The 1,153,433-nt window shown below is 45.8% G+C and overlaps 3 protein-coding genes across 7 annotated transcripts; 2 read left to right on the forward strand and 1 right to left on the reverse strand.

Moving 5' to 3' along the window:
* Positions 1 to 121,132: 121,132 nt before the first annotated feature.
* RNF146 (ring finger protein 146) lies at positions 121,133 to 161,441 on the forward strand. Of its 2 annotated transcripts, XM_063917295.1 has the most exons (3): positions 121,134 to 121,374; positions 151,846 to 151,913; positions 158,862 to 161,441. In XM_063917295.1, the coding sequence occupies exon 3, from the start codon at positions 158,863 to 158,865 to the stop codon at positions 159,907 to 159,909; it is 1,047 nt and encodes a 348-aa protein (XP_063773365.1). In that variant the 5' UTR covers positions 121,134 to 121,374; positions 151,846 to 151,913; position 158,862; the 3' UTR covers positions 159,910 to 161,441. The 2 variants fall into 2 exon arrangements, with proteins under 2 accessions (XP_063773366.1, XP_063773365.1); XM_063917296.1 differs by lacking the exon at positions 151,846 to 151,913 and having other exon boundaries at positions 121,133 to 121,374.
* A 2,578-nt stretch (positions 161,442 to 164,019) lies between these two features.
* ECHDC1 (ethylmalonyl-CoA decarboxylase 1) lies at positions 164,020 to 337,383 on the reverse strand. Of its 3 annotated transcripts, XM_063917300.1 has the most exons (7): positions 337,284 to 337,383; positions 280,523 to 280,603; positions 244,702 to 244,923; positions 227,986 to 228,128; positions 227,828 to 227,880; positions 227,348 to 227,428; positions 164,020 to 164,498 (listed from the first exon to the last, which is right to left on the reverse strand). In XM_063917300.1, exons 3-7 carry the CDS (start codon positions 244,919 to 244,921, stop codon positions 164,096 to 164,098), a joined length of 900 nt encoding a protein of 299 aa, XP_063773370.1. In that variant the 5' UTR covers positions 244,922 to 244,923; positions 280,523 to 280,603; positions 337,284 to 337,383; the 3' UTR covers positions 164,020 to 164,095. The 3 variants fall into 3 exon arrangements, with proteins under 3 accessions (XP_063773370.1, XP_063773369.1, XP_063773371.1); XM_063917299.1 differs by lacking the exon at positions 280,523 to 280,603 and having other exon boundaries at positions 337,284 to 337,381; XM_063917301.1 differs by lacking the exon at positions 280,523 to 280,603 and having other exon boundaries at positions 337,276 to 337,359.
* On the forward strand, positions 337,359 to 885,493 carry AKAP7 (A-kinase anchoring protein 7). Of its 2 annotated transcripts, none has more exons than XM_063917297.1 (8): positions 337,359 to 337,641; positions 368,933 to 369,085; positions 399,356 to 399,486; positions 434,964 to 435,100; positions 492,690 to 492,850; positions 507,241 to 507,353; positions 548,105 to 548,252; positions 884,694 to 885,493. In XM_063917297.1, exons 1-8 carry the CDS (start codon positions 337,359 to 337,361, stop codon positions 884,879 to 884,881), a joined length of 1,314 nt encoding a protein of 437 aa, XP_063773367.1. In that variant the 3' UTR covers positions 884,882 to 885,493. The 2 variants fall into 2 exon arrangements, with proteins under 2 accessions (XP_063773367.1, XP_063773368.1); XM_063917298.1 differs by lacking the exon at positions 884,694 to 885,493 and adding an exon at positions 644,316 to 645,075.
* Positions 885,494 to 1,153,433: the final 267,940 nt, after the last annotated feature.

Consider the following 1,153,433-nt stretch of genomic DNA (forward strand, 5'->3'; position numbering starts at 1 on the left):
TCTGGGCAGAAAAAAATGCTGTGGTATTGTCAGCAGTCTTCATTCCGGAAGCAGACAACTGGGAAGCAGACTTCCTCAGCAGACACAACCTGCACTCGGGGGAGTGGGACCTTCACCCGGAAGTGTTCAGGTGCTTGACACATCGATGGGGATATCCACAAATTGACATGATGGCCTCTCATCTCAACAAGAAGCTCAAGCGGTATTGTTCCAGGTCGAGAGACCCACAGGCAGTGGCGGTAGACGCTCTGACGACTCCATGGGTCTATCAGATGGTGTACATGTTTCCTCCACTTCCTCTGATCCCAAGAATTCTAAAAAGAATAAAAAGGGAAAAGGTTTAAGCAATATTCATTGCTCCGGACTGGCCAAGAAGGGTCTGGTATGCGGACCTTCTGGAGATGCTCCTCGAGGATCTGTGGCCTCCACTTCTTCGCAAGGATCTTCTGCAACAGGGCCTGTTCGTCTATCAGGACTTACCGCAGCTACGTTTGACGGTATGGAAGTTGAACGGCTGATTCTAGCCAGTAGAGGGATCCCTAACAAAGTTATCCCGACTATGATCCAAGCCAGGAAGAGGGTAACGTCTAAACATTACCACCGTATTTGGAAGAAATACGTCTCTTGGTGTAAGAGCAGAAATTATTCTGTGGTGGGATTTCATGTGGGACGTTTCCTGCTTTTTCTGCAGTCAGGTGTGGATGTGGGCCTACGTCTGAGCTCCATAAAAGTCCAGATTTCGGCCTTGTCCATTTTCTTTCAAAAACAATTGGCTTCTCTCCCTGAGGTCCAGACGTTTTTGAAAGGGGTTCTGCACATCCAGCCTCCCTATGTGCCTCCCACGGCACCTTGGGATCTCAATTTGGTGCTGCAGTTCCTCCACTCAGACTGGTTTGCACCGTTACAGGAGGTAGACAAAAAAATATCTTACGTGGAAGACCGTCACACTGTTAGCCTTAGCTTCAGCAAGACGTGTGTTGGAGTTAGGGGCTTTGTCTCACAAAAGCCCCTATTTAATTTTCCATGAGGACAGAGCTGAACTCAGAACTCGTTAGTAATTTCTTCCTAAAGTAATGTCTGCATTTCACATCAACCAACCTATTGTGGTTCCGGTTGTCACAGACACCTCTGCTGCTTCAAAGTCTTGGATGTTGTGAAGGCTTTGAATGTATACGTAAAGAGGACAGCTTGTCACAGGAAATTTGACTCACTGTTCGTTCTTTATAATCCCAATAAAATTGGGTGTCCTGCTTCAAAGCAGACAATTGCACGCTGGATGAAGCTCACTATCCAGCATGCTTATTCCATGGCAGATTTGCCGGTTCCAAAATCTGTACAGGCCCACTCTACTAGGTCGATGGGTTTTTCCTGGGCGGCTGCCCGGGGTGTCTCGGCTTTACAGCTCTGCTGAGTGGCTACTTGGTCGGGTTCGAACACATTTGCTAAGTTTTACAAGTTCGATACTTTGGCCTCTGAGGACCTTCGGTTTGGTCAATTGGTTCTGCAGAAACCTCAGCACTCTCCCACCCGGTTTGGGGGCTTTGGTACATCCCCATGGTACTAAATGGAACTCCAGTATCCTTTAGGACGTAAGAGATTCCTTTTCTCGTAGTCCGTAGAGCAGTGGTGGCCAACGCGTGGCTCTTGAGCCACATGCGGCTCTTTCTTTATTCAAATGTGGCTCCCAACACTCAAAGTCTTGTGACCACAAGAGATCTGTATACCGCTGCACTCCAGCCAGACATGCAGCAGCACTACGTAGACTGATAACTGAGGGAGCCAAATACACATAGGGGAGCTGGCTGAAGTGACACAGGCGAGTGCTGGCTGGAGTGACACATGGGGGAACTGAAGTGTATTATGTGAATCTGGCTTTTCAATATATTTTCTGCGGATCTGGCTTTTTAAATTATTTGATGTAGAAGTGGCTTTTTCATTGTATTTTATGTTGGATCTGGCTTTTTCAATGTATTTTTTACCGGGGCGTGGCCTAGCAGGCACAAGGTCACACCCCATTTTTGCAAGTGCGCCTTCGGCTCGAAGTCGGCTCTTTGATGTACCTAACAAGATTTCTTGGCTCTTTGTCTCTGACTGATTGGCCACCCCTGCCGTAGAGGATACTGGGCGCCAGCGTGGTGCTTCGTTCTTCCTGCACTGTTACTTGGTTAAGTGTTGTTGGTTCAGCTGTTGCTGTTCCTGTTTAAAGTTGGGTTAGCGTAGCTTTCCTCTGGCTTGTGTGTGCTGGTTGAGAATCTCACCACTATCCTTTATATCCTTCTCTCAAAGTATGTCCGTCTCCTGGGTGGTCTTCTGTTTGCCGGCGGTCGGGCTCCCGGCGCTCAGTATACCGGCGCCGGGAGCCCGACAGCCGGAATACCGACAATTATTTTCCCTCGTGGGGGTCCACGACCCCCATAGAGGGAGAATAAAATAGTGTGGCGCGCGTAGCGCGCCACCGTGCCCGTAGCGTGGCGAGCGCAGCGAGCCCGCAAGGGGCTCATTTGCGCTCGCCAAGCTGTCGGTAAGCCGGCGGTCGGGCTCCCGGCGCCGGGATGCTGGTCGCCGGGAGCCCGACCGCCGGCCAGCCGTAGTGAACCCCCGTCTCCTCAGGCACAGTTTCCTAGACTGAGTCTGGTAGGAGGGGCATAGAGGGAGAAGCCAGCCCACACTATCAAATTCTTAAAGTGCCCTTGGCTCCTAGTGGACCCCTCTATACCCATGGTACTAAATGGAACCCCAGTATCTTCTACGAACTACGAGAAAAGGATTTACCGGTAGGTAATTTAAATCCTATTTTTTCCTCCTTATCCTTATGCCCCTTTACGCATTATTCCATACACTTTAATGGCCATTCCACATTATGCCACATACCGTAACACCCATTACATGTTATGATACACACCGTAAAGCCCATTACAAATTATGCAACACACCATAATGCCCATTACACGTTATGCCACACACCATAATGCCATACACTGTAACGTCCATTACATGTTATGACACACACCATAATGCCCATTACAAATTAAGCAATACCCCATAATGCCCATTACACATTATGCCACACACCATAATACTTATTTCATATTATACCACACACCATAATACCCATTCCACATTATGCCACACACCGTTATGCCCATTCCACATTATGCCACACACACGTAATGCCCATTCCACATTATGATACACACCGTAATGCCCATTTCACATTATGCCACACACCGTAATGCCCATTTCATATTATGCCATACATGTTATGCCATTTTATGCCCCACACACAATAATGTCTCTTACAAATTATGCCCCACAGGCTTCTAATTACTTTTAAATTACCTGCTCATTGCCGGGGGTCTCATGCTCCTTGCCAAGGGTTTCCTGCTCTGGGTTCCATGCTTGTTGCCAGGGGTGTCATGCTCGTTGCCAAGGGTTTCCTGCTTGCTCTCAGGGGTTTCATGCTGTGGCTTTCACACTCGTTGCCAGGGGTTTACTGCTCATTGCCACAGGGTTCATGCTTATTGCCACGGAGTGCATGTTCGTTGCTACAGGGTTACATGCCACCTGCACTCCTGCTGCAACAGGCACCGTGGCCTGCAGCCGACACCATTGAGGGAGACAGTCAGATGCTAGAGGTCCCACTTGACCTTTAGTGTCTGTTTCCCTGCTCTCCTCCAGATGTTAGAGGGCAAGTGGAGCCTCTAGCGTCTGACTGTCTCGCTCAATGGTGTCAGCTGCAGCATGTGCCCACAGAGTCCATGGCACCTTTTGCACTCACCCGGCCCACCAACCCGCACAAATACTGCTCATAGGAAATCAGCACAAATGCCATTGTTACACCCACACAGGTTAAATGCATGTAGGTAGGGTTTATATAGGGGTGATTATGGTGTTCTCCTGTGTTAATATGCCTCAGATGTTAAATTACAGTTACGGTGAGATTGAACTTGCCTATCTGAAGGTGATCTATTTTTTGGTGCATTTACAACTCGCACCCTATTACATTGAGTGAGTTATATGTTGAAAATGGGAAATCATCTGGATGCGAGTTTGGCCTATGCCAGTTTGAGAAATGCAAGAAATATGCAAGTTAGCATGTACTCGCAGCTTATTACATGTTTGAGTTCTAAAAAAGTTAGATATAGTGATGTGCACCGGACGTTTTTCGGGTTTTGTGTTTTGGTTTTGGATTCGGTTCCGCGGCCGTGTTTTGGATTCGGACGCGTTTTGGCAAAACCTCCCTGAAAATTTTTTGTCGGATTCGGGTGTGTTTTGGATTCGGGTGTCTTTTACAAAAAACCCTCAAAAACAGCTTAAATCAGAAGTTCCCAAACTGTGTGCCGTGGCTCCCTGGGGTGCCTCGGGACACATGCAGGGGTGCCCTGGGTTGGTGGTCCAGGACCAATTCAAATTATTCATGGTCAATATAATAGGCAAAACCAGTGCTGGTGGCTGCCAGTCATAAAACATGTGGCCAAACAGAAGCAAATCTTGTCCCTCCCCACACAACTGACCCTAGGGATGACATATAAATGCGATCTACTTAATGTAATATTTCTTTCTAAATTACTCAAAAAGAAATTTTTGGCTTAGGGGTGCCGTGAAAAAAAATTCTGATATTCTAGGGCGCCGTGATTCAAAAAAGTTTGGAAACCACTGGCTTCAATCATAGAATTTGGGGGTCATTTTGATCCCATAGTATTATTAACCTCAATAACCATATTTTCCACTCATTTCCAGTCTATTCTGAACACCTCACAATATTATTTTTAGTCCTAAAATTTGCACCGAGGTCGTTGGATGACTAAGCTAAGCGACCCAAGTGGCCGACACAAACACCTGGCCCATCTAGGAGTGGCACTGCAGTGTCAGACAGGATGGTCGATTTAAAAAATAGTCCCCAAACAGCACATGATGCAAAGAAAAAAAGAGGTGCACTGTGGTCGCTGGATGGCTAAGCTAAGCGACACAAGTGGCCGACACAAACACCTGGCCCATCTAGGAGTGGCACTGCAGTGTCAGGCAGGATGGCACTTCAGAAAAATAGTCCCCAAACAGCACATGATGCAAAAAAAAAATGAAAGAAAAAAGAGGTGCAAGATGGAATTGTCCTTGGGCCCTCCCACCCACCCTTATGTTGTATAAACAGGACATGCACACTTTAACAAACCCATCATTTCAGCGACAGGGTCTGCCACACAACTGTGACTGAAATGACTGGTTGGTTTGGGCCCCCACCAAAAAAGAAGCAATCAATCTCTCCTTGCACAAACTGGCTCTACAGAGGCAAGATGTCCACCTCCTCCCCATCGTCCGATTCCTCACCCCTTTCACTGTGTACATCCCCCTCCTCACAGATTATTAATTCGTCCCCACTGGAATCCACCATCTTAGGTCCCTGTGTACTTTCTGGAGGCAATTGCTGGTGAATGTCTCCACGGAGGAATTGATTATAATTCATTTTGATGAACATCATCTTCTCCACATTTTCTGGAAGTAACCTCGTACGCCGATTGCTGACAAGGTGAGCGGCTGCACTAAACACTCTTTCAGAGTACACACTGGAGGGGGGGCAACTTAGGTAAAATAAAGCCAGTTTCTGCAAGGGCCTCCAAATTGCCTCTTTTTCCTGCCAGTATACGTACGGACTGTCTGACGTGCCTACTTGGATGCGGTCACTCATATAATCCTCCACCATTCTTTCAATGGTGAGAGAATCATATGCAGTGACAGTAGACGACATGTCAGTAATCGTTGGCAGGTCCTTCAGTCCGGACCAGATGTCAGCACTCGCTCCAGACTGCCCTGCATCACCGCCAGCGGGTGGGCTCGGAATTCTTAGCCTTTTCCTCGCACCCCCAGTTGCGGGAGAATGTGAAGGAGCAGCTGTTGACGGGTCACGTTCCGCTTGACTTGACAATTTTCTCACCAGCAGGTCTTTGAACCTCTGCAGACTTGTGTCTGCCGGAAAGAGAGATACAACGTAGGTTTTAAATCTAGGATCGAGCACGGTGGCCAAAATGTAGTGCTCTGATTTCAACAGATTGACCACCCGTGAATCCTGGTTAAGCGATTTAAGGGCTCCATCCACAAGTCCCACATGCCTAGCAGAATCGCTCTGTTTTAGCTCCTCCTTCAAAGTCTCCAGCTTCTTCTGCAAAAGCCTGATGAGGGGAATGACCTGACTCAGGCTGGCAGGTGCATTCCCCCTCCTTTGCCTATATCGAAGGCAGATGTATAGGCTTGAATTGCCTTTTGCTGCTCCTCCATCCTCTGAAGCATATAGAGGGTTGAATTCCACCTCGTTACCACCTCTTGCTTCAGATGATGACAGGGCAGGTTCAGGACTGTTTGCTGGTGTTCCAGTCTTCGGCACGCGGTGGCTGAATGCCGAAAGTGGCCCGCAATTCTTCGGGCCACCGACAGCATCTCTTGCACGCCCCTGTCGTTTTTTAAATAATTCTGCACCACCAAATTCAATGTATGTGCAAAACATGGGACGTGCTGGAATTTGCCCAGATGTAATGCACGCACAATATTGCTGGCGTTGTCCGATGTCACAAATCCCCAGGAGAGTCCATTTGGGGTAAGCCATTCTGCGATGATGTTCCTCAGTTTCCGTAAGAGGTTGTCAGCTGTGTGCCTCTTATGGAAAGCGGTGATACAAAGCGCTACTGGTGCCACCGCTGCTGTTCTTGCTGCGGGAGGCAATACATCTACCCAGTGGGCTGTCACAGTCATATAGTCCTGAGTTTGCCCTGCTCCACTTGTCCACATGTCCGTGGTTAAGTGGACATTGGGTACAACTGCATTTTTTAGGACACTGGTGACTCTTTTTCTGAGGTCTGTGTACATTTTCGGTATCGCCTGCCTAGAGAAATTGAACCTAGATGGTATTTGGTACCGGGGACACAGTACCTCAATCAAGTCTGTAGTTGCCTGTAAATTAACGGTGGATAACGGAAACACGTTTCTCACCGCCCAGGCTGCCAAGGCCTGAGTTATCCGCTTTGCAGCAGGATGACTGCTGTGATATTTCATCTTCCTCGCAAAGGACTGTTGGACAGTCAATTGCTTACTGGAAGTAGTACAAGTGGTCTTCCGACTTCCCCTCTGGGATGACGATCGACTCCCAGCAGCAACAACAGCAGCGCCAGCAGCAGTAGGCGTTACACTCAAGGATGCATCGGAGGAATCCCAGGCAGGAGAGGACTCATCAGATTTGCCAGTGACATGGCCTGCAGGACTATTGGCTTTCCTGTGTAAGGAGGAAATTGACACTGAAGGAGTTGGTGATGTGGTTTGCAGGACCTTGGTTACAAGAGGAAGGGATTTAGTGGTCAGTGGACTGCTTCCGCTGTCACCCAAAGTTTTTGAACTTGTCACTGACTTATGATGAATGCGCTGCAGGTGACGTATAAGGGAGGATGTTCCAAGGTGGTTAACGTCCTTACCCCTACTTATTACAGCTTGACAAAGGCAACACACGGATTGACACCTGTTGTCCGCATTTGTGTTATAATAATTCCACACCGAAGAGGCCATATTCGTCCCATGGACAACAGGTGTCTCCCCGGGTGCCTGACTTAAACAAACCACCTCACCATCAGAATCCTCCTTGTCAATTTCCTCCTTAGTGCCAGCAACACCCATATCCTCATCCTGGTGTACTTCAACAGTGACATCTTCAATTTGACTATCAGGAACTGGACTGCGGGTGCTCCTTCCAGCACTTGCAGGGGGCGTGCAAATGGTGGAAGGCGCCACCTCTTCCCGTCCAGTGTTGGGAAGGTCAGGCATCGCAGCCGACACAATTGAACTCTCCTTGGGGATTTGTGATTTAGAAGAACGCACAGTTCTTTGCTGTGCTTTTGCCAGCTTAAGTCTTTTCATTTTTCTAGTGAGAGGATGAGTGCTTCCATCCTCATGTGAAGCTGAACCACTAGCCATGAACATAGGCCAGGGCCTCAGCCGTTCCTTGCCACTCCGTGTCGTAAATGGCATATTGGCAAGTTTACGCTTCTCCTCAGACGCTTTTAATTTTGATTTTTGGGTCATTTTACTGAACTTTTGTTTTTTGGTTTTTACATGCTCTCTACTATGACATTGGGCATCGGCCTTGGCAGACGACGTTGATGGCATTTCATCGTCTCGGCCATGACTAGTGGCAGCAGCTTCAGCACGAGGTGGAAGTGGATCTTGATCTTTCCCTATTTTACCCCCCACATTTTTGTTCTCCATTTTTTAATGTGTGGAATTATATGCCAGTATCAATAGCAATGGCCTACTACTATATATACTGCGCAAAACTGAAATGCACTACAGGTATGGATGGATAGTATACTTGACGACACAGAGGTAGGTTGAGCAGTGGCCTACTGTACCGTACTGCTATATATTATATACTGGTGGTCAGCAAACTGTGCAAAACTGAAATGCACCACAGGTATGGATGGATAGTATACTTGACGACACAGAGGTAGGTACAGCAGTGGCCTACTGTACCGTACTGCTATATATTATATACTGGTGGTCAGCAAACTGTGCAAAACTGAAATGCACCACAGGTATGGATGGATAGTATACTTGACGACACAGAGGTAGGTAGAGCAGTGGCCTACTGTACCGTACTGCTATATATTATATACTGGTGGTCAGAAAACTGTGCAAAACTGAAATGCACCACAGGTATGGATGGATAGTATACGTGACGACACAGAGGTAGGTAGAGCAGTGGCCTACTGTACCATAATGCTATATATTATATACTGGTGGTCAGCAAACTGTGCAAAACTGAAATGCACCACAGGTATGGATGGATAGTATACTTGACGACACAGAGGTAGGTACAGCAGTGGCCTACTGTACCGTACTGCTATATATTATATACTGGTGGTCAGCAAACTGTGCAAAACTGAAATGCACCACAGGTATGGATGGGTAGTATACTTGACGACACAGAGGTAGGTAGAGCAGTGGCCTACTGTACCGTACTGCTATATATTATATACTGGTGGTCAGCAAACTGTGCAAAACTGAAATGCACCACAGATATGGATGCATAGTATACTTGACGACAAAGAGGTAGGTAGAGCAGTGGCCTACTGTACCGTACTGCTATATATTATATACTGGTGGTCAGCAAACTGTGCAAAACTGAAATGCACTACAGGTATGTATGGATAGTATACTTGACGACACAGAGGTAGGTAGAGCAGTGGCCTACTGTACCGTACTGCTATATATTATATACTTGTGGTCAGCAAACTGTGCAAAACTGAAATGCACCACAGGTGTGGATGGATAGTATACTTGACGACACAGAGGTAGGTAGAGCAGTGGCCTACTGTACCGTACTACTATATATTATATACTGGTGGTCAGCAAACTGTGCAAAACTGAAATGCACCACAGGTATGGATGGATAGTATACTTGACGACACAGAGGTAGGTAAAGCAGTGGCCTTCTGTACCGTACTCCTATATATTATATACTGGTGGTCAGCAAAATTATGCACTGTACTCCTACTATATACTACAATGCAGCACAGATATGGAGCATTTTTCAGGCAGAGAACGTATAATACTGGTGGTCACTGGTCAGCAAAACTCTGCACTGTACTCCTCCTATATAATACTGCTGGTCCCCAGTCCCCACAATAAAGCAGTGTGAGCACAGATATATGCAGCACACTGAGCACAGATATGGAGCGTTTTTCAGGCAGAGAACATAATACTGGTGGTCACTGATCAGCAAAACTCTGCACTGTACTCCTCCTATATAATACTGCTGGTCCCCAGTCCCCACAATAAAGCAGTGTGAGCACAGATATATGCAGCACACTGAGCACAGATATGGAGCGTTTTTCAGGCAGAGAACATATAATACTGGTGGTCACTGGTCAGCAAAACTCTGCACTGTACTCCTCCTATATAATACTGCTGGTCCCCAGTCCCCACAATAAAGCAGTGTGAGCACAGATATATGCAGCACACTGAGCACAGATATGGAGCGTTTTTCAGGCAGAGAACATATAATACTGGTGGTCACTGGTCAGCAAAACTCTGCACTGTACTCCTCCTATATAATACTGCTGGTCCCCAGTCCCCACAATAAAGCAGTGTGAGCACAGATATATGCAGCACACTGAGCACAGATATGGAGCGTTTTTCAGGCAGAGAACGTATAATACTGGTGGTCACTGGTCAGCAAAACTCTGCACTGTACTCCTCCTATATAATACTGCTGGTCCCCAGTCCCCACAATAAAGCAGTGTGAGCACAGATATATGCAGCACACTGAGCACAGATATGAAGTGTTTTTCAGGCAGAGAACGTATAATACTGGTGGTCACTGGTCAGCAAAACTCTGCACTGTACTACTCCTATAATACTGCTGGTCCCCAGAATAAAGATATTTGCAGCCCCCTGAAACAAAGTGAGAGGACGCCAGCCACGTCCTCTCACTATCATTTCCAATGCACGAGTGAAAAATGGCGGCGACGCGCGGCTCCTTATATAGAATCCGAATCTCGCGAGAATCCGACAGCGGGATGATGACGTTCGGGCGCACTCGGGTTAACCGAGCCATACGGGAGAATCCGAGTCTGCCTCGGACCCGTGTAAAATGGGTGAAGTTCGGGGGGGGTTCGGATTCCGAGGAACCGAACCAGCTCATCACTAGATATTACATTTATCCCTTGGAGTTGCAAACCATCTGCCAATATAGAGAAGGGCAAAGTAGTGAGAGGGTAAATGAGGCAGTTTGTCATTTATGTTGAATGCTGCCATTAAAGCACCATTTCACTTATTTACCAGTAATGCTGTGTTTGAAACCTGATTAAAGCACCTAGACACTGCACCAAAACGCCCCTCTGCCGAGCTAATTACCACAATCACCACAATACATTACTGTAACATACCTCCCAACTGTACCAAATTTTTGCGGGACAATCGTGATTTTTTGGAACTGTCCCACGGTCCCACCTGTGGGCCGCAATGTTCTATGGCGGGGGTGACAGTTAGGAGGCTCCTGTCATTTGCTGCTCTGCTTAGCAGAGCAGAGGTGAATAGATGCTGTGCACATGCACACAGCATTTTGGGAGGCTTATGTTACTCATTAAATGTTGCTCTATATTATTAGCACTCCAGAGGATGGGGCTCTGGCCCATAACCTGTTAGCAGATAGTAACAAGTGGCCTGATTCAGAGTTGCAAGCAAAGCCAAAAACCACACAACTGGGCAAAACTATGCTGCACTCCACTGTAAAAAAAAAAAAAAAAAAAAAGATTCTTACTAATTTGAGGAAAGGACAGAACTGTCAAATATAAAAATTAAATAATTTTTTAACACAAATGCTAAAAAACTTAATTGTTCCAATTTCTACACAGGCAGTGCTTTTTTAATTCTATAAATACATTTACAAATTCTATTTATGTACATTAAATAAACATTTTATACATAGTAAATATTGACAGTACAATAAATAAATAAAGAGTATTTTTTTGTCAGTGACATCCTTATGGATTGGTTTACCCTTCTTTATGTTTAGTACATCATGATGTCATATTGTATACATTTGTTAATTATTTATTTTATCTTTATACCTATTTTTAGACTGCTTACACACAGTTGTGTTCTGTTGATCTTGAAGCTTATTTACTATGAATAGGGAAAGCTAAAAAAAATCAGTTCCATGTATGCAATTAAATGGGTACCCACTTGCCTCATTGCTATGCATGGGTTATACATCAACAAGTACTCACAGCTCGTGCTATAGCTGCTACAACATTACTAAGAATTACTGACCAGCTATATGAAACATATATCAAAGTAAACATTTTATACCTGAAATGCTTAGTTTTGCTTTTTATTTACTCGTTCCATCTGATTCTCTACTTTGATTCCATGCTCTAAACCAAGGGTGGGGAACCTTTTTTCTGCCAAGGGTCATTTGGATATTTATAAACTTCTTTAGGGACCATACAAAAATTATCAACTTAAAAAAATAGCCTGCTATATTTAGTAAGAAATGTAATGAACTCAGCCCTAATGTGATGGCTGAACTGCTTCTCTTTGGTCAGGCTTTAGATGTTAGCTGGTATGAGTGATGTTGCTACTCGCAACTGGTTTTCCAGGTTTGCATTGGTCAGTCTGGAGCGCAGTTGACTCTTTGCAATGGTAAGTTTTGAAAAGAACTGCTCGCAGCAGTAAGTTGTTCCAATTGGAATGCGGTTATGTGACCGGCAGTCAGGAGACCGCGGCATCTGAAAATGCCACTGGTGGGCATGCCATACAACAGGGACTATTCCCACTCATGGGTGTCCACGATACACACAGAGTTGGAATAGAACATGTGGCGTTCTCAGCGAGCCACCGACTCACTGCGTGGCGAGTGTAGCGGGCCCACAAGGGGCTTCGTTGTGCTGGCCAAGCCCCCCCCTTCCACCGGCCATGTAGCAGCCGGGATCCCACCATCGGTATTGTGACCAGTGGTCTCCCGACCGGCCAGAGACGGATTAACAATGGGGCGGATGGAGCTGCAGCCCCAGGCTGTCCCATCAAAATAGGCCCACTGTAGATCTACTGCACCTCAATACTTTTCTAGCCTGTACAGCGGCAGCCTAATGCCCCGCCCACTGAGACTGCAAACCTCCCTTCCCCACTGTCCGGGGTTGAAACCGGGCATTATAATTTTGCTAATAGCGGTGTGTCGGAAGGCTTCACAAGCACGCCCTGCGCCGCACAGTACCTGCCTCAAAGCACAGCAGCACCATGACATGACTTGACATCCCACAGCAAATGCCAGCCCACCACTCTGTGTAACTGCTGCACAGCAGCTCAGCTCCGTGAAGAGGGCCTTGATGTGATGGAGCTACCCTGCTGCTGATCATTGGCGACAGGCTGCAGTGTCAGTGTCCTGACATGTGAAATGTATTACCGTATATACTCGAGTATAAGCCAACTTTTTCAGCACATTTTTCTATGTTGAAAAAGCCCCCCTCGGCTTATACTCGAGTCAGCCAACGGAGGTGAGGGTGGAGCCTCTGGTGAGTGGCGGGCGGCTTTTATATGTGTGTGACTGAGGGAGGGTGGGTACTTACGCCCCCGGACAGGATCCTCCTGCAACTCCAGCCCGTCCCGCGGGTCCCGCCGCCTGGGAACACATCGCCTCCGCTGCCGCCTGCCATGCTTGGAGAGTCCGCAACTCCCGCCGCCCGGCCCGGGAATACATTGCCGTCGGGCCCGGGCCGTCGCTGCCCGCACTCAGTGTGTTAGAGATGGTGCAGGGTCTATCAGGGGGGGCCACTGGCTGCTAAACACAGACTGACTCTCAATCTTAGTCAGTCTGTGTGTAATGTTTTTTAATATCTATGTCTTGATTAAATGACACTGGGGGCATATGTGTTTCTGGCACTATGGGGGCATATTTTTATCTGGCACTGTGGGGGGATATCTGTCACTGGGGGTATATGTGGCACTGGGGGCACAGCCCTAGCAACAAGCATTACCCCCTGGCAACAAGCATAACACCTACCGCATGAAACCCCTGGCAACGAGCATGACACCCTGAGCATGAAAACCCCTGGCACTGTGCTTTTCCCACCCTAGGCTTATACTCGAGTCAATAATTTTTCCCAGTTTTTTGTGGTAAAATTAGGTGCCTCGGCTTATATTTGGGTCGACTTATACTCGAGTATATACGGTAACTGTCACTGACTGAAGATGTGACTCATTATATTTTGTTATGTTACTATATACACACACACACATATATATATATATATACATATATATATATATATATATACAGTATACATATATATGTATAGTTATATATATATATATATATATATATATATATATGTTCTTTTAGTGGTAAATCAGCTGCGCCTTCACATGCATAAAAAGTGCCAATGTGCTTAATGTGCAAAAAATGTATGTGATTGTGAATACCAACTCATGATAGTACACTAATTCACCATGCACAAAAAATAGAAAAATTAAAAAAATTAGATGACACTCACATTTTTTATACATAAAGGCGTGTAACCAAACGAGGATATCAAAGTTGTCCAAACTCCAGAGAACTTTAAAACCAAAAATAGCTCCCAATGGGGAAGAAAACTCCTGATAGTGTGATATCGTTTTTACATATTTAATAAAAAAAAATCATCAAAACACAAAACATTGAATTGGACTCGTACAAAATTTTAAAAAACATGTAAGCTTATTTGCATATCACGTGGCAAAACGGGATCCAGAGGTTGATACCCAATGCATTTTGTCCCTTTAAATGTTTGTGGGACTTCCACAGGGGTCAGAGGTCTAGTATGTCACGGAGGCAGCCATTGTTTTTGCTATACAAATAGGTGTTATAACTAAGCAGTGCAGTGAGGCAGGATGCCCTGGTTTTGGCACACTGCTGTCCCAGCCCGTGGTACCAATTCTGGCTGCCTGTTAGGCACCAAACATGATGCAAATTATGTGAGTAGCACATTCCGGGAATCCTGAGCTCATCCCCAGAGAGAGAAGATAAGAGATTGGTAGAAGAAAAAAGGAAGATAGAATTATATCTTAATATATATTTATATAAGGGATGGGTTGGGAGGCAAATTGCAACATCATCATCATGATAAAACATATGTGCTGCACCTATTGTTGATTGTTATGAGACTGGGTGTACGTAGAGATAAAGCACAAAATGCTGAACACACAAAGAGGAGGAGATCGAAGAGAAGGGAGGAGGGATGAGTAACAAATTCTCTTGTCCAGGTTATAAAAATGTAAGAAGGGATCGCACCACATTCATAATTCTGTGGGTACAAGGGTTCCATAAATTAAAAAGTTTGGGATCCTAGTAAAATTTTTCTGAGTCTGACAACTTTCCAAATGCCCCTTAAATGCTTATTAGACCTCCCCTCAACGTCATGTGATGGAAACATGTTTGGGTTTGGTGCTCTGTCCGTGGTGGACATGCTTGACCAGCCTAATCACTTGCTCATTTTGAGCAGCTTGTTGAGGTGTCCTGCTGTTATAAAAGGCAGTGCACCAAGCCTGTTTCCATGACATGATGTTATCACCGTACACCTCCACAAGCTGGTGATGAATTAGGGCTGCTGATTTGCTCTTTAGACTGGCCATATACTTAAAGATTTATTGTCCAATCTGGCTGGTTGGAACAAAAATCTGGCAATGTATGGGAGCAATTGACAATTGGCCATTTGCTCCAAAACACTGAAAAATAGACAAAAATGTTCAATAAGACAAATTGGTTAAATCCAGATGATTTAACCAATTTGTCTGAACGACTATATTTGTCAGTTTTCTGGCATTTTGGAGCAAATAGTCAATTGTCATTTGCTCCCACACATTACCAGATTTTGGTTCTAACTAGCCAGATTGAACAATCAGTCTAGGTGTATGGCCAGCTTTAGACGCAGAGATCTGATCACACTATGCACCTCAATGTTTGACCATGTTTCCACCAGCCCCGCCATCTTACAGCTGATGTTGGGACAGTATGACTGATATGAGGCGCAGTCTAATGCCCGTGAGGGGAAGCAGTGGTCTCTTCACTTAATCTCCCACCTTACTCCATATGTTTATTTAAACTTTTGTCAGGGACCATTATTGTCTACATGGAGGGCACCCAGACATATTACATATTATTTATTTCTGAATAAAGTCCCACAGAATATATGGATCAAATATAAAGCCAGACTTTTTATGTAACACTTCTACATTTTCATATGTAGTGTAGTTATTACTATACATTTTACTATAGAAATCTTGCAGAAACAAATCTCAATTTGCCTGTGATTCTTTCAAAACTTTGTCATTGTATTTAGAAATGTTACCACCTATTTAAGAGAAAACAAATTGTAGCAGTAAAATGGGATGGAATCTTTTTTTACACAAAGAACAGAAGAGTTGGGAACATATGGTTGGTTAGTGAAGCAATCGTCAGTGGAAAAAGATGGTCTGTCATATACAACTTATCAGTAGTAGCCAGCCAGATGCTTATGCTGATAAGTCATTATTAACATACCACAGAGGTCATGAGAAAGATATCACCTGCTTTCGCAAGACTTGTTGAGGAAAGGACTATATCCTCTCGTTCAGAAAAAAACACATCAGTATGTAAAAAAGGTTAAGAAAATGAAAACAAACAAAATATAAGTTAGAAAGAAAACATACCACAAGGCAATACTTACTTTTACCCAATGAACCCAGCATTTCAGTCCAGGAGACATTTTTACTACGTACATCTATTAAACATATTTATTTATACTCTGGGTCACTTGAAATAATAACCTTTAAAACCCTATTCAAAAGTTTTTGGGGTAAACTGGTTCTGAGTTGTCAACTTTGTATCATTATTTTATATTTAACTCAACTGTTGTTGGATCTAAACTAACTCCTTTCAAATGTTCTAGTAAAATGTTGCTAATTCAAAGAAGTTCTGCCATCTGACATCAATTTGAACATTTGAATTTTTGAACTTAAAAGGTGAATAAAATAATAATGTATAAAATAAATTTAATATTTATTTTATAGTGCAACTAATATACAACCTCAAGAACTTTGTAGCTTTCAATTACTTGCACTTGATATTATTACCCCCAACAATGGTGGCTTCTGATATCTGGTGAGTTTGATTTACAACAATAATAAAGCAAAAACAGTAAAACTATTAGTTTAATACATTTAGATATTATAAACATTTACAGCATAATAAACATAATAATAACATTTATAAACATAATTTGACAGTAGAAAAGTGTTCCATCTTATGTGTAAATTATATTGCTGTAATATAACCAGTAATTGCTTATCTTACTTGGAACTCTTACCTGGAACACTTAGTATATGCATGAAATAATCAAACATCCTGAAAGTACCCCCCTCTTCATGGGTGGTCTTCGGACACCCATCTTGAAAATCAGGGGAACTTGAAAAATGTCATACTAAAAATCTGGAGAAGAACTTAAGACCTTCATCGATGCCTCTTCTTCTTATGGGAACATCTAGACTTGACCGGAGAGGGTGGAATTCCTTGTAATGAAAAAACATTATCTGGAAACATGAAGGGAGTAGCATCAGAAACAGGATCAAACTTACCAGTCTACTGGTAGGTATTAATCTCCTTTCTTGAGGGCTTGATTAGATGAAGAATCCTGGAGGAAATTTGAAGCGGAAGATTCAACATATATCACAAGATCTGAAGAATTGGAGGTTTGAGAAATATCAGAAGACTTGGTATTCCAGATGATTGATAAAGCCAGAGAATCGGAATACTTAGGAGATACACAGTTTGGAGATGACAGAGAAGTGCATGAACATTCTAAGTCTTTTGGCTGGGAACTATCAAGCTGGGAGTTCCCTCTTGATGATCAGCTTTAATAATCTGGTTCTTATGGGAGGAGATACTTGACTTATCCTTGGAAAGACAGCATTAACTTCCTAATGAAGGAGACTGTTGTAGTTTGGAGGAAAAGGAGCTAGAATTCTTTCGGAGTTCTGAGTAGAGTCAGATTTCAAAGGTTTTGGACTCAATTCTTTAATCATGGCACTATTGAATGTCTCCAAATCCTGGAGCACAGGGTCATTACTCTCGATAAGTTGATTAGCCCATTCTAAGTCTTTTCCTTTGAATGACAAAAAACAAATAGTGGGTAATATTAGAAGGAGTAATTCCAGATGAGGGGTTTGATTAACTAGTGTGGTATATTGCCCTAAATCACCATTAAAGTGAAGCGATGAAACATCAAACGAGTCCTGTAGGGTTGAAGCATGTGACACACACTCAGAGGCTAGAATTGAACTAGCTTGATAAACTTCAGGTTGGAGAGGGGGTGTCATCTCTGAAATTGTCTGGCTGAAATCCCTAACTGGATCTGACTGACCATTTGGGGTCTACACCTGGTGTGAGACACCAAGAACTTCCACTGGAGCTGTAGCACTTACATCAGCTACTAAGGCTATGGACTCTGGTGACTCTGCTGAGTGAGTAAAATCTGTACTTCCTTCAAAATATTAGGCTGAAGTCCTTTGTCCAGACAAATAGAACCAAATTCGGTTCTGTAATACTTGAATCATCTTCAGTAGGCTAAGTCTTAGGGGGTGATTCAGACTTGATCGTAATTGTGCTAATTTTAGCACAGCTATGATCAGGAACACAGACATGCGGGGGGACGCCCAGCACAGGGCTAGCCCGCCCTGCATGTCTAGCCCGACCCCCATCGCAGAAGTGCAAAAGCATTGCTCAACGGCGATGCTTTTGCACTTCAGGAGTAGCTCCAGGCTGCTGAAATCACAGGGCAGCACTGTAATATGCTGCCTTCTGCCCAGCTTTCTCTGCCCCCCAACAGAGAAAGCTGTGCGGGACCCGGCCAGTGTGATCAGCTATATGTGTCATATGGACACACAAGCTGTTCACTGGTATTAAAAAACAAGTAAAAAAAAACCAAAACATACTCACCAGTCCTAGGAGCCGATGATCTGTGCTTCGGTGACCCCCGGTGCAGTAAAGTGATGCTGCAAAATGGCAGCTCACTTTACAGCTCCAGGGGTCACAGCAGCGCACAGGACCCAATGCCAGGCAGCCCTGCAGGAGCAGCAATCATCGGTTCCCTGTACTGGTAAGTATATTTACTGTGGGGGGGAGGGGATTTCGCAAGCGCAGGGGGGTAGTCACGACATGGGGGTCGACCCGGCAGCGGTAGCGGCGATGTGCAGCAGGACATTGGGGTATTTTTCACCAAAAATACCCCAATACTGTTGTGGATTTTCATCACAGAGAAATATATTACTCTCAAGCTCTGTCCCTGCATGCGATAATTGATATATCCGTGCGATATCATCAATTATCGCAGTGCGATTTTACCACATGTCATTCGCATCCTTGGAGGCAGAAGGTGATAAATCGGCCCCTAAAACAGTTAACAGCTATCTCCTCCTCTCCTTTAACCCCTCCCAGCTCGATCAGCAGCTTAGTTGCATTTTTGTGTCTTGGAGTGAAGGCACACTATTCCAACTAGATTGTAGCTACTGTAAGCCAGTGGCGGATTTAGCGGGGGGCGATTAGGGCGAACGCCCCCCCTACACATACCGGCACCGGGATGGAGGCCGGGCCCCGCCGCGGTGTTGGGAACGGGGTGGAGAGCGGTGCAGCGCGGCGGGGGAAGGGGAGAGAGAGAGAGCGTCCTGACGAGGAGGGGGCATGGTCAGAACAGAGGCCGGCGGGGACAGGCTACAGTGATTGTGTACACTGCTGCCTCTGCCGTCCCTTCTCTGTCTCCTCATGCTGCTGCGGACTCCAAAATACTAGTAGGTGTCAGTGTATGCCATGTCGCCCCCCCCCCCCTCCCCTCCAAGCTAAAGTGTGTGTGTGCCATATCTTCCACCCCCCCTTCTCCTCCTAGCTAAAGTGTGTGTGCCATGTCTCCCCTCCTAGCTAAAGTGTGTGTGTGCCACGTCTCCCCCCTCCCCTCCTAGTTAAAGTGTCTGTGTGCCATGTCTCCCCCCCTCTTCTCCTAACTGTGCCACGTTCCTCACCCCTCCTCCTAGCTAAAGTGTGTATGTGCCACGTCTCCCCCCCTCCCCTCCTAGCTAAAGTAACGGTGTGCCATGTTTCCCCTCTCTTCTCCTAGCTAAAGTGTGTGTCTGCTCTTGTACCGTCCCAGGCCCCAGTGTGTATGTCACCATGCCCCTCCTCCCCCAGTATGTTTGTCACCAAATCCCTCTCCTGGCCCCCGTATTTGTCACTATGTCCCTCAAAGCCCCAGTGTGAATGTCATCATGTCCCTCCAAGACAGGGACAGCTCGACGGCCATTTGAGTGGAGTGGCGGGACACATGACTGATCTGGCAGAGGACCTCCACTCCAGAAGCGGACCTAGGACAGTGAGACATGGGACAAAGATCCGCAGGCCTGCAGCTTGGGGTGAGATACTGTTTAAGACCTTACGCTGCAATACTCGGAGTAAAGAAGGGGGCAGGCTCCCCTGTGTTTTTTTTCCTCGCTGCCCCAGTGTAAGTTAATAAGGGGGTAGGATTCCCCTTGCCCCCAGTGCCTGCATTATTTTGGCTCATTCAGTGTACTGTAATGTGAATTTCGGCTCATTCTGTGTGCTGTAATGTGAATTTCGGCTCATACAGTGTGCTATAATGTGAATTTCGGCTCATTCTGTGTGCTATAATGTGAATTTCGGCTCGTTCGGTGTGCTATAATGTGAATTTCGGCTCATTCTGTGTGCTATAGAAACACAGAATTTGTCAGCAGATAAGAACCACTTGGCCCATCTAGTCTGCAACTTTTTTTTTTACATTATTTTTATCTCTAACCTTATTTGATCCTTATTTCTTTGTAAGGAGATCCTTATGTCTATCCCATGCATGTTTAAATTGCCCTACTGTCTTAGCCTCTACCACCCCTGATGGAAGGAATGGCGATTCGCCAGTCTGTATCACCAGTGCGCAGGGTTCTCTCCACTAACTGGCAACATTGTATTAGTAATGGCAACAATAGGAAATTTTAGAAGCGAACGGGAAGGGCATGACTAAGTGGGAGGGGCTATGATAAGGGGGAGGGGTCATGATTCTTAAACCGCCCCCCCTAAAAGTTAAGTCTAGATCCGCCACTGCTGTAAGCTGCAGCAGTAGTGCTGGATAATTATGTGTAGACTTTGTATACAGTATGTTATCAAATATTGCCTGTGTGCAAACTTTTTTTTACATTTGTTTGTCTATTTTGTTTAGGTGGTCACTAAGCAACTGCATAGTGTGATGAGCCAGACCTGGAGGGCGCAGCTTGATGATGTCATTAGGCTGTGATGTCCGTTCCTGATGTGTGGACCTGGCACAAAGAGCGGTGTCCATTAGGTGAGTGGCACTGGTAATTAGATATGTGACTGCTTTTAGGTATTTAAGGTATTTTATGTTTGTTTTTGTTACAGTTTAACCTGACTGTCCCTGATGAAAATAAAGGACTTGTTTATATCCGTGTAAAGAACCTGTTGACTGCCGCCTTCATTCATATATCTATCTATCTATCTATCTATCTATCTATATATATATATATATATATATATATATATATATTTAGCTGTAATTGCCACAAAAGGTGGCTCTACAAAATACTGGCTTTAGGGGGGTGAAGAGTTTTACACGCTGAAGCTTTCTGTTATTTTGTCCTATTTGTTGTTTGCTTCACAATATTAAAAAGAATCTTCAAAGTTGTAGGCATGTTCTGTGAATGAAATGATGCAAACCTTCAAACAATCCACTTTAATTCCAGGTTGTGAGGCAACAAAACATGAAAAATGCAAAGGGGGTGAATACTGTAGCAAGGCACTAGGTTTATTTGATGTCATTTTTATTTAAAAAATTGGGTGCTTAGTCCCTGTTCCCAGCGCCAGATCATTATACAAGGAGGTGCCAATCAGGTAGGAATGACCACAGCCTACTTACTAGGCTGGGCCATGACCATTGCTGCTGTGAGACCCGGCACCCGGCTTTCTGTCTGGCGCTGACAGATCTCCCCCCCCTCTCTCTCTCTCTCTCTCTCTCTCTCTCTCTGTGGTCTATTCATGAAGCAGTGAAAAGTGTGGAGAAGTTGCTCATGGCAACCAATCAGCATTGAGGTAACATTTATAATTTGCATACTATTCAATTGTAGGAAGCAGCTGATAGGCTCACTTCTCCACACTTTTCACTGCTTCATGAAAAGACCCCTAAGTGTGGCTTCCATTGGCGCAACTCGGCATAGGCACTGAGCCCAGCCTACAGAGCGCACCAAAGCATTGTGAGTATGCGGGGGGAAGGGCCGCAGCAGCTACCGGCGGTGTGCTCCCACTCTTGGTCAGCACAGGGTGATGGCACCCTTTCAACCAGCGCTGTTTAAGCCCCGCCCCTAACCCTCCGTGGCGGGCTTAGAGAGCTCTAGACACCATTTTCTCTGCACTGCTCTGAAGACTGGGGGAATGCTGCACAGAGGAAGACATTCTCTTGCAGTGACACAGATAAGCAGCTGATAGGATTATAACATTCCATTAACAATGTATTGTGATTTCTGTTGCCTTTTCAAGTACAGCGCTTGTATTTCACTAATTAATATATATATATATATATATATATATATATACAGAGCCGGCCCTAACCAATATGATGCCCTAGGCAAGATTTTGGCTGGTGCCCCCTAGCACCGCCGCTAGTTCTGCAGGAGTGCCTGGCATGAGTCAGCTGGCAGCTCTGCTAACGTCGGACGCCTTTTGTTTATGAAAATGCATCTTATTTGCATTACTATGTGGCTAGGACGCAGAAGCAGCTTCTGCTGATTAAAATGATATGCAGCATGCTTATATTCTGTGTGCAACTGCGGCTGTATCTGCATACGAAATGCTACATTTCATTGATTTCCAGGAATACACTGCAACGTAGCATTTCGTATACAGATACAGCCGCAGTCACACACAGAATATAGGCATGCCGCATATCATTTTAATCATCAGAAGCTGCTGATGCCCCTAAGCATACCAGTTTGCCTATGCCTAAGGCCGGCTCTGTATATATACAAAACAAATTGTATAGATCAGTGCGCTTTTCTATAGCTCAGTTATCCCGTGCACAGTTCAACGTGTTTCACAATTAGGGAAAGTGAATTCCAAGTCTCTCTTCAGATACCCTGATACGTATTCCACAGGGAAACAATGAGAGTCCAGACTATTTAGTCCTCTGTAAACACCTTCCACTCCTCTTGGCGGCTGCTCAGTTCTTCGAACATGCCATAAAGTACATATGGCAACAAAGGTTTTGTGAAAGTAGGGGAGAAGAACAAGCGCCTTATGGTGTAGTAAGTTATTACAGGGTGTGCTCTACACACGCCGATCAAAAGTTGCGTACCAGATAGTAACTTGTATCAAGGCCTATCAGTCTCCTTTTTCGTAGCTTCTCACCACCTCCAGGGCGATTTTTTTCAGAGTAATTTAGCTTAACTGGTGCTCTTCTCACTATAATATCTCAGTTGTATACTAGGTGATTATTGGTAACCTACCTTGCCTGCACTTTTAGGTAGATTGTAGGCAACTTCTGCTGCACTATTCTTGGTTATGACTTAGACAGTTGCAAAACTGTACAAACAATCACAGTGTTTTGGCATTATGTCAGGAAACGAGGCAAAGTTTCCAAGGGAAAAGAGAAAATATGAGACAGCGCTAATTGCTTTGACGTTTTTTATATATATAATTAAAACATACTTTCACAATAACAAATATAAATACCGGCCAGTATTCATTAAAATATACATATAATTCAATTAACTACTGAAAAAATCAATATAACTATATCCCTTTAAAAAGCTGCTAAATCTAGCGCTGATTATATATTAAAGCTGCAGTAATATGCTACAGAGATAACACTCTATCTTTTCTGGAGGCAATTGGATCGGTAAAGTTTGCAAATTAAAGTCCCACTGTAGATGGTTCCAACACAGTTCTTATGGGTACAGCGTGCACCTCTACCACTCAATTCAGATGATGGTATGCAGTTTTTATTATGTGCCAAACGAGGATGGGATAATTGCCATGTTGGAAAAAAAGCAAATCCTCCCAGCACTTGATTACACCAAATAAGCTGTTGGTTGATATATGGGCAGTTCTTTTAGGTGCACCATGCAAAGCACCAGTTACCTCTCACAGCTGCTCCTCTCACTTGTGACTCTGCCTGCGTTCTCAGGCTGCAGTATAGAGTCCGTTGTATTTCCCCTTAGCACTGGGGTGTTGTATTGATGTGCGCCGGCCGGCTGGCAGACAGTGCTGCAATAGTGGCAGTAAATCTCTCCCGGATGTCTTACTCTTGACAAACGCGTTTCTCCGCCTCCTAGTTAGCATCGGCGGCTTCCTCAGTGTCAGTGGGCAAGTTTCCAAGGGCAAGCCAGGCTCTGCTGTTTCATTTTGCATATTTTACTTGTGGTAAAAAATTGCCTAAATGGGGCACATTCCTGGGTTCCTCTGCACAGCATGTTCTGGATTGCTAATGAACCTGCAGCTGGGAGCTTCTACAGGCCAGTCAGGGGTGCCTGAGTGGGCCAGGTCTATGGAGGAGCTTATAGTGGAGCTACTGTACACAAGTCTTAGGTCAGTGACTCACTGCCCTGCACTCAACCACAACCCTTGTCTGATTCCTCTGAGGAACCACTATAGGCCCATAGTATGGTCAATTGTCTTTCAGAGATGGCAACATCTTTAAATAGGTTGGTAGCATCCGCGGGGGGCTATGGCCACTAGAAGGTGTGTACCCCCCCTAGACTTTCCAGGAGACAACCCAGGATCTGCCACATCTTCTCAGGAAGAGGTAAATCCTGACAGGGAGGATACTCTGGCTGGGAAGGGGATTCCCAATATAGCTCTGGGGTTGCTCTATTAATTGACGCAGTATGACAAACTTTACAGTTACAGGATTCTCCAGTTCCTGAAACCAGCTCTGCCTCTTTCTTCAAACTAAAAAAGAAACAAGTGTCTGTGTTTCCAAATTTCTCATACTGTGAAGAGACATTAAAGGAGGCCTGGCTCAAGCCAGATATGAAATTCCAGGTTCCAAAGAAGTTCAAATATCTTTATACTTTTGCACAGGTTGACACCAAACCTTGGGACGTTCCACCAAAGGTGGACGCTCCTATTACCAGGTTGGCAAAGGCAACCGTTATCTCAAGGGTTCAGTCAGTTATAGTTAAAGAGTCTATGGACAGGAAGAGCGAGGCCATCCTAAAGTCCATGTTCACACTGTCAAGAGTCTAGCTTTGGCCTATCTTGGCTAGTGCTTGGGAGATTAAGGCTGCAGACGCCTGGCTGGTTCAGGTAGTTTCTGGCTTTTAGTCCGGTGACCAGTCTGAGGCTATTGCTGCAGCATAAAAGATCACAAAGGTTCTCGTCTATGTAGGAGATGCCTTTTTAGATTGCATTTCTGTACAGTCTTGCATTTCCGCATTGGCGCTGTCAGTATGACGTTCTTTATGGTTTTTGTCATGGAATGCTGATCTAGAATCGAAGAACACGTTAGTGGTGGTTCCCCTTGAAGGTGAATTCCTGTTTGGTTTGGAACGTACCAAAATTATCAGAATCAGAATCTGTTTGGCCCTAAAATCTAAATCTCCCAGGTCCCATTCCTGTCAGCTCCAGGGTAGGGAAAACTTCCAGTCTTTCGGTGGTACGTCCTGCTTTTCCAGTCGAGGAACCTTTTGAGACTGCAGAGCCCCAGAAACACACTGTCCTGCTGTTAAACCAGCAGAAAAACAGGATGCATGATTGGAACCACAGCACACACTCAGGTGGTGGGGGCCCATTTGCTCAGGTTTCAGGATATCTGGATTTAGTCCCACCCGGATCATTGGATGAGCAGGGTTGTATCCAGGGGTTACATACAGAATCTAGAGGGTCCCGTACCAAACTGTTTGTTATCTTTTTTCTTCTGGACCCCTCCAGAAGAAGTGCTTTAATACAAGTGTCTTACAGTATTTCCTTTACAGTTCCAGAGTAGTTATTCTGGTTCCTGTACACCAACAGGGCTGGAGATTTTACCCCAGTCTATTTCTTGTGGAAAAAATGGATGGTTCTTTCCACCCTATACTCAACCTAAAGTTGTTGAATTCTTACTTTCATCTAGAGGACTTCAAGATGGAGTCGGTGCATTCAGTCATCAATGCCATGGAAGTGGGGTAGTAACTTGCTTCAATACCTCTATGTTCCCATATGGAAGGGTAGGTGGTATTCGGTATACCGGTTGTCGGGATCCCGGCGCACAGTATACCGGTGCCGGAATCCTGACAACCGGCATACCGACACCTTTTCTCCCTCTTGGGGGTCCACACCCCCCCCCCCTGGAAGGAGAATAGATAGTGCGCCACCGTGCCCACAGCGTGGTGAGCATAGCTAGCCCGTGAGGGGCTAATTTGCGCTCGCCCCACTGTCTGCAAACCGACGGTCGGGATCCCGGCGCTGGTATGCTGGCCACCGGGGACCCGGCCGCCGGCAACTCATACTACACCTAGAAGGGTCATTGTCATCTTCTCCACTTTGCCATGGGATGGTGGCATTTTCAGTACAAGGCCTTGCCTTTGGACTCTCCACAGCACCAAGGGTGTTCACCAAAGTCATGGCCCACGTGATATACCTACTCATCAGGCCTGCTGGCAATGTTACACAATATCTAGATGACCAGCTACTAAAGGCTTCTTCTGTGCCTCTTCTGCAATAACATCTTCAGTTGATGATCGATAAACTTCCTCCTATCTCAGCGGATGGTGATATTAGGTATCCTTTTTGACACTAAATGTCAAAAGGTTTTTCTTCCACCAGAGAAAATTCAGGATCTCCAGTCCAGAGTGAGGATTCTCCTTGTCAGGGGCTGGTCTGATTGTGTTCCCGGTAATGACCTGGGTGAGCCAGTGGAGGGCGCAGGGAGGCAGAAGTTAGGTGGCTTGAGAGATGGACAAGTCATATGCTGGAGCACTCCGGAAGTTTACACATTGAGCACAGAGAATTGGCCAGACCTGAAGCAGAGGCGCGGAGTCTAACTCGCCAGGGGTTTTCGCCAGTGACCCCCGCCAGGGGATATGGTCTTCGCTGCGCCTGACGGGCAGGTCGCGGCCCTCTGCTCAGGTTCCTCTGTGGAGGCTGTGAGACACTCGGGTATACAGGGATGCTTAATACCGGATTATACTGAAGTGCTTAACCATCGATGGTGAGTCCGATGGTGACATGAAAAGGTAAGTATATCGGAGATGGTGAACTCTGGAGTGCTTGGGTAGCTGAGGATATCCGGAGCCTGCGAGAGGAATCCTGGGCTGAGCACCGCAGACTGGTAACACACTGAGATGGAGATAGTGAAAGTCTCTGGCAGCAAGTAAGTAACCAGGAAAGGCAGGTACAGCAGGACACAGGTAAACGGATCTCTGGAGCAAGCTTGAAGCCTTGAGAGCGATGCTGGAGAACTTGCAGGAGAATTGACAAGTTGTTCACGGCAATGAGGACTCTGGGAAGCCTGCTTATATCCCCCCAGAAGGATGCTGATTGGTTGCTGCCGGCAGCAGCAGCAGCATGCACAGAACCAGGAAGTAATTACCTGGATACCTGGATCATGTGACTCTGGATCATGTGACTCTGGATCATGTGACTCTGGAACATGTGACTGGATCATGTGATTCTGCAAGAGTCAGTGGAAATCATGCTAGTAACTACTGAAAGCACCAGTGGCTGATCTGCGGCACAGAATACACCAGCGTACCGGTAAGTGGCGTGTGCGAGCAGTGCGTGAACTGTGGTTCCTGACAGTACCCCTCCCTTTTAGGGTGGACACCGAACACCCACGAGGCTTGGAAGGATTGTCCCTGTGGAAGGCTGAGATCAGACGAGGAGCGTGAACATCAGAGGCATTAACCCAGCTTCTCTCTTCTGGGCCATAGCCCTTCCAATCGATAAGATACTGGATATGCCCATACCTCTGGCGAGAATCCACAATTTTATTGACCTCGAACTCAACTCCTCGACGGGTGTAGACTCTGGGGGACTCAGTGGAAGATTTTTGGAAGCGGTTAAGAATGAGAGGCTGCAGCAAAGAGATGTGGAAAGAATTAGGTATTCTCAGGTAGGCTGGTAGTTTTAACTTGTATGCCACAGGATTGATCATTTGTTCCACGGAGTATGGGCCTATGAATCGAGGGGCAAACTTCATGGAAGGAACCCTTAAACGTAGATTCCGAGTGGAGAGCCAAACTTTGTCTCCAGGTTTCAGCAGAGGAACAGCTCGCCGTTTGCGATCAGCAAAGATTTTATATCGCTTGGAAGCTTTCTTGAGCGAGACATGGACATTTTTCCAAACTAGAGAGAAGTGCTTGAGTGTAGAAGATGCAGCTGGCACTTCTAAAGCTGGTAGGGCCTCGAAGTTAGGTGGACGCGGATGTTGACCGTACACAATATAGAATGGTGAATAACCCGTAGCCGTATGGTACCTGAAATTATGAGCGAACTCTGCCCAAGGAAGTAGACTAACCCAGTTATCCTGTGAAGAGGAAATGTATAGCCTGAGGAATGCTTCAAGGTCCTGGTTGACCCTCTCCGTTTGCCCATTGGACTGGGGGTGGTACGCTGTGGAGAAATTTAACTTCACTTGTAAGGCAGAACAAAGGGATTTCCAGAAGCGGGCTACGAATTGTACACCACGGTCAGAGACAATTTCTGTAGGAAGTCCATGAATCTTGAAAATATGCTGTATGAATATTTGGGCGAGCTTGGGAGCCGAAGGTAGACCGGTGAGTGGTATAAAGTGTGCCATCTTTGAGAATCGATCCACCACTACCCAGATGGTATTACACTCTTGGGACTTTGGGAGCTCTGAGATGAAGTCCATGGATAAGTGTGTCCATGGACGCGTAGGAATGGGCAATGGGAGTAGAGCACCTGCAGGAGCTTGGCGATGTACTTTATGTTGGGCACATGTGGAACAAGAGGCCACAAAATCTTGGACGTCTTTCCTAATTTTGGGCCACCAGTAAGAGCGACGAACAAGTTCAAGTGTCTTGAGAACCCCAGGATGACCAGAAAATGGTGAGGCATGAGCCCAGGATAGTAACTTCGGCCGAAGTTCAGGCGACACATATATTTTCCCTGGAGGTGGCACAGGAGACACGTGAGTGGTGGCAAAGGCAGTGGGACTGATGATGGGACGCTGGTCATGAGGCTGAACATCTTCCTCCATGGACCGTGATAACGCATCCGCCTTTACATTCTGGGAGCCTGGACGATACAAGATCTTGAAATCAAAACGCGAGAAGAATAATGACCAGCGGGCTTGGCGAGGATTCAGGCACTGGGCAGCTTGGAGGTAGAGCAAGTTCTTGTGGTCTGTAAAAATGGTTACGGTGAATTTGGCACCCTCTAACAAGTACCTCCACTCTTCCAATGCCAACTTGATCGCTAACAACTCTTGATCGCCAATGGAGTAGTTTTTCTCTGCAGGAAGGAATTTTCGTGAGAAAAACCCGCATGGATGTTGCTTCCCATCTTCCGCGGTCTGGGATAGCACTGCGCCAATACCCACATTAGAGGCATCAACCTCAAGGGAAAAGGGCTTATCAGGGTCTGGTTGCTGGAGAATAGGTGCCGAGATGAAGGCTTGTTTTAGCAGATGGAATGAGGACAAGGCTTCTTCAGACCAGGCGGCGGGATTTGCTCCTTTTTTGGTCAGGGCTGTAATTGGAGAGATGAGCGTGGAGAATCCCCTGATAAATTTTCTGTAATAATTGGCAAAGCCAATGAAGCGCTGGACAGCCTTTAGCGTAGTTGGTTGGGACCAACCGTTGATGGCATCAAGTTTTTCGGGATCCATCTGTAATTTTGAGCCGGAGATAATGTACCCCAAGAAAGGTATAGACGGTACTTCAAAGGTACACTTGGAGAGTTTACCGTACAATTTATTTGCACGTAAACGGGACAGGACTTCTTTCACCTGACTGCGATGGGTTTGGAGATCTTGGGAAAATATCAGGATGTCGTCGAGATATACTACGAGGAACTTGTATAATACATCTCTGAATATATCATTCACAAACTCTTGAAAAATTGCAGGAGCGTTACTTAATCCGAAGGGCATTACAAGGTACTCGTAATGCCCATCTCTGGTGTTGAAAGCTGTCTTCCATTCATCGCCCTCACGGATTCTGATTAAGTTATATGCTCCTCTGAGGTCCAGTTTGGTGAAGACCTTTGCTCCCTTGACACGATCGAACAGCTCAGTTATGAGAGGAAGAGGATAACTGTTTTTGACTGTTATGTTGTTTAAGCCTCTGTAATCAATGCAGGGACGCAGGCCTCCATCTTTCTTTTTCACAAAGAAGAAACCCGCTCCAGCGGGAGAGGAGGAAGGGCGGATGAAACCTTTTTGCAGATTTTCCTGAATGTAATCGGACATTGCTTTAGTCTCGGGTACAGAGAGTGGGTATGTGCGCCCCTTAGGAGGGGACTTTCCGGGAAGAATGTCAATGGGGCAATCCCATTTACGATGAGGAGGTAACACATCAGCAGCCTGTTCACTGAATACATCACAAAATTCTTCATATGCTGTGGGTAGGCCAGGCAAGGGCTTAATCTTAGTAGACCGGATAGGAGTTACTTCACTGGTGCAATGCTTCTGGCAATAATCACTCCATTCCTCTATCTGAAGTGAGGCCCAATTGATGCGAGGATTGTGGAGTCGTAACCACGGCAACCCTAGCACAATGTCGTAAGAAGATTTAGGAATGATGAGAAACTTAATGCGTTCCTGATGAAGAATCCCCACTTGGATGGTAACAGAAGCTGTCTGATGTGTGATATCACTGCCAAGAATTTTATTACCATCGACTGCAGTCAGATAGAGGTGCGGAGACAATGACGAGACTGAAATATTACTTTTTTTGACAAGATCTGAGGTAATGAAGTTCCCTGCTGCCCCAGAGTCCGCCAGGGCAGGGACGTGATAGGAACCTGCTGGAGTCACAAGGGTAACTGGAAGTACTAAGTCAGGAGAAGGAGGAGACTTTATTAAACGGCCTAACCTGACTCCCCCGTTGCAGGTTAGGGCTTGGTGTTTTCCCGGACGCTCAGGACAGAACCCGATAAAGTGACCGGAAGCGGCACAATACAAACACAATTTCTCTTTTTGCCTCCTAGATCGTTCTTCCGGTGAGAGCCTAGATCTACCTGCTTGCTTAGGTTCTTCTGTACTAGCAGTCACTGGACGATTCAGAGGCGTGGAAGAAACTCTGGAGAAAACTTTTTCCTGCCGCTCTAGACCTCTCTCTCTGAGACGTAGGTCTATTTTGACACACAGGGAGATCAAATCTTCTAACTGAACTGGAAGATCACGGGTAGCCAACTCGTCCTTAATGCGCTCCGAAACTCCTAGCCAGAAAGCAGCAGTTAGTGCTTCATTGTTCCACTTTAATTCGGAAGCCAAGGTCTGGAATTGGACTACAAATTGTCCCATGGGACGGGAGCCTTGTTTAATACGGAGTATCTCTGTAGAGGTGGACGCTGCTCGACCTGGCTCGTCGAACATGCGTCTGAATGCGGAAACAAATTTGACGTAATCAGTGAGTAAAGGGTCAGACCTTTCCCACAGCGGTGATACCCAACTTAAAGCTGAACCAGTTAGCAGGGAGACAATGTAAGCTATCTTGGTCCTAGCAGAAGGGAAATTCTGTGGTTGTAGTTCAAATTGGATATCACATTGAATGAGAAATCCTCTACAGAGCTTGGGGTTGCCAGCATATTTATTAGGAGCAAGAAGCTGTAAGTGAGAGACAGACACAGAAGAATGAGCAGCAGGTGGAGTGGACACTACAGGGGCAGGTGACCTGAGTGACTGCTGGAGAACATCCAAGTGAGTGGACACTTCCTGTAGGTAGGTAGTGACTTGCTGCTGCGTGGCTTCCTGTGTCTCTATTCGTGAAATAACATCCTGAAGAGCCGCTGGGCCCACACTGTGGTCATGTGCCGAGTCCATCGGCCGTGAACAATCTGTCAGGGGCTGGTCTGATTGTGTTCCCGGTAATGACCTGGGTGAGCCAGTGGAGGGCGCAGGGAGGCAGAAGTTAGGTGGCTTGAGAGATGGACAAGTCATATGCTGGAGCACTCCGGAAGTTTACACATTGAGCACAGAGAATTGGCCAGACCTGAAGCAGAGGCGCGGAGTCTAACTCGCCAGGGGTTTTCGCCAGTGACCCCCGCCAGGGGATATGGTCTTCGCTGCGCCTGATGGGCAGGTCGCGGCCCTCTGCTCAGGTTCCTCTGTGGAGGCTGTGAGACACTCGGGTATACAGGGATGCTTAATACCGGATTATACTGAAGTGCTTAACCATCGATGGTGAGTCCGATGGTGACATGAAAAGGTAAGTATATCGGAGATGGTGAACTCTGGAGTGCTTGGGTAGCTGAGGATATCCGGAGCCTGCGAGAGGAATCCTGGGCTGAGCACCGCAGACTGGTAACACACTGAGATGGAGATAGTGAAAGTCTCTGGCAGCAAGTAAGTAACCAGGAAAGGCAGGTACAGCAGGACACAGGTAAACGGATCTCTGGAGCAAGCTTGAAGCCTTGAGAGCGATGCTGGAGAACTTGCAGGAGAATTGACAAGTTGTTCACGGCAATGAGGACTCTGGGAAGCCTGCTTATATCCCCCCAGAAGGATGCTGATTGGTTGCTGCCGGCAGCAGCAGCAGCATGCACAGAACCAGGAAGTAATTACCTGGATACCTGGATCATGTGACTCTGGATCATGTGACTCTGGATCATGTGACTCTGGATCATGTGACTGGATCATGTGACTCTGCCAGAGTCAGTGGAAATCATGCTAGTAACTACTGAAAGCACCAGTGGCTGATCTGCGGCACAGAATACACCAGCGTACCGGTAAGTGGCGTGTGCGAGCAGTGCGTGAACTGTGGTTCCTGACACTCCTGCAATGTCCACAGGTTTCGGTCCTCAGGTGCATGCACCTGCAGAGTCTTTGGTCAGCACCAATATCATCACTTCCCATCAACATTCTAGAATTGAAAGTGTTCTGTTATGCGTTGATACAAACTCAACCCATGCTACAGGGCCATCCTGTTCGCAACCAATTAGACAATGCTACAGCAGTGGCTTACATTAACAAACAGGCCGGCACTCGCAACTGGCATGCAAAAGGTTTCCCACATCCATGATGGGCGAAGCTGTGCATGCCTGCAATTTCCACTGTCCACATCCCAGGAGTGTAGAACCAGTAGGGGGATTTTCTAAGCCATAACACAGTCTGTCTAGAGGAGAGGGAACTGCACTAGGAGGTGATTGCAGATCTCGTATCCAGGTAGGGAAAACCCAACATTGATCTCATAACTTCTCGCTGTCATGCTTTGACTCATTTGTGATTCCAACCTCGGATTCTCGACTGGTGCAGATCTTCGGAATGAAATCTTTAGGATAGCTGGTTTAGTATAACTCCTGCTCATAAGCTATGGGTAAACTTTAACTAGTACTGGACAATTGGCAGAGACCCAGAACAGGTACGCATAGTCTAAACACACTGGTGGTTTTCACCATGAACCCCCACAAAGGAGTTTGGGCTTTGCTGCTCCTGACATGCAGGTCACGGACCTCTGCCTGGGTCACCCAGTAATAACACTAGAGGACTTTGACAGAACGGAGATGCAGAATAGTATCAGACAAGATCTGGAAATCTTAGATGCTGGATGGTTATAAGACTGTGGTGTAGGTTCTGGACTGTTGACTAAGTAACAAACTGGAACCGATGGCAAAGAGTATCAGACTGGAACTGACCGGAGCCAGGTGGTGCAACAGATTGAAGATCTGCACTGAAGTCACTGAGAAGAATGAGAATCTGCAGGAGCTTCACAAGAGACATGCAGTTAAGCTGTGGACATCACTGCACTGGCAGCTTGAGATATCATGGACTGACCCCTTTATACCTGATAGGAAAGCAGGGTTTGGCTTCTGCGATCAGCTGGCTAAGAACAGCAACTGGAATGGGTGAGATCTGGTCACACACAGGAGAGCTCACACAGGTGGCTAATCAGCAGTTAGCAACACAGAGTGCAGCTTGTATGCTGAACAAACTTCTCAGACAGTGAACACAGCAAATAGAATATGTTAGAACTGAAAAGCTGGGCTAAATCCAGTAAGATGGAAATACTGGACTGCAGGCTGTTGGCAGAGGCAAGTTATGATACCAGGTACTAGAATAAGAACAGTAAAGTCAGGATTGTGACACTCACTTAAACACAAAACTTCTAAAGTATGGCTCTCATGCATGAGATTCTCAAGCATCTCTTGTGGGTGCCATGATAGCTCCTTAGAATTTTCGTCAGGGGTATCTCTTTCCCCCTCTGTCAATGCATCCTTGAGTTCTTTAGCGAATCAAATATGAGGCTCTCCTGATCACTCTGATTGCCCCAGATTGGCCTTGTCATCAATACTATGCATTACTTTAAGATATGGTAGCTGAAAGTCCTTACCTCATCAGGGTCCTTGTCTGTGCCCCTATTTTGTATTGGAGGCTTTACAGAAAGCACCATTTGAACCATTGGAAACTGTGGAGTTGTATTATCTTACTTTGAAGGTCGTCTTTCTTCTGGCAATTGCTTCGGCCAGAAGGGTTTCTGAATTGGCTGCTCTTTCTTGCAAGCCACCACTACTTGTTTTCCATTCCGAAAGGGCCATTCTTAATTTCTACCAAAAGAAGTGTCTGTGTTTCATTTTAAGACATTGTACTTCCAGCTTTTCCGTGGGAGTCAACTTCCGCAGATTGGCGCACTTGGGCGTTGTTCATGCTCTTTGCATTTATCTAGACCATACTTCTTCCTTTAGATGCATGGATTCCTTGTTGGCGTTGATTGATGCACCAAAGTGAGGTTGACCGGCTTCTAAGAGTAACATTGATCGGTGGGTCACCTCTGCAATCCATAAGTCCTATGTCTCTTCAGATGTGCCGTGCCAGCTGTGGGGGCTTCTTGGGCTGTTCACCATGGCGCCTCTGTGGCGCTTCCATACATTTGGGGCGCATGCAGGTGTAAGATTTTGTGTGCGACCTTGTCTTTGCACTCTGGAGACAAGGCTAGAAATATATAGGAATGCTTCCAGTATAATAGAAATATATAGAGATACCCTCAGTATAATAGAAATATGTAGTTGTGCCCCCAGTGTAATAAATATATATAGTAATGCCCCCAATATACAGTAGTGTCTCCATTATAACACAAATATACACTTTAGTAGTGCCCCTGGTATAATAGAAATATATAATAGTGTTCACATTACAATAGAAATATATAGTATTGCCCTCATAATAATAGAAATATATAGTAGTGTCCACATTACATTAGAAATTAATTACCCCACACATTGAAGCCAGAGACATGCATCACACGAGCTGAGTGAAGGGAAACAGCTGCACTGCTGCACCCAGCAAGGGAGGACTCGGGAAAGTGCACCCAGGCTTCTCTCTTTGCACCAGCCACAGCCGCCAGAGGAAGAAGGGTGATGTGATGTCATGACAAAACCATCACGCAGGGCCGGCTCCAGGCCTACTAGCACCATGAGCAAGAAATTTTATGCTCCTGGGAAAGTGGGCATGGCTTTGCATTCAAACTATAGATATATATTTTCACACCCCTCTATACACACACTATTAGCAGCCTTACACATAATGCCCATAGTAGTGCTCCTTACACATGCTCCCAGTTTAGTGTCAGGTACACAACGTTCCAGTATAGTGCCAGATACACATATGCCCCCAATAGTGCCAGATACACGTATGGCCCAGCAGTGCTAGATATACATATGCCCACAGCAGTGCCAGATACACATATGCCCCCCGAAGTGCAGTGCCAGACACACAAATGCCCTTGATAGTGCCAGATACACATATGCACCCAGTATTGCTGTGCCAGATACACATATGCCCCCAATAGTGCCAGATACACATATGTCCCCAGAAGTGCTATATACACATATGCCCCCAGCAGTTCCAGATACACATATGCCCCCTGAGGTACAGTGCCAGATACACTAATGCCCTCAATAGTGCCAAATACACATATGCCCCAATAGTGCCAGATACACATATGCACCCAGCAGTGCTGCTCACCGCTGCGGCCAACTGGGCTCTGCTGCTCCCACTGCCAGGCTCCGCTGCTGCTGCTGTGCATGAGGGGAGGAGAGCACAGCGCACACCTCTCCTGCCCCTCAGTTTAGTCTACGGCAGCAGGTATCTCAAATCAATCAAAGCTCGCGGTCCGGCAGCCAATCAGGAACCGCCGCTGCTGGTCTGCGACCTCTGACTGGCTCACAAACCAGCGCCTGTTTTTAAATTGCAGATGGCCACCCTTCGGAGTCTGGCACCCAGCGTGGCCACTCCTAAAGAACGTGCCTCGAGCCTGCCCTCTGTGGCATCTTAGTTCCCCGCCCGACCTAACAACCCCCCATCTCCTATAAGTAATGTCATGTCTCAGAACTGCCCCCCCAGACCTAACAACCCCACTTCTTCTGTAATTAATATTATGTCCTAGAACTACCCCCCCCAGACCTATCACGCCCCTCCTCCTTTATGTAATATCATATCCCAGAACTCCCCCCCCACCAAACCTAACAACCCTACTTCTTCTGTAATTAATAGCATGTCCCAAAACTGCTCCTCTAGGCCTAACAACTCCCTCCTCCTTTAATTAACACCATGTCTCAGAACTACCCCTAGACCTAAAAACCCCTTCTCCTTATATTATGTCCCAGAACTGCTCCCCCACCCAGCCTGAAACCCCTCCTCCTCTTTTAGTTCATATTATTTCCCAGAACTGCTCCACCCATAATGAAACCTCCGTCCCCCTTTAATATTATGTCCCAGAACTGCCCCCCTCCCAGAATCTCCATCCTTCTGTAATTATGTCCCACCACTGTACCCCCAAGCATGAAAGCCGCATCCTCCTTTAATTAATATTATGTCCCAGAACTGCCCACCTAAGCCTGAAAAAACCCTCCTCCCTCAAAAAAATAATATCCCATAACTGCATCCCACACCTGATAACCCCCCCCCCCCCCTTCTCCTTCAATAAAAATATTCCCCAACTGCAATGCCCCCCACCGAGTAAATATGCTTTTTATAAGAGACCACCTCAGATCTACTCACCCTTCTCCTCCTGCTGCTGTGCAGTGATCACTTCTGTCTCCGTCTCTCTCTCATCCTCACTGATTGTCCGCTTCACTGCAGTTTCTACTGATTAGTGGAAAGCTCCAGCCATCCACCAATCAGCATTTAGATACTCCCACAAATGTGATTGGTGGATGGCCAGCGCTGTCCACCAATCGATAATGCTAGCAGCCTGCACTGCAGTCGGTGTATGGTTGTAGTGAGAAGCCGCACAGGCTGCTCTGCCGGCGATACACTGCGAGTGTCAGGACAGAATTATATGACTGGCGCTGCAGCCGGGAGGTACAGGCAGGGAATGTTGTGGCCTGTTTACTAGCTGCAGGCCAAAACCCTTAATGGCAGTGAGCAATCCGTGCACCCATTACGAATGGCGCCCAGCGCGGCCGCATGTGTCGAACGTGTCTGGAGCCGGCCCTGCCATCACGCTCCCAGTAACCCTGACAAAGTGGGATGCTCCGTCATGCTGCCAAGCACCATGGTCTTGTTGTTCGATGGCGCATTATAATTGTGGTAATGGCAGTGGCGTCACAAGGGGGGAGCAGGGGTGCCCCGACATTTTTCTATGAAGCCCTGACCCTTTTTTCACGTTGCCGCACCGGGTGCACTGGGTGCACTTATAGTGACACATCTGGAAATGGCGGTCATGGGTGCAAAGTGTGTGGCGGGTGTTACTGCGTACCTGCTGTCAAATTCTTACCCAAATTCTTAAGGGTACTCCGTACCCGAGCGTGCCCGCATACATGCACCACTGCTTGTGTATTAATGCCTATTTTAGATTGTAAGCTTGTGAGTAAGACCTTCCTACCTCTATGACTGTCTGTTATTACCCAGTTTTGTTTATCACTGTTGTTTCCAATTGTAAATGGCAACGGAATTTGCTGCGATATATAAGAAACGGTTAATAAATAAATAATTATTATTATAGTTGAATACCTCAACCACTGTATCTGTTTATTAATGATTTTCACATTGGCATGTAAATCTATACGAGAAATGATATGTAGACGCAAATGCAATGTTACACTTACTGCGTGACAACAACTGAAAACCAAAGCTGGCAAGTTTGTTGCGTAAGCAAGCAGATTACTTACAGATGTTTCCTAAATAAACAAAAACAAACTGGCAGACCAACACACTAATATTCTCGGGAACCCTTATTTACATATAGTAATCTATTGTGACATGAAAGTAACATGAATGGCTCTTCTTTGAGGATATTCTATTATTTATTTACAGTTCTTTATATAGTGCCAGCATAGTTTGTTGCGCTTTACATCTGAGGATATTAAATTATATATTAATATATACTATTTAAAAAACAACACCTCTCATTTTATAAAAATCTATGTAAAAACACGTAGTCAATATTGAAAAAAGTTATGTACTAATTAGTTTAACAATATTATAAAACAAAAAGTAACTGTCAAGTAAGTAGAAGAATCTGCCCAGACAAAGGTGCAATACTGCCACCTACCGGCAAGTTTCAAAATACAAAGAGAATTAAAATCTCAGTTTTGGTAATGTAATAAAAAGCTGGCTACATGGCTAAGGACCTAATTCAGAACTGATCGCTGTTGTGCGAAATCACACAGCAGCCGGTTATCGAATGACTGCGCATGCGAATGGATTGCAATGCGCACGCCCAAGGACAAACTGCAAAAGAATTGTGCAAAAATTTCGATCACTAGGCATTCACAAGTTGATTGACAGGACGTGGACATTTGGGGGTGGTAACTGCCCGTTTTCTGGGAGTGTCAGGAAAAATGCAGGCGTGCACCAGCGGTTTCAGGGAGGGTGTGTGGCGTCAGCTCCAGCCCTGATCAGCCTGTTTGTATCGCACTGTAGGAGTAAGTCCTGGGCTACGCACAGACTGCATAGACTGGACAAATCATTCGACGGTGAGTGAGTTGCGAATGCATTTGCAGATGTCCGCTGCCTGGCAAAGTTTTCACACGGCATATGCATGCATTCGCACACTTGCATGGGGCGGGTTTTCACTCTCTATGGCAGGGGTGGGGAACCTTTGGCCCTCCAGCTGCTGTTGAACTACACATACCAGCATGCCTTGCTACAGTTTCGCTATTTTGCCATGCTAAAACTATTGCAGGGCATGCTGGGATGTGTAGTTCAACAACAGCAGGAGGGCTGAAGGTTCCCCATCCCGGCTCTATCGGCTATCTGATCGCAGCCCTCTGCAAAATGAAAGAGGAGTGATCAGGTCTGAATTAGGCCGTAAGTACCAGCATAGAAAGAGCATAAAGATGCTATGGGCAAAATCTCTACTTCTAAAAACCTCACACCTTGACACCTTGGTAAATATACCCCATAGAATTGATATAAAGAAACAAGCGCAAGATGTTTTAAAGATACCACTTTAAACGTGCTTTGTTTGGAAAAGAGCCAATGAATAGGAGAAAGAGATGAGAAAAACTAAAGTAGGAAGAGCAGCTCTGTCTGCAGTCGATTGCCCTTTTTTAATACTTTTCCCCTAGTGCCTAGTCTGATATTTTTTTTTTTATTTGTATCAGCTTTTTATTATATTTTGGTATAAATGCATTTTCTGTTTAATTCTCTATTTTCTTTTTATAATGACACAAATTAAAGTTTTGTTATAGGATTCTCACTTCTGCCTCCAAGACTTCTCCCACACCTATGGAATGCTTTCCCTCCTTCCTACGACTCTTCTCTTCTCCAATGTCCAGTATCTCAACCTTTCCCTCAAAATTAATTTACTCTTACTAACCAACTGGATCTCTGCAAGATCTGGTTTTCCACCTAAATCCTTACAGCGTTTTTTGGGATACCCTATTGTAAGCACAATGAGGTGTATAACTGCAATGACTACAAAAAGAAGAAAAAAATTAGACATGTGGTGGGATTAACAGAGTAGTTAATTTAGTCTCCTTATAACATAGTAGTGGTGGTTCAGTGACTTTGATTAAAACAAACATACCAGTATAGTTAATAATGTTAACAGGTGTGGATAACGGTCACTGTAATACACTGGGGCAGATGTATTAATCCTGGAGAAGTGATAAAGCAGTGATAAATGCAAGGTGATAACGCACCAGCCAGTCAGTTCCTAACTGTCAATTTACATATTGGAGCTGATTGGCTGGTGCGTTATCACCTTGTACTTGTCACTGCTTTATCACTTCTCCAGTCTTAATACATCTGCCCTAATATACTGTATGTCAGTCCCTGGGATGCTCAGTGTACTGTGATGTACAGTACTCTGGGGCAGATGTATTAACCTGGAGCCGGCATAAGGAAGTGATAAACCAGTGATAAATGCAAGGTGATAAACGCACCAGCCAATCGGCTCCTAACTGTTAATTTACATATTGGAGCTGATTGGCTGGTGCATTTATCACCTTGCACTGATCACTGGTTTATTACTTCCTTATGCTTTCTCCAGGTTAATGCATCTGCCCCTCTGTATTATATAGAGGTCACTCTGTACTGTAAAAAGCAGTACTGTGCAGCTCTTGGTATTGCATGGTAATCACTGTGTTGCTATCTGAGCTGTTTGGAGGTCACTGGAATGCTTTATTAATGTATGAGGGTCACTGGGATTCCGTCTTTACTCCATGAGAGTCACATGGATGCTACCTGTACTGTATAGCGATCATTGGGATGCCACCTGTATTGAACAAAGTTCTCCAGGATGCCAACTTTACTGTATGGCAATCAATGTGATTTTGTATGTACTGTATGGCTGTTACATGGATGCTGTCTGCACTGTATAGAGATCATTGGAATGCCAACTTTACTGCATAGCAGTCCCTTTACTGTATGTTAGTCACATGGATGCTGTTGTATTGTATGGAAGACATTGAGCTTTCACCTGTACTATATGACTGTCACTGTGATGCAGTTTTCAATGTATGGCAGTCATGTGAATGTTGTTTATGGTCATGGTATGCTCTTGGTACTGTGTAGTGATCACTTGGATGCTCTCAGTACTGTATGGAGGTCACCAGGATGCCCTGGATAATTTACTGTGGCTAGTAATAAATTAAAAAGTATCAGTTTCTAAGATACATTATTTTAACTTCATATATACTTGGTTCACTGTGTATATATAACTATGCTACTGTGTCACTCTGGATCACATAGTTGTGGCTGAATATGTAATACAGAATTGAAAATAATTGAACATTTAGGGATGACTACTTGGTCTCCTAGTGACAAACTTAAAACCTGGTTGGCCACCCCAGAGCATGATGTTTACATTATGTGAGCATGAGGAGAACAGAAAATAACTGCATAACAACAATTGGTCTCTTAGAGATGGATCTGTACTTTGATTGGTCAGTCTAGTCTAGGGGTGGGCATCATGCGGCCCGCGGACCGATCCTGCCTGGCCCGCTGTGCCCCATCAGAGTGCAATGACAAGCGGCCCGACAGGCTGAGCCGCTTGTCATTGCACTGCTCCCAGATGCGGCGCCGCTGAGGAAATCCTGGTCATTCCTCTGTTGTCGTGCGCTGGGCGGCACGGGGAGGGGGGCACTGCAGTGAGCAGGAGCAGCAGCGCGGCGGCCAGTGAGGAGAAGCGGCAGCCAGTGAGGAGAAGCGGCGGGCAGCAGCGCGGATCATCGGACAGCGGGGATCGTCTGCCAGTGTGACAAACAGGTAAACCCCCTGTCCAGCCAGCCCCTGGATCAGTGCTTAAGCTGATGTGTAAAAAAGGGAGACGCTGTCTGCTGTAACGTGTAAAAAGGGGGACGCTGTCTGCCGTAATGTGTAAAAAAGGGGATGCTGTCTGCCATAATGTGTAAAAAAAGGGGGGTGCTGTCTGCCGTAATGTGTAAAAAGGGGGACACTGTCTGCCGTAATGTGTAAAAAAGGGGAACGCTGTCTTCCGTAATGTGTAAAAAAGGGGGACGGTCTGCCGTAACGTGTCAAAAGGGCACGCTGTCTGCCGTAATGTGTAAAAAGGGGACGCTGTCTGCCGTAATGTGTAAAAAGGGGACGCTGTCTGCCGTAATGTGTATAAAGGGAACGCTGTCTGCCTTAATGTGTAAAAAAGGGGACGCTGTCTGCCGTAATTTGTAAAAAGGTGGACGCTGTCTGCAGTAATGTGTAAAAAAGGGCACGCTGTCTGCCGTAATGTGTAAAAAGGGCACGCTGTCTGCCGTAATGTGTAAAAAGGGAGCGCTTTCTGCCGTAATGTGTAAAAAGGGCACGCTGTCTGCCTTAATGTGTAAAAAAGGGGACTCTTTTTGAGTATTTTGTGTGTGGCCCTCGAATATTCGCTGGAAGTGTTAAGCGGCCCCCCAGCTGAAATAATTGCCCACCCCTGGTCTAGTCACTTGATACAGCACCCTGTGATAAACAACATTGATCCCTGAATTATGGGGACCTTCACATTCTGGTAAGTTCCACATATGATTAAATGATGAATGTAATGTACAGTCCAGTACAAAATATTTATGCAGGTGTCGAAAAAAATGCTGTAAAGCAAGTAAGCTTTAAAAATGTGTTAACAGTTTACTTTTATCAATTATCAAAATGCAAAGTGAATAAACAGAAGAGACATCTAAATCAAATCAATATTTCAATATCCAAATCAAATCACCATTTGCCTTCAAAACAGCATCAATTCTTCTAGGTACACTTGCGCACTGTTTTTGAAGGACCAGGCAGGGAGATTGTTCCAAACATCTTGGAGAATTAACCACAGATTTTCTGTGGATGTAGGCTTGCTCAAATCCTTCTGTCTCTTCATGTAATCCCAGATAGACTCGATGATGTTGAGATCAGAGCTCTATTGAGGCCATATTGTCACTTCCAGTACTCCTTGTTCTTCTTTACGCTGAATATTGTCCTGCTGCAGAATACATTTGGAGCCAGTCGGATGCCCCCCCTGATGGTATGACATGATGGCTAAGAACCTACCTGTGTTTCTCACCATTAATGCTGACCAAATCCCCAACTCCTGTTGCTGAAACACTGCCCCAAACTTGCAAGGAACCTCCACCATGCTTCACTGTTGCCTGCAGACACTCATTATTGTACCATTCTTCAAACTGCCTTCTGTTACAGTCAAATATTTAAAATATTGACTCATCAGTCCAGGGCACCTGCTGCCATTTTTCTGCACCCCTTTTCCTATATTTTCATGTATAGTTGAGTCGCTTGGCCTTGTTTACACATCAAAGGTATGGCTTTTTGGCTGCAAGTCTTCCATGAAGACCACTTCTGGCCAGACTTCTCAGAAGAGTAGATGGGTGTTCCTGGGTCCGACTGGTTTCTGCCAGTTACGAACTAAGGGCACTGCTGGACATGTTCCGATTTCAAAGGGAAGAAAGCATGATGTGTCTTTCATCTGATGCACTAAGTTTCCTTGGCTGACCACTGCATCTACAGCTCTCAACGTTGTCCGTTTCATTTGTGCTTCAATGCTGTAGGAACTTTTCCATCATGCAATACCATCAGGGAGGTGTCTGCTTGGCTCCAATGTTAATCTGCAGCAGGACAACGACCCCAGACATACAGCCAATGTAATTAAGAATTATTTTCAGAGTAAAAGAGAATGAGGAGTCCTTGAAGTGATGATATGGCCCCCTCAGAGGCCTGATCTCAATATCAAGTTTGTCTGGGATTACATGAAGGATTTGAGCAATCCACAGAAGATCTGTGCTTTGTTCTCCGGGATGTTTAGAACAATCTCCCTGCCATGTTCTTTCAAAAACAGTGTGCAAGTGTACCTAGAAGAACTGATGCTGTTTTGAAGACAAAGGGTGATTTGATGTAGATTTTGAAATATTGATTTGGTTTAGATTTTTCTTCTGTTCATTCACTTTGCATTTTATTAATTGATAAAAATAAACTATTAACACTTTTATTTTTGAAACATTCTTACTTTGCAGTATTTTTTCCACACCTGCCTAAAACTTTTGCACAGTACTGTATAAGTATGTGTTAGAGAACGCTAGCACTATGTGTGTGAGACCCTAGAGCCAATGAGAGGGTCTTCTGCCAATAACAGCCCCCCGCTGTTATCTTAGTTCACAACACGCACACTGGTACTTGGGGGGCTGCCTGGGCTTAAACCTTTAGCAGTAGGGGCCCACACAATAGGCTGGAGACCACAAGGTAATTAACCTGGAGTTTAGCTGCAGGATGACTGGCAAGGCAAGGGTTAACAGCTGACTTGGCTATGTACTGTAGACATATTTGACTAAGCTGATGTGATGGAAGACTGCAGGACTGGATGATCACTGGATATACAGCCAAGCAGGAGTTAACTGAAAGAACAATCTGGACATGAGTGTGTAGTGGGATCATAGCAAGGCAGTAGCTAACTGTAGAAGCAATCAGGAGCCGGGTGTGTACTGAACTCAGGCTGAGAGCTGACAGATTGGCAAACAACTGCAGGGTATTGCTGTATGTATAGTTGCGACTAGGCCACAACCTGAAATAACATAATACAACTGAGTGGTTAAACTGTGACTTGAGAACAGATATGGATAAATTGGAAACAGGAAGCTGTAGACTTGCTGTTAAAGGCACAGCAGACATGGATGTACTTTGCTGCGATGGGTAACCGCAGACACACAATCTGGATGAACACAGAACCAGAGCTTAGAAGGTATATTCACAGAGACTTTGCAGGAGCCTGGACATGAATCAGGACCAGGGACAAGAATAACTGAAGGGCCACGGCAAGACAATGACATGGAGCAGGGATGGACACTGGGTAGCAGGTACAGGGCAGAATCCAACAGGGCACAGGTGCAGGACTGGCAGACACACAGAGGACTGATGCAGGATACAAGAATACAGGTACACAGAGGTAGGGAACCAGGACTCAGGAACAGACAGACTGGGAATTGTACAGGGTACAGTGACAGTGTGACGAGCTCACTAGCTGCAGGAACTAGGGAATATCACCGGCAACAGGAACTGGCTAGAAACCCTAATGAAAGGGAGATAGACCAATCACAGGAGTAATCAGGCTGGAGTCAGGTAACAAGGCATCCCACACTGGTGTGCGGCTGCACATAGCAGCCAGCATCGTAGTTGTTAGGAGAGAATATAAACAGGAAAGAGCCACAGCGGCATTCAGGTCACTAAGCAGTGAGCCGCAGCTGCCACACATAACAGTATGATTGTCATGGCCCGGTGCAGGAAGGTGTGGGGGGGCCAGGACTTACCTGTGCAAGCGCTTTGGAGGGGGCCATCCGGCAGGGTGCGGGCTGCTTGCACTGGGCAGGATGTGCAGGCAGGGTGGCGAGGAACGCTGAGCTCCGTGTCCTGTGATGCAACCTGAGAACTGTGTCCTCGGCGCCGGATTCCGGCACCGCCATCTTGGTAATGGGCAAAAAGATTATTTTGGTATAAGACAGGAAGTCCTGGGCAAGGGTATTTGCCAGTGCAACGTCTCTCACAGTTTACTATGACCCTAGTTCTCTGTGCTCCTACGCAGCATTTCCAGCTTCGGGCTTCTGTTAGCCGCATCGACAGCCACAGACGACCCACGGACCTTGTTACCGCTTCATACCACTCTACCCAGCCAGTTGCTGTAGTTACGACTACCAATCTAGCTACCTGCTCCCAGACGCCACAGTAACCAACCCACCGGGAACTCCCCACTAGCCCTGGGTTAGGGTAACCAGTGCCTTTCCACCTCCAGATGGCCAATAGTTACTTAGACTTCAAATAGTTGGCATTGGCGAACTCGTTTGGTCATCTCCTATGTCCCTGTGACAATAAATCCATGTACAAAACCTTCATCCGCCCCACTCGTCTATTATTTAAAGATCCAAGTGCTCACGAGCCTCCTGTACCGAAACCGAATCCACAGAATTCCTCAGACGTGACAATGATAGCTTGATCTGCACCCTATACATATGGGTGGTCATTCCGAGTTGATCGCTAGCTGCCGGTGTTCGCAGCGCAGCGATCAGGCTAAAAATCGGCACTTCTGCGCATGCATATGCGGCTCAATGCGCACGCGTGACGTACTTTCACAAAAGCCGATGCAGTTTCACACAAGGTCAGGCAACACTTTTCAGTTGCACTGCTGGCCGCAGAGTGATTGACAGGAAGTGGGTGTTTCTGGGTGGTAACTGACCGTTTTCGGGGAGTGTGTGTAAAAACGCAGGCGTGTCAGATGCAAACGCGGGCGTGCCTGGAAAAACGCAGGCGTGGCTGGCCGAACGCAGGGCGTGTTCGTGACATCAAAACGGGAACTAAACAGTCTGAAGTGATCGCAAGCTAGGAGTAAGTCTCGAGCTGCTCAGAAACTGCACAATCTTTTTTTGTAGCAGCGCTGCAATCCTTTCGTTCGCACTTCTGCTAAACTAAGATACACTCCCAGAGGGCGGCAGCTTAGCGTTTGCATGGCTGCTAAAAGCAGCTAGTGAGCGAACAACTCGGAATGAGGGCCATGATCTTGTGAAGCAGAATCTAAGACCAGAGTGACACAGTACTGTGGATGCAAGTTACCATAGTGATTTATTCAACTGAGTCTGATTGGTTAGTTTTATCATGTGACATCCATATATTGCATGGATCCATACAGGGATTATATAAACAAATTTTCTCTTACGTCTTAGAGGATACTGGGGTTCCATTTAGTACCATGGGGTATAGACGGGTCCACTAGGAGCCATGGGCACTTTAAGAATTTTATAGTGTGGGCTGACTCCTCCCTCTATGCCCCTCCTACCAGTCTCAGTTTAGAAAATGTGCCCAGAGGAGCCGGTCACGTTTATGGAAGCTCCTGAAGAGTTTTCTGCATTTATTTTTCTGTTATTTTCAGGCAGGACTGGATGGCACCAGCCTGCCTGCTTCGTGGGAATTAGAAGGGGGGGACGGCCCAACCTCTTGAAGGGTTAATGGTCTCGTTTCCCGCTGACAGGACACTAGCTCCTGAGGGAACTATTTGCAAACAACACCACGGTGAGCGTACATTCCCGCATCGCGCCGCCACCTCTAACAGAGCCAGAAGAAAGAAGAGTGGTGAGTACTAAGCTGGCGTTCTGGTTAGCAGGTCACCGGCCATTATGGCAGCATGAGGGTACGGAGACGCACGGCTTCTAATCGGGGCAGATTGCGTCTCCAGACTGAGTACACAACTGCGTCACAGTACACTGTACACAGTACCCACACTTGCAAACAAAGCCTTAAAACGGTTCTGCCACCATTTTAAGCACAAATTACCTCAGCCAGTATAAAAAAAGTGGAAAGACCGCGCGCCATTGAAGGGGCGGGGCTTCACTATGAGAGGATCCAGCAGCTCTCCAGTGCCATTTTCCCTCTGCAGCGGACACAGACACTAACTGACAGGGACGCGCAGCTCCTCCGGTGTGACTCCAGATGACCTCAGCGGTACCAGGGGGTCATAGCAGGGGGGGAGCGATTATTAGTGTACTAAGTCCCCAATCTCGGTACTTAGTCTACGACTAAGCTTGGCATTAGCAATAAGGGCGCAGTGTGCTGGCTCCAAATACCTCTGTATCTCCCTGGAAGGGCTCTTTGTGGGTTAATTGTGTTCTTAACCTTTCCTGTGTGTGTGTGCTGTCACATTTATAATATGTCAGGCAAAGAGTGTTTTTCATGTACGGCAGAGTGTTCCTCTTCCCCAGGGAGCTCACTACTATGTACTCAGTGTAGTGCACCTTCTCAGGCTAGCGGGGCTGAACCAGTGTGGCTGGAATACATTACAGAAATGATTTCCAAAATTTCTAATAAATTGTCCCGCAATGAGAAAGAGACGCAATACTTAAGACAGTCTCTGGATGAGTTATGAACAGAGACTCAGTCCCCAAACCAGCATCTCAGTCCCCTACCATTTGTCCACAAAAGCGTACTCTGTCCCATATCCTGCAGTCTGACTCTGACGCTGTAGTGTCAGACATGGAGGAGGTGGATACAGAAGGGGGGGATGATGCTCTGTCACAGGGAATACCAGCTCTTATAGAAACTATCAGAGACGTCCTGCAAATTCCTGATAAGTTGACAGAGGAGTGTGAGGAATCTTATTTTAATGTAAAAAAGAAGTCCTCAGTCACTTTTCCTGTATCAAAGGAATTGAATACCCTGTTTGAAGAACCGTGGGTTAATCCTGATAGGAAATTTCAAATCCCTAAAAGGTTGCTCTCATCTTTTCCTTTTCCTCCTGAGGATAGGAAAAAATGGGAACATCCACTGATAGTGGATGCATCAGTGTCCAGGCTGTCAGGGAAAATAGTGTTGCCTGTGTCTGGTGCAGCCTCCCTAAAAGACATGGCTGATCGTAAAATTGAGACTACACTCAAATCCTTGTACACAGCTGCTGGGGTGGCACAGAGACCCACTATAGCATGTGCGTGGATTACTAAAGTCATTGCTAAATGGTCAGATAACCTAATTGAGGGGTTAGATTCCTTACCTAGGGGGGAGATTGTTTTACTCCTTCAATGTATACAGGACTCTGCGAACTTCATGGTGGAAGCCATTAAAGAGATAGGCTTGCTTAATGCACGCACCACTGCTATGGCAGTGTCAGCATGCAGGTGCTTGTGGCTACGCCAGTGGACTGCTGATGCAGGCTCCAGTAAGGGCGTGGAAGGTCTACCATTCACATGAGAGGCCTTATTTGGAGACGAATGAGACAAATGGATCTCCAAAGCTACTGCGGATAAGTCTACATATATTCCTTCCACAGCTCCCCCAGCCAGGAAAGCTTACTTAGCTTCAAATTTACAATCCTTTTGATGGCTAAGTTTAAGGGCAAATCCAGGGGTGCTTCTACAGCCACCAGAGACGCAAGAGGTAAACCACGCAAACCAGCAACAGATAGTTCTCAGGAACAGAGCTCAGGCTCTGATTCCTCAAAGCCTTCAGCATTTCGGTGGACCGCGATGCCTGGAAGACTGGCAGGTGGGAGCCCGACTAAAATTCTTCAGACACATCTGGACAAGTTTGTGCCAGGATCCCTGGGTCATAGATCTTATTTCCCAGGGCTACAGACTGGAGTTCCAAGAGCTCCCACTTCACAGATTCTTCAAATCAGGCTTACCAGTTTCACAGGAGGCAAGTAGAACTTTACAGGACGCCATTCGAAAACTGGTACTGACTCAGGTCATTGGGCCTAATTCAGACCTGGTCGCACGCAGGCCGTTTTCTGCACTGCAGCGACCAGGTAATCGCCGCCTACAGGGGAGAGGGTTAGAGATGTGCAGGGCTGCGGACACTTTTGCAGAGACTGCACAAACCAAAAGTTTATGTAGTCTCTGCACAGCTCAGGACTTACTCACCCGCTGCGACGATCCGGCATGGAGCTGACGTCAGGATCCCTCCCTGAAAATGGCTGGACACGCCTGCGTTCAGACAGACACTCCCAGGAAACAGTGAGTATCCACCCAGGTCCACCTTCTTTCTGTCAATCTTCTTGTGATCGCGGGTGCGATCGCTTTCTTCGTACTTCCCGTCGCTGCCTGGCAGGTGAGACCCAATCGCACGGCTGCAAAAATACAGCAGTGTGTGATCGGATCTGAATTAGGCCCATTGTCCCAGTTCCACCTCATCAGCAAAACAAGGGGTCCTATTTCAACTTGTTTGTAGTACCGAAACCGGACGGTTCGGTAAGGCTGATTCTGAACCTCAAGTCGTTGAAACCATAATTAAGCGTGTTCAAGTTCAAGATGGAGTCTCTAAGAGCGGTTATCTCAGGTCTGGAGGAGGGGGAATTCCTAGTGTCTCTGGATATCAAGGATGCGTACCTTTACATTCCGATCTGGCCGCCTAATCAGGCTTATCTACTGTTTGCACTGCAGGACTGTCACTACCAGTTCCAGGCCCTGCCATTTGGTCTCTCCACAGCACCTAGGATGTGTACCAAGGTGATGGCAGAGATGATGTTTCTACTCCGCAAACAGGGAGTGAACATAATTCCGTACCTGGGCGATCTTCAGACCAGGATAACATGTGGATTCTGAACCTTTCAAAATCTCACCTAGAGCCGACACGGCGGCTTCAATTCCTGGGAATGATACTGTACACGGAGTTACAGAAGGTGTTCCTTCCCTTGGAAAAGGCATTAGAAATCCAGTCAATGGTTCGGGATGTCCTGATGCCCACCCGGATATCAGTGCATCTATGCATTCGCCTTCTGGGGAAAATGGTGGTCTCTTACGAGGCACTTCAATACGGAAGGTTTCACGCAAAAGACCCTTCCAGCTCGATCTGTTGGACAAATGGTCCGGATCGCTTCTTCGCATGCACCAGAGGATCCGTCTGTCACCAAAAAACCAGGATCTCCCTTCTGTGGTGCCTACAGGCTTATCACCTCGTCGAGGATCGGCAGATCGGGATTAAAAATTGGATTCTGTTAACCACAGAAGCAAGCCTCAGAGGTTGGGGAACAGTCACCCAGGGGTTGCAGTTTCAAGGAAATTATTCTGTGGTGAAATTTCATCTGGGACGTTTCCTGCTTTTCTGCAGGCAGGTGTGGATGTGGGCCTCCAGCTGGACTCCATAAAAGTCCAGATTTCGGCCTTATCCATTTTCTTTCAGAAACAATTGGCTGAACTCCCTGAGGTCCAGACGTTCTTGAGAGGTGTTCTGCACATTCAACCTCCCTTGGTGCCTCCTCACGGCACCTTGGGATCTCAATTTGGTGCTGTAATTCCTCCATTCGGACTGATTTGAACCATTACCGAAGGTAGACATAAAATATCTTACGTGGAAGACCATCACACTGTTGGCCTTGGCGAGGCGTGTGTTCGAGCTGGAGGCGTTGTCTCACAAGAGCCCCTATTCAATTTTCCATGAGGACAGACCTGAACTCAGAACTCGTCAGCAATTTCTTCTTAAAGTGGTGTCGGCATTTAAAAACAACTAAGTCGAAAATATTATAGCCACACGCATCACGTGCAAACACCACACAGATGGCCTCCGTGCGGGTGCTTGTTCTGCTGTGCGTGTGCATACTCGCAAGCTACGTATAATCGCTCATGCATTCTTGCGTGTTAGCATGTGGTATGAGTAATTACGGTAGCATATGCATTTGCATGGAAAAGCCAAAATGACATATCTCATATTTAATCCACATAGTGCATAATTTACACATAGCCCACATGCACCACACCAGCAAGTTACATTTGCTTTAAAGGTATAACGACAGAGGGATTCGACTTTACAGGATATGAGGGGACAGAATTAGGTTAGGAGGTGGTGTTTGGTATCCAGCTGTACAGTATTTTAAGAGCAATATTCCGGTAGCAGTTTGCAGAAGATAGCACGCTCCTGCGCATAGATATACGCAGGAACAGAATATTAATATTAACTGTGTTTACTGTACTCTTGATATTCGGTGGGAACCCAGAGGAGAACAACTGCAAATGCACTTGGACCAGGCATCGCCCACCTTTTCAAACCAACCTATGACTCCTCCTGTGCTGTAAATGACCAGCCCTTTGACCTATAGGTGAAGAGATTACAGTTCCCATTGTTTCATGATTTGGACAAAAGTATAAAAGCCATGCCTCCTGGCCGGTCATACACATTATCTGAAGGTCATCTATCCAGATTGACTGAGAACCGGAACCGGGTGGCGCAGGCGAAACAAACGTATGTATCCATTGATTGTAGCCTTTTCTCTTATATGATTGTATTTCTTGTTGTACCCCCTTTCTAGTAAGTAACTGTTGATGGGTTGGATCCCAACATTTTAAATACAATTGGTGTCGCATTCCGTTTCCTGTTAGGGGTTATAGAGTGTATTCCGTTGCACGTGTAGCTACTCTGTGCTAACAGCGTGACGGCGTGCCCACTCAATGTGTACGCATTGGATAGGGGTTACATGCACACGCGCTTATCGGTCACAGCGGCCTGAACATTTGTGTCTTAATAGTACTGCTCTTTTTCCTTAATTTAATCAGACTTAACACAACCTATTGTGGTTTTGGTAGTTACCGACACCTCTGCTACTTCAAAGTCTTTGGAAGGGCTTTGAAGGTATCTGTAAAGAGAACAGCTCGTCACAGATAATCTGATGCACTGTTTGTTCTTTATGATCCCAATAAGATTGGGTGTCCTGCTTCTAAGCAGCCAATTGCACGCTGGATCAGGCTCGCTATCCAGCATGCTTATTCCACAGCAGGCTTGCCGGTTCCAAGAACTGTACAGGCCCACTCTACTAGGTTTGTGGGTTCTTTTTGGGCGGCTGCCCGGGGTGTCTCAGCTTCACAGCTCTGCCGAGCAGCTACTTGGCCGGGTTTGTTCCAAACATGTTGTTCCAAACATCTTGGAGAATTGGAGAATTAACCACAGATCTTCTGTGGATGCAGGCTTGCTCAAATCCTTCTGTCTCTTCATGTAATCCCAGACAGACTCGATGATGTTGAGACCAGAGCTCTATTGAGGCCATATCTTCACTTCCAGTACTCCTTGTTCTTCTTTACAATGAATACTGGGGGTAATTCTGAGTTGATCGCAGCAGCAAGTTTGTTAGCAGTTGGGCAAAACCATGTGCACTGCAGGGGGGGGGCAGATATAACATTTGCAGAGTGAGTTAGATTTGGGTGGGTTCTTTTGTTTCTGTGCAGGGTAAATACTGGCTGCTTTATTTTTACGCTGCAATTTAGATTTCAATTTGAACACACCCCACCCAAATCTAACTCTCTCTACACATGTTATATCTGCCCCCCCCCCCCCCCATGCAGTGCACGTGGTTTTACCCAACTGCTAACAAATTTGCTGCTGCGGTCAACTTAGAATTAGGCCCATTGTCCTGCTGCAGAATAAATTTGGAGCCAATCAGATGCCCCCCCCCCTGATGGTATGACATGATGGCTAAGAACCTGCCTGTATTTCTCACCATTAATCCTGACCAAATCCCCAACTCCTGTTGCTGAAATGCTGCCCCAAACATGCAAGAAACCTCCACCATGCTTCACTGTTCCCTACAGACACTCATTATTGTACCATTCTTCAGCCCTTCAAACTGCCTTCTGTTACAGTCAAATATTTAAAATATTGACTCATCAGTCCAGGGCACCTGCTGCCATTTTTCTGCACCCCAGTTCCTATATTTTCATGCATAGTTGAGTCGCTTGGCCTTGTTTACACATCAAAGATATGGCTTTTTGGCTGCAATTCTTCCATGAAGACCACTTCTGGCCAGACTTCTCAGAAGAGTAGATGGGTGTACCTGGGTCCAACTGGTTTCTGCCAGTTCTGAACTAAGGGCACTACTGGACATGTTCCTATTTCAAAGGGAAGAAAGCATGATGTGTCTTTCATCTGATGCACTAAGTTTCCTTGGCTGACCACTGCATCTACAGTTCTCAATGTTGTCTGTTTCTTTGTGCTTCAATGCTGAAGGTACTTTTCCATCATGCAATACCATCAGGGAGGTGTCTGATTGGCTCCAATTTTATTCTGAAGCAGCACAACGACCTCAGACATACAGCCAATGTAATTAAGAATTATTTTCAGAGTAAAAAAGAATGAGGAGTCCTTGAAGTGATGATATGGCCCCCTCAGAGGCCTGATCTCAATATCAAGTCTGTCTGGGATTACATGAAGGATTTGAGCAATCCACAGAAGATCTGTGCTTTGTTCTCCGGTATGTTTAGAACAATCTCCCTGCCGTCTTCCTCCAAAAACAGTGTGCAAGTGTACCTAGAAGAAATGATGCTGTTTTGAAGGCAAAGGGTGATTTGATGTAGATTTTGAAATATTGATTTGATTTAGATTTCTCTTCTGTTCATTCACTTTGCATTTTATTAATTGATAAAAATAAACTATTAACACTTTTATTTTTGAAACATTCTTACTTTGCAGTATTTTTTCCACACCTGCCTAAAACTTTTGCACAGTACTGTATAAGTATGTGTTAGGGAAATCTAGCACTATGTGTGTGAGACCCTAGAGCCATTGAGAGGGTCTTCTGCCAATAACAGCCCCCCGCTGTTCTCTTAGTTCACAACACGCACACTTAAACCTTTAGCAGTAGGGGCCCACACAATAGGCTGGAGACCACAAGGTAATTAACCTGGAGTTTAGCTGCAGGATGACTGGCAAGGCAAGGGTTAACAGCTGACTTGGCTAGGTACTGTAGACATATTTGACTAAGCTGATGTGATGGAAGACTGCAGGACTGGATGATCACTGGATACACAGCCAAGCAGGAGTTAACTGAAAGAACAATCTGGACGTGAGTGTGTAGTGGGATCATAGCAAGGCAGTAGCTAACTGTAGAAGCAATCAGGAGCCGGGTGTGTACTGAACTCAGGCTGAGAGCTGACAGATTGGCAAACAACTGCAGGATTTTGCTGTATGTATAGTTGTGACTAGGCCACAACCTGAAATAACATAATACAACTGAGTGGTTAAACTGTGACTTGAGAACAGATATGGATACATTGGAAACAGGTAGCTGTAGACTTGCTGTTAAAGGCACAGCAGACATGGATGTACTTTGCTGTAATGGGTAACCACAGACACACAATCTGGATGAACACAGAACCAGAGCTGAGAGGGTATATTCACAGAGACTTTGCAGGAGTCTGGACATGGATCAGGACCAGGGATGAGAATAACTGGAGGGCCATGGCAAGACAATGACATGGAGCAGGAATTGACACTGGGTAGCAGGTACAGGACAGAATCCAACAGGGCACGGGTGCAGGACTGGCAGATACACAGAGGACTGAGGCAGGATACAAGAATGCAGGTACACAGAGGTAGGGAACCAGGAACAGACAGACTGGAACTGTACAGGGTACAGTGACAGTGTGATGAGCTCACTAGCTGCAGGAACTAAGGAATATCACCGGCAACAGGAACTGGCTAGAAACCCTAATGAAAGGGAGATAGACCAATCACAGGAGTAATCAGGCTGGAGTCAGGTAACAAGGCATCCCACACTGGTGTGCGGCTGCACATAGCAGCCAGCATCCTAGTTGCTAGGAGAGAATATAAACAGGAAAGAGCCGCAGCGGCATTCAGGTCGCTAAGCAGTGAGCCGCATCTACCACACATAACAGTATGATTGTCACAGCCCGGTGCAGGAAGGTGCGGGTGGGCCAGGACTTACCCATCCGAGCGCTCTGGAGGGGGCCATCTGGCAGGGGTGCGGGCTGCTTGCGCTGGGCAGGATGTGCAGGCAGGGTGGCGAGGGACGCTAAGCTCCGTGTCCTGTGATGCAGCCTGGGAGCTGTGTCCTCAGCGCTTATGGGCAAAAAGCCTGTCTTGCCCACACCTCTTCTGTTTTGTGTGTCATGGCAGCAAACAGTGTTTTGAGCAGCTGGTATAAGACAGGAAGGCCTGGGCAAGCGTATTTGCCAGTGCAACGTCTCTCACAGTTTACTGTTACCCTAGTTCTCTGTGCTCCTATGCAGCATCTCCAGCTTCAGGCTCCTGTTAGCCACATCGACAGCCGCAGATGACCCACGGACCTTGTTACAGCTTCATACCACTCTACCCAGCCAGCTGCTGTAGTTCTGGCTACCAATCTAGCTACCTGCTCCCAGACGCCACAGTAACCAACCCACCGGGAACTCCCCACTAGCCCTGGGTTAGGGTAACCGGTGCCTTTCCACATCCAGCCGGCCAATAGTTCCTTAGACTTCAAGTAGTTGGCATTGGCGAACTCGTTTGGTCATCTCCTATGTCCCTGTGACAATAAATCCATGCGCAAAACCTTCATCCGCCCCGCTCGTCTATTATTTAAAGATTTGAGTGCTCACGAGCCTCCTGTACTGAAACCGGATCCACAGAATTCCTCATACGTGACAATGATAGTCAGAGAGACACGGGGCGTGCCAGCAGCTTACGGAGCGCTGGCCATGCCGCCATAGTGACGGGAAAGCCGCAAAGCCACGCCACATTTTCTATAGGCTACTCCCCCTTTTCGGACGGGCACGGCTACGCTGCGTCCAAGTGTCCCTCCTCCATATCTCCCAATGTTGGGAGGTATGAATTATACAGTGTTTCTTGTAATATCCAATTATACATATACTAGGTGCTTCATCGCGCCCTATGGGCGCTCTTCACACCGTCGCAAGGGGCTACGCCCCCTTAACCCTTGCATGCCTTTCTGGGGTTCAATATTTGTGTTATATGGAGTATCACCTGCATTCCTTTGTTAGTGGTTAAATATTGCACAATGAAAGGGTGTGCGATGGTGAAGGAGGCGCAGCCCCTTGCGACGGCGTGAACAGCACCTGCAGGCCACAATGTACAGAATGTAGCGGGTGCGGGGCGTACTGCGGATGGTGTCTGTAGATGCTGCGGATGGAGGGGGGGCGGAAGTGGGGGTGGGGCCCGGATGGGGAAGGGTTGGGAGGTGCTGCGGGTGGGGGAGGGGCAGAGGAGTGGGGAATGCAGATGGGGAGGGGTCCGGAGGCACTGCAGGTGGGGGAGGGGCAGGGGTGCCATGGGTGGGGGAGGGGCAGGTGTGGGGATGTTGCAGATGGGTGAAGGGTTCCAGAGATGCTGTGGGATGGGAAGGGGCGGGAGTGCCACTGGAGGGGTAGGGGTCCGCAGGCGCCATGGGTAGGGGAGGGGCAGGTACGGGTGTTGCGGCGGATGGGGAAGGAGGTCCGGAGGTGCTGCAGGTGGTGGAGGGGCAGGTGCCGGGGTGCCATTGGTGGGGGAGGGGTGGGTGAGGGGGGGACCGCGGATGGAGGAGGGTGTCTGCAGATGCTGCGGGTGGAGGGGGGCAGGTGTGGGGGAGACATATAAGGGGGGTGAATGGTGGAGGGGGCCTGGAGATTGCTGGGGGTGGTGAAGGGGCGGAGGAGTGGGAGCCGCGGGTGGTGTAGGGGGTCTGGAGGCACAGCATGTGGGGGAGGGGTGGAGTGCCGCATGTGGTGGAGGGGAAGGTGCGGAGGTGTGGTGCATTGGGGAGAGGTCTGGAGGTGCTGCGGGTACTGTACCTGCCAAAAAGGTAGTTGGAGGGTATGCAGTAACAGGGCCAGGACAGGGGTGACAGGGTCAGAACAGGGTTGACTGGGCCAGGACAGGGGTGACAGGGTCAGAACAGGGGTGACAGGGTCAAAACAGGGGTGACGGGGCCAGGACAGGGGTGACGGGGCCAGGACACGGGCGACGGGGCCAGGACAGAAATGACAGGGACAGGATAGGGGTGACAGGGTCAGTGTAGGGGCGGCAGCACCAGGACAGGGGTGACAGGGCCAGTATAAGGTTGACAGGGCAAGCACAGGGATGACAGGGCCAGGATAGGGGTAGCAGGGTCAGCATAAGGGTGACAGGGCCAGGATAAGGGTGAAAGGGCCAGGATAAGGGTGAAAGAGCCAGTTTACGGGTGGCAGGTCAAGGCCAGGGGTGACAGGGACATGACAGAACACAGGGCATGGGAGAGATTGGTATTAGGGACAGAACAGTGGTGACAGACAGATGTGTGTTACCGGAGTCACTGCTGCTGGCTGCTGCTGTTCCACTCCAACCTGTTGGGATCTGCTGCTGGTGGAGACTTGGCATGGCTGACTCTCTTAGGCTGTAGTCCTGCTTCCTCTGCCCGTCTGCATCACTCCCCCCCTCCTCAGTCACACACCGCAGACCTCGTGCAGCTGCCAGGCACTGTGGTAAGGGGAGACTGGGAGTGACTGGTTAGCTCCCAGGAGACGCTGCTGCTGGAGGGAGGAGGGGGTCAGAGCCTGCAAGCAGCGCGGACTTCTGCAGCGCTACCCGCCGGCTAAAGTGTGTGAAGGAGCTGGGCGCACCTCACTGCGGGTGGCAGCGCTGCAGCTAGCGGTGGGGTTGCCGGGGCTGGAGATAACAGAGGCAGTACGGAAAGTGCACAGCGGCTGGTGACCCACAAAACTACAGCTAAGAAGCGTGGAGTGTACCAGAAAGTGACGCTCCTCCGCGCCAGAGAGACCCTGCTGAGTATGCTGATGTGGGGGTCAAGTATGGCATACCCCCTCACACACCCCCATACCTCCCAAATGTCCCAATTTTCGCGGGACAGTCCCATTTTTTGGGGTCTGTCCCGCTGTCCCACCCGCGGGTCGCAGTGTCCCAGGGTGGGGGGGGGCAGTTGGAAAGCTCCTGTACTCGCTGTTCTGCTTAGCAGAGCAGCGGTGAATAGTGGAGACAGAGGGAGAGGGGGCATCAGGGGGTACGGATTAAGGGGGGGGGTTCCAGCAGCAGAGCCGGATTAAGGGGGGGGGCAGGCGGTACGTACCGTTGGCCCCACAGTTTTAGGGGGCCCCCCGGCTGGAGTAGCTCTGTCCCAGCTCAGAAGCTCCCCGCCCTGCCAGCAACAACATTGTGCTACAGTTGGCACACGCTGCTGCGTATTGGCAGGTCTGTGGTGTTGCAGGGAGGCAGCAGTCTCCCTGCTTTCTTCTGCCTGTGCGGGTGTGTAGGGGGGAGCGACCACCTCCTCTGGATTTAGCCCTAGCTGAGGGGCCATAATCCCATTAAAAAAAAAAAAAAAAATCCCAGAATTTACATAAGGGGGCGTGGCCTCGCGTCCCGCGATTAGGCCACGCCCCCAACCCCACAGCAGGCACAGCAATGAGATAGGGCTCCCCTTTCTCAAGTACCCTGTGCCCCCCGGACTCATAATCAGCCCCTGGGGGCATGCCAGCAGCTCACAGAGCGCTGGGCATGCCCCCTCACTGACGAAATCGGGGCCCCCTTTTCGGTGTGTGTGTGTGTGTGTGTGTGTGTGTGTGTGTGTGTGTGTGTGTGTGTGTGTGTGTGTGTGTGTGTGTGTGTGTGTGTGTGTGTGTGTGTGTGTGTGTGTGTGTGTGTGTGTGTGTGTGTGTGTGTGTGTGTGTGTGTGTGTGTGTGTGTGTGTGTGTGTGTCCTGCTCCTGAAGAAGCTGGGAGGTATGCACCCTGCCTGTGCCATGTCCATACTATCTGCTTCTGCAGCTGCTCCTAGTGTCCTATAGATTTGGACAGATCTGTGACTCATTTGACTAACTCCGCCCACTGCTGTGACTCCGCCCAGCGTTAGCAAATGAATCACAAAATCACAGATCTGGGCTATTATATAGGAGATTATGCTTAGCATCATGTCATGTATTCCAGCAATGTTATACTGTAAAACAATATAGATATGGCTGGACAGCATTGTTACATAGTTCTACAACAGATAAGCTGCAGCAGTAGTGCTGGATAATTATGTGTAGATTTTTTTATACAGTATGCTATCAAATATTGCTGGTGTGCAACCTTTTTTTTTAAATCTGTTTGTCTATTTTGTTTAGGTGGTTACTAAGCAACTGCATAGTAATGAGCCAGACCTGGGGGGCGCTGCTTGATGATGTCATTATGCTGCAATGTCCGTTCCTGACGCATGGACCTGGCACAAAGAGCGGTGTCCATTAGGTGAGTGGCACTGGTAATTAGATATGTGACTGCTTTTAGGTATATAAGGTATTGTATGTTTGTTTTTGTTATGATGAAGGGAGCAAGCCTGAAACATAGAAAATATGGATGTATTTATATCCGTATAAAGAACCTTTTGAGTGCCGCCTTCATTCAGATAGATAGATAGATAGATAGATAGATAGATAGATAGATAGATAGATAGATATCTATGTGAAAGCCCTCACTCACTCACTCACTCACTGATATCCCTTTCAGACTAGCAAAAATTTCCCAGGTTATTGCACGTGAACGCGCATCAACCCGGGATTTTGCTTAGTCTGAAAAGGCCCTAAAGCAATATCCTGGGTTGAGTGTCCTGGCATTTAATCCCAGGTCGCGACCTGGGTTGAAGCTGGAATTGACCCAGGATGCGTGCAGTGTGAATGGGTAAGCCAGGTCAAGGCAGAGGAGGAGGCGGAGCTTGGAGATGATCATCTTCAAGTGCCGCCTACTGTAGCATCAACGGTGATGTCACTAAACCAGCAATATGCCAGGTCAGGCCACAGGTCTGAAACGGATCTCAAGCCGGGTCGCACCCTGGAAGCACCTGTGTACAAATTCCCGGGTGCGACCCGGCTGTTTAAGTCTGAAAGGTGTATGACTGACTCATCACTAATTCTTTTACTTCCTGATACGTTAGGAAGCTGAAATTTAACATAGGTATTCTTCAGGTAGTAAATAGGAAAACTACGTAATTAGAATTTTAATAAACCTCCCCTAAAGGGATGAACAGGGGGCTGACAAAATGATGTCATTACCAATGCGTGGCTTGTGATGTGTAAACGATAACGCCCAAACCGAAAATCAGATAAAAATTTGGATTGCATCCCCAGTGGGTAGAATTTAATAAACTACAAAAATGATCCTTCCACTTTTTACCGTATCTGCTATGAGTGCTCCTCGGGTAAGGCCAAGGACCATGGATTAATATTTATTTACTCTAAGACATCTCAAATTTACATCTCTATAGATTTACCAAATTCTATATATATATATATATATATATATATATATATATATATATATATATATAAAACGATAGATAGATAGATAGATAGATAGATAGATAGATAGATAGATAGATAGATAGATAGATAGATAGAGATACTTAGTCCTTATTATGCGCTAATATAGAGATAAAATAGAAAATCCCAAGAGAGCTAATTGTATGTGTCATGTACCTAGATGTCCTAACTTTGAAAAGTTAAATACGACTTGTTGAATAAAAACATTTATTCACAATATAAACAAAATACAAATATAAAAAGACGACTCATACATTTGTGTCATCCATAGTGTACAATGAAACGACATACAATCTTTGACATTATAAAATAGTTTTATTGATTATATTTCATTGTAAAGGATGATCTCCTGGTTCAATATTTTTCAGAAGTCAAAAAGATCTATTGATTAAAACCCAGCGTGTTTCATCCACAGGACTTCATCAGGGGTCTAATATCAATTGTAGGAATCCATCCCAGTGGATTAGAGTTGCTACTTTGGACAGTGTTATGATAACAATATAGGTTGTCCAATAGATAGGATATATATATATATATATATATAGATATATATAGATATATATATTTATAGATAGATATATATATATAGATAGATATATAGATAGATATATAGATATATATATATATATATCTCACACACACACACAGAAAGAACATGGCGGCACTCAGACAGAGACTTGTAATCACAATAAACCATGTATTGCTGCAGTCAACATTTCGGGGACCACCTCCTCATCTTCTGGGCTGAAGACAGCGAGGTGGTCCCCGAAACATTGACTGCACCGATACACGGTTTATTGTGAATACATTATAAGATAAAAATATATAAGTGGGTGTATTTTGCGCTTCCCAACTGCTGCACTGAACCAACGCACGAGAACACCAATCCTCAATAGTACATAGTTATGAAAGATAGAGAGTGGTCCACAAGCGCTGTTGGAGGTTAATCCTTGAAGTGTGTTTCTTGACTCTATCCTGAATGTCCTATATTCTTAATCACATTAAGAGAGCAGGAAAACTTGATCAGGTATCAGAGAATAAAACAACTGTTATTCAACTTTCTTTCTGGGAGTCTTAGACTCACCTAGCATCAATAAGTTGTTTTCATCAAACGGTATCTTTGATTTTCATTCATTCACCACATCAGAGTACATAATTCCCCATTTGATTGACACTCACCAGTAAAATGGTCCCTATGTTCATCAAAAGGTATCTTTAAACACGCTATTTCCCAACTGGTGTGTCTTCCAGAAGCGGCAATACCAGGCGGATATTCTTCACACAGGTATTTATTTACAAAAGCAGGTCACATACAACAATCCATTAAAAAAATTGATTAAGAACAATTAAAAAAATATATAAAACATGGATTGGCTTGTTCCACTCTTCTCCACAAGGTACCAGAAACCCAATCCTCTCACCATTTAATCTCTGGAAAACAATGGGAGACAGAAAAGTTTTGGTTAGATGACTATATTACCAAGCGGTCATCAGAAGTGGACCTGCAAATCCTAAAATTACTCAATCCCCAACGCGTTTCAGAAAACTGTTTCCTTTCTCAGGGTGTAGAGTGCACAAGCCAAAATGGCTATTTATGCCCTATGGTGTGATCATGTGATTTTACATCAATCAAAAATTGCCTTCCTAAAAAGTACATTTAAGACAAACATTATTTCAAAAGCACATTCTACAAACAATCTTTAAAATGCTGCTCCTTCATATAGTATATAAAATAAATATTACAATCACTGACTTCATAAATGCTTAAAATTCATAATTGGGATACATACAAATCACTACCTGGATCATCCAAAATTTCAATATCTCATTATATATAATCATCTCCACATTTTGATGTTATTAAATTCCTCCAATAGACAGAGACTTCCCATGAGCCATTGCACATTCCCCATATCCTAATTGGTCAAAATAGGCCCCAACTCCAGTGTATATAGTAATATCCAATATCAATGTCTCTCGGCATCCACTTAACCACCTTCATTGGTTAGTCCGTGTCAGCATTGCGGTACTTCCGGTTATTGAGCCACACACCGGAAGTACAGGGGGAGATCATGGAATGCAGATGCCGATGTTCCCGCTCACTGGTGGTGCCTTCTCACTTCCGGTTGTTGGCCCGCAATACGGAAGTGTAGAATCGATCTTTGGGAAGCGGATTTTCACTCCAAGCATTCAAGGACCTCAGGTGCACCGCCAGTGAACGGGAACAGCGGCATCTGCATTCCACGATCTCCCCCTGTACTTCCGGTGTGTGGCTTAATAACCGGAAGTACTGCGATGCTGACACGGACTAACCAATGAGGGTGGTAAAATGGATGCTGAGAGACATTGATATTACTATATACACCAGAGTTGGCGCCTATTTTGACCAATTAGGATATGGGGAATGTGCCATGGCTCATGGGAAGTCTCTGTCTATTGGAGGAATTTAATAATATAAAAATGTGGAGTGGATTATATATAATGAGATATTGAAATTTTGGATGATCCAGTTAATGATTTGTATGTATCCCAATTATGAATTTTAAGCATTTATGAAGTCAGTGATTGTAATATATATTTTATATACAGTCAAGTCCATAAATATTGGGACATCGACGCAATTCTCATATTTTGGGCTCTGTACACCACCACGGGATGTGGTCAAGATCCCGCTGGACGGAATGCCGGTGGTCGGAATACCGACACCGGAATCCCGACCAGCACAATCCCGACATATTCTCCCTCCGTGGGTATCCACGACACCCATAGAGGGAGAATGAATTAGTGTGCCCACAGCGTGGCGAGCACCGCGAGCCTGCAAGTGGCTGCGTTGCGCTCGCCCCCCTGTCGGGATTGTGCTGGTCGGGATTCCAGTGTCGTTATTCCGACTGCCTGGATCCCGTCCAGCGGGATTTCGTACTGATCCCACCACCACAATGGATTTGAAATTAAACAAACAAGATGTGCTTTAACTACAGACTTTCCGCTTTAATTTGACGGTATTTACATCCAAATCAGGTGAACGGTGTAGGAATTACAACGGTTTCTATATATGCCTCCCACTTTTTAAGGGACCAAAAGTAACGGGACAAACGAAACAATCCTAAATCAAACATTCACTTTTTTTTTTTTTAAATATATGTTTATTGAGAAGGAACATGCAATAAAAATACAAGTCGTATGTCATAATGCTTGTGAGAAAACATCAACCACTGCAAGGTACAGAAATTGCCAATAAAAGAGCTGAACAAAAATGTTAAATAGTATAAGCAAGGTTATGAGAACAGTCAACCATATAGTTCAAGCAGGAGAATGTAATATCAGTCTAACAATTTTAAAAGGGTGGTGAGCCTTTAGTGAGAGATTCCGTATTATACCATGTTGTTAATCGAACTACTTTGCGCACATATTCCCTGGTGGCAGTTGGTAGCGTGAGTAGGTAGGGTAACCAAATGGCAAATAATTTTGGCGAGCGGGACTCTGCGTCTAGGGAACAATCAACCCAATCTATTTGATAAAGGTATGTTAAACGTGGTAACATGAGGGAAAGGGGTATCGGCTCCAAATGTATCCATTGGGATAAAATAGTTTTCTTTGCGGCAGCAGCCACACGAGCCAACAATAATTTCGTTCCGTTGGAATTTGGGGGATCCTGAGCATTTATAAAGTTCCAGAAAGCCCAGACCATAGTAATATTAAAAGAAATACGAAGTTCCACATTAATATACGTTTGGACTGCCGTCCAAAATGTTTGAACTACTGGGCATGCCCAGAGACAATGCATAATATCGGCTTCGGGGTAATTACATTTAAAACATAAAGAATTATCAGATACTCCAGTGAGAAACCTAAGTCTGGGGGTGTAGTAAGCTCTATGTAATATTTTAAAATGCATCTCTGCATAGGAAGATGAAACTAGTTGTTTATTGTGGTTGTACACCACACCACCGAATCACTGTCAGAAGATCAGTGTCTGGGAAGGTGTCTGTCCATTTGGCCATCCCTGTTGTGAGCTTAGATAGATCCAGCCTCCGTCTGGTGTGAGAAAAAATTAAAGAAGTTCTATATGGGGCTCCTGGGGACTGTCGTACCAGGCCATCAAGGGGAAAGGTGAGATCAGGGGAGCGCAGTCGTGATAAGTTGCTAGTGACAAAGCTACGAATTTGGAAATAGGCAAAAAGGGGAAAATGAAGAGTGGGGAATTTTACTTTTAGTTGTGCTAAAGTCAATATCGCAGAGCATTCTACATTCAAAAATTTATATAAGAAGGAAAGGCCCTGGAGCTGCCAGCCACGAACAATCCCATTATCCTCTCCACCCTGGAATTGTGGATTACACAATAAAGGCTGAAATAAAGAATCCGTTAGGGAGAGGCCTAAGCGTTTCCAAAGTTTATGCCAAGCTGTACATGGGGAATATAATAATGAATTATGGAGTCTGTCATGTTGAGGAGGGATGTCAGCAAAATGCAACAAATGTACCAAAGTGTGTTGAGGTGAGAAAGCCTGTTCCAAAGCTCTAATAACAAAATGGTCACTATCCCCTATCCAATCGAGAGCATATCTATAATTGGCGGCTAGGGAGTAGTCTTCAGGACAAGGGAGATTAACACCACCAAGTGACGGGGGTTGTTTTAATTTAAAAAGTGCAATGCGGGGTCGTTTGTTTGCCCAAATAAATTTAGTAAGGGCTTTATTAATAGTATGGATATCGCGTTTGGACAATATAAATGGGAGCATCTGGATTGGATGAAGTAGTCGAGGGAAGGAGACCATCTTATATAAATGGCACCTACCCAGATAAGAGATAGGGAGATGTTGCCATTTCAAAAAGTCATTCGTCATTTGAGTGATGTGGTAAGAAAAGTTCACTGTATATAGGTCAGTGAGGAGTGGCGGGATACGGAGGCCTAAATATTTTAAATATCGGTAGGCCCATCTGAAGGGAAATGAGTCGCCCCAATCCTGTGCCGCCTCCCCTCCCAATGCCAGCACCTCCGTCTTATCAAAATTAATAAGAAATCTAAATTAAATTAAACTCATGCAGTGTGGTTAGTAACGATGGAAATGCCTGTTTGGGGTCGGCAAAATATAGTAACAGGTCGTCAGCAAAAGCAGATACCTTGACTTCGTTGTTACCTACCATAATACCTTGCCAAGTGGGATCTAGTATAAAATGACGTATCAATGGGTCTAGGGCCAGATTGAATAGCAGGGAGGAAAGAGGGCATCCCTGACGGGTCCCTCTACCTAACATAAAAGCAGACGAGTTTAAACCATTTATAGCCAAATGTGCCTGAGGAAGTGTATATAACATTCTAAATAGATGGATGAATTCCTCACCAAATTGCTGGACATGAAAAATACGAAGTAAATGAGACCAGGAGACGCGGTCAAACACCTTATCGGCGTCACAGCTTACAATAAGAGCGTTTGGGCAGGCAGATTGTTGTGCACTATACATTGCTGCAATCAGCGTATGAATATTATGAACTGAGGTTCTACCTTTGACAAACCCTGTTTGAGCAGGATGCAGGACCCTATTCCGAATTGGTTGAAGTCTTGTTGCAATTCGTTTTGTAAAAAGCTTCAGGTCCTGATTCAATAATGAAATAGGTCTATAAGATTGAGTATATCGGGGATCTTTTCCCGGTTTCGTAAACAGCACAATTCTGGCTTCACTAAATCCCATGGGGGGAGGTTTACCCTCCAACAGTGCATTAAAAAGAGATAATAAATGGGGTAATATGTGGGGGGCCAGAATTCGATAATACTCCGCCCCAAATCCGTCCGGGCCAGGAGACTTGCCATTGTGCAGTGATTTGATCAAAGAAAGTAATTCCGGTTCTGTGACCGGTTCTGTTAAGGATTTTCTTTCCTCTTCCGTTAAAACAGGTCGTTTTGCCCTCTCAAGGAATTGAATTCCAAGATTCGGATGATCCAATGGGGCTTCATAGAGAGTGTTATAATATTGTAAGAAGGCCTCAGAAATTGAGGGAGTATCAAAGATGGCTGCAGACGAATCCGTGATTAGTTGAAGAAAATGAGAAGGAGCGGAGTATGACCGAACTAAAATCACCAATAATCTCCCAGATTTATTTCCCCCTCGAAAAAATCTATTCCGTTGTAAATCGTATGAAAATCTCGCCCGTTCAGTATACAATGAGTCATACAGCTGCTTAGCAGCAAGATAGGCCTGTTGGTTGTCGGGTGAATCCTGCAACAAAAGTGCGTCATAAGTCTTGGTCAGGTTACAAGCAAGGTCCTGTAATTGGATAGCGAGCAGCTTGCGTCTCCTGGAAACATACTTCATAATATGTCCTCGAATCACTGGCTTTGAAGCTGACCAAAACAAATTGATATCCTCCATATGTGTACTATTGTCTGCTACATAATTACAAAATGTTTGTTCTAGGTGCGTGCAAAAATCAGAGGACTTTATAAGATAGGCTGGAAATCTCCAATTATATGACTGAGAGACAGGGGAGTGTAAGTTAAGGGTAAACCAAATTGGGGCATGGTCAGATAATGATATGGGTTCTATTTTAGTTTCAGCCAAGCGCTGCAATAGGGTGTCAGTGATTAGCCAATAGTCAAGGCGAGAAGAGGAATGATGTGGATGAGAGTAAAATGTGTACTCTCGGGAGTCAGGGTGTTGGCATCTCCAGGGGTCGCAGAGCCGCAGTGAGTCAGTCAATAAAGATAGGGATTGGGGTGGTGTAGAAATATGCGATCTAGCAGAGGTGGATCTATCCAAACCTGGAGACTGGACAGTATTGAAGTCTCCGCCTAAAATAATCTCCCCCTCCGCCCATTCTTGTAACTTATTGTAAAGATTAGAAACAAAGAGTGAGTTGGGGCCATTAGGTGCGTAGATAGTAGCTATGGTGTAGAGAACACCAAAAATAGTGATTTTTATAAATATATACTGGCCTTCAGGGTCGCTGAGACTATCATTTATTTGATACGTGAGGCATCTACTAACAAGAATCAGTACACCCGCTTCGTTTGGCTAAGTGAGAGGCCGATTTAAATTCTCCTATCCAGGAATTTCTCACAACATTAGGGTCCGTATTTTTCCAATGAGTCTCTTGTAAGAGAGTTATGTCAGGCTTCAGATGTTTAAGATAGGAGAGAATCTTTCTCCTTTTGACCGGGTTGTTTAAACCCTCAACATTCCAGGTTACAAATTTAATATGGGACTGTACTCTAGTGGAGGTGGTAACATTCAAGGACATTTAACCTATACCTACTCTAGGCCAAAATTCCCATTTAACTAGTAATGATAAACCCAACCAGCCCGTCCCAGCAAGCGAGCTAGCGAGCAAAATACATGTACCAAGCAGTATAAGGATAAAAGGAACAATGGTCACAATGACATACAATAAGTTTGAACAACATCTAGATCAAAATCCCGACTCAAAATTATTTTAAGTAGTATACGAACCAAAGTGTAAAGGTCTATGGAGCGGCCCAACGAAAAGCCTAATAGATTCCAACCTAAAACATGCGTATAGTGGAGAACCGTGCCAAGAAACCGTACAATAATCAAACATAACAATAACAGATAAGGGAAGGGAAAAGGGGGGGTGGGGTTCAGTTGGAGAAGAGACGGAAGAAAAAGAGTCAAAGAAAGTAGAGAGCATTTCAAGAAGAATTGAAAACAATAGGATAAACGGTCACAGAGAAAGAAAATATTTTGGGAAATGTAATAGGGTATAGGTGACAATGTACCCACATATATAGAGATAAACAAAAGATATATCAACCAGTGGTAGGACCCACTCATAGTAGTTGCTAAGAACCTGAATGTGTACTGTTCAAGAAGATGCAAATATACAAGGCCATTGGAGATCAGTCCACATCGTCCATCCTGGCAGAGGAGTGTGAGGATAGTGAATCTACAAAGTTCTTGGCGGTCTTTGGATTCTCAAAGAAGTAGGCCTTTCCCGCATGAGTGACTCTCAATTTAGCCGGATAGAGAAGCGCAAAGCGGTGGCCTAGTTCAAAAGTCTCTTGTAGACAGGCGAGAATTCACTCCATTTGGAAGCAACCATATAAGAAAAGTCCTGGAAAAGCAGCAATTTAGCATCTTGGTATTTCAAGTCAGCACATTTTCTATAGGCGTCTAGTATCATGACCTTGTCAGCATAGTTGAGGATTCTCTGGATGATGGGCCGGGGCCTATCTTTTGTGGATTACCGTTCGGGGCCTATCTCTTGTGGATTGCCGTTCAGGGCCAATACGGTGTACACGTTCCACTACTATGGATCCAGAATCCGAAACACAGCCCAGCTCCCTAGGCATCCATTGAGAGACGAGCGTCATGAGGTCACGAGGTTTCACAGATTCCGGTAGGCCGATGAGGCGCACATTATTTCTCCTATTACGGTTTTCAAGGTCCTCAAGCTTATCCTGAATCGATGCAAATTTTTCTTGGTCAGAGAGAGCCGTCTTAGCCGTCGTGAGATCATCTTCCAAGTTGGTTATTCTCTGTTCTGCCTCGGTGAGTCGCTGAGCATGTTGGTTCAGTTGAGTAAGAGCGGAGTCAAGCAAGTCTTTTAGAGGAGCCAATTTTTGGTCTAATAACGTAGACAGGATATCCGTTATCTCATTTGTCGTGCAGGATTTTGCAGAATCCATTGCGGATACGGACACAGGTTGCCCTCGGGGGCTAGAATGCGAACCCAATGGGGGTGAAGGAGGGCTATCAACCGAGGAGTTGTCACGGCCTCGGCCTCCACCCGACTGGTTGCTACAGGTACCCCACGACGACTTGGCCGCAAATTTGTCCATCATCTGAATAGTGAGACAATAACAGCAGTGAGTGTGGCAATAGACAGCTTGAGATATATAATAATATGAGCCGCAATATAATGTTCCTCCAGCAGAGGGAGTTCAATAAGTGTAATGAGATATTAGATGTTATATAGATGAATGATATCTCTTCAAGAAATAAAGTGTAAAAGTTGGAGGTATGATAAGAAGAGGGTATGAGAGCCCAGGTCCCATTCAGTTGGTTCCAACCTGGCCAGAGAGGACAGCCAGCAAGGATCACAGACCTGCTAGTGATCACAGCTCGCTGCCTGTAGCAGGGAGCTTCAGCTTACCAGCTCACCTCCTGCAAGATGGCCGCCAGGTGCAGAGGGAGATGTGATGCAGCATGAGGAATAGCCTCTTCCTGGCTGCCCAGCCCCTTAGTTCAGCCAGAGAGGCACTCAGCAGGTCAGTGACCGCTTTCCGGGAGGGTTGGGTGAGCGGGTGCGGGCGAAGCGGGCTCTTCCGCTCCGCCGCCCTGGAAGTCCGTGGCGGGTCACGGCTGAACTCGAGGTCCCGGCCTGTGGAGGTAGTGCAGGCCACGGGGCACCAGTGCTCCGTGAGCACCCCCCAGCTCCCGGAAAAGCGTCCCCCGATAGTGGGCCCGGCGGGTAGGGAGGCAGGGAGTGATAGAGGGCACTATGTGTGAGCCAGAAGCAGGCGAAGGCTAAGAGATAGCCAACGTCGTGCTGACAACTCCAGGGCATGTCCTCTTCCCCTGCTGGCCACCAGGATCAGCCTCAAACTATCACTTTTTAATACTTTGCTGCAAATCCTTTGCAATCCATTGCAGCCTGAAGTCTGGAATGCATAGACATCACCAGAGGCTGGGTTTCATTCTGGGTTTCAGTCCTGGTGATGCTCTGCCAGGCCTCTACTGCAAATGTCTTCAGTTACTGCTTGTTCTTGGGGCATTTTCCCTTCAGTTTTGTCTTCATCAAATGAAATGCATGCTCAATCGGATTCAGGTCAGGTGATTGACTTGGCCATTGCATAACATTCCACTTATTTGCCTTAAAAAAACTCTTTGGTTGCTTTTGCAGTATGCTTCGGGTCATTGTCCATCTGCACTGTGAAGCGCCGTCCAATGAGTTCTGAAGCATTTGACTGAATATGAGCAGTTAATATTGCCCGAAACACTTCAGAATTCATCCTGCTGCTTTTGTCAGAAGTCACATTATCAATAAATACAAGGGAACCAGTTCCATTGGCAGCCATACATGCCCACGCCATGACGCTACCACCACCATACTTCACTGATGCGGTGGTTTGTTTTGGATCATGAGCAGTTCCTTTCCTTCTCCATACTCTTCTCTTACCATCACTCTGGTACAAGTTGATCTTTGTCTCATCTGTCCATAGGATTTTGTTCCAGAATTGTAAAGGCTTTTTTAGATGTTGTTTGGCAAACTCTAATCTGGACTTTCTGTTTTTGTGGCTCACCAATGGTTTACATCTTGTGGTGAACCCTCTCCACTCTTGTGACGTATTCTCTTGATTGTTGACTTTGACACATATTTATACACCTACCTCCTGGAGAGTGTTCTTGATCTGGGCAACTGTTGTGAAGGGGTTTTTCTTCACCAGGGAAATAATTCTTCTGTCATCCACCACAGTTGTTTTCAATGGGTCTTCCGGGTCTTTTGGTGTTGCTGAGCTCTCCGGTGCGTTCTTTCTTTTTAAGAATGTTCCAAACAGTTGATTTGGCCACACCTAATGTTTTTGCTATCTCTCTGATGGGTTTGTTTTGATTTTTCAGCCTAATGATGGCTTGCATCACTGATAGTGGCATGCTCTTTGGATCTCATGTTGAGAGTCGACAGCAACAGATTCCAAATGCAAATGTCACACCTGGAATCTACTCCAGACCTTTTACCTGCTTAATTGATGATGAAATATCGAGGGAATAGCCCACTCCTGTCCATGAAATAGCTTTTGATTCGATTGTTCCATTACTTTTGGTCCCTTAAAAAGTGGGAGGCACATATAGAAACCGTTGTAATTCCTACACCGTTCACCTGATTTGGATGTAAATACCCTCAAATTAATGCGTAAAGTCTGCAGTCAAAACACATCTTGTTTGTTTCATTTCAAATCCATTGTGGTGGTGTATAGAGCCCAAAATATGAGAATTGTGTCAATGTCCCAATATTTATGGACCTGACTGTACTATATGAGGGAGCAGCATTTTGAAGATTGATTGTAGAATGTGCTTTTGAAATGATAATATTTGTCCTAAATGTACCTTGTTAGGAAGGCAATTTTTGATTGGTGTAAGATCATATGATCACACCATAGGGCATAAATAGCCATTACGGCTTGTGCACGCTACACCCTGAGGAAGGAAAGAGTTTTACGAAACGCATTCGTGATTGAGTAATTTTAGGATTTGGTCTCCCATTGTTTTCTTGGGATAAAATGGTGAGAGGATTGTGTTTCTGGTACCTTGTGGAGTAGAGTGGAACAAGCCAATCCATGTTTTAATATATTTTTTTAAATTGTTCTTAAGCAATTTTTTAATGGATTGTTGGATGTGACCTGCTTTTGTAAATAAATACCTGTGTGAAGAATATCCGCCTGGTATTGCTGCTTCTTCCCAGTTGGGAATAAGCATATTTAAAGATACTTTTTGATGAACATAGGGACTTATGGTGAGTCCCTACTGGTGAGTGTCAATCAAATGGGGAATTATGTACTCTGATATGGTGAATGAATGAAAATCAGTGATACCTTTCGAAGAACGCATCTTATTGATGCTAGTTGAGTCTAAGGCTCCCAGAAAGAAAGTTGATGAACAGTTGTTTTATTCTCCTATGCCTGATCAAGTTTTCCTGCTCTCTTAATGTGATTGAGAATATAGGACATTCGGGATAGAGTCAAGAAACAAACTTCAAGGATTAACCTCCAACAGCACTTGTGGACCACTCTCAATCTTTCATACCTATTGTGAATACATATATACTTGGTCGAGTCACAGTATTATGACCACCAGCTGATAGCCAGAGTAACTGCCATGTGCAGCATGGGGACAGCAGCTAAATGGGTTGAACTGAATTACTGGAGAGTTGGATGCTTTTACCTCTTTCCATGATGGGTAGGCTGTCTGTAATAAAAAATATCTTTCTAAAAATATCTTATATTATACAGATGTTGCCAATTAGATTGGCGAATAAGGATCTTAAATATCTATATAGTATCTTTCAAAAATTTATTTGGAAGAATGCCAAACCCCATATAGCACATGCTAGACTTCAAGCGTCTAGATCCCAAGGGGGATTTGGACTGCCAGACTTATTGAAATTTACTTATGCTGTCTTTCCACTACATTACGGATTGGTTATTAGATCGTGATACATACACCATACATGCACTTGATTGTGCTTTACTTGACCCATGCTCACCCAATGCCTTATTACATACTCCGAAAATGTCCTTGCCCCCACACTTCATTTCTTCTCCACTCTTTTGAGATATTTACTTTTCTTGGGTGGGTATTAATAAAATCTTACAATGAAACCATGGATATACCAAATATATCTCTTTATGGGGCAACCCCCTATTTTTGCCAGGGCTGGAGTGTTAAGTCTTCGTCCGACTAAAACAAAAAGGAATACGCTCTACATCGGATGTGTTCAACTCGGGTGGCACACTGTATCCTTTCACGGTCCTAAAGGACAAATACAATTTACAGCAAACTCACTTTTTCTCTTATCTTCAGATACAACATTTTGTTAACACCATTGCCAAACTAGCTTCTACACAACATATGTCTGATAAACTTATGGATTTGATAACATGATTGAAATCTATACCTTACAAAACAAGATATCTATACCATATTTTGCTAGAGCCAATGACGGACAAGAAATGGGTAAAAACTTTGCACTTTGGATGATAGATTTTCCTTCCATAACTAAAGGGGATCTCATATTTAGCCATTATGATAAAACAATGTTTCTTTTGCAGTCCTGTGTGCTGCAAGAAACTCATGCAAAAACAAAATACATCGAGCATACCTAAATCAGGTACAGAGAAAAGTATTTTGTACCAGATGAACTAGGTTTATGATTAAAATGCCATAGTGGTAATCCCATCTTTTTGCACTCTTTTTGGGAATGCAGTAAGATTAGAAAGTTTTGGAATAAGATTATTTTATTCATAAATACAGTCTCTTGGATTAGCATGCTATTAGACCCTATTGTATGTATTTTTGCAAATTTTGACTCATGGCTCTCCTTGGGTTTACATAAAACCCTTGTAGCTATTCTCACTTTAATTGTCACAATAGTGAAAAAGGTAATACTAGTTCATTGGATTTGTAGGGATGATTCACAAAGTGAAGCTATGCTCTTTTTTAAAACACCGTATTTTTAACGTTATAACGCCCTACCGGATGTGGAGCAAGGAGTAATTAAGTTTTATAAGAAATGGGGCTCATATATTACCTCATTGGATGAGATGACACAAAAGCACATTTTCAGTATTTTTGAAAATACCAAATGGTGGTGTCGAAGTTGAAAAATATTGCAGTACACACATCACGTACAAACTACACACAGATGGCCTCCGTGCGCGTACTTGCTCTGCTGTGCGTGCGCATATTCGCAATTTGCGTATGGTCGCTCCCGCGGTCCTGCGTATTAGCGCGTGGTATGAGTAATTACGGTAGTGTTTGTAATCGCATGGAAAAGCCATAAAAACACATTACATATTTAATCCAAATAGTGCACAATGGCCCTCATTCCGAGTTGTTCGCTCGGTAAAAATCTTCGCATCGCAGCGATTTTCCGCTTAATGCGCATGCGCAATGTCCGCACTGCGACTGCGCCAAGTAAATTTGCTATGCACTTAGTAATTTTACTCACGGCTTTTTCATCGGTCTGGCGATCGTAATGTGATTGACAGGAAATGGGTGTTACTGGGCGGAAACAGGCCGTTTTATGGGCGTGTGGGAAACAACGCTACCGTTTCCGGAAAAAACGCAGGAGTGGCCGGAGAAACGGAGGAGTGTCTGGGCGAACGCTGGGAGTGTTTGTGATGTCAAACCAGGAACGACAAGCACTGAACTGATCGCAGATGCCGAGTAAGTCTGAAGCTACTCAGAAACTGCTACGAGGTGTGTAATCGCAATATTGCGAATACATCGTTCGCAATTTTAAGATGCTAAGATTCACTCCCAGTAGGCGGCGGCTTAGCGTGAGCAACTCTGCTAAAATCGCCTTGCGAACGAACAACTCGGAATGACCTCCAATGTACACATAGTCTCACTGCACCACAACAGTGAGTTACACGTGTTTAAATGGTATAAGAACAAAGGGATTCACCTTTACAGGACAAGAGGGGACAGAACTAGGTTATAAGGAGGTGTTTGGTATCCAGCTGTAGGGTATTTTAAGAGCAATATTCCGGTGTGTTAGTTTGCAGAAGATCGTACGCTCCTGCGAATAGTTATGCGCAAGAGCAGAATATAAATATTAACTGTATTTACTGTGCACTTGATATGCGGCGGGAACCCAAAGGAGACCATCTGCAAGTGCACCTGGAACAGACATCGCCCACCTATTCAAACTGACCTATGACCTCTCCTGTACTGTAAATGACCATCCCTGTGTCCAATGGATAAAGAGATTACAGTTCCCATTGTGTTAGGTTTTGGAAAAATGTATAAATAGCCAGCTGCAGGCCAGGTCACTCTCTCAATCTCTGAAGATCATCAACCTTGATGACTGAAGACCGATCCGGGAAGCGCAGGCGAAACCAAAATGTATGTACCATTGACTGTAGCCATTTTCTTATTGTATTGTATTGTTGTTATTGTAACCCCCTGCTAGTAAAGAACCGTTGGTGGGTCAGATCCCAACATAGTCTTTGAAATACAAATTGGTGTTGTGTCTCTCTTTCCCTGCTAGTGTTATATAAGTGTAATCTAGTCACACGTGTAGCTGCAAAGTGCTCATGGCATGTCTTTGTGTGTGTACGCACCGCGTGTACTTTGTACGACCATTGCGGCGTTTGTACGCAAAGTGCGTACACGGGCCCTCATTCCGAGTTGTTCGCTCGTTATTTTCCTTCGCATCGGTGCAATTTTCCGCTAACTGCGCATGCGCAATGTTCGCACTGCGGCTGCGTCAAGTAAATTTGCTAAGAAGTTTGTTATATTACTCACGGCATTACGAGGATTTTTCTTCGTTCTGCTGATCGTAGTGTGACTGACAGGAAGTGGGTGTTTCTGGGCGGAAACTGGCCGTTTTATGGGAGTGTTTGAAAAAACGCTGCCGTTTCTGGGAAAAACGCGGGAGTGGCTGGAGAAACGGGGGAGTGTCTGGGCGAACGCTGGGTGTGTTTGTGACGTCAAACCAGGAACGACAAGCACTGAACTGATCGCACTGGAAGAGTAAGTCTCGAGCTACTCAGAAACTGCACAGTAAAATCTTTTCATAATATTGCGAATACTTCATTCTGCTAAGCTAAGATTCACTCCCAGAGGGCGGCGGCTTAGCGTGTGCACTGCTGCGAAAAGCGGCTAGCGAGCGAACAACTCGGAATGAGGGCCAGGGTACGGGGCTTTGTACACAAACTGGGTAAAAAGTACCTAAGCTAAGGATTGATTACAGCTGCCGCAGCGGCTCCATTTAAAGTGTATTGAATGTCTTTTTAAAGTGTTGCTTTTAGTCCTGTAAGTAAATCAACATTTACAATTGGGAGCTTGATCCGGTTTTTTCACATACTCAAAGGCTAGCAGGTCATAGCAGACTTTTATCTATCAGCAAAGGGTGGAAAGATATCTACGTTAAACCTTTTCCTGGTTGTTGGATATTCTAAAAACCCTATTTGTGTGCTGATTAGATTGTGTCTGCTCTGTCTGGTCTATAGAGGTGCTGATAGAGCCTGGAGGTAAACAGGAAAAAAGCTATTTAAAAGTCTGTGTAATTTTGGAGCCAAGAGCGTACACAAAGCGTACCAATAGTTTGCAGACTCTCCCATACATTGTTGCCATAGGGTAGTAATCATTCTTAAACCTGTGTGAAATCGGATACATTTGTTTGCTATATAGATAAATTTGAAATAAATGTATTTAAGGGAGTAATTATAAGAAAACACAAAACGCAGTTCTGGCCCAGTCGTAAAGGGTTATACGGAACAAGTGTGATGTGTATTAAGTGAGTAATTATAGTCTGTATTGCTCAGATTTATAGAGATTGTATGATTTATTTTATTGCGGACGCACGCTTGTACACGTGGTCCGGACAAAGTACAGGAGAGCGCTCGTAGTGTAAAAGGCACGCTGGTCGCGTGTTTACGCAAGATTGCATAGGAATACGGACGCTAACTACAAAGCACACGATATTTGTTCAATTAAGGTGGGATAGTTGACATTCAATACAATAGCACATAACTATCCGGTTTCAAAAGCAGGTTACTCTAATATTTAGTTTAAAAACTGTGAGCACCTCTGGAAAAGAGCTACTGTCCTAAAGGGAGTAAAAGATTTTCTGTACAGAAAAGAAAAATAAGGTGTATTTGAGTGAGTGAAAGTGGAGTGAGAGGATTTGAACCCCGGAAATTCGGGTCCCGTGGGTACACCAAGTGAGTGGAGACTTGGTGGCGTGAGGCGGCTGACTCACGTTAATAAAGGTAAAGGTAATACGCAAATCGTGAGAAGATTTGTAGAGGAGCGTAATATAGGATTGTGCATTGTGCAGAAGTATAGTAATTGTGAATTGAAGTTTAAAGGTTTTGTATTACGCTTCGGCTGAGGTTTCGCAGCTTGTGATTCAATTCCAGTGGACATAGGGCGGATAGGTAACAAGTACCTATACGCTGTGCGATTGGACCACATGTTTGTGGGTGCGATACATAGCGCAACTTGATACCCCTTTTACGAGCTTTTGCGTAAAATTGCGGTATCATTATCGCTGTGTAGAGCAAACGCCAGCGTGATTTGTGTAAGTCAAAAAGGGAAGTTTTTGCTGGTCTCTCTCAGGAAAATCTTCAGCGGCAGATATTCGCTGGAAGAGGTAAGTTACTCCTAAAACCTTCCAGTGAATAGAAGCCAGTTAGGGCCTCACTGGGTACGCGGTGTTCACTATTGGAGTGATTCGTGGTACGTCAGAGTTAGGTGTCTTTTACCATCTATTGTATTGTACATTTGGGGATTGCGTTTATAGGCAAAAAGTCCGCGATGGGATCCAATTGCACAAGCAGTGGGCGTTTGGTAGCTAAGGTTCAGGCAGAAGAGTTGGGAGCAAGAAGGTCAGAATTGCGGCCAAAAGGGTCAGCAAGGTTTATTATGTGTGAAAAATATGGTTCACACATGGAGGCTTTTTGCAATGAGTGGGTAAGTATAACTGCGGAAGATAGGGCCCCATTCCCAAAAGTTGGTAGCTTTGAATCAGAGGTGTTACAGAACATAAGGATTAAAGTATGTCTGATTAAATCCAGAAAACAAAGGGTCAGACATACATATTGTTTAAACCTGTGGCAGCAAGAGGGGGAGATGCAAAAGGAATTGGCTTGCACAGCAAGTTCCAAATCTAGCGGGAAAGCAATTGCGAGCGCACCACCACCACCATATATTGATGGGGAGAAATTGGCTACAAGCAATGGTGCATCGGTAAAAGATAGGAAAATGATTGATAAATGTGTTAACCCTAACCTTAACCCTTACCAGTTGTATCCCGTTCTAAATTTTCCTTAGGACTGTGAGCAGGAAGATGAGCCCAGCACGATATCGGCACTCTCTCTAGCAGCCACCATACAGGACACCCAGGTGGGCACGGCCCAACCACCAAGAGTTGTAGCAAGGCCCCCTAGCGGAGGGATAAGTGAGGTCGTGTCCACAGGTAAGTACGGCACCATACACTATGCAGAGACAATAGCTCCCCACATTATAGAGTCAAGCCAGAATGATGTAGTTGAATTAAATCCTGTCAGGGTGATTGCAGTTCCCAACGGGAAAACTGACACTCAGGGAATAACTCCCATCAGGAACATTTCCATGCATTGTCCTGGTCCCGGGCAGAGTTAAGGTCAATTATGTCAGAATTTCCCGATCCCAGGAAAGATCTAGTCGGACGCCAGAGATTCATTAAAGAGTTAGGTAACGCCCACGAGCCCACAAATAAAGATTGGCGAACAGTGCTACGGATGTGTTTACCCTCAAATATTGACATCCCGAAATTCATAACGGATTGTAAGTTAGATGCAGAGGTACCTCTCACTGATGAATACAATCAGGAGAATGTACGGCAAATCAACCTGCAATTAGGAGTGTATTTCCCTTTTGTTGTTAAATGGAATAAAATCTTCTCCATAAGACAAAAAGAAGGTGAAATGGCATCCGAATATTTCCATCGAGCACTGCAGGAAATAGCTAGATATACTGGGATCGAGGACAATAAGGATAATGCACACCACAGGGAGGTAGCTGTTTCTGTATTAATGGACGGGTTAAAGGAGGCACTGAGAACAAGGGTGCAAACCTCTCTACCTAATTGGAGAGGTATCTCGGTGGCTGCGTTGAGAGAGTCCGCTGTCGAGCACGATTGGAACATCAGTAAGCACAGGGAGTCGCAAGGGGATAAGTTGATGACGTTGAGTATACAGGCTCTTACAGAAAAACCCCATCAGCCAAAACCCCAGACCCCTGATGGTAAGTCACGGTCATTAGTATGCTTCTATTGTAATAAGGAAGGACATTTTGCAAGGGACTGTAGGAATAAAGGGACACATAACGTATACAGAGCCCCTAGACCTGAATACGAGCCATACTACAATTCACATAATTGAGATCAGGGACCATATAGGAGAGATTATGAGTCACATAGGGGGGAAACAAGGAGGTACCCACCAAGGAGGGACTGGCAGGCCTCAGAAAAATCACTGCTACCCCCCTTACATATTGTAGCTGCCAATGCGCTGCGGGAGGGTCCCACTACACAATAGGGGTTGGGCCACACCTGTAGTCTGCAGCCAGTGAAGTTGATTGCTAGCCTTGGTAGTGAACCTGAGGTCATGGTTGATGTAGCTGGTGTACCATTACCTTTCCTTGTAGATACAGGGGCGGCCAGATCAGTGTTGATTTCCACATCAGGTGTAAAACCATGGGTAAAACGATTTCGACAATGGGAGTAACAGGAACGGTGTAACAATACCCTTTGAGTAGACCTGCAGAGATTACGATAGGGCCCTTGCAAACCAAACATTCTTTTCTGTTGGCTGCATCGGGTCCGACTAATCTACTCGGCAGAGACTTATTGTGTAAAATGCGGTGTGTCATATACTGTACTCCTGAGGGTGTCTTCTTGGATATACCTGAGAACCATGCTCAAGAAGTCCAAGATATACTAGACACCCCTCAAAGGCTAATGTCGCATTCTACTGTTATAGACACGTGTCCATCAAAGGTAGAGGAAATGATCTCGCAAATACTGGGTTCCCTTTGGACCAAAGATGGACAGGACACTGGATTGATGGCGAATGTAGCTCCAGTAGCAGTACAAGTAAAAGATGGTAGGATAGCTCCAAAAATCCCTCAGTATCCTCTGAAGCCAGAGGTAGAATTAGGAGTGTACCCCGTCATAGAGCGGCTGCTACAGCAGGGCATCCTAGTCAGGACGTCCAGCACCGCCAATAGTCCCATCTTCCCTGAGAAAAAAAGTGGGGGGAGGGGTTACAGGCTAGTGCAGGATCTAAGGAGGATAAACAAAATAGTTGAGAGCCAATTCCCCGTAGTGCCCAATCCAGCTGTCATCCTCATGCAAATTCCCTCTACAGCAAAATTCTTCACTGTCATTGACCTCTGTTCTGCTTTCTTTTCTGTCCCTCTTCACCCTGACAGCCAATACCTCTTTGCCTTTATGTACAGGGGAGTCCAGTACACCTGGACTCGTCTCCCCCAAGGTTTCATTGACAGCCCGAGTATTTTCTCCCAGGCCTTACATGACTGTTTACAATTTTTTCAACCTGAGAGTGGATCAGTGCTAATACAGTATGTTGATGACTTATTGTTGTGTTCTGACTCACTCGAATCGTCCTTGAAAGATACGAAACAGCTTCTGTTTCATCTTTCCCATACAGGACACAAGGTTTCAAAGGATAAGTTGCAGTTCTGCCGGACCAGGGTCAAATATTTGGGACACTGCTTGACACAAGGACTTAGACACCTCACCGCTGATAGAATACAGGCGATTCGCGACATGACTCTGCCACAAACTCAGCAACAGATGTGTGGGTACTGTCGAAACTGGATTCCAGGGTTCTTTATATTGGCTTTACCTTTGCAAGAAATGGTCTCTACGAACAAACCGGAACGGATCTCTCACACAGATGAGTCCAAACTGGCGTTTGAGAGACTCAAACAGTGTCTATCGCAAGCACCTGCATTAGGTATGCCAGATTATGAGAAGCCCTTCGAATTGTACGGTACTGAAAGTGCTGGGTGCGCGGCAGGAGTCTTAACACAGAGACATGGCGATGCCAGCAGACCGGTAGCTTACTACAGTGCACAGTTGGACACTGTAGCGCGGTCTCTCCCCACTTGCTTGCGAAGTGTTGCAGCGATAGCTTTGCTGGTAAGTAAAAGCGAGGACGTAGTGTTAGGACATGACTTGACAATCCATACACCTCATGCAGTATCAGCCTTACTAAACTCCACCCAAACTAGACATGTCTCATCTGCTCAGTTTACAAAGTGGGAATTATCACTGATGGCCCCTGTAAACATCACCATTAAGAGATGCAGCTCACTAAATCCTGCAACTTACTTGCCAAGTGTGCCTGGACAGGCACAAAGGGTGGAGGATGAGAATGATGGTGAAAGAGGATTTAGTGCACATGATTGTATGGAATACCTGAACCAAACTTTCACTGCGAGACCTGACATCAGTGACAACCCACTGGAAGGAGTAGACTTTACCTTCTACACTGACGGTAGTTGCCACAGACAGACGGAATCGGGAGACTTGTGCACCGGATATGCAGTTGTAGATGACGAAGGTATCATAGAAGCTGAACCCCTTGTCCCACCGCACTCAGCACAAGTTGCTGAGCTGGTCGCCCTAACCAGAGCATGTGAATTGGCAAAGGGTAAGTCAGCTAATATATACACAGACTCTAGATACGCCTTTGGAGTGGTGAATGATTTTGGGGCCCTGTGGCGCCTCAGAAATTTCATGACGGCAGCTGGCACACCTGTAGCGCGTGTGTCCCACATCAAAAGGCTTTTGACAGCAATACAGGAACCAGACAGAGTGGATGTTATCAAGTGCAAAGCACACACTTACAACCAAGATCCAATTTCACTTGGTAACAGCAGGGCAGACGAAGCTGCTAAATCAGCAGCAAGCACCCCCATACAGATTAACATCACATCACTGATGACATTTAACACGGTCAACACACAACAGCTAACTGAAATGCAAAATTTGTGTTCCTACAGGAAAAGGCAGTCTGGAAATCTAACGGGTATGGTCAGAAGTCCTCAGGACTTTGGACAGGTGGACACGGTAAGCCAATGGCCCCCAGAGCTTATCTTCCAAGTCTAGCTGAGGCGGCATGTGGTCTGACTCATCTGGGCAAAGAGGGTATGTGCAAGCTGGTAAGAGCCTACTGGTGTGCGCCAGGATTCTCTTCTCATGCAGGTAAGAGAGCAATGACATGTTTTACTTGCCTGAGGAAGAATATTGGTAAGACAATACCAACAGAGCCATCCCGTATCCCTCCGACAGATGGACCTTTTCAGGTAATACAAATCGACTTCATACAGTTACCACCCTGTAGGAATTTGAAATATGTGTTAGTATGTATTGATGTGTTTTCCAACTGGGTAGAAGCGTTCCCTGCTGACACAAATACTGCTACTTTCACCTTAAAGAAAATTGTGCAGGAATTTGTGTGTAGATATGGTATCCCTAGAATGATTGAAAGTGATAGGGGTACCCATTTTACAGGTGAAGTCTTTCAGGTCATGTGCAAACTGATGGGAGTTAATAGCAAGCTGCATATTCCGTACCGGCCACAGGCGAGTGCAAAGGTAGAGAGTGTGAACAGCACTATTAAGAACAAGCTGAGCAAAGTGATGGCTGAAACTGGATTGCTGTGTCCTGAAGCTTTGCCACTAGTGTTGTACAGCATCAGAACCACTCCCAGGTCTCTGCTTAACTTATCACCCTTTGAAATTCTTTTTGGTCGACAACCTCATGTAATGATAGACCCCCAGGATGATTTGAAATGCAATAATGAAATAACTGAAATATTTGGTTAGGATGAGCCGGCAGCTGAGAAATCAACAAAGAAATCTAAAGCTGGTGATTCCTGACCTACCGAACAGTAATTGTCATGACATTGAGCCTGGGGATTATGTGATGATTCGAAATTTCTTACGCTCAGGTTGCCTCATAGACAGGTGGGAAGGACCATACCAAGTCTTGTTAACCAGCTCGACAGCACTAAAGGTCGCCGAAAGAGAGACTTGGGTCCACTCGTCCCACTGCAAGAGGGTCGCTGACCCGGAGAAAACTCGTGACAAAGAGCAAGGTGAAGAGAACCTCGTATCACTAGAGTGTTTGTTCTGGGAAAGTTGAGAGGCAGGACTGTTGAAAGGCACCTGAGCACGGAGAGCAACAAGACCAAGGCGGTTGTTGCACCATTTTCTTTTTTCACCTCCCCCGCATTTTCCTTTCTTTTCTCCTCCATATTTTCCTTCTTTCCCCTAACGAAATGGATCTAACACAAGAGACTGCGTTTCGGGTTCTACTATTAATTCTGTTTTTGATCAGGACAATTTGTTTTGGTGAGGGTCCCAGAGAGGTCGAGCGGGGATCTGGAATGGGTTCTGATGGAGAGTACGAATTTGTAGGATCTCAGGAGCAGCACATCACTCGAGTAAAGGCTGGTATCAGTAAGCGCTCTGGTAGTCATGGAGCTCGGAGGCAATGTGAAGGGTTATTGTCTGATGAATATTGTATTTCTAGGAATTGTGAGAATCTAGTTGAAGATGGGTGCACCCAGAAATGTTAGTCCAACATTAATATTGACATGGACCGACATCCGTTGAGTGATTACCACTCACTAGTGGGTAAGGTCTTGTCAAAGTCGAAAAATATCGTTATTCTCATGCCTTGTACTAACCCCATGCGCTTGCCTGCTGCACGTGCACATTCTCTCCCGTGCGTGCGCATATTCGCAGTTGCGTGACGGCGCCTCCACGGTCATGCGCTCAGGCGCGTGGTATGTGCATTTACGGTAGAGTTTGTGCGCGTCTGGCGGGCGACTCGATCGTTACATAATTAATCCAAATAGTGTATTTTATAGGTTATGGTCTCCTTAATAATATCAGTAAGTTTGTTTAGTGTAACTGGTTCATGGACAGAGAGATCCCTCTTTACATGATACGAAGGGTCAGACAGGTTTTGAGCAGTGGTGTTTAGTATGCAACGGTAGAGTATATTATTAGTAACATTCCGGTGTTGGTTTGACAGAGATTAATCGCTCCTGCGAATAGTTATGGTTATAAGAAGTTTATGGACATTTACTGTATTTGCAATTCATTATCCATGCGGCGGGAATCCTGAGATTCCCTCCCACCTGAGCAGTATGAAATAGTCACAGCCCACCTGTTTGAATCAACCTATGACCTTTTGTTATAATGTGAAGACAGATTCCTGTGTCCAATGAACAATGAGATTGTAGGCCCCTTTGTAGTGTACTGTATGTAGTGTATATAAGACAGCCAGTCTGGGCCAGCTCAGTCTACTCTCCACAACGGTTTTCATCATTGACTAACTAGAGAGCTGGTACCAGGACTGCGCAGCGATCATTCCCCAGTGTGTAAGTTTTTCTCTGTAACCAACTTGATCTCTGTTTGTATTTGCCATACTCTCTCTCTCTCTGTTATTGCTACGCTGTTGTATATTGTATAAGTTCAGTTATTTTGTTTAGGTGTTTCATGTTAGTGCTGTAGTGTATAAGCTGTAACTGTTTTCCCCTTTTACATACTAAAATCATCTAGATAAAGGTTTTGGAACCTTACAAGGTATTGTGTGTTTATCATTACATTGCTAAGGGTATTCGGAGCGTCTCAATCGCTCAAGCGGCTTTTATATAATAGAGGTTAATTAGCGTTACATTGTGTTAACATTACAAGACCAAAGGTTTACAGTATAGGCTCAGCCTTTCATTGTGTTGCATACAAGGTTTACTGTGTGTCATTCTGTGAGCGTCTGCGCCGCTCGTGTTCCTCTTGTGGGCACAGCGTCCGCTACGCTAGTAGCGTAGCATTACGGTACTCGGACCGCCTATAGCGTGCTCGATACCCAGCGTAAGCCGTGAGCGAACGTTCCGGTCGTGCATCTCGACCACGGCCTAGCGTCTGCTACGCTAAGTGCGTACCTTTACGGTACCCCGTACGCCCATTGCGTACTGAGTCTCTTACCAATATATAGTGAATGTTATAAGATAAATAATTAGCTTTATCAATTGGCAGCTCGTCCGTCCTCCACATATCCGCTCTAGAGAACACAAGCAGACTTGATCTGTCAGCAAAGGGCGGGAAGGCGTATCCCTTCGTATCCGTGTTGGTGGTCAGGGATACGGTAGTGCTGACTAGATAAGTGTCTGCATCGCTACGCTGTAGGAGTGCTGGTGGAATCCGGAACCGGAAGGTAAGAACAGTATGCTATTGTCTTTTGAAACTGTTTTATTCCTGTTTGATACGCATTGCGTACGCAACACACGCACACACCTGCATTTGTCATTTGTGTAATTTCACATCTCGCTTTCCTGTTTGCCATTTATCATTGATAACGTGCTGAGAAAGATTTGTTGCTATTGGTAGTTAAAAGTAAAATTAATACGTAAGGGAGTAATTTGTAAAACACGCACACGGCTTGCCTAAGATACAAGGAAGTTCTGTGTGGTGTTCAGTAAATGATTACAGTTAAATATCACTTGCATTGATAGAAACGTATTACTTGTGTTACTGTGGACGTGTCTGGCCTGTGTACACTTGTCCCTAGCAAAGGGCGGGACAAGCGTACGCGACGCAAGGGCTTACACACGTAGCGTATATTACGCAACGGAGCGTATGGGTACGCCCACGTAATACAAATCACACGATAGTATTGTTTTAGTAGGCGATACGAAAGCAACGCGATAATAGCGCAAGTCAATCTCAGTGTCCTAAATTTTAGCGTAAATAATCCTTCTCTAGTTGTAACTCCTTTCGGGACTAAGACTGCGATACTGAATGAAAGGGATTTCTGCGCAGAAACGAAAGTAAAGAGTATATGAGGTGAAAGAGTGTGTGTATACATATATATAAGTTTCTCATTTTTGGGTGGAACCACAGGAAATCGAGTTCTCGTGAGGTACATTCGTGAAAGTGACAGCGCGGTGGCTTGGGATGCATCCCTTGTTAAACATATTAAAATAAGAGCATTAGAGTATAGCGGACCAGGAGGTCCAGAGACAGACCAGGAGGTCTAGGTACAGCGGACTAGGAAGTCCGCTATAGATAGAGTCAAGAAGCACAACCCCAGGAGGGTTGGTGCAATACCCATATAGGCCATTAAGCTCTGGCTGAAGGAATTTGCAGCCACAATTTTCGATTCCACTGGTCGTTCCGCACATAAGATTAGTTGCTTATGTGCAGAACAATTGTACCACATGTAATTGTGTGCATTAGTTTGTAACTTGACCCAGTACCATTTGTGTACGCTAGAGGGATCATAAACGCTATTTGTACATTCTAACGTGATTTGTGTAATTTTTTTATTTTAAGGGAGGTTCGCTGGTCACTCAGGAATTCTCCAGCAACTGATATTTACTGGGAAGGGTAAGTGCTCTTCGGATCACACCCACATGTTCCAGTAAATATAGGTTCAGGTTGCAGGGGCCCTAGGTTGAGTACGCCAGCGCTAAGGCAGTGTGTGGGCGTATTGGTCGACGTGGGCGAGTGAGTGAAGGTACTCGGTAAACTTTCACCGTCGGCCTACCCCGGACATCTTGGTTTTTGGTTCGCTGAAGACCCTGATTTGAAGGTCAGAGGTAGTGAAAGCAACACCTGCAAAGATGGGGGCCAGTTGTTCAGGTAGGGGGCGATCAACCCTGGTTCAGGTTGATTTAGTAAACCGGCCAATAGGGTCGGCAAGGTATATCATGTGTGAGAAATACGGTTCACACACAGAGGTTTTGTGCGATGAATGGGAAAGAATGACTGTGCATGACGGGGAAAAGTTCCCACGGGTAGGCAGTTTTAGCCCCGAGGTGTTACAAAATCTAAGGAGAAGGATATGTCTCATTAAATCTGCAAAGAGACGGATCAAACATTATGATTATTTACAATTATGGCAACAGGAAGGTGAAATACAAAGAGGATTGGCTCAAGTGGCTGGATCTAACCCTATCAGGAAACTGATAGCCACCGCACCACCACCACCATACATAACGGGAGAGAAAGTGGTTACAGAGAATGGCACACTGGTGTATGATAAACATGCACTTAGTAACTGTATAGATGTTAAGAATAATGTAACTAAGATTGTTGATGCTAATACTAACTCGTGCAAACTGTACCCTGTTTTAAACTTTCCCCAGGATTGTGACCAAGAGGATGAGCCCACAACAATATCGGCACTCTCTCTAGCAGCCACCATAGCAGAAACAACAGTGGGCACGGCCCAACCAGTAAGAGCAGTATCAAAGGCCCCTAGTGGAGGGACAGGTGAAGTCGTATCAACTGGTAAGTACGGCACTGTACACTATGCAGAAACCATTACACCACATGTTGTAGAATCTACTCAGAATGATGTTATTGAACTTAATCCCGTTAGGGTAATTGCAGTACCAAATGGGAAGACTGACACTTCAGGAGTCACTCCTGTCAGAAACATCGCCATGCACTGCCCCTTTTCCCGAACGGAATTAAGATCATTGGTGTCTGAATTCCCTGATCCTAGGAAAGATCTAGTTGCAAGCCAGAAGTACATTAGAGAGCTAGGAAATACTGTGGAGCCCAATAACAAAGATTGGCGGATATTGCTGAGGGAATGTTTACCCTCCAATGTCGACTCAGCGAGATTTATAGCGGACTGTTGACTAGATAAAGAGGTACCCCTTACTGAGGAGTACAATCAAGATAATGTGAAAAGAATTAATTTGCAGCTGGGAGTATATTTCCCAGCTGTTGCTAAATGGAACAAAATTTTCTCCATCAAGCAAAAAGAGGGAGAAATAGCTGCTGATTATTTTCATCGGGCACTACAGGAAATGGCTAAGTATACAGGGATAGAAGACATTAAGACAAATGTGAATCATAGAGAAGTAGCAGTATCTGTGTTAATGGATGGCTTAAAGGAAGTATTGAGGACGAGGGTTCAGACCACCCAACCATGTTGGCGAGGTTTGTCGGTGGCTACTTTGAGAGAGGCCGCTATTGATCATGATCGGAACATCACCAGACACAGGGAGTCGCAGAGTGATAAGCTGATGGCCGTAAGTATACAGGCCCTTACCACAAGGCCAACTCAGCATAAGTCTCAGACCCCTGTGGGTAAGTCAAATGTGGTAACTTGTTATTACTGTCATAAAGAGGGACATTTTGCACGAGACTGTAGATTGAAAAGTGCAAAAAAAAATCATATCAACCCCCTAGACAACGACATGACACACGAAATTGGGATCAAGGACCGCAGAGACGGAGTTATGAGCCACACGCAGGGGAAACAAAAAGGTATCCCCCAAGAAGAGACTGGCAAGTCTCTGATAGTTCCCATTTACCCCCTTCACAGGTAATAGCTGCCAGCGCAATGCAGGGAGGTCACCACATACAATAGGGGTGGGGCCACACCTGTAGTCTGCAGCCAGTGAAATTAATTGCGAGCCTTGGAAGTGAACCCGAAGTCACAATTGATGTAGCTGGTAAATCTCTAAATTTCCTTGTAGATACGGGGGCGGCCAAGTCAGTGATAAATTCGACCGTGGGCATGAGAACCACTGGTAAAACAATTCCAGCCATGGGAGTAACAGGAGTAGTACAACACTACCCTTTAAGCAAATCTGCAGAGATTACGATAGGGCCTTTGCATACCAAGCATTCTTTTCTGCTGGCTGCATCGGCTCCGACTAATCTCCTAGGGAGAGATTTACTGTGCAAAATGGGATGTGTCATATATTGTACTCCTGAAGGTGTGTTCTTGGACATACCCGAAGACCACGCTCAGGAAGTGCAGGATATGCTAGACTCCCCAACAAGATTAATGTCACACACTGTTATTGTAAATAGGTGTCCATCCAAAGTAGAGGAAATGATTTCCCAGATACCGGAATCACTTTGGACCAAGGATGGATAAGATACTGGATTAATGGCAAACGTAGCCCCAGTAGTTGTACAAGTAAAAGATGGTAGGATAGCTCCAAAAATCCCACAATACCCTCTGAAGCCAGAGGTGGAGTTAGGAGTTTACCCTGTAATAGAGCGCTTGCTACAACAGGGCATTCTGGTAAGGACGTCTAGCACTGCCAATAGTCCCATCTTCCCTGTTAAAAAGAGTGGGGGGAGGGGTTACAGATTAGTGCAGGATCTAAGAGGGATCAACAAAATAGTTGAGAGTCAATTCCCCGTAGTGCCAAATCCAGCTGTCATCCTTATGCAAATCCCTCCCACTGCCAAATTTTTCACTGTGATTGACCTCTGCTCCGCCTTCTTCTCGGTACCTCTGCACCCTGACAGTCAATACTTATTCGCATTCACATACAGAGGAGTTCAGTACACCTGGACTCGATTACCACAAGGTTTCATTGACAGTCCAAGTATTTTCTCACAGGCCTTGCATGATTGTTTACAGTCTTTCCAACCTGAGAGTGGATCAATATTAATACAGTACGTGGATGACCTACTGCTGTGTTCAGATTCACTTGAATCGTCCCTGAGAGATGCGAAACAACTCCTGTTTCATCTTTCAGACACCGGACACAAGGTTTCCAAAGACAAGTTACAATTATGTCAGACCAAGGTAAAATATTTGGGACACTGTCTGACACAAGGACTGAGACACCTCACCGCTGATAGAATTCAAGCAATTCGTGACATGACCCTGCCACAAACCCAGCAACAGATTAGAACGTTTTTAGGAATGTGTGGGTATTGCCGTAACTGGATCCCAGGTTTTTCCATACTGGTCTTGCCTTTACAGGAGATGGTCTCCTCAAACAAACCTGATCGGATTTCGCACACAGACGAGTCTGAGATGGCATTTTAGAGACTTAAACAGTGCCTAACGCAGGCACCAGCATTAGGCATGCCAGATTATGGAAAACCCTTTGAGCTGTACGGAACAGAGAGTGCTGGGTGCACGGCAGGTGTCTTAACCCAGAAGCATGGTGGTGCCAGCAGGCCGGTAGCCTACTATAGCGCTCAGCTAGACACGGTAGCACGATCCCTCCCCACATGCTTGCGAAGTGTTGCAGCAATAGCATTGCTAGTAAGTAAAAGCGAAGATGTAGTGCTAGGACACAACCTCACAATTCATACACCACATGCAGTGTCAGCTTTACTAAATTCTGCCCAAACCAGGCACGTCTCATCAGCGCGGTTTACAAGATGGGAATTGGCGTTGATGGCCCCCGTAAACATCACCATAAGGAGATGCAGCGCATTAAATCCTGCAACATATCTCCCAGGTGTGCCTGGACAGGCACAAAGGGTGGAGGATGAGAGTGATGGTGAAGGAGGATTTAGTAAAGAAAATGACACACATGATTGTATGGAATATTTGACCCAAAATTTCACGGCAAGGCCTGACATCAGTGACAACCCACTGGAAGATGTAGATTTTACTTTCTACACTGACGGCAGTTGTCACAGACAGACGGACTCGGGAGACTTGTGTACTGGATACGCAGTCGTAGATAACCAAGGTACCATAGAAGCGGAACCCCTAGGCCCACCACACTCAGCACAAGTTGCTGAACTGGTTGCCCTAAGCAGAGCATGCGAATTGGCTAAAGGCAAATCAGCCAATATCTACACAGATTCTAGGTACGCCTTCGGAGTAGTCCATGATTTCGGGGCCCTATGGCGCCTCAGAAATTTCATGACGGCAGCTGGCACACCCGTAGCACATGCAGCCCACATCAAAAGACTTCTAACAGCGATACAAGAACCCGACAGAGTGGCTGTTATCAAGTGTAAAGCTCACACGTATAGCCAAGACCCGGTATCACTTGGTAACAGCCGAGCAGACGAAGCTGCTAAATCAGCAGCCAGTAACCCCATACAGACAGACAGAACACAACTGATGGTATTTAATACTGTAAACACACAGAAATTATATGAAATGCAAAATTTGTGTTCACCACAAGAAAAGGCAGTTTGGAGGTCAAAAGGATATGGCCAGGAGTCCTCAGGACTCTGGACAGAAGGACAGGGTAAGCCAGTGGCACCCAGAGCATACCTTCCAAGTCTAGCGGAAGCGGCACATGGGCTGACTCATCTAGGCAAAGAAGGAATGTGTAAGTTGGTAAGAGCTTATTGGTGTGCCCCAGGATTTTCTTCTCATGCGAGTAAAAGAGCGATGACATGTCTCACCTGCTTGAAGAAGAATATCGGAAAGGCAATACCAACAGAGCCATCCCATATCCCTCCTACAGATGGTCCTTTCCAGGTAATACAAATTGATTTCATACAATTGCCACCTTGTAGAAATTTAAAATATGTATTGGTTTGTATTGACGTGTTCTCAAATTGGGTTGAAGCATTTCCCGCGGCCACAAATACCGCTGTGTTTACTGCAAAGAAAATTGTGCAGGAATTTGTGTGTAGGTACGGTATCCCTAGAATAATTGAGTGTGATAGGGGTACCCATTTTACAGGTGAAGTTTTTCAAGCAATGTGTAAGTTGATGGGAATTAATAGTAAGCTGCACACTCCGTACCGCCCCCAGGCGAGTGCGAAAGTGGAAAGATTAAACAGCACTATTAAAAACAAATTAAGCAAGGTAATGGCTGAAACAGGATTGTTGTGGCCCGAAGCTTTGCCAATCGTATTATACAGCATCAGAACCACTCCCAGGTCCCCTCTTAATCTATCTCCTTTTGAAATTCTGTTTGGTCGACAAGCCCATGTTATGATTAACCCCCAGGATGATTTGAAATGTAACAATGAAGTAACTGTAAAGTATTTGGTTAAGATGAGTAAGCAATTGAGGAATCAGAATGATAATCTAAAGTTGGTGATTCCTGATTTGCCAGACAGTAATTGTGATGACATTGAACCTGGGGATTATGTAATGATACGGAATTTTCTACACTCAGGTTGTCTTATTGACAGATGGGAAGGACCATATCAAGTCTTATTGACCAGCACGACAGCATTGAAGGTTGCCGAGAGAGAGAGACTTGGGTCCATTCGTCTCATTGTAAAAAGGTTGCTGACCCAGAGAGGTCCCGTGATAAAGAACAGACGGTAGAGGTTGTATCACTAGAGTGTCTGTTCCGGGAAGGTTGAGTCGACACCTGAGCGCTGAGAATAATAAGACCGGAGGCGTTTGTCGAGCCAGATTTCTTTTTCCCTTTTGTTATTTTCTCCAGTTCCCATCTCCCTCCTATTCCCCTTCCCCCTTCTTATTTTTCTCCTTTTCCTCCTATAAGATGGACTTGCTCCAAGAGACTGTGATCCGGATTTTCCTGTTGACCATGATGTTGACCAGAGCAGTCTGTTTCGGTGAGAGTACCATGGAGGTCAAGAAAGGATCTGGAATGGGTTCTGATGACCAGGATGGAGGCGTAGTTTTCCAAGAGCAACATAATCACTGAGTAAAGGCGAGTATCAGAAAACGATCTGGTAGCATTGACAATAGAAGGAATAGTGAAGGATTGTTAGCTGAAGAGAACTGCATCTGTAGGCATTGTGACAATATAGTTGAGGATGGGTGCATCAAGAAATGTCAGTCCAGTTTTAATGTCCACATGGACCGGCATCCATTGAGTGACTATCACTCATTAGTGGGTAAAGTGTTAAACCAGACAGACTGTTGGGTATGCTCTCAAGTACCTCAAGGTCATAGCAAATCAGGACTAGTACCATTCCCGTTAACTGTAGGAGAGGTACTTGAGTTAAGTGGTGGGAGGCCGGTGGACAAGAGGTTTAATATCTCTAGTCCTCCTAGTTTGAAGCTCCACCAATATCATGTGGATAGGTCCTTAGTATGCTTTAACATTTCCAATCCCCGAAAGCCGGGAAATTGGGAAGTGTCATGGAGTAATCAAACCATGACATTTTCATATAGAGCCGATAGAATGCCCATAGACACAGAGCTTATACGCCAGATAGCCAATAGTGGAAAATATTTCCGGTATAGGTATACTCTAGGAAGTAGGACCATGCGAGTTGGAGAAGTATCACCAGGATACTGTGCACATATCGTACAACCTGATACGTGTACTAGACAGATGGGAGAGTTAGGGTTAGGAGATTTCACATGGAAAATTTGTAACATGGTTATGTCATACTCCGTCCCATATGTTCTCCCCGATGATGCATATTTCATATGCGGGAGAAAGGCGTATAAGTGGCTTGCCCCAAACTCAGAGGGATTGTGTTACATTGGAAAGGTACTGCCTGAAGTAATGACTGTATCCCATATCAAAATGAAAGACATTCACCTTGGTGCCCAAGCTCCTTAAACTCACACTCATTACGAGCACGTCGTTAAACAGCACCTGATTGAGAGGACAGAGCATCCCGTTCAGGTACACTGGGAAAGAGTTACAAGCCTACAAAACAGAGCTGGTTCAGCATAGGATGATTCTCAATTATCTCACAGCAGTGACAGGCGGGTATTGTGTTACCCTAGCAACTCAGTATGGTGTAAAGTGCTGCACGTATATTACAAACAGCACTGAGGACCCGGCCGAGGTCATAGACCAAAAGATGGATGACATTTTGCAATTGAAGTGGGAGTTTCGAAGGAAACACAATCTCACACTCGCTGCTGTGGGTAATGAGCTGACCAGTTGGGTGTCATGGTTGAACCCACGAAATTGGTTCTCTGGTTTAGGAGAATGGGCCCAAGGTATTATAATGAACGTAGGGAAATTTCTCTTGTGTATTCTGGGAGTCGTCATATTGGTTGGTCTGATATTTTGATGCGTTCGGGCTTTAACGAAGTGTAAAGGTAGTACTAGAGTGATGAGTCTGAGGAGCGAGGACACCGTAATAACAACAACTAATTTGATTTATGACCCAACGATAGAGACAATGTTGTGATGAAAATGTGATTCCACGGTCTGTTTCTTTCACCCGTTTCTCCTTTGTTTTCCTCCAAGGTACAAAGACATCCGCTTGGAAGAAGAATTTGACAACCTCTTTTATACAGACCATTGATGAACTATGCCACAGACCCCCAATATCCCTAGTGACTTTAACTTTTTACGAAAGCCCAATACTTTAGAGACTGTAATTTTATGGACAATGGAACAGCTTTTGCTCGCTATTTATAGCAAAAGCACCGAGAGACATCAGACAACATGTACATCAGACAAGACATCAGACAAGACCTCAATCGGCGACTTTTTATTTAAACTCACATAGTTTACGACTGCATTTATAACGATTGTTTCTTATCTTCAGCTCTACAACCTCCAGGTAGTATCTCACATAGTCGACAGGTGATTCTCACATATTAGCATTCACATGTTCCCCCATTCATGTATCATCAACTAAATGTGCTCCCCCATTTGTTGCAACCAAAAGCCGAAAAGAGCTCGGTAGAGTTTGACAGCCCATCCACAGACCCTTGATACGGGATAAGAAGGATTCAAATGTATACTTCGCAATACCTCGAAGCTTGATTTAGAACATGTACGGCACGATGATACATGACCCCTCAAACATGGATTTCATACACACATGCTTTTACTGTCTCACTAGGTCATATCTTTCTAACCTTCTCCTCTCCTCCCTTTACCCAATCATAAAAAGGTATTTACATGATGACATATATTTTTCTGTTTTGTTTAGGAAGTGGCAGTTATTGGTGACTGCCAAAGGGTGGACTGTCAAAGTCGAAAAATATCGTTATTCTCATGCCTTGTACTAACCCCATGCGCTTGCCCGCTGCACGTGCACATTCTCTCCCGTGCGTGCGCATATTCGCAGTTGCGTGACGGCGCCTCCACGGTCATGCGCTCAGGCGCGTGGTATGTGCATTTACGGTAGAGTTTGTGTGCGTCTGGCGGGCGACTCGATCGTTACATAATTAATCCAAATAGTGTATTTTATAGGTTATGGTCTCCTTAATAATATCAGTAAGTTTGTTTAGTGTAACTGGTTCATGGACAGAGAGATCCCTCTTTACATGATACGAAGGGTCAGACAGGTTTTGAGCAGTGGTGTTTAGTATGCAACGGTAGAGTATATTATTAGTAACATTCCGGTGTTGGTTTGACAGAGATTAATCGCTCCTGCGAATAGTTATGGTTATAAGAAGTTTATGGACATTTACTGTATTTGCAATTCATTATCCATGCGGCGGGAATCCTGAGATTCCCTCCCACCTGAGCAGTATGAAATAGTCACAGCCCACCTGTTTGAATCAACCTATGACCTTTTGTTATAATGTGAAGACAGATTCCTGTGTCCAATGAACAATGAGATTGTAGGCCCCTTTGTAGTGTACTGTATGTAGTGTATATAAGACAGCCAGTCTGGGCCAGCTCAGTCTACTCTCCACAACGGTTTTCATCATTGACTAACTAGAGAGCTGGTACCAGGACTGCGCAGCGATCATTCCCCAGTGTGTAAGTTTTTCTCTGTAACCAACTTGTTCTCTGTTTGTATTTGCCATACTCTCTCTCTCTCTCTCTCTCTCTCTGTTATTGCTACGCTGTTGTATATTGTATAAGTTCAGTTATTTTGTTTAGGTGTTTCATGTTAGTGCTGTAGTGTATAAGCTGTAACTGTTTCCCCTTTTACATACTAAAATCATCTAGATAAAGGTTTTGGAACCTTACAAGGTATTGTGTGTTTATCATTACATTGCTAAGGGTATTCGGAGCGTCTCAATCGCTCAAGCGGCTTTTATATAATAGAGGTTAATTAGCGTTACATTGTGTTAACATTACAAGACCAAAGGTTTACAGTATAGGCTCAGCCTTTCATTGTGTTGCATACAAGGTTTACTGTGTGTCATTCTGTGAGCGTCTGCGCCGCTCGTGTTCCTCTTGTGGGCACAGCGTCCGCTACGCTAGTAGCGTAGCATTACGTTACTCGGACCGCCTATAGCGTACTCGATACCCAGCGTAAGCCGTGAGCGAACGTGCCGCTCGTGCGTCTCGACCACGGCCTAGCGTCTGCTACGCTAAGTGCGTACCTTTACGGTACCCCGTACGCCCATTGCATACTGAGTCTCTTACCAATATATAGTGAATGTTATAAGATAAATAATTAGCTTTATCAGTCTTAAACCAGACAGAATGTTGGGTGTGTTCACAGGTACCTCAAGGACAGAGTAAGTCAGGATTAGTACCATACCCTTTAGCAATAGATGAGGTACTCGAATTATGGGGTGGGAGACCGGTGGACAAGAAATTCAATATCTCTAGGCCCCCTAGCTTGAAGCTCCACTAGTACAACGTAGATAGGTCCCTGTTGTGTTTCAATATTTCCAATTACCGAAAACCCGGAAAATGGGAAGTGACTTGGAATAACCAGACAATTACTTTTTCACACAGAGCTGATAGGATTCCTATTGACTCTGAACTTGTACGCCAGATAGCCAATAGTGGGAGGTATTTTCGGTATAGGTATACATGTGGAAACAAGACCATGTGGGTTGGTTTCTTTACCTGGAAAGTTTGCAACATGGTGATGTTACATTTTGTCCCCTATGTTCTCCCAGATGATGCCTATTTCATATGTGGGGGGAAAGCGTACAAGTGGCTTGCTCCGAGCTCTGAGGGATTGTGTTATATTGGGAGAGTGCTACCGGAGGTCATGACCATAACCCACGACAAAATGAAAGACGTTCACCGCAGCGCTCAGACTCCTTATACTCATACCCACTATGAACACATCATCAAGAGACACCTCATAGATAGGGCAGAGCACGCAGCCTCTCATTTGATCCATGAATCCTCCGGGATTCAGTTCCTTCTCGCATTAGATATCACCCGTAATGCCAGAGGAACCATAAATTATAGGTACATCCATGCGCTAGCGAACCTGATAGACAATATCACCGAGATGTATGATGACACCTTCAGGTATACAGGAAGGGAGTTACAAGCCTACAAGAAGGAACTGATCCAGCACAGGATGGTCCTTAATTACGTCACAGCCGTGACAGGTGGGTACTGTGTTACCCTGGCAACTCAATATGGTGTGAAGTGCTGTACGTATATTACGAACAGCACTGACGACCCCACGGAGATCATCGATCAGAAGATGGACGAGATCTTACAGTTGAAGTGGGAGTTCAGGAGGAAGCACAACCTTACCTTAGCAACTGTGGGTGATGAACTGACCGGCTGGGTCTCATGGTTGAACCCACGCAAATGGTTCTCAGGGTTAGGAGAGTGGGCTCAAAATGTCATTATGAGTGTGGGGAAGTTTCTCCTTTGTATCCTGGGAGTCATAATTATTGGTCTGATATTTAGTTGTGTTTGAATTCTAACGCGGCGCAAGCGCAGCACAAATTTGATGAGTCTAAGTAGCGAGGGCGCTGTTACAGCAGCAGATTTAATTTATGACCCCTCAATAGAAACTGTGATATGATAAGGATTGTAAAAATGAATTTCATTGCCTGTTTCTTTCACCCGTTTTTCTCTGTTTCCCCCTCTGCCCAGATACATACAATCGGAAAAGACGTCAACCCTACCCAAAATGTTTATGTGAATGTATTTTTATATATGTGTCTTCTATTCATCTCTGCAACATCCAGTTAATGGCACACATAGTCGACAGATGTTATACACATATAGTAGCATTCACATATGTTCCCCCTCCATGTATCATCAACTAAATGTGCTCCTCATTTGTTGGAATAAGAAGGCAAAAAGAGCTCGGTAGTGTTTGTTTGTCCATTTACAGACCCTTAATACGGGATGAGAAGGATTTAATGTATACTTTGCAATACCTCGAAGCTTATTTAGAACATATACGGCACGATGATACATGCCCCTCAGACATGGATTCATACATACATGCTTTTTACTATCCCACTAGGTTATACATTTCCCACCTACAACTCTCCCCCATCATCCAAGCTTCTGTATATATTGTATAGGTAATATTTTTCTGTTTATTGATTAGTTATTTATTAGTTATTAGTTATTGATGACTGCCAAAGGGTGGACTGTCGAAGTCAAAAAATATTGCAGTACACACATCACGTACAAACTACACACAGATGGCCTCCGTGCGCATACTTGCTCTGCCGTGCCTGAGCATATTCGCAATTTGCGTATGGTCGCTCCCGCGGTCCTGCGTATTAGCGCGTGGTATGAGTAATTACGGTAGTGTTTGTAATCGCATGGAAAAGCCATAAAAACACATTACATATTTAATCGAAATAGTGCACAATGTACACATAGTCTCCCTGCACCACATCAGTGAGTTACACATGTTTAAGAACAAAGGGATTCACCTTTACAGGACAGGAGGAGACAGAACTAAGTTATAAGGAGGTGTTTGGTATCCAATGAAAGGGAAAGTCCTCCCTGCAACTGCAGAGAAAACTAAGAAAAAGAAGACCTTATCTTTTTCTGGGGCACGCTTTACGAAATGGATTATTGTAATTAAAAATAAATCTTTATTAATCAATATTAAAAATTCTAGGCTTTAACATAATTTGATCCTATCAGGCATACAAAATTACCGAATGTCAAGCGAAGATCTCAATATAAATATCCGTATCCGGGTATCCCTTACATCAATTTGCCTACCAATAGGTTTATTAGGGATATGGTCACTCTGTCTCTACCACCAAAAATTACATAAAAGTCAAAAAAAAAATTAATGTTGGAGTTTGTATGTACTCCCTTTTATTGTGGTCTGTTCAAAATTTCCATAGAACAGATCATGTGGTTGTCCTCTCACAATTATGTATATGAGTGGGACTCATTACATATGGCTAATTACATAAGGCTTAAACTCTCACCACTGTTATTCTCAAACACTTATTCTTTGTTAATGTAATCTTATTCCACACCACTGTACCGTTGGCATTATTTTGATCATAACTCCAAAAGTATCCACAGAGTATTGGCAAGTATAGATTATTATCTTATATTAGCCAAAGAGGCTCCCATCTATAAGCTAAACAAGCTGAAGGCGCTCATAATTGCTTATAAAGCACAAACGTTGAAATTTAATCAAACTACTGTTTTAATTGCAATGGGTTAGTAATCCTGATAAATGTAAATCACTATTGATATCCACCAAATAATTTCATATATACACACACACACACACACACACACACACACACACACACACACGCACACACAATGTAGAATTTCCAGATCCAGCTATTAAATATTTAAAATAAATTCATCTATGTACACATACTTACTGCAAGACCTATATTCACTGAAAATCATGTATTCCACATGAAGGATTTCCAGATCCAGCTGGTATGTACCTATGATGAATTCATCTATGTACACACATTTGCTGCAAAATCCATATTCACTGGTTAGGATGTGACTCTAAATCAATATGAATCTCATTCCTACTAAACAGTGTCATGAAAAAAATGTGTTTGGTATCCAGCTGAAGGGTATTTTAAGAGCAATATTCCGGTGTTAGTTTGCAGAAGATCGTACGCTCCTGCGAATAGTTATGCGCAGGAGCAGAATATAAATATTAACTGTATTTACTGTACACTTGATATGCGTTGGGAACCCAGAGGAGACCATTTGCTAGTGTACCTGGAACAGACATCGCCCACCTATTCAAACTGACCTATGACCTCTCCTGTACTGTAAATGACCATCCCTGTGTCCAATGGATAAAGAGATTACAGTTCCCATTGTGTTAGATTTTGGACAAATGTATAAATAGCCAGCTGCAGGCCAGGTCACTCTCTCAATCTCTGAAGATCATCAACCTTGATGATTGAGGACCGGACCAGGAAGCGCAGGCGAAACCAAAACGTATGTACCATTGACTGTAGCCATTTTCTTATTGTATTGTATTGTTGTTATTGTAATCCCCCGCTAGTAAAGAACCGTTGGTGGGTCAGATCCCAACATAGTCTTTGAAATACAAATTGGTGTTGTGTCTCTCTTTTACCTGCTAGTGTTATATAAGTGTAATCTAGTCACACGTGTAGCTGCAAAGTTCTCACGGCATGTCTTTGTGTGTGTGTATGCACCGCGTGTACTTTGTACAACCATCGCGGAGTTTGTACGCAAAGTGCGTACATGGTACGGGGCTTTGTACGCAAACTGGGTAAAAAGTACGTAAGCTAAGGATTGATTACAGCGGCTGCAGCGGCTCCATTTAAAGTGTATTGAATGTCTTTTTAAAGTGTTGCTTTTAGTCCTGTAAGTAAATCAACATTTACAGTGGTCATACAAGAAATTAACAGATCAGTAATTTTTAGTGGACTTTATGTAACACTTTCACTGCTCATTGGTGTAATCTGGAATAATTATTATTTAATCTTTGATTTTTGTCTAGTGCAGATCCTGAGTGTTACCATTATTCCGCACATTGTTTTTGTGTTTGTCCTTTATTGACTGTTCTTTGTTTGCCCTTTGATGTATGGTGACACTATGTATGTACTCCTCTCATTGTATGGTTGGACTCCACAAGACAAATTGTCAATTTGTTCAAATGCCCCTCTTGAATCCAAATATCCATGTCCACCCCCACCCACCCACCTACACACACACACACACACACACACACACACACACACACACCTTCCTTCCCTCTCCCTTATCATTCTTCCCCTTATATTTTCTTTTCTTGATATTTCAGTCTAGTTTTACTGAGATAGGTTCTTACAACCTGTAGCTGATGCCAAATAGTGAGTCGAAGACTTTGCATCTCTCTTACATATGTATAGTTTATTTACTTGAATGACTTACTGTAAGTGCTTTCAGTTTTACAATTATACTTTACTCTTATCTATACAAGTAGAATTACTTGGTAATTTCATGACATTTTACAGTTCGTTCCTTCTTGTGTGCTCTTTTGTAGAAGCGCAATGTTCTGATCCTGTTTTAATTCTAACATCATTTTAGGCATCTCCTGTTTTACACTGCATATCCCGGCTTACCGGGTCTGTATGAACACTTGACCGTTTGTTGTGTATTTGTTTACTTTCTGAAAACTTATAATAAATATTTATTTTTTAAAATGGGCTGAACTGTCATATTCAGCAGCGACAGAGTGCGGAGTGGTGGTCCCGTGCCCGGCCAGGCAGCTTTCACTTGTAGGGGAAAGGGATATAAGGTATGAACTGTTTGTTCATTTTGTTTTCCTGATAATGATCAACTACAATTGAAATGTTGAAGAAGCACTTTTCTGTGTCTGGTCATTTATTTGTATAAAGAGTCTTGAGTGCCGCATTGCCATCCTCATACTGTTCCATTTGATGTAAGGGCACCAGACCAAGATTTAAAACTTTATTGGGAGTGCCAGGCTGCTGGTATTTTTATATTGGATTGAGTTTAACAAAAGATTTCTATCCGGACCAAGGCACCCATGCTTTGAGATATTTACAATTGTCCATCAGTGTGGTTTTCTAAAATTTTAATTATTGATATTCACTGATGTTTGGTGTGATCATGCTGAAACAAGCTAAGCTGTTATTCATTTGCACTATGGCACTTTACAGCACTTCTTTGAAGTAGTAGATGGTTTAACAGACATTGCGTTTTTTTCACATTACATCATTATATATGTTTGGACTCCAAATCAAACTTACTAAGTCTGCAAATTGCCATTCTAACTAATTAAGCTGTTTAATGTTGCTGATCTTGAAGATCATATGAACATTGGCAGTATAGCTTGCATAAGAGACTATTAAACTTTTTGATTGGTAATTGCATTGCTGAAAAGATTGAATCCAATTTAAGTATGACCGAATCTATAGTGAATACAGATGATTGCTTTAACCCCATCTTGTTTTTGTATAGGTGAAACATTCAGCTACTCAGTACTCAGAGGCTGAGACAATCCTACATAAATCATTTATCGTGATTTGTTACACTTAAAGAAAAAAGAGATTGATTACAATCTCCATGGTATTTCTCTGAGTGATTACTTCCGTGCCAAAAAAATCCTACAGAATTCCTAGTACAGAACTGCTCTGCATTGATCCTATTTTTTGCAAAAAAATGCATATCTATTATGAATAAATGTTCATTTGATTTAATGTTACTCAGAATTGAACAGTCTAACAAGGAGATATTAATCTCTAAATTTGAGTCTATACATCTAACAAGTTTAATAACTGACAAGGTATGGATTGGCGGAGTAAATTGAATAACTAACTGACCATCTATAAAAGAGATCTTGTGAAGTTTACACAAAAAAAATTATGGAAGGTGGATCTCGACTACAAACATCACCAGGTGTTTCGCTGGCTTCAGAGAGTTCCGGTGATGATAAGAAAGGAAAGAAGAAAAATCTTTTTATTGTAGAAATAAGTATCCAAGAAATACTGTGGCCACTGCAACCTCACTTGATGGGAACATTACGGCAAGTTAAACTGATGCACAACTGATGCACAAGGCTCTACTATCAGCTATTGTTACCCAACCCCCTCCATTTAGTGCCTAACCCCTACCCCGATACTCACCTTTGGGATGTCCGATGTTGGTGTTCCAGTGCGGGTCTCCTGAGTGTTGTTGGGATTCCGACATCTGTCACATGACCACCAGGATGCCGAACGCATCCCGTTGTGGCCTCACTATTTAAACATCTGCATCACTCGCCACAGTAAGTAGAGAGTACAGAGTAGTAAAAAAGGAGGCAAGATGGTGGCGTGCTCAGTCACAGCTGCTCAGGGCTTCCACATATGCTTAAGGAGGTTGATTTGGACGCTGGCACCAACCAATCGGCTCCTAACTGCGATGTTACAGGCTGTGTTTGAAAAATGACAGGAGCTGATTGGTTAGTACTTTATAACCGTGTTATTTATCACTCTCCAAGGCTTGATAAATCTGGGCCTAAATCCACATTCGTTGGCCGTGCTGATGTTGAATTACTGGAAAATCTAAGTAATTTTTATGCCCGTTTTGATAGAGATAATAAATCGTCAGTTTCTTAACTGCTCCCTCAGTGTGCTGAACAGGGGTGTAGTATGGTATGCTGGCGGCCGGGCTCCCGGCGGCCAGCATACCGGCGCCGGAATCCCGACCGCCGGCATACCGACAACTGGGCGAGCGCAAATGAGCCCCTTGAGGGCTCGCTGCGCTCGCCACGCTGCAGGCACGCTATCTATTCTCCCTCTAGGGAGGTCGTGGACCCCCAAGAGGGAGAGGAGATGTCGGGATTCCGGTGCCGGTGTGCTGATCGTCGGGAGCCCGGCCGCCGGCAAACAGAAGACCACCCGCTGAACAGGCTTTAGCCTTCTCAGAGGATGAGGTTAGAAATTGCCTGTTAAGTGTTGGTGTAGGGCCACACATAGCGGCCAAGCGGGTCCTGTTCAGCGGGACCCGCTTGGCCGGAAGAAGACTGCACATGGGCACCTATGCAGGCGCCCACACATGTGCGGCAGTCACGCAGCATGCTGCAGTCGACCTGGATGACAGGACGGCGGGATTTCAATGTGAACACATACATTTCAATGTATGTATTTACAGCACTGTGTTCCATTGAAATCCTGTGTGTCACTGGCCAGATCCTGTTCTGCGGGATTCCGCAGAACAGGATCCGTGTGCACACAGAGCCCTCCCCTCCCGGCAAACGGGACCCGCTAGGCCGCTATGTGTTGCCGTAGCCTAAGTGTTCAGAAACCGCCTGGTCCTTATGGCATGCTAGGGAAATTACTGAAAGGATGTGCTGATGGAATTTATCAGATTTTTACCTGTATTTTTAAACTGTCCCTATCACAATGCATTGTCCCTGAATGTTTTAAGACTACGTTAGTTATTCCAGTCCCTAAAAATTATAGGGTTACTAATCTAAACGATTATAGGCCGATTGCATTGACTCCATTAATTATGAAATGCTTTGAGAGGTTGGTATTGATGCGTAGGAAATGTTGTTATCTCCCACCTGACTTTGGGCCTAATTCAGACCTGATCGCTGTTGTGCGACTTCGCACTGCAGCCGATTATCGAACGACCGCGCATGTGTATAGATCGTAATGCGCAGGCGCAAGGCCAAACTGCAAAAAAATCCTGCTTTTTTTTTTTATCGCTAAGCGAACGCAGGCTGATTGACAGGAAACAGACGTTTGGAGGTGGTAACTGCCCGTTTTCTGGGAGTGTAAGGAAAAACGCAGGCGTTCCCAAATGTTATCAGGGAGGGTGTGTGACGTCAGCTCCGCACCCGATCAGCCTGATGTGATCGCACTGTAGGAGTGGGTCCTGAGCTACACACAGACTAGAAAAATAATTTGATGGTGAGTGAGTTGCGAACTGATTTGCAGATGTCCGCTGTCTGGCAAAGTTTTCGCACGGTGTACGACACTTGAACGGGGCGGGATTTCACTCTATGGGTGGTGGCTATCTGATCGCACACCTCTGCAGAAACGCACAGCAGTTCTTGCAGAGAACTGTCTACCCCTCCCCTTAGAATGTTAGCTCTCACGAGTAGGGCCCTCTTCCCTCATGTGCTTATACTTTTCTTACTTTAATAATCCTCAACTGCCCAGATCCCTCAGTTTTTTGGCCACCTGGAACTTATCTCTATGTTTACTGGTGTAGTTATGCTTAGTTACCCTGTACTTGTCCTATATTGTCTTCAACTGTAAGTCACTGTTTTCCTGTTTTGATTATGTGCATATGTACTCTGTAATTGGGCGCTGCGGAACCCTTGTGGCGCCATAAAAATAAAGGATAATAAATAAATAAATAATTATCGCAAGACCCTTTAGGGGTTTCAACTCGTAAAAGAGGCAGAATCAACCAAGGAGACATGACAGAAGAGGGAGGGGAAAAAAAAGGAGACAAAAATTCTGGCAAAAAGCTACCATTACAGAACAAGAAGAGATAATTTTTAATTTATCCTCCTATGAATTGTCCGTGTGAAAAGAGCTTACTGTCAAAAGGGTTATCATTTAATCCTACATCTTCATTTAATGAGTTTGAATGGCAAATTGAAAAACATTGTTTGCACATGCACTTTCCATGAATATAATTCTTTAATAAGACAGTGATAAAGCTGAATATTTATCTTATATAAAACCCTTTATGAGGTCTAAGAACACTGTACGCTATTTACGTATGGAGTACCGTAAGGGTACGCACGTTGCGTAGCAATCGCTTAGCCGTAGTCGAGACGCTCAAGCGTCACATTCGCTCACGGCCAAGAGATCACAGGCAGGCACACTATTGGCTGCTGACTAACGTAATGATTCGCTATAGCGTAGCGGACGCTCAGGACCACGAGGAGATCACCAGCGGCGCTGACGCTAACAATGTTAAACCTTTGTATCTAAACCATAAACAGTGTATTGTGCAGTAAAACCTTAGTGTAATGATAGAGTGTAAATGCAACACAGTATAACCTTATTAACTCAAAAGCTGTTTGAGCGTCACCGACGCTCTGAGAATACTTAACACTATAAGAAATACACAGATACCGTGCTCAGGGTCCAACGCCTAATATATATATTATGAATGATATACTTGCAAAAGAATTAATACAAATACAAATCATACACTACAATATAACATAGACTACCTAACCAGATAACTACACAGGAAATACAATACAATTACTATTTAAGGGAAAATAAGAGAGAAAGAGGAGAAGAGAGAGAGAGAGAGAGAGAAATGGCCCACAATAACAGTAAGAACAATATGGTTGCGGAGAAACACTTACGCACAAGGGGAAACGATCGCATGCGCCTCTGGACATCCAGCTCCCGATTTTCAGCAATGATAACCGTTGAAGAGTGAGAGCTGGATGTGATCGGCTTGTCTATTTATGCCCCACACACAAAACAATTCAATGGTCCCTACAATCTCATTGTTCATTGGACACAGGAATTCCTCCTCGCATTATAACAAAAGGTCATAGGTTGATTCATACAGGTGGGCCGTGACTATTTCCAACAGCTCAGGTGGGAGGGAAACTGGGTTTCCCGCCGCATGGATAAGTAAGTGCAAATACAGTAAATGTTCATAAACTTCTTATGTCCATAACTATTCGCACGAGCGATTAATCTGCTTCAAACCAACACCGGAATATTGCTAATTAAATACTCTTCCGATGGGTACTAAACGCCACTGTATTACTCCTGTCTGTCCCTTCGTATCAAACAAAGAGGGATCTCTCTGTTCATGAACATTCTACATTAACCAAACTTTCAGAATCTATCAAAGGGACCATGATCTACAAAATACATTATATAGTGAAAATATGTAACGATTGAGTCGCACGCTACGATCACATAAATTCTACCGTAAATACGCATACCGTGCGCCTGCGGGTGCCCGCGACTGTGAGTATGCGCACGTACGGGAGAGCGTACGCATGCGCAGCACGGACCTGTGTGAGGTGCAAATATGGTAGTGTGCATAGAGATATTTTTCTGACTTTGACAGTCCACCCTTTGGCAGTCAACAATAACTGCCACCTTCTAAAACATTTCAAAAAGAGAAAAATATATGTCAGGGGTTAATACATTTACATGGTTGGGTAGGGGAGGAGAGGAGAAGGTAGGAAAAAAAGGGTATGACCTAGTGAGATAGCAGAAGCATGTGTGTATGAATCCGTGCTTGGGGGTCATGTATCTTCGTGCCGTACGTGTTTTAAATCAAGCTTCGAGGTATTGCGAAGTATACATTTGAATTCCTTCTTATCCCGTGGTACGGGTCTGTGGATGGGCTGTCAAACTTTACCGAGCTCTTTTCGGCTTTGGTTGTAACAAAATGGGGGAGCACATTTTAGTTGATGATACATGAATGGGGGAGATATGTGATTGCTGATATCTGTGCCTGTATTCCCTATCGACTATGTGTGTCATTACCTGAGGGTTGTAGAAATGAAGAGAAGACATAATTACGGTAAATGCGGTGGTATTCTATGTCAGGTAAATGTACATTTGTTTGGTGTCTGTTGGTTGCAGTCTTCTTTGTGCTTTTGCCCATAAGGTGCGAGCAAAAGCGGTCAATGTCCATAGATTTACAAAAGTGTTGGGCTAGCGTAATTTTAAAATTTCTAGGGAAACTGGGGATCCATGGCATAGTTCATCAAAAATCTGTGTATAAGGTTGTCAAAACTTCTTCTTTAATCCATCTGTTGTCTGTATATCGGCTCAAATTCCTCGTCCAAGTGGGTCTTTTTACCTTGGAGGAAACGGAAAAACAGGTGAAAGAAACGGACCGTAGAAATCGCATTTTCATCACATCATTGTTTCTACATTTGGGTCATAAATCAGATCCATGGGAATTACAGTTTCCTCACTCCTTAAACTCATTACCCTAGTACGACGATTGCACTTCATTAAAGCCTGACCGCATCTAAATATCAAACCAATCGTTATGATAACACCTAAGATACATAGGAGAAACTTCCCAACATCCATTATGACTCCTTGAGCCCAGTCTCCTAAACCAGAGAACCAATTTCGCGGGTTCAACCATGACACCCAACCAGTCAGCTCATTACCTACAGCAGCAAGAGTGAGATTGTGTCTCTTGCGAAATTCCCACTTCAGTTGGAGAATATCGTCCATCTTTTGGTCTATGACCTCGACCGGGTCCTCGGTGCTATTCGTAATATATGTGCAACATTTCACGCCGTATTGTGTTGCCAGTGTGACACAATATCCGCCTGTCACTGCTGTGAGGTAATTAAGAACCATTCTATGCTGTACCAGTTCTGTTTTATAAGCTTGAAGTTCTCTTCCAGTATACCTAAACGTGTCATCATACATTTCAGTGATATTATCTAACAAATTTGCAAGCGCAGATATGTATTTATAATTCAGCACTCCTCTGGTGGTGCGAGTGATGTCTAACGCGATTAGAAACTGAATCCCGGTGCATTCATGGATCATGTCAGAGGCCGGATGCTCTGTTCTTTCTATCAGGTGCCGTTTAACTACGTGCTCGTAATGGGTGTGAGTATAAGGAGTTTGGGCAACACGGTGTATGTCTTTCATTTTATCATGTGATACAGTCATTACTTCAGGCAGTACTTTTCCAATATAACACAATCCTTCAGAGTTTGGGGCAAGCCACTTATACGCCTTTCTCCCGCATATGAAATATGCATCATCGGGGAGAACATATGGGACGGAGTAGGACATAACCATATTACACACCTTCCATGTGAAATCTCCTAACCCTAATTCTTCCATCTGCTTAGTACACGTATCAGGTTGTACGATATGTGCACAGTATCCTGGTGATACCTCTCCAACTCTCGTAATCCTATTTCCTAAGGTATACCTATACCGGAAAGATTTTCCTCTACTGGCTATGTGGCGTATAAGCTCTGTATCTGTAGGCATTCTATCTGCTCTATGCGAAAAGGTCATGGTTTGATTACTCCATGACACTTCCCAATTTCCCGGCTTTCGGGGATTGGAGATGTTAAAACATAATAGGGACCTATCCACATGGTATTGGTGGAGCTTCAAACTAGGAGGGCTGGAGATATTAAACCTCCTGTCCACCGGTCTCCCACCACTTAACTCAAGTACCTCCCCTAACGTTAAAGGAAATGGTACTAGCCCTGATTTGCTATGACCTTGAGGTACTTGAGAGCATACCCAACAATCTGTTTTATTTAACACACTACCCACTAAGGAGTGATAGTCACTCAATGGATGCCGGTCCATATGAATATTAAAACTGGATTGGCATTTCTTTATGCACCCATCCTCAATGACATTGTTACAGAGCCGACAGATACAGTTTTCTTCAGCTAACAATCCTTCACAATTCCTTCTATGGTCAATGCTATCGGATCGTTTTCTGATACTCGCCTTTACTTGTCGGTTAAGTTGTTCTTGGAAAACTACGCCTCCATCTTTATCATCAGAACCCATTCCAGAACCTCTCTCGACCTCCATGGTACTCTCGCCGGAACAGACTGCTCTGGTCAACATCATGGTCAACAGGAAAATCCGGATCACAGTCTCTTGGGGCAAGTCCATCTTGTAGGAGGAAACGGAGAAGAATGAGAAGGGGGAAAAAATAATTTGAGGGAGAGGGGATGGGAAGTTGGAGAAAAACAATAAAAGGGAACAGGGGATCGACAACTGCTTTTGGTCTTGTGATTTTCAATGCTCAGGTGCCGCCTCAATCCTCCTGGAACAGACACTCCAGTGATACAACCTCTACCGTCTGTTCCTTATCACGGGACCTCTCTGGATCAGCAACCTTCTTACAGTGGGACGAATGAACCCAAGTCTCTCTCTCAGCAACCTTCAATGCTGTAGTGCTAGTCAATAAGACCTGGTATGGTCCTTCCCATCTGTCAATAAGGCAACCTGAGCGTAGAAAATTCCGTATCATTACATAATCCCCAGGTTCAATGTCATGACAATTACTATCTGGTAAATCAGGAATCACTAACTTCAGATTATCATTTTGATTCCTTAACTGTTTACTCATGTTAATCAAGTATTTTACAGTCACTTCATTGTTACACTTCAAATCATCCTGAGGGTTAATCATAACATGCGGTTGTCGACCAAACACGATTTCAAAGGGAGACAGATTAAGAGGGGACCTGGGAGTGGTTCTGATGCTGTACAGTACAATGGGTAAAGCTTCTGGCCATGTCAATCCTGTCTCTGCCATCACTTTACTCAGTTTATTTTTAATAGTGCTATTCACTCTTTCCACTTTCGCACTCGCCTGTGGACGGTATGGAGTGTGCAGCTTGCTATCAATTCCCATCAATTTACACATTCCTTGAAAGACATCACCTGTAAAATGGGTACCCCTATCACTTTCGATAATTCTAGGGATACCATATCTACATACAAATTCCTGCACAATTTTCTTAGCAGTAAACATAGCGGTATTTGTGGCCGCCGGAAATGCTTCGACCCAATTTGAGAAAACATCTATACAAACAAGTACATATTTCAAATTTCGACAAGGGGGTAATTGAATAAAGTCAATCTGTATTACCTGGAAAGGGCCGCCGGCAGGTGGGATATGAGATGGTTCTGTAGGTATTGCCTTTCCGATGTTCTTTCTCAAACAGGTAAGGCATGACATTGCTCTTTTACTCGCATGAGATGAAAATCCTGGGGCACACCAATATGCTCTTACCAACTTGCACATCCCTTCCTTGCCCAGATGAGTCAGCCCGTGAGCTGCCTCAGCTAAACATGGAAGGTATGCTCTGGGGGCCACTGGTTTACCGTGTCCATCCGTCCAGAGTCCTGAGGACTCCTGGCCATATCCTTTTGCCTTCCAGACTGCCTTTTCCTGTGTGGAACACAAATTTTGCATCTCACACAACTTCTGTGTGTTGATGGTATTAAATACCATCAGTTGTGTGGTGTCTGTCTGTCTGGGGGTAGCAGCTGCTAACTTAGCAGCTTCGTCTGCTCGGCTGTTACCAAGTGATACTGGGTCTTGGCTATATGTGTGTGCTTTACATTTGATAACAGCCACTCTGTCGGGTTCCTGTATCGCTGTTAGAAGCCTTTTTATGTGAGCTGCATGCGCTACCGGTGTACCAGCTGCCGTCATGAAATTTCTGAGGCGCCATAGGGCTCCGAAATCATGGACTACCCCGAATGCGTATCTAGAGTCGGTGTAGATATTGGCTGATTTGCCCTTAGCCAATTCACATGCTCTGGTTAGGGCGACCAGTTCAGCAACCTGGGCTGAGTGAGGTGGGCCTAGCGGTTCCGCTTCTATGGTGCCTTGGTCATCTACGACTGCGTATCCAGTACACAAGTCTCCCGAGTCTGACTGTCTATGACAACTACCGTCCGTGTAGAACGTAAGTTCTACATCTTCCAGTGGGTTGTCACTGATGTCAGGCCTTGCGGTAAAATTTTGGGTCAAATATTCCATACAATCATGTGTGTCTTCCTTTGTATTGAATCCTCCTTCCCCACCACTCTCATCCTCCACCCTTTGTGCCTGTCCAGGCACACCTGGGAGATATGTTGCAGGATTTAATGCACTGCATCTCCTTATGGTGATGTTTACGGGGGCCATTAGTGCCAATTCCCATCTTGTAAACCGCGCTGATGAGACGTGCCTGGTTTGGGCAGAATTCAGCAAGGCTGACACTGCATGTGGTGTATGAATTGTGAGGTTGTGACCTAGCACGACATCTTCGCTTTTCGTTACTAGCAATGCTATCGCATCAACGCTTAGCAAGCATGTGGGGAGGGATCGCGCTACCGTGTCTAGCTGAGCGCTGTAATAGGCTACTGGCCTGCTGGCATCACCGTGCTTTTGGGTTAGTACGCCTGCCGCGCAACCAGCACTTTCTGTTCCGTATAGTTCAAAGGGTTTCCCATAGTCTGGCATACCTAATGCTGGTGCCTGCGTTAGGCACTGTTTAAGTCTCTCAAATGCTGTCTCAGACTCGTCTGTATGCGAAATCCGATCAGGTTTGTTTGAGGAGACCATCTCCTGCAAGGGTAACGCTAGAATGGAAAACCCTGGGATCCAGTTACGGCAATACCCACACATTCCTAAAAACGTTCTGATCTGTTGCTGGGTTTGTGGCAGAGTCATGTCTCTAATTGCTTGAATTCTATCAGCGGTCAGGTGTCTCAGTCCTTGTGTTAGACAGTGTCCCAAATATTTTACCCTAGTTTGGCATAATTGCAACTTGTCTTTGGAAACCTTGTGTCCTGTGTCTGAAAGATGAAACAGGAGCTGTTTCGTATCCTTCAGGGATGCTTCCAATGAATCAGAACACAGTAGTAGATCATCCACGTACTGTATTAATACTGATCCACTCACTGGTTGGAAAGACTGTAAACAATCATGCAAAGCCTGGGAAAATATACTTGGACTATCTATGAATCCTTGTGGTAATCGAGTCCATGTGTATTGGACTCCTCTGTATGTAAATGCAAACAAATATTGGCTTTCAGGGTGCAGAGGTACCGAAAAGAAAGCGGAGCAGAGGTCAATAACAGTGAAAAATTTCGCAGTGGGAGGGATTTGCATTAGGATGACAGCTGGATTTGGCACTACGGGGAACTGACTCAACTATTTTGTTAATCCCCCTTAGATCCTGCACTAGCCGGTAACCCCTCCCCCCACTCTTTTTCACAGGAAAGATGGGACTATTGGCAGTGCTGGACGTTCTTACCAGAATGCCCTGTTGTAGCAAGCGCTCTATTACTGGGTAAACTCCTAACTCCACCTCTGGCTTCAGAGGGTACTGTGGGATTTTTGGAGCTATCCTACCATCTTTTACTTGTACAACTACCGGAGCTACGTTTGCCATTAATCCAGTGTCCTGTCCATCTTTAGTCCAAAGTGACTCTGGTATCTGAGATGTCATTTCTTCTACTTGGGAGGGAGTCCTATTTGTCATAATGGTATGTGACATTAATTTTGATGGGGAGTCTAACATGTCTCGTACTTCCTGAGCGTGATTCTCAGGTATGTCCAAGAATACACCTTCAGGAGTACAATAAATGACGCACCCCATTTTACACAGTAAGTCTCTTCCCAGGAGATTAGTCGGTGCCGATGCAGCCAGCAAAAAGGAATGCTTGGTATGTAAAGGCCCTATTGTAATCTCGGCTGGTTTGCTAACAGGGTAGTGCTGGACTACTCCCGTTACCCCTATGGCTGGAATTGTCTTACCAGTGGTTCTCATGCCCACTGTCGAATTTATCACTGATTTGGCCGCCCCTGTATCTACAAGAAAGTTTAATGATTTACCAGCTACATTGATTTCAATTTCGGGTTCACTTCCAAGGCTTGCAATCAATTTTACTGGCTGCAGATTACAGGTATGGCCACACCCCTATTGGGTATGGTGACCTCCCTGAATCCCGCTGGCAGCAACTACTTGTGATGGAGTTAATTGGGAGCTACCAGAGGCTTGCCAGTCTCTGTTCGGGGGATATCTTTTTGTTTCCCCTGCATGTGGCTCATAACTCCGTTTCTGCGGACCCTGATCCCAATGTCGTGTGTCGTGTCGTTGTCTAGGGGGTTGATAAGATTTTTGTACATTTCTCGATCAACAGTCTCGTGCAAAGTGTCCCTGTTTGTGACAAGAATAACATGTTACCACATTTGACTTACCCACAGGGTTTGGTGATATTAACACAGGCTGTTTTGTGGTCAAGGCCTGTATACTTACTGCCATTAACTTATCACCTTGTTGTTCCCTGTGTCTGGTGATATTCCGGTCGTGATCAATAGCAGCCTCTCTCAAAGTAGCCACAGACAGACCTCGCCAACATGGTTGTGTGGTCTGTACCCTAGTCTTTAATGACTCTTTTAAACCATCCATCAGTACCGATACTGCTACTTCTCGATGGTTTATGTTTGTTTTAATGTCCTCTATGCCTGTGTATTTTGCCATCTCTAATAATGCTCTGTGAAAATACTCTGTAGCTGTTTCTGACTCCTTTTGTTTAATGGAGAATATCTTGTTCCATTTAACTACCGCTGGGAAATACTCTTTTAACTGTAAGCTTATTCTTTTTACATTGTCTTTGGTGTACACTTCTGTAAGAGGTACATCCTGATCTAATCCACAGTCAGCTAAAAATTGAGTTGCGTCAACATTGGAGGGTAAACATGCTCTCAGCAATATCTGCCAGTCTTTGTTGTTGGGCTCTACCGTGTTACCTAGGTCTCTGATGTATTTTTGGCTGGCAACTAAGTCTTTTCTAGGGTCAGGGAATTCAGACACTATGGTCCTTAATTCCATTCGGGAAAATGGGCTATACATGGCAATGTTCCTAACAGGATTGACTCCTGAAGTGTCTGTTTTCCCATTTGGAACTACTATTACCTTAACAGGATTAACTCTAACAACCTCATTCTGTGTAGATTCTACAGGCTGTGGTGAAATAGTTTCAGCATAGTGTATGGTGCCGTACTTACCCGTTGATACGACCTCACCTATCCCTCCGCTAGGGGCCTTTGTTACTAATCTCGGGGGTGGAGCTGTGCCTACTGTGGTCTCTGCTATGGTGGCTGCTAGAGAGAGCGCTGAAATTGTTGCCGATTCGTCCTCTTGATCACACTCCTGAGGAAAGTTCAAAACAGGGTACAACTTGCACGGGTTAATACTTGCATTGGTTAATTGGTTAACATTATCTTTAACATTTACACAGTTGCTAAGTGTTTGTTTGTTACACCTTAGTGCGTCATTCTCCGCAACCAATTTCTCTCCTGATATGTATGGTGGCGGTGGGGCCGTGGCTATCAGTTTCCTGATCGAGCCAGATCCCGCCGCCTGAGCCAATCCTCTCTGTATGTCACCCTCCTGTTGCCACAACTGCAAATAATCATAATGCTTGATTCGTCTCTTTGCTGATTTAATGAGACATATCCTTCTCCTTAAATTCGTTAACACTTCTGAGCTGAAGCTACCTACTCTTGGGAATTTCTCCCCGTCATGTACTGTCATTCTCTCCCATTCATCACATAAAGCTTCTGTGTGACTTCCGTACTTTTCACACATTACGTACCTTGCCGACCCGACTGGTCGGTTTATGGAATCAACCCGAACCGAGGTTGATCGCCCCCTTCCTGAACAACTGGCCCCCATAATTTGTAGGTGTTACGGACCCTTACAAAAAACCAAGATATTCACGATAGGTTGACGGTAAGGTTTACCGAGCACCTTACTCACTCTGCCCACGCCGACCAATACGACCTGATCACACCGATATGGTGCTGGCGTACTCGACCCAGGGCACCTATTTAACCTTTGTTTACTGGAACATGCGAGGGATATCCGCAGAACACTTACTCTTTCCAGTAAAGGTGAGGTTGTTGGATAATTCCTGAGTGACCAGCGAACTTCCCTTTGTAAAAATAAAAAATTACACAAATCACGTCAGAATGTACAAATAGCGTTTATGACCTTCGTACACAAATAGTACCGGTCAGGTTTACTAATGCACACAATTACGTGCGGTACAATCGTTCAGCACATAAGCAACTAATCTTATGTACGGAGCGACCAGCGGAATCGAAAATTGCGGCTGCGAATTCCTTCAGCAAGAGCTTGTATGGCCTATATGGGTGTTGCACCAACCCTTTTAGGTGTTGTGCCTGTGGACTGTATAGCGGACTTCCTTGTCTGCTGTACCTGAACCTGCTGGTCTGCTATGACCTCCTGGTCTGTTACAGTATGACCTCCTGGTCTGCTATACTCTAATGCTCAATTTTTTTATGTTTAACCAAGGATGCCTCCCTAGCCACCGTGCATGTCACTTACACGTATGTACCTCACGAGAACTCGATGATTTCTTTTGGTTCAACCTCAAAATTGTATAAATGTATGTAAAAACACTCACTCACCACATGTACACTTTTGTTTCTATTTCTATTTCTGCGCAGAAATTTCTCTTTAGACCAGATGTGTTACAAATTAGGAGAAGGATCTGTTAATTTAAATTTCGAATTTAAAATAGATTTGCGCTACTTATCGCCTGTTGCGTTACTTAAAAATCAACACTATAGTGTGACTTGAGTTACGTGGGCGTACCCAGACGCTCCGTTGCGTAATTTACGCTGCGTGCGTCGGCCTTTGCGTACGCGAGTCTCCCTTTGTTAGAGACACGTGTACACCAGTCTTTGTCCACCGTAACACAACTAACACGTTTTATCAATGTAGATGATCCTCGATCATCTACCGCACACCACACCAATCTCTCCTTTTACCTTTAGGTAGAGCTGTGTGTATTTCTATACCTTAACTGTATTACCTTTACTCTTTAACTATGAAATAGCGGCAAATCTCTCTTAGTACGTTTATCAATTATACAATGGCAAACAGGAGAGTGATATATGAAAATACACGAATGAAAAGAAATGCAGATATGCGTGCGTGTGTACGCAAGACAGAAATAAACAGTAAAAAAAAAAAAAATATCGTTTTGTTCTTACCTCCGGTCCCGGATTCCTTCAGCACCCTTTACTAAGCGAAGCAGACGCTTATCCAAACAGCACTACGAGGAATATGACCTCCCGCCCTTTGCTGCTGGATAATGTCTGCTGAAATTACCTAGTGCAGATATGTGAAGGACGGGCGAGCCGCCAATTGATAAAGCTGAATATTTATCTTATATAAAACCCTTTATGAGGTCTAAGAACACTGTACGCTATTTACGTATGGAGTACCGTAAGGGTACGCACGTTGCGTAGCAATCGCTTAGCCGTAGTCGAGACGCTCAAGCGTCACGTTCGCTCACGGCCAAGAGATCACAGGCAGGCACACTATTGGCTGCTGACTAACGTAATGATTCGCTATAGCGTAGCGGACGCTCGGGACCACGAGGAGATCACCAGCGGCGCTGACGCTAACAATGTTAAACCTTTGTATCTAAACCATAAACAGTGTATTGTGCAGTAAAACCTTAGTGTAATGATAGAGTGTAAATGCAACACAGTATAACCTTATTAACTCAAAAGCTGTTTGAGCGTCACCGACGCTCTGAGAATACTTAACACTATAAGAAATACACAGATACCGTGCTCAGGGTCCAACGCCTAATATATATATTATGAATGATATACTTGCAAAAGAATTAATACAAATACAAATCATACACTACAATATAACATAGACTACCTAACCAGATAACTACACAGGAAATACAATACAATTACTATTTAAGGGAAAATAAGAGAGAAAGAGGAGAAGAGAGAGAGAGAGAGAGAAATGGCCCACAATAACAGTAAGAACAATATGGTTGCGGAGAAACACTTACGCACAAGGGGAAACGATCGCATGCGCCTCTGGACATCCAGCTCCCGATTTTCAGCAATGATAACCGTTGAAGAGTGAGAGCTGGATGTGATCGGCTTGTCTATTTATGCCCCACACACAATACAATTCAATGGTCCCTACAATCTCATTGTTCATTGGACACAGGAATTCCTCCTCGCATTATAACAAAAGGTCATAGGTTGATTCATACAGGTGGGCCGTGACTATTTCCAACAGCTCAGGTGGGAGGGAAACTGGGTTTCCCGCCGCATGGATAAGTAAGTGCAAATACAGTAAATGTTCATAAACTTATGTCCATAACTATTCGCACGAGCGATTAATCTGCTTCAAACCAACACCGGAATATTGCTAATTAAATACTCTTCCGATGGGTACTAAACACCACTGTATTACTCCTGTCTGTCCCTTCGTATCAAACAAAGAGGGATCTCTCTGTTCATGAACATTCTACATTAACCAAACTTTCAGAATCTATCAAAGGGACCATGATCTACAAAATACATTATATAGTGAAAATATGTAACGATTGAGTCGCACGCTACGATCACATAAACTCTACCGTAAATACGCATACCGTGCGCCTGCGGGTGCCCGCGACTGTGAGTATGCGCACGTACGGGAGAGCGTACGCATGCGCAGCACGGACCTGTGTGAGGTGCAAATATGGTAGTGTGCATAGAGATATTTTTCTGACTTTGACAACAGAATCATCATGTTCATGGAATGATTCTTCAGGAGTTCCGTCTCAATTAAAGAAAATCCAAATCAAATCATCGTTTGAACCAACTTCAACTAACACATCAATTAAAACATTTATTCGGATGTTGGATGAAGACATTAAGAACTTTATTATTAATTGTCCAAAAGTGCAACCTTATCTGAACTCTATCTCAGAATGGTCAATTAATTATCTGCACTGAAGACAAGGGTGGAGGGATTGTGTTACAAGATCTCACAGACTATAAGGTAGAAAATTGTGACAAATGAATGATATCACGGTAAATTGTAAATTGAGTGGTGAGCCAACATACAGTTTACGAAGACACTACAAGAAGTTCTATTAATGCCCAAAGATGCTAATATTATTGATGATGAGATTTACTCTAGCTTATTACCAGAATTTCCGATTATGGAGTCTATTCAATGCATGTTGGATCCTCTCCGACGGAGAGGATCTGACAATGCAGTATTCAATTTGCTGGCAAATCCGACAGGTTTTGCCCGTTTCCGACAATGCCGACATTTTTGAAGTCGGATTGACATTGTCGAAAACGAGACTAAAACCTGTTGGATTTGGCCGCAAATCTGACAAAACACGTGGATTGGCAGCTAATCTGCCAATCTACATGTCTTTTGACAAGTCGGAATTGCCGACAAGTCGGAAAAATGGCAGTACCATTGAATCAATCGAATCATGATTCGACCTAAAAAAGTCGGAAACTGCTGTCTTTCCGACTAGACATCAGTTCCAACTTCAATTGAATAGACCCCTATGCTATTATTTTACACCCTCCCCAAAGTGCATAAAGGCCTTTTTCCTCCTCCAGGCCATCCCATCGTCTCTGCATGTGGATCACTTTTACAACCTACTGTACATTATTATTTTTTTTAGATTCAGTTTTACAATCATTGGTACAAAAACAATCAGATTTTTTGTTAGAGACTACAGTGCTACTCAATAAATTGAATTGTTTGAGAATGATTCCAGATAATGCTTGGTTAATAACAGATGATGTTGTGAATTTGTATAATGGGATCCCTTATGATAAAGGTTTAATCGCAGTGAAGGATTTAATGTTGGATACAGGTCTTCATGACGAATCTCACATTGATTATTTTTTTTTTTTAAATGTTAGAGATGGTTCTTAAAAAAAATAATAATAATTTGATAATAGTATTTATTAGCAAACCAGGGGATATGCAATGCCTCATCTGTAGCCCTGATGTATGCTAATTGCTATATGTTGAGTTGAAAAGCCTTATTTTTCAATAATACTATAATTTCTAAAAAAAAAATACAATTTTTACAAAATGTAAAGATAATTTATTTTTAAATTGGACAGGTACAAAGGAGGAGTAAACTGTGCTATTGGAGGAGCATAATAATTCCTCCTCCCCAGTTAAATTTACTTTTAATATGAATTAGGATTCTGTCCAATTTCTAGATGTGAAAATCACGAAAAATAATGGCTGTTTTAACTGCTGTATTTTCAAAAGAAACAGATCAGAACACGCTACATCACATCATTTTCAGAGCTGTCACCCTAAAATCTTGAAATTGGGTATACCATACTCGCAAATGATCCATACTATGAAAATCAATAGTGATATTAATATGGCAGCATCACAGATTGATGTATTGATAGACAATTTTTTTTGACCAATAGTAATTTGAATTGGTCCTAGAGCACCAATCCAAGGCACCCCTGCAAGTGTCCTGAGGCACCCCAGGGTGCCATGGCACACAGTGTATTCAGCTTTAGGATGCTTTTATTTGTTTTTAAAACACTGTGTGTATCTGGGTTATGGTGATATGTCTGTGAGACATTCACCAGGTTTATACGCGATAAATCATAACGTCACTCAGCTGCAACAGAGTCCGGAGTTGCAGTCCCGCATCCAGCCAGGCAGTGTTTACTTGTATGGTAAAGAGATATAAGGTAAGAATTGTTTATTTGTTTTCTTGATAACAATCAACCACAATTGAAATGTTGAAAAATAACTTTTCTGTGTCTGGTCATTTATTTGTATAAAGATTCCTGAGTGCTGCACTGCTGTACGTTTACTTTTCCATTCGATATGAGGGCACCGGACCAAGATTCTAAATTTTATTGGGAGTGTTCGGCTGCTGGTGTATATATTATACAGGTTGAGTATCCCTTATCCAAAATGCTTGGGACCAGAGGTATTTTGGATATCGGATTTTTCCGTATTTTGGAATAATTGCATACCATAATGAGATATCATGGCGATGGGTCCTAAGTCTAAGCACAGAATGCGTTTATGTTTCATATACACCTTATACACACAGCCTGATGGTCATTGTAGCCAATATTTTTTATAATTTTGTGCATTAAACAAAGTGTGTGTACATTCACACAATTCATTTATGTTTCATATACACCTTATACACACAGCCTGATGGTCATTTAATACAATATTTCTAATAACTTTGTGTATTAAACAACGTTTGTGTACATTGAGGCATCAGAAAACAAAGGTTTCACTATCACAGTATCATTCAAAAACTTCCGTATTTCAGAATATTCCGTATTTCGGAATATTTGGATATGGGATACTCAACCTGTATATACAAGCTGTACCGATGCCCTCCAATGATTGTCTTGACAATGACCTATGGGGTTCGAAACATTGACGACTTATGGTGGCATTGATGCCTTAATAAACCTTCTGTTCTACTATTCGAATTGGTGAGTGCCCTCATTTGGTCTAATTGGTCAGAACTTTTGATATACAGTATATGTATAAAGATAGATTACATATATATGTCAGGACGCCAGACGCTGCAGTGGCTAGTATATGAAGTGGCTAATTATAAGGTGGCAGCTAAAATCAATAGCAGTGTTATATCTGTATTAAACCGAAGTAAAACAGAAGGCAAACAAACCCAACAAGATAACAGAAGGCCTGCGTTACAAACACAAAACTCAGGATCATTATGTGGCCTCTCCTCACCTCTAACATGAGACCTCCAGGATCAGGCTTACCACCTCTCTGGCTGGTAACATCAAGTCTGCCCCTGGGACTAACCCTTAAGATGAGCAGGGAAATGTGGGGGCACAGCACCAGGACCAGGCTCATCAGGGACATCCCCATTGCTCCTGAGTGTGCTCCCCACATTCTCATACCCACCGGTACTATGATCTTATCAAAATAATGTTAACCCAATCTTCCTTCTGCCACTGGTTACCTGCAATTGTTTCCCCCCCTCCCCTGTTGTTGTTTTTTTCTCTCTCTTCCACCCAACCGTGTGCTTTTCCTGTAATGTGTACCTCCACAGATTGCACACCCTGCCATTGCGCCCTACACATAGGGTACATCATACTACTATACAAGTGTGTTTTCCCATATATGCACTGGGCCCTTGTATGGCTCACCTCCCAGTGTAACCTTCAAAGTGCGCCCAACATGGCTGCCCCATATGGCACACTTGTTGATGGGATGAAAAAGACATGGACCTGGTGGTTTTGTTGGAACCCTACTCCATACTTGCCTACCTGACCCTCTCCATGAGGGAGAAAATGCTCTGTTCCTGGACTTTCCTGGTAATGTATAATTGCCATCACCCTTGGTGAGCTAGTTAATTGATAAGAAAGGTGTTTGACCACAGGTGATGGCAATCATACATTACCAGGAAAGTCCAGGAACAGAGCATTTTCTCCCTCATGGAGAGGGTCAGGTAGGCAAGTATGCCCTACTCTTAACTTTAGGACTCTGAATTCACCCCCATTTTGTGTCATCTCTTCTATTCCACTCTGGGTAATCCTACGCTGTGTGTCCAAAATGGCTGCCGCACCTGGTACCTTGTGAGGGTGGAATACACAACCCTTGGAAGTTATTACCCAAAATGCCTACACCAATCATGCATTATGCTTCTGTGTGCTTAAGGTTTTCTTTTATGTCTGTGTTGCTTATCTATTGCTGTATTACTCAAATCCTCTGTATTATATGCATTGATTTTGTGTCTGTAAAGCGCCTTGAGTACTGTTGGAGAAAGAGTGCTATATAAATAATTATATATATATATATATATATATATATATATATATATATATATATTCTGCTGGAATGCACTCTGGTGTCTCTATATCTATCTATCTATCTATATATCTATGTGCCGCTAGCTTTATATTCCTATTTTTTAACCATTCCTCCTACATCAGCCATTTTGACTCTGCAGATAATGAATTATGGTGATTATGCTAAAACGTGCACACTATTGGTTATGAAATTAATTTGCTAATTCTCCTAATAAAATGTAACTAAGACCTGGCCGCAATTAAGTGTCTTGCAAATCAATTACGAATTTCTAACGCCTGGTTCCCCTCTTCATTGCAAGTAGAAGGAGCTAAGCATAAGCAATATGATCCAGATTCCAGACACACACAGCTGCTGTATGACAACAAGGCCCCCACCAATCCCATCCGGTCTTTCATAGCACTCAGCACCAGACAGGACGCACATCAGAGCTCGGCGGGGATAGGCTGAGAGGCAGAGTCCGGGACTCGGCGGTTGGCTGTGAGCGTCTGTGCAGTTGGGCTAGCCCATACGCGGAAGGGGAAGAGGATGATCTACTTCCAGGGCGCTGCTCCGTCACTCAGGACGCATCCCAGGAGCAGTAGCAGGCAGTGCCGGTTCGCACGGTGCCCCGGGAAGGTATGTCAGTGTCAGCGCTCATTATCACATAGCTGACGCCGGTCACCGTCTCGCTGTAATGCACACGAGTGTGTCAGGCTCTGTATGTGCGTCATTGTTCTGCTCATTGAGTGTGACCCCACCCCCCGGGCTCCCCCACTCGGTCATCCTGTGTGTACATATAATGGTTTATATATGTACGTGTGCGTTATCTCATACACAGGGTGAAGCATGTAGTATCCGTACACTAGAGGCTGCCTCCTATTGTAGTGTCTGTGCGGGACTTACTGATGGGCAGCTATGGAGATGTAGTCTAACCTTGTATACAGGTCATTTTTCTCATGTTGCGAGACCTAGTTATTAAACTTTTTTTTTTACCCCATTTAGGTACAGGGACATTTAACAGGAGATACTATAGCTGTAGTCTTTAGCCCAGGGTTGACATTTTTTTTGTAAAACCTAGGAGCCAGTTTAAGAGCCAGAACATCATTCCCATCTAAAATATCTGAAACCTTGTATAGGGGATGGTATCGGGATCCCGGCACTTGGGATAACGGCCGTCAGAATACCAACAGTGGCATCCCACTGTGCAGGTTCCCAACACCTGGAAGGTAAGTATTCTAACCCTACCTTTCTACCCTCCTAACTGCAACCTAAACTCTCCCATCCGCAAAGTCTGACCCTAATTCCCCCCCCCCACATCCTAAAGCTGACCCTCCCACTCCGCAGCCTTAACTTCACAAAGCTCCCACCACTCACCACTACTGTGGCCTCACCATAAGGACCCCTGGCATACTTGCTTTCAGTGTTCCGGCAGCCGGGATTCTGGCACTAAAATTTTGCTCCATGCCGGGATCCCGGCATCGGTATTTTGACTGCCGACATTCCGTACGCTGGTAAGCTGACTGGATCCCTTGTATAGACCAGCATGTGTTCCCTTTCATTGCCCATCAGACCCTTCCATAAACCCATCCCTTGCTCCCCAGTTCATAGTATGCCACAGTAACATAGAATTTGAAGGCACTTAAGAACCATTTGGCCCATCTATACGGGACCCCCCCCCCTTTCCCTTTTTAAAAAAAAAAATCCTTGTAAGTAACATCAACACAACCTATTTCATCCTTCGTTCTTTGCAAGGATATTCATGTGCTTATTCCAAGCATGTTTAACCCTCAGTCAGGCACACCTCTGGGACTCCCGGGTTCAGGCGCAGTGCACCTGACAGGTGCCTGTTAGAAAATCGTCATTAGCACCTAATTAACTCAATTCTAACGCTCTTAAAGTGATCAGTGACCTTCATTAGGATGTACAAAGAGAGAAATCGTAGGTTTTATGGGCCATTTAAGCAGAAAATCTGAAGCAAACAAGAGAAAACACGAACATGAGTATACGTTTGGGTGCAGTGTGCCTGAGAGGCCACCCTGGACAAACCTACATATTTCTGCAAAATATCCACAACCTTTGTAATTTTCATTCATAAATTGAGCAAAATAAACAATTAATAGATGAAAATAAAAGGAAAAACAAACCTTCAAAAGTCGGAGTTTGGGCGCAGTGTGCCTGAGATGCCAGGAGGGTCACTACTGCACTCCACGCAGGCGGCTGGAAAACTGATTACAGTGGTTTCCAACAGCACCTAGAGATAGGAAGGTACTAGGAGGGACAGGCCCCTGCGCCCCCTTGGGGCGGAGAGGAGAGCGATAACAGTTTTGCGGCACCTGTCAGGCCAGCTGTGCCTTACTGAGGGTTAATTGCTCTATTGTCTTAGCCTCTACCAACTCTGTTGGGTGGTTATTCCACTCGTCCCTTACCCTTTCTGTGAAGGAAGTAATTTTTCCTTAAATTTCCTCTGAATTTACCTCCCTCCCAGTTTCAGCACAGTCGTTGAGTTCTAATACTTCTCTTCTAAAGAATCTTTCCCTCCTGTACTTTGTTAAATCCCTTGGTATATTTGAAAGTTTCTGTCTTGTCCCCCCTTTCCCTTCCCTGCTACAAACTATACATTGATAAAGCCTAATATTTATCCTATATTAAACCCTATAAAAGGTTAAGAGACACAGTACGCAATTGGCGTATGGGGTACCGTAAGGGTACGCACTTAGCGTAGCATACGCTCGGCCGTGATCGAGACGCACATGCGGCACGCTCGCTCACAGCTTAATGCGTGGTGTCGAGCACGCTATAGGCGAGCGACTACCGTAATGCTACGCTACCAGCGTAGCGGACGCTCGAGACCACGAGGAGATCACGAGCGGCGCAAACGCTCACAAGATGACAATCAGTAAACCTTGAATGTAACACACAGAAAGGATACTCTTATACAGTAAATCTTGTACTGAAACACTGTAGCGATATAACGCTGCTTAACCTTGTTAACACTAAAGCTGTTTGAGCGATCGTGACGCTCCTATTACCCACTGCAATGTAATGAACACACGATACCGTGCTAAGGATCCAACACCTTTACTAACAAGCTTTTAGTTATATAGAAAAGAGAAACAGTTAACATGTCATACACTACAGGCTAACATATAATTCTAACAGGATATCTAGACAGAAATATACACAATAGTAAACAATCACAAATACATAGACTAAGAATGAATGGCTAACATTACACGGGTAACAAAGTGGCAACAGAGAAACATACCATACGGGGAACACTCGCAGGCGCAACCGGAATCCAGTCCTCCAATTATCAGCGATAACTGTTGAAGAGAGTACTGGCCGGTCTGGGGACAGTGACCCTTATATACACAACATACAGTGTACTTCAAAGGGCCCTACAACCTTATTGTTCATTGGACACAGGAATGTCTCTCTGCACTATAACAAAAGGTCATAGGTGGATTTGAACAGGTGGGCTGTGACTATTTCAAACAGCTCAGGTGGGTGGGAATCTCCGGATTCCCGCCGCATGGATAATGAACTGCAAATATAGAATATGTCCAGAAACTACTAATGGCCATAACTACATGCAGGAGCGATTAATCTTTACCTAACCAACACCGGATTATTGCTATTAAACTACTCTTCGGTTAGGTACCAGACACCACTGTTCAACCTTAAACACACCCTTTGTACCACGCAAAGAGGGATTCCCAAGTCCGTGAACAAGTCACATTAAACAAACTTACAGTTATTACTAAAGGGAACATTACCTATAAAACATGCTATTTGGTTCTATCATTAAACGATTGAGTCGCCCGCTAGACGCACACAAAGTCTACCGTAAATGCACATACCACGCGCTCGAGCGCATGGCCAAGGCGCCATGCGCGGCTGCGAGTATCCGCACGCACGGGAGAGAATGTGCACGTGCAGAAGGCACGCGCATGAGGTGAATATATGGCAACGTGCAGCGTGATATTTTTCTGACTTTGACAACATGTTAGTCTTTCTGGGTAAGTTTTGTGATGTAGGCCATGCACCATTTTAGTTGCCCTTCTTTATACGCCCACAGCATTTGTTCCAGTTCATAGCATGCCCAACAGCAGTGCCCCCAAATCGTATTCCTCAATACATAATATGCCACACACTAGGACATAAAGGTAATAATATTAGTAGAGGGGAAAAAAGTTAAATGAAGCTACTATCTGTAATAGCGATGCATTGTGCTTAGTGACAGCCAGGCAATTGGATCTCGTAATCCCTACTATAGTAGCTGCAATTTTAGGTTAAGAAGGGTTGGAGATTGTAATCTCACCAGCAGCCGTGGTACTGGGAATCAGGTTTACAGCTCCGCAGTGGGACTTGTTAAATCTTGATGGACCGGCTGGTCAACACAGTGCACAGACCCTGATATGGGAGTGGGTTCTCATTCAGCATGATTATGTATGATAGTCATGTAACTTGGAGTCTTGTTGGGTAAAAAAAAAAAAAAAAAAGAATTTTTCTTAGGCTTCCTCAGGTGGTCATGGTGGTAAAATCCAGTAGCCAGAATTAAAATCTTAGATGCCCTGGTTTAACCCATGTACTGCTGAAAATTGTCCAATAGGCTTGTATGGGAACAACGTGCAAATTGCATACACAATGCAAGATACGTGTTGCTGGCATAGTACTCACTGCATAAGGTCTTCTGAATGTAGTGTTTCCTTAATGTAGAATTTAGGTACTTGGCAATTTGTCGATGAGTCAAAGATAAACACCCATGGAGAATTAAATCTATGTTAAAAAAAATGGTCCAATATATAGGTGGTAAAATCTGAAGTTTTTTGCATCTTTTCCTGATGTTTCACCAATATTTTTTTACAGGCTATCCAATTAGCTTGCCCGTAGAAAAAAAAAAAAAAAAAATTCTCACGAAAACACACAGGTTCAGTGAACCCTGTGTGTTTTCGGCAGCCATAGCAACTGAGCTGCTTTTGGGGATTTGGTTTCGCCTGCTTGAGGCAGGTGAAACAAAATCCCAGATAAATTGCGTCTCGCACATGCTTATCAGGGCTAATTGGATAGCCCCCGGTGAAACAATTGACTGCGGTAATTTACCACCGCTAATGAGACACCGCCTATATAGTCTTGTAAGCACTTTGGAAAACCCTCCCAAGCCTTGTATTGACTGGTAATCTACTGCACAGTTGTTTTAGAGACTGCCTGTTGCTCCTTACCCTTTTTGTTGGTACCCCTTGATTCTAGTAATTGTCCATTGTCACCTGAGCACCACCATCTGGCAATTTGTAAGCATGGTTGGCAGGTCACTAGGAAGACTGACTGCTTGGCGAATACAAGTTTTCTATGATATGGAATGTGAATACTATCATGATACCTCTTTTGACAAGGGCCACAAGCCTCTATTTCTATCTAAGGGTTTTTTTCAGAGTTGATCGCAATTTTTACTAAATTAGCAAAAACTGCTACTGATCAACTCACATACTGGGGGCCACCCAGCATGTATGACACCGCCCTGCATTGCAATCGCAATTACATTGCGGTTGCATAACAGATTTGGAAAATAGAGGTTGACACCTGCCTGCGCAGTCTGGCTGTGTATGCATGTGCACCACCGCCATGTTTCCAATCCCAGGACCGGCCATGACAAGCCTGTGTTTCCTGCTCCACTCCTCCCCAGTGCTGCTTTGCTGGCCCCAAATGCCTGCCACCTGTCAATCATTTTGCAATTGCATCCTCCCGGGATGCGATTGCATAATACGACCACTTGCGATTTTAGTAGAGTTACGATCAGGTCTGAATACCCCCAGAGCCCACCCCTACATGCAGAGTGGTCTCAAGTTTTGATTCAATTATGTCTTCTGTTCTGATCTTAGGTGGGCTTGTCAAATAATTTTTCCCTGCCATCTAGTTATGTCAAAATATAAATTGTTTATATTGTTTTGTTAATATGTTATAACAATATGAGAGACTCTGTACAATACTATTTGCTTACTCTTCGTCAGGAGCTTTTTTTGGAATCCCTTTTGTATTGATTCTTATTTTCAGACACTTGCACTCTTGTCTGCTTAATGGTGACCTGATTTTGTTTTGTATATGTCTCACTGATTTTGTAGTATGTCACTTTCCTCTTATGTCCTAGAGGATATTGGGGTCCATTTAGTACCTTGGGGTATAGATAAGTCCACTAGGAGCCATGGGCACTTTAAGAATTTGATAGTGTAGACTGGCTTCTCCCTCTATGCCCCTCCTACCAGACTCAGTTTAGAAAATGTGCCCGGAGGAGCCAGTCACGCTGAAGGAAGCTCCTGAAGAGTTTTCTGCATTTATTTTCTATGTTTGTTATTTTCAGGCTGGGCTGGTTGGCACCAGCCTGCCTGCTTCATGAGACTTGGGCGGCGGCGACGGCCCAAGCTCTTGACGGGTTAATGGTCCCGTTCCCTGCTGACAGGACACTGAGCTCCTGGGGGAACTATTCGCAAGCCCCACCACGGCGAGCGTACATTCCCGCAGCACGCCGCCACCCCTAACAGCCAGAAGAATGAAGAGTGATGAGTACTGAGCCGGCATCCTGGTTAGCGGGGGCGCCGGCCATTATGGCGGCACAAGGGTACGGAGATGCACGGCTTCTAAACGTGGCTGAATGCGTCTCCAGACACAGTACACAACTGCGTCTCAGTACACTGTACCCAAACTGGCAAACACAGCTTTAAAAAGACCTCTGCCAGTATAAAAAAAGCGTGAAGACCGCGCGCCTTTGAAGGGGCGGGGCTTCACTATGAGAGGATCCAGCAGCTCACCAGTGCCATTTTCCCTCTGCAATGGACACAGACGCTGACTGACAGGGATGCGCAGCTCCTCCAGTGTGACTCCAAATTACCTCAGTGGTACCAGGGGGTAATAGCAGGGGTGGGAGCGACTGTTAGTGTCCCCTATCAGGGTACTTAGTCTGCAACCTGGCTAAACTTGGCATTAGCGGTAAGGGTGCGGTGGGGGCTGGCTCCAAACAACTGTCTCCCTGAAGGGCTCTTTGTGGGTTACTTATGCTTAACCTTTTCCTGTCTGTGTGTGCTGTCACATTTACAATATGTCAGGCAAAGAGTGTGTTTCTTGTACAGCGGAGTGTTCCTCTTCACCGGGGAGCTTACTACTGGGTACTCAGGGTTCACAGAATAGCGGGGCTGAACCGGAGTGGGTTAATTCTCTTAAAGGAATGATCTCCACTCTTTCTACAGAATTGTCCCGCAATGAGAAAGAGATGCAATACTTAAAACAGACTGTGGATGAGTTTATGAACAGAGACTCAGTCCCCAACACAGCGTCTCAATCCCCTCCCACTTGTCCGCAAAAGTGATCTCTGGCCCGTATCCTGCAGTCTATCTCTGATGCTGACATGTCAGACATTTAGGAGGGTGAGGTGGATTTAGAGGGGGGGGGGGGGGGGAGGGGTGCGGCTCTGTCACAGGGAATAGAAGCTATCAGAGATGTTCTGCATATTCCTGATAATCTGTCAGAGGAGTGTGAGGAATCTTATTTTAATGTAAAAAAGAAGTCTTCGGTCACTTTTCCTGCGTCATACCCTGTTTGAAGAACCATGGGTTAATCCTGATAGGAAATTTCAGATCCCTAAAAGGTTGCTCTCATCTTTCCCTTTTCCTCTGGAGGATAGGAAAAAAATGGGAAAATCCACAGATAGTGGACGCATCAGTCCCTAGGCTGTCACGTAAAACTGTATTGCCTGTTCGTGGTGTAGCCTCCCTGAAAGACTCGGCTTATCGTAAAATTGAGACTACACTCAAATCATTGTACACAGCTGCTGGGGTGGCCCAAAGACCCACTATTGCATGAGCGTGGATCACAAAAGCCATCGCAAAATGGTCAGGTAACCTAATTGGGAGAAGAAGGAAAGACTCTGTGCTGGGGCACTCTTGTAAATGTTAATAGACGATAAAAATTAACTTTTAATTCTTATATTAAAATAATGTGACTAGACAACATAATGCATCAAAGGATTCTTGCATAGTTGCAAATTACCTTGCATAATTACAAGTTACTCTCATGATTTGTATCACATGAGAAAATATAATAAGAAGTGAATAAATGCCTAGGTGAAAATATTTAACTTTATAATATAATTGCTTGGGTAAATCTGTCCATAATTCATATATTGAGACAAATTTATTATTCACCAGTGAACAAGCCTACACCTAGGTGAAATGGTCCGTTTGGTCTGTGTGGGCATTGGGACTGCGCAGCCCATACGCACTCCAGGGGTTCCCCGGTCTAGTTAGCACCCACTTGGGCTTTGATTGATTTTTCATATGCTTACTTTAATGTTATTTCTCTTACGTCCTAGAGGATGCTGGGGACTCCAAAAGGACCATGGGGTATAGACGGGATCCGCAGGAGCTTGGGCACACTAAAAAGACTTTGACTGGGTGTGAACTGGCTCCTCCCTCTATGCCCCTCCCCCAGACTTCAGTTAGACTTTGTGCCCAGGAGTAACTGGACACACACTAGGGGAGCTCTACAGAGTTTCTCTAGAAAGACTTTGTTAGGTTTTTTATTTTCAGGGAGACCTGCTATCTACAGGCTCCCTGCATTGTGGGACTGAGGGGAGAGAAGTCAGACCCACTTCTTCTTAGTTAAGGGCTCTGCTTCTTAGGCTACTGGACACCATTGGCTCCAGAGGGTTCGATCACTTGGTTTGCCTAGCTGCTTGTTCCCGGAGCCGTGCCGTCACCCCCCTCACAGAAGCCAGAAGAAAGAAGCCGGGTGAGTATTAGAAGAACCGAAGACTTCAGTGACTGCAGAAGACTTCAGTAACGAGGTACAGCGCAGCGGTAGCGCTGCGCTCCATGCTCCCACACATGTCACCAACGGCACTTGCAGGGCTCTAGGGGGGAGCGCCCTGGGCAGCAGTTACTGGGGTCGGTGGCTGGCAAAAATGGTGTATACGGTGTCCGGACACGGCCAGTGTACAGAAGTTTGAATTTTAACGGGCTACAGCGCGCCGGGAAGGGGCGGGGCTTAGCCGCACATTGCTCACCAGCGCCATTTTCTCCTATCTCCACAGTGCTGCAGAGATGCTGACCCTGACCTCCAAGCTACCGCAAGTAACAAGGAGGAAAAACGGGGGGGGGGGGGGGGGGGCACATAAAATTTGGTGCTTTTATATATGTTTAGACAGCGCTGATCATATATACTATTCCTTTAGTGTATGGGCGCTGGGGTGTGACCTGGCATACTCCCTCTGTGTTTCTCCCTACGGCTTCTCTGAGGGTCTGTCCCTGTGCTTGTGGCCTGTGTGGGTGTGTCAGCACTCGGTGTCGACATGTCTGAGCCTGAGTGTTCCTCCCTGGAGGAAGTTATGGGGGGTGCAGAAAAGGATTTAAGTATGTCTCTGTCGGCACAGCCGACTGCTGATTGGATGACTATGCTGAGAACACTGAATGCAAATGTGGCTTTATTATCTAAGAGACTGGATAAATCTGATTCTCAGACATAAACATGGAGACAGTCCGTGGAGGACGCTTTGTCTCAGGGTCTCAAAAGCGTGCTTTTACCCAGATGGCAGATACAGGTATCGACACGGACTCTGACTCCGATGTCGATCTTAATGAGGCTTCTTTGCATCCACGGGTTGTTAAGAGTATTCAATACATGATTATAGCCATTAAAGATGTTTTACGTATATCTGAGGAACCGCCGTTCCTGACACAAGAGTTTGTTTATTTAAAGGGAAAAGACCTGAGGTAAAATTTCCCCCCTCTCATGAAATTAATGCGCTTTGTGAAAAGGCTTGGGAGTCGCCTGAAAAACTGTGGCAGATTCCCAAGAGAATTTTGATGGCATATCCTTTCCCCTCTGACGACAGGGAAAAATGGGAGTCGTCTCCAAATGTGGACAAGGCTCTCTCGCGATTGTCCAAGAAGGTGGTGCTTCCGTCTCCTGACACGGCTGCTCTCAAGGATCCGGCGGATCGCAAGCTGGAGACGACATTGAAGTCCATTTTCGTCAATACTGGTGCATTGCTCAGACCTGCTGTGGCGTCGGTATGGGTGAGTAGTGCTATTGCTAAGTGGGCTGAAAATTTGGCTTCTGATATGGATGCTCTTGATGAAGATAATATTCTTTTGACTCTTGGTTATATCAAGGACGCTGCAGATTACCTGAAGGATGCAGCGAGGGATGTTGGCCTCTTGGGATCAAGAGCCATTGCCATGGTGATTTCGGCCAGGAGGGCGCTGTGGGTTCATCAATGGAATGCTGATGCTGACTCCCAGAAGAATATGGAAGCTCTCCCTTTTAAAGGTAGTGTCTTGTTCGGTGATGGCCTGGCTGACCTGGTGTCGACTGCTACTGCGGGTAAGTCATCTTTTCTTCCCTATGTTCCCACACAACAGAAAAAGGCACCCCATCAGCAGATGCAGTCCTTTCGGCCTAATAAATACAAAAGAGGTAAGGGCTCGTCCTTCCTCGCTTCAAAGGGTAGAGGTAGGGGAAGGAAGTCGCCTGCAGTGTCAGGCACCCAGGACCAAAAGTCCTCCCCCGCCTCTACCAAGTTCACCGCATGACGCTGGGGCTTCCCTGGGGGAGTCCCTACCGGTGGAGGGGCCGTCTCCGATTCTTCAGTCAGGTCTGGGTTCGTTCGGCTCTGGATCCTTGGGTCTTACACATAGTGTCCCAAGGGTACAGACTGGAGTTTCAGGAGATACCCCCCAACCGGTTTTTCGTGTCGGCCTTGCCAGCTTCTCTTCCCGAAAGAGAGGTGGTAAGGGATGCGATACAAAAGTTGTGTCAACAGAGGCTCGTGGTGCCGGTTCCCCTGTTAGAACGGGGGAAGGGTTCTATTCGAGCCTCTTTGTGGTGCCGAAGCCGGACGGATCGGTCAGACCGATTCTGAACCTAAAATCCCTCAATCCATACTTGAAAACTTTCAAGTTCAAGATGGAGTCGCTTCGAGCTGTGATCTCCAGCCTCGAAGGGGGGGATTTTATGGCGTCAGTCGACATAAAGGATGCTTACTTACACATCCCGATATTCCCTATTCATCAGGCCTTCCTGAGGTTCGCGGTGCAGGATTGTCATTACCAATTTCAGGCGTTGCCGTTTGGGCTTTCCACGGCCCCGAGGGTTTTCACCAAGGTAATGGCGGAGACGATGGTCCTCCTTTGCAAGCAAGGGGTCACAATTATCCTGTACTTGGACGATCTCCTGATAAAGGCAAGGTCCAAGGAACAGTTGTTAAGAAATGTGGATCTCTCCCTGTCGGTTCTGCGACATCACGGTTGGATTCTAAATTTGCCAAAGTCTCAGTTGATCCCGGCCACTCGGCTGCCCTTCCTGGGCATGATCCTAGACACGGAGATACAGAGAGTGTTTCTTCCGGAGGTCAAAGCTCTGGAAATCCAGACCATGGTCAGGGAGCTTCTGAGTCCGACAAGTGTCGATTCATCAATGCACTCGGGTACTAGGGAAGATGGTTGCGGCTTACGAAGCCATTCCGTTTGGCAGGTTTCATGCCCGGGTGTTTCAGTGGGATCTGCTGAAAAAATGGTCCGGGTCTCACTTGCACATGCATCGGAAAATAAGTCTATCTTCCAGGGCCAGGATTTCTCTCCTGTGGTGGCTGCAAGGCTCTCACCTTCTAGAGGGACGCCGATTCGGAGTCCAGGACTGGGTCCTGGTGACAACGGATGCAAGTCTTCGAGGCTGGGGAGCAGTTACGCAAGGAAGAAATTTCCAGGGAAAATGGTCAAGCCAGGAATCTTGTCTCCACATAAATGTTCTCGAGTTGAGAGCCATATACAACGGCCTGCTGCAAGCAAAGAACCTTCTTCAGTGTCTCCCCGTCCTGATCCAGTCGGACAACATAACAGCGGTGGCGTACGTAAACCGCCAAGGCGGAACAAGGAGCAGGGCGGCAATGGTGGAGGCCACAAGAATCCTTCGCTGGGCGGAACAGCACGTGAGCGCTCTGTCAGCAGTCTTCCTCCCAGGCGTGGACAACTGGGAAGCAGACTTCCTCAGCAGACACGATCTCCATCCGGGAGAGTGGGCTCTTCATCAAGAGGTATTTACAGAAGTGACAAGGCATTGGGGAATTCCTCTGATAGACATGATGGCGTCTCGCCTCAACAAGAAGCTTCCGAGGTATTGTTCCTGGTCAAGGGACCCCCAAGCCTGTGCAGTGGACGCCCTGGTGACTCCGTGGATGTTTCAGTCAGTGTATGTGTTCGCTCCGCTTCCTCTCATTCCAAAGGTGCTGAGGATCGTTCGACGAACGAGGGTTTAGGCGATACTCATCGTTCCAGATTGGCCACGGAGGGCCTGGTATCCGGAGCTTCAAGAATTACTCGTGGGAGATCCCTGGCCGCTTCCTCTAAGAGAGGACCTGTTACTGCAGGGGCCGTGCGTGTTTCCGGACTTACCGCGGCTGCGTTTGACGGCGTGGAAGTTGAGCACAAAATCTTAGCTCGGAAAGGTATTCCTGGGGAGGTCATCCCCACTCTCCTTTAAGCTAGGAAGGAGGTTACGGCGAAACATTATCACCGTATTTGGAGAAAGTATGTTTCGTGGTGTGAAACCAAAGCAGCTCCTGCGGAGGAGTTTCACTTGGGTCGGTTTCTCCATTTTTTGCAGGCAGGCGTCGATGCAGGCCTGAAACTGGGTTCCATCAAAGTGCAGATTTCGGCTTTATCTATTTTCTTTCAGAAAGAATTGGCCGTCCTTCCAGAGGTTCAGACTTTCGTGAAGGGAGTACTGCATATCCATCCACCATTTGTGGCGCCGTGGGATCTTAAAGTGGTCTTGCAGTTCCTCATGTCTCACTGGTTTGAACCTTTGCGTAAGGTTGAGTTAAAGTTTCTCACTTGGAAAGTGGTCATGCTTTTGGCTCTGGCGTCTGCCAGGCGAGTGTCAGAGTTGGCGGCCTTGTCTCACAAGAGCCCTTATTTGATCTTCCATTCGGATAGAGCGGAATTGAGGACTTGTCAACAATTTCTGCCGAAGGTGGTTTCTTCGTTTCACATTAACCAACCTATTGTGGTGCCTGTGGCTACGGATGCTGTGGCGGTTCCAAAGTCTCTTGATGTTGTAAGAGCTTTGAAAATTTACGTCGCCAGAACGGCTCTTACCGGGAAAACAGAGGCTTTGTTTGTCCTGTATGCTTCAAACAAGATTGGAAATCCTGCTTCTAAGCAAACTATTGCTCGCTGGATTTGTAATACGATTCAGCAAGCTCCTTCTTCGGCTGGGCTACCGTTGCCGAAGTCAGTGAAGGCCCATTCTACCAGAAAAGTGGGCTCATCTTGGGCAGCTGCCCGAGGGGTCTCGGCACTTCAGCTTTGCCGAGCAGCTACGTGGTCTGGTTCAAACACCTTTGCTAAGTTTTACAAGTTTGATACCCTGGCTGATGAGGACCTCATGTTTGCTCAATTGGTGCTGCAGAGTCGTCCGCACTCTCCCGCCCGTTCTGGAGCTTTGGTATAGACCCCATGGTCCTTTTGGAGTCCCCAGCATCCTCTAGGACGTAAGAGAAAATAGGATTTTAATACCTACCGGTAAATCCTTTTCTCCTAGTCCGTAGAGGATACTGGGCGCCCATCCCAGTGCGGACTGTTACTTGCAGTTGTATTATTACTGGTTATATTCGTTTACACGTGGGTTGTGTATTAGTTATATTCAGCTTGTTGCTGTTGTTAATTCATACTGTTATCTGGTTTGCCGCTACTCCGGTTGTGGACTGGTTTGTTTCTCGCCCTTAGTTTAAACAAAAATCCTTTCCTCGAAATGTCCGTCTCTACTGGGCACAGTTCCTATAACTGAAGTCTGGGGGAGGGGCATAGAGGGAGGAGCCAGTTCACACCCAGTCAAAGTCTTTTCTCTTACGTCCTAGAGGATGCTGGGGACTCCGTATGGACCATGGGGAATAGACGGGCTCCACAGGAGACATGGGCACTTTAAGAAAGACTTTAGGTATGGGTGTGCACTGGCTCCTCCCTCTATGCCCCTCCTCCAGACCTCAGTTTACTACTGTGCCCAGAGGAGACTGGGTGCATTACAGGGAGCTCTCCTGAGTTTCCTGTCAAAGTATTTTGTTAGTTTTTTGTATTTTCAGGGAGCCTGCTGGCAACAGACTCCCTGCATCGAGGGACTGAGGGGAGAGAAGCAGACTTACTTCTGTGAGTTTCAAGGCTCTGCTTCTTAGGCTACTGGACACCATTAGCTCCAGAGGGATCGGTACGCAGGTCTCACCCTCTCAGAATTATGTGAGTCATTGATTCAGCCTCTGAATTGTGTGTTTTATGTTCATGCATAGGACATCAGTTATGACTCCGACAAGAGTCAATACTTATTAATTGAAGTATATAACTGTGTGAATCATTTCTGAACATTTACACACTATTTTCTTGTGATAAACCCTCCAGCCTTACATATTTCTAGATTTCAGCACTCCACTTAAATTCTCCATTCTCCACGTGCTCTCTCATCCATTTGGACAGCAGAAGCACCTTTTTCTCACTAGGTAATAGTACACTCTTTCATTCAGCGAGATTACTGCCATACTCCACAGGATAAGCCCAACCTCATTTGATCTTGGAAGCCAATCTATGGCAGGCCTGGTTAGTAATTGGCGGGGAGACCAGCAATGAATACCAGGTGCAGTAAACATTTATGCTGAACAGCAAAAGGAAATTACCTATCTACTATTCTTCCTTCTATATATATATATATATATATATATATATATATATATATATATATATATATATATATATATATATATATATATTCTCTAGTGTCTCTTTAAATACCTATAACCTTCTCTCTACATAGGTATATAAGGAATTCATTATATGATTGTTTTACTGTCCTAGTGAATCCCCCAACCAAAGGGGACATCATACATCAGTGACCCCTCCTTTCAAAGGGCGCTGAGGGATAGAGGCCCTGGATTAAAATCTATTTACTGCTCATATGATGAGGAGTTACTAACCTGCTGAATTAAAAATCCTTCTGTTGACACCACTGCCTGAATATAGAGCTGCAGGTGTTCAATAACCTACATAGGCAACATTTCTATTATTTACTGAAAGCCAATGATTCATATCTTTATATTTAACTATAATTTTTTTTTTGCAATGGAGAAGACCGTCTAACAAGGGCATCCCCTTGGGAATAATAAATTTGTCTCAATATATGAATTATGGACAGATTTACCCAAGCAATTATATTATAAAGTTAAATATTTCCACCTAGGCATTTATTCACTTCTTATATTTTCTCATGTGGTACAAATCATGAGAGTAACTTGTAATTATGCAAGGTAATTTGCAACTATGCAAGAATCCTTTGATGCATTATGTTGTCTAGTCACATTATTTTAATATAAGAATTAAAAGTTAATTTTTATTGTCTATTAACATTTAAAAGAGTGCCCCAGCACAGTCTTTCCTTCTTCTCCCCCTTTTTGCCAAGTAATTTTACGGACTCTGGGAGCACCACCGACATTCAAATTATCACACATAGTGGAAATTATAAATATGGTCGGTAACAGTTATCCATCAAAGGTTATAGTCTGATACGATAACCTGTTGCGGAACTACCCATCCTGTACTAAACCTAATTGAGGGATTAGATTCCTTGTCTAGGGGGGATGTTGGTTTACTCCGGCAGCATATACAGGATGCTGCGAACTTTATGGTGGAAACCATAAAAGAAATAGGCTTTCTTAATGCACGTACCACCGCTATGGCAGTGTTGGCACAAAGGGGCTTGTGGCTATGCCAGTGGACTGCTGACGTGGACTCCAGGAAAGGCGTGGAAGGCCTACCATTCAGGAGAGGCCTTATTTGGAGATGAATTAGACAAATGGATCTTCACAGCTACTGCAGGTAAGTCTACGCATCTTCCTTCCGCAGCCCCCCCAACCAAGAAGACTTATTCAGCTTCTAAGTTGCAGTCCTTTCGGACGGCCAAGTTCAAAGGCAAATCGAGAGGTGCTTCTACGTCCTCCAACGCGCAAGAGGTAAACCACGCAGACCAGCAACTGACAGAGCTCAGGCTCTGCTTCCTCAAAGCCTTCAACATGACGGTGGACCGCAATGCCTGGAAGGCTGTCAGGTGGGAGCCCAACTAAAATTCTTCAGTCAGATCTGGTCCAGTTCGTGCCAGGATCCCTGGGTTATAGTTCTTATTTCCCAAGGCTACAAACTGGAGTTCCAAGAGCTCCCACCTCACAGATTCTTCAAATCAGGCTTACCAGTTTCACAAGGGGCAAGTATAACTTTACAGCATGCCATCCAAAAGCTGGTACAGACTCAAGTCATTGTTCCAGTTCCACCTCATCTGCAAAACAAGGGGTATTATTCCAACTTGTTTGTAGTACCGAAACCGGATGGTTCGGTAAGACCAATTTTGAACCTCAAGTCATTGTACCCGTACTTACGAGTGTTCAAATTCAAGATGGAGTCTCTAAGAGCGGTGATCTCAGGTCTGGAGGAAAGGGAATCCCTAGTGTCTCTGGATATCAAGGATGCCTACCTGCACATTCCAATCTGTCCGCCTCATCAGGCTTATCTACGGTTTGCACTGCAGAACTGTTACTACCAGTTCCAGGCCCTGCCATTTGGTGTCTCCACGGCACCAAGGTGATGGCAGAGATGATGTTTCTACTCCGCAAACAAGGAGTGAACATAATTCCATACCTGGACGATCTCCTGATAAAAGCACCGTCCAGGGAAAGGTTGCTGGACAGCATTGGTCTCTCAACCAAACTCCAGGATCACGGGTGGATTCTGAACCTTCCGAAATCTCACCTAGAGCCAACATGGAGGCTCCCATTCCTGGGAATGATACTGGATGGCCACTTACGAGGCACTTCAATACGGAAGGTTTCATGCAAGACCCTTCTAGCTCGATCTGTTGGACAAATGGTCCGGATCGCATCTTCAGATGCACCAGAGGATCTGTCTGTCGCCAAAAGCCAGGATCTCCCTTCTGTGGTGGCTACAGACTTCTCAGCTCGTCGAGGGTCAGAGGTTCGGAATTCAGAACTGGATTCTGTTATCCACTGACGCAAGCATCAGGGGTTGGAGTTACTCTGGGAGTTCAGTTTCAAGGAAGATGGTCAAGTCAGGAAGTCATCCTTCCAATCAACATTCTGGAACTCATGGCCATATACAACGCCCTACTGCAGGCCTCACATCTTCAAGATCAGGCCATTCAGGTCCAGTCGGACAATGTGACGGCAGTAACGCACATAAACCGACAGGGAGGAACGAAAGGCAGAGCAGCAATGTCAGAGGTGTCAAGAATTCTCCTCTGGGCAGAAAGAAACGCTGTGGCGTTGTCAGTGGTCTTCATTCTGGGAGTAGATAACTGGGAAGCAGACTTCCTCAGCAGACACGACCTGCACCCGGGAGAGTGGGGCCTTCACCCGGAAGTGTTCAGGTGCTTGACACGTCGATGGAGATATCCACAGATCGACATGATGGCCTCTCATCTCAACAAGAAGCTCAGGTGGTATTGTTCCAGGTCGAGAGACCCACATGCAGTGGCGGTAGACGCTCTGACTCCTTGAGTCTATCGGATGGTGTACGTGTTTCCTCCACTTCCTCTGATCCCAAGATTTCTTAAGCAAATAAAAAGGGAAAAGCTTCAAGCAATACTCATTGTTCCGGACTGGCCAAGAAGGGCCTGGTACGCGGATCTTCTTGAGATGCTGATCGAAGATCCATGGCCTCTACCTCTTTGAGAGGATCTTCTGCAACAGGGCCTGTTCGTCTATCAGGACTTACCGCGGCTACGTTTGATGGCATGGACGTTGAACGGCTGATTCTAGCCAGGAGAGGGATCCCTAACAAGGTTATTCCGACTGTGATCCAAGCCAGGAAGGGGGTAACGTCTAAGCATTACCATCGTATTTGGAAGAAATACGTCTCTTGGTGTGAGAGCAGAAATTACTCTGCGGTGGATTTTCATCTGGGACCTTTCCTGCTTTTTCTGCAGTCAGGTGTGGATGTGGGCCTGCGTCTGGGCTCCATAAAAGTCCAGATTTCGGCTTTGTCCATTTTCTTTCAGAAACAATTGGCTTCTCTCCCTGAGGTCCAGATGTTCTTGAAAAGTGTTCTGCACATCCAACCTCCCTTGGTGCCTCCCACGGCACCTTGGGATCTCAATTTGATGCTGCAGTTCCTCCAATCGGACTGGTTTGAACCGTTACAGGAGGTGGACGTAAAATCTTACGTGGAAGACTGGCTCTCACTGTTGGCCTTGGCTTCAGCAAGACGTGTGTCGGAGCAGGGAGCTTTGTCTCACAAAAGTCCCTATTTAATTTTCCATAAGGACAGAGCTGAACTCGGAATTCGCCAGCAATTTCTTCCTAAAGTGGTGTCTGCGTTTCACATCAACCAACCTTTTGTGGCTCCGGTTGTCACAGACACATCTGCTACTTCAAAGTCTTTGGATGTTGTGAGGGCTTTGAAGGTGTATGTCAAGCGAACAGCTCGTCACAGAAAATCGGACTCGCTGTTTGTTCTTTATGATCCCAATACAATTGGGTGTCCTGCGTTAAATCACTCCATTGCTCACTGGATCAGGCTTACTATCCAGCATGCTTGCCATGTCCAATATCTGTACAGGCCCACTCTACTAGGTCGGTGGGTTCTTCCTAGGCGGCTGCCCGGGGTGTCTCGGCTTTACAGCTCTGCTGAGCAACTACTTGGTCAGGTTCGAACACGATTGCTAAGTTCTACAAGTTCGATACTTTGTCCAAACTGAAGGTCTTCATAGGCCAATCAGTTCTGCAGGAACCTCTGCACTCTCCCACCCGGTTTGGGAGCATTGGTACATCCCCATAGTACTAAATGGACCCCAGTATCCTCTAGGATGTAAGAGAAAATAGGATTTTCGTTACCTACCGGTAAATCCTTTTCTCATAGTCTGTAGAGGATACTGGGCGCCGGCCCAGTGCTTCGTTCTTCCTGCACTGTTACTTAGTAACATAGTAACTAAGGTCGAAAAAAGACAATTGTCCATAGAGTTCAACCTATTTGTGGTCTCCTATGCAGTCTTATTATAGGACTAGTTTATTTTTATGTTAGGACTAGTTATATTAACTAATGCGTGCCTACGCACCATAACCCTGAATACCTTTATCCAATAGGAATTTATAGAACCCATTCTTAAGGGTTACTACTCTCTCTCAGGCAGGGAATTCCAAACGCGTATTGTCCTTACTGTGAGAAAACCTTTCGCCTCAATGTGCGGAAACTCCTCTCCTCTAACTTAAACGAGTGACCACGTGTCCTCTGTGCTGATCTTATAGAAAACAGGTCCCTCCCGAGCTCTGTGTATTGACCCCTTATATATTTGTAGATGTTGATCATGTCCCCTCTTAGTCTCCTCTTTTCCAATGTAAATATGCTTAGCCTTGCAAGCCTTTCCTCGTATTCCAGCGTCTCCATGCCCTTGATTAGTTTGGTCGCCCGCCTCTGAACCTTTTCTAGTTCCAGGATATCCTTTTTGTAATATGGTGCCCAAAATTGCACACAGTATTCAAGATGTGGCCTCACTAGTGATTTATATAATGGGCGTATAATACTCTCGTCCCTTCCATCAATTCCCCGTTTTATGCATGCTAATATCTTATTAGCCTTCTTTGCTGCACTCCTACTTTGGGTACTGCTGCTTAATTTGTTATCTATGTGAACCCCTAAGTCTTTTTCCAGTACAGAATCCCCTAGTATTACCCCATTTACTTGGTTAAGTAATGTTGGTTCAGCCGTTGCTGTTCCTGTTTCAAGTTTGGTTAGCTTGGCTTTCCTCTTGTTGTGTGTGTGTGTGTGTGTGTGTGTGCTGGTTCGGATTCTCACCATTATCCTTATCTATCCTTCTCTCAAAGTATGTCCGTCTCCTCGGCACAGTTTCCTAGACTGAGTCTGGTAGGAGGGGCATAGAGGGAGGAGCCAGCCCACACGATCAAATTCTTAAAGTGCCCATGGCTCCTAGTAGACCCGTCTATACCCCATGGTACTAAATGGACCCCAGTATCCTCTACCGACTTCGAGAAAAGGATTTACCGGTAGGTAATTAAAATCCTATCTTCTGGGGGGCGTGGCCTGGACGTTACATGGAGCAGACGTGCCTCAGCATAAGCTCCTGCTAACTTAGCCCTTTTCCGCTATTCTACTGGAGACTCCAGGCTTTAACTCTCCCTAGAGGACCTGCAGATCACAGTGCCCTGCATAAAGCACCGGCGCCCGAAGTCCGTTGACGCTGACCGCCGCCTGAGGCCTTCTCCTCCACCACAAGCCGGGGCCTCGAGTTTCGGGCCGGCTGGCCCCCGAGCTCCGGAAGCGGGAAGTGCCGCACACAGGACCCGGAGAGCCTCCTCCTTCCCCCTGTGCTTACCCGCGATCCTCCCCGCCTGCGGCTCCCCCGCTGAACACCGCACGTGAACGAAGTAAAGCCGCTGCTGCACCCAGGAAGACAGTTCACCCGGGCAGACCACCCAGACCCTCCCGGCGCCGGCGGCCATCTTAAGGACAGGTGAGAGCCCAGACGGGCTGTGGCATAGGACAACCCACACTGCTTTCCTCCCCACCCTGCCTCACTACTGTCCTGCACAGACACCTGGGCGCCCCGATATCCGGGACCCACACAACGGGACGCAAACATCAAGGCCCCCCTGCCCGGCCGTCTAAGTGGCCCGTGGCCCCCCCCCGCCCGCCTGGTACTCTGACCCTCTCCCTCTGTGCCATCTCAGCATAGACTTTTGAAGCGACTACCGGCCCGCCGCACAGCAGCCGCTCCCCAACCCTACCCGCTTCTCCTGGCACCTGCGGTCCATAGGGCCCAAGTGATCGCCTGCCCTCTACCAGACGGGTCATTTTCTCCGCCATATAGAACCGCCTCGCCTGAGCCAGCAGGCCATCAACTGGCAGTACCCACGAAGTTAACCCAGGCAATACAGATACCCCCGTGTTCCCTCCTGGATCACTTAATCCTGCGAGGATATATTGCCTATAATTCACCGTCCAAGAACCCCACGCTGCAGCGGTACAATCTGACTCACAGATTTAGGAGCAAACCTCCTCATTCCGTCTCTACTCTATATCCATAACCGACGACTAGAGGACCTAAACGCCCGACATCTTCAACTCCTCTGGAATGTAGGAGCTCTTGAAGCAGCCCGCCGCCACTCATGTTTGCTTGAATAACACATATGTGACTTTATTGTGACTGAGTTCTCCTGTTTCTTTAGTACCTGTTGTTCGGTCCCGGTCTAGATCTCCCCCTTCCTTTACCCTCCTCACTTGCCCACGGGCTAAAGAATGGCCCCTAAAAAAGCTAAAGATATAATCCCGCCCAAGATATCCTTTCCCTCTCAGAAACCCCCCCAAATCTCCCCCCTACAAATCACCACCTCCCCCCCCCCCCCCCCGTCCCAGACCATATGGGCTCTAGTGTCCTGTCCTCTGCCCTTTCAGGGTCAGGAGTAGATTGTGAATCAGACGCCCCTCTGACGGTGAGATCCCTCTGTCAGATCCTATCCGCTTTTAAGTCGGAACTCTCTAAGGACCTAACTTCAGCGGTCCGGGAGGTCAAGACCGAACTAGTGGCACTGGGGGATCGCACAGACCACATAGAACGCAAGATGGAGGAATTGGTCGCCTCCCACAACGACCTGCTCGCTTCCCATGATCGCCAACAGCAAGATCTAGATCAATTAAAGTCCAAGATGGCAGATATGGAGGACAGATCACGACGGAATAACGTCAAGATCAGAGGCATCCCAGACTCAGTATCCAACTCTGAACTGGAGTCTTACGCTACAGCTTTACTCAAAAAACTCCTTCCAAATGCGGCAGCTTCTGAACTTTTGATCGACCGCATTCATAGACTGCCCAGACCACGCACCGTCTCATCCGACCTCCCTAAAGATACACTCCTCCGGATCCACTTTTTCCCAATTAAGGAACGGATCATGAGGGCAGCCAGAGAGTCCAAGAACTCTGACATCCTAGGAGGCCTCCAAATTTTTCAAGACTTCTCAGCAATCACCATAGCAAAGAGACGGGCCTTCACGCCTATCACCCTTGCCCTAAGGTCACACGACATCCGCTACCGCTGGGGATTCCCAGTCAAACTGATAATCACCCACGAGGATTCGACCTATATCATCTCCTCCCTGGATGCGGGGGTCAAATTACTACTGGACTGGGACATCTCTATCCAGAAGCCGTCTACTTCGTCCCGTGCCTCTGCTGTCCGCCATGACTGGGCGACCGATTAACTCACTGGACCGATACAACAGGTCTCCCCATCCTCCCCTAGCCGGCTTCTCCGGCTCGGGGAGAATGTAGACTCCCCTCCCTCTATCTATGGGAGGGGAAGGCATCTTATATATCTAGGTTATCTACAATTTAATGCCACTATTTGCCTGTCTACATGTTTTCTTCTCTACCCTGCTAGATACAGGTTAACTCTTTCACCAATTGTCTTGATGATGGTTACGCTATGGGTCTAAGTTCTGATTTCTTATACATCCATGTTGATTACCCGGTTTGACCCCTGGCGTATCCATCCACTGATTAGTGAGGATTATTACGTTTGTACGTGTGTTGATACCCTCGTTTTATAGTTGTTTTAGAGTGGCGGTGTAAGCCTTTCCGGCCCGCCTCCACCACTTTCTGCACTACTGCTAACCCCCGACCCTTTCTACCCACTCCCTGCAGTAGTCATGCAGGTCCAATATACCGGACCTTTTTTCTTTATTGTTTTTCACCTCCTATTCCCCAGTTGGTGTCCCTCCCCCTGGTGTTCCCCCACTCCCCCCTGCTCCCTGAGCTCCAAACTTTACATATATCCCACATCATTGCTGTATCTCAGTACCAGATATATGCCTTCCAAACAGATTCCCTATAGTCCCGAGCCTATCATTCCTTGTTTTCGGTCCCAATGTTGAACCTTATATCTCTCAACGTCAAAGGTCTAAACTCACCTAACAAACGCAGACTGGCCCTATCATTCTTTCACCAACAGAGAGCGGATGTGGTGGCATTGCAAGAAACCCACTTCTCCGCTAATAACCCTCCCCTCTTTAAGAATAATAACTTCCCCTTGGGATACTATGCTAATGGTCCGTTTAAAAGAAATGGAGTGGCTATCCTATTTAATAAAAATGTCTCATTTACCCTGCACACCCAAATCTCAGACAAAAGCGGTAGATACCTCATCCTTACCGGCCTCCTGGACAATAAACCCGTCACACTAGTATCCCTCTATGCACCTAACTCCAACCAAATCACATTCCTACGTAAACTATTCCTCACCATACGCAACTCGACAAAGGGCTCCCTAGTGATTTTAGGAGACTTTAACCTAGTCCTAGACCCTAAACTGGATAAATCCCGCCATCTCTCCCAATCTACCGCTTCCACCCCCTCAGGCCCTTCCTTAGCATTCCGTAACCTGCTCGTAGAATTCGACCTCTATGATATCTGGAGAGTCTCCAACCCTTCGGGAAGGGGCTACACATTTCACTCCCTGGTCCATAATACTTACTCCAGAATAGATCTGATCCTATGTGACAAATGGTCCCTCCAGAGGACTGGGGAAGTAGATATTTTGCCAATTACCTGGTCGGATCACGCCCCAGTCCTCTGGAAATGGAAACTGCATGATCTTCACAACCCTCCCCACCAGTGGAGACTCTACCCGTATCTGCTGAATAACCCGGTATCAAGAAAAATCATCTCAGAGTCTATTGATTCTTATCTGGCCACTAACTCCCCTCAAGACACCTCCCCCATTAACCACTGGTGTGCCCTCAAGGCGGTCATCCGAGGAGCTGCCATTCAAGCCGGTGCTACACTTAAAAAACAGGCCCGTCTAAAGCAAGCGAAACTAGAATCGGAATTACTAGCCCTCGAATCTCGAAATCTAGCCCAACCCTCTAAAACTCTTAAAAATGAAATTTCTACCATTCGAGGTCAACTCCAAAAACTTCTACTCGCCCGCACCCAAGTGGCCTTGAATAAATTACGCCACAAATTTTACCTCCTTGGCAATAAAGCTGGAAAAATGCTGGCCCGTAAATTACGAGCACAGCAAGCCAGGAACAGGATTAAGTGCATATATTCCCCCACCAAACAAAAAATATTGAACCCTAAAGACATAACCAACCAATTTGCTCAATACTATGCTAAACTTTATAATCTAGAGTCCGACCCCTCCACCCCCCAACCTACTCCCCTCTCTATTTCCTCTTTCCTAGATAATTTATCTTTCCCTGCACTCACCCACGAACAATTATCTACCCTTAATGCCCCATGGTCAGAGGAGGAAATCTCAGCAGCTATTAAATCCTCTCCTAGAAACAAAGCCCCCGGCCCAGACGGGTTTGTCTCTGACTTTTACTCTTCCTTCCATGACGCCCTCTCCCCCCTCTTGACGGCCCTCTTTAATACATTTTCAGACCTCGGCTCACTTCCCGCCGAACTCCTAGAAGCCCGTATTGTTACTATCCCAAAACTCGGTAAGGACCCCGCCTTTGTCCATAATTACCGACCCATTGCATTACTAAATTGCGACATTAAATTATACGCCAAAATCATAGCGACACGAATTAACAGCTATCTCCCACTATTGATACACCCGGACCAAACTGGCTTCGTACCAGGGAGACAGGCATCTGACAACACGCGGAGAGTATTTAATTTAATAGACTCCTTAGCTGGAGATCAGGGCCTTCTCTTGCTGTCCTTGGACGCGGAGAAGGCCTTTGACAGACTGAACTGGAAATACATTCAGGAAGCTCTTCGTAGATTCGGTTTCAGAGACCGTATCCTCACCTCTATTTTGGCGCTTTACAGCTCTCCTTCGGCCCGGGTGTTCAATAGTGGCTTCCTATCTGAACCTTTCGGTATCACCAACGGCACTAGACAAGGTTGCCCCCTATCCCCCCTAATATTTGTCCTTTCTATCGAACCCCTTGCAATTTCAATACGCGATAACCCCCTCATCCCGGCTCTACAGATGGGAACATCCTTCCACAAACTGAGCCTATTTGCTGACGACGTTCTCCTCTTCATCTCCAACCCCTCTACAACCCTACCCCTCATACACTCTACTTTAGACGCCTATAGCCTAGCATCTTATTACAAACTTAACACGACCAAGACGGACGCGCTTCCCTTCAATTTAACCCAGTCCCTCCCAACACTTCAAACCTTTTACCCTTATAACTGGAGGAAATCCACATTAAAATATCTAGGTATCTACATCCCTGTCTCCTCTCCTGATCTTTTCGCTGCCAACCTCTCTCCCCTAGTTGAGTCGCTGGACATCCTTACAAAATCCTGGGCAGCCTATGAGGTCTCCTGGCTAGGACGCATGGCAGCATTTAAAATGTCCCTGCTCCCCAAGTTAATGTACTTATTCCGCACAATCCCATACCCTTTCCCAAAAAAGACACTCCAAGCCTGCTCCAATGTCATGTCTCGGTACATCTGGGCCTCAAAACCCCCCAGAATGGCTCTATCTAGAATGGTTTTACTGAGAGAATTTGGCGGCTTCAACCTACCCAACATTTCCCTGTATCATGAAGCTTCTCTCCTGGCTTCCACTAAACATTACTTTGAGACCCACCCTCAATTGAATTGGGTGGAGTTAGAACAAGCACGAACAAAATCAATCCCCTTAGCCGACCTCTTCCGTATCCCTAAACCGCTCCGTCCTATCTCGACAAATCTCCTGCCATCCACTCTAGCTACACTTCGTTCTTGGGACAAACTGTCCTCCTCCTTCCCCTCCCATATCTCCAATATCCCGCAGATCTCCATTTCCACATTAGCACTGATGATTCCTCACCTTAACCTATCCAAATGGAAACAGGCAGGCATCCTTCTACTAGCTGACCTGCTAGATGGATTAGTTCTATTCTCCTTCTCAGACCTTAGGTCACGTTTTACTTTACCAGCCTCAGAGTACTTTCACTACATGCAAATCGCTCATTGGTGGAGAACAATTCCCCCTACCTACTTAACCCTTCACGCGACCTCATCCACACTTTTATCTCGCCTCGCCCTAACTAAAACTAAAGGGGACATCACATACTGGTACAAACTCCTCATAACCCCCTCTTCTCTCTCCAAAACCAACGCGCACATGAAATGGGAACAAGACCTAGGTAAGACCCTAACCCCAAACGATTGGCGACTTACTTTCCTATCCTCGTTTTCCATGTCCAAATGTTTAAACCACACGGAAATGCAAATAAAACTAATTAATAGAATGTACCTGACCCCTGACCGTCTTCATAAATTCTGGCCTTCCCAAAGTAATAAATGTTGGAGACAATGCGGCTCGACAGGCCACATCTTCCATATCTTCTGGAAATGCCCTGTAATTGCCAGCTACTGGTCAGAAATATTCGACCTGATAAATAAGGTCCTTTCCATCAATATCACACCTGACCCGATCATTGCATTATTCCATATTTTCCCTCCTTCAGTCCCTCCTCCTGCCAGATACGTTCTAGGCCACATTTTAATAGCCGCTCGGGCCAATCTGGCTCAGCTGTGGAAACAGTCATCACCCCCCACCCTGCGTAAGGCGATCCAAAAGATAAACCATCACTTCCTCATGGAAACAGAATTTAACCCCCCATCTACTAACCCACCTCCCCACAAATCCAGCTGGTCCCCATGGCTCCTCTTCGTGTCCTCGAAAGAAGGCTCTAAATACTTTCATAAGTCAACTACAGATACCCTCTCCCCCTGTAGCTCAACGGAACAACCTAACCCCTCCTAGAGACAAGTAGGCTAACCCCATTCCCGCTCTCTCGAAGTTCCCGGGACATTTTCCTTTTTTCTATCTGTTTTATTTTTTCTTATATGCTAAAGGATTTCAATGACTTCAATGTTGTTTTGTGTTGCGGAGGATGACGATTATGTACTCGTTGTCCCCCACATGCTCAATGCTGTTGTACTATCCTCTTCCCTAAGTCTGGACGCTCCCCTCCTCTCCCCCATCTCCACCCTCTTCTTCTCTCCCCCCCCCCCCCCCCCCCCCCCTACCCAATAAGCTCCTCTCATACCCCTCAGTGCAATGTATTGTGTTATATTCCCCTCCCTTTTTGTTTTGTACCCCATAAATGTGATATTCTTTCCCTGCACAATAAAAACTATTGATGGAAAAAGCAAAAAAAAAAAAAAAAAATAAAAAAAAAAAAAAATCCTATTTTCTGCCAAATATTTGATAGATAAAATTGATCAAATATGTCTAATGACAGTTGTATAGTCTAGAGATTTTTACATACATATTATTACTGCTGTACATGTTTGTATTCAAGTTTTATTAGTGTATAGAGCATGACACTCTTTTTAGTATTGTCATGTACTGTGTTGCAGATGTCTTGGTAATAGGATTCATTACTTGTATCTTAAATTGGCCACTGTATCTCATCTCATAAGATTTCAAATAAAGGGTGTGATGCAGAATTGAAGGCCAGTCCATTTGCAGAATGTATGTTTGTGTTTCGCTTTGCATGTGGTCCGTAACAAAGTGTATGTAGCTGTGGCGTTGTGAGTGAACAGACCACATCTTCACTTGCAACTGAGGGGGCGTGATTGATTTGTAATGGGGCTGTCCCATGTAGAAAAAGTTCAGAGGAGGGAATTCAAATGTTTGCGCTGGCGGCTGTCAGTATCTGTTTCCTGACTGAGCAATTCAATTGTTGCTCCGTTAAGGCGCGAACAGTTGCCTGCACAGGCATTTCTGCTTGCAGCACCCCGTGCTGGAGAGTAGAAATGTGTGAAAAAGTGACCCGTTTTGGCATCAAAATGGCATTTTCACATTACTCCCAGAACTTTGGTCTGTTTTAGCCATTTTAAGCGTCCAAACACGACACTTATGGGTACATTAAAAAATGAATAATTGAATAGCTCCCCCAATCTCCCTTCATATTAGACGGGAGATCGGGCATGCATAAAGGTAGAGCTTGGGGGAAGCCCAGCACTTCCGTAGGTGCTGGGCTTCCCCCATGAGTGATGCTGACGGCTGGAGCACACCACTGTTAGTGACGTCAAGGATTGCCGGTCTGGCCCCGATAGTGACGCTGGTGGGGCCATGCACCCTCCCCGGCTTGCTGCACCCCCTTTTCATGCTCTTGGGCATACTGCCCCAGCACCACCACCAAATTCCTAGGCAGAACACTATAGTCCTATAAAATGGTTTAAGGAGCCAGAGGGGATTATCCATTGTCCCCAGTAAAAAAAACTGCAAGTTAAGTCTCCTACAGTAATTTTTAGATGCTTTGGTTACCTGGCTTAGGGGTTTTGACCCCTCCTGGCATAGGCAACTTAAAAAATACCCACACATGCGATAATATTAGTTTAATCAAGAACTCTTATATTTGTGCAGATGCGTCCTCATACACTGTGTGGCGCAAGTGAGTTGTGCTGAGCGGTTTTACTGCTTTTGCCTCCTTTTCTCTGAAATGTGAGTCTGAATTGCAATGTGATGCAATAAAACCGCTTCATGAGAGTGTGCTGATTAATATGCCACACACTGTGCAACGGAATCTGCATTCGAAGCACAATGGAAGTTATATTGACAAAGCTGTGGCCTCTGTATCCTAGCGGTCCGATTACAGATTCAGACTCTGATGCACACAGATATACAGTGTCACGTATCAAATGAATCAGCTGATTCTCCTGAAGTTTTGTTGCATCACATTGCAATTAAGACACATTTGAGTGAAAAGGAGGCTAATGCTTCGTACACACTATGTAATATCATTCATGATCTGAATTATATTGTTCAGTCCTAAATGATATTGCATAATATGTATGCATGATCCGACGTACGATGCGCGCTCCCGTGGGTCGCATGCGACTTCGTACATCGGACTGCATGCAGTCTTGATGAGGTGATATTGTGTGGTTTTGTTTCTAGACATCGTTTGTAGTGTGTACACACGATCCGATATATCTTATACAATATCATACAATATTGTATTGTATGGAATCGCATAAATTGTACACAGCGTTAGTTGCACAGGACCCAGGGTGCTGTGCACATCTGTAAACGTTTTCATAAGTGGTACAATCTGAATAAAGCATACTTGGGCCGATTCAATTAGCCATAAGTTTGTCAAAAATTGCTTAAAAACCCACCCCATGGCTTTTTGCTAAATTCAAATCTATGTTAAGTTAACGTGGATTTCAGTTTGCAGCTGTAGCCTAGGTGAAAGGTAGGGAAAATCCTTATTTCAAGGAAATAATGGGGTCAATTCAATTAAATGCAATGTGAATAGCGCCGGGAAGGAGGTCCCAGAGCTATTCAATTCAGTGCACTATGCCGGATAATGCTGATACTCACACCTTAAACATTCTCCACCTTAAGTGCCTGCTGCGGTGCTGTTTGCGTTGCAGTAATGGCAGAAAACGCAGCGCAGCAATTTAGTTGGATTTCTGCTGAAATCCTCTGGTTGGGCATAGCAGCATGCTGAATTGAATATCTCTGGGACCTCCTTCCCAACGCAATTCACATTGCATTTCAATGTCAGAACACAGTGGAGTAGCCTTGGGACACCCCTCCCAATTAATAATAATGTATTTAGGTTTTCAAATAGTAATATATGTCCAGTAAAGGCATGTCATTTTTCATATTACTTTCTCTAAATAGCAGAAACATGGGGTAGATGATGACACATTTAAATACTCTAGAGCACAGGTTCTCAAACTCTGTCCTCAGGACCCCACACAGTTCATGTTTTACAGGTCACCTGTAGATTTTAGAATGTGACAGTTGGTGATACACAGTGCAGCTGCCGGGTGACCTGGAAAATGTGACCTGTGTGGGGTCCTGAGGACCGAGTTTGAGAACCACTGCTCTAGAGCACAGGTTCTCAAACTCGGTCCTCGGGACCCCACACAGTGCATGTTTTGCAGGTCTCCTCACAGAATCACAAGTGACGTAATTAGCTCTACCTGTGGACCTTTTAAAATGTGTCAGTGAGTAATTAATACACCTGTGCACTTGCTGGGTTACCTGCAAAACATGCACTGAGTGGGGGTCCCGAGGACCGAGTTTCAGAACCACTGCTCTAGAGACTTTTATTTGCTGAAATACACCTGCTGGCCATCATTTATAAAAGTTGCAAAAATCAACTAATTGATTCCATTTAAAGCCTTCAATACTTTGCTTATGACCACTAACAGCCTTCTACACTGTCTTTTTTTTTGGGGGGGGGGGGGGGGGGGTTCAGGATGATTTCCCTGGTCTTTTACGTGCTTCACATTGGTTGCACACTGCATTAATAAAGGACAACAAAACTAATTGCAAGGGGGATTGGGGGCTTACCTAATGAATAGACACCGCAAAATGCACATAATGCAAAATTCACGGCTTACGGAATCTGCCAGAAATGGTATTGCAAAAAAAAACCCAAAAAAACTTCATGTTATAAAGTTACTATCAAAAATAATGCTCTCACGAACATGAATTACCTTTATCACAGTTTCCAGATTTACAGGTTGAGTATCCCATATCCAAATATCCGAAATACGGAATATTCCGAAATACAGACTTTTTTGAGGGAGAGTGAGATAGTGAAACTTTTGTTTTTTGATGGCTCACTGTACACAAACCTTGTTTAATACACAAAGTTATTAAAAATATTGTATTAAATGACCTTCAGGCTGTGTGTATAAGGTGTATAAGAAACATAAATGAATTGTGTGAATGTACACACAGTTTGTTTAATGCACAAAGTTATAAAAAATATTGGCTAAAATGACCTTCAGGCTGTGTGTATAAGGTGTATATGAAACATAAATACATTCTGTGCTTAGACTTGGGTCCCATCACCATGATATCTCATTATGGTATGCAATTATTCCAAAATACGGAAAAATCCCATATCCAAAATACCTCTGGTCCCAAGCATTTTGGATAAGGGATACTCAACCTGCATTACATTTGTAGTGTGTTATGTTAGAAAGACGTGTTGGACAAAACAAATGGGGCTTAGAATGTTGTTCCAAAGTTTTCTTCTTTTTCTTTCCCTTTGGTGTTTTCCAACTATAGTTGAAGTTCAAGTGAATGGGAAAAAGAATGTATATAAGCAAAGGAATTCCCAGAAGCTCCATGTAGAGGTAAGGAGTAAAAGTGTAATGTGATAAAGTCCATTTTCTATACCCATTTCCTTTTGTAGAAAATTTGTTAAAAAGGCTGCAGTTTGGATACCCAAACCTGGACTTTGGATGCCCATTCAGGCTCATTAGATGGGTTTAGCCACTTTGCGCCTCAACTGGCAATGGACGTATGATTGAAGCAACAAGCCTATTGGACCTATAATCAGTTGTTCTGGGGTTACAAACTTGGCAGATATTATGTGTTTGCCTATTATTAAATATAATATAAACAATGAAACAAATCTGTTACCCACTGTATGCTGTTTTTTTTTGCGAGAAAAATGTGACTGCTGTGGCTAATGGGCGTCTATAGGAGCAACAATTGAAGAGCTCCAATAGATGCCCATTGCTAAAGAGGCCCAGCAGGGGGTGCGCAGCACAATTGAATCCCCCCCGTGACTAATTTACGATGTTGGAAAATGCAATGGTCTCTCCAGAGATTCCCCAAAGCCAGACTGCAACATGATGCAGCTGGGGAGAGGGAAGTGGACTGAACCCCATCACCCCAGCGGGCAGGAGAGTGGGAGCCTACAAGTTTGTATTGCCTGCAGTTCAAATCCAGTGCAGGGTGAGCCGAGGTGGAGGGGATGGCCCTGTGCAGTGAGCACTTCCACAATGGCCAGCGCATTCTGCACACCCCCATCAAAAAGGCACTGGAGAAAACTCTGAAATGTAGTAGGTAGATGACCACTATCTGACTCTCAACCACACTAACATGGTCTATTTACACTGAGAAAACTTACTGGCTCTCCTCCAGTTTGGGATTGTACGTATTGCAGTTGACACTTGCACAGATTGTTCCAGACAGTATTTGTAATGCAAGCCAGTAGGCTCTTAACCACAGTGCTCTTAACTCATTTAATTGAGTTGATAACCTCCTATTTTAGTGAAACTATATGCAGGGTGTCTATCAACACCCTCTAGATGTGTAATTTAACATATCCTCCAAGTGGCAATAGAACTCTCCAATGGCATTACCTCCTTGGGGTAACTTTCTACCAGGTTTTAAAGATTTTACAGTGTATTCTTTGAGAAATCAAAACCATCTTGATCACATCTGATTTCCATTGTACATACTAATGAATGGTCTTTCCTCGGTCTTAAAAATCAGTTATTTCTCAAACCTGGAACAAATCATTCAGGAAAATTTTGAGCAATGGCAAATGGCAATGTCTCTCCTACCTATCCCGCAGCCAATGGTTCCTTCCAGAGCCCAGCTCAACAAAATGTCAGAATAAGCGCCTATCTCACCCAGCCATTTCTCACCCCCATTGACAAGGAGGACCTGTCATGCTTCTTGACGTCATCAAGACAATCAGGGTGCCGCTAGAAAAGAGGCAGAGGGCCAGTTCTGGGAACCTCAGTCAGCCAGCAGGTATGGTGAATAATGCCTGGCAATTTCTGCAGCACAGTGTCAACCCTAGGAGGACTTTTACCAGCAGCAATGGCAGATATGCCAAGTTTCCTAAGTCTTTGCTGACCACACTAAAAGCACCCCCTGGCAGAGATCGGCCCCTTGGAGCTCTTGATATGGTTGATTATTGCACCTTCACACTAGTCTCAGAGACTGAACTCTGTAGCGCCTTCAAAGTGATAGTTGGCCTCTCTGTGCCGTCCTTCTTACTCTGATGCTGTGTTTTAAGGCACAACCTAGTCTAGGCAGTGCCTGGGTGGTATAATGCAGCTTCAATTTCCTCATAATAGATCCAGCAGTGCTAATTGGAATATCCGAGCACTTCGATATTGTTTTGTAGCTTTTCCCTGCCTTGTGCATGTCTAGAACTTTCATTTTCTTAGAATGTTCTTTGGTCTTCATTTTCAGTTTTCCATCAGATTCACAGTATGACCAATATTGTTTCAATTAGATGGTCGTATATTTATTAAAACTGACCATTTTTAATGATTTGGAAGTTAATGTTACTTGAAAGCCTTTTGTTAGGGTGATATCTTTCATTTGTGTGAACTTGGAGCTTTCACAGCACCAGGTAGAATAAAAGAATTTTCAGACAAAATGATGAGTTTGAAACTATGCTTTCATTGCCTACTGGTTTGCAGTAGCAATATCATTTGCAATAAATACAAATCTGTTGATGTTGAATGTTTAGGGCAGAGGTTCTCAAACTCGGTCCTCGGGGGCACACACAGTGCATGTTTTGCAGGTAACCCAGCAGGTGCACAGGTGTATTAATTACTCACTGACACATTTTAAAAGGTCCACAGGTGGAGCTAATTTCACTTGCGATTCTGTGAGGAGACCTGCAAAACATGCACTGTGTGTGCCCCCGAGGACCGAGTTTGAGAACCTCTGGTTTAGGGGGTTGAATATTTTTACAAGCCACTGAATGTGCTCAAATTTAACAGCACTCCTGTCACTTAGCTGATGGTGTGAGAGTCAGTTTTGCAGCATGCATTTTCAGCTTTAAACTAGAGGGGTAGAGAAGACAATTTTGTCCTGCTTATGAACTGCTTTTAATTCTTTGCAATCAACAGCCCTCCAAATACAGAAACAAATGACTTTGCTAACTTGCCGTAAGCATTGTATTAGAATCATGCATAAATCCCTTCTGTTATCTCATTAGCTTATTAATAATGCTGCAAGTCATGGTTTTATATATGTTTTACAGGATAAACGTAAAAGCAATATAGGCATATGATTAAACAGATTTGAGGAAATATTGGATGAAAGAAATGTATCCATTCATCAAAGCTTCATTATAATGTTCAATTCCAAGAACAATATGACACACTATCTCTCTTCTATAAAACTACAGATATTGTCCAGATCATGTATATTCTGAGACGGTAGCACTTTCTGGCTGATGGTAGATGTCTTGGGCACACGTTGGATGCCATTGGGAGATATTCACAAAGGTTAAGTCAAGAGACAAAAATGTGAAACCCCCCCCCCCCCCCCCCATTAAACTCTTAAACAAAATGAAACAGTTGGTAATAAATCCTTTTCTAATAGTCACCCTCTCGTTTTATCAGATGTAAAATTTTAGATTAAGGGTAGAATTTGCGGGCTAATTGATCTCCCGGGGCTATCCAATTAGCCCAGAAGGCAGCCCAATGCCTGGCACTTGTTGGTTTTTTTTTTTGTTTTTTTGTGGACCTCCTGCTGTCCTCCCCCCCCCCCCCCCCCCCCCTAAATAAATAAATAAATAAACAAAATAAAATAAAATGGTAAAAGCCTGTGTTGTGTGTTTTTTTTTTTTTTTTTTTTTTTTTTCTTTGTCTCACAAAATTGTTTTAGGGCTGACTGGATTCCCCCTAAGAATCTGTTTGGTCAATAGCAATAAAGTTCACGATTTGAAAATATGGTATAGCACATTCTGTAAACAGTGTTACATTCTTGGTAATTTTTTTTTTTTTTTTTATCCCATCAATACAACACCCAGCATACATTTCCTAAATCGTTACACATAGAAAATCACCTGAAAAATTCCATGTCTTTATTGGTTCAATTTTACGATTTAAAAAACCTCTAAATACATTCTAAAAGGCGCCTTTGAACTTGTGGCAGTTGGTTTTTAAGTAGTGTGTAGATAAGAGTATCAAAGTTTGGGTAATTTGTATAACTACTATTTGTTGTGTTTTCAGAATATTTGTCTTCTATTTATTATTTTCAAATATAAATGGAATGGGGATTCACTATTGTGAATCTACTTGTATTATCACATTCTTGCTCCAAATAAGCGTGTATGACAAAATGCCCATGTATGGGCAAAATATATTTGCCCATGTACAGTTATATGCCTCTTGAGATATGATGGGCACTGTGTACACCTGGTTTGCTACTACTTTTCATTATAAGTGCACACTTGCACATATACTATATTAAGAGCAGAGATGTGCATGGAAATGTATGTTTTCAATTATGTCCAATTCTGCGTAGCCTGCAGCTTTGTTGAACTTTGTCTATGTGAGAACACCCTGCTACTGTACAACCCAGTTCTATGGTCTGAAGTCCAGAGCTAACCAGAGCATACACAGGTGCACGTAAAGCTCAGCATGTGCCCGCTCCCTGTGTTTTGTATTGTATACACTCACTTCAAGGATCTCTACAGTGATAAATGTTCTGTCACCTAGTAGTGGTCTAACCAATTACCATCATTGAAAAAAATACAAATAATCTGGGTATTTTTCTGCTACACACCTGGCTCCCTTCTCATATAGGGAATTGATTGGTTTAGTTCCACTTAATCTATGCACTCCTCAAAATGTGTGGTTTGCATTATCTTAGTCCATTTTATCTCTAGAGCATAGTTCGTATCACTTTTCTCTGTAACTTTACCACCAACCCTTGCCTTCTATATATTCAGTACACTTTTGTTTAGTCGCTCATTATTTCATAAAGTGATGCATGTATCACTGCAAGGCTGATATTAGGTATGTTAATTGAATATTATTGCACACTCGATCTTATTTGTGTACATGGATCTATGGGGTCTGTTTAGCATTGCTGTAGCCGCTACCCCCTACTATATTAGCTCTAGCCAGACAGGTTAGGGGGCAAGGAAGGGGTAACCCGTCTCCTGCTGGCATTCTAAAATTTGGGTTGCCGCGTAATATCATATCACACCAGGCTATATCATGCAATCTAGAGGAGAATTTTGTGGGGTCTTCTTTCTATTTTTCACTATTGTTACATAGGGAGAAGCTGTGATGGCTCCTTTTTTTTCCTGGATAAAGGGTTAATCAATGTTTGATAAATAGACCCTTGAATATTTTCACAATACCCCTCTACTCTGTCTATAATTTAGGTGATACTGCTAAGATAGTAATTGCCAACATACTGTACAGAGATTTGATCTGAGTTAAACTATATTGTGAATAGAGTTCAGCCTTTATAGCTCTCTTTACAGAGAAGAGTGTAGGAGGTACAAGTCAATCACAGACCTATATTTTCTAAACCAGTGTTTCACAACCACTGTCCTCAAGGCAGACTAATACCCCTTTTCCACTGACTCAAAAATCCCGGGTTTTTGCACATGACCGTGCATGAACCTGGGAATTTTTTGTCAGTGGAATCTGCTCCACCCAGGTACAGTCACCCAGGAATCTTTCCCAGGTACCTAGCATGGTTTTACCTGGGAAGGGTCCTAGGTGAGCTGCAGTGGAAACTGGTTACCCGGGTCATTCAACCCAGGACCCGTTTCCATCACAGGGAGAGACTCATTCCGTTGCAAGGAGATGTCATCTCCAAACGCTAGCACTGCATCTGTGTGCAGTGTGAACGGTGCGGTGGAAAAGGGGTATTTCTCGTACCTGACCCAGATATGAACTGTGCTCCAAATCTCTGATCAGACCTGGAACTTCAATGGAAAAGCGGTATTATAGTCCAGGTTTCAATGCTATCCATGCTTGAGCACAGATGGTTAAATCAAAATAACTGAGGCACTAATTAAGTCACCAGTGCTCAAATAGGGCTATTCTTAAAAGCCTTGAGGACTGTGGTTGGGAATGCCTGATCTTATCAGTATATGTGTAGATAAAGGGAGAAACTACATAGCTCCATGCACATGAATGAGATGGAGGAGGGGAGTAGTCAAATAGACCCAGAAGTTTTTCAGGTGCAAAAAACAGGGGTTTTCACTTTTTTTTGGGGTGGGACAGACACACTATTCAATTATCCCCCACGTTTTCCGTCCAAATTTTTTTACATTTGCATGCAAAGTCGCAGACCTTTTATGTGTTTTCACTGCCAAGATCAGGAAAACAAATGCTTGCTTATCACGGATTTGGTTTAAACAAAAAAAAATCCTTGATAAAATGGCTGGCTTCGGGGCCAATTAGATATCCCAGAGCGGGTAAATTAGGCACGGTAATTTACTACGGCTAATTGAATACTGCCCTGAATGTTGAATATACAATTAATATAAATAGCATCAGCCTTGCGGTAACACAGTACAGTACTTGTGTCCATGTATCTCCACCTCCACTCCCCCCCCCGCCTTTGCTATGACCACCGACCTGGCATATTGACTGGTCGGGAAGCCAGCAGAGAGGTTCCAATGCCAGATCCCAGCCGGGTGGGATCCGGCATTGGAGATGTGAAAGGGATTTAAGGAAAACGGGTCTGCCAAAAATGCACAGAATAACCTGCTGTTACCAATTTATACTGGTAATTTCTTAGACCACTACTAGATAGCATATCATTTATCACTGAAGAAACCTTTGAAGCGATAAATGAGATATACTGGATTAAGAGACAGATTCCTTCATTAAAACAGGGATCTTCCCAATAATGAACCTCATTTGTTTTATGTAGGAAATTAAATAATTAAAGACAGGAAAATATTCAGAATGGTGAAAAGTTGTAATACATAAAGGTTTTAATCACACATTTTTATACTCCACCCAATCTGTATATTTTAAAGAAAGATGTAATGCTTTTTACAAAAATAATGTAGAAGATAAAATAAAGATCTGAAATTATGTCTACAGGTCAAAAATTTACAGACTAATAGTAAATTTACACACTGGGCGATATGAGTGAAAGATATGAACGATCTCGTTCATTAATGAACGAGATACCGTTCATATCTTTCAGTGCGGAGGCACCAGCGATGAACGATGCGCGGCCCCGCGCTTGTTTATCGCTGGTGCCCCGTCGCTTGTGCATGCAGGCCAATATGGACGATCTCGTCCATATTTGCCTGCACCACCATGGTGACGGGAGGAGTGAAGAAACTTCACTGCCCCCCCCCCCCCCCCCCCCGCCCCCGGTGGCGGATCGCGCAATGTGTAGGGCCCTTAAATTTTCAGACTATGTATGCTCCTAGTATTCTATTTTAAATGGGGTAAAACAATATGCATGCATTAAGGTATTTGTGAATCAGCAGTCACTTTTTTTTTTTTTTTGTACTCCAAAACTATTTACCTTTTCTTTATTCTCTTCCTCAATAGGATGGCTGGTTGTGGTGAAGTTGGCCACACTTCAAACATGTTGCCAACAAACAAGAAGTTAGGAGAGGCCTGTTCCAACGGCTCAAACCTTGCAGTCCCTGAATGTGCTATTTGCTTACAAACCTGCGTGCACCCAGTCAGTCTTCCTTGCAAACACATCTTCTGTTACCTGTGTGTGAAAGGAGCCTCATGGCTTGGACGGCGATGTGCCCTGTGTAGGCAAGAGATTCCTGAAGATTTCCTTGACAAACCCACTTTGCTTTCCCCTGAAGAACTGAAGTCTGCTAGCCGTGGGAATGGGGAATATGCCTGGTACTATGAAGGAAGAAATGGTTGGTGGCAGTATGATGAGAGGACAAGCAGAGAGCTTGAAGATGCCTTCACAAAAGGTAAAAAGAATACAGAGATGCTGATTGCTGGCTTTCTTTATGTAGCGGACTTGGAGAACATGGTACAGTATCGAAGAAATGAGCATGGACGACGTAGGAAGATGAAAAGGGATATTGTAGATATACCAAAAAAGGGTGTTGCTGGTTTACGACTAGACTGTGATGCAGCTAATGTAAATCCAGCACGTGAAAGCTCAGCAGATGGTGCAGACAACATTGCAACACTTGGAGCTTCATCAGGTCAACCAACTGCTGTTTTACCTGTTAGACCTCACACAGCTCTTGGTAGCCAAACTGCAAATCCCTCCCTTCCACATTTGGATGCGAGTACACCACTTGACAATGCGTTTTCCCAACTTCAGCTTGGAGATCATGCAACAGGGAGAAATAACATAGAAGGTGAAGAAGGACTGCCACAACCTGGAGGCAGAGTGCCAGCTATTGATTCCACAGTAGATGACCCTGAAGCAGATGACGACGGTAACCAAGGAATTGTTTCACTTCAACAGAACGCATTTCTTGTTCAACAGAGACACACAGTGATAGGTGCTACACAGCCGCCAACACCAGATCATGCAGCTGCAGCAGCAAATGGTGCACAAAGTGCCATTGTAAGGTCTAGAAGACCTGATGGACAGTGCACAATTACAGAAGTCTAAGTGACTGAGGTTCCTGTGCTTCTAACAAGACATGTAAGAAGTCACTGCTTTAGGATTGAGCTCAGACTTAGATAACTGGGTGTTTGAAATGGTGAAAATATGACCCCTAACATGAAGTATACTGTATGTTGAGTTATTTCAGTTTTAAGCTGGAAGGTGTATTTATAAATAGTTAACTGAAGAGACTTTATAATCGGAGTGCTGAGTTGGCCTGTGACATTCTATATTTTCTTTTAGTGGTGCTAAACTAGAAGGTATGATTCATTTAAGTCCATGAGTTTAAATATTCCTTCTTGTTTATTGCTTTATTAGTAAATACAACACAATAAAATAGCAGCCATTTTTGAAAGTGGAATAAGGAAAAACAGTTGTGATTATGGAATTGCCAGTTAACTATTACCTCCAGTTCTTTAGTCCACTTTCACTTGTCATAATTGTTATCCCAAACTAAAGCTGGCCACACAGCAAAGGATTCTTTTTGTAACCAACCAAGTACTTGGCTGTTCAGAAACAAACTCCAGTAATGTATGGGAGCAAATGACAATCAGCTGTTTTCTCGCACACACTAGGAGCAAACAGGATGAAAACGGTCTTTCAGACAAGTTGGTTAAAACTATTTAATCAATTTGTAATTTTTCTGGAATTTGGGAGCGAATTTTTGATTGTCGTTTGTTCATAGACATTACCGGATTTTTGTTTCAAGTTGCCAATTAGTTGGCTAGTTTGGAAAGAATCTTTCCACTTAACTCAGATTTCCCTACTCATTTGCTTACTGGTTTTATGAATGCACATTCATTTAAATCCCTATTCTCTCTCATCACACTCCTTCTTCCCTAGTATGGGATGTCACCAATGTACAGTCTTCATGTTGTTCCGCGGGCCCATTCAGCAACCTAGAGGTGTTTTTTCTCTTACCACTCTGTCTTTATATGTCATGTGTGTTTGCATTTTGCTTTGTGATAGCTCCTGGTTCTTTCTGAATGAGTAAAAAATCCCTCATACAATGCTAAATTAATAATGGTTGGGCGTTCCATTCAATTTACTACTTCAATGTTAAATTCTTTAACTAAAAAAAGAATCCTACAACTAATTTTGCAGCTATTCATCTTGTCACTGTGTAAGCTTGGCATGACCCCTGACCCGTGCTCACTGTATGATTATTAATTTAATTCTTCAATGGAAAGCGAACTACAGTTGGGCTTCAGTGGAATTTCAATTAGCTCTGCATGAGTTTGACTGCAAGAATGTGAGAAAGAAATCTAAAATTCCAGGAGCTGAGTAAATGTGTAATTTAATGACATGTAGTTGTAAGTTTGGAGTAACGTGGGCTAATAAGCAAATGGCTTCCATACTAGATCAACCTTCCAGCTGCATATGTATAGAGCTAATACTGTTTTGTTGACCATTTTTAAACCTTTTACTCTTCTTAAACTTTGCTGTCTAGTCTGTATTTAGAAAATATCCCCTTCAAGTCGTCTTGTTTTTGTTACAAGATTTGTAATTTAATAAAGATTACATTTTACCAGCAACAACTTGACTTCTGTACTCCAGTCATTGTGTTTTTGGTAGAACAGAATTTAGTGAGCATTCAGAGCTGTAATTTGACAACTGCTGAATGCAATAGAATGTTTATAGCAGATATAGGGGTCTATTCTTGAAGCAGTGAAAAGAGTGGAGACATTGCCCATTGCAACCAATCAGCTTTAAAGTAAGTCATTGGGGGGAATTCAAATGTTATCGCACCCCCGATCTCCCGTCTAAAGTGACGGGAGATCGAGGGGCGATATTCAAATGCCCCACCGCTGGTTGCGCCCATTACACTCGGGTTTAGGTGCGCAAAGCATCCAACCCATCTAAAGTAGTGGGCGCGAGCATGAAAAGACCCGTTTGGGAGCCCAAACGGGTCTCTTTACGTGCATTGCAGCTCACTACCCCAGGGGGGTAGCGAGCTGAAATGAACTTGTTGCGCTCGTCCGCAGCATTATAATATTGCCGACGGGTGCGGGAGAGGGGTCGGAGATTTGAATCTCGCCCATTAAGTGTATTCTTTAAAATTATACGTAGCAGCTGATTGGTTGCCATTGGCAACTTCTCCACTCTTCAAAGCATCATAAATAGACCCCAGAAACTGTAACCAGTACACTATATAAAATGGAAGTTAGCTAAGAATTTGGTTAGAAATACAAAGTATGTAACAATTAGAATGCATGCAGTGCATCCCAAGCCCATTGTAAACATATGTAATTACACTAGAATGTGTTACAGAAATACACAAATGTGGTTTTGTTACGTTACGGACAGGAGCTCGGACAACACAAATCTAAAGAAAACCTGCTGTTTAGAGTACTTTGGGTAATGTAATGAAGCCTATAATGTATAAATAAAAAGATGTAGAGAAATAAATAGAACTTTCCTTATTTGGTGTTTTCAATAGTATTTTTCTCAAATGCCACCTTCACCCACAGAGCATATATACAACCGAAGCAATTTTGCAACGTGTAACACAATTTAGGATCAATGAACACCCTTGGTGAGAAATTATCCCAAAACAAGAGTCCCATATGCAATATAGAAGTCCTATGAATATATGCTGGTCCTCTCCACCGTAAAGGTAACATATGTGACATGCCTGTAGAGAATTACCCCTTATAGAAATGTGCTTACTTAATAATTACTTGAAATTCGGATCACCAAATTTAATTTGTGTGATCAACCACAGAAATCCTGTCTCTTCCAGTTCTCCAATTCACATATGAGGATGGGAATTAACATAACATCATAGTGTGATATTGTTTAGGCAAATCCAATATTCTTATAAACGCATAAATCACAGGAAACCTATACAATTTTAAAAAGGGAGTTTGTAATGCAAGATGGGTTTGGGTATTGAGAAAAAGTTGAAAGATGAATTGTAACCTCTTCTGCTCCGTCTACAACATGGGTCTTCAACCTGTGGCCCTCCAGCTGTTGTGGAACTACACATCCCAGCATGCCCTGCTCAGTTTTAGCATGCCTTAATAGCAAAACTGTTGCAGGGCAGGCTGGGATGTGCAGTTCCACAGCAGCTGGAGGGCCGTAGGTTGAAGACCCATGGTCTACAACATATACAGCTGGATTGAACCTCCTGTAATGTTCAAACACAATGGTACAAAAGCATTTAGAGTTTTAGCTCTTTGTCAAGGCAGTGGTGAGGAATATTGTTGCTAAATGCAGAGGTTAATGTAAAGTGTAGATATTATGGAGACTGGTGCATATAGAACATTATGAAAACAATGATGGTGTTTTAACTACTGAAAAGTGTAGTATTTTTTAATACAATGCTAGCAGCAATGTATGTATTAAGGAGTTGTCCTGTGCACAATGAAGCTGTAGTAGTATTCTATTTTTATTGAAGCATACCACTTCCTACTCCTAATCTCCAGGCTGTGCGTTCCCCATCTCTGCTCCCCTCACCCTCTGCATACTCCTAGATTGTAACCTCATGAGAAGGGCCCTCTCCCCTCTGTATTCTATGAGCACAGCACTTAATGTATATGTGTAACGTTATGTTCTTGTCTGCAACATGTTGTACTTATGCACTTTATATTTTACCCATATGTACAGAGCTTCAAAGCCTTTGTGGCACAATATAAAGAAAAGATAATAACACTGTTACAAGAATAACAATTGCAAATAATCTATGGGAAGAATTCAGCAAATTTCCACACCGCATAGCAGTCTCCTTTTTAAAAAATATATTTTACTAATGGTCTGTGTTAGTGTGAAAAAATATGATACCTGCTTGGTGTGAAGTAAGTCATCCTACTACCAATACTAACCTGCAACCATTGGAGGTGTCATTCAGTGATGTGTATATACACCTAACTTTGTTTTACCAAGTTCTCTTGGTACTAGTTGTGCTGTATAATTATCATCATTAGGCAAAGTGGCGAGTGATGTTAACAATTCCTTTTTTAGTTTATATAGAAAAATACCACCACTCATATAGACATCATTAAATCTCATTACATATTGTATCACACACTATTGAGCAAGTTTCAATAACCTTCACAGATTACAATTTTACACTAGATACAATACAATATATGGAAATTGCGGCCAATGAAAATATTTTTCTTCTTTCCATCTGTGACTTTATTGGCAAACCAAATTCTCTATACATTTAATATCCCATATTACAATTTATCTAATTGTGCTTGGTTCCTTTTGACAAGGCATGTAAATTAGCTGGCCCACCCCACACTGTTCCAAATATATCTTTTTCCATCCTCAATGCATCTTGAAGTAACGCTTCTCTCCCAGCAGCAACCACTTTTTTCACTGCTCTATTTACATCTGCTGGTCCTTTAGTGTATGCCATTATCCAGTTCTGGGCGTCTCCCAATGTACTGTCAGCAGCAGAAGATAAAATCTCATCAGCGAGCCCGATGGTTAATGCATACTCGGGGTGAACTCTAAGAGCACTACTCAATAATTTAAGAGCAAGTCTACTTCCAACAAGGTGAATTAATCTTGCTGCTCCTCCCCAGCCTGGAACCAATCCCATATGTTTGTGGACAAATCTTATTTCACTTCCTTCAGTCATCAACCTGTACAATAAAAAAAAAGTTGGGTTTTATATTGGCTTAGACACTTGTATAATAAAATTGTTTTAATGGGTAGAGAACTGTACATAAATATTCTAATAAATATCAGCTAGTGAAAATCTAAAATAACCCTAAATTTAGAATTCAAACTTTGTTGACATTCTGTCCAAATACCGCTGCAGTCACCACTTGACACATTTTGTGGATATTTAATGTCTGTGAGAAACATCAGAAAATAGATTTCTCCCCCACCTACACTCTCTCTTCAATGGGATTGTCCAAGGCGACCCTTTTCCCCCTGAGATGCTAGAGGCTAGAATTGTGGTGATCCCCAAGGAAGGCAAGGACCCCCTTAATTGCGCAAGCTATCGCCCCATATCTCTCCTGAACCTAGACTTGAAAATCTTTGCTAAGATCCTGGCCAACCGTCTTAACCCATACCTCCCTTCCCTTGTCCACTACGACCAAGTAGGCTTTATCCCGGGCCGCCAGGCAAGAGACAACACCAGACGTGCCATTGACCTTATACATATCTCTAACGCCAGGAGATGCCCCACTATCATGCTTTCCTTAGATGCCGAAAAAGCATTTGACCGGATCTCCTGGGACTTCTTGAAACCCACCTTGGAGGCCTATGGCCTGTCCGGTGGCTTCCTCACTAGCATCCTAGCATTATATTCCACCCCCTCTGCCACCGTCCTTATCAATGGTACCCCATCCGCCCCACTTAGCATTTCCAATGGCACACGTCAGGGCTGCCCCCTCTCCCCCCTAATATTTGCCCTTATTATAGAACCCCTTGCCTCCCAAATTAGAGCACATCCGGATATACACGGAATAAAGGTAGGCCCCACAGATCCCAAAATCTCCCTCTTCGCAGATGACATCCTACTCTCCCTCACTCAGCCCCTTATTTCACTCCCAAACCTATTTTCGGTTCTACAAGCCTATAGCCTTATTTCGGGCTACAAGATCAACTACTCCAAATCTGAGGCCATGATGCTACATATCCCCCAACACCAGGCTGAGTCCCTTCGCACCAATTTTAAACTCAAATGGCACCCCACAAAGATAAAATACCTAGGGATATACCTAACCCCGCGCTACGACTCCCTCTTCCGGGAAAACTTCCCACCCCTTCTTACCAACACACTAGCCGACCTGACCTCTTGGAACAGTCTCTTCATCTCGTGGCTGGGCAGGATCATAGCAGTTAAAATGACCATAATCCCCAAATGGCTCTACCTTTTCCAGACTCTCCCTGTGGCGGTCCCGGCTCCCTTCCTCCGCAATATCCAACGAGCCCTTATACGCTTTATTTGGAACCACAGACCTCCCCGCATTGCTGCCAACACTCTGAAAAGAGCAACCTCCATGGGAGGCAGAGGACTTCCCGATGTCAAATTATACTACCTCGCCTCCCACTTATCCCACATTGTCACTTCCTACGCTCCTCCAGGATCGGTTTCCTGGCTGGACATCGAAGCAGCCTTCATTGGCATCCCAGATCTGACCCCCCTATGGGGACTCCCCTCCGCCTCTCGACCCCCAACCTCTAAACTCCTTCCCACTATCAAATTCAACCTCAAAACCTGGGACACCCTCTCTCTGAAGTGGGGTCTCACCACCACACCCTCACCCTTAACCCCCATCTGGCAGAACCCCATGTTTCCCTCCGGACTCTCAGCTACGAGATCCCGGACGTGGATAACCCTAGGCCTTAAATTCCCAATTGACTTTGCCGACCGAGGCCAATGGCTGTCCCTCCCGGACCTCCAGCAGAAAATCCCCTCACAACCACTCAATCCCTTTCAATTCTTACAAATACGCCACTTTTTAACTTCCCTCCCTTCCACCGCCTTACTCCGTGCCCTTACTCCCTTTGAATCCCTATGTGTCAACTCTCATTCCTCCAAAGGCATAATCTCCCAACTTTACACTCTCCTACTGGATTTTTCCCTGCCCCTATCCCGGCCCCATGAAGTTGCATGGGAACGGGACCTCGGGCCCCCACCTGAAACTCAGGATTGGGAGGACATGAGACTAGGCATTGCTAAAAGCTCTATTGCCACCGCCTTTAAGGAAACGGCCTACAAAGTTTATTACCGCTGGTACTATACCCCCGACCGTCTTAACAAATTTTTCCCGTCCTCCTCTTCAGCCTGCTGGAGGAACTGTGGGGATAGAGGTACTATGCTCCACATATGGTGGACCTGCCCGGTTATCGTCCCCTTCTGGGATCTGGTCCACTCCCTCCTCAACTCACTTCTAGAACCCCCTGTAATGAAGGACCCTTGGGTCTCCTTACTGTGTCTCCCCTCCCCACACCTCAATAAATTCTCCCAAAAGCTAACCTCACACATTCTGGCCGCAGCTAAATCACTGATCGCCCTCAACTGGAAGAACCCCTTACCACCCTCCCCCTATGACCCTCCTCCAAGCCTCAAAGCTAAAATCTGGCACATCGCCTCAATGGAAAAGATAACCTATTACCTCCACGACCGGGGCCACGTCTTCGAGCAGGTCTGGGCTCCCTGGCTCACCGCTGAACGTGGTTAGCTGGCTCCCTCCACCCGCTCCCGCCCCTCCCGTAGACCCATGGGCACCCACTCCCTTCTCCCCCTGATATTCCTCCTCATCTCTTAACCTTCTCAATTATCTCTTCCCCCTATTACCCTCTCTGTCTTCGTCTCTCCTCCGTCCCCCCCCCCTGTTATGATCTTGCTGCTCTTAAGACTTATATTATGTACGGTTACAAATGTGGTTATTCCCCCCCCCTGTTTCTCTTCTCCTCCCCCCCCCCTGATCCCCATGTTTGAACTTGACTGTTTTTCCCACACCAACTAACCCTGTTACTCATTTGAAAAATTGTGGTCCATTTTGGACACTGGCTATGTTGGCCATCTGTCCCTTGTATTCCTAGAATGCCCTCTTTATGTATCTGACCACGTATAAATAAAGAATTTCAAAAAAAAAAAGAAAATAGATTTCTTGGAAGGTGTCCTGCAAAATAAGAAATAGGCCCCTCACTCACTTGCTAGAATGCAGCATGTTGTCCACCAATAGTGTATGCCATTTCGGTAGTGTTAAAGTGTAAATCCCTAATCCCGTTGGTCCCATGTCATTTTTTTAAAATATATTTCTCTATCGTCCTAGTGGATGCTGGGGTTCCTGAAAGGACCATGGGGATAGCGGCTCCGCAGGAGACAGGGCACAAAAAGTAAAGCTTTACGATCAGGTGGTGTGTACTGGCTCCTCCCCCTATGACCCTCCTCCAAGCCTCAGTTAGATTTTTGTGCCCGGCCGAGAAGGGTGCAATCTAGGTGGCTCTCCTAAAGAGCTGCTTAGAAAAGTTTAGCTTAGGTTTTTTATTTTACAGTGAGTCCTGCTGGCAACAGGATCACTGCAACGAGGGACTTAGGGGAGAAGAAGTGAACTCACCTGCGTGCAGGATGGATTGGCTTCTTGGCTACTGGACATTAGCTCCAGAGGGACGATCACAGGTACAGCCTGGATGGTCACCGGAGCCTCGCCGCCGGCCCCCTTGCAGATGCTGAAACGAGAAGAGGTCCAGAATCGGCGGCAGAAGACTCCTCAGTCTTCTTAAGGTAGCGCACAGCACTGCAGCTGTGCGCCATTTTCCTCTCAGCACACTTCACACGGCAGTCACTGAGGGTGCAGGGCGCTGGGAGGGGGGCGCCCTGGGAGGCAAATGAAAACCTTTTTTGGCTAAAAATACCTCACATATAGCCTCCGGGGGCTATATGGAGATATTTAACCCCTGCCAGAATCCACTAAAGAGCGGGAGACGAGCCCGCCGAAAAAGGGGCGGGGCCTATCTCCTCAGCACACAGCGCCATTTTCCTCACACAGCTCCGCTGGTCAGGAAGGCTCCCAGGCTCTCCCCTGCACTGCACTACAGAAACAGGGTAAAACAAGAGAGGGGGGGCAAAATTGTGGCAAAACTATATTATTAAAGCAGCTATACAGGGAGCACTTATTATAAGGCTATCCCTGTCATATATAGCGCTTTTGGTGTGTGCTGGCAAACTCTCCCTCTGTCTCCCCAAAGGGCTAGTGGGGTCCTGTCTTCGTTAAGAGCATTCCCTGTGTGTCTGCTGTGTGTCGGTACGTGTGTGTCGACATGTATGAGGACGATATTGGTGTGGAGGCGGAGCAATTGCCAAATATGGGGATGTCACCTCCTAGGGGGTCGACACCAGAATGGATGCCTTTATTTATGGAATTACGGGATAGTGTCAACACGCTAAAGCAGTCGTTTGACGACATGAGACGGCCGGACAATCAATTAGTGCCTGTCCAGGCGCCTCAAACACCGTCAGGGGCTGTAAAACGCCCTTTGCCTCAGTCGGTCGACACAGACCCAGACACAGGCACTGATTCCAGTGGCGACGGTGACGAATCAACCGTATTTTCTAGTAGGGCCACACGTTATATGATTTTGGCAATGAAGGAGGCGTTACATATTGCTGATACTACAGGTACCACAAAACAGGGTATCATGTGGGGTGTGAAAAAACTACCTATAGTTTTTCCTGAATCAGATGAATTAAATGAGGTGTGTGATGAAGCGTGGGTTGCCCCCGATAAAAAAATGCTAATTTCAAAGAAGTTATTGGCTTTATACCCTTTCCCGCCAGAGGTTAGGGCGCGCTGGGAAACACCTCCTAGGGTGGACAAGGCGCTCACACGCTTATCAAAACAAGTGGCGTTACCCTCTCCTGAGACGGCCGCACTTAAAGATCCAGCAGATAGGAGGATGGAAAATATCCAAAAAAGTATATACACACGACCAGCTATAGCGACAGCCTGGATGTGCAGTGCTGGGGTAGCTTGGTCAGAGTCCCTGATTGAAAATATTGATACCCTGGATAGGGACAATGTTTTACTGTCTTTAGAGCAAATAAAGGATGCATTTCTTTATATGCGTGATGCACAGAGGGATATCTGCACACTGGCATCACGGGTAAGTGCTATGTCCATTTCGGCCAGAAGAAGTTTATGGACGCGACAGTGGTCAGGCGATGCGGACTCAAAACGGCATATGGAAGTTTTGCCGTATAAAGGGGAGGAGTTATTTGGTGTCGGTCTATCGGATTTGGTGGCCACGGCTACAGCCGGGAAATCCACCTTTTTACCTCAAGTCACTCCCCAACAGAAAAAGACACCGACTTTTCAACCGCAGCCCTTTCGTTCCTTTAAAAACAAGAGAGCAAAGGGATATTCATATCTGCCACGAGGCAGAGGAAGGGGGAAGAGACAGCAACAGGCAGCTCCTTCCCAGGAACAGAAGCCCTCCCCCGCTTCTACAAAAGCCTCAGCATGACGCTGGGGCTTCTCAAGCGGACTCGGGGGCGGTGGGGGGTCGTCTCAAGAATTTCAGCGCGCAGTGGGCTCACTCGCAGGTAGATCCCTGGATCCTGCAGATAATATCTCAGGGGTACAGTTTGGAACTAGAGACGGATCCACCTCGCCGTTTCCTGAAGTCTGCTTTACCAACGTCCCCCTCCGACAGGGTGACGGTCTTGGAAGCCATTCACAAGCTGTACTCTCAGCAGGTGATAGTCAAGGTACCCCTTTTACAACAAGGAAAGGGGTATTATTCCACTCTATTTGTGGTACCGAAGCCGGATGGCTCGGTAAGACCTATTCTAAATCTGAAATCCTTGAACCTGTACATAAAGAAGTTCAAGATGGAGTCACTCAGAGCAGTGATAGCGAACCTGGAAGAAGGGGACTTTATGGTATCCTTGGACATCAAGGATGCGTATCTCCACGTTCCAATTTACCCCTCACACCAGGGGTACCTCAGGTTCGTCGTACAGAACTGTCACTATCAGTTTCAGACGCTGCCGTTCGGATTGTCCACGGCACCTCGGGTCTTTACCAAGGTAATGGCCGAGATGATGATTCTTCTTCGAAGAAAAGGCGTATTAATTATCCCATACTTGGACGATCTCCTAATAAGGGCAAGGTCCAGAGAACAGCTAGAGATGGGATTAGCACTGTCTCAAGAAGTGCTAAAACAGCACGGGTGGATTCTGAATATTCCAAAATCCCAGTTAATTCCGACAACACGTCTGCTGTTCCTAGGGATGATTCTGGACACGGTTCAGAAAAAGGTTTTTCTCCCGGAGGAAAAAGCCAAGGAGTTATCCGAGCTTGTCAGGAACCTCCTAAAACCAGGAAAGGTGTCTGTACATCAATGCACAAGAGTCCTGGGAAAAATGGTGGCTTCTTACGAAGCAATTCCATTCGGCAGATTCCACGCAAGAATTTTCCAGAGGGATCTGTTGGACAAATGGTCAGGGTCGCATCTTCAGATGCACCAGCGGATAACCCTGTCTCCAAGGACAAGGGTATCTCTTCTGTGGTGGTTGCAGAGTGCTCATCTATTGGAGGGCCGCAGATTCGGCATACAGGATTGGATCCTGGTGACCACGGACGCCAGCCTGAGAGGCTGGGGAGCAGTCACACAAGGAAGAAACTTCCAGGGCGTGTGGTCGAGCCTGGAAACGTCTCTTCACATAAACATTCTGGAACTAAGAGCAATCTACAATGCTCTAAGCCAGGCAGAACCTCTGCTTCAAGGAAAACCGGTGTTGATCCAGTCGGACAACATCACGGCAGTCGCCCATGTGAACAGACAGGGCGGCACAAGAAGCAGGAGTGCAATGGCAGAAGCTGCAAGGATTCTTCGCTGGGCAGAGAATCATGTGATAGCACTGTCAGCAGTGTTCATCCCGGGAGTGGACAACTGGGAAGCAGACTTCCTCAGCAGACACGACCTTCACCCGGGAGAGTGGGGACTTCATCCAGAAGTTTTCCACATGCTGGTAACCCGTTGGGAAAGACCAATGGTGGACATGATGGCGTCTCGCCTCAACAAAAAACTGGACAGGTATTGCGCCAGGTCAAGAGATCCGCAGGCAATAGCTGTGGACGCGCTGGTAACGCCTTGGGTGTACCAGTCGGTGTATGTTTTTCCTCCTCTGCCTCTCATACCAAAAGTATTGAGAATTATACGGCAAAGAGGCGTAAGAACGATACTAGTGGTTCCGGATTGGCCAAGAAGGACTTGGTACCCGGAACTTCAAGAGATGATCACGGAAGATCCGTGGCCTCTACCTCTGAGAAGGGACTTGCTTCAGCAGGGTCCCTGTCTGTTTCAAGACTTACCGCGGCTGCGTTTGACGGCATGGCGGTTGAACGCCGGATCCTAAAGGAAAAAGGCATGCCGGAAGAAGTCATTCCTACTTTGATTAAAGCAAGGAAGGAAGTAACCGCGCAACATTATCACCGCATTTGGCGAAAATATGTTGCGTGGTGCGAGGATCGGAGTGCTCCGACGGAGGAATTTCAACTGGGTCGATTCCTACATTTCCTGCAATCAGGATTGTCTATGGGTCTCAAATTGGGATCTATTAAGGTTCAAATTTCGGCCCTGTCGATTTTCTTCCAAAAAGAATTGGCTTCAGTTCCTGAAGTCCAGACTTTTGTTAAGGGAGTGCTGCATATACAGCCCCCTGTGGTGCCTCCAGTGGCACCGTGGGATCTCAATGTTGTTTTGGACTTTCTCAAATCTCATTGGTTTGAACCACTAAAAACTGTGGATTTGAAATATCTCACATGGAAAGTGACCATGCTACTAGCCCTGGCTTCGGCCAGGAGAGTGTCAGAACTGGCAGCTTTATCTTACAAAAGCCCATATCTGATTTTCCATTCGGACAGGGCAGAACTGCGGACTCGTCCGCATTTTCTCCCTAAGGTGGTGTCAGCATTTCATCTGAACCAACCTATTGTAGTGCCTGCGGCTACAAGCGACTTGGAGGACTCCAAGTTGTTGGACGTTGTCAGAGCTTTAAAAATATACATTTCAAGGACAGCTGGAGTCAGGAAATCTGACTCGCTGTTTATACTATATGCTCCCAACAAGTTGGGCGCTCCTGCGTCTAAGCAGACTATTGCTCGCTGGATTTGTAGTACGATTCAGCTTGCACATTCTGTGGCAGGCCTGCCACAGCCAAAATCGGTAAAAGCCCACTCCACAAGGAAGGTGGGTTCTTCTTGGGCGGCTGCCCGAGGGGTCTCGGCATTACAACTCTGCCGAGCGGCTACGTGGTCGGGGGAGAACACGTTTGTAAAATTCTACAAATTTGATACCCTGGCTAAGGAGGACCTGGAGTTCTCTCATTCGGTGCTGCAGAGTCATCCGCACTCTCCCGCCCGTTTGGGAGCTTTGGTATAATCCCCATGGTCCTTTCAGGAACCCCAGCATCCACTAGGACGATAGAGAAAATAAGAATTTACTTACCGATAATTCTATTTCTCGGAGTCCGTAGTGGATGCTGGGCGCCCATCCCAAGTGCGGATTATCTGCATTACTTGTACATAGTTAAAAAATCGGGTTATTATTGTTGTGAGCCATCTTTTCAGAGGCTCCGCTGTTATCATACTGTTAACTGGGTTTAGATCACAGGTTGTACGGTGTGATTGGTGTGGCTGGTATGAGTCTTACCCGGGATTCATAAATCCTTCCTTATTGTGTACGCTCGTCCGGGCACAGTACCTAACTGAGGCTTGGAGGAGGGTCATAGGGGGAGGAGCCAGTACACACCACCTGATCGTAAAGCTTTACTTTTTGTGCCCTGTCTCCTGCGGAGCCGCTATCCCCATGGTCCTTTCAGGAACCCCAGCATCCACTACGGACTCCGAGAAATAGAATTATCGGTAAGTAAATTCTTATTTTTTTTATTGAAGCAATGTATATATCAGTGGACAGTACACATGGTACAATGGAATATGTGCATATTCACAGTTTTGAAGGACCAATGTGAGAGAATACAAAAAGACTGATTAAACATATGTACAGCACTGACAGATCGTCACGTGGTCATTTAAAGGCAAAAAGCGGAAGTTGGTAGGCCCACAATGACTACAAGACAAATATAAAAGTTAGTTAAATTAGACTTGAACTTAATAAAGTAAAGTTCATATGCATCTCCTCCCCCCATGGTAACGCTAATATTTGGGGATCGCCCTTGACCATTTGTAGAAGATACAAAGAGGTGTTACACTAAGCATTTCGAATTTGGGTCTGTACAGCTGTGGAAAGGGTCACAATAAAACTCTCCACATTTTAAGGAGTTTTTCGATTTTAGCCTCCTTTTCTTGCACTACAGTAACTCCACCCATGCCATACGGAAGAGATAATAGTTTTGGTTTTAAAACAAGATTAAGTAGGGGGCTCAGGATGTAGCCACACCTATAGGATAGACTTTCGAGTAGTTATGCTAACTGCCAGTAGCAGTCATCTACATCCCTTTGGGACTTGAAGCCCTCTCAGGAGAATGCAAAAAAAAAAAAAAAGGCCTATTGAAGGGAAAATGACCTATAATTTAAACAAATGTTCTTGGAAGTAATTAAGCTAGGCATTCCCAACCACGGTCCTCGAGGCACACCAACAGTGCAGGTTTTAGTGATATCCAGGCTTCAGCACAGATGACTTAATTAGTAGCTCAGTTATTTTGATTTAACCATCTGTGCTGCAGCCTGGATATCACTAAAACCTGCACTGTTGGTGTGCCTTCAGAACCATGGTTGGGAATGCCTGAATTAAGCACTTATAACCCAAAATGTACGAAATAGCTCACAGGACCATAAGCAATAGTATAGAGCTGCCTGGGCAGGCCACATTTGAAACAAGAGGTGAGTTGTTGAAAGCCCAATCATAGATCTACTATGTGGAGATAGGTATGATCTATGTCAGTGGTTCTCAAACTCGGTCCTCAGGACCCCACACAGTGCATGTTTTGCAGGTTACCCAGCAAGAGCACAGGTGTATTAATTACTCACTGACCCATTTTAAAAGGTCCACAGGTGGAGCTAATTATTTCAATTGCGATTCTGTGAGAAGACCTGCAAAACATGCACCGTGTGGGGTCCTGAGGACCGAGTTTGAGAACCTGTGATCTATGTAATATATTTAGGAAAGCATATGACAAGAACTACTATAAGCCTTTAATAAATCAGCTACAGTATTTGCAGGCTCGGGAGTTGTGAAGGCTTCCTTGGGAAACAGAATTTTCTAAAAAGTTGTAAACTTCTATAAGCCACAGAAATTGCCCCTCTACTGTCGGTGGTTGCTGGAGAAAGGTATCTACGGGATTCGGCTTCAGAAAAGTAGTGAATGGTCAAGCTGAAGTTATGTTGGGCCAAAAGACAAACCACAGGATATGCAACCAATACAGGAAACTTCTCAGTTGCCTTGCGGTACGCGAGAGGCATGCATGTGTTGAACAAACATCCAATATTAATTACCCCTCCCACTCTGCAGATATTAAAAGGGTGCCTAGCCTGGCCCTCATGAAAATCCGGGTTAGACAAAGGCAGATAAAGAGACTTTTATGCAAATTTAAATTGTGTTTGTTACACAATTTCCAGGGGGGCCAGAGAAACGGGTTATCCCTCCAGTGAATCAGGATCTCCTGAACATGAAGGTGTAGAAATGTTATCAAATCTCCCTCTTCCAAAAGTTAACTCTCCAGGGATGTATTGGTATACTCCCTGATCATGCAGCTGATCTTTGAAGTAACATAAAAAGAGCCACTTAGAAGTACCACTGTACATTAGGCAAAATGAATACCAACATTCGATTTGGGTTGTTGCACTTTCAATAAGCCAATACGTGGTCTTTTCCCTTGTCAGATGAAATGCTAAAAGATTTAGGGTTATATTCAATTAGGGTCGAAAGCTGCTGTCTGTCGAAAAGACGGCAGTTTTCGACTTTTAAGGTCGAATCGTGAGTCGACCTATTCAGTCCCTGCTATTTTTATTCGACAAGTCGGGGAATTCAACTTGTCGAATAGTACGTGACTCTGCGGTAAGCTGCCAATTCACGTACGTTTGAGGGAAACGGGGCCAAATTCGACAGGATTTGGCCCCGTTTCCGACCATCTCAGTCCGACATAAAAAAATGTCGGACTGAGATGAGGGACCTTAGAGGAGGAGAGGGGGGACAGACAGCCCCCCCCCACCCTCGGTCTCATCTCAACTCGACTTTTTTTAAAGTCGAATTGAGATGGGATTGAATAGGGGTTGTCGGATCCATTACGACAAATGCATGTCGGAATGGATCCGACCCGAATTGAAAGTGAGCACGATTAACATCTCTAAGAATTAGTGGCAGTGGCAAATATCATTTTGATGAGGTTCTGCGCAACTGTTGAGTAAAATTAAGGTTATAGAGAAGTCTTTAGCTATCTAGGGGTTAAAATCCCAAGAAACTGAAGTAGTCTGTTCGCCAGGATAGTGAAGCAGCATCCACTCCAGAGTGACAGGCATTGTCACAACCCAAACATAGGGGGTAATTCAGACCTGATTGCTGCTGTGCATTTTCGCACAGCAGGCGATCAGACACAAACTGCGCATGCGTATGCACCACCATGCGCAGTTGCGTCGCACGGCTGCAAAGCGGATCGACGCTCAGCGACGGGTTTGTGCGAAGGATCCGTTCACACGGGTGTTCACAAGTAGATTGACAGGAAGAGGGCGTGTGTTGGAGTCTGACTATATATAAATATAAGACCAATGCGGCGTACAGTCAATGCTAAAATAAGATTTTACTCACCGGTAAATCTATTTCTCGTAGTCCGTAGTGGATGCTGGGACTCCGTAAGGACCATGGGGATTAGCGGCTCCGCAGGAGACTGGGCACAACTAAAGAAAGTTTTAGGACTACCTAGTGTGCACTGGCTCCTCCCACTAAGACCCTCCTCCAGACCTCAGTTAGGATACTGTGCCCGGAAGAGCTGACACAATAAGGAAGGATTTTGAATCCCGGGTAAGACTCATACCAGCCACACCAATCACACCGTATAACTCGTGATACTATACCCAGTTAACAGTATGAAATATAACTGAGCCTCTCAACAGATGGCTCAACAATAACCCTTTAGTTAGGCAATAATTATATACAAGTATTGCAGACAATCCGCACTTGGGATGGGCGCCCAGCATCCACTACGGACTACGAGAAATAGATTTACCGGTGAGTAAAATCTTATTTTCTCTGACGTCCTAAGTGGATGCTGGGACTCCGTAAGGACCATGGGGATTATACCAAAGCTCCCAAACGGGCAGGAGAGTGCGGATGACTCTGCAGCACCGAATGAGCAAACTCTAGGTCCTCCTCAGCCAGGGTATCAAACTTGTAGACTCTTGCAAAAGTGTTTGAACCCGACCAAGTAACAGCTCGGCAAAATTGTAAAGCCGAGACCCCTCGGGCAGCCGCCCAAGAAGAGCCCCTTTCCTCGTGGAATGGGCTTTTACAGATTTAGGGTGTGGCAGTCCAGCCGCAGAATGTGCAAGTTGAATCGTGCTACAGATCCAGCGAGCAACCGTCTGCTTAGAAGCAGGAGCACCCAGCTTGTTGGGTGCATACAGGAGAAATAGCGAGTCAGTTTTCCTGACTCTAGCTGTCCTGGAACATATACTTTTCAGGGCCCTGACTACATCCAGTAACTTGGAATCCTCCAAGTCCCAAGTAGCCGCAGGCACCACAATAGGTTGGTTCACATGAAAAACTGATACCACCTTAGGAAGGAATTGGGAACGAGTCCTCAATTCCGCCTTATCCATATAAAAAAACAGATAAGGGCTTTTGTATGACAAAGTCGCCAATTCTGATACACGCCTGGCCGACGCCAAGGCCCACAGAATGACCACTTTCCACGTGAGGTATTATAGCTCCACGGATTTAAGTGGCTCAACCCAATGCGACTTCAGGAAATCCAACACCACGTTGAGATCCCATGGTGCCACTGGAGGCACAAACGGGGCTGACTATGCAGCACTCCCTTAACAAAAGTCTGAACTTCAGGCAGTGAAGCCAGTTCAATTTTGGAAGAAAATCGATAGAGCCGAAATCTGGACCTTAATGGAACCCAATTTTAGGCCCATAGTCACCTCTGACTGTAGGAAGTGCAGAAATCGACCTAGCTGAAATTTCTCCTTTGGGGCCTTCCTGGCCTCACAGTACGCAACATATTTTCGCCATATGCGGTGATAATGGTTTGCGTTCACTTCTTTCCTAGCTTTAAATAGCGTAGGGATAACTTCCTCTGGAATTCCCTTTTCCTTCAGGAACCGGCGTTCAACCGCCATGCCGTCAACGCAGCCGCGGTACGTCTTGGAACAGACAGGCCCCCTGCTGCAGCAGGTCCTGTCTGAGCGGCAGAGGCCATGGGTCCTCTGAGATCATTTCTTGGAGTTCTGGTTACCAAACTCTTCTTGGCCAACCCGGAACAATGAGTATAGTTCTTACTCCTCTCCTTCTTATTATTCTCATTACCCTGGGTAAGAGAGGCAGAGAAGGGAACACATACACCGACTGGTACACCCACGGTGTTACCAGAGCATCCACAGCTATCGCCTGAGGGTCCTTGACCTGGCGCAATATCTTTGTAACTTTTAGTTGAGGCGGGACGCCATCATGTCCACCTGTGGCCTTTCCCAACGGTGTACAATCATTTGGAAGACTTCTGGATGAAGTCCCCACTCTCCCGGGTGGAGGTCGTGTCTTCTGAGAAAGTCTGCTTCTCAGTTGTCCACTCCGGGAATGAACACTGCTGACAGTGCTAACACATGATTTTCCGCCCATCGGAGAATCCTTGTGGCTTCTGCCATCGCCATCCTGCTTCTTGTGCCGCCCTGTCGGTTTACATAAGCGTCCGCCGTGATGTTGTCTGACTGGATCAGCACCGGCCGGTGTTGAAGCAGGGGTCTAGCCTGACTTAGGGCATTGTAAATGGCCCTCAGTTCCAGAATATTTATGTGTAGGGAAGTCTCCTGACTTTTCCATAGCCTTGGAAGTTCCTTCCCTGTGTAACTGCCCCCCAGCCTCGAAGGCTGGCATCCGTGGTCACCAGGACCCAGTCCTGTATGCCGAATCTGCGGCCCCCTAGAAGATGAGCACTCTGCAGCCACCACAACAGCGATAACCTGACCCTTGGAGACAGGGTTATCCGCCGATGCATCTGAAGATGCGACCCAGACCACTTGTCCAACAGATCCCACTGAAAAATCCTTGCATGGGACTTGGCGAATGGAATTTCTTCGTACGAAGCTACCATCTTTCCCAGGGCTCGCGTGCATTGATGCACCGACACCTGTATACGTATTAGGAGGTCTCTGTCTAGAGACAACAACTCCTTGGACTTCTCCTCCGGGAGAAAACCTTTTTATCCTGTTCTGTGTCCAGAACCATACCCAGGAACAGTAGACGCATCGTAGGAACCAGCTGCGACTTTGGAATATTCAGAAACCAGCCGTGCTGTTGTAGCACTTCCCGAGATAGTGCTACTCCGACGAACAACTGCTCCCTGGACCTCGCCTTTATAAGGAGATCGTCCAAGTACGGGATAATTATTTCGGCCATTACCTTGGTAAATACTTCGGTGCCGGGGACAGACCAACGGCAACGTCTGGAATTGGTAATGACAATCCTGTACCACAATATTGAGGTACTCCTGGTGAAGAGGGTAAATAGGGACATGCAGGTAATCATCCTTGATGTCCAGTGATACCATGAAATTCTCCAGGCTTGCAATAATCGCCCTGAGCGATTCCATTTTGAACTTGAACCTTCGTATATAAGTGTTCAAGGCTTTCCATTTTAGAATGGGTCTCACCGAACCGTCTGGTTTCGGTACCACAACATTTTGGAATAGTAACTCCGGCCTTGTTGAAGGAGGGGTACCTTGATTTCACCTGCCGGAAGTACAGCTTGTGAATTGCCGCCAGTAGTACCTTTCTCCGAGGGCAGCAGGCAAGGCTGATGTGAGGTATCGGCGAGGGGGAGTCGCCTCGAACTCCAGCCTGTATCCCTGTGATACTATTTGCAGAACCTAGAGATCCACCTGTGGGCAAGCCCACTGGTCCCTGAAGTTCCCGAGACGCGCCCCTACCGCACCTGTCTCCACCTGTGGAGCCCCAGCGTCATGCGGTGGACTCAGAGGAAGCGGGGGAAGATTTTTGATCCTGGGAACTGGCTGCTGGTGCAGCTTTTTTCCTTCTTCCCTTGTCTCTGTGCAGAAAGGAAGCGCCTTTGACCCGCTTGCTTTTCTGAAGCCGAAAGGACTGTACCTGAAAATACGGTGCTTTCTTAGGCTGTGAGGAAACCTGAGGTAAAAAATTTTTTATTCCCAGCTGTTGCATCCCCAAACAATTCCTCACCCTTATAAGGCAGAAACTCCATGTGCCTTTTACATGCAGCATCACCTGTCCACTGCCGGGTTTCTAATACCCTCCTGGCAGAATGGACATTGCATTAATTCTGGATGCCAGCCGGCAAATATCCCTCTGTGCATCCTTTATATATAAGACAACGTCTTAAATATGCTCAATGTTAGCAAAATATTATCCCTGTCTTAGCGTATTAATATTATCTGACAGGGTATCAGACCACGCTGCAGCAGCACTATTTATGCTGAGGCAATTGCAGGTTTCAGTATATAACCTGAGTGTGTAAATACAGACTTCAGGATCGCCTCCTGCTTTTTATCAGCAGGTTCCTTCAAGGTGGCCGTATCCTAAGACGGCAGTGCCACCTTTTGACAAACGTGTGAGCGCCTTATCCACCCTAAGGGATATCTCCCAACGTGACCTATCCTCTGGCGGGAAAGGGTACGCCATCAGTAACTTTTTAGAAATTACCAGTTTCTTATCGGGGGAAACCACGCTTCTTTACACACTTCATTCATTCATCTGATGGGGGAACAAAACACTGGCTGCTTTTTCTCCCCCCCCCAAAAAAACCCCTTTTATGTGGTACTTGGGTTCATGTCAGAAAATGCGTAACACATTTTTCATTGCCGAGATCATGTAACGGATGTTCCTAGTGGATTGTGTATATGTCTCAACCTCGTCGACACTGGAGTCAGACTCCGTGTCGACATCTGTGTCTGCCATCTGAGGTAACGGGCGTTTTTTGAGCCCCTGATGGCCTTTGAGACGCCTGGGCAGGCGCGGGCTGAGAAGCCGGCTGTCCCACAGCTGTTACGTCATCCAGCCTTTTATGTAAGGAGTTGACACTGTCGGTTAATACCTTCCACCTATCCATCCACTCTGGTGTCGGCCCCACAGGGGGCGACATCCCATTTATCGGCCTCTGCTCCGCCTCCACGTAACCTTCCTCATCCAACATGTCGACACAGCCGTACCGACACACCGCACACACACAGGGAATGCTCTGACTGAGGACAGGACCCCACAAAGTCCTTTGGGGAGACCGAGAGAGAGTATGCCAGCACACACCAGAGCGCTATATAATGCAGGGATTAACACTATAACTGAGTGATTTTTCCCCAAATAGCTGCTTGTATACATATATTGCGCCTAAATTTAGTGCCCCCCCTCTCTTTTTAACCCTTTGAGCCTGAAAACTACAGGGGAGAGCCTGGGGAGCTGTCTTCCAGCTGCACTGTGAAGAGAAAATGGTGCCAGTATGCTGAGGGAGAAGCCCCGCCCCTTTTTTGGCGGACTTTCTCCCGCTTTTTCTGGAATACTGGCAGGGGTAATTTTACATCTATATAGCCTCTAGGACTATATATGATGTAGATTTGCCAGCCAAGGTGTCATATATTGCCCTCAGGGCGCCCCCCCCAGCGCTCTGCACCCATCAGTGACCGGAGTGTGAGGTGTACATGAGGAGCAATGGCGCACAGCTGCAGTGCTGTGCGCTACCTTGGTGAAGACCGAAGTCTTCTGCCGCCGATTTTCCGGACTCTTCATGCTTCTGGCTCTGTAAGGGGGACGGCGGCGCGGCTCTGGGAACGAACACCAAGGTCTGGTCCTGCGGTCGATCCCTCTGGAGCTAATGGTGTCCAGTAGCCTAAGAAGCCCAAACTACCACCTGTTAGGTAGGTTCGCTTCTTCTCCCCTTAGTCCCTCGCTGCGGTGAGTCTGTTGCCAGCAGATCTCACTGTAAAATAAAAAACCTAAATATACTTTCTTTCTAGGAGCTCAGGAGAGCCCCTAGTGTGCATCCAGCTCAGCCGGGCACAAGAATCTAACTGAGGTCTGGAGGAGGGTCTTAGTGGGAGGAGCCAGTGCACACTAGGTAATCCTAAAGCTTTCTTTAGTTGTGCCCAGTCTCCTGCGGAGCCGCTAATCTCCATGGTCCTTACGGAGTCCCAGCATCCACTTAGGACGTCAGAGAAAATAGGATTTTAATACCTACCGGTAAATCCTTTTCTCTTAGTCTGTAGAGGATGCTGGGGACTCCGTAAGGACCATGGGGTATAGACGGGATCCGCAGGAGACATGGGCACACTATAAGACTTTGGGTGTGAACTGGCTCCTCCCTCTATGCCCCTCCTCCAGACCTCAGTTAGAAAACTGTGCCCAGGGAGACGGACATTTCGAGGAAAGAATTTATTGTTTAAACACGGTGAGTGTCATACCAGCTCACACCTCGAACATACCGCAGAACGTGGTATTCAATAGAACACCAGCCAAGGGCATGAAAAATTACACAGTCACATGCTGAGAGAATATGTAACACAACCCAACCAATAAGAAGATACCGCATGCCATGGCATGAACAACGTCAGCAACAGCCTGACAGAAAACACCACAAAAGTGTAACCATAACCAATAACTGCAGACACAGTACACACTGGGACGGGCGCCCAGCATCCTCTACGGACTAAGAGAAAAGGATTTACCGGTAGGTATTAAAATCCTATTTTCTCCTACGTCCTAGGAGACTCCGTAAGGACCATGGGGTTTATACCAAAGCTCCAGACCGGGCGGGAGAGTGCGGACGACTCTGCAGCACCGATTGAGCCAACATGAGGTCCCCATCAGCCAGGGTATCAAACTTGTAGAGCTTAGCAAAGGTGTTTGAATCCGACCAAGTAGCCGCTCGGCAAAGTTAAACCGCCGAGACACCTCGGGCATCCGCCCAAGAAGAGCCCATCTTCCTAGTAGAATGGGTCTCCCCCCAACTTCGGTAACGGCAATCCAGCCGTAGAACTAGCACGCCGAATCGTATCACAGATCCAGCGTGTAACAGACTGCATAGACGCAGGCGCCCCAATCACGCTGGGAGCATACTGGACAAACAGAGCCTCTGATTCCCCAATCTGAGCCCAATTGGCGACATAAATATTCAAAGCCCTGACTACATCGAGAGACTTTGAATCAGGTAATGCTGAAGTTACCACAGGCATCAAAATAGGCTGGTTTCTGCGAAACACAGAAAACCCCTTTTGGCAGAACTATTATCAGAGTTCTCATTTCCGCTCTATTCACATGGAAGATCAAACAGGGCTCTTGTGAGACAAAGCCGCTACTTCCGGCACCCGCCTTGCGAATGCCAAAGCATGACCACTCTCCAAGAGAGAAAGTTTAACACAACCTTTCATAAAGGTTCCAATCAGTGTGACACAAGAAAACGCAAAACCACGTCAAGGTCCCACGGTGCCAATGAGGGCACAAATGGAGGTTGGATGTGCAGTACTCCTTTCACGAAAATCTGAACTTCCGGAAAGGTGGCCAATTCTTTTCTTGAAAGAAAGTTTATATAGCCAAAACCGCACTGAAATGGAGCCTAAATTTAGGCCTGCATCCACACCTGCTTGCAAAGAATGGAGAAGAACGACCCAGCTGAAAGTCTTCCATAGTAGCCCTCTTGGATTCACACCAAGACATAGTATTACGCCAAATACGGTGGTAAGGCTTTGCCGTTACTTCTTTTCTAGCCTGAAGAAGTGTGCAAATGACTTCACTGGGAATACCCTTTCGGGTTAGGATATGGTGTTCAACCACCACACCGTCAAACGCAGCCGCGGTAAGTCTTGATACACGCCCGGATCTTGCCGTAACAGTTCCTCACGTAGAGGAAGAGGCCAGGGATCCTCTATGAGTAAATCTCGAAGAACTGGATACCAAGCCCTCCATGGCTAGACCGGAACAATGAGGATCGCCTGAACCTTTGTTCTTCTTACGTTTATCACCTTCAGAAAGAGGGAAAGCGGAGGGGACACACAGACCGACTGAAAACACCCAAGGTGTCACGAGGGCGTCCACTGCTATAGTTTGAGTGTCCCGTGACCTGGAACAATATCCCTGAGGTCTCTCGCTGAGGCGAGACGCCAACATGTTCAATTGAGGCACTCCTCAAAGACTTGTCACTTCTGTGAAAACTTCTCGATGATGACTGTATTTCTCCCGGATGGAGATCGCGTCTGCAGAGGAAATCTATTTCTCCGTCGTCTACATCCGGAACGAAGACTGAAAATATATTGTTTACCTGTCTTTCCGCCCAGCGGAAAACTTTTGCGGCTTCTGCCATTGCCGCTTTTCTCCTTGTTCCGCCCTAGCGGCTTACTTACGCCACTGCTGTCAAGTTATCCGACAGAAAGAACACGGGCAGATTACGAAGAATATGTTCGTCGAAAATAGCTCTTAATTCAAGAAAGCTTATTGCCGACAAGCTTTCCAGCTTGACCTTTTCCTCTGGAAATACTTCCCTTGGAAAGACTGCTCCCCAGCCTCGGAGATCTTCATGCATGGACACCAGGATCTAATCCTGGATCCCGAACCTTCGTCCCTCTAGGAGGTGAGACTGTGCAGACACCACAGGAGCGATATACTGGCCATTAGGATTATATTCCGGTGCATGTGCAGGTGAGACCTGGACCACATTTCCAACTGGTCCCGTGAAAACCACTCTGGCATTTGACCTGCTCACCGAAAAGGCCTCTTAGGCCGCACCAGTCTTCTTCATCAACGGAACATATTGATGGATTGTCACTGCAAATCTGATCCGACTCTGGATCCTCAGACCTCTTTCCACAGGAAAACACAGAACCTCAACCGTTCAGTATCTACTCTGATACCCACCTCCGACATCCGCGTCGTTGGGAACAACAGCCATTCCCTGTGTTGAAGAACAGTCAGAGAGAAACAACGATTTGGAGCACTTGTTTCTTGACCTCGCCGTAATCAGGGGAGCGTCTCAGTACTGAATAACAATGGCTCTTACTATTGAAAGAAAACCATCGTACTGCCAGCACTTGAAATGGCAAAGACAATCCTGGATATCAACCCAGGTAGGCTGAATGCTGAGAAAAATGCATTTAAACCCTTTTTCTACCTTTAAGTGCTGGAGATCCCTTGCCTGAGAGATTCCATCCTGTAGTCCAACTTCGTAAGTAGAAGTCCTTGATTCTTTTTAACAGGGACAGCAGGACAAAGTCCTTAACCTGACGCAACTCTGGTATGGTGTCGTGTACTACCTCCCCTTCCAGAGGGGAATCGGTAAGATCTATTTGAAAAATTAGTGAGGGGAATCATCTGTAAACTCCAGTATGTCCCCCTTTGGATTCTATTATCAATTCCCAGGTCCAAGTCCATTCCCGGACTGACGGAAGAGTATTAGACGAGTTCCCACCGGTGTGGGCTCCAGCCAGATAGACCCAGCGACATGCGGTGGATGTGGTAGAAACAGAAGACAATATCCGCTTCTGCGAACCTAACAAGGCTGCAGAGCTCTTACCTTTTCACCTTCCACTATCTGTGCAGAAAGGGAAAAAAGAACGGTAGCGAACCGGTTAAAATTACTGCATCCCACAAAAGAATGCGTCACCAAGCATTGTGAAGGAATCTAACTCACGAAGGTAGACTTACCAGTGGTATCCGCCGAGAGTGACTTAACTGAGGCATCCCCAAACAGCGGTACACTGGCACAGGGAAAAACGCCAATATCTCTCGGAGTCAGCCTCAACATTCCTCCGGCCACACCTACTGCAGACGCACGGCAGCCTGCCGCAATGTTATAGAGAAGAACCAATATAAGGGACATCCCCTTTCTCTCTAGGGTAATTCTATCGGATGTCTTTCCGAAGACAAGCACTCCCCCATGCGCATGTAATGTAAATAACTTCAAAGCATAGAAATAAAATATCACTTAGCTTCCTGTATACGATCCTTTGTGACAGGGCCCCGTGCCGACCAGGAGTTGACTTTCACAGTATTCTATCTGTGGCGGGAAAAGAATAAACACTCGGACTCCTCGTGAGGATATGAGACCAACTCGTCACGGCCGACCTAGAGCTTTATCAACAGAGCGACCAGCACATGCGATGGAATACTTTTACTTCAACATTCATTAGAACTTGCAATATGAATATACATATTTAAATACACATATACACACATATCCTCCGTATATATCCAGCCATCACCCTATATCTCTGCGTAAAGGTCTCCCCTATTCCCAGATGCTTCGTCTTAAACGAATCATCAGTGATGAAGCTAATCTTGAATTAGCCTGCAACAACATGATAACTAAATGTGTACAAAGGGGATATGCTTATTCTGAATTAATCTCCATTAAAAACAAAGTACTTAAATTGAAAAGAAATGACACTCTTGTCCCTGTCGACAAATCCAATAAAGCCGACAGGTTAATTTGGATTAATCAGTATAATACACAGAGTGCTGTGATTAGTAAAGCCACTAAACAGTTTTGTCCTATAGTACAAACTGATAAAAAACTTACTACATTGTCCAATACGCATATCATGCCAGCTTATAGGAGAGGAAAGAATATTCGTGATATGGTTGTTAAAACTATGATTTCAGGTACCAAAAAAACACAATCCACTACCTTTCTTAAATCGTCATGTCCAGGCTGTTTTAAATGCTTAGGCTGCACTACGTGTAGCCATATGCTAGTTGGGGACACTTTTTGTCATCCCTTTACGGGAAAAAAATTTAAGATCAGACATCGTGTGACTTGCACCACACGATTTGTCGTTTACCTCCTTAGCTGCCCTTGCGGGCTTCACTATGTCGGCAAGACTGATTGCATGTTTAAAGAGCGTATGGCTGGCTGTCGCGATTTGACCTTGCCCCTGCGATCCCTCTGCTGACTGTGATGGTCACGGTGGCAAAACAGGTGATAATGAGGCATTGGATATATAAAACTGCCCCATCAGTAGGAGAATGGGAATCCGCTTTATTAGATGTGCTGTTTAGTGAGAGACGAATGGCCACCTTCCAAATTGAGAATGGAGTTGTACTCTTCCATAAAAAATGGGGACTGTATATTGAGAGTTTACCCCCTGTTAGACGCGAAGGTATTTGGAGGGTATTCCGAGACACAACGTGGTACTGGACTGGTCGGATAGCGGGAATTGTTACGTGATTATCTGTATTTTAAAAAGCAAGGTTAATGGGTAAATCCCACTTATAATACCGACCCTCCAAAAGGATGGCCCTCCACATTGAAACGGTCACCCCAAAATCGAGATTTACTCCCCTCATCCAAAATGTATATTTGATCACCCCCCCCCCCCAGGCAATATACATCACCCAACCATAGTATTTCTGTATTATTTTCCTTTCTTTACTTTCTATCCCTATCCTATTTCTTTTTTGTCCTTCCTTCTCTCTAGCAGAGGTGATATTTGGTTTATGCCCTGTGTATGTGGTGGGCGGTCGGGGAGAGTGGGGCACCTAGGTGGATCGTCTCCTCTGCGCTTGCTGCTGGACAGCTGGACTTATATTACCCTGTGTAAACTGTTACTATCTTCTTCTCTTTTGCCTCTTTTTCCTTTCTTATTAAAAAATAGAAAAGATGTACAACCTTCAATTTTCTGCATGCTATTCACTATTGGATTAGAATATCTGTCATTGCTGAATAATCTTGTAAAATGTCTCCTGGAAACTTATGTTATGACTATATGGTTGTCTAATAAAGAAATTTATTAAAAAAAAAAAAGAGCGTATGGCTGGTCATCGTACTTCCATCCGAGCCGCCTTAACTACAGGTCGGAGCGATCAACCTGTGGCTAGACATTTTTTACAAGCCAAACACTCCATTGCAGTCTTGCGGCATCGTATAATTGACCATATCCCACCACTGAAGAGAGGTGGAGATCGTGGTCAACTCTTACTGAAAGCCGAGGCCCGATGGATATTTCTGCTAGATACTCTGTCCCCTCGTGGGCTTAATGAACATGCAGGGTTATCTGCGTTTATCTAATTGTTGCATTGGTTAATCTCTGTTAAAGTGATTATTGTCACTATTTTTTTCATTATGCTTGGTCATATACTAATCTCGTTAGTCTGTTAGATACACTGTTTAGTTCCTATGGGCTGATTCCATATGGACAGCATTTGTGCCCTGCAATTGTTATTATGGTTACATGGCTACAACATTGTAACAAGTTTCAAGGTTACATTCTATATCTACTGTGTCTGTTCAGCGTGTGTTATTTTTAGCAGTTACATTCCGACAAATGGTGCTATCTGTGCCTTTTACATCGAGCATTTAGCTACATGTCTATTAATCATTTAATCAGAGGATTTTATCGTATGTGCTTTGGTTTGTAACAGCTGATCTATTTCCTAGTGATCGTTTAATTCTCAATTTCCACTGTTTAGAGGTGTTCCGGTCCGGGTGCTCCGTGACGCCGAGGCCGGCGCCCCAGCATGACGTAATTTCACCAGCGGGGCGCGACGGGCGGCTGGCGCCATGGATCACCAGACGGGGGTATTTAGGTGAGTGACACTGTTATGTTTGTTTATCCTGACGAAAATGTTTTCATAACATTGAAACGTTGATATCAGACTTGCGTCTGCCTCTTCATTTCACGCCGTGAGTGCCGCCTTTATTCCGGATCTATATATATATATATATATATATATATATATATATATATATATATATATAGAATGGGGGAATAAGGGTAACGGCGACTGGTGTTGTTTAAAACAGAGTCATTAAAGATTAAGATTTATGAGCCAAAAAATATAAAATTAACAAACAAGCGTTTTAATATGTAAAAGTGGAATAAAAAGACATAAAATTTCACAAGTAAAAGCATAAAAGATCTTTGTAAAAGGTAAGGAATTCGGACTTAGCTTTTAAAATAGGCAAGGGGGGTCACTACAGGGAACCCAACGCGTTTCGTCTGATTGAGACGAAACGCGTTGGGTTCCCTGTAGTGACCCCCCTTGCCTATTTTTGTCTCCTTTGGGGAGACAGAGGGAGAGTTTGCCAGCACACACCCAAGCGCTATAAATATATATAGGGACAACCTTAATAAGTGTGTTCCCTTTATAGCAGCTCAAATATTATAAATATCGCCAATAAGTGCCCCCCCTCTCTGTTTTTACCCTGTTTCTGTAGTGCAGTGCAGGGGAGAGTCCTGGGAGCCTTCCTCGCAGCGGAGCTGGGCAGGAAAATGGCGCTGTGTGCTGAGGAGAATAGGCCACGCCCCCTTTTCGGCGGGCTTCTTCTCCCGGTTTTTTTGGAACCTGGCAGGGGTTAAATACATCAATATAGCCCCAGGGGCTATATGTGATATATTTTAGCCAGAATAGGTATATTACATTGCTGCCCAGGGCGCCCCCCCAGCGCCCTGCACCCTCAGTGACCGCTGGTGTGAAGTGTGCGGAGAGCAATGGCGCACAGCTGCAGTGCTGTGCACTACCTCATGAAGACTGAGACGTCTTCTGCCGCCGGTTTCTGGACCTCTTCTCTATTCGGCATCTGCAAGGGGTCGGCGGCGCGGCTCCGGTGACCCATCCAGGCTGTACCTGTGATCGTCCCTCTGGAGCTAGTGTCCAGTAGCCTAAGAAGCAAATCCATCTTGCACGCAGGTGAGTTCACTTCTTCTCCCCTAAGTCCCTCGTTGCAGTGAGCCTGTTGCCAGCAGGACTCACTGAAAATAAAAAACCTAACAAACTTTTTCTAAGCAGCTCTTTAGGAGAGCCACCTAGATTGCACCCTGCTCGGACGGGCACAAAAACCTAACTGAGGCTTGGAGGAGGGTCATAGGGGGAGGAGCCAGTACACACCACCTAGTGGTCAAACTTTTATTTTTGTGCCCTGTCTCCTGCGGAGCCGCTATTCCCCATGGTCCTGACGGAGTCCCAGCATCCACTAGGACGTCAGAGAAATAACATTCTTACGACCCCGAGGGAAGTATATACACATACATTTAATATCATTCCCCCACAAATAAAAGCACAACTGTGCCAGAGCTACAGGCCCATGGAACCGTACCCTATACAGGTATAGGTTATTGACTTCATGTTAATTTACCCCCAGTAATAACAGATGGTGCCGACGGGTCACCCACATACTACTGTGTCACCCATACAGTGTTTACTTTCGAAAAAGCATACAACTACCGACCTGCTGACATTTGATGTACAGACCCAAGTACCACCAGGAGTCGGCAATGCCGACAGAGGGATTCCCATAGCCAGCTCGTGGCAGAGCACACACACGTTGACACATGAGTACTATAAGCTATCATGGGTATATGTGACAGGGAAAACACAGAATACCAGTACAACTCATTAACTAACACGCCCATTATAGTGTATAGTGCTATATTTTCTCTTTTGCACTAAAACCACCTTGCCCCCCCCCCCTCGTTTTCCACTGTTAGCTGTCTAACAGTGCTTTTTGGGGGGACCGGAGGAGAAAATGGCGCTGTAACAAGTTGTGAGGGCTAAGCCCCGCCCCCTCTCGGCGCGCTTCAGCCCCTCTAATAATATTCATATTTATACTGGCGGGGGTCCCTATACAGTGCCTATGCACTGTATATATCTTTTGCCAGTTGCAGGAAAGAGGTATATTGCTGCCCAGGGCGCCCCCCCCTGCACTTTTGTGGAACCGTTGGTGTGTGGAAGCAATGGAGCGCAGCGCGACCGCTGCGCTGTACCTCCGACCTGAAGTCTTCTGCAGTCACTGAAGTCTTCTTTTTCTTCCAATACTCACCCGGCTTCTGTCTTCTGTGAGGGGGGTGACGGCGCGGCTCCGGGAACAAGCAGCTAGGCGCACCAAGTGATCGAACCCTCTGGAGCTAATGGTGTCCTGTAGCCTAAGAAGCAGAGCCCTTAACTCAGAAGAAGTAGGTCTGACTTCTCTCCCCTCAGTCCCAAGAAGCAGAGAGCCTGTAGCCAGCCAGTCTCACTGAAAATAAAAAACCTAGCATAAAGTCTTTCCAGAGAAACTCAGTAGAGCTCCCCTAGTGTGTGTCCAGTCTCTCCTGGGCACAAAGTCTAACTGAGGTCTGGAGGAGGGGCATAGAGGGAGGAGCCAGTTCACACCCATTCAAAGTCTTATAGTGTGCCCATGTCTCCTGCGGATCCCGTCTATACCCCATGGTCCTTAAGGAGTCCCCAGCATCCTCTAGGACGTAGGAGAAAACTTGTATACCACTTCCCTATGGAAGTGCATATGTGAAGCTATGATATTTACGTGACTGGTACCATACAACCGTATAAATGCTAACACTAAAACGAACATAGGCAGATTGTGACCCTCTTCTACGGAGGGACATAGAGTAAGAGAAGCGCCATATACAGTGTAAAAGAATGGTTATCATACCTGAAAGGCCAAACCTATGGAAATTTAGAGAAAACAAAACTCTGGAATTATCTACAACATGGTAACACACACCTACCCCAAGTAAGTGTGAGCAACTCTATTATATTATGCCACACCCTACCTGTGGTGAAGTGTTCCCATACTACACCTCGGATCCTTGATAGATGCTACTGGAGTGGGACGTTAGCTTATACTTCTCAAAGCCCATAGTGTCCCCGAGTATAATATGCCTAGATGCTGAGGATCCCTGATATAGTTGACGACCGACCCGGTCTCATGTAATACAGAATGTCACAATAATAAGCAGGGAGGGATACTGGCAATGTCTTTCATCTCAGTAGGAAGGGTGCAGAGGTAGATTTAGAATAACTATAGTGAGTAATCACAGTGCATACACTAATATGAGTAGAACAGACTCCGAGCAGGGAAGGATATCCCTTTGCAGATAGTGCCTATAACTCTAAAAGGAATGGAACAAACCTGCCATTTTCATCTTAAAAAATATCCAGGATTAGACTCTCTCTCACCCAGGATGCCACCAAGACCATTATCCATTCACTGATCATTTCCAGACTGGACTACTGCAATCTCCTCCTAACTTGCATCCCTGACAATGGAATCAGTACGAGATCCCGCTGTAAGGGATCCCGGCGGTCGGAATACCGACACCTGGATCCCGACCGGCACAATCCAGACAGGGGTGCGAGCGCAACGTAGCCCCTTGCGGGCTCGCTGCGGGCACACTAATTTATTCTCCCTCTACGGGTGTCGTGGACACCCACAGAGGGAGAATATGTCGGGATTGTGCCGGTCAGGATCCCGGTGTCGGTATTCCCGTCCGGTGAGATCTTGACCACATCCCCTGACAATTACCTCTCCCCACTCCAATCTATCCTCAATGCTGCAGCCTGGCTCATCTTCCTCACCAAATGCACCATGTCCACCTCCCCTCTCCTAAAAGCCCCTTCACTGGCTTCCCTTCCCTTCCTGAATCCAACTCAAACTTTACACACTCAGGGGCAGATGTATTAACCTGGAGTTGGCATAAGGAAGTGATAAACCAGTGTTAAATGCAAGGTGATACACGCACCAGCCAATCAGCTCCAATATGTAAATTAACACTTAGGAGGTGATTGGCTGGTGCGTGTATCACCTTGCATTTAACACTGGTTTATCACTTCCTTATGCCAACTCCAGGTTAATACATCTGCCCCTCACTTACACAGCACTCACCCACTCCTCTCCCATTTACATCTCTGAGCTTATCTCCCTTTACACTCCCACCTGTCCTCTTCGCTCTGCTAATGCACGATTTTTCACGTGCCGTTCCTTTACTCTAGAATTCTCTACCTCTCCCCCTCAATCTAAACCTCTCTACAGAACTTCAAACGGGCTCTTAAGACGCACTTCTTTACCAAACTCAGCCAAACCTCATCCTAACCCTCTGTTCCATGCTCAGTCTACCCCATCTGTCTCACCCCTGTCTGTTTGCCCCTCCCCTTTAGAATGTAAGCTCTCACAAGCAGGGCCCTCTTCCCTTGTGTGCTTATCCTTTTCTTACTTTAATAATCCTCAACTGCCCCAAATCCTGCAGTTTTCGGTAGTGATGAGCGGATTCGGTTTTACTCGGTTCTCAAAACCGAATCTTATTGGCTCACTGATGTCACGTGTTTTGGATAGCCAATAAGATTCGGTTTTGAGAACCGAGTAAAACCAAGTAAAACCGAATCCGCTCATCATTAGTTTTCGGCCACCCTGATACTTATCTCAGTGTCATCTGCTGATGTAGTTATGTTTAGTTACCCTGTACTTGTCCTATATTGTCTTCAACTGTAAGTCACTGTTTTCCTGTTTTGATTATTTGCTTATGTACTCTGTAACTGGGCGCTGTCGAACCCTTGTGGCGCCATATAAAAGGAGATTTATGGTAGACTTTCCATGGTTAAATCTCCTTCTACAAGGTACACTGGATTCCACAGGGAATACATCGGGGTGTAGAGTTGGATCTTGATCCGAGGCACCAACAGGATAAAGCTTTGACTGTTCCCGGGATGCGTTAACTCAGTTACGTTAACCAGTCCAATGCAGTAGCAGGTAAAAGAGACGGTAGATGTTAGTCACATAGAACCACATTCTCACGACAGGAAAAATGACTAGCGGCTAATGCCATACAAACCCAAAGTAGCTAAGTGCGTCAGGGTGGGCCCCCTGTGGAATTCAGTGTACCTCGCAGAAAGAGATTTAACCATGGTAAGTCTACCATAAATCTCCTTTTCTGCAGCGGGGTACACTGGGATTCCACAGAGTATACATCGGGGATGTCCTAAAGCAGTTACTCATGGGAGGGGACGCACCGTAGCGGGCACAAGAACCCGGCGTCCAAAGGAAGGATCCTGGGAGGCGGAAGTATCAAAGGCATAGAACCTGATGAACGTGTTCACAGAGGACCCCGTAGCTGCCTTGCACAATTGTTCAGTGGACGCAACACGGCTGGCCGCCCAAGAAGGTCCACCAGACCGAGTAGAATTGGCTTTGATAGCAGCAGGAGCTGGAAGACCAGCCTGTGCATAGGCTTGTGCAATCACCATTCAAATCCATCTGGCCAATGTTTGCTTATGCGCAGGCCAGCCACGTCTCTGTGAAAACCAAAGAGTACAAAAAGGGTATCTGCCCTCCTGAGGGAGGCAGTCCTCTCTACATAAATACGGAGAGCCCGTACCACAGCCAAAGACCGACCTTTGGAGGACAAACCAGAAGAGATAAAGGCCGGAACCACAATCTCTTGGTTAAGATGAATAGATGATACCACCTTAGGTAGATAACCAGGGTGAGTTTGAAGAACTGCCCGGTCACAGTGAAAAATCAGAAAGGATGGACAGGACAAGGCGCCTAAGTCTGACACCCTCCTAGCAGAGGCAATAGTCAGTAAAAACACGAACGTAAGTGTAAGACATTTAAGATCCACAGACTCAAGAGGTTCAAATGCAGACTCTTGTAGGGCATTTAAGACAACAGACAGATCCCATGGAGCCACAGGAGAGACATAGGGAGGCTGAAAACGTAAAAACGCCTGAGTGAAAGTATGAACGTCAGGAATAAACGCAAGTTTCCCCTGAAACCACACCAACAAGGCAGATAAATGAACCTTGAGGGAGGGCAGACGAAGGCCTAAATCTAGGCCTTGTTGCAGAAAAGCCAAAAGCCTAGAAGTTCTGAACAAAGAGGCATCATAATTCTTAGCAGCACACCATGTGAAGTAAAAGTTCCAGACCCTGTAATAAATCCGTGCAGAAGCCGGTTTGCGGGCCTTCAACACAGTTTGAATAACCGCCTCAGAGAATCCCTTGGCCCTCAGGAGTGAAGCTTCAAGAGCCACGCCGTCAAAGCCAGGTCCGGATAGACACAAGGGCCCTGAACGAGGCGGTCTGGGCGTTGAGGAAGTAGAAGAGGACACTCTACCGATAGACCCTGCAGGTCTGAGAACCAATGCCTTCTGGGCCACGCTGGAGCGACTAGAAGTAGTATTCCTCTTTCTTGATTGAACTTCCGTAGTACCCTGGGCAGGAGTGACACTGAAGGGAACACGTATGGTAGCCGAAAGTTCCATGGAATTGCCAGTGCGTCAACAAACGCTGCTTGAGGATCCCTTGTCCTTGATCCGAAGACCGGAATGTTGTGATTGTGTCGAGCCGCCATCAGGTCCACATCTGGTAGGCCCCACTTGTCCACTAGGAGTTGAAAGACTTCCGGATGAAGACTCCACTCTCCGGCGTGCACGTCCTGACGACTGACGAAATTCGGTTCCCAGTTGAGGACACCAGGGATGAACAATGCTGATATTGCTGGCAGATGGCGTTCCGCCCAACGGAGGATTTTTGATACTTCCAGCACTGCCATGCGGCTTCGAGTGCCACCTTGATGATTTATGTACACCACCATGGTGGCGTTGTCTGATTGTACTTGAACAGGCCTGTTCTGCACTAGAGGCAGGGCCAGTGTCAACGCATTGAACACCTCCCGCAATTCCAGAATGTTTATAGGGAGGAGAGACTCCTCCCTGGTCCACCGACCCTGGAGAGAGTGTTGCTCCAACACCATGCCCCAACCCCGCACACTGGCATCCGTTGTAAGGAGGACCCAGTTGGAGATCCAGAAGGGACGGCCCCTGCCCAACTGTTGGTCCTGTAGCCACCAGCTCAGTGACAGACGAACCTCCGGAGTCAAGGAGATCATTTGAGACCTGATCCGATGAGGCAGGCCATCCCACTTGGAAAGGATTAGCCTCTGCAGATGGTGGGAATGAAATTGAGCGTACTCTACCACGTCGAAAGCCGACACCATCAGGCCTAGTACTTGCATCGCCCAGTGTATCGACACTCTTGGGCAAGGGAGGAAATATCTGATCCTGTCCTGAAGTTTCAGGACTTTCTCTGGAGACAAAAGCAATTGTTGGCTGTGTGTATCCAGTAGTGCCCCCAGGTGCACCATGCTCCGAGCAGGGACCAGCGAGGACTTTTTCCAGTTGATGAGCCACCCGTGGGCTTGTAGGAACTGGACCGTCAGTTCCAGATGACTGAGGAGAACCTCTTGGGAGTTTGCCAGGATCAGCAAGTCATCCAGATACGGCAGGATCCTGATTCCCTGACGGCGGAGAAGAGCCGTCATCACGGCCATGACCTTAGTGAAGATCCGAGGGGCCGTGGCCAATCCAAAAGGCAGTACCTGGAATTGATAATGTAGGTTGCTAATAGCAAACCGCAGATATTGCTGATGCGACATGGCAATAGATATGTGCAGGTAAGCATCCTGTAAGTCCAGGGATGCCATATAGTCTTCGGGTTCCATGGCCAGCACTATAGAGCGCAGAGTTTCCATACGGAAGTTGGATACTCTCACAAACTTGTTCAATGATTTGAGGTTGAGTATAGACCAGAAGGACCCATTTGGCTTTGGAACTAGAAACAGGGTCGAATAGTATCCCCTGCCTCTCTGAGACAGAGGTAGCGGCACTACCACTCCTGTATCCAGGAGGGATTGTACAACCAAGTGTAGAGCTTACGCTTTTAACGGATCCGCAGGGATAACCGTAGTGCAAAACTGGCGAGGGGGACGTCTCTTGAAAGAGATTGCGTACCCGTGAGAGACAACTTCCCGCACCCAGGCGTCCAAAGTGGTCTTTAACCAGGCCTGGGTGAACTGCAGAAGTCGGCCTCCCACCCTGGGGTCCCGCCCTGTCATGCAGCAGGCTTGTCTTGTTTGGAAGCAGGCTGACGGGCGGCCCAGGATTGTTTCGATTTAGGCTTAGTGGTTTTGGAAGCACGAGCCTGTCGCGGATACGCCTGACCCTTTGCTTTCCCTGGAGGTCGAAAGGTGGTACTCTTAGCCTTCGGAGCAGAAGGATTAGTATTTGGGAGACACGCAGTCTTGGCACTAGCCAAGTCAGTTACAATCTTGTTCAGATCCTCCCCAAACAGGATGTCTCCCTTAAAAGGGAGCACCTCCAAGGTCTTTTTAGAGTTCAGGTCCACCTTCCAGGACCTCAACCACATAATTCGACGAGCCAGGACAGACGTAGTAGATGCCTTGGCCACCATTACACCTGCATCAGAGGCTGCCTCCTGAATATATGGCAAGCTGTGGTAATATAAGACAGATATTGTCTAACAGTGTCAGAAAAATCCTGAGGCAGCTCATCCTCAATTGCCTGAACCCATGCTTCAATTCCTTTCACAGCCCAGAAGGCTGCCATAGTGGGTCTATGCACCGCACCAGTAAGAGTAAATAGACTTCAGGCATCCCTCCACACGTTTATCAGTCGGTTCCTTCAGTGAGGTGACAGTGGTGACAGGCAGAGTAGAGGACACCACAAGACGGGCGACATGAGAGTCCACCGGCGGTGGAGGTTCCCACTTGTTACTCAACTCCGCAGGGATAGGATAACAAGCTAGCATCTTTTTAGACAAGGAAAATTTCTTTCCTGGAGACGACCAGGATTCTTGACGTATGTCAATTAAATGGTCAGAATGTGGTAAGACTACTTTAGCAACCTTCTGACATTTGAATTTATCAGGTTTCTTAGACGCAGTAGTAGGCTTAATGTCATCATCTTTTTGAAGAATTAGCTTAATAGCCTCCACTAGGTCAGGAACATCATCCTGGGTTGTAGATTCCTCATCAGAAGCAAATGTATCGGTGTCTGATGGATCAGTACATTTCCCATCCTCATCGGAAGAATTATCCAAAATATTAGTGGATTGTGAGGAAGAAATGGCCCGTTTAGATGACCCCTTGGCCCCAGAGGGGCGCGGGGTAGACTTCTGTCTAACCAAAGATTGATTTAATTGTTGTAATTGGCTAGACAGAGTATCCGCCCAGGGCGGATTAACTACAGGGCCAATATGTGGCTGCGATGGCACTGGAGGTCCCACAGGGGGCGTAAGACGTGTCACAAGTGTACTCAGCATACTTGAGAACGCTGCCCAAGGTGGGTCCTAATTGGCCACAGGTGTTGCAGGTTGACTGGGTGTATGGCACTCAGCGCCTGAACCAGCAGCTAAAACTTCCCCCTCAGGTAAATCCGTGGTGCTAGTATTGCAGGATGCAGAAGCGTCTGCGGATTTCCTGCCCTGTGTGGCAGACATTATAAGGAATGTAGCCTTAGGGCGTAACAGTACAATATAGCCAGACAAACACAATACCTGCAAATAACCCCCTATGTTACAGTATGTGACAATAAACACAGGACACAAAACAGAGGATTTAAGCGGTATGAGGTGACAAACACATAGGAAGAATACCAAATTGTATAATGTGATACAGGGGAATGGAATCTCACACAACAGCTACAGGCACACTCAGTCACATGTACAATGCAGAAGTTATTACATATAAACAATAAAACTGGACTGGACTAGTAAATTTACATATAAATATGTATGAGTATAGATATAACATAGTATTTGAGGTTGAATAGAGGCAAATTGCCCATCGTGTTCAACCTGTTTTAAGTTGTGATGATTCTACATACTTGCTGAATAATGTTTTATGACTAGTTAGCTACTATAACTCATGTTACCCCCAGATTAACCACGTTGATATTTTAAGTATTATACCCTTGGATAGCTTTTTCATTCAGAAATGTATCCATTCCTTTTTTAAATCCAATTACAGAGTCCACCATTACCACCTTCCCTGGCAGGGAATTCCACATCCTGATTGCCCTAACAGTGAAGAACCCCTTCCTCCGTTGCGTTCGGAACTTTCTCTCCTCCAGTCACAGCGAGTGCCCACGCGTCTTAAACTGTGTTCTTTTAATAAATAATTCCTCTGATAACTCTTTGTGATGTCCCTTTACATATTTGAAGATATTAATAATATCTCCTCTTAGGCGCCTCTTTTCTAGTGTATACCTATTCAGCCTAGTAAGTCTTTCCTTATAGTCCAGTCCTTCTAGGCCTTTAATCAATTTAGTAGCTCGCCTTTGAACACTTTCGAGTTCACTGATGTCTTTTTTTATACAATGGTGCCCAAAACTGAACACAATATTCCAGGTGCGGACGTACCAATGCCTTATACAGCGGCATGATTACATCCGAGTCCCTTGTGTCAATTCCCCTTTTTATGCACGCTAGCACCTTACTTGCCTTCTTTACTGCGTTTTGACATTGTGTATGGTTATTAGGCCTATTATCAATGAATACCCCCAAATCTTTTTCCAACTCCTTTCCCCTAGGCGTTCCCCATTTAATATGTAGGATGCAAGTTTGTTTTTAGTCCCAAAATGCATAACCTTGCATTTGTCTGTATTGAACCTCATTTTCCATTTAGACGCCCAGAGTTCAAGTTTAGATAGATCATTCTGCAAGGACTCCACATCCAATTCTGAATTAATTACCTTACACAGTTTAGTATCATCTGCAAAGATTGACACTGTGCTTTCCAGGCCTATTTCTAGGTCATTGATAAATATGTTGGAACAGTAGTGGTCCGAGTACGGACCCTTGTGGTATTCTGCGGACTACTGGGGGACCAGGTTGAGGACTTCCCGTTGACCACTACTCGCTGTAACCTGCTATCCAACCAGCTGCTTATCCATGTGCAAATAGTTTTTCCTAGGCCAATCTCCTTTAATTTGATCATCAGTCTCCTGTGAGGAACTGTATCGAAGGCTTTTGCAAAATCTAGGAAGACCACATCCACTGCTTTTCCTTGATCAAGATAATTGCTCACTTCCTCGTAGAAGGTAATTAAGTTAGTCTGACATGACCTGACCCTCACAAACCCATGCTGGTTCTTGCTAATAATCCTAGCGGACTGTAGATACTCCTGTATGCCATCCCTTAGAATTCCTTCCAATATTTTCCCCACTATAGATGTTAAACTAACTGGTCTGTAGTTTCCCGGAAGATTTTTGGATCCCTTTTTAAATAATGGCACTACCTCAGCTATACGCCAATCCTCCGGTACCATGCCTGATCTAATTGAACTATTGAAAATCAAGTATAGGGGTCGGGGCTAGTTGTGAACTAAGCTCCATAAATACCCTCGGGTGAAGTCCATCAGGACCAGGTCATTTATTAATCTTAATTTTGCTTAGTCTCTCCCGGACTACTTCTTCGCTTAAACAAGTATCTAACCATGAATCATTACTGTCACAATTGTTATGCTCTACTCCCACCATCAGTTCTTCACTGGTGAATACTGATGAAAAGAATTTGTTCAGTATTTCCGCTTTTATTTCATCATCATTTATCAATTCTCCTAATTCATCTTTTAATGGATTTATATTCTCCTTTTTTAACCTTTTACTGTTTATGTATTTAAAAAACTTTTTAGGATTGGTTTTACTCTCTATAGCGATTTGCTTTTCATTTTCCATTTTAGCTGCTCTTATTGCTTTTTTGCCTTTCTTATTACACTCCTTGTAATACTTGATGTATATCACAGAATACTTGTACTAAATATTCAGATAGCAGTACACTTTTTCTTAACTAACACTGTCTAAAATGACATGTAGAATACTTAAGTGCCTGTAAATGCACAGCTCTGATGAGACAGGCGGCTTTACAGAGGAGACAGAGCCCTGCAGTCCCAGAGATCAGCGCTGCTAGTAGTGAAGATGGCACCAAAATCTCTGTCAGGAAGTGAGGGAGAAAGAAATGCAGCTCCAGGGCGGGAACACCAGCAGTAAGATGGTGCCCGGAGCTGGGGGACGGGCTACAGGTCAGCAACTTATCCACTATGCTGGTACTGTGGAGCCTATATCAAACAGATTTTTAGTAAATCCGACCTGTGCTCCCTTGCCCTGGTGGATATAGTGGGGTCCCTGTGCAGTACAGTGTCCACACCAGCGGCGCGGTCCGTCTCCTGGGGGACCCTCTTAGCTCCTCCCTGATGTGCAGCCACGCGATCCTGGAGAGCGTCAGCAATGGTGTGCCTGATGACCGTTGCGCCTCAGCTACAAGTACCCGGGAACCCGGCCGCGAGACTATGCAGTGCTGCTGGGGACATAAATAGTGCTGCGGCCCTTGAATTCTTCTTAAAAAGCTCTTTTCAGGGCTGCTGAGCGCAGCCCCACCTGTTAATGACCTGCACTGCAGGCACCAACTGTCACAACTGAGGGCTGGTGCTGACCAGGGGGAAGCCTCAGTTGTAGGGGCTGAGGTATATGTGTACCTGGGAGGCAGTACAGGGTTCTTGGACATGCAGGGAACCTTTAGAACAAATGCCCGAAGGCGTGACCAAGACAAAAAGGTAAAGTTCAAAGGTTTTATTAAACACAGTTCAGAGAAATACTTGGCATCGATGACGGAACACCGATGGTGACTTGGAATCGATGGCGGAACACCTATGGTTACTGGGGATCGATGGCGGAACACCGATGGAGACTTGGGATCGATGGCGGAACACCGATGGAGACTTGGGATCGATGGCGGAACACCGATGGAGACTTGGGATCGATGGCGGAACACCGATGGAGACTTGGGATCGATGGCGGAACACCGATGGAGACTTGGGATCGATGGCGGAACACCGATGGTGACTTGGGATCGATGGCGGAACACCGATGGTGACTTGGGATCGATGGCGGAACACCGATGGAGACTTGGGATCGATGGCGGAACACCGATGGTGACTTGGGATCGATGGCGGAACACCGATGGTTACTGGGGATCGATGGCGGAACACCGATGGTTACTGGCAGGGCAGAGCACCGCTGGAAGCTAGAAGCTGGTCTCGGGTAACTGCCAGTCACAGGGTGCAATGTTGAGACACTGCAGAGTCAGGCTGTACTGCAGAGAAAGTCCATGGGAGGACTGCACACTGGAATCACTGAAGACAATTGAAGCACTGACTAATCTTTCCAGCCCAGGAACAAGATATTTATACCAGCTGGGAAACAGGGATTGGCTGGCTGATTAAGCAGAGTCCAGAGTGCAGCTGCTGGGTAATCAGGCCGAGAGCAGAGTACAGCTGATAGGCTGAAAAGTAACATGTGATGAAAACAAACATGGCTGCGCCCATGTTTGAACTTGGAGGGAAAGACTGTTTGTAACTTGCATGTGAAACTTAACCCTGATGCTGCCAGAATCACAGTAAAGAGATTAGAAACAATGAGATGCAGCGTGCTGCACACAGACAGTGCAGATGGAATCCAGGCTTGGAACACTGGGACAGTCTCAGGAGACATTTGGAAGGTAAATACTGATAAGGAATTACCTGGATCGTGACAGCACCCCCTCCTTTAGGAGTGGCCCCAGGACACTTCTTATAAATTCTTTACCTGAACAAACGGAAGGATCTAGATTGAATCCTGATGAACTTGAACTGGCTGGAACCAGATGAGACTGTACTGGACCTATGGACGAGACCAGATTGAGTCCAGACAAACTTGAACCGGCTGAGACCGGCGGAGACTTTGGGCCGACGGATAGGACAGGATTGAGTTTGGAGACCGTTGAATCAGCTGGAACTGAAGTAGTCTTTGGACCTACGGATGGAACCGGATTGGGTCCAGAAAAGCTTGAACCGGCTGGGACCGGAGTCGTCTTTGGATTGACATTCGAATCAGCTGGAACTGAAGGAGTCTGAATCCGGTTAGAACCGGAATGAGTGGTATCTGAGTGTTCAGTTAGACCATCCTGGACATGGTCCATGCTGGATGCCAACAGGGTGGTGCTCTCTGAAGACGGCAAACAGGAGTTCATAACTGCATCTGTAGCACAAAAATTTCCATCTGGGAACTTGGCTCTGGATACTTCCCTTAGGGCTGAAACTTTGGTGACCCCTCCTGGGGTTGACGAATCAGACACCTCTCTCAGGGTTGTTTTCTCCAGCACCCCTCCTGGGGCTGACAGATCAGAAACTCCTTTTTGAGAAGACTCATATGCCCCTACTAGAGCTTGAACATTGGATACCCCTCCTGGGGTTGCAGAAACGAACGCCCCAACTTGGGCTGTAGACACAGACGCCCCTTCTTGGGCTGTAGACACAGACGCCCCTTCTTGGGCTGTAGACACAGACGCCCCTTCTTGGGCTGAGGAAAGTTTGGACACTAGGATCTGGTACTGTACCAGATATTTACCGACTGTTTGTGTCCCCTGACGTAGCCGGAGGATATCAGAGGAGGCTGAGGTCACACGACCTGGTTCATCAAAGATGCACCTGAAGGTTGCCACGAAGTCTGCATATGAAGAGAGCAGGGCATCAGACTTCTCCCATAGAGGTGATGCCCAATCGAGGGCGGAGCCACTGAGGAGGGAGATGATGTAAGCAACCTTGGTGCGGTCAGTTGGGAAACTGCCAGGCTGTAACTCGAAATATATCTCACACTGATTTAGGAAACCCCGACAGGCTTTTGGGGAACCATCAAACTTGGCAGGTGTCGGTAAATGGAGACAAGGAGCAGAAACAGGAATGGTGGGTGGGGATACCACCAAAGGTACTGCAGTCGGCACACTGGACGCCCCTGAACCACGTAGGGTTACTTGTATTCCATCCAGCCAAGAGGAGAGGTCCTGGAGACAGAGAATCACATGGCCCCGTGCAGCCTCCTGACGTTCAAGGCGGGCTGCAAGTTCTTGCATCGGCCTGGTCGCTTGGACCTGGTCTCCGGCCGGATCCATGAGGTCAGTGCTTACTGTCACAACTGAGGGCTGGTGCTGACCAGGGGGAAGCCTCAGTTGTAGGGGCTGAGGTATATGTGTACCTGGGAGGCAGTACAGGGTTCTTGGACATGCAGGGAACCTTTAGAACAAATGCCCGAAGGCGTGACCAAGACAAAAAGGTAAAGTTCAAAGGTTTTATTAAACACAGTTCAGAGAAATACTTGGGATCGATGACGGAACACCGATGGTGACTTGGAATCGATGGCGGAACACCTATGGTTACTGGGGATCGATGGCGGAACACCGATGGAGACTTGGGATCGATGGCAGAACACCGATGGAGACTTGGGATCGATGGCGGAACACCGATGGAGACTTGGGATCGATGGCGGAACACCGATGGAGACTTGGGATCGATGGCGGAACACCGATGGAGACTTGGGATCGATGGCGGAACACCGATGGAGACTTGGGATCGATGGCGGAACACCGATGGTGACTTGGGATCGATGGCGGAACACCGATGGTTACTGGGGATCGATGACGGAACACCGATGGTTACTGGCAGGGCAGAGCACCGCTGGAAGCTGGAAGCCGGTCTCGGGTAACTGCCAGTCACAGGGTGCAATGTTGAGACACTGCAGAGTCAGGCTGTACTGCAGAGAAAGTCCATGGGAGGACTGCACACTGGAATCACTGAAGACAATTGAAGCACTGACTAATCTTTCCAGCCCAGGAACAAGATATTTATACCAGCTGGGAAACAGGGATTGGCTGGCTGATTAAGCAGAGTCCAGAGTGCAGCTGCTGGGTAATCAGGCCGAGAGCAGAGTACAGTTGATAGGCTGAAAAGTAACATGTGATGAAAACAAACATGGCTGCGCCCATGTTTGAACTTGGAGGGAAAGACTGTTTGTAACTTGCATGTGAAACTTAACCCTGATGCTGCCAGAATCACAGTAAAGAGATTAGAAACAATGAGATGCAGCGTGCTGCACACAGACAGTGCAGATGGAATCCAGGCTTGGAACACTGGGACAGTCTCAGGAGACATTTGGAAGGTAAATACTGATAAGGAATTACCTGGATCGTGACACCAACTTACAAACTGAGCTCCAATGCCTGGAGGCGGGGTTATAGAGGAGGCGGTGCAATGCATCCTGGGAACAGTCAAAGCTTTAGCCTGTTGGTGCCTTGGATCAAGATCCAACTCTACACCCAGATGTACTCCCTGTGGAATCCCAGTGTACCCTGCTGCAGAAATAAAGGATAATAAATAATAATATTTACACAAGTTATACGGATCTAGTATGCTAGATGTCATAGATGCTGTATCGTAGTAGGTACAGGCAAACACGGCAGTGAGAGGGTGGATATACTAACACGGCCCGACAGACACACATACAGCCATGCCTATTAGATACCAAGATATCCGATCAAGGATGCAATAGCAGTTAATATAGTCTTGTAAACATACAGAGACCTACTTCTCCTAGCATAACAAAGAAAGAAGGGCACAACAAAGTGACCCCCTGGCGCTGATTGGTAATTTACAATTAATGCATATATATGTCTTATAGTGTTTTTTAACTCTTTCCAATTCGTTTTTTTAATGGATAATCTAAAAGCAGCTCACTGTAAGTATGGGGGCTTCTCTCCCCCCTTCCCACATTACTCTTAGAAAAAAAGAAAAAAAGAACAGAAAGCGCTAATAGATTCCTTTATTAAAAACTTTTATTTTTATTTTGCTTTTTTAGTTAATAATATATTGCTCCTTATATTACCTATATATCAGAATACACATTACAGAATTTCACTTTATACGATATTCTAAAAAATCTGGCCACCTTAAAAACAATAACACATTCACAATTAGATACTCTGCTCAGTGCAATAAAATAAACAATTAGATACAGATGGATCCCACTGTTTCCTTTCGATGTTACAAGGTAACCATGCTCCTGATTGATATATATTTCCTTATTCAGATTAAGCTTAAAGCTTTTCAGGTTTTACAGCTGTGTTTAGAAACAATTTTGACACAGTTTCTCATGCAGAATGTAGAATAATAAACACAAGTCCACGCACTTATGGATTCAATGATGTTAACTTTCAAATGGATTGAACCATATAGTGATTTCAGTAGCTGTTCCTTTTCATTTAGAAGGTATAGATGATTTAATATACAGCAGCAATAAATTGAATACTTGTGATTTAGCGTGTATAAGGCGGGATGTAACCTTCATTAAAAGCAAAAGGGTTTTTACAGCTCAGCTGGTGGTTTTAAGCTGATTAGATGTATAGCATCAGCCACTTGATAGCTTTTAAATTAGCAAATGAACATGTGGTCTTTTTACTCCAAACGGTAATAGAGATTTTTTCTGCACCTCAGCTGGTATCATAACATGGCCATGTTGTGTGAGAATAATTACCACATAACCTCCTGGGTTCAGATCCTTTTCGCTCCCGGCTCTGGTGCCCAAATGCCTGTATAAGAGCCTTATCCGGAGGTCCTTGGATGTTACCCAGCGCAATGAGGCAGATCTGTGGTGTAGTCCTCGTAGGTAAATAGGAACAAATGAGACGCGTTTCTCCGCCTACAACGCTCGGCGGCTTCCTCAGTCAGATATTTTCTATTACCGTTTGGAGTAAAATCTCTAATACCGTTTGGAGTAAAAAGACCACATGTTCATTTGCTAATTTAAAAGCTAATTTAAAAGCTATCAAGCTATCAAGTGGCTGATGCTATACATCTAATCAGCTTAAAACCACCAGCTGAGCTGTAAAAACCCTTTTGCTTTTAATGAAGGTTACATCCCGGCTTATACACGCTAAATCACAAGTATTCAATTTATTGCTGCTGTATATTAAATCATCTATACCTTCTAAATGAAAAGGAACAGCTACTGAAATCACTATATGGTTCAATCCATTTGAAAGTAAACATCATTGAATCCATAAGTGCGTGGACTTGTGTTTATTATTCTACATTCTGCATGAGAAACTGTGTCAAAATTGTTTCTAAACACAGCTGTAAAACCTGAAAAGCTTTAAGATTAATCTGAATAAGGAAATATATATCAATCAGGAGCATGGTTACCTTGTAACATCGAAAGGAAACAGTGGGATCCATCTGTATCTAATTGTTTATTTTATTGCACTGAGCAGAGTATCTAATTGTGAATGTGTTATTGTTTTTAAGCTGGACAGATTTTTTAGAATATCGTATAAAGTGAAATTCTTTAATGTGTATTCTGATATATAGGTAATATAAGGAGCAATATATTATTATTAACTAAAAAAGCAAAATACAAATAAAAAATAAGAATTTACTCACCGGTAATTCTATTTTCAGGGCCCTGACTACGTCCAGTAACTTGGAATCCTCCAAGTCCCGAGTAGCCGCAGGCACCACAATAGGTTGGTTCACATGAAAAGCTGATACCACCTTAGGAAGGAATTGGGAACGAGTCCTCAATTCCGCCCTATCCATATGAAAAATCAGATAAGGGCTTTTACATGACAAAGCCACCAATTCTGATACACGCCTGGCCGACGCCAAGGCCAACAGCATGACCACCTTCCACGTGAGGAACTTTATCTCCACGGTTTTAACTGGCTCAAACCAATGCGACTTTAGGAAATCCAACACCACGTTGAGATCCCAAGGTGCCACTGGAGGCACAAAAGGGGGCTGAATATGCAGCACTCCCTTCACAAAAGTCTGAACTTCAGGCAGTGAAGCCAGTTCTTTTTGGAAGAAAATCGACAGAGCCGAAATCTGGACCTTAATGGAACCCAATTTTAGGCCCATAGTCACCCCTGACTGTAGGAAGTGCAGAAATCGACCTAGCTGAAATTCCTCCGTTGGGGCCTTCCTGGCCTCACACCAAGCAACATATTTCCGCCATATGCGGTGATAATGTTTTGCGGTCACATCTTTCCTAGCTTTAATCAGTGTAGGAATGACTTCCTCCGGAATGCCCTTTTCTTTTAGGATCCGGTGTTCAACCGCCATGCCGTCAAACGCAGCCGCGGTAAGTCTTGGAACAGACAGGGCCCCTGCTGCAGCAGGTCCTGTCTGAGCGGCAGAGGCCATGGGTCCTCTGAGATCATTTCTTGAAGTTCTGGGTACCAAGCTCTTCTTGGCCAATCCGGAACCACGAGTATAGTTCTTACTCCTCTCCTTCTTATTATTCTCAGTACCTTGGGTATGAGAGGCAGAGGAGGGAACACATAAACCGACTGGTACACCCACGGTGTCACTAGAGCGTCCACAGCTATCGCCTGAGGGTCCCTTGACCTGGCGCAATATCTTTTTAGTTTTTTGTTGAGGCGGGACGCCATCATGTCCACCTGTGGTCTTTCCCAACGGTTTACAATCATTTTGAAGACTTCTGGATGAAGTCCCCACTCTCCCGGGTGGAGGTCATGTCTGCTGAGGAAGTCTGCTTCCCAGTTGTCCACTCCCGGAATGAACACTGCTGACAGTGCTATCACGTGATTTTCCGCCCATCGGAGAATCCTTGTGGCTTCTGCCATCGCCAACCTGCTTCTTGTGCCGCCCTGTCGGTTTACATGGGCTACCGCCGTGATGTTGTCTGACTGGATCAGCACCGGCTGGTGTTGAAGCAGGGGTCTTGCCTGACTTAGGGCATTGTAAATGGCCCTTAGTTCCAGAATATTTATGTGTAGGGAAGTCTCCTGGCTTGACCATAGTCCTTGGAAGTTTCTTCCCTGTGTGACTGCCCCCCAGCCTCGAAGGCTGGCATCCGTGGTCACCAGGACCCAGTCCTGTATGCCAAATCTGCGGCCCTCGAGAAGATGAGCACTCTGCAGCCACCACAGCAGAGACACCCTGGTCCTTGGAGACAGGGTTATCAGCCGATGCATCTGAAGATGCGATCCGGACCACTTGTCCAACAGATCCCACTGAAAGATCCTTGCATGGAACCTGCCAAATGGAATTGCTTCGTAGGAAGCTACTGTCACGATCCGGGTATCTGGACGCCATTTCTTACCCATCAGATGCCTCCTAAAGCTGGCTCAGCGCTCCAGGACCGGATCCCATCTGTTATACTAATGTTCACATTCCTGCATCCTCTCCTGTCTCTCTGAGACGCTGTCACAGTAACGCCTTATTACATCTGGCATGGCGTCTCCCGCGGCCTCCGCCGCCGTCCCTGAGCTTCTGCATGCAGAGTGTCAGAGTGGCGATTACGTCAGCCGCGGCCTCCGCTGTGTCCGCGTGGTTGGATGTGCACTTGTCAGCCTGGCGTCTCCTGTCTCCAGTGGCCGGCGCCGCCATTACTGTTTTCATTACCACATGGATTACAAACCAAACTTCCCTCCAAGTGTCTGCATGGGCGCAGCCATCTTGGATTCTGTCAGCTGATCAATTCCACCAATCTGTTCTCAGTATTGATAATCTGCATAATTGCCTAGCCAATCCCTTCCTTGCTGCAGGTATAAATACACTGTGCCTGAGCAAGGAAGGCGTCAGTGCTTTGGTTGTCAAACCTAGTTCCCGTTTGTCTCTCTCCTGTGATTGTCTTCCAGGTTCCAGCTCCTGTCTCAAGACTTCCACCATAGAGACCCGCACCAGCATTCCACCTGCGGTGTAGCCTGACTCTCCAATCCATTGTGGATTCATCTGTTTCCAGCTACAACATTACCTGCTTCCAGCCCAGCTTCCAGCAGAGTACAGCTTCTCTTAAAGGGCCGGTGTCCTTTCTACACTTTACCACTCTCCACCGGTATTATTATTTCTCCGCTCTCAAGTTCTACATTTCAGCTCATATTTCATCGCTCCCAAGTTCATTTATTATTTAACTGGTTCCAGCCAGTATCCACTCCGTGCTAACAACAGTCTGGTTCCAGCCAGTATCCTCAGCAGCCGTTTTATCTTCAGCAACCCAGCTTTTCCTGGAACACCAGCTGGTACAATCCTGGGTTATCTCCATTGCTACAGTCGGGCCTGGTAAGGACTTTCCATCTAGAAGATTATAAGAACTATCTCACACTACCAGTGCCCTGTGGCTCCTGCCATCCTGTAGTACCCAGGAACTGTATTTATTCTTTGCTGACTTTTACGTTTTCTTTTACTGCTGCTGTGTTGCGGAGTTGTCATAATAAACATCATTGACTTTTATCTAAGTTGTCGTGGTCACGCCTTCGGGCAGTTATTATTCATGTTACTTACATGTCCAGGGGTCTGATACAACCTCCCAGGTTCCGGTACATCTCAGCCCCTACAACTGAGGCTGCCTCCCGTCAGCTCAGGCCCTCAGTTGTGACAGTAAGCACTGACCAAATGAATCCAGCCGGAGACCAGGATCAAGCGGCCAGGCCGATGCAAGAACTGGCAGCCCGACTAGAACATCAGGAGGCTGCACAGGGCCACATCATCCGCTGTCTCCAGGATCTCTCTACTCGGCTGGATGGGATTCAGACAACTCTCCGTGGATCAGGCGCTTCTGGTGCGTCAACCACAGTGACTCCAGTTATAACCCCACCCACCTTACCCATTTCTGCTCCACGTCTTCATCTTCCAACGCCAGCAAAATTTGACGGATCTCCAGGATTCTGCAGGGGATTTCTCAACCAGTGTGAGATTCAGTTTGAGCTACAACCTGGCAATTTTCCTAGTGACCGTACAAAAATTGCCTACATTATTTCTCTTCTCAGTGGCTCAGCCCTTGATTGGGCATCACCGTTATGGGAGAGGTCCGACACCCTGCTATCTTCTTACACTGCATTCGTCTCAACATTCAGGCGCATCTTCGACGAGCCAGGCCGGGTAACCTCAGCTTCATCCGAGATTCTCCGTTTACGCCAGGGGTCATGTACTGTAGGACAATATCTGATACAGTTCCAGATCCTGGCATCCGAACTGGCATGGAACGACGAGGCCCTGTATGCTGCATTCTGGCATGGCTTATCTGGGTGTATTAAAGATGAGTTAGCTACCAGAGACTTACCCTCTAAGTTAGATGAGCTAATCTCACTCTGCACGAAAGTTGATTTACGTTTCAGAGAGAGAGCAACTGAGCGTGGAAGATCATCTGCTCCAAAATCTTCTGCTCCTCCTCCTCGCCAACTGTCACCAACTAAAGATGAGCCCATGCAAATTGGTCGTTCCCGTTTAACTCCTGCTGAGCGCCGAAGACGTCTCTCCGAGTCTCTCTGTCTGTATTGTGCAGCTCCGTCTCACACCATTAATGCCTGTCCCAAACGTCCGGGAAACTCCAAATCCTAGCTCGCCAAGGAGAGGGCCGGCTAGGAGTAATGATTTCCTCTCCATCTCCTCAAGATTGTAATCTCCCAGTCTCGCTTCAAGTTGCTCAACGTTATCGGAACGTCATTGCCCTCCTTGATTCCGGAGCAGCTGGGAACTTTATTACCGAAGCCTATGTTAAACGGTGGTCCCTACCCACCGAGAGACTTCCTTCGTCCATTTCTTTAACTGCCGTGGATGGCAGCAAAATTTTTGATGCAGTTATTTCTTTAAGGACTCTACCAGTTCGTCTAAGAGTGGGAGTTCTTCATTCCGAACTTATTTCTTTTTTAGTGATTCCAAGAGCCACACATCCTGTGGTCCTGGGCCTTCCATGGCTCCGTCTTCACAATCCTACAATTGATTGGACGACTACGCAAATCCTGGCATGGGGTTCCTCCTGTGCTGAGACATGTTTGTTTAAAGTATTGCCTGTCTGTTCTTCCTCCCCCAGGTCGTCTGATGTTCCACCTCCTCCATATCAAGATTTCACGGATGTGTTCAGTAAAGCTTCTGCTGATATCCTTCCTCCTCATAGAGAATGGGACTGCCCGATTGATCTCGTTCCAGGGAAGGTTCCACCTCGAGGCCGAACTTATCCGTTGTCTCTGCCTGAGACGCATTCTATGGAGGAATATATTAAAGAGAACCTAGCAAAGGGGTTCATTCGACCTTCTTCTTCTCCAGCCGGCGCAGGCTTCTTTTTTGTAAAAAAGAAAGATGGTGGTCTGCGGCCGTGCATCGACTACAGAGGTTTGAACGACATTACCATCAAGAACCGTTATCCTTTACCCCTGATTACTGAGCTCTTTGACAGAGTTAGCGGAGCTACCATCTTTACAAAGCTGGACTTGAGAGGTGCATACAATCTCATCCGGATCCGTGAGGGTGACGAGTGGAAGACCGCCTTTAACACCCGTGACGGACATTATGAGTACCTCGTCATGCCCTTCGGATTGAGCAATGCTCCAGCTGTCTTCCAGCATTTTGTCAATGAGATCTTTAGAGACATTCTATACCGTCATGTCGTGGTCTATCTAGACGATATCCTCATTTTTGCCAACGATTTAGAGGAACATCGTTTTTGGGTTAAAGAGGTTCTGTCCCGTCTCCGTGTCAATCATCTCTATTGCAAATTAGAGAAATGCGTCTTTGAAGTCAAGTCCATTCCGTTTCTAGGGTACATTGTGTCCGGTTCCGGACTAGAGATGGATCCTGAGAAACTACAAGCAATCCAAAATTGGCCGGTACCCTTAACCCTCAAAGGGGTCCAGAGGTTCTTAGGGTTCGCCAACTATTACCGAAAGTTTATACGAGACTTTTCCACCATTGTGGCGCCTATTACTGCTTTCACTAAGAAGGGTGCTAACCCGTCCAAGTGGTCTGAAGAAGCCATGCAAGCATTTCATCTTTTAAAACAAAGGTTCATCTCTGCGCCTGTTCTGAAACAGCCTGACATCGACTCTCCTTTCATCTTAGAGGTGGATGCCTCCTCCGTTGGAGTAGGAGCGGTGTTATCTCAGAGGGCTAAAGATGGCCATTTACACCCTTGCAGTTTCTTCTCCCGGAAGTTTTCCCCAGCTGAGCGCAACTATGCCATTGGCGACCAGGAGTTGCTAGCCATCAAGCTCGCTCTAGAAGAGTGGAGGTATCTGTTGGAGGGAGCTTCTCATTCAATTACCATACTTACAGACCACAAGAACCTTTTATATCTGAAAGGCGCACAATGTCTCAACCCTCGTCAGGCCAGATGGGCACTTTTCTTTTCCAGGTTCGACTTTAAACTCCAGTTCTGTCCGGGCTCTCAGAATCGCAAGGCCGATGCCCTTTCCCGCTCATGGGAGCAAGAAAATGAGTCAGAGTCTTCAGACAAGCATCCTATTATAAATCCGTTGGCATTCTCCACGGTAGGGATGGACTCTACGCCCCCATCAGGGAAAAGTTTTGTGAAACCGATGCTAAGGAAGAAGCTCATGCATTGGGCCCATGCTTCCCGTTTTGCCGGACATACAGGTAACCAAAAAACCCTGGAGTTTATCTCTAGGTCCTATTGGTGGCCAACTCTGAAAAAGGACGTCTTGGAGTTTATTACATCTTGCCCAAAATGTGCTCAACATAAGGTATCCCGCCAGTCGCCTGCGGGGCAACTGGTTCCACTATCTGTTCCCCGTCGACCTTGGACCCATTTGTCGATGGATTTTATTACAGATTTACCCATGTGCAACAAGTTCAATACCATCTGGGTGGTAGTTGACCGGTTCACCAAGATGGCACACTTCATTCCTCTCACCGGTCTTCCGTCAGCTTCCAAGTTGGCTCAAGTATTCATACAAGAGATCTTCCGACTCCACGGTCTTCCTGAAGAAATCTCAGATCGAGGAGTTCAATTCACAGCCAAATTCTGGCGAAGTTTATGTCAAGTCCTTCAAGTCAAGCTAAAGTTTTCCACGGCTTACCATCCTCAGACCAATGGTCAAACCGAGAGGGTGAATCAGGACTTGGAGGCCTTCCTCCGCATCTATGTGTCCTCCTCTCAAGATGACTGGGTTCAATTACTTCCCTGGGCCGAGTTCTGTCATAACAACCAGTATAATTCTTCATCTGCTTCAACACCATTCTTCACTAACTTTGGATTCCACCCTAAAGTCCCTGAGTTCCAACCGCTTCCAGCAACTTCTGTTCCCGCAGTGGATATCACCTTGCATCAGTTTGCCAATATCTGGAAGAGCGTACGATCAGCTCTGCTCAAGGCATCGTTCAGGTACAAGAAGTTTGCGGATAAGAAGCGTCGAGCAGTTCCTGCTCTCAAGGTGGGTGATCGGGTATGGTTATCCACAAAGAATTTGAGGTTAAGAGTTCCCAGTATGAAGTTTGCACCTCGCTATATCGGTCCTTTCAAGATTGAACAAGTCATCAATCCTGTTGCTTACAGACTTCAGTTGCCTCCCTTCTTAAAAATACCCAGGACATTCCATGTTTCCCTGTTGAAACCGCTGATCTTGAATCGGTTTCATTCCTCACTTCCTCCAACTCCGAAAGTCCAAACTCAACGAGGCGTTGAGTATGAAGTGGCCAAGATCCTGGACTCACGTCACCGTTACGGTCAACTACAGTATCTTATTGACTGGAAGGGTTACGGCCCTGAAAAACGTTCATGGACCAATGCTTCTGATGTCCATGCTCCTGCCTTGGTCCGGAGATTCCATTCCAAGTTTCCTCAAAAGCCAAAGAAGTGTCCTGGGGCCACTCCTAAAGGGGGGGGGGTGCTGTCACGATCCGGGTATCTGGACGCCATTTCTTACCCATCAGATGCCTCCTAAGGCTGGCTCAGCGCTCCAGGACCGGATCCCATCTGTTATCCTAATGTTCACATTCCTGCATCCTCTCCTGTCTCTCTGAGACGCTGTCACAGTAACGCCTTATTACATCTGGCATGGCGTCTCCCGCGGCCTCCGCCGCCGTCCCTGAGCTTCTGCATGCAGAGTGTCAGAGTGGCGATTACGTCAGCCGCGGCCTCCGCTGTGTCCGCGTGGTTGGATGTGCACTTGTCAGCCTGGCGTCTCCTGTCTCCAGTGGCCGGCGCCGCCATTACTGTTTTCATTACCACATGGATTACAAACCAAACTTCCCTCCAAGTGTCTGCATGGGCGCAGCCATCTTGGATTCTGTCAGCTGATCATTTCCACCAATCTGTTCTCAGTATTGATAATCTGCATAATTGCCTAGCCAATCCCTTCCTTGCTGCAGGTATAAATACACTGTGCCTGAGCAAGGAAGGCGTCAGTGCTTTGGTTGTCAAACCTAGTTCCTGTTTGTCTCTCTCCTGTGATTGTCTTCCAGGTTCCAGCTCCTGTCTCAAGACTTCCACCATAGAGACCCGCACCAGCATTCCACCTGCGGTGTAGCCTGACTCTCCAATCCATTGTGGATTCATCTGTTTCCAGCTACAACATTACCTGCTTCCAGCCCAGCTTCCAGCAGAGTACAGCTTCTCTTAAAGGGCCGGTGTCCTTTCTACACTTTACCACTCTCCACCGGTATTATTATTTCTCCGCTCTCAAGTTCTACATTTCAGCTCATATTTCATCGCTCCCAAGTTCATTTATTATTTAACTGGTTCCAGCCAGTATCCACTCCGTGCTAACAACAGTCTGGTTCCAGCCAGTATCCTCAGCAGCCGTTTTATCTTCAGCAACCCAGCTTTTCCTGGAACATCAGCTGGTACAATCCTGGGTTATCTCCATTGCTACAGTCGGGCCTGGTAAGGACTTTCCATCTAGAAGATTATAAGAACTATCTCACACTACCAGTGCCCTGTGGCTCCTGCCATCCTGTAGTACCCAGGAACTGTATTTATTCTTTGCTGACTTTTACGTTTTCTTTTACTGCTGCTGTGTTGCGGAGTTGTCATAATAAACATCATTGACTTTTATCTAAGTTGTCGTGGTCACGCCTTCGGGCAGTTATTATTCATGTTACTTACATGTCCAGGGGTCTGATACAACCTCCCAGGTTCCGGTACATCTCAGCCCCTACAACTGAGGCTGCCTCCCGTCAGCTCAGGCCCTCAGTTGTGACAGCTACCATCTTTCCCAGGACTCGCGTGCAGTGATGCACCGACACCTGTTTTGGTTTCAGGAGGTCTCTGACTAGAGATGACAACTCCTTGGCTTTCTCCTCCGGGAGAAACACTTTTTTCTGGTCTGTGTCCAGAACCATCCCCAGGAACAGTAGGTACGTTGTAGGAACCAGCTGCGACTTTGGAATATTCAGATTTCAGCCGTGCTGTTGTAGCACTTCCCGAGATAGTGCTACGCCGACCAACAACTGCTCCCTGGACCTCGCCTTTATAAGGAGATCGTCCAAGTATGGGATAATTAAAACTCCCTTTTTCCGAAGGAGTATCATCATTTCGGCCATTACCTTGGTAAATACCCTCGGTGCCGTGGACAGACCAAACGGCAACGTCTGGAATTGGTAATGACAGTCCTGTACCACAAATCTGAGGTACTCCTGGTGAGGAGGGTAAATGGGGACATGCAGGTAAGCATCCTTGATGTCCAGTGATACCATGTAATCCCCTTCGTCCAGGCTTGCAATAACCGCCCTGAGCGATTCCATTTTGAACTTGAACCTTCTTATATAAGTGTTCAAGGATTTCAAATTTAAAATGGGTCTCACCGAACCGTCCGGTTTCGGTACCACAAACATTGTGGAATAGTAACCCCGTCCTTGTTGAAGGAGGGGTACCTTGATTATCACCTGCTGAGAATACAGCTTGTGAATCACCTCCAGCACTGCCTCCCTGTCTGGGGGAGCTGTTGACAAGGCTGATTTGAGGAAATGGCGAGGGGGAGACGTCTCGAATTCCAGCTTGTACCCCTGAGATACCACTTGTAGAATCCAGGGATCCACCCGTGAGCGAGCCCACTGGTCGCTGAAGTTCCGGAGTCGGGCCCCCACCGCACCTGGCTCCGCCTGTGGAGCCCCAGCGTCATGCGGTGGACTTAGAGGAAGCGGGAGAGGACTTTTGTTCTTGGGAAGTGGCTGTATGGTGCAGCTTTTTCCCTCTACCTCTGCCTCTGGGCAGAAAGGACGCGCCTTTAACCCGCTTGCCTTTCTGGGGCCGAAAGGACTGTACCTGATAATACGGTGCTTTCTTTGGCTGTGAGGGAACATGGGGTAAAAATGTCGACTTCCCAGCTGTTGCTGTGGAAACGAGGTCCGAGAGACCGTCCCCAAACAATTCCTCACCTTTGTAAGGCAAACCTCCATGTGCCTTTTAGAATCTGCATCACCTGTCCACTGCCGAGTCCACAATCCTCTCCTGGCAGAAATGGACATTGCATTAATTCTAGATGCCAGCCGGCAAATATCCCTCTGTGCATCTCTCATGTATAAGACTGCGTCTTTAATATGCTCTATGGTTAGCAATATAGTGTCCCTGTCGAGGGTATCAATGTTATCAGACAGGGAATCTGACCACGCAGCAGCACTGCACATCCATGCTGAAGCAATAGCCGGTCTCAGTATAATACCTGAGTGTGTATATACAGACTTCAGGATAGCCTCCTGCTTTCTATCCGCAGGCTCCTTTAAGGCGGCCGTATCCTGAGACGGTAGTGCCACCTTCTTTGACAAGCGTGTGAGCGCTTTATCCACCCTAGGGGATGTCTCCCAACGTATCCTGTCCTCTGGCGGGAAAGGGTACGCCATTAGCAACTTTTTAGAAATCACTAATTTCTTATCGGGGGAAGCTCACGCTTCTTCACACACTTCATTCAACTCATCAGATGGGGGAAAAAATAAGAATTTACTTACCGATAATTCTATTTCTCGGAGTCCGTAGTGGATGCTGGGGTTCCTGAAAGGACCATGGGGAATAGCGGCTCCGCAGGAGACAGGGCACAAAAAGTAAAGCTTTAGGATCAGGTGGTGTGCACTGGCTCCTCCCCCTATGACCCTCCTCCAAGCCTCAGTTAGGATACTGTGCCCGGACGAGCGTACACAATAAGGAAGGATTTATGAATCCCGGGTAAGACTCATACCAGCCACACCAATCACACTGTACAACCTGTGATCTGAACCCAGTTAACAGTATGATAACAGCGGAGCCTCTGAAAGATGGCTCACAACAATAATAACCCGATTTTTGTAACTATGTACAAGTATTGCAGATAATCCGCACTTGGGATGGGCGCCCAGCATCCACTACGGACTCCGAGAAATAGAATTATCGGTAAGTAAATTCTTATTTTCTCTATCGTCCTAGTGGATGCTGGGGTTCCTGAAAGGACCATGGGGATTATACCAAAGCTCCCAAAACGGGCGGGAGAGTGCGGATGACTCTGCAGCACCGAATGAGAGAACTCCAGGTCCTCCTTAGCCAGGTTATCAATTTTGTAGGATTTTACAAACGTGTTTGCCCCTGACTAAATAGCCGCTCGGCAAAGTTGTAAAGCCGAGACCCCTCGGGCAGCCGCCCAAGATGAGCCCACCTTCCTTGTGGAATGGGCATTTACATATTTTGGCTGTGGCAGGCCTGCCACAGAATGTGCAAGCTGAATTGTATTACACATCCAACTAGCAAAAGTCTGCTTAGAAGCAAGAGCACCCAGTTTGTTGGGTGCATACAGGATAACAGCAAGTCAGTTTTCCTGACTCCAGCCGTCCTGGAACCTATATTTTCAGGGCCCTGACCACATCTAGCAACTTGGAGTCCTCCAAGTCCCTAGTAGGCGCAAGACACCACAATAAGCTGGTTCAGGTGAAACACTGACACCACCTTAGGGAGAGAACTGGGGACGAGTCCGCAGCTCTGCCCTGTCCGAATGGACAACAGATATGGGCTTTTTTGAGAAAAAAACCACCAATTTGACACTCGCCTGGTCCAGGCCAGGTCCAAGAGCATGTTCACTTTTCATGTGAGATGCTTCAAATCCACAGATTTGACTGGTTTTAAACCAATGTGTTTTGAGGAATCCCAGAACTACGTTGAGATCCCACAGTGCCACTGGAGGCACAAAAGGGGGTTGTATATGCAATACTCCCTTGACAAACTTCTGGACTTCAGGAACTGAAGCCAATTCTTTCTGGAATAAAAATCGATAGGGCCGAAATTTGAACCTTAATGGACCCCAATTTGAGGCCCATAGACACTCCTGTTTGCAGGAAATGCAGGAATCGACCGAGTTGAAATTTCTTCGTGGGGCCTTCCTGGCCTCACACCACGCAACATATTTTCGCCACATGTGGTGATAATGTTGTGCGGTCACCTCCTTTCTGGCTTTGACCAGGGTAGGAATGACCTCTTCCTGAATGCCTTTTCCCTTAGGATCCGGCGTTCCACCGCCATGCCGTCAAACGCAGCTGCGGTAAGTCTTGGAACAGACATGGTACTTGCTGAAACAAGTCCCTTCTTAGCGGCAGAGGCCATAAGTCCTCTGTGAGCATCTCTTGAAGTTCCGGGTACCAAGTCCTTCTTGGCCAATCCGGAGCCATGAGTATAGTTCTTACTCCTCTACGTCTTATAATTCTCAGTACCTTAGGTATGAAAAGCAGAGGATGGAACACATACACCGACTGGTACACCCACGGTGTTACCAGAACGTCCACAGCTATTGCCTGAGGGTCTCTTAACCTGGCGCAATACCTGTCCCGTTTTTTGTTCAGACGGGACGCCATCATGTCCACCTTTGGTAATTCCCAACGGTTTACAATCATGTGGAAAACTTCCCCATGAAGTTCCCACTCTGCCGGGTGGAGGTCGTGCCTACTGAGGAAGTCTGCTTCCCAGTTTCCATTCCCGGAATGAAACACTGCTGACAGTGCTATCACATGATTTTCCGCCCAGCGAAAAGTCCTTGCAGTTTTTGCCACTGCCCTCCTGCTTCTTGTGCCGCCCTGTCTATTTACGTGGGCGACTGCCGTGATGTTTTATCCCACTGGATCAATACCGGCTGACCTTGAAGCAGAGGTCTTGCTAAGCTTAGAGCATTATAAATTTACCCTTAGCTATATTTATGTGGAGAAAAGTCTCCAGACTTGATCACACTCCCTGGAAATTTTTTCCTTGTGTGACTGGTCCCCAGCCTCTCGGGCTGGCCTCCGTGGTCACCAACATCCAAAACTGAATGCCGAATCTGCGGCCCTCTAGAAGATGAGCACTCTGTAACCACCACAGGAGAGACACCCTTGTCCTTGGATATAGGGTTATCCGCTGATGCATCTGAAGATGCGATCCGGACCATTTGTCCAGCAGATCGCACTGAAAAGTTCTTGCATGAAATCTGCCGACTGGAATTGCTTCGAAGGAAGTCACCATTTTTTTTACCATGGCCCTTGTGCAATGATGCACTGATTTTAGGAGGTTCCTGACTAGCTCGGATAACTCCCTGGCTTTCTCTTCCGGGAGAAACACCTTTTTCTGGACTGTGTCCAGAATCATCCCTAAGCACAGGAGACTTGTTGTCGGGATCAGCTGCGATTTTGGAATATTTAGAATCCACCCCTGCTGTCAGCGTCTGAAACTGATAGTGACAGTTCTGTACCACGAACCTGAGGTACCCTTAGTGATAAGGGCAAATTTGGGACATGGAGGTAAGCATCCCTGATGTCTCGGGACACCATATAGTCCCCTTCTTCCCGGTTCGTTATCACTGCTCTGAGTGACTCCATCTTGATTTGAACCTTTGTAAGTGTTCAAATTTTTTTAGATTTAGAATAGGTCTCACCTAGCCTTCTGGCTTCAGTACCACAATATAGTGTGGAATAATACCCCTTTTCTTGTTGTAGGAGGGGTAATTTAATTATCACCTGCTGGGAATACAGCTCGTGAATTGTTTCCCATACTGCCTCCTTGTCGGAGGGAGACCTTGGTAAAGCAGACTTCAGGAGCCTGCGCAGGGGAAACGTCTCGACATTCCAATCTGTACCCCTGGGATACTACTTGTAGGATCCAGGGGTCCTGTACGGTCTCAGCGTCATGCTGAGAGCTTGTCAGAAGCGGTGGAACGCTTCTGTTCCTGGGAATGGGCTGCCTGCTGCAGTCTTCTTCCCTTTCCTCTATCCCTGGGCAGATATGACTCTTATAGGGACGAAAGGACTGAAGCTGAAAAGACGGTGTCTTTTTCTGCAGAGATGTGACTTAGGGTAAAAAACGGTGGATTTTCCAGCAGTTGCCGTGGCCACCAGGTCCGATGGACCGACCCCAAATAACTCCTCTTCCTTTATACGGCAATACACCTTTGTGCCGTTTGGAATCTGCATCACCTGACCACTGTCGTGTCCATAAACATCTTCTGGCAGATATGGACATCGCACTTACTCTTGATGCCAGAGTGCAAATATCCCTCTGTGCATCTCGCATATATAGAAATGCATCCTTTAAATGCTCTATAGTCAATAAAATACTGTCCCTGTCAAGGGTATCAATATTTTTAGTCAGGGAATCCGACCAAGCCACCCCAGCTCTGCACATCCAGGCTGAGGCGATCGCTGGTCGCAGTATAACACCAGTATGTGTGTATATACTTTTTATGATATTTTCCAGCCTCCTGTCAGCTGGCTCCTTGAGGACGGCCCTATCTATAGACGGTACCGCCACTTGTTCTGATAAGCGTGTGAGCGCCTTATCCACCCTAAGGGGTGTTTCCCAACGCGCCCTAACTTCTGGCGGGAAAGGGTATACCGCCTATATTTTCTATCGGGGGGAACCCACGCATCATCACACACTTCATTTAATTTATCTGATTCAGGAAAAACTACGGTAGTTTTTTCACATCCCACATAATACCCTCTTTTGTGGTACTTGTAGTATCAGAAATATGTAACACCTCCTTCATTGCCCTTAACGTGTGGCCCTAATAAGGAATACGTTTGTTTATTCACCGTCGACACTGGATTCAGTGTCCCTGTCTGTGTCTGTGTCGACCGACTAAAGTAAACGGGCGTTTTAAAACCCCTGACGGTGTTTTTGAGACGTCTGGACCGGTACTAATTGTTTGTCGGCCGTCTCATGTCGTCAACCGACCTTGCCGCGTGTTGACATTATCACGTAATTCCCTAAATAAGCCATCCATTCCGGTGTCGACTCCCTAGAGAGTGACATCACCATTACAGGCAATTGCTCCGCCTCCTCACCAACATCGTCCTCATACATGTCGACACACACGTACCGACACACAGCACACACACAGGGAATGCTCTGATAGAGGACAGGACCTACTAGCCCTTTGGAGAGACAGAGGGAGAGTTTGCCAGCACACACCAAAAACGCTATAATTATATAGGGACAACCTTATATAAGTGTTTTCCCTTATAGCATCTTTTTTATATATTTCTAACGCCAAATTAGTGCCCCCCCCTCTCTGTTTTAACCCTGTTTCTGTAGTGCAGTGCAGGGGAGAGCCTGGGAGCCTTCCCTCCAGCCTTTCTGTGAGGGAAAATGGCGCTGTGTGCTGAGGAGATAGGCCCCGCCCCTTTTTCGGTGGCCTCGTCTCCCGCTCTTAACGGATTCTGGCAGGGGTTAAATATCTCCATATAGCCCCCGGAGGCTATATGTGAGGTATTTTTAGCCAAAAATAGGTTTTCATTGCCTCCCAGGGCGCACCCCTTCCAGCGCCCTGCACCCTCAGTGACTGCCGTGTGAAGTGTGCTGAGAGGAAATGGCGCACAGCTGCAGTGCTGTGCGCTACCTTAAGAAGACTGAGGAGTCTTCATGCCGCCGATTCTGGACCTTCTTCTTGTTTCAGCATCTGCAAGGGGGCCGGCGGCGAGGCTCCGGTGACCATCCAGGCTGTACCTGTGATCGTCCCTCTGGAGCTAATGTCCAGTAGCCAAAGAAGCCAATCCATCCTGCACGCAGGTGAGTTCACTTCTTCTCCCCTAAGTCCCTCGTTGCAGTGATCCTGTTGCCAGCAGGACTCACTGTAAAATAAAAAACCTAAGCTAAACTTTTCTAAGCAGCTCTTTAGGAGAGCCACCTAGATTGCACCCTTCTCGGCCGGGCACAAAAATCTAACTGAGGCTTGGAGGAGGGTCATAGGGGGAGGAGCCAGTGCACACCACCTGATCCTAAAGCTTTACTTTTTGTGCCCTGTCTCCTGCGGAGCCGCTATTCCCCATGGTCCTTTCAGGAACCCCAGCATCCACTAGGACGATAGAGAAACCACTGGTTGATTTTTCTCCCCAAACATAATACCCTTTTTTGTGGTACCTGGATTAATGTCAGAAATGTGCAACACATTTTTCATTGCCGTAATCATGTAACAGGTGGCTCTGTTGGAATGTACACTAGTCTCATCGTCGTCGACACTGGAGTCAGTATCCGTGTCGACATCTGTGTCAGCCATCTGAGGTAGTGGGCGTTTTTGAGCCCCTGATGGCTTTTGAGACGCCTGGGCAGGCACGGGCTGAGAAGCCGGCTGTCCCACATCTGCTATGTCGTCAAACCTTTTATGTAAGGAGTTGACACTGTCGCGTAATTCCTTCCACATATCCATCCACTCAGGTGTCGACCCCGCAGGGGGTGACATCACATTTATCGGCACCTGCTCCGCCTCCACAGAAGCCTCCTCATCAAACATATCGACACAGCCGTACCGACACACCGCACACACACAGGGAATGCTCTGACTGAGGACAGGACCCCACAAAGTCCTTTGGGGAGACAGAGAGAGAGTATGCCAGCACACACCACAGCGCTATATAATGCAGGGAGTTACACTACACAAGTGATTTACCCTATAGCCGCTATATATATATATATATATATATATATATATATATAGTATTTGCGCCTAAATTTAGTGCCCCCCCTCTCTTTTTTACCCTATTGAGCCTGGAAACTGCAGGGGAGAGCCTGGGGAGCGTCCTTCCAGCGGAGCTGTGAGAGGAAATGGCGCCAGTGTGCTGAGGGAGATAACCCCGCCCCTTTTTCAGCGGACTTCTCCCGCTTTTATAATAATAATGTGGCAGGGGTATTTTACACATATATAGCTTCTTAGGCTATATTATGTGTGATTAGCCACTTTAAGGTACTCTAATTGCTGCCCAGGGCGCCCCCCCCCCAGCGCCCTGCACCCATCAGTGACCGGAGTATGTGGTGTGCACAGGGAGCAATGGCGCACAGCTGCAGTGCTGTGCGCTACCTTAATGAAGACCGGAGTCTTCAGCCGCCGATTTCCGTGAAGATCTTCATGCTTCTGGCTCTACAAGGGGGACGGCGGCGCGGCTCCGGGACCGGACGACCGAGGCTGGGCCTGTGTTCGATCCCTCTGGAGCTAATGGTGTCCAGTAGCCTAGAAGCCCAAGCTAGCTGCAAGCAGGTAGGTTCGCTTCTCTCCCCTAAGTCCCTCGTTGCAGTGAGTCTGTTGCCAGCAGATCTCACTGAAAATAAAAAACCTAATAAATACTTTCTTTACTAGAAGCTCAGGAGAGCCCCTAGTGTGCAACCAGCTCGAGCCGGGCACAGATTCTAACTGAGGTCTGGAGGAGGGGCATAGAGGGAGGAGCCAGTGCACACCAGGTAGTCCTAATTCTTTCTTAGAGTGCCCAGTCTCGTTCGGAGCCCGCTATTCCCCATGTTCTTTACGGAGTTCCCAGCATCCACTAGGATGTCAGAGAAATAAAAGTTTTTAATAAGGAATCTATTAGCGCTTTCTGTTCTTTTTTCTTTTTCTCCTAGCATAAACCTGCTACAGTACGTGTCACTCCAGTACCCTGAATCGTACAGGCCTATGGGCCTAACTACTATAGTAGGGAACCTATATAGGCAAACAAAGCAAAGGCTAACCATTGAGCAGCAGCTTGCAGCATACAGGAGTACCTGCTTGACAGATAAACAAGTACAAACAAGTAGAATAACAAGACTGTTTGTTCTTGAAATTACAGATGCAGCCATTACCATTTACAACATACAGCAATAGACTAACATGGTAGCCTTAACAGTGTACAGTATGTATTAAGGTGCATACACACTTGCCGATAAAAATGAACGACGTCACTCATTCACTTTCTTGGCAAGTGTCTATGCCGGCGACGACCGCCGATGCGCCACTGTCACCTCTATTGCTAGCAACATTCTGAGGCATGTTGGCCAGGGCAGTGCCAGCCCCCACCCCCAACAGTAGCGGAGGTGTATTTGCACGGTCCATGCAGAGGACTGTCTGGAGCTGATGTGGAGGGCTGGAGAATTAGATCCAAGTAGCACTGTCAGGGCGGCTCTGCCATGCCTGGCAGTGGCAGAAGCAGATAGCAGCTGGCAGTAAACGCTGCCCTGCAATTTCACTAGTGTTGAGATAGCAGGTACAAGATAGGGCATCTGGAATAGCCAGTGCAATGACCTAACCGCGCTGGCAGGCACCCGCAGCTAAGGAGCCCACAATGGGGGTATACTCACCGCTGCCTACGACATCCGGTGTGCGGGAGGCCGCGGGACCAGACAGCAGCTTTTCAATAAGCTGTATTGCGTCCCCAGGGTCCATTGATCCTGTGGCCAGAGACCTGGAAACAAGCTCTTCCCTGTTGCAGACAGAACTGTAGCAGCAGAATACAGCCTGCCTGTTAAAGTCTTCAGTGAAGATCAAGCAAAAGAAATAAAATAAAATTTAAAAAGGGCTGGAGACAGCCCTTGCAGCACCTGGCTCTCTTGAGGCGCTAATCTAAACTGGGCTTGGGAGATAGAGGGGGTATTGTCAGCTACACTTCCTGAAAAGAAAAAAAAATTAAAGTGCCAGGCTCCAGAGAACTAAAAAACCATGTTGTCTTTTGTTGGAATTATGTTAATAATATAACCTGTGATTTAAAAATGTAAAGTTCCAAAAGAAAAGTAAGAAATTAAGGGGTCAAATCAATTAGGGGTGATGTAACCTTGCTATGGGATCAGTACGCGATACCGCGGGACGGAATCCCGGCGGTCGGAATACAGACACCGGGATCCCGACCGGCACAATCCCGACAGGGGGGCGAGCGCAACGCAGCCCCTTGCAGGCTCGCTGTGCTTGCCACGCTGCGGGCCCGGTGCCTCGCTACGCTCGGCACACTAATTTATTCTCCCTCTATGGGTGGCGTGGACACCCACAGAGGGAGAATATGTCGGGATTGTGCCGGTCGGGATCCCGGTGTCAGTATTCCGACCGCCGGGATCTTGACCGCATCCCCTTGCTATATGCCACACTTACGGTACTGCTGGATTTACATTCACAGAAAAATAGGGCTGTGTACGAAAGTCCAGGGCGAGATCGGGCTAGAAGAGAGGCGATTCCTGCTGCTTTTGCTTGCGTTAATGCAGCGTTGCAACGGCAACTTGATCCCTAACTGAATTAACTGCTATGAGTGCATATATGACAAAATAAGGCACAGGGGTTTTAGTATAATTTTATACATACTAAAAGAGACCCCTGATGATTTAGAACAGTAATGGACAACCTTCTCGATTTGGGGGCCATTGTCACATACTTACAACTATCAGTGGCGTCATGATGGGAGTGCGGCTCGCACCCAGGTGTCACCCTTCAATGGGGTGACACCAAAAAGAGCTGCAAACCCGCACCTCCATCTCATCCACGTCTGCACCCACACTCACTCCCAGGCACCAAGTAATTCAGACACCCGCCTGGCCTGCTTGTGATCACTGCCGTGGCGCCGCCGGGTCCGTACTGCCGCAATCTCTATACACCAGCACCGCAGGCCATTCTGGGAAGGAGAATGTGAGGAGACTTGAGTCAAGTGCACGGCGCCCACGTGGGGTGCGCCCGGCTCTCGTCTTTGCAGCTAGCGGTGCTCTCATCCCTTCCTGACACCGCCGGGCGCACACAGAAGATGAACCCGGATCTCGTCCCTGCCGCTGAAGGAGCACCGCCGGGCGCTTGGTTCCTGTACCTGCTGCCGCTAGTAGGCTTTAAAATTAAATGACAATCTCCAGTATCTCCCCCTCCCACCCTGTGTCCTCTCTCACCCAGCATCTCTCAATCCCCAGTATGTCCCTCTCCCTCCCAGCATCTCTCAATCCCTCAGTATGTCCCTCTCCCACCCTGCGTCCCAATCCCCACCCACTGTCCCAATCCCCAGTATGTCCCTCTCCCACCCTGCATCCTCTCCCTCCCAGCAACTCTCAATCCCCAGTATGTCCCTCTCCCACCCTGCGTCCCAATCCCCACCCAGCGTCCCAATCTCCAGTATGTCCCTCTCCCACCCAGCGTCACAATCTCCAGTTTGTCCCTCTCCTACCCCGCGTCCCAATCTCCATTATGTCCCTCTCCCACCCAGTGTCCCAATCTCCAGTATGTACCTCTCCCACCCAGTGTCCCAAACTCCAGTATGTCCCTCTCCCACCCAGCGTCCCAATCTCCAGTATGTTCCTCTCCCACTCTGCGTCCTCTCCCACCCAGTGTCCCAAACTCCAGTATGTCCCTCTACCACCCAGCGTCCCAATCTCCAGTATGTCCTTCTCCCACCCAGCATCCTCTTCCACCCAGTGTTTGTTAGTAGTTTGTCACTACTATTGCCACTACATTCAGTGATTTATGATTTACAAGTAAAACTAGTGTAAAAACATAACTAAGGAATCCGTGTGGTGTGATACAGTAGGAGGTCCATGGGGGAAGGGGGCGTGACACCATGAGTTACCACACCGGGTGACACCAACCCTAGTGACGCCTCTGACAACTATGTTGATAACGTGCAAAATATATGACTTTAATAATAGGCATGGCTAAAGGAGTGTGGTTTTACATAGCAATATTGTGTGATTACCTTATTTTCCATACAGCAAACTCATTTACCATGACGGCCTGTTCTGGTACCCCAATGAAATATGTTTTATTCTTACAATCCCTTTACAATGCCGACATCCTTCTGAATCTTCTATCAGCAGCATTATCCTTGTCCTCTCAAGAAGTCAGTGTTTTTATCAGGAGCTATTTATACAGATGATTGAAGCTCTGCTTAACAGGTTCCTCTAGAAGCAATAGCGTAGCAAGGAATTCTCTCTATTGCTAATTTGCCTTTATGTCACACTCACAGCACCTGTAAATGCTATAAACTCTAGCAGCACATTAGCAACAAATTTCCAGGATGCTGTAAAAACAAAGTTCAAGTGACATATAACCCTCCACAAAATAATACCCCTTTTCCACTGTAGCACGGGTCGCAGCCGTGTCGCCTGACACGGCTGCGACCCGTGCTACAGCCCCCTTTCCCACAGCGCTCACCAACCCGGCATATTGCCGGGTTGGTGACGCTGCTAGTGATGCAGCAGGGGCGGCGCTGGGAGATCACATGATCTCCCAGCTCCGCCCTCCCATACACTGTGAACGGGAGCCGTGTCGCCTCGACATGACTCCCGTTCACACTACACAGCCTACCGGGTTGACCACGTGTTCAACCCGGCAAGCTACCTGGGTAGGATTCCCAGGGGGACCCTTTTCCACTAGGGAAAAACACGGGTAAATGCGCGCCCCCGCGCATTTACCCGTGTTTTAAAAGCTAGTGGAAAAGGGGTATTAGTAATACAAAAAATGCAACATACCTGAAATCACATGCTGTGCATAATTCAGCTCCTCCCCCTAGTGCCTTTCCTTGAATTACTGCTACACTAATGAGTGGTAATCTAAAAATAAAAAAAGCATAGAAACTGTATTTTTTACATATTAGGGCACATGAAATTAAGCACACATATAAGTGAAGGAAATTTGTATACAATTTTGCAGCTAAGCACAAACATTAAATTAGTAAATCTATCATCTACAGTATCAAAAAAAGACATGGAGTTGATTTAATAATAATAAGCTTACAGTTAAACAATATGCATTACTTGATCAATTTATTTTCTCTGAACATTTGAGTATTATCCCTCATGCATCTAGTAGTAATGTGTTAATTATTTCATATTCTAGCAAAGTCTAACAATCTCATCTTTTATTACATTGTCTTCATCTTCAGTATACAATCCGCTGCCTGTCATTAACTCCACTATGGTGCTAACACTATGGGGCTCAGTGAGCAGTACCTCTGCAGCCTTGTCAGTGTGTTCTGCATTAACATGCACATCATCATCCCATCCTATGGACACAACAAAAGCAAAGTTGTAACATACAGTATGTATACCACTCGGTTTCAGAGTCAATGAAGCACATATAATAAAATCAATGATTATCGCACACTTACCTGTGGATTAGAAATGGCTTTAACAGCATTCAAATCTGCCCCAGAGCAGAATGTGTTCTCTGCACCATAAACAAGGAGTCCTTTCCCTTCCTGCCAGTTCTCCAGATCTCTAATGCGCTCAGCTAATTCTATCATCATTCGTCCTGTGATACAATTTCAGTCTGGGTTAGAGAAACCTAAAACCATTTGGCGGTAGCAAGAGAACATTTATGGAGGACCGAAAGTCATTAATACCCCTTTCACACATACTGTACGTGGAAATCTTGGGTTTTTGTACATAAACGCAACCCAGTATTTGTGTGTAAAAGCAAACGTCCCGGGTCCATGACCCTGCTCCTGACCACAGAGTCACAGAGCTGAGACCAGGGAATTTGCCCGCTTGCTAGAACCGGCAAATTCCTGCAACGTCATATGATTACAAAGTGAAGTGAGAATGTGCAAAAGGTCTCTTTAACCTTTGATAAAACAGAAATATGTGGAACTACATATTCATCCAGCAACTCATAAACATGCTTATGTTACCTTCTTTTCTGCAATATCAATTAGGGTATAAATTAAATCAGTGAGAAGTTATATATAGCTGTGCAAGTTGCAGAAGGCCACACTTGTTGAATGGCCCTAGGCCTAGAGAGCATAAGACCTTCCCTAGGCAGTTGTGTTCCACATCTTAGCTAAATGCATGTCAAATGATGTGTTTAACAGTGTGGAGATTGGTGTTTTTGTCTCTGCAGGTGTGATTAACTGCAGAGATATGCATAGGTTAAATTGCTGTATGTTGTTTTAGTAATAAGGCTTATAGGTTTAAAAAGTATAATTTTCACACACACAAAATGGCTGATGACAGCAAGTCTGAGTTTTCACATAAACAGATGAGCTAACTGAGATAGTATGTAACTGCAATAAGCAGAAATAAGGGCCAAACAGACGACCATGTCCGATTTTCGCATGGGAACAAGAAAGATAATGCAGAAATATGTTAATATATATGTATTAGGCATAGATGGCCAATGAAGACTTAGGGTTGTATTCAATAACTGTCAGAAGCTGCCGTCTTGTCGGAAAGACGGCAGCTTCCGACAGGTTTAGGTCGAAACGGGTTCCGACCTATTCAAGAGGCTGGACGGGTACTGCTGTGGTATGGGAAGCAAAGCTTACAGGTTTCCCGGTGTTGGCACTAGCACAACGCACAGCGCCAGCAGCCAGCACAGCACGCCGGGGGGAAGCTGGGTCCCACTGTCCGGCACTCACACAGCTCGCCTCTGCGGACAGCAGCGGACAGCAGCACAGGGAGCCGGGGGGCGCTGCGCCCAAACTGACACGGAGCAGAGAGAGCGCCCGCCGCACCGCAGCTCTGCCGGGTAAGAGCTGCACCTGTACTGCCCAGGCTCTGGCGGCTGCAGCTATGAGTAACAGACGGGCACATCTGGGAGGCATATTGTTGTGAACGGCCAAATCCTGTCAGATTTGGCCGTTCATTGAATAGTGCTTGTCGGAAAGGATCCGACATCAGTTGAATATACCCCTTAATATGTATGAAAATTAATTGGATGTATAAACAAAAATAAGATTTTACTTACCGGTAAATCTATTTCTCGTAGTCCGTAGTGGATGCTGGGGACTCCGTAAGGACCATGGGGAATAGACGGGCTCCGCAGGAGACAGGGCACTTTAAGAAAGAATTTGGATACTGGTGTGCTCTGGCTCCTCCCTCTATGTCCCTCCTCCAGACCTCAGTTAGAGAAACTGTGCCCGGAAGAGCTGACAGTACAAGGAAAGGATTTTGGAATCCAGGGTAAGACTCATACCAGTCACACCAATCACACCGTATAACTTGTGATAAACTTACCCAGTTAACAGTATGAACAACAACGGAGCATCAGATCAACCCTGATGCAACCAAACATAACCCTTATTTAAGCAATAACTATATACAAGTATTGCAGAAGAAGTCCGCACTTGGGACGGGCGCCCAGCATCCACTACGGACTACGAGAAATAGATTTACCGGTAAGTAAAATCTTATTTTCTCTAACGTCCTAGTGGATGATGAGGTCTCCGTAAGGACCATGGGGATTATACCAAAGCTCCCAAACGGGCGGGAGAGTGCGGATGACTCTGCAGCACCGAATGAGCAAACACAAGGTCCTCCTCAGCCAGGGTATCAAACTTGTAGAATTTTGCAAAAGTGTTTGAACCCGACCAAGTAGCTGCTCGGCAAAGCTGTAATGCCGAGACCCCTCGGGCAGCCGCCCAAGAAGAGCCCACCTTCCTTGTGGAATGGGCTTTTACTGATTTTGGAGGCGGCAATCCAGCCGCAGAATGAGCCTGCTGAATCGTGTTACAGATCCAGCGAGCAATAGTTTGCTTTGAAGCAGGAGCACCCAGCTTGTTGGATGCATACAGGATAAATAGCGACTCAGTTTTCCTGACTCTAGCCGTTCTGGCTACATAAACCTTCAAAGCCCTGACCACATCTAGTAATTTGGAATCCTCCAAATCACGAGTAGCCACAGGCACCACAATAGGTTGGTTCATATGAAAGGATGACACCACTTTTGGCAGAAATTGTGGACGGGTCCGCAATTCTGCCCTGTCCATATGGAAAACCAGATAGGGGCTTTTATGTGACAAAGCCGCTAATTCTGACACACGCCTAGCTGACGCCAAGGCTAATAGCATGACTACCTTCCACGTGAGAAATTTTAACTCCACGGTTTTGAGTGGCTCAAACCAGTGTGACTTCAGGAAACTCAACACCACGTTAAGATCCCAAGGTGCCACTGGAGGCACAAAAGGGGGCTGAATATGCAGCACTCCCTTTACAAACGTCTGGACTTCAGGAAGAGAAGCCAGTTCTTTTTGAAAGAAAATGGATAGAGCCGAAATCTGGACCTTAATGGAACCCAATTTCAGGCCCAAAGTCACTCCAGACTGTAGGAAGTGAAGGAAACGGCCCAGCTGAAATTCCTCCGTAGGGGCATTCCTGGCCTCACACCAAGCAACATATTTTCGCCATATACGGTGATAATGTTTAGCCGTCACGTCCTTCCTAGCCTTAATCAGCGTAGGAATAACCTCATCCGGAATGCCTTTTTCTGCTAGGATCCGGCGTTCAACCGCCATGCCGTCAAACGCAGCCGCGGTAAGTCTTGGAACAGACAGGGCCCCTGTTGCAGCAAGTCCTGTCTTAGAGGTAGAGGCCATGGGTCCTCTGTGAGCATTTCTTGCAGATCCGGATACCAAGTCCTTCTTGGCCAATCCGGAACAATGAGTATTGTTCTCACTCCTCTTTTTCTTATGATTCTCAGCACCTTTGGTATGAGAGGAAGAGGAGGAAATACATAAACCGACTGGAACACCCACGGTGTCACTAGTGCGTCTACAGCTATCGCCTGAGGGTCTCTTGACCTGGCGCAATATCTCTGTAGCTTTTTGTTGAGGCGGGATGCCATCATGTCCACCTGTGGCAGTTCCCACCGCCTTGCAATATGCGCGAAGACTTCTTGATGAAGTCCCCACTCTCCCGGGTGGAGGTCGTGCCTGCTGAGGAAGTCTGCTTCCCAGTTGTCCACTCCTGGAATGAACACTGCTGACAGTGCTCTTACGTGATTCTCCGCCCAGCGAAGAATTCTGGTGGCTTCCGCCATCGCCACCCTGCTCCTTGTGCCGCCTTGGCGGTTTACATGAGCCACTGCGGTGATGTTGTCTGACTGAATCAGCACCGATTGGTAGCGAAGCAGGGTCTCCGCTTGACTTAGGGCGTTGTATATGGCCCTTAGTTCCAGGATATTGATGTGAAGGCAAGTCTCCTGACTTGACCACAGACCTTGGAAATTTCTTCCCTGTGTGACTGCCCCCCACCCTCGGAGGCTTGCATCCATGGTCACCAGGACCCAGTCCTGAATGCCGAATCTGCGGCCCTCTAGAAGGTGAGCACTCTGCAGCCACCACAGGAGAGACACCCTGGCCCTGGGGGATAGGGTGATCAGCCGATGCATCTGTAGATGTGATCCGGACCACTTGTCCAACAGATCCCATTGAAAGGTCCTCGCATGGAACCTGCCGAAGGGAATGGCCTCGTATGATGCCACCATCTTTCCCAGGACTCGCGTGCAGTGATGCACCGACACCTGTTTTGGTTTTAATAGGTCTCTGACCAGTGTCATGAGCTCCTGAGCCTTCTCCATCGGGAGATAGTCCCTCTTCTGGTCTGTGTCCAGAATCATGCCCAGGAAGGGCAGACGAGTCGTAGGAATCAACTGCGACTTTGGGATATTTAGAATCCAGCCGTGCTGTTGTAACACTTCCCGAGAGCGTGCTACGCTGATCAGCAACTGCTCTCTGGACCTCGCCTTTATGAGGAGATCGTCCAAGTATGGGATAATTGTGACCCCTTGCTTTCGCAGGAGCACCATAATTTCCGCCATTACCTTGGTAAATATTCTCGGTGCCGTGGAGAGACCAAAAGGCAACGTCTGGAATTGGTAATGACAATCCTGTACCACAAATCTGAGGTACGCCTGATGAGGTGGATAAATGGGGACATGAAGGTATGCATCCTTTATGTCCAGAGACACCATAAAATCCCCCCCTTCCAGGCTTGCGATGAACGCTCTGAGCGATTCCATCTTGAACTTGAACCTTTTCAGGTATATGTTCAGGGATTTTAAATTTAATATGGGTCTGACCGAACCGTCCGGTTTCGGTACCACAAACATGGTCGAATAATAACCCTTTCCTTGTTGAAGGAGGGGAACCTTGACCACCACCCGTTGAAGATACAATTTGTGAATTGCAGCTAACACTATTTCTCTCTCTAAGGAGAAAGCTGGCAGGGCCGATTTGAGGTATCGGTGAGGGGGCATCTCTTCGAATTCCAGCTTGTATCCCTGAGACACAATCTCTATCGCCCAGGGATCCACCTGGGAGTGAACCCACTTGTGGCTGAAATTTCGGAGATGCGCCCCCACCGGGCCTAGCTCCGCCTGTGGAGCCCCAGCGTCATGCGGTGGATTTAGTGGAAGCCGGGGAGGACTTCTGTTCCTGGGAACTAGCTGTGTTGTGCAGCTTCTTTCCTCTGCCCCTGCCTCTGGCAAGAAAGGACGCACCTCGGACTTTCTTGCCTTTTTGTGATCGAAAGGACTGCATTTGGTAATACGGTGCTTTCTTAGGTTGTGAGGGAACATATGGCAAAAAATTTGACTTTCCTTGTAAGGTAAAACCTCCATGTGCCTTTTTGAGTCGGCATCGCCTGTCCATTGCCAAATCCACAGGACCCTTCTGGCAGAAATCGACATTGCATTTATTCTAGAGCCCAGAAGGCTAATGTCTCTTTGAGCATCTCTCATATATAGGACAGCGTCTTTTACATGCCCCAGGGTCATTAATATAGTATCCAAGGTATCAAGTTCCTCAGATAAGGTATCCGTCCATGCTGCTACAGCACTACACACCCATGCCGACGCAATTGCCGGCCTTAGTAAGGTACCTGAATGTATATAAATGGACTTCAGGGTACCCTCTTGCTTTCATTCCGCAGCATCTTTTAGGGTGGCCGTATCCTGTGACGGCAGGGCTACCCTTTTGGATAAGCGTGTGAGAGCTTTGTCCACCCTAGGGGAGGATTCCCAGCGTAACCTGTCCGTTGGCGGGAAAGGATACGCCATAAGCATCCGTTTGGAAATCTGCAGTTTTTTATCTGGAGATTCCCAAGCCTTTTCACATAACTCATTTAGCTCATGTGAAGGGGGAAAGGTCACCACCTGCCTTTCCCCCCCCATACATATGAACCCTCTTGTCAGGGACTGGGGTTTCCTCTGTGATGTGCAATACATCCTTTATCGCTATAATCATATAACGGATGGCTTTAGCCAATTTAGGCTGTAACTTTGCATCATCGCCATCGACACTGGAGTCAGAATCCGTGTCGATATCTGTGTCAACAATTTGGGATAGTGGGCGCTTCTGAGACCCTGACGGCCTCTGCGACATAGGATCAGGCATGGGCTGAGACCCCGACATTCCTAAGGCTTCAGCTTTATCCAACCTTTTATGCAAGGAAGTAACATTATCATTTAAAACCTTCCACATATCCATCCAATCGGGTATCGCCGCCGTCGGCGGCGACCCCACATTCATTTGCTCCCGCTCTGCTTCCACATAGCCTTCCTCGTCAAACATGTCGACACAAGCGTACCGACACACACACACACACACACACACACACACACACACACACACACACACACACACACACAGGGGATGCTCTTTTTGAAGACAGTTCCCCCACAAGGCCTTTTGGAGAGACAGAGTATGCCAGCACACACCCCAGCGCTATATGTCCCAGGAATCACACAGTAACTTAGTGTTAACCCAGTAGCTGCTGTATATAATGTTTTTGCGCCTAATTTATGTGCCCCCCCTCTCTTTGTACCCTCTTCTACCATGTTTCTGCAGGGGAGAGCCTGGGGAGCTTCCTCTCAGCGGAGCTGTGGAGAGAAAATGGCGCTGGTGAGTGCTGAGGAAGAAGCCCCGCCCCCTCAGCGGCGGGCTTCTGTCCCGCGTTTCTGTGTAAAATTATGCCCAACTGTATATATGCCCAACTTTTGCCAAGAGGTCTCTAATTGCTGCCCAGGGCGCCCCCCCCTGCGTCCTGTACCCTACAGTGACCGGAGTATGTGGGTTTAATGTGGGAGCAATGGCGCACAGCTGCAGTGCTGTGCGCTACCTCAATGAAGACTGGAGTCTTCTGCCGCCGATTTCGAAGTCTTCTTGCTTCAATCACCGGCTTCTGTCTTCCGGCTCTGCGAGGGAGCCGGCGGCGCGGCTCCGGGATCGGACGACAAAGGGTGAGATCCTGTGTACGATCCCTCTGGAGCTAATGGTGTCCAGTAGCCTAAGAAGCAGGACCTATCTTCAGTGAGTAGGGCTGCTTCTCTCCCCTCAGTCCCACGTTGCAGAGAGTCTGTTGCCAGCAGATCTCTCTGAAAATAAAAAAACCTAACAAAATACTTTCTTATAGCAAGCTCAGGAGAGCTCACTAAGTAGCACCCAGCTCGTCCGGGCACAGATTCAAACTGAGGTCTGGAGGAGGGACATAGAGGGAGGAGCCAGAGCACACCAGTATCCAAATTCTTTCTTAAAGTGCCCTGTCTCCTGCGGAGCCCGTCTATTCCCCATGGTCCTTACGGAGTCCCCAGCATCCACTAGGACGTTAGAGAAAAAGGTATAAATATGAGCAGAGAAAGTGGGCGGGTGAAGCAGTTGGAGAAGAGATGAGAATACGCACAAGGAGAGTTGGGGGTGTCGTTATGTATGTATGTATGTATGTATGTATGTATGTATGTATGCATGCATGTATGTATGTATGTATGTAGTATTGGCTGACTGCTATCCTGTTATTCTGTACCTGTTGTCAAATTTATTTTAGAAGTATTCCCTACTGCTGTTGTTATAACTTTTATTTTTTATTGTAAGTCTGCATTTGCAAGATATATATGAATAAGCTGTTATTAAGTAAAAGCATTGTCAATGGTTTTAAAATCTGTATTTGTGTGGAATTATTTCAGTGCTCTCTGTTGCAAGTGGTTTATTTAGAATTAGCAGCGTTATCACCTTCATTGCACTAGGTGGGGTGTGACATACTTCAGCAAGATTTAGACTCCTATCATTTAAAAAAAAAAATACAGCATGCAAGTTACAGTTTTGTGTAGCTGGAGTTGCAACGCTGCCAGTTTGCGTAGTGATGGCGGTGTTGTGCGACTAGCGCTTTTCCCCCCACCTGGTTTATGGAAGGTTAAATAATCATGCACTACTGCGTGGGTCCCAAACTTTGAATCACGGCACCCTAGAGTATCAGCATTGTTTCCACAGCACCCCTCATTAAGAAACTCAGCAAATAGGATTAAATTAAATAATGGGCAATCATATTTACCAAACATCATGTTATTTGGTACTAGACCACCAACCTCTGACAGGCCTGTATTTGCAGTATAATGAATTAAACTTCATGTTTTGTTCCAATTCAAACCCTGTGAAAAGTCTCCGAAGCTCTGTAACTGCTGATATGGTGAGTGCCGGTCCAACCAGTGTGTGTGTCTGTCTATATATATATATATATATATATATATATATATATATACACACACACACACACATAATATATATATATATATATATATATCTCCATATCCATCTTGGACCAGCCTTACCATACTATCCCTTTAAACTGGGACACTCGTGAATTACACTGGTTCTGTGGATGGCTGACTTCAAGCCTGCATTCGCCTGATTGTAATCAGCAACAGAACCTGTGTGATCCATGATCGTCCAAGTTTAAAGGAATGGTATAGTAAGCCTATTGATAACCAAGATGCTCCGATGCACTTCCAAAAAACAGAATGTAGCAAACCAACAGGGCGGCACTCAGAGTCTGCACTTTAAATGTAGAAAAATGCTGACACTGTATTCGTGTTAAGCCAATGCTCCAGAGTGTTATCTCTTTTATGAAGACTCTTCATAAAAGAGATAACACACTGAAACGTTGCCTTAATATGGTAGCCTTATAGCTCATTAAAAAGGTGATTAAATTAAAAGCTGTTTTCTCATGTATAAAATGGGACCCGCACTATAGATCTACAATTTCTAGGTAAACAGTTAATAGGTCGACCTCAAACGTACATGCATTAGGTAGACATTGACAAAATGTTGGCCTATGAAAGGTCAGCAATGGAATAGGTCGACATGTTCAATGGTCAACATGGCAATGGTCGACATGCTTTTTTGGGGGGGATCCATGCTTTTGGACTTTTTCCATCCTCAACTATCCAAATTATAACATTTAGTAAGCTTGTGTCGAGTGGAGCCCAAAGCGTGGCGAGCCCGCAAGGGGACATGTTTCTACAAATGGTGGTCCCAGATGGAAAAACTATCCACACTAACCCCAAATATGCAAAAAAAGTGAATTGACCATTTTTGTCAACCTTTTGCATGTTGACCATATGGGGATGACCTAATGACTGTCGACTTATACATTATATATCTTCTACACCACACCTGTCTGAAATGTTGGCTTAACATGGCAGCCTTACAGCTCATTCAACAGTGATTGAATTAAAAGCTGTTTTCTTATGTACTATATACCTGCAAACCTTTGGTAAAGCAAAGAACTGTGAAAAGAGATTAATTACTGCTTATTGTCTGAATGTATTCTAAAATGGACTTGACAGATTTGTTAGTGCCACTTAAATAATAAAGAATTGTGATATACTGATATTTCAAACGAATTTCTTTCTTAAGTTAGCATAAAATGTCTTTAATTTTCTAATCAATCATTTAGTCTATTTAAATGGAGAAAAATAGGCACTCTGGGGGTAATTCAGAGTTGATCACAGCAGCAAATTTGTTATCAGTTGGGCAAAACCATGTGCACCCTGCGGGGGGGGGGGGGGGGGGGGCAGATATAACATGTGCAGGGAGAGTTAGATTTGGGTGAGGTATGTTCAAACTGAAATCTAAATTGCAGTGTAAAAGTAAAGCAGCCAGTATTTACACTGGACAGAAACAATATAACCCACCCAAATCTAACTCTCTCTGCAAATGTTATATCTGCCCCACCTGCAGTGCACATGGGTTTGCCCAACTGCTAACAAATTTGCTGCTGCGATCAACTCAGAATTACCCTCTCTGTTGGTATAATTTTGTGCACAACACTAAACATGGATCAGAGTTATCTGAGGAAATCAGTAAGAAAATTAGTCAAGCATAAGACCATCTCTAAGCTGCATGATATTCCTGTGACTGCAGTTGCAAATGTAATTAACCACTTAACTGTACAAAATAGTTTTTTTTTTTTTTTAAATGCCCCCATAATTGTCACTCTCAGTAAAGTTATTTATTTTAACTGTATTAACATACAGAATTGGCATGTGTGTAACCAGACTAAACACTATTATGCACCACTACTTAACGGACATGGCCAGATCACATGTGACCTGTGTTCCTCAGATGTGCATAATATTATATTTAAAAAAATGCTTTTTAAACTATATTAAATTAAAAATGTTTTAGAAAAACAACTATATGAACATGTTTTTAAGGGAAAAAATAAGAATTTACTCACCGGTAATTCTATTTCTCGTAGTCCGTAGTGGATGCTGGGAACTCCGTAAGGACCATGGGGAATAGCGGGCTCCGAAGGAGGCTGGGCACTCTAGAAAGATCTTAGACTACCTGGTGTGCACTGGCCCCTCCCACTATGACCCTCCTCCAAGCCTCAGTTAGGTACTGTGCCCGGACGAGCGTACACAATAAGGAAGGATTTTGAATCCCGGGTAAGACTCATACCAGCCACACCAATCACACCGTACAACTCGTGATATGAAACACAGTTAACAGTATGAAACAATAGAGCCTCTCAACAGATGGCTCAACAATAACCCGATTTAGTTAACAATAACTATGTACAAGTATTGCAGATAAACCGCACTTGGGATGGGCGCCCAGCATCCACTACGGACTACGAGAAATAGAATTACCGGTGAGTAAATTCTTATTTTCTCTAACGTCCTAGTGGATGCTGGGAACTCCGTAAGGACCATGGGGATTATACCAAAGCTCCCAAACGGGCGGGAGAGTGCGGATGACTCTGCAGCACTGAATGAGAGAACTCCAGGTCCTCCTCAGCCAGGGTATCAAATTTGTAGAATTTTGCAAACGTGTTTGCCCCTGACCAAGTAGCTGCTCGGCAAAGTTGTAAAGCCGAGACCTCTCGGGCAGCCGCCCAAGATGAGCCCACCTTCCTTGTGGAATGGGCATTGACAGATTTTGGCTGTGGCAGGCCTGCCACAGTATGTGCAAGCTGAATTGTACTACAAATCCAACGAGCAATAGTCTGCTTAGAAGCAGGAGCACCCAGCTTGTTAGGTGCATATAGGATAAACAGCGAGTCAGATTTTCTGACTCTAGCCGTTCTGGAAACATATATTTTCAGTGCCCTGACAACGTCTAGCAACTTGGAGTCCTCCAAGTCCCTAGTAGCCTAGGCACCACAATAGGCTGGTTCAGGTGAAACGCTGACACCACCTTTGGGAGAAACTGGGGACGAGTCCTCAATTCTGCCCTATCCATATGGAAAATCAAATAAGGGCTTTTACAAGTCAAAGCCGCCAACTTTGATACTCGCCTGGCAGAAGCCAAGGCCAATAACATAACCACCTTCCACGTGAGATATTTCAGATCCACGGTTTTTAGTGGTTCAAACCAATGTGATTTTAAGAAACTCAACACCACGTTGAGATCCCAAGGTGCCACAGGAGGCACAAACGGGGGCTGACTCTGCAGCACTCCTTTTTTAAATGTCTGAACTTCAGGTACTGAAGCTAGTTCTTTTTGAAAGAAAATCGACAGACCCGAGATCTGTACCTTAATGGAACCCAATTTAAGGCCCATAGTCACTCCTGCTTGCAGGAAATGCAGAAATCGACCTAGTTGAAATTCCTCTGTTGGGGCCCTTTCGGCCTCACACCATGCAACATATTTTCGCCATATGCGGTGATAATGAGTTGCTGTAACCTCTTTCCTGGCTTTAGTAAGCGTAGGAATGACTTCCTCCGGAATGCCCTTTTCCTTCAGGATCCGGCGTTCAACCGCCATGCCGACAAACGCAGCCGCGGTAAGTCTTGGAACAGACAGGGCCCCTGCTGCCGCAGGTCCTGTCTGAGTGGCAGAGGCCATGGGTCCTCTGATATAAATTCTTGAAGTTCTGGGTACCAAGCTCTTCTTGGCCATCCACGAGTATCGTTCTTACTCCTCGCCTTCTTATTATTCTCAGTACCTTTGGTATGAGAGGCAGAGGGGAGAACACATAAACCGACTGGTACACCCACGGTGTTACCAGAGCGTCCATAGCTATCGCCTGAGGGTCCCTTGACCCGGTGCAATATCTTTTATAGCTTTTTGTTGAGGCGGGACGCCATCATGTCCACCTGTGGCCTTTCCCAATGGTGTACAATCCTATTGGAAGACTTCTGGAGGAAGTCCCCATTCTCCCGGGTGGAGGTCGTGTCTGTTGAGAAGATCTGCTTCCCAGTTGTCCACTCCGGGAATGAACACTGCTGACAGTGCTAACACATGATTTTCCGCCTATCGGAGAATCCTTGTGGCTTCTGCCATTGCCATCCTGCTTCTTGTGCCGCCCTGTTGGTTTACATGGGCGACTGCCGTGATGTTGTCTGATTGGATCAGTACCGGCTGGTTTTGAAGCAGAGGCCTTGCCGGCCTCAGGGCATTGTAAATGGCCCTCAGGTCCAGAATATTTATGTGTAGGGAAATAACCTGACTTGACCAAAGTCCCTGGAAATTTCTTCCCTGTGTGACTGCCTCCCAGCCTCAAAGGCTGGAATCCATGGTCACTAGGACCTAGTCCTGTATGCCGAACCTGCGGCCCTCTTGAAGATGGGCACTCTGCAGCCACCACAGTAGAGATACCCTGGTCCTTGGAGACAGGGTTATCAGCCTATGCATCGGAAGATGCGATCCGGACCACTTGTCCAACAGGTCCCTCTGAAAAGTTCTTGTATGGAACCTGCCTAATGGGATTGCTTCGTAGGAAGCTACCATTTTTCCCAGGACTCGCGTGCAATGATGCACCGCTACCTATTTTGGCTTCAGGAGGTCTCTGACTAGAGATGACAACTCCTTGGCTTTCTCCTCCGGGAGAAACACTATTTCTGGTTTATGTCCAGAACCATCCCCAGGAACAGTAGACGTGTCATAGGAACCAGCTGTGACTTTGGACTGTTTAGAATCCAACCATGCTGTTGTAGCACTTTCCAAAATAGTGCTACCCCGACTACCAACTGCTCCTTGGACCTCGCCCTTATAACGAGATTGTCCAAGTACGGGATAATTTTTTTTTTTTTTTTTTTTTTGAAGGAGTATCAACATTTCGGCCATTACCTTGATAAAACACCCTCGGTGCCATGTACAGTCCAAACGGCAGTGTCTGGACTTGGTAATGGTAATCCTGTACCACAAATCTGAGGTACTCCTGGCGAGGATGGTAAATGGGGACATGCAGGTAAGCATCCTTGATGTCCCAGGATACCATGTAATCCCCCTCGTCCAGGCTTGGAATAACCGCCCTGAGCGATTCCATCTTGAACTTGAATTTTTGTGTTCAAGGATTTTAAATATAAAATGGGTCACACCGAACCATGCGGTTTCGGTACCCCAACCCGTGTGGAATATTAACCCCATCCTTGTTGAAGTAGGGGCACCTTGAGTATTACCTGCTGGGAATACCGCTTATTAATTGCCTCTAGCACAGCCTCCCTGCCTGAGGGAGTTGTCAGCAAGGCATATTTTAGGAAACGGCTGGGGGGAGACATCTCGAATTCCAGCTTGTACCCCTGAAATACTACTTGAAAGAAACAGGGATCCACCTGTGAGCGAGCCCACTAATTGCTGAAATTTTTGAGACGGCCCCCCACCGTACCTGGCTACACCTGTGGAGCACCCGCGTCATGGTGTGGCCTCACAGGAGGCGGGGGAAGAATCTTGATTCTGGGAACAGGCTGACTGGTGCAGCTTTTTTCCCTCTACCCTTGTCTCTGTACAGAAAGGAAGCGCCATTTGACCCGCTTGCTTTTCTGAAGCCGAAAGGACTGTACCTTTGTCTGTGAGGAAACCTGAGGTAAAATTATTTCTTCCCAGCAGTTGCTGTGGATACGAGGTCCCAGAGACCATCCCCAAATAATTCCTCACCCTTATAAGGCTCTCTATGCGCTTTTTAAGTCAGCATCACCTGTCCAGTGACAGGTCTCTAATACCCTCCTGACAGAATGGACATTACATTTATTTTGGATGCCAGCCGGCAAAATATCCCTCTGTGCATCCCCCATATATAAGACGACGTCTTTAATATGTTTTCATGTTTGCCAACTAGTATCCCTGTTTGACAGGGTCACCGACCACGCTGCAGCAGCACTATCTGCAGGTCTCAGTCTAGTACCTGAGTGTGTAAATACAGACTTCAGGGTAGCCTCCTGTTTTTTATCAACAGGTACCTATTAAAGTGGCCGTATCCTAAGACGGCAGTGCCACCTTTTTTGACAAACGTGTGAGCGCCTTATCCACCCTAGGGGATATCTCCCAGCGTAACTTATCCACCTGGCGGGAAAGGGTACGCCATCAGTAACTTTTTATAAATTACCAGTTTCTTAACGGGGGAACCCACGCTTTCACACACTTCATTTATTCATCTGATGGGGGAACAAAACACTGCCTGTTTTTTCTCCCCAAACCTAAAACCCATTTTTAGAGGTGCTTGGGTTAAAGTCAGAAATGTATAACACATTTTTTATTGCCGGGATCACGTCACGGATGTTCCTGGTGGATTGTGTATATGTCTCCACCTTGTCGACACTGGAGTCAGACTCCGTGTCGACATCTGTGTCTGCCATCTGAGAGAGCGGGCGTTTTTGAGCCCCTGATGGCCTTTGAGACGCCTGGGCAGGCGCGGGCTGCAAAGCCGGCTGTCCCACAGCTGTTACGTCATCCACCCTTTTATGTAAGGAGTTGACACTGTCGGTTAATACCTTTCACCTATCCATCCACTCTGGTGTCGGCCCCACAGGGGGCGACATCACATATATCGGCCTCTGTTCTGTCACCATATAAGCCTCCTCATTCAACATGTCGACACAGCCGTACCGACACACCGCAGACACACAGGGAATGCTCTAAACGAGGACAGGACCCACAAAAGCCCTTTGGGGGGACAGAGTAAGAGTATGCCAGCACACACCAGAGCGCTATATATATATACAGGGACTAACTGAGTTATGTCCCTAATAGCTTTTATATAATATACTGTATACAGTGCCAATTTTAACGGCCCCCCTCTCTTTTCCCTCTTACTGTACTGTAGAATTGCAGGGAAGAGTCAGGGAGCTTCCCTCCAGCCGAGCTGTGAGGGAAAAATGGCGCCAGTGTGCTGAGGAGATAGGCTCCGCCCCTTTTTCGCGGCCTATTCTCCCGTTTTTTATGGAATTCTGGCAGGGGTATTTACCTCATATATAGCCCCTGGGGCCATATATTGAGGTATTTTAGCCAGCCAAGGTGTTTTTATTGCTGCCTCAGGGCGTCCCCCCCAGCGCCCTGCACCCTCAGTGACCGGAGTGTGAAGTGTGTGAGAGGAGCAATGGCGCACAGCTGCAGTGCTGTGCGCTACCTTGGTGAAGACAGAGTCTTCATGCCGCCGATTTTCCGGACCATCTTCTTGCTTCTGGCTCTGTAAGGGGGACGGCGGCGCGGCTCCGGGACCGAACATCAAGGCTGGGCCTGCGGTCGATCCCTCTGGAGCTAATGGTGTCCAGTAGCCTAAGAAGCCCAATCCGGCTGCAAGCAGGCGAGTTCGCTTCTTCTCCCCTTAGTCCCTCGCTGCAGTGAGCCTGTTGCCAGCAGGTCTCACTGAAAATAACAAATTCTAAGACTATAACTTTCTAAGAGCTCAGGAGAGCCCCTAGTGTGCATCCAACCTCGGCCGGGCACGAAATCTAACTGAGGCTTGGAGGAGGGTCATAGTGGGAGGGGCCAGTGCACACCAGGTAGTCTAAGATCTTTCTAGAGTGCCCAGCCTCCTTCGGAGCCCGCTATTCCCCATGGTCCTTACGGAGTTCCCAGCATCCACTAGGACGTTAGAGAAATCATCAGTTAAGTGGTTAAATATTTACTCTGTGGTATCTACAGTGTGCAGTTGAATTACATGGGGAAAATTAATTTATCAGTGTTTCCCCATCTCTAGTCCTCAGGGAAACTTAACATTGCAGATTTTACTGATTTCCTAGTTGCTGCACAGGTGTCTTCATTACTAGCTAATTATCTTAATTGTGATACTGAGGAGATGTGCTAAAATTAGGTGTCCATGAGTGCTGGAGTTGGGAAACACTCCAAAAAAAGGGGTTCCCAACCACAGTCCTCAAGGCACACCAATACCGCTTTCACATCGTTATACCGGGTCGCACCTAAGACTTGTGCACAGGTCCTTCCCAGGTGTGACCCGGTTGAGACCCCTATCAGACTGTCGGCACCAACCTGGCAAATTGCCTGAGTTGGTGACGTCAGCGGTGACGTGTGCGGAGGCAGCGCCTGGAGATCAGATCATCTCTGGCACCGCCTCTGCCTATACTGTGAATGGGTCCCAGGTTGCATCGACCCAGCAAGCCATTCACACTGCACCTGACCTGGTAATAACCCTGCTTTATTCCTGGGTTGAAATACCGGGGCAGGTGACCCAAGAATTTGGGACTTACCCCCTTCACGCCGCACATCGACCCGGCAATATACCAGGTTATTTGAGCGGTGTGAAAGGGGTATAACAGTCCAGGTTTTAAGCACAGCAATATTCGAGCACAGGGGACTTTATTTGTACCTCAGTTATTTTGATTTTACCATCTGTGCTCAAGCATGGATATCAATAAAACCTGTTAGTGATCCCTGAGGACCAAGGTTGGGAAACACAGATTTGTATGTGTAAACTGGAGGAGCTCCTGTGGATCATACAAAATGCAGCACAATTTCATTGGCACATTCATCATGGTTTGGACATTTTTCCAACTAAATTTTGCATTGTTTGAGAATCTTCAAGTTACTGAGTGCAACAGTTATTGGAAAAAAAAAATTCTTATCATCCCAAACTTCTGAGTGTTTGTATACCTGTGAATGCGTTCATTCGAACTGGATTATTTATGCAGAGCTCTGCAATTCCATTTTCTCCTTTACAGAGCTCCACTGATCCACCGGAGAACTGAGCAAACTTATTCTTAATCTCTGTCTCATTAAAACCATGGCTACTGTTATACAGAGACATAGATCTGTGAAGGCGCCATCCTGGTCCTGCTCTTCTCACCGTGCATCTCCATATGGAAGCTGCCATTTCTAGAAATAAATATATTAAACTGTGATAAACTTTATATTTAGTGTTCCAAACTATTATGCAATAAAATTAACTGGGGGTGTATGACAAATATAACATATGTTTATACAGGTTGAGTATCCCTTATCCAAAATGCTTGGGACCAGAAGTATTTTGGATATCGGATTTTTCCGTATTTTGGAATAATTGCATACCATAATGAGATATCATGGCAATGGGACCCAAGTCTAAGCACAGAATACATTTATGTTTCATATACACCTTATACACACAGCCTGAAGGTCATTTTAGCCAATATTTTTAATAACTTTGTGCATTAAACAAAGTGTGTGTACATTCACACAATTCATTTATGTTTCATATACACCTTATACACACAGCCTGAAGGTCAGTAAATACAATATTTTTAATAACTGTGTATTAAACAAAGTTTGTGTACATTGAGCTATCAGAAAACAAAGGTTTCACAATTTCACTCTCACTCAAAAAATTCTGTATTTCGGAATATTCCGTATTTCGGAATACTCAACCTGTAGTATAAAATTAGATATACAATGCCTTGCTAAAGTATTCACCCCCCTGTGCATTTTTCATGTTTTGTTGTCTCACAATATGAAATTAAAATGGATTGTTTGAAGGTTTGCATCATTTCATTTACAGAACATGGCTACAACTTTGAAGATGTTTTTTTTTCTTTTCTCTGACGTCCTAAGTGGATGCTGGGGACTCCGTAAGGACCATGGGGAATAGCGGCTCCGCAGGAGACAGGGCACAAAAGTAAAAGCTTTAGGATCAGGTGGTGTGCACTGGCTCCTCCCCCTATGACCCTCCTCCAAGCCTCAGTTAGGTTTTTGTGCCCGTCCGAGCAGGGTGCAATCTAGGTGGCTCTCCTAAAGAGCTGCTTAGAAAAAGTTTGTTAGGTTTTTTATTTTCAGTGAGTCCTGCTGGCAACAGGCTCACTGCAACGAGGGACTTAGGGGAGAAGAAGTGAACTCACCTGCGTGCAGGATGGATTGGCTTCTTAGGCTACTGGACACTAGCTCCAGAGGGACGATCACAGGTACAGCCTGGATGGGTCACCGGAGCCGCGCCGCCGACCCCCTTGCAGATGCCGAAGAGAGAAGAGGTCCAGAAACCGGCGGCTGAAGACTTCTCAGTCTTCATGAGGTAGCGCACAGCACTGCAGCTGTGCGCCATTGCTCTCGGCACACTTCGCACCAACGGTCACTGAGGGTGCAGGGCGCTGGGGGGGGCGCCCTGGGCAGCAATGAAAGTACCTATTCTGGCTAAAAATACATCACATATAGCCCCTGGGGCTATATGGATGTATTTAACCCCTGCCAGGTTGTCAGAAAAACGGGAGAAGAAGCCCACCGAAAAGGGGGCGGGGCCTATTCTCCTCAGCACACAGCGCCATTTTCCTACACAGCTCCGCTGCTAGGAAGGCTCCCAGGCTCTCCCCTGCACTGCACTACAGAAACAGGGTTAAAACAGAGAGGGGGGGCATTTTATGTGGCGATATTATAATATATTAAGATGCTATAAGGGAAAACACTTATATAAGGTTGTCCCTGTATAATTATAGCGTTTTGGTGTGTGCTGGCAAACTCTCCCTCTGTCTCCCCAAAGGGCTAGTGGGGTCCTGTCCTCTATCAGAGCATTCCCTGTGTGTGTGCTGTGTGTCGGTACGTGTGTGTCGACATGTATGAGGACGATGTTGGTGAGGAGGCGGAGCAATTGCCTGTAATGGTGATGTCACTCTCTAGGGAGTCGACACCGGAATGGATGGCTTATTTAGGGAATTACGTGATAATGTCAACACGCTGCAAGGTCGGTTGACGACATGAGACGGCCGGCAAACCAATTAGTACCTGTCCAGGCGTCTCAAACACCGTCAGGGGCTTTAAAACGCCCATTTACCTCAGTCGGTCGACACAGACACGGACACTGACTCCAGTGTCGACGGTGAAGAAACAAACGTATTTTCCATTAGGGCCACACGTTACATGTTAAGGGCAATGAAGGAGGTGTTACATATTTCTGATACTACAAGTACCACAAAAAAGGGTATTATGTGGGGTGTGAAAAAACTACCTGTAGTTTTTCCTGAATCAGATAAATTAAATGAAGTGTGTGATGATGCGTGGGTTTCCCCCGATAGAAAATTATTGGCGTTATACCCTTTCCCGCCAGAAGTTAGGGCGCGTTGGGAAACACCCCCTAGGGTGGATAAGGCGCTCACACGCTTATCAAAACAAGTGGCGTTACCGTCTCCAGATACGGCCGTCCTCAAGGAGCCAGCTGATAGGAGGCTGGAAAATATCCTAAAAAGTATATACACACATACTGGTGTTATACTGCGACCAGCGATCGCCTCAGCCTGGATGTGCAGCGCTGGGGTGGCTTGGTCGGATTCCCTGACTGAAAATATTGATACCCTTGACAGAGACAGTATTTTATTGACTATAGAGCATTTAAAGGATGCATTTCTATATATGCGAGATGCACAGAGGGATATTTGCACTCTGGCATCAAGAGTAAGTGCGATGTCCATGTCTGCCAGAAGATGTTTATGGACACGACAGTGGTCAGGTGATGCAGTTTCCAAACGGCACATGGAAGTATTGCCGTATAAAGGAGAGGAGTTATTTGGGGTCGGTCCATCGGACCTGGTGGCCACGGCAACAGCTGGAAAATCCACCTTTTTTACCCCAAGTCACATCTCAGCAGAAAAAGACACCGTCTTTTCAGCCTCAGTCCTTTCGTCCCCATAAGGGCAAGCGGGCAAAAGGCCAGTCATATCTGCCCAGGGGTAGAGGAAAGGGAAGAAGACTGCAGCAGGCAGCCCCTTCCCAGGAACAGAAGCCCTCCACCGCTTCTGCCAAGTCCTCAGCATGACGCTGGGGCCGTACAAGCGGACTCAGGTGCGGTGGGGGGTCGTCTCAAGAGTTTCAGCGCGCAGTGGGCTCACTCGCAAGTGGACCCCTGGATCCTACAAGTAGTATCCCAGGGGTACAGATTGGAAATTCGAGACGTCTCCCCCTCGCAGGTTCCTGAAGTCTGCTTTACCAACGTCTCCCTCCGACAGGGAGGCAGTATTGGAAACAATTCACAAGCTGTATTCCCAGCAGGTGATAATCAAAGTACCCCTCCTACAACAAGGAAAGGGGTATTATTCCACACTATTTGTGGTACTGAAGCCAGACGGCTCGGTGAGACCTATTCTAAATCTGAAATCTTTGAACACTTACATACAAAGGTTCAAATCAAGATGGAGTCACTCAGAGCAGTGATAGCGAACCAGGAAGAAGGGGACTATATGGTGTCCCTGGACATCAAGGATGCTTACCTCCATGTCCCAATTTGCCCTTCTCACCAAGGGTACCTCAGGTTCGTGGTACAGAACTGTCACTATCAGTTTCAGACGCTGCCGTTTGGATTGTCCACGGCACCCCGGGTCTTTACCAAGGTAATGGCCGAAATGATGATTCTTCTTCAAAGAAAAGGCGTCTTAATTATCCCTTACTTGGACGATCTCCTGATAAGGGCAAGGTCCAGAGAACAGTTGGAGGTCGGAGTAGCACTATCTCAAGTAGTTCTACGACAGCACGGGTGGATTCTAAATATTCCAAAATCGCAGCTGATTCCGACGACACGTCTGCTGTTCCTAGGGATGATTCTGGACACAGTCCAGAAAAAGGTGTTTCTCCCGGAGGAGAAAGCCAGGGAGTTATCCGAGCTAGTCAGAAACCTCCTAAAACCAGGCCAAGTGTCAGTGCATCAATGCACAAGAGTCCTGGGAAAAATGGTGGCTTCTTACGAAGCGATTCCATTCGGCAGATTTCACGCAAGAATTTTTCAGTGGGATCTGCTGGACGAATGGTCCGGATCGCATCTTCAGATGCATCAGCGGATAATCCTGTCTCCAAGGACAAGGGTGTCTCTTCTGTGGTGGCTGCAGAGTGCTCATCTACTAGAAGGCAGCAGATTCGGCATTCAGGACTGGGTCCTGGTGACCACGGATGCCAGCCTGAGAGGCTGGGGAGCAGTCACACAGGGAAGAAATTTCCAAGGAGTGTGGTCAAGTCTGGAGACTTCTCTCCACATAAATATACTGGAGCTAAGGGCAATTTACAATGCTCTGAGCCTAGGAAGACCTCTGCTTCAAAGTCAACCGGTGCTGATCCAGTCGGACAACATCACGGCAGTCGCCCACGTAAACAGACAGGGCGGCACAAGAAGCAGGAGGGCAATGGCAGCAAGGATTCTTCGCTGGGCGAAAAATCATGTGATAACACTGTCAGCGGTGTTCATTCCGGGAGTGGACAACTGGGAAGCAGACTTCCTCAGCAGGCACGACATCCACCCGGGAGAGTGGGGACTTCATCTGGAAGTCTTCCACATGATTGTGAACCGTTGGGAAAGACCAAAGGTGGACATGATGGCGTCCCATCTGAACAAAAAACTGGACAGGTATTGCGCCAGGTCAAGAGACCCTCAGGCAATAGTTGGGACGCTCTGGTAACACCGTGGGTGTACCAGTCGGTGTATGTGTTCCCTCCTCTGCCTCTCATTCCCAAGGTACTGAGAATTATAAGACGGAGAGGAGTAAGAACTATACTCGTGGCTCCGGATTGGCCAAGAAGGACTTGGTACCCGGAACTTCAAGAGATACTAAGAAGGGACTTGCTTCAGCAAGGATCATGTCTGTTCCAAGACTTACCGCGGCTGCGTTTGACGGCATGGCGGTTGAACGCCGGATCCTAAGGGAAAAAGGCATTCCGGAAGAGGTCATCCCTACCCTGGTCAGAGCCAGGAAGGAGGTGACCGCACAACATTATCACCGCATTTGGCGAAAATATGTTGCATGGTGTGAGGCCAGGAAGGCCCCCACGGAGGAATTTCAACTCGGTCGATTCCTGCATTTCCTACAAACAGGAGTGTCTATGGGCCTCAAATTGGGGTCCATTAAGGTTCAAATTTCGGCCCTGTCGATTTTCTTCCAGAAAGAATTGGCTTCAGTTCCTGAAGTCCAGAAGTTTGTCAAGGGAGTACTGCATATACAACCCCCTTTTGTGCCTCCAGTGGCACTGTGGGATCTCAACGTAGTTCTGGGATTCCTCAAATCACATTGGTTTAAACCGCTCAAATCTGTGGATTTGAAATATCTCACATGGAAAGTGACCATGCTGTTGGCCCTGGCCTCGGCCAGGCGAGTGTCAGAATTGGCGGCTTTGTCTCACAAAAGCCCATATCTGATTGTCCATTCGGACAGGGCAGAGCTGCGGACTCGTCCCCAGTTTCTCCCTAAAGGTGGTGTCAGCGTTTCACCTGAACCAGCTTATTGTGGTACCTGCGGCTACTAGGGACTTGGAGGACTCCAAGTTGCTAGATGTTGTCAGGGCCCTGAAAATATAGGTTTCCAGGACGGCTGGAGTCAGGAAAACTGACTTGCTGTTATCCTGTATGCACCCAACAAACTGGGTGCTCTTGCTTCTAAGCAGACGATTGCTAGTTGGATGTGTAGTACAATTCAGCTTGCACATTCTGTGGCAGGCCTGCCACAGCCAAAATATGTAAATGCCCATTCCACAAGGAAGGTGGGCTCATCTTGGGCGGCTGCCCGAGGGGTCTCGGCTTTACAACTTTGCCGAGCTGCTACTTGGTCAGGGGCAAACACGTTTGCAAAATTCTACAAATTTGATACCCTGGCTGAGGAGGACCTGGAGTTCTCTCATTCGGTGCTGCAGAGTCATCCGCACTCTCCCGCCCGTTTGGGAGCTTTGGTATAATCCCCATGGTCCTTACGGAGTCCCCAGCATCCACTTAGGACGTCAGAGAAAATAAGAATTTACTTACCGATAATTCTATTTCTCGTAGTCCGTAGTGGATGCTGGGCGCCCATCCCAAGTGCGGATTGTCTGCAATACTTGTACATAGTTATTGTTACAAAAATCGGGTTATTATTGTTGTGAGCCATCTTTTCAGAGGCTCCGCTGTTATCATGCTGTTAACTGGGTTCAGATCACAGGTTGTACAGTGTGATTGGTGTGGCTGGTATGAGTCTTACCCGGGATTCAAAATCCTTCCTTATTGTGTACGCTCGTCCGGGCACAGTATCCTAACTGAGGCTTGGAGGAGGGTCATAGGGGGAGGAGCCAGTGCACACCACCTGATCCTAAAGCTTTTACTTTTGTGCCCTGTCTCCTGCGGAGCCGCTATTCCCCATGGTCCTTACGGAGTCCCCAGCATCCACTACGGACTACGAGAAATAGAATTATCGGTAAGTAAATTCTTATTTTTTCTTGGGAAGCAAACAACACACAGGACAAAATAACAGAAAACTTCAGCGTGCCTAATTATTCACCCCCCTAAAGTCAGTACTTTGTAGAGCCACCTTTTGTGGCAATTACAGCTGCAAGTCGCTTTGGATAAGTCTCTATGAGCTTGCCACTGCGATTTTTGCCCATTCCTCAAGGCAAAACTGCTCCAGCTCCTTTATGTTGGATGGTTTCCGCTTGTGAACAGCAATCTTCAAGTTTGACCACAGATTCTCTATTGGATTGAGATCTGGGCTTTGACTAGGCCATTCCAACACATTTAAAGGTTTCCCCTTAAACCACTCGAGTGTTGCTTTAGCAGTATGCTTCGGGTCATTGTCCTGCTGGAAAGTGAACCTCTGTCCCAGTCTCAAATCACAGGCAGACTGAAACAGGTTTTGCTCAAGAATATCCCTGTATTAAGCACCATCCATTTTTCCCTCGACTTAAAACAGTTTGCCACCACCATGTTATACTGTGGGGATGGTGTTCTTGGGGGGATGGGATGTGTTGGGTATGCGCCAGACATAGCGTTTTCCTTGGTGGTCGAAAAGTTAAATTTTAGTCTCATATAACCAGAGCACCTTCCTCCATACATTTGGGGTGTCGTCCACATGCCTTTTGGCAAACTCAAAACTTGCCTTCTTATTTTTAACACTAAGTAATGGCTTTTTCTCTAACGTCCTAGAGGATGCTGGGGTCCACATTAGTACCATGGGGTATAGACGGGTCCACCAGGAGCCATTGGCACTTTAAGAGTTTAAAGACTGTGGGCTGGCTCCTCCCTCTGTGCCCCTCCTACCAGACTCAGTTTAGAAATTGTGCCCGGAGGAGCCGGTCACAGCTAGGGGAGCTCTCCTGAGCTTTCCTGAAAAAAGTTTAATTTTAGAGTTTTTTATTTTACAGGGAGGCTGCTAGCAACAGCGTCCCTGCAGTGTGGGACTAAGGGGGGAGCAGTGTCCGCCCTGCGGGGTCTGAGCCACTGACTCCGCTGACTGGACACTGAGCTCCAGAGGGGCTGATCGGTCTCCGCTACAGGGGCACCGCTCACCCCAGCAGCATGCCGTCGACCCCTTAAAGAGCTGAAGGATGTGGTGAGTTAATCACCGACCCCCCCTAGCAAGCGGTGGGCCAGTGTGACGATGGCGGCAACAGGGGTGGGAGCGCGGTATTAACCGTGCTCCCGGATGGTAACCAGAGGCACACTGTGTGGCGCTGTGAGGGGCGCCCTGGGCCAGCGCTTACCTCTAACACTTGGTCAGCAAGCCTGTCGGACCCCAGGGATCCAGCCAGCACAACTCCTCAGACCAAAACTTAAACACAGTTGAGCAGGAAGACCGCTCCGGGAATGGGGCGGAGCTTCTCCTCAGAGCGGACCTGCAGCGTTCCAGCGCCATTTTCCTCCATGCTGCAAGAAGGAAGATCATCATCCACTCCACAGCAGCTCCAGTTACTTTACCGGTACCAGGGGGTTGTAGAAGGGGGAGAGGCTGAATTCTTGACTGTGTGTCCTATTAAGGAGCACAAGTCAGCGCTGGTAAGAGGTGTCTCTTAGTTTAGATAGCGCTGGTGTGGGTTGGCTCCAATCTCTGTCTCTCTCTTGCCATTCTTGAGGGTGGAAACTCTGTCTTACCCCATCCTGTGTGTGTGTGGTGTGTTTGGTGGTCACTAGCAGCGATGTCCAGGGATACAGTGTCATATGCTGCAGAGGATTTATCCTCCAAGGATGATCCCATTCCATGCAATCAGGTTCGCACTGGTTTAGCACAGATTCCAGCAAGGGAACCAGAGTGGTTTTCCTCTATCTGGACTTGGATTTCCCAGATTTCTGACAGGGTTACCAGTAATGAGTCTGCAACCCAGGTCTTACAGTCCTCTATGGCTGTGTGGCCCTTGTCAGGTACCTTGGGTCACCCCGCTATATATCCCCACAAACGTGCGCCTGTGCAGGTAACACAAGACGACACGGATACCGATTCAGACACTACAGATGGTGACGGGGATGTGTTGCGGGGGTCCGCATCTCTTGCAAGGGGGGTGCAGCTGTTGATAGAGGCGATCAGGGATGTGTTAAATGTTAATGATACCACACCTGAGCAGGTTGAGGCTCTCTTCAGTGAAAACAAGAAAGCTTTGCTAACCTTCCCTGTGTCAAAAGAGCTGAATGCTATATTTGAAAAGGCCTGGGTGAATCCTGAAAAGAAGTTTTGGATCCCTAAAAGGGTTCTGGTAGCCTTTCCATTCCCTGAGGATAGGAAAAAGTGAAAAAACCCGCCTATTGTTGACGCATCTGTATCCAGACTCTCAAAGAAGGTGGTTTTACCGATACAGGGATCTACCGCTTTAAAGGAGCCGGCTGATATCAAATTTGATATTACTCTGAAGTCAGTGTACACTGCTTCAGGGGCCATCTTGCGTCCCACTATTGCTAGTGCATGGATTGCTAAGGCTATAGTGAAATGGAAGGCTGCCTTGATGGAGGATTTGGATACGATGGATAGGGATGACGTTGCATTGTACTTGCGTAACATTCATGATTCTGCAGGTTTCATGGTGGAATCTATGAAAAACCTGGGTTCCATGGCTGCAGGAATTTCTTCCATGTCTGTTTCAGCTCGTCGGGTACTGTGGCTCCGCCAGTGGTCGGCCGACGCGGAATCCAGAAAGAGTGTGGAGTCGTTACCTTATACAGGTCAAGCTCTCTTTGGGGAAGCCCTGGATGATGGATATTTACCGCTACTGCGGGTAAGTCTCCGTATCTTCCCTCAGCAGCTCCTTCTTCCGAAGAGATCCTTCTCCTCAGCTTCGCAGCAGTCCTTTCGGCCCAACAAGACCAGAAAGGCAAAGTCTTCTGGTTCCTTCTTCAGGGGAAGTAAGGTTAAGTCCAAGAAGCCTGCCGTTGCAGGTTCCCAAGAACAAAAGCCTGCTTCGGGTACCCCTAAGTCCTCCACATGACAGTGGACGGGACGGCCCGGAGGTGGGGCCCGTGGGGGCGAGACTCAGGCAGTTCAGTCATGTCTGGGTCTCCTCCGGCCTGGATCCCTGGGTGGTGGATATGGTCTCTCAGGGATACAGGCTGGAATTTCAAAGTCTCCCTCCTCATCGGTTTTTCAAGTCGGGCTTGCCAACTCTGTTGGAAGTACAGCACAGTACTACAGGGGGCTGTTCAACGGCTGGTAGAGGCACAGGTCATTGTGCCAGTACCGCCGCACATGATGGCGAAGGGTAACTATTCGAACCTTTTCGTGGTACCGAAACCGGATGGTTCGGTTAGGCCCATCCTGAATCTAAAATCTTTGAACCCCTTCCTAAAGGAGTTCAAGTTCAAGATGGAGTCTCTCAGGGCGGTGATAGCAGGTCTGGAAGAGGGGGAATTCCTGGTATCCCTGGATATCAAGGATGTGTACCTTCACATTCCGATCTGGCTGCCGCATCAAGCTTATCTCCGATTCGCATTGCTGGACTGTCATTTTCAGTTCCAGGCTCTGCCGTTCGGCCTCTCCACAGCACCGACGGTGTTTACCAAGGTGCTGGCGGAAATGATGACGCTACTCCGAAAACGGGGTGTGAACATCATTCCTTATCTGGACGATCTCTTGATAAAGGCATCGTCTATCTATTGTTCTTACAACACGGCTGCTTCAGAGTCACGGGTGGATTCTGAATTTTCCAAAGTCACATTTGGATCCGACCCGGAGATTGTCGTTTCTGGGAATGATCCTGGACACGGAAGTACAGCGGGTGTTCCTTCCGTGGGACAAGGCGTTGGTGATCCAATCCATGGTCCGGGATGTCTTGAAGCCACCCCGGGTGTCGGTTCATCAATGCATTCGCCTATTGGGAAAGATGGTGGCCTCCTACAAGGCTCTCCAGTACGGGAGGTTTCATGCTTGGACCTTCCAACTGGATCTCCTGGACAAGTGGTCGGGATCTCACCTCCACATGCATCAGAGAATTCATCTATCGCCAAGGGCAAGGATTTCACTCCTATGATGGCTCCAACTGCCTCACCTATTGCAGGGCCACAGGTTCGGAATTCAGGACTGGGTCCTGCTAACGATGGATGCGAGCCTCCGGGGCTGGGGAGCAGTCACTCAAGGGGTGACCTTCCAGGGAAGATGGTCAAGCCTGGAAGCCGGCCTGCCAATCAACATCCTGGAACTAAGAGCCGTCTACAATGGTCTTCTTCAGGCGGCCCCTCTTCTAAGAAACCGGGCCATACAGGTACAGTCGGACAACGTAACAACACTGGCTTACATAAACCGACAGGGCTGAACGAAGAGCAGAGATGTCAGAGGTCACAAGAATACTCCTCTGGACAGAAAAGCACGCCTTGGCGCTGTCAGCCATCTTCATTCCGGAAGCAGACGTCCTCAGCAGACACGATCTCCATCCGGGAGAGTGGGGCCTCCATCCAGAGGTGTTCAAGGAGGTAACAGATCTTTGGGGTCTACCCCAAATAGACATGATGGCCTCTCGTCTCAACAAGAAGCTTCGGCGTTATTGTTCCAGGTCGAGCGATCCTCAGGCAGTGGCGGTGAACACCCTGGTGTCTCCGTGGGTGTTCCCAGTCAGTGTACGTGTTTCCACCACTCCCTCTCATCCCAAGAATCCTAAAGCTCATAAGGAGAACAAGGGTTCAAGCGATCCTCATTGCCCCAGACTGGCCGAGACGGGCTTGGTACGCGGACCTTCTGGATCTACTGCAAGAAGAGCCGAGGCCTCTTCCTCTTCGAGAGGACCTACTGCAGCAGGGTCCGTTCGCCTATCAAGACTTACCGCGGCCGCGTTTGACGGCATGGAAGTTGAACGCCTGATTCTTGCTCGGAAGGGTATTCCGAAAGAAGTGATTCCTACCCTCATACAGGCTAGGAAAGGGGTAACGTCTAAACCAGAGGTTCTCAAACTCGGTCCTCGGGAGCCCACACAGTGCATGTTTTGCAGGTAACTCAGCAGGTGCACAGGTGTATTAATTACTCAATGACACATTTTAAAAGGTCCACAGGTGGAGCTAATTATTTCACTTGCGATTCTGTGAGGAGACCTGCAAAACATGCACTGTGTGGGCCCCCGAGGACCAAGTTTGAGAACCTCTGGTCTAAACATTACCATCGTATCTTGAAGAGATATGTCTCTTGGTGTGAGTCCAAGAAGTTTCCTGCGGTGGAATTTCAACTGGGACGTTTCCTCTTTCCTGCAGGCAGGAGTGGATATGGGGCTGAGATTGGGATCTGTGAAGGTCCAGATTTCAGCCCTGTCCATTTCCTTTCAGAAACAATTGGCTGCCCTCCCTGAGGTTCAGACCTTTCTGAAGGGAGTTCTGCATATCCAACCTCCCTTTATGATGTCTACGGCGCATTGGGAACTTAACTTGGTATTGCAGTTTCTCCAGTCGGATTGATTTGAGCCTCTACAGGAGGTGGAGCTCAAGTTTCTTACGTGGAAAGCGGTCACTTTGTTGGCTTTAGCTTCGGCTAGGCGTGTCTCCGAGCTGGGGGGCTTTGTCATGCAAAAGCCCTTACTTGATCTTCCATAAGGATAGGGCTGAGCTCCGGACTCATCCGCAGTTCCTTCCAAAGGTTGTTTCAGCATTTCATATCAACCAACCTATCGTGGTGCCAGTGGCTACTGACTCCTCAATTACTTCAAAGTCCTTGGATGTCGTGAGGGCTCTGAAGATTTATGTGAAGAGAACATCTCGTCACAGGAAGTCGGACTCTCTATTTGTCCTGTACGATCCCGAAAAAATTGGGTGTCCTGCTACTAAGCAGTCTATTTCTCGCTGGATTAGGTTCACTATCCAGCACACCTATTCTACGGCGGGACTACCGTGTCCTAATTCGGTTAAGGCCCACTCTACTCGTAAGGTGGGGTCTTCCTGGGCGGCTGCTCAGGGTATCTCGGCGACTTGGTTGGGGTCGAACACGTTTGCAAGGTTCTACAAGTTCGATACTTTGGCCTCTGATGATCTGAAGTTCAGTCAATCAGCTCTGCAGGAGCCTCTGTGCTCTCCCTCCCGTTCTGGGAGCTTTGGTACATTTCCATGGTAATAATGTGGACCCCAGCATCCTCTAGGACTTTAGAGAAAATAGGATTTTGGTACATACCGGTAAATCCTTTTTTCGTAGTCTGTAGAGGATGCTGGGCGCCCGCCCAGCGCTTCGTTTTCCTGCTAATTGTTATTTGGTTCAGTACCACTTTGTTTAGTTGCATGCTGCATAGTTACTGGGTAAGTAACGTTTCAGCTGTTTGCTGATTAGTTCAAGCAAGTTGTCTTGACGTGCCTGTATGTGTGAGCTCGTATGAATCTCACCATTATCTGTGTTAAGTCCTTCTCTCGAAGTATGTCATCTCCTCAGGCACAGTTTCTAGACTGAGTCCGGTAGGAGGGGCATAGAGGGAGGAGCCAGCCCACACTCCTAAATTCTTAAAGTGCCAGTGGCTCCTGGTGGACCCCAGCATCCTCTACGGGACTAGGAGAAAAGGATTTACCGGTAGGTACCAAAATCCTATATTTCTGGCCACTCTTCCATAAAGCCTATGGAGTGTACGGCTTATTGTGTTCACATGCGCAGATATACCAGTCTCTGCTGTGGAACTCTGCAGCTCCTTCAGAGTTAACTTTGGTCTCTGTGCTGCCTCTCTGATTAATGCCCTCCTTGCCCGGGCTGTGAGTTTTAGTGGCTGTCCCTTTCTTGGCAGGTTTGTTGTGATACCATGTTCTTTCTATTTGAAGATGATGGATTTGATGGTGCTCCGGGGGATTATCAAAGATTTGGATATTTTTATTTATTTATTTTTTTATAACCCAACCCTGACTTGTACTTCTCAACAACTTTGTCCCTGACTTGTTTGAATAGCTCCTTGGTCTTCATAGTGTGATGCCTCTTGCTTAGTGGTGTTGCAGCCTCTGGGGCCTTTTAGAAAAGGTTTGTTTATGCTGACAGATCATGTGACACTTAGATTGCACACAGGTGGACTTCATTTAATTATGTGATTTCTGAAGGCAATTGGTTGCACCAGAACTTTTCAGGGGCTTCATCGCAAAGAGGGTGAATACATATGCACATGCCAATTTTCAGATTTTTATTTATAAAAAAATTTTATATAATTTTTTCTCATTTCACTTCACAAACTTTTAGACTGTTTTGTGCAGATCCATCACATAAAATTCAGATTTAAAAAAACATAAAAAAAATTACAGGTTGTAATGTAACAAAATAGGTAAAAAGCCAAGGAGGGTGAATACTTTACCAAGGCACTGTAAATGTTTTTTAAATGCATTTACTTTCACTTTTAAGCACCGTAAAATAATACATTAATAATTAACGACACAGCGGTTTGTTTATACCCAATATTTAAAAGGCAATAAACCAGATCATAGGCACCAGGTTTTGCTACACGATGCTTTATAAATAAACCCTACATAATTAGTCTACTAGCGAACATCTAACTTTGGTGGTATAAAAGGTAGCCTAGAGGTTTCTTTCTAACCCTGTAGCATACTTGCCTACCTGACCCTCTCCATGAGGGAGAAAATGCTCTGTTCCTGGACTTTCCTGGTAATGTATGATTGCCATCACCTGTGGTGAAACGCCTTTCTTATCAATTAACTAGTTCACCACAGGTGATGGCAATCATACATTACCAGGAAAGAGCAGGAACAGAGCATTTTCTCCCTCATGGAGAGGGTCAGGTAGGCAAGTATGCCCTGTAGGTGTATGATACTTTCGCTATTTGAGCTGCATAAAATGCAACAAGTTATTAAGGGCAATTATGCAAAGCAGGGGTTGGCAACATTTTTCTCTTTGTGTGCAAGACGTTCAATATTATGGTGCATACACACTTGCTGATAAAATGAACAACGTCACTCATTTTCTCCCTTCATGAGCGATGTCATTCACTTTCTCTGCAAGTGTGTATGCTGGCGACTATGGCCGATGCGTGGCATCATGGGTCGTTAACAGCCCTGGGTGTCGGCAGTACATGCATGCTCTATCTGGACTGTCGTCTAGGAGCTGCCTGCATGGTCCAGCCGCTGCGTGACGTCACTGAATTGTCATATCGAGCAGTGTGTACGCGCGGCCGCGGGAGGGGAAACACTAGACGACGTTGCTCATAGAGCAGCTCAAAAAGCCAAAAATGTTTACATAGTGCCACCACCATTACAACATATAAAAGCCTTTATAAAAGTAATAGACTGGTACTAAAAAGTTATTAGTGTCTTCCATTTCCCTCTCCTCCCTTTTTTGAAGCTAGAGATGAGCAGCACAGGGAACTGACCTGCAGATGCCACTGAAAATATTTAGTATCACTTAGAGGGCAGAGCAAGGCGTTTACCCGCAGAGGACTGTAACCCCTAAGAGAAAGGCTCAGAGTGGAAGCTGTGTGTGTGTCCTGCAACTGTGGGGGCCAGAGAATACATAGTTGGAGATACCCCACGGCCGAATAAAGGGCTGTGATATAACGTGCAGGAGGCAGATGGGAGAAGCTGCGAGAGAATGTACATAATAAAGAGAAAATCCTTTTTGTTTACAGCCAATAAAGAAAGTGTTAAGTGACCTAGGTGCCAAAGGGTATGAGCCATTAGGTCGACCACACTTAGGTGTCATTCCATATCAAATCAACTAAAAAATTTTTTACTGACCCTCTCCGATTTTTATGAAATTTGGTGTACCAGTAGGATGGTGGGAAAAACTAATCTACACCAAATTTCAACATTATAGGTTGGATATTTTTGGAGGTGGAGCCATTTAAAAATGACCAAAATAAGCAATTTTACTGCCGCTGGGCTCTTTTCGTTTGCCTGTAACTTAAGTTCTAATTAAGACAGAGAGATAAAGTTAGTGTCATTTTGAAGCTTATGACTAGATATTTTTACTTCAATTTTAATTTAGCAAGGTAGTACTAAAAAAAGTTTAATAACCTTTGACCTCAATTTTTTAAAAAAAGGAATTTTTTTGTTTTACATTTTTCTTTAAAAATAAAAATGCCCTTATACCTCTTCTAAATGTGTACCAAATTTATTTTTGGGACTACTATAGGATGTTGAGCTAATTTGTTTTTGTTTACCAGCAGTAATTTAAAATGGTAATTAAATACCAGTAGGTTAATTTTAATAATAAATGGTAATGCAGTTATGCATACAATATAATATAAACATGTTTCATAGATTGTTATAGGTTAAAGGGTAAACGAACAGAAAATATAAAATGTGTTGCTAGAGTTGGCAACTTTAAAAATTAGATTAGAATCAAAACCGAAACCAAAACGTTAAAGACAACACTGCTTGTAGTTGTGTAATAACAGTGTTATAGGCTGTGGTTCCAAAATGAGTCATTCAGAATGGAAGCGTAAAGGCCAGTATTCAGGGCCCGATGCGGGAGAGATGTGTGCTGAGCGAACCGCTTAGCACACATCTCTCCCGGCGCTCAGCACAGCACGATCTGTGCTGAGCGTGCGGGGGGAGACGGGGGGGGGGGGCGCTCATTTCACCTAGCGGGTGAAGTGAGCGACCCGCTAGATTGGCCTGCATGCAGGCCAATCTAGCACCAGCGATAGCGCTGCGTGGCGCTGCGCATGGCTATCGCTGTTAGGGCTACACACGGAGTGACCTTGCTGAAAATCTAAGCAATCTAGTCAGATTGCTTAGATTATTGCTCCATGTATACCCCCCCTTAAGTTTATATGTTGTAATCCATTTGGGAGAGCAAATCATTCTTCATAAAAGAAAAACTTACGACCAGTTTTGAAGTGGATGTGTGATAAGCTTCCTGATTCAGGAATTACGTTGGGAAGCAAAATTTGTGACCAGTGTAGGAAGAAAATTGCATCATTATCAGTTAATGCATCTGATTCCAGTGAAGAACTGGATGTAGTTCAACCTGGACCTAGTTGTCAACAAGAAGACTCAGACAGGGACATTGAATATGAGAATGATGAAGTAGTAACATCCTTTAATAAAAGCTTGGAAGCAATTGGCGAGTCCCCTGTTAGGAATAAACTAAAACAACAATATCCAAAAGGAAAAGCTTCAAAAGATTTGCACTGCTGTGAAAAGGAAATTATTAAAATTAGATACAGATGACTGCAATGATTCAGAATTGCAGTCTGCAGAATCAGAAATTATTAGTCAGTTGAAAGACAAATTTCAATTATCCACAAATAGAAGTGAAAAAGTGCAAATCCTGACTGTGCTTCCAAAAAGTTAGAGTATTAAAAAAGTGGAGGAAGAGTTTGGTGCATCCAATTTTAGGGTTCGTGTAGCTAAAAAGCTTGTTAAAGAGAAAGGTATACTTTCCACACCTAATCCAAAACCAGGGAAGGTGCTGACAGAAGAAACTGCAAATGTCAGAAACTTTTATGAATCTGATGATATAAGTCGCATCATGCCCGGAAAGAAAGACTTTGTTTCTGTAAAAATGCGAGCTGGAAAAAGAGTTCATGCTCAGAAACGGTTGGTTTTAAGCAATTTAAAACAGGCGTATACCTTGTTTAAAGAAAAGTTTCCGCTACAACGTCTAGGGTTTTCAAAGTTTGCAGAACTTCACCCCAAACACTGCACTTTAGCTGGAGGAAGTGGTACACATTCAATGTTTGTCTGCACCATCCACCAGAATGTCAAACTCATGATATTAGGTGCAAAGATTTCTAAAAGGAAGAGATCCCATTGAAATAGTATAAGGATTGTTTGGCGATGATAATATGCAATCCTCCTCAGCCAGCATGCTACCTTAATGAGTGTAATGAATGTGAAGATGCCAACCGCCTCAAACATTTTAAGGAACAGTTGAGGCAGTTAATGGATGACAGCATGATGGATAATATTTCTTACAAACAATGGGTCTCTGTTGACCGTTCTAATCTTGAGACAGTTACGCATTCATCTGATGACTTTGTGGATGCTTTTTGTGACAAGTTACAAATACTGCTGCGCCATCCCTTCATTGCCAGACAACAGTTGTCTTTTCAAGCAGACCTTAAATTAAGTTTGCAACCAGGGGAGTTTTTGGTAATCTGCGACTTTGCAGAGAACTATTCGTTTGTACTGCAAGACGAAGTGCAAGGTTTCCACTGGAATAACGCAAAAGCAACTCTTTATCCTTGTGTAGCATACTTCATAGATGAGGCAGGGAGTCTAAAGCATGTCAGCTTTGTTATTATATCAGGCAGCCTTCACCATGACACTGCTGCAGTTCATTTATTCCAGAGGTTACTCATAAATTTTCTTAAGGAAAAGTATCCTATCGTTACAAAGATCATTTATTTCTCAGATGGAGCTGCCTCTCAGTATAAAAATCGAAAGAATTTCATTAATCTTTGCTGTCACGAGCAAGACTTTGGAATTCCAGCCGAGTGGCACTTTTCAGCCACCTCCCATGGAAAAGGGGCATGTGATGGAGTTGGTGGCACTGTGAAAAGATTAGCTGCACGAGCCAGTCTCGAAAGGCCGTACGATCAACAAATAATGGCACCTCGACAATTGTTTGATTGGGCCGTTGAGAATGTTCCAGCTGTCTCTTTCAAGTACGCCAGTTCAGCTGACCACGAGGCAGAAGAGAAGTTCCTGGAAGCTCGATTTGAGCAATCCCGCACAATTGCTGGAACCCAGAAACTACATTCCTTTATTCCATTATCAGCAACTACTCTGTCAACTAAAGTTTATTCCTACTCTACATCTTCAAAAGTGGAACGAGTTTGTTTACTGGAGGACGAAGTAGAATTTAAAGACATTAAATGATCTGTCACTTGTGTCTATGATGCAGAGTGGTGGGTAGCATATGTTCTTGATGTAGATGAAAAGTACGAATTAGTAAAGATCAGCTTTCTCCACCCACAAGGACCATCCCCATCATACAAATACCCAGGGAAACCCAACATTCTTCTAGTTGATCGTTGTGATATACTAACAACAGTAGACCCAATGACTACAACAGGACGTGTGTACACCATTACAGAAAGAGAAACTCTGTCTGCAACTTCAAAACTAAACTCATGGAAAGCATGAACAAAACCTGGTCTGTTATGTATATTAAGGTTATATTGCTGTTTTTCAAAACTTTATAATACACTGTCTGCAAGTGAGAATTTTGTATAATTTAGCTGCCTGCTTGTCAGTAAATTATCGCATTATCCCATGGGAGTCCCAAAGTGAAATTTGGTACATGTTTAAATAAAATATGGGCGAACTCATAAAAAAAAAAAAAAATTATAAAAAAAAATTATAAAAAATATATATCCCTATTTTTAAAAATTGAGGTCAAAGGTCATGGTCAAAGGTTATTAAACTTTTTTTAGTACTACATTACTAAATTAAAATTGAAGTGAAAAGATCTAGCCATAAGCTTCAAAATGACACTAATTTCATCTCTGTCTTAACTAGAACTCAAGTTACAGGCAAACAAAAAGACCCCCGCAGCAGTAAAATTGCATATTTTGGTCATTTTTAAATGACTCCATCTCCAAAAATATCCAACCTATGATGTTGAAATTTGGTGTAAATTAGTTTCTCGTCAGACCTAACAAGCACAGCAAATTTCATTGAAATCGGTGATGGTCATGAAAATGGCTGTGTTGATTTGGTCGACATGGTCAATAGGTCGACATGTACTAGGTCGACATGGCAAAAGGTCGACATGCAGTTTTTACTGTTTTTGGTGTCATTTTCTTCGTAAAGTGACGGGGAACCCCAATTCGTGCACCGCAAAGAAGCTAAGTGCGTCAGTGTGGGCGCCCTGTGGAACCCAGTGTACCTCGCAGAAGAGATTTAACAAAGTTAAGTTTTTATCATAAATCTCCTTTTCTGCAGCAGTGTACAATGGGTTCCACAGGGATAACATCGGGGATGTCCTAAAGCAGTTCCTCATGGGAGGGTACGCACTGTAGCGGGCACAAGAATCGGGCGTCCAAAGGAGCCATCCTGGGAGGTTGGAAGTATCGAAGGCATAGAACTTTATGAACGTGTTCACTGAGGACCACGTAGCCGCCTTGCACAATTGTTCAAGGCTCGCACCACGGCGAGCTGCCCAAGAAGGTCCAACAGATCGAGTGGAATGGGCTTTGATGGTAGCAAGAGCTGGAAGACCAGCCTGTACATAAGCTTGTGTAATCACCATTCTAATACATCTGGCCAGGGTCTTCCTATTCGCAGGCCAGCCATGTTTGAAAACCAAAAAGTACAAAGAGAGAATCAGACTTCCTAACGGAGGCTGTTCTCTTCACATAGATACGGAGAGCACGTACCACATCCAAAGACCGCTCTTTGGAGGACAATTCAGGAGAGATAAAGGCTGGAACCACAATCTCTTGGTTAAGGTGGAAAGAATACACCACCTTAGGTAGATAACCAGGGCGCATCCTAAGAACCACCCGGTCACGGTGAAAAATCAGAAAGGGTGTCCGACAGGATAAAGGCACCCAAGTCTGAAACCCGTCTAGCAGAGGCAATAGCCAGCAGAAACAAGACCTTAAGAGTAAGCAACTTAAGGTCCACAGATTCAAGAGGTTCAAACGGAGACTCTTACAAGGCCTCCAGAACCACCGACAAATCCCAAGGAGCCACAGGTGAGACATAGGGAGGAGGAATCCGTAAAACACCCTCAGTGAATGTATGAACATCAGGCATAGTCGCAATTTTTCTCTGAAACCATAACAACAAGGCCGAAATATGAACCTTGAGGGAGGCCAGACGAAGGCCTAAGTCCAGGCCCTGTTGCAGGAAAGCCAAAAGCTTGGCCGTACTAAACTTATAAGCGACATGACTGTTAGATGCGCACCAAGCAAAGTAAGAATTCCAGACCCTATGATAAATCCAAGCAGGAGCCGGTTTACGGGCCTGCAACATAGTTTGAATGACCACCTCAGAAAAACCTTTGGCCCTCAGAACTGAAGCTTCAAGAGCCACGCCGTCAAAGCCAGCCGGGCCAAATCCAGGTATACACAAGGGCCCTGAACGAGGAGGTCTGGACGTTGCGGAAGCAGAAGAGAATGCTCTACCAAGAGACCCTGTAAGTAGAACCAATGCCATCTGGGCCACGCTGGAGCGATCAGGAGTAGGATTCCTCCTTCTTGCTTGAACTTCCTTATTACTCTGGGCAACACCGGAGGGAACACGTACGGCATCCGAAAGTTCCACGGAATTCCCAGTTCGTCCACGAACGCCACTTGAGGATCCCTTGTCCTTGCTCCGAAGACCGGAACTTTGTGATTGTGTCGAGACGCCATGAGGTCTACGTCTGGTAGGCTCCACTTGTCCACTAGTAGCTGAAATACTTCTGGATGGAGGCTCCACTCTCCGGCGTGATCGTCCTGACAACTGAGGAAGTCCGCTTCCCAGTTGAGGACTCCCGGAATGAACACAGCCGAGATGGCTGGCAGATGGCGTTCCGCCAACTGAAGAATCCTGGACACTTCCATCACTGCCATGCGGCTTCAAGTGCCGCCATGATGATTTATGTACGCCACTGTGGTGGCGTTGTCCGACTGTACTTGAACAGGCCTGTTCTGTACGAGATGCTGGGCCAGGTTCAGAGCATTGAACACCACCCGCAATTCCAGAATGTTTATCGGGAGGAGAGACTCCTCCCTGGTCCACCGATCCTGAAGAGAGTGTTGCTCCCACACCATGCCCCAACCCCGCAGATTGGCATCCGTCACCAGAAGGACCTAGTTGGAGATCCAGAAGGGACGACCCCTGCTCAATTGATGGTCCTGTAGCCACCACCTCAGTGACAGACGAACCTCCGGAGACAAGGAGATCATGTGAGACCTGATCCGGTGAAGCAGTCTGTCCCACTTGGCAAGAATCAGCTTCTGCAGAGAGTGGGAATGAAATTGATTGTACTCTACCATGTCGAAAGCAGACACCATGAGGCCTAGTACTTGCATCACTGAGTGTATCGATGCTCGCGGGCGAGAGGGGAAACGTTGAATTCTCTCTCTGAAGGTTCAGGACCTTCTCCTGAGACAAAAACAACCGTTGGTTGTGAGTGTCCAACAATGCCCCAGGTGCACCATGCTCTGAGCAGGGACCAGGGAAGATTTCTTCCAGGTGATGAGCCACCCCTGGGCTAGCAGAATCTGGACCGTCAGATGCAGATGACAGAGGAGAATTTCTGGGGAATTTGCCAGGATCAGCAAGTCGTCCAGGTACGGTAGGATACCGACACCCTGACGGCGGAGTAGAGCCGTCATTACCGCCATGACCTTTGTGAATATTTGCGGTGCCGTGGTCAATCCAAAAGGTAAGGCACAAAATTGATAATGGAGGTTGCCAATAGCAAACCGCAGGTATTGCTGATGCGACATGGCAATAGGAATATGGAGGTAAGCATCCTGTATGTCCAGGGAGACCATATAGTCCCCAGGCTCCAAAGCCAGAACAATAGAGCGAAGAGTTTCCATACGAAACTTGGAGACCCTCACAAATTTGTTCAAGGACTTCAGGTTGAGAATGGGCCGGGAGAAACCATTCGGTTTCGGGACTAGAAACAGTGGTGAATAGTACCCCTTGCCTCTCTGAGCCAGAGGCACCGGCACTACCACTCCTGTATCCAGGAGGGACTGTACCACCAAATGGAGTTTTTGCCTTCACTTGATCCGAAGGGACGTTTGTCAGGCAAAAACGATGAGGGGTACAATTCTTGAAGGCTATGGCATATCCATGAGTGACGACTTCCCTTACCCAGGCGTCAGAAGTGGTCTTCAACCATACCTGGGTAAACCCTAGAAGTCGGCCTCCCACCCTGGGATTCCCTCAGGGGAAGGCCCGCCCCATCATGCAGTAGGCTTGTCTGATTTGGAAGCAGGCTGACGGGCAGCCCAGGCACATTTAGGTTTGGGCTTAGTGGTTTTGGAAGTGCGTGCCTGTTTCGGGTACGCCTGACTCTTTGCTTTACCTGGAGGTCAAAAAGAACGAAAGGAAGTACTCTTAACCTTCGGGACCGAAGGAGCAGTACTAGGTAGACACGCAGTCTTAGTTGAAGCTAAGTCAGCAACAATCTTGTTGAGATCCTCACCAAAAAGGATGTTTCACTTAAAAGGAAGCACCTCCAAGGTTTTCTTAGAGTCCAGATCCACAGACCAGGACAGTAACCAGAGAATCCAGCGGGCCAGAATGGACGTAGTAGAAGCCTTGGCCGCCAGAACACCGGCATCAGAATCCGCCTCCTTAATGTAATGAGAGGCTGTGACAATATACGAAAGACATTGGGGTAAATTTACTAAGATTCGTATTTTTCCGTTTCAGGTCAAAGTTCAATCACGAATGACATCGACAGTGTAAAATTGCAACTTTTTGAATTGATTACGTCTAATTTACTAAGCTGCCGTATTTAGCCTTTTCGGGTTTTCCGATGTCGATGTCATTCGTTTTTTTTTTCTGTTTTTTACGGCAGTGATTAGCAAAACACTGCCGACTTTTTTACAATGAATCTCGGCCGGATCTGTGTGATCCGTGCTGGGGTTCATTTTTTTTTTAAATTAAACACTGTAAAATCCAAAAAAAAATTTGCGTGGGGTCCCCTCTCCTAAGCATAACCAGCCTCGGGCTCTTTGAGCCGATCCTGGTTGCAAAAATATGGGGAAAAAATGACAGGGGTTCCCCCATATTTAAGCAACCAGCATCGGGTTCTGCGCCTGGTCCTGGTTCCAAAAATACGGGGGACAAAAAGAGTAGGGGTCCCCCGTATTTCTAAAACCAGCACCGGGCTCCACTAGCTGGACAGATAATGCCACAGCCGGGGGTCACTTTGATATAGTGCCCTGCGGCCGTGGCATCAAAAATCCAACTAGTCACCCCTGGCCGGGGTACCCTGGGGGAGTGGGGACCCCTTCAATCAAGGGGTCCCCCCCCCAGCCACCCAAGGGCCAGGGGTGAAGCCCGAGGCTGTCCCCCCCCATCCAATGGGCTGCGGATGGGGAGGCTGATAGCCTTTTGTGATAATGAAAAGATATTGTTTTTAGTAGCAGTACTACAAGGCCCAGCAAGCCTCCCCCGCATGCTGGTACTTGGAGAACCACAAGTACCAGCATGCGGCGGAAAAACGGGCCTGCTGGTACCTGTAGTACTACTACTAAAAAAATACCCCAAAAAAGACAAGACACACACACCGTGAAAGTAAAGATTTATTACATACATGCACACAAACATACATACATACTTACCTTATGTTCACACGAGGGTCTGTCCTCTTCTCCAGTAGAATCCAAGGGGTACCTGTTGAATAAATTCTACTCACCAGATCCCGGGTCCCAGGGTCCTCAGGGCAACCATTTGTAATCCAGGTACTTCAATAAAATAACAAAACGGAAAGCCGAGCCACGAACTGAAAGGGGCCCCATGTTTTCACATGGGACTCCTTTCCCCGAATGCCAGAAACCCACTCTGACTTCTGTCTAAGTGGGTTTCTTCAGCCAATCAGGGAGCGCTACGTTGTAGCACCCTCCTGATCGGCTGTGTGCTCCTGTACTGTCTGACAGGCGGCACACGGCAGTGTTACAATGTAGCGCCTATGCGCTCCATTGTAACCAATGGTGGGAACTTTCTGCCCTGCGGTTGACCTAAAGTGACGTCACCGCTGAGCAGAAAGTTCCCACCATTGGTTACAATGGAGCGCATAGGCGCTACATTGTAACACTGCCGTGTGCCGCCTGTCAGACAGTACAGGAGCACACAGCCGATCAGGAGGGTGCTACAACGTAGCGCTCCCTGATTGCTGAAGAAACCCACTTAGACAGAAGTCAGAGTGGGTTTCTGGCATTCGGGGAAAGGAGTCCCATGTGAAAACATGGGGCCCCTTTCAGTTCGTGGCTCGGCTTTCCGTTTTGTTATTTTATTGAAGTACCTGGATTACAAATGGTTGCCCTGAGGACCCTGGGACCCGGGATCTGGTGAGTAGAATTTATTCAACAGGTACCCCTTGGATTCTACTGGAGAAGAGGACAGACCCTCGTGTGAACATAAGGTAAGTATGTATGTATGTTTGTGTGCATGTATGTAATAAATCTTTACTTTCACGGTGTGTGTGTCTTGTCTTTTTTGGGGTATTTTTTTAGTAGTAGTACTACAGGTACCAGCGGGCCCGTTTTTCCGCCGCATGCTGGTACTTGTGGTTCTCCAAGTACCAGCATGCGGGGGAGGCTTGCTGGGCCTTGTAGTACTGCTACTAAAAACAATATCTTTTCATTATCACAAAAGGCTATCAGCCTCCCCATCCGCAGCCCATTGGATGGGGGGGGGGGACAGCCTCGGGCTTCACCCCTGGCCCTTGGGTGGCTGGGGGGGGGGACCCCTTGATTGAAGGGGTCCCCACTCCCCCAGGGTACCCCGGCCAGGGGTGACTAGTTGGATTTTTGATGCCACGGCCGCAGGGCACTATATCAAAGTGACCCCCGGCTGTGGCATTATCTGTCCAGCTAGTGGAGCCCGGTGCTGGTTTTAGAAATACGGGGGACCCCTACTCTTTTTGTCCCCCGTATTTTTGGAACCAGGACCAGGCGCAGAGCCCGATGCTGGTTGCTTAAATATGGGGGAACCCCTGTCATTTTTCCCCCCATATTTCTGCAACCAGGATCGGCTCAAAGAGCCCGAGGCTGGTTATGCTTAGGAGGGGGGACCCCACGCAATTTTTTTCGAGAAAATAATCACTTTCCCACCCCTTCCCACTGATATACATGCACGGATCTCATGGATCCGTGCATGCCTATCCAATCACGAATAAAAAAAAGCAGGTCTGTTTTTTTTAAGCACTTTTTTACGAGTTGTAATTTTTCACGGCAGTGTTTTTTTTTTTTTTGCTTTGCACTTCTTAGTAAATGACCGAGATTCATACTTAAACAGCCGCGTTTTGACCGATGGTGTATTCATTCGTGATTTTTTTCCTAGGACTTCCAAATATTACGAATGCCCTCATCACTGCCGTGATTTGAGTTTAGTAAATTACCGAGATGACACTTTGATGAAAAAACGGCATCTCGGTCAAAATCGGGACCTTAGTAAATTTACCCCATTGTCTAGCACTATCAGAAAAATTGGACGGCAGCTCTGCTTCCACCTCCTGAGCCCATGATTCAATAGCTGCTGCAGCCCAAGTAGCCGCAATAGTGGGCCGATGCACAGCTCCCACAAAGGTATAAATAGCTTTCAAGCAACCCTCCACACACTTATCCGTCGGTTCCTTCAGAGAGGTAACGGTAGTTACAGGCAGAGCAGAGGACACCACCAGCCGAGCTACTTGCGAATCCACCAGCGGTGGTGTTTCTCAATTTTTACTCAACTCCGCAGCGAGGGGATAGCGAGAAAGCATCTTTTCGTGAGATGTGAATTTCTTTCCTGGAATTTCCCAGGATTCCTGACGTATGTTAACTAAATGGTCAGAATCAGGTAAAACTAATTTCTCATACGTCCTAGAGGATCCTGGGGTCCACTTTAGTACCATGGGGTATAGACGGTTCCGCAGTAGCCATGGGCACTTTAAGACTTTTCAAGGGTGTGAACTGGCTCCTCCCTCTATGCCCCTCCTCCAGACCTCAGTTTAGAAAATGTGCCCAGGCAGACTGGATGCACTCCAGGGGAGCTCTACTGACTTTCTCTGAAAAGACTTATGTTAGGTTTTTTATTTTCAGGGATAACTGCTGGCAACGGTCTCCCTGCTTCGTGGGACTTAGGGGGCAGAAGTAGGAACCAACTTCCTGAATAGTTTCATGGCTCTGCTTCTGGCTGACATGACACCATTAGCTCCTGAAGGATCCTGAACGCTAGCTGCGGCTATGTGCTCACTCCCACAGCACACCGTCACCCCCCTTGCAGAGCCAGAAGTCAGAAGACAGGTGAGTATTAGAAGAAAGGATCTTCAATCAAAGTGACGGCTAAAGGTACCGCGCGGCTGGCGGGAGCGCAGCGAGCCATGTTGACCACACATACACAGGCACTGCAGAGTGCGGGGCGCCCTGGGCAGCATGAAACCTATTGAAACTGGCATAAATAAGGGGCATAAGTTGCTGAGGCACAGTCCTACACCCGCCAGTATAAAAAAATTACCTCATAAAAGTGGAGGAGAATCGCGCCATTGAGGGGGCGGAGCTTCCTCCTCAGTCAGCCAGCACACTGCTCAGCGCCATTTTCTCTTCTTCCAGGCTACAGAGAAGAACGCTGGTCCTCCTCCACTGCTGAACAAGTATCAGGGTGCAAAACAGGGGGGGGGGGGGGGGGGGGGCCCACAGTGAATTTGGTGCTATATAATTGTGTGATTAACATTATAAAAGCGCTGCATGTCAGTGGGCATTTTGTGTTCACAGACATAGGGGTATATGCAATTCACGGCGAATCGCGGCAAATTATCGCCGTTTTTAAATTCGACACAATTCGACAGGTGAATTCCGGCAGGTGGCTGCTGGAATTCACCATATTCAATGCAAAACGGATTCGACAGACCCGCGGGCGAAAATCGGCCGATTTGGCGGATTTTGCAGCGATTTTAAAAAACGGGAAAAACCCGGAAAAAAAAATGGCGTGGGGTCCCCCCTCCAAAGCATAACCAGCCTCGGGCTCTTCGAGCTGGTCCTGGTTCTAAAAATGCGGGGAAAAAATTGACAGGGGATCCCCCGTATTTTTAAAACCAGCACCGGGCTCTGCGCCTGGTGCTGGTGCCAAAAATACGGGGGACAAAACGAGCAGGGGTCCCCCGTATTTTTCACACCAGCATCGGGCTCCACTAGCTGGACAGATAATGCCACAGCCGGGGGTCACTTTTATGCCGTGCCCTGCGGCCGTGGCATTAAATATCCAACTAGTCACCCCTGGGGGAGTGGGGACCCCTACAATCAAGGGGTCTTCCCCCCCCCAGCCACCCAAGGGCCAGGGGTGAAGCCCGAGGCTGTCGTCCCCCCCCATCCAATGGGCTGCGGATGGGGGGGCTGATAGCCTTTTGTGATAATAAAAAGATATTGTTTTTTCCAGTAGTACTACAAGTCCCAGCAAGCCTCCCCCGCAAGCTGGTACTTGGAGAACCACAAGTACCAGCATGCGGGAGAAAACGGGCCCGCTGGTACCTGTAGTACTACTGGAAAAAAAATACCCAAATAAAAACAGTACACAGACACCTTGATAGTAAAACTTTATTACACACTACCGACACACACATACTTACCTATGTTGACACGCCGACTGCCACGGTCTCTGACGATCCGAGGGTACCTGTGAAAAAATTATACTCACCTTCCAGCGTCCAGAGGTACATCCACGTCCAGATATAAATCCACGTACTTGTTAAAAAAACAAACCGAACACCCGCTCCATACCGGACTAAAAGGGGTCCCATGCTTTCACATCAGACCCCTTTCTCCCGAATGCCGGGACATCACGTGACTCCTGTCACTGAAGTCCCTTCAGCCAATCAGGAAGCGCTACTTCCGTGGCGCTCACCTGATTGGCTGTGCGCTGTCTGTGCTGTGACAGCGCATCGCAAAGCCGCTCCATTAGTTTCAATGGTGGGAACTTAGCGGCTAGCGCACAGCCAATCAGGTGAGCGCAACGAAATTGCGCTTCCTGATTGGCTTTAGAGACCTTTGTGTGACAGCTGTCACTGACAGGTCTCATTCGTGGAAAGGGGTCTCGTGTCAGCATGGGACCCCTTTCAGTCCGGTGGCCCGTGTGTTCGTTTTCTTTTTTTGCCAAGTACGTGGATGTATCTCTGGACCATGGCTGAGGTGAGTATATTGATCTTTTATTTTCAGGTATCCGTGGATTCTACATGGAGAAGAGGACCGATGTCGGCGTGTGAACATAGGTAAGTATGTGTGTGTCGACGTATGAAATAAAGTTTTACTGTCACGGTGTGTGTGTCCTGTTTTTATTTGGGTATTTTTTTCCCAGTAGTACTACAGGTACCAGCGGGCCCGTTTTTCTCCCGCATGCTGGTACTTGTGGTTCTCCAAGTACCAGCTTGCGGGGGAGGCTTGCTGGGACTTGTAGTACTGCTGGAAAAAACAATATTCTTTTCATTATCACAAAAGGCTATCAGCCCCCCCATCCGCAGCCCATTGGATGGGGGGGGACAGCCTCGGGCTTCACCCCTGGCCCTTGGGTGGCTGGGGGGGGGGGACCCCTTGATTGAAGGGGTCCCCACTCCCCCAGGGTACCCCGGCCAGGGGTGACTAGTTGGATATTTAATGCCACGGCCGCAGGGCACGGCATAAAAGTGACCCCCGGCTGTGGCATTATCTGTCCAGCTAGTGGAGCCCGATGCTGGTGTGAAAAATACGGGGGACCCCTGCTCGTTTTGTCCCCCGTATTTTTTGCACCAGCACCAGGCGCAGAGCCCGGTGCTGGTTTTAAAAATACGGGGGATCCCCTGTCAATTTTTTCCCCGCATTTTTAGAACCAGGACCAGCTCGAAGAGCCCGAGGCTGGTTATGCTTTGGAGGGGGGACCCCACGCCATTTTTTTAAAGGATTTTACCGTTCCAGCAATAAAAAAAAAAAAAATATTTTAAAAAATATATAAATAATATTTGTGCCTCCAAAAAAAAAAAAAAAGTACCTAATCCCTTCTAATATAAATAGATATGCTATTCCTAAAAAAAAAAAACACCCAAAAAAACATGTTTAAATTTTTTTTTATTGTTTTCACCCTCCAAAGTGTGGCGGATTGAAAATGACGAATTTGCTGTCTAAAAGCACTGCTGTCGAATTTCCAAACTTGAATTGAATATGCTTTGGTCGAATTGCAGCACTTGTATCATTGCAGAAAAGTCGAATTTGCAAAAATTCGAATTTCAAAAAGTCGAATTTTGAAAGTCCGTTTTTTGGTCGGAAAGCACTGAATTGCATAGGCGAATTTTTTTTTTGGGCGAAAATGACCCGAAATTCGACAATTTCGGGAATTCGACCGCAATTGCATATACCCCATTGTGTTACTGGCACTGGGTTGTGAACTGGCAAATCCTATCTGTGTCCTTCTGACAGATTTTACTGTGGGTCTGTCCCCTATAAGTCCTGGAGTGTCTGTGGTGTGGTTGTGCACGTGTGTGACATGTCTGAGGCAGGGAGCTCTTCCCCTGAGGGAGCCATTTTAGGGACACAGAGCTGTGGTGGTGCTGCCGGCACACCGCGAGCCTGAATGGGTGAAAGAATTACGTGATAGTGTGAATCATATCAGTAAGAGATTGGATAAGTCTGAGTCTCATGCAGAAAGCTGGAGAAAATCAGTGGAAGATGTGATTTTTCATAGTCCTGCTTTTTCATTCATAGGCGACCCCTCTGGGTCACATAAGAGACCATTTGCACAAATAGTACATACTGATACCGACACAGACTGATTCCTGTGTCGACGATAGTGATTCCAGGGGGATAGATCCTAAATTGGCAAACAGCATTCAATATATGATTGTTGCTATAAAGGAAGTTTTGGAAGTTACGGAAGCCCCTCCTGTACCTCAGGAGAAGGCTTATTTTTATAAAGAAAGGAAAACTAATGTAACTTTCCCTCCTTCTCATGAGCTAAATACCTTGTTTGAGGGAGTTTGGGTAAACCGTGAAAAGAAATTTCAAGATTCCCAAAAGGATTCAGGTTGCTTATCCTTTCCCGGCAGAGGACAGGAAAAGGTGGGAGTCACCCCCCATATTAGACAGTGCCCTGTCAAGGTTAACTAAAAAGGTGATTCTCCCTGCATCTGGGACAGCTTCACTGAAGGAGCCGGTAGACCGCAAGTTGGAGACTACGTTAAAATCTCTTTATGTGGCCAATGGTACATTGCTCAGGCCAACCATTGCTTGCGCATGGGTGAGTAGGGCTATCGAAAAATGGTCAGATAACCGGTCATCGGAAATTGACACTATAGATAGAGACAAGATACTCCTAACGTTAGGTCATATCAAAGACGCTGCTGCATACATGCTAGAAGGCATGAAAGATATTGGACTCTTGGGCTCAAAAGCCGCTACCATGTTAGTATCAGCTCGGAGGGCGTTGTGGATTCGCCAGTGGAATGCTGATGCAGATTCAAAAAGAAATATGGAGGCTCTCCCGTATAAAGGTGAGGCCTTGTTTGGAGATGGGCTGGATGCATTAGTCTCTGCGGCTACCTCAGGTAAGTCGACATTAATGCCTTATGCTCCTGCACCGGCGAAAAAAACACATCACTCTCAGATGCAGTCCTTTCAGCCCAACACATCCCCCTTCTTTGCAGGTAGAGGAAGGGGAAAAGGGAAAAAAATCTGCAGCATCTCCAGGATCACAGGAGCAGAAATAAACCCCTGCTTCTGCCAAATCTGCAGCATGATGCTGGGGCTCCCTTGCGGGATTCCGCTCGTGTGGGAGCACATCTGGCTTCAATCTGGCCTGGACCCATGGGTCTTACAAATATCGTCCCATGGATACAAACTGGAGTTTCAAGACGTCCCCCCATCCTGATTTTTCAAATCGACCTTGCCAGCTTCTCTTCCAGAAAGAGAGGCAGTAACAACGGCAATTCAAAAATTATGTCAGGATCAAGTCATTGTCCTGGTACCCTTGTCACAGCAAGCAGAAGGGTTTTATTCAAGCCTCTTCGCACTTCCGAAGCCGGACGGATCGGTCAGACCAATTTTAAACCTGAAAAATCTGAATCTCTACCTGAAAAGGTTCAAGTTCAAGATGGAATCTCTGAGGGCAGTGATTTCCAGTCTGGAGGAGGGTGACTTCATGGTCTCAGTAGACATAAAGGATGCTTACTTGCATGTCCCCATTTATCCTCCTCACCAAGCTTATCGAAGAGATGCCCCCTCACCGATACCTCAAATCGGCCCTGCCAGCTTCCCCCTTAGAGAGAGGGAAATAGTGTTAGCTGCAATTCACAAATTGTATCTTCAACGGGTGGTGGTCAAGGTTCCCCTCCTTCAACAAGGAAAGGTTTATTATTCGACCATGTTTGTGGTACCGAAACCGGACGGTTCGGTCAGACCCATATTAAATTTAAAATCCCTGAACATATACCTGAAAAGGTTCAAGTTCAAGATGGAATCGCTCAGAGCGGTCATCGCAAGCCTGGAAGGGGGGGATTTTATGGTGTCTCTGGACATAAAGGATGCATACCTTCATGTCCCCATTTATCCACCTCATCAGGCGTACCTCAGATTCGCAGTACAGGATTGCCATTACCAGTTCCAGACGTTGCCGTTCGGACTCTCCACGGCACCGAAGGTATTCACCAAAGGTGATGGCAGAGATGATGGTCCTCCTTCGACAACAAGGAGTCAATGTAATTCCTTACCTGGATGATCTCCTGATAAAAGCGAGATCCAGGGAACGGTTGGTGCGGAACATTGCACTCTCCCTATCAGTACTGCAACAACACGGTTGGATCATGAATTTTCCGAAGTCGCAGTTGGAACTGACGACAAGATTGTCCTTTTTAGGGATGATACTGGACACAGAAGTACAGAAAGTATTTATTTCGGTAGAAAAGGCTCTGGAAATCCAGAGAATGGTCAAACAAATTTTGAAACCAACAAGAGTGTCGATCCATCAATGCATTCGGTTGTTGGGGAAGATGGTAGCGGCCCACGAGGCCATACAGTTTGGCCGATTCCGTGCCAGAGAATTTCAGTGGGACCTGTTGGACAAGTGGTCCGGATTCCACCTACACATGCACCGGAAGATAATCCTGTTCTCCAAAGCCAGGATTTCGCTCCTGTGGTGGCTACACAGTTCTCACCTACTAGAGGGATGCAGGTTTGGGATTCAGGACTGAGTCCTGGTAACCGTGTATGCAAGTCTCCGAGGTAGAGGAGCAGTCACACAGGGGGAAAGCTTCCAAGGAAAATGGTCAAGTCAGGAAGCCTGCCTTCACATAAACGTTCTGGAATTAAGAGCCATTTACAACGGCCTACTACAAGCGGTACATCTTCTTCAAGATCAACCCGTGCAGATCCAGTCGGACAATGTAACAGCTGTCGCGTACATAAACCGGCAAGGTGGAACAAAAAGCAGAGCGGCAATGGCAGAGGTGACATAGATCCTCCTCCTGGGCAGAAAGACATGCAAGAGCTCTGTCAGCAATTTTCATTCCGGGAGTGGACAACTGGGAAGCAGACTTCCTCAGCAGACACGATCTCCATCCAGGAGAGTGGGGTCTCCACCAAGAAGTCTTCGCAGAGGTGGCAAGTCTTGGGGAGTTCCTCAAGTAGACATGATGGCATCTCGTCTCAACAAGAAGCTTCAGAGATATTGTTCCAGGTCAAGAGACCCTCAAGCAATAGCAGTGGATGCACTGGTGACCCAGTGGGTGTTTCGGTCGGTATATGTCTTCCCTCCACTTCCACTGATTCCAAAAGTTCTAAAAATCATAAGAACAAGAGTTTGAGCAATCTTTATTGCCCCAGACTGGCCAAGGAGGGCTTGGTATCCAGATCTTCAGGAGTTGCTCATAGAAGATCCTCGGCCTCTTCCTCCTCGCGAGGACCTGCTGCAGCAGGGGCTGTGCGCGTATCAAGACTTACCGCTGCTACGTTTGATGGCATGGCTGTTGAGCGCAGGATCCTAGCCCGAAAGGGTATTCCCAAGGAAGTCATCCCCACTCTTATTCAGGCCAGGAAAGGAGTAACGTCTAAACATTACCATCGTATTTGGAGAAAATATGTGTCTTGGTGTGAATCCAAGAAGGCTCCTACGGAAGAGTTTGAGTTAGGACGTTTTCTCCATTTTCTGCAGGCTGGTGTGGATGCGGGCCTTAGACTGGGTTCAATCAAGGTCCAGATTTCGGCCTTATCAGTTTTCTTTCAAAAACAATTGGCCTCCCTTCCAGAAGTTCAGACGTTCGTGAAAGGGGTTCTGCACATCCAGCCTCCATTTGTGCCTCCTGTGGCACCATGGGACCTTAATGTGGTGTTGCAGTTCCTTCAATCGAGTTGGTTTGAACCTCTACAGGAGATAGAGTTGAAGTTTCTCACTTGGAAAGTGGTGATGCTTTTGGCCTTGGCATCCGCAAGGCGGGTGTCTGAGTTGGGGGCCTTGTCTCACAAGAGCCCTTACCTGATCTTCCATGAAGATAGGGCAGAGTTAAGAACTCGTCAACAATTTCTTCCAAAGGTGGTTTCGTCTTTCCACATAAACCAACCTATTGTGGTGCCAGTAGCTACTGACACTTTCAGTGAGTCAAAGTCTCTTGATGTGGTTAGAGCTTTGAAGATTTATGTCGCAAGAACAGCTCGGATAAGGAAAACGGAGGCTCTGTTTGTCCTGTATGCTCCCAACAAGATTGGGTGTCCTGCTTTTAAGCAGACTATTGCGCGCTGGATCAGAGGAACGATTCAGCATGCTCATTCCACGGCAGGATTGCCTGTACTGAAGTCAGTAAATGCCCATTCTACTAGAAAGATGGGCTCATCCTGGGCAGCTGCCCGGGGCGTCTCGGCTTTACAACTTTGCCGAGCAGCTACTTGGTCAGGGTCAAACACGTTTGCTAAGTTTTACAAGTTTGACACCTTGGCCGATGAGGACCTCAAGTTTGGTCAATCGGTGCTGCAGGGTCATCCGCACTCTCCTGCCCGTACTGGAGCTTTGGTATAACCCCATGGTACTGAAGTGGACCCCAGCATCCTCTAGGACGTATGAGAAAATAGGATTTTAATACCTACCAGTAAATCCTTTTCTCCTAACCTGTAGAGGATGCTGGGCACCCGACCCAGTGCGTACTTTACCTGCATTTGTTAATTTTGTAGTTAAAATAAGAATTTACTTACCGATAATTCTATTTCTCATAGTCCGTAGTGGATGCTGGGGACTCCGAAAGGACCATGGGTAATAGCGGCTCCGCAGGAGACTGGGCACAAAGTAAAAGCTTTAGGACTAGCTGGTGTGCACTGGCTCCTCCCACTATGACCCTCCTCCAAGCCTCAGTTAGGATACTGTGCCCGGACGAGCGTACACAATAAGGAAGGATTTTGAATCCCGGGTAAGACTCATACCAGCCACACCAATCACACCGTACAACTTGTGATCTGAACCCAGTTAACAGCATGATAACAGAAGGAGCCTCTGAAAAGATGGCTCACAACAACAATAACCCGATTTTTGTAACAATAACTATGTACAAGTAATGCAGACAATCCGCACTTGGGATGGGCGCCCAGCATCCACTACGGACTATGAGAAATAGAATTATCGGTAAGTAAATTCTTATTTTCTCTAACGTCCTAGTGGATGCTGGGGACTCCGAAAGGACCATGGGGATTATACCAAAGCTCCCAAACGGGCGGGAGAGTGCGGATGACTCTGCAGCACCGAATGAGAGAACTCCAGGTCCTCCTCAGCCAGGGTATCAAATTTGTAGAATTTAGCAAACGTGTTTGCCCCTGACCAAGTAGCTGCTCGGCAAAGTTGTAAAGCCGAGACCCCTCGGGCAGCCGCCCAAGATGAGCCCACTTTCCGTGTGGAATGGGCTTTTACAGATTTTGGCTGTGGCAGGCCTGCCACAGAATGTGCAAGCTGAATTGTACTACAAATCCAACGAGCAATCGTCTGCTTAGAAGCAGGAGCACCCAGCTTGCTGGGTGCATACAGGATAAACAGCGAATCAGATTTTCTGACTCCAGCCGTCCTGGAAACATATATTTTCAGGGCCCTGACTACGTCCAGCAACTTGGAATCCTCCAAGTCCCTAGTAGCCGCAGGCACCACAATAGGCTGGTTTAAGTGAAATGCTGAAACCACTGATAGTGTATGAGCTTCCTTTAAATGGCAAATATATATTGATTCAAGCTTTTTCACATTTAACAAAGATATTTACTGCTCCTCACTTCTTTAGGTTAGTGTTTCCTTAAGAAGCTTCACAGATATATTATAAGCAACATTGTATTTCAAAGCATGAATTACTCATTGTTATAACGCCAGATGTATTCCAAGGCCAGTCAAGCATATCGCCAAAAGTTCTGAACATTGGGGAGGATTTTGACCTGTCCTGACCTCCAGAAGGGATGTTCCGGGAAAGCTGATAATCGCAAAGCAATAAATATGTTTTAATTGCAATTTATAATATTGTTTGACAGATGACGTGTTTCAGTTTTCAAGACATACATGGTGTATGCTGATTGGCTAATTGTATTGGCACACATGAATCCTTTGTTCTTCTGCTATAAAAATAAAGCCATGATGGCCCCCTAACAGATCAACTATGAACTGCTTAGGTTACACAATGATCCTGTGTCACTTATTCATTCACTGATCTCCAACCGGTTGCTAAGGGAAACAGCATTCTGACTGATGACTGAAGAGAATTCATAATCAGACCTGAATAGGTTAACATACCCTATCATTTTTGGGGATCTCGTCCGGGATATTCCAGTATCTCCTCCACTGGCAATAAATCCTCTGATCTTTCAGGAACCGCTGATAACAAAAAAAATAAGAATTTACTTACCGATAATTCTATTTCTCGGAGTCCGTAGTGGATGCTGGGGTTCCTGAAAGGACCATGGGGAATAGCGGCTCCGCAGGAGACAGGGCACAAAAAAGTAAAGCTTTTACCAGATCAGGTGGTGTGCACTGGCTCCTCCCCCTATGACCCTCCTCCAGACTCCAGTTAGGTACTGTGCCCGGACGAGCGTACACAATAAGGGAGGCAATTTGAATCCCGGGTAAGACTCATACCAGCCACACCAATCACACCGTACAACTTGTGATCTAAACCCAGTTAACAGTATGATAACAGAAAGAGCCTCTTAAAGATGGCTCCTTAACAATATAACCCGAATTTGTTAACAATAACTATGTACAGTATTGCAGATAATCCGCACTTGGGATGGGCGCCCAGCATCCACTACGGACTCCGAGAAATAGAATTATCGGTAAGTAAATTCTTATTTTCTCTATCGTCCTAAGTGGATGCTGGGGTTCCTGAAAGGACCATGGGGATTATACCAAAGCTCCCAAACGGGCGGGAGAGTGCGGATGACTCTGCAGCACCGAATGAGAGAATTCCAAGTCCTCTTTTGCCAGGGTATCAAATTTGTAGAATTTTACAAACGTGTTTTCCCCCGACCACGTAGCTGCTCGACAGAATTGTAATGCCGAGACCCCTCGGGCAGCCGCCCAAGATGAGCCCACCTTCCTTGTGGAATGGGCCTTAACAGATTTAGGCTGTGGCAGGCCTGCCACAGAATGAGCAAGTTGAATTGTGTTACAAATCCAACGAGCAATCGTCTGCTTAGAAGCAGGGGCACCCAACTTGTTGGGTGCATATAGTATCAACAGCGAGTCAGATTTTCTGACTTCAGCCGTCCTTGAAATGTATATTTTTAAGGCTCTGACAACGTCCAACAACTTGGAGTCCTCCAAGTCGCCAGTGGCCGCAGGCACCACAATAGGTTGGTTCAGGTGAAACGCTGATACCACCTTAGGGAGAAAATGCGGACGAGTCCTCAGTTCTGCCCTATCCGAATGGAAGATTAGATAAGGGCTTTTATAAGATAAAGCCGCCAATTCAGATACTCTCCTGGCGGAAGCCAGGGCCAGTAACATAGTCACTTTCCATGTGAGATATTTAAAATCCACCTTTTTCAATGGTTCAAACCAATGGGATTTGAGGAAATCTAAAACTACATTTAGATCCCACGGTGCCACCGGAGGCACCACAGGAGGCTGTATATGCAGTACTCCTTTAACAAAAGTCTGTACCTCAGGAACTGAGGCCAATTCTTTTTGGAAGAATATTGACAGGGCCGAAATTTGAACCTTAATAGATCTCAATTTGAGACCCATAGACAATCCTGATTGTAGGAAATGTAGGAAACGACCCAGTTGAAATTCCTCCGTCGGAACACTCCGATCCTCGCACCACGCGACATATTTTCGCCAAATGCGGTGATAATGTTTCGCGGTGACTTCCTTCCTTGCCTTAATCAAGGTAGGAATGACTTCTTCTGGAATGCCTTTCCCTTTTAGGATCTGGCGTTCAACCGCCATGCCGTCAAACGCAGCCGCGGTAAGTCTTGAAAGAGACAGGGACCCTGTTGTAGCAGGTCCCTTCTCAGAAGTAGAGGGCACGGGTCGTCCGTGACCAACTCTTGAAGTTCCGGGTACCAAGTCCTTCTTGGCCATCCGGAGCCACTAGTATTGTTCTTACTCCTCCTCACCGTATAATCTTCAATACCTTTGGTATGAGAGGCAGAGGAGGAAACACATATACTGATTTGTACACCCAAGGTGTTACCAGTGCGTCCACAGCTATTGCCTGTGGATCTCTTGACCTGGCGCAATACTTGTCCAGTTTCTTGTTGAGGCGAGACGCCATCATGTCTACCATTGGTCTTTCCCAACAGTTTATTAGCATGTGGAAGACTTCTGGATGAAGACCCCCCTCTCCCGGGTGAATATCGTGTCTGCTGAGGAAGTCTGCTTCCCAGTTGTCCACGCCCGGGAAGAACACTGCTGACAGTGCTATTACGTGATTCTCCGCCCAGCGAAGAATCTTGGCAGCTTCTGCCATTGCACTCCTGCTTCTTGTGCCGCCCTGTCTGTTTACATGGGCGACCGCCGTGATGTTGTCCGACTGAATCAACACCGGTTTTCCTTGCAGGAGTGGTTCCGCCTGGCTTAGAGCATTTTAGATTGCTCTTAGTACCAGAATGTTTATGTGAAGAGACTTTTCCAGGTTCGTCCATACCCCCTGGAAGTTTCTTCCTTGTGTGACTGCTCCCCAACCTCTCAGGCTGGCGTCCGTGGTCACCAGGATCAAATCCTGTATGCCGAATCTGCGGCCCTCCAATAGATGAGCCTTTTGCAACCACCACAGAAGATATACCCTTGTCCTTGGCGACCGGGTTATTCGCAGGTGCATCTGAGGATGCGACCCTGACCATTTGTCCAACAGATCCCTTTGGAAAATTCTTGCATGGAATCTGCCGAATGGAATTGCTTCGTAAAAAGCCACCATTTTTCCCAGGACTCTTGTGCATTGATGTACAGACACCTTTCCTGGTTTTAGGAGGTTCCTGACAGGTCGGATAACTCCTTGGCTTTTTCCTCGGGAAGAAAAACCTTTTTCTGAACCGTGTCCAGAATCATCCCTAGGAACAGCAGACGTATCGTCGGAAAACAGCTGCGATTCTTGGAATATTTAGAATCCAGTCGTGCCGTCGAAGAACTACTTTAGATAGTGCTCTTCCGACCTCCAACTGTTCTCTGGAACTTGCCCTTTTTAGGTCGTGCAAGTAAGGGATAATTTAGATGCCTTTTTTCTTTGAAGAAACATCTTTTCGGCCATTACCTTGGTAAAAAGGCCCGGGGTGCCGTGGATAATTCAAACGGCATCGTCTGAAACTGATATTGACAGTTCTGTACCACGAACCAGAGGTACCCTTGATGAGAAGGACAAAATTTGGACATGGAGGTAATCCTTGATGTCCAGGGACACCATATAGTCCCCTTTTTTCCGGTTCGCTATCACTGCTCTGAGTGACTTTATCTCGATTTGAACCTTTTATGTAAGTGTTCAAAACATTTTAGATTTAGACTATGTGTCACCAAGCCGTCTGGCTTCAGTACCACAATATAGTGTGGAAAAATAATACCCTTTTCCTTGTCGTAGGAGGGGTACTTTGATTATCACCTGCTGGATATACAGCTTGTGAATTGTTTCCAATGCTGCCTCCCTGTCGGAGGGAGCCGTTGGTAAAGCAGACTTCAGGAACCTGCGAGGAGAAGATGTCTCGACTCTCCAATCTTTACCCCTGGGATAATACTCGTACGATCTAGGGGTCAACTTGCGAGTGATCCCACTGCGCCCTGAGACTCTTGAGACTACCCCCCCACCTTGAGTCCGCTTGCACGGCCCCAGCGTCATGCTGAGGACTTGGCAGACGCGGTGGAGGGCTTCTTTTCCTGGGAAAGGGCTGCCTGCTGCAGTCTACTTCCCTTACCTCTATGTCTGGGCAGATATGACTGGCCTTTTGCCTGCATGCCCTCATGGGAAAGGAAAGATTGAGGCTGAAAAGACGGTGTCTTTTTTAGCTGAGATGTAACTTGGGGTAAAAAAGGTTTTCCCAGCTGTTGCTGTGGTCCCCAGGTCCGATGGACCGACCCCCAAATAACTCCTTCCCTTTATACAGCAATACTTCCATCTGCCGTATGGGATCTGTATCACCTGACCACTGTCGTGTCCCTGACATCTTCTGGGAGATATGGACAACGCACTTATCTTGATGCCAGAGAGCAAATATCCCTCTGTGCATCTCACATACATATATATAGAATGCATCCTATTAAATGCTCTACATGAATAAAATATTTTCAGTCAGGGAATCCGACCAAGCCAACCCAGCACTGCATCTCCAGGCTGATGGCGATCGCTGGTCGCAGTATAACCACCGTATGTGTGTATATACTTTTTAGGATATTTTTTCAGCTTCCTATCAGCTGGCTCCTTGAGGGCGGCCGTATCTGGAGACGGTAACGCCACTTGATAAGCGTGTGAGCGCCTTATCACCCTAAGGGGTGTTTCCCAACGTACCCTAATTTCTGGCGGGAAAGGGTATAACGCCAATATTTGCTATCGGGGTAACCCTACGCATCATCACACACTTCATTTTATTTTATCTGATTCAGGAAAAACTACAGGTAGTTTTTTCCACTCCCACATAATACCCTTTCTTGTGGTACTTGTAGTATCAGAAACACGTAACACCTCCTTCATTGCCCTTAACGTGTGGCCCTAATGAGAAATACGTTTGTTTATTCACCGTCGACACTGTATTCAGTGTCCGTGTCTGTGTCTGTGTCGACCGACTGAGGTAAATGGGCGTTTTTAAAACCCCTGACGGTGTTTCTGAGACGCCTGGACCGGTCCTAATAGATTGTCGGCCGTCTCATGTCGTCAACCGACCTTGCAGCGTGTTGACATTCTCACGTAATTCTCTAAATAAGCCATCCATTCCGGTGTCGACTCCCTAGAGAGTGACATCACCATTACAGGCAATTTCTCCGCCTCCTCACCAACATCGTCCTCATACATGTCGACACACACGTACCGACACACAGCACACACACCGGGAATGCTCTGACAGAGGACAGGACCCACTAGCCCTTTGGGGAGACAGAGGGAGAGTCTGCCAGCACACACCAAAAACGCTATAATTATATAGGGACAACCTTATATAAGTGTTTCTCCCTTATAGCATCTTTTATATATATACAATATCGCCAAAATCAGTGCCCCCCCTCTCTGTTTTAACCCTGTTTCTGTAGTGCAGTGCAGGGGAGAGCCTGGGAGCCTTCTCTCCAGCTTTTCTGTGAGAGAAAATGGCGCTGTGTGCTGAGGAGATAGGCCCCGCCCCTTTTACGGCGGGCTCGTCTCCCGCTATTTTTGAAGTTAGGCAGGGGTTAAATATCTCCATATAGCCTCTGTGGGCTATATGTGAGGTATTTTTTGCCTCTAATAAGGTTTTTATTTGCCTCTCAGAGCGCCCCCCCCAGCGCTCTGCACCCTCAGTGACTGTTGTGTGAAGTGTGCTGAGAGGAAAATGGCGCACAGCTGCAGTGCTGTGCGCTACCTTTATGAAGACTCAGGAGTCTTCAGCCGCCGATTTTGGACCTCTTCTCTCTTCAGCGTCTGCAAGGGGGCCGGCGGCGCGGCTCCGGTGACCATCCAGGCTGTACCTGTGATCGTCCCTCTGGAGCTAGTGTCCAGTAGCCAAGCAGCAAATCCACTCTGCACGCAGGTGAGTTCACTACTTCTCCCCTAAGTCCCTCGTTGCAGTGATCCTGTTGCCAGCAGGACTCACTGTAAAGTAAAAAACCTAAGCTAAACTTTCTCTAAGCAGCTCTTTAGGAGAGCCACCTAGATTGCACCCTTCTCGTTCGGGCACAAAATCTAACTGGAGTCTGGAGGAGGGTCATAGGGGGAGGAGCCAGTGCACACCACCTGATCTGGTAAAAGCTTTACTTTTTTGTGCCCTGTCTCCTGCGGAGCCGCTATTCCCCATGGTCCTTTCAGGAACCCCAGCATCCACTTAGGACGATAGAGAAAAAAACGGTAAGTGAGATTTATTGTGTAGATTTCTACCTGCTCACTTGAACTCAGTGCTTCCTGTCTAAATCAAGGGGAAGTCCAGTCGAGAAGGTCAGAGAATATCTTAAAGAGCCCAGCGTCAGTCAGAAGAAATTTTTTTTTAAGGTACCATGATGTATGTTATATTGTTGAATTGTGGGTAAATAATTTCAGATAATTTGTCACAAGTGCACAGGGGGAATTAATCAAGTATGCAGAAAACTTTTAACTAATGCATGTTTATTAAGAAAATAGAGCCGTTTTATAAAGGTGGCGCATGGCCAAGATATGTTCTAATGCTGATAACCAGTTTGAATTGATAAATAACCAAAGAGGTATATGCAAATCTTGTACCTGTGTTGTTGTGTTAAGAAAATACAAAGTGTCTGTAGCACCAAGATTGCTGGCAATTACAGGCACTGAAGTCTCATTTGGTTATGTGGAAAATGATGATGAATTTTATTGTACAAAAGGTTGTCATTTTAAAAAGAGAATTGTTGGAACATTAAGAATGATTGATTTAACATCATAACCTATTGGCCTAGGAACCACATAATTCCAGGTCTAAGACCCATGTGCCGTGCAGTCTCAAACAGCTGCCGTGCACGCAGATAACAGATATAGGATTTACTGTCATCTTTGTTTTTGTATCCTTGCACTGTTATATGTACTCTGTCAATATGCTTTTGAAAAGGGGGGGGGGGGGGGAGTCGGGTTGTCTGCTGAATAATGAAACTAGAGTCTCCTACACACACTGATAGGTATTTCTCACATCCAAGCATTCCCGTGTTAGCTGTTACTTTCTGAAGAGAAACAAGCATTAAACTACAACAGGGATACTGATACAAGCAGGAGTCTATATAGGCAGGGGGATAGACCCTTGGAGTAACTTAACAATAATATTAGGGACGCATCTCAGTGATCCAGAAGAAATAATCTATTATGCAGGTCTCACTTGGGGAGCAGTACTAACAAATTCTCCACCAACACAGGGAGGAAGGGGCAACACTACAACCCCAGTCATTTGTCCACAGACGGATTGAAGAAGCTCTTTTAGAGATTCTTTAAAAGGAGATTTTAATTCCCTCATAAGGAGTTACTAAAATACCACATCAGGAGGGGTTCAAACCCGTGGATATTGTTAATAACAAGGAGGGAAGAAAAAGCTTTAAAAGGAGATTTTAAGTCCCTCATAAGGAGTTACTAAAATACCACATCAGGAGGGGTTCAAACCCGTGGATATTGTTAATAACAAGGAGGGAAGAAAAAGCTTTAAAAGGAGATTTTAAGTCCCTCATAAGGAGTTACTAAAATACCACATCAGGAGGGGTTCCGTGCACGTTCACCCAGGCATGGGAGCGCGGTCTGTAAAGATGTCAGGGCCCGACAAACCCGTGGATATTGTTAGTGACAGGGAGGGCAAAAAAAGCTCTGAAAGGAATAAGTAAAATTTTCAAAAGAGCAGGTTTTCCGTCAGAGGGGACACTTGAACTAGAGAAATGGGAAAAATTTGCCTCCTGTAACAAGAGTTGGATAATTAAGCATAATAGTAGAGATCAAGCATCCATCTGGATCACTGTAGCAAAAGAATTAGGAGCAGAGAATAGAAGAAGAGATGAGGAAAATGATTTCCCCATTGTACCAGAGTACTCAATAGCTGTCACGAACCTCGGGCAGCGGCGACCGCGCTTGTCCCTGCGGGTGGCCTGGTCTGCCCGGCGCCTCTCTTCCCCTGTCAGTCTCCGGCTTCAGCGGCGGGTCGGCGCTGCTCTCCGGCGGCTTCCCGGAAGCAAGGGCGCCGCCATCACAAGCAAGGGCAAGGAGGCGGAGCAGGTCTGACGTCACCTGCCTGCTCCGCCAATCAGGCTAGGGCGGGGAATTTAAAATCAGATACCAGGCAGAGATCCGATGCCTGAGTATCTTCGTTTCTCCTGTGGAAGCTATGATCCAGAGCTCCCTCGTCCCTGCAAGCATCCTGTGCTTCCAAGCATCCTGTCCCTGCAAGCATCCTGTGCTTCCAAGCATCCTGTCCCTGCAAGCATCCTGTGCTTCCAAGCATCCTGTGCCTACAAGCAACCTGTGCTTCCAAGCATCCTGTGCCTACAAGCAACCTGTGCTTCCAAGCATCCTGTGCCTACAAGCACCTCCGTGCCTCCAGTTACCTCCGTGTCTCCAAGCACCTCGTGCCTCCAAGCACCTCCGTGCCTCCAAGCACCTCCGTGCCTCCAAGCACCTCGTGCCTCCAAGCACCTCGTGCCTCCAAGCACCTCCGCGCCTCAAGCACCTCCGTGCCTCCAGTTACCTCCGTGCCTCCAGTTACCTCCGTGCCTCCAGTTACCTCCGTGCCTCCAAGCACCTCCGTGCCTCCAAGCACCTCGTGCCTCCAAGCACCCCGTGCCTCCAAGCACCTCCGCGCCTCAAAGCACCTCCGTGCCTCCAGTTACCTCCGTGTCTCCAAGCACCTCGTGCCTCCAAGCACCTCGTCCCTCCAAACACCTCGGTGTCTCCAAACACCTCCGTGCCTCCAAGCACCTCCGTGCCTCCAAACACCTCCGTGCCTCCAAGGGTCTCCCAGCACTCCCTGTACTCCCAGTACCTCAGTGCCTTCAATACCACAGTGTCTCCAATATCTCAGTACCCCAGCCTTCATTATTTCTACAAGTCTTGTCTTACAGGAGACCTACAAGAATTCCTCTGGGCCTCCCGCCTGCCGTCTTAGTTCTGCATGAGGAAGACCTACATCCGGCCATCTCTACTACGACCCAGTGGCGGTTCCTCTTCCCGGTCATCGGAAGAAGCCCCGAGTCCACAACACTCCCAAACCAGGTCAGTGATAGTATACTCAGGCCTCATGGACTCGGGGGATCGGAACACGGACTCTAGTGCCATCCAGAACCTGGCTTCTCGAGTGCAAAGTCAGGAAGCAGCACAAGGTCAGGTGATGCAGTACCTCCAGCAGTTGTCCGGGCGTCTGGATCAGATTCAGGCGTCTCTGGCCTCAGTAATTCCGGCTCCTGTTCCAGCAGTCGCACCAGTTGCCGTTGCCAGCAATGTTCAACCATCGGCCGGTGTCACTCCACGCCTTCAGTTGCCTACTCCGTCCCGCTATAATGGGAATCCCAAAAATTGTCGTGGTTTCTTGAACCAGTGCGAGGTACATTTCGAGCTACTTGCACACAACTTTCCTACAGACCGGTCCAAGGTAGCATATATTATTTCTCTGTTGGAAGGTTCTGCTTTGGATTGGGTGTCTCCATTATGGGAACGATCTGATCCCATGGTTTCCAACTACACCAACTTCATCTCGTCCTTTCGAAGGATTTTCGACGAGCCCGGCAGAATGACCACTGCTTCTTCCGATTTGCTCCGTGTTCGGCAGGGCGCCCGTTCCGTGGGCCAGTACGTGGTTCATTTCCAGACCATTGCTTCCGAACTACGCTGGAATAATGATGCCCTGAGAGCTGCCTTCTGGAACGGTCTTTCCGACCGGCTGAAAGACGAGCTGGTTACTAGAGATCTGCCGGATCCATTAGAAGATTTGATTTCCCTTTGCGTCAAGGTGGATCTTCGGATGCAGGAGCGTGGAAGAGAACGTAACCGTTCGGATCGTTCCAGGTTCCGGAATCCTACTCCTAGGCCGGTGGCCTCACCTAGCTCAGATGAGCCCATGCAAATTAACCGCTCCCGACTGTCTCCGGAAGAACGACAGCGTCGTCGTGAGGGTAAACTCTGCCTTTACTGTGGAGCCGCAGATCATTTTCTTAAATCTTGTAAAGTCCGTCCGGGAAACGGGCAGACCTAGCTTGTTCCGGAGGAGTCAAGCTGGGAGTTACGACAAAAGCTTCTCCAACTTCGGACTGCTTGCTTCCAGTAACTCTAGTCTCCAATTCAGTCTCCAGGTCTTGTGAAGCCCTATTGGATTCCGGAGCTGCAGGGAACTTCGTTTCTTCCTTCTGTGCCCAAAGTTTGGGTTTAAAGTTACGGCCTATCGAGCGGCCAATTTCACTGACGGCTATCAACGGGACTAGAATTTCCAAAGGTCTCATAATGTGGCGCACGGGGCCAGTTAAGCTGCGGGTCGGGGCTCTACATCAGGAAGATTTGGAACTCTTGGTAATCCCAGAAATGCCCCATGATCTGGTTCTTGGAATGCCTTGGCTGAAAAGTCATAACCCCCACATCGATTGGAAGTCGTCACAAATTCTGTCCTGGAGTTCCTTTTGTCACACTAATTGTCTTACTCCTGTTTGTCCGCTCCGTGTTACCTCCAAAACGGATGAAGAGCACATTCCGGAGGCATATCAAGGGTACAAGGACGTATTTTCGGAACAAGCTGCTGACCTGTTACCACCTCACAGGCCTTGGGACTGCCCTATTGACCTTGTCCCAGGGAAGACGCCACCTCGTGGTCGCACATATCCTCTGTCTCTTCCCGAGACTCAAGCCATGTCGGAGTATATTAAGTCCAATATGCTCAAGGGATTCATTCGCCCCTCTTCCTCCCCTGCTGGTGCAGGCTTCTTTTTCGTGAAGAAAAAGGACGGGGGGTTGAGACCATGCATCGACTACCGCGGCCTAAACGACATTACTATTAAGAATAAATACCCCTTGCCACTAATCACAGAGTTATTTGATAGGGTTCGTGGTGCCCGCATTTTTTCAAAACTCGACTTGAGAGGAGCTTATAATCTTATACGCATCCGAGAGGGGGATGAATGGAAGACTGCCTTTAATACCCGAGATGGGCATTACGAATACTTGGTGATGCCGTTTGGTCTTAGTAATGCTCCCGCGGTTTTCCAGGGATTCGTCAACGAAATCTTTCGTGATATGCTGTATCAGAGCGTTGTGGTATATCTGGACGACATACTGATTTTTTCCAAGAATCTTGTCGAACACAGGACTCAAGTCAAAGAGGTGCTACACCGTTTACAAGAGAATCATCTCTACGCCAAGCTTTCCAAATGTACCTTTGAAGTAACATCTATTCCGTTCCTCGGTTATGTCATCTCGGGGACGGAGCTTCGCATGGATCCGGAAAAGTTGTCGGCCATTCGTGATTGGACTCAGCCTCTTTCCCTGAAAGCAATACAAAGGTTCCTGGGCTTTGCGAACTACTACAGGAAATTCATTAAAGGTTTCTCCACCATTGTTGCACCCATTACTGCCCTGACGAGAAAGGGTTCTAATCCTAGTTTGTGGCCTCCGGAAGCCATTGTAGCTTTTTCTCGCTTAAAGTTAGCTTTCACGACGGCTCCAGTTCTCCAACAACCAAATTTCGAGGAACCCTTCTTCTTAGAAGTTGATGCATCTTCAGTCGGGGTGGGGGCTGTCCTCTCCCAGCATTCCTCTGATAAGAAATTACATCCGTGTGGCTTCCACTCTCGTAAATTCTCTCCAGCCGAACGAAATTACTCTATTGGAGACCAGGAACTCTTGGCAATCAAATCTGCCTTGGAAGAATGGAGATATCTTCTAGAAGGGGCTAAACATGTGTTTACCATCTACACGGATCACAAGAATTTACTGTACATCAAATCCGCACAATGTTTGAATCCTCGCCAGGCGAGATGGGCACTTTTCTTTTCCCGATTCTCGTTCATTATCAAGTACCGTGCCGGGACTCTCAATATTAAAGCAGATGCGCTTTCCCGTTCACAGGTTCCCACAGACGAGGATGAACCTCCGGAGCGGGGTTTAATTCTGAATCCAGTTTCTGTCTCTGCTGCTTTAACTACTCCAGCTCCTCCTCCTGGAAGAATGTCCGTACCAGCTAGATTCCGCCCAGGAATACTACGGTGGGTCCATAACTCCAAGTTTTCCGGTCATCCCGGCGCTCAGAAGATGTACAAGTTTCTGCAAAGGTCTTACTGGTGGAACACCATGAGGAAGGATGTACAAGATTGCGTTAATTCATGTCCCCAATGTACACAACATAAATCTCCTCGTCTGCCTCCTGCAGGGTTACTTCGTCCTCTGCCTATCCCTGTGAGACCCTGGACTCACATTTCCATGGACTTCATCACTGACTTGCCCTGTTCCAAGGGTTGCAACACCGTTTGGGTTATCGTTGACCGTTTTTCGAAGATGGCACACTTTGTGCCCTTGACTGGTCTTCCGACAGCACCGAAACTGGCTCTATTGTTTATCCGAGAACATTTTCGTTTGCATGGGTTGCCACAAGAGATTGTTTCTGACCGTGGAGTACAGTTCACCGCCAGGTTTTGGAAAGCCCTTTGTTCAACTCTACACATTAAACTTAAGTTTTCGTCGGCTTATCATCCCCAAACAAATGGACAAACGGAACGAGTCAATCAAGATCTAGAGACTTTTCTTCGGTTGTATCTCTCTCCTTCACAGGACAACTGGGTGGAGTTGTTGCCTTGGGCGGAGTTTGCCCATAACCATTTGTTTCATTCTTCCACTGGGGAATCACCATTTTTCGTCAACTACGGGTTCCATCCCCGTGTTCCGGAATTTCCAAGCCTTCCGATAATAGAGGTTCCTGCTGTAGCGTCCACTCTACGACACTTTGGACAAATTTGGAGAAAGGTTCATGCTAATCTTAAGCAGGTTTCTGTTCGGTACAAGTTCTTTGCAGATAAGAAACGGCAAGCCGCACCTCAATATAAAGTTGGGGACAGGGTATGGCTGTCCACACGGAATCTCCGGTTGAAGGTGCCCACCATGAAATTCGCTCCAAGGTTCATCGGTCCTTACCCTGTGCTACAAGTCTTAAATCCTGTGGTCTGTAAACTGGGTTTGCCTGCCCATCTTCGCATACCTAACGCCTTCCATGTTTCTCTACTCCGTCCCCTCATACTGAATCGATTCCACTCAGCACTCCCAAGGCCAACGTCCGTAGTGGCAGAAGCTGGAGCGGAGTTTGAAATCAAAGCTATTCTGGACTCTCGTTATCTTCATAAAAAATTACAGTACTTGGTGGACTGGAAGGGTTATGGACCTGAGGAGAGAAGTTGGATTGGGGCTACTGAAGTAACGGCTCCTCGCCTGATTCGGATCTTCCACTCCAGACATCCGACTAAGCCCGGGAAGTGTCCAGGGGCCACTCCTGGAGGAGGGGGTACTGTCACGAACCTCGGGCAGCGGCGACCGCGCTTGTCCCTGCGGGTGGCCTGGTCTGCCCGGCGCCTCTCTTCCCCTGTCAGTCTCCGGCTTCAGCGGCGGGTCGGCGCTGCTCTCCGGCGGCTTCCCGGAAGCAAGGGCGCCGCCATCACAAGCAAGGGCAAGGAGGCGGAGCAGGTCTGACGTCACCTGCCTGCTCCGCCAATCAGGCTAGGGCGGGGAATTTAAAATCAGATACCAGGCAGAGATCCGATGCCTGAGTATCTTCGTTTCTCCTGTGGAAGCTATGATCCAGAGCTCCCTCGTCCCTGCAAGCATCCTGTGCTTCCAAGCATCCTGTCCCTGCAAGCATCCTGTGCTTCCAAGCATCCTGTCCCTGCAAGCATCCTGTGCTTCCAAGCATCCTGTGCCTACAAGCAACCTGTGCTTCCAAGCATCCTGTGCCTACAAGCAACCTGTGCTTCCAAGCATCCTGTGCCTACAAGCACCTCCGTGCCTCCAGTTACCTCCGTGTCTCCAAGCACCTCGTGCCTCCAAGCACCTCCGTGCCTCCAAGCACCTCCGTGCCTCCAAGCACCTCGTGCCTCCAAGCACCTCGTGCCTCCAAGCACCTCCGCGCCTCAAGCACCTCCGTGCCTCCAGTTACCTCCGTGCCTCCAGTTACCTCCGTGCCTCCAGTTACCTCCGTGCCTCCAAGCACCTCCGTGCCTCCAAGCACCTCGTGCCTCCAAGCACCCCGTGCCTCCAAGCACCTCCGCGCCTCAAAGCACCTCCGTGCCTCCAGTTACCTCCGTGTCTCCAAGCACCTCGTGCCTCCAAGCACCTCGTCCCTCCAAACACCTCGGTGTCTCCAAACACCTCCGTGCCTCCAAGCACCTCCGTGCCTCCAAACACCTCCGTGCCTCCAAGGGTCTCCCAGCACTCCCTGTACTCCCAGTACCTCAGTGCCTTCAATACCACAGTGTCTCCAATATCTCAGTACCCCAGCCTTCATTATTTCTACAAGTCTTGTCTTACAGGAGACCTACAAGAATTCCTCTGGGCCTCCCGCCTGCCGTCTTAGTTCTGCATGAGGAAGACCTACATCCGGCCATCTCTACTACGACCCAGTGGCGGTTCCTCTTCCCGGTCATCGGAAGAAGCCCCGAGTCCACAACACTCCCAAACCAGGTCAGTGATAATAGCACCACAACCAGCGTTAAACTCACTGCCTGTAATTGCAGCAACAGCACCTGCACACTATACCCCACCCCTATACCCAGACATGCATGCACACCAAGGTACCCCTAGTATGAACAGAATGCAATTACCTACAAGCTCACTAAAAGTGAAATTAAAAAGATACGAGCAAGGTTAAAAGAGTGACGAATAATCAGCCCTATCTTAGAAGGATCTGTGGTTGAAAATCCGAATGATTTACCTGAGCTATGTGTACAGAGTATGCCCCAGTGTCCTGATACTTCATCACAAGAAACCCCAACAAGGTTAAAGCAAAGAAATTTTCTACCTAATGCTTCCCTCATGTTTAAACGAGTGGTAGACACCTGCAATCAAGCTGAGTCCAGTAAACAATTGTCCACAATCAGGGACTATAGGCAGCAGGGTGCAATTCAGCAGAGAGGAGAAACAAGGGATCAAGACACAGCCTCTACAGCTTTTAATGCCCAGGTGCATAATGTACAGAATAAACTGACATATTTTCCAGAAAGATTGTGTCCGGTATGTCAGTTTTGCGTTCCAGAAGGATATGAACATTGCCCAAATTGTGGAAACTGGATTTCACACCATGAACCACCATGCCAAGATATCTATGCGACTAGAAATACGGAAAGACGGTCATCATTGCCTGTTTCTCTGTATCCAGCACAAGTACAGAAAATACGCAACCCAGATAATGCAGCCAGGACGAACGAACCATACATCGTACAGAGCCAACACCACAAACCATGGTATGGCAATGACCTCGCAAATATAGTTGCAGAGTCCCCAGATCCTAGATGATTGCCCAGCCATAACGGACGTTCCGACAGAGAAAAATAGAACAACGTTTGAAAGTGGAAAGACGTACATGACAAGACTTAAGAGATGGTGTCATGCACAGACACTCAGGGCACCAGCAGCCCCAGACTTGAAACAGGAAAAGACTGAGTCCATCAGAACTTACTATGATAAAGTCACTATACGACACACAAGATGATAGAATATGAAGGTGTGCAACTCCTGTGTCGACAACAGTGTACTCAGTCACCACTGGCAGTTCGATAAAAGTGACTTTACCCACAGGAGACCCAAGGGTTTCAAGAGCTGTTTTTATGCACAACCAGATTCCTCTACGTTTACTTACAGATCAAGCCATTGCAACGACTGGATTGGGAGGTTAAGCCCTACCCTTGCAAGAAAGCAAAGATGTAACCTGAAATACAAGCTGCTATACAAGACCAACTCTCACAGGAAAAGTAAGACAAAGAGGAACAACAACTCCCAGCATAAACATCATTATGTTAAACATCAGCCTGGGTGGACTTGGACTAAGAAAATGACATGCCAGCAGCAGTGAGAAAGAATATGCAAGTTAAGAAGGACAAAGAAAGACATCTGACAAGTGGTCAGTACTACCTGGCAAGATTACAGAGATAATGCCATGATTTAAAGCAACAGAAGCTCCGGGATTTAAAGCAAATAATAAGGAACAAGACAGAAAAAAAAAAGTTCCAGAAAACAAATGAATGATGCTTCTTCTGCCAATATGAAGTACAAGCTTCTTCAGGTACTCCCCAGTGAACATAATGTCTCCAGAAGAAACAGCAGAAGGTATGATTACAGTCACCTTGCCCACTGGAGAAATACGTCTGTGCCTAATGAATACTGGAGCCAGCACACGCAGAAGACAGCAGAGGGAGATACCACAAGAACTGATGATATCAGAAATTCTTAAAGGGACAGGAGATGAGAGAAATGCAGTCACCAATACCAGCCCAATTCTTGACCTTGGAGTACATGTACAGTGACTTTGCTGAAGCACAATGTACTAAAGCTTATCTAAGGAGAATACAGTACACACCAGCAGAAGTTTAACTTTCCAGCAACTTATCAAAGGAAAGAACAAAAAAGCCATTTAGAAGCAAGTTAAAACAGAAGTTCAGTATTGGCTCATTCCCGCAGTACCAATTGTAGAAGAAAGGAAGCAATACTACTGAACCAGAATAGCCCTGTGGAGGGGCTATATCACCAAGTGATATATCCACAAAACACACAGCTAAATACAGGATATGAATGAACTGCTGATTGCCACCACTACTAAAAGAAGCACCAAGAAGGGGCAGTGTCCTTAGTGAAGTTTCTGGAAGAACAAGACTGCAGAGCCTCAGAAGGAGAAATTGCAGCTAGTCAAGCAAGAGTTAATCTTCCTAGGACACTCAAGGTACCAGACATCTAACAAAAGTGAAAAGGAAAAGATTCAGACTGCAAGCTAAGATGCCAACTAGTGTCAAGCAAGTCAGATGATCATTCCTGGGCCTAGTAGGACACTACAGAACACGGATACCTCTAGCACCAGTCTACATGCAAGTATTGTATGACAACACTGAAAGGGAGGAGGGTCCGCATCCTACATACAGCAACAGATGAATTAAGCTATTGAACAGTTGGAAACAGCAGTTGCCTCATCTCAAGCCCTAGAACTACCTGACTATTAAAGAAGGAGGCCATACATAGAAGTCCTTATGCAAAATCATGGACTGAGGTGAAGACCAGTGGCCTACAACTTAAGCAAACTTGACAGCGGTAATCAAAGAGCACCTACCGGCATCAGAGCAGTGATAGCAGCAACAGCCCTAGAAGAGTATAAGAGCACAGACACAGTGATGAATCAGAAGTCCTAGAAGAGGACAAGAGCACAGGCATAGTGCTGAATCATGAACTTATCATCCAGGGTCCACATGCAGGTACAGAGAAGCTTCAACAAGCAAGAACCAAACACCTGTCAGTGGCAAGGCTGACCATGTATGAAGTAGCACTGCCAAAATGCGACAAGTAACCATCAGAAGATGTATTACCCTCAACGCAGCAACCTTTTTCCAACATTAATCAATAAAGGTGTTGAATCTCAAGATTCAAAAGGAGGGACAATTACCCCAAGGCAGGAGCCACTAGTCTATCAGATTTCTCAGAGGCAATGGCATTAATCCTGCAGAAATGGAGACCACACGTTACAGACACCCAGTTAGTTCAATATGTCGATGATATGCTTATTGCTGCACAGACAGAAGAGAAGTGCAAAAAGGAAACAGTATCACTACTCATCTTTTTGGCAGAAGAAGATTGCAGAGTGTCAAAAGACAAGCTTCAGCTAGTACAGAAAAAAGTTGTCTTCTTAGGACACTGCATATCTCAAGGAACAAGGCATCTTACTGATGAAAGAACAAAGGCAATAACTCAAGCAAAAACCCCAAGAACATTAAATGAAATCAGAGCTTTTCTGGGCCTTATTGGTTATTGCAGAGAATGGATTCCCTCGGCCTCCTTACTGATGCAGCCCCTATATGAATTAATAAAAAAGGAGGCGTCAGCAGAAAACAGGGACACCATTGAAGAAGCAGTAAGACAACTAAAGCAAGCCATAATCACAGCCCCAGCATTGGGATTGCCTGATTACAAAAAAGCCTTTTAACCTATTCTGCCATGAAAACAGAGGGCATTCTTTAGGGGTGCTCACCCAGAAATACGGACCAAAACAAAGACCAGTGGCATACTATTCAGCCCAGCTGGATCCGATTATCAGAGGAGCACCATCCTGTGTCCGAGCAGTGGCAGCAGCAGCAATAATGAAGGAAAAGGTGACAGACATCATTGTGTTTGATCATCCACTGTGTATACAAGTACCGCACGCTGTAACAGAAATATTAAGTCAAGAAAATAGCAAGCATCTTTCTGCAGCCAGACTTACCAAATATGAAGTGATTGCCTAGCCTTCATGGAATTAGAGACTTTACCTCTTCCTAATGTCCAAGATACACCATTGGACAATCCAGACATGAACCTGTTCGTCGATGGATCAAGATATTATGATAATGGATCCCCAAAGACAGGATATGCAGTAACAACTGAAACTGAAGTCATAGACTCTGGAGCATTGCTACCAAGCATGTCAGCACAAGAAGCAGAACTCATAGCAATGACCAAAGCCTGCATACATGCTGAAAACATGACAGCTAACATCTAGTCCCAAGATTACGCTGTTATATGGAAAAGTAGGGACTTCAAAAGTGCAAACGGAAAACCCATCAAACATGCCAGTTTGATTATGGAACTCTTCAGAGCATTGGAACTACCTAAAAGAATTGGAATAATCAAGGTACAAGCACATACTAAGAGCCAAACCATGGAAGCTAAAGGAAATGCATTTGCAGATGCAGAAGCCAAGAGAATTGCCTTACAATCAAAAGAACTTGAGCAAGTCTTAGTAGCTCAAGACGTGAAGCAAATGCCTAGTGAACAGGAGCTGATCAAAATTCAACAACAAGCATCACAAGGAGAAAAGGAGAAATGGAGACGATTGGGGGCAGAAGAAGATGAACATGGACTTTGGAAGTCAAGAGAATTGAAGTACTGTCTACCAGCAGCTCTATTTCCACCTATATTACAAGAGCATTGGATAGCTCCAGGCTTCAATAAAGCTGCAACAAACTTTGTAGCAGGATGCTGGATCTGTGGAATCAGCAATCCAGGAAAAAGAACCAAGACACCTCTAGGAACTATACCCAAAGCCTCTTACCCATTTGAAAGACTACAAATTGACTATATACAGTGGCGACGAAGCAGTCCATATGAATATGTACTAGTAGCAACGGACATGTTTAGTCACTGGGCCGAAGCCTGGCCAGTAAGCAAAAACCACTGCAAAGAAACTGATAGCAGAAGTAGTATGTAGATTTGGGATACCTGAGGTTATAGAATCAGATAGAGGTACACATTTCACAAGAGAAGTCATGCAGCATATAATGAAAGATTTGGGGGTACAGTAGGCCTTCCATGTGCCTTACCAGCCCCAGGCGAGTGGGAGGGGGGACATCTGAACTTTGACCTTAAGCTAAAACTACAGAAAATGACAGAAACCAAAAGAACTTGTCCAGAATGCCTACCTATAGTCTTGTTTAATATTAGGACCACACCCATGAAACCTAGTAAGCTGACTCCATATGAGATATTGTTTGGGTCAGCTCTAAGAACAGGTTGTTATTATCCACTACAGTTACAACATAATCATGGTGATTTAACAGGTTATGTACAGGAGGTCTGTAAAACATTGACTAACCTCCATGGCCGAGTGTTTTCTTCCATTCCAGACCCAGAAGGATCAGCTACGCATAAGCTAAATCCAGGAGATTGGGTCTATTTAAAGAGACATGTGAGAAAGACCTTTAAACCAAGATATGATGGTCCATATCAAGTGCTGCTAACCATGTCTACCTTAAATTAAGGTGAAAGGTCGTGATACTTGATTACATGCATCCCACTTGAAGAAGTTGACAGTGACTCTCCAGCCAGAAGAATGAAGTTGCTTATCCTTTGATTGTTGTTAGGGGTAATCCCCAAGGTTTGGACTATAAGTCCAGGGGACTGGTTTACTGAAAGAAAATAGTTCAGGCCTAGATAGTGTAGGTAGATATTAGGGAGAAAAAGTGGAATCAAAAAGAGGGGAAATGATAGTGTATGAGCTTCCTTTAAATGGCAAATATATATTGATTCAAGCTTTTTCACATATAACAAAGATATTTACTGCTCCTCACTTCTTTAGGTTAGTGTTTCCTTAAGAAGCTTCACAGATATATTATAAGCAACATTGTATTTCAAAGCATGAATTACTCATTGTTATAACGCCAGATGTATTCCAAGGCCAGTCAAGCATATCGCCAAAAGTTCTGAACATTGGGGAGGATTTTGACCTGTCCTGACCTCCAGAAGGGATGTTCCGGGAAAGCTGATAATCGCAAAGCAATAAATATGTTTTAATTGCAATTTATAATATTGTTTGACAGATGACGTGTTTCAGTTTTCAAGACATACATGGTGTATGCTGATTGGCTAATTGTATTGGCACACATGAATCCTTTGTTCTTCTGCTATAAAAATAAAGCCATGATGGCCCCCTAACAGATCAACTATGAACTGCTTAGGTTACACAATGATCCTGTGTCACTTATTCATTCACTGATCTCCAACCGGTTGCTAAGGGAAACAGCATTCTGACTGATGACTGAAGAGAATTCATAATCAGACCTGAATAGGTTAACATACCCTATCACCACCTTAGGAAGAAATTGAGGACGGGTCCTCAATTCTGCCCTGTCCGTATGAAAAATTAGGTAAGGGCTTTTATAGGATAAAGCCGCCAATTCTAACAGCATTACCACTTTCCATGTGAGATATTTTAAGTCCACAGTGGTGAGTGGTTCAAACCAATGTGATTTTAGGAATCCCAAAACTACATTGAGATCCCAAGGTGCCACTGGAGGCACAAAAGGAAGCTGTATATGCAGTACTCTCTTGACAAACGTCTGAACTTCAGGAACAGAAGCCAGTTCTTTTTGGAAGAATATTGACAGGGCCGAAATTTGAACCTTAATGGACCCTAATTTGAGGCCCATAGACAGTCCTGTTTGCAGGAAATGCAGGAAACGACCCAGTTGAAATTCCTCTGTAGGGGCCTTCCTGGCCTCGCACCACGCAACATATTTACGCCAAATACGGTGATAATGTTGTATGGTTACATCCTTCCTGGCTTTGATCAGGGTAGGGATGACTTCATCCGGAATGCCTTTTTCCTTCAGGATCCGGCGTTCAACCGCCATGCCGTCAAACGCAGCCGCGGTAAGTCTTGGAACAGACATGGTCCCTGCTGGAGCAGGTCCTTTCTTAGAGGTAGAGGCCACGGGTCTTCCGTGAGCATCTCTTGAATTTCCGGGTACCAAGTCCTTCTTGGCCAATCCGGAGCCACGAGTATAGTCTTTACTCCTCTCCTTCTTATGATTCTCAGTACTTTTGGTATGAGAGGAAGAGGAGGGAACACATACACTGACTGGTACACCCACGGTGTTACCAGAGCGTCCACAGCTATTGCCTGAGGGTCCTTTGACCTGGCGCAATATCTGTCCAGTTTTTTGTTGAGGCGGGACGCCATCATGTCCACCTTTGGTTTTTCCCAACGGTTCACAATCATGTGGAAGACTTCTGGGTGAAGTCCCCACTCCCCCGGGTGAAGATCGTGTCTGCTGAGGAAGTCTGCTTCCCAGTTGTCCACTCCCGGAATGAACACTGCTGACAGTGCTATCACATGATTCTCCGCCCAGCGAAGAATCCTTGCCACTTCCATCATTGCCCTCCTGCTTCTTGTGCCGCCCTGTCTGTTTACGTGGGCGACTGCCGTGATGTTGTCCGACTGGATCAACACCGGCTGACCCTGAAGCAGAGGTCTTGCCTGACTTAGGGCATTGTAAATGGCCCTTAGTTCCAGGATATTTATGTGAAGTGACGTTTCCATGCTTGACCACAAGCCCTGGAAATTTCTTCCCTGTGTGACTGCTCCCCAGCCTCTCAGGCTGGCATCCGTGGTCACCAGGACCCAATCCTGAATGCCGAATCTGCGGCCCTCTAGGAGATGAGCACTCTGTAACCACCACAGGAGAGACACCCTTGTCCTTGGAGACAGGGTTATCCGCTGATGCATTTGAAGATGCGATCCGGACCATTTGTCCAGCAGATCCCACTGAAAAGTTCTTGCGTGGAATATGCCGAATGGAATCGCTTCGTAAGAAGCCACCATCTTTCCCAGGACCCTTGTGCATTGATGTACTGACACTTGGCCTGGTCTTAGGAGGTTCCCGACTAGGTCGGATAACTCCTTGGCTTTCTCCTCCGGGAGAACACCTTTTTCTGTACTGTGTCCAGAATCATCCCTAGGAACAGCAGACGTGTCGTCGGAATCAGCTGCGATTTTGGAATATTTAGAATCCATCCGTGCTGTCGTAGTACTACTTGAGATAGTGCTACTCCGACCTCTAACTGTTCTCTGGACCTTGCCCTTATCAGGAGATCGTCCAAGTAAGGGATAATTAAGACGCCTTTTCTTCGAAGAAGAATCATCATTTCGGCCATTACCTTGGTAAAGACCCGGGGTGCCGTGAACAATCCAAACGGCAGCGTCTGAAACTGATAGTGACAGTTCTGTACCACAAACCTGAGGTACCCTTGGTGAGAAGGGCAAATTGGGACATGGAGGTAAGCATCCTTGATGTCCAGAGACACCATATAGTCCCCTTCTTCCAGGTTCGCTATCACTGCTCTGAGTGACTCCATCTTGAACTTGAACCTTTTTATGTAAGTGTTCAAGGATTTCAGATTTAAAATGGGTCTCACCGAGCCGTTCGGCTTCGGTACCACAAACAGCGTGGAATAATACCCCTTTCCCTGTTGTAGGAGGGGTACCTTGATTATCACCTGCTGGGAATACAGCTTGTGAATGGCTTCCAATACCGCCTCCCTGTCGGGGGGAGACGTTGGTAAAGCAGACTTCAGGAACCGGCGAGGGGGAGACGTCTCGAATTCCAATTTGTACCCCTGAGATACTACCTGCAGGATCCAGGGGTCCACTTGCGAGTGTGCCCACTGCGCGCTGAAATTCTTGAGACGTGCCCCCACCGTGCCTGAGTCCGCTTGTAAGGCCCCAGCGTCATGCTGAGGACTTGGCAGAAGCGGGGGAGGGCTTCTGTTCGTGGGAAGAGGCTGTTTGCTGCAGTCTTTTTCCCCTTCCTCTGCCCCGGGGTAGATATGAGTGGCCTTTTGCCCGCTTGCCCTTATGGGGACGAAAGGACTGAGCCTGAAAAGACGGTATCTTTTTCTGCTGCGAGGTGACTTGGGGTAAAAAGGTGGATTTTCCAGCCGTTGCCGTGGCCACCAGGTCCGATAGACCGACCCCAAATAACTCCTCCCCTTTATACGGCAATACTTCCATATGCCGTTTGGAATCCGCATCCCCTGACCACTGTCGCGTCCATAATCCTCTTCTGGCAGAAATGGACATCGCACTTACTCTTGATGCCAGAGTGCAAATATCCCTCTGTGCATCTCGCATATATAGAAATGCATCCTTTAAATGCTCTATAGTCAATAATATATTGTCCCTGTCCAGGGTATCAATATTTTCAGTCAGGGAATCCGACCAAGCCACCCCAGCACTGCACATCCAGGCTGAGGCGATTGCTGGTCGCAGTATAATACCAGTATGTGTGTATATACTTTTAAGGATATTTTCCAGCTTCCTATCAGCTGGTTCCTTGAGGGCGGCCGTATCAGGGGACGGTAACGCCACTTGTTTTGATAAGCGTGTGAGCGCCTTATCTACGCTAGGGGGTGTTTCCCAACGCGCCCTAACCTCTGGCGGGAAAGGGTATAATGCCAATAATTTTTTAGAAATTAGCAGTTTTTTATCGGGGGAAACCCACGCTTCATCACACACCTCATTTAATTCATCTGATTCAGGAAAAACTACGGGTAGTTTTTTCACACCCCACATAATACCCTTTTCGACACAGCATACCGACACACAGCACACACACAGGGAATGCTCTGATAGAGGACAGGACCCCACTAGCCATTTGGGGAGACAGAGGGAGAGTTTGCCAGCACACACCAGAGCGCTATATATATACACAGGGATAACCTTATATAAGTGTTTTTCCCTAATATAGCTGCTGTATATATTAATATGCCAATTTAGTGCCCCCCCTCTCTTGTTTTACCCTGTTTCTGTTGTGCAGGACTGCAGGGGAGAGTCAGGGAGCCTTCCTCCAACGGAGCTGTGAGGAAAAAATGGCGCTTGTGTGCTGAGGAGATAGGCTCCGCCCCTTTTTCGGCGGCCTTTCTCCCGCTTTTTTGTGGAAAACTGGCAGGGGTTAAATACATCCATATAGCCCAGGAGCTATATGTGATGTATTTTTAGCCATTTAAGGTATTTTCATTGCGTCCCAGGGCGCCCCCCCCCCAGCGCCCTGCACCCTCAGTGACCGGAGTGTGAAGTGTGCTGAGAGCAATGGCGCACAGCTGCGGTGCTGTGCGCTACCTTATTGAAGACAGGACGTCTTCTGCCGCCGATTTTCCGGACCTCTTCACTCTTCTGGCTCTGTAAGGGGGCCGGCGGCGCGGCTCCGGGACCCATCCATGGCTGGGCCTGTGATCGTCCCTCTGGAGCTAATGTCCAGTAGCCTAAGAAGCCCAATCCACTCTGCACGCAGGTGAGTTCGCTTCTTCTCCCCTTAGTCCCTCGATGCAGTGAGCCTGTTGCCAGCAGGTCTCACTGAAGAAAAAAAAACCAAAAAAACAACCCTATTTAAACTTTTACTCTAAGCAGCTCAGGAGAGCCACCTAGATTGCACCCTTCTCGTTCGGGCACAAAATCTTAACTGAGGCTTGGAGGAGGGTCATAGGGGGAGGAGCCAGTGCACACCAGCTAGTCCTAAAGCTTTTACTTTGTGCCCAGTCTCCTGCGGAGCCGCTATTCCCCATGGTCCTTTCGGAGTCCCCAGCATCCACTAGGACGTTAGAGAAACTAATGTTGTGTTACGGTTATTTCAGCATGTTGCTGCATTTGTTCATGCCTGTTGGCGTGTGTTATGTTGAATGCCATGTTGTGCGGCATGGTTGAGGTGTGAGCTGGTATGAATTTCACCATTAAATTAAAAGTTAATCCTTTCCTCGAAATGTCCATCTCCCTGGGCACAGTTCCTATTCTGAGGTCTGGAGGAGGGGCATAGAGGGAGGAGCCAGTTCACACCTTTGAAAAGTCTTAAAGTGCCCATGGCTCCTGCGGAACAGTCTATACCCCATGGTACTGAAGTGGACCCAGCATCCTCTACAGACTAGGAGAAAAGGATTTACCGGTAGGTATTAAAATCCTATTTTAGCAACCTGCTGACGTTTAAATCTATCAGGTTTCTTAGAGGTAATAACAGGTTCTGGGTCATCATCAATTTGAAGAATCAGCATGATAGCCTCTAATAGGTCAGGAACATCCACCTGTGAAACAGATTCCCCATCAGAAGCATCCGGGTCAGTGTCTGAGGGGTCAGTATATACGCCATCTTAGTCAGGCGAAGTGTTTGAAAATAGGATTTTAATACCTACCGGTAAATCCTTTTCTCTTAGTCCGTAGAGGATGCTGGGGATGCTTCAAGAACCATGGGGTATAGACAGGATCCGCAGGAGACATGGGCACTTTAGGACTCTAAAAGGGGTGTGAACTGGCTCTTCCCTCTATGCCCCTCCTCCAAACTCGTTATAGGAACTGTGCCCAGGGAGACGGACATTTAGAGGAAAAGGATTTATTTAATTTTTAAACTAAGGTGAGATACATATCAGCTCACACCTCAAACACACCGTACAACATGGCATTCAACAACAACGCATGCAACGGCATGACCAACAACAGCCACCGACTGACTGAACTTAACTCAACATGAGTGTAACAATAACCAAACTGCAGATACAGCCCGCACTGGGACGGGCGCCCAGCATCCTCTACGGACTAAGAGAAAAGGATTTACCGGTAGGTATTAAAATCCTATTTTCTCATACGTCCTAGAGGATGCTGGGGATGCTTCAAGATCCATGGGGTTTATACCAAAGCTCTAGAACGGGCGGGAGAGTGCGGATTACTCTGCAGCACCGATTGACCAAACAAGAGGTCCTCCTCAGCCAGGGTATCAAACTTGTAAAACTTTGCAAAGGTGTTTGAACCCGACCAAGTAGCAGCTCGGCAAAGCTGTAATGCCGAGACCCCTCGGACAGCCGCCCCGGAAGAGCCCACCTTTCTGGTAGAATGGGCTTTTACCGATTTCGGTAATGACAATCCTGCCGTAGAATGAGTCTGCTGAATGGTATTACAGATCCAACGCGCAATAGTCTACTTGGAAGCAGGAGTCCTAATCTTGTTGTGAGCCCACAGGACAAACAGAGCCTCTGTTTTCCTAATCTGCGCCGTTCTGACGACATATATTTTCAAAGTTCTGAACACATCGAGAGACTTCGATTCCGCCAAGGCATCAGTAGCCACTGGCACCACAATAGGCTGGTTTACGCGAAATGATGAAACCACTTTTGGTAGAAATTGCTGACGAGTTCTCAACTTCGCTCTATCAGCATGGAAGATTAAATAGGGGATTTTGTAAGACAAAGCCGCCAACTCAGATACCTGCCTTGCGGATGCCAAGGCCAACAACATGACTACTTTCCAAGTAAGGAATTTTAATTCAACCTTACGTAAAGGTTCAAACCAATGAGATTGCAGGAACTGCAATACCACATTAAGATTCCACGGTGCCACAGGGGGCACAAATGGAGGTTGGATGTGTAACACGCCTTTCACGAAGGTCTGAACTTCCGGAAGGGAGGCCAATTCTTTCTGAAAGAAGATTGATAAGGCCGAAATTTGTACTTTAATAGAGCCTAACTTTAGGCCCGCATCCACACCTGCTTGCAAAAAATGGAGAAAACGCCCCAGCTGAAATTCTTCCGTAGGAGCCTTCTTGGATTCACACCAAGACACATATTTCCTCCAAATACGGTGGTAATGCTTTGTCGTTACTTCTTTCCTAGCCTGAAGAAGTGTGGGAATGACTTCACTAGGAATAGCCTTTCGGGCTAGGATTTGGCATTCAACCGCCATGCCGTCAAACGCGGCCGCGGTAAGTCTTGATACACGCACGGCCCTTGTTGTAACAGGTCCTCCCGTAGAGGAAGAGGCCAGGGATCTTCTATGAGCAATTCATGAAGATATGGATACCAGGCCCTCTTTGGCCAATCCGTAACAATGAGTATCGCCAGAACCCTTGTTCTTCTTACAATCTTTATCACCTTCGGAATGAGTGGAAGTGGAGGGAACACATAGACCGACGGAAACACCCACGGTGTCACTAGGGCGTCCACTGCTATTGCTTTAGGGTCCCTCAACCTGGAACAAAAGTTTCTTGTTGAGGCGGGACGCCATCATGTCTATTTGAGGAATTCCCCAACGACTTGTCACTTCTGCAAAGACCTCTTGATGAAGACCCCACTCTCCTGAATGGAGATCGTGTCTGCTGAGGAAGTCTGCTTCCCAGTTGTCTACCCCTGGAATGAAGACTGCTGACAGAGCGCTTGCATGTCTCTCCGCCCAGCGAAAAACTTTTGTGGCCCCGGCCATCCCCGCTCTGCTCTTTGTTCCGCCCTGGCGGTTTATGTATGCCACTGCTGTTATGTTGTCTGACTGAATCAAGACGGGCAGACCGCGAAGAAGATGTTCCGCTTGCAGAATGCTGTTGTAAATGGCCCTTAATTCCAGAATGTTCATGTGCAGACAAGCTTCCTGGCTTGACCATTTTCCCTGAAAGTTTCTCCCCTGTGTGACTGCTCCCCAACCTCGGAGATTTGCATCTGTGGTCACCAGGATCCAATCCTGAATCCCAAACCTTCGTCCCTCCAGAAGGTGAGAACTGTGCATCCACCACAGAAGGGAGATCCTGGTCCTGGAAGATAGTAATATTTTCCAGTGCCATGTCCAGGTGAGACCCGGACCACTTGTCCAACAGGTCCCACTGAAACACCCTGGCATGGAACCTGCCATACGGAATGGCCTCGTAGGCCACCACCATCTTCCCCAGCAACCGAGTGCACTGAAGAACTGACACTCTTGCCGGTCTCAGAATCTGTTTTACCATGTTCTGTATTTCCAGAGCCTTTTCCACTGGAACAAAAACTCTCTGTAATTCTGTATCCAGAATCATACCCAGGAACGACAGCCGTGTCGTCGGAACCAACTGTGATTTTGGCAAGTTGAGGAGCCAACCATGTTGTTGCAGAATTGTCAGTGAGAGCGCAACATTTTTCAGCAACTGCTCCTTGGATCTCTCCTTTATGAGGAGATAGTCCAAGTACGGGATAATTGCGATTCCCTGCTTGCACAGGAGAACCAACATTTCCGCCATAACCTTGGTGAAAATCCTCGGAGCCGTGGACAGACCACACGGCAAAGTCTGAAATTGGTAATGACAATCCTGAACAGCAAACCTCAGGTATGCCTGATGTGGAGGATATATGGGAACGTGTAAGTAGGCATCCTTTATGTCGACCGACACCATAAAATCCCCCTCCTCCAGACTGGAGATCACTGCTCGGAGAGATTCCATCCTGAATTTGAATTTTTTCAGAAAGAAATTGAGGGATTTTAGGTTCAGAATCGGTCTGACTGAGCCATCCGGCTTCGGGACCACGAACAGACTCGAATAAAAACCCTCCCCCTGTTGTGACGGGGGTACTGTGACAGTGACTTGATTTTGACACAGCTTTAGTATTGCAACGCATACTACCTCCCTTTCTAGAAGAGAAGCTGGCAAGGCCGATTTTAAAAATCGGTGAGGGGGCACGTCTTGAAACTCTAATTTGTACCCTTGGGTTACTATTTCTAATATCCAAGGATCCAGGTCCAAGTGCACCCAGACCTGACTGAAGAGTTTGAGATGCGCCTCTACCGGTGCGGACTCCTGCAGAGGAGCCCCAGCGTCATGCGGTGGATTTGGTAGAAGCCGGAGAGGACTTCTGCTCTTGGGAACTTGCCACAGCCTGTGACCTTTTTCCCTTTCCTTTTCCTCTCGCAGTAACCCTTGGGTTACTATTTCTAATATCCAAGGATCCAGGTCCAAGTGCACCCAGACCTGACTGAAGAGTTTGAGATGTGCCTCTACCGGTGCGGACTCCCGCAGAGGAGCCCCAGCGTCATGCGGTGGATTTGGTAGAAGCCGGAGAGGACTTCTGCTCTTGGGACCTTGCCACAGCCTGTGACCTTTTTCCCTTTCCTTTTCCTCTCGCAGCAAGGAAGGAGGACCCTCGTCCTTTTTTGTATTTATTGGGCCGAAAGGACTGCATCTGATAGTGGGGCTTTTCTTTTGTTGTGCAGGAACATAAGGTAAAAATTAAGACTTACCCGCGGTAGCCGTAGATACCAGGTCAGTGAGGCCGTCACCAAACAAGACACTACCGTTAATCTGTAGAGACTCAATAGTCTTCTTAGAGTCAGCATCAGCATTCCATTGATGAATCCACAATGCCCTCCTAGCCGAGACTGCCATGGCATTGGCCCTTGATCCCAAAAGGCCAATATCCCTCGCAGCTTCTTTTAAATATGCTGCAGCGTCCCTGATATGACCCAGAGTCAAAAGCACGCTATCCCTGTCCAGGGTATCTATCTCAGATGACAAGTTATCTGCCCACTTTTCAATAGCGCTACTCACCCATGCCGAAGCAACGGCAGGCCTGAGTAGCGAACCTGTAGTGACATAAATGGATTTTAGTGTATTTTCCTGCTTACGATCCGCAGGATCCTTTAGGGCTGCCGTGTCAGGAGACGGAAGCGCCACCTTTTTGGACAGACGCGATAGAGCTTTGTCCACTGTGGTGGTTGACTCCCACTTTTCCCTGTCCCCAGAGGGGAACGGCTATGCCACTGGAATTCTTTTGGGAACCTGTACCTTCTTGTCAGGATTTTCTCAAGCCTTTTCAAAAAGAGCGTTCAGTTCATGAGAGGGAGGAAACGTTATGTCAGGTTCGGTCTGGTTTGTGTCCCCGGAGGGGGCGCTAGTGGGTCAGTGGAGGTAGGATGGAAGAAGTGAGGATACTGGATTGGATTCCTGCGCATGTGCGCAATGTTGTTTATTAAGCAGAAAGATAAAACAATATGGCAGCAGGAATACTTGGAGAAATAAACAATAATAAATGCAATGGGTATGATGCAGCGTGGAAGCTGAGAGTCTATGGCAAAACAGTGAGAGTCTATGGCAATGCAGTGAGAGTCTATGGCAATACAGTGAGAGTCTATGGCAATATGCTGGTATGGGAACCAGAGATGATAAACACGTGGAGCCAGCAGAGGTGATGATAATGGTAGCAAACCTGGTAGCAGATGCAGAAGACTTGATGCAGGGTTCACAGTGCTATTGGAAAGCACAGGCAGCTTGCAAGCTGATTCACAGGTGAGGTGATGAGCTGCACCTGGAGATGGAGTCTCTACAGCTGAGGCTGAAGCACACTGTGTTGGAGATTGGTGTGAAGCCTGTAAATGAATGCAGGAATTGCTGATGCTTGTAGTTCCACGGAGATGCAGGAGGATAACCAGGAACACAGGGGATCTGGAGACTGGAACACAGGGAACCACTGGATGCAGCAGGAGAGCTGGAGTGGTTGCTGGAACTTGTAGTTCCACAGAGATGCAGGAGGATAACCAGGAACACAGGGGATCTGGAGACTGGAACACAGGGAACCACTGGATGCAGTAGGAGAGCTGGAGTGGTTGCTGGAACTTGTAGTTCCACAGGAACACAGGAACTTGCACACTGAATGTCGCAGGAGAGCTGGAGGGGTTGCTGGAACTTGTAGTTCCACAGGAACACAGGAACTTGCACACGGAATGTCGCAGGAGAGCTGGAGGGGTTTCTGGAACTTGTAGTTCCACGGGAACACAGGAACAACTGGGAACTGGAACAGCTGGGACCTGTTGTTCCACAGGTCTAATACACAAGGAAATCTCTGTAGACAGAGGATTGCAAACAGGAGCGGTCTGTTCACGGGATGTGACGTGTTGTCCAAGGCGATGTGAGAGAGCCACAAACTGGAAGTTATACCACCTGCCCAGCAGTGATTGGACACAAACTGCAGGCGGAGATACTAGCTGGATTGGGTGTCCAGATCAGCTGTGAGTTAGTTGAAGCACTATGTACTCCAGGCTGCAGAGGACTGAAAACGAGAACTGGAACAGAACTGAACTGCTGGAACCTGTAGTTCCACAGCAGTGATGTGATGGAAAATGCAGATTCCTGACAGTACCCCCCCTTTTATGGGTGGGCACCGAACACCCACGCTGGAACTTGGAGGAACCTTGAAAAAGAACTTAGAAATACACAAAAGCAGAGGTCCTCAAAAGTCTTCCCAACTTTCATCTTCAGAAGACAGAATTTCCCCGTCAGAACAAGTAGACCATTCATGGTCATTTGAGACAGAATTTACTTCCTGGGAAAAGGCATAGCTAGGAAGGATAGAACCTCCCATAATGTAACTTGAGTCTTTATCAACAAACTCACTTTCAGAGTCAAAGTCCAGGTCTAGTGTGGTCATGGGAGCCTTTTGTTTAGGAATAACATTATCTGAGACAACCTGTGGACCAGTGAATTTGAAGCTATATGAGACACCAGGACTAGGGGTAACGGCAGCATAGCCAACACTTACATCAACAGATGGTAGACTTTGAGCTGGTTTTTGAGCTCTCCAATTCTTGTAATTCTTGAAATCTCTGATACATTGATGCAACAGAACCTGTTCATGTTTGGAAGGAGTTGAGTCGAAAAACTGAGAACTGGAAGACTGATCAGATGTTGAATCCGGGGAGTCAATACTTTCAGAAGTGTTGCTGTAGGATGGAGACACGGGAGTATATGCAACTTTCAAATCTGAAGTCTGAGAACCTTGTCTTGACTTTACAGCTTGGAAATCTTTAATAGCTTGGTCTAATGTATCCTGATCTTGCACAGACAGAGATGTTGGAGAGGATTTAGCAGTAGACAAACTGTTGACAAATTGGCCAGAATGCCCAGATGACTCTGAATGCATAAACTTTGGAGCAAACTCCTGTTTTACGGCTTCGCAGAAAGCGGGAAGATCACTCAGTAGCGGATCTTTAGATTCAATGAGAGGATTCGCCCAGTCCAGTGCTCTACCTTTGAAGAACAGGAGGAAGTATCTGATTGCATTGGCTGGAGAAATAGTCACTGAAGGTTCCGACTCAGTAAAAGCGAGGTATTGGCTCGCCACTGCACGAAACTGAGCATAGTCACCATCAAAGTAGACTGGAGCTTTTGTATCTGGTGGACACTTGGAAGGCTGAATGTCAGTTGAAGTCTCGGAAGACCATGTCGGACACTTGAGAGTAGAGGACTGGAATAAGCATTCAGAAGCAGGAGTAGAATCAACTTGAAATGCTCGAGGGTGGAGAGAGGACGTCATCTCCTGGATTGACTGACGGGAATTCTTTGCTGAGGTTGACAGAATGCTAGAAGCTTCATCTTGGGGTGAGATGCGTAGAGCCTCCATCTGGGTTGAGGCAACTGCAATATCTGCAAGAACTGTAGACTCTGGACATAGCGACAGGAGTTGCTTACTTGAAACACTGGAGAGAACCACACCGGGTTCAGAGGAACTGGAATCGGCAGGAACTGACGACAACTTTGGACAAACGGATGGAACAGGGATTTGTCCAGGACTACTTGAATTGACTTGAGCTGTAAGAGGCTGATCTGGACAGACGGATGGGACCGGATTGGGTCCAGATAAGCTTGAACCGGCTGGAACCGCAGGAGTCTTCGGACTGACGGATAGGACCGGATTTGATACAAAGAGACTGGAATCGGCTGGAACCGAAGGAGTCCTCGGACTGACGGATAGGACCGGATTTGATCCGAGGATGCTGGAATCGGCTGGAACCGAAGGAGGTAGCTCAGCATTGGAAACAGAGCTACTTGGGCTGGCTGGAACCAGAGGAGGCTGATCCGGACAGACGGATGGGACCGGATTGGGTCCGGAAGAGCTTGAATCGGCAGGAACCGGTGGAGTCCTCGGACTGACGGATAGGACCGGATTTGATCCGAGGATTCTGGAATCGGCTGGAACCGAAGGAGGTAGCCCATCATTGGAGCCACTCAGGCTGGCTGGAACCAGTGGAGACTTTGGACCGACGGCTGGAACCGGGCTAGGTCCATTGACACTTGACTCTGTATAGACAGAATCCGGATGTTCTGATGATCCCTTTTGGAGTGGTACTGAGCTGGTAGCACTCTCTGAAGTTGGCAAACAAAAGTTCATGTCTGTATCTGTGACTTTAAGAATTCCTCCTGGGATCTTGGCCCTGGATTCCTCACTTGAGGCTGAAACTCTAAAGACCCCTCCTGGGGTTAATAGATCAGACACACTTCTTTGAGTTGCATGCCCGGATGCCACTTCTGGAACCTGAACATCAGATACCCCTACTGGGGTCACAACATCAGATGCCCCACCTGGGGCTGTAGACACGGATGCCCCTTCTCGGGCTGTAGACATGGATGCCCCTTCTCGGGCTGTAGGCACGGACGCCCCTTCTCGGGCTGTAGGCACGGACGCCCCTTCTCGGGCTGTAGGCACAGACGCCCCTTCTCGGGCTGTAGGCACAGACGCCCCTTCTCGGGCTGTAGGCACAGACGCCCCTTCTCGGGCTGTAGGCACAGACGCCCCTTCTCGGGCTGTAGGCACAGACGCCCCTTCTCGGGCTGTAGGCACAGATGCCCCTTCTCGGGCTGTAGGCACAGATGCCCCTTCTCGGGCTGTAGGCACAGATGCCCCTTCTCGGGCTGTAGGCACAGATGCCCCTTCTCGGGCTGTAGGCACAGAAACTACTTTAGTTATGGGTAACATAGATAGTCTCTGTTGATTTCTGAACTTGGGATTGGGTCTATTTGTCACAGGACCCCAATCGTATACTTTTTGGACTCTCCTGTCCGAGGAAAAGGAACTTGAAACTGCAGAGGATACATTGGAAGGTTTGCAGGTGAAAACACTGTGATGCTGGGACCGGTCACCAACTTTTGAGTTGCGGAAGGAACAGTCCTTAATAAGATGACTAGAACTCCCACAGTAAAAGCAGAGGTGAAGCTGCTTGCGATGCCGGCGTTCAGCTTCCGTTAGTTTGGAGCGCGGGTAGCTCTGGAATCTGCCCTCTCTCTGCATAGGAGAAGAGACTTTAGCTTGAAGAAAAGTTGACACGGAGGTCGCACTAGTCTCAATACTTTGAGCGGTACTCTTGACTGCGTTTAAAGCACCACCTAGGATTTCTGGCATTATTGGAATGATTTTTGTTAGGAGACTTTGAAGTTGTTCCAATAGATGATAAAGAGTGCTTATTGGTTCAGAGTTCACAGCAGACAACAAAGGAGTCTTGAAGCTTTCAAAGGAGGAAGTCGCTCTCTCAGGAGAATTAGCTGTGAAGGGACTGCCATAGGACTGACTTGAGCAAGATCCATCCACAGGAACGGATTGTGCAGGGAAAGTTGAAATGACTGGAGCAGGAGTGACTTGAACAGGAACTGGAGAAACAACAGAACTTGGAAGGGATTGCTGCAAGGTATCCAAACGGATAGACATTCCCTGTAGGAACTGGAACATCTGCTGCTGCGCAGCCTCTTGACCATCCAAACGGGAGACCAGATTTTGTAAGGCCCCTGACCCCACATTCTGACCACCATCCGAGTCCATGGGCCTTGGACAAACTGTCAGGTTCGGTCTGGTTTGTGTCCCCGGAGGGGGCGCTAGTGGGTCAGTGGAGGTAGGATGGAAGAAGTGAGGATACTGGATTGGATTCCTGCGCATGTGCGCAATGTTGTTTATTAAGCAGAAAGATAAAACAATATGGCAGCAGGAATACTTGGAGAAATAAACAATAATAAATGCAATGGGTATGATGCAGCGTGGAAGCTGAGAGTCTATGGCAAAACAGTGAGAGTCTATGGCAATGCAGTGAGAGTCTATGGCAATACAGTGAGAGTCTATGGCAATATGCTGGTATGGGAACCAGAGATGATAAACACGTGGAGCCAGCAGAGGTGATGATAATGGTAGCAAACCTGGTAGCAGATGCAGAAGACTTGATGCAGGGTTCACAGTGCTATTGGAAAGCACAGGCAGCTTGCAAGCTGATTCACAGGTGAGGTGATGAGCTGCACCTGGAGATGGAGTCTCTACAGCTGAGGCTGAAGCACACTGTGTTGGAGATTGGTGTGAAGCCTGTAAATGAATGCAGGAATTGCTGATGCTTGTAGTTCCACGGAGATGCAGGAGGATAACCAGGAACACAGGGGATCTGGAGACTGGAACACAGGGAACCACTGGATGCAGCAGGAGAGCTGGAGTGGTTGCTGGAACTTGTAGTTCCACAGAGATGCAGGAGGATAACCAGGAACACAGGGGATCTGGAGACTGGAACACAGGGAACCACTGGATGCAGTAGGAGAGCTGGAGTGGTTGCTGGAACTTGTAGTTCCACAGGAACACGCACACTGAATGTCGCAGGAGAGCTGGAGGGGTTGCTGGAACTTGTAGTTCCACAGGAACACAGGAACTTGCACACGGAATGTCGCAGGAGAGCTGGAGGGGTTTCTGGAACTTGTAGTTCCACGGGAACACAGGAACAACTGGGAACTGGAACAGCTGGGACCTGTTGTTCCACAGGTCTAATACACAAGGAAATCTCTGTAGACAGAGGATTGCAAACAGGAGCGGTCTGTTCACGGGATGTGACGTGTTGTCCAAGGCGATGTGAGAGAGCCACAAACTGGAAGTTATACCACCTGCCCAGCAGTGATTGGACACAAACTGCAGGCGGAGATACTAGCTGGATTGGGTGTCCAGATCAGCTGTGAGTTAGTTGAAGCACTATGTACTCCAGGCTGCAGAGGACTGAAAACGAGAACTGGAACAGAACTGAACTGCTGGAACCTGTAGTTCCACAGCAGTGATGTGATGGAAAATGCAGATTCCTGACACGTTACCTCAGGTTTCTTTCCTTTAAACATACAGACCCTTGTATCAGGAACAGCAGGGTCCTCTGTGATATGCAAAACTTCTTTTATTGCCACAATCATGTACTGAATGCTCTTAACCAGTTTAGGATTCAATCTGGCATCACTATAGTCGACACTGGAATCAGAGTCCGTGTCGGTATCTGTATCTGTTATCTGGGTAAATGCACGTTTCTGTGACCCCGAAGGGGTCTGAGCTTGTGACAATGCATCCTCCATGGATTTCCTCCATGTCTGGTTCTTAGACTCAGATTTATCTAATCTTTTAGTCAACCGAGCCACATTTGCATTCAAAACACTCAACATATTTACCCAATTAGCCGTTGGAGGTGCTGACACGGTCACTCCCACAGCCTTTACTGTCCCCACTCCAGCCTCCTCCTGGGAAGAGCACTCAGCCTCAGACATGTCGACACACGCGTACAGATACCCACAACCACACTGGGGCTATAGGAGACAGACCCACAGCAAAGCCTGTTAGAGAAACACAGATGGAGTTCTGCCAGCTCACAACCCAGCGCCTGTCCCGGTTCTGAAGCGAGTAATATACTGCCCAGACCTGTTAGCGCTTTTAATTTCAACAAAATAGCACCAAATCTCTTGTCCCCCCCCCCCCCCGCCCCCCGTTTTGCACCCTGTTACTTGCACAGTAGTGTGGGAGGCCAGGCTCAGCGTTACTGCAGCTTCTGTGAAGAGAAAATGGCGATGGTCAGAGCTGTGAGGGCTAAGCCACACCCCCTTAATGGCGTGCTTCAGTCCCGCTTAATTTCACAAATTATACTGGCGGGGGTCTGTATTTAGTGCCCAGGCACTGTATACACTCTTGCCAGTTGCTATTTGAGGATTTACGCTGCCCAGGGCGCCCCCTCTGCGCCCTGCAGTGCCGTTATGTATGTGGGAGGATGGCGCGCAGCGTGGCCGCAGCGGTACCTCAAACGCCATCTTCTGCCGTCACTGAAGTCTTCTGATCTTCTTCTACTCACCCGGCTTCTGACTTCTGGCTCTGCAAGGGGGTTGACGGCGCGGCTCCGGGAACGAGCATCTAGGCGTACCTAGCGATCAGACCCTCTGGAGCTAATAGTGTCCAGTAGCCTAAGAAGCAGAGCCCTGAAACTTACAGAAGTAGGTCTGCTTCTCTCCCCTCAGTCCCACGATGCAGGGAGCCTATTGCCAGCAGGTCTCCCTGAAAATAATAAACCTAACAAAAGTCTTTTTTCTAAGAAACTCTGGAGAGCTCCTCAGTGTGCATCCAGTCTCACTGGGCACAGAATCTAACTGGAGTCTGGAGGAGGGGCATAGAGGGAGGAGCCAGTTCACACCCCTTTTAAAGTCTTAAAGTGCCCATGTCTCCTGTGGATCCCGTCTATACCCCATGGTTCTTGAAGCATCCCCAGCATCCTCTAGGACGTATGAGAAATGTGTGTGGATTGTGAGGAAGTAATGGCCCACTTAGATGATCCCTTGGTCTTAGGCAGGCGAGGGTTAGGTTTCTGTTTGTTCAGTGAGTGATTCAATTGCTGTAACTGAGTGGACAGGAGATCTGCCCATGGCGGATTAACCGCAGGGACAATATGTGGCTGTACAGGCACGTGAGGTCCCATAGGGGGCGTAAGTCTAGTTACCAGCATGTTTAGTAAAGTAGAGAAAGTAGCCCAAGGCGGGTCATTATGTAACCCTGTTGCTACAGACCTACTGGGGGGTAGAGAACCCCAGAACCTGAACCTTCCGCTGCTATATTTTCCTCTAATGCGTCTGCGGCGTCACCACCGCATATGGCGGAATCAGCCGTAGAACAGTCGCCCCTTGAAGCTGACATGATATGAAAGCGTGAACCACGAGCGACAGTACAATATCAGTATAAAACCTGACCAAGAATCCCGTGCAGTGTGATAGCACAAACAGAGGATTCAAGAGGTATACAGTGACTGAAAATCACAGAAAAAAACCACACAATAAGTATATCCTGTGAAATACCTATATCAAACAATAACCCTGACGCACTTAGCCCCCTCAGGGTACAGAATATAGGGATAGCAATCGGAGTGAGATACATGAAGTAGAAATCAAAGCGCTGATAATGCAGGAGGCTTTGCCCATACAGTCCCAGGATCAGCTCAGCATGTGAAGATGGCGCCCAAACACTGACAGGGAGTGAGGGAGAGAGATGCAGCTCCAGGGCAGGAACATTTACTCTAAATGGCGCTCTGGGGCTGGTCAGAGCCTTATCCCCTTGCTGGACTTCACCGCCGGGTACTGTGGGCCATAGTAAAACGTTTTTTAGTGAAACCGACCTGTGCCCCTGCCCTGGTGGTCTAGTGGGGTCCACGCCAGCGCAAGCGACCCGCCTCCTAATGGCCGCGCCGGATTGCGACTTCCAGCGGGTCCCGCCTGGGGGACCCTCTTACCCGATTTGGCCATGCGATCCCGAAGAGCTGCGGTGAGTGTGTGTCTGACCTGCCGAACCGGAGCCCTCCGCTTTAAGAACCCGGCAACCAGGATGTGGGAGTATACAGCGCCGCCGGGGGAGGTGATGGAGCTGCAGTAGGAGATGTCAGAATGACATCTAGCACTGAGAGTGCCTCTGCTGCAGCCCTTGAAGTCTTCCATCTTCACTTAGAAAAATCTCTGGGGGACCCTGCCTGTTAGCTGCCTGCACTGCAGGCACCAACTTACAAACTGAGCTCCTGTGCACGGAGGCGGGGTTATAGAGGAGGCGGCGCTGAGCATCTTGGGAACAGTCAAAGCTTTTAGCCTGTTGGTGCCTCGGATCAAGGTCCTACTCTACACCCCGATGTTATCCCTGTGGAACCCAGTGTACCCAGCTGCAGAAAGGGAGACTGTAGCATAAGTGAGCAGCCCCATGATATTCCTGATGAGGGGATAGATTACATTTTGACTGAAGTGTCAGAGGTAATACAGAAAAAGTGTTCCATTCAATTTGCAAACCTTTTGAGGACATTGGTCTGAGCCAACCAATCAAAAGTAGATTTGACAGGGTCAATGGAAAAAAATAGTTGACGAGCACGTGTAGTTCATTTGTTCTGTAGTTATTCCCTGGCTTTGCAAGAGACAGATCTATTTCCTTTACAACCAGTGTACATAGCTTCAACACAGATTACTGTATGTATTTATGTAGTGCCAGAGGGTAGCTCAGGCATTAGGAAACATTGTATAAGAAAAAGTAACTAATATCATTTCCAGAGTGTTGCCCCAAATATTTTCTGTTGTTAATTACAAAGTTCTTGATTTTAACTGACACTTTTACATTTACAATAAATATGGCAAGTTATAACACTGATATAAAATAAAAGTATACCTACGGAAAGCACAGGGCAAAATGTAAGAAAAGTAAAATACCACATTTTCAAGATACATATATCACATTATAAAAATACACAGCAATGAAGATAGTGCTTACTAGAGGATCACCATTCATTTTCAACTATTCCACCACTCTGAGCTCACCACAGAAGTAACCTCTCTGATAACAGCTAGGGAAAGATCAGGTTTTTTTTCCCCCAACAGGCGGTTATTTGGCTTTGGACTGCATTCAGCAATTGTTCGGTTAATTCAATCTCCCCCAAAAGGGTAAAGCCCCGTACACAATGGGCGACACATTATATGATACTCTACTGTTTTTTTCTCTCTAAAGATCCATCGTTCATATCGTCCATTGTGTATGGATGAACGATGCGCACGCCCACGGGTCGGTCTCATTCATCCATGATGTACCAAACATGTAGCTTAATGATAACTATATTTTTGAGCTGTATGTTCGGGGAGGGGGATGACGTCAGTGAACGAAATCGTGCATAGATATCGTTCAGTGTGTATGCACTGGCGATCTCCGCTAATAAGTAATCAGCGATATAGCGCTGATTGCTAACTAGGGGAGGTCGCCCAGTGTGTACCCAGCTTGAGACTTTCATAAAATATGGCAGCATTCATGAACATTACATTATTTTTCACTGTACATGCAACTGTATTTAAAAGAATTGAGAATCTATTAGTAGATATCTTGTTAAACCATCTACACAAAAGTAATTCACTAACTTTATAAAGAAAAAAACATATTTATGTTTTTTAAAGGTAAGACCTGTGTGTAACCCCAGTGTGCTCAGATGAGCAGCCGCTGGGGGAATCACAGTGGCGATGATTACGATGTTCCGATGACAATGATCCAATGTTCAGATATTTTTTTTTATATTATACAATATGCTACGGTCAACTCCTCCACTCTTTTCACTGCTTGATACATTAACCCTTAAGCAGCAGCAGCGCTGCCCACACAGTGCCTGGGGGGTTTGAGGAGATGAAGCTAGCACATATAAACTGACATGTTATGCTGTATGTAATAATAAGATTTTAAACCTACCGGTAAATCTATTTCTCCTAGTCCGTAGAGGATGCTGGGGACTCCGTAAGGACCATGGGGTATAGACGGGCTCCGCAGGAGATAGGGCACCTAAAAAGAACTTTGACTATGGGTGTGCACTGGCTCCTCCCTCTATGCCCCTCCTCCAGACCTCAGTTAGAGAACTGTGCCCAGAGGAGATGGACAATACAAGGCAGGATTTAGCAATCCAAGGGCAAGCTCCATACCAGCCCACACCAATCATACCATGTAACCTGGAACATACATAACCAGTTAACAGTATGCACAAACAACAGTAACGGCCCAAGACCGATGTCAACTGTAACATAACCCTTATGTAAGCAACAACTATATACAAGTCTTGCAGAGTTTCTGCACTGGGACGGACGCCCAGCATCCTCTACGGACTAGGAGAAATAGATTTACCGGTAGGTTTAAAATCTTATTTTCTCTTACGTCCTAGAGGATGCTGGGGACTCCGTAAGGACCATGGGGTTTATACCAAAGCATCCAATCGGGCGGGAGAGTGCGTATGACTCTGCAGCACCGACTGAGCAAACGCTAGGTCCTCATCAGCCAGGGTATCAAACCTGTAGAATTTAGCAAAAGTGTTTGACCCCGACCAAGTCGCCGCTCGGCAAAGTTGTAATGGTGAGACGCCTCGGGCAGCCGCCCAAGAAGAGCCCACCTTCCTAGTGGAATGGGCCTTAACTGAATTTGGTACCGGCAATCCAGCCGTAGAGTGAGCCTGCTGAATCGTATTACAGATCCAGCGAGCAATAGTCTGCTTCGAAGCAGGAGCGCCAATCTTATTGGCCGCATACAGGACAAACAGAGCCTCTGTTTTCCTAATTCTAGCCGTCCTGGCTACATAAATTTTTAAGGCCCTGACTACGTCCAGGGATCTGGAATCCTCCAGGTCACTTGTAGCCACAGGCACTACAATAGGTTGATTCATATGTAACGAAGAATCCACTTTCCTCAATTCAGCTCGATCCACATGAAAAATCAAGTAGGGGCTCTTGTGTGACAAAGCCGCCAATTCTGACACTCGCCTTGCCGATGCTAAGGCCAACAACATGACCACCTTCCAGGTAAGAAATTTCAACTCAACCTTGTTAAGTGGTTCAAACCAGTGTGATTTTAGGAACTGCAACACCACGTTCAGGTCCCATGGTGCCACTGGAGGCACAAAAGGTGGCTGGATGTGCAGCACTCCTTTTATAAACGTCCGGACTTCTGGAAGAGAAGCCAATTCCTTTTGAAAGAAAATCGAGAGGGCCGAAATCTGTACCTTAACAGAGCCTAATTTCAGGCCCATATCCACTCCTGTCTGTAGGAAATGGAGAAGACGACCCCGATGAAAATCTTCCGTAGGTGCAATCTTGGTCTCACACCAAGACACATACTTTCGCCAGATACGGTGATAATGTTTTATCGTCACCTCCTTCCTAGCCTTTATTAAAGTAGGGATGACCTCTTCCGGAATCCCCTTTTTCGCTAGGATTCGGCGTTCAACCGCCATACCGTCAAACGTAACCGCGGTAAGTCTTGAAATACACAGGGCCCCTGCTGCAACAGGTCTTCCCTCAGAGGAAGAGGCCAGGGATCTCCTGTGAGCATCTCTTGTAGATCCGAGTACCAGGCCCTTCGAGGCCAGTCTGGGACAACGAGTATCGTTCGTACTCTTCTTCGTCTTATGATCCTCAACACCTTTGTGATGAGAGGAAGAAACACGTAGACCGATTTGAACACCCACGGTGTTACCAGAGCGTCTACTGCTACTGCCTGAGGGTCCCGAGACCTGGCGCAATACCTCCGAAGTTTTTTGTTGAGGCGTGACGCCATCATGTCTATTTGAGGAGTTCCCCAAAGACGTGTTACGTCTGCAAAGACTTCTTGATGAAGTCCCCACTCTCCTGGATGGAGATCGTGTCTGGTGAGGAATCCTGCTTCCCAGTTGTCCACTCCCGGAATGAAGACAGCTGACAGAGCGTTTACATGATTTTCCACCCAGTGAAGGATCCTTGTGGCTTCTGCCATTGCGACTCTGCTTTTTCTCCCGCCTTGGCGGTTCACATGAGCCACTGCTATGACATTGTCTGATTGTATTAGAACCGGTAGGTTTCGAAGAAAACTCTCCGCTTGTCGAAGGCCGTTGTAAATGGCCCTGAGTTCCAACACATTGATGTGTAGACAGGACTCCTGGTCTGACCAAAGACCCTGAAATTTTTTTTCCTGTGTGACCGCTCCCCATCCTCGGAGGCTCGCGTCCGTGGTAACCAGGATCCAATCCTGAATTCCGAACCTGCGACCCTCTAGGAGGTGAGCACTTTGCAACCACCACAGGAGGGACACTCTGGTCCCTGTGGACAGAGTTATTTTCCGATGTAAGTGCAGATGGGACCCGGACCACTTGTCCAGAAGGTCCCATTGAAAAGTCCTTGCATGGAACCTTCCGAAGGGAATGGCCTCGTAGGCCGCCACCATTTTCCCCAGAACTCGAGTGCATTGGTGAACTGACACCCTCTTCGGTTTTAGCAGGTCTCTGACCATGTTCTGGATGTCTTGGGCTTTCTCTATTGGGAGGAAGACCTTCATTTGTTCCGTATCCAGTATCATACCTAGGAACGGTAGTCGAGTTGTCGGAATCAACTGTGACTTTGGTAGATTTAAAATCCAACCGTGTTGCCGGAGCACTCTTAGAGAGAGCGCCACACTGCTCAGCAATTTCTCCCTTGATCTCGCTTTTATCAGGAGATCGTCCAAGTATGGGATAATTGTGACTCCATGCTTGCGCAGGACCACCATCATTTCCACCATTATCTTGGTGAAAATCCTCGGGGCCGTGGAGAGTCCAAACGGCAACGTCTGAAATTGGTAATGACAATCCTGTACAGCGAATCTCAGGTATTCCTGATGGGGGGCATATATGGGGACATGAAGGTACGCATCCTTTATGTCCAGAGACACCATAAACTCCCCCTCCTCCATGTTGGCTATTATCGCTCTGAGAGATTCCATTTTGAATTTGAATCTTTTTATGTACAGGTTTCGGGTTTTCAGATTCAAAATAGGTCTGACCGAACCGACCGGTTTCGTGACCACAAATAGGGTTGAGTAGTAACCTCTTTCCTGCTGGTGCAGGGGAACCTTGATTATCACTTGCTGTATACACAGCGTTTGAATTGCAGCTAACACTATATCCCTTTCCGATGTGGAAGCTGGTAGGGCTGATTTGAAAAATCGGCGCGGGGGCACCTCCTCGAATTCCAATTCGTAACCCTGGGAAACTATTTCCAACACCCAGGGATTCAGGTCCGAACTGACCCAGGCCTGACTGAAAAGTCGAAGACGTGCCCCCACCGGTGCGGACTCCCTCAGGGGAGCCCCAGCGTCATGCTGTGGGTTTTGGAGTAGCCGGGGAGGACTTTTGTTCCTGGGTACCTGCCGAAGCAGGTGCTCTCTTGCCTCTGCCCTTACCTCTGGCGAGGAAAGAGGATCCCCGACCTCTTTTGGACTTGTGCGACCGAAAGGACTGCATCTGATAGGGTGTTACTTTCTTTTGCTGTTGGGGAATATATGGTAAAAAATTAGATTTACCTGCTGTAGCTGTGGAAACCAGGTCCGTCAGCCCATCCCCAAACAATACATCACCCTTATAGGGTAGTACTTCCATATGTTTTTTGGAATCCGCATCACCCGTCCATTGGCGAGTCCATAAGGATCTTCTCGCTGAGACAGACATGGCATTGGCCCTAGAAGCTAGCAATCCAATGTCCCTTTGAGCATCCCTCATAAATAAGACTGCGTCTTTAATATGGGCTAGAGTTAAGAATATAGTATCCTTATCCATATTATCAAATTGATCTGTCAGCTCATCTGTCCAAGCTGCAATTGCGCTACACACCCATGCCAACGCAATTGTCGGTCGTAGCACAGCCCCCGTATGAGAATAAATACACTTTAAGGTAGTTTCTTGCCTGCGATCTGCAGGGTCCTTAAGGGCTGCTGTGTCAGGAGACGGTAGCGCCACTTTCTTGGACAAGCGCGTCAGGGCCTTGTCCACAGTGGGGGGTGATTCCCAAATTTCCCTGTCCTGCTTAGGGAAGGGGTATGCCATATAAATTCTTTTGGGGATCTGCGGTCTCTTATCCGGAGTCTCCCAAGCTTTTCCAAAGAATTCATTTAATTCATGAGATGTGGGAAAGTTAATAATCTGTTTCTTTTCCTTAAACATGTGTACCCTTGTGTCGGGGACCGAGAGTTCATCCACAATATGCAACACATCCCTTATTGCCACAATCATACCCTGAATGGTTTTAGTCACCCTAGGGTGCAATTTTACTTTGTCATAGTCGACACTGGAATCAGAATCCGTGTCGGTAGTAGTGTCTTGTGTTAAGGGACGCTTTTGAGACCCCGACGGGCCCTGTGAGTCGGTCCAATCCGAGGATTGACCCCCTGATGTCCCCCCTAAATCAGCCTTATCAAGCCTTTTATGTAGAGATGCCACACTTGCATTCAACATATGCCACATGTCCATCCAATCTGGAGTCGGCACAACCGACGGGGACACACCACTCATTTGCTCCACCTCCTCCTTGGAGAAGCCTTCCGCCTCAGACATGTCGACACACACGTACCGACACCCCACACACACAGGGATTAACCTATAAGGGGACAAAACCCCAACCAGGTCCTAAGGAGAGACAGAGTATGCCAGCACACACCAGCGCTTAAAACCACTGGAAAAAATATGTCCAGATAGCGCTTTTTTATATATAATATGCCAATCCCCACTCACTGCGTCGCTAATGTGCCCCCCTCCTCTTTTTCAAGCCTGTGAAGTTCAGCAGGGGAGAGACCAGGGAGCCAGCGTTTTCCTCATGCAGCTTCTGTGGAGAAAATGGCGCTGGTTAGTGCTGAGGATCAATCCCCGCCCACCCGACGGCGGGCTTCGGTCCCAGTGATTTTTCAATAAAATGGTGGGGGATCATAGATTTACTGCCTCCGCAGCCTAATCAAACTGTTTTTGGCCAAAATGTGAAGTTTATTGCTGCCCAGGGCGCCCCCCCCTGCGCCCTGCACCCTTCAGTGCTGCTCTGTGTGTGTGTGACTGGGAGCAATGGCCTCATGAAGATCTGATGTCTTCTGCCGCCTAAGATGTCTTCTGCCTTCTCTATCCGGCTTCTATCTTCGGCATCTGTGAGGAGGACGACGGCGGCGCGGCTCCGGGACGAACCCCAGGTGAGACCTGTGTTCCGACTCCCTCTGGAGCTAATGGTGTCCAGTAGCCTTAGAAGCAGTGCCCAACTTGACAAACCAGCTCTGCTTCTCTCTCCTCGGTCCCACGATGCAGGGAGCCTGTTGCCGACAGGACTCCCTGAAAATAAAAAACCTAACAAAATTCTTCTTCAACAGAAAACTCTGGAGAGCTCTCTGCAGTGCACCCATTCTCCTCTGGGCACAAGATCTAACTGAGGTCTGGAGGAGGGGCATAGAGGGAGGAGCCAGTGCACACCCATAGTCAAAGTTCTTTTTAGGTGCCCTATCTCCTGCGGAGCCCGTCTATACCCCATGGTCCTTACGTAGTCCCCAGCATCCTCTAGGACGTAAGAGAAATGGGTGTGGATCATCAAATCGACAGTGTCTAGGTCGACAATGTTTAGGGCGACCACTATAGGTCGACAGTCACTAGGTCGACAGGGTCTGAAGGTCGACAGGTCAAAGGGTCGACATGAGTTTTTCATGTTTTTTGGGTGTCGTTTTCTCCATACAGTAACCGGGAACCCCAATTAGTGCACTGTGTCCCCTCGCATGGTTCGCCATGCTTTGGGCAAGGTGCCTCGCTCTGCTACTGCTCGGCACAGATTACCGTTCCAATCGTAATCCACGTGGATCGTTAAGCATGAAAAAGTTAAAAAAAAGAATTTTTTTTTTTAAACTCATGTCGACCTTTTGACCTATCGACCTAGAAAACCTGTCGACCTTCAGACCGTTGACCTAGTGACTGTCGACCTAGACAGTGTCAATCTTCAGACCGGATCCCATGTAATATATGTGCTAGGTGGTTATCCCAGGGATCAGCAGCGCAGGTATGGGTCATAGGGTCGACATGCATTAGGTCGTCCACTATTGGTCGACAGTGACTAGGTTGACACAGTCATTAGGTCAACATGGAAAAAGGTTGACATTAGTTTTTTTAGTGTTGTTTTCATCGTAAAGTGCTTCGGGAAAGGTGCCTCGCTCGGCACAGGTTACTATTCCCAATCGTAGTCTACGTGGATCGTAAAGTATGAAAAAGTGAAAAAAAAAAAAGAGAGTGAAAAACGCATGTCGACCTATTGACCATGTCAACTACTAGTGGTCGACCTAACGACCGTCGACATAAGTGCGGTCGACCTAACAACCGTATCCCCGACAGCGCTGTATTAAGCCGCCTAGGACTCAGCAGTATTAGGTTGGGAACACACTGTGACATATCGGTCATATTGCTTAGTGTGTAGGGACAAAAATAATCATTCAGTTAAATTGATTAAATCAAATTGATCTACACAATTTGTCTAAACATCCATTTTTGTCTGTTTTCTAGTGTTTGGGAGCAGATGGTCCAGTCAGCACATATTACATACAGCACAGGTTCTCAAACTTCACCCTCAGGACCCCACACAGAGCATGATTTCCAGGTCTCCTCACAGAAGTACAGGTAAAATAATTAGCTGCACCTGTGGATCTCTTAAAACGTGTCTATGAAGTATATTCAATTGAAGTAGAAAACTGCCATCGAAAAGACGGCAATTTTGACTTTTTAAGGTCGAATCCTGATTCGATCTATTCAATATATTCCTAAATTTTTCGACAAGTCGATAAATTCGACTTGCCGAAAAGCACGTGGATCGGTGGAATAGATGCCGATCCGCAGCTCAGTCCGACATCAAAATGATGTCGGAATGAGATGCAAACCCAGAGGCGGCGAGGGGGGGGGGGGGGGGGGGGGGGAGCCGCAGGGACAGCCGGCGGGCACACAGGGAGATCAGGATGTCACTCAGCCGCCCAACCTCACGGCAGCTTTGTGACATCCTGCTGCAGCGCTACTGTAGCGCTGATCTTCCTTGTATGCCCGCCGGCTGTCTCCCCGAGGCTCGCCCCCCTTCTCCTCCTCTGCGTCCCATCTTAATTCGACTTGAAAAAATAAGATTTTAAACCTACCGGTAAATCTTTTTCTCGTAGTCCGTAGAGGATGCTGGGGACTCCGTAAGGACCATGGGCATAGACGGGCTCCGCAGGAGACATGGGCACTTTAAGAAAGACTTTAGGTATGAGTGTGCACTGGCTCCTCCCTCTATGCCCCTCCTCCAGACCTCAGTTAGAGAAACTGTGCCCAGAGGAGACGGACAGTACGAGGAAAGGATTTTGTTAATCCAAGGGCAAGATTCATACCAGCCACACCGTATAACTTGTGATATACTAACCAGTTAACAGTATGAAAAAAACATAGGGGTATATGCAATTAGCGGCGAATCGCGGCAATTTTTCGCCCGTTTTTTAATTCGACCGTCGAATTCCGGCAAGTGGGTGCCGGAATTCAACATATTCAATAAAAAACGGATTCGACAGTCCCGCTGTCGAAAAACGGCCGATTTGACGGATTTTGATCTGATTTTTAAAAAAACGGAACCCCCCCCCAAAAAAATTGCGTGGGGTCCCCCCTCCAAAGCATAACCAGCCTCGGGCTCTTCGAGCCGGTCCTGGTTCTAAAAATCCGGGGGGGGAAATGACAGGGGATCCCCCGTATTTTTAAAACCAGCACCGGGCTCTGCGCCTGGTGCAAAAAAATAAGAATTTACTTACCGATAATTCTATTTCTCGTAGTCCGTAGTGGATGCTGGGGACTCCGTAAGGACCATGGGGAATAGCGGCTCCGCAGGAGACTGGGCACAAAAGTAAAGCTTTAGAACTACCTGGTGTGCACTGGCTCCTCCCCCTATGACCCTCCTCCAAGCCTCAGTTAGGATACTGTGCCCGGACGAGCGTACACAATAAGGAAGGATTTTGAATCCCGGGTAAGACTCATACCAGCCACACCAATCACACCATATAACTTGTGATCCACCTAGTGTGCACCCTTCTCGTTCGGGCACAAAAATCTAACTGAGGCTTGGAGGAGGGTCATAGGGGGAGGAGCCAGTGCACACCAGGTAGTTCTAAAGCTTTACTTTTGTGCCCAGTCTCCTGCGGAGCCGCTATTCCCCATGGTCCTTACGGAGTCCCCAGCATCCACTAGGACGTCAGAGAAATAAGGGGGACAAAAAGGAGTTGGGGTCCCCCGTATTTTTTACACCAGCATCGGGCTCCACTAGCTGGACAGATAATGCCACAGCCGGGGGTCACTTTTATACAGCGCCCTGCGGCATTAAATATCCAACTAATCACCCCTGGCCGGGGTACCCTGGGGGAGTGGGGACCCCTTCAATCAAGGGGTCCCCCCCCCAGCCACCCAAGGGCCAGGGGTGAAGCCCGAGGCTGTCCCCCCCCATCCAAGGGCTGCGGATGGGGGGCTGATAGCCTCGAGAAAATTGAAAGAATATTGTTTTTTCCAGTAGTACTACAAGTCCCAGCAAGCCTCCCCCGCAAGATGGTACTTGGAGAACCACAAGTACCAGCATGCGGGAGAAAAACGGACCCGCTGGTACCTGTAGTTCTACTGGGAAAAAAATACCCAAATAAAAACAGGACACGCACACCGTGATAGTAAAACTTTATTTCACACATGTCGACACATACATACTTACCTATGTTCACACGCCGACCTCTGTCAACTTGTCCAAGTAGAATCCACGTGTACCTGTGAATAAAATTATACTCACCTGATCCAGTGTCCAGATTATAATCTACGTACTTGGCAAAAAAAAAAAAAAACGAACACCCGGACCAAACGGACTGATAGGGGTCCCATGTTTACACATGGGACCCCTTTCCACGAATGCCGGGACCCCACGTGACTGCTGTCACAGAAAGGTCCCTTCAGCCAATCAGGAAGCGCTACTTTGTGGTACTCACCTGATTGGCTGTATGCGCGTCTGCTGGCAGACAGCGCATCGCACAGCTCCCTCCATTAGTTTCAATGGTGGGAACTTTGCCGTCAGCGGTGGGGTTACCCGCGGTCAGCCGCTGACCGCGGGTGACCTCACCGCTGACCGCAAAGTTCCCACCATTGAATATAATGGAGAGGCTTTGCGATGCGCTGTCTGACAGCTCAGACGCGCATAGCCAATCAGCAGAGTGCCAGGACGTTGCGCTCGCTGATTGGCTGAAGAGACCTTTCTGTGACAGCAGTCATGTGGGGTCTCTGCATTCGGAGAAAGGGGTCCCATGTGTAAACATGGGACCCCTTTCAGTCCGTTTGGTCCGGGTGTTCGTTTTGTTTTTTTGCCAAGTACGTGGATTATAATCTGGACACTGGATCAGGTGAGTATAATTTTATTCACAGGTACACGTGGATTCTACTTGGACAAGTGGACAGAGGTCGGCGTGTGAACATAGGTAAGTATGTATGTGTCGACATGTGTGAAATAAAGTTTTACTATCACGGTGTGCGTGTCCTGTTTTTATTTGGGTATTTTTTTCCCAGTAGAACTACAGGTACCAGCGGGTCCGTTTTTCTCCTGCATGCTGGTACTTGTGGTTCTCCAAGTACCATCTTGCGGGGGAGGCTTGCTGGGACTTGTAGTACTACTGGAAAAAACAATATTCTTTCAATTTTCTCAAGGCTATCAGCCCCCCACCCGCAGCCCTTGGATGGGGGGGGGACAGCATCGGGCTTCACCCCTGGCCCTTGGGTGGCTGGGGGGGACACCCCTTGATTGAAGGGGTCCCCAAGGGTACCCCGGCCAGGGATGACTAGTTGGATATTTAATGCCACGGCCGCAGGGCGCTGTATAAAAGTGACCCCCGGCTGTGGCATTATCTGTCCATCTAGTGGAGCCCGATGCTGGTGTAAAAAATACAGGGGACCGCTACTCTTTTTGTCCCCCGTATTTTTTGCACCAGCACCAGGCGCAGAGCCCGGTGCTGGTTTTAAAAATACGGGGGATCCCCTGTCATTTCCCCCCCCGGATTTTTAGAACCAGGACCGGCTCGAAGAGCCCGAGGCTGGTTATGCTTAGGAGGGGGGACCCCACGCAATTTTTTTATCTGATTTTTACCATTCCATTTAAAAAAATGTATATATATATATTTTTAAAAATATATAAATAATACTTGTGCCTCCAAAATAGACAAACCAAGTACCTAATCCCTTCTAATATAAATAGATATGCTATTACCAATAAAAAAAACACCAAAAAAAACATGTTTTTAAATTTTTTTATTAGATTCCGCCACCAAAGTGTGACGAATTTACTGTCTAAAAGCACTGTTGTCGAATTTCCAAACTTCAATTGAATATACTTTTGGCGAATTGCCGCATTTGTACCATTGCAGAAATGTCGAATTTGACAAATGTCGAATTTCAAAAAGTCGAATTTGGCAAGTCCGTTTTTTTGACGGAAAGTACTGAATTGCATTGTCGATTTTTTTTGGGGGGCGAAAATGTCCCGTTTTTCGACATTTTCGGGAATTCGACCGCAATTGCATATACCCCATAGCATCAGTCCAAGACCGATGAAAACTATAACATAACCCTCATGTAAGCAAAACTATATACAAGTCTTGCAGAAGTAGTCCGCACTTGGGACGGGCGCCCAGCATCCTCTACGGACTACGAGAAAAAGATTTACCGGTAGGTTTAAAATCTTATTTTCTCTTACGTCCTAGAGGATGCTGGGGACTCCGTAAGGACCATGGGGATTATACCAACGCTCCCAAACGGGCGGGAGAGTGCGGATGACTCTGCAGCACCGATTGAGCAAACAGGAGGTCCTCCTCAGCCAGGGTATCAAACTTGTAGAACTTTGCAAAGGTGTTTGAACCCGACCAAGTAGCAGCTCGGCACAGCTGTAGTGCCGAGACCCCTCGGGCAGCCGCCCAAGAAGAGCCCACCTTCCTTGTGGAATGGGCCTTGACCGATTTTGGTAACGGCAATCCAGCCGTGGAATGAGCCTGCTGAATCGTGTTACAGATCCAGCGAGCAATAGTCTGCTTTGAAGCAGGGGCGCCAACCTTGTTGGCCGCATATAGAACAAACATTGCTTCTGTTTTCCTGACTCTAGCCGTTTCTGGCCACATAAATTTTCAAAGCCCTGACTACATCAAGGGACTCGGAATCCTCCAAGTCACGCGTAGCCACAGGCACCACAATAGGTTGGTTCATATGGAAAGATGACACCACCTTAGGCAAGAATTGAGGGCGGGTCCGCAATTCCGCTCTATCCATATGGAGAACTAGATAGGGGCTTTTATGAGACAAAGCCGCCAATTCCGATACTCGCCTAGCCGAAGCCAAGGCTAACAACATGACCACTTTCCAAGTGAGATATTTCAACTCCACCATTTTAAGTGGTTCAAACCAGTGTGACTTAAGGAAACTCAACACCACGTTAATGTCCCAAGGTGCCACCGGAGGTACAAAAGGAGGCTGAATATGCAGCACTCCCTTTACAAAAGTCTGTACTTCTGGGAGAGAAGCCAATTCCTTTTGAAAGAAAATGGATAAGGCCGAAATCTGAACCTTAATGGAGCCTAATTTTAGGCCCAAATTCACTCCAGTTTGTAGGAAGTGAAGGAAACGGCCCAGATGGAATTCTTCCGGAGGAGCATTCCTGGCCTCACACCAAGCAACATATTTTCGCCATATACGGTGATAATGTTTAGCTGTCACGTCCTTCCTAGCCTTTATCAGAGTAGGAATGACCTCATCCGGAATGCCCTTTTCCGCTAGGATCCGGCGTTCAACCGCCATCGCGGTAAGTCTTGGAACAGACAGGGCCCCTGTTGCAACAGGTCCTGCCGTAGAGGAAGAGGTCATTGATCTTCTGTGAGCATTTCCAGTAGATCCGGATACCAGGTCCTTCGTGGCCAATCTGGAACAATGAGAATTGTCTGTACTCCTCTTTTCCTTATTATTCTCAACACCTTTGGGATGAGAGGAAGAGGAGGAAACACATAGACCGACTGGAACACCCACGCTGTCACTAGGGCGTCTACAGCTACCGCCTGAGGGTCTTTTGATCTGGCACAATACCTCTGCAGCTTTTTGTTGAGGCAGGATGCCATCATGTCTATCTGGGGCAGTCCCCACTGACTTGCAATCTGTGCAAAGACTTCCTGATGAAGTCCCCACTCTCCTGGATGCAGGTCGTGTCTGCTGAGGAAGTCTGCATCCCAGTTGTCCACTCCCGGAATGAACACTGCTGACAGTGCGCTTACATGATTTTCCGCCCAGCGAAGAATCCTGGCGACTTCTGCCATTGCCACTCTGCTCCTTGTGCCGCCCTGGCGGTTTACATGAGCCACTGCGGTAATGTTGTCTGACTGGATCAGAACTGGTTGGTCACGCAGGAAGGTCTCCGCTTGACGTAGGGCGTTGTATATGGCCCTCAGTTCCAGGATGTTGATGTGAAGACAAGTCTCTTGACTTGACCAAAGACCTTGGAAGTTTCTTCCCTGCGAGACTGCTCCCCAACCTCGGAGGCTCGTATCCGTGGTCACCAGGATCCAGTCCTGAATGCCGAACCTGCGGCCCTCTAGAAGGTGAGCACTCTGCAGCCACCACAGGAGAGATACCCTGGCTCTGGGGGACAGGGTGATCAACCGATGCATTTGTAGATGTGACCCGGACCACTTGTCCAATAGGTCCCATTGGAAAGTCCTCTCATGGAACCTGCCGAAGGGAATGGCTTCGTATGACGCCACCATCTTTCCCAGGACTCGAGTGCAGTGGTGCACTGATATCTGTTTTGGCTTCAATAAGTTCCTGACTAGAGTCATGAGTTCCTGAGCTTTTTCTATCGGAAGATAAACCTTTTTCTGGTCTGTATCCAGAATAAAGCCCAAGAAAGTCAGACGAGTCGTAGGAACCAACTGCGACTTCGGGATATTGAGAATCCAGCCGTGTTGCTGTAACACCTTCAGTGAAAGTGACACGCTGTTCAGTAACTGCTCTCTTGATCTCGCTTTTATGAGAAGATCGTCCAAGTACGGGATAATTGTGACACCTTGCTTGCGCATGAGCACCATCATTTCCGCCATTACCTTGGTGAAAATCCTCGGAGCCGTGGAAAGCCCAAACGGCAACGTCTCAAATTGGTAATGACAATCCTGTACCGCAAATCTCAGGTACGCCTGATGAGGTGGATAAATGGGAACATGAAGATATGCATCCTTTATGTCCAGAGATACCATAAAATCCCCCCCTTCCAGGCTGGCGATGACCGCTCTGAGCGATTCCATCTTGAACTTGAACCTCTTCAGGTATAGATTCAGGGATTTTAAATTTAAAATGGGTCTGACCGAACCGTCCGGTTTCGGGACCACAAATAGGGTTGAGTAATATCCCTCCCTTGTTGAAGCAGGGGAACCTTGACCACCACCTGTTGAAGATACAATTTGTGAATTGCATTTAACACTATATCCCTTTCCGGGGGAGAAGCTGGTAGGGCCGATTTGAAAAACCGGCGAGGAGGCACCTCTTCGAATTCCAGCTTGTAACCCTGGGAAACAATTTCTATTGCCCAGGGATCCACCAGTGAGTGAACCCAGATGTGGCTTTAAACTCGAAGACGTGCCCCCACTGGGGCGGACTTGTGTAGCGGAGCCCCAGCGTCATGCGGTGGATTTTGTAGAGGCCGGGGAGGACATCTGTTCCTGGGAACTAGCTGTGTTGTGCAGCTTTCTTCCTCTGCCCTTACCTCTGGCAAGAAAGGACGCACCTTGTACTTTCTTGTTTCTTTGTGATCGAAAGGACTGCATTTGATAATGTGGCGCTTTCTTAGGCTGTGAGGGAATATAAGGTAGAAAATTAGATTTACCAGCTGTAGCTGTGGAGACCAGGTCCGAGAGACCTTCCCCAAACAATTCCTCACCCTTATAAGGTAAAACCTCCATATGCCTCTTTGAGTCGGCATCACCTGTACATCGCGTTGATTCTAGAATCCAGTAGACTAATGTCTCTTTGAGCATCTCTCATATATAAGACCGCATCTTTTATATATGCCCCAGGGTCAATAAAATGGTATCCTTATCTAGGGTCTCAATATCCGCTGATAAGGTATCTGTCCATGCTGCTACCATGCTACAAACCCAGGCCGACGCAATCGCCGGTTTGAGTAAGGTACCAGAATGTGTGTAAATGGACTTCAAGATAACCTCCTGCTTGCGGTCAGCAGGGTCCCTGAGGGTAGCCGTATCTTGGGATGGCAGCGCTACCTTTTTGGATAAGCGTGTTAATGCCTTATCCACCTTAGGGGAGGATTCCCACCGTATCCTGTCCGTTGGCGGGAAAGGATACGCCATAAGAATCCTTTTGGGAATCTGCAGTTTTTTGTCTGGAGATTCCCAAGCTTTTTCACATAATTCGTTCAACTCATGCGAGCGGGCAAAGGTTACCTCAGGTTTCTTCCCCTTATACATGTGTACCCTCGTGTCAGGGACAGGGGGTTCCTCTGTGATATGCAAAACATCTTTGATTGCAATGATCATATATCGAATACATTTAGCCACTTTTGGCTGTAATTTTGCATCATCGTAGTCGACACTGGAGTCAGAATCCGTGTCGGTATCTGTGTCTACAATTTGGGATAGTGGGCGCTTTTGAGACCCCGAAGGTCCCTGCGACATAGGGACAGACATGGGTCGACTCCCTGGCTGTTCCCTAGCTTCAGCTTTGTCTAATCTTTTGTGCAATAAATTTACATTAGCACTTAAAACCTTCCACATATCCATCCAGTCAGGTGTCGGCGTTGTCGACGGAGACACCACACTCATTCTCTCCTCCTCCCCCTGAAAGCCTTCTACCTCAGACATGTCGACACAAGCGTACCGACACACCACACACTCAGGGAATCCTCTTATCTGAAGACAGTTCCCCCACAAGGCCCTTTGGAGAGACAGAGTATGCCAGCACACACCCAGCGCTATATGACCCAGGAAAAAACACTATAGAAATATGTTTACCCAGTAGCGCTGTTTGTACATGTATAAATGCGCCAAATTATGTGCCCCCCCCCCCTTTCTTCAAAACCCTCTTTCACCGTGGTTAAGCAGGGGAGAGTCCGGGGAGCTTCCTCTCAGCGCTGTGCTGTGGAGAAAATGGCGCTGTTTAGTGCTGAGGGAGAAGCCCCGCCCCCTCGGCGGCGGGCTTCTGTCCTGCTCAAATATACTGAAACTGGCGGGGGCTCATTATATATACAGTGCCCAACTGTATATATGTCTATTTTTGCCAGAAAGAGGTTTATATGCTGCCCAGGGCGCCCTGTACCCTTACAGTGACTGCCGTGTGTGAGGTGTATGGGAGCAATGGCGCACAGCTTCACCGCTGTGCGTTACCTCAGTGAAGATCATGAAGTCTTCTGCTTCCTCTGAAGTCTTCTTTTCTTCTCATACTCACCCGGCTTCTATCTTCCGGCTCTGTGAGGAGGACGGCGTCGCTGCTCTGGGACGGACGGCGAGGGTGAGACCTGCGTACCGATCCCTCTGGAGCTAATGGTGTCCAGTAGCCTAAGAAGCAGAGCCTTGAAACTCACAGAAGTAGGTCTGCTTCTCTCCCCTCAGTCCCTCGATGCAGGGAGTCTGTTGCCAGCAGGCTCCCTGAAAATAAAAAAACCTAACAAAATACTTTCTGACAGGAAACTCAGGAGAGCTCCCTGTAATGCACCCAGTCTCCTCTGGGCACAGTAGTAAACTGAGGTCTGGAGGAGGGGCATAGAGGGAGGAGCCAGTGCACACCCATACCTAAAGTCTTTCTTAAAGTGCCCATGTCTCCTGCGGAGCCCGTCTATCCCCATGGTCCTTACGGAGTCCCTCTAGGACGTAAGAGAAAGTCGAATTAAGATGGGATTGAATAGGGGTTGTCGGATCCATTCCGACAAATACATGTCGGAATGGATCAGACTTTAATTAAGTATACCCCTACGAATTATGAATACACCTGTGCACCCACTTGGCGACCGACCTGTTTGGGGTCCTGAGGACAGAGTTTGAGATACACTGACAGTGCACTCAGTAGCGGATCTTGCCACGGGCAAGCAGGACTTTTGCCCTGGGCGCCGCCTTCCGGAGGGCGCCATCCGGAGGGCGCCGCACCAGGGCAAGATCCGCTGCTGCTGTGTGCCCCCCGCTGCCGCTGGGAAACTAGACGCGTACGCGTCTAGTTTCCCTTCGTGGAGAGGTCCTTTACTGTGTGGTGCGCAATGACGTCATCACGCACCGCACAGCTTCGTGGAGAGGACCTTTGCTGTGCGGTGCGCGATTTCTGTCTATTCAGGGGGCGTTAATGACCACGCCCCCTGTACGAAGCCACGCCCCCTAATGCCGCCCGGGTCGCCAGAAGCCCCGGAACCGGCCCTGAGTGCACTCACTGATCTAGCTATGTTTTATGTGGTAAGCGTACCCCCGCACTGCAGCAGTGTAATATGGACTGCTGCTGTACCCATTACACAGCCGCATGTGATTCTCAGCGTCGCAACAGGACTCTCCACTATCAGTCTACCACACCGCACAGCCTACTCCCAACTGCGGGCAGACCATGCAGCAGCACCTCTCTAGAGTCCTGCTCCGTATAATACACAACCCTGTCATTCCCGGAGTGTGCTCCCGGCTATGTGCGTATCCTGGTGGCAGCATCTCAGTCTACGAGGTGTACGTAACCCGGATCAACCGCTCCAACCCCTGGCAGTAAACGTATAAAAATAATATTGATTAATGAATAAAGGAAAATGACCCCGCTACCGTGACAGAGACATCCGTTACAGGAAGCGGCAGAAACGGCGACACTTCCGCCTTTTGGTTTCGCAGCTGTACTAGATGTGTCCGTCACTGCGACCCGTACATATGGCTCTCCTATGGGTTTCGCGCCGCACTCTCGTCACCTGCCTTGTAAACATCGGGTCCCGCGCGGCCACTCGCTGCGCTGACAGTGACGTCACGCGAGGTTCCGCTCCTACTCCTCGCGCTCTCATCATCAGGGCACCTCCTCCCATGGAGCGCATCGCAGTGCCCATTCCCTCCCTGCCCCCGCCGTTAGCAGCAGGAGAAGTTGAGATCGAGGCGGCGGCAGTAGCAGCAGCACCACTGCGGGAAGACACAGGTGTGACTCTTGCTCAGTATAAAAGTTTATCTTAGTAATGTACTTTCCGTGCCAGCATACCCTCCAACATTTACACATAAAAATCGGACCAAATTGGAAAGGGGGCGTGGCCATGGGTAAAGGGGGCGTGTCCGCTCACCTATAACTATACATTCAATGGTAGCTTGGAGAGCCAAAAATCGGTATAGACCACCATAAAAAAGGTACTGTACCTGCTAAAAAGTGACAGTTGGAGGGTATGTGCCAGTCCCGGATCACTAGTCTCAATATTGTTGCTGCTGCTGTACATGGATGGGGTTCAGTGTTTCTTGCCCATAAAATCAAAATATTTAGGGTACTGTCTATCAAAGCCTTCCATCACATTGGTATGGACATTTCTCCTGAGCAGCCTCTTTTTTGAAGTGCTCTCCCAGCATGGAGGGGGCAGCCAGGTTTGTGGGTGCGGGTGGTGGTGTGCCATAAGGGGGCATCAACGCAGTTGACGTGAGATTGCTATTGCATCATCATGGCACTGCCCCCTCTATACATTGCCAAGATTACTGTCATTGTAAAGTGGGAGGTGTAACTACGATGCAGCGCAAACCGTGTCATCGGTCACCCAAACAGCCCACTTTACCCGGGAAGTAGATGGTACCGGACAGCTGTGTTAGACTTCAGTGCTCTTTTTGGTGGCCGGGAGCACCACCTGAGATTCTGGAGCCTTCCGGCTGTTCCGGGAGAGTAGGCAAGTATGCTGAAAAGCTGATGTACTTCATTATTTCTAAACAACTTTTTTTGAGATGACAGCCTGATTGAGGGTTCCAGCTGCCCTAGGCTAATACAGAAGTCCCCCCGCCCCCCCCCCCCCCCCCTGCCAATTTTTTTGCTCTCTTTATCAACCAGTCTATATATTAGCAGCAGACACAGTACAGTGCGGTAGTTCACGGCTGTGGCTACCTCTGTGTCGGCACTCGGCAGCCCGTCCATAATTGTATACTAGTATCCAATCCATCCATCTCCATTGTTTACCTGAGGTGCCTTTTAGTTGTGCCTATTAAAATATGGAGAACAAAAATGTTGAGGTTCCAAAATTAGGGAAAGATCAAGATCCACTTCCACCTCGTGCTGAAGCTGCTGCCACTAGTCATGGCCGAGACGATGAAATGCCAGCAACGTCGTCTGCCAAGGCCGATGCCCAATGGCATAGTACAGAGCATGTCAAAACCAAAACACCAAATATCAGTAAAAAAAGGACTCCAAAACCTAAAATAAAATTGTCGGAGGAGAAGCGTAAACTTGCCAATATGCCATTTACCACACGGAGTGGCAAGGAACGGCTGAGGCCCTGGCCTATGTTCATGGCTAGTGGTTCAGCTTCACATGAGGATGGAAGCACTCAGCCTCTCGCTAGAAAACTGAAAAGACTCAAGCTGGCAAAAGCACCGCAAAGAACTGTGCGTTCTTTGAAATCCCAAATCCACAAGGAGAGTCCAATTGTGTCGGTTGCGATGCCTGACCTTCCCAACACTGGACGTGAAGAGCATGCGCCTTCCACCATTTGCACGCCCCCTGCAAGTGCTGGAAGGAGCACCCGCAGTCCAGTTCCTGATAGTCAGATTGAAGATGTCAGTGTTGAAGTACACCAGGATGAGGAGGATATGGGTGTTGCTGGCGCTGGGGAGGAAATTGACCAGGAGGATTCTGATGGTGAGGTGGTTTGTTTAAGTCAGGCACCCGGGGAGACACCTGTTGTCCGTGGGAGGAATATGGCCGTTGACATGCCAGGTGAAAATACCAAAAAAATCAGCTCTTCGGTGTGGAGGTATTTCACCAGAAATGCGGACAACAGGTGTCAAGCCGTGTGTTCCCTTTGTCAAGCTGTAATAAGTAGGGGTAAGGACGTTAACCACCTCGGAACATCCTCCCTTATACGTCACCTGCAGCGCATTCATAATAAGTCAGTGACAAGTTCAAAAACTTTGGGTGACAGCGGAAGCAGTCCACTGACCAGTAAATCCCTTCCTCTTGTAACCAAGCTCACGCAAACCACCCCACCAACTCCCTCAGTGTCAATTTCCTCCTTCCCCAGGAATGCCAATAGTCCTGCAGGCCATGTCACTGGCAAGTCTGACGAGTCCTCTCCTGCCTGGGATTCCTCCGATGCATCCTTGCGTGTAACGCCTACTGCTGCTGGCGCTGCTGTTGTTGCCGCTGGGAGTCGATGGTCATCCCAGAGGGGAAGTCGTAAGCCCACTTGTACTACTTCCAGTAAGCAATTGACTGTTCAACAGTCCTTTGCGAGGAAGATGAAATATCACAGCAGTCATCCTACTGCAAAGCGGATAACTGAGTCCTTGACAACTATGTTGGTGTTAGACGTGCGTCCGGTATCCGCCGTTAGTTCACAGGGAACTAGACAATTTATTGAGGCAGTGTGCCCCCGTTACCAAATACCATCTAGGTTCCACTTCTGTAGGCAGGCGATACCGAGAATGTACACGGACGTCAGAAAAAGACTCACCAGTGTCCTAAAAAATGCAGTTGTACCCAATGTCCACTTAACCACGGACATGTGGACAAGTGGAGCAGGGCAGGGTCAGGACTATATGACTGTGACAGCCCACTGGGTAGATGTATGGACTCCCGCCGCAAGAACAGCAGCGGCGGCACCAGTAGCAGCATCTCGCAAACGCCAACTCTTTCCTAGGCAGGCTACGCTTTGTATCACCGCTTTCCAGAATACGCACACAGCTGAAAACCTCTTACGGCAACTGAGGAAGATCATCGCGGAATGGCTTACCCCAATTGGACTCTCCTGTGGATTTGTGGCATCGGACAACGCCAGCAATATTGTGTGTGCATTAAATATGGGCAAATTCCAGCACGTCCCATGTTTTGCACATACCTTGAATTTGGTGGTGCAGAATTTTTTAAAAAACGACAGGGGCGTGCAAGAGATGCTGTCGGTGGCCAGAAAAATTGCGGGACACTTTCGGCGTACAGGCACCACGTACAGAAGACTGGAGCACCACCAAAAACTACTGAACCTGCCCTGCCATCATCTGAAGCAAGAAGTGGTAACGAGGTGGAATTCAACCCTCTATATGCTTCAGAGGTTGGAGGAGCAGCAAAAGGCCATTCAAGCCTATACAATTGAGCACGATATACGAGATGGAATGCACCTGTCTCAAGCGCAGTGGAGAATGATTTCAACGTTGTGCAAGGTTCTGATGCCCTTTGAACTTGCCACACGTGAAGTCAGTTCAGACACTGCCAGCCTGAGTCAGGTCATTCCCCTCATCAGGCTTTTGCAGAAGAAGCTGGAGGCATTGAAGAAGGAGCTAAAAGGGAGCGATTCCGCTAGGCATGTGGGACTTGTGGATGGAGCCCTTAATTCGCTTAACAAGGATTCACGGGTGGTCAATCTGTTGAAATCAGAGCACTACATTTTGGCCACCGTGCTCGATCCTAGATTTAAAGCCTACCTTGGATCTCTCTTTCCGGCAGACACAGGTCTGCTGGGGTTGAAAGACCTGCTGGTGACAAAATTGTCAAGTCAAGCGGAACGCGACCTGTCAACATCTCCTCCTTCACATTCTCCCGCAACTGGGGGTGCGAGGAAAAGGCTCAGAATTCCGAGCCCACCCGCTGGCGGTGATGCAGGGCAGTCTGGAGCGACTGCTGATGCTGACATCTGGTCCGGACTGAAGGACCTGACAACGATTACGGACATGTCGTCTACTGTCACTGCATATGATTCTCTCAACATTGATAGAATGGTGGAGGATTATATGAGTGACCGCATCCAAGTAGGCACGTCACACAGTCCGTACTTATACTGGCAGGAAAAAGAGGCAATTTGGAGGCCCTTGCACAAACTGGCTTTATTCTACCTAAGTTGCCCTCCCACAAGTGTGTACTCCGAAAGAGTGTTTAGTGCCGCCGCTCACCTTGTCAGCAATCGGCGTACGAGGTTACATCCAGAAAATGTGGAGAAGATGATGTTCATTAAAATGAATTATAATCAATTCCTCCGCGGAGACATTGACCAGCAGCAATTGCCTCCACAAAGTACACAGGGAGCTGAGATGGTGGATTCCAGTGGGGACGAATTGATAATCTGTGAGGAGGGGGATGTACACGGTGATATATCGGAGGGTGAAGATGAGGTGGACATCTTGCCTCTGTAGAGCCAGTTTGTGCAAGGAGAGATTAATTGCTTCTTTTTTGGGGGGGGTCCAAACCAACCCGTCATATCAGTCACAGTCGTGTGGCAGACCCTGTCACTGAAATGATGGGTTGGTTAAAGTGTGCATGTCCTGTTTTGTTTATACAACATAAGGGTGGGTGGGAGGGCCCAAGGACAATTCCATCTTGCACCTCTTTTTTCTTTTCTTTTTCTTTGCATCATGTGCTGATTGGGGAGGGTTTTTTGGAAGGGACATCCTGCGTGACACTGCAGTGCCACTCCTAGATGGGCCCGGTGTTTGTGTCGGCCACTAGGGTCGCTAATCTTACTCACACAGTCAGCTACCTCATTGCGCCTCTTTTTTTCTTTGCGTCATGTGCTGTTTGGGGAGGGTTTTTTGGAAGGGACATCCTGCGTGACACTGCAGTGCCACTCCTAGATGGGCCCGGTGTTTGTGTCGGCCACTAGGGTCGCTAATCTTACTCACACAGTCAGCTACCTCATTGCGCCTCTTTTTTTCTTTGCGTCATGTGCTGTTTGGGGAGGGTTTTTTGGAAGGGACATCCTGCGTGACACTGCAGTGCCACTCCTAGATGGGCCCGGTGTTTGTGTCGGCCACTAGGGTCGCTAATCTTACTCACACAGTCAGCTACCTCATTGCGCCTCTTTTTTTCTTTGCGTCATGTGCTGTTTGGGGAGGGTTTTTTGGAAGGGACATCCTGCGTGACACTGCAGTGCCACTCCTAGATGGGCCCGGTGTTTGTGTCGGCCACTAGGGTCGCTAATCTTACTCACACAGTCAGCTACCTCATTGCGCCTCTTTTTTTCTTTGCGTCATGTGCTGTTTGGGGAGGGTTTTTTGGAAGGGCCATCCTGCGTGACACTGCAGTGCCACTCCTAGATGGGCCCGGTGTTTGTGTCGGCCACTAGGGTCGCTAATCTTACTCACACAGCTACCTCATTGCGCCTCTTTTTTTCTTTGCGTCATGTGCTGTTTGGGGAGGGTTTTTTGGAAGGGCCATCCTGCGTGACACTGCAGTGCCACTCCTAGATGGGCCCGGTGTTTGTGTCGGCCACTAGGGTCGCTAATCTTACTCACACAGCTACCTCATTGCGCCTCTTTTTTTCTTTGCGTCATGTGCTGTTTGGGGAGGGTTTTTTGGAAGGGACATCCTGCGTGACACTGCAGTGCCACTCCTAGATGGGCCCGGTGTTTGTGTCGGCCACTAGGGTCGCTAATCTTACTCACACAGCTACCTCATTGCGCCTCTTTTTTTCTTTGCGTCATGTGCTTTTTGGGGAGGGTTTTTTGGAAGGGACATCCTGCGTGACACTGCAGTGCCACTCCTAGATGGGCCCGGTGTTTGTGTCGGCCACTAGGGTCGCTTATCTTACTCACACAGCGACCTCGGTGCAAATTTTAGGACTAAAAATAATATTGTGAGGTGTGAGGTATTCAGAATAGACTGAAAATGAGTGTAAATTATGGTTTTTGAGGTTAATAATACTTTGGGATCAAAATGACCCCCAAATTCTATGATTTAAGCTGTTTTTTAGTGTTTTTGGAAAAAAACACCCGAATCCAAAACACACCCGAATCCGACAAAAAAAATTCGGTGAGGTTTTGCCAAAACGCGTTCGAACCCAAAACACGGCCGCGGAACCGAACTCAAAACCAAAACACAAAACCCGAAAAATTTCAGGCGCTCATCTCTAGTATATGCAGTGTATATATATATATATATATATACACACACACACACATACACACACACGCAGCACACACATATAACTTATACAAACATAAGCACACGTGTGTATGTGTATATATATATATATATATATATATATATACACACACACACACGAACATCATAGCAACTTTGTGCTGCAGTAGTGGCACTGGGTCCGGTCAGTCTTACTGCCTGGTGGCTGCAGGACTGGGGCTGGGCGCATCAGCAGGCGCTGTCACTCACCGGCCTCCCCCCTCGGTGCGCAGGCGGGTATGGTGCATGACGTCATGATGCACGTGATGTCCGCCGCACCAGCAGTGCTTCTCTGGGAACGGAACCAGGGCGAGTATTTTTGGCGTGAGTCTGGGGGCTAGGTTGTCTTACAATAAATCCGTCTCTTTTGCCCTCCCAGGACCCAGCGCTCCAAGCTGCAGCCTGATCAGCCTTTTTCAGGCCCTGCCTGTGAATATATCCATGAATCCCAGCATGGACCATTTAATCTAGGAACCTGTTCTTTTTTTCACTCAGATGATGGGGACACTGTTAAATATTAAGTATACAAAGTATAGTATCATTTCCACCAGGTCTAGGACTCCAGGTCGACACCAAAAAGGTCGACATACCTTAGGTCAACCCCAGTTGGTTGACACACCTTAGGTCGACATGGACAAAAGGTCGACATGCACACGGTCTTATTGTGTCCCCTCGCATGGCTCGCTTTGCTTGCCATGCTTCGGGCAAGGTGCGCTCGGAACAGGTTACCGTTCCCAATCGTAGTCCACGAAGTATGAAAAAGTTCAAAACCCGTGAAAAACGCATGTCGACCGTTTTCCATGTCGACCTTTTGTCCACGTCGAGCTAAGGTGTGTAGACCAATTGGTGTCGACATAAGGTGTGTCGACCTTTTTGGTGTTGACCTGGAGTCTGGATACCATTTCCACCACCCTTTATTAGAGACCGCTAAAGCTGCTCCCTCATCTTTAGGACAGTGCCCTAATGTTATATGGTACAGGTAAAAAATCTGAGATGATGCAAAGCGGGTTTGCAAGCTGCCAGTCCTCTGCCTGCTGAGCTAGAGAAACACATTCCTCCTAACAGGGCAACCTGCCATAGCCTTGTGAAAGACTGCATGGTTGACTTTATGCTGGGTACGCACTATGCGATAAGTCGTATGTTCATCGCATAGTGCATCAGCGGAATAAATGTCTGTGAATGCAGATATAGTGATTCCTCTGGCTGGCTGTACGGTCAACCTGACGACCGCCCAATATTGCTGCCCAGGAACCATCGACAATTACATAATGGTTCATATGTCCAGAAATGTCGTGCAGCATATTGGTAAGTTGGTATGCACAATATTGTTTGTTCATAGTTCTTACCAAATCAGTGGATTGGTCGGCACATCGAGTGTCTGGCCAATCCAACGCTCAGGTGTGTGCCCAGCATTAGTTAAATATAGACAGTCCAGGGTCATTTCACATCAAATCACCCCCAGAAAAATGAAATGTTCACCACCCATCTCAGATTTATACGTTTTTCTCTAACGTCCTAGAGGATGCTGGGGACTCCGTAAGGACCATGGGGAATAGACGGGCTCCGCAGGAGATAGGGCACTTTAAGAAAGCTTTGGATTCTGGGTGTGCACTGGCTCCTCCCTCTATGTCCCTCCTCAAGACCTCAGTTTTACACTGTGCCCAGAGGAAGATGGGCGCACTGCAGGGAGCTCTCCTGAGTTCTTTGCATTAGAAAGCATTTTTGGTTGGATTTATCTATTTTTACAGGGAGCACTGCTGGCAACAGGCTCCCTGCATCGAGGGACTGGGGAGAGAGTAGCAGACCTACTTAAATGATAGTATCTGCTTCCTAGGCTACTGGACACCATTAGCTCCAGAGGGGGTGAACACAGGTTCGTCCTGGGCGTCCACCCCCGGAGCCACGCCGCCGTTCTCCTCACAGAGCCAGAAGAACTGAAGCAAGAAGACGTCTCAGGCGGCAGAAGCCTTCAGCGGCTTCACTGAGGTAACTCACAGCACCGCAGCTGTGCGTCATTGCTCCACACACCTCACACACTCCGGTCACTGTATGGGCGCAGGGGGGGCGCCCTGGGCAGCAATAATAACACCTCAAAACATGGCAAAAAGATATATACATGTACAGCTGGGCACTGTACATGTATATAAAAGAGCCCCCGCCATTTTTACACAAATTTGAGCGGGACCGAAGCCCGCCGCCGAGGGGGCGGGGCTTCTCCCTCAGCACTCACCAGAACGCTGAGAGGAAGCTCCCCGGACTCTCCCCTGCTTACACACGGTGAAGGGGTGTTTAAAAGAGAGGGGGGGGGGCACATGATTGGCGGATAAGATATTATACAGCGCTGCTGGGGAAAAACATTTTGTGTTGGTCTCCAGGGTCTTTGCGCTGGGGTGTGTGCTGGCATACTCTCTCTCTGTCTCTCCAAAGGGCCTTAAAGGGGATACTGTCTTCAGAAAAGAGTTTCCCTGTGTGTATGAAGTGTGTCGGTACGTGTGTGTCGACATGTTTGACGAGGAAGGCTCGCTTAATGTGGAGGGGGAGTGTTTGAATGTCAGGTCACCGTCGGCAACGCCGACACCGGACTGGGTGGATATGCTGAATGTCTTAAATGCAAATGTGAATCTCCTGCATAAAAGGTTAGACAAGGCTGAGGCTAGGGATCAGTCAGGTAGCCAGACCGTGCCTGTCCCTGTGGCGCCAGGACCTTCAGGGTCTCAAAAGTGCCCCATATCCCAGGTCGCTGACACAGATACCGACACAGATACTGACTTTAGTGTCGACTATGAGGATGCAAAATTACAGCCGAAGGTGGCAAAGGGTATTCGATACATGATTATTGCCATAAAAGAGGTTTTGTATATCACTGAGGAACCCCCTGTCCCTGACACGAGGGTTCACATGTATAAAGGGAAAAAGCCTGAGGTCACGTTTCCGTCCTCATTTGAGCTAAGCGAATTGTGCGAAAAGGCTTGGGAGTCTCCAGATAGGAGACTACATGTTCCCAAAAGGATTCTTATGGTGTATCCTTTTCCACAGAAGGATAGGATACAATGGGAATCTTCGCCTAAAGTAGACAAGGCACTGACACGCTTATCCAAGAAGGTGGCACTGCCTTCTCCGGATACTGCTTCCCTCAGGGATCCTGCTGATCGCAAGCAGGAAATTACCATGAAGCACATTTACACACATTCAGGAACTATCGTTAGACCGGCCATGGCGTCGGCCTGGGTTTGTAGTGCTGTCGTGGCATGGGCAGACTCCTTATCTACGGAGATTGACACCTTAGATAGGGATACCAATCTAATGACCATTGAGCATATCAGAGATGCTGCCTTGTATATGAGGGATGCTCAGAGAGACATTTGTTTACTAAGCTCCAGAATAAACGCTATGTCTATTTCTGCTAGGCGACTCTTGTGGACCCGACAGTGGACGGGAGATGCCGACTCAAAGCGGCATATGGAGTCATTGCCTTACAAAGGGGAGGAGTTGTTTGGAGAAGGTCTCTCGGACCTTTTCTCTACTGCTACGGCCGGTAAATCGAATTTTTTACCTTATGTTCCCCCGCAGCATGCTAAGAAGGTACCGCATTATCAAATGCAGTCCTTTCGTTCCAATAAAAGCAAGAAGGTACGAGGATCGTCCTTTGTTGCCAGAGGTAAAGGCAAGGGAAAAAACTGCACTCGGCTAGTTCCCAAGAGCAGAAGTCCTCCCCTGCTTCCGCCGTCCCCCTTACAGAGCCAGAAGCATGAAGAGTCCGGAAAATCGGCGGCAGAAGACTTCGGTCTTCACCAAGGTAGCGCACAGCACTGCAGCTGTGCGCCATTGCTCCTCATGTACACCTCACACTCCGGTCACTGATGGGTGCAGGGCGCTGGGGGGGTGCGCCCTGAGGGCAATATAAGACACCTTGGCTGGCAAATAATCACAATATATAGCCCCAGAGGCTATATATGTGATAAATACCCCTGCCAGATTCCATAAAAAAGCGGGAGAAAAGTCCGTGAAAAAGGGGCGGAGCTATCTCCCTCAGCACACTGGCGCCATTTTCTCTTCACAGTGCAGCTGGAAGAAAGCACCCCAGGCTCTCCCCTGTAGTTTTCAGGCTCAAAGGGTTAAAAAGAGAGGGGGGGGGGCACTAAATTTAGGCGCAATATATGTATACAAGCAGCTATTGGGGGAAAAATCACTCAGTTATAGTGTTAATCCCTGCATTATATAGCGTTCTGGTGTGTGCTGGCATACTCTCTCTCTGTCTCCCCAAAGGACTTTGTGGGGTCCTGTCCTCAGTCAGAGCATTCCCTGTGTGTGTGCGGTGTGTCGGTACGGCTGTGTCGACATGGTGGATGAGGAAGGTTACGTGGAGGCGGAGCAGAGGCCGATAAATGGGATGTCGCCCCCTGTGGGGCCGACACCAGAGTGGATGGATAGGTGGAAGGTATTAACCTACAATAAAAGGCTGGATGACGTAACAGCTGTGGGACAGGCGGCTACTCAGCCCGCGCCTGCCCAGGCGTCTCAAAGGCTATCAGGGGCTCAGAAAAACGCCCGTTACCTCAGATGGCAGACACAGAGGTCGACACGGAGTCTGACTCCAGTGTCGACGAGGTTGAGACATATACACAATCCACTAGGAACATCCGTTACATGATCTCGGCAATGAAAAATGTGTTACGCATTTCTGACATGAACCCAAGTACCACATAAAAGGGGTTTTATTTTTGGGGAGAAAAAGCAGCCAGTGTTTTGTTCCCCCATCAGATGAATGAATGAAGTGTGTAAAGAAGCGTGGGTTCCCCCGATAAGAAACTGGTAATTTCTAAAAAGTTACTGATGTCGTACCCTTTCCCGCCAGAGGATAGGTCACGTTGGGAGATATCCCTTAGGGTGGATAAGGCGCTCACACGTTTGTCAAAAAAGGTGGCACTGCCGTCTTAGGATACGGCCACCTTGAAGGAGCCTGCTGATAAAAAGCAGGAGGCTATCCTGAAGTCTGTATATACACACTCAGGTTATATACTGAGACCTGCAATTGCCTCAGCATAAATAGTGCTGCTGCAGTGTGGTCTGATACCCTGTCAGATAATATTAATACTCTAAGACAGGGATAATATTTTGTTAACATAGAGCATATTAAAGACGTCGTCTTATATATAAAGGATGCACAGAGGGATATTTGCCGGCTGGCATCCAGAATTAATGTAATGTCCATTCTGCCAGGAGGATATTAGAAACCCGGCAGTGGACAGGTGATGCTGCCTGTAAAAGGCACATGGAGATTCTGCCTTATAAGGGTGAGGAATTGTTTGGGGATGGTCTCTGGGACCTCGTATCCACAGCAACAGCTGGGAAGAAAATTTTTTTACCTCAGGTTTCCTCACAGCCTAAGAAAGCACCGTATTTTCAGGTACAGTCCTTTCGGCTTTAGAAAAGCAAGCGGGTCAAAGGCGCTTCCTTTCTGCACAGAGACAAGGGAAGAAGGAAAAAGCTGCACCAGCAGCCAGTTCCCAGGATCAAAAATCTTCCCCCGCTTCCTCTGAGTCCACCGCATGACGCTGGGGCTCCACAGGTGGAGACAGGTGCGGTAGGGGCGCGTCTCGGGAACTTCAGGGACCTGTGGGCTTGCCCACAGGTGGATCCCTAGGTTCTGCAAATAGTATCGCAGGGATACAGGCTGGAGTTCGAGGCGACTCCCCCTCGCCGTTACCTCACATCAGCCTTGCCTGCTGCCTCGGAGAAAGGTAGTACTGGCGGCAATTCACAAGCTGTACTTCCAGCATGTGAAATCAAGGTACCCCTCCTTCAACAAGGCGGGGGTTACTATTCCAAAATGTTGTGGTACCGAAACCAGACGGTTCGGTGAGACCCATTCTAAAATTGAAAGCCTTGAACACTTATATACGAAGGTTCAAGTTCAAAATGGAATCGCTCAGGGCGATTATTGCAAGCCTGGAGAATTTCAGGGTATCACTGGACATCACTGATGCTTACCTGCATGTCCCTATTTACCCTCTTCACCAGGAGTACCTCAAAATTGTGGTACAGGATTGTCATTACCAATTCCAGACGTTGCCGTTGGTCTGTTCCCGGCACCGAGGGTATTTACCAAGGTAATGGCCGAAATAATTATCCCGTACTTGGACGATCTCCTTATAAAGGCGAGGTCCAGGGAGCAGTTGTTCGTCGGAGTAGCACTATCTCGGGAAGTGCTACAACAGCACGGCTGGTTTCTGAATATTCCAAAGTCGCAGCTGGTTCCTACGATGCGTCTACTGTTCCTGGGTATGGTTCTGGACACAGAACAGGATAAAAAAAAGTTTCTCCTGGAGGAGAAGTCCAAGGAGTTGTCGTCTCTAGACAGAGACCTCCTAATACAGATACAGGTGTCGGTGCATCAATGCACGCGAGCCCTGGGAAAGATGGTAGCTTCTTACGAAGAAATTCCATTCGCCAGGTTCCATGCAAGGATCTTCCAGTGGGATCTGTGGGACAAGTGGTCCGGGTCGCATCTTCAGATGCATCGGCGGATAACCCTGTCTCCAAGGGCCAGGGTGTCGCTGTTGTGGTGGCTGCAGAGTGCTCATCTTCTAGGGGGCCGCAGATTCGGCATACAGGACTGGGTCTTGGTGACCACGGATGCCAGCCTTCGAGGCTGGGGGGCAGTCACACAGGGAAGAAACTTCCAGGGCTATGGAAAAGTCAGGAGACTTCCCTACACATAAATATTCTGTAAACTAAGGGCCATTTACAATGCCCTAAGTCAGGCTAGACCCCTGCTTCAACACCGGCCGGTGCTGATCCAGTCAGACAACATCACGGCGGTCGCTCATGTAAACCGACAGGGCGGCACAAGAAGCAGGATGGCGATGGCAGAAGCCACAAGGATTCTCCGATGGGCGGAAAATCATGTGTTAGCACTGTCAGCAGTGTTCATTCCCGGAGTGGACAACTGAGAAGCAGACTTTCTCAGAAGACACGACCTCCACCCGGGAGAGTGGGGACTTCATCCAGAAGTCTTCCAAATGATTGTACACCGTTGGCAAAGGCAACAGGTGGACATAATGGCGTTCCGTCTCAACAAACAGCTACAAAGATATTGCGCCAGGTCAAGGGACCCTCAGGCGATAGCTGTGGACGCTCTGGTAACACCGTGGGTGTACCAGTTGGTGTATGTGTTCCCTTCTCTGCCTCTCTTACCCAGGGTAATGAGAATAATAAGAAGGAGAGGAGTAAGAACTATACTCATTGTTCCGGGTTGGCCAAAAAGAGCTTGGTACCCAGAACGCCAAGAAATGATCTCAGAGGACCCATGGCCTCTGCCGCTCAGACAGGACCTGCTGCAGCAGGGGGCCTGTCTGTTCCAAGACGTACCGCGGCTGCGTTTGACGGCATGGCGGTTGAACGCCGGATCCTGAAGGAAAAGGGCATTCCGGAGGAAGTTATCCCTACGCTATTTAAAGCTAGGACAGAAGTGAACGCAAACCATTATCACCGCATATGGCGGAAATAGGTTGCGTGCTGTGAGGCCAGGAAGGCCCCAAAGGAGAAATTTCAGCTAGGTCGATTTCTGCACTTCCTACAGTCAGAGGTGACTATGGGCCTAAAATTGAGTTCCATTAAGGTCCAGATTTCGGCTCTATCGATTTCTTCCAAAATAGAACTGGCTTCACTGCCTGAAGTTCAGACTTTTGTTAAGGGAGTGCTGCATAGTCAGCCCCGTTTGTGCCTCAAGTGGCACCGTGGGATCTCAACGTTGTGTTGGATTTCCTGAAGTCGCATTGGGTTGAGCCACTTAAATCCGTGGAGCTACAATACCTCACGTGGAAAGTGGTCATGCTGTGGGCCTTGGCGTCGGCCAGGCGTGTATCAGAATTGGCGGCTTTGTCATACAAAAGCCCTTATCTGTATTTTATATGGCTAAGGCGGAATTGAGGACTCGTTCCCAATTCCTTCCTAAGGTGGTATCAGTTTTTCATGTGAACCAACCTGTTGTGGTGCCTGCGGCTACTTGAGACTTGGAGGATTCCAAGTTACTGGACGTAGTCAGGGCCCTGAAAAGTATATGTTTCCAGGACGGCTGGAGTCAGGAAAACTGACTCGCTATTTATCCTGTATGCACCCAACAAGCTAGGTGCTCCTGCTTCTAAGCAGACTATTGCTCGCTGGATCTGTAGCACGATTCAACTTGCACATGCTGCGGCTGGACTGCCGCGTCCTAAATCAGTAAAAGCCCATTCCACAAGGAAAGTGGGCTCATCTTGGGCGGCTGCCCGAGGGGTCTCGGCTTTACAACTTTGCCGAGCTGCAACTTGGTCGGGGCAAACACGTTTGCTAAATTCTATAAATTTGATACCCTGGCTGAGGAGGACCTGGAGTTCTCTCATTCGGTGCTGCAGAGTCATCCGCACTCTCCCGCCCGTTTGGGAGCTTTGGTATAATCCCCATGGTCCTTACGGAGTTCCCAGCATCCACTAGGACGTCAGAGAAAATAAGAATTTACTTACCGATAATTCTATTTTAGTGTTCACTCTAGGAATTTTTTAGGGCAGGGTGCTGATCACGGGGAGGGCACATTTTTCATTCGGGAGGGCACATTTTTCATTCGGGAGGGCACATTTTTCAGTTAGAAGGGCAAAATTAGGTACATACTATAATGCTTGGCCCTCCCATTCCCAAATGCCAAAGAATGGACAGTGCGCGCCGAAGGCGCGCAGCAAAAATTTAGGGGCGTTGTTTTTCACACAGTAGTGCAGCTAATACACACTGCACCAGGTAGAACCTCCTATACACATTGCACCAGGTAGAGAGCACTGAGACACACTGCACCAGGTAGAGAGCACTGAGACACATTGCACCAGGGAGAGAGCAGTGAGACACACTGCACAAGGTAGAGAGCACTGAGACACATTGCACCAGGTAGAGAGCACTGAGAAACATTGCATCAGGTAGAGAGCACTGAGAAACATTGCACCAGGTAGAGAGCACTGAGACACATTGCACCAGGGAGAGAGCACTGAGACACACTGCACAAGGTAGAGCGCACTGAGACACACTGCACCAGGTAGAGAGCACCGAGACACACTGCACCAGGTAGAGAGCACCGAGACACACTGCACCAGGTAGAGAGCACTGAGACACATTGCACCAGGTAGAGAGCACTGAGACACAATGCACCAGGTAGAGAGCACTGAGACACATTGCACCAGGTAGAGAGCACTGAGACACACTGCACCAGGTAGAGAGCACTGAGACACACTGCACCAGGTAGAGAGCACTAAGACACACTGCACCAGGTAGAGAGCACTGAGACACATTGCACCAGGTAGAGAGCACTGAGACACACTGCACCAGGTAGAGAGCACTGAGACACATTGCACCAGGTAGAGAGCACTGAGACACATTGCACCAGGTAGAGAGCACTGAGACACATTGCACCAGGTAGAGAGCACTGAGACACATTGCACCAGGTAGAGAGCACTGAGACACACTGCACCAGGTAGAGAGCACTGAGACACACTGCACCAGGTAGAGAGCACCGAGACACACTGCACCAGGTAGAGAGCACCGAGACACACTGCACCAGGTAGAGAGCACTGAGACACATTGCACCAGGTAGAGAGCACTGAGACACAATGCACCAGGTAGAGAGCACTGAGACACATTGCACCAGGTAGAGAGCACTGAGACACACTGCACCAGGTAGAGAGCACTGAGAAACATTGCACCAGGTAGAGAGCACTGAGACACATTGCACCAGGTAGAGAGCACTGAGACACAATGCACCAGGTAGAGAGCACTGAGACACATTGCACCAGGTAGAGAGCACTGAGACACACTGCACCAGGTAGAGAGCACTGAGACACACTGCACCAGGTAGAGAGCACTGAGACACACTGCACCAGGTAGAGAGCACTGAGACACATTGCACCAGGTAGAGAGCACTGAGACACATTGCACCAGGTAGAGAGCACTGAGACACATTGCACCAGGTAGAGAGCACTGAGAAACATTGCACCAGGGAGAGAGCACTGAGACACATTGCACCAGGGAGAGAGCACTGAGACACACTGCACAAGGTAGAGCGCACCGAGACACACTGCACCAGGTAGAGAGCACCGAGACACACTGCACCAGGTAGAGAGCACTGAGACACATTGCACCAGGTAGAGAGCACTGAGACACAATGCACCAGGTAGAGAGCACTGAGACACATTGCACCAGGTAGAGAGCACTGAGACACACTGCACCAGGTAGAGAGCACTGAGACACACTGCACCAGGTAGAGAGCACTAAGACACACTGCACCAGGTAGAGAGCACTGAGACACATTGCACCAGATAGAGAGCACTGAGACACACTGCACCAGGTAGAGAGCACTGAGACACATTGCACCAGGTAGAGAGCACTGAGAAACATTGCATCAGGTAGAGAGCACTGAGAAACATTGCACCAGGTAGAGAGCACTGAGACACATTGCACCAGGGAGAGAGCACTGAGACACACTGCACAAGGTAGAGCGCACCGAGACACACTGCACCAGGTAGAGAGCACCGAGACACACTGCACCAGGTAGAGAGCACTGAGACACACTGCACCAGGTAGAGAGCACTGAGACACACTGCACCAGGTAGAGAGCACCGAGACACATTGCACCAGGTAGAGAGCACCGAGACACATTGCACCAGGTAGAGAGCACCGAGACACATTGCACCAGGTAGAGAGCACCGAGACACATTGCACCAGGTAGAGAGCACTGAGACACACTGCACCAGGTAGAGAGCACTGAGACACACTGCACCAGGTAGAGAGCACTGAGACACACTGCACCAGGTAGAGAGCACTGAGACACACTGCACCAGGTAGAGAGCACTGAGACACACTGCACCAGGTAGAGAGCACTGAGACACACTGCACCAGGTAGAGAGCACTGAGACACACTGCACCAGGTAGAGAGCACCGAGACACACTGCACCAGGTAGAGAGCACCGAGACACACTGCACCAGGTAGAGAGCACCGAGACACATTGCACCAGGTAGAGAGCACTGAGACACAATGCACCAGGTAGAGAGCACTGAGACACATTGCACCAGGTAGAGAGCACTGAGACACACTGCACCAGGTAGAGAGCACTGAGACACACTGCACCAGGTAGAGAGCACTGAGACACACTGCACCAGGTAGAGAGCACTGAGACACACTGCACCAGGTAGAGAGCACTGAGACACACTGCACCAGGTAGAGAGCACTGAGACACACTGCACCAGGTAGAGAGCACTGAGACACATTGCACCAGGTAGAGAGCACTGAGACACACTGAGACCAGGTAGAGAGCACTGAGACACATTGCACCAGGTAGAGAGCACTGAGACACACTGCACCAGGTAGAGAGCACTGAGACACACTGCACCAGGTAGAGAGCACTGAGACACACTGCACCAGGTAGAGAGCACTGAGACACACTGCACCAGGTAGGGCACATTTTTGATCTCCGCTTTTTTTCCCTGCCAATTTTACTTACTGGGGGCTTACTGCGGAGGTTGATTGCGCTGGTTTCCCCCTCACACACCGCGGAGCTAGTTGAAAATGGCCACCACAATGATCCATGCAGAGCTGGATTAAGGCTCTGGGAGGCCAGGAGCACTATAGAGCAGGGGGCCCCCATGGACTAAAATTTTAAGTTGTTATATATATATATATATATATATATAGAGAGAGAGAGAGAGAGACGGATGAAATTAGGCGGCACTCACAGGACTGAATATGAAGAAATTAATATCGAGGCAACTAGTGCCTACTTATCATCAACGTTTCAGTTTTATTTATAAAAAAACTTTCGTCAGGATACTATTTTTTTTTAAATAAAACTGAAACGTTGATGATAATTAGGCACTAGTTGCCTCGATATTAATTTCTTCATATTCAGTCCTGTGAGTGCCGCCTAATCTCTTCCGTCTCTATATTCCACTTCTTCGAGTGGTAAGGAGGGCACCAAGGCGCTTACTACATCCAGGACAGAGTGCCGGCCGTTACTGATAGATTTTATATATATATATATAGTACCAGTCAAAAGCAAAAGTCTGGACACACTTTCTCATTCACTCCAGTGAGAAAGTGTGACAAAACTTGTGGCTGGTACTGTATGTGTGCATATATGTGCATATATATATATATATATATATATATATATATATATATATATATATATATACAAGCAGTGTAAGGCGGCACTCACGAGACTTGAGACAAGAGTAATCAGACGGACAGCGTCACCGTTTATTTATTTATTTATATATATATATATATATATATATATATATATATATATATATATAGATCCAGAAAAGACAGCGGCACTCGAGGATTTTGGTGAAGCAAGCAAAATTGTATTCAAAGAAAGTTACAGAAAGCCTGGCTTTCTGTAACTTTCTTTGAATACAATTTTGCTTGCTTCACCAAAATCCTCGAGTGCCGCTGTCTTTTCTGGATCTCTACATTGCTACTACAGAAGGCACCGGGGTACCCTCACGCAAGTCAGGAGAGTGCCAGTCCCATTTGGGATATTTATATATATATATATATATATATATATATATATATATATATATATATATATATTATAATATATACACCCTGTAGATGCAGGATACTGGAACCAGGCAGAGGCACTCAGATATTTTCAAAGTGCAGCAGGCACAGGGGGCCACACAACATGGGAGGAGGAGGGGGGGGGGGGGGGGTAGATGGTTCCGCCAACACATAAGACAAGGGGTAGTGGGGCCACACACAGAGGGTTGGGGGTAGATGGTTCCGCACACACATAAGACAAGGGGTAGTGGGGCCACACACAGGGGGTTGGGGGGGGGGGGGGGGGGCAGGAGGGCACAAGGTGTCACACACACGGGGGAGGGGGGGCACAAACCAGGGTGAGGGGGGTAAAGTGTGCCACACACAAAGGCTGGGGGTAAATGGGGCCTCATGCAGGGGGTGGGGGGGGGGGCAGGATATGGCAATGCATTAAAATACATGTACATTACTTTGTGTATATCTACTCACACTCTGGCAGCTGAGGGTCACACTCCGGTAGGTGGGTACGCTGGCCAGTGGCACTGGCTGGTGGGAGATGGGGGCTGCCCGCGGGTGTCTGGCCATGCACACAGAGGAGGGAGCGCTGGGTTTGCCTCGGCGGGAGAGGCTAACCCAGCCCTCCTGTATCTCGCAGAGGAGGGGAGATGCGGCGGCTGACAACTAAGGACGGGTGGGATGAGGCGGGCGGGACGGGGCGGGCCGCGGAGGTCTCTGTCTCTCATGCAGGGAGACAGTGTGATTAAGCACACTGCAGTAATCACACTGCAGTAATGTGTCCGGCGGCGTGGCGGGGTCCGGCGGGCAGCAAAGTGCGGGGCGGGAGGGCGCACACAAACGGGCAGGGCGGCATTCAGGTGTCTAAAAAAGGGGCAGGGCGCAGCGCCCTGTGAAAGACACCTAGAGTGAACACTATATTTCTCGTAGTCCATAGTGGATGCTGGGCGCCCATCCCAAGTGCGGATTGTCTGCAATACTTGTATATAGTTATTGTTACAAAAATCGGGTTATTATTGTTGTGAGCCATCTTTTCAGAGGCTCCTCTGTTATCATGCTGTTAACTGGGTTCAGATCACAGGTTGTACGGTGTGATTGGTGTGGCTGGTATGAGTCTTACCCGGGATTCAAAATCCTTCCTTATTGTGTACGCTCGTCCGGGCACAGTATCCTAACTGAGGCTTGGAGGAGGGTCATAGGGGGAGGAGCCAGTGCACACCAGGTAGTCCTAAAGCTTTACTTTTGTGCCCAGTCTCCTGCGGAGCCGCTATTCCCCATGGTCCTTACGGAGTTCCCAGCATCCACTACGGACTACGAGAAATAGAATTATCGGTAAGTAAATTCTTATTTTCTCTATCGTCCTAGTGGATGCTGGGGTTCCTGAAAGGACCATGGGGAATAGCGGCTCCGTAGGAGACAGGGCACAAAAAGTAAAGCTTTAGGATCAGGTGGTGTGCACTGGCTCCTCCCCCTATGACCCTCCTCCAAGCCTCAGTTAGATTTTTGTGCCCGGCCGAGAAGGGTGCAATCTAGGTGGCTCTCCTAAAGAGCTGCTTAGAAAAGTTTAGCTTAGGTTTTTTATTTTACAGTGAGTCCTGCTGGCAACAGGATCACTGCAACGAGGGACTTAGGGGAGAAGAAGTGAACTCACCTGCGTGCAGGATGGATTGGCTTCTTGGCTACTGGACATTAGCTCCAGAGGGACGATCACAGGTACAGCCTGGATGGTCACCGGAGCCTCGCCGCCGGCCCCCTTGCAGATGCTGAAACGAGAAGAGGTCCAGAATCGGCGGCAGAAGACTCCTCAGTCTTCTTAAGGTAGCGCACAGCACTGCAGCTGTGCGCCATTTTCCTCTCAGCACACTTCACACGGCAGTCACTGAGGGTGCAGGGCGCTGGGAGGGGGGCGCCCTGGGAGGCAAATGAAAACCTTTTTTGGCTAAAAATACCTCACATATAGCCTCCGGGGGCTATATGGAGATATTTAACCCCTGCCAGAATCCGTTAAGAGCGGGAGACGAGGCCGCCGAAAAAGGGGCGGGGCCTATCTCCTCAGCACACAGCGCCATTTTCCCTCACAGAAAGGCTGGAGGGAAGGCTCCCAGGCTCTCCCCTGCACTGCACTACAGAAACAGGGTTAAAACAGAGAGGGGGGGCTCTAATTTGGCGTTAGAAATATATAAAAAAGATGCTATAAGGGAAAACACTTATATAAGGTTGTCCCTATATAATTATAGCGTTTTTGGTGTGTGCTGGCAAACTCTCCCTCTGTCTCTCCAAAGGGCTAGTAGGTCCTGTCCTCTATCAGAGCATTCCCTGTGTGTGTGCTGTGTGTCGGTACGTGTGTGTCGACATGTATGAGGACGATGTTGGTGAGGAGGCGGAGCAATTGCCTGTAATGGTGATGTCACTCTATAGGGAGTCGACACCGGAATGGATGGCTTATTTAGGGAATTACGTGATAATGTCAACACGCGCCAAGGTCGGTTGACGACATGAGACGGCCGACAAACAATTAGTACCGGTCCAGACGTCTCAAAAACACCGTCAGGGGTTTTAAAACGCCCGTTTACTTTAGTCGGTCGACACAGACACAGACAGGGACACTGAATCCAGTGTCGACGGTGAATAAACAAACGTATTCCTTATTAGGGCCACACGTTAAGGGCAATGAAGGAGGTGTTACATATTTCTGATACTACAAGTACCACAAAAGAGGGTATTATGTGGGATGTGAAAAAACTACCGTAGTTTTTCCTGAATCAGATAAATTAAATGAAGTGTGTGATGATGCGTGGGTTCCCCCCGATAGAAAATATGGGCGGTATACCCTTTCCCGCCAGAAGTTAGGGCGCGTTGGGAAACACCCCTTAGGGTGGATAAGGCGCTCACACGCTTATCAGAACAAGTGGCGGTACCGTCTATAGATAGGGCCGTCCTCAAGGAGCCAGCTGACAGGAGGCTGGAAAAATATCATAAAAAGTATATACTCACATACTGGTGTTATACTGCGACCAGCGATCGCCTCAGCCTGGATGTGCAGAGCTGGGGTGGCTTGGTCGGATTCCCTGACTAAAAATATTGATACCCTTGACAGGGACAGTATTTTATTGACTATAGAGCATTTAAAGGATGTATTTCTATATATGCGAGATGCACAGAGGGATATTTGCACTCTGGCATCAAGAGTAAGTGCGATGTCCATATCTGCCAGAAGATGTTTATGGACACGACAGTGGTCAGGTGATGCAGATTCCAAACGGCACAAAGGTGTATTGCCGTATAAAGGAAGAGGAGTTATTTGGGGTCGGTCCATCGGACCTGGTGGCCACGGCAACTGCTGGAAAATCCACCGTTTTTACCCTAAGTCACATCTCTGCAGAAAAAGACACCGTCTTTTCAGCTTCAGTCCTTTCGTCCCTATAAGAGTCATATCTGCCCAGGGATAGAGGAAAGGGAAGAAGACTGCAGCAGGCAGCCCATTCCCAGGAACAGAAGCGTTCCACCGCTTCTGACAAGCTCTCAGCATGACGCTGAGACCGTACAGGACCCCTGGATCCTACAAGTAGTATCCCAGGGGTACAGTTTGGAATGTCGAGACGTTTCCCCTGCACAGGCTCCTGAAGTCTGCTTTACCAAGGTCTCCCTCCGACAAGGAGGCAGTATGGGAAAAAATTCACGAGCTGTATTCCCAGCAGGTGATAATTAAATTACCCCTCCTACAACAAGAAAAGGGGTATTATTTCCACACTATATTGTGGTACTGAAGCCAGAAGGCTAGGTGAGACTTATTCTAAATCTAAAAAAATTTGAACACTTACAAAGGTTCAAATCAAGATGGAGTCACTCAGAGCAGTGATAACGAACCGGGATCCATGTCCCAAATTTGCCCTTATCACTAAGGGTACCTCAGGTTCGTGGTACAGAACTGTCACTATCAGTTTCAGACGCTGCCGTTTGGATTGTCTACGGCACCCCGGGTCTTTACCAAGGTAATGGCCGAAATGATGGTTCTTCTTCGAAGAAAAGGCGTCTTAATTATCCCTTACTTGGACGATCTCCTGATAAGGGCAAAGTCCAGGGAACAGTTGGAGGTCGGAGTAGCACTATCTCGGATACTGTTACAACAGCAGGGGTGGATTCTAAATATTCCAAAATCGCAGCTGATCCCGACAACAAGTCTCCTGTGCTTAGGGATGATTCTGGACACAGTCCAGAAAAAGGTGTTTCTCCCGGAAGAGAAAGCCAGGGAGTTATCCGAGCTAGTCAGGAACCTCCTAAAATCAGTGCATCATTGCACAAGGGCCATGGTAAAAAAAAAATGGTGACTTCCTTCGAAGCAATTCCAGTCGGCAGATTTCATGCAAGAACTTTTCAGTGGGATCTGCTGGACAAATGGTCCGGATCGCATCTTCAGATGCATCAGCGGATAACCCTATATCCAAGGACAAGGGTGTCTCTCCTGTGGTGGTTACAGAGTGCTCATCTTCTAGAGGGCCGCAGATTCGGCATTCAGTTTTGGATGTTGGTGACCACGGAGGCCAGCCCGAGAGGCTGGGGAGCAGTCACACAAGGAAAAAATTTCCAGGGAGTGTGATCAAGTCTGGAGATTTTTCTTCACATAAATATAGCTAAGGGTAAATTTATAATGCTCTAAGCTTAGCAAGACCTCTGCTTCAAGGTCAGCCGGTATTGATCCAGTGGGATAAAACATCACGGCAGTCGCCCACGTAAATAGACAGGGCGGCACAAGAAGCAGGAGGGCAGTGGCAAAAACTGCAAGGACTTTTCGCTGGGCGGAAAATCATGTGATAGCACTGTCAGCAGTGTTTCATTCCGGGAATGGAAACTGGGAAGCAGACTTCCTCAGTAGGCACGACCTCCACCCGGCAGAGTGGGAACTTCATGGGGAAGTTTTCCACATAATTGTAAACCGTTGGGAATTACCAAAGGTGGACATGATGGCGTCCCGTCTGAACAAAAAACGGGACAGGTATTGCGCCAGGTTAAGAGACCCTCAGGCAATAGCTGTGGACGGTCTGGTAACACCGTGGGTGTACCAGTCGGTGTATGTGTTCCATCCTCTGCTTTTCATACCTAAGGTACTGAGAATTATAAGACGTAGAGGAGTAAGAACTATACTCATGGCTCCGGATTGGCCAAGAAGGACTTGGTACCCGGAACTTCAAGAGATGCTCACAGAGGACTTATGGCCTCTGCCGCTAAGAAGGGACTTGTTTCAGCAAGTACCATGTCTGTTCCAAGACTTACCGCAGCTGCGTTTGACGGCATGGCGGTGGAACGCCGGATCCTAAGGGAAAAGGCATTCAGGAAGAGGTCATTCCTACCCTGGTCAAAGCCAGAAAGGAGGTGACCGCACAACATTATCACCACATGTGGCGAAAATATGTTGCGTGGTGTGAGGCCAGGAAGGCCCCACGAAGAAATTTCAACTCGGTCGATTCCTGCATTTCCTGCAAACAGGAGTGTCTATGGGCCTCAAATTGGGGTCCATTAAGGTTCAAATTTCGGCCCTGTCGATTTTTCTTCCAGAAACAATTGGCTTCAGTTACTGAAGTCCAGAAGTTTGTCAAGGGAGTATTGCATATACAACCCCCTTTTGTGCCTCCAGTGGCACTGTGGGATCTCAACGTAGTTCTGGGATTCCTCAAAACACATTGGTTTAAAACCAGTCAAATCTGTGGATTTGAAGCATCTCACATGAAAAGTGAACATGCTCTTGGACCTGGCCTGGACCAGGCGAGTGTCAAATTGGTGGTTTTTTTCTCAAAAAAGCCCATATCTGTTTGTCCATTCGGACAGGGCAGAGCTGCGGACTCGTCCCCAGTTCTCTCCCTAAGGTGGTGTCAGTGTTTCACCTGAACCAGCTTATTGTGGTGTCTTGCGCCTACTAGGGACTTGGAGGACTCCAAGTTGCTAGATGTGGTCAGGTCCCTGAAAATATAGGTTCCAGGACGGCTGGAGTCAGGAAAACTGACTTGCTGTTATCCTGTATGCACCCAACAAACTGGGTGCTCTTGCTTTTAAGCAGACTTTTGCTAGTTGGATGTGTAATACAATTCAGCTTGCACATTCTGTGGCAGGCCTGCCACAGCCAAAATATGTAAATGCCCATTCCACAAGGAAGGTGGGCTCATCTTGGGCGGCTGCCCGAGGGGTCTCGGCTTTAAAACTTTGCCGAGCGGCTATTTAGTCAGGGGCAAACACGTTTGTAAAATCCTACAAATTTGATACCCTGGCTAAGGAGGACCTGGAGTTCTCTCATTCGGTGCTGCAGAGTCATCCGCACTCTCCCGCCCGTTTGGGAGCTTTGGTATAATCCCCATGGTCCTTTCAGGAACCCCAGCATCCACTAGGACGATAGAGAAAATAAGAATTTACTTACCGATAATTCTATTTCTCGGAGTCCGTAGTGGATGCTGGGCGCCCATCCCAAGTGCGGATTATCTGCATTACTTGTACATAGTTACAAAAATCGGGTTATTATTGTTGTGAGCCATCTTTTCAGAGGCTCCGCTGTTATCATACTGTTAACTGGGTTCAGATCACAGGTTGTACAGTGTGATTGGTGTGGCTGGTAGGAGTCTTACCCGGGATTCATAAATCCTTCCTTATTGTGTACGCTCGTCCGGGCACAGTACCTAACTGAGGCTTGGAGGAGGGTCATAGGGGGAGGAGCCAGTGCACACCACCTGATCCTAAAGCTTTACTTTTTGTGCCCTGTCTCCTGCGGAGCCGCTATTCCCCATGGTCCTTTCAGGAACCCCAGCATCCACTACGGACTCCGAGAAATAGAATTATCGGTAAGTAAATTCTTATTTTCTCTGACGTCCTAGTGGATGCTGGGGACTCCGTAAGGACCATGGGGAATAGACGGGCTCCGCAGGAGACTGGGCACACTAAAAGAAAGATTTGGTACTACCTGGTGTGCACTGGCTCCTCCCTCTATGCCCCTCCTCCAGACCTAAGTTAGATTTCTGTGCCCGGCCGAGCTGGATGCACACTAGGGGCTCTCCTGAGCTCCTAGAAAGAAAGTATATATATTAGGTTTTTTATTTTACAGTGAGACCTGCTGGCAACAGGCTCACTGCAACGAGGGACTAAGGGGAGAAGAAGCGAACCTACCTGCTTGCAGCTAGCTTGGGCTTCTTAGGCTACTGGACACCATTAGCTCCAGAGGGATCGACCGCAGGACCCGTCCTTGGTGTTCGTTCCCGGAGCCGCGCCGCCGTCCCCCTTACAGAGCCAGAAGCAAGAAGATGGTTCGGAAAATCGGCGGCAGAAGACTTCAGTCTTCACCAAGGTAGCGCACAGCACTGCAGCTGTGCGCCATTGCTCCTCATACACACTTCACACTCCGGTCACTGAGGGTGCAGGGCGCTGGGGGGGGGGGGGGCGCCCTGAGCAGCAATAATATCACCTTGGCTGGCAAAATAACCACAATATATAGCCCCAGAGGCTATATATGTGGTAATTACCCCTGCCAGAATACAGAATAAAGCGGGAGAAAAGTCCGCAGAAAAAAGGGGCGGAGCCATCTCCCTCAGCACACTGGCGCCATTATTCCCTCACAGTTCCGCTGGAAGGAAGCTCCCTGACTCTCCCCTGCAGTCTACACTACAGAAAAGGGTAAAAAAGAGAGGGGGGGGCACAGATTTGAGGCGCAGTAAATATTATAGCAGCTTTAGGGGACATAATTCAGTTAGTCCCTGCATTATATAGCGCTCTGGTGTGTGCTGGCATACTCTCTCTCTGTCTCCCCAAAGGGCCTTTGTGGGGTCCTGTCTCCTTTAAGAGCATTCCCTGTGTGTGTGTGCGGTGTGTCAGGACGGCTGTGTCGACATGTTTGATGAGGAGACTTATGTGGAGGGGGAGCAGATGCCTATAAATGTGATGTCACCCCCTGCGGGGCAGACACCTGAGTGGATGGCCTTATGGAAGGAATTACGTGCAAGTGTCGACTCCTTACATAAAAAATTTGACGACATGCCAAATGCGGGACAGCCGGCTTCTCAGCTCGTGCCTGCCCAGGCAATTCAAAGGCCATCAGGGGCTCTAAAACGCCCACTACCTCAGATGGCAGGCACAGATGTCGACACGGATACTGATACCAGTGTTGACGACGATGAGTCAAATTTAATGTCCACTAGGGCCATTCGTGGCATGATTGAGGCAATGAAAGAGGTTTTACACCTTTCTGATATAAACCCAGGTACCTCAAAAAAGGGTATTATGTTTGGGGAGAAAAAACTACCAATAGTTTTTCCCCCCTCTGAAGAATTAGATGAAGTGTGTGAAGAAGCGTGGGCTTTCCCTGATAAGAAATTGGTGATTTCAAAAAAATTACTAATGGCGTTCCCTTTCTCGCCAGAGGATAGGTCACGTTGGGAAACTCCCCCTAGGGTGGATAAAGCGCTCACACGTTTGTCTAAAAAGGTGGCACTACCGTCTCCGGATACGGCCGCCCTAAAGGAACCTGCTGATAGAAAGCAGGAGGCTATCCTAAAGTCTATATATACACACACTGGTGTTATACTGAGACCAGCTATTGCTTCAGCGTGGATGTGCAGTGCTGCTGCTGCTTGGTCAGATTCCCTGTCAGAAAATATTGACACCCTGGACAGGGACACTATATTGCTAACCGTAGAGCATATAAAAGACTCAGTCTTGTACATGAGAGATGCACAGAGGGAGATCTGCCGGCTGGCATCTAGAATAAGTGCATTGTCCATTTCTGCTAGGAGAGGCTTATGGACTCGGTAGTGGACAGGGGATGCAGATTCTAAAAGGCACATGGAAGTTTTGCCTTATAAGGGTGAGGAGTTATTCGGGGATGGTCTCTCAGACCTTGTTTCCACAGCAACAGCTGGGAAGTCAGCATTTTTACCCCATGTCCCCTCACAGCCTAAGAAAGCGCCGTATTATCAGGTACAGTCCTTTCGACCCCAGAAAAACAGGCGGGGAAAAGGCGGGTCCTTTCTGTCTAGAGGCAGAGGAAGGGGAAAAAAGCTGCACCACGCAGCAGGTTCCCAGGAACAAAAGTCCTCCCCCGCTTCTTCCAAATCCGCCGCATGACGGTGGGGCTCCACAGGCGGAGCCAGGTACGGTGGGGGGCCGCCTCAAAAATTTCAGCGATCAGTGGGTTCGCTCACGGGTGGATCCCTGGATCCTTCAAGTAGTATCTCAGGGGTACAAGCTGGAATTCGAGGCGCCTCCCCCCCCGCCGTTTCCTCAAATCGGCCTTACCGACAACTCCCTCGGGCAGGGAGGCTGTACTAGAGGCAATTCACAAGCTGTATTCCCAGCAGGTGATAGTCAAAGTACCCCTACTTCAACAAGGACGGGGTTACTATTCCACACTGTTTGTGGTACCGAAACCGGACGGTTCGGTGAGACCCATTTTAAATTTGAAATCCTTGAACATATACATAAAAAGATTCAAGTTCAAGATGGAATCGCTCAGGGCGGTTATTGCAAGCCTGGACGAGGGGGATTACATGGTATCTCTGGACATCAAGGATGCTTACCTGCATGTCCCAATTTACCTTCCTCACCAGGAGTACCTCAGATTTGTGGTACAGGATTGCCATTACCAATTCCAGACACTACCGTTTGGACTGTCCACGGCACCGAGGGTGTTTACCAAGGTAATGGCAGAAATGATGATACTCCTTCGAAAAAAGGGAGTTTTAATTATCCCGTACTTGGACGATCTCCTAATAAAGGCGAGGTCCAGGGAGCAGTTACTGGTCGGAGTAGCACTATCTCGGGAAGTGCTACAACAGCATGGCTGGATTCTAAACATTCCAAAGTCACAACTGGTTCCTTCCACACGCTTACTGTTCCTGGGGATGATTCTGGACACAGAACAGAAAAAAGTGTTTCTCTCGCAGGAGAAAGCCGAGGAGCTGTCTTCTCTAGTCAGAGACCTCCTAAAACCAAAACGGGTATCGGTGCATCACTGCACACGAGTCCTGGGGAAAATGGTGGCTTCGTACGAAGAAATTCCATTCGGCAGGTTTCATGCAAGGACCTTCCAGTGGGACCTCTTGGACAAGTGGTCGGGATCGCATCTTCAGATGCATCAACTGATAACCCTGTCTTCAAGGACCAGGGTGTCTCTACTGTGGTGGCTGCAGAGTGCTCATCTTCTAGTGGGCCGCAGATTCGGCATACAGGACTGGGTCCTGGTGACCACGGATGCCAGCCTTCGGGGCTGGGGCGCAGTCACACAGGGAAGAAACTTCCAGGGACTTTGGTCAAGTCAGGAGTCGTCCCTACACATAAACATTCTGGAACTGAGGGCCATTTACAATGCCCTAAGTCAGGCAAGGCCCCTGCTTCAAAACCAGCCGGTTCTGATCCAATCAGACAACATCACGGCAGTCGCCCATGTAAACCGACAGGGCGGCACAAGAAGCAGGGTGGCCATGGCAGAAGCCACAAGGATTCTCCGATGGGCGGAAAATCACGTACTAGCACTGTCAGCAGTGTTCATTCCGGGAGTGGACAACTGGGAAGCAGACTTCCTCAGCAGACATGACCTACACCCGGGAGAGTGGGGACTTCATCCAGAAGTCTTCCTACTGTTGGTAAACCGCTGGGAAAGGCCACAGGTGGACATGATGGCGTCCCGCATCAGCAAGAAGCTAAAGAGATATTGCGCCAGGTCAAGGGACCCTCAGGCGATAGCTGTGGACGCTCTAGTGACACCGTGGGTGTACCAGTCGGTCTATGTGTTCCCTCCTCTGCCCCTCATACCAAAGGTACTGAGAATAATAAGAAGGCGAGGAGTAAGAACGATACTCGTGGTTCCGGATTGGCCAAGAAGAGCTTGGTACCCGGAACTTCAAGAAATGTTATCAGAGGACCCATGGCCTCTACCGCTCAGACAGGATCTGCTACAGCAGGGGCCCTGTCTGTTCCAAGACTTACCGCGGCTGCGTTTGACGGCATGGCGGTTGAATTCCGGATCCTAAAGGAAAAGGGCATTCCGGAGGAAGTCATTCCTACGCTGATAAAAGCCAGGAAAGAAGTAACCGCAAACCATTATCACCGCATTTGGCGAAAATATGTTGCGTGCTGTGAGGCCAGGAAGGCCCCTACAGAGGAATTTCAGCTGGGTCGTTTTCTGCACTTCCTACAGTCAGGAGTGACTATGGGCCTAAAATTGGGTTCCATTAAGGTCCAGATTTCGGCTCTGTCGATTTTCTTCCAGAAAGAACTGGCTTTACTGCCTGAAGTTCAGACTTTTGTAAAGGGAGTGCTTCATATTCAGCCCCCTTTTGTGCCTCCTGTGGCACCTGGGGATCTCAATGTGGTGTTGAGTTTCCTAAAATCACATTGGTTTGAACCACTTAAAACCGTGGATCTCAAATATCTCACGTGGAAAGTGGTCATGTTATTGGCCTTGGCTTCGGCCAGGCGTGTGTCAGAATTGGCGGCTTTGTCATGTAAAAGCCCTTATCTGATTTTCCATATGGATAGGGCAGAATTGAGGACTCGTCCCCAGTTTCTCCCTAAGGTGGTATCAGCTTTTCACTTGAACCAACCTATTGTGGTGCCTGCGGCTACTAAGGACTTGGAGGATTCCAAGTTACTGGACGTAGTCAGGGCCTTGAAAATTTATGTTTCCAGGACGGCTGGAGTCAGGAAAACTGACTCGCTTTTTATCCTGTATGCACCCAACAAAATAGGTGCTCCTGCTTCTAAGCAGACTATTGCTCGCTGGATTTGTAGCACAATTCAGCTGGCGCATTCTGCGGCTGGACTGCCGCATCCTAAATCAGTGAAAGCCCATTCCACGAGGAAGGTGGGCTCATCTTGGGCGGCTGCCCGAGGGGTCTCGGCTTTACAACTTTGCCGAGCTGCTACTTGGTCAGGGGCAAACACGTTTGCAAAATTCTACAAATTTGATACCCTGGCTGAGGAGGACCTTGAGTTCTCTCATTCGGTGCTGCAGAGTCATCCGCACTCTCCCGCCCGTTTGGGAGCTTTGGTATAATCCCCATGGTCCTTACGGAATCCCCAGCATCCACTAGGACGTCAGAGAAAATAAGAATTTACTCACCGGTAATTCTATTTCTCGTAGTCCGTAGTGGATGCTGGGCGCCCATCCCAAGTGCGGATTGTCTGCAATACTTGTATATAGTTATTGCCTAACTAAAGGGTTATTGTTGAGCCATCTGTTGAGAGGCTCAGTGGTATTTCATACTGTTAACTGGGTTAAATATCACAAGTTATACGGTGTGATTTGTGTGGCTGGTATGAGTCTTACCCGGGATTCAAAATCCTTCCTTATTGTGTCGGCTCTTCAGGGCACAGTATCCTAACTGAGGTCTGGAGGAGGGGCATAGAGGGAGGAGCCAGTGCACACCAGGTAGTACCAAATCTTTCTTTTAGTGTGCCCAGTCTCCTGCGGAGCCCGTCTATTCCCCATGGTCCTTACGGAGTCCCCAGCATCCACTACGGACTACGAGAAATAGAATTACCGGTGAGTAAATTCTTATTTTTATAAACAAATTGTCAGACAGTCGAGATATTTGGCAGAAATAGTTGTTTTGACATCCTCTTAACTCAAGATGTTTCATAAAAATCTGAGATGGGTTGTGGACACGCCTGGTTGAACTGACATGGAATGACCCTCAAGTTATTTAATGTACTGCATTTAGCTCAGTAATGCACAGCTTCTGCTAAACATTAATGTTAAAAACTGGGTTTATTTGTTCTATAAATTATATTTTTTTTACCTTGAAGCTTTACAAAATGTGCAAGCAGAGAAAAATCAGAAGAAAAAAAGGAAACTTGGAAAAAGGAAACCAAATCCTCTTAATAAGGGACCTGTATCAGTGAAAAATCTACTAACGGAACTTCCTTTTGCTGGTGTGGATGTTAGAGCTGTGTTTGACAGTAAGTATGAGTTGTTTACATGATGTTTAACCTTTTTTAATCATCTGGCAGCTTGGAGAAATGTAGTTATATATACAATGACTAAAATCTACCATGAATTTTATATACTTTAGTCTGGTTGTTCTATACTCAAGATTCACAAGCATAGACAGTTTAAAGGTTTCTTCAGCAGTGGATAAGATAGTCATCCTGGAGATTTTAGCTTCCTGTTTAGATGATGAATCTATCTACATTCACTATTGGACTATGGCGGTCTTTCCGACCCGATCGCACGCTGCGCTTCTTCGCAGCCATGCGATCGGGTCGGAACTGTGCATGCGATGCGCCGCATTGCACTGGCGCGTCGTTGCGACAGCGATGCCGCTGACGAAGAAAGCGGTCGCAAGAAGATTGACAGGAGGAAGGCGGAACCGGGCGTCAACTCACCGTTTTCTCTGACGTCCTAGTGGATGCTGGGTACTCCGTAAGGACCATGGGGTATAGACGGGCTCCGCAGGAGACTGGGCACTCTTAAAAGAAAGATTAGGTACTATATCTGGTGTGCACTGGCTCCTCCCTCTATGCCCCTCCTCCAGACCTCAGTTAGTATCTGTGCCCGGCCAGAGCTGGATGCACCCTAGGGGCTCTCCTGAGCTTCCTAGAAAAGAAAGTATTTGTTAGGTTTTTTATTTTCAGTGAGATCTGCTGGCAACAGACTCACTGCTACGTGGGACTGAGGGGAGAGAAGCAAACCTACCTGCTTGCAGCTAGCTTGGGCTTCTAAGGCTACTGGACACCATTAGCTCCAGAGGGATCGAACACAGGCCCAGTCCTCGGTCGTCCGGTCCCGGAGCCGCGCCGCCGTCCCCCTTGCAGAGCCAGAAGAACGAAGAGAAGTTGAAAATCGGCGGCTGAAGACTCCGGTCTTCATTAAGGTATCGCACAGCACTGCAGCTGTGCGCCATTGCTCCCTTAGCACACCACACACTCCGGTCACTGATGGGTGCAGGGTGCTGGGGGGGGGGCGCCCTGGGCAGCAATTAGATTACCTTACTTGGCGAAAAGCACATAATACAGTCTGATAAACTGTATATGTGCATTAACCCCTGCCATTAAAGTACATAAAAGGACAGAAGCCCGCCGCTGAGGGGGCCGGGCCTTCTTCCTCAGCACACCGGCGCCATTTTCTCTTCACAGCTCAGCTGGAAGGAAGCTCCCCAGGCTCTCCCCTGCAGTATCCTGGTACACAAAGGATAAAAAAGAGAGGGGGGGCACATAAATTTAGGCGCAAAACTGTGTATATAAGCTGCTATAGGGGAAAAATCACTCAGTATAGTGTACATCCCTGTATTATATAGCGCTGTGGTGTGTGCTGGCATACTCTCTCTCTGTTTCTCCAAAGGGCCTGGTGGGGGAACTGTCTTCAAATAGAGCATCCCCTGTGTGTGTGGTGTGTCGGTACGCGTGTGTCGACATGTCTGAGGTAAAAGGCTCCTCTAAGGAGGTGATAGAGCGGATAAGTGTGTGGGAGGGTGTCTCCGTCAACAACGCCGACACCTGTTTGGATATGTGTAAGTGCTGAGGTAAAATTATTGCACAAAAGGTTAGGGAACAGAAAGGAAATCTACCCTGGTCTGTCCCTATGTCACAGAGTCCTTCAGAGTCTCTCTATGTTCACTATCCAAAATAACAAAGTATCGACACGGAGTTTAACTCCACTGTCGACTACGATAATGCAAAGTTACAGCCAAGAGGGCTAAAAGATATTCAATATATGATTATTGGAATAAAAGATGATTTGCATATCACTGGTGACTCATCTGTCCCTGACACGAGAGTACACATGTTAAGGGGAAGAATGCTGAGGTAAATTTCCCTCCTCTCATGAGGAAAAAGAGCGGGAATCTCCAGACAAGAGACGGCAGCTTCCCACAAGAGAATTCTCAGGCTGTATCCTTTCCCCACTAGGGCCAGGATGTGTTGAGAATCTTCCCCTTGGGTGTCCTGTTTGCACTAGCTATTCTCAGTGATCCTGCAGATAGCGTGCACATTCTAGTATACTACCCAGACCGGCGATTGTGTCGGCATGGGTTTATAGCGCTGTGGCAGCGTGGACAGGTACCTTATCAGCAGAGATTGAGACCCTAGTATGCATATAAATATTTTAAGATGCTGTCTTAAGTGATAGATATATAATTATAAAGCATGCCCAAAGGGACATGAGTATACAGGGTCCTAGAGACAAAAGCTATGTCGATTTCTGCTTGACGTGTCCTGTAGAATATACATTGGACAGATGATGCCGACTTAAGAGGCATATGGAAGGCTGAGGATTGTGTGGAGAAAGGTTCTCGGGCCTGGTCTCCACAGTTATAGCTGGTAATTCTGATATTTTGCCTTATATTCCTGCACAGCCTAGGAAAGCACGACATTATTAAATGCAGCTTTTCGAATAAAGAAACAAGAAAGTCTGAGGTGCGTCCTTTCTTGTCAGAGCCGGGGGCAGAGGAAAGAAGCTGTACAACACAGCTAGTCCCCAGGAACAGAAGTCCTCCCCGGCCTCTACAAATATCCACCGCATGTCGCTGGGGCTCCACAGGCGGAGCTAGGCCCGGTGGGGACACGCCTTCGTAATTAAGCCACAAGTGGGTTCACTCCCTGTTAGATCCCTGGGCAATAGAAATTGTATCGCAGGGATACAGGCTGGACTGTGAGAAGATGCCCCCTCACCGAGGACCCGGCGGGCTTCCCCCCCAGAGAGGGAGCCAGTGTTAACTGCAATTCGTAAATTGTATCTTCAACAGGTGGTGGTCAAGGGTCCCCTCCTTCAACAAGAGGGTGTTATTATTCGATGTTATAATCCCGAAACCAGACGGTTCGTTAGACCCATATTGAATTAAAATCCCTGAACATATACCTGAAAAGGTTCAGGTTCAAGATGGAATCGCTAAGAGCGGTCATTGCATGCCTGAAATGAATCGGGACATAAGGGATGCATACCTTTGTGTCCCCATTTATCCACCTCATCAGGCGTACCTCAGAATTGCGGTACGGGATTGTCATTACCAATTTCACCAAGGTAATGGCGGATATGATGGTGCTCCTGCGGAAGCAAGGTGTCACTATTATCACATACTTGGATGATCTCCTCATAAAAGCGAGATCAAGAGAGCAGTTGCTGGACAGCGTATCACCTTCTCTGGAAGTGAAACGGCAACACGACTGGATTCCATATATTCCAAAGTCGCAGTTGGTTCCTACAGCTCATCTGCCTCGCCTAGGCATGATCCTAGACACAGACCAGAAGAGGGTTTATCTCCCGATAGAGAGAGCTCAGGAGCTCATGACACTGGTCAGGAATCCATTGAAAACCAAAACAGGTGTCAGTGCATCACTGCACTCGAGTCCTGGGAAGGATGATGGCATCATACGAGGCCATCCCCTTCGGCTGGTTCCATGCAAGGACAATGGAACTTACTGGACAAGTGGTCCGGATCACATCTTCAGATGCATCGGTTAATCACCCTATCCCCCAGGGCCAGGGTGTCTCTCATGTGGTGGCTGCGGAGTGCTCACCTTCTTGAGGGCCGCAGATTCGGCATTCAGGACTGGGTCCTGGTGACCACGGATGCAAGCCTCCGAGGGTGGGGGGCAGTTACACAGGGAAGAAAATTCCAAGGTTTGTGGTCAAGCCAACAGACTTGCCTTCACATCAATATCCTGGAACTAAGGGCCATATACAACGCCCTAAGTCAAGCGGAGTTCCTGCTTCGCGACCAACCGGTTCTGATCCAGTCAGACCGCAGGGGCTCATGTAAACCGCCAGGGCGGCACAAGGAGCAGGGTGGCGAGGGTAGAAGCCACCAGAATTCTTCGCTGGGCGGAGAATCAAGTAAGCGCACTGTCAGCAGTGTTCATTCCGGGAGTGGACACGACCTCCACCCGGGAAAGTGGTGACTTCATCAGGAAGTCTTCACGCAGTTTTGCAAATTGATGGAAACTGCCTCAGGTGGACTACATGGCTTCCCACCTCAATAAAAAGATAAAAAAGGTTTTACGCTGGGTCAAGGGACTCTCAGGCGATAGCTGTGGTCGCACTAGTAACACCGTGGGTGTTCCAGTCGGTCTATATATTCCCTCCTCTTCCTCTCAGAACCAAGGGCTGAGAATTGTAATAAACGGAGGAGTGTGAACAATATTCTTTGCTCCGGATTGGCCAAGAAGGACTCGGCACCCGGAACTGCAAGAAATGCTCTCAGAGGACCCATGGCCTCTGCCTCTCGGTCAGGACATGTTGCAACAGGGACTCTGTCTGATCCAAGACTTACCACGGCTGCGTTGGACGGCATGGCGGTTGAACGCTGGATCCTAGCGGAAAAGGGCATTCCGGATGCAGTTATTCCTACGCTGATAAAGGCTAGGAAAGACGTGACAGCAAGACTTTTTCACTGTATATGGCGAAAATAGGTTGCTTGGTGTGTGGCCGGGAAGGCCCTACAGAGGAATTCCAGGGGGGTCGATTCCTGCACTTCCTACAGTCAGGAGTGACTATGGGCCTAAAATTGGGATCCATAAAGGCCAAGATTTCGGCCCTATCCCTGTTTCTCTCAAAAAGAACTGGCTTCACTGCCTGAAGTTCGGACGTTGTTACAGGGGTGCTGCATATTCAGCCCCTTTTGTGCCTCCAGTGGCACCTTGGGATCTTAACGTGTGTTGGATTCCTAAAATCCCACTGGTTTGAGCCACTTAAGACCGTGGAGCTAAAATATCTCACGTGGAAAGTGGTCATGCTTTTGGCCTTAGCTTGGACTAGGCGTGTGTCAGAATTGGCGGCTTTGTCATGTAAAAGCCCATATCTGATCTTCCATATGGAAAGGGCAGAATGGAGGACTCGTCCCCAATTTCTCCCTAAGGTGGTATCATCGTTTCATTTGAACCAACCTATTGTGGTGCCTGCGGCTACTAGGGACTTGGAGGATTCCAAGTTGCTGAACGTAGTCCGGGCCCTGAAACTTTATGTTTCCAGGACGGCTAGAGTCAGAAAAACTGACTCGCTATTTATCCTGCATGCACCCAACAAGCTGGGTGCTCCTGCTTCAAAGCAGACTATTGCTCGCTGGATCTGTTGCACCATTCAGCTTGCACATTCTGCGGCTGGACTGCCGCATCCTAAATCAGTAAAAGCCCATTCCACGAGGAAGGTGGGCTCTTCTTGGGCGGCTGCCCGAGAGGTCTCGGCTTTACAACTTTGCCGAGCTGCTACTTGGTCGGGTTCAAACACTTTTGCAAAATTCTACAAGTTTGATACCCTGGCTGAGGAGGACCTTGAGTTTGCTCATTCGGTGCTGCAGAGTCATCCGCACTCTCCCGCCCGTTTGGGAGCTTTGGTATAATCCCCATGGTCCTTACGGAGTACCCAGCATCCACTAGGACGTCAGAGAAAATAAGAATTTACTCACCGGTAATTCTATTTCTCGTAGTCCGTAGTGGATGCTGGGAGCCCGTCCCAAGTGCGGACTCTCTGCAATACATGTATATTAGTTATTGCTTAACTAAAGGGTTATTGTATGAGCCATCTGTTGAGAGAGGCTCAGTTATTGTTCATACTGTTAACTGGATATAGTTATCACGAGTTGTACAGTGTGATTGGTGTGGCTGGTATGAGTCTTACCCTGGATTCCAAATCCTTTCCTAGTAATGTCAGCTCTTCCGGGCACAGTTTCCCTAACTGAGGTCTGGAGGAGGGGCATAGAGGGAGGAGCCAGTGCACACCAGATATAGTACCTAATCTTTCTTTTAAGAGTGCCCAGTCTCCTGCGGAGCCCGTCTATACCCCATGGTCCTTACAGAGTACCCAGCATCCACTACGGGCTACGAGAAATAGAATTACCGGTGAGTAAATTCTTATTTTCTGGGCGTGGAGATCCAAACGCAGGCGTGTCGAGGCGTTTGGAAGGCGGATGTCTGACGTCTGCAACGCTGGATTGATCGCACAGGGTAAGTAACTCTTACCCTGGTCTTGTTCTACACAAAACTTTTTTTGCATAGCTCGGCTGCACAAGCGATCGCAGCCTTGCTATGTAAAAATACACTCCCCCATAGGCGGCGTCTAGTTGATCACGCGGGCTGCAAAAAGTTGCAGCGTGCGATCAACTCGGAATGACCCCCTATAATAGCAGAGAAAAAATGGTGTGCAAATCACCTGTGAACTATATTAGAGAAAAATATATGTTTGTAGCGCTCTGTATAGTCTGAGTATATACAATAAATGAAAGTGAATAAAAAAGATAAAATCAAATTGAAGACAACCAATAGATTAAAAAGTATTTAATGTAACAATCTCAAATCATAAAAATTAAGAGAAAACTCTAATGGTGCCCATACACTTATGAGATAATCGGTGCTATCCTTCGATTTCTACCACATCTGTGAGAGAAATCGAAGGATTGTATGCACATATTAGGTACCTTGAGACGCGATGCGCGGGCACACCTGTCGAATATCGCGTCTCAAGATATTATGTGCTGCACATAATATTTCTAGCATCGCAGTGCGATCGCATGTGGTTTTAAACCCACATGAGATATATCGCACTGCGATGTGCGATGGGCACCCGCCAGGAGCGGCCAGAGGCCGCTCCCACTCGGCGGTGACGTGCCCATCACGTGATTACCATGCGATCTATCGCATGATCGCATGGTAACCACTTTGGTAGTTCAGGTGCGATTTAATCGCCCCTGAACTGCCGGTGCGATGCCCCGCGCACAAGTGTATGGCCAGCATAAGGTGTAGGAACATGTATCAATCAGTGTGTAGCGTCATAGAAATGATAGTGCACGCTGGATCTTCAATTGCGGTAGTAGAAAAGTCCATTCCTCAATATTACTCTTTCTAAAGAATAGCGAGTGCCCCCCCATCCCCTCCATATTCAAAGTGGAGATAGCACATGCCAAAATAAATAGTGGAGCACTGTCAAGCGGTGCATGCCAATATAAATAATAAATCAATGTAATTTATAAGTCACATAGAAGAAAATACACATACAATAAAAACACAAAAGAGAATAATGCTGATTTCTCAATAAATAATTGTAATAATCAGTGACTGTTTAATCCAGTTGACTCCTTATTAGAGTCTAGTCCATATGCTAGATATAAAAGATTGTGTTGGAAGTTACCCAGAAAGCTAACAAATATCTGTTACTAGCCGAATACCTGTGCTTCGTTATGGAATTTCAAGTATTTCCAGGCATATAACTTTAATTTTGAAGGACTTCCGCCTGATTGATACTGTCAAAAGGCTTGCGCTGAGGAGAATTATCCACCTCCTTCTCTGCCCCCCTGTCCCACCTCTGATGCTGCCCTGCTCAGTGCTGTAAATTCTGGGACGACAGGCCAAGCTCCGCCTGCTGTATGTTAAATATGTAAGGTTTGCAGGGATAGACTGACTGTATTCTAAAAGGCCCTAGGCCTCCTTGCTTAGCTTCTCGTTCTACTTAGGGCTCCTTCTTTAAGGTAAAAAGGTAAAGATTTTCGCACAACACTTGAGGTCACTGGGAGAGCTGTCGGTACCCTTTACACAGCAAAAAAGCAGTTGCTGACTATCAAGCTTTCCTTTAATGCATTTAAGAGTCAAAATATCTATCTCTCCTTTCCTCCTATTGTGCTCTGAGAGGTTCGGCAATGTTTAGTTTAAGTGACATGTTAACCTCTGATAATTAAGACACTATCCTCTCCTGACTGGAAGTAGGTTGGTTAAGTACTTATATCTGAAATATCACAAAATCTCCTGAACCATAAGGCTGGACTTCCTTGCCAGTGGCAGAGCAGTCCATTATTTAAATAGGGGAGCCGCACCCAGCGATGTTTGACAGTGATTATGGGTGGAAGTTTATTTGGCTCCTCTATTTGAATAATGGGCTGCTGTGCAACTGCCACTGGAAAGGAAGTCCAGGAACAAAGCATTGTGTCCTCCTCCCTCCGCGACTTCGGTATCACCGGCACCATGCATTCTTTATAGCCCTGGCTGGGTGGGCTGTCTTAACTCTCCTCTGCGAGGGAGGAATTCCCAATAATTATCTCCCCCCCTTTAACCTCTCTTTAAACTCTCTCTGCAAATGTTATATCTGCCACACCTGCAGTGTACATGGTTTTGCCCAACTGCTAACAAATTTGCTGCTGCAATCAACCCTGAATTACCCCCTTGGAGAGGTACTGAATGTGTGGTTTGAAGGAGAAGAAGGAATCAATGATAACTCCAAGACAGCGTACATGAGAACTAGAAGAGATAGTTGTGCCACCAATAGATAGTGAAATTGTTGCAGGTGAGATTATGCAGGAGGGTGGGAAGATGATCAGCTCAGTCTTAGACATGTTAAGTTTAAGATAGTGCTGGGACATCCAAGAAGAGAAAGCAGAGAGACAGCTCGAGATACGAGTGAGGAGAGAGAGAGAGAGAGAGAGAGAGAGAGAGAGAGGGATCAGGGGAGGTAAGTTAATTTGAGAATCATCAGCATGGAGATGATCTTGGAAGTCAAAGGAGACTATTCCTCTAAAAATATTGTTTAATTATATATTGTGATAGTTTCTTGAGTAATGTAAATGATTATTAGTATTAGTAGGTTTGTTATATGGTGAATGACATAATTTAGTCTCCAAGGTAATGTCCAAATAATCCAAGTGGGATAAGTGGTGAGTACAGTTTGAAGGTCAACTGAAAAGGATTGTGGTTAAGATAAGAAATATAGGGGGAGATTCAAATGTTTGAAAAGTCAGTTGGGAGTCTGTTTTTTCCTATCTAATAGACAGGAAAAAACAGACACCCAACCGACTTTTCAAACATTTGAATTCCACCCAAAGTATGTAGCTGATGAAACATCTTCATCCCAAATTTAAAAAAACAAAAACCTTTTTAAATGTATTGGTTGTTTTCAATTATTTTAATTTAATTTTTTTTGTATATACACAGACTATACAGACATATATTTCACCAAGGCTTGTGAACACTTGTCCTCTTTAGATAATGTGATAAATGTTATATATGTATGCTAATGTGTACATACATAGCAAAATGATACAACTCTTGGTCTACAAGGGAAAATGTACATGCATCAATGAATGGATAATAAGACAATTGCAGCCAACATGTATATATTAAATAACATGCATCAGGGAGTACCTACCATAGATCTGTTCTTGAGGTAATAGATCCTTGCTTCTGCTGTGATAGTCCAGATTTATTCAATGCCATGTTGTAGAAATCTTATACTGGTATGGTGCAAGTGGAACTGAGGTCTGGTGTTGGTGTTAGTTTTACCGATGTAACCAGGTAGTTTCCAGTTAGTATTGTCTCAGGATGGTAGCCTGGAGAGTGTCAATAGCTAGTAGATCACAGTGTTACACAACTGTGCTAATCATTGTGAGACAGAGTTGTCCAGACTCGCACTTTACTGCTGCTATCAGTTGGGTTTGTAATGGTAAAAAAAGTAACAGTCCTAGATGAGGACCATGCCGATGGTGTTAGAAAACACTGGAACCACACTCAGGCCCAGATTTATCAAGCCTTGGAGAGTGAGAAATTGCACGGTGATAAAGTATCAACCAATCAGCTCCTAACTGCCATGTTGTGTTTGAAAAATTACAGTTACTGTAGGAACTGATTGGTTGGTACTTTATCACCATGCAATCGGTCACTCTTTAAGGATTGATAAATCTGGGCCTCAGTGGCAAAAAGGAGTGGATAGTTTATGCACAAAGAAAGAGGTCTTGCTTGCAGTATGGGTAATCCAACACATAGCATCTACAGCCATCTCTTTTTACTCTTTCTTCTGCTTCTTGCACTGGGAAATATTTCTCTTATGTCCTAGTGGATACTGGGATCTGTACTTTAGTACCGTGGGGTATAGATCGGGTCCACTGGAGCCTGGCACTTTAAAACCTTTAGTGCGTGTATGTGTGTGCTGGCTGCTCCCCTCTATGCCCTTCCTACCAGACTCAGTTTAGAAAAATGTGCCCAAGGAGCCGGGTGCATTTCTCTGGAGCTCCAGAGAGTTTCCTTTATTTCTCTTACGTCCTAGAGGATGCTGGGGACTCCGTAAGGACCATGGGGAATAGACGGGCTCCGCAGGAGACATGGGAACTATAAAGAAACTTTAGAATGGGTGTGCACTGGCTCCTCCCTCTATGCCCCTCCTCCAGACCTCAGTTAGATCCTGTGCCCAGAGGAGACTGGGTGCTTTCAGGGGAGCTCTCCTGAGTTTCTCTGTAATAAAGAATTTTGTTAGGTTTTTTATTTTCAGGGAGTCCTGCTGGCAACAGGCTCCCTGCGCCGTGGAACTGAGGAGAGAGAAGCAGACCTACTTCAGTGATAGGCTCTGCTTCTTAGGCTACTGGACACCATTAGCTCCAGAGGGATCGGAACGCAGGTCTCACCCTTGCCGTTCGTCCCAGAGCCGCGCCGCCGTCCTCCTTGCAGAGCCGGAAGATTGAAGCCGGGTGAGTATACGAAGAAAGAAGACTTCACAGGCGGCAGAAGACTTCGATCTTCACTGAGGTAACGCGCAGCGGTAACGCTGCGCGCCATTGCTCCCGCACACACACACAGGCACAGATGGGTGCAGGGCGCAGGGGGGGCGCCCTGGGCAGCAATAATCCTATTTACTGGCATTACAGGTATATTCAGCTATGGCAGTATAATATACAATCCCCCGCCAGGTTATTTTGTATTTTGAGCGGGACCGAAGCCCGCCGGTGAGGGGGCGGAGCTTGTTCCCTCAGCACTATCCAGCGCCATTTTCTCCACAGCACGCTGCTGAGAAGCTGGCTCCCTGGACTCTCCCCTGCTGAACACTGTGACAGAGGGCTTTGAAGAGGGGGGGGCACATAATTTGAGCGCACTCGATATAGTTATATATAAAGCAAAAAAGCTCTGTATATTGCTGGGACTTGTGTTTTCAGGGTCATTGGCGCTGGGTGTGTGCTGGCATACTCTCTCTCTGTCTCTCCAAAGGGCCTGGTTGGGGGAACTATCTCCAGATTAGAGATTTCCCTGAGTGTGTGGGGTGTCGGTACGCGTGTGTCGGCATGTCTGAAGCGGAAGGCTCTTCTAGGGAGGAGGTGGAGCAAATGAGTGTGGTGTCTCCGTCGGCAACGCCGACACTTGATTGGTTGGATATGTGGAATGTTTTAAATGCAAATGTGAATTTATTGCACAAAAGGTTGGACAAAGCGGAGTCCAGGGGAAATACAGGGAGTCAATCCCTGCCTTTCACTATGTCGCAGGGCCCTTCTGGGTCTCAAAAGCGCCCACTATCCCAAGTAGCAGACACTGATACCGACACGGGTTCTGACTCCAGTGTCGACTATGATGATGCGAGGTTGCAGCCGAAATTGGCAAAAAGTATTCATTATATGATTATTGCTATAATAGATGTGTTGCATATCACAAATGACCCCTCGGTCCCGGACACGAGGGTGCGCATGTATAAGGAAAAGAAACCTGAGGTTACTTTCTCCCCCTTCACATGAGCTAAATGAGTTGTTTGAAAGGGCTTGGGAAACTCCACACAAGAAACTGCAGATTCCCAAAAGGATTCTTATGGCGTATCCTTTCCCGGCTAAGGACAGGATACGGTGGGAATCCTCTCCCAGAGTGGACATAGTGTTGACGCGCTTATCCAAAAAGGTGGCGCTGCCGTCTCAAGATACCGCAACCCTCAAGGATCCTGCTGATCGCAGGCAAGAGACTACGTTGAAGTCAATTAACACACATACTGGTACATTACACAGACCGGCGATAGCGACGGCTTGGGTTTGTAGCGCTGTAGCAGCGTGGACAGATACCTTGTCTGCTGAAATTGATACACTGGATAAGGATACCGTTTTATTGACCTTGGGTCATATTAAGGATGCTGTCCTATATATGAGAGATGCTCAGGGAGACGTTGGCCTACTGGGTTCCAGAGCCAACGCCATGGTGATTTCTGCTAGGCGAGCCCTGTGGACCCGACAATGGACGGGTGATGCCGACTCAAAGAAGCATATGGAGGTTTTGCCTTACAAGAGTGAGGAATTATTTGGGGAAGGTCTCACGGACCTGGTTTCCACAGCTACTGCAGGTAAATCCGCTTATTTACCTTATGTTTCCTCACAGCAAAAGAAAACGCCACATTATCAGATGCAGTCCTTTCGGTCGCATAAATCCAAGAGAGTACGGGGATCTTCCTTTCTCGCCAGAGGTAAGGGCAGAGGGAAAAAGCTGCCAACTACAACTAGTTCCTAGGAACAGAAGTCCTTCCCGGCTTCTACAAAATCCACCGCATGATGCTGGGGCTCCCCTGAGGGAGTCCGCCCCAGTGGGGGCACATCTTCGACTTTTCAGCCACGTCTGGGTTCAACACAGGTGGATCCCTGGGCAATAGACATTGTTTCCCAGGGTTGCAAGCTGGAATTCGAAGAGGTGCCTCCTCGCCGGTTTTTCAAATCGTCCCTACCAGCTTCTTCCCCAGAGATGGAAGTAGTTTTAAATGCAATTCAAAAGCTGTGTCTTCAACAAGTGGTGGTCCAGGTGCCCCTGCTTCAACAGGGGATGGGGTACTACTCAACCCTGTTTGTGGTACCGAAACCGGATGGTTCGGTCAGACCCATTCTGAATTTAAAATCCTTAAACCTTTACTTGAAAAGGTTCAAATTCAAGATGGAAGCGCTCAGAGCGGTCATCGCCAGCCTGGAGGGGGGGGGGGATTATATGGTGTCCCTGGACATAAAGGATGCATACCTTCATGTCTCCACATATCCTCCTCATCAGGCGTTCCTGAGATTTGCTGTACAGGCTTGTCATTACCAATGTCAAACATTGCCGTTTGGGCTTTCCACGGCCCCGAGGATTTTCACCAAGGTGATGGCGGAAATGATGGTGCTGCTGCGCAAGCAGGGTGTCACAATTATCCCATTCTTGGACGATCTCCTAATAAAAGCGAGATCGAGAGAACAGTTGCTGAACAGCGTGTCACTCTCCCTGAGGCTGTTGCAACAGCATGGCTGGATTCTCAATCTACCAAAGTCACAGTTGGTTCCAACGACCCGTTTGCCTTTCTTAGGCATGATTCTGGATACGGAACGAAAAAGGATTTTTCTCCCGATGGAAAAGGCCATACCATTCGGCAGGTTCCATGCGAGGACCTTTCAGTGGGACCTTCTGGACAAGTGGTCCGGGTCACATCTACATATTCATCAGATGATCAGCCTGTCCCCCAGGGCCAGGGTATCTCCCTTGTGGTGGCTGCAGAGTGCTCACCTTCTAGAGGGTCGCAGGTTTGGCATTCAGGACTGGGTTCTGGTGACCACGGACGCAAGCCTCCGAGGCTGGGGAGCAGTCACACAGGGAAGAAACTTCCAGGGTCTGTGGTCAAGCCAGGAGGCTTGCCTACACATCAACGTACTGGAATTGAGGGCCATATACAACGGCCTACGTCAAGCGGATAATTTGCTTCGCGACCTACCGGTTCTGATTCAGTCAGACAACGTCACGGCTGTGGCTCATGTAAATCGCCAAGGCGGAACAAGGAGCAGAGTGGCAATGGCAGAAGCCACCAGAATTCTTCGCTGGGCGGGAAATCATGTAAGCGCTCTGGCAGCAGTCTTCATTCCGGGAGTGGACAACTGGGAAGCAGACTTCCTCAGCAGACACGATCTCCATCCAGGAGAGTGGGGACTTCATCAAGAAGTCTTTGCAGAGATCGCAAGTCAGTGGGGACTGCCTCAAATATAAATGATGGTGTCACGCCTCAACAAAAAGCTCCCGAGGTATTGTGCCAGGTCAAGGGACCCTCAGGCGGTAGCAGTGGACGCCCTGGTGACTCCGTGGGTGTTCCAGTCGGTCTATGTGTTCCCTCCTGTTCCTCTCATCTCAAAAATATTGAGAATCATAAGACGAAAAGGAGTACAGGCAATTCTCATTGTTCCAGATTGGCCTCGAAGGGCCTGGTATCCGGAGCTACAGGAAATGCTCACAGAAGATCCGTGGCCTCTTCCTCTTAGAGAGGACCTGTTGCAACAGGGGCCCTGTCTATTCCAAGACTTACTGCGGCTGCGTTTGACGGCATGGCGGTTGAACGCCGGATCCTAGCCGAAAAGGGCATTCCGGATGAGGTCATTCCTACTCTGATAGGGGCTAGGAAGGAGGTGACAGCGAAACATTATCACCGTATCTGGAGGAAGTATGTGTCTTGGTGTGAGACCAAGAATGCTCCTTCTGAGGAATTCCATCTGGGCCATTTTCTCCACTTCCTACAGACTGGAGTGAATTTGGGCTTAAAATTAGGTTCCATTAAGTTTTCTTTCAGAAGGAATTGGCTTCTCTACCAGAAGTCCAGACTTTTGTGAAGGGATTGCTGCATATCCAGCCTCCTTTTGTGCCCCCAGTGGCACCATGGGACCTTAACGTGGTGTTACAGTTCCTTAAGTCTCATTGGTTTGAGCCTCTTCAAACCGTGGAATTAAAATATCTTACTTGGAAAGTGGTTATGTTGTTGGCCTTGGCGTCTGCAAGGCGAGTGTCTGAGTTGGCGGCTTTATCTCACAAAAGCCCCTATCTGATTTTCCATGTGGACAGAGCGGAGTTGCGAACTCGTCCTCAATTTTTGCCTAAGGTGGTTTCCTCTTTTCATATGAACCAACCTATTGTGGTGCCTGTGGCTACGGGAGATTTGGAGGATTCCAAATCCCTTTATGTAGTCCGGGCCTTAAAAATTTACGTAGCCATCAAGGCTCAGATTAGGAAAACAGAAGCTCTGTTTGTCCAGGATGCAGCCAACAAGGTTGGCGCTCCTGCTTTTAAGCAGAATATTGCTCGCTGGATCTGTAACACGATTCATCAGGCTCATTCTATGGCTGGATTGCCGTTACCTAATTCGGTGAAGGCCCATTCCACTAGGAAGGTGGGATCTTCTTGGGCGGCTGCCCGAGGCGTCTCGGCATTACAGCTTTGCCGAGCGGCGACTTGGTCGGGTTCAAACACTTTTGAAAAATTCTACAAGTTTTATACCCTGGCTGAGGAGGACCTCATGTTTGCTCAATCGGTGCTGCAGAGTCATCCATACTCTCCCGCCCGTTTGGGAGCTTTGGTATAATCCCCATGGTCCTTACGGAGTCCCCAGCATCCTCTAGGACGTAAGAGAAAATAAGATTTTAAACCTACCGGTAAATCTTTTTCTCCTAGTCCATAGAGGATGCTGGGCGCCTGTCCCAGTGCGGACAACATTCTGCAAGACTTGTATATAGTTATTTGCTTGCATAAGGGTTATGTTACAGTTTTGTTCAGTCTTTGACTGATGCTGGTCTGTTTCATGCTGTTGACTGGTTCGTATATTCCAGGTTATACGGTGTGGATGGTGTGGGCTGGTGTGAATCTTGCCCTTGGATTAACAAAATCCTTTCCTCGTACTGTCCGTCTCCTCTGGGCACAGTTTCTCTAACTGAGGTCTGGAGGAGGGGCATAGAGGGAGGAGCCAGTGCACACCCATCCTAAAGTTTCTTTATAGTGCCCATGTCTCCTGCGGAGCCCGTCTATTCCCCATGGTCCTTACGGAGTCCCCAGCATCCTCTACGGACTAGGAGAAAAAGATATACCGGTAGGTTTAAAAAAATCTTATTTTTTTAGTTTATTATTTTCAGGTACTACTGGTTGGCAACCAGTCTACCTGCTTCGTGGGACTTAGAGGGGGGACTGAACCAACCTCCTGAGGGTTAATGATTCGTAATCCCAGCTGACAGGACACTGAGCTTGTGAGGTGCTGTTCACACACCGTTAGTGTATATGCCCACACCAGCAGCTAGCCGCCACCCTCTAACAGATGCCGAAGATCGCTAGGTGTGGTGAGTGTTAACACCAGGGTCCCTGTTAGTGGGTCCCCTGTGCAGTTGTGGTGGCATGTCACCCGACGGTCACGGGCCACAGGCTGCGGGACCCGCCGTGGACTAGACTGGCTCAGGGCTCATGCCCCGCAGTGCTCACTGCTCATTAGGGCTTGTGTGTACTGATCTATATAAATGTTTGTTAACATGGCCAGTAATAAACACTGAAGGGGCCGTGTGCCATTGCAAGGGGCGGGGCTTGCCGGAGCGGGACCACCTGCACTTCTGTCAGGTTGTACACATAATTTCACGCTGCTGCTGTGTTTTGTGTGCTGGACTCTGTTCCTCAGTGTCACTCCAGGGGCTCTCTAGGGTCTGTGTAGAGGTGTTTCAGTGAGCTGCGCTGTATTACAGTTGTGTGCTGCTTGAAACTCTACCCCTTCATCAGCGGGGTCCCTCATGTGTGAACAGTGCTCCTTATCTCCACAGGGACTCAGTTCACAGGCACCTGACTGGTAAGATAATTTTAAAAGCATGATTCAGAATGTAAATTCAGAATTAGCTGCAGCTAAAAAGGAGAGACAGGTGTTGAAACAGTCTATTGATTGTATGGCTAAAGCAGCATATACCAGAAAGGCTTCTCAGCCCCCTCTGTTGGTTTCACATAAACGCTCACTGCCACAGGTGCTCCAGTCTGATTCTGATTCTCGTCAGCCCGATGTGGATGATGATGATATGGATGAGGTCACCTCTCTGTCCCCTGGGGTGGAGGCCCACATTTATGCTGTAAGAGAGGTTCTTCACATACCAGATCAGGACGCAGAACCAGATGAGGAGTTGTACTTTAATGTTAGGCCAAAGACCTCAGTCACCTTTCCTGTGTCTAAAGAATTAAATTCTCTGGCCAGGGAGGCATGGTCAAACCCTGATAAGAAATGTAAAATTCTTCAGAGGGTTTTATTTTTTTCACTTGAGTAATTTTTTTATTATTTTCTTTTCCAACAAAAACAAAACACAAAAACCTACAGTGAATAAACATATACAATCCATGTCACAATGTCATATACATATCAATAAAGAGTGCCATGTTAATATCAATACACAACAGTTTTGTGGTCATTAATCTCGCATATAATATTATCAATCAGAGAGATGATCTGGAGCCGCCATAGCCGTAGCCAGACGGGAGGTGTTCCACCTATTCCACTTATTGAGATAATGGGGCAGGGTCCCCCTAGACCTATGTGTAAACCTTTCGTGTCCAGATACCTCATTGACCAGAGCCCGCCAGTTGTATAGGTTAGGAGGGGAGACAGCAAACCAGTTACATGCTATAATCACCTTTGCCAAGGTAGTCAAGCAAAGAACATATTTATAAAGTACCGGACAGTAGGTTTCCTCTAAATCTAGGGCAAACATACACAATGTAGGGGAGAATGGGGGTAACGTCGGTTCATTAATTAGTATGTCTGATCAAATCGCTTCCCAGAAAGCATACACAGTTGGGCATAACCATAATAAGTGCCAGAAATTAGCTCCAGAGGCACCACACCTCTGGCAAGTATCATTAGGCCGCAGACGCGCTTTAAAAAGAGAAACAGGGGTTCTATACGACCTATAAAGAATAAAAAAGACTTGTTGCTATTTGATACATGGAGTAGTATACTTAAGAGCGCACAACACCTGGAGCCATTGGTCATCTTCACGTGGACCTATGTCCTGCTCCCATTTCTCTTACGTCCTAGTGGATGCTGGGAACTCCGTAAGGACCATGGGGATTAGCGGCTCCGCAGGAGACTGGGCACAAAAGTAAAGCTTTAGGACTACCTGGTGTGCACTGGCTCCTCCCCCTATGACCCTCCTCCAAGCCTCAGTTAGATTTTTGTGCCCGGCCGAGAAGGGTGCACACTAGGGGCTCTCCTGAGCTTCTTAGTGAAAGTTTAGTTTTAGGTTTTTTATTTTCAGTGAGACCTGCTGGCAACAGGCTCACTGCATCGAGGGACTAAGGGGAGAAGAAGCGAACTCACCTGCGTGCAGAGTGGATTGGGCTTCTTAGGCTACTGGACACCATTAGCTCCAGAGGGACCGAACACAGGCCCAGCCTCGGAGCTCGGTCCCAGAGCCGCGCCGCCGGCCCCCTTACAGAGCCAGAAGCAAGAAGAGGTCCGGAAAAATCGGCGGCAGAAGACATCCTGTCTTCACCAAGGTAGCGCACAGCACTGCAGCTGTGCGCCATTGCTCCTCAGCACACTTCACACTTCGGTCACTGAGGGTGCAGGGCGCTAGGGGGGGGGGCGCCCTGAGCAGCAATAAAAACACCTTGGCTGGTGAAAATACATCACATATAGCCCCCAGGGCTATATGGATGAATTTTAACCCCTGCCAGATTCCACAGAAAAACGGGAGAAAAGGCCGCCGAGAAGGGGGCGGAGCCTATCTCCTCAGCACACTGGCGCCATTTTCTCTCACAGCTCCGTTGGAGGGAAGCTCCCTGGCTCTCCCCTGCAGTTACTACACTACAGAAAGGGGTTAAAAAAGAGAGGGGGGCACTAATTAGGCGCAGTATAACAATACAGCAGCTATAAGGGGAAAAACACTTATATAAGGTTATCCCTGTATATATATATAGCGCTCTGGTGTGTGCTGGCATACTCTCCCTCTGTCTCCCCAAAGGGCTAGTGGGGTCCTGTCCTCTATCAGAGCATTCCCTGTGTGTGTGCTGTGTGTCGGTACGTTGTGTCGACATGTATGAGGAGGAAAATGAGGTGGAGGCGGAGCAATTGCCTGTAACAGAGATGTCACCCCCTAGGGAGTCGACACCTGAGTGGATGAGCTTATGGAAGGAATTATGTGACAGTGTCAGCTCTTTACAAAAGATTGATGACATGAGACAGCCGGCGACTCAGCCTGTGCCTGTCCAGGTGTCTCAAAAGCCATCTGGGGCTCTAAAACGCCCGTTATCACAGATGGCAGATACAGACGCCGACACGGATACTGACTCCAGTGTCGACGATTAAGAGACGAATGTGACTTCCAGTAGGGCCACACGTTACATGATTGAGGCTATGGAAAATGTTTTTACACATTTCTGATAATACCAGTACCACTAAAAAGGGTATTAGGTTGGGTGAGAAAAAACTGCCTGTAGTTTTTCCTGCATCTGAGGAATTAAATGAAGTGTGTGATGATGCGTGGGTTTCCCCCGATCAAAACTGGTAATTCCTAAAAAGTTATTAGCATCATGCCCCTTCCCGCCAGAGGATAGGGCACGTTGGGAAACACCCCTTAGGGTGAATAAAGCGCTCACACGCTTGTCTAAACAGGTGGCACTACCGTCCCCGGATACGGCCGCCCTTAAGGAACCTGCTGACAGAAAGCAGTTAAATATCCTAAAATGTATATACACTCACACGGGTGTGATACTGCGACCAGCAATCGCCTCAGCCTGGATGTGCAGTGCTGGGGTGGCTTGGTCGGATTCCCTGACTGACAATATTGATACCCTAGATAGGGACAGTATATTACTAACTATAGAGCATTTAAAAGATGCATTTCTATATATGCGTGATGCACAGAGGGATATTTGCCGACTGGCATCAAGAGTAAGTGCGCTGTCCATTTCTGCCAGAAGAGGGTTATGGACAAGACAGTGGTCAGGTGATGATGATTCCAAAAGGCATATGGAAGTATCGCCTTATAAAAGGGAGGAGTTATTTGGGGTAGGTCTAACAGACCTGGTGGCCACTGGAAAATCCACATTTTTACCCCAGGTAGCTTCTAAACCTAAGAAAGCCCTCTCCCGCCTCCGCAAAGTCCTCAGCATGACGCTGGGGCTTTACAAGCGGTCTCAGGCACGGTGGGGGCCCGTCTCAAGAAATTCGAGACGTCTCCCCCTCGCCGTTTCATAAAGTCTGCTTTACCGACGTCTCCCTCAGACAGGGAGACAGTATTACAAGCCATTCACAGGCTGTATTCCCAGCAGGTGATAATCAAGGTACCCCTCCTGCAACAGGGAAAGGGGTACTATTCCACACTATTTGTGGTACCGAAGCCGGAAGGCTCGGTGAGACCATTTTTAAATCTAAAATCCTTGAACACTTACATACAAAGGTTCAAATTCAAGATGGAGTCACTCAGAGCAGTGATTGCAAACCTGGAAGAAGGGGACTATATGGTCTCTCTGGACATCAAAGATGCTTACCTACATGTCCCAATTTACCCTTCTCCAAGGGTACCTCAGGTTTGTGGTACAGAACTGTCACTATCAGTTTCAGACGCTGCCGATTGGATTGTCCACGGCACCCCGGGTCTTTACCAAGGTAATGGCCGAAATGATGATACTCCTTCGAAAGAAGGGAGTTTTAGTTATCCCTTACTTGGACGATCTCCTGATAAGGGCAAGATCCAGGGAACAGTTGGAAGTCGGGGTAGCACTATCTCAGATAGTGCTGCGGCAGCACGGTTGGATTCTCAATATTCCAAAATCGCAGCTGATCCCGACGACACGCCTTCTATTCCTAGGGATAATCCTGGACACAGTCCGGAAAAAGGTGTTTTCTCCCGGAGGAGAAAGCCAGGGAGTTATCCGAACTAGTCAGATACCTCCTAAAACCAGGCCAAGTGTCAGTGCATCAGTGCACAAGGGTCCTGGGAAAAATGGTGGCTTCCTACGAAGCAATTCCATTCGGCAGATTCCACGCAAGAACTTTCCAGTGGGACCTGCTGGACAAAGGGTCCGGATCGCATCTTCAGATGCATCAGCGGATAACCCTGTCACCAAAGACAAGGGTGTCTCTCCTGTGGTGGTTGCAGAGTGCTCATCTTCTAGAGGGCCGCAGATTCGGCATTCAGGACTGGGTCCTGGTGACCACGGATGCCAGCCTGAGAGGCTGGGGAGCAGTCACACAGGGAAAAAATTTCCAGGGCTTGTGGTCAAGCCTGGAGACATCACTTCACATAAATATTTTGGAGCTAAGGGCCATTTACAATGCCCTAAGCCAAGCAAGACCTCTGCTTCAAGGTCAGCCGGTGCTGATCCAGTCGGACAATATCACGGCAGTCGCCCACGTAAACAGACAGGGCGGCACAAGAAGCAGGAGGGCAATGGCAGAAGCTGCAAGGATTTTTCGCTGGGCGGAAAATCATGTGATAGCACTGTCAGCAGTGTTCATTCCGGGAGTGGACAACTGGGAAGCAGACTTCCTCAGCAGGCACGACCTCCACCCGGGAGAGTGGGGACTTCACCCAGAAGTCTTGCACATGATTGTAAACCATTGGGAAAAACCAAAGGTGGACATGATGGCGTCCCGCCTAAACAAAAAATTGGACAGGTATTGCGCCAGGTCAAGGGACCCTCAGGCAATAGCTGTGGACGCTCTGGTAACACCGTGGGTGTACCAGTCAGTGTATGTGTTCCCTCCTCTTCCTCTCATACCAAAAGTACTGAGAATTATAAGACGGAGGGGAGTAAGAACTATACTCGTGGCTCCGGATTGGCCAAGAAGGACTTGGTACCCGGAACTTAAAGAGATGCTCACGGAGGACCCGTGGCCTCTACCTCTAAGAAGGGACCTGCTCCAGCAAGGACCCTGTCTATTCCAAGACTTACCGCGGCTGCGTTTGACGGCAGGGCGGTTTAACGCCGGATCCTGAAGGAAAAAGGCATTCCGGATGAAGTCATCCCTACCCTGGTCAAGCCAGGAAGGATGTAACCGCAAAGCATTATCACCGCATTTGGCGAAAATATGTTGCGTGGTGCGAGGCCAGTAAGGCCCCGATGGAGGAATTTCAACTAGGTCGATTCCTGCATTTCCTGTAAACAGGAGTGTCTATGGGCCTAAAATTGGGGTCCATTAAGGTTCAAATTTCGGCCCTGTCAATTTTCTTCCAGAAAGAACTAGCTTCACTACCTGAAGTTCAGATGTCTGTAAAAGGGGTACTGCATATACAGCCTCCTTTTGTGCTTTCAGTGGCACTTTGGGATCTCGATGTAGTTTTGGGGTTCCTAAAGTCACATTGGTTTGAACCACTTGAATCTGTGGAGTTGAAATATCTCACATGGAAAGTGGTCATGTTGTTGGCCCTGGCCTCGGCCAGGCACGTGTCAGAATTGGGGGCTTTATCCTGTAAAAGCCCTTATCTGATCTTCCATTCAGACAGGGCGGAATTGAGGACTCGTCCTCATTTTCTCCCTAAGGTGGTTTCAGTGTTTCATCTGAACCAACCTATTGTGGTACCTACGGCTACTAGGGACTTGGAGGACTCCAAGTTGTTGGACGTAGTCAGGGCCTTGAAAATATATGTTTCCAGGACGGCTGGAGTCAGGAAATCTGACTCGCTGTTATCCTGTATGCACCCAACAAGCTGGGTGCTCCTGCTTCTAAGCAGACTATTGCTCGTTGGATTTGTTTTACAATTCAGCTTGCACATTCTGTGGCAGGCCTGCCACAGCCAAAATCTGTAAAAGCCCATTCCACAAGGAAGGTGGGCTCATCTTGGGCGGCTGCCCGAGGGGTCTCGGCGTTACAACTTTGCCGAGCAGCTACTTGGTCAGGGGCAAACACGTTTGCTAAATTCTACAAATTTGATACCCTGGCTGAGGAGGACCGGGAGTTCTCTCATTCGGTGCTGCAGAGTCATCCGCACTCTCCCGCCCGTTTGGGAGCTTTGGTATAATCCCCATGGTCCTTACGGAGTTCCCAGCATCCACTAGGACGTCAGAGAAAATAAGAACTTACTTACCGATAATTCTATTTCTCGTAGTCCGTAGTGGATGCTGGGCGCCCATCCCAAGTGCGGATTGTCTGCAGTACTTGTACATAGTTATTGTTACAAAAATCGGGTTATTATTGTTGTGAGCCATCTTTTCAGAGGCTCCTCTGTTATCATGCTGTTAACTGGGTTCAGATCACAGGTTGTACGGTGTGATTGGTGTGGCTGGTATGAGTCTTACCCGGGATTCAAAATCCTTCCTTATTGTGTACGCTCGTCCGGGCACAGTATCCTAACTGAGGCTTGGAGGAGGGTCATAGGGGGAGGAGCCAGTGCACAACAGGTAGTCCTAAAGCTTTACTTTTGTGCCCAGTCTCCTGCGGAGCCGCTAATCCCCATGGTCCTTACGGAGTTCCCAGCATCCACTACGGACTACGAGAAATAGAATTATCGGTAAGTAAATTCTTATTTTAAGATTAGGCGGGTCAAAAACATTCAGGCAAATGTGGTCATTAAGGCTAGAATATAAAGTGGAAACTTGATGCCTCGTACCCAGGTCCATAACCAACTCTTTAATTGGCGAGTTAGAAATGGTCGGAGGTGAGACCCCAAATTGTGCCTGCACTGCATGACGGAGCTGTAGGTAACGATAAAAAGATTTATTGGATATATCAAGCTCCTCCCGCAGTTGCGCAAAAGATTTGATAACACCATTATCATATAGCTGTGAAATTGTTGTAAGACCCGCACGGATCCATATATTATCTTGTGTGATATGCAATAGTTCCCTATATGTTGTGTTAAACCAAAGGGGCGTATCGGAATCTGTATCCCTCCAGTCATAAAAAGAGTGAGTCAGTCCCCATACAAGTAGCGACTGACGGACTACATGGGGAAGACCAGCAGTTGAAGAGGCAGGAAGAAGGAACTGAACAGGGGAGAAGTGAGACCCCACACACTCGGCAAAGAATCTCTGAAATGTGGGACTGTCCCTATTTAATTCCTCAGAGGTTTTTAGCTACTTTTCCCCTTCGAGCTGAGGACAGCAAGGTATGGGAAAAACCCCCGTCAGTCGATCCGTCTGTATCTAGACTGCCTAGGAAATTGGTACTGCCGGTGCCAGGGGCTATATCCCTAAAAGAGACGACTGGCTGTAAAATTGAGACCACTCTCAATGCAATATATTTGGCAGCAGGCGTAGCACAGTACCCCACAATTGTTTGTGGGTGGATTTCCAGGGCTGTAGTCAAGTGGTCTGATACTGTTATTTATGGTTTAGACTCTCTGCCCCGGGATGAGATAATTACTCTGCTGCAACACACGTATTGGTATTGAGGCACGTAGTGTGTGTGTTTTAAAAGTAAAACGTGCGGAGGAGCGTGATTTTGGTGTTATGCTCCTGCTGTGGAGTGCAGCTTGTGAATTCAACTCCCGTGATCGTAGGGCGTATAGATAACAAGTATCTATAAGCCGTGCGATTGGACCGCACGTGTGTGTATGTGATACGCGGTGCAACGTGATACCATTTGCGTCATTTCGCACAATTGCGTCATCATACGCGCTGTGTTAGCATACGCAGACGTGATTTGTGTAAAGAGAAGGAATTTTCGCTGTCTCTCAGGAAATATTCCCAGGTGGACATTCATTGGATAGGGTGATCGATAAGTTGTTTCTCACCCAAGAAAATTCCAGTGGATAGAAACCAAAATAAGAGCAAGCCTGTAACCTCCACTGAAAAAGGTGGGGTACACACTCATGATTCCGCTCCTGTCTTACATGACCCTCCCAATCTCACTCCTGTCCTACATGACACAAAACCACTACGAAGTGATGTGGATGTTTTACGACGGGAGTATGATCATCTTTTTCATGGTTTTGGAAAACTTAAAGACTATCAAGTTCATCTTCACATTGATCACTCAGTTATTCCCATTGCTCAAGAACATCGGCGTATTCCTATCAATATAAGGAAGCAAGTGGAAGAAGAAATTCAGGCCCTTGAAGACTTAGATATAATTGAAAAGGTATCTGGTCCAACACCATGGGTATCCCCTATTGTGGTAGTGCCCAAACCAGGTCATCCAAATGCAGTGAGAATATGTGTTGATATGCGTTGTCCTAACGTTGACATTAAAAGAGAGCGTCATATTACTCCTACTATGGATGATATCATACATCGACTCACAGGTGCAAGTTTCTTTTCAAAATTGGATTTAATTAAAGGTTATCATCAACTGGAACTTGATGAAGAGTCACGGCAAATAACAACATTCTCAACTCATGTTGGGTTACGACGATACAAACGGCTGTCATTTGGAATCGTATCTGCAGCAGAGGTGTTTCAAAATGCTATCCATCAAGTCATACAGTCAGTTCCAAATGCCATCAATTACAGTGATGATATCCTGGTTTCTGGAGCAACAAGCCTGGAACATGATGAAGCTCTGCATCAAGTGTTGCAGTGTCTTCAAGCCAAGAATTTAACACTGAATAAAGATAAATACGTCTTTCTTCAACAGAAGCTCAAATTGTTTGGCCATATATTTTCTCAAGGTGGAGTTAGTCCTGATCCACATAAAGTCCAGGCTATCACAAATATGTCCAAACCTGCTATTGCTGGTGAAGTCAAGTGATTTCTTGGGATGACTAACTATTGCTCCCAATTCATTCCAAATTACGCTACTCTAACTGCCCTACTTAGGGAATTCACCAAAAAAAATGCTAAATTCATATGGACTTCCTCTCAATCACAAGCATTTGATGACATAAAATTATGTCTGCAGGATAGAGTCACAATGTCATATTACAACACTGGAAAACAGAACTTATTGTGGATGCCAGTCCTGTGGGTCTCTGAGCTATCTTGACTCAGGTGAATACACATGGGGATCATCATATTGTAGCATGTGCAAGTCGCAGTTTGACAGAGGTGGAAAAACGTTACTCTCAGTCAGAAAGGGAAGCTCTTGCAGTAGTCTGGGGTTGTGAACGCTTTCATCTCTAGCTATACGGCATTGACTTTACTATCCAGACTGATCATCAAGCCCTAGTGACACTTTTTGGAAATCCAAAATCCAAACAACCAGCTAGGATACAGTGATGGGGCTTACGTTTGCAGGCATACAATTTCTCCATCATTCATAGAGCTGGTGCTGACAATCCCTCAGATTACATGTCCAGACATCCTCTGCCTTCTGACATATCGCAGTCAGTCTACTTCAGTGGAGGAGTATGTGAACTTTATTATTAACAATTCAATTCCTGACTCACTTACTAGTGCCAACATCAAAGAGGCTTCTTCCTCAGATAAAGTTTTGTCAGCAGTAAAACACTGCATTATTTCCAATGATTGGTGACTGGGACAGTTTTTATTTTAACTGATGAGGAACAAGACTTCCGAACACTTCATAAACGTTGTCAAGAACTTACTGTACATGATGATTCAATCATTCTCAGAGGTGACAGAATTGTTATCCCAGCTGTTTTGAGAAAGAGGGTAATTGATGTTGCCCATGCCAGTCATTTAGGAATTGTAAAGACCAAACAACTTTTACGTGAAAAGGTATGGTTTCCCTCCATGGAGCAACTTGTTGAATTGGAAATCCGTAACTGTATGACATGCACCCTTCTTTCTACGAAAACTAGCAGTGAACCATTGCGGATGACTAATCTACGTGACAATGTCTGGGAAAATGTCGACGTTGATTTCTATGGACCATTATACAATGGTAAATACGTACTAGTGGCTGTGGATGAATATTCAAGATATCCTGTTCTTGAAATAATATCTTCAATGTCTGCCACATCTGTCTTACCAGCGTTGGATAGAATATTTACTACTTATGGAATTCCAGGAACAATAAAGACTGATAATGGTCCGCCATTTCAAGGTGATGATTTCAGCAAATTCATGAAACATTTTGGAATTCGACATCAAAAAATCACTCCCCTGTGGCAACAGGCTAATGGTCTTGTTGAACGTTTCATGCGTAATCTGGGAAAGCAAATAAAGATTTGTAAAGTATCCCGAATTCCAATTCAACAATCTCTAAATCAATTTCTCAGACAATATCACTCAGTGCCTCATTCCACAACAAATGTCCCTACTCAGACATTAATGTTTCAAAGAAAAGTAATCAGATCTACTCTTTCAGAAATCCATTTGACTCCTTCATGTAGAGATCATCAGATTAGACAGAAGGACACTGCCAATAAACAAAAGGCTAAACAATATGCAGACCGGAAAAGGAGAGCTATTGTTTCAGACTTACAAGAAGGAGATCGTGTTCTGGTGAAACAAAAAGAAGTACGTAAGGACATGACAGGTTTTCACCCAAGTCCACTCACTGTAGTGAAAAGGAAAGGAACAACGGTTGTTGCAGAAAATGACCATCACACTGTGGCAAGGAATGTATCCCATTTCAAGAAGATATTCCCATCCTTATCTTCTGATGCACCAAGTCAAGATGATGTCAACACAACACCTATAACATCCTCAGCACCAAGTGATTCTATCGTGTCTGTTCCTTTGAATGAAGGATCATATACTCCGACGAAAGCAGCAGAGTCATTAAACCTCCTACAAGGCTTATTGAGCAGATATGACTTTCCTCTTATAGCTCATAATTTGTTGTTCAAAAATCTTTTCCAGTTTAATGTGTGTTGTATATTGTGGGTTAATGTTCATGCTCAAATTCAGTCAGCATATTGTTATATGTTTAATTGGTTGAATGTAAAATCAATTTAAGTGTTTCAAAGAAATATATTAATTTACATATATGAAAGAAAGGGGGAGATGTAGTATCTATGAAGATCGTTTATGTGCATTAGCTAGATGAGGTAGTGTACCTTTAAGAATCTGGCTGCACAGATGAACATGTGATCAGGAAGTGGAAGGGAGAGAAGAAGGAGAGCAGCCATGTGGATTTGATGTCTATCTATAACCATGCAAGTATTACTTACCAATAAGAAATAAAATACATAATCTTCATACTGCATGATTCATTGAAATAAAGAGATGTACATCAGGATATAACAGGTCGCTTTCTACTTTTCCTGCAAGCGGGAGTGGATACGGGCCTACACTTAGGCTCCATCAAAGTCCAGATTTCGGCGCTCTCTATTTTCTTCCAGAAAAAACTTGCCATGTTGCCGGAAGTACAAACTAAAAGGAGTTCTTCATATGCAACCGCCCTTCGTACCTCCCACGGCTCCGTGGGATCTCAATGTGGTTCTGTCCTTTCTTCAATCGGACTGGTTTGAACCCTTACATAGGGTGGAGTTGAAATTTCTCACCTGGAAGACAGTGATGTTATTAGCATTGGGGTCTGCCAGACGTGTCTCTAAATTGGGGGCCTTATTTGATTTTTCATGAAGACAGGGTGGAACTCAGGACCCGACCTCAGTTTTTGCCAAAAGTGGTGTCAGCTTTTCATGTGAATCAACCCATTGTGGTTGTCTGACGCCTCCGATGGTGCAGAGTCCTTGGATGTGGTGAGGGCTCTGAAAATTTATGTCAGACGGACTGCTTGTCATTGGAAATCTGACTTGCTTTTTGTCCTTTATGATGCCACCAAGATTGGTCATCCGGCTTCTAAGCAATCAATTGCTTGTTGGCTCAGGTTGACCATTCAACAAGCTTATACTTTGGTGGCTCTGCCTTTACCGACGTCTATTCAGGCCCACTCGACAAGATCTGTGGGCTCTTCCTGGTCGGCTGCTCAGGGTGTCTTGGCCTTACAGTTGTTCCAAGCTGCTACTTGGTCTGGTTCGAACACTTTTGTACAGTTCTGTCGGTTCGACACCTTGGCCAAGGATGACCTTCAGTTTGGTCCGGTGGAGTTACAGGGGTTTCAGCACTCTCCCACCCGTTTTGGAGCTTTGGGACTTCCCCATGGTATTAAAGCACAGATCCTCAGTATCCACTAGGATGTAAGAGAAAATAGGAATATACCTACCGGTAATTCCTTTTCTCGCAGTCAGTAGTGAATGCTGGGCGCCCGATTCCTGCTTACCTGTGTATGTGTTTGGTTGGTCCGCCATTGCGGTCTCGTTTTGTTATTGGGATGGCTTTGCTATCTTGGTTAGGTTGGTGTTGCTTTCCTCTGTTTTGTTTAGCGGCCTCTTTTCGGTTATGGTTGTGTGTTGGCTTAGTGCCTCACTGCTGTTGTACCTGTTTTTCTTCTTTCGTGGTATGTCCGTCTCCTCGGGCACAGTTTCCTAAACTGAGTCTGGTAGGAGGGGCATATAGGGGAGGAGCCAGCACACAGATACACACTAAATGTTTTAAAGTGCCAGGCTCCAGTGGACCCGATCTATACCCCATGGTACTAAAGTACAGATCCCCAGTATCCACTACGGACTATGAGAAAAGGAATTAACGGTAGGTATTAAATTCCTTTTTTTATCATTCTGGTTCTACTTTTTTACAGTATTCTAATTCTGCTCCAGGTAATTAGTGCATTTTATCAACATTGCATTGCATTATTAATATGCCTTTCCGAAATTCATATTTGTGTAACAAACTTACTTTCTTTAGTGACATGGGTTTTGTAAACTATCATCCTGTTGGGTGGAAACCATAGTGTGGGTGGGTCAGTCAGGTATTCATAGTAGTCATATATCAGTATTACATGGTCGAGTCACAGTATTATGATCACCAGCTAATAGCCAGAGTAACCGCCGTGTGCAACATGGACAGCAGCTAGATGTGCTGAACTGTTGTTTTAGACACACATCTGGTAGCCCCCAGGTTCATTTGACGGTGAGCTGCTCCACAGTAGTGTGTCGAAAGGCCCTCACACACCTTCATAGCCAACTCTCACCTCTCACATCTATTGCATGTGGTGCTCCGTAGTTTCTACATTGGTTATTCGCAATGGTACCATTTATACAGTCTCGATACACCTTCACCACAGCAGTACGCCAACAGTTCACACACTGCACTATTTCAGAAATTCTGCCAACCTTTGTCCCAAAAGCTGATAATCATCCCTTTTTGCAACTCAGATAAAACTCTCCTTTTACCCATGACAGCAGCAACTGTTATGTGTTCAGACTGCCTATCGCACACTTTATATACCCACCAAGCCAGCGCACGGCACGCGACGTACTTCATGGTCTACGCGCTGCCAATGTCAAATGTATTAGGATGATCATAATGGGTTCGGTATGATATACCGGCAGACGGGATGCCGACTGTCAGTATACCGACAGTGGCATCCCATCTGCCGGAATCCCGTCAGCAAGTCAGTTCGCTGTGCTCGCCATGCTTCGGGCCTGGTGGCTTGCTTCACTCGCCACAGGTTCTGTTTTTACTCGGTTGGTCGCATGGACCCACCAACCGAGAGGGTATACCAGTCGGTAGTCAGGATTTTGTGAGTCAGTATTTCACCAGCTGTCGGGATTCCGCCGTCGGTCTCCTGAACGCCGGGATCCTGACAGCCGGCATTTTAACTGCATCCCGTCCTAATAATGTGACTTGACCGTGTATATCCCTGTAACTCACTTCACACTCTGAGACTATTTCTTTACATGTAAAACTTATTCACTCTTTTTCTGGTACAACACACTCTTTTCTTGATTTTTTTATCTGCTAGTTTTCTACACTATCTATACAGGTAAATAACCAAACTTTAAAATATACCATCCAATATTACCTTCTGCTCCTCTCTTCCCCCTCCTCACAACATGAATGTCAAAGATCATGATTTAGTCATTTCTGTTTCAGTCCCTAGAACAGAAGACAAAAAGGTGAAAAGTAAAAGGAAAATGCATCTGTTACAAAGTGAAGATGATAATGAAAGTAAAAAGCAAAAGAGAGCAAATTATTTTGTATCCCTGCCTATCACAAGGTCTAAGGTAACAGTTTTCACCTTTTTTGCAAATTAATATAATTGAATTAAGACTAAGGGCCTAATTCAGATGTGATCGCAGCAGCAAATTTGTTAGCTAGTGGGCAAAACCATGTGCACTGCGGGGGGGGCAGATATAACGTGTAGAGAGAGTTAGATTTGGGTGTGGTGTGTTCAAACCGAAATCTAAATTGCAGTGTAAAAATAAAGCGGCCAGTATTTACCCTGCACAGAAACAAAATTACCCGGCAAAATCTAACTCTCTCTGCACATGATATATCTGCCCCCACTGCAGTGCACATGGTTTTGCCCATTAGCTAACAGATTTGCTGCTGTGATCAGATCTGAATTAGGCCCTAATTCAGCTATTTTAATGTTCATGTGACAGTATTTTATTTACATGGCAAGTGTATCAATTGCAATAGTCTATCATTAACTTTATGTATAAGTTATTATTTATTTGTTACCAGTTATTATAGTGCACACATGTTCCGCAGCAGTTTACAGAGAATATTTGGCCATTCACATGAATCCTTGCCCTAGTGGAGCTTACATTCTTTATTCCCTACCACATATACACGCACACACATACAGTGGGGCAAAAAAGTATTTGGACAGCCACCGACTGTGCAGATTGACCCACTTAAAAAGATGAGAGAGGTCTGTAATTTCCGTCATAGGTACACTTCAACTGTGAGAGACAGAATCTGAAAAAAAACTAGGAAATCACATTGTATGATTTTTAAACAATTTATTTGTATATTCTTGCGGAAAATAAATATTTGGACAATCAAAAAGTTTAACTCAATACTTTGACCTCTGTAATTGCCAACCGAGGTTATATTACAAACGTTTCCGGTAGTTCTTCACCAGGTTTGCACACACTGTAGCAGGTATTTTGGCCCACTCTTCCATGCAGATCTTCTCTAGATCTGTCATGTTTTGGGGCTGTTGCCGGGCAACACGGACTTTAAACTCCCTCCACAGATTTTCTATTCTGTTGAGGTCTGGAGACTGGCTAGGCCACTCCAGGACCTTGAAATGCTTCTTATGGAGCCACTCCTTAGTTGCCCGGGCGGCGTGTTTGGGGTCATTGTCATGCTGGAAGACCCAGCCACGTTCCATCTTCAATGCTCTTACTGAGGGAAGGAGGTTTTTGGCCAAAATCTCACGATACATGGCCCCATTCATCCTCTACTTAATACGGATCAGTCGTCCTGTCCCTTTTGCAGAAAAGCAGCCCCAAAGCATGATGTTTCCATCCCCATGCTACACAGTGGGTATGGTGTTCTTGGGATACCATTCATCATTCTTCTCCCTACAAACACGGCGAGTGGAGTTTATACCAAAAAGTTCGATTTTGCTCTCATCTGACCACATTACATTCTCCCAATCCTCCTCTTGATCATCCAGATGGTCACTGGCAAACTTTAGACAGGCCTGGACATGTGCTGACTTATGCTGGGGGACCTTTCGGGCACTGCAGGATTTCAATCCATGATGACATAGTGTGTTACTAATGGTAACCTTTGTGACTGTGGTCCCAGCTCTCTTGAAGTCATTGACCAGGTCCCCCCATGTAGTTCTGGGCTGATTCCTCACCGTTCTCAAGATCATTGATTCCCCACGAGGTGAGATCTTGCATGGAGCCTCAGGTCGAGGGAGATTGTCAGTGATCTTGTATTTCTTCCATTTTTTAATAATTGCGCCAACAGTTGATCTCTTCTCACCAAGCTGCTTGCCTATTGTCGAGAAGCTCATCCCAGCCTTGTGCAGCTCTACAATTTTGTCCCTGGTGTCCTTAGACAGCTCTCTGGTCTTGGCCATGGTGGAGAGGTAGCAGTCTGTTTGAGGGTGTGAACAGGTGTCTTTTATACAGATAACCAGTTCAAACAGGTGACCTTAATACAGGTAACGAGTGAAGGATAGAAGAGCTTCTTAAAGAAAAAGTAACAGGTCTGTGAGAGCCAGAAATCTTGCTGCTTGGTAGGTGTCCAAATATTTATTTTCCACAAGAATATACAAGTAAATTGTTTAAAAATCATACAATGTGATTTCCTGTTTTTTTTTTCAGATTCTGTTTCTCACAGTTGAAGTGTACCTATGATGGAAATTACAGACCTCTCTCATCTTTTTAAGTGGGTCAACTTGCACAAATCGGTGGCTGTCCAAATACTTTTTCGCCCCACTGTACATACTATGTTATTGTTTTATATAGCGTTAAACATGTTATACACTGCTGTACAGAAAATATGAAATTCTTTATATCTGTCTCTGCCATTTTGGAGCTTACAGTCTAAATTCCCTAATACACACTGCAGTCTATTTTATTAAAAGTTAATTTATCTTCTATGCTTGTTTCTCTGTCATCTACTAGAGGACACTGGAGCATACGCTGGGGTTATAGGCTTGGTTGCTGTGAGCTAGGCACATAATAATTTTGAAACGTGTGTAGCTCCTCCCCCTCTAGTACCCATCATCTCCCAGTTAGAAAATGTATCTTTATGGAGTTAGTCACACTGGAGCTTGCTCCAGCTTTCTCTTAGGCATAGTTTAATTTACTTTTCTCTAACGTCCTAAGTGGATGCTGGGGACTCCGTAAGGACCATGGGGAATAGCGGCTCCGCAGGAGACTGGGCACATCTAAAGAAAGCTTTAGGACTAACTGGTGTGCACTGGCTCCTCCCCCTATGACCCTCCTCCAAGCCTCAGTTAGATTTCTGTGCCCGACGAGAAGGGTGCACACTAGGGGCTCTCCTGAGCTTCTTAGTGAAAGTTTTAGTTTAGGTTTGTTATTTTCAGTGAGACCTGCTGGCAACAGGCTCACTGCATCGAGGGACTAAGGGGAGAAGAAGCGAACTCACCTGTGTGCAGAGTGGATTGGGCTTCTTGGCTACTGGACATTAGCTCCAGAGGGACGATCACAGGCCCAGCCTGGATGGGTCCCGGAGCCGCGCCGCCGGCCCCCTTACAGAGCCAGAAGAGCGAAGAGGTCCGGAAAAATCGGTGGCAGAAGACGTTCCTGTCTTCAATAAGGTAGCGCACAGCACTGCAGCTGTGCGCCATTGCTCTCAGCACACTTCATACTCCGGTCACTGAGGGTGCAGGGCGCTGGGGGGGGCGCCCTGAGACGCAATAAAACATGATAAAAATACCTTACATGGCAAAAAATACATCACATATAGCTCCTGGGCTATATGGATGCATTTAACCCCTGCCAGAATATACAGAAAAACGGGAGATAAGGCCGCCGAAAAGGGGGCGGAGCCTATCTCCTCAGCACACTGGCGCCATTTTCCCTCACAGCTCAGTTGGAGGGAAGCTCCCTGGCTCTTCCCTGCAGTCACTACACTACAGAAAGGGTTAAAAAAAAGAGAGGGGGGCACTAATTAGGCGCAGTATTAAAACATACAGCAGCTATAAGGGGAAAAACACTTATATAAGGTTATCCCTGTATATATATATATATATAGCGCTCTGGTGTGTGCTGGCATACTCTCCCTCTGTCTCCCCAAAGGGCTAGTGGGGTCCTGTCCTCTATCAGAGCATTCCCTGTGTGTGTGCTGTGTGTCGGTACGTTTGTGTCGACATGTATGAGGAGAAAAATGATGTGGAGACGGAGCAGAGTGTCTGTAACAGTGATGTCACCACCTAGGGGGTCGACACCTGAGTGGATGTACTGTTGAAAATTACGTGACAGTGTCAGCTCTGTATAAAAAAACAGTGGTTGACATGAGACAGCCGGCTACTCAGCTTGTGCCTGTCCAGACGTCTCATAGGCCGTCAGGGGCTCTAAAGCGCCCGTTACCTCAGATGACAGATACAGACGCCGACACGGATACTGACTCCTGTGTCGACGGTGAAGAGACAACCGTGATTTCCAGTAGGGCCACACGTTACATGATTGAGACAATGGAAAATGTTTTATACATTTCTGATAATACGAGTACCACCAAAAAGGGGTATTATGTTCGGTGAGGGAAAAACTACCTGTAGTTTTCCTGAATCTGAGAAATAAAATGAGGTGTGTGATGATGCGTGGGTTTCCCCCCGATAACAATTGATAATTTCTTAAAAAGTATTGGCTGTATACCCTTTCCCGCCAGAGGTTAGGGTGCGTTGGGAAACACCCCCTAGGGGGGATAAGGCGCTCACACGCTTGTAAGAACAAGGGCTCTACCCTCTCATGAGATGGCCGCCCTTAAGGATCCTGCTGATAGAAAGCAGGAGGGTATCCAAAAATGTATTCACACACATACTGGTGTTATATTGCGACCAGCAATCGCCTCAGCCTGGAGGTGCAGTGCTGGGTTGGCATGGTCGGATTCCCTGACTGGAAATATTGATATCCTAGATAAGGATAGTATATTATTGCCTATAGAGCATTTAAAAGATGCATTTCTATATATGCATGATGCACAGCGGAATATTTGCCGACTGGCATCAAGTATAAGTGCGTTGTCCAATTCTACCAGTAAAATGGTCAGGTGATGCGGATTCCAAACGGCATTTGGAAGTATTGCCTTTGAAAGGGGACATTTGGGGTCGGTCTTTTAGACCTGGTGGCCACGGCAACAACTGGGAAATCCACGTTTGTACCCCAGGTCGCCTCTCAAAATAAGACGCCGTATTATCAGACGCAGTCCTTTGTTGGCAAGCGGACAAAAGGTTCCTCTTTTCTGCTCGTGACAGAGGGAGAGGAAAAAGGCTGAAGAGATTAGCCAGTTCCCAGGAACAGAAACCCTTTCCCGCCTCTGCAAAGCCCTCAGTATGACGCTAGGGCCTTACAAGCTTAGGCACGGTGGGGGCCCGTTCTCAATGAATTTCAGTGCGCAGTGGGCTCACTCGCAAGTAGACCCCTGGATCCTTCAGGTAATATCTCAAGGGTAGATATTGGAATTCGAGACGTCTCCCCCTCGCCGTTTCCAAAAGTCGGCTTTACTGACGTCTCCCTCTGACAGGGAGGCAGTTTTGGAAGCCATTCACAAGCTGTATTCCCAGCAGGTGATAATCAAGGTACCCCTCCTGCAACAGGGAACGGGGTATTATTCCACACTATTGTGGTACCGAAGCCAGACGGCTCGGTGAGACCGATTCTAAATCTAAAATCTAAAATCTTTGAACACTTACATACAGAGGTTCAAATTCAAGATTGAGTCACTCAGAGCAGTGATTGCGAACCTGGAAGAAGGGGACTACATGATGTCTCGGGACATCAAGGATGCTTACCTTCATGTCAAAATTTACCCTTCTCACCAAGGGTACCTCAGGTTATGGTACAGAACTGTCACTATCAGTTCAGACGCTGCCGTAGGGATGGTCCACGGCACCCCGGGTCTTTACCAAGGTAATGGCCGAAATGATATCCCTTCGAAGGAAGGGAATTTTAGTTATCCCTTACTTGGACGATTCCCTGATAAGGGTAAGATCCAGGGAACAGTTGGAAGTCGGTGTAGCACTATCTCAGGTAGTGTTGCGGCAGCACGATTGGATTCTCAATATTCCAAAATCGCAGCTGGTTCCGACGACTTGTCTTCTGTTTCCTAGGGATGTTCCTGGACACAGTCCAGAAAAAAGGTGTTTCTCCCGGAAGAGAAAGCCAGGGAGTTATCCGAGCTAGTCAGGAACCTCCTAAAACCGAACCAAGTCTCAGTGCATCAATGCACAAGGGTTCTGGGTAAAAATGGTGGCTTCCTACGAAGCAATCCCATTCGTTAGATTCCACGCAAGAACTTTCCAGTGGAACCTACTGGACAAATGGTCCGGGTCGCATTTTCAGATGCATCAGCGGATAACCCTGTCACCAAAGACAAGGGTATCCATCCTGTGGTGGTTGCAGAGTGCTCATCTTCTAGAGGGCCGCAGATTCGGCATTCAGGACTGGGTCCTGGTGACCAGGGATGCCAGCCTGCGAGGCTGGGGAGCAGTCACACAGGGAAGGAATATCCAGGGCTTAGGGTCAAGCCTGGATACATCACTTCACATAAATATCCTGAAGCTAAGGGCCATTTACAATGCTCTAAGCTTAGCAAGACCTCTGCTTCAAGGTCAGCCGGTGTTGATCCAGTCGGACAACATCACGGCAGTCACCCACGTAAACAGACAGGGTGGCACAAGAAGCAGGAGGGCAATGGCAGAAGCTGCAGGGATTCTTCGCTGGGCGGAAAATCATGTGATAGCACTGTCAACAGTATTCATTCCGGGAGTGGACAACTGGGAAGCAGACTTCCTCAGCACGACCTCCACCCGGGAGAGTGGGGACTTCACCCAGAAGTCGTCCACATGATTAAAAAACTCGACAGGTATTGCGCCAGGTCAAGAGACCCTCAGGCAATAGTTGTAGACGCTCTGGTAACACCGTGGGTGTACCAGTCAGTGTATGTGTTCCCTCCTCTGCCTCTCATACCCAAGGTACTGAGATTGATAAGATGGAGAGGAGAAAGCACTATATTCGTGGCTCCGGATTGGCCAAGAAGGACTTGGTAACCGGAACTTCAAGAGATGCTCACGGAGGATCCGTGGCCTCTACCTCTAAGAAGGGACCTGCTCCAGCAAGGACCCTGTCTGTTCCAAGACTTACCGCGGCTGCGTTTGACGGCATGCCGGTTGAACACCGGATCCTGAAGGAAAAAAGGCATTCCGGATGAAGTCATCCATATCCTGATCTAAAGCCAGGAAGGATGTAACCGCAAAAACATTATCACCGCAATTGGCGAAAATATGTTGCGTAGTGCGAGGCCAGTAAGGCCCGACGGAGGAAATTCAACTGGGTCGATTCCTACATTTCCTGCAAACAGGAGTGTCTATGGGCCTGAAATTGGGGTCCATTAAGGTTCAGATTTCGGCCCTGTCAATTTTCTTCCAAAAAAGAACTAGCTTCAGTCCCTGAAGTTTAGACGTTTGTAAAAGGGGTACTGCATATACAGCCTCCTTTTGTGCCTCCAGTGGCAATTTGGGATCTCAATGTAGTTTGGGTTCCAAAAGTCACATTGGTTTGAACCACTTAAATCTGTGGAGTTAAAATATCTCACATGGAAAGTGGTCATGCTGTTGGCCCTGGCCTGGGCCAGGCGCGTGTCAGAATTGGCGGCTTTATCCTGTAAAAGCCCTTATCTGATTTTCCATTCGGACAGGGCGGAATTGAGGACTCGTCCTCAGTTTCTCCCTAAGGTGGTTCCAGCGTTTTCACCTGAACCAACCTATTGTGGTGCCTGCGGCTACTAGGGACTTGGAGGAATCCAAGTTGCTGGATGTTGTCAGGGCCCTGAAAATATGTTTCCAGGACGGCTGGAGTCAGGAAATCTGACTCGCTGTTTATCCTGTATGCACCCAACAAGCTGGGTGCTCCTGCTTCTAAGCAGACTATTGCTCGTTGGATTTGTAGTACAATTCAGGTTGCACATTCTGTGGCAGGCCTGCCACAGCTAAAATCTGTAAAAGCCCGTTCCACAAGGAAAGTGGGCTCATCTTGGGCGGCTGCCCGAGGGGTCTCGGCTTTACAACTTTGCCGAGCAGCTACTTGGTCAGGGGCAAACACGTTTGCTAAATTCTACAAATTTGATACCCTGGCTGAGGAGGACCTGGAGTTCTCTCATTCGGTGCTGCAGAGTCATCCGCACTCTCCCGCCCGTTTAGGAGCTTTGGTATAATCCCCATGGTTCTTACGGAGTCCCCAGCATCCACTTAGGACGTTAGAGAAAATAAGAATTTACTTACCGATAATTCTATTTCTCATAGTCCGTAGTGGATGCTGGGCGCCCATCCCAAGTGCGGATTGTCTGCAATACTTGTACATAGTTATTGTTACAAAAATCGGGTTATTATTGTTGGGAGCCATCTTTTCAGAGGCTCCTCTGTTATCATACTGTTAACTGGGTTCAGATCACAAGTTATACGGTGTGATTGGTGTGGCTGGTATGAGTCTTACCCGGGATTCAAAATCCTTCCTTATTGTGTACGCTCGTCCGGGCACAGTATCCTAACTGAGGCTTGGAGGAGGGTCATAGGGGGAGGAGCCAGTGCACACCAGTTAGTCCTAAAGCTTTCTTTAGATGTGCCCAGTCTCCTGCGGAGCCGCTATTCCCCATGGTCCTTACGGAGTCCCCAGCATCCACTACGGACTATGAGAAATAGAATTATCGGTAAGTAAATTCTTATTTTTTTCTTTAATCTTTTCATTAAATTTCACTATACTGCACCTCTGCTGCATTTAACAGCAGAGCTACAGCTTTGGCACTTACACAGTGCTCACCAGTTACCACAGCTACAAAGCTGCTGCTACACCAGCCTTAATACTAATGGCTGCAGTACCTCCTCAAGGGTGCTAACACGTCTATCTACAACTGTGAGTAACTCTCCCCCCTCCTCTTTCCAGCGGTCACCGGCGGGTAGAACGGTCTGGCTTACCTCCTGTGTGCAGCCGCGCGGCGCTGTGGGTTCCCGGCGGTAAGAGAGGAACTACGTCCTCAGTCACAGGGGGGAGGCAGCGGTCAGGTAGGGACACGGCTGAGAAGGCAAGGAGCGGGCTGCACTCGCCAGCTTCCATCCTCTGTGCAGCCGCGTCCCGGCAGTAAAGGAGGACATGACACGGAGAAGGGGAGGCGGCTGGAGAGCGGAATTCTCCGCTCCTCTACACTAGCGTTCCGGCGGTCAGCTGCACTACTACATAGCAGATGGCTTAAATTATTGTAAGAAGCCATGGTGGAGAACGCAATAAGCGGGGTTCTTCCGCCAATTCAGGCGGCCATTACATAGCTATTGTAACAGGAGGGGGGAGGAGCCTTACAGTGGTGCCATTTTCTGCAACAGCAGAAGCATAGCTGTACTACTACATAGCAGACCGGTCTAATTACAATCTGCTAACTATGGGGGTCATTCTGACCCGCTCGCTGCTTTTTATCGCAGCTGAGTGAACGGGTACCCGCTGCGCATGCGCCGGTGCTGTAGTGCGCCGGCGCATGCTGGACGGCCAAAGGCCGTAGCTGGGCTACGATCGCCTCTGCCCGATTGACAGGCAGAGGCGGTCACTGGGCGGGAGGGGGCGTAACGGCAGCGTTTGTCCGCCGTTTCATGGGCGTGGCCGGACCGTGCGGGGAGCGGCCCACAGCAGCTGCGTGACGTCATACGCAGCCGCTGCGGGCCGGGGAGCGACGAGTAGCTCCCGGCCAGAACGCTAAAGCTGCGCTGGTCGGGAGCTACTCTTGAAGTGCAAAGGCATCGCCGCTGTGCGATGCATTTGCACTTCTGCGGTGGAGGGGTCGGCACTGACATGCGGGACGGACTAGCCCTGTGCTGGGCGTCCCCCCACATGTCAATGTGAATGATTGTAGCTGTGCTAAATTTAGCACAGCTGCGATCATATCGGAATGAGGGCCCATATCTCTAAATCTTGTGTGCATTATAGGCACAAGATATAATTTACTCTACACATTATTCCAGACACAGAGTATTAACAGCTTTTACAAAAAATATACACCTGGCGCCACCATCCTCAAAGTAAGTAGCAGCTAGTCTCGGGGATTAAGTTCCAATTGCCCCAGATTTGAAAGCAGAAAAAAGAAAGTATGAGACAGCGCTTCTTACTTTGATAACCTTTTATAAAAATAAAACACAATAAATTACAATATCACATGTAAATACCGGTCAGTATTATTAAAAAAATATATTTCTCTGACGTCCTAGTGGATGCTGGGAACTCCGTAAGGACCATGGGGAATAGACGGGCTCCGCAGGAGACTGGGCACTCTAAAAAAAGATTAGGTACTATCTGTTGTGCACTGGCTGCTCCCTCTATGCCCCTCCTCCAGACCTCAGTTAGAATCTGTGCCCGGCCAGAGCTGGGTGCTCCTAGTGGGCTCTCCTGAGCTTACTAGAAAAGAAAGTATTTTTAGGTTTTTTATTTTCAGTGAGTTTCTGCTGGCAACAGACTCACTGCTACGTGGGACTAAGGGGAGAGAAGCAAACCTACCTGCTTGCAGATAGCTTGTGCTTCTTAGGCTACTGGACACCATTAGCTCCAGAGGGTTCGAACACAGGCACCTGTCCTCGATCGTCCGTTCCCGGAGCCGCGCCGCCGTCCCCCTCGCAGAGCCAGAAGAACAGAAGCTGGAAGACGTCAAAATCGGCGGCTGAAGACTCCTGTCTTCGTTAAGGTAGCGCACAGCACCGCAGCTGTGCGCCATTGCTCCCAGCACACTTACACACTCCGGTCACTGTAGGGTGCAGGGCGCTGGGGCGCCCTGGGCTGCAATTGAGATACCTTTGGCACAAAATCATACATATATACAGTCTAGCACTGTATATATGTAAAACCCCCACCATTATTATACACTGAAAGCGGGACAGAAGCCCGCCACTGAGGGGGCGGGGCCTTCTTCCTCAGCACACCAGCGCCATTTTCCCTTCACAGCTCCGCTGGAAGCACGCTCCCCAGGCTCTCCCCTGCAGTATCCAGGTACAAGACGGGTTAAAAAGAGAGGGGGGGCACATAAATTTAGGTGCAAATCGATACAGACAAGCAGCTATTGGGAAAATCACTTATTAGCAGTGTAAATCCCTGTGTTATATAGCGCTGTGGTGTGTGCTGGCATACTCTCTCTCTGTCTCCCCAAAGGACTTTGTGGGGTCCTGTCCTCAGTCTGAGCATTCCCTGTGTGTGTGCGGTGTGTCGGTACGGCTGTGTCGACATGTTTGATGAGGACGGTTACGTGGAGGCCGAACGTGGAGGCAGATAAGTGTGGTATCGCCCCCGTCGGGGCCGACACCAGATTGGATGGATATGTGGAAGGTCTTAAATGACAATGTACACTCCTTACATAAAAGGTTTGATGACGCTGCAGCCTTGGGACAGCCGGGGTCTCAGCCCGCCCCTGCCCAGGCGACTCAGAAACCGTCTGGGGCTCATAAACGCCCTCTAGCTCAGATGGTTGACACTGATGCCGACACGAAGTCCGACTCCAGTGTCGACGATGATGAGGCACATTTACAGTCTAAAATGACTAAGTCCATCCGATACATGATTATTGCAATGAAAGATGTATTACACATTTCTGAGAGTAACCCGGTTAATACCAAAAGGGTTTATATGTTTGGGGAGAAAAAGCAGCCAGTGACTTTTCCCCCATCTGATGAATTGTGTGAAGAAGCGTGGAGTTCCCCTGATAAGAAACTAGTGATTTCTAAGAGGTTACTGATGGCGTACCCTTTCCCGCCAAACGGACAGGTTACGTTGGGAAACATCCCCTAGGGTGGACAAGGCCCTGACACGCTTATCTAAAAAGGTGGCCCTGCCGTCTCAGGATACGGCCGCCCTAAAGGAGCCTGCGGATAGAAAGCAGGAAGCTATCCTGAAGTCGGTGTATACACACTCTGGTACTCTACTGAGACCTGCTATTGCTTCAGCCTGAATGTGTAGTGCTCTAGCAGCGTGGACAGATACTCTGTTAGACAACATAGATTCCCTCGACAGAGATACTGTTTTGCTAACCCTGGGCCATATCAAAGACGTCGTCTTATATATGCGAGATGCTCAGAGGGACATTTGCCTGCTGGGATCTAGAATTAATGCTATGTCCATTTCTGCCAGGAGGGTCTTATGGACTCGGCAATGGACAGGAGATGCCGATTCTAAAAAACACATGGAGGTTTTGCCTTATAAGGGTGAGGAATTGTTTGGGGACGGTCTGTCGGACCTCGTGTCTACAGCGACAGCTGGAAAGTCCACTTTCTTGCCTCAGGTTTCCTCACAGCCTAAGAAAGCACCGTATTATCAAATGCAGTCCTTTCGTTCCCAAAAAGGCAAGAGAGTCAGGGGTGCATCCTTTCTTGCCTGAGGCAGGGGTAGAGGTAAGAAGCTGCACCATGCAGCCAGTTCCCAGGAACAAAAGTCCTCCCCTGCTTCCACTAAGTCCACCGCATGACGTTGGGGCTCCACAGGCGGAGCCAGGTGCGGTGGGGGCGTGTCTCCAAAAACTTCAGCAGCCAGTGGGTTCGCTCACAGGTGGATCTCTGGGCTATACAAATTGTATCTCAGGTATACAAACTGGAATTCGAAGCGACTCCCCCCCGCCGTTACCTCAAACAGCCTTGCCAGCTTCCCCCATGGAAAGGGAGGTAGTGCTGGCGGCAATTCACAAGCTGTACCTCCAGCAAGTGATTGTCAGGGTCCCCCTCCTTCAACAGGGAAGGGGTTACTATTCCACAATGTTTGTGGTACCGAAACCGGACGGTTCGGTGAGACCCATTCTGAATTTAAAGTCCTTGAACACTTATATAAAGAAATTCAAGTTCAAAATGGAATCGCTCAGAGCGGTGATTGCAAGCCTGGAAGAGGGGGATTTTATGGTGTCGCTGGACATCAAAGATGCTTACTTGCATGTCCCCATTTACCCACCTCACCAGGAGTACCTCAGATTTGTGGTACAGGACTGTCATTACCAATTCCAGACGTTGCCGTTTGGCCTGTCCATGGCACCGAGAATATTTACCAAGGTAATGGCCGAAATGATGATACTCCTTCGGCAGAAGGGAGTTATAATTATCCCGTACTTGGACGATCTCCTCATAAAGGCGAGGTCCAGGGAGCAGTTGTTGATCAGCGTAGCACTCTCTCAGGAAGTGTTACTACAGCACGGTTGGATTCTAAATGTTCCAAAGTCGCAGCTGATTCCTACGACGCGTCTGCTTTTCCTGGGCATGATTCTGGACACAGAACAGAAGAAGGTGTTTCTCCCGGTGGAGAAGGCCCAGGAATTAGCATCTCTGGTCAGGGACCTCCTGAAACCAAAACAGGTATCGGTGCATCACTGCACGCGAGTCCTGGGAAAGATGGTGGCTTCATACGAAGCCATTTCCTTCGGCAGGTTCCATGCGAGGATCTTTCAGTGGGATCTGTTGGACAAGTGGTCCGGATCGCATCTTCAGATGCATCGGCTGATCACCCTGTCCCCAAGGGCCAGGGTGTCTCTTCTGTGGTGGCTGCAGAGTGCTCACCTTCTCGAGGGCCGCAGGTTCGGCATACAGGACTGGGTCCTGGTGACCACGGATGCAAGCCTCCGAGGAAGGGGGGCAGTCACTCAAGGAAGAAACTTCCAAGGGCTGTGGTCAAGTCTGGAGACTTCTCTACACATAAATATACTGGAACTAAGGGCCATTTACAACGCCCTGAGTCAAGAGCCTTTGCTACAAAACCGGCCAGTGCTGATTCAGTCAGACAACATCACGGCGGTCGCCCATGTACACCGCCAGGGCGGCACAAGAAGCAGGATGGCAATGGCGGAAGCCACAAGGATTCTTCGATGGGCGGAGAATCACGTGCAAGCACTATCAGCAGTGTTCATTCCGGGAGTGGACAACTGGGAAGCAGACTTCCTCAGCAGACACGACCTCCACCCGGGAGAGTGGGGACTTCATCAAGAAGTTTTCCAACTGATTGCAAACCGATGGGAACTGCCACAGGTGGACGTGATGGTGTCCCGCCTCAGAGGACCCATGGCCTCTGCCTCTCAGACAGGACTTGTTGCAACAAGGGCCCTGTCTGTTCCAAGACTTACCGCGGCTGCGTTTGACGGCATGGCGGTTGAACGCCGGATCCTAGCGAAAAAAAGGCATTCCAGATGAAGTTATTCCTACGCTGATAAAAGCTAGGTAAGATGTGACAGCAAAACATTATCACCGTATATGGCGGAAGTATGTTGCTTGGTGTGAGGCCAGGAAGGCCCCTACGGAGGAATTCCAGCTGGGTCGATTCCTGCACTTCCTACAGTCAGGGGTGACTATGGGCCTAAAATTGGGGTCCATAAAGGTCCAGATTTCGTCCCTCTCCATTTTCTTTCGAAGAGAACTGGCTTCACTGCCTGAGGTTCAGACTTTTGTTAAGGGAGTGCTGCATATCCAGCCCCCTTTTGTGCCACCAGTGGAACCCTGGGATCTTAACGTTGTGTTGGATTTCCTGAAATCACACTGGTTTGAGCCACTTAAAACCGTGGAACTAAAATATCTCACGTGGAAAGTGGTCATGCTGTTGGCCTTGGCATCGGCTAGGCGGGTGTCGGAATTGGCGGCTTTGTCATGTAAAAGCCCATATCTGATCTTCCATATGGACAGGGCAGAATTGAGGACTCGTCCCCAATTTCTCCCAAATGTGGTGTCATCGTTTCATTTGAACCAACCTATTGTGGTGCCTGCGGCTACTAGGGACTAGGAAGACTGACTCGCTGTTTATCTTGCATGCACCCAACAAGCTGGGTGCTCCTGCTTCAAAGCAAACTATTGCTCGCTGGATCTGTAGCACGATTCAGCAGGCTCATTCTGCGGCTGAATTGCCGCATCCAAAATCGGTAAAAGCCCATTCCACGAGGAAGGTGGGCTCTTCTTGGGCGGCTGCCCGAGGGGTCTCGGCATTACAGCTTTGCCGAGCTGCTACTTGGTCGGGTTCAAACACATTTGCAAAGTTCTACAAGTTTGATACCCTGGTTGAGGAGGACCTTGTGTTTGCTCATTCGGTGCTGCAGAGTCATCCGCACTCTCCCGCCCGTTTGGGAGCTTTGGTATAATCCCCATGGTCCTTACGGAGTTCCCAGCATCCACTAGGACAACAGAGAAAATAAGAATTTACTCACCGGTAATTCTATTCCTCGTAGTCCTTAGTGGATGCTGGGAGCCCGTCCCAAGTGCGGACTCTCTGCAATACATGTATATAGTTATTGCTTAACTAAAGGGTTATTGTATGAGCCATCTGTTGAGAGAGGCTCAGTTATTGTTCATACTGTTAACTGGGTATAGTTATCACGAGTTGTACGGTGTGATTGGTGTGGCTGGTATGAGTCTTACCCTGGATTCCAAATCCTTTCCTAGTAATGTCAGCTCTTCCGGGCACAGTTTCCCTAACTGAGGTCTGGAGGAGGGGCATAGAGGGAGGAGCCAGTGCACACCAGATATAGTACCTAATCTTTCTTTTAAGAGTGCCCAGTCTCCTGCGGAGCCCGTCTATACCCCATGGTCCTTACGGAGTACCCAGCATCCACTACGGACTACGAGAAATAGAATTACCGGTGAGTAAATTCTTATTATATATGCAGTCAGGTCCATAAATATTGGGACATCGACACAGTTCTCATATTTTGGGCTCTATACACCACCACAATCGATTTGAAATGAAACAAACAAGATCTTTGGCTCTTATATTGAGAGTCGACAACAACAGATTCCAAATGCATACGTCACACCTGGAATCTACTCCAGATCTTTTACCTGCTTAATTGATGATGGAATAACGAGGGAATAGCCCACTCCTGTCCATGAAATAGCCTTTGAGTCGATTGTCCCATTACTTTTGGTCCCTTAAAAAGTGGGAGGCACATATAGAAACCGTTGTAATTTCTACACCGTTCACCTGATTTGGATGTAAATACCCTCAAATTAAAGCGGAAAGTCTGCATTTAAAGCACATCTTGTTTGTTTAATTTCAAATCCATTGTGGTGGTGTATAGAGCCCAAAATATGAGAATTGTGTCGATGTCCCAATATTTATGGACCTGACTATATATACTTCTTTTCTTTTTTCTTCCAAAAATCGGTGACCGAAATATCAGATCACCGCTCATCAGAACATCACAACTTTGATTTCTGCCTGCAGCATACACTGGGGAGTTGAGGGGTGTCAGTTTACATTTCCCGGGTGGCTGCTCCTATCTGCAGTCAACGGTGCTGACCGATCAACAGTGATCGGCAGACACTGGGGGTGGGTGCAAGAATGCAGAAGGGCCGAGAGGTCTCTCTGTGATTGACGTCTGCTAGAAGATTATCCTCCGGCAGCTACCCACTCTGCATTTCACACTGGTCACATCACAGATAGCGCACAACCTGTCATGGTTGCAAACTATGGGGGTAATTCCGAGTTGATCGCAGCAGGAACTTTGTTAGCAGTTGGGCAAAACCATGTGCACTGCAGGGGAGGCAGATTTAGCATGTGCAGAGAGAGTTAGATTTGGGTGTGGTGTGTTCAATCTGCAATCTAAATTGCAGTGTAAAAATAAAGCAGCCGGTATTTACCCTGCACAGCAACAAAATAACCCACCCAAATCTAACTCTTTCTGCACATGTTATATCTGCCTCCCCTGCAGTGCACATGGGCCCTCATTCAGAGTTGTTTCACAGCAGTTCATCGCATTGCAGTCGGCGAAAATTTGCAAACTGCGCATGCGTGGGTTCCACATTGCGCGTGCGCAAAGGCAGGGTTACGGCGCTTGTGCAAAAATACTGACTTTCAGTACGTACTATTCTACCGAAAAGAGGGTGTGACGGAGTCGGTGCGGGGGCTTGGCTTCGCAATCTAACAAACTGGGCGTGAAAGTAGGCGGCTAGTGTGGGAGTAAGCAAACGGCAGTAGGCGTGTTTTGTTCAAAAATGCATAGCAGATGGTTAAAAGTACACAACAAATGTTTCGCTAGCTGAACGCAGCCGAGGAGTAAGTCTGCAGCTACTCAGCCCTTGCGAACTACTGCTACAAGTGTCTGCCCAATTTAGCAATTATTTTGCAAGTTAAGTCACCTGTTGAGCAATTACTTGCCAAACACTGCAGTTACAAATGACTGTTGTCAGCAATTGTTTTTACACATCCCAATTTAACATTTACCATGTCTAAATCTGACACACTCACAAATAATGTTTTTTTTATTGTTGTTGCAAATACTTTGATGTTAACAGCATGTTTTTTTAAAGTTTTACCCTTCATCGACTGTGAATAAACCAACTTATAAACTACATCAGCTAAATGGCAACATGCCATGTTTTCTGCATTGCCATCTTCCTTTGTACATACTAAACAACATGAGCCACATAATGCAGCCTACACTTAATGTTACTTAACACACTTATTTTAGTTTTGGAACATGTGACCCTTTGTAATACTATGGCATGTTGCCCCTAGTAACCCCAATTGATTTCAAATGTTTTTATTTCTTGGCACAGTTAAGTGTTGTGAAAGGCATAAATTTAGTAAATTTGAGTTTACAATGTTTTTAAGAATATTCTATGTTTGTTCCCTTGTACCACAAATCTCAAAATGCAATTTACTGTTCACATATTTCAATAGTGCATAACCGTAAAAAAAAAAACACAAGCATTTTTTGGTTAATTTTGCTTTACTGAAGAAATAGCAATTGAAAAAGCCAACATGGCTAGAAATTAGCATGAAAAACAAACTGTGTACTGTGGTGCCCCCATCTACTGGCAAAATTCAATTTGTAATCATAAAATAAATATGTTGTGAACCCCCAGCCAGAGGATACTTTTTTGAAAACGGAGTTAGATTCTGGACACAATACACAAACCCAAACATACACAGCACGCTAGGAAGAGGAAGATGGATCAAGTGTACAGGAAAATATCTCACAGGCTACAAAACAAAAAACAATACAACAACCCCCTTTCATCATGAGGGAGTTGTCCATTCTGGCCACACAAGCCAAAAACAAAATACATAAAGGCAACATGTCAAATATGGGAGAGACATTACTTTCTCTTCTTTTGCCCCGCCTGATGTTGTTGGTCACGGCTCGGTCTGCGAAGTGACCTTCGAGGGCCCTGCCCAGTGGGATCTTCTTCCTGGGCAGGGGAGGGGAGGGAGCAGATGTGGCTGGCTCCCTGCCACTGTGGCCAAGGCGGCTAGCGATGTCCTGGAACCCTTGCACAACAGAGCTGGCGAGTTGTTGGAACGAGGAGGCGAGTTTGGCTTGTCCCTGCCTGATCTCTGCCAGACCTTGGCAGAGTTGAGCTACACCTTGCCCAACACAGGTTGTGTGTTCAGTGAGCCGGACAGGTATCTGGCTTACCTCCCGGATCATCCTGTCCTGAATGTCATGACTGTGGTTTTGTGAACCCGGTGTTAGTGAAGTCTGTGCGGGCAACTGGAGGACTATGTGAATATTAGGCTGGTCTGTAGGAATCAGTGAGAATAAGGAGCAATCCCTGACCGGGGATCGAACCCGGGCCTCAGCAGAGGAAGCCGTATCCTGACCACTGGATCACCAGGGACTTTGATAGCAGGATGATGAATGTATAGGTAAGACTGTACTGGATATAGTGTCACAGGAGTAGGTGCTTATGTACTCAAGGTTACTGGCAAGATAGTAAGACGGACTGGTTACTGGTGAGACTGGGATGCAACTGTAATGCGGGCTGGTACCGGATATAACTGGAAACGCAACTGAAAGTAGAACGACGACTGTGGCTATAACTCTAGTACGAGGCTGAAGAACCCTGCGGCTGTGACGGTAGAATACTGCAGCTGTGGTTTTCAGTTGAGATTGTGGAATGCTGCGACTGTACCTTTAAGATGAAACACTGCAAATGTGCCTTTAAGTTGAGACTGTGGAATACCGTACTGTGCCTTTAAGATGAAACACTGCAGCGGTGTCTTTAAGTTGAAACTGTGGAATACTATACTGTGCCTTTAAGATGAAACACTGCAGCTGTGTCTTTAAGTTGTGACTGTGGAATACTGTACTTTGCCTTTAAGTTGAGACTCGTGGAAATACTGGATATTAATGGCAACACAAATGTAATCCAAACTGGGTAACAAAGGAACAGAGTTTTTACAGGAACTGAAGTACAAGGGTTACCTTTAGGGAGCTCAGCTTCAAAGCTCACACAGAGCTGTGTGTGACACGAGGAACTGGCAGCGTTTCCAACTCCAGCCTTCAGACTTATACTTCCTGGTCCTTGGTGATTGGTGAGCAGTGTCAGGTGATTCAGAGAGTCTCAGGCTGGCACAGGATTGGACAGCTCTGGGTCAGGTGAACAGTCACTGTCATGTGAGTACTCGAGACTAGACTGTGAAGTGGAGCGAGGCCTAGCAGGCCGAGAGAACACTGAAGCCTGAACTTCTGCAAACAAACAGAGGATGCTGGCTTTTTAGGCCTAAACTTCAGATTGCTGAATTCAGACTCACAGAAGCTCACCACAGGTGGAGCTCGTTAACTATTACCTTCCAGGCAGAGAACTCAGGAAACTCATGGTATTGGCATGCTGTTTATCTCAGTGAGCAAAAAGGCACAGGATCCAGGACAGATGGCAGGGGTAAGTCACCAAATACGAGAACTACAGTCAGGATCATGACACTGAAATTGTGTTAGTTTCTCACCATAACTGGCAATTTCAGACAGAATGGCCGGGATAGCAGAGGGTTGGGTGGGGGGGCCAGTTGGAATCTGGACCGGTGGAATCTGGTGACCCACACTGGCAGACTTACTAGGTCCCCCCACCTCAGCCTCAACCAGATAACCCTCCTCTGACTCTACCTGCTCACCTTCCTGTGCTGTGTTATCTTAAAAGCAAATAGAAGAATGAGAGAAAAAATTACACAAATTACATGAAAAAGTCAGAACTTGAATTTTTTTTTCTTTTAAAGTGTGTTCATTTACTTGGCAAGTCATGTAGATTAACAATTTCAGGCAGGTCCGTGTCCATATGAGACACCCCACCCGCCTCCTCGTAGCTCACGCTGTCCATCGCCAGCTCCTCAAGATCTGTGTATTCCACAGTGGCAGCGGGTCCTCCCCCTGTTGCCCTCGAGGCATTCCACTCCGCAGACCTCTTGCCCTTCAGGCAGGACTTGAAGTCCGCCCAACTGCATATGTGATTAGAATTAGGGGTTATGGATATAAAAGTTATGAATACCTGTTTTGTTTGCTTGTACACATGTTATGTATTTGGTTGCTATAGGCAACATCACATATAGGTAAGTTTTTTTTTAGAAATTGGGCATGAAATTGTGTGCCAATATACACTTACCGTCTTCTAACTTCCTGTGGGGTGCGGACAATTGAGCCGACTTCATTTACAGAATCTGTAATGTCCCTCCAGATGCGATCTTTGGTTGCAGCACCCATGTTTTTGCTGCCTCGATGTATTTTGTCCATGGCTTGTGTGACCAGAACTCAGCTCCCTCTTAGAAAATGCGGGCTGTCTTTTCCGTTTTTTGGCTGTAGCCTGTGAGGTATCGTCCTGTACCTCCTCACCATCTTCCTCTTCACTTGCTGGTTGTGTCGTTTGGGTTTGTGATTGTACTCCAGAATCTACCTCAGTTTCCCCAGTATCTGTGTCTGGCAGGGGACTCACAGCATACCCATGTGTATCAGAAGATGGGGTTGCCCCAGTACTGGGTCCTGCTCTTTCAACAGCACCACTGGCATCTTGTAGCATCTGACTCCGTAGCGCTATTCTGCGAGATGTCAATGCTGTCATCTGCTGCTGCACCATCTCCAGCTCTGCAGCTATTTCCTCAGGTGTAGCCATGTTGCTGGAGGCATGTGTGTTGACACAGCTGTCTGGCGATTTATGGCTGCGTGTGTTTCCAGTGCGGTAATTCGCACAGGTGCGCCAATTATGCTAATTTCTCCAGTAATTGCAGTACTGGCTATTTGAAGGCCTAGCATGCAGCCTGTGTGCGTGAGTGTATGGTATGACACAATACAGACTAGGCGGACGTGTTGGGAAGAATATTTCCGAGTGAGTTATTCAGCAGTATACTGCATACTAATGTGCGTTTTCTAGCTTGCAAATTTTAATTTGTTGTTTTGCGGACGGCGTTTAAATCAACTTTAAGAATTTTTGTAAGTTAGTCAGTATATAGCAGCAAAGGGTATCTAGGAGGTAGTACTTTTTTTTTTTGTTTTTTTTTTAAGTTATTCTCTGTGTATAGATGTAGTATCTAATAGTTGTGTAACATGTAATTTGCAGTGTTACAGTTCTAGGGGTGACAGTGTGTTTGCTCCTATTCTCAGTGTCCTGTCCTGTCTCTCGTAGGTTGCTATATTATTATTGTGGAAGTTTTTGTTTGGATTTGCCAATGTAGGCCCTTTCTTTGCACTTTTGGAAGTCTTTTTTCCATTTCTGAGTAGGTAAGTGCCCTGGCCCTGGGTGGGATGGTGTTCTAGGGGTGACAGTGTGTTTGCGCCTATTCTCATTGTCCTCTCCTCTCTCTTGTAGGTTGCCAATTTCTGATTTTGTTTGTTCTTTGGGATTTCTGAGGCAAAGTAGCCATTTTTTTCCCCCTTTCTTGAAGTTTTTTTTCCCTTTTCAGAGCAGGTGGGTGGGATGGTGTTCTAGGGGTGACAGTGTGTTTGCTCCTATTAGCGTTGTTTTTTTGTTTTTTTTTAATGTCCAAAGTTGGTGTGCCAAAGTATGCAGTTTGTTGTGTTATTCCTTTGCGGTTTTTTTATTTTTTTGTTTGTAAGTTACATGTCGTTCCCATTGTTTTTCTTTTTTTTTTTTTAACTATAAATAATCTGGGTTTGTTGGTTGTCTTTCTTTAATTTATTTTGGATTGATGGAAAACAATGTTGTAGGTACGTAGGTAAATGTGGTTTAATGCTTTTTTTTTGTTTGTTTGTTCCGGATTTTCATCAGGAAGATATGGAGTACGCTCCTGCAGTAAGTGTTTGACCTGCCATACACATAATTATTTATTTACCAATGTGTGTTGTTAATGGATGGTGTGTTTTAATGTTTCCTACCTTCATTTGAAGTTGGTGATATCCGTATATGTTGGTGCGGAAGCAATCCCACCCCAACAGGCGGAAGCACTCCCACCCCAACCAGCGGAAGCCCTCCCACCCCAACCGGCTCCTTATCCTTCAAGGCAACGGAGGCGTGCAAGGCCACCAATTTTCAGAACCCGTGTCACCCTTTTTGGGATACCTGATGATGTAGTATTGCGCAGATACAGGCTGCCACCTCATCTAATCCTAGACACTCTCCATAATAGAGAGTGATCTAGAACAATCCATTAGGTATCCTACAGCAATACCAGCACTGACACAATTCCTTACTGTGTTACATTTTTTGGCCACAGGATCATACCAGCATGTAGTTGGTGACCTGCTTGGCATGTCGCAGGGCCAGTTCAGTAAGGTCCTGTGGCGTGTCAGCCAAGCATTTATCCGACGAGTAAAGCAATTTATATCAACGCCTTTGGATGCTGGTGTCCTGGCTGTGGTGAAGCGACAATTTCAGGAAGGGGGTAGTCGCTTCCCACACGTTATTGGGGTTGTGGATGGGACACATGTTGCCATAGTTGCACCAAGACATAATGAAGAAATCTATAGGAACAAGAAACTGTTCCACTCTGAATGTGATGGTTGTTTGTGGCCCATCCCTCCAGATCCTGTCCCTGAATGCTAACTTCCCCGGGAACTCCCATGATGCACATGTCATTCGACAATCAGGGATATGGCAAAGATTAAGAATGATGGAAGGGGCCAAGACATGTGGCTATTGGGTGAGTGTTGTTGGTGTTTTTGATCATGCAAGTTTTTTTTTTAGGTTTTATTTGTGCTTATCTCCTTTTTCTCTTATATTCGAAAACAGGAGATCGTGGATATCCTTGCACCCACTGGCTCATGACTCCTTACAGCAAACCCAGGCCAGGACCACAGTCGGCATTTAACTCCGTGCTTACTGCCACTAGACAGCTGGTGGAACGCACGATTGGGGTTCTTAAAGGGCGTTTTCATGTGCTCCACCCCACTGGTGGCGACATCATGTATTCGCCGGAGATGGTGAGTAAAATTGTGGTCCTGTGCGCTATTCTCCATAACATCGCTGTAGGGAGTCGCGTAGAGCTTCCCCACACGGAGGAATTGCCGGATGAGGAGCCAGGGGTTGGACGGGCCTTCCGTGGGGGGAGTGCTAACCAGCGAGATCATGCCGTAAGGGCTCAAATTGTGCGCGATTATTTCAGGTATGTTTATGTTATTATTATTTTTTTTTTCCCCAGTCTATCTGTACATTTTTTTTTTTTTTTGGACTGATGGCATTTAGCTGGGTTGGTAAAGTTCAGAGTGTGTTGCTAGTGTTTTGTGAGTATTTTATAGTGTCTGAGTACAGAATTTATCTTTAATGTTCGCCTTATCATGTTTGTTGTGTAATATTGTTTTATACAATGGTATTACTGTTCCTTTTTTTTTTTTTTTGGTGTAATTGTGTTATTAAACAACAATAACAGCAGCCTTTTTTCTTTTGTTTTTGTATGTTTGGCTTGTGCATCTGTTTACCATACAAATGCCACAACATCTGTTCCTACACAAAACAAACTTTGTGACTTTGTGTAGCTGATTGTTCCAGCAAAATGTGGTGAGTAAACTGAAGAAATAACTTATTTGTGTATTTTCAGAACCCCCCCAAAAAAATCTATATATGTGTGTGTATATATCTCTGTCTTTCATTTTCTCTCTCTCTCTCTCTCTCTCTGTGTGTGTGTCTCTTTCTCTCTTTCTCTTTTCTCTCTCTCTCGCTCGCTCTCTCTCTATATATATATATCTCTATGTACATATATATATTTTTATATATAGCTCCAACAAAGAATGGCACTCAGAGACAAAATTGCAAAAAAGACTATTAATTCCACAAGTCAACGTTTCGAGGCTCAAAGCCTCGGCGTCAGGACAAACAGCAACAGTACAGACTGTCTGTATTGTTGGAGCTATAATCTTCTTGTTTTTTGGCACCTGAGCACATTGGAAAGAATTATGGGAGTGCCGGCTGCTGCTGTACCTATTTTTATATATATATATATATATATATATATATATATATTTATTTATATATAGGGTGAACTAACAGCGCCAAAAAAAATACAGTAGGAACATTTTTTCACAGTATGTCGGCTATAAGTGTACCCCAAAAGAACATCTAGTCACTATATGCCACTCCCCTTTTCTCTGACGTCCTAGTGGATGCTGGGAACTCCGTAAGGACCATGGGGAATAGCGGCTCCGCAGGAGACTGGGCACAAAAGTAAAGCTTTAGGACTACCTGGTGTGCACTGGCTCCTCCCCCTATGACCCTCCTCCAAGCCTCAGTTAGATTTTTGTGCCCGGCTGAGAAGGGTGCACACTAGGGGCTCTCCTGAGCTTCTTAGTGAAAGTTTAGTTTTAGGTTTTTTATTTTCAGTGAGACCTGCTGGCAACAGGCTCACTGCATCGAGGGACTAAGGGGAGAAGAAGCGAACTCACCTGCGTGCAGAGTGGATTGGGCTTCTTAGGCTACTGGACACCATTAGCTCCAGAGGGACCGAACACAGGCCCAGCCTCGGAGCTCGGTCCCAGAGCCGCGCCGCCGGCCCCCGTACAGAGCCAGAAGCAAGAAGAGGTCCGGAAAAATCGGCGGCAGAAGACATCCTGTCTTCACCAAGGTAGCGCACAGCACTGCAGCTGTGCGCCATTGCTCCTCAGCACACTTCACACTTCGGTCACTGAGGGTGCAGGGCGCTAGGGGGGGGCGCCCTGAGCAGCAATAAAAACACCTTGGCTGGCGAAAATACATCACATATAGCCCCCAGGGCTATATGGATGAATTTTAACCCCTGCCAGATTCCACAGAAAAACGGGAGAAAAGGCCGCCGAGAAGGGGGCGGAGCCTATCTCCTCAGCACACTGGCGCCATTTTCTCTCACAGCTCCGTTGGAGGGAAGCTCCCTGGCTCTCCCCTGCAGTTACTACACTACAGAAAGGGGTTAAAAAAGAGAGGGGGGCACTAATTAGGCGCAGTATAACAATACAGCAGCTATAAGGGGAAAAACACTTATATAAGGTTATCCCTGTATATATATATAGCGCTCTGGTGTGTGCTGGCATACTCTCCCTCTGTCTCCCCAAAGGGCTAGTGGGGTCCTGTCCTCTATCAGAGCATTCCCTGTGTGTGTGCTGTGTGTCGGTACGTTGTGTCGACATGTATGAGGAGGAAAATGAGGTGGAGGCAGAGCAATTGCCTGTAACAGAGATGTCACCCCCTAGGGAGTCGACACCTGAGTGGATGAGCTTATGGAAGGAATTATGTGACAGTGTCAGCTCTTTACAAAAGATTGATGACATGAGACAGCCGGCGACTCAGCCTGTGCCTGTCCAGGTGTCTCAAAAGCAATCTGGGGCTCTAAAACGCCCGTTACCGCAGATGGCAGATACAGACGCCGACACGGATACTGACTCCAGTGTCGACGATTAAGAGACGAATGTGACTTCCAGTAGGGCCACACGTTACATGATTGAGGCTATGGAAAATGTTTTTACACATTTCTGATAATACCAGTACCACTAAAAAGGGTATTAGGTTGGGTGAGAAAAAACTGCCTGTAGTTTTTCCTGCATCTGAGGAATTAAATGAAGTGTGTGATGATGCGTGGGTTTCCCCCGATAAAAACTGTTAATTCCTAAAAAGTTATTAGCATCATACCCCTTCCCGCCAGAGGATAGGGCACGTTGGGAAACACCCCTTAGGGTGAATAAAGCGCTCACACGCTTGTCTAAACAGGTGGCACTACCTTCCCCGGATACGGCCGCCCTTAAGGAACCTGCTGACAGAAAGCAGTAAAATATCCTAAAATGTATATACACTCACACGGGTGTGATACTGCGACCAGCAATCGCCTCAGCCTGGATGTGCAGTGCTGGGGTGGCTTGGTCGGATTCCCTGACTGACAATATTGATACCCTAGATAGGGACAGTATATTACTAACTATAGAGCATTTAAAAGATGCATTTCTATATATGCGTGATGCACAGAGGGATATTTGCCGACTGGCATCAAGAGTAAGTGCGCTGTCCATTTCTGCCAGAAGAGGGTTATGGACAAGACAGTGGTCAGGTGATGATGATTCCAAAAGGCATATGGAAGTATCGCCTTATAAAAGGGAGGAGTTATTTGGGGTAGGTCTAACAGACCTGGTGGCCACTGGAAAATCCACATTTTTACCCCAGGTAGCTTCTCAACCTAAGAAGACGCCGTATTATCAGGCGCAGTCCTTTCGGCCCCATAAGGGCAAGCGGGCAAAAGGCGCCTCATTTCTGCCCCGTGGCAGAGGGAGAGGAAAAAGGCTGCAGCAAACAGCCAATTCCCACAAAAGCCCTCTCCCGCCTCCGCAAAGTCCTCAGCATGATGCTGGGGCTTTACAAGCGGTCTCGGGCACGGTGGGGGCCCGTCTCAAGAAATTCGAGACGTCTCCCCCTCGCCGTTTCATAAAGTCTGCTTTACCGACGTCTCCCTCAGACAGGGAGACAGTATTGCAAGCCATTCACAGGCTGTATTCCCAGCAGGTGATAATCAAGGTACCCCTCCTGCAACAGGGAAAGGGGTACTATTCCACACTATTTGTGGTACCGAAGCCGGACGGCTCGGTGAGACCATTTTTAAATCTAAAATCCTTGAACACTTACATACAAAGGTTCAAATTCAAGATGGAGTCACTCAGAGCAGTGATTGCAAACCTGGAAGAAGGGGACTATATGGTCTCTCTGGACATCAAAGATGCTTACCCACATGTCCAAATTTACCCTTCTCCAAGGGTACCTCAGGTTTGTGGTACAGAACTGTCACTATCAGTTTCAGACGCTGCCGATTGGATTGTCCACGGCACCCCGGGTCTTTACCAAGGTAATGGCCGAAATGATGATACTCCTTCGAAAGAAGGGAGTTTTAGTTATCCCTTACTTGGACGATCTCCTGATAAGGGCAAGATCCAGGGAACAGTTGGAAGTCGGGGTAGCACTATCTCAGATAGTGCTGCGGCAGCACGGTTGGATTCTCAATATTCCAAAATCGCAGCTGATCCCGACGACACGCTTTCTATTCCTAGGGATGATCCTGGACACAGTCCGGTAAAAAGGTGTTTTCTCCCGGAGGAGAAAGCCAGGGAGTTATCCGAACTAGTCAGAAACCTCCTAAAACCAGGCCAAGTGTCAGTGCATCAGTGCACAAGGGTCCTGGGAAAAATGGTGGCTTCCTACGAAGAAATTCCATTCGGCAGATTCCACGCAAGAACTTTCCAGTGGGACCTGCTGGACAAATGGTCCGGATCGCATCTTCAGATGCATCAGCGGATAACCCTGTCACCAAAGACAAGGGTGTCTCTCCTGTGGTGGTTGCAGAGTGCTCATCTTCAAGAGGGCCGCAGATTCGGCATTCAGGACTGGGTCCTGGTGACCACGGATGCCAGCCTGAGAGGCTGGGGAGCAGTCACACAGGGGAAAAATTTCCAGGGCTTGTGGTCAAGCCTGGAGACATCACTTCACATAAATATTTTGGAGCTAAGGGCCATTTACAATGCCCTAAGCCAAGCAAGACCTCTGCTTCAAGGTCAGCCGGTGCTGATCCAGTCGGACAATATCACGGCAGTCGCCACCGTAAACAGACAGGGCGGCACAAGAAGCAGGAGGGCAATGGCAGAAGCTGCAAGGATTTTTCGCTGGGCGGAAAATCATGTGATAGCACTGTCAGCAGTGTGCATTCCGGGAGTGGACAACTGGGAAGCAGACTTCCTCAGCAGGCACGACCTCCACCCGGGAGAGTGGGAACTTCACCCAGAAGTCTTCCACATGATTGTAAACCATTGGGAAAAACCAAAGGTGGACATGATGGCGTCCCGCCTAAACAAAAAATTGGACAGGTATTGCGCCAGGTCAAGGGACCCTCAGGCAATAGCTGTGGACGCTCTGGTAACACCGTGGGTGTACCAGTCAGTGTATGTGTTCCCTCCTCTTCCTCTCATACCAAAAGTACTGAGAATTATAAGACGGAGGGGAGTAAGAACTATACTCGTGGCTCCGGATTGGCCAAGAAGGACTTGGTACCCGGAACTTCAAGAGATGCTCACGGAGGACCCGTGGCCTCTACCTCTAAGAAGGGACCTGCTCCAGCAAGGACCCTGTCTATTCCAAGATTTACCGCGGCTGCGTTTGACGGCAGGGCGGTTGAACGCCGGATCCTGAAGGAAAAAGGCATTCCGGATGAAGTCATCCCTACCCTGGTCAAGCCAGGAAGGATGTAACTGCAAAGCATTATCACCGCATTTGGCGAAAATATGTTGCGTGGTGCGAGGCCAGTAAGGCCCCGATGGAGGAATTTCAACTAGGTCGATTCCTGCATTTCCTGTAAACAGGAGTGTCTATGGGCCTAAAATTGGGGTCCATTAAGGTTCAAATTTCGGCCCTGTCGATTTTCTTCCAGAAAGAACTGGCTTCAGTTCCTGAAGTTCAGACGTTTGTCAAGGGGGTACTGCATATACAGCCTCCTTTTGTGCCTCCAGTGGCACCTTGGGATCTCAATGTAGTTTGGGGTTCCTAAAATCACATTGGTTTGAACCACTCACCACTGTGGACTTAAAATATCTCACATGGAAAGTGGTAATGCTGTTGGCCCTGGCTTCAGCCAGGCGTGTCTCAGAATTGGCGGCTTTATCCTATAAAAGCCCTTACCTAATTTTTCATACGGACAGGGCAGAATTGAGGACTCGTCCTCAATTTCTCCCTAAGGTGGTTTCAGCGTTTCACTTGAACCAGCCTATTGTGGTACCTGCGGCTACTAGGGACTTGGAGGACTCCAAGTTGCTGGACGTAGTCAGGGCCCTGAAAATATATGTTTCCAGGACGGCTGGAGTCAGAAAATCTGACTCGCTGTTTATCCTGTATGCACCCAACAAGCTGGGTGCTCCTGCTTCTAAGCAGACTATTGCTCGTTGGATTTGTAGTACAATTCAGGTTGCACATTCTGTGGCAGGCCTGCCACAGCTAAAATCTGTAAAAGCCCGTTCCACAAGGAAAGTGGGCTCATCTTGGGCGGCTGCCCGAGGGGTCTCGGCTTTACAACTTTGCCGAGCAGCTACTTGGTCAGGGGCAAACACGTTTGCTAAATTCTACAAATTTGATACCCTGGCTGAGGAGGACCTGGAGTTCTCTCATTCGGTGCTGCAGAGTCATCCGCACTCTCCCGCCCGTTTGGGAGCTTTGGTATAATTCCCATGGTCCTTACGGAGTTCCCAGCATCCACTAGGACGTCAGAGAAAATAAGAATTTACTTACCGATAATTCTATTTCTCGTAGTCCGTAGTGGATGCTGGGCGCCCATCCCAAGTGCGGATTGTCTGCAATACTTGTACATAGTTATTGTTACAAAAATTGGGTTATTATTGTTGTGAGCCATCTTTTCAGAGGCTCCTCTGTTATCATGCTGTTAACTGGGTTCAGATCACAGGTTGTACGGTGTGATTGGTGTGGCTGGTATGAGTCTTACCCGGGATTCAATATCCTTCCTTATTGTGTACGCTCGTCCGGGCACAGTATCCTAACTGAGGCTTGGAGGAGGGTCATAGGGGGAGGAGCCAGTGCACACCAGGTAGTCCTAAAGCTTTACTTTTGTGCCCAGTCTCCTGCGGAGCCGCTATTCCCCATGGTCCTTACGGAGTTCCCAGCATCCACTACGGACTACGAGAAATAGAATTATCGGTAAGTAAATTCTTATTTTTGTGTATGGGGCGTCTGCTAGATCTTAGGTAAAGCCCGCACTTGTACGTGTGCAGGATAAATAAAAATTGGAAAAGCAAATAAGATCAGAGCGACCATAGGTGGTAGATATTCTAAGTGACTATAAAAAGATTTTAAAAAAACAATGCGGGGTTTATTGCAAAGAACGTTTAAGACAATTGCACATAAAAAGACAACATACAAGAATGCTTTTTAAAAAACCGTTACAAAATCGTTAAAAAACATTCCAAAGGGCACATAAAAAACCAGAATAAAATGGTGCTAAAAATTCATGCACTAAAATATGAGAAATATTAGAAACAACTGTGGGGTATATTTACTAAGATTCGTAATTTCCGAAAATAGGTCAAAGTTCAATCACGAATGACATCGGCAGTGTAAAACTGCAACTTTTTGAATTGATTACGACTAATTTACTAAGCTGTCGTATTCGTATTTTTCTTTGCTTCCGATGTCGATGTCATTCGTGTTTTTTTACCTAATTTGACGGCAGTGATTAGCAAAACACTGCCGTTTTTTTTTACAATCAATCTCGGCCGGATCTGTGTGATCCGTGCTGGGGTTCGTATTTTTTTTTATTTTTAAATTAAACAAAGTAAAATCCTAAAAAAAATTGCGTGGGGTCCCCCCTCCTAAGCATAACCAGCCTCGGGCTCTTTGAGCCGATCCTGGTTGCAGAAATATGGGTAAAAAAATGACAGGGGTTCCCCCATATTTAAGCAACCAGCATCGGGCTCTGCGCCTGGTCCTGGTCCCAAAAATACGGGGGACAAAAAGAGTAGGGGTCCCCCGTATTTTTAAAACCAGCACCGGGCTCCACTAGCTGGACAGATAATGCCACAGCCGGGGGTCACTTTAATATAGCGCCCTGCGGCCGTGGCATCAAAAATCCAACTAGTCACCCCTGGCCGGGGTACCCTGGGGGAGTGGGGACCCCTTCAATCAAGGGGTCCCCCCCCCCCAGCCACCCAAGGGCCAGGGGTGAAGCCCGAGGCTGTCCCCCCCCATCCAATGGGCTGCGGATGGGAGGGCTGATAGCCTTTGTTGTAAAATAAAAGATATTGTTTTTAGTAGCAGTACTACAAGTCCCAGCAAGCCTCCCCCGCATGCTTGTACTTGGAGAACCACAAGTACCAGCATGCGGCGGAAAAACGGGCCCGCTGGTACCTGTAGTACTACCACTAAAAAAATACCCAAAAAAACACAAGACACACACACCGTGAAAGTATAATTTTATTACATACATACACACATACATACATACTTACCTTATGTTCCCACGCAGGTCGGTCCTCTTCTCCAGTAGAATCCAAGGGGTACCTGTTGAAGAAATTCTACTCACCAGATCCAGTGGTCCAGGCTCCTCGGCAAATCCAGGGATAATCCACGTACTTGAATAAAACAAAAAAACGGTTGCCCGACCACGAACTGAAAGGTGACCCATGTTTGCACATGGGTCACCTTTCCACGAATGCCAGAAACCCACTTTGCCTTCTGGCTAAGTGGGTTTCTTCAGCCAATCAGGGAGTGCCACGTTGTAGCACTCTCCTGATCAGCTGTGTGCTGCTGTCCTCACTGACAGGCAGCACGCGGCAGTGTTACAATGTAGCGCCTATGCGCTACATTGTAACCAATGATGGGAACTTTCTGCTCAGCGGTGACGTCACTTTAGGTCAACCGCAGGGCAGAAAGTTTTTTTTTTAGCACTTTTTTACGATTTGTAATTTTTCACGGCAGTGTTTGTTCTTTTTTTGCTTTGCACTTCTTAGTAAATGACCGAGATTCATACTTAAACAGCCGCGTTTTGACCGATGGTGTATTCATTCGTAATTTTTTACCTGAACTTGCAAAAAATTACGAATGCCCTCATCACTGCCGTGATTAGTGCTTAGTAAATTACCGAGATGACACTTTGATGAAAAAACGGCATCTCGGTCAAAATCGGGAGCTTAGTAAATTTCCCCCTGTGTGTCTAAAATTATGTAAAAAAAAATTAATGTATATAAAAATTCCGTATAAAGAAAAAGCAGCTTAACTGAGGATTTCAACAGTAGCAGGGTGATACCCTTTATCCCCAATCGGGTTAAGCGTGAGGCCTACGCGGAGGTCCGCCGCATACTGCGGACGCGGACCTGACGCGGCGCAGCATAAATCAGTTGGAGCGGCGGTAGAGTGACCTCCGCCGTCGCCAGCCGGAGCTGTTGGTGGAGCTGCGTCAACAAATACGCAGACGCCGTCGACGCAGTAAGTTAAACGCATTACAATGTGTAAACGTGTATTAAACTGAGATTAGTAGCAGAAACATTAAATGTAAAGACTGCACATTTTCTCTAAGAAGTGCTACAGTGAGATTATTAACAGACTGTGTAATTAAACTATTGTAGCACAAACATACCACACTTAACCAGTTTCCAGATTGTGTGTGGTTAGGGCTTGCAGTACTGACTGGGTAGCAAAGTGCTTGTGAAAAAATGTATTTTGTTGTACTGAGTCGCTACACAGGCTGTAGGCTGAACACATAAATAACTTGCTCTGTGTATTAAAAATGGGACAGAACAATGTAATTTTGAAATGCTGATAGGAATTTATTTGAAAATAATCCTAATTTTAACATATGTCTTTCTAGGGCAAGCACAACGGCAAGCAGCGGCTGGAAGCCAAACTATATCCCCACCAGCCCAATCTCCTTCCCCCCCTCAAGTCCCTGAACCCCCACAAAGCGTATACCCTTCCTCATCCACAACCTCCCCCTCTCCAAACCCCTCCCCCTCTCTTTCTCAAACCCCCTCTCCGCCCCCCTCCCCCTCTCTGACACAAACCCCCTCTTCGCCCCCCTCCCCTTCTGTGGCACAAACCCCCTCTCCACCCCACTGCCCCTCTCTGACACAAACCCCCTCTTCAACCCCCTCCACCTCTGTGGCCCAACCCACCTCTCTGCCCCCTCCCCCTCTGTGGCACAAACCCCCTCTCCACCCCCCTCCCCCTCTCTGACACAAACCCCCTCTTCGACCCCCTCCCCCTCTGAGGCCCAACCCACCTCTCTGCCCCCTCCTCCTCTGTAGCCCAACCCACCTCTCTGCCCCCCTCCCCCTCTGTGGTCCAACCCACCTCTCTGCCCCCCTCCCCCTCTGTGGCCCAACCCACCTCTCTGCCCCCTCCCCCTCTGGTCCAACCCACCTCTCTGCCCCCCTCCCCCTCTGGCCCAACCCACCTCTCTGCCCCCCTACCCCTCTGTGGTTCAACCCACCTCTCTGCCCCCCTCCCCCTCTGTGGCCCAACCCACCTCTCTGCCCCCCTCCCCCTCTGTGGCCCAACCCACCTCTCCGCCCCTCTCAATCAGACCCACCCTCTGGAAGCAGCTCCCCCTTCCAGCCTCCTTCCCCCATCCAGCCTCCTTCCCCCATCCTGCATCCTTCCCCATCCAGCCTCCTTCCCCCATCCAGCCTCCTTCCCCACCCACAGAATGGGCAGCAGAGGCCCCGGAGGAAGATAAGGGAGGAACACATGTGGCTGAGGAGAGTAAGTTTACACACATTTACATATAATTTGTTACCTACTTTAAATTCATAATCAAATGCAGTGTTGTACTGGTCCCAATCTTGGCCCAAGGTCAAATGTTTGTCTTCTTCATCATGGTATGGATGTTGCATTTATATTTGTGTGAGGATCATTAGATGTACAGTGTCTACGTCTGCAATGTTTAGGCTGGCCACTCTAGGTCGACACTCATTAGGTCGACAGGGTTGCCTGGACAACGGGGTTTATATGTGCTAGCTTATCAGCAAAACAGACCTGAGTGGAGTTTGGTATGTTTTTGGACTTTTAAACTTGTGCCTGGGTATTCCAATATTTGCACAGTCAACTCGCATGCTTCACTTTGTTTGCCAGGCTTGGGACACAGTGAGTTGGTACACGTACACTTACATCGTAACCATTTCCCATTGCAATTGGAGTACATGTGCCGTATGAAGGGGGGAAAAAAAATGTCATGTATCCATATATAACATGTTGATCTTGTGACATTTGGAATTAGCACATGTCGACCTACAGAGGCTGACGTCCACCCAAAGCTAAATAGAAAATGACTGCCCAACAATAGTGTGTTGCAAAAGCAAAAAAAAAAATATACAGTGTCACATGTAAGGGGTGTGGATCGACAATGTTTAGGCCCAGCAAAATGCAACAGGCAAGAACACAGTCTGGAACTGGATCCTTAGTCTGCACATGCTTGAAATTTGAACCACTCGTGCTTTCCCCTGTATCCCCGTGTGACAGTTCAAGTCTGGGGACATGTGTTGTTAAAGTGACATGGTAAAAATGTTGATTATCAAAAAAACAAAAAAAACAAAGCTGTTTGACCTTATGTAGTTTGGCAGGATTTCAGGGAGTGTGGGCATGCTAGGATATGTTGTCCTTATGAAGATGTAGATATGCAGTGTGATGATGCAGGGCCAACCCCAAAAAATACAAGTCTGGGTCACTCCAGATGTGAATGAATCCCAGCATGGTGTGGTACACTTTGAACATGTTTGATAATTTAAAAATACATTGCTGAGCATGCTTGTGTGTTGGTCTGCTACTGTTTTTTCATTACAAGAACCATGATGTAGTGACTTTGGCATTAAAGTGTACTTTGTGGCTTGCTTGTGTAACAGGTAATGTAAGTTAGTAATTTTTATTTTTGCTCTTCATTTCAGATGGTGCAGTTGGAGATCCCACAAGCTTGCCTGGCATCCTGGGCAGCTTAAAGAGAAACTTGCAGGCCATGCTGGCTGATGTTGAGCGGCTTCAACAATTTTTTTAGTTTTATATATTTTTCTGTTTATCAAAAAAAAATAAAAAATGTTTACAGTTAAGCAGTTGTTGAGTTTATTAATGCAATAAAGGAACAGCATATTGCCTGGCAGAAATTGGTTACCTTAAAAAATTCACACATCAAACTTAAGATTAGTAATTTCATTATTTAAAAAAAAAATATATATGTCAGTTAGGAGCTTATTGTTTAGTAAAACATGTAAACACATTTATTCACACACTACACCTCCACACAAAAAGCTGCAAATTTACATTAGGCCAGGCACAGTTTACACATCTATTTCACTTATTTATAAAAGAACATGGTAATGGTCAATTATGCCTACAAAGTGTTCTGCAGGTATTCTTTGAAGACTTAATTGGTCATGACCAGAATCATTCATTACACTAATTGGAATCGTAATTGAGGAAGGCTTGTTGAGTTTGAATTGAAAGGTGTAATTTAACTTGGGGAAAAAAATACATTGCTGTGCGTTTTTTAGCAAAAGCGTGTGCAATTTTAAGAAGAATGTATAAATTTACGAGAAGTTTGGATTTTTACGATGAGGTTTGTGGTAATGCGATGGGATCGCATTAGTGCGATGTCATTTGGCATACGCCTACTTTGTGTAATACTGCGTACGAAATAGCAAAAATACGTTGGGGGCGTATATTCGCTATTGTGCAGTGTGTTCGCAATTTTGCGTATACCTTGGGCGAACGAAAAAATAGCGAACAACTCGGAACTACCCCCATGGTTTTGCCCAACTGCTAACAAAGGGCCTAATTCCAAGTTGATCGCAGCAGGAAATTTTTTTAGCAATTGGGCAAAACCATGTGCACTGCAGGGGAGGCAGATATAACATGTGCAGAGAGAGTTAGATTTGGGTGGGTTATTTTGTTTCTGTGCAGGGTAAAATAGTACTGGCTGCTTTATTTTTACACTGCAATTTAGATTTCAGTTTGAACACGCCACACCCAAATCTAGCTTTCTCTGCACATGTTATATCTGCCCCTCCTGCAGTGCACATGGTATTGCCCAACTGCTAACACATTTGATGCTGCGATCAACTCAGAATTAGGCCCAAAGTTCTTGTTGCGATCAACTCAGAATTACCCCCTATGTGACCACGCCAAGCAAGTGGTTAATGAAGTCGTATTCATAGTTTATTTATTTTACTTAGTTTATTTGTCAGATGGTGGCATTACTACAGGATGATTTTAATTATTATTTAACTTATATTATTTGTATTGATGCACTATATTATGAGCAAAATCTTTCACAGAAGAGCAGAACAGAACTGAGCATGTTAAATGTATGGAGCTGCACCAAATTTATAATGTGTGTAGACTTTTAAATAGTTTTTTCCTTAACAGATTCTTGATGATATCCAAACTATTCAAGATTCAGTGTTACAGAAGGATGAAAGACTTATCAAAGCTATGATCCCAAAGGGTTCGTTCCATCTCACGCTCTTTGTTATGCATTTAGCAAATGAAGAAGAAGTTGCTCTGTAAGTACCAGCCTTAGACAGACAATGTATCCTAATGTATATAGATCTATTGCAAGGCTTTTGTAGTTTATCCATATTATGCCAAGGTCTTTGCAGCAGTTTTCATACTTTAGATAATGGTCAGTGTCCCTGTTTATCATTACAGCATTTAAAAACTTTGTGACATGGGCCAAATATATAGTACAGGTATGTAATCACCTAATTATGTGCAGACCAAACCCAATAAAAAAATACCTTTCTCATACGTCCTAGGGGATGCTGGGGTCCACTTCATGACCATGGGGTATAGACGGTTCCACAGGAGCCATGGGCACTCTTAAGATTTTTCAATGGGTGTGAACTGGCTCCTCCCTCTATGCCCCTCCTCCAGACCTCAGTTTTAGAAATGTGTCCAGGCAGACTGGATGCACTCTGAGGAGCTCTACTGAGTTTCTCTGAAAAGACTTTTGTTAGGTTTTTTATTTTCAGGGAGGACTGCTGGCAACAGACTCCCTGCTTCGTGGGACTGAGGGGGCAGAAGTAGGAACCAACTTCCTGAAGAGTTTCATGGCTCTGCTTCTGGCTGACAGGACACCATTAGCTCCTGAAGGGTACTGAACGCTAGCCTAGATGCTCACTCCCACAGCACGCCGTTACCCCCCTCACAGAGCCAGAAGTCAGAAGACAGGTGAGTAGACGAAGATAAATCTATCAAGAAAAGTGACGGCTGAGGTACGGCGCGGCTGGCAGGAGCGCAGCGCGCCATTGCTGTCCACACACACAGGCAGTGCAGGGCGCGGGGGGGCGCCCTGGGCAGCAAAATTACCTATAAACTTGCAAAAAGGGGGCATAATATGCCTCTGGCACAGCCCTACACCCGCCAGTTTAAATATTATTAAAGTGAACTGAGTGAAAAATGCGCCATTGCGGGGGCGGAGCTTCTTCCTCAGGCAGCCAGCACACTGCTCAGCGCCATTTTCTCTCCTCAGGCTGCAGAGAAAACGCTGGTCCTTTCCTCCACTTCTTACTACAAGTACAGGGTGAAAAGGGGGGGCACAAGCATTTTTGGTGCTTTACAAGTGTGAATTACTGTGTAAAAAGCGCTGCTTGTCTGTGGGCATTCTGTGTTCACAGGCATTAGATACTGGCACTGGGGCTGTGAACCTGCTGCTCCTAAACTGTGTCCCTCTGACAGATTTTACTGTGGGTCTGTCCCCTAAAAGTCCCAGTGAGTCTGTGTGGGTGTTGTACACGTGTGAGACATGTTTGAGGCAGGGAGTTCCTCCCCGGAGGAAGCCATTTTAGGGACACAGAGTTGTAATGTGGCGCTGCCGACACACCAAGAGCCTGCATGGGTGAAAGAAATACGTGATAGTATGCATCATATCAATAGGAGATTAGCTAAATCTGAATCTCATGCTGAGTGCTGGAGAAAATCTGTGGAGGATGTGATTTTTGCAGGCGACCCCTCTGGGTCACATAAGAGACAATTTGCGAATATTGTGAATACTGATACCGACACGGACACTGATTCTTGTGTCGACAATAGTGACTCCAGAGAAATAGATCATAAATTGGCAAAAAATATACAATATATGATTATAGCTATAAGGGAAGTCGCGGAAGCCACTGCTGTACCTCAGGAGAAGGCGTATTTCTATAAAGAAAAGAAATCCAAAGTCACTTTCCCTCCTTCCCACGAGCTAAATACTCTCTTTGAAGGGATGTGGGTGAATCCTGAAAATAAATTTCGTATTCCCAAGAGGATTTAGATAGCTTACCCTTTCCCAGCAGAGGACAGTAAAAAAATGGGAGTCACCCCCTGTGTTAGACAGTGCACTGTCCAGGTTGACAAAGAAGGTAATTATCCCTGCACCTGGCACGGCTTCATTAAAAGAGCCGGCAGACAAAAAGATGGAAACTACATTGAAATCAATTTATGTTGCCAATGGTACGCCGCTCAGGCCCACTATTGCCTGCGCGTGGGTGAGTCACGCTATTGAAAAATGGTCAGAAAGTGTGTTATCAGAAATTGACACGATTGATAAAGATGAGATACTCCTTAAGTTAGGGAATATCAAAGACGCTGCCGCTTACATGCTAGAAGCGATGAAAGATATTGGACTCTTGAGTTCACAAGCCACTACCATGGCAGTATCAGCTCGGCGGGCGTTGTGGATTCGCCAGTGGAACACGGATGCAGATTCCAAAAGAAACATGGAGGCTCTCCCATATAAAAGTGAGGCCTCATTTGGCGATGGACTGGATGCGTTAGTCTCGGCGGCTACCGCAGGTAAGTTGACATTTTTGCCCTCTGCGCCTGCACCGGCAAAAAACACCTATCACCCACACATGCAGTCCTTTCGGCCCAATAAATACAAAAAAGCGAGAGGTTCCCCCTTCTTTGCAGGTAGGGGAAGGGGAAAGGGAAAGAAGTCCACAGCGGCTTCAAGTTCCCATGAGCAGAAGTCTACCCCTACTTCTGCCAAATCTTCAGCATGACGCTGGGGCTCCCTTGCGGGAGGCCGGCTCGGGTGGGGGCACGTCTCAAACTGTTCAGCCAAGGTTGGATTCTGTCTGGCCTGGATCCCTGGGTGTTGCAAATCGTATCCCAGGGATACAAGCTGGAGTTTCAAGACGTTCCCCCATGCCGATTTTTCAAATCGACCTTGCCAGCTTCTCCAGACAGAGATGCAATAATAGCGGCAATCCAAAAATTATGTCAGGATCAGGTCATAGTCCTGGTACCTTTGTCACAACAAGGGGAAGGGTTTTATTCAAGCCTCTTTGTAGTTCCGAAGCCAGACAGCTCGGTCAGACCAATCCCAAACCTGAAAAATCTGAAATTCTACTTGAAATGTTTCAAGTTCAAAATGGAATCAGTGGGGTATATTTACTAACATTCGCCTATGCGCTCCATTGTAACCAATGGTGGGAACTTTCTGCTCAGCGGTTGACCGAAAGTGACCTCACCGCTGAGCAGAAAGTTCCCACCATTGGTTACAATGGAGCGCATAGGCGCTACATTGTAACACTGCCGCGTGCTGCCTGTCAGTCAGTACAGGAGCACACAGCCGATCAGGAGGGTGCCACAACGTGGCGCTCCCTGATTGGCTGAAGAAACCCACTTAGACAGAAGTCAGAGTTGGTTTCTGGCATTCGGGGAAAGGGGACCCATGTGAAAACATGGGTCCCCTTTCAGTGCGTGGCTCGGGTCTCCGTTTTATTTTTTTAATCAAGTACGTGGATTACAAAAGGATTATCCGAGGAGCCTGGTACCCTGGATCTGGTGAGTATAATTTATTCAACAGGTACCCCATGGATTCTACTGGACAAGAGGACCGACTTGCGTGTGAACATAAGGTAAGTATGTATGTATGTTTGTGTGGATGGATGTAATAAAACTTTACTTTCAAGGTGTGTGTGTATTGTCTTTTTTTGGGTATTTTTTTAGTAGTAGTACTACAGGTACCAGCAGGCCCGTTTTTCCGCCGCATGCTGGTACTTGTGGTTCTCCAAGTACCAGCATGCGGGGGAGGCTTGCTGGGCCTTGTAGTACTGCTACTAAAAACAATATCTTACACTTTTACAAAAAGGCTATCAGCCCCCCATCCGCAGCCCATTGGATGGGGGGACAGACTCGGGCTTCACCCCTGGCCCTTGGGTGGCTGGGGGGGGGACCCCTTGATTGAAGGGGTCCCCACTCCCCCAGGGTACCCCGGCCAGGGGTGACTAGTTGGATATTTGATGCCACGGCCGCAGGGCACTGTATAAAAGTGACCCCCGGCTGTGGCATTATCTGTCCAGCTAGTGGAGCCCGGTGCTGGTTTTAAAAATACGGGGGACCCCTACGCTTTTTGTCCCCCGTATTTTTGGAACCAGGACCAGGCGCAGAGCCCGATGCTGGTTGCTTAAATATGGGGGAACCCTTGTCATTTTCTTTCCCATATTTCTGCAACCAGGATCGGCTCAAAGAGCCCGAGGCTGGTTATGCTTAGGAGGGGGGACCCCACGCAATTTTTTTTTCAAAAAATTAACACTTTCCCACCCCTTCCCACTGATATACATGCACGGATCTCATGGATCCGTTCATGCCTATCCAATCACGGCTCAAAAAAGCAGGTCTGTTTTTTTTAGCACTTTTTTACGAGTTGTATTTTTTCACGGCAGTGTTTTTTTTTTTTTTGCTTTGCACTTCTTAGTAAATGACCGAGATTCATACTTAAACAGCCGCGTTTTGACCGATGGTGTATTCATTCGTATTTTTTTTGTTGGACTTCAAAAAAAATACGAATGCCCTCATCACTGCCGAGATTTGAGTTTAGTAAATGACCGAGATGACACTTTGAAGAAAAAACGGCATCTCGGTCAAAATCGGGACCTTAGTAAATATGTCACTGAGAGCAGTGATTTCCAGTCTGGAGGAGGGGGACTACATGGTGTCGGTAGACATAAAGGATGCTTACCTGCATGTTCCCATTTACCCTCCTCACCAGGCCTCTCTGAGATTCGTGGTTCAGCATTGCCACTATCAATTTCAGATGTTACCTTTCGGTCTCTCCACGGCACCGAGGGTATTCACCAAGGTGATGGCGGAGATGATGGTTCTCCTGCGTCAAAAAGGAGTCAATATAATTCCTTATCTAGACGATCTCCTGATAAAGGCGAGATCCAGGGAGCAGTTGTTACAAAACATCACACTCTCCCTGTCGATACTCCAACAACACGGTTGTTGGATCATAAATTACCCAAAGTCACAGTTGGAACCGACGACAAGATTGTCTTTTCTCTGGATGATTCTGGACACAGAAGTTCAGAGAGTATTTCTTCCGGTGGAAATGGCTCTGGAAATCCAGAAAATGGTCAAACAAATATTGAAACCATCAAGTGTGTTGATCCATCAGTGCATTCGGTTGTTAGGGAAGATGGTGGCGGCCTACGAGGCCATACAGTTTGGCAGGTTCCATGCCAGAGTTTTCCAGTGGGACCTGTTGGACAAGTGGTCGGGATCCCACCTACACATGCACCGGAAGATAATCCTGTCGTCAAAAGCCAGGATTTCGCTCCTGTGGTGGCTACACGGTTCTTACCTACTAGAGGGACGCAGGTTCGGGATTCAGGACTGGGTCCTGGTAACCACGGATGCAAGTCTCCGAGGCTGGGGAGCTGTCACTCAAGGAGAAAGTTTCCAAGGACGATGGTCAAGTCAGGAAGCCTGCCTTCACATAAATGTGCTGGAACTGAGAGCCATTTACAACGGCCTTCAACAAGCGGTACATCTTCTTCAAGATCATCCCGTGCAGATCCAGTCGGACAATGTAACAGCAGTCGCGTACATAAACAGGCAAGGCGGAACGAAAAGCAGAGCGGCAATGGCAGAGGTGACGAAGATCCTCCTCTGGGCAGAAAGACATCTAAAAGCTCTGTCGGCAATATTCATTCCGGGAGTAGACAACTGGGAAGCAGACTTCCTCAGCAGACACGATCTCCATCCAGGAGAGTGGGGCCTCCATCAAGAAGTATTCACAGAGGTGACAAGTCTTTGGGGAGTTCCTCAAGTAGACATGATGGCATCTCGTCTCAACAAGAAGCTTCAGAGATACTGTTCCAGGTCGAGAGACCCTCAAATGATAGCGGTGGATGCGCTAGTGGCCCAGTGGGTTTTCCCGTCAGTGTATGTCTTTCCTCCACTTCCGTTGATCCCAAAAGTACTCAGGATCATAAGAAGAACAAGAGTTCGAGCAATCTTCATTGCCCCAGACTGGCCAAGGAGGGCTTGGTACCCGGATCTTCAGGAGTTGCTCATAGAAAATCCTCGGCCTCTTCCTCTTCGCGAGGACCTGCTACAGCAGGGGCTGTGTGTGTATCAAGACTTACCCGGCTACGTTTGACGGCATGGCTGTTGCGCGCCGCATCCTAGCCCGAAAGGGTATTCCCAAGGAAGTCACCCCTACTCTTATTCAGGCCAGGAAGGGAGTAACGTCGAAACATTACCACCGTATTTGGAGAAAATATGTATCTTGGTGTGAATCCAAGAAGGCTCCTACGGAAGAGTTTCACTTGGGACGTTTTCTCCATTTCCTACAGGCTGGTGTGGAGGCGGGCCTCAGATTGGGATCAATCAAGGTCCAGATTTCGGCCTTGTCAGTGTTCTTCCAGAAACAATTGGCCTCTCTTCCAGAGGTTCAGACCTTCGTGAAAGGGGTTCTGCACATCCAGCCTCCATTTGTGCCTCCGGTGGCACCATGGGACCTTAATGTAGTATTGCAGTTCCTCCAATCGGACTGGTATGAGCCTCTACAAGAGATAGAGTTGAAGTTTCTCACTTGGAAAGTGGTGATGCTTTTGGCATTGGCATCCACATGGCGGGTGTCTGATTTGGGGGCCTTGTCTCACAAGAGCAGTTACCTAATCTTCCATGAAGATGCGGCAGAGTTGCGAACTCGTCAACATTTTCTTCCAAAGATGGTTTCTATTTTCCACATAAACCAACCTGTTGTGGTGCCAGTAGTTACTGACACGTTCACCGAGTCAAAGTCTCTAGATGTGGTTAGGGTTTGAAAATTTATGTCGCTAGAACAGCTCGAATACGGAAAACAGAGTCGTTTTTGTCCTGTATGCTACCAATAAAATTGGGTGTCCTGCTACTAAGCAGACTATTGCGCGTTGGATCAGAAGTACGATTCAGCACGCTCATACTACAGCTGGATTGCCGTTACCGACGTCGGTGAAGGCCCATTCCACTAGGAAAGTGGGCTCATCCTGGGCGGCTGCCCGGTGGGTCTCGGCATTGCAACTTTGCCGAGCAGCTACTTGGTCGGGGTCAAACACATTTGCAAAATTCTACAAGTTTGACACCTTGGCCGATTAAGACCTCAAGTTCGGTCAATCGGTGCTGCAGGGTCATCCGCACTCTCCTGCCCATACTGGAGCTTTGGTATAAACCCCATGGTCATGAAGTGGACCCCAGCATCTTCTAGGACGTATGAGAAAACAGTATTTTTATACCTACCGGTAAATCCTTTTCTGCTAGTCCGTAGAGGATGCTGGGCGCCCGTCCCAGTGCGTACTTTACCTGCAGTTTAATTATTGAAGTTACACAAGTTGTGTTATCTTAGTTTCAGCATGTTGCTGCAATTGGTTCATGCCTGTTGGAGTGTGTTATGTTGAATGCCATGTGTGCGGCATGGTTGGGGTGTGAGTTGGTATGTATCTCACCACTAGTATTAAAGTAAATCCTTTCCTCGAAATGTCCGTCTCCCTGGGCACAGTTCTTATAACTGAGGTCTGGAGGAGGGGCATAGAGGGAGGAGCCAGTTCACACCCATTGAAAAGTCTAAAGAGTGCACATGGCTCCTGCGGATCCGTCTATACCCCATGGTCATGAAGTGGACCCTAGCATCCTCTACGGACTTACCGGTAGGTATCAAAATCCTGTTTTAAGTAAGGTTCTGGTATTTTTAAAGGTAACTTTGGGCTCTTAACAATCATTTAGCTTGTCTGCTATACTGTTCTACTATTTTATTGTGGTTGCTGATGAGTAGAGAGATTTGCCATTACAAATGTGCCCTCATTACGCCACACAGGGGAAGATGTATGGTGTGAGTAAGCTGACAGGTCCCGTGCATCACTGCTGGCTTAGGAGACTGTGCAGATTAATTTGATTGTGACATCTGTGTGCGACTGAGTCTGTATATGAAGCACAACAGAACTTGGCATGGAAAAAAGCCATGGTCGCTGCATCGTATCACTTTGTATGTAGATTCAGAAAAAGCCATGGCTGCTGCATCGTAGCACTTTGTATGCAGATTCAGGACTCAGTCGCACACAAATATACAAGTGTTTCATATCAAGTGAATCAGCACAGTCTCCTAGTGTGTCTTAGTCACATCGCGTTGCGTCAAAGATGCAAAAAATGTTATTGTTTTATAAGGGACATATATTCTGTGCCTGCAAATAACTCATCATAAAATGGGTGTGATACGTTGAGGATGCCGCCAGTCAGAACACCGATACAGGCATTCCAACAGTAACAATCCCGACAGTTGTTCCTAAGAAGGCTTAATCCTTATCCTCTCCCTAACCCTTCCTTTTCCCACAGCCTAAACCTAACCTTCCCCTGATACTTATGTTCGTGATGTTGGCTGCCAGGATTCCGGTGTCATCTGTATGCAGATGATACTCAAATCTACCTATCCTCCCCTGACTTGTCCCTATCTGTACTGGGCCGTGTCACTGAATTCCTTTCTGCCATTTCATCTTGGATGACATCTCGCCACCTTATAAAAAAAACTTTTACTCACATACAAGGCCATTAACCAACCTACACCAACGTAGATCACTTCGCTTATCTCAAAATATCTCCCAACCCGACCTCCTCGCTCTTCACAAGACCTGCGTCTCTCATCCAAACTCATTACTCGCTCCCACTCACGATTGCAGGACTTTCATCGGGCTGCACCCACTCTGGAATGCCCTACCACGCACAATAAGACTCTCCTCTAGTCTCCAAACCTTCAAGCGTTCCCTGAAAACTCTCCTCTTTAGGCAAGCATATCAAATTCCAGAACCGCCCACATAACTTTCATAAACCTTCCTATCAAATTGCATCCACTCTGCACAGTCCACACATATCCTTACATGTCTTCTCATTCTTCACTTTCCCTTCCTCTCGACCCCGGTTCATCATTGCTGTATGACCATATCATACAGCCCACCAAGAACCTTTGCAATCTGGCGGACAACTATGCAATAGATAGCACCTATCCTTGTGTATTCATGCCTATTTCCCTATAGATTGTAAGCTTGCGAGCAGGTCCTTCCTACCTCTATGACTGTTTGTTATTACCCAGTTTTGTTATATCATTGTTATTTCTCTTACGTCCCAGAAGATGCTGGGGTCCACATTAGTACCATGGGGTATAGACGGGTCCACTAGGAGCCACTGGCACTTTAAGAGTTCGGGATGGCTCCTCCCTCTATGCCCCTCCTTCCAGACTCAGTTTAGAAAATGTGCCTGGAGGAGCAGGTCACAGCTAGGGGAGCTCTCCAGAGTTTCTCTAGTAAAAGTTTTTCTTTTTTTTTAGTGTTTTTGTTATTTTACAGGGAGGCTGCTGGCAACAGCCTCCCTGCTTCGAGGGACTAATGGGGGGGAGTAGTGTCCACCCTGCGGTGTCTGAGCCACTATCTCCGCTGACAGGACACTGAGCTCCTGAGGGGATCGAACGTTCGCCGACACAGGGGATCGCTCACCCCAGCAGCATGCCGCCATCCCCTTACAGAGCCAGAAGATCAGTGGCAAGTTAGTCACCTGCCCCCCTGGCAAGCGGGGAGCCGGTGTGAAGTTGGTGGCAACAGGGTAGGGAGTGCAGTATTAACTGCGCTCCGGGGCTCAGCGGTACATGGTGCGGCGCGGTGAGGGGCGCCCTGAGCCAGCGCCGACACCCTACACTGTCCAACAAGCCTGTCAGGGTCCCAGGATCGCTGCCAGCACAATTCCTCAGGCCAGTATAATCTTCAGAAGAGCGGGAAGACCGCGCCATGAAAGGGGGCGGAGCTTCTCCTCAGAGTGGACCCAGCAGCGTTCAGTGCCTTTTTCCTGCCTGCGGAAGTGCGGACAGGGAGAGCTGTCCCTCCAGATCAACTCCAGCTGCCTTGTACGGTACCAGGGGGTTGTAGAATGGGGGGGAGGCTGTGTAAAGTCTGTATAGCCTATTACGGTACACAGACAGCGCTTGTAGTGTTATTAGTTCTACCTTAAAAAGCGCTGTGTGTGGGTTGGCTCCGATCTGTGTGTCTCTCTGTGGCATGCTCCGGGGGGGGGGACCGGGGGGGGGACTGTGTCTGACATTTCCCTGTGTGTGAGTATAGATGTTTACTATCTCACATAGCCATGTCTAGGGACTCTGTGTCATATGCTGCAGAAGATGTTTCCTCTCAGGAGGGATCTATTCCATGTACACAGGATTGTAATGCTTTGACTCAGATCCCCATTGTTTAAGCTAATACTGAGACTGAAACTCAGGTATTGAAAAATTCTACGGCAGTTTGGTCAGGCTCTGTCCCTATTCCTGCAAAATCTCCTAGCATGTTCCCACAGAAACGTGCACTTGCCCAAAACATGCAAGATGACATGGATACCGATTCTGATACTGCAGACGGTGATGGGGAGGTGCTGAGGGGGGCGGCATCCCTTACTAAGGGGGTGCAGCTCATGATTGATACCATTAGAGATGTGTTAAATATTAATGACACCACACCTGAGCAGGTTGAGGAGGCTTACTTCACCGACAGTAAGAAATCCTCGCTAACCTTCCCTGCGTCTAAAGAATTAAACACTATATTTGAAAAATCCTGGGAAAACCCAGAGAAAAAATTCCAGATCCCAAAAAGGGTTCTGGTTGCTTTTCCCTTCCCTGAGGAAGATAGGAAAAAATGGGTTAACCCACCCATTGTGGACGCATCTGTCTCCAGACTGTCTAAAAAGGTGGTTTTACCTGTCTCTGGATCTACCGCGTTACAAGAAGCGGCTGATCGTAAAATTGACACTACGGTTAAATCTCTTTTCTCTGACGTCCTAAGTGGATGCTGGGACTCCGTAAGGACCATGGGGAATAGCGGCTCCGCAGGAGACTGGGCACAACTTTAAGAAAGCTTTTGGTCTAACTGGTGTGCACTGGCTCCTCCCCCCATGACCCTCCTCCAGACCTCAGTTAGAATCTTGTGCCCGGCTGAGCTGGATGCACACTAAGGGCTCTCCTGAGCTCCTAGAAAAGAAAGTACCGTATATACTCGAGTATAAGCCGACTTTTTCAGCACTTTTTTTTGTGCTGAAAAAGCCACCTCGGCTTATACTCGAGTCAGTGCAGGCAGAGGCAGAGCAGTGTGAAGGAGGGACATGGAGCGCACAGCGCGCGGCGCTCCTGTGTCCCTCCTGCATCTCCGGCGGCAGCAGCGGCGGTTCTATTACAGGAAGTACCCGTTCGTGACCTCTGATCACGAACCGGCACTTCCTATAATAGACCCGCCGCGGCCGCCGAAGATGCAGGAGGGACACAGGAGAGGCGCATGCTGTGCGCTTCGTGTCCCTCCAGAAGACAGCGCGGGATCGACGGAGGGGTAAGTAACAACACTGTGGGGCATACCTGGCACTTGGGGAGGGAACGTATCTGGCAGCACTGTGGGGGCATATCTGGCAGCACTGTGGGGGCATATCTGGCAGCACTGTGGGGGCATATCTGGCAGCACTGTGGGGGCATATCTGGCAGCACTGTGGGGGCATAACTGGCAGCACTGTGGGGGCATAACTGGCAGCACTGTGGGGGCATATCTGGCAGCACTGTGGGGGCATATCTGGCAGCACTGTGGGGGCATAACTGGCAGCACTGTGGGGGCATATCTGGCAGCACTGTGGGGGCATATCTGGCAGCACTGTGGGGGCATATCTGGCAGCACTGTGGGGGCATATCTGGCAGCACTGTGGGGGCATATCTGGCAGCACTGTGGGGGCATATCTGGCAGCACTGTGGGGGCATATCTGGCAGCACTGTGGGGGCATATCTGGCAGCACTGTGGGGGCATATCTGGCACTATGAGGGCATATCTGGCACTGAGGGCTGTGTACGGCTAGAGCTGCATTTCCCACCCTAGGCTTATACTCGAGTCAATAAGTTTTCCCAGGTTTTTGTGGTAGAATTAGGTGCCTCGGCTTATATTCGGGTCGACTTATACTCGAGTATATACGGTATATGTTAGGTTTTTTATTTTCAGTGAGATCTGCTGGCAACAGACTCACTGCTACGAGGGACTAAGGGGAGAAGAAGCGAACCTACCTGACTGGAGATAGTTTGGACTTCTTAGGCTACTGGACACCATTAGCTCCAGAGGGATCGAACACAGGACCCGACCTCGATCGTTCGGTCCCGGAGCCGCGAAGCCGTCCCCCTTACAGAGCCAGAAGCATGAAGACGGTCCTGGAAATCGGCGGCAGAAGACTTCGGTCTTCAACAAGGTAGCGCACAGCACTGCAGCTGTGCGCCATTGCTCCTCATGCACACCTCACACTCCGGTCACTGATGGGTGCAGGGCGCTGGGGGGGGGGGCGCCCTGAGCAGCAATATTAACACCCTGGCTGGCAAAAAAATCACTATATATAGTCCCAGAGGCTATATATGTGATAAATACCCCTGCCAGAATCCATAAAAAAAGCGGGAGAAACGCCGCCGAAAAAGGGACGGGGCTATCTCCCTCAGCACACTGGCGCCATTTTTCCCTCACAGCTCCGCTGGAAGGATCGCTCCCTGGCTCTCCCCTGCAGTTTCAAGCATAAAAGGGTAAAAAAGAGAGGGGGGGCACTAAATTTAGGCGCAGCAATATATGATATAAGCAGCTATAAGGGAAAACACTCGGTTATAGTGTTAATCCCTGTGTTATATAGCGCTCTGGTGTGTGCTGGCATACTCTCTCTCTGTCTCCCCACAGGGCTTTGTGGGGTCCTGTCCTCTGTCAGAGCATTCCCTGTGTGTGTGCGGTGTGTCGGTACGGCTGTGTCGACATGTTTGATGAGGAGGCCTACGTGGAGGCGGAGCAGATGCCGATAAATGTGATGTCACCCCCTGCGGGGTCGACACCTGAGTGGATGGTTTTGTGGAAGGAATTACGCGACAGTGTCGACTCCTTGCATAAAAGGTTTGACGACATACCAAATATGGGACAGCCGGCTTCTCTGTGCCTGCCCAGGCGTCTCAAAAGCCATCAGGGGCTCTAAAACGCCCACTACCTCAGATGGCAGACACAGATGTCGACACGGATACTGACTCCAGTGTCGACGACGATGAGACTAATGTAACTTCCAATAGGGCCACACGTTACATGATTGAGGCAATGAAAAATGTGTTGCATATTTCTGATGTTACCCCAGGTACCACAAAAAAGGGTATTATGTTTGGAGAGAAAAAACTACCAGTAGTTTTTCCTCCATCTGAGGAATTAAATGAAGTGTGTGAAGAAGCGTGGGCTTCCCCCGATAAGAAACTGGTAATTTCTAAAAGGTTACTAATGGCGTACCCTTTCCCGCCAGAGGATAGGTCACGTTGGGAAACATCCCCTAGGGTGGATAAAGCGCTCACACGCTTGTCAAAGAAGGTGGCACTACCGTCTCCGGATACGGCCGCCCTAAAGGAACCTGCTGATAGAAAGCAGGAGGCTATCCTGAAGTCTGTATATACACACACAGGTATTATACTGAGACCAGCTATTGCTTCAGCATGGATGTGCAGTGCTGCAGCTGCGTGGTCAGATTCCCTGTCGGAAAATATTGATACCCTAGACAGGGACACTATATTGCTAACCGTAGAGCATATTAAAGACGCAGTCTTATACATGAGAGATGCACAGAGGGATATGTGCCGGCTGGCATCTAAAATAAGTGCAATGTCCATTTCTGCCAGGAGAGGGTTATGGACTCGGCAGTGGACAGGTGATGCAGATTCTAAAAGGCACATGGAAGTTTTGCCTTATAAGGGTGAGGAGTTGTTCGGGGATGGTCTCTCGGACCTCGTTTCCACAGCAACAGCTGGGAAGTCTACATTTTTACCCCATGTTCCCTTACAGCCAAAGAAAGCACCGTATTATCAGGTACAGTCCTTTCGGCCCAATAAGGGCAAGCGGGTTAAAGGCGCGTCCTTTCTGCCCAGAGGTAGAGGGAAAAAGCTGCAGCATACAGCCAGTTCCCAGGAGCAAAAGTCCTCCCCCGCTTCCTCCAAGTCCACCGCATGACGCTGGGGCTCCACAGGCGGAGCCAGGTTTGGTGGGGGCCCGTCTCAAAAACTTCAGCAATCAGTGGGCTCGCTCACGGGTGGATCCCTGGATCCTTCAAGTAGTATCTCAGGGGTACAAGCTGGAATTCGAGACGTCTCCCCCCCGCCGTTTCCTCAAATCTGCCTTACCAACAACTCCCTCTGGCAGGGAGGCGCAGTGTTAGAGGCAATTCACAAGCTGTATTCCCAGCAGGTGATAGTCAAAGTGCCCCTACTTCAACAAGGACGGGGTTACTATTCCACAATATTTGTGGTACCGAAACCGGACGGTTCGGTGAGACCCATTTTAAATTTGAAATCCTTGAACACATATATAAAAAAATTCAAGTTCAAGATGGAATCGCTCAGGGCGGTTATTGCAAGCCTGGACGAGGGGGATTACATTGTATCACTGGACATCAAGGATGCTTACCTGCATGCCCCCATTTACCATCCTCACCAGGAGTACCTCAGATTTGTGGTACAGGATTGTCATTACCAATTCCAGACGTTGCCGTTTGGTCTATCCACGGCTCCGAGGGTATTTACCAAGGTAATGGCCGAAATGATGATACTCCTTCGAAAGAAGGGAGTTTTAATTATCCCGTACTTGGACGATCTCCTGATAAAGGCGAGGTCCAGGGAGCAGTTGTTGGTCGGGGTAGCACTATCTCGGGAGGTGCTACAACAGCACGGCTGGATTCTAAATATTCCAAAGTCACAGCTCGTCCCTACGACACGTCTACTGTTCCTGGGGATGGTTCTGGACACAGAACAGAAAAAAGTGTTTCTCCCGGAGGAGAAGGCCAAGGAGCTGTCATCTCTAGTCAGAGGCCTCCTAAAGCCAAAACAGGTGTCGGTGCATCACTGCACGCGGATCCTGGGAAAGATGGTAGCTTCCTACGAAGCAATTCCATTCGGCAGGTTCCATGCAAGAACCTTTCAGTGGGACCTGTTGGACAAGTGGTCCGGATCGCATCTTCAGATGCATCGGCTGATAACCCTGTCTCCAAGGACCAGGGTGTCTCTGCTGTGGTGGCTGCAGAGTGCTCATCTTCTCGAGGGCCGCAGATTTGGCATACAGGACTGGGTCCTGGTGACCACGGATGCCAGCCTTCGAGGCTGGGGGGCAGTCACACAGGGAAGAAACTTCCAAGGACTATGGTCAAGTCAGGAGACTTCCCTACACATAAATATTCTGGAACTGAGGGCAATTTTCAATGCCCTAAGTCAGGCAAAACCCCTGCTTCAAAACCAGCCGGTACTGATCCAGTCAGACAACATCACGGCAGTCGCCCATGTAAATCGACAGGGCGGCACAAGAAGCAGGACGGCGATGGCAGAAGCCACAAGGATTCTCCGATGGGCGGAAAATCACGTGTTAGCACTGTCAGCAGTGTTCATTCCGGGAGTGGACAACTGGGAAGCAGACTTCCTCAGCAGGCACGACCTCCACCCGGGAGAGTGGGGACTTCATCCGGAAGTCTTCCAACTGATTGTAAACCGTTGGGAAAAGCCACAGGTGGACATGATGGCGTCCCGCCTCAACAAAAAGCTAGAAAGATATTGCGCCAGGTCGAGAGACCCTCAGGTGATAGCTGTGGACGCTCTAGTGACACCGTGGGTGTACCGGTCGGTTTATGTGTTCCCTCCTCTTCCTCTCATACCAAAGGTACTGAGGATAATAAGGAGAAGAGGAGTAAAAACTATACTCATTGTTCCGGATTGGCCAAGAAGAGCTCGGTACCCGGAACTTCAAGAAATTATCTCAGAGGACCCATGGCCTCTGACGCTCAGACAGGACCTGCTGCAGCAGGGGCCCTGTCTGTTCCAAGACTTACCGCGGCTGCGTTTGACGGCATGGCGGTTGAACACCGGATCCTGAAGGAAAAGGGCATTCCGGAGGAAGTCATTCCTACGCTGATTAAAGCTAGGAAAGAAGTGACCGCAAACCATTATCACCGCATTTGGCGAAAATATGTTGCGTGGTGTGAGGCCAGGAAGGCCCCAACGGAGGAATTTCAGCTGGTCCGTTTTCTGCACTTCCTACAGTCAGGGGTGACTATGGGCCTCAAATTGGGTTCCATTAAGGTCCAGATTTCGGCTCTATCGATTTTCTTCCAGAGAGAACTGGCTTCACTACCTGAAGTTCAGACTTTTGTTAAGGGAGTGCTGCATATTCAGCCCCCTTTTGTGCCTCCAGTGGCACCTTGGGATCTCAACGTGGTGTTGGATTTCCTAAAGTCACATTGGTTTGAGCCACTTAAAACCGTGGAATTGAAATATCTCACGTGGAAAGTAGTCATGTTGTTGGCCTTGGCCTCGGCCAGGCGTGTATCAGAATTGGCGGCTTTGTCATGTAAAAGCCCTTATCTGATTTTCCATATGGATAGGGCAGAATTGAGGACTTGTCCCCAGTTTCTCCCTAAGGTGGTATCAGCTTTTCATCTGAACCAACCTATCGTGGTGCCTGCGGCTACAAAGGACTTGGAGGCTTCCAAGTTGTTGGACGTAGTCAGGACCCTGAAAATGTATGTTTCCAGGACAGCTGGAGTCAGAAAGACTGACTTGCTATTTATCCTGTATGCGCCCAACAAGTTGGGTGCACCTGCTTCAAAGCAGACTATTGCTCGCTGGATCTGTAGTACGATTCAGCTTGCACATTCTGCGGCTGGACTGCCGCATCCTAAATCAGTGAAAGCCCATTCCACAAGGAAGGTGGGCTCTTCTTGGGCGGCTGCCCGAGGGGTCTCGGCTCTACAACTTTGCCGAGCAGCTACTTGGTCGGGGTCAAACACATTTGCTAAATTCTACAAGTTTGACACCCTGGCTGAGGAGGACCTAGAGTTTGCCCATTCGGTGCTGCAGAGTCATCCGCACTCTCCCGCCCGTTTGGGAGCTTTGGTATAATCCCCATGGTCCTTACGGAGTCCCAGCATCCACTTAGGACGTCAGAGAAAATAAGAATTTACTCACCGGTAATTCTATTTCTCGTAGTCCGTAGTGGATGCTGGGCGCCCATCCCAAGTGCGGATTGTCTGCAATACTTGTATATAGTTATTGTTTAACTAAAGGGTTATTGTTGAGCCATCTGTTGAGAGGCTCAGTTGTTGTCATACTGTTAACTGGGTATTGTATCACGAGTTATACGGTGTGATTGGTGTGGCTGGTATGAGTCTTACCCGGGATTCAAAATCCTTCCTTATTGTGTCAGCTCTTCCGGGCACAGTATCCTAACTGAGGTCTGGAGGAGGGTCATGGGGGGAGGAGCCAGTGCACACCAGTTAGACCAAAAGCTTTCTTTTAGTTGTGCCCAGTCTCCTGCGGAGCCGCTATTCCCCATGGTCCTTACTAAGTCCCAGCATCCACTACGGACTACGAGAAATAGAATTACCGGTGAGTAAATTCTTATTTCTCTGACGTCCTAAGTGGATGCTGGGGACTCCGTCAGGACCAAGGGAATAGCGGCTCCGCAGGAGACAGGGCACAAAAGTAAAAGCTTTAGGATCAGGTGGTGTGCACTGGCTCCTCCCCCTATGACCCTCCTCCAAGCCTCAGTTAGGTTTTTGTGCCCAGCCGAGAAGGGTGCAATCTAGGTGGCTCTCCTAAAGAGCTGCTTAGAGTAAAAGTTTTGTTAGGTTTTTTATTTTCAGTGAGTCCTGCTGGCAACAGGCTCACTGCAACGAGGGACTTAGGGGAGAAGAAGTGAACTCACCTGCGTGCAGGATGGATTGGCTTCTTAGGCTACTGGACACTAGCTCCAGAGGGACGATCACAGGTACAGCCTGGATGGGTCACCGGAGCCGCGCCGCCGACCCCCTTGCAGATGCTGAAGAGAGAAGAGGTCCAGAAATCGGCGGCTGAAGACTTCTCAGTCTTCATGAGGTAGCGCACAGCACTGCAGCTGTGCGCCATTGCTCTCAGCACACTTCACACCAACGGTCACTGAGGGTGCAGGGCGCTTGGGGGGGCGCCCTGGGCAGCAATGAACGTACCTATGCTGGCTAAAAATACATCACATATAGCCCCTGGGGCTGTATGGATGTATTTAACCCCTGCCAGGTTGTCAGAAAAACGGGAGAAGAAGCCCGCCGAAAAGGGGGCGGGGCCTATTCTCCTCAGCACACAGCGCCATTTTCCTACACAGCTGCTGCTAGGAAGGCTCCCAGGCTCTCCCCTGCACTGCACTACAGAAACAGGGTTAAAACAGAGAGGGGGGGCACTTATTTGGCGATATTATTATATATTAAGATGCTATAAGGGAAAACACTTATATAAGGTTGTCCCTGTATAATATAGCGTTTTGGTGTGTGCTGGCAAACTCTCCCTCTGTCTCCCCAAAGGGCTAGTGGGGTCCTGTCCTCTATCAGAGCATTCCCTGTGTGTGTGCTGTGTGTCGGTACGTGTGTGTCGACATGTATGAGGACGATGTTGGTGAGGAGGCGGAGCAATTGCCTGTAATGGTGATGTCACTCTCTAGGGAGTCGACACCGGAATGGATGGCTTATTTAGGGAATTACGTGATAATGTCAACACGCTGCAAGGTCGGTTGACGATATGAGACGGCCGGCAAACCAATTAGTACCTGTCCAGGCGTCTCAAACACCGTCAGGGGCTTTAAAACGCCCATTTACCTCAGTCGGTCGACACGGACACTGACTCCAGTGTCGACGGTGAAGAAACAAACGTATTTTCCATTTGGGCCACACGTTACATGTTAAGGGCAATGAAGGAGGTGTTACATATTTCTGATAGTACAAGTACCACAAAAGAGGGTATTATGTGGGGTGTGAAAAAACTACCTGTAGTTTTTCCTGAATCAGATAAATTAAATGAAGTGTGTGATGATGCGTGGGTTTCCCCCGATAGAAAATTATTGGCGTTATACCCTTTCCCGCCAGAAGTTAGGGCGCGTTGGGAAACACCCCTTAGGGTGGATAAGGCGCTCACACGCTTATCAAAACAAGTGGCGTTACCGTCTCCAGATACGGCCGCCCTCAAGGAGCCAGCTGATAGGAGGCTGGAAAATATCCTAAAAAGTATATACACACATACTGGTGTTATACTGCGACCAGCGATCGCCTCAGCCTGGATGTGCAGCGCTGGGGTGGCTTGGTCGGATTCCCTGACTGAAAATATTGATACCCTTGACAGGGACAGTATTTTATTGACTATAGAGCATTTAAAGGATGCATTTCTATATATGCGAGATGCACAGAGGGATATTTGCACTCTGGCATCAAGAGTAAGTGCGATGTCCATATCTGCCAGAAGATGTTTATGGACACGACAGTGGTCAGGTGATGCAGATTCCAAACGGCACATGGAAGTATTGCCGTATAAAGGGGAGGAGTTATTTGGGGTCGGTCCATCGGACCTGGTGGCCACGGCAACAGCTGGAAAATCCACCTTTTTTACCCCAAGTCACATCTCAGCAGAAAAAGACACCGTCTTTTCAGCCTCAGTCCTTTCGTCCCCATAAGGGCAAGCAGGCAAAAGGCCAGTCATATCTGCCCAGGGATAGAGGAAAGGGAAGAAGACTGCAGCAGGCAGCCCATTCCCAGGAAAAGAAGCCCTCCACCGCTTTTGCCAAGTCCTCAGCATGACGCTGGGGCCGTACAAGCGGACTCAGGTGCGGTGGGGGATCGTCTCAAGAGTTTCAGCGCACAGTGGGCTCACTCGCAAGTGGACCCCTGGATCCTACAAGTAGTATCCCAGGGGTACAGATTGGAAATTCGAGACGTCTCCCCCTCGCAGGTTCCTGAAGTCTGCTTTACCAACGTCTCCCTCCGACAGGGAGGCAGTATTGGAAACAATTCACAAGCTGTATTCCCAGCAGGTGATAATCAAAGTACCCCTCCTACAACAAGGAAAGGGGTATTATTCCACACTATATTGTGGTACTGAAGCCAGACGGCTCGGTGAGACCTATTCTAAATCTGAAATATTTGAACACTTACATACAAAGGTTCAAATCAAGATGGAGTCACTCAGAGCAGTGATAGCGAACCAGGAAGAAGGGGACTATATGGTGTCCCTGGACATCAAGGATGCTTACCTCCATGTCCCAATTTGCCCTTCTCACCAAGGGTACCTCAGGTTCGTGGTACAAAACTGTCACTATCAGTTTCAGACGCTGCCGTTTGGATTGTCCACGGCACCCCGGGTCTTTACCAAGGTAATGGCCGAAATGATGATTCTTCTTCAAAGAAAAGGCGTCTTAATTATCCCTAACTTGGACGATCTCCTGATAAGGGCAAGGTCCAGAGAACAGTTGGAGGTCGGAGTAGCACTATCTCAAGTAGTTCTACGACAGCACGGGTGGATTCTAAATATTCCAAAATCGCAGCTGTCTCCGACGACACGTCTGCTGTTCCTAGGGATGATTCTGGACACAGTCCAGAAAAAGGTGTTTCTCCCGGAGGAGAAAGCCAGGGAGTTATCCGAGCTAGTCAGGAACCTCCTAAAACCAGGAAAAGTGTCAGTGCATCATTGCACAAGGGTCCTGGGAAAAATGGTGGCTTCTTACGAAGCGATTCCATTCGGCAGATTTCACGCAAGAACTTTTCAGTGGGATCTGCTGGAAAAATGGTCCGGATCGCATCTTCAGATGCATCAGCGGATAACCCTGTCTCCAAGGACAAGGGTGTCTCTTCTGTGGTGGCTGCAGAGTGCTCATCTACTAAAGGGCCACAGATTCGGCATTCAGGACTGGGTCCTGGTGACCACGGATGCCAGCCTGAAAGGCTGGGGAGCAGTCACACAAGGAAAAAATTTCCAGGGAGTGTGATCAAGTCTGGAGACTTCTCTCCACATAAATATACTGGAGCTAAGAGCAATTTACAATGCTCTAAGCTTAGCAAGACCTCTGCTTCGAGGTCAGCCGGTATTGATCCAGTGGGACAACATCACGGCAGTCGCCCACGTAAGACAGGGCGGCACAAGAAGCAGGAGGTCAATGGCAGAAACTGCAAGGATTCTTCGCTGGGCGGAAAATCATGTGATAGCACTGTCAGCAGTGTTCATTCCGGGAGTGGACAACTGGGAAGCAGACTTCCTCAGCACGACCTCCACCCGGGAGAGTGGGGACTTCATCGGGAAGTCTTCCACATGATTGTGAACCGTTGGGAAAGACCAAAGGTGGACATGTTGGCGTCCCGCCTGAACAAAAAACTGGACAGGTATTGCGCCAGGTCAAGAGACCCTCAGGCAATATCTGTGGACGTTCTGGTAACACCGTGGGTGTACCAGTCGGTGTATGTGTTCCCTCCTCTGCTTCTCATACCTAAGGTACTGAGAATTATAAGACGTAGAGGAGTAAGAACTATACTCGTGGCTCCGGATTGGCCAAGAAGGGCTTGGTACCTGGAACTTCAAGAGATGCTCACAGAGGACTCATGGCCTCTGCCGCTAAGAAGGGACTTGCTTCAGCAAGTACCATGTCTGTTCCAAGACTTACCGCGGCTGCGTTTGACGGCATGGCGGTTGAACGCCGGATCCTAAGGGAAAAAGGCATTCCGGAAGGGGTCATTCCTACCCTGGTCAAAGCCAGTAAGGAGGTGACCGCACAACATTATCACCACATGTGGCGAAAATATGTTGCGTGGTGTGAGGCCAGGAAGGCCCCACGAAGAAATTTCAACTCGGTCGATTCCTGCATTTCCTGCAAACAGGAGTGTCTATGGGCCTCAAATTGGGGTCCATTAAGGTTCAAATTTCGGCCCTGTCGATTTTCTTCCAGAAAGAATTGGCTTCAGTTCCTGAAGTCCAGAAGTTTGTCAAGGGAGTACTGCATATACAACCCCCTTTTGTGCCTCCAGTGGCACTGTGGGATCTCAACGTAGTTCTGGGATTCCTCAAATCACATTGGTTTAAACCGCTCAAATCTGTGGATTTGAAATATCTCACATGGAAAGTGACCATGATGTTGGCCCTGGCCTCGGCCAGGCGAGTGTCAGAATTGGCGGCTTTGTCTCACAAAAGCCCATATCTGATTGTCCATTCGGACAGGGCAGAGCTGCGGACTCGTCCCCGGTTTCTCCCTAAGGTGGTGTCAGCGTTTCACCTGAACCAGCTTATTGTGGTGCCTGCGGCTACTAGGGACTTGGAGGACTCCAAGTTGCTGGATGTTGTCAGGGCCCTGAAAATATAGGTTTCCAGGACGGCTGGAGTCAGGAAAACTGACTTGCTGTTATCCTGTATGCACCCAACAAACTGGGTGCTCTTGCTTCTAAGCAGACGATTGCTAGTTGGATGTGTAGTACAATTCAGCTTGCACATTCTGTGGCAGGCCTGCCACAGCCAAAATATGTAAATGCCCATTCCACAAGGAAGGTGGGCTCATCTTGGGCGGCTGCCCGAGGGGTCTCGGCTTTACAACTTTGCCGAGCTGCTACTTGGTCAGGGGCACACCCTGGCTGAGGAGGACCTGGAGTTCTCTCACTCGGTGCTGCAGAGTCATCCGCACTCTCCCGCCCGTTTGGGAGCTTTGGTATAATCCCCATGGTCCTGACGGAGTCCCCAGCATCCACTTAGGACGTCAGAGAAAATAAGAATTTACTTACCGATAATTCTATTTCTCGTAGTCCGTAGTGGATGCTGGGCGCCCATCCCAAGTGCGGATTGTCTGCAATACTTGTACATAGTTATTGTTACAAAAATCGGGTTATTATTGTTGTGAGCCATCTTTTCAGAGGCTCCGCTGTTATCATGCTGTTAACTGGGTTCAGATCACAGGTTGTACAGTGTGATTGGTGTGGCTGGTATGAGTCTTACCCGGGATTCAAAATCCTTCCTTATTGTGTACGCTCGTCCGGGCACAGTATCCTAACTGAGGCTTGGAGGAGGGTCATAGGGGGAGGAGCCAGTGCACACCACCTGATCCTAAAGCTTTTACTTTTGTGCCCTGTCTCCTGCGGAGCCGCTATTCCCTTGGTCCTGACGGAGTCCCCAGCATCCACTACGGACTACGAGAAATAGAATTATCGGTAAGTAAATTCTTATTTTTCTCTTACGTCCTAGAGGATGCTGGGGTCCACATTAGTACCATGGGGTATAGACGGGTCCACCAGGAGCCATTGGCACTTTAAGAGTTTGAGAGTGTGGGCTGGCTCCTCCCTCTGTGCCCCTCCTACCAGACTCAGTTTAGAAAATGTGATCGGAGTAGCCGGTCACAGCTAGGGGAGCTCTTCAGAGTTTTCCTGGTAAAAAGCTTTTTTAGAGTTTATTATTTTACAGGGAGACTGCTGGCAACAGCCTCCCTGCAGCGAGGGACTGAAGGGGGAGCAGTGTCCGCCCTGTGGGGTCTGAGCCACTGTCTCCGCTGACAGGACACTGAGCTTCAGAGGGGTCTGATCATTCTCCGCCACAGGGGACCGCTCGTCCCAGCAGCATGCCACCACCCCCTTGCAGAGCTGAAGAATTGGTGACGAGTGAGATACTGACCCCCCTAGCAAGCGGGGGGGTCTGTGAAGATGGCGGCATCAGGGTAGGAGTGCAGTATTAACTGCGCTCCGGGGACGGCTCAGCGGTACATGGTGCGGCGCTGTGAGGGGCGCCCTGAGCCAGCGCGACACCCTACACTGGTCCAGAAGCCTGTCGGGGTCCCCGGATATCAGCCAGCACTAAATCCTCCGGCCAGTATAATCTGACGAAGAGCGGGAAGCTTCTCCTCAGAGCGGACCCAGCAGCGTTCAGTGCCATTTTCCTGCCTGCACAGCGCTGACAAGGACAATCAGGTCCCTCCACAGCAACTCCAGCTATCTACAAATGGTACCAGGGGGTTGTATCCTATTAAGGAGCACAGTCAGCGCTGAAAAGGTGTCTCCCTTTGGTATAAAAGCGCTGTGTGTGGGTTGGCTCCAATCTCTGTGTCTCTCTTGCCATTCTTGGGGGGGAAACTCTGTCTGCCCTCCCCTGTGTGTGTGTGGAGTGTTTGGTGGTCTCCTTTAGCTATGTCCAGGGACACTGTGTCATATGCTGCAGAGGATTTGTCCTCCCAGGATGATCCCATTCCATGTAATCAGGATAGCACTGGTTTAGCACAGATACCAGCAAGGGAGCCTGAGTGGTTTTCCTCTATCAAATCTTGGATTTCTCAGATTTCTGACAGAGTTGCAAGTAATGAATCTGTAACCCAGGTATTACAGAACTCTATGGCAGTATTGCCCGATTCTGGTACCTCGGGACGCTCCGCTATATACCCCCACAAACGTGCGCTTGTTCATGTCACGCAATATGATACGAATACCGATTCTGAAACCACAGACGGTGATGGGGATGTGTTGCGGGGGTCTGCATCTCTAGCAAAGGGGGTGCAATTGATGATAGAGGCTATCAGGGATGTGTTGCATATTAATGATACCACACCTGAGCAGGTTGAGGAGTCTTTTTTCACTGAAAATAAAAAACCCTCACTAATCTTCCCTGCGTCAAAGCAATTGAATGCTATGTTTGAGAAAGCATGGGAAAACCCTGAGAAAAATTCCAGATCCCTAAAAGGGTACAGGTGGCGTTTCCTTTCCCTGAAGAGGATAGGAAAAAATGGGAAAACCCGCCGATTGTTGACGCATCTGTGTCCAGACTCTCTAAGAAGATGGTTTTTACCTGTTCCAGGATCTACCGCCTTAAAGGAGCCGACTGATCGAAAAATTGATAACACACTTAAATCAATGTACACTGCTTCAGGGGCCATATTACGTCCCACTATTGCTAGTGCATGGATTGCAAAGGCTATAGTAAAGTGGTCGGCTACCTTACTAGAGGATTTGGATATGATGGATAAGAGTGATGTTGAATTATTTTTACGCAACATTCACGATTCAGCAGGTTTTATGGTAGAATCCATGAAAAACCTGGGTTCCATGGCTGCAGGAATCTCTTCCATTTCTGTTTCAGCTCGTCGGGGACTGTGGCTGCGCCAGTGGTCGGCCGACGCGGAATCCAGAAAGAGTGTGGAGTCCCTACCCTATACAGGTCAGGCTCTTTTTGGGGAAGCTTTAGTCGCATGTATATCCACGGCTACAGCGGATAAGTCTCCATTTCTTCCCTCAGCTACACTTGCTCCGAAGAAATCCTTCTCTTCATCAGCAACACAGTCCTTTCGGCCTAACAAGCCTAAAAAGGCCAGACCGTCCAATACCTTCTTTAGGGGAGGTCAAGTTAAGTCCAAGAAACCTGCCGCTGCAGGTTCCCAGGAACAAAAGCCTGCTTCAGGTACGCCAAAGTCCTCCTCATGACGGTGGACCGCGCGGCCTGGAGGTGGGGCCAGTGGGAGCGAGACTCAGACAATTCAGTCACATCTGGGTATCGTCCGGCCTGGATCCCTGGGTGATAGATATTGTATCCCAGGGATACAGGCTGGAATTTAAAAATCTCCCTCCTCATCATTTTTTCAAATCAGGCTTACCAGCTCTGCTGGCAGACAGCACTGTCTTACAAGAAGCTGTCCAAAAGTTGGTAGAGGCACAGGTGATTGTTCCAGTTCCTCCTCATTCGCAAACCACAGGTTACTATTCAAACCTTTCTCTTACGTCCTAGAGGATGCTTGGGACTCCAAAAGGACCATGGGGTATAGACGGGATCCGCAGGAGACATGGGCAAACTAAAAAGACTTTTACTGGGTGTGAACTGGCTCCTCCCTCTATGCCCCTCCTCCAGACCTCAGATTCTGTGCCCAGGAGTGACTTGACACACACTAGGGGAGCTCTACTGAGTTTCTCTGGAAAAGACTTATGTTAGGCTTTTTTATTTTCAGGGAGACCTGCTGGCTACAGGCTCCCTGCATCGTGGGACTGAGGGGAGAGAAGTCAGACCTACTTCTTCTTAGTTAAGGGCTCTGCTTCTTAGGCTACTGGACACCATTAGCTCCAGAGGGTTCGATCACTTGGTGCGCCTAGCTGCTTGTTCCCGGAGCCGCGCCGTCACCCCCCTCACAGACGCTAGAAGAAAGTAGCCGGGTGAGTATTAGAAGAACAGAAGACATCAGACGGCAGAAGACTTCAGTAACGGTACAGCGCAGCGGTAGCGCTGTGCTCCATGCTCCCACACACATCACCAACGGCACTCACAGGGTGCAGGGCGCTGGGGGGGGGGGCGCCCTGGGCAGCAGTTACTGAGGGTCAATTTAACTGGCAGAAGGCATATTTGGTGCCAGGGCACCGTATACAATACCCCCACCAGTATAATAAATTCAAATTTGAGCAGGACTACAGCACGCCGGGAAGGGGCGGGGCTTAGCCGCACAGCTCACCAGCGCCATTTTCTCTCTCCACAGCCGCTGCAGAGACGCTGGTTCGGATCTCCAAACTCCTTACAAGTAACAAGGGAGCAAAACGGGGGGGGAGGGGGGGGCACATGTAATTTGGTGCTTTTTATCTGTGTATTTTAGCGCAAACCACATATATTGTTTAGTTCTCTGACGTCCTAGTGGATGCTGGGGACTCCGTAAGGACCATGGGGAATAGCGGCTCCGCAGGAGACTGGGCACAAAAGTAAAGCTTTAGAACTACCTGGTGTGCACTGGCTCCTCCCCCTATGACCCTCCTCCAAGTCTCAGTTAGATTTTTGTGCCCGAACGAGAAGGGTGCACACTAGGTGGCTCTCCTGAGCTGCTTAGTGAAAAGTTTAGTTTTAGGTTTTTTATGTTCAGTGAGACCTGCTGGCAACAGGCTCACTGCATCGAGGGACTAAGGGGAGAAGAAGCGAACTCACCTGCGTGCAGAGTGGATTGGGCTTCTTAGGCTACTGGACATTAGCTCCAGAGGGACCGATCACAGGCCCAGCCATGGATAGGTCCCAGAGCCGCGCCGCCGGCCCCCTTACAGAGCCAGAAGACAGAAGAGGTCCGGAAAATCGGCGGCAGAAGACGTCCTGTCTTCAACAAGGTAGCGCACAGCACTGCAGCTGTGCGCCATTGCTCTCAGCACACTTCACACTCCGGTCACTGAGGGTGCAGAGCGCTGGGGGGGGGCGCCCTGAGACGCAATAAAAACACCTTGGATGGCAAAAAATGCATCACATATAGCTCCTGGGCTATATGGATGAATTTAACCCCTGCCAGAATACACAGGAAAACGGGAGATAAGGCCGCCAAGAAGGGGGCGGAGCCTATCTCCTCAGCACACTGGCGCCATTTTCCCTCACAGCTCCGTTGGAGGGAAGCTCCCTGGCTCTCCCCTGCAGTCACTACACTACAGAAAAGGTTAAAAAAGAGAGGGGGGCACTAATTACGCGCAGTATTAAAAATACAGCAGCTATAAGGGGAAAAACACTTATATAAGGTTATCCCTGTATATATATAGCGCTATGGTGTGTGCTGGCAAACTCTCCCTCTGTCTCCCCAAAGGGCTAGTGAGGTCCTGTCCTCTATCAGAGCATTCCCTGTGTGTGTGCTGTGTGTCGGTACGTTTGTGTCGACATGTATGAGGAGAAAAATGATGTGGAGACGGAGCAGATTGCCTGTAATAGTGATGTCACCCCCTAGGGGGTCGACACCTGAGTGGATGAACTGTTGGAAGGAATTACGTGACAGTGTCAGCTCTGTATAAAAGACAGTGGTTGACATGAGACAGCCGGCTACTCAGCTTGTGCCTGTCCAGACGTCTCATAGGCCGTCAGGGGCTCTAAAGCGCCCGTTACCTCAGATGGCAGATATAGACGCCGACACGGATACTGACTCCAGTGTCGACGGTGAAGAGACAAATGTGACTTCCAGTAGGGCCACACGTTACATGATTGAGGCAATGAAAAATGTTTTACACATTTCTGATAATACGGGTACCACCAAAAAGGGGTATTATGTTCGGTGAGGAAAAACTACCTGTAGTTTTCCTGAATCTGAGAAATTAAATGAGATGTGTGATGATGCGTGGGTTTCCCCCGATAACAACTGATAATTTCTAAAATGTTATTGGCATTATATCCTTTCCCGCCAGAGGTTAGGGTGCGTTGGGAAACACCCCCTAGGGTGGATAAAGCGCTCACACGCTTGTAAGAACAAGGGCTCTACCCTCTCCTGAGATGGCCGCCCTTAAGGATCCTGCTGATAGAAAGCAGGAGGGTATCCTAAAATGTATTTACACACATACTGGTGTTATACTGCGACCAGCAATCGCCTCAGCCTGGATGTGCAGTGCTGGGTTGGCGTGGTCGGATTCCCTGACTGAAAATATTGATACCCTAGATAGGGACAGTATATTATTGCCTATAGAGCATTTAAAAGATGCATTTCTATATATGCGTGATGCACAGCGGAATATTTGCCGACTGGCATCAAGTCTAAGTGCGTTGTCCATTTCTGCCAGTAGAGGGTTATGGACACGACAGTGGTCAGGTGATGCGGATTCCAAACGGCATTTGGAAGTATTGCCTTATTAAGGGGAGGAGTTATTTGGGGTCGGTTTTTCAGACCTGGTGGCCACGGCAACAGCTGGGAAAGCCACGTTTGTACCCCAGGTCGCCTCTCAACATAAGAAGACGCCGTATTATCAGGCGCAGTCTTTTCGTGGGCAAGCGGGCAAAAGGTTCCTCATTTCTGCCCCGTGACAGAGGGAGAGGAAAAAGGCTGCAGAAATCAGCCAGTTCCCAGGAACAGAAGCCTCTCCCGCCTCTGCCAAGCCCTCAGTATGACGCTGGGGCTTTACAAGCAGAATCAGGCACGGTGGGGGCCCGTCTCAATGAATTTCAGCGCGCAGTGGGCTCACTCGCAAGTAGACCCCTGGATCCTTCAGGTGATATCTCAGGGGTACAAATTAGAATTCGAGACGTCTCCCCCTCGCCGTTTCCTAAAGTCGGCTTTACCGATGTCTCCTTCTGACAGGGAGGCAGTTTTGGAAGCCATTCACAAGCTGTATTCCCAGCAGGTGATAATCAAGGTACCCCTCCTGCAACAGGGAACGGGGTATTATTCCACACTGTTGTGGTACCGAAGCCGGACGGCTCGGTGAGACCGATTCTAAATCTAAAATCTTGAACACTTACATACGGAGGTTCAAATTCAAGATTGAGTCACTCAGAGCAGTGATTGCGAACCTGGAAGAAGGGGACTACATGATGTCTCGGGACATCAAGGATGCTTACCTTCATGTCCCAATTTACCCTTCTCACCAAGGGTACCTCAGGTTTATGGTACAGAACTGTCACTATCAGTTCAGACGCTGCCGTATGGATGGTCCACGGCACCCCGGGTCTTTACCAAGGTAATGGCCGAAATGATGATACTCCTTCGAAGGAAGGGAATTTTAGTTATCCCTTACTTGGACGATTCCCTGATAAGGGTAAGATCCAGGGAACAGTTGGAGGTCGGTGTAGCACTATCTCAGGTAGTGTTGCGGCAGCACGATTGGATTCTCAATATTCCAAAATCGCAGCTGATTCCGACGACTCGTCGTCTGTTCCTAGGGATGATCCTGGACACAGTCCAGAAAAAGGTGTTTCTCCCGGAGGAGAAAGTCAGGGAGTTATCCGAGCTAGTCGGGAACCTCCTATAACCGAGCCAAGTCTCAGTACATCAATGAAAGGGTTCTGGGAAAAATGGTGGCTTCCTACGAAGCAATCCCATTCGGCAGATTCCACGCAAGAACTTTCCAGTGGGACCTGCTGGACAAATGGTCCGGGTCGCATCTTCAGATGCATCAGCGGATAACCCTGTCACCAAGCACAAGGGTGTCTCTCCTGTGGTGGTTGCAGAGTGCTCATCTTCTAGAGGGCCGCAGATTCGACATTCAGGACTGGTTCCTGGTGACCACGGATGCCAGCCTGCGAGGCTGGGGAGCAGTCACACAGGGAAGGAATTTCCAGAGCTTATGGTCAAGCCTGGAGACATCACTTCACATAATTATCCTGAAGCTAAGGGCCATTTACAATGCTCTAAGCTCAGCAAGACCTCTGCTTCAAGGTCACCCGGAGTTGATCCATTCGGACAACATCACGGCAGTCACCCACGTAAACAGACAGGGTGACACAAGAAGCAGGAGGGCAATGGCAGAAGCTGCAAGGATTCTTCGCTGGGCGGAAAATCATGTGATAGCACTGTCAGCAAGTGGGGACTTCACCCAGAAGTCTTCCACATGTTTATAAAACTCGACAAGTATTGCGCCGGGTCAAGGGACCCTCCGGCAATAGCTGTAGACGCTCTGGTAACACAGTGGGTGTACCAGTCAGTGTATGTGTTCCCTCCTCTGCCTCTCATACCCAAGGTACTGAGAATTATAAGATGGAGAGGAGTAAGCACTATATTAGGGCTCCGGATTGGCCAAGAAGGACTTGGTAACCGGAACTTCAAGAGATGCTCACGGAGGATCCGTGGCCTCTACCTCTAAGAAGGGACCTGCTCCAGCAAGGACCCTGTCTGTTCCAAGACTTACCGCGACTGCGTTTGACGGCATGGCGGTTGAACGCCGGATCCTGAAGGAGAAAGGCATTCCGGATGAAGTCATTCCTATCCTGATCAAAGCCAGGAAAGATATAACCGCAAAACATTATCACCGCATTTGGCGAAAATATGTTGCGTGGTGCGAGGCCAGTAAGGCCCCGACGGAGGAATTTTCAACTAGGTCGATTCCTACATTTCCTGCAAACAGGAGTGTCTATGGGCCTGAACTGGGGGTCCATTAAGGTTCAAATTTCGGCCCTGTCAATTTTCTTCCAAAAAGAACTAGCTTCAGTCCCTGAAGTTCAGACGTTTGTGAAAGGGGTACTATATATACAGCCTCCTTTTGTGCCTCCAGTGGCACCTTGGGATCTAAATGTAGTTTTTGGGTTCCAAAAGTCACATTGGTTTGAACCACTTAAATATGTGGAGTTAAAATATCTCACATGGAAAGTGGTCATGCTGTTGGCCCTGGCCTGGGCCAGGTGCGTGTCAGAATTGGCGGCTTTATCCTGTAAAAGCCCTCATCTGATTTTCCATTCGGACAGGGCGGAATTGAGGACTTGTCCTCAGTTTCTCCCTAAGGTGGTTTTCAGCGTTTCACCTGAATCAACCTATTGTGGTGCCTGCGGCTACTAGGGACTTGGAGGACTCCAAGTTGCTAGACGTTGTCAGGGCCCTGGAAATATAGGTTTCCAGGACGGCTGGAGTCAGAAAATCTGACTCGTTGTTTATTCTGTATGCACCCAACAAGCTGGGTGCTCCTGCTTCTAAGCAGACTATTGCTCGTTGGATTTGTAGTACAATTCAGCTTGCACATTCTGTGGCAGGCCTGCCACAGACAAAATCTGTAAAAGCCCATTCCACAAGGAAGGTGGGCTCATCTTGGGCGGCTGCCCGAGGGGTCTCGGCTTTACAACTTTGCCGAGCAGCTACTTGGTCAGGAGCAAATACGTTTGTAAAATTCTACAAATTTGATACCCTGGCTGAGGAGGACCTGGAGTTCTCTCATTTGGTGCTGAAGAGTCATCCGCACTCTCCCGCCCGTTTGGGAGCTTTGGTATAATCCCCATGGTCCTTACGGAGTCCCCAGCATCCACTAGGACGTCAGAGAAAATAAGAATTTACTTACCGATAATTCTATTTCTCGTAGTCCGTAGTGGATGCTGGGCGCCCATCCCAAGTGCGGATTGTCTGCAATACTGGTACATAGTTATTGTTACCAAAAAAATCGGGTTATTGCTGTAGTGAGCCATCTTTTCTAGAGGCTCCTCTGTTATCATGCTGTTAACTGGGTTTAGATCACAAGTTATATGGTGTGATTGGTGTGGCTGGTATGAGTCTTACCCGGGATTCAAAATCCTTCCTTATTGTGTACGCTCGTCCGGGCACAGTATCCTAACTGAGGCTTGGAGGAGGGTCATAGGGGGAGGAGCCAGTGCACACCAGGTAGTTCTAAAGCTTTACTTGTGTGCCCAGTCTCCTGCGGAGCCGCTATTCCCCATGGTCCTTACGGAGTCCCCAGCATCCACTACGGACTACGAGAAATAGAATTATCGGTAAGTAAATTCTTATTTTGTAGTATATGGGCACTGGGGTGTGAGCTGACATACTCCCTCTGTGTTTCTCTCTACAGGCTTCCCTGTGGGTCTGTCCCCTTGATTTGTCCGGTGTGAGTGTGGGTGTGTCGGTACTACGTGTCGACATGTCTGAGGCTGAGTGTTCCTCCCCGTAGGAAGTTACTGGGGGCGCAGAAAAGGATTTGGGAATGACTCTGTCGGCACAGCCGACTGCTGATTGGGTGAATATGTTGAGTACACTGAATGCAAATGTGGCTTTATTGTCTAAGAGGCTGGATAAATCTGATTCTCAGACACAAACATGGAGGAAATCCATGGAGGACGCTTTGTCTCAGGTACAGACCCCCTCAGGGTCACAAAAACGTTCATTTACCCAGATGGCAGATACAGATACCGACACAGACTCTGAGTCCGAGGTCGATTTCAATGAGGCTACTTTATATCCAAGGGTAGTTAGGAGTATTCAGTACATGATTGTGGCTATTAAAGATGTTTTATATATCTCTGAGGAACCTGCTGTTCCAGACACAAGTGTTTGCTTATTTAAAGGGAAAAAGCCTGAGGTGAAGTTTCCCCCCTCTCATGAACTGAACGCTCTTTGTGAAAAGGCTTGGGAGTCGCCTGACAAAAGGGGCAGATTCCCAAGAGAATGTTTATGGCATATCCATATCCTTTCCCCTCTGACGACAGGGAGAAATGGGAGTCGTCTCCCAATGTGGACAAGGCTCTATCCCGATTGTCCAAGAAGGTGGCGCTTCCGTCTCCTGACACGGCTGCTCTCAAGGATCCGGCAGATCGCAAGCTGGAGACGACATTGAAGGCCATTTTCGTTAATACTGGTGCATTGCTCAGACCTGCTGTGGCGTCGGTATGGGTGAGTAGTGCTATTGCTAAGTGGGCTGATAATTTGGTTTCTGATATGGGTACCCTTGATAAGGATAACATTCTTTTGACTCTTGGTTATATCAAGGACGCTGCAGATTACCTAAAGGATGCGCCGAGGGATGTTGGCCTCTTGGGATCGAGAGCCAAGAGACACTGGCACGCTAAGCCATAAGGAGACCCGCCGCACTGAGCTGAACAAGAGAGCCGCTAACAGAAGTGCCCGGCTCCAGCACGCAAAGCCGTAAGAAGACCTGCTACACTGAGCCGCTGCACTGACCCGTTGAAAGGAGCGCCCGGCTAACAAGCTCCAGTCAGAGAACGACGGAGCACAAAGGTTAGAACCAGGGACAGTTTAGCTTTCAATTCAGGCGGTGCAAGATCTTTATTAAAGGACTCCTTCTTTTTTGCCCTCACCAAACAGCATTTTATCATAAAAGAGCTTAAACATTTTATTATTATATTTTTTTCTATCTTTATTTTTTTTATTTTTTTATTTAATTTTTTTTCTATTTTTTTTTCTATTTTTTTTATTTTTATTTTTATTTTCATTTATATCTTTATCTCCTATTTCTTGCTGTACCTTTCCCCTCTGCATCTTCCCCCTCTAGCATTGTTCATCTAGCGCGTTGTTTTTTCTACCTTTTATCATAAACAATATATACAGAGCTGCTTAAATTATATTTACAAGCGCAGCAAACGGTTCCATTTTTAGCTGTGGATTCATCAATGGAATCCTGATGCCGACTCCAAGAAAAATATGGAAGCTCTCCCTTTTAAAGGTAGTGTCTTGTTTGGTGACGGCCTTGCTGACCTGGTGTCTACCGCTACTGCGGGTAAGTCATCTTTTCTTTCGTATGTTCCCACACAACAGAAAAAGGCACCCCATCACCAGAGGCAGTCCTTTCGGCCTAATAAATATAGAAAAGGAAAGGGCTCGTCCTTCCTCACTTCAAAGGGTAGAGGAAGGGGAAAGAGGTTGCCTGCCGTGTCAGGCACCCAGGACCAAAAGTCCTCCCCCTCCTCTACCAAGTCCACCATATGACGCTGGGGCTCCCCTGCGGGAGTCTGTGCCGGTGGGGGGGCCGTCTCCGATTCTTCAGTCAGGTCTGGTTTCAATCGGCCCTGGATCTTTGGGTCTTAGACATAGTGTCCCAAGGGTACAAACTGGAGTTTCAGGAGTTACACCCCCGCCGCTTTTTCAAGTCGGCCCTACCAATTTCTCTTCCAGAAAGAGTAGTAGTAAATGCTGCGATACAAAAGCTGTGTCAACAGAGGGTCATTGTGCCGGTTCCCCGTCCCAACGGGGGGAAGGGTTCTATTCGAGCCTCTTTGTGGTGCCGAAGCCGGACGGCTCGGTCAGACCGATTCTGAACCTAAAATCCCTCAATCCATACTTGAAAACTTTCAAGTTCAAGATGGAATCTCTTCGAGCTGTGATCTCCAGCCTAGAAGGGGGGGATTTTATGGCGTCAGTCGACATAAAGGATGCCTACTTACACGTCCCAAAATATCCTCCTCATCAGGCCTTCCTGAGATTTGCGGTGCAGGATTGTCATTACCAATTTCAGACGTTGCCGTTTGGGCTTTCCACGGCCCCGAGGGTCTTCGCCAAGGTAATGGTGGAAATGTTGGTACTCCGCAAGCAAGGGGTCACAATTATCCCGTACTTGGACGATCTCCTGATAAAGGCGAGATCAAAGGAACAGTTGTTAAGAAATGTGGAACTCTCCCTGTCGGTTCTGCGACATCACGGTTGGATTCTAAATTTGCCAAAGTCTCAGTTGATCCCGACAACTCGGCTGCCCTTCCTGGGCATGATCCTAGACACGGAGCTTCAGAGAGTGTTTCTTCCGGCTATCAAAGCTCTGGAAATACAGACCATGGTCAAGGAGCTTCTGAGGCCGACAAGAGTGTCGATTCATCAATGCACTCGAGTGCTAGGGAAGATGGTTGCGGCTTACGAAGCCATTCCGTTTGGCAGGTTTCATGCCCGGGTGTTTCAGTGGGATCTGCTGAACAAATGGTCCGGGTCTCACCTGGACATGCACCGGAAAATAAGTCTATCTTCCAGGACCAGGATTTCTCTCCTGTGGTGGCTGCAAGGTTCTCACCTTCTAGAGGGACGCCAATTTGGAATCCAGGACTGGGTCCTGCTGACCACAGATGGGGAATTCCTCAGATAGACATGATGGCGTCTTGCCTCAACAAGAAGCTTCCGATGTATTGTTCCAGGTCGAGGGATCCCCAAGCCTGTGCAGTGGACGCCCTGGTAACTCCGTGGGTGTTTCAGTCGGTGTGTGTGTTCCCTCCGCTTCCTCTCATTCCAAAGGTGTTGAGGATCATAAGATGAACCAGGGTTCAGGCAATACTCGTCGTACCAGATTGGCCACGGAGGGCCTGTTATCCGGATCTTCAGGAATTACTAGTAGAAGATCCTTGGCCGCTTCCTCTAAGAGAGGACCTGTTACTGCAGGAGCCCTGCGTGTTTCCGCACTTACCGCGGCTGCGTTTGACGGCGTGGAAGTTGAACGCCAAATCCTAGCTCGGAAAGGTATTCCCGGGGAGGTCATCCCCACTCTCCTTAAGGCTAGGAAGGAATACGTTATCACCGTATTTGGAGAAAGTATGTGTTGTGGTGTGAAACCAAAGCAGCTCCTGCGGAGGAGTTTCACTTGGGTCGTTTCCTCCACTTTTTGCAGGCAGGCGTGGATGCAGGCCTGAAATTGGGTTCCATCAAAGTGCAGATTTCGGCTTTATCTATTTTCTTTCAAAAAGAATTGGCCGTCCTTCCTGAGGTTCAGACTTTCGTGAAGGGAGTGCTGCATATCCATCCTCCATTCGTGCCTCCCGTGGCACCGTGGGATCTTGAAGTGGTGTTACAGTTTCTTATGTCTCACTGGTTTGAACCTTTGCGTAAGGTTGAGTTAAAGTTTCTCACTTGGAAAGTGGTCATGCTTTTGGCTTTGGCGTCTGCCAGACGAGTGTCCGAATTGGCGGCTTTGTCTCACAAGAGCCCATATTTGATATTTCATGTGGATAGAGCGGAATTGAGGACTCGTCAACAATTTCTGCCGAAGGTGGTTTCTTCGTTTCACATAAATCAACCTATTGTGGTACCTGTGGCTACGGATGCTGTGGCAGTCCCAAAATCTCTTGATGTCGTAAGAGCTTTGAAAATTTATGTCGCCAGAACGGCTCTTACTAGGAAAACGGAGGCTCTGTTTGTCCTGTATGCTTCCAACAAGATTGGAAATCCTGCTTCCAAGCAGACTATTGCTAGCTGTATTTGTAATACGATTCAGCATGCTCATTCTTCGGCTGGGCTGCCGTTGCCGAAGTCAGTAAAGGCCCATTCTACCAGTAAGGTGGGCTCTTCTTGGGCGGCTGCCCGAAGGGTCTCGGCACTTCAACTTTGCCGAGCAGCTACGTGGTCGGATTCAAACACTTTTGCTAAGTTCTATAAGTTTGATACCCTGGCTGAGGAGGACCTCATGTTTGCTCAGTCGGTGCTTCAGAGTCGTCCGCACTCTCCCGCCCGGTCTGGAGCTTTGGTATAGACCCCATGGTCCTTTTGGAGTCCCCAGCATCCTCTAGGACGTAAGAGAAAATAGGATTTTAATACCTACCGGTAAATCCTTTTCTCCTAGTCCGTAGAGCATGCTGGGCGCCCATCCCAGTGCGGACTGTTCCTTGCAGTTGCATTGATACTGGTTGTTTTCGGTTACACGAGGTTTGTGTATCAGTTATATTCAGCTTGTTGCTGTTGTTAGTTCATACTGTTATCTGGTTTTCCTGCTGATCCAGTTGTACGGTGTGTTTGTGGTGTGAGCTGGTATGTCTCTCGCACTTAGTTTGACAAAAATCCTTTCCTCGAAATGTCCGTCTCCCCTGGGCACAGTTCCTATAACTGAGGTCTGGAGGAGGGGCATAGAGGGAGGAGCCAGTTCACACCCAGTAAAAGTCTTTTTAGTGTGCCCATGTCTCCTGTGGATCCCGTGTATACCCCATGGTCCTTTTGGAGTCCCCAGCATCCTCTACGGACTAAGAGAAAAGGATTTACCGGTAGGTATTAAAATCCTATTTTTTGTGGTACCGAAACCGGATGGTTCGGTCAGGCCCATTCTGAACCGAAAATCATTGAACCCCTTTCTAAAGGAGTTCAAGTTCAAAATGGAGTCTTTCAGGACGGTGATATCAGGTCTGTTAGAGGGGGAATTCCTGGTATCCCTGGATGTCAAGGATGCGTACCTCCATATTCCGATCTGGCTGGCGCATCAGGCTTATCTCTGTTTCGCATTACTGGACTGTCATTTCCAGTTCCAGGCCCTGCCATTCGGCCTCTCCACACCACAGAGGGTGTTTACCAAGTTAATAGCAGAGATGATGGTTTTCCTCCGCAAACAAGGGGTGAACATCATTCCATATCTGGACGATCTGCTGATAAAGGCATCGTCCAAGGAGAAGCTGCTACAGTCCATTGTTCTCACATCCCGCCTCCTCAAGATCCACGGTTGGATTCTGAACCTTTCAAAGTCACATTTGGAACCAACCCAGAGGTTGTCCTTTCTGGGAATGATCCTAGACACAGAAGTGCAGAGGGTGTTTCTTCCGCAGGAAAAGGCGTTGGTGATACAAGCAATGGTCCGGGATGTTCTGAAGCCAGCACGGGTGTCGGTTCATTAATGCATTCACCTGTTGGGAAAGATGGTGGCCTCTTACGAGGCTCTCCAGTACGGGAGGTTCCACGCTTGGGCCTTCCAACTGGATCTCCTGGACAAGTGGTCAGGATCTCATCTCCACATGCACCAGAGAATATGTCTGTCGCCGAAGGCCAGGATTTTGCTCCTCTGGTGGCTACAATTTCCTTACCTATTGGAGGGCCGCAGGTTTGGGATTCAGGAATGGGTCCTTCTAACCACGGATGAGAGCCTTCGGTGCTGGGGAGCAGTCACTCAAGGAGTAACTTTCCAAGGAAGGTGGTCAAGTCTGGAAGCCGGCCTGCCCATCAACATCCTGGAACTAATAGCCGTCTACAACGGTCTTCTTCAGGCGGCCCATCTTCTAAGAAATCGGGCCATTCAAGTACAGTCGGACAATGTAACGACAGTGGCTTACATAACCCGACAGGGCAGAATGAAAAGCAGAGCTGCAATATCAGAGGTGACAAGAATCATCCTCTGGGCGGAAAGACACGCGTTGGCGCTCTCTGCAATCTTCATTCCGGAAGTAGACAACTGGGAAGCAGACTTCCTCAGCAGACACGATCTCCATCCGGTGGAGTGGGGTCTCCATCCGGAGGTTTTCAAGGAAATAACAGACCCCAAATAGACATGATGGCCTCTCGTCTCAACAAGAAGCATCAACGCTATTGTTCCAGGTCAAGGGACCCACAAGCAGTAGCAGTGGACGCCTTGGTGTCTCCGTGGGTGTTCCATTCGGTGTACGTGTTTCCACCACTCCCACTTATTCCAAGAGTTCTAAAACTCGTAAGGAGAACAAGAGTTCAAGCGATCATCATTGCTCCAGACTGGCCTAGGCGGGCTTGGTACGCGGACCTCCTGAATCTCTTGCAGGAAGAGCCAAGGCCTCTTCCCCTTCGGGAGGACCTGCTGCAGCAGGAGCCATTCGCTTATCAAGATTCACCACGGCTACGTTTGATGGCATGAAGGATGAACGCCAGATATTAGCTCGGAAGGGCATTCCAAACAAGGTTATTCCTACCCTGATACAGGCTAGGAATGGAGTAACGTCTAAACATTCCCATCGTATTTGGAAAAAATATGTATCTTGGGGGTCATTCCGAGTTGTTCGCTCGCAAGCTGCTTTTAGCAGCTTTGCACACGCTAAGCCGCCGCCTACTGGGAGTGAATCTTAGCTTATCAAAATTGCGAACGAAAGATTAGCAGAATTGCGAATAGACACTTCTTAGCAGTTTCTGAGTAGCTCCAGACTTACTCGGCATCTGCGAACAGTTCAGTCAGTTTCGTTCCTGGTTTGACGTCACAAACACACCCAGCGTTCGCCCAGACACTCCTCCGTTTCTCCAGCCACTCCCGCGTTTTTCCCAGAAACGGCAGCGTTTTTTCGCACACACCCATAAAACGGCCAGTTTCCGCCCAGAAACACCCACTTCCTGTCAATCACAATACGATCACCAGAACGAAGAAAAAACCTCGTAATGCCGTGAGTAAAATACCTAACTGCATAGCAAATTTACTTGGCGCAGTCGCACTGTGGACATTGTGCATGCGCATTAGCGACTAATCGCTCCGTTGCGAGAAAAAAATAACGAGCGAACAACTCGGAATGACCCCCCTTGGTGTGAATCCAAGAAGTTTCCTATGGTGGAGTTTCAACTGGGACGGTTTCTCCTCTTCCTGCAAGCAGGTGTGGATATGGATATAGAATAGAAGCGCTCAACACTCACTGACCCTGTGATCTAAATTTAAATAACAACCAAGGTGTCCTTGGGGATTTTTTGAATGTAAAAATATATTTATTATAATACAGTAAAAATTGTACAATAAACCAAATCTATATCTTATCATAAAACCCTTTATCCTCACTGCAGTTCTATTGCCAAGAGCTATTCTACATTCACATCAAATTGCAGATGTCAGCTAGATAACTAGCAGCAATATAGTGGTAACAATTGTTGCAATCAGATCTTCAGGCTATCTATTCAACAATGTTGAGTGTATATTCAGACACAATTGTTACGATGTAAAGAAAAGAATTAATGGATGTAGAATGCACTCACTCGCTCTGAATTCAAGAGCTATGTAATGTAACGTCTCAGAGTTCCAGGAGCCGATGACAGGTGTTGGTGAAATAATTGATTACCTCTCCGGTAGGCTGGCTGGTCCCGAGCGTCCTCGGGTAAAGCCAGAAAACTCAAATGAAGCTGCAGAATTTTGAAGCACTGGCCGTGCTAGCCGGGGTCCCACTGTTAAACCTGCTGTCCCTGGGCGTGCACCGCCCGTTGCAGTCTGTGGGGAAGAACAGGTGTGTGACTGCTGTTGGAGGGAACCCGCTGCAGAGAGAGTACCTTGGTGGAACGCCTCGATCTCCCTGGACTGGCACCGTCCGTAGGATATGTGGGGGAGAGAGACTGCTGGTAACCACTGGCACTGTGCGGAGAGGAAATTCGGCTGTGTCCTGTCCTGGCTATCGTGCTGATTAATCCCGTGGGAAATGTACATTTCCCACGGGATTAATCAGCACGATAGCCAGGACAGGACACAGCCGAATTTCCTCTCCGCACAGTGCCAGTGGTTACCAGCAGTCTCTCTCCCCCACATATCCTACGGACGGTGCCAGTCCAGGGAGATCGAGGCGTTCCACCAAGGTACTCTCTCTGCAGCGGGTTCCCTCCAACAGCAGTCACACACCTGTTCTTCCCCACAGACTGCAACGGGCGGTGCACGCCCAGGGACAGCAGGTTTAACAGTGGGACCCCGGCTAGCACGGCCAGTGCTTCAAAATTCTGCAGCTTCATTTGAGTTTTCTGGCTTTACCCGAGGACGCTCGGGACCAGCCAGCCTACCGGAGAGGTAATCAATTATTTCACCAACACCTGTCATCGGCTCCTGGAACTCTGAGACGTTACATTACATAGCTCTTGAATTCAGAGCGAGTGAGTGCATTCTACATCCATTAATTCTTTTCTTTACATCGTAACAATTGTGTCTGAATATACACTCAACATTGTTGAATAGATAGCCTGAAGATCTGATTGCAACAATTGTTACCACTATATTGCTGCTAGTTATCTAGCTGACATCTGCAATTTGATGTGAATGTAGAATAGCTCTTGGCAATAGAACTGCAGTGAGGATAAAGGGTTTTATGATAAGATATAGATTTGGTTTATTGTACAATTTTTACTGTATTATAATAAATATATTTTTACATTCAAAAAATCCCCAAGGACACCTTGGTTGTTATTTAAATTTAGATCACAGGGTCAGTGAGTGTTGAGCGCTTCTATTCTATATCCACTTTTCTTTAGTTTATCAATCTAGGAGTAACTCACTACTCCTTATAGAAGCGCACACACCTCTGACACTTGGGATCTTATTTTCAAGTTATAAGCTATTTCGCTTAATTTATTAGAGGAATAGAGACACATCGGCGCAGCAAAATTTCTCTTCTTCTTTCCAGGTGTGGATATGGGCCTGAGGTTGGGATCCGTAAAGGTCCAGTTTTCGTCCCTATCCATTTTCTTTCTGAAACAGTTGGCTTCCCTTCTTGAGGTTCAGACTTTTCTGAAAGTGGTTCTGCACATCCAGCCTCCCTTTGTGCCGCCTTGGGATCTTAACGTGGTGTTACAGTTCCTCCAATCGGATTGGTTTGAGCCTCTACCGGAGGTTGAGGTCAAATTTCTCACATGGAAGGCGGTCACTTTGTTGGCCTTAGCTTCTGCTAGACGTGTGTCAGAGCTGGGGGCTTTGTCTTGCAAGAGCCCCTACTTGATCTTCCATGAAGATAGAGCTGAGCTCCGGACACGTCAGCAGTTCCTTCCAAAGGTTGTGTCAACATTTCATATCAACCAACCTCTTGTGGTGCCAGTTGCTACTGACTCCTCAATTTCATCAAAGTCCTTAGATGTTGTAAGGGCTCTGAAAATCTATGTGAAGAGGACTGCTCGTCACAGGAAATCGGACGCTCTGTTTGTCCTGTATGATCCTGAAACTTTGGTGTCCTGCTTCTAAGCAGACGATCTCTTGCTGGATCAGGTTCACTATTCAGCATGCGTATTCTACGGCAGGATTGCCGTGTCCTAATTCTGTTAAGGCCCACTCTACTCATAAGGTGGGTTCTTCCTGGGCGGCTGGCCAGGGTGTCTCGGCTTTACAGCTTTGCCGAGCTGCTTCTTGGTCTGGGTCGAACACGTTTGCAAGGTTCTACAAGTTCGATACTTTGGCCGCTAAGGACCTGAAGTTTGGTCAATCAGTACTACAGGAGCCTCCACACTCTCCCTCCCGTTCTGGGAGCTTTGGTACATCCCCATGGTACTAATTTGGACCCCAGCATCCTCTAGGACGTAAGAGAAAATAGGATTTTAATTACCTACCGGTAAATCCTTTTCTCGTAGTCCGTAGAGGATGCTGGGCACCCACCCAGCGCTTTGTGATCCTGCAGTGGTTACTTAGTTCAGTACTGCTTAGTTCTTGGTTAAGTACTGCATTGTTACTTGGTAAGTAATCTTGTTCAGCCATTGCTGATGTTTCAAGCTAGTTAGCTTGGTTTGCCTTGTGTGTGAGTTGGTGTGAATCTCGCCACTATCTGTGTAAAATCCTTCTCTTGAAGTTGTCCGCCTCCTCGGGCACAGTTTCTAGACTGAGTCTGGTAGGAGGGGCATAGAGAGAGGAGCCAGCCCACACTCTCAAACACTTAAAGTGCTAGTGTCTCCTAGTGGACCCGTTTATACCACATGGTACTAATGTGGACCCCAGCATCCTCTACAGACTACCAATTGTAAAGCGCAACGGAATTTGGTGCGCTATATAAGAAACTGTTAATAAATAAATAAATAATAAATCTCCTGCTCTCCCTTGTGTCCCAAGTTTTAAAATGTGCAGTGATAGAACAATTTGTAGCTTTTCCTGCATGGTTTGTCTGCATGCAAATTTCTCCCCATAGCTGTATTTGCTCCCAAATGTGAATGACGCCCATAGTATTTTATTGTGAAAAGTATCATTAAATAAAGTTCTACACAAGTATTAGAGTATGTTTTACTGAGCATGTTCCATTATTGCAGATTAGCAAAATGTGTAATCACAGTTAGCTACTTCTGTTTTTTGTAAAAAATCTATTTTCCACTAGGTCTTTTTTCCACCACAACTTAGTACTACTTTCAGGGCCAGCCAAGTTGTCATCACTTCAGAAGTACTGGCAATAGTCTGCCTGTATTAAGAATTAGTATATAATGCCAGTATGCCACTCTTGGTGCCTGTCAGTGTGAAGGATTGTTATATTGCCGGTATGTCAACCTTGGTGCCTGTCAGTGAGAAATATTGTAATATCGCCAGTATGTCAACCTTGGTGCCTATCAGTGTCAAGGATTGTATATCGTTAGTATGCCATCTTTAGTGCCTGTCAGTGTGAAGGATTGGTATATTGCCAGTATGCCAACCTTGTTGCCTGTCAGTGTGAAGGACTGGGATATCGTTAGTATGCCATCTTTGGTGCCTGTCAGTGTCAAGGATTGTATATCGTTAGTGTGCCATCTTTTGTGCCTGTCAGTGTGAAGGATTGCATGTTGTTAGTATGCCATTCTTGGTGCCTGTCAGTGTGAAGGATTGGATATCGTTAGTATGCCATCCTTGGTGCCTGTCAGTGTGAAGGATTGGATATCGTTAGTATGCCATCCTTGTTGCCTGTCAATGAGAAGAAGTGGATATTGTTAGTATGTCAATCTTGGTGCTCGTCAGTGTGAAGGATTGGTATATTGCTAGTATTCCATCTTTGGTGTCTGTCAGTGTGATGGATTGGGATATCATTAGTATGCCATCCTTGGTGTCTGTTAGTGTGAACGATTGGGATTTTGTTAGTATGCCATCCAAGTGGGTATATTTTGTGTTTCAGACGATTTTCAATCGATTTTGAGTGACAGGTATTTACTAAAGTCAAAATCAACCCAAAGTCAACTCAAAGTTGACTGAAATAGAACTTTACACTTAAATAGAACTGCTGCTGATCCGCGTGCTTCTGTCGGAAACAGGGCCAAATCCGACCATCTCAATCCGACTTTAAAAAAGTCGGCTTGAGATGAGGGAACTGAGAGGAAGAGAGAAGGAGACGGGGGGGGTGGTGGTTTGGGAGAGCAGCGGCTACAGCATATGCAGGAGGATGGGGCACAGCCGCCGCAAACAGGCAGCGTCCACCCAGCTCCAGCAAGCGAGGTCTGGCGGCGGTGCCACATCTTCCTACAACGCTGCTGTAGCGCTGCTCTCCCCCGTCTCCCCGCGGCTCTTCCCCGCCCCCTCTCCTCCTCTCGGCTCCCTCATCTCAATTCGACTTTTTTAAAAGTCGAATTGAGACGGCCATTTGAATAGCCTTTGTCGGTTCCATTCTGACAAATGCATGTCGGAATGGATCCGACTTTAATTGAATATAGCCCATAGAGTTCAATTCTTAACCCATATTTACTAATAGTCGATTTAAAAATCGACTCAAAATCGACCACAAATCACCATTTTCAATAGAACATCAGAAGCTGTTCTGTTTGATTTTAAATAGATATACTGATGCTATGGGAGGGACATTTAAGTGAATTGACTCAATTCATTTCGATTCTGAATACGAATGATCTAAACTTGAGACTTACCTTTGAAGCTAGTCAATCCAAGATCAATTTCTTGGACCTTTCGATACATATCAATGATGAGGGGAATATTACCACGGATATCTTTAGAAAACATACTGCTACAAATAGTATTCTCCATTCTACTAGTTCACACCTTCCTTCTACAATTAGAGCAGTACCTAAAGTACCTAAAGGTGAATTGCTACGGACTAAGAGAAACATCTCAGACCCGGATGTATTCAATTCTAGACAAAAAGAATTGAGTACTAGATGTGAAAACAGGAGATACAGCAAAACACTTATTAAAAATACGATACGGCAAGTGGAAAAATATCCAAGAGAATCTCTACTCACAGTTAAATCTAAAGAAGATAGTAAGGAGTCTGTGAGATTTATCAGTACTTTCAACACCCACTGGAAAGAAATTGAGAATAGTCTTCAAAAGCATTGGTCAGTCCTTCAAACAGATCACGATCTCAAGACAATTCTACCTAAGAAAGTTTTAAGTAGTTGGCGTAGATCCCGTAACATCAGGGACCATTTGGTCCGGAGCCATCTATCAAGACCACAATAGGCCAGAGCCATCAGGAAGGGATTGAAATGCTGTGGACACTGCAAAGCATGTCAATTTATGACCCCAAAAAAATGGTTCTTTGACAGATACAATCAGAAGTGGACGATTCCTACATCCATTATGTGTACCTCTATTGGAACTGTGTATCACATGGAATGTCCATGCCATAAAGTATATGTTGGCAAGACGTCAAGACCATTGAAAGTGCATATTCTAGAGTACGTAGGAAGTATACGCAATGCAGATAGGGATCAGTCAAGATTTAAAACATTGACATCAGTGGCACGACATTTCCAGAAATTTCATAAGGGTGATCCGACAGGTTTGAAAGTCTTCGGTATGAGACACATCCAATTAGGGATTCGAGGGGGAGACTTGGATCAGGCACTCTTGAAATTTGAGACAAAAATGATATTCCTTCTGAACAGTTTACATCCGAATGGCTTGAATGAAGCCAACAGTTACAGTCCATTCCTATAAATCCTGAACTCACTTCTGCTCTCAATCTATTGAATAATCTTTAGAAGACTACGATTTCTGGTGGTATCTAGATCAATATAGATTGATGGATCTCCAATGTGGTATAGATTTCAATACAAATAGATGATAATAGCATTTATTATGCAGTAGATTAAAAATTGATCAGCTAACGGATATTGAGACATAATTCCAGCATAAGTGGGCTGGAATTCCAGTTGGAGATTGTATGAAAGTTAATAGTAAAATATGTGGAATCACTCTTTCAACTTACATCACCTACGCTGTTTTTCTGATTGATTTATTCTTTTAAATCATACAAGACAGTTTCACAGTGACAATCATTAAAATTATTGGATTTCATTTTAGTAGGAATATAATTATCCTACTTATGGGATCAATATATTATTTTCACATATCTTTTATAGTCACACAATTTTTTTTTCTCTCTTGTATTGCATGTTTATATGTTTTATATACATGAGTATTTTCAACAATACACCCCCATTGTTTTCTTCACATCTTTATTAGTATATTTTATTCACAGCCCCTCACCACTTGAATCACTAACATTTATTCATCACATCACTATATTATTATTCTTTATATCCCTCTCACTTTTTCCTTTGATATGATTTGGCACACTCTTCCTCTTTTTTTGATTATTATTTTATATATGGAAGACTTCCTTTGTTCACTCCTTTGTTAGTAATTTTTTTTTCCCTTTTATTATCATTATTATTTTTTCTGTGCTAAGAAAGGTACAGCACTGGTATAGATAATTCCAATATAATTTACAGTTACACTCATATGAGAAAATATATTTATTGGTTTCACCAAAATATATAGTACAGGGGTAGGACTCATATGCACAATATAAGTATCCATATATATAGTTTAATATGTACAACTTCTTAAACAAAGGAAGTGTTTTTTATTATTTTAGGAACCCCTTCAATCTATCTATATACCAATTGAGTGTATTATGGTATTTCTAATAATCTAAAATATTGCTATAAATTACTGCACACATAATTAATAATTTTAATGGTGGAATATGGGGTTGACCTGTATAGAGGGCTCCCCAATCTCAATTTCATGATATTTGGGTCACATTAAAACACTCACAGTAACTTATTTATTTACCTAATTTTTATAAATATCCTTGGAATATATATGAATATTTATTATATTTTGTTAGAATTTGTAGGTTATGAGCACAGGGTGCACTTTATAGTCTATCTTATTAACAGACTAGTCTATATATACTTTAATAAGAATGTTTATATTCTTTTAGAAATTTGAAACAACTTAATGTCACTGGTAATATTTTTATAAATAAATCTATTTTTATTTTTATTCTTATTTATATTTAATTTTTATTTAAACATACTATTGATCTGAATCCAGGTAATCCATTGACTTCATACAAACATATGATCTATTGCACCTAATACTTATCCAGAAATACTCGTGAGTTCTTAAGTCTTCAAATGAGTCATATACATTACAAGTTAATACGGACCTCCGATCACGTGATCGGAGCTATGTAAATTACGACCACATGATCGGAGTATCACTTCACATTCACGTCAGTCTGACGTCATTGGAGGGTCCCGTAGTTACATTTCGGCCGGGCGGTCAGACATCGGGATTGGCCTCGATAAGCACATGACCACCTACGTCAGCCTGACGTAAGCGGAGGGTCCCGTAGTTACATTCCGGCCAGACGGGCCGATGTCGGGATTGGCCGCAATACAACACATGATTTACATACGCTGCAGGGATTGGTTATACTTACCCTTTAAACAGCGGCGGCGGGAGACAATCGGGTTCAGCCTCGTTAAAGCTGCTCCCATACAGTGAAACGTGCACGTCGGCGTTTCAGGGGCACACCACACTCCATATTGTTTAATGCAATGGCCAATATTTACTAAAAAATCGAGTTTGCCCGATTTGTGTTTTTTTTTCTAAGTCCCAATCCGGGAATTCACTAAGCACCAATCTCGGCAGTGTTTGGACTATTCGTAATGGTTTGAATGACAACGTTCACAAATAAGAATGAATAGACCATCGGTCAAACGCGGCTGTTATTTAATAGAATACGGGCATTCACTATTCATTCGTATTTGGGTGTTAGTTTCTGAGTGCTCAAGTGCGGGTCTGTTTTTTTTTTCGATTCGTTAAAAAAAGCAGCAATAAAATAGACCTGCTTTTTCCAGTCGAGTTTGGATAACCATGCACGGATCAGTGAGATCTGTGCATGGTTATCTATGGGAAAGGGTCTGTTTAGTGTAAAATCTGAAAAAAAAATTGCGTGGGGTCCCCCCTCCTAAGCATAACCAGCCTCGGGCTCTTTGAGCCGGTCCTGGTTGAAAAAATATGGAGATAAAAATTACAGGGGTTCCCCCATATTTAATCAACCAGCACCGGGCTCTGCGCCTGGTCCTGGTTCCAAAAATACGGGGGACAAAAAGCGTAGGGGTCCCCCGTATTTCTGAAACCAGCACCGGGCTCCACTAGCTGGGGAGATAATGCCACAGCCTGGGGACACTTTGATATCGGTCCCTGCGGCCGTGCCATTAAAACCCCAACTAGTCAGCCCTGGCCGGGGTACCCTGGAGGAGTGGGGACCCCTTCAATCAAGGGGTCCCACCCTCCGGCCACCCAAGGGCCAGGGGTGAAGCCCGAGGCTGTCCCCCCCCCATCCAAGGGCGGCAGATGGGGGGGCTGATAGCCTTGTGTGAAATTGTGAATATTGTTTTTAGTAGCAGTACTACAAGTCCCAGCAAGCCTCCCCCGCAAGCTGGTACTTGGAGAACCACAAGTACCAGCATGCGGTGGAAAACCGGGCCCGCTGGTACCTGTAGTAGTACTACTACTAAAAAAATACCCCAATAAAAACAGGACACACACACCGTGACAGTACAACTGTATTACATACATGCACACCAACATACACACATACTTACCCACGAGGCTCGGTCCTCTTCTCCATGTAGAATCCTAGGGGTACCTGTGAAAAAAATTATACTCACATAATCCAGTGAAGAATCCGACCTTTGAATAATCCACGTACTTGGCAAAAAAATAAAACGGAAACCCGACCACGCACTGAAAGGGGTCCCATGTTTACACATGGTACCCCTTTCCCCGACTGCCAGGACCCCCCCTGACTCCTGTCAAAGAGGGTCCCTTCAGCCAATCAGGGAGCGTCGTGGCACCCTCCTGATTGGCTCTGTGCTCCTGTAGTGTCTGTCAGGCAGCACACGGCAGTGATACAATGTAGCGCCTATGCGCTCCATTGTAGCCAATTGTGGGAGCTTTGCGGTCAGCGGTTGACCGAAAGTAAAGTAAAGGACAAATATTTTGTTGGACTGGCTACTGTCCCCACGATGATTATAACAATACTTTGTAACTAAATCAGTTACATAAGGATTATTCTACCTGTAACTAAACTTCATTGGTACTCTCAAGTTTAAATTAACAATAACCCTTAAGGAATTATTCAGCTAGGTTATTACACATTAAAATTTACAACTGCAGGAGTTATTGTGGTTCTGCCTCTTTTTAAACATCTATTTCACAATTTTTCATTCTTTATCACTTTTTTGTTTGTATGTGTCAAATTTAACCTCTATATTTCTCTGACGTCCTAGTGGATGCTGGGAACTCCGTAAGGACCATGGGGAATAGACGGGCTCCGCAGGAGACTGGGCACTCTAAGAAAGAATTAGGACTACTGGTGTGCACTGGCTCCTCCCTCTATGCCCCTCCTCCAGACCTCAGTTAGAATCTGTGCCCGGCTCGAGCTGGTTGCACACTAGGGGCTCTCCTGAGCTTCTAGAAAAGAAAGTATTTATTAGGTTTTTTATTTTCAGTGAGATCTGCTGGCAACAGACTCACTGCTACGAGGGACTTAGGGGAGAGAAGCGAACCTACCTGCTTGCAGCTAGCTTGGGCTTCTAGGCTACTGGACACCATTAGCTCCAGAGGGATCGAACACAGGCCCAGCCTCGGTCGTCCGGTCCCGGAGCCGCACCGCCATCCCCCTTGCAGAGCCAGAAGCAAGAAGAACGTCCTGGAAATCGGCGGCTGAAGACTCCGGTCTTTATTAAGGTAGCGCACACCACTGCAGCTGTGCGCCATTGCTCCCTATACACACCACATACTCCGGTCACTGATGGGTGCAGGGCGCTGGGGGGGGGGGCGCCCTGGGCTGCAATTAGAGTACCTTACATTGGCAAACAGCACATAATATAGTCTAATAAACTATATATGTGCAAAAATCCCCTGCCATAATATTAATATAAGAGCGGGAGAAGCCCGCCGAAAAAGGGGCGGGGCTATCTCCCTCAGCACACTGGTGCCATTTCCTCTTCACAGCTTCGCTGGAAGACAGCTCCCCAGGCTCTCCCCTGCAGTTTCCAGGCTCAAAGGGTAAAAAAGAGAGGGGGGGGCACTAAATTTAGGCGCAAAACTGTATTGTATAGCTGCTATAGGGAAAATCACTTTCTGTAATAGTGTAAATCCCTGTTTATATAGCGCTGTGGTGTGTGCTGGCATACTCTCTCTCTGTCTCCCCAAAGGACTTTGTGGGGTCCTGTCCTCAGTCAGAGCATTCCCTGTGTGTGTGCGGTGTGTCGGTACGGCTGTGTCGACATGTTTGATGAGGAGGCTTATGTGGAGGCGGAGCAGGTGCCGATAAATGTGATGTCACCCCCTGCGGGGTCGACACCAGAGTGGATAGATATGTGGAAGGTTTTACACGACAGTGTCAACTCCTTACATAAAAGGTTCAATGACATAACAGCTGTGGGACAGCCGGCTTCTCAGCCAGTGCCTGCCCAGGCGTCTCAAAGGCCATCAGGGGCTCAAAAACGCCCGCTGCCTCAGATGGCAGACACAGATGTCGACACGGAGTCTGACTCCAGTGTCGACGAGGACGAGACTAATGTACATTCCACTAGGGCCATCCGTTGCATGATTACGGCAATGAAAAATGTGTTGCACATTTCTGACATTAACCCAAGTACCACTAAAAAGGGTATTATGTTTGGGGAGAAAAAGCAACCTGTGGTTTTTCCCCCATCAGATGAGTTGAATGAAGTGTGTGAAGAAGCGTGGGTTTCCCCTGATAAGAAACTAGTGATTTCTAAAAAGTTACTGATGGCGTACCCTTTCCCGCCAGAGGACAGGTTACGTTGGGAGACATCCCCGAGGGTGGATAAAGCGCTCACACGCTTGTCAAAAAGTTGGCACTGCCGTCTCAGGATACGGCCGCCTTAAAGGAGCCTGCGGATAGAAAGCAGGAGGCTATCCTGAAGTCTGTATATACACACTCAGGTACTATACTGAGACCTGCTATTGCTTCAGCATGGATGTGCAGTGCTGCAGCAGCGTGGTCTGATTCCCTGTCTGATAACATTGATTCCCTTGACAGGGACACTATATTGCTAACCATAGAGCATATTAAAGACGTAGTCTTATATATGAGAGATGCACAGAGGGATATTTGCCGGCTGGCATCTAGAATTAATGCAATGTTCATTTCTGCCAGGAGAGTATTATGGACTCGGCAGTGGACAGGTGATGCGGATTCTAAAAGGCACATGGAGGTTTTGCCTTACAAGGGTGAGGAATTGTTTGGGGATGGTCTCTCGGACCTCGTTTCCACAGCAACAGCTGGGAAGTCGACATTTTTACCTCAGGTTCCCTCACAGCCTAAGAAAGCACCGTATTATCAGGTACAGTCCTTTCGGCCCCAGAAAGGCAAGCGGGTTAAAGGCGCGTCCTTTCTGCCCAAAGGCAGGGGTACAGGGAAAAAGCTGCACCATACAGCCAGTTCCCAAGAACAAAAATCCTCCCCTGCTTCCACTAAATCCACCGCATGACGCTGGGGCTCCACTGGTGGAGCCAGGTGCGGTGGGGGCCCGTCTCCGGAACTTCAGCGACCGGTGGGTTCGCTCACAGGTGGATCCCTGGGTTCCACAAGTGGTATCTCAGGGATACAAGCTGGAATTCGAGACGTCTCCCCCTCGCCGTTACCTCAAATCAGCCTTGCCAGCTACTCCCCAGGACAGGGAGGTAGTGCTGGCGGCAATTCACAAGCTGTACCTCCAGCAGGTGATAATAAAAGTTCCCCTCCTTCAACAGGGACGGGGTTACTATTCCACAATGTTTGTGGTACCGAAACCAGACGGTTCGGTGAGACCCATTCTAAATTTGAAATCCTTGAACACTTATATAAGGAAGTTCAAGTTCAAAATGGAATCGCTCAGGGCGGTTATTGCAAGCCTGGAAGAGGGGGATTACATGGTATCACTGGACATTAAGGATGCTTACCTACATGTCCCCATTTACCCACCTCACCAGGTGTACCTCCGTTTTGTGGTACAGGACTGCCATTACCAATTCCAGACGTTGCCGTTTGGTCTGTCCACGGCACCGAGGGTATTTACCAAAGTAATGGCCGAAATGATGACACTCCTTCGAATGAAGGGTGTTATAATTATCCCGTACTTGGACGATCTCCTTATAAAGGCGAGGTCCAGGGAGCAGTTGTTGGTCGGAGTAGCACTATCTCAGGAAGTGCTACAACAGCACGGCTGGATTCTGAATATTCCAAAGTCGCAGCTGGTTCCTACGACGCGTCTGCTGTTCCTGGGTATGATTCTGGACACAGAACAGAAGAAGGTGTTTCTCCCGGAGGAGAAGGCCAAGGAGTTGTCATCTCTGGTCAGAGACCTCCTGAAACCAAAACAGGTGTTGGTGCATCACTGCACGCGAGTCCTGGGAAAGATGGTAGCTTCTTACGAGGCAATTCCATTCGGCAGGTTCCATGCAAGGATCTTTCAGTGGGATCTGTTAGACAAGTGGTCCGGATCGCATCTTCAGATGCATCGGCTGATCAACCTGTCCCCGAGGGCCAGGGTGTCTCTGCTGTGGTGGCTGCAGAGTGCTCATCTTCTCGAGGGCCGCAGATTCGGCATACAGGACTGGGTCCTGGTGACCACGGATGCAAGCCTCCGAGGTTGGGGGGCAGTCACTCAGGGAAGAAACTTCCAAGGACAATGGTCGAGTCAGGAGGCTTCCCTACACATAAATATACTGGAACTAAGGGCCATTTACAATGCCCTAAGTCAGGCAAAACCCCTGCTTCAAAACCAGCCGGTGCTGATTCAGTCAGACAACATCACGGCGGTCGCCCATGTAATCCGACAGGGCGGCACAAGAAGCAGGATGGCGATGGCAGAAGCCACAAGGATTCTCCGATGGGCGGAAAATCACGTGATAGCACTGTCAGCAGTGTTCATTCCGGGAGTGGACAACTGGGAAGCAGACTTCCTCAGCAGGCACGACCTCCACCCGGGAGAGTGGGGACTTCATCCAGAAGTCTTCCAGATGATTGTAAATCGTTGGGAAAGGCCACAGGTGGACATGATGGCGTCCCGCCTCAACAAAAAGCTAAAAAGATATTGCGCCAGGTCAAGGGACCCTCAGGCGATAGCTGTGGACGCTCTAGTGACACCGTGGGTGTACCAGTCGGTTTATGTGTTCCCTCCTCTTCCTCTCATACAAAAGGTGCTGAGGATAATAAGAAAGAGAGGAGTAAGAACTATACTCATCGTTCCGGATTGGCCAAGAAGGTCTTGGTACCCGGAACTACAAGAAATGATCTCAGAGGACCCTTGGCCTCTGCCTCTCAGACAGGACCTGCTACAGCAGGGGCCCTGTCTGTTCCAAGACTTACCGCGGCTGCGTTTGACGGCATGGCGGTTGAACGCCGGATCTTGATGGAAAAGGGCATTCCGGTTGAAGTCATTCCTACGCTGATAAAAGTTAGGAAGGATGTGACAGAAAAACATTATCACCGCATATGGCGAAAATATGTTGCTTGGTGTGAGGCTATGAAGGCCCCCACAGAAGAATTTCAGCTGGGTCGATTTCTGCACTTCCTACAGTCAGGAGTGACTATGGGCCTAAAATTGGGATCCATTAAAGTCCAGATTTCGGCCCTGTCTATTTTCTTTCAAAAAGAACTGGCTTCACTGCCTGAAGTTCAGACGTTTGTTAAGGGAGTGCTGCACATTCAGCCCCCTTTTGTGCCCCCAGTGGCACCTTGGGATCTCAACGTTGTGTTGGATTTCCTAAAATCACATTGGTTTGAACCACTTCAGACCGTGGAATTAAAATATCTCACGTGGAAAGTGGTCATGCTTTTGGCCTTGGCTTCGGCTAGGCGGGTGTCAGAATTGGCGGCTTTGTCCTGTAATAGCCCCTATCTGATCTTCCATATGGACAGAGCAGAATTGAGGACTCGTCCCCAATTTCTCCCTAAGGTGGTATCAGCGTTTCATTTGAACCAACCTATTGTGGTGCCTGCGGCTACTCGGGACTTGGAGGCTTCCAAGTTGCTAGACGTAGTCCGGGCCCTGAAAATCTATGTTTCCAGGACGGCTAGAGTCAGAAAGACTGACTCGCTGTTTATCCTGCATGCACCCAACAAGCTGGGTGCTCCTGCTTCTAAGCAGACTATTGCTCGCTGGATCTGCTCCACGATTCAACTTGCACATTCTGCGGCTGGACTGCCACATCCTAAATCAGTAAAAGCCCATTCCACGAGGAAGGTGGGCTCTTCTTGGGCGGCTGCCCGAGGGGTCTCGGCTTTACAACTTTGCCGAGCTGCTACCTGGTCGGGATCAAACACGTTTGCAAAATTCTACAAGTTTGATACCCTGGCTGAGGAGGACCTTGAGTTTGCTCATTCGGTACTGCAGAGTCATCCGCACTCTCCCGCCCGTTTGGGAGCTTTGGTATAATCCCCATGGTCCTTACGGAGTTCCCAGCATCCACTAGGACGTCAGAGAAAATAAGAATTTACTCACCGGTAATTCTATTTCTCGTAGTCCGTAGTGGATGCTGGGCGCCCGTTCCAAGTGCGGATTGTCTGCAATACTTGTATATAGTTATTGCTTAACTAAAGGGTTATTGTTATGAGCCATCTGTTCTGTGAGGCTCAGTTGTTATTCATACTGTTAACTAGGTATAGTTATCACGAGTTGTACGGTGTGATTGGTGTGGCTGGTATGAGTCTTACCCGGGATTCCAAATCCTTTCCTTGTAGTGTCAGCTCTTCCGGGCACAGTTTCCCTAACTGAGGTCTGGAGGAGGGGCATAGAGGGAGGAGCCAGTGCACACCAGTAGTCCTAATTCTTTCTTAGAGTGCCCAGTCTCCTGCGGAGCCCGTCTATTCCCCATGGTCCTTACGGAGTTCCCAGCATCCACTACGGACTACGAGAAATAGAATTACCGGTGAGTAAATTCTTATTTTTGCTGTATGTGTCCCATTTTAAAGGGACCACCTATATATTAAAATTAGTAATAAAAGTTACGTTTTAAGAGACTAATTACTCAACAAATTTATCTTGTGCACCCAACTAGATAACCGTCTTCTAGTTTTCCTATTGTATTGTTCCTTAGTTTGAGGATGTTATAGGTATTCCTATATACATGAACTTGTCCTAGTTTTTTAAGTGTGCAGATGTATTCTCTCCCCTTTTTTTTTCGTGTGATTTTAAATCATGTCTGAAACCTCAATATGATGGAAACAACATGGGATATAAGCATGTTGGGCACTCTGCATAAATCATGGCATTTAAAGGTACAGCAGTGATTTGAAAAAAATGGTGGATATGCAAATTAGCATAGGAATGAAAGTATTTGTGGGTAATACATTGCATGTGACTGGATGTGGCCAATAGGAATGCTTTTGTATAATTTGGTCGATTTTTTGGGGTCAATTTTGGATTTTGTTTTTTCCCGAATTTTGGTATACTGTATTTTTGTTGAATAGAACACATTTAGAACTTCAAATAGAACTCAAGTTACCCAGTGATTTTAAAATGGAACTTAATATCAACTTTTAGTTAATTAGCTATTTCGAATAAAAACACTGTAGCTGATTTTGGGAGAATGGTTCTATTCGGGACGATTTTAAATAGACCCAAAATCGACTTTTAGTAACTATACCCCTCGGTGTCTGTCAGTGTGAAGGATTGGGATATCGTTAGTGTGCCATCCTTGGTATATATCCAGACTGATTAAACTAGATGTTGGTGGCACAGTGGTACTTTGCACTCAAAGCCTTGTGTTTGTGATGAGCTGTTTTTTGCCGCAATTGTTGTGGACTCAGGTATTACAGGTTGAGTAGCCCATATCCAAATATTCAGAAATACGGAATATTCCGAAATACAGAATTTTTTGAGCGAGAGTGAGATAGTGAAACCTTTGTTTTCTGATGGCTCAGTGTATACAAACTTTTTTTATTACACAAAGTTATTAAAAATATTGTATTAAATGACCTTCAGGCTGTGTGTATAAGGTGTATATGAAACATAAATTGTGTGAATGTACACACACATTGTTTAATGCACAAATTTATTAAAAATATTGTCTAAAATTACCTTCAGGCTGTGTATATAAGGTGTATATGAAACATATATGCATTCTGTGTTTAGACTTGGGTCCAATCACCATGATATCTCATTATGGTATGCAATTATTCCAAAATATGGAAAAATCCGATATCCAAAATACTTCTGGTCCCAAGCATTTTGAATAAGGGATACTCAATCTGTACTGCCCTGATGCCTAAATGTGTGGATAGTTAGAAGAATGTGATATGGTCCAGTCCTCCTAGTATCTAAGAAAGATTTTATTTGATATACTTTGATGTAAACCCTTGTCTCTAGGTTCTATGGAATGACACAGTTCTTTCCTTTTTTCTTATTGGGGGAATTTAAGTAGCATTGAAGGGATGTAGCTCCCAGGTTAAGTCTCTGGAACTATACAATTGACTGCATGACGCCAGAGCTTAAGCTGGGCACACATCTAAAGGTTTATCAGTCCAATCTTTCTGGTGGTAGCATAAATCTGGAAAAGTGTACAGTATGGGAGCAAATGACAATCGACCATTTGCTCTCAAACACTGGAAAACAGACAATGGGGTAGATTCACAATGTAACAGAAGAAGAAAGTAAGTAGATTACCATGGTGCACTGGGACTCAAACAATTCTTATTAAAAGTTTATCACTTTATTGGCATTCATTAAAATATCTCGTAATTTAATTGTTAAAATGGTGGAATATAAAATAAAGGATAGTGAAAAAGAAAAAGTGTGTATAATAACCAACAATTGAATAGCACCAGGATTTAGTTCCCGCCGCTATTCAATACAGCGCCATGTGACAATTATCGGGATTTCTTCTCGCGTCCTCGGGAGGTGCGAACAGAAATCCGACAAAAGTTCAGGCGTGCGGCTGGCGCGATGCTGATTCTGTTGGAAATCAGCATCGCGCTGGGTAGTTAAGTCGTAGAATGCCCATTCTCCTGAAAAATCAACCTGTTAAGTCCGGGAGAATGGGCATTCGCCGACTTAACATAGAGCAGAATTGAATTGCGCCGGGAGGTAATTCCCGGCGCTATTCAGCTGTCTGCAAATTGACCCCATTAACTGTTGTCTATCGTTTTTTAAATCAATTCAATGTGAGCACAGTGGCTGTTATCTTTCACAAATTATCTTGTTGCTCTTATATTCCACTAAGGTCATATTCTGGCATTTGGTAGCAAATGTTTAATATCTCTCAGACTGTACATTACCAGATTTTTGTTCCCACCAGACAGATTGAACAGATAAATCTTTAGGCGTGTACCCACCTTTAGTTGTGGTTAACTGCATATCTCAGTTTAAGTGCCTGGGACGTGTGAGCAGAAATTAGCTAGTTGCGGGTTTACCATGTGAGCAATTCAATAAACACTTAACCTAGGATCTACATCCCTGTAATGCTAATTGAATTCCCCACATAGGGGGTATACTATTAGCAGCAGTAATTTACCGCTGTTAACATCTTTGCTGGGGGCTATCCAGTTAGCCCCTAGCGGCACACTCCGCCCTCCAATGCTGGTACTTATTGGGGATTATTTTTCGGGTGTATTAGGCACCCTGAAGCATAATCCATGAAAATCCGACCCCCGAAGCCACGATAACCCATGGAAGCGGGAGTTTATCCCGGATTCCATGTGTTATCGCACAATGGCAGGTCCTTTTTGGCCGATAAAATTGATCTCTAATTGGATACCACGATAATGACCATCGCTCAGAAATCGCTTTATCAGGCCGTTTTTATCAACCAAAAAAGGAACACATGTAATTGGATACCCCTAATAGAATGTAAAAAGACTTGACACATACCCCAAGATAAGTTCACCAGTCAGAAATAAAAATGAGAGAAAGATACTGGTGGGCATTTTGGTAAGCCCATAGGTATCCTCATCAATATTTCCTCAGGGCTTAGTTCAGTTCTTCTGTAAGATCTCAATGTTATTATAGTGCCGCAATTTGTACATGCCTGGCTTAAGGCAATGCATCAGGCCATGGTTTCTTCATACATTTTTAAAATACAAAATTTCTGAATGTCTTTCGGAGCCTATTTTTCTCCATGGAATCATTAAGGTCACATACTCTCATTTTTCTTTTTAGTTTGCATTTTGTCAGCTGTGTTCTATTGTTGTGAGTAAATTCCACATTAACTGCTTTTTTCTTTTTTGTTTGCTAGAGCAGTAAGTGCGCTTTTGGGGAGCAAAATACCAATTGAAGAAATCCTTGACGGAAAAGATTTGGTTCTATCTTTTGGCGGAATGGCTGATTTTAAACATGAAGTTGTGTATGGAAAGATGACAGATAATAACTCTATAACTACACTGAAACAAATAGCTGGTGAGAACTTGCTCCATGTGGTTATACAATTCTATAATTGAGTTAATAGTACATACAAGTGTTCAGAGTTCAGTGTCTATACAGGGGCTGTATATTTTTATTGAGACACTGCTGACCTGAGGAGGCGGTCACAGCTAGGGGAGCTCCTAGAGCTTCTTTGGTTTTTTTTTTTTTAAAGAGTCGTAGAGGATCTCCAGGTGCTACCGGCGGTTCCCGCAGGAGTTTTCATTTATTCAAAGTCCAAGTTCTTCGGCCTCGTCTTTCAATCACAAACCACAGTCTTCATTTATTCAAAGTCCAAGTTCTTCTGCCTCGTCTTTTAATCATAAAACACAGTCTTCAGTTCTTCTTTACCGGAGTTCTTCAGCTTCACTCTTCAAGTCATTTAACCATAGACTCTAATTCTTACAGTTTCTTCTATTTCTCCAATATTCGTGTACAGTTTGATTATTCATTAAAACTACAGTTATCTTTCTACGAAGTCCTCCTTTTCTTTACGCCCTCCGGCCAACGGTAACACTTAGTTTGGCTTCCACCCCATGAGGAGGAATTACATTCAGTCACCTTGTTTACTCTCCTCACAGGTAGCTGTCCCTTCAGCCAAAACTTGGTTGTCGGAACCCCCACTTACGCCGAGCGTGACAGTAATATTTTGTCTCAGCCTTCGAATCTGAGCCCCAGTGGGTAGCTTCTATTAAGGGAATGATATCCCAGATTTCTACTAGGATTGCGCATTATGAGACAGAATCACAGATTTTAAAACAATCTGTGGAGGTTTTGTCCCCACTACCTCAAAATCCCCTGGTGTATCCGAGAAATGTGCGCTTGCTCAGATTATGCAAGTCGACATGGACACCGACTCTGATATGTGGGGGGGGGGGGGTGAGGCTTCCCTGGCAAGAGGGGTGCAACTCATGATTGAGGCTATTAGGGATGTGTTACACATTTACTGACAAACCACCTGAACAGGTAGAGGAGGTTTACTTTACGGACAATAAGAAAACCTCCCTGACCTTCCCTGCGTCTAAGGAATTAAGCGCATTATTTGAAAAATCCTGGGAAAATCCAGAGAAAGAATTCCAGATCCCAAAGAGGGTTCCTGTGGTTTTTTCTTTCCCTGAGGATGATAGGAAAAAGTGGGAAAACCCACCTGTAGTAGACGCTTCTGTATCTAGACTGTATAAAAAGGTGGTTTTACCTGTCCCTGGGTCTACCGCTTTGAAGGAACCGTCAGACCGCAAGATTGAAACTACGCTCAGTTCCATATACACTGCTTCAGGAGTGGCGTTAAGGCCCACTATTGCCTGTGCATGGATTTCTAAAGCCATAGTAAAGTGGTCAGGCACATTACTAGAGGACTTAGATTCTATGGATAGAAGTCACATTGAATTGTTTTTACGTAACATACAGGATTCTGCGGGTTTCATGGAGGAGGCATGAAGGACCTGGGTAATCTCACTGCAAGGATATCGTCCATGGCTGTCTCAGCATGCAGGGGACTCTGGCTACGCCAATGGTCTGCAGAATCGGAATCCAGGAGAAGTGTGGAAAACATATGCTTCACAGGTCAGGCTCTATTTGGGGAAACATTGGATGCATGGATTTCCACAGCAACCGCTGGTAAGTTAACCTTTCTTCCCTCAGCCTCTCAGACGATGAAGAAACCTTTTTCTACATCCTCTGTGCAGTCCTTTTGGTCTGCAAAAGCTAAAAAGTCCAAGACTTCTACCACTTTCTTCAAAGGTGGGTGAGCAAAATCAAAAAAACCGGCACCTGCAGGTTCCCAAGACCAGAAACCTGCCTCTGTGTTCTCAAAATCCTCAGCATGACGGTGGACCTCCCTGCCTGGAGAATGGGCAGGTGGGAGCGAGGCTCAGATGTTTCAGTCACGTTTGGGTGTCGTCCGGTCTGGATCCCTGGGTACAGGATATTGTGTCACAGGGGTACAAACTGGAGTTTCAAGAGCTCCCACCCCACAGGTTCTTCAAATCAGACTTGCCAGCTTTGCAGGCAGAAAGGGCTATCCTTCAGGAAGCCATTCAAAAATTGGAAAGGTCAGATGTAATTGTTCCAGTTCCACCTCATCTGGTAAACCAGGGTTACTATTCAAACCTATTTGTGGTACCGAAACCGGATGGTTCGGTCAGGCCAATTTTGAACATGAAGTCGCTAAACCCTTATCTGAGGGAATTCAAGTTCAAAATGGAGTCTCTGAGAGCAGTGATCTCAGGGCTGGAGGAGGGAGAGTTTCTGGTGTCCTTAGACATCAAGGATGCGTATCTCTCCATTCCGATTTGGCCGCCACACCAGGCTTATCTCAGATTTGCGCTGTTGAACTGTCACTATCAGTTCCAGGCACTGCCGTTCGGCCTCTCCACAGCACCAAGGGTATTCACCAAGGTAATGGCAGAGATGATTCTCCTCCGCAGGCAGGGGGTGGATATAATTCCTTATCTGGATGATCTGCTGATAAAGGCATCTTCCAAGGAGAAGTTGTTGCAGTCCATTGCTCTCACGTATCCACTGCTCAGGAAACATGGATGGATCCTGTATCTTCCCAAGTCATATTTGGAGCCAACAAGGAGATTGTCTTTCCTGGGGATGATCATCGACACGGAAGTGCAGAGGGTATCTTTACAGCTGGAGAAAGCGTTGGTGATCCAAACTATGGTCCGGGATGTCTTGAAGCCTTCCCGGGTATCGGTTCATCAGTGCATTCGCCTTCTGAGGAAGATGGATGCCTCCTACGAGGCTCTTCAGTACGAAAGATTTCATGCATGGTCCTTCCAACTAGATCTCCTGGACAAGTGGTCGGGGTCTCATCTGCACATGCACCAGAGGATACGTCTGTCGCCAAAAGCCAGGATTTCAGTCCTGTGGTTGCTACCATTGACTCACCTTCTAGAGAGCTGCAGGTTCGGAATTCAGAACTGGATCCTTCTAACAACGGATGCAAGTCTCAGAGGTTGAGGCGCAGTCACCCAAGGGGAAACCTTCAAAGGAAGGTGGTCAAGTCTGGAATCCATTCTTCCAATCAACATTCTGAAACTGAGAGCTGTGTACAACGGCCTTCTACAAGCGGCACATCTTCTACAAGATTGGGCCATTCAGGTGCAGTCGGACAATGTAACGACGGTGGCTTACATAAATCGACAGGGCGGAACGAAGAGCAGAGCTGCAATGTCAGGTAAAAAGAATCCTCTTCTGGGCAGAAAGGCACACGTTGGCACTGTCAGCAATCTTCATTCCGGGAGTGGACAACTGGGAAGCGGACTTCCTCAGCAGACACAATCTCCATCCAGGAGAGTGTGGCCTCCATCCGGAGGTGTTCACGGAGGTGACAAATCTTTAGGGTGTACCTCAAATAGATATGATGGCCTCCCATCTCAGCAAGAAGCTTCGGAGGTACTGTTCCAGGTCAAGAGACCCACAGTTTGTGGCCGCCCTGGTAACTCCGTGGGTGTTCCAGTCAGTGTACGTGTTTCCTCCACTTCCACTCATTCCAAGGATTCTAAAACTCATAAAGAGAACAAGAGTTCAGGCAATCCTCATTGCTCCGGACTGGCCAAGAAGGGCTTGGTACGCAGATCTTCTGGATCTACTGCTGGAAGACCCGAGGCCTCTTCCTCTTCGGGAGGACCTTCTGCAACAGAGGCCGTTCGCTTATCAAGACTTACCACGGCTATGTTTGATGGCATGGAGGTTGAACATCAGATATTAGCTTGGAAGGGCATTCTGAACAAGGTTATTCCTACCCTGATACAGGCCAGGAAAGGAGTAACGTCTAACATTACCATCGCGTTTGGAAAAAGTATGTATCTTGGTGTGAATCCAAGAAGTTTCCTATGGTGGAGTTTCAACTGGGACGGTTTCTCCTCTTTCTGCAAGCAGGTGTGGATATGGGCCTGAGTTTGGGATCCATAAAAGTCCAGATTTTGGCCTTATCCATTTTCTTCCAGAAACAACTGGCTTCCCTCCCTGAGGTTCAGACTTTCTTGAAAGGGGTTCTGCACATCCAGCCTCCCTTTGTGCCACCTACGGCACCTTGGGATCTTAATGTGGTGTTACAGTTCCTCCAATCGGATTGGTTCGAGCCTCTACCGGAGGTTGAGCTCAAGTTTCTCACGTGGAAGGCTGTCACTTTGTTTGCCTTAGCTTCTGCTAGATGTGTGTCGTAGTTGGGGGCTTTGTCTTGTAAAAGCCCCTACTTAATCTTCCATGAAGATAGAGCTCAGCTCCGGACACGTCAGCAGTTCCTTCCAAAGGTTGTGTCAACTTTTCATATCAACCAACGTATTGTGGTGCCAGTTGCTACTGACTGCTCAATTTTGTCAAAGTCCTTGGATGTTGTAAGGGCTCTGAAAATCTATGTGAAGAGGACTGCTCGTCACAGAAAATCGGACTCTCTGTTTGTCCTGTATGATCCCAAGAAAATTGGGTGTCCTGCGTCTAAGCAGACTATCTCTCACTGGATCAGGGTCACTATCCAGCATGCATATTCTACAGCAGGATTGCCGTGTCCCAAATCTATTAAGGCCCACTCTACTCGTAAGGTGGGTTCTAACTGGGCGGCTGCCCGGGGTGTCTCGGCTTTACAGCTTTGCCGAGTGGCTACTTGGTCTGGGTCAAACACATTTGCTAAGTTCTACAAGTTCGATACTTTGGCCACTGAGGACCTGAAGTTTGCTCAATCGGTTCTGCAGGAGCCTCCACGCTCTCCCTCCCATTCTGGTAGCTTTGGTACATCCCCATGTTACTAATATGGACCCCAGCATCCTCTAGGACATAAGAGAAAATAGGATTTTAATTGCCAACCCGGTAAATCCTTTTCTCGTAGTCCGTAGAGGATGCTGGGCGCCCACCCAGCGCTTCGTGTTCCTGCAGTGGTTACTTGGGTCAGTACTGGTTTGTTACTTGGTTAAGTATTCTTGTTCAGCAGTTGCTGAGTTTTCAAGTTGGTTAGCTTGGTTTGTCTTATATGTGTGAGCTGGTGTGAATCTCAGGGCCTGCACCTCCTCCTAATGCAGGAACCTCTCTGCCTCTCACAACAGACATATATAGTAGCAGATGCTCAATTAGCTTAGTGATATCATTCAGGTGCTTGAAAGGGAGGGGTATTTCTAAGCAAGAAAAAATGCATTTTGTTTCCCCCCAGCACCCTGAATGATAACAGTAACCAGATATTCTCTTATGTCCTAGAGGATGCTGGGGTCCACATTAGTACCATGGGGTATAGACGGGTCCACCAGGAGCCATTGGCACTTTAAGAGTTTGAGAGTGTGTGCTGGCTCCTCCCTCTATGCCCCTCCTACCAGACTCAGTTTAGAAAATGTGCCCGGAGGAGCCGGTCACAGCTAGTGGAGCTCTCTTGAGCTTTTCTGGTAAAGTTTTATTATAAGTTTATTTTTTTACAGGAGGCTGTTGGCAACAGCCTGCCTGCAGCGAGGGACTGTCCGCCCTGCGGGGTCTGAGCCACTGACTCCGCTGACTGGACACTGAGCTCCAGAGGGGTCTGATCGGTCTCCGCTAAAGGGAACCGGCCGCCCCAGCAGCATGCCGCCGACCCCTTACAGAGCTGGAGCGGGGGGCCGGTGTGAAGATGGCGGCAATGGGGACGGAGCACGGTATTACCCGCGCTCCGGGATGGTACATAGTGCGGCGCTGTGAGGGGCGCCCTGGGCCAGCGCTTACCCCCCTCACTGGTCAGTAAGCCTGTCTGGGTCCAGGAATCTCAGCCAGCAACTTTCCTCAGGCTAGTATAATCACCTGAAGAGCGGGAAGACAGCACCTTTAAGGGGGCGGAGATTCTCCTCGGATCGGACCCAGCAGTTCTCCAGCGCCATTTTCCTGCCTGCAAGCGCTGAGAGGAAGATTCAGGTCCCTCCACAGCAACTCCAGCTTACTGTACACGGTACCAGGGGGTTGTAGAAGGGAGGGGAGGCTGTAATTAGACTGTGTATCCTATTAAGGAGCACAGTCAGCGCTGACAAGGGTTTTCTCCTTGCTTAAATGCTCTGTGTGTGGGTTGGCTCCAATCTCTGTCTCTCTCTTGCCATTCTTGGGGGGGAACCTCTGTCTACCCCCACCTGTGTGTGTGTGGAGTGTTTGGTGGTCACCTTTAGCTATGTCCAGTGACACTGTGTCATATTCTGTAGAGGATTTGTCCTCCCAGGATGATCCCATTCCATGTAAACAGGTTAGCACTGGTTTAGCACAGATACCAGCAAGGGCACCAGAGTGGTTTTCCTCTCTCAAAATTTAGATTTCTCAGATTTCTGACAGGGTTGCTAGTAATGAATCTGCAACCCAGGTATTACAGAGCTCTTTCACAGTATGGCCTGTGTCTGGTACCTCAGGACACCCCGCTATATACCCCCACAAACGTGCGCTTGTGCATGTCACACAAGATGACACGGATACCGATTCTGACACTACAGATGGTGATGGGAATGTGTTGCGGGGGTCCGCATCTCTCGCAAGGGGGGTGCAGTTGTTGATAGAGGCTATCAGGGATGTGCTAAATGTTAATGATACCACACCTGAGCAGGTTGAGGAGGAATTTTTCACTGAAAATAAAGCCTCGCTAACCTTCCCTGCGTCAAAAGAGCTCAATGCTATATTTGAAAAAGGGTGGGTAAACCCTAAAAAGATGTTTCAAATCCCTAAGAGGATTCTGGTGGCTTTTCCTTTCCCTGAGGAGGATAGGAAAAGGTGGGAAAACCCGCCGACTGTTGATGCATCTGTGTCCAGACTCTCAAAAAAGGTGGTTTTACCAGTAACGGGATCTATCCGCCTTAAAGGAGACGGAAGATAGGAAAATTGATAACACACTTAAATCAATGTACACTGCTTCGGGGGCCATATTACATCCCACCATTGCTAGTGCATGGATTGCGAAGGCAATAGTGAAGTGGTCGGCTACCTTAATTGAGGATTTGGATACAATGGATAGAGATGACGTTGCATTGTATTTACGCAACATTCATGGTTCTGCAGATTTTATGGTAGAATCCATGAAAGACCTGGGTTCCATGGCTGCGGGAATTTCTTCCATGTCTGTTTCAGCTCGTCGGGGACTGGCTCCGCCATTGGTCGGCCGACGCGGAATCCAGAAGTGTTGAATCGCTACCCTATACAGGTCAGGCTCTCTTTGGGGAACTCTAGACGTGTGGATATCCACCGCTACAGCGGGTAAGTCTACGTTTCTTCCCTCAGCAGCAACTGCTCCGCAGAAATCCTTCTCATCAGCTGCTCAGCAGTCCTTTCGGCCTAACAAGCCTAGAAAGGCCAGATCATCCAATACCTTCTTTAGGGGAGGTTAGGATAAGTCCAAGAAACCTGCCACTGCAGGTTCCCAGGAACAAAAGCCTGCTTCAGGTATCCCAAAGTCCTCCGCATGACGGTGGACGGCACGGGCCAGAGGTGGGGCCTGTGGGAGCGAGACTCAGACAGTTCTGTCATGTCTGGGTATCGTCCGGCCTGGATCCCTGGTTACTAGATATTGTGTCTCAGGGATACAGGCTGGAATTTCAAAGTCTCCCTCCTCATCGTTTTTTCAAGTTGGGCTTACCAACTCTGTTGGAGGACAGCATAGTGCTTCAAGACGCTGTCCAAAAGCTGGTGGAGGCACAGGTCATTGTGCCGGTACCACCTCACATGCTGACAAAGGGTTACTATTTGAACCTTTTTAGTTGTACCGAAACCGGATGGTTCGGTCAGGCCCATTCTGAACCTAAAATCGTTGAACCCCTTTCTAAAGGAGTTCAAGTTCAAGATGGAGTCTCACAGGGCGGTGATATCAGGTCTGGAAGAGGGAGAATTCCTGGTATCACTGGATATCAAGGATGCGTACCTTCACATTCCGATTTGGCTGCCGCATCAGGCTTATCTCCGCTTCACATTGCAGGACTGTCATTTTCAGTTCCAGGCCCTGCCATTCGGCCTCTCCATAGCACCAAGGGTGCTTACCAAGGTGATGGCGGAAATGATGATGCTACTCCGCAAGCAGGGTGTGAACATCATTCCTTATCTGGACGATCTCCTGATAAAGGCATAGTCCAAGAAGAAGCTGCTGCAGTCCATTGTTCTCACAATGTGACTGCTCCAGAGTCACGGGTGGATTCGGAATTTTCCAAAGTCACATTTGGAACCAACCCAGAGATTGTCATTTCTGGGAATGATCCTGGATACAGAAGTGCAGCGGGTGTTTCTTCTGCGGGACAAGGTGTTGGTGATCCAATCCATGGTCCGGGATCTCTTGAAGCCACCCCGAGTGTCGGTTCATCAATGCATTCGCCTATTGGGAAATATGGTGGCCTCCTACGAGACTCTCCAGTACGGGAGGTTCCATGCTCGGCCCTTCCAACTGGATCTCCTGGACAAGTGGTCGGGATCTCACCTCCACATGCATCAGAGACTTTGTCTCCAAGGGCAAGGATTTCTCTCCTCTGGTGGCTCCAATTGCCTCACCTCCTAGAAGGCCGCAGGTTTGGGATTCAGGACTGGGTCCTGCTAACAACTGATGCGAGCCTCCGGGGCTGGGGAGCAGTCACTCAAGGAGTAACCTTCCAAGGACGGTGGTCAAGCCTGAAAGCCGGCCTGCCCATCAACATCCTGGAACTAAGAGCCGTCTACAATGGTCTTCAGGCGGCCCCTCTTCTGAGAAATCGGGCCATCCAAGTGCAATCGGACAACGTAACAACAGTGGCTTACATAAATCGGAAGGGCGGAACGAAGAGCAGAGCGGCAATGTCAGAGGTGACAAGAATACTCCTCTGGACAGAAAAACGCGTTGGCGCTGTCAGCCATCTTCATTCACTGGAAAGCAGACTTCCTCAGCAGACACAATCTCCATCCAGGAGAGTGGGGACTCCATCCGGAGGTTTTCAAGGAAATAACAGATCTTTGGGGATTTCCCCAAATATACATGATGGCCTATTGTCTCAACAAGAAGCTTCGGCGTTATTGTTCCAGGTCGAGGGACCCACAGGAAGTGGCAGTGGATGCCCTGGTGTCTCCGTGGGTGTTCCAGTCAGCGTACGTGTTTCCACCACTCCCAGTCATCCCAAGAATCCTAAAGCTCATAAGGAGAGCAAGGGTTCGAGCGATCCTCATTGCCCCAGATTGGCCAAGAAGGGCTTGGTACGCAGACCTTCTGAATCTACTGCAAGAAGAGCCGAGTCCTCTTCCTCTTCGGGAGGACCTGCTGCAGCAGGGGCTGTTCACCTATCAAGACTTACCGCGGCTATGTTTGACGGCATGGAAGTTGAGCACCTGATTCTTGCTCGGAAAGGTATTCCGAAGAAAGTTTTTCCTACCCTCATACAGGCTAGGAAAGGGGTAATGTCAAAACATTACCATTGTATTTGGAAGAAATATGTTTCTTGGTGTGAGTCCAAGAAGTTTCCTGCAGTGAAATTTCAACTGGGACGTTTCCTCCTCTTCCTGCAAGCAGGAGTGGATATGGGTCTGAGGTTGGGATCTGTGAAGGTCCAGATTTCAGCCCTATCCATTTTCTTTCCGAAGCAATTGGCTGCCCTCCCTGAGGTTCAGACCTTTTTGAAGGGAGTTCTGCATATCCAACCTCCCTTTGTACCGCCTACGGCACCATGGGACCTTAACGTGGTGTTGCAGTTCCTCTAATCGGATTGGTTTGAGCCTCTACAGGAGGTGGAGCTCAAATTTCTTACATGGAAGGTGGTCACTTTGTTGGCCTTAGCTTCTGCTAGACGTGTCTCCGAGCTGGGGGCTTTATCCTGTAAAAGCCCTTACTTGATCTTCCACGAAGATAGGGCTGAGCTCCAGAATCGTCAGCAGTTTCTTCCAAAGGTTGTGTCGGCATTTCATATCAACCAACCTATTGTGGTGCCAGTGGCTACTGACTCCTCAATAACTTCAGAGTCCTTAGATGTCGTGAGGGCTCTGAAGCTATATGTGCAGAGAACTTCTCGTCACAGGAAGTCGGACTCTCTGTTTGTCCTATATGATCCCAAGAAAATTGGGTGTCCTGCTTTTAAGCAGACTATTTCTTGCTGGATTAGGTTCACTATCCAGCACGCTTATTCTACGGCAGGACTGCCGTGTCCAAAATCTGTTAAGGCCCACTCTATTCGTAAGGTGGGGTCTTCCTGGGCGGTTGGCCGGGGTGTCTCGGCAGTGGAACTTTGCCGAGCTGCAACTTGGTCTGGGTCGAACACGTTTGCAAAGTTTTACAAGTTCGATACTTTGGCCTCTGATGATCTGATGTTCAGTCAATCAGTTCTGCAGGAGCCTCCGCGCTCTCCCTCCCATTGTGGGAGCTTTGGTACATCCCCATGGTACTAATATGGACCCCAGCATCCTCTAGGACGTAAGAGAAAATAGGATTTTGGTACCTACCGGTAAATCCTTTTCTCGTAGTCCATAGAGGATGCTGGGCGCCCGCCCAGTGCTTCGTTTCCTGCAAATTGTTATTTGGTTCAGTTCAACTTCGTTTTAGTTGAGTACTGCATTGTTACCTGGTAAGTAATGTTTTCAGCTGTTGCTGTGTAGTTCAACCTAGTTGCCTTGACGTGCCTTGTATGTGTGAGCTGGTATGAATCTCACCACTATCTGTGTTAAGGCCTTCTCTCGGAGTATGTTGTCTCCTCGGGCACAGTTTCTAGACTGAGCCTGGTAGGAGGGACATAGAGGGAGGAGCCAGCCCACACTCTCAAACTCTTAAAGTGCCAATGGCTCCTGGTGGACCCGTCTATACCCCATGGTACTAATGTGTACCCCAGCATCCTCTACGGACTATGAGAAAAGGATTTACCGGTAGGTACCAAAATCCTATTTAAATCCCACACAATATGGGAATTCAGAGATCTCAGTTACATATATTTGCGCAAATGTATGAATTAGCCCCAAATCCACGTCCAGGCCTTGACGCGGCTTTGGGGCTTATTCATACGTTTGCGCAAATATATGTAACTGAGATCTCTGAATTCCAATATGGGCCCTCATTCCGAGTTGATCGCTTGCTAGCTACTTTTAGCAGCCGTGCAAACGCATAGTCGACGCCCACAGGGGAGTGTATTTTCACTTTGCAAGTGTGCGAACGCCTGTGCAGCCGAATCGGTACAAACACATTTTGGGGGTCATTCCGAGTTGATCGCTAGTTGCCGATGTTCGCTGCGTAGCGATCATTTAAAAAAACGGCAAAACTACACATGCATATAGGGCGCAATGCGTGCGCGCGGCTTATGGGTACAAAGCATCGTTGTTTTGCACTGCTTCTAGCGACTATTACATTCACACAGCCAATCGCAAGGAGACTGACAGGAAGTGGGAGTTTATGGGTGTCAATTGACCGTTTTCTGGCTTGTCCAGGCGTTTGCAGGACGGGTATTTGACGTCAATTCTGGGACCTTTGTCGCTGCAATCATTGCATAGAATAAGTAAGTACAGGGCTGGTCTTGTTCTGCACAAAATGTGTTTGTACTTGCCCGGCTGCACAGTCGCTCGCACACTTGCAAAGCGAAAATACACTCCCCTTTCAAGCACCTGATTGATATCACTAAGCTAATTGAGCATCTGCCACTATATATGTCTATTGTGAGAGGCAGTGAGGTTCCTGCATTAGGAGGAGGTGCAGGCCCTGACATGCCATATGGAGCTTTATGGGGTTGCTCCAAGGTAGGTGGCTCTTAGCTTAGATATATTTAAGAAAGGAGCCATTATAATGTGGCTCCTTGCTGGTTAATCGTAGACCCAGATTGGGGTAACAGAGGTGTGGGGTGTGGTGCCTCTGGACTGGCTGAGCTGGATGGCTTTAGTGTGGCATACCTTTACTTTCTATTAACACTTATCACTTACTAATTTCTTTAACACTATTTCTCCATTTTAATTAGATCTCATTTTTGTATCACTTCCTTTTGTAGCTTCGGCTTCCTAACACTAATTTATTAACACTATAGTTTTTCCATTGGTATGCTGCACTGGGCTTTCTGGCTTATGCTGATTTTTTGGGGTGCCACACCCTGCACCTAGATATAGCACTAGGGACACCAAATATACAAAGACGCGGCTCTTGGGGCTTATTCATACATTTGCGTAAATATATGTAACTGAGATCTCTGAATTCCAATATTGCGTGGGATTTAAAACTGGTTACTGTTATCATTCAGGGTGCTGGGCGAAACAAAATGCCTTTTTTTCTTGCTTAAAAATACACCTCCCTTTCAAGCACCTGAATGATATCACTAAGGTAATTGAGCATCTGCCACTATATATGTGTGTAAGGTGTATGTCAGGAATCTGCATTTTGCATCACGTCAATTACCAGTGCTCTGATGTAGCCTGGCAGCATGTTCCATGATTGCCTGCAATGTGCAGAGACTTACTCCAGTGTGTACCCTGCTTTAAATACAGCGTGTACCCCGATGTATTCTCACCATCTCCAGAGTATGGGCGCCGCCATGACACCTGCAGTCAGCTGACTTGGTGCTATCCACTCCTGAGCATTGGAGCGCTCACATGACTTGATTCTCCAATCCCTGCTGACCAGGGGGTATATACTCAGAGTTCCTGCTCAGTATCATTGCCTTGAACAAGGCGTCACATCCTGTGAACAAGCGTCTGCTGACTCCAGTCTTCTGTCTTCAGAGATTCCCCTGTGTATTAGCTCCATGGAACTACAGGCATCAGCCATCCAGTTTGGTGCAGTTTCATCTGCATTCAGATCCAGTCACCAGCAGTCTCCAGTGACTTCCTAGCTTCAGTGTCTCCATGGAACTACAGGCTCCCAGCCATCCAGCTCTGCTACAACTCCTTCCACAGTCAGCTGCCACTTCTACATGCAGTAAGAGACTCTCTCCAGGGGCTGCCTCATCATTCTCACCTGTGTGTTGTTAATCTGCATTCAGCACTGTGCTATTGCATCCAGCACTTAAACAACCAGCTTGTATATTACCAACTGTCTCCTGCTATAGCCTTGCTTGGCTCTGTGGACTTTGTGCATATATTCTGACTGTGTGAATCTATTGCTGTCGGTTTCCAGACTGATTACCAGAGTTACTTATTGCCTGTATTTACTACCATCGGTTGCATTACCTACCTACTGCATATTGATCCTGTTACCATCGGCTTCCAAGCCACCCATCAATGTTCACCATTGGCTTCCAGGCCAACCTTTGCAGTTTGCTAATTACACTGGTTCCCAGACCAGTTCATTATCTGTGACTGATATTATACCATTGTATTACTTACCTCCAGAGTACTGATTTCAGTTGCCATCGGCTCCCAGGCCGACCATCGTTATTTGCAAGTTGCGAACGGTTTCCAGACTGAATACCAAACGTTACTTATTGCCTGTGTTGTTCCATCACATTCTCCCATCGGTTTCCAGGCCGATCCTCTATGTCATTATTTATCCTCAGGATATAGACTCTGCTTCACAGAGGCCGACCATCGTTTATTTACCATCGGCTCCCAGGCCGACCATCATTGATTGTCGTTGGCTCCCAGGCCGTTCATTACTGTTCTCTAATTACTGTTGGTTTTCCAGATTTGTGTTACTTACCTCCAGAGTAGTGATTTCAGTTGCCATCGGCTCCTAGGCCAATCATCGTTATTTGCAAGTTGCTAACGGTTTCCAGACTGAATACCAAACGTTACTTATTGCCTGTGTTGTTCCATCACATTCTCCCATTGGTTTCCAGGCTGATCCTCTATGTCATTATTTATCCTCAGGCTATAGACTCTGCTTCACATCGGCACCCAGGCCGACCATTGTTTATTTGCCATCGGCTCCCAGGCCGACCATCATTGATTGTCATCGGCTCCCAAGCCGGTCATTACTGTTCTCTAATTACCGCTGGTTTCCATATCAGCTCATTCATCGTGACTGTACTTAAAACCAATGTCCGCTTCCACGCTGTGAAACTTCTGTATTGTTACTCCTGTTCCAGTAATCATTATATTGTTGTGTGTATTTAATAAACATCATTGCGCACATGCGCAGGAACTTACTACGGCCTCCTCATTTCCTCCATCCTACCACCACTGACCCACTAGTGCCCCCTCCGGGAACAGACAATTTCACAGACCTGACAGTGTATATGAAACATAAATGTATTCTGTGCTTAAACTTGGGTCCCATCGCCATGATATCTCATTATGTTATGCAATTATTCAAAAATACGGAAAAATCTGATATCCAAAATGCTTCTGGTCCCAATCATTTTGGATAAAGGATACTCAACCTGTATTTTGTTTTATGTATTAATGTAATATTTATAATCAATAAATTCAAACTATTTTTTTAATGTAAATATTGCTTGGAAGTGAATAAAACCGAAAAAGAAATCCTCTATGTAGAAATCTCTTTTTATTTATTTTTGTCTAATATTTAAGGCTTTCTGTTTCTCCAGAGACCACAGGGAATATATTTAATGAAAAAGGCATTTCTGTAGTTGGATGTAAAGATTTTGTACCCCATTTGACTTGGATGAAGCTTTCAAAAGCACCAAAGCTGCGTAAGCAGGTGAGCTTTTATTACACACTTTTATAATGTAAAACTCGTACTCCAAGTGACTTCCTCACATAAAAGACTTTCTACCACTCCTATTGTAATGCCCTGTACACTGCCAAACAAACATATTTCCAAACTCTCATCTCTGGTCAAACCCCAAGCGACATTTATTACATTTAAATCACTTCTCTACCATCCCTCACGCAACCCACCAGCCAATATCAATGTGCAAAATATACCTACTTCAAGAACAAGATTGATAAGCTCTGAGATGCAATGGTATGCTCTTTCTCAGCCAGTGACCTTCTCTATTCCCTACCTGAACCCTCTGACACCTTCTCTTCATTTGATCCACAAATGAAGATGAAGTATCAACACTCTTGTCATACTCCTACTCTAGTACCTCTCCTTTTTTATCATGTATCCTCACAAATAAGTAAAGCTCTGTCTCCTCATCCTAACCTTAAAAAAAAAATTCTGACCCAAACTCTCAAACCACTGTCCCATCACTCAACTTCCATGCGCCTCCAAGCTACATGAGAGACTTGTGCTCACTTGCTTCAATCATTTTCTTAACTCTCACAACTTCTTGGACTCAATCCATTCAGGCTTCATTCCAAACACTCCACATAGACAGCACTGACTAAAGTAGTGAATGATCTGGTCACTGCGATGTCTAAAGGCCATTACTCACTTCTTATTCTTGGAGATCTCTCTGTGCTGCTTTTGACACCGTTGTCCACTCTCTTCTCATACAGTCCTTTCTTGGTTCTCATCCTACCTATCTAATCGCTCTGTCAGTGTCTTCTCTGAATCCTCCATCTCTCCACTACCTCTATCAGTTGGAGTACCGCAAAGCTCAGTCTTAGGTCCTTTGCTTTTCTCTATCTCTTTTTCATCTCTTGGCAAACTAATCTGCCCTTTTGGATTTCAGAATCACCTGTATATGGATGATACTCAAATCTACTTATTTTCCCCCGATTTGTCACCATCTGTATTGGTCCGGGTCACTGAATGCCTTTCTGCCGTTTCATCTTGGATGTCATCTCGCTAGGCCAAACTTAATATTTCCTAAACATAATTAAATTTACAACAACCAATGGTAGTTACCAACCTGATATCTCTATCACTGTTGAAAACTCAACAATTAATCCTATCCCACAAGCTCGCTGCTTTGGTGTCATCCTTGACTCAGAACTGTCCTTTGTTCCCCACATTCAGTTTGTCTCAAAATCATTTTACATGCATCTAAAAAACATATCCAAAATACGACCATACCTTACACAAGAGACTACAAAAACTCTAATCCATGATCTCATGATCCCCGGCATTGATTATTGCAATAGTTTTTTCTTATACGTCCTAGAGGGTGCTGGGGACGACATCAAGACCATGGGGTATAGACGGGATCTGCAGGAGACATGGGCACTCTAAAGACTTTTCATTGGGTGTGAACTGGCTCCTCCCTCTATGCCCCTCCTCCAGACTTCAGTTGTAGAAATGTGCCCAGGTCGACTGGATGCACTCTGTGGATCTCTACTGTGGAGCTCTACTTTTTCTCTGAAAAAGACTTATGTTAGGTTTTTTATTTTCAGGGAGATCTGCTGGCATCAGACTCCCTGCTTCGTGGGACTGAGGGGGCAGAAGCAGAACCAACTTCCTCAGAGTTTCATGGCTCTGCTTCTGGCTGACAGGACACAGCTCCTGAAGGGAACTGAACGCTAGCCGTGTCTAGATGCTCACTCCCACAGCACGCCGTCACCCCCTCATAGAGCCAGAATTCAGAAGACAGGTGAGTATAAGAATGATCTTCTATCAAGTAAGTGACGGCTGAGGTGCGGCGCTGCTGGCGGGAGCGCAGCGCGCCATTGCTGCCCACACACACATGCACTACAGGGTGCAGGGCACGGGGGGGGGGCGCCCTGGGCAGCAATCAAAATACCTCAAACTGGCTTACAGGGGGCATAAGTTGCCGCTGGCACAGCCCTACCCCCGTCAGTATAAATATTACAGTGTATATATGAGTGTAAGGACGCGCCATTGCGGGGGCGGAGCTTCTTCCTCAGGCAGCCAGCACACTACTCAGTGCCATTTTCTCTCCTCAGGCTGCAGAGAACACGCTGGTCCCCTTCTCCACTTCTGACAAGTACAGGGTGCTATTAAGGGGGGCACAAAGCGATTGTGGTGCATTTGATTGTGTGTATTACTATTTAAAAAGCGCTGTTAGGCTGTGGACATACTGTGTTCACAGGAAATACTGGCGCTGGGATTGTGAACTGGCTGCTCCTATCCTGAGTCCCTCTGACAGATTTTACTGTGGGTCTGTCCCCAAAATAAGTCCCAGTGTGTCTGTTGGTGTGCTGTACATGTGTGAGGCATGTCTGAGGCAGGGAGATCCTCCCCGGAGGAAGCCATTTTAGGGACACAGAGTTGTAATGTGGTGGCGCTACAGGCACACCAAGAGCCTGCATGGGTGAAAGAGTTACGTGACAGTATGCATCTGATTAACCGTAGATTAGATAAGTCTGAATCTAAGGCTGCATGCTGGAGAAAATCTGTGGAAGATGTGATTTTTCAGGATGCTGTTATTCCTTATGCGGGCGGCCCCTCGGTCACATAAGAGACCATTTGCAAATGTTGTAAACACTGATACCGACACGGATTCTGACTCTTGTGTCGACAATAGTGAATCCAGAGAGATAGATCATAAATTGGCAAAAAATATACAATATATGATTGTGGCTATAAGGAACGTGTTGGAGGTTACAGAAACCACTCCTGTACCTCAGGAGAAGTCTTATTTATGTAAAGAAAAGAAGTCCAAAGTCACGTTCCCCCCTTCACACAAACTATGTGCTCTGTTTGAAGGGATGTGGGTGAATCCTGATGAAAGATTTCGTATTCCCAAAAGGATTCACATAGCTTACCCTTTCCCGGCTGAGGACAGGAAAAAGTGGGAGTCACCCCTTGTGTTAGACAGTGCACTTTCCAGGTTGACAAAGAAAGTAATTCTCCCTGCTCCTGGCACGGCTTCTCTTAAAGAGCAGGTAAAGAGCAGGCAGACCGCAAAATGGAAACGACATTGAAATCAATTTATGTTACCAATGGTACACTGATTAGGCCCACTATTGCCTGCGCATGGGTGAGTCACGCTATTGAAAAATGGTCAGAAAGCGTGTCATCAGAAATTGACACGATTGATAAAGATGAGATACTCCTTAAATTAGGGAATATCAAGGACGCTGCCGCCTACATGCTGGAAGTAATGAAGGATATTGGACTCTTGAGTTCACAGGCCGCTACCATGGCAGTATCGGCTAGGCGGGCGTTATGGATTGGCCAGTGGAACGCGGATGCAGATTCCAAAAGAAACATGGAGGCTCTCCCATATAAAGGTGAGGCCTTATTTGGCGATGGCCTGGATGCGTTAGTCTCGGCGGCTACCGCAGGTAAGTCGACATTTTTGCTCTCTGCGCCTACACCGGCAAAAAAGACCTATCACCCGCAAATGCGGTCCTTTCGGCCCAATAAATACAAAAAAGTGAGAGGTTCCCCCTTTTTTGCAGTAGGGGAAGGGGAAGAGGAAAGAAGCCCACAGTGGCTCCAGGTTCCCAAGAGCAGAAGTCTACCCCTACTTCTGCCAAATCCCCAGCATGACGCTGGAGCTCCCTTGCGGGAGGCCGCTCGGGTGGGGGCACGTCTCAAACTCTTCAGCCAAGGTTGGATTCTGTCTGGCCTGGATCCCTGGGTGTTGCAAATAGTATCCCAGGGATACAAACTGGAGTTTCAAGACGTGCCTCCATGCCGATTTTTCAAATCGACCATGCCAGTTTCTCTTACGTCCTAGAGGATGCTGGGGACTCCGTAAGGACCATGGGGTATAGACGGGCTCCGCAGGAGACATTGGCACTCTAAAGACTTTAGAATGGGTGTGAACTGGCTCCTCCCTCTATGCCCCTCCTCCAGACCTCAGTTAGATCCTGTGCCCAGAGGAGACTGGGTGCATTGCAGGGGAGCTCTCCTGTGTTTCTCTGGAAAATACTTTTTGTTAGGTTTTTTTATTTTCAGGGAGCACTGCTGGCAATAGGCTCCCTGCATCGTGGGACTGAGGGGAGAGAAGCAGATCTACTTAAATGATAGGCTCTGCTTCTTAGGCTACTGGACACCATTAGCTCCAGAGGGTCGGAACACAGGTCTCATCCTCGTCGTTCGTCCCGGAGCCGCGCCGCCGTCCCCCTCACAGAGCCAGAAGATAGAAGCCGTGTGAGTATGAGAAGAAAGAAGACTTCAAAGGCGGCAGAAGAATTCAGATCTTCACTGAGGTACAGCGCAGCGGTAACGCTGCGCGCCATTGCTCCCGACACACACACACAGAAGGCATTTGTACGGGTGCAGGGCGCAGGGGGGGCGCCCTGGGCAGCAATTTTTACCTCATAAACAGCACTGGCACAGATATTAGATACTGCTGAGGCAATATAATATAAAACCCCCGCCAGTATAAAGAAATTGAGCGGGACCGAAGCCCGCCGTCGAGGGGGCAGGGCTTGATCCTCCAGCACTGTCCAGCGCCATTTTTCTCCACAGCATGCTGCAGTGAAGTGCTCCGAGACTCTCCCCTGCTGAACAATAACAGGGGACAAAAACGAGGGGGGGGCACATTTATTTGGTGCAGTTTGTACATATATTTATATATAAAGCGCTATTTAGGCTGGGACCGTGGTTTCAGCATATTGTGGCGCTGGGTGTGTGCTGGCATTCTCTCTCTCTGTCTCTCCAAAGGGCCTTATTGTGGGTCAGTCCCCATATTTATTTGTCCCAGTGTGTGTGGGGGGTGTCAGTACGTGTGTGTCGACATGTCTGAAGCGGAAGGCTCGTCTTGGGAGATAGCAGAGCGGATGGTGGTGGTGTCTCCATCGGCACAGCCGACACTGGATTGGGTGGACATGTGGAATGCTTTGAATGATAATGTGGCGTTATTACAGATTGGACAAAGCAGAGTCCAAAGACAAGCAGGGAATAAACCCATGGCTTTTACTGTGTCCCAGGACCCTTCGGGGTCCCATAAATGTCCCTTTACCCAGTTAGCAGACACTGATAACGACACGGATTCTGATTCCAGTGTCGACTAGGATGATGCAAGGTTGCACCCATGAGTCGCGACAGTATTCAATTTAGGTTTATTGTAATAAACGTTGTTTTGCATATCTCAGAGGACTCCTCTGTCCCTGACACGAGGGTCTGCATATTTAAAGAAAAATATCCTAACTCATCTCATAAGCTGACCGTTTAAAAAAAAAAAGCTTCGGAGACTCCTGACATTAGACTGCAAGTTCCCAAGAGTATTATTATGGCGTATCCTTTCCCCTCAAAGGACAGGTTACGGTGGGAATCCTCGCCCACGCTGGACAAGGCCTTAACGCCCTGGTCCAAGAAGGTAGCATTACCGTCCCCTGATACGGCGGCCCTATAGGATCCTGCGGATAGTAGACAGGAATCTACCTTAAAATAAATTTTATGCGACTGCCAGAGCCCTATTTAGACCTGCAGTAGCGTCGGCATGGGTAGGTAGGGCAATTACAGCTTGGGCTGATAACTTGTCGTCTAACATTGACACCCTAGAAAAAGATAGTATGGTGTTGGCCTTAGGTCACATCAAGGATGCAGCACTATATATGAGAGAGGCTGCAAGAGATATTGGGTGTTTGGGTTCAAGGGCTAAGGCCATAGCAGGTTCTGCTAGTAGGTGCCTGCGGACCCGTCAATGGACAGGTGATGCTGACTCGGAGAGTCATATGGAAGCTTTACCTTGCAAGGGTGAAATTTTATTTGGGGAGGGCCTCGTGGACCTGGGTTTCACAGCTACCGCGGGTAAGTCGTCTTTTTTGCCTTATGTTCCCCCGCAGCAAAAGGAAACACCCTAATAACAGATGCAGTCCTTACGGTCGCGTCAGTTCAGAAAGGGGCGTGGCTTTATTTCCTCGCCTGAGGTAGAGGGAAAAGATCACCGGCTACAGCCAGTTCACAGGAAAAGTGTCCTCCCCGGCCTCTACCACATCCATCAAAGAGGGGCTTCCACACCGATTTTCAAATCGGCCTTGCCAGCTACTTCCCCGGAGAGGAAAATAATTTTGGCTGCCATACTAAAGCTGGGTCAACAGCAAGTGTTTATCATGGTTCCCCTAGAGCAACAGGGAAAAGGGTTTTATTCAGCCCTATTTGTGGTCCCGGAGCCGGATGGTTCGGTCAGACCGATCCTGAATCTAAAATTCCTAAACCTACATTTAAAGAGGTTCAGATTCAAGATGGAATCTCTCAAGGCAAGGATATCCAGCCTGGAAAGGGGGGGATTTTAGGGTGTCACTAGACATAAAGGAGGCATACCTTCATGTCCCCATATATCCTCCTCATTGGGCGTACCTAAGGTTCGCTGTACAGGATTGTCATTACCAGCTTCAGACGTTTTAATGTAGAGGGAGAAAGGGGATATGGGAAACTTGAGCACAGGTGGTGAAATATGATATGACACTGAATGAATTGGAAAAAACCACAGTAGTTTAGAATTTAATCCTTCATTGAAGGATACTATAGCAGTAACTCATGTGGAGGTGCACCCCTGAGAGTGAACACTAGTATACCAAAAAAGAAGAGGAAAATACTCTCGTTTTTTGGGGGGCACTCATTGAAAAATATTGCATAAAATCTAACTTTTATTAATTACCATTAAAAGCTGTTGCCACCAACCAGGACTGGGACAAAAACATACACACATAAATACAAAAATGACAAAACAATAGAAAACAACAAAAAAATGACAAAAAAACCACACCTAGATTTGCGTGTGGTATGAACACGCCATGGGGATATATGCCTGACGCAGTCAGGGCCAATATGATAAATACTGACACTAGTTCCTGCAACAGTTAGCCTTAACAGTCCCCTAACAGAAGGAGACAAATAGTGGACTGGTATAGTCGGCTAACACAGGAAACAGAAACACTGTAGATAGATTTACCATCAATACTTCAGTCTCTCGTAATAAATGCTACTGGCGTAGAGTAAATAAGTAACAATGATGGTTTAGTGTGTGTTCAAACTTCATGGTAAGTGCAGTCTCCCCATAGATTGCATGTCATTGGTTCCTATAAAGAGGTAGTAGCAAAATAATCATAGTATTTATTCAGGATCTAGGATATAAATATCCATAATATAAACAAAAAATAATAATAATAATAATCTTGTAAATGTTACAGTGCAAATACTGATAATTTTCTCAGTGCAGTAAACCGGTAAGCCTTATATTAGTAAATAATTTCTTGGTATCGAGTATCCACTATAAATAACACCCTGATCCGTATCTCAGGTACAGGCAGGCTATTACTAATTGAAGTTGTCTGGGCAGACGTATCTAGTATGTCTCAAAAACAAGCTGTAGCAAAATATATATATATATATATATATATATATATATATATATATATATATAATCACTATTGCTCTTCATATATATCCATCATTTCAATATGCAGGAATCAATGTAACCAGGGTAAATATCCAATCTATCCTCTGACACATGTGTCATATTGGTGAGTTAGAGAGGTGAAGAGCAAATGAGCTGCTGCAGATTGCAGAAAAGGGGAAGAAAAAGGCACTCCTATCATAGATGTAGTGGGGTGGCTACTGTTCACTGTGTGACATGCATTAATACAGTGAATGAGCGTGTCCCATCTGCACCTAAGGGTTAGAAACAGGTAGAATGCTTCTGCTTTTGAAAAGATCACCCACGGGCACCCTGATGTAACCGCGCAGGATGTCCTCTGAGTTCTCCTTGCGACAATGAGAGAGCATTGAAAAAAGGGAGATTTAAAGATACATGTTATGAGTAAGATGAAATAAAGAGCACCAATCCCCTTATGAGTGTATGCTGCTTCCTTGCATGTGTAAATACATTGATGCAAGGTGAGCGGTATCTCTTTTTTGCCTATAGTGCCTGGAAGAAAGTAGTTTGGTAACAGTGCTGGGACCCTAATGGTAGTAAAGGTTGTCAAAGTCAAAAATATTACATAGAGAGAACATACAAACCACACACACATTTAAGTCGCTATACTTGCAAATATGCGCAGCGAGCACAGTAATATATGGAAACACACGCATTTGCTCGGACATGGCACGGAGATGGATTCGGCGCTTGTTTCATACAGTACATGGTTATAATAATGTCAAGCACCAGACATCATGGAGATTTAGAATTGGCTGATGAATTGATGTCATGAATATGTATTATCTGAACAGAACCAGATGCGCCCATCATGTTTGGTATTGAAGCAAGCAGAATGATGTGTGGGTTAGTTTGATGCTGGTTGTGAAGTTGTGGGACATTGCAGCGGATAGATATGATTATATGTATAAAAGCTAAGATCACTTTGTTGAGAACAATGGATGATCAAGCCAACCTTTTACTAAGATTTTCAGGGCTGAACCTGATTAACATATACAAAGGAGAGAGAGAGACCCCTCCCCTAGGAACAGACACACAGGAGGATAGTTCCTGTCTGGGGGGGTTGGGGGTCAGTTTTTGCTGGTGGCCTCAGAGAACAGATGTAATGAAGCGACACTCAGAACAAAGCTCCCAGAAGCATGGCTGGATCATCACCAGGCACCAAAGGCTAAGTATTGAATTCACATGGCTAGATAAGGGAATATAGACAGATTGCTTTCTGGTTTAAATAGGATATTGTAACTTGGTTGTGTGATTGTTGGGTGTTTGTGTGATAGATCTGGGAATCTGTGATGGTAGCTGGGACATTAGACAACCTGTAGCATAGCATTTGTGGTATTTGTTTGCCTATGGTGATTTAAAATAGATTGTACTGGTTAGTTATAATATATATCTTGTTAATCATAAATACCACCATGCAGTTGCGTTTGGGCATGTGCTTGTGGCAGTGGCGGGCTGAGATGTATGGTTACATTGTGATCTGGTCTTGTGATGAATATGCTCTGGTTATTGAGATAAGGAAGTTGTTTGGAATGTGAAAGTGAATAAGATGGTTCTAGGAAGTTGGATTGAAATTGTGAAAGGTGATTTAGATGGTTTGGAATTGTAAAATCAGAACATATGCATTGTTCTGAGGCTTGGACATTTTGGAATAAAATGGAGTCTTGTGTCTTCTGCTATGTGATTGTGGTGTAGTAGAGAGTGCCATGTGTTTGGACCTGCAAATCTAAAATGGCTGCTGCCGGGTGTTTTCCCCTCCCCCTTTCAACCATGTGTTGCAGTCTTCATGGGAGTTTTCTCAAAATGGAGTCTAGCTTCTGTCCCATGCGGTATTGTAGGGTTGTGTATATAGGGACAGCCAGTATGGGTAAGGTCAAGTATTTTCTCCACAAAGATTCTCAGCATTGAATAAATGCGCAGCGATTGTTCCTCACATGTGTAGTTTTATCTGCAACCATATTGTCTCTTATTTAATGTTATAAGTCATTCTCTCTCTCCTTCCCCTTTTAAAAGTAATTGTGTCTTTATTGTATTTTATGTGTAGTAACTTGGTTAGATATTCTATGTTATTTTGGTAGTGTATAGCTTGTATTGTATTATTCTTTTTGAACGTTCATTCTCTCACTAAAGGCGTTAGAACCTTAGACCCATATTTGATTGGTTATTATAAATGCATAAAGGTTTCTCAGAGCGTCATAGTCGCACATACAGCTTTTAAGCTAACAAGGTTACACTGCATTACATCTACACATTGTCACTGCACAAATGTTTACAGTATAAGTACATTCCTTAAGGTATAGTTAAGGGAGTACCCTTGCGGTACTTTTTGCGCCAATTGCGTACTGTGTTCTTTAACCTTTAACGTGTTTTTAATAGGACAAATATTATAGACATTGTCAATTGGGGAGCTCCTCCGGTCTTCACATATCTGCACTAGGTAACTTCAGCAGACATTATCGGTCAGCAAAGAGTGGAAGGTAGTATCCCTCGTTAAACCGTTTGGAGGTCGGGGATACTGCAGTGCTGACCAGATAAGCGCCTGCTTCACTTGGTAAGGAGTGCTGAGGGAATTCGGGAACTGGAAGGTAAGAACAGTACGTTATTGTCTTTGTAAATCTGGTTTTTATTTCTATTTGGTGCCAACTGCACACGCAGATTGGATGGTTTGTCTGTTTAAATAGGTTTAAAATTATTTTTAATCGCTCTGCATAGCGTGATAACTAAAAGGGGCTGGCATGATGATTTTTCTTTGTGACAAAAGGTCTGTCCCCCATTTTGTGTAAACCTCATGGATGGGGGAGGAGCAGCGGCCATTTTGGGAAGGTCAAAAAAAAATATTTTTTTTTGAACGGCTGATTTTCAGTTGACTCAGGAAATAATCAGCCATCCACTGTCAAAAAGAAATTATCATTTAATGAGTTTTTTTTAATGCATTTGTTTAGTCCATATCATAGTCAATCATAAGTAGTTCAGATAGAGTTTAATAACAGTTAATAATTAAATATTTGATTTAAGAAATACACAAGTAGTTTTGTTTTTTTTTGTAACTGTCTCTCTTCAAGAACCTGTTTTAACGCTGCTATTTGTAGGATGGCCATTGAAATGCAAATGACCTGTGGGACTGGTTTGTTGTTTTTTTTTTTTTTCTCTCCCAGCAGTGAAAGAAATTGCACATTCATATGCAAAGTAGAAGCACTAATAGGGTCTCATATATGTAATATCTATATGCGTGTGCTTACATCAATATATGTTATTAGATTAATTTAGAATTGCATGTTCATTTGTGTAAGTTTCACATCTCACCTTCCTGTTTGCCATTTGCATTGATAACGTGCTAAGAAAGATTTGTTGCTATTAGTAGTTAAAAAGATAAAAAGTAATATTTAAGGGTATAATTGTAAAAAGCCCACACGCAACTCTACCTAAGGTATAAGGAGAGATTGGTGTGGTGCGCGGTAGATGATCGAGGATCATCTACATTGATAAAAGTGTACATTGTGTTACGGTGGATATTTGCTTTGCGTGCACGTGTCTCTAACAAAGGGCTGAGACTCGCGTACGCAACTCAAAGGCCGACGCACGCAGCGTATATTACGCAACGGAGCGTCCGGGTACGCCCACGTAACTCAAATCACACGATAGTGTTATTGCAACAGGCGGAAAGGTGGCAACGTGGTAAGTAGCGCAAGTCTATTTTAGTGTCCGAAATTTAGATTAACAGATCCTTCTCCAAATTCACAACACATCTGGTCTAAAGAAAATTTCTGCGCAGAAATAGAAATAGAAACAAAAGTGTATATGTGGTGAGTGAGTGTTTGTTTTTACAATTTTTGAGGTTGAACCACAAGAAAAGTCGAGTTCTCGTGAGGTACATACGTGTAAGTGACGTACATGGTGGCTAGGGAGGCATCCCTGGTTAAAACATACAATTTGAGCATTAGAGTGTAGCAGACCAGGAGGTCATACTGTAACAGACCAGGAGGTCATAGCAGACCAGCAGGTTCAGGTACAGCAGACAAGGAAGTCCGCTATACAGTCCACAGGCACAACACCTAAAAGGGTTGGTGCAACACCCATATAGGCCATACAAGCTCTGGCTGAAGGAATTCGCAGCCGTAATTTTCGATTCCGTTGGTCGCTCAGTACATAAGATTAGTTGCTTATGTGCTGAACGATTGTACTGCACGTAATTGTGTGCATTAGTAAACCTGACCGGTACTATTTGTGTACGCGAAGGTCATAAACGCTATTTGTACATTCTAACGTGATTTGTGTAATTTTTTTTTATTTTAAGGGAAGTTCGCTGGTCACTCAGGAACTATCCAACAACCGATACTTGCTGGGGAACGCGCCCCAGTAAATAAAGGTTCACAGGGGCCCTAGGTTGGGTACAACAGCTCTGGATACAGTGATTGTGTTACTGGCCAACGTGGGCGAGAAGTGAGTGGAGTACTCGGTAAACTTCACCGCCAGCCTGCCCCGGACATCTTGGTTTTTTGTAAGGGTTCGCTGAAGAAAAGCAACACCTACGAGTTATGGGGGCCAGTTGTTCAGGCAGGGGGCGATCAACCTCGGTTCGGGTTGATTTAGTAAACCGACCAGTCGGGTCGGCAAGGTACGTGATGTGTGAAAAATACGGTTCACACACAGAGGTTTTATGTGATGAATGGGAGAAAATGACGGTACATGACGGGGAGAAATTCCCAAGAGTAGGTAGCTTCAGCCCAGAAGTGTTGCAAAATTTAAGGAGGAGGATATGTCTCATCAAATCAGCAAAGAGACGGAGCAAACATTATGATTGTTTAAACCTGTGGCAACAGGAAAGTGAATTTCAAAGAGAGGTAACTGACATATCTGACTTTCATCTTGGGAGGAGAGACATGGCAATGGAGAGAATTGTGGTTGCGGAGAAAGGCACAAGGTTGTACGATAAAAACGCACTTAGTAACTGTCTTAAGAATGAAAGTGTAAAATGTAACAATGTTTATGAAAATGAAAGTGTAAAAAATTACAAATGTTAACCTGTGCAAGTCGCACCCCATGTCAAACTTCCCTCAGGAATACGAACAAGAAAGTGAGCCCAGCACGATGTCGGCACCTCTCCCAGCAACCATCACACAAGAATTCCAGGTGGACGCGACCAAATCGGTAAAGGCAATAATCAAACCCCCTAACGGAGGGTCAGGTGAGGTCGTGTCCACAGGTACGTACAAAGTTTTATATCACGCACAAACAAATGTACCCCATATTGTAAGACCAAAACAAGGTGATGTAATTGAGTTTAGTCCTGTCAGGGTGATCACAGTCCCCAATGGGAAGACTGACGATCAGGGAATCATTCCCGTCAAGGACAGTGCAATGCGCCATCCCTGGTCCCGGACAGAATTGAGATCAATCATGTCTGATTTCCCAGATCCTAGGAAAGATCTAAGTGTATGATCAAAGATTCACAGAAGGTATATCAACGCCCTAGACAACGACATAATCATGGTATCCAAGGAATCAGGGAGGTACAGGGAAAGCGGTTGATGGTGATGAGCATCCGAGCGTTTGAGGAGGCATCAAATCAACCAAAACCTCAGGTCACTGACACTTGGAAGAAGCCCCGGGTTTGTTATCTTTGTAAAAGAGAAGGGCATTATGCCAGCAACTGTAATAGCACACATAAAGTCAGACCCCCTAGACAGAGAAATGAGCAAAATTAAAACACACACAATTATAAACAGGGACCATATAGGAAGAATTTTGAGCCACACCCATAATGTGCAATCAGGAAAGGTGATCATTAGGACTGATGGTAAGCCTGAGGTAATAGTTAATGAATTGGGAGGTCATTCCCTGAAGACACAGGAATGACCGGGTGAAACGTTGTAAATGTATCTGTGAAATGTTTCTTTTTCTCTCTCCCCATCTCTGACGAATATTGGTAGGATTCAAACATTGCATATATACTTGGTTTTTGCAGAAGTCTACCAAACCCCAGCATGACCAATCCGCATCAATGTATTCTGGCCAGATACAGACAATGGAATATGGAAGTGCTGGGGGGGAGGGACTGCGCAAGGAAACCATTAGACATGTAGATATGACAGCCTGATGATCTGACAATGTTTTAAAATGTTTGAAAAATGTTTTTTTTCTCTTTTCCTATTGATGGCTATTGTTGATTTAAGTAATATACACATGCATATAAATTGTTCTCTCTCTTTGTTTTTTTTTGCTGTTGTTGTTTTCTCTCTCTTCTCACTCATGCTTTCATGTTTTAAAGATGGTATGTCACCCATCAGTTAGACAAATGGTAATGCAAGATTTTTGCTCCTTACAGAAAGATCGCTGGTTTGGAGGGAATATTGCATCACCAGAATGTTCGTTTGGAAGACTGAGAGACAGCACCTTTGAGAAGACAGCAGAACAAGAAGAACAACAAGACGAGAGAACTAATTATCGTAACAAGTTTCTCTCCCCCTCAAACTGATTTTCTGTACCCCATTACAAATTTCTTCTTTTCTCCTCCTGTAAGATGGACTTGCCCCGAGAGACTGTGATATGGATTTTCCTGTTGACCATGACGTTGACCCGAGCAGTCTGTTTCGGTGAGAGTACCAGTGAGGTCGAGAAAGGATCCAGAAAGGTTCCAATGACTAAGACGGAGGTGTAAATTTCCAATAGCAACACAAGCACCGAGCAAAGGCGAGTACCGGAAACGATCTAACAGCCATGTTATTTGTAAACATTGTTAGCTGAAAAGAAAACTGTATCTGTAGGCTCTGTAACAATGTAGTTGAGGATGGGTGCATTAAGAAATGCCAATCCAGTTTTAATATCCATATGGACCGGCATCCATTGAGTGACTATCACTCCTTAGTGGGTAGCGTGTTAAATAAAACAGATTGTTGGGTATGCTCTCAAGTACCTCAAGGTCATAGCAAATCAGGACTAGTACCATTTCCTTTAACGATAGGGGAGGTACTTGAGCTAAAGGGTGGGAGACCGGTGGACAGGAGGTTTAATATCTCCAGCCCTCCTAGTTTGAAGCTCCACCAATACCATGTGGATAGGTCCCTATTATGTTTTAACATCTCCAATCCCCGAAAGCCGATAAATTGGGAAGTGTCATGGAGTAACCAAACCATGACCTTTTCATATAGAGCAGATAGAATGCCGACAGATACAGAGCTTGTACGCCACATAGCCAGTAGAGGAAAATCTTTCCGGTATAGGTATACCTTAGGAAATAGGATTACGAGAGTTGGAGAGGTATCACCAGGATACTGTGCACATATCATACAACCTGATACGTGTACTAAGCAGATGGAAGAATTAGGGTTAGGAGATTTCACATGGAAGGTGTGTAATATGGTTATGTCCTACTCCGTCCCATATGTTCTCCCCGATGATGCATATTTCATATGCGGGAGAAAGGCGTATGAGCGGCTTGCCCCAAACTCTGAAGGATTGTGTTATATTGGAAAAGTACTACCTGAGGTAATGAGTCTGAGGAGTGAGGAAACTGTAATTCCAATGGACTTGATTTATGACCCAACGGTAGAAACAATGATGTGATGAAAATGCGATTTCTACGGTCCGTTTCCTTCACCTGTTTTTCCGGTTTCTCCTAGGTCTAAAGACCCACTTTTGACGAGGAGTTTGATGATCCTGTATACAGACAACGGATGGATTAAAGAAGAAGTTTTGACAACCTTATACCCAGAGATTTGATGAACTTTGCCATAGATCCCCAGTTTCCCTAGAAATTTTAAAATTACGCTAGCCCAACATTTTTGTAAATCTATGGACATTGACAAAGCTTTTTGCTCGCACCTAATGGGCAAAAGCACAAAGAAGACTGCATTCAATAGACACCGAACAAGACCTCAATCGACGAATGTTCATTAACCTGACATAGAATACCACTGCATTTACCGTAATTATGTCTTATCTTCATCTCTACAACCCTCAGGTAATTATACACATAGTCGATAGGGAATACAGGCACAGATATCAGCAAGCACATATTCCCCCATTCATGTATCATCAACTAAAATGTGCTTCCCCATTTTGTTACAACCACAGCCGAAAAGAGCTCGGTAAAGTTTGACAGCCCATCCACAGACCCGTACCACGGGATAAGAAGGAATTCAAATGTATACTTCGCAATACCTCGAAGCTTGATTTAAAACACGTACGGCACGATGATACATGACCCCCCAAACACGGATTCATACACACATGCTTCTGCTATCTCACTAGGTCATACCCTCTTCACACCTTCTCCTCTCTCCTCCCTTACCCAACCATGGAAATGTATTAACCCCTGACATATATTTTTCTCTTTTTGAAATGTTTTAGGAAGTGGCAGTTATTGGTGACTGCCAAAGGGTGGACTGTCAAAGTCAAAAATATTACATAGAGAGAACATACAAACCACACACACATTTAAGTCGCTATACTTGCAAATATGCGCAGCGAGCACAGCAATATATGGAAACACACGCATTTGCTCGGACATGGCACGGAGATGGATTCGGCGCTTGTTTCATACAGTACATGGTTATAATAATGTCAAGCACCAGACATCATGGAGATTTAGAATTGGCTGATGAATTGATGTCATGAATATGTATTATCTGAACAGAACCAGATGCGCCCATCATGTTTGGTATTGAAGCAAGCAGAATGATGTGTGGGTTAGTTTGATGCTGGTTGTGAAGTTGTGGGACATTGCAGCGGATAGATATGATTATATGTATAAAAGCTAAGATCACTTTGTTGAGAACAATGGATGATCAAGCCAACCTTTTACTAAGATTTTCAGGGCTGAACCTGATTAACATATACAAAGGAGAGAGAGAGACCCCTCCCCTAGGAACAGACACACAGGAGGATAGTTCCTGTCTGGGGGGGTTGGGGGTCAGTTTTTGCTGGTGGCCTCAGAGAACAGATGTAATGAAGCGACACTCAGAACAAAGCTCCCAGAAGCATGGCTGGATCATCACCAGGCACCAAAGGCTAAGTATTGAATTCACATGGCTAGATAAGTATTGAATTCACATGGCTAGATAAGGGAATATAGACAGATTGCTTTCTGGTTTAAATAGGATATTGTAACTTGGTTGTGTGATTGTTGGGTGTTTGTGTGATAGATCTGGGAATCTGTGATGGTAGCTGGGACATTAGACAACCTGTAGCATAGCATTTGTGGTATTTGTTTGCCTATGGTGATTTAAAATAGATTGTACTGGTTAGTTATAATATATATCTTGTTAATCATAAATACCACCATGCAGTTGCGTTTGGGCATGTGCTTGTGGCAGTGGCGGGCTGAGATGTGTGGTTACATTGTGATCTGGTCTTGTGATGAATATGCTCTGGTTATTGAGATAAGGAAGTTGTTTGGAATGTGAAAGTGAATAAGATGGTTCTAGGAAGTTGGATTGAAATTGTGAAAGGTGATTTAGATGGTTTGGAATTGTAAAATCAGAACATATGCATTGTTCTGAGGCTTGGACATTTTGGAATAAAATGGAGTCTTGTGTCTTCTGCTATGTGATTGTGGTGTAGTAGAGAGTGCCATGTGTTTGGACCTGCAAATCTAAAATGGCTGCTGCCGGGTGTTTTCCCCTCCCCCTTTCAACCATGTGTTGCAGTCTTCATGGGAGTTTTCTCAAAATGGAGTCTAGCTTCTGTCCCATGCGGTATTGTAGGGTTGTGTATATAGGGACAGCCAGTATGGGTAAGGTCAAGTATTTTCTCCACAAAGATTCTCAGCATTGAATAAATGCGCAGCGATTGTTCCTCACATGTGTAGTTTTATCTGCAACCATATTGTCTCTTATTTAATGTTATAAGTCATTCTCTCTCTCCTTCCCCTTTTAAAAGTAATTGTGTCTTTATTGTATTTTATGTGTAGTAACTTGGTTAGTGTTATGCACACCAGTGCCTGCAGGAAAGTACTAGTGTCAGAACTGTTATGCACTCCAGTGTCTGCAGGAATGTACTGGTGTTTGAACTGTTATGCAAAACAAATGGACTCACAGACAAACTGGGGAATATGACATAACGTACACAGAAGGTGATAGGGTAACAAAATACACACACAGTGAACAGAGAAGCCCAGAGGCTAAGGAACTGGGTATCTCCCTTGTATTAGAACTGCTCAGATGTAAAAAGCAAGATGTTGTGTTTTAATACGTAGAGAACCCGAAATGCTGTTGCTAAGGGCAACAGCAAAACCCTAAAGGGTTACCAACGGGTGTGGCAGTAAACTCCTTGGTCAGAGATGGAATGATAGACACAAGGAGAGCCTCCACAATCCTGATTCTCACTTGCAGTGCACAGGTTTAAGCTTACTGCCACTAAACTGACCCCTGACACCTAGCACAGTGAGACAGGATTAGACAGGCAAGTGTTAGAATACAGCCGCAAACTTGCTAAGTTCACAGAGTAATAACAGAACCCCAGCAAGCTAAACGACTGACTCCAGTCTTACTGCTAGGTCTGGATTGGCAGAGTGTAATACCAAATCCCCAGGCCTATTTGCAGTAAGCAACAAACAAATACAAAGCTACACAGTACTGGCTAACGTTCATAAACTGACTAACCAACAAAGATTCAGCAGCATCTGCTTACCCTGAAAAGAGGCCTTATAAAGCAGGTGCTGTCCACGCCCCACTCAGACCTCACAGACTGTGAGCACAAAAACCAGCACCGGATCCCCTGCCGTGCACAGAGCCTATAACCACTGCACAGCAAAAGACCCGAACCGGAGTATCAGCTGCGCTCAGGTTACTCCACTAGCACTTGTCTCCCGGTTGCCATGACGACGTGGCAGCACAGGGCAGGAGACCCTAACAGTACCCCCCCTCTGACGAGGGGTCAAAGAACCCCTACCACCGGGTTTATCGGGGAACTGCGAGAAGAAAGAGCGTATCAGTCTGGGGGCATGAAGATCACAACTGCGCACCCACGACCGCTCCTCCGGGCCATACCCCTTCCAGTGCACCAAAAATGACAGCCGACCCCGAACCACCTTGGAGTCAAGAATCCTTTCAACAACAAACTCCCTCTGGCCACGTATCAGAAGAGGGGAAGGTCTTCCACTGGAAGAAGGATTACTAATCGCCCGTTTTAAAAGGGAACAATGAAATGTTTTATTGATACCCAAAGAACGGGGCAGATCTAACTGAAATGCCACCGGATTGATAACCCTGGTGATCTTATAAGGGCCGATGAACCGGGGCCCTAACTTATGAGATGGCTGTCTCAACTTCAAATTCTTGGTAGACAACCAGACGAAGTCTCCTAATTTGAAGCTGCAGGGTCTTTTCCGCTTATCAAAAACCCTTTTGGTCACTAATGACACAGACACAAGGGCTTTCTTCACTTTCCGCCAAATACCTCTAAGGACCGAAACCACAGAGGAACCACCAGGCGTGGAGTCCAGGGGGTCAAAAGAATTGGCCTTAGGATGATGCCCATACACACAAAGGAAGGGAGAGATCCCTGTAGCAGAGTGAGCCGCGTTGTTATAGGCAAACTCCGCCATGGACAGATGAGCAACCCAGTCAGTCTGACACTTGGAGACATAACACCTGAGGAACTGCTCCAAGGACTGGTTCACCCTTTCAGTCTGCCCATTAGACTGCGGATGGTAGCCTGACGACAAGCTGACAGAAATCTGGAGATCGGAACAAAATGCCCTCCAGAATTTGGCCACAAACTGGGATCCGCGGTCAGAGACCACATCAAGTGGCAACCCGTGGAGACGCACAACATGCAGCATAAATAATTCAGACAGGCGTCTGGCTGATGGCAGCCCAACCAGTGGAACGAAGTGCGCCATCTTCGAAAACCTGTCAACGACAACCCAGATGGCTGTCATCCCCGAGGATTTGGGCAAGTCCACCACAAAATCCATTGAAATGTGGGTCCATGGCTTAGATGGGATAGAGAGTGGATGTAATGGGCCAACAGGAACCCCTCTAGGAGTCTTATTTCGGGCACAGATGTCACATGCCCGAACCCACTGATCCACATCCTTAGCCACCGAGGGCCACCACACCGCCCTAGATAGCAACTCCCGAGTTCTGGCAATACCCGGGTGACCTGCCGACTTCTTGGCATGGAATTCCAGGAACACTCGCTGTCTTAACCTAGGAGGCACAAACAAAAGACCTACCGGAAGGTCTGGAGGAGCCTGCTCCTGTGCTCTAAGGACTAATGATAAGAGGTCCTGGGTAATGCCCACTTTAATACATGATGGGGAAACAATGGGCAACGGCTCCTCGGTGGTCTCCTGGATTGGAGCAAAACTCCGCGAGAGCGCATCAGCCTTGATGTTTTTTGACCCAGGGCGATATGTTATCAAAAAATTAAAGCGAGCAAAAAACAAAGCCCATCGTGCCTGCCTGGCATTGAGACGCTTCGCTGACTCTAAATATGCCAGATTCTTATGGTCAGTGAGAATTGAGACCACAAACTTAGCCCCCTCAAGCCAGTGTCTCCACTCCTCGAGTGCATCCTTAATAGCCAACAATTCCCGGTTACCCACGTCATAATTCATCTCGGCAGGCGAAAATTTACGGGAAAAGTAAGCACAGGGATGAAGGCGATTATCAGACACTCCCATCTGAGAAAGCACTGCCCCAATACCCATCTCAGAGGCATCCACCTCCACCACAAAAGGACGCTCTGGATCTGGGTGTCGCAGCACCTTGGCCGAAACAAATGCCCTTTTGAGACGGGCAAAAGCCGCTTTAGCCTCACAAGACCAGTGAGCAACATCCGCCCCTTTCTTAGTGAGTGCCACCAAGGGCGCCACTATAGACGAAAATCCAGCGATAAATCGTCTATAAAAATTCGCAAAGCCCAGGAAACGCTGAAGCGCCTTCAAACTAGTGGGCTGCACCCAATCCAGGACTGCCTGTACCTTGGAACCCTCCATTTGGAAACCTTCTGGGGAGATAATATATCCTAGAAATGCGATTTGCTGAACTTCAAATTCGCACTTCTCCAGCTTCGCCCCAAGCCGGTGGTCTCTGAGTTTCTGGAGGACTAAGCGTACATGCTTCCGATGTTCCTCCAGGGAATGGGAGAAGATTAGGATGTCATCTAAGTATACAACTAAGAATCTATCCAAATATTCCCTGAGCACATCATTCATGAAATCCTGGAAGACTGCCGGGGCATTACAGAGCCCAAAAGGCATCACCAAATATTCATAATGCCCTGAGTGGGTATTAAAGGCAGTCTTCCATTCATCCCCCTCTCTTATTCGGATTAGATTGTACGCACCGCGTAGGTCAATCTTAGAAAAAATGGTGGCAGTACGAAGCTGGTCAAACAAGACCGAAATGAGAGGCAGTGGGTATGAGTTTTTAATCGTGATACGGTTCAATTCCCTGAAGTCGATGCAGGGTCGCAACGAACCATCCTTTTTACCCACGAAGAAGAACCCCGACCCAACTGGAGACTGTGAAGGTCTGATAAATCCCTTAGCCAAGTTCTCCTGAATGTACTCTGCCATAGCCTGAGTCTCAGGACGTGACAGGGAGTACAACCTGCTCTTGGGAAGCTTAGCATTTGGCAACAAATCAATGGCACAGTCATAGGGGCGATGGGGAGGTAGTACCTCTGCAACTTTTTTGGAGAACACGTCCGCAAAATCTGCATAACACCCTGGCAATCCTGGCAAACTTAGCTGCGAGAGCCTGACTGGAAGGCTCAAGCAACTCCTGAAACAATCAGTACCCCAACTAAGAATCTCCCCAGAGACCCAGTCAAATTGAGGATTGTGGGCCCTTAACCAGGGTAACCCCAACACCAATGGGGCAAAAGTACAGACAGTCACATAAAAGGACAATTTTTCAGAGTGTGTGGCTCCAATAAACAAAGAAATCTGGCTAGTGCAAGAGGTCATTTTACCTTGGGATAATGGTTCCCCGTTTAACCCACAAATCTCAATTTCCGATGCCAAGGGTACTAAGGGAACAGAGTGTTTTAGGGCGAATTGGCGGTCCATAAAAACCCCGTCGGCCCCACTGTCCACAAAGGCCTCAGTCTTGACAGTTTGACCGAGGATCTTCAAGGTCACCTGAATGATAAAAGTCTTCTTGGGAAATTCTGACTTCTGGCCTGACAGGATATTTCCCATCACCCTCAGGCCCTGAAGTTTTCCGGCTTTTCTGGGCATGATACTACCACATGACCTTTATTCCCACAGTACAAACACAACCCCTGCTGTCTCCTCCGCGTCTTCTCACGCGAGGAGAGGCGGGTAGCCCCAATCTGCATAGGCTCCTCAGAAAATTCCTCAGAGTCTGAGGTTCCCTTGGGAAGGAAGGAAATCTCAGTCTCCCTTTCAAGCCTACGCTCTCTCAGCCGTCTATCCACCCGGATGGATAACTGCATGAGCTGATCCAAGCTATCAGGCAAGGGATATTGTACCAGTTGGTCCTTTATCTGGTTAGAAAGACCTCTTCGGTACTGGTGTCTCAGGGCTGGGTCATTCCACTGGGTATCATGGGCCAACCTCCGAAACTCCGTACAGTAAACCTCAACTGGCCTTCGCCCTTGCTTAAGGATCGAAATCTGAGCCTCGGCTGAGGCCGTCTTGTCAGGGTCATCATACAACATGCCCAGTGCCGTAAAAAAAGCATCAACACTTTTAAGCGACGGACAGTCAGGCTGCAACCCATATGCCCAGACCTGTGGGTCTCCTTGTAGCAAGGAAATCACTATGCCCACCCGCTGAATCTCTGACCCAGAAGACTGAGGCCTAAGCCGGAAGTATAGCTTGCAGCTCTCCTTGAAACAAAAGAACTGCGAGCGATCTCCAGAAAAACGATCCGGGAGATTTACTTTCGGCTCCTTAACCCCTGCAGGTGCTGCTGCTGCGGGAGCTCCGCCAGCAGCCTGGGAGGTGTGCATTTTAATGGACAAATCATTAAATTGCCGAGTCAGGACCTGCACCTGATCGACCACCTGTTGCAACGTATTTTGAGGGGTATGCTCCATATTCCCACAAAATTTCAACAGGAGTATTAGGCTGCTGAATATGTTATGCACACCAGTGCCTGCAGGAAAATACTAGTGTCAGAACTGTTATGCACTCCAGTGTCTGCAGGAATGTACTGGTGTTTGAACTGTTATGCAAAACAAATGGACTCACAGACAAACTGGGGAATATGACATAACGTACACAGAAGGTGATAGGGTAACAAAATACACACACAGTGAACAGAGAAGCCCAGAGGCTAAGGAACTGGGTATCTCCCTTGTATTAGAACTGCTCAGATGTAAAAAGCAAGATGTTGTGTTTTAATACGTAGAGAACCCGAAATGCTGTTGCTAAGGGCAACAGCAAAACCCTAAAGGGTTACCAACGGGTGTGGCAGTAAACTCCTTGGTCAGAGATGGAATGATAGACACAAGGAGAGCCTCCACAATCCTGATTCTCACTTGCAGTGCACAGGTTTAAGCTTACTGCCACTAAACTGACCCCTGACACCTAGCACAGTGAGACAGGATTAGACAGGCAAGTGTTAGAATACAGCCGCAAACTTGCTAAGTTCACAGAGTAATAACAGAACCCCAGCAAGCTAAACGACTGACTCCAGTCTTACTGCTAGGTCTGGATTGGCAGAGTGTAATACCAAATCCCCAGGCCTATTTGCAGTAAGCAACAAACAAATACAAAGCTACACAGTACTGGCTAACTTTCATGAACTGACTAACCAACAGAAATTCAGCAGCATCTGCTTACCCTGAAAAGAGGCCTTATAAAGCAGGTGCTGTCCACGCCCCACTCAGACCTCACAGACTGTGAGCACAAAAACCAGCACCGGATCCCCTGCCGTGCACAGAGCCTATAACCACTGCACAGCAAAAGACCCGAACCGGAGTATCAGCTGCGCTCAGGTTACTCCACTAGCACTTGTCTCCCGGTTGCCATGACGACGTGGCAGCACAGGGCAGGAGACCCTAACAGTTAGATATTCTATGTTATTTTGGTAGTGTATAGCTTGTATTGTATTATTCTTTTTGAACGTTCATTCTCTCACTAAAGGCGTTAGAACCTTAGACCGATATTTGATTGGTTATTATAAATGCATAAAGGTTTCTCAGAGCGTCATAGTCGCACATACAGCTTTTAAGCTAACAAGGTTACACTGCATTACATCTACACATTGTCACTGCACAAATGTTTACAGTATAAGTACATTCCTTAAGGTATAGTTAAGGGAGTACCCTTGCTGTACTTTTTGCGCCAATTGCGTACTGTGTTCTTTAACCTTTAACGTGTTTTTAATAGGACAAATATTATAGACATTGTCAAGGTCCTGATGCCGCAGGGTATTGCAGGATCCGTTACCCACCATGTGGACCCGCCGGCTGTCACTCGAATGGAAAGGTACCTAAGATTGCGCGTGGATATCAGGGTGTGTGGTTCCGGCTCTGGCTGCACTGAACTGAGTCTCCTCAGACAGCTGTTTCGCTTTCTGGCTTCCTCAGTGAGACACTGCCGGCGGGTCCACATGGTGGGTAACGGATCCTGCAATACCCTGCGGCATCAGGACCTTTACTACCATTAGGGTCCCAGCACTGTTACCAAACTACTTTCTTCCAGGCACTATAGGCAAAAAAGAGGTACCGCTCACCTTGCATCAATGTATTTACACATGCAAGGAAGCAGCATACACTCATAAGGGGATTGGTGCTCTTTATTTCATCTTACTCATAACATGTATCTTTAAATCTCCCTTTTATCAATGCTCTCTCATTGTCGCAAGGAGAATTCAGAGGACATCCTGCGCTGTTACATCAGGGTGCCCGTGGGTGATCTTTTCAAAAACAGAAGCATTCTACCTGTTTCTAACCCTTAGGTGCAGATGGGACACGCTCATTCACTGTATTAATGCATGTCACACAGTGAACAGTAGCCACCCCACTACATCTATGATAGGAGTGCCTTTTTCTTCCCCTTTTCTGCAATCTGCAGCAGCTCATTTGCTCTTCACCTCTCTAACTCACCAATATGACACATGTGTCAGAGGATAGATTGGATATTTACCCTGGTTACATTGATTCCTGCATATTGAAATGATGGATATATATGAAGAGCAATAGTGATATACATATATATTTTGCTACAGCTTGTTTTTGAGGCATACTAGATACGTCTGCCCAGACAACTTCAATTAGTAATAGCCTGCCTGTACCTGAGATACGGATCAGGGTGTTATTTATAGTGGATACTCGATACCAAGAAATTATTTACTAATATAAGGCTTACCGGTTTACTGCACTGAGAAAATTAACAGTATTTGCACTGTAACATTTACAAGATTATTATTATTATTATTTTTTGTTTATATTATGGATATTTATATCCTAGATCCTGAATAAATACTATGATTATTTTGCTACTACCTCTTTATAGGAACCAATGACATGCAATCTATGGGGAGACTGCACTTACCATGAAGTTTAAACACACACTAAACCATCATTGTTACTTATTTACTCTACGCCAGTAGCATTTATTACAAGAGACTGAAGTATTGATGGTAAATCTATCTACAGTGTTTCTGTTTCCTGTGTTAGCCGACTATACCAGTACACTATTTGTCTCCTTCTGTTAGGGGACTGTTAAGGCTAACTGTTGCAGGAACTAGTGTCAGTATTTATCATATTGGCCCTGACTGCGTCAGGCATATCTCCCCATGGCGTGTTCATACCACACGCAAATCTAGGTGTGGTTTTTTTGTCATTTTTTTGTTGTTTTCTATTGTTTTGTCATTTTTGTATTTATGTGTGTATGTTTTTGTCCCAGTCCTGGTTGGTGGCAACAGCTTTTAATGGTAATTAATAAAAGTTAGATTTTATGCAATATTTTAAAATGAGTGCCCGCAAAAAAACGAGTCTTTTCCTCTTCTTTTTTGGTATACCAGTTTCAGACGTTGCCGTCTGGGCTTTTTACGGGCCCGAAAATTTCACCAAGGTAATGGCGGAAATAATGGTTCTCCTGCGCTAACAAGAGGTCACAAGTATCGCATACTTGGACGATCTCCTGATAAAAGCAAGTTCAGGGGAGCAGTTATTAAAAACAGTGTCTCTCTCCCTGAGAGTACTACAACAGCACAGCTGGATTCTAAATCTTCCAAAGTCACAGTGGCTTCCAACAACTCGGTTGTTGTTTTTTGGCATGATTCTGGATACAGAAAAACAGAGGGGTTTTTCTCCTGGTAGTAAAGAGCCCAGGAACTCCAGAACATGATCAAAGACCTGTTAAAGCCTAAAAGAGTGTCAGTCCATCGATGCACTCGAGTGCTGGGAATAATGGTGGCAAACTACGAGGCCATCCCCTTCGGCAGGTTTTCATGTGAGGACATTTCAGTGGGGCCTTTTGGACAGGTGGTCCGGGTCCCATCTTCAAATTCATTAGAAAATAAGCCTGTCCCCCAGGGCCAGGGTGTCTCTCCTGTGGTGGCTGCAGAGTGCTCACCTTCTAGAGCAGGCATTCCCAACCACGGTCCTCAAGGCACACCAACAGTGCAGGTCTTAGTGATATCCAGGCTGCAGCACAGATGGTTAAATCAAAATAACTGAGCTACTAATTAAGTCACCTGTGCTGAAGCCTGGATATCACTAAAACCTGCACTGTTGGTGTGCCTTGAGGACCGTGGTTGGGAATGCCTGTTCTAGAGGGTCGCAGGTTCGACACTCAAGACTGGGTTCTGGTGACCACGGACGCGAGCCTCCGAGGATGGGGAGCAGTCACACAAGGAAGACATTTTCAGGGACTATGGTCAAGCCAGGAGGCTTGTCTACACATCAACATTCTAGAATTAAGGACCATATACAATGGCCTACGAGGAATCTTCTTTGCGACCTACCGGTTCTGATTCAATCAGACAACGTCACAGCCATGGCTCATGTAAACCGCCAAGGCGGGACAAGGAGCTGAGTGACAATGGCGGAAGCCACCAGGATTCTTCGCTGGGCGGAAAATCACGTAAGCGCTCTGTCAGCAGTCTTCATTCCGGGAGTGAACAACTGGGAAGCAGACTTCCTCAGCAGACACGATCTCCATCCATGAGAGTGGGGACTTCATCAAGAAGTTTTTGCAGAGATAACAAGTCTTTGGGGACTTCCTCAAATAGACATGATGGCGTCATGCCTCAACAAGAAGCTTTGGAGGTATTGAGCCAGGTCAAGGTGTTTTCAGTCTATGTGTTCCCTCCTCTTCCTCTCATCTCAAAAATATTGAGAATCATAAGACATAAAAGAGTGCAGACAATACTCATTGTTCCAGATTGGCCTCGAAGTGCCTGATATTCAGATCTTCAGGAGATGCTCACAGAAGATCCATGGCCTCTTCCTCTCAGGGAGGGCCTGTTGCAGCAGGGGCCCTGTGTGTTCCAAGACTTACCGCGGTTACGTTTGACGGCATGGTGGTTGAACACCGAATCCTAGCTGGGAATTGTATTCCGGAGGAAGTCATCCCTACTCTAATAAAGGCTAGGAAGGAGGTGACGGCGAAACATTATCACCGTATCTGGTGAAAGTATGTATCTTTGTGTGAAACCAAGAATGCTCCTACGGAAGATTTCCACTTGGGCCGTTTTCTCCACTTTCTACAGACAGGAGTGGATATTGGGCCTGAAGTTAGGCTCCTTTAAGGTACAGAAGGAATTGGCTTCTCTTCCAGAAGTCCAGACTTTTGTAAAGGAAGTGCTGCACATCCAGCCTCCTTTTGTGCCCCCAGTGGCACCATGGGACCTTAATGTGGTGTTGCAGTTCCTAAGATCTCACTGGTTTGAGCCTCTTCAAACAGTTGAATTAAAATTTCTCACTTGAAAGGTGGTCATGTTGTTGGCCTTGGCATCTCCAAGGCGGGTGTCCGAATTGGCGGCTTTGTCTCACAAAAGCCCATATCTGATTTTCCATGTGGATAGAGCAGAGTTGAGGGCTCGTCCTCAATTTTTGCCTAAGGTGGTTTCATCGTTTCATATGAACCAACCTATGGTGGTGCCGGTGGCTACGGGAGACTTGGAGGATTCCAAGTCCCTTGATGTAGTTAGGGCCATAAAAATTTACATAGCCAGGACGGCTCGGGTTGGGAAAACAGAGGCACTGTTTGTCCTGTATGCAGCCAACAATGTTGGCGCTCCTGCTTCTAAGTAGATTATTGCTCGCTGGATCTGTAACGCGATTCAGCAGGCTCATTCTAAGGCTGGATTGCCGTTACCAAATTCGGTAAAGGCCCATTCCACTAGGAAGGTGGGCTCTTCTTGGGCGGCTGCCCGAGGCGTCTCGGCTTTATAGCTTTGCCGAGCAGCTACTTGGTTGGGTTCAAACACCTTTGCAAAATTCTACAAGTTTGATACCCTGGCTGGTGAGGACCTCATGTTTGCTCAATCAGTGCTGCAGAGTCATCCGCCCGGTTTGGAGCTTTGGTATAATCCCCATGGTCCTTACGGAGTCCCCAGCATCCTCTAGGACGTAAGAGAAAATAAGAATTTAAACCTACCGGTAAATCTTTTTCTCCTAGTCCGTAGAGGATGCTGGGCGCCTGTCCCAGTGCGGACTTATTTCTGCAAGACTTGTATATAGTTGTTGCTTACATAAGGGTTATGTTACAGTTAAGATCAGTCTTTGGCTGATGCTGTTTTGGTTTATGCTGTTAACTGGTTGCATATATTCCAGGTTATACGGTGTGGATGGTGTGGGCTGGTATGAATCTTGCCCTTAGATTAACAAAAATCCTTTCCTCGTACTGTCCGTCTCCTCTGGGCACAGTTTCTCTAACTGAGGTCTGGAGGAGGGGCATAGAGGGAGGAGCCAGTGCACACCCATTCTAAAGTCTTTAGAGTGCCCATGTCTCCTGCGGAGCCCGTCTATACCCCATGGTCCTTACGGAGTCCCCAGCATCCTCTACGGACTAGGAGAAAAAGATTTACCGGTAGGTTTAAAATCTTATTTTCTCTGCCAGAAAGAGAAGCAGTAACAGCGGCAATCCAAAAATGATGTCAAGACCAGGTCATAGTCCTGGTACTGTCGTCTCAACAAGGGAGGGGTTTTTATTCCAGCCTCTTTGTTGTACCGAAGCCGGACGGCTCGGTCAGACCGATCTTAAATCTAAAAGATCTGAATTGTTACCTAAAAAGGTTCAAGTTCAAGATGGAATCACTTCGGGCAGTGATTGCCAGTCTGGAGGAGGGGGACTACTTGGTGTCGGTGGACATAAAGGATGCTTACCTGCATGTTCCCATTTATCCTCCTCACCAGGCTTATCTGAGATTCGCGGTCCAGGATTGCCATTACCAATTCCAGACGTTGCCTTTCGGTCTCTCCACGGCACCGAGGGTATTCACCAAGGTGATGGCGGAGATGATCGTCCTCCTTCGTCAGAAAGGAGTCAGTATAATTCCTTATCTGGACGATCTCCTGATAAAGGCGAGATCCTGGGAGCAGTTGTTACAAAACATATCACTCTCTCTGTCAATACTGCAACAACACGGTTGGATCATAAATTACCTAAAGTCACAGTTGGAACCGACGACAAGGTTGTCCTTCCTCGGGATTATTCTAGACACAAGTTCAGAGTATTTCTTCCGCTGGAAAAGGCTCTGGAAATCCAGAACATGGTAAAACAGATATTGAAACCATCAAGTGTGTCGATCCATCAGTGCATTCGGTTGTTGGGAAAGATGGTGGCGGCCTACGAGGCCATACAGTTTGGCAGGTTCCATGCCAGAGTATTCCAGTGGGACCTGTTGGACAAGTGGTCGGGGTCACACCTACACATGCACAGAAAGATAATCCTGTCGTCAAGAACCAGGATTTCGCTCCTGTAGTGGTTGCACAGCTCTCACCTGCTAGAGGGACTCAGGTTCGGGATTCAGGACTGGGTCCTGGTAACCACGGATGCAAGTCTCTGAGGCTGGGGAGCAGTCTCTCAGGGAGAGAACTTCCAGGGACGTTGGTCACATCAGGAAGCCTGCCTTCACATGAACATTCTGGAACTAAGATCCATTTACAACGGCCTTCAACAAGCGGTACATCTTCTTCAAGACCGTCCCGTGCAGATCCAGGCGGAAAATGTAACAGCAGTCGCATACATAAACAGGCAGGGCGGAACGAAAAGCAGAGCGGAAATGGCAGAGGCGACAAAAATCCTCCGCTGGGCAGAAAAACATCTACAATCTCTGTCGGCAATATTCATTCCGGGAGTAGACAACTGGGAAGCAGACTTCCTCAGCAGACACGATCTCCATCCAGAAGAGTGGGGCCTCCACCAAGAAGTCTTCACAGAGGTGACAAGTCTTTGGGGAGTTCCTCAAATAGACATGATGGCGTCTCGTCTCAACAAGAAGCTTCAAAGAGACTATTCCAGGTTGAGAGACCCTCAAGCAGTAGCAGTGGATGCACTTGTGACCCAGTGGGTGTTTCCGTCAGTGTATGTCTTCCCTCCACTTCCGCTGATCCCAAAAGTACTCAGGATCATAAGAAAAACAAGAGTTCAAGCAATCTTCATTGCCCCAGACTGGCCAAGGAGAACTTGGTACCCAGATCTTCAGCAGTTGCTCATAGAAGATCTTCAGCCTCTTCCTCTTCGAGAGGACCTGCTGCAGCAGGGGCCGTGTATGTACCAAGACTTACCGCGGCTACGTTTGACGGCATGGCTGTTGAGCGCCGTATCCTAGCCAGGAAGGGTATTCCCAAGGAAGTCACCCCCACCCTTATTCGGGCCAGAAAGGGAGTAACGTCAAAACATTACCACCGTATTTGGAGAAAATATGTGTCTTGGTGTGAATCCAAGAAAACTCCTACGGAATAGTTTCACTTAGGACGTTTTCTCAATTTTATGCAGGATGGTGTGGAGGCGGGCTTCCGATTGGGGTCAATCAAGGTCTAGATTTCGGCCTTGTCAGTGTTCTTCCAAACAGAATTGGCCTCTCTTCCAGAGGTTCAGACCTTCGTGAAAGGGGTACTGCACATCCAGCCTCCATTCGTGCCTCCAGTGGCACCATGGGACCTTAACGTGGTATAGCAGTTCCTTCAATCGGATTGGTTTGAGCCTCTACAAAAGACAGAGTTGAAGTTTCTCACTTGGAAAGTGGTGATGCTTTTGGCATTGGCATCCGCGTGGCGGGTGTCTGAATTGGGGGCCTTGTCTCACAAAAGCTCTTAGCTGATCTTCCATGAAGATAGGGCAGAGTTGAGAACTCGTCAACATTTTCTTCCGAAGGTGGTTTCATCTTTCCACATAAACCAACCTATTGTAGTGCCGGTAGTTACTGACACATTCATTGATTCAAAATCTCTAGATGTGGTTAGAGCTTTGAAAATCTATGGCCCTCATTCCGAGTTGTTCGCTCGCTAGCCGCTTTTCGCAGCATTACACACGCTAAACCGCCGCCCTCTGGGAGTGTATCTTAGCTTAGCAGAATTGCGAACGAAGTATTCGCAATATTGCGTAAAGATTTTTCTGTGCAGTTTCTGAGTAGCTCGAGACTTACTCTTCCAATGCGATCAGTTCAGTGCTTGTCGTTCCTGGTTTGACGTCACAAACACACCCAGCGTTCGCCCAGACACTCCCCCGTTTCTTCAGCCACTCCCGCGTTTTTCCCAGAAACGGCAGCGTTTTTTCACACACACCCATAAAACGGCCAGTTTCCGCCCAGAAACACCCACTTCCTGTCAATCACACTCCGATCACCAGAACGAAGAAAAAACCTCGTAATGCCGTGAGTAAAATACCAAACTTCTTAGCAAATTTACTTGGCGCAGTCGCAGTGCGAACATTGCGCATGCGCAATTAGCGGAAAATCGCTGCGATGCGAAGAAAATTACCGAGCGAACAACTCGGAATGAGGGCCTATGTTGCTAGGACGGTTCGTATACGGAAAACAGAGGCTCTGTTTGTCCTGTATGCTCACAACAAGATTGGCTGTCCTGCTTCCAAGCAGACTATTGCACGTTGGATTAGGAATACGATTTAGCAAACTCATACTACGGCTGGATTGTTGTTACTGACGTCGGTAAATGCCCACTCCACTAGGAAGGTGGGCTCATCCTGGGCGGCTGCCCGGGGGGTCTCGGCATTACAACTTTGCCGAGCAGCTACTTGGTCAGGGTCAAACACATTTGCTAAGTTCTACAAGTTTGACACCTTGGCCGATGAGGACCTAAAGTTTGGTCAATCGGTGCTGCAGGGTCATCCGCACTCTCCCGCCCGTACTGGAGCTTTGGTATAGACCCGATGGTCTTGATGTCGTCCCCAGCATCCTCTAGGACGTATGAGAAAACAGGATTTTGATAACCTACCGGTAAATCCTTTTCTCCTAGTCCGTAGAGGAAGCTGGGCGCCCGTCCCAGTGCTTTTTTTACCTGCGGTTTAGTTATTACAGTTACACAAGTTGTGTTATCTTAGTTTCAGCATGTTGCTGCATATGGTTCATGCGCGTTGGCGTGTGTTATGTTGAATGCCATGTGTGCGGCATGGTTGAGGGTGTGAGTTGGTAAATAACTCACCACAAGTAATTCCTTTCCTCGAAATGTCAGTCTTCCTGGGCACAGTTCCTACAACTGAAGTCTGGAGGAGAGGCATAGAGGGAGGAGCCAGTTCACACCCAATGAAAAGTCTTTAGAGTGCCCATGTCTCCTGCGGATCCCGTCTATACCCCATGGTCTTGATGTCGTCCCCAGCATCCTCTACGGACTAGGAGAAAAGGATATAAACCGGTAGGTTATCAAAATCCTGTTTTTTACTGGTCTTACCGAAAAGAGACTTTCACCACTACAGTCCATTCTGAATGTAGCTGTGAGGCAAATTTTCCTCACTAGACGTTCTTCATCTGTGTGTCCATTCTGTCATTCCCTCCATTGTTTACCTGTATTCTGCCTTATTCAATATTAAATAGTTTTTCTCACACACAAGGCCATTAACCAGACTATACCAATGTACATCTCTTCGCTCTTCACAATGGTGGTCATTCCGAGTTGATCGCTAGCTGCCGTTGTTCGCAGCGCAGCGATCAGGCTAAAAATCGGCATTTCTGCGCATGCGTACAGGCCGCAGTGCGCATGCGCGACGTACTTTCACAAAAAACTATGCAGTTTTACACAAGGGCTAGCGACTCTTTTCCATCGCTCTGTTGATCGGTGAATGATTGACAGGAATGGGGCGTTTCTGGGAGGTAACTGACCGTTTTCCGGGAGTGTGCTAAAAAACGCAGGCGTGTCAGGTAAAAACGCAGGCGTGCCTGGAGAAACGGGGGAGTGGCTGGCCGAACGCAGGGCGTGTTTGTGACGTCAAAACAGGAACTAAACAGACTGAAGTGATCGCAAGGAAGGAGTAGGTCTGCAGGTACTCTGAAACTGCTTGAAAAAAAAAATAACCCTGTTCTGCAATTCTTTTGTACGCACTTCTGCTAAACTAAGATACACTCCCAGAGGGCGGCGGCTTACCATTTGTACTGCTGCTAAAAGCAGCTAGCGAGCGATCAACTCTGAATGAGGGCCAATATCTCCCAACCTGACCTCTTCGCTCTTCACAATATCTACGTCTCTCATCCACACTCATTATTTGTTCTCATTCACAAATGCAGTACTTTATTTAGGCTGCACCCACTCTGTGGATTACCCTCCCATGCACAATAAGACTCTCCTCTAGTCTCCGAACCTTCAAATGATCCCTGAAAGCTGACATCTTCAGGAAAACTTATCGGAACCACCAACATAGCCTTCATAAACTTTCCCATACAATTACACCCCCACTGTACAGTTTATACATATCCTCATGTATTTTTTCTTTCTTCTCTTTCCCTTCCTCCTGACCCCAGGCCAAAATTGCTGTATGACAATATCATACAGCCCAACAAGAACTTTTGCAATCTGGTGGACCATTATGCAATGCATAACACCTACAGTTGTGTATCAATGCCTGTTTCCCTATAGATTGTAAGCTTGCGAGCAAGGCCCCTACTACCTCTATTACTGTCTGTTATTACCCAGTTTTATTTTATCAATAAAATATTGAGTAGTACAGTATATAGCTTATCTAATACTCAGCATATGCAAACTCTTACATTTCATTAAGCTACAGAAAGATGAACATCAAAAATACAACTTACCTAGGACTTAATTATGAGTAGCAAAACCCACTTGTTTTGCTAAAGTGAGTCACTAATTATAGTGCATACGTGCAATCCCTGTGTGGATGTGCAGAACGGGTCCTGTGTTGTTGCTCTCAGTTCCCCGAGGACCCAGCATGATTGACAAGCTGCAGCCATTTAGAATGCGAAGTGGGGGCGGTGATGGGGAATGGCCTGCAAAATAGGGGCGTGTCGCCTCATTTCCGACAAATATTTCACATAGTTAAAACACCAGTCATCTTGCATAACATGGGGGTTTCACAGATGGCCAATGTTTTTGCAGATTCTTGTACGCAGCAGCAGATCACAGAAGCATGCTGGAAGCATCTATTTACACAAGATGCATTTACACACAGCAGCTGCATCCACCTCTGAATCATGCCACTAGTTTTTTAGGTGCTTGTAGCACCAGTGTGTCTTAACTTGTTTTCTGTAGCATCCATAAGGGATATTGGGGGAATCTAGTACTATGGGGTATAGACGGGGTACAAAGGAACCGGTGCACATTAAATTTCTTCAACTGTTGGCTCCTCCCCTCTATGCCCCCTTCCACAGGCAGTTTAGAAAAAAGTGCTCTCAGGAGAGGATGCACGCTCTGGGAGCTCCAGAGAGTTTTCTTCAGTTTCTTTTAAGACTTTTATTATTTTCTGTATGCTGTTTGGGCAACAGCATATCTGCACCATGGGAGTTAGGGGGGGGGCGGTCACTGGTTTTGCGAGGTGTCAGAGCCGCTTCCCCGCTGCAGGACCACCGTCATGAGAGGTTGTTGTATAGCGGGGGACTGCGCCTTGGCGGTCACAATCGCAGCGCACTGCACACCCCTAACAATAGCCTGAAGGTGACGACAGTGGTGAGTACAAACCGGGGCCCCCGCTAGGGGGATCCCCCGGTTCTAGGTGTGGCTGATACGCAGGGGAGGCATACGAGACCCTACTGTGGGGGACCCGCTATAGCCACCTGTGTACACTGGCTAGCGGTGGCTTAAACTAGCACTTGTGTGATGTTTTTAAGCTGTTTAAGAGACATTACCAGTATAAAAAACACTGTAGCCCCGGTGCCATTGGGGGGGGGGGGGGGGGGGGGGGGGCATAGTTACCTCAGAGCTTGACCAGCTGTGTTTTGGCGCCTTCCTCTGCTTACAGCTGCCGCAGCAGACACACACGGCTCCTCCAGACTCTCAGGAAATGCTGGAAAACTGGTACAGGGGTGTAGCAGAGGGGGAGAGCCGCTATTGTACACAATCTGTCCTGTAAAGGACAGTAATCATAGGTCTTTCACCTTGTAATATGAGCTTGCAGCCTCACTGAGGCTGTTTAGCTTGGGTGTGCTGGTCCCTTCCTTTTGTCTCCCTCTCACATACAGTAAGTGCAGGCTTGCTAATTTATTACTTGTCTGTGTGTATATGTATGTAAGTGTGATTTACTGTGACCATGGTAAAACACAAATTATGCAGTGTGTCACATCAGATTCTCTCCCTCAACATCTGATTCTGTATCCTGTGAACAATGCAGCCAATCTTCACAACTCAGTTAGGGGGCTGGGGGTCAGGAGCCTTCCTTGCTGGGTGCCATTAAAACTATGATGTCTGATATGTCATCTCAACTCACTGCTAATGCACAAAAAACTCAGCTACTGCAGCTGGCTGTTGCAGACCTCGCTACCAGGTCAGACACTCCACAGCCCCCCCTTCCCTCCCACTCGGGACCACGGAAATGTGAGTTGCCCGCTTTACTCTTAGATTCAGATGAAGAGGTACAGGAGGACGGTGAGGACTTGGATCCCACTAGAGGGGATTCCCCTTCTGCCCAGGGTATTGAACCTCTCATTCTAGCTATATGGAACGTGTTAAAGCTCCCTTTAGAGGACATTGCGACACAGCAGTCGTTCTTCTTTACACAGAACAAGCAAAGTGTCACTTTCCCTGATTCTGCAGCATTAGATGCCCTATTTAAGTTAGCCTGGAAAAATCCAGATAAAAAATACCAAGTGTCAAAAAAGTTTTTGCACACTTTCCCATTTGCTCCTGAAGGCAGGAAATTCTGTGAAGAACCCCTTGCTGTTGACATATCAGTCTCTCGCCTATCTAAAAAGGCGGTCCTCCCTGCCCCGGGCTCCTTTACCATAAAGGACCCTGGGGACAGAAAATAGAGACCGCTGAAGTCTATCTTCACTGCAGCGGGTGTATCACAAAGGCCGGTCACAGCAGGTTGCTGGATGACCCATGCCATACATACGTGGGCTACTCAAATTCAGGAGGGCCTCTCCGGGGATATGCCCCTGGGTACTACGGTGACTCTCCTAAGGCACATTCAGGACACTGCTCGCATCCTGTGTGACTCTCTCAAGGAGATAGGCAATATTAATTCTAGGACCTCTGCCATGCAGTGTCGGTGCGCAGGGCCTTGTGGTTGCGTCAATGGATAGCGGACGCGGAGTCCAAGCGCAGTGTGGAGTCTTTCTCCTTTACTGGGGAATGGCTCTTTGGGGTTGAGTTGGGGATCTCGAGGTGGGGACTCTGCTGCCTCACTTCAGCTGCATCTAGGAAGGGTCCTGCCAGAATGCCTGGGTACGGGACCTCATTTCTCAGGGCTACAAGTTGGAGTTCGACAGTGCTCCTCCCCAACGATTTTTTAAATCAAGCTTGCCAGCTTTGGAGGATACACAAGTTACGCTGCAACAGGCCATCCTATAGTTGGTCCAGTCCCAAGTCATTGTTCAAGTGCCAATACAACAATGGGGAAAGGGTTATTACTCCAACCTGTTTGTAGTACAGAAACCGGATGGTTCGTTAAGGCCCATTTTGAATCTAAAATCCTTGAACCCTTACCTTAAGATTTTCAAGTTCAAGATGGAATTCTTGCAAGCAGTGATTGCGGGCCTGGAAGAACAGGAATTCATGGTCTCCCTGGATATCAAGGACGCCTATCTCCATATTCCAATTTGGCCACCTCCTGCGGTTTGCCCTACTGGACGATCACTACCAGTTCCAGGCGCTACCTTCGGCCTGTCCACAGCTTCGAGGGTGTTCACGAAGGTGATGGCGGAGATGATGTTCCAGCTCCGGGTCCAGGGGGTCAATTTTGTCCCTTACCTGGACGATCTCCTGATAAAAGCAAAATCCAGGGAGCTTTTATTGCTCGATATCGACCGCACTATCCAACTTCCATCACACCATGGGTGGATTCTCAATTTACAGAAGTCCCACCTGGAGCCGACTCAGCGGCTCCTGTTCCTGGGAAAGTTGCTGGATACTGTGGCCTAGAAAGTATTCCTCCCAGAGGACAAAGCGAGAACACTTCAGGAGATGGTCCGCATGGTTCTCCGACCTGCTCGGGTATCCATCCTTCTTTGCATAAGATTATTGGGGAGGATGGTAGCCTCATACGAGGCTATCCAATATGGAAGGTTCCATGCCAGAACATTTCAGTTGGATCTCCTGAGCAAGTGGTCCGGATCATATCTTCAGATGCACCAGATAATACGGCTGTCACCTCAGGCCAGGATTTCCCCCCTGTGGTGGCTGCAGTCTTCAAATCTACACGAAGGCTGCAGTTTTGGGATTCAGGATTGGATCCTCTTCACAACGAATGTGAGTCTCAGAGGATGGGGAGCTGTCACCCAAGGGGCTCTGTTCCAGGGCAGGTGGTCAGCCCACAAAGTCCTACTTCCGATCAACATTTTGGAACTTTGGGTGATCTACAATGCTCTGGTTCAGGCCTCTCCTTTACTCAGTGATCACGCGATCCAAGTATAGTCAGCCAATGCCACGGCAGTGGCGTACATCAATCGACAAGGAGGGACAAAAAACAGGGCCTGCATGCGAGAGGTATCAAGAATACTCTTCTGGGCAGAAAGAAATGCAAGAGCAAAGTCCGCAATCTTCATTCTGGGAGTAGACAACTGGGATGCAGACTTCCTGAGTCATCACAATCTCCACCCAGGAGATTGGGGGCTTCACCATCAGGTGTTTCAGCAGATCATCGATCGGTGGGGCTGCCCACAAATAGACATGATGGCTTCTCGACTCAACAAGAGGCTTTGTTGGTAATGCTCACAAACCAGGGACTCTAAGGCGAGGGCAGTAGATGCACTGACGTCACCTTGGCCTTACTGGCTGGTCTACCTGTTTCCTCTGATTCCATTGCTCCCAAGTGTGCTCTAGCGAATCAGGAATAAAGGCGTTCAGGCAATTGTGATTGGCCCCGGAGGGCTTGGTACGTGGATCTTCTAGGCATGTGGGCAGGTTCGTCGAAGACCCTTGGCCTCTACCACTGAAAAGAGATCTTCTTCAGCAGGGACCGTTCGTCTACCCGGACTTACGGTGGCTTCTTTTGACGGCATGGAAGTTGAGCGGAATATCTTAGCTCACAACGGACTTTACAAAAAGGTTATTGCTACCATGGTTCATGCCAGAAAACCTGTGACGTCAAAACCATATCATCATATCTGGAGGAGATATGTCTCTTGGTACAAGGACCGCAAGTATCCGCCTGCAGAGTTCTACTTGGGACGTTTCCTCCGTTTCCTGCAGACTGGTGTGGATAAGGGCTTACGTCTGGGTTCCATTAAGGTCCAGATTTCAGCTCTCTCCATTTTCTTTCAGAAGAAATTGGCAGTGGTGCCAGAAGTGCAGACCTTCTTGCAAGGGGAGCTTCACATTCAGCCTCCTTTTGTGCAGCCCACGGCACCCTGGGATTTGAGTGTTGTGTTGGAATTTCTAAGTCCTCCTGGTTTGAACCTCTGTTGACGGTAGAAGACAAGTACCTCACGTGGAAGACGGTGATGTTACTGGCCCTGGCTTCTGCTAGGCATGTCTCAGAACTGGGGGCCTTATCGTGTAAAAGTCCCTATTTGGTCTTTTACGAGGACAGAGCGGAGCTCAGGAATAGGCAGCAGTTCCTGCCGAAGGTTGTCTCTGCGTTCCACTTGAATCAACCTATTGTGGTTCCATCAGGTTCTGGCACTTCTGCTCCTCCGGAGGCATTGGATGCAGTGTGAGCCTTGAAGATCTATGTCAAGAGAACGGCTCGAATCAGAAAGACTGATTCCTTGTTCGTGCTATACAATGCACAGAAAAAGGGTTTCCCTGCTTCAAAGCAGTCTATTGCTCGTTGGCTTAGGTTACCATCCAACAGGCCTATGTGTCGGCAGCCTTACCTGTTCCACAGTCTCTGAAGGCCCACTCTACAAGATCGGTGGGGTCTTCCTGGGCAGCTGCCCGTGAAATCTCGGCCTTGCAACTATGCCGAGCTGCTACCTGGTCGGAGAAGAACACCTTTGTGAAGTGCTACAGGTTTGATATCCTGGCCAAAAAGGATACCCAGTTTAGGCAGGCGGTGCTGCAGAAGTCTCCGCACATTCCCGCCCGTTCTGGAAGCTTTGGGACGTCCCCATCTTACTAGATTCCCCCGATATCCTTTACGGATGCTAGATAAAATAGGATTTTAATTACCTACCAGTAAATCCTTTTCTCGTAGTCCATAAAGAATATTGGGTGCCCGCCTCATTGTGTTGACTTTTCTGCAGGTTGTCTCTTATATGGTTACCTGTTCAGCTGTTGCTGTTTTGTTACCAGCCGTTGCTGGTTGGTTTATGTTAGTGGAGTGCTGGTGTATAAATCTCACCACTCGTTATGTTCCTTCTCTCAAGTATGTCCTTTCTCCTTCGGGCACTTGTTTACCTATAACGGCCTGTGGGAGGGGGCATAGAGTGGAGGAGTCAGCACACCCAGTTGAAGAAATTTAAAGTGCACCGGCTCCTTTGGACCCCGTCTATACCCCATCGTACTAGATTCCCCCAATATCCCTTATGGACTACGAGAAAAGGATTTACCGGTAGGTAATTAAAATCCTATTTTTCCTGTGTACATGAAGAAGCTTTAACAGACTAGAAGGGACTATGGGGGTCATTCCGAGTTGATCGCTCGCTAGCAGTTTTTAGCAGCCGTGCAAACGCTATGCTGCCTCCCACTGGGAGTGTATTTTAGCTTAGCAGAAATGCGAACGAAAGGATCGCAGAGCGGCTACAAAATCATTTTGTGCAGTTTCAGAGTAGCTTCAGACCTACTCAGCGCTTGCGATCACTTCAGACTATTCAGTTCCTGTTTTGACGTCATGAACACGCCCTGCGTTCGCCCAGCCACGCCTGCGTTTTTCCTGGCACGCCTGCGTTTTTCTGAACACTCCCTGAAAACGGTCAGTTGACACCCAGAAACGCCCACTCCATGTCAATCACTTTGCGGCCAGCAGTGCGACTGAAAAGCTTCACTAGACCTTGTGTGAAACTACATCGTTCGTTACATTAGTACGGCGCGCGTGCGCATTGCGCCGCATACGCATGAGCAGAAGTGCCGTTTTTTTGCCTGATTGCTGCGCAGCGAACGAAAGCTGCTAACGATCAACTCGGAATGACCCCCTATAGGTGTATGATAAGGGTCACGCTGTGCAAATAAGTAAAAAATCAAAAGTATATCCTCCTACCCACCTAAGGCGGGGTACACACTGGTCGATATAGTTTGTCATATCGATGAACTCTATATCGCATTCAGATCGACGGATGTGTACACCCAATATGTCTGTGTACAAAGTTGTTCACGGACATATTGCGTCGGCCCTGCAACACAGCTGTTGCCAATATATCTTGCAGATATATATGTGGTAAACTGTGCAGATGAAGATCACTGGTGCTTGCTTCACTTTTAGGTGATAGGCACTCTGTTGTTTTGTATAGTAATGTTCAGTCTAGCACCCTGCACTTAATCACTGAGGAGGGCATAAATTCATTTTTAAGGGCAAACAATTATACATGATGTAGCGAATATTCACGTATAAAAATGGCTCCCTCCATAATTAAAATATGCCCTCCTCATTGATTAGGTGCAGGGTGCTAAAATGAACACTATATATCTTTTTTTGTACATATTCAATTGCCAGTCAATATCAATAAGCGGATGATAATCGGGGGTGTATATAGTTTGTGACTGCATCAGTATGAAATCATTTTTGCCACATTGCATCCTGCTACAAGCTAAGGTATTGCCTTTCTCTGCATTTCTGTAACTTGTTGTGTACCCTAGCATGAGACTAAACATTTATTGCATTGTACAGGGAATTAAAAAGATTGACACAAGTCTGTACAAGGATTTCCAAGACCATTACTTTGGAGAGGACACATTGGTGCGACTGGATCTTTGTTCAATGTTAAAGAAAAAGCAACAAAATGGTTACTATCACACAGAAGCTTCCATCTTTTTTGGTGAGTGCAAGAGCTTCTATTAACTATGCTTTGTGTTTATTTTCATGACTGCTAAATATTTATTAACTACTCACTTAACAAAAATCTAATGAAAGGAATTGTGTTTAGTACCCTCTAAAGGATGCTTGGTCCAAAAATAATATTTTATTCATGTCAAACAGGTTAACAATTATAGGTCATCCAAAGTCATGTTCCTTCTATGCAATTATGCTAAGAACAGTTCCTGGGGGTAAATTTACTTAGATGGGAGTTCTATTTAAGATGGGATGTTGCCCATGGCAACCAATCAGATTCTACTTCTCATTTATCTAGCACCTTCTACAAGATAATACCTGAAATCTGATTGGTTGCTATTGGCAGCATCCCATCTTACATAGAACTCCCATCTTAGTAAATGTACCCCCTGGTCTCAGTTATGTCAGCTGAACCAGTAGTACTACTAGTTGTTTCAGGAACTTGACTGCAAGAAACTTCAGGTTTTTCTATTTGCATAGGGATTGCACTATTCCTTTGTAGTCATTATTTCTTGAGTCAGTGGACAGTAACTTGAGAATTGGTTTTCACACTACAAATCACAATCCCCACAATTCTAATGACAACTTTCATGTGGTCTCCTCAAGTCCTGCAGTGCGTGGCTGTGGGAAATCTAACTGGTCTTGGTGTTAAACAAAGTGACACCCATTTGGCTAAGACATACTGTGTGATGTAACACACTCAGGCCCCTGAATAAATCTGTATCCTGACCACTGTAGTCTTCTCCAAGGTACAGCTGACCTGTGCTTCCTGTGACTGAGGGGAGAGTCCTGTAGCATTTTCTCTGGGTGCTATCTAGTGGTTGTCTCATCTTCTCTGGGTGCTGCCTGCTTGCTGGTTGCACCCACTACCACAAGTGATGGTAGTTCCTTTAGGAGATCTTATGGGAATCGGATCTAAAGAACCCACCTGGCAATGTTCAAGAACTGTTAAAATATATAATATCCAAAATGCATATACAGTAGGACAACTTGCAGCGTTCTCTCTAGAAAATGTTGGCAGCCAGTTGGCATTAAGAAGTAGTCAGTTGTGGTCAGTGTAATCTGGCTGGAGGTAGACATCTTTTGTAAAGACTCTTACAGATATTGCCCACTTGCTGGCCGGACACATATATAGTTGTGTCCAGCAGTATATGCTGAGACACAGTGCTACCCGCTGAGAGAAACAATGCATGTCTGCACTCTTTATCCGCCCTCTCTGCAATGTATCCGCTGTACAAACTGCACCATGGGGGAGATGTATGAGCAGGGAAAAGCGTGGAGAACTGATAAGCTGCTATGTATAATTTTATAGAATGTACTTGTGTACCTCCATTGGTTGCACTCCCTGCCAGCAGTAAAACTACGCAGTGCGCCCCACATGGCTGCCTCGGATGGTTCCTCCATGGGCAGGGTGTGCTTCATTTGGATCTTTCCATGTAGGGTATAGCATACTCCTACACACGTGTCAGTTTTCCCATACATGCATTTGGCCCTTGTGTGGCTCATCTCCCATTGTGTAACCTTCGTAGTGCACCCAACATGGCTGCCTTATCTGGTGTGCTTGTGGATGGGATGAAAAATACATGGACCTGATGGTTTTATTGGAACCCTACTCTGAACTTAAGGACACTGCAATCTCCCCATTTTGTGTTCTCTTCTAGGGGTGGACTATTCCACCTTGGGTATTCCTAAGCAGTGCGCCTAAGATGGCTGCCACACCTGGTACCTTGTGAGGGTGGAATACACAACCCCTGGAGGTTATTACCCAAAATGCCTACACCAATCATGCATTATTGTTTCTGTGTGCTTTTTTATTTATTTATTTTTTATTGTCTATGTGGTTTATCTTTTGATGCGTTGTGCGTTGTTTGAGTTCTAGTTGGTGCCGCGGATGGCTGCCTCGGTGCTGCTCTGCCAAGCAGCCTTCGTTTTTAGTCTTACATGTGTAATATGTCTAATATATCGAGTCTATTGTGCAGTTGCAATGTGCAATATCAACTCATATGTGTAATGTTTGTAATGTATGCTACGTTTTTCCCCCTTCTTGTGCTATGTATTCCCCCTTCATGTTGCTGCTTGGCGATGCATTGTACCACAAAAAATTCCTAGTGTACGTGAGTACACCTGGCCAATAAAGCTGATTCTGATTGATAAATACTACCTCAAAGCTGATTGGTTGCTATGGACAACTTCTCCATTGGCTCACTTCTCAACTCTTATCACTGCTTCATACATCTTCCCCTGTCACAGTAACATAAGTGCAGAACAACTACGATTTTGGCCTATTGGATCCCTGGTGCAAGATAGTACACCCGTAAAATTGATCTGGAGAGAACACTGACATGATTTTCCACTTTAAGCCACATTGTCAGTCTGCTGTGTAGACCGCAATGCTGATTGTTTAAATGCTTTTTTTCTACTTTTTTCCTAATTTGATGTTAATTTTCCCCTAATGTTAAGCCTATTTTTTGTTAATATTGTGCTACTTTTAAGAAAATATTTGTGTGAATTTTACACAGTTGAATGTGCTCTTTCTTGCATATTTCATATATGTTTTTTATATGTTTGAGAGAACAGCCTGTAACATGACGCACCACTGTCTCCAATACTATGGTGCGAGATAGGGCGGTTTATTGCGCAATTTTAGTACAGCTTAGTGAGCACACATTTGTAGTCAAATAGAGGTCATGCGGCACATTGCAGCAGTCACCCCCCAAATATTATTTTTTTAATCCCAGTAGTAAAGCTGGGTACACACTAGACCAGTGGTTCCCAAACTCAGTACTCAAGTACTCCCAACGGTTCACGTTTTCCTGGTCTCCTCATAGAATCACAAGTAAAATAATTAGCTCCACCTGTGGAATCAGTGTGTGAGTCAGTGAATAATGAGTACACCTGTGCACCTGCTGGGTGACTTGAAACACATGAGCTATTTGTTGTTTTGAGCCTAATCGGAATGACAAATCGTCCACATCATCCAGTGTGTACACACTCATGTGTGTCGTTTGTTGCATCTTAAGAAGATATCTTTAGCGATTTTGTTCAAATTGTCTAGTGTGTACACACTAATATATATATATATATATATATACAAACAAAGAACCCAGCACTCACCAAAGTAAACTCACTTATCCTCAACAGTTCAATAAATAAATGATGGGGGTTTAGTTGGTCGATTGGCCAATGCACGGAAGCCTGCATACCGATTTTCAAGGTACCCCACCTTCATGCAGGTCCTACACTATCACAGAGTCTTAAAACCTGACTACTTCAGCGATGTGGTCATGGGCTACATACACCCCGCCCTGTGAGTGGTAAGTACAGCTGTGTGCCCCGCTTTTGTGGTGGAGAGTGCTGTGTTACATGCACCCCACCCTGTGAGTGGTAAGTGCATGGCTGTGCCCCACTTCTGGTGTGGTGAGTGCTGTGGTTTTTTCTCTGTGTGTGTATATATATATATATATATATATATACCTTTCTCTATCGTCCTAGTGGATGCTGGGGTTCCTGAAAGGACCATGGGGGGAATAGCGGCTCCGCAGGAGACAGGGCACAAAAAGTAAAGCTTTTCCAGATCAGGTGGTGTGCACTGGCTCCTCCCCCTATGACCCTCCTCCAGACTCCTGTTAGATTTTTGTGCCCGGCCGAGAAGGGTGCAATCTAGGTGGCTCTCCTAAAGAGCTGCTTAGAAAAAGTTTAGCTAGGTTTTTTATTTTACAGTGATTCCTGCTGGCAACAGGATCACTGCAGCGAGGGACTGAGGGGAGAAGGAGTCAACTCACCTGCGTGCAGGATGGATTGGCTTCTTGGCGACTGGACATCAAGCTCCAGAGGGACGATCACAGGTACAGCCTGGATGGTCACCGGAGCCGCGCCGCCGGCCCCCTTGCAGATGCTGAAGTCAGAAGAGGTCCAGAATCGGCGGCTGAAGACTCCTGCAGTCTTCTAAAGGTAGCGCACAGCACTGCAGCTGTGCGCCATTTTCCTCTCAGCACACTTCACACGCGGTCACTGAGGGTGCAGGGCGCTGGGGGGGGGCGCCCTGGGAGGCAAATGTAACCTATATAAAGGCTAAAAATACCTCACATATAGCCCCCAGAGGCTATATGGAGATATTTAACCCCTGCCTGATTTCTCTAAATAGCGGGAGACGAGCCCGCCAGAAAAGGGGCGGGGCCTATCTCCTCAGCACACGGCGCCATTTCCTCTCACAGCTCCGCTGGTCAGGACGGCTCCCAAGTCTCTCCCCTGCACTGCACTACAGAAACAGGGTAAAACAGAGAGGGGGGGCAAATTTATGGCGATATTTTGATATAACAAAGCAGCTATAAGGGAGCACTTATTATAAGGCTATCCCTGATATATATATAGCGCTTTTGGTGTGTGCTGGCAAACTCTCCCTCTGTCTCCCCAAAGGGCTAGTGGGTCCTGTCTTCGTTAGGAGCATTCCCTGTGTGTCTGCTGTGTGTCGGTACGTGTGTGTCGACATGTATGAGGACGATATTGGCGTGGAGGCGGAGCAATTGCCAAATATGAGGATGTCACCCCCTAGGGAGTCGACACCAGAATGGATGCCTTTATTTATGGAACTACGGGATAGTGTCAACACGCTAAAGCAGTCGTTTGACGACATGAGACGGCCGGACAATCAATTAGTGCCTGTCCAGGCGACTCAAACACCGTCAGGGGCTGTGAAACGCCCTTTGCCTCAGTCGGTCGACACAGACCCAGACACAGGCACTGACTCCAGTGGTGACAGTGACGAATCAACCATATTTTCCAGTAGGGCCACACGTTATATGATTTTGGCAATGAAGGAGGCGTTACATTTAGCTGATACTACAGGTACCACTAAACAGGGTATTATGTGGGGTGTGAAAAAACTACCTATAGTTTTTCCTGAATCAGAAGAATTAAATGACGTGTGTAATGAAGCGTGGGTTGCCCCTGATAAAAAGCTGATAATTTCAAAGAAATTATTGGCATTATACCCTTTCCCGCCAGAGGTTAGGGAGCGCTGGGAAACACCTCCTAGGGTGGACAAGGCGCTAACACGCTTATCTAAACAAGTGGCGTTACCCTCTCCTGAGACGGCCGCACTTAAAGATCCATCAGATAGGAGGATGGAAAATATCCAAAAAAGTATATACACACATGCAGGTGTTATACTACGACCAGCTATAGCGACTGCCTGGATGTGCAGTGCTGGGGTAGTTTGGTCAGAGTCCCTGATTGAAAATATTGATACCCTGGACAGGGACAATATTTTACTGTCGTTAGAACAAATAAAGGATGCATTTCTTTATATGCGTGATGCACAGAGGGATATCTGCACACTGGCATCACGGGTAAGTGCTATGTCCATTTCGGCCAGAAGAGCTTTATGGACGCGACAGTGGACAGGCGATGCGGATTCAAAACGGCATATGGAAGTTTTGCAGTATAAAGGGGAGGAGTTATTTGGAGTCGGTCTATCAGATTTGGTGGCCACGGCTACAGCCGGGAAATCCACCTTTCTACCTCAAGTCACTCCCCAACAGAAAAAGGCACCGACCTTTCAACCGCAGCCCTTTCGTTCCTTTAAAAATAAGAGAGCAAAGGGCTATTCATATCTGCCACGAGGCAGAGGTCGAGGGAAGAGACAGCAACAGGCAGCTCCTTCCCAGGAACAGAAGCCCTCCCCGGCTTCTACAAAAGCCTCAGCATGACGCTGGGGCTTCTCAAGCGGACTCGGGGACGGTGGGGGGTCGTCTCAAAAATTACAGCGCGCAGTGGGCTCACTCGCAGGTAGATCCCTGGATCCTGCAGATAATATCTCAAGGGTACAGGTTGGAATTAGAGACAGATCCACCTCGCCGTTTCCTGAAGTCTGCTTTACCAACGTCCCCCTCCGAAAGGGAGACGGTTTTGGAAGCCATTCACAAGCTGTACTCTCAGCAGGTGATAGTCAAGGTACCTCTTCTACAACAAGGGAAGGGGTATTATTCCACTCTTTTTGTGGTACCGAAGCCGGATGGCTCGGTAAGGCCTATTCTAAATCTGAAGTCCTTGAACCTGTACATAAAGAAGTTCAAGTTCAAGATGGAGTCACTCAGAGCAGTGATAGCGAACCTGGAAGAGGGGGACTTTATGGTATCCTTGGACATCAAGGATGCGTATCTCCACGTTCCAATTTACCCCTCACACCAGGGGTACCTCAGGTTCGTTGTACAAAACTGTCACTATCAGTTTCAGACGCTGCCGTTCGGATTGTCCACGGCACCTCGGGTCTTTACAAAGGTAATGGCCGAGATGATGATTCTTCTTCGAAGAAAAGGCATATTAATTATCCCATACTTGGACGATCTCCTAATAAGGGCAAGGTCCAGAGAACAGCTAGAGATGGGATTAGCACTGTCTCAAGAAGTGCTAAAACAGCACGGGTGGATTCTGAATATTCCAAAATCCCAGTTAATGCCGACAACTCGTCTGCTGTTCCTAGGGATGATTCTGGACACGGTTCAGAAAAAGGTTTTTCTCCCGGAGGAAAAAGCCAAGGAGTTATCCGAGCTTGTCAGGAACCTCCTAAAACCAGGAAAGGTGTCTGTACATCAATGCACAAGAGTCCTGGGAAAAATGGTGGCTTCTTACGAAGCAATTCCATTCGGCAGATTCCACGCAAGAATTTTCCAAAGGGATCTGTTGGACAAATGGTCAGGGTCGCATCTTCAGATGCACCTACGGATAACCCTGTCTCCAAGGACAAGGGTGTCTCTTCTGTGGTGGTTGCAGAGTCCTCATCTATTGGAGGGCCGCAGATTCGGCATACAGGATTGGATCCTGGTGACCACGGACGCCAGCCTGAGAGGCTGGGGAGCAGTCACACAAGGAAGAAACTTCCAGGGAGTATGGACGAGCCTGGAAACGTCTCTTCACATAAACATTCTGGAACTAAGAGCAATATACAATGCTCTAAGCCAGGCAGAACCTCTGCTTCAGGGAAAACCGGTGTTGATCCAGTCGGACAACATCACGGCAGTCGCCCATGTGAACAGACAGGGCGGCACAAGAAGCAGGAGTGCAATGGCAGAAGCTGCAAGGATTCTTCGCTGGGCAGAGAATCATGTGATAGCACTGTCAGCAGTGTTCATCCCGGGAGTGGACAACTGGGAAGCAGACTTCCTCAGCAGACACGATCTTCACCCGGGAGAGTGGGGACTTCATCCAGAAGTCTTCCACATGCTGGTAACCCGTTGGGAAAGACCAATGGTGGACATGATGGCGTCTCGCCTCAACAAAAAACTGGACAGGTATTGCGCCAGGTCAAGAGATCCGCAGGCAATAGCTGTGGACGCGCTGGTAACGCCTTGGGTGTACCAGTCGGTGTATGTGTTTCCTCCTCTGCCTCTCATACCAAAAGTATTGAGAATTATACGGCAAAGAGGCGTAAGAACGATACTAGTGGTTCCGGATTGGCCAAGAAGGACTTGGTACCCGGAACTTCAAGAGATGATCACGGAAGATCCGTGGCCTCTACCTCTAAGGAGGGACTTGCTTCAGCAGGGTCCCTGTCTGTTTCAAGACTTACCGCGGCTGCGTTTGACGGCATGGCGGTTGAACGCCGGATCCTAAAGGAAAAAGGCATGCCGGAAGAAGTCATTCCTACTTTGATTAAAGCAAGGAAGGAAGTAACCATGCAACATTATCACCGAATTTGGCGAAAATATGTTGCGTGGTGCGAAGATCGGAGTGCTCCGACGGAGGAATTTCAACTGGGTCGATTCCTACATTTCCTGCAATCAGGATTGTCTATGGGTCTCAAATTGGGATCTATTAAGGTTCAAATTTCGGCCCTGTCGATTTTCTTTCAAAAAGAATTGGCTTCAGTCCCTGAAGTCCAGACCTTTGTTAAGGGAGTGCTGCATATACAGCCTCCTGTGGTGCCTCCAGTGGCACCGTGGGATCTCAATGTGGTTTTGGACTTTCTAAAATCTCATTGGTTTGAACCACTAAAAAAGGTGGATTTGAAATATCTCACATGGAAAGTGACCATGCTTCTAGCCCTGGCTTCGGCCAGGAGAGTGTCAGAACTGGCAGCTTTATCTTACAAAAGCCCATATCTGATTTTCCATTAGGACAGGGCAGAACTGCGGACTCGTCCGCATTTTCTCCCTAAGGTGGTGTCAGCATTTCATCTGAACCAGCCTATTGTAGTGCCTGCGGCTACAAGTGACTTGGAGGACTCCAAGTTACTGGACGTTGTCAGAGCATTAAAAATATATATTGCAAGGACAGCTGGAGTCAGAAAATCTGACTCGTTGTTTATATTGTATGCACCCAACAAGATGGGTGCTCCTGCGTCTAAGCAGACGATTGCTCGTTGGATCTGTAGCACAATCCAACTTGCACATTCTGTGGCAGGCCTGCCACAGCCTAAATCTGTAAAGGCCCACTCCACAAGGAAGGTGGGCTCATCTTGGGCGGCTGCCCGAGGGGTCTCGGCATTACAACTCTGCCGAGCAGCTACGTGGTCAGGGGAGAACACGTTTGTAAAATTTTACAAATTTGATACTCTGGCTAAGGAGGACCTGGAGTTCTCTCATTCGGTGCTGCAGAGTCATCCGCACTCTCCCGCCCGTTTGGGAGCTTTGGTATAATCCCCATGGTCCTTTCAGGAACCCCAGCATCCACTAGGACGATAGAGAAAATAAGATTTTACTTACCGATAAATCTATTTCTCGGAGTCCGTAGTGGATGCTGGGCGCCCATCCCAAGTGCGGATTATCTGCAATAATTGTACATAGTTATTGTTAACTAATTCGGGTTATTGTTGAAGGAAGCCATCTTTCAGAGGCTCCGCTGTTATCATACTGTTAACTGGGTTTAGATCACAAGTTGTACGGTGTGATTGGTGTGGCTGGTATGAGTCTTACCCGGGATTCAAAATCCTCCCTTATTGTGTACGCTCGTCCGGGCACAGTACCTAACTGGAGTCTGGAGGAGGGTCATAGGGGGAGGAGCCAGTGCACACCACCTGATCTGGAAAAGCTTTACTTTTTGTGCCCTGTCTCCTGCGGAGCCGCTATTCCCCCCATGGTCCTTTCAGGAACCCCAGCATCCACTACGGACTCCGAGAAATAGATTTATCGGTAAGTAAAATCTTATTTTAATGATGCACAATATATCGTTAGGTCTTTTGAAGGATTGCACAGTGTGTATGCACTTAATCGTTTGTTCTGGATTTCAAGGGAAATTGGGACGACCGTTGTGTCATTTGCACATCGTATAGTGTGTACCCAGCCTGAGACTTTAATAGAGCAGGAATGGACCCAGGTTGGCATCCTAGACAATTCTGTTTTATCTATCATGAAGTAACCATCCACTAATGAGAACGCCAACTAAAAGAAAACGTATATAATATGCACACATATGTTGCTAATTGTATTGAAATTTATATAGTATGCAACTTAATAACAAAGCCATAACTATAAATGTATGTTAGAGAACAGTATATTTTAGGTAATATGTGAAAGTACTGTATTAACAATGAAAATGTTTAATATCATTATACAACAACAACAACAAAATTAATTCTTATTAGGAAATATGTATGTAATTGAATAAATAATGTGCCACTGTATACGGTAATTGTATTACTGTAAATCACTAATGTCTTTTTAATTAAAGTAACGAAGACCATCTTAGAAAAATATATCTATTTGGTATTCTCTGTGGATTTTTCTTGTAGTAGATTTATAAGCAGAAAAATCAGTGCTATGTATTGTCTCTTGTATACAAAAGCTGACCATACATTAGGTCGATATTGTGTACGAATACTCGATTTCTACACCTCATATTAGTGTTCATTCTAGCACCCTGCAACTTTCAAAATCTGTGCAGTTCCTCTTTCCTGCCTGGGGTGTCGCTGTCTGCTGTGGTGCTTCTCAGCACACTCTGATCTGTTACTCAGTGCTGTGATACAGAGCTGTGTGTGCTGAGAAGCACCAGAGCAGAATGCGACACCCCAGGCAGGAAAGAGGAACTGCACAAGATTTGAAAGGTGCAGGGTGCTAGAATCAACACTATCATATGATGCATCTTGTGCATGTTTTGGGCACGATTACGATGTGATGCGGGGCCTCGTGGGTCGAATGTCGCATACTCTGATCATATGTGCAGCCCATATTATCCGGAAGCTGCCGGGGAGTTCAAGGGGAATCGTGACTGCCAGCATAAATTCCATGTTTCAGATCATTGTTAGCATATGAGTAAACAAATCTTGTGCAAGATACTTTTCATTGGCAAAACATTTTTTGATGTTTAATGTTTTTACTTATTATGTTACTAGTCAACCATTGCTCGAAATTGATCAAAAAAAAAAAAAAGCATTCCACCCACTCTTTTTCTATGGTAAAAATAAATCATGACTTTAATCTGTTATTCCTCAACAACCTGACCGGTTATCAAAATTCTGCAACCTTATTGCACATCTACATCACACGGTATCCTGACTCCAGGTCGACACCAATTAGGTCGACACACCATAGGTCGACATGGGCAAAGGGTCGACGTGAAGAAAAGCGACGTGGAAAAAGGTCGACATGAGTTTTTTCCAAAAAAATTAATTACTTTACGGTCCACGTGGACTACAATTGGGAATGGTAACCTGTGCCAAGTGCAGCGGTAACGGATCGAGGCACCTTGCCCGAAGCATGGCGAGCGAAGCGAGTGCTCTAATTGGGGTTCCTGGTCACATTACGAAGATAACGACACCAAAAAAACATAAAAAACTCATGTTGACCTTTTTCCATGTCGACCTTTTGTCCATGTTGACCTATTTCTGGTTTCGACCTAAGGTGTGTCAACAAATTGGTGTCGACCTAAGTGGTATGACCCTAATTGGTGTCTACCTTAAGTCCCATACCCACATCACACACTCTAGCAAATGACTCCTGAACCAACAAAATCGGTGTTGTCAATTCAGGGTAGTTGCTGTCGCAAAAGTACACTACTTAATCACAAAATCAATGGCTTGACATGCCTGTGAGTATTATCAGGGGACAAGCAATTATTCTACCTCTTCTTATTGAAAAATAAAAATGTACTTCTTTATTGTTACACGACTTGTTTCAGCCCTTGCCTATTAAGGGAACAGAAACTACAAAAATAATATTCGTATAGTATCTATCAGTGGCAAACTAGGACATGAATTAATCGGGGCCCACTGAAGAGTGTGGCCATTTGCTAAAGTGGACTTAGCCAGGGAACCATTAGAGGGGATGTATCCAGCCTACGGTGTGTATGGAGCATAACAGCAGTTGGCCCTCATTCAGATACAGTGCTATGTGCAAATAACAATTATGTTAGAGTTGTTTGTTGTCTGAATTTTTACTATTAGAAAATGTATGGTTAGGCTTGGGGTAGGCAACCTGTCGCACTTCAGCTACTGTGGAACTACACATTCTATCCAGCATGTCTTGTCACAGGAAAACTGGGGCAGGGAATGCTGGGATTTGTAACTCCACAGCAGCTGGAGTGCCACAGGTTGCCTACTCCTGGGATAGAAATTGGAGTTGATGAAGACTATATTCATTAAGATATTTTTTTATTTCTCTAACGTCCTAGTGGATGCTGGGAACTCCGTAAGGACCATGGGGAATAGCGGGCTCCGAAGGAGGCTGGGCACTCTAGAAAGATTTAGGACTACCTGGTGTGCACTGGCTCCTCCCACTATGACCCTCCTCCAAGCCTCAGTTAGATTTCGTGCCCGGCCGAGGTTGGATGCACACTAGGGGCTCTCCTGAGCCCTTAGAAAGAAAGTATAGTTTTAGGTTTTTTATTTTCAGTGAGACCTGCTGGCAACAGGCTCACTGCAGCGAGGGACTAAGGGGAGAAGAAGCGAACTCGCCTGCTTGCAGCCGGATTGGGCTTCTTAGGCTACTGGACACCATTAGCTCCAGAGGGATCGACCGCAGGCCCAGTCCTTGGTGTTCGGTCCTGGAGCCGCGCCGCCGTCCCCCTTACAGAGCCAGAAGCAAGAAGAGGTCCGGAAAAATGGCGGCAGAAGACATCAGTCTTCACCAAGGTAGCGCACAGCACTGCAGCTGTGCGCCATTGCTCCTCATGCACACTTCACACTCCGGTCACTGAGGGTGCAGGGCGCTTGGGGGGGGGCGCCCTGAGCTGCAATAAAAACACCTTGGCTGGCAAAAATACCACAATATATAGCCCTAGAGGCTATATATGTGGTAAATTCCCCTGCCAGAATCCAGAAAAAAGCGGGAGAATAGGCCGCGGAAAAGGGGCGGAGCTATCTCCCTCAGACACACTGGCGCCATTTCTCCTTCACAGATCCGCTGGAAGGAAGCTCCCTGGCTCTCCCCTGCAGTCTACACTTCAGAACAGGGTAAAAACAGAGAGGGGGGGCACTAAATTTGGGCGCATTACATATATATAATATAAAAAGCAGCTATAGGGGACATAACTCAGTTAGTCCCTGCATTATATAGCGCTCTGGTGTGTGCTGGCATACTCTCACTCTGTCCCCCCAAAAGGGCTTTTGTGGGTCCTGTCCTCATTCGGAGCATTCCTTGTGTGTGTGCGGTGTGTCGGTACGGCTGTGTCGACATGTTTGATGAGGATAATGATGTGGAGGCGGAGCAGATGCCTTTAGAAGGGATGTCACCCCCTGCGGGGCAGACACCTGAGTGGATGAGCTTATGGAAAGTAATGAGTGCACGTATAGACTCCCTATATAAGAAAATAGACGACATGCCAAATGTGGGACAGCCGTCTTCTCAGCTCGTGCCTGCCCAGGCGTCGCATGGGTCGTCAGGGGCTTTAAAACGCCCGCTACCACAAGCAGACCCAGATGTCGACACTGATACTGACGCCAGTGTCGACGACGATGAGTCTAACCTGATGCCCACTAAGGCCATTCACTGTATGATTGAGGCAATGAAAGAGGTGTTAAACATTTCTGATATAACTACTGGTACCACTAAAAAGGGTATTATGTTTGGAGAGAAAAAACTACCCGTAGTTTCTCTAACGTCCTAAGTGGATGCTGGGACTCCGTAAGGACCATAGGGAATAGCGGCTCCGCAGGAGACTGGGCACAAAAGTAAAAGCTTGAACTAGCTGGTGTGCACTGGCTCCTCCCCCCATGACCCTCCTCCAAGCCTCAGTTAGATTTTTGTGCCCGAACGAGAAGGGTGCATGCTAGGTGGCTCTCCTGAGCTGCTTAGAGTAAAAGTTTATTTTAGGTTTTTTATTTTCAGTGAGTCCTGCTGGCAACAGGCTCACTGCATCGTGGGACTAAGGGGAGAAGAAACGAACTCACCTGCGTGCAGAGTGGATTGGGTTTCTTAGGCTACTGGACATTAGCTCCAGAGGGACGATCACAGGTTCAGCCTGGATGGGTCCCGGAGCCGCGCCGCCGGCCCCCTTACAGAGCCAGAAGAACGAAGAGGTCCGGTGAAATCGGCGGCAGAAGACGTTCCTGTCTTCAACTAAGGTAGCGCACAGCACTGCAGCTGTGCGCCATTGCTCTCAGCACACTTCACACTCCGGTCACTGAGGGTGCAGGGCGCTGGGGGGGAGCGCCCTGAGACGCAATAAAAACAGAAATACCTTAGGATGGCAAAAGAAATACATCACATATAGCTCCTGGGCTATATGGATGTATTTAACCCCTGCCAGTTTTCCAGAAAAAAGCGGGAGATAAGGCCGTCGTGAAGGGGCGGAGCCTATCTCCTCAGCACACAAGCGCCATTTTCCCTCACAGTTCCGCTGGAAGGACGGCTCCCTGACTCTCCCCTGCAGTCCCTACAGAATCAGGGTAAAAACGAGAGAGGGGGGGCACTATTGGCAGCTAAATTATAAACAGCAGCTATAAAAGGGAGTAACACTTATATAAGGTTATCCCTATATATATATATATAGCGCTCTGGTGTGTGCTGGCAAACTCTCCCTCTGTCTCCCCAAAGGGCTAGTGGGGTCCTGTCCTCTATCAGAGCATTCCCTGTGTGTGTGCTGGGTGTCGGTACGATTGTGTCGACATGTATGAGGAGGAAAATGATGTGGAAGCAGAGCAATTGCCTGTATTAGTGATGTCACCCCCTAGGGAGTCGACACCTGACTGGATGGTTGTATTTAAAGAACTACGTGACAATGTCAGCACTTTACAAAAAACTGTTGACGACTTGAGACAGCCGACAAATCAATTAGTGCCTGTCCAGGCGTCTCAGACACCGTCAGGGGCGATAAAACGCCCGTTACCTCAGTGGGTCGACACAGACCCAGACACGGATACTGAGTCCAGTGTCGACGGTGAGGAGACAAACGTAATGTCCAGTAGGGCCACACGTTACATGATCACGGCAATGAAGGAGGCATTGAACATTTCTGACACTACAAGTACCACAAAGAAGGGTATTATGTGGGGAGTGAAAAAACTACCAGTAGCTTTTCCTGAGTCAGATGAATTAAATGAGGTGTGTGATAAAGCGTGGGTTTCCCCCGATAAAAAAGTGCTAATTTCTAATAAATTATTGGCACTATACCCTTTCCCGCCAGAGGTTAGGGCGCGTTGGGAAACACCCCCTAGAGTAGATAAAGCGCTCACACGTTTATCTAAACAAGTAGCGTTACCGTCTCCTGATACGGCCGCCCTCAAAGAACCAGCGGATAGAAGGCTGGAAAATATCCTGAAGGGTATATACACACATACTGGTGTTATACTGCGACCAGCAATCGCATCAGCCTGGATGTGCAGTGCTGGAGTTGCGTGGTCGGATTCCCTGACTGAAAATATTGATACCCTGGATAGGGACAGTATATTACTAACTATAGAGCATTTGAAGGATGCATTACTATATATGCGTGATGCACAGAGGGATATTTGCACCCTGGCATCAAGAGTGAGTGCTATGTCCATTTCTGCCAGAAGAGCGTTATGGATGCGACAGTGGTCAGGGGATGCGGATTCCAAACGACATATGGAAGTATTGCCGTTTAAAGGGGAGGAGTTATTTGGGGCCGGTCTATCGGACCTGGTGGCCACGGCAACGGCCGGAAAGTCCACCTTTTTACCCCAGGTCACCTCTCAGCAGAAAAAGACACCGTCTTTTCAAACTCAGTCCTTTCGTTCCCATAAGTACAGGCGGGCAAAAGGCCACTCATTTCTGCCCCGGGGCAGAGGAAGAGGAAAAAGACTGCACCAGGCAGCCTCTTCCCAGGAGCAGAAGCCCTCCTCTGCTTCTGCCAAGTCTTCAGCATGACGCTGGGGCTTTACAAGCGGACTCGGACACGGTGGGGGCCCGTCTCAAAAATGTCAACGCGCAGTGGGCTCACTCGCAAGTGGACCCCTGGATTCTGCAGGTAGTATCACAGGGGTACAAACTGGAATTCGAGACGTCTCCCCCTCGCCGGTTCCTGAAGTCTGCTCTACCAAAGTCTCCCTCCGACAGGGAGGCAGTTTTGGAAGCCATTCACAAGCTGTATTCCCAGCAGGTGATAATCAAGGTACCTCTCCTACAACAGGGAAAGGGGTATTATTCCACGCTGTTTGTGGTACCGAAGCCGGACGGCTCGGTGAGACCAATTTTAAATCTAAAATCCTTGAACACTTACATAAAGAGGTTCAAATTCAAGATGGAGTCACTCAGAGCAGTGATAGCAAACCAGGAAGAAGGGGACTATATGGTGTCTCTGGAAATCAAAGATGCTTATCTCCACGTCCCAATCTACCCTTCTCACCAAGGGTACCTCAGGTTTGTAGTACAAAACTGTCATTATCAGTTTCAGACGCTGCCGTTTGGATTGTCCACGGCACCTCGGGTCTTTACCAAGGTAAGGGCCGAAATGATGATTCTTCTTCGAAGAAAAGGCGTTTTAATTATCCCTTACTTGGACGATCTCCTGATAAGGGCAAGGTCCAGGGAACAGTTAGAAGTCGGAGTAGCACTATCTCAGTTAGTGTTACGTCAGCACGGGTGGATTCTAAATATTCCAAAATCGCAGCTGATTCCAACGACACGTCTCCTGTTCCTAGGAATGATTCTGGACACAGTCCAGAAAAAGGTGTTTCTCCCAGAGGAGAAGGCCAGGGAGTTATCCGAGCTAGTCAGGAATCTCCTAAAACCAGGCCAGGTGTCAGTGCATCAGTGCACGAGGGTCCTGGGAAAAATGGTGGCTTCTTACGAAGCGATTCCATTCGGAAGATTCCATGCAAGAACGTTTCAGTGGGATCTTCTGGACAAATGGTCCGGATCGCATCTTCAGATGCATCAGCGGATAACCCTGTCGCCAAGGACAAGGGTGTCTCTTCTGTGGTGGCTGCAGAGTGCTCATCTACTAGAGGGCCGCAGATTCGGCATTCAGGATTGGATCCTGGTGACCACAGATGCCAGCCTGAGAGGCTGGGGAGCAGTCACACAGGGACAAAATTTCCAGGGCTTGTGGTCAAGCATGGAAACATCTCTTCATATAAACATTCTGGAACTAAGGGCCATTTACAATGCCCTAAGTCAAGCAAAACCCCTGCTTCAGGGTCAGGCGGTATTGATCCAATCGGACAACATCACGTCAGTCGCCCACGTAAACAGACAGGGCGGCACGAGAAGCAGGAGGGCGATGGCAGAAGCTGCAAGGATTCTTCGCTGGGCGGAGAATCATGTGATAGCACTGTCAGCAGTGTTCATTCCGGGAGTGGACAACTGGGAAGCGGACTTCCTCAGCAGACACGACCTTCACCCGGGGGAGTGGGGACTTCATCCAGAAGTCTTCCAAGAGATGGTAAACCGTTGGGAAAAACCAAAGGTGGACATGATGGCGTCCCGTCTCAACAAAAAACTAGACAGATATTGCGCCAGGTCAAGGGACCCTCAGGCAATAGCGGTGGACGCTCTGGTAACACCATGGGTGTACCAGTCAGTGTATGTGTTCCCTCCTCTGCCTCTCATACCAAAAGTACTGAGAATCATAAAAAGGAGAGGAGTAAGAACTATACTCGTGGTTCCGGATTGGCCAAGAAGGACTTGGTACCCGGAACTTCAAGAGATGCTCACGGAGGACCCGTGGCCTCTACCTCTAAGAAAGGACCTGCTCCAGCAGGGACCTTGTCTGTTCCAAGACTTACCGCGGCTGCGTTTGACGGCATGGCGGTTGAACGCCGGATCCTGAAGGAAAAAGGCATTCCAGAAGAAGTCATCCCTACCCTGATAAAGGCCAGGAAGGATGTAACCGCGAAACATTATCACCGCATTTGGCGAAAATATGTTGCGTGGTGTGAGGCCAAAGAGGCCCCTACAGAGGAATTTCAACTGGGTCGCTTCCTACATTTCCTGCAAACAGGACTGTCTATGGGCCTAAAATTAGGGTCCATTGGGGGCGTGGCTTGGCTGCTGAAGGAGACAGTTGTGCTCTGAGAGTGCTCCTGGGACCAACAACTATATATCACATATATATTCCTTTCCTGCCCTCTTCCAACTGCCCCAGTACTTGCTTTGCCCCTGCTGTCCCCCCTGCTGTCCCCCCCTGGGGTGCCGCGGAATCGGGGAGCAGTTTTCACTGCTCCTGCGGGTTGCGGCCTGCGGGGAACACAGAAGCCGGGACCTCAATTTCCCTCTCATTCCAGGCGTGACACCGGGACCCACAGTTTGGGCTGCTGACTCCCCCCGGAGCTCCCTTATACACGCCGCCGCTGACCGCGGCCAGAAGAAACCTCCCTGCTGCTGGCTGCTCGCCTCTGCACGGCGTAGAGGACTCACCGCTCGGGAGGCCTGGCGGCCATTACTACACCGGGTCAGTGTCCCCCATCCTCCCTCCCGCACAGAGCGGTACGCCTGAGAGCTCCCCCGTACCTGCCTTACCTCCGTGGCACGTCCTCTGCCTGACGAGCCCGACGGGGGACCCTCTGCCCCGCTGTGCGGCCTGGAACGGGGCCCTGGGGATCGGCGTCGGGTGACGGCGGAGCACAGGAACTGGCGCGACCGCGAGCGTAGGTGCGCTGGACACAGCCGCCCGCTCAGCCTCCTGGTCCTGGCTGCTTGGGGAATATCTTACACTGCCACCAATGCTACGGGCCACTCCAGGGACACATTAGACAACACAGTCCCGGAGGCCCTATAAGTGAAGCCGACGCCGCCATATTAGCTATGGGCTGCATGCCCACTCAGCCCCCTATACGTCCTGGGCTGCATCTATAATACCCTGCTGCAAACCAAAATTATCAGGAGACTAATTATATGTGGGGACAACACCCCAGTCTTATGGGCCCCCCTGTATCTGCATATTAAAAACTGCCCAGCACTCTTACTAGCTGAGAAGCAGGCAGTCAGCCTCACCTCTCTATACTGCTGCTGGGATTGGAGCTCCCTCTTGTGGCGAATCTTGAAACTGCACCCCTTTCCCCAGATTTTCTTATACTACCTCACTTTTTTGGCAGAGAGGCTAGGAACGCATCAAGATGGATGAACGATATGCCGACACTCTCCAACTACGATACTTAACCCTTCGCTCTATGGTACCTGGACTTTAAACTACAATGATCTGATCAAGCCACGCTGGGGGGAACACGCATAATGACACCCGCACCTGTACGTGGATGCCCAGCTCGACGATAACCTCCTCCGATCACGCCTAGCATCGTGCCTCATGCCGGGCAGACGGTCTACCAAAAAAAGGTCATCTGCCTTAGCCAACTCATCCCGAACCAAGGCCTTTCAGACGCTATTTTGACCGCCGACACCTGTTCCTACTTCCACCACTCCTTCCTCGTCCTCCTTGCCCTCCAGAGTTATGGCAGACAAGACGGCTGGGGAGAAATCTGCTCTCCCTCTGCCATCTTCTCCCGTGGTGGAATCCTCAGACTTATCTACGATTCTCTCCACATTGCGGTCCCTGCCCACCCGGCAGGACCTACAGCAGGACCTTCAATCCATGGAACAACGAATACAGGATTCTATCCAGACCCGTCTCTCATCCTTGCAGTCGGACATCACGCAAGTCGCAGATAGAGTAGCAACACTGGAAGATTGCGCTGAGAAGACGGATACAAAAATTTCAGACCTTCACGATCTTATCTCTCGGCAGTCGTCTTCTCTGGTAGCCATGGGTCGACGACTCGATGACGTAGATAACAGAGGTCGCCGGAATAACCTAAGAATACGAGGTTTGTCTGAGGACGTAGCACCCCAAAACCTTGAGTCTGCCCTAACCAAAATATTCAATGAACTTTTGGAGATGGACTCGGAATACCAGATAGTGTTTGACAGAGCACATCGGGCTTTACGTCCTAGAGGAGCGCCGACGGAACGACCCCGAGACGTTATCTGCAGACTCCACTACTTTCAAGAGAAAGAGGAGATCCTCAGAGCAGCTAGACGAGCACCGGACATTATTTTTCAGGGCCAGAGGATACAAATCTTCCCGGACATCTCGTGGTCTACCTTACAGCAGAGGCGTATACTTCGCCCCATCACAGATGAACTTAAAAGCCGTAACATCAAATTCCGCTGGGGTTTCCCAATATCTATCCAAGTGACCTATAAAGGTTCCCTTTATGTTCTGCAGGAGTATGATGGCGTCAAGGACTTCTGCTTAGCTCTAGATATCCCGGCCCCGACCCTCCCTAATTGGCTAGACCCGTTTGAACTTTCACTGGCTCCTCCACCCCAAAGGGAGCGATGGCAAAAAGTCCGTAATACTCGGAGGCGTCGGCGGAATGACACATCCGGAGAGCCCCCACCTGTGCCTGATGCTGCGAATACCACAGATGACATGAGATGACAGGACCGGACAAGAGTTCCGGCTAAGATCCATAAAGACGCGTGACTAGTAGATATGTTTATTGAATAGTGATATATTGTTTTCTCTTTTACGCTGTTCTTTCGATACAGGTTGAATAGTCTACTCTGACGGTTACTCAAACACGCGATTACCACTCATAGATGCCTACGTATTGATACCCCCTACCACATTATAATACCCTGGCTTATGTGTTTGTTTCCTGGTTTCTAGGTTACCATTTTTATACTGGACTACCGATTCCTGTTTCGTTGTCTTGCCCCCATAGACCTACTGCCCTACTGGGTTCTTACAATTTACCGATCTAGTCTTTCCCTTACTAGAACTATTATATCCACTGATTAGCATTGAACACTACTGTTTATACCACAATGCTACCTATGATGGTGTGTCCCGGTTCCCCCCAGACTCCCCCCTTGCTCTGCTATACATTCGTAGATCATGGGCCTTTTCTGGTTTCCCATGACTAATGATGCAGAGTATTGCTGTTGCATTGACAGCAGCAGTTGTCTTTATCTCTTTAAGTCTCTGTTACCCCCCTCCCTCCCTCCCTCTTGTGTTTTCCTACCCCCCTCCCCTTATTTAGATAAGGTGTTCTGAGCGGCTGCTCTTTCCGTAAGACTGCATGGGTATCACAGCGAACCAGCAATGCTGGTACCCACGACCATCAGACCAATATGGCTACCTTAAAGCTGGTATCGTTTAATGTGAAAGGCCTCAATATCCCTGAGAAGAGGTCCCGGCTCCTACACTCTCTACACACCGACAAAGCGGACGTGGTGTTCCTTCAGGAGACGCACTTTAAAAAAGGAGCCTCTCCGAAGCTACACTCTCGTCATTTCCCGCAGGGATATTATAATGATTTCTCTGGGGCTAAGGCCAAGGGAGTTGCAATCATGTTTGCCAAACATATTAGATTACATGATGTGTTAGAAATCCCTATTGGAGATGGGAGGGGCCTGATGGTGAAGGCTACCATTGCTGAACAAATTTTTACATTTGTTAACCTTTATCTTCCTAATCAGGGTCAGATTCGCTTTATGAGGGAGGCCTTGGAGTTGATAGAACAATCTTTGACAGGGGTATTAGTGATAGGAGGCGATCTTAATTGGGCATTGGAGCCTCTTCTAGATACTTCAACTGGAGCACTTAGATCCTCTAAGACTGATGTTAGACGCTTCAAGTCAATTTTGCATGATTTTCAGTTAATGGACACCTGGCGCCTGCTCCACCCCAAAGATAGAGACTACACGTTTTATTCCCACCCACATAATTCCTATACCCGTATTGACTATATCTTTATTGACCATAACTCCCTCGATTTTCTAGTAGATGCCACAATAGGTCAAATAGTCGGATCTGACCATGCCCCAATAACTGTTACCCTGTCCTTGCGCTGTCCCCCCCCACGTCAATGGCGCTGGCGCTTCAACGAGCATTTCCTTAGAGACCCAGACTGCCGAGCCCAACTGGACAGTGCCATTGAGGACTATATAGCTCTTAACATGACTAATGAAGTCTCCCCAGTGACGCTGTGGGAAGCCCATAAATGTGTGATTAGGGGCAAGTGTATCCAACTGGGCTCCCTCCTTAAAAAACAAAAAAACGAATGTCGAGAAGCCCTACTTACTAAAATTAAACGGCTGGAATCCATTCATAAATCCACGCTAACTTCAGACGTGTTAGCAGAATTGCAAGACGCTCGATCTTCTCTTAATAGCTTGCTAGACGAAGGCACTCGTAGGGCATTTCGCTGCTGTCGACACAAGTTCCACAGATGGGGCAATAAACCTGGGAAACTTCTTGCCCGCGCCCTTCGTGCCCAAAGATCCCTGACTTATATCAGAGAGATTAAGGACTCCTCTGGTGTCCCCCATGCTTCTGACGACAAGATGGCTGGGATTTTCCATACGTACTATACGAAACTCTATAATCTGACCTCTCAGCGCTCCCAGTGTGAGCAGTCGGTACATGGGAAGGCAATAGAGGATTATCTAGAAGAGATTAAATTCCCGTCCCTCTCCCCTGCTATAATTGAGGCCCTTGACATCCCTTTTACATCCGACGAATTGCTGTCCGCTCTGAAATCCTCCCCGTCTGGAAAGAGCCCAGGTCCTGACGGCTTTCCCATATCCTATTACAAAGCATTCCAAGATAAACTTCTCCCCCTCCTGCTCCGGGCATGTAACGCGGTCTCTCCACAGATCCCCTTCTCAAACCAGTCCCTGGAGGCCCATGTCACGGTCATCCCTAAAGACGGAAAAGATCCTTCATTACCATCTAATTACAGGCCAATCTCCCTCCTTAACGTTGACCTTAAATTATATGCTAAGCTCTTGGCGAATCGCCTGTGTCAGCTGCTTCCAACAGTAGTGCACCCGGATCAGGTTGGTTTCGTACGTGGTAGAGAAGCGAGGGACAACACCATACGAGTGATTGACTTGATTGCCCATGCGAACACCGCTAAGGTCCCCATGATGCTTATCTCCATAGACGCTGAGAAAGCCTTTGACCTCATTGACTGGGTCTTTATGGAGGTCGCGCTGCGTCGGTTGGGCCTGGGAGAGGTGTTCCTGCAAAAAATATTGGCGCTATATCGAACACCCTCAGCACAAGTGCGGGTAAACGGAATACTATCTGACCCGATAGTCATCTCTAATGGGACTAGACAGGGATGCCCGCTGTCACCATTGATATATGTTATCTGTATGGAAGCTCTGGCAAGAGCAATTAGACAAAATCCGGATATCACTGGCCTGAGGGTGGGCGGAAACGAACATAAACTTGCATTATTTGCGGACGACCTTTTAGCGATAGTTACAAACCCTGCTGTTTCCCTGTCTGGACTTATGAAGGAATTTACACGCTTTGGAGCATTATCCAATTTCAAGATTAATTATGCTAAATCAACGGCTCTTAGTATCTCTCTCGCCACAGACTTAGTCTCGTCTCTAAAAACATCATTCCCATTTGCCTGGCACCCCTCACATATTAAATACCTAGGTATTCTGATCCCCTCCTCCCTCTCGACCACTGTCACTCTGAACCATATTCCTTTATTGCAAAAACTGCGTAAGGAAATGTCACAGTGGCTCCAACAGAAGTTCTCCTGGCTAGGCCGTATGAACATTGTAAAAATGAATATCTTACCACGACTACTTTATCTTTTCCAAACTATTCCCTTAAAGCTCCCCCATCAGTTTTTGGCAAATGTGCACAAAGCAATCAGCCACTTTGTTTGGAACGGCAGAAAACCCAGGTTTAAACACTGCTACCTATTCTTAAGGAAATCTCAAGGGGGCCAGCAGCTGCCCATGATTACGGCATACTATCAGGCTACAATTTTGAATAGGGTCCTGGATTGGTCACGGCCTGATGCCGGCTCTAAGCGGTGGGTTGACTTGGAGAAACGCTCTTCAGGTTTGCATTTACAGGCAGTACCCTGGCTTGGAACCATTGGCCGCTCTTCGCACCTGACGGTTGGGCCCACCTTGGCTCTATGGAGAACACTGAGATTCAAAATGGGTCTTTCCTCATCAACTTCTCTGCTTCTCCCACTCCTTGACAACCCACTGTTTGGACCAGGCATGGGTGGGGGTGTGCCCACTAGGTGGAACAGGGCAGGTTTGACTAGAATAACACATTTGCTCTCTGGAGGGAAGATTAAAGCTTTCAATGACATTAGAGAGGGAACTGATATTCCTGCGACTGACTTCTGGTTCTATCTCCAAACTCGCCATTTTATTTTATCTCATAGGACAGCTACTACACTGACTGGTAGTCTTACCCCTTTTGAAGCAATGTGCACCCAATCCTCTGAACCCTCACATGTTATATCAGGTATCTATAAGATATTACTGCATGGTCGCTACACCGGTAACCCGGCTTTCTGCGCGAAATGGGATGCAGATCTCATACCTAGAGGTATACACATCAACTGGCAGAAGCATTGTGAAGCTATGTCCCGTTGTTCTACTAGCTTAGAAGTTATTGAAACACAGTATAAACTTCTTACCAGGTGGTATCGCTGCCCTTCCCTTCTTCATAAGTTTTATCCCTCAGTATCCCCCTTGTGCTGGAGGTGTGGGAAAGAATGTGGCTCCCTTCTTCATATATGGTGGGACTGTCCCCTGATCACCACCTTTTGGAACCAAATAATTCAAATATCCTCCAAGATCCTGGGGTTTCAGGCGCCTACTGGAATCGACTTCTGGTTGCTCTCCCACACTACAATCCCACTGGCAAAATATAAACATTCCCTTCTCAAACATCTCAATAACGCAGCGAGAGCTGTAGTGCCAGTCCATTGGAAGTCCCGGGCCCCCCTCAAATATGGGAATGGTTTCAGCGGATAGAATTCTATAGATCAATGGAGGATATTTTTCACTCTGTCCTTGACTCACGTGCCGATTATGTTGCCACGTGGTTCTCTTGGATAGAGTTTAAGTCTACCTCTACCTACAAAGACCAAATCCCACTAGACTCAACATGATGCCGTTTATCTGTGTATAACACCTCACTACGTGGAACCCGCGCTAATATTTAATAAAGACTGATTAGCTTGCCCATTTCCCCCCCTGTTTCTATTCCCATTCCCCCCTCTAACCCCTGTCTTGTTTAGTGTGTAGATGTTGGATGTTTTATATTTTACAGTTACTTTAACCCATGTATTTCTACACTGTACGACTTGTTGTACTCTTGAAAATGTCCTAATTTTTTCTGTAAAACCAAAATAAAGAATATATAAAAAAAAAATTAGGGTCCATTAAGGTTCAAATTTCGGCCCTGTCGATTTTCTTCCAAAAAGAACTGGCTTCAGTGCCTGAAGTCCAGACGTTTGTCAAAGGGGTACTGCATATACAGCCTCCTTTTGTGCCCCCGGTGGCACCTTGGGATCTCAATGTGGTTTAGGGGTTCCTAAAATCACATTGGTTTGAACCACTCACCACTGTGGAATTAAAATATCTCACATGGAAGGTGGTAATGCTGTTAGCCCTGGCTTCAGCCAGGCGTGTCTCAGAATTGGCGGCTTTATCTTATAAAAGCCCTTACCTGATTTTTCACACGGATAGGGCAGAATTGAGGACTCGTCCTCAATTTCTCCCAAAGGTGGTTTCAGCGTTTCACGTGAACCAGCCTATTGTGGTGCCTGCTGCTACTAGGGACTTGGAGGACTCCAAGTTACTGGACGTAGTCAGGGCCCTGAAAATATATATTTCCAGGACGGCTGGAGTCAGGAAATCTGACTCGCTGTTTATCCTGTATGCACCCAACAAGCTGGGTGCTCCTGCTTCTAAGCAGACGATTGCTCGTTGGATTTGTAGTACAATTCAGCTTGCACATTCTGTGGCAGGCCTGCCACAGCCAAAATCTGTAAAAGCCCATTCCACAAGGAAGGTGGGCTCATCTTGGGCGGCTGCCCGAGGGGTCTCGGCTTTACAACTTTGCCGAGCAGCTACTTGGTCAGGGGCAAACACGTTTGCTAAATTCTACAAATTTGATACCCTGGCTGAGGAGGACCTGGAGTTCTCTCATTCGGTGCTGCAGAGTCATCCGCACTCTCCCGCCCGTTTGGGAGCTTTGGTATAATCCCCATGGTCCTTACGGAGTCCCAGCATCCACTTAGGACGTTAGAGAAAATAAGAATTTACTTACCGATAATTCTATTTCTCATAGTCCGTAGTGGATGCTGGGCGCCCATCCCAAGTGCGGATTGTCTGCAATACTTGTATATAGTTATTGTTACAAAATTCGGGTTATTATTGTTGTGAGCCATCTTTTCAGAGGCTCCTTCGTTTATCATACTGTTAACTGGGTTCAGATCACAGGTTGTACGGTGTGATTGGTGTGGCTGGTATGAGTCTTACCCGGGATTCAATATCCTTCCTTATTATGTACGCTCGTCCGGGCACAGTATCCTAACTGAGGCTTGGAGGAGGGTCATGGGGGGAGGAGCCAGTGCACACCAGCTAGTTCAAGCTTTTACTTTTGTGCCCAGTCTCCTGCGGAGCCGCTATTCCCTATGGTCCTTACGGAGTCCCAGCATCCACTACGGACTATGAGAAATAGAATTATCGGTAAGTAAATTCTTATTTTTTCCCCCATCAGATGAATTAAATGAAGTGTGTGAAGAAGCGTGGGCTTTCCCTGATAAAAAATTGGTAATTCCTAAGAAGGTTCTAATGGCGTTCCCTTTCCCGCCAGAGGATAGGTCACGTTGGGAAACACCCCCTAGAGTGGATAAAGCGCTCACACGTTTGTCTAAAAAAGTGGCACTACCGTCTCAGGATACGGCCGCCCTCAAGGAACCTGCTGATAGAAAGCAGGAGGCGATACTGAAGTCTGTATATACACACACAGGCATTATACTTAGGCCAGCTATTGCGTCAGCTTGGATGTGCAGTGCTGCCGCTGCTTGGTCAGATAAACTGTCAGAAAATATTGACACATTAGACAGAGACACGATCCTGTTAACCATAGACCATATAAAAGATTCAGTCTTATATATGAGAGATGCACAGAGGGAAATCTGCCGACTGGCATATAAAGTAAGTGCATTGTCCATTTCTGCTAGAAGAGGCTTATGGACTCGCCAGTGGACAGGAGATGCAGATTCTATAAAGCACATGGAAGTGTTGCCTTATAAGGGTGAGGAATTATTTGGGGATGGTCTCTCGGACCTAGTTTCCACAGCAACGTCTGGGAAGTCAGCATTTTTACCCCATGTCCCCTCACAGCCTAAGAAGGCGCCGTTTTATCAGGTTCAGTCCTTTCGGACCCAGAAAAACAGGCGTGGAAAAGGCGGGTCTTTTCTGTCTAGAGGCAGAGGTAGGGGAAAAAGGCTGCAACAAACAGCAGGTTCCCAGGAGCAAAAGTCCTCCCCCGCTTCTTCTTCCAAGTCCGCCGCATGACGGTGGGGCTCCACAGGCGGAGCCAGGTACGGTGGGGGGTCGCCTCAAAAATTTCAGCGATCAGTGGGTTCGATCACAGGTGGATCCCTGGATCCTGCAAATAGTATCTCAGGGGTACAAGCTGGAATTCGAGGCGTCCCCACCCCACCGGTTCCTAAAATATGCCTTGCCAATTGCTCCCTCAGACAGGGAGGCGGTGCTAACGGCAATTCACAAGCTGTATTCTCAGCAGGTGATAATCAAGGTACCCCTACTTCAACAAGGCCGGGGTTATTATTCCACACTATTTGTGGTACCGAAACCGGACGGTTCGGTGAGACCCATTCTAAATTTGAAATCCTTGAACACATACATAAAGAAATTCAAGTTCAAGATGGAATCGCTCAGGGCGGTTATTGCAAGCCTGGACGAGGGGGATTACATGGTATCCCTGGACATCAAGGATGCTTACTTGCATGTCCCCTTTTACCATCCTCACCAGGAGTACCTCAGATTTGTGGTACAGGATTGCCATTACCAATTCCAGACGCTGCCGTTTGGACTGTCCACGGCACCGAGGGTATTTACCAAGGTTATGGCGGAAATGATGATACTCCTTCGAAGAAAGGGAGTTTTAATTATCCCGTACTTGGACGATCTCCTAATAAAAGCGAGGTCCAAGGAACAGTTGTTGGTGGGAGTAGCACTATCTCAGGAGGTGCTGCACCAGCACGGCTGGATTCTGAATATCCCAAAGTCACAGCTGGTTCCGACGACACGGCTACTGTTCCTGGGTATGATTCTGGATACAGTCCAGAAAAAGGTGTTTCTCCCGGAGGAGAAAGCCAGGGAGTTGTCATCTCTAGTCAGAGACCTCCTGAAACCAAAACAGGTATCAGTGCATCACTGCACGCGGGTCCTGGGAAAGATGGTGGCTTCTTACGAAGCAATTCCCTTCGGCAGGTTCCATGCCAGAATCTTTCAGTGGGACCTGTTGGACCAGTGGTCCGGATCGCATCTTCAGATGCATCGCTTGATAACCCTGTCTCCAAGAACCAGGGTGTCGCTACTGTGGTGGCTGCAGAGTGCCCATCTTCTAGAGGGCCGCAGGTTCGGCATACAGGACTGGGTCCTGGTGACCACGGATGCCAGCCTTCGAGGCTGGGGGGCAGTCACACAGGGAAGAAACTTCCAAGGACTATGGTCGAGTCAGGAGACTTCCCTTCACATAAATATTCTGGAATTAAGGGCCATCTACAATGCCCTAAGTCAAGCAAAATCCCTGCTCCTACACCAGCCGGTGCTGATCCAGTCAGACAACATCACGGCAGTCGCCCATGTAAATCGACAGGGCGGCACAAGAAGCAGGATGGCGATGGCGGAAGCCACAAGAATTCTCCGATGGGCGGAGAATCATGTACTAGCACTGTCAGCAGTGTTCATTCCGGGAGTGGACAACTGGGAAGCAGACTTCCTCAGCAGACACGACCTACACCCGGGAGAGTGGGGACTTCATCCAGAAGTCTTCCAGATGCTGGTAAACCGTTGGGAAAAACCACAGGTGGACATGATGGCGTCCCGCCTCAACAAAAAGTTAAAAAGATATTGCGCCAGGTCAAGGGACCCTCAGGCGATAGCTGTGGACGCTCTAGTGACACCGTGGGTGTACCAGTCGGTTTATGTGTTCCCTCCTCTGCCTCTCATACCAAAGGTATTGAGAATTATAAGAAAGCGAGGAATAAACACCATTCTCGTGGTTCCGGATTGGCCAAGACGAGCGTGGTACCCGGAACTTCAAGAGATGCTCTCAGAGGACCCGTGGCCTCTACCGCTCAGACAGGACCTGCTACAACAGGGGCCCTGTCTGTTCCAAGACTTACCGCGGCTGCGTTTGACGGCATGGCGGTTGAACACCGGATCCTGAAGGAAAAGGGTATTCCGGAAGAAGTCATTCCTACGCTTATTAAGGCCAGGAAAGATGTTACGGCAAAGCATTATCACTGCATATGGCGGAAATATGTTGCATGGTGCGAGGCCAAAAAGGCCCCAACAGAGGAATTTCAACTAGGTCGATTTCTGCATTTCCTGCAAGCAGGAGTGAATATGGGCCTAAAACTATGCTCCATTAAAAGTACAGATCTCGGCTCTGTCGATTTTCTTTCAAAAAGAACTAGCTCCAGTACCTGAAGTTCAGACATTTGTGAAAGGAGTGCTGCATATTCAGCCCCCATTTGTGCCTCCTGTGGCACCTTGGGATCTCAACGTGATGTTGAGTTTCTTAAAATCACATTGGTTTGAGCCACTAAAAACCGTGGATCTGAAATATCTCACGTGGAAAATGGTCATGTTATTGGCCTTGGCTTCAGCCAGGCGAGTGTCAGAATTGGCGGCTTTATCATGTAAAAGCCCTTATCTGATTTTCCATATGGATAGGGCAGAATTGAGGACTCGTCCCCAGTTTCTCCCTAAGGTGGTGTCAGCGTTTCACCTGAACCAGCCTATTGTGGTGCCTGCGGCTACTAAGGACTTGGAGGACTCCAAGTTGCTGGACGTTGTCAGGGCCCTGAAAATATATGTTTCCAGGACGGCTGGAGTCAGAAAATCTGACTCGCTGTTTATCCTGTATGCACCCAACAAGCTGGGTGCTCCTGCTTCTAAGCAGTCTATTGCTCGCTGGATTTGTAGTACAATACAGCTTGCACATTCTGTGGCAGGCATGCCACAGCCAAAATCTGTAAATGCCCATTCCACAAGGAAGGTGGGCTCATCTTGGGCGGCTGCCCGAGGGGTCTCGGCTTTACAACTTTGCCGAGCAGCTACTTGGTCAGGGGCAAACACGTTTGCAAAATTCTACAAATTTGATACCCTGGCTGAGGAAGACCTGGAGTTCTCTCATTCGGTGCTACAGAGTCATCCGCACTCTCCCGCCCGTTTGGGATCTTTGGTATAATCCCCATGGTCCTTACGGAGTTCCCAGCATCCACTAGGACGTTAGAGAAAATAAGAATTTACTCACCGGTAATTCTATTTCTCGTAGTCCGTAGTGGATGCTGGGCGCCCATCCCAAGTGCGGATTGTCTGCAATACTTGTAAATAGTTATTGGTAACTAAAGGGTTATTGTTGAGCCATCTGTTGAGAGGCTCAGTTGGTTTCATACTGTCAAACTGGATATAGTATCACGAGTTGTACGGTGTGATTGGTGTGGCTGGTAAGAGTCTTACCCGGGATTCTAAATCCTTCCTTATTATGTCTGCTCGTCCGGGCACGGTGTCCTAACTGAGGCTTGGAGGAGGGTCATAGTGGGAGGAGCCAGTGCACACCAGGTAGTCCTAAATCTTTCTAGAATGCCCAGCCTCCTTCGGAGCCCGCTATTCCCCATGGTCCTTACGGAGTTCCCAGCATCCACTACGGACTACGAGAAATAGAATTACCGGTGAGTAAATTCTTATTTTTTTTATGTACAAGATAACTTTAAGAGAGCGAGAGTCAGTGACAGGGCTTAATAGATTGACACACTATAAAACAAGCGTGACAGTTGATAATGTCGATTACCTTTACAGGAATGAAAGCTATACCTTAAACACACCTTAAATACATTTTAAACCTTTAGCCGCTGTGGCCGCTATATTTAATTCACACTACGCACCTTTTACGCTATTAGCGTAAAAGGGTTCCGTAGTGTACGGACTTTGCGTACACACGCCGCGCTGACGGTACAAAGTACTCGCAGCGCATACACACCCAGAGATACACTTTAAACCTTCTATAGCAATGCTAAGCACTAATAGTAATAATACACTTTAAACCTTAGCAGGGCAATGAGCACACAACACCAATTGTGAGTTTACCGCTGGGTTCCGACACCACAGTGGATTATTTCTGAAAGGGGGTTTACAATACAAATTATACACTACAATACAAGACAATATATATAACAGAATAATGGCTACAGGTCAATGATACATACGTGAGAATATTCGCGTGCGCTTCCTGGTCCAGTCCTCCGTAATCAAATAGATAGCGTTGTGAGTCTTGTCTCTGGCCGGGCTGCAGCAGGCTTTATTTATACAAGTCTTCCAAAAGCAATACAATGGATACTGTAATCCCTTTGTCCATTGGACACAGGGATGCACTTTTACAGTACAGGAGAGGTCATAGGTTGATTTGAAAAGGTAGGCGATGTCTTTCTCAACTGCTCTTGTGGGTGGTCTCCTCTGGATTCCCGCCGCATACATAATATACAATAAATACAGTTTATATCTATATTCTGCTTCTGCACATAACTATCCGCAGGAACATGCGATCTTCCGCAGACCAACACCGGAATGTTACCCTTAAAATACCCTACAGCTGGATACCAAAAACCACCTTATAACCTTAGTCTGTCCCCTCCTATCCTGTAAAGGTGAATCCCTTTGTTCTGCAACCATTTAAACAGCTATAACTTTCTGATGTGGTGCAAGGAGACTATGTGTACATTGTGCACTATTTGGATTAAATATGTAATGTGTTTTGATGGCTCTCCCTGCGTACACAAACTCTGCCATAAATACCCATACCACACGCCGATGCGCAGGTCACGCGGGAGCGACCATACGCAAATTGCGGATATGTGCACGCACGGCAGAACGAGTGCACGCGCATTGGGCATGTGTGTGGAGTTTATACGTGCTGTGTGTTCTTCAATATTTTTCGACTTTGACACAGTGCAACAAATGGCAAACACGCAGTACAAAATTAAATCTTCAAGGATGTAGGCTTAGACACCTTGATAAAAATAAATGGCATAATGCCAGCAACTAACCTGTCCTTAAGGCTTTTCTTTTCTAAAGTACCACAATTCCATTAGTGGGCTTCTTTGCTGGTGTGGCACCTAGGTCTATCCTCTGGCTTGCTCTACCTGTCTGATATGTGGCTTATTCTTTTACTCATTTACATCCACATGCAATGATGCAATCACCACATTGTTTATTGAGGGCCCGTCCTAGAGTCAATCTTCTTCAAAAAGACACCCCCTGTATATTTTGTTAAGTAATAGTTTGAGTCAAGGACCCAACCGAGGATATCACCATGTCCCGTCCCCCCTCTCCCGGCCTTCTGACGTTACTGTTTATAATATTCCATGTCCCCTGTCCCTGTTTCCTGTGCGTTCCCACTCACAGCGACTCTGATCCATTCTATGTACCCTTTCCAGTGCACTTGATCATTGAACCCCACTGTAACTAACTGTCACTCTTAGTTGTTTTAAGTATTTAAATGTTTTTTCCCCGTGTACTTTCTACCCTTTTACATTGACTGGCTGTATTTCATGGTAAGTTTTCACTGTGCCTCAATAAATAAATTCTAATAACATTTTTCCATCAAGACCCTTTTTGGCATGTTCACTTAATAAACGTGTATGCCACCTCATTGGGGTACAGGTTTTTAATTCATAGGACACAATGGGGTCGATTCAATTGATTGCGTAGTTAATAGCTCCGGGAAGGAGCTCCTGGCGCTATTCAATTCAGCAAGCTCATTTGTCCAAGAATGTCTGTACTTGCGCCTTAAACAGGGTGTTTAGGCGCAATAACAGGCACTGTCCTTCATAAGTGCCCCTCCACCATGCTGTTTGCAAAGGCTCAAAACAGCATTGCAGCACTAGTTTTGTTGGATTTCTGCTCGCACCCTCAGAGGGGTGCAAGCTGAAATCCACTAGTCGGCCGTAGCAGTCCACTGAAATGAATAGTGTTGGGACCACCGTCCCGGCGGTATTCACTTCGCAATCAATTGAATCGACCCCAATGGCTGTCCAAAATGGACATGATTACCCTGAAACATATAATAGTTTGAATGGGGCTAGTACAGATGTTGCCAAGCTCATCTAGCGTGGCTACATCACGGGTGGGCACTCTTGGCGCAGCTAGGCGTTTCGGCACCTAGCCGCACCGAGACAGCGTACAGAGACCCTCCCATTCATGCAAATGAATGGGAGTGTGGCTACATCTCTATGTTGGTGCAATGGTTAGCTGTGGTACCTCACATCACTGGGGTCATGGTTTGAATGCACCAGTGTCAAAATGTGCGGAGTTTGTATGTTCTCCCCATGAGAATGACTAAATATTTCTGTAAAGCACTGTGTAATATGTGTGCTTTATATATATAATTGTTAATAAACAATATTATTGTTATAAGGCTTGATTCAGAGTTGTGTATAACTGTGATGAGGAGAGATATACACATGCCGCACTACGCATGTCCAGATCTTGTTCTGCAAGATAACGAGTAGAGCCCCCGAGTCTCAGCATGATTGACATACTGTGGCTGTTAAAGTACAGCAGTGGCCAGCTATGGAGAAAACGGGCGTGTCACCACCGATTTCTGGGCGGGTTGAAACCAGAGACTGCATCCTTGGACATAACTTCACTGGCTTCAGCTGTGTGAATATCCTAGCCATCCTGAGTAACCTGAGAGTTACTCAGATGACCGATGTTCACGCAGATGATCTGATGCTGCATCCACAGACACAGTAGCAGATCACAGAAGCTGGCAGGAGGTGGCAATTTGCACAATACACCTCCTTTTGCGTAGCATACAACTCTGAATCAGGCCCATAGTTCTCAATCTCAAATTAAATGCAATATGCAAACATCCAATATTCATTAATATGTAAAAGCTGGAACACTCTTGAATTACACAGGTCCTGTGGCTGGCTGACTTCAAGCCTGCATTTCACCTGGTTTTAATCAGCTATAGAACCTGTGTAATTCATGAGTGCCCCGATTTAAAGGGATAGTATGGTAAGCCTATGTAAATATGTTTGTACTGTTTATAGGATATGACCCAATTTACTGATTAACATTTGTACATACTGTATGTGTGTGATTGAGTCTGAATCTGTGTAAGATGGGCTCTGATGCAGTGGCTTTTTCTCACGCCAAGTTCTTTTGTGCTTCATCTGCGACAGTGTACATGTTTCATACTATTTTATAACTCCCATCATGACCCTTCCCAGGAGGGACAGAATAATCTGTTCCTGGACTTCCCTCTTAATTTATGCTTGCCATCACCTGTGCTGAAACTATTTTCTTATTCAATAACCTGTTCTAAACAGGTGATGGCAACAATCACAAAATAAGAGGGAAGTCCAGGAGCCGAGCATTTTGTCCCTCCTGGAGAGGGTCATGTTGGGAGGTATGCTAATTCCTGTGCGGTTAAAGTTGCAGCCCATCTTCTTTAGTACACTGAGAATTCCGTTTTGCTGCATCTATGATGTGAAAAGAAAATTATGGTCCACTACTGCTCTAAAAGCGTATCACATACCTCCCAACATAACCCTCTCCAGGAACAAAATGCTCTGCTTCTGGGCATTTCTCTTAATTTAAGATGGCCGGCATCTGTTTTAAACAGGTTAATGAATAAGAAAGGTGTTTCACTGGCAATCATAAATTAAAAGGGAAGTCCAGGAGCAGAGCATTCTGTCCCTTCTGGAGAGGTCATGTTGGGAGGTATGGTCTCAGTCACGCTGGGCGTCTAGTGCTGTATGACATATAGATGAGGACACATCTGTATTTCACCAAGAACAAGCTCAAATCGCTAAGGGTGTGTTCACACGGTGAGATATTTTCTTTCGATTTTGACTATATACTCAAAATCGCAAGAAAAGTTAGTGCAGATCGCAAGGTGAAAGTCACTTTGCGATCGCGATTCGATCCCGATGCGCTGTCCCGCCAGGTCAGCATCGCAAGAACAGATAGACTGTGCAGGCAAGTCAATCCTTGCTAGATCGGTGTACTATCTAGTTCATCTCACATGTCAATGACATCTCACATAAGCCAAAATCTCACATAAGCCAAAATTGTAAGCACACATAGTCCATATCTCAAGAAAAGTTAGTCAAAATCTGTGCTATCTGGGCTCCAGGGAGTTCAAGGGAAATCGTAAATGAAAATCGGGCATAGCAAGGATCTCACCATGTGTACACACCCTTAGACAGGTCTGCAAACTCAGTCCTCATTACCCCACACAGTGCATGTTTTGCAGGTCTCCACACAGAATCACAAGTGAAATAATTAACTCCACCTGCAGAACTTTTAAAATGTGTCTGTGAGTAATTAATACACCTGTGCACCTGCTGTGTTACCTGCAAAACATGCACTGTGTGGGGTAATGAGGACCGAGTTTGCAGACCTATGCTCTAAGGCACAGGTTCTCAAACTCGGTCCTCAGGACCCCACACAGTGCATGTTTTGCAGGTCTCCTCACAGAATCACAAGTGAAATAATTAACTCCACCTGTGGACCTTTTAAAGTGTGTCAGTGAGTAATTAATACACCTGTGCACCTGCTGGGTTACCTGCAAAACATGCACTGTGTGGGGTCCTGAGGACCGAGTTTGAGAACCCCTGCTCTAAGGGGTTTGTATGATGTATGCATATACACTAAAGGCCCATACACACTAAACGATATGAATGATGAAAGATATTGGTGAACGATTTCCCTTGAGCTTCCAGGCATACTTGATGAAAGATATTGTATATACACACTGAACGATTTTTCAAACGATATGAACGATGAACGATAATGCTAGCATCATCTGGTACACTAATGGTGGCTAATTTAAATAATGCGCTGGCATTACAGAGTGGCTATTATGATGAATATTGTTCATATCATCTGTTATTCATCGCGTACACACTGAACGATATACACTTTTACATGAAAGATATAGGCAAAATTTAAGCTGCATGTTCAGAAGATAAAAACCCTAGCTGACGACGGGCGGGGGCGCACATCGTTCATGGTCCGTTGCATACACACTGGACTATATTGTGAACGATATCGCTCATGAAGCCCAAAATGAACAATATAGTTCATAATATCTTCTAGTGTGTATGGGTCTTACAGCGCTTTCATTATAGATATTTTCTGGTGAATTAATTCTAATTACTGTAGCCAGCAGGTGACAGTATACACCCATTTTCATTGCAAGTATGTTTTTGCTGCATTTGTTATGTATTTGGTTTGCCAAATAAAAGAACTTACGTTTTTTTTAACAGTATACTTTTTAGTTGTGTTTTGTTTTTTTTGCTTTTTTTACAAAAAATTTCTTTATTATTACATGGGGCCTAATTCAGATCTGATCGCTTGCTAGGGTTTTTTTTGCACTGCTGTGAGCAGATAGTCGCCGCCCATAAGTGAATGTATTTTTGCTTTGCAAGCGTGCGATCACATGTGCAGCCGGGCGGTACAATAAAGCTTTGTGCAGTTTCTGAGTAGGTCTGAATTTACTCAGCCCTTGCGATCACTTCAGCCTGTCCGGTCTCGGAATTGACATTAGACACACGCCCTGCAAATGCTTGGACACGCCTGCGTTTTTCCAACCACTCCCCGAAAACGGTCAGTTGCCACCCAAAAACGCCTTCTTCCTGTCAATCTCCTTGCGTTTGGCTGTGCAAATGGATTCTTCATTAAACCCATCGCACAGCAACGATCCGCTTTGTACCCGTGCGATGCGCCTGTGCATTGCGGTGCTTACGCATGCACAGTTCTGACCTGATCGCAGCGCAGCGAAAAAACCTAGTGTGCGATCAGGTCTGAATGACCTACTTTAATATATATTTTCAGCTAACATTTCAACAACATCAGTATAAACAAAAGAAATAGTAAGGTCAGTCATGCAATGAAATCAATAGTAAATTTCTTCTAAGAAAGCCCATATAACACATTTCACTGGTTGTCCACAACATCATACTGTTGTTAAAATATCAGAATAAAAAGGTGGTAAGGTTCCTATTGCTCCAGGTGGATAAGAAAAATCAAGAGTATACTGTTACAGTGTATTTTGAAATGCAGCAATAATCTGTACTGTACATATAAAAGAGTGAAATAAGTGAACTGCAATGTTGTATTATTTAAGACTTAAATAGATATATATAGTCACCCTTGGATAGCAATTGATAGACCAAAAATAGGGAAAATGCATTCGATAACAATTAACAAATGTCTCTGTCTATAACAGTGTTCTCAAACTCTGTCCTCAAAACCCCTAACAGTTCCTGTTTGGGGTTTTGTGGACTACAGTTATAAATGGGTAAACCAGTACCAAATGGAGGACAAAAGTCATCGTTGAGTTACATACAGGGTGTATCCGGAATAGCCCTGTATGTCTAACTCACAAGAGTTTTCTTGAGTGGGATATGATGTAGGTGTAGATTGGAAAAGGCATCATTTTGACCTAATGACAAAATATACTACCCTCATATTTTGAGCTCTCCAAGTGTCCGTAGTGCTGTACAGGGAAACATACAATGGTATGTACAAACAATGCAATATAAAAAGGGTCAACAAAAAATACGCAAGGGAAAATAAGGCAGATGATTCCACTGACAGAAATTAATGGTTGCACTTAATAATCCTGTGGCTCGGGACTGCGAACTGAAAGTTGCTGACTGAGTGGGAGCAATATACAGGAGGCTTGGATAGTGCTTGTCAGAGCTAACATTCGGGAGGGGAGGGGGTGTATAATTGGCATGAGAACTGGGAAATTCTATGAAGGCAGGACAGGTGATGATTGTTAGGCGTGCTGGTAGGCTTGAATATTTCTGTCTGATTGGGTGGGATGGGCGTGTCCAAAGGACGGGAGCAGCAAAGGATAAGTTTGGATATGGGAGTGGGAGGCAAGGCATCAATTAGCGGATGAGTATAGAAGACCAGAGGGAGTATGGACTGAGAAGACTTCATGTTAGGGGAAGGGCGATTGAATGCTTTGAAAGTGATGGTGATAGGCTAAAATTTGATTCTAAGAGAAGTGGAGCCAGTGAAGGATTTGAAGATGAGAAGATGGTTAATCAGAGTGATAGTAATATCATTCAAGCTGCAGTACTAAGGATAGTTTTGAGAGGGGAGAGGTGCGAGAGAGAAAGAACAGAGAGAAGGAGATTGCAGTATTGTAGGTGGGAAATTCCAAAGGCACGACTAATAGATTTGGTAGCCTCCAAGGTGAGTAAAAGTCTAATCCTGGCGATATTGCATTGTAAAAAAAGTCATGGCATAAATGTGTGGGGGGGGGCAGAATGGGTCAAGGAAAACACACCATTCCCTGTTGGTGTGGACTTGAGGTATTGGGAAAATCCCGGGATTTAGGGTAAAAAATGGCCAGGATTCAATCCCCGGGATATTAAATAAAGTAATTGTGTTTATATGTCCAACTTGTGGTAACCTTCACTGGGATTTCATTGAAGATAGCAGAGTTCAAGTTCTCCTATAGGCATATATACATGTAAGCTGCAGGACACACAGGCTACATTGGAACTGGGACCTCGTAGGACTAACGCTCCTACAGCTGTATTATACACGGTATATATGCATATATGCACCATCATATCTCCGGAACGGAACTAATTGAACCCAGAGTTAAATATATATAATGCAGTACCCATGTTGTTTTATTATACATTGTGTTGATATATTGTGAATGTATACTCCTGATCTGTGGTGATTTAGGGTAATTATGCTCAGGGGGTAGGAGTAACTTGAAAACAGAAGAGGGCATACTGAGGTTGCTTTCGAATAAAAATGAATACCCATTGGAAAGAGGGTTATGTAACATAACACTATATCTGTACTACTTTATCCTGACCATAAGTACTTCTGATTTTACTTATGCCCCCTTGGAACTCTTATCCCATTGTTGATGTAAAAGTGTATGTCAATACAAGTTGCAGAAGCTATTGATGTGTTATTAAAACATGTTACAGAAACAGAGACAAGTCTACAGCAGTAAAAGTTTCCAGTCAGATGAGCAAAATCCAATTGTGTAAGTGCCTTTTCTATGGGTAAATTCAAAGTTACACCACAGACATATTGTAGTTACTGTATCTGGTATTTATTGCATCCCAGTCCATGGAATCAGGGTCTTCCTAGGTAGGCCTCATAAATTGTACGTTATACAACTTTACCTAAGGTGTAGGCACATAGTGTATTAGAAACCGCCCTCACTTGTAGGGAGCCATTGGCGTGGTTTACACGTAATAATGGACATTTTAAAGCTAGTGAGAAAGATTCTGCTCCAGTCTTCCTCTTCTAGAGTCACCCAAAGTTCAGATTTACTTTTAAGGGAGTCTCTTGGGAGACTGTCCAGATAGAAGGAGGGAATACCAACGCGCTATAATATGCTTAGAAATGCATGGGGATAGACCCTGAACAAGGAGAGGAGCGAGAGAACAGAGACCAGTAACTCCAGAGGAAGTAGAGGGAGTAATTTGTAAAGTTCACAGTAGGGATGCCATATTGAGAGAAGGACATAAGGCCATGGTCTAAGTAAATGTTGTTAAGGGTAGTCATCTAGGTTGTGTCTGTTGTCCAAGTCAGGAATAAACCAGGCTGGACTCAGCAAAGGTAATCTAATACCCTTTTTCCACCAAAGTTCTGGGTCTCACCTGGGATTTGGAACACGATTTCAAGCAAGGTCAGACTCGGGACTTAAGCTGACCATACATTAGAACGACTCGGAAACGAGCGATGTCGCTAACAATTTCCCTTAAACTCCCCAGCAGCACCTTGGCAAACAATATCGTTAGGTCAGACAAAAGACCTAATGATATATCGGATGATCTGCCATCCACTGCTTCCACATCGCTACCGAGATTGTCAGATCTTCCCTGCTGCAGGGAATATCTGACAATCTCAGTAGCAATGTGGAAACAGTGGATGGCAGATCGTCCAATATATCATTAGGTCCTTTGTCCTAATGACAAACGACCCGCGGGACTGAGCATTAGATCGTTATCGTTCTGGAAAACTGCGCAATTTTGAATCAATATTCCGATGTTTCGAAATTTTGCCATCGCCCCTAAAATAATCCTAATGTATGGCTAGCTTTACCCCTTTTCCACTGCAGTGTCGGGTCGGCACTGTTTACACTGCACACAGGTACAGTGTCTTTTGGCCGGAGCTTGGATCATCTCCAAGTGATACAAAAGGGATTTTTCCCACGCACTCTGCTGGCTGTTAGTAAGAAGAGCTATATACTATGTAATAATAGGAAATTTAGAGCTCTTCGTTACATATGTTTTGCAAAGGATATGATAAGCCTCCAGGCCACTTCACGGCTGCTCTATTACTGGAGGTCCCTATCTAAGCATAGGTCCAGGGCTTGGACCCCACAAAGTCGGCTCAGGCCCGACCACCCCAGGGCAGCACACCATTGAAATACTAAAGTGTTAATATGTGTTAAGAAAGAAGCAGAAGCTATGGGTTAGAAAGTGCTACAAAAATAAGGGTGTTAATAAAATACTCAAAAGAGTAATGTTAGTGAAAAAATAGGAGTGTTACATAAGTGCTAAATAAATAATATGGCATGCTACCCCAAGGTGGCCCAGCCCCACCAGACCCGGGGGGTACCACTCCCCAAACCCATACACAGCATAATAATAATAATAACATCCACTATGGGTCATACAATTGCTTAATGTATGGCCACATGATAATGGCACATACAGAACATATCCAGGTTGAGAGCTAGTTTACCTGGAGGCACCCCTGTATCCTCCAAATGGCACCACAGGACCCAGCATGCCCTCCTAATGCTGGCTCCATCTATGCCTCTCTGAACTGCAATAAATAGTGGAAAACTGCTCTAATCAAGCTGGTAACAATCCCCAGGTGCTGCGGGAGGGGGTTACTCTAGACAAGAAATACAAAAGGGATTTTTCCCACGCACTCTGCTGGCTGTTAGTAAGAAGAGCTATATACTATGTAATAATAGGAAATTTAGAGCTCTTCGTTACATATGTTTTGCAAAAGATATGATAAGCCTCCAGGCCACTTCACGGCTGCTCTATTACTGGAGGTCCCTATCTAAGCATAGGTCCAGGGCTTGGACCCCACAAAGTCGGCTCAGGCCCGACCACCCCAGGGCAGCACACCATTGAAATACTAAAGTGTTAATATGTGTTAAGAAAGAAGCAGAAGCTATGGGTTAGAAAGTGCTACAAAAATAAGGGTGTTAATAAAATACTCAAAAGAGTAATGTTAGTGAAAAAATAGGAGTGTTACATAAGTGCTAAATAAATAATATGGCATGCTACCCCAAGGTGGCCCAGCCCCACCAGACCCGGGGGGTACCACTCCCCAAACCCATACACAGCATAATAATAATAATAACATCCACTATGGGTCATACAATTGCTTAATGTATGGCCACATGATAATGGCACATACAGAACATATCCAGGTTGAGAGCTAGTTTACCTGGAGGCACCCCTGTATCCTCCAAATGGCACCACAGGACCCAGCATGCCCTCCTAATGCTGGCTCCATCTATGCCTCTCTGAACTGCAATAAATAGTGGAAAACTGCTCTAATCAAGCTGGTAACAATCCCCAGGTGCTGCGGGAGGGGGTTACTCTAGACAAGAAATACAAAAGGGATTTTTCCCACGCACTCTGCTGGCTGTTAGTAAGAAGAGCTATATACTATGTAATAATAGGAAATTTAGAGCTCTTCGTTACATATGTTTTGCAAAAGATATGATAAGCCTCCAGGCCACTTCACGGCTGCTCTATTACTGGAGGTCCCTATCTAAGCATAGGTCCAGGGCTTGGACCCCACAAAGTCGGCTCAGGCCCGACCACCCCAGGGCAGCACACCATTGAAATACTAAAGTGTTAATATGTGTTAAGAAAGAAGCAGAAGCTATGGGTTAGAAAGTGCTACAAAAATAAGGGTGTTAATAAAATACTCAAAAGAGTAATGTTAGTGAAAAAATAGGAGTGTTACATAAGTGCTAAATAAATAATATGGCATGCTACCCCAAGGTGGCCCAGCCCCACCAGACCCGGGGGGTACCACTCCCCAAACCCATACACAGCATAATAATAATAATAACATCCACTATGGGTCATACAATTGCTTAATGTATGGCCACATGATAATGGCACATACAGAACATATCCAGGTTGAGAGCTAGTTTACCTGGAGGCACCCCTGTATCCTCCAAATGGCACCACAGGACCCAGCATGCCCTCCTAATGCTGGCTCCATCTATGCCTCTCTGAACTGCAATAAATAGTGGAAAACTGCTCTAATCAAGCTGGTAACAATCCCCAGGTGCTGCGGGAGGGGGTTACTCTAGACAAGAAATACAAAAGGGATTTTTCCCACGCACTCTGCTGGCTGTTAGTAAGAAGAGCTATATACTATGTAATAATAGGAAATTTAGAGCTCTTCGTTACATATGTTTTGCAAAAGATATGATAAGCCTCCAGGCCACTTCACGGCTGCTCTATTACTGGAGGTCCCTATCTAAGCATAGGTCCAGGGCTTGGACCCCACAAAGTCGGCTCAGGCCCGACCACCCCAGGGCAGCACACCATTGAAATACTAAAGTGTTAATATGTGTTAAGAAAGAAGCAGAAGCTATGGGTTAGAAAGTGCTACAAAAATAAGGGTGTTAATAAAATACTCAAAAGAGTAATGTTAGTGAAAAAATAGGAGTGTTACATAAGTGCTAAATAAATAATATGGCATGCTACCCCAAGGTGGCCCAGCCCCACCAGACCCGGGGGGTACCACTCCCCAAACCCATACACAGCATAATAATAATAATAACATCCACTATGGGTTATTATTATTATGCTGTGTATGGGTTTGGGGAGTGGTACCCCCCGGGTCTGGTGGGGCTGGGCCACCTTGGGGTAGCATGCCATATTATTTATTTATTTATTTTAACACTTTAGTATTTCAATGGTGTGCTGCCCTGGGGTGGTCGGGCCTGAGCCGACTTTGTGGGGTCCAAGCCCTGGACCTATGCTTAGATAGGGACCTCCAGTAATAGAGCAGCCGTGAAGTGGCCTGGAGGCTTATCATATCTTTTGCAAAACATATGTAACGAAGAGCTCTAAATTTCCTATTATTACATAGTATATAGCTCTTCTTACTAACAGCCAGCAGAGTGCGTGGGAAAAATCCCTTTTGTATTTCTTGTCTAGAGTAACCCCCTCCCGCAGCACCTGGGGATTGTTACCAGCTTGATTAGAGCAGTTTTCCACTATTTATTGCAGTTCAGAGAGGCATAGATGGAGCCAGCATTAGGAGGGCATGCTGGGTCCTGTGGTGCCATTTGGAGGATACAGGGGTGCCTCCAGGTAAACTAGCTCTCAACCTGGATATGTTCTGTATGTGCCATTATCATGTGGCCATACATTAAGCAATTGTATGACCCATAGTGGATGTTATTATTATTATTATGCTGTGTATGGGTTTGGGGAGTGGTACCCCCCGGGTCTGGTGGGGCTGGGCCACCTTGGGGTAGCATGCCATATTATTTATTTAGCACTTATGTAACACTCCTATTTTTTCACTAACATTACTCTTTTGAGTATTTTATTAACACCCTTATTTTTGTAGCACTTTCTAACCCATAGCTTCTGCTTCTTTCTTAACACATATTAACACTTTAGTATTTCAATGGTGTGCTGCCCTGGGGTGGTCGGGCCTGAGCCGACTTTGTGGGGTCCAAGCCCTGGACCTATGCTTAGATAGGGACCTCCAGTAATAGAGCAGCCGTGAAGTGGCCTGGAGGCTTATCATATCTTTTGCAAAACATATGTAACGAAGAGCTCTAAATTTCCTATTATTACATAGTATATAGCTCTTCTTACTAACAGCCAGCAGAGTGCGTGGGAAAAATCCCTTTTGTATTTCTTGTCTAGAGTAACCCCCTCCCGCAGCACCTGGGGATTGTTACCAGCTTGATTAGAGCAGTTTTCCACTATTTATTGCAGTTCAGAGAGGCATAGATGGAGCCAGCATTAGGAGGGCATGCTGGGTCCTGTGGTGCCATTTGGAGGATACAGGGGTGCCTCCAGGTAAACTAGCTCTCAACCTGGATATGTTCTGTATGTGCCATTATCATGTGGCCATACATTAAGCAATTGTATGACCCATAGTGGATGTTATTATTATTATTATGCTGTGTATGGGTTTGGGGAGTGGTACCCCCCGGGTCTGGTGGGGCTGGGCCACCTTGGGGTAGCATGCCATATTATTTATTTAGCACTTATGTAACACTCCTATTTTTTCACTAACATTACTCTTTTGAGTATTTTATTAACACCCTTATTTTTGTAGCACTTTCTAACCCATAGCTTCTGCTTCTTTCTTAACACATATTAACACTTTAGTATTTCAATGGTGTGCTGCCCTGGGGTGGTCGGGCCTGAGCCGACTTTGTGGGGTCCAAGCCCTGGACCTATGCTTAGATAGGGACCTCCAGTAATAGAGCAGCCGTGAAGTGGCCTGGAGGCTTATCATATCTTTTGCAAAACATATGTAACGAAGAGCTCTAAATTTCCTATTATTACATAGTATATAGCTCTTCTTACTAACAGCCAGCAGAGTGCGTGGGAAAAATCCCTTTTGTATTTCTTGTCTAGAGTAACCCCCTCCCGCAGCACCTGGGGATTGTTACCAGCTTGATTAGAGCAGTTTTCCACTATTTATTGCAATCATCTCCAAGTGCCAAGAAAAGCAGCAGATCTGGACCACCGGGGTGTGGCCTTGGTCCCATTAGGTTATTCCCCCTAATGGAAATTACTCCACATTACGCTGGTGGCAAGACCAGTACTCTGAAAGCTGCTGGGTTGTCTCCAGCCTCTGGCACTCACTGTTTCCTGGCACAGCAGACAGACAACGTGCGCCTTGTCCCCCAACCTGCCAACTGCCCTCAGGATACTGGTTTTTTTTTGGGTGGGGGGTGAGGGTGGGGTAGGACCCTTTTCCTCTGAGCAAAAACCCGGATTGATTTCCATTAAATTTCAGCTCTTTTTCCTTGCTCCTTAAATCTGCAGTTAACACACGCTAACCCATAGGCTCTGGGATAAGTACCTGGAGCTATGGGTTAATGCATTCATGGCACCTGCGATAAGGGCACTAACTTTAGATTTCTGTACGAGCCTTCCTCAGGCTCAAACAGAAATCAGTGATAAGTGCAGCCTGTGTGTTTCTGTGGGATACAGTTGAATAGTCCCAGCCATTGCATTAGCCCGCGGTTAATTACCGCTGCTAATGAAGCCAGCCCTTAGTCACAAATAACTGCAATCATCTTGTGTGGTGACCCCCCCCCATGTGTATGAGAAATTGGATGCTTGGCCATAGTATAAAACACCCAGGTCTCATGATGTTTATCTGTACAAGTTGTGTTCAGTGGCACCATGTCCTTAGCTGTTCTCATTCCCGGGCCTTATTTCCATTGCTCTGTCTGCATTCTTCTACCCTCAGACATGTTTACTAACTTATATGCTGTAGATGTATACTACCCTATATGCTTATCTTGAATCAAATTGTTCCATCATTGTGCCTTCTGTCTGATTTCTGCTATGACCATTTTTACTAACACTGGCCTGTTTCTGAGCTTCGTGACCCTGACATATGGCTAGGTATCTGACCAGGAATCTTACCTTCTTGTGCTGCTTGTCCTGACCTTTGACTTGATGTGGCTATTGATCATGTCATTGTCACCTGATCCGTGCACTGTCATTTGCTGCCTGTCTTCCCAGATGCCAGCAGCGACGAGTGGCAAGGGTAGCGGGGGCCATGCTGCATTTGGCAGCACGGCCCTCGCTGGCTAAGTCGCTCGTCGGACCTGCATGCAGGTCCAATGGAGGATGTCACTGGTGATGAGCAGGATCTCGCATCATCAGCGAGGTAGTGCATACACGTTGAACGATATCTTGAACAATGTGTCCGAATCGGTCACATCGTACACGATATCTTCTAGTGTGTAAGCACCTTAAGACTTTGCACACCATGTGACTCAACCCTTCGCTGTACAGTAAGTCTGTATCCACAGTTAGCTACAGTCTTTGACAGTGGAACCTAATTTATACATATTGCCAAATTGGATTGCACCTATATATGTTCACCTTAGCACTACAAAGTTTGTGGAAGAACATGCTTCCTTTGCTAAACATAACAAATAGGGATGTGATGATTGCAATATTGGAAAAGATAACTATTACTTTTATATTACATTTTGTATGTTTAGTCATTGATAGTGTAATCATAGAGAAATAAATTATCCCGGGAAACCCTTCTTTTCCTTTCCCAAACATTGTGAATCCTAGGTACCATATTCTGTGTATGATTCGCCTTGATTAGGGCCATTATCCTATCCAGGTGTGATTGACACTCATCTATTTTTGTTCCAGTGCACCCATTTTTTCATATACTGTATATGGAAAATGTATTGACATTTATATAGCGCCAGCATGTTCCATTGCGCTTTACCGGTATGGTCCATTGCACTTTACTATTGGGAAGACAGAAATAAATCATCCAGTTAGGACTCTTCTCAATAATTGAAGAGAGTTGGGTGTATTCAATGTATGTCAGATCCTCTTCGATGGAGAGGATCCGACAGTGCAGTATTCAATTAGCGGGGAATTCTGACAGGTTTTGGCCGTTACTGATAATGCTGATCCGACTTTTTTTGAAGTCGGATCAGCATTGTCGAAAACGGGCCAAAATCCTGTCGGAATTGGCCGCTAATTTGACAAAACACGTGGATCCGTGGCTAATCCACAGATCCACGTGTTTTTCGACAAGTCGGAATTGCCAACAAGTCAGAAAAAAGGCAGCTTCATTGAATAGATCGAATCATAAAAGAGTCGGAAACTGACGTCTTTCCGACTTGACGCGGTTCTGACTTTAATTGAATACACCTACCTGTATGTGTCTGTATTTAGAGCATACCTATAAGCATATTTGACCAATGTAACTGATTTGTTTTTATAGTATTTCTTTACTTATACATTCAATCTAACACCAGATAAACTAGGTAGCTCATACAAAGTCTATTTAAAGTGTGTATATATTATTATTTTACAGTTTTCAAAACTAGGTCTTAAATGACACTGTCAGAGCTTTGTTGTGTTTTTGTTTTTTGTTTTTTATTCTTAGATCCCTAGCTGGATTTGATCACCCAGGAGGAGATGCCAACATCTTATTTTTATTGTATTGCTAAGTGTAAATTTGGATTTGTTTCTTGGATACACACAAACATATACGCACACAATTTATTTCACAGTTTACTTTGGATTTTACTCTGTCATCAGGGATCCTGATGTTGTAATGGTTAGCATTACTGCCTCACAGTACTGAGGTCATGGGTTCAATTCCCACCATGGCCCTAAATGTGTGGAATTGGCATATTCTCCCCGTACTTGCGTTTCTATTCCGGTTTCCTCCCACAATCGAAAAATATACTGGTAGGTTAATTGGCCCCCAACAAAAATAAACCCTATCGTAAATGTGTGTGCATGTACATGTGGTAGGGAATATAAATTGTAAGCTCCAACGGGGCAGGGACTGATGTGAATGGACAATTATTCTCTGTAATGCGCTGTGGAATATGTGTGTGCTTAATAAATAACTGATAATAAGTAAATAAATGTAGTAAAATCTGAAAAGGTCGGAACATAACTGAAAAGTCCCTTGAGTGCTACTTTGCATGGAGCATGTCTGTTTAGCATGCACCTGGGCAAGTATCTTTATATAATACTGTGGAGTGACATTATTTGGAAATTTAATCCTATATAATTAAAGGCTAACGCTGCTCCTCACTTCTGTGGGGGGAATTCAAGGGTTTTGCACACCGGCAGCCACTAGATGGCACCCAACGGAGCAATTCAATTGTTGCTCCATTCAGGTGCGCATAGCCGCCAGCTCTGACATTAATGTTATGTTGTTCCATCATTTTGATGGGCTGGTAACTAGTATATGTAGAATGTAGATAGATAGATAGATAGATAGATAGAGTACATCCAGAAAGTATTCACGGCACTTCACTTTTTCCACATTTTGTTATGTTACAGCCTTATTCCAAAATGGAATAAATTCATTTTCCCCTCAAAATTCTACACACTATACCCCATAATGACAACGTGAAAAAAGTTTCTCTAACGTCCTAAGTGGATGCTGGGGACTCCGTCAGGACCATGGGGAATAGCGGCTCCGCAGGAGACAGGGCACAAAAATAAAGCTTTAGGATTAGGTGGTGTGTACTGGCTCCTCCCCTATGACCCTCCTCCAAGCCTCAGTTAGGTTTTTGTGCCCGTCCGAGCAGGGTGCAATCTAGGTGGCTCTCCTAAAGAGCTGCTTAGAAAAAGTTTTTAGGTTTTTTATTTTCAGTGAGTCCTGCTGGCAACAGGCTCACTGCATCGAGGGACTTAGGGGAGAGAATTTCAACTCACCTGCGTGCAGGATGGATTGGATTCTTAGGCTACTGGACACCATTAGCTCCAGAGGGAGTCGGAACACAGGTCTCACCCTGGGGTTCGTCCCGGAGCCGCGCCGCCGACCCCCCTTACAGATGCTGAAGATTGAAGGTCCGGAAACAGGCGGCAGAAGGCTCTTCAGTCTTCATGAAGGTAGCGCACAGCACTGCAGCTGTGCGCCATTGTTGTCACACACTTCACACCAAGCGGTCACGGAGGGTGCAGGGCGCTGCTGGGGGCGCCCTGGGCAGCAATATTTAATACCTTTATGGCAAAAGAATACATCACATATAGCCATTGAGGCTATATGTATGTATTTAACCCATGCCAGATATCTAAAACTCCGGGAGAAAAGCCCGCCGAAATAGGGGGCGGGGCTTATTCTCCTCAGCACACAGCGCCATTTTCCTGCTCAGCTCCGCTGTGAGGAAGGCTCCCAGGACTCTCCCCTGCACTGCACTACAGAAACAGGGTAAAACAGAGAGGGGGGGCATTTTTTGGCGATATTTTGATATATTTAAGCTGCTATAAGGAACAACACTTATATATGGTTGTTCCCATATATATTATAGCGCTTGGGTGTGTGCTGGCAAACTCTCCCTCTGTCTCCCCAAAGGGCTAGTGGGGTCCTGTCTTCGATAAGAGCATTCCCTGTGTGTCTGCTGTGTGTCGGTACGTGTGTGTCGACATGTATGAGGACGATGTTGGTGTGGAGGCAGAGCAATTGCCGATAATGGTGATGTCACCCCCCAGGGAGTCGACACCGGAATGGATGGCTTTGTTTATGGAATTACGTGATAATGTCAGCACATTACAAAAATCAGTTGACGACATGAGACGGCCGGCAAACCAGTTAGTACCTGCCCAGGCGTCTCAGACACCGTCAGGGGCTGTAAAGCGCCCTTTACCTCAGTCGGTCGACACAGACACTGAATCTAGTGTCGACGGTGATGAAACAAACGTATTTTCAAGTAGGGCCACACGTTATATGATCACGGCAATGAAGGAGGCTTTACATATCTCTGATACTGCAAGTACCACAAAAAGGGGTATTATGTGGGGGGTGAAAAAACTACCTGTAGTTTTTCCTGAATCAGAGGAATTAAATGATGTATGTGATGAAGCGTGGGTTAACCCAGATAGAAAAGTGCTAATTTCAAAAAAGTTATTAGCATTATACCCTTTCAGCCAGGAGAGTATCAGAATTGGCGGCTTTATCATATAAGAGCCCATATCTGATTTTCCATACGGACAGGGCAGAACTGCGGACGCGTCCTCATTTTCTGCCTAAGGTGGTGTCAGCGTTTCACCTGAACCAGCCTATTGTGGTGCCTGCGGCTACTAACGATTTGGAGGATTCCAAGTTGTTGGACGTGGTCCGGGCATTGAAAATATATATTTCAAGAACGGCGGGAGTCAGAAAGTCTGACTCACTGTTTATATTGTATGCACCCAACAAGATGGGTGCTCCTGCTTCTAAGCAGACGATTGCTCGTTGGATTTGTAGCACAATTCAACTTGCACATTCTGTGGCAGGCTTGCCACAACCTAAATCTGTCAAGGCCCATTCCACAAGGAAAGTGGGCTCATCCTGGGCGGCTGCCCGGGGGGTCTCGGCATTACAACTCTGCCGAGCTGCTACTTGGTCAGGGGCAAACACGTTTGCAAAATTCTACAAATTTGATACCCTGGCTGAGGAGGACCTTGAGTTCTCTCATTCGGTGCTGCAGAGTCATCCGCACTCTCCCGCCCGTTTGGGAGCTTTGGTATAATCCCCATGGTCCTGACGGAGTCCCCAGCATCCACTTAGGACGTTAGAGAAAATAAGAATTTACTTACCGATAATTCTATTTCTCGTAGTCCGTAGTGGATGCTGGGCGCCCATCCCAAGTGCGGATTGTCTGCAATACTTGTACATAGTTATTGTTACAAACAAATTCGGGTTGTTATTGTTGTGAGCCGTCTGTTCAGAGGCTCCTACGTTTGTCATACTGTTAACTGGGTTCAGATCACAAGTTATACGGTGTGATTGGTGTGGCTGGTATGAGTCTTACCCGGGATTCAATATCCTTCCTTATTGTGTACGCTCGTCCGGGCACAGTATCCTAACTGAGGCTTGGAGGAGGGTCATAGGGGGAGGAGCCAGTACACACCACCTAATCCTAAAGCTTTATTTTTGTGCCCTGTCTCCTGCGGAGCCGCTATTCCCCATGGTCCTGACGGAGTCCCCAGCATCCACTACGGACTACGAGAAATAGAATTATCGGTAAGTAAATTCTTATTTTTTTTGTGATTTTATCAAATTTATTAAAAATAAAAAAACTAAGAAATCACACGTACATAAGTATTAACAGCCTTTGCCATAAAGCTCAAAATTGAGCTCACGTGCATCCTGTTTCCACTGATCATCCTTGAGATGTTACTACAGCTTAACTGGAGTCCACCTATGGTAAATTCAGTTGATTGGACATGATTGGGAAAGGCACACACCTATCCATATAAGGCCCCACACTTGACAGTGCATGTCTGAGCACAAACCAAGCATGAAGTCAAAGGAATTGTCTGTAGACCTCCAAGACAGGATTGTCTCGAGGCACAAATCTGGAGATGGGTACAGAAAAATATCTGCTGCTTTGAAGGTCCCAATGAGCACAGTGGCGTCCATCATCCGTAAATGGAAGAAGTTTGGAACCACCAGGACTCTCCCTAGAGCTGGCCGTCCGTCTATACTGAGCGAATGGGGGAGAAGGGCCCTAGTCAGGGAGGTGACCAAGAACCCGATGGTCACTCTGTCATAGCTACAGCATTCCTCTGTGGAGAGAGGAGAACCTTCCAGAGGACAACCATCTCTGCAGCATTCCACCAATCAGGCCTGTATGGTAGAGTGGCCAGACGGGAGCCAATCCTTAGTAAAAAGCACATTGCAGCCCGCCTGGAGTTTGACCAACATGCACCTGAAGGACTCTCAGACCATGAGAAACAAAATTCTCTGGTCTGATGAGACAAAGATTGAACTTTTTGGCATGAATGCCAGCCGTCATGTTTGGAGGAAACCAGGCACTGCTCATCACCAGGCCAATACCATACCTAGAGTGAGTGAAGCCTGGTGGTGGCAGCATCATGCTGTAGGGAAGTTTTTTATGGGCAGGAACTGGGAGACTAGTCAGAATAGAGGGAAAGATGAATGCAGCAATGTACAGAGACATCTTGGATAAAAACCTGCTCCAGAGCGCTCTTGACATCAGACTGGGATGACGGTTCATCTTTCAGCAGTACAACAACCCTAAGCACACAGTCAAGATAGCAAAGGAGTGTCATTGAGTAGCCCAGCCAGAGCCCAGACTTGAATCCGATTGAACATCTCTGGAGATATCTGAAAATGTCTGTCGCCGACACTTCCCATCTAACCTGATAGGTTTGCCAAGCTTGTGGCATCATATTCAAAAAGACTTGAGGCTGTAATTGCTGTCAAAGGTGCATCAACAAAGTACTGAGCAAAGGCTGTGAATGCTTATGTACATCATACTTGCCTACTTTGAGGAAACGGGAGAGGAAACGCTGCAGGAGACTTCAGGGGGCGGAGCTGGGCTGTGACATCCACAAGCCCCAATTTGCGCCATTTTTACCCCTTCCTCACTCCAAGGACCCACGAAAATGGGAAAGTATCTCTCCATCCTGCCCGCATCACTAGGATGCGAGCAGGATGCGGGAGACCTGCCTACTCTTCCGGAGGTGCAGGGGGCTACCCCAAAAAACGGGAGCTTCCCACAGCTTCCGGGAGAGTAGGCAAGTATGATGTACATGTGATTTCTTAGTTTTTTCTTTTTAATAAGTTTGCAAAAATCTAAAAAATATATTTTTTTTCACTGTTTCATAATGGGGTATTGTGTGTAGAATTTTGAGGGGGAAAAATGAATTTATTCCATTTTGGAATAAGGCAGTAATAACAAAATATGGAAAAAGTGAAGCGCTGTGAATACTTTCCGGGTGCCTTGTAGATAGATAGATAGATAGATAGATAGATAGATAGATAGATAGATAGATAGATAGATAGGTAGATGAAGCATGTGCGTTTGTTGTTTATTAGGTAATTTATCAGAGATTGATGTGAATGATTAAGCATGCCCTGTGAAGCCCTGTGTAAAATGTTGGAGTTTTTTAAATGTTAATTATTATACAATATGCTCCCATGACTAGTTCATTTTTAAAGGCTGCGTCAAAACTGATGTTTTCCTTGATATTTGTTTTATAAAAGTGAACAAAGTCTTGTAAAAGATTTTGGAGGGAATGTAATAGGGCTTGAGAATCAGAAAGTGAGAGATTTTGTGAGTTATCTTGTTTGTTTAAAGTAACAATCATGGTTAATTTTGCCATGTAAATGATTGCCACTTTAATAAAACAGGAGAACTCTCACAACATTTCTCACTTACTGATTTTCACACCCTATTACATTCCACCCTTTATCTTTTTCAGTTGCTAAACGTATACTGTAATCCTCTCTTTGAACAAAAGATAGAGGAACATCAAGCTATATTGAAAATAGAAGCTGTCTATCTGAGTCTGACATTTTAAAGCAGTTCGAAAAGGCCAAAAAGATCATCTCTCAGTTTCACATGTATATCTATTTATGAGAATTCTGTGCGCCAGGATTGTCTATTAAGTAACATACAGTATTCATGGTTTCTTTAACAACTGAAACGTTAAAGGCAATTTATGTTTCTTTCATTTCTAAGTAGAATTTCTCTTGTATTTTTGCGCTTTAATTACACTTGTCAACATGATTTTTTCCACAAGAAAACTGAATAGTGACTCATCAGGCATAGTGTGTTTGTGATGGCCTAAATGTGAATCTCTTATTCCGGTGCAGAGAAAAACCCTGTTTAATGGATCCTGAAAAAGTGTATTTAGCTCCACTGCATATTAAACTAGGACTGATGAAACAATTTGTGAAAGCAATTGATAAGAACTCTGCTGCCTTTATGCATTTGAAATCTAAATTTCCAAAAGTAATTGGCCCTACATATACGGCGATGTGCCGCCTGCATGCATTAGCGCCCAACGATGAATGAGTGCGCGCTGCGCATCGTACATCGTTGGTGCCTACACACTGAATGATATGAACGAGTTACCGTTCATTAATAAGCGAGAACGTTCATATCGTTTAGTGGTATCGGCAAATGTGTAGGGCCCTTCAGTGATGCAAAACTGTAAGAGGGAATTTTTATAGGACCACAAAATTATATCATGACAACAAAAATCTTGACAATTTTCAGAAACTGTTAAATCCACTGGAAAAAGCATCCTGGTTGTCATTCAAAAAGATCTGTTCTTGTTTTTTGGAAATCATAAAGTAGAAAACTTGTGATATAGTGCATGATCTAATGAATTCATACAAAGCTATGGGATGCAACATGTCTTTAAAATGTCACTTCTTGGACTCCCACCTAGACCTTTTCCCAGAAAATCAGTATCCGGATAATAGGGCGACAGTCAATAGGCTGTCATGCTTATGGTCCGCAAGGTGAAAGGTCAACAGGGTCAAATGGTCGTCATAAGAAATGATCATCATAAGTTTTATGGAATTTTTTTATTTTTTTCAACTTTTTCATACATTACCATCCACGTGGACTACAAATGATAATGGTAACCAGTGCTGAGGGCAGCGGAGTGAGGCACCTTGCCCAAAGCTCGCTCGCCATGTGAGGGTACACGGTACACTAATTGGGGTTCCATGTGCTAGAAACTAAAATTTTCCGCAAAAAACTCATATTGACCTTTTCATATTTCAACCATTTCTACCTTTTTCACATGTTGACCATTTGGTGTCGCCCTCAATAATGTTGAACTTTTGACTCTTGACCTATTACACCATAATCCAGAAAATCTTGGGGCTGTCAGTGATGAGCATGGCCAACATTTCCATCAGAAGATTTCTATGATGGAAAAGAGGTACCAAGGCAAATGGAGTTCCAGTATGCTGGCTCACTATTGCTGGACCATGAAGAGAGGTATCCAAAATGCAAAATATGCCAGAAAATCATCATCTACAACTTTTCAGATCAGCCAGAGTGAGGTGACTTGCGTAAGTACTAATTTAATAAAACTTTAAATGTATGTCACAAAAAATCCCTGTCTGATGGAAAAAATCTGAATTCATATTCAAATTCAGCACAGAAAATACATTTAACTTCAGTTTATTTAGTTTCTCTAACGTCCTAGTGGATGCTGGGAACTCCGAAAGGACCATGGGGAATAGCGGCTCCGCAGGAGTCTGGGCACAACTAAAAGAAAGCTTTTAGACTACCTGGTGTGCACTGGCTCCTCCCACTATGACCCTCCTCCAAGCCTCAGTTAGATTTCTGTGCCCGGCCGAGCTGGATGCACACTAGGGGCTCTCCTGAGCTCTTAGAAAGAAAGTATATTTTAGGTTTTTTATTTTACAGTGAGACCTGCTGGCAACAGGCTCACTGCAATGAGGGACTAAGGGGAGAAGAAGCGAACCTACCTGCTTGCAGCTAGCTTGGGCTTCTTAGGCTACTGGACACCATTAGCTCCAGAGGGATCGACCGCATGGAACTGGCCTTGGTGTTCGGTCCCGGAGCCGCGCCGCCATCCCCCTTACAGAGCCAGAAGCAAGAAGAAGTCCGGAAAATCGGCGGCATGAAGACTTCTGTCTTCACCAAGGTAGCGCACAGCACTGCAGCTGTGCGCCATTGCTTCTCATACACACTTCACACTCCGGTCACTGAGGGTGCAGGGCGCTGGGGGGGGGCGCCCTGAGCAGCAATAAAAACACCTTGGCTGGCAAAACAATCACAATATATAGCCCCAGAGGCTATATATGTGATAATTACCCCTGCCAGAATCCTTAAAAAAGCGGGAGAATAGTCCGCGAAAAAGGGGCGGAGCTATCTCAGCACACTGACGCCATTTTTCCCTCACAGTTCCGCTGGAAGGAAGCTCCCTGGCTCTCCCCTACAGTCTACACTACAGAAAAGGGTAAAAAAAGAGAGGGGGGGCACTAAATTTAGGCGCAGTAAATATTATAGCAGCTATAGGGGACATAATTCAGTTAGTCCCTGCATTATATTATATAGCGCTCTGGTATGTGCTGGCATACTCTCTCTCTGTCTCCCCAAAGGGCTTCTGTGGGGTCCTGTCCTCTGTTAGAGCATTCCCGGTGTGTGTGCGGTGTGTCGGTACGGCTGTGTCGACATGTTTGAGGAGGAAAATTATGTGGAGGCGGAGCAGATGCCTATAGAAGTGATGTCACCCCCTGCGGAGCAGACACCTGAGTGGATGGTTTTATGGAAGGAATTACGTGCGAGTGTCGACTCCTTACACAAAAAATTTGACGACATGCCAAATGCGGGACAGCCAGCTTCTCAGCTCGTGCCTGCCCAGGTGTCTCAAAGGCCATCAGGGGCTCTAAAACGCCCGCTACCTCAGATGGCAGACGCAGATGTCGACACGGATACTGATACCAGTGTCGACGACGATGAGTCTAATCTAATGTCCACTAAGGCCATTCGTTGCATGATTGAGGCAATGAAAGAGGTGTTACACATTTCAGATATAAACCCAGGTACCACTAAAAAGGGTATTATGTTTGGGGAGAAAAAACTACCCGTAGTTTTTCCCCCATCTGAAGAATTAAATGAAGTGTGTGAAGAAGCGTGGGCTTTCCCTGATAAAAGATTGATAATCTCAAAAAAATTACTAATGGCGTTCCCTTTCCCGCCAGAGGATAGGGCACGTTGGGAAACACCTCCTAGGGTGGATAAAGCGCTCACACCTTTGTCTAAAAAGGTGGCACTTCCGTCTCCGGATACGGCCGCCCTGAAGGAGCCTGCGGATAGAAAGCAGGAGGCAATCTTGAAGTCTATATATACACACACAGGTATTATACTTAGACCAGCTATTGCGTCAGCATGGATGTGCAGTGCTGCCGCTGCATGGTCAGATTCCCTGTCAGAAAATATTGACACCCTAGACAGGGACACTATTCGGCTAACCATAGAGCATATAAAAGACTCAGTCTTATACATGAGAGATGCACAGAGGGAGATCTGCCGGCTGGCATCTAAAATAAGTGCATTGTCCATTTCTGCTAGGAGAGGCTTATGGACTCGGCAGTGGACAGGGGATGCAGATTCCAAAAGGCACATGGAAGTTTTGCCTTATAAGGGTGAGGAGTTATTTGGGGATGGTCTCTCGGACCTCGTTTCCACAGCAACAGCTGGGAAGTCAGCATTTTTACCCCATGTTCCCTCACAGCCTAAAAAAGCGCCGTTTTATCAGGTACAGTCCTTTCGGACCCAGAAAAACAGGCGAGGAAAAGGCGGGTCCTTTCTGTCCAGAGGCAGAGGTAGGGGAAAAAGGCTGCAACAAACAGCTGATTCCCAGGAGCAAAAGTCCTCCCCCGCTTCTTCCAAGTCCGCCGCATGACGGTGGGGCTCCACAGGTGGAGCCAGGTACGGTGGGGGGCCGCCTCAAAAATTTCAGCGATCAGTGGGCTCGCTCACAGGTGGATCCCTGGATCCTGCAAATAGTATCTCAAGGGTACAAACTGGAATTCGAGGCGTCTCCACCCCACCGGTTCCTAAAATCTGCCTTGCCGATTACTCCTTCAGACAGGGAGGCTGTGCTAGCGGCAATTCACAAGCTGTATTCCCAGCAGGTGATAATCAAGGTGCCCCTACTTCAACAAGGACGGGGTTACTATTCCACACTGTTTGTGGTACCGAAACCGGACGGTTCGGTGAGACCCATTTCTCTATCGTCCTAGTGGATGCTGGGGTTCCTGAAAGGACCATGGGGAATAGCGGCTCCGCAGGAGACAGGGCACAAAAAGTAAAGCTTTACGATCAGGTGGTGTGTACTGGCTCCTCCCCCTATGACCCTCCTCCAAGCCTCAGTTAGATTTTCTGTGCCCGGCCGAGAAGGGTGCAATCTAGGTGGCTCTCCTAAAGAGCTGCTTAGAAAAGTTTAGCTTAGGTTTTTTATTTTACAGTGAGTCCTGCTGGCAACAGGATCACTGCAACGAGGGACTTAGGGGAGAAGAAGTGAACTCACCTGCGTGCAGGATGGATTGGCTTCTTGGCTACTGGACATTAGCTCCAGAGGGACGATCACAGGTACAGCCTGGATGGTCACCGGAGCCTCGCCGCCGGCCCCCTTGCGGATGCTGAAATGAGAAGAGGTCCAGAATCGGCGGCAGAAGACTCCTCAGTCTTCTTAAGGTAGCGCACAGCACTGCAGCTGTGCGCCATTTTCCTCTCAGCACACTTCACACGGCAGTCACTGAGGGTGCAGGGCGCTGGGAGGGGGGCGCCCTGGGAGGCAAATGAAAACCTTTTTTGGCAAAAATACCTCGCATATAGCCTCCGGGGGCTATATGGAGATATTTAACCCCTGCCAGAATCCACTAAAGAGCGGGAGACGAGCCCGCCGAAAAAGGGGCGGGGCCTATCTCCTCAGCACACAGCGCCATTTTCCTCACACAGCTCCGCTGGTCAGGAAGGCTCCCAGGCTCTCCCCTGCACTGCACTACAGAAACAGGGTAAAACAAGAGAGGGGGGGCAAAATTGTGGCAAAACTATATTATTAAAGCAGCTATACAGGGAGCACTTATTATAAGGCTATCCCTGTCATATATAGCGCTTTTGGTGTGTGCTGGCAAACTCTCCCTCTGTCTCCCCAAAGGGCTAGTGGGGTCCTGTCTTCGTTAAGAGCATTCCCTGTGTGTCTGCTGTGTGTCGGTACGTGTGTGTCGACATGTATGAGGACGATATTGGTGTGGAGGCGGAGCAATTGCCAAATATGGGGATGTCACCTCCTAGGGGGTCGACACCAGAATGGATGCCTTTATTTATGGAATTACGGGATAGTGTCAACACGCTAAAGCAGTCGTTTGACGACATGAGACGGCCGGACAATCAATTAGTGCCTGTCCAGGCGCCTCAAACACCGTCAGGGGCTGTAAAACGCCCTTTGCCTCAGTCGGTCGACACAGACCCAGACACAGGCACTGATTCCAGTGGCGACGGTGACGAATCAACCGTATTTTCCAGTAGGGCCACACGTTATATGATTTTGGCAATGAAGGAGGCGTTACATATTGCTGATACTACAGGTACCACAAAACAGGGTATCATGTGGGGTGTGAAAAAACTACCTATAGTTTTTCCTGAATCAGATGAATTAAATGAGGTGTGTGATGAAGCGTGGGTTGCCCCCGATAAAAAAAATGCCAATTTCAAAGAAGTTATTGGCTTTATACCCTTTCCCGCCAGAGGTTAGGGCGCGCTGGGAAACACCTCCTAGGGTGGACAAGGCGCTCACACGCTTATCAAAACAAGTGGTGTTACCCTCTCCTGAGACGGCCGCACTTAAAGATCCAGCAGATAGGAGGATGGAAAATATCCAAAAAAGTATATACACACATACAGGTGTTATACTACGACCAGCTATAGCGACAGCCTGGATGTGCAGTGCTGGGGTAGCTTGGTCAGAGTCCCTGATTGAAAATATTGATACCCTGGATAGGGACAATGTTTTACTGTCTTTAGAGCAAATAAAGGATGCATTTCTTTATATGCGTGATGCACAGAGGGATATCTGCACACTGGCATCACGGGTAAGTGCTATGTCCATTTCGGCCAGAAGAAGTTTATGGACGCGACAGTGGTCAGGCGATGCGGACTCAAAACGGCATATGGAAGTTTTGCCGTATAAAGGGGAGGAGTTATTTGGTGTCGGTCTATCGGATTTGGTGGCCACGGCTACAGCCGGGAAATCCACCTTTTTACCTCAAGTCACTCCCCAACAGAAAAAGACACCGACTTTTCAACCGCAGCCCTTTCGTTCCTTTAAAAACAAGAGAGCAAAGGGATATTCATATCTGCCACGAGGCAGAGGAAGGGGGAAGAGACAGCAACAGGCAGCTCCTTCCCAGGAACAGAAGCCCTCCCCCGCTTCTACAAAAGCCTCAGCATGACGCTGGGGCTTCTCAAGCGGACTCGGGGGCGGTGGGGGGTCTTCTCAAGAATTTCAGCGCGCAGTGGGCTCACTCGCAGGTAGATCCCTGGATCCTGCAGATAATATCTCAGGGGTACAGGTTGGAACTAGAGACGGATCCACCTCGCCGTTTCCTGAAGTCTGCTTTACCAACGTCCCCCTCCGACAGGGTGACGGTCTTGGAAGCCATTCACAAGCTGTACTCTCAGCAGGTGATAGTCAAGGTACCCCTTTTACAACAAGGAAAGGGGTATTATTCCACTCTATTTGTGGTACCGAAGCCGGATGGCTCGGTAAGACCTATTCTAAATCTGAAATCCTTGAACCTGTACATAAAGAAGTTCAAGTTCAAGATGGAGTCACTCAGAGCAGTGATAGCGAACCTGGAAGAAGGGGACTTTATGGTATCCTTGGACATCAAGGATGCGTATCTCCACGTTCCAATTTACCCCTCACACCAGGGGTACCTCAGGTTCGTCGTACAGAACTGTCACTATCAGTTTCAGACGCTGCCGTTCGGATTGTCCACGGCACCTCGGGTCTTTACCAAGGTAATGGCCGAGATGATGATTCTTCTTCGAAGAAAAGGCGTATTAATTATCCCATACTTGGACGATCTCCTAATAAGGGCAAGGTCCAGAGAACAGCTAGAGATGGGATTAGCACTATCTCAAGAAGTGCTAAAACAGCACGGGTGGATTCTGAATATTCCAAAATCCCAGTTAATTCCGACAACACGTCTGCTGTTCCTAGGGATGATTCTGGACACGGTTCAGAAAAAGGTTTTTCTCCCGGAGGAAAAAGCCAAGGAGTTATCCGAGCTTGTCAGGAACCTCCTAAAACCAGGAAAGGTGTCTGTACATCAATGCACAAGAGTCCTGGGAAAAATGGTGGCTTCTTACGAAGCAATTCCATTCGGCAGTTTCCACGCAAGAATTTTCCAGAGGGATCTGTTGGACAAATGGTCAGGGTCGCATCTTCAGATGCACCAGCGGATAACCCTGTCTCCAAGGACAAGGGTATCTCTTCTGTGGTGGTTGCAGAGTGCTCATCTATTGGAGGGCCGCAGATTCGGCATACAGGATTGGATCCTGGTGACCACGGACGCCAGCCTGAGAGGCTGGGGAGCAGTCACACAAGGAAGAAACTTCCAGGGCGTGTGGTCGAGCCTGGAAACGTCTCTTCACATAAACATTCTGGAACTAAGAGCAATCTACAATGCTCTAAGCCAGGCAGAACCTCTGCTTCAAGGAAAACCGGTGTTGATCCAGTCGGACAACATCACGGCAGTCGCCCATGTGAACAGACAGGGCGGCACAAGAAGCAGGAGTGCAATGGCAGAAGCTGCAAAGATTCTTCGCTGGGCAGAGAATCATGTGATAGCACTGTCAGCAGTGTTCATCCCGGGAGTGGACAACTGGGAAGCAGACTTCCTCAGCAGACACGACCTTCACCCGGGAGAGTGGGGACTTCATCCAGAAGTTTTCCACATGCTGGTAACCCGTTGGGAAAGACCAATGGTGGACATGATGGCGTCTCGCCTCAACAAAAAACTGGACAGGTATTGCGCCAGGTCAAGAGATCCGCAGGCAATAGCTGTGGACGCGCTGGTAACGCCTTGGGTGTACCAGTCGGTGTATGTTTTTCCTCCTCTGCCTCTCATACCAAAAGTATTGAGAATTATACGGCAAAGAGGCGTAAGAACGATACTAGTGGTTCCGGATTGGCCAAGAAGGACTTGGTACCCGGAACTTCAAGAGATGATCACGGAAGATCCGTGGCCTCTACCTCTGAGAAGGGACTTGCTTCAGCAGGGTCCCTGTCTGTTTCAAGACTTACCGCGGCTGCGTTTGACGGCATGGCGGTTGAACGCCGGATCCTAAAGGAAAAAGGCATGCCGGAAGAAGTCATTCCTACTTTGATTAAAGCAAGGAAGGAAGTAACCGCGCAACATTATCACCGCATTTGGCGAAAATATGTTGCGTGGTGCGAGGATCGGAGTGCTCCGACGGAGGAATTTCAACTGGGTCGATTCCTACATTTCCTGCAATCAGGATTGTCTATGGGTCTCAAATTGGGATCTATTAAGGTTCAAATTTCGGCCCTGTCGATTTTCTTCCAAAAAGAATTGGCTTCAGTTCCTGAAGTCCAGACTTTTGTTAAGGGAGTGCTGCATATACAGCCCCCTGTGGTGCCTCCAGTGGCACCGTGGGATCTCAATGTTGTTTTGGACTTTCTCAAATCTCATTGGTTTGAACCACTAAAAACTGTGGATTTGAAATATCTCACATGGAAAGTGACCATGCTACTAGCCCTGGCTTCGGCCAGGAGAGTGTCAGAACTGGCAGCTTTATCTTACAAAAGCCCATATCTGATTTTCCATTCGGACAGGGCAGAACTGCGGACTCGTCCGCATTTTCTCCCTAAGGTGGTGTCAGCATTTCATCTGAACCAACCTATTGTAGTGCCTGCGGCTACAAGCGACTTGGAGGACTCCAAGTTGTTGGACGTTGTCAGAGCTTTAAAAATATACATTTCAAGGACAGCTGGAGTCAGGAAATCTGACTCGCTGTTTATACTATATGCTCCCAACAAGTTGGGCGCTCCTGCGTCTAAGCAGACTATTGCTCGCTGGATTTGTAGTACGATTCAGCTTGCACATTCTGTGGCAGGCCTGCCACAGCCAAAATCGGTAAAAGCCCACTCCACAAGGAAGGTGGGTTCTTCTTGGGCGGCTGCCCGAGGGGTCTCGGCATTACAACTCTGCCGAGCGGCTACGTGGTCGGGGGAGAACACGTTTGTAAAATTCTACAAATTTGATACCCTGGCTAAGGAGGACCTGGAGTTCTCTCATTCGGTGCTGCAGAGTCATCCGCACTCTCCCGCCCGTTTGGGAGCTTTGGTATAATCCCCATGGTCCTTTCAGGAACCCCAGCATCCACTAGGACGATAGAGAAAATAAGAATTTACTTACCGATAATTCTATTTCTCGGAGTCCGTAGTGGATGCTGGGCGCCCATCCCAAGTGCGGATTATCTGCATTACTTGTACATAGTTACAAAAATCGGGTTATTATTGTTGTGAGCCATCTTTTCAGAGGCTCCGCTGTTATCATACTGTTAACTGGGTTTAGATCACAGGTTGTACGGTGTGATTGGTGTGGCTGGTATGAGTCTTACCCGGGATTCAAGATCCTTCCTTATTGTGTACGCTCGTCCGGGCACAGTACCTAACTGAGGCTTGGAGGAGGGTCATAGGGGGAGGAGCCAGTACACACCACCTGATCGTAAAGCTTTACTTTTTGTGCCCTGTCTCCTGCGGAGCCGCTATTCCCCATGGTCCTTTCAGGAACCCCAGCATCCACTACGGACTCCGAGAAATAGAATTATCGGTAAGTAAATTCTTATTTTTAAATTTGAAATCCTTGAACACATACATAAAAAAATTCAAGTTCAAGATGGAATCGCTCAGGGCGGTTATTGCAAGCCTGGACGAGGGGGATTACATGGTATCCCTGGACATCAAGGATGCTTACCTGCATGTCCCCATTTACTATCCTCACCAGGAGTACCTCAGATTTGTGTTACAGGATTGCCATTACCAATTCCAGACGCTGCCGTTTGGACTCTCCACGACACCGAGGGTGTTTACCAAGGTAATGGCGGAAATTATGATACTCCTTCGAAGAAAGGGAGTTTTAATTATCCCATACTTGGACGATCTCCTAATAAAGGCGAGGTCCAAGGAGCAGTTGTTGGTGGGAGTAGCACTATCTCAGGAGGTGCTACACCAGCACGGTTGGATTCTGAACAGGTTCCATGCCAGAATCTTTCAGTGGGACCTGTTGGACCAATGGTCCGGATCGCATCTTCAGATGCATCGCCTAATAACCCTGTCTCCGAGAACCAGGGTGTCTCTGCTGTGGTGGCTGCAGAGTGCTCATCTTCTAGAGGGCCGCAGATTCGGCATACAGGGCTGGGTCCTGGTGACCACGGATGCCAGCCTTCGAGGCTTGGGGGCAGTCACACAGGGAAGAAACTTCCAAGGACTATGGTCGAGTCAGGAGACTTCCCTACACATAAATATTCTGGAACTAAGGGCCATTTACAATGCCCTAAGTCAGGCAAAATCCCTGCTTCTACACCAGCCGGTACTGATCCAGTCAGACAACATCACGGCAGTCGCCCATGTAAATCGACAGGGCGGCACAAGAAGCAGGATGGCAATGGCAGAAGCCACAAGGATTCTCCGATGGGCGGAAAATCACGTACTAGCACTGTCAGCAGTGTTCATTCCGGGAGTGGACAACTGGGAAGCAGACTTTCTCAGCAGGCACGACCTCCACCCGGGAGAGTGGGGACTTCATCCAGAAGTCTTCACGCTGATTGTAAATCGATGGGAACGGGCACAGGTGGACATGATGGCGTCCCGCCTAAACAAAAAACTAGAGAGATATTGCGCCAGGTCAGGGGACCCTCAGGCGATAGCTGTGGACGCTCTAGTGACACCGTGGGTGTACCAGTCAGTTTATGTGTTCCCTCCTCTGCCTCTCATACCAAGGGTACTGAGAATAATAAGAAAACGAGGAGTAAGAACAATACTCGTGGTTCCGGATTGGCCACGACGAGCGTGGTACCCGGAACTTCAAGAGATGATCTCAGAGGACCCATGGCCTCTGCCGCTCAGACAGGACCTGCTGCAGCAGGGGCCCTGTCAGTTCCAAGACTTACCGCGGTTGCGTTTGACGGCATGGCGGTTGAACGCCGGATCCTGAAGGAAAAGGGCATTCCGGAGGAAGTCATTCCTACGCTGATTAAAGCCAGGAAAGATGTAACTGCAAAGCATTATCACCGCATATGGCGGAAATATGTTGCTTGGTGTGAGGCCAAAAAGGCCCCAACAGAGGAATTTCAACTAGGTCGATTTCTGCATTTCCTACAAGCAGGAGTGACTATGGGCCTGAAATTAGGCTCCATTAAGGTACAGATCTCGGCTCTGTCTATTTTCTTCCAGAAAGAACTAGCTTCACTACCTGAAGTTCAGACGTTTGTGAAAGCAGTGCTGCATATTCAGCCCCCGTTTGTGCCTCCAGTGGCACCTTGGGATCTCAACGTGGTGTTGAGTTTCTTAAAATCACATTGGTTTGAGCCACTTAAAACCGTGGATCTAAAATATCTCACGTGGAAAGTGGTCATGTTATTGGCCTTGGCTTCAGCCAGGCGTGTGTCAGAATTGGCGGCTTTGTCATGTAAAAGCCCTTATCTGATTTTCCATATGGATAGGGCGGAATTGAGGACTCGTCCCCAGTTTCTCCCTAAGGTGGTATCAGCTTTTCACTTGAACCAACCTATTGTGGTGCCTGCGGCTACTAGGGACTTGGAGGATTCCAAGTTACTGGACGTAGTCAGGGCCTTGAAAATGTATGTTTCCAGGACGGCTAGAGTCAGGAAAACTGACTCGCTATTTATCCTGTATGCACCCAACAAGCTGGGTGCTCCTGCTTCTAAGCAGACTATTGCTCGCTGGATTTGTAGCACAATTCAGCTGGCGCATTCTGCGGCTGGACTGCCGCATCCTAAATCAGTAAAAGCCCATTCCACAAGGAAGGTGGGCTCATCTTGGGCGGCTGCCCGAGGGGTCTCGGCTTTGCAACTTTGCCGAGCTGCTACTTGGTCAAGGGCAAACACGTTTGCAAAATTCTACAAATTTGATACCCTGGCTGAGTAGGACCTTGAGTTCTCTCATTCGGTGCTGCAGAGTCATCCGCACTCTCCCGCCCGTTTGGGAGCTTTGGTATAATCCCCATGGTCCTTTCGGAGTTCCCAGCATCCACTAGGACGTCAGAAAAAATAAGATTTTACTCACCGGTAAATCTATTTCTCGTAGTCCGTAGTGGATGCTGGGCGCCCATCCCAAGTGCGGATTGTCTGCAATACTTGTACATAGTTATTGTTAACTAAAGGGTTATTGTTGATCCATCTGTTGAGAGGCTCAGTTGTTTTCATACTGTTAAACTGGGTATAGTATCACGAGTTATACGGTGTGATTGGTGTGGCTGGTAGGAGTCTTACCCGGGATTCAAAATCCTTCCTTATTATGTCAGCTCGTCCGGGCACAGTGTCCTAACTGAGGCTTGGAGGAGGGTCATAGTGGGAGGAGCCAGTGCACACCAGGTGACCTAAAAGCTTTCTTTAGTTGTGCCCAGTCTCCTGCGGAGCCGCTATTCCCCATGGTCCTTTCGGAGTTCCCAGCATCCACTACGGACTACGAGAAATAGATTTACCGGTGAGTAAAATCTTATTTTTTTGTAAACAAAAAAAGTTTATTTTTGTAGACCAGTGTTATAAAAGACAGAAGTCTCAATCTCCACCAGTGTTCAATCCATCAAAGGGTAATCTGCGACTATAACAGTGCTATCGCTAACGGTGAAGTGGCGGCTGAGTTTCAGAGAGCCAGAGAACTCTGCTATCATGTAAAGATGGTTATTTGGTCCATTTATAAGATACATAGGCAAACGCATGATGAGGATGGGGAAGGGGGTGGCAGTGCCCAGAAACACCACCGCTGGCCCTGCCAGCAGCTGAGACCACAATAGCAGTAGTATATAATACGATTGTCTAGAGCTTCAGCACAACATGCAGCTTAAGGGATGTCACAGAGCTGGTGCGCATGATCAGTACAGACCATAGTATAAGCCATTTACAGATGCGTCCTCATACATCAAGCCTTAATTCGCCATTCAGTGCATAATGCCTGGCATGAGTAAGCTGCCAGGTCCCGCATAACTCTGCTAAACTCAGGCGTCTGCTTTTGTTGAAAATGCATCTTAGTTGCAACTAAATGGGACTAGGACACACAAGGAGACTGTGCTGATTAATTTGATATATGACAGACTGTTTACGGAGCAGAACAGAATTAGTTGTGCGTAATCATTCATGTCTTAATAATAAAGATAAGTATGTGTACCTAGCAAGTTGCCTCTTGCAATTGAAGTTGATTTGAATAAAAAAATTTTGGCGGACATGGCATGCTAAAGGAGTAGAATGTCATTTAAAAACATAGCACCAAAGCCCATGCAGGGTCTGTATTAGAAACACCATTTCAAATCTTTATAGGCATACATTGTTATTAGGAAGGGTTTTTTTTTTATTATTTTGTATAGCACTTTGGATTGATTTGATTTTTCTTGTGTTATCTGGAAATCTGAGTTAAATCTCATTGTGCTCTTTTGCATTAGGGTAGTTATAATTGGCTAACACTAAACACCTTGAACTTGGCAAAAAGCGGGAGCAAGGCATTCTGTAATGAGACAGGGTGGTAGTTCTTGCAAAGATTTGATTCCGTAGCGTAGCCTATTAATTGGACATAGTAATCTTTGTTTGGAGGTGATCAATGTAGGAGCTTTTTAAAAATAAGTTGCGATGTGTAACATACAAAATGGATAGGCACATAAAGCGCTGTTCTCTTAATGTCCCTCCCTTAAAGAAAAGGTTGTTTATAGTGGTGTTCCTTCAACTTTAGCAGACATTCTCTTCCCTCTCATGTTTCCAGTGCATAGAAGAAAGAAGATACACAACAGTGAGAACACTCCCGAAAGTTCTCTTCAGTCAAACATAAGATTCAAATTCTCACCTGCAATAGATGATTAACGTTTATATAAACGTTTCCTTAGATCAACCTCCAGTATAAATAGTTCCCGCTACAATCATTTGAGGCACCCAGTCCCTCAAGTGGTCCCTTGCATGGGGAGACACTATAACCACGCCAACTGGTGATATTTCCTCAAATAGTATGTGCATAAAAAGGCCTCACATAGAGGGTAAATGTGCTATATATAACAAATTATTATGTGCAGACAACACCATAATCTAATAAATTAGTCACATAAAACAATTCACATTATAAAAAATAAAAAACTTCTGAAAATTTCCCCTACTATGGAAACCACCACATTCCCAGCAAAGTTAGAATAAGGAATATGGCGCAGATGTATTAAGCCTGAAGAAGTGATAAAGCAGTGATAAGTGCAAGGTGATAACGCACCAGCCAATCAACTCCTAACTGTCATTTTTCAAACCATAATGATTGACTGGTGTATTGCCACCTTCCACTTATCACTGCTTTATCACTTCTCCAGGCTTAATACATCTGTCCTATGGTTTCAACCTGTCTAATACAAACTCGTTTTCCTTATAGTAATCAACAATCCTATACCACTTCCAACACCAGAGGTAAACAGAATATCAAACGCTTTCCACAACAATTGCATTCTATTTATCATCAAAAAGCAGTCCTTGGGCTGTATTCAATAAGAGTCGGAAACTGCCGTTTTGTCGGAGACTGCAGTTTCCGACTGGAGTAGGTTAGAAGGGGTTCCGACCTATTCAATAGGGGCACATTTTTTCCGACAAGTCGGGAAACCTGACTTGTCAGAATGCTGTTGGAAAGCAGTTGGATCGGCGGAATACCCGCCGATCCACCTGCTGCTGTTGGAAACGGAACCAAATCCGACAGGTTTTGGCCCCCTTTCCGATGAACTCAATCCAACTTGAAAACAAGTCGGATTGAGGTGAGGAGACGGGGAGCAGTGTGGCGGGCTACGGGGATGAGAGTAGTACCTGTAGTGCCTCCCCCGCCGCCGCACACATCACTCCAGCTGCCAGCTCCGGCCGCCACTGGAAGCTCCCCCGCCGGTCGCCTCACGCTGCTCACCCGCCGGCCGCCGCACACTGCTCCCCCGCCGGCCGCCTCACGATGCTTCCCCCGCCAGCCACCTCACATTGCTCCCCCACCGGCCGCCTCACGATGCTTCCCCCGCCAGCCACCTCGCATTGCTCCCCCGCCGGCCGCCTCACATTGCTCCCCCGCCGGCTGCCTCACGATGCTCCCCCCACCGGTCGCCTCACAATGCTCCCCCCGCCGACCGTCTCACACTGCTCTCCCGCCGGCCGCCGCACACTGCTCCCCTGCCGGCCACCTCACAATGCTCCCCCCGCCGCTGCTGTCAGCGCACCCGGTAGCCACTGACGGCAGCGGCAGGACAGGACACAGGGAACGGCCAAATCCGACAGTCGGATTTGGCCACTCTTTGAATAGGGGTTGTCGGGTCCATTCCGACAACTGCATGTCGGAATGGACCCGACTCTTATTGAATATACCCCCTAGTCTGTCTTCTTGCTGCCTTGTCCTCACACACATTGTTATACCCAGGCAATGCTTTCTGGATTCCAATTTGGTCCATTTCATTACACTATTGATTAGTATTTCTTTTTGGAGACTCCACCCAGCTTATTGTTTCATAAGATTCATCTGCATATGGCGCCTTATCTCATAATGAGGTTGCTAGTTGGGACTTCCTAATTTTATATTTGCTTCCAAAGCCACATTTTATGAATAAACTAAGGCTAAAACTATAATATCAAATAGATAAGTCAGTGCAGCTCATCGTTATTGAAATAAAACAATCCAGTCCTTTCTGTGTTGAAAACAGTAATAATAGTGGGTAGACTTTAGGTTGGATCAAATAGTTAAATATTCATTAGTCTATACCTCTTCCTGTCAATCCTTGGTGGCCAGTGGTAGTGGCTTACAATAGATTTTTCCTTGACACCAGGCACCTGAAGAATACCAATAGAAATGCATCCTTTTTGCCAGGAATGCAGTTTATATACACTAGAAGAGTTACATAAAGCAGGGGTGACTAAACTCGGTACTCAAGATCCCTAACACATTTTCATACACATGTAATTTCCTCCAATGCTTTCTGGATCTCTAGCTTGGTCCATTTCATTACACTTTTTGTTAATATTTATTTTTGGAGACTCTCATCAGCTGAAAACTCATTATCAGAATCCTCTACGTATGTATACTTAATAGAGTTGCTACTTGAGACTTTCTAAATTCCATATTTGGTGCAAAAGCCACCTTTTATGAATAAATCAAGTACAGAACTTAGATCTCTTTATAACAAGCCTCTGTCATTTCTCGCCCATTTTGGGGCTGATTTAGAGTTGCCCACAATTTTGGCCTCATTGCATGCAAGGACATAAATGCCTGCACAGATCTTTGTAAAGTACCTCAAAGTGTTCTGAGGGCGTTTTGGTGTCGTGTAGGCGGAATTGCTATGCAATGTTGAGCAAGCGTAGAGAGTTGTCCGATCTCAGACACATCTCTTGCATCGAATATAGCGCTGGTGCACATAAGCACTGATATTGTTGAAATCTTATGGGCACCTTGCACCCATACATTATATTTCCCTCTCTGGAGTACAGTGCTGCCATTTTCCCTGATATTTGCCTTTTGCTATAGAGAGATCACTGGGAACATGGCATGTGCACCATGTACCTGGAGACCTGCGTATGCGCAGTAGACTAACACAGTGCTAGAGTGTACAATGCAGCTACTAACACCGTCAAGCCACATTTCCTAGAATAAAGCAGGCATCTACAGTATGTTTCTGTTTTATAAAAAAATAATTGGAGCACTGTCTACCAACAAATGTTAACGTGGATAGTTCAATTTCTTAAATAATTATATAAAATACATAAAACATACAATTTACACATTTTATGTACACTTCTCGGACAACGGAAAGCCACTCCACCAGCAGCACCTTCGATTACACAGGGGGTCGCCACACCTCCACATCCATCTCTGCTTCCACACAGGACCTCCACAGCCTCCATTCCAATGATCCTGGTCCTGCAAAGAGCAGCTGCACCCTGACCACCAGCTCCAGCAGAGCGAACCGTGGCCTCATGGAAAGGGTTAGATCTTTCATCCCCAATAGCTCGTCTCTGCTGTATGCAAACAGCGCAGAAACCAGGCAGGCACAACAGTTGGGAGAAGAGTCATAGAAACATAGAATTTGACGGCAGATAAGAACCACTTGGCCCATCTAGTCTGCCGCTTTTTTTATCCTTTAGGCAATCTCATCCCTTTTTTAACCTTAATTCTTTGTAAGGATATTCATATGCCTATCCCAAGCATGTTTAAGTTGCTCTATAATCTTAGCCTCTACCACCTCTGATGGGAGGCTATTCCACTTATCTGCTACCCTTTCTGTGAAGTAATTTTTCCTTAAATTTCCCCTGAACCTCCCACCTCCTTTTTCAATGCATGGCCTCATGAACTTTGTTAAGACCCTTGATATATTTAAAAGTTTCTACCATGTCCCCTCTTTCCCTTCTCTACTCCAAACTATACATGTTACGTTTTTTGTGATGTAGGCCATGCACAATTTTAGTTGCCCTTCTTTGTACACTCTCTAATGTATTTATATCCTTCTGGAGATATGGTCTCCAGAACTGGATACAGTATTCCAGATGAGGCTATACCAATGACCTATACAGTGGCATTATCACTTCTTTTTTCCTGCTACTGATTCCTCTCGCTATGCAACAAGCATCTGACTTGCCTTTCTCATTGCTTTGTTGCATTGCTTTCCTGCCTTCAAGTCTCTTGAAATAGTGACTCCTAAATCCCTTACCTCCTTAGTAGTTTCCATTATAGTACCCTTTATACTATATTTAGCCTTTGGGTTTTTGAAACCCAAGTGCATGATTTAGCATTTTTTAGCATTAAACTGTAGTTGCCACGTTCTTGACCATTTCTCAAGCCTAGCTAGGTCATCATTCATTTGTTTTACCCCTCCCGGTATGTCTACCTTGTTGCATATCTTTGTATCATCTTCAAAAAGGCATACTTTCCCTTCAATACCATTTGCAATGTCACCAACAAAGATATTAAAGAGAACTGGACCAAAGACAGATCCCTGGGGTACTCCACTGGTAACATTTCCCTCCATAGATTGCACTCCATTTACTACAACTGTCTGTTTCCTATACTGCAACCAGGTTTTTATCTATTTAACTGTTTTATAATCCACCCCCACGCTTTCAAGTTTATTTAGCAGTCTGCGATGTTGGACAGTGTCAAATGCCTTTACTAAAGTCTAGGAATGCTACATCTACAGCTCCCTTTTGAGCTATTATTTTCGTCACAGAGTCAAAAAAGTCTATAAGATTTGTTTGGCATGATCTCCCACCAGTATATCTATGCTGTTTTGGATCCTGTAAGTTGTTTGATTTAAGATATTCCACAACTCGGGAGAAGCAGCAGGAGCAGGGGAACTGAGCTCCTGCTTTTAATCATATCTATTGCTACTTTCCCGGGGTGTTTTCTATCCCTTGTGTCCACCATCTCAGCCTCTGTGTGTCCGGGCACCCTGGTATGAGGTTACAGAGCCACGGGGCCGATATATTGGCCTCTGCGGGTTGTGGCCTACACTGGGGCTGAAGCCGCGGCCTCAATTTCTGAGGCCTTCCCGTCGAGAGGCTCTGTGCCCAATGAGCCCCACTGAACTCCCCAGGACCACCTTACCTGCTCTGGAGTCCCCCCAGCACTGCGGCTGATGACCCGCCGGTGGTGTGTTCAGGTCCCGTCGGCAGAGGCAAGAGGAAGAAGCGGGGCTGCGCTTCCGGTGGGGAGCAGTCTCCTCGGAGCTACACATCAGCCACCCTAACGAAGCCGCAGTGAAGCTGCCCATGGCTTTTGTTCCTCCCCCTGACGCTGCCCGACCCTCTCTCTCCCCAGCCAGCAGGGAGACAAGCTCCGGAGTCGCACTGAAGCCACCCACTGCGGCCACCCGTCCTGTCCTGATTGGGGGCGTGGAGCCGCTTGCTGCAGTCGGCTGTGGCCCTTCTCACTGTGGCTGTCTGTGATCCACTTGCCACAGCCAGTACACTATTGATCGTTGCAGCCAGGAATGTTATATAACCGCTACAGGTACATACTAAGCACACTGTTATATAAATGTATTGTATGGGCATGCACCCTCTGCAGCAGCTGTTACTAACAGAGCTCCCATAAAGCCCGCTGGCTGCCATCCCCTACCTGCTCCCTCTACACCTTCCTGTGTTCATCACTCTCGGGGACACTGCTGCCACAGGGCTGTGCTCTGACAGGTGCTCACAAGCTCTTCTACGAGACCTACAACAGTTTATTTATATAATTCAAGCTCCACTTTAGGGCTCTGACTGTCCTTTCTCCTGCTGCCCGGGATGTTGGCCTAGCAACGCTATTTGTCCTACCTGGACCGTGATAGTTCTCTCCATACCTCTCCCTTTTCTACTTAACAAATACGAAACAAGCAAAGTCTGTGTCTCCTTTTACGTTTGTGATACCCCACCTATCCTATTGGTCCTCCAGAATGACGCAAAGAAATAAGAAAACTACACAGGCCTCCACAAAAAAATTTGAACCAAAATCCAAAGGCCCTCAAACTCCTGCATTGCTTACGGACTCTCCTCCCTCCCCCTGCTCATCAGAGATGGGTATAGACCCACAGATCCAAGCAGTCATGACAAGTTTGCTAGAGGGGGTCCAATCTGCCTTTAAGCAAGAGCTCTCCACAGCTATTGCTGATTTCAAGTCTGACCTCACGGCCCTTGGTAATCGTACAGACGCTCTTGAGTCTAAGATGGACGACCTTTGCCGCTCTCAGCAACGTCTTGATTCGGAACTCTCTAGACTCCATGGGTATCCGGACTCCAGGTCGACAACAAAAAGGTCGACACACCTTAGGTCGATGCCAATTGGTCGACACACCTTAGGTCGACATGGACAAAAGGTCGACAGGAACAAGGTCGACATGAGTTTTTCACATTTTTTTTCTTTTTTGGTACCTTTTCATACTTAACGATCCACGTGGACTACGATTGTAATGGTAATCTGAGCGGAGCGAAGGCAACATGCCCGAAGCATGGCGAGTGAAGCGAGCCATGTGAGGTGACGCGGTGCACTAATTGGGGTTCCCGGTCACTCTACGAAGAAAAAGACACCAAAAAACCATAAAAAACTCATGTCGACCCTTTTCCACGTCGACCTTGTTCCTGTCGACCTTTTGTCCATGTCGACCTAAGGTGTGTCGACCAAATGGCGTCGACCTAAGGTGTGTCGACCTTTTTGTTGTCGACCTGGAGTCCCAGACCCACTCCATGATGAGATGGAGGATCTCAAAGAATGACAAGAAGATCAAGAGAATCGCTCCCTTCGAAATAATTTGCGTATCCGCAACGTAGCGTAATCAATTCTTAGCTCTGCTTTACCGTCCTTTTTGTAGGACTTTTTTCAACACGTATTGCCTGATCTATCAGATAGCGACTGTCTCTGTGATAGAGCTCACAGAGCGCTCCGAGCAAAGCCTACTCTTGTCACAACCGCCTATGTATGTCATAGTTCGTTTACATTATTTTCGCTCAAAAGAACAGATCCTAATGTAGTTTTGCGACTCCCCAGTGATTGACTTCCGTGATATGCAACTGCAGGTTTTTCAGGACTTGGCCCCCTCTACCATTCAAAAACGACGAGACCTCCAGCCCGTTACTAGGATGCTACGACAGCATCAAATACGCTACAGATGGGGATTTCCTTTTATGCTACAAGTTTCAGCAAACAACTCCACTCATTCCAATAAAACTTTAACTCAGGGTAAGGATTTGTTGGCTAAACTTGATCTCCTCCCTATACCGTTGTCTGATGGGGAGGCTGCCTCTTCCTCTGGGCCTCGGCGTCTCCAAACTCCATTGTCTGAATGGAAAAGAGTAACCCGTCATCGCACTGACACCAATGAATCTCTCTGATCATGGCGGACACTTTTAGCTTAAACAAGATGGTTCTCACTATTTTAGGGATATATCTCCTTATCTTGTGTTCTTTGTTGACAGGTGGAGGCTCTGGCTTCCGTCTTACTTCTTTACTGCGAATGTTATTGGTTATGATATAGCTTACTAGGCTTTAAATGTTTGTTATATGTTATGCATAGTTTTCCATTGTAGTGCTAGGCTTGCCTTGCTCACCCTGATTCCCCCTTGCCTCCTTTTTCTCCCCCTTATTCCTCCCCCCTTTTCACCATTATTCCCCCCTTTCTCTTACTCCCCTCCCCCCACCCTTTTTTGTCTCCTTTCTTGTTACGACACAGTACAGTTTTGAGTTTTGGGTTATGTTACTGAATCTCCGGCTACTGCCGACTCAACTATTGCAGTCCAGGAGGACCTGCTTCTCTTACATTGTTTTTTTTCCCCCACTACCCCCGTGCTCCCTTTATTTGTGATTTAGTGTATAATTATCATAACTTGTGTAGCGGTTTTTGATTGGGACCCTATGTTTCAAGGTTTTTCCCGTATGGGTTTCCTATCACTTTCTCTTTTTGTAGATCTCTGTTCCTTTTTTCTTGCTGTTCCTTTTTTTCTTTCTTTTTTCTTTTTCCCCGGGATGGGTCTCCATTGATCCTTTTTCACGCTTTAATATCACATGGCTCTTAAATTGTTTTCTGTAAATGTTAATGGTCTTAATTCTCCCAAGAAACGTACAGTAACTTTGTCTGCCTGTAGGAGAGAAAGAGCAGACATAGTTTTCCTTCAGGAGACCCACTTCACTGGTGCACACTCTCGACTTCAAGGTAAGCAGTTTACCCAAACCTTTTTGCTTCTGCTAACTGTAAAAAAAGGGGAGTGGCTATTTTGATCCTCCGTAACAACCCTGAAACTAACTGACCTTTTATACACACACACACTGATTACAAGCAAACAGATCACAGGTGAGGATGGTTACCTTTAGTAGCCATTCAAAACCGTTTGTGTCAACTTGTGTGCATGTTATCAGGCCAAAATCTCCAGGGTATGTAAACTTTTGATCAGGGTCATTTGGGTAGTTTCTGTTGTCATTATGATTTAAAAAGAGTAAACACAGTTGTTTGACAATAAATAGCTTCACCCAACCACTAACCATGAGTGAAAGAAAAGTTTGTGAGTTATCATTCATACAAATGGCCAGAAAATCTCAAATTCTGATAGGGTATGTAAACTTATGAGCACAACTGTAGTCCAAGTGTCTCAATCACTCACGACATTGATCTCTGATGCAGGCATCACTCACTGCTCATGAACGGATCATGCGGGAGTTTATATTCTGATAGAACTCTACAGAACCCCTAATAGGATGCATAAATGGCGTTTAGACGACACTCTTCTTTCACATCCCTCCACTCTTTCAGACACTAAATTAACCCTGCAATTTTTTTTTTAAGGATAATGTCTCCCCAGAGGTCTCTCCTAGCCTTGTTTGGGAAGCGCACAAAGCCACTATTCGTGGTCATTTCATGTCCAAAGCTTCAGCCATTCGTAAAAAGTGGGCGCAGGACGTTTCCTCATTGTAATCTCAAATCTCTGCGCTTTTAGCCCAACATAAAAATGCCCCGAGTGACTCCCTACTTTCCCAGATAGATAACCTCAGGGGTCAGTTAAATACTCTTTTGTTGCGACGAGCGGCAGCTACAGTGGGGCAAAAAAGTATTTGGACAGCCACCGATTGTGCAAGTTGACCCACTTAAAAAGATGAGAGAGGTCTGTAATTTCCATAATAGGTACACTTCAACTGTGAGAGACAGAATCTGAAAGAAAAAAAAACCTAGGAAATCACATTGTATGATTTTTAAACAATTTATTTGTATATTCTTGCGGAAAATAAATGTTTGGACAGTCAAAAAGTTTAACTCAATACTTTGTAATATAACCTCGGTTGGCAATTATAGAGGTCAAACGTTTCCTGTAGTTCTTGACCAGGTTTGCACACACTGTAGCAGATATTTTGGCCCACTCTTCCATGCAGATCTTCTCTAGATCTGTCATGTTTTGGGGCTGTCGCCGGGCAACACGGACTTTCAACTCCCTCCACAGATTTTCTATTGGGTTGAGGTCTGGAGACTGGCTAGGCCACTCCAGAACCTTGAAATGCTTCTTACGGAGCCACTCCTTAGTTGCCCGGGCGGTGTGTTTGGGGTCATTGTCATGCTGGAAGACCCAGCCACGTTCCATCTTCAATGCTCTTACTGAGGGAAGGAGGTTTTTGCCCAAAATCTCACGATACATAGCCCCATTCATCCTCTCCTTAATACGTATCAGTCGTCCTGTCCCCTTTGCAGAAAAGTAGCCCCAAAGCATGATGTTTCCACCCCCATGCTTCACAGTGGGTATGGTGTTTTTGGGATGCCAGTCATCATTCTTCTCCCTCCAAATATGGCGAGTGGAGTTTATACCAAAAAGTTCGATTTTGCTCTCATCTGACCACATTACATTCTCCCAATCCTCCTCTGGATCATCCAGATGGTCACTGGCAAACTTTAGACGGGCCTGTACATGTGCTGGCTTAAGCAGGGGGACCTTTCGGGTGCTGCAGGATTTCAGTCCATGACGATGTAGTGTGTTACTAATGGTAACCTTTGTGACTGTGGTCCCAGCTCTCTTGAGGTCATTGACCAGGTTCTCCCGTGTAGTTCTGGGCTGATTCCTCACCGTTCTCAAGATCATTGATACCCAACGAGGTGAGATCTTGCATGGAGCCCCAGGTCGAGGGAGATTGTCAGTGATCTTGTATTTCTTCCATTTTTTTAATAATTGCGCCAACAGTTGATCTCTTCTCACCAAGCTGCTTGCCTATTGTCGAGTAGCTCATCCCAGCCTTGTGCACCTCTACAATTTTGTCCCTAGTGTCCTTAGACAGCTCTCTGGTCTTGGCCATGGCGGAGAGGTAGCAGTCTGACTGTTTGAGGGTGTGGACATGTGTCTTTTATACAGATAACCAGTTCAAACAGGTGCCATTAATACAGGTAACGAGTGGAGGATAGAAGAGCTTCTTAAAGAAGAAGTAACAGGTCTGTGAGAGCCAGAAATCTTGCTGCTTGGTAGGTGTCCAAATATTTATTTTCCACAAGAATATACAAGTAAATTGTTTAAAAATCATACAATGTGATTTCCTGGTTTTTTTTTCAGATTCTGTCTCTCACAATTGAAGTGTTCCTATGATGGAAATTACAGACCTCTCTCATCTTTTTAAGTGGGTCAACTTGCACAATCGGTGGCTGTCCAAATACTTTTTTTGCCCCACTGTATATTACAGAAGCTCAGTCAAAAATTCTACGATAAAGCGAATAAAATAGACAGTCTTTTATCCAATAAGTTGAGAAGTAAGCGAGCTACAGGAATGATAGAAAACTATATTCACATACATTAAATGTGCTCACTTATGATCCTAAACTGATGGTAGAGGAATTTCAGGGCTTTTATAGCTCCCTATATAATCTCCCTTCCCCTCCTCTTTCCTCTGATGGTCCAGAGGGAGCATGTTCATACCTATTAGATACCCCCTTGCCGTGTCTGACGGAGCAACAGATCTCTCTACTCAATGAGGCCATCTCGCTGGAAGAGACGGTTGCCGTTATCAAATCTATGCGGTCATCAGCAGCCCCTGGCCCAGACGGCTTCACCGCTCAATATTGCAAAACATTCCTCACGGAATTGGCCCCTTATCTTACTTTGCTTTTTAATAATGTTCTGGATGGAGCATTGTTTGCGCCGGCAACTGTGCAAGCCGACATTATTGTGATTCCGAAACCGGAGAAAGATCCCACACAATGTTCCAATTATCGTCCGATCTCATTACTGAACGTTGATCTTAAGATTTATGCCAAAATTCTGGCCAATCACTTAGCTCCCCTACTCACACAATTGATACACCCAGATCAAGTGGGCTTTATCTCTGGCCGTCAGGCCTCCAATAATATTAGGAAAGCCATAGATTTAATTTATTATATTCATAAACAAAAGCTACCTTCATTGTTGCTTGCACTGGATGCCGAGAAGGCTTTTGACCGGATATCCTGGTCCTTCGCTTTCTCGGTATTCCGAAGGATGGGCTTCTCTGGCAAGTTTCTGGATGGTGTCTCGGCGCTCTTTAGATCCCCTACTGCCACGGTCTCTGTCATTTGCCTCACCGCCTCTGCTTTCGGAATCACTAATGGCACCAGACAGGGATGACCGCTCTCCCCCCTGCTATTTGCCTTGGTTATGGAACTGCTGGCGGCAACGATCTGAGCTAATGCAGATATATCTGGAGTGCGGGTAGGTCCTTCTGAGCATAAAATTGCTTTATACGCTGACGATATCCTATTATCCCTAGGGTCCCCGACGCAGTCGTTGCGGCCACTCCTCTCTGAAATAGACCTCTACTCTAAGCATTCAGGTTATAAAATTAACATAAGTAAAATTGAATAGTTGGATTTTTATATTCCTGGTCCAATCAAGCTTTCCTTGGAAAATTCCTTTCCATTTCAATGGCACAAGCAAAAAAATAAATACTTGGGCATTTTCCTAACACATCGTCACCATCAACTATACCAAGCTAATTTCCCCAGACTTTTAGACCGAATTAGGGCCCTCATTCCGAGTTGTTCGCTCGCTAGCCGCTTTTCGCAGCAGTGCACACGCTAAGCCGCCGCCCTCTGGGAGTGAATCTTAGTTTAGCAGATTTGCGAACGAAAGAATCGTAATATTGCGAAAAGATTTTTCTGTGCAGTTTCTGAGTAGCTCCAGACTTACTCTTCCAGTGCGATCAGTTCAGTGCTTGTCGTTCCTGGTTTGACGTCACAAACACACCCAGCGTTCACCCAGACACTCCCCCATTTCTCCAGCCACTTCCGCGTTTTTCCCAGAAACGGCAGCGTTTTTTCACACACACCCATAAAACGGCCAGTTTCCGCCCAGAAACACCCACTTCCTGTCAATCACACTACGATCACCAGAACGAAGAAAAAACCTTGTAATGCCGTGAGTAAAATACCAAACTTCTTAGCAAATTTACTTGGCGCAGCCGCAGTGCGAACATTGCGTATGCGCAGTTAGCAGAAAATCGCTGCGATGCAAAGAAAATTAACGAGCGAACAACTCGGAATGAGGGCCTAAGTCAGATTTATCTTCTTGGTCTAGCCTCTTTATCTCCTGGATAGATAGGGTGAATTCAGTGAAAATGAACGTGCTCCCTCGGATCCTATACCTATTCCAGACCCTCCCGATATTTATATCTCTTTCCGTTTTTAAATTTCTGCAGTTTCACATGTCACAATTTATTTGGGCAAACAAGCGTCCCCGAGTCCGGCTGAAATTATTACAGCGCCCCACATATAGTGGTGGTCTGGGTATTCCAGACTTTGAAAGATATTATCTAGCTATGCAGCTTGCACATTGTCTACAGTGGTGCAATCCAGGTTCTCGGAGGGTCTGGGTATCTATAGAAGCTGCCAAACTAGGTCTCTCTACCCTTTCTTCTCTGGCTCCCGATTTCCCCGCTGCCCTGGAAATGTGGCCTCCCACCCCATAGTGTCCCGCTCACTAACGGTTTGGGACTTTGCCAATAGGAAATACGGCTGGGCTCCGGCCCCCTCACCCATCATCCCAATATTACATAACCCAGCATTTCCCCCTGGTACACATACAGTTGTGCTCATAAGTTTACATACCCTAGCAGAATTTGTGATTTTCTGCCCATTTGTCAGAGAATATGAATGATAACTCACACATTTTTCTTTCACTAATGGTTAGTGGTTGGGTGAAGCCATTTATTGTCAAACAACTGTGTTTACTCTTTTTAAATCATAATGACAACAGAAACTACCCAAATGACCCTGATCAAAAGTTTACATACCCCAGTTCTTAATACCGTGTATTGCCCCCTTTAACATCAATGACAGCTTGAAGTCTTTTGTGGTAGTTGTGGATGAGGCTCTTTATTTTCGCAGATGATAAAGCTGCCCATTCTTCTTGGCAAAAAGCCTCCAGTTCCTGTAAATTCTTGGGCTGTCTTGCATGAACTGCACGTTTGAGATCTCCCCAGAGTGGTTCAATGATATTGAGGTCAGGAGACTGAGATGGCCACTCCAGAACCTTCACTTTATTCTGCTGTAGCCAATGGCAGGTTGACTTGGCCTTGTGTTTTGGATCATTGTCATGTTGGAACGTCCAAGTACGTCCCATGCGCAGCTTCCGGGCTGATGAGTGCAAATTTTCCTCCAGTATTTTCTGATAACATGCTGCATTCATCTTGCCATCAATTTTGATCAAGTTTCCAGTGCCTTTGTAGCTCACACATCCCCAAAACATCAGCGATCCACCTCCTTGTTTCACAGTAGGAATGGTGTACCTTTCATCATAGGCCTTGTTGACTCCTCTCCAAATGTAACGTTTATGGTTGTGGCCAAAAAGTTAAATTGTGGTCTAATCACTCCAAATGACTTTGTTCCAGAAGTATTGAGTCTTGTCTCTGCTGTTTGGAGTATTGTAAGCGGATGCTTTGTGGCATTTGCTTAGTAATAGCTTTCTTCTGGCGACTCGACCATGCAGCCCATTTTTCTTTAAATGCCTCCTTATTGTGCATCTTGAAACAACCACACCACTTTTTTTCAGAGAGTCCTGTATTTCACCTGAAGTTATTTGTGGATTTTTCTTTGCACCCCGAACAATTTTCCTGGCAGTTGTGGCTGAATTTTTGTTGGTCTACCTGTCCGTGATTTGGTTTCACAGAATCCCTCATTTTCCACTTCTTAATTAGCGTTTGAACACTGCTGATTGGCATTCTCAATTGCTTGGATATCTTTTTCTATCCCTTTCCTGTTTTATACAGTTCAATTACCTTTTCCCGCAGATCCTTTGACAATTATTTTGCTTTCCCCATGACTCAGAATCCAGACACGTCAGTGCAGCACTGGATGAAAGATGCAAGGGTCTTTCAGGAGTCCAGAAACTCACTGACCTTTTATACACACACACTGATTACAAGCAAACAGATCACAGGTGAGGATGGTTACCTTTAGTAGCCATTTAAACCCGTTTGTGTCAACTTGTGTGCATGTTATCAGGCCAAAATCTCCAGGGTATGTAAACTTTTGATCAGGGTCATTTGGGTAGTTTCTGTTGTCATTATGATTTAAAAAGAGTAAACACAGTTGTTTGACAATAAATAGCTTCACCCAACCACTAACCATGAGTGAAAGAGAAAAGTTTGTGAGTTATCATTCATATTCTCTGACAAATGGCCATAAAATCACAAATTCTGCTAGGGTATGTAAAGTTATGAGCACAACTGTAAGTCATTATTTGCCCCTTGACAGGATAGAGTTATTTTATATCTGAATGATATCACTAGGGACTCTAGTTTTCCTCAATGTTCCCAGGTTCAAGAAGATACTGATATTCCCTCCAGATATTTTTATCAATTTTTACAACTTAGGCACTTTCATTCCTCATTGAGCCACGTCCTCTCTAGCAGACACTTGACTACGTTTGAGACAGTATATTTCAGACGTCACTCAACCAAGGGTTTAATCTCCATCTTATATTCCACTCTCAATGAGGAACCACCTACCTAGCGTGATCCTCACAAGAGAGCTTGGGAACTGGACTTGGGCTCGGCTTTAGATGCTGAGGAATGGTCTGACACCTGGGATAACGTGGCATCTAGCTCCATCTGCGTTAGAATCAAGGAGAACGTTTATAAATTATTATATAGATGGTATTATGTACCATCTCGATTGAGCAGAATGTACCCTGATACATCAGATAGATGTTGGAGGGGATGTGGCGCGGAGGGCTCTTTTCTACATATATGGTGGTCATGCCCTAAAATAGACAATATCTGGAGAGATGTGATTAATCTTTCTAGCTTATTTCAGATTCCTATTCCTTATGACCCCAAATATATTCTCCTTCCCCTGAACCTGCCAACGCTGACAAAATTTCAAAATAAACTGTTGCGCCTTGTAGTCTCTGCAATGACATGTCAGTTAGCTGTAGACTGGAAAAACCCTGCTCCGCCCTCCATACAGTCTATAATTTCTCGCATCTGGTATGTTTACCGCATGGACTACATTACTAGTATCATAAATTGCTCCTCTAAGTCATTTGATAAAATATGGAGTCCATGGCTGACTAACCAACATGCCCCTTCGCATTTCAACTAGTAATGCGCTGTGCTATATTTGATGGATCTCTCCCGGGGACTCTATTCTACCCTATTCTGTTCTTCTGTCTCTTCCTTTCTCTCTTCTCTTTTTTTCTCTCCCTATTTTACTCTTCAATCTCAGTCAGTTGGACCCTCTACTGACTGCCATTCTTTCTATTTTCTATCTTTTATTACCTGATCTGTGGGTTAAAAATGGATCATATCTTTGGTTTTCTCTATAAGTACTGACTGTTAAAAATGTATTTATAATGTATTATGTTATGACTACCATATGTTGGTCTCTGTTTGCTTCTGTGATCCTACTAATAAAAATTATGTTTAAAAAAAAAAAAGAAGATATTCCACAACTCTTTTTTTTAATAGGGTTTCCATTACTTTCCCTAATACTGATGTAAGGCTTACTGGTCTGTAGTTACTTGCTTCTTCCTTGCTTCCACTTTTGCACAGTGGAACTACATTTGCTCTTTTCCAGTTCTCTGGAATGGCACCTGTATTTCGTGACTGGTTAAATAATTCTGTTAAAGGTGTAACCAGCACATCTTTTAGCTCTTTGAGTATCCTTGGGTGTATCCTATCTGGCCCCGTTGATTTATCCACTTTTAGTTTTGAAAGTTCTGTTAGGACCTTCTCCTCTGTAATTGTACTTTCATCTACCTGATTTTTTATAAATGTCCTTCCCCTTCTTCTGTAGTAAATACTGAGCAAAAATAATAATTTAGGTGATCTGCTATTGCCTTGTCTCCCTCCACCAATGCTCACTCTCTGTCTTAAGTCTTATTATTTCTCCATTTGATTTTTTCCTTTAACTTATATACCGTATATACTCGAGTATAAGTCGACCCGAATATAAGCCGAGGCACCTCATTTTACCACAAAAACCTGGGAAAACTTATTGACTCGAGTATAAGCCTAGGGTGGGAAATGCAGCTCTAGCCGTACACAGCCCTCATAGTGCCAGATATGCCCTCATACTGCCAGATATGCCCCCACAGTGCCAGATATGCCCTCATGCTGCCAGATATGCCCCACAATGCCAGATGTGCCAGATATGCCCCACAGTGCCAGATATGCCCTCATGCTGCCAGATATGCTCCACAGTGCCAGATATGCCCTCATGCTGCCAGATATGCCCCACAATGCCAGATGTGCCAGATATGCCCCACAGTGCCAGATATGCCCTCATGCTGCCAGATATGCCCCACAGTGCCAGATATGCCCTCATGCTGACAGATATGCCCCACAATGCCAGATGTGCCAGATATGCCCCACAGTGCCAGATATGCCATCATGCTGCCAGATATGCCCCACAGTGCCAGATATGCCCTCATGCTGCCAGATATGCCCCACAGTGCCAGATGTGCCAGATATGCCCCACAGTGCCAGATATGCCCCACAGTGTCAGATGTGCCAAATATGCCCTCATGCTGCCAGATATGCCCCACAGTGCCAGATGTGCCAGATATACCCCACAGTGCCAGATATGCCCCACAGTGCCAGATATGCCCTCATGCTGCCAGATATGCCCCACAGTGCCAGATATGCCCCACAGTGCCAGATGTGCCAGATATGACCCACAGTGCCAAATATGCCCTCATGCTGCCAGATATGCCCCATAGTGCCAGATATACCCCACAGTGCCAGATATGCCCCACAGTGCCAGATATGCCCCACAGTGCCAGTTTGTTACTTACTCTCCGTCGCTCCCGCGCTGTCCCGTCGCTCCCGCGCTGTCTTCTGAAGGAGGGACACGGAGAGCACAGCGCGCGGCTCTCCTGTGTCCCTCCTGCGTCTCCGGCGGCGTGTGTGTGTTAAAGGAAGTGCCGGTTTCCGGCACTTCCTTTAACACACGCCGCTGCCGCCGGAGACACAGGAGGGACACAGGAGAGCCGCGCGCTGTGCCCTCCGTGTCCCTCCTTTAACACACACACGCCGCTGCCGCCGGAGGGACACAGGAGAGCTGCGCGCTGTGCCCTCCCATGTCCCTCCTAAATACTCACTCGTGTATAAGCCGAAGAGGCTTTTTCAGCACAAAAAAAGGTGCTGAAAAAGTCGGCTTATACTAGAGTATATACGGTACTTTAAAAAAGTTTTGCCCCCTTTATCTACTGACTGAGCTACTTCTCAGCTTCTGGCTGTGCACGTCTGATCACTTTCTTGGCATCCTTCCGTCTGTCAAGATACTCTGCAGTTCCTCTTGTGCTGATCAGGCACTACAGGGTTAAGTTAAATGCTTTTTATTATCAGCTAGCAGCAACCTGGCACATACTGTATACTACTGTTTTCTTAGGTTTTCCATGCAGTGCTGAATTAATCTTGAAAGTCAACCAGCACTGCAAACTGCAGGCTTGGACGAATGTATATTTTTTAGGTATATTTTTGACCTGCTTTTTGGACACAGAGCCTGAATGAAAATGAAGACACATCTCATGAATATATGCAGACTGCATATGTGATGTAGAAAGAAATTGAGCAAGCGCCGGATGAGGCGTACACACATGGATAAAGTTGTCAATTGGCCTTTGGGCCTAATTCAGATCTGATCGCAGCAGCAAATTTGTTGGCTAATGGGGAAAACCATGTGCACTGCAGGGGAGGCAGATATAACATGTGCAGAGAGAGTTAGATTTGGGTGGGTTATTTTGTTTCTGTGTAGGGTAAATACTGGCTGCTTTATTTTTACACTGCAATTTAGATTTCAGTTTGAACACATCCCACCCAAATCTAACTTTCTTTGCACATGTTATATCTGCCTGCCCTGCACTGCACATGGTTTTGCCCATTAGCTATCAAATTTTCGGCTGCGGTCAGATCAGAATTAGGCCCATTGTTTGATTTAACCGTCGATGGAGCTGTATTTCAGTGAGTTGGGCCTTTCTGTGTGTAACTGGGCGGCAACCATGTAGACGCACAGAACTGATCCATTTCATGGATCGTAGACATGTAGGACAACTTCTGTGCTTGTAAAATGTGGACAGAAATGAGACTGAAGTGGGGATTCCAGCCAGCAGTCGGGTTTCCGACCGCCGGTGTTTCACCGGGTGTCAGAAATCCGCTGTCGGTATCCTAACAGCCGGGATTCCAACAGCCAGTAAATTGACTGCCTTCCGTTCTAAATGCATTTATCTGTGCTGGCCTGCTTTATAATTTCACATTTAAAGGATTATCTTAATGGTAAATAAAGAAATATCTTTGCTTTAAAAAATTAAAATGGTTTTAAAATGAGTTCTCATCTGGGAAGTGTAAATTACTGTATCTGCTTTGATTTTCAATTTATAAGCATGTCCTCCATATAGAATCCTCCTACCTGATATTATTACCACACATCCTATTTCACTTCACCTTCTCCCAATGTCAAAACAAAGTTACTGTAGCTCTGTTCAATATTATATATGACACATCAATTGAGTATTACAGCTCTACGTACTGTATATTAGACCATAAACCCCTGAGATTTAATTTGGCAACCTCATTTTCACACTTCTGACCAACTAAGGGGGTAATTCGGACATGATCACTAGGGTACGTTTTTTGCATCCCTGTGATCAGGGAGGGGGAATTCACTGTGCAAGTGTGCATTCGTATGTATAGCAGAGCTGCACAAACTAATTTTGTGCAGTCTCTGCGCAGCCCGGGACTTACTCTTCCAGTGCGATGATCGGGGCCGGAGCTGACGTCAGAAACCCTCCCTCCAAACGCCTGGCCCCTCCTGCATCTTTCTGGTCACTCTTTGAAAACGGTCAGTTGCCACCTTGCGATTTTTCACACCATCCCGTCGCTGGCCGGCGACCCCCGTTGCTGCGGTCCATCACGCCTGTGTATTGTGGTGCATGCGCAGTTCAGACCTGATCGCCCGCTGTGCGAAAACAGCAGCAATCAGGTCTGAATTAGCCCCTAAGACTTAAAATATTAAACAGTAAGGGGATATTTAATTAGCCATGGTGAATTACCGTGGCTAATTGATCCCTGGGGTCTTATTCAATTAGCAGTAGTTGGGATTATTTTCCACCTGCCTGGAGGCAGGAAAAAAAAGTCCCTGATAACTGACCTGTTTCCACGGCCGCAGCTGTGAAAACATATGGATCTGGGAACTTACCCCAGATCCTGTGTTTTTCACATGAAAAATAATGCCGCTGTTGAATTGTTTGACAACACCATCGGACAACAAATCGCTGTAAAGTCCCTTTTTTTTCAAGCTAAATTTTTTGTCATCAGTTTAATTCACTCCAAAATGTGCTTCTTTATGTCCCTTATTATAGACACCTGAAATAAAAGTCACTTAACTGACCATTTTTTTCCAAGAACTGCTAAAAATGTAGTTTTTATTGAAAAAAACAGACAAAACTTTTTTCATATTTGTAAAAAATTGTTTTTTCAAACCCAGATAACCACCATCGGAACTTCAGAAAACATCTTTAAATTCCTTGGTGGCTACCCGTCTGAGCAGCCGCCAGGTGCATGTGGGGTGTGGGGATTAATTTATGTTTCCTGGGGGCTGCTCCTCTGTACAGCCACTGGGTGGAAGGTCCTACCATGCTGACCGACACTGCGGAAGGTTGCAGGGAGGAAAAGAGACCAGGAGGTTCCTGTGTGAGTGACCTTTGCAGGAAGATTATCTTCCGGCAGCCGGCCATGTTATGTTTCTGACTGGTTACATAGTTTGAGACCAGATCAGATAATATACTTACTTGTGTGGGCACAAATGATGCGACTATGCCAGATAAGTGGTTAAATAGAGATTACGATAGGACATGCTGCAGCTGAAGTATCTGTGTCTATATCATGTTTTTTCTTGAGAACAGCAATTATATACTGTATGCCTTTAGTATCCTAATTTCTATCATGTGCTGGGTTACTTGCTGTACTTAACTATGATAAAAAGCCTTTGAATGCTTTCAGAGTAGTTAGTAGCCATGTAAATTGCATAGAAGGTCACATATAGCCTTATAGTGGCCAGTTGGACCTCTTTAATGCCATCTCTAGACATATTTTTTGCATTGTGTCTTCATTTGATGCCTGTTGGTGTGTAAGTAATTTAGTGTGCTTGTTTTTATATCTATAACAAAATGCTACTTCAAAAAACAAAATTGAAAGAATAAATTGATTGAGCTACCCAAGTCAGTGTTTACTTGCTTCCATCATGGAATTTTTATAGTACATAGCATAGCTCTGATCAGCTTATATGATGTGCTACACGATTAGAGAGATCAGTTGTACTTCTGCCATGTGGTAATCCCTGTGTGATGTTCTATATTAGGAGTCAGTTGCAAAGGTCAGCTGTATGAGGGAAATAAACAGAGTTGGAGATGAAATCAGATAACGTTTTATCTTTAAATGACTTGAATCGCTGTGCGTTAAACATAAATAATAGCACCCATCAAATACTTAGAACTAATGTGAAGGAAATGTATGCAGCCAGCCCATGGTTATATAATTACAGCATTTATGCACTGTGATTGAGCTAAGTGACACATTCTGCTGCAGTAATTGTGTAGATATTTATAGGTTTTCATTTGCATATTTTCTGCCTTCGTTTAAATTGGTAGGATTCATGAAAAGAAAAAAGTAGTACAGACTTGTTATTAAGATATCTACAGGTCACACAAGCCATATGCAAAGAAAAAACAACAGTAGAAGATCAGCGGTGCATGTTAGTTATCACATGTACAGGTCCTCCTTGTGGTCCACCTCCATGTAAATACATACATCCCAGCTTATGCCTCACGCAATTTACACTAGTGCATTGTTACATTACAAAAAGGCTAACATCATAAAACGGTCAGGGTCCGGGGACTTACTTACCGCCTGTCTGCTCGAGTGTTGAGGCGACAGGCAGCCAGGTTAAACTCGCGGTGAGAGGCACAGAGGGGCTGGTGGAAGCTGCAGGCGTGGGCTCTGGAGCTCTGGGATCGGGGGCAAGGGCATGCAGGTAAGAACTTCTCCATGTGCCTGCAATGCAGGGTGTCGCCATGTTGGAGACCAAACTATGGCATACTTGCCTACCTGACCCTCTCCATGAGGGAGAAAATGCTCTGTTCCTGGACTTTCCTGGTAATGTATGATTGCCATCACCTGTGGTGAAACACCTTTCTTATCAATTAGCTAGCTCACCACAGGTGATGGCAATCATACATTACCAGGAAAGTCCAGGAACAGAGCATTTTCTCCCTCATGGAGAGGGTCAGGTAGGCAAGTATGAACTATGGCAGCTCACCTTGGGTTATCAGCCAATCCTGGTTCTTTATCCCTTTTACAAGGGTTTGGGCATGGGTTAAACGCTGCCAGTGCTTTACATTGCTGTTCTTAGGCAAGTGTCTCAGCAGGTGTTCCTGTTATCGCTCTCTGTTCTGTGTCTCCCGGAGGCTTTCTGCCCATCTCACCAGTGCTTGCTTTGCTCCCTGCTGACACAGGAACTGAGCATTGGGTCAGCACTGCTTTCCGGTAGCCTTCTACATACCGGGCAGGTGCTTTTGGAGCCTCCAGTGTTATTGGTGGCTCTATCGGTTTCCTTTACAGCTACCCAGCTTCTGCAGTTTGTGTTTTCAAATCACATCTTCCAGTACCAAGTCTTTAGCAGTACGTGTTCTCAAGCTACAGTTATTCAGTATTCAGGGGATAATTCAAAGTTGATCGCAGCAGCAAATTTGTTAGCAGTTGGGCAAAACCATGTGCACTGCAGGTGTGGCAGATATAACATTTGCAGAGAGAGTTAGATTTTGCTGGGTTATTTTGTTTCTGTGCAGGGTAAATACTGGCTGTTTTATTTTTACACTACAATTTAGATTTCAGTTTGAACACACCCCACCCAAATTTAACTCTCTCTCTGCACATGTTACATCTGCCCCACCTGCAGTGCACATGGTTTTGCCCATCTGCTAACAAATTTGAAGCTGCAATCAACTCTGAATTAGGCTCTCAGTCTTCTAGTGTCCGTGTTTTCAAGTCACAGTATCCGGTCTTCAGCAGTCCGTGTTTTTAATTCAGTTTTCCAGAGACTAGTTCTCCCGCTGTTACAAATGCGGCACCTTGTCCAGGCCATCCATAATCCTTGGAAAGCCTTAGTGGTCCATGAGAAGGAACTATATTCTTCCTACTCGCCTCCTCTCTCCTGAGGCCTCAACTTCTCCAGCTCTGATCAGCTCGTCGGATACCTCTCTTCAGTCTGACCTGACAATAATTAATTTATGGGTTACAGAAGCACTTGGAACTATGTAGAAGGTATATACAGTAGGTACTTGGCCTGCACTGCAGAAAATAAAACCAACATTCCTTCTCAACTCATACAGTACCTCAGTTTACACATTTTCCCAGCTGGTGCAAGAATTAAGTAGCCAAATACTAAGTAACAGACATGAATTACAAAACTATCAGCTTTCATATTATTAACAAATCTCTATTAATCATTAGCAATTTGTGTTCTGCAGAAGGCAAGTAACATTTTTTTTCTTTTAACATTAACAGAAATGTAGCATTTTAGGGAAGTTCTCTTCTGGAGATTAGACAGTCACATGTCTCCCATAATACTGTTAAGTAAAACAGATACCCAATGAATTGAGTTCCCAAATAATAAGTAGAATTGGCACTGTATTTATAAGGGGGAATTCAAATGTTCTGACTGAGCAATTCTATTGTTCCTTGGGTCCATTAATTATTGCGCTTGTGGCACCCAAATATACATGGTGCACAATTTCTGCTATTCCTCATGGACACCATCTCTGGACTTTATGGTGAATATTCTGTACAACTGCTTTTGTCCCGTCACTCTGTGCAGATTACTCTCTTAATTTATATAATATATTTTCTTATTACCACCCATCCATAATCCAGCCTCCTCCCAGTCATGTCCACCTTCCCTCACTCTGACATTTCAGCTCTATCCATGCATTCCTTACTTACTGCACACGGTCCTTCTTACCTACCTCTGTTCTCTCACTTTGCTCACTCTCTAGCCAAAACACGATAGAAGTACCTTCTTATAAGCACTTATCCTCCTAAATCCTTTTTCTCACCCAGCCTACTGCTTTACCCACAGCCTCCCTCTAGCTGTTGACAACATCTCCCCAAACTCTGGTCCTGATTCAAATGAGGTTGCACTGTTGATGGTGTTGCAACTGAGCGATTATCGGTAGACTGTGCATGTGTCTTTGCCACTGTGTGCATGAATTAGTTACCGAGTGATTGACAGAAAGAGACCATTTGAGGGAGGTAATGGGGAGTGTGCAAAAACGCAGGTGTGTCATGACCATTTTCGGGGAGTGTCTGCAAGTGCAGTCTCATGCGCATAAAACATGGCACTAGCGTACCAGCTCCTATGGCCATCCTCCGTGACTATGGGAGTCAATGTTCCTCACATCTGTGTCGCAGTTGCTGAGAATGTTGCAATGGCTTCCGTGGGTGTCTCATTTCACTTATGGGTGGCTGCTACACTTGCATTGTCTTGCATCTTTGCCACTGAAAAGAATCACTGCTGCTTCTGCATTGCAACCACATCTGAATCAGCCCATCTGCCCCCATGCAGTACCCATAATCCATGTAGATTATTTCTTCCACTTTAACATTTTTCACCAGCTACTGTATGTTCATCCAACTATTCCAACACCTTCTCATATTTCCACTTATCATCCTGCAGCATGTGAGCTACTAAATATGTCTACCATCCATAATTCAGGTGCACTCAGGAAGGACTGTATATGCAGTGTATGAGGTGTCACTGGGTGGTGACGGAGGCCGAGATAATGTATTATGGGAGTGTCACAGACATGTTTCTGAAAGCGTTGTGTACAGAGATGCCACTCACATAGGAGGCCATACTCAGATGGAGAACTTGCTCCTACCTTAGGGCAGCTGCATGTTTTGATGTTGTGCCAGAGGTTTGCGTCTTTACACACTAGACATCTGTATGCTACAAGCGGGCATTTCAGTCTATTACTTTAAAGCACAAACAGGAGTTAATTTGATATATGTTGTTCTGGCACATGATTACAAGAGCAGGGGCCTTCATAGGAGATGAAAGTACATCTCTGGGACCCCTTAACTCTGAGCTCCATAACTGTTGGTGCAATAACTATGGAGATCTGAGGGGAGGGTTCCCAGTTCTCACTGAGAGCATAAGCGCTGCACTTAGCAAGTAGGCTTATTTATTACTATACTGGGTAATAAAGGCTTATCAAGGGTTAATGCGATTAACAAAGGATGAATACAGGATACACAAATAAGGTCTAATACGAAGAAATTGACAACTAAGTGAGCGCTGATCTTATGTTTTAAATACTTTCCCTATGCAGCTGTTTATAAGGAATACTCAGCTCTTTTTTGTATAGCAAAAACAAAAAAAATTTGCAAACAGCGCTTTACCTTACAGCTACACATTAAATAAACACAATTAAAATAATTTTAATACAATCACAATGGCCGGTATCTTTAAAAAAGACACATTATAATAACACACTTTCCATGTATTTCAATTGTGGGGAAATTGTTATTCAGTCAACTGCTAAACTAATTTCTCAATGCTACCAATCTTAAATATAGTACCAAAAGATTTAAATAATTACATCCACTCATGTCCTTTTGTTAGTTAAAGATGGTTTGCATAAGCCTTTAAACAACAAATGTAGCCGCAGTTGTTAGAAGTCTCAAGCAGTTATCCTTCTCAATAGAAAGCAGCCAATTGCTTTTTTCTAGGATAGTAACATTGGGTCATATGTATTAAGCCTGGAGAAGGCATAAAGAAGTGATAAAGCAGTGATAAGTGCACGGCGAACCAGCTCCAATATGTAAATTGACAGTTATGAACTGATTGGCTGGTGCGTTATCACCTGGCACTTATCACCGCTTTATCACTTCTTTATGCCTTCTCCAGGCTTAATATATCTGCCCCAATTTCTCTTAGAGCTTATATGGCAAATGTCAAAATACAATGTTGATATCTTTACTGTATATCAACGCAGTTCAATCCCAGCAAAAACTGTATTAGTATAGCAATGATGAGAGACAGCAATAGCAAAGGTTTTTTGTGCTTACAATCATAGAAAATAGTTTTCTTAATGGCAGTTTCACTAAATACAGGTGATCCAGTTACCTTTAGATTTCTAATAAGCCTGGTAAGGCAGTGTCCATTTACAGGTGTAGCACTATGATCATGGCTCCCACCACCTCCAGTTTCCCTGCACAGAAATTGCTCCCGACTGCTGATGCACACCGATGTTCCAGTCCTTTGCAGAGTCCACTCTGTGGGCAATATACCTTTTTCTCTATGAATGGCTTAGTCCGGGCAGTGTGTGTTCTCCCTTGTAGCTATGTATCTTAACATGTTTCCTCGCTTCCTCTTGTTCTCAGCGGCTTGCTCAGAAGTCATTGAATAATGATTTTCCCACAATTGAAATACATGGAAAATGTGTATTTTTTTTAAAGATACCAGCCATTGTGATTGTATTAAAATTATTTTAATTGTGTTTATTTTATGTGCAGTATTATACTAACTGTCCTGTTTGCTATCTTTTTCATTTTTGCTAATACAAAGAATTTTTGGGTATTTACTATTTGAGGATGTACTAGATTAGTGTACGGCATAGAGTGGGAACTGGTACTTGAAGGTTAAAGTACACAGGTAAGTGTCACGCCTGAGGTTTGGGTTTGGTTTGGACAGGCATTTGTGGATGGAGCTGACACAGAGTGAGTATAAATGAATTGAGGAGGTTTTAACCAGGTATGGTGCATGTACTTGAAAGAACAGTGTTCTAGCAGTGACCGATCCAGAGGTACGTATAATAAATGAAGCTTTTTATTAAAGAACAACATCCATGATTCACTGCAGGTACTGTATACTGACAAAATATACCAGGTTAACCACAGAAATGTTGACAGGAATGGAACCAGGTTGGACTGAAAAGACAAAGTTCAAATACCAATAATATCCGAAATAGAAGCAGAACAGACTGAAGTGCTGACCGGGCTTGATTCGGAATCTTAACACTGATAATATTGTTGAAAGACACAGTTCAATTAACATCAATATCCGGAATGGAACCAGAATGGGTTGGAGTGCTGACCGGGCTTGATCCGGAATATTAACACTGGTCCTGTAGCTTTGGAGAAAAAAACAGTTCAAATATAATAGCATCCGAACGGAAATGGAACGAACTGGAGTGCTCACCAGGCTGGATCCGGAATATTAACACTGATAGCATTGAGGAAACACACAGTTCAAATATAATAGCATTTGCAATGGAACCAGAACAGACTGGAGTTCTCACTCAGCTGGATCCGGAATATTAACACCGATGTTATTGAAGAAAGGCAAAGTCCAAATAACAATGGTAGCCGGAGTGGAATCGGGACAGACTGGATCATACAAAGTCACTGGATTGAAGGCGCTCAGCACAGAGCTGTTACTTGCTGGATAGAGACTGTTGTACTGACGAATTACCGTATATACTCGAGTATAAGCAGACTTTTTCAGCACCTTTTTTTGTGCTGAAAAAGCCTCTTCGGCTTATACACGAGTGAGTATTTAGGAGAGACATGGGAGGGCACAGCGCACGGCTCTCCTGTGTCCCTCTGGCGGCAGCGGCGTGTGTGTGTTAAAGGAGGGACACGGAGGGCACAGCGCGCGGCTCACCTGTGTCCCTCCTGTGTCTCCGGCGGCAGCGGCGTGTGTGTGTTAAAGGAAGTGCCGGAAACCGGCACTTCCTTTAACACACACACGCCGCTGCCGCCGGAGACGCAGGAGGGACACAGGAGAGCCGCGCGCTGTGCTCTCCGTGTCCCTCCTTCAGAAGACAGCGCGGGAGCGACGGGACAGCGCGGGAGCGACGGAGGGTAAGTTTCAAACTGGCACTGTGGGGCATATCTGGCACTGTGGGGTATATCTGGCACATCTGGCACTGTGGGTCATATCTGGCAGCATGAGGGCATATTTGGTACTGTGGGGCATATCTGGCACTGTGGGGCATATCTGGCAGCATGAGGGCATATCTGGCAGCATGAGGGCATATCTGGCACTGTGGGGCATATCTGGCACATCTGGCATTGTGGGGCATATCTGGCACTGTGGGGCATATCTGGCAGCATGAGGACATATCTGGCACTGTGGGGCATATCTGGCACATCTGGCATTGTGGGGCATATCTGGCACTGTGTGGCATATCTGGCAGCATGAGGGCATATCTGGCACTGTGGGGCATATCTGGCATTGTGGGGCATATCTGGCAGCATGAGGGCATATCTGGCACTGTGGGGGCATATCTAGCAGTATGAGGGCATATCTGGCACTATGAGGGCTGTGTACGGCTAGAGCTGCATTTCCCACCCTAGGCTTATACTCGAGTCAATAAGTTTTCCCAGGGTTTTGTGGTAAAATTAGGTGCCTCGGCTTATATTCGGGTCGATTTATACTCGAGTATATACGGTAGTAATCCCAGAAAGTTACCTTTATACCTTGCGATATGGATTCGTTGGATGTTGCAGTCAGTTGACGAAAGTAACTCCAGGATTGGACAATAGAGAATCAGCTTTGTACAGATGGGAATGTGATCTGCGCTCCCTCAGTAAATGTTCTGTGTATATATGTGAAGAGGGTCTATCCGTGCAGCCTAGGTTACCAATGTAGGAATTCTTTTCAAGTATTCCTCAGTTTAGCAATAACAGAAAAAGGGGGGGGGGGGAGTGGAACCTCTGGCGCTCCTGGATAGAGTGTGAATTTGTGTGAAAGAACTGCGGTAGTGTTTGTGTATATAAATTTGATTTATTTAATAAATAATGTTAAAACAACAGTAGTGCAAAAATTAATTATTGCTAAGAACAACTGCGGTGGTGTTTGTGTATATAAAAATGATTTATTTTGAATAAATAAACAATGTTAAAACAACCAGTAGTGCAAAAAATATTGCTAAGAGGCTAGTTTTCTCTAAAACAAATCTAAAAACTCTATGGCAGGTAGCATGCAAATGCACATACTGATATTGGTTAGGAGTACAGTGCAGTTGGATAATTTATGATTGATTTGATCCCTGATTTACTCTTAAAAAGCTGATGATACCTTGTGGTTTGTTATGAAAGGTTTACAGCAAGTACAAATGGATACAATTTGAACACGATACTTTGAAACACAATGTGAATCGATACTGTTGCTATATTTAGTTCTCTGTTAAGTGATTCTTCCCATGCATGCACTGAGTCCGTTTAAATGAGAACGTTTTTACTCCGTTGTTATATTGTCCTGTGTTGTTTCTCCGGTCCGTGTGTGCAATTAAAGTCTTTGTAAGTCTTTTGAGTCAGCGGCTGGTAAATGAAAGGGTGGACTTACATGTCTTCGTCCCCTGTGGGACTGGTGGTCTCTTCTCTGGGCAGCGGTGGATTGTGAGCGTCTCTTTCCCCGGAGCCGCGGTGTTGCTGCAGGCACCTGCAGTGCTGAGCCTCGTGGAGCTTACGGCCGGCGTCTTCCAGGAGGTCAGGATCTCCGGATCTGAGGTGGTTGTAGGGGGCGTGGTCCAACGCGTTTCACTCGGCTACAAATGCCGTGCTTCGTCAGGGATTGGCTAGTGACATGTGTTTCGGGTTTCCTACACTTATAGGGTCCAGTTTCTGTTGATTTGTTGGTCCAGCTGTCAGTTATGTGAAATTCTTCCGTTATATGTCCATGATATCAAACCTCATTGCAATGAAAGTTTTGTTCAGAAAATGGTAAAAGTATGATTGAAAATAATTAATAAATACAGATATAAATATAATAGAAGTTTTTAGTGTCTTTCTTCTGCTACATCAAAATGATATTATCTTTAAAACACAACTGTGGAGATGTTATTCTTTTTATTGCTGGATATTCCTTTTCCTTTCTAAATGACAGTGATAACATGTAAGCATATATTGTATGATGATGGTTCTCCTTAAGGGGGGGGGGGGTTACGTTGTATACCCCGGAATGTTTTTTATAGTCAAATGTGACTTGGGTATTATCTCTATTGTGGTGTTTGGAATGCCTCAGCTTTGATATTGCTGGGGAGGGTTCTTTTTATGGAGGTTGGTGTGCTCTATGGAAAGCGTCCATGTTTTTGTTGGATGTTACTGTTTTGTCTGTGATATTAGCGTGGCGGTCGTGTATGGGCTTTTAAAGGAGGGCTTGTTCTGTATGTCCCTTTATTTTCCTGTTTCTTCTTTTTTATTATTATTTATTATTCATTCTTTCTTTTTGTTCTCCTTAATTTGTTTATTTTCTTTCCTGCTTCTTCTCTCTTCTGTCTTCCCTTGCAGTTGCCTGGTTGGTCTTTTCCTACGACATAGGCACCTCAGCCAAATTTCTCGCGCCATATCTCACTCCTGAAGCATTCTTTGCTGATGTTGTGTTACTGTACCTAGGCGTCATACCTCTGATGAAACCGCCCACTTTGGAGGCGGAGAAACGCGTCAGGTGACCCATACGACTGGAACGCAGGTGGAACGCAGCCGGAAGCCCCGAACCCGGAAGCCGCGGAACGCGGCATCACAGCGTCCCCTGCTACCCAGGACTTGCACGTTGGACTCCCTGTCTCTGTCCCTACCCTGGCCCAGTGTCAGCTGACAGCACACTGCACCACCAACAGCAGGCCCTGCCAAAGAGAACCACCGCTGAGCGGTCGGCCACTAAGCCAGCCAGTGGACCAAGCAAGCTTTATGGACATGAGACAGACGTGGATTCGGCTCACATGATATCTAGCCATATCACCGAACACTTCGTATATCAGCTCTTACTGGTGAAGTATTAACAGGCTCCATCAAGCACTAACCAGCCTTTCTCTTTTCAATTTGCAATTTGAGCTCAATATGCATTAACCCTTTGTAGCCATTAACAGCTGGCTTATGCATGCAAGAAAACTAACATACAATAGGCTTGGTGTCCAATTACTAGCAAGTTCTGAGGCTTAGGACACAGTCCTTCATTTTTATTCATATGTTTTATTTTTTATTTTTCATTTAACTGTGTACATGTAATGTAAAGGCATTCAGCCATTCAGTGTCTATTTTTTAGAAATATTATTTTACCAATAAACAAATTTATATATTTACAAAACCAGCAGCCGTTGTACTATTATCCCCTCCGAGCGCCAACATCACTTCTTTTCTTTTTCTGTATAGTACGGTGGATACCCAGGTCTACCATTGTGGGCAGCCAGAAGGGTGATTGGTATTTTTCAGAAAATTATATATAAAATATAAAAAAACAATATTAATATATTTTTCCAACCTTTGAATTAATCAGCGCCCACATCCGTCTTTGGATTACCCCTTATTTTCGTCTAAGAACCCCCCTACATACCCACAAAAACGTACACTTGCCCAGATAATGCAAGTGACACATACCAACTCTGATACAGGGGATGGTGATGGGGATATGCAGAGGTGGGGTGCATCACTTGCTAAGGGGGTGCAACTAATGATTGAAGCCATTAGGGACATTTTACATATAACTGAGAAGGTACCTGAGCAGGTAGAGGAATCTTATTTTACAGAAAGTAAGTAATCCTCGCTTACCTTCCCGGCTTCCAAAGAGCTAAACTCTTTGAAAAATCCTGGGAAAACCCAGAGAAAAAATTCCAGATCCCAAAAAGAGTTCTCATTGCTTTCACTTTTCCTGAAGAGGATAGAAAAAAAGTGGGGGAAACACCCCTATAGTTGACGCTTCTGTATCTAGGTTGTCAAAAAAGGTGGTTTTACATGTCCCTGGTTCAACCGCTTTAAATAAGCCAGCTGACGCAAGATTGAGACTATGGTCAAATCACTATACACAGCTACTGACGTAGCTTTAAGGCCCACTATTGCTTGTGCGTGGATTTCTAAAGCCATAGTAAAGTGGTCAGGGACATTACTAGAGGACCTAGACACTATGGATAGGAGTGACATTGAATTGTTTTTGCATCACATACAGGATTCTGCAAGTTTCATGGTGGAAACCATGAAGGACCTTGGCATGCTGAATGCAAGGGCTACTTCTATGGCGGTCTTTGCACGCAGAGGACTCTGGTTACGCCAATGGACTTGGTTCTGCAGAATCAAAGAAAAGCGTGGCGAACCTACCCTTCACAGGTCAGGCTCAGTTTGGGGACGCATTGGATGCGTGGATCTCCACGGCAACTGCGGGTAAGTCAACCTTTCTTCCCTCAGCAGCACCAGCGGCTAGGAAATCTTATCCTTTGCCTACAATGCAGTCCTTTCGGACCGCAAAGTTTTTATAAAAAAATCCAAACCCCCTCCCACCTTCTTTAGAGGAGGTCGGGGAAAGTCCAGAAAACCTGCACCAACAGGTGCCGAGGAACAGAAACCAGGTTCTGCTTCCTCAAAATCTTCAGCATGTCGGTGAACCTCCCAGCCTGGAGATTGGGCATGTTGGTGCGAGACTAAAAGCTTTCAGTCACGTCTGGGTATCATCATGCCTAGACCCCTGGGTAAAAGATATTGTTGCCCAGGGATACAGACTGGTGTTTCAAGGACTCCCACCTCACAGATTCTTCAAATCTGGCTTACCAGCTTTGCTGACAGAAAGTGCTATCCTACAGGAAGCCAATTAAAAATTTGTTCAAACAAATGTCATTGTTCCAGTTCCACCTCCCCTACAACACAACTTAAACCTGTTTGTGGTACCGAAACCGGACAGTTCGGTAAAGCCGATATTAAACCTAAAGTCATTGAACCCATAATTGAGGGAATTCAAATTCAAGATGGAGTCTCTGAGAGCGGTGATCTCAGGTCGGGAGAATGATAAAATTCCTAGTATCCCTGGATGTCAAGGATGCATACCTTCACATTCCGATCTGGCCGCCTCACCAGGCTTATCTCAGATTTGCGCTGCTGGACTGTCACTATCAGTTCCAGGCACTGCCATTTGGCTTCTCCACAGCACCAAGGGTGTTCACCAAGGTCATGGCAGAGATGATGCTACTCCTCCGCAGACAGGGAGTGAACATAATTCCATATCTGGACGATCTGCTGATAAAAGCATCTTCCAAGGAGAGGATGTTGCAGAGTATTGCTATCTCAACTCGACTACTCCAGGATCATGGGTGGATCCTGAACCTTCCAAAGTCACATTTGGAGCCGACAAGGAGATGCCCTTCCTGTGGATGATACTCGACACAGAAGTGCAAAGGGTGTTTCTACTGGTGGAGAAAGCGTTGGTGATCCAATCAATGGTCCGGGAGGTCCTGAAGCCAACCCGGGTATCGGTTCATCAGTGCATTCACCTTTTGGGGAAGATGGTAGCCTCCTACGAGGCTCTACATTACGGAAGATTCCATGCGAGGTCCGTCCAACTGGATCTCCTAGACAAATGGTCGGGATCTCATCTTCACATGCACCAGCGGATACGCCTATCGCCGAAAGCCAATATTTCACTGCTCTAGTGGCTGCAAACTTCTTACCTACTCAAAGGCCGCAGGTTCGGGATTCAGAATTGGATCCTTCTAACCACGGATGCAAGTCTCAGAGGTTGGGAAGCAGTCACCCAAGGGGAAAACTTCCAAGGAAAGTGGTCAAGTCTGGAATCCATCCTTCCGATAAACATTCTAGAACTAAGGGCCATATACAACGGCCTCCTACAAGCGGCACATCTTCTGCAAGATCAGGCAATTCAGGTTCAGTCGTACATTGTAACGGCAGTGTCCTACATAAACCGACAGGACGGAACGAAGAGCAGAGCGGCAATGTCAGAGGTAACAAGAATCTTCCTCTGGGCAGAAAAGCACGCGGTGGCGCTGTCAGCAATCTTCATTCCGGGAGTGGACAACTGGGAAGCGGACTTCCTCAGCAGACACGGGGGGTCATTCCGAGTTGTTCGCTCGCTAGCTGCTTTTAGCAGCCATGCAAACGCTAAGCCGCCGCCCTCTGGGAGTGTATTTTAGCTTAACAGAAGTGCGAACGAAAGGATCGCAGAGCGGCTACAAAATAATTTTGGGCAGTTTCAGAGTAGCTCCAGACCTACTCAGCGCTTGCGATCACTTCAGGCTATTCAGTTCCAGTTTTGACATCACAAACACGCCCTGCGTTTGGCCAGCCACGCCTACGTTTCCCCAGCCACGCCTGCATTTTTATCTGGCACGCCTGCGTTTTTCCGTTCACTCCCTGAAAATGGTCAGTTGACACCCAGAAACGCCCACTTCCTGTCAATCACTCTGCGGCCAGCAGTGCGACTGAAAATCTTCGCTAGACCTTGTGTGAAACTACATCCTTCGTTGTAATAGTACGACTCGCGTGCTCATTGCGCCTCATACGCATGCGTAGAAGTGCCTTTTTTTGCCTGATCGCTGTGCTACGACCGAAATCTGCTAGTGAACAACTCGGAATGACCCCCACGATCTCCATCCAGGAGAATGGGGCCTCCACTCGGAGGTGTTCACAGAGGTGACAAGCCGATGGGGTGTACCTCAGATACACATGATGGCCTCTCGCCTCAACATGAAGCTTCGGAGGTACAGTTCCAGGTCGAGAGACCCACATGCAGTGGCGGTGGACGCACTGGTAACTCCGTGGATGTACCAGTCAGTCTATGTGTTCCCTCCACTTCCGCTCATCCCAAGGCTTTTCAAACTCATAAAAAGAACAAGAGTTCAGGCGATCTTCATTGCTGCGGACTGACCAAGAAGTGCTTGGTACGTGGATCTTCTAGAATTACTGTGGTGGATCCGAGGCCTCTTCCTCTTCGCGAGGACCTTCTACAACTGGGGCCGTACGCCTATCAAGATTTACCGCGTCTACGTTTGACGGCATTGAGGTTGAACGCCAGATCTTAGCTCGGAAGGGCATTCCGAAAAAGGTCATTCCTACCCTGATACAGGCTAGGAAGGGAGTAACGTCTAAACATTACCATCGGATTTGGAAAAAGTATGTGTTTTGGTGTGAATCCAAGAAGTTTCCTACGGTGGAGTTTCAACTGGGACGGTTTCTCCTCTTTTTGCAAGCAGCTATGGAGCTGTCAGCTATACCCAGCAGATGTGACATACAGTAACAAGGCAGCTGTATAGGAAACCAGTGAAGTGGAGTCTGAATTGTAGCCTGCTGCTAACAATGGGCCTAATTCAGCATGGATCGCTATTCAGAGAAATCGCAAATTGAGCGATTATCAAACGACTAGTCATGTGTAGCGTTCACACTGCGCATGCTTGAGGGGTAATAGCAACAGAAATTGTGTACAGATCATAATGACAATGTACCGGCTATATGACTGATAGGAATCCAGCGTTTCTGGGAGGAAATCTGCCATTTTTTGGTGTTTTAGAAAAACCGCAGACGTGCCCAGTCATTTTTGGAGAGGAATCTCTGACATCAGCGCAAACCACATCCAGGCCATCTCAATCGCAGATTACTGGCAGCCTTACACCTACTCACATTTGCTTAGATGGCAAAGATTCTTCGAAGTTACAGGAATTGCGTACGCTTCTGCGAGTGGATAGCGATCTGCGATGCATTCACAATTTTGCACAGTGCATTTTTTCTTCCTGTCGGGGCGGCATTTTTCTACTCACAGACAACTGCAGTTTCTCAGAATAACTATCCATGCTGAATTAGGCCCAATAATCAGCAGCATGTGAGAGACAGCCTAGGGCAAGGCTTAAGTGCCATTGGGCATAATTCAGACCTGATCACAAAAGCAAAATCTTTCTCTAATGGGCAAAACCATGTACAGTGCAGGTGGGGCAGATATAACATGTGCAGAGAGAGTTAGATTTGGGTGGGGTGTATTCAAATTGAAATCTAAATTGCAGTGTAAAAATAAAGCAGCCAGTATTTAGCCAGCACAGAAACTAAATAACCCACCCAAATCTAAAGGTGTGTACACACGGTGAGATCCTTGTTATGCCCGATTTTGACTATGCTATTTCCCTTGAACTCCCCCAGATAGCACAGATAGTACAGATTTTGACTGTAGTTACGATTTTGTCTATGTATGATTTTGACTAAGTGCCAATTGTGACTATACTTTGTACTAGATAGTACACTAGATAGTCAAGATTGACTTGCCTACACAGTCTATCTAGTCTTGCGATACCGACCCCATGGGAGCGAGCATCGGGATCGAATCTGTATCGCTAGCTGCCTAACACCTTGAGATGTGCAGTAACTTTCCTAAAAATTTTGACTATATAGTCATAATCTTACAGATTTATCTCACCGTGTGTACACACCTTTACTGTCTCTGCACATGTTATAACTGCCCTACCTGCAGTGCACATGGGTGGTCATTCCAAGTTGATCGCTAGCTGCAGTTGTTCGCAGCACAGCGATCAGGCTAAAAAATGGCTGTTCTGGGCATGCATATGCGGTGCAATGCGCACGCGCGTCGTACGAGCACAACGAACGATGTAAATTTGCACAGGGTCTAGCAAAGCATTTCAGTCGCACTGGTGGCCGCAGTGTGATTGACATGAAGTGGGCGTTTCTGGGTGTCAACTGACTGTTTTCAGGGAGTGTTCGTAAAAACGCAGGCGTGCCAGGAAAAACGCAGGCGTGGCTGGGCAAACGCTGGGCGAGTGTGTGACGTCAAATCAGGAACTGAATGGTCTGAAGTGATCGCAAGCGCTGAGTAGGTTTTGAGCTACTCTGAAACTGCACAAAAAAACTTTGTAGCTGCTCTGCGATCCTTTCGTTCGCACTTCTGCTAAGCTAAAATACACTCCCAGTGGGCGGCGGCATAGCGTTTGCACGGCTGCTAAAAACTGCTAGCGAGCGATCAACTCAGAATGACCACCATGGTTTTGCCCATTAGAGAAAGATTTCGATTTTACGATCCATGCTGAATTAGGCCCTTTATCGTTATTTTGGTAATGGTGTTTCCACGAATAGTAGTAATTCTACAGATTTTCTCTGGGGCCGTGATAGGCAAATTAAGAAGCTGATACAGGGATTTGCATAATGCTCTATTTCCCTGTCTTTAAGGACCCATTAATTAATGTAGTGACAGACTCTACGAGCCAAATGTAATAGAGTGAGAGTTTCAGAAAGTGAGAGATTTGGTAAGGTTTTGCAGTTTTTTTTTAAGTAGCAATCATTTACACAGCAAGATCAACCTGGTTTTGCAGTGTAAATGATTGCCACTTTAAAAAAAACTGGAAAACCTTACCAAATCTCTCACTTTCTGAAACTCTCACTCTATTACATTTGGCCCTAAGACTCATGCGGAAGCAGCCGCTTTATGGTCTTTTGCTGCAGTTGCATCTTTGGCTCTAAGCTATTACCAATACAAAGTCCTTTCATGGTGTACATCCCCTTGTATAGATTTTTAATACCGTTCATGGCAGCAGTCAGAAATCTTCTATCAATGCATTTAGAAGTCTTGCCACTAGTCCAGCCAATCCTGCATGCATCTGTACATATGTGAACCAGCTGTAATGTTTATAACGTAAGACAAAATGCTTTATTTAAAAAATCATCTGCTATTGCATTGCTGGTTTGTCAGCTTGCCAGAGATACTGTACACACAAGCTGGAGGTCTTTAATACTGTTGATAGGGGTTTCTCCATACAACTACTAGGCTCATCACTGCCATATCCAATGCAAATATTTAAGCATATACAGTATGTTATCAATGGGTTTTGAAAATGTATATATGGGCAACACGAACTGTGTAAGGGTTAGCATTACTGCCTCACAGCACTGAGGACATCACATTCATTCCCACCATGGCCCTAACTGTCGAGTTTGTATATTTGCCCTGTGCTTGTGTGGGTTTCCTCTGGATGCTTCGGTTTCCTCCCACAATCCAAAAATATAGCGGTAGGTTAATTGGCTCCCAACAAAATTAACCCTAGCGTGAATGTGTGTGTGTGTGTGTGTGTGTGTGTGTGTGTGTGTGTGTGTGTACATGTGTACAGGGCCATTCCCACCAGAACCAATAGAAGCCTCAAAAGCTTCTTTCGTCAAGCAGTCCACCTGCTGAACTCCTGACAAACCGCCGGGTTGACTGTCCAGTCGCTCTAATCCGATCTTCTGATTGTAACAAACACTGTGTACTTTCACTTAATCTATATACTGCATATATTCCCCCACTCTTGTGTACGTGTCCACCACGCCCCCCCCCCCCCATCCCCCCCTGCGGCTGTAAACCGAAAACAAATTCCTACTATACGCAAGTATACCTGGCCAATAAAGCTGATTCTGATGTGGTAGGGTGTACAGATTGCAAGCTCCACTGGGGCAGGGACTGATGAGAATGGCCAAGTATTCTATGTAAAGCGCTGCGGATTATGTGTGCGCTATATAAATAACTGGTAAATATATATATATACGGTTAGCATACAGATCATCGGGAACCCGGCAGTCACAATACAGACGCCGGGATCCTGACAGGGGCACCATACTGCCACCTATATACCGGCAATGTAGGTTATTCCCCCTCTAGGAGTGTCCACTACACCCATAGAGGGAGAATAGAACCTGTGGCGATCGTAGCTCGCCACCGTTCCGGCAAGGGGCTTTTTTACGCTTGCCACCCTGCCGGCATTCCACTGCTCGGGATGCCGATGTCAGGATAGTGACATTTGGCATCCCAGGTGGCGGTATTACATACAGAACCCTATACATATATATCTTACCATTGAGCAATTAAAATGATACACCACTGTTTGTTTTTCAGCTGTCACGTAATAGGGAAATAAACAAGGAACTGATAAGGCAGTGCAATAACAAGTGTCGTTTATGATTGACATCGAGAACAAGAGAGGCATAAGATTGGCATTAGACAGTTGTGCATGCATACATACATACATACATACATACATACATACCTACATACATACATAATAACACATCCTTATAATTACATTCATAGATCTAGACTATGACCAGATGCTGACAGTTGCATACAGCAGAAAAGTTCAGATGCTGTGAAAATAAAGTGATATAGCAGAACTATACAGGGAACTGTGGGGGCAGAGCACCAGGACCAGGCTCAGCAGGGACATCCCCATTGCTTCTGAGTATGCCCCCCACATTCTCCTACCCACCCGTACTATGATCTTATCAAAATAATGTTATTCTACTTCTGCCACTAGTTACCTGCTATTGTTTTGTTTTCCTTCCTTCCTCTCTTCCACTCCACCGTGTGTTTTTCCTGTAATGCTCCACTGATTGCACACCTTTCCATTGTGCTCTACATGCAGGGTACATCATACTACTACATAAGCGTCAGTTTTCCCATATATGAACTTGGCCCTTGTATGGCTCACCTCCCACAGTGTAACCTTCAAAGTGCGCCCAACATGGCTGCCCCATATGGTACACTTGTGGATGGGATGAAAAATACATAGGCCTGATGGTTTTGATGGAACCCTACTCTGAACTGTAGGACTCTGAAATCACCCCCATTTTGTGTCATCTCTTCTAGGGGTGGACTATTCCACTCTGGGTAATCCTACGCTGTGCGCCCAAGATGGCTGCCGCACTTGGTACCTTGTGAGGGTGGAATACACAACCCATGTAAGTTATCACCCAAAATGCCTACACCAATCCTGCATTATGCTTTCTGTGTGCTTAAGGTTTTCTTTTATGTCTGTGTGGCTTATCTATTGCTGTATTACTAAAATCCTCTGTTTCATGTGCATTGTTTTTGATATCTGTAAAGCGCCTTGAGTCCTGTTGGAGAAAGAGCGCTATATAAATAAAATTATTATTATTATTATTATTATTAACTTTTCAAGAGTGGCACCTGGTCATTAATTTAGCTGTAACGCAATGTCGCCACTCCATGATCAGCACACGTATAGGTTGTTGACTTTGTAGATGCTGGCTGCATGGATCACAAATTGTGCAAAGCCATCTTCTCCGTCTTGCCAATGTAATAGAGGCTTTACATACGAGACTAAAGTTAAATTCCAGAATTGGAACTACATGTAATAAAATGTTTGAATCATTGACCACCTTTAAAAGGAGTGGGTGACTGCGCCCCGAGCAGCATGAAACACCTACTCTCACTGGCAAGAAACGTAATATACATGTATTTTACCTCTGTTTTTACACCCCCGCCAGTATAAATAATATTATTGCATTCTGCTGAGGAGAAGCGCGCCATCACAGTTGCCAGCACTCCCTAACTCAGCGTCATTTTCTCCTGCGGATGCAAGGCTTAAGCAACGCTGGTCCTCCTCTCAACATCTGAACAAGTATCAGGGTGTTATAGAAGGTGGGGAGTATAGTTTTAGGTCTGTGGACCTGTTATTGGCAATATATAGTGCTGAAAGTTTTTTTTATATACATTTGATATTTATGCAAAAATCTTTAATAAGGCGCTGAGCTGTGAGCTGGCAACTCTTTTCTCTGTTCCTCTGACAGATTTCACTGTGGGTCTGTCTCCGGTAGCCCCCCTGAGTGTCTGCGGTGTGAAATTACACGTGTGGGACATGTCTGAGAATGAAGGGAGCTCTTCCCCTGAGGAAGCCATTTTAGGTACACAGGAATGTAATGTGGTGGCGCTGCCGTCGCAGCAAGAGCCTGAGTGGGTGAGAGAGTTACGCAAAAGTGTATCAAATTAATAAAAGATTAGATAAGTCTGAACAGCATGCAGAAAACTGGAGAAAGTCCGTGGAAGACGTGATTTTTGCTAGCCCTCCTTGCTCATCCACAGGGGACCTCTCCGGGTCACAAAAACGGTCATTTGCACAAGTAGTCCAGAATGATACCGACACGGACTCAGATTCCAGTATCGACATTAGTGATTCCAGGGGGATTGAACCAAAACTGGAAAAAAGCATTCAATGTATGATTGTTGCAATTAGGGAAGTGTTAGAGGTTACAAAGACACCTCCTGTGCCTCAGGAAAAGGCTTATTTTACTAAAAATAAAAAGCCTGATGTAACGTTTCCTCCATCTAATGAACTAAATAAACTCTTTGAAGGGGTGGTCTTCAGGTTGCCGGCTGTCGGGATTCCGGCGCACAGTATACCGGCGCCGGAATCCCGACAGCTGGCATACCGACACTTTTTCTCCCTCGTGGGGGTCCACGACCCCCCTGGAGGGAGAATACCGTGCCCGCAAGGGGCTCATTTGCGCTCGCCACACTTTCGGTATGCCGGCGGTCGGGCTTCCAGCGCCGGTATGCTGGTCACCGGGAGCCCGGCCGCCAGCATACCATACTACACCCCTTTGAAGAGGTCTGGTCTAACCCAGAAAAGAAATATCAGATTCCCAAAAGAATTCAGGCGGCTTACCCCTTTCCTGAAGAGGACAGAAAAAAGTGGGAGTCACCCCCCATTTTAGACAGTGCTCTGTCAAGGTTAACTAAAAAGGTGATTCTGCCTGCGCCTGGGACGGCTTCATTAAAGGAGCCGGCAGACCGCAATTTAGAGATTACGTTAAAATCTCTCACATTACTCAGACCTACCATTGCCTGTGCATTGGTGAGTAATGCTATAGAAAGGTGGTTAGAAAACTTGTCAGCAAGTATTGACACTATAGATAAAGATGATATGCTCCTAACATTAGGTCATATAAAGGACGCTGCAGGTTACATGGTGGAAGCTATGAAAGATATTGGTCTCTTGGGATCAAGAGCCGCTACCATGGCGATTTCAGCACGTAGAGCGCTGTGGATTTGTCAATGGAATGCAGACGCGGAGTCCAAAAGGAATATGGAGACCCTCCCATACAAAGGGGTGGCGTTATTTGGGGATCAGCTGGATGCCTTAGTTTCTGCAGCTACCGCAGGTAAGTCGACTTTTCTGCCTTACGCACCAGCTCCAGCAAAGAAAACACATCACTCAAATCAGATGCGGTTCTTTCAGGCCAACAAATACAAAAAGGGCTAGAGTACCCCTTACTTCGCAGGAAGAGGAAAGGGAAAAGGTAAGAAGTCCTCAACAACTTCAGGATCACAGGAGCGGAAATCATCCTCTGCTTCTGCAAAAATCAGCATGACGCTGGGGCTCCTCTGCGGGAGTCCACGCAGGTGGGGGCACGTCTGAAACTCTTCAGTCAGATCTGGGTACAATCAGATCTGGACCCTTGGATTTTACAAATAGTGTCCCAAGGGTACAAGCTGGAGTTTCAAGACCTTCCCCCATGCTGATTTTTCAAATCAGCCTTACCAGCTTCTGCTCAAGACAACACAAATTTGACAGAAGCAATACAGAAATTATGTCAGTACGAAGTAATTGTCCTAGTTCCCTTGTCACAACAAGGAAGAGGTTTTTATTCAAGCCTCTTTGTAGTTCCGAAGCCAGACGGCTCGGTCAGACCGATTATAAATCTGAAAACACTGAATCTTTCAAAATTTAGACTCTGAGGGCAGTGATCTCCAGTCTGGAGGAGAAGGAATTCATGGTGTCTGTGGACATCAAGGATGCTTACTTGCATGTTCCAATTTATCCTCTGCATCAAGCTTACCTGAGGTTCGCAGTACAGGATCGTCATTACCAATTCCAAACATTACCATTCGGGCTATCCACACACCGAGAGTGTTTACCAAGGTGATGGCGGAGATGATGTTTCTCCTTCGTAAGCAAGGAGTCAACATTATACCTTACTTAGACGATCTCCTGATAAAGGTGAGGTCCAGTGAGAAGTTGGTGTAGAGTATTGCTCTATCTCTGACAGTGCTTCAACAGCATGGTTGGATCATAAATTTTCCAAAGACACAGTTGGAACCGACAAGAAGATTATCATTTCTGGGAATGATACTGGACACCGAAGTACAGAAAGTATTTCTTCCTGTGGAAAAGGCTCTGGAAATTAAGAAGATGGTCAAACAAATTCTGAAACCAACGCGGGTGTCGATTCATCAATGCATACGTTTGTTGGGAAAGTTGGTAGCAGCCTACGAAGCACTGCAGTTCAGCCGCTTCCATGCCGTAGTATTCCAGTGGGATTTGTTGGACAAATGGTCCGGATCACATCTACACATGCATCAGAAAATAATCCTGTCGACAAAAGCCAGAATTTCGCTCCTGTGGTGGCTACACAGTTCTCACCTCCTAGAGGGACGCAGGTTAGGGATTCAGGACTGGATCCTGGTGACCACGGATGCAAGTCTCTGAGGCTGGGGGCAGTCACACAAGGGGAAAACTTCCAAGGAAGATCAAGTCAAGAAACACTTCTTCACATAAACATTTTGGAGTTGAGAGCCATTTACAATGGCCTTCCTACAAGCGGTGCATCTTCTTCAAGAGCTTAAATAAATCGTCAGGGAGGGACGAAAAGCAGAGCAGCAATGGCAGAGGTGAAAAAGATTCTTCTCTGGGCAGAAAGACACGCAAGAGCTCTGTCTGCAATTTTCATTCCGGGAGTGGACAACTGGGAAGCAGACTTCCTCAGCAGACACGATCTCCATCCAGGAGAGTGGGGCCTCCACCAAGAAGTCTTTGCAGAGGTGACAAGTCATTGGGGCGTTCCTCAAGTAGACATGATGGCATCTCATCTCAAGAAGAAGCTTCAGAGATATTGTTCCAGGTCGAGAGACCCACAAGCAATAGCAGTGGATGCACTGGTGACCCAGTGGGTGTTTCAGTCGGTGTATGTGTTCCCTCCACTTCCACTAATACCAAAAATTCTCAAGATCATAAGAAGAACAAGGGTTCGAGCGATTCTCATTGTCCCAGACTGGCCAAGGAGGGCTTGGTATCCAGATCTTCAGGAGTTAATCATAGAAGATCCTCGGCCTCTTCCTCTGCGCGAGGACCTGCTCCGGCAGGGGCCGTGCGTGTATCAAGACTTACCGCGGCTATGTTTGATGGCATGGCTGTTCAGCGCCGGATCCTAGCCCGAAAGTGTATTCCCGAAGAAGTCATTCCCACACTTATTCAGGGCAGGAAAGGAGTAACGTCTAGACATTACCACCGCATTTGGAGATAATATGTATCTTGGTGTGAAACCAAGAAGGCTCCAACGGAGGAATTTCAATTCGGACGACTTCTCCTATTTTTACAGGCAGGTGTGGATGCAGGCTTGAGATTGGGGTCAATCAAGGTTCAAATTCCGGCTTTGTCCATTTTCTTTCAGAAACAGTTGGCCTCCCTTCCTGAAGTTCAGACGTTCGTGAAGGGGGTCCTGCACATCCAACCGCCTTTTGTGTCCCCTACGGCACCATGGGATATTAACGTGGTGTTGCAGTTCCTTCAATCAGATTGTTTTGAACCTCTACAAGAGGTGGAGTTGAAGTTTCTCACTTGGAAAGTGGTCATGCTATTGGCCTTGGCATCCGCAAGGCGGGTTTCTGAGTTAGGGGCCTTGTCTCACAAGAGCCCTTTTTTGATCTTTCACGAAGATAGGGCTGAACTAAGAACACGTCAGCAATTTCTTCCAAAGGTGGTTTTTTCTTTTCATATGAACCAACCTATTGTAGTGCCAGTAGCTACTGACACATCAATTGTGTCAAAGTCTCTGGATGTAGTCAAAGCTTTGAAAATTTATGTCACGAGAACAACTCGGTTAAGGAAAACAGAGGCTCTGTTTGTCCTGTACGACCCCAACAAGATTGGGTGTCCTGCTTCTAAGCAGACTATTGCACGCTGGATCAGATGCACGATTCAGCAGGCTCATTGCACGGCAGGATTGCCGGTACCAAATTCGGTAAAGGCCCATTCTACAAGAAAAGTGGACTCGTCCTGGGCGGCTGCTGATGACCTAAAATTTGGTCAATCAGTTCTGCAGGAACATCCGCACTCTCCAGTCCGTACTGGGAGCTTTGGTACAACCCCATGGTACTGAATTGGACCCCAGCATCCTCTAGGACATAAGAGAAAACAGGATTTTAATACCTACTGGTAAATCCTTTTCTCCTAGTCCGTAGAGGATCCGTAGTCACCCACACTGAAAGCTAATTTTTCAAAGTGACAGGGAGCGGGTAAAGGGTGGGGGGGTGGTTGTGACCAACTGGGCCAGGGGTGTGTGGCCGCTGGTGAGGTGAGCATGGGGGGTCATGCAGGTGCTGCTGCTGTGTGACCATCGGTGGAGGTGGGGGGAAGGGTGCGGGCTCTGTGACCACCAGGAGTCCTGGCCAGCAAGAGACATGGTCAGTTTGTATTTATTAAGACAAAATACGCACATACATAAAATCATACACATTCAGCTTGAAGCCACAATCAATGATGCAATGTGGCAGTGTCAAGTGTAGTTAATGGATTGTTGTAGAAAACTATATATATTAGCTTGTATCAAATAGCTGTCAGCCTGCTCAATTGCAAGCATAATATAAAGAAATAAATCTGGATGTATCGAGTGCGTAATATATACACCTGGTAGATAGATAAATTGTATCGGTGTTTAGGAGCATAGATCTCAGGTCAAATGCGTGCACCTGTGTACATATACAATAATTGGTGGCTCTATGTCCATAAGCTTTTATTCCACAGTGGGAGACAATGACTGACATTGGGAGCCTCTACTAGCGGGAGCCATGATCTGCGGGAGCCCGACCAGCAAGAGCAGTCACCTGTGTGTGCCTTAGCCAACATATACCCTGAGGGGTTTTATGGAGTCAGTTCCGTGCACTAGTTATATTTTATTTACATATTGTCTCCTCAGAAACAGTAAGGATTGCAGGAGACCGAGGGAGTGAGACAGTGGGAGACGGAAGGAAGGAGTGAGAGAGAGACAGTGGGAAACAGATGGAGCAAGACTGTGGGAGATGGAGGGAGTGAGAAACAGTGGGATACGAAGGGAGTGAGAGAAAGTGGGAGACCGAGGGAGCGAGAGAGTGAGACAGTGGGAAACGGAAGGAGTGAGAGAGAGACAGTGGGAAACAGATGGAGCAAGACAGTGGGAGATGGAGGGAGTGAGAAACAGTGGGGGGACGGAGGGAGGGAGTGAGGGAAAGTGGGAGACAGAGGGAGCGAGAAAGAGACGGTGTGAGATTTAAGGAGCGAGAAAGAGACAGTGGCAGACGGATGGTACGAGTGAGATACAGTGGGAGAGAAATGGAGAGAAAAAAAAGGCCTCTTTCCTTTACCTGTGTACTCTTTAGAAAGCCAGCCCATTATGTAAATTGCAGGAATATTTGGCTCATTTCACAACAACAATCTGCTAGTGTGTACAGAGTAAAGATTAATTGGCCAATGTCCTCTGCAACAGATATGTCTGCAGATGGCAGTGGTGGTTGGTCAGTGTGTACCATCTACAGATAGATCTGCAGATCGATTGAACTGCAGATATATCTGCCAGTGTGTACCCAGCTTAAGTCACAATGTGATGCGGCTAGGACACAACAGCAGACTGCTGATTAACTTGTATAACTGTGTGTGACTGAGTCTCTGAATCTGCATATGAAGTGCTTCAATGTAGCAGCCACAGCTTTTTGCCAAAACAAGTTCTGTTCTGCTCCGTATACAGTCTCTGTCACACACAATAGACAAATGTCATACTGTATATCAAATTAATAAGCACACTTGCCTTGTGCATCCTAGTGACATTGTGTTGCAACTAAGATGCATTTTCTGCAAAAAAAGTTGTCTTACACAAGCAGAGTTGCACGGGAACCTGGCAGCTCACTCGCGCCAGGCATCTCACTCTGCGTGGTGTATTGACTGAACAACTGAGATTAAAACAACCTCAAAAGCAGTATAGCACCATCTATTGTTGAAATTATGAACTACTAATATGATGAAAATTTGTAATGGCCAACAGTATACAGTATGGGAAACATTGGTGGTCATTCCGACCCGATCGCTCGCTGCAGTTTGTCGCAGCGCAGCGATCGAGTCGGACATGCGCCGGCGCCGCAGTGCGCTGGCGCATGGCAGCTTTCGTTACCTAGCGATCGCCTCTGAGACATGTGGTTGCTAGGCGGAAGGGGGTTGAACGTCGGCGTTAAGCCGCCGTTTAGGGGTAGCGGTCCGGCCAACGCAGGCGTGGCCGGACTGTTGGGGGGGGGGGGGAGCTGTGCTGGCCGGGAGTTACTCCTCAAATACAAAGGCATAGCCTCTGTGCGATGCTTTTGTATTTGTGCGGGGGGGCAGGCACTGACATGCAGGGTGGACTAGCCCTGTGCTGGGCGTCCCCCCGCATGTCTGAGTTAACGATCGTAGCTGTGCTAGCTACGATCAACTCGGAATGACCCCCATTGTGATATACATGTTTTTGGTTTTAGAAAAAAAAAACACTTATTGCTTAAGATTAAACATTTACACATTTATTTCATATGCAGTTAGGCCTAGGGCAAATTAGGATATTGTTCCAGACTTGTGTTGTTTAGTTGGAAAATATAGAGCAACGGAACTTGTTATTGAATTTAAGGACTACTGGAGGTAGAGTTAATGTGGTAATATTGGGGGTCATTCCGAGTTGTTCGCTTTTAGCAGCTTTGCACACGCTAAGCCGCCGCCTACTGGGAGTGAATCTTAGCTTATCAAAATTGCGAACGAAAGCTTAGCAAAATTGCTATTAGACACTTCTTAGCAGTTTCTGAGTAGCTTCAAACTTACTCGGCATCTGCGATCAGTTCAGTGCTTGTCGTTCGTGGTTTGACGTCATAAACACACCCAGCGTTCGCCCAGACACTCCTCCGTTTCTCCAGCCACTCCCGCGTTTTTCCCAGAAACTGTAGCGTTTTTTCACACACTCCCATAAAACGGCCAGTTTCCGCCCAGAAACACCCACTTCCTGTCAATCACATTACGATCACCAGAACGAAGAAAAAACCTCGTAATGCCGTGAGTAAAATACCTAACTGCATAGTAAATTTACTTGACGCAGTCGCAGTGCGAACATTGCGCATGCGCAGTTAGCGGAAAATCGCTGCGATGCGAAGAAAAATACCGAGCGAACAACTCGGAATGACCCCCATTGTGTGCTCCACTGGTGAGAAGTCTGGGCACATAAATTGTCAAACTTTCTATAGAATGTTTTAAGTTTGACAGGCAAAATTAACACTTCCCCAGCATTCGATGTTCATACAAAAACGATCTGATCACTTGTTGCAGTCATCTGTACTATGGCCCTCATTCCGAGTTGTTCGCTCGCTAGCTGCTTTTAGCAGCATTGCACATGCTAAGCCTCTGCCCTCTGGGAGTGTATCTTAGCATAGCAGAATTGTGAACGAAAAATTAGCAGAATTGCGAATAGAAATTTCTTAGCAGTTTCTGAGTAGCTCGAGACTTACTCAGCCATTGCGATCAGTTCAGTCAGTTTCGTTCCTGGTTTGACGTCACAAACACTCCCAGCGTTCGCCCAGACACTCCCCCGTTTCTTCAGACACTCCCGCATTTTTCCCAGAAATGCCAGCGTTTTTTCACACACGCCCAGAAAACGGCAAGTTTCCGCCCAGAAACACCCACTTCCTGTCAATCACAGTACGATCACCAGAACGATGAAAAAACCTTGTTATGCCGTGAGTAAAGTACCTAACTTTTGTGTAAAATAACTAAGCGCATGCGCTCTGCGAACCTTGCACATGCGCAGTAAGTGACTAATCGCAATATAGCGAAAATCGGCAACGAGCGAACAACTCGGAATGACCCCCTATAGTCCTAATGCAGAACAAAATGGCAAATTAAAGTTCAGTACCATAAAATAAATTCCCATAGTCTACATTTTGCTTTAGCATTATTTATTTGATGTGGTTTCTACCACTAAAGGCCCATTCACACTGGGCGATTGTGAGCTGAAAGCAGGTCACTTTTGGTGTTTTGAGCTGCTTCCAGTGTGTATGCTCTGGCGATGAGTTCTGATGCGCGCCCACGATTCATCACCAGCAGCCGTGGTTCATCTGCTGGTATCACCAGCAGATGAGCGGCGGGGTGGACGGCCGTTCACCCCTGCTGACATCGCTGGGCAGGGGGGGAAATTGCTCAGTGTGTATGCACTGAGCGATTTTCAGCCCAGCGATGTCAGCAATCATCGCTGTACATACACGCTGGGCAAAAAGGTCCAGTGTGTATGCACCTTTAGAGGAAGGAAACATTTATTTAGTGTAAGCAAGCTTTTAGATGTCAGGATGTGTGTATACAAAATAAACAATAGCTACCCAGCCATTTGTATTTGGATATTAATTTCAGATCAGGGTTGGAGTTTGTTGTAACCTGCAACTCTGGCAATGGACAACGCAAAGGGGGAAATTCATGTAGGTACCCGTATTGTCCTGCAAGCCAAAGTCACAGCAAATTTACATTGGAAATTACATTTGCAATTCAATTCCAAACTCAGACTGATTTTTCAGAGCTTATTTGGGTGTTTTTATTGTCACCACCACCCTGAGCAGGTGAAAAGTGTTTTATTGTAAGATTAAAATGTCAAAACTTGTTTAGGAACCCCCCCCCCCCCCCCCCCCCACCCCGCCCAAGGCAATTTTAAGTTTATTAATTGAGCCAACAATTACATGTCATTATTGGGGTTAAAAAAGTGGCCCGAAATTACCCCCAATTCACCTTATTTTATTTTATTACTTTTTTTTGGCATTTTTCATTTAATTCCTTTGTAATTAAACAAAATTTGTAAGCTTTTTATATTATTTTACATTGTTGTTTTTTTGTACAAATTACCCATATGACATATTTTAAAAGTGTCCAATACTTTCTCTATGCACACTAATAGCCTTCTATATGGTTCTGTTAATGAAGTTGTCTTTTTTGGGGGGTCCACACTTTTTCATACTCTTTTGCTTTTGGACAAAATTCGCACAACCTTGCTGCGAGTATCTGTTGCATGCATAAAGGTATAGGGGTGTATTCAATTAGTGTCAGAAACTGCTGTCTTGTCAGAAAGACAGCAGTTTCCGACAGGTTTAGGTCGGAAGGGGTTCCGACCTATTCAGTGCAGGCCCAGTTTTTTCCAACAAGTCGGGAAATGCGACTTGTCGAAAAGCTGTCGGAATGCACATGGAAGCCGCCGATCCACGTGTATTGACGGAAGTGCCGCCAAACCCGTCAGGTTTTAGCCCCGTTTCCGACAATGTCAATCTGACTTTAAAAAAGTCGGATTGCCATTGTCAGGACCGGGCCGAACCTGTCGGTCCGGCATTGAATACTGACCTGTCGGATCCTCTCCTTCGTAAAGGATCTGACAGGTAATGAATACACCCCGAAGTGTTCAAGTTTAACTATGCGAGTTTGCCTTCTGCAAACTCGCACCTAATTGAATTCCCCCCAAAGTATTTATAAGATTAATTAGTAATTGCTATGTTGTTGTACAGAATCATGTGATTTATGCTACTAATACTGTTGGTACCTTAAGAATAATGGGCTCAAATAAAATAATAACCTTACAAAATGCAGTGGTTTGACAAAAGTGGTAATAGAAGTATGCGGCTTTAGATGGTCTTCCTTACCTAATGTGTTTTTGCACTTGTTTCTGCGGTTAATAAGACCATAAATACCACTTAGTTTAGATGTCATCCACAACGCATCCTTAAATTAGTAGGTTTTAATAAGGTGTGAAGCAAGCAAGGAAATTTAGTTGGGTACAGAATTTGAGTTGTTTTTTAAAGCCATGACAATTAAGTCCACGAGAACTAGACAATTTGTGCATTACTACAAAGCCATTCAAAACTACTTCACGCCCCTGTACACATGCATACTCCAAAGTCCCCTACAAATTGTTTATGATACAACCTGTATAGTTCAGTGTAATAATAAACCAATTTCACATTACTGTATACTTGTTAGTGGCATCCACAAAGCAATGTCTTATTATAATTTATTAACAGTTTCTTATATAGCTTACCGTATTCTGTTGCACTTTACAATTGAACAACAGTAATAGAACACAACTGGTTAATAACAGACAGACATAGATGTAGGAAGGCCTTGCTTGCAAGCTTGCAATCTATAGAAAAATAGACATTGATATACAAGGATAGGTGTTACCTATTGTATAATGGTCCTTCCAGATTGCAGAGTTTCTTGGTGGGTTGTATGATATAGTCACATAGCAATGTTGACCAGAGGTCAGGAGAATGTCAAATAAGTACAAAAGGTACATTTCTATTTAAGCACGTTGGATATGAAACCAACCTCCACATCATTTAGGAGAGGTGAAAATGCAATACATTTCTGCGTATTGAAATTGTTGTCATATGTTTACATCATTTGGAACCAGCAGTCATTTCTCATTTGTTTGTACACCTTTCTATTAACAACTCTTATTTTTGTGCTACAAGCTGTCTGCAAGCACACCACTTTGCCAATAAATATTTAATTTAATCATAGATACACTCAAGTCTAATAGAATTATCTTTTTATATCTGTTCTGGTTCTCAGTGAGTAAGTAGTACTGAGGAGAATTTGGCTGACTACAGGTTGCAGCCTGGGTTGTAGTTAAAAACAAACAAAAACACTTTTTATCTTTAAGTTGTACAGCAAATAATTTTAGTTCTGAATAATTTATACGCAGTGTAGTAGTTTAAGGCAGCATTTTGTGTGTGCGCAACTTCAGCGAATGTCTATCCCTATTCCATGTTTATTGCATTGCTGATTCTTCTGATTTAGTTTTGTTTAGCTAGCAGAATGCAGCTCACTGGTCATGTGGTACAGTGTCTAAAGGTGGGTACACACTAGTAGATATATCTGCAGATCAATTGATCTGCAGATATATCTATGGACGGATCGGGCAGTGTGTTGAGCATACACATTGCCCGATCCGTCGGGGACTGACGTCATGAACTGGGCGGGTGTGTACACACGCCCGCCTAGTTCAGCTGTCAATCACCGCCGGCCGCCGCAGCATGTGTACGGGCGGTCAGCCGACCGCCGTACACACACAGCGACGCGCCAATATATCGGTAGATATATTGGCCGTCGGCTGTGCTGCGGGGCCAACGCGATACGTCTGTGAACGACAGAGTTCACAGACGTATCGGCCGTACACACTGGCCGACGGACCCCCGATATATCGGCTGTTCAAGAGAACGGCCGATATATCGGCCAGTGTGTACGGGCCTTAACATAATTACATTTTCAGAAATCATAGTGTAGTTGTAAATTGGGATTATGTTCTCCTCTTTCTGTCTTAATGCAAAAAAATAATTTTTCAATGTAATGTCTGTTTACAATATCTGTAAAAAAACTATAATTGATAATAAAAAGTATTCAAGTATCTGTGTAACAGCCTTTGTTATTATTTCTACTTCATTTGACAAATGCACTTAAAAATCTAATTAACTATTTTGAAATTGGCTTCAATGTTTTTTGTCCATTAATTTTATTGAAAAAAGGTTCAAGACAAAAAAAACCCACAAAACAGCTTCACTATTTTATGAGTTATTGATTTGGTGTCTAAAACTTTGCTTTTTAGCCCTCATCAGTCATCACCTCTGTTTACTTTGTTCCTGCCTTTTCCTTGGACTTTATGAGGAATAACAAATGAATGCATACAGATGGCCAAGTAAAACTAGATTGTTTTTATTCTAATTGTATTTCTAATGTGGGCTGATCATTCAACTCATCGATCATTTTTGGGTTAGAATCTGTGAATCGAGATTGTCCAACATGCTGGTTTTTGCCTCTGGTAGTTTAATTGGCTCAATTAGTCAGGGAGACTCCCTGAAATAGCGGTAACTCCTTTGAGTCTAGCAATGTCCTTGAGGCCAGACTGGGAGTACACAAAACATTTATGAGGTCATCACTCTCCACCCAACATGTAGGTCATCACTCTCCATATATAATGTGCGTGAAAATATGTATGTTTGTACATAACCTCCTCAATGGCTTGATGGATCTGCAGCAAACTTGGTACACATACCCTGCATTATCTAAGAAAGATCCATCCTCTTCAGGGCCAAGGCCATTTATATATATATATATATATATATACTGCTCAAAAAAATAAAGGGAACACTTAAACAACACAATGTAACTCCAAGTCAATCACACTTCTGTGAAATCAAACTGTCCACTTAGGAAGCAACACTGATTGACAATCAATTTCACATGCTGTTGTGCAAATGGAATAGGGAATTATCGGCAATTAGCAAGACACCCCCAATAAAGGAGTTGTTCTGCAGGTGGTGACCACAGACCACTTCTCAGCTCCTATGCTTTCTGGCTGATGTTTTGGTCACTTTTGGAAGCTGGCGGTGCTTTCACTCTAGTGGTAGCATGAGACAGAGTCTACAACCCACACAAGTGGCTCAGGTAGTGCAGCTCATCCAGGATGGCACATCAATGCGAGCTGTGGCAAGAAGGTTTGCTGTGTCTGTCAGAGTAGTGTTCAGAGCATGGAGGCGCTACCAGGAGACAGGCCAGTACATCAGGAGACGAGACGGCCTTAGGAGGGCAACAACCCAGCAGCAGGACTGCTGCCTCTGCCTTTGTGCAAGGAGGAACAGGAGAAGCACTGCCAGAGCCCTGTAAAATGACCTCCAGCAAGCCACAAATGTGCATGTGTCTACTCAAACGATCAGAAACAGACTCCATGAGGGTGGTATGAGGGCCCGACGTCCACAGGTGGGAGTTGTGCCTACAGCCCAACACCGTACAGGATGTTTGGCATTTGCCAGAGAACACCAAGATTGGCAAATTTGCCACTTGCGCCCTGTGCTCTTAACAGATGAAAGCAGGTTCTCACTGAGCACATGTAACAGACGTGACAGAGTCTGGAGACGCCAAGGAGAACGTTCTGCTGCCTGCAACATCCTCCAGCATGACAGGTTTGGCAGTGGGTCATTAATGGTGTGGGGTGTCATTTCTTTGGGGGGCTGCACAGCCCTCCATGTGCTCGCCAGAGGTAGCCTGACTGCCATTAGGTACCGAGATGAGATCCTCAGACCCCTTGTGAGACCATATGCTGGTGCGGTTGGCCCTGGGTTCCTCCTAATGCAAGACAATGCTCATGTGGCTGGAGTGTGTCAGCAGTTCCTGCAAGACAAAGGCATTGATGCTATGGACTGGCCCGCCTGTTCCCCAGACCTGAATCCAATTAAGCACATCTGGGAATCATGTCTCGCTCCATCCACCAACGCCGCGTTGCACCACAGACTGTCCAGGAGTTGGTGGATGCTTTAGTCCAGGTCTGGGAGGAGATCCCTCAGGAGACCATCCGCCATCTCATCAGGAGCATGCCCAGGCATTGTAGGGAGGTCATACAGGCACGTGGAGGCCACACACACTTCTGAGCCTCATTTTGACTTGTTTTAAGGACATTACATCAAAGTTGGATCAGCCTGTAGTGTGTTTTTCCACTTTAATTTTGAGTGTGACTCCAAATCCAGACCTCCATGGGTTAATAAATTTGATTTCCATTGATAATTTTTGTGTGATTTTGTTGTCAGCACATTCAACTATGTAAAGAACAAAGTATTTAATAAGAATATTTCATTCATTCAGATCTAGGATGTGTTATTGGGGGTGATTCCGAGTTGTTCGCCCGCTAGCTGCTTTGAGCAGCATTGCACACGCTAAGCCGCCGCCCTCTGGGAGTGTATCTTAGCTTAGCAGAATTGCGAATGAAAGATTAGCAGAATTGCGAATAGAAATTTCTTAGCAGTTTCTGAGTAGCTCCAGACTTACTCAGCCATTGTGACCAGCTCAGTCCTTTTCGTTCCTGGTTTGACGTCACAAACACACCCAGCATTTGCCCAAACACTCCCCCGTTTCTCCAGCCACTCCTGCGTTTTGCAACTCGAACGCCTGCGTTTTTCCGCACACTCCCATAAAGCGGACAGTTTCCGCCCAGAAACACCCACTTCCTGTCAATCACACTACGATCAGCAGAGTGATGAAAAAACTTTGTTACGCCGTGAGTAAATTACCAAACGTTTGTGCTAATTTACTTGGCGCATGCACACTGCGTACATTGCGCATGCGCAGTTTGCAACTAATCGCTCCATAGGGAAAAAAAATAACGAGCAGGCAACTCGGAATGACCCCGATTGTTTGTTATTATTTGTTTGTCCGGTTATGCATTCAGACAATTTGGATGAAACCGGATGAAACCGACACAGGGTGGTCCAGTTGGACCCTTGCCAGATTTTAAGGGGGTAAGGGTCCCGGTCTGACCTTATGGTGGAATGCACCGAGCAGAACTTTGGCCCTGGGAGCTTGTTCTGGGCCTTCCACTGGATGTTTTTGGAAGAAAACTTCACAGAGTGGAAACATTGCATCCCAGTAGATACACTAGGGGGTTATGGTCAGTCGGACCTCACAGCAAAATGCGCCAGACAGAGCTGTGACCCAAGGAGCCTGTTCTGGGCATTCCACTAGATAGATTTTGAAGAAAACATCACAAAGTGGTAACACTGGACCCACTCTGCATACTCATTTGGCAAAGTAGATAATGCTTGATGCGTATTGTCTTGCCACTATGTGGATTCGTCAGGGTTGACCCAGTCATCATTGACCGATATGTCAGACATTCAGCACACCTGAAGCAACCCAACCTCTTATTCGGCAACCACGTGCCTTGTCGTTTCTGTGGTTGCATTAGGGGATGCATTAATAAATTCCTCAAATTTGGACCTCAACAATAGGTACATACCATGATGTTGTACCCACCTGTAGGCTGCTTTAATGCCAGATCACTGGCTATGATCGACCAGTGCCATGTAATAACATTCCTGGTCTGTTGTGCCGTAGATTCATAAGTTCTGGTAAAAATGGTATGGCTAACATCAAATTGACCAGTGTGGGTAATGTCACTGCGTGCAAATTTAGCACGTGCTTTTTGAAGACATTGACTAATCGTCCTAGTGGTATAACCATGTTCTAAAAATCGTTTAGTCATATCCTCAGTCTGTTTGTCAGCCAGATCTTGTGATCGTCAAGATACACAAAAATTGAGAGATAGGTAGCCCTTCTTTAAGGGGGCTAGGAAGGTGACTTGTTGAGTGCAGTAACAAATTGCGGTCAGTGTCCTTCCTGTATAGAGTAGTAGCAAGTTTGGACTCGCTTCGAAATATCATGACATCCAAGAAATTCAAACTCGTACTGCTGATGTTACTAGTGAATCTAATAGAGGACTCTAGAGCATTTAAATAATCAACCATCGCAGTGAATTGTCTGTGGGTGCCAAGCCAAATCATAAATAAATCGTCAATATATATCTTATAATAAAGGATCAAAGAGCTGAACTTGGGTAAAATGTATGTCTGTCCATAAGACGCCATATATAAGTTGGCGTTCACAGGCGCCAGGTTTGTCCCCATAGTGGTGCCATTCAGGTGCATATAATGTTTGCCATTATAGAGGAAATGATTATTGGTCAAGACCAATCTAGTCAGTTCCAACAGGAACTCAGACGGAGGTCCCTGAGGAGGATGTGACATCAGTGCACCAGCAATAGCAGCTATGCCATCCTCATGTGGGAGCACTGTATAGAGGGAATTGACGTCAAGGGTTGCTAGTGATGTATTATGTGGTTTGTCAACCAGTGACAAACCAAGGAAATTACCCATGTCCCTCAAATAGCTGGGCATAGAGGTTACTATCGGCTGCAGAAATGCATCCACAAATATACAGATAGAGCCTCCATTATCTTTGCTCTGTCTGTGACTAGGTGCACCCGCCAAGGTGCACCCAGTCACTGTGAGCATCTCCGTCTGGATGGGCGCGCTCCTCCGGACAGAGATGCTCCCCATTCACTTTAACAGAGAGCGTCTCCGTGCACCCAGACATAGACGCTTATAATGGGAAACGGCTCTGTGCACTCCCAGCGTGACTGGGCGGACGGATCGCCTGGTCACGCCGGGAGTGTATGCCTGCACCTCAGCCAGCAAAGATAACAGAGGCTCCATATATATATGTATACTGTGTGTGTGTGTGTGTGTGTGTGTGTGTGTGTGTGTGTGTGTATATATATTATTTTACTTTATTTTTTGTGGTGAGAGGGCTTGTGTCTAACCACAGTTTCCCACATTTCTGTGGGATCAGCTCCCTCTAAGGGAGTGGAAAAAGACCTGCACTTTCTACATCTGCAGTAGAAGTGTGGAACTCCATGGTTTATGTGCTGCACAGCTCAAGGTAGGAAAATAGAATTCCAGGGCTTCCTGCTCACCCAGAGCCAGCAGGAAGTCAGAAGCAGGAGTGGGGTTTAAAAGCCCTATACACTCACTGCACGTTGCATTGATTTCTGTTAGAGGCCAGCGAGTAGGCTGCAGTTTTATAGTGCCAGGGACTATGGATGTTGGCTGTGCCAGGAGAGCATGGCAGATGGTGGCTGCAGGTCGTTTCAGCAGAGTGACTGTTGAGCACAGGGAGTGCTAAGATGTTTACCTTTTATTTGTTTATTTTGATTCCTTTATCTGTGTGACCAGGCCCCAGCCTGTGTATGCTACGTGCCATGTTTGATGAAAGTAAAGACAATATGGGGCTAATTCAGACCTGATCGCTAGCTGGCGATTTTTGCACTGCTGCGATCAAATAGTCGCCACCTACAGGGGGAGGGTATTTTAGCTGTGCAAGTATGCTAAAGCATGTGTAGCAGAGCTGTACAAACAGATTTTGTGCAGTCTCTAACTAGCCCAGGACTTACTCAGCCACTGTGATCACATCAGCCTGTCCGGGACCGGAATTAACGTCAGGAACCCTCTCTGCAAATGCATGGACATGCCTACATTTTTCCAGCCACTCCCAGAAAACCATCAGTTGCCACCCACAAACACCTTCTTCCTGTGAATCTCCTTGCGAACACCTGTGCGAATGGATCCTTCGCACAAACCCATCGCTGAGCGGCGATTTGCTTTGTACCTGTGTGTCGCGCCTGCGCATTGTGGTGCATACGCATGCGCAGTTTAGACCTGATTGCCCGCTGTCCGAAACATTTTACTATATATATATATATATATATATATATATATATAAAGCTTGTCGCACACATTCAATAAAAATCAGAGTGCCAGCGCATAATGGGGTAAATGTAATTCGTAACAGAGAGCCCGCACATCCAGAAGTAATGCTTCAAAAATACTTTTATAGAAGTAGCAGCCTAAAAGAGTTCACAAAATTCCACATAAATTTATAGATCCAGAGTCAGGACAGCAAAATAATTATACAAGCCTGCCAGGGTGGTCAGCTACAAGCATGGTCCAAGGTACTTCAGAAAGTATCAGCATGGTGTCAACAGCTATTTCTGTGCCACATGAGCACCTTCATCCAGGACTACTGATACCTGTACAAAAGCCCTTTATAAAGGCCCCTAATGTGTGTAAGTGTACTCACCTGTGCAGCGCCATTCCCGCCGCGTCCACCACTCCTGGAAGTCTCCGACCGGAAGTGACATCACGTTACCACGGAAACCGATTTGCCATTTCCATTGCACCCGCTGCTCCCGGATATAAACAACCGGAAGCAAAACTGCGTAACCTGGGCAACAGGTGTAGCAGCCATGGCAGGGGAGACATATTACAAGCACAGGAGTAAGGTTCCCCCCGCTGGAAATGTCAATAAAGTAACAGGACGCAATATACTGTAACTAACAAATATGTACAAGGCTTAAATTACTAATATTCCCGCCAGGTACACCACACTTTGAGGGTCCTATATAAAGGGCTCATACAACAATAAAAAATAATAAACAGACAAATATAAACTCCATTGATATAATGGTCACAGTAGTTAAACACTCCACAGTAATACAAAAAAATGAACATTGATGCATTCTATGTTCAAAAGAGAAGATGATGAAAAAAATCAGGAAGAGGTCACAAAAATAAGATTTTACTTACCGGTAAATCTATTTCTCGTAGTCCGTAGTGGATGCTGGGGACTCCGTAAGGACCATGGGGAATAGATGGGCTCCGCAGGAGACATGGGCACTTTAAGAAAGAATTTAGATTCTGGTGTGCTCTGGCTCCTCCCTCTATGTCCCTCCTCCAGACCTCAGTTAGAGAAACTGTGCCCGGAAGAGCTGACAGTACAAGGAAAGGATTTTGGGAATCCAGGGTAAGACTCATACCAGCCACACCAATCACACCGTATAACTTGTGATAAGTTTACCCAGTTAACAGTATGAACAATCACAGAGCATCAGATAAACTCTGATGCCACTATAACATAACCCTTATTTAAGCAATAACTATATACAAGCATTGCAGAAGAAGTCCGCACTTGGGACGGGCGCCCAGCATCTACTACGGACTAGGAGAAATAGATTTACCGGTAAGTAAAATCTTATTTTCTCTAACGTCCTAGTGGATCCTGGGGACTCCGTAAGGACCATGGGGATTATACCAAAGCTCCCAAACGGGCTGGAGAGTGCGGATGACTCTGCAGCACCGAATGAGCAAACACAAGGTCCTCCTCAGCCAGGGTATCAAACTTGTAGAACTTTGCAAAGGTGATTGAACCTGACCAAGTTGCCGCTCGGCAAAGCTGTAATGCCGAGACCCCTCGGGCAGCCGCCCAAGAAGAGCCCACCTTTCTTGTGGAATGGGCCTTAACTGATTTAGGCAGCGGCAACCCAGCCACAGAATGAGCCTGCTGAATCGTGTTACAGATCCAGCGAGCAATAGTTTGCTTTGAAGCAGGCGCCACAAGCTTGTTGGAAGCATACAGGTTAAACAAAGATTCTGTTTTCCTGACCTTAGCCGTTCTGGCTACATAAACCTTCAAAGCCCCGACTACATCCAGTGACTCGGATTCCTCCAAGTCAGTAGTAGCCACAGGCACCACAATAGGTTGGTTTATATGAAAGGATGAAACCACTTTCGGCAGAAATTGTGGGCGGGTCCGCAATTCTGCTCTATCCGCATGGAAAACCAGATAAGGGCTTTTATGTGACAAAGCCGCCAATTCTGACACACGCCTAGCCGAAGCCAAGGCTAATAGCATGACCACCTTCCACGTGAGATATTTTACTTCCACCGTTTTGAGTGGTTCAAACCAGTGTGATTTCAGGAAACTCAACACCACGTTAAGATCCCAAGGTGCCACTGGAGGCACAAAAGGGGGCTGAATATGCAGCACTCCCTTTACAAACGTCTGAACTTCAGGCCGAGAAGCCAGTTCTTTTTGAAAGAAAATGGATAAGGCCGAAATCTGAACCTTAATGGAACCCAATTTAAGGCCCAAAGTCACTCCCGACTGTAGGAAGTGAAGGAAAAGGCCCAGCTGGAATTCCTCCGTAGGGGCATTCCTGGCCTCACGCCAAGCCACATATTTTCGCCATATACGGTGATAATGTTGAGCCGTCACATCCTTCCTAGCCTCTATCAGCGTAGGAATGACCTCATCCGGAATGCCTTTTTCTGCTAGGATCCGGCGTTCAACCGCCATGCCGTCAAACGCAGCTGTGGTAAGTCTTGGAACAGACAGGGCCCCTGTTGCACAAGTCCTGTCCTAGAGGCAGAGGCCACGGGTCCTCTGTGAGCATTTCTTGCAGATCTGGATACCAAGTCCTTCTTGGCCAATCCGGAACAAAGAGTATTGTTCTCACTCCTCTTTTCCTTATGATTCTCAGCACCTTGGGTATGAGAGGAAGAGGAGGAAATCCATAGACCGACGGGAACACCCACGGTGTCACCAGTGCGTCCACAGCTATCGCCTGAGGGTCTCTTGACCTGGCGCAATATCTCTGCAGCTTTTTGTTGAGGCGGGATGCCATCATGTCCACCTGTGGCAGTTCCCACCGACTTGCAATCTGCATGAAGACTTCCTGATGAAGTACCCACTCTCCCGGGTGGAGGTCGTGCCTGCTGAGGAAGTCTGCTTCCCAGTTGTCCACTCCCGGAATGAACACTGCTGACAGTGCGCTTACGTGATTCTCCGCCCAGCGAAGAATTCTGGTGGCTTCTACCATCGCCACCCTGCTCCTTGTGCCGCCTTGGCAGTTTACATGAGCCACTGCGGTGATATTGTCTGACTGAATCAGCACCGGTTGGTCGCGAAGCAGGGACTCCGCTTGACGTAGGGCGTTGTATGTGGCCCTTAGTTCCAGGATGTTGATGTGAAGGCAAGTCTCCTGACTTGACCACAGCCCTTGGAAATTTCTTCCCTGTGTGACTGCCCCCCACCCTCGGAGGCTTCCATCCGTGGTCACCAGGACCCAGTCCTGAATGCCGAATCTGCGACCTTCGAGAAGGTGAGCACTCTGCAGCCACCACAGGAGAGACACCCTGGCCCTGGGTGATAAGGTGATTAACCGATGCATCTGAAGATGTGATCCGGACCACTTGTCCAGTAAGTCCCATTGGAAGGTCCTCGCATGGAACCCGCCGAATGGAATAGCCTCGTATGATGCCACCATCCTTCCCAGGACTCGAGTGCAGTGATGCACTGAAACCTGTTTTGGTTTTAATAGATTCCTGACCAGTGTCACGAGCTCCTGAGCTCTCTCTATCGGGAGATTAACCCTTTTCTGGTCTGTGTCTAGGATCATGCCTAGGAGAGGCAGATGAGCTGTAGGAACCAACTGCAACTTTGGAATATATAGAATCCAGCCGTGTTGCCGTTACACTTCCAGAGAAAGTGATACGCTGTTCAGCAACTGCTCTCTTGATCTCGCTTTTATGAGGAGATCGTCCAAGTACTGTCACGAACCGGTCTCTCACCTTTGCGGGTTCTGGGGTTCATCCGTTGCCAGTGCGGTTGCTCGCGGTGCTGTGCGCCCGTGTGGGGACACGGCGTGATCAATGGCACAGGTAATGCAGAGTCTGGGAACTGTGAGTGCGGGGACCAAATGGCCTAAGGCACTGCGGTGTGTCTGCTGTATAGGAGGTGGCCATGTTGGAGACCAAATAGCTAATACTGAGCACTTGTGAAAACACCTGTGGGCAGGTGTAAGCCAATCCCGTGCTTGTGCTGCCTTTAAGTAGGCTGGGATTATGTCACTCTGGGCCAGTGCTTTGTTGTATCAAAGCTGTGCTCTAGCTCTGAGCTCTCTCCGTGCATTCCTGTGTGATTCCCGTGGTCCAGATATCGCCTCCGTTCCCAGAGGTCCGTCTGCAGCCTTCACTGCTGAAAGATCCACCGGCTCTCCGCTGTGCTGTCAGTTAATTGCACTCCTATTGGAAATAGTTGGATTCCCAGTGTCCTGCATGAGGTTACCTTGTCAGTCTGCCTATCATTCAAAGTCTGGAGGATTCTGTTTCTCTCAGCTGTTCGTTTGTTCAACTCTGCATTTAACCCATTCATCACCTTGTCTTCTACTACAGTTTCACAGTGATCTCCGGAACCCGCAAGTAACCCAATTCAGTACTTTTTATTTGCTATGTTGTCATTACAAGGATAATTCATCACAGTTTCTCAGTTAACCCTCAAAACTCCATTGCAAATTCTTACAGTTAATTCACCATGTCTGCATTAACCAGTTAAACACAATCTGCAGTTCAGCATCAAAGCTTGTTTATATTTGGACAATTCAACATTTATTCTTCAGCTTGTTTTTGCATATGTTTCCATGAACATTTCTTTTATTTATTTTTGAGTTTTCTCTTGCATATTATTTCTGCTATTCTTGCAATATTTCAGTATAATGATGATTAACAACTAGTCATTTAACTCCTTACTGAATTGTTATTTAATAAATATATGAAGCGGAACTTTCTTCGTCCTCCCTGCTTTCTTCATACCCCAGCACCTACACCTGTGGTTGGTTCCGGGTTAACGGATTCACAAAAACACCCGGGCCTGACAGTAAGCACTGGCCACATGGATCCGTCAAGTGACCAATTCGCAGGAGGCGGTGCTACGTCAGATATCCTTTCCCGTCTGGAAAACCAGGAGTCTATACAGACACAAATAGTGCAGTTTATGCAAACTATGGCAGACCGTTTAGAGACTCTTCATACAGCTATTAAAACGTCTCAAGTTCAGATTCCAACTCCGGTTGTCCCAGTTACCACTACAGCTTCTCCTGTGATGCTGCCTACGTCCCGCTTGCAGTTACCCTCTCCAAGTAAGTTTGACGGGACTCCAAAACTTTGCAGAGGATTCCTGAATCAATGCGAGATCCAGTTCGAACTGATGTCCGCCAGTTTCCCATCAGCTCGTTCTAAGGTCGCATATATTATTGCCCTCCTCTCTGGTCAGGCTCTGGAGTGGGCATCACCATTATGGGAGAGAGGTGATCCTATCCTCTCTGATTACAAAGAGTTCGTATCTTCCTTCCGGAGAATCTTTGACGAACCAGGCAGGACCACCTCAGCATCCTTGGAGATTCTCCGTCTACGTCAAGGTTTACGTCCTGTCAGTCAATATATTATTCAGTTTCGCACGTTGTCTTCAGAGTTAAACTGGAATGAGGAGGCCCTGATCGCCGCGTTTTGGAATGGACTTTCAGAGAGAATCAAGGATGATTTAACTATCCGGGACGTGCCAACTAAACTGGATGAATTGATTTCTCTCTGTAACAAACTTGACCTACGCTACAGGGAGCGATGTTTAGAGAAATCCAGGGCAGAGCGATCCAGTCCACGTTATCATCCTAGGCCTCGACAAGACTCTTCTTCACAGTCTCCGGTAACGACAGAAGAACCTATGCAGATTGGGCGCTCTCGCCTCACAGAAGAGGAACGACTTCGTCGTCGACAGGGTAACCTCTGCATGTACTGTGGGTCCTCCGAACACTTAGTTAAATTCTGCAAACTCCGACCGGGAAACTCTCGCTCCTAGCTTACTCAAGAGAGGTTAAGCTAGGAGTTACTCTAGAATCACGTTCTGGGAAAGAGCCGACCTTGTCTATTCAATTAGAAGTTCCAAGTTCTACAGTGAAAGTTTCAGCTCTCCTAGATTCCGGGGCAGCCGAGAACTTCATCTCCTCAGCCTTTGTCATGCGGTCTAAAGTTCAAACCATGCCTCTGGAAGCAGCAGTTGCCGTTACAGCAGTGGATGGAAGTCGAATTCCGGATGGTATAATTACTCATCGAACCGTATGTCTCAAGATGAAAGTTGGTGTGCTCCATTCCGAATACCTCTCCTTCTACGTGATTCCCAAAGCCTCTCAAGATGTGATACTTGGTTTACCTTGGCTGCAGAAACATAATCCTCAACTCAATTGGCAAACCATGGAAGTCCTTTCGTGGGGTAAATCTTGTACCAAGGACTGTTTAGCCTCAATTGTACCTCTCCGGTCAATTAGCCTTCCCGACCTACCTCCGGTGTATCAATCTTTTGCAGATGTTTTCAGTAAACAAGCAGCAGACTCTCTACCTCCTCACCGCGAATGGGACTGCCCAATCGTCCTGGTTCCAGGCAAAACCCCTCCTAGGGGACGAATTTATCCGCTATCCATCCCAGAGACGCAAGCTATGTCTGACTATATACAGGAAAATCTAATCAAAGGATTTATCAGACCATCTTCTTCACCTGCAGGAGCCGGATTCTTTTTCGTTAAGAAGAAGGACGGTGGGTTACGACCATGCATAGATTACCGTGGACTCAATGAGATCACTGTGAAAAACAAGTATCCATTACCCTTAATTCCAGAATTATTTGACCGGGTAAAGGGAGCTACTGTGTTTACAAAACTGGATCTCCGAGGGGCCTACAATTTAATCCGCATCCGTGCAGGGGACGAGTGGAAGACTGCTTTTAATACCCGGGATGGGCATTACGAATACCTCGTAATGCCCTTTGGTCTTTGTAATGCACCTGCAGTTTTTCAAAGCTATGTGAATGAACTTTTTCGTGATCTTCTCTACAAGTGTCTAGTAGTGTACCTGGATGATATCCTAATATTCTCTAAGGATCTAAAGTCTCACCGTCACCAAGTTAAAGAGGTACTGACACGTCTGAGGAAAAATCAACTTTATTGTAAGTTAGAGAAGTGCACTTTTGAAGTATCTTCCATACCGTTCCTTGGTTACATCATTTCTGGATCAGAGCTATGTATGGATCCAGGTAAGGTACAAGCTATCCGAGATTGGTCCACTCCTTCAACTCTCAAGGGGATTCAGCGATTTCTTGGCTTTGCGAATTTCTATAGGAGATTCATCAAGAATTATTCTACGTTAGCTGCTCCCATCACAGCCCTAACTCGCAAGGGAGCAAATCCTACGAACTGGTCTTCTGAAGCAATCAAAGCCTTCTCTGATTTAAAGCAAGCCTTTGTGTCAGCCCCCATTCTTCGACAGCCTGATTTGAATCGTCCCTTTCTACTAGAGGTGGATGCATCTACAGAAGCAGTAGGAGCTGTGTTGTCACAAGTCTTTGAAGATAAAAAGGTCCATCCCTGTGGATATTTCTCCCGTAAGTTCCTCCCGGCAGAACGTAATTATGCAATCGGTGAGCAAGAGTTACTTGCCATCAAGTTGGCATTTGAGGAGTGGAGATACCTTCTAGAAGGAGCACAACATCGCATTACAGTTTATACTGATCATAAGAATCTTCTGTATCTGCAGTCAGCTCAGTGTTTGAATCCACGACAAGCTCGATGGGCGCTTTTCTTCTCACGATTTGATTTCAAACTCACCTATCGTCCAGGGTCTCAGAACAAAAAGGCAGATGCCCTTTCCCGGTCCTTTGCTTCTTCTGAATTAAATGATGCTACCACGAATCAAGCCATTGTGAATCCTACGTCCTTTTTAATGACTCGAACCTCTCCAGTTCCTCCGCTTGGCAAGACCTTTGTCGCTACAAGTCTTCGAAAACGGCTGCTTACCTGGGCTCACTCCTCTTCCTTCATGGGTCATCCTGGGGTTCTAAAGACTCTCAAATTTATTCAACAGTCTTATTGGTGGCCACGTCTCAAAGCCGATGTCCAAGAGTTTATAGCAGCATGTCCTAAATGTGCCCAACATAAGAGTCCAAGAAGTTCTCCACCAGGTCTATTACATCCACTATCCATACCCAAACAACCATGGACTCATATCTCAATGGATTTCGTGACCGATCTACCTCCATCAAAAGGGCGAAATACCATTTGGGTGATAGTGGATCGATTTTCGAAAATGGCACATTTCATTCCATTAACTGGGTTACCATCAGCCCCTTTACTAGCCAGATTGTTCATCTCTGAAATCTTCAAGTTGCATGGCCTTCCTCGAGAAATTATCTCTGATCGGGGAACACAGTTTGTGGCCAAGTTTTGGAGGTCGCTTTGTTCATCTTTAAATGTCAAGTTGAACTTTTCTTCTGCATATCATCCTCAGACAGATGGACAAACTGAGAGAGTCAACCAAGACCTTGAAACATTTCTCCGGCTATATATATCGTCCTCACAGGATGACTGGGTTGACTACCTTCCATTGGCAGAATTTGCTCATAATAATCTCTTCCATTCATCTTCAGAATCTACGCCCTTTTATATTAACTTCGGCTTTCATCCTCGTGTGCCAGAGTTTCATCCATTGCCAGCCCTAGAGGTTCCAGCGGCAGATCAAGAGCTTCAACGTCTATCTAGCATCTGGAGTTGTGTACGTAAGTCCTTGGTCAAAACTTCCGCTCGTTATAAATCTTTTGCAGATAGAAAACGTAAAGCTGTACCGAATTACAAAGTGGGAGACCAAGTTTGGATTTCTACGCGCAATCTCAAGTTCAAAGTTCCTTCTAAGAAATTTGCTCCCAGGTTTATTGGTCCATTTCCCATTGTAAAGGTACTCAACCCTGTGTCATACAAAGTCAAGTTGCCACCGTCTTTGAGAATTCCTAACGCCTTTCATACATCTTTACTGAAGCCTTTGATTCTCAATAAGTTCCGTACTACCCAGTCCAAACCTCCTAAAGTTCACTCTTTGCAGAATGAGGAATTTGAAGTTAAAGAGATTGTGGACTCACGTTCCCGATATGGACGTTTACAGTTTCTGGTCGACTGGAAGGGTTACGGTCCGGAGGAGAGATCCTGGGTTTTCTCTGAAGATGTTCATGCTCCAAGACTGGTACAGAAATACTTCTCCAAAAATCCTGACAAGGTTCAAAGGTGTTCGGAGACCACCCGTAGAAGAGGGGGTACTGTCACGAACCGGTCTCTCACCTTTGCGGGTTCTGGGGTTCATCCGTTGCCAGTGCGGTTGCTCGCGGTGCTGTGCGCCCGTGTGGGGACACGGCGTGATCAATGGCACAGGTAATGCAGAGTCTGGGAACTGTGAGTGCGGGGACCAAATGGCCTAAGGCACTGCGGTGTGTCTGCTGTATAGGAGGTGGCCATGTTGGAGACCAAATAGCTAATACTGAGCACTTGTGAAAACACCTGTGGGCAGGTGTAAGCCAATCCCGTGCTTGTGCTGCCTTTAAGTAGGCTGGGATTATGTCACTCTGGGCCAGTGCTTTGTTGTATCAAAGCTGTGCTCTAGCTCTGAGCTCTCTCCGTGCATTCCTGTGTGATTCCCGTGGTCCAGATATCGCCTCCGTTCCCAGAGGTCCGTCTGCAGCCTTCACTGCTGAAAGATCCACCGGCTCTCCGCTGTGCTGTCAGTTAATTGCACTCCTATTGGAAATAGTTGGATTCCCAGTGTCCTGCATGAGGTTACCTTGTCAGTCTGCCTATCATTCAAAGTCTGGAGGATTCTGTTTCTCTCAGCTGTTCGTTTGTTCAACTCTGCATTTAACCCATTCATCACCTTGTCTTCTACTACAGTTTCACAGTGATCTCCGGAACCCGCAAGTTACCCAATTCAGTACTTTTTATTTGCTATGTTGTCATTACAAGGATAATTCATCACAGTTTCTCAGTTAACCCTCAAAACTCCATTGCAAATTCTTACAGTTAATTCACCATGTCTGCATTAACCAGTTAAACACAATCTGCAGTTCAGCATCAAAGCTTGTTTATATTTGGACAATTCAACATTTATTCTTCAGCTTGTTTTTGCATATGTTTCCATGAACATTTCTTTTATTTATTTTTGAGTTTTCTCTTGCATATTATTTCTGCTATTCTTGCAATATTTCAGTATAATGATGATTAACAACTAGTCATTTAACTCCTTACTGAATTGTTATTTAATAAATATATGAAGCGGAACTTTCTTCGTCCTCCCTGCTTTCTTCATACCCCAGCACCTACACCTGTGGTTGGTTCCGGGTTAACGGATTCACAAAAACACCCGGGCCTGACAAGTACGTGATAATAGTGACACCTTGCTTCCGCAGGAGCACCATCATTTCCGCCATTACCTTGGTGAATATTATCGTGGCCGTGGAGAGACCAAACGGCAACGTCTGAAATTGGTAATGACAATCCCGTACCGCAATTCTGAGGTATGCCTGATGAGGTGGATAAATGGGGACATGAAGGTATGCATCCTTTATGTCCAAAGTCACCATAATATCTCCCCCTTTCAGGCTTGCAATGACCGCTCTTAGCGATTCCATCTTGAACTTGAACCTTTTCAGGTATATGTTCAGGGATTTTAAATTCAATATGGGTCTGACCGAACCGTCTGGTTTCGGGACTACAACATGGTTGAATAATAACCCCCTCCTTGTTGAAGGAGGGGAACCTTGACCACCACCTGTTGAAGATACAATTTGTGAATTGCAGTTAACACTGTTTCCCTCTCGTGGGGGGAAGCCGGCAGGTCCGTCGGTGAGGGGGCATCTCCTCAAAGTCCAGCTTGTATCCCTGAGACACAATATCTATTGCCCAGGGATCTAACAGGGAGTGAACCCACTTGTGGCTGAACTTACGAAGTCGTGCCCCCACAGGGCCTAGCTCCGCCTGTGGAGCCCCAGCGACATGCGGTGGATTTTGTAGAGGCCGGGGTGGACTTCTGTTCCTGGGAACTAGCTGTGTTGTGCAGCTTCTCTCCTCTGCCCCCGCCTCTGGCAAGAAAGGACGCACCTCAGACTTTCTTGTTTCTTTGTTCGAAAGGCTGCATTTGATAATGTCGTGCTTTCCTAGGCTGTGCAGGAATATAAGGCAAAATATCAGAATTACCAGCTATAGCTGTGGAGACCAGGTCCGGGAACCCTTCTCCACACAATCCTCAGCCTTCCATATGCCTCTTAAGTCGGCATCATCTGTCCATTGCATATTCTACAGGACACGTCAAGCAGAAATCGACATAGCTTTGACTCTAGGACCCAGTATACTAATGTCTCTTTGGGCATGTTTTATATATATATATATATATATATATATATATAGTACGATGTGGGGACCGGCACTCTCAAACACAAACACAATTGCCCCGGTGCCTCCTCAAGTGATCCAAGGACCATGTATATCCACAAAGAAGGAGTGGCACTCGTGGGACTTCAGTCAAACAACAAAGGACACAGCGGTCTTCATCCTGAAGACGATATTAAATTATCGAAACGTCGATTAGACCCAACTAGTGACCGCTGTGTCCTTTGTTGTTTGACTGAAGTCCCACGAGTGCCACTCCTTCTTTGTGGATATATATATATATATATATATCCAAGCTGTTTGTCCCGGCACTCCCTGTTCATGTAGATGAATGGCTGCGGTGCCCTCCCAGGTAAGATGAATACAATCTCCCAGTATGCAGTATAAGTAACAATGAGCGGCACTCAGCAGGCTTGTAGTAGAGAAAATGCAGTTAGTTTAATCCGACATGTTTCGGGGACAACCCCGTCCTCAGGGCCTAACTGGTTAGGCCCTGAGGACGGGGTTGTCCCCGAAACATGTCGGATTAAACTAACTGCATTTTCTCTACTACAAGCCTGCTGAGTGCCGCTCATTGTTACTTATACTATATATATATATATATATATATATATATATCTCTTAAGACAGCATCTTTAATATATATATATATATATACATACTAGGGTCTCAATCTCTGCTGATAAGGTACCTGACCACGCTGCTATAGCGCTATAAACTCATGCCGACACAATCGCCGGTCTGAGTAGTGTACCAGAATGTGCACGCTATCTGCAGAATCCCTGAGAATAGCTGTTACGTCAGGGCTACCTTTTGGGCAAACATGACACCGTAGGGGAAGATTCCCATCATATCCTGGCCCTAGTGGGGAAAGGATACTGCCTGAGAATTCTTTGTGGGAAACTGCAGTCTCTTCTCTGGAGATTCCCGCTCTTTTTCATCATGAGAGGAGGGAAATTTACCTCAGCTTTCTTCCCCTTAAACATGTGTACCCTTGTGTCAGGGACAGATGAGTCATCAGTGATATGCAAATCATCTTTTATTACAATAATCATATATTGAATACTTTTCTGCCATTTTGGCTGTAACTTTGCATTATCGTAGTCGACACTGGAGTCAGACTCCGTGTCGATATCGGTGTCTATTATTATGGATAGTGAGCATTGAGAGACTCTGAAGGTCTCTGCGACATAGGGACAGACATGGGTAGATTTCCTGTCTGTTCTCTAATCTTTTGTGCAATAAATTCACCTTAGCACTTAATTACACATATCCAAACAGGTGTCGGCGTTGTCGACGGAGACACCCTCTCACACACATATTTGCTCCATCTCCTCCTTAGGGGAGCCTTTTACCTCAGACATGTCGACACACACGTACCGACACACCACACACTAAGGGAATGCTCATCTGAAGACAATTCCCCCATAAGGCCCTTTGGAGAGACAGAGAGAGAGTATGCCAGCACACACCCCAGCGCTATTAACCCAGGAATAACACAGTAACTTAATGTTAACCCAGTAGCTGCTGTTTATATTGATTTTTGCGCCTAATTATGTGCCCCCCCTCTCTTTTTACCCTCTTCTACCGTGTAACTGCAGGGGAGAGACTGGGGAGCTTCCTCTCAGCGGTGCTGTGGAGAAAAAACATGGCGCTGGTGAGTGCTGAGGAAGAAGCCCCGCCCTATCGACGGCGGGCTTCTGTCCCGCTTTCATGTACAATTTTGGCGGGGGCTCATACATATATACAGTGCCCAACTGTATATTATGCAAACTTTTGCCAAAGAGGTCTCTAATTGCTGCCCAGGGCGCCCCCCCCCCCCCCCCCCCTGCGCCCTGCACCCTGCACCCTTACAGTGACGGAGTATGTGGGTGTAGTGTGGGAGCAATAGCGCACAGCTGCAGTGCTGTGCGCTACCTCATGTGAAGACTGGAGTCTTCTGCCGCCGATTTCGAAGTCTTCTTGCTTCTTTCACCCGGCTTCTGTCTTCCGGCTCTGCGAGGGGGACGGCGGCACGGCTCCGGGATCGGACGACAAAGGGTGAGATCCTGTGTACGATCCCTCTGGAGCTAATGGTGTCCAGTAGCCTAAGAAGCAGGACCTATCTTCAGAGAGTATGGCTGCTTCTCTCCCCTCAGTCCCACGATGCAGGGAGTCTGTTGCCAGCAGAGCTCCCTGAAAATAAAAAACCTAACAAAATACTTTCTTATAGCAAGCTCAGGAGAGCTCACTAAGTAGCACCCAGCTCGTCCGGGCACAGATTCAAACTGGGGTCTGGAGGAGGGACATAGAGGGAGGAGCCAGAGCACACCAGAATCTAAATTCTTTCTTAAAGTGCCCATGTCTCCTGCGGAGCCCGTCTATTCCCCATGGTCCTTACGGAGTCCCCAGCATTCACTAGGACGTTAGAGAAAAGCAGTTAATACATTAGGCCTCATTCAGCCCTCCAGGTGCTACTGTGTCAAGTTTATTAATCCAAAAGCACTCCTCCTGAAGTAGAAGCTTGTTGTGGTCACTACCATGACGTAGGGGGGCAATGTGGTCGATAGGCATACAACAAAAATCTCCAAGTGTATGTTTGCAGGGCACAAAGTGTCTGGCCACAGGTGGAGTATTAGAGTCCACTGCATGGTTAGCATTTTTAATAGATGTACAATGCATTGCTATTCACTTCTTCAAGGTACGTATAGTCTTACCAACGTAAATGAGGTTACAGGGGCATATAATAATATACACAACATATTTACTATCACAGTCCAGGTGATGGCGTATGTTGTATTTATTGCCTGTTTTAGGCTCTATAAAGGAGGTCCTAAGACGTAAGAACTTGCAGTTGACACACCCATGGCATCTAAAAACGCCTTCTCCTCCCTGGTCAGATTTGAATCGGTATCTGTTGATCCATAAAAGGTAATACAGGTTGAGTATCCCTTATCCAAAATGCTTGGGACCAGAGGTATTTTGGATATCGGATTTTTCCATATTTTGGAATAATTGCATACCATAATGAGATATCATCATGATGGGACCTAAGTCTAAGCACAGAATGCATTTATGTTTCATATACACCTTATATACACAGCCTGAAGGTCATTTTAGCCAATATTTTTTATAACTTTCTGCATTAAACAAAGTGTGTCTACATTCACACAATTCTTTTATGTTTCATTTACACCTTATACACACAGCCTGAAGGTCATTTAATACAATATTTTTAATAACTTTGCGTATTAAACAAAGTTTGTGTACACTGAGTCATCAAAAAACAAAGGTTTCACTATCTCACTCTCACTCCAAAAAGTCCGTATTTTGGAATATTCCGTATTTCGGAATATTTGGATATGGGATACTCAACCTGTATATCATGCTGACCAGGTTGAAGAAAACCTGGGGGGGGTCAAAAGTGCTGTTGGGTTTGAAGATGTTCATAACATCACTAACCTGTGTTTGTTTAGCAAAAAGTCTTTAAGTCGTAAAGATCTACGAAATTTGTAAAGTTCAAAATCAAAAGCACTTTGCTTATAAGTTTTGACATAAGAAAGGCCCTTAGATAACACAGTCATTTCGGCTGTAGTGGGTAGAGAGATGGTCATTAGATCGACCACTATTAGACAACATGCATTAGGTCGACATGGTCAATAGGTTGACATGGAAAAAGGTTGACATGCGTTTTTCAAAATGTTTTACTTTTTTAACTTTTTTATACTTTACGATCCACATGGACTATGATTGGGAATAGTAACCTGTGCTGAGCACAGCAGTAGTGGAGCGAGGCACCTTGCCCTAAGCATGACGAGCCATGCGAGGGGACACGGTGCACTAATTGGGGTTCCCCGTCATTTTACGAAGAAAACGGCACCCAAAAAGTTTAAAAAAAACTAATGTTGACCCTTTCCCATGTCGACCTTTTTTCATGTCGACCTAGTGATCATGTCGACCTAATGCATGTCGACAAATAGTGGTCGACCTAATGACTGTTGACTTAAGTGTGGTCGACCTAATGACCCCTAACCGAGTGGGTGAGTAATCGGACAAATTGAACACCACTATTCCTTCTTGTTTTTGTCTGCCTTCTGGCCTGACGTGCCTACTCTTGTTCCCCCTCCTACACCATTTATTTCTATTGTATCTTTGTAAATGCTTCTGGTTACAGATCCCCTTTAAAAAATAATTCTGTGTCTGTGAATGATCTGAGCCACTAGCAGATGTGTCTCAATGTCAGAAAATGACTTGTCTGTACGATATCTCCCTTTCCTGATACCACCTCTCTAGTTGGGTCTAGGTTCCCCATCTTGCAGCCAATTATATACACAAGCCTCCTTGTAGTCCTCCTTCACATTTTTATATTTGTTCCGTAGTCCTGGATGAAGGTGCTCATGGGGCAGCGAAACAGCTGTTGACACCATGCAGATACTTTCTGGAGTACATTGGACCATGCTTGTAGCTGACCACCCTGGCAGGCTAGTATAATTATTTTACTGGCTTGACTCTGGATCTATGCACTTTATGTGGCATTTTGACTCTTTTTGGCTGCTATTTCTATAAACATTTTATTTGAAGTATTACTTCTGGATGTACGGGTTCTCTGTTTCGAATTATATATATATATATATATATACATACAGACACACACACATGGTCAGGTCACATTATTATGACCACCAGCTAATAACCAGAGTAACCGCCACGTGCTGCACGGACAGCAGCTAGACAAAAGGCAATTACCACTGACTCATCACAAAATCTCCTGAACCAAAAGGACTAGGAACTTGCCATTTGGACAGTAGCTTGCTTTTGTGACGTAGGCACCCACTAAGAAGGGATTTTTAACAAATTCTACCTACAAATGGGTTAAAAGGGGTGAGATGATTATAGGGAATTCCCCCTCACAGAGGACGGATAAGACAGCCCACCCAGTTGGTGCTATAATGAATGCATGGTGCTGGCGATACCAAGTCACAGAGGGGGGAGGGCCCAATGCTCTGTTCCTGGACTTCCTTGACAGTGGCAGTTGCAAAGCATTCCATTATTAAAATAGGGGAGCCACATCAACTGCCACCCATACACACTGTCAAACATTGCTGGGTGTGGCTCCCCTATTTGAATAATGGACTGCTCTGCCACTGGCAAGGCAGTCCAGCTTTATGGTTGAGGAGATTTTGTGATGAGTCAGTGGGATGTGCCTTTTATATATATATATATATATATATATATATATATATCAGATATAAAAAGTGGCACTCAGAGACTTGACTTGTGCAAAACAAACTTTTAGTGCAAAAACTGCAGGTTACAGCATCAACGTTTCGGGGCGCGTCCCAAAACGTTGATGCTGTAACCTACAGTTTTTGCACTAAAAGTTTGTTTTGCACAAGTCAAGTCTCTGCCGCCTTTTATATCTGCTATATACATGGAGGTGCAAACCTCATTGGAGGGAACCAGAGCCAGTTAACCCTTGGAGGTTTTTCGAGTGCCAGCCACAAAAGGGTATTTATATATATATATATATATCAGATATAAGTACTTAACCAATCTATTTCCAGTCAGGAGAGGATACTGGGGGTCGTTCCGACCCAATCGCACGCTGCGCTTCATTGCAGCCGTGTGAACGGGTCGGAACTGCGCATGCGATTTGGCCGCGATGCCGCTAGCGAAGAAAGCGGTCGCATCGGTGACCGCAAGAAGATTGACAGGAGGAAGGTGTTCCGGGGCATCAACGGACCATTTTCTGGGAGTGGTGCGGCGAGCGCAGGCGTGTCCAGGCGTTTGGAGGGCAGATGTCTGATGTCAATTCCGGAACCTTCAACGCTGGATTCATCGCACAGGGTAAGTAACTCTTACCCTGGTCTTGTTCTGCACAAAACTTTTTTTGCATAGCAGGGCTGCACAAGCGATCGCAGCCTTGCTATGCAAAAAAAACACTCCCTCATAGGCGGCGTCTAGTTGATCGCATGGGCTGCAAAAAGTTGCAGCGTGCGATCAACTCGGAATGACCCCCAGTGTCTCAATTATCAGAGGTTAATCTGTAACTTGAACTAAACATTGCCGAACCCTTCAGAGAGTAATAGGAGGAAAGGAGAGAGAGATATTATGGGCAGGATTCAAATGTTCTGTCCCCCCTCCCGGCCGCCAGCGGTATTCTAATGTTACTGCCGCCAGGAAGACAACTTCATTTCAGCTCACTACCCCCGGAGGTAGCAAGCTGAAATGCGTGTAAAGAGACCCGTTTGGGCGCCCAAACGGGTCTCTTCACGATCGCGCCCATTACTTTAGTCAGGTTTATGCGCTTCACGCGCCTAAACCAGACTGTATTGAGAACCAGACTGTATTGAGCGTGATCAGCGCGATAACAGGGTACATTTGAATATCACCCTCTACTATCACTTTAGACGGGAGATAGCGGGTGCGATATGATTTGAATCTGGCCCTCTGACTCTTAAGTGCACTAAAGGAAAGCTTGATAGACACTGCTTATCTGCTGTGTAAAGGGTACCGACAGCTCTCCCATTGACCTTAAGTGTTGTTCGAAAATCTTTACCTTTTTATCTCAAAGTAGAAGCCCTAAAGAGAGCAAAAAGCTAAGCAAGGAGACCTAGGGCTCTTTGGAATAGAGTCAGCCTATCCCTGCAAACCGTACATATTTAACATACAGTGGGCGGAGCTTGGCCTGTCGTCCCAGCATTTACATCACTGATAAGGCAGCATCAAAGGCAGGACGGGGCAGAGAAGGAGGCAGATTATTCTCCTCAGTGCCAGCCTTTTGACAGCATCAATCAGGGGAAGGCCCGCCCGAAGGTGCGCCCTGACAAAAGTTGGCAGCGGCGGCCATACGAGTATGCACGCAGTAAAATACAGTCAATTAATCAGCACACAGACCTACACAGCTACTAAATATAAAAAATCTGATGTTATTCACTCACCATTGGCGGTACTTATTGATTTATGGAATCATATTTATGAATATTAATATTTAATATATCATATATGGTTATATTTTAATTAATATGCGTTTATCATATATGTAACGAAACGAGATGGACTTGGACTGAGAACCTTTATATTCATCACTCGTTTCTCTCAGTATAATGTACTTTTTAATCCTTGGCCCAGTCTAGGTATATACACCAGAGCCTAGGTGTATCATGTATACTGTTATTTCATGTTATTAGGTATTTATTGTCCTTGCTATTACCTGCAATATGGTATGTATTGGAGATATAAAGACAATTGCCATACTGTGTGACTATAGCAGGACAGGCCATAGTGTGTGACATGAGGAGAGCCAGGCAGCTGTGCTAGTTCATTACCATTTGTATCACATATGTGAGTCCATTGTGTGAGGTGTGATAGGTGTTGCTGGTAATGTAATCAGAACAATGACTGAGTGACTGGTAAGATAGCTAGCTGCCAGCCCAAGTTATGTATCTAGGTCATCAGGTCATCTGGGAGGTAATTAGGTTAGAACTCCCAGAGGATGTACAATGGCTCTCCACAGCACTATACTGGCTGAAATAGCCTTGGGATATCCTGACCCAACCTCCTGAGTAGACTGTTTGGCACCAGAGGGGATCTGCCAGTCAGGTATATAAGGAGAGCAGGTCTCAATGGAAGAGAGTCTATTGTGGTGGATCCTGTGAATCAGACATCAGCAGGAAACACTCTGAGCTGGGCATCGTTGTGCCACCAGAGGAAACCCTACCAAGACAGGGTTCAGTGTGAGCCAGTACCCCAGGCTGGGGGACACAGGACTGTCTAGCAAGAGGTAGTGGTAAGGATACAGATTACTTCTATTGCTACTTATGGATGCTGACTGCAAGAGGCTGCTGGAGGATATGTGCTACCAATTACCCTGTAACATGTGACTATTTTATGGTGTTGTGCTGTCATAATAAAGACTTATTTTTTATATACAGATGTAGCCACCTTTATCTTGAGTGGCCGCGGCGGTTGGCCCGTTCGACCATACGCAGCGCACTGTGGCGTAGCGAGGCGCGCATAGCCACAGAGAGGCTATCTAATCGCACGGAGACAGACATTTGACGTTTGGCGTTACCTTTACGTGTAATACCTGCGATCAGCCACCAGATGTCGCTTTTTACAATCACCACTGCGCATGCGTGTGGTCTCCCGTAAAATACAATACTGACATACATAATAAGGACTACTTTACTAAGGCGTCTCATTACGCTGCATACAGCAAATACTGTACTCATTACGCTGCATTATTTAATACAGTACTGTACAGTATATACAGTACGACACCGACGCAAATACAGTAGTACAGCATACAGTATATGATCCATCTACAATACTTTATGAATACTGTATGTGAGCATCCGAGTCCCGCAGACAAAACACAGTACTGTAAAACCAGTAGTGTACACTGTCGCAAATGGATGTGTGTTACAAGTTCACTATTGCCTCTCAAGATTAGGAATTTTCTACAGTATGTTATCGTCTTAATCCCGTAGCCATTACAGCATAATCAAAACCAACGGATTTATACATTTGTCTGCGGCGAAGTGGTGAAGTGTTTCGCTTCCTATACTCAGAGTCCAGGGTTCGATTCCTTAAGTACTAATGCATGTTACTGTAGTTTTTTTCACACTTTATTATTTTTTTTATTCACCCCCACCTCGTGGCAGGCAGCAGTTGGGTATGGAATGAGAAATGGCATAAGCTGTGCAGGCTACGGGGCGATGCTGAAGGAGCGTCACAATCCCCTAGCCAAAATACACAGATACTGTAAGCGTATACTGTAAGATACTGTAAGCGTGAGATACTGTATTGAGCTAGGGGATTGTGACGCTCCTTCAGCATTGCCCCCTGAACTGTGAAATGTACAGTATGCCATATTGTATCTCACTACATATCCGAGCGCTGCCACGTGCTGGGAGTTCACGGTCGGCGGCCATTTTGTCAGGTTGCTAAGCGATCCAGCTCGGTATACCGTAATGTGCATAGACCTCGCTTATCCCAATGTAATTGAGCTAGGGGATTGTGACGCTCCTTCAGCATCGCCCCGTAGCCTGCACAGCTTATGCCATTTCTCATTCCATACCCAACTGCTGCCTGCCACGAGGTGGGGGTTCAGGAGGTGGGGGTTCATGGGTAGTGGTCGTTTTGACAGTGTGCTATGCGATTGAGTCCGGTGTACCGTAATACTGTATGCAATCCTACAGTAGCTTATCCCTCCCCTGTGTATTTTGGCTAGGGGATTGTGACGCTCCTTCAGCATTGCCCCCTGAACTGTGAAATGTATGCCATATTGTATCTCACTACATATCCGAGCGCTGCCACGTGCTGGGAGTTCACGGTCGGCGGCCATTTTGTCAGGTTGCTAAGCGATCCAGCTCGGTATACCGTAATGTGCATAGACCTCGCTTATCCCAATGTAATTGAGCTAGGGGATTGTGACGCTCCTTCAGCATTGCCCCCTGAACTGTGAAATGTATGCCATATTGTATCTCACTACATATCCGAGCGCTGCCACGTGCTGGGGGTTCACGGTCGGTGGCCATTTTTAGTGTGCATAGAACTCGCTTATCCACATAGGCCCCTGTGTTTTTAACTACTATATTGAGATGCACATTTCTAGGCCTACAGTATTTAATATACAGTAAGCAGCATTGTTGTTAGGCAATAATTGAAGAATTTACATACAGTACTGACATGTACTGTATGTAATGCTTGTACATCATGTCAGTCGACCCTTATGCTGTACACTACTGTAAGTCTCACAGGGCCCATGCACTTCCAAGGAGGGTTATTTACTGTACTGTATCTGTTTCATACAGGAAACTAATTGCAGTCCATAACACTGAAGTTGTATTTTCAGTACTGTACAGTATACAATACTTAAATAATGGGGGCCTGCACAGGGAGGAAATTCAGGTCCTGTGCAATACACAAACGCTGAAGATCTACTGTACAGTACTGTTTTGCTCAGTTGGTAGCGTCAGAATACACTCATTTCATTCCCGCTGTTTAGGTGCATTTAGCGTAAAGAATCGCTCCTGCAGATGTACTTTGATTTATGTGAAACCTGTGTGCATCCTTCCATTGACTGTCTTACAATGTAAATAAAATAATACAGTGCATTATTACAGAAAAAAAAAAAAAAAAGAAAGAAAGCACATCAGGTCTCGAACCCTGGACTCCCAGCGAGGGAGGTGGGAGCCTTCACCCCTAGCCCACGACGCCTCATGAGAGATTTCCAATTTCATGTGTGAAAGTACTGCAAACAGCGCCCGGCCCCCGCCCCATTGCTGTTGGTTTATGCCTTAGAGGACTCGGACGCTCGCATTTGTAAAGCACGGTGTTTTCCTCCGCCTCCTGCTAGCCTGTTGCCCTTCCCCCATGGGAGCCTGCACAGATCATGCAGTAGACAGGGAGGGAATGCAGGTCATGTGCAATACACAAACGCCCACTGTAGTACTATTTTGCTCACTTACAGTACCGTACTGTACTGTAGGTTGCATTTAGCGTAAAGAATCGCTCCTGCAGATGTACTTTGATTTATGTGAAACCTGTGTGCATCCTTCCATTGGATGTACTGTATTGGAGATAATTTTTTTTTTTTTAAAGTGAATGTCACGGGAACACATTAAAAATAAGGTTGGCACTTCCTTCCCATTGGTGTTGGTTTACAGTATGCCGTAGTGTACTCGGACGCTCATGTAATTGCATTTCAAAGGCACAGTATTTTCCATCGTCTCCCCCCTACCCCCATCGCCCTTCCCCCCTGGGGGCCTGCACAGGGAGGAAATTCAGGTCCTGTGCAATACACAAACGCTGAAGATCTACTGTACAGTACTGTTTTGCTCAGTTGGTAGCGTCAGAATACACTCATTTCATTCCCGCTGTTTAGGTGCATTTAGCGTAAAGAATCGCTCCTGCAGATGTACTTTGATTTATGTGAAACCTGTGTGCATCCTTCCATTGACTGTCTTACAATGTAAATAAAATAATACAGTGCATTATTACAGAAAAAAAAAAAAAAAAGAAAGAAAGCACATCAGGTCTCGAACCCTGGACTCCCAGCGAGGGAGGTGGGAGCCTTCACCCCTAGCCCACGACGCCTCATGAGAGATTTCCAATTTCATGTGTGAAAGTACTGCAAACAGCGCCCGGCCCCCGCCCCATTGCTGTTGGTTTATGCCTTAGAGGACTCGGACGCTCGCATTTGTAAAGCACGGTGTTTTCCTCCGCCTCCTGCTAGCCTGTTGCCCTTCCCCCATGGGAGCCTGCACAGATCATGCAGTAGACAGGGAGGGAATGCAGGTCATGTGCAATACACAAACGCCCACTGTAGTACTATTTTGCTCACTTACAGTACCGTACTGTACTGTAGGTTGCATTTAGCGTAAAGAATCGCTCCTGCAGATGTACTTTGATTTATGTGAAACCTGTGTGCATCCTTCCATTGGATGTACTGTATTGGAGATAATTTTTTTTTTTTTAAAGTGAATGTCACGGGAACACATTAAAAATAAGGTTGGCACTTCCTTCCCATTGGTGTTGGTTTACAGTATGCCGTAGTGTACTCGGACGCTCATGTAATTGCATTTCAAAGGCACAGTATTTTCCATCGTCTCCCCCCTACCCCCATCGCCCTTCCCCCCTGGGGGCCTGCACAGGGAGGAAATTCAGGTCCTGTGCAATACACAAACGCTGAAGATCTACTGTACAGTACTGTTTTGCTCAGTTGGTAGCGTCAGAATACACTCATTTCATTCCCGCTGTTTAGGTGCATTTAGCGTAAAGAATCGCTCCTGCAGATGTACTTTGATTTATGTGAAACCTGTGTGCATCCTTCCATTGACTGTCTTACAATGTAAATAAAATAATACAGTGCATTATTACAGAAAAAAAAAAAAAAAAGAAAGAAAGCACATCAGGTCTCGAACCCTGGACTCCCAGCGAGGGAGGTGGGAGCCTTCACCCCTAGCCCACGACGCCTCATGAGAGATTTCCAATTTCATGTGTGAAAGTACTGCAAACAGCGCCCGGCCCCCGCCCCATTGCTGTTGGTTTATGCCTTAGAGGACTCGGACGCTCGCATTTGCTAGTCCTCCATTCCCATTATGCATTAGCGAACTCAGACGCTCATATATTTTAAAAGCACGGTGTTTATACATTGTACTGTACATTCTTCCTTTTACACAATTACTGTAGTTGCGTCTCCATACACATACTGTACAGTACTCCATACTTTTTTCCACCGCCTCCCGTTACGCCTACAGTATTGCCAGAGCTGTAGATCAATCCGCCGCTATACTGTACGATCGAAAGTACTGGATTAGTGGAGCATTAGCGACACAGTGGTGGAGATGTGTAATGCATGATGAGTATCTAGATCGTCTCAACGCGCCTGCCTGTGATGAAACTCAGCTATCGCATTAGCGTGGCTAGACGCCCGTCTCGGCGGAGAAACAGTCAAGATAAAGGTGGCTACATCTGTATTCTGATCTGCCCGAGTGAATTGAATCCCACAGAGGGTAACCACCATCCCAGTGAAGCGTGGTTTCCTCACAATTGGCGGCAGCAGTGGGATCACTCGGTCCGGTATCACAAGAACCGGGAGGCTGCGAGGAATGCAAGCGTTTGCAGTCCAAGAGCCTTGCAGGGACAGCACAACACGGGAAACACAGCACTCAGAGAAAGCCAGTCAGAGGACTTATAAGAAACGTGAGCCATGAAGAGATACAGCTCCCTAAACCTGAAGCGGATCCAGGAAATATGCCGGGCAAGGAAAATTTCTACTACCCGTGATGACTCCAGGACACAGCTAGTGGGAAAACTACACCAAGGGGACATGTCCCTACTCGATGAGGCAATCGGTATGAAAACAGTGGAGGTCCCAGCAATAGAATTCTCTTTAGTTGGGACTCATGTAGCAGAGATTCTGGATGCCAGGCAATCAGGTGTGGACAAGGAGCAACCCCGTATGTTGGTACTGAGTGATGGAGCCATGCTATTTGCAAAACCATCTGAGGTGAGCGTTATTAAGGAAAGGCAGGAGAACTTCCCAGAAGTGGTGGGGGAATGGTCCAAGGAAACTGGGGTGAGTTACTACACCAGCTCACTTCCTGAGGAGCAGACGCCACTGGAGTCCACAGACCTGGCACTACTCTTTCAGGAACAGCCAGTAAAGATTCCTGAGATCGCAGCTACCGTGCAGACCAAACCCACCACAGGCCAGTCAGCAGTGCGCAGTGGAAGCTGTGACTACGATCAGCTTTGCCGAGAGCTGCAGGAAGTTCTGAGTCGGTGGATCTTGAAAAAAGGTCTTGGGTCAGTAAAAGCATGGCTGCCTGACATTTTACTCAACCTTCAGGATTGGGTGGCCAAGTGGAAGCCACAGTCCCAGGAAAAGCCACAAAAGGGGCAGAAGGAAGGCCCAATGCGACCCAGCAACCGAGGACACTTGGGAGAAGTCTGGAAGCGGTGCCATCGATGTGGACATTGGGGGCATCTCCGTCGGGAGTATCCCAGAAAGAGAGGTCAGTTGGATCAATCCCCAACCACAGGTGTTGTTGGCAGGAGCCATGATTGGGAAACCAAACATTACCTCCCTGATGCGCCAGAGGCGAGGGGGGTAAATGCCACTTGCAATGTTATTGTTGGTGAAAAGCAAAGCAACAGGCAAAGGAAGAACTTTCACCACTACACACCAGTGACAACTGGGTATCAGCAACCCATTTTCCCCACCTCCGGACCTCTGAGGGTGAGTAGCCAAGACCATCCTGAGGGGGTGTTAGTCCTAGGGGAGGAGGCTAAGTCTAGACTGCAAGAAGCCCAGTTACTAGATCCAGAACTAGATGGGATGCGGGCAATTGCAGATAGGGCATATGAGACCGGGATGCCAGAGGAATGTGTTTGGATGGATGGATTACTGCATACCGTGTCCAGTCCAAATCATAAGTACAGGCTGGTAGTCCCACCCGAATATCGGGGTCTGTTCCTAGCTCAGGCCCATAGGGCAGGTACCAGTCACTGGGGAAAACGAAGAACAAGAGCCCGGCTCAGGCAGCATTTCATGTGGTTAGGTTTAGCAAGGGATGTAGATCGCTACATAGCCAACTGTGCAGATTGCCAGAATAAGTTACAGCACGGCTGCATCAGTGACAGTCAGACACAGGAGGAGGGTAGGCAGCATAGACAGCAAGACATTGAGGACTGTGTGCTATCACTGTTAGTAGTCCCTGGGGGAAGTAAAGAGCAGCAGGAATCCTGCAGGCAGTCAGTCCATAAGCGGGCGCAGACTGGGGAAATAAGTAACCCCAGGACAGATAGGAACTGGGGGAGGTGGAGGCGCAGCCAGGCAGGGTCCCAGGCAACCAAGGAAAGGCAGTGGGTAGGTCACTCAGACAGTAGGGCTCAGACTAGCTACTGGAGAAGGAGACAGAGACTTCCTTCAGAGGTTCGGGGAACTGACTGGTGCTGGTGGTTACAAGAGAACAACATGGGACAACAAGTAAACGCTGGAAGTGGTGCACAGACCAGCAGGAATTGTTTCAACATGCGGAGGTCAACATACAACCTGCAGTAGTGTCTGCAGAAGAGACTGGGGCTCAAGTTTAAAAAGTGGGGGAGGTATATGTAACGAAACGAGATGGACTTGGACTGAGAACCTTTATATTCATCACTCGTTTCTCTCAGTATAATGTACTTTTTAATCCTTGGCCCAGTCTAGGTATATACACCAGAGCCTAGGTGTATCATGTATACTGTTATTTCATGTTATTAGGTATTTATTGTCCTTGCTATTACCTGCAATATGGTATGTATTGGAGATATAAAGACAATTGCCATACTGTGTGACTATAGCAGGACAGGCCATAGTGTGTGACATGAGGAGAGCCAGGCAGCTGTGCTAGTTCATTACCATTTGTATCACATATGTGAGTCCATTGTGTGAGGTGTGATAGGTGTTGCTGGTAATGTAATCAGAACAATGACTGAGTGACTGGTAAGATAGCTAGCTTCCAGCCCAAGTTATGTATCTAGGTCATCAGGTCATCTGGGAGGTAATTAGGTTAGAACTCCCAGAGGATGTACAATGGCTCTCCACAGCACTATACTGGCTGAAATAGCCTTGGGATATCCTGACCCAACCTCCTGAGTAGACTGTTTGGCACCAGAGGGGATCTGCCAGTCAGGTATATAAGGAGAGCAGGTCTCAATGGAAGAGAGTCTATTGTGGTGGATCCTGTGAATCAGACATCAGCAGGAAACACTCTGAGCTGGGCATCGTTGTGCCACCAGAGGAAACCCTACCAAGACAGGGTCAGTGTGAGCCAGTACCCCAGGCTGGGGGACACAGGACTGTCTAGCAAGAGGTAGTGGTAAGGATACAGATTACTTCTATTGCTACTTATGGATGCTGACTGCAAGAGGCTGCTGGAGGATATGTGCTACCAATTACCCTGTAACATGTGACTATTTTATGGTGTTGTGCTGTCATAATAAAGACTTATTTTTTATATATTCTGATCTGCCTGAGTTAATTGAATCCCACAGAGGGTAACCACCATCCCAGTGAAGCGTGGTTTCCTCACAATATATATCTGCAAATATATTATGTCAGGCTTACAAACTAATCGGCTGATAAACATATGCAGTCCTTATACATATGACTTATGAAATTATGAAATTAAGATTCCTTAAAGAGAGTTCAAGCTTGAATATTAGTTCAAGCTTGAATATTACCGCTCTTTTTATATGATTATTTATTTACAGGCAGATCAAATCGTACAGAATAAGATATACACAGTAGTGATATATATACTAATTATTTACCTATGCTTCCTTAGTTATATAACATAAAACAACATGACCTAAGTTTCACAAACAATTCAATTACTAACATAAAGTGTATACTTGCAAGTTACAGATCCTTTCCTCCTGCATGTTCTCTCCATGACTTCTTCTCCTCCTGACTGACTTCCTCCTCTCCTTCTAACTCTCTAGCTAAAAAGTCTGCTCCTTTTATCCTATATTTTACCAATTCAAACTATCATATTCTCATAGTTCTCAGTGCAAAAGATAATCATAGGTTTGTCAGATCCCAAAGTGTAATAAAACAAACATTGAACTGGGCTGTCGTGTCCTGTTCACGGAGGCATGGTGTCATAAAAGTGTGGTGTCCACCCTGCCTTAAGCAAGTATTGTACTGTAAAATCTGGAATGTCTTTTCATCCAAAGTTCTGTTGTATTGACAAGTTTTCCTGGGGTGGGTTACACCATGTTTTATCAATGGATGTGATCTCTTTTCGTAGTAGTTAATTTATGGTCCCTAGCTTTAACCTCTACTGGACGATAGACAAACCAGTTTTATAATTGCCAAAGGTATTGCAAATCTTGATTCTGATCTACTCTAAGCACACCTGTGAATTCCAGTGACCAAATGACCAACAGAGCTCTGTCACATACCTATTATCATTTATGGCCTAATACCTGGTCGGACCACAATGACTCTTGATCTTACTGTAAAACACAAATATATATACAGTATACACACAATGTAGTTTTGTAAATTACTTAAACATTTAACTTATACATATACAAACCTAATTCAGCTAAACATTACCTCATACATTCAAACTTATTTCATATCTATTCCTTACTGTATATATCCACTATACTATTCACTATGGTTACATCACCTATTTATAATGAATTATATTTTAATTCAGACAATATCCATTGCCCTAATATTATACTGAGTGCGGACAATTACCTATATGGCAACATACTTCTTTAAGAGGAAGTGTTTCTTCTTGTAGCTGTGCGATTGATGAATTCATCTGCGATTACATCCAGATCCCTATTTCGTGACACATTCTTGTGACAGTTCAATAAAGCAACATGGTTCAGTCTTCCTTGCCCCATTGTGGACCGCAGAAACATTTTCTCACCCACCTTCTGCCCACCTACCGCCGCCGCTAATTATAGTATGCCGTGACTAATTTTTTCAAATCTGCACAGCAACAAGTCATGAAGGCTACTGCAGAAGGCTTGAACACCCACCAGCAAAAATATAAATCAGCACCTCTGTCCCGTTGTCCAGAAAATAAGGCACAGAGACTACAGATTCCCGTAAAATAACCATGTTTTGGTGCGTTCTCGGGCGGTTTCATGGAGGGGCACTTTGATGCTGCCAGTTCTCAACAACATCCTACCACAAGTGAGCCTATTTTAAAAGCAGTATTAAATTTGCTTAAATACAAGTGCTTTTCATCTTTTTGTGATTATACTTGAAATTCTGTAGCGAAGCATGCGTATTCAGCAATTGTGTGTGTATATATATATATATAAACAAATATGATATAGCGCTGATTAATATCAAGCAGAGTATTTAACATATATAAATGATGTGTATATAAAAATACACTTGACGTGTGTCCATATAGTTGAATCACTGCAACTTCTTATAGATGCTGCAAATATGCACTAGATCCTCGTTTTATTAGTAGGACCGCAGCTCCCCTTCCAGCAATCCGAACTCCTCCGGAGAAGAAATATCTGTCAATAGAACATATATAGGGGGCGCTCCATAGTGCGTAAAAACTTTTTATTTTTAAAAATATACACAAAGTGTTAAAACCAGCTGTTTTATATTCGTACCAGAAGGCAACCAGTGTGGGCTGGTTACCACGTGATTCAAATCAAATGATCGATGGGTATAGCAGGAACAAGTGTCAAGCGATCATACCGGATACCTCCACCCGCCGGCGGCTGGTCTCCCCAGGGTCTCGGGCAGGAATCACAGACGTCCCCGACTCCTCGCTCAGCAATACCAACGATCCTGTACGTCACCAGACTCCGCCCCAACGCGTTTCGTCATAGACTTCGTCAGAGGGCTGGAGTCTGTGACGTTCAGATCCATTATAAAGTGTTCACTATCTAATTTACATAAATGTGAAATTGACTACACCTGAGTTGCAGGCTGTCGTTTGGTGCTATGACAGGCATATACCGTCTAGGTATTCCATGATTTTACATGGATATCTAATACTAGTAGACTATAGATTAATGTCTTGAAAGATATTATTAATACCAACTCACCGTTAAAGGTGTAGGGATTACAGGAGCTGTACTAGCTTCATTTTTATACTATTACACTAATTTAGCCAATTTACAAACCACAGTGTGCAGCTGAGTTTACAATGCATTAAGTGTCTAATTTATACAGATGTCTCAACTACAACACCTAAGCCGCAGGCTGTCGTTTGATTTAAATATATACGTTCTGATTATTCCGAAATACTGCATGGAAGCGTGATGTTATTTAGCTGTAATTTAGTAGCTTAATAGCATTAAATACTGCTCAGCATTGAAGATGTATATGTTACAATAATAGTATTGCTTCCATATTTTAACTGATTTAGCCGATTAACAAACCACAGTATGCGGCTGGGTTTAACAATATATCTAAAATGATGGAGACATTGTCCAGCAACCCTAGTGATACATTATAAAAATGATGCATACACCAGAACTTATTACTTAACTTCCATTTATGAAAATATTTTTTTATATGAATATAGATTAGTTTTTAGTGGAAGATATATACATGTAAGAATATATAGCCAACTCTTTTGGCTTCTATGAAACTACAGTACAGGTATATTAAGGAATAGTAAAAAATGACAAAATAATTAAATAAAATATATAAATATGGATATACATAGAATTATTAGCTGAAGTCTTATTTATAAATTTCATTTGAGGAACGGGGTGATCTCAAACCCTTCATTTAACCCTTCTGGCTTCAATGTTTTAAGAGTGAGTATCCAGAACGTTTCTCTTCGTTCCAGTTCTAGGTCCCTGTCTCCACCATTCTTGTTCACACTTATATGTTCAATACCTTTAAATCGGAGCTTCAAAGGGTCACTGGAATGATGTTCCCTGAAGTGCCGTGGGACACTATGATTGGTGACCTGATTTTTTATGTTTCTAGTATGTTCAAGTATACGTGTTTTTAGCATTCTTTTTGTTTTACCTATATATCTATATCCGCAGGGACATATAATCATATATACTACATGAGTGGAGTTACAATTAATAAAACTGTTAATTTGATATGTTTTAGTTTTATTTTTGTCATAAAAAACAGTTTTTTTCCTTATCAATGAGTTTGCACACCTTACAACTGCCACATGCATGACTACCTTTGAGGTCATCCAAAAAATGTTTTTCTTTTTTCTCTCTAATGGGTTCTAGCCGACTTCTTGATACCATTGTTTTAACATTTTTGGCTTTCCTATAGAAAACCCCTGGGTGATTGGGAAGATGTTCCCCTAGTATAGGGTCTAATTGTAAAATGTGCCAGTTCTTTTTAAGTATCATTTTTATATCTCCTGCTTCATTATTGAAATCTGTGATAAATGGACATATGTTTTTATTTTTCTCCAACTCCATGCTTCCTACTTTATCCTTATATACAAGTAGGTCTTGTCTATCCTTATCCCTTGCTCGTTTTTTGGAATGTTCAATTAAGCCTAATGGGTAACCTCGATCCAGAAACCTCTCTGTATATATTGAGGCTTGTTCATCAAATTTGTCCAAAGTGGCACAATTTCGTCTTAGTCTAGTAAACTGAGAAAAAGGAATATTTCTTTTCCAGCTTAGTAAATGACAGCTAGAAAAATCAAGATAGCTGTTGCAGTCGACTTTTTTAAAAAATGTGCATGTATTGATTTTTCCAGTGGTTATAGATTCAGTGCTATCAAGAGTAAGATCTAAAAATTCGATTTTAAATTTATCCACCTTATGTGTAAACTTTAAATTATATTCATTGATATTAATAGTATTAATAAATGTCTTCAACAGCTCCTCACCCCCCTTCCATATTATCAGAATATCGTCTATAAATCTTTTGAATAAGACTATGTGGTCCGCGAATTGACCTATTGATGAATTTTCCCATTCACCCATATATATGTTCGCTAGACTCGGTGCACAAATCGTGCCCATCGCCGTCCCGCACGACTGGATGTACCAGTCGTCCAGGAACGTGAAGTAATTGTGCACCAATACATAGTGGAGGCAGTCACAAATAAAGTTAACCAAAGGATTATTTAGTTCAGGATCATCTGATAATACATTCCTCACACTGTTGATGCCTTTCGTGTGAGGAATGGCCGTATACAGAGCCTGCACATCCACAGTGCACCACATGTAATTGCTTTCCCATTTTACATTTTCTAAAATTTGCAGGACATGAGTAGAGTCACGGATATAAGATGGGAGATGAGTGGCATATTTCTTTATATAAGTGTCCACAAATTCAGACACATTAGACATCAGGGAGCCTATGCCGGCTACTATTGGCCGGCCTGGTGGCCTAATTGGATTTTTATGCATTTTAGGTATATGATAGAACGTAGCAATCTTGGGGTGTATATTGTATAGATATTTATATTCCTCTTGGGATATACATTTGTTCCCTACACCCTGATCAAGAAGAGTTTTTAATTCATTAATAAAACCCGCTGTGGGGTCCTCACTTAGTTTGTGGTAGGATGAGTTATCGTTGAGCAATTTATATGCTTCCTCTATGTAGTGAGTTCTATCAAATATCACTATACCCCCCCCCCCCCCCCCCCCTTTGTCCGCACTTTTAATGACAATGTCAGAATTCTCAGATAGACTTTTAAGTGCTTGAAACTCTGATTTTTTTAGATTGGAAAACTGACTATTCATATTTCTCTGAAGTTTTTCTATGTCTTTCCTGCATGTCTGGGCAAACATTTCTATATGTGGTCCCTTCGATTCTATTGGAAAATATGTGGATTTACACTTGAGACCAGAGGAGTTTATTTCCTTATTCTCATTCTGCCAGTTTCTAATGGGGGCATCATTCTTTCCAGCTATATGATACTAACAGCTATCATGGACGCAGCCAAGGGAACTATAGATATAAATCTGATACTAACGGATTTGTCCATAAAAATAGATATGAACGTTTAGTATCTATGAGGGAGGACCAGACCAGTGATCAGCTGGATTTTCAAAAGGAACAGCAAAGACCACCAAGGTTAAAAGAACAAGTAGTGAGATACCATCACACGAGGGTCCAGTCTCCACTAGGTCGAAAAAGACGTCTAGAGGAAGGAGAGGAGCTGGAACTATCATCAAACAACTCAAAGAAAAGGAACATGGACTAGATAAACATGATGTAGGCATTTTTAATTTATCCAAAGCAGTACTTAATGATACACAGAAAGATGTATTAAAAAGGGCCTATCGTTTGCTCCATCCTGCCATGTTAATAAAACCAATCTACAGATAGATCTCAGTCTATATGTAAGAAATCTTACCCTCAAACGGCACTTTTTACGAAAGAATGATGCCCCCATTAGAAACTGGCAGAATGAGAATAAGGAAATAAACTCCTCTGGTCTCAAGTGTAAATCCACATATTTTCCAATAGAATCGAAGGGACCACATATAGAAATGTTTGCCCAGACATGCAGGAAAGACATAGAAAAACTTCAGAGAAATATGAATAGTCAGTTTTCCAATCTAAAAAAATCAGAGTTTCAAGCACTTAAAAGTCTATCTGAGAATTCTGACATTGTCATTAAAAGTGCGGACAAAGGGGGGGGTATAGTGATATTTGATAGAACTCACTACATAGAGGAAGCATATAAATTGCTCAACGATAACTCATCCTACCACAAACTAAGTGAGGACCCCACAGCGGGTTTTATTAATGAATTAAAAACTCTTCTTGATCAGGGTGTAGGGAACAAATGTATATCCCAAGAGGAATATAAATATCTATACAATATACACCCCAAGATTGCTACGTTCTATCATATACCTAAAATGCATAAAAATCCAATTAGGCCACCAGGCCGGCCAATAGTAGCCGGCATAGGCTCCCTGACGTCTAATGTGTCTGAATTTGTGGACACTTATATAAAGAAATATGCCACTCATCTCCCATCTTATATCCGTGACTCTACTCATGTCCTGCAAATTTTAGAAAATGTAAAATGGGAAAGCAATTACATGTGGTGCACTGTGGATGTGCAGGCTCTGTATACGGCCATTCCTCACACGAAAGGCATCAACAGTGTGAGGAATGTATTATCAGATGATCCTGAACTAAATAATCCTTTGGTTAACTTTATTTGTGACTGCCTCCACTATGTATTGGTGCACAATTACTTCACGTTCCTGGACGACTGGTACATCCAGTCGTGCGGGACGGCGATGGGCACGATTTGTGCACCGAGTCTAGCGAACATATATATGGGTGAATGGGAAAATTCATCAATAGGTCAATTCGCGGACCACATAGTCTTATTCAAAAGATTTATAGACGATATTCTGATAATATGGAAGGGGGGTGAGGAGCTGTTGAAGACATTTATTAATACTATTAATATCAATGAATATAATTTAAAGTTTACACATAAGGTGGATAAATTTAAAATCGAATTTTTAGATCTTACTCTTGATAGCACTGAATCTATAACCACTGGAAAAATCAATACATGCACATTTTTTTAAAAAGTCGACTGCAACAGCTATCTTGATTTTTCTAGCTGTCATTTACCAAGCTGGAAAAGAAATATTCCTTTTTCTCAGTTTACTAGACTAAGACGAAATTGTGCCACTTTGGACAAATTTGATGAACAAGCCTCAATATATACAGAGAGGTTTCTGGATCGAGGTTACCCATTAGGCTTAATTGAACATTCCAAAAAACGAGCAAGGGATAAGGATAGACAAGACCTACTTGTATATAAGGATAAAGTAGGAAGCATGGAGTTGGAGAAAAATAAAAACATATGTCCATTTATCACAGATTTCAATAATGAAGCAGGAGATATAAAAATGATACTTAAAAAGAACTGGCACATTTTACAATTAGACCCTATACTAGGGGAACATCTTCCCAATCACCCAGGGGTTTTCTATAGGAAAGCCAAAAATGTTAAAACAATGGTATCAAGAAGTCGGCTAGAACCCATTAGAGAGAAAAAAGAAAAACATTTTTTGGATGACCTCAATGGTAGTCATGCATGTGGCAGTTGTAAGGTGTGCAAACTCATTGATAAGGAAAAAACTGTTTTTTATGACAAAAATAAAACTAAAACATATCAAATTAACAGTTTTATTAATTGTAACTCCACTCATGTAGTATATATGATTATATGTCCCTGCGGATATAGATATATAGGTAAAACAAAAAGAATGCTAAAAACACGTATACTTGAACATACTAGAAACATAAAAAATCAGGTCACCAATCATAGTGTCCCACGGCACTTCAGGGAACATCATTCCAGTGACCCTTTGAAGCTCCGATTTAAAGGTATTGAACATATAAGTGTGAACAAGAATGGTGGAGACAGGGACCTAGAACTGGAACGAAGAGAAACGTTCTGGATACTCACTCTTAAAACATTGAAGCCAGAAGGGTTAAATGAAGGGTTTGAGATCACCCCGTTCCTCAAATGAAATTTATAAATAAGACTTCAGCTAATAATTCTATGTATATCCATATTTATATATTTTATTTAATTATTTTGTCATTTTTTACTATTCCTTAATATACCTGTACTGTAGTTTCATAGAAGCCAAAAGAGTTGGCTATATATTCTTACATGTATATATCTTCCACTAAAAACTAATCTATATTCATATAAAAAAATATTTTCATAAATGGATGTTAAGTAATAAGTTCTGGTGTATGCATCATTTTTATAATGTATCACTAGGTTTGCTGGACAATGTCTCCATCATTTTAGATATATTGTTAAACCTAGCCGCATACTGTGGTTTGTTAATCGGCTAAATCAGTTAAAATATGGAAGCAATACTATTATTGTAACATATACATCTTCAATGCTGAGCAGTATTTAATGCTATTAAGCTACTAAATTACAGCTAAATAACATCACGCTTCCATGCAGTATTTCGGAATAATCAGAACGTATATATTTAAATCAAACGACAGCCTGCGGCTTAGGTGTTGTAGATGAGACATCTGTATAAATTAGACACTTAATGCATTGTAAACTCAGCTGCACACTGTGGTTTGTAAATTGGCTAAATTAGTGTAATAGTATAAAAATGAAGCTAGTACAGCTCCTGTAATCCCTACACCTTTAACGGTGAGTTGGTATTAATAATATCTTTCAAGACATTAATTTATAGTCTACTAGTATTAGATATCCATGTAAAATCATGGAATACCTAGACGGTATATGCCTGTCATAGCACCAAACGACAGCCTGCAGCTCAGGTGTAGTCAATTTCACATTTATGTAAATTAGATAGTGAACACTTTATAATGGATCTGAACGTCACAGACTCCAGCCCTCTGACGAAGTCTATGACGAAACGCGTTGGGGCGGAGTCTGGTGACGTACAGGATCGTTGGTATTGCTGAGCGAGGAGTCGGGGACGTCTGTGATTCCTGCCCGAGACCCTGGGGAGACCAGCCGCCGGCGGGTGGAGGTATCCGGTATGATCGCGTGACACTTGTTCCTGCTATACCCATCGATCATTTGATTTGAATCACGTGGTAACCAGCCCACACTGGTTGCCTTCTGGTACGAATATAAAACAGCTGGTTTTAACACTTTGTGTATATTTTTAAAAATAAAGTTTTTACGCACTATGGAGCGCCCCCTATATATGTTCTACTGACGTATATATATATATGGATGTGGTGTAGACCTAATCCTGCGCTATTCCCAAGCTCCACCTTATGACGTACTCTCTGTTAGCTGGAGTACTAAATTAGAATATGGGAACAGAATGTGTCTTAAGGGAGCTAGGCAGATATTTACTTTAAATCAGGAACTCTCTTCCAAATTTTGACCACAAATTAAAAAAAAAAAATGTTCGATTTATTCACACATTACCATTGAACAGAACAATGTAGTAAATAAAAAAATTTGCATTAATGTACAGCGGCAAATACAATTAAAATGCAGACTTAAATTTTGTAAAATGCATGAATCTTGATTATTTCATCCAATGGTGTTTCTTAAAAGATGCCTGATGTTCTCAAAATAGAGCCATATATTTCAATAAATACATGTCCCGGACAACAACAATGTACACCCATCATAATACAACAATTGGACAATTAATATCAAATACACTGATTGAGGAGTCATACAATCAAAGTAATGGAACTTGAATATAAAATAGCAGCATTCAGTATGATAATGAAAACATCAGAACAATCCCAGAAATCTTATGCATCATAGGATCCCGACGGAGAGGATCCGACTGTGCAGTATTCAATTTCCAGGCATTTCCGACAGGTTTTGCCCATTTTTGACAATCTGTATCCGACTTTTTTTAAAGTCAGATCAGCATTGTTGAAAACGGGCCAAAAACCTGTCGGAAATGCCAGCAAATCCGACAAAATACGTGGATCTGCGGCTAATCCGCCGATCCACGTGTTTTCTGACATGTCGGAAGAACGGCAACTACATTGAATAGGTCGAATCCTGATTCGACCAAAAAAAGTTTGGAACTGACATCTTTCCGACACATTGAGAGGCATTGAATAGATCCCATAGCAGCAAAAAAAGTTTGCACAAAAATGTTTTTTAAGAAAACATGGTAGTTTAATCATGTTACCTTTGTTTGCCGTATATATATTGGGGGAGTTTCCACATACCTGTATTTGTTATTTGATATGTAGGTATAATTTGTTTTTTAATATATTTAATGCAATTTTTTTATTTGGTTCATGTTGTGTTGAAGACATTCTTTATGTGGAACACTCTAATGGATGTTTTTCATACAGGTCCATAATTAAAGAATGCCGGCATTCTGACAGTCAGAATACTGAGTACTGGGATTTCGGTACCAACCCAAATGTTTTGCATGCTTCCCATAAAAATGCTTCTATTGCAACTGTCAAAAATCTTAAAATGTTACCCAAGTACGTGAAAAAATGAGACAGTATGAAACAAGTAGAGATTAGAACAGACTGGTCCATCTTTGTAATGTATTTTACAAATATACAGTATTCACCTTTAGTTTGACTGTTATGTACATTTTCTGCTTTGCTTATGTTTATTATCCTTTGCTCATGTTTATTTTACCAACCTATTGTAAGTTTCCATACTTGTCAGGTATTGTATATGCAAACAACATGGAATTATATGACTTGGAAAACTGTATAATTGAGTAGTGTATTGACATAGTTGTAAGCATTGTTGTTTCACAGCACAGAGTTATGGTTCTATTCCAACATGAAACATAGAATTTGACGGCAGATAAGAACCACTTGCCCCATCTAGTCTGCCCCTTTTTTTTATCCTTTGGTAATCTCAACCCTTTTTGAACCTTAATTATTTGTAAGGATATTCATATGCCTATCCCAAGCATGTTTAAATTGCTCTACAGTCTTAGCCTCTACCACCTCTGATGGGAGGCTATTCCACTTATCCACTACCCTTTCCGTGAAGTAATTTTTCCTTAAACTTCCCCTGAACCTGCCTCCCTCCAGTTTCAGTGCATGTCCTCGTGTCCTATTGCTTCTCTTTCTTTGAAGAATGTTTCCCTCCGGAACTTTGTTAAAACCCATGGACTTGCCTTTCTCACTGCTTTGTTGCATTGATTTCCTGCCTTTAAGTCACTTGAAATAGTGACTCCTAAATCCCTTTCCTCCTCAGTAGTTTCCATTATAGTACCCTTGATACCATATTTAGCCTTTGGGTTTTTGAGACCCAAGTGCATGATTTTGCACTTTTTAAACTGTAGTTGCCATGTTCTTGACCATTAAACTGTAGTTGCCATGTTCTTGACCATTTCTCAAGACTAGCCAGGTCATCATTCATCTGTTTTACCCCCCCCCCCCCTCGGTGTGTCTACCCTGTTGCATATCTTTGTATCATCTTCAAAAAGGCATACTTGACTTCCGGTGGGCGGACCAAGCTGTTGGCCGCATTTTATAGAGCTCTCCGCTCCCCAACACACAAACACCCTTTTGCAATGGAGATTAGTGCCCACGGACGATACCATCGGGCACCGGAGATTAGTGGTGGGAAAGAGGCTGCTGCTCCCGGCTCCCCACCGCCCTGCCATCACCGGAATCAGGCGTTTGAGGAGACGCTGACCTGCGGGCGCCATCTTCCCGTGCCCGCCCCCCTTCCTGCTCTCTGGGAACGTACAGGAGATGGACGGTGAGCGGTCATCCTCCTAGTTTTGACCTGCCGCTGTCTCCCCCTACACGCGGCTGCCTTGCTCGTGCTAGTGCTGCGGCTCCAGAGAGGAAATCTGCAGCAGACACTGTCCTCCTGCACCTGTGATTCCCCCCTTGCTCTGATACGGCCCTGTGAGTGGAATTACACTCTCCTTGTGTGCGGGAATACAACGGGAGGTGAGTGATCCAGTGTCTCAACTTCTCAGTACTATACCATCTGTGTCCCCCCCAGCTATTGACTGCCTTACTCCTGCTGGGGTCACAAAGCCTGGGGGATCTATATATAACAGGCACCATCTTGATACCCCCCCCCCCCTTCCAGCGATACCACTGCATCTCTCTTGTGTATTAGGCTGCTTTGTGCCATCCTGCTTCCATAGACACCATTAGGAGCAGGGATCTATTACTCCACAGCTCTGTGCATTGACCTGGTGTTTCCTCCCCTCTGCCACTGGGCTGCTGTGATGTGTTTGGAGGGAGACGTGTTGGTGCCTCCCACTTGGTCTGCAGTGCCTGATTTCCTTCATCCGCTATTACCGGAGCTCCAAACTACTATACGCCTTCCAGCTGACCTGCACTTTCTCTACATATTTTCAAATAATTTGGTGCTACTCATATCTTTCCTAACCATGGATAAATTTGTTGCTAAGTCTCAGAGAGGGGGCAGGGGCGGCACGAATGCCAAGGCTCGAGAAACAAGAGCCACCGCCGCACCGAGTCCGCCGGCCTCCCCTTCTGGCGACGATATTCTGCAGGGGATATCTGATCCCACTGCTTACAGCACGGCATCTATAGCCAAAGCTCAGGAGATATCTGATTTACTGTCCCCTCTTTTGGATAAAAAGCTGGCTGGCCTACAAGAGGCCATTGAGTCTACTGTCACCCAAATTAAGGAACATAGTGCCCGCTTCGACGAAGCTGAACAATGAATATCTAATGTGGAGGATGACCTGATTGCTTCAAAAGACACTATTGCTTCCCAGGAAGCATCCCTCATTGCAATACATGATAAGTTAGAAGATCTCAAAAATAGGAACCGTCGGACAACCTTCGCCTGATAGATCTACCTGAATCGGTCAAGCAAAAAGACCTGATGGAGTTGGTGTCAGTGTGGCTTCCTACAGAATTGAGTTGTTTACCAAAATCAGGAGCCATGCTCATAGAGAGAGTTCATCGCATCGGTACAGACTGACAAAATGATCGTCGCAGACCCAGACCAGTCATCTTCAAATTTTTGAACTACGTGAATAAAGTCTGCGTGTTGGATGCATATAGGAAATCTCGTGATTTGAATTACCATGGCGACAGACTTCTACTGTTCCAGGATTTCTCCTACCAAGTTGTGATGAAAAGGAAGGAATTCGCACCTGTATGTTAATCCCTCTTTGATGCTGGTCTTCGTTTCGCCCTCCTCTATCCGGCCAAACTAAGGGTGCAATTGGATGGAAAAAATCACTTCTTTGAATCTATACAACCTGTGAAGTCATTTCTTGCTTCGCTTTCCGCTCGCCCGAATGCATTGTAAGATGACACGGACTAAAAACCAGGACTGGTTTGCAAGTCTAACATCCTCTACGTAAATTGTAATGCCTCCATGGTTAAATTTGTTACTTAATCTCCACTTACAATTTATGACAAAGATATTGCCACTGTTTTGCCATAAGCTTATGTTATTATGGTCTCATTGGTTCTCTTGGACCGTTTATCGTTATCGCCTGACTGGCGATTGTATTATTTTCATTTTTGATAGGCCCTTCTGGCCTATAGTTTGGGTTAAAAAAATTAAGAAAATAGTTAGTACTGTGACATGTATTTTTTGTTCTGCATTGCTTTTGTTACTTGTGCTATGCAGGAGACCATTTACTGGTGACACCCCTGCTAGCTGGGACAAGGAGGGTCACCTTCATGCTGTTTGAATTGTTTTCTTTCTTCCCAAAACTAGGTATTAGTTAATATGACGCACACACAAACTTCACTGACCATGAGACGAGAGCATATAAAGTTCTTGACCTGGAATGTACAGGGTCTTAACTCCCCGCTTAAACGGAAAAAAGTGCTACAACACCTAAAACGGTTTAAACCGGATGTAGCGGTGTTACAGGTAACACATTGGCGGGATGGGGACCCTAATACTCTGACTGATACTTGGTTCTCTGACTATATTTCAGCTTCCTATACTACTAAGCAACGTGGGGTGGTTATCATTATTAACAAATCTTTACAATACACGGTCTTGGATAAATTAAGCGACCCAGAAGGGCGATATCTATTTGTGAAAATGCGATTGGAAGGTGAAATTTATACCATATCAACGATATACGCCCCGACCGATCCTAACAACGCCTTCTTTACTGATGTTTATGTTAAGTTGCAAGATTGGGCTACGGGACACATAATTCTAGGCGGAGATTTCAAAGCCATCATTAGACATATCCAATAATGCCACCCGTAATATGCCACCAACTGAGCTTGCTTTGCTGATTGATTCCTTGGCTCTCACTGACCCATGGAGGTTTCAAAACCCGGTGGGTAGGGACTACACCTTTTACTCGCATCCACACCATACCTCTTCCAGGATTTACTTTTGGCTTATCCCCACTTCTTTTTTAGTTAGAGTCCATTGCTGAGTCAGATCATGCTCCAACATGGTTCACCCTGACACTACCCTGCCCAAAACTATCCTCCTTTAATTGGAGATTCCTCTCTTATTTATCAGACTCCCCGGACTTTAAGTTATCTATGGAGCAACATTTTTTAAATTATGTTGATTATAACATCCAACATATAGAAGATGTTAATTTGTTCTGGGCTGCATCTAAGCCGGTGATGAGGGGCCATATAATTGCATATGTCGCAGCTAAACGCAAATTTCTAAATAAAAGACTGCAGGATCTTAGTCTTTCGGTCTCCAACTCTTATGCTGCAATGTTGACTAATAATACTCCAGAAACTCGTCAATTGTATACTGACACGAAATCGATGTATGACTCCCTATGCACCGAAAAGGCGCAATACTCTTTAGATTATCAGAAAAATCGCTATTTTAGATGGGGCAATAAAACCGGCAAACTATTGGCCTCTGTGATAAGAAGCCAACGACAACCGACACACCAAAAATTGTCAGACATAGGCCCCCTGTTGTCTGCACCTGATATTGCTGCTTCATTTCTAGACTACTATACACGCTTATATGCAGTTCCCCTGACAATCCTTTATTAGGTATGGACTTTATTAGAAAAGCTGGAGCCCCGTCCTTGACTGATGATGAGGGTGAGGCGTTAGTAGACACTATTTCAGAACAGGAACTTCGATTGGCTATTATTCACCTGTCCAAAGGTAAAACCCCGGGTCCTGATTGCCTCAGTGCTGATTATTATAAATCACTGTCCCCACATTCATTACCATATTTACAAAATGTGTTTAATTCAATCCTATCAGGAGGGAAACCCCCACATGATTTCACACAAGCCCAGATAATTCTACTGCCTAAATGGGATAAAGACCCTACGTTGGTCATGTCTTATCGCCCCATATCTCTCCTGAATCAGGACCTTAAGCTATTGACAACTATAATAGCACGGAGATTACAAGCTGTGTTGCCAAAAATACTTCACCCCTCCCAAAATGGCTTTGTCAAAGGCCGTTTCTCAGTGCATAATATTAGACGGGTAGTTGCCGCACTGACCAGATCTTTGACTGGTTCGGGAAATAATTCTTTATTGGTTAGTTGTGACGCTGACAAAGCCTTTGATAGGGTGTCCTGGGCACATTTGCTTCGTGTACTACATCTCCAAAATTTTGGGGTGGGATTTATTAGTTTATTCCGTAAATTGTATGCTTCCCCTACCACTTTTCTGACTATTAACGGCCTGAACACTTCAGATTTTCCTTTATCACGTGGTACCCGGCAGGGCTGCCGACTATCCCCTTTATTATTGAATTTAGCATTTGATCCCTTGATTAGATTGTTTCATCTGTATAGTCCTTGGCGTGGGATTGAGGTGGGCCAACAGATACTGAAAGTCTCAGCGTATGCAGATGATCTCCTCCTGTATTTTACGAACCCCCAGGAGGCATTCCCAGGCTTCTTACAAATATTGGATGATTTCAAGCAAATCTCAGGTTTTATAATAAATAAAACAAAAACCCATGCACTAGCCTTACGACCAGGCGCAAAAGAACATTGGACAGAGGGCTTTCCATTTCTATGGGCAGATACCTCCATTAAATATCTTGGTTTAAATATAACGATAAAACCAGCTGATTTATACATGGCGAACTTCCCTGGGTTGATAGCTCGTACTATGTTAGATTTTAAATGCTGGCGTCATTTACCAGTATCTTATATAGGCAGATGTTACTTAATTAAGATGGTATCATTTCCTAGACTGTTATACGCCATCCAAATGCTTCCCATTTTATTAAAAGACTCAGATTTAAAAATTATAAACAAGGCTATTAGTGCATTTATCTGGGCGGGAAAGAAGCCTAGAATATCACTGTCAAATTGAGTCAGTCCCCCTCTTTGGGGGGTATAAATCTCCCCTGCATACGTAGTTACACCTTGGCAGCGAATTACTGATTTGCGGTAGATTGACTTCACAACACCAGTAACTATGCATGTACTCTCCTAGAGCAGGCGTTTTGTCTGGATATGGCTTTACCTAGTCTGTTACACATGAGACCCTCAGACCACCCCTCTAATGTATCTGGTAATCTTTTACTTGCTACTACTTGTGCCGACTGGCGATTAGCTAGATCTGGTTTAAGACTCTCAGCCTGCAACATGATTTTTTTGCTCCCTTTACCCCACTGATACTGTGGGTACTCCTTTGATGTGGGGTTCTCCATTATCACTGTCTTGGCACAAGAGAGGCCTTCGTTTAATTTTCCATACTTTACAAGGAAATAGTTTGACATTATTACCACTTCCCCTACTACGTGATAAATACCTAGACTTGTCTATACCATTGTTTGTCTATTACCAACTCCGCAGCTTTGCTTGCAGTGTGCTTTCTAAGCTGACGGACAAGGACACCTCTAATGGGTTAGATGCTATGGTCAAAAATGCTACTAATAACGGATGCTCAACTTCCTTGTTATATATGCATATTAAACAATGTATTAATTTGGAAGGTCTGCAGATGCGAATGGCAAAATGGGTCATTGATTTACATGATGTTCCTATTGTGACACTTCTTGAAGCTTTTACACGTCTTAATAAGACCTTAATATCTGCATCCTACATGGAAATGCAATGCAAACTATTACACCGAGCGTATTACACCCCGAAACTACGTTTATTAATGGGTGCCTCTACCGATCCGAACTGCTTCAAATGTGGGGCACCAGATGCAGATTTATTTCACTGCATGTGGAGCTGCCCAGAAGTGCATAAATTTTGGGTGTTGGTAGGTCATTATATCAAAGACACATATGACATTGTTATTACGCTAACTCCTGTATGGTCACTATGGAACGTATATACGTCCTCTGTTAGGAATAGGCCAACTTTGGGACAATGGTTGTTTCTAGCCAAAGTGGCAGCGACTGTAAGGAAAACAATATTATCTCAATTGATTTCACCAAACCCACTGGTGTTATCTCTACTCCTGCCTAGGGTATCTTACCTTTTCTCAATGGATTAGCTCGAAATTGTTAGGTTCCTGATGCTCAGAACAAGGGAGATGTTCATGAAGTGAGTCCAGAGCACCAGGACGTAACGCTGGGAAAGAGGAATGGAAAGGGAATAGCCCCTGGCGCCCTAACTCTGTTGTCTCACCCGTGCTATCGGAAATCCCTTGCGAGACTATGGTTTCTTGAGCCCTTGGCAGCCACGTTTGAAGGGCGGATTATGTCTGCCCAACTCCGGTGCCCCCCGGTCTTAATGAGAGACAAAGGGAAATCCGAGGCAGAATGATAACAAGAGGACCTCTAACTAAGCAAACAGGCCAGGGGCTACAAGCTAACTAAAACCTAAAGTATGTGCGGAGAAACCGCCAAAGGAAAAGAACAACAAAGGAAATGCTGATCACACGCCGACACAATACCCTTGTGTACCGGCGGTGACAGCATAAGCAGAACCCTCTGCAAAACACCAGGGACAGAAACAATAATGGAATACAACGGCCTAGGCCAACGGACGCGGGAGAGCCGCTACTCACGGAACCGGTACGCATACTGGCAAACGGACAGGAACTTCTAATGCTGCCGACACCGACTCTCAGAACTGGAGGACAGGCAGAATCCCAAACGACAGACCGGTGGACACCAGGAAGCCAGAAGACTTGACCAGGGACAGGCAAAGCCACTGGACCTCAGGGCAGGAACGCCTCACAGCAGGACACGGGATCAGACACAGGAATCGACACAGGGACTGACACAGGAATCAACACAGGGACTGACAGGAACCAGCTCACACTTCAAGCAGACTGCAAACCAAGGAATATCACCAGCATCTGTGAATTGCAAACAGCCAGCATATTACAGAGAGGCCTAATTAATAATCCCATGCAGCTGCCCTGTTGCATGACTCTAAACTGACAAGATGCAATTAGCAGCCAGGTGAGGCTGAACACATGGGAACAAGCTGCAATTACACAGACTCACCAGCGGCAGCAGACAAGAGTATTCTAAAACAGAGCAACGGGAAATCCTGGCATGCAAGCCAACTTTATAAACATAAAATAGGAATGAACCACTACCTGTGGTTCATAACAGTATCCCCTCCTTAAGGGTGAGCTCCGAGCACCCCATGACACCCACGGGGAACATAAACAGAAGTATAACATAAATTACAGAACAAAAATGCAAAACAGGAATGAGCCACAGCCGTGGCTCATAACATTACCCCCCCCCCCCCCCCTTGAGGAGGGGTCAAAAGACCCCAAAATTCAGATTATCCAGAACAAGGGAAAAAAAAGAAAAAAAAACCTGACACACTGGTCTAACAGACAAGAAAACAAAAAACAAGCTGTAGCAACAACTTGTAACAGTGCCCTCCCCTTGATGGTGGCCACTGGACACAAGACAAGGAAAAAAAAAATTCTTTCTTTTTTTTTTTATCAAGGCAAGAGTCAAAAATTATTTCTTTTTCTTCTTCTTCTTTTTACAAAGCTCTTTAGGTCTGACCAAGGTAATTCCCCAAACATTGTCTGAACTGATGGTACCACCCAGCAAGGCTGCGTTCAAATCAGAGACAGGTCTCTTACCCTTGGGAGCGGAACTTTCTGGTAAAGTACTATTATTAGAAGAAGAAGTCAGAAAAGCACATCCTGCAGTCAAAACAACGGGCTGGGACTCTTGTGCCGAGTTTACAGTATTTGGTGGACTCTCAGCAGACAAGACGGGTGACTTAGAGGAACCTGAACCAATTTCTTTGGAACCATATCTTTTAATAATTGCATCACAGAATGCTAGGGGATCCTGAAGAATGGGATCTTCAGCTTTCATTAGGCTGGTCGCCCACTCAAAAGGCTCTCCTCTAAAAGAATAAATCAGATAGTGCCCAAGGTTTTCTGAAGTGATGCCCAGAAATGGTCTAGACAACATAATAGTGTAATAGTGTTTGAAAAGCGCCAGAAATTGGGCTAAGTCCCCATCAAAGGTTATGGATGTTGAGATATCAGAGTCAGGATCTGTTTCCTTCTCCTCTGACTGACTGGAGTGCTTTGCTAGGACCTGGTCACTATTGACCTTACTCGAGGCTGAGACTCTCTGAACCCCACCCGGGGCAGTGACTTTCTGTACCCCACCCGGGGCAGTGACTTTCTGAACCCCACCCGGGGCAGTGACTTTCTGAACCCCACCCGGGGCAGTGACTTTCTGAACCCCACCCGGGGCAGTGACTTCTGAGAACCTCGCTGGGGCAGTGACTTCTGAGAACCTCGCTGGGGCAGTGGCCTCCGAGAACCCCGCTGGGGCAGTGGCCTCCGAGAACCCCGCTGGGGCAGTGGCCTCCGGGAACCCCGCTGGGGCCAGCACCTCGGATTCTTTTACTGGGACCGGGCCGTTGGCCTCCCTGACTGGGATCGGGCCATCGGCCTCCCTCTCTGAGTCGATAATTATCGAAAGTTCTCCCGGGACTATGACTTCCGGGACTTTTGCTGAAGCAATAACGTTCAGATCCTCCACTAATGCTATGCTTCTTAAGTTCTTTCCTAGGGAAGCGACTTCTAGACCCTTCTTTGGGGCTGCGTCTCTCGAGACCCCACTTGGGGATATTACTTCAAAGATCCCTTCTGGGGTTTTGCTTCTCGAGTTCCCTTCAAGAACTATGGTTTTAGAGACCCTTTCTAGGGTTGCGCTTTTCAAGTCCCTACCTGGGGTGACAGCTTCTGAGACCCCTTCCGGTATGGACACCTGAACTATAATATTTGATGTCCCTCTATAAGCTAGGGCATCGGGTACCGCTCCAGCACTCGGCATCGGGTACCGCTCCAGCACTCTGGGCATCGGGTACCGCTCCAGCACTCTGGGCATCGGGTACCGCTCCAGCACTCTGGGCATCGGGTACCGCACCAAGAACCTGAGCATCGGGCACCACTCCAGGACCCTGGGCTACGGGCACCACTCCAGGACCCTGGGCATCAGGCACCACTCCAGGACCCTGGGCATCGGGCACCACTCCAGGACCCTGGGCATCGGGCACCACTCCAGGACCCTGGGCATCGGGCACCACTCCAGGACCCTGGACATCGGGCACCACTCCAGGACCCTGGGCTACGGGCACCACTCCAGGACCCTGGGCTACGGGCACCACTCCAGGACCCTGGGCTACGGGCACCACTCCAGGACCCTGGGCATCGGGCACCACTCCAGGGGCTTGCAACTCCGCTTCCACAGGAACCTCAAGAGAGGAGAGAAACAATCTCTTTTGATTCCTGAATCTATAATGGGGCTCCCTTGCCCAAGGACCCCAATTATAGGACAGAGAGCTTTTTAGTGTGGGTTGTGTGACAAGTACCTCTGCCACGGTAGAGACAGGAGTAGGTCTTGTATCCTGACTCAACTTGGCCAGAGGGCAAGACTCGTCACTACACTTTGGCTTGCGCAACTCACAGGTCTGCAGATAGTGGCCTAAACCCCCACAATATAGGCACAAGTTTAAGTTTCTGCGACGCAGACGCTCCTCTTCTGAGAGCCTGGGCCGCAGAAAACTTTTAAACCTTTTCTCTTCTATTAAACCAGAGGATTCTCTTGTCACCATACTGTGAACAAGAGTCTCTTTAGAGATAGATGTACTCTCAACGACTTCTGGCAAGATGAGCAAGATTTTAGTCAGTAGGTTTTGCAGTTGCTTTAGGGATTGCTGCAAAACTTCTAGTCGCTCTGGTCTCAAAGCACTGAATACAGAGTTCAGGGCTGCGAGAGATGCCTGCAGGGCTTGCATAGTAGACATAGGAGGATTTAAAACTAGACAAGGCAAGACAAGGCAAGACTAAATTTTTACTAAACAAAACAAGACTTTTTTTTTTTTTTAAACCGGACTGGATTCTAAACACCGGACTGGATTCTAAACACTGAATTCACAGGACTGGATTCTAGACTAGACACTGGACTGGGCCAAAAAAGAAAAAAAAGTTTTATTTCTTTTTTGTGGTATGGCTGGTGATAATGTTAGGTTCCTGATGCTCAGAACAAGGGAGATGTTCATGAAGTGAGTCCAGAGCACCAGGACGTAACGCTGGGAAAGGGGAATGGAAAGGGAATAGCCCCTGGCGCCCTAACTCTGTTGTCTCACCCGTGCTATCGGAAATCCCTTGCGAGACTATGGTTTCTTGAGCCCTTGGCAGCCACGTTTGATGGGCGGATTATGTCTGCCCAACTCCGGTGCCCCCCGGTCTTAATGAGAGACAAAGGGAAATCCGAGGCAGAATGATAACAAGAGGACCTCTAACTAAGCAAACAGGCCGGGGGCTACAAGCTAACTAAAAACCTAAAGTATGTGCGGAGAAACCGCCAAAGGAAAAGAACAACAAAGGAAATGCTGATCACACGCCGACACAATACCCTTGTGTACCGGCGGTGACAGCATAAGCAGAACCCTCTGCAAAACACCAGGGACAGAAACAATAATGGAATACAACGGCCTAGGCCAACGGACGCGGGAGAGCCGCTACTCACGGAACCGGTACGAATACTGGCAAACGGACAGGAACTTCTAATGCTGCCGACACCGACTCTCAGAACTGGAGGACAGGCAGAATCCCAAACGACAGACCGGTGGACACCAGGAAGCCAGAAGACTTGACCAGGGACAGGCAAAGCCACTGGACCTCAGGGCAGGAACGCCTCACAGCAGGACACGGGATCAGACACAGGAATCGACACAGGGACTGACACAGGAATCAACACAGGGACTGACAGGAACCAGCTCACACTTCAAGCAGACTGCAAACCAAGGAATATCACCAGCATCTGTGAATTGCAAACAGCCAGCATATAACAGAGAGGCCTAATTAATAATCCCATGCAGCTGCCCTGTTGCATGACTCTAAACTGACAAGATGCAATTAGCAGCCAGGTGAGGCTGAACACATGGGAACAAGCTGCAATTACACAGACTCACCAGCGGCAGCAGACAAGAGTATTCTAAAACAGAGCAACGGGAAATCCTGGCATGCAAGCCAACTTTATAAACATAAAATAGGAATGAACCACTACCTGTGGTTCATAACAGTATCCCCTCCTTAAGGGTGAGCTCCGAGCACCCCATGACACCCACGGGGAACATAAACAGAAGTATAACATAAATTACAGAACAAAAATGCAAAACAGGAATGAGCCACAGCCGTGGCTCATAACAGAAATGTCTCTCAATAAAGAGAAGCGAGCCAAAAAATTTTTTAGTATATGGTTGCCTCATATTCGTTCCCTACCCCTGCCTGTCAAGGATCCATTGAGAACAGCAATCTCCTTTCTAACTGTATATCCCCTATGCAATTGCCTAATGCTTCCCATGTTTGTTTTGTTTTTCTTTTATTTCTCTGCATGTCTAGGTTCTCGGTCTTGGGCTACGTGAAGTGAATTTTGTTATTTACAATACATATTACCTTAACCTCATGCTCTGTCTCACTACTGTTACTGTTTTCTGTATGGCATATTTTTTTCTATTGTATAACATGTACAGTTCTCTAATAAAATATATTTTTTAAAAAGCATACTTTCCCTTCAATACCATTTGCAATGTCACCAGCAAAGATATTGAAGAGAACTGGTCCAAGTACAGATCCCTGGGGTACTCCACTGGTAACATTTCCCTCCATGGATTGCACTCCATTTACTACAAATGTCTGTTTCCTATCCTGCAACCAGGTTCTTATCCATTTAACTGTTTTATAATCCACCGCCATGCTTTCAAATTTATTTAGCAGTCTGCAATGTGGGACAGTGTCAAATGCCTTACTAAAGTCTAGATATGCTACATCTACAGCTCCCCCTTGATCTATTATTTTCATCAGAGTGTTAAAAAAGTCAATAAGATTAGTTTGGCATGATCTCCCACCGGTAAATCCATGCTGTTTTGGATCCTGTTAGTTGTTTGATGTAAGATATTCCACAACTCTTTATTTTAATAGTTTTTCCATTATTTTCCCTACTACTGATGTAAGACTTACTGGTCTGTAGTTACTTGCTTCTTCCTTGCTTCCACTTTTGTACAGTGGAACTACATTCGCTCTTTACCAGTCCTCTGGAATGGCACCTGTATTTAGTGACTGGTTAAATAATTCTGTTAATGGTGCCACCAGCACATCTTTTAGCTCTTTTAGTATCCTTGGGTGTATCCCATCTGGCCCCATCGATTTCTCCACTTTTAGTTTTGAAAGTTCTGTTAGAACTTTCTCCTCTGTAAATGTACTTTCATCTACCTTATTTTTATGAATGTCCTTGCAACTTAACTATGGCCCCTTCCCTTCTCCTTCTGTAGTAAATACTGTGCAAAAATAATTATTTAGGTGATCTGCTGTTGCCTTGTCTCCCTCCACCAAATTCTCACTCTCTGTCTTAAGTCCTATTATTCCTCCATTTGATTTTCTCCTTTCATTTATATGCTTAAAAAAAGTTTTGCCCCCTTTATCTACTGACTGGGCCATTTTCTCCTCAGATTCTGCCTTTGTACGTCTGATCACTTTCTTAGCATCCTTGCATCTGTCAAGATACACCTCTTTGTCGTTATTATTTTGATTCTTTGTATTTCCTAAAAGCCATCTTTTTTGCTTTCACGCTAGTTGATACTTCTTTTGTGAAACACGCTGTCTTTTTTTTTCCTGGTGCTTTTCCTAACCCTTTCGATACAAAGGTCTGTGGGCTCTATCTCAGTGTTTACCTGTTTATGCTGTGTTTTCCATCTTCTTCCCACATTCCAAAAACATCATGTTAGGTTAACAGTATGCTTACTAATATGGATATGTGTTTCTATGAAAGAGAAATTAGACTCTAAGTTCTAATGGGCAGTGATTGTTGTGAATGGTTAAATATTTTCTGTACATTGGTGCGTAACATGATTTCACTGTATATAATAAATTATAATTTATTGAGTTTCTCCTCTTAGGATGTTGAATTCTGTAGAAGTAAGTAACTATGTACAGTACTAGTATACTTAAGCTATATTTAGCTCTGCTGTTCCATTGTCCTTGATACAGTGCAGTAATATCCTCATTACTCACTGTTACTTTTCTTATGTTTGCTTCCTTCTAGGTGTCCAAATAAAGATAAATATTTGCTTTTACTGTGCAGCTTCTCTACACCCTACAAATGCATAAATAGGAAATAGATAAGCAATAATATGCTTTAGGAGGAGCTGTGTGCTGACAGCACTGTGCATTAATTGTATTTCTCCCTTGCTGTGCAACACCTGACATACAGTTCTATGCTTGGTTTTTACACTTATAGTTAAGTCAAGAAGACAAATGGAATGTATTTTTAAGTGTAAAAGCCTCCCTGTGGAACAGGAAGAATTATAAACAAGCGACGATGCAAGAAATTTATTGCAGCATTTTTTTGTGTCAAATGTCTGCTTTTTAAGGAGCTACACAATAATTTGGGGGTTTCATTTATATATACTCCAATTTGATTTCAAAATATTTATTTGTAAGATTAGCTTTCTGCAGCACAGCCTGTTTACATACAGTATACAGATGGGTCCTCCGTTATCTTGGCTGTTTCTGTGCCTATGGTCAGTGAGGACTATAATGTTAATATACAGTCCTGCACTGCATACTGTACACACAGATGGTGACCAGTGGTCAGACGGAGAGAGTAAAAAAAAATAGTTTATACAGATGCAAATGAACGTGTTAAAACACTTGTGTACACAGACGCAAGTAATGTGTGAAAGGAATAATGTAGCTCGTTGACTTTAAAGTATGAACAGTGCACTAAATGAGCGTCCGAGTCCCCTAACGGCATAAACGAATACCAACAGGAAGGAATCGCTGCTTGCATTGCTTTTACACATGGACTTGTGTATCTTCCATGCAGCGACGTGGGCTAGCGGTGAAGGCTTCCGCCTCCCACGCTGAGTGTCCCATCTTCGATTCCCAAAATGCCAATCTATATATTTTTCTCATACGTCCTAGAGGATGCTGGGGTCCATTTTAGTACCATGGGGTATAAACAGTTCCGCAGGAGCCTTCGGCACTTCAAGACTTTTCAACTAGTGTGAACTGGCTCCTCCCTCTATGCCCCTCCTCCAGACCTCAGTTTAGAAAATGTGCCCAGGAGACTGGACGCACTCTAGTGGAGCTCTACAGAGCTTTGCTGGAAAAGACTTTGTTAGGTTTTTTATTTTACAGGGAAGCTGCTGGCAACACCTTCCCTGCTCCGTGGGACTTAGGGGGGAGATTAGAACCAACTTCTCAATTAGTTTTATGGTTCTAGTCTCCGCTGACAGGACACCATTAGCTCCTGAGGGAAATGAACACAGCTCACCCATGGCTCGCGGTTCACTCCCACAGCACTGCCGCCACCCCCTAACAGAGCCAGAAGACAGAAGAAGGGTGAGTATTCACCGGAGTCCAGCAGAGCGATCCTCCGGTCATCGTTGCGGCTAATTAAGGTACCAGCGCGGCGGTACTCAGCGTGCCATGTCTCACGGGGTGCAGAGCGCGGGGGGGGGGCGTGCGCTCTGAGTGACATGTTACCTCTCTGCTGGCTTAAATACTGTACACATATATATATAATGTCTCCCTACTCCTGGGGACCCCCGGGGAGGCCAGTAAAATAATTCCCCTGCCTCAGGGGAAACGCGCCATTTTAGGGGGTAGAGCTCCTCAGGCTGTTCAGCTCACTCACTCAGCGCCATTTTCTCCCTGCAGACGCTGCTGGGAGGATCCACGCTGCGCTTCTCTAGAAAAAGTCCCCTCAGGTTCCCAGAAACGGTCCCTTTCACAGATTATGAAGGGGGACACTGACACGGATTCCGACACGGATGACACAGGGGATTTAAGGGGGGTAGACCCCAAGTTGGCTAAAAGCATTCAACGTATGATTGTTGCTATTAAAGAAGTGTTAGAGATTCCTGATAGTACACCTACACCTGAGGAAAAGGACTTTCTCTAACGTCCTAAGTGGATGCTGGGGACTCCGTAAGGACCATGGGGAATAGCGGCTCCGCAGGAGACTGGGCACATCTAAAGAAAGCTTTAGGACTATCTGGTGTGCACTGGCTCCTCCCCCTATGACCCTCCTCCAAGCCTCAGTTAGATTTCTGTGCCCGAACGAGAAGGGTGCACACTAGGTGGCTCTCCTGAGCTGCTTAGTGAAAAGTTTAGTTTTAGGTTTTTTATTTTCAGTGAGACCTGCTGGCAACAGGCTCACTGCATCGAGGGACTAAGGGGAGAAGAAGCGAACTCACCTGCGTGCAGAGTGGATTGGGCTTCTTAGGCTACTGGACATTAGCTCCAGAGGGACGATCACAGGCCCAGCCTGGATGGGTCCCAGAGCCGCGCCGCCGGCCCCCTTACAGAGAGGTCCGGAAAATCGGCGGCAGAAGACGTCCTGTCTTCAACAAGGTAGCGCACAGCACTGCAGCTGTGCGCCATTGCTCTCAGCACACTTCACACTCCGGTCACTGAGGGTGCAGAGCGCTGGGGGGGCGCCCTGAGACGCAATAAAAACACCTTGGATGGCAAAAATATGCATCACATATAGCTCCTGGGCTATATGGATGCATTTAACCCCTGCCAGAATACATAGAAAAACGGGAGATAAGGCCACCGATAAGGGGGCGGAGCCTATCTCCTCAGCACACTGGCGCCATTTTCCCTCACAGCTCCGTTGGAGGGAAGCTCCCTGTCTCTCCCCTGCAGTCACTACACTACAGAAAGGGTTAAAAAAGAGAGGGGGGGCACTAATTACGCGCAGTATTAAATAAAACAGCAGCTATAAGGGGAAAAACACTTATATAAGGTTATCCCTGTATATATATAGCGCTCTGGTGTGTGCTGGCAAACTCTCCCTCTGTCTCCCCAAAGGGCTAGTGGGGTCCTGTCCTCTATCAGAGCATTCCCTGTCTGTGTGCTGTATGTCGGTACATTTGTGTCGACATGTATGAGGAGAAAAATGATGTGGAGACGGAGCAGATTGCCTGTAATAGTGATGTCACCCCCTAGGGGGTCGACACCTGAGTGGATGAACTGTTGGAAGGAATTACATGACAGTGTCAGCTCTGTATAAAAGACAGTGGTTGACATGAGACAGCCGGCTACTCAGCTTGTGCCTGTCCAGACGTCTCATAGGCCGTCAGGGGCTCTAAAGCACCCGTTACCTCAGATGGCAGATATAGACGCCGACACGGATACTGACTCCAGTGTCGACGGTGAAGAGACAAATGTGACTTCCAGTAGGGCCACATGTTACATGATTGAGGCAATGAAATTTTTTTTTACACATTTCTGATAATACGAGTTCCACCAAAAAAGGGGTATTATGTTCGGTGAGGAAAAACTACCTGTAGTTTTCCTGAATCTGAGAAATTAAATGAGGTGTGTGATGATGCGTGGTTTTCCCCCGATAACAACTGATAATTTCTAAAATGTTATTGGCATTATATCCTTTCCCGCCAGAGGTTAGGGTGCGTTGGGAAACACCCCCTAGGGTGGATAAAGCGCTCACACGCTTGTAAGGGCTCTACCCTCTCCTGAGATGGCCGCCCTTAAGGATCCTGCTGATAGAAAGCAGGAGGGTATCCTAAAATGTATTTACACACATACTGGTGTTATACTGCGACCAGCAATCGCCTCAGCCTGGATGTGCAGTGCTGGGTTGGCATGGTCGGATTCCCTGACTGAAAATATTGATACCCTAGATAGGGACAGTATATTTTTGCCTATAGAGCATTTAAAAGATGCATTTCTATATATGCGTGATGCACAGCGGAATATTTGCCGACTGGCATCAAGTCTAAGTGCGTTGTCCATTTCTACCAGTAGAGGGTTATGGACACGTCAGTGGTCAGGTGATGCGTATTCCAAACGGCATTTGGAAGTATTGCCTTATTAAAGGGAGGAGTTATTTGGGGTCGGTCTTTCAGACCTGGTGGCCACGGCAACAGCTGGGAAATCCACGTTTGTACCCCAGGTCGCCTCTCAACATGAGAAGACGCCGTATTATCAGGCGCAGTCTTTTCGTGGACAAGCGGGCAAAAGATTCCTCATTTCTGCCCCGTGACAGAGGGAGAGGAAAAAGGCTGCAGAAATCAGCCAGTTCCCAGGAACAGAAACCCTCTCCCGCCTCTGCCAAGCCCTCAGTATGACGCTGGGGCTTTACAAGCAGAATCAGGCACGGTGGGGGGCCCGTCTCAATGAATTTCAGCGCGCAGTGGGCTCACTCGCAAGTAGACCCCTGGATCCTTCAGGTGATATCTCAGGGGTACAAATTAGAATTCGAGACGTCTCCCCCTCGCCGTTTCCTAAAGTCGGCTTTACCGATGTCTCCTTCTGACAGGGAGACTGTTTTGGAAGCCATTCACAAGCTGTATTCCCAGCAGGTGATAACAAGGTACCCCTCCTGCAACAGGGAACGGGGTATTATTCCACACTGTTGTGGTACCGAAGCCGGACGGCTCGGTGAGACCGATTCTAAATCTAAAATCTTTGAACACTTACATACAGAGGTTCAAATTCAAGATTGAGTCATTCAGAGCAGTGATTGCGAACCTGGAAGAAGGGGACTACATGATGTCTCGGGACATCAAGGATGCTTACCTTCATGTCAAAATTTACCCTTCTCATCAAGGGTACCTCAGGTTTATGGTACAGAACTGTCACTATCAGTTCAGACGCTGCCGTATGGATGGTCCACGGCACCCCGGGTCTTTACCAAGGTAATGGCCGAAATGATGATATTCCTTCGAAGGAAGGGAATTTTAGTTATCCTTTACTTGGACGATTCCCTGATAAGGGTAAGATCCAGGGAACAGTTGGAGGTCGGTGTAGCACTATCTCAGGTAGTGTTGTGGCAGCACGATTGGATTCTCAATATTCCAAAATCGCAGCTGGTTCCGACGACTTGTCTTCTGTTCCTAGGGATGATCCTGGACACAGTCCAGAAAAAGGTTTTTCTCCCGGAGGAGAAAGCCAGGGAGTTATCCGAGCTAGTCAGGAACCTCCTAAAACCGAGCCAAGTCTCAGTGCATCAATGCACAAGGGTTCTGGGTAAAATGGTGGCTTCCTACGAAGCAATCCCATTCGGCAGATTCCACGCAAGAACTTTCCAGTGGGACCTGCTGGACAAATGGTCCAGGTCGCATCTTCAGATGCATCAGCGGATAACCCTGTCACCAAGGACAAGGGTGTCCCTCCTGTGGTGGTTGCAGAGTGCTCATCTTCTAGAGGGCCGCAGATTCGGCATTCAGGACTGGGTCCTGGTGACCACGGATGCCAGCCTGCGAGGCTGGGGAGCAGTCACACAGGGAAGGAATATCCAGGGCTTATGGTCAAGTCTGGAGACATCACTTCACATAAATATCCTGAAGCTAAGGGCCATTTACAATGCTCTAAGCTTAGCAAGACCTCTGCTTCAAGGTCAGCCGGTGTTGATCCAGTCGGACAACATCACGGCAGTCACCCACGTAAACAGACAGGGTGGCACAAGAAGCAGGAGGGCAATGGCAGAAGCTGCAAGGATTCTTCGCTGGGCGGAAAATCATGTGATAGCACTGTCAGCAGTATTCATTCCGGGAGTGGACAACTGGCAAGCAGACTTCCTCAGCACGACCTCCACCCGGGAGAGTGGGGACTTCACCCAGAAGTCTTCCACATGATTATAAACCGTTGGGAAAAACTCGACAGGTATTGCGCCAGGTCAAGGGACCCTCAGGCAATAGCTGTGGACGCTCTGGTAACACCGTGGGTGTACCAGTCAGTGTATGTGTTCCCTCCTCTGTCTCTCATACCCAAGGTACTGAGATTGATAAGATGGAGAGGAGTAAGCACTATATTCGTGGCTCCGGATTGGCCAAGAAGGACTTGGTAACCGGAACTTCAAGAGATGCTCACGGAGGATCCGTGGCCTCTACCTCTAAGAAGGGACCTGCTCCAGCAGGGGCCCTGTCTGTTCCAAGACTTACCGCGGCTGCGTTTGACGGCATGGCGGTTGAACGCCGGATCCTGAAAAGGCATTCCGGATGAAGTCATCCCTATCCTGATCAAAGCCAGGAAGGATGTAACCGCAAAACATTATCACCGCATTTGGCGAAAATATGTTGCGTGGTGCGAGGCCAGTAAGGCCCGACGGAGGAAATTCAACTGGGTCGATTCCTACATTTCCTGCAAACAGGAGTGTCTATGGGCCTGAAATTGGGGTCCATTAAGGTTCAAATTTCGGCCCTGTCAATTTTCTTCCAAAAAGAACTAGCTTCAGTCCCTGAAGTTCAGACGTTTGTAAAAGGGGTACTGAATATACAGCCTCCTTTTGTGCCTTCAGTGGCACTTTGGGATCTCAATGTAGTTTTTGGGTTCCAAAAGTCACATTGGTTTGAACCACTTAAATCTGTGGAGTTAAAATATCTCACATGGAAAGTGGTCATGCTGTTGACCCTGGCCTGGGCCAGGCGCGTGTCAGAATTGGCGGCTTTATCCTGTAAAAGCCCTTATCTGATTTTCCATTCGGACAGGGCGGAATTGAGGACTCGTCCTCAGTTTCTCCCTAAGGTGGTTTCAGCGTTTCACCTGAGCCAACCTATTGTGGTGCCTGCGGCTACTAGGGACTTGGAGGACTCCAAGTTGCTAGACGTTGTCAGGGCCCTGAAAATATATGTTTCCAGGACGGCTGGAGTCAGGAAAACTGACTCGCTGTTTATCCTGTTTGCACCCAACAAGCTGGGTGCTCCTGCTTCTAAGCAGACTATTGCTCGTTGGATTTGTAGTACAATTCAGCTTGCACATTCGGTGGCAGGCCTGCCACAGCCAAAAATCTGTAAATGCCCACTCCACAAGGAAGGTGGGCTCATCTTGGGCGGCTGCCCGAGGGGTCTCGGCTTTACAACTTTGCCGAGCAGCTACTTGGTCAGGAGCAAATACGTTTGTAAAATTCTACAAAATTGATACCCTGGCTGAGGAGGACCTGGAGTTCTCTCAATTGGTGCTGCAGAGTCATCCGCACTCTCCCGCCCGTTTGGGAGCTTTGGTATAATCCCCATGGTCCTTACGGAGTCCCCAGCATCCACTTAGGACGTTAGAGAAAATAAGAATTTACTTACCGATAATTCTATTTCTCGTAGTCCGTAGTGGATGCTGGGCGCCCATCCCAAGTGCGGATTGTCTGCAATACTGGTACATAGTTATTGTTACCAAAAAAATCGGGTTATTGCTGTAGTGAGCCATCTTTTCTAGAGGCTCCTCTGTTATCATGCTGTTAACTGGGTTCAGATCACAAGTTGTACGGTGTGATTGGTGTGGCTGGTATGAGTCTTACCCGGGATTCAAAATCCTTCCTTATTGTGTACGCTCGTCCGGGCACAGTATCCTAACTGAGGCTTGGAGGAGGGTCATAGGGGGAGGAGCCAGTGCACACCAGATAGTCCTAAAGCTTTCTTTAGATGTGCCCAGTCTCCTGCGGAGCCGCTATTCCCCATGGTCCTTACGGAGTCCCCAGCATCCACTACGGACTACGAGAAATAGAATTATCGGTAAGTAAATTCTTATTATTTTAGACTAAATAAAAAACAAGAAATAACTTTTCCAACGTCTAAACCTCTGAATGATTTCTTTGAGGGAGCCTGGTCTAACCCTGACAAGAAATGTACTATTCCCAAACGCTTACGGGTTGCATATTCTTTCCCTGAGGAGGATAGGAAAAGGTGGGAAACGCCTGCAGTGGTAGACACCTCAGTCTCTAGACTTTCTAAGAAAATAACCTTGCTGACCGTAAGTTGGAAACTATTTTTAAATCCTTATTTACTGCGAATGGTACCATTCTCAGGCCCACCATTGCTAGTGCATGGGTGGGTAATGCGGTAGAGAAGTGGGCAGACAACTTATTGTTTAATATTGATACTGTGGATAGAGATGAAGTTCTCCTCACCCTTGGCCACATCAAGGATGCTGCGGGATATTTTGTCGAAGCTATGAAGGATGTGGGTTTGCTCAGTTCCAGAGCCACCGCCATGGCGGTATCAGGGCATAGAGGTTTATGAGTTTGTCACTGGAATGCTGATGCTGAATCAAAAAGGAATATCGAGATGCTCCCTTATAATGGGGAGGCCCTTTTTGGTGACAAGTTGGATGCCCTGATATCCACAACTACTTCAGGAAAATCTGCATTTTTACCTGCTGCGTATGTTCCCCCTAAGAAAGGGTATCATTCTAACACCATGCAGTCCTTTCGGCCCAACAGGTACAAAAAGGCAAAAGGCAACCCCTTGTTTGCAGGCAGAGGTTGCGGTAGAGGAAGAAAACCTACCACGCCCGCTACTTCACAAGAACAGAAACCAGCAGCTGTTTCTGCTGCAAAGTCCTCAGCTGAGGCTCCCTTGCAGGAAGGCCAGTTGGGTGGGGGCTCGCTTACTGTTTTTCAGTCAACTTTGGAGTCGTTCCGATCTGGACCCTTGGGTGTTACAAATTGTTTCCCAGGGTTACAGGTTGGAATTTCAAGAACTTCCCCCATGCCGATTTTTCAAATCAACCTTGCCAGTTTTGGTACAAGACAGAACAAAGATATTGGACGCAATACAAAAATTGTGTCAAGATAAGGTAATTTCCTTGGTTCTCCAATTACAATGGAAAAAAGGTTTTTATTCAAGCCTCTTTGTGGTCCCGAAGCCGGATGGCTCGGTCAGACCAATTCTGAACCTGAAGTCTCTAAATCTATTTCTAAAACGGTTCAATTTCAAGATGGAGTCCCTGAGAGCGGTGATCTCCAGCTTGGAGGAGAAGGAATTTATGGTGTCAGTGGACATCAAGGATGCTTATCTACATGTTCCCATCAATCCCTCCACATCAGGCATACCTGAGGTTTGCGGTACAGGACTGTCATTACCAATTCTAAACGTTACCTTTCGGTCTCTCCACGGCCCCAAGGGTATTCACCAAGGTGATGGCGGAGATGATGGTACTTCTTTGCAAGAAAGGAGTCAACATAATTTCTTACCTGGATGATCTCCTCATAAAAGCGAGGTCCAGGGAGAAGCTAGTTCTTGTACATTACTCTATCTCTGTCGGTGCTTCAACAACACGGATGGATCCTGAATTTTCCAAAATCTCAGTTGGAACCGACAACTTGTCTATAATTTCTGGGAATGATACTGGACACCGAGGTGCAGAGAGTTTTCCTCCCAATGGAGAAAGCTCTACAAATCCAGGAAATTGTAAAACAAATTCTGAAACCTTCACGAGTGTCTGTTCACCAATGAATTTGCCTACTGGGAAAGATGATAGCGGCCTACGAGGCCCTACAATTTGGCCGATTCTATGCCAGGATTTTCCAGTGGGATCTCTTAGACCAGTGGTCCAGATCACACCTTCAGATGCATCAGAAGATAATTCTGTCAACAAGAACCAGGATTTCACTCCTGTGATGGCTACAATCGTCTCACCTATTGGAGGGCCGCAGGTTCGGGATTCAAGATTGGGTCCTAGTGACCACGGATGCAAGCCTCCGAGGTTGGGGAGCAGTCACGAGAGGAGAAAGCTTCCAAGAAAGGTGGTCAAGTCAGGAGACGCTTCTTCATATAAACATTCTGGAGTTAAGAGCAGTGTACAACTGCCTTCAACAAGCAATGCATCTTCTCCACGATCTACCCATACAGATCCAGTCGGACAATGTGACAGCACATCAACCATCAAGGAGGAACAAAAAGCAGAGCTGCGATGGTGGAGGTAACAAAGATACTCCTCTGGGCAGAAAGACATGCAAGAGCTCTGTTAGCAATCTTCATTCCAGTAGTGGACAACTGGGAAGCAGACTTCCATCCAGGAGAATGGGGCCTGCACCAAGAGGTCTTTGCAGACCTGTCAAGGCGTTGGGACGTCCCTCAAGTAGACATGATTGCTTCTCGTCTCAACAAGAAACTTCCGACATACTGTTCCAGGTCGAGAGACCCACAGGCAGTGGCGGTGGATGCTCTGGTAACCCAGTGGGTGTTCCGGTCAGTGTATATGTTCCCTCCACTTCCTCTAATACCAAGGGTTCTCAAGCTGATCAGAATAACGAAGGTTCGGGCGATTCTCATTACGCCAGACTGGCCAAGGAGGGCTTGGTATCCAGTTCTTCAGGAGTTGCTCTTGGAGGACCCTTGGGCCCTTCCTCTTCGCGAGGACCTACTTCAGCAAGGCCCGTTAGTTTATCAAGACTTACCGCGGCTACGTTTGAAACATGGCTGTTGAACGCCAGTTCCTAGCTCGTAAGGGTATTCCTAAGGCAGTCATCCCCACCCTTATTCTGGCTAGAAAGGGGGTAACATCCAAACATTACCATCGTATATGGAGAAAATATATCTCCTGGTGTGAATCCAGAAAATCTCCTGCGATGGATTTTAAATTGGGACGGCTTCTCCTTTTTCTGCAGGCAGGGGTGGATGCTGGTTTGCAACTAGGGTCCATCAAGGTCCAAATTTCAACTTTGTCCATTTTCTTCCAGAAACAATTGGCTTCTCTTCCTGAGGTTCAGACATTCGTTAAAGGTGTTTTGTGCAACCAACCTCTTTTTGTGCCGCCTGCGGCACCATGGTGTTACAGTTGTAAATGAGGTGTTACAGTTCCTCAAATCGGACTGGTTTAACTTTAAACCCCTACAGGAGGTAGAGTTAAAGTTTCTCACTTGGAAAGTAATCATGCTGTTGGCCTTGGCATCAGGGAGACGAGTGTCTGAATTAGGAGATCTTTCTCATAAGAGTCCTTATTTAATTTTTCACAAAGATAGAGCTGAACTGCGAACACATCAGCATTTTCTTCCTAAGGTTGTGTCTTCATTCCATATTAACCAACCTGTGGTGGTGCCAGTGGCTTCTGACACCTCAGCCGTTCCCAAGTCTTTGGATGTCGTCAGGGCTCTGGAGATTTATGTGTCAAGAACGGCTAGATTACGGAAAACAGAGGCCTTGTTTGTCCTTTATGACCCCAAGAATATTGGGTATCCGGCTTCTAAGCTGACTATTGCTCGCTGGATCCAGGGTATGATTTAGCACGCTCATTCTAAGGCAGGATTGCCGATACCGACTTCGGTAAAGGCTCACTCCACGAGGAAAGTGGGTTTATCCTGGGCGGCTGCCCGGGGGGTCTTGGCATTACAAATTTGCCGAGCAGCTACTCAGGGACGTGCGGTGAGCTAAATTGCTCAGGAGGCACTGGTTAGCACCAGAGTCAGATTTACACGCAATATATGAGCCAAAGGGTACATGGGGGCATTATACACAGGTGCAGCAGTATAAACTCCTGGAAATTTGGTGAGTTTTGATCAGAGATGTGCGGAAAAGATAGCCAGGTGAGGCACTGCCTCACCTGCCATAGATTTTTTACTCCAGAGTTTTGGCTATAAAAATGATTAGAATAAGGCAAAGAAGATATTTCAAACAAATTCTTTGTATTTCATATTTTTCATATCCTTTATACAGTCAAAACTCTGGCACAAACGTTAGTATGACAGGAAAGGCTCTGCCTCACCTGCCTCACCCCACCGCACATCACTGGAACAGTTTTGATTAGAGATGTGTGGAAAGGATACACAGGTGAGGCACTGCCTCACCTGCCATAGACTTTTTACACCACAGTTTTGGTTATAAAAATGATTAGTATAATGCAAAGAAGATATTTCAAACATATTCTTTGTATTTTTCATATCATTTATACAGTAAAAACTCTGGCACAAACGTTAGTATTACAGGAAAGGCTCTGCCTCACCTGCCTCACCCCACCGCACGTCACTGTAGCTACTTGGTCAGGTGCAAACACGTTTGCTAAGTTCTACAAGTTTAACACCTTGGCGGCTGACGACCTTCAGTTTGGTCAGTCAGTGTTGCAGGAACATTAGCACTTTCCCGCCCGTACTGGGAGCTTTGGTACATCCCCATGGTACTAAAATGGACCCCAGCATCCTCTAGGACGTAATAGAAAACAGGATTTTGATACCTACTGGTAAATCCTTTTCTCCTAGTCCGTAGAGGATGCTGGGCGCCCGCCCAGTGCTCAATTTTCTTGCAGAATTTTGATAACAGTTCTTACACAAGTGTTGTTTGATTTTTACAGAGGTTGTCTGTATTGTTGTACATGCACATTAGCATGGTTTATGTTATGGCCATGTTAGGAGGCATGTCTGTAGAGTGTGGGCTGGTGTGAATCTCGCCCTAGTTAGTGTAAATCCTTCTCTCAAAGTTGTCCGTCTCCTCGGGCACAGTTCCTATACTGAGGTCTGGAGGAGGGACATAGAGGGAGGCGCCAGTTCACACTAGTTGAAAAGTCTTAAAGTGCCGAAGGCTCCTGCGGAACCGTCTATACCCCATGGTACTAAAATGGACTCTACGGACTAGGAGAAAAGGATTTACCGGTAGGTATGAAAATCCTGTTTTTTCCCCCTGACATTCACTTTATTAGCTTTTTTTTTTTTGTAATCCATTGTAATACATTCAATGGAAGGGTGCACACAGGTTTCACATAAATCGGTACATCTGCATGAGCGTCTGATTCCACTATCTAAAATACACGAATAAGTATATCCTGACGCAATTAACTGCTCGAGCAACATAGAACTGTAGATCAGTCTGCGATAGAGAATCTGTGTTGTACTTTATGAGAAGGGATCACTGCTACTGTACCATTTACACACCTACATTATCAACGCGACTGCAGTTCTCTGTGATTTTCATCTACAGTATACTGTAGTATTGTGTTGCACATTTATTGTAACCTGACCTCCTTCCCTGTCTACTGTATGAACTGTGTAGGCTGCCAAGGGGGATGGGGGTATGGGGAGGTGGTGGAAAATACAGTGTTTTGTGATATGAGCATCATAGTCCCCTAACAGCATAAACGAACACCAATAGGAAGGAATCGCTGCTTGCATTACTTTTACACATGAACTTGTGTATCTCCCATGCTGAGAGTCCCGGGTTCAATTCCCAAAGTGCCAATCTATTTTTTTTTTTTCCTGACATTCACTTTATTAATTTTTTTTTCTTTATAATCCATTGTAATACATTCAATGGAAGGGTGCACAAAGGTTTCACATAAATCAGGGTAAATCTGCAGTAGCGACTCATTCCGCTATCTAAAATACACAGCGGTAATGAGCACCCGTAGTTATAAATATAAATTAGTGTATTCTGACGCAACTGTTTGAGCAACACAGTACTGTACATTGTCAGTGTTAGAGAGTCTGTGTTGTACTTTATGAGAAGGTTCATTCATGGTACATTGCTACTGTACCATTTGCACATCTATCAAAGCGACTGCAGTTCTCTATCTGATTTTCATAAATAGTTCAGTATTGTGTTGTACATTTATTGTGACCTGACCTCCCTCCTTGTCTACTGTATGAACTGTGCAGGCTCCCAGGGGGGAAGTGGGATGGGAGTAGGGGGAGGTGGTGGCTTAATACCATGTTCTGCATTATGAGCATCCAAGTCCCTTAACGGAATAAAGGGGAGGGGGAAGGGGGAGGGGGGATTAACCAGCGGAGTTCAGAGACGTCGTAAATATTAATTGCCAAGACCCAAAAAAAGAAACCAATAAATCAATAAATAAAAATAATGTGTACAAAGCAATGGTCCATTTACGTTCAGTTTATGTGAGCTATTAAATTCAATTAAAATGGGCTTAAAGCTTAATATCTCCGGTTCTGAGGGTCCAATCGGCTCAGAATCGGATTGGTACCGGAAGATACCAGCTCCAAGTTTCTGTGACCCCACAAGGCTCATGGCAAGTGTCAGAACCCATGGTGGGTCTGAATTAACGGGCCCATTATAATCTATGGGAAAATGGGTCCACTTTTCATCCTGATATCTCTGGTTCTGGTACCATACAAAAGAGGAGACTCTTGGCTTTCGGGGCAGACCAACGACTAGTTTATGTGACACCTGCAAAGGGAAACAGCAAGCAACCGTGTGTCGGGTCCCCTTCAGTTGTCCGCCCAGCTTGCACGGAATTCTAGGGTTTCTGGCTCAAATGCAAAATACTGTACAGAGATGCTAACCACAGTGATCTGGCATCCAGGAACTAAGGGAGGAGCTTTTATCTCTCTCCATTATACTTAGAAAGATAACACTTGTCTCTGTACGTTACAAGCTGTTCATGCTATTCAGTACTCAAATACAAAATACTGTACAGATACGCTAAGCACAGTGATTTGGCATCCAGGAACTTAGGGAGGAGCTTTTATCTCTCCCCATTATACTTAATACTATGGGATTTGGACGCTCACATATCCCTAACATCAATAGACCATGCTGTATCTGTGAGACGTTCGTTTGCATCTGTATATGCTGTACTATTTGCATCCGTACTGTATATACTGTTATATACTGCATGACATACTGTAGCGTAATGAGACGCACAAGTAAAGCAGTTCTTACGCTGTAGTTCAGTATTGTATTTTAATGGAGACCACACGCATGCGCATTGGTGATTTTAAAAAATGACATCTGGTGGAAGATCACAGGTATTACACTCAAAGGTAACGCCAAGCGCTCTGTGTGCCTCCCTACAACTAGGCGCGCCTCCTTGCGACCAGGCACGCTGTGTATGCCCGATCGTGACCAACGCCTCAGCAAGCCAAGATAACGGAGGACCCATCTGTATGTGCTAGAAAAATGTATGTGAACGAGAAATCTATGAGAAATTGAGCTATAATACTGATCAGGGTAAAGCAGTGGATGTGGTCTTTTTGGACTTTGCTAAGGCCTTTGACAAAGTACCACATAAGAGACTAATTTTCAAATTAAGAGAGCTTGGGGTTGGAAACACTATTTGTACTTGGGTGAGTAATTGGCTGTACAACAGGGAACAGCGAGTGGGGATTAATGGGATGTTCTCTGAATGTGCCTCAGTACTCAGTGGAATACCGCAGGGTTTAGTACTCGGGCCACTGTTGTTTAACATATTCATTAATGACCTCGGAGTGGGCCTAGAAAGCACAGTGTCAATTTTTGCAGACGATACTAAGCTATGTAGAGTAATTAATTCAGACAAAGATGTTGAGTCTCTACGGAATGATTTATCTAGACTGGAGGTCTGGGCAGAAAAATAGAGAATGAGGTTCAATATAGACAAATGTAAAGTTATGCAATTTGGGACTAAGAACAATCAGGCAGCCTATAAACTAAATGGGGAAAATGTAGGGATAATGGTAGTTGAAAAGGATTTAAGTGTGCTCATCGATAGTAGACTTAGTAGCAGTACGCAATGTCAAAATGCAGCAACAAAAGCAAATAAGGGGAATGGAGGCAAGGGATAAGAGTGTAATCCTGCCACTGTATAAATCATTGGTGAGACCACATCTGGAATATTGTGTACAGTTTTGGGCACCTCACTGTAAAAATTATATCTTGGAACTCGAAAGGGTTCAGTGGTGAACCAACAGACTGGTTAAGAGGTTAGAGGCACTGGACTATGAGGAAAGACTTAAAAGGTTATATATGTTTACACTGGAAAAGAGGCGGCTGAGAGGGGACATTATTAATATTTATAAATACATAAAGGAACAATACAAGGATTTATCAGACAATCTGTTTATCAAAAAAAAACGCTACACAGGACACGAGGACACCACCTGAGGTTGGAAGAGAAAAAATTTCATACACAACGGAGGAAAGAGCTCTTCACAGTAAGAGCAGTAAGGATTTGGAATTCTCTGCCAGAGAAGGTAGTAATGGTGGACTCAATCAATAAGTTTAAAAATGGATCAGATAAATTCCTAACCGAAAGAAATATCCAAGGATACAGCATTTAAAATATATAAAATTTTATAGTACAGGTTGAACTCGATGGACATTTGTCTTTTTTCAACCTCATCAACTATGTAACTATGTAGCACATATCAATTAAAGTTTGCTTCAGGTGCATTTTTTGTCATACTTTTTAATACAGTTTCTATGCATTTTTCATGCAGGCTGCACAAATGGTGACAGGGTGAACACATGTTGGAGGTCCCTCTGGCACTACCAGTCTTTTAAACCCCTTGACTCACACTGTCGTATGGAATGCAGCCACTGGCAGGTGAGCCTGTCTTGACATGGTCACATCCCTTTAAGCTCAGCCTGTGCTCCTCTGCTGGCATTTTCGGCAGACTCAGAGCGACATGGCTGTGGGGCTGTGACATCAACATCACATGTGGTATTTGCACCCAAGAATGCCTAGTGATCAGCATTCTATAAGCAGAGAGTGGTGTAAAATACAAACTGCAAATGTTTGGAGGGGAACCGTCAGAACTATATCGATCTCTGCATGTGGGTTGATTAATGAACATCAACCTCTCCGAGTGCTACTTAGAAGGTGACTGATTGTCCGTCTCTAAGCTGCACTTATTCGAAACATGGTAGGAAAAAGAGCAAGAGAAAAATTGTGTGTGTGTTGGGGGGAAGGGGGGCTTTATATGTAGAACTTTACTTTGAAAGTGATATTTCTCTGACGTCCTAGTGGATGCTGGGAACTCCGTAAGGACCATGGGGAATAGCGGCTCCGCAGGAGACTGGGCACAAAAAGTAAAAGCTTTAGACTAGCTGGTGTGCACTGGCTCCTCCCCCTATGACCCTCCTCCAAGCCTCAGTTAGATTTTTGTGCCCGAACGAGAAGGGTGCAAGCTAGGTGGCTCTCCTGAGCTGCTTAGAAGTAAAAGTTTAAATAGGTTTTTTATTTTCAGTGAGTCCTGCTGGCAACAGGCTCACTGCATCGTGGGACTAAGGAGAGAAGAAGCGAACTCACCTGACTGCAGAGTGGATTGGGCTTCTTGGCTACTGGACATTAGCTCCAGAGGGACGATCACAGGTTCAGCCTGGATGGGTCCCGGAGCCGCGCCGCCGGCCCCCTTACAGAGCCAGAAGAGCAAAGAGGTCCGGAGAAAGCGGCGGCAGAAGACGTTCCTGTCTTCAAATAAGGTAGCGCACAGCACTGCAGCTGTGCGCCATTGCTCTCAGCACACTTCACACTCCGGTCACTGAGGGTGCAGGGCGCTGGGGGGGAGCGCCCTGAGACGCAATAAAAACGATATAAAAACCTTATATGGCTAAAAAAAATGCATCACATATAGCTCCTGGGCTATATGGATGCATTTATCCCCTGCCAGTTTCCTGAAAAAAGCGGGAGAAAAGGCCGCCGTGACGGGGGCGGAGCCTTTCTCCTCAGCACACAAGCGCCATTTTCTTTCACAGCTCCGCTGGAAGGACGGCTCCCTGACTCTCCCCTGCAGTCCTGCACTACAGAAACAGGGTAAAACAGAGAGGGGGGCACTATTGGCAGCTAATATATAAATACAGCAGCTATAACAGGGAGTAACACTTATATAAGGTTATCCCTGTATATATATAGCGCTCTGGTGTGTGCTGGCAAACTCTCCCTCTGTCTCCCCAAAGGGCTAGTGGGGTCCTGTCCTCTATCAGAGCATTCCCTGTGTGTGTGCTGGGTGTCGGTACGATTGTGTCGACATGTATGAGGAGGAAAATGATGTGGAAGCAGAGCAATTGCCTGTGTTAGTGATGTCACCCCCTAGGGAGTCGACACCTGACTGGATGGTAGTAATTAAAGAATTACGTGACAATGTCAGCACTTTGCAAAAAACTGTTGACGACATGAGACAGCCGACAAATCAATTAGTGCCTGTTCAGGCGTCTCAGACACCGTCAGGGGCGCTAAAACGCCCGTTACCTCAGATGGTCGACACAGACCCTGACACGGATACTGAATCCAGTGTCGACGGTGACGAGACAAACGTAATGTCCAGTAGGGCCACACGTTACATGATCACGGCAATGAAGGAGGCGTTGCACATTTCTGACACTACAAGTACCACAAAAAAGGGTATTATGTGGGGTGTGAAAAAACTACCAGTGGTTTTTCCTGAGTCAGATGAATTAAATGAGGTGTGTGATAAAGCGTGGGTTTCCCCCGATAAAAAACTGCTGATTTCTAATAAATTATTGGCACTATACCCTTTCCCGCCAGAGGTTAGGGCACGTTGGGAAACACCCCCTAGGGTAGATAAGGCGCTCACACGCTTATCAAAACAAGTGGCGTTACCGTCTCCTGATACGGCCGCTCTCAAGGAACCAGCTGATAGAAGGCTGGAAAATATCTTAAAAGGTATATACACACATACTGGTGTTATACTGCGACCAGCGATCGCCTCAGCCTGGATGTGCAGCGCTGGAGTGGCTTGGTCGGATTCCCTGACTGAAAATATTGATACCCTGGATAGGGACAGTATATTATTAACTATAGAGCATTTAAAGGATGCATTACTATATATGCGAGATGCACAGAGGGATATTTGCACCCTGGCATCTAGAGTAAGTGCGATGTCCATTTCTGCCAGAAGAACGTTATGGACGCGACAGTGGTCAGGTGATGCGGATTCCAAACGACATATGGAAGTATTGCCGTATAAAGGGGAGGAGTTATTTGGGGTCGGTCTATCGGACCTGGTGGCCACGGCAACGGCTGGAAAATCCACCTTTTTACCCCAGGTCACCTCTCAGCAGAAAAAGACACCGTCTTTTCAAACCCAGTCCTTTCGTCCCTATAAGGGCAAGAGGGAAAAAGGCCGCTCATTCCTGCCACGGGGCAGAGGAAGGGGAAAAAGACTGCACCATGCAGCCTCTTCCCAAGAGCAGAAGCCCTCCCCCGCTTCTGCCAAGTCCTCAGCATGACGCTGGGGCTCTGCAAGCAGACTCGGGCACGGTGGGGGGCCGTCTCAAGAATTTCAGCGCGCAGTGGGCTCACTCGCAAGTGGACCCCTGGATCCTGCAGGTAGTATCACAGGGGTACAAATTGGAATTCGAGACGTCTCCCCCTCGCCGGTTCCTGAAGTCTGCTCTACCAACGTCTCCCTCCGACAGGGAGGCAGTATTGGAAGCTATTCACAAGCTGTATTCCCAGCAGGTGATAATCAAGGTACCCCTCCTACAACAGGGAAAGGGGTATTATTCCATGCTGTTTGTGGTACCGAAGCCGGACGGCTCGGTGAGACCAATTTTAAATCTAAAATCTTTGAACACTTACATAAAAAGGTTCAAATTCAAGATGGAGTCACTCAGAGCAGTGATAGCGAACCTGGAAGAAGGGGACTATATGGTATCTCTAGACATCAAGGATGCTTATCTCCATGTCCCAATCTACCCTTCTCACCAAGGGTACCTCAGGTTTGTGATACAAAACTGTCATTATCAGTTTCAGACGCTGCCGTTTGGATTGTCCACGGCACCACGGGTCTTTACCAAGGTAATGGCCGAAATGATGATTCTTCTTCGAAGAAAAGGCGTATTAATTATCCCTTACTTGGACGATCTCCTGATAAGGGCAAGGTCCAGGGAACAGTTAGAGGTCGGAGTAGCACTATCTCAGGTAGTGCTACGTCAGCACGGGTGGATTCTAAATATCCCAAAATCACAGCTGATTCCAACAACACGTCTACTGTTCCTAGGGATGATTCTGGACACAGTCCAGAAAAAGGTGTTTCTCCCGGAGGAGAAGGCCAGGGAGTTATCCGAGCTAGTCAGGAACCTCCTAAAACCAGGACAAGTGTCAGTGCATCAGTGCACGAGAGTCCTGGGAAAAATGGTGGCTTCTTACGAAGCGATTCCATTCGGAAGATTCCATGCAAGAACTTTTCAGTGGGATCTGCTGGACAAATGGTCCGGATCGCATCTTCAGATGCATCAGCGGATAACCCTATCTCCAAGGACAAGGGTATCTCTCCTGTGGTGGTTACAGAAGGCTCATCTTCTCGAGGGCCGCAGATTCGGCATTCAGGATTGGATGCTGGTAACCACGGATGCCAGCCTGAGAGGCTGGGGAGCAGTCACACAGGGAAGAAATTTCCAGGGCTTGTGGTCAAGCATGGAAACGTCTCTTCACATAAATATCCTAGAGCTAAGGGCCATTTACAATGCCCTAAGTCAATATGTGTTCCCTCCTCTTCCTCTCATACCAAAAGTACTGAGAATCATAAGAAGGAGAGGAGTAAGAACGATACTCGTGGCTCCGGATTGGCCAAGAAGAACTTGGTACCCGGAACTGCAAGAGATGCTCACGGAGGACCCGTGGCCTCTACCTCTAAGGAAGGACCTGCTCCAGCAGGGACCTTGTCTGTTCCAAGACTTACCGCGGCTGCGTTTGACGGCATGGCGGTTGAACGCCGGATCCTGAAGGAAAAAGGCATTCCAGATGAAGTCATCCCTACCCTGATCAAGGCCAGGAAGGATGTAACTGCAAAACATTATCATCGCATTTGGCGAAAATATGTTGCGTGGTGTGAGGCCAAGAAGGCCCCTACAGAGGAATTTCAACTGGGTCGTTTCCTACATTTCCTGCAAGCAGGATTGTCTATGGGCCTAAAATTAGGATCCATTAAGGTTCAAATTTCGGCCCTGTCGATCTTCTTCCAGAAAGAACTGGCTTCACTGCCTGAAGTTCAGACGTTTGTCAAAGGGGTACTGCATATACAGCCTCCTTTTGTGCCCCCAGTGGCACCTTGGGATCTCAATGTAGTTTTAGGGTTCCTAAAATCACATTGGTTTGAACCACTTGCCACAGTGGATTTGAAATATCTCACATGGAAAGTGGTAATGCTGTTGGCCCTGGCTTCAGCCAGGCGCGTATCAGAATTGGCGGCTTTATCCTATAAAAGCCCTTACCTGATATTTCATTCGGATAGGGCGGAATTGAGGACTCGTCCTCAATTTCTCCCTAAGGTGGTTTCAGCGTTTCACATGAATCAACCTATTGTGGTACCTGTGGCTACTAGGGACTTGGAGGACTCCAAGTTGCTGGACGTAGTCAGGGCCCTGAAAATATATGTTTCCAGGACGGCTGGAGTCAGAAAATCTGACTCGCTGTTTATACTGTATGCACCCAACAAGCTGGGTGCTCCTGCTTCTAAGCAGACGATTGCTCGTTGGATTTGTAGTACAATTCAACTTGCACATTCTGTGGCAGGCCTGCCACAGCCAAAATCTGTTAAAGCCCATTCCACAAAGAAGGTGGGCTCATCTTGGGCGGCTGCCCGAGGGGTCTCGGCTTTACAACTTTGCCGAGCAGCTACTTGGTCAGGGGCAAACACGTTTGCTAAATTCTACAAATTTGATACCCTGGCTGAGGAGGACCTGGAGTTCTCTCATTCGGTGCTGCAGAGTCATCCGCACTCTCCCGCCCGTTTGGGAGCTTTGGTATAATCCCCATGGTCCTTACGGAGTTCCCAGCATCCACTAGGACGTCAGAGAAAATAAGAATTTACTTACCGATAATTCTATTTCTCATAGTCCGTAGTGGATGCTGGGCGCCCATCCCAAGTGCGGATTGTCTGCAATACTTGTTTTTTAGTTATTGTTACAAACAAATCGGGTTGTTTATTGTTGGAAGCCATCTTTTCAGAGGCTCCTACGGTTATCATACTGTTAACTGGGTTCAGATCACGAGTTGTACGGTGTGATTGGTGTGGCTGGTATGAGTCTTACCCGGGATTCAAGATCCTTCCTTATTATGTACGCTCGTCCGGGCTCAGTATCTTAACTGAGGCTTGGAGGAGGGTCATAGGGGGAGGAGCCAGTGCACACCAGCTAGTCTAAAGCTTTTACTTTTTGTGCCCAGTCTCCTGCGGAGCCGCTATTCCCCATGGTCCTTACGGAGTTCCCAGCATCCACTACGGACTATGAGAAATAGAATTATCGGTAAGTAAATTCTTATTTTTTGTGCATTGGACAATTTGTATCATTGGTTCTCCGTCTCCCACAGGTTAACAGGATGTTTGCTAGGTGATTACCTAAGACTTGTTTTCATGCATGATGCTGTGCTCTTCTGACTAGGGAAACTAGAGCAGCCTCCTGCCAGCGCTGGCTGCAACGGCAGGAGTCCTGCCACCATTTTTTTTGCTCGGGTTGGCTGCATGTGACTGCATGCAACCACCTAAAAGAACGTCGCCAACACACCTGTTTCCCCCGCGTCCCCCTGCAATTGTCAACGAATGCCCGCCCTGCAAAGCCTTTGCCTGTCTATCAGGCAGAGTCGTTTGCAGTTAATGCGACTTAACTGCATGCGCAGGATGGGACGTACGCGCTACCCACCACTCTCAGAAATTGTGGTTGTATCAGTTTTGTGATGCAACCTGAATGAAGTCCCTTTATGCAGATACAGAACATTGCTTAAGCTGCATGTACTCTACCTACTGTACGTTTGACCGCAGGTATATGAGACCCTGCACTGTATCAGTCTGCTTATTATATACCTTTGTGATTCTAATTCATCACTGTTAACTCTTCTTTGCCTATTTATCTGTGTGAGTACTATTCATTTAACATATTCTGCAGTTGATACTTACCTGTTGTACAAAATGTGAAGTACCTTATACTGTACCTGTCACTGCTGATTTCATCACTGGTGACCTCATTCTGAGGCCTTCAAGTTGTTCCCCAGATCTCTAGTCATTGGAGTACACCCAGTGAACATCATCAGGTTCTCTCTTAGTGAAGCATAAAATGTAAGAAAACATCTTCCTCTGGGTCTTCTTCTGGCACCTGATGTCAAACTTCAGTGGAGATGTGATAATCCTGTAATTAGAATAATTTGTGTAAATTTGTTATAATTGTGTAAACCATTCATATCTACTATCCTTGAATGTCAAGGAAACTGTGAATGTTATTTGTCTTCCCCCAGGAAAGTAGGGAATTCTACTTGATGCCTACTTTGCTAATTAATTGCTTGAGGTGGGGGCTTAATTAAATAATTGATAGCGATTTTGCAGGACCTGCTCTGAGAAAACTGTCACAGTTCTTTCTCATATGTTGCTTACTCAACATTAAGAGGTAGGTGAACCGGGTTCAGTATGATTTGCCTATGGACGGGATGCCTGCGGTCAGAATACCAACTGCGGCATCCTGTTCATCAGAATCCCGACAGCCCCCTCTAAAGTACCCTAACCCTCCCTTGCTCTTTCCTTAACCCTAACCTTTCCTTGTCGGTGCTTAAACCTAACCATCCCCCAGTGGTGCCTAACACTCCCCGCTTTGTGCCTAACCCTAACCTCCCCCTCTATGTTCCTAACCCTTACTCACCGGTCCCTAACCTTCCCGGCCCTGATCCCTAACCCCCCTTCTCCTGCCAAAACCTAACCGCTCCCCCCCTCCCCATTCCCTATGGCCAGACGCCAATCCGTACCAGTTGATGGAGGTTCGGGATTCTGGCTGTCGGTACTGTAAAGCCGGTATTCTGAGCGACTTTGGTATTTAGACTCCGGGCTTGCGGCGTCCCCCGAGATACCAGGATCCCATCCGTCGGTAACATTACTGCATCCCGGTGAACTCATCTCTTTGCTGCCACTGTCTTCTATGACTTCTGAGATCCTGTTTCTACTCAAGATGACCTAACAGCAAGGCTGTCCATGATGCATTTATGCAGGACATCACTCGGGAGACCGGTGCCTGTTGGTTAACAGTCTGGCTGCTGTGTTTTGTACCAGTTGTAAGCGGTGCAATTATTTTGCTGGGAGACCTAGGAAGAGGACATTGCAGTAGTCTAATCAAGATGATATAGATGCATGTATGACTTTTGCAGATCTTCAGAGGAAATTAAGTGCTTGATTCTGTCTCAGTTCATCAGATGAAAGAATGAGGATTTGATTGTGGCTGATATCAGATGTTTAAGTGTCAAGTCACCATCCAGTATCCCCAAGTCCAGTTGGCTGGCTATGTTGCAGTCTTGTTCTTTGATTTTTAGGTCCTATCATATTGACCTCTGTTTTATCAGAATTCAGTCGCAGCCAACTAGCACTCATCTACCCCTGGATCTCAGCGAGACAGCCAATTAAGGTTGTTATTAGGTTCTTAGTACCTGGAGCAAACGACAGGTACTGTTCTGTATCATCTGCATAGCAGTGGTAGACCAGGCCATGGATTCTGATTATTTCATGGAGTGGTAGCATGTATACTGCAAAAAGCATGGGTGATAGTACAGAACCTTGTGGGACACCACATGGCAATGGCACTGGTAATGATGAGCGTACTCCAGACAAAACTATCTATGACCTGCCAGTGAGAAATGATTTGAAATATCTTAGGACTGTGCCGCCCAGACCACAGAGATTTTTTAGGCACTCAGAATCCCATGGTCCACAGTATCAAATGCTACAGAGAGATCTAGAAGGATTAAAATTGAACAGTCATCTCTGTCTCTTGCCATCAGAAGATCACTTAATACACTTACCAGGGCTGTTTCATTGCTGTGTCTTCTCCTGAATCCTGATTGGAATGGATCATAAATATCTTAGGTTGGCAGGTGGGTTTCCAGTTGATTAGCAACCACTTTTTCAATAGCCTTTCCTAGAAAAGGAAGGTTAGAAACCGGTTTGTAGTTGGTCATGGAGTCTGGATCTAAATTAGGTTTTTTAAGAAGAGGCAGGGTCGGACTGGCCCACAGGGGTACCAGGGAAACCACCGGTAGGCCCCACTGCCTGAGTTCCCACTCCTTCCTCTAGGGATCAGGTCCCAGACTGTGCACTTGTATTATACATGGTAGATATGTTGCATTACACTGCACTGGACTATTGTGTATTTCAAGCCTCTATAGAGGCTGGCCACACCCTTAAGTATGGGCCTCTGTCACTGCATTCCCCCGGTGGGCCCTTCATGCTCCAGTCCGACACTGAGAAGAGGTCTAACAATTGCTGCCTTTAAGGGTTCAGGAGTGAAAATCCTGTCTGCAGAGAGCATTTAACTATTTTTGCAAATACAGGACCAATTATGTCCATACATCCTATTAGAAGCTTGGTTGAGGCTGGGACCAGATCACAGGTAGTGGGACACAACATTCGAGCAATTTCAGCAATGTCTTTTACATCCATTGGCCCAAAGCTGGTCTAGGATAACAGGGGCTTACATTGGCAGGCTTGGTAGTTTGGCACACCTTTGATGGCACTGTGGAGATTCCATCCTGGATGGCAGATGCTTTATCTGCAAAGAATTTTGCAAATTTGTTGCATCTTGCCTCAGAGAGGGCTTCATCAGGCTGCAGGCATTCTGGCATGCAAGGCATCTTCTCTGTACAGAAAAGGCCTATTGTTTGCTGCTGTGATCTCATGTGACAGGTTTTTTTTGTTGTTGTAAAGGAATTGTTATAAAGTATCAGATTAAGCATAATTATACATGGTAGGGTCACTTGTATTGGAGCTACCTTGTGTAGTTTTCCTGAACTTTGCTATTTTTTCCTTCATTGCTACTGTATCCTCAATCTTGCATCTTAGTTTGCAAATAGTGTACTGGTTAGTTAGGATTAGTGTTTTGGAGCAGCTAAGTGTCGGGCATGAGAAAGAAATAGGTGTTGTGCACCTAACTCTAAGACACAAGCTATAAGGTGCCTGCCGTACTGTAGGTTTCATCAGGTTCCTGGGTGCATTGCTACTTGTGGTTCTCTGGTGTTTTAACATGGTTTCCTAACCCCGGCAAATACTAGCCAGTTAAGTTATTCCTTCCAACATTGGGGAGGATGGGGTCAGGACGTTTGTGTGCAAGGCACGATCCCCGGGGCGCACATTTTGGGGTCATGACTATGCTACATATCCTTGTTCTCATCTCGCTGAGTGCTTGCATAGTGCTTCAGGAACTGCTGGGCAGGCCCCAGCCTCTCTCAGCACTACGTGGATGGTGCATATGTGATGACAGGGTGCTCCCCAACCAGGAGACACTGCTCGAAAAGTGGGACTGTGCTGGTGGTTTTGGAGATACGAGTTAATTGGTTAAGAGAAAGGGGTCTTCTATGGCTAAAGAGCAGGCTAACTTTGTTACTGGTTCACTTCACAGGTTTATTTTATGAAGATAGCAATTGTAGCAAGGAACACATAAATTCATATGTAGAAAATTTATGGTTGGTGATTTCATTAATTAGAACAGTTAAGATAAGTAGGCCTTCTCTTGTAAAATAAAACTCTTGCCTTAGATTCTCCTACAAATAAATGTATGCCTAAATTATTTAATTTCTGATAAAATATACTTTTGTATATTCGCTGAGCTGAGCTTCCGCCATTTAATTTAAAACACTTTTTCTGTCTGTAAACTTATAGTTTATATTATCTAGCAGTTCAAATAATAGTTTTATATATATGACAATACTATTGTATTACTTAGACAGCTATTGCATTTCAATATACAAACTAGGTGTGTGTGTGTGCGTGCGTGCGTGCGTGCGTGCGTGTGTGTGTGTGCGGAACCCTAGTCTGAAGAAGTGCCAAAACCTTGACCTTGTCCTGCCAGAACCAGATTGTGAAGACACTGGTATACTGCTTACATGTTGTCTGAACAGATGAATAAAAAGGCATGAACAAATAAATAACTCACCTGCAGCAAAATACATTTTAACCACTCTTTATTTTCTCATTTTAAATTGTCTAAATATGTTTCTGACATGTGACTATCTAAGGAATGATCTGCTTCTGCACTGGAGTTCAGGATAAGAGCCAAGGACATTCTGAGTCACCCATCAGCAATGGTGAGATATAAACAATGGGAAATACAATTATTGAAATATCTTAGCTTTTAAAAATACATTTTAAGACTTAAACTTATTCATACAGTCATCACACCACAATCTTTATTCATACATTGTTTTAAGCTTAGAAGATATACATTGCAAATAAGAAAGCTAAATATTTACAATTATTTCTACTGGAGAACATCCACTAGCTTACACTGTAATATTACTGCCCTTGTTGTATTCCATGCTTTTTATAGTCATTGGTATTTGCAAGAACACACTGAAATTAAAGGAGAGATAAAGTAATAGATTTGGTTACTTTTGGAAGTGTTTATTAGGATATACTGTATATCCTATATAACTAAAGTAAACATAGAAACATAGAATGTGACAGCAGATAAGAACCACTTGGACCATCTAGTCTGGCCCTTTTTTACCGTATTTTTCCTCAAACCTTATTTGATCCTTATTTCATTGTAAGGATATCCTTATGTCTATCCCATGCATGTTTAAATTGCTCTACTGTCTTAGCCTATATGTCCTTTGATGGGAGGCTATTCCACTTGTCCACTACTCTCTGTGAAGTAATTTTTCCTCAAAATTCCCCTGAACCTACCTCTCTCCAGTTTCAGTGCATGTCTTTGTGTTCTAATACGTCTCTTCATTTGAACAATGTTTCCCTCCTGGACTTTGTTAAAACCCTTGATATATTTGAAAGTTTCTGTCATGTCCCCCCTTTCCCTTCTCTGCTCCAAATTATACATAATGAGATTTATTAGTCTTTCTGGGTATGTTTTGTGATGTAGGCCATGCACCATTTTAGTTGCCCTTCTTGGTGCAGTCTCTAATATCCTTCTGAAGATATGGCCTCCAGAATTGAACACAGTATTCTAGATGAGGCTGCACCAATGACCTATACAGTGGCATTTTTACTTCTTTCTGCTGCTGATTCCTCTCCCTATGCAACCAAGCATCTGACTAGCCTTCCTTATTGCTTACCTGCCTTTAAGTCACCTGAAATAGTGATTCCTACTGTAGTTCCCTTTCCTCCTCAGTAGTTTCCAGTATAGTGCCATTAATACTATATTTAGCTTTTGGATTTTTGAGACCCAAGTGCATGATTTAGTATTTTTTGGCATTAAACTGTAAACCATTCCTCTAGTCTACCTAGATCCTCAATCATTTGTTTTACCCCTCCTGATGTGTCTATCCTGTTGCATACCTTTGTGTCATCTGCAAAAAGTCTTACTTTCCCTTTAATGCCATTTGCAATGTCACCAATCATACTTGCCTATTCTACCAGAATGTCTGGGAGGTTCCCAATTTCAGGAAGGCCTTCTAGACTCAAGGCACAAATGGAAATCCTCTTGCACCTTCACAGAAACAGTATGCATGCAACTCAGTTTGTGTCAAACTTGAAGGTATTTGTGAACCTGGACTTAAAGCAGGAAGTGGAGTGGCGCTATACAGTTCCTTTTCATGGACTGTAGTGGAATATAGCAAGACTGATTCTAGGAGCACCCAGAAACAATATATGGTATAGCTGAGATAACACAAACGTAAATTGACAGTAGACTTGAAGAAGGACTGGAGATGGCTCCTGGAAACTGATCAGGAGCAGGCACAGACTAACGCTGGGCAGCCATCCAAGTCACTAGGGTAGGTGGGTGTTGGTGACACTAAATCTCTGGATAGTGCTTGTACAACTTGTAATTGGACTGGGACCGGAATGAGCAGGAACCTGAATGGGGCCGGAAAAAGCTGGAACCAGACTGGGACCGGAATGAGCAGAAACCAGACTGATAACAAGATGGTAATTGCAAAGGAGAACTCTCTATAACTGACATAGGTAGTTTACACTGTGGAGCACAGAGCAACATTGTACTGGCAACCTGCTGTTTCTCCAGGAAATCCTTTTATACCAGAGCACTGTTGGGGATTGGCTGATTGCATCAAGCTTATCATTGGTGCTACAGTGGTCATCTGATTCAGACCAACATGGCTGTGCCCAGCAGTCGGTGCCAGAGGGAACTGCTGCACGTAGAACACCATTGACCTACAGACAGCAGTGGGGAAAGTGAGTAGTAGCTGCGGCTGAGTGGAGAGAGCATGAGTGACCAAGAACCCCTCTAGGCAATTGGGATAAGGCATGGAGCGGCAGGTAACAGCACTTGCGTCTAGCAATCTTGGTACATTTTGTGACAGTACCCCCCCTTTTAGGAGTGGCATCAGGACACTTCTTAGCTTTGTGAGGATATCTAGAATGTAAGACTTTGAATGATGAGCATGAATATCCTCAGAATTGATCCAGGCCCTTATCTCAGGACTGTGACCCTTACAATTAAATATTGGAGACAGCTGCAGTGAGAAGCCATAATTTTCTAAATTTCAAATTCTTCGCCCCATGGGGTTCGAACTTTGGATGTTTTTGTAAGAGCTGCTTGGAACTGATTCAAGATGAGGGGTTTTAATAAAGATATATCAAAGGATTTTGGAATTTGAAGAAATTGCGGTAGTTTGAGTTTTTATAGGCTACTGAATTTATTTCCTTTACCATTGGAAAATTACCAATGAAATGAGCTGCAAACAATAAGGTACACGGAGCCTGAGATTTCGGGTGTACAACCAGACACAGTTACTAATTCAGCATGGATCACTATTCAGAGAATTTGCGATTATCGAATGAGTGCGTATGCATGTAGAGTTCGCATACACGAGGGGTAATAGTGACAGAAAATGCATACAGATCGTAATCGCAATGTAGGCACTGTCTGACTGACAAGAAGCTGGCATTTCTGGGCGAAGACCTGATGTTTTCTGGGTGTGTCAGAAAAAACACAGGTGTGTCCAGGCATTTTTGGGGAGGGTCTCTGACGTCAGCGCAGACCACTGCCAGGCTTTCTCAGTTGCAGATTAGTTGCAGCTTCAGACCTACTTACATTTGCTCAGATAGCAAAAAATCTTTGATGTTCCGAAAATTGCATATGCATCTGCGAATGGATAGCGATCTGCGATGCATTTGCAAACTTGCATGGGGCATTTTTTCTTTCTGTTGGGGCGGCACCTTTTAACTCACAGACAACTACAATTTCTCAGTATAACGATCCATGCTGAATTAGGCCCACAAACTCCCAACTTTGAGGTATGGGACAGCCCATCTCTTATGATCCACAAATGTTTTATAACAAACTGAAGTTTTCTTGGTTTGAGGATGAACTGTTGAGAATTTTAATTTAACTTGAACAGCAGAACAAAGCGATCTCCAAAATTTTGCTACAAACTGTACTCCTCTGTCAGAAACTATTTCAGTAGGAAGGCCATGAATTCTGAAGATTTCACAAATGAACAGCTGAGCCTTCCGTGGAGCAGAGGTTAGACCGACCAGTGGAACAATATTAACCATTTTAGAGAAGCAATCCACAATTACCCTAATGTTATTATGACCTTTGAATCATGGGCCACTCAGAATAGCAAGAGGTTAAAGGACCCCATCTGGAGCTTGGTGAAATAGTGACTCCTAGATCCCTTTACTCAGTAGTTTCAGTATAGTGCCATTAATACTATATTTAGCTTTTGGATTTTTAAGACCCAAGTGCATGATTTAGCATTTTTTGGCATTCAACTGTAATTGCCATGCTCTTGACCATTCCTCTAGTCTACCTAGATCCTCAATTATTTGTTCTACCCCTCCTGATGTGTCTACCCTGTTGCATACCTTTGTGTCATCTGCAAAAAGGCATACTTTCCCTTTATGCCATTTGCAATGTCACCAATAAAGATACTGCCATTCACATTACATCATACTGCCTATTCTACCAGAACATCTCTGCAGACTATTGCGTTCGGATAGCAAACATTGGTTCTCAGAGTCGGCCACCAGTATGATCTTTGAATTAATTCTAAAGTCTAAAGCCCAAGCATGTTCAGTGATTTGAGAAGCATAAGCCCACTAAATAAGTTACTTGTAGAGATTAGAAGTGATAAAAGTTTTCCTGGAGGAGTATGAGACAACCTAATAGAAGCAAATACTGCAGGGTTTAAAACAGAGTATCTTTTGGGAACAACAGTTTCCTCATTGGTGCAAATTGAGTGAGAAAGAGCATCTGCCTCTCCATTTTGTGATCCAGGATTAAAAGACAATTTAAAATCAAACCTAGAACCTTGCCTTGGTGTGAGACACTGAGCAGTCTTTAGATTTAGAAGATTATTGTGATCTGTATGCACTGTAATAGAAATCATGTTCCCTCCAGAAGTTAACGCCACTCCTCAAAAGCCAGGAATTTCTTGGATAAGAAACCTCAAAGTTCTTGAGTTTCTGAGGGAGCACTGATCTCCACTCCTTCAGAAGATGTGTCCACTCCAAGAATGAAAGGTTGTGTAACAACTGGTTGCCTTAGTACAGGTGCAGTGATAAAAGGCTTCTTGAGAAGTTGAAAAACTGACCTAGCTTCTGCAGACAATGAGTGGGATCTGTTATCTTGCAGTTAACGCTGTAATAGGTGCCACCAAGTTGGAGGAACCTCTGGATGGCTTTGAAGGAGGAGGGTTCAAACCACAAGAAAGTTTCTTGCACCTTTTCATGATGCATCAGGAGTCCTTATCTGGAGATGTTGTACCATAAGAATGGCAGTGAAGATAACTCAAAAATCCATTTTCCCCATTTGCAAAAAAAGAGTGTCATCTAAGAAAAATCTCTTTTGACTTGCACACGGAGAGACTACAAATCTAGAGAAAAGATTTCTATGTCATCCAAATAAACAGGATGCATGCAATATACCGGAGGTTGAGATCCCAGCATTCAGGAGACTGTCGCCGGAATCTCGACAGCCGGCATTTTACCGACAGCCAGACAGGCAGAATCCCGACAGCCGCCCGGTATTCCTACTTGGTTGGTGGGCTCACGCCACCAACCGAGTGGGAATAGAACCCGTGGCAAGCACAGTGAGCCACCAGGCCCGATGCATGTATTTTCAGTACACCTGAACCTGTGCTCAAGTCGCAGCTTAGCCACTGTGTTTGTATCCTGTCTGTTATTGCAGACTGTGGCCTAGTCGCACAGTTCATCCAGCTAGTCCCCCTGCAGTAGGTACATGCTGTAAGCACTCTGCTTCAGATCCCAGTACACACCCAGCTCCTGATTGTTTCTATCAGTTAACCATTGCCTGCCTATGTTCACCTGCAACAGTAACCATTGTCCTGTTGTAAATCTTGTGTACTTCCAGTTCAGCAGTCTTCAGTCAGCATATCTTGTCAAGTCTTTCTGCAATTAACTCGTGCTTTGTCAGCTGTTACACTCCAGGTTAATTACTTTGTGGTATCCAGCCTATTGTGTGTGCCCCTACTGCTAGAGGTTTAAGTCCTGGGGGCATCTCAAGTACTGGTGAAAGCATATAGCTCTGTGGGAACAGGAGTGGCTGTTATTGGCAGAAGACCCTCTCACCGGCTCTAGGAGTCTCACACAAATAGTGCTGGAGTTCCCTAACACAGCCATGGGGATAGTAAGCATGAGCCGCAGCTGAGCAGAGAGAGTATGACCAGCCAAGAACCACTGTAGGCAAACGGACAAGACAGAGCGGCAGGTAACAGTGCTTTTGGTACTTTTTGTGACAATATGTGGTCTGTGGTTCCTCTTAAGCTAATTAGCGATATCTAAAGGCTTAAATACAATATTTGAAACATTTCAGGTATAATACCAGTGCAGTTAGCTGTGTATAACACAAGAATGTTGATTATTCTCCTAACACATTTAAAGGACCATATATCCTCTAACCTTCAAAAAGGCTATATACTGGGCAAGATTCAGCAAGGGCGTTCGCATGCTGAAGCCCTTCTGCAGTATGCGCATGCACAGAGGCCGTACTGCAGATGCGCACACAGTGCGATGCAACGGCATCTTACATATGCGAATGCCTCTGCTTGATTGACAGGCAGAGGCAGGCGGGTGCATCTACACTGTGTTTTGGAGGCGGCATTGGAAGGGTGTGGTCCGAACAACACACGTGCATCGGGCGGGTTTGCGTGACATCACACGCAGCCACTGCAACCCAAAACCTGGTGGGTAGTCATCTGCCTTCACAACTAGGCTGCGCAGGCAGAGGGCTACCCTTATCATGTGAGTGCTGCACTGCTGAGTGAAGCGTTAGCAGGGGGAGGAAGGGCCCGGCATGCGGGGCAGACTTGCCCTGTACTAGACATCCCCCGCATGCTAGTGGGAAGGTTTGTAGTTGTGTCCCGCACCCTCACAATCTCGACGGTCGGCATGCCGACCAACAGGGACTATTCCCACTCATGGGGTCGCCACCGAGCCCGCAGCGTACCGAGCATATTACAATTACAATGTTGCTTAACTGGTATAGTCACTCACCTTGTATAGTAATTCACCTTTCCCATTTATTAACATACAGGAAATGTTATAACTACCGTTGATAGAGATAATTTTACTGAATTTATCATATATCAACAAATGTATGGGCTTGTGCAGCAGCTCCTCCTCGGCTATCTTTGTGTAAACTGTAAGAGGTTCTGGGTACTTAATAACCCCCAGAGGGCATCACTATATGCTATAAAGTATGAGTCATTTAAGTTCTTCATTTCTTTGTGAAGCCAATTAAAATTAAAATAATACAGTAACAATAATCAATAATCTTAGGGAATATAACAACAGTGATTCATTAATTCTCCATAATTGATGGTTTTTAAGCACACATTTTTGATGCCTTTGGCTATAAAGGTTAGTGACCTAAAATCAGTTTGACTGCAAGTAACAGAAAGCTTTGGCCTGGTTTGGGACCAGTATGAGATCCTACCGCCCAGGATGCCGAACGTCGTAATCCTGACATCGGCATCCCGAGCAGTAGAATGCCGTCAGGGGGGCGATCGCAAAGAAGCCCCTTGCAGGCTCGCCACGCTGCGGGCTCGTGATGAGCTACGCTCGTTACAGGTTCTATTCTCCCTATATGGGTGTCGTGGACACCCCTCTATGGGTGTCGTGGACACCCATAGAGGGGGAATCACCTACCTCGTCGGTATACCGGCGGTGGTATGGTGTCCCTGTCAGGATCCCAATGTCGGTGTTGTGACAGCCGGGAAACCGACTATCGGTATGCTGACCGCATACCCCTGGCTCGTCTATTTCTGGCCTCCAATCCCTCACTGGTAGGTACAGAGGGGTCATTCCGTGTCAAGTCAACAAAGGATAAAGGAAGGTCACTTTTAAATCGTCTTCATCTTCATTTTTGTCTATCACATAAGCAAGCCACCATTTCTTGTCATACACAATGGATATATAGCCATTTATTTGTGTCAACTGATGTTTGTGTAGATATTTTGTAACGAATACTGTAGATGACGTAGTAGCCTTAAAAAAGGTTTTCACATATATTTTTGATGTACTTGAAACAACAGGTGTAAAAGCATGATTCTGTTGTGTTTGTTGCTGACTGGCTGAAATGATCATTCAAAAATGTTTCAGACTCAGTCGTCTTGCATTGTGAATGTCAAATTAACTCCATATATATGTTTTACTGCCCATTCATAGTTATATATCCGTTGTGTACAACAAGTAATTGTGGCTTGCATATGTGATGGACAAGAATGAAGATGAATTATAATTGACCTTCCTTCATCCAGCTGGACCTTCACCATCATTCTTCTATCCAAGGAAGTCTGATGACTGACCAATACAATGTCAAGAATTTCTATTCAACTTAATTTATATAATGAAACTAATGAAGCCATCATATCTATTATTAACTATTACTACTTGTAATACACCCAGCTTTTTTGAATAAACTACCTTGCTTTAAAATAATTTTTAACTATGAATGCATTATTATCTCACTTTTACATTTTGACAAACATTTAACATTAGTATAGATGCACTTTTTGAGATAATCACGATAAAAAAATTTGGTTTGAATTTGTAAAAAGTTTTTCCTCATAAAGCCTATTGTGTTATATATAGGAAATGGCATAAAAAAACACAGTAAAATGACACCACTCCCACCTCTCTATCTTAATTAGGAGAGCTGCCATGGTAATTAGAAAATATGCTGGTTGTGCGTTTTTGGAACATTTACATAACCATAATTTGGAAATGGCATAAGATATTTAAATTAAAAATATATATATTTTTCTTAGACTACATATATACTCTCCACATACCAAATTTGAACAAAATTTGAGTTGCTGAGGTAAAATTTTAAAAGTGTGTTGATTTGACACAGAATGATCCCAGGGCAGTCTGCCATTGGCCCATCCAAACCTGTGTTTTCATCCTTATTACCCTCATCTTCTCTGGTGTCTCTACAGCCTCATCCTTGCTTGTGTCTCTCCAGCACCATCCCCTTTGTGTCTCTTCTGCCCCTTCTGTGTGTCTTCAGCACCATCACCCTATGTTTCTCCAGCATTATACCCCATGTCTCTCCATCTCCAACCATTGCTTCATTCCCGGTGTCTTTCAACCAAATCTACCCTTTGTCTATCAACCTCCCCCTCCTCCCCTTGTGTCTCTAAGTGTCATTCACCTCTTGTGTCTCCCAGGTTCACCCCTCTCCATGACTCTCATCCTTATCTTCCCTGTGTCTATCTGCATAATCCCTCCCTGTGTCCTCAACATCATCCCCCCGTGTCTCTCAGTCCCATTTCCCTCCATGCCTTTCAGGCTCACCCCTCGTGTCTCTCAGCCCAATCCCCTTCTGTCTCTACAGCACACCCCTTCAGTCTTCCCAGCATATCCCTCAGCCCTATTCCCTTGTCTTTCAGGCTAATCCCTTGAGTCTCCCCAGTCCAGTGTCTTCAGCACTTTCTGCACCTGTGTCTATGTATCTACAGGCCTGTGTCTCTCCAGCCCCACTTTCTACGACTCTCCAGCCTACACTTATCTTCTGTCTGATCATCTTCGCAGCTCCTTTGCCATCCAGTGGCACAACATCATGAAATCACATGCAGTGCACTGGGAACAACAAATAAACTTAATTATGCCAGCCTATGGACTGCCAACAACCAGATGATCTTGACTCCCGCGATTCCTGAGGTATTGGGTCCCATTGGAATGTCATTGCCCAGTGCCAGTGGGGTGTGGTATGTTAGATAGACTAGACTTAGGTTGACAGTGTCTAGGTCGACCACTATTGGTAAGTAGGTGGACATGGTTTCTAGATCGACAGGGACTCTAGGTCGACATGAAAAATGTCGACATGAGTTTAAAAAAATTGGTGTCGTTTTCTTCGTAGAGTGACCAGGAACCCCAATTAGTGCACCATGTCCCCTCGCAGGCAAGGTTCCTCGCTGCGCTCGGCACAGGTTACCATTCCCAATTGTAGTTCACGTGGTTCGTAAAGTATGAAAAAGTTCAAAAAATGAAAAAAAAATGAAAAACTCATGTCGACCTTTTCTCATGTCAATCTAGTACATGTCGACCTAAAAACCATGTCGACCTACTTACTGTCGTTCAATAGTGGTCGACCTAGACATTAGCGACCTATGTCTTGTCGACCTAGAGACCGGATCCCTTGCCAGTGTCCCCTTATTATTCCCCTGTCACCGGGCCTGTGTGAAGCAACATGATTTTGTGGTGCAGAGCAAACCTGTTTTGCTTTTGCTTTTATGCTTGCCCAATGTTCATGTGCCAGTTCTTCCAAATGTGCTGCTGTACTAAGATGTGGGATATTTTAAAAAGGAACTTTTGTACAGTCATACTGTATGTTGCCTGTGTGCTTAAGTACCTAAAATGAGATATACCAATGCATACCTTCCCACTTAGGGGGTTGGGGTACAGTGCCACACATCAGAAGCAGGACAAGGGTGTTTTCAGGTAAGGTGGGTTGGGCACCATGTAGCCATGAGTTAGGCTGAGTAAGGGCAAAGTATGGAGTAGGTGCTGTGTTTTGTTTTGTGGAGCACTGTAACAATAACATTTACTTTTGCACTTAGAGATTTCATTGCTGTGTAGAAGAATGTTTGTCTGTTTCCATTTCTGCAAAATGACTTGAAATTTCCACCATCTTAGAATGGTAAACGGGTAAAATGTCACAATGCCAAAGCCAGAATCCCAACTAGCTGTGAAATGCCACAACACCCATAGAGGGAGAATAGAACCTGTGGCAAGAAAAAGTGAGCCAACGTGCCCGCAGCGTGGCGTGCGCAAGGGGCTTTCTAGCACTCGCCTTGATGTTGGCATTACGGTGAGCAGTATCCCGCTGTCAGGATCATGACAGTTGGGGTCCCATCCGCCGGAATTTCATACTGAGCTCCTTAGAACAGATGATCTTTAAGTTTTGTGGTGTATTTGTAATGTGTCCAGTTTTGCGGCTCTGATTTGCACTTCAGCCACTTAGAAATGTTCTAAAAGCTTCACACATAAAAAATATACCACATTTAATAATTATAATAAATGAGGCTAGATCTAGCAGTATATTAAAGTACAAGTAGCCAAGATCATCTTATTGCGTTGTGGCATGTCTCCATCTGTATTAGTACTGTGCTGTGTGGCTTTAAATTAATCTCTTGAGGCTCATGTAGAGTTGAACATATGTTTAATTTTTAAGCAAAATGTGCTTTACAGCACTTTGGCTGCACAGAACTGTTCAAATGAGTATATATGTAAACTGAGATGTATATCTCATCTCTTCGCTTAGAGAGGCAGAACAGGGGAGAGAAGGCTGACATAGCCCGAGTATAGTAAAGACATAGGGGGTAATTCTGAGTTGAGCGCAGCAGGAACTTTGTTAGCAGTTGGGCAAAACCATGTGCCCTGCAGGGGAGGCAGATATAACATGTGCAGAGAGAGTTAGATTTGGGTGGGTTATTTTGTTTCTGTGCAGGGTAAATACTGGCTGCTTTATTTTTACACTGCAATTTAGATTGCAGATTGAACACACTACACCCAAATCTAAGGGGCCCTACTCATTTGACGATGCGCCGCCGAGGTGCCCGACGGCCGAAACGGGCAGTTCTTCACTCTCCCCGTCACGCGGCTGCATTGAAGTGCAGGCAAATATGGACGAGATCGTCCATATTGGCCTGCATGCACAGCCGACGGGAGACCAGCGATGAACGAGCGCGGGGCCGCGCATCGTTCATCGCTGGAGTCTCCACACTGAAAGATATGAACGAGTTCTCGTTCATTTATGAACGAGATCGTTCATATCTTTCAGAAAATCGTCCAGTGTGTAGGGCCTATAACTCTCTCTGCACATGTTATATCTGCCTCCCCTGCAGTGCACATGGTTTTGGCCAACTGCTAACAAAGTACCTGCTGCGATCAACTCAGAATTACCCCATAGTCATGCTCCTAGCAAAAGATCTTTTAGAGAACTCTCTGTTGAAGTTGTCTCTCCCTGACACTTGAGGAACCACATGTGCCAGCATGCCCGGGCATGCTCTGATCTGTAGGGTGCCAAGGAGATATTAAAGAAAAAAGAAAAACAGACTGTCTTATTTTTTTCATTATTATTAGAAATAAAAACTCAGTAACACAACTCTTTATATTCAATTTTTTACGCACTATGCGTAAATTGTAAAACATCTGCATTGTACGTACGTTTGCCATAAATTGTGTTAAATTCTAGAGTGATCGAAATGGTCCACTATCTCTCCATTGCACCTGATGATATTTAATCATTGAGAAATTTACTCTGTTCCATTGTATCACTCTTTGTTAGTCTGTGGCACCATTATTATGTATGATAGGAAAAGGGAATTTGCTTTGGCTGCTAAAAATGCTTACACTTCGTATTGCCAACATAGAAATACAAGGGAAACATAAAGTCACTGCACTTGTGTCATTTTGTGTTGTGTTATTTGCTCCGATGTCAGTCCTAAAGCAATTGCATTAAACAGCAGGACAGGGAGGAGGAGCTATTCCTTCACTATAGCCTCTGGTTCCCTTCTCTTGGATTCCTCCTCTGCTCCCCTCCCTTGTCTGTGGAATAAGCAGCGTTCTGCCAGCCTTTGCTCTAATCTGCACTTTGAGGTGTTTGCAGAGAAGAGGATCAGCAGAATAACAAGGTGCCATGGGCCAGCTTTGCTGCTTCCCTTTTTCTAGAGACGATGAGAAAATCAGTAAGTACGCATTATGTACTGTACAGAAATGTTCATACAGTAATATGTAGCTCTAATGACTGCTAGATTAGAAATAATGTTTCCAGACCATCTGTGGGGAAGGGAATGCAATTGTAGTGTCCCTGCTAGAAAGATACAGATAGTGGGAGTTGGCATTTAAACCTTCACAGCAGACTGCCTCTTCTATAAATAAAGATATTAAAATACATGTCTGGTTTCCTTCCCTCAGTTTTCTGGCAGCTTCTTTCTATTAACAGATTCAGACAAGGTAATATTCTATATACTTACACACTGTAGAGAGCTTGTATTGAAATCAGTTTAAACTTACTATAGTTGTCAATGTGTAGTTCCTTTATGTAGTAATTAGTGAACCAGCAATTGCTCATAGTGCTGCTCTATCACCGTTTGTACTTTACGGAATACTGTAATATTAATTATTATTATATTACTGCTTCACAGTTGTTTCATTATTATTACATAAGTACATCTCACATGAAGAGCTTGCAGTTGTGCTGCAATAATGCATTTTATTCTGGTATTGGTAAAACGGTACATGTAGAGGAGTGAAAAGTGGACAGTGTCATTTCCACATGTATTGCTATTGTATTTGTGGAGACTGGTTAGGAGGGATTCAGCTGAGGTTAATGGACTGTATTTTCCATTCAAACACTCTGAAGCATGCAGTGACATATTTACTTGCTACATTACATTCTGCCCACAGCAATCATATCTACATTTTGGAACAAAGAATCTACGTTGTTGTTGTTTTTTTTTATATATATATATATATATATATATATATATATATATATAGCTAGGCCATGGAATCCCATTTTTTGCTTGTGATTTTTATTTGCTATTTTATTTTTCCTTTTTTTTTTTTTTTTTATTGCAAAAGTAACACAATAATCTATGGTGACAAATTCAAATCAGTCTCTCCTTTGAGAGCCATGGATATTAACTTTTTTCACCTACAGTACAACTAATGAATCTACAGTGAAACAACATAATTTGCTCAAACATTCTTATCTATTTAGTATCTAGGGGCTTTTCACCCATTAAATAATGAGTGATTTTGCAGTTGACAGCTTCAGTTTAGCAGAGCTGTTTCTCACACTTTTATTGCCAAGACCTCATCCGAAAAGAGGTTGTCCCAGCATAGCACTGTCCACTGTTGTGAAGCCTTTCAACACTAGCTTCATGTAGCAGAGAAAGACATCACTTACTACAGATGTGTCTGCTTACACTAGCATCCCTGTACGTTAAACAGCACTTCTAGTCACGTTATGCCGTGGCGTGACTCTGTAGTGAGGAGCATCTTAACGTGTAAATTTTTACCATTACCCCAGGGTGCCTAAGCACACAGTTTGGGAACCACTGCTGTAGCCCATAGACTACAGTGGCTATCACCTGAATATGGCTTTAGGTTTTGGGGCCAAGCTCCAGAAATCTAAGCTTATCGGAGTGGTAAATTGGGCCACACCATTGTCCCTATTGCAAAAAAATGGGTACTGCAGTCTGCAGCATTAGTATATCTCCCGTGTCATGTTTTTCTTAAATAGCCCTGATTCTTAAATCATGTGGAAACTACCATTTTCACATGATTGTCAGCTTTATAAATAGACCCCATAGAGAGAAAGCAATGTGTACTGTGACTCCCTTGCAAAACATTTTACATATGTCTCTGGTGAATTAAGTCAGTGAACCAAAAACAAGTCTGTCAAAATGTTTTCAGTCTGCACAATATGGCATTCATTGATTAACAAGTCTGGAATTGATTCATATTGCTGTTAAGAATTAATTCGCCTCCATGGGAAATTATACCATTTCTTTTATAGCTAACAGTGATGTACACATACAGGGGCAGATTTATTAAGCCTGGTGAAGTGATAAAGTCATACCTCCCAACTTTTCTTTCTTGGAAGGAGGGACACACGCGCAGTGAAAAGGGGGTGTGACCTACAAAAAGGGGCGTGGTTTCGCGGAGGACCCGCAATCGCGAGCCACGCCCCGTTTTCGTCACTGAGGGGGCATACCCAGCGCGCTGTGAGCCGCTGGCATGCCCCCTCTCCCTCTGACTCCAGTGAATAGACGCTGTGCGCATGCGCACAGCGTCTATTCACCGCTGCTCTGCTAAGCAGAGCAGCGAGAGACAGAGCTTCCCAACTGTCCCCCCCCCACCGCAGGACAGTGCGGCCCGCGGGTGGGACAGCGGGACAGTGCCCAAAAAACGGGACTGTCCCGCGATAATCGGGACAGTTGGGAGGTATGATAAAGTGGAAGGTGATAAAGCACCAGTCAGTCAGCTCCTAACTGTCATTTTTCGAACCTAGCCTGTAACATGGCAGTTAGGAGCTGACTGGCTGGTACTTTATCACCTTCCACTTTATCACTTCACCAGGCTTAATAAATCTGCCCCACAGTATCACACTGTTAACACTCTAAAAGCAGGGGTGTAGCGAGGGCGAGCTCCGGGCGCCGAAAAAGTTAGAAGGCGCTCTGCTGCCTGCCCCCCCCCCCCCCCTTATTTTTGAGGCAATGGGTGAACATCCTATACGCTTATTTATGACTAGCAGTGCCTACACGTCTTTGCCAAGTGATTATTAATTTTATTCAGTGATGCATTTTTGTCTTTCCAATTCTTTTTAGTTCACATGTCTGTCTTACAACTTTCTGTAGTAACTCGATTGGCTTATAAGATGTGCTCTTAGAGATAATTGTCATGTACCCGCAAATTGGTTCTGTTAGTGGATCTCGCTAATATCAGAATCAATTTGATATGAAAAAGCATGGCATTTTGTAAGTGACAAAATAAGTACAAAATACATATTTATACAGTTTGTCAGGGTACAATTACTAGTGTATGTCTTTTTGTAGTACTGTATATTACTAAGATTTTGTGGTTTTAGAATTTGAAAACAAATAGAATAAACTCATTGTGTTTAACAATATTCAACATAACTAGATTCAAAAGGGATATATATGCATTACAATAACCGGCTTTTACCTGTGGTTTGTTGTTGTTGTTGTTGTTGTTGTTGTTGTTGTTGTTGTTGTTGTTGTTGTTGTTTACAATGTAAAGACAATTTTGTTAATTCAAGATGGTAAATTATATTTCTCATACGTCCTAGAGGATACTGGGGACACTTCAAGAACCATGGGGTATAGACAGGATCCACAGGAGACATGGGCACTTTAAGACTTTCAAAGGGGTGTCAACTGGCTCCTCCCTCTATGCCCCTCCTCCAGACTCCAGTTTAGAGTCTGTGCCCAGGCAGACTGGATGCACACTGAGGAGCTCTACTGAGTTTCTCTGAAAAGACTTTGTTAGGTTTTTTATTTTCAGGGAGGCTGCTGGCAACAGTCTCCCTGCTTCGTGGGACTTAGGGGAGAAAAGTCAGACCTACTTCTGTGAGTTTAAAGGCTCTGCTTCTTTGGCTACAGGACACCATTAGCTCCTGAGGGTCTGATCGCTAGGTACGCCTAGATGCTCGTTCCCAGAGCCCGCCGTCACCCCCCTTGCAGAGCCAGAAGTCAGAAGACAGGTGAGTAGAAGATCAGAAGACTTCAGTGACGGCTTTGAGGTACCGCACAGCGGCCGCGCTGCGCGCCATGCTCCCACATTCAGCGGCACTACAGGGTGCAGGGCGTGGGGGGGGAACCTGGGTAGCATATAAACCTCAAATATCTGACTGGCAAGAGCGGACTAAGTGCCAAAGCACTGTCCAGACCCCCGCCAGTATAAAAAAGTTTAGAAAAGTATAAGGGTGGGGCTTAGCCCTCACAGCACACAGCCCGGCTCCATTTTCTCTAAACAAGGCTGCAGAGACGCTGGTCCTTCCTCAACACTGCTGTACAAGTAACAGTGAAAAACGGAGGGGGGGGGGGGCACAGTGATTCTGGTGCATTATATTATAAAAGCACTGCAGGTCTGGGACATTGTAGTGTTTTCAGACCGGGATTAGGCGCTGGGGTGTGAGCTGGCAATATCTCCCTCTGTCTCTCTGACAGGCTTTACTGTAGGTCTGTCCCCTATAGGCCCAGTGTATCTGCGTGTGGTGGAGACTATGTTAGGGACACAAAACGCTGTGGGAGTGACCCTGTCGGCACCGCCGACACCGGATTGGGTGACTGTTTTGAATGCAAATGTGGCTCTGATTAATAAAAGATTGGATAAATCTGAGTCTCAGAACCAGGCTTGGAAGAAATCCGTAGAGGATGTGTTGTTTCAAGTCCAGACCCCCTCGGGGTCACAAAAACGTTCATTTGCCCAGCTGGCAGACACGGATACGGACACTGACTCAAGTGTCGACTATAGTGATGCCAGATTAGATCCAAAACTGGCAAAGAGCATTCAGTACATGATTGTTGCTATAAAAGATGTATTACATATCACTGAGGACCTGACTGTTCCTGATACTAGGGTCTGTATGTATACAGGGAAGAAACCTGAGGTAACATTTCCTCCCTCTCATGAACTGAACGCGCTTTGTGAAAAGGTTTGGGAAAATCCTGACAAAAAGTTTCAGATTCCCAAAAGGATTGTAGTGGCGTATCCGTTTCCCTCTGGGGATAGGGAAAAATGGGAGTCACCCCCCATTGTGGACAAAGCTTTATCACGGCTGTCCAAAAAGGTGGCTCTTCCGTCCCCTGACACGGCAGCCCTAAAGGATCCTGCGGATCGTAGGCAGGAAAGTACATTGAAATCCATTTATATCACCACGGGTACGCTACTCAGACCAGCCATTGCATCTGCGTGGGTGAGTAGTGCTATCGAAAAATGGGCAGATAACTTGTCATCTGAAATGGATACCCTGGATAGGGATAGCATTCTTCTGACACTAGGTCATATCAGGGACGCTGCAGTCTACCTAAAGGAAGCTGCGAGAGATATTGGCCTCTTGGGATCACGGGCCAATGCCATGGCAGTCTCAGCTAGGAGAGCATTGTGGATTCATCAATGGAATGCTGATGCTGACTCTAAGAAACCTATGGAGTCTCTACCGTATAAAGGTGGTGTATTGTTTGGTGACGGCCTCGCTGAGTTAGTATCTACGGCTACCGCGGGTAAGTCGTCATTTTTACCTTATGTGCCTGCACCACAAAAGAAAGCGCACTATCAGATGCAGTCCTTTCGGCCCAATAAATACAGGAAAGGCCGAGGGTCTTCCTTCCTTGCTACTAGAGGAGAGGGAAAGGGTAAGCGATCACCGGCCGTGGCCGGTTCCCAGGAGCAGAAGTCCTCCCCGGCTTCTGCCAAGTCCACCGCATGACGCTGGGGCTCCTCTGCGGGAGTCCGCACCAGTGGGGGCACGTCTCAGGCTCTTCAGTCAGTTCTGGGCTCGTTCGGGCCTGGACCCATGGGTTTTAGAAATAGTGTCCCAAGGGTACAAACTGGAGTTTCAAGATGTCCCCCCTCACCGATTTTTCAAATCTGGCTTACCAGCTTCTCTTCCAGACAGGGAAGTGGTATGCGCTGCAATACAAAAATTGTGTCACAATCAAGTCATTGTCAGGGTTCCCCCCGTTGCAACAGGGAGAAGGCTTTTATTCGAGCCTGTTCGTGGTCCCGAAGCCGGATGGCTCAGTCAGACCAATCCTGAACCTCAAATCCCTCAATTTCTACCTGAGAAAATTCAAATTCAAGATGGAATCTCTCCGGGCTGTGATCTCCAGTCTGGAAGAGGGAGGTTTTATGGTGTCGGTAGACATAAAGGATGCCTACTTACATGTTCCCATTTATCCTCCACATCAGGCTTACTTGAGGTTTGCTGTTCAGGATTGTCATTACCAATTTCAGACGTTTCCGTTTGGTCTGTCCACGGCTCCGAGGGTTTTCACCAAAGTAATGGCCGAAATGATGGTTCTCCTGCGCAAACAAGGAGTCACAATTATCCCGTACTTGGACGGGCTTTGGTATAAACCTCATGGTTCTTGAAGTGGACCCCAGCATCCTCTAGGACGTATGAGAAAATAGGATTTTAATACCTACCGGTAAATCCTTTTCTCTTAGTCCGTAGAGGATGCTGGGCACCCGTCCCAGTGCGTACTGTATCTGCAGTTATTAGTTATGGTTACACACATGTTGTGTTACGTTTATGGTCAGCCTGTTGCTGATGTTGTTCATGCCGTTGACTTGCGTTGTTGAATGCCATGTTGTACGGCGTGTTTGTGGTGTGAGCTGGTATGTATCTCACCCTTAGTTTAACAATAAATCCTTTTCCTCGAAATGTCCGTCTCCCTGGGCACAGTTCCTATAACTGGAGTCTGGAGGAGGGGCATAGAGGGAGGAGCCAGTTCACACCCCTTTGAAAGTCTTAAAGTACCCATGTCTCCTGTGGATCCCGTCTATACCCCGTGGTTCTTGAAGTCCCCAGCATCCTCTACGGACTAAGAGAAAAGCATTTACCGGTAGGTATTAAAATCCTATTATACATTATATGACAGTAATACATTACTTTATGGCTGTGTTTTGTGGCTTTTTCTATATCTTTCAATCACATTTGTTCTCAGAATATCATCCAACTCTTTACTGACAGTACCATGTTGTTCTGTTAACCCCTTGCCTGGCATGGTCACATCAGATGCGACCACACCAGAAAGTGCTTTATCTGACCTGGTCGCACATTGGGGGTAATTCCAAGTTGATCGCAGCAGGAATTTTGTTAGCAGTTGGGCAAAACCATGTGCACTGCAGGGGAGGCAGATATAACGTGCAGAGAGAGTTAGATTTGGGTGTGGTGTGTTCAATCTGCAATCTAAATTGCAGTGTAAAAATAAAGCAGCCAGTATTTACCCTGCACAGAAACAAAATAACCCACCCAAATCTAACGCTCTCTGCAAATGTTATATCTGCCTCCCCTGCAGTACACATGGTTTTGCCCAACTGCTAACAAAAATCCTGCTGCGATCAACTCAGAATTACCCCCATGATGCGTTCAGTCAGATAGCATTTGCAGCAGCAGGCAAAAGAAACTTCCCTCTGCTGCTGCTCCGGTCCCTCTGCCTTCCCTCCCCCAGTGTTTGCCAAGGCTTCCATTCGATGATCTGATTTTTAAAAATAATTTAGTGAGTAGAAAAAACCAAGAATAAGATATCAGTGAGTGTTTACTAGTCCTCGTTGATTCACCATGAACATGCGTTGAACACCCGTTCTCTATGACCATGTGTATGAGCCTGTACTTTACTGTTAACAGTAAAGTACTTTTAGTAATAACAGTAAACATATAAAATAAGGCACTCTTTACGACAGAGAATTTGGTACTGTAGGCAAGGCAAGTTATTTTAAAAGTAGATACCCACATCAGACATATGGACCGTGCACTAGAGCGGTCAATTACTATGAGCCTAGCACAAATCACACTACGACATTCCCTCAATAACCAGAATATCGACTGTATACAAAATTGCCTTAAATAAGACCTGTTTTTTGTTTTGTTTTTTTAAATTGGGCGATCTTACCAGAAGGATGTACGGCAGTGGGTCCCAAATATTTGGGTAACCCTGCTATATGGAAAGCCAAACATTTTCAGATGTTTATCGAGTGTTTTCTGTGTTTTCACTTGAATATTTCATATTGTTACCTCAAAGATGTACGGTACTGGGTCCCAAATATTTGGCTAACCCTGATATATGGAAAGCCAAACATTTTATAATGTTTACATAGAGTGTTTTCTATGGTTGCACTTGAAAAGTTCATATTGTTATCTCAAAGATGTACGGCAGTGGGTCCCAGATATTTTGTTAACCCTGATATATGGAAACTCAAACATTTTCTGATGTTTATAGAGTGTTTTCTATGTTTGCACTTGAATATTTTATATTTTTACCTCAAAGATGTATAGCAATGGGTCCCAAATATGGAATGTTGCCCATAGAAGTGCAGTCGATCCAACCTGGGTTGGAACCGCGTTCAAAATCCCTGATCGGACCCAGGATTTAGGTGGAAAAGGGGTATAATGAAGATAAGAAAGCATATAGCATTTTTTCTTGCAAGCAAATGTTAATATTATTTGGCATAGAAGAATGTGAAGGAGAAAGTGTTTATCCAGTAAGAGACCCCAATCAACCAGCACATTTTCAGTTGCTAACAGATTTTTTCTTTTTACATAATGTTCAAATAATGAATATATATCTTTATTGCATCATCCCCAGGAGCAATTTATTCTTATTACACCGCACCTGTGATTCAAGTGACCGTTAGAACAAGAAGCTACCTTAACCCCTACAATAAACCTCTGCAAGTGGAGCTAGGTTTCAAGTAAAAGTCATTCCACTAGGATCATGATGTGACAGCGTGCTGGGCATTTACCAATAAATATTGTAGAAATATCCACAAGAGCTATAAGGTAGACCAGGAGAACTGATAGATAGCTGGACATTGAAACGTTGATGACTTAAAAGACTTACGTGTCTGTCTTCATTTACGCCGAGAGTGCCGCCCGCAACCACATTCTATATATATATATATATATATATATATATACATAGTATCCAAGAGGTCCAGCACTCTCTATAAAATAAGGTAACTGTTCCTGTTGCCCTCTCCATGGATGCAGTCAGACTGTCATGTAGCAAGGAGATATCGGCGGCACTCAAAAAGACACTGGGGTAAATGTATGAAGGAATAATAAGAGTGGAGAAGTGAGCTAGTGGAGAAGTTGCCCATGGCAACCAATCAGCTGCTCTGTATAATTTTATAGTATGCACATTAAAAATGTTACTTCAATGCTGATTGGTTGCCACGGGCAACTTCTCCACTGGCTCACTTCTCCACTCTTATCACTGCTTCATACATTTACCCCACTGTTACAAGCCAACGTTTCAATGCGGTAGAATTTTCGTTGGGGCAATAAAGTACAAAAATGACACTCACCATTTAAATGTGCTCCCCATCACCGCCAAAAGCCACGCCGCCAACTTCACTTCCGGTAGGCGCTGTCTACTGACGTCACCCTGTGCGCCCGTCACCAAGGTTACAGCTGGTACACTATCAATGTAAACAATGAGTACATAAAGTACTACAGGCTATAGTTTCTTAACATGGTCGTTTCCATACAAGGCTAACATGATACAATTAGTCTTACAAAGTGAATCACCTTTCAAAGAATGCAAACAATAATGTTTATAAAAAGCTATTCTGGCCAGTGTGTTCGTTTAATCCACGGGGGCTAAGTGCATCTAATAAAAAGATCCACCTTGCCTCCCGCTGCAGCAACATTTTTGATCTGTTACCACCCCTTGTAGTTATAGGAACATGATCTGTGATTTTGTGTCGGATGGAAGTAGGTGAATGACCCGCCAGGGAAAAATGTCTCGCCACTGGGTGATCACTACTCCCGGCCAGCACTGCCTCCCGTATGGCATACCTATGTTGGCCCATCCTAACCTTAAAGGAACACTCTGTCTTACCAATGTAGTATTTACCAAATGGGCAAATCAGAGCGTATATCACAAACTTAGAAGTACATGATAGTCTATGTCTGATTTTAAAACATTTTCCTGTGCAGGGATTTTTTATGGTGTCACCAGTAAGCATATAGCTACATGTGACACACCCCGTACATTTGTAACATCCATTTTTAGGTACCCCAAGAAAGGTTGTTTTTATTTGTTTACCTAAAGTAGTAATATCATTATGTACAACATAGTCACGTATATTCCTGCCTCTTGAATAGCAGCACATGATTTGTTTTTGTTGCATCCCAGGGAGTTCTTTATCGGTGGTTATTATAGGCCAATTAGAACGGATAGCTAGCCTGGTCTTAGTGCTTGCTACATTATAGCGATTAGGCCAGATAATTTTATTGGCAGTGGACTTATTATTGGGCTTAAATGTACTGTCTCTAGGAATGGCCATGACTTTCTGTTTAAGCTCCAACAAGAACCGTATATCATACCCCCTATCAACAATTTTTTTAATCATATTGTCTAACTGTAGGGGGACATCTGTCTCATTACTACAGATGCGTCTTATAGGCCCTACACACTTGGCGATATTCTGAAAGATATGAACGATCTCGTTCATAAATGAACGAGAACTCGTTCATATCTTTCAGTGTGGAGACTTAAGCGATGAACGATGCGCGTCCCCGCGCTCGTTCATCGCTGGTCTCCCGTCGGCTGTGCATGCAGGCCAATATGGACGATCTCGTCCATATTTGCCTGCACTTCAATGCAGCCGGGTGACGGGGGGAGTGAAGAAACTTCACTCCCCCCATCACTGCCCCCCCGCCGCCGGGTCGCTCGTCGGCCGCATCGGCCGTCGGGCACCTCGGCGGCACATCGCCAAGTGAGTAGGGCCCATTACACGTAGGAATTGAGAGAACGGTAAATCCTTCTGTATGGTTCTGGGATGATGACTCGTGGCACTAAGCAACATATTATGATCCGTCTGCTTAACAAATAATGAAGTTTTTAAACCACTTACCGTTTTCTCAGTTCTAACATCTAGGAAATCTATAATCCGTTCATCCATTGTACAGGTGAGTTTAGCCAGACTATCACCCAGATTGTGATTGGAAATGATCTGGCTGAGAGAATCAGCAGTGCCTTTCCATATTAGTAACATATCATCTATAAATCTGGTATAGTATATTATGTTCGTATAGATGTCAGGATCTGTGAAAAAGATTTTGTTCTCAAGTGCTATCATATAGGCATTTGCATATGACGGAGCTACTGAAGCCCCCATGGCACATCCTGAGACCTGGAGATAATGCTTGCTATCGAAATAAAAATAATTCTTGCCCCCCTTACCCGTACCTTAATACATTACATTGCAGCACACCGTAATGTATACAGCAACTTAGATCATCCCTTAGTTTCCCACATTGCACAGCAGGCAGCAGTGACTGACTGCACACAGAGCTGTTTAGCCCCTCCCCCTGATTGGACTGTGCTCTCTTTCACTTTCACAGCTTGCACGCTGCAGCTGTCTTCACACTGTAGTATGCTCATCCTGCCCAGATGCCACTTGGATTTTCTGATGCCCTTGGCAATTGTCTATATTGCCTATAGCTAGGGCCGGCTCTGTCTAACATAATGACCTATAGAAAATGTCTTATTTTATTTTATTCTACTGAGAGAACAAGAAGTCCCTAGTGAATGAATTGTAAAATGAGTTAGATATAAAAAAACAAGTTTTTCTTAACGTAGTAGCTATAAATGAAAACGACTATTACAGGAAACCTATTTTCTCTAACATCCTAGTGGATGCTGGAGACTCCGTAAGGACCATGGGGAATAGACGGGCTCCGCAGGAGACTGGGCACTCTAAGAAAGATTTAGTACTACTGGTGTGCACTGGCTCCTTCCTCTATGCCCCTCCTCCAGACCTCAATTAGAATCTGTGCCCGGACAGAGCTGGGTGCATTTTAGTGAGCTCTATTGAGCTTGCTAATAAGAAAGTATTTTAGTTAGGTTTTTTATTTTCAGAGAGCTTCTGCTGGCAACAGACTCTCTGCTACGTGGGACTGAGGGGAGAGAAGCAAACCTACTAACTGCGGCTAGGTTGCGCTTCTTAGGCTACTGGACACCATTAGCTCCAGAGGGATCGAACACAGGAACCTAACCTTGGTCGTACGTTCCCGGAGCCACGCCGCCGTCCCCCTCGCAAAGCCAGAAGACACAAGCCGGTGGGTTGAAGCAAGAAGACGTCAAACTCGGCGGCAGAAGACTCCTGTCTTCATATGAGGTAGCGCACTGCAGCTGTGCGCCATTGCGCCTACACTAACCCACACACTCCGGTCACTGTAGGGTGCAGGGCGCAGGGGGGGGCGCCCTGGGCAGCAATTGATTACCTCCTGGCAAAAAAGCAGCATATATACAGCTGGGCACTGTAATATGCATGAGCCCCCGCCATTAATTTTACACAAAATCGCGGGACAGAAGCCCGCAGCTGAGGGGGCGGGGCCTTCTTCCTCAGCACTCACCAGCGCCATTTTCTCTCCACAGCTCCGCTGAGAGGAAGCTCCCCAGGCTCTCCCTTGCAGACTCACGGTAGAAAGAGGGTAAAAAGAGAGGGGGGGCACATAAATTTAGCGCATTAATCATATATACAGCAGCTACTGGGTAAACACTAAGTTACTGTGTGATTCCTGGGTCATATAGCGCTGGGGTGTGTGCTGGCATACTCTCTCTCTGTCTCTCCAAAAGGCCTTGTGGGGGTCCTGTCCTCATATAGAGCATCCCCTGTGTGTGTGGTGTGTCGGTACGCTAAAGCCATCCGCTACATGATTATAGCAATGAAGGATGTATTGCACATATCAGAGGTAAACCCTGTCCCTGACAAGAGGGTTTATATGTATGGGGAGAAAAAGCAAGAGGTGACTTTTCCCCCTTCACATGAGTTAAATGAGTTATGTGAAAAAGCGTGGGATTCCCCCGATAGGAAAGTGCTGATTTCCAAAAGGTTACTTATGGCGTACCCTTTCCCGCCAACAGACAGGATGCGCTGGGAATCCTCCCCTAGGGTAGATAAAGCTCTGACACGCTTATCTAAGAAGGTGGCCCTGCCGTCACCGGATACGGCCTCCCTAAAGGATCCTGCCGATAGGAAGCAGGAAAGTATCCTGAAGTCTGTTTATACACATTCAGGTACTCTACTGAGGCCGGCAATTGCGTCGGCCTGGATGTGTAGTGCTGTAGCAGCATGGACAGATAATCTGTCTGAGGAACTGGATACCTTAGACAAGGATACCATTTTACTGACCCTGGGGCATATAAAAGACGCTGTCCTATATATGAGGGATGCCCAGAGGGACATTTGCCTACTGTTCTCTAGAATAAATGCAATGTCAATTTCTGCGAGAAGGGTCCTGTGGACTCGGCAATGGACAGGTGATGCCGACTCCAAAAAGCACATGGAGGTGTTACCTTACAAGGGTGAGGAATTGTTTGGGGACGGTCTCTCGGACCTAGTTTCCACAGCTACGGCTGGGAAGTCAATTTTTTTGCATTATATTCCCTCACAGCCTAAGAAAGCACCGTATTACCAAATGCAGTCCTTTCGATCACAAAGAAGCAAGAAAGTCAGAGGTGCATCCTTTCTTGCCAGAGGCAGGGGTAGAGGAAATAAGCTGCACCATACAGCTAGTTCCCAGGAACAGAAGTCCTCCCCGGCTTCCACTAAATCCACCGCATGACGCTGGGGCTCCACAGGTGGAGCCAGGAGCGGTGGGGGCGCGTCTCCGAAATTTCAGCCACCAGTGGGTTCGCTCACAGGTGGATCCCTGGGCTATACGGATTGTGTCTCAGGGATACAAGCTGGAATTCGAAGTGATGCCCCCTCACCGTTACCTCAAATCGGCCCTGCCAGCTTCCCCCATGGAAAGGGAAGTAGTGTTAGCGGCAATTCACAAGTTATATCTCCAGCAGGTGGTGGTAAAGGTTCCCCTCCTTCAACAGGGAAGGGGATACTATTCCACAATGTTTGTGGTACCGAAACTGGATGGTTCGGTCAGACCCATATTGAATTTAAAGTCCCTGAACATTTATCTGAAAAGATTCAAGTTCAAAATGGAATCGCTCAGAGCGGTCATTGCAAGCCTGGAAGAGGGGGATTTTATGGTGTCTTTGGACATCAAGGATGCTTACTTGCATGTCCCCATTTATCCACCTCATCAGGAGTACCTCAGATTTGTGGTACATGACTGTCATTACCAATTCCAGACGTTGCCGTTTGGGCTCTCCACGGCACCGAGAATATTTACCAAGGTAATGGCGGAAATGATGGTGATCCTGAAAAAGCAAGGAGTCACAGTTATCCCATACTTGGACGATCTCCTCATAAAGGCGAGGTCCAGAGAGCAGTTGCTGATCAGCGTAGCACACTCTCAGGAAGTGTTGCAGCAGCATGGCTGGATTCTGAATATCCCAAAGTCGCAGCTGATTCCTACGAGGCGTCTGCCCTTTCTGGGCATGATTCTGGACACAGACCAGAAGAAGGTGTTTCTCCCGGCGGAGAAGGCTCAGGAGCTCGTGACTCTAGTCAGAGACCTCTTAAAACCGAAACAGGTGTCGGTGCATCACTGCACGCGAGTCTTGGGAAAGATGGTGGCATCGTACGAAGCCATTCCCTTCGGCAGGTTCCATGCGAGGATCTTTCAGTGGGATCTGTTGGACAAGTGGTCCGGATCGCATCTTCAGATGCATCGGCTGATCACCCTGTCCCCGAGGGCCAGGGTGTCTCTTCTGTGGCGGCTGCAGAGTGCTCACCTTCTCAAGGGCCGCAGGTTCGGCATACAGGACTGGGTCCTGGTGACCACGGATGCGAGCCTCCGAGGATGGGGGGCAGTCACTCAGGGAAGAAACTTCCAAGGGTTGTGGTCAAGTCAGGAGGCTTGTCTGCACATAAATATCCTGGAACTAAGGGCCATATACAACGCCCTGAGTCAAGCGGAGCCTCTGCTTCGCAACCAACCGGTGCTGATTCAGTCAGACAACATCACCGCAGTGGCTCATGTAAACCGCCAGGGCGGCACAAGAAGCAGAGTGGCGATGGCGGAAGCCACCAGGATTCTTCGTTGGGCGGAGAATCACGTGCAAGCACTGTCAGCAGTGTTCATTCCGGGAGTGGACAACTGGGAAGCAGACTTCCTCAGCAGGCACGACCTCCACCCGGGAGAGTGGGGACTTCATCACGAAGTCTTCACTCAGATTACAAATCGATGGGAACTGCCACAGGTGGATATGATGGCATCCCGTCTCAACAAAAAGCTACAAAGGTATTGCGCCAGGTCAAGAGACCCTCAGGCGATAGCTGTGGACGCACTAGTAACACCGTGGGTATCCCAGTCGGTCTATGTGTTTCCTCCTCTTCCTCTCATACCCAAGGTGCTGAGAATCGTAAGAAAAAGAGGAGTGAGAACAATACTCATTGTTCCGGATTGGCCAAGAAGGACTTGGTACCCGGAACTGCAAGACATGCTCACAGAGGACCCATGGCCTCTGCCTCTCAAACAGGACCTGTTGCAACAGGGGCCCTGTCTGTTCCAAGACTTACCGCGGCTGCGTTTGATGGCATGGCGGTTGAACGCAGGATCCTAGCGGAAAAAGGCATTCCGGATTAAGTTATTCCTACGCTGATAAAGGCTAGGAAGGACGTGACAGCAAAACACTATCACCGTATATGGCGAAAATATGTTGCCTGGTGTGAGGCCAGGAAGGCCCCTACAGAGGAATTCCAGCTGGGCCGGTTCCTGCACTTCCTACAGTCTGGAGTGACTATGGGCTTGAAGTTGGGGTCCATGAAGGTCCAGATTTCGGCCCTATCCATTTTCTTTCAAAAGGAACTGGCTTCTCTTCCTGAAGATCAGACGTTTGTTAAGGGAGTGCTGCATATTCAGCCCCCTTTTGTGCCACCAGTGGCACCTTGGGATCTCAACGTGGTGTTTGGTTTCCTGAAATCCCACTGGTTTGAGCCACTTAAGACCGTGGAGCTAAAGTATCTCACGTGGAAGGTGGTCATGCTATTGGCCTTAGCTTCGGCTAGGCGTGTGTCAGAATTGGCGGCTTTGTCATGTAAAAGCCCCTATCTGGTTTTCCATATGGACAGGGCAGAATTACGGACTCGTCCGCAATTTCTGCCGAAGGTGGTGTCATCTTTTCATTTGAACCAACCTATTGTGGTGCCTGCGGCTACTCGTGACTTGGAGGATTCCAAGTTGCTTGATGTAGTCAGGGCTTTGAAGATCTATGTAGCCAGGACGGCTGGAGTCAGGAAGACTGACTCGCTGTTTATCCTGTATGCATCCAACAATCTGGGTGCTCCTGCTTCAAGGCAAACCATTGCTCGCTGGATCTGTAACACGATTCAGCAGGCTCATTCTGCGGCTGGATTGCCGCATCCAAAATCAGTGAAAGCCCATTCCACAAGGAAAGTGGGCTCTTCTTGGGCAGCTGCCCGAGGGGTCTCGGCATTACAGCTTTGCCGAGCAGCTACTTGGTCGGGTTCAAACACATTTGCTAAGTTCTACAAGTTTGATACCCTGGCTGAGGAGGACCTTGTGTTTGCCCATTCGGTGCTGCAGAGTCATCCGCACTCTCCTGCCCGTTTGGGAGCTTTGGTATAATCCCCATGGTCCTTACGGAGTCCCCAGCATCCACTAGGACGTTAGAGAAAATAAGATTTACTCACCGGTAAATCTATTTCTCGTAATCCGTAGTGGATGCTGGGCGCCCGTCCCAAGTGCGGACTTTCTGCAATACGTATATATAGAATTGCTTAATAAAGGGTTATGTTATGTTGGCATCCATTGTTTGATGCTCTGTTGTTGTTCAGGGATCGGTATGAAATACCTCCAATCAAAATACCGACGTTCAAAATCCCGACACCAATTGACCGATGGTCAAAATCCAGACAAGGTCAAAATACCGACACGGACAAAATACCGACATTTAAAATACCGACAAGGTCAAAATACCGACATGTAAAATGCCGACAGGTCAAAATACCGACATGCATTTTTTGATTTTTTTTTTGTGTGTGTATGTCGACATAAATCAACATGGACACCATATAAAGTGTACTGCGTCCCCTCGCATGGCTCGCTGCGCTCGCCATGCTTCTGGCACTATTATATTCCCCCTCCAGGTCCACTGGGATGGTAAAGTATGAACAAGTCGGTTTCAATGAAAAAAATCATGAAAAACTCATGTCGGTATTTTGACCTGTCGGCATTTTACATGTCGGTATTTTGACCTTGTCGGTATTTTAAATGTCGGTATTTTGTCCGTGTCGGTATTTTGACCTTGTCGGGATTTTGACCATCGGTCAATTGGTGTCGGGATTTTGAACGTCGGTTTTTTGATTGGAGGTAAACTGACTGCATCCCGTTGACTGGGTAAGTTTATCACAAGTTATACGGTGTGATTGGTGTGGCTGGTATGAGTCTTACCCTGGATTCCAAAATCCTTTCCTTGTAATGTCAGCTCTTCCGGGCACAGTTTCCTTAACTGAGGTCTGGAGGAGGGGCATAGAGGGAGGAGCCAGTGCACACCAGTAGTACTAAATCTTTCTTAGAGTGCCCAGTCTCCTGTATATGCCAGGCAAATGTGCTACCTGACAGGATGTATACATCCTGTCAGCAAGTGGTTATATTTTAGATTCAATTTAAAATATGTTATAGATGTTATATTTTAGATTCAATTTAAAATAAACAAATTCATTATGATCTAAAAATCCTATTAGAAGTGTTAATTAGTAGGATGGGGAGCTCCGGAGATCCAAAAATGTAATGAGAACTTTCACTATCTCAAATTAACAGGAGTGCAATACCCATGGGGGTTTGAACACATAAAAATCAGTATGTAAGGCAATTAAAAGACCCAACTGGTTTTAATTCTAGTCGCACCATCATCAGGTTTTACACAGCATTTCCTTTCCAGACGTATGAAGTAAACATCTAAATTTGCGGCTGCAGATGGAAAAAAACAGTGGGCAAAGCAATTAAACACAATTCTACTTTGTGGGTGACTCACAATTCAGACCCCTGTTGTGTACTGTAGGTCCACATCAAGGAAAATTAGAGATCTGGTGAGAAGATCCTCTACCAGATGGAATGAGACTCTACTGTCCCTTCACCATAGTTATATTTTGATTTTGGAAATGGTAGTGTATAAATGACATTGTTGTATGCCCAGAATATCTTTTCTTTTTTTTTTACTGTCTACATAGTTGTGGCTTGCACTGTCACTAGTATCAGATACATTTGCCTGGAATACTTTGTTCTGTGTTCCTTCTTTATATACTGAAAATACTAAGTATTTCTCATTCCATACCATTTTCTACCAGTTTAATGATATTAACTGTAATCCGTTTAGAGATTAAAGTATTGGAATAATTGAATAATTGGAGATTTTGTTTTCTCTGTAATAGTATTACTGGCTCACACATGCTTCATGTACCTAATAATATTATTTTTCTATTTTCTTTGTTTTAAGCAGCTGCTTATTTTTCCATTATTTAAAAATGTAATTGTGTTGGTTCTCAGTACTCTCAGTACCATTACATGTCAGTAATATCACCTTCCAATCACCTTTTGGGAAACGGAGAGCGTTGCCCTCCCCAAACGCTAGCAGACTACCAAGCACTGACAGACTTCTGCCGCCCTGCTTCCGACATCATAGGACCCATCTGCGTATGCACAGAAACGGTCCTGTGCATGCGCAAAGTACCAAATATTGGTACTTTGCACGTGATGTTGCAGATCTTTTGGGATCTGAATGACCCTCTATAATATGAAGCCTTAAGAAGTTTGAGTCAGAGGTAGCTTAATAACAAGGCTGAATCTATTTTTGCTGGGGAAGAGTTCAGGCTGCTTCCTACTTGTTATTATAAGCAACTATATCACACAGCACTTTCTGCAGCCGGGAGATTGGGCAGTGTCTGATGTTATTTGCAGGCTGCTTCCACCTGATAAATATAACAACAGACAAGCACAAAAATGTTACGTAGAGATGAGCAAAGTTTCATAAAAAATTTGTGTGGGTGGAAAATAGGATTTCACAGCAGAACAGGATATTTCTGAAAATGTCAGCAATACAACCTTTAGTTCTGCTTCAGCATTCTGTGGAAAGGCATTTTGCATTGTGTGCCTTATTCAGGTCGGATCGCTACGGAGACAGAAATTGTGATTTTCTCAATTCTGCTTCTGCTAAAAAGCGCATGTCAAGAGCCACCCAGAAGGGAAAAAGATGCCTACCGAGAACCATCGACAGTTGTAGATGACCCAGGGCTACTCAGAATAATGAGAATGCAGTCACATGTTTTTAGGCGCAACCCATTGCAACTGACGTCAGATACACCTCCCAAAAAACGGACATGATTCGCCTGCGTTTTCCCAATCACTCCCCACAAATGCCATGTTAACACCCATGAACGGTCACTTCCTGCCAATCACATTGCAATTGCATTTCACTGAAGCTGCGATCGCATTTTCGCCTTTGCGCACGCGCAGTGTGTTTGCAGCACATGTGCAGTCTGACGATAATCGCTCGATTTGTGATTTTGCAACTGAAGCTGAATAAGGCCTTGTATTTGTAGATTTGCACTTCATGTAGTCTATTGACTATGTCTAGAGCTAAGTTGATAATGATCATCAATTTATTCTGTAGTATGGTGTACTGTAGCTGTGGTAGGACAGGTAACAGTGCATAACAGTTGCTCTACAATTTTGAAACTAACTTATCTCCAGTGGTAAATTACTGGAGGCTGGATACACTCAGGGTTGGACTGGCCCACAGGGGTACAGGGGAAACCCCGGAGAGCCCTACTGCTTGGCGGGCCACTTCCTCATCTTGGAATCAGGTTCCAGACTGTGCACTTGAATTTTATGTTACCTTATAGTGCACAGGACTATGGTGTATTTTCTACAGTGCATTGCTGTTATTAATCTGATATATTACCATGCATGCACTAGTGGTATGTACTATATATATTTAAAAGGCAGTGCTGCAGCTGGGGGGGTTGGGATCGGCTAAGGGGGCATGCGCCCCGGGTGAAGGATGTGAGGGGGAGCCGAGGAGTTACAGAGGAACAGGTTTTTTTTGTCTGTTTTGTTTTTTGTTTTTTTTTACCAGACGGCTCCTGGGGCAGTGTCTCTGACCCACCTGTCTGCCCACAGCTGGCTCCAATACTGTGCGGGTGAGCTCCAGTACCTGGGATCTCTCCTATGCCAGCTACTGTCTTAAACTCTCTTTTTTGTCGTGCAGTGCTGCGACTAGCGTGCGGTGCACCGTGCAAGCTGTAGACGCAAGCTGTTAGTGCTGTGTTTTTAAGCAGGCTATGATCCTGGCTGCCTGCCCAGCACTAACCGATAACAAGCTGCCACCTACACACCATTGAGAGGACACGCTGTAGTGTAGTGATGTAATTCAGCATATAGGGGATGTAGTATTGTGATGTAGTGCAGTGGATATGGGAATGTAGGGCAGTGATATAGGGGGTAATTCAGAGTTGATCGCAGCAGCAAATTTGTTAGCAGTTGGGCAAAACCATGTGCACTGCAGAGGGGGGAGATATAACATGTGCAGAGAGAGTTAGATTTGGGTGGGGTGTGTTCAAACTGAAATCTAAATTGCAGTGTAGAAATAAAGCAGCCAGTATTTACCCTGCACAGAAACAAAATAACCCTCCGAAATCTAACTCTCTCTGCAAATGTTATATCTGCCACACCTGCCGTGCTCATGGTTTTGCCCAACTACTAACAAATTTGCTGCTGCGATCAACTCTGAATTACTCCCATAGTGCAATGTATGGGGACACACAGGGGAGCATGTAGTGGAACACGCTGCTGGGGGAGCGTGTGACGCTGAGGGCATTTGGGGCACATAGGGGAATATTGTCCAATAGTATCCCCTTTCTTTCTAAATTTCTCTATCGTCCTAGTGGATGCTGGGGTTCCTGAAAGGACCATGGGGAATAGCGGCTCCGCAGGAGACAGGGCACAAAAAGTAAAGCTTTACGATCAGGTGGTGTGTACTGGCTCCTCCCCCTATGACCCTCCTCCAAGCCTCAGTTAGATTTTTGTGCCCGGCCGAGAAGGGTGCAATCTAGGTGGCTCTCCTAAAGAGCTGCTTAGAAAAGTTTAGCTTAGGTTTTTTATTTTACAGTGAGTCCTGCTGGCAACAGGATCACTGCAACGAGGGACTTAGGGGAGAAGAAGTGAACTCACCTGCGTGCAGGATGGATTGGCTTCTTGGCTACTGGACATTAGCTCCAGAGGGACGATCACAGGTACAGCCTGGATGGTCACCGGAGCCTCGCCGCCGGCCCCCTTGCAGATGCTGAAACAAGAAGAGGTCCAGAATCGGCGGCAGAAGACTCCTCAGTCTTCTTAAGGTAGCGCACAGCACTGCAGCTGTGCGCCATTTTCCTCTCAGCACACTTCACACGGCAGTCACTGAGGGTGCAGGGCGCTGGGAGGGGGGCGCCCTGGGAGGCAAATGAAAACCTTTTTTGGCTAAAAATACCTCACATATAGCCTCCGGGGGCTATATGGAGATATTTAACCCCTGCCAGAATCCACTAAAGAGCGGGAGACGAGCCCGCCGAAAAAGGGGCGGGGCCTATCTCCTCAGCACACAGCGCCATTTTCCTCACACAGCTCCGCTGGTCAGGAAGGCTCCCAGGCTCTCCCCTGCACTGCACTACAGAAACAGGGTAAAACAAGAGAGGGGGGGCAAAATTGTGGCAAAACTATATTATTAAAGCAGCTATACAGGGAGCACTTATTATAAGGCTATCCCTGTCATATATAGCGCTTTTGGTGTGTGCTGGCAAACTCTCCCTCTGTCTCCCCAAAGGGCTAGTGGGGTCCTGTCTTCGTTAAGAGCATTCCCTGTGTGTCTGCTGTGTGTCGGTACGTGTGTGTCGACATGTATGAGGACGATATTGGTGTGGAGGCGGAGCAATTGCCAAATATGGGGATGTCACCTCCTAGGGGGTCGACACCAGAATGGATGCCTTTATTTATGGAATTACGGGATAGTGTCAACACGCTAAAGCAGTCGTTTGACGACATGAGACGGCCGGACAATCAATTAGTGCCTGTCCAGGCGCCTCAAACACCGTCAGGGGCTGTAAAACGCCCTTTGCCTCAGTCGGTCGACACAGACCCAGACACAGGCACTGATTCCAGTGGCGACGGTGACGAATCAACCGTATTTTCCAGTAGGGCCACACGTTATATGATTTTGGCAATGAAGGAGGCGTTACATATTGCTGATACTACAGGTACCACAAAACAGGGTATCATGTGGGGTGTGAAAAAACTACCTATAGTTTTTCCTGAATCAGATGAATTAAATGAGGTGTGTGATGAAGCGTGGGTTGCCCCCGATAAAAAAAAAATGCTAATTTCAAAGAAGTTATTGGCTTTATACCCTTTCCCGACAGAGGTTAGGGCGCGCTGGGAAACACCTCCTAGGGTGGACAAGGCGCTCACACGCTTATCAAAACAAGTGGCGTTACCCTCTCCTGAGACGGCCGCACTTAAAGATCCAGCAGATAGGAGGATGGAAAATATCCAAAAAAGTATATACACACATACAGGTGTTATACTACGACCAGCTATAGCGACAGCCTGGATGTGCAGTGCTGGGGTAGCTTGGTCAGAGTCCCTGATTGAAAATATTGATACCCTGGATAGGGACAATGTTTTACTGTCTTTAGAGCAAATAAAGGATGCATTTCTTTATATGCGTGATGCACAGAGGGATATCTGCACACTGGCATCACGGGTAAGTGCTATGTCCATTTCGGCCAGAAGAAGTTTATGGACGCGACAGTGGTCAGGCGATGCGGACTCAAAACGGCATATGGAAGTTTTGCCGTATAAAGGGGAGGAGTTATTTGGTGTCGGTCTATCGGATTTGGTGGCCACGGCTACAGCCGGGAAATCCACCTTTTTACCTCAAGTCACTCCCCAACAGAAAAAGACACCGACTTTTCAACCGCAGCCCTTTCGTTCCTTTAAAAACAAGAGAGCAAAGGGATATTCATATCTGCCACGAGGCAGAGGAAGGGGGAAGAGACAGCAACAGGCAGCTCCTTCCCAGGAACAGAAGCCCTCCCCCGCTTCTACAAAAGCCTCAGCATGACGCTGGGGCTTCTCAAGCGGACTCGGGGGCGGTGGGGGGTCGTCTCAAGAATTTCAGCGCGCAGTGGGCTCACTCGCAGGTAGATCCCTGGATCCTGCAGATAATATCTCAGGGGTACAGGTTGGAACTAGAGACGGATCCACCTCGCCGTTTCCTGAAGTCTGCTTTACCAACGTCCCCCTCCGACAGGGTGACGGTCTTGGAAGCCATTCACAAGCTGTACTCTCAGCAGGTGATAGTCAAGGTACCCCTTTTACAACAAGGAAAGGGGTATTATTCCACTCTATTTGTGGTACCGAAGCCGGATGGCTCGGTAAGACCTATTCTAAATCTGAAATCCTTGAACCTGTACATAAAGAAGTTCAAGTTCAAGATGGAGTCACTCAGAGCAGTGATAGCGAACCTGGAAGAAGGGGACTTTATGGTATCCTTGGACATCAAGGATGCGTATCTCCACGTTCCAATTTACCCCTCACACCAGGGGTACCTCAGGTTCGTCGTACAGAACTGTTCGGATTGTCCACGGCACCTCGGGTCTTTACCAAGGTAATGGCCGAGATGATGATTCTTCTTCGAAGAAAAGGCGTATTAATTATCCCATACTTGGACGATCTCCTAATAAGGGCAAGGTCCAGAGAACAGCTAGAGATGGGATTAGCACTGTCTCAAGAAGTGCTAAAACAGCACGGGTGGATTCTGAATATTCCAAAATCCCAGTTAATTCCGACAACACGTCTGCTGTTCCTAGGGATGATTCTGGACACGGTTCAGAAAAAGGTTTTTCTCCCGGAGGAAAAAGCCAAGGAGTTATCCGAGCTTGTCAGGAACCTCCTAAAACCAGGAAAGGTGTCTGTACATCAATGCACAAGAGTCCTGGGAAAAATGGTGGCTTCTTACGAAGCAATTCCATTCGGCAGATTCCACGCAAGAATTTTCCAGAGGGATCTGTTGGACAAATGGTCAGGGTCGCATCTTCAGATGCACCAGCGGATAACCCTGTCTCCAAGGACAAGGGTATCTCTTCTGTGGTGGTTGCAGAGTGCTCATCTATTGGAGGGCCGCAGATTCGGCATACAGGATTGGATCCTGGTGACCACGGACGCCAGCCTGAGAGGCTGGGGAGCAGTCACACAAGGAAGAAACTTCCAGGGCGTGTGGTCGAGCCTGGAAACGTCTCTTCACATAAACATTCTGGAACTAAGAGCAATCTACAATGCTCTAAGCCAGGCAGAACCTCTGCTTCAAGGAAAACCGGTGTTGATCCAGTCGGACAACATCACGGCAGTCGCCCATGTGAACAGACAGGGCGGCACAAGAAGCAGGAGTGCAATGGCAGAAGCTGCAAGGATTCTTCGCTGGGCAGAGAATCATGTGATAGCACTGTCAGCAGTGTTCATCCCGGGAGTGGACAACTGGGAAGCAGACTTCCTCAGCAGACACGACCTTCACCCGGGAGAGTGGGGACTTCATCCAGAAGTTTTCCACATGCTGGTAACCCGTTGGGAAAGACCAATGGTGGACATGATGGCGTCTCGCCTCAACAAAAAACTGGACAGGTATTGCGCCAGGTCAAGAGATCCGCAGGCAATAGCTGTGGACGCGCTGGTAACGCCTTGGGTGTACCAGTCGGTGTATGTGTTTCCTCCTCTGCCTCTCATACCAAAAGTATTGAGAATTATACGGCAAAGAGGCGTAAGAACGATACTAGTGGTTCCGGATTGGCCAAGAAGGACTTGGTACCCGGAACTTCAAGAGATGATCACGGAAGATCCGTGGCCTCTACCTCTGAGAAGGGACTTGCTTCAGCAGGGTCCCTGTCTGTTTCAAGACTTACCGCGGCTGCGTTTGACGGCATGGCGGTTGAACGCCGGATCCTAAAGGAAAAAGGCATGCCGGAAGAAGTCATTCCTACTTTGATTAAAGCAAGGAAGGAAGTAACCGCGCAACATTATCACCGCATTTGGCGAAAATATGTTGCGTGGTGCGAGGATCGGAGTGCTCCGACGGAGGAATTTCAACTGGGTCGATTCCTACATTTCCTGCAATCAGGATTGTCTATGGGTCTCAAATTGGGATCTATTAAGGTTCAAATTTCGGCCCTGTCGATTTTCTTCCAAAAAGAATTGGCTTCAGTTCCTGAAGTCCAGACTTTTGTTAAGGGAGTGCTGCATATACAGCCCCCTGTGGTGCCTCCAGTGGCACCGTGGGATCTCAATGTTGTTTTGGACTTTCTCAAATCTCATTGGTTTGAACCACTAAAAACTGTGGATTTGAAATATCTCACATGGAAAGTGACCATGCTACTAGCCCTGGCTTCGGCCAGGAGAGTGTCAGAACTGGCAGCTTTATCTTACAAAAGCCCATATCTGATTTTCCATTCGGACAGGGCAGAACTGCGGACTCGTCCGCATTTTCTCCCTAAGGTGGTGTCAGCATTTCATCTGAACCAACCTATTGTAGTGCCTGCGGCTACAAGCGACTTGGAGGACTCCAAGTTGTTGGACGTTGTCAGAGCTTTAAAAATATACATTTCAAGGACAGCTGGAGTCAGGAAATCTGACTCGCTGTTTATACTATATGCTCCCAACAAGTTGGGCGCTCCTGCGTCTAAGCAGACTATTGCTCGCTGGATTTGTAGTAGAACACGTTTGTAAAATTCTACAAATTTGATACCCTGGCTAAGGAGGACCTGGAGTTCTCTCATTCGGTGCTGCAGAGTCATCCGCACTCTCCCGCCCGTTTGGGAGCTTTGGTATAATCCCCATGGTCCTTTCAGGAACCCCAGCATCCACTAGGACGATAGAGAAAATAAGAATTTACTTACCGATAATTCTATTTCTCGGAGTCCGTAGTGGATGCTGGGCGCCCATCCCAAGTGCGGATTATCTGCATTACTTGTACATAGTTACAAAAATCGGGTTATTATTGTTGTGAGCCATCTTTTCAGAGGCTCCGCTGTTATCATACTGTTAACTGGGTTTAGATCACAGGTTGTACGGTGTGATTGGTGTGGCTGGTATGAGTCTTACCCGGGATTCATAAATCCTTCCTTATTGTGTACGCTCGTCCGGGCACAGTACCTAACTGAGGCTTGGAGGAGGGTCATAGGGGGAGGAGCCAGTACACACCACCTGATCGTAAAGCTTTACTTTTTGTGCCCTGTCTCCTTCGGAGCCGCTATTCCCCATGGTCCTTTCAGGAACCCCAGCATCCACTACGGACTCCGAGAAATAGAATTATCGGTAAGTTCATTCTTATTTTTCAATAATATTATTATTTTAGTCTGACAGGGTTTGTTATTTTCCAGTTTATTTGTTGGAATTTTTTTGGGGGGGAGTGCCGGCAGATTACCACCTTGCCCCTGGTGATGAAAATACTAGTTTCGGCCCTGTTTAAGAGGCCCAGACAATGCACTCTCTAATGGTTAGCCTAACCTCTGTGGCAGCTGGCCACACCCCTAAACATGGGCCCCTACCACTGCATTCCCCCAGTGGACCTGTCATGCCCCAATCTGACACCATATGGTATCCGGTCTCTAGGTCGACAATGCCTAGGTCGACCACTATTGGTCGACAGTAACTAGGTATCCAGTTTCTAGGTAGACAATGTCTAGGTAGACCACTATTGGTCGACAGGAACTAGGTCGACAGGGTGTCTAGGTTGACATGTTTTAGGTCAAAAGGTCGACATGAGTTTTTCATAATTTTTTTCTTTTTTAAAACTTTTTTATACTTAACGATCCACGTGGACTACGATTGGGAATAGTAACCTGTGCTGAGCGAAGCGAGCCATGCGAGGGGACACGGTGCACTAATTGGGGTTCCCGGTCACTGTACGGAGAAAACAACAAAAACTAAAAAAAGAAAACTCATGTCGGCCTTTTGACCTGTCGACCTAAAAACCCTGTCAACCTAGTTACTGTCGACCAATAGTGGTTGACCTAGACACTGTCAACCTAAGTGTGGTCGACCCTCCATACCACACCACAATATATTATAGTACTAGGGTATACTGCATTCATCTCTCTCTCTCATCAAAATTATTTCAATTACAAAACATTAACCCCTTCACCCTAATGAACTTTTTTATTCTTAACATTACCTTCTTTTTATTAAACTCCTTGCTCCCTCCAGCCCCATTTGTTTGCTTACTGTTGTTCCTGTGCTGCTTCAACGCTACACTTCCATAGTGTGGATGAACACTGGTCATACTGTGGTATGTGAGGGCAAAGGGACACTGGTAAAAAGGTAGGGGCCATGCTCTGTAACAATGGTCTACATGACCCCTACATGTGAAGACACTATAGTAAAAGACCACTCTATTCAATCAACCTCCCACCCACCTAATTGGCCAATCCACTCCTGGGCTATTACATTGTGTTGTAAGAACATTTTTATTGTGGGTGTGACAATGTAAAGGTCACATAGGCGTGGCCTAAATATTAGCATGTTTTGCGTTTGATGCTTTTCGAAGTGTAGTATGGATTGGTAATCATAATAGGAGATGCTTCATTTATGTCTCATGTATTGCATTCATTTTTAAGTACCTTTGAATTTTCAAGCAGTTTTACTTTGCCATGTTTACAATGATGTACCTCCATTAGAATTTAAAAACATATATACAGTACATATAGACAGCAGGAGAGAAAGACCGAGACATTTAAATCTGAAGGCTATACATTCTACACTTTATTTTAAAAGGGTCATTTTTCACAGGATTTTAAAGTTTACTGATAGGTTCACATTATAGTGATTTCAGATATGTAATGTAATTTAGATCTACCGTACAGAGGTTTTCTTATAGCTATTAGTATCCAATAGAAATATTCTCTCACGAAAAAGTGAACAATGAATATTATATGAATTTATGCTTTATGACTGGTGTATGTACTGCTCACCAGCAGCTATTGTATATTTTTCAAATTATTGAATACTTTGAACAGATGTTCTAGTATTAGATCACCGCTTTTCATGGAATAGCCATATATCTTTCATTTAACTTAAAGGAAAAATGTAACATTATAGTTAGTCCTTTAGCCATTTATACCAAGTACATTTTTTCAGCCTTCTGTATTAGTGATATTATAAGGACTAACTTACTTTGCTGTAACAAAACCATGTGTCTAGGAAACACCGTAATAGGGGATGAATGCAAAATATAAAATACAAAGTGCTCGCAGAATCAATCCCAATTCAGCATATTGTTCATCCATTGAAAATACTTTGTGAGGCAGCCATTATGGGTGCACTATATAGGTTACACTGGGTGGCATAAGCAATGTGTGTGAAGATATGATTACACCTTTAGGAGTATGAAATGCATTATACAACTGACCAGATATCTACATAATCATCAATTCCATAGATTGTTCATCCATGTACCAGACAAGGCAGAAATCTTTTGCACACTTCAGGGGGTATCTAATCAGCTGCGATCCCGCTGCAAACAGAAATAAAATGGAGGGGGGGGGGGTTAGCTTTTTGAAATCATTCCTATCTTATTATACCAGCCGAACCCCCGCACCGTCCTACCACAACACCCATTTTTCTTGTATGAAAATAATTAGGTCCAGCAAAAAGCCACAGACCTACGTATTATAGCCGCTTATTGCGGATTTGGTTTTGCATCAATAAGCGTTGGCAGCGGGAGATCATTGATGGCTCTTTGTGCAAAAAGGATAGCCCCTGGCTAATCCATTAGCTGCAGTAAATTACGCCCTATATAGCTTACAATGGATAGGATAAGCAATACCTGTAGATGTGAAACACATTGTGGAGCAGTATGATGCTAAATAAACGACATCCATAAAATTATATTCAGGGATTGTTCATCCCATCCACAAATGAACCAAGCATGACAGCCATCCTGGGCGCACTACATAGTTTACAATCAGTGGTATAAGCATTACCTGGAGATGGTTATGTGTCAGTAGATCTATGGTTAAAGGATCAACAGTCATGAGGTCGACACCAAATAGTTCACATGGTCAAACAGTTGACAGTAACAAGGTCGAAATGTAAAAGGTAGACTGGCAAAGGTCGACAAGTATAAAAGGTCAACATGTAAAAGGTAGACAATGGCAAAGGTCAACAGTACGGTGTCTCACTTCACTCACCACAAGGTTACTAAAGCTTTTGATTTGTGACATATACAGTCAATGAAGCAAAAGCTGAAGTAAAAAGTATTGGCTATATACGTGTCAGCCATTGTCATTTTGATAATTTGAACCTGTGAAGCTTAAGCACTGTACCTTTTACCTGCTGACCATGTTGACCTTTTGTATCTGTTGACCATATGGAGTTGACCTGTTGACTGTCTATCTATCTACAGTCCAGTTACCCCTGGAGGTGTGATATATATTATATACAGACAGACATACTGTGTATATTAAAAAAATGAAGTTAAGTGACAGCACTCTTACATACAAGATATAAACAAAAGTATCAGTACAGTATAAGTGATATTTGAAAAGTGACTTTCAAATAAGGTGTTCTCATACCAAAAATGACAAATACTGTACATGCTGATCTGTTTGTCTATTTATGGATTCCTCATATGGGCCCTCATTCCGAGTTGTTCGCTCGCAAGCTGCTTTTAGCAGCTTTGCACACGCTAAGCCGCCGCCTACTGGGAGTGAATCTTAGCATAGTAAAATTGCGAACGAGAGATTCTCAAAATTGCGATTACACACCTCTTAGCAGTTTCTGAGTAGCTTCAAACTTACTCGGCATCTGCGATCAGTTCAGTGCTTGTCGTTCCTGGTTTGACGTCACAAACACACCCAGCGTTCGCCCAGACACTCCTCCGTTTCTTCAGCCACTCCCGCGTTTTTCCCAGAAACGGTAGCGTTTTTTCGCACACACCCATAAAACGGCCTGTTTCCGCCCAGAAACACCCACTTCCTGTCAATCACATTACGATCACCAGAACGAAGGAAAAACCGTGAGTAAAATTCCTAACTGCATAGCAAATTTACTTGGCGCAGTCGATAAATGTCGACGTTTTCATTTTACTTGTCTCATTTTTTTCTTGCCTAGGGAACATCTATCAATCTAATGGGACCATGGGGGTCGTTCTGAGTTGTTCGCTCGTTATTTTTTTTTCGCAACGGAGCGATTAGTCGCAAATGCGCATGCGCAATGCATGCGCATTCGCGACTAATCGTTCCGTTGCGGAAAAAAAATAACGAGCGAACAACTCAGAATGACCCCCATGGTCCCATTAGATTGATAGATGTTCCTTAGGCAAGAAAAAAATGAGACAAGTAAAATGAAAACGTCGACATTTATTTCCGGATATCTCCTGTCTTTATAAATGAATGCATCTGTGACAAAGGACTGATAAATATGACTTCTCAAAAATGAATGGTCTTGTGGCTTCAACTTACCGCAGAGTGGGGTAAATTGACCAATTGACTTTTTCAAGTTTAAACATAAGCAGCATTTAAAAAAAAATACTAATGCCTTTTCCTATTCCAAAGGTAACTTTAAACAATATAAAACCAACCAAATGACGTTTATCATTCAACAATGAAACAATTTTCATACATCATCTGTTTAGCATTTCAACAACTATTCAGGATTCCACCCATCAACATTACAGGGAAATATGAAGTGTTGCTCCCTCCTTGCTGTACCTCCAGCCTTTTGAGGTTGATGTAGCTTCTTAGGCAAATCAGTTTTGGGGGAGATGTATCAAGCCTTGGAGAGAGATAAAGTACTAACCAATCAGCTTATAACTGTAATTTTACTGGCTGTGTTTGAAAATGACAGAAGCTGATTGGTTTGTACTTTATCTCTCTCCACTTTATCTCGCTCCATGCTATCATAAGCTCCCCCTTTGTAGGAATTATGCAACATAATTTTCATTAAATGCAAAAATGGGATATCTTTGCCATTGCTTCCTTGGATTCTTCTAAGAAATCTTGTACTCGCTTTGCCACCCTCAGTATCAAAATGGCTCAATAAGTGTACAGTTGCCTAGATACAGAGGGTTGATCAGCCTACTCCCTGGCACATCTTACCTCTCCCCTATCCCTTAATGATATCAGGAGTTCTTGACATAGATTACTTTTTGGATTATTTACTCCAGGGGGTATATTTACTAAAGTTCAATTTTGAGATCATTTTTATGACTCTACAAAATCAACTGAAATCGATTCTATTTGATTTTCTGCAGTGGGGTACACTGGTATTCCACAGGGAATAAGATTGGGGTGTAGAGTTGGATCTTGATCCGAGGCACCAACAGACTAAAGCTTTGACTGTTCCCAGGATGCACTGCACCGCCTCCTCTATAGCCCCGCCTCCAGGCACTGGAGCTCAGTTTGTAAGTTGGTGCTTGCAGTGCAGGTCACTAACAGGTGGGGCTGCGCTAGGCAGCCCTGAAAAGAGCTTTTTTAGAAGACTTCAAGGGTCGCAGCACTTTCTATGTCTTTATGACATGCTGTACTGCGGCTCCATCACCTGCCTCAGTGGCGCTGTATACTCCCGCGGCGTGGTTCCCAGGTACTTGCAGTGGAGACACACCGGTTTTCTTCAGGCACACCACCGCTGTTATTCTCCAGGATCACGTGGCTGCACTTGAAGGGGGAGGTAAGGTAAATCGCGATCCGGTCGCAGTCCCAAGACATGGACCACGACGCTGGCGTTGACACTGTGTCGCACAGGGACCCCACTATATCCACCACGGCAAGGGGCACAGGTCGGATTTATTAAAATCCATTAGCAAAAGGCTCCACAGTACCCGGTGGTGAAGTCCAGCAGAAAGGATAAGGCGCTGACCTGTAGCCTCTCCCCCCCAGCTCCGGGCGCCATCTACTGCTGGTGTTCCCGCCCTGGAGCTGCATCTCTCTCTCTCTCTCCCTCACTCCCTGAAGAGATTTTGGCACCATTACATAGCTTGGCTAATCTCCGGGACTGCTGGGCACTGTCTCCTCTGTAAAGCCGCCTGTATCATCAGCGCTGTGCATTTACAGACACTTAAGTATTCTACATGTCATTTTAGACAGTGTTAGTTAAGAACAAGTGTACTGCTATATGAATATTTAGTACAAGTATTGTGTGATATACATCCAGTGTTTACTGTGCATTGTTATATCTTTACATACATAGCTATATGTGATTATTTCAATGCAGTTTTATTGTTATATGTGATAATTCCTGCATTGCCTGTGACTGAGTGTGCCTATAGCTGCTGTGTGGATTCCACTCTTGTGTATCACACGTTTGCTATCACTATATTCTGTACCCTGGGGAACTAGGTGTGTCAGGGTCTCATATAATATATAGTGCTACACAGGGTATACTGTTTGTATTTCTCACTGTGTTTTTCAGTCACCCCACACTGCTTGTATCCTCTGTTTGTGCTCTGTATTTACTGTCACAAAACACAGGGGATTATTTTACTGTTTTTTTTTGTGTTTTTCTGGCTATATTGTACTATTACATCCTAAGACTACATCCCACATTATGCCTGCTACACAGGGTGGGACATACGCGGACGCTCCTGCAGCATGCAGTGCTGTCATCAAAGATTCACCATTGGGGGAAGTGTTAGCTGCTGGTTCAGGAGCTGGGGCTCATACATCTCCCAGTCCATCTGTGGCACCTGTGGTCATTCAAGACCCACCTTGGGCAGCTTTTTCAAATATGCTGTCTACGCTTGTAACGCGTTTCACGCTCCCTGTGGGGCCTCCTGTGCCATTACATCCACATATTGTCCCTGTAGTTAATCCGCCATGGGCGGATACTTTGTCTACCAAGTACCCCAATTAAATCAGACTTTGGTTAGACAAAAGTCCACCTCACGTCCCTCTGGGGCCAAGGGGTCATCTAAGCGGCTATTTCTTCCTCACAATCCACTAATATTTCAGATAATTCTTCCGATGGGGAATATACTGATCTGTCAGACACTTATACAGTTGCTTCTTATGAGGAATCTGCAACCCAGGTTGATGTTTCTGACCTTGTGGAGGCTATCAAGCTAATTCTCCAAATTGATTATGACATTGAGCCTCCTGTTACATCTAAGAAACCTGATAAGTTTAAACATCAGAAGGTTGCTAAAGTAGTATTACCATATTCTGACCTCTTAGTTGACATACATCAGGAATCCTAGTCATCTCCAGGAAAGAAGTTTTCCCTGTTTAAAAAGGTGCTGCTCGTTATCCTATCCCTGTGGAGTTGAGCAACAAGTTGGAAACTCCACCACCGGTGGACTCTCATGTCGCCCGTCTTGTGGTGTCCTCTACTGTGCCTGTCACCACTGTCACCTCACTGAAGGAACCGACAGATAAGCGGGTGGAGGGATGCCTGAAGTCTATTTACACTCTTACCGGTGCTGTACATAGACCCACTATGGCTGCCTCTTGGACAGCAAAAGGAATCGAAGCATGGGTTCAGGCAATTGAGGAGGAGCTACCTCAGGATTTTTCTGACACTGCCAGATAATATCTGTTGTATATTACCAAAGCCTCTCACTATATTCAGGAGGCGGCCTCTGATGCAGGGTTCATGGCGGCCAAGGCTTCTACGTCTATCCTGGCTCGCCAGATTCTGTGGTTGAGGTCCTGGAAAGTGGACCTGAACTCTAAAAAGACCTTGGAGGTACTCCTTTTCAAGGGAGACATCCTGTTTGGGGAAGATCTGAATAAGATTGTGACTGACTTGGTGACGGCCAAGATTGTGTTTCTCCCAAGTACTAATCATTCTGCTCAGAAAGCTAAGGGTACCACTTTTCATTCCTTTCGACCTCCAAGTAAAGCAATGTTCAAGCGTGGCTCCATCTGTATATATATCTCCTCCAATAGGTCGCACTCTCATCTACAAATTATCCATAGCAGCAACTAGGGTGACTCCCAAAAATGACACTTGTGGTCAGTCTTCAAAGAAAATGGTACAAGGGCTCTCACCTGGGTTTGTTGATCAAAGAAACCAAGTCTTTTTAATGTCCACAAGGAACAGATCCTCAACGTTTCGGTCCTGGGACGGACCTTTTCAAGAGGCACATCAGAGTTTATGTAGACAGTCCATGAACTGTTTATCCAACCCAGAAATGTACCAGGTGAGTAAGCCATCTTAGGCACACCACTGTACATGGGAGGTCATTCCGAGTTGATCGCTGGCTAGCAGTTTTTAGCAGCCGTGTAAACGCTATGCCACCTCCCACTGGGAGTGTATTTTAGTTTAGCAGAAGTGCGAACGAAAGGATCTCAGAGCGGCTACAAATAATTTTGTGCAGTTTCAGAGTAGCTTCAGACCTACTCAGCGCTTGTGATCACTTCAGATTATTCAGTTCCTGTTTTGACGTCACAAACATGCCCTGCGTTCGCCCAGCCACGCCTGTGTTTTTCCGAACAGTCCCTGAAAACAGTCAGTTGACACCCAGAAACGCCCTCTTCCTGTCAATCTCTCTGCGGCCAGCAGTGCGACTGAAAAGCTTTGCTAGACCTTGTGTGAAACTACATCGTTCGTTGTAATAGTACGACGCGCATGCGCAGAAGTGCAGATTTGTTGCCTGATCGCTGCGCAGCGAACGAAAGCAGCTAGCGATCAACTCGGAATGACCCCCATTGTTTACAATTGGCGGGATAAGCCATATTTAGAGGGGGTATGGGACTCAGGGTCGACAGTGTCTAGGTCGACACCTATTGGTAGACAGTGGAATGGTCGACAACTAAAAAAGGTCGACATGACTTTTTCATGTTTTTTGGTGTCGTTTTCTTCGTGAAGTGACTGGGTACCCCAATTAGTGCACCGTGTCCCCTTGCATGGCACAGATTACCATTCCCAATCGTAGTCCATGTGGATGGTAAATTATGAAAAAGTTCCAAAAAAAGAATAAAATGTGAAAAACTCATGTCGACCTTTTTGCATGTCGACCTTGTTCATGTCGACCTAGTCACTGTGGACCAATGGGTGTCGACCCAGAGTCCGGATACCATCTAGAGGAGTGATCCATAATTGGAAAATATGAAAAAATAAGGACATGACATACACTATAAAAATGTGACATACAGAATAAAAGAAGTCCATAGCATCATCAGCTCTATGGGTTTTTAGTAGCAATAAAAACATCAGACAATATGTCTGGGATATACTGTATGTTTACCAAGGGCCAATAGCTCTTGATTTTTAAGATTTGCAACAGGTTGCTGATTAACAAAAAATTCTGATTCAATGATTCTTGCACATCTTCTCTTTGTAGAAGCCTACACCTTTCAGAGTCCCCTAGAGATTTGGTCTGCACACAGAAATGTTAAATGAACCCCTTGTGTTTATCTTTAGAAAGCGTTTTCATGTACTGTAATGCAACAAAGCCACAGAGTAAAACACAACACATATCGTTCACTAAACACCATTACTTCTCTGCAGTGGACGTAAAATGAAATCTGGGTTTTGTTTAAATGCACCATTATAACAATAACAAGAAAGCACAAAGCTCTGCAATAAATCCCACAATTATACACTGCTCAAAAAAATAAAGGGAACACTAAAATAACACATACTAGAACTGAATGAATGAAATATTCTTATTAAATACTTTGTTCTTTAAATAGTTGAATGTGCTAACAACAAAATCACACAAAAATTATCAATGGAAATCAAATTTATTAACCCATTGAGGTCTGGATTTGGAGTCACACTCAAAATTAAAGTGGAAAAACATTCTACAGGCTGATCCAACTTTGATGTAATGTCCTTAAAACAAGTTAAAATGAGTCTCAGTAGTGTGTGTGGCCTCCACGTGCCTGTATGACCTCCCTACAATGCCTGGGCATGCTCCTGATGAGGTGGCGGATGGTGTCCTGAGGGATCTCCCAGACATGGACTAAAGCATCCGCCAACTCCTGGACAGTCTGTGGTGCAACGTGGCGTTGGTGGATGGAGCGAGACATGATGACCCTGATGTGCTCAATTGGATTCAGGTCTGGGGAACGGGCGGGCCAGTCCATAGCACCAATGCCTTCGTCTTGCAGGAACTGTTGACACATTCCAGCCACATGAGGTCTAGCATTGTCTTGCATTAGGAGGAACCCAGGGCCAACCGCACCAGCATATGGTCTCACAAGGGGTCTGAGGATCTCATCTCTTTACCTAATGGCAGTCAGGCTACCTTTGGCAAGCACATGGAGGGCTGTGCGGCCTCCCAAAGAAATGCCATTCCACACCATTACTGACCCACTGCCAAACCGGTCATGCTGGAGGATGTTGCAGGCAGCAGAACGTTCTCCTTGGTGTCTCCAGACTCTGTCACGTCTTTCACATGTGCTCAGTGAGAACCTGCTTTCATCTGTGAAGAGCATAGAGCGCCAGTGGCGAATTTGCCAATCTTGGTGTTCTCTGGCAAATGCCAAACGTCCTGCACGGTGTTGGGCTGTAAGCACAACCCCCACTTGTGGACGTCTGGCCCTCATACCACCCTCATGGAGTCTGTTTCTGATCGTTTAAGTAGACACATGCACATTTGTGACTTGCTGGAGGTCATTTTGCAGAGCTCTGGCAGTGCTCCTCCTGTTCCTCCTTGCACAATGGCGGAGGTAGCGGTCCTGCTGCTGGGTTGTTGCCCTCCTACGGCCTCCTCCACGTCTCCTGATGTACTGGCCTGTCTTCTGGTAGCGCCTCCATGCTCTGGACACTACGCTGACAGACAGTTTGATATCATAGAAGTATGATTGACTTGGAGTTACATTGTGTTGTTTAAGTGTTCCCTTTATTTTTTTGAGCAGTGTATATACCTTTAAATATAATATCCCCTGTCATGTTTAAAAGCAGTAGAAAGAAAATGTTGCAAAACTAATTTAAGCTAAACATGAAATAAAAGAGTCTAAAATGTATAAAGATGGTGCAGTTTAAAAAGTAGAACAAATGAAACTAGTATGTTAATTGCCTGCATTTCTTCAACTCTATTTTATTGCACTGCTGGAGCAAATGTGAACAATTACTATATCAGCTGTTAAATGGGCCCTTCAGCTGAAATCTGCAATTGTGCTCTTCTTTCTGTCTGTGGTGAGGCGCTTTCAGTTTTCATTATATGCTGCATCATTTTCTGATTGCAGATTATAGTGAAGTGTCTTGTTGCTGTTTTGTTATTTTGTGTGAAGGTATTCTCATGTATGACTCTTTGTTTTATAGATCTGGAATCTTTGTGTGTAGCTGATCACTGATGTTAAATCTGTGACTTATATTTAAATAAGGTTTTCATGTAACCAGGGGGGTAATTCCAAGTTGATCGCAGCAGGAAATTTTTTAGCAATTGGGCAAAACCATGTGCACTGTAGGGGGGGGGTAGATAGAACATTTGCAGAGAGAGTTAGATTTGGGTGTGGTGTGTTCAATCTGCAATCTAATTTGCAGTGTAAAAATAAAGCAGCCAGTATTTACCCTGCACAGAAATAAAATAACCCACCCAAATCTAACTCTCTGCAAATGTTATATCTGCCTCCCCTGCAGTGCACATGATTTTGCCCAATTGCTAACTTTCTTGCTGCTGCGATCAACTCAGAATTACCCCCCAGGACACAGTGGGGGGGAATTCAAATGTTTGAAAAGTCAGTTGGGTGTCTGTTTTTTTGGCTAATAGACAGGAAAAAACAGACACCCAACCGACTTTTCAAACATTTGAATTCCCCCCAGTGAGTGTTGCATGCCTTGTTACTGAAAAAATGCAGGAAACCGAAGACACAGAATAGATATGCATATGCCAACTATTACAAACACTAAATGAGATCCATTGTAACCCTGAGAGTTGCGAGTGTGGTTTAATAGATCTACAGTAAAAACATACGACAGTCAATAATTCGACCCCAATGGTCGACATGCAAAAGCTCAACAGGGTAAAAAGGTCAACAGGTAAAAAATAGACTGCTTAAGGTCGACAAGACAATGGTAGACAAACATACAGTCGACAGCAGAACAGCCTATGGGGCCTATCTATCAAGCTTGTTGGCCCTATAAATATTCCACAATAGCAGTTTCACATGATTTAAACAAAATGAATGTACCTATTTTACAAGTGTCTAATGCAGGAGATATACCTGTGTTGTGTGCAAAGCTGCAGCGTATCCCCATCAAATTGCAATTGTGCAATTTAGCAGGCTCCAAAAGCAAATAGTTCTGAGCGTTTGACTGATAGCTCACACTATCTGTAGATGGCATTAGCATGCTACTTCCCAAGGAAAGAGCTTTCAGAACATGGAGAGATCTCTTTAGATCTCTTCTCTCCCTCTGGCTTTTTTAATGCACATGGTCAGGTTAAGGTTGTCTTTTTCCTAGTCCCCAGTTGCCCAGGAAAAGGGTGCTGTTGACCAGGTGCCAGACTTTTTTCCCCATCTCTAAAGGTGTGTACACACAGTGAGATATTGCCTTTCGATTTTGACTATATAGTCAAAATCGCAAGAAAAGATAGTGCAAATTGCGTGACATCACACGCAGCTGCTGTGACTGGAAACGTGGCGGCAGGCCGACTGCAGCAGGAGAGCTACCCTAAATCAGTGATGCGATCGCATCACTGGCTGTCCTTAGCATGCTGGCCAGCCTTGCCTTGTGCTGGGCGGCCCCAGCATGTGAGAGATAGTACTGTAGTTGCAGTTTTGCTATTTTAGCAAAACTGAAACTGGATAAGGTTCTAAGGGCCTAATTCAGCATGGTTTGTAGTTATGTATGAACAATGGCACAACTACAACCCTTTACACTAGCATGCGGGGGGAAGCCCAGCACAGGGCAAGTCCGCCCCGCATGCCGAGACCTCCCACCCCCCACAGCTAACATGCGAATGCTTTGCTCAGCAGCGAAGTGCTCGCATGTTAAGGGTAGCCCTCTTCCTGCGAAGGCAGATGTTTAGGTTTGCACATGTTACGTCTTGCACCCGCCGCGGCCCACCCCACAAACGGTCCAGACACGCCTACGTTGTCTGGAGTGCGGCTCCGCAACACTGCCCCAAAAAACATCTAATTGACACCACCTCTCACCCTGTGAATGCCTCTGCCTGTTAATTGGGCAGAGGCATCTGCATATGTGAGATACCGTCGATTCACAATGTGTGCGCACGTGTAGAGCGTGTGCACACTCCAGAAGGGCTTCTAAAGGCTCTAAATCTCAAAGAGTGTCCAACCTTAAGATGTCTTTAAAAACCAGGTATAGTCCATGGGATGCACTTCCTAGACATGTAATATGTCGATAGTTAGACTTTATGACATCCTATGCTGTATTCTCAAATTATCAAGCAATACTTGCCAGCACTGATATTCTCTATATTATACTACTGATATACTCTGCAGTATGCCTTCTCTTTCCTGTTACGATGTTTTTGTAAAATGTTACCTACACCTTTATCCGTGCATCTATTATTGTTACAGGGCGCAGCACTTTATTGATTTTTGTCCTTGTACAGATTTAATTACATGTCCATGTTCTGAAAAGAGGCTTCTAAACATTATGATTGTTTAGTAATGGATGATTAGTAATGGATGATTAGTAATTTATAAGCTGTGTGTTAGTAAGTTTTTTCAACTATTGAGACTAGCATCTCAGAAATATATATTCCTTGCAGGAACTTAGCCACTCATCTTCAGTTGTCATCTAATCTACTAAAGAAGATATTGAATATTTTCCATACCATACTGTTGGTTTCAGTATGTATTTACTTGAGAAAGTTGATTCACCAGTGTAGAATAGCAAATGAGCCAGGTATAAAAAAAAAATATTTTTTAATAAAATGTTACTAATTAAACAATAATTAGAAAATAGTATATATTCATAGGTAATTTTAATGGGATTATATTTCCATTCTAAGAAAGCACAGTCACTGCATCTGGACTGTCTAATTTCTTATCATCGAATTATCTTGTGTGCATACGGTCATCACTGGGCTAACGTGTTCACGTGACATGATAGCTACTAAAACACAGTATAGTATACATATCCTGCTGGTGACACAATATAACTTCATTGTTAACATTAGCGAAGGTATGTGAGGCCAATGCAACATGGCAGATAGACTCACAGCAACTGCCGACACAGCCTGTCATAGTAGATGGAACTAAAAACCCACTAAAGTCCCTTTAGTTCTAAGCGTTCTTAGTAGTGGAAAAGAAAAAAAATAAGTTAAGGTACTGTACATCATGTAGTACTGTTGCAGACATGCCTTTGCCTCTATATTTCACAAATGTCCTTTGTACCTCTTCTTAGAGACAACTTCTTTTAAACATAACTTATTATTTGTAAACATATGCATTAACTATTCAACATTTAGAAAGACAGCAGGTACTGTATGCTGTTTTGCATAATAATTTCCCCAGTACTAGTTATAGAAAGCATACAGTTGGGTTTGAAAGTGTGGGCACCCCAGGCAAAAATTCATTTTAATGTGCAAAAAGAAGCCAAAGAAAGATGGAAAAATCTACAAAAGGCATCAAATTACAGATTAGACATTCTTATTCTTATAACATGTCAAAAAAAGTTTGATTTTATTTCCATCATTTACACTTTCAAAAGAACAGAAAACAAAAAATGGCATCTGCAAAAGTTTGGGCACCCTGCAGAGTTAATACCTTGTACCGCCCCCTCTGGCAAGTATCACAGCTTGTAAACGCTTTTTGTAGCCAGCCAAGAGTCTTTCAATTCTTGTTTGAGGTATCTTCGCCCATTCTTCCTTACAAAAGTCTTCCAGTTCTTTTAGATTCCTGGGCTGTCTATGACGCACTGCTCTTTTAAGGTCTAGCCATAGATTTTCAATTATGTTGAGGTCAGGAGATTGTGAAGGCCATTGCAAAACCTTCAGTTTACGCCTCTTGATGTAATCCACCGTGGATTTTGAAGTGTGTTTTGGATCATTATCCATTTGTAGAAGCCAGCCTCTCTTTAACTTCAGCTTTTTCACACATAGCATCAAGTTAGCGTCCAAAATTTGCTGGAATCTTATTGAATCCATTTTTCCTTCTACTCGTGAAATGTTCCCTGTGCCACTGGCTGCAATACAACCCCAAAGCATGATTGATCCACCCCCATGCTTAACAGTTGGACAGAGGTTCTTTTCATTAAATTCGGTGCCCTTCTCCAAACGTACCTTTGCTCATTCCAGCCAAAAAGTTCTATTTTAACCTCATCGGTCCACAGAACTTTATTCCAAAATGCATCAGGCTTGTCTATATGTTCATTTGCAAACTTCAAATGCTGATTTTTGTGGTGAGGACGTAGAAGAGGTTTTCTTCTGATGACTCTTCCATGAAGACCATATTTGTACAAGTATCTCTTTATAGTGGAATAGTGTACCACAACTCCAGTGTCTGCCAGATCTTCCTGGAGGGATCATGCAGTCAAACGTGAATTTTGACTTGCTTTTCTCACAATCCTGCGAGCTGTTCTGTCTAATATTTTTCTTGGTCTTCCAGATCTTGCTTTAACTTCCACTGTTCCTGATGACTGCCATTTCTTAATTACATTTCGAACAGAGGATATGGGCATCTGATAACGCTTTGCTATCTTCTTATAGCCTTCTCCTGCTTTGTGAGCATCAACTATTCTCAGTTTCAGTGTTCTACACAACTGCTTAGAGGAACCCATGGTGCTGATTGTTGGAGCAAGGTCAGATGAGTCTGGGCTTTTAAGACCTTTGTGTCACTGGCCTAGACTGAAGGTGTTGTGAACTCGGGGATTCTTCCGATGGTTGGGAAGAGGAACCACAACTGAGCCGGAAAAGGGGTGGCCTAATATAGGATTTCCTCATACAGGACGCTGACAGTGGAGTTTGATGAAATATTGAACTTTATTGCAGGGATAAAACAACTTAAAGTCATATGTCAAAGAGGAATTAATGAGGGAATGTCCAGACCCACTTAAGGGTTTTGTGAGCAATATTAGAGATACTGATAACTGAAGAAACTGTGGGTGATGTTTAAAAGTCACTGATAACTTGAGGAACTTGAAAGTGATGATTAAAGGCACGGATGGGAAAGGAACTTGTGAACGGAGGTGAAGACACTGGTAAATTGAAGAACTTAAGTTCAGAGGTTTAGAAGGCTGATGATTTGTAGAACTTGTGATCGGTAACTGAGACGCTGATGATGTGAAGAACTGAAGTGCAGGGGTCTAAGACGCTGGTGATTCGTAGAACTTGAGAACGGTGATTGAGACGCTGATGATGTGAAGAACTGAAAGGCAGGGGTTTTAGACGCTGTTGATTTGTAGAACTTGTGAACGGTGACTGAGACGCTGATGATGTGAAGAACTGAAGTGCAGGGATTTAAGACGCTGTTGATTTGTAGAACTTGTGATCGGTGTCTGAGACGCTGGTGATTCGTATAACTTGAGAACGGTGATTTGGGCCCGCAGAGAGATATACCGGTCGCTGAATACACTGGAACCGGTGCAGCGAACTGGCATCTGGAAATGCCGGAGACACTGGAGTACAACTACAGAGATCCTTGCCGGGAACAAGAGCGCTGGCATCCACGTCAGAGAAAGACGATACTCAGGCACTGAGGCTCTGTCCGGCATCTGACTTTGAATTCCCTGCCACCGCTGGATTGGCGGAGCAGTCTGATAACGTCACCTGCCCCCCGTCCATGTGATGCCGGGTGTCATGGCGGCGCCCATGCCCCGGAGAACCACCGGGAGCCGCGCCAGCCAGGCGCCAGAGCCCGTGGCCCACCAAAGGCAGAGGCCGCAACACCGACCAGCAGACACGCAGGGGTAAGCGCGGCGAACGCCGCCTCTGGTGTGTGACACTTTGAGATTGACATCACCTGGTCTTTCCAGACGATGATTGAGAACAATCCATGACACTGCCAGGTCTCAGCTGTCCAAAGGGGGCAGTACAAGGTATTAACTCTGCAGGGTGCCCAAACTTTTGCAGATGCCATTTTTTGTTTTCTGTTCTTTTGAAAGTGTAAATTATGGAAATAAAATCAAACTATTTTTGACAAGTTATAAGAATGTCTAATCTGTAATTTGATGCCTTTTGGAGATTTTTCCATCTTTCCTTGGCTTCTTTTTGCACATTAAAAATAATTTTTGCCTGGGGTGCCCAAACTTTCAATCCCCACTGTACTAGTGACCACCATACATTATAGGACAGTTTATTGGATCTTACATGATGAGTGATCACTATACAGTATGTACCACAATATGTATCCTTGTGGCCACCACACAATATAGAGAGCATCCTAGTGACCTTCACACAATAATGAGAACATCCTAGTTACTGCCACACAATTTAGAGAGCATCCTAGTGACTACCACAGAATACAGAAATAATTCTAATGAACTCTACTGCTTCTCTATAATAATAATAAAGAATACACTATTAAGACCACTTTAAAATTTCACAGTTTGCAATGGAACTATACTTGTGGGACATACAGCATGCTCCGGTTACTGTTACTATGACATTTCTTTTATTATAACGTTGCTGTGTATGATTGAAGTGGAAATATACTTCTGAGGATTGCTGAAAGACACTTGTAGGATCAAGAAAAGACACTGCAATTTAGTTATATACTGTAGTTATTTAGAGATGTGCCCTTATAAAACATTGCTGCAGTAGTGCCACACACCCTTCTCAAGGTACCAGGTCCCATGAAACTCTGCTAGTGCCGGGAGTCTCTTTTTCTGAAAATTTATTTTAGTTGCAATGTGATGCAACTAGGATGCACCATGAGACTGTGCTGATTTATCTGATATGTAACACTTGTATATCTGTGTGCAACTGAGTCTCTGAATCTGTATACGAAGTGCTACAATGTAGCAGCTGCAGATTTTTTCCATGCCAAGTTCCATAGTGCTTTGTATACAGACTTAGTCACACACAGATATACAAGTGTTGCATATCTCCTGATGCATCCGATCCGCATCTCGTTGCGACTAAAATGCATTCTTGGCAAAAAAAAAAAAGCCAAATGCTAACAGGGTTGCATGGGACATGGCGGCTCACTCGTGCCAGGCATCTCATCCTGCGTGGCGTATTGAGACTAGCTGTATGAGGACACATCTGCAAGTGTGACCTCTATATGGATAGATGCAGACCATAACTATTGAGATTGATGATATGCTTTTTTTATATAGACCTGAAAATTTGGAGAACTTAATCTGCAGTGTATACATTTTAATCTTATGAGATGCAATGATGAGTATTTGTGCTGTTATCACCCCCTTTTTACTTTTATATAGTTTGTATAGTTCTCTAAATTAAATAGCTTCGATCTTTTCACGTATCTCTCCTGCATCTCAATACAGTAAATATTTGCATTGTGTTTAGCACCATAGACATGTAATACTACAGTATACTATTTCTTGCATGTACAGTATAGGCTACGATATGTACGCATTTAGGGCCTCTCTTAATTGAAGTGAATAACTTAATTTCCTTGCAAGTCTCACCTCAATGCTAAGGTTGAATGACTTGAATATCAGATTTGTAGGAATTCAAAATATAGAGATAGATAGATAGATAGATAGATAGATAGATAGATAGATAGATAGATAGATAGATAGACAGACAGACAGACAGACACAAACATGGACAAATACATTGTTGGTACCCCTCCATGAATAGAGAAGTACCACGACTGGCTTCAGCCCTACTAGCACCCCGAGCATGAATTTTTGAAGCACTTCCCCTCTAATGCTCCTGGGAAAGTGGGTGTGGACTCGCAACCCTATCTACACACACACAGTTAGCAGCCTTACACATAATAGCTGCTTCCACATACTAACCCCAGAAATGGGTGAAAACCGTAATGCCCCTAGTAGTGCCAGTTACACATAATGCCCTTAGCAGTGCCCGATACAAGTAATACCGCCAGTAGTGCCAGATACACATAATGCTCCCAGCAGTGCCAGATACACGTAATACCTCCTGCAATGCCAGATACACATAATGCTCCCAGTAATGCCAGATACACATAACACCCCCAACAGTGCCAGATACAGTGCTCACTACTGCTGGGCTTGGGCTTCTGCTGCTGTTGTTCATGTCTGAGGGGAGGGAAGAGAGGAGAATGCAGCGCAGTGCATGTATCTCCTACCCCTGAGTCCGGTCTCCTGAGGGCGGCTGCCATTTGAAATATAGCGCCGGCTCATGGGCCAATCAAAGCTCACAGCCAATCAGGAGCCGCTGTGGCCGGCACCACATTTGAAATGCCAGTATACCCATATTTCTCTGACGTCCTAGTGGATGCTGGGAACTCCGTAAGGACCATGGGGAATAGCGGCTCCGCAGGAGACTGGGCACAAAAGTAAAGCTTTAGGACTACCTGGTGTGCACTGGCTCCTCCCCCTATGACCCTCCTCCAAGCCTCAGTTAGATTTTTGTGCCCGGCCGAGAAGGGTGCACACTAGGGGCTCTCCTGAGCTTCTTAGTGAAAGTTTAGTTTTAGGTTTTTTATTTTCAGTGAGACCTGCTGGCAACAGGCTCACTGCATCGAGGGACTAAGGGGAGAAGAAGCGAACTCACCTGCGTGCAGAGTGGATTGGGCTTCTTAGGCTACTGGACACCATTAGCTCCAGAGGGACCGAACACAGGCCCAGCCTCGGAGTCCGGTCCCAGAGCCGCGCCGCCGGCCCCCTTACAGAGCCAGAAGCAAGAAGAGGTCCGGAAAATCGGCGGCAGAAGACATCCTGTCTTCACCAAGGTAGCGCACAGCACTGCAGCTGTGCGCCATTGCTCCTCAGCACACTTCACACTTCGGTCACTGAGGGTGCAGGGCGCTAGGGGGGGGCGCCCTGAGCAGCAATAAAAACACCTTGGCTGGCGAAAATACATCACATATAGCCCCCAGGGCTATATGGATGAATTTTAACCCCTGCCAGATTCCACAGAAAAACGGGAGAAAAGGCCGCCGAGAAGGGGGCGGAGCCTATCTCCTCAGCACACTGGCGCCATTTTCTCTCACAGCTCCGTTGGAGGGAAGCTCCCTGGCTCTCCCCTGCAGTTACTACACTACAGAAAGGGGTTAAAAAAGAGAGGGGGGCACTAATTAGGCGCAGTATAACAATACAGCAGCTATAAGGGGAAAAACACTTATATAAGGTTATCCCTGTATATATATATATAGCGCTCTGGTGTGTGCTGGCATACTCTCCCTATGTCTCCCCAAAGGGCTAGTGGGGTCCTGTCCTCTATCAGAGCATTCCCTGTGTGTGTGCTGTGTGTCGGTACGTTGTGTCGACATGTATGAGGAGGAAAATGAGGTGGAGGCGGAGCAATTGCCTGTAACAGAGATGTCACCCCCTAGGGAGTCGACATCTGAGTGGATGAGCTTATGGAAGGAATTATGTGAGTCAGCTCTTTACAAAAGATTGATGACATGAGACAGCCGGCGACTCAGCCTGTGCCTGTCCAGGTGTCTCAAAAGCCATCAGGGGCTCTAAAACGCCCGTTACCGCAGATGGCAGATACAGACGCCGACACGGATACTGACTCCAGTGTCGACGATTAAGAAACGAATGTGACTTCCAGTAGGGCCACACGTTACATGATTGAGGCTATGGAAAATGTTTTTACACATTTCTGATAATACCAGTACCACTAAAAAAGGTATTATGTTGGGTGAGAAAAAACTGCCTGTAGTTTTTCCTGCATCTGAGGAATTAAATGAAGTGTGTGATGATGCGTGGGTTTCCCCCGATAAAAACTGTTAATTCCTAAAAAGTTATTAGCATCATACCCCTTCCCGCCAGAGGATAGGGCACGTTGGGAAACACCCCCTAGGGTGAATAAAGCGCTCACACGCTTGTCTAAACAGGTGGCACTACCGTCACCGGATACGGCCGCCCTTAAGGAACCTGCTGACAGAAAGCAGTAAAATATCCTAAAATGTATATACACTCACACGGGTGTGATACTGCGACCAGCAATCGCCTCAGCCTGGATGTGCAGTGCTGGGGTGGCTTGGTCGGATTCCCTGACTGACAATATTGATACCCTAGATAGGGACAGTATATTACTGACTATAGAGCATTTAAAAGATGCATTTCTATATATGCGTGATGCACAGAGGGATATTTGCCGACTGGCATCAAGAGTAAGTGCGCTGTCCATTTCTGCCAGAAGAGGGTTATGGACTAGACAGTGGTCAGGTGATGCTGATTCCAAAAGGCATATGGAAGTATCGCCTTATAAAAGGGAGGAGTTATTTGGGGTAGGTCTAACAGACCTGGTGGCCACGGCAACGGCTGGAAAATCCACATTTTTACCCCAGGTAGCCTCTCAACATAAGAAGACGCCGTATTATCAGGCGCAGTCCTTTGGGCCCCATAAGGGCAAGCGGGCAAAAGGCTCCTCATTTCTGCCCCGTGGCAGAGGGAGAGGAAAAAGGCTGCAGCAAACAGCCAGTTCCCAGGAACAGAAGCCCTCTCCCGTTTTCTGCCAAGTCCTCAGCATGACGCTGGGGCTTTACAAGCGGACTCAGGCACGGTGGGGGCCCGTCTCAAAAATTTCAGCGTGCAGTGGGCTCACTCACAGGGGACCCCTGGATCCTTCAGGTGGTATCTCAGGGGTACAAATTGGAATTCGAGACGTCTCCCCTTCGCCGTTTTCCTAAAGTCTGCTTTACCGACGTCTCCCTCCGACAGGGAGGCGGTATGGGAAGCCATTCACAAGCTGTATTCCCAGCAGGTGATAATCAAGGTACCCCTCCTACAACAGGGAAAGGGGTATTATTCCACGCTGTTTGTGGTACCGAAGCCGGACGTCTCGGTGAGACCTAATTTAAATCTGAAATCCTTGAACACTTACATACAAAGGTTCAAATTCAAGATGGAGTCACTCAGAGCGGTGATGGCAAACCTGGAAGAAGGGGATTATATGGTGTCTCTGGACATCAAGGATGCTTATCTCCATGTCCCAATTTACCCTTCTCACCAAGGGTACCTCAGGTTTGTGGTACAGAACTGTCACTATCAGTTTCAGACGCTGCCGTTTGGTTTGTCCACGGCACCCCGGGTCTTTACCAAAGTAATGGCCGAAATGATGATACTCCTTCGAAGGAAGGGAGTTTTAATTATCCCTTACTTGGACGATCTCCGGATAAGGGCAAGATCCAGGGAACGGTTGGTGGTCGGGGTAGCACTATCTCAAGTAGTGTTGCGGCAGCACGGTTGGATTCTTAATATTCCAAAATCGCAGCTGATCCCGACGACACGTCTTCTATTCCTAAGGATGATCCTGGACACAGTCCAGAAAAAGGTGTTTCTCCAGGAGGAGAAAGCCAGGGAGTTATCCGAACTAGTCAGAAACCTCCTAAAACCAGGCCAAGTGTCAGTGCAGCAGTGCACAAGGGTCCTGGGAAAAATGGTGGCTTCCTACGAAGCAATTCCATTCGGCAGATTCCACGCAAGAACTTTCCAGTGGGACCTGCTGGAAAAGTGGTCCGGATCGCATCTTCAGATGCATCAGCGGATAACCCTGTCACCAAAGACAAGGGTGTCTCTCCTGTGGTGGTTGCAGAGTGCTCATCTTCTAGAGGGCGCAGATTCGGCATTCAGGACTGGGTCCTGGTGACCACGGATGCCAGCCTGCGAGGCTGGGGAGCAGTCACACAGGGAAGAAATTTCCAGGGCTTGTGGTCAAGCCTGGAGACATCACTTCACATAAATATCTTGGAGCTAAGGGCCATTTACAATGCCCTAAGCCAAGCAAGACCTCTGCTTCAAGGTCAGCCGGTGCTGATCCAGTCGGACAACATCACGGCAGTCGCCCACGTAGAGAAGCTGCAAGGATTTTTCGCTGGGCGGAAAATCATGTGATAGCATTGTCAGCAGTGTTCATTCCGGGAGTGGACAACTGGGAAACAGACTTCCTCAGCAGAAGTCTTCCACATGATTGTAAACCGTTGGGAAAAACCAAAGGTGGACATGATGGCGTCCCGCCTAAACAAAAAATTGGACAGGTATTGCGCCAGGTCAAGGGACCCTCAGGCAATAGCTGTGGACGCTCTGGTAACACCGTGGGTGTACCAGTCAGTGTATGGGTTCCCTCCTCTTCCTCTCTTACCAAAAGTATTGAGAATTATAAGACGGAGGGGAGTAAGAACTATACTCGTGGCTCCGGATTGGCCAAGAAGGACTTGGTACCCGGAACTTCAAGAGATGCTCACGGAGGACCCGTGGCCTCTACCTCTAAGAAGGGACCTGCTCCATCAAGGACCCTGTCTATTCCAAGACTTACCGCGGCTGCGTTTGACGGCAGGGCGGTTGAACGCCGGATCCTGAAGGAAAAAGGCATTCCGGATGAAGTCATCCCTACCCTGATCAAAGCCAGGAAGGATGTAACCGCAAAGCATTATCACCGCATTAGGCGAAAATATGTTGCGTGGTGCGAGGCCAGTAAGGCCCCGATGGAGGAATTTCAACTAGGTCGATTCCTGCATTTCCTGCAAACAGGAGTGTCTATGGGCCTAAAATTGGGGTCCATTAAGGTTCAAATTTCGGCCCTGTCAATTTTCTTCCAGAAAGAACTAGCTTCAGTTCCTGAAGTTCAGACGTTTGTAAAAGGGGTACTGCATATACAGCCTCCTTTTGTGCCTCAACACTTAACTGAGCCACCTCCATGTTTCACAGTAAGTATGGTTCTCTTTTATTTGAAAGTTTTTTTTATCTGTGAGCATAGTGTTCATGTGACTTTCCAAAAAGTTTCAATTTTGACTCATCCATCCAAAGGGCATTCTCCCAGATGCATTGTGGTCAGTATGCATTACAGTCTGGCTTTTTTGTAATTTTTTTTCAAAAGTGGAGTCCTCCTTGGTCTTTTTCTATGGAGCCCACTGTATCAGATGGTACGATCAGACACTGACGGACAGTGGGCCTAATTCAGACCTGATCGCTGCTGTGCATGCATGCTGCACCAGCGCATGCCAGACAGCCGATGGCTGTCTCAGCCCTGCGATCGCCTCTGCCTGATTGACAGACAGAGGCGGTTGCTGGGCAGGAGGGGGCGTGGTCCCGGCAACGCAGGCATGCCCGGACCGTTGGGTGGGCGGGCTGCAGCGGCTGCGTGACGTCACATACAGCCGCTGCGACCTTCACAGCGACGAGTAGGTCCTGCCAGTGCGCAGGAGCTGCGCTGGCAGGGAGCTACTCCTAAAGTACAAAAGCGGCGATGCTTTTGTACTTGTGCGGGGGAGTCGGGCTTGACATGCGGGGCAGACTAGCCCTCTGCTGGGCGTCCCCCTGCATGTCTGTGTGACTGATCGTAGATGTGCTAAATTTAGCATATCTACGATCAGGTCTGAATTAGGCCCCAGTGACTTGGGAATTTAGCTTGTATCTCTTTTGAAATTTTCCTTGGATGTTTACCATTCTCACTATCCTTCTTTTTAGTCTGGTGTCAATTTTTCTCTTGCGGCCACTTTCAGGGATGTTGGCTACAGTTCCATGTTCTTTATTACAAGTTTTTACAATATTTACAGTTGTAGTCACAAGAACATCAAGCTGCATGAAGATAGTCTTATAACCTTTGCCTTTACCATGCTTGTCTGTATATTTTTTATATGAATATAAACTTGTTTTTTTATTTTGTAATACTACTATTACCCCATTTTATTGTTGTCACTGCTGAACCCTCAAAGATCTGCTTGTTGAGGAGACAAAAGTTTTTATAAAGGGGGGGATTCTGTGGTCAATGCATGATGTTTTACATCTGCCGGTAGAATTGCATGAAGATAAATGCAATTTTGGAGGGCATTCCTGGGTGGTGGCAAGTGTGTCTGTGTCGAAAGATGCAGTATCAGCGGACATGTACCATTGAAAATTCTGAGCATTCATAGGGTTGCTCTAATGTCTCACTGTGGCCGGTGGTTGTCTCAATTGGACGCCCATGGAATTACCACACAAGCACAAAAGTCGCAAGGCGTCAGCCACTAAATCAGGCCCAAAATCCTTGAATGGTAAAAGGCATACTTGCCTACTCTCCATGAAGTTGTGGGAAACTCCAGAATTTGCTGACATTTCCCTGAACTCCCAGAAGTGTAGGTCGCTTTTCCACATCCCTTCCACTTCCTGGGCACTTGGGGAGGAAAATGCAGTGAATTGCAGGTAAACAGGGTGGGGTGGGGCCAATATTACGTGTTTAAAAGAAAACCACATATTGGCCCCACCCCCTCTCAATTGACCTATGATTTACTGCATTCCCCACCACAGGGCAGGCATAGTGACATGTAGCGCTGGGCCATGCCCCAACATTCAGTAAGCGGCATCTATCCTTTGTGCTTCTCCCAGAGGAGAGAGGGCTAAAGTAAAAACGTTTGATTAAAGGTGGACAGTGTTGTAATTTGGTGTCTGGCCAAGCCTGGGTTTTTATCATTCTGTGCAGTTCCAGGTGTTCAGTGGAAATATAGAAATTTTAGGCTTATATGGTCAATGGAGACAACTAAATTGCCATAAAGGTGACCAGTTTTTATGCTGGTTATAGTGTCTTTTATTGTTTGTGCTAGAGAGAAGAAATCCTGTTAATTAGGTCTTTATGGCTGCCGAGAACTACTGTGAACCTAGGTGGATGTGGCTGTATCTGCTAGGGACAAGATTTAAGATGAAGACTAGGGAAGCATGCTGAGCAGTGGGTGGTGTTTTCCAGTTTTCCAATTCTCCATGGTTTACCCAGTCCCCCCCAAACAAGCCAACCGGCTCTCTTGCATTGATTTGCAGTAGAAAGTCAGACTGAAGATGATATGTTCATTTTACCATCATAATCATTTACTTGGAAATATGTTGTTTTTGTCGTCAGTTGAACTACTGTCTAGGGAAATATGTATCAAGATACCCCCTCTTCTAACTAGAACCCTCGTGACTGTTTTTCCTGAGGCTTCTCAGTTCCTCTCCAGCCCTTTTGCTGAAATATTCAGATGATTAGCTTGATTGCTTTTCTAGCTCTGTGGCCCTTGGAAGTAATAACTGTATGTAGCAACGCTCAAGGCTAAGGGGAAGCGCTACATACTGTAGCAAAATATTTCCTAGGTGATGGTGTACCATTCTGGTAACATAAATGAGCTTGTTCACTGTGGAGTAAATGCATATATCTGCTGACTCCTAATAAGTGGTAAAAGTTGTATCAGGTGTCTGTTTATGTACAAATACATTAACCCGCTTTGGCCCGGGTGAGTAGTTGTCTACTCAGCACTTCAATATGTTTTCATTATCTAAAAAAAAAAAAAAATCAGCCTGATTTTTCTTAATTGTGACAAAATTAGCCATCCCTCAAGAAATCTTGAAACTTAGTAAACTACCCAACCAGGCCAAAACGGGTTAATATAATGTAAAGATGAAGAATGATTTTGCTGTTGTTATTGCACAAAGTTTAATGGTGTTTTCATTATTTTGAGTTCTGTGACATTTTGGGTCTATGTATCATCATCTTAATTTATTTGTGTGGCACCTCAAAGCATTGAGGTTCCACACAAAAACAGAACAAATACATACAAGGTTAAGGAGTTGCAGACGTGAAAGATAGAGCTTGCAGTCTAGAATCATACAATTATGAACATAGCCTCACCAACCTGTTAAATATATGATGTAATGCTAAAGCCAATACAGTTGTTTTACATTTATTCAATGGCAGATAAACTTGATCAAAAGTGAAGTCAAATAAAAAAAATAATGAAACCGTTTAGTAATTAGTTTTATAATATGAGCAGAACAGGGCTGTATGTTAAAGCAAATAAGGTGCAGGATGTCTGAAATGTTCTTCTCTGTACTATCCAGGGAACAATTTGTAAATTAGTTTCTCATTAATCATTAATGTTAAACACACTAGTTCATCTTCATGTCAATACAAGTATATGTAAGCTTTTATTCCTCTGAAGATATGGCCTAGTGCTACTTGAACTACATAGAAATCAGTCTATATGTAATAGATACAAATGAAACACTTCTTATTGCCGAATAGTGTGATTGGACATGTCTCTAAATAAGCAAGATGTGCTTGATCGTTCTGCGTTCATTGTGTGGTTAGGGGGTAGCACCATAATCGTTTCCCGGAGATGGAAGCCTGTTCTCGCTATTAGGGCTAGAAAGGGTTTGTGTCACAATCTCACTGCACTCAGATCGCTACTGTAGCTAAGACGGACGGTGGTGGTGGATGTTGTTTGCAGGTTACCTTTAATAACTGAAAACTCCAATCCTGCTACCACCAAGAGTTAGGCTGGAAGATGCCCCTCCCACTGCGGCTCTTCAGTTCCACTTTACTAGAACAATATACCTTTGAATCGGTACCTTATGGCCTTAGGAGCTCATGAGCTTTAAGAATCAGAGTATCAGAACTAAAAATTAGGTTTTAATTTTAAGTAAGCACTTCAAAGCTTATGGTTATAAAAGGTTACAAAGATTATAATAAGTATTACAAGTTCACACAAGTTACTACAATTTCAAAAAAGAAAAGAAAGGGGAAAAGAAAGTTCAGATCACCAGGACAGGGCCGAAGAATGGAGGAAGTGGGGTCTGGAGTTATAATGCATTCTGACCATCATGGTCACCTCACGAAAATTAATGGTTTTTGGGGAGTGTCTCTTGTACTTATTTGAGCTGTCAGCTTGGGATTTAACCTTCTTATTGTCAGTCATTTAATGAGTCTATCACTCGCTGCCATGTAACTGTAACTCAGTAAATAGGGGAGGGAGGTTGTCCAAAGTGGTCAGATTGATGGGCCACGTCAGGAAAAGGATTTCACACCTTCTTAGACTAAGGGCTCTATTTACTAAGCCTTTGATGGAGATAAAGTGAACAGAGTTAAAGTACCAGCCAATCAGCTCCTAACTGCCATGCTACAGGCTGTTTGAAAAGTGACAGGAGCTGATTGGCTGGTACTTTATCTCTGTCCACTTTATCTCCAGCCAAGGGTTAGTAAATAGACTTCAAAGTGTATTCTCTGGCCTGTATGCATAAGCCCCTGCTGTATATTAAACTGACCTCTGTCCAAAAATACCCCTGCCTTTGATCAGAATCTCAAACACCATAAACACACACTTTGTACATGTAAGGGCCAGGCAGCTCAATCAAGATGACATACTCCCAGGCAGTTATTATATACATTTATCATCCTACCGATCATATTTTAGGTGCGAGTGGGTCATCATCGTCACAGTTTGTTTCTTGGAGCAATTCCTTCCATGGAGCAAAATAATATAGCGGTTCCCATAGGTTTTTACTTCACCCCATGGCACAATGGCATATTTATAAGGGGCACAGGGTGTGCAGTGCACTCAAGGCCATGAGTCAAAGAGCCCCGCTACAAGAATGTTCCACCCTCCTCTAGATCTTTCCTAGAACTTTTGATGGAGTCAGTCTGATTAAAGGAGTAAGAAAGGGATGTGGTCAGAATCCCGGCAATCAGGATCCCGATAGACAGAATCCTGACACATCGCTGGTAAGTAGTGTGGTTAAGGTACTAGGGGGAGGGTTAAGCTGCAGGGGTGGAGGAGGCTAGGGTTAGGCTGTGGGGTGGGGACGTTTAGGGTTAGGCTGCCAGAGGAGGAGATTAGGGATAGGCTGAGGGAAAGGGAAGATAGGGTTAGACTCCGGGAGGGGTGGGTTAGGAGTAGGGTTAAAATACTTTCAAATTGGGATTCTGTTTGTCAGGATTATATTGATGGCCTTCTGACTGTCGGGATCCTGACTACAAGTATTTCTCTGACGTCCTAGTGGATGCTGGGAACTCCGTAAGGACCATGGGGAATAGACGGGCTCCGCAGGAGACTGGGCACTCTAAAAGAAAGATTAGGTACTATCTGGTGTGCACTGGCTCCTCCCTCTATGCCCCTCCTCCAGACCTCAGTTAGAATCTGTGCCCGGCCAGAGCTGGGTGCTTCTAGTGGGCTCTCCTGAGCTTGCTAGAAAGAAAGTATTTGTTAGGTTTTTTATTTTCAGTGAGATCTGCTGGCAACAGACTCACTGCTACGAGGGACTGAGGGGAGAGAAGCAAACCTACCTGCGTGCAGCTAGCTTGTGCTTCTTAGGCTACTGGACACCATTAGCTCCAGAGGGTTCGAACACAGGGCCTGACCTCGATCGTCCGTTCCCGGACCCGCGCCGCCGTCCCCCTTGCAGAGACAGAAGAGAAGGAGATGAAATTGGCGGCAGAAGACTCCGGTCTTCATTAAGGTAGCGCACAGCACTGCAGCTGTGCGCCATTGCTCCCACTGCACACCACACACTCCGGTCACTGTAGGGTGCAGGGCGCTGGGGGGGGGGCGCCCTGGGCAGTAATAAAATACCTTTTGGCATAAAAATACACATAATACAGTCTGTGACTGTATATGTGTAAAACCCCCGCCATTTTTCAGTCAGAAACTGCAGGGAGAAGCCCGCCGCTGAGGGGGCGGGGCCTTCTTCCTCAGCACACCAGCGCCATTTTTCCTTCACAGTTCCGCTGGAAGCAGCTCCCCAGGCTCTCCCCTGCAGTATTCCTGATACAAGAAGGGTAAAAAAGAGAGGGGGGGCACATAAATTTAGGCGCAAATAATATATATTAAGCAGCTATTGGGAAAAATCACTCATTATAGTGTAAATCCCTGTGTTATATAGCGCTGTGGTGTGTGCTGGCATACTCTCTCTCTGTCTCCCCAAAGGACTTTGTGGGGTCCTCAGTCAGAGCATTCCCTGTGTGTGTGCGGTGTGTCGGTACGGCTGTGTCGACATGTTTGATGAGGAGGGTTACGTGGAGGCGGAGCAAGGGCAGATAAGTGTGGTGTCGCCCCCGACGGGGCCGACACCGGATTGGATGGATATGTGGAAGGTCTTAACAGACAGTGTCAACTCCTTACATAGGCCATCAGGGGCTCATAAACGCCCGCTAGCTCAGATGGTAGACACAGATGTCGACACGGAGTCTGACTCCAGTGTAGATGAGGATGAGACAAATGCACAGTCTACTAAAGCCATCCGATGCATGATTACTGCAATGAAAAATGTATTGCACATTTCTGATATTAACCCGGTTACTACCAAGAAGGGTATTATGTTTGGGGAGAAAAAGCAGCCAGTGACTTTTCCCCCATCTGATGAATTAAATGAATTGTGTGAGGAAGCGTGGAGTTCCCCCGATAAGAAACTAGTGATTTCTAAGAGGTTACTGATGGCGTACCCTTTCCCGCCAATGGATAGGTTACGTTGGGAAACATCCCCTAGGGTGGACAAGGCGCTCACACGCTTATCAAAAAAGGTGGCACTGCCGTCTCAGGATACGGCCGCCTTAAAGGAGCCTGCGGATAGAAAGCAGGAAGCTATCCTGAAGTCTGTGGATACACACTCAGGTACTATACTGAGACCTGCTATTGCTTCAGCATGGATGTGTAGTGCTGCAGCCGCATGGTCTGATACCCTGTCAGACAACATTGATTCCCTCGACAGGGATACTATTTTGCAAACCATAGAAAATATAAAAGACGTCGTCTTATATATGCGGGATGCACAGAGGGACATTTGCCTGCTGGCATCTAGAATTAATGCAATTTCCATTTCTGCCAGGAGAGTATTATGGACTCGGCAGTGGACAGGTGATGCTGATTCTAAAAGACACATGGAGGTTTTGCCTTATAAGGGTGAGGAATTGTTTAGGGACGGTCTCTCGGACCTCGTATCCACGGCAACAGCCGGGAAGTCAACTTTTTTACCTCAGGTTCCCTCACAGCCTAAGAAAGCACCGTATTATGTACAGTCCTTTCGGCCTCAGAAAGGCAAGCGGATCAGAGGCGCATCCTTTCTGCCCAGAGGCAGGGGTAGAGGAAAGAAGCTGCACCAGGCAGCCAGTTCCCAGGAACAAAAATCCTCCCCCGCTTCCTCGAAGTCCACCGCATGACGCTGGGGCTCCACAGGCGGAGCCGGGTGCGGTGGGGGCGCGTCCCCGAAACTTCAGCAACCAGTGGGTTCGCTCACAAGTGGATCTCTGGGCTGTACAAATTGTATCTCAGGGATACAAGCTGGAGTTCGAGGCGACTCCCCCTCGCCGTTACCTCAAATCAGCCTTGCCAGCTGTAGTACTGGCGCCAATTCACAAGCTGTACCTCCAGCAGGTGATAATCAAGGTTCCCCTCCTTCAACAGGGACGGGGTTACTATTCCACAATGTTTGTGGTACCGAAACCAGACGGTTCGGTGAGACCCATTCTGAATTTAAAATCCTTGAACACTTATATAAGGAAGTTCAAGTTCAAAATGGAATCGCTCAGGGCGGTTATTGCAAGCCTGGAAGAGGGGGATTTTATGGTGTCGCTGGACATCAAGGATGCTTACTTGCATGTCCCCGTTTACCCACCTCACCAGGAGTACCTCAAGTTTGTGGTACAGGATTGTCATTACCAATTCCAGACGTTGCCGTTTGGTCTGTCCATGGCACGAGAGTATTTACCAAGGTAATGGTCGAAATGATGATACTCCTTCGGAAGAAGGGAGTTATAATTATCCCGTACTTGGACGATCTCCTTATAAAGGCGAGGTCCAGAGAGCAGTTGTTAGTCAGCGTAGCACTTTCTCGGGAAGTGTTGCAACAGCACGGCTGGATTCTGAATATCCCAAAGTCGCAGCTGATTCCTGCGACGCGTCTGCTCTTCCTGGGCATGATTCTGGACACAGAACAGAAGAAGGTGTTTCTCCCGGTGGAGAAGGCCCAGGAATTGTCATCTCTGGTCAGGGACCTCCTGAAACCAAAACAGGTGTCGGTGCATCACTGCACGCGAGTCCTGGGAAAGATGGTGGCTTCTTACGAAGCAATTCCCTTCGGCAGGTTCCATGCAAGGATCTTTCAGTGGGATCTGTTAGACAAATGGTCCGGATCGCATCTTCAGATGCATCGGTTGATCACCCTGTCCCCAAGGGCCAGGGTGTCTCTGCTGTGGTGGCTGCAGAGTGCTCATCTTCAGGAAAGGAACTTCCAAGGACAGTGGTCAAGTCAGGAGACTTCACTACACATAAATATCCTGGAACTAAGGGCCATTTACAACGCCCTGAGTCAAGCAGAGCCCCTGCTTCAAAACCAACCAGTGCTGATTCAATCAGACAACATCACGGCGGTCGCCCATGTAAACCGCCAGGGCGGCACAAGAAGCAGGATGGCGATGGCAGAAGCCACAAGGATTCTCCGATGGGCGGAAAATCACGAGCTAGCACTGTCAGCAGTGTTCATTCCGGGAGTGGACAACTGGGAAGCAGACTTCCTCAGCAGGCACAACCTCCACCCGGGAGAGTGGGGACTTCATCCAGAAGTCTTCACGCAGATTGTAAACCGTTGGGAACGGCCACAGGTGGACATGATGGCGTCCCGTCTCAACAAAAAGCTAATAAAATACTGCGCCAGGTCAAGAGACCCTCAGGCGATAGCTGTGGACGCACTAGTGACACCGTGGGTGTACCAGTCGGTTTATGTGTTCCCTCCTCTTCCTCTCATACCCAAGGTACTGAGGATAGTAAGAAAGAGAGGAGTAAGAACTATACTCATCGTTCCGGATTGGCCAAGAAGAACTTGGTACCCAGAACTACAAGTAATTATCTCAGAGGAACCATGGCCTCTGCCTCTCAGACAGGACCTGTTACAGCAGGGGCCCTGTCTGTTCCAAGACTTACCGCGGCTGCGTTTGACGGCATGGCGGTTGAACGCCGGATCCTAATGGAAAAGGGCATTCCAGATGAAGTGATTCCTACGCTGATAAAGGCTAGGAAAGACGTGACAGCACAACATTATCACCGTATATGGCGAAAATATGTTGCTTGGTGTGAGGCTAGGAAGGCCCCTACAGAGGAATTCCACCTGGGTCGATTCCTGCACTTCCTACAGTCAGGAGTGACTATGTGCCTAAAATTAGGATCCATAAAGGTCCAGATTTCGGCCCTATCTATTTTCTTTCAAAAAGAACTGGCTTCACTGCCTGAAGTTCAGACGTTTGTTAAGGAAGTGCTGCATATTCAGCCCCCTGTTGTGCCTCCAGTGGCACCTTGGGATCTTAACGTTGTATTGGGTTTCCTGAAATCCCACTTGTTTGAGCCACTTAAGACCGTGGAACTAAAATATCTCACGTGGAAAGTGGTCATGCTATTGGCCTTAGCTTCGGCTAGGCGTGTGTCAGAATTGGCGGCTTTGTCTTGTAAAAGCCTTTATCTGATCTTCCATATGGACAGGGCAGAATTGAGGACTCGTCCCCAATTTCTCCCTAAGGTGGTATCAGCGTTTCATTTTAACCAACCTATTGTGGTGCCTGCGGCTACTTGGGACTTGGAGGACTCCAAGTTACTAGATGTAGTCAGGGCTTTGAAAATCTATGTAGCCAGGACGGCTGGAGTCAGGAAAACTGACTCGCTGTTTATCCTGCATGCACCCAACAAGCTGGGTGCTCCTGCTTCAAAGCAAACTATTGCGCGCTGGATCTGTAACACGATTCAGCAAGCTCATTCTGCGGCAGGATTGCCACATCCTAAATCAGTGAAAGCCCATTCCACAAGGAAGGTGGGCTCTTCTTGGGCGGCTGCCCGAGGGGTCTCGGCTTTACAGCTTTGCCGAGCTGCTACTTGGTCGGGTTCAAACACATTTGCTAAGTTCTACAAGTTTGATACCCTGGCTGAGGAGGACCTTGCCTTTGCTCATTCGGTGCTGCAGAGTCATCCGCACTCTCCCGCCCGTTTGGGAGCTTTGGTATAATCCTCATGGTCCTTACGGAGTTCCCAGCATCCACTAGGACGTCAGAGAAAATAAGAATTTACTCACCGGTAATTCTATTTCTCGTAGTCCGTAGTGGATGCTGGGCGCCCGTCCCAAGTGCGGACTCTCTGCAATACATGTATATAGTTATTGCTTAACTAAAGGGTTGTTGTTATGAGCCATCTGTTACTGAGGCTCAGTTGTTGTTCATACTGTTAACTGGGTATGGTTATCACGGGTTGTACGGTGTGATTGGTGTGGCTGGTATGAGTCTTACCCTGGATTCCAAATCCTTTCCTTGTTGTGTCAGCTCTTCCGGGCACAGTTTCCTTAACTGAGGTCTGGAGGAGGGGCATAGAGGGAGGAGCCAGTGCACACCAGATAGTACCTACTCTTTCTTTTAGATTGCCCAGTCTCCTGCGGAGCCCGTCTATTCCCCATGGTCCTTACGGAGTTCCCAGCATCCACTACGGACTACGAGAAATAGAATTACCGGTGAGTAAATTCTTATTTTTGTACTTAACCCATAAGAACTATTTGTAGTGTAGTTTCAATAAAGTAGTTTTACCTAGATTTTACAGAGTATGTTCTTCTCCTAAAGGTATACAAATATCTCAAAACTTTCAACTTACTAATTTAAAATGAGTAATATTTCCTCATGTTGTAACATGGGTTCTCTGCCACAGGTCACTGTTCATGAGGGATGATATCACATTTTGCCTACTCCATGCATTAAGTGGTCAGATAGTATTTTAGGAATAATGAATAACATATATTTATGCATGCAGATTGTTAGCATTTTCCTGTCACAATGTCACCAATTGCCTGCTAGACTGACCTGGTAATAGCATCCAGTAAATTTGTTTTGGGAAAACAAATATACGGTAAAGCTGGGTTCACACTAGGTGATATATTGGCAGTTTAAGTGAACCGCCGATATATCGCGAGCCTATGTACACCCGATATGTCTCTGAATAATGTTGTTCACAGACATACCACGTTGGCTGTGTAACACAGCCGATTATATGAAGATGTATTGGTGCATCTGGTTGTAAGTACGGGTGGTCCACCAACTGCCCGTATGCTTGCTGTGGGAGCCGACTTCACTGCTGGCTGGACAAATTCAAATGCCGCCCAGATGGATAAGAGGACTGACACATCGAGTGGCTGATTGGTAAGTGTGTATACTTACCTGAATTGGCCGCTCTGCCGGCGCAACGGCAGGTCCACCGACATGTCTGTCTGGTGTGTAGCCATCCTAAGAGAACAATATTTTGAGATATTTTAAAGTTCTTTTAATAAATATTTAAATTAAGTTGAAGCCACAATATGTCATGTTCCTTCACATTTGCACTTCTGTTTTCAATTTACTTTCTATCAATTAAAAACAAACTTAATTACCTTGCAATAAAACAAGATATTTAATATTTATACAGTTTTATTTCTGGACAAACAATTTTTGTCAGAGGGTAATTGAATTAGCTTCTTACACCAACATAATGCAGAAATTGGCCATGAGATACAAGACAACCCATTATTATGGTCTATGAGAAAAGTGTGACGTATACTGCGTCACCAAAATAATTTAAATGTGCATAAATCCTTGTTTCTGCCATTTCTGACCATCCCGATTGTCAAAATGGATTAGCATCCTTTCCCTTTACATTATGGTGGAGTGAGGGAGTAAAGGATGTAGGTAGTATTGTAGACACTTCATCTAAGCGTCTGTTGACGTTTGAGCAGGCAAGAGAAAAATACCTAGTACTTTGAAGATTCCCTCTGGCATTTTTCCATGCGCAACACTACGCAAGCTTGGTTATTAGGGACTTTTCAGAGCAGGATAGGCAGTATGCAACTGATATTATATTTCAATCCAACCCACCGGTTAGCTATTTCTTGGCACTATACTATTTTAAGAAAGCAAATAGTCCATGAACGGGTTACTTCGGGGGTTAGTCAATGGTCATCCTCTTTTCCCTCATTAACATGTGAAGATTTGCTTAAGAATCTCCGCAGTTGCTGTAAATTGCTGCCTGCAGCGCAATACCGAGAGATGTTCTTAAACATTTTTAATTGATCCTATTTCATACCCCGTAGGCAGTATCTGTCTGGGATGACTACCTCCCATAACTGTTTACGATGCATGTCCCCTCAAGTGGACTTCCTCCATTGTTTCTGGATTTGTCCTTTGCTACGTCAATTTTGTCTGTCAGTAAGAAAATTCTCTTTGGATCATCTAGTCAGTTACATTCTGTTCAGTGCTGAGTGGGCAATATTCGGGATAGTACCTACTGCACAAAGGATAGCCAAGGGATGTAGGAAGCTATTGTTAGCTATAAGCGCTGCTGCCTGAAAAAGTAATACTACAAAATTGGATCTGTATTTCTCCGCCATCCTTGCGGATGTTTAAAAACAAGCTGTTCCATGTTTTTAACATGGATTGGATTAAAGCATTGTTGAATAAGGAACGCTTGGTTCTGCGTTTTTTTGACGCATGGGAAAGTTATATTTCCACTCTGCCCAGGGAATTTCAAAATAGACTTGTAGAATCTCTTAAAAACACTATGTGATATGTGCTCCTCATTCCCGTTCCTCCCCCTCATCTTCTTTTCACTCAATGTATAATGTTAACATGAATGGCAGTTTTATTGTTATTTCGCTTCACGGTATTGCTTTCATGTTGGCAGTTTCTCTGAGGTCCTAGTGGATGCTGGGAACTCCGAAAGGACCATGGGGAATAGCGGCTCCGCAGGAGACTGGGCACAACTAAAGAAAGCTTTTAGGTCACCTGGTGTGCACTGGCTCCTCCCACTATGACCCTCTTCCAAGCCTCAGTTAGATTTTGTGCCCGGCCAAGGTTGGATGCACACTAGGGGCTCTCCTGAGCTTCTAAAAAGAAAGTATATAATTAGGTTTTTTATTTTACAGTGAGACCTGCTGGCAAAAGGCTCACTGCAGCGAGGGACTAAGGGGAGAAGAAGCGAACCTACCTGCTTGCAGCTAGCTTGGGCTTCTTAGGCTACTGGACACCATTAGCTCCAGAGGGATCGACCGCATGGAACTGGCCTTGGTGTTCGGTCCCGGAGCCGCGCCGCCGTCCCCCTTACAGAGCCAGAAGCAAGAAGAGGTCCGGAAAATCGGCGGCAGAAGACATCAGTCTTCACCAAGGTAGCGCACAGCACTGCAGCTGTGCGCCATTGCTCCTCATACACACTTCACACTCCGGTCACTGAGGGTGCAGGGCGCTAGGGGGGGGCGCCCTGAGCAGCAATAAAAACACCTTGGCTGGCAAAAATACCACAATATATAGCCCCAGAGGCTATATATGTGATAATTACCCCTGCCAGAATCCATAAAAAAGCGGGAGAAAAGTCCGCGAAAAAGGGGCGGAGCTATCTCCTTCAGCACACTGGCGCCATTTCTCCCTCACAGCTCCGCTGGAAGGAAGCTCCCTGGCTCTCCCCTGCAGTCTACACTACAGAAAAGGGTAAAAAAGAGAGGGGGGGGCACTAAATTTAGGCGCAGTATATATAACAGCAGCTATAGGGGACATAATTCAGTTAGTCCCTGCATTGTATAGCGCTCTGGTGTGTGCTGGCATACTCTCACTCTGTCTCCCCAAAGGGCTTTTGTGGGTCCTGTCCTCTGTTAGAGCATTCCCTGTGTGTGTGCGGTGTGTCGGTACGGCTGTGTCGACATGTTTGATGAGGATAATGATGTGGAGGTGGAGCAGATGCCTATAGAAGGGATGTCACCCCCTGCGGGGCAGACACCTGAGTGGATGGACTTATGGAAGGAATTGCATGCACGTGTCGACTTCTTACACAAAAAATTTGACGACATGCCAAATGCGGGACAGCCGGCTTCCAAGCTCGTGCCTGTCCAGGCGTCTCAAAGGCCATCGGGGGCTCTAAAACGCCCGCTACCTCAGATGGCAGACGCGGATGTCGACACGGATACTGACACCAGTGTCGACGACGATGAGTCTAGTCTAATGTCCACTAAGGCCATTCGTTGCATGATTGAAGCAATGAAAGAGGTGTTACAAATTTCTGATATAAACCCAGGTACCACTAAAAAGGGTATTATGTTTGGGGAGAAAAAACTACCCGTAGTTTTTCCCCCATCAGAAGAATTAAATGAAGTGTGTGAAGAAGCGTGGGTTTTCCCTGATAAAAGATTGGTAATCTCTAAGAAGTTACTAATGGCGTTCCCTTTCCCGCCAGAGGATAGGTCACGTTGGGAGACACCCCCTAGGGTGGATAAAGCGCTCACACGTTTGTCTAAAAAGGTGGCACTACCGTCTCCGGATACGGCCGCCCTCAAGGAACCTGCTGATAGAAAGCAGGAGGCGATCCTGAAGTCTGTATATACACACTCAGGCATTATACTTAGACCAGCTATTGCGTCAGCATGGATGTGCAGTGCTGCCGCTGCGTGGTCAGATTCCCTGTCAGAAAATATTGACACCCTAGACAGGGACACTATTCTGCTAACCATAGAGCATATAAAAGACTCAGTCTTATACATGAGAGATGCACAGAGGGAGATCTGCCGGCTGGCATCTAAAATAAGTGCATTGTCCATTTCTGCTAGGAGAGGCTTATGGACTCGCCAGTGGACAGGGGATGCAGATTCAAAAAGGCACATGGAAGTTTTGCCTTATAAGGGTGAGGAGTTATTTGGGGATGGTCTCTCGGACCTAGTTTCCACAGCAACTGCTGGGAAGTCAGCATTTTTACCCCATGTTCCCTCACAGCCTAAAAAGGCGCCGTTTTATCAGGTACAGTCCTTTCGGACTGAGAAAAACAGGCGTGGAAAAGGCGGGTCCTTTCTGTCCAGAGGCAGAGGTAGGGGAAAAAGGCTGCAACAAACAGCAGGTTCCCGGGAGCAAAAGTCCTCCCCCGCTTCTTCCAAGTCCGCCGCATGACGGTGGGGCTCCACAGGCGGAGCCAGGTACGGTGGGGGGCCGCCTCAAAAATTTCAGCGATCAGTGGGCTCGCTCACAGGTGGATCCCTGGATCCTGCAAATAGTATCTCAAGGGTACAAACTGGAATTCGAGGCGTCTCCACCCCACCGGTTCCTAAAATCTGCCTTGCCGATTACTCCTTCAGACAGGGAGGCTGTGCTAGCGGCAATTCACAAGCTGTATTCCCAGCAGGTGATAATCAAGGTGCCCCTACTTCAACAAGGACGGGGTTACTATTCCACACTGTTTGTGGTACCGAAACCGGACGGTTCGGTGAGACCCATTTTAAATTTGAAATCCTTGAACACATACATAAAAAAATTCAAGTTCAAGATGGAATCGCTCAGGGCGGTTATTGCAAGCCTGGACGAGGGGGATTACATGGTATCCCTGGACATCAAGGATGCTTACCTGCATGTCCCCATTTACTATCCTCACCAGGAGTACCTCAGATTTGTGGTACAGGATTGCCATTACCAATTCCAGACGCTGCCGTTTGGACTCTCCACGGCACTGAGGGTGTTTACCAAGGTAATGGCGAAAATGATGATACTCCTTCGAAGAAAGGGAGTTTTAATTATCCCGTACTTGGACGATCTCCTAATAAAGGCGAGGTCCAAGGAGCAGTTGTTGGTGGGAGTAGCACTATCTCAGGAGGTGCTACACCAGCACGGTTGGATTCTGAATATTCCAAAATCACAGCTGGTTCCGACGACACGTCTACTGTTCCTGGGTATGATTCTGGATACAGTCCAGAAAAAAGTGTTTCTCCCGGAGGAGAAAGCCAAGGAGCTGTCATCTCTAGTCAGAGGCCTCCTGAAACCAAAACAGGTATCTGTGCATCACTGCACGCGGGTCCTGGGAAAGATGGTGGCTTCTTACGAAGCAATTCCTTTCGGCAGGTTCCATGCCAGAATCTTTCAGTGGGACCTGTTGGACCAATGGTCCGGATCGCATCTTCAGATGCATCGCCTAATAACCCTGTCTCCAAGAACCAGGGTGTCTCTGCTGTGGTGGCTGCAGAGTGCTCATTTTCTAGAGGGCCGCAGATTCGGCATACAGGACTGGGTCCTGGTGACCACGGATGCCAGCCTTCGAGGCTGGGGGGCAGTCACACAGGGAAGAAACTTCCAAGGACTATGGTCGAGTCAGGAGACTTCCCTACACATAAATATTCTGGAACTAAGGGCCATTTACAATGCCCTAAGTCAGGCAAAATCCCTGCTTCTACACCAGCCGGTACTGATCCAGTCAGACAACATCACGGCAGTCGCCCATGTAAATCGACAGGGCGGCACAAGAAGCAGGATGGCAATGGCAGAAGCCACAAGGATTCTCCGATGGGCGGAAAATCACGTACTAGCACTGTCAGCAGTGTTCATTCCGGGAGTGGACAACTGGGAAGCAGACTTTCTCAGCAGGCACGACCTCCACCCGGGAGAGTGGGGACTTCATCCAGAAGTCTTCACGCTGATTGTAAATCGATGGGAACGGCCACAGGTGGACATGATGGCGTCCCGCCTAAACAAAAAACTAGAGAGATATTGCGCCAGGTCAAGGGACCCTCAGGCGATAGCTATTAGTGACACCATGAGTGTACCAGTCAGTTTATGTGTTCCCTCCTCTGCCTCTCATACCAAGGGTACTGAGAATAATAAGAAAACGAGGAGTAAGAACAATACTCGTGGTTCCGGATTGGCCAAGACGAGCGTGGTACCCGGAACTTCAAGAGATGATCTCAGAGGACCCATGGCCTCTGCCGCTCAGACAGGACCTGCTGCAGCAGGGGCCCTGTCTGTTCCAAGACTTACCGCGGCTGCGTTTGACGGCATGGCGGTTGAACGCCGGATCCTGAAGAAAAAGGGCATTCCGGAGGAAGTCATTCCTACGCTGATTAAAGCCAGGAAAGATGTAACTGCAAAGCATTATCACCGCATATGGCGGAAATATGTTGCTTGGTGTGAGGCCAAAAAGGCCCCAACAGAGGAATTTCAACTAGGTCGATTTCTGCATTTCCTACAAGCAGGAGTGACTATGGGCCTGAAATTAGGCTCCATTAAGTTACAGATCTCGGCTCTGTCGATTTTCTTCCAGAAAGAACTAGCTTCACTACCTGAAGTTCAGACGTTTGTGAAAGGAGTGCTGCATATTCAGCCCCCGTTTGTGCCTCCAGTGGCACCTTGGGATCTCAACGTGGTGTTGAGTTTCTTAAAATCACATTGGTTTGAGCCACTTAAAACCGTGGCTCTAAAATATCTCACGTGGAAAGTGGTCATGTTATTGGCCTTGGCTTCAGCCAGGCGTGTGTCAGAATTGGCAGCTTTGTCATGTAAAAGCCCTTATCTGATTTTCCATATGGATAGGGCGGAATTGAGGACTCGTCCCCAGTTTCTCCCTAAGGTGGTATCAGCTTTTCACTTGAACCAACCTATTGTGGTGCCTGCGGCTACTAGGGACTTGGAGGATTCCAAGTTACTGGACGTAGTCAGGGCCTTGAAAATTTATGTTTCCAGGACGGCTAGAGTCAGGAAAACTGACTCGCTATTTATCCTGTATGCACCCAACAAACTGGGTGCTCCTGCTTCTAAGCAGACTATTGCTCGCTGGATTTGTAGCACAATTCAGCTGGCGCATTCTGCGGCTGGACTGCCGCATCCTAAATCAGTAAAAGCCCATTCCACAAGGAAGGTGGGCTCATCTTGGGCGGCTGCCCGAGGGGTCTCGGCTTTACAACTTTGCCGAGCTGCTACTTGGTCAGGGGCAAACACGTTTGCAAAATTCTACAAATTTGATACCCTGGCTGAGGAGGACCTTGAGTTCTCTCATTCGGTGCTGCAGAGTCATCCGCACTCTCCCGCCCGTTTGGGAGCTTTGGTATAATCCCCATGGTCCTTTCGGAGTTCCCAGCATCCACTAGGACGTCAGAGAAAATAAGATTTTACTCACCGGTAAATCTATTTCTCGTAGTCCGTAGTGGATGCTGGGCGCCCATCCCAAGTGCGGATTGTCTGCAATACTTGTACATAGTTATTGTTAACTAAAGGGTTATTGTTGAGCCATCTGTTGATAGGCTCAGTTGTTTTCATACTGTTAAACTGGGTATAGTATCACGAGTTATACGGTGTGATTGGTGTGGCTGGTAGGAGTCTTACCCGGGATTCAAAATCCTTCCTTATTATGTCAGCTCGTCCGGGCACAGTGTCCTAACTGAGGCTTGGAAGAGGGTCATAGTGGGAGGAGCCAGTGCACACCAGGTGACCTAAAAGCTTTCTTTAGTTGTGCCCAGTCTCCTGCGGAGCCGCTATTCCCCATGGTCCTTTCCCAGCATCCACTACGGACTACGAGAAATAGATTTACCGGTGAGTAAAATCTTATTTTATCTTCTATCTATTTGGAAAACAGAGGAACTACCCTTATGGATTACTCTATTGCACTGTAACATATCTGCTGTGTTTGCTTTACTGTGCTTGGTGGATGCATGTTCTTTGCCATATACATGTATTAATTGAATGTACCTATTGTAATGAGTCGTTGACAGTTGTGGTGCTTAACAAAATAAAATGTATTTATTTTTTGGGGGAAACAAGGTATTTAGTTTAATAGCTACCAGACCAATGTGCACAGTGATACACCTCAATAAAATGTGGTAATGTAATTTTGTTAGAAGTTATCTTAGTATGTTGAGTTTTCATTCTTAAATCTTGTCAGCCACAGTATAGTTAGGGCAGTTGTTAACATACAGACAAGCTAGGCACACACCCAAAACAACACTATATTTGGTATACTGTATGCCAATATTTCAAAATTTTCTATATTTGGATGGTCTGTTCATTTTTGTTGTTGTTGTTCTAGGTCTCTATTGAAAATAATGTAGGAGGGTGTGTTGGATAGAGCAACATAAGCAGGAATATACGGCATATTCACTTACAAAGCCTAAGGAAATGTCAACCCTCGGTTCTGGGAGATACTATTTGTAGTAAACCATTTTAAAAAAGTTATAAAACAAATACAATATTATATTAAACAAGCTATTCTAACCGTTCTTCACACGGGAGTTTCTGATTTTTACAGTTGTAAAAATAAATTGAGTTTCGAAAATTTGTTAAATCTATAGAGATGTAAATTTGAGATGTCTTAATGTAAGTAAATATTAATCCATGGTTCTTGGTGTTACCTGAGGAGCACCCATAGCAGATATGGTAAAAAGTGACAGGACCATTTTTGTAGTTTATTAAATTCTACACACTTGGAGGTACAATACAAATTTTGATCTGATTGTCCGTTTCGGCGTTATCATTCACATAACGCAAGCCATGCATAGGTAATGATGTCATTATGTCAATCCCCTTTTCATCCCCTTAGGGGAGGTTTATTAAAATTCTAATTACGTCGTTTTCCAATTTCCCACCTGCAGAATACCTATGGTAAATTTCATCTTCCTAACATATCGGGAAGAGAATTAGTGATGGCTCAGTCACTGAGTGAGTGAGGGCTTTCGCATTTATATATATAGATATAGATATACAGAACTAGATGGATATTATATATACACTGTTTGTTCACCTTGACAATGGGGTTTGAAGGCCCCGAAACATTGGAGTTTCTTTTGTGAATTACACTTTGACTGATTACAGCCTCCGAGTGCCACTTATTTGTTAAATCGCTTGCATCTTCAAGAGGGCACCGGAGCAGCAGCATGTGGGAAGGTGCTGGTTCGTACATTTGTTTTATATATACACAAGATAGTTCCTTATACACATTTTCTCTTTAATAATGGAAATGAAGTATTAAACATACTACACACATCCATTATTTGAGAGATTTAGCCCTGTGGCAGCCATATTTATTTCCCCTACAAATACAAATTGAAAAGGAGATAACATTTTATAATAGATACACATTTAAAAGGCACAAAAGCCTATTACTGCTTTAAATCTTATCAATTCTGTGTGACTTTGAGATGTGTTCTGATAGTTACATTAACTAGTACAATAACTGCTATGTATTTTTGCAGAAAACATTCCGTTCCCACAGTCATAGCGCTGATTTGTTATTTTATTGCAGTTTATGTTGGTTTGTCCTTCATCAACCTGGAGAGTGATTGCCTGTCAGATCTGTAGATAACATGCTTTTCAATGCTACATGAAGTGGAATATAGAATAAGGAAGTAGTGACATTACACTTTATTGTCAAAATGATGTGCTCTCTGCAAGTGGACAGTGTGATTGATGTTATGATTATACCCAGATAAACACATTTATTTTCACCTAGCACTTTTATATTAACACTGCAATTTTCTAAGTCATTAACAATTAATTTTTAACTTCATGGTATTGTGAGCAGAGATTTCTCACCTCCATTGCAGCATATGTTCTTGATGTATGAATGTAAGGTTATGTATGGACTGACACTTGCCTGCTCTATGAGAACATCCATGAGACTCTTGTCATCTTCATCTTGCTCCCTCTTTGCAGGATTAGTCAACAGGGATAATGAGACAAATTGGCAACAATCTGCTAGATTTCAATAAAACTTGGGGCAGTTGCAGTGGCATAGCCAATATCCGACGGGCATGAAAACCGTGTACATCTCTTTTACCTACATGAAATCAGAACACTGTGCATTATAAATTACAGCAGCGCACTCCCAGGAGGTTGATGTTAAAGTTAATGGGCATTTGCTTAATCAGCAGAGATTTGGAAGTATGCACAGCAATTTAAGGGCTGCCATTGCACAGAGAACAGAAATGTTAATTGTGCTTTGTATAGCTACAAGATATTTATATGCTACAGCATTTTTCCTCCATAAAGTTGTATTGGTCCCGAAAATGTGTTACATAGCATTCACTAGATTTGTCACTATAATACTTCTATATTAAGTATTGATTACTAGAATGTGCTCTGCATTGAATACTGATTAATAGAGCTGTGTTCTGTTTCATTGTAGACAATGAAAATATACTGAAAAGCCTTAGTCTATGTCAATAACTTTGTAAAACCAAGCCTGTATTTGACAAATCCCATTCTTATCTTTGACCTTGCTCACTGTGGGCCTGCTTAGTTTTGCATGCAAGTCCATTTCCGTCACATAAAAATGCAAGTCTCATAAGATTTGTCACATTGTACATGAGCACAGTTTATATCCATATTTTGAATTGTGCTTATCTTATACTTGTGTCCCTTTGCACTTGGAGAATCGTGTCAGGGACATTATCATACAAGTTTAGAATAAGGGCATGGAGAGTCAACTATGCCCCTTAGAGATGGGACTAATTTTTAATGATATGCATCTTTTAGAATGTTCATCTAACTCTTAACGTATCTATATACTTTTGCATAAATCTTAAGCTACAAGAGGTCATTCAGATCTGATCGTAGATGTGCTAAATTTAGCACATCTATGATCAGTTACTCAGACATGCGGGGGCACGCCCAGCAAAGGGCTAGTCCACCCCGCATGTCTGGCTCTACCCCCACCCTAACACCCCCACCCGGATGGGTGCTAAAGCATTGCACGGCGGCAATGCTTTTGCACCCGCCGAATAGTTCCCTGCGCCACGCAGCTGTCGTGGCCTGCCCCCGCAACGGTCCGGACATGCCTGCTTTGTCCGTACCGTGCCCCCATCTAATGCCATTGGCACGCCCCCTCCATTGATAAAAATCTAATTGAAATGGCTTATGAAGGTATTTGTATATATATAAAAAAAAATGATTGCTTAAGGCCTGGTCACAATGAAGGTGTTGGTGGATTTAATTGTGTATATTAATCATTAGGGTTTAGGGCTGCACAGGGCATTTAGGAGATTATCAAAGGCAATTGGATGGGAACAGTTACACGGGTTAAAGCAGGAGTAATCACAAAACATATAAAATCTCCCACCAATTTGTATAAAATAAAAATTATTAAATAATACAATGAAAAAAAAAACTTGCTAATCAATATGAGGCAAGGCATTTGTTATAAGAGCAAGTTCCAGCTTGCCACAAAATGTGTACCTCTGATTTAGTGGACAAGGCAGTGTATGGTCAAGGAATTTGTTTCAGAGGTAGGCAACATGTGGTGCTTAAAGCTGGGTACACATTATGCCGACTTGAATACACACTTAGCAGTCAGTCTCTCAATATGTCACACAGTTGGGCGGGCATTTGAATTTGCCCGCCTAGCTGTGATGTCAGTCCCTGCAGCCAGTGTACAGGGGGGGTCGTCATGTCGGCGTACACAGCCAGACATGCCGATATAAATGCAAGATATTTGAACAAAAGCTGACGCTATGGGGTAAATTTACTAACATTCGTAATTTTCGGAAAAAGGTCCAAGTTCAATCACGAATGACATCGAAAGTGTAAAACTGCAACTTTTTGAATTGATTACGACTAATTTACTAAGCTGTCGTATTCGGGTTTTTCTTTTGTTCCGATGTCGATGTCATTCGTGTTTTTTTTTCTATTTTTACGGCAGTGATTAGCAAAACACTGCCGACTTTTTAAAAATGAATCTCGGCTGGATCTGTGTGATCCGTGCTGGGGTTCATTTTTTTTTTTTTTTTTAATTAAACAATGTAAAATAAAAATAAAAATGCGTGGGGTCCCCCCTCCTAAGCATAACCAGCCTCGGGCTCTTTGAGCCGATCCTGGTTGCAGAAATATGGGGAAAAAAATGACAGGGGTTCCCCCATATTTAAGCAACCAGCATCGGGCTCTGCGCCTGGTCCTGGTTCCAAAAATACGGGGGACAAAAAGAGTAGGGGTTCCCCGTATTTTTAAAACCAGCACCGGGCTCCACTAGCTGGACAGATAATGCCACAGCCGGGGGTCACTTTTATATAGTGCCCTGCGGCCGTGGCATCAAAAATCCAACTTAGTCACCCCTGGCCGGGGTACCCTGGGGGAGTGGGGACCCCTTCAATCAAGGGGTCCCCCCCCCCAGCCACCCAAGGACCAGGGGTGAAGCCCGAGGCTGTCCCCCCCCCATCCAATGGGCTGCGGATGGGGGGGCTGATAGCCTTTGTTGTAAATGAAAAGATATTGTTTTTAGTAGCAGTACTACAAGTCCCAGCAAGCCTCCCCCGCATGCTGGTACTTGGAGAACCACAAGTACCAGCATGCGGCGGAAAAACGGGCCCGCTGGTACCTGTAGTACTACTACTAAAAAAATACCCAAAAAAACACAAGACACACACACCTTGAAAGTAAAGATTTATTACATACATGCACACAAACATACATACATACTTACCTTATGTTCACACGCAGGTCGGTCCTCTTCTCCAGTAGAATCCAAGGGGTACCTGTTGAATAAATTCTACTCACCAGATCCCGGGTCCCAGGCTCCTCCGCGAATCCCTTTGTAATCCACGTACTTGAATTAAATTAAAAAACCGGACACCCGAGCCACGAACTGAAAGGGGACCCATGTTTGCATATGGGTCACTTTTCCCCGACTGCCAGAAACCCACTCTGACTTCTGTCTAAGTGGGTTTCTTCAGCCAATCAGGGAGCGCCACGTTGTAGCACTGTCCTGATCGGCTGTGTGCTCCTGTCCTGACTGACAGGCGGCACACGGCAGTGTTACAATGTAGCGCCTATGCGCTCCATTGTAACCAATGGTGGGAACTTTCTGCTCAGCGGTGACGTCACTTTAGGTCAACCGCAGGGCAGAAAGTTCCCACCATTGGTTACAATGGAGCGCATAGGCGCTACATTGTAACACTGCCGTGTGCCGCCTGTCAGTCAGGACAGGAGCACACAGCCGATCAGGACAGTGCTACAACGTGGCGCTCCCTGATTGGCTGAAGAAACCCACTTAGACAGAAGTCAGAGTGGGTTTCTGGCAGTCGGGGAAAGGTGACCCATGTGCAAACATGGGTCCCCTTTCAGTTCGTGGCTCGGGTGTCCGGTTTTTTAATTTAATTCAAGTACGTGGATTACAAAGGGATTCGCGGAGGAGCCTGGGACCCGGGATCTGGTGAGTAGAATTTATTCAACAGGTACCCCTTGGATTCTACTGGAGAAGAGGACCGACCTGCGTGTGAACATAAGGTAAGTATGTATGTATGTTTGTGTGCATGTATGTAATAAATCTTTACTTTCAAGGTGTGTGTGTCTTGTGTTTTTTTGGGTATTTTTTTAGTAGTAGTACTACAGGTACCAGCGGGCCCGTTTTTCCGCCGCATGCTGGTACTTGTGGTTCTCCAAGTACCAGCATGCGGGGGAGGCTTGCTGGGACTTGTAGTACTGCTACTAAAAACAACATCTTTTCATTTACAACAAAGGCTATCAGCCCCCCCATCCGCAGCCCATTGGATGGGGGGGACAGCCTCGGGCTTCACCCCTGGTCCTTGGGTGGCTGGGGGGGGGGGAACCCCTTGATTGAAGGGGTCCCCACTCCCCCAGGGTACCCCGGCCAGGGGTGACTAGTTGGATTTTTGATGCCACGGCCGCAGGGCACTATATAAAAGTGACCCCCGGCTGTGGCATTATCTGTCCAGCTAGTGGAGCCCGGTGCTGGTTTTAAAAATACGGGGGACCCCTACTCTTTTTGTCCCCCGTATTTTTGGAACCAGGACCAGGCGCAGAGCCCGATGCTGGTTGCTTAAATATGGGGGAACCCCTGTCATTTTTTTCCCCATATTTCTGCAACCAGGATCGGCTCAAAGAGCCCGAGGCTGGTTATGCTTAGGAGGGGGGACCCCACGCATTTTTTTTTTTTTTGGAAAAAAAAACTTTCCCACCCCTTCCCACTGATAGACATGCACGGATCTCATGGATCCCTGCATGCCTATGCAATCACGAATATAAAAAGCAGGTCTGCTTTTTTTTAGCACTTTTTTGCGATTTGTAATTTTTCACGGCAGTGTTTTCCTCTTTGGAGATTTGCACTTTTTAGTAAATTACCGAGTTCTACTAATTTGCTGGCGTATTTTGACCGATGGTGTATTCATTCGTATTTTTTTACAACTACTTCCAAAAAAATACCAATGCCCTCATCTCTGCCGTGATTTGAGTTTAGTAAATTACCGAGATGACACTTTGAAGAAAAAACGGCATCTCGGTCAAAATCGGGACCTTAGTAAATTTACCCCTATGTCTGTAAATTACATTCACAGACATATTGGGTGTACACGCTCACTGACCTGCTACCGATATATCATTCTAGTGTATACGCAGATAAATTTAATTGAATCACATGTTGGGTATGGTAGGATTTATAGCTCCACAGCAGACCAGAACATTAGGCTAACCAACTTAGATTTAGAACACAGACTGTTGTTAGTTTATTGCCTCCAGCTGGTGTGGAAATTTGTAATTCCAGTTGGAGAAGCTTAATTGTAAGTACGCCACCCTCATTCTACAGTTCAGCACAACCTAAGCAAAGATTTGAAAAAAAGATTTATGAAAATATACACTTTTGTGCTGATACAGAATTTAATGCAGGTTGGTTTGGCGTGTTTTTGTATTGTGCATGGAGCCAAGCAAATGCAAGTATAGGTGATAGTTATACGCAAAAAAGCTGCATCGCCATTTCTGTCTGACAAGGTGTAACTGGGTGGTAATGGGGTATTCGCTTGTAAGGAAAGTTCAGTGACAGCGTGTAGACAGAAATGGGGGCTATGGCGAGTTGTGCAAAAGCATAATTACACCTTATTCCATATGGATCTCTTGTACCAGGGGTAAAGCAAAAGCGCACTGAAGACAACAATGGCTATGAAACCAAGTTTATGGAAAGGTGAGGATCGTATAGTAATCAGTGAGCAATTACGGATGTTTTGCATTCAACTCGGCATCAATTCCTGTACTTTTAGGGTTTAGGGATGTTTAAACTTACAAGCTCCATGGGCATACTGATGCACATGGACCTAAACAGAAGTCCATGATGTAACAACTACATCCTTGGTTATATGAAAGTTGTGCTGTGACTTACTTCATTTCATTTCACTAGTACCTATGATCATTGCCAGTGTGACGTTTGTTCCATCTCCAGTTCCTGTGTTTGAACATATCCTATACTTAAATGTCATTCTCGTTGACATTTTGCTAGTCAATATAGTTCTTTGGAAAAAGTCACAGGAATACAAAGGGACCTGCATTTCATAAAACAAATTAGAGTGACCCTTTAATAATTTTATGTGTTTTATAACTAAGTATTATATAACTTGTTTCTAATGCCTATTTAGGAGTTAATAGTGGTAGCTGGTTAGAATTAAATGGCTGTTTGGGAACTGCACAAAACAGAATCATTTCTATTTCTCTAATTGACATAATACACTTGAAATATTGCATATCTGTGCCTTTTATAATTACATTTCTCTAACGTCCTAAGTGGATGCTGGGGACTCCGTAAGGACCATGGGGATTAGCGGCTCCGCAGGAGACTGGGCACAACTAAAGAAAGCTTTAGGACTACCTGGTGTGCACTGGCTCTTCCCACTAAGACCCTCCTCCAGACCTCAGTTAGATTCTTGTGCCCGGCTGAGCTGGATGCACACTAGGGGCTCTCCTGAGCACCTAGAAAGAAAGTATATTTAGGTTTTTTATTTTCAGTGAGATCTGCTGGCAACAGACTCACTGCAGCGAGGGACTAAGGGGAGAAGAAGCGAACCTACCTAACAGGTGGTAGTTTGGGCTTCTTAGGCTACTGGACACCATTAGCTCCAGAGGGATCGACCGCAGGACCCGACCTTGGTGTTCGTTCCCGGAGCCGCGCCGCCGTCCCCCTTACAGAGCCAGAAGCATGAAGAGTCCGGAAAATCGGCGGCAGAAGACTTCAGTCTTCACCAAGATACAGCACTGCAGCTGTGCGCCATTGCTCCTCATGTACACCTCACACTCCGGTCACTGATGGGTGCAGGGCGCTGGGGGGGGCGCCCTGAGGGCAATATATGACACCTTGGCTGGCAAATCTACATCATATATAGTCCTAGAGGCTATATAGATGTAAAATTACCCCTGCCAGTATTCCAGAAAAAGCGGGAGAAAGTCAGTTGAAAAAGGGGCGGGGCTTCTCCCTCAGCACACTGGCGCCATTTTCTCTTCACAGTGCAGCTGGAAGACAGCTCCCCAGGCTCTCCCCTGTAGTTTTCAGGCTCAAAGGGTTAAAAAGAGAGGGGGGGCACTAAATTTAGGCGCAATATATGTATACAAGCAGCTATTTGGGGAAAAATCACTCAGTTATAGTGTTAATCCCTGCATTATATAGCGCTCTGGTGTGTGCTGGCATACTCTCTCTCTGTCTCCCCAAAGGACTTTGTGGGGTCCTGTCCTCAGTCGGAGCATTCCCTGTGTGTGTGCGGTGTGTCGGTACGGCTGTGTCGACATGTTGGATGAGGAAGGTTACGTGGAGGCGGAGCAGAGGCCGATAAATGGGATGTCGCCCCCTGTGGGGCCGACACCAGAGTGGATGGATAGGTGGAAGGTATTAACCGACAGTGTCAACTCATTACATAAAAGGCTGGATGACGTAACAGCTGTGGGACAGCCGGCTTCTCAGCCCGTGCCTGACCAGGCATCTCAAAGGCCATCAGGGGCTCAAAAAACGCCCGTTACCTCAGATGGCAGACACAGATGTCGACACGAAGTCTGACTCCAGTGGCGACGAGGTTGAGACATATACACAATCCACTAGGAACATCCATTACATGATCTCGGCAATGAAAAATGTGTTACGCATTTTCTGACATGAACCCAAGTACCACATAAAAGGGGTTTTATTTTTGGGGAGAAAAAGCAGCCAGTGTTTTGTTCCCCCATCAGATGAATGAATGAAGTGTGTAAAGAAGCGTGGTTTCCCCCGATAAGAAACTGGTAATTTCTAAAAAGTTACTGATGGCGTACCCTTTCCCGCCAGAGGATTGGTCACGTTGGGAGATATCCCTTAGGGTGGATAAGGCGCTCACACGTTTGTCAAAAGGTGGCACTGCCGTCTTAGGATACGGCCACCTTGAAGGAACCTGCTGATAAAAAGCAGGAGGCGATCCTGAAGTCTGTATTTACACACTCAGGTTATATACTGAGACCTGCAATTGCCTCAGCATAAATAGGGCTGCTGCAGCGTGGTCTGATACCCTGTCAGATAATATTAATACGCTAAGACAGGGATAATATTTTGCTAACATTGAGCATATTTAAGACGTTGTCTTATATATATAAAGGATGCACAGAGGGATATTTGCCGGCTAGCATCCAGAATTAATGCAATGTCCATTCTGCCAGGAGGGTATTAGAAACCCGGCAGTGGACAGGTGATGCTGCCTGTAAAAGGCACATGGAGATTCTGCCTTATAAGGGTGAGGAATTGTTTGGGGATGGTCTCTGGGACCTCGTATCCACAGCAACAGCTGGGAAGAAAAAAAATTTACCTCAGGTTTCCTCACAGCCTAAGAAAGCACCGTATTTTCAGGTACAGTCCTTTCGGCTTCAGAAAAGCAAGCGGGTCAAAGGCGCTTCCTTTCTGCACAGAGACAAGGGAAGAAGGAAAAAAGCTGCACCAGCAGCCAGTTCCCAGGATCAAAAATCTTCCCCCGCTTCCTCTGAGTCCACCGCATGACGCTGGGGCTCCACAGGTGGAGACAGGTGCGGTAGGGGCGCGTCTCGGGAACTTCAGGGTCCAGTGGGCTTGCCCACAGGTGGATCTCTAGGTTCTGCAAATAGTATCACAGGGATACAGGCTGGAGTTTGAGGCGACTCCCCCTCGCCGTTACCTCACATCAGCCTTGCCGGCTGCCCTCGGAGAAAGGTAGTACTGGCGGCAATTCACAAGCTGTACTTCCAGCAGGTGAAAGCAAGGTACCCCTCCTTCAACAAGGCCGGGGTTACTATTCCAAAATGTGGTGGTACCGAAACCAGACGGTTCGGTGAGACCCATTCTAAAATTGAAAGCCTTGAAGACTTATATACGAAGGTTCAAGTTCAAAATGGAATCGCTCAGGGTGATTATTGCAAGCATGGAGAATTTCATGGTATCACTGGACATCAAGGATGATTACCTGCAAGTCCCTATTTACCCTCTTCACCAGGAGTACCTCAATATGGTGGTACAGGATTGCCATTACCAATGCCAGACGTTGCCGTTGGTCTGTCCCCGGCACCGAGGTATTTACCAAGGTAATGGCCGAAATAATTATCCTGTACTTGGACGATCTCCTTATAAAGGCGAGGTCCAGGGAGCAGTTGTTCGTCGGAGTAGCACTATCTCGGGAAGTGCTACAACAGCATGGCTGGATTCTGAATATTCCAAAGTCGCAGCTGGTTCCTACGACGCGTCTACTGTTCCTCGGTATGGTTCTGGACACAGAACAGGATAAAAAGGGTTTCTCCCGGAGGAGAAGTCCAAGGAGTTGTTGTCTCTAGACAGAGACCTCCTAATACGTATACAGGTGTCGGTGCATCAATGCACGCGAGCCCTGGGAAAGATGGTAGCTTCTTACGAAGAAATTCCATTCGCCAGGTCCCATGCAAGGATTTTCCAGTGGGATCTGTTGGACAAGTGGTCCGGGTCGCATCTTCAGATGCATCAGCGGATAACCCTGTCTCCAAGGGTCAGGGTGTCGCTGTTGTGGTGGCTGCAGAGTGCTCATCTTCTAGGGGGCCGCAGATTCGGCATACAGGACTGGGTCCTGGTGACCACGGATGCCAGCCTTCGAGGCTGGGGGGCAGTCACACAGGGAAGGAACTTCCAAGGCTATGGAAAAGTCAGGAGACTTCCCTACACATAAATATTCTGGAACTGAGGGCCATTTACAATGCCCTAAGTCAGGCTAGACCCCTGCTTCAACACCGGCCGGTGCTGATCCAGTCAGACAACATCACGGCGGTCGCTCATGTAAACCGACAGGGCGGCACAAGAAGCAGGATGGCGATGGCAGAAGCCACAAGGATTCGCCGATGGGCGGAAAATCATGTGTTAGCACTGTCAGCAGTGTTCATTCCCGGAGTGGACAACTAAGAAACCTCCACCCGGGAGAGTGGGGACTTCATCCAGAAGTCTTCCAAATGATTGTACACCGTTGGGAAAGGCCACAGGTGGACATGATGGCGTCCCGCCTCAACTAAAAGTTACAAAGATATTGCGCCGGGTCAAGGACCCTCAGGCGATAGCTGTGGACGCTCTGGTAACACCGTGGGTGTACCAGTAGGTGTATGTGTTCCCTTCTCTGCTTCTCTTACCCAGGGTAATGAGAATAATAAGAAGGAGAGGAGTAAGAACTATACTCATTGTTCCGGGTTGGCCAAGAAGAGCTTGGTAACCAGAACTCCAAGAAATGATCTCAGAGGACCCATGGCCTCTGCCGCTCAGACAGGACCTGCTGCAGCAGGGGGCCTGTCTGTTCCAAGACGTACCGCGGCTGCGTTGACGGCATGGCGGTTGAACGCCGGATCCTGAAGGAAAAGGGAATTCCGGAGGAAGTTATCCCTATGCTATTTGAAGCTAGGAAAGAAGTGAACGCAAACCATTATCACCGCATATGGCGGAAATATGTTGCGTGCTGTGAGGCCAGGAAGGCCCCAAAGGAGAAATTTCAGCTAGGTCGATTTCTGCACTTCCTACAGTCAGAGGTGACTATGGGCCTAAAATTGGGTTCCATTAAGGTCCAGATTTCGGCTCTATCGATTTTCTTCCAAAATAGAACTGGCTTCACTGCCTGAAGTTCAGACTTTTGTTAAGGGAGTGCTGCATAGTCAGCCCCCGTTTGTACCTCCAGTGGCACCGTGGGATCTCAACGTAGTGTTGGATTTCCTGAAGTCGCATTGAGTTGAGCCACTTAAATCCGTGGAGCTACAATACCTCACGTGGAAAGTGGTCATGCTGTGGGCCTTGGCGTCGGCCAGGCGTGTATCAGAATTGGCGGCTTTGTCAAAAGCCCTTATCTGTATTTTATAGGGATAAGGCGGAATTGAGGACTCGTTCCCAATTCCTTCCTAAGGTGGTAGCAGTTTTTCATGTGAACCCACCTATTGTGGTGCCTGCGGCTACTTGGGACTTGGAGGATTCCAAGTTTCTGGACGTAGTCAGGGCCCTGAAAAGTATATGTTTCCAGGACGGCTGGAGTCAGGAAAACTGACTCGCTATTTATCCTGTATGCACCCAACAAGCTGGGTGCTCCTGCTTCTAAGCAGACTATTGCTCGCTGGATCTGTAGCACGATTCAACTTGCACATTCTGCGGCTGGACTGCCGCACCCTAAATCTGTGAAAGCCCATTCCACGAGGAAAGTGGGCTCTTCTTGGGCGGCTGCCCGAGGGGTCTCGGCTTTACAAATTTGCCGAGCTGTTACTTGGTCGGGTTCAAACACTCTTGCAAGAGTCTACAAGTTTGTTACCCTGGCTGAGGAGGACCTAGAGTTTGCTCATTCGGTGCTGCAGAGTCATCCGCACTCTCCCGCCCGTTTGGGAGCTTTGGTATAATCCCCATGGTCCTTACGGAGTCCCCAGCATCCACTTAGGACGTTAGAGAAAATAAGATTTTACTCACCGATAAATCTATTTCTCGTAGTCCGTAGTGGATGCTGGGCGCCCATCCCAAGTGCGGATTGTCTGCAATACTTGTATATAGTTATTGCCTAACTAAAGGGTTATTGTTGAGCCATCTGTTGAGAGGCTCAGTTGTTATCATACTGTTAACTGGGTATAGTATCACGAGTTATACGGTGTGATTGGTGTGGCTGGTATGAGTCTTACCCGGGATTCAAAATCCTTCCTTATTGTGTCAGCTCTTCCGGGCACAGTATCCTAACTGAGGTCTGGAGGAGGGTCTTAGTGGGAGGAGCCAGTGCACACCAGGTAGTCCTAAAGCTTTCTTTAGTTGTGCCCAGTCTCCTGCGGAGCCGCTAATCCCCATGGTCCTTACGGAGTCCCCAGCATCCACTACGGGCTACGAGAAATAGATTTACCGGTGAGTAAAATCTTATTTTGTGTTATAGCATCCAATAAACATCAAACAAATTCTTTATAAACTAGTTTTTCTTTTCTTTTTTAAAGCCGTATACGTTTAAATAGATCTGTGTCTGTCAGCTGATTCATGTTTCATGTCCAAATAGACTTTAGTATTCCTAGAAAATCCTTTATTGCATAATTAGTTTATAAGCCAGTGATGTATGATAATACCTATCTCAAATACATGCCTAGAACTGAAAGGATGTATTTAGTAAATCATAATTCTGAAGACAAGGGTTGATCATGTAATCAATGACTAAATCCTACTGTGTAGGTCAATATTTTGAGCACAATTTGGTTCATCTGAAAACCTTTTTATTAATATCCTTGTTATACTATATCTTACATTAAACAAAATGGAAAAAATATAAATTTATACAATACCATGGTCTCCGTTATATGCATCTGATAAATATTAGGAAAAATATACTGTAAAGTCAGATATAACAAGAACATCGATTGGATTATGATTTATTTGACAATAAATGACATGGATATTGCCCCAGTTATCTATTTAATCTACAGACGTGTCCTCATACACCTATCCTTTTTGCACGATACGGTGTGAAATGCCTGGCGTGACTTCGATGCTCCGTCCACAGTTAGCGATTCTCGTGCGTGGTACTTTTTTCTCTAATGTTAATTAGCTGAACTAAACTGCAAATGGTATATAATGTTGCTAATAACGGGGTAAATACTGTACATAGGATTTGTATTTTTTGTTGCAAAGAAATTGGTGTGAGTTACTCGTTCTGTATACGAGCACCATGCATTCTTATGCTTTTGCTGCTAACTTATACCAGTTTCTTGGGGATAAAAAATACTAATACTAACTACAGAACTTAGGACCTTATTCTACAATCGCATACTAACAATTCTTTGCCGAGTGTGCATGCACAGTGCCCGATCTGCGCGTGCATGGGCCAGGCAGTGTGTTCACATCACTTTGATGCGAAAGCTTCACCTTATTTAAAGGCAGAGGCGTTTGCTGGGTGTTCGGGGGTGGAGTTGCAGGAGCATAGCGTCGGGAATGCAGATGGGTCCGGGCCATTTCTGGGCAGCCACATGATGTCACACACGGCCACTGCAACAGGTAAAATGGCTGGCCTGCACCTGCTTTGGCAGGCAGGAGGACATCACGTATTTTGCAGGGACAACAATGTGATTGGAGTTGAATTGTGATTGCATCGCTGGCGCCTATTTGCATGCTGGGCAGCCTTTTCCTGTGCTGAGCGGCCCGCAGCATGCGATCGCATGTAGTTGTAGTTTTGCTAATTAGCAAAACTGCAACTGATACTGAATAAGGTCCTTTTGGGCCTTATTTAGAGATGGATGCAGCCGTTGCATTTGCATGGAGTGACCGCTTCCATAGGGTCTGCACACACAAATCGACCATAGTATGCATAGTGACCCTTCACTATGCAATCACACCCTGGAAGGATGCAATTGCAAGGTGAGTGACAAGCAGCGGCCGCCGGAGGGCAGCGATGCAGCATTTGAGGGGGATCGGGAAATGTAGGCACGTCATTGCCATTTTCGTGCACACCCGATGACGCTGCCTGCATTTCCTGCATATGGAAAAATGGTGGCAGTGCCCGTGGCAACGCATCCAGGTTGATCAGACAGGGTTCTACCTCTATTCGATGTGTTTGCAATTAATTGGCAAGCGCATCTCAGGACAGCACCACACATCCTGGGCGGCCTTGCCCTGTGCTGGCTGGTCCCCAGCATGTGAGTATATGGAGAGCAAAGTCTGCGTCCATCTCTGAATAATCCCTTTAGTTCACTAATTACAATAAAGATGCAAAATTCAGGAAAAAGTATGTAGTTTGGATAAAAAGGCAAAAGCCAGAGATCCTTTACTGTAGGCCCTCTCTTTTTTTGCCTTCATATTTTGTCCTAAAATTTGCATCTTCGGGCCTGATTCTGATTTGAAAGTAAAGGAAAACAGAGCAAGTAACCGTTCACCTGGGCAAAACCATGTTGCACTCTAGGTGAGGCAGACGTAAAATGTGCAGAGAAATTTAGATTTGGGAGGAGTGTGTCCAAACTGAAATCTAAATTGCAGAATAAAGCTGCCCAGCATTTGTGGGCAATGTACATTCAAAAGCAGTCAGTATTTACCCTGCACAGAAAAAATGTAAATGTATTTGCTCCCCTTGCATGGCAGCATGGTTTGTTCCAGATACAAAGTTACTTGTTTTTTTGCTTTACTTACAAATCATATTCAGGCCCTTAATTCAGTAATAATGTACTAAGGTCCTAATAAGGTCCTAATTCAGACCCTGGGGTATATTTACTAAGCTCCCGATTTTGACCGAGATGCCGTTTTTTCTTCAAAGTGTCATCTCGGTTAATCTCGGTCATTTACTAAACACTAATCACGGCAGTGATGAGGGCATTCGTAATTTTTTGCTAGTTCAGGTAAAAAATTACGAATGAATACACCATCGGTCAAATTACGCCTGTTTAGATATGAATCTCGGTCATTTACTAAGAAGTGCAAAGCAAAAAAACACAAAACACTGCCGTGAAAAATTACAACTCGTAAAAAAGTCCTAAAAAAAAACAGACCTGCTTTTTTTTTCCGTGATTTGAGATGCATGCAGGGATCCATGAGATCCGTGCATGTATATCAGTGGGAAGGGGTGGGAAAGTGCTTATTTTTGCCAAAAAAATTGCGTGGGGTCCCCCCTCCTAAGCATAACCAGCCTCGGGCTCTTTGAGCCGATCCTGGTTGCAGAAATATGGGGGAAAAAATGACAGGGGTTCCCCCATATTTAAGCAACCAGCATCGGGCTCTGCGCCTGGTCCTGGTCCCAAAAATACGGGGGACAAAAAGAGTAGGGGTCCCCCGTATTTTTAAAACCAGCACCGGGCTCCACTAGCTGGACAGATAATGCCACAGCCGGGGGTCACTTTTATACAGTGCCCTGCGGCCGTGGCATCAAAAATCCAACTAGTCACCCCTGGCCGGGGTACCCTGGGGGAGTGGGGACCCCTTCAATCAAGGGGTCCCCCCCCCAGCCACCCAAGGGCCAGGGGTGAAGCCCGAGGCTGTCCCCCCCCATCCAATGGGCTGCGGATGGGGAGGCTGATAGCCATTTGTGATAATGAAAAGATATTGTTTTTAGTAGCAGTACTACAAGTCCCAGCAAGCCTCCCCCGCATGCTGGTACTTGGAGAACCACAAGTACCAGCATGCGGCGGAAAAACGGGCCCGCTGGTACCTGTAGTACTACCACTAAAAAAATACCCAAAAAAACACAAGACACACACACCGTGAAAGTATAATTTTATTACATACATACACACATACATACATACATACTTACCTTATGTTCTCACGCAGGTCGGTCCTCTTCTCCAGTAGAATCCAAGGGCTACCTGTTGAAGAAATTCTACTCACCAGATCCATGGGTCCAGGCTCCTCGGCAAATCCAGGGTTAATCCACGTACTTGAATAAATAAAAAAAAACGGTGTCCCGACCACGAACTGAAAGGGGACCCATGTTTGCACATGGGTCACCTTCCCACGAATGCCAGAAACCCACTTTGACTTCTGTCTAAGTGGGTTTCTTCAGCCAATCAGGGAGTGCCACGTTGTAGCACTCTCCTGATCAGCTGTGTGCTGCTGTCCTCACTGACAGGCGGCACACGGCAGTGTTACAATGTAGCGCCTATGTGCTCCATTGTAACCAATGCTGGGAACTTTCTGCTCAGCGGTGACGTCACTTTAGGTCAACCGCAGGGCAGAAAGTTCCCATCATTGGTTACAATGTAGCGCATAGGCGCTACATTGTAACACTGCCGCGTGCTGCCTGTCAGTGAGGACAGCAGCACACAGCTGATCAGGAGAGTGCTACAACGTGGCACTCCCTAATTGGCTGAAGAAACCCACTTAGACAGAAGTCAAAGTGGGTTTCTGGCATTCGTGGGAAGGTGACCCATGTGCAAACATGGGTCCCCTTTCAGTTCGTGGTCGGGACACCGTTTTTTTTTATTTATTCAAGTACGTGGATTAACCCTGGATTTGCCGAGGAGCCTGGACCCATGGATCTGGTGAGTAGAATTTCTTCAACAGGTAGCCCTTGGATTCTACTGGAGAAGAGGACCGACCTGCGTGAGAACATAAGGTAAGTATGTATGTATGTGTGTATGTATGTAATAAAATTATACTTTCACGGTGTGTGTGTCTTGTGTTTTTTTGGGTATTTTTTTAGTGGTAGTACTACAGGTACCAGCGGGCCCGTTTTTCCGCCGCATGCTGGTACTTGTGGTTCTCCAAGTACCAGCATGCGGGGGAGGCTTGCTGGGACTTGTAGTACTGCTACTAAAAACAATATCTTTTCATTATCACAAATGGCTATCAGCCTCCCCATCCGCAGCCCATTGGATGGGGGGGGACAGCCTCGGGCTTCACCCCTGGCCCTTGGGTGGCTGGGGGGGGGGACCCCTTGATTGAAGGGGTCCCCACTCCCCCAGGGTACCCCGGCCAGGGGTGACTAGTTGGATTTTTGATGCCACGGCCGCAGGGCACTGTATAAAAGTGACCCCCGGCTGTGGCATTATCTGTCCAGCTAGTGGAGCCCGGTGCTGGTTTTAAAAATACGGGGGACCCCTACTCTTTTTGTCCCCCGTATTTTTGGAACCAGGACCAGGCGCAGAGCCCGATGCTGGTTGCTTAAATATGGGGGAACCCCTGTCAATTTTTTCCCCATATTTCTGCAACCAGGATCGGCTCAAAGAGCCCGAGGCTGGTTATGCTTAGGAGGGGGGACCCCACGCATTTTTTTGGGGGATTTTACATTGTTTAATTAAAAAAAAAAAAAATAAGAACCCCAGCACGGATCACACAGATCCGGCCGAGATTGATTGTAAAAAAAAACGGCAGTGTTTTGCTAATCACTGCCGTAAAAATAGGTAAAAAAAAAACGAATGACATCGACATCGGAAGCAAAGAAAAATACGAATACGACAGCTTAGTAAATCCATCGTAATCAATTCAAAAAGTTGCAGTTTTACACTGTCGATGTCATTCGTGATTGAACTTTGACCTATTTTCGGAAATTACGAATCTTAGTAAATATACCCCCCTGTCTCTTCAGAATGCAGTTTAAGTCCTGGAGGGGGGCAAGAACGGGGCATCGGCGCCATGTTTTGTGGGTGTCAACGCTCCGTTTAAGAGGCGCAGTCCGGACAACAGAGGCGTGTCCGGACCTTTGCTGGGGTGGGTCACGGTGGCTGGTGGCAGTACACGCAGCCGCTGCGACCCTTAACATGGTGGCTTGCCATTTTTTAAATACCTTAACACTCCACACACTCACATGAAGATGCAGTGAAAGAATTCCTAACCAACAAAGAAAAACTACTTAAAATTACTGGTTTTACTGTCTCATAAATTTGCCAAGATTTCAGATCCTAAATTCATATCAATCCATGTTATAACCAGCATCGCTGAGTATCTAAAATATGTTGATACATTTTGATGCAGCTAACGTAGATGCACATAGGCTTTAAAAATGTTTGACTTGGGTCATTTGATTATGATATTAAGTTCTTCCTCACTGCCCCAAGACTGCATATGAATAAGTGTATATGATTCACAATAATAGCGGAATACAATTAATAAACTTTTAGTCCAACTTCCTCAACGGTTGGGCCAGCATAACACGCTCTGCAGAGCATGCAAAGCAGGGAGGTGCCAGGCTGGTGAGGTACTCTCTCCATTCTGCTACCCTGCTGTTGCTGCCGGCTGCTGCGGCACCTGTCAAGCTGTATGACAGGCAGCAGCGTAGTATTAGCGTAAAGCTCGGCTCCCCATGTCAGTCCCTCTGGCTCCCTCCCTTCCATCTCCTCCCCCTTCTCCCACAGCATCTGTGACAGCGGAGCTGGCAGCTTGAAATGGCAGCTCTTCAGTCTCCAATTGGTGATCTCCCCTGTGTAAGTACCGCAGTCCCCCCTCCCTCCTGTGGACATTCTGTATGTGAAAATAGATGTGTGAGATTCAGCACCAATAGAGATTAATGATACAATATTCTGAAAAAAACTAAACTCTAAAGGGAATCCATTTTCAATATGCCATCCAGTTACTAGGTGATACATGTGGCACAATTTATTAAGAAAAGTGTAACAGGAGAGGGACCTGGCCAGGAGTTTGGTGTGACATATTTATCCTCTGAATATAGATACTCTATATTCATTGCAGCAGGCAACTGTCAATCAGAGGAATTTGTTAATATACTCACACTTACTCCTTCTTTTATCTCATTTCTCTTAACACATTTGTGGATAATATTTATTCTCCTTCCTGGTATACAGATGGGTCCATGTTTATCTTGACCTTTAATAGGATTAACTGAGACTGGTCAGTCGGACTTAATCCCCTGCTGTAATGACTTAATCCCCTGCTGTATTGTTCTCTGTATTGTATTGCAGCTGAGAACAATAGATGAAGGGTTTATGTTAATAAACCATGTTGTGCCTAGGCGCAGCAAACTAGCCAAGATAACCGTGGACCCATCTGTTTAATTCTTTCTAGGATATATCTACACAGTATCATTAATAAAAGCTAAATTTTGAATTTGTCAGTATATTATTTAAGTTCAAGAGTGCACCCAAAAACAGTCTTCTTCTTTCAATTTTTTAATTCGACATTCTGTATGTGTAAGGGGCACTACTACTGTGGACATTATGTGTAAGGAGCACTACTACTGTGTGTGTTATGTGTAAGGGGCACTACTACTGTGCGCATTATGTGTATGTGCACTACTACTGTGGGCGTTACATGTAAGGACCACTACTGTGCCCATTATGTGTGACACTACTACTGTGGGCGTTATGTGTAAGTGGCATTACTACTGTTGACATTATGTGTATAAGGTACACAATTGTGGGCATTGTATATAAGGGTCCTGGGCTTCTGGTGGGGACCCTTTCTGTCACTCCTGTCCCTTTGTAAGACTGAGATAGGACCATCTTCCCTCATGTGCTTTTCCTTTTCTCACTTACTGTATTCCATGAAATACTCCTCATTGCCAACAGCAGCACTGAACATTTGGGATTATCTGACTGCATGTGCAGCATTGGCTATATAGCTTGTATCCCATGGCATGCAATGTTTCATACTGTTGATCTTTTGCACTTTGTTCTTGTTTTGTTTGCATTGCATCTGTTTATGTACTATGCAAGCCCAGTGGCCCCTTGTGGCACTATATAAGTAAGGGATAATCATAGTCTTTACCAACTTTAGTGATACCCTCTTGTGGAATAATAAAGCCAAATTAAAGCCCACCTGCTTGTAGGCATGGAAATTCAGTTTATGTTTATTAATTCAGATTAGAAAAATAGTCAAGAGCTTTGTATGATTCTCACTTTGCTATTAAAAAGAACATAGCATGTTAATTTATTCATCATTTAATGCCTTGTGTACTGTGTATTAACTAAAAAAAAAAAAAATAGTAATAATAATCTTCAAATCACCAACACAGTATGAACGTATTGCTTTGTAATTATTGTAAGCCACAGGTGAAAGTGCCAAAGCGAGCAGGGAAAACTGGTTTCCTTCTCAGCTAGGTACACATCAGATTGTTTACCTTGCATGATGCCAGTGTTGGAATAGTAATTATTAAAAAATATATATTAACCTTTATAGAATGCAAATATCTTGTGCAGCGCTTTACATAAACTATTTAATCATTGAGATCAATCTTGCCCCAGAGACCTTACAGTCTACAGTTACTACCACCAAAACATAAACACCATGGGGTATACAGTATTTACTAAAGTTTGATTTTGGATTCGATTTTATGTTTGATTTAAATTGACTGAAATCGAATCAAATCGAGCTTCTTTTTCACTCATCAAATCCCATACTTCCTAATATTCAATTTTCCATTTCAAAATTGAATTTGATGTTGTCGGATTTTGACTAGTGATTTTGTGCTCAGTTTAGGATATCCATTTAAAAATCACCTAAAAAAATTGTATTCAAATTCAAGCAATGTCCGCGGTGGGGGGCAGTCGGGAGGCTTCTCCCATTCACTGGGTGCTCTGCTTAGTGCAAAGCACAGCACCGGTGAATAGATGCTGTGTGCAAGCGCACTATTCACAGGAGACAGGGACTGGTGGCGTACCAGGAGCTCACAGAGCGCTGGCCATGCCCCCACAGTTATGAAAATGGGAGGTGTGGCTCACGATCGCAGCATGCCCGTGAAGCCATGCCCCCTCTTTGGGCACATCTTTGCCGTGCAAAAGGAGTCCCTGTTTACTAGGAACCTATGTTGGGAGGTATAATGCATGTGAAAGTACCGATTTTTTTTGCCGATATTCGATTTTGAGTGGGGATTTAGTTTTATATTCTATGCAACATTCAGTTTTGCCTTTAGTAAATCTCCATGCAAAATCGAATGCAAAATCACCCAAACCCCAAAATCGAACATTAGTAAATATACTCCCACAAATCATTTTATCAGCAGCCAATTGACTAATTATTGTCGGAGGAGACTGAAGCACCTGGAGGTGAGCTATACAAACACATGGATAACTTGTTGCAGCAATGTTAAGTAATGTGTCCCGATGCTGACCAATTTAATTTTTATTACCAAAAAAATCCTGCACTTTCAAAGACATGGAGAGCACTCACTGTTATGAAATGAATCCCATAACTGGCATATCTTGGCACTTAGCCATCCTGCAACATGCACAAATCCACAGCTAAACGTGTGTGTGCAATGACAAATAATCCTAAAAAGATCATAGCATGCACTCACCTGATAAAAGCAAACCACATCTGGGAATTGTATATTGTACTGTATGTATGTGTTTAAAAAAAGAATGATCATCCTGGATCATATATGCTACATGGTGTACATTAAACACTATTTACACTTTTTCTGTTTTTGTAATTTAAGATACAAATAGCAGTAATATTATAAGAGCAAACAAAGGGCCTTATTCAGGTCGCATCGCTATCGCATTGCGGGGGGGGGGGGCAGGAAGCTCCAAACCGGGGCAGCCACTGGGCCCCCAGCATGCTACAGAAGCGATTGCAGATCTGCAATCAGACCGGAAGAGGGTCCAAAATCTATAATCTATGCTCAAAAGTGACTGCAGCCTAGTCTGAAAGAGGAAAAACAAACTTCCTCGAATGTAGCAAATAATATTTTGTCCCAGACCATGGCCCTTATTCAGAAATCATCCAAAAGCCATGTAGAATCTTTACTTTTTGAGATGGACTCCACAGGAAATCCAACTGAATAGGTGATATACTATATGTAAAATAAGTCCATGCAAATTAGGTTCTTCTAATTAAACATATCTGGATAGTATAGAGAGATATTTATGATGGGTATGCAAACTGCAAACAACTGAGATAATCCCACTTACAGTACATAGGGCACCTTTTCTTTAAGATACAGAACTGTGCTAAAGTTTTAGACAGGTATGGAAAAAAGGCTGCAAAGTAAGAATGCCTTAAAAAATGTAAGTATTAAGAGTTTATATTGATGAATTCAACAATGCAAAGTGAATGAACAAAAGAAAAATCTAAATCAAATCAATATTTGGTGCAGCCACCCTTTGCCTTTGAAACGGCATCAATTCTTCTAGGTACACTTGCACACCATTTTTAAAGGGACTCGGCTGGGTGGTTCCAAACGTCTTGCACAACTAAACACAGATCTTCTGTGGATGCAGGGTTGCTCAAATCCTTCTGTCTCTTCATGTAATCCCAGACAGGCTCTATGATATTGAGATCAGGGTTCAGTGGGGGCCATAGCATCACTTCCAGGACTCCTTGTTCTTTACGCTGAAGATAATTCTTAATGATATTAACTGTATGTTTGGGGTTGTTGTCCTGCTGCGGAATAAATCAGACGCCTTCTTGATGGTATTGAATGATGGATAAGTACCTGCCTATATTTATCAGCCTTGATGCACAAGGAATGGGCAACATTGATGACCGTAGACGCAGTGCTCGTCCAAGGAAACTTGGCACATCATGCTTACTTCCCTTTGAAATTAGAAGATGTCCAGCAGTTCCATCAGCTCTGAACTGGCAGAGACCAGTGGGACTCAGGTACACCCATCTAATGGTCAGAGAAGTCTGGCCAGAGGCAGCCAAAAGTCATACCTTCAATGTGGAAACAGGATTGGGTATGGGTGACTGACGTTTGGGATCCTGCAGTTCGCCATACCGATGCCGGGATCCCAGAGTTTAGAATGCCGGCTGGGGGGTGAGTGCAACAAAGCCCCTTGCGGGCTTGGTGGCTCACTGCACTCACCACAGGTTCTATTCCCACTCTATGGGTGTCGTGGACACCCACAAGTGGGAATAGTCCTTGTTAGTCGGCATGCCGACTGTCGGGATTTTGAGGGGTTGGGATGCAGGTGTCAATATTGTGACTGGCGGCCTCATGACATAAGAACTATGGTGCAGAAAAATGGCAGCAGGTGCTCAGGACTAGAGACAAAATGGGAAATATTTCACTGTAACAGAAGACAGTTTGTTCACCGAAGGCCTGGATAGCGGTACAATAATGAGTGTCTCCAGGTTTGGGGCTGCATTTCAGCAAATGGAGTTGGGGATTTGGTCATGATTAATGTTGTCCTCAGTGCTGAAAAAAGCAGGCAGGTACTTATCCATCATGCAATACCATCATGGAAACATCTGGCTCCAAATTTATTCTGCAGCAGGACAACGACCCCAAACATAGAGAGTTAGTCCTGCACAAAAAAGAGATTTGGAGAGGAGTGTACAGCGCTGAAAAACCCTTAAAATCCGGATAGTGTCTATATATAAAACACAAAATGGATTATTCTATCCTTTGTACATAAAAATGGGCAGTAATACAAGCTCTAACAAATAGCTTAGTGGATAATTAGTGAAAAAGCATATGATATAGAGAGCATTGATTAGAGCAGTTGGTAATCGTTATGCAAACTTCTATCCTTTGTACATAAAAATGGGCAGTAATACAAGCTCTAATAAATAGCTTAGTGGATAATTAGTGAAAAAGCATATGATATAGAGAGCATTAATTAGAGCAGTTGGTAATCGTTATGCAAACTTGATATCCAGCTGATTGTCAGTAGTGAGATCGGTTTAAACAGAATCTCTGTTTTTTGCTGTGCTCACTGTGAAACTGACACTCACTTTAAAAAAACCAATACCGTTCACTGAAAGGTATCTTTGTATTCCTTAATCCCATCTGGTGTCATCAGGATTCAGGACTCCAACAGACCAATCACAAATGGATAAAAAGAAGTACCCCTTCGGGAATTTATTCACAAAGACGTAACAAATTTTTCTTTAAAAAAGAAGGAGAACACGGAACGCATACCCGCTCCCAGACAGAGGCTGTGCTTCACCACTGAGATGTCCGGAATATCTCAGTCCGCTGTAACGGCAAACAGCCTCAGGCGTGCGGGTAAGTTGCGGCTCTCTCCTGGATCAGCTCCCACGTCACTACAGCATCAACCGGTTTCGGGGGTCCGCCCCCTTTCTCAAGATACACTGTAGTAGATCCGGATCTTCCTTATATGCTCTTAATTGGGTTCTGATTGGATCATTCTCAATGAGGTCATTGTAGGCGGATAGTTTTAAATTCAATCACACACCCATTCAGACCATTATATGTTTCACTATTACATTGACATTCGTCTACATATTCAGCAAATACAATATACATGGTTATTACCATGTATATTGTATTTGCTGAATATGTAGACGAATGTCAATGTAATAGTGAAACATATAATGGTCTGAATGGGTGTGTGATTGAATTTAAAACTATCCGCCTACAATGACCTCATTGAGAATGATCCAATCAGAACCCAATTAAGAGCATATAAGGAAGATCCGGATCTACTACAGTGTATCTTGAGAAAGGGGGCGGACCCCCGAAACCGGTTGATGCTGTAGTGACGTGGGAGCTGATCCAGGAGAGAGCCGCAACTTACCCGCACGCCTGAGGCTGTTTGCCGTTACAGCGGACTGAGATATTCCGGACATCTCAGTGGTGAAGCACAGCCTCTGTCTGGGAGCGGGTATGCGTTCCGTGTTCTCCTTCTTTTTTAAAGAAAAATTTGTTACGTCTTTGGGAATAAATTCCCGAAGGGGTACTTCTTTTTATCCATTTGTGATTGGTCTGTTGGAGTCCTGAATCCTGATGACACCAGATGGGATTAAGGAATACAAAGATACCTTTCAGTGAACGGTATTGGTTTTTTTAAAGTGAGTGTCAGTTTCACAGTGAGCACAGCAAAAAACAGAGATTCTGTTTAAACCGATCTCACTACTGACAATCAGCTGGATATCAAGTTTGCATAACGATTACCAACTGCTCTAATTAATGCTCTCTATATCATATGCTTTTTCACTAATTATCCACTAAGCTATTTATTAGAGCTTGTATTACTGCCCATTTTTATGTACAAAGGATAGAAGTTTGCATAACGATTACCAACTGCTCTAATCAATGCTCTCTATATCATATGCTTTTTCACTAATTATCCACTAAGCTATTTGTTAGAGCTTGTATTACTGCCCATTTTTATGTACAAAGGATAGAATAATCCTTTTTGTGTTTTATATATAGACACTATCCGGATTTTAAGGGTTTTTCAGCGCTGTACACTCCTCTCCAAATCTCTTTTTTGTGCAGTGTTAACTACAGGTGTTGGTGTATACCTGGGATTGGAGTTGAGCAGCTGATTACCAGCGCTTTGAGGGGGAATAATTTCTGTTTTCATAGAGAGTTAGTCGACAGGTCACAACCCAGATTAGCAAGGTGTATTAACCACGATTTTCTTTTCCCAAAAAAACGCTCAGAAATTGTCTGGGCTTTTTGCATTATTTAATAAAGTCTGAAATGTATTTTTAATAATATATTTAGACACTTTATTTTGAAAATATATATCTATGGGGTGTTGTACACTCCCCCTTCCCATCCCCCTGTGTCCATAAGCCCCCATTATAAAATAACTTCCCAACCCCCACTGCTTTTAAATCCTAATAATAGTACCCCTCCACACCCCCTTAGTTGTAGAAAAAAATTTTTTATAAACCAACCCTCCCTTTAAAAAAGCCCCTTTTTTTGCATCACCCCTGCTCCTCCTACCCTGTAACCAATGAGGGGGGTTTATGATTATTTCCCCACAACTACCACCTGTGTAATATTTCTTTATATTACACTTTTATATTACCCCCACTGGTGTTGGTTACCCCGCTGTGGGTTACCTACCCGATCTCCATGGGCATATATCCCACCCCCCCACATGCAAAGCGGAGCGTGTGTCAAGGGGGACTATTGATCAGTCCCCCCTGCTGCACTGATCTCAGATCAGCCAAATAGTGCTTGGAGGGGAACTACAGATGGGTCCATGTTTATCTTGACCTTTAATAGGATTAACTGAGACTGGGCAGTCGGACTTAATCCCCTGCTGTAATGACTTAATCCCCTGCTGTATTGTTCTCTGTATAGTATTGCAGCTGAGAACAATAGATGAAGGGTTTATGTTAATAAACCATGTTGTGCCTAGGCGCAGCAAACTAGCTAAGATAACTGTGGACCCATCTGTAAGTTCCCCTCCAAGCACTTTGATCCTTGGTGCATGCGCACTGGAATGCTGCTCACATGACATTCTGGGGCACGATTTGGGGAGTTATGTCGGTGGACACAGACCGGTGCATCACTTCCAGGGGGATGCAGCATTAGGATTTCCCCCATAACAAATGGGGGACACAGTGGGGCATGCCAGATGTATGTGGTGCAACCCGCCAGGTAACTTACCCCTGGCTGCAGTGACATCACATACTGTACTTGTACTTTCGTGCCAGTCAAAGGTTAAGTGCACAGGTAAAAGGCAGGTCTGGTACAGTCCCAAGCAGGGGAGTGAGTCACATTATTATGACCTCAAGCTTATAGTCAGAGTAACCGCCACGTGCAGCATGGACAGGAGCTAGATGGGCTGAACTGTTGTTTTAGACACACATCTGGTAGCCCCTAGGTTCATTTTGATGGTGAGCTATTCCATTGTAGCGTGTCGGTCGGCCCTCACGAACCTTCATAGCCGACGTTCCCCTCTCACATCAATGGCATGTGGTCCTCCTCAGTTTCCATGTTGGTTTTCTCTAACGTCCTAAGTGGATGCTGGGGACTCCGTAAGGACCATGGGGAATAGCGGCTCCGCAGGAGACTGGGCACATCTAAAGAAAGCTTTAGGACTATCTGGTGTGCACTGGCTCCTCCCCCTATGACCCTCCTCCAAGCCTCAGTTAGATCTCTGTGCCCGAACGAGAAGGGTGCACACTAGGGGCTCTCCTGAGCTTCTTAGTGAAAGTTTTAGTTTAGGTTTTTTATTTTCAGTGAGTCCTGCTGGCAACAGGCTCACTGCATCGAGGGACTAAGGGGAGAAGAAGCGAACTCACCTGCGTGCAGAGTGGATTGGGCTTCTTAGGCTACTGGACATTAGCTCCAGAGGGACGATCACAGGCCCAGCTTGGATGGGTCCCAGAGCCGCGCCGCCGGCCCCCTTACAGAGCCAGAAGGCAGAAGAGGTCCGGAAAATCGGCGGCAGAAGACGTCCTGTCTTCAACAAGGTAGCGCACAGCACTGCAGCTGTGCGCCATTGCTCTCAGCACACTTCACACTTCGGTCACTGAGGGTGCAGGGCGCTGGGGAGGGGCGCCCTGGGACGCAATAAAAACACCTTGGATGGCAAAAAAAAATGCATCACATATAGCTCCTGGGCTATATGGATGCATTTAACCCCTGCCAGAATACATAGAAAAACGGGTGATAAGGCCGCCGATAAGGGGGTGGAGCCTATCTCCTCAGCACACTGGCGCCATTTTCCCTCACAGCTCCGTTGGAGGGAAGCTCCCTGGCTCTCCCCTGCAGTCACTACACTACAGAAAGGGTTAAAAAAGAGAGGGGGGCACTAATTAGGCGCAGTATTAACTATACAGCAGCTATAAGGGGAAAAACACTTATATAAGGTTATCCCTGTATATATATAGCGCTCTGGTGTGTGCTGGCAAACTCTCCCTCTGGCTCCCCAAAGGGCTAGTGGGGTCCTGTCCTCTATCAGAGCATTCCCTGTGTGTGTGCTGTATGTCGGTACTTTTGTGTCGACATGTATGAGGAGAAAAATAATGTGGAGACGGAGCAGATTGCCTGTAATAGTGATGTCACCCCCTAGGGGGTCGACACCTGAGTGGATGAACTGTTGGAAGAAATTACGTGACAGTGTCAGCTCTGTATAAAAGACAGTGGTTGACATGAGACAGCCGGCTACTCAGCTTGTGCCTGTCCAGACGTCTCATAGGCCGTCAGGGGCTCTAAAGCGCCCGTTACCTCAGATGGCAGATATAGACGCCGACACGGGTACTGACTCCAGTGTCGACGGTGAAGAGACAAATGTGACTTCCAGTAGGGCCACACGTTACATGATTGAGGCAATGAAAAATGTTTTACACATTTCTGATAATACGAGTACCACCAAAAAGGGGTATTATGTTCGGTGAGGAAAAACTACCTGTAGTTTTCCTGAATCTGATAAATTAAATGAGGTGTGTGATGATGCGTGAATTTCCCCCGATAACAACTGATAATTTCTAAAATGTTATTGGCATTATATCCTTTCCCGCCAGAGGTTAGGGTGCGTTGGGAAACACCCCCTAGGGTGGATAAAGCGCTCACACGCTTGTAAGGGCTCTACCCTCGCCTGAGATGGCCGCCCTTAAGGATCCTGCTGATAGAAAGCAGGAGGGTATCCTAAAATGTATTTACACACATACTGGTGTTATACTGCGACCAGCAATCGCCTCAGCCTGGATGTGCAGTGCTGGGTTGGCGTGGTCGGATTCCCTGACTGAAAATATTGATACCCTAGATAGGGACAGTATATTTTTGCCTATAGAGCATTTAAAAGATGCATTTCTATATATGCGTGATGCACAGCGGAATATTTGCCGACTGGCATCAAGTCTAAGTGCGTTGTCCATTTCTACCAGTAGAGGGTTATGGACACGTCAGTGGTCAGGTGATGCGTATTCCAAACGGCATTTGGAAGTATTGCTTTATTAAGGGGAGGAGTTATTTGGGGTCGGTCTTTCAGACCTAGTGGCCACGGCAACAGCTGGGAAATCCACGTTTGTACCCCAGGTCGCCTCTCAACATGAGAAGACGCCGTATTATCAGGCGCAGTCTTTTCGTGGACAAGCGGGCAAAAGGTTCCTCATTTCTGCCCCGTGACAGAGGGAGAGGAAAAAGGCTGCAGAAATCAGCCAGTTCCCAGGAACAGAAACCCTCTCCCGCCTCTGCCAAGCCCTCAGTATACGCTGGGGCTTTACAAGCAGAAACAGGCACGGTGGGGGGCCCGTCTCAATGAATTTCAGCGCGCAGTGGGCTCACTCGCAAGTAGACCCCTGGATCCTTCAGGTGATATCTCAGGGGTACAAATTAGAATTCGAGACGTCTCCCCCTCGCCGTTTCCTAAAGTCGGCTTTACCGATGTCTCCAGGGAGACAGTTTTGGAAGCCATTCACAAGCTGTGTTCCCAGCAGGTGATAATCAAGATACCCCTCCTGCAACAGGGAACGGGGTATTATTCCACACTGTTGTGGTACCGAAGCCGGACGGCTCGGTGAGACCGATTCTAAATCTGAAATCTTTGAACACTTACATACAGAGGTTCAAATTCAAGATTGAGTCACTCAGAGCAGTGATTGCGAACCTGGAAGAAGGGGACTACATGATGTCTCGGGACATCAAGGATGCTTACCTTCATGTCAAAATTTACCCTTCTCACCAAGGGTACCTCAGGTTTATGGTACAGAACTGTCACTATCAGTTCAGACGCTGCCGTATGGATGGTCCACGGCACCCCGGGTCTTTACCAAGGTAATGGCCGAAATGATGATATTCCTTCGAAGGAAGGGAAGTTTAGTTATCCCTTACTTGGACAATTCCCTGATATGGGTAAGATCCAGGGAACAGTTGGAGGTCGGTGTAGCACTATCTCAGGTAGTGTTGCGGCAGCACGATTGGATTCTCAATATTCCAAAATCGCAGCTGGTTCCGACGACGTGTCTTCTGTTCCTAGGGACGATCCTCGACACAGTCCAGAAAAAGGTGTTTCTCCCGGAGGAGAAAGCCAGGGAGTTATCCGAACTAGTCAGGAACCTCCTAAAACCGAGCCAAGTCTCAGTGCATCAATGCACAAGGGTTCTGGGTAAAATGGTGGCTTCCTACGAAGCAATCCCATTCGGCAGATTCCACGCAAGAACTTTCCAGTGGGACCTGCTGGACAAATGGTCCGGGTCGCATCTTCAGATGCATCAGCGGATAACCCTGTCACCAAGGACAAGGGTGTCCCTCCTGTGGTGGTTGCAGAGTGCTCATCTTCTAGAGGGCCGCAGATTAGGCATTCAGGACTGGATCCTGGTGACCACGGATGCCAGCCTGCGAGGCTGGGGAGCAGTCACACAGGGAAGGAATATCCAGGGCTTATGGTCAAGCCTGGAGACATCACTTCACATAAACATCCTGAAGCTAAGGGACATTTACAATGCTCTAAGCTTAGCAAGACCTCTGCTTCAAGGTCAGCCGGTGTTGATCCAGTCGGACAACATCACGGCAGTCACCCACGTAAACAGACAGGGTGGCACAAGAAGCAGGAGGGCAATGGCAGAAGCTGCAAGGATTCTTCGGTGGGCGGAAAATCATGTGATAGCACTGTCAGCAGTATTCATTCCGGGAGTGGACAACTGGGAAGCAGACTTCCTCAGCACGACCTCCACCTGGGAGAGTGGGGACTTCACCCAGAAGTCTTCCACATGATTAAAAACTCGACAGGTATTGCGCCAGGTCCAGGGACCCTCAGGCAATAAGCTGTAGACGCTCTGGTAACACCGTGGGTGTACAAGTCAGGGTATGTGTTCCCTCCTCTGCCTCTCATACCCAAGGTACTGAGATTGATAAGATGGAGAGGAGTAAGCAATATATTCGTGGTTCCGGATTGGCCAAGAAGGACTTGGTAACCGGAACTTCAAGAGATGCTCACGGAGGATCCGTGGCCTCTACCTCTAAGAAGGGACCTGCTCCAGCAAGGACCCTGTCTGTTCCAAGACTTACCGCGGCTGCGTTTGACGGCATGGCGGTTGAACGCCGGATCCTGAAGGGGAAAAAAAAGGCATTCCGGATGAAGTCATCCCTATCCTGATCAAAGCCAGGAAGGATGTAACCGCAAAAACATTATCACCGCAATTGGCGAAAATATGTTGCGTGGTGCGAGGCCAGTAAGGCCCGACGGAGGAAATTCAACTGGGTCGATTCCTACATTTCCTGCAAACAGGAGTGTCTATGGGCCTGAAATTGGGGTCCATTAAGGTTCAAATTTCGGCCCTGTCAATTTTCTTCCAAAAAGAACTAGCTTCAGTCCCTGAAGTTCAGACGTTTGTAAAAGGGGTACTGCATAAACAGCCTCCTTTTGTGCCTCCAGTGGCACTTTGGGATCTCAATGTAGTTTTGGGTTCCAAAAGTCACATTGGTTTGAACCACTTAAATCTGTGGAGTTAAAATATCTCACATGGAAAGTGGTCATGCTGTTGGCCCTGGCCTGGGCCAGGCGCGTGTCAGAATTGGCGGCTTTATCCTGGAAAAGCCCTTATCTGATTTTCCATTCGGACAGGGCGGAATTGAGGACTCGTCCTCAGTTTCTCCCTAAGGTGGTTTCAGCGTTTCACCTGAACCAACTTATTTGTGGTGCCTGCGGCTACTAGGGACTTGGAGGACTCCAAGTTGCTAGACGTTGTCAGGGCCCTGAAAATATATGTTTCCAGGACGGCTGGAGTCAGGAAATCTGACTTGCTGTTTATCCTGTATGCACCCAACATAGCTGGGTGCTCCTGCTTCTAAGCAGACTATTGCTCGTTGGATTTGTAGGACAATTCAGCTTGCACATTCTGTGGCAGGCCTGCCACAGCCAAAAATCTGTAAATGCCCACTCCACAAGGAAGGTGGGCTCATCTTGGGCGGCTGCCCGAGGGGTCTCGGCTTTACAACTTTGCCGAGCAGCTACTTGGTCAGGAGCAAATACGTTTGTAAAATTCTACAAAATTGATATCCTGGCTGAGGAGGACCGGGAGTTCTCTCATTTGGTGCTGCAGAGTCATCCGCACTCTCCCGCCCGTTTGGGAGCTTTGGTATAATCCCCATGGTCCTTACGGAGTCCCCAGCATCCACTTAGGACCTTAGAGAAAATAAGAATTTACTTACCGATAATTCTATTTCTCATAGTCCGTAGTGGATGCTGGGCGCCCATCCCAAGTGCGGATTGTCTGCAATACTTGTACATAGTTATTGTTACAAAAATCGGGTTATTATTGTTGTGAGCCATCTTTCAGAGGCTCCTCTGTTATCATGCTGTTAACTGGGTTCAGATCACAGGTTATACGGTGTGATTGGTGTGGCTGGTATGAGTCTTACCCGGGATTCAAAATCCTTCCTTATTGTGTACGCTCGTCCGGGCACAGTATCCTAACTGAGGCTTGGAGGAGGGTCATAGGGGGAGGAGCCAGTGCACACCAGATAGTCCTAAAGCTTTCTTTAGATGTGCCCAGTCTCCTGCGGAGCCGCTATTCCCCATGGTCCTTACAGAGTCCCCAGCATCCACTACGGACTATGAGAAATAGAATTATCGGTAAGTAAATTCTTATTATTTGCAATGATGCCATTTGTCCATTCATGATACACCTTCACCACAGCAGTACATGATAAATCGCCCCTTTTACCCATGACAACAACGAGTGATATGTGTGCAGACAGTCTATCACACACTGTATATACCCATAAAGCTAGCACACAACACGTGTGCTACGTACTGCCGACATCAAATGTAGGAGGTGGTCGTAATAATGTGACTCGATCGTATATCTCCTGGGGAAGACCTGGAACATACACTGTTCCAGTGATGTGCGGTGGGGTGAGGCAGGTGAGTCAGAGCCTTTCCTGTCATACTAACGTTTGTGCCAGAGTTTTGACTGTATAAAGGATATGAAAAATACAAAGAATTTGTTTGAAATATCTTCTTTGTATTATTCTAATCATTTTTATAGCCAAAACTCTGGAGTAAAAAATCTATGGCAGCCGGCTATCTTTTCCGCACATCTCTGATCAAAACTCACCAAATTTCCAGGAGTTTATACTGCTGCACCTGTGTATAATGCCCAGATGTACCCTTTGGCTCATATATTGTGTGTAAATCTGGCGCTGGTGCTAGCCTGTGCCTCCGGAGCTATTTAGCTCACCGCACGTCCCTGCACTGTTCATGTTTCCAGATGTAAAGGAGGCACATATGTCACTGTACCCTTTTTGGGTGGGGTACATCTTAGGCTGGGTACACACTTATCCGACGGATCGGCCACCCACCTGATCTGCCGAAGATGTAATGATTGGTAAGGTGTATACATAAATGATTTATGCATACACACTTACCCATCCGCCACCCAATAAGTTTGGCAGCAGAGCAAATTGAATATACCAGTCCATTTGTGACATAATACTGTGGGACACTGCGACCCGCGAGTGGGACAGCGGAACAGTCCGTGAAAAATGGGACTGTCCCACCAAAATCAGGACAGTTGGGAGTTATGCTATTATATAATGATAAAATATATACAAAATACTGCACAAATTATCAAGTTAAGATCTGGTATTCTATATTTTATACTACTATATATTAAATGCCAATTATTGTACCATTTGTCATTTGCCCTGAATATTTACATGACCCAGGATCATTCTTGATCGACTGTGGTGTGTACTGAGCATGAACATTGCAAGCATTGTAATCAGGGGCACAAATGGGATGACCTTCATTCTATTCTTGTTGTTACTATGTTGCCGTCAATTATATCACCAGGCCAATTACTGACTCTCCGAGACTATGATTTCCCATTTACTCTTTTGTTTCTCATTATTGTAACCTTTTACAGGATTTGGTAGCACAATGGAAGAGAGTGTGGAAATAGAAATCAGATTGCTATACTCAGACTTTCCATTTAACTCAGAGTGGAAATAAACTCACAAGTACAGTATATTACATATTAAAAGACTATAATAGATCACTAGTGCTAAATACTAGAGTCATAATTTGTTTCAATGTTTTTATTTTGTGGGTAATCTTTATAGCACTGCATAAATTATGGGAAGTTCTGTTTCTTAGCTGTCATTCAAAGCATATATTTTGCATTTATTTGTGGTCCTAGGGACTTACAGTGATTGTGGCAGTTATAAGAATGACAGGCAGCATCCCACACTGAGCAGCTTACCGGTAAGTTTAATTGCCTGGTGTAGCTCCCGGTCGGTGGTGATCACTGGCGTATTTATAATGGGTGCAGTGTGTTCCATGCACATGGGTCCAGGGGGGCACACCCTGCACCCATTATTTTTTATATTTACCCTCCAGAGTCCCGCTGTGCAGCAGCAGCGCTGCAGAAATCACTGGGAAAATGGTGCTGCACCATTTTCCTGGTGTTCTGCGCATACACAGTAGAAAAATCACCGGGAAAATGGCCACCGTGCCATTTTCACGGAGATCTGTGCATGCGCTGTAGATTCTGGGACAGAGCTAGGGGCCCTAGGCAGAGCCTGCACACGGGCCTTCTCCTCTCTAGAAATGCCTCTGTTTGTGATCACTAGCTTTGTTTTGCTGCTGAAGGTAGGTGTTCATTCGGTGTGTTGTGTGGTAACACACACTTGAACCGATAGCACTGACTCAGTCTGTTTTTTTTCACACACAATACACACATCACAGACAGGAGCTGATCTAGGCAGGGGCAAGCAGGGCCGGCGCCTGGGGCACTGCGGCCCGTGGGCGTGACCGCAGTCAACTCACAGTCACCCGCAGTCCGGCTGCATCAAGCGCCGTGGGCAGTGTGAGCGTCCGCTGCATCCGGCTCCTTTGTCATACAGACACTAGACGTCATAATTGACACTAGAGGTCATAATTGAGCTCTAGTGTCTGTGCGGCGCTATGGGAGAGACGTCATAACGAGAGAGTAGCTGGCAGCGGCCAGCGATGGGGCAGCAGCGGTCGGGAAGCAGGAGTGGGGCTGATGAGTATTTTTTTTTTGTGTGTGTTTGTAAGCGGCGTTACAAGGGGGCATAACAACAGGGGCATATCTAGTGGGGGCAAATCTACAGGGGGCATCTGTACTGGGGATACATCTAAGGGGGCATAACTACAGGACCATCTCTACTGGGGGGCACATCTAATGGGGGCAAATCTACAGGACGCATCTCTACTGAGGGCATAAATACAGGGGCATCTCTACTGGGGGCATAATAACGGGCCATGCCCCTTCCCTATGAAGCCACGCCCCTTTTTTAACGTGTGCATTTGGCGCGCACTAACCCTGTTTTACCTGTCGGGGGGGTCGCCAATGGAAACTTTCGACCTGGGCGTTGCTAAGTCTAAAACCGGCCCTGATCACAGACACTCCAATCAGGAGTGGTGTCTTACACCACTGCCCCTATCTGTCACAACCACATTATTTTCGTGTTGTCCATGCAGTTAGATAGACCACAATTTGATTAATGGAAGCTTTGTATCCAACTAACGGTTTCAAACCTTGCAGTTTTATGTCATGCAATTTGATATTATGTTTTGTCTTTAGTAAGATGTGTCCTCATATATGGTACCTATCCTTTTAGTGCTATATAGCGCAAGACACCTGGCCTGATACCCCTGCTGTGCCGTCTTTACTCAATTTTGCAACATTTTCCTTGATTTTGCATCTTAGTTTGCTTATAGTGTACAAGGGGGGTAATTCTGAGTTGATCGCAGCAGGAACTTTGGGCCTAATTCTTAGTTGATCGCAGCATCAAATTTGTTAGCAGTTGGGCAAAACCATGTGCACTGCAGGTGTGGCAGATATAACATTTGCAGAGAGAGTTAGATTTGGGTGGGTTATTTTGTTTCTGCGCAGGGTAAATACTGGCTGCTTTATTTTTACACTGCAAATTAGATTGCAGATTAAACACACCACACCCAAATCTAACTCTCTCTGCACATGTTAAATCTGCCTGCCCTGCAGTGCACATGGTTTTTCCCAACTGCTACCAAAATTCCTGCTGCGATCAACTTGGAATTACCCCCATGGTTTTGCCCAATTGCTAACAAACTTGCTGCTGCGATCAATTCAGAATTACCCCCTTTGTTAGCAGTTGGGCAAAACCATGTGCACTGCAGGGGAGGCAGATATAACGTGTGTAGGGAGAGTAAGATTTGGGTGGTTTAATTTGTTTCTGTGCAGGGTAAATACTGGCTGCTTTATTTTGACACTGCAATTTAGATTGCAGATTGAACACACCACACCCAAATCTAACTCTCTCTGCACATGTTATATCTGCCCCCCCTGCAGTGCACATGGTTTTGCCCAACTGCTAACAAAGTTCCTGCTGCGATCAACTCTGAATTACCCCCAAGATACTTAGGATTAGTGTTTTGGCATGGTTAAGTCGCAAAGTCAATGGCATAGGTGTACAGACATCTGTAAATCATACAGTTTCCAGACCACACATCAAATGGCATGAAAATGTTCACTATACTAAAACCACACTTTATTACATTTCCCTAGGACTTTTCCTGATAACCTAGCACAAGAAGACCTTTGCATTAGCCCTTACCAACCATATAGCAGATTTTAATCATTTGGCTATACTAGATTGCTAAAAGCTGATATATTATTGGTTGTTATGGTTACAGTCCATTAATCTGCTTTACACCGTTGTGTTAAAGGCCCTAAATATTTATGTGGCAAAGGAAAAAAAATGTTTGATACTGATTTATGTGTTTATAGTTATGATTAAAGAAAGAATATTTAAGTGCCTGATGTGTATGCAGTGAGCTCTCCGCAAAAGATAAATAATGTTAACTATGCATGAAGTGTAGGAGGAATGTAGTAAAATGGAGTTATAATTAGACCTTGCCTTTTGGATCCTTTCCAGGGCTGGAGAAAATAGCAGTGGTTAGAGATACAGTATAAAAAAAGACATCCTACTTAAAATCCTTAATGATAAACAGCCAAACAATGAATGTCGGAATGTGACAAGAATAGAAACATTCCATCATTGGCATAACATAGCTTGCCAAACACTGCATCTGTGCTCCCGACGCTCATCTAAGGCTTCAGCAGTTTTCTGACAGTCATCTTCTTTATAATACACAATAAACAGTCTTCCTTTTTTATTTAAAATACAGAAAGGTTCCAAAAAGTCAAATCTGAAATTGATTTCTAGTGACTAGGCATACGATTTATTTACTGTGTATGCAAATGTTTATATTTTCTGAGCAACATGTAAAACAGTTGAAGAGTCGGATTAAGGGGATAATTCAGAGTTGATCGTAGACGTGCTAAATTTAGCACATCTACGTTCACTTTCACAGACATGCGGGGGGACGCCCAGCACAGGGCTAGTCTACCCCGCATGTCGGGCTCTGCCCCGCCACACAGGTACAAAGCTTTGCACGGCGGCAATACTTTTGCACCTGATCAGTAGCTCCCTGCCAGAGCAGCTCCTGCTCGCTGGCAGGGAGCTACTGGCTGCATCCTAGGTCGCAGCGGCTACATGTGACATCATGCAGCCGCCGTGGCCCGCCTCCCCAACAGTCCAGGTATGCCTCTGTTGTCCGGACCGCGCCCTACCAACGACATTCTAACGCCATTGGCACTCCCCCTCCCGCCCCATGAACGCCACTTCCTGTCAATCAGGTAGAGGCAATCACAGCCCAGAGATGCTGATAGCATCTCACTGGGCTCCCGGGGTGCGCATGTGCAGTGCAGCCACTGCTCATGCGCACTCGACAAAAAGATTCAGACTGCAATTGCTGCCGTGATCCAGTCTGAATTGCCCCCTTGGCTCCAGGGGGCCCGGTGTACTTAAGACAAGGGGGCCTCTGTGTCCAGCCTTCCCTGGCAGCTCTGGCTCCCCTTTCAGCCCCTGGATAAAAGTGGGCAGGGACTCTGTAGCGGCAGTGATTGGTGCCATAGGGGTAGCAGACCATGCGGCAGGTGCCCAGCATCTTGTAGTGGGCGTAGGTGCACTCTGAGCTGAACAGCACCGGGATGAGGATGACTAGCTGCTGCACCATCACCACCCCCAGTGCACCGGCCAACCCCAGGTGCTTCCTGGCCACCAGCCGGCTCAGAGCCAGGATGATAAGAGCAGAGTACCCCGGGAGCCGGCACTTTGACTGTCGCAGCTGTAGTGTAGCCGGGAGCTGCTGTTCAAGGTATTGACCTGCTTCTGCTCCTACAAAGCCCGGCTTAGCTCTGGCGCTCGGCCCCTGAACTGGCTCTCTCTTGTCCAACTCTGTCGGACTGTCTGTCAGGAGCAGCCTGTATGCGCGGCTGCTCCGATCATGCTCGTGGGTAACCACGGCTGGTGCAGGGATGGAGACAAGCCTGTCTCTGTCTCTGAACAGAAAAAAAATCATGCAAACGGCAGGCACAGAGGACCTCTGAGATCAGGGGGGCCCAGGGTAATGTGTCCCCTTCCCCCCCTTAATCCGGCTCTGCCTGTACACATAGGTACATGAACAGATAACTTATAGTTTGATGAAAGGATGAACAGTACAGAATTAAGGTTCTAATTCCTACATGACCGTAACCATAATTGATGTGCTATTTTAGAGGACTCAATGAGATCTCTATCCGTTAACCATTTTTAGTCCACTTTTCCCAACATTTGTGTTTGAAAGATGAGCCTTTGATTGACAATACTGAAAGCCTCATGTCTGGACCCCCTGTAGTTCTAGGGAGCATCAGCTCTGTTGGCACAGTCAGCTTTAAAGGCTGATATGAGCCAAAGTAGAATTGTTGAAATATTGTGTTGTGACCCACTTGCAAAAAGCTCTGGCAGAGCACTGAATTCTGCTCAGATAATGGCTGGTGAATGGTTCTGGGTCTAAGAAAGTGTGGATTGCAGACAAGTCATAACAGGTGTGCCACAAGTCTTCCTTGCAGTCATAGAAACATAGAATTTGACGGCAGATAAGAACCACTTGGCTCATCTAGTCTGCCACCTTTTTTTTATCCTTTAGGTAATCTCAACCCTTTTTGAACCTAAATTCTTTGTAAGGATATTCATATGTCTATCCCAAGCATGTTTAAATTGCTCTACAGTCTTAGCCTCGACCACCTCTGATGGGAGGCTATTCCACTTGTCCACTACCCTTGCACATGGTTTTGCCCAACTGCTAACAAAGTTCCTGCTGCGATCAACTCGGAATTACCCCATGGTCTCCAGAACTGGACACAGTATTCCAGATGAGGCCGTACCAATGACCTATACAGTGGCATTATTACTTTTTTTTTCCTGCTGCTGATTCCTCTCGCTATGCAACAAGTATCTGACTTGCCTTTCTCATTGCTTTGTTGCATTGCTTTTCTGCCTTTAAGTCACTTGAAATAGTGACTCCTAAATCTCTTTCCTCCTCAGTAGTTTCCATTATAGTAACCCTGATGCTATATTTAGCCTTTGGGTTTTTGAGGCCCAAGTGCATGATTTTGCATTTTTTAGCACTTAACTGTAGTAACCACATTGTTGACCATTTCTCAAGCCTAGCTAGGTCATCAATTATTTGTTTTACCCCTCGCGGTGTATCTACCCTGTAGCAAATCTTTGTATCATCTGCAAAAAGGCATACTTTCCCTTCAGTACCATTTGCAATGTCACCTACAAAGATATTAAAGAGAACTGGTCCAAGTACAGATCCCTGGGGTACTCCACTGGTAAAATTTCCCTCCGTAGATTGCACTCCATTTACTGCAACTGTCTGTTTCCTATCCTGCAACCAGGTTCTTATCCATTTAACTGTTTTATAATCCACCCCCATGCTTTCAAGTTTATTTAGCAGTCTGCAAAGTGGGACAGTGTCAAATGCCTTACTAAAGTCTAGATATGCTACATCTACAGCTTCCCCTTGAGCTATTATTTTCATCACAGAGTCAAAAAAGTTAATAAGATTTGTTTGGCATGATCTCCCACCAGTAAATCCATCCTGTTTTGGATCCTGTATGTTGATTGATTTAAGATATATCACAACTCTTTCTTTTAATAGTTTCTCCAATACTTTCCCTAATACTGATGTAAGGCTTACTGGTCTGTAGTTACTTGTTTCTTCTTTGCTTCCACTTTTGTACAGTGGAACTACATTTGCTCTTTTCCAGTCCTCTGGAATGGCACCTGTATTTACTGACTGGTTAAATAATTCTGTTAATGGTGCCACCAGCACATCTTTTAGCTCTTTTAGTATCCTTGAGTGTATCCCATCTGGCCCCATTGATTTATCCACTTTTAGTTTTGGAATGTGATTTTTTTAGTTTTGGAATACTGGAGTGTGTCCAGTTAATCCCATACCTGCTCAATTGGGTTTAAGTATGGAGACTGTGCTGCTTATTACATGATTTTAAGGCTACTGTCTTGTTCTTTTCCACACAGATAGTTCTTCCAAACCAGAAGGTTTGTTTTGTGTAATTTTCTTGTCGTTTGATGAACCCTTGAACAAATAACTGTAGACTAGATGGTATTGCATGGCACTGCAAAATGCTGTGGCAGACCTTTTGGTTCAGGGTGCTAGTCACTGACTCATGATCTAATACAAGAGCCCAAGAAGATCATACTGTTTCCGCTGTTTGACAGTTGGAAGTTTATTTACTGAAAGTTGATTCTGGGTCTATTTAAAATCGACCAGAATAGAACCAACATCCCCACAAAATTAACTACAATGTTTCTATTCCAAATAGCTCATTTACTAAAAGTCATTTATAAGCTCCATTTTAAAATCACTAGGTGATGTGAGTTCTATTTGAAGTTCTAAATGTGTTCTATTCACCAAAAATTGACCCAAAATCGACCAAATTATACAAAAGCATTCCTATTGTCCACATGCAGTCACGTAGAATGTATTACCCACAAACGCCTTCATTCCTTTGCTAACTTGCATATCCACAATTTTTTCAATGATTGCTGTGCCTTTAAATGTCATGATTTATGCAGCCAGAGTGCCCCACATGCTTCTATCCTATGTTTTTCCCAACATTGAGGTTTCACAAAATTCCGCATGATTTCAAATCAAATAGAATTGTTTCTGGTGGTTCTATTGAAAATTATGATTTTGGGTCGATTTTGAGTCGATGTTCAAATCGACTATTAGTAAATATGAGTTAGGAATTGAGCTTATGTTAAAGTATTGAAAGTTCTATTGTAGTTCTATTTCAGTCGATTTTGACCTTAGTAAATACCTGTTACACAAAATCGCCTGAAAATCAAAACCAAATGAATTTTTAATATACCCCCTGGTGTCACAGGGATTCATTTACTAAGAGTTGGCTTTTACAAGGCACCGCTTACCGGTATATTTAAGTCCAAAATGTAAAACAGCAATGCTTTTAATAGCAAAACATAGTAAGTAATCCCCACACACACAGAGAAACCATCATTTCACAAACTCGATGGCTTACAAAAACCTAGCGTGTTGAGCCAAAGATTTTACATTTTGATTCATCGGCCAAGTCTTCAGTAGTCCCCTGGCAGTGCCTCGTGCCCCAGTCAACTGTCTTTTTCATTACTGCAAATCAGTTGTAAATCCTTAACCCATTACGTATTTCCTTTTTTATATAACTGACATTATTTTTCAGTTTTTATTACATTTTCTTTATACCTCTAGCAAAACAGGGAAAAGAGCCCGTAAAAAAATTGGGGGGAGTGAGCTAATTTGTCGCACTTCCTTAGCAGTGTTAGATTTTACCTAGAGACTGCAGTCCTCCAGCCTCTTCAGTAAAATCCAACACTTCCGGTACGCAACACTAGCAGTGACTTCCCATGCTAATAATCACACACAGGACCGGCAGTCCTAAGGGGAGTTGTTTTCTCTCCCTGGGGCTGCCAGTCCGAAACGCGATTAACTTTCAGTTTGAAGTATCTCTTCTGTTACCGTCAGCCTTTCCTGGCTCCTAGGGGCTGAGGCTGATGCAGTTCCTAGATACCAGGCTTGTGCACACACAGGCCCTCTGAGAGCCACTGGCAGTGCTTACTACCATGTGACATCATTGTGTGAGTGCTTAGCAATGACTATTTAGAAACCAATGTGTTTCACCTTTGAAAACTCCCTGAAACAGCTACGGTATGCCTCATTCAGATAGAGAAAGCAGAGTACATCTGAGGTAATTAATAAAGAGGTGCAGGGGCAGACGAGGAAGAGGCAATGTGATTTTAATGTGCTGCAGCATATCATTTCCATATTAGTGAACACTACAACTGATTTACAATCAGCATAAAAATGAATATTTAAAAGCATATTACTTGTCATTACTGCTGATGGACACATTTATGGTGATTTTATGCTATACAGCTATGGGCAATATTCAATTAGTGTCTAAATTTTCGACAAGGCAGAAAGGCGACACTTTTCAACCTTTCACTATTCAATTTAAATTCCGGTTTTCCACCCTGTCGAAAATTCCCAAATGTCGAAAAACACATGGATGAGCAGAATCTCACCTCATCCATGTGTTTTCAACCCCGCCGCGATCGAAAACGGGTCCAATTATGACCATTCATTTTCGCCCAGAGAGAACGAAAATGAATAGTCAGAATCAGCGGGGAAATGGGAAGAAATGGCCCACAATAGAATAGTAAAGTGTTGGATCTGGCTCTAATTGAATATACCCCTATATCCTTATGCACTGTTGCTCAAGATACGCCAAATACAGTAGCCAGTCTTGCCACTCCCTAGTGACTCAGCCATGCCAAACATCTTTATCGCTCAAAATGTGCTTTTTATTTGTATAAATGAAACAACTGAGAGTAAGGCAGTAAATATTTGTGGCATGCTCCAGTACTTTTTGGGGTGTGGCCTATTCGTAGATAGCATGGCCATACCCCCTCATAAAAATATAGCTGTGACTAGCTGTGACTATGCACGCCCGCCTGGGCACACCTAGTCACTGTCAGCGTCTCTATCTGGACGGGCTTGTGCACCCGGACGGAGACGCTCACTGCAACGAGGGACTTAGGGGAGAAGAAGTGAACTCACCTGCGTGCAGGATGGATTGGCTTCTTAGGCTACTGGACACCATTAGCTCCAGAGGGATCGAACACAGGCCCAGCCATGGAGTCCGGTCCCGGAGCCGCGCCGCCGACCCCCTTGCAGATGTCGAAAAGTGAAGAGGTCCAGAAACCGGCGGCAGAAGACTTTTCAGTCTTCATGAGGTAGCGCACAGCACTGCAGCTGTGCGCCATTGTTGTCACACACTTCACACCAGCGGTCACTGAGGGTGCAGGGCGCTGTGGGGGGCGCCCTGGGCAGCAATGAAATACCTATACTGGCTAAAAGATACATCACATATAGCCCCTGGGGCTATATGGATGTATTTAACCCCTGCCAGGTCTCAGAAAAACGGGAGAAGAAGCCCGCCGAAAAGGGGGCGGGGCCTATTCTCCTCAGCACACAGCGCCATTTTCCCTCACAGAAATGCTGGTGGGAAGGCTCCCAGGCTCTCCCCTGCACTGCACTACAGAAACAGGGTTAAAACAGAGAGGGGGGGCACTTATTTGGCGATATGATTATATATATTAAGATGCTATAAGGGAAAAACACTTATATAAAGGTTGTCCCTGTATAATTATAGCGTTTTGGTGTGTGCTGGCAAACTCTCCCTCTGTCTCTCCAAAGGGCTAGTGGGGTCCTGTCCTCTATCAGAGCATTCCCTGTGTGTGTGCTGTGTGTCGGTACGTGTGTGTCGACATGTATGAGGACGATGTTGGTGAGGAGGCGGAGCAATTGCCTGTAATGGTGATGTCACTCTCTAGGGAGTCGGCACCGGAATGGATGGCTTATTTAAGGAATTACGTGATAATGTCAACACGCTGCAAGGTCGGTTGACGACATGAGACGGCCGGCAAACCAATTAGTACCTGTCCAGGCGTCTCAAACACCGTCAGGGGCGTTAAAACGTCTTTTTACCTCAGTCGGTAGACACGGACACTGACTCCAGTGTCGACGGTGAAGAAACAAACGTATTTTTCTTTTAGGGCCACACGTTACTTGTTAAGGGCAATGAAGGAGGTGTTACATATTTCTGATACTACAAGTACCACAAAAAAGGGTATTTTGTGGAGTGTGAAAAAACTACCTGTAGTTTTTCCTGAATCAGATAAATTAAATGAAGTGTGTGATGATGCGTGGGTTTCCCCCGATAGAAAATTATTGGCGGTATACCCTTTCCCGCCAGAAGTTAGGGCGCGTTGGAAAACACCCCTTAGGGTGGATAAGGCGCTCACACGCTTATCAAAACAAGTGGCGGTACCGTCTCCAGATAGGGCCGCCCTCAAGGAGCCAGCTGATAGGAGGCTGGAAAATATCCTAAAAAGTATATACACACATACTGGTGTTATACTGCGACCAGCGATCGCCTCAGCCTGGATGTGCAGCGCTGGGGTGGCTTGGTCGGATTCCCTGACTGAAAATATTGATACCCTTGACAGGGACAGTATTTTACTGACTATAGAGCATTTAAAGGATGCATTTCTATATATGCGAGATGCACAGAGGGATATTTGCACTCTGGCATCAAGAGTAAGTGCGATGTCCATATCTGCCAGAAGTTGTTTATGGACACGACAGTGGTCAGGTGATGCAGATTCCAAACGGCACATGGAAGTATTGCCGTATAAAGGAGAAAAAGACAACGTCTTTTCAGCCTCAGTCCTTTCGTCCCCATAAGGGCAAGCGGTCAAAAGGCCAGTCATATCTGCCATGGGATAGAGGAAAGGGAAGAAGACTGCAGCAGGCAGCCCATTCCCAGGAACAGAAGCCCTCCACCGCTTCTGCCAAGTCCTCAGCATGACGCTGGGGCCGTACAAGCGGACTCAGGTGCGGTGGGGGGTCGTCTCAAGAGTTTCAGCACACAGTGGGCTCACTCGCAAGTGGACCCCTGGATCCTACAAGTAGTATCCCAGGGGTACAGATTGGAAGTTCGAGACATCTCCCCCTCGCAGGTTCCTGAAGTCTGCTTTACCAACGTCTCCCTCCGACAGGGAGGCAGTAGTGGAAACAATTCACAAGCTGTATTCCCAGCAGGTGATAATCAAAGTACCCCTCCTACAACAAGGAAAGGGGTATTATTCCACACTATATTGTGGTACTGAAGCCAGACGGCTCGGTGAGACCTATTCTAAATCTGAAATATTTGAACACTTACATAAAAAGGTTCAAATCAAGATGGAGTCACTCAGAGCAGTGATAGCGAACCAGAAAAAAGGGGACTATATGGTGTCCCGGGACAGATGCTTACCTCCATGTCCCAATTTGCCCTTCTCACCAAGGGTACCTCAGGTTCGTGGTACAGAACTGTCACTATCAGTTTCAGACGCTGCCGGTTGGATTGTCCACGGCACCCCGGGTCCTTACCAAGGTAATGGCCGAAATGATGATTCTTCTTCAAAGAAAATGGACGATCTCCTGATAAGGGCAAGGTCCAGAGAACAGTTGGAGGTCGGAGTAGCACTATCTCAAGTAGTTCTACGACAGCACGGGTGGATTCTAAATATTCCAAAACCGCAGCTGTTTCCGACGACACGTCTGCTGTTCCTAGGGATGATTCTGGACACAGTCCAGAAAAAGGTGTTTCTCCCGGAGAAGAAAGCCAGGGAGTTATCCGAGCTAGTCAGGAACCTCCTAAAACCAGGAAAAGTGTCAGTGCATCATTGCACAAGGGTCCTGGGAAAAATGGTGGCTTCTTACGAAGCGATTCCATTCGGCAGATTTCACGCAAGAACTTTTCAGTGGGATCTGCTGGACAAATGGTCCGGATCGCATCTGCAGATGTATCAGCGGATAACCTTATCGCCTCGGACAAGGGTGTCTCTTCTGTGGTGGTTGCAGAGTGCTCATCTGTTAGAGGGCCGCAGATTCGGCATACAGGACTGGGTCCTGGTGACCACGGATGCCAGTCTGAGAGGCTGGGGAGCGGTCACACAGGGAAGAAACTTCCAGGGAGTATGGTCAAGCCTGGAGATGTCTCTTCACATAAATATACTGGAGCTAAGAGCAATTTACAATGCTCTAAGCCTGGCAAAACCCCTGCTTCAGGGTCAGCCGGTGTTGATCCAGTCGGACAACATCACGGCAGTCGCCCACGTAAACAGACAGGGCGGCACAAGAAGCAGGAGAGCAATGGCAGAAGCTGCAAGGATTCTTCGCTGGGCGGAAGATCATGTGATAGCACTGTCAGCAGTGTTCATTCCGGGAGTGGACAACTGGGAAGCAGACTTCCTCAGCAGACACGATCTACACCCGGGAGAGTGGGGACTTCATCCAGAAGTCTTCCACATGATTGTGAACCGTTGGGAAAAACCAAAGGTGGATATGATGGCGTCTCGCCTCAACAAAAAACTGGACAGGTATTGCGCCAGGTCAAGGGACCCTCAGGCAATAGCTGTGGACGCTCTGGTAACACCGTGGGTGTTCCAGTCAGTGTATGTGTTTCCTCCTCTGCCTCTCATACCAAAAGTACTGAGAATTATACGGCAAAGGGGAGTAAGAACGATACTCGTGGCTCCGGATTGGCCAAGAAGAACTTGGTACCCGGAACTTCAGGAGATGCTCACGGAAGATCCGTGGCCTCTACCTCTAAGATGGGACCTGCTTCAGCAGGGACCGTGTCTATTCCAAGACTTACCGCGGCTGCGTTTGACGGCATGGCGGTTGAACGCCGAATTCTAAGGGAAAAAGGCATTCCGGAAGAGGTCATTCCTACACTGGTAAAAGCCAGGAAGGAGGTGACTGCACAACATTATCACCGCATTTGGAGAAAATATGTTGCATGGTGTGAGGCCAGGAAGGCCCCCACGGAGGAATTTCAATTGGGTCGATTCCTACATTTCCTGCAAACAGGATTGTCTATGGGCCTCAAATTGGGGTCCATTAAGGTTCAAATTTCGGCCCTGTCGATTTTCTCCCAGAAAGAATTGGCTTCAGTTCCTGAAGTCCAGACTTTTGTAAAAGGAGTACTACATATACAGCCCCGGTTGTGCCCCCAGTGGCTCCGTGGGACCTTAATGTAGTTTTGGATTTTCTCAAATCCCATTGGTTTGAGCCACTCAAATCGGTGGATTTGAAATATCTTACATGGAAAGTAACCATGCTACTGGCCCTGGCTTCAGCCAGGAGAGTGTCAGAATTGGCGGCTTTATCGTATAAAAGCCCATATCTGATTTTCCATTCGGACAGGGCAGAACTGCGGAAGCGTCCTCAGTTTCTGCCTAAGGTGGTGTCAGCGTTTAACCTGAACCAGCCTATTGTGGTGCCTGCGGCTACTAGCGATTTGGAGGATTCCAAGTTGCTGGACGTTGTCACGGCATTGAAAATATATATTTCAAGGACGGCTGGAGTCAGAAAATCTGACTCGCTGTTTATACTGTATGCACCCAACAAGCTGGGTGGTCCTGCTTCTAAGCAGACGATTGCTCGTTGGATTTGTAGCACAATTCAACTTGCACATTCTGTGGCAGGCCTGCCACAGCCTAAATCTGTCAAGGCCCATTCCACAAGGAAGGTGGGCTCATCCTGGGCGGCTGCCCGAGGGGTCTCGGCATTACAACTCTGCCGAGCAGCTACGTGGTCGGGGGAGAACACGTTTGTAAAATTCTACAAATTTGATACCCTGGCTAAAGAGGACCTGGAGTTCTCTCATTCGGTGCTGCAGAGTCATCCGCACTCTCCCGCCCGTTTGGGAGCTTTGGTATAATCCCCATGGTCCTGACGGAGTCCCCAGCATCCACTAGGACGTCAGAGAAAATAAGATTTTACTTACCGATAAATCTATTTCTCGTAGTCCGTAGTGGATGCTGGGCGCCCATCCCAAGTGCGGATTGTCTGCAATACTTGTACATAGTTATTGTTACAAAAAAATCGGGTTGTTATTGTTGTGAGCCGTCTGTTCAGAGGCTCCTACGTTTGTCATACTGTTAACTGGGTTCAGATCACAAGTTGTACGGTGTGATTGGTGTGGCTGGTATGAGTCTTACCCGGGATTCAAAATCCTTCCTTATTGTGTACGCTCGTCCGGGCACAGTATCCTAACTGAGGCTTGGAGGAGGGTCATAGGGGGAGGAGCCAGTGCACACCACCTGATCCTAAAGCTTTATTTTTGTGCCCTGTCTCCTGCGGAGCCGCTAATCCCCATGGTCCTGACGGAGTCCCCAGCATCCACTACGGACTACGAGAAATAGATTTATCGGTAAGTAAAATCTTAATATATATATATATATATATATATATATTTGTATAATAGAAAAATCTAGGTACTATTTTGAATTCTATAGTTTCTCTGGATAACAGATTTTATGCTTTACTGTCTTAAAAAATTTAAATAATCTCTTTAGTTTGTATATGCTCTGATAGTGTGTATTCAATTTGCTACTATCAAGATATGATCACAAGCTTCATCCTATTTCATAATACTATGAAGGGACCAGAAATAAGAGTGTATGGCTGCAGCACATCACAGCTCCATTCAGTGTAAAATATCCAGCATACTGTAATAAACACAAGTGTTATCAGTGACAAGAAAGTGATGGAGAAAGGACAGCTTCGGTTCCAATGTACAATAAGCTTCTCTTAACAGATAATTGGAGAAACAGGAATTGAGCATCATACAGAACTAAATAAAACTCAATGGGGGGAAATCAAATGTTTGAAAAGTCAGTTGGGTGTCAGTTTTTTCCCTGTCTATTAGATAGGAAAAAACAGACACCCAACTGACTTTTCAAACAATTTAATACCCCCCAATATTTTTGCCTTTTCTAGTGCCCCAGGTTCTACTTTTGAAAGAAACCCCAAATTTTCCACATTGGATAATTGACGAACCTTTTTTCATTGTAGGTGTTACATGCAGATAAATATGTATAATCCTATTCCTACTAATCTGCCAGGGAGAATAATTTACTAAAACTCCCTGTTTCCAAATTCTTAACAAGTTTACTACTACCAAAACATTCACTTAATTCTTCCAGTAAATGTTGAGCAGGAGTCAAACCTGTAAGGACTAGCATAGACCAAGCATTATTTTTTTGCACATAACATTAATCCCCAGCTATAATAGACTACTGATAAAATATTCTTATTAATTGTTGGATATCCTTTCAAAAAAATTATGTTGTAAAATATAATTAAACAGTATAAAAACTAGCTTGTGCAATACAGATAGTGGGGGATATTCAATTGTTTGAAAAGTCAGTTGGGTGTCTGTTTTTTCCTATCTAATAGACAGGAAAAAAACAGACACTCAATCGACTTTTCAAACATTTGAATATCCCCCAATATGTCTAAGCAGTCTGTAATTTCATTTCTTTCAGTCCATAACTTTCTGGGGGGTTTTCAAAATGTTTTTTGTTGAGAGAAAAAGGTTTCCGAATTACATCTAGCCTCAATACGCAACACAGTGGGAGATGCATGGGTCAAATAAGCTGACAGGTCCAGTGCAACTCCGCTAGCATCTGGCATCTTTTTTTGCTGAAAATGCATCTAAAATTGCAACGCAATACTAATAGCATGCACCATGAGATCGTGCTGATTAATTTGATATGCAGCACTTTTATGTCTGTTTGCGACTGAGTCTGTATAAAGCACAACAGAACTTGATATGGAAAAGAGTCACGGTCACTGTATAGTAGAACTTCATATGCAGATTCAGAGACTCACGCTAGCCATACATCAGGACGATATTGTTCCAACCAGCCAACTAGTTGGCTGGTTTGAAAGATAATCTGGCAGTGTGTGAGCAAACGATTATCAGTCGATTGCTCCCACACGCTGAAAAAAATGGTTGGTCCAACTAGTTGGAAAAAATCAAACCTGATTCATTTTTCCAACTAATCATTCAGGTGTATGGGGAACTTTCCCTCCAATTGAACGATACGTAGGCAGACACTGGCCAGCAGTGTCCGTCTACTTTTGTTGCCTTCCACGTGCCCTCCACTGTCAGGCTACCCCTGTCAGCTCGGGAACAGCGGCAGTGGTGGTGCGGGAGCCGGGAGAAGAATTGGGCAGCTGCAGCAGTCCAACACTGTCGTGTTGCCCCTGTGAGCCTGTTATTGGTGGCAGCAGAGTGGGTAGAGGACCAGAGCAAGTGCTGCAAATCCCTGGTCCCCCATACCCCACCCCCCCTTCCTCACACACACACACACACACACACACACACACACACACACACACACACACATAAAAATGTCTTCAATTGTCATTTGGCTATAGTTGCCATTGAAGCATATTGTTTAAACTGTAAAAGATGCTCCATATGTGGCCCAGTCAGTGAATGGGACATTGCTGGTGTAATGACACTAACCTCCAGAGACATCTCTGCAAAACTGTGTATATCATTCAGTGGTGGATTTTGTCTGTGGGCAGCAGGGGTGCAGCCCCCCCCCCCTCCCCCCCAGGTAAAATCTACCACTTCAACACAGAGTCTGTGAAGCCATATGCAGCTTTTGGCTGTACTGAGACTGGCAGTGACTTCCTATTGGAAGTCCTACCTACCAGTCAGGGACACTACAGGCAGTCCTGTTGGGAGGTGTTTTCTCCCTCTCAGACTGCCAGACCAGCTGCAATTAGCAGAGATCTGGCTTCCTGAAGCGACTCTGCCTTTTGGGCAACCCTAGCCGGCCTCTACGGACTGCAGCTAATGCAGTCCATAGAAGTTGGGTGTTTGTGTTTTCGCAGTATCGTCACCGCTACTTGCACATGCGCCGGTCCCAGCATCTGTGAACTACATAGTACAGATGCTGGGACCAAGCCGGCGGCGGGACAAGGGACCCCAGCAACGAGGTCAAGGGCGGAGGAACCCAGCAGCACGACCAGAGGCAGCCCCACCTACTCCACCAAAGTAGGAGTTGCCACTGAAATCATTATAAATTAAATGCAGTCAAGATTACACTTTATTTAGTAATTCTCCTTGCATTTGCCTACTAATAAACTGGGACCCCTCTAAAGACAGGGAAATATATTAAACATACTTAACAATATAATTGGGACTAGAAGACTATACTGAAGCCAGTTCCTACAGTTCACTTGGTGAAGGATTCTGTAACATGATAAGCAACAGTTGCAATAAGAAACATACTTTGTAACAGTATTGGATTATTGTTGATGGCACAGTTATGGCTGTTACAATGAGACTACTTATCAGCACCCTTTCCAAGAATTAATAAGTAAATTAGATAGGGGTAATTGTGCAGTGAAGAGACAAAATATTGGCATAGAGGGGGTAATTCTGAGGAGATCGCAGCAGCAAGTTTGTTAGCAATTGGGCAAAACCATGGGCACTGCAGGGGGGGACAGATAAAATATTTGCAGAGAGAGTTAGATTTGGGTGGGTTATTTAGTTTCTGTGCAGGGTAAATACTGGCTGCTTTATTTTTACACTGCAATTTAGATTTCAGTTTGAATACACCCCACCCAAATCTAACTCTCTCTGCACATGTTATATCTGTGTGTGTGTGTGTGTGTGTGTGTGTGTGTGTGTGTGTGTGTGTGTGTGTGTGTGTGTGTGTGTGTGTGTGTGTCCCCTGCAGTGCACATGGTTTTGCCCAACTGTTAACAAATTTGCTGCTGCGATCAACTCAGAATTAGGCGCAGAGTTGGGATAAGAAATACAAGATTTATATTATAAGAACAGCAATATACAATATATTTAAGTTGATAAATAAATCATCAGACAAGTATCTGGGAATAACTACAGTACATGTTTTTAACACATCTTTATTTCTTCTTCACTTCTTGATTTTTGTTTTCTTTCATTTGAGCATATACATCATTTTAAATATAATACATATTTTTTAATGAATACATAATAGCTTTTTCATGCCCCACTTTCTTGGAAAACGTGTGTTGTATTCTGTTATTCAAAACATGCAGAAGTAGGCAGATACTGTCTGTCTACTTCTATGACATCACAAGTTACAGAGAAGTTGACTGGTCGGATGAAAATTTGGCTAATTGGCTGGTCGATTGAAAAAATATTGGTTAGGTGTGTTGGGCAGCATTTTAGTTGGATGGTTGGAGGAAAGTTGGTCTGATGTATGGCCAGCCTCAGTTGCACACAGATATACAAGTGTCACATGTTACAATAATCAGCACAGTATCCTAGTGTTTGCTAGTCACACTGTGTTGCGTCTAAAGCCCAGTACTCACGGGCCGATGTGGGAGAGATGTGTGCTGAGCGAACCGCTCAGCACACATCTCTCCCGCCGCTCAGCACAGCGTGATGTGTGCTGAGCGTGCGGGGGGGGGGGGGGGCACTCATTTCAGCGGGTGAAATGAGCGACCTGCTATATTGGCCAATCTAGCACCAGCGATAGCGATGCGCGGGGCTGCGCATCGCTATCGTTGTGGGAGGTACACACAGAGCGATCATGCTTAAAATGTAAGCAATCTAGTCAGATTGCTTAGATTTTAAGCAGCGATCGCTCCGTGAGTACCCCCCTTAAGATGCTCTATCAACAAAAAGGATGCCAAGAGTCTGACAGGACCTGGCGTGCCAAGAGGGGCTATCTGTCATGACTGCAGCAAACATGTATGGGGACACATCTGTAAAACATAATTTTACAATATTAGTTGGCATAAACAAACTTACAGCCATATAAACAAGCACGACATATTATAAGTGGAAAAAGATGTAAAACATGAAGTGAAACTAATATAACAGTAATAACTCATTACCACAGTAGAAGGTTTAAAACAAAAAAAAAAAAAACAATTGAACGAAAAACATGAAGAAAGAATGAAGAGGGATAGGGTTCAGCAGATTGGGAAAGGATACAAGAGGGAGGGTTAATGAACCATGTGTGACCAGGCTGCAGAGAGCAATCCAAAGTCAGTTGCAAGTAATTGGGGGTTAGCAAACAAAACGATTTCCTAGTACAATGTATATTTGAAGCAATGTTTTTTTGTCGCTTAATGATAATGGAGAGGGTATCAATAAAGCTTGTTTTTAAATTAAGAAAAAGTGCTCAGTCTTTTGTTCTTTACGTAATGAAGTCTTAACCCAATCTGTTTTGAAAACATAAAACTTCTCACGAAACTTGGAGAAGGTAGGAAGGATGGGGTGGATCCATTGTTGAAGGGTACATTTGTTTGGCATCAGCGAAGATGATTAACAGACATTCTTTTTCAACCTGCGGATATTATAGTAGTTACTGGGATGTGTCCAGATATTGCCATTCCAGAGTCAGGAGGAGAACTGACAAAGCCATTTATTGCAAATAGTTTAACATTAATTTTAAACTGTTTAGTAACACAATAATCCAAAAAGCATAGGTATAGGGATGCCTATAAATTGGTGAATTTTGGACATGCTGATGAATTTGTAAGTACAATAACATTACGATAGGGGAGAGATAACTTCTGTAGAATACCCTATAGAACTTTTCTCTATAATTAGCATTTGTGACGGTAGAAAGAGAATATTGAAGAGTATGCAGAATTATAGCAGTAAAGTTAGGGATTCTCAAAATATGGTAGAAATAAGAGATGACTCTTCCCAAATACCCAGAAGATAAGAAGGCAGTATATAGCCGATGTGACCCAGGTCCAGACTCAGTGTGAAAGGGTTGACCTTAAGTCATGACAAAGGTTGTTCCCATGTCTGACTCAGATCGCCTGCAGTATGGGGGCAATTCAGACCTGATCGTATCAGCAAATTTGTTAGCAGTTGGGCAAAACCATGTGCACTGCAGGTGGGGCAGATATAACACGTGCAGAGAGAGTTAGATTTGGGTGTGGTGTATTCAAACTGAAATCTAAATTGCAGTGTAAAAATAAAGCAGCCAATATTTACACTGCACAGAAACAAAATAACCCACCCAAATCTGTCTCTGCAAATGTTATAACTGCCACACCTGCAGTGCACATGGTTTTGCCCAACTGCTAACAAATTTGCTGATACGATCAGGTCTGAATTACCCCCTGTGAAAGGCAGGCCCGAGACATTGATGACGCGGGTCATGCCTAAACGGCTGCCGATTGGCTGGCTTTGGAGCACTTGGAGATGGCGTCATCTCTAAGCATACTGTTTGAGCGGCAACAAGTGAAAGGGGTAAGTATGTCTGTAGCCCCAGCCAGCTCTGACCCATGTTCAGTATCCTGGGTCGGAGCCAGAGCATCAGCGCGAAAGGGGTATAATTTTGTAAGCAACTGATAATTTGCCAACAATGTTTATACCACATATTTATAGATTTTGAACCAAAAAATTTGCTAAATCTCCAAGGCTTGCTACATCATTATAGCACAGCCCTGGTGTAGGGAAACTTTCTAGACCAAGGACATTTATGTGGTTTGAATAATAGGCTGGGCACACTGCTCTGAAGGTTTTCCTTGTTGACTGTCAGGTCAGGGCAGACCTTGCATTTTTCTCATATGGAAAATTTCCATTTAGTAATTAAGATAAAGTCCAATGAGTAATGTCAGCTGTTATTCTGGAGACACTGTTACATTGATTTCTTACTATTGTGCGTTACATAAAAAGGAGTAACTAAAGTCTCCTATAGGAACCTCACTAAAATGAATGCTGACATTTAATGCCTTATATTGTATATTCAAATGAACATGTTTACTATTTAAGCAAAAATTAGAAATACAGTTATTTTTTATTCTTGAAATTATTATTTTTTGTTGTGATGGGTTTGCTTTGTGTTCTGTTGAATGTTAAAATCCAAAAGTGGTTTGGAGTGTACAGCATATTTGGGATTCTAAGTGTTTCAGTGTGTATCCTGGGACTGGCACAAACAACAGGGGTACTAGTACCCACATCTGTTTGCAGTATAGAATACTATAGTATCTCAGACCCTACCTACAGTTTACTTCTTTTTTAAATTCAAACTAATATCTAATTTATTTGAAACTGAACAATATATTTCAGCTCTCTATAAATCATATAAAAATGTATTTAAGTATAATTTCTAACAGCGCTTGTAGCTTCCAAATTTTGCATTTGCAAAAATACACTGTATGTATAAAAGTAAGATGTGCACATGTCATCTACTAGGAGCAGATGTATTAAGCCTGGAGAAGTGATAAACCAGTGATAAGTGCAACGTGACGCACCAGCCAGTCAGCTCCTAACTTAATTTACGTATTGGAGCTGATTGGCTGGTGCGTTATCACCTTGCATTTATCACTTCTCCAGGCTTAATACATGTGCCCCCTACTAGTCTTTTCTTTCTATTATTTACTTATTAGCAACTCCCCTTTCTTTGTTGTGGTGTATAGGTCATAAGAATGGAAGAGAACCTGATGATGCAGAGCTGGTGAGCTTAAGCAAAAGACTGGTGGAAAATGCAGTACTGAAGGCTGTACAGCAGTATATAGAGGAAACACAGGCCAAAACCAGACAGACTGATGGGATATCACTGGAGCCTGGCAATAAAGAGAAAAATGAAAATAACATTAAACAATGAACACAGTCCTCTCTTCAAAATCTAAATGTAATCATGACACAAACAGTTGCATCAAGAGACGCCTAAATTGCTACTCAGGTGCATCTTACGTAGGGATCTGAGGACAATATTCCTTTATGGCAACATTTACTAAGATGGAGACAGTCAGTGATATTTCTTGATAAACTTGTTTGATTTGCAGAAAAGCCAAACCAAAAGGGAAATGGCAAGAGTCCTAAGAGGTGAACAATGAATTGATTGTGTAGTTGAAGAAGAAAGAGAGCCTATTGTTTATGCCTTGTTAAGTGGCAATCAACGGCCAGCCAAGAGGCCTTACCGGATGATGAAGCCACGTCATCCATGTTGTGTAATGAAGGTGCATGACTTTGTGTTTTCAAAGAGGGTTCTTACTAGGTTACTACTGATGCAATGGCAACCTTTCAAAAGCTATGCTAATGTCAATGCTGGAATTTCCTCAGACAAAATATATTCCCTATGTATTAATGTACTGATTTCTCTAATGTATTGTGACACTATGCAGTCTTTTCTCGATGACCGTTATTCATGAAAAGTATATATTTTTGACAAGTGTAATATCTTTTTTTTTAATACAAATGTGTGGCCAAAATCACAGTGTGTGTATATCTGATTTTCTTATATCATTGTCTCACAGATATTTTCTATATGTCCAGTGTAAAATAATAATATCCTTTCCTTCAGGCAAGAAATGCACAGACGCCATTACACAGACTGCTTTGCAAAGGGAGTTGAAGCCTCTGTTGGACAAAATGAAGGATATAAAGAGCTTGCTGGCACTTCCAGAGACACGTGCAAAAATACACAAGGAGGTGTTTGGTAATAGAATGATTACAGAAAACAACAGGCAGGTGTTGGCTTCTGAGACACAATTATTGACATAATATTATGGGCTTTGTAACTGCAGGAAAGACATTAGCGTCATTAATTATGTTTGTATACTAACTATTCTGAACCACGCCACATGCTGGAAAAAAGCGTGTTTACACTATTTTTACATAAATCTCCTCACAATTCTGGATCAAATACAACCTTCTTAAAGAAATGGATTACTAATGTATTAAAGTTCAGATTGGTTTGCAATTACTGTATGCCACATTTCCATATGTTATTGTGCAACGTTATCCCCCAAATTAACACATCCTGTCACGTTGTGATGGTTTTCAAATGCAAATGCAGGAAGAATAAATGCTAGTTTTTATTCAGCACTTCTGCCAGTTAGACAAGCTAAATTACACCCTTACCCACAATGGTACCTGTTGTGCTGGTTCATATTGTTGCAGGAACTGCAGCGGAGAGCTTGACTTGGAAAATTAGGTTATACTTTGATCAAATGCAAAATAATTTTGGGCCCAGCTGTAATACAAAATGACATTTTGTAGCAATTGTATTTATGCTAATGTATTAGTAATATCTATTCCCCTAATCCAATATATCATGAATCAAGTTCCTCTATCTACAGCATAGTGCTATTGTTTTCCTTGTCAAGAGAATGTACTGTACTTCAGATTTTATTTCCACTAACATATTATATAACATTTTGTGAGGAAGCTCCATGAACACTTGCTTAGTGAATCACTATTTAATAATAATGAATAGTATTGAGCTTAGACAAGTAAAGGTGAGAAACCATTGTTTTAATACAGTACATTAGATTATACTCATGCCCTACCACATAACGCTGTGCGCTCCTTCCAGCAACAGATTCTGTTGTTATGTATTGTATAATATTTATACACATAACAAACACAAGCTTCATTTCATTCTAGCATCCCTGACTTCCTCTTTTTATGTCAAATATTTCACTTTACATATTTACTTGAAAATGCGTCCTCTCAAAACATGTTTTTACGAGATAAAAAGCAGAATGTTATTATTCAGGCATCCTTCAAAGCATAGCAGGTTAGTACCAACAGTCATTACGGCCTCACACATGGCAGGAGGATATTATTAGCGTTGTCTTCCAGTGTTTATAAGTCAATATTTTCCAACAAGTAACATTACTGTTTAAATGTAAATATGAATCCAGTGCAAACATATAACTATGTTGTAGCAAAATATAATGAGCTCATTTACCTGTCTTTATAAACCCTGTAAGAATACAATTAGAGAGCTTCATTGTTATACGTTGCTATCAGCCTATGGAATGCTGTGCATACCAGAAGATTGATAAATTGGGACATGGCTATGCAAGGTTACAGACTTCTGAAGCACTAGACTGTTACCAACATCCATCCTTAGAGACAGCTCTCCTTTGCTGGTGGAACCCTTTACCACCATTTATCAGCTTTATACTGTATGTATGATTCATTCTAACATATGATTGCTTTGTTTCTGGTTTAATAATGAAATAAACGGCCTTAAAAATACTTGTGGGTAATTTATGAAGCTTAATTTGCCACTTTTCAGCATGTTTTGGCCAGGCTACAAACCACCATATTTATTAAAGCAACTTACTGGAAAACCACCACATTTTGAAACCCAACACACGACACCCTCGATGGGGGTCCTCGACACCCATAGAGGGAGAATAGAACCTGTGGCGAGTGTAGCGTGGTGAATGCAGGGAGCCCGCATGGAATGCCAACATTGGTATACTGACATTCGGCATCCCATACCGATCCCCCTAGGGATGCCTTGACCATTGTCAAGTGTCATTGAGCTTCTCCTTGTACCTCTGTCTGTAGTAGCAGGGTAATATAGCACACGGTCGCAGACACTCTCCTGGTTCGCATGGCTGCGCTGGGGAGGAGTTAAGAGAGTCCGCCAGGCGGGATCCACCATTAAATCGCGTTCCGATCGCTTTTCTAGGGAGACGGACACCGTCACCGAGCAGGGACCCCACTATATCCGCCAGGGCATAGGAGTACCGGTCGGGTGTACTAACGCCCCTGTTAATAAGGCTCCGTAGTACTGCCGGTAAGGCCCAGCATAGGGGAGTCAACGCTTGACCTGTAGCCCCTCCCCGGTCCAGGGCGACATCTACTGCAGATTTTCCTGCCCTGGAGCTTCCTCACACTCTCCCTCATTCCCTGACTGAGACGCTGGGCGCCATCTTAGGTATAGCTGCGGCTGGTCTCCAGGACTGCAGGGCAAGGTCTCCCTTGTAAAGCCTCCTGTATACAGCGCTGTGACTTTACAAGCACTGGAGTATTCTACATGTCTTTATACAGACAGCGTTAGTCAAGAAAAAGTGTACCTGTTACAGAATATATTGTATGAGTATTCTGATATATACCTCCGGTCTAGGGCCGCGCTGTGTTTTATATATATATATATATATATATATATATAGTTCAGTGTAGTTTTATTGTAATATAATAATTATCTTCATTGCTAATGTGACTGTGTGTGCCTGTATCTGCTGTGAGGATTCATTTTCAGTGTTTCCCAGAGATCTATCACTATATTCTGTACCCTAAGGGACTAGGGGGGTAACATAGTTAGTCGGTCGCCAGCAACTTTTTGCAGCGCTGCTATCAGATAATCACCGCCTATGGGGGAGTGTATTTTAGCTTTGCAAGTGTGCAAACGCTTTTGCAGCCAATGGCACAAAAAAGTTTTTTGCAGTTTCTGAGTAGCTCTGGACTTACTTAGCCGCTGTGATCACTTCAGCCTGTCCGTCCCGGAATTGATATCAGACACCCGCCCTGCAAACGCTTGGACATTCCTGCGTTTTCTCTGACGTCCTAAGTGGATGCTGGGACTCCGTAAGGACCATGGGGAATAGCGGCTCCGCAGGAGACTGGGCACAACTAAAGAAAGCTTTAGGACTACCTGGTGTGCACTGGCTCCTCCCTCTATGACCCTCCTCCAGACCTCAAATAGAATCTTGTGCCCGGCTGAGCTGGATGCACACTAGGGGCTCTCCTGAGCTCCTAGAAAAGAAAGTATATTTTAGGTTTTTTATTTTCAGTGAGATCTGCTGGCAACAGACTCACTGCTACGAGGGACTAAGGGGAGAAGAAGCGAACCTACCTGACTGGAGATAGTTTGGGCTTCTTAGGCTACTGGACACCATTAGCTCCAGAGGGATCGAACACAGGACCCGACCTCGATTGTTCGGTCCCGGAGCCGCGCCGCCGTCCCCCTTACAGAGCCAGAAGCATGAAGATGGTCCTGGAAATCGGCGGCAGAAGACTTCGGTCTTCAACAAGGTAGCGCACAGCACTGCAGCTGTGCGCCATTGCTCCTCATGCACACCTCACACTCCGGTCACTGATGGGTGCAGGGCGCTGGGGGGGGGGGGGGGGGGGCGCCCTGAGCAGCAATATGAATACCTTGGCTGGCAAAAGATCACAATATATAGTCCCAGAGGCTATATATGTGATAAATACCCCTGCCAGAATCCATAAAAAAAGCGGGAGAAAAGTCAGCCAAAAAAGGGGCGGGGCTATCTCCCTCAGCACACTGGCGCCATTTTTTCTTCACAGTGCAGCTGGAAGACAGCTCCCCAGGCTCTCCCCTGTAGTTTTCAGGCTCAAAGGGTTAAAAAGAGAGGGGGGGGGGCCACCAAATTTAGGCGCAATATTGTGTATACAAGCAGCTATTGGGGGAAAAATCACTCAGTTATAGTGTTAATCCCTGCATTATATAGCGCTCTGGTGTGTGCTGGCATACTCTCTCTCTCTGTCTCCCCAAAGGACTTTGTGAGATCCTGTCCTCAGTCAGAGCATTCCCTGTGTGTGTGCGGTGTGTCGGTACGGCTGTGTCGACATGTTTGAGGAGGAAGGTTACGTGGAGGCGGAGCAGATGCCGATAAATGTGATGTCGCCCCCTGTTGGGCCGACACCAGGGTGGAAGGTATTAACCGACAGTGTCAACTCCTTATGTAAAGGGCTGGATGACGTAACAGCTATGGGACAGCCGGCTTCTCAGCCCGCGCCTGCCCAGGCGTCTCAAAGGCCATCAGGGGCTCAAAAACGCCCGCTACCTCAGATGGCAGATACAGATGTTGACACGGAGTCTGACTCCAGTGTCGACGAGGTTGAGACATATACACAATCCACTAGGAACATCCGTTGCACTCGGCAATGAAAAATGTGTTACACATTTCTGACATTAACCCAAATACCACAAAAAAGGGGTTTTATGTTTGGGGAGAAAAAGTAGCCAGTGTTTTGTTCCCCCATCAGATGAGTGAATGAAGCGTGGGTTCCCCCGATAAGAAACTGGTAATTTCTAAAAAGTTACTGATGGCATACCCTTTCCCGCCAGAGGATAGGTCACGTTGGGAGATATCCCCTAGGGTGGATAAGGCGCTCACACGTTTGTCAAAAAAGTGGCACTGCTGTCTTAGGATACGGCCACTCTGAAGGAGCCTGCTGTTAAAAACCAGAAGGCTATCCTGAAGTCTGTATATACACACTCAGGTACTATACTGAGACCTGCAATTGCCTCAGCATGGATAGTGCTGCTGCAGCGTGGTCTGATACCCTGTCAGATAATATTGATACCCTATACAGGGATACTATTTTGCTAACCATAGAGCATATTAAAGACGTCGTCTTATATATGAGGGATGCACAGAGGGATATTTGCCGGCTGGCATCCAAAAGTTAATGCAATGTCCATTCTGCCAGGAGGGTATTAGGGACCCGGCAGTGGACAGGTGATGCTGACTTTAAAAGGCACATGGAGATTCTGCCTTATGAGGGTGAGGAATTGTTTGGGGATGGTCTCTGGGACCTCGTATCCACAGCAACAGCTGGGAAGAATTTTTTTTACCTCAGGTTCCTCACAGCCTAAGAAAGCACCGTATTATCAGGTACAGTCCTTTCGGCTTCAGAAAAGCGAGCGGGTCAAAGGCGCTTCCTTTCTGCACAGAGACAAGGTAGACGGAAAAAGCTGCACCAGACAGCCAGTTCCCAGGATCAAAAATCTTCCCCCGCTTCATCTAAGTCCATCGCATGACGCTGGGGCTCCACAGGTGGAGCCAGGTGCGGTGGGGGCGCGTCTCGGGAACTTCAGCGACCAGTGGGCTCGCTCACAGGTGGATCCCTGGGTTCTGCAAGTAGTATCACAGGGATACAAGCTGGAGTTCGAGGCGACTCCCCCTCGCCGTTACCTCAAATCAGCCTTGCCTGCTGCCCTTGGAGAAAGGGGAGGTAGTACTGGCGGCAATTCACAAGCTGTACTTCCAGCAGGTGATAATCAAGGTACCCCTCCTTCAACAAAGCCGGGGTTACTATTCCACAATGTTTGTGGTACCGAAACCAGATGGTTCGGTGAGACCCATTCTAAAATTGAAATCGTTGAACACTTATATACGAAGGTTCAAGTTCAAAATGGAATCGCTCAGGGCGGTTATTGCGAGCCTGGACGAAGGGGATTACATGGTATCACTGGACATCAAGGATGCTTACCTGCATGTCCCCATTTACCCTCCTCACCAGGAGTACCTCAAAATTGTGGTACAGGACTGTCATTACCAATTCCAGACGTTGCCGTTGGTCTGTTCCCGGCACCGAGGGTATTTACCAAGGTAATGGCCGAAATGATGATATTCCTTCGAAAAAAGGGAGTTATAATTATCCCGTACTTGGACGATCTCCTTATAAAGGCGAGGTCCAGGGAGCAGTTGTTGGTCGGAGTAGCACTATCTCGGGAAGTGCTACAACAGCACGGCTGGATTCTGAATAGTCCACAGTCGCAGCTGGTTCCTACGACGCGTCTACTGTTCCTGGATATGGTTCTGGACACAGAACAGAAAAAAGTGTTTCTCCCGGAGGAGAAGGCCAAGGAGTTGTCATCTCTAGTCAGAGACCTCCTAAAACAAATACAGGTGTCGGTGCATCAATGCACGCGAGTCCTGGGAAAGATGGTAGCTTTTTACGAAGAAAATCCGTTCGGCAGGTTCCATGCAAGGATCTTCCAGTGGGATCTGTGGGACAAGTGGTCCGGGTCGCATCTTCAGCTGCATCGGCTGATAACCCTGTCTCCAAGGGCCAGGGTGTCGCTGTTGTGGTGGCTGCAGAGTGCTCATCTTCTAGAGGGCCGCAGATTCGGCATACAGGACTGGGTCCTGGTGACCACGGATGCCAGCCTTCGAGGCTGGGGGGCAGTCACACAGGGAAGAAACTTCCAAGGACTATGGTCGAGTCAGGAAACTTCCCTACTCATAAATATTCGGGAACTAAGGGCCATTTACAATGCCCTAAGTCAGGCTAGAACCCTGCTTCAACACCAGCCGGTGCTGATCCAGTCAGACAACATCACGGCGGTCGCCCATGTAAACCATCAGGGCGGCACAAGAAGCAGGATGGCGATGGCAGAAGCCACAAGGATTTTCCGATGGGCGGAAAATCATGTGTTAGCACTGTCAGCAGTGTTCATTCCCGGAGTGGACAACTGGGAAACAGACTTTCTCAGCAGGCACGACCTCCACCCGGGAGAGTGGGGACTTCATCCAGAAGTCTTCCAAATGATTGTACACCATTGGGAAAGGCCACAGGTGGACATGTCGGCGTCCCGCCTCAACAAAAAGCTAAAAATATATTGCGCTAGGTCAAGGGACCCTCAGGCGATAGCTGTGGACGCTCTGGTAACACCGTGGGTGTACCAGTCGGTGTATGTGTTCCCTCCTCTGCCTCTCATACCGAAGGTACTGAGAATAAAAGAAGGAGAGGAGTACGAACTATACTCGTGGTTCCGGATTGGCCAAGAAGAGCTTGGTACCCAGAACTTCAAGAAATGATCTCAGAGGACCCATGGCCTCTGCCGCTCAGACAGGACCTGCTGCAGCAGGGGCCCTGTCTGTTCCAAGACTTACCGCGGCTGCGTTTGACGGTATGGCGGTTGAACACCGGATCCTAAAGGAAAAAGGCATTCCGGAGGAAGTCATTCCTACGCTGATTAAGGCTAGGAAAGATGTGATCGCAAAACATTATCACCGCATATGGCGAAAATATGTTGATTGGTGTGAGGCCAGGAAGGCCCCAACGGAGGAATTTCAACTGGGTCGATTTCTGCACTTCCTACAGTCAGGAGTGACTATGGGCCTAAAATTGGGTTCCATTAAGGTCCAGATTTCGGCTCTGTACATTTTCTTCCAAAAAAGAACTGGCTTCACTGCCTGAAGTTCAGACTTTTGTTAAGGGAGTGCTGCTTATTCAGCCCCCGTTTGTGCCTCCAGTGGCACCGCGGGATCTCAACGTGGTGTTGGATTTCCTGAAGTCGCATTGGGTTGAGCCACTTAAATCCGTGGAGCTAAAATACCTCACGTGGAAAGTGGTCATGCTGTTGGCCTTGGCGTTGGCCAGGCGTGTATCAGAATTGGCGGCTTTGTCATGCAAAAGCCCTTATCTGATTTTTTTATATGGATAGGGCGGAATTGAGGACTCGTTCCCAATTCCTTCCTAAGGTGGTATCAGCTTTTCATGTGAACCAACCTATTGTGGTGCCTGCGGCTACTTGGGACTTGGAGGACTCCAAGTTATTGGACGTAGTCAGGGCCCTGAAAATATATGTTTCCAGGACGGCTGGAGTCAGAAAAACTGTCTCGCTATTTATCCTGTATGCACCCAACAAGCTGGGTGCTCCTGCTTCTAAGCAGACTATTGCTCGCTGGATCTGTAGCACAATTCAACTTGCACATTCTGCGGCTGGACTGCCGCACCCTAAATCTGTAAAAGCCCATTCCACGAGGAAAGGGGCTCTTCTTGGGCGGCTGCCCGAGGGGTCTCGGCTTTACATCTTTGCCGAGCTGTTACTTGGTCGGGTTCAAACACTTTTGCAAGAGTCTACAAGTTTGATACCCTGGCTGAGGAGGACCTAGAGTTTGCTCATTCGGTGCTGCAGAGTCATCCGCACTCTCCCGCCCGTTTGGGAGCTTTGGTATAATCCCCATGGTCCTTACGGAGTCCCAGCATCCACTTAGGACGTCAGAGAAAATAAGATTTTACTCACCGGTAAATCTATTTCTCGTAGTCCGTAGTGGATGCTGGGCGCCCATCCCAAGTGCGGATTGTCTGCAATACTTGTATATAGTTATTGTTTAACTAAAGGGTTATTGTTGAGCCATCTGTTGAGAGTCTCAGTTATATTTCATACTGTTAACTGGGTATAGTATCACGAGTTATACGGTGTGATTGGTGTGGCTGGTATGAGTCTTACCCGGGATTCAAAATCCTTCCTTATTGTGTCAGCTCTTCCGGGCACAGTATCCTAACTGAGGTCTGGAGGAAGGTCATAGAGGGAGGAGCCAGTGCACACCAGGTAGTCCTAAAGCTTTCTTTAGTTGTGCCCAGTCTCCTGCGGAGCCGCTATTCCCCATGGTCCTTACGGAGTCCCAGCATCCACTACGGACTACGAGAAATAGATTTACCGGTGAGTAAAATCTTATTTTTCCAAACACTCCCAGAAAACGGTCAGTTGACACCCACAAACACCCTCTTTCTGTCAATCACCTTTGCGATCGGCTGTGCAAATTGATTCTTCATTAAATCCTTCGCCCAGCACCGATCCTCTTTGTACCCGTACGACACGCCTGCTCATTGCGGTGCATACGCATGCGCAGTTTTGCCAAGATTTAACCTGATCGCAGTGCTGCAAAAAGTTGCTAGCGAGCGATCAACTCAGATTGACCCCCCTTTCTGTTAAACATTGTACACAAATGCAACACAGAGCGGTTTACTACAATGAAGCCAGACAGAGTATAATACCTACAAATAAATCAGATAGTATGTGACTGTGTCCCCAGTACATAACACCTGCGAATAAATCCGGTAAATACAGTGACGCACTATATAAACGACCCTGACACAAAAGGTGTGTCAGGGTCGTTTATATAGTGCGTCACTGTATTTACCGGATTTATTCGCAGGTGTTATGTACTGGGGACACAGTCACATACTATCTGATTTATTTGTAGGTATTATACTCTGTCTGGCTTCATTGTAGTAAACCGCTCTGTGTTGCATTTGTGTACAATGTTTAACAGAAAGGGCAGTATGTCTGTGGGCGCTCCTGCATCGTGCAAAGCATGTGCCAAGGATTTACCAGTGGGGGAAACTGTGTATGATGGTCTGTGTACTATGTGACATACACCCCCTAGCCAGTCCGCGGCTATTGTAACCAATCAAGAGCCACCATTGGCCGCATTCTCAAACCTACTGCGTATTCTAGTGGAATGCCTAATGCCCCCTATGGGACCACCTGTACCATTACAGCCTCAAATAGTCCCTATGGTCAATCCGCCTTGGGCGGACAACCTGTCTAACCAGTTGCAGCAGTTGACTCATTCCTTGGTCAGACAGAAATCTACCCCAGGTCAATCCCGTGTCTCTGGATCATCTAAGCGGGCTGCTTCCTCCTCACAATCCACAAATATCTCAGATGTTTCATCTGAAGAGGAGGGGGAACATACTGTCCTGTCAGACACTGAATCAGGCGTTTCTGATGAGGATTCTACATTGCAAGTTGACGTCCCTGCTCTAGTGGTTGCTATTAAGCAAATCCTACAAATCACTAACCACTACTGTCACCAAGAAAACCGACATGTTTAAACGGCAGAAGGTGGCTAAAAATCTATTACCCATTCTGACCATTTGGTAGACATCAGGTAGGAACCCTGGTCTAATCCAGGGAAGAAATCCCCTCTCTCTAAACAGGCCTTAGCTCGCTTTCCTCTCCCGGCAGAGTTTGGTAACAAGTGAGAAAATTCACCGCCGGTGGATTCAAAAGTCACTCGCCTAGTGGTGTTATCCACTTTGCTTATCAGCACTGTCACTTCACTGAAAGAACCGAAAGATAAGCATATGGAGGGATGCCTGAAATCTATTTACTCCCTGACAGGTGCTGTACATACTGTAGACCCACTATTGCTGTCTCCTAGGCTGCTAAAGGTATTGAAGCATGAGTTCAGGCATTAGAGGAAGAGCTACATGAGGATATATCTGACAATGCCAGACAATACCTGTCTCACATCACCACCGCCTCTTATTATATTCAAAAGGCGTCCCCTGAGGCGGGTGTAATGGCGGCCAAGGTGTCAACTGCGTCTGTCCTGGCTCGCCGCATTCGGTGGTTGAGGTCATGGAAGGTGGACCTGGACTCCAAAAAGACCTTGGAGGTACTCCCTTTTAGGGGAGACATCTTGTTTGGGGAAGACCTAAATAAAATCATGTCTGAACTGGCAGCTGCTAAGACTGCCTTTCTCCCAAATACTAATCCTTCTGCCCAGAAGGCTAAAGGTACCACTTTTCGTTCCTTTCGACCTCAAGGGAAAGCAAATGGTCAGGCATACCCAAGACAATCTTATGCTTCCAAAACCACTAAGCCCAAGGCAAAACAGTCCTGGGCCCGTCAGCCTGCTTCTAAATAAGACAAGCCTGCCGCATGATGGGATGGGCCTCCCCCTGGGGGACGCCAGGGTGGGAGGCCAACTTCTGCAGTTCACCCATGTCTGGTTACAGACCACTTCAGATGCATGGGTGCAAATAGTTGTCTCTCAAAGGTACGCAGTCTCCTTCAAGAGACGACGTCCTCGCCAGCTTTGCACCATGGTCATCCCTTCGGATCCACTAAAGGCGCAAACTCTGCAGCAGGTTGTGAGTTCCCTTCTGTTTACAGGAGTGGTAGTGCTGGTGCCTTTGTCCCAAAGGGGCAGTGGTTACTACTCGACCCTGTTTCTAGTCCCGAAACCCAATGGGTCATTCCGGCCTATACTCAACCTCAAATCACTAAACAGGTTTGTGAGAGTGTCCAAGTTCCGTATGGAGACGCCGCGCTCAATTGTGCTGGCGATGGAACCAGGAGACTATATGGTATCACTGGATATTCAGGATGCGTACTTGCATATACCTATTGCCAAGTTACATCAGCAGTATCTGCGGTTTGCTATTGGCAACCTTCACTATCAGTTCCAGGCTCTGCCATTTGGACTGGCTACGGTTCCTCAGATCTTCACCATGGTCATGGCCGTAATAACCTCACATCTCTGTCGCCAGGGAGTCCTTATCCTGCCGTATTTGGACGACTTGCTGATCCTGGCAAACTCCCACGATGTCCTCCTCAGTCATCTACAACTGATGGTAAGCTTCCTACAAGCCCACGGGTGGCTCATCATTTGGAAGAAATCCTCACTGGTCCCAGCTCAGAGCATGGTGCATCTGGGGGCACTACTGGACACACACAGTCATTGTCTGTTCCTGTCTTCGGAGAAAGTCCTTAAGCTTCAGGACAGGATAAGATGCTTCCTCTGACGCCCCAGAGTGTCTATACACTCGGCGATGCAAGTACTGGGCCTGATGGTGTCGGCATTCGACATGGTAGAGTACGCTCAATGTCATTCCCGCCCTCTGCAGAGGTTAATCCTTTCCAAGTGGGACAGCCTACCTCATCGGATCAGATCTCACATGATAACCTTGACTCCGGAGGTTCGTCATTCACTGACCTGGGTGCTCCAGTACCAGCAATTGAGCAGGGGCCATCCCTTCTGGATCCCTAACTGGGTCCTACTGATGACGGATGCCAGTCTGCGGTGTTGGAGCAACACTTTTTCCGGGGTTGTGGGACCAAAGAGGAGTGATAAACATTCTGGAACTGCGGGCGGTGTTCAATCATTAACTTTCGCCCTGCCTCTGCTACAGAACAAGCCTGTTTAAGTATGGTCAGACAACGCCACCACGGTGGCATACATCGGCACTCGAAGCCGCATGGCAATGTTGGAAGTGTCAAAAATCCTTCAATGGGCAAAACGCCATCTGCCAGCAATATCGTCAGTGTTCATACCGGGGGTCCTAAACAAGGAAGCGGACTTCCTCAGTTGCCAGGACGTACACGCCGGAACTCTTTCAACTCCTAGTGGACACGTGGGGCCTACCAGATGTAGACCTGATGGCGTCTCGACACAATCACAAAGTTACGGTCTTTGGAATAAGGACCATGGATCCTCAAGCAGCGTTCGTGGACGCACTAACCACTTCATGGAGGAACTTTCGGCTGCCTTACGTGTTCCCTCCAGTGTCACTCCTGCCCAGGGTTTTGCGGAAGTTCAAGCAAGAAGGAGGAATACTACTTCTAGTCGCTCCGGCGTGGCCCAGACAGCATTGGTTCTCAGACCTGCAGGGTCTATCGACAGAGCATCCTCTTCTACTTCCTCAACGACCAGACCTCCTCGTACAGGGCCCTTGTCTCTATCCAGACTTGGCCAGACTGGCTTTGACGGCGTGGCTCTTGAAGCATCACTCTTGAGAGCCAAGGATGCTCTGAGGCGGTCATTCAAACTATGTTGAAAGCCCATAAGTCAACGTCTGCTCGTATCTATTATAGGGTCTGGAATTCTTGCTTCACCTGATGTGTTGATAAGAACTATGATGCATACATATTCAAAAAATCCAGAATCCTGGCTTTCCTTCAACAAAGCCTGGACTTAGGCCTTCGTCTGGCCTGCCCCAAGGTTCACATATCTGCCTTGTCGGTGTGGTTTCAGCGAAAAATTTTGTCTATACCTGTCGTTCATACATTCACTCAGGGTGTGTTACAGATTCAGCCTCCCTATGTCCATCCTGTGGCTCCATGGGATCTGTCTGTTGTCCTGAATGCTCTGCGAGAGTCTCCATTTGAACCTCTTGAGTCAGTGGATCTTAAATGGCTCACAGCCATGGTCCTGTTTCTGCTGGCTATTGTCTCAGATAGAAGGGTGTCGGACTTAGGTGCTGTGTCCTGTCATCCACCCTTTCTGATATTCCATCATGACCAGGCAGTTCTGAGAACTTGCCCATGTTACTTACCTAAAGTGGTGTCATTTTCCACCTTAACCAGTAGATTGTGGTTCCGGCCTTTATCTCTTCTGACTTGACCCCCAAAGAGCGGTCTTTGGATGTGGTAAGGGCTCTCTGTATATATGTGGAAAGAACTGCCTCTATCAGGAGGTCAGATACCCTGTTTGTACTATTTTGTTTCCACAAACGTGGCTGGCCTGCGAATAAGTAAACCATGGCCAGATGGATTAGAATGGTGATTGCACAAGCTTATGCGCAGGCTGGACTCCCAGCTCCTGCTATTAAAGCCCATTCTACTCGGTCTGTTGGACCTTCTTGAGCGGCCTGCCTTCTTGGGTGGCTACGTGGTCCTCTGTGAACACGTTCATCAGGTTATATGCCTTTGATACTTCCGCCTCCCAGGAAACTTCCTTTGGACACCGGGTTCTAATAACCACTAAGGCGCTTCCCCTCCCTTGAGGAACTGCTTTAGGACATCACCTGATGTTTTCCCTGTGGAACACAGTGTACCCTGCTGCAGAAAAGGAGAGTTATGGTAGACTTACCATTGTTAACTCTCTTTCTGCAAGGTACACTGGGTTCCACGGGGCACCCACCCTGACTCACCCAGCTTCTATGGGTTTGTATGGCATTAGCTGCTGGTTCCTTCTCCTGTCATGAGAATGTGGTTCTATGTGACTAACATCTGCCTTCTCTCTTACCTGCTCCTACATTGGACTGGTTAACGAAACTGAGCTCGCAGTGCCTGGAGGCGGGGTTATAGAGGAGGCCCCACAATGCATCCTGGGACAGCCTAAAGATTTAGCCTGTTGGTGCCTCTCTGGATCAAGATCCACTCTACACCCAATGTTTTCCCTGTGGAACCCAGTGTACCTCACAGAAAGAGAGTTAACAATGGTAAGTTTACCATAACTTTCCTTATTTTCAATAAACATTTTGCATGTCAGTTAAACACCATAAACCTTATCCAAACTCATATACACAGAAACATTTGGGAAAATTCAGAGCTATTCATTTACTGACCCACGATCAACTCACCAGCAGCTCCTGGGTAGCAGTTAATGCCTATTTATGGACCATGGGGGTCATTCCGAGTTGTTCGCTCGCAAGCGGATTTTAGCAGATTTGCTCATGCTAAGCCGCCGCCTACTGGGAGTGAATCTTAGCATCTTAAAATTGCGAACGATGTATTCGCAATATTGCGATTACATACCTCGTAGCAGTTTCTGAGTAGCTTCAGACTTACTCGGCATCTGCGATCATTTCACTGCTTGTCGTTCCTGGTTTGACGTCACAAACACACCCAGCGTTCGCCCAGACACTCCCCCGTTTCTCCAGCCACTCCTGCGTTTTTTCCGGAAACGGTAGCGTTTTTCCCCACACGCCCATAAAACGGCCTGTTTCCGCCCAGTAACACCCATTTCCTGTCAATCACATTACGATCGCCAGAACGATGAAAATGCCGTGAGTAAAATTCCGAAGTGCATAGCAAATTTACTTGGCGCAGTCGCAGTGCGGACATTGCGCATGCGCATTAAGCGGAAAATCGCTGCGATGCGAAGATTTTTACCGAGCGAACAACTCGGAATGACCCCTTATATTCAGGTTGGATTGCAGATTCTGCTAAAAAACAGAATCTGCAATCATTTCTATCGCATGCTGACCACTCCGCCCAGCGGCTGCAACCGCAATTTAATTTAAGGTCGGTGCAACCGTGGATGACCCTGCCTTTGCAGCCTGGCTGCGAAGGCAGGTGCACCACTACCATTTTTACCATCAGAGTGGCTGTGGGTGATGTCACGCAGCCGACCCGCTCCCATTTGTAGCATCCTGCAGTGCTGCGTCGCTGCCCCGCAAATGCCTCTGCCTGTCAATCAGGCAAAGTTGTTTGCAGCCAATGCAATTTGATTGGACCTGCAGTGGCGCCGCCTAAGGTTGATCGCGGTCACATTGAGACCTAAATAAAGCACTATGTTTGCAACCTTCAGAAGTACGAGCAAAAATGACAAATAGAAAATTCAGATAAAATAACCACATCTTCACATAGCATACCTCACTGAATTAGATACTACCAGCTGGAGGAGTCAATACACAAACCACCTATAAAAAATGGTCAGATAGTGCTGCTGCTGGTGTCATCATTATCAGCATCTATCTTTACAGTTTCCGGTATGAATGGTCGACAGTGTTAAGGTCAACAGTCATTAGGTCGACATGGACAAATGGTCGACACATGAAAAGGTCGACATGGATTTTTGAACTTTTTTGGTGTAATTTTTTCCGTAATGTGAATAGGAACCCCAATTAGTCTACCGCGTCCCTTTGCATGTGCTACCGCTGCGCTCGGCACAGGTTACTTATTCCCAGTCGTAGTCCACATGGATGGTAAAGTATGAAAACGTTAAAAATCAAATAAAAAAAAATCATGTCAACCTTTCACGTGTCGACCATTTTCATGTGTTGACCATTTGTCCATGTCAACCATGTCACTGTTGACCATTAGTGGTCGACCTGAGTGTCGACCTTAACATTGTCGATCATCTGAACGGATACCATCTTTACAGCAAGGCAGAAGGCACGACAGTAGATTTGTCTCCCAAGAAGCATATCTAGAAGTATGTCATAGCAACATAGAATTTGACGGCAAATAGTTCCAAGTGTACTTTGGTCTCATTTCTTTAGGGGTCATGTAACACATGTACATGCCCCTACTGTACTCAACACTTAGCCATCCACCGCTCCTCCTCTCCAGGCTTAAGGAGACAAAAGCTTGGGATACGCTCATCTCTAAACATGGACAAATTTTGGTACGCATGTGCACTACAGTAATAGATATTTTACTTCTCAGAGTTAGTTTCGTCAAACTCTAAATGAGGCATTCATTGTCAAATATGATTTTTGGCTCCTTGATTTTCTATCATATAATTATTCAGCTCTTAATACTGAAGTAGACAGGTATACATAATGTGCCTTGCTACAGTGAGCTTACTAAGCTAGTCTCCAGCTTTTGCCGTAGGGTACTGTTTACTTATTAACAATGCTATTGTATTTTATTAAATTAAATAATAGTTTATAAGAACTTGAATTGAAATCGTAATGTTTATAATAGGCATGCATTTTAATTTATTAGTTTACAAAGCTTTAATTTATTGTAGTGACTTACTGTCATTCTTATATATCCCACTAGTAAATTTTAAATAGGGAAATTTACTCAGTTGAGTAACTACAGTATATAAAGACATGACCATTCTGGGGCTTGTAATAATGTCTTAATAGTACACAGTACAGTAGGTAGACTGTTATTCCTACTGCTCCAAATGAATACTGATGTAATTAATGTCTGTAAGTAATCTCCAATAACTTCACAGTATTTTGTCCATTTCATGCAGTCATTTCCAGGAATTGCTTCATGAATTCGTGAACTGGTAATGGCAGGTGTGTGTGAGGTCATCACTCACAGCAATGTACAAGACACATTCAGTTGTAAAGCTAGACTCTGAGATACAATGTATGTAAACTTTGGGTCCTTATTAATGGCTCAAAAGAATAGACATGCGATTATTTAGTGTTGGTGTAGGACCTGAAGGACAATGTTAGCATTCATGAAACTGGTGTAAGCTATAGAGAATTGTATGTCAAGTTGATGATTTTTACTGATGGTTTTTACTGATGTTTTTTAAACATATTGTAAGTTCAGCAGTCATTCTCACCCAGTCCATCTATACTCTCAAACACAACTATCCTGTTCTGGGAAACCTACAATACAGAATGTTCATACTTTCTAATAACAACGCGGACACAGTGGCCTATTTGTGTTAAATGTATGGAACTGACGGGTTGTTTTTTTAGTACTGGTATCAATCTATCTGTAATTTCAACAGCAGTGTAACTAACACAACATATTAAGCCAGCTGCTACTTGTACTTTTATCAATAAACAGCATTTCTACAACTATTTGTCAATCTTTATCTTTTTAATTGAAGTTTTGAAGGAAAATGCCACTAAATAATATTGTACATCAAATATTACATTACTGTTCCCTTTATTTTCTTTCCTAACCAACATTTTTGAAACTGTGGGCCTGATTCCAAGTCACATGAAGAGCCAGTGTCCATGTACTTGAGTTCAACTGCGTCTGTGAAAATATCTGTGAACTGCTGCGGAGCGTATGTTACACAGAGTGTCTGCACAAAGGTGCTGTAGGGATCAGGAATGATGGTATCTGTATCTAGCCACAATGTGATGGGCGGTGGTTAGAAATGAATGAAAAAATGGTCCTAACACAAGGGAAGGAGTTTGTTACGGAATTTGCATGGACTAAACCCAGAATCAGTCCCTGTGTGGTGTGGAAGAAGCCTGGTATCCACAGTATTTTATTATAGGATATATGTATAAATGCTTACAGAGAGATAGAGTGGAGAAGATAAAGTACCAATCACTCAACTCCTAACTGTCATTTTTCTAACCCAGTCTGTGACATGGCAGTTAGGAGCTGATTGGCTGGTACTTTATCTCCGTCCACTCTATCTCCAAAGCTTAGTACATATCCCCCTGTGTATGAGCACAGAGGTATAATCATCTTTTGCATGCGTTCATTTTACACCCTACAATATGGTATCTTGAAGCATTGTATCTGATTACGTTTAATAAGAAATAAGTGAGTGTCTGGCATTCAAGATATGGACAGTGACGGCAATATGGAGCAAAGCTTGAACCTGATACTTAAAGCAGATCAAAACATAGGGTATGGTATAATGTTATAAGGGTTTTAGCTGCATTTTCAACACTAGTATGTATATCAACAAGATAGAGCAATATCAGGAATAAATAAAATAATGGTTAAATTAGAGAAAGGATTAACAGACAAAAAAGACAGGAAAACAATACAAAGACCATACAAAATAGACAGACATCAGGCTATTCTGAGAGCTGACGGCATACAGTACCTATGGAATCTTAGGACTCTTGCAGCCTATATTTTCCATCACAAAACCAGTCCAGCACAATAATACAATCAATTGTAGAGATGCCCATCGAATGGTGCATCATCAATAGTGCCATTTGTGTTTTACATCAATGGCAAGAAACCATTTCTGGGAAATCATTAATGGTTAGCGCTATCGGTAAACACAAATCACAGATGGTGCGGAGCTAAGTTATGTGCTCTGCCCTCTGTAGCCGCTAAAAAAAATACAGCTGTGCTCTCTGCCATCAATAGCAGAGAACCATCAGATCTCCATCCTTTTTTTTATATAACAATTTTCATTTATTTGTCATAAGAGAGAACAAAATGCAACCTACAAAGTACAGAGAGCAATACTGCATCAACATATGGAAGACATCAGGGATCAACATATAAATTATTATAGTGTGAAATGTCACTTAAGTAATGGAGAGATCAAAAAGGAAAGGCCTGAGCACTAAATAGAGCAAAGAAACAGGTATATCTGTCATGACTGTGGTTTTTGTGAACCCGGTGTTGGTGAAGTCTGTTCGGGTGACTGGAGGACTATGTGTATATTAGGCTAGTCTGTAGAAATCAGTGAGAAGGAGCAATCCTGACCACTGGATCACCAGGGACTTGGTGTTGATAGCAGGATGGTGAATGTATTGGTGAGATTGAACTGGATATACTGTCACAGGAGTAGGTGCTTGTGTACTCAAGGTTACTATGACATAGGTTCTCTGGAGTTGCGCAGAACTGGGCCGGTTACTGGCGAAATGATGAGCCGGACTGGTTACTAGTGATGAGCGAGGTTCGGTTTTACTCGGTTTTACTCGGTTCTCAAAACGGCATCTTATTGGCTATCCAAAACACGTGACATCCCTGAGCCAATAAGATGCCGTTTTGAGAACCGAGTAAAACCGAGTAAAACCGAGTAAAACCGAATCCGCTCATCACTACTGGTTACTGGTGAGACTGAGAACCGGGCTGATTACCGGTGAGACTGGGAACTGCACTGTGAACCGGGCTGTGTACCGGTATATTGGAACACAACTGTAATCCGGGCTGGTACCGGATATAACTGGAAACGCAACTGAAAGTAGAACGATGACTGTGGCTGTGACTTTAAGACAAGGCTGAAGAATACTGCGGTTGTGGCTTTAAAACGAGACTGAAGAATACTGCGGCTGTGGCTTTAAGATGAGACTGGAGAGCACTGCAGCTGTGACTTTAAGATGAGACTGTAGAATACTGCAGCTGTGTCTTTAAGATGAGATTGTAGAATACTGCGGCTGTGGCTTTAAGACGAGAGTGGGGAATACTGCAGCTGTAACTTTAAGATGATACTGAAGAATACTGCAGCTGTGGCTTTAAGATGAGACTGTAGAATACTGCAGCTGGGTCTTTAAGATGAGACTGGAATACTGGATATCAGTGGTAACAACTGTAATCCAGACTGGGTAGCAAAAGAGCAGAGTTTTACAGGAACCGAAGTATAAGTGTTACCTTTAGGGAGCTCAGCTTCTAAGCTCACACAGAGCTGTGTGTGACACAAGGAACTGGCAGAGTCTCCAACTCAAGTCTCCTGACTTATACTTCCTGGTCCTTGGTGATTGGTGAGCAGTGTCAGGTGATTCAGAGAGTCTCAGGCTGGCACAGGATTGGACAGCTGCAGGTCAGGTGAACAGTTACTGTCACGTGAGTACTCTAAATTAGGCTCTGATGTGGAATGAGCCCTAGCAGGCCGAAAGAACACTGAATAGGTTGAGGAAAGGGAGGGGGGGGGGGATTGGTTTATGCTTGTATGAGGTTTCCAACAATATATATCTTTCTTGTAAGTGCAATGATACCTCGTGAGGCAGAAATTGGGTTGTGTATATTTATTAATTGAGTGTTATACGTGGATGAACCCCCTCTTCAGGTATGTCATGCAGACTACCCTTTTTGGGTGTACCCTCCTAGATGGTACACCTGTGTTGGGGCCCTTATAGTCAATGTGTTCAATTACCACTATCAGGTGTGTCTTGCAGACCACCCTTTATGTGTATACCCTCCTGATGGTATACCCTCTCAGAAGGACCCCAGCTGGGGTTAATGTCGGGTGTACCCTGTTTACGGGTCACCTTTACCATAGGTGTGGTGGGCCTATGTGCTTCTGGTTATTTTACTATTTATGCAGTTATGTGAGTATGACAGTTTGCGGCGTCCCGCCTGTCAGACTCTGTGTCTTGTCCTCGGCTGTGGGTAGCGGGTGTGGGGCTGTGAGATCTCACTTACCGCCGGGGGCAAAGCTGGCACGCCTGCCGCCGGTGTCTGCAGTCCCGTACCGCTTCCTGCGTTGCCTCCGTGTGTCCTTTCTGTGGCGCCGGTCTCTGTCACAGGCGCCGCGGTCTCTCTCCTGCTTCCGGGGTCTCGTCTGCTCCTTCCTGGTGCCGGCGTCACGTGCAGTGTCACGTGAGCGGGCAATGCAGGTCCGAAGCAGTGTGTTTCTTCTTCTCCAGCCGGAGAAAAAGGCTTGTATGCTGAAACGCGTTGGAGACCTGAGACCTGACACACACACAGACTTCCTTTCATTAATCACACCCTTCTCCGGCTGGAGAAGGCAGAGAACTCAGGACTCAGGAAACTCGTGGTATTAGCAAGCTGTTTATCCCAGTGAGCAGAAAGACGCAGGATCCAAGGTAAGTCACCCATTATGAGAACTACAGTCAGGATCGAGACAATGGCCCTCATTCCGAGTTTATCGCTAGCTGCTTTTGTTCGCAGCACAGCGATCAGATCAAAAATCCGCAATTCTGCCTATGCGTATGGGGCGCATTGCGCACGCGCGTCGTACTTTCACAAAAACCGATGTAGTTTTACACAAGCTCTAGCGATGCTTTTCAGTCTCACTGCTGATTGTTGAGTGATTGACAGGAAGTGGGTGTTTCTGGGTGGTAACTGACCGTTTTTGGGGAGTGTGTAAAAACGCAGGCGTGCCAGATAAAAACGCAGGAGTGGCTGGGGAAATCGGGGAGTGGCTGGCCGAACGCAGGGCGTGTTTGTGACGTCAAAATAGGAACTAAATAGTCTGAAGTGATCGCAAGGTAGGAGTAGGTCTGCAGCTACTTTCAAACTGCACAATTTTTTTGTTGTTGCAGCGCTGCAATCCTTTCGTTCGCACTTCTGCTAAGCCAAGAAACACTCCCAGAGGGCGGTGCCTTAGCATTTGCACTGCTGCTAAAAGCAGCTAGCGAGCGAACAACTTGGAATGAGGGCCAATATCCAGAATTCAAAAAGCTGCAAAGTCAGCCAGGTGCAGAAAAAGATGCCGCGTCCATCAGAAGGTAAGCTTGCGCATCTCCCGGTGTGGAAAAGTCCTGAAAAGAATCTACCTCAATTTTGTGCAGCTTCGCCTGGGAAGGAGAGCAAATTTATGGTTATCTTTAATCAGCTGACTACAAATCACGAAACATCCTTCCTGGCTCTGGTGACTTCGGCCGAGTAGTCTTGAAACAAATATAGCTTGTGGGATTCCCATTGAAGAGTTTTCTTTTTATGGGACGCAACCCATAGGAGCTCTTTGTGAAGGTAGTTAAGACACCTAAAGATTGTGACACATGGGTGTACATTAACACCATCACGTAGAGGACCCAGACGATGTGCCGTTTTTATTACCATATCACTGCAGTCATTTTCAAAATGATGTAAGGGCAAGGCCAGATTAACAATGGGGCGGATGATGCTACATCTCCAGAACTCCACATAAAAATAGGCCCATCATCATGACAACATACTGATGACCACCCACTAGCTGCACAGCTGGCCACACAGTTGGCCATAAATCATAAGCATTAAATTGTATTTCTATTTTCCACACAAAAATTATGCATTTTATTTTGTACTTATACTTATTTAGGAAGACATTGGGGCTGATAGTGTAGGGGGTCTACATGGCACTGGCCATGCCCACACAGGTCACACCCCCTCTGCTTCTAGTAACAGGCCCTTGAACATTTTCAGCATGAGGCCCTTAATCCGGCCCTTCTGAAAAGGAAGAAAGAGAATGGAATGGGGGAGGAAATTTATTCAGTAACAAACTAGCTCAACTTGTGAAGTCACAACTTTTGGACTGGTAAAGAAAGAACCACTTGCAACTGGTAACCTCAAAAGTTATTCAGTTAAGATCATACTTACAGAGATTATCCAAAGTACCGGATGCCAACAAATTCTTCATGAAAAATGGTATCATTAAGAAACTGAACAATACACCTGTCTGCCATAATAATGGTAGATTTACAGTATACAGTAATACTAATTCGAGTGTCTCTTAAGAAAGAGTCATAAAAGCTGAGTTCGTATTATAGTATTTCACTTTGCAGGCTAAGGTAAAGAAACTAACAGTTCTTGGTATTGGAACTTGGCAAATATTAGTCATTATATCCGTTCATAAGAAACTTACCAGTCGCTTCTTCATGTAATCTGTTACATTGTTCCTGCAATCATCCACGTGCATCATGTCCAGTCCCATATAATGAGTTGTATTGCACTTAGCCAGCCAATTAGTGTTAAGATTTGGCAGCGTGTAGAGCATGCTGACATCACTCTTGGACTGTTTCTGTTTGGTTCTGCTGGCCCCAGTTTTGACAATGCACTTTTACTGTAACTGACATTGGTCTGGAATACTGACTTCTACCTGTGATCACTAGGAAATAAGTACAAATGGGTTACACCATTTGAAAGAGGGGACCCCTTCTTTCTAAAATGGGTGCTCCTTAATTATTTGCAGCAGGGCCGTAACTAGGTGTGTGCGGAGGGGGCACCACACATAGCGCTGCTGGGTAGGGGGTACTGTTGGTGGCAATTGTCAGTTATCTGTTTTAATTACTTTCACTTGCAGCTTCCCCCCATTTTGAAGCCCAGCATCTCCTGTCTCCTACCCTGACCCTTTCTGTCGCTAATACGTATACAACATTCATGAACTCAACTTGAGATTTCTTTGTTATTCAGTCACACTGTCCTTTATTACATCTCAAGATGCTCACTTACCTGGGATTCATACCCATTGCCTGTGGCATTGCAGTCAGACAATATGTTCATTGAGCTATCTGCCCTTTCTTATAAAGCAAGAGGATTGTAAGCTAGATAATTCTAACTATTTGAAGCTTACCTTGTACCTTGTGAAAAAATTATCAGCATTGCGGCTGAGCAGATCTATGTAGTGTGTAGCTGTAAGGGATTGGATATGTGGCTGCACACTACATAGATCTGCTCAATTGCAATGCTGATTATTTTTTTTACAAAGTACCAGTAGCTTCATATAGTGTTCATAGTTTTTATGCAGGATCAAATAGCTCAATGAGCAGGGTGTTTGATTAGAATTCAGGCTACGGGATTGAATCCTGGGTATGGCAGTATACTGAAATTTGTTATTTAATAAAGGGTATTGTAACTGAATAACAATGAGCTTTCAAGTAAAGTGCATGAATGTGGTATAAAGAGGATTTGTGTCCAAATCCATTTTCTTGCAGTGGTCTATAAGTGTGCGTGTGTGTGTGTGTGTGTGTGTGTGTGTGTGTGTGTATATATATATATATATATATATATATATATATACAGTATATAAAATATATTTCCATAAACACTTCAATTGATTTCCAATGTGGGTGCCGGGTCAGCCATAATCAATAGAGACCAATCCAGACAGTCCACTTCATGTAGCTTGCAGGGATTTAGATCAGCACACCTTTATAAATTGCCAAAAAAAACATTTAATTCTCATCCTAAGAGCAGTATAAATGCAGTCATCAACATGACTAAGGATAAAAAGCCATACAATACTTGCAGCATGTCACAGTCAATTGGGGGAGCAAAGCTCTTAACCCTCCATGTTACAGCACCCTCCCGACAGCTGTTTCATGTCTCCTTCCCCAGGGAATTGCATATATATATATATATATTTCTTGGGGATCAATCTTGTCATGACCCTTCCCCACGAGTCATGTGCCTTATGTCCCTGTTGGAAAAATGGGGGGATCCAATTCTCTCTCTGGCACAGGGCACCAAAAAGTCTAGTTACAGCTGTGACTTGCAGCTATCTTGGGTGAGATTTTCTCTCATGCTTGAGCTACATTATTTTTCTGTAGTGGGGGGTGTTAATGTCTGTTTATCAGTGTGATCACCATCAGCTTTTTTGTGGGTACACTTTTTGACAGAGGGGACGCCCCTCTTTCAAACAAGAATACTTTCTACATCACTGTAAATGGTGGGAGAGAAAGACAGATTTAAAGTCCCTTCCCCCTCTCTTATATAAACAGTGCCACCTACACACAGGGAGTCCCTGGACCGGTGTGGACAGTTATTTACATTTGAAGCTGCTATAAACGATGTGGTAGGTGTCGAGTCCCACTTGTACTCTGCAGTGAAGGAGTTATGGTGCAGCTCTTCATTGGCATTTTTGTTATTATGTATTGATTATTGCTTTGAGCTTTTTGAACTTTTCCCAGTAGAAACCTAATCCTATATTTTAATGCAGGACATTTTAATACTGTTGCTCCTTGGAACAAATAAATGGATCCCATGGAAAACTACCCAGGAAATTAGCAAAGTCGCTCATCATAATAATCGTTTTAATTCTCCTCACACCTGCATTCTGGAGGATGCTGACACCCCTAACATCCATTTTCCTACTTCTCCAGATGTGAGATAGGAGGATTTAGGATTAGGCAGTGGAGGGCTTATACAAAACATAGGGAAGGCTAGATCACAGGTGCCACCAAAATTGAAACTTTAAAACATGTATATACGTCACTCGTTCCTCTGGGAAATCTTCCAATATGTACTTTCTTGCTCAATATCCAAGTCCACCAATTCACATGAAAAGAAAAAGATACAATGTTTAGTATTGCTTAATAACGATAATTTTTTTCTCGTATGTGACCAGAAATAGAGCCCTGACGTGATCTTCTCCTTGATAGATAGCAGGGATAGAAACTCACCACCACTCAGCACCGTCTAAATGCGTACCGAAACTCACTTCACAAGTGCTCAAAGCATACACGTAAAGGTATCTTTTAAACAGGCTGAAGATATGCAACCACTCAAACACGTCAGAATGCGTACCAAAACTCACTTCACAAGTGGTCAAAGCATGCACATAAAGATATCTTTCAAGTAGGCTGAAGATGTGCGTACCCAACTCACATAATATCGTAGCTAATTCCACAGATAAAGGTTTCTTTTCGTAGAGATTAATCCACACTTCTCAATACTGAAAGCGTTTATTTCTTCACAAAAAAATCCAAAACATTAAAAATGACTGTCTCGTGGTTCAACAAACGTTCTATTCCAATAAATGGTATGTTCATGAAGTTTAAGTCAGATGGATAAGACATAAAGGGTGAAATTCCAGACTTACACCCCTATTAAACCATCCTGCATACCTTTAGAATATAGTTCAGAGAATCTCACAGCTGTCTGTATAAAAAAGCTCACAGTCTATCAACAGTGGAGGTCTTATGCCTAGGACTTAGAAAACATATGTTTATGCATTTTTAAATATGGTTAATGCATTATTACTTAGTATGGGATTCTTTGTGTGGGGGTTGGGGGTAGTTTAATCATTTTTTGAATGTTCTGACTTTTGCAATAGATTAGCAACATAAATGAAATAGCTAAATTGGCCGGTGGAAGAAAATGAAATAAAAATACCAGGTGATGTGTAAGTGTTCTCTTTAATCACTGCTATATACAATAACATAATTACTTTCAGCAATAAAAGTAACCAGTGAATGTCCTTTGTTGGTCATTGCCGCCCTATATTAAAGATGATTGGTTGCCATGTTACACTGTAAATGTCAGTCTATTAAGTCTCTTTTCTACTAAAATCTCCCTGCAGGAATACTGTTTTATCACCAATACATCAAGTCTGTGGGGATTTTCTGTAATCTCTGTGTGCTAGGGAGAAACAAATCACACTGGTGAAAAAGAGACATTAACAGCTGTCAGCAAATATCATGCTTTGTAATAAAGAATAGCCATAAACTAGTACATCAGGCCTGCAAACATATTTACAGTACAGCACACAAACATCAGAATGTCATCGCTGGCTGTTTGCTGTCCTGATGTTGCCTTTGCCAGGAGCATCAGACTGTGCTGTTGATCAGCTGGAAGTCAGCTCATTTTCAAGGTTAATTTGTCACATTTTTTTGTTGCTCTTCTTTATTTCCTGTCCTCTATTTGTTCAAATTTATTTTTGTCATATTGATAAAGCTGTAGTCCTTTTCCTGGAATGATCATGTTGTAGGTAGTTCTGTAGTCTTGTATTTAATCACTTTAAAATAGACACAGATTTGACACAAATGTCTATAGAATGTCTTCACTTATTGCTATTTAGAATCAGGGCATTTTTAGACCAATGTTTGCTGGCAGATCATCAGGCATATAAATGTGTCCACCAGCCATCTCATGACACAATTATAATCTAGGGGGTAATTCCAAGTTGATCGCAGCAGGAAATTTTTTAGCAGTTGGGCAAAACCATGTGCACTGCAGGGGGGAGAGGGGGGGGGGGCAGATATAACTTGTGCAGAGAGAGTTAAATTTGGGTGTGGTTTGTTCAATCTGCAATCTAATTTGCAGTGTAAAAATAAAGCAGCCAGTATTTACCCTGCACAGAAATAAAATAATAACCCACCCAAATCTAACTCTTTCTGCACATGTTATATCTGCCTCCCCTGCAGTGCACATGGTTTTGCCCAACTGCTAAAAAATTTCCTGCTGCGATCAACTTGGAATTACCCCCCTAGTTTTTGAACTGCTGAACTCTTCACGCATAGCTATGTTTTGCAGAAATCTGACTGTAGCTACAGTATGTTAATGTCTGGTAGATCACCGGCAGTGCAGATTAAGGCTGCCACCTGGCTATAGTGAGCACTCCTGCTGTGGTAGCTTAATGGCACCCATGAGCCTTCACTAAGGTGTATAGAATGTCAAATATTCATGACTAGAACACTTCCAGTTCCTCAAAATACACCATTTGCAGCCCGAAACCTAAACCTTCTATTCTTAACACAATCATATGCTAGGTTGGATAGCCCAATACGTACAAAATCCCATGCACAGCAAATAATATGCCAAACTAGCATATGCTGTAGTGTAACATTATTTATATATATATATATATATATATATATATATATATATACAATTCACCTAATACTCCCAGTGTAAAGCTCTCATGCCCATTCTGCTGCTCTCAAATCTGTTGTAAAAAATTCAGCACCTGCAATATTTATAGTACACACATGGAATGAGGATGATGACTTAGATTCTCATGACAACCTAAATCCGTATTTTATTAAAAAAAATATTGTTTTTTTTTTAGCCCTGATCTATGTGGATATTATTTATTGCCTCACATATGACCTGTATTGTCCTTATGATACTTTTAATTGTTTCTTTGATATTGTAATAAATGTGTATTATTATATTATTTTGTTATACTATATGTAAATTGCTCAGGGGTTAAAATTAGAGATGTGCACCGGAAATGTTTCGGGTTTTGTGTTTTGGTTTTGGATTCGGTTCTGCGGCCGTGTTTTGGATTCAGACGCGTTTTGGCAAAACCTCCCTGAAAATTTTTTGTCGGATTCGGGTGTGTTTTGGACTCAGGTGTTTTTTTACAAAAAAAACTCAAAAACAGCTTAAATCATAGAATTTGGGGGTAATTTTGATCCCATAGTATTATTAACCTCAATAACCACAATTTCCACTCATTTCCAGTCTATTCTGAACACCTCACAATATTATTTTTAGTCCTAAAATTTGCACCAAGGTCGCTGGATGACCTAAGCTAAGCGACCCAAGTGGCCGGCACAAACACCTGGCCCATCTAGGAGTGGCACTGCAGTGTCAGACAGGATGGCACTTACAAAAATTAGCCCCAAACATCACATGATGCAAAGATAAAAAAAAAAAAAAGAGGTGCAAGATGGAATTGTCCTTGGGCCCTCCCACGCACCCTTATGTTGTATAAACAGGACATGCACACTTTAACACACCCATCATTTCAGCGACAGGGTCTGCCACACGACTGTGGTTGAAATGACTGGTTGGTTTGGGCCCCCACCAAAAAAGAAGCAATCAATCTCTCCTTGCACAAACTGCCTCTACAGAGGCAAGATGTCCACCTCCTCCTCATCCTCCAATTCATCACCCTTTTCACTGTGTACATCCCCCTCCTCACAGAGTATTAATTCGTCCCCACTGAAATCCACCATCTCAGGTTCCTGTGTACTTTCTGGAGGCAATTGCTGGTGAATGTCTCCACGGAGGAATTGATTATAATTCATTTTGATGAACATCATCTTCTCCACATTTTGTGGAAGTAACCTTGTACGCCGATCACTGACAAGGTTACCGGCTGCACTAAACACTCTTTCGGAGTACACACTGGAGGGGGGGCAACTTAGGTAAAATAAAGCCAGTTTGTGCAAGGGCCTCCAAATTGCCTCTTTTTCCTGCCAGCATACATACGGACTGTCTGACAAGTAGGCACTACTTGGATGCTGTCACTCATATAATCCTCCACCATTCTTTCAATGTTGACAGAATCATATGCAGTGACAGCAGATGACATGTCAGTAATCGTTGGCAGGTCCTTTAGTCCAGACCAGATGTCAGCACTTGCTCCTGACTGCCCTGCATCACCACCAGCGGGTGGTTTTGGAAATCTGATCCTTTTCCTGGCAGCTCCAGTGGCGGGAGAAATTGAAGGAGGAGCTGTTGGCGGGTCACGTTCCGCTTGACTTGACAAGTGTCTCACCAGCAGGTCTTTGAACATCTGCAGACTTGTGTCTGCCGGAAAGAGAGATACAACGTAGGCTTTAAACCTAGAATCGAGCACGGTGGCCAAAATGTAGTGCCCTGATTTCAACAGATTGACCACCCGTGAATCCTGGTAAAGCGAATGAATGGCTCAATCTACAAGTCCCACATGCCTAGCGGAATCGCTCCATTTTAGCTCCTCCTTCAATCTCTCCAGGTGCTTCTGCAAAAGCCTGATGAAGGGAATGACCTGACTCAGGCTGGCAGTGTCTGAACTGACTTCACGTGTGGCAAGTTCAAAGGGTTGCAGAACCTTGCACAACGTTGAAATCATTCTCCACTGCACTTGAGTCAGGTGCATTCCCCCTCCTTTGCCTATATCGTAGGCAGATGTATAGGCTTGAATGGCCTTTTGCTGCTTCTCCATCCTCTGAAGCGTATAGAGGGTTGAATTTCACCTCGTTACCACCTCTTGCTTCAGCCGATGGCGGGGCAGGTTCAGGAGTGTTTGCTGCTGCTCCAGTCTTCGGCACGCGGTGGCTGAATGCCGAAAGTGGCCCGCAATTCTTCTGGCCACCGATAGCATCTCTTGCACACCCCTGTCGTTTTTTAAATAATTCTGCACCACCAAATTCAATGTATGGGCAAAACATGGGACGTGCTGGAATTTGCCCAATTGTAATGCACGCACAATATTAGTGGCGTTGTCCGATGTCACAAATCCCCAGGAGAGTCCAATTGGGGTAAGCCAATCTGCAATGATGTTCCTCAGTTTCCGTAAGAGGTTGTCCGCTTTGTGCCTCTTATGGAAAGCGGTGATACAAAGCGTAGCCTGCCTAGGAACGAGTTGGCGTTTGCGAGATGCTGCTACTGGTGCCGCCGCTGCTGTTCTTGCTGCGGGAGGCAATACATCTACCCAGTGGGCTGTCACAGTCATATAGTCCTGATTCTGCCCTGCTCCACTTGTCCACATGTCCGTGGTTAAGTGGACACTGGGTACAACTGCATTTTTTAGGACACTGGTGACTCTTTTTCTGACGTCTGTGTACATTCTCGGTATTGCCTGCCTAGAGAAGTGGAACCTAGATGGGACACACTACCGCAAGAAATTCTGTAATTGCCTGTGAACTAACGGCGGATACCGGACGCACGTCTAACACCAACACAGCTGCCAAGGCCTGAGTTATCCGCTTTGCAACAGGATGACTGCTGTGATATTTCATCTTCCTCGCAAAGGACTGTTGGACAGTCAATTGCTTACTGGAAGTAGTACAAGTTGTCTTCCGACTTCCCCTCTGGGAGGACGATCGACTCCCAGCAGCAACAACAGCAGCTCCAGCAGCAGTAGGCGTTACACTCAAGGATCCATTAGAGGAATCCCAGTCAGGAGAGGACTCGTCAGACTTGCCAGTGACATGGCCTGCAGGACTATTGGCATTCCTGTCTAAGGGGGAAATTGACATTGAGGGAGTTGGTGGTGTGGTTTGCAGGAGCTTGGGTACAAGAGGAAGAAGGGATTTAGTTGTCAGTGGACTGCTTCCACTGTCACCCAAAGTTTTTGAACCTGTCAATGACTTCTGATGAATGCGCTCCAGGTGACGTTTAAGGGAGGATGTTCCTAGGTGTTTAACGTCCTAACCCCTACTTATTACAGCGTGACAAAGGCAACACACGGCTTGACACCTGTTGTCCGCATTTCTGTTAAAATAATTCCACACCGAAGAGGTGATTTTTTTTTTGTAATTTGACCCAGGCATGTCAATGGCCATATTCATCCCACGGACAACAGGTGTCTCCCCGGGTGCCTGACTTAAACAAACCACCTCACCATCAGATTCCTCCTTGTCAATTTCCTCCTCAGCGCCAGCAACACCCATATCCTCATCCTGATGTACTTCAACAGTGACATCTTCAATTTCAATATCAGGAACTGGACTGTGGGTGCTCCTTCCAGCACTTGCAGGGGGCGTGCAAATGGTGGAAGGCGCCACCTCTCCCCGTCCAGTGTCTGGAAGGTCAGGCATCGCAACCGACACAATTGGACTCTCCTTGGGGATTTGTGATTTAGAAGAACGCACAGTTCTTTGCTGTGCTTTTGCCAGCTTAACTCTTTTCATTTTTCTAGCGGGAGGATGAGTGCTTCCATCCTCATGTGAAGCTGAACCACTAGCCATGAACATAGGCCAGGGCCTCAGCCGTTCCTTGCCACTCCGTGTCGTAAATGGCATATTGGCAAGTTTACGCTTCTCCTCAGACGCTTTTAATTTAGATTTTTGGGTCATTTTACTGAACTTTTGGATTTTGGATTTTACATGCTCTCTACTATGACATTGGGCATCGGCCTAGGCAGACGACGTTGATGGCATTTCATTGTCTCTGCCATGACTAGTGGCAGCAGCTTCAGCACGAGGTGGAAGTGGATCTTGATCTTTCCCAATTTTACCCTCCACATTTTTGTTCTCCATCTTTTAATGTGTGGAATTATATGCCAGTAATATATCAATAGCAATGGCCTACTGTACCGTACTGCTATATATATATATATATATATATATATATATACACTGGTGGTCAGCAAAATTCTGCACTGTCCTCCTACTATATACTGCGCACAACTACAATGCAGCACAGATATGGATAGTATACTTGACGACACAGAGGTAGAGCAATGGACTACGGTACCATACTGCTATATATATATATATATATATATATATATATACTGGTGGTCAGCAAAATTCTGCACTGTCCTCCTACTATATACTGCGCACAACTACAATGCAGCACAGATATGGATAGTATACTTGACGACACAGAGGTAGAGCAATGGACTACTGTACCGTACTGCTAGCTAGATATATATATATATATATATATATATATGTGTATATACTGGTGGTCAGCAAAATTTTGCACTGTCCTACTATATACTGCGCACAACTACAATGCAGCACAGATATGGATAGTATACTTGACGACACAGAGGTAGAGCAATGGACTACTGTACCATACTGCTATATATATATACTGGTGGTCAGCAAAATCACTGTCCTCCTACTATATACTGTGCACAACTACAATGCAGCACAGATATGGAGCGTTTTCAGGCAGAGAACGTAGATATTTGCAGCACACTGAGCACAGATATTTGCAGCACACTGAACACAGAAACTGAGAGAACGCAGCCACGTCCTCTTGCTATCATCTCCAATGCACAAGTGAAAATGGCGGCGATGCGCGGCTCTTTATATGCAATACGAATCTCGCGAGATTACGACAGCGGGATGAGGACGTTCGGGCGCGTTCGTGTTAACTGAGCAAGGCGGGAAGATCCGAGGCTGGCTCGGACCCGTGTAAAACACGTGAAGTTCGGGGGGGGGGGGGGGGGGGGGTCGGATCTCGAGGAACCGAACCCGCTCATATCTAGTTAAAATGGATATTCCTAAGAGAATTTGAAAAGCACTGTAATCATTTGGAACATAATGTCTCCCCTCGAATTGATCCTTATACTGTTTGAATGATGTTCACTTTAAATAAATAAGATCCTGGCGCTGCATTCCTCATATCCTTTTGAAAAAGCTGATAATTAGCCAGTAAAATGCTTAAAAAAAATGTAGCACATATATCTGACTCACTGGTATCTCTGTGGGGTATATTTATTATCATTTGTGGTCTGCTCTAAATAATAAGGATTCCTTATCGACGTAATTCACAGCAATATGGAATCCTTTTTTGCCAGGATGTATAATTTCTGAGTCGCTGGGGCAGGGCTTTGATAGGTTCCCATCCTGGAGATTAGTGAGAAGTAAGGTGATCGCATTGCAATCGCATTACCTACTGCTATGACCCCTAAGTACCACTTCTGCACATGCGGCAAATTTGTGCAAGCTGGAGCCACAGGCAAGGGATTCTTTGTATACCTATTCTGAAAAATCTTGTAACAGGTAGCCCTTAGGCTACTATAGGGTAGAACCCCGACAGAAAGCAGTTCCCCATTGGCAGTGGCGTAAGTTCATCTCAGTGGCCCAGAGGTAAGATAAACTTTGGTGCCCCCCCAAATTGACATATATATATCTATTAAAACGTTTAGCAGGATGTTAGAGAATTTACCAGGTGATTGTTTACATCCTAATTTTTCCAAAAAAGAATCCGATGCATTGAGAGGGTTAAGTAAAAGGGATGATATAATAATCCGGGGTGCAGACAAAGGGGGAGCAATTGTGATTTTAGATATAGCAGACTATAAACAAGAATGTAAACGATTGCTTTCAGATGTCAAGACATATAGACCCCTGAAGTCAGACCCTACCCTCAAATTTAAGGATGAGCTGGATGCAATGCTAACGCAGGCAGTAGAGGAGAATATCATACTGCCTTCAGTTAGCAAGGCATTAACAGTGGAATTCCCAGTCACCCCAGTGTTTTATGTAATCCCCAAATTACATAAAGACCCCGTGAAACCCCCAGGCAGGCCAATAATTTCGGCCAGGGGGTCGCTAAACGAACCTTTGGCAGTATACTGCGACAGTTTTTTGCAGCCATGTATTCAACATACCCCCACATACCTGAAAGATACTTCTTCTCTCTTACGAAGGCTTGTAGAATTGGGGAAAATTCCTGACAATACACTTCTGGCGTCATTAGACGTCACAAGTTTGTATACTTGCATCCCGCATGAAGCGGGATTGGCAGCGGTGAAACATTTAATCTCTAACAACCCTAGATACACCAGGCCAGATATTGGATTTTTTCTATCACTGTTAGAATTTACACTTACCAGAAACTTTTTTCTGTATGAAAAGGCGTTTTTTATCCAATGCACAGGCTGTGCGATGGGGTCGGCCGTGGCGCCGGCGTTCGCTAACGCCTATATGTGGGAGCTAGAAAGAGATCTATTTTTGATGGATCCCAACATTTCATCACAATTGACAATGTACTTTAGGTACATAGATGATGTGATCATCTTTTGGAACAGTGATGAGGAGAGTTTGACCAAGATTGTGGAAGATCATAACAAGACAGACAGTCCGGTCAAATTTACAGCCAGCATGGATAAAAGACAGATTAATTTTCTTGATGTCTGCATTACCTTGAATGAAGGGAATATAATGACAAGCCTGTTCAGTAAACCTACTGATAGAAATAATCTATTAAGGGCGGATAGTTTTCACCCGAGATCCACAACACAAGGCTTACCATATTCCCAATTATTACGGGTATGCCGAATCAACAGTGACAACGTTGAGAGGGATAGACAATTGGAGATAATGGTTCAGAAATTTTTACAAAGAGGATACTTAGCAGTAGATCTAGAGAAAGCCAAAAAGAAAGCCTTGTCAAAGTCCCGTGATAAACTTTTGGCACCTAATAAGAAGAAAGAACTAGGCAATAGATTTCCATGGGTAACACAATATAATTCCAGCAGCCCACACTTAGCGAAACAAGTAAAAAAACTGTGGCCAGTGGTAGCCACAGATAAAGAGTTAGGAAAAACAGTGGGCAGCAAGGTATTATTCAGCTACTCGAGAAATAAAAGTATCAGAGACATGGTAGTAAAAACAGACCTGTCAAAATTTAATTCTGAACCGACACATTTTTTGAAACCTAGAAAAGGATGTTTCCGGTGCAGTGGGTGTACTACCTGTAGCTTCCTTAGCCCGGGAGAATATTTCCAACATCCACACACCGGAAAAAAATACACCATCCGGTTTCCACTCTCGTGTAAATCCAAATTTGTTGTGTATACACTGACCTGCCCATGCGGGTTGGTATATGTGGGAAAAACTGATTGTGAGTTCAGAGTACGTATGGCCCAACACAGGTATGCAATAAGGGAGGCCATCAAATCTGGACAAAGTGAGCAGCCTGTTGCAAAGCATTTTGCACAGGCTAGGCACAATGTATCCACATTAAGGTATAAATTAATAGATCATGTCCCACGATCCATAAGAGGAGGTGATAGATCAAAAAGACTGTTACAGGTGAAAGCGATGTGGATCTATAAATTAAACACTATTTTTCCCAAAGGTCTCAACGAAATGAATAATCTTAAATGTTTTTTATAGAATGCTGATTCGTGGGATCAGGAGATTGGGAATATTCAATACCGGAGAGAGGTGGATTCACCTTAGGGAGGTTTATTTTATGCATGTGTATTCAGAATGGTTAAGTAATATGTGGGGTTATGAATTACATACAGATATATTACCCTGGCACTAGCTAATGGCGGAACAATTTGTGTAAAATTTTAAACATTTTAATTACTTGGGTTAGAAGGATGTTTTATGTGTATTTAGGCTGTGATACAAGCAAATAAGTTATGTGGTGCACGGTTTTTTCCACATGGTAACCATGGTTACTCTGTTTACAGCTCCTACGCGCTGGCTGGTCGGGCCGGGATGTCGTCACTTCCGGTGAGACAGATCCGGAACCCGGGCGACGCGGAGGGAGGCTGATCGGGGCGTTCTCGTGGGTTAAGGTATTTAAGCACTTTATTTGATTTATGCTGGTTATCCTGACGAAGGGGCTGCGTACCCCGAAACGTAGATACTGAAAATAAACAATTTATGCACTTTATTTGAAGTCTCCGAGTGCCGCCGCTGTCTGCAATGTATTTGTGAGGGACGGGCTGTCTCTCAAGGAGGAGGGCACAGGAGCAAGATTGTGGAGTCCGTGGGGACGGAGGGAGTGCCGGATCGTTCTGGACACTATATATATATATATATATATATAGATAGACAGACAGACACACACACACACACGTCACAACTGAGGGCTGGTGTTGACCTGGAACAGCCTCAGTTGTAGGGGCTGGTGTAAATGTAAATCTGGGGGTAGAATAGGACTCCTAGACATACAGATGGCTTGTACCACCAGTGCCCGAAGGTGTGACCACAACAACAAGGATTAAATGAATGTTTGTTTATTGAACACAGTTCTGATGGTACATCGACAGTTGCAAAGATATGATATGAAAATGATTAAAAAACAGTACACAGTTCCACAAGAAGTAGCAAAGCTGGTATTCCCTTAGGTGTGGTATCCGCACAAGGCTAGCTTGGGAGATTAGGAGATGGAGAGTCCTTTACCATCACCTAGGTGCTGTATGGTAGATGGAAGCTGGAACTGGTCAGCAGATGTTATACAGAGGCTGAACGTGCTGTTGAGCGAGTAATACACGGAGACTGACAGTTTTGCCGGATGGAACCGGTAACAAAGAACTGTGAATGAAGTGCAGATGAACCAATATTAGCAGAGGAGTTGAATGACACTGGTGACGCTAGAGATCAATTAATTTGGAGAACAGATGACTTGAGCACTGAAGATATTAGAGAAACCGATGGTGGAGCACCGATGACATCAGGAAGCTGAACACCGCTGAGAGCCAGATGCTGGAAGCCGGTGTTTTAGAGCACCGCCAATAGCAGAAGGCAACGAGGATACTATGGAGTCAGGCAGGCACCGCAAGGTGGTGATTGGTGCGGGTCTCTGAAGAACTGAAGACACAGGAGCTGGAATACCTGGAACACAGTTAGTAATCACAGAGAGCAGAGACAGGATACACTGGTAATGACAACCAAAGCACTGACAACATCCTGGTTCAGGATCAGTCCTTTTATACCCTCAGCAGTGCAGGGATTGGATCAGCAATCAGTCAGAATTCAGCGATGCTGTAGATTGGAGGAAATAGCGTCATGTGATCAGAACCAACATGGCTGCGCCCATACTGGTCTTTGGAGGGAAATCTGGTTTGTAATCCCATATGGAGCTTTTACAGTAATGGCGGCTGCAGCCGCAGAGGACAGTGGACGCCAAGCTGCTCATCAAACCCACAAAGCCAGTGGCAGAGGCCACAGCGGGCGAGAGGCACCGCACAGACCTATAGTGCTTGAAACTTGTAATAATAGCGGCAGAAACCGCAGCTGACAGGGGATGCTATGCAGATCCATCTGGGCATTGAGAGCGCAGCAATGGCGGCGGAGGCCGCGGCTGACAGGAGACGCTATGCAGAGCCGTCCAAATGCTGAGAGTACAGCAATGGCGGCAGAGGCCGCGATGGGCCGGGAACGCCATTCCACTTATAAGAGTTCCTTGTGACAGCATCTGCGGCCTAACAGAGAGGAAATATGAAGTGAGGATGTTTAGCAGCATGATTGAGACCCGGCCCTGGAACGCTGAGCCAGCCTCAGGAGACACCTGAAAGGTAAATAATGGTGTCCTGTAACCCGGATCGTGACAACACACACACAGTAACAAGAAGTTTTTGCCTCAAACACACACAATGACACCAAGCCTGTGCCCCCCCCCCAACAAACACAGCAACACCCAGCCTTTGCCCCGCCAACACACACAGCAACACCCAGCCTGTGCCTCTCACTCACACACGCAGAAAACACCTAGCCCGTGCCCCCCCACACACACATCACATAGCAACACCTAGCCCGTGCCCACCACACACAAATAGCAACACCCAGCCTGTGCCTCAAACACACACAGCAACAGCTAGTCCGTGCCCCCCACACACATACTGCAGCAACACCCAGCCTGTGCCTCTCTCACACACACACACACACACACACACACACACACACAGTAACACCTAGCCTGTGTCCACCACACACAAATAGCGACACTCAGCCTGTGCCTCCCGCATACATTGACACTCGGGATCTGAGTGTCTGTGATGGATGCTGGCCAGGATATGGATACACAAGAGGGGAGCGCACTGAGGAAAGGGGAAGCAGAGCTGGTGGGAGGAGTCAGTGTCTCCACACTCTCCTACCAAATGCCCCCCATTGGAATGTCCACCTGGCGGGTCTCCCTGGGTTACAGTACCTCATTGAATTTGGACGACCACCTGCAGTGCTAGTGGCCGTTGGCTCTATTAAACCCCACGGATACAGCAGCAATTTTGCTGCTGATCTCCATGGGAAAAAAAGGCATAAACAGAGGGGGATGAGGGGGGGAGTGGCTTTGGGGGAAGGGCACATAGGCAGAGTGCCACCCCCATCTCCTGGATTTGACAGTGGCTGCGGCTGCTTGCTGGGAATCCTGTCATCCACTGATGGTGGTTGCATTTCTGAGGAGTGGTGCCCCATTCAGGGCAGGAAACTGGCAGCAGCCGACTACACTGCCTCCTGGAGTTCCACCTATGTCCATCGGAGATATATTCTGCAGGTCCTCATTATTACATCTTGGCGATACTTTGTTGTATACTGCAAATATACTTTAATACTTAAGCCCCTGTGTTTAGAGCAGGCCAACCCCTTAGTGGACGGAGCTTAAGTGCTCCTGTGGGATTTGCTCACTGCTCCATCTGCTCGTAGAGGGACCTGCAGACCCCGTCCTCTTAGAATAGGAAAGCTCTACTGTACATTCTCCAGTATGGCTCTTCCAGGGATGATGCTTCATTCCCTTACCAAGATGGCTGCTACTATTGACCATGCGTACCGTCATCTTGCTACTGTGACCTGCAACCCTACACCGCTTTTTCAGCACACTGCACAGCTACAGTACCTGCATCCAGGAGATAGTCATCAGCTGGTGATCTTTCTGAATCCCACTCCACCATAGCTCCACTTCCAACCAGTGTAACAGTGAGTACGGCTGTACCCTCACTTGTTTAATTAGTGACAATGCCTAATAAAAATAAACAGTCCCAAGGCGCAACCCTATACACAAAGGGACCACTGAATCCCTGCACAATACAATAGAAATGCAAAAAGTGTATAGTTTTGCACTCAGTCCTATTCCAATAGCGTGATGCCCAAATATGACCTTCAAATATATGTAGTACTTTGGGCTGACAAGATACTTGTTCTCTCCTGTTCTGTTTCCCTTGGGTCATTCAACAAACCACTTCTCAGGTGAAAATACCTCAAAAGAAACCAGAAAACAACATATGGTGTAGCATGTAACAAACTTAAAATTCCACCAATGTGGGTATATGAATCCATTGAGGTGTAAGAGCCAGAAGAACAGCATACCAGACTCACACTATGGTACATTGGCTATCTCCCATAAAGGTATCTTTATCACCATCATCACAAAAGTCAGAATAACCAATCACTTCCACAAGACAGTTGTCCTGCACATGGGACGTACCGTACTCACATAACACAAGTTAATTTCAATCACGTAGCGGTTTCTTTATTCGTCCTTTGATGTATCCTTATTTGGATAAGAGTGGGCTAACCATCTCCACATCCAGGTATACCATATAAAGGCAGAGGGTAAAACTCACTTTAAAAAGTTTGAAAATTTATCTCTTTAAAAAGACTATAACAGTCACAAAAAAGGCAAAAAAAAGGTCACAGATAACGGGTTTGCACACAAGATAGTGGATATACCTGAAAAGCAAAACACGGCCGTTTGGATGCCATTCAGGAAAACCCATAAGTCCACATCCGCAAAAGTACAACCTGGTTAGTCAAAGCAGCTCTCTTGAACCAACATGTTTCGACTCTATCTAGCCTTGAGAAAGACTTACACAGACGGTGGTTTGCTGGGAGCTGGCAATTTAAGAATTCTAAAGAAGTGTTTAGGATGGGTTTTACCTATCCGTGCAGATTCGTAACTATAACAGATTTAAATAGAACCCTGTCCACTCTGATGGAGTGAGACAGGCATAAATATTTCTGATGTTAAGAGCCAAACTAGTGGTTGGCGACCCAATTCCAAATCCATACATCCTTGGATAAGTGGAACGAGGCTTCCTGGAAATTTTGAAGACAGGACCCCACTGGTGGAAAAGGAGCCCTTCAAATCAAAGTCTTTCAGTAGTCTGAAAGGTGCCTCCTTTACCTTTGCCATGAAATGAAAATGGTGTTTGAAAAGGAGCAGAAAGAAGGTCCCGTACAGGAACTTCTAGTCTGCGGAGCAGGGGTTGGTAGAAATGAGGACTCTCCTCCAGTGGGCTGAGAATTCCAATTCAGGACTAAAAATCCCTGCTATAAGAGGAAGTCTGCATGACATAAGTTCTCAACATCTGCTATAGTAGCTCTTCTGGCTACTATAGCAGATGTTGAGAACGTAGACCGACCTGTCCAATGTCTCTAGAAGCATCTCCTAGATAATTTGCTGATTTTGTAATGTGCTCTGCTAGGACAATTACTTGTCCCTTGGAACCCCCAACTGCAGATTCTCTGTGTTACACTGCTTTGTTCACCCTAGAACAGCCTAGTGCACGTCTCAGCAGCTTTACTGCCTTTGTATATACTGTATGTAGACTATAGGGTGGTCCTTAATTTCCTGCCTACAGATCGTTTAGAGACTTGGTCCACGGGACTAGTAGTGCAGTCTTTTATAATCTGTAAACAGAGGAGTCCACCTGCAGCAGACCTTCCCATATTCCCGTCATAGACGCCGGGAAGGTATAATCTGAGAGAAAACGTTTTGACCTCTGAAAATGCTTATCTTCCCAGCTTCAATAGCTAATCATTGAGCTTGTAGGAAAACCAAAGAGTTATCAATGATATGATTCCAGATGTTCATCTTAACAGCTGCTTAGCCTCCCCTCTCCGTAGCTTACCAAATGAGGGGTTCAACACCTTTGTGCGGCATGCTGTGGAGAAAATTTGTCTGTCTCCGATACATCCAATTAGAGGATCCTTCTTAAGAGAACGTAAGGATGCCTCTGCTGTTTTGCCAAAGAATCCATAAAGTTCGCCAAAGCTTTCACTGACCTGCTAAGCCCCTGCCGCCCAGACTGGTTCTGTAGAAAGAGAAGCAGAAAAGTATAGGGGACTCTCTGATGGACCCTTGAATATAGCCGACTCCCATTTCTTACGAGAGGCCGCAGTTCAGTAATTAACTCAGACTTCGCTCGTACATGGACAGCTGCCCACAGGGAAGAGCTTGTACCTCCTCTTTATGAGATGGACCAGGCTAAACCTCTGATGTACAAGGCTCTCCAAAGGAAGAGCTACAGTATCAGTGTTATGCAATTAGAATACACCACACAACACTCACTCTCATAGACAATAGTAGGCTAGTGATCAGAATAGTCAGGGAGGACAGAGGGAGATATCACTAATCCTAGGGTAAAGTCCCCTAGCCCACTGTTAGCCTGTGCCCCTCTGTGCCTTATAACCTCCAGCAAAGGCAGGAACAGGGATAATAAAGAGTGTATTAGGCATATACAGTTGTAAGATGGCGCCTGCTCCTAGCTCTGCTGTGGAAAAAAGGAGACAGAAACAGTTAACAGCCAATTAACATACGCTGCCTATTGCTAGGCAACTGTCCTGCCTCTGAGAGAAGCCCACTCTTTGTGGATGAAGATTGTGGCAACTGAGATAGTCAGCCTCGAGGTTGTCAACATCTGGGATAGACTCGGCCAAAAGAATTACCTTGTTGTGGATGGCCCAATTCAGAAACTTTGCCACTACCCACATGGCCACGTGACTTAAGGTACCTCCCTGTCTGACTTACATAAGCGACAGCTGTCGCGTTGTCTGACTGACTACTTGTGTCGCATGGAGAAAGTGGGCTGCTTCCAGTTGAGCATTGTAGAATGCTCTCAATTCAAAACACACTCATCAGCAGCAGTGATTCCTTGTCTGACTGAGATTACTTATATGAAAACACCAAAGGAGTGACACTCTAGTCCGCGATGCTAGACATACCCTCCTGTGGAGCAGCAAATGAGACCCCAACCATTAGTTTGAGGAGGTCCAGTTTGAAAAGCTTGTGGTGGGAAAAATCGACCAAACTGTAGAGCCTCGAAGACAGCAACTATCCTTACCAACAGACAAATGCACCAGTGAAACAATACTATCTGTATTCGGAGGACCTTCCGAACCATGAGTAACATGCGCAGAGCTTTGTTTTCTGGAAGGAAACCTGCGCACTCGTGTCTAGGATCATTTCTCGTAACTGAAGACACTAGGAAGGCAGAACATTTTATGTGTTGAAGTTGATTATCCAACCCTGCTGTACTAAGAAGATGTATGTGAGAAACACCTGTTCCTGGAGAAGCTCCTCAGATGGAGCTTTTGTGGGAAGGTCATTTAGGTATGGAATAAATGTGACCCCTAAAGATCTAATATGTGTAATTATGACTGACATGATCTAATTAAACACTTGGGGTTCATAGAATAGACCTCTGAACTGGAAATGATCTTGGCGCACCTCAAACCTCATAAAGCATGGTATGGTTCCCCTAGTGGAGGTACACATACCTTAAGTTCAAGGATATTAGAAAACTCCCCAAGCTGTAGGCTCGCAATGACCCAATTGATCAATTCCATCTTCAATTAGTTGTAGCGTATACGAAGAACCTCGCTCAAAATGTAAAATAAGAATTTACTTACCGATAATTCTATTTCTCATAGTCCGTAGTGGATGCTGGGGACTCAGAAAGGACCATGGGGAATAGCGGCTCCGCAGGAGACTGGGCACAAAGTAAAAGCTTTAGGACTAGCTGGTGTGCACTGGCTCCTCCCCCTATGACCCTCCTCCAAGCCTCAGTTAGGATACTGTGCCCGGACGAGCGTACACAATAAGGAAGGATTTTGAATCCCGGGTAAGACTCATACCAGCCACACCAATCACACCGTACAACTTGTGATCTGAACCCTAGTTAACAGCATGATAACAGAAGGAGCCTCTGAAAAGATGGCTCACAACAACAATAACCCGATTTTTGTAACAATAACTATGTACAAGTAATGCAGACAATCCGCACTTGGGATGGGCGCCCAGCATCCACTACGGACTATGAGAAATAGAATTATCGGTAAGTAAATTCTTATTTTCTCTAACGTCCTAGTGGATGCTGGGGACTCCGAAAGGACCATGGGGATTATACCAAAGCTCCCAAACGGGCAGGAGAGTGCGGATGACTCTGCAGCACCGAATGAGAGAACTCCAGGTCCTCCTCAGCCAGTGTATCAAATTTGTAGAATTTAGCAAACGTGTTTGCCCCTGACCAAGTAGCTGCTCGGCAAAGTTGTAAAGCCGAGACCCCTCGGGCAGCCGCCCAAGATGAGCCCACTTTCCGTGTGGAATGGGCTTTTACAGATTTTGGCTGTGGCAGGCCTGCCACAGAATGTGCAAGCTGAATTGTACTACAAATCCAACGAGCAATCGTCTGCTTAGAAGCAGGAGCACCCAGCTTGCTGGGTGCATACAGGATAAACAGCGAATCAGATTTTCTGACTCCAGCCGTCCTGGAAACATATATTTTCAGGGCCCTGACTACGTCCAGCAACTTGGAATCCTCCAAGTCCCTAGTAGCCGCAGGCACCACAATAGGCTGGTTTAAGTGAAATGCTGAAACCACCTTAGGAAGAAATTGAGGACGAGTCCTCAATTCTGCCCTGTCCGTATGAAAAATTAGGTAAGGGCTTTTATAGGATAAAGCCGCCAATTCTGAGACACGCCTGGCTGAAGCCAGGGCTAACAGCATTACCACTTTCCATGTGAGATATTTTAAGTCCACAGTGGTGAGTGGTTCAAACCAATGTGATTTTAGGAATCCCAAAACTACATTGAGATCCCAAGGTGCCACTGGAGGCACAAAAGGAGGCTGTATATGCAGTACTCCCTTGACAAACGTCTGAACTTCAGGAACAGAAGCCAGTTCTTTTTGGAAGAATATTGACAGGGCCGAAATTTGAACCTTAATGGACCCTAATTTGAGGCCCATAGACAGTCCTGTTCGCAGGAAATGCAGGAACCGACCCAGTTGAAATTCCTCTGTAGGGGCCTTCCTGGCCTCGCACCACGCAACATATTTACGCCAAATACGGTGATAATGTTGTATGGTTACATCCTTCCTGGCTTTGATCAGGGTAGGGATGACTTCATCCGGAATGCCTTTTTCCTTCAGGATCCGGCGTTCAACCGCCATGCCGTCAAACGCAGCCGCGGTAAGTCTTGGAACAGACATGGTCCCTGCTGGAGCAGGTCCTTTCTTAGAGGTAGAGGCCACGGGTCTTCCGTGAGCATCTCTTGAATTTCCGGGTACCAAGTCCTTCTTGGCCAATCCGGAGCCACGAGTATAGTCTTTACTCCTCTCCTTCTTATGATTCTCAGTACTTTTGGTATGAGAGGAAGAGGAGGGAACACATACACTGACTGGTACACCCACGGTGTTACCAGAGCGTCCACAGCTATTGCCTGAGGGTCCCTTGACCTGGCGCAATATCTGTCCAGTTTTTTGTTGAGGCGGGACGCCATCATGTCCACCTTTGGTTTTTCCCAACGGTTCACAATCATGTGGAAGACTTCTGGGTGAAGTCCCCACTCCCCCGGGTGAAGATCGTGTCTGCTGAGGAAGTCTGCTTCCCAGTTGTCCACTCCCGGAATGAACACTGCTGACAGAGCTATCACATGATTCTCCGCCCAGCGAAGAATCCTTGCCACTTCCATCATTGCCCTCCTGCTTCTTGTGCCGCCCTGTCTGTTTACGTGGGCGACTGCCGTGATGTTGTCCGACTGGATCAACACCGGCTGACCCTGAAGCAGAGGTCTTGCCTGACTTAGGGCATTGTAAATGGCCCTTAGTTCCAGGATATTTATGTGAAGTGACGTTTCCATGCTTGACCACAAGCCCTGGAAATTTCTTCCCTGTGTGACTGCTCCCCAGCCTCTCAGGCTGGCATCCGTGGTCACCAGGACCCAATCCTGAATGCCAAATCTGCGGCCCTCTAGGAGATGAGCACTCTGTAACCACCACAGGAGAGACACCCTTGTCCTTGGAGACAGGGTTATCCGCTGATGCATTTGAAGATGCGATCCGGACCATTTGTCCAGCAGATCCCACTGAAAAGTTCTTGCGTGGAATCTGCCGAATGGAATCGCTTCGTAAGAAGCCACCATCTTTCCCAGGACCCTTGTGCATTGATGTACTGACACTTGGCCTGGTCTTAGGAGGTTCCTGACAAGGTCGGATAACTCCTTGGCTTTCTCCTCCGGGAGAAACACCTTTTTCTGTACTGTGTCCAGAATCATCCCTAAGAACAGCAGACGTGTCGTCGGAATCAGCTGCGATTTTGGAATATTTAGAATCCATCCGTGCTGTCGTAGTACTACTTGAGATAGTGCTACTCCGACCTCTAACTGTTCTCTGGACCTTGCCTTTATCAGGAGATCGTCCAAGTAAGGGATAATTAAGACGCCTTTTCTTCGAAGAAGAATCATCATTTCGGCCATTACCTTGGTAAAGACCCGGGGTGCCGTGGACAATCCAAACGGCAGCGTCTGAAACTGATAGTGACAGTTCTGTATCACAAACCTGAGGTACCCTTGGTGAGAAGGGCAAATTGGGACATGGAGGTAAGTATCCTTGATGTCCAGAGACACCATATAGTCCCCTTCTTCCAGGTTCGCTATCACTGCTCTGAGTGACTCCATCTTGAACTTGAACCTTTTTATGTAAGTGTTCAAGGATTTCAGATTTAAAATGGGTCTCACCGAGCCGTCCGGCTTCGGTACCACAAACAGCGTGGAATAATACCCCTTTCCCTGTTGTAGGAGGGGTACCTTGATTATCACCTGCTGGGAATACAGCTTGTGAATGGCTTCCAATACCGCCTCCCTGTCGGGGGGAGACGTTGGTAAAGCAGACTTCAGGAACCGGCGAGGGGGAGACGTCTCGAATTCCAATTTGTACCCCTGAGATACTACCTGCAGGATCCAGGGGTCCACTTGCGAGTGTGCACACTGCGCGCTGAAATTCTTGAGACGGGCCCCCACCGTGCCTGAGTCCGCTTGTAAGGCCCCAGCGTCATGCTGAGGACTTGGCAGAAGCGGGGGAGGGCTTCTGTTCATGGGAAGAGGCTGTTTGCTGCAGTCTTTTTCCCCTTCCTCTGCCCCGGGGCAGATATGAGTGGCCTTTTGCCCGCTTGCCCTTATGGGGACGAAAGGACTGAGCCTGAAAAGACGGTATCTTTTTCTGCTGCGAGGTGACTTGGGGTAAAAAGGTGGATTTTCCAGCCGTTGCCGTGGCCACCAGGTCCGATAGACCGACCCCAAATAACTCCTCCCCTTTATACGGCAATACTTCCATATGCCGTTTGGAATCCGCATCCCCTGACCACTGTCGCGTCCATAATCCTCTTCTGGCAGAAATGGACATCGCACTTACTCTTGATGCCAGAGTGCAAATATCCCTCTGTGCATCTCGCATATATAGAAATGCATCCTTTAAATGCTCTATAGTCAATAATATATTGTCCCTGTCCAGGGTATCAATATTTTCAGTCAGGGAATCCGACCAAGCCACCCCAGCACTGCACATCCAGGCTGAGGCGATTGCTGGTCGCAGTATAATACCAGTATGTGTGTATATACTTTTAAGGATATTTTCCAGCTTCCTATCAGCTGGTTCCTTGAGGGCGGCCGTATCAGGGGACGGTAACGCCACTTGTTTTGATAAGCGTGTGAGCGCCTTATCTACGCTAGGGGGTGTTTCCCAACGCGCCCTAACCTCTGGCGGGAAAGGGTATAATGCCAATAATTTTTTAGAAATTAGCAGTTTTTTATCGGGGGAAACCCACGCTTCATCACACACCTCATTTAATTCATCTGATTCAGGAAAAACTACGGGTAGTTTTTTCACACCCCACATAATACCCTTTTTTGTGGTACTTGTAGTATCAGAAATGTTCAAAACCTCCTTCATTGCCGTGATCATGTAACGTGTGGCCCTACTGGAAAATACGTTTGTTTCCTCACCGTCGACACTGGAGTCAGTGTCCGTGTCAGTTTCTGTATCGACCTGAGGTAACGGGCGTTTTATAGCCCCTGACGGTGTTTGAGACGCCTGTACAGGTACTAACTGATTTGCCGGCTGTCTCATGTCGTCAACAGTCTTTTGTAAAGTGCCGACACTATCACGTAATTCTTTCCATAAGACCATCCAGTCAGGTGTCGACTCCCTAGGGGGTGACATCACTAACACAGGCAATTGCTCCGCCTCCACACCATTTTCCTCCTCATACATGTCGACACAGCGTACCGACACACAGCACACACACAGGGAATGCTCTGATAGAGGACAGGACCCCACTAGCCCTTTGGGGAGACAGAGGGAGAGTTTGCCAGCACACACCAGAGCGCTATATATATATACAGGGATAACCTTATATAAGTGTTTTTCCCTAATATAGCTGCTGTATATATTAATATGCCAATTTAGTGCCCCCCCTCTCTTGTTTTACCCTGTTTCTGTTGTGCAGGACTGCAGGGGAGAGTCAGGGAGCCTTCCTCCAACGGAGCTGTGAGGAAAAAATGGCGCTTGTGTGCTGAGGAGATAGGCTCCGCCCCTTTTTCGGCGGCCTTTCTCCCGCTTTTTTGTGGAAAACTGGCAGGGGTTAAATACATCCATATAGCCCAGGAGCTATATGTGATGTATTTTTAGCCATTTAAGGTATTTTCATTGCGTCCCAGGGCGCCCCCCCCCCCCCCAGCGCCCTGCACCCTCAGTGACCGGAGTGTGAAGTGTGCTGAGAGCAATGGCGCACAGCTGCGGTGCTGTGCGCTACCTTATTGAAGACAGGACGTCTTCTGCCGCCGATTTTCCGGACCTCTTCACTCTTCTGGCTCTGTAAGGTGGCCGGCGGTGCGGCTCCGGGACCCATCCATAGCTGGGCCTGTGATCGTCCCTCTGGAGCTAATGTCCAGTAGCCTAAGAAGCCCAATCCACTCTGCACGCAGGTAAGTTCGCTTCTTCTCCCCTTAGTCCCTCGATGCAGTGAGCCTGTTGCCAGCAGGTCTCACTGAAAATAAAAAAACCTATTTAAACTTTTACTCTAAGCAGCTCAGGAGAGCCACCTAGATTGCACCCTTCTCGTTCGGGCACAAAATCTTAACTGAGGCTTGGAGGAGGGTCATAGGGGGAGGAGCCAGTGCACACCAGCTAGTCCTAAAGCTTTTACTTTGTGCCCAGTCTCCTGCGGAGCCACTATTCCCCATGGTCCTTTCGGAGTCCCCAGCATCCACTAGGACGTTAGAGAAAAAATAAGAATTTACTTACCGATAATTCTATTTCTCGTAGTCCGTAGTGGATGCTGGGACTCCGTCAGGACCATGGGGAATAGCGGCTCCGCAGGAGACAGGGCACAAAAGTAAAAGCTTTAGGATCAGGTGGTGTGCACTGGCTCCTCCCCCTATGACCCTCCTCCAAGCCTCAGTTAGGTTACTGTGCCCGGACGAGCGTACACAATAAGGAAGGATTTTGAATCCCGAGTAAGACTCATACCAGCCACACCAATCACACTGTACAACCTGTGATCTGAACCCAGTTAACAGCATGATAACAGCGGAGCCTCTGAAAAGATGGCTCACAACAATAATAACCCGATTTTTGTAACAATAACTATGTACAAGTATTGCAGACAATCCGCACTTGGGATGGGCGCCCAGCATCCACTACGGACTACGAGAAATAGAATTATCGGTAAGTAAATTCTTATTTTCTCTGACGTCCTAGTGGATGCTGGGACTCCGTCAGGACCATGGGGATTATACCAAAGCTCCCAAACGGGCGGGAGAGTGCGGATGACTCTGCAGCACCGAATGAGAGAACTCCAGGTCCTCCTCAGTCAGGGTATCAAATTTGTAGAATTTTGCAAACGTGTTTGCTCCTGACCAAGTAGCAGCTCGGCAAAGTTGTAAAGCCGAGACCCCTCGGGCAGCCGCCCAAGATGAGCCCACCTTCCTTGTGAAATGGGCATTTACATATTTTGGCTGTGGCAGGCCTGCCACAGAATGTGCAAGCTGAATTGTACTACACATCCAACTAGCAATCGTCTGCTTAGAAGCAAGAGCACCCAGTTTGTCGGGTGCATACAGGATAACAGCAAGTCAGTTTTCCTGACTCCTGCCGTCCTGGAAACCTATATTTTCAGGGCCCTGACAACATCTAGCAACTTGGGAGTCCTCCAAGTCCCTAATAGCGCAGGTACCACAATAAACTGGTTCAGGTGAAACGCTGACACCACCTTAGGGAGAAACTGGGGACGAGTCCGCAGCTCTGCCCTGTCCGAATGGACAATCAGATATGGGCTTTTGTGAGACAAAACCACCAATTCTGACACTCGCCTGGCCGAGGCCAGGGCCAACCGCATGGTCACTTTTCATGTGAGATATTTCAAATCCACAGATTTGAGCGGTTTAAAATGTGATTTGAGGAATCCCAGAACTACGTTGAGATCCCACAGTGCCACTGGAGGCACAAAAGGGGGTTGTATATGCAGTACTCCCTTGACAAACTTCTGGACTTCAGGAAGTGAAGCCAATTCTTTCTGGAAGAAAATTGACAGGGCCGAAATTTGAACCTTAATGGACCCCAATTTGAGGCCCATAGACACTCCTGTTTGCAGGAAATGCAGGAATCGACCTAGTTGAAATTCCTCCATCGGGGCCTTACTGGCCTCGCACCACGCAACATATTTTCGCCTAATGCGGTGATAATGCTTTGCGGTTACATCCTTCCTGGCTTTGATCAGGGTAGGGATGACTTCATCCGGAATGCCTTTTTCCTTCAGGATCCGGCGTTCAACCGCCCTGCCGTCAAACGCAGCCGCGGTAAGTCTTGGAATAGATAGGGTCCTTGATGGAGCAGGTCCCTTCTTAGAGGTAGAGGCCACGGGTCCTCCGTGAGCATCTCTCGAAGTTCCGGGTACCAAGTCCTTCTTGGCCAATCCGGAGCCACGAGTATAGTTCTTACTCCCCTCCGTCTTATAATTCTCAATACTTTTGGTAAGAGAGGAAGAGGAGGGAACCCATACACTGACTGGTACACCCACGGTGTTACCAGAGCGTCCACAGCTATTGCCTGAGGGTCCCTTGACCTGGCGCAATACCTGTCCAATTTTTTGTTTAGGCGGGACGCCATCATGTCCACCTTTGGTTTTTCCCAACGGTTTACAATCATGTGGAAGACTTCTGCTGAGGAAGTCTGTTTCCCAGTTGTCCACTCCCGGAATGAACACTGCTGACAATGCTATCACATGATTTTCCGCCCAGCGAAAAATCCTTGCAGCTTCTCTACGTGGGCGACTGCCGTGATGTTGTCCGACTGGATCAGCACCGGCTGACCTTGAAGTAGAGGTCTTGCTTGGCTTAGGGCATTGTAAATGGCCCTTAGCTCCAAGATATTTATGTGAAGTGATGTCTCCAGGCTTGACCACAAGCCCTGGAAATTTCTTCCCTGTGTGACTGCTCCCCAGCCTCGCAGGCTGGCATCCGTGGTCACCAGGACCCAGTCCTGAATGCCGAATCTGCGCCCTCTAGAAGATGAGCACTCTGCAACCACCACAGGAGAGACACCCTTGTCTTTGATGACAGGGTTATCCGCTGATGCATCTGAAGATGCGATCCGGACCACTTTTCCAGCAGGTCCCACTGGAAAGTTCTTGCGTGGAATCTGCCGAATGGAATTGCTTCGTAGGAAGCCACCATTTTTCCCAGGACCCTTGTGCACTGCTGCACTGACACTTGGCCTGGTTTTAGGAGGTTTCTGACTAGTTCGGATAACTCCCTGGCTTTCTCCTCCTGGAGAAACACCTTTTTCTGGACTGTGTCCAGGATCATCCTTAGGAATAGAAGACGTGTCGTCGGGATCAGCTGCGATTTTGGAATATTAAGAATCCAACCGTGCTGCCGCAACACTACTTAAGATAGTGCTACCCCGACTACCAACCGTTCCCTGGATCTTGCCCTTATCCGGAGATCGTCCAAGTAAGGGATAATTAAAACTCCCTTCCTTCGAAGGAGTATCATCATTTCGGCCATTACTTTGGTAAAGACCTGGGGTGCCGTGGACAAACCAAACGGCAGCGTCTGAAACTGATAGTGACAGTTCTGTACCACAAACCTGAGGTACCCTTGGTGAGAAGGGTAAATTGGGACATGGAGATAAGCATCCTTGATGTCCAGAGACACCATATAATCCCCTTCTTCCAGGTTTGCCATCACCGCTCTGAGTGACTCCATCTTGAATTTGAACCTTTGTATGTAAGTGTTCAAGGATTTCAGATTTAAATTAGGTCTCACCGAGCCGTCCGGCTTCGGTACCACAAACAGCGTGGAATAATACCCCTTTCCCTGTTGTAGGAGGGGTACCTTGATTATCACCTGCTGGGAATACAGCTTGTGAATGGCTTCCAATACCGCCTCCCTGTCGGAGGGAGACGTCGGTAAGCAGACTTTAGGAAAACGGCGAAGGGGAGACGTCTCGAATTCCAATTTGTACCCCTGAGATACCACCTGAAGGATCATGGGGTCCCCTGCGAGTGAGCCCACTGCACGCTGAAATTTTTGAGACGGGCCCCCACCGTGCCCGAGTCCGCTTGTAAAGCCCCAGCGTCTTGGCAGAAAACGGGAGAGGGCTTCTGTTCCTGGGAACTGGCTGTTTGCTGCAGCCTTTTTCCTCTCCCTCTGCCACGGGGCAGAAATGAGGAGCCTTTTGCCCGCTTGCCCTTATGGGGCCCAAAGGACTGCGCCTGATAATACGGCGTCTTCTTATGTTGAGAGGCTACCTGGGGTAAAAATGTGGATTTCCCAGCCGTTGCCGTGGCCACCAGGTCTGTTAGACCTACCCCAAATAACTCCTCCCTTTTATAAGGCGATACTTCCATATGCCTTTTGGAATCAGCATCACCTGACCACTGTCTAGTCCATAACCCTCTTCTGGCAGAAATGGACAGCACACTTACTCTTGATGCCAGTCGGCAAATATCCCTCTGTGCATCACGCATATATAGAAATGCATCTTTTAAATGCTCTATAGTCAGTAATATACTGTCCCTATCTAGGGTATCAATATTGTCAGTCAGGGAATCCGACCAAGCCACCCCAGCACTGCACATCCAGGCTGAGGCGATTGCTGGTCGCAGTATCACACCCGTGTGAGTGTATATACATTTTAGGATATTTTACTGCTTTCTGTCAGCAGGTTCCTTAAGGGCGGCCGTATCCGGGGACGGTAGTGCCACCTGTTTAGACAAGCGTGTGAGCGCTTTATTCACCCTAGGGGGTGTTTCCCAACGTGCCCTATCCTCTGGCGGGAAGGGGTATGATGCTAATAACTTTTTAGGAATTAACAGTTTTTATCGGGGGAAACCCACGCATCATCACACACTTCATTTAATTCCTCAGATACAGGAAAAACTACAGGCAGTTTTTTCTCACCCAACATTATACCCTTTTTAGTGGTACTGGTATTATCAGAAATGTGTAAAAATAAGAATTTACTCACCGGTAATTCTATTTCTCGTAGTCCGTAGTGGATGCTGGGAACTCCGTAAGGACCATGGGGAATAGCGGGCTCCGAAGGAGGCTGGGCACTCTAGAAAGATCTTAGACTAACTGGTGTGCACTGGCTCCTCCCACTATGACCCTCCTCCAAGCCTCAGTTAGGTACTGTGCCCGGACGAGCGTACACAATAAGGAAGGATTTTGAATCCCGGGTAAGACTCATACCAGCCACACCAATCACACCGTACAACTCGTGATATGAAACACAGTTAACAGTATGAAACAATAGAGCCTCTCAACAGATGGCTCAACAATAACCCGATTTAGTTAACAATAACTATGTACAAGTATTGCAGATAAACCGCACTTGGGATGGGCGCCCAGCATCCACTACGGACTACGAGAAATAGAATTACCGGTGAGTAAATTCTTATTTTCTCTAACGTCCTAGTGGATGCTGGGAACTCCGTAAGGACCATGGGGATTATACCAAAGCTCCCAAACGGGCGGGAGAGTGCGGATGACTCTGCAGCACTGAATGAGAGAACTCCAGGTCCTCCTCAGCCAGGGTATCAAATTTGTAGAATTTTGCAAACGTGTTTGCCCCTGACCAAGTAGCTGCTCGGCAAAGTTGTAAAGCCGAGACCCCTCGGGCAGCCGCCCAAGATGAGCCCACCTTCCTTGTGGAATGGGCATTGACAGATTTTGGCTGTGGCAGGCCTGCCACAGTATGTGCAAGCTGAATTGTACTACAAATCCAACGAGCAATAGTCTGCTTAGAAGCAGGAGCACCCAGCTTGTTAGGTGCATATAGGATAAACAGCGAGTCAGATTTTCTGACTCTAGCCGTTCTGGAAACATATATTTTCAGTGCCCTGACAACGTCTAGCAACTTGGAGTCCTCCAAGTCCCTAGTAGCCTAGGCACCACAATAGGCTGGTTCAGGTGAAACGCTGACACCACCTTTGGGAGAAACTGGGGACGAGTCCTCAATTCTGCCCTATCCATATGGAAAATCAAATAAGGGCTTTTACAAGACAAAGCCGCCAACTTTGATACTCGCCTGGCAGAAGCCAAGGCCAATAACATAACCACCTTCCACGTGAGATATTTCAGATCCACGGTTTTTAGTGGTTCAAACCAATGTGATTTTAAGAAACTCAACACCACGTTGAGATCCCAAGGTGCCACAGGAGGCACAAACGGGGGCTGACTCTGCAGCACTCCTTTTATAAATGTCTGAACTTCAGGTACTGAAGCTAGTTCTTTTTGAAAGAAAATCGACAGAGCCGAGATCTGTACCTTAATGGAACCCAATTTAAGGCCCATAGTCACTCCTGCTTGCAGGAAATGCAGAAATCGACCTAGTTGAAATTCCTCTGTTGGGGCCCTTTCGGCCTCACACCATGCAACATATTTTCGCCATATGCGGTGATAATGAGTTGCTGTAACCTCTTTCCTGGCTTTAGTAAGCGTAGGAATGACTTCCTCCGGAATGTCCTTTTCCTTCAGGATCCGGCGTTCAACCGCCATGCCGACAAACGCAGCCGCGGTAAGTCTTGGAACAGACAGGGCCCCTGCTGCCGCAGGTCCTGTCTGAGTGGCAGAGGCCATGGGTCCTCTGATATAAATTCTTGAAGTTCTGGGTACCAAGCTCTTCTTGGCCATCCACGAGTATCGTTCTTACTCCTCGCCTTCTTATTATTCTCAGTACCTTTGGTATGAGAGGCAGAGGGGAGAACACATAAACCGACTGGTACACCCACGGTGTTACCAGAGCGTCCATAGCTATCGCCTGAGGGTCCCTTGACCCGGTGCAATATCTTTTATAGCTTTTTGTTGAGGCGGGACGCCATCATGTCCACCTGTGGCCTTTCCCAATGGTGTACAATCCTATTGGAAGACTTCTGGAGGAAGTCCCCATTCTCCCGGGTGGAGGTCGTGTCTGTTGAGAAGATCTGCTTCCCAGTTGTCCACTCCGGGAATGAACACTGCTGACAGTGCTAACACATAATTTTCCGCCTATCGGAGAATCCTTGTGGCTTCTGCCATCGCCATCCTGCTTCTTGTGCCGCCCTGTTGGTTTACATGGGCGACTGCCGTGATGTTGTCTGATTGGATCAGTACCGGCTGGTTTTGAAGCAGAGGCCTTGCCGGCCTCAGGGCATTGTAAATGGCCCTCAGGTCCAGAATATTTATGTGTAGGGAAATAACCTGACTTGACCAAAGTCCCTGGAAATTTCTTCCCTGTGTGACTGCCTCCCAGCCTCAAAGGCTGGAATCCATGGTCACTAGGACCTAGTCCTGTATGCCGAACCTGCGGCCCTCTTGAAGATGGGCACTCTGCAGCCACCACAGTAGAGATACCCTGGTCCTTGGAGACAGGGTTATCAGCCTATGCATCGGAAGATGCGATCCGGACCACTTGTCCAACAGGTCCCTCTGAAAAGTTCTTGTATGGAACCTGCCTAATGGGATTGCTTCGTAGGAAGCTACCATTTTTCCCAGGACTCGCGTGCAATGATGCACCGCTACCTATTTTGGCTTCAGGAGGTCTCTGACTAGAGATGACAACTCCTTGGCTTTCTCCTCCGGGAGAAACACTATTTCTGGTTTATGTCCAGAACCATCCCCAGGAACAGTAGACGTGTCATAGGAACCAGCTGCGACTTTGGACTGTTTAGAATCCAACCATGCTGTTGTAGCACTTTCCAAAATAGTGCTACCCCGACTACCAACTGCTCCTTGGACCTCGCCCTTATAACGAGATTGTCCAAGTACGGGATAATTACAACTCCTTTTTTTTTGAAGGAGTATCAACATTTCGGCCATTACCTTGATAAAACACCCTCGGTGCCATGTACAGTCCAAACGGCAGTGTCTGGACTTGGTAATGGTAATCCTGTACCACAAATCTGAGGTACTCCTGGCGAGGATGGTAAATGGGGACATGCAGGTAAGCATCCTTGATGTCCCAGGATACCATGTAATCCCCCTCGTCCAGGCTTGGAATAACCGCCCTGAGCGATTCCATCTTGAACTTGAATTTTTGTGTTCAAGGATTTTAAAATAAGAATTTACTTACCGATAATTCTATTTCTCGGAGTCCGTAGTGGATGCTGGGGTTCCTGAAAGGACCATGGGGAATAGCGGCTCCGCAGGAGACAGGGCACAAAAAGTAAAGCTTTAGGATCAGGTGGTGTGCACTGGCTCCTCCCCCTATGACCCTCCTCCAAGCCTCAGTTAGGATACTGTGCCCGGACGAGCGTACACAATAAGGAAGGATTTTGAATCCCGGGTAAGACTCATACCAGCCACACCAATCACACTGTACAACCTGTGATCTGAACCCAGTTAACAGTATGATAACAGCGGAGCCTCTGAAAAGATGGCTCACAACAATAATAACCCGATTTTTGTAACTATGTACAAGTATTGCAGATAATCCGCACTTGGGATGGGCGCCCAGCATCCACTACGGACTCCGAGAAATAGAATTATCGGTAAGTAAATTCTTATTTTCTCTATCGTCCTAGTGGATGCTGGGGTTCCTGAAAGGACCATGGGGATAATACCAAAGCTCCCAAACGGGCGGGAGAGTGCGGATGACTCTGCAGCACCGAATGAGAGAACTCCAGGTCCTCCTTAGCCAGGGTATCAAATTTGTAGGATTTTACCAACGTGTTTGCCCCTGACTAAATAGCCGCTCGGCAAAGTTGTAAAGCCGAGACCCCTCGGGCAGCCGCCCAAGATAAGCCCACCTTCCTTGTGGAATGGGCATTTACATATTTTGGCTGTGGCAGGCCTGCCACAGAATGTGCAAGCTGAATTGTATTACACATCCAACTAGCAATAGTCTGCTTAGAAGCAAGAGCACCCAGTTTGTTGGGTGCATACAGGATAACAGCAAGTCAGTTTTCCTGACTCCAGCCGTCCTGGAACCTATATTTACAGGGCCCTGACAACATCTAGCAACCTGGAGTCCTCCAAGTCCCTAGTAGGCGCAAGGCACCAAAATAAGCTGGTTCAGGTGAAACACTGACACCACCTTAGGGAGAGAACTGGGGACGAGTCCGCAGCTCTGCCCTGTCCAAATGGACAACCAGATATGGGCTTTTTTGAGAAAAAAACCACCAATTTGACACTCGCCTGGTCCAGGCCAGGGCCAAGAGCATGGTCACTTTTCATGTGAGATGCTTCAAATCCACAGATTTGACTGGTTTTAAACCAATGTGATTTGAGGAATCCCAGAACTACGTTGAGATCCCACAGTGCCACTGGAGGCACAAAAGGGGGTTGTATATGCAATACTCCCTTGACAAACTTCTGGACTCCAGGAACTGAAGCCACTTCTTTCTGGAAGAAAATCGACAGGGCCGAAATTTGAACCTTAATGGACCCCAATTTGAGGCCCATAGACACTCCTGTTTGCAGGAAATGCAGGAATCGACCGAGTTGAAATTTCTTCGTGGGGCCTTTCTGGCCTCACACCACGCAACATATTTTTGCCACATGTGGTGATAATGTTGTGCGGTCACCTCCTTTCTGGCTTTGACCAGGGTAGGAATGACCTCTTCCGGAATGCCTTTTTCCCTTAGGATCCGGCGTTCCACCGCCATGCCGTCAAACGCAGCTGCGGTAAGTCTTGGAACAGACATGGTACTTGCTGAAACAAGTTCCTTCTTAGCGGCAGAGGCCATAAGTCCTCTGTGAGCATCTCTTGAAGTTCCGGGTACCAAGTCCTTCTTGGCCAATCCGGAGCCATGAGTATAGTTCTTACTCCTCTACGTCTTATAAAAGTCTCAGTACCTTAGGTATGAGAAGCAGAGGATGGAACACATACACCGACTGGTACATCCATGGTGTTACCAGAACGTCCACAGCTATTGCCTGAGGGTCTCTTAACCTGGCGCAATACCTGTCCCGTTTTTTGTTCAGACGGGACGCCATCATGTCCACCTTTGGTATTTCCCAACGGTTTACAATCATGTGGAAAACTTCCCGATGAAGTTTCCACTCTGCCGGGTGGAGGTCGTGCCTGCTGAGGAAGTCTGCTTCCCAGTTTCCATTCCCGGAATGAAACACTGCTGACAGTGCTATCACATGATTTTCCGCCCAGCGAAAAGTCCTTGCAGTTTTTGCCATTGCCCTCCTGCTTCTTGTGCCGCCCTGTCTATTTACGTGGGCGACTGCCGTGATGTTTTTCCCACTGGATCAATACCGGCTGACCTTGAAGCAGAGGTCTTGCTAAGCTTAGAGTATTATAAATTTACCCTTAGCTCCAGTATATTTATGTGGAGAAAAGTCTCCAGACTTGATCACACTCCCTGGAAATTTTTTCCTTGTGTGACTGCTCCCCAGCCTCTCGGGCTGGCCTCCGTGGTCACCAGCATCCAATCCTGAATGCCGAATCTGCGGCCCTCTAGAAGATGAGCACTCTGTAACCACCACAGGAGAGACACCCTTGTCCTTGGATATAGGGTTATCCGCTGATGCATCTGAAGATGCGATCCGGACCATTTGTCCAGCAGATCCCACTGAAAAATTCTTGCGTGAAATCTGCCGAATGGAATTGCTTCGTAGGAAGTCACCATCTTTACCAGGACCCTTGTGCAATGATGCACTGATTTTAGGAGGTTCCTGACTAGCTCGGATAACTCCCTGGCTTTCTCTTCCGGGAGAAACACCTTTTTCTGGACTGTGTCCAGAATCATCCCTAGGCACAGCAGACTTGTCGTCGGGATCAGCTGCGATTTTGGAATATTTAGAATCCACCCGTGCTGTTGTAGCAGTATCCGAGATAGTGCTACTCCGACCTCCAACTGTTCCCTGGACTTTGCCCTTATCAGGAGATCGTCCAAGTAAGGGATAATTAAGACGCCTTTTCTTCGAAGAAGAGTCATCATTTCGGCCATTACCTTGGTAAAGACCCGGGGTGCCGTGGACAATCCAAACGGCAGCGTCTGAAACTGATAGTGACAGTTCTGTACCACGAACCTGAGGTACCCTTAGTGAGAAGGGCAAATTTTGGACATGGAGGTAAGCATCCCTGATGTCTCGGGACACTATATAGTCCCCTTCTTCCTGGTTCGTTATCACTGCTCTGAGTGACTCCATCTTGATTTGAACCTTTGTAAGTGTTCAAATTTTTTTAGATTTAGAATAGGTCTCACCTAGCCTTCTGGCTTCAGTACCACAATATAATGTGGAATAATACCCCTTTTCTTGTTGTAGGAGGGGTAATTTGATTATCACCTGCTGGGAATACAGCTTGTGAATTGTTTCCCATACTGCCTCCTTGTCGGAGGGAGACCTTGGTAAACCAGACTTCAGGAGCCTGCGAAGGGGAAACGTCTCGACATTCCAATCTGTACCCCTGGGATACTACATGTAGGATCCAGGGGTCCTGTACGGTCCCAGCGTCATGCTGAGAGCTTGGCAGAAGCGGTGGAACGCTTCTGTTCCTGGGAATGGGCTGCCTGCTGCAGTCTTCTTCCCTTTCCTCTATCCCTGGGCAGATATGACTCTTATAGGGACGAAAGGACTGAGGCTGAAAAGACGGTGTCTTTTTCTGCAGAGATGTGACTTAGGGTAAAAACGGTGGATTTTCCAGCAGTTGCCGTGGCCACCAGGTCCGATGGACCGACCCCAAATAACTCCTCTACCTTTATACGGCAATACACCTTTGTGCCGTTTGGAATCTGCATCACTGTCGTGTCCATAAACATCTTCTGGCAGATATGGACATCGCACTTACTCTTGATGCCAGAGTGCAAATATCCCTCTGTGCATCTCGCATATATAGAAAATGCATCCTTTAAATGCTCTATAGTCAATAAAATACTGTCCCTGTCAAGGGTATCAATATTTTTAGTCAGGGAATCCGACCAAGCCACCCCAGCTCTGCACATCCAGGCTGAGGCGATCGCTGGTCGCAGTATAACACCAGTATGTGTGTATATACTTTTTATGATATTTTCCAGCCTCCTGTCAGCTGGCTCCTTGAGGACGGCCCTATCTATAGACGGTACCGCCACTTGTTTTGATAAGCGTGTGAGCGCCTTATCCACCCTAAGGGGTGTTTCCCAACGCGCCCTAACTTCTGGCGGGAAAGGGTATACCGCCCATAATTTTCTATCGGGGGGAACCCACGCATCATCACACACTTTATTTAATTTATCTGATTCAGGAAAAACTACGGTAGTTTTTTCACATCCCACATAATACCCTCTTTTGTGGTACTTGTAGTATCAGAAATATGTAACACCTCCTTCATTGCCCTTAACGTGTGGCCCTAATAAGGAATACGTTTGTTTATTCACCGTCGACACTGGATTCAGTGTCCGTGTCTGTGTCGACCGACTAAAGTAAACGGGCGTTTTAAAACCCCTGACGGTGTTTCTGAGACGTCTGGACCGGTACTAATTGTTTGTCGGCCGTCTCATGTCGTCAACCGACCTTGCAGCGTGTTGACATTATCACGTAATTCCCTAAATAAGCCATCCATTCCGGTGTCGACTCCCTAGAGAGTGACATCACCATTACAGGCAATTGCTCCGCCTCCTCACCAACATCGTCCTCATACATGTCGACACACACGTACCGACACACAGCACACACACAGGGAATGCTCTGATAGAGGACAGGACCCACTAGCCCTTTGGAGAGACAGAGGGAGAGTTTGCCAGCACACACCAAAAACGCTATAATTATATAGGGACAACCTTATATAAGTGTTTTCCCTTATAGCATCTTTTATATATTTCTAACGCCAAATTAGTGCCCCCCCCTCTCTGTTTTAACCCTGTTTCTGTAGTGCAGTGCAGGGGAGAGCCTGGGAGCCTTCCCTCCAGCCTTTCTGTGAGGGAAAATGGCGCTGTGTGCTGAGGAGATAGGCCCCGCCCCTTTTTCGGCGGGCTCGTCTCCCGCTCTTTAATGGATTCTGGCAGGGGTTAAATATCTCCATATAGCCCCCGGAGGCTATATGTGAGGTATTTTTAGCCAAAAAAGGTTTTCATTTGCCTCCCAGGGCGCCCCCCTCCCAGCGCCCTGCACCCTCAGTGACTGCCGTGTGAAGTGTGCCGAGAGGAAATGGCGCACAGCTGCAGTGCTGTGCGCTACCTTAAGAAGACTGAGGAGTCTTCTGCCGCCGATTCTGGACCTCTTCTCGTTTCAGCATCTGCAAGGGGGCCGGCGGCGAGGCTCCGGTGACCATCCAGGCTGTACCTGTGATCGTCCCTCTGGAGCTAATGTCCAGTAGCCAAAGAAGCCAATCCATCCTGCACGCAGGTGAGTTCACTTCTTCTCCCCTAAGTCCCTCGTTGCAGTGATCCTGTTGCCAGCAGGACTCACTGTAAAATAAAAAACCTAAGCTAAACTTTTCTAAGCAGCTCTTTAGGAGAGCCACCTAGATTGCACCCTTCTCGGCCGGGCACAAAAATCTAACTGAGGCTTGGAGGAGGGTCATAGGGGGAGGAGCCAGTGCACACCACCTGATCCTAAAGCTTTACTTTTTGTGCCCTGTCTCCTGCGGAGCCGCTATTCCCCATGGTCCTTTCAGGAACCCCAGCATCCACTAGGACGATAGAGAAAATAAGATTTTACTTACCGATAAATCTATTTCTCGGAGTCCGTAGTGGATGCTGGGGTTCCTGAAAGGACCATGGGGAATAGCGGCTCCGCAGGAGACAGGGCACAAAAAGTAAAGCTTTTCCGATCAGGTGGTGTGCACTGGCTCCTCCCCCTATGACCCTCCTCCAGACTCCAGCTAGGTACTGTGCCCGGACGAGCGTACACAATAAGGGAGGATTTTGAATCCCGGGTAAGACTCATACCAGCCACACCAATCACACCGTACAACTTGTGATCTAAACCCAGTTAACAGTATGATAACAGCGGAGCCTCTGAAAGATGGCTTCCTTTAACAATAACCCGAATTAGTTAACAATAACTATGTACAACTTATGCAGATAATCCGCACTTGGGATGGGCGCCCAGCATCCACTACGGACTCCGAGAAATAGATTTATCGGTAAGTAAAATCTTATTTCTCTATCGTCCTAAGTGGATGCTGGGGTTCCTGAAAGGACCATGGGGAATAGCGGCTCCGCAGGAGACAGGGCACAAAAAAGTAAAGCTTTACTAGGTCAGGTGGTGTGCACTGGCTCCTCCCCCTATGACCCTCCTCCAGACTCCAGTTAGATTTTGTGCCCGAACGAGAAGGGTGCAATCTAGGTGGCTCTCCTAAAGAGCTGCTTAGAGAAAGTTTAGTTTAGGTTTTTTTCTTTACAGTGAGTCCTGCTGGCAACAGGATCACTGCAACGTGGGACTTAGGGGGAAAGTAGTAAACTCACCTGCATGCAGAGTGGATTTGCTGCTTGGCTACTGGACACCATTAGCTCCAGAGGGATCGAACACAGGCCCAGCCGTGGAGTCCGGTCCCGGAGCCGCGCCGCCGACCCCCTTGCAGATGCTGAAGCGTGAAGAGGTCCGGAAACCGGCGGCTGAAGACTCCTCAGTCTTCATAAGGTAGCGCACAGCACTGCAGCTGTGCGCCATTTTCCTCTCAGCACACTTCACTGGGCAGTCACTGAGGGTGCAGAGCGCTGGGGGGGGGCGCTCTGAGAGGCAAATATAAACCTTATACAAGGCTAAAAATACCTCACATATAGCCCATAGGGGCTATATGGAGATATTTAACCCCTGCCTGACTGGAAAAATAGCGGGAGAAGAACCCGCCGAAAAAGGGGCGGGGCCTATCTCCTCAGCACACGGCGCCATTTTCTGTCACAGCTCCGCTGGTCAGAACGGCTCCCAGGTCTCTCCCCTGCACTGCACTACAGAAACAGGGTAAAACAGAGAGGGGGGGCACATTAATGGCTATATATTAAAGCAGCTATAAGGGAGCACTTAATATAAGGATATCCCTTGTATATATAGCGCTTTGTGGTGTGTGCTGGCAGACTCTCCCTCTGTCTCCCCAAAAGGGCTAGTGGGTCCTGTCTTCATTAGAGCATTCCCTGTGAGTTTGCGGTGTGTGTCGGTACGTGGTGTCGACATGTATGAGGACGATATTGGTGTGGAGGCGGAGCAATTGCCAAATATGCAGATGTCACCCCCCAGGGGGTCGACACCAGAATGGATGCCTTTATTTGTGGAATTACGTGATGGTTTATCTTCCCTTAAACAGTCAGTTGAGGACATGAGGCGGCCGGACAATCAATTAATGCCTGTCCAGGCGCCTCAAACACCGTCAGGGGCTGTAAAACGCCCTTTGCCTCAGTCGGTCGACACAGACCCAGACACGGGCACTGATTCCAGTGACGACGGTAGAAATTCAAACGTATTTTCCAGTAGGGCCACACGTTATATGATTTTGGCAATGAAGGAGACGTTACATTTAGCTGATACTACAGATACCGTAAAACAGGGTATTATGTATGGTGTGAAAAAACTACAAACAGTTTTTCCTGAATCAGAAGAATTAAATGACGTGTGTGATGAAGCGTGGGTTGCTCCTGATAAAAAGTTGATAATTTCAAAAAAGTTATTGGCATTATACCCTTTCCCGCCAGAGGTTAGGGCGCGCTGGGAAACACCCCCTAAGGTGGACAAGGCGCTCACACGCTTATCCAAACAAGTGGCGTTACCCTCTCCTGAGACGGCCGCACTTAAGGATCCATCAGATAGAAAGATGGAAGTTATTCAAAAGAATATATACACACATGCAGGTGTTATACTACGACCAGCTATAGCAACTGCCTGGATGTGCAGTGCTGGAGTAGTTTGGTCAGAATCCCTGATTGAAAATATTGATACCCTAGATAGGGACAATGTTTTACTGTCGTTAGAACAAATAAAGGATGCATTTATCTATATGCGTGATGCACAGAGGGATATTTGCACACTGGCATCTCGGGTGAGTGCTATGTCCATTTCAGCCAGAAGAGCCTTATGGACACGACAGTGGACAGCCGATGCGGATTCAAAACGTCACATGGAGGTTTTGCCGTATAAAGGGGAGGAGTTATTTGGAGTTGGTCTATCAGACTTGGTGGCCACGGCTACTGCCGGGAAATCCACTTTTTTACCTCAAGTCACTCCCCAACAGAGAAAGGCACCGACCTTTCAACCGCAGCCTTTTCGCTCCTACAAAAATAAGAGAGCAAAGGGCTTGTCGTACCTGCCACGAGGCAGAGGAAGAGGGAAGAGACACCAACAGGCAGCTCCTTCCCAGGAACAGAAGCCCTCCCCGGCTCCTGCAAAAACCTCAGCATGACGCTGGGGCCTCTCAAGCGGACTCGGGGACGGTGGGGGGCCGTCTCAAAGATTACAGCGCGCAGTGGGCTCACTCGCAGGTAGACCCCTGGATCCTGCAGATAATATCTCAGGGGTACAGGTTGGAATTAGAGACGGATCCTCCTCATCGTTTCCTGAAGTCTGCCTTACCAACCGTCTCTTCCGAAAGGGAGAGGGTGTTGGAAGCCATTCACAAGCTGTACGCTCAGCAGGTGATAGTCAAAGTACCCCTATTACAACAAGGAAAGGGGTATTATTCCACTCTATTTGTGGTACCGAAGCCGGATGGCTCGGTAAGGCCTATTCTAAATCTGAAGTCCTTGAACCTCTACATAAAAAAGTTCAAGTTCAAGATGGAGTCACTCAGAGCAGTGATAGCGAACCTGGAAGAAGGGGACTTTATGGTATCCTTGGACATCAAGGATGCGTATCTACACGTTCCGATTTACCCCGCACACCAGGGGTACCTCAGGTTCATTGTTCAAAACTGTCACTATCAGTTTCAGACGCTGCCGTTCGGATTGTCCACGGCGCCTCGGGTCTTTACCAAGGTAATGGCCGAGATGATGATTCTTCTTCGAAGAAAAGGCGTATTAGTTATCCCATACTTGGACGATCTCCTAATAAGGGCAAGGTCCAGAGAACAGCTGGAGACAGCTTTAGCACTATCTCAAGAGGTGCTAAGACAACACGGGTGGATTCTGAATATTCCAAAATCCCATTTAATCCCGACAACTCGTCTGCTGTTCCTAGGAATGATTCTGGACACGGTTCAGAAAAAGGTTTTCCTTCCAGAGGAAAAAGCCAAGGAGTTATCCGATCTGGTCAGGAACCTCCTAAAACCAGGAAAAGTGTCAGTACATCAATGCACAAGAGTCCTGGGAAAAATGGTGGCTTCTTACGAAGCAATTCCATTCGGCAGATTCCATGCAAGAATATTCCAAAGGGATCTGTTGGACAAATGGTCAGGGTCGCATCTGCAGATGCACCTGCGAATAACCCTGTCACCAAAGACAAGGGTGTCACTTCTGTGGTGGTTGCAGAAGGCTCACCTATTAGAAGGCCGCAGATTCGGCATTCAGGATTGGATCCTGGTGACCACGGACGCCAGCCTGAGAGGCTGGGGAGCAGTCACACAAGGAAGAAACTTCCAGGGAGTATGGACGAGTCTGGAAAAGTCTCTTCACATAAACATTCTGGAACTAAGAGCAATCTACAATGCTCTAAGCCAGGCGGAACTTCTCCTGCAAGGAAAGCCGGTGTTGATTCAGTCGGACAACATCACGGCGGTCGCCCATGTAAACAGGCAGGGCGGCACAAGAAGCAGGAGTGCAATGGCAGAAGCTGCCAAGATTCTTCGCTGGGCGGAGAATCACGTGATAGCACTGTCAGCAGTGTTCATCCCGGGCGTGGACAACTGGGAAGCAGACTTCCTCAGCAGACACGATCTTCATCCGGGAGAGTGGGGTCTACATCCAGAAGTCTTCAACATGTTAATAGACCGTTGGGAAAGACCAATTGTAGACATGATGGCGTCTCGCCTCAACAAGAAACTGGACAAATATTGCGCCAGGTCAAGAGATCCACAGGCAATAGCTGTGGACGCACTGGTAACTCCTTGGGTGTACCAGTCAGTGTATGTGTTTCCTCCTCTGCCGCTCATACCAAAGGTATTGAAGATCATACGGCAAAGAAGAGTAAGAACAATACTAGTGGTTCCGGATTGGCCGAGAAGGACTTGGTATCCGGAACTTCAAGAGATGCTCACGGACGAACCGTGGCCTCTACCTCTGAGAAGGGACCTGCTACAGCAGGGTCCCTGTCTTTTTCAAGACTTACCGCGGCTGCGTTTGACGGCATGGCGGTTGAACGCCAGATCCTAAAAGGGAAAGGCATTCCAGAAGAAGTCATTCCTACCTTGATTAAGGCACGGAAGGAAGTCACCGTGAAACATTATCACCGCATTTGGCGAAAATATGTAGCGTGGTGCGAGGATCGGAGGGTTCCGACGGAGGAATTCCAACTGGGTCGTTTCCTACATTTCCTGCAATCAGGATTATCTATGGGTCTCAAATTGGGATCCATTAAGGTTCAAATTTCGGCCCTGTCAATATTCTTCCAAAAAGAATTGGCCTCTGTCCCTGAGGTCCAGACTTTTGTCAAGGGAGTACTGCATATACAGCCTCCTGTGGTGCCTCCGGTGGCACCGTGGGATCTAAATGTAGTTTTAGATTTCCTCAAATCCCATTGGTTTGAACCATTGAAAAAGGTGGATTTGAAATATCTCACATTGAAAGTGACTATGTTACTAGCCCTGGCCTCTGCCAGGAGAGTATCTGAATTGGCGGCTTTATCTTATAAAAGTCCTTATCTAATCTTCCATTCGGATAGGGCAGAACTGCGGACTCGTCCGCATTTTCTCCCTAAAGTGGTATCAGCATTTCATCTGAACCAACCTATTGTGGTGCCTGCGGCCACTAGCGACTTGGAGGACTCCAAGTTGTTGGACGTTGTCAGAGCCTTAAAAATATACATTGCAAGGACGGCTGGAGTCAGAAAATCTGACTCGCTGTTTATATTGTATGCACCCAACAAGTTGGGCGCACCTGCTTCTAAGCAGTCGATTGCTCGTTGGATTTGTAACACAATTCAACTTGCACATTCTGTGGCAGGCCTGCCACAGCCTAAAACTGTAAAAGCCCACTCCACAAGGAAGGTGGGCTCATCTTGGGCGGCTGCCCGAGGGGTCTCGGCATTACAACTCTGCCGAGCAGCTACGTGGTCGGGGGAGAACACGTTTGTAAAATTTTACAAATTTGATACCCTGGCAAAGGAGGACCTGGAGTTCTCTCATTCGGTGCTGCAGAGTCATCCGCACTCTCCCGCCCGTTTGGGAGCTTTGGTATAATCCCCATGGTCCTTTCAGGAACCCCAGCATCCACTTAGGACGATAGAGAAAATAAGAATTTACTTACCGATAATTCTATTTCTCGGAGTCCGTAGTGGATGCTGGGCGCCCATCCCAAGTGCGGATTATCTGCAATACTTGTACATAGTTATTGTTAACTAATTCGGGTTATTGTTAAGGAGCCATCTTTAAGAGGCCCTTTCTGTTGTCATACTGTTAACTGGGTTTAGATCACAAGTTGTACGGTGTGATTGGTGTGGCTGGTATGAGTCTTACCCGGGATTCAAAATGCCTCCCTTATTGTGTATGCTCGTCCGGGCACAGTACCTAACTGGAGTCTGGAGGAGGGTCATAGGGGGAGGAGCCAGTGCACACCACCTGACCTAGTAAAGCTTTACTTTTTTGTGCCCTGTCTCCTGCGGAGCCGCTATTCCCCATGGTCCTTTCAGGAACCCCAGCATCCACTACGGACTCCGAGAAATAGAATTATCGGTAAGTAAATTCTTATTTTTCTCTATCGTCCTAGTGGATGCTGGGGTTCCTGAAAGGACCATGGGGATTATACCAAAGCTCCCAAACGGGCGGGAGAGTGCGGATGACTCTGCAGCACCGAATGAGAGAACTCCAGGTCCTCCTTAGCCAGAGTATCAAATTTGTAAAATTTTACAAACGTGTTCTCCCCTGACCACGTAGCTGCTCGGCAAAGTTGTAATGCCGAGACCCCTCGGGCAGCCGCCCAAGATGAGCCCACCTTCCTTGTGGAGTGGGCCTTTACAGATTTAGGCTGTGGCAAGCCTGCCACAGAATGTGCAAGTTGGATTGTGCTACAGATCCAACGAGCAATCGTCTGCTTAGACGCAGGAGCACCCATCTTGTTGGGTGCATACAATATAAACAACGAGTCAGATTTTCTGACTCCAGCTGTCCTTGCAATATATATTTTTAATGCTCTGACAACGTCCAGTAACTTGGAGTCCTCCAAGTCACTTGTAGCCGCAGGCACTACAATAGGCTGGTTCAGATGAAATGCTGACACCACCTTAGGGAGAAAATGCGGACGAGTTCGCAGTTCTGCCCTGTCCGAATGGAAAATCAGATATGGGCTTTTGTAAGATAAAGCTGCCAATTCTGACACTCTCCTGGCAGAAGCCAGGGCTAGAAGCATGGTCACTTTCCATGTGAGATATTTCAAATCCACCTTTTTTAGTGGTTCAAACCAATGAGATTTTAGGAAGTCCAAAACCACATTTAGATCCCACGGTGCCACTGGAGGCACCACAGGAGGCTGTATATGCAGCACTCCCTTAACAAAGGTCTGGACTTCAGGGACTGAAGCCAATTCTTTTTGAAAGAAAATCGACAGGGCCGAAATTTGAACCTTAATAGATCCCAATTTGAGACCCATTGACAATCCTGATTGCAGGAAATGTAGGAATCGACCCAGTTGAAATTCCTCCGTCGGAGCACTCCGATCTTCGCACCACGCAACATATTTTCGCCAAATTCGGTGATAATGTTGCACGGTTACTTCCTTCCTTGCTTTAATCAAAGTAGGAATGACTTCTTCCGGCATGCCTCTTTCCTTTAGGATCCGGCGTTCAACCGCCATGCCGTCAAACGCAGCCGCGGTAAGTCTTGAAACAGACAGGGACCCTGCTGAAGCAAGTCCCTCCTTAGAGGTAGAGGCCACGGATCTTCCGTGATCATCTCTTGAAGTTCCGGGTACCAAGTCCTCCTTGGCCAATCCGGAACCACTAGTATCGTTCTTACGCCTCTTTGCCGTATAATTCTCAATACTTTTGGTATGAGAGGCAGAGGAGGAAACACATACACCGACTGGTACACCCAAGGCGTTACCAGCGCGTCCACAGCTATTGCCTGCGGATCTCTTGACCTGGCGCAATACCTGTCCAGTTTTTTGTTGAGGCGAGACGCCATCATGTCCACCATTGGTCTTTCCCAACGGGTTACCAGCATGTGGAAGACTTCTGGATGAAGTCCCCACTCTCCCGGGTGAAGATCGTGTCTGCTGAGGAAGTCTGCTTCCCAGTTGTCCACTCCCGGGATGAACACTGCTGACAGTGCTATCACATGATTCTCTGCCCAGCGAAGAATCCTTGCAGCTTCTGCCATTGCCCTCCTGCTTCTTGTGCCGCCCTGTCTGTTCACATGGGCGACTGCCGTGATGTTGTCCGACTGGATCAATACCGGTTTTCCCTGAAGCAGAGGTTCTGCCTGGTTTAGAGCATTGTATATTGCTCTTAGTTCCAGAATGTTTATGTGAAGAGACGTTTCCAGGCTCGTCCATACTCCCTGGAAGTTTCTTCCTTGTGTGACTGCTCCCCAGCCTCTCAGGCTGGCGTCCGTGGTCACCAGGATCCAATCCTGTATGCCGAATCTGCGGCCCTCCAATAGATGAGCACTCTGCAACCACCACAGAAGAGACACCCTTGTCCTTGGAGACAGGGTTATCCGTAGGTGCATCTGAAGATGCGACCCTGACCATTTGTCCAACAGATCCCTTTGGAAAATTCTTGCGTGGAATCTGACGAATGGAATCGCTTCGTAAGAAGCCACCATTTTTCCCAGGACTCTTGTGCATTGATGTACAGACACCTTTCCTGGTTTTAGGAGGTTCCTGACAAGCTCGGATAACTCCTTGGCTTTTTCCTCCGGGAGAAAAACCTTTTTCTGAACCGTGTCCAGAATCATCCCTAGGAACAGCAGACGAGTTGTCGGCATTAACTGGGATTTTGGAATATTCAGAATCCACCCGTGCTGTTTTAGCACTTCTTGAGACAGTGCTAATCCCATCTCTAGCTGTTCTCTGGACCTCGCCCTTATTAGGAGATCGTCCAAGTATGGGATAATTAATACGCCTTTTCTTCGAAGAAGAATCATCATCTCGGCCATTACCTTTGTAAAGATCCGAGGTGCCGTGGACAATCCGAACGGCAGCGTCTGAAACTGATAGTGACAGTTTTGTACAACGAACCTGAGGTACCCCTGGTGTGAGGGGTAAATTGGAACGTGGAGATACGCATCCTTGATGTCCAAGGATACCATAAAGTTCCCCTCTTCCAGGTTCGCTATCACTGCTCTGAGTGACTCCATTTTGAACTTGAACTTCTTTATGTACAGGTTCAAGGACTTCAGATTTAGAATAGGCCTTACCGAGCCATCCGGCTTCGGTACCACAAAAAGAGTGGAATAATACCCCTTCCCTTGTTGCAGAAGAGGTACCTTGACTATCACCTGCTGAGAGTACAGCTTGTGAATGGCTTCCAACACCGTCTCCCTTTCGGAGGGGGACGTTGGTAAAGCAGACCTCAGGAAACGGCGAGGTGGATCTGTCTCTAATTCCAACCTGTATCCCTGAGATATTATCTGCAGGATCCAGGGATCTACTTGCGAGTGAGCCCACTGCGCGCTGTAATTTTTGAGACGACCGCCCACCGTCCCCGAGTCCGCTTGAGAAGCCCCAGCGTCATGCTGAGGCTTTTGTAGAAGCCGGGGAGGGCTTCTGATCCTGGGAAGGAGCTGCGTGTTGCTGTCTCTTCCCTCGACCTTTGCCTCGTGGCAAATATGAATAGCCCTTTGCTCTCTTATTTTTAAAGGAACGAAAGGGCTGCGGTTGAAAAGTCGGTGCCTTTTTCTGTTGGGGAGTGACTTGAGGTAGAAAGGTGGATTTCCCGGCTGTAGCCGTGGCCACCAAATCTGATAGACCGACTCCAAATAACTCCTCCCCCTTATACGGCAAAACTTCCATATGCCGTTTTGAATCCGCATCGCCTGTCCACTGTCGCGTCCATAAAGCTCTTCTGGCCGAAATGGACATAGCACTTACCCGTGATGCCAGTGTGCATATATCCCTCTGTGCATCACGCATATAAAGAAATGCATCCTTTATTTGTTCTAACGACAGTAGAATATTGTCCCTGTCCAGGGTATCAATATTTTCAATCAGGGATTCTGACCAAACTACCCCCGCACTGCCCATCCAGGCAGTTGCTACAGCTGGTCGTAGTATAACACCTGCATGTGTGTATATACTTTTTTGGATATTTTCCATCCTCCTATCTGATGGATCTTTAAGTGCGGCCGTCTCAGGAGAGGGTAACGCCACTTGTTTAGATAAGCGTGTTAGCGCCTTGTCCACCCTAGGAGGTGTTTCCCAGCGCTCCCTAACCTCTGGCGGGAAAGGGTATAATGCCAATAATTTCTTTGAAATTATCAGCTTTTTATCAGGGGCAACCCACGCTTCATTACACACGTCATTTAGTTCTTCTGATTCAGGAAAAACTATAGGTAGTTTTTTCATACCCCACATAATACCCCGTTTAGTGGTACCTGTAGTATCAGCTAAATGTAACGCCTCCTTCATTGCCAAAATCATATAACGTGTGGCCCTACTGGAAAATACGGTTGATTCGTCACCGTCACCACTGGAGTCATCGCCTGTGTCTGGGTCTGTGTCGACCGACTGAGGCAAAGGGCGTTTCACAGCCCCTGACGGTGTTTGAGTCGCCTGGACAGGCACTAATTGATTGTCCGGCCGTCTCATGTCGTCAAACGACTGCTTTAGCGTGTTGACACTATCCCGTAGTTCCATAAATAAAGGCATCCATTCTGGTGTCGACCCCCTAGGAGGTGACATCCCCATATTTGGCAATTGCTCCGCCTCCACACCAATATCGTCCTCATACATGTCGACACACACGTACCGACACACAGCAGACACACAGGGAATGCTCCTAATGAAGACAGGACCCACTAGCCCTTTGGGGAGACAGAGGGAGAGTTTGCCAGCACACACCAAAAGCGCTATATATATATCAGGGATAGCCTTATAATAAGTGCTCCCCTATAGCTGCTTTGTTATATAAAAATATCGCCATAAATTTGCCCCCCCTCTCTGTTTTACCCTGTTTCTGTAGTGCAGTGCAGGGGAGAGACCTGGGAGCCGTCCTGACCAGCGGAGCTGTGAGAGGAAATGGCGCCGTGTGCTGAGGAGATAGGCCCCGCCCCTTTTCCGGCGGGCTCGTCTCCCGCTATTTTGAGAAATCAGGCAGGGGTTAAATATCTCCATATAGCCTCTAGGGCTATATGTGAGGTATTTTTAGCCTTTATAGGTACTCATTTTGCCTCCCAGGGCGCCCCCCTCCCAGCGCCCTGCACCCTCAGTGACTGCCGTGTGAAGTGTGCTGAGAGGAAAATGGCGCACAGCTGCAGTGCTGTGCGCTACCTTTAGAAGACTGCAGGAGTCTTCAGCCGCCGATTCTGGACCTCTTCTGTCTTCAGCATCTGCAAGGGGGCCGGCGGCGCGGCTCCGGTGACCATCCAGGCTGTACCTGTGATCGTCCCTCTGGAGCTTGATGTCCAGTAGCCAAGAAGCCAATCCATCCTGCACGCAGGTGAGTTGACTCCTTCTCCCCTCAGTCCCTCGCTGCAGTGATCCTGTTGCCAGCAGGAATCACTGTAACATAAAAAACCTAGCTAAACTTTCTCTAAGCAGCTCTTTAGGAGAGCCACCTAGATTGCACCCTTCTCGGCCGGGCACAAAAATCTAACTGGAGTCTGGAGGAGGGTCATAGGGGGAGGAGCCAGTGCACACCACCTGATCGGAAAAGCTTTACTTTTTGTGCCCTGTCTCCTGCGGAGCCGCTATTCCCCATGGTCCTTTCAGGAACCCCAGCATCCACTAGGACGATAGAGAAATATAAAATGGGTCACACCGAACCATGCGGTTTCGGTACCCCAACCCGTGTGGAATAGTAACCCTGTCCTTGTTGAAGTAGGGGCACCTTGAGTATTACCTGCTGGGAATACCGCTTATTAATTGCCTCTAGCACAGCCTCCCTGCCTGAGGGAGTTGTCAGCAAGGCATATTTTAGGAAACGGCTGGGGGGAGACATCTCGAATTCCAGCTTGTACCCCTGAAATACTACTTGAAAGAAACAGGGATCCACCTGTGAGCGAGCCCACTAATTGCTGAAATTTTTTAGACGGCTCCCCACCGTACCTGGCTACACCTGTGGAGCACCCGCGTCATGGTGTGGCCTCACAGGAGGCGGGGGAAGAATCTTGATTCTGGGAACAGGCTGACTGGTGCAGCTTTTTTCCCTCTACCCTTGTCTCTGTACAGAAAGGAAGCGCCATTTGACCCGCTTGCTTTTCTGAAGCCGAAAGGACTGTACCTTTGTCTGTGAGGAAACCTGAGGTAAAATTATTTCTTCCCAGCAGTTGCTGTGGATACGAGGTCCCAGAGACCATCCCAAATAATTCCTCACCCTTATAAGGCTCTCTATGCACTTTTTAAGTCAGCATCACCTGTCCAGTGACAGGTCTCTAATACCCTCCTGACAGAATGGACATTACATTTATTTTGGATGCCAGCCGGCAAAATATCCCTCTGTGCATCCCCCATATATAAGACGATGTCTTTAATATGTTTTTATGTTTGCCAACTAGTATCCCTGTTTGACAGGGTCACCGACCACGCTGCAGCAGCACTATCTGCAGGTCTCAGTCTAGTACCTGAGTGTGTAAATACAGACTTCAGGATAGCCTCCTGTTTTTTATCAACAGGTACCTATTAAAGTGGCCGTATCCTAAGACGGCAGTGCCACCTTTTTTGACAAACGTGCGAGCGCCTTATCCACCCTAGGGGATATCTCCCAGCGTAACTTATCCACCTGGCGGGAAAGGGTACGCCATCAGTAACTTTTTATAAATTACCAGTTTCTTAACGGGGGAACCCACGCTTTCACACACTTCATTTATTCATCTGATGGGGGAACAAAACACTGCCTGTTTTTTCTCCCCAAACCTAAAACCCATTTTTAGAGGTGCTTGGGTTTAAGTCAGAAATGTATAACCCATTTTTTATTGCCGGGATCACGTTACGGATGTTCCTAGTGGATTGTGTATATGTCTCCACCTTGTCGACACTGGAGTCAGACTCCGTGTCGACATCTGTGTCTGCCATCTGAGAGAGCGGGCCTTTTTGAGCCCCTGATGGCCTTTGAGACGCCTGGGCAGGCGCGGGCTGCGAAGCCAACTGTCCCACAGCTGTTACGTCATCCACCCTTTTATGTAAGGAGTTGACACTGTCGGTTAATACCTTTCACCTATCCATCCACTCTGGTGTCGGCCCCACAGGGGGCGACATCACATATATCGGCCTCTGTTCTGTCACCATATAAGCCTCCTCATTCAACATGTCGACACAGCTGTACCGACACACCGCAGACACACAGGGAATGCTCTAAACGAGGACAGGACCCACAAAAGCCCTTTGGGGGGACAGAGTAAGAGTATGCCAGCACACACCAGAGCGCTATATATATATACAGGGACTAACTGAGTTATGTCCCTAATAGCTTTTATATAATATACTGTATACAGTGCCAATTTTAATGCCCCCCCTCTCTTTTCCCTCTTACTGTACTGTAGAATTGCAGGGAAGAGCCAGGGAGCTTCCCTCCAGCCGAGCTGTGAGGGAAAAATGGCGCCAGTGTGCTGAGGAGATAGGCTCCGCCCCTTTTTCGCAGCCTATTCTCCCGTTTTTTATGGAATTCTGGCAGGGGTATTTACCTCATATATAGCCCCTGGGGCCATATATTGAGGTATTTTAGCCAGCCAAGGTGTTTTTATTGCTGCCTCAGGGTGCCCCCCCCCCCTCGCCCTGCACCCTCAGTGACCGGAGTGTGAAGTGTGTGAGAGGAGCAATGGCGCACAGCTGCAGTGCTGTGCGCTACCTTGGTGAAGACAGAGTCTTCATGCCGCCGATTTTCCGGACCATCTTCTTGCTTCTGGCTCTGTAAGGGGGACGGCGGCGCGGCTCCGGGACCGAACATCAAGGCTGGGCCTGCGGTCGATCCCTCTGGAGCTAATGGTGTCCAGTAGCCTAAGAAGCCCAATCCGGCTGCAAGCAGGCGAGTTCGCTTCTTCTCCCCTTAGTCCCTCGCTGCAGTGAGCCTGTTGCCAGCAGGTCTCACTGAAAATAACAAATTCTAAGACTATAACTTTCTAAGAGCTCAGGAGAGCCCCTAGTGTGCATCCAACCTCGGCCGGGCACGAAATCTAACAGAGGCTTGGAGGAGGGTCATAGTGGGAGGAGCCAGTGCACACCAGGTAGTCTAAGATCTTTCTAGAGTGCCCAGCCTCCTTCAGAGCCCGCTATTCCCCATGGTCCTTACGGAGTTCCCAGCATCCACTAGGACGTTAGAGAAAACATTTTCCATAGCCTCAATCATGTAACGTGTGGCCCTACTGGAAGTCACATTCGTCTCTTAATCGTCGACACTGGAGTCAGTATCCGTGTCGGCGTCTGTATCTGCCATCTGCGGTAACGGGCGTTTTAGAGCCCCTGATGGCTTTTGAGACACCTGGACAGGCACAGGCTGAGTCGCCGGCTGTCTCATGTCATCAATCTTTTGTAAAGAGCTGACTCACATAATTCCTTCCATAAGCTCATCCACTCAGATGTCGACTCCCTAGGGGGTGACATCTCTGTTACAGGCAATTGCTCCGCCTCCACCTCATTTTCCTCTTCATACATGTCGACACAACGTACCGACACAGCACACACACAGGGAATGCTCTTATAGAGGACAGGACCCCACTAGCCCTTTGGGGAGACAGAGGGAGAGTATGCCAGCACACACCAGAGCGCTATATATATATATATACAGGGATAACCTTATATAAGTGTTTTTCCCCTTATAGCTGCTGTATTGTTATACTGCGCCTAATTAGTGCCCCCCTCTCTTTTTTAACCCCTTTCTGTAGTGTAGTAACTGCAGGGGAGAGCCAGGGAGCTTCCCTCCAACGGAGCTGTGAGAGAAAATGGCGCCAGTGTGCTGAGGAGATAGGCTCCGCCCCCTTCTCGGCGGCCTTTTCTCCCGTTTTTCTGTGGAATCTGGCAGGGGTTAAAATTCATCCATATAGCCCTGGGGGCTATATGTGATGTATTTTCGCCAGCCAAGGTGTTTTTATTGCTGCTCAGGGCGCCCCCCCCTAGCGCCCTGCACCCTCAGTGACCGAAGTGTGCTGAGGAGCAATGGCGCACAGCTGCAGTGCAGTGCGCTACCTTGGTGAAGACAGGATGTCTTCTGCCGCCGATTTTCCGGACCTCTTCTTGCTTCTGGCTCTGTAAGGGGGCCGGCGGCGCGGCTCTGGGACTGAGCTCCGAGGCTGGGCCTGTGTTCGGTCCCTCTGGAGCTAATGGTGTCCAGTAGCCTAAGAAGCCCAATCCACTCTGCACGCAGGTGAGTTCGCTTCTTCTCCCCTTAGTCCCTCGATGCAGTGAGCCTGTTGCCAGCAGGTCTCACTGAAAATAAAAAACCTAAAACTAAACTTTCACTAAGAAGCTCAGGAGAGCCCCTAGTGTGCACCCTTCTCGGCCGGGCACAAAAATCTAACTGAGGCTTGGAGGAGGGTCATAGGGGGAGGAGCCAGTGCACACCAGGTAGTCCTAAAGCTTTACTTTTGTGCCCAGTCTCCTGCGGAGCCGCTATTCCCCATGGTCCTTACGGAGTTCCCAGCATCCACTAGGACGTCAGAGAAATTTCCTGCTGCGATCAACTTGGAATTACCCCCATAGTCTTTAAGGCAGGCATTCCCAACCACGGTCCTCAAGGCACACTAACAGTGCAGGTTTTAGTGATATCCAGGCTTCAGCACAGGTGACTTAATTAGTAGCTCAGTTATTTTTAATTAACCATCTGTGCTGCAGCCTGGATATCACTAAAACCTGCACTGTTGGTGTGCCTTGAGGACCGTGGTAGGGAATGCCTGCTTTAAGGTAACAAGTAAAGCGGGCAATTGGAAATCAAAGGCACAGTTCACGTATAAAGCACAGTTCCGGGGTGCGGAATAGCAGTAGCAGGTATATAGTATAAGGCAAGCAGTTCAGTATAGGTGAAAGCGGCATGCAGGTCCCTAACACGGCTCAGTCAATATAAGAGTATGCAGAAGCTGGAAGTTTCAAGCTGTTGTCTGATGTGCATAAGGAATCCCCACCTGACTGACACACTGACGTTGGCAAAAGTCACTTTGACTACTAGACTCTCCATAAATAGCTGGCGTTAAGTGTAACTTATTGAGGGTGCTGGCTTGGCTGTTGATAAAAGGTTGATGGAGCTTAGTCACTTTTCTCTCGTGATGACAGTTCCTGAGCTGACGGCTACTGACCAGACCCTCATGGTCGACTGGTAGTGACAGGGTACTAGAGTACGGGATACTGGCCAAGGGTAGCGCCTCCGTAATGAGCAGAGGATGGATCTGAGGTAATATACCAGTGGTGGCATTGCACTCCCGATTCCTTCTGTCAGCCCACCAGCTCTCTGGGTGGTTCAAGTCTCTGCAGCGGCTTGCGGCTTTCCTCGGTGTTAGACAGGCGGGCGGTAATGTGCGGCTTCCAGTTCGGCAGCACTCGCCCCTTGTCAGCGGCACCGTCCCGGCAGTCACCCGCAATCTCCGGTTCCTCCTCCCGACGTCCCTCATCTGCTGGACTCGCCACAGCGTCCTGCGGCTACTCCTCAGTGCGGCTCCCATCAGTCAGATGTGTGTTGGCGACGGTGCTCAGCTTCTGGCTCCGATCACCTCAGCGGCGGCTCCGCTGTCTTCAGCGCACACACTCCCATCAGTGGGCTCTCTCTCTGTGCGGCACCTCAAATCCCAGCGCTCTCCTCAGGACTGCCCGTGAGAACCCCTCCACTCCTACCCCCGCCCAGCTGTAGCCAATCAATTACGTTCTCAGCTTCCCGCTCTTCACAGGACTCCAGGTAGCTCCAGGGTCCTAGTGCCTGGTGGGTTGCAGCCAGAGCAGCCAATGACGTCATCCATGAGCATACCATAATGAGGGAGGGTTTTAACTCCTATAGCGCTGCTGAGCCGGCTAATAATAAGGGGGGTAGGGGGGGGGGTTCACTTAAGGGTTTCAGTCAAATGAGTGGTGGCACCTACATATATATCCCCATAAGTCCAAATAAAAGCATATCCATTTCAGAGTGTCACATATTGTATACACTGTCAGTATCACAGTAACAGACTGATTGGAGGATAAGGAATCCCCTTTAATATTGACCTGATCTATCTGCTGACTATTTATATACCTACTTACAAATACTTTTTCATATGTTCTCACATTATTAATGCATTGCTAAAGAAATTATCTTAAAATGTTCAATATATATTTTTAGTAATAAAAACCATGTTTTTAATGGATTAGGCCTAAGGCCTACTGGGGTAATTCAGAGTTGATCACAGCAGCAAAATTGTTAGCAGTTGGGCAAAACCATGGGGGTTATTTCGACCTGATCATAGCTGTGCTAAATTTAGCACAGCTACGATCATCTTTCAAGACACGCGGGGAGACACTGCATGTCAGGCTGACCCCCCGGCACAAGTTCAAAACCATTGCCCCCCCCCCCCCCCCCCCCGCTGTGACCCGCCCCCTGCACAAAACGCCGTCCCCTCCCGCCCAGCGACTGCCTCTGCCTGTCTATCAGGCAGAGGCGATCGCTAGGCAATGACAGCCGTCGGCTGTCAGCCATGCGCCGGCGCACTGCAGCACCTGCACATGCGCAGTTCTGACCTGAACGCTGCACTGCGAAGAACTGCAGCGAGCGTTCAGGTCAGAATGACCCCCCATGTGCACTGCAGGGGGGGCAGATATAACATGTGCAGAGAGAGTTAGATTTGGGTGTGGTGTGTTCAAATTGAAATCTAAATTGCAGTGTAAAAATAAAGCAGCCAGTATTTACCCTGTTCAGAAACAAAATAACCCACCCAAATCTAATGGGCCCTACACACTGAAAGATAATACTGCACAATATGAACGTTCTCATTCATTAATGAACGAGAACTCGTTCATATCGTGCAGTGTGTATATACAAACGATGAACGATGTGCGGCCCCGCGCTCGTTCACCGTTGGTCTATCATCGCTGATACATGCAAGTCAATTTGAACGATAGCGACATATACAATGTGCTGTATCGTTCATTGGGGGTCATTCCAACCCAATCGCTCGCTGCAGTTTTTCGCAGTGCAGTGATTCGGCGGGAGGTGGCTAGACTGTGGCGTTAAGCCGCCGTTTAGGCGGCGTGGCCGGACCGTTGGGGGGGGGCGGACCGCGGCGACTGCATGATGTCACACGCAGCCGCTGCGACCCGGGGCAGCGAAGAGGTTCACCCGGCCAGCCGCAGGAGCTGCGCTGGCCGGGAGTAACTCCTGAGTTGCATAAGCATCGCTGCTGTGCGATGCTTTTGCATTTCTGCAGGGGAGGGCGGGTGGCACTGACATGCGGGGCGGACTAGCCCTGTGCTGGGCGTCCCCCCGCATGTCTGAGTGCCTGATCGTTGCTGTGCTAAATTCAGCACAGCTACGATCAACTCGGAATGACCCCCATTGTGTATGTATAAGCGATGAACGATACGATGCTGACGACACTCCGCCCCGCCGCCTGCACACCACGCCGGCCGTCATCAGAGGAACACTCCCGGCCGTCAGAGAAGAGGAGCGCAGACGCAGCACCGTGGAACAAGAGGAGCAGCGCGTCTTTGGTAAGTATAGCACAGTGTTCCCATTGGCCACCAATGTATAAAACACTGGCCACCAATGAAACACTGCCCACCAATGAATTTAATAAAATCCACTGTTTTTGTACTTGAAGAGCAATTCCTGGACAGCGCAGCTCCTGCGGCTGGCCGGGAGTACTCGTCGCAGCGGCTGCGTGTGACGTCACGCAGTCAATGCGGCCCACCACCCGCACGGTCCACCCACACCTGCGTTGCTGGACCACGCCCCAAAAACAGCATCTGAACATCGCCATGCCCCCCCTCTTGCCCAGCGACCGTCTCTGCCTGTGAATCAGGCAGAGGCGATCGCTAGGTAACGACGGCCTTCGGCTGTCTGGCATGCGCCAGCTAACTGTGGCGCCGGCGCATGTGCAGTTCCAACCCCCATGCGCTGCGAACAACTGCAGCGTGCGATCAGGTCCTAATAACCCCCTTAGTACACAGCATGCATATTGATATGCTGTGTACTGAGAGGACATGCTTCATGGACAGAAGAGGACCAATCTTCACCGGATAATAAGTGAGTATTTTGGACATTTTTTTAACAGGTGCCCCATGGATTCTACATTGACAAGGGGACCGATGGGCTCCGTGGGACACTAGGTAAGTATGTGTGAGTGTGTAAGTGTGCATGTATGTTAATTAAAGTTATACTTTCACGGTGTGTGTGTATTGTTTTTATTTGGGTATTTCTTTTGTTGTAGAACTACAGGTACCAGCAAGCCCGTTATTTCTCTGCATGCTGGTACTTGTGGTTCTCCAAGTACCAGCAAGTGAGGGAGGCTTGCTGGGACTTGTAGTTCCACAACAAAAGACAATTATTTTTCTCTAACGTCCTAAGTGGATGCTGGGGACTCCGTAAGGACCATGGGGAATAGCGGCTCCGCAGGAGACTGGGCACAAAAGTAAAAGCTTTAGGACTAGCTGGTGTGCACTGGCTCCTCCCCCTATGACCCTCCTCCAAGCCTCAGTTAGATTTTTGTGCCCGAACGAGAAGGGTGCAATCTAGGTGGCTCTCCTGAGCTGCTTAGAGTAAAAGTTTAAATTAGGTTGTTTTTTTTTTTTCAGTGAGTCCTGCTGGCAACAGGCTCACTGCATCGAGGGACTAAGGGGAGAAGAAGCGAACTCACCTGCGTGCAGAGTGGATTGGGCTTCTTAGGCTACTGGACATTAGCTCCAGAGGGACGATCACAGGCCCAGCCATGGATGGGTCCCAGAGCCGCGCCGCCGTCCCCCTTACAGAGCCAGAAGAGCAGAAGAGGTCCGGAAAACCGGCGGCAGAAGACGTCCTGTCTTCAATAAGGTAGCGCACAGCACCGCAGCTGTGCGCCATTGCTCTAAGCACACTTCACACTCCGGTCACTGAGGGTGCAGGGCGCTGGGGGGGGGCGCCCTGAGACGCAATAAAAATACCTTAGATGGCAAAAAAATACATCACATATAGCTCCTGGGCTATATGGATGCATTTAACCCCTGCCAGAATACATAGAAAAACGGGAGATAAGGCCGCCGATAAGGGGGCGGAGCCTATCTCCTCAGCACACTGGCGCCATTTTCCCTCACAGCTCCGTTGGAGGGAAGCTCCCTGGCTCTCCCCTGCAGTCACTACACTACAGAAAGGGTTAAAAAAGAGAGGGGGGGCACTAATTACGCGCAGTATTAAAGATACAGCAGCTATAAGAGGAAAAACACTTATATAAGGTTATCCCTGTGTGTGTATATATATATATATATATATAGCGCTCTGGTGTGTGCTGGCAAACTCTCCCTCTGTCTCCCCAAAGGGCTAGTGGGGTCCTGTCCTCTATCAGAGCATTCCCTGTGTGTGTGCTGTATGTCGGTACGTTTGTGTCGACATGTATGAGGAGAAAAATGATGTGGAGACGGAGCAGATTGCCTGTAATAGTGATGTCACCCCCTAGGGGGTCGACACCTGAGTGGATGAACTGTTGGAAGGAATTACGTGACAGTGTCAGCTCTGTATAAAAGACAGTGGTTGACATGAGACAGCCGGCTACTCAGCTTGTGCCTGTCCAGACGTCTCATAGGCCGTCAGGGGCTCTAAAGCGCCCGTTACCTCAGATGGCAGATATAGACGCCGACACGGATACTGACTCCAGTGTCGACGGTGAAGAGACAAATGTGACTTCCAGTAGGGCCACACGTTACATGATTGAGGCAATGAAAAATGTTTTACACATTTCTGATAATACGAGTACCACCAAAAAGGGGTATTATGTTCGGTGAGGAAAAACTACCTGTAGTTTTCCTGAATCTGAGAAATTAAATGAGGTGTGTGATGATGCGTGGTTTTCCCCCGATAACAACTGATAATTTCAAAAATGTTATTGGCATTATATCCTTTCCCGCCAGAGGTTAGGGTGCGTTGGGAAACACCCCCTAGGGTGGATAAAGCGCTCACACGCTTGTAAGGGCTCTACCCTCTCCTGAGATGGCCGCCCTTAAGGATCCTGCTGATAGAAAGCAGGAGGGTATCCTAAAATGTATTTACACACATACTGGTGTTATACTGCGACCAGCAATCGCCTCAGCCTGGATGTGCAGTGCTGGGTTGGCGTGGTCGGATTCCCTGACTGAAAATATTGATACCCTAGATAGGGACAGTATATTTTTGCCTATAGAGCATTTAAAAGATGCATTTCCATATATGCGTGATGCACAGCGGAATATTTGCCGACTGGCATCAAGTCTAAGTGCGTTGTCCATTTCTACCAGTAGAGGGTTATGGACACGACAGTGGTCAGGTGATGCGGATTTCAAACGGCATTTGGAAGTATTGCCTTATTAAGGGGAGGAGTTATTTGGGGTCGGTCTTTCAGACCTGGTGGCCACGGCAACAGCTGGGAAATCCACGTTTGTACCCCTGGTCGCCTCTCAACATGAGAAGACGCCGTATTATCAGGCACAGTCTTTTCGTGGACAAGCGGGCAAAAGGTTCCTCATTTCTGCCCCGTGACAGAGGGAGAGGAAAAAGGCTGCAGAAATCAGCCAGTTCCCAGGAACAGAAACCCTCTCCCGCCTCTGCCAAGCCCTCAGTATGACGCTGGGGCTTTACAAGCAGAATCAGGCACGGTGGGGGGCCCGTCTCAATGAATTTCAGCGCGCAGTGGGCTCACTCGCAAGTAGACCCCTGGATCCTTCAGGTGATATCTCAGGGGTACAAATTGGAATTCGAGACGTCTCCCCCTCGCCGTTTCCTAAAGTCGGCTTTACCGATGTCTCCTTCTGACAGGGAGACAGTTTTGGAAGCCATTCACAAGCTGTATTCCCAGCAGGTGATAATCAAGGTACCCCTCCTGCAACAGGGAACGGGGTATTATTCCACACTGTTGTGGTACCGAAGCCGGACGGCTCGGTGAGACCGATTCTAAATCTAAAATCTTTGAACACTTACATACAGAGGTTCAAATTCAAGATTGAGTCACTCAGAGCAGTGATTGCGAACCTGGAAGAAGGGGACTACATGATAGCTCGGGACATCAAGGATGCTTACCTTCATGTCCAAATTTACCCTTCTCACCAAGGGTACCTCAGGTTTATGGTACAGAACTGTCACTATCAGTTCAGACGCTGCCGTATGGATGGTCCACGGCACCCCGGGTCTTTACCAAGGTAATGGCCGAAATGATGATATTCCTTCGAAGGAAGGGAATTTTAGTTATCCCTTACTTGGACGATTCCCTGATAAGGGTAAGATCCAGGGAACAGTTGGTAGTCGGTGTAGCGCTATCTCAGGTAGTGTTGCGGCAGCACGATTGGATTCTCAATATTCCAAAATCGCAGCTGGTTCCGACGACTCGTCTTCTGTTCCTAGGGATGATCCTGGACACAGTCCAGAAAAAGGTGTTTCTCCCGGAGGAGAAAGCCAGGGAGTTATCCGAGCTAGTCAGGAACCTCCTAAAACCGAGCCAAGTCTCAGTGCATCAATGCACAAGGGTTCTGGGTAAAATAGTGGCTTCCTACGAAGCAATCCCATTCGGCAGATTCCACGCAAGAACTTTCCAGTGGGACCTGCTGGACAAATGGTCCGGGTCGCATCTTCAGATGCATCAGCGGATAACCCTGTCACCAAGAACAAGGGTGTCCCTCCTGTGTTGGTTGCAGAGTGCTCATCTTCTAGAGGGCCGCAGATTCGGCATTCAGGACTGGGTCCTGGTGACCACGGATGCCAGCCTGCGAGGCTGGGGAGCAGTCACACAGGGAAGGAATTTCCAGGGCTTATGGTCAAGCCTGGAGACATCACTTCACATAAATATCCTGAAGCTAAGGGCCATTTACAATGCTCTAAGCTTAGCAAGACCTCTGCTTCAAGGTCAGCCGGTGTTGATCCAGTCGGACAACATCACGGCAGTCACCCACGTAAACAGACAGGGTGGCACAAGAAGCAGGAAGGCAATGGCAGAAGCTACAAGGATTCTTCGCTGGGCGGAAAATCATGTGATAGCACTGTCAGCAATTCCGGGAGTGGACAACTGGGAAGCAGACTTCCTCGGCAGACACGACCTCCACCCGGGAGAGTGGGGACTTCACCCAGAAGTCTTCCACATGATTATAAACCGTTGGGAAAAACTCGACCGGTATTGCGCCAGGTCAAGGGACCCTCAGGCAATAGCTGTAGACGCTCTGGTAACACCGTGGGTGTACCAGTCAGTGTATGTGTTCCCTCATCTGCCTCTCATACCCAAGGTACTGAGATTGATAAGATGGAGAGGAGTAAGCACTATATTCGTGGCTCCGGATTGGCCAAGAAGGACTTGGTAACCGGAACTTCAAGAGATGCTCACGGAGGATCCGTGGCCTCTACCTCTAAGAAGGGACCTGCTCCAGCAAGGACCCTGTCTGTTCCAAGACTTACCGCAGCTGCGTTTGACGGCATGGCGGTTGAACGCCGGATCCTGAAGGAAAAAAGGCATTCCGGATGAAGTCATCCCTATCCTGATCAAAGCCAGGAAGGATGTAACCGCAAAACATTATCACCGCATTTGGCGAAAATATGTTGCGTGGTGCGAGGCCAGTAAGGCCCGACGGAGGAAATTCAACTGGGTCGATTCCTACATTTCCTGCAAACAGGAGTGTCTATGGGCCTGAAATTGGGGTCCATTAAGGTTCAAATTTCAGCCCTGTCAATTTTCTTCCAAAAAGAACTAGCTTCAGTCCCTGAAGTTCAGACGTTGTAAAAGGGGTACTGCATATACAGCCTCCTTTTGTGCCTCCAGTGGCACCTTGGGATCTCAATGTAGTTTTTGGGTTCCAAAAGTCACATTGGTTTGAACCACTTAAATCTGTGGAGTTAAAATATCTCACATGGAAAGTGGTCAGGCTGTTGGCCCTGGCCTGGGCCAGGCGCGTGTCAGAATTGGCGGCTTTATCCTGTAAAAGCCCTTATCTGATTTTCCATTCGGACAGGGCGGAATTGAGGACTCGTCCTCAGTTTCTCCCTAAGGTGTTTTCAGCGTTTCACCTGAACCAACCTATTGTGGTGCCTGCGGCTACTAGGGACTTGGAGGACTCCAAGTTGCTAGACGTTGTCAGGGCCCTGAAAATATATGTTTCCAGGACGGCTGGAGTCAGAAAATCTGACTCGCTGTTTATCCTGTATGCACCCAACAAGCTGGGTGCTCCTGCTTCTAAGCAGACTATTGCTCGTTGGATTTGTAGTACAATTCAGCTTGCACATTCTGTGGCAGGCCTGCCACAGCCAAAAATCTGTAAATGCCCACTCCACAAGGAAGATGGGCTCATCTTGGGCGGCTGCCCGAGGGGTCTCGGCTTTACAACTTTGCCGAGCAGCTACTTGGTCAGGAGCAAATACGTTTGTAAAATTCTACAAAATTGATACCCTGGCTGAGGAGGACCTGGAGTTCTCTCATTTGGTGCTGCAGAGTCATCCGCACTCTCCCGCCCGTTTGGGAGCTTTGGTATAATCCCCATGGTCCTTACGGAGTCCCCAGCATCCACTTAGGATGTTAGAGAAAATAAGAATTTACTTACCGATAATTCTATTTCTCGTAGTCCGTAGTGGATGCTGGGCGCCCATCCCAAGTGCGGATTGTCTGCAATACTTGTACATAGTTACAAAAATCGGGTTATTATTGTTGTGAGCCATCTTTTCAGAGGCTCCTCTGTTATCATGCTGTTAACTGGGTTCAGATCACAGGTTGTACAGTGTGATTGGTGTGGCTGGTATGAGTCTTACCCGGGATTCAAAATCCTTCCTTATTGTGTACGCTCGTCCGGGCACAGTATCCTAACTGAGGCTTGGAGGAGGGTCATAGGGGGAGGAGCCAGTGCACACCAGCTAGTCCTAAAGCTTTTACTTTTGTGCCCAGTCTCCTGCGGAGCCGCTATTCCCCATGGTCCTTACGGAGTCCCCAGCATCCACTACGGACTACGAGAAATAGAATTATCGGTAAGTAAATTCTTATTTTTTACACCATTCTGGCTATCAGCCGCCCAGGGATGGGTGGGACAGCCCCGGGCTTCACCCCTGGCCCTGGGTACCTGTAGGGGGGACCCCTTTATTTAAGGGGTCCCCACTCCCCCAGGTTACCCCGGCCAGTGGTGACTAGTTGGGGGGAGTGATGCTGCGGCCTCAGAGACCTACATAAAAGTGTCCCCCGGCTGCGGCATCACCTCCCTGGCTAGTGGAGCCCGGTGCTGGTTTCAAAAATACAGGGGACCCCTACGTCTTTTGTCCCCGTATTTTTGGAACCAGGACCGGACCAAGAGTCCGCTGCTGGTTGCTTAAATACGGGGAACCCCAGTCAATTTTTTCCTCGTATTTTTGTAACCAGGACCGGCTCAAAGTGCCCAAGGCTGATTATGCTTTTGGGGGGACCTGCACGTCGTTTTTTTAAATATTTAAACACTTTTAACCAGTGATATCTGTGCAGCTGATTCCACGAGAATGTGGGCATTTGTGGCGAGACACAAGCCCTCTCACCACAATATATATATATATATATATATATATATATATAAAAATAGAAAAAATTATTGCGCCACTTGTGTTCACCAACGTTAAAAATGAGTATAGATCACGACAATAACACTCTGACACTCCCTAAATATTTAAAAGGGCGTCTGCTTAACCCCTAACAGGGATGGCGATTCCCTGTATAATTAAAGGTAGTTGGGGGGAGGGGGTTAGCGACCAATGGTGTCTAAAAGAATTACACTTTAGGTAAATAAATTAAGATACAATTTATTAGTACATAAAAATTCTCCATAAAATTTAAAATGACAAAACCTTTTCTAAAAAATGGGATAAAAACTAAACATGCAAATATAATACCAGTTAAAAGTGAATAAATAGTAAAAAGATTCCTTAACTTGGTATGTAGTCACTGCCAGTAGTTATCTGGCAGTGACTACATACCAAGTTAAGGAATCTTTTTACTATTTATTCACTTTTAACTGGTATTATATTTGCATGTTTAGTTTTTATCCCATTTTTTAGAAAAGGTTTTGTCATTTTAAATTTTATGGAGAATTTTTATGTACTAATAAATTGTATCTTAATTTATTTACCTAAAGTGTAATTCTTTTAGACACCATTGGTCGCTAACCCCCTCCCCCCAACTATATATATATATATATATATAATATATATATATAATTAGTTGAACATATTATATCTGATTACTGTGTTAAGCTCTGATTTTAATATTTTATAATTAAATCTCACCTTTCACAGAGACATGGATGCAAACTGTGAGTTCTGTGCTGGATTCATCGATCTATACCAGACCAATGAGTGCTTGTGGCATGTGGGAACAAGGGATAACGCCAATAGAGTAAAGAAAAATCTGGCATACCAGCAATTGGCCAGGTACAGCCTTGTCCAAGATAGTGGTGCTGGCATCAAGTGGGTGAAGAAGATCCAGAATCTGAGGACAGTATTTAAGGAGCACAAGAAATACAAAGATTCCCAATGTTCTGGAGCGGGGGCAGATCAAGTCAAGAAGCCAACATTATGGTATTATGACTTGATGAAGTTCGTATTGGATGAGGAGCCTTTGAGGACAGCGCGGAGCACGGAGGAGCCGAACACGCCCGAGTTGTTCGAGCCTGAGGAAGAGGAGAGTGTGGATCCGGTAAGTGTCCGCACAATAGAGATGTCACTGTTTCTTGTTTACTTTGTTGCCTTAATATTCTCACATATTTTTCGAAAAACATTTTTTAACACAGCTGTCTTCGAGGAGCTGGACGTGGAACCTGCAGTGGATGAGCCGGCAGAGCAAGCCACTGTAATGCCGGAGCTGGAGGAGAGTGAGGTGGCGATGGGAATGCCCTAGCCTCCGGCTAGAAAGAGACGCCGGCCAGCTACCCGTGGAAGATCTGTCTCGTCCATCAAGTCAGATACAATTCTGAGGCAGACAGAGGAGGTCCTAAAAAACAAACCGGATAAATTTGAAGCTATTGGAGACCATTTAGCCTGTGAGTTGCGGGACATGAACCCCACTCAGCAAAAATACGATCAGCGTCTGGTATATGCCATTATATCACATGGCCAGGATGATGAATTGACCAACCACAGTGGCGTTGTGTTAGAGACCAGACAGGTGCCTAGTACATCTTATGCCCCTCCCCTACTTCACCCTCCCGTGTATTCTGCGCCGGTAATTCCTCAACAATACCCCACATATCCTGCGCCGGGTTACCAAATGCCACAATCCCCCTTCCCTGGCACCTCTTCAAGTGGAGTGTTAACCACTCTATTGAGTGCACACTCCACTGTTCATGGCGACCCAAATTTGTAATAAAAATATTTTTGAATTTGCATTTTTGTTTGCTGGCTTCATATTTGTATTTGACCTTCCTCATCCAATATGTTTTTTCTTGAAGTCAATTGTACCATAATGTTGGTTTTTTACACTTCATTTGCCCCTGTAATAGAACGTTGTGAATTCTTTTATTTCTTGTGCACTTTAGAAATACTGTCCTCGAATTCTTTTACTTCTTCTTCACCCCAAGTTATGTTGGCACCACTATTTTCGCTGCACTGTATCTGCCCAATTGTTGGAATGCCTGATGCCTCTATTGGTGTAATCCCTGCTGTCATTGCACTCATTGGCCCAAAATTCGATGAATCCAGCCCAGAATGTTTCTAATTTATTTTTTTTCTAAAATTTATAATTACAAATTGTTACTAAAAATTGTGTGGAGTCTTTATTTATGGGTAGTGCTAAAAGGTTTAGCAGGTATATACTGCACCAAACAAACTACAGAGCAGATATGCAGTGATTTTAAATGGATGCTGTTATTTATTGTACAAAGAAGTCTTGCCCACCTTCCTAAAACCATGCCCAGTATTTAAATGAAGCTGAATCTTTCAAATCTTTCTAATCTTTCAAATCTTTCATCAGACATTGTTCAGTGTGTATGCATATAATTGTTGATGGGAAATCTTTCATCTATCATATCTTTCATCTTTTAAATATTTTGAATCTTCAAGTGTGTAGGGCCCTTAACTCTCTCTGCACATGTTATATCTGCCCCCCCCCCCTCTGCAGTGCACATGGTTTTGCCCAACTGCTAACAAATTTGCTGCTGCAATCAACTCTGCATTACCCCCAATGTGTGCTGTATTTTTTTATTATTATTTCAAGTACCGCATAGTGTTTTAATCAACATAGCAATACTCATTCTCTGTGTGCTATACCAATTGATACCTTGCTCATATTATCCATCATGATTCTCTCACTATATTGTGTAATATATCAGTCCTTTATGTATATATATATATCAGCCCAATATGAGCGACGTCGCCTAGCATGTTCCCTTCCCTGCCAGGGCGTACACACTGAGCGATATGCAAATGATATCGCTCAATGATGTCATGCCACGGGTGGGCTGTGCATGCAGCTTTTGGATGACAGTCCAAATTGAGCTACCTGCACGGCCAACAGCGAGGGTCGTTAATGACCCGTGGGGCTGCGCATTGCTCGCCATTTGGCAGCGTGCACACTAGTCAGTACGGTAAACGACGTTGCTCAGGAAGGGCAAAATGAGTGAAGTTGTTTACTTTATTGGCAAGTGTGCATGCACCTAGACTCACAGAGACGTGAAAATCGCATTGCATCCTTTGCTACCAGGTATCACACAGATTTTATAAACTATGATTTTATCATGGGTGGAAGTGTTGTAGCTCATTATCTTAAAGAGACAGAACCTTCCCCAAGCATATCAATTAATGATCACCTGGGAAATTAGCTAATAAGAAGTGGCCTACATATGGGCAAATGGGGTGCAAGAGAAAGTGTGATCACAAAATGTTATCCACGGAACTCAACTATCTATGGGGCCTGAGGTATGTGACTACACTATTTAAATAAATAAATCATACAGGCTCTGCACTCAGACCCCCCGTGCGCCACTGATGCCCCTAACCTCCCTTAAGTACCTGGGCCTGTCTTCACTCTGCTGTCTCTCACTGTTAAGGTTGTCTCCTAGCCAATGTATCACAGATGAGGCTGCTGGTCTCGTCTACAGTATATTGTATGTAAATTGGTCACACTGCTATTAGGTGATCTGTAAGGGAGGAAGGACACTCAGAATTCAAACAAATGGTTCAGGAAAATGATTAATTTAGTAGATGTACTCCTTTCTATAGTGCCATTTTTCCACATTGATTTACAAAAGCTCTCAATATAGAGTCAAAGCATCAAAAGGGTTCTAACGATAAAATTTCCATTATGAAATTTTTCATAGTCATTGAAACAATAAAACATTTGAAATGAACTCAGACCAAATATAGTGAAGTCAATTCTCAGAACTGAACAAAATCAAAGGGTAACATCGAATCTGACAGAACTCTCCATTTCCTCTGCTATTCTATTTACAGTATACAGTATAACAAAATAGCATTGTTCTTCACATCTTATCTGTGCAACAGCATAACACATGGATATTGTGGCAATGACACCTTTAAGATGACACTCACAATATATTCTCAGTGAAATAGTAATGCAATTTATTGTTATGATGTCATACAATATGCAAACACACATGCAATTTCCCCTTGGCAATCCCTAGCAGTAAGCTAACACCATTCACCTCTCTATGTGATCAGTCAGTTTGTCCAGGATCAGTCCATCCCAAAATAGAAAACAGCATCCTAAGTTCCACCCCAGCTCTGTCCTAATGGACTTGTTTTAAACCCATTAACTTTACTCCCTGTGTCTCAGAGCTCTTGCTTTCCATATGAAAAGCAGACTAGCCATCCAGGTCCAGTGATGGGAGGGAGTCTAGAGTGCCGAAGATGGCACCCTGGTCTTCTCAATGCCTGGCACAAATGGCAACATTTCCTTGTGGCCACCGGCAGAAGTAACCTTCTGACTTCCACCCATGTGATCACTTTTGTACAATAGCAATCCAATGAATGGCATCCTAATTAAATGCCTGAGCTATATGCTTTTTGTTAGTTCCTTGTCAGCCATTATGTGACCAGACTCTCTGATTCCCTTTGCTCTCTAGCTTTGCTCCCTAGTTTTGCTTCTACAGTAGCCTGTGGGAATCTATTGGTTATGTTCCCTTGCTGCATTGTGGGATCTATGTACTAAGCCTTGGAGAGAGATAAAGTGGACAAAGATTATGGGGTCTATTTACTAAGACTTGGAGAGATAAAGTGGACGGAGATAAAGTACCAACCAACCTGCTCCTAACTGTAATTTTTCAAACACAGGCTGTAACATGGTAATTAGGAGCTGATTGGCTGGCACTTTATCACTCTGCACTTTATCTCTCTCCAATGTTTAGTAAATAGACCCGAAAGGATCAGCCAATCAGCTCCTAACTGCCATGTTACAGGCTATGTTTGAAAATTGTCAGGAGCTGGTTGGTTTGTACTTTATCTTCATCCACTTTATGTTTCTCCAAGGTTTGGTACATAGGTGGTCATTCCAAGTTGATCGCAGCCAGCAACTTTTTGCTGCTGCTGCGATCAACTAGTCCACGCCTATGGGGGGGTGTATTTTAGCTTAGCAGGGCTGCGATCGCTTGTGCAGCCCTGCTAAGCTAAAAAAAATTCAAGCAGAAGAAGACTAGCCCTATACAAACTTACCCTGTGCGACGATCACTGCGATGCTGGAGCCGGCTCTGACGTCAGACATCTGCCCTCCGTTCTGCTGGACACGCCTGCGCTTTACTCACCACTACCTGAAAACGGTCTCCAACGCTCCGGATCCGCACAGGTATGCCTTCTTCCTGTCAATCTTCTTTGCGGTCCATCCTGCGACCACTTTCTTCTTTAGACGCGACGTAACCCGGGCAAAGTCGCGCACACGCATTGCGGCCGCCGCACATGCACATTCCACACCTGTTCACACCGCAGTGATAAACCGCTGCGTGTCAACGGGTTGGAATGACCCCCATAGCCCCCACATGTGTCTCTTATGTGCAGATGCTGTGGATCTTCTGGTGTTTATAGCACATTCGGATTATAACAGTCTCTCCTCTTCCCATATTCCCTGTGCAGGGCTTCATGGTTGTGCCTTCAGTGTTCAACTCATTATATTAAATATATTCCCACAATTTTGAGTTTCCTGTTCCCTGAACCTCTTGGCCTCATTTCAGTCAAGGATACAAGCTTTATAATCCAGTCAATCTGGTGCTCAACCAGAGAGCCATGGCCTGCAGGGGTTTCTGCCACTAAGAAAAATTCCATTGTGTGTTTCTCTCCTCCTGTTAGACTCCTCACAACTGGAGGAGTTTAATGAAAACTAATAGTGAAAACAAGAATCTCTTCCGTGTGATTTATTATAATACCTGACAGAAGGAAATGACCATAACAGTTTCTGCACTTATGAAGAAAGACTTAGCACAAGTCCTGGCAGTTCACCTGGATATACAAGAAGCAGCTCAGAATGAAGCTTCATTATTTCTACAAGAACATCTGCCTGGTTGCAATTAAGAAATCTTTGACTGCTCCGTCAGTCCACCAATCCGCCTTCACCATCCATAATTCCAGTGGCAACAGCAGGATCCTCTAATTTGCACATTCCTCCAACAGTGAAGTTCAAGAGGGATCCTAAGCATTATTATTGGTTCCTTAACCATCCAGTTTGAGTTGCATCCTGCAAATTTTCTTTCAGATTAAACCAAGGTGGCATATATCATCTCTCTCCTTTCTGGACAACGTTTGGCCTGGGAGATACCTTCTGTAGGGAATCGGATATCGTGGATCAACATCAACTTGCCTATTGAAAAAATGTAGGTCAATGGAGGATGCTATTCTAATGACACAGCAGCAGAGATACTTATATTACAATTATATTTATTGAATTCAGCTCAGCTTTTAATACAATTATACAGTACCAGCAAATTTAGTAACTATTGTAAACTTTGAAATGTTGGTTTTAGTGTTTTGGTTTGTAATTGAATGTTGTACATGTATTTCTTGTCTGACAGATCACAGTCTGCTAGGTTAAGTGATGTATGACTAGAAGTTTACACTTTATTGTACAATGACAAACTAACAAATTGATTTGTGAACCTTAATGCAGTGGGGGTGATGTTTAGGCAGAGTTTTATCAGAAATCAATTTGTTTTTCTTGGCTTTTTCTCTTGCCTTATATGGGGGGTTGGTATTCAGGTGAAGAACATGCAATGCTACATGATTGTAGTGGGGAGCTGTGTAGAAATCATTGGAAGGTTTACATTTGCTGGTAAAGTCATCCCTTGAGAAAAGAAGATTTGCTTCTTGTAGTACCTGACTGTAGATGCACTTTCCCAGTGTGATGAATTGGGTATGAAAGTATATGTCCAAGGAGAAAATGTAAACGATTTAAACTTGTGGATATAACGTTTATGGTCTTCTAAGCTCATAATTATTATTGGACATTGTACAACTAAACTGGTAGTTAAATACAGACCAGTGGTGAAAAAAGAAAATATGTAAGTTGGGTAAAAATAAATTCTTTAGCAGTAGTGACCATTACCATCTCCTCTTCCTATTTTTATTGTGTTTTTTATGGAAATACCTCCCAGTACTATGCAAGTCAAGACTGTCCTATTGAACTTAGGACACCTGAAGGTATGCATGATACATTTGCCGTAATACTCCTTTTTGAGGTCAATAGTATTACATGCATGATTATTTTGCATGTATTATTATGGCCTTTTTTTACAGCATGTAAAATCTGCATGGACAGGTAGGAGGGAGAAGCACAAACTGTTATAATGCTTTGGGAAAGACCCGACTTTGCTTTTCTGTACATGGTGACAGTATTTTGCCCAGTTTCATGCTGCAGTGGTTGTATACATGAACAGGGGTCTATGATACCTTACTGGTGTGTTTGTAATAGATGGCTTGGGGCTGCTCTTTCATGCTGACCCAAAATCAATAAGGAATTGCAACATAGAAAATGCATTGAGTCTGAGGAGAGAGTTTGAGGATGTCTAGCCCCAAGGGATTAGTATGCCCCACAGTAGGTTCATCTTGTATCACTTTTACCAAGACGGAGAGAGGGGAAGTGGAGTGCATTGTTCTCTCTTGACCAAGGCACAAAAATAAATAAATATGTAGTTACTGCTCCGTATACCGTATATAAATCTTTCCTTCCCATGATTCACCCTCATCACTCCTGTTACTGCTTTGCAGTGTTTGGTCTTACTACTCTTGGTTCTAATTAAGCTGCAGTTGAAATGTATGTCTATCTCTAGAGCTGGTTAAAAACATACCCATAAAGATATTGAGGTGACACAAATCCGATTAGCCCCATTCATCAAAACCATGCTTTAACCAAGTAATGCTGTCACGACCTGGTCCCTGGTGATCTCAGCTGGTGTGTTGAGAGGAGGAGTTACTGACTGGAAAGGCAGCAGAAGATGAGGTGGGCGTATGTAGGACTTCTTCATACACTAGCTAACCCTCGGATGTTGGCGAGACCTGACCTGAGGGGTGGGGTCTAACCTGCTGGTGGTTTTCATCAGTGACCCTCTCCCCAGGGCATATGGGCTTCGTGGTGCCTGGCAAGCAGTTTGCTGACCTTTGGTCAGGTATCCGGTAGTTAGTAGAAATACAAGAGATGATAAGCTGCCAATGGTGGAAAGAGTCTGCTGAGAGACATCAGGAATCTCATTGGTGGACAGTTCGGCCAGCTGTCAGAGCAAAATGGCCTCCCCCATGCCCGCATCCTCATGGAACCCTACCATAGAGCACTTTGCAGAAGTCCCACTAAACTCTGGAGGGAGTAGCCCGTCACCTGACGTCAGTGCGCCGTGATTAACAACTGATCACAGGCTGGTCCCTGACAGATACTCAACTTCACATCAGTTGTAATGCAACAGAACTTTGCTGCTTGAAGTCACAACACTTTACTAAGGCCCAGGGGACAAGAGGTCACAGATGAGCTTGCTGCTTACAAAAGCCAGAGGCATACTGTATATATAGTAGAGATGTGCAGCGGGCATTTTTCGGGTTTTGTGTTTTGGATTCAGTTCCACGGTCATGTTTTGGATTCGGACGCGTTTTGGCAAAACCTCCCTGAAGAATTTTTGTCGGATTCGGGTGCGTTTTGGATTCTGTTTTTTTTTTTTTTAAACCCTCAAAAACAGCTTAAATCATAGAATTTGGGGGTAATTTTGATCCTATAGTATTATTAACCTCAATAACCATAAATTTCCACTCATTTCCAGTCTATTCTGAACACCTCACACCTCACAATATTACTTTTAGTCCTAATATTTGCACCAAGGTCGCTGGATGACTAAGCTAAGCGACCCAAGTGGGTGGCACAAACACCTGGCCCATCTAGGAGTGGCACTGCAGTGTCAGACAGGATGGCCCTTAAAAAAATAGTCCCCAAACACCACATGATGCAAAGAAAAATAAAAAAAAGAGGTGCAAGATGGAATTGTCCTTGGGCCCTCCCACCCACCCTTATGTTGTATAAACAGGACATGCACACTTTAACAAACCCATCATTTCAGCGACAGGGTCTGCCACACAACTGTGGCTGATATGACTGGTTGGTTTGGGCCCCCACCAAAAAAGAAGCAATCAATCTCTCCTTGCACAAACTGGCTCTACAGAGGCAGGATGTCCACCTCCTCCTCATCGTCCGATTCCTCATTCCTTTCACTGTGTACATCCCCCTTGTCACAGAGTATTAATTCGTCCCCACTGGAATCCGCCATCACAGTGTACTTTCTGGAGGCAATTGCTGGTAAATGTCTCCATGGAGGAATTGATTATAATTAATTTTGATGAACATCATCTTCTCCACATTTTCTGGAAGTAACCTCCTACGCCGATCGCTGACAAGGTTACCGGCTGCACTAAACACTCTTTCGGAGTACACACTGGAGGGGGGGCAACTTGGGTAAAATAAAGCCAGTTTGTGCAAGGGCCTCCAAATTGCCTCTTTTTCCTGCCAGTATACGTACAGACTGTCTGACATGCCTACTTGGATGCAGTCACTCATATAATCCTCCACCATTCTTTCAATGGTGACAGAATCATATGCAGTGACAGTAGACAACATGTCAGTAATCGTTGGCAGATCCTTCAGTCCGGACCAGAGATCAGCACTTGCTTCTGACTGCCCTGCATCACCACCAGCGGGTGGTTTTGGAAATTGTATCCTTTTCCTGGCAGCTCCAGTGGCGGTAGAAAATGAAGGAGGAGCTGTTAGCGGATCACGTTCCGCTTGACTTGACAAGTGTCTCACCAGCAGGTCTTTGAACATCTGCAGACTTGTGTCTGCCGGAAAGAGAGATACAGCATAGGCTTTAAACCTAGGATCGAGCACGGTGGCCAAAATGTAGTGCTCTGATTTCAACAGATTGACCACCCGTGAATCCTGGTTAAGCGAATTAAGGGCTCCATCCACAAGTCCCACATGCTAGCGGAATCGCTCCATTTTAGCTCCTCCTTAAATCTCTCCAGCTGCTTCTGCAAAAGCCTGATGAGGCGAATGACCTAACTTAGGCTGGCAGTGTCTGAACTGACTTCACGTGTGGCAAGTTCAAAGGGTTGGAGAACCATGCACAACGTTGAAATCATTCTCCACTGCGCTTCAGGTGCATTCCCCCTCCTTTGCCTATATCGTAGGCAGATGTATAGGCTTGAATGGCCTTTTGCTGCTCCTCTATCCTCTGAAGCATATAGAGGGTTGAATTCCACCTCATTACCCCTTCTTGCTTCAGCTGAGGGCAGGGCATGTTCAGGAGTGTTTGCTGGTGCTCCAGTCTTCGGCAAGCGGTGGCTGAATGCCAAAAGTGGCCCGTAATTCTTCGGGCCACCGACAGCATCTCCTGCACGCCCCTGTCGTTTTTAAAAAAATTCTGCACCACCAAATTCATTGTAAGTGCAAATCATGGGACGTGCTGGAATTTGCCCACATGTAATGCACGCACAATATTGGTGGCGTTGTCCGATATCACAAATCCCCAGGAGAGTCCAGTTGGGGTAAGCCAATCTGCGATGATGTTCCTCAGTTTCCGTAAGTTGTTGTCAGTTTTGTGCCTCTTATGGAAAGTGGTGATACAAAGCGAAGCCTGCCTAGGAACTAGTTGGCATTTGCAAGATGCTGCTACTGGTGCCGCTGCTGCTGTTGTTGCAGCGGGAGGCAATACATCTACCCAGTGGGCTGTCACAGTCATATAGTCCTTAGTCTGCCCTGTTCCACTTGTCCACATGTCCGTGGTTAAGTGGACACTGGGTACAACTGCATTTTTAGGACACTGGTGAGTCTTTTTCTGACGTCTGTGTACATTCTCGGTATCGCCTGCCTAGAGAAGTGGAACCTAGATGGTATTTAGTACCGGGGACATACTACCTCAAGCAATTCTCTAAGTCCCTGTGAATTAACGGCGGATACCGGACGCACGTCTAACACCAATATAGTTGTCAAGGCCTGAGTTATCCGCTTTGCAACAGGATGACTGCTGTGATATTTCATCTTCCTCGTAAAGGACTGTTGGACAGTCAATTGCTTACTGGAAGTAGTACAAGTGGTCTTCTGACTTCCCCTCTGGGATGATGATCGACTACCAGCAGCAACAACAGCAGCTCCAGCAGCAGTAGGCGTTACACTCAAGGATCCATCGGAAGAATCCCAGTCAGGAGAGGACTCGTCAGACTTGCCAGTGACATGGCCTGCAGAGGTATTGGCGTTCCTGTCTAAGGAGGAAATTGACATTGAGGGAGTTGGTGGTGTGGTTTGCAAGAGCTTGGGTACAAGAGGAAGAAGGGATTTAGTTGTCAGTGGACTGCTTCCACTGTCACCCAAAGTTTTTGAACTTGTCAATGACTTCTGATGAATGCGCTCCAGGCGACGTATAAGGGAGGATGTTCCTAAGTGGTTAACATCCTTACCCCTACTTATTACAACTTGACAAAGGCAACACACGGCTTGACACCTGTTATCCACATTTCTGTTGAAATAATTCCACACAGAAGAGGTGATTTTTTTTGTATTTTGGCCAGGCATGTCAATGGCCTTATTCATCCCACGGACAACAGGTGTCTCCCTGGGTGCCTGACTTAAAAAACCACCTCACCATCAGAATCCTCCTTGTTAATTTCCTCCTCAGCGCCAGCAACACCCATATCCTCATCCTGGTGTACTTCAACAGTGACATCTTCAATTTGAATATCAGGAACTGGACTATGGGTGCTCCTTCCAGCACTTGCAGGGGGCATGCAAATGGTGGAAGTAGCCACCTCTTCCCGTCCAGTGTTGGGAAGGTCAGGCATCGCAACCGACACAATTGGACTCTCCTTGGGGATTTGTGATTTAGAAGAACGCACAGTTCTTTGCTGTGCTTTTGCCAGCTTAACTCTTTTAATTATTCTAGCGGTGTTATTCCTGTTTTGCATTTCTGGTTATGTATTTTATGTTATACTTCTGTTTCTGTTCCCCGTGGGTGTCATGGGGTGTTCGGAGCCCACCCTTAAAGAGAGGGTACTGTTATGAACCACAGGTAGTGGTTCATTCCTATTTTATGTTTATAAGTAGTCTTGCAGGCCAAGATTTCCCGTTGCTCTGGTTTAAGAAGATTCTTGTTTGCTGCCAGTGGTGAGTCTGTGTGATTGCAGCTTGTTCCCATGTGTTCAGCCTCACCTGTCTGTTGATTGCACCTCTCAGTTGTGCAGCAGGGCAGCTGCACGACATAATTAATTAAGACTCTCTGTTATATGCTTGCTCAGTGCAATTCACAGACGCTGGTGATATTTCCAGATTTCCTGGGTTCCAGAGTTCTTGAGTTCTGAGCTAGTCCCTGCCAGTTCCTGAGCTCCTGTCTAGCAGTGTCTGTCTAGCTGCTTTGAGTGTCGGTTCCTGTGTTGATTCCAGTGTCGATTCCAGTGTCTGATCCTGTGTCCTGCCGTGAAGCGTTCCTGTCCAGGAGTCCTGTGGCTTTGTCTGTGCCTGGTCGAATATCTGGCTTCTTGGTGTCCACCGGTCTGTCGTTTGGGATTCTGCCTGTCCTCCAGTTCTGAGAGTCTGTGTCGGCTACATTGGGGGTTCCTGTCCATTTGCCAGTATTTGTACCGGTTCCGTGAGTAGCGGCTTTGCCGCGTCCGTCGGCTCAGGCCGCAGTATTCTTTGGTTATAATTTGTTTCTGGTGTTTTGCAGAGGGTTCTGCTTGTGCTGTCACCGCCGGTACACAACGGTATTGTGTCGGCGAGTGGACAGCATTTCCTTTGTTGTTCTTTTCCTTTGGCGGCGTGCCGCACATATATTTAGGTTTAGGGTTGTTAGTAGCCCCTAGCCTTCTGTTTGTTTTAGCTAGAGGTCCCCTTGTTATTATCCTGTCTCGGTTCACGCCTTGTCTCAATCTAAGACCTGGGGGCATCGGAGTTGGGCAGACCTAATCTGCCCTTCAAACGCGGCTGCCGTGGGCCCAAGACACCATAGTCACTCAGGCGTGAACGGACCACACGGGTGAAACAACGGAGGTAGGGTGCTAGGGGCTATTTCCACACCACACCTCGTTTCAGCCTCACGTTCTGGTGCTCAGGACTCACCACGCAACATCTCCCTTGTTCTGAGCACCAGGAACCTAACATTATCACCAGCCTTACAACAAAAAAGAAATAAAACTTTTTCTTTTTTGGCCCAGTCCAGTGTCTTGTCTAGAATCCAGTCCTGTCTAGAATTCAGTGTGCAGAATCCAGTCCGGTGTTTAGAATCCAGTCCTGTCTAGAACTCAGTGTGCAGAATCCAGTCCGGTGTTTAGAATCCAGTCCTGTCTAGAATTCAGTGTGCAGAATCCAGTCCGGAGTTTAAAAATCCAGTCCAGTCTTGTCTAGTCTAGTCTTGTCTTGTCTAGTTTAAAATCCTCCTATGCCAACTATGCAAGCCCTGCAAGCGTCTCTCTCAGCCCTGAACTCTGCTTTCAGTGCTTTGAAACCTGAGCGGCTGGAAAGCAACTGCAAAACCTTCTGACCAAAATTTTGCTTATTTTGCCAGAAGTTCCCGAGAGTTCATTCTCTAAAGAGACTCTTGTTCACAGTATGGTGACAAGTGAATCCTCAGGTTTAATTAGAGAGAAAAAGTTTGAAAGTTTTCTGCGGCCCAGGCTCTCAGAAGAGGAGCGTCTGCGTCGCAGAAACTTAGATTTATGCCTATATTGTGGGGGTTTAGGCCACTATCTGCAGACCTGTGAGTTGCGCAAGCCAAAGTGTGGCGACAAGTCCTGCCCTCTGGCCAAGTTGAGTCAGGATACAAGACCTACTCCTGTCTCTACTGTGGCAGAGGTACTTGTCACACAACCCACACTAAAAAGCACTCTGTCCTATAATTGGGGTTCTTGGGCTAGGGAGCCCCATTATAGATTCAGGAACCAAAGGAGAATGTTTCTCTCCTCTCTTGATTTTCCTGTGGAAGCAGAGTTGCAAACCCCTGGAGTGGTGCCCGATGCCCAGGGTCCTGGAGTGGTGCCCAATGCCCAGGGTCCTGGAGTGGTGCCCGATGCCCAGGGTCCTGGAGCGGTGCCCGATGCCCAGGGTCCTGGAGCGGTGCCCGATGCCCAGAGTCCTGGAGCGGTGCCCGATACCCAGAGTCCTGGAGCGGTGCCCGATGCTCTAGGTTATAGAGGGACATCGAATATTATTGCTCAGGTGTCAATACCAGAAGGGGTCTCAGAAGCTGTTACCCCAGGTAGAGACTTGAAAAGCGCAACTTCAGAGAAGGTGTCTAAAACCATAGTTCTAGAAGGGAACTCGAGAAGCAAAACCCCAGAAGGGATCTTTGAAGTAATATCCCCAAGTGGGGTCTCGAGAGACGCAGCCCCAAAGAAGGGTCTAGAGGTCGCTTCCCCAGGAAAGGACTCAAGAGGCATAGCGTTAGTGGAGGTTCTGAAGGTTATAGCTTCAGCAAAGGTCCCGGAAGTCTTAGTCCCGGGAGAAGTTTCGATAATTATCGACTCAGAGAGGGAGGCCGACGGCTCGGTCCCAGCGAGGGAGGCCGATGGCTCGGTCCCAGAAAGGGAAGCCGACGGCTCGGTCCCAGTAAAAGAATCCGAGGTGCTGGCCCCAGCGGGGTTCCCGGGGGCCACTGCTCCAGCGGGGTTCCCGGAGGCCACTGCCCCGGGTGGGGTTCAGAAAGTCACTGCCCCGGGTGGGGTTCAGAAAGTCACTGCCCCGGGTGGGGTTCAGAAAGTCTGCCCTGGGTGGGGTTCAGAAAGTCACTGCCCCGGGTGGGGTTCAGAAAGTCACTGCCCCAGGTGGGGTTCAGAAATTCACTGCCCCAGGTGGGGTTCCGAGGGTCACTGCCCCAGGTGGGGTTCCGAGGGTCACTGCCCCAGGTGGGGTTCAGAAAGTCTTAGCCTCGAGTAAGGTCAATAGTCACCAGGTCCTAGCAAAGCACTCTAGTCAGTCAGATGGGAAGGAAGCAGATCCTGACTCTGTTGATATCTCAACATCTATAATCTTTGATGGGGACTTAGTCCAATTTCTGGCTCTTTACAAACACTATTACACCATTTTGTTGTTTAGACCATTTCTGGGCATCACTTCAGAGAACCTTGTGCTCTATCTGATATATTCCTTTAGAGGAGAGCCTTTTGAGTGGGCAACCAGCCTAATGAAAGCTGAAGATCCCATTCTTCAGGATCCCCCGGCATTCAGTGATGCAGTTATTAAGAGATATGGTTCCAAAGAAATTGGTTCAAGTTCCTCTAGGTCACCCGTCTTATCTGCTGAGAGTTCACCGTATTCTGTAAATTCGGCACAAGAGTCTCAGCCCGTTGTTTTGACTGCAGGATGTGCTTTTCTCTCTTCTTCTAATAGTAGTACTTTGCCTGAAAGTTCAGCTCCCAAGGTTAAGAAACCAATCTCTGATTTGAACCCAGCCTTGCTGGGAGGTACCATCAGTTCAGACAATGTTTGGGGAATTACCTTGGTCAGACCTCAAGAACTTTGTAAAAATAAGAAGAAGAAGAAGAAAAAGAAGTGATTATTGACTTTTGCCTTGTTAAAAAATAAAAATAAAAGATTTTTTTTCTTTCCTTGTCTTGTGTCCAGTGGCCACCGTCAAGGGGGGGGGGGGGGGGGGGGGCACCGTTACAAGCTGTTGTCACAGCTTGTTTCTGTTAGACCAGTGTGTCAGGTTTTTTTTGTATCCCTTGTTTTGGAAAGTCTGAATTTTGGGGTCCTTTGACCCCTCCTCAAGGGGGGGTAATGTTATGAGCTACGGCTGTGGCTCATTCCTGTTTTGCATTTTTGGTTATGTATTTTATGTTATACTTCTGTTTCTGTTCCCCGTGGGTGTCATGGAGTGTTCGGAGCCCACCCTTAAAGAGAGGGTACTGTTATGAACCACAGGTAGTGGTTCATTCCTATTTTATGTTTATAAGTAGTCTTGCAGGCCAGGATTTCCCGTTGCTCTGGTTTAAGAAGATTCTTGTTTGCTGCCAGTGGTGAGTCTGTGTGATTGCAGCTTGTTCCCATGTGTTCAGCCTCACCTGTCTGTTGATTGCACCTCTCAGTTGTGCAGCAGGGCAGCTGCACGACATAATTAATTAAGACTCTCTGTTATATGCTGGCTCAGTGCAATTCACAGACGCTGGTGATTTTTCCAGATTTCCAGGTTTCCTGGGTTCCAGAGTTCTTGAGTTCTGAGCTAGTCCCTGCCAGTTCCTGAGCTCCTGTCTAGCAGTGTCTGTCTAGCTGCTTTGAGTGTCGGTTCCTGTGTCGATTCCAGTGTCGATTCCAGTGTCTGATCCTGTGTCCTGCCGTGAAGCGTTCCTGTCCAGGAGTCCTGTGGCTTTGTCTGTGCCTGGTCGAATATCTGGCTTCTTGGTGTCCACCGGTCTGTCGTTTGGGATTCTGCCTGTCCTCCAGTTCTGAGAGTCTGTGTCGGCTACATTGGGGGTTCCTGTCCGTTTGCAGTATTTGTACCGGTTCCGTGAGTAGCGGCTTTGCCGCGTCCATCGGCTCAGGCCGCAGTATTCTTTGGTTATAATTTGTTTCTGGTGTTTTGCAGAGGGTTCTGCTTGTGTTGTCACCGCCGGTACACAACGGTATTGTGTCGGTGAGTGGACAGCATTTCCTTTGGCGGCGTGCCGCACATATATTTAGGTTTAGGGTTGTTAGTAGCCCCTAGCCTTCTGTTTGTTTTAGCTAGAGGTCCCCTTGTTATTATCCTGTCTCGGTTCATGCCTTGTCTCAATCTAAGACCTGGGGGCATCGGAGTTGGGCAGACCTAATCCGCCCTTCAAACGCGGCTGCCGTGGGCCCAAGAAACCATAGTCACTCAGGCGTGAATGGACCACACGGGTGAAACAATGGATGTAGGGTGCTAGGGGCTATTTCCACACCACACCTCGTTTCAGCGTCACGTTCTGGTGCTCAGGACTCACCACGCAACATCTCCCTTGCTCTGAGCACCAGGAACCTAACAAGCGGGAGGATGAGTGCCTCCATCCTCATGTGAAGCTGAACCACTAGCCATGAACATAGGCCAGGGCCTCAGCCGTTCCTTGCCACTCCGTGTCGTAAATGGCATATTGGCAAGTTTACGCTTCTCCTCAGATGCTTTTAATTTAGATTTTTGGGTTATTTTACTGAACTTTTTTTTTTGGATTTTACATGCTCTCTACTATGACATTGGGCATCGGCCTTGGCATTGAATCTTCTCTGCCATGACTAGTGGCAGCAGCTTCAACACTAGGTGGAAGTGGATCTTGATCTTTCCCTATTTTACGCTCCAAATTTTTGTTCTCCATTTTTTAATGTGTGGAATTATATTCCAGTAATATATCTGGAATTAGATGGCAGTAATGTTTGGAATTAGATACCACTAGATAGATACCAGATACCACTGTGATTGGAATGATGATGACCTATGCACAGTGACAAGACACTACCACAGCACCCTACAGCAGCAAGATGCAGCACAAGACACTGGAATTTTAGTAATGTACTGTAATATACTGGTCACCACAATGCAGCATAAAACAATGAGCAGTGATACGGAGCACTGATGAGGATGCTAGAACTGACACTGGGCAGCGAGAACAGCAGTGGACTATTGTACTGTAGTATACTGGTCACCACAATGCAGCACAAGACAATGAGTAGTGATACTGAGCACTGATGAGGATACTAGAACTGACACTGGGCAGTGAGAACAGCACTGGACTATTGTACTGTAGTATACTGGTCACCACAATGCAGCACAAGACAATGAGTAGTGATACTGAGCACTGATGAGGATACTAGAACTGACACTGGGCAGTGAGAACAGCACTGGACTATTGTACTGTAGTATACTGGCCACCACAATGCAGCAGAAGACAATGAGTAGTGATACTGAGCACTGATGAGGATACTAGAACTGACACTGGGCAGCGAGAACAGCACTGGACTATTGTACTGTAGTATACTGGTCACCACAATGCAGCAGCAAGACAATGAGTAGTGATACTGAGCACTGATGAGGATGCTAGAACTGACACTGGGCAGCGAGAACAGCACTGGACTATTGTACTGTAGTATACTGGCCACCACAATGCAGCAGCAAGACAATGAGCACTGATCCTGTGCACTGATGAGGATATAAGAACTGACACTGGGCAGCGAGATGCAGAACTGGACTATTGTACTGTAGTATACTGGTCACCACAATGCAACACAGATACTGAGCACTGATCCTGAGCACTGATGAGGATACTAGAGCTGACACTGAGCAGCGAGATGCAGCACTGGACTATTGTACTGTAGTATACTGGTCACCACAATGCAGCACAGATACTGAGTACTGATATTGAGCTGATATTGAGCTTTCCACTCAGAGAACGTAGCCTCGTCCTCTCGCTCTCTCGACAATGCACAAGTGAAAACGGCGGCGACGCGCGGCTCTTTATATGGAATCCGAATCTCGCGAGAATCCGACAGCGGGATGATGACATTTTCCCTCATTCGGGTTTTCCGAGTCAGACGGGAAGAACCGAGGCTGCCTCGGACCCGTGTAAATCACGTGGAGTTCGGGTGGGTTCGAACCGAACCCGCTCATCTCTAATATATAGTACATAGATGTTCCTATCCCCCCTTCCCATGTTGACCCATTTTGAATTCATTATAGCCTTGAGAAAGATCCCTATACAGACCGAAACATTGGCATATTGTTTTTGGAGAAAAAAAACACTTGAAAAACTACAGTTCTGAAGTCTGGTAAGTGCCATCTCATCACCCTTTGGGGCTATATATCTGTATATAGTACATACAATATATATATATATATATATATATATATATATATTTATTTTTTACTGCACATGGATGTGTTATTCTTGCTGAGCAATGGTGTCTGTTGATCATTAGTATTGCAGGTATAATATTTTCTTCCTGCCATAAAATTCATGGTCAGTCTTTAACTTTCTTCCTTACAGTGACCTGTGCTGGTCCTTTACCATGTTTGCTAAAAATTAGAGATGTGCGCCGACCTCAGGGATTTGGTTTTGGCTCTGTATTGATTTTCTGTGTTTGGTTCTAATTTGACAAAACTACCCTCAAGTGTTTTGGTTTTGGATCTGTATTTTTTTTTTAAATCCTAAAAACTTCTAAAATCATGTAATTTGGGCCTGTTTTTGTTCCTACAGTATTATTATCCCCAATAACATTAATTTCCAATCATTTCCATTCAATTTTAACCCCCTCACGGCTCACAATATCCTTCACCTATATTTGCAAAAAGCTGGATAGCTACACTAAGCACCAAAGCAGCAGGACAAACACACAACATGTGCAGGGATATCTTTTTAAAAATGTGTTGCAAATTAGTAATGTTTTAGAGCTATAATCAATAAAAATATTTATGCAAAAAAGACCGTCCCAAATACCGCACCCCAAATACAGCCCGTTATGAAAAATGGTGCAAGATGCAATTGTCCTTGGGCCCTCCCACCCACTTTTATGTTGGATATTAAAATGCATAGTTTAAAAAACCGAACACTTAAGCGACAGGTACTGCCACTTTTGTGGCAGAAGTGCTTGATTTGTTTGGGCTTCACAAGCCAATCTTTTGGAAGATGTGTGTTAATTACAAATGATAATTTAGTAAAATCAATTCACAAACATTGTCTGGATTTGGGTAAAAATAATCCCAGGCATCGCAGTGGCTTTCTTTTTATCACAGGCAAAAAGTGCTGCTACTGGTGGCTGACTTACACAAACAAAATCATTAACGTCCTCAACATCCTATTTAGCCTCAGATTGTAAACAAATATTCCCCTCACTCTGTTCTACTTCCCCATTGGCATCTTCAATTTCTATTATGTCCTTATCATCATCTTTACTTGTAGTAATGCTCCCCTCCACATTTGCAGATGGGGCAGAAATGGTGAAGGAGGCAAAGGAGGCACTTGAATTATACATTGTACATATGGTACCTTATACTGCACAGGACTATGGTGTATTTTCTATAGTGCATTGCTGTTATTAATCTGGTACATTATCATGCATGCACAAGCAGTATTTACTATATAAATTTGTCAACGGGTCCAGCCCATGCACTCTTTAATGGTTGGCCAAGCCTTTGTGGTGGCTGGCCACACCCCCTGTAGGGAGTGGCCACACCCACAAATATGGTCCCCTACTACTGCATTCCCCTGATGGGCCCTAAATGCCCCAGTCTGACACTGCCCCTAGACTCTCCTCAGGCATTTGTGAACACACTGCTTGTTCTTCAGCCTTAGTGTTCTTTTTTTTTAGACACTGATTTGTCGGTTTTTAATGTGATACATCTACCCCCTTTTTTAACATAGTGAAAGATTTTGTTTTCAGGTGCCCTTTCCTAAACTTTTTGCCCCCCGGACCACCTTAGTAGATGTTATAGTACTATCATGACTGGCTGCTGCCAGGGTCGTAACTAGACCTTTGTGGATCCCATTGCAAAATTCTGAAAGGGCCCCCTCTGCACTCCATAAGAGCATTGCAGAGTGCAGCGGGGATGGTGGCAGAGATGGGAGCAGAGTATGTGTGTATACTGTGTGTGTGTATATATATATATATATATATATATATATATAAATAAAAAACCCTCTTTCTGCGCTGATTGAAAATAGAGTAATAGGGTAGATTTGTTGTGATCTGACCTCCAACTTACAATCCTTGAAGGAGGAGTTCGCAAAATAAATATTTGTACATCTGCTCGTATGTGCGACACCACTGAATGTTAGTGGTGGTTGAAATGTTTTATGGACATTTATATCAATACAGTATCAGATGATCTTTTATAAATTGTAATAAATTTTGCGTATTGGAACATATTGTTTGTTTTCCTAAACAAGATTTTATTTGACATTAGGTAATTTTGTCACAAAAATAGGGGTGCTATAAGAACCCCAAGGCGCCAATTACACTAATACTACATACTGTATGTATATATATATATATATATATATATATATATATAATGGAAACAGCCCGGCACTCAGCTGTAGGTCCAAAAATGCCCTGGTGCCCTCAGTGTGGAATCCAACAACAAACGAAAAGAATCTGCGGCACTCAAGGTCTTGTGAAAATGTTGATTGTATTAAAACATCAGAAAAGTGTCCATCAACGTTTCGGGGACTTCAACCCCTTTGTCAAGATGTGTGCAAGTGTGTACAAGTGAAACAACTCACCTTAAGTAGAAGGAGACCCGCCAACCAAGGGAAGTGCAGCCGCTCCGAATCACCTTTATCCTGCACTGTAGTGTTGCTGCCCTCTGATACGGTCCTACTGTGATAATGTCGATTATCTTACAGGAAAAAAAGCTATACCTTATACACACTTAGAATACACTTTACCATGGAGCCGCTGCGGCCGCTAAACTTAGTATACACGCTACGTACTTTATACACTGTTTGCGTACGGAGTACCGTATCACTGTACGGACTTAGCGTACAAACGCTGCGCTGGGGGTACAAAGTACACACAGCGCACACACACCCAGAGATACACTTTAAACCTTTACAGTAATGCAATGCAATGCTATTACACTTAAACCTTATGCAGCAATGCAGTGTGATGCTATTACACCTTAAACCTTATGCAGCAATGCAGTGTGATGCTATTACATTTTAAACCTTATGCAGGGAAAGAAATACATGACACCAGTCTGTAGTTAAACCACTGGGTTCTGACACCACAGTGGGTTATTGCTGAAAGGGGGTTACAATATATACAATACAATACAATACAATATAACAGAGTAAATGGCTACAGTCAATGTTACATATGTGAGTTGATTCGCTTGCGCTACCCGGTCCGGTCCTCCGCCATCTGATAGATAACGTTGTGAGCCTTGTGTCTGACCAGGCTAGAAGCAGGCTCTCTTTATACACTTCTTCCAAAAGCAATACAATAGATACTGTAATCCCTTTGTCCATTGGACACAGGAATGCACTTTTACAGTACAGGAGAGGTCATAGGTCGGTTTGAATAGGTAGGCGATGTCTTTCCCAACTGCTCTTGTGGGTGGTCTCCTCTGGATTCCCGCAGCATACATAATGTACAATAAATACAGTTTATATCAATATTCTGCTTCTGCACATAACTATCCGCAGGAACATGCAATCTTCCTCAAACCAACACCGGAATGTTTCCCTTAAAATACCCTACAGCTGGATACCAAACACCACCTTGTAACCTTGTTCTGTCCCCTCCTATCCTGTAAAGGTGAATCCCTTTGTTCTGTTACCATTTAAACTAATGTTAATTTCTGATGTGGTGCAAGGAGACTATGTGTACATTGTGTACTATTTGGATTAAAATATGTAATGTGTTGTGATAGCTCTCCATGCGTTCACAAACTCTACCGTAAATACCCATACCACGCACTGATGCGCACGACCGCAGGAGCGACCATACGCAAATTGCGAATATGTGCACGCACAGCAGAACAAGTACACGCGCGGAGGCCATCTGTGTGTAGTTCGTACGTGATGTGTGTACTGCAATATTTTTCGACTTTGACAGTCCACCCTTTGGCAGTCACCAATAACTGCCACTATCTAATCACTAAACAGAAAAATATCTACACAATATCTACAGAAGTTTTGGATGGTCGGGGGAGAGTGGTAGGTAGGAAATGTATGACCTAGTGGGATAGTAAAAAGCATGTATGTATGAATCCATGTCTGAGGGGCATGTATCATCGTGCCGTATATGTTCTAAATAAGCTTCGAGGTATTGCGAAGCATACATTAAATCCTTCTCATCCCGTATTAAGGGTCTGTAAATGGGCCAACAAACACTACCGAGCTCTTTTCGGCTTCTTGTTCCAACAAATGGGGTGCACATTTAGTTGATGATACATGGAGGGGGAACATATGTGAGTGCTAGTATATGTGGATATCACCTGTCGACTATGTGTGTCGTTAACTGAAGGTTGTAGAGATGAAGATAAGACACATATATCTAAAATACATTCACATAAACATTTACATAAACATTCTTGGGTAGGGCTGATGTCTTTTCCGGATGGGTGTATCTGGGCAGAGGGGGAGACAAAAGAAAAACAGGTGAACGAAACAGGCCATGAAATTAATTTGCAATCCTTATCATATCACTGTCTCTATGGAAGGGTCATGAATTAAATCTGCTGCTATAACAGTACCCTTGGTCCTGAGACTCATCAACTTTGTGCCGTGCTTGTGCCGCGTCAGAATTCGAACACACCTAAATATCAAACCAATAATTATGACGATTCCCAGGATACAAAGGAGAAACTTTGCTACGCTCATAATGACATTTTGAGCCCACTTTCCTAAACCTGAGAACCAATTGCGTGGTATCTGTTCCTGCTTGTAAGCTTGTAACTCCCTTCCCGTATACCTGAAGGTGTCGTCATACATCTCAGTGATATTATCTATCAAGTTCGCTAGCGCATGGATATACCTATAATTTATAATTCCTCTGGCAGTACGGGTGATGTCTAATGCAAGAAGGAATTGAATCCTGGTGGATTCGTGGATCAAATCAGAGGCTGCGTGCTCAGTCCTATCTATGAGGTGTCTCTTGACGATGTGTTCATAGTGAGTATGAGTATAAGGAGCCTGAGCACTGCGGTGAACGTCTTTCATCTTATCATGGGTTATGGTCATGACCTCTGGCAGTACTCTCCCAATATAAAACAATCCCTCTGAGCTCGGGGCAAGCCACTTGTACGCCTTCCTCCCACATACGAAATAGGCATCATCTGGGAGAACATAGGGGACAAAATATAACATCACCATATTACAAACTTTCCAAGTGAAAAACCCAATCCCTAGTTCTCCCATCTGCTCAGTACAAGTATCAGGATGGATGATATGAGCACAATACCCTGGCGATACTTTTCCAACCCACATGGTCTTGCTTCCACGAGTATACCTATACCGAAAATACCTCCCACTGTTGGCTATTTGGCGTACAAGTTCAGAGTCTATGGGTATCCTATCAGCTCTGTGTGAAAAAGTCATTGTCTGGTTATTCCACGTCACTTCCCAATTTCCCGGTTTTTGGTAATTGGAAATATTAAAACACAATAAGGACCTGTCTACATGATACTGGTGGAGCTTCAAACTAGGGGGCCTAGAAATATTGAATTTCTTGTCCACCGGTCTCCCACCCCGCAATTCGAGTGCCTCATCTATTGCTAAAGGGTACGGTACTAATCCTGACTTGCTCTGACCTTGAGGTACCTGTGAGCACACCCAGCATTCTGTCTGGTTTAAGACCTTACCCACTAGTGAGTGGTAATCACTCAACGGATGACGGTCCATGTCGATATTAAGGTTGGACTGACATCTCTGGATGCACCCATCCTCAACTATATTCTCATAATTCCTACAAATACAATATTCATCAGACAATAACCCCTCACAGTGCCTCCGAGCTCCCTGACTACCAGAGCGCTTACTGATGCCAGCCTTTACTAAAGTGATGTGCTGATCCTGAGATCCTACAAATTCATACTTGCCATCAGAACCCATTCCAGATCCCTGCTCGACCTCTCTGGGACCCTCACAAAAACAAACTGTCCTTATCAAAACCAGAGTTACTAATAGAACCCGAAACGCAGTCTCTTGTGATCGATCCATTTCGTTTAGGGAAAGGAGGAAAATAAGAAAGGGAAAAGACAGGAAAATGCAGGGGGAGGTGAAGAAAAAAAAATTATACTACAACCGTTCTAGATCTGTGCTCGGATGCCCTTCAACAGTCCTGCCTCTCAACCCTCCCGAAACAGACACTCCAGTGATACGAGGTTCTCTACATTCTGCTCTTTGTCACGAGTTCTCTCCGGTTCAGCGGCCTTTCATCAGGCTGTCACGCCATCATGCATATCGGTGTCTATGCACAGTCTCCCTTCACCAGTATTCTCATTCTCCACCCTTTGTGCATGACCAGGCACACTGCGTTAATACTGGTGTCCCTATGCTGGTGAGATATACTGGATTTGGGCAGAACTCTGAAAGACCGAGTAGGCCTGTGGTGTCTGAACTGTATCCCTGTCGGTGGACGTAAGAGATGAAGAGGAAGCTTTGAAGACAAATCACATAGAGTTTAGTAACAGATAAGTTGGTAGAGGCAAAGAAGATTTTACAAAGTTTGACATCTGGATTGGGCACTAAGGGGAATGATTCTCTACTCGGTCTGCTCCCCAAAAAAAAAAAATCTATGTGTGTTATATCTCTACTGGGACTATCCCAGCCATCAATCCAGTGTCCTGTCCATTCTAAATTCATAGGGAACCCGGTATCTTTGAGATAATTTCCTCTACCTGTGGTGGACATGTATCTAGAACAGTGAAATGCAACCTTAGTCTTTGTGGGTATCCAACATAATTCGTACTTCCTGGGCGGGAGCACGCTATATGTATACCATCTCTAACAAAACTTCTGCTAAATTAATTAGAGGTCACTTCTGCTAGAGAAAGAAGCAGAAGTTTAGAGACCTCCTCCTAACCCTAGTAGTTCTGTCAAAAGGGTAAAGTTGCATTTATTCCATTCTTCCCATTAACCGAATCTGTGTTTTCTCTATGGCTCGTGACTCCTTACTATATGTACCTTGATCCCGTCTATGTGTTTAATAACGTGACTTGTTTTCTCTGTCTAGGGGTCTATATTGGCTATGTGCTCTACTACTCTTGCAATCTCTAGCAAAATGTCCTTTATTTTTTTTTACAAATGTAACAATTTCTCGGTCTTTTCTTACCACCAGGGTTTTTGGGGTTTAGGCTGATGAGACTCTGGTGTAAGAGCCTGTATACTTTCAATCCCCAGCCTCTCCTCCTGCAGTTCTCTACGCCTAGCAATATTCTTATGGTGTTCAATCGCGCACTCTCTACGACAAGCTACTGTGGCCCCTCTCCAATCAGGAAAAAAAATGTTTGTACCCTGTCCCTTACTGTCTAATTGAGTCCGTCCATTAATACAGAAACAGCTACCTTCCTGTAATTCGCACCGTTCCCTGTATCTGATACCCCCATGTATCTATTTATTATTTGCAGGTCCTGATGGAAGTATTCAGATGTCATTTCATTTTCCCTCTGTTTTATGGAGAAATTTTTTATTTTTTTTCCACTTAACAGTTGTGGGGAAATACAACTCTAGTTGCATGTTAATTTGCTCTAAGTTCTCCTGATTGTGTTTTGTCAGTCATAAGACTATTCGACTCTAATCTACAATCAGTGATACATTTTTTGGGTGTCAATATTAGGAGGTAGGCACGCTTTCAAAAATATCCGCCAATGTTTGTTTGTCGGTTCATACGCATTACCCAGATCTCTGAAAAATTTCTGACATCTGGCTAAATGCTTCCCGAGGGTCGGGGAATTCTGAAATGATTGATCGCAGCTCATCTCTGGGCCCACGGGCAATACATTGCATTATTCCTGGTGAGGATTATTCCATGACTATCGGTTCCCCCATTGGGGGTTACTATTTCCAAGACAGGGTGTAATCCTACCATTCCGTTCCTAATCTGTTTACTGTGAGGTGTTGTTGTCTCTTTGCAATGAACTGTCTCACACTTACCGGTAGCTGTGACCTCACCAGTTCTTTCATTGGGGAATATTGTTACTGCTCTACCTGGTTGGACAGGCCCCACCTGAGTTTCCTGCTGCGAGGTGACTGCTTGGAGGAGAGCTGCGATTTGACTGGATATATTTGTTATTAAAAAAAAGATATAGATTCAATATATATATTACAAAGTACAGTATACCTATAGTTACAACTCATACAGTAAGCAGTTAAAACATACAGTTACATACAATTACAGTTACAGGCCAGCGATACAATTACCATTCCCTCCAATGCATCTTATGTCTCTCTCTGTAAATAAATACAGGAACTGATCTGCCAGCAAGTCCATCATCCTCTTGTGACCTATAACCTTGAAAAGACTTCAAGAAAGAAACAGGATACATCTTGCAAGAAAAAAAAATTAGGGTTAATACATTGTTTTTACATACTAACAATATACATAAAATCACAGTATTGTATAGATAATATACTCCACTTAGGCGCTCTCTAGATGTAACATGAAGATGGATCACACCTATATAATATATGTCCTTATTGGCGTCGGCCGTAAAGGTACATAGATAGAAAAAAAAAAAAAAAAGACACAATAGTGTAGAATGCTAATGTCAGATGGCAGTAAATTCTTGTTTTCAATACATCTCACTCACAAGGCTTCAAATGATTATAGGCACATCTTGGTATCTTTAGAAATATCCAACTCCACAGGGATCCAACAGCTCAATAACCAGCCTCTTCCGATATATATACAACAAGAAGAACCGCTTTTGAGAAAGGTATATCCGAAACGCGTTAAGCGTGATTGTGCCGTGCATCCTGACGATCTCCTCTACATCCCGTATCCACCTCCTGGAAGGAAAAGCCGTGAGTTACCGGGACTCTGACTATACCTGTTGTTAATATCTTTCAACAATCCAGTGGGGTGACATCGGGAAGGAAGGATATCGTTTTGAGATATGCTTGTTTTATTTGTTTTAATGTGAGTGCATCAGTGTAAAAATAAAATATCCGTTTGTCCAAAACTGTATTGCACTATTTTTCCTTCCTCTTCTTGTTGTATATATATCGGAAGAGGCTGGTTATTGAGCTGTTGGATCCCTGTGGAGTTGGATATTTCTAAAGATACCAAGATGTGCCTATAATCATTTGAAGCCTTGTGAGTGAGATGTATTGAAAACAAGAATTCACTGCCATCTGACATAAGCATTCTACACTATTGTGTCTTTTTTTTTTTTTTTCTATCTATGTACCTTTACGGCCGACGCCAATAAGGACATATATTATATAGGTGTGAGCCATCTTCATGTTACATCTAGAGAGCGCCTAAGTGGAGTATATTATCTATACAATACTGTGACAAATTTTGTGAAGTAGGTGAAACTTCATTTATACTTTCACTGGGCTGATCTCTGGACCTTATTGCGCACTCTGTAATCATCTTTCACTTTTTTCTATAATATACATAAAATCCCCTGGCGCTTGTATAGTCAATTATCCTGCTCATTTTTATAATTATATATCAATAAGATTACAGCTGCTCCCAAAATGGTACTGCTGGAATACCAAAACTGTTTTTTATATAGATGAAAGATATATAATAAGTAAATATATATCAGGAAGCGCTCCAATCAAAAATGTATAATTTATTAAAAAAACAATAAACAATTTAATATATCCAAAAAAGTAGACATATGATACATATACCTATAGTAAATATCTCTCTCATTCGTGTCTCCAATAATACATTAGTCCGTAATGACAGTGTTCATTAGATCCAGAAATATTAATAAATGCTGTGAGGTCTTGAGAAAAATAGCCCGTATTGCACTTGTCTCCTTTTAATTTGTCAGTCTAGTGACAACGTGAGGATTGTAGTGGCAAGCACGCCAACATGCAGTGTTTCCTCCGTAAATTATTGCTGTGAGCACACTTATGGGAACAGGCGGAGGGAGGGCGCCGATATGGTGGTATCCCGGCGCTATGCTACACCCCCGTCTGGTCTCAGCTGACAATGTCCCGTATCGTGTTGTGCAGCAAAAAGAGGATCCCTCTTACCGGACTAGAATAATTCACAAGCACCGTGGAGTGTTGGCAGCAGACTCCCGTATCAGCGGCGACTTTGTGATGTCCGTAAACAGCTTTCTTTGTAGCACAGCCATGGAGACACTTTCAATGAATGGGTTGTGTAGAAGGTCCTTACGCGTTTCTCCGCCCCTATCTCACGGCGGTTTCGTCAGAGGATGTTTTTACATACTACTATATTTTACGGATATACCATTGACTGTAGCCATCTTCTCCCCCGCAATATACGGTGTGGTGGTGCGGTCGCCATTGTTTTCCCGCTAGGTTTGGAACCTGCTGCACGAGCTAATTCCCTTTGCATATCCCCCTCTTGCTGCCATAATTTTAAACAATCATTATGTCTAATCCGTTGTTTTCTGGATTTAATCAGACATATCTTTAACCTTAAATTCTGTAATACCTCTGGTTCAAAGCTGCTCACCTTAGGGAATGGTTCCCTATCTTTGTCAGTCATATGTACCCATTCAGACAAAAAGTCTTCAGTGTGTGATCCATATTTACCACACATAGCAAACCTCACTGACCCCTTAGGCCGTGGCACCTCAACCTGAACCCTGGTTAAACGTCCACCGCTTGTGCAATTGGATCCCATCGCGGACTTTTTCCTATTACGCAATCCCCTATGCACAATACGAATAGACGGTGAAAGTTCTTAAAGCGCTTTCACCCACTCCTTCTCCGCCGGGTACCACGACTCACTCCAAGAATGACCACCGCGTACCCAGTGAGGTCCCTATCTGATTTCTTTTCACTGGAAGTGTTTAGGAGTGACTTACCTATTTCCAGTGAATATACACTGTTGGAGATTTTCCTGAGAGAGACCAGCGAAAACTCCCTATACACTTATACCCAAATCACACTTGCGTATGCTCTATACAGTGCTAATGTTACCCCGATTTTACGCAAAGCACGTAAAGGGGTATCCAGTTGCGCTATATATATCGCATCCACAAATGCGCGGTCCAATCGCACAGCATATAGGTACTTGTTACCTATCTGCCGTACGATCACGGGTCGTTGTACAAACTGGGTCCCTCAGTCTGGAGCGTAATACCAAAAACCTTTTAACTTCAATACTTCGCAATACAATGCACTATCACGCTCCTTTACAAATCACCTCACGATTTGCATTTTAAACCTTATACTAACGTGAGTCAGCCGCCTCACGCCACCAAGTCTCCACTCACTTGATGTACCGCACGACGGGATCCCGAATTCCGGGGTTCAAATTTCCACTCGCTCCTACGTTCGCTCACTCAAATACACTTTGGTTTTTCTGTACAGAAAATTATCATTCATTCAGACAAGCAGCTTTACTCCCAGAGGCAATACAGTAAATAAGAGTTTTATACTAAACTTTGGAAACTGGGCAATCTTGTGCTATTGTAGCGTGGCTACTGTCCCACCTTTAAACTAAACAACACTATTGTATAATATGTACTCAGCGCCCGCATTCTTACGCACTTTGCGCAAACACGCGACTGTGCGTGTCCCTTACTTTGTCCGAGACATGTGTACCAATGTGCGTACGCAATAAAACAACTCACACAATTTCTATAAATGTGAGCAATATTAGCAATATTAACTATAATCGCTCACTTAACACGCCACACAGTTTCTTTCTGTATAAACCTTTATGCAGAACTGCGTTTGTGTCTTTACGCTTACTTCCTTAAAATACTGTTATTTCAAATTTACCTATATATTTACCTATATAGCAACAAATGTATCCTATTTCACACAGATCTATAATGACTAGCAATAATCAATAATTTAAATGATATGATTCAGATTGGATAGCTATCTTGCAGAACATACACTGATATAAATATACACATAATTATAATAATTATATATATATGTACCTTTCACTGGTCTCCTGAGACTCCTTTACCCATTCAGTGCTTCTAATTTGCATATGAAAGCTATGTGCTTTTGCCTGCCTGTAAAAGTGGTTTTTCATTGCTAAGAAAAAGCAGATACACAGGTTAATTTGCATTTCAATGGCTATCTTATAGCAAGCAGATTCTAACTAAATCCTAGAGGTAAAAGAAAAAAAAACTTTGTTTATATCTGTGTGTAATTCTTACATCAAGTATTCATCTTACTATTAACTTTCACTAGGCCCAGCTGAAACTATTTGTAATTGACTATGGCATGGGTTAAATAAATGCATTGGTAACTCATAAATGGTGATTGATGTGACCAAGGAGAGCTGATTACTCTGGGCAGTGAAAATCAGCCATTTAGAAAAATGACCTTCCCAAAATGGCCGCTGCTCCTCCCACTTCCACATCCATGAGGGAAACACAAAATGGTGGACAGGCCATGTGGTTAGTCCAAAATGGAGGACAGACCATGCGGCTTTCTTTGTCACAAAGAAATCACACATCATACAAGCCCCTGAAGTTATTTTAGGCCTGAGTTAAACATAAAAACTATATGTCACGATCCGGGTATCTGGACGCCATTACTTACCCTTCAGATGCCTCCTAAGGCTGGCTCAGCGTTCCAGGACCGGATCCCGCTGTTCCTGAGTTTCCACATGCAGAATGTCAGAGTGGTGATTTCATCAGCCGCGGCCTCCGCTGTGCCCGCGTGGTTAAATGTGCGCTTGTCAGTCTGGCGTCTGCTGTCTCCTGTGGCCGGCGTCGCCATTACTGTTTCAATTCTCACATGGATTACAAACCAAACCTCCCTCCAAGTGTCTGCATGGGCGCAGCCATCTTGGATTTTGTCATCTGATTATTTCCACCAATCTGCTGTCTGTATTGTTGATTTGCATAATTGCCTAGCCAACCCCTTCCTTGTTGCAGGTATAAGTATGCTGTGCCTGAGCAAGGAAGGCGTCAGTGCTTTGGTTGTCTAACCTAGTTCCAGTTTGTCTCTCTCCTGTGGTTGTCTTCCAGGTTCCAGCTCCTGTCTCCAGACTTCTGCTATAGAGACCCGCACCAGCATTCCATCTGCGGTGTAGCCTGACTCTCCGATCCATTCTGGACTCACCTGTTTCCAGCTCAAACAATCACCTGCTTCCAGCCCAGCTTCCAGCAGTGTACAGCTTCTCTTAAAGGGCCGGTGTCCTTTTCTGCAGTTTACCACTCTCCACCGGTATTATTATTTCACCGCTCTCAAACAATCACCTGCTTCCAGCCCAGCTTCCAGCAGTGTACAGCTTCTCTTAAAGGGCCGGTGTCCTTTTCTGCAGTTTACCAATCTCCACCGGTATTATTATTTCACCGCTCTCAAACAATCACCTGCTTCCAGCCCAGCTTCCAGCAGTGTACAGCTTCTCTTAAAGGGCCGTTGTCCTTTTCTGCAGTTTACCACTCTCCACCGGTATTATTATTTCACCGCTCTCAAACTCCAAACTTCATTATTATTTCATCGCTCTCAAGTTCGTTTATTATTTAACTGGTTCCAGCCAGTATCCACTCCGTACCAACAACAGTCTGGTTCCAGCCAGTATCCACAGCAGCCGTTTTACCTTCAGCAGCCCAGCCTTTCCTGGAGCATCAGCTGGTACGATCCTGGGTTCTCTCCATTGCTACAGTCAGGCCTGGTAAGGACTTTCCAACTAAAAGATTATAAGAACTGTCTCACACTACCAGTGCCTGTGGCCCTTGCCACCCTGTAGTACCCAGGAATTGTATTTATCCTCTGTTGACTTTTATGTTTCCTTTTACTGCTGCTGTGTTACGGAGTTTGTCATAATAAACATCATTGACTTTTATCCTGGTTGTCGTGGTCACGCCTTCGGGCAGTTATTCTACATGTTACTTACATGTCTAGGGGTCTGATACAACCTCCCAGGTTCCGTTACATCTCAGCCCCTACAACTGAGGCTGCCTCCCGTCAGCTCAGACCCTCAGTTGTGACAGTAAGCACTGACCTAATGAATCCAGCCGGAGACCAGGATCAAGCGGCCAGGCCGATGCAAGAACTGGCAGCCCGACTTGAACATCAGGAGGCTGCACAGGGCCACATCATCCGCTGTCTCCAGGATCTCTCTACACGGCTGGATGGGATTCAAACGACCCTCCGTGGACCTGGCACGTCCGGTGCGTCCACTACAGTGACACCAGCTGTAACCCCACCCACCTTACCCATTTCCAGTCCACATCTTCATCTTCCAACGCCAGCAAAATTTGATGGATCTCCAAGGTTCTGCAGGGGATTTCTCAATCAATGTGAAATCCACTTTGAGCTTCTACCTGGCAATTTCTTCAGTGACCGTACCAAAATTGCCTATATCATCTCCCTTCTCAGTGGCTCAGCCCTTGACTGGGCATCACCTTTATGGGAGAAGTCTGATCCCCTGCTATCCTCCTATACTGACTTTGTAGCTACATTCAGGCGCATCTTCGACGAGCCAGGCCGGATAACATCTGCTTCATCTGAGATTCTCCGTTTACGCCAGGGAACACGTACTGTGGGACAGTATCTTATACAGTTTAAAATCCTGGCATCCGAACTGGCATGGAACGACGAGGCCCTGTATGCTGCATTCTGGCATGGCTTATCAGAACGCATCAAGGATGAGTTAGCTACCAGAGACTTGCCCTCTAAGTTGGATGAGCTAATTTCTCTTTGCACGAAGGTTGATCTACGTTTCAGAGAGAGAGCAACCGAGCGAGGAAGATCATCTACTCCTAAATCTTCTGCTCCTCCTCCTCGTCAACCATCTCCATCCAAGGATGAGCCTATGCAAATTAGTCGTTCCCGTCTATCTCCCGCTGAGCGCCGAAGACGTCTCTCTGAGTCTCTCTGTCTCTACTGTGCAGCTCCGTCGCACACTATCAATGCCTGTCCCAAACGTCCGGGAAACTCCAGATCCTAGCTCGCCAAGGAGAGGGCCGGCTAGGAGTAATGATCTCCTCTCCATCTCCTCATGACTGTAACCTCCCAGTGTCGCTCCAAATTGCTCAACGTTACAGGAATGTCATTGCCCTCCTTGATTCCGGAGCAGCTGGGAATTTCATAACCGAAGCTTATGTTAAACGGTGGTCCCTACCCACCGAGAGACTGTCCTCGTCCATCTCTTTGACTGCCGTGGATGGCAGCAGATTTTTGACGCAGTCATTTCCTTAAGGACTCTTCCAGTTCGTCTGAGAGTGGGAGTTCTTCATTCTGAGTATATTTCTTTTTTAGTGATTCCAAGAGCCACACATCCAGTGGTTTTAGGCCTTCCATGGCTCCGTCTCCACAACCCATCAATTGACTGGACGACTACGCAAATACTGGCATGGGGTCCCTCCTGTGCTGAGACTTGTTTAGCCAAAGTTCTTCCTGTTTGTTCTTCCTTCCCCAGGTCATCTGATGTTCCGCCTCCTCCATATCAAGACTTCACGGACGTGTTCAGTAAAGCCTCTGCTGATATCCTTCCTCCTCATAGAGAATGGGACTGCCCAATCGACCTCATTCCAGGGAAGGTTCCACCGCGAGGCCGAACTTATCCGTTGTCTCTGCCTGAGACACACTCCATGGAAGAGTACATCAAAGAGAACCTGGCGAAGGGTTTCATCCGACCATCTTCTTCTCCAGCCGGCGCAGGCTTCTTCTTCGTTAAGAAGAAAGACGGTGGTCTGCGTCCGTGCATCGACTACAGAGGTCTGAACGACATTACCGTCAAGAACCGATACCCTTTACCCCTGATTACCGAGCTCTTTGATAGAGTTAGTGGTGCAACTATTTTCACAAAGCTGGACTTGAGGGGTGCCTACAATCTCATCCGAATTCGTGAGGGTGATGAGTGGAAGACCGCCTTTAACACCCGTGACGGACATTATGAGTACCTCGTCATGCCCTTCGGATTGAGCAACGCTCCGTCTTCCAGCACTTCGTGAATGAGATTTTCAGGGACATCTTGTACCGCCATGTCGTGGTTTATCTAGACGACATCCTCATCTTTGCTAATAATCTCGAAGATCATCGTTTCTGGGTAAAAGAGGTTCTTTCCCGTCTCCGTGTCAATCACCTCTATTGTAAATTGGAGAAGTGTGTGTTTGAAGTTAAAACCATTCCGTTTCTAGGTTACATTGTGTCCGGTTCCGGACTAGAGATGGATCCTGAGAAACTCCAAGCAATCCAGGATTGGCCTATACCCTTAAGCCTCAAAGGGGTCCAGAGGTTCTTAGGGTTCGCCAATTATTATAGAAAATTTATACGAGACTTTTCCACCATTGTGGCGCCTATCACTGCATTAACCAAGAAAGGTGCTAATCCGTCCAAGTGGTCCGAGGAAGCTACACAGGCCTTTCACCTTCTGAAGCAACGGTTCATCTCTGCACCAGTTCTGAAACAGCCCGACGCCGACTCTCCTTTTATCTTAGAGGTAGATGCCTCCTCCGTTGGAGTAGGAGCAGTGTTATCCCAGAGGGCCAAAGATGGACATCTACATCCTTGCAGTTTCTTCTCCCGGAAGTTCTCCCCAGCTGAGCGCAACTATGCCATTGGCGATCAGGAGTTGCTAGCCATCAAGCTCGCTCTGGAGGAGTGGAGATACCTGTTGGAGGGAGCTTCCCACTCAATCACCATACTTACCGACCACAAAAATCTTTTATATCTCAAAGGCGCACAATGTCTGAATCCTCGTCAGGCCAGATGGGCACTTTTCTTCTCTAGGTTTGACTTTAAACTCCAGTTCTGTCCGGGTTCTCAGAATCGTAAGGCCGATGCCCTTTCCCGCTCATGGGAGCAAGAAAATGAGTCCGAGTCTGCAGACAAGCATCCTATTATTAATCCGTTGGCATTCTCCACGGTAGGGATGGACTCTACGCCTCCACCAGGGAAAAGTTTTGTTAAGCCAGTTCTAAGGAAGAAGCTCATGCATTGGGCCCATGCTTCCCGTTTTGCTGGACATACAGGCATTCAGAAAACCCTTGAATTTATTTCTAGGTCCTACTGGTGGCCAACTCTGAAGAAGGACGTTATGGAATTTATTGCCTCCTGCCCAAAGTGTGCCCAACACAAAGCCTCCCGCCAGTCGCCTGCGGGGCAACTGGTTCCATTATCTGTTCCTTGTCGACCTTGGACCCATTTGTCGATGGACTTTGTTTCCGATCTACCTATCTGCAACAAGTTTAATACCATCTGGGTGGTAGTTGACCGGTTCACCAAGATGGCACATTTCATCCCTCTCACCGGTCTTCCGTCAGCTTCCAAGTTGGCTCAAGTGTTTATACAAGAGATCTTCCGACTTCACGGTCTTCCTGAAGAGATCATCTCAGATCGTGGAGTACAATTTGTAGCCAAATTTTGGCGAAGTTTGTGTCAAGCCCTCCAAGTCAAGTTAAAGTTTTCCACGGCTTACCATCCTCAGACCAATGGTCAAACCGAGAGGGTGAATCAGGACTTGGAGGCCTTCCTCCGTATATATGTGTCTTCCTCTCAAGATGACTGGGTTCAACTCCTTCCTTGGGCCGAGTTCAGCCACAACAATCAATACCATTCCTCATCTTCTTCTACACCATTCTTCATTAATTATGGATTCCACCCTAAAGTCCCAGAATTCCAACCGCTTCCCGCAACTTCTGTTCCAGCAGTGGATGTCACCTTGCGTCAGTTTTCAAATAACTGGAGGAACGTCCGCGCAGCCCTGCTTAAAGCCTCATTCAGGTATAAGAAGTTTGCCGATAGGAAGCGTAGAGCGGTTCCTGCTCTCAAGGTGGGCGATCGTGTGTGGCTGTCCACGAAGAATTTGAGGTTGAGAGTTCCCAGCATGAAATTTGCACCTCGCTACATCGGACCCTTCAAGATTGAACAAGTCATCAATCCTGTTGCCTACAGGTTACAGTTACCATCCTTCTTGAAAATACCCAGGACATTTCATGTTTCTTTGTTGAAACCGCTGATCCTGAATCGGTTTCATTCCGCACTTCCTCCAGCTCCCAAAGTTCAGACTCAACGGGGAGTCGAGTACGAGGTGGCCAAGATTTTGGACTCACGTTTCCGTTACGGTCAGTTACAATACCTCATTGACTGGAAGGGCTATGGTCCTGAAGAACGCTCTTGGACCAATGCCTCAGACGTCCATGCTCCTGCCTTGGTCCGAAATTTCCACGCAAAGTTTCCTTTAAAGCCTAAGAAGTGTCCTGGGGCCACTCCTAAAGGGGGGGGTGCTGTCACGATCCGGGTATCTGGACGCCATTACTTACCCTTCAGATGCCTCCTAAGGCTTGCTCAGCGTTCCAGGACCGGATCCCGCTGTTCCTGAGTTTCCACATGCAGAATGTCAGAGTGGTGATTTCATCAGCCGCGGCCTCCGCTGTGCCCGCGTGGTTAAATGTGCGCTTGTCAGTCTGGCGTCTCCTGTCTCCTGTGGCCGGCGTCGCCATTACTGTTTCAATTCTCACATGGATTACAAACCAAACTTCCCTCCAAGTGTCTGCATGGGCGCAGCCATCTTGGATTTTGTCATCTGATTATTTCCACCAATCTGCTGTCTGTATTGTTGATTTGCATAATTGCCTAGCCAACCCCTTCCTTGTGCAGGTATAAGTATGCTGTGCCTGAGCAAGGAAGGCGTCAGTGCTTTGGTTGTCTAACCTAGTTCCAGTTTGTCTCTCTCCTGTGGTTGTCTTCCAGGTTCCAGCTCCTGTCTCCAGACTTCTGCTATAGAGACCCGCACCAGCATTCCATCTGCAGTGTAGCCTGACTCTCCGATCCATTCTGGACTCACCTGTTTCCAGTTCAAACAATCACCTGCTTCCAGCCCAGCTTCCAGCAGTGTACAGCTTCTCTTAAAGGGCCGGTGTCCTTTTCTGCAGTTTACCACTCTCCACTGGTATTATTATTTCACCGCTCTCAAACAATCACCTGCTTCCAGCCCAGCTTCCAGCAGTGTACAGCTTCTCTTAAAGGGCCGGTGTCCTTTTCTGCAGTTTACCAATCTCCACCGGTATTATTTCACCGCTCTCAAACAATCACCTGCTTCCAGCCCAGCTTCCAGCAGTGTACAGCTTCTCTTAAAGGGCCGTTGTCCTTTTCTGCAGTTTACCACTCTCCACCGGTATTATTATTTCACCGCTCTCAAACTCCAAACTTCATTATTATTTCATCGCTCTCAAGTTCGTTTATTATTTAACTGGTTCCAGCCAGTATCCACTCCGTACCAACAACAGTCTGGTTCCAGCCAGTATCCACAGCAGCCGTTTTACCTTCAGCAGCCCAGCCTTTCCTGGAGCATCAGCTGGTACGATCCTGGGTTCTCTCCATTGCTACAGTCAGGCCTGGTAAGGACTTTCCAACTAAAAGATTATAAGAACTGTCTCACACTACCAGTGCCTGTGGCCCTTGCCACCCTGTAGTACCCAGGAATTGTATTTATCCTCTGTTGACTTTTATGTTTCCTTTTACTGCTGCTGTGTTATGGAGTTTGTCATAATAAACATCATTGACTTTTATCCTGGTTGTCGTGGTCACGCCTTCGGGCAGTTATTCTACATGTTACTTACATGTCTAGGGGTCTGATACAACCTCCCAGGTTCCGTTACATCTCAGCCCCTACAACTGAGGCTGCCTCCCGTCAGCTCAGACCCTCAGTTGTGACACTATATCAATGCTATGCAGCAACTTTTAAATGTACTTTTAACCCTACTTAACAGATAAGCAATCCAGTCTGAATCAAACACAATATGACTTATTTGAACCTTGTTTTGCAACAATGTGAGAGAGTATGCAAAGAGTATGGGTGCTGTGTACACTTTTTTTGCGCCAAAAAAAATTCACAGATTTTAAATAGCTTTTTTCCTGTGTACCTTACGAGTTCTACCAGCATCTCTACAAACCATACAGAGCAGATGCCATCTAATCAGCAATTAAATAGGGTTTTCAGTGCATCCATCAACCAAGAAAAGGATATGTAGGATAACTTCCCACCCTTTGCTGATAGATTACGTCTGCTGTGACCTGTTAGGTAGTAGGTATGTGGAAAACCGGAGGAGCCCCCAATTGATAATGTCGATTATCTTACAGGAAAGAAAGCTATACCTTATACACACTTAGAATACACTTTACCATGGAGCTGCTGCAGCCTCTAAACTTAGTACACACGCTACGTACTTTATACACTGTTTGCGTATGGAGTCCCGTATCACTGTACACTTTAAACCTTATGCAGCAATGCAGTGTGATGCTATTACACTTTAAACCTTATGCAGGGAAAGAAATACACGACACCAGTCTGTAGTTAAACCACTGGGTTCCGACACCACAGTGTATTATTGCTGAAAGGGGGTTACAATATATACAATACAATACAATATAACAGAGTAAATGGCTACAGTCAATGTTACATACGTGAGTGGATTCGCTTGCGCTACCCGGTCCGGTCCTCCGCCATCTGATAGATAACGTTGTGAGCCTTGTGTCTGACCAGGCTAGAAGCAGGCTCTCTTTATACACTTCTTCCAAAAGCAATACAATAGATACTGTAATCCCTTTGTCCATTGGACACAGGAATGCACTTTTACAGTACAGGAGAGGTCATAGGTCGGTTTGAATAGGTAGGCGATGTCTTTCCCAACTGCTCTTGTGGGTGGTCTCCTCTGGATTCCCGCCGCATACATAATGTACAGTAAATACAGTTTATATCTATATTCTGCTTCTGCACATAACTATCCACAGGAACATGCGATCTTCCTCAAACCAACACCGGAATGTTTCCATTAAAATACCCTACAGCTGGATACCAAACACCACCTTGTAACCTTGTTCTGTCCCCTCCTATCCTGTAAAGGTGAATCCCTTTGTTCTGTTAACATTTAAACTGATGTTAATTTCTGATGTGGTGCAAGGAGACTGTGTACATTGTGCACTATTTGGATTAAAATATGTAATGTGTTTTGATAGCTCTCCATGCGTTCACAAACTCTACTGTAAATACCCATACCACGCACTGATGCGCACGACTGCGGGAGCGACCATACGCAAATTGCGAATATGTGCACGCACAGCAGAACAAGTACACGCGCGGAGGCCATCTGTGTGTAGTTCGAACGTGATGTGTGTACTGCAATATTTTTCGACTTTGACCACTGTTAGCCAGAACCAAACCAAAACACCTCCAAACAATGAATCAGAGGGCGCTATCAATCACTTTCCATTATACCAGCAATGCAATTGACCACACATATATATATATATATATATATATGAATAATAACAATTTATTAAAAGCACAAATTGCTCAAAGAGATACCCTTTCACAAACACATAGCAATAATTTGTGTCATAGATGATGTGATGGGTAAGTTTTTCTCTCTTCCACCCTGACGCGTTTCGTCCTTTGCGGACTTCTTCAAAGAGATGATCAATACAGCTGGTAAAAACATATATACATCCATCCATCAATACAATGAATAAAAAATACATACAATACACACATGATTAACTGATTGAATAATGAGGAGAAATTAGGACATTTTAGATTGAACAGAAGAATCAATTTCATTAAGAGTGCCACGAAAGAGTGTTAGAACATATTCATAATATCACTCGCATAATACAATACAATATTCTATCATTTCATATTGGTACATACCTATACAATCCGAAATTGATAATCTTATAGATCTTCAGGTTCTTAAGACCGTTTAACAGTACAGGTTTTTTGACCAATTCTATAAAGTAATTTACACATAATCACTACTACATCCAATACCTGTAGAATAAATACTTATATGTACTCTTGAAAAAACTTACTTAAAAAAATGGGACCACAAATCAAATTTGTGAGGGTCTATTCAATAAAAGTTGATAAAAGATCCTAAATGAAAGCAGTGTCAAATTAATATATATTTTTTTACATACCCACTTAGGAAGAATCTTATAAATCATATATAAGTCCACAAATGAATATCCTACAATGAATTAACTTAATGTAAGTGGATGCTAAAAGATATAACATGAATCTATTAGCCTCTATAGTGATGGTACTTACAAAATTCAAGTGTGCTCCTGTGTGCTCTCCCAAAGTGCAAGTGACTGAGGGACTGGAATATGGAGCTTATATACCCCATATCAAGGTTACCTCACTTCCTGGACTAATTGACCAATAGGATCCAATGTGAGGATTTTAGACCTAATTATAAGGTCCAAGTGTCCAAATTAACTGTACATTTGTAGATGAAATGTGTCTACTTAATAATATATAAAATAGGTGCAATGGGGGCTGCTAGTATCAAAATAAATTAACTTTATAGTGTATCTTCATGTACCAGGAAGTGACCTCACTTCCGCCTATACCACTGTGTTAAATGAATGATGACTTAATGTTCACTAAGTTCACCCATAAATATAAACATAAAAATACATAAATTCAGGGGATCCCATTGTCCCCTCTATATTGACTGAACCGGGCCCGTGATCCGAGATATATATCAGATCACGGTGCCGCGGTTTACTTCTGTGCATTCCACCTGGCCGCTCGGTGGAGCGCACTTCCTGGTTCCAACGCCTGGAAGCTACACCTGCGTTCCACCTGAGTCTGCGGTGGAACGCAAAGCGTCACCTGTTCTTATACAAGTGCCACATCAACACGGCAGCACTAGTAGAAAGCTACCCTGCTCACAGAGCCTTCCCTCCTCTATATATATTGCATGACTGCATATCTAATAAGTACCACACTGATCCTGATGGGCTCAGGGAAATGTAATGATATGAATGCATGCAAAGTGTATGTGATATATGTAAATACTCAATAATGACCAATGAAGGAAAAGACTATAAATAACCTTGAAGATGATAGTTAATGATTATGGAAATAAATGATGACAATGATATAAATGATAATAATATAAATGATATATGGGAAAGGAGAAGAGTATAAGATGGGAATAAAAAATAATGGTAATGAAGTGAAATGTATGTTTAAATAAAAATAAATGTAAATGAATAAATAATTAAAAAAATATTATTAATAATAAATAAAATAAAAATACAAATAAAAATAAAGAAGATAAAATAAAATAAAGAAAAAATATATGAATACTTTTATTTATATTCTGAGTTGGAGAAATGAAATGAACTAAAATAATGACAGTCAATTAATCAATGAGTGTATAACATGTAATTGGGATAATGGGACATATAGATCAATTTCACAATAGGAAATGGATTATACATAATAATGTATATAATAAAGAAGGCGTGACCATTGGAACTATTATTATATAAACACCTATAAAAATTAAACGTATGTTATTGAGATGAAAAAAATCAGAGGTACAAAAAGATTATCAGAGTACATACTCGTATTTATTCCTTACATGGATACATAAAGATCTAAAAAACATAATTCCCAAATTAAATTACTAAAGTCAAATCAACATAAATGCATCCTAAAATCCCTAATTTTAGGTAGCATTATAGGAAGGACATGATGTCTAACCCCTCATTTAGTCCCCTAGGTGCCAATGTATTGAGGGTGTAAATCCAGAAGGTCTCTCTACGAGATAATGCTAAATCTCTATTGCCTCCTCTACTACAGATGTAGCCAACTTTATCTTGACTGGCTGAGGCGTTTGTCCCGATCGAGCATACGCAGCATACCAGGGCATAGGGAGGCGCACCTAGTCACAGAGAAGCGTACCTAATCGCACGGAGGCAGACAGAACGTTTGACGTTACCTTTACGTGTAATACCTGCAATCATCCACCAGATGTCACTTTTTAAAATCACCACTGCACATGCGTGTGGTCTCCCGTAAAATACAATACTGAAATATATAATAAGGACTACTTTACTAAAGCATCTCATTACGCTGCATACAGTAAATACTCATTACGCTGCATTATTTAATACATTAAATACTCATTACGCTGCATTATTTAATACAGTATATACGGTACAGACGCAAATAGTACAACATACAGTATATGATCCATCTACAGTACTTTATGAATATGTGAGCGTCCAAGTCCCGCAGACAAAATAACATAAAACCAGTAGTGTACACTGTCGCAAATGGACGTGTTAGAAGTTCACTATTGCCTCTTGAGATTAGGAATTTTGTACAGTATGTTAGCGTCCTAATCCCATAGCCATTACAGCATAATCAAAACCAATGGATTTATTCATCTGTCTGCGGCGAAGTGGTGAAGTGTTCCGTTTCCTATACTCAGAGTCCCGGGTTCGATTCCTAAAGTACGAATGCATGTTAATTTTTTCCAGACACTTTATTATTTTTTTATTCACATAAACCAGGGCAAAGCTGCAGGAGTGGTTCTACTGTTAAGGTTTTATGCACCGTACAGTACACATACAATTCTGTAGCAGGGCAGACTCAATAGAAATGACTACCACCTATGACACCTTGCCCCACGGTGGCCCTAGGCTATGGAGCAAGTAACAGTCCAGATTTTGCAGGCTATGAGGCAATGCTGAAGGAGCGTCACAATACCCTAGCTAAAATACACAGGGGCGATAGGAATAAGCGAGGTCTATGCACATTACGGTACACCGGACTCGATCGCATAGCACACTGGCAAAATGGCCGCCACCCCTGAACCCCCACCACGTGGCAGGCAGCGCTCGGATATGGAGTGAGAGATAGCATAAGTTTTGCAGGCTATGGGGCAATGCTGAAGGAGTGCCACAATTCCCTAGCCAAAATACACAGAGGCGATAGAGATAAGCGAGGTCTATGCACATTACGTTACACCGGGCTTGATCGCATAGCAAACTGACAAAACACAAGTTTTACATAAAGCAGGGCAAAGCTGCAGGAGAGTTTCTACTGTCAAGGTTCTATGCACCATACGGTACACATACAATTCTATAGCAGGGCAGACTCAATTGAAATAGCTACCGCCTGTGACTCCTAGCTCCATGGAGGCACTCGGCTATGGAGCAAGTAACAGCACAGATTTTGCAGGCTATGGGGCAATGCTGAAGGAGCGCCAGAATCCCCTAGCTAAAATACACAGGGGAGATAGGGATAAGCAAGGTCTATGCACATAACGATACACCGGACCCCATCACATCGCAAAGTGACAAAATGTCCGAGGCACGTGAACCCCTGCCTTGTGGTAGCACTCAGCTATGGAGCGAGCAAGAGCATAGGTTTTGCAGGCTACGGGGTAATGCTGAAGGAGCGTCAGAATCCCCTAGCTAAAATACACAGGGGTGATAGGGATAATCGAGGTCTATGCACATAACGATACACCGCAAAGTTCCCCATGGTTTTGATTATGCCTTTTCTTTGAACACTGTATTTTCCACTGCCTCGCCCTACTCCCACTTTCCCCTTCCCCCCTGGGAGCCTGCAAAGTACATGCAGTAGACAGGGAGGGAGTTCCGATCAGGTTAAAAGACATGTGCGACAGTATACTACTGTATGTAGGAAAATCCCCCACCCACTCTGATTTACGTGAAACCTGTGTGCACCCTTCCATTGAATGTATAACAAAGAAAAAAAATAATAAAGTGAATGTTACAGGAACACATTAAAAAAAAGGTTGGCACTTCCTTCCCATTGGTGGTGGTTTATGCCTTAGGGGACTCAGACGCTAATACTTGTATTTCAAAAGCACTGCATTTTCCACCGCCTCTCCCTACCCCCATCGCCCTTCCCCCCTGGGAGCCTGCACAGGTCATGCAGTGGACAGGGAGGGAGTTCAGGTCAGGTACAATACACAAATGCCGACGATCTACAGTACTGTGTTGCTCAGTTAGTTGCGTTGGAATACACTAATTTATACTCATTACCGCTGTGTATTTGTATATAGCGGAATAAATCGCTGCTGCAGATTTACTTTGATTTATGTGAAACCTGTCTGCACCCTTTCATTGAATGTATAACAAAAAAATAATAATAATAAAGTGAATGTCACGGGAACATATATATATAAAAAAAAAAGGTTGGCACTTTGGGACTCAAACCTGGTGTTACGATTCACCTGCCTCTAATGTTTGGCAGGTGAATTACAAGGAGAGAGTTACTACTGGAGGTGCAGGCAGATGCAGTGTGACATAGAAATGGTTAACCAGACTTGACTGGGGAATACAGTAATAACTTGAGCACGTTGTAGCAGAATTAAAGGTTAGCAGACTATGGACTCTCCCTTTAATACTGAAATGTGCAGCAGCACCCTTTACACTGATTATGGACAGCAGGTGAGTATAACAGCTAAGAGCCAGGACTTGATTACAGGACTAGAATGTATAACAATCACTGTTGCAGGAAATGAATGTCCACAGAAGTGCAGGAATACTAAGTATTTATTATAGCAGTGGTATAATGAGGTATGGCAGAGGAATCACAGTAACAATCCAGGGTACAATATGAGCTAAGAGTAAATGGGTTTGCAGACTGAGAATTGCAGCAGAGTAATGAGACAGTTGAATAAAGAATCAGAGTAATATAATCCACGGAACTGATTGCAGGATTTGTATTATAAAGCATAACAGCATGCAGGCATAGAGGAAGTCCATAGTAACATGTAACACGAGTAGTGAATACTAGAGAATCCACAGAGCACAGTGAAAGTCCATGATACTTAACTAAATAGTTCTGGCATGAACATGAGCTGGCAAGAATGGTTGTGGCAGGATTACATGAACTGGAAAACCAGGCTTCTCGGCATGAACAGGAGCTAGGACGAAGACACCAGGCAATGCAGGTAGTTCAGGCAGGAAAATAGTATAATATCACCGGCGTCTGAGAACTCAGCTAGCTGGCCTTTAACAGCCACACTAACCAATGAACAAGGCCAGGCTGGGAGTGTTCACTAGTAATTACAAACCCTGTGCACCTGCTGAGCTGCATGTACACAGAGCCAAGGAACAGAACACATATGGATCAGCTGACACCAGATACATACTGAACAGAATCCTAACATTACCCCCCCCCCCCTTCAGGGTGGACTCCGGACACCCGAACAGGACTAAGGGAAACAAAAAGTCTTAGAGATAAATCATAAATTCAAGATCTCCGACGATGCTTCTTCTTACGGGACCTTTTTGGTTTTACCACTGGAAGCATAAAGACATTGTCATAGCTTACAGGTGACTCCAGTAACAAAGCTTCTTCAGATACTGAGTCATAATCCGAATTGGAGTCAACGTCACAAGGCAAAACCACAGCTTTCTTAGCAGGAGATAAAAACTTGACAGACTGAGCAGATGATGAGTTCAAATGACAGGAATTTTCAGAAGACCAATTGTATGGGGAGGAGAATGACATACAGGCAGAAGTTATGTACTTGGTTTGTTGTTTTGAAGATTTTGGAAGCCTGCAGTCTTTGTGAGATGAAGAGTCATTCATGCGCTGGTTCCTCAAAGGAGATCCGACTTCAGTAATAGAAGATTCTTTCGTGGACAAGGCAGGACTCCCAGAACATTCAGAAAAAACATTTTCAGGACCACTAAATCTTTTAGTTACAGCATTACTGAAGGCTTTCAAGTCTCGAAGAACAGGATCGTTGGAAGAGATGAGTGGTTTAAACCATTTCAGAGCCTCCCCCTTGAAGGCCATGCCCAAGAATAGAATTATCTCAGCATCAGAGGAAAGGCATGGACCCAATTCCCGAACTTGAAGTAACAGATCTCGAAATTGCTCCAACCTTCCATTAAAGATAATAGGGTCTGGGACTTGGTCAGGACCAACAGAATGAGAGTCTTTAGCAGGATCAACAGACTGGACTTTCATTTCAGGCTTGACAGAAGGAAGAACTTTCTCAGGACCAACAGGACATGAAGCCTCTACTTGAGACTTACGAAACTTAAGGTTCTTCCCGGGAACCGGTAGGGCAGGAAATTTCTCTTTAGGATCAGCAAGACATGGAGACTCATTAGCAGAAGCAGTTAACTTAACTTTACTGACCGGAACAGGTAGACTTTGACTGGAAATAGATACGACAGAATTTGAATCTATGGACAACTTTGAACAGTATGATTTTGGGGTGAATCTTTGTTGTACCGCTTTAATGAAGGCAGGAAGATCAGTGAGCAATGGATTTTTGGACTTGATGAAGGGTTTGGCCCAGTCCAAAGCTTCCCCTCTGAAGGATCTGAGGAAATAATTAACTGCATTGGCAGGAGTGATGCTGATTGACGAGTCTGATTCGATGTATACGAGATACTGACGAGCCAGGGCACGGAATTGGGCAAGATCTCCTTCAAAGACAATATTCCCTGGAGTATTACAATGGAGATCTTTCTTGGAACTAAAGCTAACAGATGCGACATGATAGTGTTTGGAGGCATTTTGGATACAGTCTGAGAAAGCTGTGTTCACACTGGAAATCAACTCTGAGGCACAATGTTTAACACTAGAACTTGAATCAGATGCCCTTTCTAGGGCTTCAGAACTGGACACAAAAACTGGAACCCATCCTGGGACTTCAGGGTTTGATGACCCTTTTGGTGAAAGGCCATCAACTACCCTTTCTGGAATCTGGACAGGCAGAGCCCCCTCCTGAGGCTGGACAGGCAGAACCCCCTCCTGGGGCTGGACAGGCAGAACCCCCTCCTGGGGCTGGACAAGCAGAACCCCCTCCTGGGGCTGGACAAGCAGAACCCCCTCCTGGGGCTGGACAGGCAGAACCCCCTCCTGGGGCTGGACAGGCAGAACCCCCTCCTGGGGCTGGACAGGCCTTGGCATGACCTCTGGCAAGGCGGGCACCTCTCGGACCTCTGGCAAGGCGGACACCTCTCGGACCTCTGGCAAGGCGGACACCTCTCGGACCTCTGGCAAGGCGGACACCTCTCGGACCTCTGGCAAGGCGGACACCTCTCGGACCTCTGGCAAGGCGGGCACCTCTCGGACCTCTGGCAAGGCGGGCACCTCTCGGACCTCTGGCAAGGCGGGCACCTCACGGACCTCTGGCAAGGCAGGCACCTCACGGACCTCTGGAAAGGCAAGCACCTCACGGACCTCTGGAAAGGCAGGCACTTCACGGACCTCTGGAAAGGCAGACTTGGATGACTGAGTGACCCTGAAAGACAAGACAACATTTGGACTGACCGTTGACACGACAGTCCTCGCTTGCCCGATGGAAGGGAAAACAGCGTCCTCATGCCGTGAGGCAAGGGCAGACGGGTCCTCATGCAGTGAGGCAAGGGCAGACGGGTCCTCATGCCGTGAGGCAAGGGCAGACGGGTCCTCATGCCGTGAGGCAAGGGCAGACGGGTCCTCATGCCGTGAGGCAAGGGCAGACGGGTCCTCATGCCGTGAGGCAAGGGCAGACGGGTCCTCATGCCGTGAGGCAAGGGCAGACGGGTCCTCATGCCGTGAGGCAAGGGCAGTGGGAACCCCTTCTGGGGCTTTGGCACACGAGTTCACTCCTGGGGCTTTGGCACACGAGTCCCCTCCTGGGGCTTTGGCACACGAGTCCCCTCCTGGGGCTTTGGCACTCGAGACCCCTCCTGGGGCACAGCCAGTCGAGACCCCTCCTGGGGCACAGCCAGTCGAGACCCCTCCTGGGGCACAGCCACTCGAGACCCCTCCTGGGGCACAGCCACTCGAGACCCCTCCTGGGGCACAGCCACTCGAGACCCCTCCTGGGGCACAGACGGTGAACACCTCACTGCTGATAAGAGACTTAATAGTCTCCTGCTGGTTCCCAAATTTAAGTTCTGAGCCCCTCGTCACAGGACTCCAATTGTAAATAAGAGTTTTCTTTTGGGCAAGCTTTTTGGGAGAAATAGGGTCTGGAAGAACATTGAGTGATTTATCAGCTTGAACCCTGGAAGGCTGAAGTTTATCACTATTTCTGAACCTGCATAATGAACAGTCTTTAATCAGGTGTTCAGCACTCCCACAATAGAGACAGAGACCAATCTCAATACGCCGCTGGCGTTCAGCTTCAGAAAGCCTGGGTCGCAGGTAACTCCGAAATCTCCCTTCACCCCAACCTGACGAGGGAATTTCAGTAGTGGGGAAGCAAGAGTCTGTAGTCACATTGGTCTCAGAAACCTGAGAGTAAGCTTTGAAAAGGTCCAGAAAACTCCCAAAAATTTCTGGTATCAATTGAGTTATACCAGTAAAAAATGTTTGTAACTGCTCAATTTTCACGAACAAATTACTCAGTCGCTCAGGATTCACTCCACCATGGGACAGAGAGGACCTGGAACAGTTGCAAGAAAATGTACCAACAATATTGTCCTCACCAGGCTGATTATGGCAAGGATTAACTGCCTCCAGGACACTTTGAGAGGTTGGAATACTCTGCTGCTGCAGCAGATCCACACGAGAAGACATTCCTAAAAAGGCTTGTAACAGCAGTGTCTGTGTACTCTCAAAGTTCTGCAGCTTGCTCAGAAGACCCGGAACTGGATCTGCAACATGAGTCTGACCGGCTGAGATCTGGACTGGACTTGAAACGACTGGGTCCATTCGGAGCATACTACTCCAGTAGTGTGTTTTATGGCCGGTGATAATGTTACGATTCACCTGCCTCTAATGTTTGGCAGGTGAATTACAAGGAGAGAGTTACTACTGGAGCTGCAGGCAGATGCAGTGTGACATAGAAATGGTTAACCAGACTTGACTGGGGAATACAGTAATAACTTGAGCACGTTGTAGCAGAATTAAAGGTTAGCAGACTATGGACTCTCCCTTTAATACTGAAATGTGCAGCAGCACCCTTTACACTGATTATGGACAGCAGGTGAGTATAACAGCTAAGAGCCAGGACTTGATTACAGGACTAGAATGTATAACAATCACTGTTGCAGGAAATGAATGTCCACAGAAGTGCAGGAATACCAAGTATTTATTATAGCAGTGGTATAATGAGGTATGGCAGAGGAATCACAGTAACAATCCAGGGTACAATATGAGCTAAGAGTAAATGGGTTTGCAGACTGAGAATTGCAGCAGAGTAATGAGACAGTTGAATAAAGAATCAGAGTAATATAATCCACGGAACTGATTGCAGGATTTGTATTATAAAGCATAACAGCATGCAGGCATAGAGGAAGTCCATAGTAACATGTAACACGAGTAGTGAATACTAGAGAATCCACAGAGCACAGTGAAAGTCCATGATACTTAACTAAATAGTTCTGGCATGAACATGAGCTGGCAAGAATGGTTGTGGCAGGATTACATGAACTGGAAAACCAGGCTTCTCGGCATGAACAGGAGCTAGGACGAAGACACCAGGCAATGCAGGTAGTTCAGGCAGGAAAGTAGTATAATATCACCGGCGTCTGAGAACTCAGCTAGCTGGCCTTTAACAGCCACACTAACCAATGAACAAGGCCAGGCTGGGAGTGTTCACTAGTAATTACAAACCCTGTGCACCTGCTGAGCTGCATGTACACAGAGCCAAGGAACAGAACACATATGGATCAGCTGACACCAGATACATACTGAACAGAATCCTAACACCTGGGACTCTCAGCGTGGGAGGTGGGTGCCTTCATCGCTAGGTTGGTATGGAAGGGGAGACAATTAGCTACCAGAGGGTACCAACCCCAAGTTTCTGTGACCCCCACAAGGCTCATGGCAAGCGTCGGAACCCATGGTGGGTCTGCATTAACGGGCCCATTATAGTCTATGGGAAAATGGGTCCACTTTGCGTACTGATATGTCTGATTCTGGGTGTCCCAGAGACTCAAAACTAGTACCATACAAAAGAGGAGACTCTTGGCTTTCAGAGCAGACCAACCACTAGTTTATGTGACACTGGAAAGGGAAACGGGAAGCAACTGTGTATTGGGTCCCCTCCAGTTGTCCGCCTAGCTTGCACAGGATGCAGGGTTACTGGCTAGATAGGAAATACTGTACAGAAATGCTAAGCATAGTAATTTGACATCCAGGAACATAGGGAGGAGTTTTTATCTCTCTCCATTATACTTAGAAAAATTACACTTGCCACTGTACGTTACAAGCTGTTCGTGCTAATTAGTACACTAGTAGAACATACTGTGCAGAGATACTAAGTACACTGATTTGGCATCCATGAATTTAGGGAGGAGCTTTTATCTCTCTCCATTGTAATCTTTCTAAGAATAATGGAGAGATATAAAAGCTCCTCCCTAAATTCCTGGGTGCCAAATTACCGTCCTTAGTATCGCTGTACTCTATGTTCTACTAGTGTACTATTTAGCACGAACAGATTGTAACTTATAGCGGCAAGTTTAATCTTTCTATGTATAATGGAGAGAGATAAAAGCTCCTCTGTAAGTTCCTAGATGCCAAATCACTGTCCTTAGTATCTCTGTACAGTATGTTCTACTAGTGTACTAATTAGCACGAACAGCTTGTAATGTACAGTTGCAAGTTTAATCTTTCTATGTATAATGGAGAGAGATAAAAGCTCCTCTGTAAGTTCCTAGATGCCAAATCACCGTACTTAGTATCTCTGTGCAGTATGTTCTACTAGTGTACTAACTAGCACGAACAGCTTGTAACGTACAGCGGCAAGTTTAATCTTTCTATGTATAATGTAGAGAGATGAAAAGCTCCTCCCTAAGTTCCTGGTTGCCAAATCACCGTCCTTAGTATCTCTGTATAGTATTTTCTATTAAGGTACTAATTGGCACGAACAGCTAATTAGTACCCTAATAGAACATACTGTACAGAGATACTAAGTACGGTGATTTGGCATCCAGGAACTTACTGAGGAGCTTTTATCTCTCTCCATTATACATAGAAAGATTAAACTTGCCGCTGTACGTTACAAGCTGTTTGTGCTAATTAGTACCCTAATAGAACATACTGTACAGAGATACTAAGTACGGTGATTTGGCATCCAGTTAAAAGCTGTTTGTGCTAATTAGTACCCTAATAAAACATACTGTACAGAGATACTAAGTACGGTGATTTGGCATCCAGTTAAAAGCTGTTCGTGCTAATTAGTACACTAGTTGAACATACTGTACAGAGATACTAAGGACGGTGATTTGGCATCTAGGAACTTAGGGAGGAGCTTTTATCTCTCCATTATACATAGAAAGATTAAACTTGCCACTGTATGTTACAAGCTGTTCGTACTAATTAGTACACTAGAAGAACATACTGGGGACTCGGACTCATACAGTACTTGCATTTCAAAAGCACTGTATTTTCCACTGCCTCCCACTAGCCCATCGCCCTTCCCCCCTGGGAGCCTGCACAGGTCATGCAGTAGACAGGGAGGGAGTTATTCACATAAACCAGGGCAAAGCTGCAGGAACATCTGCATTGTGTCAGCACTCAGCTATGGAGCGAGTGAAGGCATAGGTTTTGCAGGCTACGGGGCAGTGCTGAAGGAGCGTCGGAATCCCCTAGCTAAAATACACCGGGGCGATAGGGTTAAGCGAGGTCTATGCACATAATGCTACAAGGCGGGGGTTCATGTGCCTCGGACATTTTGTCACTTCGTGATGTGATGGGGTCTGGTGTATCGTTATGTGCATAGACCTCGCTTATCCCAATCGACCCTGTGTATTTTAGTTAGGGGATTCTGATGCTCCTTCAGCATTGGCCCGTTCTTTGAACACGGTATTTTCCACTGCCTCGCCCTACCCCATCCCACTTTCCCCTCCCCCCCCGGGAGCCTGCACAGCTCATACAGTAGACAGGTAGGGAGTTCTGATAAGGTTACAAGACAAGATTTATGTGAAACCTGTGTGCACCCTTCCATTGAATGTATAACAAAGAAAAAAATTATAATAAAGTGAATGTCACGGGAACTCGGACACTCATACTGTACATGTATTTCAAAAGCACGGTGTTTATGCATTGTACATACTTCTTTTTACACAATTAGTTGCGTCTCCATACACAATCTTGCGTCTGCATACACAAGTGTTTTAACATGTTCGTTTGTGTCTGTATAAACTATTTAATTATATTGAGAACTCTCACCGTCTGACCATTGGTCACCATCTATTAACATTACAGTCGTCACTGGCCATTTGCCAGAGCTGTAGATCAATCCGCCGCTATACGATCGAAAGTACTGGATTAGTGGATCAATAGCGCCACCCAGTGGTGGAGATGTGTAATGCATGCTGAGTATCTAGAATCGCCTCAACGCGCCTGCCTGTGATTATACTCAGCAAACTAAGCTATCGCCTTAGCATGACTAAACGTCCGTCTAGGCGGAGAATCGGTCAAGATAAAGGTGGTTACATCTGTATGCTGCTTAATAACCTCCTATATGGTGAAGCTCAGACCTTTGACTTCAGAGTTATGGACTTCGTTGAAATGTTTTGGAAGATTATGAGAAAGGACTTTGTTCTTAATACTTCGTAAATGCTCTTGGATTCTCAACTTAACCTGTCTTTTGGTTTTTCCTATGTAAGATAGGCCACAATTGCAATCGATTTTATAAATAACATATTCAGTTGTACAGGTGGCTTTGTCCCGAAGTTTGCACTGGTATCCATTATCCAGTTTCACTTGGGATTGAGATCTCGACATATGCTTACAACATATGCAATGTTAGCATGGGAAGCACCCTCCTTGATTACCAAATTTTGCTAAGGTAGAAGTGTCAGTGTCCTTAATCGGCTTCAACTGACTAGGTGCCAACATGTTCTTCAGATTATTGGCTTTTTTATAAACCATATTGGGTCTTCTAGGAAGACTAGGTTCTAAAATGGGGTCTTTTAATAATAGTCCCCAGTGTCTTTCCATGATTTTTCTAATTTTACCCGTGTCACAACAGTATTGTGTAATGAAAGGTCTGTTGTAATACTGAGAACTGTTATCGGTCGCTACCTTCTCTTGGATTAACACCTTCCTATCCCGGAGTGATGCCTTTACTCTAGCTTCTTCAATAGATACGGGATTATAACCACGTTCTATGAATCTATCTTTGAGGATATCTGTTTGTGACCAATAATCAGTTGTTCTACTACAGTTTCTCTTAATTCTCAAAAATTGGGAATATGGCACCCCCTCTTTCCATGTGGCATGATGACAGCTGGATATGGGAATACAGCTATTTGCGTCCGCTTCCTTAAAGAAGGTTCTGGTGATGACCTTTCCAGATTGTGATCCCTCCAGTTCAAGATCTAGGTATTCTATAGAATTCCTGTTGAATTTATGTGTGAACTTTAAGTTCACATCATTCATGTTTAAATACGAAATAAATTCCATGATGCTAGAATCATCACCTTGCCAGATGAATAGGAGGTCATCTATATACCTACGGTAATATTTAATATGACTTTTTTCATACGTGGTACCATAGATATATTTCCCCTCCTATTCACTCATGAAAATGTTAGCGTAGGAGGGTGCAAATTTTGCACCCATGGCCGTCCCTTGTTTCTGGAGGAAATATGAACCTTCAAATTCAAAAAAATTGTGCTCCAATATAAATTTAATGAATCCTATAATAAAAGAAACTTCCTCAGGAGATTTGGTGGAATAATTTCTTAATATGCTGTTTACTGCTTTAATCCCCTTCTCATGGGGAATTGAAGAGTACAGTGCCTGGGCATCCACTGTAATCCAACAGTCTCCCTCGGTCCATACATAATCATTCAGTAATCTGAGTACATTATCAAAATCTTTAAGGTACGACCTGGAGTTTTTTACATAAGGTTGCAATATAATGTCCACATATGTTATAGTAGGCTGTTTAGTATTGAGATAATCTAGTTCTTCCTTACATATTAATTTAGAATTATACACCTTAAATAATAATTTTTGTAAGGATTCCTGAAACTCAATGAGGGGGCTGTAGTCCAATTTTTCATAGGTAGTCGGATCGTTCAAAATTCTATAGGCTTTGTCTGTGTAGGATGATCGATCCAAAAGTACGACTGACCACCCCTTATCAGCTGCTTTGATAATAAGATTCTGATCTTTTTTAATGTCTTTAATGGCTTTCATCTCCTGAGCACTAAGGTTATAATTATACTTTTTGTCGTATACCATCATAGTTCTAAAATCATCCCTTACTGCTTCATAGAAAATTTCTAAATCATTACCTTTGGATTCGACAGGATAAAATTTAGAAGGGAGGGATACAATAGGTCTTTCTTTAGGTACATAAGATAATTTAGGTACTGGGTTCTTGAGGAAGTGTCTTTGGACAGTTAATTTTCTAACAAATTTGTTTAAATCAATAAATAAATCAAATTTGTTCACATTTTCTTCAGGAGCGAATTTAAGACCCTTATCTAAAACCGAGACCTCGGCTGAAGAATTCTCCTTCTTTGAAAGGTTAATAATCCCTGTCTTGTTTTGTCCAGATTGGAGAGAGCTTTCCTTTTTTGGAGGGTTTGATCTTCCACCTATCTTTCCTCTTCTTCTTCCTCTTGAAACTCTCTTTTTGAACCTTCGGGGGTATTCATCCTCCCGTACTGATCTTCCATATTGGACTTCAATACTTGTCGTCTCCCCCTTCGATCCTCTAAAAAATGACCCTGTCTCAGAGATGGAGAAGGAGACCTAAGAGGTGCAAAATGGTCAGACCTATATGGCAAATGTTCATCTCGTCTCTCTCTATAGGAAGGGAATCTATTCCTTCTTTTTGGCATATAACTTTTTCTATAGTTTTTACTAGGACGAACTTCCCACTTTCCTTTGTAGGAGGATTCTGCCATATGTCTATCATTCTGTCTATTTTGCCGATCTGATTGCAGATTTATTCTATTAGTTCTGGAGTCTCTACCTCTATATATCGTATCAGAATTTCTCTCATAATTAGACCAATTGCGTACTCTCCCATTAGCATAATCACTCTTAACCCTAAGGAATTTCTTATGTTTACTGTTAATGATATCATGTTCTAATGTATCCAGTCTATTCTGTAAATCGTTAGCATCTCTTTTGAATTCTTCACTCATTGAAAATCTTTCTAAAACTGATTCTAATTTGGAGATTTCCTCATCTGTCTTAATAAGTTCTTTTTTCCTTTCAGTGATAATTAGTCCTATTAATTTAGCAGAACATTCATCAAGAACTCTGTTCCAATCAGCCATAAAAGATTCAACATTATTCCCAAATGTGGGTGTTTTAATAATACGAAGTACTCTAGGGATTCTTCCCATTTCTAAATATTTCTCCAGGGTGGTGATATCATGCCATCCTTTAAGTTCTTTGGTTGCCAATCTATTCATGGAATTCAAATAACCAAAATAATCCTCCTCATTCTCCTCAAAAACAATTTCTTGCTCCTCATCTAAGAAAATATGTCTAACATTTTGTAACCTTTTAGTTCGATCCTTAAAAATAGGCATCTTAAAATTCAAAGTGATTGTTAGTGCCCTCTGATTCATTGTTTGGAGGTGTTTTGGTTTGGTTCTGGCTAACAGTAGGACCGTATCAGAGGGCAGCAACACTACAGTGCAGGATAAATGTGATTCTGGTTTATATTGTTTTTTTTCTGTTAGTACCTGTAACTGCTGCAGATCACTTTGAATTTTAAGATTCCTATTTTTAAGTATCGAACTAAAAGGTTACAAAATGTTAGACTTATTTTCTCAGATGAGGAGCAAGAAATTGTTTTTGAGGAGAATGAGGAGGATTATTTTGGTTATTTGAATTCCATGAATAGATTGGCAACCAAAGAACTTGAAGGATGGTATGATATCACCACCCTGGAGAAATATTTAGAAATGGGAAGAATCCCTAGAGGACTTCGTATTATTAAAACACCCACATTTGGGAATAATGTTAAAACTTTTATGGCTGATTGGAACAGAGTTTTTGATGAATGTTCCGATAAGTTAATAGGACTAATTATCACTGAAAGGAAAAAGGAACTTATTAAGACAGATGAGGAAATCTCCAATTAGAATCAGTTTTAGAACGGTTTTCAATGAGTGAAGAATTCAAAAGAGATGCTAAAGACTTACAGAATAGACTAGATACATTAGAACATGATATCATTAACAGTAAACATAAGAAATTCCTTAGGAATCAGAGTGACTATGCTAATGGGAGAGTACGCAATTGGTCTAATTATGAGAGAAATTCTGATACGATATATAGAGGTAGAGACTCCAGAACTAATAGAATAAATCTGCAATCAGATCGGCAAAATAGACAGAATGATAGACATATGGCAGAATCCCCCTACGAAGGAAAGTGGGAAGTTCGTCCTAGTAAAAACTATAGAAAAAGTTATATGCCGGAAAGAAGGAATAGATTCCCTTCCTATAGAGAGAGACGAGATGCACAATTGCCATATAGGTCTAACCATTTTGCACCTCTTAGGTCTCCTTCTCCATCTCTGAGACAGGGTCATTTTTTAGAGGATCGAAGGGGGAGACGACAAGTATTGATGTCTAATACGGAAGATCAGTACGGGAGGATGAATACCCCCCAAGGTACAAAAAGAGGGTTTCAAGAGGAAGAAGAAGAGGAAAGAGAGGTGGAAGATCAAACCCCCCCAAAAAGGAAAGCTCTCTAAAATCTGGACAAAACAAGACAGGGATTATTAACCTTTCAAAGAAGGAGCTTCCTTCAGCCGAGGTCTCGGTTTTAGATAAGGGTCTTAAATTCGCTCCTGAAGAAAATGTGAACAAATTTGATTTATTTATTGATTTAAACAAATTTGTTAGAAAATTAACTGTCCAAAGACACTTCCTCAAGAACCCAGTACCTAAATTATCTTATGTACCTAAAGAAAGACCTATTGTATCCCTCCCCTCTAAATTTTATCCTGTCGAATCCAAAGGTAATTATTTAGAAATTTTCTATGAAGCAGTAAGGGATGATTTTAGAACTATGAAGGTATACGACAGAAAGTATAATTATAACCTTAGTGCTCAGGAGATAAAAGCCATTAAAGACATTAAAAAAGATCAGAATCTTATTGTCAAAGCAGCCGATAAGGGGGGGGTCAGTCGTACTATTGGATCGATCATCCTACACAGACGAAGCCTATAGAATTTTGAATGATCCGACTACCTATGAAAAATTGGACTACAGCCACCTCATTGAGTTTCATGAATCCTTACAAAAATTATTATTTAAGGCGTATAATTGTAAATTAATCTGTAAGGAAGAACTAGATTATCTCAATACTAAACAGCCTACTATACCAGTGTTCTACCAGTTACCTAAGGTCCATAAAGATAGATATCATCCACCTGGATGCCCAATAATTGGGGGGGGGTGGATTCCCTCACGGCCAACGTTTCCCACTATGTTGACATTATATTACAACCTTATGTAAAAAAAACTCTAGGTTGTACCTTAAAGATTCTGCTAATGTACTCAGATTACTGAATGATTATGTATGGACCGAGGGAGACTGTTGGATTACAGTGGACGCCCAGGCACTGTACTCTTCAATTCCCCATGAGAAGGGGATTGAAGCAGTAAACAGCATATTAAGTAATACGAATACAATATGAATAGGCAGTGGTTATAGCTGGGCGCCTCTATACAATATGTGAGTCACTTGATAAAAATGGGTTTATACATTCCTTTGCAGAGGACGGTCCTCAAGATTCTCTTTTGGTCAGTACGTTTTCACTCTCAGTACATGGAATAGAATGAAAACATATCATGTGTAGTAAAGTTTAAAATTTAATACAACACATATACAGGAAACCAAAATATTTCTAAAATAACAATTCCATGAGTCCAGGTGCAAGGTGCTACAGATGAAACAATTACCAGAGCAATTGGAGAACTGGGTCGAAACAGTCCTCAAACAAGCATGTTATTAAATAGTCACCACAACGATCCTCCCGGGTAGGCAGTCAGGTGTACTCCTCTGGTAAAAGAAAGGCAGTTCACCCTTCACCAGAATCCAGGATCCACAAAAACAGCCAACGCGTTTCAACCCAAACTGCTATGGGTCTTTCTCAAGGCGATGTGTACAATGTTCCCTCCTGGGTCCCCTTTTAAACCATGTTCCACCAATCGTGGATCATAAGCAAATTCCACCCAATGACATTCTTCCCTACTGATATACTATGGTGAACTTGGCTGTCACTCAAAGGTAGATACACAGGTTCCTCCCCTTATCTAAATTCTTATTTGTAGATTCCCTTGTCAATCAACATACGCAATCGCCGCGCCGGAAGTGCGTCCATCCACTTCCGCCCGTCGGGTCGGTCCTCCCCATGTGCGCCTCCACGTGGTCTCTCCGGCGCGTCATCACCGGAAGTACGCTGCTCCGTCACTTCCGCCCGGTCACCTGAACCCTCGTGGACGCGTCCACATGGTCTCCTTAGTATGTCTCTATCTGGAGTTCCGCCCGCGGGTTGGGATTGCGTCACGTCACTTCCGGTCATGCGTCCTATGTGATGTCGGGTTCTCTGGGTTATATGTGAAGATCGACATTCCATTGCAGCATTATAGCCTCAGTTTCCAAAGTGCAGCAAGGCCCCTTTATGGGATAGATATACTAAAATTAAAATGTACACTTGTAAAAAATTATCTCATTGGATTACTTAAATAAAAAATGTTTTAAATGAAGATATTTTCAATAAAGATATTTTCCTAAACATCTGAATGGGTTCCAAAAATTTTTAAATGAAGATATTTTCAATAAAGATATTTTCCTAAAAATCTGAATGGGTTCCAGACTTTCCATGAATACTTCATGTTCTACATTCACATAATTAAAAATTGATTCATTAATTAATAAAAGAGATGGACACCCCCTAAAATGAACACCATCTATAAAAACCATTTCAATTAAAAATCATTATTAATCCCATGTGGATGTAATGTATTAAAATAGTAGATACACTGCATTTCACATTTGGCCAAAAGGGAGGCTATATCTCTCTGTCGCTGGTTACACTTGACTAACTTTATCCCAGCAAATCGTACAATTCCCTGTGTTGAACAGCTATGGTGTCTTTTAAAATTGTTAGAGAGAGCATGTGTCTCCAGTCCCTTCTTAATGTTACGACAGTGCTCTCCTATACGTATTTTTAAGGGACGTGAAGTTCTTCCTATGTAAAAGAGATGACAGGTACATTCTATAATGTACACAACATTTTTCATATTGCATGTAATGAAATCCTTCAATTTCCAAGTAAAACCATTAATAGCAATTGTATCCAATTTCTTTGTGCCGTCACTCTTGATCTCTCTGCATCCTAAACATTCTCCGCAGCGATGAAAACCCTTGGTCATGATCCTACCTTCTCGTTTCTTTTGTGGAACACAGCTCTTCACTAGAGCATTCTTAAAATTTGGCGCTTTTTTATAAATAAAAACTGGACGTTCAGGAATCATTTTTCCCAAGATTAGGTCTTTAAGCAAAATTTTCCAGTTCTTTCTGAACGATTTCTCTAAAAGTTTGTGCTGTGTGTTGAAACTTGTAATAAAGGCCCATTCATATCTGTCTCCTTTTGATTTAACCGGGGGTCCAGACTCTAAAAGTTTCTTCCTGTCTATCTCCTCTGTCTTTACCATTGCTTGTTCCACCAACTCAGTTTTATATCCATTTTCCTCAAATATATCTTTCATTTCGTTCGCCTGTTCTCTAAATATACTTTCCGTTGTACAGTTCCTTTTCAACCGTTTAAACTGTCCCTGAGGAATAGAGTTGAGCCAGGTAACGTGATGACAACTATCATATTCTATATACTTTCGTTAATCCGTCTGTTTGACGTACGTTTTGGTGTGCAGCGTATGGTTCTCCACAAAGACAGTGATGTCCAAGAAATCTACCTTCAGTTTGTTTATATTGAACGTCAGCTCTATGTTTAAATTATTTGTATTAAAATATGTGCAAAATTGGTCTAGGACAACCTGATCCCCTTTCCATATAAAAAAGATGTCGTCTATATAACGACGCCAGGACACCAGGTTTGCTCTGAACGGATTGTTGTTCCAAATAAAATCCGTCTCCCATTGGCCCATGAATATATTGGCATAACTCTGAGCAAACCTGGTGCCCATGGCTGTCCCTACTTTTTGGACATAAAAGGACCTATTAAAAATAAAATAGTTGTTGTGTAAAATAAAGCGGATGCCATCCACAATAAAATCCTGTACTGCTTCCTCTAAAGAGCTATCTCTCAGGTATTTGGTTACAGCTTGTATGCCATCTTCATGCTTGATGATTGAATATAGTGATTTGACATCGGCAGTAACCATGAACATATTATCTTCCCATTCTATTGTAGTAAGAAAATTTAAGAATTGTTTCGTATCTTTTAAATGGGACACATTTTTGCTTACTAGTGGTTGTAAGAAAAAATCTATGTATTCTGACAAATTGGTTGTTGCCGACCCCACTCCGGATACAATAGGTCTACCCGGTGGATTAGTAATACTCTTATGCACTTTGGGCAACAAATATAGTGCAGGTGTGGTGGGGTCATTATTTATCAAAAATCTGATCTCTCTTTCCTCAAGGATTCCTAAGGCTTCATATTTTTCTACCAGCTTCTGTAGTTCAGTACATATCTTCCCTGTCGGGTCAGATCTGAGTTTTGAATAGGTGTCCTTGTTCTCTACATGTTCTTCCACTAACTTCAGGTACCACTCGGTATCCATTATTCTTAAATTTTCTTACTACAATAGAATGGGAAGATAATATGTTCATGGTTACTGCCGATGTCAAATCACTATATTCAATCATCAAGCATGAAGATGGCATACAAGCTGTAACCAAATACCTGAGAGATAGCTCTTTAGAGGAAGCAGTACAGGATTTTATTGTGGATGGCATCCGCTTTATTTTACACAACAACTATTTTATTTTAATGGGTCCTTTTATGTCCAAAAAGTAGGGACAGCCATGGGCACCAGGTTTGCTCTGAGTTATGCCAATATATTCATGGGCCAATGGGAGACGGATTTTATTTGGAACAACAATCCGTTCAGAGCAAACCTGGTGTCCTGGCGTCGTTATATAGACAACATCTTTTTTATATGGAAAGGGGATCAGGTTGTCCTAGACCAATTTTGCACATATTTGAATACAAATAATTTAAACATAGAGCTGACGTTCAATATAAACAAACTGAAGGTAGATTTCTTGGACATCACTGTCTTTGTGGAGAACCATACGCTGCACACCAAAACGTACGTCAAACAGTCGGATTCACGAAAGTATATAGAATATGATAGTTGTCATCACGTTAACTGGCTCAACTCTATTCCTCAGGGCCAGTTTAAACGGTTGAAAAGGAACTGTACAACGGAAAGTATATTTAGAGAACAGGCGAACGAAATGAAAGATATATTTGAGGAAAATGGATATAAAACTGAGTTGGTGGAACAAGCAATGGTAAAGACAGAGGAGATAGACAGGAAGAAACTTTTAGAGTCTGGACCCCCGGTTAAATCAAAAGGAGACAGATATGAATGGGCTTTTATTACAAGTTTCAACACACAGCACAAACTTTTAGAGAAATCGTTCAGAAAGAACTGGAAAATTTTGCTTAAAGACCCAATCTTGGGAAAAATGATTCCTGAACGTCCAGTTTTTATTTATAAAAAAGCGCCAAATTTTAAGAATGCTCTAGTGAAGAGCTGTGTTCCACAAAAGAAACGAGAAGGTAGGATCATGACCAAGGGTTTTCATCACTGCGGAGAATGTTTAGGATGCAGAGAGATCAAGAGTGACGGCACAAAGAAATTGGATACAATTGCTATTAATGGTTTTACTTGGAAATTGAAGGATTTCCTTGCATGCAATATGAAAAATGTGTACATTATAGAATGTACCTGTCATCTCTTTTACATAGGAAGAACTTCACGTCCCCTAAAAATACGTATAGGAGAGCACTGTCGTAACATTAAGAAGGGACTGGAGACACATGCTCTCTCTAACCATTTTAAAAGACACCATAGCTGTTCAACACAGGGAATTGTACGACTTGCTGGGATAAAGTTAGTCAAGTGTAACCAGCGACAGAGAGATATAGCCTCCCTTTTGGCCAAATGTGAAATGCAGTGTATCTACAATTTTAATACATTACATCCACATGGGATTAATAATGATTTTGAATTGAAATGGTTTTTATAGATGGTGTTCATTTTAGGGGATGGCCATCTCTTTTATTAATTAATGAATCAATTTTTAATTATGTGAATGTAGAACATGAAGTATTCATGGAAAGTCTGGAACCCATTCAGATTTTTAGGAAAATATCTTTATTGAAAATATCTTCATTTAAAATTTTTGGAACCCATTCAGATGTTTAGGAAAATATCTTTATTGAAAATATCTTCATTTAAATTTTTTTTAATTTAAGTAATCCAATGAGATCATTTTTTACAAGTGTACATTTTAATTTTAGTATATCTATCCCATAAAGGGGCCTTGCTGCACTTTGGAAACTGAGGCTATAATGCTGCAATGGAATGTCGATCTTCACATATAACCCAGAGAACCCGACATCACATAGGACGCATGACCGGAAGTGACGTGACGCAATCCCAACCCGCGGGCAGAACTCCAGATGGAGACATACTAAGGAGACCATGTGGACGCGTCCACGAGGGATCAGGTGACCGGGCGGAAGTGACGGAGCAGCGTACTTCCGGTGATGACGTGCCGGAGATACCACGTGGAGGCGCACATGGGGAGGACCGACCCGACGGGCGGAAGTGGATGGACGCACTTCCGGCGCGGCGATTGCGTATGTTGATTGACAAGGGAATCTACAAATAAGAATTAGGAAAAGGAGAGGAACCTGTGTATCTACCTTTGAGTGACAGCCAAGTTCACCATAGTATATCAGTAGGGAAGAATGTCATTGGGTGGAATTTGCTTATGATCCACGATTGGTGGAACATGGTTTAAAAGGGGACCCAGGAGGGAACATTGTACACATCGCCTTGAGAAAGACCCATAGCAGTTTGGGTTGAAACGCGTTGGCTGTTTTTGTGGATCCTGGGTTCCGGTGAAGGGTGAACTGCCTTTCTTTTACCAGAGGAGTACACCTGACTGCCTACCTGGGAGGATCGTTGTGGTGACTATTTAATAACATGCTTGTTTGAGGACTGTTTCGACCCAGTTCTCCAATTGCTCTGGTAATTGTTTCATCTGTAGCACCTTGCACCTGGACTCATGGAATTGTTATTTTAGAAATATTTTGGTTTCCTGTATATGTGTTGTATTAAATTTTAAACTTTACTACACATGATATGTTTTCATTCTATTACATGTACTGAGAGTGAAAACGTACTGACCAAAAGAGAATCTTGAGGACAGTCCTCTGCAAAGGAATGTATAAACCCATTTTTATCAAGTGACTCACATATTGTATAGAGGCGCCCAGCTATAACCACTGCCTATCCATATTGTATTCGTGTTAAATTGAAGTGTTTTGGGGAGATACTTGCTTTGGGAGTTGGAGTAGCCAGGCAGCCTTTTGCGCAGTTAAGGACACAACAGAAATTGTGCTGCTATAGATCAGCATATTAAGTAATGATTCCACCAAATCTCCTGAGGAAGTTTCTTTTATTATATGATGCATCAAATTTATATTGGAGCACAATTTTTTTGAATTTGAAGGTTCATATTTCCTCCAGAAACAAGGGACGGCCATGGGTACAAAGTTTGCAACCTCCTATGCTAACATTTTCATGAGTGAATGGGAGGGGAAATATATCTACGGTACCACGTATGAAAAAAGTCATATTAAATATTACCGTAGGTATATAGATGACCTCCTATTCATCTGGCAAGGTGATGATTCTAGCATCATGGAATTTATTTTGTATTTGAACATGAATGATGTGAACTTAAAGTTCACACATAAATTCAACAGGAATTCTATAGAATACCTAGATATTGAACTGGAGGGGTCACAATCTGGAAAGGTCATCACCAGAACCTTCTTTAAGGAAGTGGACGCGAATAGCTATATTCCCATATCCAGCTGTCATCATCCCACATGGAAAGAGGGGGTGCCATATTCCCAATGTTTGAGAATTAAGAGAAACTGTAGTAGAACAACCGATTACTGGTCACAAACAGATATCCTCAAAGATAGATTCATAGAACGGGGTTATAATGCTGTATCTATTGAAGAAGCTAGAGTAAAGGCATCACTCCAAGATAGGAAGGTAACAACGAGAACAGTTCTCAGTATTACAACAGGCCTTTCATTACACAATACTGTCGTGACACGGGTAAAATTAGAAAAATCATGGAAAGACACTGGGGACTATTATTAAAAGACCCCATTTTAGGACCTAGTCTTCCTAGTAGACCCAATATGGTTTATAAAAAAGCCAATAATCTAAAGAACATGTTGGCACCTAGTCAGTTGAAGCTGATTAAGGACACTGACACTTCTACCTTAGCAAAATTTGGTAATCAAGGAGGGTGCTTCCCATGCCAACATTGCATATGTTGTAAGCATATGTCGAGATCTCAATTCCAAGTGAAACTGGATATTGGATACCAGTACAAACTTCGGGACAAAGCCACCTGTACAACTGAATATGTTATTTATAAAATCGATTGCAATTGTGGCCTATCTTACATAGGAAAAACCAAAAGACAGATTAAGTTGAGAATCCAAGAGCATTTACGAAGTATTAAGAACAAAGTCCTTTCTCATAATCTTCCTAAACATTTAAACGAAGTCCATAACTCTGAAGTCAAAGGTCTGAGCTTCACCATATTGGAGGTTATTAAGCAGCATAGTAGAGGAGGCAATAGAGATTTAGCATTATCTCGTAGAGAGACCTTCTGGATTTACACCCTCAATACATTGGCACCTAGGGGACTAAATGAGGGGTTAGACATCGTGTCCTTCCTATAATGCTACCTAAAATTAGGGTTTTATGACGCATTTATGTTGATTTGACTTTAGTAATTTAATTTGGGAATTATGTTTTTTAGATCTTTATGTATCCATGTAAGGAATAAATACGAGTATGTACTCTGATAATCTTTTTGTACCTCTGATTTTTTTCATCTCAATAATCTACGTTTAATTTTTATAGGTGTTTATATAATAATAGTTCCAATGGTCACGCCTTCTTTATTATATACATTATTATGTATAATCAATTTCCAATTGTGAAATTGATCTATATGTCCCATTATCCCAATTACATGTTATACACTCATTGATTAATTGACTGTCATTATTTTAGTTCATTTAATTTCTCCAACTCAGAATATAAATAAAAGTATTCATATATTTTTTCTTTATTTTATTTTATCTTCTTTATTTTTATTTTTATTTGTATTTGTATTTTATGTATTATTATCAATAATATTTTTTTTATTATTTATTCACTTACATTTATTTTTATTTAAACATACATTTCACTTCATTGCCATTATTTTTTATTCCCATCTTATACTCTTCTCCTTTCCCATATATCATTTATATTATTATCATTTATATAATTGTCATCATTTATTTCCATAATCATTAACTATCATCTTCAAGGTTATTTATAGTCTTTTCCTTCATTGGTCATTATTGAGTATTTACATATATCACATACACTTTGCATGCATTCATATCATTACATTTCCCTGAGCCCATCAGGATCAGTGTGGGACTTATTAGATATGCAGTCATGCAATATATATATAGAGGAGGGAAGGCTCTGTGAGCAGGGTAGCTTTCTACTAGTGCTGCCGTGTTGATGCGGCACTTGTATAAGAACAGGTGACGCTTTGCGTTCCACCGCGGACTCAGGTGGAACGCAGGCGTAGCTTCCAGGCGTTGGAACCAGGAAGTGTGCTCCACCGAGCGGCCAGGTGGAATGCACGGAAGTAAACCGCGGCACCGTAATCAGATATATATCTCGGATCATGGGCCTGGTTCAGTCAATATAGAGGGGACAATGGGATCCCCTGAATTTATGTATTTTTATGTTTATATTTATGGGTGAACTTAGTTAACATTAAGTCATCATTCATTTAACACAGTGGTATAGGCGGAAGTGAGGTCACTTCCTGGTACATGAAGATACACTATAAAGTTAATTTATTTTGATACTAGCAGCCCCCATTGCACCTATTTTATATATTATTAAGTAGACACATTTAATCTACAAATGTACAGTTAATTTGGACACTTGGACCTTATAATTAGGTCTAAAATCCTCACATTGGATCCTTTTGGTCAATTAGTCCAGAAAGTGAGGTAACCTTGATATGGGGTATATAAGCTCCATATTCCAGTCCCTCAGTCACTTGCACTTTGGGAGAGCACACAGGAGCACACTTGGATTTTGTAAGTACCATCACTATAGAGGCTAATAGATTCATGTTATATCTTTTAGCATCCACTTACATTAATTTATTCTCCAGGTATTGGATGTAGTAGTGATTATGTAAATTACTTTATAGAATTGGTCAACAAACCTGTACTGTTAAACGGTCTTAAGGACCTGAAGATCTATAAGATTATCAATTTCGGATTGTATAGGTATGTACCAATATGAAATGATAGAATATTGTATTATGTGAGTGATATTATGGATATGTTCTAACACTCTTTCGTGGCACTCTTAATAAAATTGATTCTTCTGTACAATCTAAAATTTATATCAGTATATCAAATGTCCTCATTTCTCCTTGTTATTTAATCAGTTAATCATGTGTGTATTTTATGTATATTTTATTCATTGTATTGATGGTTGTATATATGTTTTTACCATCTGTATTGATCATCCCTCTGAAGAAGTCCACAAAGGACGAAACGCGTCAGGGTGGAAGAGAGAAAATCTTACCCATCACATCATCTATGACACAAATTATTGCTATGTGTTTGTGAAAGGGTATCTCTTTGAGCAATTTGTGCTTTTAATAAATTGTTATTATTCATATATATATATATATATATATATATATAAAAACACAGCAGACGCGGCACTCCAAGTGTCTTTCAGGAATAACAACTCTTAGAACAGGCAGATGTGTAAAATACGACGTTTCAATGCCGCTTTATGAGGGCATTTTCCTCAGGTATAACAAATAACAATAAAGTCTTACCTTATAAAGGCGTTCAATCACCCAGTGTGAGACAACGTGTGCCGGGCAGGGCGCCCGCCGCTCCGTTCAGCGCAGCGAAAGTGACGACGCACTACGGCACCTCCTGCTGCTGTGCTCCCCATCACCATGACAACATACAACGCTAGGTGCATCGGACACTGAAAACATAACAAACATACGTGGTATTGTCTAAACACAACATAAGCAAGCGATAATAATGTGCAGCATCTACAGTATAATGTGCAGGATGTACATCCACACAATTAACAGATGGATTAACCTATAAGTGGGACGTTGATCGATGTCAGCACCCGTACAGCAACAGTAATATCATTTTTAGTTTACATAATATGCTATGCCTACTGGTGCAGCTCAGACCTTATGGCTTAATCAACTGGGTTATTAAAGAAGGATATCCGAGTTTCACAACATCTAATGCGCTACTAAATGAACACTAATAGTGTACAAGGCCACGTCTACATCCCCGCTAGCTGAATTAAAATAATTATACTAATGGCAGCCATGAATCCAGCAAAAATCATATACCTAATTATGATATATGTCCCAGAGAGAAAAAAAAGCCGGACTATTTATCAATACTCAATTATAAATTCCTGCACACAAACTAGCGGATGTGGCTACAACCTACTACAAAAAACTATTAAACCCATAGGACTCATTGAGTCCCCGTGGGTGAACCGTATTGAGCCGGTAGATCCAACGGGCTTCCAATCTCAACAATTTCCCTCCGCGATCGCCGCCCCTGATAGAGGCGGGGACATGGTCGATCATGCGGTATTTGAGAGTGGTTAGTGGATGCCGATATTGGGCAAAATGCCTGGCCACAGGCTGGTCACTAGATCCCTTGCTCAGGGCTGCTTTAATGGCGGACCTGTGGGCTGCCATGCATTCCTTGAACATACGTTCGGTCTTACCAACGTATGACAGCCCACAGGGACACAACAGTTGGTATGCCACATATCGTGAGGCACATGTAAGTGTATGGTAAATAAACATGGTTTTACCTGAGTGTGGATGTTGAAATGTGTCCCCAGCAATCATATATTGACATGTTGTGCAAGTGCAGCGTATGCAACCCTTCTTACTGAACATGGGAGATGGGGGTATATAGTTGGTAACATCGGTTTTCACCAAAATATCCCGTAGGTTTTTACTCCGCTTATAACAGGACATTAATTTAGTATCATGTAACCTCAATTCGGGGTCCCCCTGGATGATTGGCCAAAGTTTTTTGGAAATATTATTGATACCTGCGCTGCCTGCATGGTACTGTACCACCCATGGAATCATGGGATTATCTTGATGGTGCGCATGTGTAGGATCAATCAATCTACTGCGATCCACACTAAGCGCTTTTTCTTTGGCAGCCTGTAACAGCAGCATTGGGTACCCCCTATCAGCGAACTGCTCAATCATTTCCTCCATCTGTGCATCAGCGAGCACCGGGTCAGAGGTAATACGACGGACACGGAGAAGCTGGGAGTAGGGTAAACCCTTTTTAAGTGGTTGTGGGTGAGAACTCCTATAGTGCAGCATATTATTTTTATCCGTGGGTTTCGAATAAAGGGAAGTAACCACCTGGCCCTGTTGTAATGAGATTTGAACATCCAAATAATTTATGACCTGATCACTGATGGTATAAGTAAATTTGATGGGATGTTGCAACATATTATGTGTTTGAATGACTTCCTCTAGTTTGGCTTTAGTACCTTTCCAAATCAGGAATAAATCATCGATGTAGCGACAATAAAAAAGAATGTTAGTCGCTACATCGGGATCTGCAAAAAATATCTGATGTTCAATTTCAAACATAAAGATGTTGGAGTACGAGGGGGCCACAGAGGACCCCATCGCACATCCCTTAAGCTGCAGGTATATATAACCGTCGTACAGAAAGACATTTTTCTGCAAAATCATGGCTAAAAGCTGTAGACACAAATTCAAATCTGCCCCATGAAATTCACCATGGTTAGCCAAGAAGCGCTCTACTGCTGCCATACCCATGTCATGGGGGATAACAGTATAAAGATTTTGCACATCTATGCTGCATAATAAAACATTTGACTCAAAAACAGGTAACTGCTGTAATCTATGTAATAACGTGGTGGTATCAAGCAGAAAACGGGGGTGAGGTTGTATACATGGTTGAAATAAAGAGTCCAAATACAGAGCAACAGGTTGAAACAGAGAGGATCTGGCTGAGATGATTGGGCGTCCTGGGGGTCTAACAAGGGATTTATGAATTTTAGGTGTTGTAAACAATATTGGTATAATCGGGTTATCTGGTATCAATGCATTCCGTAGTGTAGTTGAAATTCTACCATCCTGTACTGCATTGTCCAATATTGTAGAAAGTTGAATTTTATATTCATTAGTAGGATCCTTGCTAAGGCGGCAGTATGTATCTGCATCTGTAAGTTGCCTCTGGATTTCATTTTTGTAATCCTGCAAATTCTGGATAATAAGCGCGCCGCCTTTGTCCGCAGGATGGAAAATAAGGTTACTCTGTGCCGCCAGATGTTGTAAGGCATCATTTTCACTTTTTGTTAAGTTATAACGTACATATGGGATATTGGCCATATGTTCACTGGTTTGTTGATCCAGCAAACGGACAAACGTTTTAATTGAAGCGTTATGCGCCTGTGGTTCAAATTTGGATTTGGAGAGAATTTTCTGCAATTTTGCTGGTATATCAGAGGGTTCGCCCAACTTGGGCTGTTTGTTGAAGTGTTCTTTCAACTTAAGTTGTCGATGTAAGCGGTATTTCTCTATCTGCCAGTTGAAGGGATCCATTTTGCAGGTTGGGACGAATGATAGACCTTTAGACAGCACTTGTTGTTCAGTGTCTGACAATTCATAGTCAGATAAGTTAACCACTAGTGTCTCCGATTTTTCGGGGGCCTTCCCACTCTGTTTCTTCCTCTGCCACTGGTGACCGCGTCTGGTGTAGGGCCTCTGCCTTCTCGATTGTCTAATGGTTGGGCCCGACTGGCAACCCCTAAAGGGCGATTACCTTGCTGGTGCTGGGTGGCTGAATCAGACTCACTGCTGGATGGAGTATGTTCATGGGAAGATTCAAGATCTCTCTGTGGCTGTCGTCTCCGTCTAAAGAATGGTCTCCTATGGTCATATTGCTTAGATGAGTCAGTCCATTTATACACATTATGGTTATCATAATCACCATCTACTTTCATTCGTTTTTGTGCCTTAAATTTTATTAGCTCACGCTTGTGGATTTGGAGTTGGCTGTTTAGTTTTTCATACCAATTACCACTGGTATCTGCTTGCAATATCGGTTTATGAATGGTCTCAAATTCTGTGATTTTAGCTTTAATGGCGTTCATCTCTTTGGTGGATTGTTCTATTATTAAGAGCATCAGGTCCATAGAGCATTTATTGAGGATACCCGCCCACTTTTTGCAAAAGGCCAAATCATTACGGCCTATAGTGGGTGAGTTCCTTACCCGTAGGCCACGGGGTATTTTTTTAGCTCTATAGTAATCTGAGAGAGAGATGCAATGGTAATAATAATCAATTTCTTTACGGTGTAAACGGAGCAATTCACGGTAGGAACTATCAGGTGTATTCGCTTCCTCCTGTGCATCCATTATTTCACTGTATAAAATTTTATCTGCCTCAGCTTCTGAATACCCATGCAAGTCTCCTATAGCGTAATTGGACAACTGGGGACATCCCCCTACCTCAGAGCTTGATTCCGACATCCTAATACACAAAGGACCGACAAGTTGAACAGTCCAACGATAGCATAAAATTCACGGAGATAGATATACAAAGACAGCTCCAATGCACCGTCCAGTAGACAAACAAACAGCTGTGCAAACTGTGCAAAACAATGTGCTGTGCAATATATGCAAACAAAGTGCAAGTGCTAATATTAATGTCCAGTGATGAACATAAATGGCAGAGGAAACAGAGTGAATTGATTCGCTTGTAATATATGCAGGGAGCCTTGATACAAAGTATGTCCGAGATGCCACTCTAACAACTTACTCATACATAGTCCCATGGATCCGGCTCTCCTGTAGTTTCATTACTGCACCGGGTGCCTCCGTAATTGATGAAATAAAAACACAGCAGACGCGGCACTCCAAGTGACTTTCAGGAATAACAACTCTTAGAACAGGCAGATGTGTAAAATACAACGTTTCAATGCCGCTTTATTAGGGCATTTTCCTCAGGTATAACAAATAACAATAAAGTCTTACCTTATAAAGGCGTTCAATCACCCAGTGTGAGACAACGTGTGCCGGGCAGGTCGCCCGCCGCTCCGTTCAGCGCAGCGGAAGTGACGACGCACTACGTCACCTCCTGCTGCTGTGCTCCCCATCACCATGACAACATACAACGCTAGGTGCATCGGACACTGAAAACATAACAAACATACGTGGTATTGTCTAAACACAACATAAGCAAGCGATAATAATGTGCAGCATCTACAGTATAATGTGCAGGATGTACATCCACACAATTAACAGATGGATTAACCTATAAGTGGGACGTTGATCGATGTCAGCACCCGTACAGCAACAGTAATATCATTTTTAGTTTACATAATATGCTATGCCTACTGGTGCAGCTCAGACCTTATGGCTTAATCAACTGGGTTATTAAAGAAGGATATCCGAGTTTCACAACATCTAATGCGCTACTAAATGAACACTAATAGTGTACAAGGCCATGTCTACATCCCCGCTAGCTGAATGAAAATAATTATACTAATGGCAGCCATGAATCCAGCAAAAATCATATACCTAATTGAACGTACGTTCAAGGAACGCATGGCAGCCCACAGGTCTGCCATTAAAGCAGCCCTGAGCAAGGGATCTAGTGACCAGCCTGTGGCCAGGCATTTTGCCCAATATCGGCATCCACTAACCACTCTCAAATACCGCATGATCGACCATGTCCCCGCCTCTATCAGGGGCGGCGATCGCGGTGGGAAATTGTTGAGATTGGAAGCCCGTTGGATCTACCGACTCAATACGGTTCACCCACGGGGACTCAATGAGTCCTAAGGGTTTAATAGTTTTTTGTAGTAGGTTGTAGCCACATCCGCTAGTTTGTGTGCAGGAATTTATAATTGAGTATTGATAAATAGTCCGGCTTTTTTTTCTCTCTGGGACATATATCACAATTAGGTATATGATTTTTGCTGGATTCATGGCTGCCATTAGTATAATTATTTTCATTCAGCTAGCGGGGATGTAGACATGGCCTTGTACACTATTAGTGTTCATTTAGTAGCACATTAGATGTTGTGAAACTCGGATATCCCTCTTTAATAACCCAGTTGATTAAGCCATAAGGTCTGAGCTGCACCAGTAGGCATAGCATATTATGTAAACTAAAAATAATATTACTGTTGCTGTACGGGTGCTGACATCGATCAACGTCCCACTTATAGGTTAATCCATCTGTTAATTGTGTGGATGTACATCCTGCACATTATACTGTAGATGCTGCACATTATTATCGCTTGCTTATGTTGTGTTTAGACCACAAGTTCTCAAACTCGGTCCTCAGGACCCCACACAGTGCATGTTTTGCAGGTCTCCTCACAGAATCGCAAGTGACATAATTAGCTCCACCTGTGGACCTTTTAAAATGTGTCAGTGAGTAATTAATACACCTGTGCATCTGCTGGGTTACCTGCAAAACATGCACTGTGTGGGGTCCTGAGGACCGAGTTTGAGAACCACTGGTTTAGACAATACCACGTATGTTTGTTATGTTTTCAGTGTCCGATGCACCTAGCGTTGTATGTTGTCATGGTGATGGGGAGCACAGCAGCAGGAGGTGACGTAGTGCGTCGTCACTTCTGCTGCGCTGAACGGAGCGGCGGGCGCCCTACCCGGCACACGTTGTCTCACACTGGGTGATTGAACGCCTGTATAAGGTAAGACTTTATTGTTATTAGTTATATCTGAGGAAAATGCCCTAATAAAGCGGCATTGAAACGTCGTATTTTACACATCTGCCTGTTCTAAGAGTATTTATTCCTGAAAGTCACTTGGAGTGCCGCGTCTGCTGTGTTTTTATTTCATCAATTACGGAGGCACCCAGTACAGTAATGAAACTACAGGAGAGCCGGATCCATGGGACTATATATATATATATATATATATATATATATATGTGGTTAGTTGCATTGCTGGTATAATGGGAAGTAATTGTTAGTGCCCTCTGATTCATTTTTTGGAGATATATATATATATATATATATACACTGCTCAAAAAAATAAAGGGAACACTTAAACAACACAATGTAACTCCAAGTCAATCACACTTCTGTGAAATCAAACTGTCCACTTAGGAAGCAACACTGATTGACAATCAATTTCACATGCTGTTGTGCAAATGGAATAGACAACAGGTGGGAATTATAGGCAATTAGCAAGACACCCCCAATAAAGGAGTTGTTCTGCAGGTGGTGACCACAGACCACATCTCAGCTCCTATGCTTTCTGGCTGATGTTTTGGTCACTTTTGAAAGATGGCAGTGCTTTCACTCTAGTGCTAGCATGAGACGGAGTCTACAACCCACACAAGTAGTTCAGGTAGTGCAGCTCATCCAGGATGGCACATCAATGCGAGCTGTGGCAAGAAGGTTTGCTGTGTCTGTTAGCGTAGTGTCCAGAGCATGGAGGCACTACCAGGAGACAGGCCAGTACATCAGGAGACGTGGAGGAGGCCGTAGGAGGGCAACAACCCAGCAGCAGGACCGCTACCTCCGCCTTTGTGCAAGGCAGAACAGGAGGAGCACTGCCAGAGCCCCGCAAAATGAGTCTGACCTCCAGCATGCAACAAATGTGCATGTGTCTACTCAAACGATCAGAAACAGACTCCATGAGGGTGGTATGAGGGCCCGACATCCACAGGTGGGGGTTGTGCTTACAGCCCAACACCGTGCAGGACGTTTGGCATTTGCCAGAGAACACCAAGATTGGCAAATTCGCCACTGGTGTCCAGTGCTCTTCACAGATGAAAGCAGGTTCTCACTGAGCACATGTGACAGACGTGACAGAGTCTGGAGACGCCAAGGAGAACGTTTCGCTGCCTGCAACATCCTCCAGCATGACCGGTTTGGCAGTGGTTCAGTAATGGTGTGGGGTGGCATTTCTTTGGGGGGCCGCACAGCCCTCCATGTGCTCGCCAGAGGTAGCCTGACTGCCATTAGGTATCGAGATGAGATCCTCAGACCCCTTGTGAGACCATATGCTGGTGCGGTTGGCCCTGGGTTCCTCCTAATGCAAGACAATGCTAGACCTCATGTGGCTGGAGTGTGTCAGCAGTTCCTGCAAGATGAAGGCATTGATGCTATGGACTGGCCCGCCCGTTCCCCAGACCTGAATCCAAATTAGCACATCTGGGACATCATGTCTCGCTCCATCCACCAACGCCACGTTGCACCACAGACTGTCCAGGAGTTGGCGGATGCTTTAGTCCAGGTCTGGGAGGAGATCCCTCAGGAGACCATCCGCCACCTCGTTAGGAGCATGCCCAGGCGTTGTAGGGAGGTCATACAGGCACGTGGAGGCCACACACACTACTGAGCCTCATTTTGACTTGTTTTAAGGACATTACATCAAATTTGGATCAGCCTGTGGTTTGTTTTTCCACTTTAATTTTGAGTGTGACTCCAAATCCAGACCTCCATGGGTTAATAAATTTGATTTCCATTTAGAATTTTTGTGTGATTTTGTTGACAGCACATTCAACTATGTAAAGAACAAAGTATTTAATAAGAATATTTCATTCATTCAGATCTAGGATGTGTTATTTTAGTGTTCCCTTTATTTTTTTGAGCAGTGTGTGTGTGTGTGTATATATATATATATATATATATATATATATATAGATAGATAGATAGCAGAAGATACGAGGCGGCACTCAGAGACTTTAAATTCAGAGATATATTTGTGCAAAACGTGCACAAGGTAACATCAACGTTTCAGGGACCTAGTCCCCTTCTTCAGGATAACAACAGTGCAAAACAAGAGTGTTTAAATAAGGTTAGAAACACTTACCCCCCGACCCATACAGTCACGCGCTTCAGCGTCTCCCTCTGGCCGCCCGATCTGGACTTCCGCCCGGCTCCCCAGGCGTCTCGGCGGGACCGGAAGTGACGTCACGGGAGCGAGCCGCGTCACCATAGTAACCACTCGGGACAACCATCTGCCCAAGCGTCTCCTCCTAGCCGCGGCTCCCTCACTTCCGCCCGGCTCCCCCGGCATCCTGCGAGACCAGAGGCGACGTCACGGAGGCCAGCAGCGTCACCATGGCAGCGCTGTTGCTGTGGATAAACACAATAACAAACATTTAATGGAGTGGAATGATAAGATGACCTTAAAGGTCAATAATACAGTGAAGCATCATCATAAAGTGCTAGTGCAAAATACAACTCATTTAAAAACATCAAATGGGTGCAAGAGAAATCTGCATTGTGATAGATATAATATCATGATCATATTAAAAGCACACAGTTGTATTACAAACATAATCACCACGAAATAGCTCAAGTATTCTTTAGTCACCTGTGACCTATTCAAAAATAATAAAAAAGAATAACAAAAAAGAATATATAGCACTAAGATTTAATACCCTAATCTTCCTAATATCAGGCACATCCTCATCGCCCCACACCGGGTATGATTAGTAAGCCCTGCCTCAACATGATGTCACTCATCTATCAGTCAGGGAATTTTTTGGGACAATTTAACCAGTTGCTAATGGGGAATTAATGGCATCTACAGAAAATTAATTAGCCCCAAGTTTTCATTTAGACCCCCCGGTTTCAAAGTGTTCAGCCTGTGAATCCACATGGATTCCAGCTGCAACAGCTTTCGACCCCTGTCACCTCCTCGTATCGAATCCGGGACATGATCGATTATGCGATGTTTAAACGTGGCCATGGAATGTCTAAATGTCACAAAATGTTTGGCTACAGGTTGATCACCGCTGCCCGACGCCAAAGCATTTCGGATGGCCTGCCTGTGCTGGGCCATTCTGATTTTAAATTGGCATTCTGTCTTGCCAATGTAATACCGCCCACATGGGCAAATAATGGCATATATGACAAACTTCGTACTGCATGTAAGTGGCCATCTAATTGTATAATTTTTCCCTGAAAAGGGGTGAGCAATGGAAGTCCCTGGTGACATATGGGAACATGTTGTACAGCCAGTACATTTGAAACACCCATTACGCCTGGACAAAGAGTGTGTGGGATTTACTTTAAGTTTTGCCATGTCAGTTTTCACTAACATGTCTTTAATGCTTTTCCCCTTTTTGTAACTCGGCATGATGCGCTTGTCATGTAGCATCTTCAGATCGGGGTCTGATACCACTATTGGCCAAAGCTGTCTTAGTTGGTGTTGCGTCTCTCTACTCGCCACATCGTACTCGCACACCCAGGGAATAATTTTGGACATATCTTTGGTGTGCGTTGGCTTCACCAGGATGTCCTTCTGTGTAGCCTCTGCTTTTTGCCGGGCCGATTGCACCAATGCCCGGGGGTAGCCTCTTGCCAGAAACCTATTTTCCATTTCCTCCAACTGGATTGCTCTGATGGAATCACTATTGTTGCCCTGCATACTCTCAGGAACTGGGAGTATTGGAGACCCCTGATGGTGGATAGACAAAAAAAGTTCACGCTCTGTTTCCCACATAAAGGCATTGGCGAACGAGGGTGCCACAGAAGACCCCATGGCACACCCCGTTCGCTGCCTGTAGAACTTTCCATCAAAGATGAAAAAATTGTGGGTCAGGGTGAACTGTAAAAGCTTGTGCTGGAGTCCTTAAGATGTGTACAAATTCCCTGAATACACGGTTGTAGATAAGTGTCCAGGAAAATGGCTACTGGTTCACACAGAGACCCACGGGCAGAAATGATGGGTCTGCCCGGGGGTCTCTGCACGTCTTTGTGAATCTTAGGAATGGTGTAAAAAAAAGGAACCACAGGTTTGTCAGGTAACAGCTTCATAAAAATGTCTGCCGATATCAAACCTTCCAGCTTGGCCTGTTCCAACAGCTGTATTAATTCTGCCTTGTACTCTGGAGATGGATCCTTAGCCAAATTGCAATACGTCTCACTATCACCTAGCAGTCTGAGGCACTCTGCTGTATAGTTTGTGGTGTTCTGAACCACTATGGATCTGCCTTTATCGGCTCCACGGATTATTATGTCCTTTCTTTCACTTAGCGCTTTCAAGGCCATTCTCTCATCGTACTGTAGATTATGAAATTGATGTCCACTGGATCTGTTATCCGGACGCTCCAGCATCCTATGAAAGGTCCTGAGGGAAGCGTTATTGGTGACTGGATCAAAGCGTGATTTTGGGCCCAATTTCTGGACTCTCGGTGGCAGTGGTTCCTTGATAGCCTGTGGGGGCTGTTTGCCAAAGTGCTCTTTAATTTTTAAGGTGCGGTGCAATTTAAAAGTACTGATTTTTTTCTTAAAATCATTGCCATAATTTGTCGGGACAAATGTCAAGCCTTTATTGAGCACCCGCAACTCGGCCGGCGATAGAGGTGTGCTTGAAAGATTAAAGATCAGTGCTTCTTCGCCCTCGGTGGTTTTGATTTGCTTTTTCCTTTTGTTTTGTCCCCCTCGCCTGGTGAACTGGAATTTCTTCCTTGACCCGCGATTATAGCGCGGGTCCTGACCCCTAAAGGGGTATCATGCTTAGAACACGCTGAGGAGGACCCATGGGTGTCATCAGAGTCACTGGCAGATGTTGTGCTGGTGCCTACCAACCTCCTCTCCCTACGGCCTTGAAAAGATCTGGGTTTGGCGTGAGGGTTAGAGGTATTGCCCAACCAAGGGTACACTCTATGGTGGGCATAATCCATTTGCACCTTGTTGAGCTTCTCCTTTTTGAACTTTAACAGATTCACTCTGTATAGCTCCACTTGCTCTTTCAGTTTAGTCAAACTAGGTCCCCGAAACGTTGATGTTACCTTTTGCACGTTTTGCACAAATTGCTGATAGACTGTTCATTTATTATCGTTACATAGACGATGTGCTGATTTTCTGGCGAGGGGAAGTACAGGAGCTAGGCCTGTTGATTGAGGTACATAATCAGTTGGATAGTCCAGCTAAACTTACAATGAATAGCAGTCAAGTAGAAATCTGTTTCCTTGATATTCTAATTAAGTTGCAGGACGGTAAAATCACCACATGCCTCTACAAAAAGCCCACCGATCGCAATACGATTTTGCGAGACGACAGTTTTCACCCGATATCCACCATCAGGGGTCTCCCATACTCCCAGTTCCTGAGAGTATGCAGGGCCAACAATAGTGATTCCATCAGAGCAATCCAGTTGGAGGAAATGGAAAATAGGTTTCTGGCAAGAGGCTACCCCCGGGCATTGGTGCAATCGGCCCGGCAAAAAGCAGAGGCTACACAGAAGGACATCCTGGTGAAGCCAACGCACACCAAAGATATGTCCAAAATTATTCCCTGGGTGTGCGAGTACGATGTGGCGAGTAGAGAGACGCAACACCAACTTAGACAGCTTTGGCCAATAGTGGCATCAGACCCCGATCTGAAGATGCTACATGACAAGCGCATCATGCCGAGTTACAAAAAGGGGAAAAGCTTTAAAGACATGTTAGTGAAAACTGACATGGCAAAACTTAAAGTAAATCCCACACACTCTTTGTCCAGGCGTAATGGGTGTTTCAAATGTACTGGCTGTACAACATGTTCCCATATGTCACCAGGGACTTCCATTGCTCACCCCTTTTCAGGGAAAAATTATAAAATTAGATGGCCACTTACATGCAGTACGAAGTTTGTCATATATGCCATTATTTGCCCATGTGGGCGGTATTACATTGGCAAGACAGAATGCCAATTTAAAATCAGAATGGCCCAGCACAGGCAGGCCATCCGAAATGCTTTGGCATCAGGCAGCGGTGATCAACCTGTAGCCAAACATTTCGTGACATTTAGACATTCCATGGCCACGTTTAAACATTGCATAATCGATCTTGTCCCAGATTCGATACGAGGAGGTGACAGGGGTCGAAAGCTGTTGCAGCTGGAATCCATGTGGATTCACAGGCTGAATATTTTGAAACCGGGGGGTCTAAATGAAAACTTGGGGCTAATTAATTTTCTGTAGATGCCATTAATTCCCCATTATCAACTGGCTAAATTGTCCCAACAAATTCCCTGACCGATAGGTGAGTGCCATCATGTCGAGGCAGGGCTTACAAATCATACCCGGTGTGGAGCGATGAGGATGTGCCTGATATTAGGAAGATTAGGGTATTAAATCTTGGTGCTATATATTCTTTTTTGTTATTCTTTTTTATTATTTTTGAATAGGTCACAGGTGACTAAAGAATACTTGAGCTATTTCGTGGTGATTATGTTTGTAATACAACTGTGTGCTTTTAATATGATCATGATATTATATCTATCACGATGCAGATTTTTCTTGCACCCATTTGATGTTTTTAAATGAGTTGTATTTTGCACTAGCACTTTATGATGATGCTTCACTGTATTATTGACCTTTAAGGTCATCTTATCATTCCACTCCATTAAATGTTTGTTATTGTGTTTATCCACAGCAACAGCGCTGCCATGGTGACGCTGCTGGCCTCCGTGACGTCGCCTCTGGTCTCGCGGGACGCAGGGGGAGCCGGGCGGAAGTGAGGGAGCCGCGGCTAGGAGGAGACGCTTGGGCAGATGGTTGTCCCGAGCGGTTACTATGGTGACGCGGATCGCTACCGCAACGTCACTTCCGGTCCCGCCGAGGCGCCTGGGGAGCCGGGCGGAAGTCCAGATCGGGCGGCCAAAGGGAGACGCTGAAGCGCGTGACTGTATGGGGTCGGGGGGTAAGTGCTTCTAACCTTATTTAAACACTCTTGTTTTGCACTGTTGTTATCCTGAAGAAGGGGACTAGGTCCCCGAAACGTTGATGTTACCGTTTGCACGTTTTGCACAAATATATCTCTGAATTTAAAGTCTCTGAGTGCCGCCTCGTATCTTCTGCTGTCTACTACCGGTCCCCGGCTGGGGAGGGCACCAGAGCAGCATCAGTCCAGCCTTGGATTCTGTGGAGTGCCGGACCAGCTGCATTTACTATATATATATATATATATATATATATATATATATATCTATCTATACGTTGTTGCCTCCACACTCACTGTTGCCACATCATTTTCGGCGGTGCTTTATGAAGGCTGCCAAGCCAAACAATATATAGAAATAGGCATATGCACTCACCACAATTTAATCATTAAGCTTTTTATTGTAACTCACAGGTACTTTGTCATACAGGTAACATCTCATAAAGCTGTCGCTGTCAACGTTTCTGTCCCTGCTGAACCTTTGTCAAGACCAATACAGAATTAAGTAGTCATCCTGGAGCCCATACTACAGGTCTGTACCATGCTGCCTTATATACTTACAGTACCCAAATAGACACACCCACAGGAAATCCAGAGTGACCCAATGGATTTAATCTTATAACAATATACTCCAAATATGGTGTAATGCACAGTTACATCTTGGGGAGCCCAAACGCATTATCAACCCCATGGTAATATCACAGAAAACAGTCCTAAAGCGCTTAAAAACGCTGGACCGGAAGTAGCGTGCATTCCACGTTCAATGGAACGCATGCCAAGCATCAGCGATGGAAATGACATCATTCTGCTTCCCCCGCGACCTGTACAGCTGGAACACATGAAACAACTACCCTGTGTTCCACAACGATAAGACTTAGAATACTAAATACTAAGGGGCTGGAGATACCACAGAAAAACTAACCTCATACTTTCACAGTAAATCATTAACTAACATCATTATAAATTTAATTGAGGCAATTTTTAATCAGTGATCTACCTAGGCAGAGCAGGCACATATGCAGCAGAGTGCAGTAACATCAACATACTCAGACAAGACAAACACACATGTATCACTTAAAAAAATCGCATCAAAAAACATCTGATACAAAATAATATCAAAAATAGTATCAGATCCATTATTATCAAAAGAATTAATAATAATACTAGCACCCATTGCAGCCCTACCTCAAAAAGATTATATGGATTGAATTCATTGAGGCCACGTGGTGCAACCATATCCAGTTCATAAAGCCATTTGGCCTCACATTGTCTAAGCATCTTCTCATGGTCCCCTCCACGCATTGGTTTAGGCACATGATCTATAATCATACACATCAGACTCGATCATTCTCTATCATTGAAGCCCAGCTGGATTGGAAACTGCGTCTGTGCCAGTCTTTTTGTGGTGGTTTATTTTTTTTTTTGTATTGTTATTGTTTTTTATCTTTTGCCTTTGCCATTATGTCTATTGACCCTAATCAGTTTATGGATGATCCCGCTTTCCAGCTTGTGCATAATATATTTATCTCTATGACCGATGATGATGCAGAGAAGGTACTTTTTCATCATACAGAATTTGCTGAGTTACCTGCTGAAACTTCATTGGATTTATACCATAAGATACTCAGATTGAGAAAGCATGAGATTGACCTCACGTTACACGGTCAGTTCCGCTCTGACTATTTCAGGAACAAAAAAATACCTAGGGGGTTCCGTGTCAGCAATGTCCCCAACATAGGTCAGAACAATTTGGCGTTCTGTACCAAATGGTGTGGTGTACTCAATAAATGCTCCTTGGATCTCATTCTCCTCGCGATTGAGGAGGTGGGGACCGAGTTGAGGCAAATGTGAGAGGAACTGGACATATTCTCCTCTACCCATTTACCTACCTTGGCTAGTGATACTATGGATACATGGATTGATACAATTTCTGAGCAAGTAAATACCTATCAACAAGACCTAATTGCGTTTAAAAGGAAAATATTGATTACGGTTAATGCTGATTATGCCAACAATCAGGTTTATCGGTGGTTGAGGGGTGACTCAAGGGGTGTATTCCCCCGGAGACATCCATCACAGAACAGAACACGCTACACTGCTTCCTTTGATCTCTCATCCTCACACTCAAACTCTGAAAGTGAGGCGAGTGAATCCCGCCCACCTTCGGGATCTTTTTTGGGAGTGTGGCCAGGAATTCTGTCAATCCAAACAGAAACCAAAGTCGAGGTACCCCTCGAGGAGGGACGGATATAAGAGGAAGGGGGCGGCCGAAGAAAAAGCATTGACAGCCGAAATGTGAAATGTAATTACTAGCATTAGGACTCTCATTTGTGCCCACGGTCAGACACAATAGGTTTGGGTGGACGGTGGATCAATACAAATTTGGCAGGAAATTATGGCTAAGAGAATTTTTCTCTAGTCATAAAGAGGAGCTGGGGATAAGTTCTGTATTATCTAGACCCAGCAGTTTTGATCCCCTGCCCTCCAACCCTAGTATCAAGACTTTTCTCAGGATCACAGTCACAATTTGAGTCCCATGAAGATAAACCACGATACAATAATCTTTCTCCTGCACAAAGGGCTGCCCTTAAATCCCTGGTTGCCATTGATCAGATTGTTATACGCCAGGCAGATAAGGGAGGGGCCGTGGTTGTGCAGGACTGGTCAACATATGATGCAGAGATTTGTAGACAACTATCAGATACTGGTACTTATGTTAAGCTTACTAGCAATAAGATGTACCATATTAAGAGACAGGTGGATGGATTAATTGACCTTGCTTTGCCTAGTGGATGGTTGGATGAACGGGCTGTTGGCTTCTTGAAGGTCGAGCACCCGGTTTGTCCAATCATCTACGCCTAAGATTCATAAGGCATTGGTCGACCCTCGGGCCGACCAATCATTTCAGCTATGGTTTCGGTGTTGCAGCTATTGGCCATCTTCATTGATACATTCTTACAGCCTTTGGTTAAGACTATGCCCAGCTATATTAGGGATACTCCTGATTTTTTGGATAAAATCAGCTCTCTGGGGATAATTCCTGATATGGCGTTTTTAGCTACCATGGACATTCAATCATTGTATACTGTGATACCTCATGATTTGGGACTTTTGGCTACGAGGGAAGCCTTGTGTAATGGAGTACATGAGGGATCTCCAATTGAATTTCTTTTGGAATTGACTGAGGCTGTGTTACAAAAAATCATTTCTGTTACTGTTCTGAATACTATATACAATGGAAAGGAACCGCGATGGGTTCCAACCTGGCACCCTCATATGCCAATTTATTCATGCACAAATATGAGAGTGAATTCATATTCTCTATGTTTAGATCAAAGATGTTATATTTCGGTAGATATATTGATGATATTTTCATCATTTGGCTGGGCACAGACGCAGAGTTCCACGAAATGGTGGGTCTTCTGAACACCCTAAGCAGTCCTATTCGCTTTACATACCATATCAATCAGGATAGAGTACATTTTTGGGACGTTATGGACTTTTGTCACAATGAGTCCCTGGCCACTATGCTCTATAAAAAAAGAAACTGATCGCAACACTCTTTTGCATGCCTCCAGCCACAATCCGGCCCATCTGAAGAAAAGTTTTCCGATATCTCAATTTATGTGAGTGTTACGGAACAATACTCTAGCTGTGACAGCTGAAGAACAAATTCAACAGATGAAGGTGCAGTTCTTGGAGCGTGGCTATTCGACTCGGACAATCAATAGATGTCTTAATAAGGCACGGTATAGGCACTCCCACGACACTAGTCAACAAAGGTCTAAGACCAACATAAACCGCATGATTTTTGCTATGACCTATGATGTGTCCTCCACACGTTCCCAGCAAATTATGCGCAACAATTGGCCTATTATTGCAACAGACCTAGTCTTTAAGAAATTGGATCAGGGCCCTCCTATGTGCACATACCACCATGGGAAGAATCTTCAGCAATTTCTGATGAGACCTACTCTCCAGCCCTCAAATTCCATCAAATCTTGGATGCCAAAGATAAGGACTGGGTGTTATAGCTGTCCTGATTGTACCACCTGTAGGTCCATGATGGCTGGAGACAGCTTTACACATCCACACAGTGGAGTGAAGATTAAAATTAGACTTAGGTTGCATTGCAGAGTGGACCATGTCATCTATTTTATTATTTGTCCAAGTGGATACTATTATGTTCGCATGACGACTTGTAATTTTCGTGACCGCTTGGCGAATCACCGAACTTCAATAAGAGCGGCATTATATACGAAAACCTCGGACAAACCTTTGGCAAAACATTTTGCCATGAAGGGACATGCTATATCGAGTCTGAGGTGTATGATTATAGATCATGTGCCTAAACCACTGCGTGGAGGGGGCCATGAGAAGATGCTTAGACAATGTGAGGCCAAATGGATTTATGAACTGGATACGGTTGCACCACGTGGCCTCAATGAATTCAATCCATATAATATCTTTTTGCGGTAGGGCTGCAATGGGTGTTTGAGGGAGCTAGTATTATTATTAATTCTTTTGATAATAATGGATCTGATACTATTTTTGATACTATTTCGTATCAGATGTTTTTTTATGCAATTTTTTTAAGTGATTGATGTGTGTTTGTCTTGTCTGAGTATGTTGGTGTTACTGCACTCTGCTGCCTATGTACCTGCTCTGCCCAGGTAGATCACTGATTAAAAATTGCCTCAATTAAATTTATAATGATGTTAGTTAATGATTTACTGTGAAAGTATGAGGTTAGTTTTTTCTGTGGTATCTCCAGCGCCTTTAGGGGGTAATTCCAAGTTGATCGCAGCAGGAAATGTTTTAGCAGTTGGACAAAACCATGTGAACTGCAGGGGAGGCAGATATAACTTTTGCAGAGAGAGTTAGATTTGGGTGTGGTGAGTTAAATCTGCAATCTAAATTGCAGTGTAAAAATAAAGCAGCCAGTATTTACCCTGCACAGAAACAAAATAACCCACCCAAATCTAACTCTCTGCAAATGTTATATCTGCCCCCCCTGCAGTGCACATGGTTTTGCCCAATTGCTAAAAAATTTCCTGCTGCGATCAACTTGGAATTACCCCCTTAGTATTTAGTATTCTATGTTTTATCGTTGTGGAATGCAGGGTAGTTGTTTCCTGCGTTCCAGCTCTACAGGTCGCAGGGAAAGCAGAATTACATCATTTCCACCGCTGATGCTTGGCATGCGTTCCATTGACCGTGGAACGCACGCTACTTCCGGTCTGGCGTTTTTAAGCACTTTAGAACTGTTTTCTGTGATATTACCATGGGGTTGATAATGCGTTTGGGCTCCCCAAGATGAAACTGTGCATTATACCATATTTGGAGTATATTGTTATAAGATTAAATCCTTAATTAGGATTTCCATTGGGTCACTCTGGATTTCCTGTGGGTGTGTCTATTTGGGTACTGTGGGTATATAAGGCAGCATGGTCAGACCTGTAGTATGGGCTCCAGGATGACTACATAATTCTGTATTGTTGGTCTTGCCAAAGGTCCAGCAGGGACCGAAACGTTGACAGCGATAGCTTTACGAGATGTTACCTGTATGACGAAGTACTGTACCTGTGAGTTACAATAAAAAGCTTAATGATTAAATTGTGGTGAGTGCCTATACCTATTTATAGGTATAGGAAGCAGGCATGTGCTATGGCGAAATCTAAAAATAGACAGGAGTTGCTTCAGGTGAAGGAGCCTGTGACCCCATCCAACAAGATTGCTTGGGTAAATCAATTTAATACCACCAGTAGAAGGACCAACAAAAAAGTGAAGCAGATGTGGCCTATGTTAACCACTGACCCTAATTTACAAAGTCTAAAAAACAGTAGAGTTATGCCATGCTACACCCGTAGTGCAAACATTAAAGATATTGTGGTTAAAAATTATATCACGGGGTTTCAAGTGGCTCAACTCACGACACATTTTTTGACACGTAGAGCAGGTTGTTATAAGTGCTTAGGCTGCACTACGTGTAGTTATATGCTGATAGGTGATTCCATCCCACATCCACACACTGGAAGGAAAATAAGGATTACAAAACCTTTAACATGTAGTTCCACCTTTGTCATATATGTACTTATTTGCCCGTGTAGTTTGTATTACGTGGGCAAGACCCAGTGTTTGTTTAAAGAAAGGATGGCCCAACACAGGTCGGCGATCAGGTCGGCTCTGGCTTCTGGCAACAGTGAGCAACCTGTGGCGCGGCACTTTGCGCAAGCACGCCACAGTCTTGTCTCTGTTCGTTATAAAATTGTGGACCAAGTGCCAATTTCATTACGGGGGGGTAATCGAGCAAAAAAACTGCTGCAATTGGAGGCGAGATGGATCCATAAGTTAGACACGATCCATCCTCGGGGCTTAAATGAATATTTGAGCCTAAGCAGCTTCCTGTGAGCAAGTGATCAGTTGCGTCAAGGGTGAAGTAGTATAGCAGGCATTATACAGTGTATCCAGTTTGAAGGTGTAGATTTATGGAATCTTATATAACATATATTTATTATATCATATATTGATATAATGGTTTATGTATTTTATATCTGCAAATATATTATAATAGGCTTACAAATAGGTGGGCTCATAACAAAAGGGGTGATGTTTAGTACTGGTCCAATCACACAATATGTTATGCGTGGACGTTCCTATTTAATACCTGTGATTGGCTCAGATTAAAGGAGCTATATCTCTACTGTCCAGGAAATATTTCCAGGCAAAGCCTAAATATACTTTACAGAGATATATAATCCTGGCTCATTGAACATATAAGTACTATACTTTGACTACAAGTCAGTTGTCCCAACTTGCAGAGCCTTATATAATATATGCAGATTTCATGTATAACTTTAGTGATTCCGAAAATGAGTTCAAGACTTGGAATACCAGCTCTATTTTGTCTAGTACATTTATTATAGGTGATACAAATTACAAGATAAGATAACACAATGATAATAAATCTTATAATTTATCTAAACTTCCTTAACCATGGTACATACATAAAACACAAACAGTTTTACAAACTTAAACAATTAATACACATACTATACACTTGCAAGAATATGTGAGGGCATAATTCATAGCTACCGTCTTAGGATCCTGACTCCCTCTGGACTTTGTTCCTTCCTCCTCTCCTTCTAACTCTCTATCTATCAGACTGCCCCTTATATCCTATATTCTACCAATTCAAAACTAGTATATGCCCACAGTTTCCAATGGAGTACATAATTATAGGTTTTGACAGATTCCAAAGTGTAATAAAACGTTCTCTGCTAACTCCGTCCCACGGTGGTGAGCATGTAGAGAATTTTGGGATCATAAAGTTTGGTATTCCTTTATCCATCAGAGATCTACCTTTGTATGGATGTGTAAACGATCTATTTCGCCTAGGCCCTAGGGTGTTAGCATAAATGATTGTGACCTGTTTATAGTGCGTTTGATCCTATATTATCATTGCCTCTGGCCAGCAGTATAACTGGACAATAGGCCAGCTGGTTGATGTACTCTCTAAAGGTATGAAGATCTTTGATTGTGAATTCCAATGCACCCTGTTCATACCAGTAACTGTTTGCATATTATGAGACCTGAGCTAGGTGACCTATTGACTTTATCCACCAAGTTATAATCATTTATTTGCTGTGTGTGAATCAAGTATACAGTATACATATATCTACATATCATGTAAACTTTGATTTAATTGTACTTGGTATAGCGCAGATCAGACGTTAATCCTTTGATTAATACAGATATGAATAATGGCATGGAAGGGATGAATTTGTGTAATGCTCAATGTATTGTGTATTCTGGCTATATGGCTTACACAGAGAAAACCTGTCTCTTACATAATGACCCATAATCTTGCAGTAAAACACACAGAAATACATGCTACTAAATTCTCAAAACATAAGACTAATACATTCAAACCTATTTAAGTTATACCTTACAATAATATATATATACACACACTCTTAACTGGTTAAAATCACATTGGGTAATAAATCATATTATTTAATTTACATAATTTGTTCTAACTTTGGTACCTACTAAATTATATTGTTATGTAATGGCCTATATGGCAACAGTCGCCCCCTTGTGGCCGTGAGAATTGATGATGATGGCCACACATACATTAACATAATAATTGCTTATATCTTGCATCTACCAGTTTTTCTAGCTTACTGCGTTCCTGCCTTATAAGGCGCTTAAGCCACAATATCAGTGAAATTAAAATGATTAGCAAGATTGTTTGACCGATCAGCAAGCCCTTTAAACCAATCTCCAGCCAGGTGTTTGTCATGGTTATTTCAAAATCTCCATCATGCAGTAATTTATTTAGTGTGGCATCTGCCTTCTCAACCATGTTATTAATTTGAACTATGTGTGTGTCTTTCCTATCCAGGAGTTTCTGTAAATCTAAGGTTAAACTATCTATGTGTATGTTGAACACAGGTATATATTCTCCAAGGTTTGAGATTTCTGGTTCACTATCTATATTTATGTCCTCTTCATAAACGGGGATTGGGGTGATAACCGTCTGACCAATGGTGGTATACTCATGTGGGCTAAAGCAGAAATTTGGGTTTGGCACTGGACATGACTTTTCCCCATACAAGAACTCTCCGTGATTTGTGACTATGCAGTACTGTCCATTCATGTTGTATGTAACCTTCACCGCTGGAGTTCTCCATTTTGTTAGCTGCACTGGACAAGCAATGTCTCTGGCTGTATAGCTGGTTGATGTATTTGGCTTTGCACTGTGTTCAGGTCCTCCCATATCCATATCTTTGCTGGGAATGGTGGCAAGTTCATTTATATCTGTGATTAGGGTACTTGGTTTACTTGATTCTAGGCCGCAGATTGGCGTCTCAATTTCGAAAACGTTGCAGCGACACAAGTATTGGTTTCCCTTGACTGCACAGCAAGCAGTATGTGGAACTTTCCAGGTGTCGTCGACTCGGACCAGTAGTTCTGGTAGATCCAGCCGTTCTTTGTAAATGTCCTTTTCCAAATATCCAATGGAGTGAACTGTAGACAGTTTGTCAAATAAAGACTTGCTTGGGTCGAACACAGGTAGAGAAATGGTAAAGGAGACATATAGGATATCGCTGACTGCACAAGGTTGCTGCTTGTTGTAACAACGGGGTGAACCTCTATTTGGGTGGGGGGTCACAGTGCCTAAATTCCTAATTGTGGAGATGGGCAGAGGTCTGCAACCATCTCTTGGGGTATTTTCCCCATGCCCAATGTCAGATTGCGAGCAATACCAATTGGTCAGGTCATTATCTCTTAAAATGTCAGGTATTCTACCAGATTGTAGGTCTCTAATTACATGTGTGATTGCGTTGAGGACATAATTACCATATGCAGTGCATATTATTTCTTTCCCCACCTGATTTTGTCTGGCTTCTCTATTGTTCAGTTCAATGATTTCGTTTATCTTGGCTTGGGTCTCTGAAAACAATCTTGCTATATCATGCATGTTATAAACAGTAAATTTTTCTTCACTGGCCAGACCCTCAATGCCCTGCAGGACAGGCTTCAAAACATATTGCCCCTCTTTCTGCTCAAAATTGCCTATGTGTCTGCGGATGACTTCCAAATCCGCCCTATTCCAAATTGACATCCCGGAACCAAACAGTCCAGGGATGGATCCAATGATCCCATCTAAGCTTTGTAATTTCCTGGATCTAAAAATACCTTTTTGGTTAGGGGTTGCCTGTCCTGTGTATGGGTCTTGAGTTCTGCTCTGGTGAGAAGCAACAATATCTACTAGTAATGAAGCATAGAATAAAGAAACATTACTATTTACACAATAACCAAATTCTGCCATATTCCATTTTGATAGATTTAGGACTACTGGTACATGTATATATTGTACATTGTTTATCAAGGAACCAGGAATGGAGGTGGCAGTAAGGCCACTTGTGGGTCCTTCACTTGTTGGTGGGCACTCAGCTGTTTTAGTAGATGGCAGTGATTTAGCCTTTGTTGTGGTACTTGGGGGAGTAGGGTCTCTTTTCTGGGACACATTCAGTGTGATGCTCCCAGGAACATAAGTCCTCTTTACTGTGGGTGGATTCCCATACATGGGAATGGGGATGATAAAACCATATATCCAGGTTCCTGTGTCTGTAGGGTTTGCATGGCTAAGCAATAGTGATCCATTTGGAAAAACATGTATTCTACCCATGTAATGTGGTGAGTTTCCTGCGTTTCCATTATCCCAGGCTTTAATTTCTTTGTCTGCTGGGCCCCACCAGGATACCTGTTTCCCTGTTGTGCCTTGTACTGACACTGGAAGGAGGATGGATTCTCCCTCTTTACAGTGAATCGGATTGGCTTCCACTCTAATTGAAATGTTGACCTCACTGGTACACTGGATCTGGAGGCTCACCACGAAGGACAGGACCAAAGTCGGGATTCTCATTTTTCTGTAAAACCAAAACAAAACAAAATAAAATTATAAGAAAGAAAGAGAGATGCGCTACTCAGTTGACCCTTCTCCTTTGTACAGTTTAATCTGATTGGCATGTACCCATTTGTCCTGCACTTTCTTTGCATCGTTGATTCTTAATTTGTATACTGAGGGACTCAGTCTGTCCACTATTGAAAATGGTCCTCTCCATTTCTTGCCCAGACCATGGTCTGTGGGTCGGAGTTCTAGAAACATGACCCTTTCTCCAACTTCCCAACAATTTTCTCTTACACCTTTGTCAAAATAAGCCTTTGCTTTTCTCTGTGCTTTCCCTAACTGCTGTGCTGCAAACAGATGAACCTCTGTGAGTGCTTTTTGCAGTTTTGTAAGGTACTGATCCATTGATAGTCTATCAATAGTAGGGGTGTGTAGATCTATCCAAAGGTGCTCTGGCAATCTCATTTGCCTGCCTGTCATTAATTCAAAGGGGGTCAATCGGGTCGCTGATGAAGGTGTGGCCCTTATTGCCATTGCCACTAGGGGTAGCAAATTATCCCAGTTCTTACCATTTATGCCAACAAACTTTCTCAACATAGTTTTGATCTGTCTGTTGGCACGTTCCACCTGTCCAGAAGATTCAGGATGAAAAGGGACATGGAAGCTTTGTTTTATTCCCAGCATTTCCAGGCATGTTTGCATCACATTACCTGTGAAATGTGAACCTTGGTCTGATTCAACCGATGTTGGAAGGCCCCACCGTGTGAATATCTGATCAACCAGAATTTTTGCTGTGCTCAGGGCTGTGTTACTTTTAGAGGGAAAAATTTCTACCCATTTTGAAAATAGGTCAGTCACAACCAACACGTATTTGTTATTTTTAGCTGTGGCAGGCAGAGGGCCCATGTAATCAATTTGTAAGGCATTCCAGGGACCTTCCCTTCTCTGGATTCTCAGTGGAGCATTTATCTTTCTAGGTGCTGGGTTAACTTGGGCACATACCACACAGTTGTCACAGTATTGCTGTACATCTTTTACCATATCTGGCCACCAACCTATTGTTTTTAGTCTCTGCTGTGTCTTTTCTACACCCTGGTGTCCACCTGTGGGGAGGTCGTGTACAAGATATATCATTTCATTCCTGTACTCTTTTGGGACTACCCATGTTGTATCTTCCCCATTGTGGATAAGCATTTCCTTGTCCTCTGTTAGTGTTAGATTTGGTGTGTGTTTTGCCAATGTATTTCCCTCTGTTAAGTCCAACTCCTCATTCCTCAACTTTTGTATGATTTCTTTAATTTCAGGGTCCTGCATTTGGATCTCTGAAATGTCTGGTGCATTTATCATCTCTGGCCTTTTTGCCACTGCACATACAAGAGGGCACACTTTTGGCTCTGGGCTTGCTTTCGGTATCTGCCACAGCTCCCCCTCTTGTGCCCCTTGTTTGGCTAAAAGGTCAGACATTTCATTCTGTTCATGGTGTGGTGATGTAGTTGAATGCCCTTTGACTTTACAGACCCAGGGGACATGTGTTAGACTCTGTGCCAGGGAAACTATGTACTGGAGTAGGTCTGCATATTTAAGAGGGCTTCCATCAGATGAGGTATACTGATGAGTTTGCCAAAAGGGCAAAAATTCAGTAAGGGCATTACACACCCATGCTGAGTCCGAGTACAATGCGATTTCATGTTTGTGGTCTTGGAATAATTCAAGGGCATGTGCTACTGCTGCCAGCTCAGCGTACTGTGCAGACTTTACATCACAAGATCGAAAAACAGATTGTGGTGTGGTTTGGGGATGCATTATGTACAGACCAAAACCGGCATGGGGTGACCCATGTACATAAAAACATGAACCATCTGTAAAGATCTGGGTGGTTTGTTCAGGGGCTGTAGCCTCCTGTGGCATTGCTCTAAACAAATGTTTTGAATGGTCAGCTGGGAGTAAGTCACATGTGTGTGTCAGTCCCTGGTATATTAATCCATATGCACAGGTGGATGGACTGTTAGTTGCCTTCACTGTTATATCTCGATCCTGCAACAAAAGGGCCCAATGTGCTAACCTGGCATTAGAGACATTCCCATCTTTGATTCTGTCTGTGAGGAGGAACCTTGTTGGTGTGTGCGTGGAATGTAAGATGATAGGGTTCAGGCCTATCATGTATGTGAACTGTTTTACTGCCCAAAATGTGGCAAGAAGGTGTTTTTCACACACAGAGTATTTTAATTCCACTGGTGTCAGTAACTTTGATGCATAAGCTATGGGCCTTTGCTGTGCATGTATTTCCTGTGACAGGACTGCAGACATGGCTGTTTCTGTTGCTGCTGTCTCTAAGTGAAAGGGTAACTGTGGGTCTGGATTTGCAAGGGCAGGGGCACTAGCTAGTGCTTCTTTTAATGTTTCTACTGCCTTTGTGTGACTGGGGGTCCATTCCCATTTTATATCCTTTTTGAGGAGAGAATAGAGAGGTGCAGATATTTGTGAAAAATCAGAAATGAAGGACCTAGAGTAATTTACCAACCCCAGGAAGGATCTCAGTGTAGGTATGCTGACAGGAAGGGGTAAACGAAGGATGGTTTTTACCTTATCTGCCGATATTGTTCTCCCATCAGCCGTAACACTGATCCCCAGGAAGGAAACAGATTCCCGTAAAATCTGAGCTTTAGATGGGTTACACTTCAAACCTGCGTCTTTGAGGATGCCAAGGAGTTCTCCCAGTAGCTGAAGATGCTCTTCCTTTGTCTCTGTTGCTAGTAAGAGATCATCTACATACTGCAATAAATTCTTGTGGGAAGAAAAATCAGTTAAAATTTCTCTCATCGTAGTATGGAAAAATGATGGAGAATTATGGAAGCCCTGTGGAAGACATGTGAACGTGTATTGCTTTCCCAGAAATGTGAAGGCAAATTTGTATTGACACTCTTCAGATAGAGGCAGAGACCAAAACCCATTTGAAATATCTAAAACTGTGAACCATTTATGCTCTGGGCTTAACATTTTTAGAATGTCTGGCATTGACGCAACAGTGGGTGCGCAGCTAAGCGTAAGGCCATTAAGTTTGCGGTAGTCAATTGTGAGCCGCCAGGAACCATCCGGTTTCCGTACTGGCCATATTGGCGCATTGTTAGTGGATACACATGGTCTGATTACACGCTGCTCTAACAGAGAGTCAATTGTTTCTTGAATGAAGCTTATGGCCTCCTGTGGGAAATTGTACTGCTTCTGTGGGGGAGGGTCAAGACCACTGACTTCAATCACCTTGTTTACCTTCCCACAGTCATGTTTGTGTTTAGCAAAAGCATCCTGAAACTGTTCAAGTAATGGTAATACCAAATCTTTGTCAGGATGATCAACATTAGCCTTAAGCACATCATATTTCGCATTATTGGGTTTTACAGCAGCAATTACATGGGAATCTGGTATAATTACAACCTCAGGTGTTACATTAGGAGAACTCTGCAGAAGTAAAAGGTTAGTCAGATCCAATATACACCCATTAGGGATCATAAAGTCAGACCCTAATAAATTAGTTTCACTTGGCAGTGAGGCTAATGCAAATGTGTGAATTGCAGATACATCTCCTATTTGTATTTGGAGAGGGTTTGACAGCACTGTATCTACCTTATTCCCTGCAAAGCTTTGGAGATGTATTGTTTTTCCTGCTGACAGAGGAGAGTGATGTGGCTGATCATCATGTAGGATTGATATGGCGGCACCGGTGTCTAGTAACATTGTGTGCTGGTGGCCCCTGACCAGAACCGAGACTTGAGGGCGCCCGCACCTATCTAAAGTGATTGGTGCAACTATCCTTGGGGCCACTGACTGTCAATTTTTCTCCTTTTGTGTGTCAGCTTGCTGCACTTTGTTTGCTTTTTCTAAATTCTCATACTTCTCTTTTATGGCCTGTAGCTGGTGTCTTAGCTCTGTGTAAGTGGGACCCTGGTGTTTAAACTCTGTGTCCTTTCCTCTGTTCCCAAAATGTTGTGAGTAACCCATGTGTCTATTCCAAGCTCCATCATTTGAATGTCCTTGGTATCCTCTACCTCCACCTCTAAAAATGGATCTCTCTTTAAAAAGTCCCCCTCTCCTTTGTGACCCTGTGTTCCATCGTGGGTTAAATGGTGTGTTTACCTCCCCTGGAATGTGGGGCCCTTCAACCACCATTGGTTTACCTTCTGACTCTAATGCTGCAACCCTTTTTATAACACATTTCTCATTCCTTTCTGCCATCTTACGTTGCTTACTGGCCTGTACTGCTTGAAAGGACCGCTGCATTAATCCCATTATTTTATCATAGCTATGCTTTACGGTATCTATCAAGTGTTCACACTTAGCTTTAATTGTGGGGTGCGAGTTATGCACCAACAAGTTTTTGAAATCTTTGCTGTTTTTCTGACTGTTGTCATTTTTGCTGTTTCCTGCACTATATGCTGCCCACAATCTATTTGCATATATTAATGGGTTCTCCTCACTTTGCTGTTTGATTTCATATGCAACCATTGTGCCTGCTACTGAAGGGTTAATTATCTTTTGTAGCTCCTCTACAGTTTCTTCATATGTACCTTTACCTTCTTTAATCAGATCTGGCAAAGCGCTCCAAGCAGCTAATGGAATTGTTAATTGCAGTACCTTAACCTGATCAGTGAGATTTCTAATTCCTAGAAGTTCACACCTCTGCTGAACATTAGCTGCATGGGAGGTGATGTGTTCTCCTGAACTCATTTTTCCAATCATATCTGCCACTCCCATAAGTGTTTTTATGGGTTGTGGGGGATGATTGGCACTAGGGGCCCTTGAGTGAATGGCCTCTCCTTCACTATTGAATCCCAATAGGGTGTTCCTACTCTCAGTGAGGAATGCTGGCTGTTTATGAGCCCTGTGTGCCTCAATTTCTGTCTGTACTTCTTCATCACTACTATCTGTGCCTATTAATATAGAGCACTCCCTATTCGCTGCTGATTCTGCAAACTCTCCCATTGCTATGGGTACCCTGAGGGTAGATTCAGTAGAATTCCCCTCTCCCCAGCAGTCCTCTCTGTCCTCATGATTTGTGTCCCATTGTTCTCTTTCATATGCATAGATAGGATATGGGGCAGTGGCTGCAGTTCCTATCCTAATGTTTGCAGCAATATGTCCTTTCAGAACAGATATCTCTTGCTTAAGCTGCATCTCCCTGTCCACACAAGGGGTATGGTCAATTGCTTTCCCTTTCATACATACTGTGAGCTGTCCCTGCATAACTTTATATGCACTTATTATCTCATCTCTCTCTGTTGTAACCTCTGTTAGAGCTCTCCTACATTCTGTGGATTCCCTCTGAGCATTTTTATGTTTCTGTAACACTTCATCCTGGGAGATTTTACCCATGTCATTAAGTGTTGTTAAAGTTTTAATTTGGATATTTAGCTGATCTATTTTTTCCTTGCTTTCTGTTTCTTTTAAATTAGATTCTTCTCTACATTTTTGTAGGGTTTTAGCTAAACTGCTTAATTTAGCATCCATAGCCAAACAGGCTGCATACAAGCCTGCAATGGCTATTCCTTTCTGTTTCCTTTTCTTTGATGATTTAATTTCATCATCAAACAAACCCTGGACATAGCTCCATGGGTTTTCTTTTAATTTGGCATCACAAGCAAAGTCTGTACACTTTTGCTTTGTGATGTATTTCACTACAATGCTGTCTATATTTGACATTGTAGCCATTTTACAGATTTATTCCCTTTCGTTATATGTATTCTATCACTGAGAATTACAAACTTTTAGTATTTGGGAACAATATTTCCTATATTTTGCACGTGGTATCCTCCCTTATCTGTTCGCTAGCCTGATAAGTTAAACTCTAACACCCGTGTTTTTTAATTTCTTACTTTAGGCCTTTTTTAGAAAATAAAATTCTCTAGTCATTTGCAACTTATTCCACTGTGATCTTGTATTTTGCCCAGCGGGCTTATAGCCCTTGCGCTGCCCCTAAATATTGTATTTAGTCAAAATTGATACTGAATAATTCCAAGTCCCTTCCGTGGTCGCCAATGTAGATTTATGGAATCTTATATAACATATATTTATTATATCATATATTGATATAATGGTTTATGTATTTTATATCTGCAAATATATTATAATAGGCTTACAAATAGGTGGGCTCATAACAAAAGGGGTGATGTTTAGTACTGGTCCAATCACACAATATGTTATGCGTGGACGTTCCTATTTAATACCTGTGATTGGCTCAGATTAAAGGAGCTATATCTCTACTGTCCAGGAAATATTTCCAGGCAAAGCCTAAATATACTTTACAGAGATATATAATCCTGGCTCATTGAACATATAAGTACTATACTTTGACTACAAGTCAGTTGTCCCAACTTGCAGAGCCTTATATAATATATGCAGATTTCATGTATAACTTTAGTGATTCCGAAAATGAGTTCAAGACTTGGAATACCAGCTCTATTTTGTCTAGTACATTTATTATAGGTGATACAAATTACAAGATAAGATAACACAATGATAATAAATCTTATAATTTATCTAAACTTCCTTAACCATGGTACATACATAAAACACAAACAGTTTTACAAACTTAAACAATTAATACACATACTATACACTTGCAAGAATATGTGAGGGCATAATTCATAGCTACCGTCTTAGGATCCTGACTCCCTCTGGACTTTGTTCCTTCCTCCTCTCCTTCTAACTCTCTATCTATCAGACTGCCCCTTATATCCTATATTCTACCAATTCAAAACTAGTATATGCCCACAGTTTCCAATGGAGTACATAATTATAGGTTTTGACAGATTCCAAAGTGTAATAAAACGTTCTCTGCTAACTCCGTCCCACGGTGGTGAGCATGTAGAGAATTTTGGGATCATAAAGTTTGGTATTCCTTTATCCATCAGAGATCTACCTTTGTATGGATGTGTAAACGATCTATTTCGCCTAGGCCCTAGGGTGTTAGCATAAATGATTGTGACCTGTTTATAGTGCGTTTGATCCTATATTATCATTGCCTCTGGCCAGCAGTATAACTGGACAATAGGCCAGCTGGTTGATGTACTCTCTAAAGGTATGAAGATCTTTGATTGTGAATTCCAATGCACCCTGTTCATACCAGTAACTGTTTGCATATTATGAGACCTGAGCTAGGTGACCTATTGACTTTATCCACCAAGTTATAATCATTTATTTGCTGTGTGTGAATCAAGTATACAGTATACATATATCTACATATCATGTAAACTTTGATTTAATTGTACTTGGTATAGCGCAGATCAGACGTTAATCCTTTGATTAATACAGATATGAATAATGGCATGGAAGGGATGAATTTGTGTAATGCTCAATGTATTGTGTATTCTGGCTATATGGCTTACACAGAGAAAACCTGTCTCTTACATAATGACCCATAATCTTGCAGTAAAACACACAGAAATACATGCTACTAAATTCTCAAAACATAAGACTAATACATTCAAACCTATTTAAGTTATACCTTACAATAATATATATATACACACACTCTTAACTGGTTAAAATCACATTGGGTAATAAATCATATTATTTAATTTACATAATTTGTTCTAACTTTGGTACCTACTAAATTATATTGTTATGTAATGGCCTATATGGCAACAAAGGTTATTTTCACCTGACAGTCTCTATAATAGAGACCTTTTGAGAGTCATTTTTGGTATGTGTGCCCGTTAGTTTATATATTAGCCGAATAGGTGGTTACCCTAAAATGGGTTTATTACAGAGGCTCAACATAACAGTCCGTGGTGTGTGACACAATGTTTTTATCATGATCATTTGTTTTTTGTTTTTATTATGCGCTTAATATGATCGATATTGCACCAATATTATAAAGATAGTGCACGTTTGGTGCACTATGGGTTTTAACTACTGTATAAATTGTCGTCACTTTTTCCACTTCTAGTGGTCGTATTTTACATATCACGTTTATCTGTGTGTTTTGTTTTGTCTCCATTGCACTGTATCCCCATAGCAACAAGCGCAGACGCGCTGCGTGCACCTTCCCCGCGGCCGCGCCGCCTGGCCACGGAATGACGTCACTCCGGAGGGGCAGAAGTTGTCGAATCCGGAAGTGCGGGCGCCGTGGAATGGGACGCCGCTGGTCGCAACGGAGGTTGGCGGGCTAGGGGATGGTAAGTTACTTAAATGTTGTGTTTGCACTGTATTTTCACTTGTTTGCTGTGTCCTGAGGAAGGGAGTACGTCTCCCGAAACGTTGACGCACATTAAAAGCACATTTCAGAATTTGTGAAAGTCTCTGAGTGCCACCTTCTACAGACTATACATTGAGCGCTTGCCGCTTAAGGAGGGCACCGGAGCAAATACCCTGTGGGATTGAGGAGTGCCAGACCCAGAAACGGTGTTATATATATATAAGCAAAAAAAATCTGCTGCATTGAAGGTTCCATTGAGCACAGTGGCCTCCATCATCGGGAAATGCAAGAAGTTCGGAACCAGCAGGACTCTTCCTAGAGCTGGCCGCCCATGTAAACTGAGTGATTGGGAGTGAAGGGCCCTAGTTAGGAAGGTGACCAAGAACCCGATGGTCACTCTGTCAGAGCTACAGCATTACTCTGTAGAGAGAGGAGAACCTTCCAGAAGGACAACCATCTCAGCAGCAATCCACCAATCAGGTCTGTATGGTGGGGTGGCCAGACTGAAGCCACTCCTTAGTAAAAATGGGTGTTCGGCGCCCCCTGCAAACTATACATTTGCACCCTCCAATACTTTACAAAGGGACAGCACACGTTTTTGGTGCAAACTGAAGAATGAGTGTGGTCTTATAAGGAAGGAGCATAGGCACACAATAGTTCCCCCATTTCAAATTACGCCACAGTAGTACAATCTTATTCACATAACACTGCATGTAGTAGTGCCGCTTATACTCATAATGCCTTCCGCAGTAGTGCCGCTTATACAAAATCGCCCGTTAGTAGCGGTGCTTACCCAAAATCTCCCCTGTAGTAGTGCCGCTTACACAAAATCCCCACGTAGTAGTGCCGCTTACACAAAATCCCCCCTGTGGTGGTGCCACTTACACAAAATGCCCCCTTAGTAGTGCCACTTTCACAAAATCCCACCTGTAGTAGTGCCACTTATGTAACATGCCCCCTTAGTAGTGACGCTTACACAAAATTCCACCTGTGGTAGTACCGCTTACACAAAATCCCCCCTGTGGTAATAATAATAATAATAATAATAATTTTTATTTATATAGCGCTCTTTCTCCAACAGGACTCAAGGCGCTTTACAGACATCAAAAACAATGCACATAATACAGAGGATTTGAGTAATACAACAATAGACAAGCAACACAGACATAAAAGAAAACCTTAAGCCCACAGAAAGCATAACGCATGATTGGTGCAGGCATTTTGGGTAATAACTTCCAAGGGTTGTGTATTCCACCCTTATAGGTACCAAGTGCAGCAGCCGTCTTGGGCGCTAAGCGTAGGATTACCCAGGGTGGAATAGTCCACCCCTAGAAGAGATGACACAAAATGGGGGTGATTTCAGAGTCCTACAGTTTAGAGTAGGGTTCCAACAAAACCACAAGGTCCATGTATTTTTCATCCCATCCACAAGTGTACCATATGGGGCAGCCATGTTGGGCGCACTTTGAAGGTTACACTGTGGGAGGTGAGCCATACAAGGGCCAAGTTCATATATGGGAAAACTGATGCTTATGTAGTAGTATGATGTACCCTGCATGTAGGGCACAATGGCAAAGTGTGCAATCAGTGGAGGTAAACATTACAGGAAAAACACATGGTGGGGTGAAGCGAGCAATGGAAAGAAAAAAAAAAAAGACATAATAGCAGGTAACTAGTGGCAGAAGTAGGAGTGGGATAACATTTTGATCAGATCTTAGTTCGGGTGGGTAGGAGAATGAGGGGGGCATACTCAGACGCAATGGGGATGTCCCTGCTGATCCTGGTCCTGGTGCTCTGCCCCCACAGTTCCCTGTTCATCTTGATGGTTAGGCCCAGGGGCAGACTTGATGTTCTCAGCCAGAGAGGTGGTAAGCCTGGTCTTGGTGTTCTCATGTTTGAGGCGAGGAGAGGCCACATAAAGTTCCAGAGTTTTTAGGTTGTAATGCAGTCCTTCTGTTAATTTGTAAGTTTGTTTGACTTCTGTTTTCCTTCGGTTTAACACAGGTATAACACTGCTATTGATATTAGCTGCCACTTAATAACTAGCCACTTTATACACTAGCCACTGCAACGTCCTTATAGGCCTGACGTCCTATACTATACTGGTTAAGTAAGTCTACAAACACATGCTCTTTGTGATTAAAACCCCCTCCCCCACACAGCAACCCTCCACCAAAAGGTGATAATCAACTACCAAATGTGAAATCTAAGCCCCAGTCAATCACAAAGTTTTTGCTGACTACAGATATTAATCCACTTAACAATTTACCAAATATATCTTTTTAGCAATAAACACACAGTGATCAGCTCTCTGCTGTAGTTACCAAATATATCTTTTTAGCAATAAACACACAGTGATCAGCTCTCTGCTGTAGTTACCAAATATATCTTTTTAGCAATAAACACACAGTGATCAGCTCTCTGCTGTAGTTACCAAATATATCTTTTTAGCAATAAACACACAGTGATCAGCTCTCTGCTGTAGTTACCAAATATATCTTTTTAGCAATAAACACACAGTGATCAGCTCTCTGCTGTAGTTACCAAATATATCTTTTTAGCAATAAACACACAGTGATCAGCTCTCTGCTGTAGTTACCTGTTGGTGAAAAGGAGAGACAGGAGTCAATTCCAAATATCAGTTGAAGATGCAACCAATGAAACACAGGTATAACACTGCTATTGATATTAGCTGCCACTTAATAACTAGCCACTTTATACACTAGCCACTGCAACGTCCTTATAGGCCTGACGTCCTATACTATACTCATTAGTGTAGTGCCGCTTATACAAAATCCCCCCTGTAGTAGTGTCACTTATACAAAATGCCCCCTGTGGTAGTGCCGCAAACACAAAATGCCCCATTAGTAGTGCTGCTTACACAAATTCCCCCCTGTAGTAGTGCCAATTACACAAAAACCCCGCTGTAGAAGTGCCGCTTACACAAAATCCCCCCTGTAGTAGTGCCGCTTACACAAAATCTTCCCTGTGGTAGTGCTGTTTACACACAATCCTCCTGTAGTTGTGCTGCTTATGTAAAATGCCCCCTTAGTAGTGCTGCTTATACAAAATTCCACCTGTGGTAGTACCGCTTACACACATTATGCCCACACAGTCACACATACACCCAGATACACACACACACACACACACACACACACACACACACACACACACACACACAAACATACACATACAGATACACACACACACACACACACACACACACACACACACACACACACACACACACACACACACACAGACACACATACACTTTCTCAAGCTCACTCTTTCCATCTTCTTACCAAAGCAAGTCTAGCTGGAGCTGTCCATCCTCCTGTTCCTCTTTATTATGATGATCAATCAGCCTGGTCCTGTGTATCCCCGCCCCTCGATTCTGTGCAGCTCCACTTTTAGGGTCTTCCTGTACAGTGCACACTGCGCGTTGTCACAGAGCCAAGGAGGGGGAGAGGACACTTAAAGCTGGCGCAGCAGCCGGCAGCAGCAGGGATGCAGAGCAGGGAGAGCGCCTCTCCAGCCTGGTGCCTTCTTGCACTGCATCCCGTTGCTGAGCGGGTGGCACCGGACCTGATTCCAGGCATCATCTTTGGAGGAAACCAGGCATCGCTCATCACAGGCCAATACCATCCGTACAGTGAAGCATGGTGGTGGCAGCATCATGCTGTGGGGATGTTTTTCAGCAGCAGGAACTGGGAGACTAGTCAGGATAGAGGGAAAGATGAATGCAGCAATGTACAGAGACATCCTGAATGAAAACCTGCTCCAGAGTGCTCTTGATCTCAGACTGGGGTGACGGTTCATCTTTCAGCAGGACAACGACCCTAAGCACATAGCCAAGATATCAAATCGGCTTCAGGACAACTCTGTGAATGTCCTTGAGTGGCCCAGCCAGAGCCCAGACTTGAATCCAATTGAACATCTCTGGAGAGATCTGAAAATGGCTGTGCACCGATGCTTCCCATCCAACGTGATGGAGCTTGAGAGGTGCTGCAAAGAGGAATGGACGAAACTGCCCAAAGATAGGTGTGCCAAGTTTGTGGCATCATATTCAAAAAGACTTGAGGCTATAATTGCTGCCAAAGGTGCATCAACAAAGTATTGAGCAAAGGCTGTGAATACTTATGTACATGTGATTTCTTAGTTTTCTATTTTTAATAAATTTGCAAAAATCTCAAATAAACTTCTTTCACATTGTCATTATGGGGTATTGTGTGTAGAATTCTGAGGGAAAAATTAATTTATCCGAGTTTGGAATAAGGCTGTACCATAACAAAATGTGGAAAAAGTGACGTACTGACACTCCACTAAACAGCAGAAGCGGTGTCTGGCACTTACCCACCAGCAACACACACAGAAAGCTGCCAAATGCATGCTCGCAGGGGGCTCCACGATGAGAAAGCAGACTTATGGCACAGTCAGCTGCTGCATTGCTGTATATGTTGTGCTGCAACGTCCTTGATTCCTGTTACAGATGTCTCTCAGCCTAACAGCACCGCATCAAGTCAGTCTCTCTTCCATGACCTGCTCTGTGCTGTAGCATGACAGGGTGCAGGGGAGCTATGGGCCCTGCAGGCATTTCAGGCCCATTAGCAGCCGCACTTATGGTAGTTACGCCACTGGTAGCAGCCACAGCACTAGTACTTGGTTGCTGCTCCTGCTCTTCTATCAATTGATCGGGAACTATAGCGACTCATTGCTTATATTTATTAACACAGTGGCACTGCACCTACTGAGCTTTATTGAACACACACCAATTGTACAAAATAAGAAGAACTATTTTTTCTGGGGGTTTTTAACAAGTGGTTCACACTGCAGACTCACAGTGCTTATATGTATTAATGCAGTGGCATGGCTCCTACTGATCTTTATTACACACACATGTTGTACAAAAAAAGTAAAACTTTTTTCTGTTTTTCACAAACAACTACAACTTCACCAAAAACTTTTACTGGCACCAGCATTAACCCAATGAAGGGTTAATGCTGCCCTGTATTAGGAGCTCTGGGCTGCAATGTAGGCAGTGACAAAATACACTAGTGCACACCAAGGATTAATACTGCTCCTGAAGTATATATTAAGCGCACTGGGCTGCACTGCGGGCAGTGACTAATAAAACATAACACCAGTGTGCAGTTGCACCAAAGGTTAATGTTCAGCAAAAGTGTGACACACTTAGGGTTACAGCACCAGTGTGACACACTTAGGGTACAGCACCAGTGTGACACACTTAGGATTACAGCACCAATGAGACACACTTAGGGTTACAGCACCAGTGTGGCACATTTAGGGTTACAGCATCAGGGTAACACACTTAGGGTTGCAACACCAGTGTGACACACTTAGAAAATATAGACATAACTTCCTGCACTATAAAAATAAATAAATGTTTTGCTAACTGCCTATCATTTATCTGGGATCAATACGAAATCCCGCCGGACGGGATCCCGGCGGTCGGAATACCAACACCGGGATCCCGACTGGCACGATTCCGACAGGGGGGCGAGCGCAACGCAGCCCCTTGCGGGCTCGCCACGCTGCGGGCACGGTGCCTTGCTATGCTCGGCACACTAATTTATTCTCCCTCTATGGGTGTCGTGGACACCCACAGAGGGAGAATATGTTGGGATTGTGCCAGTCGGGATCCCGGTGTCGGTATTGACCGCATCCCATTTATCTAGCTTGGCCAATAGTGACACTAAGCCTCAGTGAGGAGTATACAGTCACGTACGTCAGCGGTCTGCTCAGCAGTCATCAGCACACAACTCTATGGCGTCCTGTGTGAAATGGTGCCCAAATCACTGGGGGAAGGATTTATATCAAATCCAAAACTCACAAGATCCGATGCTGGGAATATGGCGTTTTGCCTCATTTTTAAATCTGAGCAAAGCGGGAAAACCCGAGCCAGCACTCAGATTCCCTCGGATCCCTGAAGTTTGGGCGTGCTCGGTTTTCAGGAAACAGAGCCCTTACTTTTCTATTAAAAATATCCTTTTTTCATATTACTACATACAGAATTTTATATTATATATCACCATTGCCATGTGCTCAGTATACAGCATATTTAAAAAAATTTCTGTTAACATAAACTGAGACCAAGCACTATGCCACATTTTAAAACATCTTTATACACAACGCTGTTTAACTATAATAGTGGTGCAATATAAAAATGTCTACTTGCATAACATCATTTAAATATTACCATTACTATTTATTCAGTTTGTCTTTTATTAAATGATAATGACCTGCTTGTGTCTAATGGAATAAGATACTTCTCTGACCTGAAACATAATTGTCAAGTACCCATTTGTCACTTTTAGTACACACTTTTCATAGTGAGTGTTCTCTCTCATTATAAATTCAAGGCACAGAATTGTTCTTGCTCTACAATACATTTCTTCCCATCATAGCTGCTACAGTCTTCTGTGTCTTTCCACTAAGATGCTGGTTGCCATGGCAAAGCTCAGAGACTTTTTTTTTTTTTTTGAGGATGTTAAAAAAGAATTCTCAATAATGCTAATAAAAAGTTGAGCTTTGTTTATCGACCAGTTTTACTCTTTTCATTTTCTGATGCAAGAGCCTTTTATCATATAGTAGCTTCACTATCACTGAACAAAATGTTTACACATCAGTTGAAGATAAAAGTAGACCTCTGATCATCCATACCATGATGAAATAGCTAGAATGTTGCATTTTCCCCACACTATTTTTTAACATTAAAAGATCAAACAGTTTCCTTGCAAATATTTTGTTAGTATTTTACTAGCTCTTAAGTTACGAATATTCTGCATAGTAAGAGGAGGACGGAGGAGGAAGATTTACTACCACTGGGAATACTAACAGATACAGCTAATGGAGCATCCAACTACACCACTGTAACAACTACACCACTGTACAACTACACCACTGTAACAACTACACCACTGTACAACTACACCACTGTAACAACTACACCACTGTACAACTACACCACTGTAACAACCACACCACTGTACAACTACACCACTGTAACAACTACACCACTGTACAACTACACCACTGTAACAACTACACCACTGTACAACTACACCACTGTAACAACTACACCCCTGTAACAACGACACCACTGTAACAAATACACCACCGTAACAACTAAACCACTGTACAACTACACCATGGTAACAACTACACCACTGTACAACTACACCACTGTAACAACTACACCACTGTACAACTACACCACTGGAACAACTACACCACTGTAACAACCACACCACTGTAACAACTACACCACTGTAACAACTACACCACTGTACAACTACACCACTGTAACAACCACACCACTGTAACAACTACACCACTGTAACAACTACACCACTGTACAACTACAATACTGTAACAACTACACCACTGTACAACTACACCACTGGAACAACTACACCACTGTAACAACCACACCACTGTAACAACTACACCACTGTACAACCACACTACTGGAACAACAAAACCACTGTAACAACCACACCACTGTAACAACTACACCACTGTAACATCTACACCACTGTACAACTACACCACTGTAACAACTACACCACTGTAACAACCACACCACTGTACAACTACATCACTGTAACAACTACACCACTGTAACAACCACACCACTGTACAACTACACCACTGTAACAACTACACCACTGTACAACTACACCACTGTAACAACTACACCATTGTAACAACTACACCACTGTACAACTACACCACTGTAACAACTACACCACTGTACAACTACACCACTGTAACAACTACACCACTGTACAACTACACCACTGTAACAAATACACCACTGTACAACTACACCACTGTAACAACTACACCACTGTACAACTACACCACTGTAACAACTACACCATTGTAACAACTACACCACTGTACAACTACACCACTGTAACAACTACACCACTGTACAACTACACCACTGTAACAACTACACCACTGTACAACTACACCACTGTAACAAATACACCACTGTACAACTACACCACTGTAACAACTACACCACTGCACAACTACACCACTGTAACAACTACACCACTGTAACAACTACACCACTTTGTGGCAAGTGAAGTTATACTTCAAACTTTGAGGCCCATTTATCAAAACTCGTTGTGAATGATAAAACTCGTTGAGGATGATAAATGGTGCCCCAGCCATTTTGCAAACACATGACAGTTAGGAGTTGAAAACATATACTGTAACAGGAGCTGATTGGCTGGAGCTAGTGTGGTTCATTAAGTTGACCCTAACTAGGTTGACGTGGAAAAGGTCGACATAGAAAAAAGGTCAACATGAGTTATTTAATTTTTTTTGGGTGTTGTTTTCTTTGTAAAGTGACTGGGAACACCAATTAGTGCACTGTGTCCCCTCGCATGGCTTGCTTCGCTCGCCATGCTTTGGCACAAGTTACAATTCCCAATCTAGTCCACGTGGATCGTCAAGTATGAAAAAGTTCCAAAAATGAAAACAAAAAATTCTGAAAAACCCATGTCGACCTTTTCATGTGTCGACCTTTGTCATGTCGACCTACTGACCATATTAACCGAAAGACCAAGTCGTCCTAAAGCATTTCAACAAATAGTGGTAGACCTAATCAGAGCTGGCGCAAACCACTCAGCAAAGGGATGCAGTGCAGGGAGGCGCCAGGAATGGAGAGGCGCTCTCCCTGCTCTGCACTCCTGTACTGAGCTGATGTCCCCCTGCTGCTGCGCCTGTCACACTCTATGACATGGCATGAAGCCTCCGAGTCCTCTCCCCCTCCCCTGTGTCAGTGCAGTGTGCTGACCTTAAAGGGGGTGGAGTTACATGGAACTGGGGGCGGAGCTACACGGGAACAGGCTGAACAGGAGGATGATCTACTCCAGCTTCGGCCTGCAGACCTCCTTAGGTAAGAGGATTGAAAGAGAGTGAGTGAGTGAAAGTGTGTGTGTGTGTGTATGTATGTGTAATATATGTGTGACTGTGTATGTGTGTCATGTATGTACAGTATGTATGTGTGTGTGTGTGTGTGTGTGATTGTGCGGCATATTGTGTGTAAGCGTCATTGCTACAGGGGGCCTTGCGTGTGTAAGCATCACTGGCAAAGGGGGCGTTGCGTGTTTGTAAGCGTCACTGCTACAGGGGGTGTTGCGTGTTAAGCGTCACTGGTGCAGGGGGCGTTGCGCGTGTAAGCGTCACTGCTACAGCGGGTGGTGCGTGTGTAAGCGTCACTGCTACAGGGGACGTTACGTGTGTAAGTGTCATTGCTACAGGGGGCATAACGCGTGTAAGCGCCACTGGTACAAGGGGCGTTACGCGTGTAAGCATCACTGGTAGTCTGGTACAGGGGGCGTTACGTGTGTAAGCGTCACTGGTATAGGGGGTGTTACATGTGTATGCTCTGTTACGTGTGTAAGCGTAACTAATACAGGGGGCGTTACATGTGTAAGCGTTACTGGTACTGGGATGTTAATTGTGTAAACAACACTGCTATAAGGGGCGTTATGTGTGTAAGCGTCACTGGTACAGGGGGCGTTACGCGTATAAGCATCTCTGGTACAGGGGGCGTCACGTGTGTAAGCGTCACTGGTACAAGGGCGTTACGTGTGTATGCGTCACTGGTACAGGGTGGCGTTACATGTGTAGGCGTTACGTCATTGGTAAAGTGGGCATTACGTGTGTAAGCATCACTGGTATAGGGGGCGTTGCGTGTTTGTAAGTGTCACTGCTACAGGGGGTGTTGCGTGTGTAAGCGTCACTGCTACAGGGAGAGTTACGTGTGTAAGCATCACTGGTACAGGGGCGTTACGTGTGTAAGCGGCACTACTACAGGGAGCATTATGTATAAACGTGTCACTGCTTTGTAAAGTATGGGAGGGCGCAAATTTATAGTTTGCAGGAGGGCGCCGAACACCCTAGCACCAGCCCTAATGATTGTCGACCTAAGTGTGGTCGACCTAGAGACCAGATACCGGCTGGAGCACAATAAAAGCCTCTGTGGATTTCTGTGGCCATGTAAAGGAACAAGTACTTTCTTTACAGCACGAACATGCAAGTTGTGACCCAGCATCTGCCGCGTAGCTTCAGCCACCCCCCGCCCTCCCATCCAGTTACACTTACCCCGGTCCTCTTCCTCTTTTGTGCCATCTTTGTGTCATTACCTAATGTGCACGTCACGCACATTGCTAAATGGGGTGCAAATGTGATGATAACATTATTATCTTGCTCTGTTTTTATAATAATATATAATACAAATCACAATGTAATAAATATTATCACAGATAATATCACATGAAAAAAGGACAATAATATTTAGCAAGTTATAAAAATATATGTAATGGCAAAAATATGCTTAATTGTTGAATTTACATTATTATCAATCTTAAAAAGAAACAACAAAACCAAAGTGTCTGGCGCTGATTAATATGTACTTAATCTCTTAAAAAAGAGAGAGGACAACCTATAATCGGCTGCCTTCCCAATGTGGACCTGGGGATCCACCCAATATGCAATATGCAACCAAGAAAAAATAGGTAAAGGCGCACAGATAAATAGAAAAACCGACTGCTGTTTTGATACAAATTATAAATTTATTGCTAATTAGATGTAAAATCTTAAAATACACACAATAAAACAAAATTTGGTATATTTACCATAAGACCAACAAGTAATAAGTATTAATCCCGCATGATGTTAAGAATCCACACAGGCTAATGATTAATTGGTGAATTACTCCTTCAAAAAAATCACTTGACCACATGCACCTAATCTAAAAAGTGGTAATTCTCCTCCAACAGATAGAGCCAGATTTTATGCACATATGTATAGAGTTGAAATTATTTTTAGTCCCAAGCAAAGACTGTTAGTTGTGCAAAGATTAGAGCATAAAGAGAGTTTAGTTGCATGCACCTATGTAATTGAAGAATAACAGGATAGTTCTCCTTCAGCTAAATTAGTTTGATTTCATGCGCACATGTAAACATTGGCTCAAACACCAGCTTAACACTGATTCAAGCTGGAATGGTCACAAGATTTAGAGTGTACATACACCACTTAGAGAAGGGTGTTATTGGTTATGAAGGTGTTAGGGATACTTCACCCTTATATGAATCTCAGGAGCGCTCCTGTAATACAGATGCCCGTGTGTCCTCCTAGTTGTTCCTCTTGCCTGGTTCCCAATGACCGGGGTCCTGATGTCTGATGCAGGGGATGGAGGGGTTGTAGCTGTATCCACGGGATCGTGTGTAACCACGGCAGCTGTGGGATGGTGGAAACGCCAGTGTATGCCGCGTGCTGCGGCTTCCGGTTTTCGGGCTTCCGGCTTCCGGATCTGCGTTCCACTTGCGGTTCACTTGCAAATGAGTCACCTGACGCGTTTCTCCGCCCACAAAGATGGCGGTTTCATCAGAGGATGATAGGCTCATTATCCTGGTCTCTTTTTATCCCCTCCAGGGGCTTCCAATTGGACAATTAGTATTAACTCTTTATCTCCCTTGATTCTGGGTGCATTCCTATTCTATTCTATCAGTATTGTTTTATACCACAGCAGTAGTTAATATACGGATCATTAACTCATTAATCCGTCCTTATTAACATTTAAAAAGTACAGAGTAATTATATTATAATATTTATTATTATTATTACTATTGAGGTGCCTGTCAACCAATTAAAAAGGAATATAAATTTTATGTATAATCCAACATTTATTAAATACTAGATAAACACAAACAAATATATACATGTGTGTACACGTATAAGCAGGCATACACACATATATATACGAGACATAAATCTGAGAAAATTTCTCTTATATATAATGATAACAATTCATATTTGTTTTGCAGATTCTTTATATATAAATATATATATAAGGCAATTAAACAATCAATCAGATAAATAAATGAATATACACAGATGTTATAGAGCTCGGAGAGATCAGGATACAGATATATACGTGGATAGATGCCTGGAGGAAGAAACAGGCATATATCCAAAATATCTTACACAAAAAGAGACAGAGAACGTATACAGAGAAAGAATTTGAATTCAACATTTGTTATTTAGTGTTTGATCTTTGTTATTCACCATTGTACATTCAATAGTTAATTAATTAATAAATAGGAAGGAAGAAACAGAGAAAGATGAATGAATAGTACCCCATCTATTTCCCTTTTTCATAAAGGAACAATACTAAGAAGGTGTTATAATTCTTATATATTATTAAGTTCGATACTCTCGTTAAGCCCTAAGGGTTCCAGTGTCTTCAGTCGGAATATCCAATAGGCTTCCCTTCTGCAGAGCAGATTAAATCTATCCCCCCCTCTTTCGGTCACTCTGACTTGTTCGATTACACATATGGTAATGTTCTTTAATTCCCCTTGCTGGCAATAATTTGTGTGTCTAGATACACTATTTAGAACACTTTTCTTCAAGATGTTGCGTCTATGCTCCAAAAACCGTATTTTGAATTTTCTAATGGTGCGACCAACATATTGTCGGCCGCATCCACAGGTGAGTAAATACACAACATAAGAAGACTCACAATTCGTGAAATCCCTCATGTGGTGTATTTCTCCCGTGATAGTCGACTTATAGCTGGTTACTTTCCTAGCACCAACATAAGTACAGGTAAGACACTTATTTTTAGCACATTTGAAGAAGCCTTTTGGTCTTTCTAATCTCCAATTTTGTATGCCCGGACTTCTTTCTATCTTTTCATTCTCTTGTTTGGGTTTCCTCTTCCCAAACATACTGGGGGCTAATTTTGATTGTAAGGTGTCCGACTTCCTATAAACTACTTTTAGATTAGTGTCAGATCCTACATTTAATAAAGTGTCTGCTTTTAATATAGTCGAATTCTGATTAATAATTCTCCTTATATCCGCAGCATGAGTATTATACTGTGTCACAAAAACCAGAGTATCCCTGATGGGGTCTTCTCTTTCTCCTTCTCCCTCACTTTGTCTGATGATTTTTTTATTATTATTATTATTAATATTTGTATTTTTATTGTTACTGTATTTATTTCGATTTTTTTGTATTTTTTGTAAGTAGTACACATCTGTCTTTCTTATTGGTATCCTCTAATGCATTCTTCAAGATTTGAAAAGGATAACCTTGGTCCTCAAAAGCTTCATAAACTAATTTGACCTGTTCTTGATAGGTATCTTGACTAGAACAATTTCTTTTGATCCTGTAGAATTGGCTTTTGGGGACATTGTCCCGCCAAGCCCGCAAATGACTACTATCATACCTAAGGAAATTGTTTGTGTCGACTGGCTTAAAAAAAGTCTTAGTTTCTATATTCTCTGCCCCAGACAGGAGTGCAACATCCAAAAAAGTTATAAAGTGAGGGTGTGCCGAGTGCGTAAATTTTAAACCAAAATTATTACAATTAAGGTGATTAACAAATGAAGTAATCGAAGTTAAATCCCCATCCCAAATAAAAAACAAATCATCAATGTACCGCTTATATAGGACCAGGTTCGCCCCGAACCCAGCACCCCAAATGAGCGCATCCTCAAGTGCACCCATGTACAGGTTCGCATAACTCGGGGCGAACCTGGTCCCCATAGCGGTACCCCGTGTCTGTAAATAAAATTGTTTATTGAATGTAAAATAATTATGTTCTAATATATATTTTATTGATGCCACTATAAACATCCTCAGTTTATCTTCTAAGGATGAGTCTTTATCCAACACCTGAGTAATTACTTTCAATCCCTTCTCATGGGGTATATTGGAATAAAGCGATTCTACATCGCATGTGAGGAAATGATATGATTTTTTCCATCTTATTTCTTTAATAATATTTAAAAATTGTGTCGTATCCCTAGTATATGATTCCAATTTAGTGACATACTTTTGTAAATGTGCATCAACAAAATGTGACAAATTAGAAGTGATAGACCCAATACCAGAAATAATGGGACGACCCGGGGGTGAAATAAGTGTTTTGTGAATTTTGGGTAAATGATAATAAATAGGAGTGATAGGGTAAGGGGTCTAAATAAACTGCCAAGTTTCCTTGGAGATTGCACCCCTGTCTAGGGCATCATCCAGAAGAACTTTTAATTCCCTCTGAAAAATCAATGTAGGGTTCGAGGGTAGAACTTGATAAAACAATTTGTTGCCTAACTGAAAAGAGGCCTCTTTCAAATAATCACTTGTATTTTGGATTACGAGACCCCCGCCTTTATCGACTTTCTTAATGATTATATTCTCATCCGTCATCAAACTATTAAGAGCTCGTCGTTCGTCATTAGTCAGGTTATCTTTATAGGGAATTCTATCTGCTCTATCACATAATTTTCTAAAGTCTTCCATGGTGGTGTTATAGAAACTTTCCACCAGGGGGCCCCTATACTGAAGGGGATAGAACTCTGATTTTTTCTTGAAAACTCTGTCATCTTTTTTCTCAATACTGTATATTTTGGTAGTAGTATCGGGGTCTAGAGTACTCTCCCATCTCAATTCCTCCAAATCTGTCAATACATCTCTATCTGTTTCGTCAAGTAAGATGGGTGTACATATTTCTCCATCTTTCTTATTATTCAATTTTTTCATAGCAAAATATCGCTTACGACTCAAATTCCTAGTAAATCTGTTAAGATCAACAAAAAGGGTAAACAAGTTTGGTTTATCAATCTTGCATTAATGTTTAAAATAAGTTGTGTATATATATATATATATATATATATATTCATATAATTAGAGATGTGTGTCGGGCACTTTTCGGGTTTTGTGTTTTAGTTTTGGTTCTGGATCTCCGTTCGTGTTTTGGATCTGGATTGCTTATGCTAAAACCACCCTTTCGGGTTTTGGCTTTGGTTTTGGATCTGGATTTTTTTTTTTAAACATAAAAACAGCTAAATCACAAATTTGGGGGTATTTTTGATCCTACAGTATTAGTAACCTTAATAACATTAATTTCAATTCATTTCCAGCCTTTTCTGAACACCTCACACCTTATAATGGGGGGAGTGAATTTCCCTGGGCACATGAGTGTTACGGATTGGATGTTGGTTTCTATCATAGTGTTCACATCCTTTATGTGTATATGTACGTGGCATAAACTGTCCACACAGATTATCAACAAGAACACGTGCCATTGCAAGCAGTTTAACTTGTTCAGTGATAGGTGCAATCATTACAGGGATTTTTCCTGATAAAATCATATAACTTTGCAGTAATATATCTGGAATTATTCAGGTATTTGACAGGATATCTGTCTGTTCAGGTCCTAAGGCCATCCTTAGTCCAATTAGGACCTTTGTGATTAATGACCCTGTATTGTGGAAGAATATTATTTCACACCCAAGGGAACTATTCAGCATCAGGACCGTATTACCTTCATGACTTTTCTGTGCTCTGTCATCGGGTTCACTACAATATGCCGGCAGTCGGGCTCCCGGCGACCAGCATACCGGCGCCGGGAGCCCGACCGCCGGCTTACCGACAGTGTGGCGAGCGCAAATGAGCCCCTTGCGGGCTCGCTGCGCTCGCCACGCTACGGGCACGGTGCTATGCGCGCCACACTATTTTATTCTCCCTCCAGGGGGGTCGTGGACCCCCACGAGGGAGAATAAGTGTCGGTATGCCGGCTGTCGGGCTCCCGGCACCGGTATGCTGGTCGCCGGGAGCCCGACCGCCGGCATACTGAAGACCACCCCTCTCATCGGTTGCCTGGATACCAGGACACTGACAGCAGAAGTACATCTTATTCCTTGGAGAAATATCTTCAGGTTCTCTCATCAGCAATTCGATGTCTCACGATATGATTGCTGACAGCAGAAACCTTTGATGTAACCTTCATGTGAAACTTCTTTCTCATTTAGAATAGCTACAGTTTAGGCACAACTGACATTTGAGATCATTACCAGTTCAGTTACAATCTTTTCACTTGTTGACATTCTTTGCCAATACAAAAGTAGCTAATATCATTGGTTATGTTATATTGTTCGCTGGGTATGTGTAAATTAACAAGCAATTTATAAATATATTTATATTTATTACAGCTAGAGATCTCTCTTCTGCACTCTCATTAACCAGTACCTATCTAGGGGTGTAGTACGGTATGCCGGTGCTCGGGCTCCCGTGGACCCCCAAGAGGGAGAATAGCTGTCGGTATGCTGGGTGTCGGGATTCCGGCGCCGGTATACTGTGCGCCGGGATCCCGACATTCGGCATACTGAAGACCACCCCCTATCTAGGTACAGAAAGAGTTAATAGCAGATGCAGGTCTTGGGTCACGTACATATGCTTCACAAGGTCCTCTCATTGTAAATTTACAGCAGATTTACAAAAGCAGAAACCAGGTATATGTGACATACCCCTCTTTTTTCTGAACTTTATCTTCTTGCACCACCCCCCACATGGTAATGAAACATCATGCTCAGACGCGCAAAGCCAATCAGTAGAGTGCCACGAAGTGGCGCTTCCTGATTGGCTGAAGGGACCTTTCTGTGACATGAGTCACGGGGGGGTCTCTGCATTCGGGGAAAGGGGTCCCATGTGTAAACATGGGACCCCTTTCAGTCCGTCTGGTTCGGGTTAATGCGGTTTGTTTTTTTGCCAAGTACGTGGATTATAATAAAAGACCAGACACTGGATCAGGTGAGTATAATTTTATTTTCAGGTACCCCGGACGTCGAAATTGGAGACGAGGCCAGAGTCGGCGTGTCAACATAGGTAAGTATGTGTGTCAGCATGTATGTAATAAAGTTATATTTTCACGGTGTCTGTGTCCTGTTTTTATTTGGGTATTTTTTTGCAGTAGAACTACAGGTACCAGCGGGCCCGTTTTCCCCCCGCATGCTGGTACTTGTGGTTCAAGTACCGGCTTGCGGGGGAGGCTTGCTGGAACTTGTAGTTCTTCTGCAAAAAACAATATTCTTATATTTTATTCAAGGCTATCAGCCCCCCATCCGCAGCCCTTGGATGGGGGGGACAGCCTCGGGCTTCACCCCTGGCCCTTGGGTGGCTGGGGGGGGACCCCTTGATTGGGCCGGCCAGGGGTGACTAGTTGGCTATTTAATGCCACGGCCGCAGGGCGCTGTATAAAAGTGACCCCCGGCTGTGGCATTATCTGTCCAGCTAGTGGAGCCCGGTGCTGGTCCAAAAAATATGGGGGACCCCTACTCTTTTTGTCCCCCGTATTTTTTGCACCAGGACCAGGCGCAGAGCCCGGTGCTGGTTGTTAAAATACGGGGGATCCCCTGTCATTTTTTCCCGTATTTTGGCCACCAGGACCGGCTCAAAGAGCCCGAGGCTGGTTATGCTTAGGAGGGGGGGACCCCACGCATTTTTTTTCAGATTTTTACCATTCCATTAAAAAAATAAATATATTTTTAAAAATATATAAATAATACTTGTGCCTCCAAAATAGACAAACCAAGTACCTAATCCCTTCTAATATAAATAGATATGCCATTACCAATTAAAAAAACAAACAAACATGTTTTTAAATTTTTTATTAGATTCCGCCAGCAAAGTGTGGCGGATTGAAAATGACGAATTTACTGTCTAAAAGCACTGTTGTCGAATTTACAATCTTCAATTGAATATACTTTTGTCGAATTGCCGCATTTGTACCATTGCAGAAATGTCGAATTTGACAAATGTCGAATTTCAAAAAGTCGAACTTGGAATGGCCGTTTTTTTGGCAAAAAGTACTGTATTGCATTGTCGATTTTTTTTTTTGGGCGAAAATGTCCCGTTTTTTCGACATTTTCAGGAATTCGACCGCAATTGCATATACCCCTATGGCTCTCGTGTGTCTCAATTTCAGTATACCTATAACACAAAGGTGGTTAGTATTGACTAAACAATTGGATTTACTTTGTTTCTGATTGAGGCTAGTAATAGATACAATTGTTACCATTAATTAGTGTGACTCAGGGGGTAATCCCAGAAGCTACATGTTGGTAGACTGTAACAATCTGTGGATGTATCAAAACCACAGAATGGATGGAACACAGTATATATAGGATATAACTTTGTATACAATAGGAATAATTTAATTCCTAATAAACTAGGAGTAGGAGACACCCAGCACATTATATATTTAGTTTTTATCATATATATGTTGCATGTTGTTATGTCTATGTAAGTCATTTAAAGTTATAATAAATGTAAAGTTTTAATTAAATATTTTTTCAAGAGTGCCCCAAACAATAGCGTTGTCTTTTCTTCTCCTCCATTCCAATTATCGGTACGATCAGAATGATTAGCAACTGGGTCAATAACTGAACAGTGCATAATTCCAACTGCCGGCCTAACACTTCTTCTGTGCTTACATCCCTGATTACTGATGACCAGCTGAGCATGGTGCTGTATCTAGAACTGCTGCAATTGTCCTGGTTTCTCCCTTGTGCTTGTGATGGGAAATCTTGAGATGTGGTGCCTTGCATCGAAGGATCTTTGGTACTGCGGAAGCCCATGGCTCTTGTTATGTCCTTCTGCCCTCATGGTTGTTTGCTGCAGGTGCACCATGGCCAGAGTTAATGGCTACTGGAAGACTCTTCTGGGTGGGGAGACATACAAGTGGGAGCGGACAAGATGGTTTTGCAACCACCTTATGATGTCCGTTGCCTGCCTGTCCCTGGTACCCGTGCACCCAGGGGTGACTTCAGGCTGCAGAGCGGGGCTATTATACTGCTGTGTTTCCGCAAGAAATTCCCATCTTCCTTGCAGCTCAGGGCATCCCGGCCTCCTCCCTGTATCCTGTATTGTTTTTATATCACATGCTTTATATATATTATTCTTCACCATTTTTGAACCTGTATGTCCTCACTAAATAGGAAGCACACCTACTCACAGTATCTTTATTTAAATGGTTGTCTATTTTAAACTGAGTGAACCATATCGCAGTGAATCTGGTGGTGTTTAGTGTATGCCCAGCATATGACAATTGCTCTTTTGAAAACTATTTTCCATCATTTTCACTATGCTTACAATATTAATGTAAAGAATAATTAAACATATCACTTTTGTATATATACAGACGTTGGAATTTTGAAGAGGGGGTATGGAAAATTTTAAAGGATTTAGTGTCCACACCGAGCCAGGAAACGTGGCATGGCATCACACACACTGACACCGATAGAGAAAAAAAGAAACACATAGGCTCCCACAGGAAAGCAAAATATGCTGGCGACATTTGGGAGTGTGTAATTTGCAGTGTCATGAACCATATAGTATGGTGGTTGTGTGCTTTAATTTTTTTTAATGTATATAGAATTGAATCAGCACCATCAAGTGTGACCTGTAAGCAGGGTAAAAAGCAAAATATTATCCTGACATTGGCATCAAATAACCTCCTGGTGGCTGACAGCAATGTGTCCATGGCTAATGTCATACAGTAACCCACAATCTGGCTCAGTTTCTTGTGATGTTTCCATGGTAATTGCCATCAACCTCTCTCCTGCTTTTCTACTAGTGCTTTATCCATGGTGACTATCATCGCCCATTATCCTTACTCCTAGGTACCAGGGGCATACACATGGTGACTGGTATAGCCCTCCCCCTTGGTGACCAGTAATGTATCCATGGGACCATCATTCCCACCCAGCTACCGAGGAGACACACCGACCTCCTGCTACCAGTCGGAGTTTCCAGCCTATTCAGTTTGAAATTAATTCAACACACCTCTTGTCGAAAACGGACCAATCAGTTGAAAGAAAGGGGGAACAAATTCGACTTCCCGCACTTTTCGACTACATAAGAGTTGTTTTTGGCATGGTTCATTCACCATTTTGCTTACCATTTTGCAGAGCGGAGAGAGGTGTTGCAATGTTCTCAATTTGGCTTTTTTTGCTGTGGGAAAAGTGCACTATGGTGAACAAGCACCTAGCAGAACTACATCCAGCCAGGACAGACAGCATTAGACAGAGAGACTATTTTCGGTAAGTACCACTGTGGGATAAGTGTGTATGGCATTGCATGTAGGTGCATGTGTACTGTAGGTGTGCTTTTGAAGGTAATTTGGGGTGCTTGTATGAAGTAGAAGTGCAGCATGTAATGTATGGGCAGTGGAGGGGTGCCTGTGGCGTACTTTAGGGCTGCTTAGGTATGGTTGTGGGTCTTTTTAATTGTGTGCAGGGCTGCTTTGCAATGTATTTCACTTGCATTTTTTTTTATCATGCAATGTAGGGATGGAAGAAGGGTGCCTGTGGTGTATTTTGGGGCTGCTTGGGTCTGATTGTGTGTATTTTTAAATGTGTGCAGGGGTGCCTTGTAATATATTTCACTTGCTGTGTTTTTTTATCAGGTAGACTTACGTAGACCTAGGCAGTCCCTCATGTCACGGTGTGAATTTATGCATTGCATTTTTTTTATTGTTTTCTTAAAGTGAACAAGTTGTCAAGTTGAACCTTCAGAAGAGGAAGCTTCGGCAGATGAAACTGGGAGTAAGAATCCACGTGGACCGGTACAATAAGGCAGAGAACTGTATCTTGGTTGAAGGCGTCATCATATGAAATTCTGTGTGAACCATGGGGACAGACAACAGCCTCAAAACAGAAGAGGAAGATCTGGGATGCAATCGCGGAAGAAATTAACTGCCGTTTCTGGAAACCGTCTGGACTACAGAAATTGTATGAAGAGATACAGCGACTGCTGAAGACAACGGAAGAAGATGGGGATGCATCGACTGCATGAGATAGGAACCAGAGGAGGACTGAAACTGAATAGCCGATGGTTACCCTGGGAGGAGATGATAAGAAGAAGGATGGACCCCATTATGGTTCAAGGAACCACAGGAAGTGTGCCATTCCTGAAGAGGAAGAACCAGTAAGAAGAGGAATAAGAAGACAGCAGGACCACAGAAATCAGGACCAAAAAGGACACGTGCTGGTAAGAAATCAATCAAATGAGCTGTCCTAGCCAATTATTTTTTATGTGCATTGATAAATTTCTTTCTACTTCATCCAATAGAAGACTTGCCTGCACAGAGGACATCATCTACTCTGGAACAAGAATCCACCAAGAGTGAACATCATGTTACCCAAGAACCTCCAGCACCAGACGAAGAAATCATGACCCTGGATCTTCAAGCCATTCCCTGCCTGTTAGAGTCATCAGGAGTCATGGACGACACGTTTGAAGGATTTGAAACCAGCCATTCAGAAAGAACTTCACTCCCAAGCAGAAGATTGTCTAGTGAAGAATTGAGGCAATGAGATGCTCCTGGAGTGTCAGAACCTCAGGCTGAAGAAGGTAAATTTGTGAATGCATTGTGATGTAATTTAAATTATTGTTTACTAACTTAACAATTTTTATTTTGTACTTTGTAAACAGCAGAGTTGCCACAATCCAGCACTGGAGTATCAACGGGGATTGGACCTTACTTCAGGCTGTTTTTGCTACAGGAAGAATCGGATGAAGAGGATGTGGATGTTCAGCCATCTGTTTCTACATCACTTTGTAAGTTATGAGTACTAAAATATAAACATGTTTATAACCAACCTAAAAAAAACCTTGGTGGCGCTACTTCCAGAAAACATATATGGCACTACTATATTCTAAAGCTTTTGTTGTTGTTTGTTTTTCAGCTTCACAAATGTGATTGGTGAGAGACATTCAGCAAGGGCAGGATCCTTCCAGAGTTCAGAGGGTCCAGAACCTGGCATCAGAAATGCAGCAGCGCCAGGATTCTATCTGTGATGTCGTAAACACCAGACTGGAGAACATCGAGAAGACAATGGAGAGAATGGCGAACAGTCTGGCAGAAATTGAAAAGAGCAGGCAAGAAGATCATAGGACGAACATGGAAATCCTCCATATACTTACGACATCCGTGAGCAAGCTTGTGGAGAACACAACATGTCAAGCCGACAGTTTAAGGAACATGTCTGAGAGCCAGAGACAGACAGCAGCAAGCTCTATCCTCATTGCTACTGTGCTCAAGTACATCAGTGAAACCTCCCAGGGACAGCATCAAAACAACAATATGGCACTCAGCCACCACCAGCTGCACAGAGGCCTTATGCCCTTGCTCCCGCAGGACCCTGGTATGAACAGTCACAGCAATACCAAGGGTATCCCGCGATGTATCCCATATTCCAGCAGCATCCACAGTCAACATCAACAATGGCACTGGCTTCAGCAGCAGCATCATCAGCACCAAGGCCTACCTGAAGACATCAAGCACCACCAAGGACACCATCATTTCAGGCTCATGAAGAAGAGGAAGAGGCTCAGAAGACCAGAGATGGGAGATCACAGTTGTATCTTTTCATTCTTTACAAATTATATTTTTATATGCTTCCCTTTTCTCCCTCCCATTAGTTTGTTTTTTCTTTGAATTGTTTTAAAATATCGTGTTTTTTTCCCCCTCCAGCTCTTGTAGAAATACACTTTCCAGCATTCTCTGCCACACTTTCTACTTTGGATTATGGCAGGGAATGCTGGGATGTGTAGTTCCACAACAGCTGCATGGCCAAATGCAGTGCCCACATACACCAAGGGTCACCACCCATGGCCCTCCAGTTCTTGTAGAACTACACTTTCCAGCATTCTCTGCCACATTTTCTACTTTGGATTGTGGCGGGGGAAGCTGGGATGTGTGGTTCTACAACAGCTGCAGGGAAATGGTTTAAGAACCATGACATAAACCTTGCAAATACTTATGTATGTTTATCCATTTGTTTCAGGCTGGGACTGTCACTGACAAGTCACGAATGGTCGTCCAAAAAGTGCTACTGACGACACAACCTCAACAATGGTTTTGGCATCCTTCGTGAAGAGCCCACAATGCAGCACAACGACCACACATTAAATGACTGTCCTTTATGGAGAACAGTTCAGCCTGTAATTCCAACAAATTAAGTGTTGTAACTTTTGAACCATAACTGCTATTTTAAATTTGTTTGCAGCAAAAAACTTTTCAGCAAATTCTGATGTTGTCTGACACGTTACATGACCCCCTTTCCATTTGAAAAAACTGACTTAGATTCAAGATAGCCAATTTAAGATGGTGCCCATATATAGGTATATAGGCATATACCCTAAAAGATAGCCCACCTAACCCATACCTTTCTTGAGTATTCAGTTTTCCCATTTCCTGCACAGTTTTTGAAACAAAAGGATGTACTGCGACTTTTGAATCACTATATATATATATATATATATATAATGTGACAAGGATCACAAACACAGGGACTCAGATGAACACTTTCAGTGTTTATTTTGAACAGCAGGTCACCACATAGCAAGTTAAATCCATATGCTGTCAGTATTACAGGCAGTAGCATACAGGCACTCTCAGCATAGCAGACTCTTGATAGGCTCCAGTGGCACCTAGTCTAACCCACGCAACCCGGCCTATCACTTGGCTATTCCATCGTTAAGAGCCAGGTGACTCTGCCCTGGAAACCCTTATATCAGGAAATCCCAGGTGCTGCTGATCACACACCTGGGATTCTGCTACTACTTCCAAAACCTGGTCTGGATCCTCCACATTACTTTCACATGGCAAAATGCTGTCTCTGCCACACTCTTCCCCTCTTAGCTTCAACCACCCTGATGAAGCTACACTATTTTCAGGCGAGCTCTCTGCCTCGCCCAACCCTACCTGTGTCATCCGCCCAGTACCACTACCTTCCAGAGGTCACCCACCTTGCCTTCTACCCCCTCCCCTAGCTTCACCATAGGGTTGCTTGGAGGAACAGGACCTACAAACCTCCTGGAAAGGGCATCGGCATTGAGGTGTTGTTTCCCTGGACGATGCCTCACCTCAAACTTAAATGGCTGCAAAGCTAAAAACCAATGGGTCACACGAGCATTCACCTCTTTGTTTGTATGTATGCATCCACTGTAAGGGTGCATGGTCTGTGACCAACAAAAACTCTCATCCCAATAAATAATATCTTAATGACTCAACTGCCCATTTAATGGCCAAGCACTTCTGCTCCACAGTTGAGTACCTGCGCTCCCTTGGCAATAATTTACAGCTAAGATAGAGGATGGGCTTTTCATCTCCATCTACCTCTTGGGATAGGACTGCTCCTATTCCTGTCCCAGAGGCATCCGTTTGTAACACAAATTGCTTTTTAAAGTCAGGAGCTTGCAAGACAGGCTCAGTACACAAAGCTCGTCTTAAATCCTGCCAAGCAGTTTCCACTGGTCCAGACCACGTTATCTTGTCTGGGAATTGTTTATTCTAGTGGCAAAATCTCAAATGAACCTGCAATAATATCCGACCAAACGACAAATGTCCAAAGTTGTGATTTACATTTAGGTCTAGACCAGGTGAGGACTGCTTCTACCTTACTAGGCTCAGGTTTAACCTGTCCTCTGCCCACAATGTACCCCAAATACTTGGCCTCAATCATACCAATGGCACATTTCTTGGGGTTGGCGGTAAACCCGTGTGCCCGTAGAGACTGTAAAATGACTTCTACCTTTGGTAGGCGTGACTCCCAGTCAGAGCTGAAAATAACGATGTCATCTAAATATGCAGTCTCATATTCCCTGTGGGGCCGCAGCAATTTATTCATAGCTCTCTGGAAGGTTGCTGGGGCACCATGTAAACCAAATGGGATCATTTTACATTGGAATAAGCCTTCTGGGGTAGAGAAGGCTGTTTTTGCCTTAGCAGCTTCTGTTAACGGAATCTGCCAATAACTTTTTGTCAAATCAAGTGTAGTGATATATTGACTATTGGCTAAATTTTCTACCAACTCATCAACCCGGGGCATAGGGTAGGAATCAAACCAGGACACTTGATTTAATTTATGGAAGTCATTGCAGAACCGTAAGGCAGCTGAAGGCTTCGGTACTAGGACAATTGGATTATTCCACTCAATGGTGGATTCCTCTATAACCCCAAGGCGTAACATTTCTTCCACCTCCTGCTTTACCACTTCCCGCTTTGTTTTGGGTATGCGATATGGCCTCTATTTAATGACCACCCCAGCTGGAGTCACAACATCATGTTGGATGATCTGTGTTTTTCCCGGAATGGCAGAAATACATCTTGGTAGCGTTTCAGCAAGTTCACTGCTTCCCGTTTCTGTTCAGGAGTAAGCGTGACTTCAATGGGTACCTGGCATTCTGAAATCTTTTTAGCTACCAAAGTGGGCCAATAGGCCATTTCCTTCCAGGGTTTTAACAGGTTTACATGGTAGATTTGTACCTCCCTCCTTCTACCCTCCTGTCGGACCCTGTAATTGACTGGTCCCACTGCCTCAATGATCTCATAAGGGCCCCGCCATTGTGCATACATCTTGCATTCTGTGGTGGGCACCAGCACTAACACTTTGTCTCCGGGTTAAAGGACCGGTTGACTGAGGTGACATCATACCTCTGTTTCTGACGTTGTTGGGCCGTTTCCATGTGTTCATTCAGTAGGGGCACAATCTGCCTTAGACAGCCGTATAACTGGGCCACAAACTGAACGACGTTATGGTCCTGGCAGGGTTGTTCTTCCCACCCTTCTTTTAAGAGATCTAGAATTCCTCTGGGCTGTCTCCCATAGAGGAGCTCAAAGAGACAAAACCCTGTAGAGCAGGCTTGTCCAAACTGCAGCCCTCCAGCTGTTGAGAAACTACACATCCCAGCATGCCCTGACACAGCCTTAGCATTCTCTGACAGCAAAACTGTGTCAGGGCATGCTGGGATATGTAGTTTCCCAACAGCTGGAGGGCCGCAGTTTGGACATGCCTGCTGTAGCAGATTGGGGTACCTCTCTGACCGCAAACATCAAGTAAGGTAGGAGCAGATCCCAATATCATTTTTCTTGTGACACTGCCCTCTTTATCACTTGCTTAAGGGTTTTATTAAATCTTTCTATCAGGCCATCTGTCTGCGGGTGGTACACCGAGGTGGCATTCCTGTTTCCGTTTAGCAACCGCCATAAATCTTTCATGAGTTTAGACACGAAAGGTGTACCTTGGTCCGTTAAGATCTCTTTCGGTATTCCTAAACGGGTATACATGGTTAGTAGTTCTCTGGCAATAGTGCCAGATTTCATATTGCGCAGGCGCTATCAACTACCACCAATATGTATTGGTGCCCTCAAGCAGATTTTTCCACTGGCCCTATCAGATCCATACCAATCCACTCAAAAGGTACGGAAATGAAAGTCCTGCAGTGATATCTTCTCACCAACTGGGTTCCAATGGGCCTCGGATTATATATATATAATTAACAATATTAACAGTAAATATAAAAATATTAACATCAAATGAAAGTCATTGGAATCATACCATATAAATAAAGAAGGTATAAAACTGACATCAATGGGAAGTATCTCTGAAATTAAGAAAAGCACAATACAAGAATTTACAAAAAAAGATTGTAAAAATAAATTAGCCAATAAAAATTCTAATTAAACTCACATGAAAAAAATGTGTTGATCAGATGAGATCTTGCTTCAGCTCCTTCATCCAAACCCACAGTTAATGCTGTACCGAGATGAATATTCACCGGCAAACGGTTTGCAACACAGATATTGTGTAGTATGCAACAGGCATTAACGATGCCGCAAACCTTTGCAGGTGAACATAAAAGGGCACCGCCTGAGATGTCTAAACATCAAAACTGTCTTTTAAGTGCACCGAAGGTTCACTCTATTATACTATTTGAAGCTATGTGTGCCGCTTGGTACAGTACCTTTTTTCAGCATTACCTACAGGATTAGGTAGTGGGGTCAACAATCATGGTTTGTTAGGGAAACTCACATCACCTTTTGAAGAAAAATAAGATAAATAAATATATTTGTTTAAACAGAGCCGGCCCTAGGCATATGCAAACTAGGCAAATGCCTAGTGGCACAAGCAGCTTCTGCTGATTAAAATGATGTGCGGCATGCCTATGTTCTCTGTGTGACTGCGTCTGTATCTGCATAGGAAATGCTACATTACAGTGTATTCCTGGAAATAATTGTAACGTAGCATTTCGTATGCAGATACAGCCACAGTCGAACACAGAATATATGCGTGCTGCATATCATTTTAATCAGCAGAAGCTGCTTGTGCATCCTAGCCACATAGTAATGCAAATAAGAGGCATTTTCATCAAATAAAGGTGCCCAACTTTAGCAGAGCTGCCAGCTGACTCACACCAGGCATCTCCAGCTACATGGCGTATTGAGGCAAGATGTATGAGAACCAGGGACGTGTGGTGAGGTAAATTTCTCAGGAGGCACTGGTTAGTATCAGAGCCAGATTTACAAACAATATATGAGCCAAATGGTGCATGTGGGCATTATACACAGGTGCAGAGGTACAAACTCCTGGAAATTTGGTGGGTTTTGATCAGAGATGGGCGGAAAAGATACACAGGTGAGGCACTGCCTCACCTGTTAGAGACATTTTACTCCAGAGATTTTACTATAAAAATGATTAAAATAATACAAAGAAGATATTTTTAACATATTCTTTGTATTTTTCATATACTTTATACAGTAAAAACTCTAGCACAGACGTTAGTATGACAGGAAAGGCTCTGCCTCACCTGCCTCACCCCACCGCACCTCACTGATGAGAACACATCTGTATTCAAGCAGAGGCAGAGGTCACAGTGTTAGCGGCCATGTGAGTGCTGTGTGCGGGTGGGTTCCTTGTGCAGTAGTGTTCGGCATATGTCTAAGGGACATTATGTGTATAAGGGCATTAATAAAGGTTGGAATAATGTGTAAGGGGCATTATGTTTATAAGGACATTAACAATGTGTGTCATATGTTTAAGGGGCATTACTGTGTGGTATTATGTGTATAAATGCATTACTAATGTATGCCATTATGTGTATAAGGTGCTCTACTGTGTGGCATAACGTATAGAAAGGCACTACTGTGTGGTCTAATGTGAATAAAGAGCAATAAGATGTGGTATAATATGAATAAGGAGCAATTCAGTGTAATGTAATGTGAATAAGGGTCACTACTGTGAGGAGTAACGTATATAAAGTAAAGTGGTACTACTGTGTGATGTAACGTGAATAAGGGACCCTATAGCATGATAAAATGTGAATAAAGTTGCACTACTGAGTGGCGTAATTTGAATTGGGGGTACTATTGTATGGCCATGCCCCTTCCCAACAAGAATACGCCCCTTTCTGAGCTGTGTGCCGAATGTGAGCTCTGCTCCTATGTAAAATATAGTGAGTAGGAGCACCAAAATGAGCAGGAGGGAGGGGGAAGGGGACCAACTAAAATCTTGCCTAGGGCATCATACTGGTTAGTGCCGGCCCTGTGTTTAAAATAAAAATAAAAGAAGGTAAATAAATGTTTACTTACCCAGCAGCCAGCCATCAGGCATTTTTCCCATCTCAAATTCTTGATACAGTGATGACTAGCTTAAGATGAAAGAGTGGTGGGTAGACCTAGGAAATCCCACATGAAGATTTGTAATTTTCATCTTGGAATCACACACCACCAAAACGTTCAAGGAATGGAAGTGTTTTCGGTTACAATAACATTCTTTCGATTTCTTGGGTCGTTTGAATTGCACGTGGGTACAGTCTATCATGCACAGAACATTTGGGAAATGCCATTTTTTGTAAAATTCAAATTTGGTCTCATTCTATTCGCAGTCTGTTTCTGGAAATTTAATGAACTGGGTTGTGAATTTGCGGAATACCTTAATGACCTGGGTTATACAGCGTGATAGGGTTGGCTGTGAAAAACCGCATGTTTGGGACAATGTAGGCTGGAATGTGCCTGACGGCAAAAAATGCAACACAGCCAGCAGTCTGGAAACCACTGACTGCGTGATTAGTCCATACCCGAGGTTCCAGGTCTGGCTCCAACAGATCGTACAGCGACTATATTTCCCGAGATGATAAGTGATAACTTTGTATCACCTCTGCCTCGGAGAGACTCTCCAGTACACGCCTAGTACAATACTGGAGTGGACATGGAATTGACACACGCACTAACTCACCCAATGGAGCTATTTCCTGAGCACCAGGATCTGCCAGATCACTTTCCTCCTCCACACTGGCTTGGATCATGAACATGACAATGGTGTCAGTAAAAGCCTCCATTATTGTAGGCAATGTTAACAAAAAAAAAAAAAATAGTATTGGGGAAATACGCAGATTGCCCTGAAAAACGATTCCAAAATACAGCAAACTGTTTAGGTGATGCTCCCTGAAGTCCCAAAAATAGGAGTGGCTGATTTGTTGGGTGCATTGACTACTGAGTAAAACTGTAGAGCACATGGGTATGAAGTGCATCATGATTATTTTGTATGGGTAAATAATAATATTTTTTTAAAAACTCTAATTATATTAATGTGGGTCATAAAACCTTCAAACATTAATAGATTTCTTAATGATTCAAATAAATATGTTTGGAGACATCAAATAAATAATTAAAAAAATATTTTTAGTTTGTTTGCAGTTTTCACCAAAAAAAGCTGGTGGAAAGAAATTGCCGAGATTCATGTTGTAAACACCTCGACAGTTTTCCATTGAATAGGTTTTTGTCAAAAAGCCGGTATTTTAACATCAGACAATTTTGACTGTCGAAAAGGCAAAATTCTGAACATTTCCAACAACTTTTCTGTCGAAAACAGGATATTTGAATAGTCAAATCCAATTTGACTTTTTTTTGGGCGAAAAAGGTCCCGTTTCCAACAAATCGAATTTACAGACAGTAATTTAATACACCCTATTTTGCATCTTGAACTGGACATTACAGTCAGTGAAGTACTGTATATCACATGAGTTAAATTCAAATGTATTTGAAACCAATCTTAAAATATATTTTTCCTACATGTAACAATGAGCTATTAGTTTGTTTTAGGTTGCTAGAGTCATGAGAAATGTGGTGCACTGTAAACTGTCCTTAAAGACTGACCTATGGTTTTATGAGGAAAACGTACAAAGAGTAAGAGACTTTCCAGTAATGTGCTCTAACATACAGTATGCACACTCTCTATGCAACACATTAGGGTCTGTTTCTGATTTCATTCATCTGGTTGTTTTGGTATAAGGCTCAGTAATGCATTTTATGCTTCTATCCTAAAAATAATAATACAGTTACATTAGATTTTTATGGTTTAATGTCTGCCCTTTTTCTATACAATACACAATACAGAGCCCAATATGGTGACTTAAATACAATAAAAGTAACTCATCCTGGTGACCATCTCCATCTAATACTACTTGATACAGGAGGGTTTTAGCAGAGGAGGGGTCCCGTGCACACCTCTGGGTGGGCCCCTTCCTCTGTACGCCGCAGTAGTCTCCAGCATTGTGCCTGAGCCTACTTCGCATGTGCAGGTCTCAAGAAACATAGCTCCCGACATGTTCTGGAGACCAATTTGGCTACTGCGCATGCACGGACGGCATTTTGGCAGCGATCTTCACCGTGACTGCAGTGCCCAACGCAGGACTCGGGAAAGGTAGGTATTAAACATGGGTGCAGTGTGTGCGGTGTGGGTCCCCCTTGACCCAGGGACCCGCGTGCACCGCACACATTGCACCAATTATAGACATGCCTAGAACACAGATACCATTATTGTGACTTTTATACCATAGATACTAAACAGTACAATACAATACAATACATACACATTTTTGTTGACATGTTTACTGTGTATAACCCATTACAGCAGAAAGTATATAATACTTTATAGCTGTAATTAGATGCCTATTAGCATAGCCAACAGAAGTAGAACTAGTACTTTGTTAGTTTCATAACAACATTTTGAAGGAGCCGACTAATGCTCTAGCAGGGATCAGCACGTATTACCGCCGGACGGAATCCCGGCGGTCGGAATATCGACACCGGGATCCCGACCAGCACAATCCCGACAGGGGGGTGAGCGCAATGCAGCCCCTTGCAGGCTCACTGCGCCCGCCACGCTGCGGGCACGGTGCCTCGCTACACTCGGCACACTAATTTATTCTCCCTCTATGGGTGTCGTGGACACCCACAGAGGGAGAATATGTCGGGATTGTGCCGGTCAGGATCCCAGTGTCGGTATTCCGACTGCCTGGATTCCGTCCGGCGGGATCTTGACCGCATACCCTCTAGCAAGACGCCTCTCTGTAGTGGCTGTTACTCTCTTAGATCTTAAAGATTATCACTCACACACGTGCTCATTAATATGTACTTTGATGTTCTTCAATGGCATAATATTTCTGAGATACTTTGTAGTGATATGTGATGCACTAAAAAATTGTCTTTTAATCTTAACAATGCTACACTATGGTCCTATTCTCGCTATTTGTTTTTGAGGTTTACCTACTGTACATACAGTACATCAGGGGGACTGACTTTAAAGGATCTCAAAAGAGGTGCATTTGAAGAAAGACACATAAACCAGGATCTTTTCAAAGTGAATATTCTCTTAAAAAGAAAGTAAGATCTACATTGACTATTTTGAAAATATTTGGAGAAACTGTTTATTGCGCCAGTGTGGAATTGTTGTGAAGTTTATGTTATCTTTTGGAGAGAAAGTGAAGCCTCCTGTTATTTCCATAGGCTGCCTTCAACTGTGGTTGCGCAGAGGATTAGTTCTTTTTTTGAACGAGTATAATGACAAGATGCTGTCCATATCTCACCAATTCACATCTGTAGGAGTCCAAGTAGGTGACAAGGAATTTGCGGTGGTGATGCTACAGATGCTATCATCAGACATTGGGCCTAATTCAGACATCAACGCTGCGGTGCGTTTTCGCACAGCAGCCGATCAGGTCTGAACTGCGCATGCACCGGCGCCTCAGTGCGCCATCGTATGCCAGACAGCCGACAGCTATCTCAGCCCTACGATCGCCTCTGCCTGATTGACAGGCAGAGGCGATCGATGGGCGGGAGGGGGCGGGCCGGCGGCGTTTGGCCGCCATTTTAGGTGAGCGCCATGTGGGGTGTGGGCCACATTGGCTGCGTGACATCACACGCAGCCCCTCGACCCAGACAGCATTGAGTAGCTCCCTGCCAGCGCGCAGGAGCTGCGCTGGTAGGGAGCTACTCTTCAGGTACAAAAGCATCGCCGCTGTGCGATGCTTTTGAACTTGTGCGGCGGGTTATGGCATGACATGCGGGGCAGACTAGCCCTGTGCTGGGCGTCCCCCCGCATGCCAGGGAGGCTGAACGTAGATATGCTAAATTTAGCACATCTACGAACAGGTCTGAATTAGGCCCATTGTGAGAGCTAAACTGTTGCAGTACTAAGAACGGATACCAGTTGACAGAAATACTGAAAGTTCTACATAACTCACAAAGAATACCAAGCCCAAAAGGCCTAAGTATAAGCGTTTCATATGTCACTAATTGGGGAATAAGGCCTTTGAGTGCACACTAAGAGATGCAAATCCGCACAGCAAACGAAACATGTCAAGAAAAATAAGTCAGCCTTAACTGTCACAGATAGTAGCATGAAAGATTGCTAGTACATGGACTTAAAAGCCCCAAGGCACTTCAAGAATGGTTGACATCATTAAGTAAATGTGATCCTATAACAGTCAGAGGGATTGGAGACTAGGCCCTTACAGATACAAAAGTCTGGGCAATCGCAGTTCACCAGAGAATTAGGTAAAATCATAATCACTGATATCCAAGATGTGTTATTCATGCCAGATATGGGGACAAACCCCATTGCCATAAGTGTCCTAGAAAACAAAGGATTTAAGTCAGGTTTGTAGAGAACAAATGTATTGTGTAGAATAAAAGAAGAACTGTGATAGCAACAGCAACCCGGTGCCAACAACTATACAACCTAGACATGGAGGAGTGTTTTGTGATGATGGTCTGTACTTCAAGCAAACCTATGGAGCTGTGGCACAGGCAGCAGGGCCACCTGGGGTATGACAATGTGCAGAAATTCCTTTTGGAATGGTGACAGGAATAGCCATGAGTCAAACAGAGAGATTGGCATGTGAAAGCTGTATATAGCAAGCTTACTGTTTCTTTCCAAGATCAACAGCCAGAGCTGAGGTACCCCTAACATTGGTGCATACGTGTGTGGCCCGATGAATGTGAAATTGATAAGTAGATGCAGATATTTCCTGACATTCATCGATGACTTCACAAGAATGACATGTTTACTTCATCAAAGGCAAAAGTGAAGCACAGTAATAAGCAAAATTGCAGACTCCAAGAGCCTAGTGGAAACTCAAACTAATCAGAAGCTAAAAATCTTGACATCTGACATTGTCAGAGAATACGAAAATAAAAGTGTATGAAGAATGGACCATTGGGGAACACTGGCAGCTAAACAGAGGTGATGGAATCATAGCAAGAGATAGGACAGAGCAACTAGAGATGTAGGTGGTCAACCATGAGAGGGCAGAGTCACAGAGACCAAAAATAAATAAATGAGATTTTGACTAAGAGGATGGTCCACAGTTTCACAGACCATATAGAGGTCAGAGAGGATGATAAGAGAGAAATGACCTTTAGATTTTGTAGTGTGGAGGTCATTAGTGAAAATAGTGACTGCAGTATCTCTGGAGTGGAAGGAAGAAAAACAAGATTTAAGTGGATTCAGGAGAACGCAATCCCAACCCTTTACCACCAGAAGATGGCCAAGGGCCACTTCTCTCTGCTCATCCTTTTGGACCTCTCTGCTGCCTTTGACACCGTGGATCACCCTCTCCTCCTCCGCACACTCCAAAACGTTGGCCTCTCTAGCACCGTCCTTGACTGGTTTACCTCTTACTTTACTAACCGCTCCTTCTTTGTGTCTGCCTCCGGCACCACCTCACACCCTCCATACTTCCTGTTGGTGTACCTCAGTGTTCTGTCCTAGGCCCCCTTCTGTTGTCCCTGTACACCTCTTCCCTGGGTGTGCTCATTAACTCCTTTGGCCTTCAATACCACCTCTATGCTGATGACACACAACTCTACCTCTCATCTCCTGATCTGTCCCCCTCTGTCCTCTCTCAGGTTTCCAGCTGCCTCTCCGCCATCTCCTCCTGGATGTCTGAGCACTCTCTGAAGCTCAACATGGACAAAACTGAACTCATTATTTTTCCCCCACCCAAAGCAACACACCCTACCAATATCTCTATCAATGTTGACAACACCATCATCTCCCCCCGTTCCCCAACTCTGCTGCCTGGGCATCACTCTTGACTCCTCCCTTTCCTTTGCACCCCACGTCCAAGCTCTGGCGCAATCCTGTCGGTTCCAGCTACGCAACATTGCTCACATCAGGCCATTTCTCTCCCAGAGTGCAACTAAACTTATCATCCACTCACTGGTCATCTCACGACTCGACTACTGCAATGTTCTACTCACTGGTCTCACTTGCTCCCATCTCGCTCCCCTCCAATCTGTCCTGAACTCCACAGCTAGGCTTATCTTCCTCTCCTGCTGCTCCACATCTGCCACTGCCCTTCGACAAGATCTACAATGGCTCCCATTCCCCTACAGAATCCTCTTCAAACTCCTCACTCTCACATACAAGGCCATCTCTAATTCCACTGCTCCCTACATCTCCGACCTCCTCTCTCTCCATACTCCCTCCCGCACACTACGGTCGGCCAATGACCGTCACCTCTCCTCTGCCTTGGTCACTGCTTCCCATGCACGAGTTCAAGACTTTGCTCGTGCTGCACCCCTTCAGTGGAACGCGCTACCCTGTTCCATTAGACTCTCCCGACCTTGCAATGCTTCAAACGGGCACTGAAAACCCCCCTATTCATCAAAGCGTACCCTTCCGATGCATAACCCAGTCCTGAGGCTGCTCCTCCATCCTCTGCCTCATGTCTTGAACATCTCTGCTTTGCTTACATACTGCCATCAGGCTACCTCCCGCTTGCTTGCACCTCATGTCATCTGTCGCCCCTTTCCACTAGATTGTTATCTCTTCAGAGCAGGGTGCTCTTTCCTCTTGTTGTCAAAGCCTTCTTCTCGACACATTTCACTCGCAGCTCCCTCCTACTCAGCGACCATCTTTACCATCCTTTTCTCCTGCTGGTAAAGGCTCATCTCTATCTATGGCCACCAGCCCCAAGTAGTACGATGATTACTCCCTCGCTACTTACATTTTAGCTGTATTATGTTTTGAGAATTGTGGTGCTCTTTGTTACCTGTACTCTATTTTTGTTATTTATTTACTGTAATGCTAAGTTTTGTCTACCTGTACTGTCCTTTGTACGGCGCTGCAAAACACTTGTGGCGCCCTATAAATAAAATGTAATAATAATAATAATAATAATAATAATAATAAGATTAGTGCATGTGTGTTTGAGAATGTGCTCAGCATGTGCATCCCTCTCTCTTTCCTCAGCAACAGTAAATAAAGTCTCTTGGATAACCAATGGATCACTGTCAGTGTCTACAGCTGACCACCACTGGCTTTTTTACTTTAGGATTTTTTTTTAATTAATATCTGTAGAAAAGTGACATTTATCTTGCCAAGTCTCAAGGAGTTTGCATCTTCTGATATAGTGAGAACCGCCTTAGGGAATTGGCTTTTTAGGGAGTCCTAACAGCAGCTTCCTTGCAAGTTTCAAAATGAGGCGTTCTTTTGAAAATAAACCTCAAATATAAGGTAAGTCAGATGATGTAATATGAACTATGATGTGAACAGGACAGGTACGTTTATTACTTCCCTGTCTGTTAGCCAGACACCTGCATTAGACCCGCCCCTTTATATTCCATCAGCCAGTCCAGCCTGTCCTGAGCTTAGATGTCGGCGCATGTGCAGAAAGAAAACACCAGAGAAACCACAAGAAAATAAGGATACTGGGTCGCATAGCAGGTAAGGTACTGTAAGTATTCATGAAGACAAACATAAAAAAGCTAAATATTGCATCACACAGATTGGATGTGTAGAGGAAAAACACACATTTTCTAACAGACATATTTTTATATTGATTTTTAAATTGTATTAAATATGTGTTTTAGCCCCTGAAGCACAACACTGATTCAGATTGTGTTGGATTTATAAAAATTGATGAAAATTGACCTTTAATAAATACACCCCTTTCTGATTTTGAAATCTGTTTTTTAATTAGATATCTATTTTTAAAACTACGGTAATATTAATGAAGAAAAGGATTTCGTTATACTAGTACTGGTGGTATTAATTGTATTTCTGTACTGCTATTCATCAGATGTTGACACAACCTAGATAGGCTAATCAACCCTAGTTTATGGGCAGTTTGTTTTCCATTACACTTTGTAGTAAACTTTTTTGTGATTGCAATTTGATTGAAACTGGTTGAATGCTACTATGACTAGAACAAGATATAACTGGTAACTCTGAAACCTATTTTTTCAGCACAACTAATACTACATCGTATCAGTTGCCATACTGACCTGCTGTAGTATCTATATGACCAAATTGTTTACATCCAGTAGTTCAGTAGGTGGGAAAACAATACAGTGCAGCCAGAAAGTATTCACAGCGCTTCACTTTTTTCCACATTTTGTTATGTTACAGCCTTATTCCAAAATGGAATAAATTCATTTTCCCTCAAAACTCTACACACAATACCCCATAATGACAACGTGAAAAAAGTTTTTTTGAGATTTTTTCAAATTTATTAAGAATAAATAACTAAGAAATCACATGTACATAAGTATTCACAGCCTTTGCCATGCAGCTCAAAATTGAGCTCAGGTGCATCCTGTTTCCACTGATCATCTTTGAGATGTTCCTTGGAGTCCCCCTGTGGTAAATTCAGTTGATTGGACATGATTTGGAGATTTGGAAAGGCACACACCTATCTATATAAGGTTCCACACTTAACAGTGCATGTCTGAGCACAAACCAAGCATGAAGTCAAAGGAATTGTCTATAGACCTCCGAGACAGGATAGTCTCGAGGCACAAATCTGGGGAAGGGTACAGAAAAATATCTGCTGCCTGAAAGGTCCCAATGAGCATAGTGGCCTCCATCATCCATAAATGGAAGAAGTTCGGAACCACCAGGACTCTTCCCAGAGCTGGACGGCCGTCTAAACTGAGCAATCGGGGGAGAAGGGCCCTAGTCAGGGAGGTGACCAAGAACCCGATGGTCACTTTGTCAGAGCTACAGCATTCCTCTGTCGAGAGAGGATAACCTTCCAGTAGGACAACCATCTCTGCAGCAATCCACCAATGAGGCCTGTATGATAGAGTGGCCAGATGGAAGCCACTCGTTAGTAAAAAGCACATGGCAGCCAGCCTCAAGTTTGCCAAACTGCACCAGAAGGACTCTCAGACAATGAGAAACAAAATTCTCAGTTCTGATGAGACAAAGATTGAACTCTTTGGCGCGAATGCCAGGCATCATGTTTGGAGGAAACCATGCACCATCCCTACAGAGAAGCATTGGTGGTGGCAGCATCATGCTGCGGGGATGTTTTTCAGTGGCAGGAACTGGGAGACTAGTCAGGATAGAGGGAAAGATGAATGCAGCAATGTACAGAGATATCCTGGATGAAAACCTGCTCCAGGGGGCTCTTGACCTCAGACTGGGGTGACGGTTCATATTTCAGCAGGACAACGACCCTAAGCACACAGCCAAGATATCAAAGGAGTGGCTTCAGGACAACTCTGTGAATGTCCTTGACTGGCCCAGCCAGAGCCCAGACTTGAATCTGATCTGAAAACGGCTTGTGGTTCTCCAAGTACAGGCTTGCGGGGGAGGCCTGCTGGGACTTGTAGTTCTCCAACAAAAAAACAATATTATTTTTACACAACGGCTATCAGCCTCCTATCCACCGCCCACGGATGGGGGGGACAGCCTCAGGCTTCACCCCTGGCCCTTGGGTGGCTGGAGGGGGGGGCTTGATTTAAGGGGTCCCCACTCCTCCAGGGTACCCAGGCCAGATATGACTAGTTGGGGGGTAATGCCATGGCCGCAGGGACCTATATAAAAGTGTCCCCCGGCTGTAGCGTTATCTTTCTGGCTAGTGGAGCCCGGTGCTGGTTTTAAAAATATGGGGGACCCCTACATCTTTGTCCCCCATATTTTTTGAACCAGGACCGGATGCAGAGCCCGGTGCTGGTTGTATAAATATGGGGAGACCCTACACATTTTTCCCCCTGTATTTTTACAACCAGGGCCAGCTCAAAGAGCCCAAGACTGTTTATATATACATAGGAGGGGGGACCCCACTCAATTTTTTTCTACTTTTAACTCTTTAAACACTACTCATAATATTCACAATGAAGCCCTGGACGGGTCTCAGTGATCCGGCCGGGCTTCATTGTGTTATGTCCGGCAGTGTTTTACTCATCACTCTCGTAAAGCACTGCCCGACAATACGAATCACATCGACATCGGTAAATATGAAACAAGAAAACTCGGCAGCTTAGTAAATTACCGAAAATGGATTCAAAAAGTTGCAGTAAAATACGTCCGATAAAAATCGAGATTAAAATCCCATCAAATCGACACAAACACGAATATTAGTAAATAAACCCCTAGGTATCTACTGCTTCCCCTGACTCCTGCACTTGCTTCAGTGTTCTGCCGAGCAGTAGATTATTAATTGCATTTGGAAACACCCCTATGGAAATCCTGCATTTTCCCCTGTTGTTAAAAAGTAATTTTCTGGCTCATTTTGTTCATGGAATCTTTTATGTTAAACCAATTCTAACCTTCCACAGAAAGTTAATGAACATGCTGTGCAAGAAGTCAATATATTCATGACATTAATATTAAATAATAAGCTTAATAGCACTCAAAGGAGAAAACCAATTTAATGTAAATGTAACTGTGCTTTGTAGTTGACATGCGATTATATATGAAGATATCAGATTGTATGGTTTCAGTATGTTACATATAGAGCATATTCATTCTCCAGTTACAGCAATCAATATAGTGAAGACTACATTACAGTATTTGTCTATATGGTGAGCTAACATGGCACATGAGATTGTTAAGGCAAAGAGCAAAGGCAGGATGCATCAAATACATTTTGCAGTGAAATCTCAGAAAACTGCAATTTTTATTGCATCCATACAAATCCCAAAGTATGGGGCTGCTATGTGCCTGCATGTATTAAGCTTCAAATAAAGCATAACTTTCTGCTAGGCAATGCCGGTATCCGGACTCCAGGTCGACAACAAAAAGGTCGACACACCTTAGGTCAACGCCAATTGGTCGACACACCTTAGGTCGACATGGACAAAAGGTCGACATGGACAAAAGGTTGACAGGAACAAGGTCGACATGGAAAAAGGTCGACATGAGTTTTTCACAATTTTTTCTTTTTTGGAACTTTTTCATACTTAGCGATCCATGTGGACTACGATTGGAACGGTAATCTGTGCCGAGCGAAGGCACCATGCGAGGGAGCGTGGTGCACTAATTGGGGTTCCCGGTCACTCTACGAAGAAAACAACACCAAAAAAACATAAAAAACTCATGTCGACCTTTTTCCATGTCGACCTTGTTCCTGTCGACATTTTGTCCATGTCGACCTTTTGTCCATGTCGACCTAAGGTGTGTTGACCAATTGGCGTCGACCTAAGGTGTGTCGACCTTTTTGTTGTCGACCTGGAGTCCCAGACCCGCAATGCCATATATACTGTAGATGGCAGTGCAGGCAAATTAGGGCAGTATGTGTCAGCAGGTGAATAAGGGCAGTATGTATCACACCACATGGAAACTAGAGATGAGCGGGTTCGGTTCCTCGGAATCCGAACCCGCCCAAACTTCATGTTTTTTTACACGGGTCCGAGCGACTCGGATCTTCCCGCCTTGCTCGGTTAACCCGAGCGCGCCCGAACGTCATCATCACGCTGTCGGATTCTCGCGAGGCTCGGATTCTATATAAGGAGCCGCGCGTCGCCACCATTTTTCACACGTGCATTGAGATTCATAGGGAGAGGACGTGGCTGGCGTCCTCTCCGTTTATAGAGATTCGAGAAGAGAGTGAGACAGTCTCACTAGAGAGAGACACAGTAGTAATTTTGGGGAGCATTAGGAGGAGTACTACTACTACTAGTACTTGCTGAAGTGAAGTGATAGATAGTGTGACTGTATTGTATTATCTGACTTGTGGGGGAGACACTGACAGTGGGGAGCAGTTAGAGTCTGAGAGCAGGACTCAGGACTCAGGAGTACATACTACATATAACGTACAGTGCACACTTTTGCTGCCAGAGTGCCACACCAGTATAATATATATTGTGATTGTATGCTTAGGAGTACTACTTGCAAGTTGCTGATAGTGTGACCAGTGACCTGACCACCAGTTTAATAATCACCACCAGTTTAATTAATATATATATATATATATATATATATAATTGTATATAATTAATATATATATAATATTATAATTGTATACCACCTACCCGTGTTTTTTTTTTTTTTCTTTCTTCTTTATACATACTACTATAGTAGCTTACTGTAGCAGTCTGCGGTGCTGCTGAGCTGACAGTGTCCAGCAGGTCCGTCATCAGTCATCATTACCTAATAAACATATACCTACCTGTCCGGCTGCAGTACTAGTGATATTATATATACATATATATATTGATTTCATATCATTATCATCCAGTCTATATTAGCAACAGACACAGTACGGTAGTCCACGGCTGTAGCTACCTCTGTGTCGGCACTCGGCAGTCCATCCATAATTGTATACCACCTGCCCGTGGTTTTTTTTCTTTCTTTCTTCTTGATACATACTACTATAGTAGCTTACTGTAGCAGTCTGCGGTGCTGCTGAGCTGACAGTGTCCAGCAGGTCCGTCATCAGTCATCATTACCTAATAAATATATATCTACCTGTCCGGCTGCAGTACTAGTGATATTATATATACATATATATATTGATTTCATATCATTATCATCCAGTCTATATTAGCAGCAGACACAGTACGGTAGTCCACGGCTGTAGCTACCTCTGTGTCGGCACTCGGCAGTCCATCCATAATTGTATACCACCTACCCGTGGTTTTTTTTTTCTTTCTTCTTGATACATACTACTATAGTAGCTTACTGTAGCAGTCTGCGGTGCTGCTGAGCTGACAGTGTCCAGCAGGTCTGTCATCAGTCATCATTACCTAATAAATATATATCTACCTGTCCGGCTGCAGTACTAGTGATATTATATATACATATATATATTGATTTCATATCATTATCATCCAGTCTATATTAGCAGCAGACACAGTACGGTAGTCCACGGCTGTAGCTACCTCTGTGTCGGCACTCGGCAGTCCATCCATAATTGTATACCACCTACCCGTGGTTTTTTTTTTTCTTTCTTCTTGATACATACTACTATAGTAGCTTACTGTAGCAGTCTGCGGTGCTGCTGAGCTGACAGTGTCCAGCAGGTCCGTCATCAGTCATCATTACCTAATAAATATATATCTACCTGTCCGGCTGCAGTACTAGTGATATTATATATACATATATATATTGATTTCATATCATTATCATCCAGTCTATATTAGCAGCAGACACAGTACGGTAGTCCACGGCTGTAGCTACCTCTGTGTCGGCACTCGGCAGTCCATCCATAATTGTATACCACCTACCCGTGGTTTTTTTTTTCTTTCTTCTTGATACATACTACTATAGTAGCTTACTGTAGCAGTCTGCGGTGCTGCTGAGCTGACAGTGTCCAGCAGGTCCGTCATCAGTCATCATTACCTAATAAATATATATCTACCTGTCCGGCTGCAGTACTAGTGATATTATATATACATATATATATTGATTTCATATCATTATCATCCAGTCTATATTAGCAGCAGACACAGTACGGTAGTCCACGGCTGTAGCTACCTCTGTGTCGGCACTCGGCAGTCCATCCATAATTGTATACCACCTACCCGTGGTTTTTTTTTCTTTCTTCTTGATACATACTACTATAGTAGCTTACTGTAGCAGTCTGCGGTGCTGCTGAGCTGACAGTGTCCAGCAGGTCCGTCATCAGTCATCATTACCTAATAAATATATATCTACCTGTCCGGCTGCAGTACTAGTGATATTATATATACATATATATATTGATTTCATATCATTATCATCCAGTCTATATTAGCAGCAGACACAGTACGGTAGTCCACGGCTGTAGCTACCTCTGTGTCGGCACTCGGCAGTCCATCCATAATTGTATACCACCTACCCGTGGTTTTTTTTTTCTTTCTTCTTGATACATACTACTATAGTAGCTTACTGTAGCAGTCTGCGGTGCTGCTGAGCTGACAGTGTCCAGCAGGTCCGTCATCAGTCATCATTACCTAATAAATATATATCTACCTGTCCGGCTGCAGTACTAGTGATATTATATATACATATATATATTGATTTCATATCATTATCATCCAGTCTATATTAGCAGCAGACACAGTACGGTAGTCCACGGCTGTAGCTACCTCTGTGTCGGCACTCGGCAGTCCATCCATAAGTATACTAGTATCCATCCATCTCCATTGTTTACCTGAGGTGCCTTTTAGTTGTGCCTATTAAAATATGGAGAACAAAAATGTTGAGGTTCCAAAATTAGGGAAAGATCAAGATCCACTTCCACCTCGTGCTGAAGCTGCTGCCACTAGTCATGGCCGAGACGATGAAATGCCAGCAACGTCGTCTGCCAAGGCCGATGCCCAATGTCATAGTACAGAGCATGTCAAATCCAAATCACCAAATATCAGTAAAAAAAGGACTCCAAAACCTAAAATAAAATTGTCGGAGGAGAAGCGTAAACTTGCCAATATGCCATTTACCACACGGAGTGGCAAGGAACGTCTGAGGCCCTGGCCTATGTTCATGGCTAGTGGTTCAGCTTCACATGAGGATGGAAGCACTCAGCCTCTCGCTAGAAAAATGAAAAGACTCAAGCTGGCAAAAGCAGTAGCACCGCAAAGAACTGTGCGTTCTTCGAAATCCCAAATCCACAAGGAGAGTCCGACTCCAATTGTGTCGGTTGCGATGCCTGACCTTCCCAACACTGGACGTGAAGAGCATGCGCCTTCCACCATTTGCACGCCCCCTGCAAGTGCTGGAAGGACCACCCGCAGTCCAGTTCCTGATAGTCAGATTGAAGATGTCAGTGTTGAAGTACACCAGGATGAGGAGGATATGGGTGTTGCTGGTGCTGGGGAGAAAATTGACCAGGAGGATTCTGATGGTGAGGTGGTTTGTTTAAGTCAGGCACCCGGGGAGACACCTGTTGTCCGTGGGAGGAATATGGCCACTGACATGCCTGGTGAAAATACCAAAAAAATCAGCTCTTCGGTGTGGAAGTATTTCAACAGAAATGCGGACAACAGGTGTGAAGCCGTGTGTTGCCTTTGTCAAGCTGTAATAAGTAGGGGTAAGGACGTTAACCACCTCGGAACATCCTCCCTTATACGTCACCTGCAGCGCATTCATAATAAGTCAGTGACAAGTTCAAAAACTTTGGGTGACAGCGGAAGCAGTCCACTGACCAGTAAATACCTTCCTCTTGTAACCAAGCTCACGCAAACCACCCCACCAACTCCCTCAGTGTCAATTTCCTTCTTCCCCAGGAATGCCAATAGTCCTGCAGGCCATGTCACTGGCAATTTTGACGATTCCTCTCCTGCCTGGGATTCCTCCGATGCATCCTTGCGTGTAACGCCTACTGCTGCTGGCGCTGCTGTTGTTGCTGCTGGGAGTCGATGGTCATCCCAGAGGGGAAGTCGTAAGACCACTTTTACTACTTCCACCAAGCAATTGACTGTCCAACAGTCCTTTGCGAGGAAGATGAAATATCACAGCAGTCATCCTACTGCAAAGCGGATAACTGAGGCCTTGGCATCCTGGGTGGTGAGAAACGTGGTTCCGGTATCCATCATTACTGCAGAGCCAACTAGAGACTTGTTGGAGGTACTGTGTCCCCGGTACCAAATACCATCTAGGTTCCATTTCTCTAGGCAGGCGATACCGAAAATGTACACAGACCTCAGAAAAAGAGTCACCAGTGTCCTAAAAAATGCAGCTGTACCCAATGTCCACTTAACCACGGACATGTGGACAAGTGGAGCAGGGCAGGGTCAGGACTGTATGACTGTGACAGCCCACTGGGTAGATGTATGGACTCCCGCCGCAAGAACAGCAGCGGCGGCACCAGTAGCAGCATCTCGCAAACGCCAACTCTTTCCTAGGCAGGCTACGCTTTGTATCACCGGTTTCCAGAATACGCACACAGCTGAAAACCTCTTACGGCAACTGAGGAAGATCATCGCGGAATGGCTTACCCCAATTGGACTCTCCTGTGGATTTGTGGCATCGGACAATGCCAGCAATATTGTGTGTGCATTAAATATGGGCAAATTCCAGCACGTCCCATGTTTTGCACATACCTTGAATTTGGTGGTGCAGAATTTTTTAAAAAACGACAGGAGCATGCAAGAGATGCTGTCGGTGGCCAGAAGAATTGCGGGACACTTTCGGCGTACAGGCACCACGTACAGAAGACTGGAGCACCACCAAAAACAACTGAACCTGCCCTGCCATCATCTGAAGCAAGAAGTGGTAACGAGGTGGAATTCAACCCTCTATATGCTTCAGAAGTTGGAGGAGCAGCAAAAGGCCATTCAAGCCTATACAATTGAGCACGATATAGGAGGTGAAGTCAGTTCAGACACTGCCAGCCTGAGTCAGGTCATTCCCCTCATCAGGCTTTTGCAGAAGAAGCTGGAGACATTGAAGGAGGAGCTAACACGGAGCGATTCCGCTAGGCATGTGGGACTTGTGGATGGAGCCCTTAATTCGCTTAACAAGGATTCACGGGTGGTCAATCTGTTGAAATCAGAGCACTACATTTTGGCCACCGTGCTCGATCCTAGATTTAAAGCCTACCTTGGATCTCTCTTTCCGGCAGACACAAGTCTGCTGGGGTTGAAAGACCTGCTGGTGAGAAAATTGTCAAGTCAAGCGGAACGCGACCTGTCAACATCTCCTCCTTCACATTCTCCCGCAACTGGGGGTGCGAGGAAAAGGCTCAGAATTCCGAGCCCACCCGCTGGCGGTGATGCAGGGCAGTCTGGAGCGACTGCTGATGCTGACATCTGGTCCGGACTGAAGGACCTGACAACGATTACGGACATGTCGTCTACTGTCACTGCATATGATTCTCTCACCATTGAAAGAATGGTGGAGGATTATATGAGTGACCGCATCCAAGTAGGCACGTCACACAGTCCGTACTTATACTGGCAGGAAAAAGAGGCAATTTGGAGGCCCTTGCACAAACTGGCTTTATTCTACCTAAGTTGCCCTCCCACAAGTGTGTACTCCGAAAGAGTGTTTAGTGCCGCCGCTCACCTTGTCAGCAATCGGCGTACGAGGTTACATCCTGAAAATGTGGAGAAGATGATGTTCATTAAAATGAATTATCAATTCCTCCGTGGAGACATTGACCAGCAGCAATTGCCTCCACAAAGTACACAGGGAGCTGAGATGGTGGATTCCAGTGGGGACGAATTGATAATCTGTGAGGAGGGGGATGTACACGGTGATATATCGGAGGATGATGATGAGGTGGACATCTTGCCTCTGTAGAGCCAGTTTGTGCAAGGAGAGATTAAGTGCTTCTTTTTTGGTGGGGGTCCAAACCATCCCGTCATTTCAGTCACAGTCGTGTGGCAGACCCTGTCACTGAAATGATGGGTTGGTTAAAGTGTGCATGTCCTGTTTATACAACATAAGGGTGGTTGGGAGTGCCCAAGGACAATTCCATCTTGCACCTCTTTTTTCTTTAATTTTTCTTTGCGTCATGTGCTGTTTGTGGAGTGTTTTTTGGAAGGGCCAACCTGCGTGACACTGCAGTGCCACTCCTAGATGGGCCAGGTGTTTGTGTCGGCCACTAGGGTCGCTTATCTTACTCACACAGCTACCTCATTGCGCCTCTTTTTTTCTTTGCGTCATGTGCTGTTTGGGGAGTGTTTTTTGGAAGGGCCATCCTGCGTGACACTGCAGTGCCACTCCTAGATGGGCCCGGTGTTTGTGTCGGCCACTAGGGTCGCTTATCTTACTCACACAGCTACCTCATTGCGCCTCTTTTTTTCTTTGCGTCATGTGCTGTTTGGGGAGTGTTTTTTGGAAGGGCCATCCTGCGTGACACTGCAGTGCCACTCCTAGATGGGCCCGGTGTTTGTGTCGGCCACTAGGGTCGCTTATCTTACTCACACAGCTACCTCATTGCGCCTCTTTTTTTCTTTGCGTCATGTGCTGTTTGGGGAGTGTTTTTTGGAAGGGCCATCCTGCGTGACACTGCAGTGCCACTCCTAGATGGGCCCGGTGTTTGTGTCGGCCACTAGGGTCGCTTAGCTTAGTCATCCAGCTACCTCGGTGCAAATTTTAGGACTAAAAATAATATTGTGAGGTGTGAGGTATTCAGAATAGACTGAAAATGAGTGAAAATTATGGTTTTTGAGGTTAATAATACTTTGGGATCAAAATGACCCCCAAATTCTATGATTTAAGCTGTTTTTTAGGTTTTTTGGAAAAAAACACCCGAATCCAAAACACACCCGAATCCGACAAAAAAAATTCGGTGAGGTTTTGCCAAAACGCGGTCGAACCCAAAACACGGCCGCGGAACCGAACCCAAAACCAAAACACAAAACCCGAAAAATTTCCGGCGCTCATGGAAACATCAGTGATAGTATGACATAATAACTAGGAGTTATGGACAGTTTTTCTTCAACTATTTAGGAACTTCTTCCAGCTTGCAGAGCTACATGTTGCAGCATGAACTGCAATTAAAATTAAACCAACCCCTTCCTCATTGATTTACATTAATGTTTAGTACGACCCTCCCCTCCTCTTCCCTCCCATTTCTAATATTTTAGAACAAGTGGGCAGAGGAGGCAGATGTTAGAAATTGGGCCCTCATTCCGAGTTGATCGGTCGGTATTTTTCATCGCATCGCAATGAAAATCCGCTTAGTACGCATGCGCAATATTCGCACTGCGACTGCGCCAAGTAATTTAACAATGAAGATAGTATTTTTACTCACGGCTTTTTCATCGCTCCGGCGATCGTAATGTGATTGACAGGAAATGGGTGTTACTGGGCGGAAACACGGCGTTTTATGGGCGTGTGGATGAAAACGCTACCGTTTCCGGAAAAAACGCAGGAGTGGCTGGAGAAACGGGGGAGTGTCTGATAGAGATGAGCGGGTTCGGTTTCTCTGAATCCGAACCCGCCAGAACTTCATGTTTTTTTTCACGGGTCCGAGCGACTCGGATCTTCCCGCCTTGCTCGGTTAACCCGAGCGCGCCCGAACGTCATCATGACGCTGTCGGATTCTCGCGAGGCTCGGATTCTATCGCGAGACTCGGATTCTATATAAGGAGCCGCGCGTCGCCGCCATTTTCACACGTGCATTGAGATTGATAGGGAGAGGACGTGGCTGGCGTCCTCTCCGTTTAGAATAGATTAGAGAGACACTTGATTTACTAATTTTGGGGAGCATTAGGAGTACTCAGTACAGTGCAGAGTTTTGCTGATAGTGACCAGTGACCACCAGTTTTATTTATAATCCGTTCTCTGCCTGAAAAAAGCGATACACAGCACACAGTGACTCAGTCACATACCATATCTGTGTGCACTGCTCAGGCTCAGGCCAGTGTGCTGCATCATCTATTATCTATATATAATATTATATATATCTGTCTGACTGCTCAGCTCACACAGCTTATAATTGTGGGGGAGACTGGGGAGCACTACTGCAGTGCCAGTTATAGGTTATAGCAGGAGCCAGGAGTACATAATATATTATATAGTGAGTGACCACCAGACACACAGTGCAGTTTATTTAATATATCCGTTCTCTGCCTGAAAAAAGCGATACACACAGTGACTCAGTCAGTCACATACCATATCTGTGTGCACTGCTCAGGCTCAGGCCAGTGTGCTGCATCATCTATATATATTATATATCTGTCTGACTGCTCAGCTCACACAGCTTATAATTGTGGGGGAGACTGGGGAGCACTACTGCAGTGCCAGTTATAGGTTATAGCAGGAGCCAGGAGTACATAATATTATATTAAAATTAAACAGTGCACACTTTTGCTGCAGGAGTGCCACTGCCAGTGTGACTAGTGACCAGTGACCTGACCACCAGTATATATAATATTAGTAGTATACTATCTCTTTATCAACCAGTCTATATATTAGCAGCAGACACAGTACAGTGCGGTAGTTCACGGCTGTGGCTACCTCTGTGTCGGCACTCGGCAGCCCGTCCATAATTGTATATACCACCTAACCGTGGTTTTTTTTTCTTTCTTTATACATACATACTAGTTACGAGTATACTATCTCTTTATCAACCAGTCTATATTAGCAGCAGACACAGTACAGTGCGGTAGTTCACGGCTGTGGCTACCTCTGTGTCGGCACTCGGCAGCCCGTCCATAATTGTATATACCACCTAACCGTGGTTTTTTTTTCTTTCTTTATACATACATACTAGTTACGAGTATACTATCTCTTTATCAACCAGTCTATATATTAGCAGCAGACACAGTACAGTGCGGTAGTTCACGGCTGTGGCTACCTCTGTGTCGGCACTCGGCAGCCCGTCCATAATTGTATATACCACCTAACCGTGGTTTTTTTTCCTTTCTTTATACATACATACTAGTTACGAGTATACTATCTCTTTATCAACCAGTCTATATTAGCAGCAGACACAGTACAGTGCGGTAGTTCACGGCTGTGGCTACCTCTGTGTCGGCACTCGGCAGCCCGTCCATAATTGTATATACCACCTAACCGTGGTTTTTTTTTCTTTCTTTATACATACATACTAGTTACGAGTATACTATCTCTTTATCAACCAGTCTATATTAGCAGCAGACACAGTACAGTGCGGTAGTTCACGGCTGTGGCTACCTCTGTGTCGGCACTCGGCAGCCCGTCCATAATTGTATATACCACCTAACCGTGGTTTTTTTTTCTTTCTTTATACATACATACTAGTTACGAGTATACTATCTCTTTATCAACCAGTCTATATTAGCAGCAGACACAGTACAGTGCGGTAGTTCACGGCTGTGGCTACCTCTGTGTCGGCACTCGGCAGCCCGTCCATAATTGTATATACCACCTAACCGTGGTTTTTTTTTCTTTCTTTATACATACATACTAGTTACGAGTATACTATCTCTTTATCAACCAGTCTATATTAGCAGCAGACACAGTACAGTGCGGTAGTTCACGGCTGTGGCTACCTCTGTGTCGGCACTCGGCAGCCCGTCCATAATTGTATATACCACCTAACCGTGGTTTTTTTTTCTTTCTTTATACATACATACTAGTTACGAGTATACTATCTCTTTATCAACCAGTCTATATATTAGCAGCAGACACAGTACAGTGCGGTAGTTCACGGCTGTGGCTACCTCTGTGTCGGCACTCGGCAGCCCGTCCATAATTGTATATACCACCTAACCGTGGTTTTTTTTTCTTTCTTTATACATACATACTAGTTACGAGTATACTATCTCTTTATCAACCAGTCTATATATTAGCAGCAGACGCAGTACAGTGCGGTAGTTCACGGCTGTGGCTACCTCTGTGTCGGCACTCGGCAGCCCGTCCATAATTGTATATACCACCTAACCGTGGTTTTTTTTTCTTTCTTTATACATACATACTAGTTACGAGTATACTATCTCTTTATCAACCAGTCTATATATTAGCAGCAGACACAGTACAGTGCGGTAGTTCACGGCTGTGGCTACCTCTGTGTCGGCACTCGGCAGCCCGTCCATAATTGTATACTAGTATCCAATCCATCCATCTCCATTGTTTACCTGAGGTGCCTTTTAGTTGTGCCTATTAAAATATGGAGAACAAAAATGTTGAGGTTCCAAAATTAGGGAAAGATCAAGATCCACTTCCACCTCGTGCTGAAGCTGCTGCCACTAGTCATGGCCGAGACGATGAAATGCCAGCAACGTCGTCTGCCAAGGCCGATGCCCAATGTCATAGTACAGAGCATGTCAAATCCAAAACACCAAATATCAGTAAAAAGCCTCTTTTTTTCTTTGCGTCATGTGCTGTTTGGGGAGGGTTTTTTGGAAGGGACATCCTGCGTGACACTGCAGTGCCACTCCTAGATGGGCCCGGTGTTTGTGTCGGCCACTAGGGTCGCTAATCTTACTCACACAGCTACCTCATTGCGCCTCTTTTTTTCTTTGCGTCATGTGCTGTTTGGGGAGGGTTTTTTGGAAGGGCCATCCTGCGTGACACTGCAGTGCCACTCCTAGATGGGCCCGGTGTTTGTGTCGGCCACTAGGGTCGCTAATCTTACTCACACAGCTACCTCATTGCACCTCTTTTTTTCTTTGCGTCATGTGCTGTTTGGGGAGGGTTTTTTGGAAGGGACATCCTGCGTGACACTGCAGTGCCACTCCTAGATGGGCCCGGTGTTTGTGTCGGCCACTAGGGTCGCTTATCTTACTCACACAGCGACCTCGGTGCAAATTTTAGGACTAAAAATAATATTGTGAGGTGTGAGGTATTCAGAATAGACTGAAAATGAGTGTAAATTATGGTTTTTGAGGTTAATAATACTTTGGGATCAAAATGACCCCCAAATTCTATGATTTAAGCTGTTTTTTAGTGTTTTTTGAAAAAAACACCCGAATCCAAAACACACCCGAATCCGACAAAAAAAATTCGGTGAGGTTTTGCCAAAACGCGTTCGAACCCAAAACACGGCCGCGGAACCGAACCCAAAACCAAAACACAAAACCCGAAAAATTTCAGGCGCTCATCTCTAGTGTCTGAGCGAACGCTGGGTGTGTTTGTGACGTCAAACCAGGAACGTCAAGCACTGAACTGATCGCACAGGCAGAGTAAGGTTGAAGTTACTCAGAAACTGCAAAGTAGTTTGTAATCGCAATATTGCGAATACATCGGTCGCAATTTTAAGAAGCTAAGATACACTCCCAGTAGGCGTAGGCTTAGCATGTGTAACTCTGCTAAATTCGCCTTGCGACCGATCAACTCGGAATGAGGGCCTTGGTTAGATAATAGGGAGCAGCGAGTTATGGTAAATGGAACTTTTTCAAATTGGACTGAAGTGCTAAGTGGTGTGCCACAAGGGTCTGTACTTGGACCACTATTCTTCAACATTTTCATAAATGATCTAGCAGTAGGTCTAGAGAGCATGGTGTCAATTTTTGCAGACAATACCAAACTGCGTAAGGTTATAAATTCGGAGGGGAATGCCGAATCTCTTCAGAACGATTTATTTAAACTGGAAGCATAGGCAGCAAAATGGAGAATGAGGTTCAGTACAGACAAGTGTAAGGTAATGCACTTTGGTAGCAAGGAAAGAAATACCACCTACATACTAAATTAGGTAAAACTTGGGGATTCTGTAATGGAAAAAGACTTAGGTGTTCATATAGAAAACAGCAGCAGTATCCAAAGTAGGATTGCAAAAACAAAAAAGGCAAACAAGGTATTAGCATGCATAAAGCTGGGAATTGATGCAAGCAGTGTCGGACTGTGGCATGAACGTCCCACCAGGGAAATGCAATCACAGGGGTCCACTAAGGGGCGTTGCCATATTCTAGAAGGGGTTTGGCCACATGACCAGAGAGGAGTGGCCAGCCATTATAGGCACCACCTAGCATAGTATATAAAGAGCTCTTCCGCTCTGCCCACTTTAAGCTGTTGTGTATGTGCCTGGGTTACACCAGGAGAGTACAGTAGTATATGCACCAGATACAAATAATGACCCCAGTAGAGTGCCAGATACACATAAAGACTCCAGTATAGTGCCAGATGCACATACTGCCCCAGTATAGTGCCAGATACACATACTGCCCCAGTATAGTGCCAGATACAAATAACGACCCCAGAATTGTGCCAGATACAAATAATGACCCCAGTAGAGTGCCAGATACACGTCTCCCAGTATATTGCCAAATACACATAATGACTCCAGTAGAGTGCCAGATACACATAATGGCCCCAGTAGACTGTCAGATACACATATGCCCCCAGCAGTGCCAGATACACATATGTCCCCAGCAGTGCCAGATACACATATGTCCCCAGCAGTGCCAGATACACATACGCCCCCAGCAGTGCCAGATACACATACGCCCCCAGCAGTGCCAGATACACATACACCTCCAGCAGTGCCAGATACACATGCCCCACCAGTAGTGCAGTGCCAGATACACAAACACCTCCATCAGTGCCAGATGCACATACTTTCCAGTAGTGCAGTGCCAGATGCACATATGCCCCCAGTAGTGCAGTGACAGATACACATACCCCCCAGTAGTGCAGTGACAGATACACATACCCCCCAGTAGTGCAGTGACAGATACACATACCCCCCAGTAGTGCAGTGACAGATACACATACCCCCCAGTAGTGCAGTGACAGATACACATACCTCCCAGTAGTGCAGTGACAGATACACATATGCCCCCTCTGTGCCAGTTACACATTTGCCCCCACAGTGCTACTGGCAGAGGCTCCCGATGTTGACAGCACTGGAGGACTCCCTCATCTGTGTCACCAAAGGACCCCCTCAGTCCCCTCCCGGTGGTGGTGGCCGCACTCACCAGCTCCAGGGCGTACCTTCTCCTCCTGTGGAGCATGGTGGCAGGATCCACGGCGGGACTGTGCAGTGCAGTGTGACGTCATGACGCTGCTAGATGTCATGATGCTACAAACCCGCAGTGCTCCTCTGGGACGGAGCCTGCCACCTGCAGACATGGGCGTGGATATCAACTGGCAGGACTTACCGGTGGATCCCTTGGTACCCCAGCAGGCCAGTACGAGCCTGGATGCAAGGGATGAGAGTGTTATACTCCCATTATATAAATCACTAGTGAGGCCACTGTGCACAATTTTGGGCACCATACTACAAAAAGGATCTCCTGGAACTAGAAAAGGTTCATATGTGGTCGACCAAACTGATTAAGGGGATGGTGATGCTGGAATATGAGGAAAGGCTTGCTAGGCTAGGCATGTTTACACTGGAAATGAGGTGATTAAGAGGGGACATGATTAACACTTACAAATTTATAAAGGGGATAATACACAGAGCTTGCGGAGGATCTGTTCTTGATAAGATCAACAAAGAGGACACGTGGACTTCCACTTAGGTTAGAGGAGAGGAGATTTCGCACACAGAGGCTAAAAGGTGTTTTCACATAAGGACAATACGTGTTTGGAATTCCCTGCCTGAGAGAGTAGTAATGGCAGGCTCAGTCAATACTTTTAAGAATGGGCTAGATAAATTCCTTATGGATAAGGATATACAGGGTTATGGTGGGTAGTTCAAGCACTATAGTTAACAAAAGAGGAATAAATGCAACGGCCGACATTCACAACAGATAAGATTAGTCCTACAAATAATATAGCGTAGGAGACCACAAATAGGTTGAACTCGATGGACAAATTGTCTTTTTTCAACCTCAGAAACTATCAGGGTCATTCCGATCTGATCGCACGCTAGCTATTTTTTGCAGTGCTGCGATCAGGTCTAAACTCGGGAAAACTGCGCATGCATATATACCGCAATGCGCAGGCAAAGCGGATCGTTGCTGGGCGATGGATTTAACAAAGAATCCATTCGCACAGCCGATCGGAAGAAGATTGACAGGAAGAAGGCGTTTATGGGTGTCAACTGACCGTTTTCAGGGAGTGGTTGGAAAAACGCAGGCGGGTCCAGGCGTTTGTAGGGCGGGTGTCTGACGTCAATTCCGGGACCGGACAAGCTAAAGTAATTGCAGCAGCTGAGTAAGTCCAGAGCTACTCAGAAACTGCAGAAAACTTTTTTGTACCGCTTGGCTGCACAAGCGCTTGCACACTTGCACAGCGAAAATACACTCCCCCATAGGCGGCGACTATCTGATCGTAGCGCTGCAAAAAATAGCTAGCGAGCGATCCACTCGGAATGACCCCCAATGTTACTATGTCAAGCTTTGTGGTTATGTTATACAATACACTTTCTGCTATTCCTCGGCCTGGAAATATGTTGCTCGTGTCACGATCCGGGTATCTGGACGCCATTACTTGCCTTTCAGATGTCTCCTGAGGCTGGCTCAGCGTTCCAAGGCCGGATCTCATCTGTGTCCACATTCTGCATATCCCTCCTGTCACGCTGAGACGCTGTCACAGCGGCGCCATGTTTGAATCCTGCATGGCGTCTCCTGTCCTCTGCGGCCGGCGCCGCCATTACTGTTATGTTCCACATGGTTTCCAAACCAGCTTTCCTTCCAAGTTCTAACATGGGCGCAGCCATGTTGGATCCAATCACATGTCTCAGTTCCACCAATCCACTGCCTCTGGAAATCTGCATAATTGCCCAGCCAATGCCTGCATTGCTGCAGGTATAAGTATCCTGTGCCTGGGCCAGGAAATCGTCAGTGCTTTGTTTGTCATACCTTGTTCCAGTCTCTCACACCTGTGGTTGTTTTTCCAGGTTCCAGCTCCTGTCTCCAGCATCCACTAAGAGACCCGCACCTGCCTACCATCCTGCGGTGCAGCCTGACTCTGCAGTCCTCCGTGGCTGATCCAGCTTCCAGCTATTAACCCATCTGCTTCCAGCAGCCTGCTTCCAGCAGATTCCAGTATCCTTAAAGTGCCGGTGTTGTTCCAGCGAATTCCTACTTATCAGCAGTATCCACTACCACCGGTAACCATCCTTCAACTCCTCTGTTTCCACGCTCCCTAGCATCTTACAGTTTCCACGCCATGTATCATCACCTGGCTGGTTCCATCCAGCATTTACTCAGTGACTTTATCACCTGGCTGATCCCACTCAGCATCCACTCCGTGTCTTACCACCTGGCTGGTTCTATCCAGCAAACACAACAGCTGATTCAAGTTACCAGCTTCATCTATTCCATCTATTGGCATGTTCCTTGGTTATCTGCACTACTACAGCCAGGCCTGGTAAGGTTTTTCCATCAAGGACTTTAACAGCTGTTCTTAACCTACCAGTGCTCTGTTACACCTTCCATGGTTAAAGTGTTCCAGGAATATTATTTATTGCCACTGTCATCATTTGCTGTCTGTTGTTACACGGAGTTTGTCAATAAACTTTTAATTTACTTTTACCTGGTTGTCATGGTCACACCTTCGGGTTTCCTTTTAACACTTACATGTCCAGGGGTCTGATTAAACCTCCCCGGTTTAAGTTCCTCTCAGCCCCTAAAACTGAGGCTTCCTCCTGTCAGCTAAAACCCTCAGTTGTGACAGTAAGCACTGACCATATGAATCCAGCCAGAGACCAGGATCAAGCGGTTATGCCGATGCAAGAACTGGCAGCCCGACTTGAACATCAGGAGGCTGCACAAGGCCATATCATCTGCTGTCTCCAGGATCTCTCTACGCGGCTGGATGGGATTCAAACGACCCTCCGTGAACCTGACACGTCCGGTGCATCCACTACAGTGACACCAGCTGTAACCCCACCCACCTTGCCCATTTCCATACCACGTCTTCATCTTCCAACGCCAGCAAAATTTGACGGATCTCCAAGGTTCTGCAGGGGATTTCTCAACCAATGTGAAATCCATTTTGAGCTTCAACCTGGCAATTTCCCCAGTGACCGTACTAAAATTGCCTATATCATCTCCCTTCTCAGCGGCTCAGCCCTTGACTGGGCATCACCTTTATGGGAGAAGTCTGATCCCCTGCTGTCCTCCTATACTGACTTTGTGGCAACATTCAGGCGCATCTTCGACGAGCCAGGCCGGGTAACCTCTGCTTCATCTGAGATTCTCCGTTTACGCCAGGGAACACGTACTGTAGGACAGTATCTATTACAGTTCCAAATCCTGGCATCCGAACTGGCATGGAACGACGAGGCCCTGCATGCTGCATTCTGGCATGGCTTATCTGAGCGCATCAAGGATGAGTTAGCTACCAGAGACTTGCCCTCTAAGTTGGATGAGCTAATTTCATTATGCACGAAGGTTGATCTACGGTTCAGCGAAAGAGCAATTGAGCGGGGAAGGTCATCCACTCCAAAATCCTCTGCTCCTCCTCCTCGTCAACCGTCTCCGTCCGAAGATGAGCCCATGCAAATTGGTCGTTCCCGTCTATCCCCTGCTGAGCGCCGAAGATGTCTTTCCGAGTTCCTCTGTCTCTACTGTGCAGCTCCGTCTCACGCAATCAATGCCTGTCCCAAACGTACGGGACTTCAAGTCCTAGCTCGCCAAGGAGAGGGCCGGCTAGGAGTAATGCTCTCCTCTCCATCTCCTCATGATTGTAATCTCCCAGTCTCGCTTCAAATTGCTCAACGTTACAGGAACGTCATTGCCCTCCTTGATTCCGGAGCAGCTGGGAATTTCATAACCGAAGCTTATGTTAAATGGTGGTCCCTACCCACCGAGAGACTTTCCTCGTCTATCTCCTTGACTGCCGTGGATGGCAGCAAGATAGTTGACGCAGTTATTTCTCTAAGGACTCTACCAGTTCGTCTGAGAGTGGGAGTTCTTCATACAGAATTTATTTCCTTCCTAGTGATTCCAAGAGCCACACATCCAGTGGTTTTGGGCCTTCCATGGCTCCGCCTCCACAATCCATCGATTGACTGGACGACTACGCAGAAACTAGCATGGGGTCCCTCCTGTGCTGAGACTTGTTTGTCCAAAGTGCTTCCTGTTTGTTCTTCTTTCCCCAGGTTGTCTGATGTTCCACCTCCTCCATATCAAGACTACACGGACGTGTTCAGTAAAGCTTCTGCTGATATCCTTCCTCCTCATAGAGAATGGGACTGCCCAATTGATCTCATTCCAGGGAAGGTTCCACCTCGAGGCCGAACTTATCCATTGTCTCTGCCTGAGACGCACTCCATGAAGGAGTACATCAAAGAGAACCTGGCGAAGGGTTTTATCCGACCTTCTTCTTCTCCAGCTGGCGCAGGCTTCTTCTTCGTTAAGAAGAAAGAAGGTGGTCTGCGGCCGTGCATCGACTACAGAGGTCTGAACGACATTACAGTCAAGAACCGGTATCCTTTACCCTTGATTACAGAGCTCTTCGATAGAGTCAGCGGAGCAACCATCTTTACAAAGTTGGATTTGAGGGGTGCCTACAATCTCATCTGGATCCGTGAGGGTGACGAGTGGAAGACCGCCTTTAACACCCGTGATGGACATTATGAGTACCTCGTCATGCCCTTCGGATTGAGCAATGCTCCAGCTGTCTTCCAGCATTTCGTCAATGAGATCTTCAGAGACATCTTATACCGCCATGTCGTGGTATATCTAGATGATATCCTCATCTTTGCCAATAATCTAGAGGAACATTGTTTTTGGGTAAAGGAAGTTCTGTCCCGTCTCCGTGTCAATCATCTCTATTGCAAATTGGAGAAATGTGTTTTTGAAGTTAAATCCATTCCGTTTCTAGGTTACATTGTGTCCGGTTCCGGACTAGAGATGGATCCTGAGAAACTACAAGCAATCCAGAATTGGCTGATACCCTTAACCCTCAAAGGGGTCCAGAGGTTCTTAGGGTTCGCCAATTATTACAGAAAGTTTATACGAGACTTTTCCACCATTGTGGCGCCTATCACTGCATTAACCAAGAAGGGTGCTAACCCGTCCAAGTGGTCTGAAGAAGCTACGCAAGCTTTTCATCTCCTAAAGCAACGTTTCATCTCTGCACCAGTTCTGAAACAGCCCGACATCGACTTTCCTTTAATCTTAGAGGTGGATGCCTCCTCCGTTGGAGTAGGAGCGGTGTTATCCCAGAGGGCTAAAGATGGCCATCTACATCCTTGCAGTTTCTTCTCCCGGAAGTTCTCCCCAGCTGAGCGCAACTATGCCATTGGCGACCAGGAGATGCTAGCCATCAAGCTCGCTCTAGAGGAGTGGAGATATCTGTTGGAGGGAGCTTCTCATTCAATTACTATACTTACCGACCACAAGAATCTTTTATATCTGAAAAGCGCACAATGTCTTAACCCTCGTCAGGCCAGATGGGCACTTTTCTTTTCCAGGTTCGACTTTAAACTCCAGTTCTGTCCGGGTTCTCAGAATCGCATGGCCGATGCCCTTTCCCGCTCATGGGAGCAAGAAAATGAGTCAGAGTCTGCGGACAAGCATCCTATTATTAATCCGTTGGCATTCTCCACGGTAGGGATGGACTCTACGCCTCCACCAGGGAAAAGTTTTGTGAAGCCGGTGTTAAGGAAGAAGCTCATGCATTGGGCCCATGCTTCCCGTTTTGCCGGACATACAGGCATTCAGAAAACCCTTGAATTTATTTCTAGGTCCTACTGGTGTCCAACTCTGAAGAAGGACGTCATGGAGTTTATTGCTTCTTGCTCGAAGTGTGCCCAACAAAAAGGCTCCCGCCAGTCGTCTGCAGGGCAACTGGTTCCATTATCTGTTCCCCGTCGACCGTGGACCCATTTGTCGATGGACTTTGTAACAGACCTGCCTATGTGCAACAAGTTTAATACCATCTGGGTGGTAGTTGACCGGTTCACCAAGATGGCACATTTCATACCCCTCACCGGTCTTCCGTCAGCTTCCAAGTTGGCTCAAGTGTTTATCCAAGAGATCTTCCGACTTCACGGTCTTCCTGAAGAGATCATCTCCGATCGTGGAGTACAATTCGTAGCCAAATTTTGGCAAAGTTTGTGTCAAGCCCTCCAAGTCAAGTTAAAGTTTTCTACAGCTTACCATCCTCAGACCAATGTCAGACCGAGAGGGTGAATCAGGACTTGGAGGCCTTCCTCCGCATTTATGTGTCTTCCTCCCAAGATGACTGGGTTCAACTCCTTCCTTGGGCCGAGTTTAGCCACAACAATCAATACCATTCCTCATCTTCTTCAACACCATTCTTCATCAACTATGGATTCCACCCTAAAGTTCCAGAATTCCAACCGCTTCCAGCAACTTCTGTTCCAGCAGTGGATGTCACCTTGCGTCAGTTTTCAAATAACTGGAAGAATGTCCGCGCGGCCCTGCTTAAAGCCTCATTCAGGTACAAGAAGTTTGCCGATAGGAAGCGTAGAGCGGTTCCTGCTCTCAAGGTGGGTGATCGTGTATGGTTGTCCACGAAGAATTTGAGGTTGAGAGTTCGCAGCATGAAATTTGCACCTCGTTTCATCGGTCCTTTTAAAATTGAACAAGTCATCAATCCCGTTGCTTACAGACTCCAGTTACTTGAAAATACCCAGGACATTCCATGTTTCCCTGTTGAAACCGCTGATACTGAATCGGTTTCATTCTGCACTTCCTCCAGCTCCTAAAGTTCAGACTCAACGGGGAGTCGAGTATGAGGTGGCCAAGATTCTGGACTCACGTTTCCGTTACGGTCAGTTGCAGTATCTTATTGACTGGAAGGGCTATTGTCCTGAAGAACGCTCTTGGACCAATGCCTCAGATGTCCATGCTCCTGTCTTGGTCCGGAATTTCCACTCGAAGTTTCCTCTAAAGCCTAAGAAGTGTCCTGGGGCCACTCCTAAAGGGGGGGGGGGTGCTGTCATGATCCGGGTATCTGGACGCCATTACTTGCCTTTCAGATGTCTCCTGAGGCTGGCTCAGCGTTCCAAGGCCGGATCTCATCTGTGTCCACATTCTGCATATCCCTCCTGTCACGCTGAGACGCTGTCACAGCGGCGCCATGTTTGAATCCTGCATGGCGTCTCCTGTCCTCTGCGGCCGGCGCCGCCATTACTGTTATGTTCCACATGGTTTCCAAACCAGCTTTCCTTCCAAGTTCTAACATGGGCGCAGCCATGTTGGATCCAATCACATGTCTCAGTTCCACCAATCCACTGCCTCTGGAAATCTGCATAATTGCCCAGCCAATGCCTGCATTTCTGCAGGTATAAGTATCCTGTGCCTGGGCCAGGAAATCGTCAGTGCTTTGTTTGTCATACCTTGTTCCAGTCTCTCTCTCCTGTGGTTGTTTTTCCAGGTTCCAGCTCCTGTCTCCAGCATCCACTAAGAGACCCGCACCTGCCTACCATCCTGCGGTGCAGCCTGACTCTGCAGTCCTCCGTGGCTGATCCAGCTTCCAGCTTCCAGCTAATAACCCATCTGCTTCCAGCAGCCTGCTTCCAGCAGATTCCAGTATCCTTAAAGTGCCGGTGTAGTTCCAGCGGATTCCTACTTATCAGCAGTATCCACTACCACCGGTAACCATCCTTCAACTCCTCTGTTTCCACGCTCCCTAGCATCTTACAGTTTCCACTCCATGTATCATCACCTGGCTGGTTCCATCCAGCATTTACCCAGTGACTTTATCACCTGGCTGATCCCACTCAGCATCCACTCCGTGTCTTACCACCTGGCTGGTTCTATCCAGCAAACACAACAGCTGATTCAAGTTACCAGCTTCATCTATTCCATCTATTGGCATGTTCCTTGGTTATCTGCACTACTACAGCCAGGCCTGGTAAGGTTTTTCCATCAAGGACTTTAACAGCTGTTCTTAACCTACCAGTGCTCTGTTACACCTTCCATGGTTAAAGTGTTCCAGGAATATTATTTATTGCCACTGTCATCATTTGCTGTCTGTTGTTACACGGAGTTTGTCAATAAACTTTTAATTTACTTTTACCTGGTTGTCATGGTCACACCTTCGGGTTTCCTTTTAACACTTACATGTCCAGGGGTCTGATTAAACCTCCCCGGTTTAAGTTCCTCTCAGCCCCTACAACTGAAGCTTCCTCCTGTCAGCTAAAACCCTCAGTTGTGACAGCTCGTGGGTTGATGTTACAGCACAGCACTAATCACACACTGTAGAGGAAAGGAAGAATCTGAGTGGGTGGTCAAGAAAATCTGTGATGAAACAAATACATGACGGCACTGGAGGATACCGCTCCCTCTAGCAACCAGAGGAGCGGTCCCTTCAGGACAAAGGGAAAAAAAGATAGTGAGGTACCTAGTCAAATTGTGGTGGTAGGGGATTCTATTATCAGGAAAACAGATAGGGCAATCTGCTACCGGGACCGCGATCACCATACAGTCTGTTGTCTCCCGGGTGCTGGGGTATGGCACATTGCGGACCAGGTAGAAAGATTGTTGGGAGGGGCCGGGAATGACCCGGCGGTCTTGGTGCACGTTGGCACCAACGGCAAAGTTAGTGGAAGGTGGGATGTCCTTAAGAGAGATTATAGGGACCTAGGGCAAAAATTAAAGTCAAGGACATCTAAGGTAATATTCTCTGAAATAATCCAGTCCATAATAATAATAATAATAATAATAATAATAATAAGCTAGTCCAGGAAGGCAGAGGGAGACCAGGGAGGTCAATGTATGGCTTAGAGACTGGTGTAGGAAGGAGGGGTTTGTGTTCTTATAACACTGGCCGGACTTCTCAGTCAGGCGCCATCTTTTTGGACGCGATGGATTGCACCTGAATGAGGAGGGGGCAGCGGTGCTGGGGGGAAGGATGGTTAGAAGGTTGGAGGAGATTTTAAACTAGGTGCCTGGGGGGAGGGATTAGAAAGAATTAGTGGGACAACTAGAGAGCAAAGAATAGTGGGATGTATAAAGTATAATGGGGGTGGAGAGGGGTGAATGAGTGAAAGAGTCAGCAATGGTAATTTAAGGGATACCATGGTTCCTAAGGAAATGTCATGTACACCAGAACTTGCGGATCAGGGAATTAATAAACTTAAGTGTATGATTGCAAATGTAAGAAGCCTAACAAATAAAATGGGGGAATTAGAGGTAATTGCACATAATGACCATTATGATATAATAGGCATTACTGAGACATGGTGGGACGATTCTATCGACTGGACGGCAAACATCGAGGGATACACTCTCTTCAGGAGAGATAGGATTAATAAAAAGGGAAGGGGTGTTTGTCTCTATGTTAAACCATTCTTAAAACCATATTTAAAGGAGGTCAGTTACGAGGGGACTGGAGATAACGTAGAGTCATTATGGGTTGAGATTTCGAGTGGGGGTAAAGATACAAAAAAACTTTTAATAGGGACATGCTATAAACCGCCAGATATTAGTGTGGCAGACAAATTACTGCTCTTGCAGCAAATAGAAAAAGTTGCAGGTATGGGGGACATCGTTATTGTTGGGGACTTCAATTACCCGAACATAAACTGAAACACCGAAACAGTAAATACATCTAGGGGTAACAGGTTCTTAAACATGCTAAAAGATCATTACTTGTCACAGGTAATTGAGGAGCCAACTAGGCAAGGGGCTATACTGGACCTAGTACTAACAAATAATGAGGAAATTATAACAAATACTAAAGTAGGGGAGACCCTAGGAAATAGCGATCACAATATGATCACATTCGATTTCAGCTTCCAAAAACAACAATACAAGGGTTTAACCAAGATTTTTACCTTTAGGAAAGCAAATTTCACATTGCTGAAACAAGCGATGACGGAGATTAATTGGGAAATTGTATTTCATGGTAAGAATACTGCTGAAATGTGGGACATTTTTACAACTGCGCTCAATAAGTACACTAATTTATTTATTCCCAAAGTCAACAAAAACAGAAGTAGGAAATCCAAACCGATGTGGCTTAATAAAAAGGTCAAGGAACAAATGGATAAAAAGAAGCGTGTTTTCAAAGCATTTAAGTCTGAGGGAAAGGTGGAATCATTCCAGTTCTACAAGGAATGTAACAATAAATGCAAAAAAGCGATTAGAGCAACTAAAATAGAAAACGAAAAACAAATCGCAAAGGAGAGTAAAACAAATCCGAAAAAGCTCTTTAAGTATATAAATGGTAAAAGGTTGAAAAGGGAGAATATTGGTCCCTTAAAGGGAAGCTGGATGTCTTGATTAATGATGATAGGGAAAAAGCAGATTTATTTAATAAATTATTTTCATCAGTATTCACGAAAGAGGACAAGTTGACAAGAATAGAGCATAACATAAATAATAATAATGACCCACTGCTTGGTACTTGCTTAAACGAGGGAGTAATCCAGGAGAGACTGAGTAAAATTAAGATAAATAAATCTTCTGGGTCGGATGGACTCCACCCCAGGGTTCTTATGGAACTCAACGTAGAGATAGCCAAACCTCTATATTTGATCTTCATCGAGTCAATAAGATCAGGAATGATACCAATGACTGGCGTATAGCAGAGGTAGTCCCAATATTTAAAAAGGGTATTAAAACGCTCCCCGGGAACTATAGACCGGTTAGCTTGACATCTATAGTGGGGAAAATACTAGAAGGTATATTAAGGGATAGCATTCTAGAGTACTTGGATACCTCCAAGGTTATTACTAGGAATCAACATGGATTTGTGAAGAACAGGTCATGTCAAACTAACTTAATTATCTTCTACGAGAAAGTGAGCGATAGTATTGATAAGGGTCAAGCAGTGGATGTGATCTTTTTAGACTTCTCTAAGGCTTTTGACAAAGTTCCACACAGGAGACTAATCCTCAAACTAATAGAGCTTGGGGTGGGAAATACTATCTGTACTTGGGTGAGTAACTGGCTGTTTAATAGGGAACAGCGAGTGGGGGTTAATGGGATGTACTCTGAATGGGCTACAGTACTCAGTGGAATACCGCAGGGCTCAGCACTCGGGCCATTGCTGTTTAATATATTCATTAATGACCTAGGTGAGGGACTGGAAAGCACAGTGTCAATTTTCGCAGATGACACTAAATTATGTAGAATAATTAATTCAGACAAGGATGTTGAGTCTCTACAGAATGATTTAACTGGACTGGAGGCCTGGGCAGACAAATGGGGAATGAGGTTCAATATAGACAAATGTAAAGTTATGCACCTTGGGACTCAGAACAATCAGTCAGCCTATAAACTAAATGGAGAAAATGTAGGGATAACGGTAGTTGAAAAGGATCTGGGTGTGCTCATCGATAATAAACTTGGTTGCAGTTTGCAATGTCAAAATGTAGCAGCAAAAGCTAATAAGGTGTTATTATGCATAAAACGGGGTATGGAGACAAGGGATGAGAGTGTAATCCTGCCTCTGTATAAATAATTGGTGCGACCACACCTGGAATATTGTGTACAGTTTTGGGCACCATACTTTAAAAAAGATATCTTGGAACTCGAAAGGGTTCAGTGGTGCGCCACCAAACTGGTTAAGGGGTTAGAGGCATTGGACTATGAGGAAAGACTTAAAAGGCTTGATATGTTCACACTGGAAAAGAGGCGACTGAGAGGGGACATAATTAATATTTATAAATACATTAAGGGACAATACAAGGATCTATCAAATGATTTGTTTACCAAAAAAACACTACATAGGACACGAGGACACCCACTGAGGTTAGAGGAGAAAAAATTCCATACCCAACGGAGAAAAGGATTCTTCACAGTAAAAGGGCAGTAAGGATTTTGAATTCTCTTCCAGAGAAGGTAGTAAGGGTGGACACAATCAATAAGTTTAAAAATGGAATAGATAAATTCCTAGCTGAAAAAAATATCCAGGGATACAGCATTTAATTAATATTTAAAGAAAAAATAATTAAATTAACTAATGTAATGTACAATAGGTTGAATTTGATGGACATTTGTCTTTTTTCAACCTCAACAACTATGTAACATATTTTCTTTGTGATTTACCAACAAATTATTAGAGCATTAAGTTCAGTTTGAGCTTTCAATTCCAGTATTATTAATACTGCACTGTTACTATTGTATCTACAATTTATGATTTTTGCCACCCCATAAAATATTTCTACACTTACAGTATGTTTCTAGAAAAATATAGCAGGTCCTACCAGTAGTGGTGAACAGGGCAGTCTTAACAGCAGTGTGGGCCCCTGGGCACAGCAATGCTCTGGGGCCCTTACCCATCTTCCTGCGGGAGGGGTGGGAGGTGCTATCAGCGGCAGCTTTGATGTCCCGCGGGCGGTAGGGGGTGTTCTATCTTCTACTCAGCATGTAGGACCTGGAGCAGTAATTTCTGCTAATTACTCCTTTACTGCACAGATGGTGGGAGATGGGGCGGAAGGGAGAACACTAAACTGTAGAAGGAGGCATTGGGCTGAATGAAGGGGCCTCGGAACATGACTTCCAGGGTGGTATGGGGTGTTTAATACGTAAGGGAGGGGTGGATACTGGAGTGGGCTTAATATTCTTCATTTTCTGGTGAGAGGGCAGCTTGCTTGACTGCAGATACAGTATCTCAAGTTCCTGGAAAAAGATTTCTCAGCTTTGAAAGGAAAAAAAAATTGAAGCGTCTCACCTTTCAGGAGGTACTGGGGACTTGGGGATCAGAGTTCAGGAACCAGAGTAATCCACCAACGAATATATAAAACTGCATATTAGGCATGTGGAGCTGGAGCAGGTACCATCTCCTGGAAGGCTGATATCTTTGGTTCTGGGTATAGTAGAAACAAGCTGCCAGTGTCCACCGAAAGGGTAGAGTCCCAGCTTTTGGAATATACCCTCAGAAAAACTGTAAGTCATACAGAGCTTGAGAGATCTGGCTGGGAAGAGCAATTAACAGACTAGGATGGGGACCACTGCTCTGAAGTCAGATATCTCTGGTTCCCTAGGGCCGATTTTCAAAAATCTGGTACCCCTGGAAATAGGGGACCCTCAGCTATCAGCCTAGGGCCCTTATACTCCTGGGGCCCTTGGGAAAGTGCCCATTGAGCCTATACGAAAAGACGGCCCTGGTGGTGAAGCCGCATCCCTTCAAATTGGTATAGTTACAACTAGAGGGGATTATTGGCATGGTTATTATATAATATATGTGGTTTATGTCTATAAGACCTCTCAGCGTTATGAACCCTACATTGCCATTCTTTGCTTTTGTACAGCATTTCTACTTCTCTCTAGCAGTAATCAGAATAGAGGAATGACTCATTTTACAAAGAAGAGGTGCAAAATTAAACGAAAAAGAGTTTGATTCTCATGATCTGCCAGAACTGTAGTTTGTGAAGTCTACAACAAATATATTAGCTTTTTCAGATGATCATGGCAATAGGCACTGAAAGCAATGGATTTTGATGGCTGGATGTATGTATGTATGTATGTATGTATGCAAGACAAGAGCATGTCCAGGAATGCAACTATAAGGTCAACATCTCAGCAAATTTTTATAGCCAGAACTGGAAAGGTATACATAGCCAATCACAGAGCCAGATAGTAAGAGGCAGAGCCGGCCCTAACCAATATGATGCCCTAGGCAAGATTTTGGCTGGTGCCCCCTAGCACCGCCGCTAGTTCCGCCTCTGACCCTGCACCCCTTTCCCAGCACCATCACCCCTCACCCATAGCAGTCCTGATTTTGGTGTTTTTACCACCTATATTTTAAATGGGAACAGTGCACACATTTGGCGCACAGCCCAAAAAGTGGTGTGTTCTTGCTGGGAAGGGGCATGTCCGCACAATAGTACCCCCAATTAAAATTACGCCAACCAGTACTGCAACTTTATACACATTTTATCATGCGATAGTGTCCATTATTCACGTCACATCACACAGTAGTACCACTTTACCTTATATACTTACTCCTCACAGTAGTGCCCCTTATTCACATTACACCACACCATATTGCTCTTTATTCACATTAGACCACACAGATACCTGGCGTTAGTCAGCTGGCAGCTCTGCTAACGTTGGGTGCCTTTTTATGAAAATGTGTCTTATTTGCATTACTATGTGGCTAGGATGCACAAGTAGCTTCTGCTGATTAAAATGATATGCGGCATGCCTATATTCTGTGTGTGATTGTGGCTGTATCTGCATATAAAATGCAACGTTACAGTGATTTCCAGGAATACACTGTAACGTAGAATTCATATGCAGATACAGTCGCAGTCACACACAGAATATAGGCATGCCGCATATCATTTTAATCAGCAGAACCTGCTTGTGCTCCATGGCATACCAAATGCCCTAGGCATTTGCCTAGTTTGCCTATGCCTAGGGCCGGCTCTGGTAAGAGGCAATAAAGTAATACAGTATTCTGAAAAATGAGGAAGTCACAGTGACCATTTTCTATTGCTAAGACTAGGCTTCCACTTAGCATGTGCAGGAGGCTTGGGCACCAATCAAACTGAATGCACATTGTGATCACAACATTGGTTGTTCATACTATAGTTATGAAGGCCACAACTTTGTTCATAGGTATTGTAATTTGTAGACATTTAGGGGGTCGCAGTTGTTCGCAGCGGTGCGATCGGGTCAGAACTGCACATGTGCTGGTGCCGCAGTGCACCGGCGCATGCCAGACGGTCGAAGGCCATCATTGCCTAGCAATTGCCTCTGCCTGATTGACAGGCAGAGCCGGTCGCTGGGTGGGAGGGGGCTCATCCGGCCAACGGAAGCGTGGCCGGACCATTGGGGGGGTGGACTGCGGCGGCTGTGTGACATCACACACAGCCGCTGTGACCCGGGCAGCAAAGAGGTTCCCCCGGCCCGCCGCAGGAGTTGCGCTGGGCGGGATATACTCCTGAAATGCAAAAGCATCGTCGCTGTTCGATGTTTTTGCACTTCTGTGGGGGGCCGGCACTGACATGCGGGGCGGACTAGCCCTGTGCTGGGCGTACCCACGCATATCTGAGTGCCTGATCGTAGCGGTGCTAAAATTAACACAGCTACGATCAACTCAAAATGACCCCCTTAATGCGTGAGGTTGCAAATCCTTTAGCAAAAGCCTTTTGTCTGTTTACTAGTGTCCCCACAGCAAATGAAACAACACATCAATCTGCGTCTCCTATGTCTTGATGACTGAAACTGCCTGACAAATCTTTGGGATCCTAGTGACTTGATGAAGCCTGCATACAGAGATGACCTGGGGCTTGAAATAGGTCCCGGCATCCTACCTGCGTGAATGGGGAAAAGGGGGCATGGCCACGCATCACGAGGGGGAGGGAAGGTGTGGCCTCACAATATGCCCCATCTAAACATGTCAGCCAAGCAGAGCACCAGGAGGTGGAGCTGCTCATCAGGCCTAAAGATGGCCAAACTGGTCCATCAAGCCGTTGGCCCTTCTGGCATTTCCCAAAATGTATCTGTATCTGTAATACCCAGGTAGATATCGAAGATGGTGAGGTAAGGTAAGTTGGTGTACTGACATTACTATGCTTTTTACTATGTGCGGCTGGCACTTTTCGTGTTTTGGTTTTGGTTATAATTACACTTTCATGTTTTGGTTTTGGCTTGGTTTTGCCAAAACCACCCTTTCGTTTTTTGGTTTTGGTTTTGGATCTGGATGATTTTTGAAAAAAACATAAAAACGGCTAAAATCACAGAATTTGGGGGTAATTTTGCTTCTATGGTATTATTATCCTCAATAACATTCATTTCCACTCATTTCCAGTCTATTCTGAACACCACACACCTCACAATATTTTTAAACCTAAAAGTTGCACTGAGGTGGTTGTATGATTGAGCTAAGCGACACAAGTGTGCGGCACAAACACCTGGCCCATCTAGGAGTGGCACTGCAGTTGCAGACAAGATGGCACTATTCAAAAACTAGTCCCCAAACAGCACATTATGCAAAGAAGAAAACGAGGTGCACCGAGGTTGCTGTATGACTAAGCTAAGCGACACAACCACCTGGCCCATCTAGTAGTGTCATGCAGTGGCTGAATGTCGAGAGTGGGCCACAATTGTTTGGTCCACTGACAGCATCTCCAGCATGACCCTGTCATTTTTTTTTAATTCTGCAATTGGTGGACTTATACGGCAGTACCCCAGGACTAATACAGCAGTACCCCTGAACTCATATTTCAGTGTCAGACAGGATGGCACTTTTCAAAAACTAGGCCCCAAACAGAACCTCATGCAAAGATGTCGATGAGGTGCAATGAGGTAGCTGTATGACTAAGCCAAGCAACACAAACAATTCCCACTGGAATTATACGTCCAAATCACTGGAATTATACGTCCATATCAATGGAACTAATGGAAAAAAATCACTGGAATTATACTTCCAAATCACTGGAATTAAATGGCAAAAGCACTGTAATTATACGTCCACATCACTGGAATTAAATGGCAAAATCACTAGAATTATACGTCCAAATCACTGGAATTGTACGTCCAAATCACTGGAATTAAATGACAAAATCACTGGAATTATACGTCCAAATCACTGGAATTATACACCCAAATCACTGGAATTAAATGGCAGTACCACTGGACATATACGGAAGTGTCAGACAGGATAGAACTTTAAAAAAATAGCACATGATGATAAGAAGAAAAAGAGGTGAAAGATGGAATTGTCTGTCCTTGGGTCCTCCCACCCACCCTTATGTTGTATAAATAGGACATACACACTTTAACAAACCAATCATTTCAGCGACAGAGTTTGCCACACGACTGTGGCTGAAATGACTGGTTTGTTTGGGCCCCCACCAAAAAAAGAAGCAATCAATCTCTCCTTGCACAAACTGGCTCTACAGAGGCAAGATGTCTACCTCATCCTCATCTTCTGATTCCTCACCCCTTTCACTGTGTACATCCTCCTCCTCCTCACAGTATTAATTCGTCCCCACTGGAATCCACCATCACAGGTCCCTCTATACTGTGCTGGTAAACGTCTTCCCGGAGGAAGTTATAAATCATTTTGATGAACATCATCTTCTCCACATTTTGTGAAAGCAACCTCCTACGCCGATCACTGAAAAGGTTACCGGCTGCACTAAACACTCTTTCAGAGAACACACTGGAGGGGGAGCAACTTAGGTAAAATAAAGCCAGTTTGTGCAAGGGCATTCAAATTCCCTCTTTTTCCTGCCAGTATACATATGGACTGTCTGACATGCCTACTTGGATGCTGTCACTCCACCATTCTTTCAATGGTGACAGAATCATATGCAGTGACAGTAGACATGTCAGTAATCGTTGGCAGGTCCTTCAGTCTGGACCATTGTCAGCTTTTGCTCCTGACTACCCTGCATCACCACCAGCGGGTGGGCTAGGAAATCTTATCCTCTTCCTCGCAGCCCCAGGGGTGGGAGAAATTGAAGGAGGAGCTGTTGCCGGGTCACGTTCTGCTTGACTTGACAATTTACTCACCAGCAGGTCTTTGCACCTCTGCAGACTTGTGTCTGCTGGAAAGAGAGATACAATGTAGGCTTTAAACCTAAGATCGAGCACGGTGGCCAAAATGTAGTGCTCTGATTTCAACAGATTGACCACCCTTGAATCCTGGCAAAGCGAATGAAGGGCTCCATCCACAAGTCCCACATACTTTGCGGAATCGCTCCATCTTAGCTCCTCCTTCAATTTCTCCAGCTGCTTCTGCAAAAGCCTGATGAGGGGAATGACCTGACTCAAGCTGGCAGTGTCTGAACTGACTTCACGTGTGGCAAGTTCGTAGGGTTGGAGAACTATGCACAAGACAGAAATCATTCTCCACTGCACTTGAGTCAGGTGCATTACCCCTCCTTTGCCTATATCGTAGGTGGATGTATAGGCTTTAATGGCCTTTTGCTGTTCCTCCATCCTCTGAAGCATATAGAGTATTGAATTCTACCTCGTCACCATCTCTTGCTTCAGTTGATGGCAGGGCAAGTTCAGGAGTGTTTGCTGTCTTCGGCACGTTGAGGCAGAATGTCGAAAAAGTGGCCCGCAATTTTTCTGGTCACCGACAGCATTTGCTGTACGCCCCTGTCATTTTTCTAAAAATTCTGCACCACCAAATTAATTGTATGTACAAAACATGGGACATGCTGGAATTTGCCCAGATGTAATGCATGCACAATATTGGTGGCATTGTCCGATATCACAAATCCCCAGGAGAGTCCAATTTGGGTAAGCCATTCTGCGATGATGTCCCTCAGTTTCCGTAAGAGGTTGTCAGCTGTTTGCCTCTTATGGAAACCTGTGATACATAGAGTAGCCTATGAACGAGTTGGCATTTGCGAGATGCTGCTACTGTTGCCGCTGCTGTTGTTGCTGCAGGAGGCCATAAATCTACCGGGACACAAAAAAGTGCTTTGTGCTTATGTCTCTAGATTGTATATGTGGCTCCCCTATGCATTTACAGTATGTGCCTCCATATATGCAGGGCTTCCATCAGAAATTGTGGGGCCCAGGACTGATCAAATAGGCAGGACCAGCCTGGTGGGTTGTGGCAGCACACATGGGAGACCAGTAATGTCTAAATATGGGAGGGCTGCTACTGGATGGTCACAGGACAGGTAAAACTGGACCTGGAGTGCACCGGGCAGGGAGGGCTAGACCAAGGGGAAGGGCAGGACAGGGAGGGCTGCAACTATTGCGGGCACAGGGATGGCTAGACATGGCAGGGTGTGGCACATGACAGGAGAGGCTGGAACTTAGATTTGATTTGATTTGATTACAATGTGAGTAGTAGTTTCCAGCAGGATTTAAAATCCCAAATTCAGATGATGCTTAACTAAACAATCCAATATGCCTTGGTAGTATATTATAGACCAGCTGTAGGTTTGATTAATCAGTGTTTTTGCAGAACACTTACTGTACAGATTTACCTGATTGGTTTGTCCTGCACATGCTAGTTTGTCTAGTAATGCAACATTATCTGCAGTGAGTTACTCTCCTTGGTCTTGTTATGTTCTGTCTCCAGCCCAACAGTGGTAACTCCAACCACCCTAGAGCACTCCAGACCCAATTCCTTTTCTTACTGATAGAGAACAGTGGTTTCAAGTCATTGAGATGCAGTACAGTATTGGTATTGCTGTGCATCATGGCGGTAATTTACTGTGGCTGATTGACCTGCTCAAAAATCAGAACCTGTCCACTACATACAGTACTGTAGTGGTTTATTTCCTTCATAGGACCCTAATATAAGTTATCAGTCCCATCCCACATTTACTTATACCTTTAACTTGCATGATTTTCAGAACTGTTCTTCATGCCTCATAGGTTTCTTCACTTAGACTTACACATTGCTGCAATATGTACTGTGTGGCAGCCAGCTGCTTGTATGTACATCACATTTGCATGAATTATAGACAGGCTGGCAACATTTATCCTGGGGGAAAAAAAAAGCAAGTGGCCCAGAATTTTCGAACAGAGTGCAGCTTCTACAGCAAATGAAATATATGGGAGTTATGTCAAAGAACTATAATTAAATACAAACCTACTAGTACCATCTGATAAAGCGGTGACTATTATAGTGACAACTCAGAGGACATATAAATAATTTTGTGATTCTTCTCATACTATATTATTCTCTCTGTGCATTTTAGCCTCATTACTTTAGTAGTTTTTGCTACAGCATATCTGACATTTTTATATTAAATTAAAGCACAACTCCACTTAGTGATTTGCCTCTACTGTACATGAGTATTAGTTTTCTAGAAATATATTTTTTCTCTTTTAATTTCAAGCCTTAGTTGAAATACTGTGTTATAAATATATATTTGTGTGAATATTAAGTTCAATGTGAAGATGATCATATTTATACTGTATTATCCTTAGCAGTCTGTAAAAAGCCTATTTCTACAGGCGGTAGGGGTCTTCCAGATTTCAAACTCTACTACCTGGCTACCCACTTCTCCCAAATTGCTTCTTCCTACTCTCCCTCTGGAATGACCTCCTGGCTTGATATTGACTGTTAATTGTCTCCCTGCCATTCTGTGTCTATCTATGGTTACTACTCCTGCTAATAATCCTGTGGTCTCCAACTGATTAGGTAAGGCCCTACTGCAAAAGGTTTAAGTCCTGTCAGTATCCTAAGTACCGGTGTGAGCATATAACACTAAGGGAACAATGGGTGGCTGTTATAAGCAGAAGACCCTCTGTTGGCTCTAGGAATCTTACACAATTTAGCTGGAGTTCCCTAACAGGTTTTTGTTAAAAGCCAGTTAAAGGGTCCAAATGTTTGGATGGAGAAAGAGGGCGGGCTCCATCCATTAAGGCCCAGTTCGGGTCTTAGGGCATGTAAACTGAGAGCAGGCTAATTAATGATTTTAATTTATTTTTTAATTTGATAAAGCTGCAGTGCTTGCAGCGAAACGCGTCAGGAGGAGGCTACTTGGGTCGACAATCACGTCAATTCTTACTGCCGTATCACACCCGGACCAACCACTGGACTTTGCCATCTGCAGAAAAAACAAGACAAATCCTTTACAACTGGAAACACCATCAACCCTTTCTTCATAAAGAGGACACCGTGTTATAATGAGGATCCCAAACCTGGCTGGTTTTGAGCAAAACATCAGAGACACTCTTAAGGGACTACACCTCTAGCGGTTTCGGGTAAAGTATATTGGTGTGACTGCGCTGTCAGTCTGTCTCCATCTGCTATATGATCCAGGTTTATCAATAGGAACGGATGTTAATGTGACAGGCAGTTATAAGTATACGACCCATATTTGCTGTTTTTATTGTCTTAAATTGTCTTTGGATTTTTGTATCCAATTTTTAATGAGGCCTAATTTCATGTTTTATTAAATTGAGAATTCTTTATCACTCAATCCTTCTTATTATAATTTATACTCAGTATTTCAACTAGCGCTGCTATTTATCTCTTTGGTTTTTCTTTTTGGTGTATGGTTGGGGCGTGACTACCCCCAAACGTTATAGCAGCAGCAGCATTAGAGACACAGCACCTGTAAGCGCCCGATCTTCCATTCATTTGGTAAATTTCCTTAATTAATGATTTTACCTGCATGAGGGTGTTAAAAATCTGCTATTCTGGTCATTAGGGCTCATACACTGCCTTGGGAAAGGAAACCTGCTACTGACCACAAGTGAGTTATACTTGGTGAAATGTTACTTATAATTTGTTAGTATTAGTCAGGAGTGTTTTAGTTAGTGCTAGACGGCAAGGTGTTTATTTTGAAGTTTTATTTTATATTTGTGCTTAATAAAGCTGGTTGAGGCCAGTTGCACCAGAAAACTTGGATTTATATGATCTCTTGGCTGCTGTGCATTACCATCTACCCAGATGGTACATGTTACTCTAACCCAGTTACACCGTCTTCTGAATTAACAGCAGCCTTGAGCCAGTGAGTGGTATATTTGGTATATTATTTACTAAAGATTGATATATTTTTTTTTGTCAGTTTGCAAACTGACTGATCTCGACTTTGTATTTGACTATTCAATTCACATATTTACTAAGAGACAATTTTGTTTTCCAATTCAAAACCAACATTGATTTTGGTCAATTTTTATTATTGTTAAGTTTGTTGGTTTTGGCTGTCCCATTCAAAGCCAGCAACAAATATATCTACTGTATGAAACCAACCAAAAAAACTATTGAAACTGATCAAAAACAGACAAACACTTTCATATTTTTTTCCTATTAGCCAAAACATACTGCATGCAATGTAATCGTCACAAACCATTCTAAAAATGCTGGAAAACAACCAAACACACTATGAGGGTGTAATTTGCAATGAGGAGCTAGCTGGTGGCAGGAGACAGGAGAAGACTGAGCTTTGTGAGTGTTTCAGTGCTTGTTGAAAGTTGTGTATTGTACTTTTCTGTAGTCTGCTGTTATTTTAACATTTGTGTCCTTTTTTTCTGCTGTCATTTATTATTTTTATCTTGTTTCTGTATGTATGACTGGGGACTGGAGTGTTTGTGAGTACTGAAGTGTTAGTGTAGGTTGTCTTTATCTTGTTTGTTAGTTTGTCTGTTTTGTGTTATTTGTTAAGTGTTGAGATGGAGGATGATAGGAGGAAGTATAGAGGGGGGGGGGGGGGGGGGTGATAGTAGAAGGCATAGAGTTGAGGAGATTCCCAAAAGGAATGAATAAAAGTGGCATTAACGACACAACATATCTGACAAGACCCAATTTCAGTGGGATTCATATATCGATGTTGTGAGGGGGAAATGTATGCTCTATGAAGTGTACATGTACCACTTGTAGGTACGCATATTGTACATTTTTTAATGACGTTTCATAAGAAGATATAGTAGTTAGTTAACAGCAGTTATCCCAGAATATCAATATTCTACTTGGATACTAATACATTCCTTTGTGGGGCTGTAGTAGAAGATATAAGGAGTGAATATAAGTATTTAGTTTTAATTGAATTATTTCTTTAAAAAGTAAGCAATATTATCGATTCCAGCAATATTCTGGGTGGTTCTCTGAGATTGAGAGCAATGAGAAGATAAGAAATGATGCACTTGTAAATACATACAGAAGTGATGTCTGGAATGGCTTTGGAGGTTTGTAAAAGAATATATGTTTCCCCCAGGATTGATTACTTTAGATTAGAGATGTGTGGCGGGCACTTTTCGTGTTTTGTGTTTTGGTTTGTTCTGGTTCCATGCTCGTGTTTTTGATCTGGATTGGTTTTGCCAAAACCACCCTTTCGTGTTTTGGTTTTGGATCTGGATGATTTTTGAAAAACACGTAAAAACAGCTAAAATCACATAATTTGGGGGTAATTTTGATCCTACGGTATTATTAACCCCAATAACATTATTTTCCTCTCATTTCCAGTCTATTCTGAACACCTCACACCTCACAATATTGTTTTTAGGTCAAAAGGTTGCACCGACGTGGCTGGATGACTAAGCTAAGCGACACAAGTGTGCAGCAGAAACACCTGGCCCATCTAGGAGTGGCACTGCAAAGGCAGACAGGATGGCACTTAAAAAAACTAGGCCCCAAACAGCACATCATGCAAAGAAGAAAAAGAGGAGCAATGAGGTAGCTGTATGACTAAGCTAAACGACACAAGTGTGCGGCACAAACACCTGGCCCATCTAGGAGTGGCACTGCAAAGGCAGACAGGATGGCACTTAAAAAAACTAGGCCCCAAACAGCACATCATGCAAAGAAGAAAAAGCGGTGCAATGAGGTAGTTGTATGACTAAGCTAAGTGACACAAGTGTGCCCACAAACAACATGGGACGTGCTGGAATTTGCCCAGATGTAATACACGCACAATATTGATGGTACAGGAGAGTGTACCCCTTAGACACACACACACACACACACACACACACACACACACACACACACACACACACACACACACTGCAAAGCCTGTAAAATTAATTTGGATAATAATAACCCTTTTATTTGGAGCTATTATAATAATATGCAGCACAGGCGAGCATACCCCTACACCATACAGGGCAAAACCTGTAAAAATTATTTGGATAATAATATAAGTAATGTATATAACCCTTTTATTTGGAGTAAATAATTTACAGCACAGGACACCACCACTGGACTTATGGCAGCACAAGACACCACCATTGGACTGATGTAGCACAAGACAGCACCATTGGACTGGACTTATACGGAAGTACCCCTGGACTTATACGGCAGTACCCCTGGACTTGTATGGCAGTGTCAGACAGGATGGCACTTTAAAAAACTAGTCCCCAAACAGCACATGATACAAAGAAGAAAAAGAGGTGCAAGATTGAATTGTCCTTGGGCCCTCCCACTCACCCATACGTTGTATAAACAGGACATGCACACTTTAACAAACCAATCATTTCAGCGACAGGGTCTGCCACATGACTGTGGCTGAAAGGACTGGTTTGTTTGGGCCTCCACCAAAAAGAAGCAATCAATCTCTCCTTGCACAAACTGGCTCTACAGAGGCAAGATGTCGACCTCATCCTCATCCTCCGATTCCTCACCCCTTTCACTGTGTACATCCTCTTCCTCACAGAGTATTAATTTGTCCCCACTGGAATCCACCATCACAGGTCCCTGTGTACTTTCTGGAGGTAATTGCTGGTAAAGGTCATCCCGGAGGAATTTATAATTCATTTTGATGAACATCATCTTCTCCACATTTTGTGGAAGTAACCTTCTACGCCGATCGCTGACAAGGTTACCGGATGAACTAAACACTCTTTCGGAGTACACACTGGAGGGGGGCAACTTAGGTAAAATAAAGCCAGTTTGTGCAAGGGCATCCAAGTTGCTTCTTTTTCCTGCCAGTATACGTACAGACTGTCTGACATGTCTACTTGGATGCTGTCACTCATATAATCCTCCACCATTCTTTCAATGGTGATAGAATCATATGCAGTGACAGTAGACATGTCAGTAATAGTTGGTAGGTCCTTCAGTCCGGACCAGATGTCAGCACTCGCTCCTGACTGCCCTGCATCACCGCCAGCAGGTGGGCTAGGAAATCTTATCATTTTTCTCGCAGCCCCAGTTTTGGGAGAAAATGAAGGAGGAGCTGTTGATGGGTCACGGTCCGCTTGAGTTAACAATTTTCTCATCTGCAGGTCTTTGAACCTCTGTAGACTGGTGTCTGACGGAAAGAGAGATACAACGTAGGTTTTAAACGTAGGATCGAGCACGGTGGCCAAAATGTAGTGCTCTGATTTCAACAGATTGACCACCCCTGAATCCTGGCAAAGCGAATGAAGGGCTCCATCCACAAGTCTCACATACTTTGCGGAATCGCTCCATCTTAGCTCCTCCTTCAATATCTTCAGGCGCTTCTGCAAAAGCCTGATGAGGGGAATGACCTGACTCAAGCTGGCAGTGTCTGAACTGACTTCACATGTGGCAAATTTGAAGGGTTGGAGAACCTTGTGTTAGGAATGTCTGTGTGTTTGTGTTGCCTTGCATTGTCTCATTCCTGCCTCTAGGGGTCTCACTTGCTGCCTTAGGTCTGAATGGCAGTTGCACACTCTGTCCCTGCAGGTTGATTACCTGATTGTGAGCAGCTGTGGCCAACACCTTGTGCTGCTATTTAGCTCCAGCTCACCAGCATTCATGTGCAGATCATTGTGGTTCCGTCTGGAGTGTGACTAGGCTCTCTCCAGTTATCCTGTCCTGCTTCTGCCATACCTACAACTTGGAGACATTTCCTGCAGTTTGCCATTACACATGCCTTGCTACAAGACTTCTAACCCTGCTGGATCAACATCTGCATTCCTGTATTATTATTTGCAGTCTGTTTCCACCCCTGCCTGATTACTACGTTTTGGTATGTTATTTTCCCCCTGCTTGGTTTAAACCCGGATTTCTTCATGTTTATTTCACCTCTGTAATTAACCTGGACTATACCTATATTCGAGCATAATCATCCTCCCTGTTTCTATAACAAGCCATTACAATTATCTGGGAATATTGTGTTCTGTTCCATGTTAATCAAGGATCCAGTTTCTGTATGCTGATATTTTACTGGTTCTTTTCTACAATAAACCTTGTTTTAATTTTCACCTGGCTTCAGCTGACCTCATTTCAGGTATGCACACACAGAGAAACCTAGTAATCCTAACAGAATGATCTGCCCAAATAAACGTGTGCAGGAGTTTGAGGTATAGGTGAATTTCATAAAATGGCTTCATTTTAAAAAAAATTCCCTGCCTCTCGAGTTTATGCCGTTTGTGGGTTCTACATTGCTACTGGATTTCAGAGAGAAACTGGAGAATATTCAAACCCTGTCTTCAGAGATATTGTCTGCTCTGCCTGAATATTCAATAAGATTACCAGTTCCCTTTAAGGAGACGCAGGGGAAAAGGGAAAAATATGAGTCTGGTGCTCTCAATTCTGGCCGCTGTTTTCCAATCCCAAGCAAAGGCAAGTTCTGGAGCTCTCCATGACCCAGCCTCTCTGAGGAAGAAAAAAGACACAGAAGGGATAAAAAACGTTGTTTTTATTGCGGCAGGTCTGGACATTTTATTCAGTTATGTCCTGCTCGCAAACCTAAAAAGAGCTTTCCTCATTCTGCCATAGTGCCTAATTCTGCTCCGTTATGCCACTGTGGTGCTCAAATTTCAAAAGGAGGTGTGTCCGGCCAAGCGACCCCAGGAGGGGTGTCCGGCCAAGCGACCCCAGGAAAGGTGTCCGGCCAAGCGACCCCAGGAGGGGTGTCCGGCCAAGCGACCCCAGGAGAGGTGTCCGGCCAAGCGACCCCAGGAGAGGTGTCCGGCCAAGCGACCCCAGGAGGGGTGTCCGGCCCAGCGACCCCAGGAGGGGTGTCCGGCCCAGCGACCCCAGGAGAGGTGTCCGGCCCAGCGACACCAGGAGGGGTGTCCGGCCAAGCGACCCCAGGAGGGGTGTCCGGCCCAGCGACCCCAGGAGGGGTGTCCGGCCCAGCGACCCCAGGAGGGGTGTCCGGCCCAGCGACCCCAGGAGGGGTGTCCGGCCCAGCGACCCCAGGAGGGCATGAGGACTCTACTGCCCTTGCCTTTGGGCATGAGGACTCTACTGACCTTGCCTTTTGGCATGAGGCTCTACTGCCCTTGCTTTTGGGCATGAGGACTCTGCTGCCCTTGCCTTTGGGCATGAGGACTCTGCTGCCCTTGCCTTTGGGCATGAGGACTCTGCTGCCCTTGCCTTTGGGCATGAGGACTCTGCTGCCCTTGCCTTCGGGCATGAGGTCCCTGCTGCCCTTGCCTTCGGGCATGAGGTCCCTGCTGCCCTTGCCTTCGGGCATGAGGTCCCTGCTGCCCTTGCCTTCGGGCATGAGGTCCCTGCTGCCCTTGCCTTCGGGCATGAGGTCCCTGCTGCCCTTGCCTTCGGGCATGAGGTCCCTGCTGCCCTTGCCTCACGGCATGAGGTCCCTGCTGCCCTTGCCTCACGGCATGAGGTCCCTGCTGCCTTTGCCTCACGGCATGAGGTCCCTGCTGCCCTTGCCTCATGGCATGAGGTCCCTGCTGCCCTTGCCTCACGGCATGAGGTTTCTGTTGCCCTTGCCTCACGGCATTAGGTCTCTGTTGCCCTTGCCTCACGGCATGAGGACCTGTCTGCCCTTGCCTCATGGCATGAGGATGCTGTTTTTCCGTCTATTGGGCAAATTAGGACGGCCGTGTCAATGGTCAGTCCAAATGTTATTTTGTCTTTCAGGGTCACTCAGTCATCCAAGTCTGCCATGCCAGAGGTCTGTGAGGTGTCTGCCTTGCCAGGGGTCCGAGAGGTGTCCGCCTTGCCAGAGGTCCGAGAGGTGTCCGCCTTGCCAGAGGTCCGAGAGGTGTCCGCCTTGCCAGAGGTCCGAGAGGTGTCCGCCTTGCCAGAGGTCCGAGAGGTGTCCGCCTTGCCAGAGGTCCGAGAGGTGTCCGCCTTGCTAGAGGTCCGAGAGGTGTCCACCTTGCCAGAGGTCCGAGAGGTGTCCGCCTTGCCAGAGGTCCGAGAGGTGTCCGCCTTGTCAGAGGTCGTGCCAAGGCTTGTCCAGCCCCAGGAGGGGGCTCTGCCTGTCCAGCCCCAGGAGGGGGCTCTGCCTGTCCAGCCCCAGGAGGGGGCTCTGCCTGTCCAGCTCCAGGAGGGGGCTCTGCCAGTCCAGCCCCAGGAGGGGGCTCTGCCTGTCCAGCCCCAGGAGGGGGCTCCGCCTGTCCAGCCCCAGGAGGGGGCTCTGCCTGTCCAGCCCCAGGAGGGGGCTCCGCCTGTCCAGCACCAGATAGAGGTGCCTGCCATGCCCGAGATCCAAGATTTGCCCGAGGTGTCTGCCCAGCCGGGGCCATCTGAGACTTTCCTGTCTAAGGTGCAAGAAGAGTCCATCTTGTCTGAGAGGCCACGGTTGTCTATCCTCCCTGATGTAACATCTAATTTGGAAAGCCGTGTCGTTGAGGAAGTGCCTTACTTTGATGGAGATATCTCTCAGTGTTTAGCTCTCTTCAAGTATTATCTGAGCTTTGATGACTTTTCCCCTATTGATATCATTGCTAACATATGTATGAGGTTCAGAGGGAGGGCCTTGAAGTGGGTAAATGGTCTTATAGATGCGGAAGATCCAGTTTTACAAGATTTGCCCGCTTTCCTCAAGGCAGTGTCCAAAAGATTCAGTCCACCAACTGTCCTCGCTCTCCTGGATGAATCTGTTAAAGTGTGCCCATATGAGAACCTGCCTTTGCAGTGTGGGCAGCACCCTCAGTTTTTGAGATGTGGGCACGTATCTTTAGGTGTTCACGCAGATTGCTCGGCAAGTTTGGTTTCTTCAAATTTACCATCCGCTCTTGATACGATCCAAGAAAATAAGGGGTCACTACTGCCGTTGGGTTGTGGCTCTGATTCTGAGAGCGAGCTTCTGGAGGATCCTAGACTTATAATTGATGGACCTGTACTGCCGAGTAGTGTCTTTGTGACACCTTCAAATAGGTCTAGGCAACCCAAAAAGAGGAGAGGAAAAAAGAAGAGAAGGTGAACTTTTAGGCGTCTGGAATCCGCCTGTTTAAGGGGGGGATAAATTGATGAGCGGATTCGGTTTTACTCGGTTTTACTCGGTTCTCAAAACCGAATCTTATTGGCTCACTGATGTCACGTGTTTTGGATAGCCAATAAGATTCGGTTTTGAGAACCGAGTAAAACCGAGTAAAACCGAATCCGCTCATCCCTAGACTTGTCTGTGTGTTTGTGTTGCCTTGCATTGTCTCATTCCTGCCTCTAGGGGTCTCACTTGCTGCCTTAGGTCTGAATGGCAGTTTGCTAGGGTCTCCTGCCCTGTGCTGCCACGTCGTCATGGCAACCGGGAGACAAGTGCTAGCGGAGTAACCTGAGCGCAGCTCATACTCCGGTTCGGGTCTTTTGCTGTGCAGTGGTTACAGGCTTTGTGCACGGCAGGGGATCCAGTGCTGGTTTTTGTGCTCACAGTCTGTGAGGTCTGAGTGGGGCGTGGACAGCACCTGCTATATAAACCCTCTTCTCAGGTTAAGCAGATGCTGCTGAATCTTTGTTGGTTAGTCAGTTCCTGAAAGTTAGCCAGTACTGTGTAGCTTTGTATTTGTTTGTTGCTTACTGCAAATAGGCCTTCGGATTTGGTACTACACTCTGCCAATCCAGACCTAGCAGTAAGACTGGAGTCAGTCGTTTAACTTGCTGGGGTTCTTTTGCTACTCTGTGAACTTAGCAAGTTTGCGGCTGTATTCTCAGACTTGCCTGCCAAAATCCTTTCTCACTGTGCAAGGTGTTCAGGTGTCAGTTTAGTGGCAGTAAGCTGAACCAGTGCACTGCAAGTGAGGACTAGGATTGTGGAGACTCTCCTTGTGTCTATTATTCCATCTCTGACCAAGGAGTTTACTGCCACACCCGTTGGTAACCCTTTAGGGTTTTGCTGTTGCCCTTAGCAACGGCATTTCGGGTTCTCTACGTATTAAAACACAACATCTCGCTTCTTTCCATCTGAGCATTCCTAATACTAGGGAGACACCCAGTTTCTTAGCCTCTGGGCTTCTCTGTTCACTTTGTGTTGATTTTGTTACCCTATCACCTTCTGTGTACGTAATGTCATATTCCCCAGTCTGTCTGTGAGTTCATTTGTTTTGCATCCCTCTCCGTTCAGACACCAGTACATTCCTGCAGGCACTGGTGTGCATAACATATTCAGCAGCCCAATACTCCTGTTGAAATTTTGTGGGAATATGGAGCATACCCCTCAAAATACTTTGCAACAGGTGGTCGATCTGGTGCAGGTCTTGACTTGACAATTTAATGATTTGTCCATTAAAATGCACACCTCCCAGGACGCTGGCGGAGCTCCCGCAGCAGCAGCACCTTCAGGGGTTAAGGAGCCGAAAGTAAATCTCCCGGATCGTTTTTCTGGATATCGCTCGCAGTTCTTTTGTTTCAAGGAGAGCTGCAAGCTATATTTCCAGCTTAGGCCTCAGTCTTCTGGGTCGGAGATTCAGCGGGTGGGCATAGTGATTTCCTTGCTACAAGGAGACCCACAGGTCTGGGCATATGGGTTGCAGCCTGACTGTCCGTCGCTTAAAAGTGTTGATGCTTTTTTTACGGCACTGGGCATGTTGTATGATGACCCTGACAAGACGGCCTCAGCCGAGGCTCAGATTTCGATCCTTAAGCAAGGGCGAAGGCCAGTTGAGGTTTACTGTACGGAGTTTCGGAGGTTGGCCCATGATACCCAGCGGAATGACCCAGCCCTGAGACACCAGTATCGAAGAGGTCTTTCTAACCAGATAAAAGACCAACTGGTACAATATCCCTTGCCTGATAGCTTGGATCAGCTCATGCAGTTATCCATCCGGGTGGATAGACGGCTGAGAGAGCGTAGGCTTGAAAGGGAGACCGAGGTTTCCTTCTTTCCCAAGGGAACCTCAGACTCTGAGGAATTTTCCGAGGAGCCTATGCAGATTGGGGCTACCCGCCTCTCCTCGCGTGAGAAGACGCGGAGGAGACAGCAGGGGTTGTGTTTGTACTGTGGGAATAAAGGTCATGTGGTAGTATCATGCCCAGAAAAGCCGGAAAACTTCAGGGCCTGAGGGTGATGGGAAATATCCTGTCAGGCCAGAAGTCAGAATTTCCCAAGAAGACTTTTATCATTCCGGTGACCTTGAAGATCCTCGGTCAAACTGTCAACACTGAGGCCTTTGTGGACAGTGGGGCCGACGGGGTTTTTATGGACCGCCAATTCGCCCTGAAACACTCTGTTCCCTTAGTACCCTTGGCATCGGAAATTGAGATCTGTGGGTTAAACGGGGAACCATTATCCCAGGGTAAAATTACCTCTTGCACTAGCCAGATTTCTTTGTTTATTGGAGCCACACAC

Source organism: Pseudophryne corroboree, chromosome 4 (genome assembly GCF_028390025.1).
Source record: "Pseudophryne corroboree isolate aPseCor3 chromosome 4, aPseCor3.hap2, whole genome shotgun sequence".
In the NCBI taxonomy this organism is placed as follows: domain Eukaryota; kingdom Metazoa; phylum Chordata; class Amphibia; order Anura; family Myobatrachidae; genus Pseudophryne; species Pseudophryne corroboree.

Coding starts and splice junctions, on each gene's coding strand:
- ECHDC1 (XM_063917300.1), bottom strand. CDS start 244,921: ATGGCAGCTTCCATATGGAGATGCACGGTGAGAAGAGCAGGACCAGGA. Junction 228,129..244,701: donor TCGAATGAACGCATTCACAG/GTATACAAACAC, acceptor ATTGTATCACAG/GACGAATGATGATAGAATTA. Junction 227,429..227,827: donor ACACTGACAAGGCTGCAGAG/GTACTGCTCACT, acceptor TTTTATTTTTAG/ATTACCACTCATTAGTGTAG.
- AKAP7 (XM_063917297.1), top strand. CDS start 337,359: ATGTGTCCGTCACTGCGACCCGTACATATGGCTCTCCTATGGGTTTCG. Junction 399,487..434,963: donor TGCCTATCACAAGGTCTAAG/GTAACAGTTTTC, acceptor TTTCCTTAACAG/ATTCTTGATGATATCCAAAC. Junction 435,101..492,689: donor AATGAAGAAGAAGTTGCTCT/GTAAGTACCAGC, acceptor TTTGTTTGCTAG/AGCAGTAAGTGCGCTTTTGG.
- RNF146 (XM_063917296.1), top strand. CDS start 158,863: ATGGCTGGTTGTGGTGAAGTTGGCCACACTTCAAACATGTTGCCAACA.